A 1,117,756-nucleotide genomic window follows, 5' to 3' on the forward strand; every position below is an offset into this window, starting at 1 on the left:
AGCAAATACTGAGAACTGGTCTCTATACTAAAGTGTTACCTAATACACTTATAACATGGATAGGCCTTCTGACCAAATAAACAATTATGTTGACATGAAATATTGATGTGAAAATTATTTTATAGCCATTTAATACACATCTACATCTTTATAGACTTAATAAAAATCTATTCACAATATAAATAAACAAGTGGACATGAAATATTAATTTGAGAATGATTTTATGATCATTTTATTATTCATCATGATATAGGTTCATCCCAATTGGCGTACTTGTGCACTATTCTATGCCATTTTGTAGTATAAATAGTGCGAGTAGTGTGTTCACACTGGAAACTCCAAACAGAACAAGCGCACTTTAAATTCCCGGATGATGCACTTAAGTGAAAAAAACTAAGTCTGAAATCGTTACACACTAAATAAACACTTCATGCACTCGAGTGTTGCAGCTTTAATCACGTGGAAGAGGGGGAGGTGCTATCTGATGAATGACAAAATAACCTTACATAATTCATACACTACACAGTTGAGAACATAGTGCACAAGTACATAGTGTATAAGTGCATAGTGTGCGTTATTTGGGATGCAGCTATTGACAGCCGTTATAACAAAAAAATAAAAAACATAGAATGAAATACTGATTGAGAATGATTTTATAATCGTACCTGTATATAATTTTAAACCTTTCACTAAAAAGATAGTCAATAAAAATGTAAAAAACAAACAGCCTAGCAACAAGACGAACACTGCAACAATATAACAGTAATATAAATAGTGTATTATTAATTTAATATAAAAAAAATTAAGTCCTCTAAGGTAATTTTCACTTTAGTTGATAATTTATAATTACAAACTGTGAGGCGAGCATGTGTGTGTATCTTTCTATCTATCTATCCATATACGGCGAATATTAGAAATTATCAGACCGCTGGGGGGCGCGATTGGCCAATCAGAATCAAGTATCAAAAAGCTGTGTAATATTTAATTACAGTGCAGTATGTAAGCATCAGTATTTTAGCAGCAACAGGCTCTTGCTGCTGGGGGGAAAAACAATCAAAAACAGTGCATCAGTATCAAAAACAATAAAAACTGCAAACAATAAAACAATTTATTCATAAAGACTGCACTTATTTCAGTCACTCACAACTCTGTGTGTTAATTTTGCATTATATTTGAATAAGCTGTGATTTTCATCACATTCATGCATTCGAGATAAGCAGACATAAACAGATAAACAGATAAGAGTGAAGACCGGATAGACCAACAGGTAGGTTCATGGATGCAGGACAGACAGAGACAGACAAACTCAGATACAATCAGGAAGAGACTGACCTTGGTGACCTTTGCAGAGGCAGGAGCCCATGTTCGACAGCTTAGCAGTTATCTGTTCACCATGCTGACTGAGAGTGGGGCGACGGGGAAAAATTAGCAACAGGGAGAGAGAGATGAGTGCGTGTTTGGTAGAAGGGGATCTAGAACAAGCAGAGAGAGCCAACTGGATGACAGAGGTGGAGAAAAAAGAGAAGGAAAAAGATTGGTCCAGGATGAGGGAAAAAGGAACCTGGTGTCCATCTGGTACAGTGAAGCACTGGAAGTGGGGATGGAAGTGAGGAGAGGGAAAGAGAGAGAAGTGGGGAAAACAGCGCACAGACTGCGTGCACTCAGTCCCTCCCCTCCTCTTCTTTCTTCTCCTCCCCCTTCTGCTCTCATTTTCTCTCTCAGACCCAACTTTCACACCATTTACATACTGAAATTTCTACCTTTTATTGATGTTACATTAGGGATGCACTGATATCAAAATTCTGGGTGATAGCATTAAGCTGACAATTATTTTTGTGCTATGACTAATAACCGGTAACTGGCTGATATTGAAATAAAACGATCTTGATAATAAAACTATATTTATAAAATTATATTGAAACTAAAACCTAAACCTTGAAAAAAACGTTAAAAAACTCAAATCAATCACTTTAAATACTACAAGCAAATTTAGGCATCAAAATATTACAATATAAAAAAAATTAATAATCATTTTGTGATTAGCTAAAGATTACATTTGCCACTGTTAATAAATTATTAGTGTTTTTAAAAATCTATTTTAAGTGAGTATAAAAATAGGGGAAATTAAATAATTAAATGTCTAAAATCAGCCAGTACCCAAAATGGTACTGATATACAATTCAGACAGCAAAACATTGACAAACAACCTTGAACATGCTGCTAAATTTGTGTAAACACACACAAAAAAAAAACATTTTGTTTTTTTATGGCATGGGAATCATTGGTGCTTAATGACAAACTTGCTTGCATTGATGAAAGTATAAATAAATGATCTATATGTAGCAGGCTGTATTTTAGACTGTATGTAACTGTATTTTAGATCCTTATCCTTTATATCAAAATGTTTACAGATATCAAAGTTAATTTAGTATTAAAAGGCTTTAATAATATTTTCTAAAAATAACATTTAACTGTGTTTTATTAAAATTATTAGTGGTTTAAAAATGAATTTTAAGTGGAGGAATTAGCATAGTTAAATAAATAATGTCAGCAGGCAATGATATGTTAAAAATCTTTAATATCAGCCGGCAACCGATATGGACCTGATATATTGTGGGTTACCTAGCTGAAAATTACAAGTAGAAAAGATGGAAAATGAAGATGGAAATGAAAATGGGAAAACAGATTGATATACAAATAAAATGGAATATAAAGGTGTGTTTATGATTAGATCTGTTCAGGTGAGGTTTTGCAAGGTAGCTGAAATTTCCAGAAAAGCAGAAAATAAGGGGTTTCCATACTCAATAATTTAAGATTTCTACTGCCCTCCAGTGTCACAAAGTAAAGTTGCATGCAGAAGCACAAACAATGTGAATGGTAGAAAATATAACTCTTTATTTATTTACTTATTTATTTTTTATTTCTTGCTTCCTCTATATGCAGTTTACAGCCATGTATTAAACATATTTATGTGGTGATTTATGGGGGGTCAGTGATTCACATTTTAGATCTTGAGTAGATGGAGATATGGTTTTCCTCAAGGGCACACAAACGAAGAGTTCAGAGGAAGAACTGAGAATAATCTCAGCATGGAATTTCAAATAATTATGGTGCTGCTCTCATGACTAATTTATTAATAATATTGTTATCTAAAAAGGCGGATGTAGGCCTATGTATCACTAATGTATAGTAGATAACTATTGTTTATCTTGAGGAAAGTCTGACACCTTGTGGTAATCAAAGGCACGTGCACTGTGCACACATAAGTTTCATGAGGTTTTTCCAAAATAGTCCAAAATAGGACTTGATTTTAAGTGAATTTTGGTTCACACATTTCTATGTGAAAATACTAAAGATTTACACTAATTGCACCATGTCAAAAGGGGTTTCTCTGTCGCTCTCTGAGGTTGCACATGTGTCTCTGACATCTGCGGGCACATAAATTTCCATTGTGCATTTAACTATCCATTTACTATTTCCACAGATTTCCATGCTCTTTCACACCAGCTCTATATATTTCTCAAAATCATCACAGCATGGAAAAACTATGAAACATATTATATTACCATATAACTGAGAAATTTAGAGGTGGATTTCACTCTCAATAAATCTATCTATCTATCTATCTATCTATCTATCTATCTATCTATCTATCTATCTATCTATCTATCTATCTATCTATCTATCTATCTATCTATCTATCTATCTATCTATCTGTCTGTCTATCTGTCTATCTGTCTATCTATCTATAATATATATTCATTTTTATATATATATATATTCACAAAAAACTTAAATAAAACAAAACATAGATGAATTCCCTGAAAAAAACCCTGAAACAAAACAACAAAAAATCAAAGCCTCAAATAGTCACTAAACAGGTTAATAGGGGGAACGTTGTTTGTGAGCATTGCGTGTATTTGTGTGTTCTGGGTTTTGTTTGGCGCTTGCAGATTTGATAATATAATCTTGCACACTAAAATCAGTCAAAGGCACAGTTTTAATGACGTATGAGTGAAAAGTCAATCCAACTCTTGTTGTTGTTCATTTGAGAGTTAATTAGAAAATTAAGGGCCTTTTTCTGAAGATGATTTCAAGTTCAGCAATTGCATTGTGGTATTTCAGTGAACAGTAATTAGTAAAAATAATTAATCATTTTAAAATCAATTTGCTGTCGACCAGTCATACTTGTACTTCTTGTCAATTTAATATTTATATAGGCTATTGTTATTGTTTAAATTAATATTGCTTGAATGTTTTTAGGCAACTTGTTCTAAACAGCTCTCGAGTCTTAAATTATAGCTTCATTACTGAAGCATAAATTTGCTTTGCGGTGTTAAAAAAATTATAAGGAGATTCTGTTATGAAAAGCAATGTTTACTTCACATTGGTTCATGAAAAAAAAAATCCCTTTCCCGTGGGTCAGTTTGATCCCGTCACTCACAACAACAACACAACACCACGTATTTTATATTTGGCTGCTGACTTTAGAGTGTTTTTCTCTTCTCTGTCTCCATACAGTTTACATACTTCTGTCACCATAAATAACATAACTAAAGCAATAATCCATTTTATGAGTTGTCGGTGGTTATATTCCCCTGGAGAGGCTGGACTGAACGCTTTACTCAGTGGCCTGGGACGTAAGGTAAAATCCTTTAAGAAGAGAAGCAATCAGAGGATGTTTTCAAAATGTCTAAATATTTGCTGCAGTCTAGCTTTAATAAAAAAAAGAGTATATTTTAAAAAGACCACATTAAACAAAATAATAAGAATTTGACTTTAATAAAAAAAATATATATATATATATATATTTTTGTGATTAAAATGATAGTTCACAGAAAATGAGAATTTTACTGTCACTCACCCTAATGTTGTTCCAAACCCGTATGACTTTCTGACCAAATGGTGACCAAACCATTTTGGTAACCATTGATTTATATAGTAAGCACAAAAAAAATCTCAAATTACTTCTTTTATGTTCCACAGAAGAAATTCAAAAAAATGTATATCCTTTTAATCTATTTACAACAAAATAAGTTCAAAACAAAACTTGCACCCCTGAAAACCAGAAAACAGGGGACGAGCAAAATGTTGAGTCATGCAAGATGATATTTATTTCATGATTGAGCAACCAAAAATCTTCTTGAATTTTGAGTCATCTGAGGACAATGAAACAAGCATCTACCAAAGAAAATTGGCTTATAATTACTACCAAAGAAGCAGTTAGACAAGACCTATTTTTCTTTTTATGAGCATGTTAAAACATGTACAATTTATGTCACAAAAATTCATATGACAGCAGGGGATTTCCAATGCTGTGAAACAACACATTCTTACTGTAATAAATCTCCACAAACTCATAAATTCAATGTCATTTGTTCAAAGTATTGTATTTTCCATACGCCAGAAGTCATTATTGATCAAGATCTCATGCATTTACAGCTTCAGTCCATCGGCACTCAAAAGAAACCTGATGTGCTCTTCCTATCCAGTGTTTTCCCACTGTAAAGACCCATCCCTGCTCCACAGCACCAGCTCAGCAGGTTCCCACTACTGTTGACTCCCTCCCACTGTCTGCTGTTCTCACACTTCAGACAAAGATAATCTCACCCGCCTCCCCTGCTGCTGCCAGCAAATCCTCCGAGACCCCCCACTTGTTGCTGTTGAAGAGAAAACCCTCTACATTCTTTAACTGCTCCAAAGAAAATGCTGAAAGCTGGATTCACAGATATGATCTGCATGTGGCATTTCTTGTCATTTCTACTGAGGCTGAACGCCTCAGAGGTTTGGTCGAGAGCTTGCAAATGCCTGTCAGGAAGAGAAGAAGCAGAGGAAGGATCTAGTTTCCAGTTCATTCCTATTTCTTGGCTAATACCGCTAACCTAAACTGTTTTTACTGCAGTAAATCTTGTACTGAAACATAAGAAATCTTGAACTTTTTTGAGGATTTGAATGCTTCAGGACAAATGTGTTGCAGCACCACAAAAATTTAGCTCACGAGGCCCATACATGCAAGAATCGAGATCATAATATCACCACAAGAAAACCAGTGTATTTTTGTTAAACAAAAGTGTAATTGTGTTGACTAGTGCCATTTCACAATAAAAACAAAAATATGATGTGAAGATAGTGACATCACATGTGTCTCATGACAAGAAGCTGAGGTCTTGAATAATCCTGAAGGGATTTGTTTTACAACAATGTACAACAGTCTAACGGCACAATTATACAATTTAAAATATTCCTTTTAGTTTTAATTATATTGATGTTTGAGAACTAAAGAGACCTAAAGTGATATGAGAGAAGTCAAACTAGTTGAGTTTTATATTGTATGTCAGTGGCAATGTTTAAATATGCAGTTAGCAGTCATATTTTTAAGCAGCATTAGCTACATGTGCAAAAGTGCTGTGCTGATACTCGAACAGTTTAACAAATATTAATTTGATTGTGATGTTATGCACAGTGTTGCCAGTTATTTTGTTCCACCAGGGTAAAAACGTTTAACATATGAAGCCAAAAGAGAATCAGTTGTTGCCTGTTCACGCAAAACACACGGTGGTGGTGTTTGGTTCTTCAATGAATCAATGTTTTGAAAGAATCGGTTGAGTAGGTGATTCAATGATTTACTAATTTCTCATTGAGCCTGCGTCCCAATGTGCATACTATCCATCCTAAATTCTATGTGATATTAGTAATTTTCAATACTATTTAGGGTAAATAGGGTGGATAGTATGCACATTGGGATGCAGGGTGAATAAATTAGTGTTTTGAACGAAATGGTTAAAAATGATTCAATGATTCACTCATTTGTTTCATCCCTGAATGAATCCGTGTTTTTGAATGAATCAGTTTACTGCCACCTACTGACGTAGCGATGATGTAACCAGCTAAAAAAAGACAAAAGCTATGACATTTTGAAATGCTGCTCGACCAATCAAATTCTAGGACCGAAAATTAATTGGTCTGTTTGACCAATCAGAATCAAGTATTACAGAGAGCCATGTAATAATGCCTCTTTACAAAAATAATATGACCACTTTGAGTAATATAAAACAGTTTACAAGACTGAGGAAACATTCTGTTTCACAACAGAATTATGTTGCTATTTTATACAACTCGAATTCCGGAAATGTTGGAGAATTTTTTTTAATTTGAATGAAATGAAAACTAAAAGACTTTCAAATCACATGAGCCAATATTTTATTCACAATAGAACATAGAGAACATAACAAATGTTTAAACAGAGAAATTTACACTTTTATCCACCAAATGACCTCATTTCAAATTTGATGCCTGCTACAGGTCTCAATAAAGTTGGCACGGGGGCAACAAAGGGCTGAAAAAGCAAGACATTTTGAAAAGGTTCAGCTGAGAGAACATCTAGCAACTAATTAAGTTAATTGACATGAGGTCTGTAACATGATTAGCTATTAAAGGGATGTCTTAGAGAGGCAGAGTCTCTCAGAAGTAAAGCTGGGCAGAGGCTCTCCAATCTGTGAAAGAGTGCATAAAAAGATTGCAGAATACTTTAAAAACAACATTCCTCAATGTCAAATTGCAAGGGCTTTGCAAATCTCTTCATCTACAGTGCATAACATCATCAAAAGATTCAGAGAAACAGATAAATCTCTGTGTGTAAGGGACAAGGCCAAAGACCTTTGTTGAATGCCCGTGGTCTTCGGGCTCTCAGACGACACTGCATCACTCATCGGCAATATTCTGTCACTGACATTACTAAATGGGCCCAGGAATACTTCCAGAAACCACTGTCTGTAAACACAATCTGCCGTGCCATCTGCAGATGCCAACTAAAGCTCTATCATGCAAAAAGGAAGCCATATGTGAACATGGTCCAGAAGTGCTGTCATGTCCTGTGGGCCAAGGCTCATTTAAATGGACTGTTTCAAAGTGGAAAAGTGTTCTATGGTCAAGTGAGTCCAAATTTGACATTCTTGTTGGAAATCACGGACACCGTGTCCTCCGGGCTAAAGAGGAGGGAGACCTTCCAGCGTGTTATCAGCGTTCAGTTCAAAAGCCAGCATCTCTGATGGTATGAGGGTGCATAAGTGCATATGGTATGGGCAGCTTGCCTGTTTTGGAAGGCACTATGAATGCTGAAAGGTATATAAAGATTTTAGAGCAACATATGCTCCCATCCAGACAAAGTGTATTTCAGCAGGACAATGCAAAACCACATACTGCAGCTATTACAACAGCATGGCTTCGTAGTAGAAGAGACCGGGTGCTGAATTGGCCTGCCTGCAGTCCAGATCTTTCACCTATAGAGAACATTTGGCACATCATTAAACGAGAAATGCGTCAAAAATGACCACAAACTCTTCAGCAGCTGGAAACCTATGTCAGGCAAGAATGGGACCAAATTCCAACACCAAAACTCCAGAAACTCATAACTTCGATGCCCAGACGTCTTCAAACTGTTTTGAAAAATTTCCGGAATTCGGGTTGTATCTCTTGCTAAAAATCACTTTATATGACTAATGGGTGACAAATAAAACACTTCAGTTCACTACGCAGCATTAAGGCACTGTTTCATATTATCTTCTTCTCAGTTGTCTTTAAGTTGTCCTTCTTTGTTTGAAGTCCCCTTTTGCAGAAGGCCAGCAGCATACATCTGCATCACCATATTCAAGGCTCAGCTAAAAGGAAATTGCTTTAATCCAAAATTGGGCTGAAGCAATTTCCCCGGCCTCTTCCTTAAGCAGTGCCAGATACAGGGACCACCTCAGCAGAGGCTCATGCAGGGGATGAATAGCAGACCTCAGTGTCCTCGGGGCATGTTAACTCTCGTTCCATATGCTGCCTAATTGGTTTAATTACTGCAATTATCTGCTGGGGTTCACATTGTGCAGGCAGGAACGATTAATGGCTTCAAGAACACATGCAGACAGGAGCTGAAGAGAAGGGAACTGCTGAAGAACGCCAGCAGAAAGAGGGTCGATAAAGTTTGAAAGGACTGTCATGGCCACTCAGGGACAAGGCAAAACAGATCTAATTGAAAGAATACTACAGAGAACCGAGAAATAGAGCTTGTGTTGTCGAGCGAGTAATTATGTGACCTATAAACGTACAACAACACAGTGAAACTTCACAGGAAGCAATCATGCTAGTTTTGTGCCGTTTGAAGCTGTCTTCTTTAAAGCGTAACAGGAAACAAAGGGAAAAAGTTCATATTTCATTGTCAAGCTGTCAAGGTCTGAAAGAACCGTATTTAAGGCATACTGATAGATGAGTTACAGTCTAGTAAGCATAATTAACCAAACTACACTTCCCTGCACATTGTAAAAATGCAGATAAGATAAGCTGTGTTAAAGATAAACATATCAAGGAGACTTTCATCACAAAGCAGCATTTGTTTAGGCACTGTAACAAATTTATAAATGTCACAACTGCTAAAGAGTTAAATCTATTTCCATAGAGTTGTCATCAAAAACTCTAACATTTTTAGGGTAGAAAGAAAAGTTTTGCCAAATACATGCACTGGGTGTTGTCCTATGATATAATACACATTCAAAGGTGTTTTTAATTGAGCTGAGAACAAACATTGTGGCCTTTGTATAAAACTAGGTTTGAAAAAACTTGTCAAATCCACATATGTTTTTACACACGTTACACATGTGTTTACACAGTGAGATGAAAAAAGCCTACATAAAAGCAAGTTGTTGTCACAAAGTAATGAAGACGTACATAACTTAAACCAGTGGTTCTCAACCCAAAAGTGGTTCGCTTGTCTTTTCTATAGGGTCACATTTTGTAGGGAAAAAAGTTACTCAACTAATAAATATACATACACAATACACAAGGTAATATATATATATACTACACAAGGTAATATATATATATATATATATATATATATATATATATATATATATATATATATGAAGAGTTAATTTGCAAAAACAGATAACAATTTTCAAAAATTATGTTTTTTCATCATGCATTCCAATTAATCTCAATAGAGATTAATCAAGGTTAAAAAATAACAAAAAAATACAGTCACAACTATCAAAACTATCACAATAAAACAAAATAAAAACATGATAACATAATAAAAAACATAATTAAAAAAAAAACTGAGTTATTTGTTTTTGCAAATAAACTCTTCATATATATATATATATCCCAGATTACATTAGGTTCACATGCAGCAAGTATAAATGTGGTTTTGTGCTGACTACAATGTGTTTTGTGTGGTAAATTATTGGCCGCGCACTGCAGAAAACATGAAACCATTGAAATTAAAAAGACATCTAAAAACCAAGAACTGTCATTTATCCAGTTCAGCTTATGCAATGGTAATAATTTTGCACATTGTTGGGTTTATGCAGTCCAATGTTAATACATTGTAATATTTGATTTGAGAGCACTTTGTTCACTTTTGTGTTTTAGTTCACCACTTAATGCAAAAAATCTTCACCCTTAAACAACTTCAAGGACCATTTGTTTGAGCGTAAGTTACCAAAAACACCAAATATGAAGAGAAAAAGAGTTGGTGAGTGTGTGGTAGTAAAGCCTAAAAACGTTGAAAAGTCATGAAGACAAACAGAATGACTTGAAAAGGAAAAAGAGAGCGAGGATAAGTGAGGAGAGAGTGAGAAACACAGCGAGAAAAACTGAGGGACGAAGTTCAATATAGCCCCAAATTGGTGGATGTGTTTTTTGGTTAGAAACCCATCCCTTAAATTAGCCAGGGATGTAAATTCCACACCGCTTCTGGCTTTGTGTGTTCAGATGAAAAAGACAAGAAATAAATATAAAAGGGAAAACTCATACTTGAACTGTATAATGATGATTTTTACAATGGGAGTTCTTTAAAGAGCGGAGACATTTTCAAAGCCACTGTAAAGAAAGAGGAAACCTAAAAATGAAAGCCACAGGCCTCACACAGGACATTTCACCATTAAGGTTAAACCATGTGTACAGCGCATAAAACGCAACCTTCAACACAGTCCTCACCTACGCTATTGTAGACTGTAATTTTAGTTTAACACACAGGAAAAATGTACCTCCCTTAATCCACATTCTGAGACATTTCTGCTCATAGATAGGAATGGTCCTGTTTGCATGCTTATGCAAATGTATACTTTAATGCTGATTAGTGCTTTCAAAATGTCTTCCCCCTCACTTTCACAGCAACCTGACACTGATTTTCTCTTTCTTTTCACTGGTTTTCTCTTTTTAATTTCTTTACAGTGAACATTAATTACTATTCACAACCCATTTACTTTCACAATATGACGTAGACCTATTTCCAAGTGAAATAGGATATTCGTTGAGTTAAAAAAAAAAAGTTGGGAGTGACTTGTTTTGTCCGTTAGCATCGCAGCTAAAAGGTCAGCGTCACTGCGTTGTAAATGTGAGCTCGCTAAACTTTGCACTGCAGTCTGTACTGAATTCAATAGACAAAAACGCGTACAGCAAAATAATGACAAGCAGTCTTTATCATTGAGTTTTGTGTATGAATTGGGACATTCAGTGGACAATCAGTGGAACATTAATGTGTTTTCAGAGGTAAAAGCAAGTTAAAACATTTTTTCCTGATTCACGGGAGACAAACACACACTGTTAAAAAAATGCATTGGGAATTTTCTGCCAGGATATTATTTATTAATTTACCAATATTTCTGTTAACCTTCATACGTGTAATGAAGTGCAAAATTCGAAACACAGGTGAAACACCTGTAAAAAATCAAGGAAAATTCCTACATATTAATATAGTACAATGTGCCTTATTTTTTAAAAATTATTATTTTATTTTATTTTTTTTACAGCATACACACTGAAGCACACGAGGCACATGTTATGTGAAACTAAAATATATAATTCCAGGAAAACGTGTGCAAGGGCATTTGAACAAAAGATGCCAAAGCTGCCTAGACAATGACAGACATGCAGACATAATGCAGGTCAAAAAACGGATACGGGACATTTTGTTTCAATAAATTCAATACTCTGGGCGCCAGACAAAAGCCTCTCTTAATTTGGGTTCAGTGAGACTGCGGTTATGGACAGGAGGGGCTAAATTGAGAACAAGTAAATTGTCAAGCACAGGTTATAAGGTTCAATGGTTTCTGTCATAGTTTACAGATGGACTGCAAACCGGCAACTAATTAAATAGGGGCTGCTTTGACCAATTAGATAATGCAGTCATGCAAAACTTCTGGCATCCTTGAGTACATCAGAGCTGTATTGACTTGCTCTCTACGGCAGCGCTTAAAGCATTACAATGAAGCGGTGATTAGAAGCAGCAACTTCATTTCTATTCTATTATGCCTTTTTATTGTTTAAGAAACAAGTAAAGAAATCAATGTGACATTGAATTGAAAGGCTACAAAGATTTTATTGTGACTGAAAGACAAACTTCCATTACAAATAAATCCCAATTCAGTGTCATTAAAACAATAAATAAAGTAAAAAATAAATAGACTATTAAATAAAATACAAAACAATTGGCCCAATCAAACTGTTTTTTGGAATATGCATGTTTGTACTGAGCATTTCAATTTCAATGTTTAGAAAAAGGTCGGAACCAAGATAGGTGACCAGAAATGACAAATTTCCCTTTCCAAAAAAGTCCTACAGTTTGCCAGTATCAACGTCCCACTTAAAAAAGATATGAAACACAATATCAACTGCAAACAAACACTAAATATGTCATTTCTAAGTATGGAAAACCCCATCTGCATTCAACATCTAGAAATAATCAGAATAAAGTGAAATTAACAAGGAACTGCAATATCCATTAAGATTTAAGGACATTATGTAGCTGTTTCTCTCCTCTGTAAATACAAAAAAAAAAGGAGTTTGACATGGAGAAAGACTTTTTCCATTCAAGGGGCTTATCTACCCCACATGTGAAATCATATTGAGGTCCTATAAGTCAGAGGAAATAATCAAGAAAGGTCGTAGCATTTCATCCCAGCATATCTTGGATCAGTTAATCATAAACCAGATCTGCCAAAGATAGTCTCCGCAATTCACAGCTCTAAGCGACTTTAATCTGCTTATACAGAATGAATAACAGACCTTGGTATATCATCCACATATCCTGGTCCGCATAACTGTCTGTTTGATCATTTTCTTAGTTTGCTAGGACTGTCACTTGGTGCAAATATCTGAAAATCAGAACCGTGCATTTGTTTGCAGAACACCGCCGGATCGCATTTTCCCATTTGATTTAGTCCCACAATCTGTTCCAGAACAGTTTTTTTCTTCTTAACCCATTTTCATTTTTGTCATTTTGCTCGCTCTTTGTTCCCTTCGATCCTTAATGTCATCACTGCCATAACTTTTCATAAAGATAAGGGATGAGACAGCTGTTGAGATTTCGGATTTAAGTGCTATTTCATGGCGGTGCCTCCTCTCGTCTTGTTTGTAGAGAAAACACAGGAATTAAGGAACGCCTCGCTGCTCCATTTCATCTAAACCAGAGACTTGAAACTTGATGGTCCAAAGCATATAGCACTGAGAGTGCAATTGTAAAGAAATGTCATCGTACGAGACATCAAATCATGGCCAACTCAAGCATGATAGAAACCAGGGAGCATTACAATCACCTTGATCTCAGCGGAACATCATTAAGTCTTACGTTAAACCCATAACCGCCAGCTTTGAGTCCACGTTTCTGGTACAGAAAGACCTGTGGGTCTGGTTTTCTCTCGTATTGCTGAAACGTTCAGTCAAGTACAGAGCAATACAGTGCCAACAGCATTGGAGGAGCAACATATAAGATCTGAGCGTAAAGTGAGTGCTAACTAGCATTGATCGCTCTCCGGCGAAAATTAAGCATGCATATGAAACAAAAAATTAAAAAACTAAACTAAAGAAATGACTATATCTTCTCTAAAAAATAAACATATGAGTATGGTAAAAAATATATCTAATATACATGGTTTGATGCATACATCAATAGCTTTTTGGTTGTTTTACACTTCCTCCATTTTTGATAAGTACACCAAATGCTACTCCAATGTCTCCACAGCGGTGAGAGTCCATCTCGCTAGACTGGAGGGTTATGGCTAGGTCAAGGGCTGTCCCTGCAGTCCAATCCCGAGGCAGCTGAGAGTTTATTCAGTCCACAGCCAAAGGGTTCAGTCCCTTCGGTGCATTTTAAAGACAGTTCACACTGCAAACACACTCAGGGTGCTCGTCTGGTCCTTAAGCCCCAAGATGCTGTAGGCAATCCTCTTCAGATGGCCCGGCAGACGGACGCCAATATTACGAATATCCCTGGGAAACAGAAAAGAAAGATTGTGTGAGAACTGGAGGGCAGGGTTATTAAGGTTTTGAAAGTTTTATTTTGTTTATATTTTTAGTTATCAGTCTGTCTTCTCAGTTTATTTTTTATTAGTTCTTACAGTTTTTGTTTCATTTTAGTTAATACACTAAATTTTATTATACAGCATGTCTCCAAAACTAAAATGAATTTATGTCTATTTTATTTTTATTTTAGCTTGGGATCCATCCATTAGGCAGTCGTGGCCTAATGGATAGAGAGTTTGATTGTAACCTGAAGGTCGTGGGTTCGAGTCTCAGGTCCGGTAGGGATTGTAGGTGGGGGGAGTGAATAACCAACACTCTCTCCACCCTCAATACCACGACTGAGGTGAGACCCTTGAGCAAGGAAGCAAACCCCCAACTGCTTCCCAGGTGCCGCAGCATTGGCTGCCCACTGCTCTGGGTGTGTGTTCACTACTGTGTGTATACTTGGCCACACACCACTTCCCCTGCTACATATTGAAATGTATTTTAGTTTATTTTCAGTTTTGCCAAGTTTTTACTTATTTTTTTATTTCAAAAATTACAAAAGGTTTATTCTTTAGTTTCTCTTTTAATTCAGTCTTAGTTTTGATTTAGTTTTAGCAACATTTAATAATATCCCATGCAAATACTTTTTGCAGTTTTATAATAAGAGCTAAAGTTTTATCATACACCATTTAAAAACTAAAACAACAATGAAGTTATGTCCATTTTCATTTTATTTGAGTATTTGTTCAGTTTCAGTTTTGCCGAGTTATGTTAGTTGAATTAGTTTTTTTTTTTTTGCTTTATTTTCAAACTAAAAAATTATTTATGTCCATTTTCACTTCATTTTAATAAGGTGTCTTTGGAGTCAAAAATATATATTTTTAAAAATGTATTTTAGGTTAGTTTCCCCAGTTTTTATTTTTATTTTAAAAAATATTACATTTTATATCAAAGATATTTATTTCTTTGCTTTAGTTTTCATCAAAGATAATAACACTGTGATTATACAATCTTGTAAAATTATACATAATCTTGTCTTTCAAAAAGTAATTTTGAGGAGGCGTTTGAAAGATAGCATGTTATCAGAGTCCTAATTACATTTTTAATTAGCGCCTTGATGATTTAACAAGGATTCCCTTCACCCGCCATGAATCAGAGCTGGCCGGCACAGGCAGCGGAGGACTTAAATAGTTTCTGGTTTTAAAGAGTGCTACCAGATGACACCAGATGGAACAGTCGGCCATAAAATAAAAGACAAACACATCAAAGACATTTCTGGTCCTCCACACAAAGTTCAGCGAGCTTCTATAGCTAAAAACACCCACGGGAGAAGAGCCAGAGGTCTTGGAGCTACGCTTTTTCTACACTCCCAAGCCCTTCATCAGTCAAACTGCCTCCTCCGTGAGGTCCAGTACTGTCGTCTTTACCTCCACATGTACATCAACTCTCTCCTTCACCATCCCTACACTCTTTCATCTCATGACCTGATTTTTAAGTCCAATCGTGTTGATGTGAGGGGGAGCAGCCGCATAGCCTCATGGCCCCAGCAGGCAGAAACGGTGGTTCCTGGCTACAGTGAAAGCACAGGCCTTGACTAGCGCTGTTGGGAATGGGAGGGAAGAGAGAATCTGCCGAAACAGTGGGAGGAAGGGAGGGATGGCAGAAGAGGGGAGGGGGAACAGCATGCCATAATTCACCACATCCAGGCCACTAAAAACCATGTCTATTCTTTCTCTGCTGCCACAGTGTTTTCCGTTCAAACTTGAATCGAGTAGCATTTTAAGGTGTTTTCTGAGATGCTGCTGAAAGATTTTTAACGTTTTTAAGTAAAATGTTACTGCTTGACTCGATTAAAATCTTAAGAAGGTTAAATCGTTATTACAATTTATGTGGTTTCCGCGCTCGCCAGAAACAGTAAATCAAAAATGGTCTGCGGTTGTGCGAGATTATCCTTGCAACCAAAGCATAAATTTAAGCCACATTCAATTACCGGATCCCTAAAACAAAAACATAGAAAATATTTATATGTTCTAGGAATTATTAAAAGTTAAAAGATACCATCTTATTTAAATACGATCTTGTCCTGACCAATCAGCCTCAGTGTAGGCTGTAGGCCACAGGAAAGGAAGCTCTCCAAACACCCTGAATTCCTTCACAAATTCCCAGAACTCTCAAATTGTGATCATCTGGAGCCGTTTTATTCAAAGGACTATTTTACATAATGTCAGAATACTAATTTTGTATTATGTAAGAGTGAAAACTGTTTACAAAATAGGATACTATATGTCTAAACAGTTCCATTTTTAAAGTGAAATAACAATTCTATATAAGAGAAATTACTTTTTTTTTCAAAAAAGTAAGAATAGTGTAATGTACGTAAATAAACTCAATTATTTTTTGAACAGTGATAATAATAATAATAATAATATTAATAATAATACTACATGCAAATATAAACAAAATTACATATTTGAATAGTGAGATAATAATAATAATAATAATGGTGCTGTCAAACGATTAATTGCATACAAAATAAAAGTTTTTGTTTACATAATATATGTGTGTGTACTGTGTATATTTATTATGTATATATAAATGCACACACATACAGTATATATTTTGAAAATATTTACATGTATTTACATGTATATATTTATATTCATATAATTTTTATTATATATAAACATATTCAATATGAAAACATATTTTTCTTAAATATATACATGCATGTGTGTGTATTTATATATACATAAATATACACAATACACACACAGTTACATCACTTTTGTTTTAGATGCGATTAATCGTGGTTAATAATTTGACAGCACTAAATAATAATAATAATATATTATTATTAATAATAATAATAATAATAAAAACATGTAAAAAAATGTAAATGTTAAAATTTTGTTTTAATCATTTTCATTATTATTATTGTTTTGTTGATATAATATCTTGTTGTTGTTATTAAATAATAACAACAACAATAATAATAATAAAAGACAATTAAAAAAATATATATATATTTTTTTTTACTATAATAACTATTCTTTGAACTTTCATTTATCTGTACATGGCGGAGACATGTCTTCAAAACAGCTAATTTATTTATAAATTAAATTAATAAGATGTTTAACAATAAATAAGGACATTTGCGGTCTTTGTATGGCAGAAACACCATTTATGGGCAAACATTACATTACATTTAGTCATTTTGCAGACGCTTTTATCCAAAGCAACTTAGAATTGGGGAAATGGTCCCCAAACAGTCATGATAACAGAACAAGTAAAAAAACTTTTGTGACTCCAGTCTCTATATATCTAGAGACTAAATTTGAGCGAATTAACTATATAAAAAATATATATATATAATTTTAATCTACTGAAAACCCCAGTCATATCCTGGTGTCCTGTTTATCTGGGCACCAGGATATGACACACCAAGTAAATCAGTTCTGCAGAAATGGACTTTGTACAGTTGGCGTGATCTCATCTGATTGCTCACAGCCACGCTTCCCTTCTATAGTGTGCTAAAGGTACAGAATGAGGGGAAATTTGTGTTACTCACTCGCTCTTCATCTGCAGCACCTGCTCCATGCTGACGACTCCAGCTATGCTGAAGTTTTCACTGTACTGGCTCATCTTGATGGACTCCAGCCACTCAGCCACAGACCTGAAGGGAGAGCCATCTGAGCCACTGGTGCTGGGAAGCCGAATGGAAACTCTGACAAAGACAGAACACAAATACATTCAACAAACCACACAGTGAAACCTTTTTTTGCCTATCCCTTATTGTAATTATTGGGTGGGAAAGAGACACACTGCGAGAGGAAAACCTGTCTGTTCGGTTCAAGAATCTGATAAAGATACGAAACTGTCAGATTTCTCCCTCTTGCATACCTACAATGTGATAAACATCTGAAGATGCCAAACCATTCAGTGGCACCACTGGTACGCACTGGCTGCATGTCTTAACTTTACCAAGGAATGGCTTTGTTTGAACTACCACTTGACTTTCTTGCTCAAAATTGTGAAATAGACGGTACATGCCTCAACTTCTCTCTGCCGTTCACGCCTTGTGAAGCTTTGTACGAGTCTTTTAAGAAGTCAAAGTATGTGTTGAGCGCTTACCGAGGGTCAAAATCTGCAATGGCCTTCAGAGAATCTGGGCTCTTGAGGAGTTTGTCTAGTAAGCTGACAATGTCGCCAAAGCGGGGCCGTTTGGAGCGATCTTGCAGCCAGCACTGTAACATCATCTGATAGACAGCAGAGGGGCAGTCCATTGGAGCAGGAAGGCGGAAAGCCTCATTAATGGCCTTCATTACCTAGAGAGACAAAAGTAGTCAGATAAGACAGAAGATCCTTTGGGACAAACAGCAGAGTTATTGTTCATAGCTGACGTGGTGTGGCCAGTCCGTACCTCATGGTTACTCATGTCCCAATAGGGCCTCTCTCCAAAGGCCATGACCTCCCACATCACAATGCCAAAACTCCACACATCACTTGCTGACGTGAATTTCCTGTAAGCTATGGCCTCTGGAGCAGTCCAGCGAATAGGAATTTTACCTCCCTGTTGGGAAAAAAAAAAAAACACATAAACAAGTGTCGGCAATCCCTTGTAATTTCTGAAAATCCTGAAATAATAACCAGGTTGTAGTGATGGTAAAATAAAGACATCTGGAGTTAAGAGCAGCTTGTAACCACACAATTATTTGCTATCTGAACTTACGCTGGTGGTGTAGGTTCCTTCAGGGTCGTCCTCCAAAACACGTGACAAGCCAAAGTCAGACACCTTGCACTCCAGGTTGCTGTTGACCAAGATGTTTCTGGCAGCCAGATCCCTGTGTACATAGCTCATGTCTGAGAGATATTTCATTCCGGCCGCAATGCCACGCAGCATACCAACCAACTGGAAGGATGACATCTCGCCATCATGGTCCTGTAAAGAAGTAAGAGTTTTAGTTCTAGTTGTTCTTGTGAAAGGAAAACCACACAAGGGAATTCTTGAGTAAATTATTTGCTATGTTAAATCACTCTGAAGCTATGTCAGTATCATCTGTCATAATTTTTCTGCCTCGATGATGAATTTGACAAACGTACCTTCAGGTATTTGTCAAGAGCTCCATTTTCCATGTACTCAGTCACAATCATGGCATGCTTGACTGAAAAGAAACAGACAAAGACAAAGCGGCTTTACAAAATGAAAAGTAAAAACAAAAACGTTTATAAATATTTATTTAATACAAAACTTTTACAGTACAATACAATTACTTTTTTAGTTTTTTTAACGCTGTACACACACACACACACACACACACACATATATATCAATGTTTTTATTTAAAGAAACATATTTACTACTACAAATAATTTATTACTATAAATTGTATACAAATGTTTATATTTGTACTATAAAATTAAAAACTTGAATTAAATAAAATGTGTATAAAAATAAAGAGTATAATAAAAAAGGTTTATAAAAAATATAATAAAAAGTGTATATACAGTATATGCACTTTTTATATACACTATAAAGTTAAACAAAATTAATATTTTATTCCTTAGTTTCTTGAATTAAAAAATACATAGCATGTTTTTATTTAAAGAAATATATATTTATTACTATAAATAATTTATTACTTTAAATTTAATACAAACAGTTTTATATTTATACTATCAAATAAAAAATATATATTATTTTTACTTTCTTGAATTAAATAAAACGTTTATAAAAAATAATAAAAAGTATAATAAAAAAGTGTATATAAGCACTTTTTATGCATACTATAAAATTTAAAAAAATTATATTTCATTCCTTAGTTTTTTTAATTAAATAAAAAAAGTGCATATGTGTGTGTGTATGTACTGTATGTATGTATATGTACATACAGACACACACACACATATATATATATATATATATATATATATATATATGCGCAAGTTTTATTTAATATATATTTTAAAGGGGTTATTTAATTATAATTATATAATTATCTACCTGACAATTTATTCATAAATTACAATATTTATTATCTAATAAATAATTTTTATAATTTTTTTTTATATATTAATTTATTTTTTAAATGCAAATTTATTCTAAAACTAGACATAGACTACACTTAATAGGGCACTCACATTTGGTGACCACCCCCTCCAGTCGGATGATGTTCTGATGTGAGAACTGTCCCATGATGCTGGCTTCACTGAGGAAGTCCTGCCTCTGTTTCTCTGTGTATCCTGGCTTCAGCGTCTTTATTGCTACCGCTGTTTCCTTCCGACCGGGAGCTTTCAGAATTCCTCGATACACCTCTCCAAACTCACCTACAGCACAGCAGCACAATCCACCACAGTGAGAGGCATACAGGCATCAGATAAGCAACACACCAAATGACAAGGCTTTAATCGTGCCTCATGATATGTAGGGGTTATTTAAAAACACGAAGCATGCATCTGGCCACAGAGAAGCCTATGAACATTAGTGAGTGGATTCATGGGAGGGGGTCAGAAGGGGCATGAGAATCTGTGTACAACAAGCAAACAGAAAGTGGACAAGGGCCACGTCCTGTGGACGGCTTGAGAGGGGAAACACGACTACGGCGCACTGATCTTCTCATTTAAATTTGACGTTTGATATATAGCCTATAAACACTTTAGGACTTAGGTCTAATTTAGCGGTCGTTTGTTTTATTTTTAAGTCATGATTAATTAACTCAGATTTTTTTATAGCAGTACTCCTCCATGTGGGATATGAAAAAACCTCCAGAGCCGGTTAAGAAAACAACACTAATTCAATTTGAATGACATTGGGAGGGAAAAAAACGTCTCTGGAGGGAAAGAATTACTACACTAAAAATATTCCAGCTCTAACATGTAAAGCTCGAATCAGACAATTTCTAATGTGCGCCTTGTTTAAGCTGTCACTCCAATGAACTGTAAAAAAGCTGTCACTCTCAATGAACTGTAACAGAACTTCAAATCAATGAGTGTTGAAGCTCCCTTCCCCCAGAATGCATTCAAAACAGCCCCACAGCGGCTTGTCAAACTGCCACAGATGTACTAACCTGCTCCGATGACTTTTTGCTTTGTGATATGACTAGGATGGATCTCGCTGGCAAACTTGAGCACCGCCGTGTTGGGGTCTTCATACGTGTGAGGATCAACGTAGGTCTTCAACGGCTTCAACTGGTCTGCATTGAAGAGAATTCAGCAAGAATTTAAGAGGAAGGGTTGTAAAAGAAGAAAGCCACCAAATTAAATTCAATGCCACTAACCTGGGCTGGAGAAATAGGTGTCCTCTGGCCCTTGTCTGGTGTGAGAGTTTCTTCGCCTGTAGAAGAAAAACAACTCAATGAGTGCTCTATTTTTCAGCAAACCGACACATTTCTTTTCAGACTTGAGTTTTAAGACTGGCTAGCGCTGGACCGGCTCCATTCAGTCGAGGAGTGCTTAGAAAAAAAGTGGTCTGAGTTTGCCAAGTGGTGACAGAGGTCTGGGTTATCACAGGGAACTACGAAAGCACTCAGGTCGCCTTCACAGAACCGCTACAATCCCGTCGCCTCTTATCTTACACAATACGCCTCTTCTTTCAAACATGCCTCTTGTTAAGATGCACTTAGTGAGCAGTCAGCGGACAGTCAGCGAATTGATTCTTCCTCAAAAGTGGTAAGGAGCCGTTTCAGTAAGAGTGTGAGAGCGGTGAAAAGGAAACATTGAATGGATTTTTAAGTTGAAAGAAAAGGAGCAGCTTGAAGGAGTGACTGGGGGAGAGGTACAAAGCTGGGTGTGTGCGTGAAATGCTTGTTCCTAACCGTTTTCTCAGAAGCAGGACCACTACCACGATGAAAAGCATGACGCCTCCTCCGATCGCGGCCCCGAGGATCACTGCTGTGTTTCCTGTTTTTTGAGAAGCTGGGAAAACAACAACAAAGCACCCAACCAAATTAGTCATTCATGAATAAATCACACTCCATAACATAAAAGAGCAAAGAAGCATTATCTGTCACTTAATGACAAGTACATTACAAAAAAACAACAACACCACATTCTGACACTCACTTAAAAAATAATCCATTAATAATAAGAAGAAAAGCAATAGAACATTTTATTGTACAAATATTGATTTTAATGCAGTAAAATTTTTATTTTTTAATTATAAAAGAACCAATGAATTAGCTTGCCCAGCGCAGTTCTTTTGTCTGTGTTGATGTATAGCCTTTATCATGTTTATCCCTTTTTTAAATAGCCAATAGAATGTAGTTACGTCATAGCCATGATGAACTTGATTTGCTGGTGGTATTGGGGGTGGGACTTTCTCATTCTAGAGAACATTTGACTGGACTGTGTACAAATATCTGTATAACCAATGCCTTTTTGGTTAATTTTGCACTAAGTAAAAGGCTGTGCATTTTAAACAGTGAATTTTGTCAATGTTTAGGTACGTGAACACATCTTACATTTAGCTGACGCTTTTATCCAAAGCGACTTACAATTGCTATATATGTCAGAGGTCGCACGCCTCTGGAGCAACTAGGGGTTAAGTGTCTTGCTCAGGGACACATTGGTGTCTCACAGTGGATTCGAACCCAGGTCTCTCACACCAAAGGCATGTGTCTTATCCACTGCGCCATCACCACCACATAAATGGCCTAAAAATCCAGAGAACTGAAAGCCATAAAAAATACAATTTTGATTTCATAAAAGCAAACATTTTCACTTTGTTCACCTTGAGGGAGTGTTGAAAACTCCTTTTCCAAGCTGTAGCTGCCTGGGTTTCCTTCTGGGCTGAGAGCTTGAACTTTAAACAAGTAGACGGTGGAAGGAGACAGATCACTGATCTGAACCGAGTTCTTTTCCAGCACCAGCACAGTGTAGGTAGTGACCTTTCCATTGGCTATCTCCTCATCATTTTCCTGTAGACATGACAATGAAAGGAAGATGATGAAATGGAGAATAACATCATGGATCAAGATTTGCAGTTACGTATTAAGACTGAAATGGATATTGTAACTGACCTTTTTGCGATACATCAGTTCATAACGTGTGGCAACTGGCTTGGAACGGTGAGAAACAGACCACTGAAGCGACAGGCTGGTGGAGCTGCTGTCCACAAGATGCATCGCAGTCACTTTTGGGGGATCTGGGGGTAAAACAACAGTTAAGTTTGAGTCTGTGATGTATATGAGCTTGTTTATATTATACACCCAAATCTGATCTTTAGGACTGTCTGCAAATAGTGAATGTCACATGGTTCGCTATAGTGAGTGGAAAATTGAGTGTAATTGGAAACAGTCCCAGTAAACACTGTGCACTTTCAATGGGGTTAGGAAAAAAAACCTGAAATTTGATCTGACTGGAGTCACCGTACAGACTATAATTCACAAAATATCTGATTTTAATCGGATTTCAAACCACAAATGGATGTGGTTTGAATCAGGTTTGTAAACATCCGACTTTGTATGTGTTTTTTTGCTGTTTATACTACAAAACAGATTTCTGCTGCTTGTTTAAACCTAAATTAAAGCCTGCTACTATAATTTTTTTAATATATTCTTATAGTTTTCATTTCCCAAAGAAAGAATAGTGAAAATTAAATGAAAAAAATCGAGAATCTGAGCAGTAATAAAATGAGAATGAAAAAAATCGGTACAAAGTCTCTTATTCTCATCAAGGCTGCATTTATTTAATCAAAATTTATATGAAAAATCATTAATATTGTGGAATATTGTTACAGTTTAAATAACCATTTTCTATTTTAATATATTTTAAAATGCAATTTATTCCTGTCATGGCAAAACTGAATTTTGTCTTTAGTGTCACATGATCCTTCAGAAATAAATGTTTTTATAAATTATAAATGTTTTTACTGTTACTTCTGATTAATTTAATGCTTAAAAATAAAAGTAAAATATTAATTTATAAATAAATACACATCTTATTGACCCCATACTTTTTTGAACGGTAGAAAAAGTTGAAAAAAAAAAATTGTTTTCAACCCGTTAGTAAATCTGTTGAACTGGCCATTTTGCATTCTACTACCGTGATCAGTTAAGTTAGAGCACCGACCTGTATAATGTAAAGCAGTGTTGATGCTGCTGGTGGCTTTCTTATTGCTGAACTGGGACACTCCACTCCGTGCCTCCAAGGTGAAGGTGTAGTTCAAATGGGGCTCCAGTTCACTCACAGTGACTCTGGTCTCCTTCAGGTCAGTGTTGCTTGGATCGAAACGCACTTTCTCGCCACAAGGCTGACATGTCCTCCCCTCACACCGCTCGCAAGCCACAACGTATGTGATATCACTGCGCCCGCCGGTGTCTGCAGGGGGCCTCCATGACAATTGAAGCCTGCCTATTGACATCTGAGCTGTGGTGGCCACCAGATTCTGAGGAGCGGAGGGTAAACCTGAGCAGACAAAGAGCAGACAAGCCTTTTATTTACCCATTCACTTGTACTGGTTTAGTTAATCCCTACAGAAAAGAGTGACAGAGAAAAGGATATTGTATGTAAATACAAAATGACAGCAACTAGCTCATGACAGGTGAGATGTAGACTCAGCTTCTCACCAGAGCAAGTGGCTGTTGCAGGGTCCTCAGGTGCTCGATAAAAGCCGTCCTTGCAGGTGCAGCTGGTGGCGCCAGGACCTGAGGGCTGGGTGTTTTTTGGACAGGGTTTGCAGGCCTCACTGGACACTGAAGATTTGAAGAAGCCAGACTGACATTCTGCAAAAAAAAAGCAAATGCATGATGACTTGGATGAGGATGAGAGCAAATTGTGTAATTAAACTGCTCACAGCGTATATATATATGTCAAGTGATCATCTATGTATGAACAATAAATTAACCTCCTTTGAAGATGATTATTTTTTTCTCTACAGCTTTTTTTTTTAAGCTCTGTGCAAGAGTGCACAAAGTTGACAGAGCAAGACTAAGCACACTCCCACTCATCCTGTGTGAACCCCCCCCCCCCCCCATTCTCTACAAACAGGTCCAGTCATCCCACATTCCAGCACGGTACCTCTGCTCTCAAAACTCCACCACGAGAGAACACAGAACAAAACACATAAACCAACAGACAGGATGAATGCTGCATCTAACGAAGAATTCAATAAAGAAGAAGAATGTTGCTGTCAACCAAGTCTAGAAGATATTATACTTACAGACATATACACGTATTATATAATTATATTATATATATAGACATACGGTGGTCCCAAAAATCTTTGGACCACTAAGCCACACTTAAAAATACATGAATGTCTTTGCATTATATAACAAAATATTAAATAATGTAGCATTTACTTGCAGCACAATGACTTTACAAGATTTACGTTTTACATGATAAATGTACTGTACAAAATTAAGTATTTGGACAGGCTGTGGTTGTCAAACATGATGAACTACACCTGTGGTTACTCCTCTAAATTGGACACCTGTGTAAACTTGAGGGGAAATGAGATCAGTTGTTTAAATGTCATTGAAAAGGGTTTAAAACGTGAAGTCAGAATTGTGCATTCAATAGTGTCCAAAATCAGTTTGGGGCCACAAAAAAATTATGAAAAAAAGGATAATGACAAGAATGCTGATTATTTACAACCGTATTCTATAATTAAAAAAAAAAAAAAATTGGGTCACAAAATTTTTTGCTGATTAATTAAATTAAGAAAAAAAAAAAAGATTTCCAAGCATAATTTTCGTCAATCAGACTTTGTAAATGTACAAACAGGAGGAAAAAGAAAGGTGTCCTCGGAATCTGTCTGGAAACATTCCAACATGCCCAGCTCATGTCCTTCCGCTGTCCAGACTCTCATTCACAATCCACCACCACCCTATGCACACTGCTTCCGTTCTGAATCTGGCTCTTTCGTTTCTTGGAGCAGCCACATACAGGACCATTTATTTACTTTTACAATGAAGCGTTGATATCTGGTTTTCAGTTTCAAGTGCAAGATCATCAGTCAGGCAACAAGCTCAGACACACGCAAGGCTTAGATTATTGGTTGCAATATTACACAATCATGTACACCATGTGTCTGATCAGGTGAGATATCTGTATTTGTGTGTTGAAATACTGCCAGAGGTATAGAAAGTGTAATACTAGTAGAGAGATGATTATAGACATTTGCTCAAAAATTTCAGTATTAGGACACTTTGAAGAAGTGTGAAACATATACCTGTGATGAGCAAGTCTATCAGTATAAAACGGCATGCAGCAGTTTTTGCAGTTTCTCCACTTTTTTGTCTTAATTTTATTTATTATTTCATTAAAAGATTTTTAATGGTACTATTTTAATAACTTAGTGTAAAATAAGCAAAGATAGATGGTATAATAAATATAATATTATTTGTTTTTTTAATATTATAAAATATTATCTCTATAATTATTTTATTTTAAATATATTTTTGCTTATAATCATTATTTATAATCACATTAGGAAATAATGTAGCTTATAATAATCTAAGAAAATAAATATACTATTATTATAAATAGAGATAAAATGTGTATATTAATACAGTTTTTAAGTGTGGCTAAAAATGAGTAAATACTTTTTGCAGTCGTTGTATTTCTGTAGCACAGTGGTCACATACCAAATCATTGTTTCCATTTTCTAATGGTTTGTTATCTGAAGATTTGTCAAACAGTTATAATTACAGAGTAGGGTGCTTCCTCCTTCCTGAATGCTTTGTATCAATTGAGGCCTTGTTTTGGGTTGAGCCACTTGCTCTCCCTCGCAGGAAGGGGGTTAACGGTGGTATACATTACCTCTAATATTTGAGAGCACGCATTCTCTTATTTCAAAAGAAAACTCGCAGCATGAAAAGAATTCAGCGTGGCAGCGAAGATCGAGCCAATGTGTTATTTATTCCTTCTTTCAAGTTGACTCCTCATCTTGTTTCTGTGCCAGCTGTTGCTGAGACTTTACTGCAACTCATTAACGCGCCCCTCTGTGGAGGTGGGGATAGTGTGGGAGACAGGGGGACTGAGGGAGAGACAGAGAGAGGGATAACGAGTCCTGGTGGGATTTGAAAGGAAAGGGGGGAGTAGGGGAAGAAAAAGAATGGTCCTATTCACAGCGAAGGGGGCCAAACAGCTGCTGCTGCGAACCCTGTTTCATATCGCCCCCCTCTCGGCTCTCTACTCATAATCTCCAAATTCTTAAGTCCCCTCGCTTGCCACATTGCCACATGTGAGTGTCTAGCACAACATTCGACGGCACATTCAGTCCAGACAACAGGCGCAGAATGCCACTCGGGAGAGAGAAAACACTTGTTTTGAATAGTGTAGATGCTGCATGACGCGTTAATACGCTGGCTGGCTTCTTAACAGCCACGGACAAAAACATGACTCTCATGGAGGGATGCTTTAATCCTTTTATGTAAAAAGTTAAAAAAAGACTAGAAACTTATTCAAAACACTTTGTGCGTAAAAAATCAGATCTACGAACTTTTCAAGTCACAATGAAAAAAACGTGATGTAGGATTTGCTTTGAAAAAGTTTTGCTCAAAAATTGCTAGGATAACAAAATAATACATATATTAATGTAACCATTTATTTTGTGTTTTCTAAATTCACTTAGGCATAACTACATTGATTTGACGTAAAAAGAAACTAAAAACTAAAATAAATAGTTTTTGTCAGACAAAATAGTATAGATTTTTTTATTTTTCTGCAATTCATTTTTTAAAAACATTCAAATAATTACAAAGACAAAGCAAGTAAAACACTGAAATAAATATGAAATTTTGACTTATAAATACTGATAGAGTATATAATTTTTTTGTAAAATGTACTCCAATAATCTGTTTTATTTACAATTTAGAACAATTATTTTACACGGCGATACTCAATTGAATTCTAAAGCTACTTTGGTGTTTTTAGCCAACGTTTCACTTTCCAAAATACTGCAGGAATGTGGTTCAGCGCGAGGGGCTTTGTCTTCACATTTTGGACACAACAGGAAGCAGGAAGCTCAAAGGCTGACGCGTAGCTTCCTTCCTAAGGCAGCCAATCAAAGCATGCATGGATAGAGAAGGCGAATGTTAGACACACTCTGGAAAGGAGAAACTGGCTCATTCGCCAAAATCGTAGCAAGAGGTCAGAGGTGAACAACGACTTATGGCTTTTGAGGAATGTTGATTACATTTATGTAATACAAACTTCCCAGCAGAGATGCAGAGATGTGATGGCCATCTTTCATGGGCCCCGTCTCGCTATCTGGCACCGAGAGCCCAGGCCATAAGAGCCTCTGAGTGACTGTTTGTTTATTGTGAGAGTAGCTGGATCCTGCTCGTCGATGACCTACTGGGGTCTGTGAGCCGTGTGGGTTGAGTGGAGCAGTCAGAGCGAAGACTGATGAGAGGGTGACGTTAATGGACGGATGTATGGATGGATGGGTCGACAGAGAAGGGGAAGGAGGGCTGAATGAATGAATGTTTACATGGCGGCGGGACAGCGCAAACCCCTCCAGGACAAGAGTTTGACAGGGGGGGATTTCGAATGAGAAAAAGGAAAGAAAAACAAAAGGCCTAGTCATTTAAACCTGGGCATGGAGGGGCTTACATGTAGCCCTAGGCAGAGTTGAGTTAAAGTGTGCTGCTCCACCAGGTGTTGATGGCCAAGTAAAACAAACACCAGAGCAGAGTGAGTGCGGACAGTGGCCAGGGGCTCGTTTCACAAGGGAAGAGGTTAAATTCAGACAGAGAGTCACTGAGAAAATAAAACATGCACACATAAGGAAAAGAAGATTAAGATAGCATGGTGCAATCATAAACATTGGTTTTCTGCGGCCTACAAGGAGGTGAAGACAACTTTACAACTCAGCTATATGTGCTGATAGCTCTAACTAATCTTTATACAAACATGTATAAAATTAAGTTTATATATTTAATTGTATTTATTTTTTGTAAGTTTTATATATTATATTCACGGTATGGGCATCTCAATTCGGTGCATGAGGCCTTACAACGAATACAGGCAATTCACCCTCAATCCAGAAGGGGCGCCCGCAGTAATGCAACGCTGTTTGATAACCGCCAGCAGAAGAACAGCGAATGCCATGAGTTGCGCACTTGAAAACAAAGCCCACTAGACAGTGACCATGTGCTGATTCTGAACGCGTCTCTCAGATAGACTCAAGTCTACTTCAAGTCTACTTTATTTATAAAGCCCTTTCCACTACAAAGTAGACCAAAGGACTGTACAGCAACACAACAAAACTACAATAGTAATCAACAATAACAGAAAAACAATTAAAACAAGTTACATCATCAAAAAATCAGCAATTAAAAGCCATAGACTGACAAAGGAGTCTACTTTATAGGCTTGAGCACTCAACTGTTTGCGAAATGGAGCTTTGTGCTCGTGTATCCTACCTCTCTCATTTGGCACAAATCCAAATATTCCATAATATTTCCACATTTGCGATGTAGCGCATCTGAATGCTAAACTATTATTTATTATGTAAATTGTAGACTTTGTACTTCAGTCGCATTCCAACGGTGACACAGAGGCACGCGTGCTGATGTTTGTATTTAATTTTGATAAAGTACCAACTTTAGCAATGCTGGAACTGATGTGTTTTGTGTGTGTGTGTGTGTGTGTGTGTGTGTGTGTGACGCGATCACTTCAACTGTTTCCTTATACCAGCAGAGTCCACTTTAAACACTTATCGTCTTAATAATGCATCACTGTATAAAGGTCTGCTTTTATTTGTGTACTCTCACAATGAAAACAAAACATTGTGGTTTTTATAAAATAAAGAAAAAAAATAAGATGTTGCTTTCTGCCATTTGAGTTTCCTTTCTGTGAACAAATTAAGCCTGTCACAAAAATTAACTGAAACTCAGCATATATAGGCTATGTTACGTGTCGCACTGTTTTTTTCCCTTGTTTATCTGTTAACTAATCAAATATATTTCAAGAATTTATTCCTTGTATGTATATATGTACTGAAGATTATATATTTAAAGTAATATAATATTTAGTATTACTACTGTACTACTCTCTGTTCAAAATAAAGGAAAAGAAACCGAGCATAGTAGATTGTTGTTTTTTTTCCTGTTGTACCGAAATCGTATCGAACCGTGACCCCCAAACCAAGGTACGTACCAAACCGTGACATCTGTGTACCATGCCACCCCTAATATATATATATATATATATATATATATATATATATATACATATATATATAAAGTATCAATAATATTTATTATAATATTATAAATATAAAAATATGTATTATATTATTTATAATAATATTTCTAATATCTAAACTTTTTTTTATTCTGCTGTGGTGTTGATATACTCGCCCATCAACGCCTAGTGGAGCAGCACGTTTTAACTAATATATATTAGTTTAATTGTTTAATGTTTAATAAATAAATCAATAAATCATCATTTATTAAGGGATGCACACTAAAAAAAGTGTGCATCTAAATGAACACTTCAGCTAAATGAATAAATGTAAATGTAAAATGTAAAAAAAAAGATGAAATCAGGTTTCGGCCTATAGTGATTTTTAATTCATCATATCAGTCAAGAGTTAATATTTTGGATATTTTCTTATTGATCTGTCTATTATTAGAGTTTCTGTCTATTTTTAGAAGTACTTATTTTTTAAATACATGCATAAATGTAACTAATAATTTTGGGATTCCTTAATTCACTTAACCTAACAACATTAATTTATTGTAAAATGACACTAGCTAAAAACTAAAATCAATAGTTTTGTCAGACAAAATAGGATTGATTTTTACACCATCGGGCATGAAAATAAAATATTAAATAATGAAATAATTTTCAGGTTATCATTATTTGCAAGTGTGTCAGTTCATCCCTAAATATTTTTGAAAGGTTTATGCATATTCTAAATAATTTTCTAACAAAAATGCATTTTCCACAGAAAAGATCTCTGAAAGGTCATTGGAGTGGTTCTTATGGTCAGATGGGACAAAGCCAGAGCTGTGAGTGTGTGTTTGTTTGTATGTATTTGGGGGGGTGCAGTGGTAACATGAAGCCAGCAGGGAGGGAATGGTCTCTAGGTGTGGTGAGAGCATTAGTGCAAAGGATTATCAGCCCAATGGAACAGTTGTAAGAGAATTACATCTACGCTTTACAATTCCACTCACTCTTTCATCTAGTCGTTAACAGACACAATAAATGCTCTAATCCCTCTCTTTTCACACTTTCCACTCATTCTAAAGGAAAGAGTGCAAGAGGAAGAGATGACAGCGCACAAAAGGACACTGAGAAACACTGAGACTCATCCAGAAAATTTGTTAATTAAGAAAAGACTTAACTAAGAAACCTAAAAATTCTCCAAAAAACAAATCTCTCAACTGAATGGGCACAACCAGTGCTCTGGCCCATACAAAACATCAGCCCTTTGTCCAAACTTTGAGATGGCAACACAGATGGGAAAAGTCTGGTTAAGGCCAAAAATATTAAGCAAAGGCATAAACAAAATTCCTTAATAAGTGGGAAATGAATAAGTGAATGAAGCCAATGACTGAGAGCGACAATAGAAAACCCTGAGCGAACGAGTTGAAGGGTCACTGAGGATTAGCAGGCCTCCGGTTTCCGCTATAGCTTGTCCTGTTTCGGGGGACGCAGAGCTGAAATGGACGCAGGAAACTGCTGATCTCACATACTAGCAGCACAATACACTCAGCATATGCACACTATCCTAGTAGTTAACTCCTCTCATGTAAAAGCCACAGTGTATATAGAGCGTCAAACCTAAATATTCCACCCCACTGGTAGACCAACTATGTCACTGAACTCAAAAAAGTACCAAATTATAGATGCAAAAATTGTACGTGACCAATTACTAAGGTGGAAAAATCCACACAATTCCCTCCTTAAGGTGACTCACTTTATGATTCGCTCACCTCCTCCTACATGGTCAACGCAAACATTTTGAGTTCCAGTGAGTATAGTTTCATTTAATTTGTATGTTTCAGCAGTCATTATCCTGAAATGATCAGAACAATCATGTCATCCACTCTTGTTTCGTTTGATGTTGGCACATAAAGTTGACAGAGGATCAAAGACGTCAACCAAACCCATTTGGAAGTGCTCCTCATTATCTAAACTTGCCCAGGCAAATGGTACTGTAATGGAAAGAACCAGCAATGAGTTGTTGTGGTTGACTGCTAGTTGAGTAAGATTAAGAATCCCATAGGTGGAGAAAAATGGTTTCTGGGGCTTAATAAGTATACAAGAATGAAATAAGGCAAAAGAAGAGGGCATTAGCATCACAAAAAGCAGAGAATAATTACACCTCAGGGTACAGATTATTAATGCTTTCATCAACTCTGTTCTGGTGGAATACTGCTGAACTATATTTAGCACAAATTTTAAGCTTGAGCAATTGGTCATATTTTAGCTGAGCATCTAATTTTTTACTTTTGTTTATTCGTAGCCCAGCAAACTCCAATATCTCACTTTCAGAGGATGTCTGTATTCCACTTCTGCGCTGTCACCCAATGGCTCGAGGTATTCGAGTGCTTCTCAAGCAAGGAATTCCAAAATTTCACAACCTTTTGACCGTACACGTACATGTATGTGAGTCAGAGCTAACGTTTATTTAAAATGCTTTTGCATGTAAACTAGGGATGGCCTAAAAGCATCTATTTGTCTCTGGGAGACAGATGTGATAAGCAAAGCTGTTTATTTACAAGACACCATTTGAAATCTCCCAGAAGAGCTTCAACAGTGTTTGCAGGGCCGTGTGAAAGTGGATGTTTAAACATTTAATACATGTCACTTCCAAGACCTGCAGTCAAGGCCAAAAATAACATATTGTCATTGGAACAGCCAATGACAATAAATATAAACCATGCCTAGTTGGTTTAGTTTGGGAAAACTCTAAGGATCACGATCAGTTTGAGAGAATGTATAAAGGTGGGAAACTAAGAACAAGAAAACAAGAAAGAAAAGAAAAGACCAGAGTAACAGGATAGAAAGAAGATCCATCCAAAACCAGTACTTATGGCTCTTGAGGACACACACCCAAGTCAATTACTACCCAGCCAGTTACTCACCACACATTATACACACAAAACTCTAACTTGGTCACCCATAACTCTGGGCTTAACATGTTCCAGTGCAGGAAAAGCCTTATTTACAGTAAAGCACAAGGATTTTTCTACTTAAATATAATGCAACTATGAAAGATTCAAGAGCATCCGGCTTCATCAGTGTCTTGTTTTTCCTATAGATCAACAATATGGAGGCCAACTCCACTTTGAAACGTTCCAGAAACTATAGCTGTCCAACTTTGGCAACCTCGGTTTACTGCGAGTGACAGGGTGTGGGCATGAATTCCAAGTGCAGTCTAGCATAGGTCAGGCAGCACGTCTTTGTGTGGTCAACAAAGGTATGCGCTCTTTTATTCATTATGACTGAGAAAGGGTGTGTTTTATTAGTGGAAAACTGTGTAAGGGTCAATACTGATTAAACCACAGTGCCGCGTGCATGTCTGATATTTATATTGTTAAGAACTCTCACCACCACAGGACAGTTTGCCATCCGTTTCAGAGAACGAACGGTTGTCTGACCCCACCCACGCATTTACCCATAGTCCCCTGATCTGGCTATTCGACAATGATTGCCTTTAATCAACAGTACATCCATCAACGTGAGTCAGCTCTGGCCTGGAGCTCTCCACAGGGAATTCCTCAGGCCGGCAGTAGTTGGGAAGGCTCCTTAATAAACCTAGCAGGAATGCATCAGCCGAGTGAAAAAGGTGCTGGTGGGGGGGTCTGCGGAGGGGGGTTTGTCTCTGAACACAGCACTACATTGTTCTGCTACCTTTACATTCCATTCTCCACCTCTCCACTACAATCTCCTCCCTCTCCAAAGTCTGACATTTTATCTTTTCCCATTCTAAACCATGCACACACACCTGTTCCCACAATTCCTTGACTATAAAACAAGGAATGTGAGCAAACCAAAAAAATGCATGTGCATGAGCTTGGCAACTGTAATACATAACCACTACACTTAAGAAATTGTAACCCAGATGCCCTGTTTAAAACTTTGCTATCATTTGAATTTTACTCGCTTGCATTTTACCAGTTGCTGCATGTGGCTGAATTGTGGAAATATGTTAAAGTGTTGAGGTTAGAGGACGTTTAAAACGGAATTATTCTAATCAAGTCCCAACACGCCAGTGCTCTCATTTCCACAGTCACAAAGCACTTTAGGACTGTCACATGGCTGATCTTGCTCTGGTGTGGCAGGGATAAGAACACAAGAGGAGAAAAAAAACAGGTGACTGTGACATACGCCTAATAAAAAGAGAAATTGTCACATCCTCAATGCGAGATTTAAAGCTGTCATTGAAATGTTCTGCCTAAAGCACAATAGGTTTGCAAAAGTCGTTGATGTCTGAACTTCTGTTTTAAAGAATGCTGGGGGTTATGGGAGTCAAACGCACAGTGCAGAAGAGCAAACAGGTTTCAAAGCTCTTGAAATTTTAAGAGTGACAACAAGAACAAAATGGCTGATGATCAATATAAAACTTAAAAGCAACTCTCTCTCTCTCTCTCTCTCTCTCTCTCTCTATATATATATATATATATATATATACACAAACAACAAGCAACTTAAAAAGTGAAAAATATAGTGTGTGAAAAGTATGCTACATTGTATAAAATGAGAACCATTAAAGAAAAAGAAATATATACTTTTTATAATATTTCTTATAGTATTTCTTATATACAGTGCTGAAAAATAATCACAAGCCACAAACATATATGGATAGGATAGACAAAATTCACAATAATACAAAATTTTTAAAATAATACAGTAATTTATATAATGATATACTACAACTGAAATACTAATCACAATCTATGTGGAAGTCAAGTCAATATTCAAATTCCTGACCCAAACCAAAAATCTTAAGTGACAACAGCTGGTGCTGGACTCAGCTTGAGGAAACCAAACAAAGAAACTTATGTCTTACCTTGGCATGCATCGTTGATGGCTTCGAACCCGGGTCTGCACTGGCATTGGCTCACAGGTACCACCCATTCCCCATCCGTGGTGCAATAAATGCGAGGTTGGTCCTCGCTTACAGCGTTTGAGACGCAACTTCCAGCCACCTCACGTAGGGCTTGATTCTCTCCCCCTGCCACAGTCTCAGGGAACACTGCCAAGCTCTTCACTGTTGCTGGACATGTTTTATAGTAAACCCTGACAGAGTAGATGGCAACGCAGGCCCCAATGTCCTGGAAGGCCAAGTAGAAGCCCTTGCGAGAAAGATTATCCACTACTTTTGTCTCAATGTTCATCTTCATCTCCCCAAGGCTGGATATTTCATCTGGAGCAATGGTGGCCACTTTGCGGAACAGGCCTTTGCGGAAAGCAGTGCCAATGTCCGCGTCTGCCTCAGAGGCATACAAGTTAAAGGTCTCCTTGCAGGTAAGCGAGTCTGCATTGAAAGAGTTGCAATCACGGACTACAAATCGCAGCTCCACGAAGACCCGAGAGGCGGTGGGGTGGCGCTGGATGAATGTAGTACGAAGCCAGTTGTCTTGTTCTCGTTCCTCCACATTACATATATAATAGTTATACAACAGAGAGCCGTTCACAGCCCGCTGGCCTATCTCCCACTGCAACGTGAAATAAAAAAAATGGATGTTAGCAAGAAAGTCAAAACCAAGATTGTGGAAAAAAAAAATCAAAGAAAAGATGCCAGCGAATGGTGAGGACAAAAATAACACGAAATGTCCTGACCGTGGAATTTTAAGTAGTAGTGAGGATGCTGGTCAATTACCCACCAACTTCTGGCAAGGAACAATGCAGCAGTCTTTCTATTGCATGACTGATGTAATGTGCTGTAACATATCTGTTCACATGCAGTGTGCATGCGTGTTCTTAGCTCTTATTTCATGTGCACCGTGATATTAATTACAGGAGAGATGCATTGTTTTCATAGTGTGTGGCATGGCAGTAAAACGGTCTCTGCAACGAATGCTTCCATATAAAAGGAACTTTGTGGTTTAAAGCATTGCATACATTTGAAAGACATTGAACTCTTTAAGTAAACAGCAGCTCATTAAGAGTGCAGTTAACTTTCTATAAAGTTGAACATGCTGACACCTTGTTCACATTCTTAATTTATCAGCTTTTTCCATGAGAGTCTGAAGGAAAATGCTTTAGGTTTAATTACTTTGCATGCATTTGCTTTTTCCACATTTTAAGGAAACGTAACAAGTCTGTACTTGCCATCCCAGATCATTCCCTATACTGGAAAACTCAGTAGCTCTTTTGGAACATGGTTTTAAAATACACTATAGCTGATCTAACCTTGTCAACCAGCTATCATTCCTTAATACCCAGCTTGAAACTATGACCAGTACGGTTCGTTGCTGGTCCAAATTGGTCTATACCAGTTATAAACCAGCTATCATGTTATAAAGCACATCCTTTTGATTTCAAAACCAATTACGCTTCTAAATTCTAGTTAACATTATAGCTTCAGCTCACGTCACAAAAAAGCACCATATGCGCCAACCTTTAAAAGTTAATTACATCCTCAGTTTTACAGTCGCTAACACGGGGCTTTAAAATCGCACGAGACTACAAGTGTTCAGCAGGCAAAGTATGTGCAATCCTCTAAACTTTTCCAGGAACGTTTTGAGGGTAAAGTCTGAATTATACGTGTCCAATAAGGAAAAACCTCTTCATTCAAAAATTACAAACAAAAGAAAAGAAATACAGCCCATATAACTGAAGGTTCATACGGTAGAAGTACAGTAAACTCACCCCGTGCTCAACAGGCGATGGCAACCAACCCAACTCTGCTCCCGAAGCCACCATATCCAGCAGCACCTCTGTGACAATAACGCAAAAATATTATGTATTACATATTTTTGTCAGGATACGCAGCAGCAGTAAAAAATAAAGCAATAATAAAGCAAACACATACAAGAATACCTGGCTCCTAGAAACAAACGTGGAAATTAGGTCTGCTGCTACTATTACTAATTAAAATAAGAATAACTGAATAATTAAAAAATAAAAATCCATAATAAAAAGATTCGTTGCAAAGTCCGGTTAGTAGCCAACTTCGTTGCTACTTTCACTCTTCGCTAATAATTTTACTTCACTACTAGAATATTTTTCGTTCGCGTGAGATAGGCTAAATTAAATGCGACATAATATTTAGATATAAAACGGGCTATTAAAGGCATATACTACATTTTAAACCATTTCAAAAACTCGAGGTAGCCTATTCAAACTTACAATTAAATTTTACGCACAATGACGAAACAATATCCCTTATTTCTCACACAGGTTGGTTTAACACTATGCAAAACATTGCAACAATGCCAATGATTTCCATAGAGACATTTAAGTAGATACACACGACACAGTACAAAGCTTTAAAATAGTTTAAACCATGTGTATGAGAACCTGAGTGAGAAGTTTAGAAAGTTTGAAAGAATAAATTCCACGTACCTTCCTTTTTCTGAAGAGAAATAAATACAAAGTTCATAAATACACTGACAAATAAAATACGCTTAATCCGTCTGTAATCCATGTTGTGTTCGGAGTGGACAGTGATGTTGGCTGCTCCACACTCAGTCCAGTTGCGCTCTCGACAGACTCATTGAGAAACGCGGAGCTTCTTGAACCCCGCCCCGCTGGAATGTGATCGACGTCTTTATAGGAAGGAGGTGGTCATGGGCATTGACATGTATGAGTTCCGTGCTGGGACCCCGCCTCTGACCTTTCTTTCAGCGTGTAGCTTAGCCTACCTGTAAAATTTACAGTATACCAACTTTTTAACTTTTAAGACAATTGCATGCATCTTCCCTTTAAATGAGGGTTTTGTTAAAGATCCTGATTTTCTCAGCAGTAGCCTAACAATTAAAACCATACAACAAATGAAATCATTTTTACATTATATTTTGAACTGATATCCAATGCATTGTATAAACTATTAAAGTAAATTTTGTCTTTAATTTATAACATTTATTTTTCATTTATGTCATGTTTATTGTTTTTTTTGTTTTGTTTTTAAAAGCAAAATCAGTGTTTTGTGTTCTCACTTAACATAAAATATAGACGTTTAAAAAAAGAAAAACAAATACAAAAATTATGAAAACATAAAATTATCAATACATTAACTAAAATTAAAATGATAATGAAAAATGTAAAAAAAAAAAAAAATTAAAATATGAATGAAAATTATATTATAATATAAATCACACTAAAATACAAAAAAAAAATATATATTTTGTTTATTGATAAAAAATGAGTATAATCAAAGTTGCTGTTTGGCTGGAAAATGTATCAACTGTAAGCAGAACTGGTAAGAACTTGAGTACACTACTTAAATCATGACAAAAGTGTCCCATAGCAACTCTTAGAAATTTAGGAGTCAAGTTCCCTGTGTTTGAGACCCCTACTTAGCTGCTCCACTGACAGCCACACAGTGGAGTCACCAACAAACAGTGCACAAGTGAAAGGATTTATTTGACAGAGAGCATTTTACGACAGTCACCCCACTTTCAGTTCATTTAGATTAAAAACAGCAATAAATGGCTATAATAGGGAATTTTTTTGTACATAACTGATTTATTATTTTCAAAATTACTCAAACTCTTAAATAGATATTTATTTTTCAAACCATCTTTCTTACTGAAATGTACTACCAAAATGCTGAACATGATGTGCAACCCCTGTTTGTTGAGTTCATTGCTGCATTGCACTGCTCTTGTCAAAAAAATCCACTGTCCACACCTCTGACGACATCATACCCACAAAATCTTCCACACCAGGGGCTGCTCCAAACATTTCAGAGATTTTTTTCTCCTTAACTTTCCACACCACTATTTTCACCTCACACCCCTGTTTCATACATGCATGTGAACTTAAGAGATGGATTTGAAAAAGAAATGTGTCATTAAAAAGTAGTTACTCTTGCACAAACATCATTCTTGATCGATTTTACAACACATTTTGGAATATAATTATTTGTATTCAATTTGAAGGCCTTTATGTGAATGATGACTGCAGTATTCTTATTTTGTATTCTTCGTGATTACAGTTTATGTTCTTACATCAGAGCAATTTGAGAGTATAAAATGTAAAGCACTTGAAGTACATTAGTTACCAAAATGGCAATAACATCGTAAATCTTGAAACTTAAGTCATGAAGAGTGGTTTGAAAGAGTGGGGGACGTTGTGAAGGCAGTGCTGTTGAAGGACAGGTGGTAGTCCACTCAAACAGCAGGTCTTTTGTTACTTAGCCCATCAACATACAGCAGCAAGTGTTGCTCAAAGACGCATGTGTGAGCTAATGTACACTGTTAAATGTCGCTGTAGATTTAGCAGCACAGTACTGTAATAACCTACAGTACAATACTGCATTTGTATATTACAGTAAAGTACCGTAATTTGGATTGTATTGTGGGTAATTTTGTTTGAGCGGGAACATTTTACAGTGAATTTTAGTGTTGCTGTAACCTAGCTGTAACCTGGCTGTAAAATGCCTGGCAATAATACAGGGCTGCTGTAAACAGAGAGCGCGCGCGCCGCCCGACTGACGTCAGAGCACAACTGCAGGCAGATGCAGATCACTCGCTGGGTGGATGGATCTCACTCTCTGCGGATATTTGGAAATTTGGTAAGTTAATTTACAATTTTATAATAAGGTTTTAGGATTTTACACTATAGTGTACAAATGACAGTGGAAGTTTAGCCAGCGACGGTTGCAAAAACACCGTTAGTTAGATCTGCTCTTTCACCCCGTTGCTTGTCCGACATTTTCAAATCTAACTCGAGTTTTGAACATTGAATTAACATTACCTCACGGTTTATTTCGATCAAAACAGACTTGGTGATTGTTGGAACGGTGGAAGGACAAATCGAGGTGGTTAATTAACGTTAAATGTGGGTGATACGATGGCATTTGACATGTTACGTTTGAAGGATCTTATGATAACAAAAATGGCTAACTTAGGGATCCTTTCCATTACATCCGATCCTGTCAGTGGTAAAAACAATCACGTTATTTTGCTCAAACTGCTATATTTGCAGTCCGTTTCTCGGATGGCGAACTTGATGATTTTATGATTTTACGAACTTTTATGATAAATGTAACAGACGTAGGCAAGTAAGTGCTGGTGCGTGTAAACCTCACTCCCCTGATCTCAAAAAGAGGCGCTCTGGCGACTGACGCTAGAGCGCCCGCCTCCCGCGCCGGAGACCGCGGTTCGAATCCCGCTCGGAGCGAGGTGAAGTAGAACCGGTGACATAAATACTGGACTAAATTTAATAAGTCATTTAAACACGTAAAAACAAGGGTTAAAAATACTGCACTTTCCTTTTCAACGCAAAATGGGTGATTTGGGCTTAGAGAGATTGGCTATTGGTACCAGTTTAGCATTTTACTTAATTTCTATTTAGGCGGGAGACTGTAGCATTGTGATTTGTAATGACAAATAATGATTATTATAATAATTAAAAATATGAATAAAGGTGTAAATTGTTAAAAAAACTAGTTAATAATGATCTATTAGGCAACAAAGACAAGTAAAATGCATGCCAAAAAAGCAAGTTAGAATATTTAGAGAGGTCAAGTGAAGCTTAATGTGAAGCTTATTTTTATTAACCTAGATGTATAAGCAGATGTATGAAGTCCTCAACAAGAAACATAACAGATAACTGAATAATATGTATTTTGATTTCTTACAGCTCTACAGTGCTGCCTGGGAAGGAGTTTTCTGTAAGTATTTGTCATGTTAATACAATGTTTTAAACTTAAAGTTTTAAAATCTAAAGGTTACATTTTTATTTTTATTTTTTAATTGGCTGTTTTTTTTATTTCTAAAGAATTTTCTTTTACAATTTCTCTCTTACACAGTCTGCTCATCTTTATTGGTGCTGTGGATAACAGGTTTTGTCATACGTGTTTTTGTTTGTCATGTCTTTTTCAGTTTTGGTCACCGCCAGGTTCCAGTACCACCTCAGCAAAGTTCCAGCCAAATTTTAAAGTATGTCCAGCTACAGCTGCAAGTCATGCAGTTTCTCAACCTCCCTTTTAAATGCGCTCACCATACATGCAAAAGTTCACCGAAATGTGGCTAAGTACCTCTTTGCATGTGGGGTACCTGAGTGCCCTTGCACTTTTAAGAATTTTCAATCTTTTAAGTCACATATGTATCGACACCATTGCAAGGCAAGACTGGTGCCGACTAAAAGCAGATTACAATATTTGACGAGTTATACTCATGTTTTATGTAGTTGCTTCATATTCTGTACTTTGCTTCGTGTTGTTTTAATATGTTTAGGTCACTGCAACCCAGGCAGACATTGAGGCACAGCAGGTGATACCAGACACACCCAGGCTCATTATGCTTGGTAAGTATGTGGTTTTCCCCTTCAATTTATTATTTATGTAGACACACACACACTCTATACCCATACATATTAAAGGGTTAGTTCACCCAAAAATGAAAATTCTGTCAGTAATTACTCTCCTTCATGTTGTTCCAACCCCGTAAGACTTTCGTTCATCTTCGTTACACAAATTAAGATATTTTTGATTAAATCTGAGAGCTGTCTCACTCCTCCATAGCTTCTATGGAATTGAAACTTGCCAGCCCAGAAAGTTAGAAAAGACAATGTTTAAAATAGTCCAAGTGACTACAGTGGCTCAACCTTAAGTTTATCAAGCAACGAGAATACTTTTTGTGCTCAAAAAAAATAACGACGAACAGTGAGTCTACCTGTTCGTTCTGACGTACAACCCAGAAGTGATGCGCTGTTACACTACGTGAACTTATTCAGGCCCACACAGAAGAAAATTATTAGTTGAAGAAAGTCGTTATTTTTGTTTTGCTTTTTGCGCACAAAGTATTCTCGTCACTTGATAAACTTAAGGTTGAGCCACTGTAATCACTTGGACTATTTTAACGATGTCTTTACTATCTTTCTGGGCCGGCAAGTTTCAGAATAAAACATTGTAGGTAATTAACGTTGTGTTCTTTAATTTTCAGGAGATTCAGACATGACAGCATCCAGGGAAAGGTTCTATTGACGCTGGACAACAGTGACAATTTTATACTCGCCTTTGCAGTGCTCTTTGCAAGCTACTACATTTTTAACATCGAGTACCAGGAGTCTGCTGCATGTACACTAGAGCTTGTTCAGAGGCAAGTAAATTTCTTTCTGCATTTCGCTTTTGAATTTTTATTAAATCGGGTGTGCAACAGAAGAACTAAAAGTTGCAGGATGGGAGGAATTTTAAGACAAAGTTGAGTGCATTATTCCTTTTTTAAGCATATTTATTGACTGGTATGATATTGCTAACAGGTTCCTGGTCAGAATCAACCCTGAAGACAGCAATGCCAGTCAGAGAGTTACTGCCAGACAGGGAGTCAGCAAGAAGACCAAGAGGGTGGTGCAGAGGAAGGTGACGACCATCAACCCTCATGTAAATAGCTTTATTCGGTCCTTGATGGAGTTTGAGTGGAAAACCTCAAACTAAACTGTTGGTGGGACACTTGTTCTTGTTTTTGTTTTAGTTGTTAACTTGTAATTCTTTTGTATAACCCAATCCTGAAGTTCACCCAAAAATGAAATTTGTGATCACTTACTCACCCTCATGTTGTTCCAAATCTGTACGAGTTTCTTTCTTATGCTGAACACAAAAAGAAGATATTTTAAAGAATCTTGGTAATCAAACAGTTGATGGTAGCCATTGACTTCCGTAGTATTTATTTTGTTCCTACTGTGGAAGTCAATAGCTACCATCAACTGTTTGATTACCAAGATTCTTTAAAATATCTTCTTTAAAGGAACACGCTGAATTTTTGGGACTTTAGCTTATTCACCGTATCCCACAGAGTTAGATAAGTCCATACATACCCTTTTCATCTCCGTGCGTGCCGTAACTCTGTCTGATGCACCCACCGCTAGGCCTAACTTAGCACAAAGACTGGAGGTAAACGGCTCCAGCTAGCATACGGCTCACAATAAGTGACAAAATAACACCAACATTTTCCTATTTACATGTTGTGATTTGTATAGTCACAGCGTGTACAAATAACAAGGTCACATGAGACACAGCCATCTTCTAACCGTATACAATTGTGATTAGTGCAACCGTAGTGATTAGTGCAACACTCTGAGCGAACTCTGCTTCTCAGGTGCTGCGAGCAAATCACTCCGCAGAAGTAGCAGTGCTTCGCCTTCTGAGAATATAGTTCCCAGTTTGTATACGGTTAGAAGATGGCTGTGTCTCATGTGACCTTGTTATTTGTACACGCTGTGACTATACAAATCACAACATGTAAATAGGAAAATGTTGGTGTTATTTTGTCACTTATTGGGAGCAGTAGGCTAGCTGGAGCCATTTACCTCCAGTCTTTGTGCTAAGCTAGGCTAGCGGTGGGTGCGTCAGACAGAGTTACGGCACGCACGGAGATGAGAAGGGTGTGTGTGGACTTATCTAACTCTGGGGGATACGGTGAATAAGCTAAAGTCCCAAAAAGTCAGCGTGTTCCTTTAACTATCCCTTTAAAAACTGTTTACCTGTAAAGTGCTGGTGTACTGGACATGCAATGTTCCTAAATGAAATGTTTTTTCATGAATACACAATAGTGTAATTGATTAATAAAAAATTTTTTGGACAATAACATTGTTTGGATTGATTGATTGCAGTTATTTTGAAGTTGCATTATAATATTACCTGTAAATGTATATACTGTAATAACTACATATTATATAATATTATCATTATTAGTAATTTGAAAATTATAATATTTAGTAATAATGTATCAATATAGATATTACAGTACAATACTGTATAATTAATTACAGCAGAAGCAGAAACATTACAAAAAATACAGTAAAAATACAGTAAAGTACTGTTTTGTAGTTTACAGTACTGATCCTGTGTACTGTAAAGTAAATTACAGTACAGTTACTGTAAATCAAAATACAGTAACTTGCTGGCAACCTTGCTGCCAGTACTGTACTGTAAAAATACAAGAAAATCGTTAACAGTGTATATCTCAGTCAGTCACCTCTGTGGAAAAACTGGCTCTTAAAGGGACAGTTCACCCAATAATGAAAAATCTGCAATCATTTACTTACCCTCATGTCATTTCAAACCTATAGGACTTCCTTTCCTCTGGAGAAGACAAAAAAAGTTAATTTTTATGAACAAAAACACTCTTTTTGAAGAATGAGAGTGCGAATATTGACAGAATCTTTATTTTGGGGTTCAATATCCCTGTAAGGTTGTATAAATCATGGACAGAGTTGTTATTGTGAACTGAAAATACAACTAAAATAACTGAAACATGAAATAAAACGAAAAAACAATTTGTGCAAATTTATAATTTAATAACAATAATAAGTAGTCGTATAAAAATGTCAAAAACAACTAAATTACTAAACATTAATAAAAATCTAAATAATAGAAAATCTTAATATAAAAAATTAAAAATAATGACAAAACTGATATGCTGTAATAGTATATCAATCAGCTTAAATAACATGCGATATCTTGATAAAGGGAAATGCTTAATGAATATTCCACTGAAACTGTCAGTGAATAGGGTGTGAATTTTATATGGCTTTCAGTTTGTTATGGTAACGATTGAATTGGTATTGACACACTGTGTGTAATCACATGATAAGAGTCATTAGCAGGTAAATTCGCAAACCAGGTCAGAAGTTCAAGAAGATTTTTTTTTTATTGCGACACAAAGTGCTTGGTAAAATATTTACTTCGATCACAGTCGGAGTTCATTTTACTGTAAGATCACATGGGCCACAATTCTGAAAGATGCTCAGAGCAGAAGACCACACACAGCTGAGCCACATGAAGGGGCTTAAACAGGAGGTTCGCTTGGGAACCATCACCACAGAAAGTTTATGAAGCGACTTCAGCGATAACATGCATAATCATAAAACAGGAAATTTGAATGAGGACAACTTCGTAGGGCACTAAACATTAGGTGTGGTCAGTTTTGTGCTTAATGACAGACAGAATTAGGTAGAGAGAGAGATCAACGATTAATCTACGTTTGTTTGGCTGAATTGGAGTGAGAGTCGTCACTGTTATCTATAGCTGACATACATTCAACACTTTAAATGTCGCTTCAGCATCTCGGTTGAGCTGCACTGTAGACTCTGTATGTGGTTGCAGATGGAGATAATGATGGGAATAGAGGAGATGCCACTGCGGCCCTAACCCTAAAATTACTGCAAGACTGTGTGGTCGGTAGAAAGAGACATAAAGAGAAATTCCACTCCACTGACCAATTTTCCGACGCTTCAGCATCTCTGAAACGCAGCCTATTCTGTTGATTCGGATGAAAGGGGCTGGAGATGGGGTCTTCACTCTTTCCTTTGCATCACAACTTCTTCATGGATCATATGTTTATTTTAATTTGTATAGAGAGAGAGTCACAACTGTGTAATCAAGAAAATGAAATGATTATCACTAGCACATTGAGGAAATCAGGTTAAATTAAAGCAATAAACCATGAGAGATTGTGCATTACAGTGATTTTATGATTTTAATGGTGGTAACAGCACTACATAACAAACACCAGTTCAATAAAGAGCCGCATACAGTAAACAGTCCCTAGTGAAAAAATAAATATACTAAAATGTATTTGAAATATATCAATTTCATGCTAAGTATACTACAAATTCATTTACATATTCATGTGCTTAATAAAAAATACCCTGCAATTGTACTTCTGGTATACTTAAAAGTCTGCTAATTTGTAACAACTAATTTTGTACTTAATGCACTTTAATTGTGCAGAAGTAGGGCTGAAGTCCAACTAAAGATATGCTGAATTATATTTGATTGTGCTAAAGTGGAACTATTGCAAGTACACTTTAAATATCTTGCATTTAATGACAATCCTCATCAATAGTGACATTAAAAACACATTTAGGCTTAATATTAAGAATTGTGCACATAGTAGTACTTCAAATAAAGTGTAATTACAATTTTATATAATTTTTATGTCTCGAGCGATATGTCAGTAAATATGTTAATAGAGTTGAACTATACTTAGTATGAAATAAATGTATTTTAAATAGTGCTGTCAAACGAATAATTGCATCCAAAATAAAAGTTTTTGTTTACATTATGTGTGTGTACTGTGTATATTTATTATGTATATATACAGTTGGGCAAAAAAGCATTTAGTCAGCCACCAATTGTGCAAATTCTCCCACTTAAAAAGATGAGAGAGGCCTGTAATTTTCATCATAGGTACACTTCAGCTATAAGAGACAGAATGGGGGGAAAGAATCCAGGAAATCACATTGTAGGATTTTAAAAATAATTTATTTGCAAATTATGGTGGAAAATAAAGTATTTGGTCAATAACAAAAGTTCATCTCAATACTTTGTTATATACCCTTTGTTGGCAATGACAGAGGTCAAACGTTTTCTGTAAGTCTTCACAAGGTTCACACACTGTTGCTGGTATTTTGGCCCATTCCTCCATGCAGATCTCCTCTAGAGCAGTGATGTTTTGGGGCTGTCGCTGGGCAACACAGACTTTCAACTCCCTCCAAAGATTTTCTATGGGGTTGAGATCTGGAGACTGGCTAGGCCACTCCAGGACCTTGAAATGCTTCTTACGAAGCCACTCCTTCGCTGCCCGGGCGGTGTGTTTGGGATCATTGTCATGCTGAAAGACCCAGCCACGTTTCATCTTCAATGCCCTTGCTGATGGAAGGAGGTTTCCACTCAAAATCTCACGATACATGGCCCCATTCATTCTTTCCTTTACACAGATCAGTCGTCCTGGTCCCTTTGCAGAAAAACAGCCACAAAGCATGATGTTTCCACCCCCATGCTTCACAGTAGGTATGATGTTCTTTGGATGCAACTCAGCATTCTTTCTCTTCCAAACACGACGAGTTGAGTTTTTACCAAAAAGTTCTATTTTGGTTTCATCTGACCATATGACATTCTCCCAATCCTCTTCTGGATCATCCAAATGCTCTCTAGCAAACTTCAGACGGGCCCGGACATGTACTGGCTTAAGCAGGGGGACACGTCTGGCACTGCAGGATTTGAGTCCCTGGCGGCGTAGTGTGTTACTGATGGTAGCCTTTGTTACTTTGGTCCCAGCTCTCTGCAGGTCATTCACTAGGTCCCCCCGTGTGGTTCTGGGAATTTTGCTCACCGTTCTTTTGATCATTTTGACCCCACGGGGTGAGATCTTGCGTGGAGCCCCAGATCGAGGGAGATTATCAGTGGTCTTGTATGTCTTCCATTTGCTAATAATTGCTCCCACAGTTGATTTCTTCACACAAAGCTGCTCACCTATTGCAGATTCAGTCTTCCCAGGTCTACAATTTTGTTTCTGGTGTCCTTCGACAGCTCTTTGGTCTTAGCCATAGTGGAGTTTGGAGTGTGACTGTTTGAGGTTGTGGACAGGTGTCTTTTATACTGATAACGAGTTCAAACAGGTGCCATTAATACAGGTAACGAGTGGAGGACAGAGGAGCCTCTTAAAGAAGAAGTTACAGGTCTGTGAGAGCCAGAAATCTTGCTTGTTTGTAGGTGACCAAATACTGTTTTTACCGAGGAATTTACCAATTAATTCATTAAAAATCCTACAATGTGATTCCCTGCATTCTTTTCCCCCATTCTGCCTCTCATAGTTGAAGTGTACCTATGATGAAAATTACAGGCCTCTCTCATCTTTTTAAGTGGGAGAACTTGCACAATTGGTGGCTAACTAAATACTTTTTTGCCCAACTGTAAATACACACACATACAGTACTTATTTTACTTATTTATATAATCATGTTCTTATATTTTATTATATATTTAATATATAAACATAACATATTTTTCTTACATATATACATGCATGTGTTTGTATTTATATATACACATAATAAATATACACAGAATGCACACATACATTATATAAACAAAAACTTTTATTTTGGATGCAATTAATCGCAATTAATCGTTTGACAGGACTAATTTTAAATATATTACTTTTTACTAGAGGTGTTTACAAGTAAAATAACTTTAAAAAAATATATAAAAAGCAAAGTAGCAATTTGGTGAATTAAAGAGATACACTGTAAAAAAATGTACGAAGCTGTAAATAAAACAAATATTGGGCTATGTTTAATTCAATGTGTTACTTGCCATTCCTTTTCTTTCCTGTTTCTATACACCAATTTTTTGTGTGTGTGTAATTTACCCAAAAATTAAAATTCTGTCATCATTTACTAGCTCTTATGTCATTCCAGTCCTCTAGTATATATTTTTCTTCTGTGGAACACAAAATAAGATTTTTTGTTGTTGTTGTTTTTACATACACAGATATCAATGTTAACCAAAATGGTTTGGTTTTAAAATATGGTTTAGTTTTTAAAATATCTTCTTTTATGTTTCACAGAAGAAAGTATGTCATGCTGGTTTGGAACGACATGAAAGTGAGTGAATGACCAAAGAATTTTCATTTTGGGGTGAACTATCCCTTTAATATAAAATGTGCTGTCACATACAGTGCCCTCCAAAAGTATTGGAACAGTAAGGCCAATTCCTTTATTTTTGCTGTAGACTGTAAACATTTGGATTTGACATCAAAAGATGAATATGAGATGAGAGATTAACATTTCAGCTTTTATTTACAGGTATTTTCATCTGGATCTGATACACAACTTAGAAGATAGCACCTTTTGTTTGAACCCACCCATTTTTCATGTTACCAAAAGTATTGGAACATGTGACTGACAGGTGTGTTTTGTTGCCCTGGTGTGTCCTATTAATTGATTATTCAAACAATAAATAGCAGTTCAGTTTCAGATCTTTGCAGACTGCATTTATAGTTAGTTAGACGTGTAACCAACATGAAAACCAGAGAGGTGTCTATGGGTGAAAAACAAGCAATTGTGAAGCTGAGAGAAGATGAAAAATCAATCAAACCATTGCACAAACACTGGCGATAGCAAGTACAACCATTTGGAATCTCCTGAGGAAGAAAGAAACCACTGGTGTACTAAGTAACACACCTCAAACGGGTAGATCAAGGAAAACATCTGCAGTCGATGACAGAAACATTGTGACAGCTGTAAAGAAAGACCCTAAAACAACTTTTAGTGACATCAGCAACAACCTCCAGAGGGCAGGAGTGAAGGTATCACAATCTACTGTTCGCAGAAGACTTCATGAACAAAAGTACAGAGGCTACACCAGAAGATGCAAACCACTCATTAGCAAGAAGAATAGGAGACGAGCCTCAAAAATTCTGGGACAAGGTTTTATGGACTGATTTTATGGACCAAATGATGGAAAGGCTAAATTTTGGACCTGCTCATGATCCCAAACATACAAGCTCATCTGAAACACAGTGTACACAGGTGTACATTATAGTACACATTACACAAGTTTAAGCCAAACAATGTAATGGCTTGGGCTTTCATTGCTTCTTCTGGGACAGGCTTATTAATCTTCATTAATGATGTAACACATGATGGCAGCAGCAAAATTCACTCAGAAGTCTACAGAAATATTTTGTCTGACAATTTACAGAAAGATGCAACCAAACTGATTGGGAGATCCTTCATCATGCAGCAAGATAATGACCCAAAACATAGAGCCAAAACAACAAAAGAGTTCATCAGGGGCAAGAAGTGGAAGGTTTTAGACTGGCCAAGTCAATCTCCACACTTAAACCCTGTAGAATATGCATTTTACCTGCTAAAGAAGAGACTGAAGGGAGTAACCCCCCAAAACTGAAAGAGGCTGCGGTGAAAGCCTGGAAAAGCATCACAAAAGAAGAATGCAGAAGTTTGGTGATGTCAATGGGTCACAGGCTTGATGCAGTTAGTGAAAGCAAAGGATTTGCAACTAAATATTAAGTCTTCTTCACTTTAATCTGTTAATTCTATCTGTTCCAATACTTTTGGTAACATGAAAAATGGGTGGGTTCAAACAAAAGGTGCTATCTTCTAAGTTGTGTATCAGATCCAGATGAAAATACCTGTAAATAAAAGCTGAAATGTTAATCTCTCATCTCATTCATATTTTGATGTCAAACCCAAATGTTTTCAGTCTACAGCAAAAATAAAGGAATTGGCCTTACTGTTCCAATACTTTTGGAGGGCACTGTATATAGTCATTTCCCAACTTTTATTTTTCACAATACAGTTCAGTTACAGCAGATAGATAACCTGATGCAACATTCCTGTGGATTACAGCAATTTGAATTTTTGCACTTGGTATCATAAATCTCATTTATCATTTCACTGACACACCCCAACACAAACAGACCAAAGAATCGAGACTGGCAGTGAAACGAGCAGCCACAGATAGCCGGGCAATCATGTGATCATCAGACTACATAAAGCAGCACACATATTCACTTGAATGAATAAATGCTCTCTGGGCACCAAGGACCTTTAGAGCAACATTCCAATGCTCTGACTTGGAACACAACAATATACCTCCTGTTAATTAGATATGCTCAAGGCTCAGTTAACACAAGACCAGCAGAAGGGATGTTCTAGATGTTCATTGGAGGTGAATGACCTTGTCACTGGGGAATTCATCCTCCAACAAAGTTATCTCTTCGAGGATAACTTTGTTGGAGGATAACTGTTGATAACTGTGTGTGCGTGAGAGATGGAGAGATTGAGAATACAAATAGCGTTTACTTCACTCTGACAGAGTTGGCATAAATCACATCATGGCTTTCTTACTGTATTAATGCCAATCTTGTTGAATGGCCACCTGTTGATTCAGTGCTCATGACCCACCCAACATTGAGTGTGTTCAGTCATGCATCATATCAGATGAGCCTGGCAGCAGGAAGAGATAGAGCAGCAAATAATATGCACGGGTTTGTGTGTCCTTACTGCGTGATTGAATTCTGAGCAAGACTGTTTGTGTGCACTTGTGGTCGACTAATGGGTTACGGCTTCACTGCTCTATATTAAGTGAGCAGACGGCAATAAGGCACCTGTTCCAGCAGTCTGAGCCCCAGGAGGTTAACATTGGTTTATTGAGGTAGGTATTAGGAACGTCAGGCATGTCACCCCCCCCCCCCCCCCCCCCCCCCCCCCCAACCAGCTGACTGGCCTTCCTTCCTCCCTCGCCCTACAAAGGGGCCACAGCCAAGAGAAAGTGGAAGGCAGCTGTGTAAATTACTGACGGAGGGGGAAACTCATAATGTAGTGGTATCACATAAGGAAAAGGAGGAAAGAGGAGGATCAAAGTGGAGATTAGTCAAAAATGAGATAAAAAGAATTACAACAGATGGAAATGTGATATTCGCTTGATAAGAATGAGAGACTCTAAATTTTGGAAGTAGCAGCTCAAGGATGATTTGTTGCACGGTTATGTAGGTCATGGAAGTTTCATTATCAGTGGAAAGATAACAATCGAAACCAATGAGAGACAGTTTGGGTGTAGCAAAAAACAGTGTAGTGTGCCGTGCAAGAAGCTGAAACAAAAACTGCAATCCAGTAATACTTTCTGACATTTTTTACAAAACCAATCCAAATACGAAAGTTATCACAAAATTCTCAATGTGAATATTTTTTTCTGGGATGCTTTTAAATGTCAGTTATATATAAATAAAAGATAAACAGAAAGATACAGAAAAGGTCAAATCTTTTTAAAATCATGTTTGAAACAGTACACAAGTTTTTAGTTGCTTTTATATGGCTTTGAAAATTTTTAATACCATTTTTCAAGAAAGATTTAATTTAATTATTCTAAAACTTCCATGTGTAGTAACCATCAAACAAAAAAATATTTTCTTATATATACTACTGAGTCCATTAGTCAATCTTCTTCATTATTTAAAAATAATAATAATAATAATAATAATAATCCATCTAAAGTAAAAACTTGTTTTACAAATATCATGAATTTTTTATTCAAATTTTCATTCATATAAAAAACCTTTAGGGAGTCACCCCATGACATTCCCAGGATTTTTTTTTTCAATATAAAATATGCACAACATCATAGAAAAGGTGTATTAATTGTTTGAATGAACTGCATTGTAAATAAAGTTGAAAGTTGAATAAATAAATGAGTTCCAAAAATAAATAAACTGACCCTAAAACTAGTCCTAAATAAATAAATAAATAAATTCACTGACCCAAAAATTCAGATGATGTTGACAGCTGGGCAGGCTTGTGAAAGAAAGCTCCTCTATTTTGACAGGCAAATAGTGGTTTGGAATTGAAGGCTGCAAATCATTTCCTCATTTGCTGACAGATGTCACATCTTACACGCTGCTGTGACTCTGTGACCCATCATCTTCACATGGGGGGCTTTAAGTGAGGTACGAGAACATGTCTGTCCTTGCTGGCCCGACTTAAACACCACCCTCAGAATGGTTCACCAGATGACAGCAGCCCACTTCAATTTAAGCACATTGGCACATGGTGACCATTTAAAGATGCAGACGCTCTCTTTCGCAACCCCCTCCGAACAAGTAGTGTTAAGCGTTTGCGGGGCCCTGGGCTAACTCAGCTTTGAAAAGTTTAAAAAGCCAAGGTAAGAAAATAAGATTTCAATTTAGTTTTAAACTCGTAGACAGAATTTGAAGCTTTCACAGATAAAGGAAGGTTATTCCATAGCCTCGGTCCAACTATTGCAAATAATATTTTTTCTAGCTGAATGTTATGCTTACAATCAATAATCACGTCTGTGCATTCGACAAAACGGATTTGCAGAATACACAAGTTTCACTCGTTGTGAAGCGGGGCAACTGGCGGCTGAGGATTCCGCTTGGTCTTAAAGCCAATTCAAACAATACTTTGGAAAAATAATAATTTATTTGTTAATAATTTATCGTCCTGTATTTGCCTGCAAATACAGGACGATTCCATTTCATACGGAACAGCTGGCAACCCTATATAAAATGCAAAAGAGAATTGACACCGGGGCCCCCTAGTGTTAGGGGCCCTGGGCTGCAGCCCATGTTGCCCATTAAGATAACGCGGCCCTGCCAACAAGTACACTAAAAAATCCACAGGTGAACAACAACAAAAAAAACCACTGTTTACTACAACCATTAAACACTAATAAAGCACACTTCAATATTATTTGAATCAATACTCTATTAAACTCTCTTGAATTAGTTTGAACTGTCCCACAGTGTCTACATTCAGACAGCTATATTGTGAATATCAGTTATTATGATGATTCAGAACTCTGAATGAATTGAAAACGTTTCAAATGTGTTTTACCAAATTGTATCTCAATGAACATGATTAGTATGCAGACTGTCAAATGTATGGAGCTGAAGAGAGCATGTCATATTACAGAAGCTACCCCTTTCTCTTATGAGTGCTTTAGGCAATGGTACGGTACACGTGACGGTTAAATTGGTGCCAGTCCTGTAGCACTCCTATACTGCATCTCTCTTCCTCTTTTCCATGCCCTATTTCTCTCTCTCAGATCCGTCTGCTTGCTCTTACATGTCCCTAAAGTTCCACCTTAACCATAAATAAATCAGGTGTGTTGGTAGGGTGTGTGTGAGAGACTTCCAACAGGCAGGAACAACTTATGCAATACGAAATGTTGCATTGTAGTCCTGCATATATGATTCTTTCAAGACCACACATGCCCACTGCACCCGAACAGCAAGTTCCATTTTAACGAGGATCTCTATTTCTCATGGTATTTATTGCTTTTCATTTCTATTTAAAAATTTGCCAATTTTAAACAGTTACTAATTTTAATCAATGAACTGCTCTGTCTCCATACATATCAGGCATAGGCGGAGGGTGAACCAACTCCAGGGTAAGGCTAAAAGCAGCCAAATTTATTAACTACAAACATCATAAACCCGTCTTTTTAAGCAAGTACCATGATATGGGTGTCATGTAGCCTAATAAAATATGTTTAAAGGGACTGAATTTGTATTTAACGTGATTACAATTTTAAAACATTTGAAATGGATAATTATAACGTTTCATTTCCACAGTTATTCAAACAGCAAATAAATTATATACAGAAAGCGAGCGAATAACATTATCACTAAGTTTGATCAATCGCGAGTGCTCTCTAAAAAAACAGAACTATGGTTATTATAATCTCTGAGGCTGTCTACACTGTGAAATAATTCTCTTACTTACAATATTTTCTTACTTACACTATTTACATCCAGAGTGAGCAAAAGGGCTGGTAAAATCACTCTGGACCCCTCACATCCAGCACACTCCCTCTTTGAACCGTTACTGTCTGGTCGACGCTACAGAGCTCTGAGAACCAGAACGACCAGACACAGGAACAGTTTCTTCCCTCAGGCAATCCATCTCATGAACACTTGACAATAAACACAGAACACAGAACACACAACTATTATACATTATTGATCCACCACACTTATTTTAATTTTTTCTCATTTCAAATTTGCACATATCAGACCTGTACATACATAGTTGTCTATATTATATATTGTGTTTTTGCTGTTTTGTACATTGCCTATTTGGATATTTATATATTATTCTTTATTTTCTGTGTCCTGTCCTATTGCTGTCTTTCTGTTGCACTGTGGAGCTTCTGTCACTACAACAAATTCCTCGTATGTGTAAACATACTTGGCCAATAAAGCTCATTCTGATTCTGATTATACGTACATCTGCGCTTTTTTTTGTTTATGATGAGAGAATTCATGAGGATCCGAAATTCAATCAGCGAGCTTGCACACTTAGTTTCAGCGATGACTCATCTGAACGCCTCTGATTGGCCATTGCATTCCTAAGCAAATGGAACCGTGTGTGATTGGTTATAATGCGCAACATTGTAACAACGCTTTAGAAAAATAAAAATGGGCAACATGAGCAGCTCTTAATTTCATGCCACAATCTGCATTTTTCATTCATTTTAACTTTGTTATCAACAGACATAATAGATTTAATTTATTTGTGCAGATGCATTTTTGTCCCAAGTCCCCATGGCCAGGGGAAGGCTAAGCCTTACACACGCTCCGCCTATGATATCAGGGTCGGTTCCTCCAATGAGGCAAGGGAGGCAGTGCCTCCTTAAAAAAATTGGAAGAGAAAAAAAATAGAACAAAAACAATGCAAATATTACAAAATATTACATTTAAAAAAGGGTATAAATCACAAATTTTTTAAAGAAACATTGTCCAACAGCAAAACCAGCAGGTAAAGTTAAAGCAGGAGTCTGCGACTCTCTCGCCTCCCCTGAGCCCATTAAGTTTTAACAGACCCTCTAAAGTGAGCAGTGGGCTTGGTGGGGGGTAATTGAGAATTAATGGGGAAAAGTCCAACGCCTCCATAACGCTATGATTGGATTATGATTGGTTATGATCAGCTGTGATTGGTTCATGCACTAAATACCGCCTTTTGTGTTTGTTCACGAATTCGTCTAGATGAACAATATAATGGCGTTAACGGGAAGACTAATTAAAAAAGTAAACAACTCACATACTTAAATACAACAACTCTGTTAAGTCAAAATAAGACGGCCTGATTACATGATCTGTGAGTGTTTTTAGTTAGTAATCAGCTATTATGTGTGTGTGTGTGTGTGTGTGTGTGTGTGTGTTTATTTTGTTCTCTAGTTGGGAAATGAGCAGTTTTAAATAAGTTTTGTATTATTTTTAACTGTTTTGGTCTATTTGCTGTTGTCAAGACACCTGTTAATAATATAAAAATTAAACAATACCCAGTTATTACTTGCAAAAAGGTTGACAAAAATAATAATAATGCTTGACAGTGTATGTCATGAAATTCACTCCCTTTCAGCTAAACATCCAGTCAGCTAAATACGCCTACACCAGTCTTACTGTCAAACTCTCTGAATAATACATCCTTGCTGGGATTGCATCTATCTTATGTTTTTTCAACAATTTCAACAAGTCAGTAAAAGCTTTTTCAAACTTGGTGTAATCCATTGACTATAATGGATTAATTTCACAGGGCAAAATATATGCCCAAACGCTGCCTCACCCAAAACCAAGGCATTGTGGGAGTTCTGGGTTTGTTGAATCCCTGAATGTTTTAAACTAAACACAAACACCACACACACAGAACATTGTGTGATTCAGTTAAAATAATATTACAGGTTATGTTATATTAATTATACAGCATAATTTGGATTTTGAAACTGGCACCTCACCGCAACCTCAGTTTTTGCATTTTTCAAAGAAAACAAGGAACGAATCAAAATTAATTTATGTGGTAATCAAGATTATGCCACAAACTAATCTTTACTTGTATTGAAACCAGAATCGCAAGAAGGAAAACAAATCTCAGAATGTGCAACCAGATTCCAGCCAGCACTGTACACTCTTGATCTGATCCTCGCTCTGCCCAAACTGACCCAAAGAGAAACATTTTTTGCAGTGAGATATAATTATGTGCAAGGCCCGTCTTTACTTGTGTCTGAGATTATATTTCAGCCTCAGAGCAGAGGAGATGATGTCACGGAGGAGGTAACGCGTTCGTATGGTTTAAGTCACCAGGTGAATCCTATCACAGCAGCAATGACCTTTTCCAGTCTTTTGCTATACGCAAAGAGCAAGCTGACCCCAGTGCTATCTGATCCAGCACTGAACACATCCTGGCCATTGTGTTGGGTATGAAAAGAAGAGCTACATCAAATCCTAATGCTTTCTTCAGACTATTCTGCCAGCAAGTGAGACACAACAGCGTGGCTTCTGGACATACGTCATCTTTTAGAGCATTTTCGCGTGATCTTCAGGGAGGTCTCCTTTTTCCTATGACTAATTCGGAGATAAAAAACGGAACACTACCCATTCAAAAAGATTCATTTGAGTCTGCCCTAACTAAAAGGTCAAAAGGCTCTCATATTCACACCTTTTTGTTGCTTTGTTTTGATTCAGCTATTCACAATAAAGTGTGTTGAAGCTTGACACGAAGGTTTAGTGGGCCCAAAAAAAAAGCCAGAAAACTCAAGCCGTCTGGTCTGAATTTGCCATCACGCAAGAGGCTCATATCAGATAAACCCAGTATGTCATTGAAGTGAAGCGATTATCTAAAAGCAGCCTATATTTATGTTATCAAATGTCTAAGCATGATGTAAGAAGAGCGACATTAAGAGAGGAATACTGTAAAGAGAGTTTTAATCATCCAAAAGTGTCTTCAGCAGCTTTTCATGTCTGTAAGAGATATTTTAAATGATAGCCTTTTGGAGGTCATGACCGTTGTAACTAACAAAACGAATATGAAAGGAGCTGTACTATGGGCTTACATGCCTTTCGGCCTATTTATATGTGCGCTGTATTTGTTTATCTGTAAAAAACTGACTAAAAATATTACACTCCATAACTTTACAACCCTACACCACAATACAAAAGAAAAAAAACTCTCTGATAATTCACCAAAAAAAAGAAAAGAAAAAAATGCTGAAATTAATATGCAGTCATTGACTAAACCTTGACTACCTGCACATTATCCAGTTACTACAGTGCTACTTATAAAATAAATTAAAACACACATGAACTATTGAGATAATATTGAAACATTAGAGTTTAAATTATTTTAAGTAATATAGTCCACAACAAACAACGACCTCACAACAAGATCTGTAACAATATTACAATATTAAAGTTTATATTAAATATTATAAAAACTCATTGAGATTCAACCGATTCATTCAAACAGCTGATTCATTCAGGAACAAAGCATTTGACTGTGTTAATGAGTGAATCATTTTTAGCTGATTCGTTCAATAAGTAAACACGTCCATTTGCTCAGAGACGCAAAACAGTGCTGTGATCTTTGTTTGGAACTATTTTCGTTGGCAAAATTGAGCAAAAACAAGCAATATTACATCTAAAATGTAAGTCACTTATTGCTTTACTGAACTTGTATAAAATGATTATTAAATGAGTTATCATGCTGATATCTGCAGAAAAACGGTACGCTTTGTGTGATATAGATTAAGTTAACTATATTAAATTATATAAAAAATAAAAAGCATACATAAGCATTTTTGCCGTCTACAATTTAGAATGCCTGGAATTCTGAGTTTTAATAACTAATAACTTTTCACCACACAACAAGAATAGAATATCTCCATGTTTTTGAGCAAATTTACATTCCTCCGTCTATAATCTGTGCATCAACTCCCACCCTGCATATTGTCTCATTTGAAATATAATAGATAAATGATTGCTAGGTTTAGGTTTTTGTCTAAGAAACAAAAGGAGTCTATTAATACATCTATTTTATAAATCTATTTCCAGAGTTGGGCAGTAACTAGTTACTAGTAATTTAGTTACTGTAATATTACTTTTTGCTGTAACTAGTAGTGTAACTAATTGCTTATAAGATTTCAGTGATAATATTACAGTTACCATCCATAAAACAGCTTAGTTACTTTTGATGCCTCAACCCCACTGATTTAAAATCCAACAATCAAATAATTCCTAGATTTATTTTCATAATTTTTACGACTCGCACATACATGTGATGTCCCCAGTGCAGCAGGCAAGCTTGAAATGTAGAAAAGCTTACTGCATTATATTGCATATATTGATTTTATCAGGAAACAAAAGATGATCTGAACACTGTTATGTAAACTGTGGCTTTACTGTACTCTGGCATTGCATCCCACCCACATCCCTCTGATCAGCATATGGTACATTATATTACTAGAATTAAAAATCTTTTGGGAAAATTAAACAGTTTCTTACAAACTTATGTGATTTGATAAAATACATTATGAAATATAATCGTATATGGGTAACAAAGAAATTACAATTAGCTTCAAGCTACACATGACAATTAATGAGATGAATACAACACTTTTACTTGAATGTCACTATCAATCACTATTGAGTGTTTGTAATAAGTTCAGACTGCGATCCAATGTGGATTTTGGTCAAATGATGAGGCAGAAATATGTTGTTAGTAACAGTCTAGAAGAATTTAATGTGGAAGATACACAGTTACAACTTCTGTGGGGCGTGAAGAAAAAGTAATGTAACTAGTAGTGTAACTAATTACTGTTGCCAGAAAGTAATAAGTAACAATATTACTTTTGAAAAGAGTAACTAGTAGTGAGTAATATATTACATTCTTTGAGTAACTAGCCCAACACTGTCTATTTCTGATAAGGAATGTATCAGCTCAGCAGCTTGTGAGATAATTTAAATTGCAAGGATGTTTAGCGTGCCCAAATGACTGGTGGAAAGTGGACACTTATCAGAAAAAGAAAAGCCAACCCCAGTATTTTCAGCATTCTTAACATTTTCCTCTTCTTTCTAATTTGGTCTTTTGGAGCCCAGTCAGTGTGGTTCATGCCCATAGAATTACAGAGAGCTAGAAAGATAAAGGACAGTACAAACACGTGTCTGGACATTTTTGCAATTCATTCCTGCACCTGCATACACACATATATCCCTACATGCACCATAAGTACAAAATAATAAAATACTTCTCATATTTTTGTACTCTAATTTTCATAAGTAAAGGCTTAGAGAGAAATGCAAAACAGATCTTTCTAAAGCGGTCTGATGTGTTTATAAAAATACCATCTAAGTATCTAAGTATCATATCTCATGTACTCGGCTGCCGACATATGGCCTCAATAAAGCAGTCAAAAACCCTCCCAGCAATTTGAATGAATTAGATATTTGCATGCCTGTTCTTGTTGCAATGTCCTCCAAATGTGGTTTTTACTACATACCAAACTTCCTACTGTTACCTTTGCCGTCGGCCTGGTTTATAACTGGAAAGGAACAATATAGATGCTTCTCCTACTTTCCTTTCATTATTTTGGGCCCTCCAGATTCATACTTCCTGCAAATGCATCACTGCTTTGCCGGGAGTGGGTGTCAATTAACATTCCTGGTTTTGGTCTGTCATGCCATTGTAAATCTTATATACTTCACCCTTTTTTTCCATGAGCACACCCCTCTTCCTACCGGGATGAAAAGAAAGATGAGGAGAGCGATATGTCTTTGAAGGCTTTGGCATAACCTGTTTGCAACTTGCCCTTCGTTTTGTCTTTCAGATTTATAGGTAGTACAAAGTTTACTAGATTTACTCGCAGCTAAATCTCAATCTCAAAGAATGTGGGATCTTTCATTTAAGTACAGTTCAAAATATGTATATATTCTGTGATTAAACCTGACATAAAAGCCACAGCTTTGGAGCAAGATAGTATTCCTGAATAACGTGCTCTGTGGTCGGGATGGAATACATTTGGATCATTAGATAAATGAAGACTGTTTTTCCATGATGTGTCTTCCAGCTCACAGCGTTCACAAATTTCCTGATCTTCAAGGGTCATGCCAGCATGACCACAAACACTGCCCCTGGGAATTCCATGAATTCCCTGTGGAACATCATGCGGGTTTGTGAATTTGATTTTATACAGGATCAGGCAAATCAAACCAAGGGTTGGTCAGAACACAAAATACCTCGTGCCCCTGCCCACTCTCTATCACACACACACACCTACATACATTGTGTACAAATACACAAACATTTATTCTTAAACGTTTATATTCATCTTGCATACATACAAGCATACTTGGCTAAAACTTTTCAAACTTTTTGGAAAGTAGCAAAACATCTATAAAAGTCATGTCCATAAAGCAGAGATTCCTGGAGGCTCCCCAACACTGCACATTTTGCATGTCTCCTTTATCAATTACACCTGATTCAACTCATCAGCTCATCAGTAGCAACTCCAAGACCTGAAATGGGTGTCAGACAAAGGAGACATGCAAAATGTGCTCCAGGAAAGTATTTGGGAACCCCTGCCATAAAGGGACAGTTCACTCAAAAATCTTCTTTTACACACCGTCATGTCTCCATGTTCCAAACCTGTAAGCATTTTTTTTCTTATTCAGAACACACACAAAAAAAAAAAAATCCACAGACCATTTAGGCTCCCAATGACTTCTATTGTATGTACCAAAAAAAAGTGAGATTTTTTTTTTTTGTTCTTCTGGTATGGTATGGCTTTTTGGTATTCCTAAGTGTCTATTTACAGCATTACAGTTCTCCTTAAGATTGAAAAGAATTAGCATTCATTTAGGGTTAGCATCATCAGATGTGCTTTACCTCAAGAAAAGACTAGTTAACTGTAAGCCAAAACCCATAATAAACCATTAGATCAGGGGTAGGCAACGTTGGTCCTGGAGTGCCGATGTCCCGCAGAGTTTAGCTCCAACCCTGAAAAAAAAAAACTCACCTGCCTGTTGCCCTAGAAATTCTGAAGACCTTGATTAGCTTGTTCAGGTGTGTTTGATTAGGGTTGGAACTAAACTCTACAGGACAGCGGCACTCCAGGACCGACGTTGCCTACCCCCGCATCAGATGAAAATACAGAACGTTTTCAGTATCCCAATACTGCCATCAAGTGGCTCTTACGGACACTACCACTGTAGGTCACTGATCTTCAACTAAATGTTACACTTGATTTCATGCGTTTCTAATTTCCAAGGGATTATTAAAATGATAAAATATGTTAACCAACACCAGTGAGCAATATGATATAAACTGTATACACCTGCTGAAAAAAACTATAGAACCCTGCCCAAAACACAATAGAAAATGTAATGAATTTAATGGTTATAATGGGAATTGTATTGGTTTTAACGGAAACTATAATGGTGTCTACTGGTATGTGATGGATTCTATTGGTGGGATGTTAAATCCTATTGGAAAAATGACCAAAACACACTACTAAAAGGAATTTTGTAATGGTTTTACTGGAAAAAAGCTAATGATTTATAATGGTATTTTAATGGAAACCATTGGAATTTCTGAGATAGTGAATGGAATCAGAGCAAAGCTAACAAACAACAGCAACACGCAGCGAGTGATGACCATTTAATGATCTGCAAAGGTGTTAACAAACAAAATTTATTTTACATCTTTAAATGTCCTCATAGAGGAACTGCAAAATACACTCAAAATGATGAAATAAGATAAATCAGACAAAATTTTAAGATCAGCTGTATCTGTTTACTCTTTCTTTTGGTATTTTGATATTTTAAATTTGTATATCAAAAATGTAAGTGCCTTCAAAATGACCATGAGAGAATTTGTAGTAACCCAATGAAACTGCAAAACTAAGACTCATGGTTTACTTTCTGCATCGGTTTTCTTTACATACTTTTGTTTTGTCTTACAAAACAAAATAATGACCCTGACATAAAAAACAAGGACAGGGGGAGGGGGAAAGCAACACAAAATGAGAATGATTATTTACAGCTTGGCTCAAGGAGACACCAATCAAGAAAGGAGACCAAAAAAGCCAGTCTCTATCATGTCTCCTGACAGATTTTTACATATTTTCATTGTTTTGTATTTTCTCTTTACAAAGTATATTTGCCACTTGCATTGCACTGTTCTTGTTGGACATTCAGAGGTATGTTCAAAAAACTAAGAAAGAAACAGTGGAGAACAGAATTTAACACTTAAGATCGCCCCAATAGTTACATGAAAATAAAAAAAAGGTAGAAATAGAGGTAGGGGACAAAAAGCATAAAACAAGGCAATGTAAAAGCAGGCCTTAAAGAAGTGACAAATGCAAAGTCAAGTATCAAAATAAAACTTGATGAATCTCAATTCATTTAGTTTTCTCCACTTAAAATTATGGCACAGGATTGATTTCGAAAACATCAACAAAACAAAAATCTGAAATGATACTCAAGTGGTAACTGACAGTTCACTTTCACTGTTGATGGCAAGAGGCTGTCGATCTTGTTATGCTTGTCAACTGCTTTGAAAGTCTTTAAATATACATCATATTTACAACCAGGCCTTCGCCCGATTCACTTTGCAAGTATTAAGAGGAAAGCAAAAAAAGTATACATACAATCCCCAATTGAGGCATCAAGTGTAAACTGTACAACTCACAATGCTCCCACATTTTGTCCCTTTCGGAGATAACAAGGACTACATTGAGAGCAATTTCTACAAATAACATGGAAGTAACTTGTTTACTAATGATTGAACAGTAGCTGCTTTATATTACATTATTATTCTTTTTTTTTTTTTTTTTTATAAAATGTGTCAAAGGAATTCAGTTGAACTACTTTGACTAGATAACATTTTTAGTCTCTACCACAAAAATGGCTGGTGAATGAAGCATGTCCAAGTAATAAAGTAAAATTACAATTTCAATAACCAAATTTGTACAAACTTGTTAATAATGTTTTTGATTTTCATAACAGTGCAATGATTGGTCCGATTATTCTTCAGAAAATAAATCTTAATCAATAAAAAGTTTCTTAACCCCATGTCCTAATAATCCCAAAGATCTTCAGTGTTTTAAAAACCATAGATACAAATCTCCAAAAGAAGAAAAAGAAAAGAAAAAAAATGATCAGAGAATTGATCGTTGTAAATAGCTCCATTTGTCTCTGTGTACTATAAGGTGATACACAGTTAAACGGATGTGGCAATGAGTCAATGGATTAAAAGGCTGGTGAAAGAACAAAAAAATAAAAATTTAATACATGGCCAAAAAGGAGTAAACTTGACTAACATTGAGGTGCTTTCCAGAGTACAAAAACAAAACAAAATTGTTAAAGTCCCAAAGGCTGGTGTTGGCATGTTGCTGTAGGAAGCTGGGATCTCCCTCTTATACAGAAGCTATAACAATCATAAGATGGGGAGAGATACTGGAGATGCTATTGAGAAGGTCCGGAGCAAGATGAGACAAGTGGCTTTCAGAAAACTCGCAAGGAGGGAAAATCTGGACAACATAGGCTGGCTATAAGGAAGACAGAAGAAAATTCTTTGTTAGTGGAATGTACAATTTTAAGTCAGCAGATGGCTAAATTATTTATTTTCACATATGGAAGCATCTAATCTTTAACGAGTGGTTAGACATCAGCATCTTGCCAAGCTATTTTCTTCCAGGAAAACTGTACTGCACATGAATATAACCGTCACTGTAATTTTCATTCTTAAGAGGACTAACCTGATTTGAGCCTGGGTTTGGGACATTGATAATTCCAGCAGCTTGTTTTGCTTGCAGGTAAGTGATGAAACCAGTTTTAAGAGCATGGGTCTGGTTGTGAACATCCTCTTGGTCCAGTCCACAAGGCAATGCCAACAGAAGGCAGTATTCATTTTCAGCCTAGGAAAATTTTTTAAAATTTAAATTCCCAATACTGTCCTGACATTTCATTAGATTTTGTTTTGCTTAAATTTAATAGATATGGATGAATTAGATTTAACGTGGTTTGAGAAAGGGCTATAAAAGTAGACAGGATGCTTACAGTCATACGTCTTGCAACTCCCTCAAGTTGTGAGGCCTCCAAGCGCATTCTCTGGGCAATGCGAAGAAAGGCACCTCCTTCTGGCGGTGGCAGTGAACGGTGAGCCAGAACATTGTTACCAGATACAAAGTGCAGCTGTACTGCTGCATTGTCATTCTTAAGTGCCAGGTGACCTTGCCAAATAATTGGGTATTTCTGCTTAAAGGAAGACAAAAACTCGTTACAACCTAAAAAATGTTTTCTATTGAATTTCTGATGGAATTTATAAACAAATAGAAATAAGAATTTTCAAAAAAAGTTTACAAACCGTTAACAACTGCACCATATCAACAGACCGAAGTCCTGTATGGTCAAGTTTAAAGTCTGATCGCATCTGAGAACTGGCTGAGGGTGGTGGTGGCATCTGATTAGGTCCTTGAGGTCCCTTCTGCATGGTGATAGGCAACTCCAATTTGGGTGTTATAGTCACTGGAGAAGTGTAAGAGGGGGAGCCAGTCTCACCCTGAACCCGTGATATGCGAGACAAATCCATGGAGCTTGGGTGTCGAATGTGAGACCCGTCAAGTTTTGATTCGCCAAAACTTCCCACAGACTCAATGGAGGAGACAGAGGGAACCTTGTGTCTCTGACCATGATCGATTTGTGAGACCTGATGAAGAATGTACTTCTTAAATCAAGACAAGATAATAATAATAATAATAATAAAAAACTTTCATGGCTAATGATTGTTAACTGTAATACACAAATTAGGATAGTAGAGCACAAAACAAACTCTCACCTGTGACGCAGCTATTCCACGATTAGCCAAGTTTATTCCAATTACTGAATGACTTGGATACTGAGAATGGAAGCCACGCATTTCTCTGTAGTATTCAGACATGGAGTTTGCATTTCCAGGATGAATCAACTGAACTCCTTGAGGAGATACCATCACAGAGCCAGGTGGGTGTCCTATTATCCTATTGTCAGAGTGAGGGGAGGGTGACATCTTAAGCTCCATTGCTTTTGGTGCATCCCTCACAGTCTGTGGAGCGTTCTTTACCACAGTGGAGACTTTAGAAGAAGCAGATGATATGTGTGAAGGCGACTGCATTGCCTCTGGTGTTCGAGTTTGGCGACTTTCAACAACACCTGGATGTTCAGTCAAATGCTGGTGCACAAGTAGACGCACATCTCTGGCATACTGATCTAGACGCAATGCTCTGTGATGTAGACCTTTGAATTCGGGCTGCATTACTATGCTTTCCGGTAGTAACTGTGGTGCAGAAGCTCTACGAAGTCCTTGAGGGAGACTCTGCAGATCATCATTGCTTGTCCCAACAACTTGACAATCACCAGATGAACTTGCATGTGACTTCAGTACAACATCTCTGATCACTGCAGGCTGAGGAGTCATGGAGCGCTGTGGAGGTGCAGATCGAGGTGATAATAGATTTTCTGAACGGATTCCATAACCTATTCCAGATAATGGAGTACTGGCTCTGACATCTCCTTGGGACAAATGACCCATAGGCACAGATTGGGTGACACTATGAGGAGGCATGATCACCGACTGCTCAGCATGGTGTATATTTGACACATACTGAGACATAGGACCAGCTGGTCCCAAAACAACTGAGCTGGTAGGACAAACTTTTGGAAAGGGTGACGTGGAATGACCTGATGCCCTTGGAGAATGTGAATCTTGTTTGGGTTGTGAGACCACCCTGTCATGTGCAGCACTTGGACTTAAGATGGGATTGCCTGCCAAAGATGGGTGGTGTGGGCTTAAAACTGGTTTAACATTGAAGGTCTGTGATGGTTTAATCTCAGCTTTCATTGAAAGAGTTTCAGTTGCTCCATTTTTCTTAATATGCTGCTGCTGTGTAATTGACTGACCATACCTCAGAAGGTGAGGATGGCTTGTGGATTGTTGGAAGGTTTTCACAGAACCTCCTTGTTGAGCAGTGTGGTAGGATGTTTCAGATTTTTCAGAGCTAGGACTTTCCTGATTAATTGAGGAAATAACAGGCTGAGCACTGAATGTTTGGCCAGCTAATACTACCCCTGCGTGTCCATAACCTGTAGGTGTCTGTGATCCTTTTGGGGTAGAGGGGTGAGATGCTGGTTCTTGTTTTATCTGTGATTTTGTTACAGACTGCTGAAATTCTATATCCACGGCACTGGCTGGTGGGATTTGACTTATTTTAGCAATGATCCGCTGTGGTCCCTCTGTCTTTTGTCCAGAATAACTCAAAACTACCACACCTTCGGATGTATTAACCCTCAAACCAGGACTTGACCCTGTGTTACAATGTGTGCTTTCGACAACAGGGCGCCCAACACTTCTGCCATCATCAGAGGGGTTAAGACCACGATACCTGCTATTTTCATTCAAGCCTGTACGATACTTCTGCTTGGGTAAGGACATACTAGAGCTACGGTTACTTAACGAGATGCGAGGAGTGTCCTCAAAATCAAAGGGCATAGGGATCCGACTAATGACTGAAGTAGCGGTGGAAGTTATAGCCAGTTTCTCCTTTAGGATCTGTGGTGACTCACATTGTTGCAGAGTAGGTGGCTGGGTTGGTGCTGTACGGGGTACAAGTTGAGTTACAGGGCTAGGTCTGTCTTCGGGTAGATAAGTCTTTAAAGGCAGCACAGCCTCAACTGAATTTTCATTATCAGACATCCGTGGATCTGCTAATGTGGTTGTGAACTGCATACTTGGGACAGCATTGCTATTTGAAGGAGACACATACTTCGGTTCCATTAGAATCTTTCGCAGTGTGCTGGAGCTTGGGTCAATATCAGAGGCCTTTGTGTCAGGGGGCATGGGAGGATTTGCTGGGGGTCCCCCAACTCCTGGTGTAGACAGTGCCACACTAACTTGTGGTTTAGGTGGAATTCCTTTCTCCTCTGTTCTAGTGTTCCACTCAGGGGGTGTGAGAGGAGTCTTGGATGATGCAGGTGAATTCAGGCATGTTGTAGGTGAAGTAAGGGCAGGTGCTACCGGTTCAGGAGATGGCTGTTTTGTCCTTAAATAAGACGGACTGTTATTCCCAGAGTGGAAGGCAGATTCTTGAGGTTCAGGCTGGTCAACAGCAGGCTGTTCTGCCTCTTTTGGTGTGTCACAAATCACTGTAGCTTCATGTTTACATGCAGCAGCAACAGTAACTACAGCTGCTGCAGCTGCTGATGTTGCTGCCTTAGGGTTGGCAGTTTGAATCTCTTCTGGGATAGATTCTGGAAGTTTTACAATAGTGGATTCAGGTTCCAGCACTGCATCATCAGTGAGATCTAATTTTCTGTTCAAAGAAACCTTCCGTCCTCTGGATTTCTTTGGTGTTTTTGGTCGTGCTCTTCCTCCTTTTTTGGCTGCCTCTGATAATGGAGACTCTGTGAGCGAAGTATCTGTGTTACTTGTTTGAGATGATTTAGAATCAGGAAACATAACACTACGTTGTTCAGATTCTACAACAGTCTTTACAGTCAAGTCTGTCTCAGGTTCAATAACCTCACTTGATACTGGCAAAACAAGTGTCTCTGGTGTGGGAAGGAGGGCTGTGTATGTTGTTGGAGCAGAGAATCCATCTGCATCACCTGATATATCCTCAGCAGTAATGGAATCAATTGCAGCAGCCAGTTCAGTTTCACTTGCTGGATTGGCAGGCTTTTCTACTTCTGCATCATCTGCAGGTTGTACTATAACTGGTGATGTTAGGGTAGCTGGTTCAGCACGAGGCTCTTTGTAAGGTGCTGGATGCTGTTCATCTGTAAGTCTTGAAATATTCTCCACCGCCCTTTCCAGTTCCATTTGACGGGCAAGCAAGGCAGCCACAGGATCAGTAGGAGGCTCAATTTCTGAAAGAGTCTCCTCCTTTTCCTCAGGACTGTGAACGTCTTCCTCTTTGTGGTAAATTGGGATGTTTGAGTCTTCTTTTACTATCGGTGTGGTTTTGGTTTTCAATGACCCTTCCAAACTTACAGCTTTGTTCTCACCTGAATGAAGGGCATCCTTAACCATATCCACAGTGAGATTAACAACATTGACAGACTTATCATCAGGCATCAATTTGGTGTTTCGTGTTGACCTTGATACCTTGACTTTCTTCTGATCTAATGCCTGTGTTTTTTCTACAGAAGTGATTTCTATATTGCTATCTGTTGATTTTTCTTCAGCAGGATGTGCAAGTCCCTTTTCTCTTTTTGATATGTTATGTTGTTTGGTATCTTGAGACAATTGTCCAACTTGCACTGTTTCATCTTTGGATTCATTCTGGTGATCTAGGGCAAGTGACACATCAACTGCTGCTGTGTCTGACTGAATGGGTTCTGGGCTACCTGAAACTTTGTCCAATTTCAATGTTTTTCTAATTTGCCCTGCTCTTATTGGTGAAGACTGCCCCTTTTGGGATCGCGGAGAGCGCCAAGTCTCTGCTGTTTTAGATATTTCTCCACTACTTATTGACTGCTTATTTTCAATATCTTCACTCTCAGAAGTTTTTGTATGATCTCCCTTAACTGGAGACATATCACCTCTTTTGCGAGTTTTGGGTGGACGACCTCTCTTGCCAGGTGTGGATACCATATGTTGTGTTGCAGCCTCCTTATCGCTACAGCGCTTACGGGTTGAACGAGGAGGCTCTGCAATTTCTTTTCCTGGTTGTTGAGAAGCCTCATCCTCAAGGGGTGTTGCATAGACAGATCGCACATTCCGTCGCTGCCGTGTTTTGCCATGGCTTGTGTTTGATTCAAGGCCCTGCTCTGACTCTGTTGCATGAACTGGAGATTTTGCCGAGTTTTTGGGGTCAGCAATGAGTTTTGTAGAGTCTCCTCTGGGAGATGAGGATCTTTTCAGCTTTTCTTTATCAATGCGTTCACTCTTTCGTGTAGCTGGTTTCTCATTAGCAACTTGAGAGATTGGTGTTGGTGAGACCGTTTTTACCTTTTTACTCTTGGGTTGTTTACGTGGTGGCTGTACCTGTTCAACCTCAGGTTCTGGCAGCTCCACATCCAGTGGGGATGCAACCTTGTGAAGAGAAGCATTAACAGGTTCTGGTTTTGTTTCTGAAAGCTCTGCGATCTCTTGAGGTTGACTGGGCTTTGAAAATGTTGCAGAAGACGCCTGAAAAGGATCACATTCTGGCTCAATATTACTTAGAGATGCACCAGGAGTAGGAGGTTTGACATCAATATCCTGTTCAACAGTTGGGTTTACAGCTCTTACGGACTCGCTTAGGTTTTCATTAGGTTCTTTGACAGTTACGTCTTCCTTTATCATGGGTTCAGTGGGCATAGCACTCACTGTAACAGCTGTGTTTTCCTCCTTTAAGCTAATTGATAGCAGAGAATCTACTGGAGCATCTTCTGACTGCTCATTCACTATTTCTGGACCATCTTTGTTTGTTAATGTAGAGGGCAAAACTGGCTTGTCATGCTGCACAGAAGTTTCTGAAACTTTAGACAGAGACATTGGTGATGTTGTAGCTTGAATATGAATAACTGTTAACTCTTGGGAAATTTCTGATACATTGGGGGAAAGCCCAAATTCTTCATCCAATGTCTTCTCCTCCTCCTCCTCATCCTCCTCCTCAGTTAGACTAAATCTTTCTGAAACTGGCAGCTGTTGGTTCTTATCTCTTTGCTGAAGTTCTAAGAAACGGCTATGAAAAAGTACTCTTGGTTCTTGAGAGAGGTCTGATCCTCCTGCTCCAACTTGTTCCCCTTGGGAATCACTTGTAATACTATCTCTACCAACTCTAACTTCAGGGTCATTATTTTTCCGCTCAAGGTGCTGAAGTCGCCTTGAGTCCTGTTCAAAGATAGAGCTATGAAGGAAGCGTGAAGCAAAGAGCTCTTGTCGTTCTTGTTCATCAGGCTTGGCATCCTTCTTTTTATCATCAAGCTTTCCATCAGAATCAGAGCGAATTTTCTTTTTTTTCATGTACCAAGAAGGAATAGGCCTTGGAGTGGGTTCAGACTTCTCTTTATCTGTGCTATTCCGAAAGCTTTTGAATTTTGAGTCATGACCAAGGAAAGACCAATTTTCTTCCCTAGATGAGGACAGTGATTTAGCACGCTCAAGCAAAGCTTTGGTGTCTGGTGTTATGGTCTTATCCAATGCAAATTCATAGAACTTATTCTTTTCTAGTGACTCAGAAGACTTCACATCTGAAAGCCTCTCCTCATGCTCTCTTTTGAAAGAGTTTGGCTTTAATGAAAGGTGTCTGCTTTCACTATCTTCATCAGAGTCTGACTGAACCTCCCCGGGTTCTAATTCACGTTCAGGACGTTTTCGGATACTTTCCCGTTTAACAATGCTGGTGGGGAAGCTCATTTCTTCTCTCAATGTGCCCTGCCTAATATTGCTCTCCCAACAGAACTCCTCTTCTGTGACTGATGTTTTCACTTTCAGAATCTCTGCATGCGATGAAAGCCCTTGGCACACTGGATTCACAATATTGTATTTTGATACATCAAAATGCAAGCAATTTTTATTCATTGCCACAGGTGAATCTGGCTCTTTTTCCAGCAATTGTGATGCATCCTCAGCAAAGGGTGTCCCTGGAAGTGAAGCAAGTCTCCTTTCAGGTTCATCATTTATCTGTTTGAACCTCTGATAATCTCTCTGTCTTTTAGTGTCAAAATCAAATTGAAATAGTCCTGATTTCTTTCGCTTGCTGGGTGGTGAATCGCCAGTTACATCTTGATGTTTTCCGATCTCATGCACAAGACTCCGATGGTCAAAGTCCTCTGCATCAGTGCTGGGTGTGCTTTCAGTTTTATCAGATTTATCATACTCTAGCAATTGGTGCTGTAGGCGACGGTTCAGCTCCATTTGTTTTCTGCAACTCTGTGAGTGATCAATGTCTGAGAGCAAACTTTCTTTACTTTCAGAATCTCTTTCTAGCCTTGAGGAGAGTACGTGGTAGCTAATTAAGTGCTGCTGTTCTTGGTCTCTTGAAAATTCCATATCTGCACTTCCATCATCAGAGACTGCAAGACTGAAACTTGGTTGACTTTGAGCTCCAGCAGTCTTTTGATCAAGGCTATCTAAGGGATCTGTTGCCTCCTCAGTTGGTTCCCCAAGTCGAGCCTGAAGGTCTAGACTGAGGCCTACTGACATGACAGTGTCTAGCTCTTCTTTTATAGTACTAACAGTAACCATCCTCTCTAGCTTCATTTTTTCTCTCTTATACGCTTCTTTTCGTTGCATTTTTTTATCATAATCAATGTCTTTCAGCAATGATTCATCAATAATTCTCCTCAACCTCACTTCCTCCTCCTCCTGACTTATCTTCCTTAAATGGTCAGCCTTTCCAGAAGTTTCTTCAAAGCGCCTCTTCCGTGCAGCCAAGCGGTCGGCATCCACAGAAGAGCTGGTGTCAAATGCAAAATCAGTTTTGAAGTATTTTTTGTTTTTCACTTTGCCCTCTTTATCCACAACCTCAACTTGACTAGCCAAGCTTTTCTCCTTGAGATGTTTTCCATGCTTAAAGAAATCTCTAGCCTGAGTCTCAATGCGGAAAGGCATACTCTTGTGATCAGCAGAGGGTGGGGTGGTTGGAGACCGAACAGGGTCACTCCCAACCTTTGTTTTTTGTTTCTCACTGAGGATACTGTCTATTAACTTCCCTTCCTTCTCCTTTACTCTTGTCAGCTGGACAACACAAGGTGGCAGATCAAGTTTTCCTTTTCCAGAGTAGTCTTTGTCTTTGACCAATGATTTGCTGGATTTACCTCGCAGACTTAAGATAGCCTCTGGGCTGGTGTCCCTGTCAAGCTCAACTTCTGGCTCTGATGATGGAACAGTAGGGGATGCAAGTTTCAATTTCCTCAGCTTTTGCTTCTCAGTCCTGTCCTTGTCTCCTTTTTCCTTACGTCCAGCACGTCTATCTTTTTCTCCTCCATTTCCACGCTCTGCCTCAAAAATTGATTTGTCTTTCTCCGATTTATCACTCCTATTGTGCCTCTCCAGATGAATTTTATCTGGCTTTTCAAATCGTGGTGGAGAAAGTGAGCTGCAGCTGCCACTTCGCTCAGATGAGCGGCTGTAAACATGATGTTCAGAGTCACTGGGAGGACGCTCAGAAAGGGATGGGGAAGCAGCAGGACTAGCAGGATGACGTGGATGCGATGGGCTTTGATTGTGTTCAATTGTTCGTCGACCGTGGTCTCGTTCACGATCCGTTTCAAATCGCTCTCTTTCCCTTTCACGCTCTCTTTGTAAGTAGCTGTACTTCCGAATATCCTGCTCATATGGGTCTCTATATTCCCTGTATTCACGGGGGTCATCATAGTATCGTGGGTCATAATAATCTCCCTGATAAGGATCCCATTCTGAATAAAACTCTCGACTTCTGGCAGGATATTTTCTACGTGGATCCTCTGTGTAGGAACCTGGGGTACGCACATTCTCATAGTATGCCCGTTCAGCTGTGAACTCATATGGCGGCCGGCGCTCATCTCTGCAAAAAAACAAAAACAAAGTTAATGAAAATGAAAGGATGATTCTACAAAATAAAAGAGGTTTTACCATACATCTCACCTTCGTTCATTTATGATTTCATAGAAATCTCTTATATCTTGTCCAGATGCCTGCATTGAACGGTAAAAAGCCATCTGGCTTTCCTGGTTGGCAAAGTCAACCTACAAACAAATTTATTTAACAGTGTTAGAGAAACAAACAGTTGGTTTGTCAGTGGGACAATTCATATATTACAGACCTTTATTTTATTTCCTCCAATTTTCCAACCCTTTGTTTCCTTGACAGCGGCCTGCGCATACTCTATATTATTATACAAGATGAGGGCCATTCCTTTTAGTCGGTCGAACACAACCTAAATAAATAAATAAAAAATTGAATGTATAGAAAAAGTAAACTTCAAAATGCAATGCATTTATTCTAATGAAGAAAGAGAACAGAACAATAATAAATAAATTTTAATAATGAAATTTGAAATCAAAGAAATTAAAGAAATTTTTAAATCACCTTTACAACATGTCCATAACGACAAAAGTGCCTTGTGAGATACTGTTCAGTAATACTGGAGGACAAGCCGTCCAACCATACACATGTTGTAGGCATACTTTTGCCAAAACCAAGCTGAAGGAAAGAAAAATTCACATAAAGTCAACCAATGTCCTGTGTAATCTATAGCTTTTAATTCCAATGAGTACAACTTTTTCTAAATGTTTGTATTAAATGAGGATTGGCTGTAACAAAAAAAACTCCAATAATAATCTGATCTCATCCTCACCTTTAACCTGTTGTTGCCAAGGTATTCACCATCCATTTTCTTAATTGCTTTGCAGACACTTGCTATGTCACAATACTGGAGAAAGGCATATTGTGGGGAACCATTTACCTTTTTTATATCGATATCCTGGTAAAAACAGAATATGTACATAAATATGCAGCATTAATACAGTGACTTTGCTTTATAAACTTGCACAATTTTTAAAGCACACTTTCAAATGTCTACTTACAACAATCTCTCCAAAACGCTGAAATATGTTAAGCAGGTCATGATAAGTTGTGGTTTTCTCCAAATTTCCTATGAATAATGTCCTTGTAGCTTTGGGGTGAAACTCATCTATACGTTCATCCAAAGGTCGGAACTCATTCTCACTCTCTGTTTCTATTGAGCAATAGATTAGAGAACAATGTTGGGTCAAATGCTGCTTCTAAACTTAATAACAACAAAGGATTCTGTACAAAATGCGAGGAACCTACCTGGGCCATGCCAAGCAGTGACATCAATTTGCATGCCAAAAAACAGCTTCCCTTTAGATGCACTTAGAGCTTTTTCTTGGTCTTCTTGCTGGCGAAAGAATACTAATCCATATCGTTCCTCAGAGGCACCATGGATTTGAACTGATGTGACTTTGCCATGTTTCTTAAATTCATGGAAAAGACCATCCTTCAGGCTTGTATCTAAAATTGATAGGGAGAGCATAATCGCATTAATTCATATGCTCTCTCGCCAAAGTGCATTCCAAAATAATGCTTAAATTAGTTGAGCAATGTTTATTGTTTTGCTGTTTGAAAAGTGCATGTGTTCATTTTGACTTCATAAAAGCCTCACCCGTTGAGCGCACGGGGAGGTTCTGCACTTTGATACCAAAACTTTTGCGAGGTTCATCTTTGTCCAATGAAGGTAGGGGCTGAGCAGGAGGGGCAGGTACAGCTGCTGACTGAACAGATCTAGCTGGAGACCGATCACTGGAGCTGCTGCTGGAATCACTACTGTGAGAGAATAAAAACACAAACCTGCTCAGAATGTAGACTGTAACATAAGGTGAACAATAACAAATACACAGTGCTATAAAAATGCTGTGGTTCAGAACTTTGCAGAACAGAACGATTATCAATCAATAACAACATAGGCAAACATATATCCTCATAAGATTTTTTGGTTCTTTTGTTGGTGAATCCTTCAAGGGAATTTACAAAACCTAACTACTAAACATATAGTACATATAATAAAGGTAATATATGTAACAGCTAATACAGTTAGTTCATGCAGTTTATTTTCCCACCTCAGAGAGGCACTATTGCAAAAAAGAAATTCTGGCAGTGTTGCAAAAAAGAAACAGTGACAGTGAATGTATCAACCACACTCTAGGTAATCTTATTTGGCAGCTGCAACGGAGTATTACAGAGGGAAAAAAAGGTGGATATCTAAAATTAATTCCTCTACTCACACAGAAAGGACTGGCAAGCACACCTGACATTCATTTGTATGAGGCTGTCTACTAAATCTACATAAATACTACACTGGTGTTAGGCTAGTCATTTTCAAGTTTCAATTAGTGAATTACTGCTTTATTTCTCTACATATCCAAATAGCCACTGATGTGCAAGCTACCAGATGACTGCATGAAAAGTTAAATCAGTGTATTTGAATAGAAAGAACCAAGTGCTTGGTTCTTTCTATTCAAATAAAGTCATTTGGTAGCTTGCACAATTGTAACATTAGAATAATAATTAAATCAACACATATACACAAATCCATCTCTCTTACATTAAGCTTATAAATTAAAACTGCTACATATAAATATATTAACTGCCTAAAACTGACAGTGAAATTACAGTGGATACTTCTTTCCTCAATGATTCAGCCATATGCATGGCTTTCCTTTTGTCTGTTTACATCTTTGCACTGGCCTCTTTTCTCACTCGCTCTCACTCTTAAAAGTGCGGCTGATAGGGGCTGGCCTGTGGGAGTGGGCAGGGAGCCAGCAGTGGCTAGAAATTTCCAGTTCCAACTGGATCTCACGGGGGTGGGGGGAGTTCAATTGGGCAGTATGAAAATACACCAGCCGTTGTTTCTTAAAATTCCCCTACAGCATTTTCTCCTCAAGAAGCGTACAATACAACTAAGATATAGTAACAATATGCTTCATGTTTTGGCCCTTATTTATAAAAGAACCAACTCTGCTTTATAAAAAATAAAAAAAAAAGCACCCTCAAGATTTCCTTGCATGTCAACAAAAAAAATATATAGAACAGCACTGGATCCCTATGGACGCAAACCCTGTAGTTTACAGCTAAATACTACAAAAACGGTTGTTTGGTGCAGGCTCTAACAAAGAAAACTATATTTATACATATTAATTACTATGGTGCACCAAAAATGAAATCATCACGAGCAGAATATTTTCACCCTCTGGGTGATTATCTCTCAGCTAAATTTAGCCTTAGATATCAATAGAAAAACCATTCCATTTCTGACTTATTAATTTAGAGGTTACAACATTACGAATTGCTAACAGACATTTTTGGATTCAATCCCAGGGAAGTTTTGTTCATTTTTGGTGTTTCCTACTACTTAATGGGTAGCAAAGAAAGCTAGCTATTGCTTTTCATTGGTCTGCAGCGAGCTTTGTCTCTGCCTGCCTTACACTGTTTGCTGTGTGGCTGATGCACATGGAACAGCTGTCTAGGATGAAGGCATTTTCTAAAAGTAACCGTTTTAAAAGACATTAGAGAGAAACAGTGTGGCCTTGCAATAAAAATAACAATAACATTTAAAGGAGAATAGAAACAAGCAGGAAAGGTTGTTTAACATGACCTATCTCCAGTCTCCAGAGAATTTATGGCTTGCAAATGTACCACATCTCACTACAAGTGAAGGTCTTTGTTGATGTCCTAAAGCCACAGGGCCTTTGTCAATCACGCCCCAAAATGCATCTTGCACACAAATGATTCTGAAGCATCAGTCATTGATGGCTGACCCAATGCCTAAAAGCCAGTGTCTAGCCTGTTCAGCATCACAGAGTGAGAAAACGCAACGTCAACTGGGTCAGTCAACATCTCATGTTTTAAGGCCTGTTGTCACCAAGACACACGGTTTGCATGTGATTTGTCTGTTCAGACAACCACAAAAGAAACAGCAAACGTGCTGAATAATGAAAACGCAAGAATTCAGCATCACATAGGACAACGGTACACAATTTTAAATTTTTGCATATCTGCCATTTATTAAACAACATTAAATACAAGAACAGAGAGACAAGAGAGCTGCTTTGGCATGCGAATGTTCGCGCTGTTTTGGAATTAATTTAAATTGTTTATCACTCCAAACATCTGTCTTGGTGTGAAAAAGCCTTTAGAGTTTCATGACTCTGTAACATTGGGGTTGTCATTAATGAATAGTTCAGCTGAAAATACTGAAAATTATATAGAAACCTCTCTCAACATTTGGACCATTTAAGTATGATGTCATTGTTGTTAAAACTGGTTTCCAATTACTTCCTCTAACTGGTAATGATTTACTGAGAAAGCACCTCGACTAGTACATTTCCATATTTCCTGGTCGTAAAGAGTCAACAGCAAAAAGGTGCAGGCCAAGAAGTCTATGAATTTCAGTTTCACCCAGCTGTTTAACAATAACATGCAGGTGATTACCCAGGCTGTATTCATGTTGTCCATAAACACAAGTTTAAAAAAAAGTGTCCAAGTAAAAAAAATGAACAAAATATTAAAGAACTGAAGAAATCGCATAGTTTAATAGATTTATACATCGACAAAAACAATAAGGCTTCTGTCTTTTGATATGCTTAAAGAGGTCATCGGATGCCCATTTTATGCAAGTTGATATGATTATTTAGGGTCTTAATGAAAAGTCTAACATACTTTGGTTAAAAGTTCTCTACGGTAGTGTAAAAAACACCTTTACCCTGTCAAAATCAGCTCTGTTTTCAGCATGCTGTTCTAGTCAATGCTCTGCTGACTCCGCCCCTCTCTTCCGTGGAGTGACGAGCAGACCATAGATAAGTGTAGATTCCCTATTCGACCGCTCCAGATACGTTGACGTGTCAGCCATCTCTCATTCACCATAATAATCAATGAATAGTCAAAGATATACTAGCGTATAACTTGCTGTTGTAGAAGCACACAGTCAATGCGCTCAAAGATTCACAGACCGTTCCAAAAATGGCGAATGGCTTATGTATCGTGGCCCATAGAAACAGTCGATAACAAGGAATCTAGGTATATATATCGATGGAGCTTACTAAACTTCAGCTGCGAAACTGGCTAACTAGCACATTATTAGGAAAGGCGATTTGCAAAGATTCATAAAAACCCTTATACTCACTTCTTCTGTAGATAAAGCTGGATCACGAATGATTCGGGGCGAACATATACGCATTTAGGCAGATCGGGGATCATAGCATTCACTTAAAGCGAAAGTAACATTAATCTTCTTGAGTCTGCATCTTCAGCGGCTCAGATGTCGGGAGTAACTGACGACAATGACAACAATTAAGCACTTAAAATCGCTTAATCTGAGACATTCTTGTCTCCCCCTGCACCGGAGTCGACACAGCTCTCAGCTCACTCAGGGCGGGTCTAAAGTAAGACGGTCTTGTCTATCAACTCTCGTGGGAGCTGTCTGTACAGAACTACGTCATCCTGACAGGAATCTCAGAACAGCCTGATTTTAAAATAGGGATTTAAAAAAAAAAACACTGGGTGGATTTTTATCATTATAGGATGGATGTGTACACAGACTTCCAACACACATTTATGTTCAAACAACTTGTGAAGTGAATTTTGCATCCGATGGCCCCTTTAAAAGCTAAATGTTTAGTGGGGGAAAACTAACTAAATGCATTCCCTTTGATATAGTCATCAATAACAGTTTAAATATTTGTCCTGAAACATTTCCTACACTTTAAAATTCAAGGATAAAAAGAAATTCCCACAAACATAAAGTTATAGTCCAAAGCCTGCTGTGGGCAATGCTTGACTAGAGTAGTTATGGCTTACACACACATCCGCTCCAGGGCATCCCAATATGCCGACTCAAAGTGCTCAGCATATTGCAACTGGGTCAGGAATGAGAGAAAAAAAAAGTTTGCATAAGAAGTATTAGCTTCATTGGACTTTTTCAAGTATCAAGTATAAGAATCAGCAGAAATGGCACAGAAAAAAACTGATTTTTTAGTGTCTTAAGTTAAAACAATATAATGTAAAAAATATATATATATCACTAGTGCAGTTAATTTGATTTACAAGTCATAAATAGTTAAATGGACATAATCGGTGTGGTTGAGAGGTTTGATTGATTGAAGTACAACAAAATCAATGTACTCAATGTACTATAACACAAGTAAGGGGTTAAAGGGGTGGTTGACTTTTTTCTAGGCTTGATTGTGTTTATGGGGTGCAATCTTACATGTGTTAATGCTTCGTTTGTTAAAAAACACAGTATTTTTCACATAATTTACCTGTATTTCACACCTCTATGTCCCTTCTCTGATAAACGCGCTGATCATTTCCTGCTTTTATGAAGCCCCTCCCTCAGAAAAACATGATGGGCTCTGATTGGTTAGCTGGCCCAGTGTGTTGTGACTGGCTTAACCGCCTCTAGTGTGCATCCCTCCCCATGTGCTCCGGTTGTATTGTAAACAATGGCGTCGTCTATTTTGCTTATCAATTTGAGCCCGATTAAGACGCAGAGGATATTGGTTAAAGTGGATCGCGCAGTACCTGTGCAAGCACGGCTTTTAATGGTAGGCCTATGTTTTTTGTTTGTTGTTGTCTCATACTTTTAGATATGCTGTTATTATGCTACTGCTTATGTTAGCTTTTAATATACGGTTTTATTCTAAATAAAGCTTTAAAGGGATAGTTCACCCAAAAATGAAAATTCTGTCATCATTTACTCATCCTCAAGTAGTTCCAAACCTGTATGAATGTCTTTGTTCTGCTGAACACACTGCATGGTACGACTCGGCTCGGCACGGCTCAGAACGGCACAACACGGCTCAGTTCGGCTCGGTTTGTGTTTCCACTGCAGTTTAGTACCGCTTTAGAGTGGGCGGGATTATTCACGTGTCGTTATAGTTGCGCCGCCTCTACTGCTGAAAAAACGTTTTAATTCCACATTGCTCCATTAAGCTCTCGCTGGATCCGCTACTCAGCTATCAACGAGAGGATCGTCTGTACTTCCTCAACAGACAACAAAACAGCCATTTTTTGGTTGTTTAAAAAAGGTGTGCTCATTCAAAATAGTTTTGTTCGGTCCTTAGCTGGCTGTGCCGATTTAAATCTAGCGGGTCTGTTGTGTCTCGTGCTGGAAAGTTCAATGACGCAGGCAGTGATGATTTTCTCCGGCGAATCAGTGATCAGCAGAGTTTACACGTCATGTTTTGGTAACGGTACAGCTCGCTTGGAACCTCGGCCGAGGTGGTACTAAAAAAAGTACCAGGTACTGTACCCAGTGGAAAACCCCCCAAAAGTGAGCTGTACTGAACCGTACTGTGCTGTACCATGCAGTGGAAAAGCGCCAAAGGAAGATATTCTGAAGAATGTGGGAAACAGAGCAGTTCTGGAGCACCATTGACTTCCATAGTATTATTTTTTCTACTATGGAAGTCAATGGTGTCCCAAAACAGCCTGGTAACAAACTTTCTTCAAAATATCTTCCTTTGTGTTCGGCGGAACAAAGAAATTCATACAGGTTTGGAACTACTTGAGGGTGAGTAAATGATGACAGAATTTCCATTTTTGGGTCAACTATCCCTTTAAAGTGGAAGTGAAGCAGTCAGTCAAGTTTACATTATTTGGTAAATTGATTTCAACTTTAACAAAAAAAAAAAACACGATTAATGTAAGCATTTTAAAGAAAAAGGGATGTTTTGTTATAGCTTTTAGAGCACGAGCGCAGCCATCTTGCAGTACCACCGTGTGTGACGTCACAGGGTTGGTTCGCTCCGTTGGCCAGTTAAGTAATATATAAGCATTTCTTTACTTTTTGAACACAAGCTTGTTTAAATTGAGGAAGACGAACTTGAAAGGACTGTTGAGCCCATAAAAAGTGCAAATGCTCATGCATTTGAGCCGATACCACGAGGGGACCAAGCATTCCTGATGTTAGAAGTCATGAACCTGCTCAGGTTTGGGGTGAAGAGCGGGTCGGAAACAAATCGCGTTTAAGTGGATACTCTCAAAACAGCCATTAACATAATATTCTGTGCATTTGCTCAAGCAGACTAGAAAGAGGACTCAGTTTGGTACTCGTGCAGTCAGAGCCTAGCTCTTTTTGCACTGTGTGTGTGTGTGTGTGCAAAGAAACAATCTGTCACAGCGTGCGAGTACCGCATTTAAATCTCTTTTGTGCAGACTCACTTATGAATGGCTTAAAATGCTTGTTTAATGTTTAAATGAACAAAGCTTAAAAACGTGAGAATGATTAAGCAGCACTAGCCCGATCTTTCAGATAGGTGTCTGATGTGGTACCATCACAGAGAGGCTCAAAATCACTCTCCAGAACATTCTCGTTCACCATTCCTGGCTGGTGGAATAATCTTCCCAAACCTATCCGGAATGCTGGATCCCTGTTAATCTTCAAGCAACAACTGAAAACTCATCTCTTTCGGCAGTACTTGACTTCATCCTAAACTCTTTAAAAAAAAAAAACCTTGATCTTTCCCTCTATCTTTCTCTCCTTCCCTTACTAGCTTGTACTTATTTGAACAATGACTGAGACTTGGTGTTACGAGCACTTCCTCTGTCTGATTTCCTCTTCAAGATGAATCGCTTTTTGTATTCCCCAATTGTAAGTCGCTTTGGATAAAAGCGTCTGCCAAATGACTAAATGTAAATGTGTCGAGCATTCTCTTAACAGCAGGTAGCCTACATTCGCAGGTGAACATAAAATGTTACTTACCACTACTGGTGAACGAGCCAGTGTAATGCAAATATGCCTGAAAGGTCTGACATAAGATGCCGTCTGAACCATACTGTAAGAAGCATTGTTTGTTTACATCACGTTGCAACCTCGCATTATGAAAGCAATGTTTGGAATATAAAACTTTGTGATATAGATGAGGTGATACTGATATAGATATTGTATATGTTGAATGTTCATCCAAATTATGGTGAAAACCAACACATTTGTGTGTTAAAATAACATTTGTGTTTTACACTACTCCAGCATTTTTCACCCTCGAAAACGGAGACTTTTGAAAATAAACTATATTTTAATTTTGAACTCAATTCTAGTTGCCCTGTCTCTTTATGCTCTCCTTCTGTTTGCTTTGGTGTTGCTGGTTACGTGAATGACGCAGTCCGTGATGGACAGATCGCGGCTGGTCTATGTGGTAATATAGTACATCGGGCAGAACATCCAAACGCCCACCTATCATTCATCGACCTCAAATATGGCTTTTCATCTGAAAAATGTATAGCAACTTTACATGGCTGCTTAATAGGGGTGTAACGGTACGCGTATCGTGTATCGAATGGTTCAGGGGCAGCTCCAAATGGAAGTGATCATCCCTATCCCCTCGGAGTGGGGACTTTAGAGTTAACAGGGCACATGCGTGTCATTATGTAGTCGTTTGGGATGCACTTGGTGAAGGGAGCGTAATTTCCTCATTATCTTCAGCTGGGATGCTCCCGTGACAACGCAGCACGGTGACGCAGGGACGGGACCAGATTTTTTTCTGTGTGAGTGGGACGGAAGAGGTTTGAAAATCCAGAGATCGTTTCAGAAATAATAATGGTTAGAGAGTCGGACTTGTAACCCGAAGGTTGCGGGTTCGAGTCTCAGGTCCATAATGTTTATTAACAAAAACGAATAAGACAAGGCATGACATAGGCCACATCACATGCTGTCTTATATACCGACTAATAAATAACAGAATGTTTAGTAAACACTGAGGAATCAAATAATAATAATAATATAAAAAAATAAGGAAAGCCTCCGTAGCGTAGCGTGAGGTAAACAGCAAAGATAACAAGCTTTTCAAAACTAAACTGTCTGTCGCTGATTGGCACGTTTTTTTCGACAAGAATACCAACATGTTCACCTTCTCTGGTTTAAGAAGCGGTCTTTTACTTTAGTTTGAAAACCAAATCCTCCGTTGCCCTCAGTCGGCTGTGCGCACCTTCGCGCTCGTGCTGATGCGGCGAGTATAATTTTTACCAGGCTCTACCCACGAAGCACTCGCGCTGAAAGCGCCTCTCTTCCCGTGATCAGTGAAATCTGACTCCTGTTACAATGTGCTGCGGCTGGCAGCGCACGCTGTATGAAGCAGACGCTTTGGAGCAGTGCAGACTATGCACTCACACAAGTGTGACCACATCAAATTTTTACTCGCACAGTCTCAAAAAACGGTCGCAGTCTAGAGCCCTCAGCCCTGCGGGGGTTATCTGGGTTTATGATGTCACTAACCCGGAATTATTTTGTTGTAGTCCCTTACCAGCCGTTCGCTGTAGGCAATGCTATGCTAATTCTGTAAGACAATTTCTCCCTTTGCATTGAACTTTGCAGATATTGTTTAAGCTCACACAGCTACATTACACACTAACAAAAGTTAAAAAGGTGAAATCATATTATATGACCCCTTTAAATAAACAAAAGCTTGGTCACCGTACACTAACAATCTTTATGTAATCTGCCGAGCATGATCAGTTTTACAGGAGAAAAATAAAATAAAAGAGGAAAGCTCTACTACTTACTGACTTGAAATGGGTGAATACCAATAAGAACTGTAATCAATTTAGTAGAAAGCTGATTAACATAATATTCTTCATTGTAAGTGGGAAAAAAAAAACATTTAAAAACATCTCTGGTTTCTTTTTATTGGTACTGTAGCCTTTAGTGATGATTTAATACAAAAAGAAAAGGCAACAAGAATCTTTAAATACAGTAAAGGTTGACTGGGTGATAAGCAATGATGAACGACAACAAAAGTATGTTTACCGTTACCAACTAACTAGCCTACTTAATTTGAAATCAGTATCCGTTGTTATCAACCACTTAAAAACCTTGGGGATCACCAAGACCGCCAAAAACAAAGCTATCACATGCCATTACATGAGCATGTGGCTTGAGTCCAAAGATCCAGAACTGAGAATTATCCTACTATGACAGCCTTTGTCATTCTATGATGAATTTACCAGGTTAATGTACAATGTTACAGTTTGTACAAGTTCTAAAATATCTTTTAGAAGCATCAACATGCTAAGAGATGTTTAAATGTAATTTATGTGCCAAACAGATAGTCCTGACTTAAACTCACGCTACTGAGCCAAAGTTGCTGTGTCAGGCTGGTCGAGATGCTTAAACAAATAAAGCAATGACGGATAGTGTCACAGAGCCACAACCTACAAATGATTTACTCGCCTATATATTAATTTAGCCTATGCATATTTCATAAAGTATGGTAACACTGAAAAACGCACATTTTAAACCGCACATAAGAATTTTGTACATATTCTTTAAAAGAAACAAAAATGCAATACTGCAGTTTAAGTACTAAAAGCTGCACAAACATGGCCCAACAATAATGATGATCTGTATGAGGCCGTTGTGAGCTAGTTGATGGGACAGTCACTTGGCCTTTTCCTGTCAGTGCTGCTTTGCCACTAAAAAAAAAAAAGTTACAATGGTGTATCTTTTGCATCCATTTTTATGTCTTGTAAACATAAATGTTTGATTTTCTGTGATGAAATCAACATTGCTGTTGCAAATTCTGCTGCTTTTTTCAGAAAGATAATGCTATCTAGCTGGCTAACAGATGAGGTTTTGATGAAATTGCAAAAGTGACTTGTGGTATTCTTGAAAGCTCTGTTTTAATGTGCATCATATGCCATCATGTTCTAGCAAAAGTGTGTTTATAATTTTAAAGACTATGTAACAACATAATATCCAGTTTGTTTCAATTATTTTTTAAAACTCAAAAGAAGTTTTGACTTTCAACGTTTGGTAAAAACAAAATACGCCAAAGAGGACAAGAAACTTTTTAGTTACCAATATTCTCTACAATATCTTTTGTGCTCAGTAGAAAAAAAAAGTCTGGAACAACTTGAATTTATTTTTTGGGGATGAACCATGCCTTTAACATATAAAGATTTTATTTTAAATGTACTGCCATCGATATGCTAAAGAGATGCACCAAGATTCCTTATTGCACTTACCTGCCACTGCCGCTGCTGCTGGTGCTGCTGATAGAGTCAGAGCTAGAGGAACGACTGCGGGATCCTGAGCCACTACGGGAGCGTGCCAGCTGCGCTGCTTGACTCGGCAGCCTCTGTGGTGATGGATTGTGTGATTGCGAAGAGTGTGGTGAACGACTGCGACTGTGGTGGTATGTCCTTTCTCCTCGTCTTCCTCTTTCTTCTCTATATAAATCCCGATGGACCACACTGGCGAGTGTGAAAGCTTCACGGGCACGGGGCTCATAGCGAGTCTCTGTAGTCTCAAAACGAGTAGGGCTCCGGCTTCGTGAACCATAGTAGACAATGCCTCCCGGTGTTGAGCCGCCACTTCCTACTCCAGCAGCGCTGCTACTGCTTCCACCAGCACCGCTGCTTCCTGCAACACTCCCTGCAACACCTACACTGGCCCCTGATGAGCCGCCTCCAATGCTGCCACTGGCAGAACTAGCACTCCCGCTAGCTCCACTGAGGGCCCGGTCCCTAGAGTCTCTGTAATAATCAGTCTCATAGTGACGTTGGCGATCGAAACTACTGCTGTTGCTGCTGCTACGCTCATGGTGTCCATAGGCACTGTGATCGTAAGACCGCTCCCGACCCTCCGCAGCCCTACATGACAAGGAAAGGGATGGAGGATGGCAAAGAAAAATGGAAAGAATGAAATGAATGTTATTTTCATCCCTGACAGGCATACAAGTCAAGTGACATGCGTTGAAGAGTGATTTAAACAAAACATAGACTGCAAGTGCATGTTGGAAAGATGCTGTCTTGGACTGTCTTTTATTGTAAAATTCAATACAAATACAGATACCAGGTCAGGACAACTTGGACTTTTTTTGTTTGTTTGTTTATTCATTTGGGATTTTTCTTTTGCAATTTACTATTTTTTTGCATTTCTGAAATCAAACTGAATCCATACTGAAAACAAAGGGGAAGAAAATAATGCATGACTAAAAGTCATGCATGCCATGGTCAGTCACATTCCAAGTTACACAGGGTACAGGAAGGAAAAAAAAAAAAAAAAAAAAAAAAATCAGGAGATTAATTTACTTTACAATTTACAATTTTCTAGATAAATAAATTGAACTATTTTGTATGCATAAAACTACAGTTTTTGTTGTTGTCTTTTATAGTGAGAAATTGCAATTACATTACCCTTAGAGATGACCAATTAGATTATTAGTTATTTTCTTCTGTATTACCATGAATATAATAAAGCAAATATGTCTTTTAATTAAAAATTCTAGACAACCTACTTCCCTTCTATGATAGAATGACATAACCGTGTATTACTGCTTCATTTTGTGATTTAATTAACTAAAGGGAATGAGGTTTCATGAATACAACGAAGTCATTCTCAAACAATAAAATCAAAGCCACAGGTTATAAAAACTCATTAATTTGGAATAAAGGTCTTTTACAATAATACGCTCCAACATCATTTGTTCTGGTCAAGCTGTAGAATAATAATTCATGTGGAGAGTGACTCTAAATCACGTTTTTTTTTGTTTTTTAAAGAGGAACAAGATAAACCCCAACAAAAAGGAATGAGTAAAAGGGACGCCATGACACGCTAAGCTCTATGCTAGCTTCACTTTAATAGCAATTTTGAAACACTTGAAGACTTTCAGTTTCAGTAGCCCTTTTCAAACTATTAAAACATAACTGCAATCATTCCACAACCCTTTTATGAGTCAAAAACCTAAATATATTTTTAAATCACTGAGGGAAAAAGCAGTAATATTTTCATTAGTGCTTTCAAATGATTAAACGCATCCAAAATAAAAGTTTGTTTACATAATATGTCTATACTGTGTATATTTATTATGTACATATAAAGACACACACATACAGCATGTATTTTGAAAATATTTACATTATTAAATCATATATAAATATTTAATATACAAACATAACATTTTTCTTAAATATATGAATGCATGTGTGTGTATTTATATATGCATAATAAATATGCACAGTACACACACACATATATTATGTAAACAAAAACTTTTATTTTGGATGCGAGTAATCGTTTGACAGCAATAATTTTTATATTTTAAAAATTATATACTGATGAGTTCTCCTAATTTTATAGAACACATAACGGTTTTAAAATCAGTCAATCTACCAGCCGGTTTTTCAATATCTTACAATGATAAATCTTTGGGTATTTAAACTTATACAAATTATCAAATTGCAAATAAAAATTGTTTCATTTACTTTTTCAAACTTGAATAGTCAAGTGTGTAACAGAAAATATTAATACCCAATAGCCTAACATATGAGAGGTAGTCCATAATATTACAACCACGGTTAAGAATTGTTCTTAGGCACGACAAGGAGTGTACCTAAAGTCTGGTTAATCTAGCAACAGAGCTACCAACAGTTCCATTATTAATAATGATAATAATCAAAATAAACTAATATTTTGCAAAGTTATACTGACCACTGACCATTAGTAACTGCATGGTTGCCAAGCAACATAGCAGATTTACACATTAATATATTAGCTATTTATAATACAAGTAAATTCTGTCATTTTTAATCACTAAAAGGTTGAAACGCCTGACAAATTCCATTAAAAGCTTAAGATGCAGTTTCTCCAGAATAAGTATTTGTTAGCCCTGACAGTCAGTGATAGTGAGCATGTTGCAACAAATCTGACCTAGTTAATTTAAATAAGTTTGGTTTCCATTAGAAAAAGATGCTTTCGTTTAGTGAAGCCAGCTGTGTAACTTGACTGTGATCAACCTTTACAGTACATATAGTCCACTCCTGTAATTTCCACAAGAACTGACAAACAGTGGTGACACATTGCATCACAACACTCCACAGCTCATTTGCCATCTCCTTCATTTTCATAGAGCTGTTATGTGTTTGGCTAGCTTTGCTGTATTATTTAAAGTCATTTGAACCTTTTTTTTTCTTGATAAGCCTCAAACAATATTCAAATTATTCACGTAGGTAAGCAGAGAGGCAAAAAGCCAGGGAGTGTGAAAAAGAGTGAGAATCAGGAAAGGGACAGCAAAGTGAGGTAAAAATCTGCAAATGCCAACAAGCTACTAAAAACAGCCTGTTTAACAGCTACATCTGTTAGTGGGAGATGGAAAAAAAGACAAGGGATCAAACTAGGGGTTAGAGAACAGCTAAAATACACAGGGCAGAACATACCAACCTTTTCAGACAGCGGTAACCCGACCTACAATTCCAAATACAATTTAGGGAGACAGAACTTTGTGAGCAAAAAAGGGGGATAAAAATGTAGAATGGAAAAATGGGAAGAAAAAAACAACGAAGTAATCCTTATCTTTCAGGATCCAACTTAATAGTTCGGCCAAAAAAGAATCCATGCATCTTAAAAAAATAAGTCAATATCAATATGGGAAAAGCGTATGGAGGTAAAAGTCAGGAGGTAGAATGTCCAACTCAGCTCAGTGCAAAAAATCAGACCAAAAACAGGCTGGAGAAAGAAGTCCAAAAAGATAAATCCATAATGTTGTTCTTCATACAGCATTACTTGTGTTCTTTATTTTAATTAGTCCTTTGAAACGAAATGTCTCTGTAGATGTTTAAAAAATATGAAAATATTAAATTTTTCTGCATGATGCCTCTGTCCTTTTAAATCCCTTTTCAGTGCATTAAAAAACAAATAGATTCAGTTATTTGGAATCTTATCCCACCACCTCCTTACAGCTGAAAACAGTTCATTTCTCTGATATCCCAACAGAACAAGGTAGGTACCAATGTTCTAATCGCTGTGAATGGTAATAATCCAAGTCAACTCTGGAAAAAAATGGGCATTCGATCAATGTTTTACAAATCCCAGTGGAATCTTCATTGATGTTTGGAAAAAGAGATCGATAATCCATTGTCTTCGGAAAGGTCCATTAAGAGAAACCGACTTTCTTCTTAATTGTAATGTATCCATAGTCTGCTGTAGTCCCAGATCCATTATGGGGCTTTGTAATCCAGTGGCATATTTCACATCCAAACCGAGATGTCTTTAGCCCAACAATAGCAATACCTCCATGCTTTACTGTGTGGATCCAAAAATCTGTTCTTTCTTCAGTATATTAGACCAACTGCTACTTTAAATCCAATTTTTTTTCTTTGGGATTTAGAAAAAAAAAAGCAAAAATGAATTTAAATGGTCTAGAAATAAGTCATGAATAAATAAAGATATTTGCTCACTGCGTTTCTGTCACATTCTACCATGTTGATCAATGGCAGAAGTCTCCCATGTAATTAAAAGGCAAACCCTAACACCACAAATAATCCCGAAAAAAAAAGAGAAAAGAAACCGTAGTGATAGAATATCCTTGTCATTGGGTAGTATTAATCCAGTGTGATTAAGAATCCAGAGAATACCATCCAGAGCGCTCCAGATCATGGAAAGAACTGATCCTAAACCACCCATTTCAATAATCCAATTACCAATCAATGGGTCTTAATTGATCAACACCGTAATCGTGTTACAATAACAGAGCAAAAACACATGATGTAACCCATTAATCCACCTTGGGCGGGACAGTACTCCAGAATAGGGCAATTCCAGGTAAGGCTGCGGTCACGGTTTTGCACTCACTTCCAGAAATCCCAGAATATTTTGATATCCGAAACATGCCCTGGATTCTCTTCGCAGCGATATCCAACTCTGAGAGAATCCGCATGCAGAGGCACGCTAATCTCTACATAATGATAATGAATTTTGGTGCATGTTCACCATGCTTTGACAAACTTCAAAACTGGTTCGCTTTACACGGTGAGTGATGACAGACCTCAACCATCAAAGCGTGATGCCCAAATTAATACCCTCCAGTGTGTTCTCTTAATTTCCCTCATGTCACCCGCCCCCAAAACAATAAATTAGCCCAATTAATGACGGAAATAACTGGGAGGGAGAGATGAGTTACAAGAAACGAATGGTTCCCCTGCCTTCAGAAAAATGTCCACTTACCCGTCTAGTCTGCGTTCAAAGCGTCCCTCTCTGCTGTGGAGTGACACAGGGGGCCCATACACAGGGCCCCCCGCCCCCCTTGTGAACCCTGAAACATCCCGCCCACGAGTGGCTACGGACAGGCTATCATCCAGGCCTCGAGCTGCACTGGGAATAGTTCCTGGCTCATTGTAATCGGTCCGTAGGTCCCTGTCTCCCATCTTGTTGATAGAATTATGAGCTTTCTGAGCACTCTTAATGTCCACAAAATCCACAAAAGCTGCCACTCCACCCTCCGATCCACGTTTCGGGAGCACCTTGACACTCTCCACACGTCCATACCTAAAAAAGCAAAAAAATAGCAGAAAAGGTATTTAATTGCAGCCAACACAAATGCATTGCATGATACTTGCAATCAATTATGCTGATATGAATAACCATCATACATATTGCCAATCCACAAAGGGCAGATTAGATGGTGAAAAAGCCTAAGTGAAAACAAACCTGCATGCCAGTCATTTGTGCAATATGTAAATAAGGCTATTCAAATAAAAACAGCCTGCCTTCTGCATCATCACACGAAAATGTACCACTGTATGAGTAGCATCAACCATATGCCAGTAATATCTCCTTTCATTTGAATACATCCAATAATTATGAAAGGAAAACAAATATCAGATTTTGATGGCCTGTTTCTGGTGCACCACAGAATTGCATAATAAACTAAATAGCATCTTGCTGCACAATATGTATATGTGAATGCCAGAATTCAGTCAAATCATTCAGGCTTGAAACGTCATTACCATGTTTTGATCTGCTCTATTTACCTCTTCTGGACATGTTGTTTAATAAATGTAAGTTACATTCATTTTTACAGTACAATTCTTAAAATATGGTGCTTGTATAAGCCTCATGTAAATATACTATACATTAATTTGCTGTCAATCATCAAACAAATAAACAAAACAGGTGTGCATGGGGTTAAAACAACACTTGGTAGGCAAAATATGAAAATGTGTAATAAACAATAGGCATTCAAATGGTTGCTCTAGGTGAGCAGCTGTCTGACACACCAGTTCTCACACTCACTACACAATCTCAGTCGCCATTTTACAAAGCTATTCACACTGCTTATTCATTCTCGCGTCCCCCATCTTCAATAAGTACCTCTGCCGCACTGACCTGAGCTTTGACAGACACCGTACACAAATCACTTCGGGGTACATAAATGTGTTCCATTTATTTATATAAATCTATATATCTGTATTTATTTCCTGTATACAACAGAAAACTATTTCTCCTTTAATATTCCATCACAATTGATAATGAGCGTGTTTTAATTTGGTTCCTATTCAAGGGGCGACCGTTATTACCACAATTCAGACCTAAATAGACAAGCATGTGAACAAAAGCCTGCAGTTGAGACAACAAAGCGGTTGGTCAAACATGAATAAATTATTTACACAAATTGTATCTGTAGGTTCTCTCATACTAGTGCCTGCCTCCCTGTGTGCTCGACTCGCAAAGTAATGCTATGTATTGTTATGATGTTCAGCCTAAAGATTTCCAGCACAATACAGGCTATACAACCAAACAAAAACAACATTATGATGAGTTCGATCACACCTGCATTTTTCAAAGACTACGTCTGTGTTGTTTTGATTGTATTTGTGCAAATATGTGCCTGACAGACTATATGCATACGTGTAGGTAATGAATGTGGTCAATAAAGTCGTTATACAGCCTTTAGTCGATGTCAATTCTAGATGTATAGCGCTTTTTACACTAACTTACATTGTTTTAAGGGGAAAAACATGTCGTTAATGTTTGTAATACCTTTGTCTCATAGAGCTGGGCGATAATATAAGTTAGTTAACATTGTGCGACGATATAAACAATCATGTAGTTTAGACTAACGTTAGTTTCGCTTTACATGACTATATTGTATGTTTGCAGATAAAGCTGGCTATATTTAGATATCAAGCCTTTTATAGAGATGTATGCGATAGTAATTTATGTTTTGGGACGATATAAACAATCAAGCAACCGACTTTAAAGTCATGTGAATTGGTGTAATAGACGATATTGCGATGCCACTGAGGGAGTTTTCAGATGTTATTCAGATTTAGTTACGCTTCCACCCAAAGCCAGGTTGTAACTTGTAAAAACGATAGGCTACCTCGCATTACCTGAATCCATACAGGTGAGAAATTGACATTAAAGCCCTCGGGTATGTGGGTGGCTTTGAACGCAAGATGCCTTTTAACACTGAATATCATGCCTTGCTGCCATACTAAACAAACATGTGAGTATATTCACCTCACCACCATACACAAACTTCTGGCTGACAACTTAACGTAAACGTCATATTGGTGCAGGAATAGGACCTGCCGCCACATGTTCACAAACTGACATGAATGGTAATTTGCAGGTTGATCCTGAACATTTTCGGACAGAAACTCGTCTTGAAAGTATCCCCTGCTATTGTTTGACTTCTCCTAGAAGCAGCCACTGACGGTCACCGCTCGCCTGACATTCATCACATCTGAGCCGAGCTCAAAACAACACCCACTGTAATGCTTATAGTAGTACAGACAGCATTTAGCCCATTCAGCTCGATCGCAGTATTTTTTTCTACGACCAAGCAACAAACGTTACTACCTTTCAATAGTGCTACTGACATCTGTGTTGCAAATGAACGCAAATTGAAGCTAGCAGTAATGCAGCTACAACGCGCTTGTATGCGACCCTCCGTGCTAATTAGCAACCTAGCGACGACTGCGACTCTCGAAAGCTAACTCACTAGCCAGCGTACGTTAAGTGACCAAAACAACCCAACTCAATAGCAGCGTTGCTGCGAAAGTTGTGGCACACGTTTAAGGTGTTTAACTCTGCACCGGTGCGCTGCTATTGTTTTCCCCCAAACACTTGAACGAAGCACATTGCTGGATGTTGTCTCGCTCTCAGCAAATCGTCACTTACCGTTTGAAGTGCTCGATAATTTTTTCCTCTCGTACATTTTCTGGTAAATTCCCCACCCATAAATGTCTGGTTTCCCGGACCATACTGCGCTTTGGTGTCCCCCGATCATACAGAAGATTTTACTGAGTTAAATCCGGCTGAATGTGTGTTACGGTGGGCGAGTAGTTCCTCTGACTCGACACTACGCTTGAAAGCCGTGTTGACTACGAGAGCCTCAACCTTGCTGTCGAGGAGCGCGCTCCGGTTCATCACGAGATCGCGCATATGCAATGAGCACTCGGAATACCACATGGATCAAATCATCGGACATGGCATATTATTGTAAATCACTTTGAAGTGTTAAAATGTGCATATACGTTTGGATTAATGCCCTGGTTTAGGTTGCAAGGTAAAAGTCAGACTTTGTTGCCTTTGCTTTAGCATGACATTTGGCAGCCTGTTTGTAGAACAACACTTTAAAAACGCAAGTTAATCATAATCTTGGGGTGTAAAATGTACGAGACGTGGTTTACCGCAAACTCTTTATTCATGAGTCAGTGGCAGGACGGTGTTGATAGTATCAGGCTACTAGCTTCAGTACTGCTAATTTGTATACGTTTGCACATCCATTTGTTTTCCCAAAATCCAGGTGGGAACAGTCTGTTTTATATACAACTCACAAGTCAAAACATAATGAGATCCTCTGTACTCGGGTGAACTAATGCATTTAGTGCAAAAATAATTTAGTCAACTGGATGATTCTCCTTAATGATAGTTCCGTCTGTATTTGTGGGAAGTCAGTAGTCGGACATCTCCCAGTTTCAACTGCAACGACAATGTCTTTAACATGATTAGTTAATTGAAAGGACGATGTAATCTTAATAATTAAGGACAGTACAGCCTGTTAACGATTAGGATCAAGTGTCCTATATGTAAATAAAAGCTTATTGTGGCAATTAAATACTGTCTTGAAGAAACACCCAAGATAATGCCCAATCATGTAACATTTCCTTATTAAAACGAATATTTGTCTTTTCCAACTATGCACGAGGCGGATGATTTGGTTCACGCATGCGCCAGAATGCGGCAAAACAGGGACCGCAATGGATGAATCGCGCGTGCGCTTTTCACGCCCACAGAGTTTTGACAAAGAGCGATCATCACAAACCCTCTGAGTAGCAGAAAATTCTGGAACTTGTGCTGAAGTGGAGCAGTTTCTCACGCAAGCCACATCTTCAGATTCAGTCTTGAGCTTCTACTGGAATTGCACGGACTTTCTGGATCTGCCTAAATCTTTAATATTTATGGAATAGAACTAATAAAATGTAATTCTTTGACAGTTCTTTTGGGATTGGATGCACGTTGGATGTACAAAAAACGCACTTTAGGCCTAAACAATGTTTTATGTTATACAATAAATGAATCCCTGGATACTTGGACAACAAATGTGCTTTTTTTCTTGCTCCTTAACACAAGACGGTGTGGCAAACTTCTAAGGACGTGAAGACTTTTATTGCTTTACTAAATTGATAAGAATAATTGTAATGTATTCTACAGAGGAAACGACGGGATTGTAAACAAAAAAGTGGCAGAATGTGGAATGCGTTTGAGAGAAATGTTTTGTCTTTGTATGTTTGAGCGCTTTAAATCGTCCTGGAACAGCCTCGCCGTGGAGAATTAAACACGTACAGATTGCATTCCAGAGCGATTTACGCGTCACAAACAGATCCCACACACCATGTTCTCGAATGTTCAGTTGTTCATTTTGGCGCCAGTTATCGAAAGAATTTTCTTTGAAATATGACGCCATTTTGAGCATAACCTAGTGCAGACAAAACCCAGCACAACAAAAGAAATGACAGCGCCGCGGCCATTTTGTTTCCAGTGGAGCTATTTTGGGGTTCACTTTAACTTCTTTAGCGCTTGGCTGCTTCCAAGGAATTGACGGAACTAAATTGTTACGGGCTCAGAAATGTTAAAAGACAAGACGCAATTATTTAGCGAGTGTAATTGCTACTTTGAACTGTTTTTGTTGTTTTAATTGTCTTTATTATAATGCCTGGGTGATCCTGGCCAAATTTGTTACTGTTCCTATCCAAGATAATCAAAATGAATATTGCTTGCTATATAAATAGGCCTATAGGTGTAGAGGAGATGTAATTCACCATATACATACAGATACTGAATAGCTATATTTATTATTATGGTAGGCATTCATGTTTTTTTCATGCAGTACTAAAATGCTAAGGGACTAAATCAGCTTGAAATGTTTAGAAATTGAAAGGAACATATCTCTTAAATACTTAAATGTAGCTACTCTTTTTTTTCATACAAACCACAGACAAGGCCGTAACCAGGGTTTGAAAATTAGTGAGGTCCGAAGTAAGGTGTTAAGAATTGTGCTATAATAACACCCACAAATGTACTACATATAGCCTAAACTTCAAAATAGACAGACATGTAGATGATTGTGAAATATTTTTTATTCAATATAATGTTTTACATGTTACAAACTATTTACAGGCTATTTGCTATAGTGTTTCTCTGTGTGTGTGTGTGTGTGTGCGCGTGTTTGTGTGAGTGTGTGTCTTTCAATTTAGGCTTTTTTTTAAGAAATACATCTAATGTATTTTGCCGGAACCTTTTTGCCATTCTACACTCTCTCTGTTCTGTCTGTTTTGGAGGATAAACATTGTTAAATTAGACCTTCTTTATTGCATCACAATGGGCTATGTAACAATACTGATTACTGTAATAGATTTCCATAATAAACATTGCTATATGGATAAGTAATAATAACTTTGGCTGTGCTCTAATGCAGTGGTTGTCAACTGGTTAGGCCATTGAACCCACATTTTACCATGGACATTAAGCTGCGACCCTTTTTTTTTTTGGAAATTGACACATATATATATATATATATATATATGCCGTCTGAAAATTTCTTCTAGAATGATAATTTTTATCAAGCTCGTATATTTAAGTTCAGTAATTTCACTTAAATGACAATTAAAATGACCTATTAATTGACATTTAAGTGAAATTACTGAACTTAAATATACGAGCTTGATAAAAATGACCATTCTAGAAGAAATTTTCAGATGGCACTTAGAGGCTTTTGCACATATATATATATATATATATACATATATATATATATATATATATATATATATATATACACACACACACACACACATACACACTGTATATAAGAAAATGCACATACTGATGAGAATGAGGTATAAGGTAACAGGTAAAGGTAAGGTAGCAATTCCAAAACAGTTTTTGTTAATAAGTTGGTATGTGATGAGACCACAGTCATTTAGAAATACATTACAAAAAAACACAGTGAAAATAAAGTGGCATTTTGAGGGTTAAGGTCTGTTACCATGGTAAATTTGCAGTGTAATTGAAGAGTGCGCGCAACCAGCACAGTATGACTGACAGGACTGGAAAGTTCTTTTTTTTTTTTAGGTGAGGGAATTTTTATTTTATAACAAGTTATAAAAATAACGTTAGAATAATGACACCGACATAAAACTTGACAACATCTCATTTGACCGTAGATACTGAATGAGGAAAAAGCGTTTTTCTCAGGTAGGCCTACTGATAGAAGAGTCAACCGCTTTCACGCACGTCTTTCAAAATAATAGTCTAGCGTCAGAAAAAACAGAATTACGTTTGTTGTTTCTTTGACTGCACACTCCGCGACCCACTCAAAACGTTTTTGCGACCCACCAGTTGAGAAACACTGCTTTAATTAATGTTTTTTGATGACTTAAGGTTAACTAAAGAGCATGAGACGTCTGCTGGCCAGTAACGTTAACGTTATTTGGCATAGTAAGTTAGCCTATTTCATTCTGTAACAAACAGATTTGTATTATGCTATTGTTTTTGATAGTGTTATACATTTCTTTTAGATATTAACGATGATCACTGCGTTTGTCTTACCGATTGTGGTATCTTCCTGTCAGCAATTAAGTTACAGATTGTCTATAAGCTTTTTTTATGAATGTACAATGTTGCCAGATATTGCTACGAAAAACAAGCAATTACAAAAAGAAAGAAAAAGATATCCGAAATAAGTTCAAAGCTTGTGTTTTGTAAATAAGAATATATCACTAACACTAACGTTCAACTTTCCACTTTATAAACGTCCCAAAGTGTCACAATAAATTGGAAAAACGAGTCAAAAACACGTATAATAGGTGGATCTGGCAACAAACGGAGACTGCACCCGCGCTCTCACTCAACGCGCTCTCAAGCCCCGTTCACTGCGCTAGCTTCTCGCAGCAACATGAATTGCAAACACTCATGTGATATGAGGTGGTTTAAACGGCTAAATAATCATTCAGAGAGCTTGAGATTTTATTTTTGAATATAAAAAAATGACCGAGGTCCGGACCTCGGTGACCTCATAGCTGGCTACGGCCGTGACCACAGACCCTCATGGGATTGTGTTTACAACCTAGATTGTACTTTGCAGAGATGTGTGTGTGTGTATACATATAAATATATAGGTCAAGTTTGTTTTCATCCAAGCCTAGTCCAGTTTCCTTTCGAAATTCCTTAGTTCTCCCCGATTTCCAGGTCTTTTTAATGGGCCTTTAGGCACGTAGGTGACATGCTGTGAAAATACAGTATGTTATTACATTTTATACACAAAATCTTATCTACTGAATGCCTTGGGGATCAGATGAAGAGATAAGCATATGCAATCAATTATTAGTTCAAACCTGATATATGGCTTCCAAAAGGTCTTGAGATGTAAACAGGCATGCAGCTTCACCAGTGAAGCAGATTAAAACATGGAGTACATCTGACCAGCTGCCCACTGTAATCAGTAACACAAAAAGCCCACCCAGTCGCACAACAACTGTATTGAGAATCTGCTGGCCAGGCGGATGATGTCGATCCTCTGAAAGATTGATTATATACTCATTATTAGACTCAAATGATGGCCAGTTTTGCCATGAAATGTACAATACTGTTAAAATGTTGGGGTCAGTAAGTATTTTGAATAAATTAATACTTTTATTCAGCAAGGGTGGATTAATCAACATATCAAACATACAATAATCAACAGATTAATTATATAATTTCAAATAAATGCTGCGCTTTCAAATTCCAGTGAATAGAACTGTGTTAAAACCATTACATTTTGCCATTTGATTGTCTGCCATTTGATTGTCTTACCATTCATGTACACAACCAGCAGAGTGTAGCAGATTGTGAGTGGGGTCCAAAATCTCAGAGCCTCAGCGGTTGATAGAAAGTGTTGGTTTATGTTTGATATAGCAGCAATTCCAGATACACTAAAAGTTATAATTAGGGCACCGCAGAGCCAGGATAATATAGAACTGCCAGTGGTTAAAAGTCCAATGCAAAGTCCACAATAGCGCTGTGTACTATGTATTGGATACATTGTATTTACATGTCGCCATACTCTGCTGCACCGGCTTGCCAAGAACCAGCTCAGTCCAACTGCAAGGAGCAGGCTTAGCCAGCCTTGCGGTGCCCCCTCATGGAGGAAATTAAGGCTGCAGGTTAATGCACAGCCCAAGGAGAACTGGCACTGGACAAGCTGCAGTAATAATGGGTCAATTATTGAGTCCTAAACAAAAAGAAACAGAAAATTTTATCTAGAATGATATCGAGTTGTCATGCACAAATATATGAAATGTCACAAATAAATTATGCTCGTACTGATCCTCCTGTGATCCTTGCTGAAATGGCTCTAAGAGAGAACTCTAAAACTACTAGTGATGCAACGCGAGACCCCACAACTGAAAGAACCACTGTTAGGATCCAGAACTGAATTTTCTCTGTTAGTCCACCATTTAGTCTGTTCCGTCGTTTAATGTCTGTTTCAGGATCTGCGATACTTAAAAGAACAGACAAGTGAAATGTACAAAACATCAACACAAAAAACTGTCATATCATATAAATATTATATAGATTATATCAAACATTTATCATCTTCAGCCATACAGCATAGGTTAAACAACATAGCACATATACATTTTTACCTCTGTGCCTCAACAAACAAGTACGTTTTTAAAAGGTTACGAAGAATCCAGATTCCACAAGCACCCACAAGCCCTGTGATTAACATAAGCAAGATTATACCAAAAGATCAAACTATATTTATAATAAATAATCCATTGTTATCAAAATTATATCAGTAAATTAACTCCTTTATTATTGAATATTTGTGACAGAATGTTCTTTTCATGACTCACCTTGTAAAACACTATGTAAAGGAATAGCACTTGGTGTTAGCCAAGTAGGAACACTTGGCAGAAACCGAGAAATGAAGGACAACATGCCTATGTGAGAAATTGTTTAATGCACCAATGATTTGTTAACATAAATACTACTCAAATTGTCCACACACACACACAAAACTAAATCTTAACAAATCAAAATCATCAACATTACCGACCTTATTTTGTTATTTTCAGTTGCGTTGTTTGCTAACCTCACTCACGTATAACCTTTATCAAGTGCAGATATGAGAGTTGGAGGTTTGGTAGCAAAGTCTCAAAGGTCGCTTAGGCCTTAATCAGTTTTTACAACTGTATGGTTTATTTCTCTACAGCCACAAATTTGTAATATTAATGTATTACCATAATTATTTCTGAGGCCTATTTCTGATTCAAAATTGTACAAATATTAAATTATAAAAAAAACAACAACAACAATTTCTGCCCTCTGCTGGGGATTATTTTCATTTCCGTTAACTGATATCGTGTACTTTCCAGAGATTTTATGAGGGGACTTGAACTTTACACTGCATTCAAGAGCTTTGAACAGTCAGACTAGTACATTAATATTACAGTTTGTTGCCCAACAATGTACAATGTACTTTATGAGGGGAAATAGAAACATATATGGGATTACATAGTTAATAATAATTATTTATTTAGGAAATTGTAATTCTGTTTTCTGGACTAGAAAACAAATACACTTCATTTCGATCTGTCAGTTCTTCCTTTCACCACCAGAGGTCACCATCTCCCGTCCTCCCGGACTCCATCTCCCTAAACTCCACACACCTGTCACAAACCACACACACCTGTCAACTATTACACTCATTATTACACCCCCAGCTGTTCCCCATTGCCACAGACCATATAGGCTGTGTCCAAATTCAGGGTCTGCATCCTCGTTAGGATCCTTCCTACCCGGTTGAAGGAGGAGGGATCCTCCGACGTCCGCAAAACCCGGAAGTCGGTGTTTGTGAATTTGGACAGCCTACCCTTCTTTCAGTTCCCTCCCTTAGCGTTGCTCATATCCTGTCGCCTAGCAACCGTGACAGCGCCAAGCAAGAAGCGGGAAAATGGACAAACAAAGAGTTATTCTCCTCATTTTAATTATTTTGGAAGAAATAAAGCAATTAAATACTTTCTTTGCTCGTTGTCGGAGAGTTTTTTATATCAGACTACAAGACAGTCACATCCAGGTAAGCCATTATAGCCTATTTTTATTTGTTTTTAAGTATTCTACTAATTTCTCCTACAAATTCATTGAGCCGAAGCATAAACTTTAGCTTGTTTTGTCAGAGAAACTCCTCTCCCACTCCGCAACCGCTCGCTTCGTCCGCCATTACGCTCTGCCGAAAAGAATTATGGGATAGGTAGGACGGGAAAGGATCCACCACATCCATCCTTCCAATTCGGGGAAAAGGAGGACGTATTTGTGGGCCGCATTTGAAGGATCCTACGAATTTGGACAGCCTTCGTCGCGGCGCTGTGACGTAACATCCTTCAAATGAGTACTCCGAAGGATGCAGACCCTGAATTTGGACACAGCCATATTCTCCTCTCTCTCACCACTCTGCCTGGTTGTATTAATTGCTGTAATATCGGTACTGGTTTGGACACATTCTGATTTATAATGAAATGCGCATTGGCAGACTGCACACTTTTCGTTGTGACTTGCTTTATGTGAAACACTTTCCTATCATAAGTTATCATTTTCAGGCTATGCAAGATGTTAAAATTAAACCCTATAAAAGTAGCATTTATTTGGAATAACTAAAAAAAAATGCATATCCTTCTGCGGTGTGTAATAAAGTGTAATGACAACTGGATTTATAAGCTTATGACAAAAAAAAGACGCAATATGTACTTATTTAAAACATTCATTATATTAATTTTATTTTTACAGTAAGAGACTGAATAAGTCTATGCTGGTGGTGAGAATGAATTTCAGGTTAATTTTTTCTTGTAACTTATTTCAAAAAGTGAAACTTTCGTATATTTTAGATTCATTACATGCAAAGTAAAACATTTCAAAAGTTTTTTTTTTTGTTTTAATTTAGATGATTAGAGCTTACAGCTCATGAAAGTCAAAAATCAGTATCTCAAAATATTATAATATTTACATTTGAGTTTCAATAAATGACCATTTCTACAGTATAAATTCCAGGTATCTCTTGTTCTTTGAAACCACAATAATGGGGAAGACTGCTGACTTGGCAATGATCCAGATGACGAACATTGACGCCCTCCACAAAGAGGGTAAGTCACAGAGCGTCATTACTGAAAGCTGTGGCTGTTCACAGAGTGCTGTATCAAAGCATATTAAATGCAAAGTTGACTGGACGGAAGAAATTGGGTAGGAAAAGGTGCACAAGCAACAGAGATGACCGCAAGCTTTAGAATACTGTCAAGCAAAGCTGATTCAAACACTTGGGAGAGTTTCACAAGGAGTGGACTGAAGCTGGAGTCAGTGCATCAAGAGTCACCACGCTCAGACGTCTTCAGGAAAAGGGCTACCAAGCCACTTCTGAACCAGAGACAATGTCAGAAACATCTTACCTGGACTAAAGAGAAAAAGAACTGGACTGTTGCTCAGTGGTCCAAAGTCCTCTTTTCAGATGAAAGTAAATTTTGCATTTCATTTGGAAATCAAGGTACCAGAGTCTGGAGGAAGAGTGGAGAGGCACAGAACCCTTGTTGCTTGAAGTCCAGTGTGAAGTTTCCACAGTCAGAGATGATTTGAGCTGCCATGTCATCTGCTGGTGTTGGTCCACTGTGTTTTCTGAAGTCCACAGTCAACACAGCCATCTACCAGGAAATTTTAGAGCACTTCATGCTTCCTTCTGCTGACAAGCTTTATGGAGATGCTGATTTAATTTTCCAGCAGGACCTGGCACCTGCCCACACTGCCAAAGGTACCAAAAGCTGGTTCAATGACCATGGTGTTACTGTGCTTGATTGGCCAGCAAACTCGCCTGACCTGAACCCCATAGAGGTATTGGTGCATTGTCAAGAGGAAGATGAGAGACACCAGACCCAACAATGCAGATGACCTGAAGGCCGCTATCAAAGCAACCTGGGCTTCCATTACACCGGAGCAGTGTCACAGACTGATTGCCTCCATGCCACGACGCATTGATGCAGTAATTCATGCAAAAGGAGGCCCAACCAAGTATTGAGTACATAGAAATTAACATACTTTTCAGAAGCCTGACATTTCTGTTTAAAATATCCTTTTTTTTATTGCTCTTATGTAATATTCTAATTTTCTGAGACACTGAATTTTGGGTGTTCATTATCTGTATGCCATAATCATCAAAATTTCAAGAAATAAAGGCTTGAAATATTTCATATATCTCTGTGTAATGAATCTATATAATATATGGGTTTCACTTTCTGAAATGAGTGATATAATTTTTTTTTATAACCTTTTTCATGATATTCTAATTTTTTTAGATGTACCTGTATATAATGCTTGTTTTCTGACATCCACACGTTCCAGCACAGTGGCTCTATCCTCCCTGCAGCAGATGGCGCTACTGTGTAACACTTTGGCTCACTAAACGGCTCTCTGACGCGGTAGAAGGAAAATGTGCGTTAGCTTGTGGACTGAGGGAAGCCCCTAGTTAGCCAAGAGTGGAAACATGGATGATGAGGAGGTCGCCGACAGCTGGGAAGAGGCCGCCGATAGTGGGGTAAATATGCAATAGCTGCGCTTTCCTTCTTGCTTCCACAAACTGTCTTTTCAATGTAGACAGCCTCAAGTGGAGCATTAGGGTGATTCATACCACCGGCCTCATGCTAGCGCGCTAGTCACGCCTGTATATTTAGAGTTGGGCGGTAGGCCGCAGTTAAAGGGAAACTGGTCCCAAATCAGATGTTGTGTGATATCTCTTATTTTAAACAGTGGGTAATATAGAGGCGATTTTGAAAATGGCAATTGGTGAAGCGACACGTTCGTAAAACAATTAGTTTTCTCAGCAAATGATTGCCTGCTAACTAATGCTAGTTAGCCGGGGCAACTTCTGGTGAATAAAAAGGGGAAAATATTTCTTTGCCACCGCGTAAGAAACCAAAGATGGCTGCTGAATGGGCTGAGACCTGTTGGATGTCGTAGAGAAGGGAACTATGTTTGTTTTATATGTGCAGAATTTGATGAGTAGATTTTATGCGGAAATACGATTTCAAAGCAGGGCATATCGAGGTGGGATAGTCTCCATTCAGACAGTCAACAGGCGGTTTTCACAAGTTTTCAATTTGTCTTGGGTTCTGTTGTAAATGATACTGTGGGACAACGTATTTGCAAATCCACGTCTTTATTTATTGAAGTATTTGTAGTGATTTAGGTGGAAAATGGAAGGTTTATCTCAAAAAGCTCGGTTCTTATAACTTTCGGTTAGTTATACAACGGTGTGGATCATGTGAGCGATACTATTGTTTTGTAGATGCATTTAAAAGAATTGTTCACTCAATTAAAATAAAAAGGGAAAAACTGTCGTTTACTGGCATTACTGACCTTTTTTCGTCTGTAGAGCAGACGAAATAGATGATGCGAGGCAAAATCCGCTCTCAGTGTCTCCATTCACTTTCATTGCATTTTTTTTTTACAGTAGAACGAGAGTGAATCCTCACTGTGATCGTCATTCTGCCTAACATCTCTGGTTGTTTTCCGTAGAAGAACGCAATTCATAGTTTCACAACAAAATAAGAATGAGTAAATTACATTTTTCTTAGTTTGGGTGTGATGTTTCTTTAAATATACCCTTGACAGAAAAAAAAGTTCATTAGTATTTCATGTGGTATTTCTTTACTCATTTATATAGGCCTAGAGAGAGAGAAAGAGCGTGCAATATGTTGACATGCATCATGGCTGCTCTTTTAAAATGTGAGACTTTTTAAAGATTAATGTCATCATTTGTCTGGCAGCAAGGTCAACGCCCCAGCCATTAGGTTCTGTAAACACATCTTTCCCTCAAGTCTCTGTTTAGAAAAGCCTCATATTGTCTACCTACTCAAGCAGCACTCTGCAATTCGGCCCTGTCATTAATTTAGCCACTGGACTAAGGATATATAAATAACTTTGTGAAATTGAAAACTTGCTGCTGCTTCAGAGGCCACTCCTTGAAGCGGCCTGTCTGTACTGTTTTATAACATTACTTGATGCTACATTCTTCCAGTAGAAGTGTTCATTTTTTTTTGTATTTGACTTAGGAAATGGAAAGAAGACTAGAGGAAAAGCTTCGAATCAGTCAGAAAGAAAGGTATGTCTGGTCATCCTTGAGCCCATATTTTGCTCAGTGTAGCTTGTTTTACTCTTAATAATTTTTTGTTTTGATGCTCTTCCAGACTTTCAAGTGGCAGTTCGAGCCGTTCTCCGATGAGGACAGCGATCGTAATCCAGGACGACTCCCTCCCCGCAGCACCCCCACCTCAGATTCGTATTTTAAAGCGACCCTCCAGTAATGGATCTTTAGGATCATCTGTGACGCAGACTCGGCCCTCCCCACAAGTAAAATCGTTGGCTCAGCGAGAGGCAGAATATGCAGAAGCCAGGAAGAGAATCCTTGGCAGTGCTACTCCTGATGACACACCACAGGAGAGACCCAATTCAGACCGGTAAAATACTGACACACTAAATTTTTATTTTTTATAATAATGCATAAACTTTTCCACACATTCCCACCCTGAGCTCTGAGACTGAGGTATATAAGCTTCTGTAGAAGGCCATAAGTGAGCATCATAATAGCTGAGTCAACAACCTCGATTAATATTGTGGATTATGGGAAGATCCTTAATATGTGTGTATTACTACTATAGCATACTACTGTAAAATTGATCAAAAGTGACAGTGAAGATTTTTATAATGTATCAAAAGATTTCTATTTCAAATAAATGTTATTCTTTTGAACTTTTCATCAAAGATGGAAAAAAAAGTATGACTGTTTACAGAAAAATATTAAGCAGCACAACTGTTTTCAACAAGAAGAATAATAATAATAAGAAATGTTTCTTAAGCACCTAATCAGCATATTGCAGTGATTTCTGAAGGATATGACGACACTGAAGACTGGAGCAATGGTTGCTTAAAATGTAGCTCTGCCAGCACAGTAATGAATTACCATTCAAAATATAGCTACTAAAAGTTAATATTATAATATTACTGTCTTTACTGCATTTTTGATCATATAAATGCAGCCTTGGTGAGCACGAGAAAAGGGGTCATCGGATGCAAAATTCACTTTACATGTTGTTTGAACATAAATGCGTGTTGGAAGTGTGTGTACACATCCACCCGATTATGATAAAAATCCACCCAGTGGTTTTTTTAAATCTCCTTCCGCAAATCAGGCTGTTCTGAGATTCATGTCAGAATGTAGTTCTACACAGGCCTGTCTTACCTTAGACCCGCCCTGAGTGAGCTGAGAGCTGTTCGACATTGTGTTGAAGACAAGAATATCTCCAATTAACGATTGAGGTGTTTTGTTTTCTTGAATGTAAGGTCAAGAGAACCTCATCTCTTGACCTTACTTTTTTTTTTTTTTTTTTTTTGCCCACGTCGCGTGGTTTTTAAAGCAAAAACGTGTGAATGGCCCCTCAGAGTTATTTAATTTTAAAGGGGGCATCGGATGCCCATTTTCCACAAGGTCTTCATGAAACGTCTGCAACTTATGTTGGTTAAAAGTCCTCTCCCTTTTTACCTTGTCAAAAACAGCTATGATCATAGTGACCTGTTTCGCTGCTGATGATCAAGTGATGAGTTACTGCTCACCCCGCTCCTCTCTTCTGTTTTTTTTGTGTATTTGGTGGTGCATTATCATTAAAAGCAAAACTAATCCACTGCATCCTCAGTGGCTCTCATGAAAAATTAAGACTCTTAAGTTCACTTTTACATCCAACTACGAAACAACTGCATTGCTTATGAGACATTGTTTTCACTACAAATAGAGAAAATAGAGGACAGCGCATAACTGACTGAGGGCTGAAATATGCTAATACTGGACAGTCAATTTTTGATAATTCAATAGTTAAACAACACTGCGTCGTCAGCGTTGGTATTGTATCAGACTTTTACTGATCAGTGTGCACTTAACATTATATGAAATTCAAGTTCAAATGGAGTTAACAAGGTTTTTGACCAGCGAATGACGGCGATGGAGTGTTTTACCTGTCAATAGAACGGTAACTTATCTGAGACAGCAAGTGCATCGCATTAAATGCTTTCATCAACTTTTACAGGTTATATAACATTTATGGTAGCTATGTGGGCGCTTGGCCAAAATCTCAAATTAAGCGCTTATGCACAGGATATTTAAAACGTACAAAAGGCTTTCCTGTAGCTCAAATTGTAGAGCATGGCGCTAGCAACGCCAAGGTCATGGGTTCGATTCCCAGGGAAAGCAAGAGCTGATAAAATGTAAAAACTGTAACTTGAATGCAATGTAAGTCGCTTTGGATAAAAGCGTCTGCTAAATGCATAAATGTAAAAGTATATTGGCTAGACAGCAAATAACCTACTTTTCCGCTCTTCAAGCACACAAAAACATTAGTCTTTACAGACAGTGTTTGAGTAAAGAAAACGCTGTACTATTCAAACCTCTATTTATTTACGCTTTCATTGCGAAAAATCTGAGATCTGTCTCCTCCAGGCTGTGTGCGGCACATCAGTCTGAATGGAGGCGGGGTGAAGTTACGAGGTTTCGCTGAGAGATGATCCGAATGGCGTTACAAAGTTTTACTGACAAGCTCTTTTTAATGCTTATTGGTTAAACATTTTGGATTTTGACCAAATATATTCAATCTTGATTTTTGTAAAATGTTGCAACAGGATGTTTAAAAATATTTTGTGTGTGAGAGAGAAATTACAGTTGTGGACATAAGGTAAAAAAAAAATACCTTAAAGTAACTATAAATGAGCATGTAATGCAAATATCTTAAAAAGAAAAAAAAGTGAATAGATTTTATCATTGTAGGGTGGTTGGGTCCACACACTAAGACACGTTTATATGCAAACACCATGTAAAAGTGAATTTTGCATCCAATGTCCCCTTTTAGAAAACTTAGAAATCTCTGTGGAGACTTCCAGAACCAAGGCTGAAGCCATTTTATTTATGAATAGCTGCTTTAAAATATTATGCCAAAATGCTTACTATATTTTTGATTGTACATTTTACATATTGTCTATCCTCAATAAGATCCCCACGTGGAAGCAGCCATACACTTTCAGAGGAAAACAGATCAGGAAACCATGTGGTTCGACAGCCAGCAGGTCCAGATGGTACACAAGGCTTTCACCACCAGCGCAGATAGGAATAGCAGCCTTTCCTGGGAGAACGGGAGCGGTGATAGTGGGTCTCCCAGAACACTGTTGAAATTCAAATCATTTTTATAAATATCTAGGATGTGGGATGTTTTTCAAATAAGTATAAAACCCTCTCGAATCCAGCACGGTATGTGTGGAATGTAACGGGGGAAAGAAACATGATGTCGAGGAGCGGATGGGGAATGTTCCCCGCTTTTACACTGTGATGAGGACCTCGCTTCCGGACACTGCTCACTGTGATGTCCAGCCCCCAGCCCTCAAAATCAAAACGAAAACGGAGAGAAATGAAACCGAACTGCAGAACTATTGTTCCTTCCTCGCGTAACTCCAGCTGTCACTGGCAGCCAGCCTGTCATGTCAAGCCCTCTGAAGAGACATTTGAAACAGAAGATAACAAGTGCTGGATGTGCTAGAACCGATGAAAGGATGGTATGAGGCACCAGCTTCCTTCAGCAATAATTCTAGAAATATCACTAATTATTCAGACCTCCCTTCCACACTTTTCTCTCAAGCTTTTGTATTGCTTGTGTTTGTCTTTTGTTTTAATTTTGGTTATTACTGGCTCAGTCTGCTAATTGCCATGTTTTTAAATGGGTAAGAGACAGTGAGGGTATGTTGTGGAAACTCAAGATGACGAAGTTCTTTACTGTTTACGGTTATCTATTTTTTTTTTTTTTTTTTTTTTCCTTATGTTGTTTTACTCATGGGTCTTCCTCTGACTGTCCTGATTTCTACATAAAGTAAAGAATAAAAACAAGAACTAGTAGAGAATTAAATGAGTGCAGCAAATCACATTTTTAAACAGTTTCTATGCCTTTTATATGATTTAAAAAGGTTATTTTCAGATCTGTGCATTTCAAGTGAAATCCAACAGAAAGATGACTTGTGTAAATATTTGTTGTGCGGGGAAGAACCGAAGGGAGTGGAGGGGTGGGGGATTTAACTGGTTCCCCTCGCCTCATTTCTTCAAATCTGCTGTTGGCCATTTTCTTTTTTTACTTATGTAGGAACTCAGGTTGTTGTGAGGAAATCTGAGCGAATGAATGAAGTGTGTCAGTGGATAGGTTTTTAACTGAATGATGGTGCAATGTAAAGCTAACATGAAGTATGGCTTCAAGATCATTTGAAAAACACCTCTATGACTGGATTACAGAATATCCTATAAGAGATTATTTAACGTTTATTAAAACCTAAGAGAAAAGTGTGTTGCACCGGTGGCTTAACAACACAATTTTAATGGAGTGTTAAGTTGACCTAGTTGCTTTGGCTCTTGCAATACAATGTATACATGAAGAGCCATACTACCTTCCTTGACTGTAACTCCCTGCTTTTTAGTTTTATTTCCTTCCTAAACCTTCCTCACCTGTACTATCCACAAGTGATATCTCTGCCTCCTGCAGTCTATGGAAATACCCTTTAATCTGATATGTCATTGTTCACCTATTGTGCTGTAACAAATCAGACCAGACGGGTTTGTCATGGCCTGCCTGAGAATACAGAAATCTGCCTGTAAATACTTTTCAAAATGCCCATTTAATAAAGACTTTTTAAATAATGTCTCTTGGGATCATTTTTCAAAATATTTAAACGGGGGAATTTTTACTTTTGCCTCTAATGGCATCCAACGGTTTGCAGGTGCATTACACATACTAGTCCTCTTCTGGTAGCAACTGTCAAAATTGGGCTGGGTGATATGGCAAAACATTATCATGATAAAGGTTTTCATATCAGTCTATAATTATAAATGTCACCGTAAATTTTAAATCTTTATCTCATTTTTATGTGGTGAAATGTAATTATTCTGACACTTATTAAAACAAACCACTGGTCTTCCATAGTAGCACACAGATCATGATAACCAGTTAAAACCACACATAGCGCCTCAATACCATGCTAAAATATATCTATATGGTTTCTAGGTATTTGTATGAGAAACAGTAGTCTAAATACATTTAGTATAAATGCACAAATGCTATATCTTAATAAAAAATACTTAATTTATATTCCCTAACTCCTTTAATACATTTAATTCATGTCTACATTAAAGGAGTCATGACTTTTGATATATTTATTTTTTGTTCCTTGAGGTTTACTTATGTTAATAAAGTTTTTTTGCACAAAAATATAAATAAATGTGGAAACATTTTTATTTTCAACCCTCATTCTGACCCTCTCTGTAAAACGAGGCTGGTCAGGAATCAGCCACTGTTATGATTGGCTAATGTCAATACATAGGAAACAGTATCAACGCCCTCTTGCTATTGCATGTAAATGTTTTGACAACATGATCAAAATTAAAATGGTAATTTTCAGACAAAGCATTATGAAATCATTTACTTACGGTTTGTGATGCAGCTGCAGTCAGATCTAGTACTGCTTCATCTTTCAACAAATGTTTCTTTGTGAACTCTCCATGATACTGTGCCTCATTTGCAAAACAACATGCCTGACACCATCCGGGATGCCATTAAAAGTAAACTATCCACTTGTTCATTACGCTGGGTCTGGGATCCTTCTGATATCTTTACAAAGACGCGAACGAGCGTTCTTTCATAACATTTGACGACAGACTCAAGCGCGTGGACTGAACGCGCCAAAAGTGAACGCGCATCTGTATACTGTATCCAGTGTTGACAAGACAGCGGCTGTGATTAGAATTTCTATTTGCTTTTGACGCGACCCGACACTCGCATTCAGCGCAATGTTGCCAACTAAGTTTCAGGGGAAGTTGCTAAAGGAGGGTTGATTTGTTACTAAAAGTTGCTAAAAAAAAAAAAAAATTTATATATATATATATATATATATATATATATATATATATATATATATATATATATATATATATATATATATATATATATATATATAAAAAAAAAAAAAAAAATATATATATATATATATATATATTTTTTTTTTTTTTTTTTTATTTATTATTAAAGCTCAAAAATCAAGAATATAAAACAGAATAATACAACCATTAACATAAAAATGATAACAATAATAAAGTAGAAACAGATAAGGAACAGGAAAAAAAAGAAAGGGTGGTGTTTAATAAATCACAAACTGAAAAAATAAAATTGAAATTTCTAAAAGTTGCTAAATGACATTGCGGTCATTGTGGGATGATATCATTACGTATTCATGACGCAACACAGTAATATATGTTAATTTAGATTTGTTCATAAAATAATGTAAATGCATAATATAATATTACAATTTAAATAACTATTTTTACACACAACTGATTTATTGAACACACATTTTTTATAATTTTAAGGTTTTTTATTAGCTACTAAATCTGAATTCTTAATTATTTTAAGTGGTGTATTAGTAGTTAGCTACACTCTAAGAAGAGTCTGTAAATGAAAGAATATGAAAGTATTTTCTGTATTGATTTTTCACAGGGTTTTTTTCCTGCATTTTAAATTGCACGTTGTTTTTTGTGTTTTTGGGTTACAACGGATAATGGATGTCCCGGAAAATTACTAGTACCTTTTCCATTTTTCTAGATATTTTTTCTTACAGTGTACGAACTGATCAGCAATTGCAGGCACAAGCTACTAACAAGGTGTATCATAAACGAACAATGATACAATGATTACTATTATTAAATTGAGCAATTGCAAAGAGCAGCTAACTTAATTCGTTTGTTGTGTGCACTGCTAAACATCTTGATAAATTCCCTTATCAAAAGTTGCTAAAAGTTGCCAAATCAATTTTTAAAATAGCTCAGTTTGTTGCTAGGTGCTTTTGGAAGGAAAAGTCGCTAGGGTAGTCTGAAAAGCTGCTAAATTTAGCAAAAAAAAAAAAAAGCTAAATTGGCAACACTGATTCAGCGTGAATTCCAGTGGGCGTGGCTTATGATGAAAAAATGACTAGTTGTTGATGTCTTGCTCTGGAGGCGGTGTTTATGCAAATCATTGTGCCTGCATGATATCATCTTGCCACATATATATGCAAAAGAAACATTTTTGCAAAAGAAAAATAAAGTATTGAGCAACAAAAATGTTTTGCAAACAAAGATATCGCAAAATAAAAATGAAGTATTGAGAGAAAAAAATTTAGTTTTGCAAACAGAAATAAAGAATTGCAGATATAATTCATTGCAGAAATCAATGACAGTTGTAAAAGAAGCTTATGAACTTTGATTCTATTTTATCTCTGCAACACATTTTCCATGCTCACACCTACTAATTCATTTGCAACGCTCCATTTATTTTGTGTTTCAGTCAAGCCTGAGCTCACGATACCGTTTTCCCTTTTGCACTTCACTTTTCTGTGCGTTTCACTTCATGGCGCTGTTTTCACATGGGGGGGTGGAGTCAAACTGGGGCGTGTTCAGCGGGCCTGGGCACGCCCCCCACGAAGCCACGTCATCGCAACAGGTTCGAAAGTCAGCATGAGGCCTGCAGGTGGATTCCAGGTATGTATAGTGGATTGTTTCCTTTTATTTCACGAACATTAAAATGTGTGTTGTTTTGTTAACTAAATGTGACTACTATTAACATCGTTTGCCAAAGTTTAAGAAGTTAGAGATCAGTTTAAGCGGTGGTTCTATTAAGCATAGGCCTACTCATGCATTCAACATAATGTAGACAAATTCAGCCTGTCCTTCACTAGATAATCATTGATGGGGTACATTAGCTTGTTACTAAGGTGACCAGACGAAGAGCCGATCCTCCCTATACGCAGAATACTCAAGCTGCGTAGGGCCCCCTAAACACCAGGGGGCCCCTTGCTCTCAAAGATGTTTTAATTTTTAGTTTCGTTTTTGATTTTGGCCAGCGGTTATGAAAACATGAATGATCATTTCTTTTAATGCGGTGCGCTGTTTTGCTCTCTACGTAAAAATCAGCCAAATCATGCAACATGAATATCGTACAGTCTCTTGCTCTTACTTAAAAAAACGAGCTGAAAACTTACAAGCCGCGGAAGAGATACTGTTTCTCGTGTGCTTTCCGTGAGCGCGATTCGAGACGGACTGAATCACAGACAATTGCATTTCATCCATTCTTCCATCCCAGACCCCCCCCCCCCCTCAATTAATTCAATCATTTCCCGGGTTTTAGCTTTTTTGCCATTTGAAGAGACACAATATAACATTTTGCGTACTTTGTAGTGTAAGAATATTATAATCAATAAAAGTAAACAACATAATCCATCAACAGTATAAACGCGTGCATATTGAGATAAATGACTAGCAGATGCTAACTTTTTCCAACACGTTCACTTGCACGAGTAAATGACCTCTAACTTCTTAAACTTTAGCAAACAACGTTAATAGTAATCGCATTTAGTTAACAATACACATTTTGAAATAAAAGGAAACAATCAACAATACATACCTGGAATCCACCCGCAGACCTCATGCTGACTTTCAAACCTGTTGCGATCTGCTTCTCCAGCTAATGACGTGGCATCACGGTCTCTTGACTCCAAGTGAAATGCACAAAAAAGTGAAGCGCAAAGCTTGACTGAAACGCAAAATAAATGGAGCGTTGCAAATTAATTAGTAGGTGTGAGCATGGAAAAAATGAATTGCAGAGATAAAATAGATTCAAAGTTCATAAGCTTCTTTTACAACGGTCATTGATTTCTGCAATGAATTAGATCTTAATTTTTGCCATTCTCTATCTGTTTGCAAATATATTTTTTTCTTTTGCTCAATACTTTATTTTTCTTTTGCACAACTTTTTTCTTTTGCATTTATATGTGGCATTAAATTGACTCCATATCAGATCTAAAACGAGCAGTTTTTGGAGCTTGATTAAATAAATGTTGTTTATAAAGAGGAGCTATGAAACTTGTAGGATATTTTAATGGCACTAGCCCTGCGTTCCATTCAGAAGGGCTAATCCCTTCAAAGGGTTTACCCTCCGGAGTGAGAGCTTTGAAGGGTGTAGGGGACCAAACAACTGTTTCTTGAAGTGCCCTTCTGTGTCATCATCCCGTGCCCACATGGAGGCGCTGTCATCATGCAAAGAATCGCAAAGGATCATGGCCCTTTGAAGTGGCTAGTTTTGCGCACATCGGTTTGGATTGCCATGATTGTTTTCAATCCTAAATGCCCTTTGGAGGGCCATATATCCCGTTTGGAACGCACCGAAAGACCTCATATATGCCAATATATCAAGGCAATTTTGATTTCTCATGTCATGACCCCTTTAATAATATCATAAAATTTCTCATGATTATCCATGGTGTAGACAGTTAATGTTACTACAGTGAATCCATGGTAAAATGAAAAGCCTTCTGACTGTATGTTGCGCACAGTGTTTCTCCTGTTTGTCAGTGCTGTTTTAAATCAAGTCATTTGTGTTCTTCGCTGAATTCAAGATCTCACAAAGCTGTTTAGTGCTCGTGTGACCGAGACTCATCAGGGAGTAAACGCTCTAGACTAGTGCGCATGCGCTGCAGTTTGAACTGAGCCGAGCGGATAAATGATTCGTATGGCGCAGTTCAAACGAGCAGTGGCGGCTCTTGGGTTAAAATAGAGGAGAGACACAGATTGGTCTGGGGATCCTTGCCGATTAATATTATTAACGTATTTGCTTAACCGTTTTAAAATGGCTTTTTGGTTGCTTTTAGTCAGAAAACGTAAAGAAAAGGACTCATACAGCAAGATAATATAATTTCACTTACCTGGCCTATCACTAGAAGCAAACATCCATCCCTTCTTAAAAGTCTGTGTTAAAAGAGAGCTGCCTGTTGTGCCATTTAATTAAGCCGACTGCTGTAGCCTATATCCAGTGTTCTCCCTTTATTTTTAATTTGTATATATACTGTTTGAATGACAGCTTGGTAAATCTGTTGGCGATCAAATATTAAATATCGCTACTGGACGACGAGCCGCCACTGCAAACATTATATCGAACTCGTGTTATCGCAGAAAATTATATCGTGATAATGATCGTTATCACTTAATCGCCAAGCCCTGTCAAAATGGTTAAAAGTCAGCATTAAATGAAAATTCTACCCCATTTAATAAATGCATATTTTTGTTAATGATTTATCCATGTTTTATTAAAAAATGGTCAATGTTCTCCAAATATTTAGTCTGCATAAAACCAGCCACATTTCTTTATATCGACTGCAAGCTCACATTAAGATCTGTCGATATTCAATTAACAACCAATAGATTAAACCAAGTCTCCGCTCTAATTTTTTTCTTTTTCAATAATCTGACTTGGATGTGTGTTACAATATGGAAAAAAACATCTGTTGCTACTTCCAATTCATTGTGACTTTAATTAAGGGTTGTAGACGCCACAGAATAAAGTCGGTAGCATGTATGCATTATCTTGTCAATACAACAACTTGAAACAATCTTTTATGGTCCGCAAAATGAGAATTTGTTTTTACTAAAATAAGCACTGAAATAAGCACTTTTCAAGGCAATAGGTCCTTTTTATTTATTTATATACTGTAAATATAATATTTCTTGGTAAATGCATTATATATTCTGGGGAAATATGTTTCCACCCCTTTTCGAATTTTATATTAGAAACACCATCACTAACAGTCCATTCTTGTTGCTGCATGATGAGTTTTGTGCCATATATGATAGACAAGGACAACACCTGGTACGCATACCTCACTAGTGCACTGAGAGGTGGTATCAGATCTTTGGCAACCCTGGATATGTGCATTGGGAGAGTTGAAATTCTAAAGCAGGAGGTAGGTGTTAGCTAACACCGACGACGGTGCAATGTGTTGGGAACAAGGGTTGGTTCAGGGGCGGCCATGAGGGTGTTTCTGCAAGCTGGACGTCCAGACGTTTGTACTGCTTTTTGGACTCGCGTTTTCTTCTGAGGTTGCGAAGGCAGTTTAGGGCACCTCGGTCAATAAGAATCTGGGAAGAGAAATATCTTTGCAGTTACTGATATTTGCAGCATGTTTCAAATGCCATGTGGTAATATGTGTATTTGTCTTTACCTCAAGAATGTAGCATATGAAGAAGTTGAGTGCAGCTACAGCCACCAGCAATAGTTTATAGTTCATATCGTTGATGTCATAGAGCTGCAGCAGTTGATGGATGATGGTATGACGGAAAAGAACCAGCCAGCTCATAAGTGCAAAGAAGACCAACAGTGCACCCACAAACAAAACTAAGAGAAACAAAAAACATTAATAAACTTCAACATAAATATTAGACTACGGCCACAGTGAATTATTTCCTTTAATAATCACTTTAAAGGTCCTTGCACACATTTGAGTCGTTTTTTTTCCGTATTCGTCATCCTAAAAATTTGTCACGCACAGAAACCTTGCACACTGAGTCCAATGCGTATTAATTAATCCGTTAAAAAACAGCAAACAGATAGCCTATAGAGAGGAAGGAGAGTTCCCCCTCCTCATTAAGGAGCAGCGGGATTATCACGGGCGATTCAAAGTTTACTTCAGGAAGTCAATGGCTCAGTTTGATGCTTTGCAAGCGATACTAGAGCCACATATTAAAAAGAAGACCCCCAATTTCTGTGAACTTTGTGCTGTGAGACGAAGTGGATGAACTTGACAATTGCTGTTCTGGATTTTGGCTTTCGCTTGTACAGTGGCTCTGAATTGTCAAAACACCTCTCAAAATTCTTGCTACGGATGTGAAAAACGCAGAAAATCAAACCCGATCCGAATTTTTCTTTTTTATGACGGAAGAAAGTTTCGGAGGCAGAGTGTAAACGTGATTGACATAACGTGAGGTCATATTTATTTTTCCACGTGCGAACATTTCGGACTCAGTGTGCAATGGCCTTGATTATAAAATGGTTATGACTGAGAGATGAAAAAATAAGGGGAATCACATTTACATCTAAATGGTAAATAGTCAACAAATGGAACTCAAACCCCAAATTGACACTATGCTCAAATCATCTGGATTCAGTCAGATTTACTGAATAGAAACTTTTTCAAGAACATCTTTTTTCAAACAAATTGTATTATTTGTTTACTCCATTATTTTGTTACTTCATAAAAGCCTATATTTATAATAAAAGATTATCGATAAATAGGTTTATGGTGCAGTTTCAGTGCATTTTCTGTAAAACAAGTTCATGTTTTAAATCTCACAATTGTAATACAGTGGTTTTTTGTAAGGATATCCTTTAGTTATGACAATAGACATGATGATATACTGGAATCCCGTTAAGGCAAATATGCTTGTGTCCTCCATGTTGGGCAAGTTTGCAGCCCCTGTCACAGTTGAATTTAGAGGCACATACCTGAAAACAGTCACAGAGTTATAAAACAACAGTTGTATGAAGCTGCAAAGATTTTTTTTAATGTTACCCAAAATCTAGGTGTTAGTTGCTTACCAGTCTTGTGACATAGTGATAAGCAGGGCAGACACCTGGGCTAGGATCAGCAGCACAGTGTGCAACATTAAACTAGACAGGACTGGCAGAGACAGAAGACTGGCAGCTGGTCGCTGGGGATGGAGCTCATCGCTGGGACCTCCCCGTCCCATCACTATAGCCAAAACGGTCACCAAAACTAAGTCAAAAAAGAGGAACTGCAAGTCTCCCAAGTTTGTTTTCTCCTACAATAGACAAAATAAGCCACATAATTAACATTATTGTTAAAATGCCCTAATTACATTATTGTATATTTGGTTATTGATTTCAGCTGATTAAAAGAAAAAAAAGAAATGTAAAATGGACAGACAAGCACTCACAGTGTAGAGAATAAGTACAGAGCCAAACTGGATCAGACTGTACAAAGCCATGTACTTGAAAAGACTGAATGATGTTACCAGTGAACACCTGCCTTCCCTGTTTAAATTTAAATTTCAAACAAATTAGACATTAGATTTTGTTATATAATAATAATAATAATAATAATAGTAATAATCATCCCCATCATAAGTTAATTATTATTATTATAAATATAAATACTAATAAAAACATTATTATACCTATTATACATATTAATATTATTATAAAAACGTGAGCCAATAATACAATATCCAATTAAAGACTACTATTAATTGTTAAAATTCATAATCATTATTAACAAAAACAAGAATTATTATTATTGTTATTATTATCATCAATGCATATAAATGGCCATTATATACTGTTATTATATTATAATAATAACTTCAGTCAATAATACAATATCCAATTAAATAAATTTGCATTATTATTATTATTGTTGATTAAAGCTAATAATAATCCTTATTAATAATAAAAACAACAACAATACAAATGATTGTAATTATTATTATAAATGGTATATAATATAATAATTTATAAATATATAATATTACAAAACAGCAATATAAATAGCTTCATTATATATTGATTTTCTTATAATAACTTAGGTCAAGGATACAATATTCAATAAATAATTTATTATTATTACTATTATTCACAATAATAATAATAATAATAATAATACAAAAATCACAACAACAGTTTATTAAATGTAATTAACAACCACAAATTATAATAAATAAAAATAAAATACATATATATTGATTAAATTATGTATTGATAAAATACAGATATTGATCTTATTATAATACCTTAAGCCAAAAACAATATTTATTATTTAATATATGCATAAAATCCATGCATAAGAATGGTAAAAGTGTGTTTTTTACTTGATAAGTAGAGGCACGCAGCTAATGTTGTTAGACTTGGATGTGAAAGGAGACGCCACAGAGGCCTCAGCCTCAGACAACGACACACCGACATCAGCAGCCCTCAATGCTCCACAGTCATTGGCTCCATCACCACACATGCCCACCCTGTAACTGCACACGAGTCGGGAGATATGGGCGTTATATTAAGTGTTAAAAAGCCCTGCTAACAAATTCACTGGTTATGTATTAATGATAATTTCGCAATCTACATTTCTGTCTGTCATTTCTACATATGACATTCAAGCAATGTACAATACCACAAATACTGGACTCACTTGAGTTTCTGCAGTGCTTTTACCAGCTGGGTTTTCTGTTCTGGGGTCATGCGAGCGTATACTGTTCCCCTCATCAGAATCTGGAACACAAAAACAATGAGCACTGTCAATCTCCAGAAAATGCATTTGTGCCCACCAGTCTAAAATTGGAATGGATCAATACTCCTAAAACTTAATCTAAGTCACCTTGGGCAGATGTTCAGGGAAATGATCACAAAGTGCCGCAAAGGACATTCCATTTATAGCCAAATGATAGCCGGCACCATTCTGGTAGAGACCCTTATGGTACAGGAAGAGGACATATTAATCTCTTTGCTGTTCTGAATTAATACAAATTATTTAAAAGACATTACTATGTGATATGTCAGTGGTAACATCTGTAAAGCACTTAAAAGGTCAAATAAGAAAACCTGTGCTGGAATATCAATAGTCTCCTGAGTATTAATGGTGGCTCCTGCACCATCTCCTTGATGAAACTGCAGTGAGGCCATTGAACTAGCAGTAGGGGGCGAAGCATGAACAAAAATAACCTTCTCATGTGACAGCACCATTCCACACGCATGTGCTACATTCACAGCAGTGAGAATATTGTCACCTGATAGAGCAGAAAAACAGCATGACCAATCATTTTCACTTTTGTGTCTATAAAGACAGAAAGACCAACAAAAACAATTAAGTGAATGTTTAGTGGCAATGTAACTAGGCCAAAGCACATCATGGTCATAAATGTACACTATAAGCATTTTTAGATTACACTTGTTATTTTTGGACATACCTGTAACCATAACAGGCCGTAATTGTGCCAGTTTAAGTGTGCGAATGACTTCTGCGCTCTCTGGCTTCACCTGGTTCTTCATTACTAACAGACCCAGGAAGTTCATGTCTTTCTCCACCTCCACCCTACAAGCAAACATTTACTGTGAACATGAGGCAGCAGGCATGCATCCGTCTATTTTTAAATATCTATTTATTATTTATATAAGTTAAATACGCTAAAGATAAAAAATTTGGGGTCAGTAGGATTTTTTTAAAACAATTAATACATTTATTAAACAAGGATGCATTAAATAAAAAAATATTATTAATAAGTATAATGAATTAATTAATAACTAAATACACTACTTTTCAAAAGTTTGGGGTCAGTACAATTTTTTTAAATAAATTTAATTTAAAATTTGTATTAAAATTAAATAAATGACAGCAATAGCATTTATAATGTTAAAAAAAAAAAAAAAAAAAAAACTTTTCAAATAAATATTTTTTACAATTTATCTATACTAAAAAAAGTATAATGATTTCCACATAAATATTAAGCAGCACAACTGTTTTCTACGTTAATGACACTGATAATAAGAAATGTTTCTTGAGAACCAAATCAGCATTTCTGAAGTATCATGTGACACTTAAGACTGAAGTAAAGGCTGCTCAAAATACAGATTTGCCATTACAGAAATAACTAATATTTTAAAATATATTCAAAAATAAAAAAACATTGAAATAGTATTTTAAATACTACTATTTAAATACTAATTAAAGTACTATTTAAATAATAATAATATTATTTCACAATGTTTTCACTGTATTTACGTTCATATAAATACAGACTTGGTGTGCATAACAGACGTTTTTCAAAAACATTAACAAATCTTGCCAACCCTAAATCTTTGAATGCTATTGTTTATAAAACAAAACAGCTGACCTTTCAACAGTGCTTAGGTCAGTCTCCTTAGTAAGGTGCTTGTAGGCAAATCCAAGGACCCTGAAGCCCTGGCCTGCATACTCCCGGAGAATGGGTGAAAAATGAGAAGGCACTGTCACAAGGAGAGCACAAAGACAGAACAAAACTGAGTGCAAAAATAAATAGGCAGTGTTCCATATACTCCTGCTCGTTCCTCTCAAGGTGATATAAGAACCAGGACACGTTTTAAGAGTCAAGTCCTCACCACTTTCTCTAAGACAGAAACTGGCAACCATTTCAGGTGCTCCTTTAAGGAATACGACAGGAGAAGCTCCACCTGGACCAACGGTCACCACGCTCATCCTTTGCAAAGAAGAGGAAAACGGGAATCGCCGTATGATTGCCACTGGCTGACTGACAGACTGAAAAACACATAAAAGGACAGGAAAATCAGGATTAAAAAATTATCCTTATCCAGTCTCTGGGATGAAGATTAAAATTAATATCATCCATGCCATTCCAAACCTGTAGACTTTATTTCTTCTGTAAAACACAAAAGATAATTTGAAACTTTTCTTTTTTCCCCAAAATATCTTCTTTTGTGTTCCACAGAAGAGATGAAGCCATTCAGGTTTGGAACAACATGAAGGTGAGTAATTTGTTTTGGGGGGGGGAACTTTGTCAATTTCAAGTCCTTTCCTTCTGATGTCACACCCAGTGACCATTTTCTTGTTCTGTATATGAATCAACTTACATTTCCTTGTGACAGGAGCTCAGATGCAGGAGGTCTCATCGCTGCTAGTACTCTGTGTTTGCCAAATTCAGAATCAAGTCCCATCTCATTCTCTGGCTCTGTCAGTTCCTGTCATTTGCATGCAAGATGACAAAGTTGCCATAAAACCAATTAAACAAAACACAGTTTCATAAATCTGTCATATGTAAAAGACTTAAAGAAATTAGTTGCAAATCGCTGAAATCATTTACTATCGATAATGTTGTTCCAAACCTGTATAACTTTATTTGTTCAGTGGAACCCAAAAGGAGAAGTTAGTTACCTTTATGCTGTTTTTTTGTCAATTTTGAAGTTTGACAGCCCTTGGTCACTGTTAACTTTCAATGTATCGAAAAGAGCTACTCGTTCTGAACAGTTATTTACCATTGATGTCCATAGTACAGTCAAAATCTCTCAGATTATCGTCTTTTATGTTGCACAGAAAATCATACAGGTTTGGACATGAAGGTGAATAGATAGGAAAGAATTTATTTTTGGCTGAACTATCTCTTTAGGAACATGAAACTGTGAGAAACCAGCCATTACCCATCCAGTGGATTCTATCATTTTGAGCTCTAGTGGGTCTCCGAGTGCTTGACCCCCCAGCAAAGCCAAAGTATGGCACGAGGCAAGTGCAGAAAGCATCAGTCCAGGAGGGAGAATGAGAGGGTCAGGGACCAGCTCACTAAATACTGCTCCACTCACTTCCATCACGCCCCATACGTCCAGACCCTCCTCTGTAAGAGTGCCAGTCTGAAACGATCACAGCATTCAGTCAGTTTTTAATAGCAATACATAGAACTTTGCCATCTTTTGTCACAACTCTCTCATTGAACCAAATGAAAATTAAGACACAATTTTGCTCTTTTACCGTCTAACTTAACTTTAAAATGCGTTAAAAACACTGTAAGATCAACAGGAATTATAAACAAATGCCTTGAGCAGTTGCCGTTGACACAATAATATATATATATATATATATATATATATATATATATATATATATATATATATATATATATATAAAATGTGATGAGGATGTTCGACACCAGCGCATATAGGGAGTTCTCATTCACGTGACAGGATTTTGATGTTTAGCAAGACAGCAGCAGAGATGATAAGCAAATGAAAAGCAGAGATCTTATCAGTCATGGCTAAACCTCTCTTGTACAATGTAGCCTCTAAAAACTCATTTTCTTCACATGATGCTTGCAAGATGGCAATAGTATGGTTAATAATGAAGGGATGAATTTAGAATAAATCAGTAAAAAGCTTTTGGTCTAACTACATCCCAAGTGTCATTAAAAATCTCTCTTTTTTGTTGGAAAAAGGTATAAACATTTTTGCTTTGGGGAAAAAAAAAAAAAAAAAGTATTTGTTTTTTTAATTAATTTAATTAAAATTTTACCTACCATAAAATACTAACTTTTTGAGTTTGTAAAACGGAGAAAAAAAACGGAGTTATTTAAAGCAATCCAAGGTTAATCATCTAGTTGTCGATAAACCTATCCATGTTAACTAGATAATGTGTAAAAGAAAATGACATTGGGAGTTGTCACAAACTGGCAGTAAAGGAAATAAGTGGTCTGTTGGTCTAGCCCAGGGCACTGATGATGTAATCATTACACAAACAGAAAGTCTGCATGGAGTAATAAAACCAAGTTTATTTTAACAGGCTGACGCTTAGGCTTTCAATAGACAAATATAAGATTAAGAAAAGGCTTAATTTTAATATGCCTGAGTTTAACCATCCCTGAATCATCAGCACAGCATTTTTAATGTAGCAATATAGATCGTTCCAACAAAGGATCCGCTGAAACCTTGTTCTCTCACCTTATCAAAACAGAAAAGTGATGTCTTGCCACAGATATTAATGCGAGGTGGGCTGATGCAGAACACCCCATGGCGCTTCAGCCGATTCTGGGCGTAGATAGTGGCTGTAGTTATAGCAGCAGGAAGAGCAGGTGGAACTATTATTGTCACAATATCCAGAGACCGGATGACTAGCACTTGCCAGGTTGTCTGATGACAGAAGAAGTGGATACACAACGAAATTAAAAAGAATCTTGAGGTGTAATTATTTGTTAGTAATTCAACAGTTTTTATTTTGGATGAAAGTATCTGAATCCAAACTGCTACAGTGAAAGAAACTAACATTAGAGGGAAGAAAACTTAAAAGGACTAAAAAAAAAAAAACCCCATTAAGATATGAACTTAAAACTACTTACATTGCTCTTTGAAAGTATTACAATGCAATAAATAGTGCCGACCACAGCTGAAATACAGACATTCATATCAATGAAGGCCCATATTCTGCATTATGAGACTAACAGAAACAAATGTCATTATATCACAGACATATATGAAGCTTGCAAATAATCCAACTTACCCACAAGTCCTAGAAATAGTAGGAACTTCATACCATCCTTGTAGAAGCGAAAGTCTAATGGCTGAGGGTAAAGGATAGAACTAATGAGGTCTCCTTTGGCAGTAAAAAACCCTGTGGAACATAAACAAAAGTTGTTTTCATGAGAAAACAACAAAAGAAAGCAAAAATTAAAGTCATTTTATGGCTTCTCTGTCTTCTACATACTTTACTGTTCAAAAGTTTGGGGTCAGTAGGATTTTTAAATGTTTTTAAAAGAAGTCTCTAATGCTTACCAAGTGAAAAAGTGCCCCCCCCATGTTGTGTTTACTGGTGTTATCTTTGTGTGATAAACATGCAAAAAAATTAAAAATCAAGAAGGGGGCCAACACTTTTTCACACCACTGTATACATTTTAAAATGTAATTTATTTCTGTGACGCAAAGCTGAATTTTTAGGCTCATTAGTCATATGATCCTTCAGAGTTCATTCTAATATACTGATTTGGTCAAGAAACATATGTTATTTTTATCAATACTGAAATCAGTAGTGCTGCTTAATATTTTTGTGGAAACAGTAATACATTTTTTCATGATTTCTTTGATAATTAGAAAGTTCAAAAGAACAGAATATACTTGAAATGGTAATCTTTTATAACATTGCGTCACTTTTGAGCAATTAAACGCATCCTTGCACAATATAAATCATTTCTTTTTTTTAAAAAGACCAAACTTTTGAATGGTAGTGTATAATCGACAACAAAAAAAAAATGTATTTCTTTGTAAGTGACCTGTGCGTGTTACAACAGCAATGGCCCCATTCCCAGAAGACCCGCCTCCTTTAGCCTGGATGAGCTGTGTGCCACAAAACAAAGTGTGTCTGTGTTGGGACTCTGGACCGTATGTGGCTTCAGACACAGACAATGGCGTCTTCATCACTGGTATGCTCTCACCTGTCAGTGAGTACAGAACAAAAAGTGAGAACAGAAGAACGGAAAAGCATCTAAATGCATGTAGATTTACTGCAATGCACAATTTCAGAGGCGGTCTGTTTTCTCTCACCAGTCAGCATGCTTTCGTTCGCCATGCACTCCCCTGCCAGCAGGGCGGCATCACAGGGCAGAAGCAAACCCTCGGCTGGAATCACAATACAGTCCCCTGGAACCAGCTCCTCAGAGCTCACACACTCCTCCTCTGGAAAAACAAACAAACATAGTTGCACAAAAAACTAAGCAACATTGGAAAAATTGTGCCCATTTCTGGTGATTGATTAGCAGCTTCACCTCCCGTGTCTCTGCGCAAGGTCACATTCACTATCAACTGGGCCATGCGGCGGAGAGTGGTGCTTTGCTGCAGAAACAAAAAAACATTTCAATTCACAAGACAACAAATGAGCTCTAAAGACTTGACCATGCAAATAATATCTGCATACCTTACGGATCTCATAAAGGGACACGCCGATTGAAATTAAGGATATGATTAGGATACAAGCAGCATAATAATAGTATTTGTCTGACATCCACAGGATGATGCTGAACACCTGAAATATGTAGAATGGATTGAGAACCTTAAAAAAAAAAAAAAATACAGAGCAGATCAATATGTGAACCTTTCACAAAGCATTTCATTTACAAATCCAGTGAATGATGCCGTTTAATCAACACAGTGTTAATAATTGCAATATATTGATTTCACAGTGTTTTTAAATAATTATAGAGTTAAAAAAAATAATGAAGAACAGGTCTACCTCCTCAAAGAGAAGTTGTAAATAAGACTTCACAGGTACATCAATGACATTGGCCCCAAAAATCTGCTTTCTGTAAGAAAGAATGTGTAAGGTAAAAAAGCAGTTATATTCATTGCTCATATAGGCATTAAAAGGGTACAGACCTTGTGCTTTGGTCTGCTTTACTCAGTCCTTGCTGTCGGCCATGCAGGTCAGCGCAGGTCCAGCCTTCATTGAGAATGCTGGAGACAGAGGATCATTTACTCCCTCACAATTTCAGACAGCTTTATAACCATAAAGAGAGGAAACCAACACATACATTAAAAATACAAAATAGTACCTTGCTTTGCAAAAGGCTCCTTTTCTGGCAATCCATATGTAGCGTATGCCCTCAAACACATAGTATCTGAGCAATGTTTTCTAGATGAAAGAAAAACAAGATACGATCAAGCAGATGGACTCAAAATGTACATTAAACCATCTATTTTGACTGCCTTTATGTTACCTTTTCACTGTGTAGCTGCACGGTGTCTCTCCATTCATTCTCATCTGCTTCTCCTACTGCAAACTCCAAACTGGAAAAGTTCAAGAGTTAAATTAATAGCTCTATAAACGTTACAGAATATTAGCTAAATTTATAATTAATGTAAATACAGTAATGATTTTTTATTAAATTTAATGCAATTTTTATTAAAATCAGAATAAATTTGAGTATAACAAATACTATCAGGACAGAAATACTTTTTAAATGACAGTTATATATTACCATTTAAATACTATAGGCTTTTTCTGGCATTACAGCAACGGCAATTTAAGTGAGAAAATGCCTAATCATCTTGAAAATAATGTCACAATGAAAACATTTTGTAATGGGATTAAAATGTGACTAAAATACCGTAAAATCACATTGTTACATTAAATTAATCACGCTAAAACAATGACATTAAAACATTTTAATACATTTTCTTTCAATTTTGGGGGTACAATTCTATATTTATATAAATCTAAATATAGCGCTTTGTTATAGGTTTGCACCTTCACAACTTTTAGTAAAACAGTTACAATTTAGAAGTTATTATGCAATTAGAAATTATTTTAAAATGCAAAGAATGGGGTTAACACAAGTAGCTGGTTCCTTTCCGAAAGAAACTTTTAAAGCACATGAATACAAAAAGGAGAAGCATGAGTAATAATTGTACTGCGGGTCTCACCTGCCTTCCTCAATCTCCTCTGTAAGCACATCTACAACAAATTGCTGTCCATATCGGTCCTGTCATAAACAAATAAAAAATATCCTTCCTTATTATGAAAAAGCTGTGTTTTACTGTATATTCTTCTCCCACTTGAAAATATTTTAACAACCACTATTTAAAGTCTCAGTAAAACAAACTTTAACACCTTTAATAGTAAAACATCTGCCATTGAAATGGGACAGGATTTGCAGCGTGCCAGGATGCCGAGGCGAGGGTGCCAGTTGAAGAGCACTAACAGCAGGCCTAAAGAACATACCGCCCCAATATGGCACAACCACACCTTCCAGCACACCCATTTGTACCCCTGAACTTCCTGAGAAACAAATCACATGATAAAATGATCAGTTCTAGAATAACAAGAAATGTATTTGTAGTTTTCCAACATAGTACCATATGTGAGATGGCACTGAGCTCCTTGGGTGTTGGATCCTTTATGAGGGTTTTTGTGTCTGGGGAGGTCGCCCCATCCAGCCCTGGACCACAGCTCCCTAAAAGACAAGATCCGTAATTAGTCCTGTTGAGCATTAGTTACAGTGGATAATGCAAACACACTTTATAACCTGTGTAGAGCGCACTCCCCTTTTGTAAATACAAGAATAGACTCTACCATCAATATATGGCGTCAGTAGGGTACAACATTGGTTGTAATGTTGAGATCAATCACATCCACGTTGTAGTTAACATGCTGGCAAATCGTCACTGTCTAGCTGTGAAAAATTAATGAAATGTCTACTTGCTTTTTTAAGTTTTGAAAAAAGGTTTGTAAAGAGGTTTTAAAAGGTTAAGGCAGAGAAACTTGTGAGTCTGGAGTTTTTCCTCTTTTTTTCAGATCATGTGCTTGCATTGTGATGTTTCTACACAACCAAAAATTGCTGACTTTCACATATAAATACTTCCTTCAAACAAAAGTGAGAAACCACAAAACAACTAACTTTTAGCACAAACAACTTGATTTTTTTGCATTCCAAGATTTAATGGCGTTTAGGTCACTACAATTTTAAGACACACTGCTGACAACATTACAATATACATATAAAATATTTATACAGGTGGGCTGAAGGACATTCATAAGAAATTAACTATTTTAGCAGCAGAAACTGGGCAATACAATGAAAATAAAATAGAATACAGTGCTATTTAAAGAATCTTTTATAGCAGGCTTATGATGCAGAGGGGAAATAAACAGCAGTAAATGTGCTAGAAACATAATACCCGTTTTCATCACATTATTTGTGAAGTCCACTGACTTTGACTCAACATAATGTCAAATATGCCCTATTATAGTTTCAGACAGTTCTAACAATTAAAACGATTACAGTTTAAAATTATATGTGCTAAACAAATCCAGGTGTATTTTTCAAGGAAGGCAAAAAAATCTTACCACCCTTTGGTCTTTTTCCTGATGCAACTTCCTAGCAAAACTTCTAAAAAATATATTAACCACAAGACTTGTCTACGACATTATAGTTCCTTTTGGCGGAAATATCCACAGTAATCCTGAATGTGAGATAGGGAATACAAACGTTTAGGTTAACTAACGCAGTAACGCGAAAACTCCGCCTACATTCCTCTATTAGTCGGTGGTAAAATACTGACTCATTTCCGCGAATCGGTTCTTTTGAAGAGTTCGAAATAAAGAACCGATTCAAATCGATTCCTTTTATTTTTTATGTCATTACGTAAATACGTCACACCAGCGAGGCTTTAAACCGTTTTAATTTAGAGATATGTATACACGAATATATTTTTAAATAAGGTTTGATAAGTTTAATAGTGTTTATAGAGTTAAATTTTAAAAAATAATAATTTTGCAGCAACGACTCACTTCATGAAAACAAAGATGTCTTAGAACCTAAAAATGCATTTATATTCATATACTAACATATTTACATCAGTCGAAAAAAATTGTTTGGACGTTTTAATAAAATGTTTGAAGCTCATTGTGTTCAAAAAATCAAGCATTTTTCTTATGGGCGTTGAATTAAAAAATAAAACCTGTTTTGTCCCATTACTGCTATTCGCCTATTAAAAGTAACTTTTTTGCTCCATCATGTTCAATCGATTAATTGAAAACACCCAACTCCCATGAACAATTCGCTCACGAACATAACTAACAGACTGGTATCCATACAGCTTGCGCATCACATGACCTCAGATTTACAGATTGTTTTATTTTATTAAAATCCTAATTAATCGAATTTTCTGACGACATGCATTAAGCAAAAGACTAAAACAAAAGCAAAGTTGTCTCGACAGTCTATAGATACAATGATAACTTCAGAGATTTCAACAGCAAAGCACGTTCTCTTATGACATTAAACAGTCAGATCAATGCATGACATCCAGTTTTATTCATATCTCGAGCGATAGAAATTCATATCTTGTAAGTACATAATATTATGGATTAAACTGCTGTCAAGACCTAATGGGATGCGGTTGTTTCATGTGTTCAGCTCTATAAACATGCACAGACGAACTGCACTTACCCAGACCTGGTGAATCCATCTATGAACTATAACGTGAGTGCTAAAGCCCATTCTTTTACTCTAGGACCATATTTTTTATTACACTTTACCGCAGAAACTAACAGTTTGTGAGTCAAGTGTCAGTTCTCTGAATGTGACGTCATATATATAGTCTTTCTTCCTTTACGATCTTTTGTCATCTCACCCATTCAACACCGCCACCTACCTTCTCTAAATCTAATTTATTCTGCAGAAGCATGCACTTTATAAAACATGTCTTTCTAACCTATGCAGAGCACACATTTTGTAAACAAAATGACTGTGATCTTAAACATGCAGATATTTTTATATGTTTTATAGCAAGTATAGTACATTACGTGTAAGAATCTACCACACAAGGACAAACTAGGACAAACATTTTTACAGGTTCCTGCATTTAGATATTCATGTACAGTAGAACTACAATCAAGTTCAAATGGAAATGAAATGCAGGTCCCGTTGTAGATTTACTGTTCATTAGAAGTAAATATAGGTATCCACTATCAAATAAAATAAAACTAAATATCCCATATTAGCGACCACTCCATGCTGAATTCACACATTTACACAATAATTTAAACCAAGTACATGATATTTCCTGCATGAACAAGTCAGATGGCAGACGATCTCTTTTCCTTGTAAGTGGCCATCATTTTCTTAATTTCTGCTATGGCTTTTCCAGGATTGAGTCCCTAAACAGAACATATTAAATTAAATACAGAAAAAAATGGGAGACACTAAGCATAAGCTATTGCAAACAAACATTTATTTAAAGGGACAGTCCACCCAAAAATGAAAACGAAACAGTTTTGGCTCCCATTGTAGGTTTTGTCCATACGTCAACGGGAACTGAAACTGTTTGGTTACCAACATCATTTAAATATCTTCTTTAAATGTTCCACAGAAGAAAGCAAGTCACACTATTTTGAAATGTTGAGGGTGAGTAAATTACAGATTTTTGGGGGTGATCTGCCCCTTTAATTTTCAATAACAGAGTGTTTAATTACTCTAAGTAAAGTGTGGCTATGCAGTTTGATGGGAAAATGGCATACCTTGGGACATGTCTTTGTACAATTCATTATTGTGTGACAGCGGTAGAGGGAGAAAGGGTCCTGTAATTTGGACAGACGCTCTTCTGTAAAGTCATCACGAGAGTCAATCATCCACCTATACGCCTGAGAATTAGGTACAAAACAGCAAACGTGAGGCCAAAGATGCAAAACTCAATGCTGATCCAGACTAACCATGACTTAACTGGTAGATGTATTTTTGTAAAACCAATAAACAATGATAAATGGCTGTTTATTGACCATATCAGCAGTGTTATAAAGAGAAAAATAAATACCTGCATGAGCACAGCAGGACCAAGGTACTTGTCTCCATTCCACCAGTAACTAGGACAACTAGTGCTGCAGCATGCACACAGAATGCATTCATACAGGCCATCCTATGAGCATGTGTTTAAAAAAAAAAATCATTAGCAAAAATCACAAATCACCCTTCACACTGAGAAAATCAGAAGAATATTCAACAGTGTCTCGAACCAGCTTTTCACGGTCCTCGACTGACTGGAGGTACTGCTCTTTTCCCTGCTTTGATTCGTCCTTCTTTTTCAAATAGGGCTCGATGGACTTGTACTGTGCATAAAAGTTGCTCATATCCTAAAAAAACAAACAAAACAGGAAATATGAGTGTAGGATAAGTTTGAAATTTTAGGTGTATTCTATTTGACAAATAAATACTCATATTATCATATGTTGTTGCTGGGATTTTCAGTTTACTCACAGGGACAAGATCTTTCACAACATACATGTGAGGCAGGGGGTAAATCTTCGACACTTTGCTGGTATTTGTATCTATTTTGTTTAGGCAGGCTAAAGTGTTGCCTCCGTTGATGTTCATAGCACATGAGCCACAGATACCTGTAAAATTATAGAAATGTCATAACACTGTCATAATGATATAACATATTAAAAGAATAGTCCCCCCCGAAAATTTTAATTTGCTAAAAATGTAGATGAAGTAGATGAGTTTGTTTATTCATCAGAGTATATTTCATTTCACTCTGCAGTGAATGGAGGCTGTCAGAGTGAAAGTTCAAACATACAGCTTTTCACTTTAAAGGAGTTAATTGATGGACTGGAGTTGTGTTAATTACTTGTGGACTATTGTGTTGTTTTTAATCGGCTGTTTGGACTCTCATTCTGACGGCACCCATTCACTGCAGAGGAGTTTTGGGTTGACTTCTCTTTAAAAGGACACAGAAGTTATTTTATTTTGTGCTTAAAGGAGTAAAATATATTTATTCTTAATTTCATTTTATTTTTTTTACCCTCTCTACATGAGCGTCTGAAGGTGAGTGTCGGGTCCATTTCATTTTTAATTTTGATGAGAGCATCAAGAACCATTGGACCACATCTAGGATGAGAAAATGTCATTAAAATTGTGATATTTAATTATTAATAAACAATAGCATTTGGATATAGAAAACATGATGACAAATACATTATGACAAATTTTATTTATTTATTTACTCACTGTTCCTTTAAGTAAAGCAACGGTTATGACTATAACTTCTGTGTAAATATGGGTGCTTACGTGTTTAAATCAATCTCATAGGTTTGCATGCGGGGCTTGTCACCAGGTGTGTCAGGGTCCCATCTGTAAATCTGAAATTTCTTTATTTTTGGCTCAGGGGCAGGGGCAGCTGCTGTCTGGGCATATCGAACCAGCTGGGGTAGTGAGAGGAAAGTTCAACATAAGACATGTGATGCTAAATTCTGAGTGTACAGACACTACATGAAACAAATGCATTCCTCCAACCTTAAAATATATTTGGTAAAATTAAAACAGATCTATATTATTTGCATGGCTTTGTCAAGTAAGTAAATACATAAATATGCCAATGTCTTTTTATCCACGTTGTCTATGTTCTGAAAAAAATGAAGCCACAGGAATTAGTGATGGGCTTTTCACAGCGCCACCTCTAGGTGTAATAGAGAAGTGTGCGGGAGTTACATCACCTTGTTACTCAACTCACATTGTTAAGCTATGTAACGTACAATTGAGTTCAAATATCACTCTTCCATACTAGAAGGTCAGTTTGATTAGAAAAAAGGTACATTTATGTAATCTGATGAAGCTGACGTCTTTATATAGCCCTAGTAACATGACTAAACAGGTTAACCTTGGATCTGTCAGCTAACCAGCTCAGCCTAATGGACAAGTCACACTTGGTAAGTTCCCAAGCGAGAACTTCCTTATAAATCACGAAGGTCTCGCACATCTTCACATAATCACCTTACGCACGCATTAATATGCTGACAGGTCAGAATTCGTATAAATAACTTACCACCAGCGTCCTGCTCTTGCGAAAAGCAACAGCGCTGCGAGTAAAAGAAATGCACGCAAACATCTTCCACTTCTGTGTTGTTATGTAGGATTTCCTGTTTACGTGAGCGGCTTCAACTGTTTCAAATATGTATGTGAGCTGCAGTCTGCTCCTCCTCCTGATGCCAGCAGGGCGTGAATTTGTCCTCCGTCAGTAAAGAGCGACACGATGCTATATAACTGTGCTTGAACGTGTCTTTCAAGAATTCCACGGTTTTGGAAAGCCTGGAAACAATGTGGAAACATTGTACTTCTCAGGCCTGAGAAAGGCATGGAAATGGAAAAATTGAAAAAAAAAAAAAAAAGTCATGGGGAATTATTTTTTTTAAATAAATAAGCAGCTCCTTTTTGCTTATATAAATAATAAAACATATTAATACAAATATTATAAAAAACTATATAATTTAAAAATATATATTTTTTAATGTTATACAATTTATGTGAGGTCCCCCATGACTTTAAGTAATAAAAAAGAAACTGCTCTGGAAACATCGGCTGATAATTCAAATCCACATGAAAAGCCATAAGCAGATAAGGCACTAATGATAACTTTATATAAGATAATGATATAAAGATAACACTTCCAAAGGTCAGGTTTCATAGTTCATACAGGAAAAACCTTCCTTCTCAGCACTAAAAATTAATAGGCATTATGAAACTAAACGGAGAACTATCTATAGCACAAATTTGCCATTATGTATAATTTTGCATAATGCTGCATATTTTACAGACTTTATCATAATAGTTGTATGAAATGTCTGACATCATTATTCTTCATTATTCAGAAATGGGTTACATTTAGAGAAATGTGCTATGCAGGTCAAAACCTCAAATCTTTCTTGGGTCAACTATTCCTTTAAGAATACTCATAAGCTTATATACATGTACTCATACACAAATATTGTGTTAAACCCTGTGATGTGGTTCATTTTATCTTAGTATTTTTTTACTTAACCTGTGTGAAAACATTAGTGAGAATAATTATTCAGGATTTTGCTGTACAAAATTTTGCTGATCCACAGCAAAATACTAAATGCCACATACAAAGGTATTTATTCAGCAAAACTCATCACTTTAGAAGGGAAAACAGGGTGGAAAGCATTTTAAAACACCTTTGACAACATTTTAAGATAAACCGAAGAGAGCACAATGACATAGCAGTCCATTGTCTTAGAAGCTCAGCCGCTTCGCTGTGACTATAACAGCAGAAACTGGTCATCATGTATTTAATCTAATGGAGTTCCCGAGATGCGAATCGATCTTGAGTGAGGTTTTCCTCTCTAGTTTTAGAGACGGTTGAAGAAGCATTAAAACATCCCTTCAAGGTAAAACAGGAATGGTGTTCATTGGTCTTGTCTCATTTCCACCCAGAGATCTGCAGTGACTCCTGGATCAAAAGCAATCTTATTCAGGCCTCAAGTGGAGTAGTCCACGTTTATCTGTCAAGTGAGTCCCACTTCTGCCAGAAGAGCTTCTAACAAATCCCTTTGACCTTATGAGTCAGTGTAGGGTATATTGAGGCAAATTGGAAAGGATTTTATTTAAATGTGTCATTTAAATCTGTCATTGTCCTCAATCAAGTCAAACAGTTCAGATATTTTGTTTCCCACCCTAAACAGAACACATTTACAGCCTTAAAGGGATAGTTCACCCAAAAATGAAAGTTCTTGTCATCATTTACATGTAAATATCTGAACTGTTTGACTTGATTGAGGACAATAACAGATTTAAATAACAGATTTAAATAAAACCCTCAAGTAGTTCCAAACCTGTATGAATGTCTTTGTTCTGCTGAACACAAAAGAAGATTCCTTTAAGTGGTTTAATGTCATTCATTGTAACTCAATGTCAAATATATGTCATGTGTTTGAAAATAATTATCTTATATGCTCGCTAAGACTGCATTCATTTGAAAAATACTACAAAAACAGTAATGTTATTACAAGAAGTTTTCAATTTTAATGTATTTTAAAATGTACTTTCTCCAATTGTTACTCCAGTCTTCAGTGGCACATGATCCTTCAGAATTCATTCTAATAATATGCTGATTTGGTTATATTATTATTGGTGGTTAAATTCTAAAGCTCATATTATCTAATATTATTGCTTGAGAACCAAATCAGCATGTTAAAATGATTTCTGAAGGATCATGCATCACTGAAGACAGGTGTAATGAATGCTGAAAATTCAGCTTTGCCATCAAAGAAATAAATTGCTATTTAAAATATATTAAAATAGAAAACAGTTATTTTAATTTGTAATGATATTTAACAATATTACTGTTTTACTGCACTTTTAATCATATAAATTCAGTTTTGGTGAGCATAATGGTAATATTTCTTTGAAAATCAATAAAAAAATCATTATATCAATATCGTATATCAACTGTTCTTAACTGAACGTATTAAAGTGTCTATCACTTCCTCATACTAATTTTTTCCACCTAATACAGCATTAGAACTGTTTTAAACACAGCAGTTAACACAGATTCTGGTTGCTGTACAGTATTTAGTTTGAGTCCTTATTAATCATAAAATTTTGCCTCAGAAACGTTTCCCCTCAGCACGAATGTTATGTGATTGTCCCATGCACACCACCTTCAGTCGTTGAGAAATGACACATCCCAAAACTAGGGGTCACTGTTGTGCTTCGATGGCACTTTTAATAAAACAGACATTTTATCTTCACAACAGCAATGTCTGGACATAAAGAGGAAGAGAAAATTGGGTCAGGGCTCTGTGTGCTGGCAGGCTGGTTGTTCTTGTTTGAGTTTGGAGTAGTTTAAAAGCAGACCAGGAAGGGCTATTGGACACAGTGTAGGGAAGACAAGGCAAGTGCTAGCAGTTCTCTCACATATGACGGATGACGTTCAAAACAGCAAAAAGAGCCCTGACCGCTCATTTCAACCTTCCTGCACTCTCCTTTATTTACAGATAAAATGAATACATTCATTTATTTCACGTAGTAACAAAGCTAATCGCTCATTTTTTAGAGTGATCTCTTTTTCATCCATCCAAAAAGTTCACATATCACATATCAGCATTCAAAATTCTTTCCTCTTTATGTTTTTCTCTCTTTTTATACAGTTCATGACTCGTCTCTAAGAACCTCCTAATCCCGTGTTTGCTTAAATCCCATAAAACAATATATTTACAAGAGCATTAATCTCTAACTATACCATCACAAAACCATAACCGCATACCCTCCCACCCCACCCGCTTATCACCCCCTCCCAAAAAGTTGTATTCTGATGAAAAAGCTAAAAAAGGTGGGGGTGGGGAGCAAGGAAAAAACATGAATTGACTCCCAATGTCTCACAAAACCTTTTCTTGCATCCTCCCCCATTCTAAAAGTGCATGCCTAGATTCAGCAATTGAAAATAAAATGCCTGTACAGAAAAAAACCTTTCTAAACCATTCGAACGTGGACACAGATCAGCATATTGGCAACGATAATCTTCTTTCTTCTTTTGGCAAATACTCCAGTGGTTTTTGAACGTCTAAAAGATGTAGTGGAACAATTAAAGTGGGTCTCTGAGGCAGCAGCTGGTAATGGAGCAGTTTTAGGGAAACTGTCGTTAAAGTCAGAGGTGGCGGGGGCTAGGATGACCATTGTGATAGAGCTTCTGCTTGATGTGCACCATGTTTCCGCTGGAGTCCTCCAGCTGTCGGAGCTGTGTGCGTCTACGGAGGTCTCGAAGGTTGCAGAACTGTGGCAACCAGGACCAGGAAGGGGTATCTGTGAGTGGCACAGAGAAAAACGCATTAGCCTCGGTCAAACGGCGGAGTTCCATACATTCCTAATGACTAAGCTAATGAGTTGAGTTAAGAAAAGGAAAAAAAATGTACAGCATACAATGAACCAGCATGTCTACACAATGTGTTAATGGAAACAGCGTGAGAGTCCAGACGTGGAGCTGGGGTAGAGGTGTAGCGAAACAACAGAGAGTTCCTCAGACAGCCCCGCCCCTCACAACTAGCCCTTTTGGAAGTGTGTCAGTGTGTGTGCGAGGCAGGCGATGGGGGAGCGGGGGGTTATTTATAGCATTCCATGGGTATGCCATCCACTAGGACTGTAGTGAAGGGTATACAGAGGAAGACTGGTGAATAAGCCTTATAGCTGGATCAAAATAATGGAGGAAGAGTTCAGTGAAGAGCTGAATGTTAAAGGGATTCAGTAATAGAGAGTTCCTTTGTTTAAACAAAAGAAAGGTAGGGGATGTCGGTCGAAAGCAATCATTTTTAGCACCATTAGCACTTTTATAGCAATATTAAAAAAAGTAAATGTATAAAATATTTCATTAAAATACAAATATATATTTCCTGGACCACAAAACCAGTCTTCAGTAGCACGGGTATATTTGTAGCAATAGCCAAAAATACATTGCATGGGTCAAAATGCTAGATTTTTATTTTATGCCAAAAATCATTAGGATCCATCAAAATATTTTGTAAATTTCCTACCATAAATATATCAAAAGTTAATTTTTGATTAGAAATATGCATTGCTAAGAACTTCATTTGGACAACTTTAAAGGCGATTTTCTCAATATTTAGATTTTTTTGCACCCTCAGATTCCAGATATTCAAATAGTTGTATCTTGTCCAAATATTGTCCTATCCTAACAAACCATACATCAATGGAAGGCGTATTTATTCAGCTTTCAGATCTCAAATTTCAGAAAATTTACCCTTTTGACTTATAACTGGTTTTGTGGTCCAGGGTTATATATATGTATATATATATATATATATATATATATATATATATATATATATATGTGTGTGTATTTATAATTTAAAAAAAAATACTATTGTTCTTTTCATTGTAGGTGCTTATTTTTATTTATTTATTTTCAATGACTGTAACTGTTTAATGTCTTTGAAGGCTGTTTTGGGTTGGTTAGGGAGAAACTGAAACTGTAAAAAAGGATTGTCTGTAACAAATAATTACATTCATTCTTAAACATATGCATAATATAAAATATATTAATATATATAACATTTTATTATTACAATGTAAATCAGTTAATGGATATATTATTCCTGAACTGAGCAGAAATTTATTATTAAAATGTAGTAAAAAAAAAAAAAAAAATTATATATATATATATAATATTGTATTATTAAAATTACATTATAGGATTATTAAAATGACAACAATATATAAAATATATAACAGCTAAATGTATAAAATATTTTATTATTTAAATTATTACAGTACATAAATCAGCTATATCACTCCAGAGCTGAACAAAAGAGTAACAGCAAACAGTCAAAGCAATGAAATTTAATTCTTAAATAGGAAATCAGAGCTAAAATTTAAGGTATGTTCCTCATGTGCAGTGTATATGTATTGTGTGTGTGTGCGTATGTGTGTGTGGGTATGACTGCACACTTATACATCTCGCCAACTTGCCTTCTCTATCCAGCTGCTCTTTGTCTATTTTTAGCACTCGCACAGTGCATGGGTGCAAGTCGCTGTGTGTGTGTGTGTGTGTGTGTGTGTGTGTGTGCTGGTGGGGGTGGGGGCATGACAGCATCATCCTCCCGCCTTCCTTTCCATCAACCTCACCTTCACTCCCTATCCTGGTGAGGCTAAATGAGGCTGACCTGCCATCAACGTCACAATTTCGCAGCTGTGGTGTGCTTTACGGGGCATCCCCAGTATTTTTTCACTGGGTCATATCATATGGAAATACCATTTTGTATTGGATATGAAAAAATACATAAGGCTGTAATTTCCCTTATAGTGCTACTCTGAATCTAGATGTGAACTGAATATATTTTGAATTCTGTGGTTGAATTAAAGGGACAGTTCACCCAAAAATAAAAATTCTGTCATCATTTACTCACCTTCATGTCATTCCAAACCAATAAGATTTTGGCTAATCTTCGAAACACAAATTAAGATATTTTTTTAATAAAACCTGAAATGTTTCTGTCCCTCCATAAAGACAGGTAACCAAAACTTAGAAGATCCAAAAAGGCCGTAAAATGAACAAAATGAACTGAGTGGTTTAAAAGAGATATGATTGCTATTTGAACATTTAATTTAGGCTTTTATTCCCATATTAACACACATACATAGAGCTTTGTTGTTTACCATATGTGATCTACGCGTATATGTTGATCGTTGTTTAGATGTAAGTAAAAGCCTAAATTAAATCTGTTAATCATATAAAGTGATCATTTCACAAGATGTGCATTAAACTGCTCGATTCATATAGATTTATTTTTATTATGCCTTTGTGACGTTTTTGGATTTTCTACGTTTTGGTTAACTGTACTTTCAAGACATAAACTTCTCAGGTTTCATTAAAATATTTTATTATGTGTTTTTTGAAGATTAACCAAAGTCTTATGAATTTGGAAGGACATGGGGGTGAGTTCAGTAGATGATGACAGAATTAAAATTTTTTGTTTGTTTAACTATCCCTTCAGTATATTACACAATGATCTGGAATACTTGATTCTGACTGGTCAGTAACTGCACTTTGATATTTCCCAATTTTCTCCATTTTCCAACTCTGTATATCAGTCCACTCCTCCAGAACTAAAAGAGAATTTCATTTCTCTCATATCACACCACAGACTCGCTCCTTCTAATTTCACTCAAACTCCTTTGCATTTCAGTTATCGATTGTAACAAAATTAACCTTTTTTTAAACGTTTTTAGTCTTATTGCTTTTGTACATTGTAACAGAACACATTTCAAATTTCATGCACACATATTTATTTATTTTTTATTTAGTATTGTGGGGTATTGCTCATTACAGCCACTCATTGTCACTAAACTACCTCTGACCAACTAGCCATCCCCTGGCATGGAGTGTTTACTTACTAAATAGTTATTGGCCACATAATAACCTACTTTTTCAATATATTCTGTTCTTCCAAGCAATTATTTTATCTGTCACTCTCCTTGACCTATAATAACCATCAAAAGTTCATGCTATGAACACAATAATCATATTCAAACTAAAAGCGTTCACTTTTAAGGCACTATTTACATATTCTGCCACATCTTATGTACCTCTTTGCCCTCAAAGGACCATAGACAACTGTTATAAACAACTGCTGTGTTGCCTACGATTCAGTTACACTGAGTGAAAGCCTGCTGTTAATTTCTGCAGCCACAGTCTTCATCTTAATACATTCATTACTGGGGGTGATAATAACAGGGCAGAAGGGGGAACGCTGACAGCTGATGAAAATGAAAAAATATAGGTGTGTAAATGTTTGGGGAAAGAAAATTGAATTTTGGGAGTGTTTGGAAAAACATATGTTTATTAACATAAAACCAATACAGTAGGACACATTTCAAAGATGGTTTTATAAATGTATGAGGAATTAATCCTATACAATCGAACACACCAACTGCTAATCATTTTGTGAGATTAGCTGATCTGTTACTGTATAATATAAACACCATTGATATAATAAGTAAATGTACAATTTGAATTTTCATTTAATTTAATTTCTTTAGGATACAGCTAACATCACTGTAAAAAAAAAATGTTTTTTGAAGTTGCAAATAAAACAAAGTGTAAGTTTTACAAGAATATACTTTCTCAGCCTTTTACTTTACAATTTAATTTTTAATTAAATGTGTTTCTTTGTAATTAATTGAGAAATTTACTGGCAATTACTAAGTCAAAATTGTTTTGACAAATATTTTTCAGTGTACTTTAAATTAACTACACAAGTTTTCATATTGTCATTAACATTTAAGGCACTTATTCTTCACAGTAAAGTGTTTGACATCAATTCTTGAGTTTTTTTTTTTTTTTTTTAAATACAGTAATTAGTGTTAGTACCTGAATACATCCATTGAATTCCTGCACACAAAACATGACATTTATTTAGCAAGGAAACAACACTCAACGATGTTTAACCTCAAACTGATCACGCAAAACAAAATATAATGCAAACAAACATACAAATAGCATTACCTCTGATCATAACATTAAATAAATTGTCACGTGAGGGAAGAAAACTTGATATTGATGCATAAAAAAATGGATGAACACTCACTTACTCTATATAAGCTAAAATTAAATTTTCTGTAATCAAATCTTGGTCTGGATATTGTTCCTATAAGCATATCCTTTGTCTTTCACATCTATCAACATAGATGCTTTCCATATACTCTTGGTTACAATGTTCTTCCCACTCACCATAATAGCGACTGGCTCTCCAGGCCCTCACAGCACAGTGCAAAGCTCCATCCAGCCACAACAACAGCCAGCTGATACAGAAGCCCAGCAACAGCCCCAGCATGAGGTCCATCTCCTGTTTGGTCACACTGTCACTCACAAAGTAATTCTCAGACGAGTCCACGAGCGAATGGTCTCCGTCATATGGAATTACGTAGTGAACATGATGCCTAGGGCAGAGAGGGGAGAACTGTGTTTAGGAACTGTGTTTAGAGGTTTACATTCAGCAACAAAAATCGATAGACTGGAACATTAATATAAAATGATAAAGAAAACAATAAATAAAGAGATAGACAATGATGACATACATTATGTCAATTACACCAACGCTTGCTTTAATGCTCTCAGAAGGGTGAGAAAGACAGCATTTCTATACAGTACTGATACTATTTGGATCCAACTGAGCTCAGTCAAGCTGGGTTTGTTGTCTTGGAACATATAAATGCATTGAACATATGGCTTGGCACACAGCTGTGACAAATAATGCCATATTCAATTTTTTGTTGCACTGTGTTGTTTATGGTGGTCTATGGGGAAACGCTCTTCTTACATTTCAACAGAACTATGCAAACGTGTCTTTGATAAGGGTTAAAAGACATTTTGCATTTGCAACTCTACATCTGGTTTTATGTAAAAATGACTGTACATGATACCTAATTTCTTTGTGTGTAGTACTATTTCATGTAAAGAAAATTGACAGATTTAATCTGTATGAACAGATTAACACTTTGACCAATGAAAAATTATAAATGCTATCTCTTAGTGACAATGATCAGCACAAATCATGACAATATGCTTCCTTTGTTTATCTATAAATTGGCTTTATGTTTCATTTATGAACAAATAATTCACATGAGAGTTTTATGTCTTGCTTCTGCAAATATCAGGACACTGAGCAAGTTTTAACTGACCATGACCCATTTATAATGCTCTTGGTCCTGAAATGTGACAGAATATACTCTATGTTTGGAAAGAAATGTGGCATACATGGAATCATTAAGTTATTAACAGATCTTCACCAATAATAAAGTGTTAAAACATGCATTTCTAATTGAGAACATTTATGATATGACCTAATTTACTACCCTCAGATGTTCCTACATCAAAAACTTGCAATCAACAGATGTAGCTTGAACAGAAACTGTTGTGAAAATGAAAACTAACAAGTCAAGCTTCAGTGCGTAAAATACAAATAGTAACGATAGTCCTGTATGTGTAGCTATATAAAATACAAATAAGAGTATGTGTAGATTTTTGTCCAAACCTTTTTGTACACTGCATTTATGCATTAACTCAAGGCAGTCCTTCATTAAAATCACATTTTATTTCAGTAATATCAACGTGATTTTGTGGCCAACTAACGCACCTAAAAGAACAACATCTCTATAGCTGTGCTTGGAGAAAAAAAATCACACCTTGATACGCAGAAAGAAAAAAAAAACACAAGCAGAGAAATCAAGGAGAATTCTCCTACTGAAACACCGACGCAAAGCAACAGTAGCTGCTCAGTATTGATAAACCATTCGAATTACGCCCAAATTAAGACATAAACCCCGCGAATACACAAATGAGGCCTTTAATGTGACAATCTCCGATTGGATAAAATGAGATGAAATGGAAAAGACTGTTTCGGGGGCTGGAGAATAGCTCAGGCCTAAGAGCTGTTAGTAATAGATGGGGAAACCTGTCAATTTCTGGCTCTAGTGCTAGAATTCAATTCATTATTAACGCTTGGGTTTTTTACCTTCCACAGTTGCAATGACAGACGCGGTCTTCCCCTCGTAAATGCGGTAAGATGTAGTTGTGAAAGCGGTCCAGGAGTGCGTTCATGTCCATTAAACACGCTATCGCCTGCAAAGAACCATTCGAGTCAACCGGGACATGACAAGCAGTATTGGAACACAGCAACCGCTACATGACCTGGTACTGTGACCACTGCAGGGGAAAATACACATTACATTTCCACATCAGCCAATAATAGACACAAGTACGGTTGTGCTGTCTTAATGAGATTTCTAAATGGACTTCCAGAACCCCCAATTTCACTTTGAAAATGATAGAAATGCACAATTATGAAGTGCTTAGGCAGGCGAAGGGACTTACCATGACAACTGAAGCACCGAGGATCATAAAAATCATGGTGGTTGTGATCATATGCATCAAAACTTCCGAACTCGCCTTTCCTCTTCCCCAGTCTGTTCAACAAATCCGGTTAAACTAAAAACATGCCGTCCCGGGAGAAGACGCTCATGGATGCGCCCTCGCCGCTACACCTGCCTCAGTCCTGAGCGCGCCAGATTGGGAAGCGTTCTTAAGGCGCATAGGGTTAGGATGAGCAGATCTCGCTATCCCAGCGTATGAGCCTACACGCGCATTCACACGGTCTTCACCCACATCCAGCGATACGTTCCCCAGTGCTGCAGTTGAATCCGCCTCAGCTGTGCGGTTGGGAGGGAGCTGAGGAGAGCGTCCTAGTCTGATTACTGATGCTGCTGCCTCTCTCCTCCTTCGCCGCTGGAAACGTCTTGCGAAAACGAGCGATGCCAGGATCAGCTAGTTCGCTGATATATCTGTCTAGGAGTTGACATCTAGTAGACCTTAGATTCGTCGTCGAGGCTTTATTTGTAGAAATGTGTAGTCGGCTTTACATATCTGCTGTGATCACCACACTGTATGTGGCAAGCCGTTTTAACATTCATTCCTAAATATGGAACAAGTGTTTACATATATAGGTATTATGTAGGGTACAACGAGTCTAAAGGCACACACAAAAAAATTAGCTTTTCACTGCACCTACATTTTGTAGGTTAGGGTTAGTTATTTTGCTTATTTTGAAAAATTAAAGAATTAAGTTTTGTTCAATAAATATACTCATTAAAATATGTTAATATAAAAAATATATTTTAAAATACAGAAACAAAATAATTTTAAAAAGTAAAGATTCTGAAAGCATTGCAGATCCCATAATAATTCAATATAGATTTACAGAAGCAACAACACATGAAATTTTATTATATGATGTGATTAATATCATGTTTTTGGTTTCATTCTAAACATAGTGATTATCTCTAATATGGACACCCAACACAGGGCCAGCCCTGGTCAATTTACTGCCCCAGGCAAGATTTTACCTGGTGCCCCTTACCTCACATCTTCACATTCCACCAATAATCATTGTGTTCAAACATTCACACAGAAACTGCATAGTTAGATATTTCATAAGTGCACCTGAAGAGAGAAATGGAGGTGTATATGTGACTATTGGGTGTTACATTTTTTTATTAAAAAAAGCTGATGATAGTGAAATGGTAACTTACAATAAGGTAACATTTGTTAAGATTAGTGAATGTATTAACGAACTTGAGCTAACAATGAATAATACGTTTATAACAGTATTTATTACTTTTGTTCATGTTAGTTAAAATGAACCTTTTTTAAATTGTTTCCAGTAATCGTCAAAATAAATTTGAAGTGTTCAGTTTCCAGTAGATGGCAGCAATGTTATATGGGCAATAAAATAGTTATGTTTTTGTGGGACGATCGCTTTTTTGTAATATTTTAAATTCATTGTATTGAAGTAGTATTGGTAATTTAAAAAAATTTAAAATATATATATAATAATCATTTTTTTAAAACTTCACGCATTTTGGTGCCCATAGGGATCGGTGGCACCCCTAGCATTTTCCTATTCCGCTTATGCCACGGGGCGGCCCTGACCCAACATAATATGTGATATTTACCATCTGAATCTAACCATGTCATGTCAACAAATGGATAAGTCAGCCATCTATTCATTATTATTTTAATTACTGTGCCTTTAGCCCCAACAGCAGGGAAAATCATTAAGAAGACTTTTGTCTCAAAATACATGCATTAATTTTAGCGATTCTCATTTGCTACTTAAATCTACAACATTTTAAAAAACATCAAATATTATATCAAGTAAGCACAGCATCAACTTTGCATTGCTGCCCGCGATCACGTCAAGAATCAGCCAAATATGCACATGCAGCTTGAAAAGCGGATGTTTTGGAAAGTGCTACGCCATGTTTTTGTGCCATCTAGTGGTTTAGAGAAAACAATATCAAAGGCGCCTTTTACCCCGGGGCGCCTTTAACCCCGTTGTACCCTATTATTCACACACACACACACACACACACACACACACACACACACACAAAGGGTCAGTAAGAACTTGCAATGATTTTGAAAGAAGTTTCCTATTTATTATTGATTTAGTTGTTTTGATTTTTTTTATTTGATCAAAAACAGTAAAAACAGTATAATATTGTGAAATATTATTAAACTTTAAAATAACTGCCGAAAATTTTGCAAAATTATTTACCTTTAAAATATATTAAAACAATATATTTTAAAGGTAATTAATTTAGCTAAATTTTCAGCAGCTATTAATCCAGTCTTCAGAGTCACATGATCCTTCAGAAATCATTCTAATATGCTCATTTTCTGCTCAAAAATATTTCTTGTTATTATCAATGCTGAAAACAGTTGTGCTGTTTTATATTTATGGAAATTATTATCTAATGTATAGACTATTTATTTATAACAATATATTTATGGCTATTATATGAAAAATATTTCTTTTAAGTTCAACTGAAAAAAAAATGTTTCCAATAAAATTTTAATAAATATATACTAGTGTCTCACTAGTGTCTGGTCAGCTATTCAACTGTTTAGTTGCACGCAGCTATAAATAATAATAGAAAAAAATACTTAAACTGAAATAAGTACCAGCAACAACTGGAGTCTAGATAAGAAACACGAATAGCTGATTTCAGAATCACATGCTGTGTCTGAATATGCCTACTTCCATATATGTGAAAACAGTATGTGAAGAATAGTATGTTTGAATTCATAGTATCTGTAAAACAGTATGTGAAAAGGAGATGACCTTCTGCAGAAATCTCATAAAGCCACAGGAGAAGATTTGTGAATGGTAATGAAGAGATTCAACTGAAGCTAATAGGTCACGTGACAGTAACAGCATGGTGGATGTAGTACGGCCAAATTGAGTAATGAAGTAAGTTTTGAACCAAAACATAGTAGATACTGGGCAGTATGCAATTTTTGGTGCAAATCAGAGAACAGAAAGATACTAGTTAGTTTTAAGGAATAATGTTAAAATGGCTTGCCACACACTGTAGGTTTTTGTTGGTAAAGTAGGCTTCTTGAAGCTAGCATACGATCAGATTCTTCTGTCTTAATATCCATTTGGGTTTATATGCAGAATCTGCAATCACAGTGTTATACCCTGCTATTTGATCCACGGCAGCCAGGAGTGTTTCATGCCCATCTCCTGGCGGTGCGTGAGCGTATGTGCGCGTGAGAGGGGTTGGGGAGAGGCAGAAAGGGGGTTTGATTGGGAGTGGTAGAAGAGACTTGACTAATTCACTTTTCCCGTAAAAACACGGCTGATCTTTTTCAATTAATGAAATGCACTACATTATATAGGACAGCCATCCCCCAAGGAGCGTGTAGTTTTTCCCAACCCATCCTCACGCCCCCTCACGCGCTCTGCAGTTCATATTGCGCCATTTCGTTTAGCCCATACGATTGTTCAGCTTCAGTATTCAACCTAATGTTCCCGTTGATTGGCACGTTAACTAACACATGTGAAAAAGGACCTTGACCGAAAATACAAAGCACTGACTGACTTGGCAGGAATTCAAGCTTTAAGTCTTAACTCAATTTCCTACTTGATGCACTTCAGTTTCTTTCCAGAGCGCGCAGTAATGCAGAATGATAACCAAAATGCAAGCAACTCCATTCTGTTGTACTACAACATGCTGTGACAAGTGAAAATGTATTATTAGTGGCTTTTCAACAAGCTTTTCATGCATTACATGGCACTATTTATGTTTTAACTATTATACACTAATTCATTAAAGCTTACTGATGACACATCTTTATCTGTGAAGGTCACCAATAACATGCCACGATGTCCCCCACATCCAGTAGCAACACACTTCAGCACCCTGGAGAGCAGTGAAGATTTACTGCTGACCACCATCAAACTCTCTCTCTCTCTCTCTCTCTCTCTCTCTCTCTCTCTCTCTCTCTCTCGGATTCTCCATCTCATTCAAGCTGACACAATGTAGGCTGAAATGGAGAAATTAGTTTTTTGAAAATCTGAAAATAATCCAATTTATTATATACAATAATGTTTAGATTACTTTTAATATTTTTATATTAAATCTAATATAAAATATAAAAATAAATGTGTATTTCTTATAAGTAAAAAAAAAAAAAAAAAAAATTTAAATTGCAAATATGTTTATAAATATAGAATATGTGATTATGAATTTATATTAAATATAAATATTATGAATTTTGTTTATTAAATAATAATAATCATAATCATTAACAACAACAACAATAATAATAATAATTATTGTTATTATAAATAACCAATGTATACATTTTATTTATCAATTCGATTATTACATTTATTATATATTATATTATATTATATTATATTATTAACTATTATAAGTATTTTTAATTAATTTTATTTGTTTTCCCAGTTAAATTTCAAAAATAAATAACATAATACACAAAAATAATAGATGCTACAGCTTTTCTTAGTGGAAAAAACTTCTATTCTGTCATTTGCTCATTTTCCATGAGTTAAATTGCATGATATAATATAAATATTGTTAGAATTATTACAAATTGTTTTTAAAAAAGGCAGTAAACCAACTAATTTACTCAATATGAGCGTATATCTTAATATGGAGTATTTTTATTTTAATGTTTTGTTTTATTTTCACTGATGAAATGTAATCAAAGTTGACCTATGTATCATTATTAACATTAAGCTTATTTAGGTTCTGCAAAAACAAATAGAAATGACTTTGGTACTTTCTATTAAAAATATATAATAATTATTGTATAATTCCCAAAATATTAATGTGACTTGATTATTTATTTGGATTATGGAGTAATTTTATTCATGACGTTTTATGTTGCACTAGTATGTTGCTGCTTGTTCTACGGTCGCTTGCTTCACGCTGCGGCGTTTCCTTCAACGTCATTTCCGCTGCAGTTCACAGCGTTGCTGTTTGTAAAAGTAGGTTGTACCACTTAAATGAATTACTGAATGAATTGTCATACAAACGTTATTTATAGGTTACAGGAACGTCCTATTACAGTGAGCGGTAAAGGAAAAGGACCGAAATACATCTTAACGACAATCACAACTAACTTTAGCAAACTTCCCGGTGTTGTTACATGGCAACTGTCAAAGCTGACAGACGGCTGTTTACTCCACGTTCAGTTACAAATTCAAACTCACAACTCACCAAAGAGGTATAAACACATATTAATTTAATTATTCATTCAAATGAAAAGAGTAATTGTAATTCTCTCACGTGCGTCGTTATTTACATTTTTGATTAATGTTTAATTTGATTTTTTTCGCCTTCTTGCATTAAAGGGTTTTAATATGTATGTCTTTCAGAATGATCAAGAGTTTGCCCAAAGATGTTCAAGCACAGCTGCGCTCTGCCGTTACTATTTTCTCATTGCAGCAATGTGTGGAGGAGCTCATATTGAACAGCATCGATGCTGGAGCAACATGTGTGGCTGTCAAAATAGACATAGAGGCCTGCAAGCTTCAGGTGATCGACAATGGCGCGGGAATATGCCGGGAGGACATGGAAAGAGTGGGTCTGCGATACAACACAAGCAAATGCAGCTCACTGGAGGATCTGGAAAATCTCCGCTTTTATGGGTTCAGAGGGGAAGCAATTTCCAGTATAGTCTCTCTGGCAGAAATGGTCGAAATATCATCTAGGACTAAGCTGTCGGTGAAAACATATGTTAAAACTTTTAATGAAACAAATGCACTGGATGTTGTTGAAGCTCAAACCGTTCGTCCCTCCGCAGGGACGACCGTGTCTGTCTACAATCTCTTCCACAACATGCCAGTTCGAAGAAAGAGAATGGATGCTGTTTTAGAAACCGAACGCATCCGTCAGAGAGTGGAGGCCATATCTCTGATGCACCCTTCTGTGTCGTTTACAGTGAAAAAAGAAAATTCTGCCCACATGATGGTGCAGCTCTCCAAAACAAGCTGTACCTATTACAGGTTTGTGCAGATTCATGGCTTGAGTCGAGCTCAAAAGCTCAGAGAGGTCAATTACGTCCATGAGCAGTTCGAAATGACCGGTCACATCGGCCGTGAGGGTCACTACAATAACAGCTTGCAGTTCCTGTTTGTAAATAGGAGGCTTCTTCTGAAGACACGCATTCATAAAACACTCAACTGCCTTTTGAAAAGAGTAAGCAGTGCTGTCAGACAAAACAACAGCCCGACTGCATATCCGTTAACATCAAGCCCCAAACAAAGGGGCGGATGTGATCTCCATGGCGTCTATGTGTTGAATATCAAATGCCATTACTCAGAGTATGACATATGCCTCGAACCAGCCAAGTCTTTGATAGAGTTCAAAGATTGGGATAATGTGCTCATCTGCATTGAAGAAGGTGTCAAAGCATTCCTTACTAAAGAAAACCTGGTGACAGAGTTTTCCATGAGTGGCAGTGATGGTCCATCAAGTAGTCCAGTGAGGAATGCAAAGACTCCTGTGGCAGTACAAAATCTCAGTGCTGAGGAAACACGTGAAGAGTGTGATGCATTGTCTGAGAAGAAGGATAATGCAAGTACTGCGGACATCTCTGGTGGTGTTCAAATGTTGGAGAAGGTGTCAACAAACACTGAAACCTTCTCCAGTGAAGAATCAGAAGCAGAAAAAGTGCTCCAGGCAGAATTGTCTTTGCGGACCACGTTTGCAGATGCTACAGAAATTAATAACAATTGCAAAGAAGATGAAAGTGCAGTTTGTCCAAGTATAAACCATAATGATTTGCCAGTTAACAACAATGTGACGGGAAGCAAAAACCAAAAGATTTCAATTATAGATGGAAAAGAGGCAGAAGATAGTTTGAAAAAATTCTGCTTCCCAAATAAAATGTCTCCAAAAAAGAGGAAGTTGTCGTTAAATGACACTCAAGAAGACAAACATGATTTTTATGGTACCAACTCAAAGACTTCTAGAGCTGCGCCATGTCGTAAATTAGCTCTGTCTTTTGAAACGGGATCTCTTGACAAGTTCAAAAGGTTGTTTGGGAAGGGCGCTGAGAAAAAACAACCAAGTACGGAAAAAACAAGCCTTTTAAATCCAGTGTCTTCTAGAAAATCCAATGACTGCTTTGTAGGAACTACTTGGTGTTTAGAAGATTTAGACAAGCCCTTATTGAGGAACATATCAGGTGCTCATTCTCCAAATAGTTCTGAATGTTCTGCTGAATCTTCATCATTGAACAAGGCAGACAAACTGTCACTGGCTGCCAAATGTTCCTATTTAAAACAAGACAAAAAGCCATTCAGCGAGGTCAGCAGAGATGCAGACGTTCTTACTGTGGAAAGTTCATCTTTCCCAGTTGTGCAAGACTCACACTTTCAAGAAGAGTCCTGTGAATTAGAAAAAAGCCTCTTAGAAGATGTTTTATTTGGATGCACTGGAACTGTTGATTCAGTTGTCCATGAAACTCCAATCTTCACTCTAAATGAGCAGGGCACCACAATACCGGACACTTCCTCCGTTTTAGAAGACTCACAGTCACACCTCTGCAACAAGAATGTGACTTGCTTTGTAGGAAGTGTGAACTCTGTTGATGAAGCCAGCGTAACCTCTCAGCATAATCCTCAGTGCAGCAACATAGGAAATGAAGGTCAGGCTACAAATGAATGTGTTGAAACAATCCCAATGTCCAGCAGCTGGCTGGCTCATTATGACAGTTGGTTAGGAAAGCTGGTTTACATCAACCAAGTTACAGGGCTCAGCAAATACAACTCTCCTCCTGTGCAGGAGACTCAAGTGCCATGTACCACAGATGTCACTAACATGGCGGTCAGTGTTATTTCAAGAACAGGTGGGAGAAATTCAGTGAGCCATTTTTGGATCACTAATGTAGAGATATTTATATTATAATCAGCTTCTCTTTGCTCATAGGATTTGAGTACAGGTGTTATCCATTTCACACAGACGTTGTACTTCCCTTTCTGCCCAAACCCAGAGCAGAAAGAGCCCTTAACTCAGGGATAGACAGCAGAGGTACAGCTCTAGTCTGACATCAGGACTGAAATTAGCTTTTTAGTGCACATTAAGTAATTGTTTTTCTTCTTACTCTTTTAAGAGGATGCCCAAGGTCCTGATTCGCTATCGACTTTATTCTCAGAATGGAGTAACCCAGTGTTCATACGGCCTCCAGAGGTAAAAAGACTACTAATTTAATAATTTAAAGAGTTTTAATTAACCTTATTTAATACAGATTTTAATTAATGTAAATAAATATTTTTGTTGAAAAGATTCCAATTAATTTGACTCACATATTCTATTAATTAAAAGGTTGCTGTGGATGTAACCAGTGGTCAAGCTGAAGGTCTTGCTGTGAAAATCCACAATATTCTTTACCCATACCGGTTTACCAAAAATATGATCCATACAATGAGAGTAAGTATTTTTACCCTTCCTTTTTGTGCTTTGAGGAACTGGCAAGGCTAGACACTTAAAATAGCAATGTCACAAAGCATAGCCTTTTTCTTATGTGGTGAAAATTAACCTAAGATTGTGTTGTTGTATTTTTACTTCAGGTCATCAATCAAGTGGACAAGAAGTTCCTTGCTTGTTTGATAAACACAACAGAGCAGGAAGCCTCTGAAAGCAGTACAAATGAAGGTGCCGCAGGCTGAAAATCATTACGTTGAATGGTGTGATGATGTCCTAAACATTTGTCATTGCTTCCACCTGCAGGAAATCTTCTAGTGTTGGTTGATCAACATGCTGCCCATGAAAGAGTTCGACTGGAAGGGTTGGTAACAGGTAAATGCTAATGATATATGGGTTAAACAGTACCATTCAAAAGTTTGGGATGATTATGATTTTCTAAGTAAGAAATGAAGACTTTATACTCCAAAGTTTCATAAATTAAATAAAAATAACAGTAAAGACATTTATACAAACAATTTCTATTTAAAATAAATGCAGTCCTTTAAAAAATGTATCAAAGTTTTCAAAAAAATATGAATCAGCACAAATGTTTTCAACGTTGATAAATATTGTTTTTGAGCACCAAATATGGATATTAGAGTGATTTCTGAAGGAACATGTGACATTGAAGACTGGAGTAATGATGCTGAAAATTCAGCTTTCCCATCATGCATTTTAACATGTATAAAAAAACAGAAAACATTGTAATAATATTTCATTATTACAATATATCATTATTACGTTATAATATTATTATTATTATTATTATTTTTTAAAAATGCATAAGAGACTCCTTTCAAAAATGTTCAAATCTTACTGACCCCGAACTTATAGGAAGAGAAGAACAAAATAAATTCCATGTAAAAGCGTTAAAAAGGCTAATACACTTCAAGTGAAGTAAGCATTCAGTGTATTTTTCCCACACCCTGCTTGTTGTTTTATGTAGACTCCTATGAGGATGACCCAGACACACCTGGAAAAACGAGACTGTGTTCTTCAAGTGTAACCCCACCCTTAGAGATTAATGTAACTGAAGAGGAATTGAGACTTCTGAGGTCAGTGCAGCTGTTTGAGTCAACATTCCTGTTTCTACCGTCATCTTCTCTCTGAAACGTACACGTGTGTTCAATTAATTCTGCACCTTCGCGGAACAGTGCCATAAATCTTTCTTTTGTTCTTGAAGGTCTTGTCAGGCCTTCCTGAGGGGTCTTGCTTTAGATGTTAGTTTCCCAAAGAGTGAGTCACTGAGTGTGTTTTTGGAGAGACTTCCCACATGTTTCATAGAGAAAGAAAGTACAGAGCTCCGCCGTGGAAGACGGTCGGTAATTAAAACCATTGCAGAGGTCAGACTTAGTTCTAATGTTTGTTTTAAAAAAAAAAATTATTTCAACTCAGTTTAGACTTTAATTGTATGTTTTATTTTGTAGGACTATCTGCGAGAACACATTGAGGTGAACCAGCATGACCACACATGATTTGTATCTAATCTGTGAACAGAATACTACAAATGGTCTGATTTTGGATACAGCTTGAAGGATACATTTATGACCAATTTTGTCCTTTGACTCATGTTTGCAGCTTCTCCGCTCAACAGGAAGAGTGAGAGGAACGCTGCCTCTGACAGTTCATAATGTGCTCGCCTCGCAAGCTTGTCATGGTTGGTATTATACATTCACCACTGGGTTCAGTTGAAACACATTCTATTTAGAAACTGTTACAGGGAACACAGGAAATGTCTCATTTTTAAACATATGCCGGGATATTTATTTCCTATAGTTAGCATTTTCAATATATTTTATAATATTATTTATTTTAACAGGAGCAATTAAGTTCAATGACATCTTGAGTAGAGAGGAGTGCTGTAGTCTGGTGAGCTCGCTCTCCTCTTGTCAGCTTCCCTTCCAGTGTGCTCACGGAAGACCGTCAATCGTCCCTTTGGCTGATATTCACCACTTGGAAGAGCCACAGGTATGTTTCAACTAATCTGCAACAAATCTGATTTTGTAAGTACAGTGCACTTTTTTGTCAATTATAAACATGTTTGAATATCATAAGTACTGATAAAGCATATAATGATCAGCTATAGCACACACACACACACATACATATATATATTGAGTTTTTTCCTATGTTTTGTTATGTTTTTCTTTGATATTTTCATTTTTATATCCCCACAGGATCTTCCCAGACCAAATCTGAGGAAATTGAGAAGAATGTACAAGTCATGGCTGCTCTACGGAAAAGATCAATCTATTGCACAAAACAAAACATGAATTTACAAGCACTTTACGCGTTTGTATTAAATTATTTAATTTAAAAGAAATAGTCTGCTTCTGTTATTTGCTGGCTTTTATTATGTGTCACCCTTTGCCAGCAACACTGCTCTGAGATAGAGTAGCCAATAATAAATGACTATACTCGATCTCGGAGTCCTTTCCTCCAATCGAATTGTTTCTTGAAAGGTCGTGGTCCAATCAACGTAAACGTAGGAGGGCGCTAAAATGAATGACGTTCCTCCACAGCTCATTGTTGAGCATTGCGTCGATCGCTGGAAGGTCTCGCGTGAACGATTACAAAGTATTACTTTATAGGTGAGTTTTGCACGTAAAAATTACTAATTATAACGCACTAAAACAGTCTAGGACTAAACGGATGATATATATCGATTAATTATTTCAGTTTAAACCAAGAGTATTTTACCCTCCCAATTCAAAGATGGCCGAGCAGCACTGACGGATGAATTTGGCGCTTTCTGCATGAGATTAAAACGTTAATCTTCGTTATCTCTAATAATGTTTGAGGACTTGCAGCTTCTTTTATGTTTACGTTACCGTTTTTTGCTAATACAGTTAAAGAATTGAATATTTATACACATGCTTTAACGGAATCTGATCACGTGCTGTGTACAGTAACGCTATCATGTTATGTTAAAATGTTAAATTGTTTTAAGTCAGTGTTTATCTTTAGTAGGTTTGCATAATTATTTTATATGCTGCGTTTTGGACATTTTTGGTCAATTTATATTTAAATACAGTCATTACAATGAAGTGCAACATCCATGACATGTGGTCTGTTAAGGGAGTGTAAGTATTAGGTCATGAAATATCAGGGAGTTTTAAAATTTTGATGTGGATATAATAAAATGGTAAAAGTTATTTTAAATCTATAATTTCATAGTTATTCTCTATGCATTCTCTGTTAAGCTTGGTTAATTTCTGCCAAAATATTTATGCAGTAATGTTGTACTGTAATATTATGGTGTCTGTATTAGATTGCTTCTATTGGCTTTCTCACTGCATCAGTGATGAACAGGATTCGGATCCACGTGTTGCCGTCCAGCAGAGGTCGAGTGACTCAAGCTGCTCGTGCTCAAGAACCTCAGACCTGCTCTTACACCCAGAGACCCTGTTCACAGCCTCGTCTGGAGGGCATAGAGTTCTGCATTAAACACGTACTTGAAGATAAAAATGCTCCCTACAGGCAATGCAGCTATGTGTCTAACAAGAATGGAAAGCGCTGCCCCAATGCAGCCCCAAAACCAGAGAAAAAAGAGGGGTGAGGTGTTTGTTTACTCCCTTAACATGCTTACTACCTACTATAAATAATTGACCAATAATGTTGTTGTTTTTTTTTCTTAGGGTATCGTTCTGTGCTGAGCATGCACGCAGAAATGCTTTGGTTCAGCAAGCTCAAATGCGGAAGGCATCCGCTTCAGGACCTTCCCCAGAAGTCTTGCTGTCTCAGCTCAGTGGCTACAGTCGGCCAGAAACTGGAGCTCACAGTCAAGAGGGCCGTAGTGAAGCAAGTCGCATACTAGGTGAGATGTAACTTGCTTCTAATCATGTGCCATTACTTATTAACAGGCATGCTTTTGGCCTTGTGAACATTGAGAAATCACTTTAAAGTCTGGATGTGATGCAAACAAACCTGTGCATGTGTGAATTGACCTCTGCTCTAACATTTAATGTGTGAAGTGTATTATAAGTAGCAAAAGAACCAATTATGAATATTAATAAGTTCAAATTATTTGTACCTTAGAAATGATTCAAAATGGAAATGCTTCTCTGAAACAGAATACAGCTTATTAAATTGTATAAAACAAATGCAGTTTCCTGCTGTCTTAACTTGCATCAAAGGCTGATAACTAATATTTGTCTTATTTATATATATATATATATATATATATATATATATATATATATATATAGAGAGAGAGAGATTTACTAAAGTCATATTTTGTTTTATTTAGTATTTGATGGAACATTTAATAGATCTGAATATAACAGAATAAAATAAAATTCTATAAGAGACGCAATGTTGCGTGTGATTGTTATGGTGATATATTCTATAATTATTTCCTTGTATAGATGAGGAGAGTTGGAGTGAAGAGGAGCAGGATCCTGTTGTTTTGGATCAGACATGGAGAGGAGACCCCGGCAGTGAAGATGAAAGTCTTGACAGCGACCACGAAGACCCTTTAAAGTGAGACATTCCTCAGTTTTATTTTACTTATCTGCTTTGTCAAATTTAGTTTTATAAATGGCACTGGAGATGTCAATTAATGAAGCGTGACATTCTACAGGCATGCGGGTGTGTACACAGCAGAGGAAGTGGCACTCATCACACGTGAAAAGCTAATTAGACTTCAGTCCCTTTACATTGACCAATTTAAACGTCTGCAACATTTACTAAAAGAAAAGAAACGACGCTACCTGCACAGCCGCAAAATTGAACATGAGACAGTTGGTAAGGGAGCGTCATTCTTTGATTTCATGATATCACATATCCAGTCAACATATATACTCACTTGTGTGCCATGATACAAGGGAGCAGCCTCTTAACGGGTCCAGAGGGGCTGTCTACGAAGGAACGAGAGAATCTGAAAAAATTAAAGGCTCTACGACGTTATCGCCGTCGTTATGGTGTGGAGGCTTTGCTGCATCGCCAGCTCAGACAGAGAAGACAAGCGATTACTGAGGGAGGAACGCCACAGGTATGAATGTACTTTCTAATAATTTCTTAGGTGTTTTTTTCTCTTAAGAAAGACAATAGATGATTTAGACACTGCACACTGCCATATGAGACAGACCTAAATGAAATTTTATTGGCTTTCCCATACTGTCAGTCTGAGCTTACTGTCATGCTCTGTAAATTTTATTAATGTTATTCGTGCATATTTTAATTCTCTTGTGTGTTTTATTTCTGCGCAGGCAATGCGTTTAGGCCAGAGATGTATTTCCTTTGTGGAAGGGACACGCTGTTCAAATCAGTGTCTGCCAATGACACGACACTGTGTTTCTCGTATCCTTTTGTGCCCAATATATCTTTAACTGTTCAGGTCTCTTTTTATTTTTCACTCAATATTTTAATACTATTACCACGCCTATTACATACACACAAAACACACTACTGTTGAAAAATTTGGGGTTTCAAGATTTTTTAAAAGTCTCATGTTCACCAAGGCTGCATTTATTTGATTTAAAAACAGTAAAGCAGTAATACTATGACATACACAATTAAATTTTTTTTCTTTTTTTAACATTTTAAAATGTAATTTATTCCTGTGATGGTAATTTTCAACAGCCATTACTTTAGTCTTTAGTGGCACATGATCCTTCAGAAATCATTCTTATATGCTGATTTGCTGCTCAAGAAACATTTCTTCTTATCAATGTTGAAAACAGTTCTGCTGGCTCCTTACATGATACATACATATTTGCAGGATTCTATAGTGAATATGAACTTAATTGAATGGGATTTAATTGAAATATGAATGTTTTTTAACATTGTAAATGTTCTTACAGACATTTATTAACTTGAACGTATTTATACCTTACAGATAACATTGATATAAAACAAATAAGGCAATTACATGTGTTTTAAAGTTGACCTAACAATTTAACGAACTCTAACTGCTTTTCGTCTTAACGAGTCTCCCCGCGCGCTGCGGGAGGAAAATACTAGTTAGCGCAGCTTTACCGGGAAAGCGAGCAAGTAACATAAAAAAATTCATACAAGACGATGAAAAAAATTGTATACATGTGTTTTAACGTACCCCTAGGACTCTCATCTTCACGCCGACTCTCCCCGCCTCTCTGCCAGCGGCGCTGCGGCCGGAGGAAAAGCCCCCTTAATACAGCTCGACTCGGAAACTGAGATATTCTTACGGAAACTTAAACCTGGCTTTATATCTTGCAAATAACATTAGAATACAACGCATAAAGTAATAATAAAAAAAAAGGCAAAAATGAAATTTAACCTGCCATACTCTAGTAATTACTCTAGTATTTACAAAAAGGCAAATACTTTTCAGAATGCACTGAAAATATACAATAACGCACTGTACACAGCATATACGGTAAGAAACCTGAGAAACATTAATAATACTGTGAAAACAAATTATTTACAGATGCTGTTTGCTAGCTTTGACTAGTGCGCTCTCTGAGCATTCAATCAAAAGACGAGAAAATGCTGACGCTATCGTAAGCCTGCTAGGTGGCCCTGGTGCTGCCAACTCGAAATCTGATTGGTTAAAACAACGGTTTCATTGCCATTGATTTTAAGCTACAGACGTCTGCACTGTTGATTCTGAAGGCCTTAAGACCTTTCCACACTGAGCACGATGCGAAAAAAAGTGAATGTTGCTTTCACACCGAGCACAAAACGAATGTTTGCCTTCTGCTAATTCACGCCTGCACGCGCCGACCAACAGTGCATTTTTTCTTCATGTAGCGTATATATCTCGTGTGGTTTACATCGTCCGCTGCTCAATATACTGCATTAAATTAAGAAATAACTTGTTTCTTCATTAGAAACACAAAATACCCATAATGCTTACAATACATCTGAAATAATTAGAGGTACAATTAGCATCAAGCTACATTGAAAATGTAATTAACGTTTTTGCTCAAAACCCACTTTAAATCATCGAGTGCTTGTAATAACTTCCGAATGTGATCTAAAATGGATTTTGATTCTATAATAGGGAGACGTGCACTCTTTGTATGTTTTATAATGGACTGATCGCTTGTCATGTGTCATAAACATCCTTTATTGTTCAAATAAATACCACGAGCTGCATAAAAACATACAGAAAATCTATCTTCACAATTATAGGTCTATTTGCTTTCATATTTCATGTGTAGAAAAATGTTTATTTTTTTATTTATATATATATATTAGGGCCGGGACTTTAACGCGTTAATTTAGATGAATTAATTACACAAAAATAACGCGTTAAATTTTTTTAACGCATTTTAATCGCACTTATTTTTGCACCGCGGAACGTTTCTCACTGGATGAGTTTCGGCGGACCGATTATACTGGAGCACCAACTAGCGCAAAGAACGGACTTGCGTTCTCGTGGAGACCGGTCTTGCCAAGCTTCCTTGGAAGAACGAACTCGGAAGGACGCGAGAACACAGAACGCACACTTATGAGAATTGAGATGTACTGCATTCCTGCTTAACTGACCGCATAGTTTCAGCATAAGAAACGGCCAATGAACAATAAATATTACAAAATGTCATAACTTTTTAAAACATTTCATACTATTATAGATATTACTTTCATATAACGTTAATTGTATTGTTTTATTTTACAGCATTATATGTTTTACTGTTAAGATTCATTTTAATATGCCAATAAAAATGCAGACTTTCTCCGGGTCTTATAACTTTATTAAAATTAACCAAAACAAAACGATAAATGTTTACTTTCAACTTGAAGAGCCGTTAAGTATTTGCGAGAGCGACTTTAAAGCTTACAGGCTTCCGTACACCGGCCACCCACAGCGTTTTCTGGGATTTCTAACGGCTCGATTCTCTCAAGTCTGCACTCGATGCATCCTCAGTTTCAAGAACATATCCGGGCACTTTCATGCATCCTCTGTACTTGCGTTCTTGAGAATTGGAACTGAACTTCGGCGGTTAATGATGACATAGAACGAGAACACAAGGACGCAAGATCGCTGAAGAACGCATATTGAGAAACAGCCAAAAACAAACCACAGTGAACATGGACAAAGAAGCTGATGAGACCGCTTTGGTTGGCCTTGTGGATGGGAAATTTAAAAATCCATATAAAAAAAACTTACTTCTCACAGTTCTCAGGTCAAATATTTATATGCGATTTAAAATGCGATTAATTTTGATTAATTAATTACAAAGCCTCTAATTAATTAGATTAATTTTTTTAATCGAGTCCCGGCCCTAAAATATATATATATATATATATATATATATATATATATATATATATATATATATATATACGGAAGAGCAAGAGATATGATTACATGATTGACAGGTCTAGTGAACGAGCTGACTCATAAACACTCCTGCTCCTGGAAGATAGTGGACTCTGCTCTTCAGATCACATAATCCAGAGGAGAATTAATAGAAATGTTATTCTGTATAAAGAACATAAATAACAATAACTCAGCATTCACTCTTCTCTCTTGCGGAAAAAGTACTCACGTCGACCTTTTGGGTAACAGCAGTTGCTCTGGTCATGTGATGTAATACTCAAATCTTATTGGACGGCCTGTGTTTTTGCTTTGCGAAACTCAAAAGATTCATCGGACTGGACGGAAAAATATATTTGCATTTTCATTGCGCAAATGTTCGTGGTCTATGTGGAAGCATCCATTAGGCAGATTTCTTTGACCCTGGCAACGCGATTGCAGAAATATGATTGGATAAAAGCTCTAATATAAACATACACTACTGGAAGCAGCGCAACCAAGAGAAAAGCTATGAAATGAAGAAAATAGACTATTGGAAATAATTTAATACACATTCATGAAAAAAAAAAAAATTCAAACTAATTCTGATAGTGTTTAGGCCAGCAGAGAAGGCTTTGCTGGCCCTGACGGCCCACCACTGGTTTTTTCATTGTGCATTCCAATTAATCTCAATCAAACTGCAGTTGGGTCATTTTGATTAGGTAAAAAAATTACTAAAAATACAGCAAACTATCACAATAAAACAAAATAAAAACATATAATAAACTATTTTTTTTATATAAAAAAAGGAGTTCTGTTTTTGCAAATAAACTCTTCAAATGCATCTTTGCTGAATAAGTGTTAATTTATTTTCTTTTTTTTAAACCTTAAAAACCCCAAACGTTTGAATGGAAATATGCATATTTATTTAGTTATATGTTAAATGTTTGTGTATTTTTCTTTGTTTATATGGGCATACATCTATATTGATGTATATATGCTCTTGTAGCCCTGAATGAAGGCCCACAGCTTGCTGTAGCTGTTGGTTTCAAACAGAGGCTGATATAAAAGTCTTCTTATGCTTTGTTGACTTTCCCAGTGTTATCTAATGGGTGAAGTCGATTCAGTTCGAAGGAACAGTTCAAGTTTTCCACCTCCTCCAGCCTTCCATATCTTTGACATTTGAAAGTTATTTCGCAGTTATGCCAGTGCTAGTTCTCTTAATCTCCTTAAGCCTTCACAACAGACATTTATCAAGACAGTGGCCAAGTTTTATTCAAAATGTGCCCTGGTCTGAAGGACGTTCCATGTGATCGGCCTGTGCACATGGGACAGTCAGAAGAGCCCCGCTGTCCTCTGCACCTGTCCCTGCCTCCACCCATGTACCAGCCTGAGCAGGAGTCTATTGCCCCGGAGCAGCTGGCATCTGCGCCCACAGACATGTACCTCAGTGCTGCAGAGCTCCAGCCAACAGAAAATCTACCTCTGGAATTCAGTGATGTATGAATTGTGTTGGTTTTTCTCATTAAAACTAAAGTCGCTGTGTGCAGTTGCTTTCCTCATGTGTTTTGGCACATCCCTTCACACTAAGCTTCTTATTATCAGAGCAATTAACTCAGCAATCTGCATTAAATTTGTTTACCAAAACACCTTGCTCCCTCTTCAGATTGCTAAGGTATCCATCAAGTATCTACATGCCTGCAAACAGTGCTGCTCAAACATGTCCCCTGCTGTGTAAATCATATCTCATAGCCTCACATGAATGAAAAACAAATTAATCTGGATGTTCAGCAGTCATCTTCCTTGAATTTTGCTTCTGACATTTTCTGTGTGCCCACAGTAAAACCTCTCATTTAAACTCGTTTTTGGAAACATCTCATTTTCCTGTTATGCTACAAACTATTTATGTGCTTTTTCCATTACTTGTTCCCATTGCTTGCATTCAAAAACACACAGTATTGCCAGTTTACCCATATTTTGTTTGCTGGTTATTTGGCTGTTGACAACCGAATGCAATGTTGACATGTTTAGTAATATTTAGATGTACTGTAAATGAATGGACTTTAGTTCGAAGAACTTTGCCATTTAATTAAGATTCATAAAAGAAGAGGTTATATGAAAAAACATTATTGAATCTCAAAATAATCCAATGGCCATTCGTATTATATTTTGTATATTTTGTTTTGGATATAAATTAGAATTTTTTTTTGGTTTGTTTTTTAAGCACATCATCAGTGCACAATGTTTTGATTCATTTCAGTTATCAGCCAATATTAGAGAACAGTTGATATTAGACATTTTGTCCTATTTAATTTACATTTACTGTAATTTTTAATCTTTAAAAACATTAATATTTTAATAACAGTTAATTGTAACCTTTAGCAAATCTCAAAATATAAATTTTTCATATTGCAGATTGTAATGGAGTGATGTCCAAATTCACTTGTAGATTTTTATTTTAAATTTGTGACAAAATAGCATTTTGAACTTTAATAGAACTTTAGTATCAGCAATTTCTTAATTATTGGCCATAAAAAAAATTATCCAGATTTTTAATATTCTTGCTTCCCTTAACACTGTTGTAATTGAAATCTGTTGATGTGCAGGATCTTGACGTTGAAGATGAGGGTTTGCAGTGTCCCCCGTCCCCCTTGCTATTCGACACAGCGCTTGCATTAGAAGACCAGACCATCAGAGAGATCGCCGAGGCCCCCATGGACATTCTGACAGGGACGGAGCAGGGGGATCTGGACAGCTCTGCCCAAGATGCTGAGCTCTCAGAGAGAGACGAGGTGTCTGTGGAAGATCAGGTAATTATCACTGTCGCTTGTTGGAATAATTAAACCATGCAACCAAAGCAGTATGGCTGTTCCTTCCAATGGCATTTAAGCACCAGAACTACTGTCTTCTTTTTCAGGTTGAATCTGAAATATTTGAAGCAGTTGGACAAGCAGTTCCCATGCAGAATTCATCAAAAGACTGACACGAAAACAACAGATGCCTTATCCTGAGCACCTTGTGACTTGATTTTCTCAGCTGTCGTTCTGTTGATATTTCAAACAGTCCAGATATCTATTTAAAAGCCATATTTCCGGAAGTTTGCTTCGATTGCTGAAACATTTTTAACCTAACATTCTCATTACTTAAAATAGCACAATAGCACATGTTCTGATATAGACTGCAAGTGTCTTGTGAAATTAAAAGGACAGTTATATGCACAGTTGGAAGTTTGTGTTTTGTAAGGTAAAGCACCCCCCCTTCTATACAGTACATTTCTGGTTCCATAGGATATTCATGACTCATATATCCTCTTGTAGCCCTGAATCAAGGCCCACAGCTTGCTGTAGCTGTTGGTTTCAAACAGCGGCTGATATAAAAGTCTTCTTATGGTCTGTTGACTTTCCCAGTGTTATCTAATGGGAGAAGTCGATTCAGTTCAAAGGAACAGTTCAAGTTTTCCAGCTTTCCATATCTTTGACAATTGAAAGTTATTTCACAGTTGCTAGTTCTTTTAATCTCCTTAACCCTTCACAATAGACATTTATCAAGACAGTAGCCAAGTTTTATTCATAATGTTCCCTGGTCTGAAGGATGTTCCTTTTGATCGGCCTGTGCACATGGGACAGTCAGAAGAGCCCTGCTGTCCTCTGCACCTTTACACTTATATGCACAGTTCAAAGTTTGTGTTTTATAAGGTAAAGATGAGGTATGTATTTCACAACAAAAAGTCTAAGCACCATCCCCACTTCTTCTATCCAGTAAATTTCTGGCTTCATATGATACTCATGACTCGTACTGGGATTTGTTCACTAAAATAAACCTTAACAACTCATCTTGTTCTTGTTAATTATACATTTGCACTCATGAAAGGGGCTCCTCTGGGATAGTTAGGGTTCCCACGGTCTTGGAAAACCTAGAAACATCAGGGAGTTTTTATCTTCAGAGTAATGGAAATATTTATAGTGGATATACATGGTTCTAGTAATGAGCTGTTCTGTGTGTGGGGTTGAACTTGATTGCAAACACTGTTTGGTTTGTGAGCGAACTGTTCTTTCGAGTTAGTTTTTTTTCAAATCAGGCAAAGGGTTTACAAAAAGAGTAATACATTAGTGAACTGGTCTCAAACTGATTTGTTTTTAAAGAATCTGTATCCAGTAATCAAATGACTGGAAAGGTAATTTCAAAGCGAGAACCCTGGACAAGGAAATAGTGTCTTGTTGAACATTTACTAGTTGCTTCCCAAGCTGCAAAATGAAACGGGTAGTTGTGTTTTGGAGCAAGGTAACTGTTAAATACAAAACATAGGTCTAGTTGAAAATAGCATTGGTCTTAATGTAATAAACAAATAGTAGTTTTATACACTTAAAGGGGTATGCTAAAGATATCAAAACATATGCTAAAGATTGGCCACAGAACATCAAACTGCATGTCAATCTTGACGGACAAAAACAAATGAAGCTGAATCGCTGCTTAATCACAAATCATGATTAATGAAATCACTGCAGATGCGTTACGTTAACGAAAAAAAACGCGATGAGCTTAATAAAATTAACTGCGTTAGCAAATAAAAATACTACTAAGTAAGATAAATTTATAAGTCAAGGCTATAAATAAAAACTTTCCGTAGAAAACGCTACGTGGAGCACAAGATAGGCCCTTTTACTGAAAGTGGGGCGGGCAACACAATTTCAAGCCATGACATCACTTTTCCTGCGAGTGCTTTAACCTAAACACGGGAAGAGAGAGAGACGATAAAACCTCTAATCAGCGGCTGGGGAGATAGATAAACATGTCCACAAGCTGTGAGTTTAAAAGTATAGTTCAAGGTATTTCTTAGCGATATTCATCGGGGATATTTTCACACCTTCTGAAGCGACACAAGGATCGCGAGGTAAAAGATCCCTTTTTTTCTCCAGCGATATCGCTCGCACAGTTTGACCTTTACTTGTCGAAAGTGTGCTGATTTTGCCAAATGCAGTGTATTATGGACGTAGAGGGGTTTGTTGTGGAATTAAATGTCGATGTGCGCGGTGTAAGATTGGAAAGGGAAATGTGGGGCATTAGCCATCCGGTTATCTGGGACACCGGTGGGGTTGTAGACTGAGGATGCTTGTCGTGATATCCTGCTTTGCTCAGAAATGCATCGCTCATGGCTCTTTAAATCACAAATTCTGACACAATTGACTTCTTTTGAGTTTGCTTCGTATATAAACATGTATTTCATTCATATATTTTTCATGGCAGCGCACAAAAATCACAATAATCCCATTTTATCCTAAGCCTTTGCATCAGTTTTCCCGGATCACTGTGTTTTATGTAAAGCTATAGCCCTCCCTCTTTCTAAAGCATAGCAAACGTGCAGCCTGTTTATAGTTACACACTTTGGCAACCCACAACTTTTGTGTTTACTTGTGTGTGATGAGAATGCAGACTGCATTGTAAAATTGCTAATTTTGGCAGTTCATTTAGTTTGAGACCCTAAAACGGCAACTAATTCAAGAGTAATTGAGGGTAAAAGCATGCCCCTAGCCCCTCCCCTTTAATATTTTACAGATGTTTTTCACATTTGCTAGTCCCATGTTCAAAACCATGTTAAGACTGGCCTACATTTCTCCTACCTTTAAATTAATATTCAAGTTCCAAAGGCAGTGCAGTAGAGATATTTGGGTGATTTTTCATTTGTGACCCTGGACCTCAAAACCAGTCTTAAGTGTCAGTTTTTCAAGATTAAGATTTATACATCATCTGAAAGCTGAATAAATAAGCAATTGGACAATATTTGGTCGAGATAACAACTATTTGAAAATCTGGAATCTGAGGGTGCAAAAAATCACCTTTAAAGTTGTCCAAATGAAGTTCTTAGCAATGCATATTACTAATCAAAAATGAAGTTTTGATATATTTACGGTAAGAAATTTACTAAATATCTTCATGGAACATGATCTTTCCTTAATGTCCAAGTGATTTTTGGCATAAAAGAAAAATCGATAATTTTGACCCATGCAGTGTATTTTTGGCTATTGCTACAAATATACCCCAGCGACTTAAGACTGGTTTTGTGGTCCAGGGTCACATTTAGGGCAACTTTTTGTTTCTTAGATGTTTAAAATTACCAGCTTTTCACACATATTTAGTACATGTGTGTGCAGTTTGTGTTTTTTAAACAAAGAATCACTGTTATTGCTGTCATTAAAGCAAGTATTTTAGAGACACAAATTGGCATGTAAATATCAGAAATTAATTTGAATTAAATTTCCATTGATCTGAGACTTGCTTTACTTGGTGTCATTTCCAGACCGTTCCCCTTACGAACATTAACCCTGGTTTTGTTATAGTAAAAGTGTAGTAATGCGTTTAACTTTTTTTGGCTTATTAATTACCGTTGGTATAACCACAGTTATACAATGTTTAAACTATGGTTAATTTGTGGTTACTATGGTTTAACTATAGTAACCATGTTTTTTTTTTTTTTTTTTGTAGTAAAACAATGGTTAATTTTTTTTGTTTTTTTGTGAGGGTCAGTTTTTGAGAATTTTATGTCAGAAGCAGTCAATTTGTTTTTTGACTGCTAGTTAAATGATCAAGTTCAAGGTTTAAGACCAAGGACGATAAATATAAAGATAATGATAAAGATATAGTTCTAAAAATCATTCTTAATATTAAAGAATAGCAGAGTCCACACCATAGCTATAACGATAAAGGCACAGAGAAACGATATCATTGGAATCACTTAAAGAACAATTTTTTTTCCAGCAGATGAACGATACAAACATTGACAGCCAATCAGAATCCATCCTGCTATAACGAGCTGGAGAATTTAAAGCGGCAGACGAGTGTCATAAACTGATGATATTGTTCGCTGGTGTGGACGCAAATATAGTTATCGTTGTATTTACAGTTATCATTATCGCTCTTGGTGTGAATGGGCCTTTATACATGACTTTTTTTCTACATAAAGTGAAAAAGCGCATCGTTACAATCACACGTTGTAGCAAAATCTATTTAAAAGTTGATTGACCATGATCAGATGTTCATTATGTGCCGAAAGCGTAACATAGTTTAAAGATTTCATGTAATGCAAAGTGCCTCTTACTGAAGAATCCACCCATTTATTCTTACATAGTACTTTTGGAATTTTGATGCCCAGACAGACCTTTGCACAGCCGATGAAGTAAATAATGTCCCCAAAATAGCTGACAGCAATCGGAGGCGAGATAAACTCCAAATTGCTCAGTAAACCAAATGGCCACAGAGGACATTAGAGGCAGCAGGGGGGCTTGCTCCCTTGTTTGCTGATAGTCATGGTTGTGTGGTAATTTTGTGAACTACTCCCATGATCACAACACTATCTTCATGTGGCTTTTGATGTTTTTGCATGCCTGGCGGATATGCATTGTCCTTAATGGGAGTCAGATGACATAGGCAAGATCACATTATTAGAGATTCCAAGACACTTGGTGAGGAATTCAGAAGTTTTCCTTTGTGAATTCACTCAAGTGATGTGCCAAAATATGAAACCGTTACCATACCTCCAGTTTATCTAACTATATCTAAACGGTTTGTTTTTTGCATGTTTGTAAGACTTAAAATGTATTCTTGCCTATAGAACACACATATGCTTGTTTTGCCCTAGGCGGTTCGTGTGAAACAGATTTTCTTGTTGGACGTCTTCACTCTGCAATGCAATTACAGTCTCATGTCTGTCACCAAAACTATTTTGGATGCAAATTATTATATACTATAGAATAGATGGAGTGACCCAAATGAATTGCAAACACTTTTCACTTGAAACATTTCATTAATTTTTTGCTTCCACAGAAATGACTTGACTCCCTACTAATAAATATATCAAATTCTGCAGAAAGCCACTGACTCCTGTTAAAGCAATGTAGTTTGCATTCCTCTATGTAATCACTGTGCCAAAGCGGTCACGCAACTATTGTTCTCATATATACATATTTAAATAAGAGGCTATCAGTCAAAGTGCTGCATTACATTTCAACACGTTACGACTTCCACATGGCCCAAAGTTGTTACTCTGTTATGTTGTAGCCTGCGAACAGTGCTGCTCGTAATTATTCCAGGTTGTGGCTCATGATGTTATTCCATGGATTGGAGCCCAGAATGGTTGGGGGAGATTGTGCTTGGCCACCTGATCCTGGTGAGCGGCAGAGACGCCGATCAGCTGCTATTACAAAGCAGAGCCGCATACAAACAAAACTCCTGTGAAACATCTGATAAAGGAATGAAATCACACAGGGTGCTGTGGGAAAATTTGAAGTTATATCTTGCAGATTTTGCCCCGGCTTTAATGTTTGTTGTTGAAAGGTTTATGTCACTTTATTTGTTATTCGGTGCAGCTTTAAGACAAGACATCCCAAGTGAATACGGTAAAGATGTTAATTAATAGTCACCATACTACCCTAGTTGATTGATTACACTATTATTATTTGTATTACATTTAAATATGCCAATGAGGCATTATATTTCTAATTAAATATAGAGTCATTTTGCATACATTTACAGAACATTGGATAAAGCCAGGTTCAACATTTTGTTGACATATTGAAGTCAGAACCTTTTACAGAGGGGATTTTGTTTTTTATTACTTCATAAATTTAAAAATCCCGTCAACAGCCAGGAAAAAAAAAGTTATAAAACCAGACAAATGCTTTTTAGCAACCCCCTAAAACAGAATATAGATAAGAGTAAAATTGTAAAGTTTGGTGTGTTTAAGTGCTAATGAATTGGAGATTTTTGGCTCAGTGCAAGAGAACCTTGCTAAAAGGAAAAGAAAATCAGCTGAGACCGGGTTTTAAGCTGGTCAGGCTGGTGTTCAGCTGGTTTTAGTTGGTTAGTCTGCTGGTCTCCCACCTAACCAGCTCTAGAAGTACTCAAAACCCTTCTAAAACCAGCTAAACCAGCTATGACCAGGCTGGAAGACCAGCTAAAACCAGCCAACCAGCTTAGGCCGGTTTCAGTTGTTTTATTCAGCAGGGAAAACTTCCTTTAACAATATGTAATGTAATTGAAATCTGCATATGCAAATAGAGGGGGTGCAATAAAATAAACACTTAAAAGTGTATTTTGGATGTTTTCTTTCCACTAGTCTGTTATAAAAAGCCAAATAGCCCCAAATCTCAAAATAGTTTTTGCCTTTAGTGTCTTGCCTTAAGGAAGCACCTCAGAAAGTAGGGAAGTGAGCAGCTCCTTAAATTCAAATGTGAAACTCTTGAGGTTTTTAGCTTGCACAGTTTTATTCGTGCTGCGCTTGGTCATCTAAACATGGCTCTTTGGACAATTAGGGCTGAGGCATGAAATTGGACCTTTGGCAGTGGCTGTTTGGCTCTGAGAGCCTCCATATAACCGGGCAGCCTGATTGGGGCCCAGTAGTCGTGCATTAGTGTGAGAAAATGGAAGCCGTCATTACAGCAAGCATCTTTCTTGTCAACATAAAAGGCTAAAAAGTGTACTGATGGGCCAGCATTGGCACAAAGCATGTTTAAACTCCCTCCAGACACACAGGCTCTCGTTTTACCCATGGTGGGTTAGGATGGCAATGTCTGTTATCAGTTTTCCCTGCTGGCGCATTTCCCCTCACCCTGCTCCCCGGCAAACAGTTACCATGGTTATGGATTGGGGGATCATATAAATGTAGAAAACTCATCAATTACTCTGGGATGCTGGAAAGATATGCTGTATACACAGCAGGGGAGTGGGCTGCCATCTCCCCAAGACATTACTACTGTTTTTACAAACACTGCAGAAATTTGGATGAGTGCAATTACTCTTGCAGCATTCTCTCCTTCAGCCTTTGTTGCGTTTTTGAGGTGCATAGTGAGGTTTTCTCGCAAATTCGTACCTGTGTTCAACACATTCATGTATATGCGTGTCTGACATGATGATCATTTTCTCATTTAGTAAAATGTCTTAAAATATCTGATAATTTGACTTTGACAATGCAAGGTAATTTAGGTTGTTAAATGTCATGTGGTGCGACTCACTTTTAATAGTTTTGTTACCAACATTGGTCATTAACTCAGAAAATGGTATAAAGTTTTTTTTTTAGTACAGATATTAAATTTAAACATGGCAAATATATATTTGAATGGTTTTTCCTTTCTTTATTCTGGACATTCCTATATGCCATTGACCCATATGTGTTAATGTATATATTATTACAGTGGGTTTGTTAAAATTACATTCCTGTTACCTTCCTGTATACTTAGCCTGTAACATTATCCTTTGCGTTGAACAGTGGCGCTTAGAGAACCAATCAGCGGTGACCTAGTGAAAGCAATGCACCATTGCAAAAATATATGGATTTATTTTGCTTCACATTCACACTGCAGAGAAAAAAAAAGCGAAGCAAACATTTGCTTTGGTTTCTCACAGTGCGCCAGTCTTCAGCTGCAACAAACATTCAATTCATAGTTTTACTCAGCGGAAATATGCTTTGGAATTTGGCCTTAATCAATTCAAGCAAGCCAGGTCAATGGCACATCCTGTTTGGGGAGAGAGGGGATAAATGTCCAGGATTTGGTTGGGCAGCAATGAGAGTCAAACAAACCTCATCGTCATTGGTGTAGAGGGGGGCAGTTGTACAGCACCATACATTTGATATGGCAGGGGTCCCTTTTTTCTGGCACAAAGTGGCTACAGTCACGGACCCCCTTTGAAAAGCCACACCACCACCTTGTTTGAAAGCCAGGAAAAATGGCCTCACATGCTTTCATTTCCCTTCTTTTTTCTCTCCAAATGAAAGCGTTGGCGGTTTAGGATCCAGTGACCTTTAGCCCGTTAGAGGCTTACCAAAGCTGATGTATGTTATGTTTATGTTAAATATGCATCCTGCCCTTCGACAGGGTCACTTCTTTTAAAACACCCACATTATCAATCTGGCTCATAAGAGCAGTCGGTTATCTTTGCAACCTTTTTTGGTCGATGGAATTCGCATATTTATGTAGCTCAGAGGATTAATGGCAGGATGGAAGTACATGCAGAACACATTAATGCATCTTAAAAGTGGATAGCATTTCTAAGTGGGCAGTGCAGCAGAACAAAAGAGGTTATCCATATTTTGTTATATAAATGCAATGGAAAAACAACACTTAAAAAAAATAAATCAGTAAAATCATTAAAGGTTTTTGTCAGTGTTAATACAATGAGATGCTTTAATTTAGGCATCACAACTTTTTTTGGCCGGCAAAATGTGCGTATTTATGTAGCACAGAGGGGTAATGGATGGAAATACAACCAGAACATATTAATATGGTTTAAATATGGATTTTAATTATTGTCATTATTATTTTTTTACATTTTTAAGTAGACTGCATGTGGCCAAAAGATGTTATACATATTTCGTAACATAAATGAAACAAAACTATGCCATTTATTCCGAAGTCAACCAATAAATCAACCAAAAAAAATTTAAAATAAAAAGTTTTTGTCAATGTTAAATCAATGCAATGCTAGTTTAAGGCATCACAACTGTTTTGGTTAACAGAATTTACTTTTGTACTGTAGAGGCCTAAAAAAAACTACACTTGAAATTGATCAATAAAATCATAAATGTTTTTTTCAATGTCAAATCAATATAATGCTGTAAATTAGGTATTACAAACTTTTTGACTGACATAATTGAATTACGTACTACAGAGGACTGAAAAACTACAATATAAAAAAAAAAAAATCGATCAATAAAATCATTAGTAAAAGTTTTTGTTTAGGCACCACAACCTTTTCTGTCAGACAGAATTTACTAATGTATGTAGGGCAGAGGATTAATAGCAGGACGAAAGTACGCGCAGAACACATTAATACACTTACATATAGATTCTGGCGTTTTTAAGTGGACTGCGGCCATATGTGGCAGAACAAAAGCGGGAAGGTAGGGAGCTGAAATGGCTGCGCGTCCCAGCTGGAACTTGCCGGAGGGCATTCCCTTTGAGCCACAACGCCTGGTGTCCAGATGTTTAATGGCTGTGTCCATGTTCACTGGCTCTGCAGTCTGCTGAAAGCTAGGCTTCACTGCACTTTACTGCAGTGCCGGCACAGGGACACCGGCTCGGCCAGCGCAGCTCACATGCCAGTCTGTAAACCAAGCGTATAGCCCACTGTTTTATTATGCCGAGCTGTTTATTTTACAATGGAAGAACATTTTTCCAGGTTTGTTAAACGTGTGGCTTTTTCCCCCCCTTTGTTTATCAATGGAACCCGATCCTGATGCCTCCCTCTTTTTTCCCAATACAGTAGCCAGGGTGACATTTAGTCAAGGTGGTAACCATGACTACAAGATTATTCCGCTTTGGCTTTACCAGATGTCCTTGTCCCATAGATACAGCGTTTACTTATGTGTTTGTGACCTCCAAGTCAAATTTGCTTTGTCAGGCGGGTTATTTTGTCTCCGCGTGTTTGTACAGTTCATGCTTGTGTGGTGTATTTGAAACGCAGTGTTCATGGAATTGATGCCATTTCCATCTAGAAGGATAAATGCTGTTAGAAGTCATTTTTTTATTGCAAAAAGTCATGGTACTCAATTTTCTGTGTTTACCTCTACATAATTGTTGCTGTAATACAGAAGACGTGTGCCCTGCAGGGCAGAAGGACCGGTCAGTTTAGCACAGTGACGTCCTGCCCCTCCTTCTCCCCCCTCGGACTAGTGTCACATTTCTAAAAGGTGGATCAGCCCCTCCACCTCACATGGAGTTCAGCACATTACCGCCCATTAAGATGTCTCACTCTCAATGGGGGCTTTTTTGCCATGAGCCTGATTTATTCCTTTAATCCTGAGCCACCCAAATGCTTTGTCATTGACCAACTGCTGGCAAATGGAAGTGGACCAAACACTAGCAAATGTCTGTTGCAAGGATTTTTTTTTATTAGGGATGTGCCGGTATTAAAATTCACGCCGATACCAATAAGCTGATTTATTTTTCATCATATTTTTCATGTGGTAGTCATTAAATATTATTATTAATATTATTATTATTATTATTATTGATTAAAATCAATAGTAAATAAAAATAAAAAGTTGTCTAAATTAAAGCATTACATTGATTTCACATTAACAAAATGAATTATTCATTATTTAAAACAATAAGTAGTTTTTTTTATTTACATTATGAAATAAGATTTATTTACTTTATTTATTTATGGAAATATTTATTCTAAAGTCTGCTAAAGAAAAAAATTAAGCTTGAATAAAATTATAAATTGGTATTTATTATTATTATTATTATTATTATTATATGGTAGTACTATCTAAAAGATAAACACTAAAATCAGTTATTAAAATTAATAGTAAATTTCAAAACAATGTTGTGCCTAAATTAAAGCATCACATTGATTTGACAATGAATTATTGATTTTATTAATTGATTTAAAAAAGTGAAGTTTATTTACATTATTTTTTTACATTTTCAATATTCATGGAAATATATTTATTCTGATATCTGCTCATTTTGATTTTAGCAGATATTTAGCAGATTTTAATTTTTTGCTGTAAGATATTACAGTAAAATATCTTAGATTAGTATTTATTATTATTATTTTTTCATGTAGTGACATTTTAGTATCTGTTGTAGGATTTTAAAACTATTGTATATCTATCTATCTATAGAGATATAGAAACACTACAATAATATTGTACAACAGATACTCGTAATAATAACGCAATAATACCCTTTAATAATAATATATTGGCTGAGAATTGATAGATACAAATTAAAAAAATTAATAACTGATGTAGTCTAATATATTATAAATCTTTTAAAATATTTTCTTATTAGTTCTTTCTGTTCTGTATCTGTGGAATATAATTCTGTTACCAGGAAATCTCAGTAACATCCTTCTCTCAAGCATTTCATGGTCTCCCACAGAGAATCCAAGATTCCCTAATCAGCGCTATCAAATCACGATGTTGTTGTAGTTATGTAACATTTGCGAGCTCCAGATATTGCTCAGTCAGGCTCAATCAACAGTCTTGAAATGTAATTGCCTGCATTACTTCCTTTGAGATTTTTTAATTAGGCCAAATGTCCAGCTGTGTTTAAGGAGATGTAGTTCAACAGAACTGTTACAAGCATGTTAATGTCACTTGGCACCTGGGGCTTACAGACGCTTTCAAGTTTGCTCCACTTTGCATGTCATTGCTGAGTAGTGAATCGGTAACACATTGGAAAGCCAAAATGACCTCCCAATAAGACTCTGCTCTGAATTCCTGACATTTAAGACCATCATGTCACAATACGCATCATTATGGATCCAGATCATTGTATGAGACGTGAAAGTGGAGTTTAAAGGATCACAATGGCCCTTTGTCCAGAAAGCTCTCACCCCTTGACTGTTGACTCCAAGACAACATGTGACCCCCCCTTGCATTTGGGTCATTTCATCCAATTTAGTCGTCTCATGTGAAGACGCTTGCTGAGGTGGAATTCCTCCTACAGGCATGCACATATGAATTAGTGTCTGGTAGGGTTATGATCTGAGGTTCATTCGCAGTCAGGGACGAGCTTTTTCAGCCCTTTGGCCTTGTAGACCGGCCCTGTAGCCATAACTCTGAGGCACTTGGATCAGCTTTTAGTGCCTCGAAGAATTTTGTTGTCCTTTGAGCAACGGGATTGTTTTTTATTAAGAGAGGGTTACGAAAGTGTCAATCTCCTCTCACGTTACCGGTAAGTATGTATACATGCACAGTTATAATTGAGCTAGAGCGAAGTTGAGTCTGTCTTTTGGAAGTATACATGACAGAGTGTGTACACGAGCTACATCCATATTATCTAGGACGCTTAGTCACAAAACCCAGACTGGTACAATTTCAGTCATACTAGTTCGACTTAAAGCTTTTTAGAGTTAGACTTAGTTTTACTATGTACATAAACGAGATATTTTCAAAATTGACTAGTCAGTGTGTTACAGTAAGTATTCTTCCCTAGCTCTGGCTCGTGGACTGTCTGCATGAAGTAATTTTCGTCAACATTACAGTTCGCTGATGTCCACGCACACCACCCGCATCCAGCTCAGGACTATTGTGCGTGTGTGAGATTCATCTGTCCGTGCTCACAGCCAAAGTAGTGTGTGAGACAAAGCAGAACATAGAAAATTAAGTAGCTGTACCTGAGCTTTTATAATATGTCTTAAAGTGATAATTCTCCCAAAAATGAAAATTCTGTCATTAATTACTCGCCCTCATGTCATTCCAAACCCGTAAGACCTTCGTTCTCTTGAACGGCGGCAAAGACTTGCTGTAAGAGAAGAAATTGTTGGATGCAGAATGTGTTCGTTCCCTTGCTGTCTATCCAGGGTCAAAAAGCTCTCTGATTTCATCAAAAATATCTTAATGTGTGTTCCGAAGATAAACGAAGGTCTTACGGGTTTGGAACGACATTAGGGTGAGTAATTAATGACAGAATTTTCATTTTTGTGCGAGAAACAAAACACCGTTTAAGGATGCTCTGTATATTTAAGTTGGTGTTGGCTTTGTGTTAACATTAAAATGCTTTCAAAAACAGCTAGACAGAGCACAACTGAATTGAAGTGAACATAATTTTTTTATTTATTTTTTTTATTTAAGACTAGTTTAATGCGCTTATGGCAGAGAGCTCCATAAAAAAGCGCAAGATGTGATATATTGTCTGAATATGTATAGCTAATGTAGTTTTATTTAATAACTTTTTTTAGTTTTCAGATTGTCTTTTTTGAACTTGTTTTCCAGAAAAATTCTTATTTATATCTAAAAATTTCTATAAAACAATTTTAGCAACACTGCATTGGATATTATTTTCATAGATGGTATATTGAATATTAGTGTATTTGTCTTCACTTATTTAACACTAATTACTTTAGTGTTATTCATATACTAATATAGCATTTATTCATATTTTGAATCAGATTTTTATTTGTATAATTTCAGTTTAATTTTAGTTGTAGTAATTTTGTTAAATATTTTGTCATTTTATTTTAAATATTTCTATATAGCTTTAATAATTTTTTATTTCAAGTATGTATCTGGGACTTCTCTTTTTTCCCCCCCTTAGACATTTACATCTTTGGCAGCAGTGTTATTTATTCAGGTCAGTTTTTGGTCATGCAGCTCCACACTGACTTCCACAGTATCTGCAGTTGCAATCCAATCAGTGCAAGTCTGATAAAGCAGTCTCAATCCTCTTAGAAAAGAAGCTCCTGCTCCTTGACAAGGGGCTGAGTTGCCTGGGTAACTCCATTTTCTACCCTGCACTCGTTCGGATATCCGTCCTTGTCCTCATCTTTGTTTGGGGTGCCTTTTTGAAATATAAGCCCCTCTCTTTTTATGGCCTTTCCAGCAGTTGTAGGGTTAATGTTTAGCTGCAGCCGTTGGAGGAGGGAGAGACACTCAGAGGAGAGGTGGGGGGCTGGCCCACAGCTGTTGTAGTAGGCTGGGTCTATTGGGGTAGGATGCCTGCCTCACACTCCCTTGAACAATGGGAGGACATGGAGGCCACTGCAGACAGCAAAGACAGTTTCCTCACACTTGCCTAAGGACAGACACTGTACTTTCAGAATAATGCGAGGAGGATTTCCAAAGAGAAACGTTAAAAAATTGGTGTTTGTGGATCCTGCTCCCGTGTCTCACGTTTGCCTTGCATGGGCTGCACTGAAACGCCTAGGATGCTCTGACTGGAATTAAAGGTAATTTTATGCATAGCTGTTTGCAGCGCTGGTTTTTAGCCACGACTGAATCCCGTCTGTATGTTTCTCGCTGTATTTCAGTGACTTGTGTTTGCAGACACTTTGTCAGGAGTGTGTTTCATGATCAGATTTGGCTTAGTATGGAATAACTACACATTTATCCCTTGGCAAACAGTTTCACAGCAGTCTATACAATATATTTTAGTACATTACCTTGCTGCATTAATGTTTTTGAAAGCTGTATGATGTTGCAGGTAGGTCATTTATGATTCTTAATGCTAATCAATCAAAACGGTTTGCTTAAGCCGGCGTAGCGTGATGAAACGGCCCATGCAAGTTTTCCTTGTCCTGGATAACAGCTGATGCCATTTTTAAATGGACTATTAAAAAGTCTATTGTGTCGCCATCTAGGTTAGAGAAGCAGTTGCATGCTAAAATGTTAATAAACACAAGTCTGTTTGTATTGGATCAGGGACAACATGGCTTACATCCTTCATTGTTTGGGTGTGAGTGATCACCTTATTTAACTCAAAGCCGCCTCTAAGTAATTGAGTATTAGATTGGGGAGTTCATTCACAGTTAGTCGGCAAATCCAAATAGTCCTTGAAGGAGCTGGAGCTTTTGCTAAGTCCTCTTTTAAGTGTGTTTAGGGTAGCTTATGCTGCAGTCAAGGCCGTGCAAATGGAGACAACGTACTTCATCCAGATAGGTGCACTGCCGCAAAGGACAACAACAGTGCATGAGTCTGCAGATGCCTGCACTTTTTACTGTCACTGATGCGACAGTCCAAGCGAGTGGATGAATAATCTTTAAAGCACACGGAAAATTGCAATGGAAATCTTTACCCCAGCTGCATAAACCTGCATTATTAAAGATTTTATATATTTAATGACACATTCAGGAATAGAAGCTGCCTCGCCGTACTTCAGAGGTTTTTTTTATCCCCAGAATAATTTACATCAAAGAAAAATAAGGCCCTTAGGGACTTGATGGAGGGTCTATATGTTTGTTTGCTTTGCCACGGAGTGCTTTTATTCATTGTGACTCTATTCACTGCATTTGCAGACTGTGTGTTTCCTCTATATTCATGATTGATCATTTTATCAGCTCGTAAATCATGCGAAAAGATCAATAATTGGGTTATGAAGGTGTCTGAGGGCTCTGTGCCCATTGTGCAGGGTGTGAATAATCAGAGACCGTCTCTGCTGATGCCGATTGGCTGCTGCTTAATAACTCCTCAAGTGTGGGGGATGGAGGCGGAGCTCCCAGCACATTTTGGGGTCCCTACTTCTGTTTGATTGCCTTCACACTGGCTTTATTCCACCCCTCCAAGCCATCTAGGGCCTCCCCCAACATCCACATTCCCTTTTTTATCGACACTCTTTTAAGTCCTAATTTGCATTTTTCGAGATATCATTCGCAACTGTACGAAGTCACCCCTCCTAAAAATACAAAATGACAAACGAATCCATGGCAGCCGATTATCCTTTCATGGTTTAATGGTGAGGCTAGTGAACGAAACGTGGATTTTTTTTTTTTTTTTTTTTTTTTTTGCACACCGACACAAAGGACTAAATTCAACTGGCTTGTACTAAATTTCTTTCAAGAATAGGACCTGAATATAGTATTAATTACCAGAATCAAATTGTTTAATATTGCAGCCATCATTTTGTTTTTCGTAATTGCTGAAAGTATATATATTACATTTATTAAAAGGCATCTGGTTGGGATTTTCTGCTAGTCTTGACGCCCTTCTCTTGTACAGATAGGCCTGTAAATGAATGCCTGTGATTCACTGCATGATGGTTAAAAATAAATTTGACATTGTATGCAATCTAAAACTCCTTCATCCTTCTTCCTGATTAAATAGACGTTCTCCTCTACATCATTTGATCAACCTCTCAAGAAGCTGTGTCCTCTACATTGTCAGATAAGAGCGGCTCTCTTGTGTTTGATATATCCAGCAAAACAAGAGACAGTGGCCTCTGGTGTCTGACTCCACCATGTTTTGTCGGCGTCTCGTCTCAGAGCATAGCTTTGATTTCTAGTCTTAGTCACATTCTGTAGACTTCTCTCCTCTGGGCATCATACCAAGCCAGTGACTCAGAAGTATGTGAGAATATAAGTCCTACCAACATTAACAGTAGTCTCTCAGAAGCTTAGCCTCAATAAATGTACTGCTTTACAGACAAATGAGTTTGGGGCCCTGTTTTGGGTACGCCACAGTGCTTTATTGCTATGTTTACTATACAGCATATCAGTGGATTAAGGGGTTTGCATTGTGCTCGAGCGCTGCCAAGAATCCTGTTGGCATGGGTGCATGTTTGCCTCTGTTTTTGCTTGTCGCTAAAACTGACTCCACTGTGCTGTGGTATATACTAGAGCAGGGCTATAACCATCCTAGGATATTATGGTGGATATATCCACCCCCAGTGTTCAGAATAGTGGTTGATCAATGTGGATTTGTCTATGCATGATTCTTAAAGGGACAAGTCACCCCAAAATGTAATTTACTCATCCTCATGTTGTTCCAAATCTGGATGGCTTTTGTAGAACACAAAAGGTGAATTTATGAAGCATATCCTGTCCAAAGCAGCTTTACAGAAGATAAAATCATCATTATTCAGCTTAATTTAGTTCAGTGTTGTTTCTATTCAGTTCAGTAAATGTTGCTAAAGGCACTATAAAATCATAGTGGTCCATGTGATTCATGCATTATAATTCATCATCATAACAAATCATTAATTTGTGTTGCATCTTTTAAATGCATCAGTATATCAAATTTACAATCTCGATTTCTTTACTGTAGTTGAGACCATTAGCCCTCGGGACGTCTGTTCTCGACATCATGGCTATAGTTCAATGATACAAGAGCATCACTGCAAAATGTTAGTCATGAAATGAGTTCTTATCTGTTGTCTCAAACACAGGGAATGTTTCTAACATCACTAATGTTTCCATCATTCCTGGTCTTGGAGACACCAATGTTTGGGTCAGACCTTGATAATTGAGTGCCGACTCAGTAGTGTGGTTAAACCATGTGTGGTAAGTTTTTGACTGAATCTAAAAATAGTCTGTTTCAGTCTTGTCTAGATAGAAGGAAGCAGTCTAAACAGAGTTAGACCTGAAGCTGAAGATGAATGCAGATTTATTTGTTTATTAATTTACTTAAGTTTAAACCACTGGTTTAGTCGACCATCTTGATTCCGTGTTAGTTTGTCCAAACATCTTTTAAGGAATGTTGGATTGGATGTTGTCTCCTTTGGAGACTTCTGAGGAAGGGCGAAAAGTACAGTAGCGATAGAGGGGAATTTCTTGACTGACAGTCATCTCTCCACTGACAGTATTATCATAAAGACTCCAAAATAGGCTTTTGAGGCTCTGTTTCACCAGAATCCGCTTACTTACCCATATATTTTTTTTATTGCTTGCAAGTGATTCATAGATGAAAAGGAAAGATGATCGAGGCTGGTGGTGGTCCTCTTGAGATTCTGCCCAGCCCTGGCCTCCAGCATTTGGAAAACGGTCAAGCATTAACAACATGTGGTAAAAATGTAGAGACATGACACAGCTCTAGCTAATCCAGTATTGCAAATGTTGTGAAACCAATATGTCATCACTTACGCGTAATATGCAGATTTAACTTCCTTGTAGCTCGAGATCTTTATCACACAACTCTTTTAGACAGACGCACATGAGGACTCGAGCGTGACACAGTGAAATCCAGAGGGATGTTTTATTTAGGTTTTTCTTTTCAGACAAGAAACCAGAGTGCTAACCTGGAATACCGGTTAGTTCTACTCCTCTAGCTATATTCACTCTACAAAGGAATATCGTATAAACTTGCTTTTTAAGGTATAACATTTCAAGCTTTTTGCCCAAAGCATTGGATTTTCACTATTAATTTCTTGGTGAGTGGTTTTTTTAAATATATATTTTATTAATTATTTTAAATAGACAACTTGTATATTTATTCTTTAAACATTTGGTACAATAAAAGTTTTTTTGTTTTTATAGGATTTGTAAATTCTGGATATTAATTTTGATCTATCACTTCTATTTTTATTATTGTGGATAAAAGTGTCTTCTATATGAAAATTGTAAATGCTTCCGTTCTGCACGGCTTAATGTGTGACAGTTTTGCTACTAATACATCTTCCTCTATCGGAAGGCTATGCCTTGTGTCTTTGTGAAAAGAGTCTGGCATGTGAAAGGAGCCTCCTGGCTCCGCAGGAACTACCAACTCTATAGTGTGGCCTGGAGCCTGTCAAATAGTGCTATCTTTACTGTTAAAACAGCAGTATTCTCTGACCCGCTGCACCCTGCCAACCCTCTGACCCCAATAGCCTTTGTATTCATTTACTTCCAGAAATGGAGTTTCCATTTAAGCTATTCACTCGCAAAGAGTTAGACATCTATAGATAAGCTTGCTACATAAATGAGCACACAGAATGCTTAGAGGATCAATAATGAATAAGTCCCATGAACATATTGTTTTTCAGATTCAGTTTTGCAGTGGTAGTCCATCCGCTGATTACATCCGGTGTTCGTTTTGAAGGTCAAATTTATGGTATAGTGCAGTGGTGGGAATAGGTGGATGAAGATGACTGGAGGTTACTGTTGTGGTATAGTTCAATAACAAGGACGTTTACATCAACAAACCAGCCATTAAAATCAGAAGACACGGGAGAAGCGTGTTTAAATTATATTTTGGTATCACTGAGATTGAGAGTTGAAACAAAATGTGATCCAATATATTTTTGGTCACGTTGGTTTTTGGCTGATAAATTTTACTTTGTTAAAAATGTTACTAAAATTGGGTAATTTTATTAATAATCTAAAAAAAGTTTTAATATTGGCCAGTATATTGGTTAATGGCTTTAAAATATAAATACTTAAAGGGGTCATATGATGCGATTTTTCAAGTTTTCCTTTCTCTTTAGAGTGTTACAAGCTGTTTGTGTATAGATAAGATCCCTGAAGTTGCAAAGACTAAAGTCTCAAAACCAAAGAGACATTCTTTATAGAAGTTAGGACTCTGCCACGCCCCCCTAAAATGGCTCATTCAAACACGCACCCACATGTCTTCGTCACGGTGTGTGGGGAGATTTGCAAAAAAACGCCCAAATGTATACACAAAGAAAGAAGGCGTAACTTTTCTCGCTGTAGTATTGTTGCTGCCGCCGACGCCATGTCCTGGAGACGCTGTGTTTCATTGTGAAAGTACTTTGTTTGGACTTCCAAAAGACTAGAAATCACCGGTTAAGTTCTTTTTACAACACTGTTTCAGAACAGTTCAACCCAAATATGTGTGTGCAGCACATTTTATGGAGGACTATTTCCTGAACCTGGAAGAGTAACCTACAATGCTGGCTTGTACAAAGGCTGTTTCTATAAAGTGGGGCAATTCCAACTTTGCAAGGACAGTCTGGCGCTTCTGACTCACAGCCTGTAAGTATGTTTTCTTATTTAAAGAATTTGCCACTGACTATTCAGACGTGAGTTTTGAGCAGTGTAGGGTAGTGCTTGTTGTTTGTTTCTCCAATCACAAATGCAGACATGGTAATGTTTACGCGGTGCAATGCGACGCATAAAAACACAGTATAAGTCATTTTAATCAGTAATTATGTCCCCACTGGATGCAACAAATGCCTCATTTATTGTGGGTTTTAATGTTTTTGTGTGGTCGTGCCTGAACACGGCATCACAATACGGTAAGGGGGCGTAACATTTCCGTCTCACGCTTGAGATATTCGGCCAATCACAACGCACTGGATAGCTGGCCAATCAGAGCACGCCTCGCTTCTCAGAACGATGAGCTTTGTAAACATTGGCGCATTTCAGAAAGGTGGGGCATAGAGTAGCAACAATGTACAGTATGTGGAAAATAATGTGTTTTTTTTAACCTTAAACCGCATAAATGCATTGCATTACATCAAATACACACAATAATGTTCTTTTTAGCAATATGACCCCTTTAATGGAATGGGCCTTACAGTGCATCCCTACATTTAATGAAGTAGTGTCGAAGTGATGGGCGAAGTGAAATTGGGGCGAAGTAATGGGCGAAGTGAAATTGGGGTAATGGTAAAATTCTTGGTTTGCCAGGCAGGTTTGACGACCATAATTTTTTAGCACACACTAGAACGTGTTTTTGCGTCTAAGTTTAAATGCAGGTCAAGAGGGTCTGATTCTGTGCCCCAGTCAGTAAGTCAGTAGGTCATGAATCTGCATGATGGCTGGAATCCTCCAGTGTTTTCAGACCTCTTCTGTCTAATCCCCTCTGATGACACTCTTAAAGTGATGATGTGTCCTGCCAGGAACTCAAGTCCTGCTTACTCGCTCCCAGCTGTCTCAAAGACTCGATAATCATGCTAACTCTTTTACATCGAGATTAAACGCTGGTTCTGTAACAACTCCAAGTACATAAGAATGTTTGGAAAGTTGCTTTACAGGTTGTTTACAATATGCAAACACGGGGGTTAAAACAAGCAAGAATCTGAAACACTTTAAAGGTGGAGTGTGTGATTTCTGCTTCATTAGCACACCAAAGGGAATTGCATTAATAATGTGTCTTTAAACAAGTTTTGCCAAACACTCCTCTCATCTTCAATCTCTTTCTTTGTGTTAGGTAGAGACTATGTCGGAAGAGGCCCAAAATAGAGTAGATGAGGACTTTGAGTCTGAGGAGGGTGATCTGGAGTCCTATCTAGAGGAAGAGAGTAGCAGTGAGCTTCTGGAGCGAGTGAGAGAACTTCAAGTAAGTGGCATATACTTTCACTAAGAATACAGTTTTGTTTACTTTTCTTCCTTGACTTGCTGTTTAACCTGTTTTATTTTTTGTATAGGCCGAGAACTCTGCCCTTTCATTAGCAAACGAGAGTCAAAGAGAAGCATATGAACGATGCTTGGACGAGGTGAGTTCCTTTCCAACCCTTCCTATGGAGATTTGCAATGTTTTTGCCTAATGCAGAAGCCAATTAGATAGTCAGATGAAAAATAAAACAGTCCTGAAAGTATTTTATGTTTAATTTATGTGTTTATTTTTAGGTCGCCAACCATGTTGTGCAGGCTTTACTCAATCAAAAGGTAAAAACTTTGTGGTTTTGCATCAGGAACATAGTTATAAAAACTTCATTTGAACTACAAAGTCTAAAGAGTTATTTTATATTTAATTCATATTTATGAAGTATTATATAACTTATTGAATTATTAAATTCTGGATTAATTGTAATATATTAATTTTAATACGTTTAATAGATAATGTCGGTTGTATATTTTATAAGTGGTGTACATATTCTAGTCATATATTTTTAAAAGCTGTGGATTCTTCTTTTAGGATCTCAGAGAGGAATGCATTAAGCTGAAAATGCGTGTGTTTGATCTGGAAAGGCAGAACAGAACACTGTGTGAGCTCCTGCAGGAGAAACTGCACAGTCAATCATGTGTACATCAGCAGGTAAATTATTATATCCTTCAATGTACGATGACAAAATGTACAGTGCAGGTCCAATTTTAGTTTAAAGCTTGTTTTTTACAAAACATTCTTTAAAGTCCACTGGGATGACCTATTAGGTTTGTTTGCAAAATTAAGAAAATGGCTCAATTAACGTCTTCCTGTTTAACTTGCCTAGGCTGCTTGGGCAAGAATTTTTTCCATTTAGCTACAAGGAATTTGTATGTAAACAAGCAAAAAAAAAAAACCTTGTTGTGGATGCATAGTTGTGATACATGAGGTGTTTTGCATAATCCAAAAATTGATTCATATATTAAGAATCTTAAAGCTTACCTGATGTGTCTTATCAAAGCAGCCAGGACCCTGTCTGGAGCACATCGGCGAACTGCAGCACAGTGAATCTAGCAAACTGATTGAGGCTCAGAGGAATGCACAGGCCAAGGTAAGAGTCTTTGTTGCACAAAGTCTTTGTTGAATCAGTCTTGTATGACAACTTTACCTCATCCCTATGATTTGGTTCCACAGGGAAACAGCGAATGTGCACAAAATTGCATACCAGAGACCCAAGGCTCATCCACGTCCATGGAGGCCATGTCCCCATTCTTGAAGAAGAAAGCACACATTTTAGAGGTCCTCCGCAAGCTTGAAGAAACGGATCCACTTCGGTACCATCGTTCCTCTGGCATTCCCTCGATCTGTGACTATAGCCAGGCTCTTGCCTCTAAGGAGGCTGTATTAGCCTGTAGAGACAATTCATCCAGGTGCAATGCACCCAAAGCACATTGTTCCCATTCCTGTCCAGATGTTTGCACACATCAGCATTTGAATGGAGGAGAGCACAGCAATGTAAAATGTGGTAGTTGTAGCACATGCCTGATGCTGTCCAATAAAGATTCAGTCAGCTTAGCCAAGAGTAGCCACAATTGTTGCACTTCAGCTCCAATTACCATTGATAACCTCAATCTGGCTCGGCCCGATTTCCAAGAGAACATGGAAATGCAGAGCCTCGTGAAGCCTGCCACAGGTACAAGTGAACTGTTTATAAATAGGACATCTGGAGATATGTCCATTGTTTCAGCAGAGCAAGGTCTTAACCCACCGAATGATCCCCACTCATTAGAAGTCCCTGAATTATACTCAAGACTGACCATTTCAGAAAGAGATCAGCCCAGAGGATCCGATCACGTGTTGGTGGAAACAAGAGACAAGAATAGGTTATCTGACCTTCTGCTTGAATCTCAATCCAACAGGTCAAGCGGCAGCACCTGCAATGAGACGATTTGTGATGATAGCACAATTGATGTGGCGCTACTGGACTCGGACTTGAAGCACTTAAACTCTGTAGCGCCACAAATACTTGAGAAGGAAGAGTTTGCCAACATAGCCACCTCAAAGCTGCCTACTCTCGGACTCAAAGACAGTTTACAAAATGCACACTGTGAGATGGACAGCAATGAACCAGTCCACAAAGGTCTGTTATTTTCTCCTAATGAGAATCATACTGCCTCAAAAGTACTGGATGATATCTCCGTCCCTGTGAAAGACACCCCTTCCGATCCTCAGTCCATTAGATCGAAAGTTGCGGTCAGCCCGAATCAAGTTTCCTGCCTTAGAGAGGTCAAGGCCTCACCTTCCAAACTGCTCAAGTTCCTTAAGATACCCACTCTTGGAGAACGTACTGCAGTACCTGCTCCACCTCGTCTCAGTCCTCAGTTGACTCGTAGTTCGAAGATTCCTTGCCGGAGCAACAACTATGAGGTGCACAATTCCCCTGTAGCCATGCGAAAAGCCACCACGACAGAGAGGCAAAGACAGCTGCCCTCTTCTAAATCGGAGTCACACTCTGCTCCAACTTCTCCACCCCAGCCTGATGATGTCCCTGCACCGTTGCCAAAGGACCTTGGCTGTGGTATCCCTAAATCAACTCGTGTAGCCAAGCCTACACAAAGTTCTCACATTCAAAAGACCCCTCCGAAAATTCCACACTACGAAAATGTCTCCAAAACGTGCGACACCGATGTATCCCAGCTGCTTGGAGCAGTGAGCTCATCTCTTCAAAATTCCAGCCCGGTTAATGAAGGTGCGAAAGGAAAGCAGACAAAGTTTGGTATAGAGCGACCAACGAGTCTCAAGCAGAAGGAAATCTCACCAGAGTCTGATTCTTCAGGCCAAGAGGACAGCTCAGATAGCCCAGTGTGGCATAAACAAGTCAATCATCGCAGTCTGCCTAGTCAGTCGTCATCCCAGAAGGCTCAGAGTGGGATAAGCACGAGGTCCAGGAGCCAAGAGAAAAACGAAATGGTAGATAATGATTCACAAAGCTCAGAATCACCTTTTAAAAGAAACGATCCACCGCCTGTTCCTAAGAAATCAGGGATTGGTAGACATTCAGGTGAATCAAGTCATTCTTTTAAAGAACGACTAGCTGCACTTGGCAAGTTGAGGAACCCAGACGAGTCCACAACTTGTCCTCCACTTGCAGAGAAGAAAGAAATTCAGTCCGCTGCAAGCATACCAACACGAACCACCGAGAAAAGCAAAATTGCTGACAGAAACTCTGATTGTAAATCAGGAGAATATAGACTTCCTAAAAATACAGATTCCATTGAGGATAAATCATACCATTCAGGTCATATTGATGGTGCTGTTTCAAAACAACAAGCAGCCTTTCAGCATGTTGAGCAAGCTGTCAGGTCTCTTCCTTCTAGCACGTTAGTCTCCAAACTTGAACATGAATCCTCCAGAACATTCTTAGCCAAGCAGGAGAGCCCAAAGTCTAAGATGCATCCACCATCTACCAACCTAGAGGCTGCACAAGCTTTGCGGAGCTATGCTAAGAGTACGGCACCTCATAGCCTTTCATATAATGGAAAAAATGTCGCTGGTTCCCATAGTGGCAGCCCTAATAAAATCCCCCTCAAATCCCCAACTAAAACTGTGCCACCCTCTATGAACCGAGATGGGAAACCTACTCAAGAGTTTCAGAGGTACATGTCCAAATCTGAGGACAGGAGCCATCTCAGGGCAAATAAGAAGAATTCTTCCTACGGAGAGAGTCTTCCTCCACCGCCACCAAGGCCAGTAGAGAATGTTGAAGAAAAAAGGCACTCTGCCCCCAGTCCACAATCTTCTATAGAGCAGAAGGTCATGAAGGGCATTGAGGAAAATATGCTAAAACTGCAAGAGCAAGATAATAAAGGGCAAATGGCTGAGGTCAAGCAAAAGGCTTCCAATGGAATTGCCAGTTGGTTTGGTCTGAGAAAAAGCAAGCTTCCCGCTCTTAGCCGTAAACCAGAAACGTCAAAAGCGAAAGATGACAAGAGAGAATGGAAACTCAATATATCATCAGTGGGCAAGGATTCCAAGGGGGCTGCAAAGAAAACCGAGAGTGAGAGCCTAAACATTTCCATGCTGATTGAGAAGGCAGAGGGCTTGCATAAAGCTCTTGAAGAAGAGCGGGCTTATGTGAATGGAGTGGCCTTGGACCGACAAGGAAAGGGACATTCCTGTGAGGTGGTGATGGACCAAGCCCAAGGCCAGCTGTCTGTGATGTACAGAGGAGTGCCATCTGACAACTTCATGCAGCAACTGCTAAACCGGTGAGTACAAAGCAACTTATACAATGTTTTATTTTGATGTGTGTTTTATAGAAAGATGGCACAAGTACACATTTCAAACACAATAAAAAAGGAAAAAAAGTAGTTTGTGACATTTGGTTTGGCTTAACGCAATTAAATCTAATTTTTTATAATATTTTCAGTCATATTCTCAGCTATTTTGTTCCAAGACATATTCTTTTAGTGTATAAATCAACCCACAATAAAGCTACAAGTCAAAGGCCAAATTAATTACTAAAATCCTTAATTCCTTAATCTTCAAGTGCATAGTTGTAGTGCAGGTTTACAGGTGTTGAAATAACTGATGAATGAGTAAGGTGAGAAAATGTTCCTTGAGACTTGATTGGAATTTGACTTGTGAATCAGCTGGGAATTCGCATTATCATAGTGGCTGGGCTTCTGCACATGGTTGAATAAATTAGAGGGAACGTTTAACCAAAATGTAAGGATGTACTTGCATTCAACCAAAAGTATTTTTATTTTTTTTTGATGGTAGAACAATTGAATAAAGCTCCAGAAAGGATGATATAGTTATAAAAGTAGTCCAAAGCCATACGCTTGTTCTCTGAGGAACATGCTGAAATATACTGTAGAATGAACAGTGAACAGTATTTTCAAGTCAATTTTATTCAAATTCTTCCATAAGGGTTGATGGGAAGGACACCGGTAGCATCAACATGGCACATCGACGGCTCTCATTTGACTGTAAATCCAGACCTGTATTCAGTCACCAGAGCGCTGGCATTGCTGGTCAGACAAGAAGCAGTGATGACATGGAAAAGGTAAAAAGTGAAATTCATGGCTATAATACACATTGTTGTTTTTAAAGTTCTTAATAGAACCTTTGATGTTTTTTTCACAGGTTTCTGCGTTACTGAGTAAAGACGTCACATCAGATGAGAACCTGGCTGAGACGATTCATCATGAACACTTTGCAGGTAAGGCATGATCACAATGAATGACGTAATGGTTTTCAATGTTTCCAGAGGCAGGAATTTATATTGGCTAGCATGTAGCGACAAAAACGGGTTTTAACCTGTCAATGATGATGAATAATCTAGGTGCGTCTGAATTTCTGCGGCTCCCATATGTGAGTCATCCAGCAGCAGCTGTATGGCAAACATTATCTTGATGTTTAGGGTGTGATCCTGTGTTATATATGTGAAAATATGTGTCCATGGGTAATTTAAATAAGAATAAAAGAATATATAAAAATATAAGAATTTAGAATTTAAAAAAGTAATTTAATTATTATTATATAATTATAATTTTATTAGGCACAATCAATCATATATTTTAAAATAATAAAATATTAATAATATGTTCTATTCAAATTCCTCTCTTTTAGGATCTGGAATCTCCACACACACGCTTGACAGTGGCATTGGCACCTTCCCTCTTCCTGACTACAGTGCAAATGCTGGTTGCAAAAGCATTCCCAAAGGGAAGGCCCATGGGGAGAGTGATCCTTCTCATCTCCAGGGAAAACATGGCTCAGGGATGAAAATGTCCCACAAGGCCTGGACATTGGAGAGAGAGTTGTCGTCTTTAGAAGAGGATTATATGGGGGGTCAGGATATGGATCATCACACTGGCACGTTGGAAAACAAGATTCCATCTAGCCAGATTGCAAACATCGTTCATGATGGTATATAATACTTTTTAGCTGTCACTTAAGGTTAATCAGTTATGTGAGTTTTCAATGTAGAATAATTGTACATTAAGAGAAAGTAGTTCCAGATGTTTTTTTCTCAGCTTTGATTTATTTATTTCAGGCACTGAGATCTGTGGAGCACCTATGAAATTAGGCCCCACAAAGAACTGGACTTTCCCAAACCTCAAAGCATCGGCAGAGCCGTCTGAGGTTTATCTTGGCGATGGAGTGGAGCCAGTGAGTCATAAGACTTCATTTAAGAGGGTGAGCATCACTTTAGATCCTAGTGTCACCCAACAAGACAATTACAATAGTTTTATTTTATTTTATTAAAACTATTTATATACACTAACATTCAAAACTTGGAGTTGGTAATGCTTTTTTCTGTCTTTTTTGGGGGGGCATTTTTTTTTGCCTTTTATTTGATCAAAAATACACTAAAACAGTAATATAGTGAAATATTATTGCAATTGACTGTTTTCTATTTGACTGTATTTTAAAATGTAATTTATTCATGTTATGGTAAAGTAGAATTTACAGCAGCCATTGCTCCATTGTTCAGTGTCATACGATCCATTAGAAATCATTCTAATATTCAGATTTTCTGCTCAAGAAACATTTATTCGATTTTTGTGGAAGCCGTGATACATTTTTTTCATTCTTTGAAAGTTCAAAAGAACAGTATTTATTCAAAAATGTCACTTTAGATCAATTTAGTGCCTCCTTATAATAGTATAAAAGTATTATTTTATTAAAAAAACAATCTTAATGGCCCTAAACTTTTGAACAATGTTATTTCTGTTAGTGCACACATGGTAAAGTTCAGCAGCATGTTTACTTTCTTGCATTTAGATTACCTTTGCCATCATCTAAAGTTCACTGCAAGTTAATCTTTAAAATGACTAACAATAACAGTTAATGTAATTTAGCAAATTTCAAAATGATTATCAGTTTTTAACACACTATAATAATGTTGTTGGGCTTAAATTCACTTCTAGCACTTGTAATTTATTTATAGAAAATACAACTAAAATTTTAAATTGATTCATTGGTTGTCAGCCATAACGGGTAGCACAGAAGTTCTTATTGACTTAAATAGACCTTTTAATAGCCACATGCAGACTGTAATAAAGTATTATTATGATTAATTAAATGATTAAAGTATTATTATTGTGTTGTCATGTATTATATTATCATGTACTGTTCAGTCTCACTCACTGCATTTTTTGTGCTTGTTTTCCCTGCAGCGCAACAAGACTAGTGATTCAGTAGCCAGCTGTGAGGGAGACCCGAGAAGTCTTCCTCAACCCGGTCAGGCACGTAGAGGCAAAAGTCACATTCCCGCTAACCCAGATATGGTGAGGGACACTGCTTTGGAGTTGGTGAGAGAGAGACCTGACGACGGCCTGTCTCTAAGCCATCCCCAGGTCCTGGAGACCCCCGAGTCCCTGAGCGATTCCCTCTATGACAGCCTGTCCTCGTGTGGTAGTCAAGGCTGAAGTGTTTTCAAAAGGAACTGAATGATAACCAGGTACAAGCTTTTTGTAACCCCCGATTCTCGTGACACTTCAGATATTTTGCGAAGGTGGATACTTACGGGATAACCCTTTTTTTTTTTTTTTTTGACTGAACAAATCCCATGCCACACGTTACCCACGAAATACCCACGTTTCTATCCTGATGGTTGGAAGAAGGACTTTTACAGTGTGTTTGTGGTGGTGTCATTTTAGGCCATTATATCATCTCATTCGTGTTCTCTGTTTCAAGTGGTAGCAAAAGTAGTGACGTTCGACTTATATTATCCATAAAATACGTTTCAAGGATGAATCTGAGCTCATCGCGACAGTCTTCCAGTTTTTAATCTCACAGAATGTTCTGGTTCTCATGCAACATCAGTGCACACACTCTTTGGTAACATTTGTGTAAAGTTATTGGAAAGTGAATGTTAATGTGATTTTCAATTAATTTAATATGCATATTTCATGAAAAGAAAAACGCATCTGTGTAAAACTGCATCAGCCGTAGACTTTTGATTCATTGTGTTTAAAGAGAAAAAAAACCTTGTAGCAGCAACATACAGTAAGTGCGATCCATATAAGACAGAGCTACAGTGTTCCATGGTGAATTATTATTTACATTTATTTATTTATTTTCTTTGAATCGTGTGGTAAGACAAGACCACCTTTTATTGGTTACTCCTTGTTTTGTTCAAACATGTTCTGTGCCTGACTTTGTGTGTACGTGTCTCGCTGTGCGTCTCTAGGTTAGTTTGTTCTCCGGATCTGGCCATGACTTGTTTGTGTGTATGTTACCTTTGTTTTGCAACGATTTAAAGAAACTTGTGACTCGTGACCTAATTTTGAACTGTGTATTGTTGGATCACCCTGTTTACAATCAGTGAACAAAGCTTAAACTTAAACCCAGGATTTTTTTTTTTTTTATCCCAGTTTGGCTCTGACTAGACATGAGAGAAAAATCATCAAATCGTTCCATGCGAATATTAAAAAGGTGGCTGACGATTTCTTAATGTTGACGTAATAATTCAGACTCTGCCTTACGCATCTGGCCACAGCTGTTAGAAATTAAGTCTGTGGGCCAGGTTTCATGTTGATTACTCAGCAAAAGATTTTTTATTTATTTTTTGGGGGGGGGGGCATTTGATGATGCTAATCCTGCAAGGATTACAGGATTACAGGCAAAAAAACTTTTCATTTTCAAGTGGTTGCTCAAAAAGCCATAGGTTAGTAGATTAATAGTTCAACCCGAATCCTTTGCTGTCCTCAATAGCTGGGCTTTTTTTACAAAACGACCACAACAAAAGACTAATTAGAAACATTCCCAAGCATATATGCGTTGTCATCCAACAGTCTTTCCAGGCCTGTGTAAAAGTTTTGTAGAGATTTAAATAACTTTGTAGTTATCCTCAATCTTATACGCATGTCATTCTTAATTTGTCACAAAATCTTTTTTTTATTTTTATAAGTAGTTTGTGTTACTAGCGTAGTTCCCTAATTTGCCTGCCGTTATAACCTTTATTTACTTTGTTGTAATTGTCAGGAATATATTAGTTATGTTTACAAAAGAATTTATGAAGTTGTTAATATATCTGTAAAATGTTTATATAAGGTGCTATCTGATTTTTGTTTTCACTCTGTCCTGCAAAAGCCATAAATGTGTTTTCATAATCTCCTTTCTAAGCAATCGCCATCACTCATGCAACTCAATAAAACCTTTTTAAGTATGTTTGTGTGGTGTATTTATTACAGAAAATGCGACATATGTCTTCATATGAATTTAGATGGATTCTGCTGCCCCTATTGGTCAGAACAAGTTTAATATGATGCACACTATTTGGTATCAAACCAATCATTCAAAATGAATATTATTTTAGGCCAAAGAATCCAAATGCTTGTTTTGTGGCGTTTCATCATTCAGAAGTGGATGTATCTTGAATCTGAATGCTATTACATACTGTTTGAATTCTGTGCAGCTTTGTATAAGGTTATTACTATTATTAATAGCTTACAATGGCTCAATAAGACACTACACAGACAACATTTACATAATGTTCCACAAAAATTTATTGTTGCAAATACAAGAGTCAAAAACATGGCAATACAGATCTTATCAGGGCTTTTTTTTTTTTTTTTAAACAAGTCAATCTGCCCCTTTTTTATATATAAAACATGGCCATTTTGAATATTTGTGCTACAGTAAAATCATGATCAAGTTTAAATAATATAAGATGAAGTACAGAGGTGGAGCGTGTGGTCTGCGTCGACAGACAGTATCATACAAAGATGGACAATTCAAGTTCAACCAAATATACATATAGATGACAGTACAAGTAATTGTCTGCATCAATACAGCAGAGAGAGACAATTACCGAACATGATAAATCTCTTTGGTTCATTCTGTGGTTAATTCTGCTCCTCGCGTATCATAAAACCCCATCATGTACACTTGAAGCAGATATAAGGCCACTTTAAGATTGAATACAGGAAGTGTCAAGATATGCATGTAGTTATAATTCACATAAAACTGTGTTAAAAACAGTTTTTTTATATAATGCCGTGTTAACACCTTAGCGACAGTAAAAAACTGCCGTTTAAACAAGGCCTTATGTAAAGTAATGAGACTAATCAGAAACGAGGATGAATGGAGGCTTGGTGTCACATTTGCATTTATGGAAAAAGTATGCATAGCATGCTGGATAAGACTGTGTATTCCTGTGGCATTTTCGCCTGAATCTGGAATACATTAGAAACACTAGTTTTTCTTTAAAGTATGAATATGAATGTTGAAGATTAAAAAGTGTGAGGTTGAGTTCAGGTAGGACTTTGCATAGAAAGACTGGCCTGAAAGTGTATTGTGCTTTGTTATTTGCTGAGCTGTAAAACATAATTGCAGATTATAGATGACCTGCCCTCTGAACTGTTTTAATCTCCCAAATAATGTCATTTTAAATGTAAAAAAATGCTAATAACAAAAAATAGAAAAGTAAAAAAGGAATATAAAATCTGTAAATTATTGCAAAATTCAAGCTCTGACTGAGACAAAGCTGGCTTCTGTTCAAACTGTTTAAGGTCCTCAAACCTTGTAGCAGAACCGCATATACTTTGTGCTGAGCAGAATTATGAGCTTTCGTGTCTGTTTTCAGGTCAGAAGGCGGAGTCTCCTGTCATATGAGCCGCTCGTGTGTGATTGGCAGGCATTGCTACACAACATGGAGGTTTGCCCTGGTCTGGTGGGGAAGGGATTATGGACCCCTGAGTTGTTCGAGTCTGCTGTAGACATCATCAGCCTGACTTAACTCTTCAAATACTGGGATGAGGTGAAGCAGCTCAGTGTCCTCTGAATCATCAAACCAGGACAGTACAGGAACCTGTTAAAGGCACAGAGGTTATTTATTATAAGCTACTACTTTACTGGCTTAAAGTAATATATAGTCATTTTGGGATAATATTAATCTGCTGGGTTTATGTATTTTAAAAGCATGAAGATAATTTTAGATGGTGGTACATCAATCATTTGTTACATATACTGTAGGGTCCAATAGTCTGCAATGAAAATATTCAAAATATAATTTTAATCAAAGACATTGTAAAATTTGTCAATATAATTTCAAATGTTCATCTTTTAAACATGTGTTAATATACGCATTACATTTGATAGACTATATATATATATAGAATATGCTTCTATAACACATAATAATACATACATTAGCATTCAAAAATTTGTAATCATTTAATTATCTTTTTTTTTTTTTTTAGTTTTTTATGCTTAGTGCTGCTATTTATGTTCAATAATGTCAAATATTATTACATTTACAAATAACTTTATTTAAATTTATTTTTAAATTTTTGCCATCACATCCTGTAATTACAGTACAGTAGCCATTACAAAACAAGAACAGCATTTATTTGAAACAGAAATATTTTGTAACATTGTCTTTTCTGTCATTTTTGATTAGTTTAATGCATCCTTGCTGACTAAAAAGTATTCACTTCTTTAAAAAAAAATTCAGTTCCCAAACTTTTGAATGGCAGTATATATGCATTTACTGTATATGTAGTCTCGCGTAGCCAGACTTTCAGACTGACGGTTTAGCCAACGTTCCGTGGGCGTGACGTCTGAGGCTACTGTATATTAGACTTTTGGACCACACTGTAGATATGTCAAATACAGCAAAAATAAACAGTTGTTAAAGGTTTAGTTCACCCAAAAATAAAAATTGTTTAATTAATTACTCACCCTCATGTCGTTCCAAACCCGCAAGACCTTCGTTCATCTTCGAAACACAAATCAAGATGCTTTTTATGAAAGCTTTCTGACCCTGCATACACAGCAACACAACTGATACGTTTAAGGCCCAGAAAGGTAATAAGGACATCATTACAATAGTCCATGTGACATCAGTGGTTCAACCTTAATTTTATGAAGCTAAGAGAATACTTTGTGCGCAAAGAAAACAAAAATAACAAATTTATTCAACAAATTCTTCTCTTCCATTTCAGTCTTCGATGCACATTCATGACAGTACCACAGCGCAGGGTTCTACGTCAGAACGCCAGCTCCTGCGTCAGCAGCATCACACACATGCGTTGTGGTACTGTCATGAACGCACAGCAGAGACTGACACGGAGGAGAAGAATTGTTGAATGAAGTCTGTTTTTTGTTTTTTTTTGCGTACAAAAAGTAGTCTCGTAGCCTTATAAAATTAAGGTTGAAACGCTGATGTTACTTGGACTATTTTAACGATGTCCTTACTACCTTTCTGGGCCTATGCAGTGTCTATGCAGGGTCAGAAAGCACTCGGATTTCATTAAAAGTATCTTAAATTGTGTTCCAAAGATGAACAAAAGTCTTACAAGTTTGGAACAACATGGCACTAACTAATAACAGAATTTTCATTTTTGGATGAACTAACCCTTTAAATAGCAAGAGAGAAAATTGAAAAGGCAGGCTTTAACAAAAAAGCTAAATAGCGGCAGGACAGTGAAACCCACAGCATTCTCGGGGTGGAAGATGTAGGAGGTAGGGGAGTTGTCCAGGATCAGGGTTTTGTGGAGCTCACGGCCGAGGCGACTCAGGTCTTTAACATAGCAGCCTTGATAGAAGACGCAAGATTCACGGAAGAGGCGTGTGCGGAACACGCCACACTGATCCAGCAGGTCAGTCACAGGGTCTGCATACTAACACAGCCATGAATGAGGACAAGGAGGGATGGGTTAAGGAAACTTTGTTACTGGAGAAGAAAATAAATCTAACACTACAGGAGCATAGCTCTATAACACTAACTGACCAGCACTAATGAGGAATTTCTATTTCCCGAAGCTCCCAATGAAATGTGATAAATGTCTTATTACCTTAGCAAGGCTGGCAGTGAACAGAACACATTCGAATAGTTCTCCCATCCTCTGGAGAAACTCATCCACGTATGGCCTCTTCAACACATACACCTAAAACACAGATGGGTTCGTTGTTGTTTATGTGACTAATGACTTTAATTCACCATTCAAATGCAGAGTCTTTAGAGTTGCAACATTCTGTAAATAAAGTGAATCACAAAATGCTCTGTAGGTCCATCTAGTGTTGTCGCTCGTAGCCTCCTCCTGAAACAAGTAATCAAGAACAGGCCGTACTAGTGGGAACTAACCTATCCTGGATTACTTGAACCAGGCAGAGGCCAAACACAGATTTTCTGTGAAAAGTTGACAAGAACCGGCTGTACTGCTTGTTGTTGTGTTCATCTCAAATTTTTTTTTTGAGTAAAATAAATGAATTAATGGGCAATCTTGTGATTGTGCGCTGTGATGTCACAATCTGAAGTGTTATTCTCTCATCAGTCCAGCAGATGGCGCTCACCATTCAATTTTAAATATACAACAACATCTCCACTCTCACCTCAGGCCCAAATCCTGCACAATTCGTGTCAGTGAGCACTGGCAGGGGATTACTGCTGTTTCTCACATACACAAACATTTATTAGATCTCACCTGGTGTGTGGTCCCCTCAATCTCCACAGGCACAATGAAATCTGCATTGCTTATTGGCTACAAAAACACAATGTGGATTCGGTTAAAAACACCAGTGGAGTGATAAACTGTTATTAACGCAGCTGTGCAATAATGCATGCAAATAATTATTGTTTACATACAATAATTACTGTACAGCTAATATTTCTTAGTTACACAGTATGACAAATTTACAATATCAATTAGTGTTAATAACCTGGGTGTACCTTAAAGGAGCTATGCACCAGTGTTTCATCCAGATCTATGACCACACAGATCTTTCCCTGGTCCTGAGAGGTCACTGCTGGCAGTAGACACTCTCCTGGTATCTACAGATAAGATGTAACGGATCAATATTTTTTATTTCCTAATCATGTGGGCTTTTAACTCAGTCAAACGGCCCAAAAAAAAACAGAAAAAAAATACATTGCATTGCCCCTTCATTGTCTGCAGGGCTCGCAAAATTTCTAAATCCCTGGTAGCCCTTCGGGCAGGTACTTTTCAGATTTTGGTAGCCCGAAAATTCATTTAACTAGCCCAAATAAAATAAAGACCATAAATGTCAATCAAAAACATTTTCAATACACAAATATCAACAAATATCAAGGAAAGAGTTTTATTTTACCATTTACAAGGTATCTGCAGAATTCTTAATTTAAGGTAAATTTAACATATTTAAAACTGTCTAAGGCCTTAAAAACTCTTCAGTTTAGTTGTATCAAATTTAAGGACCCGTGGGAGCAATGTTCCCTCTCATTTTTTTTTCTTGCTGAGCAAAACTTTTCTCTTTTGGGCGGACATTTCGGGCACCTGAGCAAAAGCATTCTTTATACCAGACCTGTACAGCATGCACACAAAAAAGTGTGTAACTTTTAACTTTAATGTGCTATTTATATTTGATTTGACCCTTGATGTAACTAAATGATGTACATTTTAGGTTACCTGAGAAAACATTTTTACTGTACAATACACTGCAGTTCAAAAGTTTCTTATGCTCATCAAGGCTGTATCTATTTGATAAAAAATACTGAATATTATTTCACAAAATAATATTGTGAAATATTATTGCAATTTAAAATAAATGTTTTCTATTTTTAATATACTTTAAAATTGTATTAATTCCTGTGAAGCAAAGCAGTATTTTCAGAGTCACATGATCCTTTAGAAGTCATTCTAATACGCCGATTTTTAATCAATGTTGGAAACAGTCGTACTGATTTTTTATTTTATTTTTTATACTGTATTTTTTTGGGACCTGTGATATTTTTAAAATACAAAAAGTTCAAAAGAACAGTGTTTAGTCAAAATAGAGATTTTGTGTTACAATATAAACTATTCAAAACTATTCAAAAAAGGGGTCAGAATTTTTTTTCTTTCTTTTTTAAAGATACTTTAAAAAAGTTTAAAGAAAGTTAAATAAACTTTATTCAGCAAGGATGTGTTAAATGGATAAAATTGATAGTAAAGACTTCTATTGTTAGAAAATATTTCTATTTTGAATAAATGCTGTTCTTTTAAACTTTTTATTAATCAAAGAATCAAAGAAAAAAGAAACACAGGTTCCATATAAATATGAAGCAGCACAACAGTTTCAGCGCTGATAATAAATCAGAATATTAGAATGATTTCTGAAGGATCATGGGACACTGAAGACTGGATTAATGATGCTGAAAATTCAGCTTTGATCACAGCAATCAATGCTATTTTAAAGTATAGGTATTAAAATAGGAAACCAATATTAGAAATTGCAATAATATTTCACTATATCAAAGTTTTTTCTGTATTTTTTAAATGAATACAGCCCATCTTTGCCCATCCTCCGTTATTTCCAGCACTTAATCAAGCCACTCTTCTTTAATACATGAGGACGTTTTATTTCACATGTCATTGCGTTTGCGTTGTCTCTCGTGTTGAGTGCACCACAACCATTGAAGTATTCAGTTTCTACAGCGACTCATTTGGTGCATATCGTTCTCTTTCTATGAAACCTGTAAACCGTCACCGGTTCTAACTCAGCTCGGTTTGCCGGAGTATTGCTATTATTTCCCTTTTACTGGCGGCATTCAATCAAATGGCTTCCCAACTAATTTTTTTGTGTGCGAGGCACATTATTTCTTCTGCGCGCGCTCAGCTTAGAGGGAACACTGCGTGGGAGCCCTGTATTTAAGGTAGCCCGTCGGGCAGGGCAGTGATACATTTTGGTAGCCCAACTCGAAAACACAATAGCCCCGGGACGTCGGGCTAGCGATTTTGCGAGCCCTGGTCTGAACAGTACATTTAATTTTAGATTATAATACATAATTATAATAATTTTATAGGGAAAATTTGAATTTTTAGTAGCCACACACACTTCAAATAATAATATTAAAATAGTTATTTTATATATATAATATGTAATTTTGTTTATTAATAAAAGAGTTTGACAATGTACAGTTTTTTGGGCGAAATGACAATTTAATGATGGGCAGTTACTTCTAGTGAATCCTTAAAATGTTTCTTTATTTGTTTCCTGTTTCAATGATACAAAATAAACTAGAACAAAAAAGTGACACAGTGTTGATTAATGGTTACTATAATACTCTGGCAATGGTCCCATTGTCCTCAGGCGCTAGCAAAGCATCATGGGTAGGTGATGTTGGCAGTTGGGCATCTTGAGCGCGAAGGCAACAGATGAGCTTTTTGAAGATATTCCTACTCCCAGGTTTCTGAGGCGAGCTTTTATTCACCTGATCTGTTTGAACACAATAAAGCAATTTTTTCAAATGCACAATTTGCATATATTAGTCCCGCTGATAATTGTATTGCATAAACATAGCACAAAAAGGCTCATGTTGCGTGGTTTATAAACAATCCCACTTGAATCCCACTAAGTGCTACTGTCAAACCCCACCCAGAGCGCATTAGTAAATGTTAATAAATATTTTCAAATGAACCACTTTAGTCTCCAATAGATGACGAACAGAAACTTAAATTCACGTTTGTTAGTCAGCTCGATAAATCTGCATCAAATGCACCACTGAGGCTTGACAGAGCTCTTAAATAATTCAGAGCACTGGAATGAAATGTATGTTTTCGGCAGTAAATACGGCGCCTATCAACATCAAAATGACCAAATGCTCAGCCGCCCCTCTCCAGAGATGGCACACGTTGCAAAGAAACAGAAAATCTGTTTTAAATGAGACTGCTGGCCATGGCTGGTATATGTTATATAATCTCAGAGGGCGGGAAAGCCCACACATTTCAGCTGTACCTTCGGAGCAAAACATACACACACTCTAACGCACTCACACACGGCTCCAGCCATTTCATCACAGGAGAGTCTGGTAGAAACAAGACCAAGAAGTCTTGTAGCCACAGAAATAAGAGCTATGTTTTGTAACACGACATCCGTAGCAGGCTTTGTTGTGCATTGCCGAGGGGCTCCTTGCATATTTAGGGGGCTTCTGCATATTTTTGCTTGCAAATATCTGCATGTAAGTGAAACATGATTTTGTTCAGACATGCCTGTTCAGATTCCCAAGAAGAAAAAAAATGGACACAAAAGCTCTCGCAGCATGAAAGTGCGCCATGCAATGATTAGAATCTGTTTTTTATTGCTATGGTGATGTAACTTCAGTACAACTCATTTTTCTCAGCTAAAGGAATTGACCGTGATGATGAGCAGGGGCTGATCCCAGGCATCTTTTCCCCCTCCCGTTTCCTATGGGAGCTTATGCAGCCATAGGAATCATCTTATGTAACATACGAGCAGCATGTACAGCAGAGGGAGGATGAGAGAAAATGGCCTCCTTCGTCATCATTTACTCTGTGCTGTATTTGCCCATCTGTACACTCACTGATAACGCCCTGCTTAACAAAAAGACTCAGGAAATGGAGTACAAGGAACATGTATCCATGAATTCAAATGCACTTTCTTGAAAACATTTTCACACGAGGATGGAGCGATACTGCCGAGCATTTAGAGTGGATTGGAAAGGGTGTTTTGTTAAGGACCGTCAAAGGTTCTGCTAGAAGCTTTTAAGTGGTCAGGGTTTCTAGCTATTACTCTTCTGCTCAGACCTAATCTAATGAGATTGTGTGTGCTTTTTAATCAATTTACCAAAAAACAGTTTAACTGCTGAATAAAAGAAACCGTATAATTTCATCCTCAGTGAATTGTCATCTATTTTCCTAGATTATAAAGATCTCCAAGGTGAATTAAATGGCAAGCACGGATTTGAGTTTCAAGGGATTGTGTGTAACTGGAGTCTAAGGAATCTGTTAAGAAAACAACAAGGTCTCATTATTTTTTCAAGGTATTATTTTTTTTCTCAGTTGTATTCAATGTATCTAATAGGTGAATATCAGAAAACACTGGTATAACAGCAGCAATATTTTCCTAGACAAAATGTCTTCGATTTGCTCAAACCAGTTTTACACGTATCGTATTCTCAATACATATGGAAGCTATTTTTCAGGCATTCAGATTGCTGTCTGAGCGCTAATCTAAACACAATTCTAATGCTTTCAAGTATATCAAAATTGTGTATGTAATTAAAAAGAAAATACTTAAATAGCAGATGAAATTTAGCTCTGTAGCTAATTCTGGGGCAGTTTTTGTCTGTTGTCCCTGTCAAATAAAGAATCAAATAATGAAAATGCACTAACCTCTTGAAGCACATATATAGTGACTTAATAGTGATCAACACACCTGATATTTTTTTTATCTGCTGATTTTCAGATTATCTGCTACCCGAGTGCATATTTTGTGTTTTCAAATATTTAATATATAACTGCAATTTCATTTGCTATCATTCATTTGCGTTATGTACTGTGTATATATATTAGCTTTATATCAGCCTCAGTTGCTGAAAAACATCCATACTGGATAACCTTTATATTTAAACGAAGCATTGCTTTTATTGCCTTTCTTTATGAATTGCATTGTGATGTTATGATGTTCAAAACTTCACATAAACATTGCAAACATTCTTAGCATTTGGTATCTGGTTTAGAGGTCAATGACATGACTTGTACAGATCTATTAAATTACTTAAAAACACTTTAAGAAAATGACTTGAATATGGCTTCTATAATATTTTCAGATGCTGAATTAACATTATTTTGATATTTTATTGTGAAGGTTAAGATACAAAAAAAGTCTACATAGTGTAGCTGTCTAGAGAAAGTAAAAAAAGAATATAATTTCATTAAAAGGATTAAATTCTTGAAAAATGAATTGGTAGTAAAAGTAATTGTAAATAAATATTTGTTATTGTTTCTTAAAAATAATATTAATAATATTTGAAAAACTGCTGACGAACAAATCAAAGTCAGTGTGGCATAACAACAAGCAGGAAGCCATTTTGTTGTCATGTCACGATACAGAGGGCCCTTTTAGACCCTGACAAGTGTGAATTATAGCCATTTAGTTTGTTAAAAAAATACATTATATATGTATATTTATGACTCAAAAATTCCTTATATTTTTTACCTTAAAAAACAAGTTTTTGAATTGAGTACACTATAAAGAAACTATTTCAGTTTACTGGGTTACACCGCTTGATAGTTTCAGAGTTACTGAGTCTGAATATTTGCATAAAATTATTTTCAAACCATCATTAATACAAAGTTTATGTCTTAGAAGCTAATCAGCACATATGATTTAAACTATACTGGTAAATTGATTTAACCTATTAATATTATTGTCTTACACAGCCTACATATATGCACATCCCAAACACCATCATTTCTGAGAGTCTTTGCTGTTATAGCCACAAACTAAAAAGTCCCACTGCACACTTTATGCCAGAGAAGCACAATCTGAGTTCAAGGGGTCTTCAAGGAAATTGGTTTGGCTATTTTCCCAACACTATGGCTGCTCGTAATTCACTAATCCAGAGATCGTAAACATCTGAAATAATACCCTAATTGACATCAGTGAAGCACGGTCCTGGTAGAACCACCGGTGTTTATATAGTCTTTGCGTCAGATCTATAATAAGCGCGTATATTTACAAGAGTCACGATAAACACTGCTACGAACCGCGCGTCAAAACAGTGAGCAGATAGACTCGCCCGCCAGGTAGTAAGTAAGGGGTTACAAAATGGTTACTATGTAATTTTCCGCATAACACCGTGGCCTTTCCTCGTTAAACGTCTAGATAAGGCCTTCATTAACCGTTAAGCGTCGCGCGGCAGATGGAGGGCGTGTGCTGAGGGGCGTGTTGTTCATTCCTGCGCGGCACCTTGCGCTCTCCATTAGCCCGATGTTTTTCTACATTTCAACTCGATGTTTTGTGTACTTTTACTTCGGTAGGGGTGTGAGATGTGCTAGTGTAGGTAAGCCGGTAAGTAGGTAAGGTTAAAACAACATGTCATTCAAATTATCCATTAACCAAACGATGAAACGACGTCGACAAAAGAGGAAACAACATGCAACACGAATTAACTTGGTCGGTTTGGTTATATATTTAAATAATGTCCAAACATCAGAATCACATTTATTGTGTGAAGGAACAATACATAATAAAATACATATTTTATTAATATACACTAAGGAGCCCAAATAAAAAGAAGAAAAAACATTATGAAATTCTTTAAAAAAAACATATTACGTAAACATTCAGCAATGCCTTACTGCAACAGCAAAGCATGTACATGGTAAAATAAGTTATTATTCGTTATTAAACCATATACAAAACATGTCGCCGTGCGGAGCGGAATTCGTTAAGTTCAAACGGTTTAACGAATTCCGCTCACGACCGTGACATGTCAGTCAGCTCGATTTGACAAATAACTGTCACAGCGCGAGCGTCGAACACGTTCGAATCGCGCATCGAACAGCGCGACGCGATAACGCCAGACAGAGAATATGTGACCAGAAAGAGTTGACATCGCCGTTAGCATGTGAGTGCGTTGCCTACCTGTTTTCGAAGACAACCGAGAATCCTCTCTCTGCACTTGAGTGATGATAGAACTTTCCATCTAACAAACGCACAGCCCTCAACGTCCAACCGACCTTTTCCAGCGACAAACAGTCGGTCCGCATTTAGTGGCATTAAAAGCTAGCGAGGCTTGAAATGAATAATTTCCGTTCGCGCAAAAATATCTCAAACCTACGGCGACAAAATATTTTGATATTTTTTTATTCCCGCCTTCTATTATCTTCCACATGGGAGGGGCATGACACTTTGTTTTGTTTTCTCTTATCTGCTATTTTCTAGGCTTCTCGTCTCGGTTTACTTCATCGCTTGAATATTTATCCATAGCCCCCTCGAGTCTAGGTAAAGCCCTCACTTTTTCTCCAACAACATGGAGAATCCAGGCAAAAGAAGAAAACAACCGAGGACATGGGGCAAGGACGGTTTCAAGTCCCCCTTACTACAGATAAACAACCCCGTAGCTGGGCTATATCCAAAATAGTATTTTAAAAAAAGACACGACCAATTGGCTCAGAAGTCAAATTTAAGAAGATAAGACGCGAAAGTAGACGATAATTTACGATTTTTATGTTTTTCCGCGTATTGTTTTGCTTTGGACGGACTCGTAAGGGCGCCTTGAAACAGCTGGTCGTGTCGGATTGGATCTGCAGGAAGTGGGAGTAGCTGAAGCATTCTTCTGTTCTGCACACTCCACACCGAAAACATTCCAGTGCTGGTTTTGTCGCAAATCAGTAGTCAGAAGCGGTCGTATTAAATCTAAATTGCAGTGGCGGAATGCTAATTTAATAATGAGTAAATTGCAAAGGAAATGAGTAATGCGATTGAACGGGTAATATCTGAAAAAATCTCAGGTTTTAAAAATGCATCACGCCTAATCCACCTAATCATTTTTCTACTGATCCTCCTCAACGTCATTGTAGTTGTGATGATAAAGTGGATTAATTAAGGCTATGTATTTATCCATTCAAAATATCTGTTTGTGTTATTGCAGAATTCAAGTAACCTGCGGATTCTGTGCCAAAAAAGGTAATTTAATCAAACATAAAAAATAGTCCAAAATTATATAAAAAATAATAATAATAAATAAATAAACTAGAGCACAATCAAGTTATTAAATTATTATTCAAAGTCGTTTATGTATATTTATTGAGTGCTAAATGTTGTATTTTATTTGCTCAAATTAATGCAAGTTTAATGTAAAATACTTGGAGTATGACATCACTAAAATCGATTAATTAATTAGGTCATTAAACTTTAACCTAATTAAAAATGAACAAAAATAATCAAACTTCATGAACCATGTTATAAGAACTTGTTTGCTTTGATAATATTTCATGTCATGATATGAAACGGTCAGAAAAAGCATCATTGTAAAACTGCAGTGGACAGCTGTGTGAAAAAATATATATGCATAATTTCTGAATGATGAAAACTTAATTGCCCTGTACATGCCTTCCACAACCCAGGTAGGTGTTAATTTAATGATTGAATTAATTATTGTTTAGCATCCAATTTGTTTGCAAACAATGAGAATGACAGCTGTGCTCCTTCAGTCTATTTTTCTACATTCTGTGTTTCTATCCCATTTTTTATTTATTTTAATCATAGGAACAAAGGTAGAGGATGGTAAATGTAAGTGATAAAAGGATAACAGGCATAGTTTTTTCGAGTCTGAGGTCTGAGTAGCTGTTGGCCAGAACTCCTATGTTGGAGTTCTATTCCTGACTATTCCCAAATGGGACCAATTCTATACCACAAAACCAAGACATAAACAAGAATGGTACCTCTGTTTACATTCCTAGTTTTAGAAATGTGGAAGTTGTGCAGATGTCAGATATGTGACAAAAAATAAGTGTAAGTGGGAGAGCTCCAAAACATGTTCTGCTTTTTTTTTCTTTTCTGTTTTTTGCAACTCTGCAGCGGAAGGCAAGAAATCACAAAAAAAAAACATTCTGTTTACAATGCATTATAATATCAAACCATACTATTTCAAACATTTTTTGTTGTTGTTGTTGTTTAAAAGAAGATAATAAAACATTAAAATATGCTTTTATGGTAAAATAATAAATTCTGCTTCATAAATAGCAACATAATTAGCTTTTTTTATAACTATAATTTTCAGCCAGTCTAAATGAAAGCTTTGGTCACACTTTAGTTTGGGAACTCATTGTCACATAACTATTAACTACGAATCCTAATTTGCTGCTTATTTTTATTAATAGTTAGTAAGGTATTGCTGAGTTAAGTTTAGGTATGGGGTAGGATTAAGGGCTTTAAATATGGTCATGCAGAATAAGGCATCAATATGTGCTTTATAAGTACTAATTAAACAGCCAGTATGCTAATATGCCAATAAGCATGCTAATAAGTTAAGAGCAAGAACTATAAACTAGTGTTACCAAAGCTTTTGTTACAGAAGCTTTAACACCTCTTCCTTGCTGTACTGTGCCCCTTGTTTATCCAGTTGACTAAACATTCCATAGAGGTCAAAACTGAGAGATGAAAAGACATTGTTAATGAAGCTTTATCTTGATTTACACAAGTCGAGTTGAGAGCGCTCTGTATCCACCATCTGATCTGGATACGGACCGGATCGGGTGGCTACGGTGACTGGGGATATTTTTCCCTGGGCTCATCCAGGTGTCCGGCCTCTGCTGACGATCAGGGCCACATAAATCATCTCCCGGCGCCGATCCACCACCAGACACGGACTGAGAAACAGAATAGAAACAGACAAATATTAGCGTAGATGCCATTCTCCTGATGATGTAACAAGTACATCATGTGTTATGGGGAGTGTTCCCGGTTCTGGTTGATCTAATTAATGCAGCCTAACAATCCTTTAACGGATTTGAATAATAGAAGTGTATTAGTGTGTTATGTGTAAGCCAGGTTAAAGAAATGTGTCTTTAATCTAGATTTAAACTGACAGAGTGTGTCTGCTTCCCGAACAGTATTAGGTAGATTGTTCCAGAGTTTGGGTGCTAAATAGGAAAAGGATCTGCCGCCCGCAGTCAATTTTGATATTCTAGGTATTATCAAATGGCCAGAGTTTTGAGAACGCAGCAGACGTGGAGGACTATAATGTGATAAGAGCTTGCTCAAGTACTGAGGAGCTAAGCCATTCAGGGCTTTATAAGTAATTAACAAGATTTTAAAATCTATACGATGTTTGATGGGGAGCCAATGCAGTGTTGACAGAACCGGGCTAATATGGTCGTACTTCCTGGTTCTTGTAAGGACTCTCGCTGCTGCATTTTGGACCAGCTGTAATTTGTTGATCCAGCGTGCAGAACAACCACCCAATAAAGCATTACAATAGTCTAACCTTGAGGTCATAAACGCATGAATTAGTATTTCTGCATTTGACGTTGAGAGCATAGGTCGCAATTTAGATATGTTTTTGAGATGGAAAAACGCAGTTTTACAGATGCTAGAAACATGGCTTTCAAATGAAAGATTGCTATCAAACAGCACACCTAGGTTCCTAACTGATGAAGAAGAATTGACAGAGCACTCGTCAAGTGTTAGATAGTGTTCTAGGTTATTACATGTGGGGTTTTTAGGTCTGATAATTAACACCTCTGTTTTTTCAGAATTTAGCAGTAAGAATTTACTCGTCATCCAGTTTTTTATATCGACTATGCATTCCGTTAGTTTCTCAATTTGGTGTGTTTCACTGGGCCGCGAAGAAATATAGAGCTGAGTATCATCAGCATAACAGTGAAAACTAACACCATGTCTCCTGATAATATCTCCCAAGGGTAACATGTAAAGCGTCAAAAGTAACGGCCCTAGTACTGAGCCTTGAGGTACTCCGTACTGCACTCGTGATCGATATGATATCTCTTCATTCACTGCTACGAACTGATGGCGTTCAGATAAGTACGATTTGAACCATGCTAATGCACTTCCATTAATGCCAACAAAGTGTTCTAGTCTATTTAAAAGAATGTTGTGGTCGATAGTGTCGAACGCAGCGCTAAGATCCAGTAGAACTAATAAAGAGATACAACCACGATCAGATGATAGAAGCAGGTCATTTGTAACTCTAATGAGAGCAGTCTCAGTACTATGATACGGTCTAAATCCTGACTGGAATTCCTCACAAATACTATTTTTCTCTAAGAAGGAATATAATTGCGAGGATTTTACCTTTTCTAGTATCTTTGACAGAAAAGGGAGATTTGAGATCGCTCTGTAATTAACAAAATCTTTGGGGTCAAGTTGTGGTTTTTTAATGAGAGGCTTAATAACAGCCAATTTGAAGGTTTTGGGGACATATCCTAATGACAGTGATGAATTAATAATAGCCAAAAGAGGATCTATGACTTCTGGAAGCAGCTCTTTTAGTAGTTTAGATGGAATAGGGTCTAACATACATGTTGTTGGTTTAAATTATTTCACAAATTTATACAATTCTTCCTCTCCTATAGTAGAGAATGAGTGAAATGGTTCCTCAGGGGATCTATAGTGCACTATCTGATGCGATATTGTAGCTGACGGCTGCATGGTTACAATTTTATCTCTGATAGAATCGATCTTGGAAGTAAAGTAGTTCATAAAGTCATTACTGCTGTGCTTTTGGGAAATGCCAACACCTGTTGATGCTTTATTTTTCGTTAATTTAGTGACTGTATTGAATAAATACTGGGGGTTATGTTTGTTTTCTTCTAGAAGAGACGAAAAGTAATCAGATCTAGCAGTTTTTAATGCTTTTCTGTAGGATAGGGTATTTTCCCGCCAGGCTATATGAAATACCTCTAGTTTTGTTTTCCTCCATCTGCGCTCCATTTTCCGGGCTGCACTCTTTAAGGTGCGAGTTTGCTCATTATACCATGGAGTCGGACTGTTTTCTTTGATCTTCCTTAAGCGTAAAGGAGCAACTGTATCTAAAGTGCTAGAAAAGAGAGAGTCCATATTTCTGTTACATCATCAAGTTTTTTTTGCGCTGTTGGATATGCTGAGGAATTGAGATAAATCAGGAAGATTACTTACAAAGCAGTCTTTTGTGGTAGAGGTGATGGTTCTACCATACTTGTAACAAGGTGTAGAATTTACAGTTTTAGCTATATGGAGTTTACACAAGACTAGATAATGATCTGAGATATCATCGCTTTGCTGCAGAATTTCAACGCCACTAACATCAATTCCATGTGACAGTATTAAATCTAGAGTATGATTTCGACAATGAGTAGGTCCGGAAACGTGTTGTCTAACCCCAATAGAGTTCAGAATGTCTATGAATGCTGATCCTAATGCATCTTTTTCATTATCGACATGGATATTAAAATCGCCAACAATTAAGACTTTATCTGCAGCCAGAACTAAACTACTATAAATTGTAGCAACACCTCCCCCTTTACCTTTCGGATGTGGCTCATTTTTATAGCAGTAATCTTGGGGGGTGGACTCATTTAAAGTAATGTATTCATCTGGTTTTAGCCATGTTTCTGTCAAACAGAGCAAATCTAGATTATTATCATTGATCAATTTAAATGTATCATTGTCATTTAAATTTACAATACATAAAGAGCAAAAGATTGTGCAAAGACTCTAACAGAACCAGTATTTGGCTCTTAAAGGAATAGTTCACCCAAAAATATAAAAGTTTGTTGAAAATGTACTCACCCTCAGCTCATCCAAGATGTAGATGATTTTGTTTCTTCTTCTGAACAGATTTGGAGAAATTTAATATTACATCACTTGCTCACCAATGGATCCTCTGCAGTGAATGGTGCTGTCAGAATAAGAGACCAAACAGCTGATAATCAGGAGAGAAATATGCACAGGTCAAGCATTGTTTAAAAGGGGAAAAAAAAAATTTAACCTCAAAGATCCACGACAGTGCATCAGGCTTACCATTCTTAGAGCTCGGGCGATAAGAAATGGTAAACCTGAAACGCCCCAAAAAATAATGCCCAGCGAGCCTGTCTGGAATTTATTCTTTTAGCAGTGTGGATATACTCCAGATTTTTATGGTCAGTCCAAACGATAAACGGAAACCCCGCGCCCTCTAACCAGTGACCCCACTCCTCCAGCGCCAGCTTGACAGCTAGTAACTCCCTATTCCCGATGTCGTAGTTCCATTCCGTGGGGGTTAAACGATGAGAGAAAGAGGGATGTATTCTCTCGTCTGAAGGTGATCTCTCTGAGACAAAATTGCCCCAACCCCCACCTCGGACGCATCCACCTCCACAATGAACTGCCGAGATGGGTCAAGGGTCGTTAAAATGGGAGCCGAAATAAACTGACTCTTCAAACTCTCAAATGCCGCTTGGGCCTGCGACGAGCAACAGAATTGTTTCTTAGTGGAGGTGAGATCCGTCAGAGGAAGGGCGACCTGACTAAAGTTCCGAATGAACCGCCTGTAAAAATTGGCAAACCCCAGAAAACGCTGGACCACTCTACGACTATCTGGGGTGGGCCAATCAGCAACAGCCTTTACCTTGGCAAGATCCATTCGGATACCTTCAGATGAGAGAATAAACCCCAGAAACGGAACCGACCATGCGTGAAACTCACACTTCTCCACCTTGGCGAATAAACGATACTCCAGCAGCCGCTGAAGCACTCGCCTGACATGCTGGACATGATCGCGCTCGTTCTAGGAGAAGATCAGGATGTCGTCGATGTAAACAAAAGCAAACCGATCGATCCTGTCTCTGAGCACATCGTTGACGAGTGCCTGGAAGACCGCCGGGGAGTTTGAAAGGTCAAACGGCATGACCAAGTATTCAAAATGCCCAGTATGGGTGTTAAAGGCGGTCTTCCATTCGTCTCCCTCCCTAATCCGAACCAAGTGATAAGCACTGCGGAAGTCCAACTTCGTAAAGATGGTTGCCACCTGCAAGAGCTCAAAGGCCGATGACATCAACGGCAAAGGATAACGATTCATTACCGTGATGTCATTCAACCCCCGATAGTCTATACAGGGACGCAGCGAACCATCCTTCTTCTCCACGAAGAAGAACCCCGCCCCATCTGGAGAGGAAGAGGGACAGATAATGCCTGCTACCAGAGAATCGTGAATATACCTCTCCATGGCCTCCCTCTCCGGTCCGGACAGAGAGTAAAGGTGCCCCTTCAGTGGGGAAGTGCCAGGCAACAGGTCAATCGCACAGTCGTATGGGCGGTGCGGAGGCAGAGATGAAGCTCGGGACTTATTGAACACCGCTCTCAAGTCATGGTAAGCCTCCGGTACATCCGCCAGGCTCACCGGCTCCTCCTGCAACATAGACCAAGACATGACCGGGGAAAATGCAGCACCCAAACATTGGGCTAAACAGAAAGGGCTCCAAGCCAACAAGGAATTGCGAGCCCAATCAATGTGGGGGTTATGTTTAACAAACCAGGAGTGACCCAACACCATTGGAGCGGTGGGCGAGTGAATAAGGAGAAATTGGATCTCCTCAGCTTGGTTACCAGACAAAGTTAATGTAACAAACTAAGTGACATGAGTAATATTAGTAAGTAGGGTGCCACAAAGAGTCATAGACAAAATAGGTTCGGCCAGGGCAATGGACGAAACTTAACAGAATCCATAAAACCGCCCTCCGCTCCAGAGTCGATTAACACTGAGACCTGGAAAGCGGCTCCACCGAACCGTAATGAAGCTAGAAACTCTGCACAACCACCAGATGGCAGTCGAGTCATAGTAACGCTCACCATATGCTCCCCCTTGCGTGATGAGCGTCGCTTCGCTACAGGGCACGCAGCTGCCACATGACCCGCCTCACCACAGTAGAGACACAGCTGATTGGCCAGGCGACGGTGTCGCTCCCCCACAGTCAGTCATGCTCTTCCGACTTGCATGGGCTCCTCCTCCGGGAGGACGAGGAGTTGAGACAGAATGTCACAAGTAGTCACCGACTCGGCGCCTGTGACGCGCTCGCAGGGAAATCCCCCTCTTCGGTGCCTGGAATGGAGAGCAATCCAGTCGTCGACCCAAATAGCGAGGCCGATCAATCCATCTAAGCCAGCTGGCAGCTCCAGGGAATAGATCTTGTCCTTCACGTGCTCAGCTAGGCCGTGGAGGAAGTGATCCCAGAGTGCCCTCTCATTCCAGAGTACACGGACTGCTCGCCCTTCTGAAGCACCGACAAGGCTCATGCCACCTCAATTCCCCGAGCCGAGTGATCGAACACCTTGCGCAGCTCCTCCGAGAATGCCTCAAAAGATTCACAGCAAGCCTGCTCGCCATTCCACATGGCCGTGCCCCACTCCCTCGCTTGACCCACCAAGAGCGTGATGACGTACGCTACCCTGGATAGCTCTGTGGGGAAACAGGAAGGCTGGAGAGCGAAGATCATGAGCATTGGGACAGAAATGACCGACATGAGTTGGGCACACCCGAGTAAGGAGCGGGCGGATTAAGCCACGGTTCTGCGTGGCGATGAACTGCTCCTTCCGGGCCATGGGGGGGTGCTGCAGCCCGAGCCGCAGAAGAGCTGACCTGTAGCTGGTCCAGCCGTTCCACCAGCTGGTTAAGTTGGAAGCGAAACCTCCGCATAGGCACGACGAGAAGCCTCAAGTTGTTCCTGCTGCCGACCCAGTAGGATGCCCTGCTGCGAAAGGGCTCGGCGCAACTCTGTTTCCTCTGCTGAATCCATTATTTGGTGAGTAGATTTTGTCGGTGTATGAGTAATAGAGGACTCAGATACAGATTAGAGAACGGAGAAACTTTATTTCTCGCCACAAAAAACAAAATAACATAAACAATATTTAACAGCGGCTTAAGGAAGCAGAGATTCCAGAGCTGGCCGGCAGCGTCTGCGGATCATACAAGCTGCTGGATCTCCGTGCTACGAGTCCTGCAGCACAAGGGAACAGAGGGTCAGATGAAGAACTGTAAATATCACACAGAACACTGGCAAGGACAAAACAATCTACTCACAACGAGGAACAGTAAAGTAGGGACATATAAGGGAGTGGGGGAATGAGCGACGGGTGGGGGAGAGCACCATTCCGCCGCACCATCAGCACCGATTGCCCAGACCATGAGCTGCCGAACCTGACAGGACAACACAGACAGCAAGAGGAGCAGGGAAGGCACCCTGAACCTTGACATAAATTACATTTTAAAATATATTAAAATGGGAAACAGTTATTTAAAATTGTAATAATAGTTAACAGTATTACTGTTTTTACTGTATTTTTGACCAAATAAATGCAGCCTTGGAGTGCATACAAGACCTTTTTCAAAAACATAAAAAAATTGTAATTATTTAAAACATTTGAAGGGTAGTGCATCAAAATGCAGTAAGTAACTACTACTACTACTAATTATAATAATTAAAAAAAAAATAGAATATACTATAGAATATATTTTGTATTAAATTTGTTTTAGTATAATAATATAAAGAATTAATAATACAGGTCGATATAATTGGATTGGATTGGATTGGATTCAATTTATTGTCATTGCACATGTAGGTACATGTGCAATCACACTTGTCTTGCATTAAATGTAATAATTGTAAATAAAATATTTTTTAAAAAGGCGTAAAACAGTCTATCGAATCACAACATATGAACATGGGCTTTTTCAGTGCTGAAATTCTGAGATATCTAAAGGATTCATTCAGTCTTCAGGCTCTTTGTACATATCAATAATCAGTAAACAGGATATAAGATACTTAATCCTGCCTAGAGTCCCCCACCCTCAGTGACTTACGGTCCATGTACTCAATGACCTGAACACATATGCTCAATGAGAGCTGTGCCCAGATTGACCAAATCTGAGGTTTCTGTAAGGCTCAGACTCAAGTCTGGAGCCATGTGATTTGCAGGAAGGGGAAGGAGACCCCCTCCCACAATCACTCTCTCTCTCCCCCCCAAACCTGCCCCTGAGTGGCCCCTGCCAGGCTCTGTTTCCAGGAAAGGGGCCTAGTGGACAGGCGCAGGGGCCTGCGTCAGGGAGAGCCTGGCTCATTGAGAAAAACAAAAACAGAGAGGGGAGGTGGGAAGACTCTCCCTCCTTACATAACAGTCTCTAGCAGTAAAAAAAACTCTCTCTCTCTCTCTCTACCACCACCGTACTTGAAACCCGTCTGTCTGCTCTTTACACAATGCCACACCCTATAGTAGGGCTCTGCTAGAACTTCAGCATTTGGGACGGTTGTATGTATTGGACAGAAAAGAGACTCTTACTTCTTTTAATAATTTAAATATTGCCAGCTGGATGCTCATTAGATGCATTGTGCGTGGAAGTGACAAATGTGTCAAAAATTCTTGTTGCTGTGCATGAATTTTAAGGTGAACACAAATAATAGCTGGAGGTAAACTGGATTTTGCAAGGCATATGTGTAAAGAACATGTAGTAATATTTATTAGGGTCTTAGAGTTCAGAGGCACATATGCTCATACCAGCAGTCTGTGATTTTTGACGCTTTACTGCCTCCTTGTGGTTACTCTAGGCCTAAATGAAAAAGCGAAAAAAGTGGACCATTTATTGTGAAATGATTTACAAAATAGTTCTATGAGCAGTTTTACGTGTTTTCAATATGTATATTTAGTCAATTAAAAGGCGCTTTAATTCAAAACATCTTGCAAATGAGGATCATAGCAAGCAATTTGTCATAATAGCCAATGATATTCACAGTCCAAGTGCAAATTAAAAAAAGTGCAGAAGTATAATGCAAAAATTATAATAATTTCTAAGCGTACATTTAATGTACTAATCAACAATTAAATCAACTCTAAACATTTTTTTGACCATCTCTGTTTAAACAGGATGTGATCTGCTTTGCATGTTCCCAAACAGGAACTGAACCAGACAAAATGTCAACAGCAAGAACTATACAACAAACCAAGAAAATAGCTATTGTCAAATTAATATCCATATAATGAGTGATGTAGAGGATTCTGATATTCACGTTCATAAATCATTCTAATGTGCTGATTTGGTGCTCAGATATTAAGCACCAAATCAATTACTGTTAATGGCTCTTATTATTATCAGTTTTGGAAACCATTTTTGCTGCTTGATATTTTTGAGGAAACATTTTTTTCAGGATTCTTTGATGAATAGGAAGTTCAAAAGAACAGACTATTTGAAATCTTTTGTAACATTATAAATGTCTTTACTGTCACTTATGATTAATGTAGGCTAATGCATCCTTGCTGAATGAAAGTATTCATTTCTTACTACAAATATTTTCAGCATTGATAAGAAATTTGTCTTGAGCAGTAAATCAGCATGTTAGAATGATTTCTGAAAGATCATGTGACACTGAAGACTGCTGAAAATTCAGCGTTGCACTCACAGAAATAAATGATATTTTACAATATATTAAAAAATAGAAGATAGTTTTTATTGTAATAATATTTCATAATATTATTCTTTAAAATTACTGAAAGATAATTCCTTCAAAAACATTTTAAAGATCTTAATTAGTTCAGCCTTTGGACCAGTTGTGCAAAAAAACATGGACTGTGAAAATTTGTAGCTCAAAAAACAAAAACAAAAAAAACTTATTTGTGTGAAAGTAAAACATTTGACTTTAAAGTACTTACAAACTTACAAACAAGTACATTTTATATTTAAAAAATATATAATTTTTAAAAAAATTTACTGATGAAATCATATCTCTTTACAAGGAGTGTAAAGAGTGAAAGACCATAGTTTAATTTCATTGACTGAGTGTAATTCCTAGGAGTGTGTTGTTTGTTTAGCAAGATATAATATATAGATAGCTTTACGTTGTAATACACCCGATAATGATCAATATGTAACAGGAATGTCTAAGCAAAATGTTGAGGTGTAAAAAGTATATTTGTATCCCAGAAACTGAATAAAAATACAAGTCAGTCAATGAAGTTTAATGTATATTGAACTACAATTACTTACAGTACATACTGTACATCACACCCCTTCATCCAAAACGCAAACAGGACTAAAAAACGTGTTTGTTTTTTTTAAACACACGTTCAGGAACATCACAGGAGTTAAATGTTAATAGTCTTCACAACATAAGTAATTTGAGTAATTTTAAAGGTAATGTAGATTTCATGCATTGATTATGAATTGCATAAATGCAGAATAACAGTATCATATATTATAATGTGTAATATATTATTTCAATATAATGTAACAGCATTTAACAGCACTCAGTTTTTTTATTTAAGCAGTTACTTTAATTTCCACAGGATGAATGTAATATATGATCAGTCAATGAACAAGGATAATTCTGAACACATTAGCAGCTCATATTTTAACATCGAATAAACACACAATAGAATTCAATAACAAAACAAATTAATCCAAAAAGCCAGATATTAATAATTCATATAGCAAAATAAAATTAAATAATTTATATCTTAAACTATTACCAAAGCATGCTCAAAAATGATCACCGCCAAAACTAGAGCTCAATTATATACACAGTCAATAGGACACATTAGCCTAATTTCATGAGGCAAATGTGTATTTTTAATAAAACTTTATTCTCAAATACAGAAAATACATGTATCGGACCTTCCATTCTTCATAGCAATATCAAAAGGGTAAATTATAGTTCCTAATAATATAATTCCTCTCAAAGCATTTATCTTATGTTTAAATTAACTCATTTTGAATGACTTTTTACAAAACAGATGTCAATGGAGAAACTTCAGTGTCATCAAGGAATAAGATGCTCTATTACACTAACATTTGACTAAAGGAGGCTGCTGAGGTAACGGTGAACTGAATTCTTAAAAGTAATAAAATAATAATATGCAAGCTATATACAATTATGACATAATGGGGTTCTTAAAAACGCTTCAATGTGCAAATAGGTCACATCTGGACGGATTAATTATCCTATGAACTCTCAGTTAATATGATTCCTTAACTAGATTTTTGCATTTATTGATGAGATCTCAAATATAAGTGCTATATATAGTTCTGTATGTTACAGTTTTCGCAAAATTACCACCCTAAATCATTTTGCTGGGTCATCATCTTTGGAAATAACACTTCTCGTGAAGCTCAAACCCTGTCAAAAGCAACCCACCCAAAATGTGAATACATTTATATATTATGGCACTCCAAACAACTACATTATTTACATTACTCTAATTTTTTTATATAGAAATTCCACCTTCATGTGGAAAACAATCTTTCCCCTCACCAATTCCTCATATACAGACATTTCTCTTAATTATCAAAAGTGTCTAAAATTATTTATATGGAACTTTATGGGGCTCAAATGGAAATCTATGACATTATGAAGGCAGACTCTTAATGTCATAGCTGCGCATTGCAACATTACAGAAGGTTTTGTGGCTTGAGGTTTTGTACATTTACAAACATGTCCGGATGCACTTGTTCATCCCAGTCTGGAAAGCAAGCAAAGATCATCCTTGCGACACTTTAGGGATATATACATGCTATTCTTATTCATAAAGACTTGAGGAGACGTCTTAGAACTCCTCATGTACGTTACGGGCATAGTCCATGAGTTTGCTGCCAGTGAAGTACTCGCTGTATTTAAGGATCTCCTCTAGTTCCAGGTTGTGGTTTTGGTTCTCATCTGCCACAGCAATCATCTGCTTGGCTTCATTCAGGGCGTTGTACTCATTCATAGGGTCCATGTATTCCTGTGGGACAGAAGGAATATTAGCAAGAGACCGATATACATTCAAACTGGATGCTATAAAAGTGTTATTATCCTTTAACAGCACTGACAAAAGAGGACCAACCTCCAGCTCTTCCATGGTTACAATCATATCATGGTTAGCATCAATGACTTCTTCAAACTCCTTCTTCCTTTCACGAACCCAGTCGTCATCGATGTCTTGGGCCTGCTGATTCTCCACAGTTCCCATGGGGAGGGAGATAAATTCAGCAAGAGTCAACTTTCCATCTCCATCTTGATCTGTTTAGGAAACATATAGGGTTCGCTTATAATAAAGAATCACAATGAATTTGTGTTGGCATTTCTTAGGCATAAATTTAAGATTACCAAGATCTCGGACGATCTCCTTGACCATGTATCTCAGCATGCCTCTGCTGTGCTCTGGGTGCAGGAACGAGAGGAACTCCTCCTCATTTAGCAGCTGGTCAGCTGGAGGGTTATCTGCCTGGAACCAGCGGTCCTTCAAGCTCTCCAGAACCTCCTGAGCTGTAGTGAAGCCATATTTTATTCATATCATTAGAAATGGCTTTGATGTGAGTACTACACCATATTTTACAAATGCTTCTTCTACATTACAACTTACTTTCTTCATCCACTTTCAGTTCTTCATTATTTTTTATCTTCTCAGCCACTTCTTTTTCATTGAAACCTTTACTGGCCAAAAACTTCACACGGTATTCATCCCAAGTTACATGTCCTGAGAGAACGCAATTTGAGAAATTGGCAGTCAAGACCATTGTTAAGTGTTATGAAATCATCATGGCAGATGTCATAAACAATATACATATGATTTTGCTCTAGTAAAACACAGGAAACATTTATAACTACAAATCATGTTGAAACTTGCCAGAAATCTGATTCAACATATCTCTACTTGACATATAATTTAATTGAGGCATGGGACTAAAAAACAACATCCACTTACCATCCCCATCAGGGTCTACGGCACGAAAACTGAGCTTGTTTTCTTTAACAGCCTCCTGAAAATGTTCTTCTGTCTTCTCCATGATCCAGCGCTGCATTTCTTTTGCACTGACGCTCCTGTCTTTATTAATATCCACCCTAGAAACAGAAAGTAAAGGTTTGATTAGGCAATTAAAAACTGTGCAGTTTTTTCAAAGATATTTTTGGCATCAACAGTTTAAAGTAATCGAACATTTGCTTAATGCATATGCTTGATTGTTTTTAAAGTTAGCATGAAATGGAAATTAGTTTTCTAAATGCATCTTAATTTTTTGTATTATTTTGTTTTAGCTTGTAATTTAATCAATATCATAAGTTAATCTTCCGACAAAGATACCAGACCGTATGCAGGACTTCAATCATTTTCTCTTCTTAAACCCTGTTCCTTTTTACTGTAAGCTTGCTCAGATGTATGTCACAATACAGAAAAAAAAGATATGTCTCTACTTCCGTTTCATCACAGCTGACTATAATTGCTCACTGCTCATTGGGTTAAACTAGAAATGCCTTTAGAATGACACGCAAGCACATCATGGGAAAATCGCACTGTTTCCACAGCTGTACACATACTTGGTAAAGATTTCAATAAGTTTCTTCCTGTTCCTCCTGGGCTCTGAGTCCTCCTCAAACTCCTCCATCTCCTTCCCCAGAAACACCTCCTGATGAAAGTCTTTATTGAGGTGACCGTCCATTTCCATCTTCACACCGTTCAGATGGTCAGGTGGAAGGATCTCATTGTCCTCTTTGCTGTTGGGGTGTTTGTCTTTTAACGCTGATATATTTGCTGGCCTGGCCTGAACATTCAAAGCCAGCATCACAAATACTGCCAAAGTTGAGGCGCACAAGCGGCCAGGCTGAGGTCTTCTCTGGTTAGACATGGTTTTACTGCTTGAGCGTCACAAACAGATGTACAACCACTGCAAAGAGAAAAAAAAATCACATTAAAGCACAAATAATAAGCAGACTTCAACATATTCAAATAAGACTGTGTAGTATGCTACTGAAAAATTATTTACAGTAAACCTCAAATCAAATTAGATCAAATACAAAGACTTCTTTAGGTCGTGATGGACTGACAGAATTATATCAATTAATTTATTAGTTTTTGCTCAATATTACTCGGTACTGAATATGAATCAGCACATAATCTTTGACAACTCCTGTCTGAACGAAGAAAGATGCAGCTTGTGAACGGAAATAAATAACAAGCTACCTACCTGTACGTTTGAACGCTCCTTTCCAAAAAATAAAATATCAGATGAATGAAGAGAAGCCAGTACTGAAAGCACCTTGAGCGACTGCAGTTCCTGTACACGTCGCCACTCGAGACCAAACGCTGGTCACTGGAGCGGTTTATGGCCCTGAACGGGACGTCCTCCCTCTCTGGACTCAGATAACACACAAACACATACAGGACAGATCGATAACCGCAAGAGTTCACACAGACTGACACCAGAAAGCCGTTCAGGAAAGAAACATTGCTACGTTGTCAAGCTCGCGTGTCTTCTTCTTGTGTAACATGTGAGGGATAACGCACATATCGCCATCTACTGTACCAGCAGACCAGTGCATAAGAAATATGCACTGATTCAAATGTCTGTTTATCTTTCATATCAGTTTTTTATTCGATGGCCATCTGTGCTGAAACCCTTGCTTGTTTAGTTTTTGTAGAATGTTGTCTCAAACTCGCATTAGCTTCTTGGGGGCATCTTGAACAGTTATAGAAAATACATACAAGTTTTATTATGAACATGATGTGCTTGAGGGTTCATGATGTGTCACATACTAACAGTTCTGAATCTGATACAAAGATTAAATGATGGTGGCTTATAGAACCTGAGGTTAATCAGTCCCGTGTTTCGATAGTTTTCTGTGTGATGGAGAAGTACCTGTGCACTTGGACTAGTGTGCGACCTTTGCCCAAAGCAGATCCTCAAAAGGTGTGTAGCCTAATGGTTAGTAGACAACGGTAGGTATATTTCTGTCATTTAAATCCCACTGCATATCAGTTTATGCAGTTTTGGACACGGTTACATTTTTATATTCTGTAAACTGGACCAGAACGAATAGCTAAAATTAACTAATAGATAAAATAGTTACAATGCTCACCAAGACTGCGTTCATTTGATTAAAACAGTAAAACAAAACAATAATATTGTGAAATATTAGTATAATTTTAAATAATCTCAGACAAGTGCTTTTAAGTGATGTGATGTAAATGTTATGTTTGACCAGTTGACTGATCTGGTTCTTTTGGAGAAGATCTGAGCATTTATATGAATTTATTATGAGTCTAAATACGTCCATCTGGATGTATACATACTGAGAGTGTTAGAAACATATTCCATAGACAAGCAATTTTTTTTTTCCTATTGTACTTACCCCAAACTTGTGAAGTTTAAGTAGTGTAGTGTATATAAAATATAATAAAATAAAAATGAAGTGCAATTTGAATATTGATTTAATATACATCACATTTGCATATTAAATTAATATTTACTAGACTGACAAATGTTTGTGCAGAAATGCAAGATTACTGCAGATTTATTTCCAGCCACCAGAGGGGGGAAGAGCGTCAAGGCATTAGGATATCTCTCAGTATTGTTGCTCTACTGTGAGACAGTGCTGTACAAAGTTACACAAATCTACATAATGTAATTTGTCACTTAGATTAATAGGATCATGCATTTTACATGAATGTGTAACAGTAAGAACAATAATCGATTAATGACAAGGTTATATATATAAAAAATATTATTAGGATCACTAAAATGACCCTTACCCTTAATGCAATGTTTTGCAAGTTGTATATAGTAGAAAACTATTGTTTGTAGGCTACTATGAAATATATTTCTGACGCATGCAAATGGATGATTGACTCCACATCAATTCATATAAACATTCAGCTCTTCTCTAAAAGACCCAGATATCTAGTCAGCTGGTCAAACATGACTTTCTAGTGACTTAAAGTAGTTATTTCTGAGTTGTTTGAATTATCTGAGACTAAATGTCACATGTACAGGGCTACTGCAAAGTAGGACACTACACACACACACACACACACACACACACACACACACACACACACACACACAGATTTACACCTACACACATGAACACGCATTCCCTAGAGTCTGCCTGCCAAAGAGCTCTCCCTCTGGACTTAAGTATTTCATTAGTGAGATAAAACAGGGCTGAGCCCACTGAGGTTGCCAGTTTCCCTGATGAGGAAAGGAGAAGCAGGGGAATCAGAAAGAGAGAGAGAGAGAGAGAGAGAGAGAGAAAGAGTGAGAGACAGAGAGGGGGCTGTGATAAACTCTGCTGCGAGCCCTCCTGTGTGCAGAGTGAGAGAGTGCAAGAGCAACAGCATAAGATCTGGAGAGGGTGAAAACATAACTGTGAGCAAGACCTACCACAAAGTCCACACAGATCGCGCACTTTGAGGTGAGCGTGTGTTTTTGTCACCCTGCAGAACTGGGCAGATGCATTTGGGTGCGATCGTCATATCAAATGCTTCTCTGCTTTGAAGTTGGCTGTGGGGGATTGATTTTTTCCTGCAAGGAAAGAAAAAGCAGCAGAAGGCCAAAGGCTACGAAAACCGGAGTGTTTCCAACTTCCAATTCCCTCAGGACATTTTTTCTCCTGCCTCGGCTTCAAGAAGGAACCACATGTGAAGACTGATGGGGCAAGAGCTCAGCATTGCTTACCAGAGAATCGGTTCATATGCATCACCACAAAGACTCCACATCCCAGTAGGAGCGAGACGGAGGTAAAGAACCAGAGAGAAAGTGAGAGGGAATCTGAGTAATTTCCATCCACTCCCCCCTTCCCACATTGGGACCTTCTTCAGTTGCCCTCTGCTACCCCCCGTGGGGCAGGAAGCGTGAAACATCTCACTAATGGGTTTATTTGCTGTCAGCTCAGCGACGACCTGTCATTTCCCAGGACCACTCCACACTTGACACATTTCATAGTCGAGTAAGCTTTGCTTTGTTTCTGCCTAAAGAGCCCTTGCTTCACACTGTTGTCTGTTGAGAAGATCAAGACCAGGCTGAGGTATCAGGTGGAGCGGACAAGTCCCTTAATCACTTTGCCTGCCTATTACAGTATTTTTCTTCCAGTGTGGTCAAGTGTGTGGGACGGCTCGCTGTTCTTTTGTGTTTCTCCAAGTCGAGAACATCTGCTTTCTGAACCTACTACGGTCTCCTGGCTGGTGGGCTGAAGATGCGTTTCTGGCTGCTAGCTGTGGTGACGGCAGTGCTCTGGAGCCAGTGCATCCTTCTAGGGTGGGCTGAGGCCAGGAAGATGCGTAAGAGCCCGAAGGAGCTTGCTCCGCAGCACACCGAAGCATTCAACACCACTCTTTCCAACAGTGAGGAGTTGGATGGCAGTACGAAGGTATACATCATATATTTCATATGATAGTTTCTTATTGCTTTTCTTGTATGTTTAAGCTTTGTTCATTTCCCAGGTCTGCACATGAATATGCTTATGAGTCCACATCAGAAGTCAAATGATTGTTTTATATAAGATCACTGATAGAAAAACTGTTTGGAAATTGTCCCTTTAGGGCTACAACAGCTTGATACTGAGACAGCATCCTCAAAAGTGCACATTGGTACCTTATATATCCATAAAAAGTGTTTATTATTACCTTAAAGGTACAAGTTACTATCTTAAAGTGCTAATATGCCAACAGAGTATTTTTCAAAGTATGGCCCATGAGACAAGCTAGAAGTACAATTATTGCACCTTTTCAGGGTATGTCAATATGTCTGTGATGTTTTTGATAACGGTTGATTTTTTAAAAAATATTAAAGTCTTATAATGTGTCTTCTTCAGTTTACTAAGAAACTTCTGATATTGTAGAAATCAGTCAGACTCAAGGCTGTGAAAACACACAGACAGCTGTTACTATGTTTTACATGTCTTGGGGTTTTATTGAGAACCTCACCCTAACTGGGTGCTAAAATTGCATGAAAAATGATAGAAGACATGATACAACATATTGGTTATATACACTACCAAAAGTTTGTGGCCAGTAAGATTTTTTAAAATTTTATTAAATTAATCAAATGTGACAGTAAAGATATTTATAATTTTACAGAATATTTCTATTTCAAATCAATGCGGTTTTAAACTTTCTATTAATTCAAGAATCCTGAAAAACCTAAATTCAAAATATAAAGCAGAACAGCTGTTTTAAACAAAATAATAAGAAATGTTTCTTGAGCACTAAATCAGCATATTAGAATGATTTCTGAAGGATCATGTGACACTGAAGACTGGAGTATGCTAAAAAATTGATCTTTGCCGTTGCAGGAATAAATGACATTTTAAAATAGTTATGTAAATGGTATATGTTATGTTAGTTAATATTTCACAATATTACTGCTTTATTGTATTTTTAATCAAAGAAATGCAGCCTTGGTGAACATAAGAGAATTCTATTAAAAATGTACTGACCCCAACTTTTGAATGGTAATGTGTGTATATATAATTATATTATTTATTTATAGTTGGTACGCTAATGCACACTAAGTATTCCTGTAGCTCAACAGGATTCACAGGCAATGCACAGAATAATAAATTATATCCCTTAAATGCACTTTATGCTATTTAGATACAAACATTTGCCAAATGTGTAAATTTAATGCATTTTAGCAACCAATCATTCCTCACAGTGTGTCAAAATCACCCTGTAACAGCCAGGCAGAGAAAATACCTCAGAATGATATGTTTTAAATGCTCTGTTAAATATGTCATCACACTCATCAGAAAGCAAAGCCAACTGCATTTGGCACCCATAGTTGTCTCTCATCATACTTTGTAAATGCGCCTGAGCAGAAGTCGCCGGCTGTTTTGCAAACTTTGGATATTTAAACAAGCTTAGATCGAGCTCATCCAAAGCCCATGATGGAGATGCTACAACCATTTTTGATTAGTTTGGAACAGACTCAAACATGTTTCTTGGGAATTAGACAGGTCTAATTCTCCAGAACAGAATGAGATTCTGAATGATAAATAGAGCGGTTTGCAGGCTCCAATGTGTGAAATGGATGATTGAAGCGTGAAATATGTGAAGAATGCACATTCAGAAGGTCTGATCAGAGCATCGATTAGTCTTCTCAGTAGGTGTTCTCCACCAGAACATGAAAGAGGGCTTGTTTGTTATTTAAGACTTGTGTTGTCAGTAGGTTATGGATGATGAGAACGGTAAACAGGGACTCTTTTGCATTTGCGTATAAAATAAATAAATACACAATTACCATTAATTTCTATGTACATAAACCTTGGAAAATATCATATCGTGTTGTCTGTAGCTGCATTATCGTGCATAAGTGCGTTGACATTTTCTGGCTCCAACAAGGCCAACATATTACTATTCCAACTCTGTATTTGTTTATTGCGCCTGTATTGTTTAGATATCAGGGTTTCCATTGGAAAATTAGCTCCTGTCTCAGCCCACCCATAGAGCTGGCATTCTCAAGTAACTCCCAGCTACCCCTGTGCCAACAACTCTTACTATAACTGCTTCAGTGAACTTGCTGACAAGGGCTGTAGTCTTATCACTGTAGTCACATCACTGATATTGTGACAGTCTGATTGTGTCATATCTCCATGTGTTTATTTTGACATTCATATGAAGGAATTTTAAAAAAGGGACTGTCAAAATGCATGTATGTGTATATATATACACATATATATACTTTCTTTTTTTTTTAAGTTTTAAATCAAAGAACAATTACAATAACTTATTATTTCAGGCTTATAACATCTAATTTTGTGTTTATCTCAGTGTTGCTTGCAAAGTTCTTTGTAATTATCTATGAAATTTGCTATCGATTTCTGAGTGAAAATTGTTTAAAAGGAAACCCTACCTTATTTGGGGTCAGTGAGACTTTTTTCCATTAAATTGATCAAAAATGTGACAGTAAAATAAACCAATAAAATTGACCTTGGGTCAAACTCATGCTGTACCTTCATTGCATCCCAGGTGTGTCCTTCGCTACCTCCTCTTCCTCATCTTCTTCTTCCTCCCTTCATGGCCCAGCACAGGCAGGTTGCCATGATGTAATTCCAGGGAAGGTTAGGTGGGGAGATATTTAAAGACCCTTGGCAGAGCTCTTTCCCAGCCCATTGATTCTGTCATTCACAGGCCAGGCTGACTCCGCTGTGTCTGGGACATCCGATAGGGGCGGTGCGGCCCCCTGAAAAAACTGGGGCAGCAGGCCGCATAAGCCCCTCACAAAGCCTCACAGAAAGGGTCCTGAAAGAGGACACCTCGAGAAGGATTAGTCACCCCCCTCCCTTGCTTACATTCTTTTCATCTTGTCCCATACAATCAGAGAGTAATGACATAATCACTCTAAAACCTAGTGTTTTGCCAGATTTGTCACTGCCAAAAAGCATCACTCGGGATGGGAACCCTGTGTGACATTCATAGGGATGGAGATCATCTTTACTGGTATAGGTGGGTTTTGTAGGATCCATATGCTACTTAAAGTCCAGCTACCAATATAAGCCTTTTCGATTCTTAAAATCCCAATATCAGTCTTTTACTCTGTGCTTATTGTTCTGTAGATGTCACTGCATTCTGCATTTTTCATTTACATTTATTCATTTAGCAGGGTGTGATGAAGGCTTCATTCAAAGTCAACACGGCCAGTATAGTCTGATTCATGAACAAACAACACTTCTTCGCTTCTTTCTATAAATAAAAAACAAGCAGTGCAACCAGTGTAATTCGATTCACAAACAAATGGATCTTATAAGCAGGTTCATTTATTGAAGCAAAAAATACACACAACTAGTGTTATTCGCCTCACGAGCGAACAACTTTTATGAGCTGGTTCATTTTAGCGACTTAAAACATACAGTGCAATGCAACCAGTGTAGTTCAATTCATTTAAAAAAAGACTCTTATGAGCTGGTTCTTTTTAGTGAATCAAAACATTCTGCGTTACCAGTGTAGTTTAATCTCTTGAGCCAACTTATTTAATGGTTCGCACAGACCTGTTTACATCAGACTAAAGTGGTGTCTAATTTACAAAATTAACTAAGATGTGTTTTTTTTCATATGACAGAAATATAGGCTAATGAATCAGAATCAAATTATATAAATCAGCTGTGGAATCTAATCACAAACTTGTGAATCTGAATCAAATTCAGTTCAATCAGGAATCAATACACAGCCCTACAAAAGAATGACCAGTGAATGGTGAGTTGACTCTGTTTTGGCTTCAGTAGCTCTACCTGAAGAAGCCATGAATGCATTGTGTTCTCAAAAACAGCCTTTGTAAATCTGAAGTTTAACATTAAAAATGACTTATCTGCAAATGTGATTAATTAAAAAAAAGAACATTTTTAATCCAGCCCTGCTATTTACTTGAACAGTGGCCACTAGGACATTCACATTGGACACAGAGGACAGGGAACAGAGGAACAGCATGTACAGACTTTAAATGGGGTACAAATAACTCAAATAATAATAATAAAAAAGCCCTAAACCGAAATAATTTTTTTCACTCTCTAAGACAGCCAACTTTTCCAATAACACTTCATATGAACGTCTCACACATAACGTCGGTGTAGATGTTTATCTGAAGTATTTCTCAGCTGTCCATTTGACCTACCACAGATAATAAGGGAAATGAGCACCAGTGCAAACTAGCTCAACGTTATAATTTGTACACAAAGCAGGTGTGATGCTGCAATCAGACTCTCTTCAACTCTTTGACTTTTTTATGGCGAGAGGAGGGCAGGATAATTCCTCAGTAGATCTCATAATAAGTCTTGTGGCTCTCTCTACCCTCACATGTCTTCACTAGCCAGGAATGCACACTTGTTATACAGTGCCCTCCAAAAGTATTGGAACAGTAAAGACAAAATTGCTCTGTTGGCTGTGGAGTCGAGACATTTACAAATATGATTAAAAGATGAATATGAGACAAAACTACAGAATGTCACATTTTATTATTGGGTGATTCAACACATAGATGTTCAGCACTTTTAGAGTTTCATCCCTCTATCTGATGTGAGCATAAGTATTGGAACAGTTGCCTCACAGGTCTTTCTAAGTGATCAGCTGTGTCCTGTTGCATTAATTCTTCAGATATTAAAAGCAGGGAATGTGTCGTATCAGTTATATCCATTACTTCTATATTCTGAATCTTGCATTCGATGATGACACACACAAACCAGGATGAAGACGAGGGAGCTGACTTTGAAAGAAAAGCAAGCAATTTGGATGCTAAAAGAAAAGAGGAAGTCAGTTAGAGCTCTAGCAAAAACAAAGGGCATGGAGAAATCAAGAGTTTGGAAACCACCAGCAACCAACAACGACCTGATTGGCTGAGAAAACAACAGTAGTAAGCCAGAAGGTGAGCCAGAAGAGTTTTGGAACCGTGTTTATGGGACGATGAGACAAAGATTAACCTTTATCTAAGTGATGGGAAAGCAAAAATGTCGAGAAAAAAAGGGAACTGCAATGATCTCAAGCATACAGCCTCATCTGTAAAGCATGGTGGAGGTAGTGTTGTGACATGGGCATGCATGGCTGTCTCTGGAACAGGCCCTTTCAACTTTACTGATGACTTAATGTATGATGACAGTAGCAGAATGAATTTGGAAGGGCACAAAACCATCTTGCCTACCAATATTCAAGAAAATGCCACCGGATTCATTGGGAAGTGCTTCATATTGCATCAGGACAATGACCCAAAACACCCTGCCAGTTCAGTCAAGGAATTTAAAAGGGCAAAGAGTCTTAGATTGCCCAAGTCAATCTCCAGATTTGTATCCGATTGAACATGAATTTCACCAGCTGGAGAGGAGAGTAAAGGCAGAAACTCCCCAAAACAAGAAACAATTGGAATTGGCTGCATTAAAGCCTGGGAAAAGCATTTCAAAGGATGAGACCAAGAGTCTGGTGATGTCTATGGGTCACAGACTCACTGCTGTGATTGTGCGCAAGGCATCTGCAACTAAACAATAGCTTTTAATCTTTTATATCTGCCTTATGTTCAACTGTCCCAATACTTATGCTCACATCAGTTAGTGGGATGAACTCTAAAAGTGCTGTTCTTTTTATTTGATAAAATACATATGTGTTGAAAAAGAAAATGTGACATTCTGTAGTTTTGTCTCATATTCATCTTTTAATCATATTTGCAAATGTCTTGACTCCACAGCCAACAGAGCAATTGTGTCTTTACTGTTCCAATACTTATGGAGGGCACTGTACATATAAATATCTAAACAATGTTTGTATACAAACAATGTAATCTAAACTATTTAATGTGTACCCTGCTACGAATGGCATGAAACGGCGAGAGTTATTAAATGGCATGAAACGGCGAGAGTTATTAAAACAACACAGAGCCTCATTACCTTGGCTACATGTTAGTTTTGTAAAGTTACGAGTGTATTCTGACACATACATGTTGTTGTGCTTGGTACGAGTGAAGATAGAGAGTAAATTGGATTCAGGCGTCTTTGATGTCACTGTTTAATGACCTGTGGGCCTATAATGGGCACATTTCCAGCGTTCCCCCCCCTGAGTAATAACAAAGCGGTTAACAGCCTGTTTCACTGTTCACGTATGAATGTGATGAAAGGAGCTTTATGGTAACTGCCAAACAAATATTCAATGTACATGTGAAAGAAAAACTCTATCTGTTGACCATTTGGAGTGTATTAGTTATCAGACTTTGTCCACAGGGAAGGAGTTACAGAATAATGAGGCCTCGGTAATGAAATATACAGTGGTGCCGAGTCTGTTACCTGTTAAATGATGGCCTTTGAAGCTTTCTGCTGCTTGATATCCAGCCAAATAATAATTTCTCTTTTCATATATCCATGTTCTGACTTCCAAAGCAGTAATGACTTGGTAACAAAAGAAACCATAATTGCAGGTAAGAATCTGAGGTGTGGTGTGAATGCGTCCATATAATCAAACCCATAAATCTGTGTACTGACCCAGAAAGCTGTGTTTTGGAACATACCATCATCGCATTTTGTTCTCTCGCACTCATACCGTTTACATGAGACTAAGAAAAGTGAAAATTCGTGTACAGCCATATTTTGGTGTCTTTTATGAGTCAGGGTATAGATGAAAAATGTTGGGTGAATTGGGAAATAATTGGTGTGTGACATGGAGGATGCACGCAAATCTGTCTATTTGTTGATATGGTAAAGGGGGATCCATCCCCAAAGGCATGGGATGGGTAAAATCATCAAGCCATGCATGGATGAATGCACAGACAGTCACGATACACCCTTCTAGAAACAACAATAACTTTGGGAAAGCCCTCAGTCACTGTTTCTCACTGTAAAGCACCTGCATAGTGTTTTTTGCCAACTATTTCTCATGTGTTTGTATTGCGTGCTTTATTTATTTTTCAATGTCAACGAGTGTTATTTTTACGGCAACGGCTATTGCATCATTGTAGTGTTGACAACAGTCCTGAGGAACGTGTTTTAAAAATGTTATTGTAAGTATTTTTAATTGTCAAATAGTATTTCCAATATTGACATTTGAATTTGGGGCTGAATACTTTTACAAAGTTTTACATTTAGACAGAAATAGACCTAATGGTTGGGTATTTTTAGCTACATACTTGTCAGTGTTACTGTAATGTCTGGTAAATTTTGGACCTGAGGTACAAAGATCAACAAACAGAAGAAATTTCTTCATAAAATGTCACTAAACCTCATGGCTGTGTTAGAACAGACCCAGTTTGTAAAGTCTGGGCTATATACTTGTCACTGAGTTAATGTCATGTAAAAACATTTTGTTTCATTTCGTACCTTCAGACTGTAATGAAATGGATATACATCCTAGATGAGGTTACAAGGTTTTTCACAATCAAACACTGCTGCATAATTGTTGATTGTGGCCTCAAGGCAGATTTTTATGGCCGTGTTTATGTTTGCTGTGGCGCGCTGCCACAAAAATAGTCTGATGTTTTTCTCTGAAAATAAATAGATTTTTTTGTTTCTTTTCTCTGAATACACAGTGAGGACTAAGAATTGTGGAGAAATGCAGCATTGTTAATCAAGCTAATTATTTGAACACAGTTCAAAACTAAAAATAAATGTTGGAATTTTGATATTCCATTATTACCTAAATAATGTTTTAAGACTATTAAATTAATCATTGAAACTTATTACTGCAATGCTTTTTCAGCAATCATCAGAAAAAAACTGTAATTATACACTAATAGGTGCACTACATTTAATTGAATTGCTCAGGCACTTTGTTCTGGTAAACCCCAAAAAAAATAAAATTGTAGTTGGAATACAACCATTAACAATTAAACAGAAGTTTGACACACGCTACATAAGTAAATTACTTTGTAATTACAGATTCCTGCTCGCACTTGTAGAAGAGTTAGATACTTTTTTAGACATTTAGAAGTTAGTGGCTGTTCATGATGTGGACAAAACAGACAGAAACATTCTTCAAAATGTCTCTTTTTGTTTTCCACAGCTGAAAGGAAGGCATGGAGCAACATGAGGTTAAGTAAATAAGACAATTTTCATTTTTGGGCAAACCTTTTGACCAATTAACAAAAATAAATTAGCTGCAGGTTCTATATTGTGTTCATCTATTTATGTGAAAATAGCTTTGTGTTTGCTTAGTGGGGCTATTATGAAGTCTCATAAGTCTCTTTTTCTCAGCTTTCTTTCTGACTCTCATCAAAACTCTTTGCTCAACTTTTTTTTACTCCGTCTCTAATGGAGCATTTGGCAGCTTTGCTCCACAAAGCTCTGCTGTTTTAACAGCCCCAAAACAAACTCATCAGAGAAAAATCCACCCCAGTGGTATGCTGAGATAATAACAGCTTGCCATGATCTGTCATGATCTGAAATACTTCAGCGTATAGGGCTTTTCATACAAGCCATGCTACCACTGTCAACCGAATTGACTGTGTACACAGCGCCCTGAAATATTCGAAAGTTTATCGCACTGAGCAAACCGCTGCACATTCCGTATCAGCCTGAAGTCTCTGTGAAAATGTTCCGTTGTATCCAAAAAACATTTCAGAGAACTTTAACTGTCTGTCCATACTTATAGAATCCTTGCTTTCTGACAGTCAAAGAATGGTTTATCATTTTTGGAGTAAAGAACATGAGGAAACATGATGAAATGAGATTGCGTGGATATAGATGTGTCTCCACAAACTTCGATGACATTTCCAAGCAGCAACTTCAGGCAAGTTAATCCTTGTCTTGACAGAGTTATGGATCCTCCCCATACACCAACTGATCCGACTCTGATCATTTGAAGTGTTAATGGAAGTTCCTCGTATATTTTGAAGTGAAGGTGAAGGTGTTGACCTGTCCATCTTGTGGAAACTGGTTGTAACTCTCTTGCCGAGGCCAAAAGAGAGTACATTCCCCTTAAGCTTTAAGTTAGCTTCTGTGCTAGCATCTGTGGCTTATACTTCTATTTGGCACAGGAAATTAAACAACTCAATGGAGCCGCCAAAGTCGATATTGATCCTTAATAGAACCATATTGAATCAACAGTATTCAGAATACTTCATGACCTGAGCGTTTGTTCTTTTTGGTAATATTAGAATCCTGTGGATCATTTTTTGGCACAACTATAGCCTGCTCTGTGCTGCTTTGACATACTGATGATACAGTCTGTATTTATAAAGCATTCCATAAAAGACAATGGAAAAGAAACAAATCACGTCTTCTCCCAGTGTTTGGGGAAGATCTGAGGGATTGCCTTCTGCTGTAACAGTATCTGTACAAATCTGTCTGTCTTTTGGCTGTCTCCGGGCTCCTAATTCACAACAATAACACTCAGACATCCAACATGCGAGAGGCTTGTGTGCTAGTTAAGTTGTTTATTTTGTCTCCTGTCACAAGAATAGGGAAAAAAATTACACCCAAGCAAAAATATGAGCTTGTCCCATTCCAGTATGTATAAGAAAAACAAGGGCTTACTTTGTTGCATCTTAACATGAGGCAGGTCTTTCTGTGAAGAGATGCAGCATGTTAGTTTAACAGATAAGTGATCCAGGTCTCGGTGCCAAACCTAAACAAATTCCATTTCAGACAGCTCACCTCTACAACTTGTCTCTATCTTTGTTTCTATCTCGACCGCAGTCACTTGAAGTTTAGGGAAGGGCTCAAGCAGATTCAATTCATATTTGTGGTTACTGGGATTTATAAAGCCTCGCATTTCATCGAAGCGAAAACATAGTCAGCTCTTCAGCACTGTTGGTGGTTAGTTGACCAAGTAATAATTATGTTTAAATAAATATTTATATAATTTCATATTTAGTTCAATTTGTGAGTACTGTCAAAATGCTTTTCAGTTGAATGTCAAAATATGTAGAGCGGGTTTTCACATTTTAAAATAAAAAAAAGGAAACTTTTTTTCTTAGCTTTTGAAATTGATAGATGAACTTTAATGCACATATTGTCAGGTGTGGGTGAAGGGATGAGAGCGAGGACTCACTTGCAGGAGGAAATGGGGCTTTATTAATTATAAAATCAAACAAAAACTACCCCGTAGGGGAAAACAGACTGACAAGGCAAGACTTCACACAGGGTAACATCAACGACGACGAACCGGCACAAGACTGCAAACACAAGGAGATTATAAAGGGAACAAATGAGGAGGGTACCGAGTAAACACAGGTGGGGCAAATTAACCAATAATCAGGAAACAAGGTGGGTGGGGTCAAGACAATTGACATGAGAGTACATGGCACATAGAACCAAACAAGACAAGTCATGTGCTCACACAAAACAAAAACACAAGCACATGGCCAGCAAAACAAAATCACTAGCCATGTGCAAAACAGGACACGAACACGCAGCTAATGAGGAGACTCATAAGATGCGTGTTCACAAAACATGACAAACATGAAAGCACGCATCCAGTGAAAAAACACAAGCTGCGTGCCACACAGAACAAGACAAAACAAGAGAAAAGAAAGCATGCGGCCGAAACCGAACCGCGTGCTGAACAAAACACACAAACAGAGGACAGAGGAGCGCATGGCCCGAGCGAACTGGAAATCGCACGCTCCCAGAGCGAGAACAAACCTGGAGCGTGAGTGTCCGAACCCCGACACAAAACCAGAACCGAGCCTGAACAAGACAGGAGTGCCGGGACCAGAAAACAAGACAAGAAGGGAGTGTCAGGGCTCCGTCACAAAACCATGAATAAACTAGACCGAAGTGACAGAACCCTGACACATATTGGGATTTAAATCTCAATGACGGGTGAGATATGAACTCATTTTGATAGTCTAAATGAAACTTTAAGGATCATTGTATGATTGTTACTTTATAAATGTATCTGAGTAACAAATTACTTCATTGGTACTTTGTAGGGGTGTGATGTACAGGAGTCATTTTTCATCACATCCCTGCAAACAGTGTGTTCTTTCAACTAGACAGCCATCTTAAACCATTTTTATATAAAATTCTGAAAGCTACTATTGAGAAAATAGCTCAAATTGTAGAACCACCAAAAAAAGGGGAGATGTCATTGGTTTGGCCTATAATTGCTGAAGTCATTCCAGCGTGGGATTTAGAGGGTTCAAACTGTTGCCAAATAGAATGAGTTACATCACAGATTGCATATTTGATAACCTCTCTCTGAGTTAGAAATCTACCTCTCAGAAATGAACTTCAGGCTCTGAGAGCTTATTGAATAGAAGAAGCAAGCAATGTTTCCACTGAAAGCCGCTGTATGTGTTTAAAGATTTGCAAAAAGGAACCCACATACAGTATAATGCAATGTCTCAGGCCTCTCATTTTTAGGTGAACTGTAACGTTGTGCTCATGGAAACTTGTTGAGAGAGATCAATTTAGAAAGGCTGTTTATTTTTCACAGACCCTACTGGGCAAAATTGACGTAGCACCTGAGAGAATTACTGAGAAGTAATTAAGCTAAGAGTAAAGTCCTCATGAGAAAATTTGACTGACTGTGTTTGGCATGAGGTAGTGCTGCATGCCACACAAAAGACCCATTCCTTTACTGCTGTGGTGCAACCTGCCTTGATGTCTGGCACCATTTAATAGCATCTTTAGACATAATTTTCCTGAGAGGGTTTGTAAGCAGAAATTATGACTCATTGGATTTCGTTACGTAGCTACAATGTACTGCACTCAATGCCAACGGGAAAATGATCTCTGGACTAAATATCTGATAAATCACAGTTAGAACTTCTCCCAGTGACTCATCAAATATAAAAATGGGAGTAGCTTACCTTTTTTGTGCATCCGCTCTGACGTGTACACTAACCAAACCTAATATTATGCCAATTTTTTCATGTGTGCATCATATCCGGAATACTTCAAATTATATAGAAATGTGAAAAAACAACAAACAAAAAACAACAACAACAACAACATGCATGTCATAATTTCTGTGTTTTTATTCAGCAGGTGAGTGAGAACCAGAGAGTGGACCCTCTTGGATCATGGATGGATTTTGTGAAGAGACCTGTGGGCAATTTTCCCGGAAAATGCCGAAAGCGAAAACGACCACTGGTGCGGAAAATCTTTACAATCACATATTATCAAATGTCAAACACATAATCAACAGTAGCACATGAGACAGAGCTGAAATTGTGGCAAGGAGAGGAATTTTCATTCACCTGGAATGTACAGAACAATTCTTATAAATCAAGAAAAAATGTGGAATTTAAGAATGTTTCAAGTTAAAGGAATAGTTCACATAAAAATAAAAAAATTCATATAAAAATTCTGGCCACATAAGATATAGTTGAATTAGTTTTTTCATCAAAATAGATTTGGAGAAAATAAACATTTAACATTATAGTATATCACATGCTCACCAATGGATCCTCTGCAGTGAATGGGTGCCGTCAGATTGAGAGTCTAAACAGCTGATAAAAACATCACAACAATCCACAAGTAATCAACATGACTGTAGTCCATCAATTAATGTCTTGTGAAGCGAAAATTGTGTTTGTAAGAAACAAATCCATCAAGGCATTTTTTTTTACATAAAACCATCACTTCTGACCCAAATAGAGTTCATAGTCCATAATAATGCTTCCTCCAGTGATAAAAGTTAATCTCCTTTTAACCTTACATGTCAGAATCCATAGACATATTTGTTTATAACTGTTTTGGACTGTTTTTTGTGATGTTTTTATCAGCTGTTTGAACTCTCATTCTGACGACACCCATTTACTGCAGAGGAGCATCATTTGGTGAGCTAGTGATATAATGTTTCTTTTCTCCAAATTTGTTTTTGATGAAGAAAAAGCTCACCTTCATCTTGGATGGCCTGAGGGTGAGACAATTTTCAGCAAATGATCATTTTTGTTAATTATTTCTTTAAGGTTTTTTTTCCCAGTTATGATGTGCCAACTCTTTTCTTAAACATATAATTATTCTGGCCAAGCACCTACTACAGTGATGTTTTTCGGCAATGTGCATGAATTTTTGTATTTTAGTACATTTAGCCTACACTTGCTTACCACCATTACTTACTGTATTTTGTGATGGCTAATTAATAAAATAGGTAGCTAGAGACACATGTAAAACTTCAGGTGCAGTATATGAACTAAAAAGCACCATTGCATATGTATTGCACTTCAAAAAAGTTGAATGTCTAAGAATGAACATTTAATGTATAATTGATCTCTACCAGAGAATTTGTAATATATTGCATAACACATTCCTTAACACATTTCAAGTTGTAACACATCATTGCATAAAGTGAGATGCTCTTTTGAGCATTCAAAGAAATTTGAGTCTTGATTAAATTGAGTTGAAATTCTATAACAGTTATATTTCTTTGACTATCAGCCTGGTCCCCCGGGCCCTCCTGGACCTCCAGGGCCTCAGGGACCCCCAGGATCCCCTGGGGCAGAGGTCACTCAAGAGGTCCTGCTGCGAGAGTTCAAAGAAATGATCAAAGGTGAGGACCCACAATCCCAGCGATGGACATTTTCTATCATCATCAAGGTGCTATCATGAAGATGGGCTGGACATTTTGAGAGATACAGTGATGAGGTGTTTTTAAGTGCATACAGTGATGTGTCTACTCGTGATCTGCTTGAACAGAGGCCACAGAGAGACGAGCAGCAGTGGACAGGCCCAACGAACCCAGTCAGCTGCCCACGGCTCTGATTACCCTAGAGAGTATGACCTCCTACAGGAGAATCGAGGAAGCCTTCCATTGCAAACTCAAAGGCCCTGTCGTTGTGGACAAAAAGACTCTGGCTGAACTGCAGAACTTTCAGACAGTAAGTGCAGACAGTAAATATATCTGTCTTATATCATAATGGACTATCAATCCATCATAATGGATCTAATTGATGCTAACTTTATATTACACAAAACCAAACCAAAACAAAAAACATATCTTTGGTGTCATATTTCATTTATTTATTTTTGCATAACAACGCCTTGTTGGCAGACTCTATTTACACTAGCTCCACCCACCAATGTCTGATTGGGATAGTCAACACGAAAAAAAGATGCTTATCTACTTTCAGTTTCAGTGACGTAGTTGGTTAGGCGTGTGGTTTTTGACGCGATTGACCCGAGTTCGAGCCTGCCTTTTGCCGAACTTTTTTTCTCCCTTTTCAAATTTCATATAGCATCGGAAAGGCATTTATTCTCAATAAAAATTAAGGAAATAATCAAAAAGTTTAAAAAAAAAGTATCAGGTAGGGTTAGGTGTAGGGAGGGCTTTATTGTCCCAATAAGCATTTCCATTTACTAATTTGAATTAAAATGAGAATTTACATTCAATACGTTATTATTGCGTACTGTTTTATAATGTACTACAATACTGAGGTGCAGATAATTGCTACTATTTGCAATAAGTAGTATAAATAGCAGAAAATCTTGATATTTTAACAGTGTAAATAGAATCTATAGCTATTTGCACTTTGTGTAAATAGCATATCGTTAAAAATACTGCTATTTTCACTTAGTGTAAATAGAATCCATTGCTATTTGCACATACAGTTTGGACATGGAAACATGCGTTAATGTTGCTAGCGCTACTCTGACGACTTTATCAGTAAAATAGTTCAGCAACTCAAAGCTACATGACATTTCTCACAAGCGAGGTAACAACAGCGCTGTTCTTTAAGAAAATGAACTTCAAGTTGCCAAGTCGTGGCTGCATCACCACCTCGGGTGTGCACTATTTTCTAATAATTTAATGGCCCGTCATCAATTATTTCTTACTTGACCAGTGACCCTCTTAATTTTCAGCAGTCTTTAATCATCCATTTTACATTGATGTCTTTTGTTATTGTTAAGCTATTGTTTTTAAAAGTTATTGTGTTTATAGCTTATGGTCAAATAATACATTATACAATGTCACAATTTGTCCTATATCTAGACTTTTATACTTGTGCTGCATGTTAAGCACATTATTGTTAACAGCCCAGCAAAAAACAAAGGAAACACTGCATATAAAACTTTCACATTAATGCTAATTCAAATGAGCATTCCAGCTATTTAGAAACAGTCATTTACAGTAAATGACTCAGCTTCCAAAGCGAACATGTGATCGTCTCGTTGCGGCAGGGGGACCGGCTTTTGCCAGAATGTAAGATATTCCAGTCTGTTGCAAATAATTTCATATTGGCTTGTTTTGTCTTAGTTCCATTTGGCTTCTTCATGGTGACAGTTTTACACAATATTAAACACCATTTCAAAACTCTTCCAACCTGTGTGTGTGTTCAAAATGAAATGTGTAATTTCTCCATTATCAAACAGAATTACAAAATCAATTAGCCAGTCAGACAGACAGATACTGTAACTCCACTCCAATCAGCTTTAGAGACACAGCTTAAGGCCACCTGTGATTGTAACCTCCTGATTGACTCTTGACTTGAACATTAGTGACAAAGACATTGGATTGGCCGACTGTTTACTCAGCCAATCAAGAAGGGCCTAATCCACCCTCCTCCTAAAAAATATATCCTTTTTCAAATGTGCTACATTGCTGTCTTGGTGGTGTACAAAAGGTACTCTGTCTGAGGTTTTGGACGAGTGAGTGGTGTGTATAAAAATAGACACCATTTGAAACAGTGCGCTGTTTCAAGGAAGAGCTTTACCCTGTGGCATTCTGATCAGCCAAGGACACACACCGAAAGTCCATGTTTTAGCCACGTATTTTAGTCACGGAAAAAACTGCAACCGATTAATGTGGACAAGATTTAATCTAAGCTCCTATGAGCAATTTAATTCTGCTGATCACTGAGGATATGATTCTTACTTTCCGTATTAAAGAAATTATGATCATATAGTCTTTCAAATCTGTCAAATGGATGAAATAACGGTTGTAAATGTCAATACAAAGCTTTATTCATCTAACGTAGAAATAGATGTCAAATAAAAGTACGCTCTTCTCACATATCTGTTGGGATCTGACATGTATATGAAAGGCATTCATTGTATGTGTTCAAAGCTGACAGCACAAAAATGGCAGAACCGAACAGTGTTTAGCACACTAATCGGAGGACTCATTATAAAAGCGTCTGAGTCTGGAGCTCTTGGTGGGTTCTGGAGGCGTAATGCAGAATAATGTGGTCTGGCATGGCTGCAGCGTGCAGTTATGATCAAAAACAGAATCGGAGGATTCTTGGCAGATGTCTACATATTTGTAACCATTTAATGGTTATGTGCTCCCAAACGGAGCCCTAAAACTGGTATGTTTTCGAACGCTGTATGCAGAATGCTTGATTTGCATGTGCGTTTATTAGAGTGTGGAGAGCAAGAATTCTGCTGAAAAACCTATTCTTGAGATGCTTGGAATGCTCAGCAATTTACAAAGTATGATTTTCAGATAGAGATCAATGTTGATCAGTGGTTATTAGGTGTGTTCATTGTATTCCCTCAATAATTCTCACCTGTTTCATACCTTCAGCCTCCTGCCAAAGGTGCCTTCCTCAGAGGGACGGGGATGGATCAGTCCACTGGCCGATTTACAGCTCCTGTAACTGGAATTTATCAGTTCTCTGCCAACGTTCATATTGGTAAAGAAAGGCTGAAGGGTTCACCTCACCAATAACTTTCTGCCTTTTTTAATTCTAACACTTTTTCAGTCTTAGACATGAGGTTTGGAGGTATGATAATGATTAGCGGAATCAAACCCATGTTCAAACAATAGAATGCATGAATGAACTGCAAAAATGTACACAATTTACAGTGATTTTTAAAGTAAAATTGGATATGGATGGTACACATTTTACGGTCAAAAGAGTAATAGAATATATTATTAATAATAATAATAATATTAATATATATATGTAATTATATATGTTATTTTATTATTTAATTAGAAATTATTTTATTTTAAAAGTAGTATTACAATCTAAAATTTCTATTTCAGTATAGAATAGAACCCCTTTTGAAGGGGTCCTATTATGCTTTTTCACTTTTTGAATTTTAGTCAGTGTGTAGTGTGTATGTTTGGGCATAAAAAGATCTACAAAGTTACGAATCTCAAAGTCCACTACAAAGGGAGATATTTCGATTGAAAAAATCCCTTTTCAAGAACTACAAGGAACAGCTCGTTTGGACTACAAAGTCGTTTTATCACAAAGCGGCCCATTAGAATATAATTAAAATAAATCCTGTCAACGGAATGGTTAGCGGGTGGGGAGAACGCTTGGTTGAGCACTGCACGTTTCAACGTCGAAACCCGGTGTGGGTGTTTTTATATCACTGTATTTCTGAAGTAAACTGACTGTCTTCAGAAAATTTTGGCTGTCATTTTCATTTCATCTTGCATGTAATGCCTGATAAAGCAGCGTTTGTGAGCAGAGCTCTGTTTTGTGTACAGCGTTACCGGGGAAACATCTCTCCTGTTCCAACAGCGCCTCCAGCTGGCAGAAAATTAATTTGCATAAATATGCCGCCAAAAATTGTGTAAGTCTGTGGGACTATGGTATAAATAAATTCAACTGTATAACAGTTTCACTGCAATTCATGTTATAGTGTTAGAATTAAAGAACAATCGAAGAACAATAAACGTAATACATATTACCGTTGCACTCATCAGTACATAGTAAATGCAGCCATTGTTGACATCCTATCTAAAACATGATTTAGCCAAAACAACACCACCAACAACAACAATAACGTTACCACTTTAATATGTCTTGCAATATCCGTGCGTGCAAAGTTTCTGCGCGATCCTCAATATTCTCGGACTCGGGGTCTGAATTTATATGTCAATATTGACCCATTGACGAACTTGTGGCTTTGGCAAGGGGAGGGGCAGTACTGAAACACCGTTCGCCAATCACAACGCACTGGGACAGCTAACCAATCACAACACGTTTCTTTTTTCGGAAGGTGGGCCTTCATCAAATCCGGAACTAGTAATCGAGCCGTTTGTGGCAGGCTGGGGAGAGAGCTATTGTAATATGTGAATTATGTAAATTATGTGAAAAAATAATGTTTTTTTTCGAACACCAAGCATGAGAGCATGTTCAAGTACACCCCCAAAACAAAATCAAGACTTTGTAAAAGAGCATAATAGGACCCCTTTAAAATGAAATTTATTCCTGTCACAGCAAAGCTGAATTTTCAACATCATTACTCCAGACTTCTGTCTCACATGATCTTTCAGAAATCATTCTAATATGCTGATTTGGTCTTTATTTTTTTTATTATTATTATCAGTGCTGAAAACTGTTGTGCTGCTTAATAATTTTGTGGAAACCATTACATTTTATTTCAGTATTCTTTGATAATTAGAAAGTTCAAAAGAGCAGTTTACTTGGAAAACATACAAAATGTTTGTAACATTATAAATGTCTTTACTGTCACTTCAGATCAATTTAATGCATCCTTACTAAAAAAAAAAAAATTATTAAAAAATGCTTACTGACTCCAAACCTTTGAATGTGATGGATATGTAGATTTTTTTTATTAAAAAATGCTTTGGATAAAATTGTCTGCCAAATACAGAGATTAATTGAAAATTCAGTTTCTCTGCTATAAATACAAATGCATGGAGTACAAATAATTTTCAATGTCAACTCTATCAGGAGATGCCATCATGTAATGGATGTGTTTCAGACTTGGCACTTTCTCAACAGATGGATTGCATTCCCCTGTAACTTACATTCCAACCGTGCTGTACTTGTTTGCTGAGATTGAGGGTGTCTTGCACAATCTTGCATGCTTAAAAAGTTTTTAAAAATTTGTGCCGTGCTTGAAAGCGCACAACCATACTTTTTTTTTGTTGTTGGTTGATGCTCTAAAGAGGGGGTGCAGTGATCCTCCATCCGTCCTTTCAGAGGCAATGCTTATGTGGAGTTACACTGAAATAAGCCCCAGGGACTCTGAATGCAAAACTCTTCTAAGCTGTGGCGCCGCCATACAGCTCTGGGAAAAGGAATTGGCTCTTTGCAGTAGACTGTGGCAGAAAATCAACATCCCCAAACAAATTCACAAATCCACTGCAGACTTATAGAACAGACCAATATTTAGACGTGACTGGAGGTCAAACATTACTGGCTATGGCATCGTGTGCTCCACATACAAAACTCTGTCAAACAACATTTCAACAGCCTTTACTCTTCATACAACAGTTTGTAGTGCATGTCTGAAAAGTATTCTCAGGAAATATAATTTTTTGTATTTTGTATACTCTCTTGCAGACCACACTGAGGTGAAGAAAAGTAAGAACCAGTTGAGAGCCAGAGACAATGTCCGAGTTTTGATCTGCATTGAATCACTCTGCCACAGATATACGTAAGTTTGCTTTATCTCACATTAAAGGGATAGTTCACCCAAAAATATATATATTTTTTTTCATAATTTATTAAGCCTCATGTTATTCCAAAACTGTATGAAGTTCTTTCTTCTGTGAAACATAAAAGGAACATTTTATCTTTTTTATATACTAGCTTTTATGCCATTGCAAACAAGCTTAAAGAGATAGTTCACCCAAAAGGAAATTCTGTCATCGTTTACTCACCCTCATGTTGTTCAAAACCTACTGTATATAAGTTTCTGTCTTCTTTAGAACACAGAAGAAGATATTTTGAAGAATTTTGGTAATCAAACAGTTTCTGGTCTCATACAACTATATTATACTATTTTACAAGTCTAGGAGCCCATAAGGGGAAACTGTGATGGAAAATAAAATTAGATGCTTTTACGTTCCCCAGAAACTGTGTTCACACGCAAAAATAATATGAGGCGGGAGGAAAAACGATATTTCAGTGCTTTTGTGAGCAAACGCAAAGTTTCTCTGGGTAATGCAATACTTTTGAAGAGAATGTTTCTCAGGGATCGCAAACATTTTGCGAGCAAACGCAAAAGCTTTCAAATACATTTTTCCTTCCATCTCATATTTTTTTCTCCAATAATGTCGCTTTAGGGGCTCCGGACAAGTCCTAAAAGGGCATACAATAGAGTTGTGGGATAAGCAGACTAAAATTTAAGTGATTATTTACTGAAAACCTCTTGAGAGAAGTAGTGATGTTTGATTCATGAATGAATCATTCAAACTATATAATTAAAGTGCTAAAATTTTAGTGTGTTTCCAACTGGCCACACAGAGTTTCTTGTGATTTTCGTTGATTTCAGGTCTTTCTGTCAGACTTAGTGTCAGTTCTGTTAGCAGAACCATCCAGGAGAAAATCTGACACCAGCAATTTTGCTAGAAAAGTTATTATGATTACATTATGTATAATTTACCCTCAAGTAGTCTATTTATTAACATTCGATTTTGGACCCGTTGTCCACAGACCACATCCACATCAATGCAAATTCATGACTCCGGCTCTAAGGAATACATTGCTTATGATGAAAATGAGTATTTTTCTTGAGCTCCTTTTTACATTTAGAGCATGTGGTTTTTATTTCAGTGGCTTAAGCGTGTGAGTGCATGTCATAAAAATCCTCTTTCACAAATCAAACAAAAATGAATTTACTTAAAAGAAAAGAGAAAAACAAACTACTAGGGGTACATGAGGTGGGGAAGGGGAAATGGGGGTGGCAGATCAGCCTGGAAGTCTCTTCCAGTGTTTGCTGGTTGTTAGTGCTCTTTTGCTCTTAGTCGGTAACGCATGGGCTGTAAAGCATGTTGTCTGTTCTAGCTTGTGTGGAACCAGCAAGGCATTTCCTGTGTTAAAGTGGAGCAGGCCTTTAAAAAATGTCCTCTCACCTTCAGTCTGGTCCTTGTCACCTTAGTAACCTTTACCGCCAACTTTGACTCGTGGGCTCCCTGTTGGTCTTAGCAACAGTACTGAAGGGTAATTCCTAAAATGTATTGCTGCAAAGTGCAAATAGAGACCTTTAACGGAAAATTATTAATTTTTAGGAATGCACTTTTATGTATAACAAAAAAAGTTATCTTTCTTTGAATAACCTTAACACTGTGCCATGATTTCACTAAGTAAAAATGAATTATAATGGAATTATTTTACAGTTATACTACTTCATCTTTTGCTGAAATAAATAAATAAATGAATAAATAAACAAAAATTGAATTGAATTGAACTGAATTGAATTGAATTGAGTAGAGGGGTCTAATCAATACTTTGCTTGCATATCTTGGATAGGGGAATTTGTGAACTGTCACATAACTTCTATGCAATGTAACATATCATTAAGAATCTAATCTCTACTGACTGTACTGATTTTGTATTGACTTGTGAATTCTACAAATAAATAATTTGTTCCCTCAAAATGTTTTCTGTACCGTAATAGATCCTTGGAAATGATTGTTGGCCTTGAGAGCAACAGCAAGATATTTACAGTATCTGTCCATGGACTGCTGGAACTTCAGGTAAGAATTAGTTAAACACACTCCTCTCAGTTTAATGCAGTTTTACTTTTATGTAGTTGTATCCTTATCATTCAAATATGGTGTTTCTGTTGCTGTTAAGATAAAAACAAAAACAAAAGGCTAGTTAAAATCTTAACCTAAAACGATAAGTTTGTTAATGAATGTTTCTGTATTTATTTTAAGTAATTCATCAGTGCATGTTTTTATTATTTAAAAAAAGAGTTAACTTAGTTTGTAGTGGATAATGTTAACCAACATCTAAATAGCTATTTTTGTAAACGTGACATTTAGTCTGGATCAATTCTGGTATGAAGCACACAGTTTTCATTATCCTGTTTCTTAAAGGGGTCATGAACTGAGAAATCTAAATTTCCCTCATATTTTGACATATTAGTGGTCATTGTACAAAAACATCCTTTAAGTTTCAGAATTTAAAACTCTCATTAGTCTAAAAACAGCTTATATTGAAGCCTGCCAAAACTACAAGTTGTGGAATGTACCAGTCTATGATGTAATAGTGTGGATAAACACTGCCTCTGCAGAAGTAGATCAACGCCTGCTTCCACATCACTGCCTGTTTAGCCCCGCCCACCGATTCACGCACGTTGTAGGTAAATGACGAGAGCTGCAAACGCAGGTCTACACAGAAACCAAATGATAAACTTTAAAAAAGTGCCAGACCACGTCAGTAAGATCTTGGTCCTTTGTTCCCTTCATTTTATTGCGTATTTGTTTTGAAAACAAGGCATAATTTGATTTTCAGAATGACTGAAACTAAAAGACGGTGCTGTGCTGATTAAGTGTTATTATTATGTGATAACTATTGCTTTGTCTTCTTACAGATCATTTGATATGCACTGAGTATTTATGCGTTTTTACGCTAAATAACAGCAGCATCCATCTGTGAAGAATTTAGGCTGTCAAAAATTCACAACTATTAGCCAATCATAGCAGTGGGTGTTTACTTCCGAGTCTAAAGTCCGCCACGCCTATTCAAACAGAGCGTTCTGATGAGGGGGTCAACACAGGACAGAAAATAGCCTATTACTTCTAAATTGTGATGTTTTTTGATGTAAAAATCTTAATAACATTATAAGTGGACCTCAGAGAACAGTACAAAAAAGAAAAAAAAAAAAAGAAAAAGTCAGTTCAAGACCCCTTTAAACACATAAAATTAAGTAAAATGTGTTGCAGATTGACAATGACTTTAAATAATGTGATGTTTTCTTTCTCACAGGCCGGGCAGTACACTTCCATATTCGTGGACAATGCAGCTGGAGCATCGATCACAATACAGAATGGTTCAGATTTCATGGGCATGTTGTTGGGGGTATAGCCTTGTTTTACAGCCGGACTATATCTGGCAGGCCATATAAGACTGCATAGCTCCTCTTTGGACTATCATCTAGCACCATATATCCTCATGAGACAATATGTGACTGCTACAAAGCCCTCGGCTTGCTCATGGATGAGACATGGACATATTCCACAAAGCAGAGACAGTTGGATGCAAAACTGAAAGACTTTACTGAGGACAATCGATCCACATCTGCCTCTCTCATGTGCCGTCTACAATGAGGTTTTTACCTCTTCAGAAAGATCAGTTCTCACTGTTTCCACTCACTATGTCCTATTTTGTGATTTATAGATGTATACAAAGAGATTTTTGTATTTTGACATTGTTGTTTTGTCCTTCCTCCTAATTAATAGTGTTTATACAGAATGTTTATATACACAGTTTGTTTTCTATGGTGAGAGGTTTTCTACAAGAGTTAAACTATTTTGGATTTATCTTGAAGGAATATTTCACCCCAAAATGAAATTTTAAAACTAATTTCTCACCCTCAGGCCATCCAAGATGGGTTTCATTTTCATTGAAACAGATTTGTAGAAATATAGCATTACGTCACTTGCAATGGATCCTCTGCAGTGAATGGGTGCCATCAGAATGAGAGTCCAAACTGCTGATAAAAACTAATCCATCATTAAGATTGCTAATGGTAAGTTTCTCAAAATCTAATTCAGTGAAGACAAAACTCATCTTGGATGGCCTGAAAATAACATTTTCTTATTTTTGTGTGAACTATTCCTTTAAGGATTTTGAGATCTTTTGGAGGTGTTACACACAATGCTCACCTCCTCTTGTGCATACATGCCTGTATTTTTAAATATAACAAGCTAGTTTTATTTACTATGCAGCTCAGAAAAGCATGTTGTAGTGACTTGATTATTGATAAAAGAACAGATTTTCCATTATAATCGGCCAAAAGAAGGAAACAGCCAAATACAAGAAAAGAAACAAGATGAATGACAGTCTATTTTTACGTCCAACAGCTAACAGTCCCAAACAATAGCGTTTATCAAGGAGTGTGTGTGAATGTGTGTTTGGAAAGCTACTGCCATGATCGATTAGACATGTTAGAGTCCTGCTGAGTTCTCATTTTGTTTACTGCAATGCCAAATACGTCATCTGAATGCTCTGTTTTTCACGTCTCCATGGAAGTTTATTCTTGCTTTTTTTCAGATGTGTTGCTTTTCTTCCTTTTCCCCAAACGTCGTCTTTGTTATTAACTTCAGTAAATACAGAAATTAAAATGCACATATATATTAGCATATGTACAATTTTCCATACAAATTATTTATGTTTAAATGTATCTGCCAATTAAAACAGATTTTTTTTTTTATATTGGCTTCTAGCCTTCCAGTAGATCTCAATACAAGTGAAAATGATGTAAGCAAACCTCTTTAAATATACAGTATTTGCTTGTATTGTGGTGTAATGGAATTTAAACTATGTTCAATAAATGTAAAATTTATCTATTCACCTGGGCATGCTTGCGGTTGACTCGAAATGACTTTATGAGCTTTGAAATCTTGCGAACGTTCGTAATTCTCTGCTCAATAAAGCAGGCAGGACATACTCCCGGTGTCGCACGATGAAGCTCATGGAAAATATTTTTTGGTGCGGTAGTGTGGAAAAAGCTTCTTTGCATCATTTGCATTTTAAATAATCCAGGATACCTCAAATACCTTGGCAAACAAGAGCGAGTCTGACAGACTGATGGTGGTACAGTATGCCACCTAGGCACACCAGAGACCCATCTATGAAATCCAATCATTTGAGTGTCATTTAGACTGTCACATGAAAAAACAGATACATAATGGTTTTTTTTCCCTACAAGACCTGTGGTTTTGCAGAAGCCGCCATGCCTTCAAGCCTCATCTTTAGTCAATAGGCCTTTTCGTTTTTCTTTTCTACTTACACTCTCAGAAAAGATTGTACAAAAAGTAGTTATCTGATGTGTACATACCTCCCAAGTAGCTTTTGTACCTTTTATCTTAGAGTTTTTGAGAACCAAAACTGTTCAAAACAAAACAGTGATCTGGAAGTTCTGAATGTTCTGAAGGATGCTGTTAATTCTCTGGTGAAGTTCTTTCATTTTAAGCCAATATCACAGCTTTGTAATACTAAGCAATGTGGTTACATTTTCGTCTGTAAAACCGTCTTTAAGTATTATTTATACTGTCATAGTTTTCATTAATATTTTGAATGGGCTATTATTGTTATATTTTCAGTTCTAATTTTAGTGAAGTGAAGTGACATTCAGCCAAGTATGGTGACCCATACTCGGAATTCGTGCTCTGCATTTAACCCATCCAACGTGCACACACACAGCAGTGAACACACACACACCGTGAACACACACCCGGAGCAGTGGGCAGCCATTTATGCTGCGGCGCCCGGGGAGCAGTTGGGGGTTCAGTGCCTTGCTCAAGGGCACCTCAGTCGTGGTATTGAAGGTGGAGAGAGCGCTGGACATTCACTCCCCCCACCTACAATTCCTGCCGGCCGGAGACTCGAACCCGCAACCTTTGGATTACAAGGCCGACTCTCTAACCATTAGGCCACGACTTATACTGTTACATGTTTTTGTCATTTGTTTTGGGTTTTTTATATTTCTAAATAGTTTTAATTTATTTTTATTTCAGTTGTAGTTTCTGTTTTATTTCATTTAGTAATTTTAGTACTTAAACTTATTTTAATTAGGTGCAAAGGCAAGATCTAAAAATTTCGGCTAAAACTTACAATAAGGTTTTATTTGTTAAAGTTTTGCCTCTGTGTTTGAAAACCTGGAATTGCAGCTTTGTGTGGAATTATCTTGCTTGCGTGGGCTGTTCTCCGGACACGGCTCCAGCGCGGATGAATCTAATGTTTTGAGGTGAATGTGTAACTGTTAGACACCGCACCGGTGTGGATGTTTACTGTACTTCGCAATCACAGATTCTAGCCTATGCCTTGGAATATATGACCCAAATAAGAATTTTCACCGTAAATTGCCATCTGAAGAAGTAACAAGTCTGCCACGTTTGTTCTGCTCAACTGAGGAAAAAAGCATTACAATAAATCGCACATTTAAAACTGGAATATAATTTAATTTTATTCACATGTGTTTCATAAACACATAATCCTTTCTGGCTTACAACCCGCCATCAAAATTATAAGTTTAATTATTCAAGCTGCTGTGAGAAAAAGCTATATACAATCCGCCACCTGCAGACGTGATGTAATGCTGCAGAATTTCTCAAGGTGAATGCATACCTTGACTCTACTGTAAAAAAAAAAAAAAGTTAACTTAAAATTTTAAGGCAACCATCTTCAGCAGATTTTTGAGTTCTCTCAACTTATTTTTGTAAGAGATTCTTAAAAAGTAATAATATAAATATAAATAAATAAACTTAAAACAAGTTGAGAAAACTCAAAAATCTGCTGAAGCTGGTTGCCTTAAAATTTAAAGTTGGCTCAACTTTTTTTCTTTTACAGTGATAACAACTAAAACTCAAGTCAAAAATCTTGGGGTGATACTGGAGACAGACCTTAGTTTCAGTAGTCATGCCAAAGCAGTAACTAAATCAGCATACTATCATCTCAAAAACATTGCAAGAATTAGATGTTTTGTTTCCAGTCAAGACTTGGAGAAACTTGTTCATGCCTTTATCACCAGCAGGGTGGATTATTGTATTGGTCTCCTCACCGGCCTTCCCAAGAAGACCATTAAACAGCTGCAGCTCATCCAGAATGCTGCTGCCAGGATTCTGACTAGAAGCAGAAAATCTGAGCATATCACACCAGTCCTCAGGTCCTTACACTGGCTTCCAGTTACATTTAGGATTGATTTTAAAGTACTTTTACTTGTTTATAAATCACTTAATGGCCCAGGACCCAAATACATTGCAGATATGCTCACTGAATATAAACCTAACAGACCACTCAGATCATTAATTGAGTCAGTTAGAAATACCAAGGGTTCACACAAAACAAAGGGAGTCTGCTTTTAGCTATTATGCGGCCCGCAGTTGGAACCAGCTTCCAGAAGAGATCAGATGTGCTAAAACATTAGCCGCATTTAAATCAAGACTCAAAACTCATCTGTTTAACTGTGCATTTGTTGAATGAGCACTAAGTCCAAACTGACTGCACTGTATTTTATGTATAATCATTTTTATTTCTAACTGTTCTAAATTCATTTTAAATCAATTTTAAATAATTTTAAACGTTTTTAAATTTCTGTTTTTTTTTGTTGTGATTATTTTTTTTTTATGATTATTTTACTTTCTTTTATGTAAAGCACTTTGAATTACCATTGTGTATGAAATGTGCTATATAAATAAACTTGCCTTGCAGTGCCATGCTCGAATTTCCCACGAAAACCTACCCCACTCATATTAGAAAACATTATTACAAGCTAACCGTTGTGAATCGGGCTAAAGTAAGGCGATAGTTTTGAACACTGGCTGGTTATGTACTTGCTCAAATATTAATTTAGGATCATTTTTAACTACATTAGTTAACATGAACTAACAATGAACTTCTGCAGCATTTATTAATCTTAGCTATTGTTAATCTCAACATTTACTAATACATTTAAGATCAAAATTTCTGTTTACATCAGTTAATGCACTATGAACTAACATGACCATGGACATTTTAAAGGAGATGCCCCTATACACTACGTAATATAAGTCTCAGGTGCCCCCAGAATGTGAAGTTTCTGCTCAAAAAACCACACAGATCATTTATTATATTATTTTGAAAATGCCTATTTTAATGGAAGCACATTCATATCTCTTTAAATGCAAATGAGTTGCTGCTCTCCCCCTTTTCCAGAATAGGGTTATGCCTTTACAGCTTGTTCCTCAGATACTCTGCTAAAAAAATATATGTTTGGTTTTATCTATCGTGTTGAAATTGTGCGTTTTAAAGTCATGTCAGTTTAAACTTCTGATATAAGGTTTCTTGATCGCACACATCCGAAGCACATGCATAAAAAGCCGCTGTCACACGGCAGGTGAGTACTAAACTAAGTTCTCTTTCATGTCTTATTATGCTTAAACGGTCAAATACACACAAGTTTATGTTAAAAACACACAAGTTACAAAAACAGTCGGTTCCCTTCCAGGAACTTCGAGCTGCGTCCGAAAACGATATGGGAACGCCTTGAGCTTGACCAGGCTCTGAATATCACCTGTAATCAGTCAAAAATAGAAGGGCGAGGCGTCACGGGCGGGGTGACGTCACGACCAGGAAGTAGATAAGCACGTGCGGCTGAGCCGGCGTCAGCTTTGTCATTCAGCAAGCGCTCTGTGTGTTGTCAGTCCGATTTTTGTCTTGTGAGTCTTATTTAGTGTTGTCTGTCCTAAAAGATGCCTAAATCTAAGGCCAAGACGATGGGAGCGATCCCAGATCGCGTTTCAGGTTGTGTGTTAGTCCCTGCCCTCGCTACATCACGAGTGGACACACACACACACACAACCTGTGCGCGCCCACTCTCTGTGTTCGGAAGCCGCGTTTCTTCCCCCAGAGAGCGGGCTCGTCGCCCCGCTTGTCTTCCTCCGAGGAGGTGGATGTGAAACACGTCATGAGCTTTGTAAGCTGCAGTGTTTGCACAAGCATAAAGAGAAAAATAAAGCCGGTCCCGCTTCTGCCGTAAAAAAAGCGGTGGCTGATTGGCGGCTGCGCTCGCGGGGCTCGCAGAAAAGAAAAAAAAGGCTGATCTGGCTGGCGAGAGTCAGACGGGCATGTCCCTATCTCTTCCCGTATCCGCCAGATCTGACGCCCCGTCTCTCGGTTTGGAAGCGGTAGCTACTCTTCCCCCCGAGACGAGGGCTCAACGCTTCGTCTCTCTTCCTCCGAGGAGGTTGATGTGACGAGCGTTGACGAGGTTTCGCCGCCTCTTTCGCCCCAGTTTGAGGAGCCACTTCTACACAGGAGCACTTCCGTTTTTCCCCGATCTCTTCACCGAGGTGTCGAGATCGCGGGTGAAACCTTTTCGTCCCGGCCATTCGTTCCCGCGGGAACTGAATGAGCGCGGGTACAGGGCGGTGCCGCGGGTTGTGCAGACGCTTGCGAGCTATCCGTTTCCCTCTACGGCAGCGTCTTTGAAGGCTCCTGCTCTGCTTATAACATCTTTGATGGGCAGAGGTTATGCGCGCTCTCTAAACTCATGTGGGTGCTGGGCGGGCGCAGCCTCCTCCGCATACCAGCTCCTCGCGCAAAAAGGTCCCGACGGGCGAGCCCCAGGACCGTGGAGGGCGACCCCTACTGGGGTGGAGCGGCTTACACCGCGGTACACGGTGACCGTCTCACCTCAGTGCCCTCCGGGGACCTGTCTACCAACCCTGCCGTTGTTCCAGGGCACAGCGGGTCCCAGCGAGTATTTCTCTCAGGGTTTTCCGCCTGTGAATACAGCGGGCTTCACTTTTATGTTTTAAGTGGACGAGAACAGTTGGGAGAAAATCCGATGCGTGCAGTATATTGTCTTAAAGTGTCAGACTGGAGCTTGAGCCATCAATGTTAATCAAAGAACAAAATGCAAAGAGAAAATCACCCACAGCTCTTAATCTGAACAACGTTATAGCTTTAATAAACATAAATCTATCAGTACATACAGTGAAAACTATGCAGTGCTCATTTACACTTGATTACTTTTGTAACTATTACTTACCTGAACATTAATATTAGTAGACCTTCATGGAAAAATGAAAGCACTGTTTATTTCATTTCGTTTGTGTGTTTGTTTTATTGTATTTGTCAGTTTGTTTTACTTTGTTTCTTTGTTCATGTTGTTACTGTATTTTATCTTATGTATATAAAACACTAAAAATACCTGCACACTGGTGCATTTACAAATTGATGAAGTGCAGGCATTTTTAGTGTTTTATATACATAAGATAAGATACTGTAAGAATATGAACAAAGAAACAAAGTAAAACAAAAAGTACCGATAAGAATACCATTAAAGTACCGGATCGATAAGCAGTATCGGTAAGAGTAGTAATACCGTTAAAACCTTAACGATACCCAGACCTAGTCATGAGAGGGCCAGTCACTCACTGTGACCACTGTTAAGGTCTACGTGGCAGCTATTTCGTCATACCACACCCTTATCGGTGGCCAGTCAGTGGGTAGACACCCCCTAGTTACACGTTTCCTCCGCGGTGCGCTGAGGCCGCCTGTACGATCACGTGTCCCCACGTGGGACCTGGCTGTGGTACTGGAGGCTCTGTGCGTGGCACCATTTGAGCCTATTGAGGAGATAACGGACAGACTCCTCACCATCAAGACCGTCTTCTTGTTGGCCATCACTTCTCTGAGGAGGGTGGGTGACCTTCAGGCCCTATCTACGGCCCCTTCGTATATTGACTTTGGGCCCGGCTAGGTGAAAGTACTTCTCTACCCCCGTGCGGGGTACGTACCGAAGGTTCCAGCGGTCGTACCACAGCCAGTCGTACTCCAGGCCTTCTGTCCTCCTCCCTTCAGGGAGCCAGACCAGGAGAGGCACAACTGTATGTGTCCAGTGCAAGCACTGGGCACGTACGTCCACAGAGCTGCCCTGTGGAGAAAGTCGGACCAACTGCTCGAGTGCTTTGGTCCGCCTAAGAGGGGTCTTCCTGCTACGAAGCCCACTCTTAGTAGGTGGATAGTGGATGCCATCCATCTGGCATACGAGGCCTCTGAGCATCCCCCGCTGTCGGGAGTTAGAGCGCACTCAACACGAGGTATGGCGGCCTCCAAGGCCTTCTTGGCAGGTGTCTTTATGCAGGACATCTGCAACGCTGCTGGGTGGTCCACGCCCCTGACATTCGCCAGGTTCTATAACCTTGACATCCGAGCCACTCCAGGCTCCTCCGTCCTTTCGTCCTGACACCAGGCAGGGACTTGTCAGTCTGGCGGCGTTGGTATCTCGTTCCCATAGCAGCTCGAAGTTCCTGGAAGGGAACGTACCAGGTTACGTATTTAACCCAGGTTCCCTGAAGGGAATGAGAGCTGCGTCTCGTAGCCACACTTCCGGCATCCCTGCCAGCGCTTGCTTCATGACTTGAAGCTGACACCGGCTCCGCCGCACGGGCTTATATACTTCCTGGTCGTGACGTCACCCCGCCTGTCACGTCGCGTCACGCCTCGCCCTTCTATTTTTGACTGATTACAGGTGATATTCAGAGCGTGGTCACGCTGAAGGCGTTCCCGTAGCGTTTTCGGACGCAGCTCTCGTTCCCTTCAGGGAACCTGGGTTACATACGTAACCTGGTACGTTTTCTTTTAACATTTTCTGGGTTGGTAGACGCATCGGTGACCTGATTATAGCACCGTACAGGAAAAAGTCAGATGTCACTCAAAGTAACTAACAAAAGCTAATACAACACTGTTCTGTTGTAACAGTTTAATGAGATTTCTGAGTATGTACATGTGCATACATGACTGGAATTTGTACGAATTTATTATGCACCGTCACAAAACATGTATATTGGTAATTGACTTAACAACATATTTTCTATAATGCTTGGCCAACAGAAAAGAAAATCCAGCAAATAAGTGATGATGATTCAGTCTATTTTTGTGACCAGGTCTGCAACAGTTTTGCAGCAGCTTGACTAAATTAAGTCCTTATTATGTGACAAATGTACACATAAAAGACTCAACACTTGTGACAATTTTGCACCACTTTTCTTTGCACTTAGGGATAATAATTGAAACCTGAATGCTAGTTTCACAGTGTCTGCAGGTAATCTCTTTCAGCTGTTATCATAATCAGCATGGACCCGCACAGTAGCCGCAGCGCATCTTAACCATCCCATATTCACTTCGATACAATTACCACACAGAAACGGACTGTATTTTGCAAGCTTACGTTCATTAATCTGTATTTGGAGGATAAATTTCAAGGACTTCCCCTGTCATTATGATATATACTGGAGATAAACATCATATCACAATGGGCTCGAAACAAAAGAATAAGCTCTAAAAGTGAATAAGATAAGTTGATATTTGGAAAGTGTCTAATAATTAATGTTGTTGTTTGGGTGATCCCAATTTAAATGAGGCTTTCCTATTATGTGTTAATATTGTAGAACGCATCAATAAAAACCTGTGTAAGGCCTTCACATTTTATACTGCAGCGTTTTGAACAAGGCTGTTTAATATGTGTGAGTTATGTTCTAGACAAGATTTCTAGACATGACTTTTTCAGTCAAATGTTTGAAAACATAGACAGCTAAACTCCTTCACAATTTAGTTGTAGATTTATACTGTGGTTATTGGAACATGTGGTTTTAAAAACTAACTATGCTTTGCCTGGCATAAAAACTCTTGGCTGAAGGGCTGCATGGCCATTTTCTTAAAATAACATTAATTGGAGCACAGAAACATGTGGTTAAGGACACTAATGTTGCCGTGCATTTTTAAAGAGAACTAATCAAGTCTTTTAACTCTTTTATAAGCTGTTAGAATCGAATGAGAAGAAACAGTGGAAATGCGAGTGTACCACAAAACTGAATATGAACAATAGACAAGATGTCCCAGTGATTTATATAACAGATCATAACAGATATCAGCTTCTTTCTTTTTGTTAAATAAGGCTCACAAAAGTTCCTTGAAAACCTTTTTAATTTACATTTTTATTACTTTTGAAATGCCTTTTTATGTGTATGTTTTATTACATATTTTTCTTTTACATAATATTATACATTTAAGACTTTAATACATTTAAGACTGCAACAAAAAAAATTAACATGAACCAGTTAAATAATTATATGAAAATTATTTATTTACATTATCTGCCCTATAGTCATTTCTACCACACTGAATGATCAAGAATTACATTCTTTCAAAAGCCAGTGAAGAGTGTGAGATAAAATGTATCTAGTAATTTTATTCCAAAAATGTTATATAATTTCCACCACTGTCAAACAATACATCAATACTGTGTATATATATATATATATACTATCAAACACAATTTATCAATTGAGATATGATAGAAATTTTCAGGTGAAAAAAAAAGTTATTTGGCGAGACATGTATGTTCACTGATAGACATTGTTAGAAGACTAATATGACTTAATTTAAAAAAATATTTTGGGAATTTTATAGCCATGAAATAACTGCAGCATTGGCCAACATCATTCATTAACTGTTCTGTGTAAATCTTTGTCTTTGTATTCAGTGGTTTTTTATTAATGTGTAATTTGGCAGCGGCCCTAAGCTTCTTTTTATAAAATGTTAAAAATTTAGGTCTTATTCACAGAGAATTTAGTTCTTGCATATTGCTATTAATAATTCTCAAGTAGTAGGAGGACTACCACTGCAAAGGCTTTGTCTTTTTGTTGTTATGTTGTTGTTTTAAATATGCTTAATGACAGCTATGTGAGCATGCTTCAACTCATTCACCATCCCAATGTGGAGCGTTCGGAGCCTGCCAAGGCAGTTGCGAAACCACCTTGCACCACAAACTCTCTGACAGGAATTTCCCATTGCCCCATTATCAGCATCAGACAAGCTGAGTGATCCCAATTACCTCTTGCCCAAATGCTAAGAGCAACTTTTTCTTTTCTTTTTTCTCAGAGAGGAGAGTGAACGTTTATGAATGGTTCCATTGTGAATGTAAAGTTTCCTTGTTCACTGAGCACTGTATAAACAATCACAGCGTATGGCTGTAGCCTATATGTTTTAATTACCGGTAATAGATTCCTCATCCTTAACAAGAGGACAGGTAGGAAGATAACAGCACAGATGAGCAGGGATTGACTCCAGAGATAAAATGAGGCACCGTTAGATGCTTAACAGTCTTCCTATTCACAAATCTATGCCTTCATTGTTGCACGGTAAAAAAAAATCCTTCATAAGATAATAACAGCAGCTTTTTCAAATCTATTGAGAATATCAGCCACCTTTCACAACATATTTAATATGTAGGCTATTTAAATAGATTTTTTCATAAAACTACTATAAAACAGCAAAAAATAGAAAAAAGTAAGGAATATGAAAAGCCATTGTTTAAGGAAAGCATTAAGGAAATCATAACATTATAACGGACCTGATAACATAAAAATTTTAACAATTGTATACAGTCATTGCATATAAAACACGTGACAACTTATGAACTTGCTCTAAGAACATAATTTTTGGTAAAAACTACTTTTGTAATATAGCTGAACCACCAAGTCCCAGTGTGGTTTTATTGTTCACTTCGCTCCCCAACAGCTATTACACATAATGTTTTTTTTTGTTTTTTGATGGATTGAATTCACAAAAAATATTTAAGATAGTTGTGAAACCAACTCCCCAGAGAAAACAAGCATTTGTGCTTGTACTGACTCCAAACCATATTGTTAAGATATATTATAGCCCATGTGACAACTAGCCCTGGTATTTCCTACACTACTACAGCATGACCAAACCCAGAAGTGAGACACAAAAAGTGTTTCTGGACATTATACAAAACCATCGCAGTGGACGTTTGGAATGAGCCATAGTTCTCTACTATTGCTCCAAATTTCATATTTGTCAGCATTTCCAAACATGGCCACCTGTAGAGAGCAGCGCAGACAGAGAGACTCTCTCCCTGGGCGACGCTGAGTCCCTGTATATTATGTTTTGAGCATGCTTCAGATTTTTTCATGGCAACCCGAGTTACTCTAAACAGTTCTGCGCAGCCCCAGCCCCACTGATACCAGTCGCCACCAAACACACTGGTCACCATGGCAGCGGCTCGATCCTGTCTCGTTTCGGTCTATTGGGTGAAAGATTGGATGAGGTCAAAGAAAACTGCCTAAAACTCTCTAAGACATTTCCCCGGGATATTTCAAATTGCACATTGTGCAATTTGTCAGAAAAGTGCTCTTTTTGTTTATTATCGCTATTAGCATTATTATTTGTGCGCCTGTCTCTAAGTCTCCAACTGGCAACATCGTTTCTTTCTTTTCTTTTATCCCACTCTCTTTTTAACCCCACTTGTATTTGTGGTGTTCTGGATTATAAATGAGCCTGACAAGTCTCTCCAAGCTTACGTTACAATGTGCAGCACTGTAAAGCTTTGGAATGAGCAAAGTACACAGACAGTGAGCAACGACTGATTTTCCTATAAATTGTGAGCAGGAGCTATTGCTCAGACAAGGAGGCTCCGGTAAGACACTGAAGGCCTTGCCAGGAATGAGAACGATGCTCCTGTCTCTGTCTATTCCTCTGTCTCATTCTGCATGCAGAGAGAGTGAAAGAGAGAGAGAAAGAGAGAGAGAGTGGGGATAGAAAGGTGTGCCTACCATTATGGGCTGTGAAAACTGCTTACCTGATTTCCAGCATCATTAAAACCAAATGGTAAGTATTTATTAACATTTTGACATTACTGCTAATCACAAAAGACAACTTAACACAAGTAACAATAACACCAGTAACATTTTTAATTTATATGAAAATGAATTATGAATTTCCCACATTGCCATGAATAGCATCTAAAAAACACACTAAAACCTGATAAGTTAAGAATACTTAAAACATTTGAGGAAACTTATTGCCTCAAAATATCTGAGTAAAATTTTTTTTATAAAAATTAAGTTAGTAGAGCTTAAAAGTTTTTATGACAAATGGGGCGGGGCTGAGAGCCATGGGAGCCAAGCCAAGCCTCACTTCCATAATCCCACCTCACTCTTTACAATGATATTTTCAATCAACTTGCTTCTATAAACAGCTCATTCATTCTGATCTTTATAATCAAGTGCTAGTTAGCAAAATCACACTACCACATGCTAATGTAGTCATTAAAAATACTCTCACTATACACTTGCATGTAACTAGTCATAAATCATGCAATATATATAGTCGTTAAGATTTGCTGTTCATCCTCAACCTAACCACAGGCTCTACTCACCATAATGGTAACACTGCAAATCCAACATAACCGAAACCTATGTAAATCTTAACATAACACAGCATTTAAGTACTAATTTATGTCTCCCTATGTTAATCTTGTGCAAGACACACAAAATAACACTTAATTTAAACATTTACTGTCCTTCTTGTCTGATGCAAAGCATTCTGGGAACTAGAAAACTTAATCATTTTAAGTTCAGTTTACTACAGAAACATATACCCCCGGTTTCATAGACAAGGCTTACATCGTTTTATGAGCTGTTTCAACTGAAATAAACTTGCACTGACTGATCTTAAAATATATCAGTGCCTTTGTATTGTCTCAAGATGGACACCAGTAATGTGTTTTTCTAAGGCACGTTTATAAAATTTACTTCAATGTCCTAATTGAACTATGGACTAATCCTGGCTTAGTCTAAACCCTGTCTGTGAAACCAGGCATTTGAGTTTACAGAACTTATTTTAATTAAGTACAATGAACTTTCATTATTATTTGAGTGAAATTAACTAATTTCATTTAATTGATTTCACTGTTCGGTTTTACAGTGTAAAGGTCATTGCATACTGAGTCCGAAATTTTCGTAAGACATTTTCACACGTTAAAAAATAAATATGACCTCACGTTGAGTCAATTACATTTGCACACTGCCTCCAAAACGTTCGTCCGTCAAAACAAAGTCGGATCAGGTTCGATTTTCTGTGTTTTCGCATCCGTAGCATGCATTTTGATAGGAAAGGATGGGGAATATGAAAAAACAGAAAAACGCAAGTGAAAATTTCTGACTCAGTGTGTCACGAATCCGGTTCATGAACTTCTGTTCACTGACCACCAGAGGTCACCCGCTCACCACATGGACTCTTGCACTACACTACTGTTGCACTCCCCCCCCCCCCGGACTACAGTTTCCATCATCCATAGCACTGATGGCACACACACACAGCTGAAAGCACTGATTACACAGCTGATTCCTATCACACGCTTTACTTAAGCCATGGACTTCCTCATTCAGATCGCTGCGTATTGTAAGTACATATTGCTACCCTAGCTGATAGCTACCTTACAGAGCCAATGGTAGTTTTCATAGGCTTGCCTTGCCTGTTTTCATTCTAGCCTGTGTATCTTGGTTTAACCCTTTGTCTTGCTGTTTCGGATTGTGTTTGCCCCTGCCCGGATTATTGCTTGCATACCAGGATTATCTCTCTTTGCCTTGCCTGTTGGATACTGTTTGCCGATCGTAGACCCACGCTTGTCCTAGGAATACTCTTTGTCTTGCCTCATTTATGTCTGTTTGCTGTGTATCGACCAATGCTTGTTTCATGACCACGCCTTTTAATAGAGCTCTGCAGATGGATCCGCACGCCTCACGCTTCTGTCACTCCGTTACACAGTGTGCAATGACCTTAAATCTAAAATCTAAACATTATATAATTAAATCTTAAAAAAACAAATCTGTAGGTAAATTCAAGGGAAACTGACCATGTGCACATTTCAATAAGCAAGTACCATAACTTTTATGATGATGATGATAATAATAATAATAAAAACATAGCATGAAATAAATGGTAAATGTTCTTTTAAAATTATTTTTATTAAATATTTATTTTTACACGTTACACCTTGTTTGGACTAATCCTAACTAATGCTAAAATAAATAAAATTAGTTAAAAAATATATAGTATATTATGGTTTACATAATGGTATATATGCACACACACACACACATTATAATGGTAAAAATATAAAAAACTATTTTACAAAACAAACCAAAAATTAGGTGTTTTTAAACCTTTTAATACTCACTCCTTAAAGTGTGACAATGTTTTAATTTTGATAGTTTACCCAATGCTGCTCTATTACCAAAGATATTCACTTTAATGACATTTAATTATTCCTCTTAAAAATATAGAAATTAGGGATGTTTCAAAACATTTTTTTAATTAAGCATTATTCATCATGTCATTATGCTGTTAAATTTTAGAATTGTGAAAACATGTTACATTCTTTGTTTTAGAGTGCAGTGTGATTTTACATAAGCAAATACAAATCATCTTATATTTACATAGTTATCCAACCACAATTCCAGCTGGAATTCATCTCCATTTTCATAATCTCTCCGACTCCAAAACTGCAAAGTAACACCCTGAGGAAAGACTCGTGAAGATACATTATGAATCACATAGCGGCATCATTAGGTTAATACCCCACAAACGCACAGCGGCTGGGCATGTTCACTTCAGAACGGCGACTGCGAGACGTGATGACACAGGCTGTCTTTGAGAGCGTACTCATAATTGCTTCGTCTCTGACACGCATCTGTCAATGACACACTGCTCACGTTAATGCCCTTCTGTCCGCAAAAACTGAGGGGGAAGGGGGATTTTGGTACTTCGGGGTTGGACAGGTTGCCCCTCAGAGACCGTGGGAGGCCCGAACTGGAGCCATTGGTTTAGATTGGTATCGTGTTAATGGTTCCCCAGACTCCGATACCCACACTGGAAAACCGTAAGAGGCTGAAGAATGCAGATCTCCCCGAATCAATGTCACAATTAGAGACAATTGCACATACAGATTTGAGTCAGGCATCCACACACAATATGCCTGTTGGAACGTGGCCCTTCTCATACTGTCCCATCTAGCTTTAGTTATCGACAGTGTTTCATATATGCTGTTTAACAATTCCATTTATACACACTGTGAGAGATGTTCCACTTAAATAACATTCAGTGATGCATTCATTATGTGGAATGGTCAGGCTGTAACTTCCTCCAGTGTCCAGGAGCAGCCGTCAGTCATGCTCTCTGCTCAGCGCCACTATGCTGGGCCGTTATGAGAAACATGTCAAGCATCTGTGATGAGGAGACAGGGATAGAACTAATAGCACTAATCAGAGTAAATCTGCCCCTATTATCTCAGCTCTGAGTGATAAGACAAGTGGAGGGGCTGTGGTTCTCTGCGACAGACTGATGGGAAAATGCAATGCTGAACTTGCCTAGATAATGGAGTAAACAAATGTCTGCTCAAAAATAATCACATTGTCAACATAAGACCGGTACTTCAATGACTAACGAAGGCAAAATAAGGTTGGTTACCTGTGATTGTTAATTGAAAGGGCTAGATCACCCAAAGATGAAAACTCCATTACTTGAGTGAAAGTACAGATCCTGCTGGTCAAATATTACTCCATTACAAGTGAAAGTTGTAAAGACAGATTTTTACTTAAGTAAAAGTACAAAAGTACTTAAGGACAAAGAGTAAATTTCCTTTTTTATGTCAATGCACTGTTTTATTATTGTTGTATGTAATACTTGCAATACCTCTGAATCAACTTACAATACATTACACCTACTGAATAAACTGACAAACTTGTTGTATCTTTGGAATAAATAGTTTTTAGAATGTTAAAAACCTATGGGAAAAAAATATATATTTAACACCCCTACCCATCCCCACACAAGCAGGATGGTAGTGATCTCGCACAGCTCCAACAGTGTGTGCACACATCTGTATAGGCATTCATCTGCATTTGAACAGAGTGGACAGTGAAACTGCTGTAAATACAGAGTGATAAGGAAGAAAAAAAAAATCAAACCTGCTTTAAAACCCAGCAACACAACTGTAGCTGTACAACTTTACAACAGCAACACTGCTTTAACAAAAAAGCAAGACTTATTTGACATCAAAACAAAAATTTCAAAAATGCTCTCTAATCGCTCTCGCTGTACTTTGATGTCATACACAGAACGATCTGTGCAGTGCTACCTCAATGCCAACACCTGTGTTTTATTAGAAAACGCACGACAGTTCTTCTGTGGCTTTATAGGTAATATTTTCACTAACACAATTTAGAAAAATCAGACAATATTGTGTCTAATATATACCACATTATTAACTTCTTATTACATAATTGTTGTAAATAAATATCACATTTGCAACTGGTCAGTGTTCAAAAAATGCTGGGAATTCAGTTCATGTAGCCCTACAAGAGTGATTACTGATAAACTGTAAAAAAGAAAATTCACGTTTTAGAGAAGAAAAAAAAAATCACCCACTGACACCCACTGAAGCTGCTACATAACGACTTTCTATTTCGAAGACATTGATAGAAATGTAGTGGAGTGAAAAGTACAATATTTGTCTTTCAAATGTAGTGAAGTTAAGGTCATAACTTTCCAGAAAAATAATACTCAAGTAAATTACAGATACTCAAAAAGTGTACTTAAGTACAATACTCAAGTAAATGTGCTTAGTTACTGTCCGCCTATGATCCAGACTTTCTTCTTTAAGATGAATCCAATCAGAGTTATATAAAAGAAATGTTCTAAGAAAAATGTCCATACTTAAAACGTTATAAACTGTTTTCTCTAACTTCCGCTAACTGTCACATGCAAGCCGTTCCAGACGAGCATTTGTGGTAAAAAGTATATACATTTTTATTTATTTTTTATTATTAAGAAAATAACAGATTGTTTGGCTATAGATAAGACTTGTGTAGAGCCCTTTGAAGCTGCATTGAAACTGCAATTTGGACCTTCAACAAACTGGCTCTCAATGAGGTCCACTATATGGAGAAAAATCCTGGAATGTTTTCCTCAAAAACTTTAATTTCTTTTCAGCTGAAGAAAGAAAGACACGAACATCTTGCGTGACATGGGGTGAGTAAATTATCAGGAAATTTTTATTCTGGAAGTGAACTAATCCTTCAATTAAGAATTTATTTTTATATTGTTTTTACAAAAGGTGGTTTAGTCAAATTTCCTTCACTTTTGGGTACAAATTTGCTTTTGAAAGAGGTCTCTTATGCTTAACGAGACTACATTTATTTGATCAAAAATACAGGAAAAACAGCAATATTGTGAAATATTTGTAAAATTTAAAATCACTGTTTTCACCTTGGATATATTTTAAAATGTAATTTATTCCTGTGATGGCAAAGCTGAATTTTCAGCAGCCATTTCTCCAGTCTTCAGCATCACGATCTTTCAGAAATCAGGGGCCTGTACCATGAAGCCGGTTTAGCTGGCTAGCTAGGTTAGCCAAGTTTAGTTTGCACCAATCCTGGGTTTTAGGTACCATGAAAGTGGCTTGGCTTTTAGCTGAGTTCATTGCCAAAGTAACTTACACTCCACGGCTAACCTGCTCCGAGTCAGGTTATGTTCTGAGTTAGAGATCTCAAACTGAAATTGGACCAATCAGATGTAAGCAAAGTGACACATGTCTGACACAAAAAAAAAGTCACTCCCCCAGTTTCTCTTCCTACAAATTTAAGTACCTTAAAAAAATACAACAAAATTGTCTGGCTTCAATGATAATTACAATTCACATATGATTTATATAATTATAATATGATTTATATTATTATTAATCCAATTACACACAAGCACCTTTAGTTTAACAATTATTATAAAGCATTTATTTTAAATGAATATGAATATATACAGATCATATGTAATATAAATAAGTGGTAGAATCAATAGATACCACTTTTAAAATGGCTACATGATGTGACCTTGCATGTTTGAGTCTCTATCACTATATATTATTAACTATATAAACTAACTTCACAAGTTTCACTTGTGACTGCACTGATAGAGCAAGATAATTTCCTTTATTTGTCCTCTTTCATGGACAAGTACTTCAGAGGAAATGCGTTTAAATTCCTCAGTCTTTAATCTCTTAACCTATAACAAAAGAGTTTTGAATCTCGCTAGCACTCTCGCTAGAAGTGAATCACACTTGCTCTGTATTGTGATTGGCTGTTCACCACTGATGTCACACATCCATGTGCACACGCTCCACAAACTCAGGATCAATGCCTGAGTTGACAAAGAAAGCTGATGATCAGCATCATGGTTTGGTTTTATCAGCTCAAAACTAAGCCTATAACTCTGAATTTGTTCATCAACCATCATGGTACAGGCCCCTGATTTGCTGCTCAAGAAACATTTCTTATTATTACACTGAAGCATACACATTTAGTTTTTTCAATTACCTTTAAAAACACTGATCAATTGCTCAAGTGTTCCCAAAGGCATTTTAAATGTTATTTGTGTGTGTGTGCAAAATAGAAGCATAATAAGTTTTATATATATATATATATATATATATATATAATTTTTTTTTTTTTTTTTTTTTTTTTTACATCATATTTCAGTTTTTTATCATCATGATAACATCATTAGTTTTTGAAGCAATATTTTTTCAAGATACTTTCAATCGACACTGGCATTTACAACCAGCGATCACCTACAAGGCATTAATTCAGCTTTTCCTTTGAAAAGCTGATTATGAGTTCTAGGTTACTTCAGAGAGAAGTAGGAGTAACACAGGAGTGAGATGGAGACAGCCAGAAGCGAAAAATCTGAAATATTGCCTTGTCTGGTTCATAAAGTTCAATGTCAACAATCCAAATGGATTTCTCATTCTCCCGTTGGTGATGGTATGTGGTGTGGTTTGACACGGCTTTGTGCAGCCCCCGTACACACAAACTCCCCCTTCGGCCTCTCAGCCAGCCACCGCGCCATCACTCAATCCGCGCCTTGTTATAGAGCTCATAAATGTCAAAAATATCAGAGCCATTACAGCAATACCTCCATTTATGCTCGTTTTAGGAAAGCGATCTTCTGCTGGGTGATGATGGGGTGTCTGCCGAGTCACTCGGCTTCCCTCTGTTGATGCCTCTCAGCCCCTGCCGTGATGAGGCCTGTGTCTTGCATGAAAGATAAAGGGATGAAAATGAAATATATTCGACCACATAACTGTCAAACTCATAATTTGCATACCTTTTAACTTTAGCATACCATTGCCGGCTGGCCGCATTTCCTCAACATACTGGAGTAGATTTTTCAGTCGCAGAGTTGAATGTGAGATCACAGTCAGGTGAGAATATATTGAAGCTGTGGCTTAGTTCTCCATTTGTACCAGCTTTGCAGCTCATAATGTGGCCGTCCTCTCCATATGGTTGAAATAATCAGAGGCTTTCCTCAAAATCCATTGCAAAGCGTTAACTGAAATGCCTGTGATAATTCTATTAAAATAGCTTCAATTCTGATATTAATAGTAGGGACATGGGGAAAAGGGCCATCATATTTTTACATGTATGTTTATTTTTTCTGGTGTAAGGTGTTGTATGAAGTGCCTATCATAATTCTGTAAAGATAGCTTTAATTTTGATGTATTAATTTTAGGAATACAGAGTAATTATTTAGTATGAAAAGTAAGAATAAACAAAAATAAAATAAAAAATTTGCTTGTAAAGTTCACAAACAGTTACAAAGAAACAGTGAGTAACACATTGAATTAAACATTACATTTTGAATTAGAAAAACATAAAAACACTTGTAAACAATGTACAGTTTACAATGTACATCTCCTTTTTTATTTTATATATATATATATATATATATATATATATATATATATATATATATATATTTTTTTTTTTTTTATCTTTATTTTTACATGTACGTTTATTTTTCTGACTGCATTTATGCTTTTAAGGAAAGAAAGGGGGGAAAAAAACCTGCAGATACTCTAGATGCTAAGTAATACCACTTGGAGAAAAAAAAGAACATTTGTGGACATTATTTTCCCAATGTGTGACAGGTTTACAATCTCATGCTGGCAGAATATATTCCTGAAATAAACTTTCCAGGCTCTGGGAGTGAAAACAGCTCCTTTTCTTTAGTGAGTGCTACTGGCCTCAGCCTGATATTCATCAGCTGGGATAACCTCTGACCTCTGGAATCATGTGATGCTGAGTGCTGGGGATCCTGCTGTAGCCAGACAGTCTGACTGTGTAGCAGCATCTCTTTCTCACTTACATGCCCTCATCTTTCTCTTTTCCCCTCTATCTCCCCTCAACGCCCGCTTCCTTCCCCATCCTGTGGTTAGGCTCAACAATGTGACTGTGTTTGCTTTGTAAATATTCTTTTACTCCACCCTCTCTTAAAAGACTTCAGCACAAAAAGAAAACTCTCATACTGAGAGTTGGGTGGACTCTCATATAGTACCATTTTTCATCATGTAAACCTGCTAAAAAGCATCTATTCTAGGCCTGTTCCTTTACTCTCATGGGCCAGTCTTCCGAATTTAAAATATCCATATTTAAAACTTTATAAGTGAAGTGAAAGTGACATGTGGCCAAGTATGGTAACCATACTCAGAATTTGTGCTCTGCATTTAACCCATCCAAAGTGCACACACACGGAGCAGTGGGCAGCCATTTATGCTGCGGCACCCGGGGAGCAGTTGGGGGTTCGGTGCCTGGCACCTCAGTCATGGTATTGAAGGTGGAGAGAGCACTAGACATTCACTCCCCCCACCTACAATCCCTGCCAGACCTGAGACTCGAACCCACGACCTTTGGGTTACAAGCCCGACTCTCTATCCATTAGGCCACGACTGCCTAACGTAATTGCGACTGCCTTATAAAACGTAATCCCTAGATTCCGTTAACTGTCATGCACACATTCAGAGAGTGTTGTTCCAGCAGATGACGTAGGTCGTAGGCATAGCGTAAACTGTGGTGAGAATATGCTAGTCTCACCAGTGTTAATTTTGGCAGGCATTTTTTATTTAGTCTTAGTCTTTATCTTGAGACGAAAATGCTTAATAGTCTTAGTCACATTTTAGTCATTTGAGTCTATCATAGTTTTAGTCTAGTTTTAGTCGACGAAAAGTCATTGCATTTTTGTCAACTTTTAGTCATTACTTTTAGTCAAACTGCAGTTACCAACATTTATTTTGGTAGCTATTTTATATGTAGTATTCAAACAAAAATAGTCATCAATACTTCTCTCTTTAGACCAAAACAATTAAGCTTAGTTATGAGAAATCTGAATCAAGGATTGAATTTGGAAAAACTGGAATACATTTTCATCTTTTGGTAGAAATATAAATTAAACTCATTTTTCAGATACAGTAGGTTTACTTAACAAGTATACATTTAACATCTTTTGTTGGTTAACATTTATGACAGATAATTAGGAATGCTGTCCATTTAAGACGGAAGGTGTGCATGTAATAGCCTACTGACATACATTCAGTTTTCACCCACCTGTTTAAGCTCGCTTAAACCATAAAGGACTGTATTTCCATTAGATACTCTACATGAGAGACATTTGGACTGCTATGTGTGTATTTGAGCACTGAGAACTGATCGCGCGCTGTATGAGAACTGAAGAAGTGGAGCATGCGCGAGAGAGAGCACTTCTATCAGCGCGTTTCCGCCTATCGCACCTTCACTAACTTTAAGTTAATCGACAATGAATTGTGACTCCCGGGAAAAACGGGACGTCTGGTCACCCACTCCCTAACCCTTCGGTTGCTGAAGCCATTGTTTCAGATCGCTAGTTTGCGTTGTGGTAGGTTATCCGTCCACTGCGGCTGCCATACTGAGACTAGATATGCAATCGCCCCTTATCCAATGACAAGAGATGCACATTTTGAAAGACAAGACAGTTAACTTAGCCTATAGGATGTATTTTGAATGTCCGGTAGTCCTCAAATAACATTTTAGTCCCGTCTCGTCTTGTTAACAAAGACGCGCATAAATGTCGTCATAGTTTTATCATCAGATATTAGTTTTAGCTCGTCAACGTCTCGTCTTAGTCACAGAAAAAAGGTTCGTCTACGAATATTTGTCGAGTCTCACGAGAACCAAATTTTGTTTACAGCAAAGGAAAACCAGTCCCCTCTTAGTTTAAGCCCTCCAACATTTTTCTTTACAAATTCTCAGGAGGGATTTTGTCCCACTCCTCTTTGCAGATCCTCTCCAAGTCATTAAGGTTTCGAGGCTGACGTTTGGCAACTCGAACCTTCACAGATTTTCTATGGGATTAAGGTCTGGAGACTGGCTAGGCCACTCCAGGACCTTAATGTGCTTCTTCTTGAGCCACTCCTTTGTTGCCTTGGCCGTGTGTTTTGGGTCATTTTCATGCTGGAATACCCATCCACGACACATTTTCAATGCCCTGGTTGGCTTCAATGCCCTGGCCCTGATGGTACATGGCCCCGTCCATTGTCCCTTTGATGCGGTGCAATTGTCCTGTCCTCTTAGCAGAAAAATACCCCCAAAGCATAATGTTTCCACCTCCATGTTTGACGGTGGGGAAGGTGTTCTTGGGGTCATAAGCAGCATTCCTCCTCCTCCAAATTCCTCATTCCTCTTATACCAACCTACAGGCAAAAACTTAAATCTGCCAAATCTGTAGTAAAGGCTGTAGAGAGAAGGACCAACGACACAGACTGGGTTTTACAAGCCTTTCTTGACCTTACTGATTGGAGTGTTTTTGAAGCTGCTGCCACCAATCTGGACGAGCTCACAGAGACTGTAACTTCATATTATATTAGTCACTGTGAGGATATATGCATTCCCACCAGGACTTATGTAACATTCAACAATGGTAAGCCATGGTTTACAGCAAAACTCAGACACCTTCGTCAGGCCAAAGAGGACACCTACAGAAATGGAGACAGAGTTTTGTACAATCAGGTCAGGAACACACTGAATAAGGAGATTAGAGTGGCTAAAAGGACCTACGCTAAAAAGCTGGAAGATCAGTTCACTTCCAATGACTCCGCTTCAGTGTGAAAAGGGCTGAAAGTCATCACCAAGTACAGGACACCATCCCCCAGCACTGAGGTGAATCAACAACTTGCTGAAGACATAAATGAGTTTTATTTTAGATTTGAAACCCCCCACACCCGCCCTGACCATCTCTCTATACATCCGTTAACACCTCCAGCAAACCCCCTCTCCCCCACTCCTGTACTTCAGACCAGTGAAGAAGATGTTCGCCAGGTTTTCAGGAAGAACAAGAGAAGGAAGGCACCAGGCCCAGACGGTGTGACACCAGCCTGTTTGAAAACCTGTGCTGACCAGCTGGCCCCCATCTTCACACAGATCTTCAATAGATCTCTGGAGTTGTGTGAAGTCCCTTCCAGCTTCAAACACTCCACCATCATCCCTGTTCCAAAGAAACCCAAGATAACAGGACATAATGACTACAGACCTGTGGCTCTAACGTCTGTTGTCATGAAGTCATTTGAAAAACTGGATCTGGCTTATCTGAAGGACATCACTGGACCCTTACTGGACCCCCTGCAGTTTCCTTACCAAGCAAACAGGTCCGTGGATGATGCAGTCAACATGTGACTGCATTACATCCTGCAATATCTGGACAAATCAGGGACTTATGTAAGGATCCTGTTTGTGAACTTTAGTTCATCATCCCTAAACTCCTCCAGACCAAATTAACTCAGCTTTCTGTCCCTAGCTCTATCTGTCAGTGGATCACCAGCTTTCTGACAGATAGGCAACAGCTAGTGAGACTGGGGAAATTCATGTCAGACAGCCGCATCATCAGCATTGGTGCCCCTCAGGGATGTGTTCTCTCCCCACTGCTCTTCTCCCTGTACACCAACGACTGCACCTCTAAAAGACCCCTCTGTCAAGCTCCTGAAGTTTGCAGACAACACCACACTCATCGGCCTCATTCAGGACGGTGACGAGTCTGCCTACAGACAGGAGGTTAAAGAGCTGGCTGTCTGGTGCAGTCTAAACAACCTGGAGCTCAACACACTCAACAGTGGAGATGATCGTGGAATTCAGGAGAACCCCTGCTGCACTCTCCCCACTCACCATCATGAACAGCACTGTGACTGCAGTGGAGATATTCAAGCTCCTGGGATCCATCATCTCTCAGGACCTGAAATGGGACACTCACATCGACTCCATTGTAAAAAACCCAACAAAGGTTGTAATTCCTTCGTCAGCTGAGGAAGTTTAACCTGGCACAGAAGCTGCTGAAACAGAACTTTTGCCATCTGGCCGGCGCTACAGAGCCCCAGTTACCAGGACAGCCTGGCACAAGAACAGTTTCTTCCCCCAGGCAATTCACCTTATGAACAGTTAAATGCCCCCCCCCCCCCCCATTATGCAATAACAATGTGTAATAACCTTATATTTATTTGCTACAACCTCCATCCTAGTACATCCCTGCATCTCCTTCTATTCTATTCCATTCTATCATCTATAGCACAACTGTACATACAATCATTTATGTTTCAAATTATTTTCCTTTTTCAATTTTTTGTTTATTTATATTTACATATGTGTATTTTTTATTCTCATCTTATTTTTATTGTCTGTGTGTGGTTGTTGTCTCTGTGAACTGGAAGCTTATGACACTAAAACAAATTCCTTGTATGCACAAGCATACTTGGCAATAAAAGCTCTTTCTGATTCTAATTCTGATTCAAACACGGCGAGTTGAGTTGATGCCAAAGAGCTTGATTTTGGTCTAATCTGACCACAACACTTTCACCCAGTTCTCCTCTGAATCATTCAGATGTTTATTGACAAACTTCAGACGGGCCTTTACATGTGCTTTCTTTCCTCCCGTGTAGTTCTGGGCTGATTCCTCACCGTTCTCATGATCATTGAAACTCCATGAGGTGAAATCTTGCATGGAGTCCGAGGAAGATGAACAGTTATTTTGCGTTTCTTCCATTTGCAAATAATCGCACCAACTATTGTCACCTTCTCACTAAGCTGCTTGGCGATGGTCTTGTAGCCCATTCCAGCCTTGTGTAGGTCTAGAATTTTTTCCCTGACATCCTTGGACAGCTCTTTGGTCTTGGCCATGGTGGAGAGTTTGGAATCTGATTGATTGATTGCTTCTGTGGACTCACTTTAAGAGAATGCTCCTGATCTAAGCTCCTTATGTAGTACTCCTGAAAAGAAGTTTATAAAGATGAATAAAGAAAATTGAAAAAGAGAGCGCTGCAGTGATGGCTTCCTTGATGGCGTATTTACTCTGAATGAAGCACATCACGGGCGCGCCACCTACTGAAGCGTGCAATGACATCATGACGCAGGTATGCCAAGTGAAAATAATTAATTCAATAAATGCACATGACGCTCTCAGTTACTCACGTAACCTCAGTTCCCTGTGATGAGGGAACGAGACATTGCTATGGGAAATACCCTTTCCCCAAATACTACTGAAGCCTTATTGAATCACACCAGTGAAACTGGCCAATGGCGTTCAAGCGGGCAAAACATGAGCGGGAATCCCACTCTATATAAGGCAGTGCTTGTACGTCATCCATTCAGAATCTTTGACTGAAGCAACTTGGCATTCTAAGATCCTGAGCTATGACATTGGTGCTCTTGGTAAACACAGCTCAGGTCTACAGGACCTAGTCGAAACCATGTAAAAGTGGGCCCGAACCCTTGTAGGACATTCCACGCCCTTAGAGCTGTAAGCCAAAGCAATTGCGTCAACGATCCAGTGTGACAGCCTTTGCTTGGACACAGGCAAGCCTTTTGTGCATCCACCAAAACATACAAATAGCTGCTCTGAGAGTCTGAACTGTCTAGAGCGCTCGATATAAGTGCGCACCGCACGTACAGGGCACAGCAGGAGTGTATTAAGCTGCTCTGTTCCGGTCGGTGTTTCGGGACGGAAAGTGTTATGCCCTGTGCTTTAAATGGAGTCGAAAGCACTTTAGGCATATAACCTTTTCCAGGCTTCAAGGTGAGTCTGCAATCACCTGGTCCGAATTCAATACACGAGCGCCTTTAGGTCTCCAAATCCCTTAACAGAGGCCAGTGCGAGCAGGAGCGCTGCCTTGAGAGAGAGCGCTCGCAAGCTCGCTGATTGTATGGGCTCGAACGGGGTTCCCGTGAGAGCATCAAGCACCAAGTCCCAAGTGGGTAGAGTAGAAGGGCGAGGAGGGTTCAGCCTTCTTGCTCCTTTTAAAAATCATATGATCAGGTCATTTCTGCCGATTTCAGGCGATTTTCGACGTGCGCGTGAAAGGCTGTTATAGCGGCCACATACAATTTCAATCTGGATGGCATACGACCACTATCAAATCGCTCTTGAAGGAAGGCAAGAATTATAGGTATTGGGCAGTTGATTGGGTCTTCGGCCGTGATCAGACTGGAGGTACCACTCAGCGGTCATGAAACGCACTGGAAGGGGACCTGCAGCAGGGGGTGAGGAGCGCGTGAGCACTGAGCTGGCGTGGGCTCGTCACCTGAACTTGACAGATCCGCATCAGAAACTCGTGGCACTTTCCTCCTTGGCTCGAAAGAGGCTGCAGAGGAAGAGCGCGGCAGAGCTAGTTGGGCGAGTTCATCGCCTTGGACGATGGCCACACGGAGCCTGAGAGTCCGGAGACTCATATGAGTACGTGAGTCTGACCCCACAAGCGCCGCCTCAGCGTGGGCGCGACCCAGGCAGAAGACTCACGATTCGTGGCCATCAGAAGATTCGATCGGAGAGGCAATTGCGAGTTATCCTTGATTCCGAAGCTCACCTGAACACAGCAGGGGAAGAGAAGGCGTGTCTGCTGCAGCGTGTAGATCACGGTGAGTAGTTCTTTCTTGATAGGCTTCTTGCTTCTCGTAGAAGGTTGGCTGAAGGAAAAGATTCTGAATGGATGATGTACAAGCACTGCCTTATATAGAGTGGAATTCCCGCTCATATAATAATAATAATAATAATTCATTGCATTTATATAGCGCTTTTCTGCTTTTTTCTAAGCACTCAAAGCGCTCTACATTGTGAGGGGTGGTGTCTCCCTCGTCATATCTCACACGCTTGAACGCAATTGGCCAGTTTCACTGCCATAAGGCTTCAGTAGTATTTGAGGAAAGGGTATTTCCCATAGCAATGTAGAGTGACTGAAACGAAGGGGAACACCTTTTAAGCACAAATAGGAAATTAAACACTATTTAGCAATATTAGAAAAATAACAATTTTATAAAATGGATTCAAAGAAAATGTACCACATAAACATAACTGGTATTCAATATTCAATATATCACACTTACCTGTATAAAAGACACCTGGGAGCCAGAAATCTTACTGATTGATAGGGGATCAGATACTTATTTCACTCATTAAAATACAAATCAATTTCAACTTTTTGAAATGTGTTTTTTTGGATTTTTTCGTCACACGTCACTGTTCAAACAGACCTACCGTTCAAATAACACTACTATTGCTAGGTACTTTGTCTATTTTTGCTCCACCAACAAAAACAGATCCAAACAAAACTGCAGCAGAGCGTGTCTCCGAGCAAGTATCAGTGCTACGAATCGGTTGAATCAATAACTCACTCATAAAGTCACTCGCCACCACCTATTGGCATAAGAGGGAAGTTCGTATAATTTTATTGACTAGCTTGTAACGTTATAAAATGCCAGCCAAATTTCTTGTACACATCGACCTCTTTGATCATATTCCGAATTAGGAAAAAATTACAGTGCAGTCAAAGATATGAGAAACAAAAATAATTAGTTTACCTCCTGAGTCTTTTGTTCGTTTGTCAAGAGAAAGACTCGTCTTTACTGCGCAGTAACAAACGTTAATCATACCTCCTTTTGCAAATACTAGTAATCTCTAAATCCTGATGAGACTTAATTTTTTGAGCCACTTTTGTTGCACCAGATCCATCATTATCTCCATTCCGAATAACAACTGCGGTTGCGATACTGTTAATTGTATTATGCAGCACGCACTGAACAAACTCTGAAGCATTCCACATATATTAGTCATATTACAGTACTAGCGCTGAGAGCTGAGCTGTTTGGAGTAGAGCGTGAGACAACATGTTTGGCTGTCGAGCCCTGTTGTGGATAGCAGTGCTGGTGTAATTAGTGCTCGGTCATATAATAGTATACACTCACACCCCCCAGCTCCTCACAAAGCCTTTCAGAGCGAGAACAAGCGGAGCATTGGCAATATGACATTGAGGTCTCAGCCTGGCCAAAGAGCCTGGACGCCCCATGACGGTTGGCCATTGACCAGCGGCCCATATGAACCCACAAGTGGCTCCCAGCTGTAGCAGGGCCTAAAAAGACGCGCTGTGCTTAACTTGCTTCAGCCTACTTGCTTGTCAGAGAACATGTGTGAGGTACGAGGGAACAGGTTTGTCTTTGATGAGAGAGTTTGTTTTTGGTTCTCAGTGAGGAGAGAGAGGTGGCATAGTCTGGCCGCTGACGTAGCCTGTGGGACAGCCGAGACCGTGTGGGGGGTACAGCTCGCCAGGCAGCTGGGAGCTCCTGTGCTGGGACGACTGCCTGTGGATTTAGCTCTCTGTGGACATGTCTAGATACTGTGTCTTTATTTCCAATGGCCAACCCGCTGGACAAGAGGCCTGTACTGTGTGTGCTCTCTGAAATGAATGCTGCTCTGTTAGAACTTTTCCAAAGCCGTGCCAACTGTCCTCTGCCTGTCTGATGTCTGTAAAGCTGACCTAACACAAGTAGTTTAATGTACCAATTAGGGGCATGATGACATTTCGAAAATTAATTTGGTAAAAGAGATGCAACATTTTTTACGCAGTGTTACAATGTTGCATAAACATCACATAATTCAGTTTGGTTTATATAAATGTTCCTTCATTATTATCTATATAAGGGCATTATTCAGAGACATGATTCTTCAAGAAACTACAACTTCTAATAAGGGCATTTTTCAAGACTGTGTTTCTTTGACAAACAATAATTTGTTTTCCACCTACACAAAGGTCTGCAGGGCTGGGGATCGTTACATATTACACAATTCACTTTGCTTTCCGTTCATAAACTCCCAAATTGATTTCATATGTTTCTATTTGAATTATTTTGGGTAAATTTAATAGCTTAGATAGTCTATTATAAAAGTTATAAAGTGCAGTGTTAGAAAAGGCTCATTTGGAGTAGCCTACCACTGTGTGTTTTTGATTCACCAAAAAGAACCGGCTCATTTGATTCAAATCAGAATACTCTGGTCGGATTTCATGTTTTTGTTTCACTAAAAAGAGCCAGCTCATAAGAATCTTTCGTTCGGCAAATCAGGCTACATGGTTGCTGTATGTTTTTGATTAATTAAAAAGAACCGATTTCATAAGAGTAATTTGATTCGGGATTTGGACAATAAGTTGCTATGTCCTGCAGTCAGAAATGTTGGGAGAGATAAGTAGTTTGAAAAACGGATGGATGGTTGCAATTTATGCTGTTTCAGTACAAATAACCGGCTCATGAGAGTCATTTGTTTAAAAAAAAAATCGTCTACACTGGTCACATGGTTCATTCACCAACAAGAAGCATTTGTTTCGGGAATCGCCCGAGATGACTTTCTAGCCATTATTTCGTGTTACATCAGCGAAATCACAATCACAACTCAGGTAAGATATTATTTCCTTTGCAATTGGCCTGAAATATATACAAGCGACAGGAAATACACACTTTAAGGGCATAGAGCATAAGAATTTTGAAAAATCATTCAAATGAACATTGCAATCAATCGGGAAATTTCTCCAGACCTTACTGAAAGCACATAAATAACCCCAGGTGGATGCACCTTTTTTGCATTTTTGCATTTTTTCTTGATAGGACAGAGATATTACACAAAATGTTGGTGCAGCCCAAGGCTATCGCCTGCATCGACTAATTTTGTACTTAATATACTAAAAATTATTCATTAGTACTTTTTAAAATAATCTTAAAATTTGAAGATTATATTCTTTAGATAATCTTAAGAAGTATAGGGATGGGATGAATCACACCAATACAACCATTTATAATAAAATAACACCCGTCTTAGTGCCTTTGAAGATCCATCCCCAGTGACCACACAATGAATCACATAAGAGTGGAGAGGAAAGTCCAGATTTTCAAGGCCCACAACCTGTCCACAAAGTGTGCCCGAGGTTGGAGTCAGACAAAATAAGTATCAAGTGAGCATGCTGCTAATTATGCCTTGACTATTACCTGGACTGACAGCAAGAGAATGGGAGGAGAGGGGGTGGGTCTGGAACATTCAGTCAAGCAGAAAGTTCCCAAACGCTGAGGCTAAGACAGGTCAAGTGATTTGGCGCCTCGGGTGTATTAAAGCTATTTAGAGGCAGAGGGATTTATGGTGCTTTTGCACAGTCTGTTCTTTTATATGACCTGGCACTAGGTGGTCATGCTTTCTGACCTACTCAATCATTATTTCGACCCAATAAAAATCTTTCTTTTCATATAGGCTGTGTTTTAGGAGCTAGAAGTGTTCTACGAGAGAATTGCTACTCTGCAGGCACCATAATCTCAGTCAGACTGTCTTTTTTCATAATGACCCTATAAATAACACGAGCACAAATATGTTTTTGTATATATATTTACTGTTGTAATTCAGCAGGGTCAACTTGTTATTGAAAATCAAACAGAAGTGTTATGATAAAGAAATCTTGTGCACTTTGTTCTGCACTAATCAAATAAGAAATTTTGTAACTGATCATGTGATTCTTTGTACAGACAGTCAGATGTTCTTGCTTCTACTGAAGCTAGATGTTCAAATCTTGCTGGAGAACATGATCAGTTTTTACACAAACTTGTGGCGTTAATGCAGCTCAAATGCTGCTGTAATTAAAGGAAAAGAGAGACAAACCAAATAATAATGTATGTATTTTTTAGTTCAGCTTTTAACTCTTGTTTTGGTTATAGGGAGAAAATAAAACACAATGCAGGATGAAGGACAAAAACATCAATCTAGTGCAACAACAATTAAATGTAGCACAGTGGAATACAACAAATACAGCCTTTACACCCTGTCATCCCTCACCACTTTTTTTCGTCAGATGAATACAAAGTTGTTTTTTATTTAACCCCCTGTTTCTGCATATAATGCAAGTGTATGGCATGTCCAAAGATAAAGCTTCAAAAACTACACAAAGTGAATATGACAACCCTGTTAACAATAAGTGTGTAAGAAAAATACAAACGCTAATTAATAATCATAATAATGATAATAAGAAGAATAAGAATAGGTTTATTTTATAAAGCGCCTTTCTAAAAAAAACTCAAGGTCGCTTTACAATAATATAGCAAATAAATGTGTCCGTAAGGATACAGATGTACACACACGGTCAGAATTGTTGGTACCCTTGGTAAATATGATCAAAGAAGGCTGTGAAAAAAATGTGCTTTGTTAATCCTTTAAATCTTTTATTTAAAAAATCACAAAAATCTAACCTTTCATTTGAGAATAAGAATTTAAAATGGGAGGAAATATCATTATGAAATAAATGTTTTTTCTCAAATACATGTCGGACACAATTACTGGTACCCTATGAAAATTCTTATGAGTAAAATATATCTGAAATATATTCCCATTCATATTCACAATTTTGAGCACACCAGCGTGATTATGAACATGAAATTATCCAGCCATGGCTTCCTGTTTCACAGAAATATAAATAGGAGGGAAAACAAAGGCCAAATTCCCTTAATCATTCATCACAATGAGAAAAACCAAAGAATATATTTCTGATGTTTGTAAAAAGATTATACATTTTTACAATTTATTAAATTGACAAGTGCACGCTTTTTAAATTTTATGATTTTTTTTAATAATGTTAAATTTTAATGTTAATTTTTATAATGTTAATAATGTAATAATGTCTTCCTTTTGTGATCCGAAAAAAAATGATAAGGTAGACTAATTTGGCTGTAGAACAGCAGCAGGTTGACTAATTACTGGTTGTGAAGGGATAAATAAACTATAAACTAGAGCGAGCGAGCAAAATAAGGGTTAAGCATAAAAGGACACATAGTTATTGTGTGGGGGCCCCATACCTGGAATTTGCTTAGGGTCCCCAAATTACTAAGTTCACACCCTATATTTCTGCTGGAAGTCCTGGACATCTTGTTTAGACACATGGCATCATGGATTCTATCAAATACCAACAGATAAAAAATCAAAAAGTGACTAAATCTTATATTGGGGCATGTTTGGATCTTCCAACTGGACAATAATCAATAAACAAACCTTAAAAACAACACAAAAATGGGTCACTGAGCACAACACCAAGCTTCTGCTATGGCCATTCCAGTCCTCTGACCTGAACCCTGTAGAAAATGAGTGAGGTGAACTGAAGAGAAGAAGCACCAACATGGAGCTGGGAATCTAAAGGGTCTGGAGTGATTCTGGATGAAGGAATGGTCTCTGATCTCTTGTCAGGTGTTCTCTAACCTCATCAGGCATTATAGGAGAAAACTCCTACTATTTTGGCAATGAAGGTTTCAACAAGTATTGAATAAACGGTTTTGTTAATTGTGTCCAGTGTGTATTAGAGAAAAACATTTATTTCATAATGATATTTCCCCCCATTTTAAATTCTTATTCTCCAATGAAAGGTTAGATTTTTGTGAATTTTTTAAATAATAGATCAAAATGATTAAAAATGCAGATTTATTTCCACAGCCTTCTTTGATCATATTTACCAAGGGTACCAACAATTATTACCACGTGTGTATAAAAATAAACATGTAATGCATAACGAGAATCAGATCAAACAGTCCGGAAAAAGAGAAACAAGAAGCAAAAAGTTATGTTTTAAGGTGGGTTTTGAAATCGTGTAGTGATAAGAGGTCACGCATGAATTTAAACTCTCATCAGGCAACTTTGCTACTGTATCTGAGTATTTAATGTGCATTAGTTAGAATAATACGGCAAAAATGTAATGAGTACTTTTCAAGATAAAGTAAAAGGTACTGTTTTTTTCTTCAAATATGTAATCAAGTATAATTAGTCAGTTTAAATTGTACTTGAATAAATTACAAATAACACTTAAGTACATTAATCAAGTAAAATTACTCAAGTATTTTACACTCCTGAAAATTAAAACTAATGTAAAAAACAGCAACAAATGGAATGGAATGGAAAGAACCATAGATTGGAAAGTCGGGTAATCTATGAACTCATTTTCGCAGCTTGCTTATGCTTCCATCTAGTGGACATGACACAAATTTGCTACTGAGAATGAGTTTTGTGAGTTCTTTTAGCTAATCATCATAGTATATTTTACTGTAGATTATTTCCATAAACAATTGGCTGTCAATATCCACAGCAGCTATGTAAAAAAATACATTCTTTTAAAATAGACTGACTTTTAAAATAGCCCCACACACACTGCATGACACTACATAATTGTAGATTAGGTCAGTGGTTTAAAATCAGTCAGAAAGCTCAACAGGGTTCATGGCCCCCAGTCTGCAAGCTGAGAATGTTGCCATGACGACACCAGCTGCAAGCGAGCCAGAAAAATAGTAATACAAATCAGAGAGACAGGAAAAGGTTAAATCACAGCATTTCAGTAAATCCTTGTAGCCCTGTTGCATGTATGGTCACATATTTAACTTATCCAGTTACACTGATCTGGCTATATAAATGCAAAAACAAACTTTTACACAATATTAGAGCAGTAGGATCTGATCACTGCAAACTTGTCTCTGTGTAGGCCTACACATGGATCCTCTTCATTCAGATTCTTGCTCTTTATGTTAGTTTTTTCCAGTAACACACAATATAGATTGCAATGACAAGAGTATTTAATTCTGACATTTTGTTCTTGGATATTTGGTATTGAGCTCAGGCTGCGTGAATTCTTGATAGAGCTCATCTGTCTGTCAAAACAAAAGGTCAGTTTCTTCTGGAAAGCACATCGACGGGCACTGAGACAAAAGGTTAAACCTCTGAGAATGAAGAAATTAAAATGGCAACATACAGTACAAAGCATTTAAAAATGTTGTTGACTCAGTCAAACCACACATTCTCTCTTAACAACAGTCTTCAGTTCTCAGAGCTTTTCCTTTGAGAATTGAGGAAAATTTACTTTGTTGATCCTGAAGAGAGATTTAATCATAATAATCAAAAACTGCAATACGTGAATGATTTTCTCTCTGCATAATTTAGTTCGGCATTCAAGGGATCTTCAGTTGCATTTCATTTTAAATGAATCGAGTGCCCTTTCAGTGGTATTTGCATAACCAGGATGATGTGATTTTCTCATCCATATATGATATATTTCTGATCAAGCAAACATGATAGAGATTTTTCTATTAAAACTTAGAATTGCGGTTGTTGGTTAACTCAAAACAAATGTTTTGTCATATTTAACCACTATTGTACCAATAAAGTTGCCAGTATGAGATAATTTGTGCATATGTAGCCAACAGTCTGTAGAATCTTAAAAATAAAGGTTCTTTATTTCCTATCTATGGTTCATTGAATTTAACATCCATGTCTTTATTCAAATAGTCTTCATAGGAAAACATTGTTCTTTTAAGAACTGCTCAGAGTTCTTTGAGGAACCCAAAATGGTTCTTCAATTGCATTGCTATAAAACCTTAATTTTTAAGAGTGTACTTTTAACATAAAGCTGCAGCAATTGGAAATAATACATTATATATTTAGTATTTTTACTGTATTTCACTGACTTCATCTTTCAAGCACACTAGATGGTTCTCTTAGAGGACAGAGAGAGGCCAGAGACACATGGCTCCTCCCTCAGTGTTAGTAAAAAAACATTCCAGCCAAGTGAGAGAGCCAGCGAATTTGAAACCCTGGAAGTCCATGTTTCTGGTCCCTTGTCTTCTCACATGCTCACTAGAGGACCCATAAGCAGCTGCAGCACATCAGCCTCACAGAGTTTGGAGTGTTCTTTTGTTTTGTGGAGAACCTGAGAGTGTCCCTTCTCCAAAATCACCATGAAAGGCACCATATTCTTCATTCTGTTGACCGTTTTGGCTCGTTCAAGAGGCCAGTACCACTATCAGGGCCTGATGAACTACTTGGAAAACAGGATGCTCGCTATGGAGGTAAGATAAATTTGGCTTGTCTGGCTGCATTTTGTATACTTTCTGCAGTCCTGCTAGTTTTCAGCCATTTTACAGAGACGTCCACTTTTCTAGACATACATCAAAACTAAGAGATAAACAGTGTTAATAGGAAAATTAAGAGAGTTCATTATATTTATTACATTCAAAAACACTTGAAAATGTAATATCTGTAACAGCCTCACATTCCTCAAACACATCGTCCCAACACAGCAGTGAACCATCAAAAAGTGGAGATACAAAGTGTTTATTTAAACCAGTGCTATCTCCCATTTACTTAAGATTTAACATAGACTTTCTTTTCTTGAGTGAAGTTGTACCCCAGAGCAGAGAAACATCCCCATGACTGACAGAATAGTTTAGCTCAGCAGTTTTGTTCTCAGTGAAGCGGAGTTTAAAAATATAATACTGATTCCATAACCAAAATAATTACTCATGATTAAGTAGACACTTCATTAGAATAATGAATTTATTCAGTCATTTTACATATATCATATGCAGACAGGTCTGTCTTGATTATCTGTATCAGCAGGAGTCCATTCAACTACTAAACAGTGTTTTTCATAAAATGAGAGTGAGACTGGGTACAACAGGACTGAAAGCTCCTCAAAAGAAATAGTGTTTTTTTTCCTGGTCCCAAAGTACAGTACTGTATATGATGGCTGAAAAAATGCACTTTTAATTAATATTTAATGGAGCAACAAAATTTATGCGAAACAAAGTTTGTTTAGATTCAAAATCATGTAATACTAAATTCAGCTAGAGCAGCTAGCCTGGAGCAAAAGACCCCTGGGGTGGCCACAGTGATATGCTGTACATATTTAATGGCAATATTGACAATTTGGCACCATATTCACATACTTTTAATACAGTAATATATTTTTGTGAAACATTTGAGCATATATTTGCTCTGTAGCCCCTGCAGCAAGGGAGCTTTGCATCTCAAATCACTGAACCTATTTCACAGCTGCTTAAATAACTGATTTAAGCACTTTGAAGAAAAATAAATGTTACACCAGTGTTTAAACGTTTAGGGTCAGTAAGTTTTTTTTCTTTCTTTTTTCTTATTTATTTATTTAGTTTTATTCAGCAAGAATGCATTAAAGACATTTATAATGTTCATATCTGATATGTGGAACTGAAGGGTCTCCAAAATTTTGACTCCTTCAACTCGGCAAGAACAGGTGAATGTCTAAATTGTAGAGGCAATGGTTTTTCCAATTTATTGTACTTTAATGAGTTCCCTCAAGTCCTTTCGCAAATACTCTCAGACATTACTCAGGTTCTCCATCTCCTGACTCCAGATAACGATTGAGATAAGCCTTTCGAATAACGAATGAGCTTTTTATTCTATGGTTTCCTTGACTGGGAAAAAGAGACTAACAGTAACATGCTGTTCAGAAGACTTCTGCATCATTATTACCACAAGCTCTTTAATAATGCACAGAAAACTTGCCATTGGAATAAGTTTATCATTGGAAAGAATTTGCTGCACTCTGTGATCATCTTAAACAATTGAGTGACTCATTAGTGTGTTTGCCATTCTTCCAGGAACGCATTGCCTTGTGGCATGAACAGAACAATCGCTACAACTCTGACCTGAAGGAATTCAGGCAGCAGGCCGCAGACCTGTTGGAGAAGATGGGCAAGGAGCACAACAAACTGCGTTCAGACATGGAGGGCGCAGGAGCACGGGTAGACCGTGTGGAACGTGAGATGGACTACACTGAAACCAAAAATCCCCCTAAGCCTTGTGTGAAAGCAGCAGACAAAATGGTGGAACAGGACGTGGTTGTCAGAGAGAGGAAGAAGGAAGAGTTCTTCGAGTTGTCTGGTAAGTCGGGAGAATTGAGTTTCGACAGCTGCAGCTCAACTTTGATCATGTACTTTCAGTTTTAGCCTTGATGTAGTCTTGGTCGAGGGAGACTAGCTAAATTTAGCATGCTATTACACAGTAGACCAGTTTGGGGGAAAGGTTTGGAGTTTTCTCTGGAGAATTGTAACACTGGAAAATCAAACTAGGAGCTGCAATTCAAGACAGAGAGTATGACATTTACATTTACATTTATTCATTTAGCTGACGCTTTTATCCAAAGCGATTTACAATTGCTATATATGTCAGAGGTCGCACACCTCTGGAGCAAGTAGGGGTTAAGTGTCTTGCTCAGGGACACATTGGTGTCTCACAGTGGATTCGAACCCGGGTGTGTCTTATCCACTGCGCCATCACCACCCACATGTACTTTGATTTAAGACATTTGTTTGTTTTGAGAACTAGCATCCCAATTACACTCCCCCATATTGGGATCGTGCTGTAGGCCGTGTGGCCGTCTTATCCAAACAGTCTTTGCTTTGATGGTACAAACCCTGGTTTCTGCTAATGCTTGGCTTATACTGGGGATTTATTGATTTAGAGGAAACGTGTGGTGTGTTCTGTTGTTTAAGAAACAAGGAATAAAGAATCAAGCCAATCAGTTCACTGGATTAGCCAGTTGGCTTTTGGTTTAGATGCTACACAACTGTTGGGTTGTTGCCTATTGTGTTATCCAGTATGATGGAATCAAAGAAGATGAATGTAAATGTGTTTCATTTGGCTGTTCTTCTGTCTCCACTAAAGTGCGGTGTTGTTAACACTGTGTATAGTCCAGTAAATACCAAGGCATGGGCAAAACAAGACATAAATTATTTTTCCCAAGGCTGAATCCAAAATTCCAATCTATATAATTAATTTATTTCTTTGGCAACAAAAGATACATACATATGTTGTACATTAATGTTTTTGAAAAAAAAAAGTATATTTTGCTCACTAAGGCTGCCTTTATTTGATCATAAAATACATTAAAACATTAATATGTGTGAAATATTATTACAATTTATATTAATTTAATTTATTTTAATATTAACAATAGTGCTGTCAAGTGATTAATCGCATCCAAAATAAAAGTTTTTGTTTACAGAATATGTGTGTACTGTGTATATTTATTAATTATATATAAATACATGTATATATTTAAGAAAAATGTTATGTTTATATATTAAATATATTTTTAATATAATTTAAATTATATGAATATAAAAATGTATACATGTAAATATTTTCAAAATATATACATGCATGTGTGTGTATTTATATATACACATAATAAATATACACAGTACACACACATATATTCTGTAAACAAAAACTTTTAATCGCGGTTAATCGTTTGACAGCACTAAGTAACAATAATAAATTTTTACAAATTATAATAATAATATAATGTAGAATAATTTATTTAAAGCTAAATAATCAGCAGCCATTACTTCAGTGTTACATGATCTTTCAGAAATGATACTTTTTCCTCCAGGATTGTTTGATGAAAAGTATAAAAACTGAATTTCTTTCTTTTTTTGTAACAATGTAAAAGTCAACAAAAGAAAGAATGCATGAATGAATGAATAAATGAAAAATTGTATTACTGTCCCCAAACGTTTTAACATTACTGTATATATTATCAAAACAATTTTAGAACAAAGAGAAGCACTGACAAGGGAATACTCAAATAAAAAGTGGGAATAAATTATAAAATAAATATATATTAGCATATACTTGAATGAATGATTGCTATAAGCTTTATTATATATTTTTTTAGAACAATCAGACTCTCTTTCATGTATTGAATAAATTGAATAGAACTTTAGCAGCAAAATGTGACAAATTATGTCAGAAGAATCTATTAGAGCAAAAAAAAAACGTTTCGATAAATTGTGTCTTCGAAATCATGTATCTTAGAAATAGTTCCCAACGGCCTGTGTATTATAATGAAGATTATTAACAATTATCCTCGTTAAGCCCCACACAATCCTCCCTTGCCTGCACATTTATAACAGCAGACATGACATTTAAGGGTGGAATCTATCTATCTATCACTGCTGGAGGCTTACAATTTCAGTTTTATTGGTTTATTAAAGTAAAACAAGGCTTTAAACTCACAATCTTGGCTTCATTTTTCATAAAGCTGTCTTCCAGTGCTTGTGCAAACTAACCAGTCTGTATAAATTGCTCTCAGAGTTTGCCATATTAATCATAGGACGCTCACTGTTGACATTAATCATGTTTGTTTTCATCGTTAGTGTGCGTGAACATCGTATCCAGTCTAAAAGCAATGAAGATCCTTAAGAGATTGGGAAGCCCAAAAGGTGTCTGGACCAAAGATGCCAGATCAGCAAAAGTCTATGTTTTCAACGGGACGTCCGACAACACGCTGTACGAGTTCAACTCCATGCGAGAGCTCTCGGCATCATCAGGCGTATCTAAAGGCAGGCAGATCACCGTGCCCATCGCTTGGAACGGGACCGGTCATGCAGTCTACGATGGCTTTCTCTATTACATCAGTGAAAGTTCAGAGCTCCAAGTTATCAAGTATGACCTCAAGAACGGTTCAGTTGCAGACAGCGCAGTTTTTCCGATGGACGACCACAGCCCGGTGTACCAGCTCAATCCAGAGACGCTGGTGGACCTGGTGGCAGATGAGGATGGGCTATGGGCACTGTATCCGGTTGGAGACACTATTAATCTTGCTAAGATGGATATAGATTCTCTGGATATAGAGCAGATGTGGGACACGGCGTGTCCAAGGAATAATGCTGAAGCTGCTTTTATTGTCTGCGGCACGGTTTATGTGGTTTATAACACCAAACCACCGAGCCGCTCGCGTGTGCAGTGTGTGTTTGATGTGAATGACATGGTAAGCAGTGGAGAGGCCCCTTTGATTTATTTCCCCAGGCGCTACGGGGCCCATTCCAGCCTCAAATACAATCCTGAGGAGCGGCAGCTCTATGCTTGGGATGATGGGTACCAGATTCTGTATAAACTAGCACTGAAGAAGAAGTTATGGGCGATTATGCCACCACCTGAGGAATAGTGACCCTTTTTTTTAAGCTCTTTAAGGGCTGTATATTCCTGGGTACAAAAAGTTTGTGATTTTCCTAAAAGGATAGTTACGGAAAACAAAAATCATGCCATTATTTACTCACCTTCATATTGTCAAGTATGGATTAATTTCTTCTAAAGAAAACATTTTAAAGAATATTTTCCTTTCAGTTACAGTGGATGAGGAATAAGACATTTGAGCTTCAAAAAGGACACAAAATCACAATTAGAACTTTTAAAGATTTATTTAGGGTGTTTTACCTTTATTAGCATAGGACAGTAGGCTATTTAGACAGCAAAGTGGGGGAGAGAGCAAGAGGGCGGCTGGGGAAAGGTCTGTGAGCCACACACACACACACACACACAGAACTTTTAAATTAATTAGTTAATCCAGTTCACAAAACTGGTCTGAATGATTTGTTCATAATTGAACATGGTCTCAAGTTCAAATCATTGATTGAATAATGTAGTTGCTGAAGTTGACTGAAGATTATCTATTCTATAATTTGGCTCTTTTTCTCACACAAAGCTATAATATGCCTTTTAATAAAACATGAATCTGAAGAGGAAACAAATTAATAAAATATTGTATGCTGTAATTTGAACCCTGCTCTTTTTCTGCAGTACAGAATTAATTTTAAATAACTTAAATGTAGGTTTGTTTCTCACATAAAACTATTTTGTGTTTTCAGAAGACAGCAGACTTTAAATACCTGTAGCAAATTGATGCGTTTTTGTAAAAAATATCCATATTTAAAATGTTAAAAACAGTTTTCTCTCACTTCCGCTAACTGTCGTACGTGCAAACACGCGCCAATGATTAGCGATGAACGTGGAAGCACAGAGGAGAGAGAGCAAAACAAAATGCCAGTCACGAATTAGAAGTACAAAATGAGGATTTATAAAGAAAAATGTCAGAGTATTTCGATATAAGCCAAGAGGAGACTGGTTTTCCTTTGCTAAAGTAAGGAAACTTTGCTTCCTCTGCTCCTGCACTGTAAAAAAAAAAAGTTGAGCCAACTTAAAATTTTAAGGCAACAAGCTTTTTTTTTTTTTTCAGTGCAGGAGCAAAGGAAGCAAAGTTTCCTTACTTTTTTTTACAGTGTGTAAACAGTGCGAGACTAGCATATCTAACAGGTGCATGCGCTATGTATACGTCCTACGTCATCCGTCCGGAACGGATTACGCATACGACAGTCAGCGGAAGTGAGATTAAAATGTTTATAACGTTTCACATATGGATATTTTTCTTACAAAAACACATCGATTTGCTACAGGAGGCCTGTATTCACCCCCTGAAGCCATGTGAGGCATGTTTTATTATGGATGGATGCACTTTTGGACTTCTATTTCTATTTGTACTTCTATTTATTTGACTTCTTTTGGACTGTTGAAAAAAAACACCCACCCACTGCCATTATAAAGCTTGGAAGAGCAAGGACAATTTTGAATATAACTCTGATTGGATTTGTCTGAAAGAAGAAAGTCATATTCACCTAGGATGCCTTGAGGGTGCTAATTTTCATTTTTGGGCGAACTAACCCTTTAAATGTTCAACAGCATTCAATAAAATGATTAAATAAATGAAAAAAAATTTGGTTTTGGAACAACTTGAGGGTGAGTAAATGATGACAAAATTGACATTTTTGGGTGAACTAATCCGTTGCCTTTAGGAATACAGAGGTATATTGCTTTTGTTGCACATATTATTAAAAATATGAGAAAATAAAGAGTCTCAATTTAAGTGACTGATCAATACTAACCGACCATTTGTGATTTGATGTTCACAAGACTGAGGAGAAGCAACTCTATCCTTGAAATGACTGAACCAACATTTTTATTTTGGCATTTTTGAAATACAAGAACTTTTTCAAACATTACAAGTTATATTGCAAGTACAAATGATCAATACAAAATTAGAAAGTTGTTCAGATTCACAAGGGGGCAAAAACAGGTTGTTAAAACACCAGCACACAAGAGTTAGTGATGAGGTAAAGAACCAGATCTGAACCTTATTAACTTTACATTCACCTACAGAAACGCACTCTATGTTATCTGAGTATTACAACATTGGTGATATTGTAAAAACAGGACCAAAAAGTTGGACTTTGTCACAACCATTTCTTTAACAAGTTGATTTGGAATTTTTAAAGATTCTGTTAAAATATTAAATCTATTTTACTATATAGAAATATTTAAAGCTTAACAGATACCCTAGGAGATGATGGAGGACATTATGTAAAACTAGGCCCAAGTGCCATGTATATTTTGAGATATTTCAGCAACACCAACTGGAGATTAGTGTAAAGTCTTTGCGCTGGTCTCTTGAGCTGTGCACACCATCTGTGGCAATGAACTTCCTGCATAGTAGGTTGTTTCTATCAAGGGTTAGCTCTTGTGCATTTGTACGTGCATTGAATTTTCTGTCTTTTCTTATTTGAAACATACAGTCAAAATGTCCAGGACCTTGAATGGAAGTTCTGAACTAATTTCATTTCTGTGCATTTATGTTGTTTGTTTCCAGCATATGCAGTGTTGTCATTTCTTTTCTTAAAAAAAAAGAATGACAAAAAAATCTTTAACTACAGTAATCATAATGTAGCATTTAGCAGGGGTTTGCCTGAGCATGTCTGTTAAATAAAAATTCCAAGTTAAACTGTGTTATGAATGAATTAACCATGTAAAACAAAACGATTGAAACCACAGGGATAAACAAATAAAAATATTGCGGACAATAAAAGTACTGAATTTTGTTAAATCATTTATGACATTAAAAATCCAAAATGTAATACTAATTATTATTTTGATTGCTCAGTTTAGCTTTGTTAAGCATTACATATTATAAAAATAATTCCTGGGCAACATGGCGTTAGTTTTTTTCTTCTTTTTTTCTTTTCAATTTACAGAAACTGATCAGTTGACAGTTATATATTAAATTATTTGGTTATACAGATAATTGATTGACTATTTAATTCACATAGTTTCAAATATCCCTTTTGTCTACATGAAAATCAAACAAGCAAATAAAAATATTAATCTGGAGATGAACGTTAATTAATTGCCTATAATTTTACATTTTATTATGTTGACCCTGCTCTTTTATACAGTACAGAATATGAATATATTTTATAAATTTGAGCATACATTGTTTTCTCAAGACATTTTCCCAGACAATATGTCAAAATACGTAAAACTCTGACAGTCCAATTTAACTCACAATGAAATGACATGTCAAAAGATGAACGAGATGTCAACATTAGATTGAAACAGCAGGAGGATTCAAAGAGGAATTGAATTGCTATTAAAAGCAGAGCTACTAAGATACAGAACCGCTTCTGTAGCTTTTTAAATGCTATTATAACAAAGTGAATAAAAGCCGCATAAGTAAAATCAGCACTTTTACCTTAAATAGCCACTTTTGTACTCCAGGTCTCGCCGATGAATATTAATGTAATCACACATTTATTCAGCTACATGTGAAGTTCTTTACACGTAAACGTCTTTGTTTTGGCAAGAAATCAATGGATAGGAAAAATTAGTTGTGCTCTGATAAATTTAGTCTCTTTTTACACGCAACATTTATACAACATCTATAAACTGATAAATATTTAAATATTCTTCATAAAACGTGTACCTTCACACAGTTTTCAAACAAGGATTTGACAGAGAAAATGGTTTGTTCTTAGTATACAGCACATGACACAAGTCCATTCCCTTCTTTTTTCTCACTCACACAAAACAATGTCCTTTTCCCTCAATATTTTATACACCATCCTTTCTGACCTCATTCTCAGTACTTCCAATAGTTGATCCTACTTTCAAAGTCTTTAGATCTGAGCAGAGCCATCTACAAAGAGCCTTGCAGTGTTGTGCGGAAACTTCTGTTTGCATGTAGACCGGTTGCAGAACTCCGCATCGGATTTCAAATGCTTCAGGAAAATTCATATTGGAAAGAAACATCTCCGCTGACAATACCAAGCTATTCTAGGAACACAACATTGGCTTCGAATAGTATTCTAGGTACAGAGGTTTGTACAACACTCCCAAGAATTGACTGAGGATCGCACGGACTGGAACAGCTTGAACATGAGGAACATCAGGGCAAAGACAGCAGGATCTTAGATCAGTGTTAGGGAACCATCTAAACCAACCCATAGGAGAAAACGGAAATAGCAGGGCTCTCGTTTTCATCTGAGTGACAAACGGAGGATGCCGAGCCTGTAGTTTTACATATGGCTCTGATCAAGGGCTGGCGGGAGGTTTGGGGGAGGGACAAGACCCCTGACTGTCAAAACTGGCCGTTCTAGCTTTCCACTGTAAGAGAAGACATATGAAAAACCCATCAATGAGAGCATTATAGAGCAGTTTATTGTTATAGCAGAAGAACTGCACCCTATAGATGGCAAATATTGCTTAGAAGAGTGGATTTCAATTTGTGGTTGCATGAAACTGATGTATCTAAAGTTGAACATATTCGTTATAAGCTAATTATTTTCTATAATAAAAAATGGTAACACTTTAGAATAAGGTTCCATTTATTAACATTAGTTAACAACATTAGTAAACATGAACTAAGAATGAACAATACTTCTACAGCATTTATTAATCTCAGTTAATGTTAATTTCAGCATTTACTGATGTATTATTAAATTCACAAGTTGTGTTTGTTAACATTAGTTAATGTAGTGTGAACTAACATGGGTAAACAATGAACAATGTATTTTCATTAACAAAGTTGAATAAATAGTGTAATAAATGCATTGTTCATTGTTTGTTCATGTTAGTTAATACATTAACTAAATGTTAATAAATGGAACCTTATTCTAAAGTGTTACCTAAAAAATATATGTAATCAATATATGAAAAAAAATTTTTTTTAAATAATAAAAAAATAAATATTGTTTCAATTATACTGAGCAAAGCAAACAAATCCAATCACATCTAATCCTGTTCAATTTGAGCAAACTGCACACATGCAGGTACAAATGAACAAACTTAACTAATTAATCTCCAACCTGGTTTTATTCATGTTTTATGCAATTATTTGTATCTTGCAATATTAATACTGTTGCAAAAAGAGAATTAGCCTTTGTCGAATAGACTTCTTTTTTCTTTACTAGCAGAAAAATTGTCTGGTACACTATTAAGGGTTGCCAGGTCTATGTAACAAAACTAACCCAATGGCCAATTAAAAATAGACCAATCTAGCCCAGTGAACCGATATAAAAAATCTAAATATGCCAGTCCCATCCCTAAATTGCATATTGTACAGTCACTGTTGTGCATTATACAAAATTGTAACTTGAAAATCACTATATAGTAAAAATCTTAAATGGTCTGTTTTCATGAAGAAGCTCAAACTTCCCCTCATTACCAGTTCCGGTCTTAGACAAAACTAGCACTAGATTTATCACTGGAGTAATATGAAAATGATAAAACATTTCAGAACAAGCATTTCAGTCAGTTACTGATATGTCAAACCTCTAACCCATGACAACAGTTTAAAAGTACCCCAATTCTGCTGGAAAACTGCAGACTTGGCAAGCCTGAACTAATTTGTTCAGTATAAAAATTGACAATGTGAGCATTGTTCGGCTTAATTATAATGAACACTAATTTCAATCAAGGGGACTCCTAGTAAAATATGATCATTTAATTTTCACTCAAAATGTATTGAAAACGCAACTATAACCCATTTAATGACCAAAAAACAATGATTTGCATTCTGTGAAAGCCTTTGTTTATAGCTCAGACTTACTTAATTAACTACTCAAATTAAAAAGCAAGAGTTACACCTCTAAACACAATGCATAGATGACCAAACAGAACAAAAACACGATTAAAATAAGCAAACAGACCAAAATGTGATAACCTGACATTTGCATACAAATAAAACAATTTCCTCTCACGATTAACTCTTGACCACAGGTCTGAAAGGGGACAGACTTTCAGTGTGTGAATTAAAATCAGCACTGACATATTCTTCTCATGCATTATTTATAAAGCACAGTACAAGTGTGAGGATGTGACTAGAGGGATCTGAATGTTTACAAAGAAAGATTGGTGACTGGTCAGAAGTAAATTCTGGAAATGCAATTTGTATATGAAAAACTTAGTTCTTAGTTCTATATAAACAGTAATTCAGAGAGGTATTATATCTACCCCTCATATGTGTGTTTACATTTGCTGGAGGGAGGTTACTTACCTCTTTTTCTGATTTCTTAGGTTCCAGCAAGGGGTGCCAGTGTGCAATTGGCTTACGGGGGTATGCAAGCATCTCATTCCAGTGGTCTTTACCTAAACCTTCAGCACCACTGCCCAAACGGCACACACCAATTATCTCATTGTGCCCCACCCTGAAAAAAAAGAATCACTTATAATTAATAATTTGTTACATTTATATAGCACTTTTTTATGTAGCATTTTACATTGTGAGGGGGGATCTCCTCAACCACAACCAATGCGCAGCATCCACCTGGATGATGCGAGGACAGCCATAGTGCGCTAGAATGCCCATCACACACCAGCTTATTGGTGGTGATTGGTGGAGATTGGTGGTTACTAAAATAATCCATAATATTGCTTTCTCCAGTGCACATGTTGTCCTGAATCAGAAGAGAAATATGCACAGATCAAGTAGTATTTAGAAGCAAAAACAGTTCTAAACAAATATATTGCTGCATTTTGATGTGAAAAGACAATGTCCACAGGAGGAAGCCTTGTTATGGATTATGAACTCATATTTTGGCCAGAAGCAATGGTTTAATGATAGATTTGTTCACTTCGCATGATCTTAATTGATGGTCTGGACTGGACTGGATGGATAGATGGATTACTTATGAATTATTATGATGTTTTTTCAGCTATTTGGACTCTCATTCTGACGGCACCCATTCATTTCAGTGCAGACGATCTTTTGGTGAACAAGTGATGTAAAGCTAAACTTCTCCAAATCTGTTTAGATGAAGAAACACACTCCTCTACATCTTGGATGGCCTAAGGGTGAGTACATTTTCAGCAAATTTTCCTTTTTATGTGAACTATTCCTTTAAGTGATCCAAAATAAACACATCTACACTGGCAATGAATTATATGCCAAAGTTTGCATGACCTAAAAGTCTTTTGTTAAAAGACAACGATATGAGTTTGTATGCCAGCGCAACTAACCTCTTTTGCAAAATGGTATCTGTGTAAAAATATGTGCATATTAAGAGAGAGTAGATGATGTGCCACAGGATAAAGAAATCAGCATACATTTACCTCAGCGGTGCTGAACTTTACGCTGTCCTTTTTACGAGTCCTTTTGTGAACCCATGGAAGAGAATTGTAAAATAGCAGTTTCTGACATTTATTAGAGTGTGTGTTCCTTTCTCAGAAACTCCCAGTACCATAAACAGACTGTTTGAGACTTGAGAATGTTGAGTAAAAATATATGTACCTGGTTCTTTGGCCAGTTACCCCCCTGTAGAGAGGTGAGTGCTAAATGTTCAGACACCTGACCTTTCCCTCTTCCTTCTAAAGCACATGAACCATGAGATCATTCTGATGTCTGGTGTTCCTGCTATTCTAATGTTTCTTGTGCAGGTTGTTATTTGTAATGTAGTTCAGCTTAATAAGCATGACAATTGATGAATAGTATTGGTAAAGCATTTTTAGGTTAAGTATGTATACAGAAGATGAAAACAAAAGAGAAATACATCCATCTTGAATAAATCAGCTCCCTTCTAGAAGTTTGAATAGCAAAAGTCAATTTTGTCATCATTTTCTCAAGTTATTTCAAACTGGTCAATTCTTTAAAGAATAAATTAAGAATTATTTATTTGATAAAAATAATAATAAAATATGTTAAATAAATAAAAATGTTTTTTCCCATGCAATTACAAAGAATAAGGATGCAAAATCTTCATAAAAGTATCTTAAAAGTCAAATAAGTCCACATGCCTTTTGAAGCTATAAAATATATAATTATATTTGCAACAGTGGAGTAAGTAAATGATGACTTTTTATTAAACTGTCCCTTTAAATTTCAATATAAAAATGAGAAATAGCTGTTTGTGTTACGTACAGGTCATAGTCCATGACGGAGATGTGCAAGCTGACTTGGTCCATGCTCTCGGGAGGGATGTCAAAGATAATGGCCTCATTATAAGTGGGATTCAGGGTGTTTTTCTTTGTTGTGGTCTTCTTCTTTTTCAGGCGTCTTCCATCACAAATGAGGGATACTTTCACATAGGGATCTGCTCAGAGAAAAAGCCATTATCAGTTCAGCTCATATAACTGTTATTAATTTCACATTTGCAGCTTGAGCTTTTATAAATGATCTTTAAACATATTGTAGTATGCACTAGTTTCAATTAATTAATCCTCTAACAATAGCTTGAAGTTGATGAGAGTATTAGATGAGAAGATTAGAAATGAATGCCGGATATCTTCATTGAGCCATCTTAATATTCTGTGTGAATGGAAGGCCATTGAGATTCAGGGCTTTAATGGAATGACTTGAGAGCTGATTCTGACATCAGAGCTTCCTACTGATTTCCATCTCTCTCCATCATCACACAATTTGTCTATTGTGCTTGTACATTAGCAATCCATAAACTACTTCCAGCTTGGGCAGAACAAATCAGATGAGAAGTACTTGTTCTGACATCAAATTTGCTTGGGGCACTTCTTAATAGATATTATCCAGTTCATGTGAATTCAATTTTACTGCAAATGAAAAACGTTTACTCTTCAGCAGATAAAAGTAAAAATGTCTGGTGTGAGACACACTGTGCCATTATAAGGGAAAACCAAGATAGTGTGAGTAATTCATGTTACTGGAGCTTAAAATTGTTCCCTGCATCATATTTGGAGTGGTTCTTTAGACTTTCGGGTTTAATTCGCTCAGTGATGCTGCTGATTTACCTTTGGGAAATTTAGTTTATGTCAGACAGAACAAAAGCCAATTTGAAACAATGATTAGAACATTCGGGAAATGTGCATTAACAATATATGGGAAAACAAAAGAGGTTTCCAGAAACCATAAAACCAAATGGAGCAATTATCAGGAGAGTGGTGCCACTTTTTACTTCTGTTGTCCTCTTGGAGAGGAGAAATGAGACAGAGGTAAAACTAATACACATAATTATATTTCAGGATGTGTCAAGAGGTTTGAATCATTGAGGAATGCATGAATGATTTATATTTTAAAGACGACCTATAATGGCCCTTTTTATAATATGTAATATAAGTCTCAGGTGTCCCCAGAATATGTCTTTCAGCTCAATATACCCCACAGAAATATTTTGACTCAGCTCAAAATACCCCACAGAAAATGTATTATATCTTTTTGACAATGCCTATTCTGAGTGGAAGCAGAAACACGCCATTTTCTTGCATGTTTCTTTAAATGCAAATGAGCTGTTGCTCCCCACCCCCTTTTCCAGAATAGGGCTGTGCCTTTACAGCTCTTACCTCAGATACTCTGTGAAAAAAAACAAAAACGTTTGGATTTGATTATCATGTCTATCGTGCTGAAGTCATGCATTTTAAACCATATTAGTTTAAACTTCTGAAATACGGTTTCCTGAACGCACACATCCGAAGCACGTGCACAGAAAGCGGCTGTCACATGGCATGTGGGAACTAAATTAAGTTGTCTTTCATGTCTTATTGTGCTTAAACTGTCAAATGCACACAAGTTTAAAACACACACAAGGAAAGGAATTGCATGTTTATATTAGGTCTGTGTGGCAGCAGCGTAATATACAGTAAATAAATCAATAAATCCACTGCTCTCTTGTCTCCTCTGAGGCTGGGACACTAAACAGTGTTCTGTGCTCATCAGTGCAACCAAAGACAGAACAGATAGAATGCTTTGCTCGAACTTTCGCCGTTGTCATTTGTGAAAACTTTCAGATTAAGGGGCTATAATATTATAATAATATCTCCTTTCTGCATCATCGGGAGAGCGAAATCTGAGCAGCTCGTTTTTTCACAAGCTTGCAGAGGCTTACCAAAATATTTACTGGTTGTTTTTTTGTTTTTTTTCTTCACGTTTTCTGGGTTGGTGATGCGCTGATGCACTCATTATAGCGATTAAACACAGAAAAGGTCAGATTTTCATTATATGTCATCAAAATATGGACATAAATTTAAAAAAATATATTATCCTTTCTCTAAACCTGACAAGAAAAGGTTTAATATTTAGAATATATGTTTTGAATATATTTTATTTTACAGAACTTTATCATTTTTGGAAAAGAATGCTTTGTTAAATGTAGACAAATAATTTACCTGGTTTTATATAGTTGAAGATCACCAACATGTATGATATAATGTATATTTTTAAAAATGAAGAAATTGGCTTTTACATAAATTTGCTATGTACAGAATTAACAATAAATAAAAAAATTAATGAACAAATAAATAAATAAATTAATAATAAAAATGCTTTTCTCGTGTGTATATGATGGGCCTTTTCTAAATGTATGTTCACATGACAAAAATGATATTTGCTATATTAAAAGAGTGCTTAAGACACATTTTCCCCCACTCTCCCCGGCTTCTAATCTCATGTCTGTATTTTGATGCTCAAAGGCAGTAAAGCTGATGAAACACTACCTGAATATCCTGTAATGTCCATTGCCTTTAGGTTCCTGCACTTGATGACAGTGAGTGTTAATCTGCCTGCCGTAGGTAGATAGCAGAGCGAGAACATGATCTCCCCAAGGTCCACGCTCTCCTGTCACACAGATACACACAAATCAATTTAGCATGATATATTGGCACATTTTGTTATAAAAGGTCACCTTTTTAATTCCATAGCACCAGATAATAGTGATAAAAAACAGTAATTGTGCAATAATGTTACAGAGAAAGACACCGTTCCCCCCAGCATCACTCATGGTCAAGATCAGAGTACGGAAACCCATTTCCACCACATAAAGAGTCATGATTATGAGATAAAAGTGGTAATTATGATATAAAAAGTAGAATACATGAAAAAAATAACAACGAAAAGACAAAATTATGACAAAAAGTAAAAATTAACAAATTGAAATTAAGATTAAAACATCATTATGACAAAAAGTGAATTCTTTTACATTTTGTTATAATTATGACTTTATGCCAGAATTTTGACTTTATCTCATAATTTAGACTATCTCATAATTCTGATTTAGTATCTCATAATTTAGACTTTTACCTCAAAATTGCCATGTTTCATGTCCTAATTACCTAATTTCCCAAACCATGATTTTTTTATGTCATGGAAATGGGCTTCTATAATAACGTGGCAGTGCTATGGCTACCCATCATTAGCGGTGTTTCGTTCGTGAACAAATCTACGATTGTGAATGGAGGAATCATTGCATCAGTATTGATAGTGTACAATTTATTTTTTGCTTTTGTGTCTGCACAATGCCTGAATAGAGAAAGATACTATATGAATAGAATGTCAGTCACTTTGCCATAGATTTTTTTGCTAAAAGCTAGTTAACGCTGCGAGAAGTTATTTATTGGTATTTGAGGATGTGATTTGGCATTTTGACTATGAAGGTTGCGTTTAATAAGCCCGTGACTCAATATCGAGGTCTAAAGGAGTCCTGTTTGGTCCGATACAGCCAAGGCGACCAATTAGTTGTTGCGATTCTCCAAGCCACGCTGGTCTCCTGGACACAACTCAAGCAAACCGTTAATTAAACGTCAACACTCCTAAACACACCAGCCTTTCCACCAGGGCACAAGGTCCATCATTTACCTCACAGCTGATCCAAGTGGGATTCTTTTAGATCTATCTAGATAAAATAAACAAATCCAGCAAAACATTTTAAGAGGTGAAACGCAATACATTGGAACAGTGGTATTTTTAGACTTCAAGACCACCCACTTTTCTGAAAGTTAAGCTTGTGAAATTCAAAGGCGAAGTATGCTATCTGACGGTACTGGAGTTAGTGTGTTAGCGTCATCCTCTCAGCGGTATAAAGTCTGGTGTAAATATTAATCACTTTAAATGAGCTCAGTAAGCCACTGTCTGAAGGACAAATCCCATGACTCCCCTACTTGTGGTTTAATGTCTCTCTAGCCCTCTAAGGTGATTATTTGTAGGTTGTGCTTCAGAATCATATAGGGACTTTTTAAAGTAGATTGATGGATGGGTAAATGCATGCTTTAGAGTACAAAAAGGTGCAAAAATGTCTCGGAAAAATATTTCTAAAGCAAGTAAACTTTAAGTAAATTATTCATTGGATACTGAACATTGCTGTCTCATTATGGCGCAGGATAAAAAGTGATTTAATAAGTAAATAAATATAACATCAAATAATGAAGCTTGTAAAATTATGTCTGATTTCCAAAAGAGTAACGATGTGAGACCACAGTGAATATTACTAATTTTACTCTGACCAGAACCAAATTCCTTCAAGCTTCTCTCTACTTCAGTCCTTGAGCTCATTAAGTGACTAAATGAGTTAGTAAATTTCCTTCTGTCCCAAGTCCACCCGGCAATGTCTTTTAGGAATGCTGTTCACTGTCTGTTGGCATCAACTTAAAGGGACAGTTCACCCCAAAATAAATTAAAAAAACAATCTGTCACCATTTACTCATTGTAATTTCAAACCTGTGATATTATTTCTTTTGTGAAATACAAAAGTATAATTTTTTTTTTCTTATCCTTCTAATGAAAATGAAGAGTCACCTATTATCAAGTTTCTAAAATGTATAAAGTCTTCTGAAGCTAAAAAAGAACAGAATTTAGATGTAAGTGATTTTTCACATATAATCGTCTCATCTGCTATAGGTCTGAATTTGATATATATTTATTTAAATATGGCACATCAATGACATCACTATTTCAAATTCCATTGATTCTTGTGTGTCTTGAAATATCGATCCCTTTTATGATCATTTTATGGTTCTTCGTGTAATTTTTTGAACTTGAGAGCCCCTTGTTTCTAACTTGTGTTGTATGAAAAAGAGCAGCATTAACATACTTAACATCTCCTTTTGTGTTCAAAGAAAAAAAATAATATAATGCAGGTATGAAATGACTTCAGAGTGAGTATACGATGAACATATTGTCATTTTTTTCCGCTTTGAAATAAGGTGCTTTGAGTTCTAGATTCAAATGTCCTGCCAAGTGCAATAGAGTGTGTGCTTTTGTTCAAGGGGCAGCCGGCCTCCTGCCATGAACGCAATTATTTTGTGCACACATACACAATCAGAATGTGTCAGTCATCTTCATTTGTCAGTTACTACCTTATCTGTGTGTTAATGAGGGTAGGGTAGAACTCACATTAATTTGGCAGTCTTAGCCTCAGCAGCTGTACAGCAGACAATGTGTTGAATATTGTGACTGCATTTTACTAGACCCTGTCAATAATACAACAAGCTAATTCACATACCTTAGCTGGCATCTAATGGCCTTGTTATTTAGAGTCAATGGATTTTTTAATCTCCACAAACTGTCTGAGCAGTGCAATATCAAGAGTACTTGCTGAGGTTTCAGGATCAATCCTTCTCTTGCCAAGCAAAATGAAACTATTTGTGCAGAATGCTGCAGATGAACCATATTTATCAGGCTTGACTAAGTAGGTTTATATTATCTTGTGATACAGTGGGGTCCAAATGTTTAAGACCAAATAGAAAATCTTACCATTCACAGGTTTGGGATCAGTATGATTTTTAAAGTTTTTGAAAAAAGTTTCCTATGCTCACCAAGCAGAACAATTGTAAAAAAAAATTAAAAAAAAGTATTTTGTGTAAACAGTGACTTTTCAGGATTAATGGATTATTATTTTGTAACAATATACTGTCAATTTTATTTACATTTAATGCTGGAGTTAAAAGTATAAAAAAAATTAACAATCAGACAGTCCCAAACCTTTTGAACGGTAGTTCATTTAATATAAATTTAATTTAAAGTTGTAATATATTAATTAAAATAAAAATTATAAATAAAATGTATATATTAAATGGAAAATGGAATAAATCTCATTTGAACCTGGATCTGAACATTTGAAAATGTAATCAATCAATTAAAAATTAATTAAATAAATAAATTGAAATAGTTAAATTGTTAATGTGAACTTCTTTTTCAGATGTTTTCAAACCAAATACGAAAACATTATGAAATTTTATTCTATATTTTACAATTCAACTTTAAATTGTTATGCTCTCAATTTAATTAATTAATAATGAAACATTTGTATTAAAATAGAAGACTAGTGGTCTTGTACTTTTGCACCCCATTGTATATTGATTTGCATATCTAATCAGTGTGTGATCAATATATATCTGTGCATGCTTACTGTGCATCTCTCCCCATAAAATATCGACTTAAAAAACAGCAGAATTTGTACTATCATGACTTGGCAAACACATCAAGAGAAAAGAGAGCAGCAGGGTTCTCTTACAGAGGTAGCATACTGAATATCTTTCCAGATGGAGGTCTCCCTTGAGAGATCAGACTCTTCAAACAGATTGTCCAGTATGACCTCCCCGATCATATCGTGCCGTGAGAACCTGTCAAAGTCGAAAACACTGAGATGGAGCTTCCTGACGGGAAGCTCATCGTAGGGTACCGGAAACTGGAAGGACTCGTCAAACGTGGGGTTGAGTGTTTTACGATGGACTCGTGTCTGGAACTTCTGCTTCCGATCCGGCAGCAGGTAGATCTTGACATACGGGTCGGAGCTGCCGCAAAGGTCCTTGGCTGGGAGATCAAATGCCTTGAGTATCTTGACAAGTAACATCTCGTTCTCATAGTCATAGCGGAGGGAAAAGTTGATCTTGCCACAGTTTTTGCCGCTTTTGCTATTGCCGGATTCGTCGTTCTCTGTGGTCATTTGCTTGTAGAGTTCAGGCTTGATACGGCCAATGCTGGTTGGCTGCTCATCCACATCATAGTCATCTCCCAGGTCCAGACTCCCTACCTGCATTTGACGGGGAAGGTGGCGTTTGAAGGAACTATGCCTGGAAAAAGGAGATAAAAAAGAGAAAGAGTAGCATGAGGGATTTGATGAGTTTTCAGAAAAAGTTGGATTAAAAACTGAACGATTGCCCAAGGCAAGTTTTTTTTTTAACACAGGGGCCACAAAATGTGCATAAAATTTTTTTTTAAATGAAAATGTTTCTCTTTAATGCTATGTACAGGACAAAAAAAAAAAAAAAAGGGATTTCTTTCATTCTTTATGTAACAGTTGTTCTCAAAAGGAGTGTTAAAATGATTCTGGTGTAGTTAATTCAACTGCATATAATTTAGTATGAATAAAACCACTGCAGTGCCAATGCTCTGTAACCGAAAGCAGTGGAAAAATACTGAGCAGCCAAATACTGAAGTTCAATTAAATATTACTCCTTAATGGGCCAATCGTACATTACAAATAATTAATATCAAGTGGACAAGTACAGTGCTGTAATTAAGTGTGTCCTGGAACTACCCCAAATTAATCAAGTATGCATGAGCAGAGCTTGTCTTGGTTCCAGGGATTATGGAGTAGCTAAACATTAAAAACTTGCCCTGAAGTGACACTAAAATACATTATTGAAGGCATAAAATAACAAAGCAGTCTCAGATGAAAGACTCCACTCTCCTCTAAATATTTATGCATCATCAGCAATATTCTTTTTCAAATATAAATATTTTTACACTTCTCTTGTCAGTGTCAGTGTTCATCTGCTCTGTAATGTTTTTGGGAGATTCTTTTATAGGGTATATGTGATTGATGATGTCTTTTGAGTCCTGCTGTGAATGGTCTGACAGTGTGATTCATAGTATGCATTTCCTTCAGGTTTATACAATGCTGCATATTTTAATGAAATGTGTAAGTGTGTATGCAGCACTGGGTGTGTAAATGACTTCAGGCACAGACTGAAAAAGTATAAAAGATGTGGAAAAAGCGAAGGATGGCATGCAGTTGAATTAAATTGTAACCTATTTAGAGATGAATGTAAAAATATGGGAAATAAATTAAAACATTCAGTAATTTTGTTATTGTGCAACACTGAAAGTCATGAAAGGGGCAAAATGGCCCCTATCTTGGGCAAGAAGCTTCCTTTTTAAATGTATTTCATTCCTATCTGATTTTCACAGAATATCATAATACTTAATATTCAGTAATAACACTTAGTATTCATTATTACTCAGATTATTTGACTATACTGACTAAATATATGAGTAATGACAATATTGCCTCCTGTAGAGCTGCTTATAGCTGAATTGTACTTGTTTCATAATTGATGAACTTTACACAGTTATCGAACTGAACTGAATCAACTCTGAACTGATTTAGAACTAAACAATAACACCAATGTCTTTATAGAGCTGCTTTCCAGCAGAATTTCATTTTGTCTCATATTTGTTATCTTCCAGCTTTGTATTGTTTAAACTGCTACATAAATTATGTGTCTTGAATTATAATAAATATAACCTGCATTTGTAACCTGCGGTTACAAATGCATAAATACTGTTTTGATATTTTAAACATAAAACATTGGCAACTGATGTTTGAAATTAATAAAAAAAAATGAAAAGATACTTTTTATACTTCAAATTAAAACCGCCAGCAGGTGGCAGAAAGTCACTGTTAACAAGTGAGTCATTGCGATTGAACCGAATCATTTAATGGGTGATTCATTCAGGAACGAAACGCTGTCATGTTGATCAGAGACGCAAAACAAGGATTGGGATTTATTTTTGTTGGCGAAATTGAGCAAAAGGCAATATGCTTTCTAAAACGTAAGTCTATTAATTAACTTCTTGATTTTTGAACTGTTGTAAATATAATTTATAATCATGCATTCATTGAAATTAAATCATGCTGATTTTTGTAGAGAAACGGCACTCTTCTGTGATATTTATTAGCAGCCAGCTATTAGCAGACATTCGTGGTTTGTATTAATTCACTTTGTTTAAACCAACAATAATTTTATAAGATGAATTTCATTATGCAATATTCCCTAATAGAATAATTGTTTTCTTTGCACTATCATTGAGATTAACAATATGAAATCATGAAAATATATACATTTTCTGCCCACATTTTGTGAATTTTGTGATCATTCTAAATGCATTTTAATAGACTGAATCATGCAGTGAAAGAACGCACTCTATGCGCACACACACTAGTCTAACCCAGTGGTTCTCAATTCCTGTCCTGCGGGCTAACCTAATGGGATAATATGCTGTAATAGGATTAGTCCAACGAATCGCTCGGTTTGTAATCCGTACCGAACCGAAAGCCTCGTACCGAACGGTTCAATACGAATACGTGTATCGTTACACTCCTAGTAAGCATTATGTCATAAAAACAGAATCAGAATGACTTCTGAAGGATCATGTGACACTGAAGACTTATAATGCTGAAAATTCTGCTTTGCCATCACAGGAATAAATTCCATTTAAAAATATATTAAAACTGAATATATATAAAATTGTAATAACGCTTCATAATATTACTATTTTTAAATATTACATTCAAGAACATTAAAAATTCTTACTGACCCCAAACTTTTGAACAGTAGTGCATGTATGTAATTTGGCACTGTTACCTGGTGGATGACGCTGGCTCTGTGGTCTGTCTTTGCATGCGCTGCGTACGGCGCAAGAAATGCTCCCTCATGGAGCGCTGCACCTCGGCAGGGATGTCGGGAGAGGTGTGACTTATTTTAACAGCTGCCTCCAGGAAGCCCATCGACGCCATAGGATACTTTTCCTTCTCAGTCGCCATAGTGACCTCAGACAGCTGAGGACTGGGCAGAAGAGACGGTAAATGAAACGAGGGGCAGTCGTCAGGTGCGAGGGCCGCAGAACTCGACGATAGGGCTTTGTTCCTCCAAGGGACCCAGCACAGCTTCCAGGAGACGAATGCAGCGAGCAACAGCAGCGCCAAGCCACACGCTATTATCACACCGATGGGGAGGCCAACAGTGAAGTCTACAGCCGGGCGGAAGCAATGGGCCGCACAATATGGACAAACAGATGGTCAAAACAGTGAGACAGACAAGAAAAGTGCATTAGAAGGGTCAAATGAGCAATGACTCTTATCTATGGAGTTGTTTACTGTAATCATCAACAAATCAAATACTGAATTTGATAGCAAGCACACACTCACAATCACACAGTGCAGAAATTATGAAATGTAATTAAAGTTATCACAGATACAGGCCAATAATCTATTTCCAAGGGAACAATGCTAGCGGAAGATGCCGCAGCGATATCAAGCACTCTCACCACGAAGCTTTCCACCCATCAATGGCTCTTATGCATGTAGGTGGAAAGCAAGCTCAAACTCATTTCTTCACGATTACAGAGAATTTGCTTGCAATAGAACAAATGGACTGGAGAAGCTCCAAGACTGCTGACAAGCACCATGTAAACATTAATTTAAAAGAAAAGCGAGATCTGTCATTTTGTGTGGGAGCTCTATAGGAATACAGGTTCTATAGGCTATATAGCAATAATATTGAGGTGGCTAAATTCATTTTTATTTTCCATCTGAGGTGTGTTTGCACAGTAAGAAATACTGATTGCATTTTTTTTTATTTTTTTTATCCCAATACTCTCCGCCCACTGCTTTGACCGGTTTGATTTATTTGAAATAATGCATGCTAGGATCTCCCTGAGTTTCCTGAGGAGTGTACAGTGTGTCCTTGCTCAAATGGAATATAAATTATGGGGCAGTCGTGGCCTAATGGATAGAGAGTTAGATGTAACCTGAAGGTTGTGGGTTCGAGTCTCAGGTCCGGCTGGGATTGTAGGTGGGGGTGTGAATAACCAACACTCTCTCCACCCTCAATACCACGACTGAGGTGAGACCCTTGAGCAAGGCACCGAACCCCCAACTGCTCCCCGGGCGCCGCAGCAATGGCTGCCCACTGCTCCGGGTGTATGTTCACTACTGTGTGTATACTTGGATGGGTTAAATGCAGAGCACAAATTCCGAGTATGGGTCACACACCACTTCCCTTTCCCTTTCCTTTCCTAAATCTCTACTGACAGTTCAAAGGGCTCAGGGCTACATCTAATTTAGAGTCTTTTAGAATGTTTGTTCTTCATTCAGTTCCTTATTCCTTGCCAAGTCGTTTGTCATTACGTGACTACTGTAAGCACACAATACAAAGTAAAGAAGACTCAAGGTAAGAATGCAGAATTGGAGAACTTAATCAAAACTTTGGGAGCCATTCAAATATAAAAAATATATTTTATAATATACACAGAAAAAAATATTTTAAAGGCATATAACAGTAATATATTGAAATATTATTACAATATAACATATTAAAAGAGTAACATTGTGAAATAATATTAAATTATTATTAAATTTAAAATAACTGTTTTCTATTTTATACATTTTATATTGTAATTTATTCCTGTGATGACAAAGCGGAATTTTCAGCAGCCATTACTCCAGTCTTCAATGTCACATGATCCTTCAGAAATCATTGTAATGTTGATTTGGAGATTAAGAAATCAAGCAACATTCACTACTATCCGTGTTGATTCTCATTGTCTCTTCTTGCTGCTTGTAGGTATTTGCTAGAAAACAAGACGAATAAACTGGTTTAATGATTTATTTATTATTTTTTATTTTTTTTTTATTTTGCAGTGCATCATACTGTAAGTGCTGATGTAGCTCCTCTAAAGTTTCTAATAGTTTTGATGTTACAAGCCGTATTTTTGCTGAAGTTCCCCATTTCATGCGAATAAGCTGTCAAGAGTTTTCTGTAAATTCTGTAAACTGCTTTCTCTAAAGTGTCCATTTGAAGGGCTCAGGGTTTATCCCGAGTGGATATGAAATTTCCAGGTCCAGGGATTTATGTGTTCAGGGGATTTCCACATTCAAACGCTGCCATATAGCTTCTGTTTTGTCATTTGAAATGATCCAGACTCTGAAATGTGGCTCCCACTGGTTTGCCTCTGTTGTCTTTTGATTTCTAATAAGTTTGGCTAGCCTGCACAGCTGGACAGCGGTGATAATGTCAAGCTGATGTGGCAGTTTCATGGTGTGGTTAAATAATAATTTTAATCATGTATAAAATGTATAAGAATGTCAATTTAATCCTTTTCCCATCCAAAATAAATTAAATATCAAGGCTATTACCCAGTGTGAGCATTTATGGGATGCAATTTATGGTATGCTGGACATTAAGGATAAATTGGCTGTTAATCAGCATGAAGACAGCAGTACAGAAGAAATGCGGCAGTAAAGCAATGTGAGCACTGGGGGTTTCTTCCATCTATTGAGATATGGATAATGATCCAAACAGTGTGACACTGTGACTCCCCATGGACCTGGTTGCCAACCAGCATGATATTCCACACAACGCTGGTTATAATACTCAGCTAATGAGCTGTGCATATAATGGTTCATAAATGTAATCAGTCAGTCAAAGTGTATTTTTCCCAGGGCTGACCAGGTCATAAGTTTGAGGTGGTTAGAGCGATCATTTGGAAAAAAGCCTCACTTGTTTCATAGACTAACATCAAAAGCCAAACCTAAGATCAATGGCATCTAATATATATATATATATATATATATATATATATATATATATATATATATATATATATATATATATATATACTGTATATATATACACATATAAAATGTATTTATTTATTTATTTTTGTATGTCCACAATATGAAATATAATGAAATTTTATTTTCCAAAAAGCTATTAAATATATTTTTCTGAGAAAAGAAAATCCCCTCTCCCCCCAAATATCACAAATGAATAATTGATAAATAATATTTTAGGGAGACATACCACATGGACTTTTACTACCTTTTTTTTTTTTTTTTTAAACTTATAATCAAATAATATAATATAATATAATATATTGTTTTTTACAATACAATATAAACATAGTTTTTTTTACAATACAATATAAACATATTGATTTGGGGAGTCATACCATAAGGAATTTAAGGAATACATAAGGAACAACCTATGTAAAATGAAAGTTTTTTAAACACAAATATGTACATATTCCCAAATAACATTAAATACTAATTCAAAAATATAACTCAAATTATCTGAAAATTATTATCATTTCATGTTCCATTTTTATTAAACATATACATTGTGTGTGTGTATGTAGCTGTATATACATATACTGTATATACTGTATGTATATATATATTAGGGGTGGCACGATACATGTATTCGTACCGAACCGTCCCAGTTCTTGTATGTCCAGCATACTCACCGGACATGTCACCCATTGATCATGTTTAGGATGCTCTTGATCGGCGTGTACGACAGCGTGTTCCAGTTCCTGCCAATATCCAGCAACTTCGCACAGCCATTGAAGACGAGTGGACAACCTGATCAGCTCTATGCGAAGGAGATGTGTTGCACTGTGTGAGGAAAATGGTGGTCGCACCAGATACTGACTGGTTTTCAGACCCCCTCGGACCCCCCCAATACAGTAAAACTGCACATTTTAGAGTGACCTTTTATTGTGGCCAGCCTAAGGCACACCTGTGCAATAATCATGCTGTGTAATCAGCATCTTGATATGCCACACCTGTGAGGTGGATGGATTATCTCGGCAAAGGAGAAGGGCTCACTAACACAGATTTAGACAGATTTGTGAACAATATTTGAGCGAAATAGGCCTTTTGTGTACATAGAAAAAGTCTTAGATCTTTGAGTTCAGCTCATGAAAAATGGGGGCAAAAACAAGTGTTGCATTTATAATTTTGTTCACTGTATATATGTGCTGCAGATTATATAAATAATGTAATATAATATTTAGTATTACTACTGTACTACTCTCAAAATAAATGAAAAGAACCCGAGCATAGTAGATTTGTTGTTTTTTCTTGTTATTAAAATTATATATATATATATATATATATATATATATATATATATATATATATATATATATATATATATATATTTTATTTTTATTTTTTTACACAAGAAAGCACTGGATTGCAGCTACACCTTCCAATCAGATACACAACCATGCTTTTATTTATTCTCCATATAGCTATCATCCTGAAAAAACAACCTCGACCTCTGATGCATAATAAATCCAGCATTTATGTTTGTGGAACCTGTATCCTGTAAACCTCTCTTGGCGCTCAGAAATTTTTTCCAGCCCAGTGCTGCAGGAGCAGAGAGGAAAACATGCTGCCCTATGAGATAGCACATGAAAGGAGGAGGTTGTTAATTTCACCCCTCCTCCTCAGGCACAGGGTTCACCGGGGTTGAGCTATGTCTGGAGCACATGAGTAATATAAGGAGGCCCACAAATTCAATTAAGATTTGTTTTGAAACTGAGTCAGAGCACAAACCGGGGCCCGAGGGTTTTCCTTTCAAATGTCTTCCAATGTAACCTGGTTTCCATAGAAACCCAGCTATAAGACGCGATGCATGCCCTGTCAGCTCTCATCATCGAATCCCGAGCAAAAACAAAAAGCTTTGTTGTGCGCTCAAAGGACAGCATGAAATGAAGAATTAACGTGTGAGGACATAAAACGCCAGGCAACAAACAACAACATTAAGGGGTCATCTGAACCTTGAAATACAGCCAATTACATCATGGTCCTTCTGTTAATTACAGGGTAAAATTGCAGCAGAATACTGTACTAAGACTTCCTAATTTACCCACACACAAAGGGCAATCAGGAAGACAGGGGGATACTGTGTGTTAACCCAAGTCAGCGGCCCTCAATTACACAGTCTCTCTTCCTCCCACACATCTCTGACAGCTGATATTTTCAGGACAATGGGAGCACACTGATAGGAACTGGCATCACAATCAGTGGCCACCATTAGCGAGAGCTCAGAGAGGTTGTCAAATCATGCCTTTGAACTAGATCTGCATTCCCATGTGAACACATTTACATTTAATATCGATGCTGAAATTGGTGGAAGAATGCATTGCAAAGTGTAAATCTGTCTCCTATAGGGTCTATTGCCAGAGGATGTGTGCAAATATAACCACAGGAGGTCTAAAGCCTCCGAGTCCACCGAAGACTTGCTACATTTTTCAAGATCAATTACATCGGCTTGAATAAATCAATGTGACAGCTCAGTAAAGAGCGCTCTGTGATTTTTAGTAACAGTACCATCTATATACACATACACTATTGTTCAAAGAGAGTACTTTTTTATTACCACTTTTAATTAGCACATTAATCAGCAAGGATGCATTTATAATGTAGGCTATATAAAAAATAATAATGTATATAATAATAATAAGACAATTTTAATGTTACCATTATATATATTTAAAATAAATGCTGTTTGTTTGAACATTCTATTAATCAAAGAATCCTGAAAAACATGTCTCAGCAGTTCCTAAAAATATGAAGTTTTCAACATTGATAACAACGTTACAAATCAGCATATTAGAATGATTTCTGAAGGATCATGTGACACTGAAGACTGGAATAATTGTGGCAAAAAATCTGATAATATTCTAATATTTTACAAAATTACTGTTTTTACTGTATTTTTTAAATGTATCCTTATTGAGAGTAAGAGACCTACTGATTCCAGACTCTTGAATGTTAATGTATCTTTTTTTTATTAATACAGAAAATGTAATAGAGCCAATTACGAACCACTAATTTATAAATATTTACAATATATTATTTATTTAAATATTTAAATATTTAAATTTTATAATAATATATAAAACAAATGGAAATCTGATCAAGCATTTAAAATGTTGAGAAGGGAGAGAATACAGGACAAGTGTTTCCTAGGACTTGAGGACATTCTTCAGTTGGTTGCTTGTATAAATCAAAGCACGTGATGCTCCATGACATTCCAGGCTTTTTAGGGGGAGCTGTTCTCCTTGCTTCTTCACAGAGCAAAATATCGGCTCTGCAAGTAAATCTCCATGCCACATCCGGGCCATTTTTAGATTGCTCTATTTCATAGCTCCTTCTCCACTGCAATCTCAAATCCCCTAATTCCCTGGATCTCCAAATGGCGGAGCGCCACAGCAAACAAAGCCGGGATTCTCAAACTGAAGGACTGCTGGGAGTAATGCAGTATTCATACGCTAAGACTTTGGGAGGTAAACAGCCTCTCGTAGAGCTTCAGGCACATATTCATAAATTCATTGTAACACCGTCTGATGCATCTGGACCATGCTCTTAGCAATGACACACAGTCCCAGAGCTTGACAGACTCCAAGAAGACTTGGAGAAGAGATTTTTTCCCATGTAAGTGAAAGTGATCTGAGGAATATCCTGCTCATATGAGACTTTAAGCTAAACCCAAGGGTCTACGAAGAGAACCGCAAACCTATCATCAAAACATTCGAAAGCTCAGAACTCCACAGATACAGTTTCGTAAGGATAATGATAACCAAGAGACAAAGAAAATGCTATATTCACAAAATCATATTCAAATACACCAGACAGACAGGCGGTGATTTTGGAATTTATCTGGTGAAACATCAAGGAGATTTTTTTTCCCCCTTCAAGCACTTTAAATTATGGAAAAATGGAGAAAGGAAAAAATAGAAGGGGGGAAATGTAGGTATATAGCCTCTATATGCTTAAAAAATGTTTTTGTTTAAAGTACAGTCAATAAGTGTTGGTGTGCACTGTAAAATAACAATCATATTTAATCACCTTGTATTTATGCCGACACCTTGTGCTGTGAACGCAATATCACATAAAAACAAGTTGTCAGTAACCAGTGTCATTGAAATGCTGCTGCTGTGAGCATAAGAACTATTGCTGCTGCACATAACATATATATGAATAACCCCCATATGTAACATACATGAATCATCCAGTAGCAGATCTATACAGGTGGAGCTGGGGAAGGTGGAGGGCTTCTGAAGCGCACTGCAACTGCTACAGCAAGCACTAGCCAAGTATTTGAATGTTGAGCATCAAGCTCATTGGCTGCTGATACAAAAAGAACCAATCAGCTACGCCATTGATAATGTAATTATGTCAGATTTAGTCAGACCTATCGGACCGCGCCATCTGGAGTTTCATGACAAGACTTTGGATATATACAAAGAATGTGCACACACATTACTTATAAATGGGAAAAGCAGAATAAGTTCACCTTTTAAATAAAGAGCTAGTCACCAATTAAATATGTTATTTAAATGTGAGTGTGGCAAGCAGTTTCAGGATTTTATTCATCCTCATTCAAGCAGATAGGATTTGGTCTTGGATGCCTTAAAAAAAAGCTGCCCAAAGGCATTGCAAATATGGTCACCAAGTGAACAGACGTCCTTGACAGGGACTTTCTGACTATTTGACTTTGTATGTTTTCTCTGGTAAACCTCCAGACCGCAAGGGAAGCACACAATTATTTTCTTTGAGTTCCTATTGTTAGCAGAGCTTGTGAATCTATCCATAAAAATTAAGATTATGAGAAAGCAAGTTTTCACTTATTCACTGAAAACTTTTAAGTGACAATATTTGGAAGAGGGAAAAAATTTAGAGAAAAAAAAATTGAAAGGAATACTCGTGGGTACAGTGGAAAGATGTATGAAGTGATATTAAGCGCTGCCATAGCCAGTCCCATGACAACGCTAAGTAATCTGCTCACCTCCTACCTGAATGTCTCACAGGACGGTTCCCCATGGCTTAGCAACAGACTGCATGCACACACACGCTATTAAATTCCTGAACTCACATCCATTATTCGACACAGCTTGATTGTCTGAAGTGTTTATCGATCTGAATCTACCACACAGACCAAAGGTGCTACAAATCACATACAGCTGCTGTGCTTCCTCACATCCACATTGCCCTATTAGCAATAACATGCCAGTGCAGATCATTTCAACAGTTGCCAAGTGTTTATATGACGACAAATGATAAACCAGTGGTTATTCTGTATTTTAATAAAAGACGCTCCCATGTTTTGCTATTGCGTAGAGTATTTAATATGGCATGTGATTAGAAATCCTTTAATATCCTATGATCTAGCAAAATATGTATAATTATATATGGTCAAATTAAACGTTGTAGGATTATTTATTAATTTATTTATTTACATTGAGATTAAGACAAAAAATAAATGATCTTCTTTTGAACTTTCTATTTATCAAGAAAAAAAAGTATCACAGTTTTAACAAAAATATTAAACAGCTCGACTGACACTGAAGACTGGAATAATGGCTAATGAAAATTCAGCCTTGCCTTCACAGCAATAAATATATTAAAATAGACAATAGTCACATGAAATTGTAATAATATTTCGAAATATTACTAAAATATTAAATATTTTACTATATTTCTGAACAAACTACGGAAGTTCTAAGTGGCCATGCATTATTATAATTTTTCTGTCTTGTTTTCTCATGATCACGACTTAATTTTCTCGTGATCTCGACATAACGAAAGTTGTTATGTCGTTATCATGACTTAATTTTCTCTGTGTATTCGGCATGAGAAAATGCTATAGAAGCAGCATCATCGCAGCATCATGGATGATCGTATTCGCTTTTACTTTGATCAGGGACTCACTCAAACTGAAATAGCTCTGTGTCTGTCAGTGATTGACGACTTACACATAAGTGTTCGACACTTGAGAAGGAGGCTGTCGGGTCTGCAACTTTATCGTCGAAGACAATATAGCGACCCTGATTTTCTCATGATAGCTACAATTACGTCGTGAGAAAACGGTTTTTACGTTGAGATCAACAACTTTCGTTATGTCGCGATAACGAGAAAATTAAGTCGTGATAACCACAAAACAACTTTCGTTATGTCGAGATCACAAGAAAATTAAGTCGTGATCACGAGAAAACAAGACAGAAAAATTATAATAATGCACGGCCGCTTAGAACTTCCGTAACAAACAAATGTTGATGAAGAGGATTTTTATTTTTTTTTATCTTACTGACACCAAACTTTTGAACAGTGTACTTTAAAAGACATTTTATTACAGGCCAGAACCAAAATAGGAACCACCGAGTTTCAGTGACACTATGTGTCTCCTTTGTGTGTTTCTGTCTCACTATCAAAGACAATAAAGCTATAATAAACTGGCATATGCTATACTATATCGCACTGAGCGAACTATAACACCAACACTTGCACATCATTACTTCAGTTTGGAAAAATATTATGACAGGCTCAGCCTTTTTACTCCAGTAGCTAATGGGGTGAGGCTGCAGTATTTATTCAGGTCTTTGTATACATCTACATTTAAAACAACCATTTCGGAAGAGAAAAATTAATTCTGATGACTAATTTAAACCCTGGTTGATATGTAAAATAATAATCATCTTTATTTTTAGAGCTTCTATTATATTACACCCACTTGTGCTTTTATATCAACAGAAAACACACTAATTGGAATAACAGACGAGCGGGGGGAAGAAGGAAAAAAACATCAATAAACATTTTTAATGTTCTGCATTGATATACCAGCTATATCCAGGACAGACTCATAAGAGAACTGTCGCTGTAATGACTTTAATCCAGCAACCACCAACGGTGTGAAGTCTTATCCTCAGAGTGAAGGATTCCTCTGCAGAATTTGGATATTAGATGCAAAACATGGAAGTAAATTCAAGCACAATATATTTTTTGTATTATATTTAATTTAAAATTATGCTATTAAACTGATTTTTAAAATTATGAATAAACCTTTGTGGTATTTTATTTGTGGGTTCGGTGCCTTGCTCAAGTTTCTCACCTCAGTCATGGTATTGAGGGTGAAGAGAGTGATTGGTTATTCACTCCCCCACCTACAATCCCTGCCGGACCTGAGACTCGAACTCTCGGGTTACAAGTCCAACTCTCTATCCATTAGGCCACAACATGGTTAACTGGTTCTAGCAGGAGTGATACATACCTAATTTATAGATCTTTCATAGAGAGCAAAAACACATCCCAGAAATTATGGAGGCAGATGCCATCGGATGGACACCAGGAGCGTTATACGAGCACGGGGAGATTTATGTGACATGGAAAACGTGATAAAGTTTTGTAGGATTTGGCCCACGCATCTCCTGCCAGTTTATGGCTGCTTTCATCTGAACACGTATCACAATAATTTCAGTAGGGTTTCATTTCTTAGCTGTAAAATTAGATTAGGCCCATTTAATGTTTCACACTTCTTTTTACTACAGCTGGCATTAAAATGGTAAGCCCTGTCTGTCCGCCGGGGGGGCTATTATGTCTGATTTTCTTTTGACACGTTATTGCTAAAATGAGTCATGATTCTATCAGCTTGATCTTGTGAAAGTTGCTGTTTTATAAAAATATGGAACATGGGTAGATGCTTTCGTTTAGCATTTGATTGAATCCCAGAGAAAAAGTGCGTGAACCAAATTGAAAAGCCAAGCTATTGTGTTTAGCCATTAATATCATGTGTCACACGGGCCACTTGCCAGAAATATATATTTTATGTAAGCAAAAAAAAAATCACAAAAGAGAAACTTTTAGCTTGTTGGAAGGAGAAAATAATTTTGAAAATATATTGAGTATGAAATGCATGATGATTAGTGATGCTTGGAAGTAAAATTTGCTGCTTTTAATCAACATAAATAGTCAATGAAAAAAAGAATGTAATATAAAATATGATTATATAAAATAAAATAATTGTAAGATTTTAGGATTTTAAATTATACGCACACACACACACACTCACACACACACACACATTTTATATGGTTATAAAGGTTGAAGAAACTAGTGTCAGTAGAAGGTAATATCAGAGCTTTTCACATCCTTTCTTGTCAAAAGTGTCTATGTTCATTACTCACAACCAACCAACCTCAGGCCAGCACTGGATCAGGGCTTATTTGAAGGTCAGACAGTTGTTGCAGATATAAACCTTTGTAAATAACAATAATGCTTTTTGTAAATTGCTGACTAATCAGTTGCCTTGATGGCTCGGGGCCTTGGTTGCTTCTGGCCTTTGGCCTGTGACATGAAATAAACATCATGTCAGCACTAGAGAGAGCAATGCATCACTTAACTGATCCGTGACTTGACAGTGGCATGACAGCGGGAGTCATGGGGCTGTTGGGCGAAACATCACACCACATTAGGACTGATGAGAAGTGATTGGGGAGCCTATTTTGCACATATTCAATGTAGAAAAATCATTTCAGCTAATGCATCAAAACTGGTTCCAGGTTTAAAGGCGTATGTAGTTCCCCCTTATTATCCCCCTTAATATCGCCATTATTTGCTCACATGGATGCTGTTCTTGTTTCTGTGAAACACAAGAGTGTTGAAGAATCCTTCACACTGTAGATCGTTTCAATATAACTACAGTTTGGATTGATGTGGCATTGGATTAAAAGACACTCGAGAATCAATGACATTGATATTATTGATGTGTAACTGTATGAGTTGAGATTTAAATAATTGCAAAAAATTTCAATATTTTCCAATAGTTTTCCAGTAACAATCTACTTTAGCCAATGAGTAGCGGTGTAACGCAACCAAATGCTGTCACTGTTTGTAATGTCTGAGCTGAGGGAATAATCAAAGGCACTCACCTAAATATGTAGACAATTCTGCTTCATTCTAGTGAATCGGTTCATTCAGACAATTCATTTAATTGAACAATTTAACAACAAAGATTCACCAGTGTATGTTATTGACCAGTGTTGTTATTGTTAACTAAACAAAAACTATTAATACTTCACAATAAGGTTAATTAATTAATGTTAATTAATACATTAACTTCTTTTGGTTCGAGATGGCACTGCAGATGGCAGCTACTGTGCATTGCTCTTCAGTGTTTGTACTGTTTGTTTTTCCTGTTTTTTGTTACTCAAATACGATCCGTTTTACCAGGGATGACCTGCTGAACATTCGGCAGAACACACTACAAAATCTTTGACCGGATTTTGACTACTTGGACGTTTTGCTGGACATTGTAGTTGGCGGAGCCGTAGCTCTGGTCAAACGCTTCAGGAGGACGCGCAGACGGGGGTAGCGAGCTCGTGAAGCTCAGACAGCGCAGATTTCGAATGCCGTTGCCTAGCATCCATCTGGTGAATCTCCGCTCTCTACACAACAAAATGGATTAACTCCTTCTGCTCTCCCGGACAAACAAGGATTTTTCTAACTCTGCTGCTCTGTTTCACGGAAACCTGGCTGAATGGCGACATACCGGACAACGTACTACATCTGCCTAATTTCCGGCTGATCAGAGCAGATCGGGACGTGGAATCAACGGGGAAGTCGCGCGGCGGCGGGACGTGCTTTTACATCAACGAGAGGTGGTGTACAGATGTAACTTATTATGCTTATTTTGTTTACTAGGATGAGAGTTGCTGAAATCGCGTTTGGTCTCGTACTGTATCGTGTATCTTGTCAGTGTGTGCACTTGCTTGGCCATTTGTAGTTGATAAACAGGAAAGTGGGTTCAAGCGCCAGCAGAAGGCAGTGTAATGAAGTGGTCTTTAAGAGAAGCAGTCTATCAGCGGAAGTTTAAAATCAGCTCGTAAGTGTATTTACTTGTCTCAGTGTTTAGCACATTTGCCGTTGCTAGGAAACGCTTATTTTGTTTACTAGGATGAGAGTTGCTGAAATCGCGTTTGGTCTCGTACTGTATCGTGTATCTTGTCAGTGTGTGCACTTGCTTGGCCATTTGTAGTTGATAAACAGGAAAGTGGGTCCAGCTGAATTGAAATGATCATTTGTTGGTTTGGTATAATAAAGGTTATTATACCGCGGCAGTGGTCGCGGCAGTCGTCGTGTGAAGCCCTCTTAGTGTGAAGACCAAAGAGTGTAAAGACCATCGACTCTACCGTGCGACTCCACCGGGCAGGGACACCGGCAAGGGATAGTAGTAGCTTTTTATTTAATTTTTTCATTGATATGTTTATTATTGAAATGTTGTTGTTATATGCATGTGTTAATTTTATTTAATTTCTTTATTTTCTTAAATATGTGGGTAGATAGTATTTATAGAGTTGTAACTTTTTAGTTTTAGTTACTTTTTCTTATTTGTAAGTCGCTTTGGACAAAAGCGTCTGCTAAATGACAAAAGTAAAGTAAAGTAAAGTAAACTGTGTTAAAGAAGATGTGCTGTTCAGCTCTAGAAACGCTCTTCATTAACTGCAAGCCATTCTACTTGCTGCGGGAGTTCTGCTTGTTCATTCTCGTGAGTGTCTACATTCCGCCGCAAGCGCACGTGAGCATGATCACACAGAGTGAGCAACAACACCCGGACTCTCTTTTAATCATTCACAGGGACTTTAATAAAGCAAATCTCTCCCGCAAACTGCCAAAATACAGACAGAACATCACATGTCCCACCAGAGGCAGTAATATACTATCACTCTGTTCCACGAGCAGCTTTAGGACTCTCTGATCACTGTTTGGTTCATCTTATTCCGTCCTACAGGCAGAAACTTAAATCTACAAAACCTGTATTAAGACCTGTTAAAAGATGGAGTAATGAAACAGAGTGGGATTTACAAGCCTGTTTCTCTCTCACAGATTGGACTGTTTTTGAAAATGCTGCCATCGATCTGGACGAGCTCTGTGACATCTTATATCAGTTTCTGTGAGGATATGTGCATTCCTACCAGGACTCCTTTAACCTACAACAATGACAAATCATGGTTCACTGCAAAACTCAGACAGCTCCGTCAGGCCAAAGAAGATGCTTACAGAAAAGGGGATAAAGTCTTGTATAAACAGGCCAAATACACACTGGAAAAGGAGATCAGAGTGGCAAAGAGGAATTATTCTGACAACTAAGGAACAAATTCTCTTCCAGTGATCCTGCTTCAGTGTGGAAAGGTATAAGGATATCAACAGTTACAAGTCACTATCCCCCAGCGCTCTGGATAATCAACAACTGGCAGACGATTTGAATGACTTTTACTGTAGGTTTGAAAAAACAACCCACACCCGCCCTGAACACCTCTCCACACAACCATTCACACCTCCAGCAACCCACCTCTCCCCCACACCTACAATTCAAATCAGTGAAGATGACGTGTGCCAGGTCTTCAGAAAGAACAAAAGAAGGAAAGCACCAGGCCCAGACGTTGTGTCACCAACCTGCCTAAAAACCTGTGCTGATCAGCTGACCCCCATCTTCACACAGATCTTCAACAGATCACTGGAGCTGTGCGAAGTCACCTCATGCTTCAAACGCTCCACCATCATCCCCATCCCAAAGAAACCCAAAATTACTGGACTTAATGACTACAGACCTGTGGCTCTAACGTCTGTGGCCATGAAATCATTTGAAAGACTGGTTTTGGCTTATCTGAAGGACATCACTGGACCCTTACTGGGCCCCCTGCAGTTTGCCTACAGAGCAAACAGGTCTCTGGATGATGCTGTCAATATGGGACTGCACTTCATCCTGCAGCATCTGGACAGACCAGGGACTTATATGAGGATCCTGTTTGCGGACTTCAGCTCTGCTTTTAACACCATCATCACGGACACCCTTCAGAATAATCTGTCTTAGCTCTCCGTGCCCACCTCCGTCTGTCAGTGGATCACCAGCTTCCTGACAGACAGGCAGCAGTTAGTAAAGTTTGGAAAATTCACATCCAGCACTCCAGCACCATCAGCACTGGAGCTCCTCAGGGCTGCATTCTCTCCCCACTGCTCTTCTCCCTCTACACGAACGACTGCACCTCTAAAGACCCCTCTGTCAAGCTCCTGAAGTTTGCAGACGACACCACACTGATCGGCCTCATTCAGGATGGTGACGAGTCTGCTTACAGACAGGAGGTTAAGGAGCTGGCTGTATGGTGCAGTCTTAACAACCTGGAGCTTAACACGCTCAAAACTGTGGAGATGATCGTGGACTTCAGGAGAAACCCCCCTGCTCTCCCCCCACTCACCATCATGAACAGCACTGTGACTGCAGTGGAGTCATTCAGATTCCTGGGCACCACCTTCTCTCAGGACCTGAAGTGGGACAATCACATTGACTCTATAGTGAAAAAGGCCCAGCAGAGGTTGTACTTTCTTCGCCAGCTGAGGAAGTTCAACCTGCCACAGGAGCTGCTGAAACAGTTCTACTCTGCCATCATTGAATCCATCCTCTGCACTTCAATAACTGTCTGGTTCAGCTCAGCTTCCAAATCTGACCTCAGAAGACTACGGAGAGTAGTCCGGACTGCTGAGCGAATCATTGGTACAACCCTCCCCACTCCGTCTGGTCGACGCTACAGAGCTCTGAGAACCAGAAAAACCAGACACAGGAACAGTTTCTTCCCTCAGACAATCCATCTCATAAACACTTGACAATAAAGCGTGGAACACACAACTCTATTATTTATTCACCACACTTGCTTACTTTTTTATTTATCAAATTTTTTCATTTCAAAATTGCACATATCAGACCTGTACACACATAATTGTCTATATTATATATTGTGTTTTTGCTGTTTTGTACATTGCCTATTTGGATATTTGTATATTATTCTTTTATTATCTGTGTCCTGTCCTGTTGCTGTCTTTCTGTTGCACTGTGGAGCTTCTGTCACTACAACAAATTCTTGTATGTGTAAACATACTTGGCCAATAAAGCTCATTCTGATTCTGATTCTGATACAACTATTGTTAGTTCATGTTAGCTCAGGTCTATTAATTAATATAAACAGATAACTTTAGATTTTAAAAATGAATTAGTAAATGTTCATGTTAACTACTGTTAAAAAAATGTAACCTTATTGTAAAAGTGTTACCAAATCTTCTCAGGCTATTGAGTAAAAGGCTGAAATAAATATAAATATTACATGAAAAACGGAAATATATTATGTTTAACTTTAAGCACTAAAATGATTAAAACTAAAACTAAATAAAATAAATAGAAATAGAAATATATTAAAAAATCTATTAAAATGACAAAAGCACATAAGGAAATGATTAAAACAAACTAAATGAAAGCTAAAAATATAAATAGAAACTCATTCAGAACATTAGTAAATACTGTTATTGTAACTGTTTTTGGCCTGGTTATTAAATTAATATGTTTTAAATGTACCTGCTTTATTAGAAAAATGTCACCCTAATTGATATTTTAAAAAAAGATCTATATGAAGAAAAAAAAATTCTTAAGCATATTATGGTTTTGCAGCAATTTTGGGGGGTGAACTATCCTTTTAAAAACAAGCACTGTTCTCACGATGTTCTGTGCAACATTCTTCATTTACCTCCTCGACACATTAAAGACTGATTTGCTGATCCTGATCAACTGTGAAGAAACTTGTTTACTGCCCACAGGATGTGCTCCACATGGGAGATAGTTTTACAGAACCTGCTCAAGCTGAAGTGTTTAGGTTTGACAAGTGTCCTTATTGTTGCTTGAGGGAGAATTTCCCATTAAAATAACATGAGGAATTAATACTGCATGGGTAAATTATTGACAGAACACGCTACAAATTACTGTAGCACACAAAGGGACACATAGAGCTTTCTGTCTCTGTGAGTGTGCGTGACTATCATAAAAATGAGATCCATTCAAGTTAAATCTCACAGAAGCACAATATCTGCATCTCTTTTTACGTTTTACTAGCCTGAATGATGTTATTTTCAATAATTTTCCACTCAAAAGTGTAGACTTGGTCTGATCCACAGTAACACCCCTGGGGAAGAGTGCTACTGTGTTTTACAGTCATAAGACAGACTGCTCCTTTACTGGTTCTCTGGGGGTTACACACACACACACACACATTCTAAGCACATCTCACACCTCGCCACTCACATTTGCCACCTGCCAGTACAGACTTTACAAGTTACAAAATCCATAGTGTCTCACTTGGTTCACACATCCAGCTGTTACATGGGAATTCTTTACAGTTTTGTCTGCCAATGACATTTGTGAAGCCCTAAAGCGTTCTGCAGGGCCAGAACTGTTGGGTAACCTCTCTCTTGACACCGTCAGCTCATGTGTAATGTTGTTAAGGCCTGTTTACAACAAGTCAGATACAATCACACTCAGAAACAACAAACAAAACTATGTACATCAAGTACAATAAAGAATTTGTGACATGGTAAGTGAATTTGTGACATTTGTGACATGGCATTTAAACAATTAAAACAATTAAAAATATTAACATAGCATCTACATGAAAAAATACAGATCATTGCAATAAGCTAATTTGATCTGTAACACCTGTAGTAGGATATACATTAGCATTCCAATTCCTCTGAATGGTATGTACATTTATTTCTGGACACAATTGTTTTTGTGCCATAAATGTCAGGTGACTAATCACTCTCTAGAGCTGCAGGAAAAATTATGTCATTACACCACTAATGGTACAACAACAATCACAAACCCTTTTCTGGTAACTACCCTGAGCTGTAATGTGAAAGACGGCAGACAGGGAAAAATACAGTCCATTTCACTCTTTAAGGGAGGAGTTTATCCTCACATCATTCCAAACTACTTCCTTTCTTCAGTAGAACATCAAAGATGATAGTTTGAACAATGATTCAACTGTTTTGTTGCCCATTCAATGACAAAAGCAACACTGGACCCCATTGACTTTCATTTCACACACACACACACACACACACACACACACACACACACACACACACACACACACACACACACACACAATAAATTAAATGCATTAAACTTATTATTAGTGCTGGGCGATTTGACCAAAAATCTGTATCACATTTATTTAAAATATGAATCAGAATGCTTTAAACAGTTGCAGAACCACTGCATTGTAATCACAATCCAAACAAACATGCTACAGTACATAGCCTACAGCATGAGCAGTTTTTGATGTAAATTAGATTAGTATCATTTCAAAATTTAAAGCAAAAATAGAATGGTGTGACTTTAGCTTTGTGAAATTATGCTACATAAAATATATCTGCACCAAACAAAAACAACAGATGGGCTGAATTAGAATGCAAATTCACAAAGCTGTCTGTTTTTTTAAAAGTTCATACCGTGTACGTAATTCAAACCGGTTTACTGTTTGAACCGGTATATCACCCGCACTATTTGTCATAATTTTTTTAATGAAATGATAAAAAAAAATACAAGTTCAGAAAGACACAAAGGTTTGTAAATAATTACAAAATGTTTCTTTTTTGGCAAACTATCCTTTTAAAAGCACTACAAAATATATAGCCTCTGACAAAACATCTACTATATTATACAGAAATATTAGCAAAATATATGTTAGTTACAAAAAAAGAGTGTGTACTTACAGCATATACCAGTAGGGGCTAATTTGCGGACATGCTAACTAGCATCCTTTCTTCTATGTAAAAAGACTGTTTATTTTTTTTGGGCCGCATATGTTCTGTCTGAAAAATCTTTCAGACATATTTTGAATACGCCTTAGGAGAAAAACTGTAATTGAAGACAGGGATAGAAAGTGAAAAAGACAGTAAAAGAAATGCAGAAACAGAAAACCCCCTGTAGTCAGGCTAATCAACCCCCATCATGTCAGTGAAGTGTGTTAATCTGCACATGATCTGCCCTGTGATCACTAAGCATCTGCACACACTGCAGCAATAACATGGTCTTGAAATTGACGGCATCAAACAAAACATTACAAAACACAGAATACAGCCGAGATGCGCAGATCCACGCTGCTCCACCATCAGCACCTAAAACACTTTCTTCTCCATGCATAATGCAACACTATTGATTTATGATAGTGCTGTATATTTGGGGGGTGATAGAGCCAAAGTTTGCTCACTCTGACTGCACTGCTGCACCGGCAGAGCAGGACTCTCTCTCTGGAATGAGGGTGTGCCAGTGCCGGCGCTGTGCTTCACAGATGGACTGACATATTTACGAGGGGTTCCCAGCAGGGTGAGACACCGAGACTTGCCCCCAGTTGATCAGGCTGAGTTATACCGAACCTGACATCTACCCCATGCACTGTTCCTGAACTCAATGCGCCGCTAGGATCCCTGCAGCAGGTAAGATAGTATCGCTGATCGCTGATCGCTTAACACACTCGTATGCAAACAAACAAACACACAAAGTGATACAGGATCACAGTTGCTGTTATGCGCCGCTGAGCACAATTCACCTGCCAGACTACAAGATCAGTGTGTACTCTGCCGGCAGATGGAAAGAACTCATAAAAGACAGAAAACAACAACAAAAATGCACACAGAGGTCGTGGTGTGGCCAGAAACCCCTTTGATTAAATATTTACAATGGCTTTTGAAAGGGCAAGGGATAAAAAACATGAACCTACAGTGCCACTCAGTCATCGTCTGCTTTCAAAGTGTTCACGTTCAACCAGAGAGATAAAATAAAAGCGATAAAGAGCGCACAAGCAACTGCATCCCCCTTTGATGTGATGGACGCCGCTACGCATGCACACACACATAGTAAATGTGCACATTGATACACCTGTTGGAAAATCCATTTAAGTGTTTAAGCTAGTCTTTAGATAGTCTAAACAGGCTGACCAGTCAACATGCTTCAGCTCGACCACCTTGAGCAATTTTTTTTGGTTGTTTAAGATCTTAAGAACCATCTTAGACCAGGTAAAATCCACCTTAAAAGCATTTAAAGGTAGATTTAGCCAGCATAATCTGAATTTTCCAGCAGGAACTACCTCAGACAGTTGTAAAATCAAAGCAGCACGTGTATAGGAAGCCTCTTTGTTTCAGCATGCTCATGCAACCTGTTTCTCCCTTGATGCACAAACCCATTCACAAGCTGTTCAAATGAATGCAAACTACTCTAAAAAGGTCCAACATTTTTATACTCACCAATACTTGTGTCTTTTTTCTCACACTTTCCCTCTCTCTCTCCTCCTGTGATGCTTACTCTCGGCAGCACCCAGGCAGAATGAGCCTCCACCGTGCTTAAGAACCCCGTTTCTATGGCAGTCAGAGCAAGCCAGTCAGCAAGATACGGCGAAAGGCTGGGGGCAGATCCCTCACTGAGCTCTACGCACACTTACAAACACTCCACACTCCCATAATCCCAGTGGTGTTGCACCGCACGGCACAATACACAACACGCAGGGCACAGACCTCTCTGTCATGGGAGCAGAGATGTAAAACACCAGAGAAACAGCTGTGATCCAAGTAGAATAACAAAGCAGCGGTGCTGCATAAGTTTGGTGCATGCATATTAATGAGGCAACCTCATGAATATCAAACATATTTAGTGAATGCAGGAGATCGATTGAGTTTAGGACGTGTCAATGGATGAAAAGGAATGATTATGCAGTTTGGACTGATTAAAGAGAGCCGTGACAGCTGCAAAGATGGATGGACAGAGAACATGTGTGAGACACGCCACCTTTTAACTTTCCAATGGCTGTATTTCACCCCAGCTTCAGGCTGCCGCGTCCACGGTGGGTTTTGAACCACACTGCAGCACTATCTTCACCCGAGCTGGAGAGATAGCGGTTCCCCCCTGCCTCACTCCGTCTAGATTACCATCACCCTACATTCAGCTGAGCACAGTCAATGAGGACAGCAGTCAAACCCTGGGACCACTTTCCTCCTGCTGCTATCTTCTGCACCAGGGTGCGCCTCGTGTTTCTCAAACTGGAACAGCAGCCCTAAAGAACGAGAGCTATTTTGATTCACATAATGTATGCAACGCTACACAAGAGCCCCTGAGTGATTTCAGCAGCTCTGTGGTGTAAAATTGCCTTTTCTTTTAGTTTTTTTGCAATTACCAAATTGATTTTCCTTAATTTGTAGCTCAATTTAGAGAGGAAAAGGGTGTCTGCTTAACCTAAAAGAATTGTAAAAGTGAAATAAGGGCATGTCCTCAGTTTTATCTAAAAGGGAAGTTCAGTCAAACATGGAAATGACTCTCATTATTTTCTCACCCTTGTGTCATTCAAAACCCACTTATTTTCCTTTCTTCAGTGGATCATAGAAAACGACATTTTGAATGTCTAACAGACCACTTTTATGGAGTATTTGTAATTTTTGGAACTTAAAGGGGTCATATGATGTGATTTCAAGTTTTCCTTGGAGTGTTACAAGCTGTTTGTGCATAGATAAGATCCCTGAAGTTGCAAAGACTAAAGTCTCAAAACCAAAGAGATATTCTTTACAAAAGTTAAGACTTGTCCACGCCCCCCTAAAACGGCTTATTCAAACGCCCTCACACGTCTACGTCAAGATGTGGTGAGATTTTCATAACACTGCCCAAATGTATATGCAAAGAAAGAGGGTGTGATTTTTATTCTCGCTGTAGTATTGTTGTTGCCGCCGGCGCCATGTCCTGGAGACGCTGTGTTTCGTTGTGAAAGTGAAAGTACTTTGTTTGGACTTCCAAAAGAGGACACAACTAGAAATCAGTGGTTAAGTTGTATTTACAACACTGTTCCAGAACAGCACAACCCAAATATTAGAGTGTGTGCAGCACATTTTACGGAAGACTATTTCCTGAACCTGACAGGAGAGTAGCCTACAATGCAGGCTTGCTCAAAGGCTGTTTCTATAAAGTGGGGCAATTCCAACTTTCCAAGGACAGTCTGACGCTTCTGACTCACAGCCTGTAAGTAGGTTTCTCCTACTGACGATTCAAACGCGAGTTTTGAGCTGTGTAGAGTAGCTCTTGTTGTTTGTTGTTTCTTCGATCACAAATGCAGACATGGTAATGTTTAAAAAGACAGTATAAGTCATTATAATCAGTAATTATGTCCCCAATGGATGCAACAAATGCCTCGTTTATTGTGGGTTTTATTGTTTTAGTCTTGTCTGCGTTAAGAAACTCCAGCATAATGGTATATAATGGTAAATGGTAATAATACCTATAATGCCTATAATGGTAAAAATCCACCCACTTATTTCTTTTATAATCTAAAAAATGTATTAAACAGTCTCTCAGAATGAGCAGTTTCAGATTCTCCCTCTGTTCACGTCACCGAGGGGAAAAAGTCCCACCCATTTGTGACGCTGCCCTATAACCATAGACACAGCCCTGAATGAGAAGCTATGGTCCGCTTCCGTCATTACTGATTACTTGCTGTAGCTGCTGGAGATATACAGTGCCAAAGAGGCATTTCAAGTGTTGTGTTTTGGGATGCACTAATAAACATTGGAGTCTCCATAGACTCCCTCCATCTGAGCCGCTGAGGACGCTGTGGTTAAATTTCATTGTCTAAGGAAATGTCCCGGGAAAAAATCGGTAAAGTTTAGGGATCAATACCAATGCTTCTTGCACAAACGTCAGCTCCAGTATCATGCATCATCGTTTGTTTTGTAAATTGCCCTTCTGAAAGAGATTCTTGGCACTTTGTAAGGCTAATTGCTAAAGCTACCATTGTCTCTGTCTGTTTTCACTGGTGCTGCCCATAAATAATCGTGAATAGGAATGTCGTTGTTAAAAGTTGCATATGAAAGCGATTTGCAATGTGAGTCGATCGCTTCAGTTTGTTGAGCTCATAATCACGAGTGGGACATGCCATGCACCATGAGACCAGCTATGTTGTTATTTTTATTGTGCTGTGCTCCCTGTCTGTGTAATTCATAAACACGAATTTATTATGCACAGTATAATCAGATGACTGACTTTTAGAAGGCAGTCGTGGCCTAATGGATAGAGAGTTCGATTGTAACCTGAAGGTCATGGGTTCGAGTCTCAGGTCCGGCAGGGATTGTAGGTGGGGGAGTAAATAACCAACACTCTCTCCACCCTCAATACTACGACTGAGGTGAGACCCTTGAGCAAAGCACCGAACCCCCAACTGCTCCCCAGGTGCCGCAGCATTGGCTGCCCACTGCTCCGGGTGTATGTTCACTACTGTGTGTACACTTGGATGGGTTAAATGCAGAGCACAAATTCCGAGTATGGGTCACCATACTTGGCCACACACTACTTCCCTTCCCTTAAACAGAGTATGTTTTCTGTAAAGATAACAGGCTTTTACTAATAGTGGAATGTTTATTTGCAAAAGCTAGCACTGCTAATGCGGAGCTTGAGCTCTTGAAGCTCCGCCCTCTTCTCCGGGAGCAACAGCTCATTTGCATTAAAGCAACATACTCAAATACAGCGCGTTTTGGCTCATACCCTAAAAGTGGCAATTTTAACAAGCTCTAAAAATTTATCTGTCGGGTATTTTGAGCTATAACACACTCTGGGGATATCATAGACTTATTTTATATCTTGTAAAAAGGAGCGTAATAGGTCCCCTTTAAAGGGGAGTTCAGCCAAACATAAAAATAATTGTCATTCCTTTCTTCCCTCTGTGTCATTCAAAACCCACTTGATTTACTTCCGTAGAACATAGAAAATAATGTGTAATGGCCATGGACACTTTTACGGTGCCTTTTTGAGACCTGAAAGGTTTGCGAGGAAAACATTTTGTAGCACCACTACATTTCACCTTTTGTGCTGCACTGAAGAAAGAAAATGATGACAGAATTTTAATTTTTGGGAGGTGAAAAATTAAATGGATGCTGCATTACTCATTCTTCTTCCCGTTACCACTTTTAAAATGCAGTATAAGGAAGGAAATCACTATGAAAGACCATATGGAAAATTCTACAAAGGGTCACAACAGTGCTTATCTAGACAGCGATTTGTCGCAACGATTAATTTTCTTTTGTGAAATTATACATATATGCAAAGGCTGACACTGTGGGCAATTTCACTGACAAGTCAAGCTTTTTGCACAAGAAAGCCTCATTTATTTATACATGCCAGGAAGTTTGTATTTTCAAGACAAATGAGATGGTTTCTGAGTGTCAATAAAGAACACATCAGAATTTTTCATTTTTGACACAATAAAGTTCCCGCATGAGAGTTTATGCTTTTAAAGCACCTCCAGGGGAAATACGGCGCCTGCATCTGAAATGTGAGGAAGTTGCTTTCTGAAAGCTCACAAGCCGTGGCTTCAGGGTCAGGCATCACCGGACATGCCATTCATCTTTCTAATGAGCCATATATCTATACCTCAGGTCATCTTTGGCAGCAAGCATGACACAGATCTGACAGCACCTGGAAGCCTGCTGGGAGATTCTGGGCGAGAGGTTCAAAGCAAAAGAGGCTCGGGATTGAAGCTTCATGCTTTAGGGACTCAGCATGTGGAAAAGTAAAATCAAAAACAAAATCGTCTTGGTTATTTTCAAGTTTTGGGAGTGCTTTAAGACCCGTAAAAATCTGCCAATCCTTTAACAAAGCACATCTGGACTGGCACTCACACTTAAAAGGAGGAGAAAAGGTTAAGGACGGACTTGTGAAAATGATCTGAAAAGGGCACTGTGGGAAAAAAAAAAGTGGGGGAAAGGTGATTTATATATGACAACCTACAGTACATGAGCTGATCAAAGCTATTATGTCCCTGGGAATTTGCGTCATTTGGTTTCAGATATGTTTGTCTGCAAGCACATTCATGAGCCAATGACTTTCTTTGGCAGTTCAATTAATTTCACAGCAAATAAACAACCAAATTAAAGCTCTAATGTGAAAGCGCCATCATTTCAAGGAGCTCAATTTCTCTGATTTCCCTGATCAAACAAAACCAGGCAGTTTGGTTGTTACAAAGAAAGCGAGAATGAGCGAGGAACAGAGAGGCATTGAAACGCAGCTGACTGAAAAAATGACACAGTGGACAATGCCTAATCCACTGAATCTTAGCTATTGAATAAAATCCCCAAATCCTGCTGATTCCAAATGGCATGAAGACTAAAGTGATGCTAGTCTTTGACAGTAATCTTACTTTTCTTTTCACAGTTTCTCTATATTTGGCAACTTAAGACATCACAGTCATGATATTGACTCCGCCAGTTTCCGCCAGTGCAGCAGGTTCCCAGCTAGAAGTGTTTTGCAGTGTTTGTGTTCTCTTGAATTCTTCAGAGAGTACAATAGTCAGCAGAAATCTTCCATATGGTTCAACTAATCTACACTAGTTTCTCTGGATTGATCTTCTATCATTCAATGTATTTGGGGTTGCTGGCCTCAGGCAGTCACAATCCCATTTTCCTATCACTAATTAAAACAGTTTCTCAGGACAGAAAAATGGGACATGCCAATCAAAATGTCTGCTTCACAGTCTCCAAATATTTCACTATGGAGTAATAATATTTACCTGCCATCACTGGTATAATATCAGCACAACCTGAAGAAAATTTGGCTTAATACACTAGGGCCTGGTTTCACAGATGGGGCTAAGCTTAAGCCAGGACTAGGCCTTAGGTAAATTAAGATATTTAAGCAGCTTTTATAAAAATGTCTTAGAAGAAAACTTTACAGGTGTGCATCTTGAGGCAGAACAATGGTTCTGACATATTTTAAGATATGTCAGAGCAAGATATTTTCATTTGAGACAGCTCATACATGCATTTTAGTCTGGGACTAGCCTTAAACCTTGTCTGTGAAACCGGGGGAATATAATACATAACAGAAGTACAATATTCAGTATATTTTCATTTAGAAGAAATAAGGTCACAACTGTGAGATATGAAGTTGCAGTTGTAGATATGAAGTTGCAATTTTGACAAATAGGGTTGCAAATTTTAAGATATAAAGTTACAATTACTAAACAAATTTGAGTTACAATTGTGAGATATAAAGACGCAATTACTAAAAATGAAAGTCACAACTGTGAGCCAAAATTGCAATTATAAGATATGAAGTCAGAACTATGACAAATAAAGCAAGTGTGAAATAGCAAGACACAATTACGACAAAAAGTCACAATTGTGAGATTTAAGGACGCAATTACTAAACAAATATGGTTGCAATTGTGAGACAAACTTACAGTTGTCAGATATGAAGCCTCAATTACAAAATGAAAGTCATAATTAAGATATAAAGTCTCAATTCTAACTTAATATTACGTCCCAAATGTGAGATACAAAATTGCAATTGTGAGATATGAAGTCTCAAGTATGTAAAAATACATAGAAGTCCCATTTGTTTTTCATTTATTTATTTGGTTATTTTACTTTGAGGCAGAAATGGGTTTCCATAAAAAAAACTGATATTGCTGTTGGCCATTGATGGCAAAAAAACAAGTTTTCCTCAGGTGACAGGCAAAGCAGAGATCTCATCTTGTTTTAAAGACGCCATTCATTTTAGACATTCATATCAGCCTGTTGGAGCAAAATGTTCCTTCTCTCAAGCCACCTATGACTCCTCGTGGCTGTTTAACATGCAGCGTGGGTCTCATATCCCGACCCTTTACTCGTCCCCTCCAGCACCTGTTTTAATGGTTACTGCATTCATTCCACATTTTTCCATGTACATCACACATTTTCTAATTACATTACATCTAACTCGACCTGCAACTCACGAATACATTTTTTACGAGGCGGGCCTGTGGTTTGGTGATGAGTGCACTCCAAACTCAATTCTATCCACAATGTCATTACGAGAGTGCTTGTGTGGAGAGATAACGGTTTTCTTTTGGACCGCTGTCTATTGTTCGGCTGCACAATATAGCTGTTTTGAAGTTTAATGAACTGAAATGGCTCAGTGCGTAAACAGATGAGTGGAGTATGCTTCAGACATTGTGCTGCCGCTGAACGAGAGGCTTGTTTTCACACGCGGTTTAGAACATTAAAGCAGCAGAAGGCCAATGAAGAACATGTCACTGACATCACAGAAAAACATGCACTCTTATGTTGTTCGTAATTACACGCCTTGCTTGATTACGTCGCAGTGAAAGACAGTCATCTGAGAGAAAATGAATTATTATGTGGATTCTAGATTTGCATGTTGGAATTTAAAGAAGTGACCTAAAGGTCACCAACTTTCATGCATGATTAAAAACAGTCATGATTGTCTTAAAAAGGCCAGAGAGCATGAAATCATGATATACGGTACAAAAAGATTATGCTGCTATGAGAGTTTATCATGAAAATAAAGTCATAAGCATAACAAATCAACACCTTCAGATGTATCATCTACAGAAGTTTATGTCAACAAGCTCTCTTGTAAATGCAGCTGTAATACACAATTGACTTTGCATTAATCAAATCAAATAGGCCTTTTGATCCTTTCATAAATGTTCAATTACTGTCTGATTGCCTCAGTTAGTAAAATATTGTTTATGTAGCCACAAGCAATTTTTTCGGATTTGAAATTTAAAGATTGATGAGTGCAGTTTTCTTTCCTATTGAAACATTAAGTCTAGGTGAGACGTACTGAAGGGCTTGTCTTTAAAAAAAAAAAAAAAAAAAAAAAAAGATAAATGAATAGCCAGTATGTTTTAGTATGATTTGCTACTTGCTGGTTGGTTGCAGGTGGAATTGGAGGCGGGACATTCTTATTAAAGTATTTGATTGAAAAAAAATCTGTGTAGTTCAGGATAAGTCATCAATACAGTTGTTTTCATTTTCCTAGGAATAAGACTGTGAATTTTAAATATGTATATCTACTACAATGTTATTTATTACTTAAATACTGTAATATACTAGTACATTAGTGTTTATTCATACTTTAATATTTAACATTTTCATTTTAACTTTAAGTATACTTATAAATATTTATATTTCCTATATTATTAATTATTTATTTTTATTTTTATTATAATTATTACTTATTTCGATTAGTTGCCAATTATAATTTTCATTTAGGTAATTAATTTAGGTAAATTAAGTTTAATGTAAAAATGTGGCAGATTTAGTCAGGGTGGCTCATTTTTCTCTGTAGTCCCAGGGCAAAAAAAAACCCTAATACATATTGGGGGAAAATAAATAAATAAATATCTATAACTTTTAACGTTAAACCCCCGATATGTTCACAATTTTGATTTGATAGCAACCATAATTTTAATTTTTTAGTGTTTAAATCTGCAGTCCGTAACCTTTTTTGGTTAAAAATGATCCAAAATCAATATTTGAGAAAGTACATAACCAGCCAGTGTTCAAAACTGTTGCCTTATTTTAGCACGATTCACAACGATTAGCTTATAATAATGTTTTCTAATTTGAGTGGTACAGGTAGGTTTTCATGGGAAATTCGAGCATGGCACTGCATCATTACGTCACGTCTGTAAACATAAAGAAGTTTTCCCGGCTACTAGGCTATCGCATGTGAGGATCCTGCAGGTGACGGCTGGTTTATAGCCTTTTCTCACAGCAGCTAGAATAATTAAATGTATAATTTTGATGGCGCATTGAAATCCAGAAAGGATTATGTGTTTATGAAATACATGTGAATCAATTCCAGTTTTAAATGTGCTTCTGATTACACATAGCCTTATTACACAAGATTTGTATTTTAAAGAAAACCAGTGTGAAGGGAGCATAGTTTGCTTTTTGTGTTAAAATAATTTCTTAATATGAAATTCGAATGGCTTGACAGTTAGATATTAGACTGTACAGAAATTGAAATCTACACAGTAATACACACTATACTCATAGTCACGCAATGTTGATGTTGTTAACATTAATAATTTGAGAAAAAAGTATAACAATAATAATAATTTGCATGGTTTGATGTGATATGAGCTAACCAATCGTTAGATTAAATCACCATTGGTAGCGCAACAAACGTGGCAGACTTGTTACTTACTTGTTCAGATGGCAATATACAGTGAAAATTCGTATTTGGGTCATATATTCCAAGACGTAGGCTAGAATCTGTGATTGCGAAGAACGTAAACATCAACACTGGTGACTGACTGCCACACATTCAGCTCAAAACATTAGATTCATCCACGCTGGAGCAGTCCCGGAGTACAGCCCACCCAAGGAAAATAATTCCGCACAAAGCTACAATTCCAGGTTTTCAAACAGAGATGGCGACAAAGAGGCAAACCTTACGGACTGCAGCTTTAAGTTTTTCATAAAATATTTATATTTTATTTTATTTTGGTTCATCTTTATTTCAATTGCCAAAACCAGTTTTTAGTAGTTTTAGTTTAGCTGTAGTTACCAGTAACACTGATCTGCTGAAAGTGAATTTTAAAAGTAAAAACACACGCATCTAGAAGATTAAAAGCCATCTCATGAGGTTAGACAAAAACAAACCATACATGCAAAGTAAAATAAAAACAACAACAACAAAAAATCCATTCTTGTGCAAGAAAATTCACATATGATCTTTTTCTTTTTGTCCCTGATGTACCGTTACAGTACGGTTCTACTTGTTCACATTATGCCCATAATGTCGGCCCCTACTGTGATGGGCATAATTGCAGGGGCTTCAAGATAACACTTTACAAGAAAACACAGCTTCTTCAACTGAGCGGTTTGCAGGAAACAGGGAAGATAATATCTGGAAAGCTTTGTCATTGTTGGAGCAGATGCTCTTGCTGCACTGTAACACCCAGACTGTCTGTTAACACAGCATGACACAGAACGAGAGGAAGAGTTTGCTGCCAAACATGCTTCTTCATTTGCATTACACTGACAAGGAAGATATTACATGCCATATAATGTATTTGCAATGATTAATTGGCTCTATACAACACAGTGAATAATAAGTACACAAAATTGAAATAATTTCTAATGAATTAGTGTCAAAACTACTAAAAACTTTCACTTTATATGGTTTAAAGCTCCCATGAAATTCAACTTTCTGGCTTTTAGTTAAAGCATTTGCTGGTGTACTCCAAAGCATGGACAAAATTTGCTTTAAGGAGATATTCCAATATACTGATGATGACTCATGTCGCACAACACAAATTTTGAGCAGTAATCGGCTCACCTGAGATACCATGTGCAAACAGGGTCATAGAGTGAAACTGCTAATGACTAATTTTTTTTCTTCAAAAATGTATACTCTTTGTTAGGCCATAAAAGCAGTGGAATTTGCTAGCAATTTGGTCTGTGAAACATGAAGTGTTCTCATCCGGTTAGCAATGAGGGTGCTGCAACCTCTCCCCTCCCTTCATTAATCTGTCTAGCAATTACCCTGCAGCTTTGGTCATGCAGTTGGTGTAAGTTGACTCTATTATGCTGCTGTTTTGGTGAGATCAAGAATAGGCTTGTCTGTAGGGGCACACAAATGGCACAGTGTGTTTTCTATTGGGGTTCTCTTCACTCATCACTCTTGAGATGAGAAAGGAAACCTTTGGTAACATTCTAAAAGAGAATGGGGAAGGGACTGTAAAAGATCTTATTACAAGTTATTGTTATACCAATCAGCATTATATTATTATATTTCATTATATTATATTATAATTTTTAAGGTTAATTAATTATGCACTCGAAAAAAATCTCGTTTTATGAATATTATGAATTCAGACATAGTATTTTCTGGCATACTGTTTTTCCATACTATAAAGTATGAAAGTAGGCGTATTCGGACACAGCAAATGTCTTTATGAGTGAGTTCATGGAACATTTACTGAACCAATTTGTTCAAAATCACTGAGGCCCTGTTTACACTAGTGCGTTTTTTTTTTGTTTTGTTTTAAACGCATAACTTTTGCTAAGGTTACGTCTATCTTTTACACTACTCCGGCATTTTCAAGGTCGAAAACGGAGACTTTTGAAAATGCTGCAGACCCCATTTTAGTTTGAAAACTCCAGGGTTGCGTTTCAGTGTAAACGGACCAAAATGGAGATGATGTTTTATTAACAAAGTTCGGGAGGAGCACGTTCAGATAATAAACCTAATTAACACGAGAGGAGCACAATCAGTAATCAACCCAGTTAAAGTTCCATTAAATCCCATTAAAAGTTTTTTGGGTGTTTGTATCAATATGTTAGTGCCAGTGTGCTCCAAAACAGTGACAAAATTCGCATTTAGAAGAAATAAGGATTCATAGCTTTTAACGTCACATCGTACTTCATCTTCTCATCAAACTTTCTGTCCAATCAAATGCTCTCTAGAATTCGAAGCGCCCGCCCCCTACACTATAAATAGACGCTGAAGCCCCGGCTGAAATAGGTCACGTGTTCACAGAATTAGTATTTTCTGTACGGTGACTGGCACGTAGTGCACTATATAGGGGACAAAGAATGATTCAGACAGTGTAAATATGCTTTCCATTGAGGAAATAAGAAGTCTGGTTTCGCGCCGTGTCTGCTCCGGTCCAGAGACATGATAGCACGGAGCGGACCACATGCACGAGTCGGCGCAGACAAGATGCTATATTTTATAGCCATATGGACGCGATTGTGGCTGTCATACCCTGTTAAACGCGGCTTTACAGAGCTCAACGGCTCTCTGAACGACTTTAGCCCAAGCTGTGAAATAATCGAACGCTATTGGCTATTTAAAAAATGGGCGGGCTGTTTGATATGTCCCACCCTGTCTTCCTGTTTCAGTTAAAATGACGTCAACACATAGAATAACGTTGCATGTTTCAAAGCATTTCAGGGGACTTTTAACAAGATAAGAAGTCCGCCACCCCTTCTCCGCACTTACAACTATTCCTGTCCTAACCTGTAGGGGGAGGAGGTACTCTAGGTTCGGCCCAAAATTCTGAGCTCGGAGCCCTCCCCTCGGACAGCACGCCAATTACGTATAAACTTTATTTATTATATATAAGTGTGAACTCGTGAAACTTTTGAAAACGATGGCGTGGCTGCCCCTTTCGCTGTGCGTATCCTTGACGACCGTGTAAACAATAACATCATGCTCACTGTTTTACCCATATTATGGGTAGATTGCCCATTTGACCGCTCCAAGCACGCAGACGCATCCACCATCTAAATAATAAGGGATCTACCTATACATTTATAGTTGTACCTATGGTTGTACCTGCATGAATGGTCACGTGACATGCGTTTTCGGTTGTGTATTGTAGACGGAGATTGTTTCTGAAACGCCAGTGTAGACGAGGATAGTTTTGAAACGAAAACGCACTAGTGTAAACGGGGCCTGATTCATTCAGGAAACACCATTATTTAAGTTCCTTGTAGATGATTTCTGTTGTCAATTTTTTTCAGAATATCACAAATAAACAAATTAACTGGCAACAGTGTATCTATAATGTAAGGTAGTCAGTATAGGCCTTTATCACAGTCCGTGTGTCGTCACATACGGCTCCGATTAGTAGCGTAAAGGAATTTCTGCCTGCTTTAATGTCAATGGACAGCCGGCAGTTTTGTGAAGAAAATTAAACTAATTTAGTTTAGTTGAACATTGACGCAATAAACTTCAATGTTAAACCTGACATGTATCATGTCATCCTTCATTTTAATGTGTAACATGAGCCTATCTGAGCGACGCGACTCTCAGCGCTGCCAGTCAGATTAATGAAGAGCACGCAGTTACTGCCAGAGGAATAGGCCTACTCGGACTAATTTAATTTAATTTTTTTGTATTATTTTGTTTATTTTTGAATTATATTTACTGTGATTAACCCCCTGCTCTTGTTCACAGTATAATGATATTCAATCGTTGCAATCACGGTAAATAACTCGATTAAGATTATCGTCTATGGGCTGAATATATTTCTTTATTTGAACAACTTCAATTTGATGCAATTATAGAGGATTGCATCATGAAGTCAGCGCGTGAAAAAAATTAGAGCATTATGTTTAATACAACAAGTTTGCCCTAAACCTTTAATTTAATCCTCCTATACAGCCTATAATCATAATTAATGTTTTAAGCTTTGGCTAATTCTAATGCTTATTAATGTGATATATTGTTTGTATAGTTTTCTCGCTGTTCTGTAATGAAATAAGGTGATCAGACTATACACATACAGTATGGCTCGCGAGCTTCTGTTTAAGTCACGAAATATGCATCAGGATATCGTGACAACATATTCCTTCGTTTCATAATACTCAATTGTTGTAAACTGAGATTGGTGTCTTTAGAAGACGTATATATATGTGCTGAATTCTACATAAATAATCCACAACAATGCCGTGCTATGGGCCCAGCCATTGATAGAGGCTGCAGCAGAAGTTCTTTTACGCTACTATTTGAATCTTCTGCTTTTCGAATGCGGAAGTGTGATTTAAAGGCATATTAACTTCTTGTTTTTTAACCGTTTAATAAAAGCAATATTATATCCATACTGAATGCCAGCACAGCTGTGAACCACATAACTCTTGCTCATGTAATATTTCCTTATTAGATTAAATTATACAGAAGCACCAGTTTGGTTTATATATAGCATTTCCTATTCCACTGGCATTATCTGATAATGTGACCGAAGCGAAGCTTGACATTATTGAAGATGCTTAACTAAGGATTATATACTGAAAAGGGCGAGCTGTTTTAATGATTTGTATAGACATGGTTTATTTGTATCCATCAGTTGCAGCTTGTACTTATATCAGACAGACTGGTTTCACACCTCTCTCTTTTCAGACCCCAGTCCCCTCAAGCTTGGGCTCCAACAACACACACACTCATCTACCACAGCAACAATTACCCCAGTGTCAGAAAGACACATAATAATCATGTAAATTAGTGCTGTTGGAATTGTCGTAGAATCTATTTGCCTCCGTTAACACCAGTGCAGCAAAAGTCTATTATCTTCTCAAGCCAAAATGGCTGCCAGCCAATTTGCGGGGTAAAGACTGTGTTTTCTATAAAAGACTTGATGAGACACATATGAATTATTGAAAACGTATTTGCATGCAGAGTAAAACTCTAAAGCACAACAAAGCAACTGGCTTATTTTGCACTACTGCTTTTTTCCACACCTGCAATGCAAAACTTTCTCCATCCTTTCAAAGAATGCAGCAGAGTCTAATGAATAATCATCTGCTGCCAATGTCCTCTGCAGGGAGTCTGGCTTAATAAAGCCATGATGGGATTGTGAAAATGAGATACAATCTAATTAGAGCTGATGTGGAAATCTGACACATCACCTGTGATCCGGCATCCATCATTTCAATAGGTTTGCATACAGACAAGGACAACTGTGAGGGCGTCAGTCTGTTTTCAGTTCAACAGCACTCCAAACTCATAGAGGTAAGTGTTGTTTTTTCCTCTACTGTGTGTCTCATCTTTAGACATCTGTTGACTGTTAATAGGATTGTGCAGGGCTTTCCATCCATCATCCACAGCCACACTGTGTCCTGCCATCCCTGAACAGCATCTGTCCTTCAGTACCCAATCCCATGAAGGTTTTCACGCTGGAATACTTTCAAACTAACCTGGAGCCATGTATTTACCTCAGTGCGCTTGGAACAGACACGCATGGATTTGAAACACAGAAACGTGTTATTGTTTTGTTTTTTTTCTGTCAGAATGTTTCAAATTTTGCATCTGCCAGAGTTTGCCAGAGATTAGAAATCACAGACGCACATGTTGAATGCCTCAGTCTTAGACAAGGCATCTGACATTTGAAGACACCGAAAATTGGCTTGTTTACAGAATCGCAGTTATTTGGCAGCCAGCAAGAAGGCAGGAGGAAATGCTGCAAAATGATAAACAAACATGGTACAAAAACAACATTTTGTCATTGAGACATGCAAGATTATCACCTTCTCGCACAATTATATCACAATGTGAGATTTTCTATGCGAATTACTCCTGAGGAACATTTCCTCCCACTTTTCAAACACAGCAAGCTGCTTGACATTTCCCTCTGAGGGAAACCAGACACTTGGTTTTACATCTGCTCAACAATATAAGAAAAGAGCCTCTATTCAGCTTTTATCTGGCACTAGTGATTCACAGTGATGGTCCGATAACATGCCATGGCATTTAGTGCCCCCACGGCTCAGCCATGGATGCCAATGATGGGCTGGAGGGCCTTCGATTTGCCTAGTGAGGTTAATACAAAGTGACAAGATATTTGTCTACATTCACTTGACACATTTCTTCCAAGCAGGGGTCTGTCAACACATCGACATGGCAGAATTACAACAACAAAACCAGCCAAAAATACCTCCAGTCTGGTTGCAAGCAAATTGATTGAACAGAGCAAAACAATATAAGAGACCTTCAAAAAGCCCTTATACGTCAAATCTCTCCTCAAGCTTAAGAATTTAAATAAATACATTTTTACTTTTCAAAAATACAGTATAGAATACATTTAAATATACAATATGCATAACGTTAAAACATTTTAGATTAGAATTAAAAATATTAATACAATTTTGATATACAATATAGTGATGTTTTTATATTTTCATTTTTATGCAGTTATTATTATTGACTTCTTGATTTTAATGCAAAAGGTTACTTTTACAGCTTGTGTGTGTGTTTAATGTTTATAAATATAATAAACATTAAAAGCAGACATTTTAAATTAGCTTTAAAAGTATATAAATATTTTTTTAATCTAATTTAAAGATTGTTTTGATTCAATATAAAATCATTGGTTTTAATGCAATGCTTATAAAATATTAACAAAAATCATGCAATTAATAATAATACAAGATTAATAATATGATTTTTTAAAATAATTGTTCTCTATTAAATTTAACATGGTTGCTTTTAAAGTAATGAATTGTAAAAAAAAAAGGTTGCCCTTTCATCTTCAATGATTTCACAGATGTGCACATTACAACTTTCCAAGCCCCGTTGTGTCACTGAAAATCAAATTGAATTTAATTTAATTTAATTTAATTTATCCAACAAAAAGGCAGTTTGTTCACGTTCTAACAGATCTATGGGACCCTAACTCAAGAAAAAATATTGAATCTATGCCTGCTACCAAACAAAAACAAAAAGGTTTCAGATAAGGCTACCACTTGTTCAAACGTTTTAGTCCACATCTACTAATAATATAACATAGTTCTGATAAAAGCATGAGCACACAGTAATTTTTCTGTCACGGTTCATAAGCACTGTGGCAAATCCAAACAATTTTTTATCGCTCGGGGACACTGAAACCGTTATTGCCAAAGTAATTTTCTGAAGAGTATCATCTTATAGGAATCTTTGTCTGGCAGTGCTGGCAGTTCTGGACTTAAATAATTATTCCCTCTACAACCCACACAGGAACGCAGACAAACCGTGAGTGATGCTATCCTGAGAGTTGGTAATTTTTAACTTGATACCAGCTTGACTCTGTTTCACAGTTGTTCCTGAGCCAAAATAAAACCATTTCTGATTTAAATGAGATTCTCATTCAGAAAAACACCATCAGTAACAACATAATCCACTCTACAAGCAGCAGAACCATAAATCTAAAGGAAAAGTCTGGTCATTACCTGAATCCTTGTGGTTGTACTCTTGATTGGAGATGAGAAAGAGGAATTCCTCACAGGTGTTGTGGTCTAGCCGTGGGCTGTCCTGCGTACAGAGGTCAACTATGAGAGACACTGCCTTCTGACAGACCATGTCATGCCCCTTTCCGGCAGCAGTCATGCTCCCTGACGCATCCTCTGTGTTACTGGCTCCTCCAGCGGGATCCGAACACACCCCCTCTCACCCACAGTGCCGCTGAATCAGCCACATGAACGCAAGTTTCTTCTGCTGCTGATTCTTATTGTTCCTCAAGTGCGTGTGCAAGAATGTGTGTGTGACAGTTTTGTTTGTGCATTTATGTGGGTGTATCAAACAAACGTGTGTGTGCAGTGCTTAATGATTCACTAACGCCCCCAGGTATTCCAGAGATGGCATTATTGCATCACATTTAATCTTAAAATCCACAAATGAAATGCAACAACTGAGTCCAGCGGCGCTGGAGGGAGGCTGTGATTATACAGCGCTGAGCATCTGCCTCCTTCAGCCCCTCTTTGCTCTCTGCACCCCCGCCCCATACCAATCCCTGCGCCCTGTAATGAAAAGCCTCTCATTATGACCATTGTTTTTCTCAGGTCACTGTGTTCCTCAGTGCCACCTCCTCCTCGGAGCCTGTCCTCAGAAATCAGAGACCTATGTGCATACGTGTGAGCAGAGGGAATAGTGTATGCTTGTGTAAGTAACATTTGTGTCTTTAAGAACACTATGTGGATGATTCATTACTCTAATTTCTGTTTTAGGATGACTGTAACTATATGTGGCTGTTAGTTAACTGTGTTTACATATTCACTGCCAATGTGATAAATGGAGATTTTAATATGTTCAGAGCACTCAGTCAATAGCCATATTAACTTCATGGAACTGAACTGCCAAGCGGAATCAGCATTATGGGGTATTTTTGTATCTGTAAAGAAAAACAGATAAAAAGACATAAGTATACGCATGTACATATAAAACATATGCATATATATGCATATATACAGTACACACACACACACATACATATAGTGGAGATCAAAATTAGAGAACAACCTACAATTTCCTAAATTTCAAGTTCACTGCTTAGTCCTATTAGAAGTTATCCTAACAGGAGTAAAAACACAGTTTTTTAAAACATATTTCATGAGTTAAAGATATACTGAAGCACAGTATAAAAACTTAAATGAGATATTGAGATATTTGAAAAAGAACACGGATCAAAATTATAGAAAACTTTGTTACCTTCCACTTCTTCTTTCTTTTTTCTTTTTCCTTCCGCTTATACACTGTAAAAAAGAAAAGTTGAGCCAACTTAAAATTTTAAAGCAACCAGCTTTTTGCAGATTTTTGAGTTCTCTCAGCTTATTTTTGTAGGAGATTCTCAACTTTTTGTTGTATAAACTTAAAACAACAAGTTGAGAAAACTCAAAAATCTGCTGAAGTTTGTTGCCTTAAAATTATTATTTTTTTTATCAGAACCTCCAGCAGCAGCATGCAGTTCCTTCCCTGCAAGCATCGCTCAATCAGCCTGCAATTTTCATGCAAGGAAATACTCCTGTCACACTGCAAAATGGGTAAAGCAGTTAAGCTAAGAACACTGAAATAATGAAATGGCCGGACTAGACTCTTGATTTAAACCCAGTTGAAAATGTTTGGAAAATTCTTGGTGACAAAGTTATGGCTAAGAAACCCACTACAGTCACCAAACTATGGAGGAGACTGGAGAAGAGCAGTGTGAGAAACCAGTGATGTCCTGCGGCCACAGATGTGCTGAAGTCATTCAAAGCATGGGCCTGAACACTTCCTACTAATTTCTGCCTGCTGTAACCTTCAGAAATTTTAGTTCTTCGTGCTACAATCATTGCTGTTCTCTAATTGTGATCACTGTTTTCGACAAAATAAAGGGTTTTTGTTGAAGTGCCTTGGTTATTTTGTAAGACACTGTTCTACTAGCATTATATAACCACAAATAAAATTTCTTTAAATTTTGAACAATGAAGATTGAATAATTTTCATTAAAAGTGTTCAAAAATTGTTCTCTAATTTTGATCTCCACTGTATATACTATTATTTTATATAATACAAAACAATCAATGAAAAATCTAATGCACTAATGAAACAACAAATTCAATATATTCAGTCCAACAAAGCCTCCAAGTTAAGTCAAGTCAATATTATTTGTATAGCGCTTTTAACAATGCAAATTGTGTCAAAGCAGCTTTACATCGGCTTGATATAAAGCTGGGTGGCTTTATATCAGCTTTACAGTATTTAGACGGGGAAATAGTTTATTGAAATAGTGTCATTCTCCTCTGGCCAGACAAAATCAGAAGTTTAAATCTAGGCTAAAGCAGAGTCAGATTGTGCAAAGGACTCATCTGGTTCCTGTGGTCTTGTCCCGATGGTCGTCTTGGAGACAGGGTCTTCACTGGGGCTCAGGTTCTGGGGCTCATCTAGGGGTCCTGGCTGTAGAGGTCATCTCTAGGTGCTGATCCACCATCTGATCTGGATACGGACTGGATCCAAGTGGCTGCCGTGACCATTTGATCTGGATAAAGTCTGGATCTGGGTGGCTACGGTGACCTCGGAAATAAGAAAGAACAGACTAATATTAGCGTAGCTGCCATTTTTCCAACGTAACAAGTACATCAGGTGTTTTGGGAAGTGTTCCCGTTTCCGGTTGACCTAATTAATGCAGCCTAACAATCCTTTAACGGATTTCAATTATAGAAATGCGATAGTGTATTATGTGTAAGCCAGGTTAAAGAGATGGGTCTTTAATCTAGATTTAAACTGACAGAGTGTGTCTGCTTCCCGAACAGTGTTAGGTAGATTGTTCCAGAGTTTGGGCGCTAAATAGGAAAACGATCTCCTGCCTGCAGTTGATTTTGATATTCTAGGTATTATCAAATGGCCAGAGTTTTGAGATCGCAGCGGACGAGAAGGACTATAATGCGATAAGAGCTCACTCAAATACTGAGGTGCCAAACCATTCAGGGCCTTATAGGTAATTAGCAAGATCTTAAAATGTATACGATGTTTAATAGGGAGCCAGTGCAGTGTTGACAGAACCGGGCTAATGTGGTCATACTTCCTGGTTCTAGTAAGAACTCTAGCTGTTGCATTTTGAACCAGCTGGAGTTTGTTTATTAAACATGCAGAGCAACCACCCAATAAAGCATTACAATAATCTAGCCTCGAGGTCATGAACGCATTAATTAATGTTTCTGCATTTGACATTGAGAGCATAGGTAGTAATTTAGATATATTTTTAAGATGGAAAAATGCAGTTTTACAAATGCTAGAAAAAATGTTTTCGAAGGAAAGATTGCTATCAAAAAGTACGCCTAGGTTCCAAACTGATTACGAAGAATTTACAGAGCAATTCAAGTATTAGACAGTGATCTAGGTTATTACATGCAAAAGTTTTGGTCCAATAATTAACAAGAAATTGCTAGTCATTCCGTTTTTGATATCAACTATACAGTCCGTTAGTTTTGCAAATTGGTAAGTTTCATCAGGTCGCGAAGAAATATAGAGCTGGGTAATCATCAGCATAACAGTGAAAGCTAACACCATGTTTCCTAATGATATCTCCCAAGGGTAAGATGTAAAGCATGAAAAGTAAAGGGATAAGTACTGATCCTTGAGGCACTCCATACTGCACTTGTGATTGGTATGATACCTCTTCATTTACTGCCACAAATTGATGGCGGTCAGATAAGTACGATTTGAACCATGCCAGTGCACTTCCTCTAATGCCAACATAATTTTCTAGTCTATTTAAATGAATGTTGTGGTCGATAGTGTCAAACGCAGCGCTAAGATCCAGTAGCACTAATAGAGAGATACAACCACGATCAGATGATAAAAGCAGGTCGTTTGTAACTCTAATGAGAGCAGTCTCAGTACTATGATATGGTCTAAAACCTGACTGGAAATCTTCACATACAGTTGTGGTCAGAATTATTGGAACCCTTGGTAAATATGATCAAAGAAGACTGTGAAAATTAACCTGCTTTGTTAATCCTTTTGATCTTTTATTTTAAAAAATCACAAAAAGCTAACCTTTCATTGGATAATAAGAATTTAAAATGGGGGGAAATATCATTATGAAATAAATGTTTTTCTCAAACACACGTTGGACACAATTATTGGCACCTTTTTATTCAATACTTTTTGAAACCTCCATTTGTCAGTTTAACAGCTCTAAATCTTCTCCTATAATGCCTGATGAGGTTAGAGAACACCTGACAAGAGATCAGAGACCATTCCTTCATCCAGAATCACTCCAGATCCTTTAGATTCACAGCTCCATGACGGTGCTTCTTCTCTTCAGTTCACCTCACTCATTTTCTACAGGGTTCAGGTCAGAGGACTGGAATGGCCAGCAGAAGCTTGGTTTTGTGCTCAGTGACCCATTTTTGTGTTGTTTTTGAGGTTTGTGTTTGGATTATTGTACGGTTGGAAGATCCAAACATGGCCCATTATAAGATTTCTAATAGAATCAGTCACTTATTGATTTTTTATCTGTTGGTATTTGATAGAATCCATGATGCCATGTGTCTGAACAAGATGTCCAGGACCTCCAGCAGAAATATAGGCCCACAACATCACAAATACAGCAGTATATTTCATTGTACACATGGGGTACTTTTTATCCCTGTGTTCACCAAACCCATCTTGAGTGTTTACTGCTAAAAAGCTAATTTTTTAGTTTCATCTGACCATAGAAGCCAGTCCCATTTGAAGTGCCAGTCCTGTCTGATAACTGAATATGCTGGAGTTTGTTTTTGGATGAGCTAGGAGAATTTTTCTTGAAATCCTCCCAAACAACATGTGGTGATGTAGGGGCTGTTTGACAATTTTTTTTAAGGTTTTCTGACCCCGAGACTCAACTATTTTCTGCAATTCTCCAGCTGTGATCCTTGAAGAGTCTTTAGCCACTCAAACTCTCCTTCTCACCGTGCAATAGGACGATATAGACACACGTCCTCTTCCAGGCAGTTTCATTACATTTTCTGTTGATTGGAAATTCTTAATTATTGCCCTGATGGTGGAAATGGGGATTTTCACTGCTCTAGCTCTTTTCTTAAAGCCACTTCACTAATTTGTGAAGCTCAATTATCTTTTGCTGCACATCAGAAATATATTCTTTGTTTTTTCTCATTGTGATGGATGATTAAGGGAATTTGGGCTTTGTTTTCCCTCCTATTTATATTTCTGTGAAACAGGAAGCCATGGCTGGATAATTTCATGTTCATAATCACCCTAGAGTGCTCAAAATTGTGAATATGAATGGGAGTATACTTCAGAGATATTTTACTCTTAAGAATTTCTAGGGGTGCCAATAATTGTGTCCAACGTGTGTTTGAGAAAAACATTTATTTCATAATGATATTTCCCCCCATTTTAAATTCTTATTATCCAATGAAAGGTTAGCTTTTTGTGAATTTTTTAAATAAAAGATCAAAAGGATTAACAAAGCAGGTTAATTTTCACAGTCTTCTTTGATCATATTTACCAAGGGTTCCAATAATTCTGACCACAACTGTATATCATTTTTCTCTAAGAAGGAACATAGTTGTGATGATCCTACCTTTTCTAAGATCTTTGACAGAAAAGGGATATTCGAGATCGGTCTGTAATTAATTGATTACTGCAATAGTAACTTAAATAACTCCACTGCACTATTACACTGTAAAGAAATAAAATGTCAACCCACTAAAACTGACTTATGTTTAATTGCAGCCTTACAAAAACATGATGACCAGCAGTGATATGAGTTCAAAATGCTTTTTTGAACACTTTTTTTTAAATTAATTGCTGATGACAATCAAGTTAAAACCCCTAAATTCAAGTAGAAATTAAACGATTTTGACAGCCTGTGGTTAAATGGACTAAAATAAATATGAGATTAACAAAATCTTACATAAGTACTGTGTACATGCACACACACACACACACACACACACACACAGTATAAATGTATAATATAAATATACAATAACCATTTATAGTCTCCACATGTGTTTTAATATACCACTTTAAATAAAATAAATTCTGAGACAAAGGGCCAGGTAAATTACAGTCAGGTCAGGTAAACTACAAGAAAATTTTATTAATCTGATATATTTCACCCCATTTTGTGACACACTCCAACGAGTATGCAGTGAAATCATTCGCTGATATTACTTTGATATACACACACTACACAGCTGAATGCCTGAATCTAAATTCAAGCAAATAAACTTTAATTATTAAATAAACACCCATGCAGGGCTTCTAAAATGAATCAGATTCCTAAAAGGCTTTGTACAGTTCACTAAATACTGTGCAGCTCAAAGCAATGAGTTTCATTGAATTAAAGATGTGACACAGAAGTAGTAAATGCTTGCTAACTGACATATTAATTTACTGCTTATCCTCATCCAGACTCCCCTGATAGTCCGGTGTTCCCTGTTTAATAAGAACAGAGTCAGTAGTCTAAGGCTTAACAAAGCCGTTCATTTAGACTCGTGCATTCTTCTTTCTTTATCTGCACTGTGGAACCTGAAGGGTCAGATGATACCTGTTTGTTTATAATAAAGGGTTATTCCATCACAGAGAGAAATTATTAGATAAATGCCTCCTTCAGGCAATGGTTACAGAGTGCTATAGGGCAAAACATCATTTTATTACTGTGCTGTGCTTTCCAGTGATATCACAGTGTCATGATTAGACCAGCAGACCTATAATTCTAATTTTTATGTGGCTCAGTACTTGATGTTCTTATAGCAGGGCATCAGTAAGAAATAATACTTGGTCAGAAAGAAGGATGCTTTTCGGAATTCTGAAATGGGTAGCAAAGGCATTTTTGGTCCTGTAGACTTAAAAAGTAAAGTCTCTTAAAACACACTATCATCACTAGCTTGCTTAATTTGTCTACAAAAAGTATCCAATAGTGTACTTAAAAATAAAGACAATTTGTTGTTTTCCTTAAAGTTCCACATATGATGTATTGCTTATTGGCAAAAAGATTTAAAAAAAAAGCAATGAAAGCAGTTTATAGCAAAATAAAAAAATGTTAGATTTAATGATACTGAACACATAAAAGTAGGACATAAAAGTTGAAAAAAACACCCAAATATACTATAATATTCCGTGACTGGATCAGAATCACCACTCCAGTACCATCTTCAGCATCATAAACCTGCTTTTGGCAATGTCGTGTTTTCCACTGAACACACAGGTGCTCACATAAACTGTTTTTTTTTTCTTTCTGCATCATTAGATTGTTATTTCTTCTGGCTGCACTGATCTGATTGTGAAAAGCAAGGGATGACAGGCATTAGAGACTCTGCCACAGAGGAATGGCTGTGGTGACACTTCGGTTATTCATGCTCCTTCATGTTCACTAATTTCCTCCAGCAACTCAAATAATAATAATACTTTTTATTTATATGTGCCTTTCAAGACACTCAAGGACATTGTACAATAAAATACAAAACATAAAACACAAGCATTACAACATTTAACACATTAAACAAGCAAATCATTAAAAGCTATTCTAAACAAATACGTTTTTATCTGAACTTTAAAATGGGAAACTGAGTCCATCTGGCAAATGTGCAAAGGTAAAGAGTTCCATAAATTCGGCGCTGCACAACTAAAAGCCCTACCACCAAAGGAACTCATCTTGAACTTTGGAACAGACAATAAGTCTGCAGAAGATGATCTCAAAGAGCGCAAAGGAGTATACAAATTGAGAAGATCTGAAAGATAATGAGGTGCCAAATTATGAAGAGCTTTGTATGTAAGAAATAAAATGTTATAATGAACACGATAACGAACAGGAAGCAAATGCAGCTGAAAAAGAATTGGATATATATATATATATATATATATATATATATATATATATGGTCAAAAGTACGTGAGTTAGTAACTATCCTAGCTGCTGAATTCTGGATTAACTGTAATTGATGAAATTGCTTTTCAGGAATGCCAACTAAAAGAGAATTGCAATAATCAATCCGAGATGTAACCAATGCATGAATAAGCACTTCAGTACTATCTTGAGAAAGTGAAGAACGAAGTCTAGCAATGTTGCGTAAATTAAAAAATGCAGAACGTGAAATATTACTTATATGAGAACCAAAACGAAAGCAAACCATCAAAGATAATCCCAAGGCTTTTCACCTGGGTAGAAAAATTGACTGGGCAATTATCATTAAATAAGGTAAAGGATTGAGTCTTAGATAAAAACAGATCTAGAACCCACAAGAAGGGCTTCTGTTTTGTTAGTATTTAACTTAAAAAAAATTATTGGTCATCCAAATATTAACATCCTGCAAACATTTAGTGAGGTCAGGAGGAGGATAAGAAACATTAGGTCTTGTAGAAATATACACTTGTGTGTCATCAGCATAAAAATTTAAATTAATACCATAAGAGCGAAAAATACGACCAAGAGGTAGAATATAAATGATAAATAAAAGCGGACCCAAGACCGACCCCTGTGGAATGCCATGAGTAACTGAAACAGAATCTGATTGTATATTCTTAATCTGCACAAACTTTTCTGTCACTTAAATATGATGAGAACCAGAGAAGCGCATTATCAGCTATTCCTATGCAAGCCAGCCATTCCAATAATACTAAATGACTAATAGTATCAAAGGCAGCACTAATATCTAAAAGAATAAGAATAGACAGAAACCAGAATCAGCAGCTAGGAGAAGATCATTTATAACCTTAACAAGAGCTGTTTCTGTACTATGTTTGGGTCGAAAACCTGACTGAAAATGCTCATGAATATCATTACTTTGCAGATGTGATTCAAGTTGAGCTGCTATTGTTCGTTCAAGTATTTTTGAAATAAAAGGTAGATTAGAAATAGGCCTGTATTTATTTAAATCATTAGGATCAACACCAGTCTTTTTGAGAATTGGCGTGATAGAAGCCGTTTTTAAAGATGAAGGAACAGTAGCAGTTGATAATGAAGAACACACTATAGCTGTAATAATAGAGGAAACTGAATGGATACAAGACTTAACTAAAACAGTAGGTAAGGGATCAAGTGAACAGGTAGAAGTCTTAGACTTCATGATCTGCTAAGTAATGTAGTCAACTGAAGGCAGCTCAAAATTTAGCAAAGTACTTCCTGACCAACAAATATGATTATGTCCATTTTCATAATCACTAGACATTTGTCTATCACGCCATTGACACAATCTCAGCCTCTTGCCTACGGCCTAAACAGAAGTGAACTGCACCTTTTCATTAGGGCCATTTTAGCCTAATAACCAGAGGCTAATCAAAAAAACTGAGTGGGTCTGATTACAATCAACATTGGATTGTTGATAAAATCTTTATGTTGTGATATTTCAGCTTACAGAATAGTAGGAATTTGCCATGACTTGATTACATTTAGGGGCATTTATATATATATATATATATATATATATATATATGTAAATAAATTTCCCATTTAGGATGTTGTTTGTAGCCCTGATGCAAATGAACCTACTTGATGCCTGCTTTAAAACTTAGATGCAAACCATAATCTCAATATTGATTCAACATCTCAGGACTTTATTGATTCAGCATTTTATCTGGAAGGATACATCGTTGTGATTATTTTTAGTTGTACTCACTTTTTTGCAGAAAACTGAGACACAGTCAATCAACTCCAGTCAAGCAGAAAAATATTTCAACAGTGGGGAATGTTATACATTTTGGTTAATTATTCATGAAGTGAATTTTACATGTGAAGTATTTAAAAAATGAACAGACCAATATGTTGTAGTGTAAAAATCCTACTCTTTCTCTTGTTATTATCACAGCATCATATTTTCCCCTCACCTTTTTATATTCTTGAAGATTTAATTCACACAAAAATTAAAATTCGCCATTATTTACCCTCATTTCATTTCAAACATGGAAATGGAACATCAATAGCATTAAACTTATTTTTTCTAAAATGACTCGTAAAGAAATGTCATGACATTCATTCAAGTGATCTATACAGGAAAAAAAAAACCAGTGTAGAAACAATTTTCACTCAGAAATTGCTAGTAAATTTGACAAACAATGGCAAGCAATGGCAAGTAACACAATGAATTACATGTGACATTTTAAAGTAGAAAAACTGAAATAGTTATTTTTTTTCTTTTAAATCATACCCCAATAATCTTTGTTATTTACAAATTCGAAAAAATATTTTTTTTTTCAGTAAATACTAGTGATGATTTCGCATGGACCATGGAAATAATTATAGTACTTGGAAAAATGACTATTACATCAAAAATTGTCCACAAATTTTGTCATATTATTGTCCACTTTTTTGACCCAGAAACTACCCCAAATAGATTTTTAGTTCACATAACTAAAGTTAATTCCAAGAGTTTGGAGTTTGTCCAAAAGCAGTGATGAGTCTCTGAAGTGACAAGGCCGTACCTGCAGGTGCAAAACTTCTCTGTCTGCCTGTCGCATGGCGTAAGAGCCTGCTTATTCAGATCATAATCAAGGACTGTCTAATGCTACAGATAGAAGTGCTGTATGTATTTATAAACAAACAGAATGCATTTTGTTCAAATGGAAGAATATGATGTTTAGTCAATTTGTGGGCCTATGAATCCAAGGGACAAATAGGAAATATGACATACATAAAACATAACCATGACCATCAGCATATTTAACCCAACCCAAGAGGAAGTGCATCCAATCTTAAACAAACCTTACAGGGAACCATGCAGTAACCTATTGGAATTATATTTTCTCCATCAGCTTCATAAACCTCAGAGGAAGCAAAATATTCGAGGGCAGCGTTTCACTCATCTTCTGCGATCATAGCATCCTCTACATTTATCAAAGCATCACATTTCCAATACTATACCTTCATTACTGATGTACAAGGACATTTCTTAGAGGTTACATTTGATAGCATAAAACATGAGCCTTCATCTTGACAAACATCTCTGCCTGCATGCTAATTAATCTCCCTTAATAGGCACCTCTTGGAGGATAGAACATATTTCTGATATAGTCTGTCATTTCCAGCTGTGTCTAATAGAAATTGGTTAAATTAAGATTTATTTTAATTAAACATTACACTTAAGTGAATGGTTTAATGTTTTAATGTTGTGATTTAAAATATAAATATTATTGATTACAATATTAAGTACACAAGGTCAAATCAAGACCATGTTAGCACAAAAATAGTTTCACACAACTGTTGCTATGAACTACTTGGCCTTGATCAGTGGTTCTGAACTGGTTTTGCTTCAGAGGACCCAGATTTTACATAAAATAATGATCCAACACACTAACAGACTTATTTGCTATCAAACTTATTTGCCACAACAGCAACTGTTGGATTATCGACAGTCTTCAAAACATCATCTTTTGTGCTCAAAAGAAGAAAGAAACTCATACAGATTTAGAATAAGTGGAGGGTGATTGAATTACGAATTGATTTATGACAGAAAACTTTTACCCAGAAATCCTCTCTGGGTAAAAGGACTGAAACACAACATGATGGTTGAATAGACTGAACATGAACCTGGCAATAAAGGCATAAACAAGCCATATTATCCTTATAAGTGATGCTAAAATACACAATAGAATTACCACATTAAAGATATTTAATTGGCTACACAGCTCTACCAGCAAAAAAAAAAATGTATGAAGATACATGATGATTCAGGTAACTAGTATGCAAAATTAAAATTTGGGTGCAATAATATTAACAAGTAGCGTAAAATATTCAAAATCATAGCTGCATGGTGAGTAACGGATACAGCTGGTTATTTCCCTTCTCCTGCACAGTGCTTTAATTTCAGTCCGAAATGAAACAGGTTGTACACAATCAACCTTTTTGATAAGAGCAAAATGAAAGAGAAGAGCATAAATCCATGGCCAACTTTGATTTAATCCAAAAGGAGATCACAGAGACGGGTGGAATGCAAATGATGTGATGCTCTTTAAGGGAGGCCAGGCACTGAATATTACCCTCAAAGACAGAAGCTGATATTGAGGATACACACTGGTCACCTGTTCCTTCCATTTTTCAATCAGCCGATTGCTTTGAAGTTTACATTCATTTAATTTTACAGATTAAAGCTGCAGTCCGTAACTTTTTTGGTTAAAAATTATCCGAAATCAGTATTTCAGCAAGTACATAACCAGCCAGTGTTCAAAACTATCACCTTACTATCACCTTAATTCACAACGGTTAGCTTATAATAATGTTTTCTAATTTGAGTGGTACGGGTAGGTTTTCGTGGGAAATTCGAGCATGGCACTGCGTCATTATATCACGTCTGTAAACATAAAGAAGTTGTCCTGGCTACTAGGCTATCACATGTGAGGATCCTGCAGGTGACGGATCGTTTAGCCTTTTCCCGCAGCAGCTAGAATAATTAAATGTATCATTTTGATGATGGATTGTGATCCAGAAAGGATTATGTGTTTATGAAACACATGTGAATGAAATTAAATTATATTCCAGTTTTAAATATGCTTCTGATTACAGATAGCCTGGGATTACACAAGAATTGTATTTTAAAGAAAACCAGTTCGAAGGGAGCATAGTTTGCTTTTTGGGCCATTGGGTTAAATCGAATGGCATGACAACTAGATTAGACTGTACAGAAATTTAAATCTACACGCTAATACACACTATACTCAGTCACGCAATGCTGATGTTGTTAACATTAATAATTTGAGAATAAAGTATAGCAATAATAATAATTTGCACGGTTTAATGTGATGTAAGATAACTGATCTTTAGATTAAATCACCATAGCGCAATTTATGGTAATACTTCCTCAGTTGGTCAGAACAAACGTGGCAGACTTGTTGCTTACTTGTTCAGATGGCAATATATGGTGAAAATTCTTATTTGGGTCATATATTCCAAGACGTAGGCTAGAAACATCCACACCGGTGTGTGACTGACTGCCACACATTCACCTCAAAACATTAGATTCATCCGTGCTGGAACCATTACGACTCACAACCCCACGCACGGAAGATAATTCCGCAAAAAGCTGCAATTCAGGTTTTCAAACATAGATGGCAACAAAGAGGCAAAACTTACAGACTGCAGCTTTAAGTTGAGTTTGTAAAAATATTTCTTTCAATCAATTAAAATCAATCCTTTACCAATACAATCACAATCTGACTAAAACTAAATCATATTAACAGCTAAAAAATCTAATTAACATTTTTTGTTTGTTTTTTTAAGTTGTCCATTGAGTCATGAGAATATAGTGTGGTTATTATGTTGATTTCCAATTTTTTTCGTATTGTTGTCTGTAGGCTAATATCAAAGTTTCAGCTGCTTTCACTCTTTTTTTCAGAGTAATTGGCCTCATTTGTTCATATTACAATGTGAGAGAGGCTCCTAGATCTACTAGGAGCCTCTCTCTCCCTTCATATTTACTTTGTTATTAATGTTCCTGTCGCATCGTTGCTCCACCTGAGGTGATGTGAGAGATACATTGTAAGATCATGTCAAAACTCCTTCACCTATCTGACTCAAACATGGCATGGCATCTCCTGCAAGCCGAGCCAAGGATGTGGAATTAATTCAAGGCTGTGTGTCATTGTCATCTCAGATGTGGTAGTTTATCAGAATCAGAATCAGAATGAGCTTTATTGGCCAAGTATGTTTACACATACAAGGAATTTGTTGTAGTGACAGAAGCTCCACAGTGCAACAGAAAGACAGCAACAGGACAGGACACAGATAATAAAGAATAATACAAATATCCAAATAGGCAATGTACAAAGCAGCAAAAACACAATATATAATGTAGACAACTATGTATGTACAGGTCAAGTATGTGCAAATTAGAAATGAGAAATAAAAATAAAATAAGTGAGTGTGGTGAATGGATAATGTATTATAGTTGTGTGTTCCACGTTTATTGTTGAGTGTTCATGAGATGGATTGCCTGAGGGAAGAAACTGTTCCTGTGTCTGGTCTTTCTGGTTCTTAGAGCTCTGTAGCGTCGACCAGACGGTAACAGTTCAAAGAGGAAGTGTGCTGGATGTGAGGGTTCCAGAGTGATTTTACCAGCCCTTTTGCTCACTCTGGATAAGTACAGTTCTTGGAGAGTGGGGAGGGTTGTACCAATGATTCGCTCAGCAGTCCGGACTACTCTCTGTAGTCTTCTGAGGTCAGATTTGGTAACTGAGCTGAACCAGACAGTTACTGAAGTGCAGAGGATGGATTCAATGATGGCGGAGTAGAATTGTTTCAGCAGCTCCTGTGGCAGGTTGAACTTCCTCAGCTGGCGAAGAAAGTACAACCTCTGCTGGGCCTTACTGACAATGGAGTCTATGTGAATATCCCACTTCAGGTCCTGGGAGATGGTGGTGCCCAGGAATCTGAATGACTCCACTGCAGTCACAGTGCTGTTCATGATGGTGAGTGGGGGGAGAGCAGGGGGGTTTCTCTCCACGATCATCTCCACAGTTTTGAGCGTGTTAAGCTCCAGGTTGTTAAGACTGCACCAGTCAGCCAGCTCCTTAACCTCCTGTCTGTAAGCAGACTCGTCACCATCCTGGATGAGGCCGATCAGTGTGATGTCGTCTGCAAACTTCGGGAGCTTGACAGAGGGGTCTTTAGAGGTGCAGTCGTTGGTGTAGAGGGAGAGGAGCAGTGGGGAGAGTACGCAGCCCTGAGGAGCTCCAGTGCTGATGGTACGAGTGCTAGATGTGAATTTACCAAGCTTTACTAACTGCTGTCTGTCTGTCGGGAAGCTGGTGATCCACTGACAGACAGAGGTGGGCACGGAGAGCTGGGTTAGTTTATTCTGAAGGGTTTCCGTGATGATGGGGTTAAAAGTGGAGCTGAAGTCCACAAACAGGATCTTCACATAAGTCCCTGGTCTGTCCAGATGCTGCAGGGTGAAGTGCAGTCCCATGTTGACTGCATCATCCACAGACCTGTTTGCTCTGTAGGCAAACTGCAGGGGGTCCAGTAAGGGTCCAGTGATGTCCTTCAGATAAGCCAAAACCAGTCTTTCAAATGGTTTCATGGCTACAGACGTTAGGGCCACAGGTCTGTAGTCATTAAGTCCAGTAATTTTGGGTTTCTTTGGGATGGGGATGATGGTGGAGCGTTTGAAGCATGAGGGGACTTCACACAGCTCCAGTGATCTGTTGAAGATCTGTGTGAAGATGGGGGCCAGCTGGACAGCACATATTTTTAGGCAGGCTGGTGACCGTCTGGGCCTGGTGTTTTCCTTCTTTTGTTCTTCCTGAAGACCTGGCACACATCTTCTTCGCTGATTTGAATTGTAGTTGTGGGGGAGAGGAGGGTTGCTGGAGGTGTTAATGGTTGTGTGTAGAGGTGTTCAGGGCGGGTGTGGGGTGATTTTTCAAAACGACAATAAAACTCGTTCAAGTCGTCTGCCAGATGTTGATTCTCCAGAGTGCTGGGGAATGGTGTCTTGTAACTGGTGATATCCTTCATTCCTTTCCACACTGAAGCAGGATCACTGGAAGATAATTTTTTCCTTAGCTTGTCAGAATAATTCCTCTTTGCCACTCTGATCTCCTTTTCCAGTGTGTATTTGGCCTGTTTGTACAAGACTTTATCCCCCTTTCTGTGAGCATCTTCTTTGGCCTGACGGAGCTGTCTGAGTTTTGCAGTGAACCATGGTTTGTCATTGTTGTAGATTAGATGAGTCCTGTTAGGAATGCACATATCCTCACAGAAACTTATATAAGATGTTACAGTCTCTGTGAGCTCGTCCAGATCGATGGCAGCGGCTTCAAAACCAGACCAATCAGTGAGAGAGAAACAGGCTTGTAAGTCCCGCTCTGTTTCATTAGTCCATCTTTTAACAGTTCTTAATACAGGCTTTGCAGATTTAAGTTTCTGCCTGTAGGACGGAATAAGATGAACCAAACAGTGATCAGAGAGTCCTAAAGCTTCTTGTGGAACCAAGTGATATGCATCCTTTATTGTTGTGTAACAGTGATCCAATATATTACTGTCTCTGGTGGGACATGTGATGTGCTGTCTGTGTTTTGGCAGTTCGCGGGAGAGATTTGCTTTATTTAAGTCCCCAAGAATGATTAAAACAGAGTCCGGGTGTTGTTGCTCACTCTCTGTGATCATATCAGCGAGTTTTTTTTAAACTGTGCTCACGTGCGCTTGCGGTGGAATGTAGACACCCACGAGAATGAACGAGCAGAACTCCCGTGGCGAATAGAACGGCTTGCAGTTAATGAAGAGTGTTTATACTTTACACTGCCACTGTTTGTTCAGGTGACTCATCCAACTAATATCTTTCTTTTTTATTTTATTTATCAGAGACAGAGAAATAGCCACACCAATATTTTCCAATTCTTTTAGAGAAGTGCCATATAGTTTGTAAAATCTTTAATACAGCTGAACTCCTAATTTAGTGTAAATATTTTGATTAATGATTTAACCTGATTTTACATTTAATGTTGAACTAATTAGAATAATAATTTATTTAAATAATTTATTGATTCATTGAAAATCAATCAATCCTAACCTAAAAGTACAGCTTTGTTGTTCATGCATTTACCCTCTTCCCAGAATGTACTGTGTTATGAATAATTAATATGCTTGCATTGTTTGATCATTTATAACACATAAAACTTCTTTTCTCATTAAAAACATGATATGAAACACATAATATTAAAAATAAATAAAGGAAACAATTTGCATATAAATCTTCTAATAGCAACTTAATCTACAGGTAATTGCTGCAATGATTTGAAATCATATCAACTTGACATTTAAATTACATTTCTTACTTATTGTATTCAAAATGTCTTTACTGAACTTAAAATGTCAAGCCCTTTTTTTAAATTCTTGACTCATTTTCACAGAGTAAGAGGATATTTGAAAATTATTAATCAGGTTTTTGTTGTTGACAGATGTTTTCATGTCCATATCACGAGGCAAATACAAGTTCTAAAACTTGTATTGCATGAAAACTTTTGTTCCAAGTCTCCTGCCTAATTTGGGCCATGACTGTAATTGCTCCAATTCACTCTGGTAACTAAAAGCCTAAGATGGACAAGGAAATTACAGGTGCTGTGCGGTCTGCACCGAAACAGACAAGAGAGTGCAAAGTTCTTAGTGAGAGTGACAGAGACAGTTACAGTGACCTAGGAGCAGCTGCCCCTTTCTCAAAAACCACACGTAGTAATTGAAAGAAAGTGCAGCTGGTCTCAGATCAGTGTACTAATAAATATTTTTCTGAGCTCTAGTTTGCTGCTTTCTCTCCAGCTGTGCTGTGTCTAATAGCAGTCGCTCAATGTTTGAAATCAACAAGGTGGAATGATGTGAGGTTTGGCTGTGATGCAGGGGTGGGAGATTTATTTTTATGTGGATAAATACAGCTTTCACCACCATCTCCTGGCCCTTGATTTAATTTTAAAATGGTCATGGTGAGAAAATCACTATCACCAAGCTGCTGCCAACTTTTCTTGAAATAACTTTCAACATATGATTATGTTATATAAAATTAGTTGAATGTACAATTCTTCCACTTTTAATAAATGCTGTCTATACTTAGACAAGAGTGACATATTTAATTTACTTTGGACCAATAAAACCGGCTGATGAACAAAAACAACTTGGAAGGCAATCTTGGAGATTAACGCACGGAAGGCAGAGAAAGTTCTGGATGCTGCCATTTACCGCAACTGCACAAACACGGTCCACAACATGGTGCATTTAGTCATTTAGCAGACGCTTTTATCCAAAGCAACTTACAAATGAGGACAATGGAAGCAATCAAAATCAACAAAAGAGTAATGATATGCAAGTGCTATAACAAGTCTCATAGTACATAGCTTAACATAGTACATGTAGCAAGATTTTTTTTTAATTATATAATAAATAAAAAGAAAACAGAGAGAACAGAAAAAGAATAGAGCAAGCTAGTGTTAGAGGCCTTTTCTGCTATATATATATATTTTTTGTTGCTTTTTTGGATACATTCAATACAAGTTTTGGAATTAGTCTTAGCACACCTTGGTAGAGTCAGCCGCTTTATTGAAAAGTGGTCGAACCTGAACAGTCTGAACATGAATAAAAATACATTCCCAAGCTGTGTGTCTGAAGAGCCCAGACTGAATCTTTTATCTGCAATTGTTCCAAAGTCAGAAGCCTCTTCAAAGTGGTTTAGTCAATGTGAAGCCCCACTTTATTCCTGTTAATGATCAGTTGACTTCATTCTCTGCCCACTGAGGCTCCATTTTAATGACACAGCTGTTTAGCCACCCTGTGATGGGCCAGCTAATTGAAGGGTCCTCCAGAGGGTGAGGCAAAGCTGTACTTCAGACTGTGAGGGACATGTGGTTCTCAAAGTCTCCTGGGGTGTAATGTCTTGTTATTTTGCCATGACAGAACCAGATTAAGCACAGTCAAGCATTGTTGGCCGTCTCAAGGAGTTGTTCAGCCATGTTCTGATACGGCTCACCTTGTTGTCTCAGCCACTTTTGTGCTTCATACATTTTTATGATTTGATTTGAGAGGGTTTGGATTGAGTTGGACTGAATTTCAAAACCTGACAGGAGAGTTTCATCCTTGGGTGCACAGACACATGCTGAGACACATCAAAAAGTGATGGGAAATAACCAGCCTGGTCTCTAAAAAATAAAGACAGCTGATGTACTTTTACTTTTTTAATAAAATATATTCTACAGAAAGTATCCATATTTGCATACACTACCATTCAAATTTTTGGGGTCAGTAAGATTTTTTTTTTTTTTTAAGAATTGAATACTTTTATTTAGCAAGAATGCATTAAATTAATCAAAAGTGCATGAAGATGTTTACATTGTTACGAACAAATTCAATCCAAATAAATGCCATTTGAACTTTCTATTCATCAAAGAATTCTTAAAAATGTATAAAAGTTTCTACAAGCAGCACTTTTCAACATTGATAACTTAAGAAATGTTACTTGAGCAGCAAATCTGCAAATTAGAATGATTTCTGAAGCATCATGTGACACTGAAAACTGGTGGCTGCTGAAAATTCAGCTTTGCCATCACAGGAATAAACTGAAATTGTAAAGTATATTAAAATAGAAAACAGTTAGTTTACATTGTAATGATATTTCACAATATAACTGTTTTTCTGTCATTTTTGATGAATTGATTTTGATCAAATAAATGCAACTTTGGTGAGCATAAATATATACAATATATACACAGTAGCATATAAGTAGCATATGGTAGCGGTTCAACCACAGTAGTTGTATTATACAGCATTTTCTGTTTGACCCATATTTCCACACTCTGTTCTTGTAGCTTTACAGGTCACAGTTCATGGTAAATTGAAGGTCTGAGAATAGCTGGAATTTGAGTCAATGAGAAAGTTCTGAAAGAGCAATTATATCATGCTGTTGAGATCTATGCCCATAATGAGAGTCTAAAATTGTTATACGTTGTTGGAAAGGTGACTGAAATTTATATTTTATATTCAGTAACACTCCATATATTACATCAAAGCAGTAAAACAGTTATATATATATATATATATTTAATTTTTTTCAATTTATATTATTGATGTTTTGCTGCTTAATATTTGTGATTCAGGTTTCTTTGATGAATAGAAAGTGCAAAATAACAGCATTTATTTGAAATATATTTATTTGTAACAGTGTAAAAGTCTTTACTGTCCTTTTTGGTCAACTTAATGAATTCTCGCTGTGTAAAAAAAAAAAAAAATTATTGCTGACATTCATTGCAAATTGCACATTTTGCAAATATTCTTTTAGAATTTAATTTAATTTATATTAACTACTGTCCTCGTCTAGTTGCATCTGCATCTATTGCATAAAAATTTAGCATAAAATAAGGATTTTAAAAAAACAAAAACAGTTTAAAGTACACTTCCTTAAGTCAATTCACGTTACTTTTGAACCTTGTGCCGAAGTAGCGCTTTGAGACATACTACAGTAATGAGTAATGCTGTGCTGGCCTTTCTTTCAATTGCCGACAGAATGATTGATTGCATCGGATAAAGGGTAAATGGATGGATGAATGTTGGTCGAGTCTGGACACTCTGTGGAGGCCATTATTCCCTTTCCCAAATGTGTAAATAAAACAACAGATTCTGATAAATGTGTCCGAAGAACAAGAGTAAACACTAACGCATCCTAATGCGTTTTTGAAGAAAATGAAGATGTGTGCAATAAATAAATTTCTTGTGCAAGTGAAGGGAAGTGCTAGTTTTCCTAATGTGACTGAAACACTGAAACACAAGATAAATTATTTCCATTCCATTTCACAAATGATGGGACACACCAGGGGAATTCAGTCGAAAAAGCAAAGACCGAACGAGTCAGTAGAGCCTTGCAAATTATGTTTATTTTTTATTCTGCTATGACTACAGAGGAGCTGACAGAGAGAGCCAAAGGAAGCCCATCAGCTGACGGAGATTTATCGAATCAAGTACATGTGTCCCACAAGGGTTTCAGGCATCTATGAATGTAAATATGGACTCGATTCAGTCACTGAACAGAACGAAGAACACCCGCAAGATATATACTACAATGAGTTCACAAACCACAAGTTACCATGTCAAATGTCTAGAAAGGGTTTCAGTTATCTCTCTACTGGCACTTAAAGGGATATTTCACTCAATAATGAAAATTCACTTCACTTTTTTTTTCCTGCATGTGGAACACCATAGAAGATATTCTGAAGTACTGTTTTTGTTCATATAAAAAAGTCAGTGGGTCCAAAACAACACTGGACACCTTTCATTGCACGATCAGAAGAAAACAGAGATATTTTGAAAAATATCTCTGTTTTCTTCTGTTCGTGCAATGAAAATTTCTGTTTGACCCATATTTCCACACTCTGTTCTTGTAGCTTTACAGGTCACAGTTCATGGTAAATTGAAGGTCTGAGAATAGCTGGAATTTGAGTCAATGAGAAAGTTCTGAATGAGCAATTATATCATGCTGTTGAGATCTATGCCCATAATGAGAGTCTAAAATTGTTATACGTTGTTGGAAAGGTGACTGAAATTTATATTTTATATTCACTAACACTCCATATATTACATCAAAGCAGTAAAACAGTCATATATATATATTTTTTTTTTTATGTTTTGCTGCTTAATATTTGTGATTCAGGTTTCTTTGATGAATAGAAAGTGCAAAATAACAGCATTTATTTGAAATATATTTATTTGTAACAGTGTAAAAGTCTTTACTGTCCTTTTTGGTCAACTTAATGAATTCCGACAGAAGAAAGTCAAAGTCACATTTTTGGAATGACATGAGGGTGAGTAAATGATGAGAGTTTTCATTTTTGAGTAAACTATTCCTTTAATCCCTTTATCTGTCTCAGAAATTCATATAATCACCATGAGGTTTGACACAACATCAGGTTTTTAAATGTGCAGAAAATAGAAGGTTAACTGAATTCGGGTGATGAATAGTGCTGCGTTCGACACTATAGACCATGACATACTCATAGATCGATTACAAAACTATACTGGTATTCAAGGGCAGGCTTTAAGATGGTTTAGGTCCTACCTGTCCGATCACTACCACTTTGTTCATTTAAATGGGGAGTCATCTCAGTTATCACCAGTAAAATATGGAGTACCACAAGGATCTGTCCTAGGTCCTCTGCTATTTTCAATATACATGTTGCCCCTTGGTAATATTATTAGAAAATACGGGATTAGTTTTCATTGTTATGCTGATGATACTCAACTATATATCTCAACAAGACCAGATGAAACTTCTAAACTATCTAAGCTAATAGATTGTGTAAACAATGTAAAAGATTGGATGACCAATAATTTCCTCCTATTAAATTCAGATAAGACAGAGATATTACGTATTGGACCAAAAAACAGTACACAAAATCTCTTGGATTTCAATTTGCAACTAGACGAATGTACTGTTACGTCCTCTAAAGTCAAAAATCTGGGTGCTATATTAGACAGCAATATTTCCCATGTTACAAAAACAGCATTCTTCCATCTTAGAAACATTGCCAAGCTTCGAAACATGCTACCTCTTTCTGATGCAGAAAAGCTAGTTCATGCATTCATGACCTCTAGACTGGACTATTGTAATGCACTGCTAGGTGGTTGTCCTGCATCTTCAATAAACAAGCTACAGATAGTCCAAAATGCAGCGGCTAGAGTTCTTAACATGTCAAGAAAATATGATCATATTACCCCAATTTTACAGTCTCTGCACTGGCTACCTATTAAGTTCCGTATCATTTACAAAATATTATTACTTGCCTATAAGGCCCTAAATGGTTTAGCTCCTGCGTACCTAACTTGTCTTCTACCACGCTACAATCCAACCTGCTCCCTAAGGTCGCAAAACTCTGGACTTTTGGTAGTACCTAGGATGGCTAAGTCCACTAAAGGAGGTAGAGCTTTTTCACATTTGGCTCCCAAACTCTGGAATAGCCTTCCTGATAACATTCGGTGTTCAGATACACTTTCTCTGTTTAAATCTAGATTAAAGATACATCTCTTTAGCCAAGCATTCACATAATGCATTTTATAATCTTGTACTGCAGTTATATCTGATCAAATGTACATTATTATTATTCTTTAGCTTGGGTTGAACAAATAATTTTTGCTTAGATGGAACAGCAGCTACGCTAATTATGTCTCTATTTGTTTCTCTGTTTCTGCCACGGGATTAACATCCCATGGTAACTAGGAATGACAGAAGCTTCAGTCTGGATCCAACCTTTAAATAATCTGAGTTGACCGAACACCTGAGAAAAGATGATGCCAACCCCTCAGAGGACCTCAGAGGATGCCAAAGCTCAGACAACATACAGAATTACCAAATTTTGCCATAAATTAAATATATTAAGGTTCTGCAATATATAAATATATTGTGGAAACTTAATTTCCTGTAGAGCTGCTTTGCAACGATCTGTATCGTAAAAAGCGCTATACAAATAAACAAATAAAAACAATGAGAATCCATTGTGGTATTTAAAGACTCGCAGGGGTTGATGACAATAATAACCAAATGAGCTGAAGAGGCAATGCCAATTGGCCTAATGATAAAAGACTAATTACAGGTTGGTATTGCTGGAGGTTTGTATTCATCTCAGATACAAGAACCCATTTTTATGCATAATTCTGTAAAATGACTCAAACAAACCTTATGCCTCATTACTTTCCTCTGGCTGCACTGATGGAAGCTCATTCTCTGTCTAATTGACCTGAAATAGCTCTCTGAACCCACAAAGTCGCTTACAGATCTTTAAAATCAGTTGCATAAATGTGATATACAGTAGTTTGTCGAACATATTTCTGTCAGGTGCCATTGTTACATAAAGAATAACACCCAGTCAACAAAACTTCTTTTAAAACTATAACTGTAAGAGACTGCAATTGAAAATATCATCAAAATTATATGTAATTAAAGTAGTCCTACAATCTAAATCCCTCCATTATATTTATTTATATTTGTATTATGATGTGTGAAATTTCTGTTATTGTTAAAGGAAAGAAAATTGATACCTGTCAAGTACAGTATTTCAACCTCTAATTTAAGAGAAAAACAGAACTTAAACTGGAACAACAGCACAAAAACAGTCAAGAACAAGAAGCAAAGAACTGATTTAAAAAGAAGAACCTACATTTTCACCTAAATTATAGCTTGACACCGATATTTTTTGAATATTCAGTTCATCAAAGAATCCAGGAAAAAAAAAGGGGGGGGGGCTGTTTTTAACATTATAACATAATAAGAAATATTTCTGCACCAAATCAATATTTTAGAATGATTTCTGAACAATAATGTGACACAGCTTTGCCATCACAGAAATAAATATAATAGAAATCAGTTAATTTAAAATGTACTAATATTTTCACAATATTACTGTTTTTACTGTTTAAGATCACATAAATGCAGCCTTGGTGAGCATAAGAGACTTCTTCCAAAAAAAAAATCTTACCTACCTCAAACATTTGAACTAAAATGTGCATTATCTTGTGCTGTTCAGTAATGCTGTTTGAGTTATATTCAGCTTTGAACTGGGTTCTTGAGACAAACGCCTGCTGAATAAATGAGCAAAAGTCAGAAACTGCTAAAACTATTTCTGTTTTCCTCTACCTGTGATGTGACAGCAAAGATAATGGCATGTCAGAGACTAGACGAGACAAATTTATGATCCTTAGACAGAAAGATTTCTGACCTGATATTGTGGGTGCAGACTGTTTCAAATCAGAGTTAAAACAATCCCGAAACAGCAGTCTAAACAAGCACATTGACATTCAGCTTCAAGTTGAAGGGCAGCTGTGAATTGAATTTTTGCTGTCAACTGAAGATGAAAGCAGCTGGACCTTCTTTTAACTGACACACAGCCTTTAAGTTGAAGGATAACAGCTAACTCCATGTCCTCAAGCCAACACATCCACATGGAAATGATCAGTCCAGCCACCATCGAGTCACCAGTCTCTAAATTAAAAAAGCCAACGATACTTTAGCTATTTGAAGGACATATAAACCTCAGGCCTGCATAGCTAATCATGTGCAAATAAAAGAATAAAAACACTGATAAATGGAGGTATAATAGCAAATGTGGAAAACTTTAGACATTCTCTGGGAACAAATTAGCCAGTTGTCTGAATAATGAGAAGTTTAGCGACTAATGGTTTGTAACAGGAAAATAAATCAGCTTCAGCAGCCAACAACTATACTGTTGTTTGATTTTCCATGATCTCAGCATGGTAATTACTCAGGTATTTATTGCTGAATTTTGAGCTGTACCTTTCTTTCATGATTAACACTCTGAACATAAACATTTGGACTATATATGAGGTATTATAAATGCAGGGACAGGACAAAAAAAGGATGAGAAAAACCACACTGCTTTTCTTAGAAGTCAACTTGAATTCTAAGCAACACCCTTGAGCATCATCTGATGATAAACGTTTCCCTGGAAATTTATGAGTTCAAGTTAGAATGCATTAACCCCTTCACCCAGGATCTTCAGAGTGTTTCACCATCAGACATGGACTGGCACATGCACACAGTCTAAGATTAGTGCACATCCATACATTAGCAAGTGAACATTAAAGTCTTTAAGTCAGAGGCCTTTAGCATAAATGTAATGGACATTGTACAGCTTTTATTTCATTATCACAAAATACACCAAAACGCAGTAATCAGAACTGAAGTAAATGGAAAATAAAAAAATCCATTAAAAAACAAACTCAGCAACAAGACCAACACTGCAGCAATTATCTTCCAATATAAATATCTGGACAGTAAATATTGACGTAAAGTGATTTAATAATATTATCTGTATACTATTTTAAAACGTCTGCCAAGAAAATTAGTCCATTATAATGTACAAAACAATTAACAGCAAGACAAACATTAAAACCTAAGTCCTCTGAGGTCATTTTCACCGCAGTTGAAAAACAGAGACACAAACTGTGCAAACTGCATTTGTATTAAACAATTGAGAGTGAGTCTGTGTGACTTAAAAGTAGCGCTGGTTTGCCATGTACGACAGTAAATATTAGGAAATATCAAACTACTGAATTCCACAATTATCCAACAACCCGTGTAAGAATAGATGTTAGTTTCTACTTACTGAACCTGATTGTTATATTTGTATTTACACGCAGCACTTTGAATGTAGTGTTATGATTGTTTCTGTGTGTGGAAAACTGTGCAAAATCATACTCTAAGTCATTTCCTTTCTCTCTTCTTTCCAGCTGAAGTGTTTATTGGCATTTCTATCCACACTCTGATTTAACAGTTGTATCAATAATGTATGCTCTGACTGTCTGACAGTGGTGTTTTTCCCATGCACCGCTCTGCTCAGCAGAATGATAATAGAACAAAACAGTCCACTGATGTAGTGTTGATCAGTAACATTATGCTTCAGTGCCTAAATCTAGCTTTACATTTACATCATCCAGCAATACAAATGACTTACAGCAAACCTTATGTTGTGGACATTTTTATCAATTCTTATGATTAATGCACAAACCTGGCAGTGTGTCTAAAGCAAAGCTGTAAATCTATGCTTAACATTGCCAAGAGGTGTGGAAAATCAGAATATAATGCACACTGGATTTATGCAAGCAGTTATGCTTGGCAGGCAGTGATAGTCAATGGATTTTTGCTGCATACATGTAGCCTAGAAAATTGATCATTGCTTGTTTTTACATAATAAGAATTATATAAATAAATGATAAATAATACCATATACAGTAATTTAACTATTCACATTGCTTGCAATGTTTTCAATAATGAATTTACCAATAGAGCAAATTAAATACAGTTTAGCTGAAAAACAAATACATCCAATATGTGACACAGCTCCATCTAGTGAGTAAAATGTTCCTGTACAGTCATTTCAGATGGATAAAAAATGCAATCTAACCCAATCTAATCTCTCAGAAATAATCATGGGTTCTTAAACTAGACTGAGCAGGGTGCATTTCAGCCCATTCCTCCCTAGCCATAGCATTACTGCATTGAAAGATGTGCTTAAAGGCTAAATATCTTCTCAAGGATGAATACATCACAGTTATGTGGCAGTTTCTTCACCACATCAATTGTGAGCGTATTAAAATGCACTCAATGTCATGGCTAATCAATGAGGAGCAGCAGCATGAGGCTGGCGTCAAGGCCTTTTCTATCTATAGGGGAGTGTCAGCATTTTCTGGGCCAATAAAAGCTGATGATTACCCACATACTTCACAGGAATGTGAGACTACTTGTTTTAAAATAATAATTGTGAAGATATAAATAACGTGAAGGTGCATTCTAATGAATACATTGACAAAAAAACATATATAACTTTAGAATGTTCATATTTAACAGCAACTACATTTATTCATTTAGCTGACGCTTTTATCCAAAGCGACTTACAATTGCTATATATGTCAGAGGTCGCACGCCTCTGGAGCAACTAGGGTTTAAGTGTCTTGCTCAGGGACACGTTGGTGTCTCACAGTGGATTCGAACCCGGGTCTGTCACACCAAAGGCATGTGTCTTATCCACTGCGCCATCACCACCACCAACTAACTTGATTAAATGTATAGTCATTTGCATTTCTGGCACAAAGTGCTTTAGGATTAGCTAGATTTATTTATTGGATCCCATGATTGTCAGAGAGTCCCCACAATTACCACCAACGACACTCATCAGATCCCAATCTCCTGATTTCTGATCACCGCCACCTATCAGCACTAATCAGCAGTTCCTGTTCTCCTGTTCTCCACTGCTCCAGTTCTCCACCGTCTCCACGATCCACTGTTATCTCCGGATCCCCTGGAAAAGGAAAAAGGATATTCACACTCCAATAAGTCCCTAGAGACATTCCCATTCCCCGCCTGCTTACCTGGAGATTCTGCTCATCTCATTCCCTTCTGCTACTACTCAATAAACCTGTTGATTGTATTGCACTTATCTCTGTGTCTATCTGCTGACAATGGTATTTAATTTCTCACAAATCTTCTTATTTCATATTTAAAAACCACTAAGCAAACATACTAAATCCAGATTTAGAATTGAACAAGATTAAAAAATCAGTTTGTAATCAGGTTTAAAATCTTATCTGAAATGTTCTTTTCAAACTAGAGTTCTGTTTTTAATCTAACATTCATTCACGCAACTAATTATTTCTGATTATGCATGCAAAGTCTTAGTCTTGGCAGAAAGATTATATAACAGCAACCGGGGGCCGAGCATCTTAAATCTAAATCTAGCAAAGCACTAAATAATCCCTTTGCTCTGAAGCCAAAAGAATTATGAGCTAACATTTAAAATGTGAAAGTTCAAATTGATTCAAGATTTGAAGTAGGCTGGTTTTGTGTGCGTGTGTGTATAGCTATGGAAGGCTAGGCTATTCCAGAAGTCTACAGAATAGTTCTACCATTATTTCAAAATAAATAAAATATAGGCCTATGGCTTATTGAATTAGTAGAGGGACATGTTGTCACTGACATAAGAAAAAATTGTATTTCATAAGTGAAGTGAAGTGACATTCAGCCAAGTATGGTGACCCATACTCGGAATTTGTGCTCTGCATTTAACCCATCCAACGTGCACACACACAGCAGTGAACACACACACACCGTGAACACACACCCGGAGCAGTGGGCAGCCATTTTATGCTGCAGCGCCCGGGGAGCAGTTGGGGGTTCGGTGCCTTGCTCAAGGGCACCTTAGTCGTGGTATTGAGGGTGGAGAGAGCGCTGGACATTCACTCCCCCCACCTACAATTCCTGCCGGCCGGAGACTCGAACCCGCAACCTTCGGATTACAAGTCCGACTCTCTAACCATTAGGCCACGACTTCCCCCAACGCTCATAAATGAGCGTTGTAATAAACAAGTAGTCATGTCTTAATACTAAGAAAATACATTTGGTTTAAATAGCCTGGTATGGCGAGATGCCTTAAAATATATATATATTTTTTTTACATTTAAACTTAGACCACATTATTAGATTACCTTTTGACTTCATGAATACACATAAATGACAGCTTAATTATTCTTATATTTTTTATAAAATATTTTCTCTTTTAATATACATTATAATTTAATATATATTTTTCTATCATATTTATTTGGCATTTTGTTTTTGTCATTTATTTGATAGTTATACATTAATTTTAAATGGTAGAAAACCTGTTTTTGACCTCAAAGCACTTTCCCTCTGTACATGGCTGTGGGAATGAGCAGTTTTGTGGTGCTTGGAATTCTTTATAATTAATTAAAAACAAATATTGCCTCATTGATGACTCAAGAAGGTGTAATTGTTCAAATAACACTGTTTCACATTGTAACTTAGTGTTTTTCAAGTGTAATATTTATGTAAAGTGGACATTTCCATAGAATGACCCCTAAATATATTTTAGGCTGTAAATATGTGGCTATGTTACAGCTCCCCTTTGAAGCTCTCCTTTTCCATCTCTCCAATCCTATTCTGCTCACAGGTTATTGGAGATTAGTTTTGTTCCCACTTGTTGCAGTTTGCTGATTTTTGTAAAATAGCTTCTGTTTTTGTTTTTCAGATACAAGAGTGGTTTCAGTTTAATATGTTGCAGGCTCATTTATTGATAATAAATAGTATTGATGATAATAAATCATCAACAAAATATTGGGCTTGTTTTGGGCTTGTTTTTGAAGCTGCGGTTGCTTGTCTCGCGAGAGTTAGCAACAGTGTTTATCGCAAAACTTGATTCTCTATTATCTTTTTTAAGAGACTCGACAGTTTTAGTGAGTCTGTACAAACATACCGGTTTCACGCAGAAAGCGAACAGAGAATCTCAATGTAATGAGCGTCCATGAGTTCAACAGTTTGGACAGTCAAACTTGAGAGAGATCACGTTATCGTGTCCAATGAGGGTCTCTTATGATGCGGAGTCAAGGCGCTGACATGAGCGAAGAGAAAACAGACGCACACACTAGCAAAGCTAAGCGCTAATAGGACAATTTATACCATTCTGTCAAATTATCCGAGGCGGAGAGCAACCGAAATCGTTCATAGCTGGCTTCGGTAAGTAGAAAAGCGTCAGGAACAGCCTGTGTATGTATGAAGGTGAAAATGTGACGCTTCTCGTGTTGTTTTTCTCAACCGAAGGAGACAAACAGCAGACGGTTATTGTGTCGGAAACCGATTTCACGTGTGTTTCGTTTCTGTAGCGATCATAACGCTGAAGTCTTTGTGATTAATTCAGTGGATTAAACATATATTAGAAACCGTTGTTCCGTGAAGCCTCGTTGGTATGTAGATGGCAGGAGGTGAAGATGAGCAATGCGTGACATTTACCATCAGGTCAAATCTTAAAATAGACTGGATTTTGAAGGTCTCTTGGCTATAGACTATAGCAAAAAGGTCTGATGAAAGGGTAAAACTTGCTTGAATCCCATCCCACGTCTAAATGCTGATGGTTAGATTGTTACCTACCTAACGTTAACTTACCTATTTTTGTTCACTTTCAATTGAAAGTGAGAGAAGAGGACAAGTATATAATTTGAAGAAATTATATATAAAATGTATATATACAATATAACACTGTGTGTGTGTGTGTGTGTGTGTGTGTGTGTGTGTGTGTGTGTGTGTGTGTGTGTATACACACGCCGATTCCCATGAAAGAAAAAATCCTATCTCAGCATAAATGTGATGAATTGAGGACTGGTTTAACTGGCTATATAGAGTGAAGCTTATTGTGGTTGTCCCAAGGCCCAAACATGCTCAGCTCCTTTGGGTTTGTGCTGATGGTATGCAGAGCCATGGCAGCTGTGTTATGATGGGCATCTCTCAGTCAGGTACAACATTAGACTGCAGGCCACTGGTGGGTTAGAGAAACACACAGGGTGTACAATGGCTCTGCAGATGGAAGAGAGGCCCTGAGGGGTTCATAAAGGGGTTTGTTATTTTATAGTTGTACAGAGAAAGTCCACTGGTTGCAAGGATCTAGTAAACAGACACATTTGAAGTTCAGTCTAACTCAATAATGGTGTTATGCTTATTTTAAAAATATTTTGTTTTACAGATAAGGATTTTGAGTAAACTAATGTTTTAGAAAGCCCTAAAGTTGAAATGGCAGTCCATACTACATCACAGAGGTGCGTTTCCTGTGTAAGGTCATGAATCATGTCTCATAACTATAGATCATGACACCTTATTGACAAGTCATGAGAAGTCTTGTGTTGGTCACTGCTAGCCATGCTATTCTCGGACCAACTGGTAAACAGACTACTAGTAAGTAACTTGGTATGCAAATTGCCTAATATGCAACACTGAGATGCTGCATTATGGAGAATATGTATTGGCATCTAATGCATTCCAAAAATACCCAGCCTCTCAGGAGCCCAGTACATGCACAAATTAATGCATTATTCCTCAAGCCCGCTAATGCTATGCATAATGTAGGTCTCACTGAAAATTGTAGAGCTTTGCTGTTCAGAGCAGGTCTATTTCTCTGCAGTTTGTTGACCCTTTGGGGCCCTTCGCTCTCTCTCCCTCTCTCATCCCAACCTTCATAAATTTCACTGAGCTGCTTGTCACATGGCTCTTCAGTATAAGCTATGCTTTTGTTATGCCTTCAAGGACTCGTGTGTTTGCCAGCCTGTTTTGATACCTGACCCTGTAGATGGAAATGTCATTTTATTTTAAACTCACACTGCCATTGAAAAATCCCTTACTTTATCTACCTGCCATGTGACTCATGTTGAGAATAGAAATATAATATAGAGGAGAAACAGTGTAGTGCATATTTATGAAGACTGCTAAATGCTTTCATTTTATGAAATAACTTGTGAGCAGAATATTGTATAATTTAGAATTTGTTCATCTTACTTTAAAAGGACAGTTTACCCAAAATGTACATTTTGTCAATTATTTTTTCACCCTCATATCATATGTATTACTTTCTTCTTCTGTGAAACACACCAGAAGAATGTCTGAGCTGCTCTTTTCCACGCAATGTAAGTGAATGGTAATTTATACTGCCAAGTTTAATAAAACATAACTATTTTATTTTGTGTCTTCTGAAGTCATACAATAGCTTTTTATGATAAACAGACCAAAATTTGAGTAGTTAAGAAGCATTCACACTAAGGACCATAACTATAATGCTAACTATAACTATGAAGTTTTAATAATCATTCTAATTCTACGTCAATAGGGAAGTCCACACCACAGTTATAACAACAACAACAACACAGTTCTGAAAGTGATTCCAATTATATTTTTCCTCTTTTTTTCAACTGATGAACGATGAAAATTGACAGCCAAATGGTTTAGCATTTAAAGTGACATACAACATAACTGCATGGTATGCTTATAATAAACAGAACATTATCATAAGCTGACGCAAATGCTAATGTAGTTACCGTTCTTGGTGTAAACGGGCCTTTTTGTTGGCAAATGAGTTTGAGAGCAACAACAGAGAGAGAAATCTTTTTCTCAATCAACACTCACATACTGCCTCAAAAACTTATATATAGCACACAACTTGTATAATATCGATTACTTCTGTGATACTTTTTTTTGTTCCTTTTTGTTCTTTTCACAAGTCATGTTTTTTTATTTGGAAAAGATAATTCTTTCCTTTGTGCTTCAATGAAAAAAGAAACGATACTAATGGAATGACATGAGATTAAAGTAAATGATCTCACAGTTTTATTTCTGGCTGAACTACCCCTTTAAACCTTCTTTAGATTTGTTGCTGTATGAGAAGTTACTCAGTGGAGAAGTTTCTGTAATCACCAGTAAGTGAAGCTAAAGGGTGTGCGGAACCCCCCCCCCAGCCTGTGAAAATGGACACTGCTGGAGTATTTATAGACCAGACACAACGAGCACACTTAAGAGACCAACGGTTGCACACATTCATCATAACCGCATGATATTTGGTTCTAGAAGCTACTGTGTTTCACAAATTTAAACGCTTTGAGAAGATACACAGGTAGGCTGAAACTTCAATTTGGGGTTTTCTGTTTTTTAGAACTTGTTTTAGTTCAAATGAGAAACTACTTCAAACTAGTAATAAAACTTCTGTTCTCTCTTTAAAGATATTCCAGAATTCTGACCAGACATACGCCAAGAGAAATACCGTAAGCAATGGAGAAACCAGTTTTACAAACGCAGCCCTCTATGTTGCCCTTCTTCGATACGGCCCACGCTGTCAACTTGCTTCGTGGCATCCACGAGCTCCGCGCCGAGCGCAAGTTCTTCGATGTCACTTTGTGCGCTGAAGGCAAAGAGTTCCACTGCCATCGAACTGTGCTAGCAGCTGCCAGCACCTACTTCCGTGCCATGTTTGCCGGTACACTGCGAGAGAGCGCCATGGACCGTGTGGTGCTACACGAAGTATCGGCTGAACTGTTGGGCCTCCTGGTGGACTTTTGCTACACGGGTCGCGTGACCGTCACGCACGACAACGTGGACCTCCTGCTCAAGACGGCGGACCTCTTCCAGTTCCCATCCGTCAAAGAAGCATGCTGCGCATTCCTGGAGCAAAGACTTGATGTTTCCAACTGCTTGGAAATCCAGGACTTCGCAGAGGCTTATGCCTGTCGTGAACTAGTAACTAGTTCTCGACGTTTTGTGCTGAAGAACATCGTGGAGCTGGCGAAGAGCATGGACTTTGAACGATTGTCATGGAAGCGGCTGCTGGAGTTTGTGTCTGATGACGGACTGTGTGTGGATAAGGAAGAAACGGCATACCAGATTGCAGTGCGCTGGGTTAAAGCCGACTTGCAGCACCGGTTGCATTACTGGCCTGAGTTGTTGCAGCAAGTACGCCTGCCATTTGTTCGCCGTTTTTATCTTCTGGCCCATGTGGAGAGTGATCCACTGGTCTACTTGTCGCCAGCCTGTTTGCGGTTAGTCAGTGAGGCACGCAGCTTTCAGTCTTACGAATATGACCGCCATGACCGACCCAGCCATCGAATGCGCCCACGTCCGTCCACCGGCCTGGCCGAAATTCTGGTGGTGGTAGGAGGATGTGATCAAGACTGTGATGAGCTTGTTACTGTGGATTGTTACAACCCACAGACTGGACAGTGGAGATACTTAGCAGAATTCCCAGACCACCTTGGAGGTGGCTACAGCATAGCCGCCCTGGGCAGTGACATTTACGTGACAGGTTAGTACACTGATGACGTTTCCTTGTGGGACAAACTCATACTCAACTAGCAGGTTCAGCTTGTGCCGTAATTATTTCATGCTAAGGTAACAGAAGAAAGCACAAATCCCGCAGGCTCAGTGTCCTGCTTTCCAAACTGTTTACAACATGGCAGCCAATGTATAAATAAACCCTTGCATATTCAGCTATGTAAGCGTGTGGTGACAGGACATAATGTTCTGTTAGATCAGCAGTGGGTAACGTGATTTCAGGTTACGTAACCGTTACCTTCAGGAATGGACAATGTTTCAATTGCGGTTAAATGCTGCTTCTATTTTAAGTGTCCTTTGCTGTTATGTAAGTGGTGTTTAAAAAGGTGACTGAGCACTGACAAAGGAATTCAACAGTTCCGATCCCACTCAATGATTCTGGTTCTTTAACCATTATTTTACTACTTTCAAGTAATATTTGGTGTAAAGTAAATACAATTGGTTATGTTGATAAAAATGATAAATTATAAATTTGAAAAGATTCTTCCAAAAGGTGAATTTACACTTGCATTTTAACGACTTTAATGATTCCAATAAAAAAACTTATCTTAACTGTTTATTAAATAACATAACATGCTCGAAACAAAAATGGTAATATTTCAATCATTTTTTTTATATAATATTGCTAACTAAACGCATAATGTGTATTTATACTACATATAAAATGAACAACTAGTCAATAACTACATTAAGTCAGTTAAAGGAATAGTTCACCCAAAAAAGAAAATTGTCATCATCTACTCGCCTCCATGTCATTCCAAACCTGTATAAGTTTCTTTCTTATGTTGAATAAAAAAAAGAGATTTTGAAGAATGTTTTGAAGGCCCAAACAGTTGTTGGTCCCCATTGACTTCCATGGTAGGGAAAGAGGGATAATGGGCCATCAACTGTTTGGTTGCCAGTATTCTTCAAAATATCTTCTTTTGTGTTCAGCATAAGAAAGGAACTCATACAGGTTCGGAACGACATAAGGGGGAGTAAATGATGACAAATTTTTCATTTTCAGGAGTACTATCTCTCTAGGGTGCAATTACATTTAACCATTGTAATTTTCACAGGCGAACTCCAGTAATTTCAGTAGGAATCCACATAATCTCAAATTTTGCGCGTGGGCGAAACCCCTAGTCTACTCAGATTTCGAAATATAGGTTCAAGAAAGCTGCTTGGTTTGAATGCGACTTTCCGAGAGCTGTGCTTCATTGTTCGCCACACTAGTGCTGACAATAAAAATGAATATTTTTTGCTGAAATTTCACTAATATGCCCACACCTTTAGTTGTAAGCTGTTTGTTTGTTTCACTAAAAAGATGAAGTAATTCATTCTGTAATCAGGCTACACAAGAACCGTTAACAGAATCAAACAACATTTTGTCCTGGTACTTTTTTCAACTATCATTAATAATCCCAAATTATCCCAATTTATAGCAGTAACCCTGAAGAGTGACACAATGCGAGTCTATTAGTGTAGGCAAGTTTGAAAAATAGGGTTGATAAATGATAGGAAAGAACGTCTGTTCTATTTCTGGCTGTTTGGTATTGTGTTTAAGCTTTCCAACCTGCTTCATTTACGACAGGTGGCTCAGATGGATCACGTCTGTATGATTGCGTTTGGCGATACAACTCCAGTGTGAATGAGTGGACGGAGGTCTCCCCCATGCTGAAAGCCAGAGAGTACCACAGCTCCTGCGTCCTGAAGGGTCAACTCTATGTGGTAGCCTCTGACAGCACAGAGCGCTACGATCATACTCTAGACTGCTGGGAGGCCCTTCCACCCATGCCACATCCCATAGATAACTGTTCTACTACAGTGTGTAGGGGGCGACTCTATGCCATTGGCTCCTTAACCGGAGAGGACACAATGACAATTCAGTGCTACGATGCTGAAAGCAACCGCTGGTCACTAGTGAACAGTGGAGAACTGCCTCCGTGGTCCTTTGCCCCCAAAACAGTGACCCTAAATGGGTTGATCTACTTTGTAAGGTAAGGTGCTCAATTTTTTCCCACAATTTTAAATATCCAGTTTTAAATATCCAAAAAGAAACAAAGGAAGTGAGGTTTCCATGTTTCTCATGACAACTGTTGTTTCAGGGATGATTCGGCAGAAGTAGATGTCTACAACCCACAGAAAAACGAATGGGATAAGATTAGTCCCATGACACAAGTATGTCTGTTTTACCTTGTTTCACTCTTTTAAGGTGCAATCACATTTACCACTGTTTAGCAAATTTTCACAAGTCAAATTGAGTCATTTTAATAGTAATCCACGTGATCTGGAATTTTGCTTGAGGGCGAGACATTTTTCCATACAGATTTTGCATCAGGTTTAAGTTGGTCATCGCATCACTATTGACAGTGGACCCTTTTGCTTGTGAAATTTTGCTGACGTGACCACACCTTTCATGACATTTTACAACCTGAACTGACCTTGTCATAAAAAGGTCAAATGATCTGATATTTCATCCCAATCTCACAAGAAAACATGACTATTTTACAAAGTGTTGATTTATTTTTTTTAAGAAAAAGGTAAGTACCTCTAAACATAACAGTCACTAGGGCACAAGCAGATTGAATAAAACCCAATTTATATAAATTAGCTACCAACTTAAGAAACAAATTGGCATGAAATGTTGTTGGATATTTTAGGAGACTCGTTGACCTCAACCAGTCATGAGGGTCTGCGGAGTCCTCTCTATGATAAAATTTCCAGTTTTAGGTTGTTTTGTTTTGCACATTTCTGCATGATGGTTGGACGATGTTTTTTCTGGTCAACACCACATATCCTGGATTTACTAGACAAAGGTTTTCACAAATTAAAAAGTGGTTAAATTTATTATTTAATTAATTAATAGTTGTGTATTTATTTTTTCTAACAAATAATTATATAATAATAATAATAATAAAAGATTCAAAATTATCCAAGATTGTTTTTTCTTTTAATTTTATATTATTTGCTATGATTTAATATGATTTGTTTCGTATTTTTATACCAGGACAGTTGTGTTGCACTCCAAAAATATCAAAATGTTAATTCAAACATTAAAAACGTATATTTAAATCACTATATGGTGTACAGCAATAAAGCGCTATATAAATGCATCATTCATATGTATGCATTGCGTTTTTATTGTTTTTTTCAACAATTTAATGGGACAATAAATGAGCATTACATTATTGACCCACATTAGGCATTCACGCAGATAACTAAAATGTCTCACTTTCCACAGGTTCATGTTGGAGGCAGTGTAGCAGCTCTGGGTGGTCGACTCTATGTGTCCGGTGGCTATGACAACACTTTTGAGCTATCTGATGTGGTAGAGGTCTACGACCCCTCTACTCGATCTTGGACCCCAGCTGGCCGGCTCCCCCAGCCCACCTTCTGGCATGGAAGTGTCAGCATATTCCGACAGTTCATGCCTCTTGTTCCAAGCACCTTTGAACCCATCGACATACCTGAGGCCAATGCCATCCACTTCCACAGACACCACCGCAACCAGGCACTTCACAACCACAACAACAATGTCAATCAGAACCACAACCAAGATGTCAATGAAGTGCATTGAGAACTTCTGGAAACATGAGACTGAAGGTCATTCATGTGACGTTGCTACTCTGTGTTTTGCACTTTATGACATGTTCACCTCAACTGGGCAGCAAAGGGAGCTGGTGAATGGACAATCAATGTTTGCATTATTTCTCCCAGTAACCCAGTGTTACTACAGCTTTAATTGTTGCATGCATTTCTAATGCTGACTGTGTTTACCTTGAACAGACACTTGAGTGAAGTGACTCATGAAATGGTGTCTATCATGTTTAGCGAATTTCAAGCAATCCATACCATGGAAACTGCATGAAGGTTATGCTAATTTTTCTTTATTTATTCTATAATTCAGCATGGACCTCCTAACATTGCAACTTCGTCAACATCCACAAAAAAATGTAATCTAATATAAATGCCATAACCTAATGTGAAGTAAAATTGCTTTTAAAAAAAATGATAATTTTGGGACCCAATCTTTCCAAAAGGTGAAAGTAACGTGATTCAACAGTATTCTGCAATGTGGATAACAAATGTTTTTATATACACTGTAAAAAGTCTGAAATTAAATATTTAGGAGAATCCAAGATTTTCCAAAAACAACATTTTGTTTGACAGATTAACATAACTGTGTCCCAGCATAACCCATTGTTTAATATTCATCTTGCTAGAATTACATATTTCACACAATCTAGCGTGCATGCAGTGATCACACTTTTTTTTTGTGAATTTTTATCCGACTTGATTTTCAACTCCTATTTTAATATTAAATTAAGTTTGTTATTATCTACTCAGTTTATTTTAGAGGAAGGTGTTATAATTTTTGAGAAATAACTTGTTTTTTATTAAGCTGTCTGCGATCATTAAGAAAACATGAGGAATGGATTTTTGTCAAATTGTATTCAGATGCTGTACTAAAAACTGGAAGTAGTAATTCAGTATCTTGTTTTTCTTGAGTAAATGTATGTTTGACAATACAAGTACTTATGAAACTATTTACGACACACTTAAGTGGTACTTGATGTTTATTTTATTTTCCTTACAGAATGTTTAGTTTGTTTAGTGGGCAAAATCATTCATACAATACAGAGAAGGCGATGATTTGTGTAATGTTTGTGTGGTCAATCAATAAATGACTGCCAGCACTGTTACTTTTTGCGCTTTTTTTGTGTATATGTAGTAAGATCACAATCGCAAGAGAGTTGTCCGACACGGTTTTAGATTCAAATGTTCTGCGCAGCCCTTCACAGATTTGTGTTAGATATATCTAATTTTCCATACAGTTAGAATAATGACTAGAATTATTTATTCCATTAAAACAAGAGAATACATGAAACTCATGACTGTTTTCTTGTATTACTATAGTCTTTCATTTATATTATGCCTTCCAGATGCTGAATAAATCCTAGACATTCTCTTACAAGAACTTTGGTCACATGTTATTGTATCCAATTTTGCCAAACATCCTGTAACTTCAAGTACAAATAAGAGAGGCATAATGCATTAGTTTTTCTTTATAGAATAAAAATCTTAAGAAAAAAAAGCTTTTAAGTCCATTCATCCAAACAGCGAAAGAACATTTTCAATTAATAATTGTAGACACAGTCTTACTGAAAAACATAATTAACCACTAAACATTTTCGCAGAAGCTAGGTTCAAATGACTTTTACTGACTCCAGTAGCGAACTCCTATTGATCACAAAAATGTAGTAATGTAAATCTCAAGATGATCTTGCATCATCATGCTTGATACAACCAGGTCCACTGTAATTTACAACTTCTTTGAAGATAATAAATTAATATAAATTAATATAATGTTTCATCATGCAAAAAAGCTATTTATTTACAATGTCTCTTAAAGGGATAATTCACCTAAAACTGACCATTCTGTCATTAATTACTCACCCGATCCAAACCTGTAAGACCTTTGTCATCTTTTTGTGCACAAAGAAAACAAAAACAACTTTATTCAATGATTTTTTCTCTTCTGGGACAAGCCTCCACCATTATTGATGCATGTGCGTTGCTTTGATAATGGCAGAGGACTGTCCCGGAAGAGAAGAGATCATTGAATGAAGTCGTTATTGTTTTCTTTGCACACAAAAAGTATTTTCATTGCTTCGTAAAATTACGGTTGAACCACTGTGTCGCATGGACTATTTTAACGATGTTCTTACTACCTTTCTGTGCCTGGATCATGGTAGGACCCTTGCTGTCTATGGAGGGTTAGAGAGCTCTCGGATTTTATTAAAAATATCTTAATTGGTGTTACAAAAATGAATAAAGGTCTAACGGGTTTGGATTAACATGAGGGCGAGTAATTAATGACAGAATTGTCATTTTTAGGTGAACTAACCCTTTAAACTGCATACTTTGTCAAGTAGCTTTGTTGCGCTGGAGTCAATAAGTCCCATCATTTAGACTTTCCCATCAGCTGCAGAGCTGGGCAGTTCCACCACCACACTGGACTGATGGATGGGGTATGCTTCGGTCACCAGCAGGGTCTGCTCCATCACATCTGTTACAGTGAACGGAGTCTGCTCCACTCCACCATCTGGCCTTCCAGTCAGAGCAATCCCAGTCTGTTCACCACTCACTGCTCCATCAGTCATTGAATATGTGGCCTGCTCTCCTCCTGTTCCTCCAGCAGAGGCTGAGATGACCTGTTCCACCACAATCGCCTCTGGCTGGATAACCAGGTTAACCATGCCTGCTGGTCCAGCCTGAGCCTCTGCCTGGCTGGGAGGACTAGATGAGGCAGCTGCGCTCTCGTCCTCCACAACCAGGTTACGTAAGCGTCTCTGTCTGGGGTTGTAGTTCTCCACACGGTTGTGGATCTGTGAGTGTCGTCGCAAATGTGCCTGCCAAAAGCAGGATAGAGATGCTGAGATCTTTGACATCAAGTAGGAAATGTAGAAGTTATTTTTCTGATATATGTTAATCCATAAATATATCTAATTCCTACCTGTCTGGTGAACTTGTAACCACATTCAGTACACTCAAATTTTCTCATGCCTTTGTGACGTCGTACATGAACACGGAGCTGCTCAATGGCTGATGGGGTATTATGGGATATTTAATTATTATTATTTTAATTTAATAAGTACATGTTTTTTATGTAGTATAAATTATAGAAAGTGTGTGTATATCAATTTAGATATATGAAAAAATGTTAAAATATATAAGCAATACAAATCTAAACTATATATATATATATATATATATATATATATATATATATATAAGCAATCATTATAAATTATACAGCATATAAATGTTTTATTTATATATATATATATATATATATATATATATATATATATATATATATATATATATATATATATATATATAAGCAATCATTATAAATTATACAGCATATAAATGTTTTATTTATATATATATATATATATATATATATATATATATATATATATATATATATATATATATATATACACACACATACATACACACAATGCAAATTATTAATTTATTTTGAATAAAAAAAATCTAATTTTTAATAATATGTAACAATATTTTTTTCTTTATGCCATCTATATAATCTTTCTCAAAACTGCCTCAAGCGTGTAATTGTCCAAATATCTTACCTTTAAAGGTTTTGCTGCAGATGTGGCAAAAGTGAGGTCGACCTTCTTGGTGTTTGCTGGCTATGTGGCGTAAGAGAGGGCCTTTCTCAGTAAAGCGCTGCTCACAAAACTCACAACTATATGGCCGTTCTCCTGTATGTGTGCGGTGGTGTTTGTCCAAACTCGCTGTTCAAACATTCAGCAAACATTTGGTTAACAATAAAACTAATACAGAAACTGCATGGATTTGATTTTTAAAAAGAACTAGAAATCAAAATAGCCAGAGCTAAATCACTGTCTGTGAAATTACCTTGTGTGCGAAATGTCTTGCCGCAGAGGTGGCACTGGAAAGGTTTCTCTCCAGTATGTGTTCGAAGGTGCATGTTGAGATTGGCTTTCTGGGTAAAGGCATGATTGCAGAACTCACACACAAAAGGACGCTCATTTCTGGAAAGAAGTGCAACAGATCCAGCTCAGCGAGAATTCAACCAGTAAACACAAACATGCAATATGGATTACACATATAAACATCACAAAAAGGTTTCTTTCTTGTCCAGCTTTCTTTCATTCATGTTATTTACTGTCTTTTCACCAATTGCATGCATAATTCTAGCATTTGCTAACAACCTCGACTTTGAATAGCAGGCAAAAATAATTAGCAATCAGTCTAAACAATAAGTAAAGCATGTTTCAGTTATTTGTTGTTCATGTCATGTGTTTACCTGTGAATGGCTTTGATGTGCATTTGCAGGCCATTGCGGCTGGAGGCCCGATGGCCGCACTCCTCACACACAAACAGTTTCTCACCACGATGTTTGGCTGCCTCGTGTAGACTTAGCTCAGTGCGGGACAGGAAACACTTGGGACACAGCGGGCACTAGACGAGACGTGACAGATAATACATCAGTGATCAGAACTCATATTTTGTTCAGTTTTCAATAGCAGGGCATTATGATATTGCCGACCAAGTTATTAGCACTAGAGTCACTTACAGCATGTGGTTTGGGAGCTCCGTGAACTTTAATCATGTGGATCCTGAGGTCTTTCTTCTGCATGAACTGCTCAGGGCATGACGTGCACTAATATGACAAGTAAAATTACATGAGCACACTGTCCCTTGATAAAAGGTCATCACTGACCTCTACAATGGATGACATACCTTATTGGGCATCTCTCCTGTGTGTGTGACCGTGTGAAGACGCAGCTCATGTCGCTTTTTAAAGGTCATGGTACATTTTGAACACGAAAACACCTGGCACAAACCAAAAGTTGCATTTGCAAGTATTAGTGATATAAAAGCTGCATTTGTGCATCAGTAACTACCAAATATTATGCATTACAGTTATTGTATTTATGCATTTTGTTAATTGTCCTCCACTTTCAAACTCACCACTTCTGCTCTGATAAGACAATTCCTGGCTTCATGCTCCAGCAGGTTTTCCTTCCTATAGTAGCACTTCCCACATTTAGCACATTCAAAGGGTTTCTCTCCTGTATGTCTCCTTGCAGACAGAAAGAAGGAAGGAAAGACAGAACTTCACATTAAGGCACAATCAGTCAAATTAATTACTTATAAAAAAAATATTAATATTAATTCTATATAAACATTCAAACATTTGGGGTCAGTAACCTTTTTTAAAGAAATGGATACTTTTATTCAGCAAGGACACATTAAAATTGATCAAATGTGTCTTTTTATAATTAGAAATTTATAATGTCACAAAGCATTCTATTCAAATAAATGCTGTTCTTCTGAACATTCAACTCACAAATGAATCACCGTTTCCAAGTTATTAAACAGCACAACTGTTTTCATCACTTATGATAATAATAATAATAATAATAATAATAAATGTTTCTTGGGCAGCAAATCAGCATACTGGAGTGATGGCTGCTGAAAAATTCAGCATTGCATCACAGGAATAAATCTTAAAAAAAAGAGTTATTTTAAATTTCAATATTATTTCACAATTTTATTGTATTTATCTTCAAACAAGAACAGCCTTACTGAGCATAAGAAACTTTTTTTTTAAATCTAACCTCATAAGTTCTGAATGGTGGTGTGTGCATATGTATTGTTATTAGATATTAAAACACATATGTTATTATAAAATTATTGGAAAAAAAAATAACAATAACAACAGAACTTGGCAAACAAAGACATAAACACAATCTATTTTCCTCAGTACTGAAAATATGTGTCCATCCGTAATTTTAATGAGAAAATCTGAAACATACATATGTATATTAAGAGGAACATACCTGTTGTGTACTTTCAGGTAGTATTTGCTGAGGAATGTTTTATGACATGTTGGACATTGGACAGAGCCTTTCTTTCTGTCTTTAGATGTTCCTTCCCCATTCTCTTTATTGGTCCTTTTTTCATGTCGTTTGCGCTTTCCCCGTGGAGTCTTTGAGGTCGAGCAGGGTGAATCATGAGGCACATACTCTTCATCAGTTCCTTCAATAAGAAGATCCATACCATCACCTCTGTCACTGTCATCATCGTCGTCATTGTCGAAATCATTGTCATTTTGGTTATCAACAGGTCCATCCACCTGCAACAGATTACAAGTAAAATCAAGAAATTTGATTTGGTATTAAATTGTACATGATACATTATTACAGCAACTATTATAATCAATGCATTCAATTGTCAGATCAATGCACAGATGATCAAGTTTAAATTATTTGAATTGAATAAATGTCTTTTGGTTGAATGTGGATGTACTGAGTACCTCAGTCTCACTCATGTCTTGATGTTTGAGGTGATCTCCGTACTCGGTGGCAGAAATCTCCTGCTCTTTGTCTTCAAGAGATGGTTGTTTTCTTCTTCCTGCTCCCTGCCTCATCACAGTAGCCATGGGACTTTCCCCGACTAGTCGATTGGGCCCTTTTACACGCCTTCCAGAACGTGTGGTGGTAGTAGACGTCAAGGCAGAAGGGTCATCATCGCTAACTGTGACCTCTGAACCTACCCTGCATGCATCAGGCTTATTTTTCATCCTCTGCCAAGATCTAGATCTAGTCTTTCCTTTCGGGGTGTGATCGGGCTGAGCGTCTGCAGATGTGAGAGGGAACAGTGGTTTGTCTTTATCATCTTCACTCGAAACAGGTGACTGTAAGTTCTCTACAACTGGCAAACTCTGGCAAGGTATGAGAGAATCCGGCACTGATAGTCTGCTAGCTGCATTGTGAATCTTCTCTAAATTGCTGTTGTCTAACTGGAGTTCACCAGTGTAAAAAAAGTTAAGCAGTAGCTCTAGTCCATCATCAGGGCACTCTATTGCCAGATCGATCTTCATGCATGGCGTGTTTGAACCGGGGTCTTGGAACAAGTGGCTAAAGCAGGCAAGAACATTGCGATGGGCCAGATACACCTGTCCACTCGCTGTGCTCAACATGGCATCACAGAAGTGGCCAAGACCTCTCTGTTGGTTGAGCAAGGACAACACCCGCTGAGCGTGAGAGGTCCCTTCAGCAAGCATCTCCATCTAGACAAGCAGAAGACATCAGTTTAATTTTAATAGTCATTTTATCTGAAGGAAATTATAGATAAAGACAACATAACATTCTAATTTAAAGTAATATAAGTATAAATGTTTAACTAAAATTTTTTATTTTTACTAATTCATGGATAATAATAAAAAAAGCTCAAGCTAATGATTAATAAATGTAACATCTTTTGAAAATCATGAAAAACTGCTATTATTGTACTACAAGCACAAGTGTTTGTTACAATAGCTCTTTTATTTTGGTTTAGTTTGTTTTGTGAACAGTTCACAAAAAAATCTTGCAATTAAATTTTAAAATTATAACTCATTTACATTTTAAATATTTTTACACATTTTGTTAATTGGCATTTATATAATTAAAAAAAAGTTCATTCTTAGAATTATAATAAATGTAAAATGTAAAATAAAAACGTGGTGAGCGGTCTGGTTTTATTATTATACTGTAAATAATTTGAAATAATTTTTGCAACTTTAAATAATTTTTGAAAATCATGAAATATTGCACATGCATAGGTGGTTATAGCAATAGTTTGCTTATTTTGGCGTAGTTCAGTTTATTCAAAAAATAACACTGAATAATTATGCACGTTTTGATTTCAATTAACTATTAAAATTATAAACAAAAATACTTAAATTTTAACCTCCTTTTACAAATTGTAATCATGGATATTTATGATAATATTATACAGAATTATAATAAATTTGTGTAAAATACAATAAAAAGTGTGTCTGTTCTGGTTTTATTATTATACTGTCATTATTTATAAATGTTTTATTAAGATACAATGTTTGTAGAGGTCGCACAACTTTGAGCAATTCTTGAAAATCATAAAATACTGCATAAATTATTGTACTGCACGCATAGTTGGTTATCGCAAGCTTTTGCTTATCCTGGCACAGTTCATTTTATAAAACAGTAACGTTACACAGTATAATTCTGCACGTTTTCATCCATCCATGCTCATGAATGTTTTCCTATACTATGCGGAAAACTTTGACTACTTAACGACTATCTGACTAATTAATATTACCTTAACGTTACCCACGATGTCCGCATTTTAATGACGCTCCCTAAACTCATCCCAGCACAATCATCCGTTTATGACTCACCTTTAGCGTAAATTAGATCACTGCTCTCATCTTTTTTTCATATACTGAAAGCCCACATATATGCATCATGTAACTTACAAAGTAAATTATATAATGTATAGCATCAAATGCTTAATTTGAGCTAAACATCAAGAAGCCATGTTGAAACAGAAACAGGAAGTGACGTTTAAATATTGTTGGAAGTCTCCGATAGCTGGCCATTCAACCTATTACGCTGGGAGTTAATTTCTTCAAATATGAACTGATTTAATAGTTTAGCTCATACAACTAAACTGCACACACATTCTTCAAATTTATAACATTTTTGAAATATATAATTTAGTATTTTATAGCTAAGTATTTATTCAGGAAGGTAGTGTAGGATCAAAACTCTTTCGAACTCCGTGACGTTTGTTATTGTCCATCACATGGCACAAACGCTAGCTGTGAGCGTTCAGCGCTGCACAAAATTGCTACTGTTAACCAGAGAGTGCTATATTTAATATGTTTTACGCTTCGTCTTTGTCTCTACTATATTTATCCTTTCAAATGCATTCATCAAACAGTGACATACAGCAGATGAAAAGAGGGAAATGAGCAGCTTCGTCTTGATTAGTGGAGTGGAGCCACAGCAGCATCGTGCAGCGTGATTTGATGCTCACATGAAGCCGCTGCCAGTTACATAGAAACAACAGCATATTCACAGAAACTCGATTTAGACGTGTTCCGCGTTTCTGATTTGGCTACAGCGGCTTCTCACTTTAAACAGGTAACTTTACGTGAACTAACGGCATCGCTGCAGTTATGTGAAAGTATCATATCACAACAAATTATACTCTTACTAGAGATTAATAATAATAATAATGTGTGGGACGATAATATTGCATATTATTTTACCAACTGAATCAAGTAAGCCAACAGGTAGGTATTAAGTTATTAAAATCCTTTTAGTGACTCCAGCTGTGCGTATGTTGTCATTCACAGGTGTCTCCCTGCTCTGGATTTATGACGTTTTTAGTCTTGTTGGAGTTCATTGGATGACAATGAAAGTCCACAAGGTTTCTTCTCGGGCGCAAAACTCCACTAAACGCCATGGCAAGAATAAATGGCGCAAAAAGATACACACATTGGACTCATCGCTCCTAAATACAAGTCCTGGGACTGCAAAGTTGGAGCAACAGATAACCAGAAGGGAGAAACCCGCATTAAAACGGTTGAAGAAGTTGTACACGAAGCCTATCCCTGAAAACAGTTGTGCTGAGGAGAGAAAGGAAAAGGCCACTTCTGTGACTTTAGCTCATGTCCACACAAATGGAGGCACGGAACTGGATGACAGCAGCGGTTCAGTGGACTCTCAAGAATGGAGTGAATATGCCAATAGTGTTCTTAAGAATGGCATGGAGAGTTCAACCTCACCTAAAACAGACCAGATGGAGGAGGACGGTCTTCAATTCCATGCCCACTTTGACCATACCCACAACCGTGCTGTTTTAGTCATGAAACAAGGCCAGGTAGACGGAAAATCTCAGCTATATGCTTTTAAACACTATGATGTGTATATATACGCTAGTCAACATTTGAAGTGGATCAAAACTTAAACCAAAATGCGTTCTTGTCTTAGGACAACTTTGATTAAGTTTTTTGATCCAATTCATAATTCCATTCATAATATTGTGAATATTAGCATTACAAACTTTAAAACAGTCAAATGTTGGTCAGTTAATCATATTGGTCCCATCACTAGTTTCTGCAAGAAGACTGACTTTTGTGTCTGATGTCTGTGCAGGTCTTGTGTTTCCGTGGGAAGTGCCTGCTCACTTGCCTCTATGGTCACGTAGAGGTGCTGGGCTTCACCATCGAGGAGGGCCAACAGCCGTACCCCCTGTTCTCACCACCGTCTCACTGCCCTCTCACCATCACGGCCTTAGGAAACAATCTCTCCTCCGGCAAGAACAAGAAAGAGGGGCTGCTGGAAGCAAAAGCCATTGTTCGCAAATATTTCTCTTCAGGTAGCATCAGGAGTGTCCTGCATCCTTATTACATTTATATTTTTTTATGTCGTTTTCTCACCCTCATATCTTCTATTAAGGAAAGACATTGCAGGTGAATAGGGTAAAAGTAGTAGTAGCTATAACCATACCGAGTTTATTAATTACATTAATAATTCCAAACATTTTTTGTATTACAAGTTTGCTGAAATGTCATGTTTATATATACATTTATACATTATTATTATGTATTTATGCACTTTGAATATATTTCCAGAACAGAAATCTGGACATTGAATAAAGCCAGGTTAAAAATATAATCTTTTTCTTTTTTTTTATCAGGCCTTGTATCAGGAAATACTGTCAATAGTCAGAAAAAAACTGATTTTAGGAATAAAATCAGGCAAATTATATATAAATAAACCTCTCTGTATAATCATCAAAATATAGATGGCAATAAAACGGTGTATGTAATTGCTACTGAAGTGTCTGGCTCAATACATGAGAGAAAACTCATTTTGGGAAAATGGCTTTTAAAGAAAGTTCACACAAAATGAAAATTTGCTGAAAATGTACTCCCTTTCAGGCAGTCCAAAATGTAGAGAAGTTTGTTTCTTCATCAGGACAGACTTGAAGAAATTTAGCAAAACATCTCTTGGTCACCAATGGTTCCAGTGGGTTCCATCAGAATGAGAGTTTAAACAGCTGATGAAAACAACACTATAATCCACTAGTAATCTATATAACCAGTCCATCAGTTAACATCTTGTGTAGTGAAAAGCTGCATGTTTGCAATAAACCCATCAATAAGATGTTTTTAACGTCAAACCTTTGACTCATAATATTGCTTCCTCCAGTAAGAATTTTTTTATTGATTTTATTTTACTTGTGAATTATTGTAATGTTTTTATTTGCTGTTTGAACTCTCATTCTGATGGCACCCATTCACTGCAAAGGATCTATTGGTGAGCAAGTAATGCTAAATTCCTCCAGATCTGTTCTGATGAAGAAACAAACTGGCCTGAGGGTAAAGTGCTATAAAACAAACTCTTAAACGTATTTTAGATGCACGAAAACCCAAATAGCTCAATCTCAAAATTGACCACTGCATGAGAGTTTTTGTCTTTATTGTCTTGCCTTAAATTAGATTCTACCTGCACCAAAGTTCTTTTTGCACTTGCTTTTTAATGTTCTGTTGCAATTTGTGTTTTTATGTCTAGAGCCAAGTAAGAAGTTCATGAGTGAGGTGGACTCTGACTCATGCGTGATGCTTCTGGAGCCTCTGGACACGCCGCTCACCCGCTTCCTCACCAGCTTCTCGGAGCTCTCAGAGATCTTTGGCCTCAACTCTGTAAGTTGGTGACTTTTCAGATTTTGTACATTCTTGTTTGAAATACCTGATATGTATATTGTTTGTGATGTTAAAATACATTCCCAGTTTAATACGCAGATGCAAACTAAAAGTAAACCATTTGTAGGAAGAATGTAAACACACTGTGACTCTATTGTGCTTGTTTGTTTGAGCATCCTGGCATAGCAACAGATATATTTGTGTCTGTGTTTACACATCTTGCAGAAGGAGCTGAGGTCTCAGGCTGCCATCTATAACCCTGTTCTGTCAGCTGTGGGTTTAACAGCTCTGCGTGGACCTTGTGCACGGGGTCTGGTGATGTCACGTAGCTACAGAGAAGCTATAAGCAGTTTGGTCAGTGCCTGGGCAGGTAACTAGTTGGACTAATTCTATAATTAAAAAGTTTATATAAAATATATAAATGATTGTATATTATATATAATTGTGTAATTTAAAAAAAATAATAATAATTTGCCCGCAGGGGAGTTTGACCGCTGTCCCATAATTCTTGCGTGTGGGGGGAAGTCCTCTGGGAAATCCACCTTCAATCGACACCTTATTAACAGTCTGCTCAATCAGTGAGTTCAAGCGGTTCATTTTATCAGTGTAGTAATAAGAGGATAAATTGAGTAATCTCTACCTTGTTGTGTGTGTGTGTAGCACTACAAACGTAGAGTATTTGGAGTGTGATCTAGGACAGACTGAGTTCAGCCCTCCCGGATGTCTTTCCTTGAACACAGTTACTGAACCACTGCTGGGTATGTATCATACTCTCCAGATCCATATAGCCATAGGAAGTACATTTTTCTACACCAGTATTATTTAAAAAAGATTCTGTCAATTCAAAAGCTTTGTATTTCAAAAATTTTAGCATATGTTCTTTACGTACCCCCAAAAATGGAAGTTTGTGATTGTGTTGTTCTTTCTTAGGGCCTCCTTTCACACACCTGCGTGACCCAGAGCACATGGTGTATTATGGTCAGCCAGATTGTCATGCTGACATCGATCGGTATCTGGAGTCTCTCAAATCCCTCAGGCGCCATGTCAGTGGAGAAAGTCCTGTCATCATCAATACAATGGGCTGGATCAGAGGTCAGCTGTAAAAATATTGCACATGAAGTAGGAATATTGATTTGAGTGGTATATTGACTCATTAATGGATTTTGTATATTTATCCAAATATTAGGACTGTCAGTCAATTGAATAGCTTGATTTACTGATTAAGCTGGGTGAGAAGGTTTTTTTTTTTTTTAATCTAAAATTGGTAGCCCTATTAAGAATATTTAATATTTATTATTTAGTTTTTAATAGATATAATAATAGTTTTCGTTAAAGAGTTTCTGGTACTGACTTATCTCGTCTTTCTCTCTTTCACAGGCCATGGCTTTCAGATACTGATCGACCTCATTCGCCTGTTTTCTGTTACGCATGTGGTACAGCTAAGTTTTGGAAATGCACCACAGTGTCAACTTCTTACCCCAGACTTCCTCAGAACTGCCCGCGGCTGGCAGACACACCCTCTAACACCGCCCACCTTGACAGAGGAGCCAGCCAGCCACCCCTCCATTCGATCTCATGTATTTCTTAGTGTCCAATCAGAATTTGAAGGTGCTGGGACATCTGGAGAAATGTAAGCTGGCCATCTGTGCCCTTTTGGATTTTAAATGTACCTTTGATCAGTTGGCAGTTGTATTGGTGAACATATAACTAGCTCAGAATTGTCATACATATTTGGATATCACTACTTTACAAATTCCCATCCTGCATTCCTCATAGGCAACATCAGCGCAGTAATGAGCTGCGAGACCTGGCTCTGCTCAGCTACTTCAGTAAGCTGCAGTCCACAGAACCTGGCCCCATCCGCCCGCTCCACTGCTTTATACCCTACCAGGTTTTTATTTAATTTTTAATTTTAAAAATAATTTTATATCTTAAGTCTTATATTTCAGCCAGGTTTTTTTTTAATATAATTTTATATTTAAATTTTTTTTTTTTCATATTTAGTTTTAATTTTATATTTTATTACATTTTTATTTTTAATCTACGGCTTTTTATTATTATTTTTTTCATTATTTATTATTTGGAATTATTTTTCATTCTATCTTGTTTTATTTACATTTTAGATTTTATTTTACTTTTCTGATCATCTGACTAATTTTTTTTTTCTATTTTATATTGTTTTTTATTTTTTGAATTTCTCTTGTTTTATTTTATATTTTAATTTGTTTAATTTGTATTTTAGCAGTGTATTATTCTTTTAAGTGAATGTCTTTTTTATGCTATATTATTGCAGGTCCCACACTCAGCAGTGGCTATAGGTGTAACACACTGTGAGGTTGCACCCAACAGCATCTTCTATGCAGCCAATGCCAGTATAGTGGGATTGTGCTGTCTCAGTGAAAAGGTTATGGGCAGAGGAGGTCCTGTTGTACTCTCCCAAACTCCAATTTGTCAATGCGTAGGCCTAGGTGTGTAGATTGTACAATCTGTGATGAGATTGAATTGATCTGTCAAATTGCATAGCACATGTTTTTCCATTACAAATATTCGTTATACATCAATGCAAGATTATACAATCTTCCTTTAAATGTAATTTATCTGCTGTTGTGTTTTTAAGGTGTTCTGAGAGGGGTAGACATGGCACGTGGTTTGTACTTTCTGGTTACTCCAGTGTCCCCCTCTGTCCTGAGGCATGTGAACTGTCTCCTGCTGGGAGAGATCACTCTGCCTAAAATATTGCTCACCAAGCAGGTACGTGAATCAGCATTATATACTACTGTTCAAAGGTGTGGGGTTTGTCATTTTTTTTAATGTTTTTGAAAGAAGTCCAAACTTTTCATTGGTAGTGTAGATCATGAAATTGGTTCCTGTTGTACAAAACAAGGGATGCATTTTACAATTAAGTCACTCAATATAAAGGTCCAAATGATATAACCATTTGTGTGATGACTAAATGGTTAAGTGCTGAAGGGTTATCAAAACTTGATGGGTCTTTGTTGTTTTCTCTTGTTCCAGCATGGAGTTGAAGGAGATTTACCTTACATTACCACAGACTACAGTTTTGAAGTCCAAGGGGCAGGAAAGCTTCACATCTTCAAGGGATTGGCAAGGCCTGGTTTTATAAAGTCAAATAACTAAGCTCTTCTGTATGGACTGCTTTCTGTGAACGACATTTGTATTTGTTTTATACCCTAAATATTGAGGTAAAATTTCCCATTGAATGTACAAATCCACACAAGTATTTTGGCTTTTGATCTGTGTACTGTGAAGAGATGGAGTGTATGAGTGCAGATGCTGTTTCTTTATCTCTTGTTGAATGGCTCCATTTTTAAGATCCATATGGGAAACTCTTCCTCGTGTTTTGATTTGCTGTACTGTTACAGTTTGTCAAAATGTCATTTAAGAGTCTTTGTTTTCTTTTATCAAGTCACATTCCCTAACCAAGATAATGCAGACTGTGAAATATTAAAGTGGGTTTAATTTTTGTCAAGAAATTAGTCTCTTTCATTGACCACCTGTTTATTTATATTTTTATTTAAATTTTGAGAAGTGAATAGATTAGTACAGTGTTGTAGAATACAATATAGTACTTTAATTATAACAAAACTGCTTGTTTTTTAGCATTTAAATTATATTAGTTTATTTTAATTCAACATATTTTAAATGCCATTTTGTTGCCTCTTTGAATGTCTGCTGAGATCCCCTAGTTTACAACCAATGCAAAAGATGCCTCATTTAGGTGTCTTTATGTGCATTTATTTACTGCACTGGATCTATGCATTAGATATAAACATACCAATTACACAAACGACACTGGCCTTTGACTTCACAGTATCTGCCTTCTCTTGCAGCTTTACAACATTCACTGTATTTAGCAGCAGGTGGCGCTACAGTTTTCCAATTTTCACTTTCAAAGTACTTATACTGGCATGATAATCAGTGTTGGGAAGGTTACTTTAGAAATGTGATGGGTTACAGATTACAAATGATCTTATTTAAAATGTAATAAGTACTGTAACTATTTCAATTATTTTATTAAAGTAATGTAATTGATTACATTAGATTTCTTTTGATCACTTTTCTAAATTTCTAATGAATGTTTTCAACTGTATAATCATTTTCAAACATTTAAAGCAGGCAGGGCTAACCTTACTGTAGTGCTCAACATTACTGTCAGACTTTCAAAATTCATTATTGTTTGAATTAAGATTATAATTTAATTTTAAAGCACAGCCGCCACAAAATCAGACTTTAGCACCTCTTTCTACTTTGAGATCGTTGAGATTAAATACACATTTAAAATCATAAGAAGATATAGTTTAATAGCTATGATACTGTTTTTGAGATCAAATCTTTGCATAGCTATGACTGTGTGTGTGAGAGAGAGTGTGCGTGCGTGTGTGTGTGTGTGTGTGTGTGTGTGTGTACAGCTTTATACAGGTGCATCTCAGAAAATTAGAATATGGTGAAAAGTTTTTCTTGTAACTTATTTCAAAAAGTGAACCTTTCATATATTTTAGATTCATTACATGTAAAGTAAAACACTTCAAAAGTTTTTTGTTTTAATTTTGATGATTAGAGCTTACAGCTCATGAAAGTCAAAAATCAGTATCTCAAAATATTATAATATTTACATTTGAGTTTCAATAAATGACCATTTCTACAGTATAAATTCCAGGTATCTCTTGTTCTTTGAAACCACAATAATGGAGAAGACTGCTGACTTGGCAATGATCCAGAAGACGAACATTGACGCCCTCCACAAAGAGGGTAAGTCACAGAGATTCATTACTGAAAGGTGTGGCTGTTTACAGAGTGCTGTATCAAAGCATATTAATGCAAAGTTGACTGGAAGGAAGAATTTGGGTAGGAAAAGATGCACAAGCAACAGGGATGACCGCAAGCTTTAGAATTTAATTTCTTTATTTTTAAAATGTGTATAGGTAGTATTTATAAAGTTTTAGCTTTTAGTTTTGGATCTGTTTTTAGTTGTTTTAATACTACAATTGATTGCTTCTGTTGTCCTCATTTGTAAGTCGCTTTGGATAAAATGACTAAATAATAATAATATATCCTGAGGCCTGTACCATGATGGTAGATGAACAAATTCAGAGTTATAGGATAAGTTTTGAGTTGACAAAACCAAACCACTCCAATCTGGCTTTGTTGGTACCATGAAGCTAGCTGATCATCAACTTTCTCTGTCAACTCAGGCTTGATCCTGAGTTAATGGAGCGCGTGCACATGAATGTGTGACATCAGCGGTGAACAGCCAATCACAACACAGAGCAAGTGTGATTCACTTCTAGCGAGAGTGCTAGCGAGATTCAAAACACTTGTTAAAGGTTAAGAGATTAAAGAATATGAGGAATTTAAACGCATTTTCACTGAAGTACTTGTCCATGAAAGAGGACAAATAAAGGAAATTATCTTGCTCTATCAGTGCAGTCACAAGTGAAACTTGTGAAGTTAGTTTATATAGTTAATAATATATAGTGATATATACTCAAACATGCAAGGTCACATCATGCTCCATTTTAAAGCGTTATCTATTGATTCTACCACTTCTTTATATTACATATGATCTGCATATATTAATATTCACATCTCACATCTGATTGGTCCAATTTCAGTGTGAGATCTCTTAACTCAGAACATAACCTGACCCGGAGCAGGTTAGCCGTGGAGTGTAAGTTACTTTGGCAATGAACTCAGCTAAAAGCCAAGCCAATTTCATGGTACCTAAAACCCAGGATTGGTGCAAACTAAACTGAAATTTACCTGGCTAGCCAGCTAAACCGGCTTCATGGTACAGGCCCCTGGTGGGGATTTAAACCTGCCCAGAAAGCAAGCAGTGTCGGCCCAGATCCGGCCCACATCTGGCCCGCATGGATTTCACACGGGCCAGATGTGGGCCAACATTATGTTGCTGTCTGGGTGAATACACACAGACTCAGGGGACTTAGGTCCTCATGGGTACAAAAGCTGATAAATCATACAGAGTGAGTTTTGTTTTTGAAAAATTTTAAATGCACATAGTTTCCTGTAAGGGGCAGGTTTACATGTAGGGTTGGTGTAGGGCGATAGAAAATACGGTTTGTACAGTATAACAACCATTACGCCTATGGAAAGCCCCTACCAGACGTTTGTGTGTGTGTGTGTGAAATTAAGATGTAACTCCCTTTGTAATCATTTTTACAAGTATCTGTAATTTAATTACACAATTTTTTTTTCTCAGTAACTGTAACAAATTACAGTTACATTTATTTTAAATTAACAATTCTGTTACATGTAACGATCGAGTTTCTCCCCAACACATTATTTTATGTACAATATTGTCAAAGCAGTGCACGCACACACACGGTAATAGAAAGCAGAAATCATAAATACACACCTTTATTTTTAAAATTGTAATATTACTTTATATAGGGCTACATTTGGTTTCATTTTTTAATCATCTGATGATAAATCATGTAATTATGCGAACAATATAAGAAAATGTGATACGAGAATAATAAAGAAGGTTACTATTTTATATTAGTGTAATATTATTATTGTTTAATAATAACATTTATTTCGTTTATGGGACTTTATCACTAATATTATCTGCTTTTTTATATTTCACTTCCGTACAGTTAAAAACTACGTTTATTTATCTTCGAATGAAATTTAGTTTTTCATTTGGACAGAAATCACATGAGTAACATGTTCAATTTAAAATGTTTCAGTTTCACTGTGTACTTTGGTAAACACCTGCCAAGCCCAGAGAGCGTGACGTCATCGCCAGCAGATGTAAACAAGGAAGAGAATAAAGGCGCCGAGCAGCAGAGCTCCGGTTTGTGTTGATTAAAAGTCAATTCAGCTCAGTTCAAGCTTTATTGTTTTTTACGCGTTTACTGTATATTACTTCCACAAATCAATTAACAAATATTTCGTCATATTGAAAACGTCTCATAGTCACAAACACGTTTAATACCGAATTATTGCTAGGATGGACCCCAAACATAGACAGATACTTCAGCGGAACAGGCGTAATCTAGTCACGGCATTAAATCCTGCTGACATCTGCGATGGACTTTTGTCAAAGGGAGTCTTCACCCAGGACATGATCGAAAAAATACAGGTAATACTCGTGTCTTTGTTTACATAAATGGGAAACTGGGAACGGGATTATGAAAGTTCACATGTGGTCATTGTGAAAGTTCACAAAGGAACAGTACAATTTGTTATTTATTCACTCACCCTTATCAAACCAGTATGACTTTATTACATTTTGTGAAACACAAATGAAAAATTCTAAGCATAATTAATGTCAAAGTCTCTATTCGCTATAATTGTATGGTAACATGATGCACTGAAAGTGAAAGAAAACTCAGACTGTCAGTTTCAAACAATCAGCTTAACTGTCATGCTCCATACAGGATGTTCACAGTTCACTTGTTAATAATGTGCATTGTTTAGTTAACAATTCTGAAGGTAAGACGATATGACCATTCATGTGTGAGTGGTTCCCTTATTGCAAACCTGCAAATGTGAAACATTGTTGTTCTCCTAACAGAGCGAGACAACAAGACGTGACCAAGCCAGGCAACTGGTGAGAGACTTGGAGGCAAGAGGGAGTCAGGCTTTCCCAGCCTTCCTGGAGTGTCTGCGAGAAACGGGCCAACATGACCTCGCAGAGCGCCTTCGGTGTGGTGATGGTGCTCGTCTGCCTCCTTCTGTCCCCTTACAGCCTTCGCTGATCCCTCTGCCAGTCCGTAAGTGTTACTTCCATTAAAAACACAAGATTTACTTGGATATATTTACTTGGGATGTTCCCATAATACAGTAGAACATAAAACATAATCGCCTACCCATGATCCTCTTGAGCCTTACTTGCCTGTAACTGGCATTCTGCTATATGATTTTTCCCTAAAGTATATTAAAAGATGCATAGAGGTATCTTATTTGATCTTATGATTCAATGCAGAAAATCCAAAATATACAGAAAAACCTGACAGACCTGATTTTACTCCATCACTGTTAGAACCTGTGCCCAATCCTCTTAACCCACGTGAGTCAGTCCTGTTTTAATTCTCACTAATGTATGTTAGTTCTCATCTGTTAAATACTATCAATTAAAAAGTAAAGGGCAATTTGGTTTGAAAGCACGACTAACCTTTGGATTTATGCATTTACACAGCTTCTCGAACTCAAGTGGTGAGACCAACCAGACCGAGAAGAGACAGTATACAGGTAAACGTGATCATTCTCAGCAAGCAATCCTGAATGTTTTAAGTCATTCATTCTTAATTATTCACTGATAATTGTGTACAAGTGTTCTTACTTTTGTGTGCAGAAAAGATTCTCAAAATTTAGAAGTGTATGGTTTCCAAAAATTAAAATAAAATATTAAGCAGCACAACTGTTTTCCACATTGATAATTAGAAATGTTTCTTTAGCACCAATACTATTATATTGTAATACTATTTTTAATAGGTATTCATCATATATGAAAATAAAATAATGCAAATATGTGCAAATGTGCATTTTTAAGCATATAACACTACTGTTCAAATGTTTGGGGTCAGTGAGATTTCATATGTATGCTAAAAATTCAGCTTTGCCATCCCAGGAAGTAATTACATTTCAAAATATAGTAAAGTAGATAACAGTTCTGTCATGACAACTCTCTGGACGACTCTCATAGTAATAATTATAGCAATGTTAATGTATTTGAACTTGGTGGAATCGATCTGCTATGCTACTGCTGATGAGGCAGAGCAAGTACTGATACTTGCTACTGTCAGTACATCCACAGACGTGCTGCTGTGAGCATGTAAGACTTCCTGTTGCTGAACATATAATATGCATGAAATGACCCGTAGCAGAAGGTGGAGGGTTACAGCAAACTGCTACAGCAAACACTGGCCGAGTATTTGAATGTTGAGCAGCGAGCTCATTGGCTGCTGATGCAACAAAAACCAATCTGCTGCGCCATGTGAATAATGATGTGATCATATCAAATTGAGATAGGACTTATCAGCCTATGCCATCTAAAGTTTCATGACAAAACTGTATTTATTTTGAATTGTAATAAAAGGAGTTTTTACTGTATTTTTATGTATGTTTTATCAAATAAATACCACTGTGGAGAGCAGAGCATAAGAGACTTATTTTTAAAACAACAGCAAAAAAAAAAAATCTTAATTGTACCTAACCACCCACTTAATATTTTTTGTGTAGTGCTATAAGATGGATGCCAGTCCATGTGGGATCTGCCTGATTATAAACAATGTGGATTTTGACCCAGACTGTGATCTAAAAGATAGAAAGGGGTCCAACCTTGACTGCGACAAGATGGAGAAAAGATTTAAAGCTCTCAACTTTGAGGTTATTGCAAAAAGGAACTTGAAGTATAAAGTAAGCACAGTGCTTCCTCTTCTTCACACTGTAAACAAAGCAGTAAGATAAAAGTCTGTCTGTCTTTAATGCATTTTAAAACGGAATAAAAAACAATTTCTCCCCCTCTCTAGCGCATAAAACATGAGATGGCATCTTTAGCAAAGAGGGATCATTATGCGTATGACTGCTGTGTGGTGATCATCCTTTCACATGGTACTGAGGTAAAACCAGTCACATTTCTTCTTCAAAAAAAAAAAAAGAGGATATGTTATATTTGTTTTCACATTTATGAAGACTATTAGTTTTCAGCAAAGAAGTACAACCTGCAAATAAATTGTATTTGCTTCCTCCTTTTTTGTAACAAAAACATTAGTGTAATTTTCTCATTCTGCTTTGGTGCTCAACATTTCTCTGTTTAGGCAAACCACAATCGTTTTCCCGGAGCAGTTCATGGTGTTGACGGACCAGCTGTCCCAGTTCAGTTAATCACAAACTACCTCAATGGCCAGAACTGTCCTTCTCTGCAGGGAAAGCCCAAACTGTTCTTCATCCAGGCCTGTGGAGGAGGTGGGCATCTCAGAAATCTTTCACAAGTCTTGTAGCCGAAAGATGTGGTTACATTTACTGTAGCTGTGGTTGAATTTTCATGTTCAAAATCCAGTCATTTCAATCTGATTGTTAAGAAATATTGTTTCACATCTATGCGTTTCATTTGAGAATACTATCCCAACAGCCGTTTATGAGCACTATATATTCATATCACACATTTAAGGCATATACTTACAGAGAAGTTTTTTTGTTCTTCATTTAGAGGGAAAAACAAGTTTGAATGCTGAAAATGAGGTTTTGATGAATATATAAATGCATGCTTTCCTCTCAGTAACAAAAAAACACAACTAAATGACAGTGGTGAGAAAACAGCAGTTTGATCAGAGGTGCGGATATTTGCATGAGCGAACTTCATTTTGGCCTTATTTAGTTGTTAGGTATTTAGAAAGGATATCTCACCAGTTCATTCTTCATTTTTGCTTCAATTTTACTGGGGCCTTTAAGCTAAGCTTTTAAAAACACACAGTGTACACTACAGTCTTCATGCTCACAGCATCCTGGATAACAATATTTTACTGATTCATAAAAGTTGAATCACTGTCTGGCTTAAGCTAAGGATCATGATTTTTCATTAGAATTACAGCTCACCATGAAGAATTTTCGCCATGCAGATTTCGCAACTGGTTCAAGTTGAATTTGCAGCGTTGACTAACAGAAAGCTGCTTGGTTTGTAGGAGATTTCTGTGTAAGCTGTGCTTCATAAATCGCTGCATTATTTATGATTGATAATGGACCTTTTCCAAAATTTTGCTAATGTGACCACACCTAAAAATAATCAGAGGTTTTTAAATATAACATTTGCTAGTGTGCTGTAGTTTTTCTGATTATGCTAACTTTTTTTCATCTCACCTGTAGGTGAGAAGGACACAGGTTTTGAGGTTTCTCCAGATGAGATGGAGCCCTCTATGGGTGGGATAGATGACCAGATGGACGCTATTCCCATCTCCTCCAGCAGTGACTCTCTCAGCACGTCTGATGAACTTGATGCTCGGGCCACTTTGCCCACACCCAGCGATATCCTGGTGTCCTACTCAACCTTTCCAGGTCTGTGTTTTGGTCATTACAGAATTACATGCTGTGCCTTAAGTAGTTTTTTGGTTGATTAATTTATTTGACTAGCAAACACAAGAAAATGACACGTGCTAATGCATTTGCAGGCTATGTCTCCTGGAGGGACACGCAGGCCGGATCCTGGTATGTGGAGAATCTTGATCGTGTGCTTGAGGAGAATGCTGCCACGGATGATCTGGTGACCATGCTAATGATGGTACATCTTTTTCCTCTAAAGCTTCTTAAAACAACTGATAGATACAATAAATATGTCTTCAAAAATGGAAAAACCACACCAAACCAAATTCTGCAATAATAATGCTACCAGTTGGGGTACAGCAGTATTATGGTATGTACCATATCAAGCAGTAGATATTCTGCTATTTTATATATTTTGCAAGCTTATAGATCATTTGTTAAAAAGATTTGACGCCGAGCAAAAACGATAGTCTGCTCCTCAAACTGCATCACATACAAACTCTTCCTGTTGAAGTGCTATATTTTCACTGGTGCTAGACATAAAATGCAGATTAGATATTGTCGGATCTGTGCATAAATCCCTGCAGTGTAAACACAGCCTTAGGTTTGTGTCCTGTGTCAAGAAAATACATAAAGCTAAACCTATTTTAAGTTAGATTAATTACATAGATTAGTTAGATATTTAAGCAAAAATAGACAGTTAAAATCATTTGTGCCTATGTAATATATCAAAATGTTTTGGTTTGATTTTCAAGCACAAATAAATATATTTATACATACATATATATATATTTTTTGCATTAAAATAAATTATATATATGAAATATTTATTTTCTTTAGGTAAATGATGCAGTCTCCCAGATATCTGCCAAAGGCCTGTATAAACAAATGCCTGGATCTTTCAACTTCCTCCGAAAACTTCTCTACTTTCAGTCTTCACAGTCATGATTACTTGAAGACTTCTTTTTTTTTTTGCTGCAGTGGGAACACTACCATGTACTTGATATAATGTGATAAAAAAACATATCTGTAATTTTTTATATCATAAACTTAACCACGCGAACAGAACATTTGACTGGAATTTTTATTTTTGACATGATTCTGTTTTTAGAATTCTACATTTGCAAGCAGAAGGTAAACTTCACAAATATAAACCACTAAAAACATGTAACTTGTTAATTGTAAAAGTGCAGATGGATTTTTTTTAATGTTCTATAGTGCACAGCAGTAGGAGGACAATAGACTTTTAATGCAGTTGTGGTTCAGTTGTGGTATTTGACGGTGGTTAAGTGTCACACAATGTTCTTAAGAAATATCCAGTTGCATACTGTGTATCTTTTCTACTGAATAAAAAATACATTTCAGATAAATAAAAATCTAGAACGAACCTTATAGTTCCATTAATGAGACTAATACAGTTACAAACAGACTTAGATTTAGATTTATCATGGGAAACAGATTAGACTCAGGAGAGGAAGGAAATGAATAGGTCCTCACACACTAACACCAATAAAACGCATATAAGAGCAAAAGAACTGTGTGAGAATATGAAAGCAAAGCTAGGTCTCACTTAACATGTTTAATAATAAAGTGAATTTCAACTGTTAGTAACTTGTGTGTTCACGGTGTGTGTGCGCACGTTGGATAGGTTAAATACAGAGCACGAATTCCGAGTATGGGTCACCATACTTGGCCGTATGTCACTTCACTTCACTTCACTTCACTTCACTTTACTTCACTTATTTGGTACTAAGTAGGTGCCATCTGTTGCAAAAACAGAACATATCTGTTTTTATTTCCTTCTTTTGTGCTTCATAACTTTGGATGGATTTAATAAATAGGAACAGTGCAGCTGCACAAGTGAACAAAAATGACCTGTGATGCAAGCCGCTTCTCCTTCCATTAAAGGAAAACTGAAAGGTCATAATGCTTATCTTGGGGTCAAAGCAGTTATCAATTTAGATGCATCAGAATCAAAACGTTTTTCAATACCTGTTTGTTCCGGCCTTATTGTTGACCGTGTGGGAAGATCTTCAATGGAAACTGCCACTTACTTTGAGAATGACATCAGTCCTTTTAGATGTCTAAACAGGCAGACATAAATAGCCGTTACTGAGGGATATAACCCCAAATAAAGCATGTCAGATAAATGGCTGCTTGAATTCAAATTGAAAAGATAGTGTTTGTGAAAGTGAGAAAGCACGGTGAGGGAGGAGGGGCCAGTAATGTGAGGTTTTACTCAGCATTCAGTACACTTACTGTCAGCACACAGTGACCGAGTGAGGAAGGAGGAGAACGGTCTTGTCTTTCTCTGTATCTCACAGTGCTTGTGTGCGAGAGAAAGACGGTTTCTCAGGGCTTTGGTTTGGACAGGCGATACTAAGGGAGTGTGGAAGCTGTTTAAGAGGATATACTGAGAATGTCAATGTGAACATCTGCAGGAATTACTAAAGTAAGTGTTGTGGGTTTACTTACAAATACAAAAATAGCATGATTTTGTTGTTTTGTTGTGTAATTTATTTTGTAGTTTGCATGTTATTTGGTAAGATTTCATACATTACTATTGACTAATACAAAAATATTAATTCATAATCCAAAATAAAAAGAATTCACACATTTGGCTAAAGTAACTTCACCAGTTTTATCCTAAGCCAGCAGGAGTAGATAGAGATAAATCTTATGGCAAGAAAACTGAGTAAAATGTGCTTTGTGGGAAACATGCATGTTTAATTCCTGAATATGTCTGTTAACATTTGGAGAGCTGAAATCAGTTATTTCGGTGAACGTTTAGTTACTTTCATGAGATGTAAATGGGGAAGTTTCTGTGAAGAATGATAGAAGGAGAGAGTCTGAGGGGGTGTCATGACTCATGGTGAGAGTGTGCTGCTGCATCTGATTTGCTCTTAACACAGGAAGTCTGCTACCTTCCCCTTTTTTTTTTTTGAGTCCCTAGATGTGCAATTTGTTCACTACAATTGAATAGTGCACTTTACATCCACTGTACTGTAGGTCACTGTAGAACGACTGCTGTGACATGAATCACATGAATAAGTGCAGTGTCTTGATTATAGAAATTGTCTTGGATTATGTGTGTGTGTGGGTGTGTGTGTGTGTGTGTGTGTGTGTGTGTGGTTATTCTCAATTTGTCTTTCTTTTGAATCTGAATATATTATACAAGACATTTTATATGATGTTAAATGATGAGTGTTTAAAGTCTTCTAGACAGCAAATGAATTATTGAACACAATGATTGATTGCCTCAGAACTTGTGGTACTGTAGGTGTACAAATCAGGTTGAGTTATTGTTATAGTCCAAATAAACTTAAAGCCAAAGAAATCTGAGTATGAGTTTGACCTTAATTGATCTTGCCGCTAAAATGGATGAAATGATAATATGAATCTGAAGTCTGCATTAAAAGTCAATGTATGTTCCTCATTTCTGTGGTCTAAATTGGTCCAAAAACTTTCTGTGGTCAAGATTGGTCAAAATGGGTCAAAATATAACATTAAAAGCATGAAGTGCTAATGAAAATCTTTTTCAAGTTTATTCTTTAAACTTCTACATGGCTTCTGTTCATTCACCTAGCAGGAGCTACAATGTCGTCCCATGTCAAACTGAGGAGGGACAGAGTGGGTACAGCGGACTATGATACACAGATTAAAGGTAATGGACGTCCCAACATACCCTTTAAGATTTCTGAGCAATGGAAACCCAAACTATTTCCTTTCCAACAAGATTAAATTTGCTGATCAGTTTCTGTTGCAAGTTTTGTATGTGCTTCCAAAATCACTGATAACCAATTTATACAATTTCGTTAGTTAATAAAAATAGAACTGTTCATAATTAGCTCATGTTAGCTCAGGTACATTAAATAATGTTAACAGATACATTTTGTAAATGTTGAAATTATCTATCTATCTATCTATCCATCCTGTTAAACTTTGTGAAGTCAACATGTTCCAGTTAACTGTTATTTGACACCTGTCAAATGAAACCGATTAACAGAAAGGAACTGTAGAAATTGAATTGCTCTCTCTCTCTTTCTCTCCACTAGAGGTGCGTTTGCAGCTGGCAGAGCAGTTGAGAATTTTTGACGGTCAGGTGGAGCAGAAGACTCAGGTGTTCCAAGATCTGATCGATTATTTGCGCAGACGAGGAGAGATTGAGGGGGAGTACACCCGCTCACTGGACAAACTGTGTGACAGGTTCTCCTCCAGAACCAGGAAGTGAGGATATGAAAAGAAAAGAAAATCACCATTAATGCATGAAAAACTGTTCTTAGCCTGTGATGAATCTGTATATACAGTAAAAAAGTAGTCACTTATGCCACCCTTAAAGAGCAATTTATTTGAAAGAAAGATACCCCAAACATAGCAAAAACGGCACAATAACATATTATATATTTATAATTCTATATATACTACCTATCAAAATTTTTGGTTAGAAAGTTTGGTAACACTTTACAATAATGTTCAATTTGTTAACTTAGCTTACATTAGTTAACATTAATAATGAAAAATACTTTTAAAGCATTTGTTAATTTAGTTGTGTGTTAATGTTAATTTCAACATCTAGTAATACATTCTCAAATCAAAAATAGTATCTGTTAATATTATTTAATGTACTTGAACTAAGAATAAATGGTTACATTTTTATTAACTAACATTAACAAAAATTTAAAAATACTGTAACAATTGTATTGCTTATTGTTAGTTAATGCATTAGCCAATATTAACAAATTATTGTAAAGCGTTACTAAATGTTTTTGGCAGAAGTCTTATATGTTCACCAAGGCTGCTTTTGTTAGTTTAATAATAAAGTAAAATGAGTGATATTGTGCATTATTATTACAATTTAAAGTAACTTTTTTTCTGCTTAAATTTATTTTAAAATGCACTTTATTCCAGTGATTACTTCCAGCCATTACCAGCCATTACTCAAGCATTTATTTGAATTACAAACCTTTTGTAACGTTATAAATGATTTTGGTAACACTTTAGAATAGGGAACACTTATTTACTATTAACTACGACTTTTCCCTCAATAAATTCCTAATTTTCTGCTTATTAATAGTTAGTAAGGTAGTTGTTAAGTTTAGGTATTGGGTAGGATTAGGGCTGTAGAATAAGGTCATGTAGAATAAGGCATTAATATGTGCTTAATTACTACTAATAAATGGCTAATATTCTAGTATTATGCATGCTATTAAGCAACTAGTTAAGAGACCCCGAAATAAAGTGTTACCATGATTTTTTTCCGTCACTTTGATCAGTTTAATGCATCCTTTCTCAATAAAACAATTAATTTCTTTAAAAAAAAAAAAAATCTTCCTGACCTCAAATTTTAAACAGTAGTGTATATATTTAGTTTTAGGCAAAGCCAGCTGTGTATATATAGCGGCGTATCTGTTGCTTACCAGGAACTATCTAACTCAGTTCTCTGTTTCTATGCCCCTCAGGAAGGAGCCCAGCCATCAGTCAGTAGTTAACTGCTGGCAGGTGTTGTTGATGCAAACACGTCAGGAGAGCAGAGATCACAGTTTCTTGAGTGACAGCTACAGCAACACTCTGCCTCAACAGCTTTCACACTGTGTTGAACATGCCCAACGCCTGGCCAAACGGGTACACACCCACCATCACACATACACACTATCTCGCTCACAAACACATTTTCATATCCTTCCACATTTGCAAGAGCAAACATGCCCACGTATAAACATGTGGCTTCCTTTGCACTGAGACTTTGCAAACAGTGCACAGAAACACCTTTGACATAGTCACCTGCCACTCGCCTGACATTGTAATACAAGTACATTGTAATATAATTTATCTTTCTGTTTTTTTTCATTGTTTATATTTTTCAGAGCAGAGACATTTGCACCCAGTTACAGGATGGACTTCTGAAGGTCACCGCAGAACTTCATACGGTGAGCTTAACCCCTCATTCCTCTCATTGAGCCACATTTTTTCCTTCAGAAACAATGTTTACTTGCATTTAATGGATGGTAAAATGTCACTGCAAACCTCATTCCTATTTTTGTTGAAAACCAGACCTTGAAGACATATTACCAATACTACACTGAGTTCCTGTCTGCAGAAAGCAAACTAAAGGAGGCAGTCAGACTGGAGGAAAAGCAGAAGCAAAGTGCTTCTAAAAAGATGGAAAGACAAATAGAGAAAGTATATCTACCTTTTTAATACCTAAATATGAAATAGGTGTGAATGAAACGGTTATAATTAAGATATATTTAAGTTTTAGTACAAAAAAAAAGAGAGTTGAAAAGTTGTTCTTCTCAATATTTTTGTGGAAACCGTGAAATAGAATAAAGCAAGAAACTAGAAATTGTGGCCACAAATTATGAATTCGGTCCCTCGTTATAGTTATGCCTATGTTATTATTTTATTATTTTGTTGATGTTGTTTTTAAAGAACTTTAGGAATGTGTCAAAATTGTGTTAATCAACATTATGCCACAAAAAAAATTGACTGATGGCAAAATCAAAGGAATCAAGAGACACTATTACAGTGTTTTGCCTGCATGAACATGAGCTGCATCCTCCACTGTGCAGAGTGATGTGGGGCAAGTGTTCACTGCATATGATTGGCAGACTATAGATCATAGCAGTTGGTTATTGTGGTCACCATGTGTGATTTGACATGTAACTCACTGAACGTGTCTGGATAAGTGATTGTTCCAGTAACATCTGAGGTTACATGTCACCACTTTATGTGTGCACAGAGGCAAAGTAAAGTTCAGGAGATTCAGCTAAAGTGCACAAAAGCACGCAATGACTACCTCCTTAACTTGGCTGCGGCAAATGCATGCATGAACAAATACTACCTTCAAGATCTCTCCACTCTCATAGATGTGAGTTCATTACATTCAGTGTATATAATCAGGTTTCAGTACTGAGCAGGTTTAACTCAACCTCTCATTGCATGTTCTCTCAGTGCTATGATCTGGGTTACCACCAGTCCATATCCAAGGTGTTTCATTTTTACCTGGCCAGCCGCCAATGGGCCCAGCAGAACTTGAGTACTGGGATGCAGCAGCTGGACACAACTGTGTCAGAACTAAACCAGAACCAGGACAGAGACACTCTCATGCAGACCAACATCTCTGCCTTTTGCCAGCCCCTCCGCTTTCAGTACCAACCCTACGAAGGCGACCAGGTGCTTCTTGATAAAATGTGTCTGTATAAGTGGAGAAATGTGTGGTTGCTTATGTATGTATCCTTTTCCAGGTGGTTGAGGTGTCGGCAAAGAGTGAGATGATGGGTGAGCTGGTGACTCGCTTCCAGCAGCTGCAGTCCAGGCTGTGTTCAGTCACCACGGATGTTGAGGAGGTACACAAACCCCAAAGCACCACATGCGGCACTACTACTAAAAAATAGGATAGATGTAGGGATATTTGGATGAATGAATGCTGTATCTTTGTGTACTCATTATAAATCGAATGAGTCTGTTTATCTAAACATGAATATGCATACAATTTATTGCAGTCTGGCAAATTACTTCAGTCAGCTCAGTCTTCCATGTTGGATGGTATTGTAGAGGACACCTTTGGATCTACCCCAGACTTTCCTAGTTGCTCATCATCACCAGAGGGGAACAGTGATATATCAGTCAGTAAGACCTATCAGCTGAAACGTAGAGCCAGCCTTCCGGACACTGAGACTTTGTACTTCTCGGTAATCATACATATATACATATATTTTTTAATAAATTATTATTATTATTAAATATTTAAGATATTAAATGTAATTTTACATACTGTTGTTTAAAACTTTCTATTCATCAGAGAATCTGGAAAAAATGCATCATGGTTTCCAACCAAAATATTTTACAAAATGCTTTTCAACATTGATAATATATATAGATATAGAAATAGATATATACAGTGGAGATCAAAACTAAAGAATCTACAATTTCCTAAATTTCAAGGTCACTGCTTAGTCTTGTTTGAAGTTTTCCTAACACAGGTAGAAGGGTAGTTTTTAAAGCATATTTCATAAATTAATTGTATTCTGAAGCACAGTACGAAAAACTTAAATGAGATATTTGAAAAAGAACTCTGATCAAAATTAGAGAACACTTACAGATACCTACCTACAAGTTATTGGTGTTAATCTGGCACCTCTCGTTTTCCTTAACTATATGACAAACCCTATTTAACTGACAGCATTCCTCCAATTGTAAAATGGCGGGCAGCTTTAAGGTGACTGAAAACCTATGACAGGAGGTTGTCCAGACGAAGGCTAAAGGGATGACCTTATCAGCCATTGCAAGAGAAGTTGGTCATTCCAAATCTGTGATTTCTTCAATATTGCAGGCTTAAGGTCATTGCACATGGAGTCCGAAATTTTCGCACGTTAAAAAAATTAGAATCAGGTTAGATTTTCTGCGCTTTCGCATCCGTAGCATGCATTTGGATAGAAAAGGATGAGGAATGCGAAAAAAATAGAAAAATGCATGCAAAAATTTCGGACTCCGTGTTCAATGAACTTTACAATGACACTAATTCATTAAAGTCCCCTAAAAAGGTTGGTTGTCTACGTAAGACAAATGAATGAAAAGACAGCACAATACTGAGAATCTCAATGGGGAATTGGTTCAGCACTGCAGCTGGAATTGCTTACCAGTACAGTGCTGTTATGGATTTGTCTCGGCATGTTTAAGAGAAGTCGGAAAGTGCATTCTGCAGTGATCAAGCCTCTCATCAGCAGAAAGAATCAAAAGGCTAATCTCACCTTTGCTGAGGAGCATGTTGTGTAGAGAGAGGGGAACTGGTCCAAGGTTCACTTTAGTGATGAGAGCAAGTTTAATTTATTTAGGTCTGATGGGAAACATTTTGTTCAGCGTCAAACTGGGGAAAGACTGAACCCCAAGTGCATAAAGAAGTGAAAGGTGGAGGAGGAAGTGTCATGGTTTGGGGGATATTTTCTGCAGCAGGCGTTGGACCTCTTACAGCGACATTGCAGAGTGAATACAAATTTTTATCAGAGTCTCCTGCAGCAGCATGCAGTTCCTTTACTGCAAGCATTGCCCAATCAGCCTGCAATTTTCATGAAAGACAATACTCCTGTCACACTGCAAAACGTGTAACACAGTTCCTTGATGCTAAGAACACTGAAATAATGAAATGGCCGACCCAGAGTCCTAATCTAAACCTGACTCAAAATCTCTGGAAAATCCTTGGTGACAAAATTATGGTTAAGAAACCCACTACAGTCAAGGCTAGTTCACACTACAGGATTTTAAGCCTGGTTTAAGCCCGAATTGCAAGTTAACGAGCTCGCCGACAGGTCGGGCTGTAATCGGGGGAAAATCTGCAGGTGATCGGTGCTCCGCGATCTTTAAGCCAAGTTCACACTAACGTTACACGACTTTACTCGTCGGCAGATCGCTGTGCCGTTCAGACTACATGACTCTTATGTAAATTATCTGCAACCAGGGGTTACACACTACACCAGCTGACAACAACTCTGTCACCCAACAACTCGATTCAGTCCCTAAACCACGTTTTGTCATGAAAACACGCGAGAATTGACCGTTCGCAAAGAGCTTGATTGAGAGGTGATCTGACCAATCAGAACCGCTGCTATCCGTCATCTTGCCCGACAGCTGGCCGTCTTCATAGAAATACATGTTAAAACGGGGTGAAAAAGATCGACTGAATTGAAACTTTTTCAATATAACTAAATATAAATATGTGAGGAGGGTTAAGTTGTGCTGTTGTTGGCTGCCATGGTAACGGCAATAAACTGAGGTATTGCTTGTTTTGCTTACCAGAAAATCTGGTCATGCACTGTATGCATAGCTTGCAGCACTAAATTTAAATGCTGAGTGTTAAATAATAAAATAATATGTTAAAAAGTGTGCTCCTATCATTCTGTGGACAAAATCCCGTGAACTTCGCCCGATCGGGAGCTGTATGCACATGCACCCTCATATCTGTTTTCAATGCAGGTTAACCGCGAGCTTCACGTCATCTTCCACTCATTAAACTATGACAGGTCCTTTACTGCAAAAACACGGTCACTGCGACACTCGCAAAGTGATGAAATTATGGCGCTATGTGCTTTTTAAAACCATTTTCATAGGTTTCACGTTATATTGTGTTCTCGGAAAATATGTAAATGCGCATGCCCAGTAGCCGCAGCTGTATCCCTTCTAGCCTTAACCACAAATCAGACAGAAGAGCAGATTAACTTCGGTGGATTTAAAATGATGTGTTCCGCGGTTGAAATTAAACACTTTCTGATGTTTATTCATGTTAATTTCGTGCATTAAGTAAATATGAAAAGACGATCGGTTCACTTGTTTGACGAGGCAATGTGATCTGTCACGACACATTGAAGAGCCACAAAAAGGTATTTATTGTTTGAATTTCTTTAAAAATGACTCAATTTAAAAGCTGAGGGTCCTGAGAATTTGATTCATATCAGCAGTAACCTGCTCTGTCTTCTCTGTCGGTGTGTGGTCAGTTTCCTCTCTGCTCTGCCATGTGTTTTTCACCGCGTGAGAACAGGAGTGCAGTTTGAGTGTTTGTCGGTCATGGCAACAGTAACTATTGGCGGTTAATAAAAAATATAGCAGACAAAAGCCTGTGAAAGAGAGTGAAAGATGCTTATGTGCAAAAATATAAGTTGCTGCTCTTTTTCTTCAGGTGACCTCAACCCATGCCTTGCTCTTTCATTGGCTGTAGCTCGTCACCACACCTGACACCACGTGATGTCGAGTCGGCCGACTGGTCCAGATATTTGGCATGCTAGATATTTGTTTGGCGTCAGCGAGCGTCTTTGATGCATCGTTGTGTAGTTCACACATAAAGATCGCGGAGCGCCGATCACCCGCAGATTTTCCCCCGATTACAGCCCGACCTGTCGGCGAGCTTGTTAATTTGCAAATCTGGCTTAAAATCCTGTAGTGTGAACTAGCCTTAAGTCATTCAAAGCAAAGGCTTCAACACTTCCTCCTAATTTTGAAAGTGAGAGTTGTAACTTTTAGTTGTTATCTTCTTTACAGTGGTTAATGTTCTCTAATTTTTATCACTGTGTTTTTCACATGTTAGTGGAACAGTGGTATACCTGCAGCTAATATTCCTTCAAATTTTGAGCTATGAAGATTAACAATATTTCAGAAAAAAAATCAAGTATTTATAAATGATTCTCTAATTTCGATCTCCACTGAGAATATATATATATATATGTGACCCTGGACCACAATACAAGTCTTAAGTCGCTGGGGTATATTTTTAGCAATAGCCAAAAGTACATTGTATGGGTAAAAATTATCAGTTTTTCTTTTATGTTAAAAATCATTAAGATATTAAGTAAAGATCATGTTCCATGAAGATATTTTGTAAATGTATTACCATAAATATATCAAAAATTAATTTTTGATTAGTAATATGCATTGCTAAGAACTTAATTTGGACAACTTTAAAGGCGATTTTCTCAATATTTTTTATTTTTTTGCACCCTCAGATTCCAGATTTTCCAATAGCTGTATCTCGGCCAAATATTGTCCTATCCTAACAAAATGTAAATCAACGGAAAGCATATTTATTCAGCTTGCAGATGATATATAAATCTCAATTTTGAAAAATTGACACTTAAGACTGGTTTTGTAGGTCACATATATTATTAAAATTAAACAATAATATGTTAACTATTATATTTTTTAAATGTTTATATATTTATATAGTTGTTAGTAGTAGTAGTATCTCTATTGCTGTTTTTGTCCGACATTTTCTATTTCATGTGACTTTATATTGCAGAAAGTCAGGGACCATCTATGTAACAGCTCTTTAATATCAAAACTGGAGGCCAAACATGACCTGCTAAAGGTTGCTATTCAGAAAGGTGGAATAATTTCTCCTATTTTTACAGAAATTGTTGTAATGAAAAAAATGTCTTCAATTTTGTTCTTCTGGTTCTTTTTGTTATCAGCTGAAAGTGTTGCCAGTAACCATTCCAGGTAAGGAAACTAAGGCTTAAAATAGATATATATTTTCTATGTCAAAACATTTGACAATATTCCTACATTTTATTGGGGTAACAAGAGCAGTGTTGACTATAATTAAACACTTCTGTTTATTTAGAACACGCTCCAAAAGATCTGTGCGTCACAAAAAGAGTTATCCTGGGCAGATCAGCCAGAAGCTTTTCAATGGGGATCTACTATTATACATCCAAGTAAATGTCTCTGATTCAGGAAGTGTTCTGGATTCACTCAAAACAGTTCAATGCAACTGACTCACTCTGTGTTTCCTCCCTATTAGGCATCGGGACAGCTCATTCCAGCAGTGGTGGAGAACTGTATTCGGTTCATCAACCTCAATGGTAAATCTAAGTCAGTAGATAATGCCTCTTTCTATCATTCTTTCCACCTTAATCATTGTTTTTTAATCTACTCACTGTTTTTTCTCTGGTAAGGTTTACATCATGAGGGACTGTTTAGAGTGCCGGGATCTCAGATGGTGGTGAATCAGCTGAAGGATGTGTTTGAGAAAGGTATTTGCATTGGGTGATGATATTCTCCTCCCTTTCTCTGAGCATTAGTAATAGGCTGTGATTTGTGTATTAATTCGTAGGCGATGACCCACTTGCTGAGGGGGGTTATGACATGGACTCTGTGGCTGGAGTGCTGAAACTTTATTTTAGAGGACTAGAGAAACCCCTGTTTCCTGAGGACAGTTATGAGCAGCTGATGGAATGTGGGCGTAAGAGCATTTTACCACACTATTATGTGCTTGTATGTTGACTGTATGTATGTTAGCTTTCCTGTGATAAGATTCTCTTTTTAAACAGGAAGTTTGGGCAGGACACGTTGCAAGGCTGGTTTTTAGTTAGCCAGTAGGCTTTAGTTTACATTTATGCAGTGCTTGATTAAAAATCCAGCAAAATTGCGTTATGGCATACATTACTTATTTTTAACAAATGAATGTTTATATGGCAAGGATGCATTAAATTGATCAAACGTGACAGTAAAGACATTTATAATGTTACAAAAGATTTCTATTTCGAATAATAACTGTATTTTTGAACTTTGTTCATCAATGAACAAAAAATCCATATAAATATTAAGCAGAACATCTGTTTTCAACATTGATAATAAGAAAGGTTTCTTGAGCAGCAAATCAGCATATTAGAATGATTTCTGAATGATCAGCTTTTGAAAGAAAATATTTTAAATTATATAAAAAATTTTAATTTAAATATTTCACATATTTCAGTTTTTACTGTATATTTATAATTAGTGCTGTCAAATGATTAATCGCGATTATCCAATAAAAGTTTTTAATAAAATAAAAGTTTTTGTTTGCATAATATATGTGTGTGTTCTGTGTATATTTATTATGTATATATAAATACAAAAACATACAGTATATATTTGGAAAATATTTACGTGTCTGTTTATATTCATATAATTTATATTATAAATAAATATATTTAATATATGAACATAACATTTTCTGAAATATATACATGCATGTGTGTGTATTTATATATACATAATACATATACACAGAACACACACACATATTATGTAAACAAAAACTTTTATTTTGGATGCGATTAATCGTGATTAATCGTTTTACAGCACTATTTATAATGCATGCAGCCTTGGTGAGCATAAGAAAAAAAAATCTTACCGACATAAAGCTTTTGATTGGTAGTTACATAAAGGAACTTTTCAATAATTATAAATCATTCTTTGTTTTCCATACTGGAAAAAACAGAAAAGTATTTTCAGATATTGTTTTTTTTTTTTTTTAAATGGCCAAAATATATTGTGTGTATGTATGTATATGTGTATATATTGCTAGTTATATTTTATACTTATTTTTATTTTAAGTACTACTACTTTTGTTTTTCTAAATATGACAGATTTTGCCATTGCCTGTTGATATTTGACTCTAATATTAGAGAGCATTTTATTGGGGAAAAGTCAATATTTTGGTCAAAGAAAAAGGCTGACCATTTTAAATGCATATCTGCTAAAAGTTTATTTTTGTCATCTTCCAGTCGTAACAGCAATTAACTAATTTTATGGAGTATTTAACTTCCCTTACAGAAACAGACGATGAGACAAAAAAGGTATCACAGCTGAAGTGCGTCATCTCCTCATATCCTACCTCGCTCATCATTGTAATGAGATATCTTTTTGCATTCCTTCACCAGTAAGTATTATAAGGTGTCATTGGGTTTTTTCCTTTATCAATCACAAAAACCCACATCTGAATGTCTGCGTGTGTGTCTGAAGTGTCTCCCAGTACAGTGACGAGAATATGATGCAGCCCTATAACCTGGCAGTGTGCTTTGGTCCCAGTCTGGTGAGGGGGCCAAACAACGGCGATGCAGCAGAGCTTCAGCGCATCAACTCACTGGTCAAGAGCATCATTATTCAACACGAGAGCATCTTCCCTAGCCAGAATGAATTGCCTGGGCCAGTGTATGAAAAGTGCATGACGTTAGAAGAAGACGACTGGTAAGAATTAAGCTCCGTCTTTGTAGTGTACTGTACATACATACACTAAGAATATGTGCTAACATAAACAAGATTATTGGTAAAGCTGGTTTGAAATGAAAATTAACATGACTTGATATTTCTCATGTCTGCAGTGAGGCTGTAGCAGAGGAAGGAGATGGAGAATCAGAGCAATCGCAAATGAAAGAAGCAAAAGACGGTACAGTTGACATGGTTTACTTATCAATATTTGGACTAGCAGAACTTAACTAATTCCTTTTGGTCTGTTTTGATGTACAGAGCTGCAGGGAGTAGCCTTGTTCGACTACACAGGTCGTTCTTCAACTGAGCTGTCCTTTAAACAAGGAGACCGTCTCATCCTACACAGCAAAGCCTCCTCTGATTGGTGGAGAGGGGAAGTGAATGGCACAAAGGGTCTCATCCCAAATAAATATATCAGTGTGTCGTGGTAGGTTTTCATCTCTTGGATTGCCACATTCGTCAAAGAAAAATGGCAGATAAAATGCTTTGCAGTGCACTTCTTATAAGGATAATATACAATAAATATATGAGAACATTTTACTAAAATTCATATGGGACATTCTGTAAAGCTTGTCTGAATGAACAACAGTAACCAAGGGGACGTTGCAAATGGTCAGTTGACGAAACTGCTTATTGATTTCACTTCTTTTTTGGCTTGATTGTCCATAATCAATGCATTTATACACCCATTTATGTCGTTGTCTTTTGGAGTTTTCATAATTGTATTGGGTATTATACAAATTAAAGGCATTTAGAGGACTTCTTGATTTAAAATAATAATAAAATGTGACTCAGGAATAGCACATTTATCACTATTGAGTCAATGCCACAATCAGTTACTACCAACCGCAGTCTGGAGTGTGCTACCACTTCTCAATCCTCTCCCTCTATGTTGGTTAGCATGGATGGAGGCCAAGATCAGAAGGGGAAGGAAACTTTGAAATCCAGCAGTGGCAGACAGCAGACAGAAGAAGAGCAGAAAGCAGAGCAAAGTACACGGTAAAGCATTCAGATTGTTTCGTGTGAACTGCTGAATGTAAAGACATGAATTATAGAACCATGTGGAGAACTACAATCCCATGAAGCATTGTGAATGACAATCCAATTAAAATATATTGATTATGTATATATGAACAATAAATATTATGTTTATTGCAAAATATGCAAATACAGTAGATAAACATTTAAGTAGTTTGAGAGTGTAGGGAGTTTGATTTACTGATTTGGCACAATTTGATTGTTTCGATTTTCTGATTGGTGGAGATTTTTTGCAGAATCAGGGATAATGTAGTTTTTCACCAGGGAATCAGCTGTTGAATACAATTGTTTAAAAAAGAAGTTGAAATAATGTAGACTGACTTAAACAAAAGTATATACCATAGATTAACAACCTTGTAGCTCATAGTAGGTCTGTCTTTAAAGGTTTTTAATTTATTGTTAAAAATCATAGAGAAATGTGGAGAAAATTAATGTGATTTTTACTTCTTGAACCTAATTGTTGTATTTTGTTCTGTTTAGCGTGTGATTTGTACACTGTCCATATAAAACAGGAAAGAAAAAAGCATCTAAGTGAATTTTATGTGAACTTCAGTCTTACTGCATAATGATGACCAATGACTCGGTAACAAGCTAAACTTAATTCTGTCTGCATTCTTTTTCCAGGCTCAAGGTCACAAGTGACAAAGCGGGAGTCGGGACAAGTAATGTCACTTCTGGAAAGGTTTTGTTACAAATACCCAAACGACAATATGCACAGCCAGGAAATTCTCCAGGAGCTCTGCGGAAAACATTAGAGTGTGTAATTAGACTGTTTACTTGCTTTTTACAGAGATTTTAATATCACAGATTCAAAATCAGTAAATTTATAACTTTCACAGCCCTCAAATGAGACGATCCGCTGCCGACGGAGGAAGCGGAGAGGAATACTCAACAGAAGTGGATAAGGTCAGGACATTTAAATCTCATTTATAATCCTAATGAGTTCTCCGCCCTACCGCTATTATATTGTGTTTTTGTCAATACTATCTTGCAGGATGTGCATCACATGATGCACTCGGTGTTTAAAGAGCTCCTCGTTCGCCAAACTTCCCCAGATCAAAACACATCTACATCCTCAGAAATCACCTCCTCTGTGCAAACGCCTCCAAACAAAGGACCAGGGTGGAAAGGAAAGGGTTTATTTAGATCAGCTGACCATACAGACTGAAAAGAGAACAAGGCTAAAACTGTGTAAACAAAGTCAGAAACACAAAAATGTAGGTGAAACATCAGTTTGAGTGAGAGCTCAGTATCTGTATATCGTATATTTTGTACAGTTTAAATAGGTGGATTTAAGAGGCACTTTTAATTTAATATATGATTTTTATTAGATTTAAATGTGTTGTGACAGTAATAGTACATTAAGTTGCCATTTTCATTTTCTTTTTAACACACTTTGTTGTAACAAGCAACTGTTTTTTTAATAAGCACCACACCTCCAACTTAAAAGATATAACTAACAGTCCTGAGATATCGTGACAATCTCTTTAAACCATAAAACAAAAAAGTGTCCAGAAGTGTATAAAACACGTGAACAATCCATGATCAAGTTTTCTCATTCCTTGTAGCAACAAACTTTAAGCTGCTACCCACAACCAGAGCTACTTTTCTTTGTGTACGGAGATAACTTGATACAAACATGCGAATGTGTTATGTACGCATTTCCCGCAAAATCCGTCCCGACAACTCTAAAATATAAATCATTATTATAGATTTCTGAAAGTGTATTTGGGTGATGAAAATTCATGGTTTAAAATTTTTATTTAATTTTTTGCACTCTCCCATTGATAACATTTTGTTATTTATATATAATAAAAATGTACATTGTATTACAGCCTGTTAAGTCTTTATTGATGCGCTTCCTGTATGTGAATCATTTTGCGCCACCACAGTGCAGTGTTAATATTAAAACATGATAGATAAATTTGAAGCAATTTGTAAGCATTTTGCTAAAGGCTCAACAAAAGTTTACTTACACAGCCACGTGGATTGGAAAAACTGAAAAACCCAAAACTGACAGGAACAAAAAAGAACTTCAGGACCACCAGTCGTTCAAAACATCGTCTACAGAACCTCTGTGGTAGATCACATACAACAGACCATTGGGGCCATAGGCTAGAGATGCTGTGGCCCCATAATTTCCTGTACGGTTGTGTAACGGTCAGTTTGATAAGTCAGAAAAGAGCTGTGGTCATGTCATCAATATCATACAGTCCATTCACATTTCTAATGTTAAAGAAGAAGTGGCATGTGAATGTGAGCAACATTGTAGATTTTATGACCAAAAAACTGGATTTTCAGGAAAGAAACCAATATTTTTCAATAAGAGTATTTTTTGCCTAGCAATCATTGTGTTGTAGATACAATCTTTTGACTTACTTAACCTAAAGTAGCTGTTTCTCTAGTTTAATTTGATACTTTGCATTCATGCTAACTTAAAACCCACATGCTAAAACAGTTAGCTATGTTATGGCGGCTTGGGGTGGGGATAGTTTTAACAGTTCATTAAAAATGTTACAATCAACTCTTAATGATTATAATGAGTCCAGTTATCCAATCACATCCTCTATTGAGGCAAAGTCATGTGAGGTTTTTATTGCACATCAAGGGATTTATGTAAAATGTGCTTCCGTCATAGTTTATGCACATAACTTTGTATTCTACAGAAACACTAGCCGTCTCAAATGAGCACATATGTTTTTTGTGCACATTTTTTAGAATTTCTGCGCATCTTGACATTTCCATCCAGCATTCCAAAATTCACATAAAAATAGGTAGATGGCAACACAGCTAGTGACTGAATCCTTATGTGACAGGAACACAGTGCACACACACACACTCACATAAACACACACAGCAATTGTTTTTGTGCTAAATTTAAAAGGAATACAATATAATGTTTTTGTCACTTTAAATGATTCAATTTATTCAAAACTGATTATTTTTTGTTCTTCAATACAGTTTTTGCATAAATTGGAAGTGTGGGTCTTATTTCAGCAAATTACTTCACACTGTTACATCTATCCCCAGCCTGTGTTACAATTCACCTCACTAGTGGGGTAGGTTGTAACAACGGAACTCTTTGTATTTAACATTAACTCACGTAATCTGTGATTAAGAAGTACAGGTCCAAGCGAGTTTTATTTGTAGTAGACCAATGTGGCTATGCTATATCAAAGTTTGAGAGATCTAGCACAAACAACCACTGAGTTACTGATGCTCAAACAAAAAGTGTTACTACCATCGCCGGTCTCCCCTATATTTGATAGCAAGCTATAGATTTGCTATTTTTGTTAATTTCCTTTTGATATTTATATTGATTTTCACTGGTGTCAATGATCTGAGCTCTTGACTGTGTCCTGACAAAGGGTCCTCCTACTTGTTCAAATGTTTCCATAAACAGCCAGAAATGATCTTGTCCCTGTAATGACCATGAAAATGTGGAAAGGCGTTTTTTTCTTGAGGCAACAAATTATTGAATCACTAAATGTAGGCCTAATCATTGCAATATTGTATAGTGCCATTGCACTGTATGTTCATTCGGTTTTTGAACTGGTGTAAATAATTGACATTTTAGTGTAGTGCAAGTTCGAAATTATCAGATGATTTTTACAACGTTCATTTGTTACTTTTCATGTTAAAGCTAAAGCCACTTGTAGTGCAGACTAATGAACACCTGAGGGCAGTAAGACTCTTCAAATATGAGCAAAGTCTATAGTCATAGTTTGCCGTTTCTTCAAGATTGAATAACTTTAGTATAATGATATTTTTTTCCAAAGTATAATTACTCAAACCCGAAACCATTTTTCTTTCCATAAAACCGACAGTATAATTGCCTGCAAAAGGTACAAGCTACAAAACACTGGACCAGTTCATTCCACAGTACTTTCCAAACTCTAGTCTTCATTTGACAGTTTTACATTTCTATACACTTTATAGGCCATTCATAACTTTTCTATAATACTACAACACTTACAGTTATTTGCAATTAACTGTAAGTGCAAACAAGACAGGCTATTAAACAGAATGCAATGTCTGGCATTCAAAAATGTGTTTCTTGTCTGTTCAGTATCCAGCAGCGTGCCAGTAACATGGCCAGCTGCCAGGGCGGCCTAAGGTGAACTGAACCTCAAGGTGTAAGTAATTTCATCCTTATTAGAGAGTAATGCTCGAAGCTTATGCAATACTGTAAAATAAACAAGCGGTCCTTGCAGAAATTCTGGAAAACAGTTGGAGATGAAATGGGGTACAAACGAATCTTATTTTGAGCAGCTTTTTATTATGTATAGGCTGATTCTATATTGTATCCTCATGCATGATCTGATTTGATTTTAGCAGCAGGAGATTGAAACATCCTTACTTTGTTTATTATCCTTTCAGCCGTCTCTCTACAATTAAATACAAGTGCTAATGTAGACCAGCTGTTTGTAGTCATGTTCTATACATCCATGCATCGGTGAATGTGACAATAGTCTTCATTCAGGTTTTATATTACATGAAGTTCACACTGTTATTTCCTGTTCATTATACTGGTTTTCTCAGCTGTGTTTTGGGATATATTTTAAACAGTTGCACAGAACAGAACTAGAATAATATACTTCATAATGAAAACTGTAAACTTTAATCGCTAAAATCCAAACTCAGTTTTGAAGGACTCTGCTGTAAGAAATATATTTATTTATATATGAGATTCCACAGATGCTTTTGCTCCGAAACGGAGAAAAGAAAGAAAACCATGTTGCAGACAACACTTACCATGTGGATTGAAAATTTCAGAATCCATCACTCCGACATGAAAATTACAGAGTGGAATTCCAAACTTTCCTGGACTATTTTGAAACCTTAATTTATTTGTTGTCACTTCATGCTGTTTACTGAGTGATGTATTTTACTATGAAAAGAAATCTGATTTTCTTTGTAAGTTTCATTTTATATTTGACCCTAATTCTTCACTGAAGGGTCGGCCACTGCATGTCAACCTCTCAACAGACATACTTATTTATATCTCTAAAACTGCCAGAAACGGCTATGAATTAGTGAATGACCTCGGACACAGAACGCCATCCAACACTGGCAGGATTTCTGTGGTCCTCCTGAACCACAGCCATTAATAAGCCCTGTGTAGCTGTCTTACAAACCCTACGGGATGAGAAGAAATTATGGTTTCATTCATAGGAATGTTTCAGAGATCCAAATTTGTCCCACATGACCCTGGCTTTCAGGTTTGCACTTCAAAACGGATGTACTTTTTTTTTTTTAATGCCACGTAAACAGTGTTTAATAAAGCTCACTTGCCCGGCGGTTCACATTAGTTTAATACTGGTCTTCGTTATATTTCCTGTTCTCAGAGGAAACTGATTTAAAAGGATTCTATCTATAATCTGGGATCCAAAGAGACGTGTGTATGGTGATGTCAGAGGGATGGATACCCTTTTAAGGGCATAGTTTTGCAAGTGAGCACAGAATGTTCCAATTACTATCCCTCCATGAAGTAAACACTTTGTTTTAGTACGAATTGTCTGTTGGTGTTATAAACAGTTGTATGTTTTTGTAAAGAATTTTCACAGCACTTTTTTGTCATTATGCAACAACTGTTAATGCAAAAAGAAAAAAGAAATCCAATTATTGATACGTGAGGGGCTGTATTACAATAATTACAGCATGTAAGATGCAGATGAGTGAATCTCCAAACAGATTTGAAGAAATTTAGCAATTAAATCACCAGTGGATCCTCGCCAGTGAATGGGTGCCGTCAGAATGAGGGTCAAAAGAGCTGATAAAAACATCACAATAATCCAGAAGTGATCAACATGACTCCAGTCCATTATTTAAAGTCTTATGAAGCAGCTTTTCATTTCACAAGACACTAATGGACTGGAATCGTGTGCATTATTTGTGGATTATTTGTGCTGTTTTTATCAGCTGCTTGGACTCTCATTCTGACGGTACCCATTCACTGCAGAGGACCCACTGGTGAGCAAGCGATGAATGCAAAATTTCTCCAAATTTGTTCTGATAAAGAAACAAATCGTCTACATCTTGGATGGCCCGAGGGTGAGTAGATTTTCAGCAAATTTGTATTTTTGGGTAAACGTTTCCTTCAATATTGAAGTCTTCTGAGCAATCTTTCTACAGATCAGTTTGTGAAGAACTTTAGCTCATTTGTTTATTCGGTCCAGATCCCAGATGATAACCTCATCACCATATGTTACTCATTTCAACTCCCGCGAAGACTAACAACAGTAAGTTGCACCTCAACAAAAATGTATATATGTGAAGTAATTATGCAAACCTTTAAATGATATTAAGGTGATGTTAAAAAGTTTGACAAAGAGGTCAGTTTGGGTCTGTCGTCTAATCTGTTTTCTGATTTCATGAATCATATCTTCTTTCAAAATCTCATATACTTTTAAATGAAGATCAGCTCACATTTAGAGTCAAATGAGACCGGTCTACAGAAAATTATTTCAGAGTGTATATATGCTCAATTACTCTTAAAGAGACCCCACTTTCAACCTTGAATTTGTTTATGTGATTCTTTATTTATTTTGTGTTTCTGGACTATATCACAAGGATTCAACAAAGGCATTTTCTCTTTAAAATGCAAAATAAATATATTTAGATAAACATCTGAATCACTAGATTTTTAAAAAACTTATTTACAGTATATCTTGTGTGTTTTCATTTAATCTAAGCCTTTATGTACAGTGTGTCAAATCAGCTACAAAAATATTTTCTTAATCAGTTCTTGTTTTTAGCAAAGATATTTAGCCATTCTTAAAAGAAGATCAATTTAATTGATTTGCAGGATATGCCTTTTTAGTGGTTTATGTTTCCGGCCAACCGGAAAATGATTTGTTCTTATTTTAAATAAAAATACTGATTAAGAAAACATTTTTTACAGAGTATCAGATGACAGGATCGGTGAATACTTACATCAGTTAAATTCAAGGCACTGTATAACCTGATATAATTTTAATTTATCTTCCTTTACCATCTTCTCATATTCATTATTACTTCTTTTTATTCTCACAAGACTTTAAATAAGCTTTTAAGTGCTTTATATATAATTTGACTGTTATTGAGGAACTGAAAGTGTTGCTGCTTTGCACACTGCTGGTGTTTCACTAAATAAAAACATTATTATTTCCTCAGCCTTATTCAATATACCTCATTAAATATACAAATCTGTCAAAATATGTTCAGTTTTATACCTGTACCTTTTGTACTGGATGTGTACAAAAGGCATTTTTGAGATGGAATGAATATCACTTTTAGTCCTTAATTTTTCGGTTTGGCATGGATTTGAACTGTCCTCTGGATGCATTTTTCATGCATGAATCACATAATTCATGTTCTTCCTCAGTCCTTGCCATGAAAGCTCTGATTCTGGAGAAGACTTACGGCCGAAAGACTGATAAATGGGATGAAATAGCTGGCTGTGGGGTTAAGGCTTTGATCTTCTTTGCAGTTAAGACGTTTATCTCCATCTCACACATAAATTATTTATATTTTCCTTAGAGTTTAATTAAGGTTATTATGACAGTCAGTAAGCTGTTCTTTATCCTGTTTGATGAGACGGCAAAGATCAGTCTCAAACTCGAGAGGTCTATTTTTGCATAAAATCCTCAAATTTATGACAGAAATTGGTCCTGTTTGGTCATTAATAAGCCACTCTTCACAGTTCACTTGGTTAAAGTGGCATCATCAGATACTCTGAATAGAAGATGTGGCAATATCTTATGACAACATGTCTTCCACGTGCATAGGACAGATACATATGCATAAATCCTTGTCTCTGCTGCACTCAATTTTCATTTATTCTGTAGGGGTCAGTACTGGTTGTCCTTGATAGTGGAGGTGTTTATGTCACTGGAGTGGTCGTGCATCGAGCTCCTGCGGGGCAGCTTTGGCCGACAGCGCAGCAGAGCGAGAAGTTCACGGGACACGCTGCTGGAAAAGGCTGTGTAGATCCATGGGTTCGTACAGGAGTTCAGACTGGCTAACAGCATCAGGATAGTGAAAGCCACTCCTGAGAATGAGGGAGGGAGGAAGAGAATGTCAAATCCATTTCAAATCAGTTATTGTAGAGGTCAAGTTATTGTCCTTATTTAAGGGTTACTACTAATATAAACCACATTAGAGACAGTGACTCCTTGAAATGTGCTGATCTAAGAAAATTTTCAAAACTTGACTGAAAACTTATATACTATATACTTTCGTAAATGCTCGCCTATAAGCTAGTAGGGAACGTTTTTAAGATATTTTGGCTAATGTTCTGGCAGGGTTCCAGTAATGTTAATAGAATGTTCTTTCAGAGTTATCGGGTCTTTAATAATGTTATGAGAGCATTCAGAAATAACATTTTCCAACATCAATGGAAACGTTAGCAAAACATTCTTAGAACATATTTATTATGGGGCCAGTGACTAAACATTTATACTTGCACTATTCTCTGAATTATTGACTAAACCAGCAATACGAAATGCTGTATAATAATCTTAAGGACATCTATAATGTCCCTTTTAGCATTATATATAGTAGTGATATACTGCCTCAAACAAAATAAATAAAATAAAATAACAGCTTTGCTGTCACTAGAATAAATTACATTTTAAAATATATTCAAATAGAAAACAGTTATTTCAGTTTGTAATAATATTTTACAATATCAATATTTTTTTACTGCATTTTACTATACTTCATAAGAGACTTCTTTCAACCCCTTTTATAACCTATTTAAAAAATCTTACCAACCCCTTGCTCTTTAAACTGGAATAAAATAAAGAAAGGAAGGCATCCAAGCAGGGATTTATAATGACAAAAAATACATTATAATTTAAGTTTCCATTGTTGGAAATGCAGTAAGAAAATCTCTTACCCTAAACAGTTTATATGACATTCAACTGTTCAATCAATGGCAATATGTTGGCCATTAGCTGCAAGAAAACAGCTGAAACGAATCAAAAGCAGCTGGAGTAGTACAGATGTGTGTTTTAGCAACTCTCAGTGCCCTGTGGTGAGAGATGTCAACATCTGGTTAGTGATGGAAGAGCAGCAGAGGATGGAAATAGGTTATTTATTTGGTGTGAAGAAATGGCCTTTAATATGCATGTGTCTAAGAGGAAAAAGAGAGAGAGAGAGGAAAGAGATCAAGCAAAGAGAGAGATGGAGGGCATTTGCAGGACGTTTCTTGTAGTAAACACCAACCTGACTCATTGCATTGATGGACTACACATTTTCCAGATAAATTGCAACCATTCCAAAGCACTTCCACAATCCAATGAGTCAGTCCTCTTGTAAAGGAATTAATAATACCCTTATTGAACAGCCAAATGTCGTCATTGAATTGTACCTCATGCTTTTACCTCCAAAAATGGCTATGCTATATCGTTCTTGTGAGCACTGCTTTAGTTTCTCACCTTGGTCAGGGGGATTGGGGTCCCAGGCAGCCCAAAGCTGTACAATAAAGAATGGTGACCAGCACAATGTGTAGACAAGCACAATGACCAGAGTCATCCTTACTGTTTTAGACATAGCTTTTGACACACCTATAAAAGGTGGATGGAGGGGGTAAGGTGGGAAAGAGGGGTTTGAAGAAGCATTGGAGTACTCAGTAGTGGTGTTGTAAGAGTTCCTGTGAGGAACAGAGTTCCCATGTGGTGTCTGGACAGAAGCAGAGTTGCTCCAGATGGTGTGAAGGTGAGTCTGCATGCGAGGCAGCACATCAGGGGATGAAGTATGAGTCTGTGAGGCCAGGTCATTGGGACTGTAGCCATCCTGACTAGATTGGTCACAACAATCCGGCTCTGGTGCGACCTCAGAGTTGCAGGTGTGAGAAAGGGACAAGTCACTGTTGGTGTTCTTTTTATCAAGTTCCCTCGCTTCTCTCGTATTTCGTGAGTGTTTTGCTCTCTCTCGGACTGTGCTGGCCCGTTTTTTGAAGATGGGAAAGTGAAAAATGACCAGGTTCTTCTTCATGTCAGCAGAAACCACACGTTCAGATTTCAGGTAGATGTTGTCATGGATTTCTTTGAATATTCGTACCTAAAGACAAAAATATATAAATAAATAATAGGGCTGTCATAGAGTGATATTAAGATGAATTAAATGTGTTAAATTGGCCTATGTTAACCCCTTCCATTCCATTTGAAACTGTAAAAGCATAATTCTGTTCTGGGTTAACTCATTATTGACAAATTCGTGGTGGGAATCTCGTCGGTGACTCGAATCTTTTCAATTTGTTCACTGAAAAGATTCACTTAGTAGTAGTTAGATTGGTTTACTCATTCGTTTCTGCAGGTTGTTTGTATTGAGAGATTCACTGAATCATTCATGCAAGGTATTTGTTTAAAACCCTTGATTATCTTTATGTCAACCTCTGGACATGCAGCCTTAACAAACAACTCGTAGAGTCGGTCAGAAGATCCTTATTCGTTCATTCGTTCGCAAACTAGATGACTTGTTCAATGTCGAGTCTTGTTCAGATTTTAAACACCGACTCGTTCGCGTTCGTTTAGCAGGTCCAACCAATTAAATTCTTCTTCACAACCCGTGCTCGACAGATATTGGCTCGTAAGCAAAAGATTTTTTGACGAACAGCTAGCGCATGGAAACGAACTATTCATTCGCTTTCATTGTTTGAAAAACTGATTCATTCTCGAACGATACAGCGCTACTTTATGCGCGCACAACGGCGGTTATCTGGTTCTCCAAATTTAGAACATTGAGCATCTATCAAAGAGCTGATGGATTGAATCAGGTATGTATAAGGAAGACATCCAGCATGTTCAGTGTTGAGAATCACTGCTTTCTAATCTCTAGCACTCATTTATTAAGAGAAAGCCTCTTTTAATTGAAAACTTGTTTATAAACCAAACCCATATGGGACGTTTAACAGAAGGTTAATGCTTTGTATGAACTGAATCACCAGTGATACTCAAGTATGAAGTATGAAGTGCAAGTGGAACACCATAATTTGTACAAACATTCACAAGATGTCAAAAGCCATCTGCAGGTCAGCGGCAAGAACAACTTTACACGTGTAAGATCATAATGTGAGAGATTTGTTCATCATTGCAGTTTTTGTGGAGCTTTGTGGGAATTGTTTGATGTATGAATGCAGAACCTTTTTCATGTCAGTTAGACGTTAGCTTGGAAAGATTACTATCCAGGTGCTTAATGGTCAGACCAGCCTTGAGAAGATTCTTGCAAAATGTTTTTAAAGGATTTTTTGTTGCCAAAGACATTGTCCAAACTCAGTGTGAAGCAGTTTTAGGTTTGGTTTACGCAGTGTACTCTTTCTTAAATAAGATTGACTTCTTGGGAACTGCTGGTGGAAGGAAAGATCTGCACATTAGAGAATTCCTCTCCTGAAATAGAGCTTTCACTGACCAAATCCCCTTGGCCAGGTCAAAGAGCGTAATCTCACCAAACAAGCATTATGATACATGTCAGGGGATCCGTCCTCCTCTCAAATGATTGTCACCCTAGAATTTCATGTTTTATCTCAAAATAACAAAAGTCCCTTTTCCAGATCACAGCTGAGAAATTTCAATAGTGCTGCAGGAATGAGTCCTCAAACCTGGAAACGATTTAGCATTTTTGCACTTCCGTTTCCATCGTCCTGAAGTCAGTGGGTTTTTTAAGTGGGTTAGATTCCTGAAATAAGTTTGGTGGTTAACACAAGCAGTTTTATTCTGACACAAAATACATCAGCAGTTTCCCACTTGTGATTTTTAAAAGCTTTTGTGTCTTCAAAAAGGCATTTGCTAACAATTGGCTAAATAAGACAACAAAGGTTGTCAGGGAATTTAAACATCACACCAAACTGTTCTCTCTAGTCCACTTTCACAGCCTCATTGTTACAACTTGTAGATTTTTAATAAAGATTGAAAGAGTCAGAAGCTTAATGTTGATGACGCTGAATTTACGCAACCATAGTAGTACACAGCCTAAGCTTTTACTTCTGGTGATTGTATTTAGGCTTTAAAATTCATAAAGGTTCTGTTCATTTGTGAAGATTATCTTGATGAAAGAGTATATGTTGATCTAATATATATATATATATAAAACTATAGTAAGTCACATAAATTATTTCCTTTTAAATTGCAACCACTAGTGGTATTTCTTAACTAATGTGGCCGTATGTATTTTTTTTTATATGGTGAAAGGGAAAACTGAGATAACAGACACAAATGGAATGCACAGACACCAGGAGTACCTGACAAACGGTGATAATAAAGGTAGGAAGCAGAAACACAGTTATAGTCATCCAGGTGACATACGCTTTCAGCCCCCAAGGCTCAGCAAAATTCCCCCAGCACTCAAAAACCCCTGGAGAGACCTCTGACCTGGAGAAAATAAACACCTGTAGAACAGCATTGGGAAAATATGTCAATAAAAAATATTCTAAAATTTTTTTTTATTCATTTCAGAATATTTCCTTTTGTGTTTCATGGAATAAATAGCAGCATATAGGTTTGGAATGACTTTGATGAGGAACTATTAATGGCAAATTGCTTTTTCACAGTCAGATTTAGATACATTTGTTTATTCATTGGAAAAGGTTTTAGAAATGTTGCATTACATTACTTCCAGTAGATCCTCTGTTGTGAATGGGTAGCATCAGAATGAGATTCCAAACAGCTGATTAAAAAAACAGTAATCCACAAGTAATCGACTCCAGTCTATCAATTATCGTCTTGTGAAGAGAAAGCAATATTATGGATTATTCACTAGTTTAAAGTTGAAATGTGTTACTGATGGATTTATTTATTACAAACATGCAGCTTTTCACTCTTAGATGTCAATTAATGGAGTGGAGTCTTATTGATTACTTGTGTTTTTATCAGCTGGACTCTCATTCTGACAGCACCCATTCACTTTCAGCAAATTTTCATTTTTGGGTTATCTGTTCCTTTAAAAATGTATATTCACTGACTCATACTTCTTAACATTCTAGTAAACCTTACATTGTATTTACAACTAGTAGGCCTACCTGTGGCACACTGAGAACAAGGGCTAGACCCCAGGCTACCATAATTGGTGTATTCCAGCGTGAAACTGCCCCTCCTTTGTAAGCCTGCAGGGGGCAGCAGATAGCATTATGGCGGTCCACTGTCATAGCAACAATCATGTAAGAGGATGCAAACATTCCCACAATCTGCAGATATTTGACTAAGCGGCACAGCACATCTGGACCTTGAAATCTCTCTGTGATATCCCAAACTAGCTGCGGGAGCACCTGAAAAACATTAGTATACTGCTATTGACAAGTCACTTAAAAGACAAAATGCTACAATAAGCATTAGACAAAGTTCAGCTTACCTGAAAAAACGCCACCACAAGATCTGCAACACACAGATTGACCATAAATAGGTGCATGGGTGCGTTGTATTTGCGTCGCCTCAACAGAACCCACAGTACAAAACCGTTCCCTAGTATTGTGAGAGCGAGAACCAGACCCAGAATTCCAATCTCAGCTTTAGCCAGAGATATGTCCCGCACCCTGACCGGACCGGACATCTGAGTGGGGTTTATTGAGTTGTTTTGAGACACCAACCAGAAGTATGAGCCTCCTTTGAAAGTACTATTGAGTCCAGTATGCTCAGAGAATGAGGAGAAGTTAGACCATGCAACGGTTGCATGGACGGATCCTTCCCAACCTGCCTCCTCTGAGAAGGTCTCCATGCCTGCAAGAAAAAAATGCACAATTGTCACAAAAAGGTGAGAAAATATGAGAATCAGCATATTAGAATAATTTCCGAAGGTAATGTAACATGGCCATCGCACATTGCATTGAAACTCTCATCATTAATCTTATTTTATGACTTAGCAATTTCACAGACACAAAAAGCAAGCAAACAAATCTGCTTCCTCTTCCACTCTTTAATTCCCCATGGCTGCAGTTTTTCCCCCAAAATGCATCTGTCAAGTCATCTCTTTTTTGTTTTCTTTCTAAATTTTCCCTGACTTGATATGACTCCTACTATCCTACCCAGCTTAGTCCATCACATTTGCTTCCCTTTAGTATCTCTCTCATCCACAATTGACTCAGTCCTCCTCGTCCCTCTGTTTTTCCGTTGCCCATTCCTTTACCCCATTTTCTACCGCTTCCTTTCTGTGTCTGTTATCAACTGATCCTTGATCCCAATAAAATGTGGTTTATTTTCATAACTATTTGCAAATAAATAGTATAAATGAAAATATAAGTTGCAAAAATGAGACAGACAGTTTGAGAAAGAATAGTAGCATGGGACGTTGGGTTAAATAAACAGAGAGGAGGTGGGGTATAGGGCATGAGACGAGAACACACAAAAGAAAAGAAATAACTAGAAAAGGTCTTACATACCAATGCAAAGACTGTCCATATATGAGAATAAGAAAGGCTGTGTTAAATGGAAGTTGGCTTATTATAGGCAATATGTTATTTTGTGAAACTGATGTCATCTTCCTTATCCAATAATGCTAGACCCAACACATTAAAAATGGTATCTAAATGATATCTTATAAATTTTACTGACAAATTTATCCAAAGCAATTTTTCCAGTGCTTCTTTTCCAATGCAGCAGCAGCCCCCATTCTAAAAATACTTGTAATTTTAATGAGAAAATAATGTCAAATGTTATAGTGAAGACCTGTTAACTGTTTAACTAAGTTATCTGACCAAATATAAACAACTTTTATTTATTATTAAATTCGATTTTTATTACATTGTACAATTAATTAGATGATACAATTTTAATATTAAATTGGATATGAATTGTTAAGAAACTTGGTAACACTTTCTATGAAGCCCTTATTTATAATACAGGTATTCTTAAGGCATTATAATGAATGCATAATGCATTATAAATAACTTTATAATATGTTGTATCATCTCATGAATATTCATAAGAACAGTTTTAATGTTTTATAATAGTTACTTATTTGTGGTTATAGCTTTTAAGAGTATGATGATTTATAACACACAATAAACACGATCCATCCGCTTAAGTTACACTGGATTATATTTCTCATAGTTATAATGTATTATAAGTCTCATATCTTGCCATGTTACTTATGTTACTTTACTTAAAGCAGACAAAGACCACTTATAAGTAATAATAATAACAAAAAAAATAAAAAATACATTTCTCAAACAGCCATAAGATCAGATATCAGATCAGATGAATGTGTAATATGACACATTTGCTTTAAATTTTTTTTTTTTTAAATATAATATCTTAAATATAATAATTTGATTATTTTGATGGCACCCTTTAGACAGCTGTTGATAAGTAACACTGCAACGATATGTCAACTATCAGTCATGAGAGTATTAGCCTCAGATGTCACGCCCACGGAACATTGGATAAACGTCTGATGCATACAGCACACAAATGTGGAAACACTTCAGGAGTTTCGAAGTCGTCGTCGGATTGGTTGAATTGACCTTATGCACGGTTACTTCCTGGTTGTAGATAAGCCAGCTCAGTCATTTCCGGTCAAGTGTACTGTGCCGTAAGAAGAGCACCCTTTGCTCGGTTTCTCTACATAATCCATTCACAATTAGGAGAAAAGTTTTGTTTGTCTAAGATGACCAAATGTCCACGTATTCCGTTTCAGGAATGACAAAATGCGAATGTTAAATTTACGCGAGGGAATCCGTTAAATCATGGCGCGAGTCATTGCTATGATTGACAGTGGCAACGGAATGAAGCCGATGTCAAAATAAAGCTGTGCATTAAGTGATTCAGACTAAATTCAGACTAACAAAACTACAGGTCTGTGTTGGATTAAACTTAAACAATGTAGCCTAGTTATTAAATTAAATCTAAACATTTCAAAATATTGAATGTATTATTTATTTGTTATACCAACTTATTTAATTTGTATTTGACTATATAGGTATTGAAATGATTCAACATTATAGGCTGTGACTGTGACTTCCTGCATTTGCTATACTTTATACTTCATTGCAACAAAGTTGTAAATTTGTTAAAATATTTATTTTATAATAAATCAAAAGACGTGAAAAAGTTGAAATGGCAGCTGCAGCCAATGATTGATCCTATACTTGCCATCTCCTGGTTATAACGGTAATTTCATTTTCATCTTAAAAAGTCTATTTTTCGCCGAGACGTTTTTAGCATATTTCTTCATGTCGTCTTCATGAATGAAAAGTGAACCTTTAATAATGGGAATTTTACCACACATAGTTAAGAAATAATAAATGCTTTAAAATTTTATAAGATTTTAAAAATGTGTTCATGGCTATGAAGGTAAGAAACTGATTATCGAGAATACCATTACATTGTCCTTTAAGAGATTAGCCTAACTGCCTAAACAGTTATGATAGTATTTATTTGTCAGCATTTAAATGTACAGTTATACTCACATAGGTACTTTCCTGGGATTACCAGACTCTGCATATAAATTTATATGTTCTTTAATAACATGAAACTGTATGTTAATTCCGCAATCATTATTTACGGTGTTACGATTATTTTGTTTCTCAGTTTATGATAAGAATGAGGCAGGAGATGTTTCTGTGAGAGTCTCTACCTATATATAGCACATATAAAATGAGCTTCACCGGAAGATTACGAGCTGGGCTGCGTTCAGCCCCGAAAAACGGTGCAAAACGGGTGTGAGCTTGAACGTGAAACCCCCTCACGAAAGAAGAAAGCCGTCGTGTTTACAAATGTGACGACAAACGCTTATCAGGATCAAATAAACGCTGGATTTTCAAAAGTATGTGAAATATTTTAAGTTCGCGGCATAGAATCTTTAAAGTGCGTCCCGAGAGTTTCACACACCGGTTTGTTATTGTGGCGTCATTTCCACGCCCCAAAACGTGACGCTGAACGAAACAAACTATGATTGGTTGTTTCACATGTCGGTCAAACGGCCTCATGGGCAGGCCTTGGCCAATGAAAGCTACCATAGATTCCAGATCTTTAGCCGTCAGTCTGAAGGTCTGGCCACGCGAGGCTGTGAGAGTATTAGTAGTGTGTCTGCTGAATATACTGTTTTTATGGAAAGTAATGCGTCACGTTACTTTTAAACATGAGCAGGGCTTGATTGTTTGTTTTTAATATAAGAAGTTCTATTTATAGCAAATGTATAAGCCCTTTCACACCAAGAAGTGTAATGAATAAACCTCAGGCTGAAGGAAGAGTAAATTCACGTCTGTACAGTAGAACGCAGGAGAAGAATGTTTAACACTCATCAGCAATTAAAAAAACAGTGAAGCACAATTGTTAGTTTATCTAAAGTCATTTTTGCTTATTAGCAGGGTTGAACTGGATCATCAAAGGTCAGCAGCAAAGACATTGGTTAATAAAATGGGATTAGATATATTTGTGTTATTTAACATATTTAATCATTGCAGGTTTGTGTCATATTCTGAGTTTGCATTTCACTGTTTTAATTCACTCTGATGTATACTGAATCTGTTTTTGTTTTTTTGCAAGTGAGATGAATTTAATGCATGTTCACATTTAGTCTAGAACCACAGTAACATCATGTTCACACAGCGCACACAACGCCTCTGTACTTCCGATTTCTCCCAACATGAGGACAGGAGACTTGTCAGTCAATAATAATAGTATCTGTCGTTACTTTTTTGAAAAAGTAAATGAGATATTTTCTTGTAAATTAATAAGTAACGCGTTACTTTACTAGTTACTTGAAAAAAAGTAATCTGATTACGTAACTTGCGTTACTTGTAATGGGTTACCCCCAACACTGGTAAGTACTATAATGTATTATAATTGTTGTTATGATTATTCATATTTTATAACACATTATAAGTTTTTTTTATAATGCCTTAAGAATACCCTTACAATGTATTATAAATACGGGCTGCATAGAAAGTGTTACCAGAAACATTTTTTTTTTTTTGTAAGTGAAAGAGCCCCCTGTTCATTTAAAATTAAAACAGTAAAACGTAGTAGTAGACATACACACACACACACACATATATACACATATCTGATAGGTTTTTACAGTACGGAAAAAGACACAATGGTGATACCTGCTATCTAGTTCCTTTTAATTAATTTTGCTATACTCTGATGAAATGAATCATATATCATAGTCCTATCTCAAAACAGAGCATATTATACAGTTTCTATTATACTTTCAGCCAGTCCATCTCTTTTTCATGTCTTTGACTCTACATTTCCATTTGTTTCTGCGTATTCTCTCCCTTCCTTTGTTTCTCATTCAGTTTCTCACTTTCTGAAAGACCATTGTTTCCAGCAATCACCTCATCTTGAATCAACGAGGTTTCTTTACACTGTGTAAAGAGTGTGAGCAGTATGTCTCTCTGTGTAATTATCTGGGCTTTGGTGTTAATATATACAATACTTCTTAACCTGTCTTCCACCTTCCCACACGTTTAAAACTTTCTGACAGAAAATCAATTACAGGATAGATAGATAGATAGATAGATAGATAGATAGATAGATAGATAGATAGATAGATAGATAGATAGATAGATAGATAGATAGATAGATAGATAGAAAGAAACTCTTGCTTTTTACAGAATTAGTTTTTGTAAAATGCCTTTCGCTATGGCTTTCCAGGTCCGGTCATAAATAAAAGCGAGTGTCCTTGTCACAGCAGTGTTGGAGGTCATTCTCTGAAGCAGCTGATGCATGAGCTGTTCAGTTTACCCTTGCTTTGTCATTTTCTACCTTTCCTTGAATCCCTTTCCCTCTGAGGAATCCACTAATATGGTGCAGCAGAAATGTTGGCCTAGACTAAATATAGCTGATAATACAGAAAAAACACTTTGCTCTAGCAAACTGCTTTTTATGCATATTATTTGAAAGTATTTTAAACGTGGATAGACAACAAAGGACAAATCACCTCAGGTTGCTTCAGTATGATTGGCCATGAAATATTTGTGCAGCAAGTTGTGTATTATTAAATGTATTAAAGTCTGGTTTATGCAATTGGAAAGGTTTTTTGAAAATGGTAATTGAAAGGAAGTGTGGAGGTCAAACTATTTGATCATGGAATTAATATGAGGTTTGCAATGTTTGTAAAAAAAAAAAAAAAAATATATATATATAATTTTGTACTTTGATCAGGGTTATGATCATTGTAATAGTATATAATAATTTATAACAATGGAATTTGCATCCTTTAAATGGGACATAAAATGTGACCATATTTATTTAAAAAAATGAGGAAAATAAAAACAATTCGGGAGGCAATCAATATACTTTTGCACTTCAAAGAGTCTGGAATTAAAAATATCTCCCATTATATATTAATGTATTTTAAGACACTTTTTTTTTTTTTTCCATTTACACACATGTAAGTGTGTCTAAGCTTTGCATGATTAATGAAATCAGCTAACCTTTCATTTCCCTTTTGTTTTCAGCTATTGTTTTTCCCTTCTATACTGACAAAGAAAATAAAGACATTTGACAATAAACATACTTAAATGAAAAGTAATTGAAAGAGGAATTGAATTGGACTTCTGGTTGAATGCCCAGAATGTAGATCGTAATAATTGCTCGAGATGGTGAGCGTCTAGAAAACTGGTCAGGTTGCATAACAGTTGAGTGCGTCATTAAAAATTAAATTTCTTTCCAAAATACTTTTCATTATTTTTGTCCTCCAATGGCTTTTGCAATTACAAATTAATTTTCCAGGTCATGGATGCCTGCCCTGTTTCATAGTATAATAGTATTCAGCACCTTATTAATTTAATCAATTGCACACTAAAATATTGCATCAGCATGTGTCCAAAACCTCCCTTTTGGATTTCAACAGCTTCTCACACCTGATAAGAACATTAACTTCCAAATTCAAAGACCTGAAACCATCTTGAGGAACCTCCAGCAGGATGAAAGTTGACAGAAACCATAAGAACTAGATTAATATGCCATGATAAAATAAAAATAGAACATGACCTTTGTCTTTTTTATTGCACTTTTTCATCTTTCATTCTTTAATACTAAATATTAATAGCCATGCAGTGTTTATGCAATTTAACGTTCTCCATATTATGAAAAATTAAACAGCTAGTGAAGAGGCATTATTCTCATACAGTGACTACATAAGCCTGCATGAGCAAAATTCATCAATTTTGCATGAAATGTAAATAAAGTATTTGCTTTGTTTCCACATTCGGTTGTTGACATGTCTAGATTTTCAAGATCAAGATTTTCGATTTATATGATTGTGTAAGGGAAAGTCTTTTCAACTCTTTTAAAAACTGTTTTGAATTACTTAAACGTGCTGTGTTTTATGAGGACTCTATATAGTCATTTGACTTTTATACTATACAAATTTTTTATTCTGTACCCTATTCCTAACTCTACATTTAAAAAAAATATATTTAGTAGGATTTATAAATGGTCTTCCAATTTTGTCCACACAATATCAAAAATTTCCGGTTTTACTATCATCGTGGGCACAATGTAGGTATAAACAAACATACATTCCACGTAGCATCTCAAATAATGTGATTTAATGTGTCATGAAAATGGCAAATATTTATAAAATATGTAAAATAAGTACTGAAATATGTATATTATATTTTTAGTCTAACGTTATATTGCAGTTCATCAAATTCCCACGGGTATTTCATGGCAACAACCCGTATTTTTGACAAAACGGACAACAATTATTCAGTTCATCTTTCATTCTCAACTCAGCTCCGTCAGTACATGCTTATCACTATAATAGTAGCTTGTCATTTATTCTGTTACACTAAAACACATGAATCAAATAGAAGAAATAAACTACATAAGTTATTAACAATTCAACAGAGTTCAATGCAACTTTTCTTGTTCCCTTTGAGTTCTGGAGAAAAAAAAATCAAATAACAGCCCATCACAGGAAAACTACAGACCTGTCAGTGTGGCATGCATACTCTCATTCTAATGGATTTGCATTACTAACGCTGAATTTCTTTCTTATTTTAACATTAAATAACTTTGAAAATGGTCTCTCTACACTTTTAAAATTACGCTTTAATATAAGATACATTTTTCATATCTCAAACATACACCCTTACAACAAGATTTGTTTTTTAAGTTTATATTAATTATTAATTTTTTTAACTGTAAAACTCGATTTTGTTAGATGTATGCTTAATGTGGGGGAAAATGCCAGTGGGGTAAAGATATATATAAAATAATATAAAATAATATAAAATACATAAATAATATAAAATACAGCTATATGATCTGAAAACAAGTCAAAATTTTGCTTGTCAAATAATTGTTTGCATAAATATCTTAAGGATGTATTTTAATTGGCAAAACAAACTTAAAAAGAAAATGAATTTTTGCAATGAATTCTTTGCATTTTAAAAAAGAAAAGAAAAGAAAAACTTACTCAGTTTTCTTGAATCAGCAGCGATAATCCATGTGTTTTGTGAGGAGCCGCATTCAATTCTTCAAAGCTGCAGTTGTGCTCTGTGATGGTTGACATAAGAGCTGCTGTGCTGATGAAGAGCGTTGAGGTATTTCACCTCCTCATGTGAACTGTATGTGCTGTAGTTTTGCTGCTTTCACCTAAGTTCGTGTACACAGAATTCAGAGCTTCTTTTCTTCATGCATCCACTGGATAGAGGCATGCAATTTATTCCAAGAAATGTCCCGCCGTTCCTGAGACTCTGCGTGTCTGTGCTTTCATTTCCCACATTATGTGAGCACCGGTGCACTGATGGCGTTGAATTTGAGCCAGGCTCAGTATAACAACATATCTCTTACATTCACTCACCCTCTCTCTTCCCTCGCTCCCTCCCTTCTCTCTTTTTTCTCAGGTCTGTTGTTAGATGAGGGGAGGAGCCAGTAAAGCGAGGTGTTTTTATACATCCATCTCCTCTGTAACACAGAGGACAGATAGATAGAAGCCGAAAGCTCTTTGTAACAGTTTGTGCTGTAGTGACACTGTTCAGACCGAGTGATCTGTGTCAATATTTGCTTCCATATTTACATTAACCTGCCCTGGGTGTGACTGCACTTCTTGCCAGTTGTTTTAGTTTGTTGGACTAATAAGATGCCAGCTTGACATTCAGACAATGCACATTGTGTTTCCTTGTGTGTAAATTGTGAAATGCCTTTGCCTTCTGCTATCTGCAAATGATTTTCTGATTTGTAGTCCACTGATTCCTGAGTTGGACAAAACAAGCCACATTTCCATTTTTGTAGAAATAAGATATTTCCAAATCCTTAAGATCTTTGTTTATGTTCGGAACACAAATGAAGATAATTTTTGATGAAATCCGACAGTTTTCTGAACCTGCATAGACAGCAATGCACTCAAACGTTCAAGGCCCAGAAAGGTAGTAAGGACATCGATAAAATATTTATCTTGTGTCAAAGCAACTGCACAATATCAAAATAGGAAAATAGTGTGTCGATAATGTAAAATGACAAGATTAAACACTCAATTTTCAGTTAAAGGCATTTCATTATTGAATTCAGTGATGTCATCATCCAGCTCAGTTCAGTTTAAATAGTGTCTTTGCAATCAGGTCGACGATATCACTGGAAATGAAGTGTCCCCAACTAAGCAAGCCAGAGGCGACAGCGGCAAGGAACCAAAACTCCATCGGTGACAGAATGGAGAAAAAAACCTTGGGAGAAACCAGGCTCAGTCGGGGGTCCAGTTCTCCTCGGCCAAACGAACCAGCAGTTCAATTCCAACTGCAGCAAAGTCAGATTGTAAGGGCTCAACTGGTTCCAGTGGTCTTTCCCGATGGATGTCTAGGTGATGGGGTCCTCACTGGGGATCTGTCTCTGGGGCTCATCTAGCTGTAGAGGTCATCTCTGGGTGCTGATCCATCATCTGATCTGGATACAGACTGGATCTGGTGACTGCAGTGAAATATTCCCAAAGTGGTCAGTAACTCAAACTATTGCACAGTACTTCTTCTGAACACACCGCACTCAAATACATTCGGTCTCTTGAGTCTCTCCTATTGTAGTGGATTTGGACAAATATCTCGGAGGCAGAATGTATTTGCAGCACAAATCAAGCAGACATGGAGCAGGCTGCAGTCATTTCCCATCATCAGCGGATTTATTGAAGGGAACATTTCCAGGGCCCCGTTGGACAGGAATGAGGGCCAGATCAGAGCATTTCCACATCTCAATGACCTCATATGGCTTTCTATAGATTCAGACCTTCTTCTGTGGCCAGCAATTAAAAAGACAGCTGTTTTTCCTCTAACAGAGCATTCGTCTGCAATGAACGCATATGTGTATCATCGGCAGGCTTCTTCATAATAAAAGTGCTGAAAGACCCAAAACTTAACAGACAGTCCCTCGCAAGATCAGGTTTTAACATGTTTCTGCCAGAAATAACAGATACCCCAGCTTACAAAAATGTTTAAGAATGTTTTTCTAACATTCTCAAGAAGTTATTTATATGTATGTTCTCTGAACGTTCAAAACGTCCAGTTTTTTAAATATATTTTAAAACTGAGAATGTTAGAGACAACATTAATGGAGCGTTACTTTTGAATGTTCTCTGAAACCAGTAAGCAGTATCATTAAAAAAAAGTTAGATGAACATCTAACTAAAATGTTTCAGAAAAACGTTCCATGAAAGATGTATAAATAATGTTTCTGTGCTACGGTTTTGAGATTTTTATTACAGAATTGATAACTCTGAACAAACATTCTATTAACATAACTAGAAGTAATGTTTGTATATCATTTTGAGAGAACAGAATGGTTTCTTAATATTTAATGCATTTATACCTTCATGATATTCGGGTTGACAACAGATGTGCAGGATTTTTGTGGTTATTTGCTCGTGACTGTTGACCGTGATGACTCGGGTCAACACCTGGTCTCAGATCTCTTTGGAAGCTCCTGCTCCATAATCCAATGATTTTCAGACCTCTCTCAAAGAAGCGGGAGAGGTAAAGTATGTGAGGCTTTTGTGTGGAGGCTCTGGAGGCTTTAAAGGAGGAATGCAAAGACAACGCTGAACTGACAAGCAGTAAAATCAATGTGAGGTCTCATGTGAAAAGACATGAAATACTAGTTCATTTAAGTCATTTCTGCTGGGCTTTCTGGTGAGACGAAAGGGGCACCGAATCACAAATTCACAAAAGCTCTGTTGTCTTTATAAAGAAAAATTTAATATTTTCATTTTTCTTTTTTGTCAAATACATAAACAGTAAAAATAAACATTAAAGATTTCAGGAATCTGTCTTGTGAATGGTAAAGTTAAACAGATGGAAAACAAAACCAGAGCAAGTAATCCAGTCCAAGGTTAATTAGGAAAGTCAAAAAGTTCAATTTGTTAACGTTCAATAACATTTAGAATAAGGCATGACATCAAAATATAGAAAATATGTGAAACATGCTTTTACACCATAAGTCGGTGGGCTGTTGTTAATCAGGAAATGTATGCTCATGCAATATTTGCAGCATAAATAAATCATACTTTTAGCACTCAAAAATGTGATGATTTCATTTAACAAATCACTGTGCAAGTACATGTAAAAAAAAAATTGAATATCATGAAAAAGGTCAATATTTTTTGTCACTCATTTCAGAAAGTGAAACCCATATATTATATAGATTCATTACACATAGAGTGAAATATTTCAAGCCTTTATTTCTTGAAATTTTGAAGATGGCTTACAGATAATGAAAACCCAAAATTCAGTGTCTCAGAAAATTAGAATATTATATAAGATCAATAAAAAAAGGATATTTTAAACAGAAATGTCAGGCTTCTGAAAAATATGTTCATTTCTATGCACTCAATATTTGGTTGGGCCTCCTTTTGCATGAATTACTGCATCAATGCGTCGTGGCATGGAGGCAATCAGTCTGTGACACTGCTCCGGTGTAATGGAAGCCCAGGTTGCTTTGATAGCGGCCTTCAGGTCATCTGCATTGTTGGGTCTGGTGTCTCTCATCTTCCTCTTGACAATACCCCATAGATTCTCTATGGGGTTCAGGTCAGGCGAGTTTGCTGGCCAATCAAGCACAGTAACACCATGGTCATTGAACCAGCTTTTGGTACCTTTGGCACTGTGGGCAGGTGCCAAGTCCTGCTGGAAAATTAAATCAGCATCTCCATAAAGCTTGTCAGCAGAAGGAAACATGAAGTGCTCTAAAATTTCCTGGTAGATGGCTGCGTTGACTGTGGACTTCAGAAAACACAGTGGACCAACACCAGCAGATGCTACTATTGATATTGATACGCAAAAAAATGGACTTTGGGTAGGGTTAGGATTGGACTTCAAGCAACATGGATTCTGTGCCTCTCCAGTCTTCCTCCAGACTCCAGACCCTGATTTCCAAATGAAATGCAAAATTTACTTTCATCTGAAAAGAGCACTTTGGACCACTGAGCAACAGTCCAGTTCTTTTTCTCCACAGCCCAGTCAAGCCCCATTATTGTGGTTTCAAAGAACAAGAGATACACGGAATTTATACTGTAGTGATGGTCATTAATTGAAGCAATATTCTAATATTTTGAGATACTGATTTTTGACTTTCATCAGCTGTAAGCTCTAATCATCAAAATTAAAACAAAACAACTTTTGAAATGTTTTACTTTACATGTAATGAATCTAAAATATATGAAAGTTTCACTTTTTGAAATAAGTTACAAGAAAAAATGAACTTTTTCACGATATTCTAATTTTTTTAAATGTACCTGTATGTGTTTGCAACCACTTGTGAGAGTGTTTGGATGGGTTGCTTCTGTTTGTTCATGTTCATTTAGTAATTATTATTTAGCTTTATGTGATTATGCTTTCAGCTAAATAGTGTAGTAGGCCTATTTTAGTCAGGTCGGCTGAACAAACCCAATTGCTATTCAAAACTAGCCCAATCGTGTTTTTTTCCCCACAGTTTTCCTTAACATCTTGAGTCCACTTTAACCCGCGGACCAAAAAAAAACAACAACCCGTGGTAACAATAGGTGCGTTTACATGGAGCATTGTAATCGGTTTAAAAGTCCAATCCGAATGAAAATGCTCCATATAAACAAACTGAATGAAATTGTAATCGGTTTGAGAAGGGTTGGATAAACCTTTCTATAAACCAAACAAAATTAAAATTCTACCATGAGGATAGTGAAAGTATAGATCAATGAAAATAAACAACTTGACCAAAATTTGCCTTTGTCATTTGTATTACAGATTCATAATTGCGATCTGCTTGAATTTATACGTGCTCATGCCATAAATATTATACGAAAACACATTTGTTATGTGTGATATTCATTGCGATCACATGTGTTCATAAAGCAACGCTCCTTTGATTCATTGTTCAGCAACTCTTGGTAAGAAATTGTGTATTTGTTCCATTTAAGTACAGTAGCACTTTGTAGTATCAAAGTACAATTAATTTCAGAGCTGCATTACAGAGGTATGATTTCTATGATCGCGTTCTGGCCATATATATATATATATATATATGACTGAACGCTCGAATGAACGCAAGGGATTCAAAAATATTAACGTAAATATGGGCGTTTTTTCCTCTGGTGACTTGTTTTTGTTGTCACTGTAGGCTATTAGCATATCCTAAAATCGAAAGCACTGGCTCATGTAAAAACCATATCGGATTAGTAACAGTCCACTGAATCTTTCAATCAGAATGATTTTAATCGGAATGACAAAAAAGTGTACATGTGAACGTGGCTAATGTAAAAGTAGCCCAATTAGGCAGTAAAACCGCAGACTTGGCAGCAACCCTTATTTTAGTTCTATTTTAAACGTTTTGCCATATTTAAATCCTTTATGCAAAATATAGAAAACACATTATACAAATAATTTCAATTGTCAACCGTTTTAATCCATTCAGTGAAGGACAGTGGGGTCTAAAACAACATTACAGCCCTTTGACAATGAAAGTCAAAGGGGTCCAATATTATTTTATATCCCATTTGCTTTTCATAGAATGGACAACTATTTTTGTCCATTCTATGAAAAGCAAATGGGATCTAAAATAACATTGGACCCCTTTGACTTTCATTGTGTGGAAAAAAACCCAGACATTTTTTAAAAAAAAGAAAAAAGTCATACAGATTTGAAATGACAGAGTGAGTAAATGGTGACAGAATTTAAATTTTGGGTGAAATATCCCTTTAAGTGATGAATATCAGAAGAGATTGTGAATTATATTATATTGTAGCTTGTCTGAGCCCTCTACTGCAGGAAACCATATTATATCACACAATAACATATTTATATTTGCTTGTCATAAGTCATAGCCTAATAACCTTTTTGTCCCAAGTTTAACCATGCATAGATATGGATATAGGCCTATGTGTCTGAATGCACGCGTGCAGGCATATATGTGTAAAAGCGGTCTCCTGCTCAGCGAAGGGTCGTCCTGATTGCACTCATTAACTCGGTGGGGGGCAGAAGGCAAAAAGAACACAGATCAAGGACGGCAATGCAGCTTTATCCGCTTTAAAACCTCGCTTTGAACTAAGCTTTCTCGTTTCTGCCCAGCCTCCCTTGATAGACAGACAGAGAAAAGCAACAAAAGCATGGGAGGAGTAGAAAGGGATGACGGATGAATATGTAGGAAAACTTAAATTGACAGATAACTGCAGATCCTGTACCGCACCACTCATGCAAGCCCAAAGAAACAGAAAAGTACAAACAAAAGCTCTCGAATCAAAGGATGCATCTCAAACAGAGTGTAATGTTACGTTACTAACCAGCCGAGGCAAACAGCCCAGCAGCTGAGGAAATGAAATCGCTGCAGTGCTGAGTAACTGTCTTATTCATTTTATATGGACTACTGGGCTTTTCACCGACTCAGGCTAATGATTTTAACAAGCCCATTTCATTTGTGTATTTTTATTTACACTTATTTGGATGTCCGAGAGTGTGTTGACGTCATTCAGTCATTTATGGCAGCGATCATGATAATGATGATGATGATTGTATTTATTTGTGAGAGAAGGTGGAAAAAGGACTGAAAGGGAGCTCTGTTTCAGAGGAAGGTAGATGCTGAAAGGAGGTGCAGAGAAAAAAAATGAATGGCGCATCTGTTTTACTGTTAATCATGAATGAATGAGAATGTCAGTTTAATTTCTTGACTAAATAAGCATTTCAACAGATCTAAATAGATATATTCCAACTACCACAACAATACTGAACAATAATAAAAAAAAAAAAACAATAATAATTGTATGAGGAAAAGTGTCACATGGCCTATTTTATTTGCTTACATTTTAAATGGTTCTAAACATATTTATAAAATTGAATATGGGACGCCAAACAGTAATTATAAATATCATATTAAATTAACATCAATATTTTAAGTTAATATTTGCACTATTTTATGGTAATCTGTCAATTATGAAGCTCCTAAATGCATAATATTTAGAAAACTTAAAATAGTTTCATAAGAAGTATGACATGTCATATAGTCACATGCCAAAAGTATTTCATGTGAGCTATTCTATTATAAGCATTCAGATTACAGATCAAAGTCTGGCTCTGTAGTTGTTCCTGGTTGTATAATGAGGGCTGTGGCTGAATGTACTACTGATGGACAAATGCAGGAAATAGGACTATTTCCGATTCATCTTGATAATAATTTTGTTTAATTTTGACTAAAGTAAACACAGATTGATTGTCAAGTGTGACACAAAGACAATGGATGGTGTGAGAGAAGATGAAAGAGAGAGAAGCACGTGCAGATGTGAGTACTATATGAAAACAATAGTGGTTTCTTTTCTTTAAATTATAGTTGACAGAGAACAAAGCTGTACAGAAAAAAATAGACATTATATATAAATAGAAAATGCTTTTCGACACGTCACAGAATGAGAAACACTCACTGAGTAAAAAAACCCTATAAAAAAATTCCAAGTTCACATCTCACAATTCTGAGGTTAAATCTCACCATTATGACTTTTTCTCTGAATTCTGACTTTACATCAGAGTTTACAATAATTACGATATTTTGTCTCAAAATTCTGACTTTTCTATTCAGAATTGCTCGCAATTGTCTTTTTTCCTTACGACTATGAGGAAAAAGTCAGAATTGCAAGAATAAAAGTTAGAATTGTGAGATAAAAAGTCATAATATTGGGACAATGGCTCGGGACTATGCACGACCAAAGTGAGATGAGGGAGTGATGGGGCAAAACTGTTTTTGCATGCTGCAAAAATGAATAGTGGTGCAAAATCTATTCAACATGCAAACATATCAAGCAATAATCAGATGAAATAATTATTTATTAGTTCTAATTTCCTATTCTAAAATTCAGAAATTTTCTAAAAAAAAAGAGACAAATGAGCAAGAGATTTATTTGTTTTGTAAATACCCATGTAATAAGTGAATAATGTATGGTTTTATCTGGTCATTATCACAAAATAAACCCCTTCAGGGTTTATACAAGACCCTGTTGGGCTTTATTCAGCGATAATGACGTCTGAATGTACATTATAACACCGCTTTTCAAAAAACAAATAAATAAATGGACATGAAATGATTAAAAGTATTTGATTAAGGCATGGAGTTCTGTGACCTAAAATTTGCAGTTTTGCCAGGGACAAAAGTCAGTAAACAGTTTAGTGGTCATTATTCAAAAATATTTGACAAAAAAATGTAGCGACTGACCAAACAGACTTGTGTATTCCAACCCAATGATGGAAAAACTTTCTGTGCGCAGCTCCTGGAATCACTCTCACAGCCTAGAGTTCAGGCTGTGAGATAAAAGGGTAAACATTGGAAAATGGTAAACATTAGCTGAACAATATAATGAAAACAAATACTGAAAGTGCTCAATAAAGAAATGCTTTGCATTATATAAAAAATGAATGTTTGTCATTCAGCTTGTATGCACACTGGAGGTGTTGGGTTGAAAGGTCTGTGTGATGTAAGTGTGTGTGTTTAAAGCTTCACAGATCTTGTTGTCAGTCTGGGTGAGGTCAGAAAAAACTAAGGATCTGCAGACACTGACTAATTAGGTCTATTGTTGTTATCTATTTACATTGCAAAGACGAAATACATTTGGTGAAACGGAAATATTCTCTGAGCTTCAGTGAGAAAATGTTTGTTCATCTTATTCTCTCAAAGCAAATTGTGTTTAATGTTTACATGCAACAATATCTGAATGATGTATTGCAAACCTAATGAGTTCAGCTTTCATAAGAAAACACTAGTCTTACTTCACACTCGTAAAATGAAGAATTAAGCATTTTATGAAACGTTCTTGTGTTTTATGGATGGCTCACGTAATTTAAAGAGAAAACTGACATCTGCACTACATCTTTACTTTTCACTCCTAAATTGCTAGTAAATTCCACAAAGGATTACAAAGAAATAGCAAGTAACACATTAAATTAACCCTTAAATGCATACCTCGGGTCTTTAGCGACCAGGGACGTCATTCACTACCCTGGCCCTTCTTCATTTTTTTAAGTTTTAAAAAAAAAACATTTTTTATCCTGTATAGGATCGCTAGCGACCCAAGATGTGTAATGTAAGTATATTTTTCCTGCGCAACAATAATTAAATATCTGATGACTCAATGCATGCAATTCACCTTTATTCCTCGAGGTGGCACTGTTTTATTCACAATGATGACCTGATGCTTCACTCATAATTACTGCAGGCATAAAACAAAAGAATATAATCAGCAAAAATTGAACTGGTTTGAATGGCTTTACTGCAGAGCAATTACTGTATGCAATGAAATATAGCCTAAGCATCACTGGATGTGGTGAATGAGATGCCAGCGATCAAAATACAGATTTTGAAGTCATTGAAAACGATAGTTTTGAGAAAATGTTTGAGATTGGAATATGAGCCAGATGTTGAATATACTGTTGAAGCGCGCTCTGACAGCAGTGACAGCAATGATAACGTCCTCTGCTCAAATTGAACCCTGCTAAGTTTCAAAAGGTAATGAAATATGCTTTATTTTATTCTTTTTTAATTGTTCTTAAAATAACAGGAGAGATTTTGCTATTGTAACAGTTACACATCCATCTGTGTTGGATTTATAGGCCCGGGTCACTAAAGACCCAAATATTCAATAATGATTGGCAAAACATTCATGAATTTAAGGGTTAAATGTGAAATTTTGAAGTAGTAAGACTGAATGGTATTTTCTTGTAAAATGTATTCCAATAAGATTTTGTTTTATTTACTGTTTTTCTCCAGGGCCATTTTGCAAACATTTCACAAAACAATTTAGATGAAAATAATAACAGTATGAAAAGGAAATCAAACAAATATGAAAAATAAGACATCAAATAGTGTGTAAATCCCTTATTTTCCAAAAGTGACAGCACTAAATGTGACAGGGAAACTAAATGAACTTGGCATGACTTGAAACATGAAATGATCTGTGAGTGACCGTGTTTTAGCAAGCACTCAGCTTGGGTAGATTAAAGCTGCACCTGTGGCCTTAATTACACCTGCGGTGTTTACAGAGGATGTGATGACTAATGGTCCGAAAAGAAGGTGACTATTAATAATAATAATAGCTGAACAACAGCTGGTGGTCACAAATATTCTTTTTATTGTATTGAAGCATGTAAAAAAAAAAAAAGCCTAAAAACTAAATAAGTAGCATGTAGCTAACACACAAGTAGCATAAACATACAAAAATATATAATGAAACACATTTTGACGTGCTACTGCTGTTTCTTTACATTCAAGTCACAATACACAAGATCAGAGAACACGGTCACGCAGAGGATCATTTTACATAATTGCTTTTAGCAAATTACGAGGCCATGAGGCCATTGACCTATACATAGTTTATTGTATTTTTTCAAGAACGCAATATCAAATGTTGCGTATTTTGGTCATGTGCTATTTTTGGATTAAAAACCACTAAGGAGATGGATGACAGGTCATTAGTGTTTAATGATGCTGACTCCAGAGTGTATTAAATGCACTTCAGTAATGGAGAGAAAGGCGAGAGAGGCCTCACAAATTTGATGAAAATGTACTTACCCTCAGGTCATCCAAGACGTAGATGAGTTTGTTTCATCATCGGAAGATATTTGAAGAAATTTAGTGTATCACTTGCTCACCGGTGGATCCTCAGTAGTGAATGGGTGCTGACAGAATGAGAATTCATACAGCCAATGAAAATGCCACAAGTAATCAACATGACTCCAGTCTATCAATTAATGTCTTGCGAATTGAACATCTGCTTGTTTGTAAGAAATAAATCTATAAATAAGATCATGTTTCTGGCCAAAATATGAATCCATAATAACACTTTCACCAGTGAAAATGTCCATCCTCTGTTGTCTTCTCGCATCAAAATATACCAACATATTTGTTTAGAACCACTTTGGACTGTTTTTGCTTGTAAATGGTGTTTGATTTTGTGCATAAATTCTCTCCTGATTCAGGCGAGATGACTTTTTCACTGGAGAAAGCAATATTATGAATAGGGGACTTAAATGATCTTAATGATGAATTTGTTTCTTACAAACACACAGATTTTCACTTCACAAGACACTAATTGATGTGGATTACTTGTGGATTATTGTGACGTTTTATTAGTTGTTTGAACGCTCATTCTGACGGCACCCATTCACTGCACTGGATCCATTGATGAGCAAGTGATGTAATGCAAAATTTCTCCAAATCTGTTCTGATAAAGAATCAAATCATCTACTCTCTTATAGGCTCTTTCATATTTATGCAAAAGGAATCCAACAGATGTAATACTTAAGGATATAAGTAATGTTCAAGATCACAAACTGTGCATTATAGCCCATCAAAGTCTATTTAATTTTGGAGTACATGCAATCCTTACCTAACAGCTTACTCTTGTCCCCCCCTGGCATGTGCCATTCCACCCCTGAGGACATGAAGGCATATCCAATAAACATTGGACAAAAACTAAACATTTGGCTCAAACAGTAATGCAAATTGTCAATCTGTGTTGGAAAAGGCCTGCTGAAGATGTGCGTGTATGAACTAATGTTTTAAGCTGACAGGAGAAAATGAGCTGACCAAAAACAGCACCACTTTGAGTAGCATCAGGAACATGGAAAAGCAATACTCATGTATTGGTCTAGTGCCATTATTCATTTGAGAAAGCAAGCCTTAATGGTAATGGCTTGGTGTGTATAAAGAACCCAGTCACACTGGAGTCAAAGTAAAGATACCTTTATGGAAAATAAAAGTGCCTGGCATAAACAGCTGATTATAGCCATAGCAACTAGTTGAGTGGCAGCGATGGTGATGAGCTGCTCGAATCTATGTTAGGATATGTGATCGACTACAGTAGTCCAAATGCGCAACATTCCAAAATAACACAATGAAGCTGAGCCAACGGAATAATGATAAATATATGTACTGACACTACCAATCAAAAGTTTGGAATAATACTTTAAAAACATTTTTTTTTAAAGAAGTCTTTTATGCACACCAAGGCTGCATTTTTATTGGCAAAAATACAGTAAAACAGCAGTATTGTGAGATATTATTACAATTTAATAGAACTGTAAAAAAATGTAAACTGTAATTTATTCCTGTGATGGCAAAGCTGAAATTTCAGCATCCATGACGCCAGTCTTCAGTGTCACATGATCCTTCAGAAATCATTCTAATATGCTGATTTGTTGCTCAGTAATCATATGTTAGATGTATAGATATATGGTGTCAAATAAATGTAATATGATTACAATTGACAGGATCTTTAGTGAATATTTCTATAAAACAAATTATTACAATACAAACAATTTTGGCCACTTTTAACTTCTGAAGCCTATCTGTGAAATCTGAAGCATCTATCTGCTAAATATGGCAAATATCAACAGTTCTCCATCATAACAGGAGACGGCTATCATATACAGTACAAATCTAACGGGGAACGACTTCAACATCTGCATTTCACAGGGCTCAATGTTTAAGTAAAAAAACATATCAAATTAATTTTATATCCAAATGCTTACACAGACTGTCTGGTCTGTTTAGATTTCTCTTGCTGATTTTGAGGAATGTTAAATAGAGCCCATATTCAAATGGAGCTTAGAACAATTGCTCTTTTATCCTGAAAACTTACACGCACACTGAATGCGTTGCTTTCAAGCTGACACGTTAAATGTGTCATATCACCGAAAACCGGATTTTCCTTGTTTTTTTGAACAGTCTGTTCAATAAAGCACTATATAAATAAAGTTGGCTTTTGAAGTAAAATAATTTAATGCAGGCTACTGTGTTAACATACTCTAACTTTCTGAACTTAAAATTCCATTTCCAGTCAAACCATTTATTGAACCACGTTTGTGAAGTGTGTGTTTGAAAATTAACTTAACTTCATTTGTGTGACTATATGTGTTCAGATCTCAACAGTATAAGATAGACATGGGAAACTGCAGCCAAAGAAGCCTTTCAGTCTATGTGGAAATTATTTATCAACCAGATAAAGAGGAAAACCCATGGTGATGGCGCTAAACTCCCACACATTCCTTCACATGGCCTGAACGATACCATTATGAGACTAAAAACTACTTCAGACTTTAAATAGTGTGGGGGGGGGGACATCCTATGTAAAATCTTTTTCTAGCTTTTTTCTACTACTTTTACAAATTTAAATATAATTAAATAAGTTTCACATCACCAGATCAGTAATGATAATAGAATTTTGGTTATCTGGTCTTAATATTATTAATGTTCTCAAAATGTTGGCACATAAACATTATTTATGTCATTCATGGCAAGTTTTTTCCTGAAACATTGTAGTTGGACGTTCATCTAATGTTTTTGAAATGTTACTGCTTGTTTCAGAATGTTCAGAGAGTATTTGAAAGCAACATTACCATACTGTTTGCATAATAATAAAATTGAATGTTCTTTTTTAACATTCACATAACTAACAAAAAATGACTTTAAAACATTTAAACAAAGGATGTTTTAAACATTCAGAGAAAATTCAGAAATAATGTTTTTATAACTTGATGGGAACTTCAGAAAAAAAATTCTTTGAACATTTTTTGTTATAGCTGGAGAAGGGCTCATTGGTCTGTTTTAAAAATTGCATTATATTACATTCCCTGCTGATTGTTACGTGGTTAGATATTACCTTCAAACCCCAAATAAAGCCATCCCAGTCATGCCTATATAAAATACTTTTGATATGAAGAATGAAAGCAAAAGTAATCAGACTTGTGTTTTATGGTGGATTTGCAGAAATATCGGTATTATCAAAAGCTCTTTAGAAACAGTCCAAATTGGGAAGACTAACATCAGAGAGACGGAGAGTGGAGTTTATGTGTGTTCTCACTCTTTCTCATTCTCTTTGTCTGCATGCACTTGTCCCATGCCTTAAATCCATTCATAAGAATTTCTATAAATGTCCTTAGTCACAGTCTTGACAAGTCTCTGTCAGTCATGACAGAGAGACAGAAACCGGAGGCTGTATAGCTAAAAGTACGGCAGAGAATACAGCTACTCTTTGACAGCTCATGTGATGGATTCCCCTGTTTAATGTGTTGTGCTCCCTAAAACCCTGCTGTATATAAACTAAAGGGAGCGGAGGAGGTCACACATTCGTATAATTGATGGTATGATTCCAGAGCTCAGGGAAAGATAGGAGAGTTGTAATATGACTGTAAAAGTAAACTATGTATGATGCGGCAAGAGCTGAGGCTGATGTTAAAATACACTCATTTATTACTCAGTAATAAATTACATTATTCTCGGACTATATGGTTCAAGCAAGAGCAGAGGCTTCTGTTATAAATTTAAAAAAAGATTTGAAAAAATGAACAAATTATCTTGACAACTGATTATTATATTGTAGAGTAAAATGAGCTAAAGTTAAAGCTATAGTTCACCCAAACATGAAAATGTACTTACCCTTAGGCAATCCAACAGTTTGTTTCTTAATTCATCAGAACATATTTAGAGAAATTTAGCATTACATCACTTGCTCACCAATGAATCCTATGCAGTAAATGGGTGCCATCAGAATGAGTTCCATAATATTGCTTTCTCCAATATCTCAAAATGCTCTAAATGAATATTTGTTTGATTTTGATGTGAGAGGATAGCAGGGCATGGACTTTATCACTGGAGGAAGCGTTAATGTGGATTATGGACTGATATTTTGGCCAGAGGTGAACGTTTAAAACATCTTAATGATGGATTGAGTCACTCCTTATTGGCTCATTTCAAATTGGCTAAACACCAATGAAAGGCAGTGCAAATACATCATCCATCAATCATGATAATGTGTGAGAAGCTCAAATGAGGGCAGTGAAAACCATAATCCTGAACTCAAGGACCTAAAATCCACTGAGGAAATGACTGAAGAAAAACTGCGTGAAATGTGTTGGGAAGCAAGAATGTGGTGAAGTGATGGTGCCATAGAAATAAGTGATTGTTTTCATTTTGTGCTGTTATATTAAATGGAAAAGCATGGGGAATTAATAGAGTTGAGCGGATGCTCAAAGGTAGCAGAAAATAAAGGTACTGTAATTCAGGATGTCATAATAGAATAAGCGTCTAATAAGTAACTCCTATTTCCTAATCACATAGGGGATGCATTTTGGAAACTAGTGGTGCCCTGAACAGAAGTTGTTTAAAAGTAATGAACCTCAAACCTCTAACATATTTCCATGTAGCTCCCTTGACTTTCACTGACTGCCAATATTTTGAGTTATACTAGCTTGACCGGAATATAACCTTTGAGTAAAAAAAACAAAAAAAAAAACATAAGTGAAAAAGTTCATGAACCCTATAAAATGATCTGGACTGGAACTAATATGCAACATATTTTCATCAGATTTCCAATAACAATGCACATTTAGACAGTGACGGATTAGGTGGTTGATTGATCAGCCCTGCCATATGTAAAATTCTGTACTTCATATCATAATTCTGAAGGATCACAGAAGAAGATTTGCTGAAACATCCTCTCTTCAGATGCAGTTGGCATCCTGCAATTATCTATGGAAGAACAGATCAAAGATTTTATGAAACTAAACCCTAGAGGGGAAGATATAGATCAGCAGATATTTCTTGCTCATAACATCTTTGTTCATGAATCTCCATAGATCTACTGTGTACTTTTGAATCTGACAAGAACACAGCAATATCCAATATGATTTACTGCCTCAAGACCCGGATGGCTTACAGTCATGAAGAGATCAATGAATTCCAAGTTGTATCAGGAAATTCTGAAGCAAAATACGTGGCCGTCAGTGTTCAATATTACAATAGAAATTCAATATTGACCTCAGCCTCATAGGAATATTGTGGCACGAATTCAAACACACTATTCAAGTAAGACAATGCAGGAATGGGTCAAATGTAATTTATTTTGCTATATATATCGACCAACTAACTGTACCTCATCCTGCTTATAACAAGACTCCCCAGTAAATAAATAAATATATAGACATGAAATAACACAACATTGACTGCAAATTGAATTCAGAACATGCAGTTCAGTACATCCAAGACTTTTCTGGATCACTTTTATCAGTCTCTATGTCCTGATACTGACAGCTTTTTACAAGACTTCTAATTCCCATTGACTCTCATTGGAAACACTTGATGCACAAAGCTACAGGATATTTAATCACAACATTATAGAGTCCTTGACATGTCTATTAGTTCATAGACTTGCATAATCTACTACAAATAACATTCACATATTTTCCCCAGCTGGTGTATTTTGTTAGCGATTGCAAAGGCTGTTGAACGGCAGTGGGAAATTGATATTTCTTCTGACTCATGTTTTTAGAAATTATGTTTCCATTTAGGAGTCCTAATATATATATATATATATATATATATATTTTTTTTTTTAATAAGATTTGGGTCTGTCCCTTGGGGTTTCCACTCAGAACAGCGTGCTATTTTTTCCACACACAAAGGTCCAGCTGTAAACAACCAAAAAAGAAATTGATGTCAGTGAGACTGTCAACTTATCATATTATTTAAAAAACTGCGCATGTGGTTTTATGGCTGAGAATCAATTTGAACAGACTTCATTGGTTAGGCACAAAGATACATTTATCTGTGATTTGTTGCCCTCTGCTGCCCAGCATCACACTTGATAAATCAATCCTGTAGGCAGTATGTTGGCCTGTAAGTAACATTGTCTGCAGGAAAACGGTGTTCTCCAAATATTTTTTTCTTGGTTCAGAATTATACAGAACACTTGGCAATGGCCCCCCAAAAAGGATAATCCTTCAACTTTAGTGTTGATGTTTTCTTGTCACCAGAGTTCACTTGGACCCTGTTTGCTTGGACTGTATTTAGTGTACTGCCAAATCTCCTGCTCCCGAAAGTCCCAAAACTATACATTTTGAATACATCCCTTATCAAACACACAGACTTAACTCTTTAGCTCAGTGATAGAGGACTCCAAGATTTCAATTAGGCATCTGATATGTGAGAAACCAAACAAATGTGCATTGTGGGGGATAGATAAAGGGTTAGTTCACCCATTAAAGAAAAATGTCATTAATTACTCACCCTCATATTGTTCCAAACATGTAAGACCTTCGTTCATCTTCAGAACACAAATTAAGATATTTTTGATGAAACCCTAGAGCTTTCTGACCCTGCATAGACAGCAATGCAACTGACACATTCAAGGCCAAGAAAGGTAGTAAGGACATTAGTCCACGTGACATCAGTGGTTCAACCTTAATTTTATTAAGCTATGAGAGTACCTTCACCATCTGTATATTTTGGTTTGAACAAGTAAGGTTGGGCAAATTTTTTTTTAAGTCATCCTCTCTGTCAAAATCTTCAGACATTTTTACAAAGACTGTTTTATGTACAGCGTGCCTCTTCCTCTGCTTGTAAACAAAGCACAGCGCATCCGGGTTCTATGTCAGAATGCCATGCATTGTGGTACAGTCGTGAACGCACATCAAAGACTTACACGGAAGAGAAGAAATTGTTGAATAAAGTCATTGTTTTACTTTTCTATGTGCACAAAAAGTTTTTTTGTACCTTCATGACATTACTTTTGAACCACTGATGTTACATGGACCATTTTATCGATGTCCTTACTACCTTTCTTGACCTTGAATGTGGTAGTTGCATTGCTGTCTATGCAGGGTCAGAAAGCTCCCGGATTTCATCAAAAATATCTTAATTTCTGTTCCAAAGATGAACAAAGGTTTTACGGGTTTAGGACGACATGAGTGAGGGTAATTAATGAAGTTCCTAAACGTAAGTTAGGGAGGAGCGAGCCCATCTAATCTTTCAATCAGCAGCTGCTTACCTCTCTCCAGTCTCAGCTGTTCTAGCATGCCTCTACCTCCCCAATCTCCACCTTCATCTTAGGAAACTTGCCCTTTGTAATCATCCTATATCAAGTCCCTGGGGGGTAGATATCAGAGCTCGAGTTGAAGCTGCTTCATCGAGCCCCTCATCAGTGGACAGCAAGCCATATAAATTTACTTGATTTCCTAATGATTATATGGGCAAACAAACTCATTAAATGATAGAAATTTCCATTTTGAGTGAACTATCCCTTTAATGTTGTTATTTTGATCAAATCAAAGAACATTTTAGTGCCAATCTCTTTTTTTCTACCAAAATGGAAATGTATCTGCTGTGACTTGTTTTGTGAATTTTCATTTTTGAGTGAACTAACCGTTTAAGGCACATCCAACGTGATGGACGTCCAATTTTTCAGTTGTTCAATTTTAATTTGCCATACCAGCTTAAGATGACAAAACAATAAAGACGGCATTTTAAAGAGGACTTCCACTTTATTATGTCTCTGGATTACCAGTGAGCCATTAAGGATTTGTGTAGCAGTCCAAATTTGAACCCTTTACAGCAGTGATTCTCAACAAGTGAACGATTTAAAATGGTTTAAAATTATTTCAGTTTAAACTTTATTTTAAGAGTGTGATTTCTAGACCTGGAAAAGTCAGATAAATTGTTCAAATCAAATAACTATATTCATATATTCTATGTACATTTTTCTATTTGTGCCAAGCATTGATTATTTTATCAGAAAATTAAAAATGTAATAAAACTGAATATTGTTGTGGACAATGGGAGCCTTGGAGCCAAAAGGTTGAGAACCACTGCTTTACAGTATTCCAATTATACGAATCTGAAAACTGCTTGACATGATAGAAAATGTACGTTTAATTCAAAAGATGACAGTGTGCCAGATGCAGACCTATCAAATACTGTTAAGCACTGCATAACAAAAAGACAGAACAGGGACATAAAGTTCCAAACTAACTGATGCAACATTAGACCAACATTAAGTATTAATCATAAATAATACCCCAGTATAAAGTCTAAAGAAAAATACCATCTCATGGACATCCAGAATATGAAGTCCATTTGAACACCCAACGGTTTAAGGCAGTTAAAAAAAGTATAATATAATTATGTAAATGGACAGTTGGAGGTTTGTTCAGGGTGGGTCATTAAAGTAAACAAAAAAGGTATGAAACCAAAATGAATATGTTGTGTTTGAGGATAACATGGTAAGAAAGGATAAAATGTGGAATGCAACTGAGCAGCAGAAACAAATCCAACGCATCAACCGACCCTCATCATAAATATTGTATTCGCATAGCATTAAAACAATATAACTTTTCAGATACAATATGATAAATCTAAAAACTCTGCAGTTCCCATGGAAAGACCACTATGCCCAAGAAACACCACAATCACAGCACTGAAGTATGTTGTATTTCATGTAACACCATTTTCACCCCTGATCCCCATAGATGCTGCTGGATTCAAGAATAAATCTCTTGTCTCAAGTGAAAGCAACATTATTGAGACACGAAATGAAGTGCAGATGTCCTTAAGAAGCTGATGTCTGAAAGTAAAATGGAGAGAGGAAAAGATAATGGTGAATGTCAGAACTACATAAAAAAAAAACAAATCACAGAGAGAACAAAGAACACTTAGGTGGATGTGACACATTACAAGAAAAACTCTGAGAAAGTTAAAAAATTAACAGCTCTACCAAACAGGAAATGGAATTATCACTAACTCAGGCTTGTGGCGCCTGGCAATGGCAAAAAAGATAATGTGCAAGAAGTGCTCAGTACCAAACAGTAGTGGAGTGGTGCTGACTTGGTTTAGATCTCAGTGGTGAGGGGACCGCCGCTCTGGATGTTCTTCATGATAGACTGAACCACTTCTGAGGTAGTACCCTGACCCCCAATGTCAACTGTGTGCAACTGCAACAGAAAACATTACAACATGCTTAGACATATGACAAAACATCAACTGAGCAACAAGCATGTGGACTCTTCTGAATTATCTGATTCTGATTATTAAAACTGTAATAATTACTACTCTAGAACTAAGAACCTAACACAGAATATGAGTAATATTCTTAAAGGTACAAAAATTTTTTTTTTGTAAGAATGTTTGTTCAGTTAAAAAAAAGAGGAAAACTTTAGTTAACTCTACAAACTTTGATAATCCTTTGATAATAAAAAAATAATTTTACCCAAGTAGACATTACTACTCAACCCTCTACAATGCGAGTAAATCACTCGCATATGCGACTCATCTTCACTAAATTATGTCTACAGGTGCATCTCAAAAAATTAGAATATCGTGAAAGTTTTTCTTGTAACTTATTTCAAAAAGTAAACTTTCATATATTTTAGAATCGTTACATGTAAAGTAAAATTTCAAAAGTTTTGTTTTAATTTTGATGATTAGAGCTTACAGCTCATGAAAGTCAAGAATCCAGTATCTCAAAATATTAGAATATTTCCTAAGATCAATCAAAAAAAGGATTTGCAAAACAGAAAAGTTAGTTCTTTAAAGAACACAACCTGATTAATATTCATGAATCCAGCAAGGTCATTAATCCTTAGTGCGTTTTATACTGTTCTTATTAGCAGAATTCGTATTATTATTATCATCGTCTTATCAGTATTATTGTTTGTTTTTTCCTTTTTTTTTTTTTTTTTTTTACAGAAACACTGAATGACCAAAACAGCACCACCACCAGTTAAAAATTCAGTTAAAATGTCTATGCATTCATTCATGGTTATAAGTTTTAATTCTAATGACTAAAGTTCTATCATTAAATAATACTTGATTGTCATAATGTCATATCATAATGCTTGATTGACTGATGTTCAGAGTGTACTTTCAGATTTTACAAACATATACAATAGGCTATACACTCACCTAAAGGATTATTAGGAACACCATACTAATACTGTGTTTGACCCCCTTTCGCCTTCAGAACTGCCTTAATTCTACGTGGCATTGATTCAACAAGGTGCTGAAAGCATTCTTTAGAAATGTTGGCCCATATTGATAGGATAGCATCTTGCAGTTGATGGAGATTTGTGGGATGCACATCCAATTTGTAATGATTCGAGCTTTGTGACATGGTGCATTATCCTGCTGGAAGTAGCCATCAGAGGATGGGTACATGGTGGTCATAAAGGGATGGACATGGTCAGAAACAATGCTCAGGTAGGCCGTGGCATTTAAACGATGCCCAATTGGCACTAAGGGGCCTAAAGTGTGCCAAGAAAACATCCCCCACACCATTACACCACCACCACCAGCCTGCACAGTGGTAACAAGGCATGATGGATCCATGTTCTCATTCTGTTTATGACAAATTCTGACTCTACCATCTGAATGTCTCAACAGAAATCGAGACTCATCAGACCAGGCAACATTTTTCCAGTCTTCAACCGTCCAATTTTGGTGAGCTCGTGCAAATTGTAGCCTCTTTTTCCTATTTGTAGTGGAGATGAGTGGTACCCGGTGGGGTCTTCTGCTGTTGTAGCCCATCCGCCTCAAGGTTGTGCGTGTTGTGGCTTCACAAATGCTTTGCTGCATACCTCGGTTGTAACGAGTGGTTATTTCAGTCAAAGTTGCTCTTCTATCAGCTTGAATCAGTCGGCCCATTCTCCTCTGACCTCTAGCATCAACAAGGCATTTTCGCCCACAGGACTGCCGCATACTGGATGTTTTTCCCTTTTCACACCATTCTTTGTAAACCCTAGAAATGGTTGTGCTTGAAAATCCCAGTAACTGAGCAGATTGTGAAATACTCAGACCGACCCGTCTGGCACCAACAACCATGCCACGCTCAAAATTGCTTAAATCACCTTTCTTTCCCATTCTGACATTCAGTTTGGAGTTCAGGAGATTGTCTTGACCAGGACCACACCCCTAAATGCATTGAAGCAACTGCCATGTGATTGGTTGATTAGATAATTGCATTAATGAGAAATTTAACAGGTGTTCCTAATAATCCTTTAGATGAGTGTGTATATATATATATATATATATATATATATATATATATATATATATATATATATATAGGCCTAGTATTATCAGTCTAGCGAGTAAACTAAAAAGATTTACTAGCGAATGGCGATTCAATTGCTAAGGTGTCCGTAGAGGGTTGCTACTACAAGAAACTGTGATGCCATGTAATATTTTGGAGTTCAATTTCAAGCAAATATACAGTAATATACGTGCGCTTTTTCTGAGCACATACACCTGAAGCACGCGCACTAAAAAGCCTGTCTAACAGCGCCTGATTACTCAACTAACTTATCTTTTGCGCTAATACTGTCAAAACACACAAGGTTTACATACAGACTGAGTTGGTTATCTCTAAAATGAAAGTAAATAGTTGAGAGAGAAACAGATGCGTCTTAAAGGGACAGGACACTAAACATGCTGTCGACTGTCATTAAAGGGATAGTTCACCCTAAAATTTAATTTCTGTCATTATTTACTCACATGTTGTCCCAAACCTCTAGTAATTTCTTGTGCTGATCCCAAATTAAGATATTTTGAAGAATGAGGGTAACCAAACAGTTGCTGGTCCACATTGAATTTGATAGTAGGAAAGAAAAATCCTGTGGAAGTCACTGAGGACCAGCAACTGTTTGGTTTTCCACCTTCTTCAAAATAGCATTTATGTTCAGCAGAAGAAAGAAACTCACTCAGGTTTAAAACAACTTTTGAGTAAATGATGGTATAAAAATAAAACATTATGACAGAATTGACAGACAGATGACAGAATATTTATTTTTTGGGGAACTGTTCATTTAACATTAACAAAACAACAAAACGCAAAGAGAAAAATCACTCACTATTCTTGACTGAACAGTTGCTTTAGGAATCAGTCTATCTAGTGTTTTATTGTTATATTTGTTCATTCAATTTCATTGAATGCTCTGCTAAATACACCTATTGTACCTGAAAATAAAGCACTGTTTGTTTTATTTGTATATTATGTGTATTTGTAATGTGTATCTTTGTTCTTATTTTTTAATAAGAAAGATAAAATAATGACAAAGATTTTTATCTTTGTCCACTTTGGCCTAAATATCTGCCATGCCTTTTTTTTTGTTTGCTTTTTTGTTACCTTGAAAGGCTTTGTCTTTCTAGTTTGGCTGTAATGCTCAGACAACTTGTAAAACCAAAATAGTAAAACCAACATGACAAAGAATCGTGATTGAATCGTGAATTTAAAAAAAAAAAAAAAAAAAAACGTGATGTGATTTTTTCCATATCGCCCACCCCTAATTGTAGTCAATGTTTTTTTTAATACTTAAATTCATCGAGGATGTATTATATTGATAAAAAAATAAGTAAAGATATTTGATGTTGCAAAAGATTCCTCTTATAAATGCTTATAAACTTTCTGTTATCAAAGAATCCTTAGCTGAAAAGTCAGCTTTTGCCATTACACTTTTCAAATATATTAAAATAGAAAACAGTTATTCAGGGATGCAAACACATCATGGGTGAAAAAAGGTGACAAAGACACGCAACCCCCCTCCACACACACGCACAAAAAAACTAATTTTTTTAAAACACTTATACAATATTTAAAAGCCTTATTTTTAACTTTACAATTTTTGCAGTAAAATTCACTTTTCATTCATTGAGATGACGAAAAAATGTGCCACAAAACCTTGTGGAAAACAAATACTTTTGAGATGAAAATTACATGAAATTACCATTATATCCAGTAGATGGCAGCAGAGGATCACTCAATAGCTCAGCCATTTCAACTCCCTAGTTTTCAGGTCTTGATTTTGAATTTATCATAAAATGGTGATAACTCATTTTAGTATTGTACTGTACTGAAGTAGTATAGCAAGTATAATGAAATAATACAAAATATTTTGATGTATTTTTACATTTTAAAAACTAATTTTTTTTAAACATTGCCTTAAAAAGGACACATCAAAAACGAGAGTTTTAACTGTAGAAGCTGCTAAATATATTCAGCCAACACAGATTTGTTGCTGTTGTAGTTTTGTTACTCTGAATTTACTCTGCATCACTTAATGCACAGGTCTATTTTGACATCAGTTTGTCAGATAGATCGTTCTGCCCAGGGCAGTTATCACTGTCAATCATAGCAATGACTGACGGAACAATTTAGCGGATTCACTCGCATAATTTTTTTTAAACTCGCGTTTGTCACTCTTGAAACAGTATACGTGGACGTTCGGTCCTCTTAGACAAACAAAACATTTCTTCAAATTGTCAACGGATTATGATTCTAGAGAAACAGAGCAAAGCTCCTATAGCGCAACTCACGTGAAAATTCCTGATAAATCAATTACTAGCTACACAATCAAACTCTTATTTACACCGTGTGTATACGTTTTGTCTCTCTCTCTGATTATATTAGGTAAATCTGCAAGCGTCTAGAACTCTGTAAACTTACGAAAACAAAAAATTAGTTCAGAAAGGATTCTTCTGATTAACCTCCAGGAAACCTCTGACTGGCCATTGCTTTCAACACAGATGCCTGTGATTGGCTACAATACTCAACGCTACAAAAACATTGCAATTTTGTAATTTGAAACCAGAGCGTGCACGTAAAAACACACAGGAGCAACTACAAGCAGGTACAGATATGAATTGGTACTAATGGTACTGGAATCCTATGCACCAATCCTAAGAATGTCTGAGTCTAACTGGTACCTTGATGAACAGGTATTCACAACCGACAAAATTCTTATTTGTTAAAGCTAGCTGTGATCTAAAACCTGCTTTACAAGAAGTGCTAGACCAACCCTAAAATGTGGACAGGTAGGTTAATAAGTTAGAGAGTGTGGATGTGACTGACCCTGGTCTTGTTCATGGTGGTGAGAATCGAACCGCGGATCATGTTGGCATAGTCATGAAGCCTGAAGAGGAAGAGAAGAAGCCACTACTAAAAAAATCATATCCTAAGCAATGTACTACAGTAATACTATAGAAAAAGCTGTCAGTGCATACTTAGCTTATTTTATACAACAGGGAGATTCTGGTTGTTCATTTAGTTAGAGATGTAAGAGCTGACAAAACACATAATAGGCAAAAATAGGCAAAACACACAAGCTTCTCCTTCACCACTTACTTGAGATGATCTAACATGAGGCAGCTGGCAAGCAGTATGGCAGTGGGGTTGGCAATGTTCCTGTTGGCAATACTCTTTCCAGTATTCCTGGTGGCCTGTTATAACAAATTTAATTTAATTCAAATGTCATTTGAAATTTACATTTCAATTTCAGTGACAAAAATGTATCTTATAACACAAGCACATCATAAACTCTGGATTGTGAATATTAATCAGTCCACATGAAGTAACATTCACTCAGTAGTTAAACTACTGAATCGTGCACTGCTGTTTAAAGGTTTGCGGATGATACTTTTTTTATGTTTTTGAAAGAAGTCTCTTTTGTTCACCAAGGTTGCATTTATTTGATCAAAACATAATAAGAGCAGATATATTGTGAAATATTATAACTTAAAATAAAATAATTTTAATAAAAACCCATTTAGAATGCAATTAATTCCTGTGATGGCAAAGCTGAATTTCTTCAGTGTTGCATTTATTTGATCAAAACATAATAAGAGCAGATATATTGTGAAATATTATAACTTAAAATAAAATAATTTTAATAAAAACCCATTTAGAATGCAATTAATTCTTGTGATGGCAAAGCTGAATTTCTTCAGTGTCACATGATCCTTCAGAAATCATTCTAATGTTGGATTTGGTGCTTTAAGATATATTTCATATTATCAAAGTTGAAAACAGTTGTGCTGCTTAATATTTTTTTATGGGAGCAATGATCTATTTTTTTTAATGAATAGAAAGACCATCACAAATGGCTTAACTGTCACTATTGATCAATTTAATGCTAAAAACAATTAATGAATTTTTTTTTTACTGACCCCACATTTTTGAACAGTTGTGTAGTACACTAGCTAATAAGACTCAAAAAATATAAGAATTATTATGAGGGGACGTTTTCTAAATTCAGCAAGTGAGGATTGTGCTAATCGCCTCTGTCTTTTCCTTCAGACCAACCGTTTCAAACACAGCGTAGTCTTGCCCGTAGTTGGCACCAGGCACCAGACCGGGTCCACCCACCAGCCCCGCACACACATTGCTGACCACATTCCCATAGAGGTTAGGCATCACCATGACATCAAACTGGTGGGGCTTGGAAACAAGCTGAAAGAACGAACATAACCACAGTAAATACAGTAATGAGCTTTTTTTGTTTCTCATAACACATCAAAACTGTCGGCGTGATTTGTTTGATTATTTGTGCATGAGTAATTCACCTGCATGGTGGTGTTGTCTACAATCATACTATCAAACTCAATGTCTGGGTATCCAGAGGCCACCTCCTTACAGCACTGCAAGAACAGCCCATCCCCCAGTTTCCTGTTAGGAGAATAGTGTGAAAACACATTAGACCAGTGACATTCTCTGCTGTGATACAACTGTCATTTAATAGCACAGATGACAAGCAGTAGACTAACTAACATGATGTTAGCCTTGTGGACGGCCGTAACCCTGTGGCGACCTTTATCTCGGGCCAGTTTGAAGGCATAGTCAGCGATGCGGAGGGAGTTGTTCCGTGTGATGATTTTTAGAGACTCCACAACTCCTGATACACTCTGAAACACACAGGAAATGATTATTTATTCTAGGGTATAGACCAGGGTTCCTCAAATCTTTCCCTGGAGGGCCAATCTGCTGCAGAGTTTAGCTCCAACCCTGATCAAACTCACCTACCTGTGATTTTCTAATGATCTTGAAGACTCTGATTAGCATGCTCGGGTGTGTTTGATTAGGGTTAGAGCTAAACTCTGCAGGAGTGGACCAGATTTGAGGATGCCTGGTATAGACCAAAAAAAAGGATATAAACTGAATTGGATTTTACACATGAATGGAGGACATAGAAAGTGTCATGCAAAGAAATATATGAACAAATAATGAAATTGATGTAATTTAGAACAATCTACAGTATATATTATAGAATAATTATATAAAATATTTGTTTCTATAGTATATAGATTGCACTTAATGACATAAAAATATTTTATATATTTTATTATTTTTCCATGATGAACAAATTTTCAAAAAGATGTACATGTTTTTTTATACACAACGATTTAACAGCTTGGGGTCAGTAAAAACTCATTTATATTGCAAAATATTTCAAAAAGTTTATTGCAAAAAATTTTAAATTTAAAGAATATTCTATTCAAAGAATTCCAAAAATGTATCACGTTTCCATAAACATTTAGGCAGCTCAGCTATTTTTTGTTTCAGCATATCGATAATAATAAGAAAAGTTTCTTGAGCAGCAAATTGGCATATAAAAATATTTTCTGAAGGATCATTTAACACTAGAACTGGAGTAATGGCTGCTGAAAATTAAGTTTCGCCATCAAAAGAACCTGACCCCAAACCTTTGAACGATAGTGTATTTTTTGTATGTCTAATAGAATAAATGAATTCACACATACATGTCAACACCTTGTATATTAGAGAAAATGTGTGAGAAACAGGCAAAGCTGTGTGAAAGTGGGTGCAAAAAAATGCTGACCTCATGCTCCAGACTGCTGTACTCGCCCTCTGTATTTTCTCTAATGATGATGATGTCAATGTTTTTGTGGCGCGTCTGAACTCCAGGAAGTGACTGGCAGTGCATCACATTGGCGTACAGATCCAGACTCGTGCTGAGAGAGAGACAGAGAGACAGAGAGACAGAGAGAGAGAGAGACAGAGAGACAGAGAGAGAGAGAGAGAGAGAGAGAGAGAGAGAGAGAGAGAGAGAGAGAGAGAGAGAGAGAGAGAGAGAGAGAGAGATAGAGAGAGAGATAGATAGATAGATAGATAGATAGATAGATAGATAGATAGATAGATAGATAGATAGATAGATAGAGAGAGAGAGAGAGAGAGAGAGAGAGAGAGAGAGAGAGAGATATGTGCTGAGAGCAAACAGAGGTGAATTGGTCCAGACACAGTCATGGGCAGGAGGCCAAATCTGGAGCACTCTGCCATCATTCATCAAGCTCAAACTGAGGGGCACAGCAACTTACAACTTGCATGTACAACAGCATAAACATCTGATGGGGCTTGTATGAACAGATTAATTGTGTAATCATTTGTCTTTCAGGCTTACCGTAGAAGATTATTCCGTGACTTGTGGTTAGGGGGCATTGTGTGGTTAGTCTCAATGTTACCTGAATAAAAAGATGAAAATGAAATCCAGTTTTGTTATCTATCTAACAAAAATAGCTTGTCAATTACTAGATGCAAGTACAGACCCTTAAGAGCAACTCCATTGCGGCGAATGGCCATAATGGCATTACTGATGTCGTCCTCACTGGTTGATGCAGAATTTACATGCACCACCTCGAAGTCCACAGGAACACAGCTGAACCTATGATTCAACAGGAAAATCTTAATATGGCAATACATTATTATCAGCCACGATTTTTATTTGTGTAAAGTATTGATTTGACAAACCTGAAGAGCTCTCGCACATGGTTAAGCAGTTCTGGTCCAATCCCATCTCCAGGAATCAATGTTACAGTATGCCGACCTCCATACTTGGCAGGAGGAGGCTGCAAATAAACAATGAATAAACATTCAGTGGACATATTACATGTGCATGATAATCGTGGAGAAAAATGATTTTATGGTACTCCATACTTACTATGATTCGTCCCTGCAAGACAGAGGGCCAGATGTGAAGAAACAAAAAAATTACAGTTAGTGATAGAGAATTAGGAACCACAATTCATTCCTTAAGCTCACGTTTTCTTCTAATCAATAGTACAATAAGACAGATAGATAGATATACAATATTAGCTGCCAGGTAAAGACAGCAAACCCACTGCGTATGTAGGTTTCCCTCTTTGACTGTTGACTGCTGCGCCAAAGACCTACAAAACCAGATGTTACATGTTAGAGCACGGCTGTGTTTCAAAACCTAGTGCGTTGCCTACTTAGACAGCAACATCAATGCCAAAAATGTTGTCTGCATTAGCAGCACTACGTTTTGAAAAACTGCCAATCGCTGAAAGCATCCTGAAACATCAGGCCAGTTGCATTGAGTAAACGTCGTACTATAATTTGAAATATAAGCGAACAAATACGTGAATCGTTTGAGCTAAAATACAAATATATTGCGGACGAACACTAAACTGCTGTTTAGCGAGCTCTGACCTTGTCTTACTGAAATGTCACGCTGATAAACAACCTCGTAATATTATTTGTATTTACAAATTTTCTCTGGTCATATTGTGTAAATAAAATGCCTTGCCTTTGCTGTATTTCCCAACTGGCTTCCCAAGATTGGTTTTAAAGCTTTAGTAAGAGTGGCCATCATGAGAGCAGTAACGTTAAGGGTTATATTCCGGACTAAACACCGAAATTTGGAGAAAGGTTCCGGACTAGGTTCTTTCAAACAAGTCTTTTAAATTACTTTAAAGATTATATTAACTACTTTGCCACTGACAAATTTACACTCATACAGATTTGCAATTGTACATTTAAATACGTCGTTCTGCTATAATGTCTCAAAGCTACATTATTAAAGAATGTCTAGTACTACAAACCTATTTTACTTACTCTCTGTTTATATAAATAACACTATTTTGTATGGATCATGCGTAATTTGCATTCAAGCTAAATAAACATTTGGAGCGTCAGATTTGCATATTGGGTGCACAAGAACCACGTGCTCATAATTTGCAACCCAAACCGGAAGCGGATCATCGGGATTGGTGTATTGGCAGCAGACGTACGCTTCTGGAGGACACCTAACAAGGATATTTCGTTATTACGGTGTGTGCTCGTTAAATGTGCGTTATATTTGTTGCCGACTAATTCAGTCGACACTGTTTAAGATGAACGTGTTGCGTTGAACAGAGTCCTAAATCACAAGGGAGAATCTGTTTCACAAACCTGCTAAGTTACACAGGGTCACTGCAGATTTCAGGTTCGGCGGTATTTTTATTTTTATTTTTAAATACATGTGTGTAACGTGTGTTTGGATTCCATGATTGTCATCCGATTTTTAAATAGCAAGTTGTTTAGTAGACTGTAGTATGAATCTGGTGTCTAGGTATCAATTCCAGGGAGGTTTGCTTCCCAACTGACTAACAGGTCTAGTGTAGGGATTGTCTAAAACTATATATGTTTAAAATGTTAACCATTAAACGTCCAGCAAGCCTTTAAAATCCAAAATATTTGGCAGAAATGGGTTGAACAAACTTGCTCAAAAGTATGTATGTACTTGGTTTAGGCTGCATTTCGTGAATTACAGGCTGCTCAATCAATAGGGTCTGGCTGCACTTTAGTATTTGCGTTCACCTGCCTGTACATTAGTTATGTGTATATTTTAATAATGATGAGGAGCATATTGAGTTCGCTCTGTTCGTTATTGTACTAAATTAGTTTTAATCGTTTAACCCCCACAGCGTCTTGTCTCCACCACCTAGCTACTGTTGTAAAATGTTGAGTGATTCAAACAAAAAATAATCAATAAATAGAACAAAATAAAAAAGACTGCAAGTGACGTCAGTGTCTGAGAGTTCAAGTCTGCAGCCAGACCCTCCTCCTTCAATCTCGTTGTTAACAGTTTCCCTCCCGGGTTTAACTTGGAAACTTATGCTCTGTTCATGATTAACTTTTTCATTAATGTTGCTGCTTTTTAAACTTTAATGTTCTCACTTACTCCAAACAGAATCTTATCACATTGGCCATTTGCTGACCAGATTTTGACATCTGTTTACTATGAGGTTTGCAGGTCTGTGCATTTCCGTGCTTCTCATGTACTAGTGAAGTTTCCTCTCACAATGGCATTCAAATGCTATGTCCTTCCTTTGTATTCCCTAGTGGCACTCCGTGCTGTTGCTTTGGTTCTTTTGTTGGGCTTTACCTGGCTTCTAGCAAATTCTATGCTAGGAGGGGATGGGAACTCCTTTATACGGATGCTGTTTAGTGGTAAGGATGTTACATGTTTTAATTAGTGGATGTTGTGGTGGTTGACTGTGGTGGATATATAGAAGACACCCCAGAAGATGGGTCAAGTATAGCTCCATTGTTCAAAGTAAAAAATTAGTTTTAATAAATAAACAATTTGTAAAAAATCAAGGAAATTTCTCTGGCATTTCTTTCTGCTGTATTGAAAAAGTACCAAACCGTGTCACCACTGTATCGAACCGAACTGTGAATTTTGTGAACCGTTACACCCCTTTATGTATTTATGTAGAAATGTTGCTAGCTGAAATAGTTATTGTATTTGTTAACTTTTAAAATATTAAAATTGAAAACAGTTATTTTAAATTGCAATGATATTTTACAAAATTACTGATGTACTTTGTTTTTGATCAGATAAATGATTGCACTTTTTTCAGAAATATTACAAAATCATGATGATTCCAAACTTTTTATTGATAGAGTGTGTATATAAAATGTAAAGATTGAAAGAGACAGAATCATCATAATTGCTGCAATAAAATATATATATTACATTTATATATAAAAAAAAAAAAAAAAAGAGGCAAATATCAACCATGGTGATGATACCATGGTCGACCACAAGATTATGTAATATAATATCAGTCTCAGTGTCTTAATGGTTATTCACAAAGTTTTATCGTTCATAGGTGGACAAGAAGAGCCCACTTCAGGTAAAATGACTTTTTTTTTTTTTTTACATTTAAAAATGTGCATTTATACATTTTCACAAGAAACATTTAAGCAGTCTAATCATGCAATGCAATAACCTACTCTCCTGCAGAACCACGACCACGCAAGTACAAATGTGGCCTGTCTGCACCGTGTCCCCCCAAACATCTCGCATTCCGGCTGACCTCTGGTGCTGCTAATGTCATCGGCCCCAAAATCTGTCTGGAGGATAAAATGCAAGTGGCCTGCCCTTTTCGCTCCTGCTTAGTCGCTGTTGGTCTCTTTACTTAGCTTGCATGAGCTTCCTCCCTATTTCTTGTTCTGTCTCCACTGGTATTAATCATATCATCTTTGTTTTTCTCATGGCCATCACTATCAGACTCATAATCTTTTTGGGGAATGTGATGCAAGTAGGCGATTGTTTCTCTTTCCATGCCCATTTTTGTTCATATTCATAATCCATTTTCTGACCCTTCCTTAACTTCTACCATAGAATTAAATGTCTAAATGTTGTTTTGAGATGCTATTTGACTTCTGTTTGTGTGGTCTTGCAGTCTTGTCAGCAGTGCTAAGAACAATGTTGGCAGAGGGCTCAATATTGCCTTAGTAAATGGTAAATCTCTCATTCTTTAATGCTGCTATATTTTTGCATGTGTTGTATATGGATTGTTGATGACTATTCACTTTCCGTTTCTCAGGGGTTAATGGAGATGTTTTGGAAATAAAAGCATTTGATATGTGGGCAGGAGGTAAGTTGACCAGAGGTGTAAAATACTCGAGTAATTTTACTTGATTACTTAAGTATTATTTTGGGGGATTTGTATTTTATTCAAGTATATTTAAACTGACTACTTGTACTTTTACTTGATTACATTTCTGAAGAAAAAATCAGTACTTTTACTTACAATTTTATTTCATCTTGAAAAGTACATTACATTTTTATTTTATCTTATGCACATTAAATATGTGTAATATATTAGCTGAATACACAAGATTGAGTGCAAATAAAATCAGTGATGAGAATTTAAATACAATTCATATTTTTGTGGAAATATTTTAATTAATTAAAAATATCCAAAAGTGTTTAAATAAACATTGTGTGTTAAATTAATAGTAATTCATGTTTAGTGATGTTCTCACCAGGTAGTGGATGCGTTGTATTTATAATATGTCACATTGAGTAGGAATTAGGACTGTCAATTATTTATTTTTTTTAATCTTAATAATTACATGATTTGCTCATTAAGTAATCTAATTAGTCTCAAATAATTATTTATCAATATTTGCTGAGAAAAAAACTCTAAAAGCCCCAAATAAATAATTAAAAGATGAATTATCCTGTCAGACAATGACGTTGAATAGACAACACGCAAAAAAAGTGGCCTTTCAAAACGTTAATGTTGTATGTTTTAATTCTATGATTCTCCTCATTAATTCAACATATTCTTGTGCGGAATATGTTTCTAGCCTCTGCATCACATCTTGCTCTTCAAAAGGATAGTTCACCCAAAAATGAAAATTCTCTCATCATTTACTGACCCTCATGTCATCCCAGATGTTTATGACTTTCTTCCTTCAGATGAACACAAGCAAAGATTTTTAGTCCAGATAATGTAAGAGGACAGAACCACTTCAGAACCCACACAAAGTGAACACGACGGTCAAGTTTAAAATATTAGTATTTGTATCCTTCTTACATATGCTCATATCATTTCACTTAAGACGACACTGATTCATAAAACGGGTTGCATGCGTTACTGTCATATTCACTTTGTGTAGTTTTTGAAGTGTCAGTCATATGGGATGGCTTTTTTACTTTTACTCAAGTATGTTTTTGGCCAGATACTTGTACTTTTAATTGAGTGAAATTTTAGAGTACTTTTTACACTTCTGAAGTTGACCTTTAGGGTGATGTATTACTTTGGTTAGGTTGTTTTCTCAGGTCATAAAATGAATGTTCTCTCTCTCTCTGCCACAGAGATTTCAGAGCTGCTGAAGTTTCTTCGTCCTCTCCATGAAGGAACGCTAGTATTTGTTGCTTCTTTTGACGACCCGGCCACCAAGTAAGAGTCTATTTATTTCTGCAACCTACTTTCAAACCTAGATTACCATTGTTCTGTGATTTTAATTACTCCTAAATCGAGAGGATATCAGGGGCTCTTTTCCTCCATTTGTTTCTTGGATTTACTTATTGTTAAACCCATTCACAGGTTCAATGATGAGGCTCGACGGCTGTTTGAGGAGCTGGGGAGCACAGCAGCGAAAGAACTGAGCTTCAGGGATAGCTGGGTGTTTGTTGGAGGCAAAGGAATAGAAAATAAGAGCCCATTTGAACAGGTAGGATTTACGGGAAGAAATATAAAAAAATTTGTATGCAAGCTCAGGTCAGTTTTAAAAATCAGTTTTATGGGATAAACTTAACTACTCTCACTGAGCTTTATAACATCAGAACCTTTCTGTCTGAATATGGTTTTACCTTCCAACCTCCACCTGAGACCACCATGACTGTCATGAAATAGACCAACCTGCCCCTTTCTCTGTAATTGAACCTAAACCCCAATCGAAGCCATTTGCTAAAAATACATTGGAAGAAGAAAAAACACCTCTTGTCTCTTCCCTGTAATTTTTGGAATGTTTTACTTTCCTTTAAGCTTGGTCTTGACACTTGCCACTGATTACTGGCGTGTTTTGTTCTTGTACAAGAAATGGCTTCTTATATTCCTCATTTGCAAGTCGCTTTGGATTAAAAAGTCTTGCTAAATGTTTTAATCAATTAATTGCTGTTTCTTTAAAGCAAAAAATGGCAGATAAAAAAGCCTTGCAGTGTCTCACTTCATTCTAGCTCATTTACAATTAATATTCAGCCAATTTGAGTGCAAATAGAGCTGTTCATTGATGTTTTGAATGAGCAACAGTAAAAAGTGAGGGCAGAGTTTAGCTATCGGTGGATTTTGAAGGGTTAATAATTTACAATTTTGGATTCTCAAAGCAGCTCAAGACTTTTTTTCTCCCTTTCAGCGAATGAAGAACAGTAAAGGCAATAATAAATATGAAGGCTGGCCTGAGTCTCTGGAGATGGATGGCTGCATTCCTCTGCGCGCTCCTTTAGAAACTTAAGGCCTCATGGGTGCTGTGAACTGTACGAACACTTCAAACACGAGGCTCAAGGAGCACTATGCACAAGTACAACTCAGCTGCCTAAAGATTCTGCTCATTGGATAGTTTGAAGTGGATTTTCCTTGTTGTGCTGTCTGCTTTTTTTTTTTTTCAAGGTGAAGAAACAAATTGAATTGAAAATATTAGTGGAAGTTGTCTGGTCCGGTGGAATTAGAATTGTTATGATTAACAGAAGAAGAATTGTTTTTATGAAGAAAAAATACAATACATAAAATATTTTTTAACTATATTTAAATACTATGTTTAGAAAAAAATTGTGAAATCAATACTGTATAAAATCTGTGCCTAGCGGTTGTTCTGAAGGATGCCATTAATATGCATTTACGTTCAAAGACAGATTATTATATGCACATTAAAGAGTGTCCAGAGAGTCCATTAAAAAGTCACCTATTTCTATTCCATGCTTGTAATAAGATCAGTTTCATAAGACTCATCTAAATTAAGTTACACCAATGTTCTTCCAGGTGTAGTTTTTGTTCTTTGTAAAATGTTGAAATGAAATGCACTGCATAGACAACCTTTGCTGCGAATCAACCCAAACATAAAGGCTATTCATGTAGTTTTATTTAGGACAGACTTTTTTGGGAGGATTACGTTTATCTTACCTCATAATAAACTCTCACAGATGTGTATCCCCTCGTGTCGTGTTTGAGCAGCGTATCGGTTGGCTATTTGAAACGCCCAATTTTTGCAGTCACTGAAACGAAATGGGGTTTCGGCGAATGATAGTTTGTTGCAAAAGGAAGTGATTTGTGGTTACTGCTTTTGCATACTTCTCATTTTTCAGTTCACATGCACACAGTAAACGCATTTACAGAATTTCATGATCACATGTGTTGTCAGCGAATTAAAAATCACCCGAACAAGCACCATGGACAGCGGCATTACTGTTGTCATACACTAGAGAGCAGCAGAGAAGGAAGAATACCAAACGCACCCTAAAATGGCAGTTTCTGTACGATTAGAAAAGTATTTTTAGACTTAATTTAAATAATTTTATTTTTCTGTACTTTTAAAAAGTTTAATGTATTTTAATATGTATTCCTTAAAACTAACTAGTACCAATTTTATGTATGTGGTATATTTGTTTATAATTACTAAGTAATCCAACAGCGATTATAAGGCTGTGTTCTTCAATTTCAATATCTATATACTATAGTATACCACATACACTTAAGCTTTGGGTTCAGTATTAGCAGGCATAACAGTGATAAATCGTATGTATTCAAATTAGTCACTAGTATTGTTCCATTCCCAGTATTGCTTATTTACTATAGACACTTTCTTACTGTTGGTAGATTGCTAATTATGCCATATAATTTTCAGGGGATCTGTGGTTCGCATATTAACTGTACACTTCAGACTTACAAGTACTCTTATTAGTTTTATTTAGTACTAATAGTCTATTTATATTTTTTTAAAAAAAGGTTGTTAGTAATGCTCCATAATCAATGCATTAATATAAGTACATTTCAGTCATTAAAGTGTAGCCATATAGTACTACTATATTATCATATTGAAAGATTAGGCTGTGTATTAGCTTAGCTGGCTAATTAGTTAGCATACGTACAAGAATTGACTTGGTCGACATTACTGGGAATGCCCACAAAAACGTCATATCCGGTCATGCCGTGGGGGAAACAAACCATTCAAATGAACGCGCGGACACCTTGTTAGGTGCTTAATCTTTAGTCTTTGTGATGATTATAATTAATTTTTGCATTGTGCAATGCCGAAAAGTTGTATATGGGCGATGATATGTTGGCTGTGAGACTTCCAACTCCAAGAGCATAGCGGTAAGTTACGTGTTGATGGCATCTTGCTCATGGTGTCTTCCCCACTGGATCCATGGCTTCATAATAGGCCTGTGTCTTTGTTGGCATATGTCATTGATTAACGACCGGCTTGGATTAGCAGAAGTCAAGACACGGTGTGCTATGGAGCCTGTAATGCGACCCACATGCTCCTGATGCCACTGGACACAAGATGCCTGACTGATGGTTGCTCTTTCCACCTTGTCCACCTCCTCTTCAGTGACTTCATGGAGGCTGACACACCATGACTTATTGCATATTGTAGCAAAAGCTTTGAAACTGTTCAGAACCACTGCATGTGGTGATCTGTCAGCTAGCATGTCCAGAAATTGCATCTGCTGTGAAGTAGAGGCTTTTGGGATTGGGGTTTTTCTTTTCCGTTTTACTCCTGGCGGTGTTTGCTCAGAGTAAAAAGATGTTTCTGCCACAAGTGCAGGCTCAAATTTTTTTACACAAATCTGATTCCATGCACAGGCTGCGTTTGTGCATGGGACTTTATTAAACCCCATCCTAACACAAGCCTCCAATTTAAAAAGAACAGCAGCCACATGGGAACACGTCTCACCCATATTTTGTGATGTAAAACCACTCCCACAAAGCCACTGGTGAAAAAATTGTAAGCCTCCAGAGACCTGTAATTCTTAATGTTGCTCTGCAAGTAGATTCCTGTGCAATATAGCACATCGCCGAATATAAGCTAATGACTCTGAGTAACATCACAGCTACAATAAAAAATGTGCATGGAAATATTCCTTTAACATGCTACATATTAGTTTTTATACCACAGCTTTAACTGAACATGGGATAACAATAGACTGTTGGATGACGCAGGGATACTGATATTAACGTTAACGTCAGACTGAATCATCTATTAGCTGTTTCATACCTGGAGACTCAATCAGGTAACAAAAAATGTCGAGAAACGATACCTCTGGCCGTTCCGTTGGGTCGTTTGTCCAGTCACATATAGTGTATGGGCAATCCGTCCCAATACGGCTCAGTTTTTCTATATATCTGGCTCTGTCGAGCGGAAAGTGATTTAATGTAGGCCATACCGGGTAAACACCATTCTTTTCCAGTCAGGGGGAAAGGATTGTTTTCCCCCACGCCACGCCCCCAGCTATGCCACGACACCGAGCAAGTCAATAAGAAAGCATTTTCTGCTTTAGTTATATAATGTCTTTTGATTTATACATCACGCATCTTACATTAAATGATGCATTTTCATAAATAAGGCCACATGAATTGCAGAGTGATATTGTTGAATCGGAATATTAATAGAAAAACCAAAACAAAAAAGTAAAGTTAGACATGCCCTTTATCCTAATAAGTAACAACCCTATTAAAATGTTAATTGATTATATCAGTAAGCCCAAATCTCATTGCCTAATCAGACATTTATTGAGGTAATGCGCGACCTCTCGTGGTCAGACAGAGGCGGCGGCGCGCATAGTTGGAGCACGCGGTGCGAGCGAGCCGCGCGCGTGCGCGCGTCTGTGGTTTAACCGAAAAAAGGAAACAATTGTGCTCGATTGAACGACGACGAACGCCGCAGCGACGGACGCTGCTCTGTAAATGATGTAAAAAATAAACCTATATGAATACGTAGCCGTTACATTCACCGGCAGATAGGTGTGCTGATAATCTCGCGGAAAGGCAGAGCAATATGTTTTTTAACAGATGATGTGTCCAGACGGATTTGCAGGGTTTAAAGACGCCTCTCAAACAAGAGAACCAAACGCTCTTCCAAGAAAAGGAGTAACACCGGCAACCTTACACGACAAATTATGCTCATATCCAACGAGATGCTGACGAACTGTTGAGTCTTATGGCATAAATTGGAGAAAGCGAGATCTTTCGACAAGCTGCTTCGGTTTAAATAACGACAGAGAATGCAGCACACCGGTGAGTAACGTTACCATTGACTGTTGTGCTAAATAATCATCATTAGCTCTTGATATTCAGAGGACTTGTCTTTATAGAAATAAATTGTTAAATAAAAACGTATCTTTAGGTTGCTGTAACGTTATATGTCTCTTAGACATACAGGAATCCCAGGCAAACATAGCTTAGATGCTAACACAACACGGTGGTGCTGAAATAGACACTGGCAGTGGACGAGACGAGCAATATTATTACCGCTTGAACCCGTAAAATGAAGGCGTTTCCATCTTTTTTTCTTTTCTTTTTTTTTTGTCTGCTTTTTTCTTCTGATTCCGAGGAGGTTTCTGCTCTTGATTTTGTCTTTTATATTCTTCATCCGTCTTGCTAACCGAGTCGATGTAAATGAATACTGAATGTGCAGCTCAGGCAGGCGTTTGCTTTCATATCTGTCTGTATTATGTCATACCGTTGACAGATTTTCTCATGCTAATTGTCCATTTATCGACTGATGGTGCTTCAGTTTGTAAATTACAACCTAATAGCACACGTCTCTGTGTTTTTTGTAGCTGCCATGTCTTCTGTTGCTATGTGTTTTTAACTCAAGCCACTGGCCACTGTTGGTCAGTGTAGTGGCTAATAGATGGTGCCAGTGTAGTAGTTGACTTTATCTTATCTTTCTTTGGGGTTTTGTATAATCATGATGATGTAGAATATTTTATATGGGCCACTGACAAATAAGGATGTCTGAGATGATGAAAAAGAGAAATCTAGTTTAAATTGGAAAGTTCTCTGAAAGTGGTTGGTGCCAGTTTCTACAAATCAGTTTTGATGTATGGACTCTAAAAATGTCAAGTGGTTTAATCAATTAAATTGGTCAAAACATGGTCCTTGCACCTAGAATAAACACGCCAATTTTTATTTTTGTAATGGTTTTCAAAAATATTTTTCAAAGTGATTTTAATTTTTTTTTTTTTTATACAAGTCATGAATTTGGTCAAATATCAAATTGGTTTAACTAGTGTTATGCCATTTGAACTGACCTGAGTTGACCTGCCTTTTCAAAAGGCAAAATATGTGATTTAAAAAAATACACATCTTAATGACTTGGGAAGACAGTCATCAGGGTATAAAACAATGCACTGTTTTACGGTTTTGTTGTGACATGACATCACAGTTATGCCATCTAGGCATTTTTGAATGGCAATGTAAAAGAGGTGTTTTAATGTATTTTAAATGTAATTTATTCCTGTGATGGCAAAGCTGACTTTTTAGCAGTCATTATTACTCCAGTCTTCAGTGTCACGTGATCCTTCAGAAATCATTCTAATATGCTGATTTGCTGCTCAATAAATATTCCTTTTTCAGGATTCTTTTATAAATAGAAATGTCAAAAGAGCATGAACAGCATTTGTTTGAAATAGAAAACGTTTCTAACATTTTACTGTCGTCTTTGATACATTTAAATAAATAAAAAATGATCCCAAACTTTTGAACAGTAGTTTATGCAACTTTTTGTATCTGTGCAGTCTATGCTGATGAGGAATAAGAAGTGATGAGTGTAAAAGTGATATAAAAAATCCCACCAAAACTTCAGTGGTTAACTGCCCCATATTCTATGATGGGATAAATCAAGAGAAGCTTACTTTAGGCATAAACCTCAAAAGCACAATAGTAAGCCACTTATGTATAATCCATAATTCATCATGGCAAGCTTTGATTAAACCACTCTCACCTAGATTATATCATAGGCTGAACGAAGAGAAGGCAGCATAGTCTTTTTTTTTTTTTTTCTGGTTCACTGTGTATCCTACCCTCTGTGACCATAGTGACACTCACTTTCACATGCTTGACCTAGATTGGACAAAAGTGTTTGTTGTGTGGTGTTCTTGGTGTTACTTAATGGGATGAGGAGAACAAACTTTATACCTTCAACTCCAGCTGTCACTCTGCTGTAATCTACACCTTGAAATATTACAGGCACCAGATTTATTTAGTTGTTTTATTTAGTTTATTTAGGATCCACTTCCTCAAAGCTTATTTTACTTTAAAAAGAGTGCTCTGTATGTTGAATTAGGTTTAGAGAGAGTTTGAATTTACAGCTGTTATTATTGTGAGTCATAACACAACCTTCCTTTCCTAGAAATATCTGTTTAATGGACTGTGATCCAGGAATGAGTATGTGATTGGTTAAAAAGAAATCAATTGTGACAGCAAATTATCCAGCCTACTTACATCAGTGCCTAAAGCAAGTGCACAGATCCTCAGTGTCAAATTATACATTTGATGAATTTTGCCTTGAGGATCAGAATTAAATGACAATGAACAGTATGCAAGCGAGACCTTTCTTATACTGCAAACGGACTTTTTCATCTGAGGATGAACTGGCACTTAACTCTGTTTCAAACTAAGCTGTAAATTATGTAGATACCTCAGTAATCCAAGACAGACACCACGTGTCTGAGGGTCCAGTTTAAAATGACTTTTTGTTGTTTACATTTCCTGAAGCTTGAAACAGTTTGCCCATGAAATGAGAAAAAAATTTCATTTTTTTTTTTTTTTAAGAATGTTTCAACTGTTTTTGTCCATACAATGCAAGTCAGTGGGATTTAAAATAACAGTGGAGCCATTTGACTTTCTCTCAGATGGAAAAAAAAAAAAAACAGTTGGCAGTTTGTGATGGCAGCTCAAGGTTGTGTGTGTGTGTGTGTGTGTATATATATATATATATATATATATATATATATATATACAGGTGCATCTCAATAAATTAGAATGTCGTGGAAAAGTTAATTTATTTCAGTAATTCAACTCAAATTGTGAAACTCGTGTATTAAATAAATTCAGTGCACACAGACTGAAGTAGTTTAAGTCTTTGGTTCTTTTAATTGTGATGATTTAGGCTCACATTTAACAAAAATCTGTATTTTGAGATACTGATTTTTGACTTTCATGAGCTGTAAGCTGTAATCATCAAAATTAAAAAAAAAAAGTTTTGAAATGTTTTGCTCTACATGCAATGAATCTAAAATATATGAAAGTTTCACTTTTTGAAATAAGTTACAAAAAAATTATCTTTCACGACATTCTAATTTGAGATGCACCTGTATACATATATTTTTTAGCATTTAGTTAAAATTGTTAATGTAACTAAATATAGCTAATTGAAAGACTAAACGGTGTGACACACCAAGCCACCTCGGAACATTGAGCCATCATTGGGCATCTGTCAGCTTAGTTGTTTACAGTTTTTCCCACATCATTGTCACTAGTCAGAACCTCATCATGTATTTTTGGCCAATTCAGCATGTTCAATCAGCATCGGGCTGTTGGTAAAACAGATCACTCTGATTTTCTATTCATTGTTTGTCATGAGGACACACACATTCTCTTCTAATTTTCATTGTCTTACCGGAGCATTCCAATACAAATATATTTTCATAACACAGCAGTTTGGAATGAAGAAAGTGAACAACATGATTCATATTCAAAATGGTAAGCTAGCACTTGTTTATGGCTTTTATATTTGCGGCGAATATAGACTACTGCCATCTTGCTGATATAGATAGACAGTTAATTTATCTCACAAAACTGCCGATCATACATGCTAGTTGGCTAGTGTTAGCTGTGTTCAGATGCAACTTTTTTTTTTATCCCAGGCAACAACACAGTCAGATTTCGACACACCTAGTTGTTTGTTGGAGGTTTGGTATTTCACCGCCCCCTAGTGGACCCCGGCTCCCTGGTTGAGAACCACTGCTTTAAGATCGAACTGCATTGAAGTTGCAATGTCTGTGCATTGTCAACAAAAAGCACTCTATTTACTTTGCACAATTTATTTACAATTGAAACAATGTCTGACACATCAGTTTATCTTTTCTTGTTTTATTTATTGCTTTGGCTGATCTCATCATACTCATATTCTGCTCCATGCCTCTTCCACTCCCACATGCTCAAACTTCAGTTGGTTTTGTTGTGGTGGAATTTTGTCTATTGTCACTGCTGTCACTTACACTCACACCAGCACATATTTTATCACAGGAAGATCTCCCCAACTCTTTTTCTGTGTGCGTGTGTGCACGACCCCCTCCTCCTCTATCTTCCTCTCTTGTTCTCATTCACACACATTTTTCCCACCCATTTCAACACAAACCCCCTCCTTATGTCTCCTCTCTCACTACCCACAGTCCTTTCCTGTCCCCCCTCCTCCATTTTTATCCACACTTTTTCATCTAGATTCATCATTGCTCAACCCCCAAACCCTTCTGTCTGCCCCCTCCCTAAACACACATACACATAGATACACACACGCTACGTTCCCTGGCTCCGTCTTTGTCTGCCTCAGTAAATCAGCAGAGCCTGCTCCGTTCCAGGGGATTAATGTGTGTATGCCAGTGAAGAGAACAGTGAAAAAACTGGGAGAGGCAGAGAGGACTCGATTTGTGTAGCGCCTGTTGTATTTGGAGTTTCAGAGTTCTGTGGGAGCAGACAACATGGTGTGTGTGTGTGTGTTTGTGTGAGAGCGAGTGCTTTAACAACACAGTGCACTGATTAGCTGTACCATTTGTTGAAGAGCTCGGGTATGGCATGATAAAGTGATATCAGGTACTTTTTAGAAGATCCTGTTCAATGTTAGTTGCAGTTGATGCACTGATGCACTTTAAAAGGCTGTCAGACCTTTTAAAACCTCCTAGTGAAAGCATTTGCACATTTCAAAGAGGATTAAATCACAGGCACGGATATTAAAATTAGCGATACATCTGGGTGAGGTTGAATGCCGTAAGTCATGATCAGTCCCACATGCGCCACTGACAGATGAGAATGTAGAATAACAGAGCTGATGTACAAAACTAAACATCCTCAGAGGTGACTGGGTTTGTCATATTCAGGTTTTCCCAAAGCACTGTATGCTATATTACACAGGCAAGTTAAGGCTACTCTGATTTGTCTCTGCCTCCAACTTTGTGCATGTGAAATACTTCATAAAAGTCATGCTAAAATATGCAGCTGTGATCCGCCTCAGCTCTTAGTGACAGAAGCAGCTCTGGTTGTGCTTTGGGTTTGTGTGAATAAAGTGCAGAATCAAAACCTTCAAAATTTGGTGTTAGTAAGATTAAAAAAAATATATAATTTTTTTTATTCAGCAGTGACCGAAAAGACATTTTGTAATGTTACAAATTATTTCTGTTTTAAAGAAATACTGTAGTACTAAAGTTTCTTTTTATCAGAGAGAACTGCAGAATGTATCCTGGTTTCCACAAAAATATTAAGCAGACAAAGCAATTTAGAATATTAAAATGATTTCTGGAGGATCATGTGACACTGAAGACTGGAGTAATGACTGTTGAAAATTCAGCTTTACCATCACTGGAATAAACTACTTTTTAAAATATAGAAAAAGTATAATTAATACTTAAAGTATAAAACCGTATATTGTGAATTATTATTATTATTATTATTATTATTATTAATAATAATAATACACTTTAATTTATTTCCAAATCAAGTAAATGCAGCCTTGGTGAGTATAAGAGACTTGCATTAAACAATGTTGTTATTCCTTCATGTGACATACCATATTGTTTAGGCTCAACTTTTAAAATATCGGATAGCATTGGATATTATATCTCATTACTTTATAAGCACATTTTACCTTATAAAATGCTTGACAGTCCATGCCAGTGTGCGTGTTCCCATTTTTGTTAAAAAATTTCAGTGATTTAAATCCACTCAGTTGGCCTATTTTTATTTTTTAAATAAGAACTTATTGACTTGTGTTAGTTGACTCTTTAGGTGTAGTCATTATTAAATTTCGCTCCTGTCTGTCACACAGCACAATTTGAAAGTCAAACCGCTTAAAGGGGTCATATGATGCTTTTTTTAAAGATCATTATTTTGTGTATTTGGAGTAACCGAATATGTTAACATGCTTTAATGTTCAAACACGTTATTTTTAAAATACTGTAAATTATTGTAGGTCCTCAATGCCCCGCCTCTCTCAAACGCTTCGTTTTCTACAAAGTCCCTCCTTCCGACAAGCGCAGTCTGCTCTGATTGGCCAGCTGGCACAATTCATTGTGATTGGCCGAACACCACAAGCCGCGTCGGAAATGTAACGCCCCTTTCCATAATTGGGAGCTTTAGCTTTCAAAATAAATGTAAAGACCATTAATAATGTCCTTAGTTTTACCGTCAGTTCAAGCCCGAGAGGGAACAGAGTCGCGTGACAGACACCGTGATGATGCTCTTATGTGTTTGCACACAAGCCGCGATTAAGACTATTTCTGACGGGCTGTACACTCCGCTGTGATGTGACCTTGTGTGTGTGTGTCTCTCTCTCGCTTTCTCTCTCTCTCTCACACACACACACACACACACACACAAGCAGTTGTGTAACCGTGTCTCCCCCTCTCACACACGCAAACACGTACACACACAACGCACAAAAGTCCGCATTTGTACAGTCAATAGCAAATAACTAATAACAAAACATACATACAGTCACTTATTCAGAAGCGCCAGATTGTCATAGCAAAGTCAGAACTTTGATAAAGAATATCTCTTTGGTTTTGAGACTTTAGTCTTTGCAATTTCAGGGATCTTATCTATGCACAATCAGCTTGTAACACTCCAAAGAGAAAGGAAAACTTCAAATCACATCATATGACCCCTTTAATAAATACAAATGTCTACTGACTGTACGAATGTGCTTAACCATATTAAACTCTCTTAAACAAGGCCAACGACCATATTCCTCTGATGTGGGAATGAAGCCATAGATCCAATGAAGGAATATCTAATCGTGACAGGATCTGAATGCTGTGTGTCAGAAATGAGTTTGGGAAAGCGAGAGAGCGTATGAGTGATGTGCCCTGATGTACATGTGTGAAGTTCTGGACTCTGTCCGGTATGTAGTTTTCACGGGAACTCCTAGCCCTGAGGACACAGGCAAATAAGCTCGTTTTTAAAGCAGGACTTCCTCCTCTCATGGGTTGTTGATGTCATTGCTTCATGCCCTTTTATATCTCAACAGTCAGCTCTCTATTAATTACATTTTATTGCAATAGCCCAATTATAGACTACTGTAACTCCCTTTTTTGTCAATCAACTGAATCATCAGAATCGTCGCACGTGAGAAATGAAATTTAAACTCCTTTCAGTTGTCATTCAACGTGCCATTCATGTCATTTTCGTTGTATGAATGGAGAGATTGTGAAGTTTAAGAGGAGTGGTTCAGGTCAACTAGTATAGCTAGTCTAATGAGAATGTAGCCTGCTTGCTTTTGCACCTCAAATGCCTTCCTTTTGTATATTTAAAGTTTGCGTTTGTGTGTGGGGGGGGAGGGGAGAGGCAGACAGGATCTATTCTTTCAGTTTGCATTTTAAAGAATTGAACTATTGCACCACTGAAGTTTCCTGCCATTTCTCTGTTACTTCCATAACAGGAATAAATGGGTAACCTATCTTTTTCCACCTCCTGAATGAGTCATGTTATTATTAGCTTGTTTGTAGCAAACTAACCTGATGGATGTGGCTTGCCAGAAGACAGATGGGCATGACAAGAGGACAGCTGAAGATAATGATGTTACAAGAGAGAAAGAGAGGGAGATTGAGTTTGTGATAGGAGGCAGAAGTAGGTTTTATGGGTCAAAGGGAGCATTGAATCTTGTGAGAAGCCGTGTCAGGTGATGAAGTGTCTGAATAAATACGGAGAACACAACTAGTAGACCAATGAAGATCCACTCACTGTAAACATAAGAAGCTGTAATGCTCCCCATCTGGGGGCAATACTGCTGGCTACAATTAATAGTTTGTTTTTACTGCATCTGATCCCTTAGCGATGGTCTGTGGTGGTCACTCATGTTCATTCTGTATCCGCTCTGCCTCTGAATTATTTAACCCTAAAGGGCCTTTATGCCATCATTCATTATTAATCAATCACAAGCTGCTGTGTTCCTTTAGTTTTTCAATGGCTAATATTTATTGGCACTTTGTAGTTTTGTTATGCACCGGTACCCGTCATGCTTCTGGATAGCTTAATTACTGGATTAGTCAGTTACTTTCCCCTGTGTTTGGGGGCTCTTGTTTAGAATATAGGTGGGCTGCTGCTAATCACATTAATTGACTTATTAATTTTCATAAGTTATTCTAAGTGCCCTTGGCAAAATTCACATTTGAATAGTTTTTAGTGACAGTTGTGAACAGGCGTAGTGTTTTTCCCCTATGAAATGCAGGCCCAATGATATAGACTTAAACAGTAGCTGAAAGTCTACCCTCTTTTAATGATGTGTTCTAAAATGTACCAGAAATTAAATAAAACTCTTTTTATATATTTTAGTCAGTGTTTTAGTAAGTTTATGTACAAGTTAAGAAATAATAAGCTTGTTAAGTTGAGGATTTCCACTGCAGTTTTTAATCAAGGTCAAAGAACTATGCTTAAGAAGTGGTTTAAGTTAATAAACCTATTGAAAAATATAGGCTACTGTTCAAAAGTTTGGGAGCAGTACATATTTAACTAAATTAGCCTAATACTTCCATTCAACAAGGAGGCATTAAATTGTTAGATTGTTTTATGAATAGAATCAATCTGTTGTTTTCTGTTTTCAGCATTGATCATATGAAATATTTCTTGAACACCAAATCAGAATGATTTATGAAAGATCATATGACATCAAAACTAGAGTAATGGCTGCTGAAAATTTAGCGTTGCCATTTTAAAATATACTTAACAGAAAGCAGAAAAATATTTCACAATATTACTGTATTTTTTTTAATTGAATATACAGATTTGTTTCAGAAACAATGAAATTTATTTATAATATATTAAACGGTTTAATGAAAAATGTGACCCTTACTGCAACTTTGTTTGATGTTTATTAGATGAAGACTGTAAAAATGCCCTTACTCGATGATACCCTGTGTTTTTCTTCTGTAGGATACACCTGAAAATCCCCTCTCACTGAAGGCCATTCACCTAGGAATCAGTCATATCTGAGCCAGCCACAAGAAACTCTGTGCAGGAAATGGAGATAAGGAAAGTATGCAGCAAAAACTGAATTAACCTGCAGATATACTAAAAAAAAACAAGCACTCTCTTATACTCCTGTGAACTCGAGCGAACGGGGAAGATTAGAGCCGCAGAAAAGAGTGAGTAATTCTTGTCGCTGACAGCTGGCAACACTGGAAGGAACGGCTGAGGAACTTCATAAGAGGGTGAGAGGGTGATCACAGAGTGAGAGAGACGGGGACTGACAGAGAGCCAGAGTGCAGGAGGGGGTGGCGGAGGAGGAGTGGGAAAGGTCAATCGCCATGGCGACGGACCCAGGAGAGCCCACTGCCACGGAGGAGTCCTCTGGAGAGAAACCTGATGGAGCGAGGGAGGAGGAGAGTGACCAGGGGAACAGGGCCGCCCGGGAGAGGATGCACAGCACTCCATCTGACTTCCTCTCCTCCCAGACCCAGGAAAGGAGAGCTGGGGGTGCAGGAAGAGGAGGTGGTGGAGTGGAGGACGGTAAAGAAACAGAGGTGCCGGCCAGATCTCTGACCTTCTTCATGCCCACCTCCCCAGCAGCCCGAGAACCGTGTCGGAAACGGGAGAACAAGCGCTTTTTCCGGAAGAGCGTGGAGATATGCGAAGAGGATGATGAGGAAGAAACCCCCGGCGCCCCTCACAGCGCCCCTCACCTCGAGTTTTGTGCCTCCGACTCTGTTTTCACTAGCGGAACCCAGCAGTTACCCACCAGTGCCTCAGCTGCCTTGGGTGAGGATGGCACTCACGGCACGCAGGATCCTGATAAGACCGGCCTTACGGCGCCAGCTTTGAAGGGGAAGGAAAGAGATAAAGAACAGGAAGAAGAAGCTGAGATGAAGGCCGTCGCCACTTCACCCGGTGGACGCTTTTTAAAATTTGACATTGAGCTTGGGAGAGGAGCGTTCAAAACAGTTTACAAAGGCCTGGACACGGAAACCTGGGTGGAAGTTGCCTGGTGTGAACTGCAGGTGAGACTTGTTTACCCACAAATGAGTTACGGTTAGCGTATTAATACAGTTTGAGTGGCAAAGGTTTTGACATTTCTTTGCTATAATTTGGGCCGATAGCGGAGATTAGTATTGGTCGCCTTTCTTGGACAGGAATTTGAGTTGTATCATGTTTTTCAGTCTTAAGTGCTTTAGCTCTGCTGGTTTGAATTAGGATGCTGTTACTCAGGAGTTTTCCGAGCTTGTTGGTGAAATCTTAGCCTCTTGTGTTTCTCTTTAGGCTGTTACAGTTGAGTGCAGTGAGAACAGTAGAAAAAAAAGAGTTTCAAATTCAGAGCTCAATAGCTTTATAGATTACACAGTGACTATCCGTGGGAGAGAAGGGTCAAGCCTACTCACGGCGCAATGAACTGGACAAACAACAAGGCTCAGGCTCTCTCTTGTTGTGAAATGGAATCTTTATGGCTTTGCTACTATGCTGAACCTGTTTTTGCCCACTGCAGATTGTATTTCCTAGGAAAAGTCGTCACTGAATAATTGGTTTTGCGACAGGGACCCAACTGTTTCATAATGTGGTTGTAAACAGAAGGCCACGCATATGTAGATGGGACTGCATTGACCACGTATCACAACAGACCGTATAACATGCAATAGCTTAGCCAGCATGCCATCAGAAATATTTCTGTCACGTGTCCTTTTAAATCCTCTCATGAAGCAAAGTCTTTCAGCTCATGCAAAACAGCCAGCTGAGAGTAAAGCCTGTTGCTTTCCAGCACTAAAATGGTGTTAGGTACAATAATTAACCAATAAGGTCCATTTTAAGGAGGTTAATACCAGCTATGTAAGAGGCTTAGCGATTCAGATTGATTCAAAGGTTGAAATGGCATGTAAATCATGGGTCTGATCAAGGGAGATTCAAATTTTTCAGTGGATGTTGGCTCTTATTACTAATTCATTTAAACCTCTCAGTGTCCCAAAGGAAGTACATTTCTACATATTTTCATTACAAAAAAGATTTTATCTTGAATGTATAATTATTTATTGATTCAGGGGCTTTCAAATATATATTTTTTCTTTCCACTATTAATGTTAAATATGAAAGCTCAATAGAAATAAATTATTTTGATTATTTAAATTCATGAATCCATAGTATGCTATAAAATAAATATAGATATTTTTATATTTTATGTAATCATTTTAGAACATTTTTAGAACAAAACAAAAATATAGATATAGATGCATACAGTCGTGGTCAGACTTATTGGCACCCTTTGTAAATATGATCAAAGGCTGTGAAAATTAATCTGCATTGTTGATCTTTTATTTTAAAAATTCACAATCGAACCTTTCATTGGAGAATTAAGAATTTAAAATGGAAGAAATATCATTATGAAATAAATGTTTTTCTCTAATACACATTGGCCACAATTAACGCCACCCTTTTATTCAATACTTTTTAAAACCTCCATTTGCCAGTTTAACGGCTCTAAATTTTCTCCTATAATGCTTGATGAGGTTAGAGAACACCTGACGAGATCAGAGACCGTTCCTTCATACAGAATCTCTCCAGATCTTTCAGATTCACAGCTCCATGACGGTGCTTCTCCGGTTCAGTTCACATCACTCATTTTCTACAGGGTTCGGGTCAGAGGACTGGAATGGCCATAGCAGAAGCTTGGTGTTGTGCCCAGTGACCCATTTTTGTATTGTTTTTTTAGATTCTTGTTTGGATTATTGTCCGGTTGGAAGATTCAAACATGGCCCATTTATAAGATTTCTTACAGAGTCAGTCACTTGTTGATTTTTATTTTTTATTATCTGTTGGTATTTGATAGAATCCATGATGCCATGTGTCTAAACAAGATGTCCAGGACCTCCAGCAGAAATATAGGCCCACAACATAAAAAATACAGCAGTATATTTCATTGTACACATGGGGTACTTTTTATCCCTGTGTTCACCAAACCTATCTTGAGTGTTTGATTTAGCTAATTTTTTAGTTTCATCGGACCATAGAAGCCAGTCCCATTTGAAGTTCCAGTCGTGTCTGACAACTGAATATGCTGGAGATTGTTTTTGGATGAGTGAGGAGAATGTTTCTTGAAACCCTCCAGGGCTCGACAGTGCGAGCATTTCACTCGCATTTGCGACTAAAAATAGATGTGTGCGAACTGGAAAATGTATTTAGGAGCACAAGTGCGAATACAAAACAGCCTAACTTATACAGTAGCCTATAACAAACGTATTAATTTATTCTGTTTATTTATGGAAAAATTGCGATGCAGCCTCATATGATTACTTTAGAACTTTAAAAAGGTTTAATTTAAATGAGCACAGATGAGAAGAAAAGCGGAGCGAGTTAAAGTGAAGACGCGCTGAATGACGCACATTCGCCACTAGAGGGCGCTGCCGTTACCCCGGTAACCCAGTAAACAAATCAGCTGCGCTACTTTCCTAAAACTGTGTAAATAATGTTTCACACTCACAGTCATTTAGATATTTATATTCGCTTTAGTCTTCACAATAGCATCAAATAATTCTTACTTAAAGACTTAATGAGCTATTTATTTTCAAACATTTTTTCTAACCTAAAACATGGCCCATCCACTGATCTATAATAGAGAACAGTGGGCCTATCTATACATCAACGACTGATTCGTTATTATTGTTCAGTAACACAAGTTACATTAGTTAACATGAAAAAAACAATGACTGCATTTATTAATAATGCTATCTTAATTTCAACTTTTAATAATACGTTATAAAATCAAAAGTTGTCTTAATATAATTCAATGGAGCTAACATTAACTAACATAGTTGAATTTTTTATTAATCAACATTAACAAAGAATATGAACTACTGCAACAATTAGCTATTGCACATTTTTAGTTAATGTTAACCTGCTTTAACTAATGTTAACAAATGGGACCTTACTTACCTATTGTTCTTTCGTTCATTTGAACAATCTTTTGCACTCTAATCTTGAAACACTTGTTTACTTTATATTTTTATGTATTTTTTATAAAAGTCTTTTAGTAAATTATCTTTAATAAAGTTATTTAACCTGTTAGGAGGACAACACTTTTTTTTTTTTCACTTAGAAATTATATATTGTGATTTAAAAACAAAAACATATACCGTGACAAAAGCTTCAATGATTATTGTGAAAATTGTATACGGACACAGTTTAATAGGATTATAACTAATTACATAATTAGCCTATTAAATAGTGTCTGAAGTAAAATGATTTAAAAACCTTGTGTACTTTCTGTATTCTGATAAATTAAATAATTGTGCTTGTAAATGTCTCTTTGTATCCCCTTATTAAGCTAAAACACCTACTTTGAAAAATTTGCATTGCGCCCCTAAATTTTTTAATGCGCTCCTAAATTTTTTGACTTAAGCCGGGCTCACACTGTGCGATTTTTAAAAGTCTTTTGCGATTGTTGCTTGTCACACTGTACGAACATGATCTCCATGTCAGACTGTAGGATCTCAGTTGTCTTAATGTCAGACTGTACGACAGTCAAGACGCGATAAAAACGGACGTACTCAAGAAGACTTGTCCGGAGTTTTACGTCATCAATACGTGACCCGCGTTCTCTCACTATAATGGTAGCTAGTAAACAACAGCAACGTGTAGCGTTAGTTTTATTAATTACATGCCTTGATGTTAAAAAAAAAAAAAAAAACGAAAAAGACGACGTGTGTGGAGCAAGTCATGGCTGGGCAAAAGAGGACTTTATGGACTTCCAGTTCTACAGAGCGAACTTGAGGTAATTTTGTTATTCGAGTTTAAACATCCTGCCCCTTAATAAATAAACTTTTAAGTAAACTTTACCTTGTACATGTATTGTTTTTACAAATAATGAATGGTTTGAAGTTGTCGCGCTAATTGCGTCATCAAGTTCAGTGCTCCTATTGGTTCTTGGTTTGACGGTCGTCGTAGGAGATGTCACACTGCAGGAAACTTGAGGAAAGTGTCTGAAATCTTCTGACACTGCCAGAATTTAATCGGAGGAAAAAAATGATCGCAACGGCCATTAATCGGCTGTCGGTGAACATGTCAAACCAGCGATCTAGACAACCGAAGGTTTTCTGACCCCAAAACTCAACCTTTCTCTACAATTCTCCAGCTGTGGCCCTTGGAGAGTCTTTAGCCACTCAAACTCTCCTTCTCACCGTGTATATAGACACACGTCTTCCATGCAGTTTCGTAACATTTTTTGTTGATTGGAAATTCTTAATTATTGCCCTGATGGTGGAAATGGGAACTTTCACTGTTCTAGCGCTTTTCTTAAAGGCACTTCACTAATTTGTAAAGCTAAATTTTCTTTTGCTGCACATCAGAAATATATTCTTTGTTTTTTCTCATTGTGATGGATGATTAAGGGAATTTGGACTTTGTTTTCCCTCCTATTTATATTTCTGTGAAACAGGAAGCCATGGCTGGATAATGTCATGTTCATAATCACCCTAGAGTGCTCAAAATTGTAATTTTGAATGGGAATATACTTCAGAGATATTTTAATCATAAGATTTTCTAGGGCTACCAATAATTCTCAAATGTGTATTTGAGAAAAACATTTCATAATGAGATTTTCCCCCATTTTCAATTGTTTTAGCTGAATGAAAAGTTAGATTTTTATTTATTTATTTATTTTTTTAATAAAAGATCAATGATTAATAATGCAGGTTTATTTTCAGAGCCTTCTTTGATTATATTTACCAAGGATGCCAATAATTCTGACCACGACTGTATATGTATGTGTGTGTGTATGTGTGTATATGTATATGTGTGTATATGTATGTGTGTGTGTGTGTGTGTGTGTGTATATTTACTTTATTTTAATATAATTTGGGATAGATTTTTAGGCAGTTTGGGTCATTTTGAGTGGTTTATGTGTAATCTTTCTACAATATGAAAAAAAAAATTTCAAAAAATAGGAATTTAGAGCATCTAATTTCAGTTTGGTAATTATGCATTTATTTAACTATATTAATCTATTTTACCAGATTCCACTGCCAAGCAAAGTAAAATAAACGCTCACCATAGGCAGCATGTTAAGTCTGACCCTGCAGTCTAGCACAAACTCCAGATGTAATTTTCTTCTGAAAGAAAGATATTTATGATTTCATCTCAGAACCTGAGCCAGCAAATCTAAATTGACCCTTAGCAAAGACCCGCCCTTGGTTACTGTTGCTAAGTCAGACAAACCATCCAACAAACCAGATTCAAAGAGATTCAAACAACAAATATTGTTTTGTGGCTCTTTAATGTGTCGTTACAGATCGCTGTAGCACCTCAGTTCAAGCGGCATGTGACCGATCATCTCTTACTAGTTATAGCAAATGAACATGAATGAACATCAGAAGGTATCTTGTTTCAACTGTGAAAAGATGTCAACACAATGTTTCAAGTTAAATTCCACCGACGTTACTACTCTCCTTTCTGGTTTGTTTGTAGGACAAAAATGGCAGATTTAGCATTATGATTGCTCAAATTGCCTGTTAATCAAACTCCCGGCGAAGGGTCAATTGAGCAGCCAAGGTTGGGCAAAGTTTAGAAATAACTGGGTCTAAAAAAAAATGACTGCAGATAATGCCATATGCTGAACTTTTCACACGTTTCTTTAAATAGATTTTTAATGATGTAAGGTCTTTTTGTCATTTGGAGGGACCACTCATCATGTGGTGCAACTAATAATAGCAATAAAAGTCAGTGTAAAGTGATATTAAAATATGTGTTCTGAGTTTGTCACACAACAGAAAAATGTGTTATTAACCACCCAGCCAAATTTGAATGATGATAAAAACCGCCAAGTAACTTTAAGTTATCAAAATCTTTGAAAAATGAGCAGGACTCTCTGCTCTCAAACGCTGGGGGCGTGTCTGCTGTCAGCGCTGAAACCACGCCCATTCGCGGGAAAACGGCCGTCTCTCTCTACTGTCAAATACCGCTACAACCTGAATGGATGCTACTGATACTACCTCTAGTAGCTTAATTGGATTTATACAGCCATACATGTTTGAGCGTGCAAGTTCTATACTTAATTGTACACGCGCGTGAGCGCTGCAGTGAGTTGAAACCTTCTCGTCATCAAGGCAAGCTCATGGTTGCTTAGCGACGGTAAACACCACGAGAGCACAAGCTCCGGTGCGCTTTGAAAGAAGAGAAAGCGGTACAGCTCGCGTTTCTAGATGCGAATTGTGAACGCTCCATGTTTTTAAATTGTATGTATTCTGCCACATATTGAATGAATGAGTGAATGAATGATGCATTTATATAGCACTTTGTGTATTGCTGTACACCCAAAGCGCTTTACAATCATGTGGGGGGGGTCTCTCCTCAACTACCACCAGTATGCAGCATCCACTTGGATGATGCAACGGCAGCCACACTACAACGGCGCCAGTGAGCTCACCACACACCAGCTACAGGTGGAAAGGAGAGACAGTCTTTGAGCCAATCAAGTGTATGGGGATTATTAGGAGGCCATGATAGACAAGGGCCAGTAGAGGGAATTTGGCCAGAACACCGGGGTTACACCCCTACTCTTTACAAGAAGTGCCATGGGATTGATTGATTAATGACCACAGAGAGTCAGGACCTCGGTTTAACATCTCATCCGAAAGACGGTGTTTTTTTTTTTTTGACAGTATAGTGTCCCCGTCACTATACCGGGGCGTTAGGACCCACACAGACCACAGGGTGAGCACCCCCTGCTGGCCTCACTAACACCTCTTCCAACAGCAACCTAGTTTTTCACCGGAGGTCTCCCATATTGATGTCTCTGGGCTAAGACCCATTCAACCTTGAACCGTCCCTGCCTAGAATCTGTATATCTAACATCAAACGTTCAAAAAGACAAACTAAGAACTTGACCTCTCAACGTAGTTATTATAGTGTTAGGGGCTCCATTGCGTCATCGAGCCACCGTTTTAGCCCCGCCCAAAAAAAATCCTGAACACAGAATTGGTGAATAACTGTTTAACTCCACAATTCAGTACTACATAGTTCAGAGTCTTTGTAATGTGTTTCAGCAATACATTTCTAACATTTGTAATGTTTAGAAACAATTCTCAGAATTCTCTTTACACGGACTTTAAATTAAAAATAAATTATCTAATTTCTGTGGCTGAAATATGAATCACTGCTATAGTATGCTTAAGTGAATGGCATTTTAAAAATATTTTTCTCAGTTTTATGCAATTTACAGAAAAAATAAGTCTGCTAACTACAATTAAGAAGCCAACTCTGAAATTATAGAACAAAAATATGGGATCATTATGTACAAAAACTCAAAAGAAATGCAAATACTTTGTTTCTAAACACTTCAGTTACAGAGAACATTTAAAAAAAAAAAATGTAAGCTTGTTAAGGAAATTAATTTTAATATGAATCATGGTCGCACATGACATTTAAGGCTACGGATGATTCGTCACTAAATTCACTTAATTTAAAATTTTTATATGAATTTGTGTACACAACCCTCTTATTGTTTGAACAACTACAAAATATATATATATTTTTTTAAATTTGCCTGTTGAAAAATACAAAAAAATATATATTTTGTAGTTGTTTAAACAATAAGAGGCTTGTGTACACACACACACACACACATATATATATATATATATATATATATATATATATATGAATAAATTCAGATTTTGTGTATTTTTAATAAGTTTAAATTCTTTTTTTCCTGAAATTTTCTCTCTGGTGGCCTTTTGGGGGTTACGAGACCCCATTTTGAAAACCCCTGCATTGATAATTTTACACAGCTAAATTTGCCATAGTTCAGACCTTCCATACAATTTACAATCTACAAAAACATTGTTAAATCCAGCTATCCAACAATACGCTGTTGTTGTTGTTTTCAGGCCAGTCTTGTTATTGGCCTACATTGTCTTTTTGTTCATCATGGATAGACTATGTTCCTCCTTCATAATGACAAATTTGTTGCCAGTAGCAGGATGGAGGCAGAACAAAAACAAAGAATAACAACATGCCAGTGTACTTTTATGCTAATTCTGCTAATGTGTGCAAACAGTAGGCTAATAGGGGTGAATTAGATTTAATTCTGCTGTAGGTTTGAAAATGGAAGAAATAGGTTGAAAAAGGTTATTAACACTCAGTTCTAAACAAACAACAGAAAAACAAGCAAAAGGTACCGCAGTGGAATACAGATGTGATACTCAGTATCACAGTAAAAGAGGAACAATGACATATGGCAAAACAGTGACTGAATGAGCAATCTGATATTTGTTCTCAGTTCTCTCTGGTTGCTTTGTTGAAAGGTTGGGAGTCATGTGTTTGGCTTGGAGCTAATCCCACACACACTCAGGGGCCAGTTCACTAAACCGTTGCACCGCTTTAGTTTGCAATATTTCAGCATGTGTTTGCTTCAGCATGTGTCTGATATAATACTAAAACAATGCAGGCAGCATGCACAAATAAATGCAGTTCATTATTTTGAACCACCTAGCCTTCCTCAACTTTTTCCTCCTTATGCTGGCAGGTGGGCCAGCCTAGTACTTCTATGACTGTTGTCTGCCCACAGATACAATGATTGTAAAATTCACTTTAATCCTTACAGTATGAACTGTGGTTTAATCTCTTTACTGAGTTTGAGCAGATGAATCCATAGTTTAGGAGACATTCTCTCAAGCCTCCTTGACCCCAACAGTTTATGCTGCTGCTTAGAGAGTAATGTGATACAGAACTAAACTAATCCATCTCCTAAAGCAGAGTCCTGATGTGAGCTGTTTGACACAATGTGGTTATTGGCGTTTCCTAAAAACCTTGGACAACAGACAGTCCGGAACAGAATGAAACGCTGTGGTTTGTTAGGAAACTGTATGTGAGATGCTGTTTTATGTTCTCCAGTTGTAACGAGTACAATTATTTTGTGGTTAACTTCCAGTCACTCATTACCATCCAAATAATGGAATTTGAAGTTTAATGTCATGTTTTTCCAGTAGTACGTTATACGAGAGATTTCACATTTACGGTGTGCTACTGTACTGTATCTCTCAGTAAGCGTGTTTCTCTTTGAGTCCATTGTGCAGTTCTTATGTGCATTGTTAAAATGCAAAGTGCTTGGTGTTCACTTTAGTTCCTCATTAACGTAATTCATTCATTTGTAATTCACACAGTTTTGGTTAGCGCAGGTTACAGTAAGGAACTGATTTGTCCATGATGTGTTTTATGCTGATTTAAATTTGTCCAAGGTAGAATCATCTAGCTACCAGAGAAGTGTATTTTTATTTTATTTTTATTTATTTTTTGTTTATAGCTATAATTTTTTTATTTATTTTTTATTTTTTTAAACCTAGGTTTTGTTTATTTGGAAAACTTTAGTTTTTTATTTAATAAAAAAATATATATTTTGCTTTCATTTTAATAAAAAAAAATGCCAAAATAAGTTTACTATAAAATTGTGGGGAGATTAAGTCAAAATCTTAACCACTGACCTGACCAAAACAGTCTGAAAAAATGTCTTAAGGCCTTTCCACACTGAGTGCGAAAAAGCGAAACGAACGCAATGACGCGCTGGAATAAAACAACAGCTTCCTATGGATGCTTCCATATAGACCGCGAACATTCGCGCACCGAAAATGCTAATTCTTTTTCCGTCCAGTCCGACGAATCTTTTCAGTTTCGCAAAGCGAAAACACAGGCTGTCCAATAAGATTTGAGCATTACATCACGTGGCCAGAGCAACTGCTGTTACCCCAAAGGTTGACACGGTGGTGCTAAAAGCTCAGAAGACTGTATTGAGCACGAACCGTAGAAGAGTCCTTTTTTCCGCAAGAGAGGAGTGTGAATGCTGAGTTCTTGTTATTGTTGATATTTAAGAACAGACTATTGTCACGTTCTTTATGTAGAATAACATTTCTATTAATTCTCTTCTGGATTATGTGATCTGAAGAGCACAGTCCATGAGTCAGCTCGTTCACTCTAGACCTGTCAATCATGTAATCATATCTCTTGCCCTTCTATATATATATATATATATATAAAAAACATTTTTGTACACATTAAATACTTCTCAAGATGGTGCCGCGCATGGCAGCCATTGTGCTTGGCTCTCCAGTTGTTTTGGTGTTTTTGTTAGTTTTTCCTGTTTTTTTCGTTTGTCCAACATGATCAGTTTCGCCAGAGAAGAACTGCTGAACATTCGGCAAAATGCACCACAAAATTTCCAACCGGTTTTTGATTATTCTGATGTTTTGCTGAACATAGTGGTCGTCGGAGCTGCAGCGCTCTTTAGACGCTTCAGGACGCGTAGACTGGGGAAGTGAGCCGCCGCACTCAGACAGCGTGGATTTCGAATGCCGTTGCCTAGCATCCATATGGCAAATCTCCGCTCTCTACCCAACAAAACGGACAAACTCTTCTGCTTTCCCGGTTAAACAAGGACTTTTCAAACTCTGCTGCTCCTTGTTTCACGGAAACCTGGCTGAATAACGCCATCCCGGACAGCGCGGTTCATCTTCCTAACTTCACGCTGATCAGAGCAGATCGCGACGCGGAATCAACGGGGAAATCGCACTGTGTCAGGACATGCTTCTACATCAATGAAAGGTGTACAGATGTAACAGTGTTAAAGATGTTCAGATCTAGAAACGCTTTTCATCAACTGTAAACACTGTGGAGCTACTTTCACTAAAACAAATTCCTCGTATGTGCAAACATACCTGGCAATAAAGCTAATTCTGATTCTGATATGAAAGCAAATAGACCTAGAATTATCTAGATAGGTTTTCTGTATATTTTTATGTAGCTCATGGAATTTGTAAAGGATGTTTATGACAGGACAAGCAGGTATCGATCAGTCCATTATAAAACATACAAAGAGTGCATGTCTCCCTATTATAGAATCAAAATTAGGGATGCACGATATTATCGGACTGATATCGAAATCGGCCGATAATGACTTTAAATGTAAATATCGGCATCGGCCTGATATGCAAAATTATGCCGATATGTCTTGCCGATAAGGGGAAGGGGTTAACTCTCATGTGCTCAGGGTGTGCTAGCGATTAGATCACGTCAGCAATGTGGCTCATTCTTGAAGCAACGTTTTGTCTGAATGATGAATAGATTGACTGTTTTGGATCGCTGCATTTAATGTGTGAACGCATGTACAGAAAGACGCGTTCGGTGTGGGATAGAGTAAACCGTTATAGCACAAGCAGGGGCAGCAGTGACAGCCTCCCCCAGGTCCTAATGCCCGTTCGGTAAGGAGTTTTAATCTGTAGGGGGCGCTGTTGGCCTACTTCTAATTAAATTAAAAGTAAAATAGCCTACACAAATAACATTTAGACTGTGTTTCTGATTAAATAAAGCAGTAATTGATGTAATAACATAAGTATGTTTTGATTTAATGGTCAGAAGCTATAGCTTACATGAAAAAAAAATCACAAACATGACACTTGTAAATTAAATAATTTTATATATACTGATTTATTCATTAATGTGTAACGTTTTATTTTTTAAACAAATCATGAGCTCTAAAAGATTTTCAGAATTTTTACAACTCTTTTGTTTTAGACCATCTACAAATGTTAAATCTTAAAATAAAATATTAGGGTTAACACTGCATCTTTCTGGGGGAAAAAATGCAGCGATTGATATAGTTTATTTATATTTATTTTCTTTATTATTTTTTATTTAATTCTAATAAATAAGTTAACCAAAATGAATAATATTTTTCTTATAATTTCTGCACAGGAGAGACTTGGTGTTGTTTCCAAACAAAAGGAAATATTTACGGTATCGGCATCGATATCGGCCAAAATGAGTTGAAAAATATCGGCATATCGAATATCGGCAGAATTCCAATATCGTGCATCCCTAATCAAAATCCATTTTAGATCACAATCGGAAGTTATTTCAATCACTCGATGATGATGATGATTTAAAGTGGGTTTTGAGCAAAAACGTTAATAATTACATACATTTTCAATGTAGCTTAATGCTAATTGTACCTCCTAATTATTTCAGATGTATTCTTTTAAGCATTATGGGTATTTTGTGTTTCTGATGAAGAAACACAAAGTTATTTATCTTAATTTAATGCTGTATGTTGAGCAGCGGAAGATGTAAACCACACGAGATGCATACGCTTAGGGATGTAACGATTACCGGTTTGAGGATAAATCATGAGAAAATTTCCCACGGTTAGTATTACCGTTTCACATTTTAATTATCATTAAAACTGTATTCGATTACAACGATTTGAACAACTCACGATAAATAAATACTGTCCAGCATAAAGCAGTTTTAAGTAACAGTCTCACGTGCGCACAGCAACAGAGTAGTTTCGTTTTGAGTGAAAATAGGGTGGAAAAGCTGGGAGGTTTTAAGACTGCTGAGGGAACTATGCAAATTAAATTATGAATGTACCTCTGAAGGTTCTGAATGTCTTCAGAAACGATTCGATGGCATTTTGTTTTCATCTTCGCTCCATGTAATACCTAAAGAAGTGTTCTTGATCACAATACTGCTTTGTTCACTGAGTTTACAGGAAACGGCTGTTATTCAGCTTTTCCATATAAAGCGCCACCTGCTGTCAGTGAGTGGATTTACAGAGACTTAGATTTACATTCAGCCTGTGTGCAGTTTCTGTCTGGCCAAAAACTGACCGAATCTGCATGCCCTGATGAAAAACAAGCTTATGGGGATTCTACACATTTAAACAATTCAGATAAGTTATCTAGAATTACTTTTGGAGCAGATAAAATGCATATAATCCTTTTATTAATCAATTATCATTTTGACTTAATCCTTTTCTTTATTTAAAGGTTGAAATGTGAGGTTTACATTTTTATTAAACTTTTTCAAAGCTTTATTTGAACATTTACATTAGATATTTGAACATGCTATTAAACTGGTGTCATTTAAAATCCGAACATCATTGGTCATGTTATTGTTTTAGTGATTATGCAAACAAAAAGTAATTTTATTTGTTGGTTTTTAAATATAAAACTTTGAGATTTGTGTGTCGGTACTTTTTGAATATCTCCAGCACATTTTAACAATACCGTGATTATTGATAACCATGATAATTTTGGTCACTATAATCGTGATAAGAAATTTTCATACCGTTACATCCCTACATGCGCTACATGAAGAAAAAATGCATTGGTGGTCTAGCAGAAGGTCTAGCGTGAATTAGCAGAAGGCGAACATTCGTTTCGCGCTCGGTGTGAAAGCAACGTTCGCGGACTATTCGCCTCGCTTTTTCGCATCGCGCTCAGTGCGGAAAGGCCTTTACTGTTGAGCCATGCTATTCATGTCATTCTACCCTGTGCAATATTTGTTTACAAGTGACATGATCAAAATGTATTTGTATGACAATTAATCATTAGCCAAAACTGCATAATAGTGACAGTTGTATTGTCAAGAAAATTCAGGTAAGAACTCTAAACTGTGCATACAATACAATCGAAAGTGCTGAAGGAGTGTGTAAGAGGGACTGGGTGATAGATGAGCCAAATAGAGGATTAACATGGCATCAGTCCCAGAGAAGCTGAGTGGTTAATGATAACCGCACACAGCCTTATATATGCAGAGATGCCCAAACAACCTGATCTAATGCACTTACAAGGAATCATAAAATGGCTCTGTTATGCCTTTGGACTTTCATGTGATTAGAGTTTCACTCATTTTTCTAAACTTCAATTAAAATTAAAGATGACGCTAAAGAGCATTATCGCATGAGCAAGAGTGCTGTTCTGAATATCAGCGGCCTCATGTTTCAGGTAGCCTTGCAGATATTTAGTACAACAGCAGGATTTCCTCTCACTGCTCAAAGCTTTTCTGTTAGCGCTCTGGGTTTTTCATTTCTCACTCCCCAGTGAGAGAAACCCCGTTCTAAGCAATCCTAGAGCAAAAAAAAACATGCATCTCTGTCTTTCATAAAACCAGTTTCCCGCCACAGGCAAAATCACACACATCTGCTTTAATTACAGTTAACGTGAGCACAAAACTGATGATTTGCAATTATCTCTCTTTTAATGAGCAAAATTACTTCCTGGGTATTCTTTCATGTATGAATTCTCATGAAACAATCCTTAATAGCCTGATAAATGATCAGAATTGTATATTGGTCTGTCCTTCGTAACTCCATGCCTAATTGAATCACAAAAAATGACTGTTGGAATTGGTTTCAACAATTTTTATAAGCTTTTTCAACTTTAGAATGCCATCAAAACATAAGATCGAAGAACTATAAAAACAATGCTGTGGAGCTCTGACTGAGACACTCCTAAGTGATTATAAGAACATGAGACAAGTGAGGTGTGAAGAGTCCCTCTCACTGTAGGCTTGCATATCCGGTAACAACAGCCTGCACGTCTTGCTTTGACATGCTCTTCTCCCAAGGCATTCATGAAAACAATGTTTGAGTTCTTTATGTAAATGAAAGGTAGAAATACATTGTTTTTATTAATGAAGCGCTTGTCATTTTCTTCAATGGATGTCCATACATGTAAATAAGCATGTTTGAACATGGGTTTGGCCTTATTTTGAATAACCTGTTCATGTTAGTTGAGGTGAGGTCTGGATTGCTTTCACTTTTATTTCTAATTTGGAGATTCTTCCCTGTTTCTAGTATTCATTTTACTATGATAGAAGAACACCTCTCGATGTACGTTACGTAATAATAAAGGACAGCGTAGGTTATTTCAGAACAGTGCTACTCTGCCCGTCCTCGCTGAGTCCAGACAGATTTGTACTGGGTGCCAGTAAGAGCAGTAGTGAGGTTTAGAAGGCATGTTGTTCTGTCATTTCAATGACTATTTTGTTGTCTGTATGGCCTGGATCCAGATAAAAGTGGACAAGTGCATAACCCTGTAATGTGAATTTGGCTAATTATGCAACTAAATAAGCCGAGCAGTGCTGGGTAGACAGATATTCTTTCACAGCCTCCAGATTGTTTGTTGAAGATGTTTCTGTCTGGCCTGAATGTCCTTTAATGACACCTTACCTTAAAAAGCTTTAGTATGGGATTAACTTTGTAATTTTAAGAATGTATGAAAATATAAACTGAAACAGAATAAAATGTCTTTGAAACTGAAAAAATAAATAATTGCATGCAAAATTCTTGACAGCATGAGGGTGAGTAAAAGATGAGAGAAGTTTTATTTTTGAGTGAACTATCCCCTTAACAATCATATGTTGTTGGTATGCTAATTCAAGATCAGCATAGACTAATAAGAATAAAGTGCAACCTCTTGTGTGCGTGTGAACTTCTTTTGTTTAAATCTAGAGGTCCAAAGAAATGAAAATATTTGCATAATATCAGGTGGCATTCAAAGGTGATGTGTCTGAACAAAATAAGATTCTGAGGGGGGGCAATGGATCTCTGGTACTACACTGCATCCTCTGGGTCAGCATCAGAAGTTTGGTTATGGAAAAGTTGCTCCGCTCCCTGGAAATTGAGAAAGATGTATTCTAGTCTAACAATACCAGCTGCTTTGAACTCCCATGACACATTTCAAACTTAAAATATTTCAAACAAATAAATATAAAATTAAATAATTATATTGTGTATGTATTAGTAATTTTAATTTGGTAATAAATACATCAAAATGATGCACCATTTATCATCTGTAATCCCGTTGTGTAACCATTAGATGGCTGTATAGCCCTATATATCCATGACTGAGTATATCCTAGTTGCTGGAAACTGATTTCAGTCATAATTATCTGTATGTATTAGGTTTTGCATTTGGATACATATTTAGGCATTATTAAAGACTACTTTTTGTCAAAGTTTGTCCCCCCCGTTTTCATCTGAAGTGATCATTTTTGCATTGTTATTAGTCAAATCTGGACACAGAAAAAGCATGGTTAAAAAGGCTTTACATTGCCAAAGTTGACAGTGCAGTGATTGATAGTGCACTTGTAAAATAGCATCGGTCATTGTCAGATACAGTACATTTAGTACTGTACATTAGGCTATGTGCTGGGGGGAAATATGAACTAATCGAAGCAAATATGATCTAAGTGAAGGCTATAACTGTATGTAGATAACCAGGTTCAGAAATGATTGGGCTAAATCAAGACAACTTACCGTGAGTATCCTGATTACAACGATGATTGATGATAATGATGATGATATCATTCGCTGTGCTATTCCTTATAAATCATCTCAACAATGTAGTGTAGCAGAAGAACAATACTGATAAAAATAATTATAGTACAAATATTTATATATTATTTTATATCATTAAAATGAAATAGGAAGCCGCTAAGAGACGCTCAGATCCACACTGACGCTTCACTTCCAGGTCAAGCTGTTGTCAATCAAAAACTCAGTAGCCAATGAGAACACACCACTGCTAGCCCCGCCCCCACAAGAGATTTGTGCCAGAATGGCGAACGAAAACTTGACAATCGTAAATGAAAACTTTAGAAGCGTAAATTAAAGCTCTGGAAGCGTATTTGTAAGTACAGATCTGCGAATGCATGTTTTGCGACTGTTTTCTCCTCTTTCAGTGTATTAAAAACGAAGTCAAAAACTTTGCATGCAGTTATTTATTTTTTCAGTTTCAAAGACACTTTATTCATTTCCAATTTATGTTTCTTGAAAATTTACATTCATTTTAATTGGCACAAAATTAATCCCATACTTTAGAAGCTTAAAGCTAAAAGTTGTTTGTTATATCATTGCAGGAGCAAATGTGGATTTATGTTGTTTACTCTATTGTCACTTATGTGTTGCTTATCTGATATCTATTTATTACAGTAGCTCATCAAAGTCTCATTTGTTGCATTGAAAAGCCGATAACACTTTAGAATAGGGAACAGTTATTCACTATTAACTACGACCTTTCCCTCAATAAGTTCCTAATTTGCTGCTTATTAATAGTTAGTAAGGAAGTTAAGTTTAAGTATTGGGAGGGATGTAGAATAAGGCATTCATTTGTGCTTAATTACTGCTAATAGATGGCCAATATTCTAGTAATATGCAATAAAGTGTTACCGAAAAGCCTTATCAAAACCTCATCCCACACACTCACATACACATTTGTTTGAGTATCATGTTGGCAATGCGCGATATATTGAGTATCAGCAATAAATAAATCAATACAACTATTGTATAGGAGCAGGGGTTTATTTTGAGTTTTTTAAATTAAATTATAAATGTAAAAAATAAACCCTGCATTGAGTCGTTCACAATCAGAACATCTATTTAGGAAAAAATGGGGTGAATTTCCATTCCATGCCAACTTTAAAAAAAATACTAATTTAATAACACTTAAAAGTAATCTAGCAACGTTTTATGCCTAAATTCACTTGTAGCATTTAAACTGGCTGTTTTCAATTTGTCAAAACTACAAAATATGTATAAAATTGTAATATTGACAGTTTAATGATTGTTAGGAATAACATGGAAAAAAAGATCAGCTTGTTAGTATTGGTTTGATATTTAATAACGTTGCTTCTCTAGGAACTTTCCCTTGACATCTGGGAGTAATTATATTTTCTAAATCCATTATTTATGTTTATTAAGCCATGGTCCTTATGGGGACCAATCGCTGGTCCCAACAGTGTGTTTTCAGTTTATACTATCCTAGTGGGCACATTTGCAGAGGTGTAAAAAGTACTCAAATTTTACTCAAGTGAAAGTAAAGATACTCTGTGAAAATTTTACTCCATTAAAAGTACAAATATCTGGCCAAAAACATACTTGAGTAAAAGTAAAAAAGTAAAGTAAAAAAACTTTAAATTGTACTCAAGTATTAAAAAAGTTGTACTTTTTTTCTGACAGACATACAAAAGTTTTGTTAAAGGGAGAAAAATACAGGATTTTCAATTCAAATTTATTTGTATAGTGCTTTTCACGATACAAATTGTTGCAAAGCAGCTTTACAGAAAATTTAAGTTTCTACATTATATTTAGGAGTAGGTTATTGGTGGTACAGTAAAAGTCATGCAGTTAGTTAAATTTTATATATTTATGTGTGTATATATATATATATGTGTATGTGTATGACTTTCATTTATCAGATGAACACAAACGAAGATCTAAATGATCTAAACTAAACCATCTTTTTTCGTATATCAAGTTTGGGATGTCCAAAAATGACACTTCAAAAACTACACAAAGTGAATATGACAGTAGCCCATACAACCACTGTTAATGAATCAGTGAAACAATGAAAATTACAAATACTAATATTTTAAACTTGACCACTTGTTCACTTTGTATGGTTTCTGAAGTGGTTCTGTCCCCTTGCATTATCTGGACTTTAAAGTCTTTGCTTGTGTTCATCTGAAGAAAGAAAGTCATAAACATTTGGGACGACATGAGTCTTAATTTTTGGGTGAAATATCACTTTTAATAACAATGTGATGCAGAGGTTAGAAACATTCCAGACAGAATGCAAGAATGGGATGAATTAATGAGGAGAGTCATAGAATTAAAACATACAACGTTAACGTTTTGAAAGGCCACTTTTTTGTGTTTTCTATGTCACTGGTCTAAAAGGATCATTAATCTTTTAATTGTTTATTTGGGGCATTTTTTGTGGTCCAAATTCCTACTCAATGCGTCATATAATGACATATTATTAATACAACTTATCCACTACCTGGTAAGAACGTCACTAAACATGAATAACAATTAAGGAAATATACAATGTTCATTTAAACACTTTTTTGGAGATTTGTAACATTTTAATAAAAAATAATAATTCCCACAAAAATATTATATTTCAATTTCATCACTGATTTTATTTGCACTAAATCTTGTGCATTCAGCCAATATTACACAGCTAATGGCTGTATCAAAACAAATAATAATTAATAAAGTTTTTTGGGGGGGAACGCAGCTTTGCTACCTCAACATACTTCCTCAGATTTGATGGTGAACTTTTGAACCCAGACATTTACCTGATGAAAGTCATAACTGAAGTAGAACTGTGTGCTTGATGCGTGAAAACAATGATCATTGGTTCATTGGTCAAGCACGCACGTTTGAGCTTCCATTTCCCATATTTAATGTGTATAAGATAAAATTCTAATTTAATGTACTTTTTAAGTTAAAATAAAATTGTAAGGAGTAAAAAGTACTGTTTTTTTTTTTTTCTTCAGAAATGTAATCAAGTAAAAGTACAAGTAGTCAGTTTAAATTGTACTTGAATAAAGTAAAAATCCCCCAAAATAATACTTAAGTAATCAAGTATAATTAATTATTAATAAGTATTTTACACCTCTGCACATTTGTTCCCCACAATGTGGGCATAACCTGACCCATACATGCACACAAACGTCCACACACACTGGAAGAGAAGGGACTGTTGAGATGGGGATTAACTGCGTTAAAACAATTGAAAGAGTGGAAAATTTGTTCACATTTCAGTTTATCCCTCTGTTCTGTCTCGTATAAAGTTTTAGTGAATATATCTTAAACACATTTTTGAGTTTGTCAGTTGAAGTTTCTTTCTTAATGTATTACATTGTGTGAGTGCTGATGCAACTCCGATTTATTACGTGCTCTTGAACTACAGTGTTGTGTGCCTTTTTGTTTTGCATGTGTGTGAGGCGTACAGTGTTGGAGGGGTGTTCTCTCTGTCCGTGTGATTGAGTATACAGGGTGATCCAGGGAGTTAATTACAGTGGGTGCCTGTCAGGCCTGAACAAAAAGCCTGCACAGACAGCACAACTCGCGAAGAAACACAACTGGCTGAATGCAAGCAGCCCAAACCAGACCAGTCTGCACCATCTCAGCTCCTGCAACAACAAAACACACTCCAGACCATAGAATTTTTATTTTTATTTTTGACATTTTACAAGGAGTAAAAATAAAACTGCAGTTACTGGATGCTTGTCTTTTTATAAATAGACTAGCTGAAACACCGTTTATACAGTGAGTGAAGCACTAGATATATGAATATTCATGTTGGATTGGGGTCTTCTGTAGCTTTACTAGTCCGAACGTGGGTGTTATGAAGGATCATATGCTCTGGAAGCAGTGGTCACAAAATCCATTGAACAGACTTGTGATTTTAAATGTATAATTTATGGCATCATGCGATTCATTTTAGTCAGAAAGTTGGCAGAAAAGGTCCATAATGAAGTCAGAAATAGGAGCTTTTTAGCAATACTAAGTTGTACTGTCTCTCTCCCAGACTAAACTCATTTAATTCAGAGTAATGTACCGTGAGCGCAGCAGAACTTTTCACCCCATCAGTTGTGGTCAAATTTGATGTCAGACATTCAGTGACATCACGTGGCTCTGAGTAAAAGAGAAACCGAGGCAATGGCTCTGTGTGAATGTCTTCATTCTGATGGCAGAGCTCTGAGCCATATGTTAAACACAGAGGCCAATCCCATCTGTGCAAAGGTCAGTGTCCTCAACATTTCAGTAGGATCACGTTCAGACATACAGAGTGTGTTCCGGCTAGGCGTTTTAAGTTTTAAAGGTACACTCGGTAATGAATGGTACTTTTGAAAATGTTTAAATCATTTACAGTCACATGATGAGATGAAGACTCCAATCATATCAGTAATGTAAAAAAATCTATTTTGCAGAGCAGGTATTGGGGCTGACACGTTAAGATCACATGACTATCCAACTATCTTTCACTTTATCTCTTTCAGACATTTTTGCTCACAGATTTCATGAAACCATCTAAAACTATTAGTTCATCATAAAAAAATATGTATTGTTATTTTAAAAATAGAAATATATTTTTCTAGAGCTCTGTTTTTAATACAAGTGCTTAATGACTCCCTGTCTACAGTTTTTAGTCATTATCGTCAAACATCAGTCTGTTCAGTTATTTATAAAATGTGCTTCTTTGAGTAATACATATTCATTTGTTCTAGCTATTAGTCTAAGGCCCAATCCCAATTCTATTTTATACCCCTTCCTCTTGTCCCTTAAATGTTAGTTTGTCAAGGGGGGTAGGGGTGAAAATATTCCCCTTAGAAATGGGACACCACTACTATACTGTTACATGTCGTCATACGTCACCTAGCTCCTACAATAGCACCCAATGTCTATGGTGGTTATCGTCCTGTTCAGATATGAAAATATGTTGTGGCACTATCATGCAGTCAGTAATGATTTAGGGCTGCACGATAAATTGCATGCAATTGTCATGCGCATCTCATCAGTAAAGCCGGTTCTGTGATTTAGTATTAAATCTCCATCATGCGCTTTCAGATGGAGCTGTATTTAATACACAGAGCCGTAGTTCACTGACAAGCTACGCAATATCACATCCATAATCGAAGGCGATTCATCTGTGATTATGAACGTGATATTGCGTTGCTCGTCAGTGAGCTACGGCTCTGTGTATTAAATACCGCTCCATCTGAAAGTATGTGATGGAGATTTACAAATGATTACTTTTCATTAAAATCGTTTATTAATGCCAAAAATGCTTACAAAATGTGCGCTTGGGCAGCCATGTTGCCGCTGTAGCCAGTTTATGCTGAGGTAATTCTAATACCCCTTCGTTTGAAGGGTGGTCCCGAAAAATCTTAATGTAAAGGGCTATCTTGCCCTTTCCCCTACCCCTATCCTCCAACCAAAAGAGAATCAAGACACCCCTACCCCTTCACGTAAATGCGTGAAACGGAGGGGTAAGTGTAGGAGTAATGGGTAGAATTGGGATTGGGCCTGAGTCTCGATATTATACGTTTGAATAATTTTGTCATGCAATCAGTTGTTTGTAATAGTGCTTTTATTAGCTATTAAAGGATTACTCAAACTATCTAAATGTTTCTTGTTATGTTTGTTTTCACTAGCGCACACACATATACATGAAGACAGGCATGTGTCTTCATTGCTATGCATTGAGTTAGTGGGTATTATGTTGCTTTTGCCATGAAGCTGTATTATAGTGAATGTGTTAGTAATATGAGCTGATCATCCACCCTCCCTTTCCTCTTCATTGCAGTTAAACCCAAAAGGCGTATCAACTAGCACAATAATAAAAAGATGATAGTCATGATTGCTTTACACATCACCCGGGATCAGAGAATTTGTTTAGATTAGTAAACGTGGATGGCACAGCTAAACTCAATTTAAAAGCCATGATGTATGCATTGTGTACTACTGCTTATGTTTCATCAGCGCACGGGGAGTTCAGCATGCATTCATGTGCAGTGTTTTTGTGGGCTTTTTCGGGCTGAACAGGTGACAGGTCCTGAAGTGTTTCTTTTTGTGGAAAGGGTCTGGTTGGCTTAGGCTTTACGCGGTTTACGGTAGCCTGAGTTACTGGAGTCTCACCTGACAACTGAACAAACACACGGACAAACTCAGCATGGAATTCTTTAACATGGAAATTCAACTTGCATAATGTTTGAAGTGTGGTTGACAGGTTGCCTTACCAGTTTTTCTCATTTCAATGTGTGGCGTCGTTTGTGACTAATAAGCCTTAGATATTGAATGACCCAAACTCTTTACCAAGCGCCATGGTCAGTGATTTTGCAACCTGGAAGGTTCAGGTTCAAATCCTGTATCTGTTATTCCATAAAAGGGAAATTTCAGCCGGATAGCCAGACAATAGTGTGTGAACGCAAACAATGTCCATTTGGTTTTACATGACATGACTAATCACTCACTTTCTTAATTCTTCTCACCACTGCTGACCCAGGTTGCTGAACATAATGCTTTAAAAGCCAGGACAAGACACTGTCATGAAGAGGCCAAAGGAACGGTGAAACTCAGAGAGACATAGGCGCCCTTACAAGACACTAACTCAGCATTCAGAGTTCACATGCACACACACTCATGTTAGCTTTTAGCCTGCAAAACACAGAGCTCAGCATGAATTTTCAATGCACCACAAAACAGGAAGCATCTGTCAACACAAAGAAACCTTGTTGTGGTGCTGGAAATGTATAGTCAAAGTTCAAGAATCGGGGTGATGCGTGGGTTTGTTTGTAACTGTTATAAGCTTTATGTTAATAGATTTATGATTCTGAATAGTTGTTGATCAATATGGGTTTTTCGATGAGACCTTATTAAACTTGAATGTTTGGTCCCACCAATCAAATATATTTGATTTCAACCTTGACTAGGTCTAAACAAATTCTGTGTACATGCAAGAGGTGGGGGTAAAATCCATTCCCTGAATCATCATGCTTTCCTAAACGATTCCGGATCGATCCTCAAATTCATTAGAATTTAAATTAATTATTAATAATTCTGGTTATTGAAAATGCTTACATAGGGCAAAACATTATAGATAAGTGCCTCACTGTGTACAGCACTACAAAAATGGCATAGAAGGCATATCTGCAGTGGCATTTATACCATGAACATTATGCTTGCACTGTACAAACAAGCACACACGGGAGCATTCAACACCACACAGAATCTGCACAGAAAAATCTGCACCTCTCCAGATTTCCTCTTATTCTGTTTTTATTGGCTGATCAAAGCAGACATACTTTAGCATGGTGTTTATGTGGAACCTTCACAGAATTAGCAAGAGACACCTTGATAAATATTTGTGCCTTTACGCTGTTGCTGAACTGATTTATGATAGTTTTGGAAACAAATTATGACTCATTGAATTGAAATTAAATTGACTGCATATGCTTTAAAAAGTCTGAAGTGAAGTGAATAAATGCAGGGGCTTTTGCTTGGTAAGATTTTTAAAAATGTTTTTGAAAGTAGTCTCTTTTGCTCACCAGACCGGCATTAATTTGATCAATAACAACAGTTACAATGTGAAATATTATAATTTAAAATAACTGCATTTTGCTTTAATATGATTTGAGATGTAATTTTAAAACAAAGCAAAATTTTCAACACCCATTATTGCAGTCTTCAGTGCCACATAATCTTTCAGCCCCAAATCATTTTAATATGATGATTTGATGTTTAAGAAACATTTCTTATTATCAATGTGAAAGCACTTGAGCTGCTTAATATTTTAGTGTGAACCATGATACATTTGTTTTTCAGAATGTATAATTTATTTTAGAAATATTTTGTAACATAAATCTTTTGACTGTCACTTTTGATGTTTTTGCTCAATAAACATTTATATTTCTTTCAAACAAGAAATCTTACTAACGCCAAACTTTTGAATGGTAATGCATGCAAAGAATTTTGTGAATGACTGGTGTTTAGATTACGTGGTGCATTCGTCAGCTCTGTGGGCAGATTGATCATGGGTCTACACATAACTTACTGGCATAGAAAGGAGGAAAAGAAAACGAGAGGCCTCAGCTTCCACAGAATACTTCCTCTAACACCTAGTTAGTTGATGCCTTAAAAGAGAAGGGGGAGCAGAGAGGATGACATGATTTACAGATGGAAGTTTAACAACAGAGAAACCTCATTACATGGCAAATCAGATTTACGCCACAAAACAGCCTCCAGAAATTAGCAATGGGGTCTGGCTGCAGACTTGCACTCTAAGACACTTGCGCTTTCGCGAGTGACGTCACTTGCAGTCTTTTTTATTTTGTTCTATTTATTGATATTTTTTTTTGTTTGAATCTCTCAACATTTTACAACAGTAGCTAGGTGGTGAAGACAAGAAAAAAGAAACTAAATTACAATGTCACTTGCAATCGCCGTTTGCACTCTCTGCTACCTGCGACGTCACTTGCATTCGACACAAATCGTGTGCGTTGCCAATGGAGACAAGACATCATCTGTAGAAGAAAAAAAACTTGTCCTCCCATACAGCAAAACGCTTAATGTGGCATAATGGACTATTAATAATATTATGATAATAATAATAACAACAAGGGACTTAAGCCGAGAACACACTACACGATTGTGCGGCCGATTATGAATGGAATTTATTACTGGCAGCTGATCGTGCCCAGTCGGACCGGGTCTGTTCCAGTTGGGCTCAGTCGCTGTTTGCAGTTGGCATAAAAATCACATAGTGTGTGGCGTCTAAAGATTATAATCTTAGAATTCAAGAACCAGTCGTTTTCACAAAGATTTTTTAAAACGTTTAATATTTACGACTGACACCCGCGATTGTATGTGGTTATGCAGTGGAGATGTGTTCACTGTCAAACATCATTTTTTTTTTTTTGGTTCGGCAGAATTTGTCCAATCGTGACCTGCTGTCGTTAAGTGTGTTGTGTAGTGGAGTCACTCAGTCATTAGGTTTGTGCTCCTTTCCAATCGTCAAAGACTAAAATCTGCTCCAGTCGATGGAAACAGTCGTTAAGTGTGTTGAGGTCAGTCTTGGAATGTTTCAGCTGGTCGTGTAGTGTGTCCCCAGCTTTAAGGGTATTATGTAGTCTTTGACTAAGATGATAAAGACAATTCATTAGCCTACAAGTCAGTTTATTCTATTTGGAAAAACGTTTAACGTGAAACTTTGCATGTTGCGTTTATTCTGGGCTCACCTGCCTGTACATTTTAATAACGATGATGAGCATATTGAGTTTGCTCTTTATCATTTTAGTCAATTATGCCACATTATCCCACGTTTTGCGGTATGGGAGGAAAATACTATATACATATTCATTATATTAATATACTGTATATTGAATTTGATATTTTAATAGCACTGTCTTAACACATTAAGCCATATTAAGTGTTTATGGTTTTCTGCGGGAGGAAAACGCTTAACGAGGAACTTTGCGCATTGTGTTCATGTTCTGCCACGGATTTGCAGGTCTCGTCTTTTTCTCCTACAGATGACTTGGAGGACCCTGTTCGTTATTGTACTAAATTAGTTTTAATCGTTTAACCCCCACAGCGTCTTGTCTCCATTGGCAACGAACACGATTCGTGTCGAATGCAAGTGACGTCGCAGGTAGCGGAGAGTGACATTGGAATCACCACCAGTCTTCACCTCCTAGCTACTGTTGTAAAATGTTGAGAGATTCAAACAAAAACATAAGCAATAAATAGAACAAAATAAAAAAATATATAAAAGACTGCAAGTGACGTCACTGCAAGTGTCTGAGAGTGCAAGTGTGCAGCCAGACCCTTCTCTAAAATTAGCCCTACTTGTTGATGCATAGACAACAGGCCGTTGCAAAGTTGTTTACAGAAATTAAAGTAAAATTGTCTATAAATCTCATGCAGTAAGATTGCAAAGCTGTCGTTTCTTACTGTTATTTGGCTGTTTATTTTACACACTGCTTACATAACTCATGTTGTGGCCTTTGACCCAGGCATCTTTGGTTATTTTGTAGGTCACACAGACTAACTCTCAAAGCCTAAGGGTCAAGGAATCTCAGTACTTAATTTGTATTCAGCTACATGTACCGAATGAACCCAATGCAGAGTATCACAGTTTAACTAAAAATTTATTTTTTTTGGTCTGTTTAAATCAGAATTCAGAGAGATGTTCTGTCATCACACAGATTAAAGATTACAAGCCTTTTTTTGGGACATCTGTTCAGATTCAGTAAAGAAAAGAAACAAACAGTGGCTTGTCTTAAAGGGATAGTTCATCCAAATATGAAAATTGTCACGATTTATTCACCCTCATGTCATTTAAAACCTGTATAAAAGATGATATTTTAAAAAAATGTCTTGGTGTTTTTTGTCCATATGATGGAAGTCAAAGGGCTCTAGTGTCCTCTACAGAAAAAAACAAGTGGAACATGTTTAAAATAAGAGAGTGAGTAAATAACATAATATTCATTTTTAGGTGAACTGTTCCTTTAAAAATAAATGTTAATATTAATGCATCAAGGCTTCATCTAGCATGTTTTATTAGTATCGTGGGGTTGTTCAGGATGAGCATAGTTAATCATCAGAGTGTCGCATGGCAGCACAAGTGTGTGTGGTGTTCGCCAGTGGAGTGAGTGAGAGTGTGTGTGTTTGGTGTTGGCATTTTCTCCACTGTGTGCCAGCAAAGGGATTTAATCAACATCCGCCACACTGGGGCAATCTGGTCATGGTGGCTGAAATGTGATTTTTAGGCTAATGCTGGGTGTTGCCTCCTTGTCACACATCTCCTTTTTGCCAGCGCCACCTGGTGTCCGTTGAACACTAGTGTACTGTCTGAGCGCATGTGTCCATGCTGAAGCAAGCATTTTGCTGTGATCAGCCATCGATATACAGTACACCTCCAAATAGCTCTCCCTCCATCCCACCTGCCACAGTGCTGTATTGAAACCACCAAAGATGGCAGATTCGCTGATGAATGAGATAACGTAGCGTGTTTGGGAGGGTTACATTCTTGCAGTAAAACTGAATGGATACAAAGCTTTGAACATTCCTCTCTCGCAGCACATTTTTTAAAGGGGAACTCATTTTCTCTCAGCAGCAAGTGTCTGGAAGTGTGCAGTGCTAGCCTATCATGGTATGCTGACATTCATAATTAATGAGGCAATACACTATAATTTATGAGTACTTTGCTGTGAGAATTTAAATCACATTTATATAAAATCACAGACTAGTTAGTTATATTTATGACTTGGTCATTAACATGATTAATAGGACAGTCCATAGCACTTTTGGCTGTGAAAATAATTCTATCTTTCATAGAGAGGATGTTGAAGCAAGAGCTGTTCCATTTCTTATGTCGTTTTTGCTTAAAAGTACAATCATAATTGGGTTAGACATGTCTATATCCCTTTTTCTCTCTCCATTCCAGTCAGTTGGTGGTTTTTTGTTTTTCAGATTGTGAAGTAAAAATGTAGATCTGAGTTTTAAGGAAATTTTAAATCATTACAGGCTACGTATTACTGACATGTACTACAGTATTTCATATGTTTTGTTTGTTTATTTGTCAGGATCGAAAGCTGACCAAAGCGGAGCAGCAGCGGTTTAAAGAGGAGGCTGAAATGCTGAAGGGTCTTCAGCATCCCAACATTGTGCGTTTCTATGACTCGTGGGAGTCTGTTCTTAGAGGCAAGAAGTGCATTGTCCTTGTGACTGAGCTCATGACCTCAGGAACGCTCAAAACGTGTGTATTTAGATTTTTCATTATTTAATATTGAAATAATACACTTATATAAATGTGAAAAGTAAATATTTGTTTGAAAAATAGTAATAGATTTGTACAATAGCTGTAAAAAAAAAAAAAAGATTCATGTGTTGCACCATCAGTTTTTGATCAAATCTGTCTTACGTAGCAGACTTAGCAGAATTTTTGCTGGTATGTGGTGCAAAATGTTACACTTTTATTTTTCATTCAGGCTGTTGCTGCTAATATTAATTCAATATATCATCATCAAGTAAGAATGAAAACATCTTCATGAGAAACTTTTAACTGCTTTTCTCTGCTTCAGGTACCTTAAGCGCTTTAAAGTGATGAAGCCCAAGGTTCTTCGAAGCTGGTGCAGGCAAATCCTAAAGGGTCTACAGTTCCTACACACCCGTACGCCACCCATTGTGCACCGTGACCTCAAGTGTGACAATATCTTCATCACAGGCCCGACCGGATCAGTAAAGATTGGTGACCTGGGCCTTGCCACCCTCATGCGAACATCGTTTGCCAAGAGTGTCATAGGTCTGTGCCTTTCATTCAGTTTCCTGTGGGTAGTAAAAGATGTTCTTGAATATGTAACTGACCTCTTTATAGCCTTTTGGTTAAATGCTTGTCCTGAATGGGGTGCAGGTCTCCCACATTGGTGGCTGTAATTATGGTGCCAGACAAGGATCCAAGAAAAGGTCTCTTCTTGCTTCCTCAGTCTCTTTAGCTCACTTAAATCGTATTGCCACACTGGAGCACACTAAAGGGCACTGCTTGCTGCTCCACATTATTGACGGCAATGTGTGCACACACAAAAACATCAATACCTATTGTTTTGTTTTTTTTAGCACGGAAGGTTAGTATGGCAGATATTCAAATTAGTTCAAGCATAAAAAAGGAAGCAGCACTTCCATTTATAACGCTGTTCTTTTTTAAGAAGGTAAACCTGAAAGCTTGCAGCAGCAGCATACTTGGAAAAATTTCCACAATTATTGCAAGGTCGCTGCAAAGGTATCATGATTAGCAAGATCTGTGAAAGCATCAGGGTGCTGCATAGATGATGATTTCTGCTTACAGTGGCTGAAATCCATCATTAGAATTTCAGAAATTTCGAAATCAAGCCAGAAAAGGGGACACAATTGGTTCAAGGGCTTCTTGATTGCTTCAAATATGATATACTTGTGGTTTGCAGTTGAATCTGAGGTTTGAATTTGTTTTGCCTTTGTGATACATTAAAAAGGTCTCACATGTGGATGGTGCACATTTATATGTTTCAGACTTCAAGGTCATTGTGATAATTAAGTTGTCATAACTACTTGCACATTGATTGGCTGTTGTCAAGGAGAAAAGAAGAAATTAGTTGTACAGATTTGTGATTTTACCATAGCAACAGAAGATAAAGATAGCAGAAATGGCAGACAGATGCAAACAAGAGGCAGGATGTCAAATTAATGTTGTATTGATTTCTCAGGTACTCCAGAGTTCATGGCCCCAGAGATGTACGAGGAGCACTATGACGAGTCAGTGGATGTCTATGCCTTTGGCATGTGCATGCTAGAAATGGCTACCTCAGAGTACCCATATTCAGAATGCCAAAATGCTGCACAGATCTACCGCAAAGTCACTAGTGTAAGTCTTTATATGACTCTCGATTTGTAGGTTATTATTGGGTGAACTTATGCTGAGCCTTTATTCTGACACTCGGTGTAGTCCAGTGTACTTTCAGCCAAGTATGTACAAAGTATGGTTTATTATGGTAGTCTGCTGCATACTTCATAATCTGACACTCAAAACCTTTTTGCAGGGTATCAAGCCTGCCAGTTTTGAGAAAGTAAATGACCCTGAGGTAAAAGAAATCATTGAGGGCTGTATTCGCCAAAACCGACTTGAGCGGTAAGCACATAAACAGTGGAAGTTCTTCTGTAAGTGAAGCGAGAATGCACAGTCATCTAAATTCTCTCTTTTTCACCCTCAGGCTCTCAGTGAAGGACCTTCTAAATCATGCCTTCTTTGCGGAGGACACCGGTGTGCGTGTGGAGCTCGCTGAGGAAGATACAGGCTGCAAAGACTGCCTGGCCCTTCGCATCTGGGTTGAAGAGCCAAAGAAACTCAAAGGCAAGCACAAGGACAACGAGGCCATCGAGTTCAGCTACGATTTGGAGAATGATAGTGCTGAAGAAGTTGCACTAGAGATGGTGAGAAACATAAGAAGACAAGTATTTTAAATCTATAAAAACAGAAATATTATAGACTATAATTTGTGCTGTTTATTTTGATTAATTTTTATAAAGGAACAGTTCACCCAAAAATGTCATTACTATAGCACTAACCTGTTTATAAATTTATAAACCTGTGGGGGATAAAAAAGAAAGTCCTCCTACATTTGTTGATCACTTGTTCATACATATCACGTTCGAGTCCACGAGTTCGCCTACCAATAATATGAGAGGAACACAGCTTTCACTCTCAACCGAACTAACATTACTAGCCAATCAACTGCATTGTTTTTGTGATTTAAAAGACAATTTCCAAAAGTATTAAAACAAGTATCTGTATTTTGTCTCATCTCGAGAGCTAAGTGTATTGTCCCACCTCTAGTGTCAATAAACGGTGATATAGCTCATAATTTTCCAAATGTATGGTATAGCTTTCATTCTTCAGGTCAATGAAGGTTCATGAAGAATAAAAAAGAACAGAAAAAAAGCTGTTCGAATTAGGGATGCATCGATCCGATGCTCAGGATCGGTATCGGCTCCGATACGGTCATTTTCTGCAGATCGGGTATCGGTCAGACGAGACCGATCCAAATCCGATATTGTGCGTATACTATTGTGTTAAGCCCCACAAAAGACACAAAAACATTATAAAGCACCATAAAGTTTTCGTGCACTATATTTCAAGTGTTCTGAAGCTGTTCCATAGTTTAATCTGAGGTACAGATGAATATTTAAGTCTTTAAATTCAAGTTCAGGTAAACTCTTCTCTCCGCCGCGGCTGTCTGTCATCCTCCGTTCAGCATTCAAACTGCGTGTCGCGTTCGGTTACTACAGTCAAACTCTCTTCAAGAGCGCACAGTTACTGAGGTTTAAAACTGTTAAAAGAAAAGGCTTAATAAACTTACGCACAGATTTAATACACTACGCATGAATATCTCTTCCCTTTGTACTTTGAACGTTTCTATGCGGATTCAGAGAGCTGGGCGCTGTGACTCCGTGTCGCTTCAAGCGCATCGTTCTGCGCACGGGATGCGCATAAGCGCTTTCTGCTCCTTTATATTGGAGCCTTACTTATTACAATACTTTTGCGCAATGAAAGATTATTAACAGTATTTCTTGTTCCGTCCTATCTATCATATGTTGCTGCCTTCATTACTGTGCTATAGATTTAAAAGAAATGTCTTTTAATGTTATAGTAGCCTATATATTTATATTTAAATGTATTTGCTTGTTTTTCCATGAATGTATTTTGCACCATATTTTAGAGAGTAACCTTTCTTGATATTGCTGTTTCAAATAGCCCACAAATAATTCAAATAATCTGTAGTCTGAGCCTGTCAAGGGCTATTGGCAATGGCAGATACAATACGTTACTAGTTAGTTTCTTTTTTTTTGTTCGCCAAATAACTCCCCGCAACCCCCAAACCCCCGGAAAAAAAGTTCAGGCTCAGGATTTTTTTTTTTACTTTAACCCCTGTATTAATTTTTTGGTGAATTATCCCTTTAAGACACAATTTACATTCTCCCTCCCTTTGATCTTTTTTACTCATGCTCCAATTCTATTGCTTCTTTATAGGTGAAGTCCGGCTTTTTCCATGAAAGTGATGCTAAGGTGGTGGGGAAGTCCATCAGAGACAGGGTGACTCTGATTAAGAAGTCCCGTGAACGGCGGCAACAACAGCTCCTCCAACAGCAGCAGCAGCAACAACAACAAAGTCGAGATGAGCGCCGTGACTCCGCAGTCCTAATCTCCTCCTTTTCTTATGTCCAGCCTTCCGGCACCACCTCCTCACAGGGCACAGGAGCTGCTGCAGCTGCGGGGGGTCAGGGAGAAGCAGAGGAACTGTCGGAAGTGGACCAACATGTCCAACAGCAAGGCACTGCATTGGGCCTCACAGGTGCACAATTCATTTTGAATCACAATTTATGAATAGGATCTAACAGGTACTTTCAGAAAAATATTTGTTCCAAATTGGTGTAAAAATGTTGATCCACTTTTCCATATTCAGAGGGTGAGAGTCTTCCTGCTGTCAGTGGACAAAGCCAAGTTTTTTCTGTACTTGAGACAGCGAACCAATGTGCTCATGCTCAAACCAGCTACCCCACTGGCACATCTGTAAGTACTGCTACTTCAGGAAACAGTTTCATACTTTGCATACATTTGATCTAGTGCCATACATCCCCAGCTGCCGAGACACCACCATTCTTGCTCATTTGAAACCTTTGATGTCCAGTAAAAAAGTAATTGTTGTTTGAATGTACACTTTGGTTGGATAAGAATTGTTTCCTTTATTTAGGGAATGAAAGGAACAGGGGTTATGTCTCACCCCCAGCTGCTCCCTATTGGTCAGAGCGGAGGGGTTCCAAATGTGCCTGTTGGCCAGAATGGTGGGATATCTGGCATTTCCATTGGCCAAAGTGGTGGTGGGGCTCCTAACATTCCTGTGGCACAGACTTTCATTCAACCAGTTACTATGGCATCACAGGTCCCATTAAGTGCGCCTCAACAATATTCCCAGGTGACTGTCTCCCTCGTGTCCAGCTTTACTGTGTTTTCTTCCTCTCTTGGTCCGCTCTTGCACTGGACACAACAATTCTTATCTTAAACAGATCAATCCAGGGAGACTTGGTACACTTGGTGTCAAATCTTATTTTAGTGGAATATGTTGAGGGAATGCTGGAGTATTTCATTCCTCATATTCTATGCTTTTTTCAGTTGCAGTAACTTTGTGCCGTGTCTATATGTTGTCAGTAACAATATGTAGTCATGGCACTCTATTACTGAAGTATTGCATTGGATTTCCTCTCAGGAATCTCTCTGTGCAGTCTGTGACTTTGATTTAGGTCATGTGCTGAGTTACATGATGTTCACTGACCTACATTTTTAATGTTAGGTCCAGAGAACATATTTGTTGTTGAATTTCACTGTAAAATTGAGTTGATTTATAAGCTGAACCATATGAGTTGGTAATGGCTGTAAGAGCATTACCAGTAAAAGCAAGCAAAATTATATTTATTTGCAGTATTCAATCCTTGAATTGTAATATATTATATATTAAAGTACAGTTTGTTGTCTTATAAAAATGTATGGTTATAGATAGTAATGCATCTATATAATAAAGCAACAGTATTTGAGGGGAAAGCTACAATGTTTACAGAATGGAAATAAATTTCCTGAGGCAGTGAGTTGAAAACATATCTGAATTAAGGCCTATTCACACTAGGAGCAAAACAACAAATCAAAAATTGACCATGTCAAGTGTAATTTGGGGTTTTCAAACTCTGTGAAAGGTTGGCATACCTGACCGAAACTGCTGCCGTTGATGCTATATTATTTAATACAGCATATCGCAATGCTATATTATTATTATTATTTAATATATTGCATTTCTATATAATGCAGTTCCTATTGGCCAATATTCACCAATAGGAATGCATTGTTGTTTTCAGCTGGCCCTTTTTTTTTTTTTTTTTTTTTTGAGGAGCAAAATTGCATTCAGTATGAATAGGCCTTTAGGGTACAGCTTTAGTGGTGGACTAGGTTAACCCAAACTCCATATTTAATGGCTTTCATTCTTGTAATATGGCTACAGTACCTCTGATCTGATGAGACATATAATCAAAAAACAGTAGCATTGATCGTAGGATGAACACAGTCTAAAAATAACCTAATGATGACTCCACATGTGGAATCTTGTTTCATATCATTCGCTTTCCATAATGTCTTGTTTCCTTTGGATGATTAATGAACTGCACTAATGCTTATTCTTGCTCTCTCTTTTTCTCCCTCCCACCACTACCTCCTTCCCCACACCATGCTCTGGCCTGTCCAATCTTCCCAAATAATATCCCAATATGTTTTCCCCACCAGCCCCTTCCACAATACTCAACAGATGTTACATCCTCACAAATGTTACACTCCCGACCCACTGACGCCTCCACTCCCCACAGTTCTCTTGCACAGTCACAGTCATACATCCCCCCAATATCACCCCAGGCACCCATGACTGTCCTCACTTCCTCCATCCCGGCTGGAGAACCTATAGCATCAGCAGGACACATCATGCCACCTATGCAGACCCAAACTTCTATTAGTTCTGTACAACCCACTGATGTTTTGCCCCAGCAAACTATTGTTCAGACGCAACAGCAGGTGATGTCAGAATTGCCCGGAACATTGCAACTGAACATTCAGCAACCAACACCACAAAAGCAGGCAAATGTAATACAGCAGCACCAGACAGTGTTGTTGCCACAGCAAACGGACCATGTTCAACAAATGGCAGTTTTGTTGCAACAGCCACAGCATGTAGAAAAACCCCAGGTGGTTCTGCAGGAACAGCCGCCACATTCCAGTGCTTCTCAGCAGCCATATATCCCATTGCCACAGCAGAAACAGCAAACAATGACCAACCCTCAGCAAAGTGATCTACAGCAGCAAGTGTACATACAACAACCTGCAAGCAAACCCCAACAGCATCAGGTGTCAGTACAACAACCCCCAATGGAACAATATCAGCATCAGACTCAGCAACAGAAGGCACAGCAAGTTTATTTGCAACAAATGTCTGAATCACAAGAGCAGAACATGGCAAAGACATTGGTACAACAGCCGCCAGTACTTCAAACAATCCAGCAGCCATTGCAATTGACGGAGCAACAACAACAGCAACTTCTGATTAGGCAACAAATGGAACGGCAACAGAAAGCTGTTTTGCAAAGTCAAATGGAGAAACAACAACAACAGCAAGTTTATATTCAGCCACCACAACAGCAGCAAGTTGAGCAGCAACAAATTGTTCTGCAGCAACAACAAAACTTGGCGGTACAGCAACAGATTGAGCAGCAGCAACAAGCGTTACAACAACAAAAGCAAATAGAACAGCAGCAAAAGGCCATTTTACAGCAACAGGTAGAACAACAAAGACAACAACAACAGGCTTTGTTTCAGCAACAGCAGTTGGAGCAGCAACAAGCATTATTGCAACAGCAGCAGCGTGAACAACAACAGGCTCTTCTGCAGCAACAACAATTGGAACAGCAAGCTTTGCTACAACAACAGCAGCAACTCCAATTAAAGCAGCAACAAGCTCTTTTACATCAGCAACAGTTAGAACAGCAGCAGCAGGCTTTGTTTAAACAGCAGCAGCAACAACACCAGTTGGGGCAACAGCAAGCTCTTTTACAGCAGCAGCAGCAACAAGCACTCATTCAGCAGCAGCAACAATTAGAGCAAAAAGTACTGCAGCTGCAACAGCAACAACAAATCGAACAGCAAGAAACTTTAAGCCAGCAGCAGCCGTCTCAGCAGATAGAGCAACATGTTCTTCAACAACAGCTGCAACTACAGAAGCCGACAGATCAACAATTGCAACAGCAGATATTTCAACAACAGACCGGACAGCAACAACAGACATTGCTACAACAAAGAGAGTCACAGATGCAGCAACATCTCCTGATGCAACAACACCAGATTAAATTACAGCGACAACTATCCGAAAAACAACTGCAACAAGTTTTATTACAGCAACAACATTTGGAGCAATGTGCTCCTCTGGCAGATCACAGTGGACAACAGCAAGCAACCCTAGTGAAAGCACAGCCTCCGGAGACGATCCAGCAGATTAGTCAAATACAGCACTCTCAACAAATGATTCCCCCACAACCTCAGCCTCTTCTTGCTCAACAAGAAACCGAGCATGTCTTGATTCAGCAGCAACAAGCTGTCCTCCCCCAGGCATCGCACAGACCATCTCTGGTAGAGTTACAAGTTCCAACCCTGGTTCAAGCAGTACCAAAATTGATTAGCGCTCAAATACCTAGCCAAGTACCAGCCCCAGTACTAATCCAGCAACAGGTACCACCACAGATGTCAGCTCAACCTTCAGCGCAAGTTCAGATCCAAAGTCAAGGGGAGCCTGCGATTTATTGTCAGATTCCCTTGCAGACTCAAAGTCATCCTGCACCACAGTCAATGGGAGGCCATATTCAAGCAGGCCAGCTGCAAGTTCCACAACCAACCCAACAAATTACATCTCCAACACAAGTTCCTACACCACAGCCCATTCATTCCTTTACCCCGCCTCCAACACAAATGGTCTCACAAGGGCAAACCCTTCCTTCCCAATCTCAGTTGGTACCACCTCAAGCTGCAGCTTCTCTCCAGTGTCAAGTTGCAGTAGGGTTAGCTACTCCTGCGCCTCTTGTGCATGCTACAGGCCCAGCTGCTTCTACCCTTCTACCCACACAATATGCTCAAGCACCTGTCGCTTCGCAAACCATCCAGTCTGTTCAGCTAGACCTCACACAATCTGTGAAACAACAACAACAGCCGCCTCTGCAGCAATATCAGCAAGCATTACTGTCTCCTGTGTCACTTGCACCTACCATCAACCCAATGGCCACTTCATCCACACAGTGCTTTTTACAACAGACAAACCAATCTCAAATGCAGGCCCAGGCTCCGCAAGTTATCCAAGCTCAGCAGCAACCAGTCAGTGTGGCCTCAATGCAGACAGTCTTGAAGCCCATGCCTCTGATACAACCTCAGGCTGCCCAACCGTATGAGCAGCAGCTGCCTCAAGCCCACCATGTGCAGCAACAGCAACCCCTCCACCATCAGCATCAAGCCCAACCTGTGCAGCAGCTTCTGCAACCAAATGCTATCCTACCACAAGATCTCCACCAACAACCTAGTCAGCCTCAACCAGTACTCCAACATATGCTCCCGATTCACATTGCACCCAGTCGGGTACCTCAGACCCAAGCTAGAACGGTACCACTGTACAGTCAGGTGGTCTCAGGTCCACCACCCTCCCCACAGAACCAGCAGAAACCATCCCTTCCCGCTCAAGCGCACACGCAGACTAGCATGCAGTCACAAGCACACTCAAACTCACAAGCAAAGACCCACATAGAGGCTACTGAGAGTTTTGAGCAGCTTTCTTACTCCCAAACTGCCTTTATTCCATCACAGATCCCCCCAAGTCCATATCATACTTCCCTACAGCCGTCTGCCACACTCCCAGCCCTACAACCATCTGTCCCAATTTCAGAAATTCTTGTTACAGTAGAGGCACAGCTAACCCAGACAAGGCCTGCTGATATGATCCCTGCTTCCCCACCTGTCAGAGCTTCACAGTCCCATGACTCTAATGGATCTGTGTTGCCCACCACCTCGCTGGCAGAAAGTGACGCTACATTGCTGGGCATTGCTCAGGTACAAAAGCACATTAAATTAGTTTCAGATATACAGTGTTGCACGATAGCAGTGAACATTTTTGACCAGCGAATATGGCAATATGTAAAAGTGACCCATTTATGTGCATGTGAGGATTCTGCAGAACATGTTAATAAGGGTAGAAGGCATACAAACATCTATCTCTTCTAACTCTGTTAACTTGAGATGCAAGACCAACTACTTTTTTTTAACACTTTTAACACCTGCAAAACCAAAGTTAAACTTAAACCAAACTTACAATTTAATTTTTTCAAATTAAGGACAGTTTTGTTTTTGGTTTGCACTTACTTTGCTATTTTACTTATGGATTTTTTTAAATGTTATTTTATTATTATTTGTACAAGTCATTACGTAACTGATATTTTTGTCTTTTGTTTTTCTTTTTGTTTTTCTGTTGGTATGTGGCTGTTCTTGTGTATTTGTTTGTTTGTCTTTCCTCTGTCTTAACAGGAGAGCCTAAATTGGTCTGCCAATAGGGCCTCCTTATCAGGGTAAGCACTTATGTGTATTCTTCTTTTATTTTTTGTAATACATTTAACAATGTGATCTGTGATTTAATTTAAAATATTTTATAAATCTAGCTCTGCTCCTGCCAATGGAGATGAGGCCCAATTGCAGTGGGTCAGTGGAAAACAAGATAAGGTAAAATCTCAGAGGAGATCATCCTGTCAAAAAGCTGAAAAAACTCATTTTCAACTCAGCATGTTGCAGGTATGTAAATCCCAACATTTGTAATATTTTCTGCACTTCACTTTTTATGTAAATATAAATTGAATAATCTTATAAACACTTTCTCTGTGTTGTAGGTCACAGGCACAGGGGACAACATGGTAGAGTGTCAGTTGGAGACTCACAGCAACAAGATGGTCACTTTCAAGTTTGACATTGAAGGAGATGCACCAGAGGACATTGCAGATTGTATGGTGAATTATGTTCAGCTGCTAGAATGATTCGTTTGCTTCTTGAGAAACATATTAAGAGAATTTGTGATAGCTGATCCTGACCTTTGGCTTTTGCTATAGAAGTATGTCTACACCAGTAAATTTCTTAACATGTTTTGTGTAGGTGAAGGAGGATTTTGTCCTTGAGCCTGAAAAAGAGAAATTTGTTGAGGAGCTGAGAGCTATAGTGAAGAAAGCTCAAGGAATACGAAGCACTCACTCACAGGTCTATCATTCAAAACTGTATTGTTGTTGGAAATTGTCATTTTTGGATAAACTATTTCTTTATGTAGTTCTGGTTATTATTATTGTTATTAGATATGCACCGATACTGAATTTTTCTGCCGATTATTCCGAATGATTTCGGCCGATACCGATAGTTATGTGCGCATTAAAATTTGACGTGTTTGCATTTGTGCATGGTCTGCGCTGCTCAAAAAAGTCTGCTCTGCTCCATGCATAAAGCGTGCGCTGCAGAGCCGCCGCACAGTGCAGCAGGAGTAAGATTTCTGATCACGTGAAGAGAGTGAGAGAGGCGCTTTCAATGCGAGCTCTCTGGGAGCAGAGGCTGGTGTATACTCGCTGCTTCAGCACAAGCGGCAAAAATTACGCGAATACTGAGGAACGGGACGGGACGAAGGATTTGGTTTTCAAGCGAAAGTAAAAAATAAAAGACTGCTTCTTAAACCAGAGAAGGTGAACATGTTGGTTTTGTCTTTGCTGTTTATCTCACGTTACGCTATGGAGGCTTTCTTTTAAATGTTCTTTATTTATTTGATTCCTCAGTGTTTGCTAAATGTTCTGGTGTAGCCTATGCCATGCCTCGTCTTTTTAGTTTAATTAAATTATATAAGTTAGTTTGTAGCCTACTGTTTTATTGTTGTTGTGCTTTTCAATTAAGAATAACAATGAATACATATTTCAATCATTTGTTTTAGTTTTAAACAGTGAAGATGTAAGCAAAACAGACAATTATCTTTTCTTGTAAAAAGTGACGGTCGTGAATTCGAATTCGAAAGTGAAAGCGTCCGAAGCCCGGCTTATAACACAGCAAAAGTGGAACTCCCGTTCACAAAATTCAAATCACATATGATACTGATGAAAAAGAACAGGTTGAATGTTAACCACTTTTGTTACCATAAACTTAAACATAAACTTTCCTTTTTTCTTCATAAATACCTTAATGCCAGATTTATTCAAACATACATATATAATTATAAGTAAAAAGCTCCTCTTCAGTGTTGTTTTATAGCTAACTAATGAACTGTGAACAGCGGAATAACTTTGCTGAGGTAAATGTCACGTTAAGTGACAAAACGGACTGTTCACAATCTGTTTTATTGGTATCTTTCCGTGGTTGAAACACTGATTGAGCGATTACATTAGACAGACATGATACATTTTGGTAAGCCATACTGTATCTTTCAACATCTTATGATGTACATTCATGTGTATTTTGCGCTATAACTTATTAAACTGGAAGAGACTTGAACTTGAACTGAGGTGCAATAGCGATCTGTCACGTTACATTTAAAAGCGTCAAAACAGCATTCATTGTTTGTATTTCGTGATAGAATGAACAGGATTTGAAAGCTGAGAGTTTGTTTCTTTTTACAAGTAAGAAAGCACGGAGCTCTTTGTGATTATTGGATGCGAGGCGTGCTACAAATATTTGGTGTAGAGAAAAACGCCGGATCTGGCAATGCAGGCTTGAACTACGGGTGATTCATCTGGTCAAATATAGCCTGCTTTAATGCCGCTTTTTTAAACTGTTAATGCCTTATTGTCACGTTAATTTTGACAGCCCTAAATTCAACAGATTTTCTTCACTCACAGTATCAGTCTGACACGTTTTTCCGCCCCCTTTTGATTGACAGGATATAATCGGCCCTGATGGCCGATAGTGAAAGAAAAATTGCTTTTATCGGCTGCTACCGATTGTTGGCCGATACATCGGTGCATCTCTAATTGTTATTTTTTGTTTTAACTTTATGAAAGAAACAAAGTATTATTATTTTTTATGTACTTTGAATAGAAAGTTCAAAAGAATAACATTTATTTATAAATAGAAGTCTTTAGTGTCACAGTTGATCAATTTGTCCTTGCTGAATAAAAGTATTAATTTCTTAAAAAAAGAAACTGACCCCAACATTTGAATGGTAGTTTATGTTCGTTTTATTTACAGTATAATTTAAAGTTTTATTTGTCTCAGACTGGGTCCTTGGAGCAACTCCATGTGAGCACCCCATCCAGTGCAACAAGTGAGTTAATCAGTCTGATCTTCTCCCAAATAAAACAGAAGAATAAAGTTGGGAAGGGGTAAAGTTGCACTAACTTTAGAACTTTGGTATATCTTTATCTTGATTAAAATAAATAATTCATTTTATTTTACACTGTTGTTACCATTAATAGTAAAATAAATAATTCTGTGCTATTCTCCCGTTTTCCAAAGTGGATTCAGCCCCTCAGTCTTCCCCAGTGGGTCGCTGGCGATTCTTCATTAACCAAACCATTCGCCATCGTGACTCACACTCCAACCAGGGAGCTTCCACTCCCCCTCCAGTGGGGGAGACCCGAGTTCCCAAGTCCACAGAAACAGCGAAAGGTAGAAAATTCACTGTGACACACATTACTTTTGGCCTTGAGTGAAATTTGATATTGAAATTACCTACATAATCCAAACTACAATGAATTGAGAACATTTCTACTGTTAGCTTTCTATTAAAATAGATATATTTATGATAATTAATAAGAATATTGTTAATTGTCTTGACAACTGTTGAATATTTTACTCTGTCTAATGTATTATCAGATCATGAGAGCCCTCAGCGCTCAGAGTCTTTTGCTGGGATAGCATTTTCCCCAAGTTCTTCACTGTCTGCGTCCTCTCCTCCAGTCTCTACTGTATCAGCTCCTGCATCCATGTCAGCCTCGGCCATTGCTGCCCAAAAAGATGTAACACCCGCTTCCTTGCCAACAGCAGAGCAAGTCTCTTCTGCTACCCTGCCTGCAGACCCAATCCCTGTCATGGCTTCCGGCACCTCTGCTGCTCCTTTCCCTGCAGTCGCAGCCCTCATTGTCTCCAGCATGGACCAAGGAAAAGTGGCAGTTAAAGGTGAGGCTGAACAGCCCCTCTCTACCTTATCTACTTATGGGACCCCTCCAGCGTCGCTGGTGACCCACACTGATCCTTCACAGCAACTTCTAGCACAAACCCAAATGGTACCCTTGCAGACAACAGATGTACTTCAACAAACCCAGACACTACAGTCAGCAATGGCCACCACCGAACAAGCTCAGAAACAGCAGATTATGCCTCAGCCAATGCACCAGGTCGCTCCGCAGCCACCTACATTCCAGTCTAGCGAGTCAAAAACACTGTCACAGCCATTGCCAATGGAGACCGTACTTTCGCAGGGAGCTCTTCCAGCTGCCCAAGTTCAGCAGGTTCCTCACCAACAAGTACCAGTTGAATCTCAACAGCTGGCAATGCAACAGACCTTGCAGCAACACGGCCTTAAAACAGCCACTGCTGAGCAAATCCAACAGCACAAGGTAGAACAGTATGTGTCTCAAGAAACCACAGCGATACTGACCATGCATCCACAGCATGGCCTCCAGACCCAGGATCCCCAACAGCTTCGTTCTGCATTTCAACCGGTGATCCCGCAGCAGCTTCCTAGTGAGCAAACTCAGATGCTACTTCAGCAGGTACCACATGATATGGCGCCTATGACACAAACCGCAGTGCCTCCGGCTGTGCAGAAGCAGGCGTCTATCCAGCAGTCGGAGTCTGAGCTGTCCACAGGTGAAGACACCGTCAGCCACTCCGCCGCACCCCATCCCTCTTCGGACACTTCTCTCCCACCTCTGCTACTCTCTGAAACGGCTCTTCCTGCCCTCGCCCACACTTTCACGCCCTCTCCAGCCCAGCCCTCCTCAGTAGTGGAGTCAGACAGCGAAGGCCCACCTAAAATCGAGTTTGTGGACAACCGGATCAAGACATTGGATGAGAAGCTGAGGAATCTTCTGTATCAGGAACATAGTGGGGCAGCACTGGGAAGTGGCTCCACCAGCGGCTCTGCTCCTGCCCCCAGCTCTACCTCGGGATCTGCTGCGGCCTCCACCGGAGTTGATGAGATTTCAGAGCACCCCAACACTTTCTCCGTTCCTCCTGCAACTTCCTCAGACACCTCCCCTCACTCCAGCTCTTCCACCACCCCTCGCTCTTCCTCTACCTCTCCGGATGGAGAGTGGGAGAGAGCAGGTGAGGAGGAGACGATCCCGTCTGCTGTGCAACGCCAGCCTGCTTCATCCTTCCCCTCTACATCCCCTCCATGCTCTCTCGTTTCCCCTCCACAGGAGCCTGGATCCCCGAAAGTGCTCAATGAATCATCTGTAAGTGTAAGTAGGGTGTGTTTATCTCACAAAAACAGATCAGTGACATGACGCTTTTTTTTTTTTTTGTCCCAGTCTATTTTATTAAAAAATTCATTAAAATGCAGTTCATACATACACCTCTTCTATGGTGAACATGTTTTTTAAATTTTTGTATTAAAATTCATTTGGTTTTAGCAGGGGGATAAAGTAGAAAATGTCAGGGTAACACACACACAAAAAAAACTAATTAAAATGTTTGTTTGCAAAAAAAAAAAAAATTACCTACAAAAAAAAGAAACAATTAGAATTTTTCTTAAAGGGTATAGACGTCAAACAGCACAATACATTGCTAAAAGTATGATGTCATTTATTTTTATTAGTTTTAGCCATTTCACACACATCTTAAATTTGTTTCCCTCCTCTTGTTCATGTGTGGTGTCCAGGCTCCCCCTTCCCTCACTGAAAGCTCCACCCCTGGAGATGTTCTGTTGCCTTCCTCTTCTCAGCCGCCTGTCCCCCTGTGGCCTGGACAACAACAGCAGCAGCTTAATGAAGGAGGTGGATATTTTGGCCTAAACCTGACATGTCCTAGTATCAGAAATCCTGTTAGCAAGAAATCCTGGACTCGCAAATTCAAAAGCTGGGCGTGCAAACTGCGCCACTCCACCAGCTTGTTCAAGAAGCCCAGAGTCCAGCAAGGTAGTGTCTGCAGGAAGCGCGCAAGAGAGAGCGAGTGAGGGGTGTGGGTGGGCACTAACCTAAAACAAATGTTTATGTAGCCAAATGAATGTAGCTGACTCTTACCTTGCTAGATAGGGATTTCTTAATTTGTAATAACACTGTTAGAATTAATAATTAATTATTAATCCTAATAGTTCTTCTGTGGTGACGTGGTTCATTGCTGTGTTTAGTCTGTACTGAAATCATTACATCACCTAGCCATACATTTTTCTTGCTTTAGTTTTTGTTTGAACTGAATTGCTCTTTTGTACATTAACGTTTATGTTGTAGCCTCCTTTTTGTTTTGTCTGCATGGATTACCCAGGGGTAAGAACAGAGGAGTGTAGAAAGAGGAGAGAAACTAAGATGGATGACCCTTGTGCCTTGCACCTGTATCTGAGTCTCCAGTCCCACCGTATGCAGTGCAGTATTGTGGTGCCCGCGCCCCTCACCTTCCTGCATCCTGCCTCACTCTCACCCAGAGCACCTGCAATCACAAAATAGCACACTTGTTTACAAGCAACATGGGCCAGAGTTTGAAGTTTGCACCTGTTTATTTGTTTAGTAATTGAAGAGGTGTGAAACTAGATGCCACAGTGCATTTTGTTAATCATGCTCATTCTAATTAAGTGAATGCAAATATAACAGCTGCAAACTTTTCTTAAAAAAAATTATCTGGCCACTTGACATTTTAGAATTTATATTTGTATGCACCATTAATACTGAAGCTTTAGCAAGGAAGTCATTCCAATGCATATCAAACAGCTATTTTTCAGATGTTAGCCGTCCATTTTTCATATGAACATAATTTTAATTTTCTCCCGGAGCTTTAGATTATATCCTGTTCTTTCCTACCTGGGTAGATTTTTGGAAGGTTTTATTTTCTATATTTTTTGCATGTCCATGGGTATGTTTGGAATGGAGTACTAGCATACTGCTGTTTTTGCAGTTTTTGTTTAAAAGTAGTGTGACAGTACACAGCATACACTGATAAGTTTTAAAACTTTTCACAATTGTTACATGTTGCTCTACCATTCTAAAGTGTGGGGTCCGTAAGCCTTTTTTTTTTTTTAATAAAGAAATTAATACTTTTTTATGCAAAGCATTGAATTGATCAAAAGTGACAGTAAAGACATTGTTACCAAATATTTCTATTTCAAAGAAATGCTGTTCATCAAGAAACCCTGATAAGAATATATTGAATATAATAAAAAGATGAATGTTATACAATATGTAATTATTATTTTAGATATAATTTTAATATTTTCTTAATTAAAAATAAATATTTCTTGAACATTAAATCAGTGTAGTTGAATACGGAATGATTTCTGAAGGATAATGTGACACTGTAGACTGGAGTAATGACTGCTGAAATTTCAGCTTTATCAAAATAGATATATTGTAATAATATTTCATGATTGTACTGTTTTGTTTTGTTTTTTGGTAAAATAAATTCCGCCTTAATGAGCATATATGAAATATTTACAAATCTTACAGACCCTAAACTTTTGAATGCTATACATTCAGTGGCATCTTTGAAATAAAATTAAATTCTCTAATTTTGTACTAGAAATGACAGATTGAGAAAAACATTAATGTTTTAAAAGGTAATAAAATAGTTAATGCTTGTATTTTTATTCTTTTGAACTGAAAATTTGCATTTTTATAGTTTAATATAGTTTTTATAGAATAATACGTTAGTATGCCATTTCTAACATACTAACCTAAATGTAATATATTGTAGCATCAGTCCAAAACAATAGAGCAATAGTTTTCTGCAGTTTAAGCCTAACAGACTGTACGTGTTCAACATGCATATGTGTATATATGGTCGTGCATCATGAAAGGCACCTTAGGACCATCATCACCTAGAAATAGTCCCTGGAATGATGCAGTGTTTCTGTATACACACTCTGAACACACTGTAGATGTAGCTAATACACACATGCTGACTGGTATCACTGTTGCTCTCTAGGCAGTGATATTAGAATCTGACAGATGAATGCAATCGTGTGAGTGTGGATGGATGGGGGCATATTACTTGTGTTAATTATTCTCTAATGTTTTAGAAGTTGTACTACAGAGATTGTTCTTTCCTGAACTGGTTTTACTGTTTGTTAAAGCTGCTCCCTGCCACCCTTCCCCACACCCATTCCCCATCACACTCTGCATCCACTCAGCATGGCGTTTGAGACGACAATCATATTCGTATTCATGTCCACCGACTGCCAGTGATGGTGTCATTTGCCATGCTGACTATGATAATACCACGTGAACATGCATGGATGCTTGTTAGTCAAAGATCTCTTGTGTGCTTTAGTTATTAATGCCAACTTTCTGTGTCTGTGGTGTCTCTTGTGTGTTTGTGTGCTTGTTTTTTTTTTTTTTCTACCAAATATACTGTGTGTTCTGTATGTTCTCATTTCATTTTACTATTGTCGTTGTGTTCCCTCGTCTTTGCGTCTCTCTCTTTATTCTTCATAAGATGGCAACTTGAGCCAGGGGATGAAGGAGGATAGGGAGGAATCTACAAATGACCAACCATGTTCACGCAGAGGCCGTTTCCAGGTACCGTCATCATTCACTCACTGTATACTGTACAGAGTAGCCTCATTTTGCACAAGAACTGTAAACGTTGAGACAAAACCACATACACTATTTGATCTGTCAAAGGTAGATTTTTTGTTATACTGTGACCAATTAAAAAGATGTGCATTGAGTGTAAAATTGATTTATATTGTGACAAAGAAATTAATTGTGGAATAGTATGGTCACACAAATTTGTCACTTTAAAAAACTAGCCAAGTAGTGTTTTCTGGAAAGTTTCATCCGTATTCTGCATCAGCAGTACACAAAATATGAATAAATGAAATTGTAGCATCAACATTCATAATTGAAAATGTACACTACCGTTCAAAGATTTGGGATCGGTAAGATTTTTTTTTAAATGTTTTTGAAATAAGTCTCTTATGTTCACCAAGGCTGCATTTATTAGTTAAAAAATACAGTAATTTTTTTTAATTTTTAATGTTTATCCTATTTTAATATATTTTATATATGTAACTTATTTCTGTGATGGCAAAGTGAATTTTCTGTAGCCATTACTCCAGTCTTCAGTGTCACATGATACTTCAGAACTTCTTTTTAATATGCTGATTTGGTGTTCAAAAAACATTTCTTCTTATTATCAATGTTATCAACAGTTGTGCTGCTTAATATTTTTGTGCAAACCATGATACATTTTTGGGGGGATTCTTTGATGAACAAAAAGTTCTTAAGGGCATGATTTGAAATCTTTGAAAACTTAAAATATATACACTACATTACATTAAAACTTTTTAATGGTAGTGTATGTAAATGTTAAATGTGGACAATAAAAATCTGTTTCTGCCATGATTGTTCAAATGAATCTTCAAACTTTGAAATTAAAAACTTGATAAATTCTGACTTTGCGCTTGGTGTTTGGTGTTCATGTGCTTACATCATAAACACCATCCTTCCAACTTGACTTGAATGCACCAAAAGATCAGTCTTTCTTTTTTTCCCTGATATGACACTTCAGATAGTGTTTTCATAACTATTGGATTTTACACTTGTTTTGTCTTTTGTTATATGTACTGTATTCTGTTAATAATTTACACTAAGTGAAGGATCAACTGTTTCGATTCTCTTTTCTCATAGGTGATTCCAGTGTCCCGGTCTGCAGAGCTCCTTCCAACACAGGAAGCAGCACCAAGCCAAGGGATCACGCAAAGAAAAGTTGGGCGTTTCTCAGTCACCCAGGCCGAACAGAGAGAGGAACAGTTGACCGACAGCTCCCCCGTGTCACCTGACCTTGAGAGAGAGAGGAGAAAATCTAAAGCAAAAGATGGCGAGAAAGACGAGAAGAGAACTACAGCTCCCAGTCACCCGCCCAGGAGTCACGCACACTCGCCCCTGGGCAGCAGCGATGATGAAAGCGAAGTGGAGGATGAAGATTTGAGGAAAGAACTCCACAAGCTAAGAGAGAAGTGAGAGAATTTGAATTCTGCAATTCTGTTTTTCTTTTCCTCTCTTTCCGTACTGATGCTTCCTCTCTTTTATCTTTGTAGACACATCAAAGAGGTGGTGTCCCTGCAGGCACAGCAGAACAGAGAGCTGCAGGATTTGTACAGGCAGCTCCGCTCTCTTAAAGACCACAGGCAACCTCTGTCCATGATGCTGCCCCGGACCTCTCCTCTGCCCGCCGCTCCACTCGCCATCTCCCCACGCAGACCCCGGCCCGCCAAGGCCAAGCTTCGGCCCCGACCCCACTCTCACATGGATAACAACGGAGTCACACACCAAGGTACTAGTACCACCATATTAAAGGGAGAGTTAGAGTAAGGCTGGTTTTTTATACTATAACTCACTTGTACCAATTTTCTCGTAATTTTTAAAACACTCAGGGAGTCTTCAGCAGTCTAGCAGTTACTCTGGTGGTGAGCAAAACAGGCTTCACTCATACTGCAAGCCAGAGAAATCCCCATCACTGACCACTAATAGAGGTAATAAATCTACAGAACATGCTTACTACTGTTTGAAAGTTTGGGATCAGTAAATGCATCCTTGCTGAATAAAAGTATTAATTTCTTTTTCAAAACAAATGAAAAACTTTTATTTAGCAATGCAGTAAATTTACCAAATATGTCAGTAAAGACATTTGTAATGTTACAACATGTATATATTTTTTATTTAAAATATATAGAAATTAAATATATTCAGTTTCAAACTTTCTACTTTCTAGTAAAGAATCCTGGGAAAAAAATATCAGTTTCCACAAATATATTAAGCAACACAACTGTTTCTTGAGCACTAAATCAGCATAACAGAATGATTTCTGAAGGATCATGTGACATTACAGTCTTTAATAACTGCTGAAAATTCAGCTTTGTCATCACAGGAATAAATTCCATTTTAAAACATTTTAAATTGTAATAATATTTCACAATATTACTGTCTTGATGTATTTTGATCAAATAAATGCAGCCTTGGTAAGCATTAGCGACTTCTTTCAAAAACAAGCATAAGAGACTTCTTTCACAAACTTTTGAACAATAATGTGATTGCTGAGAACTGATCTGAGGAATGGCTTTTTTATTTAACAATTCTCTCGTTTTGTTTTCAGACCAGAGTCCTTCAGCCCAGGGTTCGTCCAATAGAAAGAGCACATTCACTGATGAGCTGCATAAGCTTGTTGATGAGTGGTCAAAAGAAACAGTTTGTCCTGTTCAGCCCAAGCCTTCACTGAATCAAATCAAACAGATCCAACAAGTGCAGGAGTTGAGCAGTTGGGGCCAGACTACTGAGGTAAAGCATTCATGAAATAAATGTCTCAAACATGCATATGTAGACTAGCCTGTATGGGTTAAAATATTTTCTGTTATATACAGTGGTGTTCAAAAGTTGCTGTGTGAAATTTTGCAGTCTACAAAAAGTCCATTGTTTTGTTAGTGATTAGTTTAGTGATTCATGCTGCTCATGCAGAAGTCACTTTCAAACCAACAATCAGTGAATTTGTTACCAAATTGAACCCATTGTGAAATCAGGTTGCATGGATTTCTATTGAAATGACTGGATTTTGCCCATGAACATTTGTTGAACTGTAGTAATCATTACTGCACCTTAAGACCACTAGTGAAAAGTGCTTGTATTTAGCTTTTTTTCTAATAGAATGCTTTTTTTTTTTTTTTTTTTTTTCATTAGAAATTATGCAGCATGATGTAAACTTTACAGGGGTCACCACGCTCGTTCCAGGGCCAGTGTCCTGCAGAGTTTAGCTCCAAATTGGCTCAACACATCTGTCTTGAAGTTTCAAGTATACCAAGCAAGACCTTGATTAGCTGGTTCAAGTGTGTTTGATTAGGGTGGAGCTAAACTCTGCAGGACACCGGCCCTCCAGGAACAAGTTTGGTGACCCCTGATGTAAACTGTGCGCTTAGGCTCACAGGGCGATCCTCACTCTACATTAAAAAGTTTATAACAGTATGAAAGTACATAACTGTGAAAAATATTATCCTCAACATCGTACTTGTTTAGCCTTTTTTTTTTTTTTTGTTTTTTTTTTTAAGACACCCAGGAGTGAGTAGCACACCATTAAGAATCAGCTACAGGCTGATCTTTAATTTCACAACAACATGACAATTAAACCTGTGGATTCTGCATAATAACGAGAACATTTCTTCTTCTGTTCCAACAGTGATCATCTTAAGTGATGGCTTTAAAGCTAGTGCTGTAAATGTGATGAATGCTGTGCTGACCATTTAATACTCAAAAGCACACTTTAATGCTCTCAGTGATTTGAGAATCCTTTTGTTTTTTTTTGTTTTTTTTCAAGCAAACATTACCAACACACAAAATAATGACACGCATACAGATGCAAGGGCTGGGCAATAAGGTTGTCCAACAGCCTGATGAGCTTTAGTTCTCTCCTGCAACCTGTCACACTCATGAAATGATTGTAACAAGCGTCAACATGTTCTACGATCCAGTCAATTCCTGATGGACAGAATAAAGTCCCGCCCTACATTAGATTTTGACTGTTTGACTGCATTAATTAAGTTTAAAGATTTTTTTAATGTCATTTCAGTTAGCGAATTTGGTTACCATTATTTTATTTGAAGTAACAAACCATTTTTGTTTGTTTTTGTTTTAATATTATTGTCTGTACAAAGAGTCACATGATCAATTTCATGAATTTATTTTAATTTGTGAATTAATTTTGTTGAAATGTTATATTTTTCAAAATCCCTAAAACTTTTATTTTTCAGAATTCCAAATTTAAATGGAATTTTTAATCCTTGTTTTTCAATATAATGTCAGACTTTTGGATTCTTGTGTACATTCTCAGGTACAAAAGTTGTCACTAGAGTGGTACCTTTTCAAAAGATACACCTTTGTACCCAAATAGTCCATATTGGTATCTTAATGGAACATATTAGTACCTCAAGTGTACATAAACCGTACAAAAGTGTACCTTTTTGAAAAGGTCACGCCCTAGTGACAGCTTTTGTGTCCTTTTGCCTGAGAATGTATTAACTGGTACTTGTAATAAAACAAATAGAACAATAAGTAAATAACGTTTGTATCTTGCAGACAATAGCTTCATCGGGTTGGTTTTCCGGAGCCCCTTTGACCGCTCCAGTATCAGTCAGCATGTCTACAGTGGCGCCCACCTCATATAGTACCATCGGTGGACAAACTCAGCCGCCTTCGACGCAATTTCCCATCGCTCCTCTCTCCCAGCAGAACGCACATCTGCACCACCAACCCCTGCAGTACAGCCCGTCTCCCCTGCACCCGCAGCAGGTCCAGCTCCTGTCAGGACCCCAGTCCTCGGTGTCCGGTGCGCCTTCCCTCATAACCCCGGCGGGGCCTGCGCTGCCACCCGCCACCAGCATCACAGCTGCCCCCGCCGCCAATCAAGACGCCGTCTTCTGCTCGTGCTCCTCCTCGTCGTGCTCCTCTTCCTCCTGCTCCACCTCTGGTCTGCCTCCCAGTGCCAAACTTCACCCCAAACCCTCCACATCCACCCTTCCTTTAGGACAGCAGTGAGATGATGGATACCGGTGTACATCCTATACAGGGAGGACACTAGTAACAAGCGGTTGCGTGTTGGTGTGTGTGGGTATGGGGGTGTATAAATACTGTAGTGTGTGTATTTGTGTGAGCGTGCGTTTGTTGCATTTTTCAATACATATCCTCTGTGTGTTTCCGCACCGTCAAGTTTTCTTGACTTAACTCGCCCTATATAGAGACATTTTTGACATGAGACATGATCCTCTTTGTTTTTATTTATCAGTGCTTCAAACGAAAGGACTATTTGAATTTTAAAAAGTGCAATTAGTAACTGATATTTAAATTCATCTTTTCTGTGTTGTGACGTGGATCTGTATAGCTTAAAATAAATATTTTTTTATATATATACGCACAGAAACGACAACAACCAGACGTCAAGCAGCGAAGCGCCATCTTTGTAGAGCACAACAGATTCAGCCGGATCGATCGCATGTTCCAGCGCAGAGCATGGTAACCTTGCAACCATCATCGTAGCTACGAAAACAATCGTTGTGCACGGATAAGGCATGCTCCTCATGTATTATATTTTACGATGATAAATAGTTGTAACGTTTTAGATTTAGCCAAGATTTTTTTCTAGAATAACATAAATAGCCATTGACTAATTCCTTTTAAGATCCTGCAATTGATTCTGAGAGAAAAAAAAAACCCACAAGTTCATGTGGTTTCAAATGAAACTAGCTAATGTGATTGCAGTATTTTCCTCTCTGTTTTAGCAGATGTTCATACTTTTAAGGTTTACACTATTAACATTAATCCCACGGTGAAGTGTGCAAGACTAGACGGCTGTTTGGAAAGCTCAAGTGAAGTGAATGCAGCTTGTTCTTTTTCTTGTGTATTTTTGCACAGTCCTGTATGAACGTGCTTCCGTGCACACCGAACTGTGAGTTTGCTTTTAGTGAATGCAACGCATCAGCAAAACACTGGCAAAAAGATGTATTCCTCATTGAATCTAACTTTTCATCAGGTACTACTCTGGTGGAAAATTACATATATATATATATATATATATATATATATATATATATATATATATATATATATATATATATATATACACACACACACACACACACACATACACACACACACATATATATATATATATATATATGTATGTGTGTGTGTGTGTATAACTGCCAAGCAAGTTTGGGAGAAAATCCAGAAATGGGTTGCCTTTCTACAGTGTATTTTTCCTGATCATAAAGCTTTTATGTGATTCAGCAGAGATAGCAGATAGATAGCAGAGCCCAGCCTTTAAATCAGCAGCTACACAACTCTGTTGTATAGCCGCACTACATAGATTTATAAAGCGGTTGTCAGAATGCATTCTCCATAAGTCTGCAATACCCATATACAGAAAACTGACTGTGTTCTTTAATGTTTTGTTGGAAAAAGTAACAGAAGGTTGTTACGAATGAGGCAACCTGCATTTTTCAAGAAGTAGGTGAGAGATAGACAGGGTGGAATGTATTGTGTAAGGTGCACAGGGAATGAGGAACCGGTTTGTGTTGGGAAGCTTTTTAAATTGTGCTAATGCTTGAACTTGTGGATGTTACAAAAAGAGGTCAACATGACCGCTGCCTACAGAGGGTTGCGATCATTCAGTTTCCAGTATTTTATGTCACTTTTCTAAAGACAAGACCCACCTCTTCACAGTAAACCAACAGTACGAGTGGTGAGTAAAAAGGCTGTTGTGTCTAAGAAAACTCCAAACATTATCAAGATAACCCTCTGCTAAAGTGTTACCAAAATGTAATCTAAAAAGAAAGCATTATTTTTGTATTTTGAAAGGGGCTGTAAAATTGTGTACTGATCAGTGTTGAGAAAGCTGTGGTTATCTGTTAAGACACAGGTCCTTAAACGGTTTCTCGAGTTCCCCTGGCTTCCAACTTTACCCCAAACGTTTGTTCAAAGATTACAACAATATAATATTTAGATTTTTAGAGGGGTTTTAATTCAGTGCAAGTGATTGGGAATATTAGAAGCCAAATCATTTCTACAGTGGAAGTATAAGTGAGGGTGAAGTTGTACAGTAAAACCAGGGGGACCCCAGAATTACTTGACTGACCACCAGTAATTAAAGGTTATTTAAGTGAAAATAATCTGTAGAGGACTAAACTTATTGCTGGTGATTTAGCTACTGTAAATTGTAACTAATTCAACTTGATTCTATTTATGTTTTGTAACTAATCAAAAATAAACATCAAATGTTAAACCTCAAATTGTTATGGGTTATTTTGTCACCTTCAAAAGCACAAAAAGTTGTCGCTGTTTAAATTAAACCTGCAGTAAAAACAGTAATTTTGAAAACAAGCATTAATTTTCAGCATTGTTTCAAACTGTGATAACTGTAATGCCTGTAATATTCCGTGATACCAGTAGAGGTCTCAAAAGTGTCCTCCTGACATTCAAGCGCTCTTTACTGTTAAAAAAAACGTCAAGAACAGTTGAAGAAAGATTATTAAGGCAATCAATGCAAAGATAAAAAGTACATGTCCAGCTGTTTTTTAAATAAGAAACATGTTAGCCAGAATTCTAGAAAGCTGAAAATGCTGAGCACCATAAAACCAGATTTCCCTGTCAGCTAAGAAAGCTACGAATCATCCAGTAGCTGTCATCATAACTGTAAATTCATATATAATAAAGCGTGATCTTAAGTGTTGCTGTTCTCTCAGATGTGAGTGTTTAGTACTGTACAGTGCACGGTCTGAGATCAGGCATGTTCTGCTGCGGGTTCAGAAGTCACCAAACCCCTTTACAATGTGCCTATTGTGATAGCTCGGTCTATATGCATCAATAGGAGGATTAAGCAGTCGACATGGCACGAGTACAATAATGCTCTTCACTGTGAACAAGAAACCCATGCAAGACCCTCTGCGGATGACGACCCGCTCATAAAACTCTGCGGGACTCTGACCAGAGTCTGACTGGACTTTCTGTGTGATACCTGTAGAATTATTACCACTCAACCCTCTATGATTAGCATAACTATATGTCCTGAAGGAAGCTATTTAGTGGGCATGCAAATGAGCGATTCCTCGAGTTGGGAAGGGAACGTTTCTGTAAATATATAGCCTGGGCTACGCTATCATATTTGCTGTATTTAAGAAAATAGACTGAAAAAAAAAGACTGGCATAAAGTCTCCGAAATTATTAGGCTACTAAACTGACCAATCAGAGTGGACATGTAAATAATACATAAAAATATATATATTTTTTAAGGGATAGGCTAAATGAAATATAACCGATCATGGACAGAGGTAGGCCTAACCATTCAAGCCAATCAGATTTCAGTATAACTTTAGTTCGTCATCAAACCTAGAACAGGTGAGGAGAAAGAAACTAAAGATTTAAACAAATTTAGCTACAATTATTCATTATATGCTTTGAGCACTTTTCAGTAAATGGAAAAAAAGAGATTTGATTAAATTTTTTATTAGTCGGTTTTTACATAATATGTATTAGTCATTATCAAAACTGTTCAGTATTTAAGCATTTCTATTCACAAACAATCAGCTGAACTGCCTGCAAGTCTGTGGTTTATTACCATCTCACATAGCCTACTAAATCCTATTTTAAACCAAGATGTAACAAGAAATTTTGTTCATTCTAGGACTCGATTTCAACATAGTCTAAAGATTTTTTTCTTTCCCTAAAGATGGCAAGTATTCAAAGGTGCACTTGTAATTGCAGCTCATCACTTGATGAAGAGTCGCCCATCAGTTTGTGAGTCACAGGCTGTTGCTCTAGTTTCTGAAGGGTGGAGAAGCGCAGCGTTCATGCAGTGATTGGTAAAGATCGAGCCAATCCACATGTGAACATCTGAAGTGTGCACTGAGGGAGTGGTGAGCCTGCGTCATACCTTCAACTTTCCTTCTCACTCTCCTAATCTCGTTTTAGCCTAGTAAATAGTTTATTGTCCGTTGACTAAGTGGGGAAAATCCAATGGGAAATGTGCTACCGCAAAACGGAGCTTTTTGATCATACACACACCGCGGATTATTTGACAAGGAACAGGGATTATTCAACAGGGACAGCAGCCGAGGAACATTTATAGAAGAATTTAATGGATATTTTATTTTAGCAAAAACCTTTTCTTTTTTTCCCCTCACCGGATTATCATCCACAGGCTGTCCATCTTCCTAGAGAAGGGAGCGCTTGGTGTGTGTGTTTCCGCGGTATGTCTGAAGGCTCCTGGAGGCGATCCTTCACTCACGAGACGAGATGAGACAGCAGGTGCTCGCGCTCAGCGCGCTCGTGTTTCTCTGTGCATCTCAGCCTGTAACTTCACAAACACAAGAAGGTATAAAAGTGTTTTGTTTAGATGATATGTATTATTGTTAATATGCGTTATAAGAAACACGTATGTGAATTAGCCTACTTTTGTCTCGCCTAGCAATTCATCATGTAAGTTAGGCTAAATTTACAAATTTACTGGTTATTTTATTTCCTTCATGGTTTATGCCCCTGAATACACCCTGGGTATAGCTCCTTTCCACCCAATTAAATTTAATGAGTTGTTCCACCTATAAACTAGTTAATAGGATGGAATCTGTGCCTGGGTATAGTTGACCGGGCTGATTGACCAATAACATTAACTTTTTTATGTTTACGTATAGACTAGTAGTTATTTATCTGTATGATCGGTCACACGTTTTTGCAGCTCATTTAAATAGTCCTGTGGTGTGGCAGATGCATTTTAAAAGCACTGTGTAGTCCTTAAAACTCATGTAGAAATGATAGGCCTTTAATGGTTTGCATGAAGTTTAGCATGTCACACTGCTGCCACTTCTTGATATGTGACTCTGGAGCACAAAACCAGTCATAAGTAGCAATAGCCAACAATACAGTGTATGAATCAAAATTATCGATCCTATCAGTATTGTACGAACAAACCATACATCAATGAAAAGCTTAGTTTATTCAGCATTGATGTATAAATCTCAATTAAAAAAAAAATTGACCCTTATGACTGGTTTTGTGGTCCAGGGTCACATATGTCAAAAACTCACTTGAACTTTCTAGACATCATCTGACCACAACTGACCCTACACTTTTTAAATGATCCAAAAAGTGTTTAGAAGAACCATTTTGGGTTCCCCAAAGCACCTTTCAGTTAACTTTTGTTAAATAACCATTTTTTCTGCATGTTTAATAATAAAGAAACTTTTTTCCATTTAAAAAGAACCATTTGTGCAAAGTAAACTATCCATGGACCCCCCCCCCCCCCCCCCCCCCCCCCAAAAACCATCACTGGCAATAAAGAACTTTTATTTTAGAAGTGTTCAGAACTTAATTGAGAATTAGGAAGGGTGTATGATTGATTTGAGACACGTGTGAGTGGGATGAGTTTAAACATTAATTAAGGGAACAGCTTCTGTGCCTTTTCAGCAAACGCTTGTGAACTAAGTAGTAATAATAATAATAATAATAATAGGAACATGCATGCTTGTACATTTATTAAGGGAATGGCTTCTGTGCCTTTATAGCAAGCTTTTGTGAGTCATGTTGACATGATATATTGACACTCTTTAAATAATTAAACCAGCTTCTACTTAAACAGCTTCAGGGCAAAGAGCTCTTTTTCCCTCAGTAGCTCTTTTTCCACAGATCATTAGCTTTAAGAACTATGAATCCAGTGATGCCAATCCCATTCTCTTACTTTTGCCGCCAATCACATTACGTCACTGAACTCAACAGAATAAGGTGCGGGACTATATTGCCTTATCATAAACTGCTCTTTAATAACTCCTTTACAACCATGGCTTCAAAGTTCAGCCTCTTTTAAGCATACAAGAGGTTTGATAGGAAGGCCTGGACTAAGTTAATAATGTAATCACTCTTTCCTTCCGGTGAGAAGAAGACTGGGAAGATTTAGAATGGTTGGCATCTGCACCGACCCCTTAAAAGCTCTACTGATGGTGATGATTGTTTTAAAAGTCCAATGCATCACTTAATTTAAGACAGAAACTATGCATACGTCCCACTAACCGCCAAAGCCAAAGCTAATGGCCTCTGATTCGAAGCAGTCTGTACTTGCAGAAGTTGACGTGAATAGGTGTGGATGTGTGTTTTGGAGATTGTCTTTTTTGTCTCATGCCAGCTCTTATTTCACACTTAGTTCTATTTTCATGTTTTTCTCCATGTGTCTGCTAATCTATCTTTGCTTTCCCTCATGGATTCTTCCATTCACCCAGTTTTGTCTCTTGTTCTGCCTGTCATACATGCTCAATCCCCGCCCTGACTCTAAGCTGTTAATGCTCATTGAGCTATAATCATTGTGCACTGCTGGATTCTATTGTATGTTCCACTGAGGCCTCTGCTCTCTATCTGTGGTGCTGTTGACTTAAGATTACTTGTGTGAATGACCATACATGATTAGCATCCAGACATCGTATGTGTGTGTGTGTGTGTGTGTGTGCATATGCTATCTAGACAATACCTGATGTAATAGCAAATATGCATGTAAGTCATGTGGGTGTGTACACCTTTACATGTGCATGTCTGCATATAGCCTTTTGTATAAGGGTGTTTACCAGATTTAATTTCATCATATTGGATAGATAATAGGGATGCACTGATTAAAATTCTGGCCAGTACAAAATATTATTTAATGCTGTGGCAGGTAAATTTTTAAAACATCTACTAATTTGTCTAAAAAAATAATTTAATCCATGTTGTGATGCTTAAGAGAATTTAGGCACCACAATATTATATTTTACGGTATGAAATACGAATAACTATTGATTTTGAGATCTGCTCAAGAATGTAATGACAAAAAAGTGAAAAGTCTTTTTTTTTTCTTCTTTTTTTTTAAACCTCTTTATGAAAAAGTGCTCTCAAAGAGTTAAATTTCTGCTGTAATGTTGCTGTAATGCAGTCAGGTCTTTTTTGACCTGGAAGAGATTTTAAAAATGCATGGCTTTTAGAAAAGGAACCAAACTTTGCAAATGGTTCATAACCATAACTATCAAAATGCACATTTCTTTTTTTTTTTGATTAAAAAAAAGAAAAAGAGAGAGAAAGAAAAGAAAAGAGTTTTGTTTTTTACATCTTAATTTTTTTTCTCTCACATCTATGAGACTATGAGTACCTATGAGTATCTATTTAGGTTTTTTCCAATATCTTGCACACATTTTTGTGACTGAAATTTGTTGGTAAACATAAATATACATGATTATTGATGAACCATTGCAGCATGAAAAATGAATAATTTTTTTATCTGAAGGTGAACATACTTTTCCAGAGTAATATACATTTTTTTATGATGTTATGCACCTGACCCAGAAATGCAAAACTTGTACAGTATCCAGATTTTTGGAATGCATTATGTGAGTTAAGATAGCACTTAAAAATAGCAGAAGTCATCTAAAATTGAAGAACATGCAGAAAAGAGAATCTACAATTAAGTGTCTAATATTGGTCAATAAATATCCAGTATCAACTGCTACCAATCAAAAGTTACCTTTATTGTTCTATAACCAATATGGTCCCAATAAATTGTACAAGATTAAAACTCGACTGATAAAAACCCTTGAGCTTAAAAGTCCACATTTAAAGATATGACACCATGTAAGATGTTTACAAAGTGAATTTGCTCTTTTATCTAAGACAAACATGCAGAATTTGCATACAGAATAGTGCAGATGTGTAACAGAAACCCATGTGACAGCACTTCCTTTTATGCATTCCCAGAACACATGCTATTATAACTCGTCCCCTCCAGCCTCATTCCTGAGACTTTAAGAAGGGCAGGCGAGTGCATTTGACTGCTGCAGTTGTAAAGTCACTCAGTGGTGTGGTTGTACACATTTGGGGATGCAGTAACATATAGAATAGAGCGTTATAGAGGACAGTGGCCACTCTTAGATTATGTCCTTATGTCCCCCTCTCCGGACTCCCCCTCCTCTTGATAGAGTACTACGCTCACACTCATCCTATTGTCTGGTTGCTATTGTATATTTTTGTTTACTCACTATAACATTATCTTATTCAAAATGATAAAACATGCTTAAAAATGTAATTCATGCACTGTTCTATGCAAACATGTACTAGTCTATGCAAAAGTGTGATATCCTACTGTACTGGATGTCTGAATACTGATAAATGGTCTTAGAGTGCCATCTATTGGTCATACTGAGTATAGATGTTTTATAGGCCGTATACACCGGTCAAGGAGTACAGTAAACTTAGGATAACCTGGGGAACTTTGGGTGATTTCCAGAATATGAGGAATATGACAGATACATGTAACCAACTGTGATGTATGTCGTCTGGGATCACTGCCAACCAATGGGAGGAGAAGAAGAACTTTTACTTTTTAAAAATGACGAATACAGACGAATGCCACCATTAAAAAAATAGACAAGGTGAACAAGTAATTAAATGTGGTAAATCAAACAGACATAGACAATGAGAATAACAGGAACTACCAAATATGGGCAATAAGAAACATATATATACTCTGTACCAACACTCACAGAATCAGAATCAGTCAATGGGACAGCTGCTTCTCGACTTTATTGTCTTGTTATAATAAAGTCTTTTCTTTCACATTTGAAACTCTGCTGTTTTTGAGCCTTTCTAATTGCATGACTGAGATCCAGACCATCGACGAGAGCACGATTTTCCACAACATAAAAGTGGCACCCCAGATGGGACTGGATTGAGGCTCCGGCGTCTTGAAGGGCCGTTGCAGGCGAGGGACCTGGGTTAACACGCAAACAATCCGAAATTACGAGGCCTCAAGGTAAGCAAGTTTTGCTTATATATTTGGATATAAGGAGATTGTTTGCTGGTTGACTAAGGGTTGAGCCTGTGGCGGTGTTTTGGGACAGGGCCTCACCAGCTAACGGACGTAAAATTATTTAAATGTAAAAAGGTGCATATGGATTGATGAGTTTCAAGTGTTAAAGGATATGCCCATTAGTTAAAAGAGCACAGATGGTGCCAAAATAAAGTAGTAGTGAAAAAGCCTAGTGAAGAAGGGCTAGAAGTGTGAGCGTCTAGTTAAGAGGGACGCTGAATGCCGGCAAACGCCTAAGTGAGAGGCGTGGATCTGCGGTTACCGGCCCTGGGACAGAGGGTGACTGCTCGGGCAGATCGTTTCGAAACAAAACCGTTAGTCTTTGTTCGTTATATGTTATATGTTATATGTAAGTGTTGGTACACTTGAGCAATATATGTTTGTCTAAAAGTAAAAGTGCACGGTTATTTGATAAAACTGCAGAGAAAAATCACGTTAAGATTTGAAAAAGATCATATTGTATTGAATGGAATATTTCAACGGATTATTGAAAATTGAAAGAACTAGAAACACCCCAAAAAATTGGTTGTGTCGTTTGTTTGGGCATTCTCCACAGTGTCGACGCTGTGATCCAAATTGTGAAACTAAATTGTTGATAAAAAGAAAAAGAATTGAAAAGGCAATCTGAGCGCCTGTCTTCCCATTGTTGCGCCAGGGAGAGAAGAGGGGACCCGCGAGGGTGGGGGCTGAGGCTTTCTGTGTGTGTGTGTGAAGCGCTCGAGCAGTGTGTGTGTGTGTGTGTGCGAAAAGGAAGGAGAGGGAGAGAGAGATTCTGTTATTCTGAGTTTGCCCATACGGAGACATGAAGCGGACAGAAAAAATAAAACACATCGATTTGAATGACCCTGACACTGAACAAGAAAATCAGTTTCAGGCAGTATTGGTACAGACACAAGGTATTCGCAATCATTTTTGGTTGGAATCCAGCTTTATTGATCTCTATGGGCATGAACAGAAATTGACAGAATACAAGAAAAATATCTTTTTCAGAAAATTGATTAAGATTACAAATTTGGGAGAAAAATCAGCTGAATGGCCAGGAATAAATTGGCAAGATGTGGTAATGAAACATATAACGATTCGGCGATTGAAATACAATTTGTTTAGACTTTGGGATGCAGCTCTTCCTTGGATGGGAGCTGAGTCAAATGCAATTGACATCCCAGTTGAACCAGTTGTAGCACCGTATATTAAAAATAATTGGGCACCCTGGCCAGTGCTCGAAAAAGGAGCTACAATTCTAGATAACATCCATCTCAGAGTGGAAGCTGAGACGAGAGAAGTGATTTGGACGTCCAGAGTGTTGTTTGAGTCACCAGAGATAGGAAGTGCGCAGCCTCTCTTTGTGACTGGCAGAACTCTGAGGCGCCTACTAGTGACGATTGAGCAGAAGTTACAGCCTCAGTTCATACGTCACGTGAGGGTGGAGATTCACGGAGATCAGGAAAGATCGGATTCATCTCAGTGCAAATTGCTAAAAACAATACTCAATTAAATTAGAAAAAGATAAGAAAAAGGAAGGATGGCAGAGGGGGAAATAAAGGGAAAAAAGAAAAGGGGAAAAAGAGGTAGAAAAATTTTAACAATGCCGGAAAGAAGCTTATTGATTGACTATATGGAACCTCTGTATCCGATGTGGTGCACAAGAAATGAATTGAATATCAATATAATTAGGATAAAAGAATTTTGTATAGAATTAATGCCATCTCTCAATTACTCAATTTGGACAGGAGGATTGACAGCAACAGGTCGCAAATTTCATGAGAGGAGACTGTGGAGTTTTGAAGCTTTCAGCTTGGGGGAACACATCATTTGGACAAAAGCTAATCTTCGGATAAAAGAAACAAAGGGCTTTGGGTTACCTTTTAAGTTATTAACCAGAAAACACATTGTGATTATTCTAAAATATTTGAGATACACTAACCAGATTTCTTAAAAAAGGTGATAAAGTCCTCAGCCCAGTACAAGTCCAGGTGTAATCAGGGGTCGGATACTTTTAGTGATCCTCGTCTGATGAGCTTGGTGAAGAATTAGCTATTAAGTTTTAAACCACTGGGATTATAGAGGTAAAATCGCCTAATAAACAGAGAAATAATTAGATAAAAACTATTTTGCTAAATAAATTGATAGGGAAAAATTTTATAATGTCTAGTCCAGTAGAATTATTGGCCTCTGAAAATCCAGCATGTAAAGAAAATATAGGGGGACTCTCGAAAAAATGGGCAAAGAGAACAAAGAAATTGGCCACCAAGTGGCCGGTAGAGGGAACATTTAATGTGGCTATGTGTAGAGAGATGGAAGTGCTGATTAAAAATCACAAGACCAATGACAAATCTAGAAAACGAAATGACAAGAGGGAACAAGAATTAGGGGTGTTGAATTTATTCAAGCAATATGGGATTAAATTATGGAAATTGGAAAGGGGAAACAAAACGGGTGAAGTAAAAGAAGAAAGACCACCTCCATATGCTCCTTGCTGTGACCAGGTCGTCAATCAGATGCCAATCATACAGGGAAAAATAGATATAAAAGGACCCATAGAATTTGAGGGGTATGTACATGAAACAAGCTCAGACGAAGAGATAGAAGCGCAGAGCTGCCCAGAATCATTGTCATTAGAAAGTAGGGAGAAAGAATATGCTTGCAGGGTCGTGAAGGAGGGGCTGGAGCCACAGGAGGAAAGGCTGGAGCTACAGGAGGAGGGGCAGTGGACATCTACACCAGCACCACAGCCGAGAGAGAGAGAGAAAGCAGCAATCTACAAAGAAGAGCCAAGAATTGAAGGAAGGGGGGCTGGAGCCCACAAGAAGAAAAATAAATCAGGAGCACCTCCCACACGTCATGAGCTTGAATCAATGTTAAAGGAGATGGAAGAGCGTTATAAGCGCGAAACAGCAGCAGGTGGCGGCAGTGAGAGAAGTGAGGGGAGTGAGTCAGAAAGATCATCTGAGGAAGGAGCGCCCTCTGCTGACTCAATACAGGAAGAACTGGCTGAGATGGAGGAAAGATGCAACAGGACAAGAGAGAAAATCAAGCAAGCTATTAACATGACAAGAGAAGAATATGAGCAGGTAGAGAGATCATTACAACAAGAAGCAAATGAATTATTGCATCTTCAGTCAAAGCAGCCTCATTCAAGTCTGCGTTACCCAGTTCAGCGAAAACAGTACAAACAAGTTGAAGGGATACTGACCTTACAGGACATAGAGCCACTGAAAGATCAGCATCAAGTGCAAAGGCAAAGAAATGAAGACAGATCAGCACGGACGATGAGATCTCCAACAAGAACAACAGAAGAAGCCAAGGATGGTGAATCAAGACATCAGTGCCCAATTCTCATCAAGCAAGGGCATGCTCAATATATACCTTGGGCAAGTCAAGATTTGGACTCTCTAGTGTCCCGTCTCCCAGATATTCATGAAGGAGCTGGAAAATGGATCAAAACAGTGGAAGAAGAAACAACTGGAAAACTTTTGGCACTAGGTGACATCAAAGCATTGCTTGTAAAGTGCCTAGGAGCCTCCAAGATGAATGACATCCTAAAGCAGTCTGACCTTCTGCATGCAGTGGACAGACCTGAAGCAGATGGAACCTCCTTTGACAAACATCGACGTGATATTTGGAGGGTGCTGAGAGCTGAGTACCCAATGCAAACTGACCCAAGCTGCCTGAAGGGAGAGCCAATGGGAGAAATAGAAAATCCTACCACCTACATACAGAAACAACTGAGACGATGGAAAGAAGAACTGGAAAGAGATCCTGAACAAGACAGAGTACTGACAGCACTCTTCAGGACTGCAATTGTGGAAGCCATGCCTGCATCAGTAAAGCTGAAGCTGGAAGATGTGGTAGGTCTGAATTCAAAGTCACACAAAGAATTCAGAGATCATGTGGTTCATGCTGTGGAACAATACAGAAAGCAAGAACTGAAGATGAGAAATCAAGAAAAAGAACTACAAAGAAAGCTGACCCAAATGCAACTTGAAGAGCTCCTGAACAAAAAGAAAAGGATCCTTGCAGTACAAAAGGAAGACTCCTCAGCTGTTATGGCACCTGTCAACACTTCAGTGCCAGTTAATCCACCAGCACCAATGAATGTGGCTTCACCAGCAAATCAGATTGTGACAACACAGGCGCCACCTGCTGGAACAGGGAATGCACCACAAGGACAACAACCAGTGGTAATATATCTCAAGCCAGAGCAAGCAAACAACAGGAATTGGAACAGACCACAACAAGGAGGGCGTGGTAGAGGCAGATTTAACAACAATCAACAGAGACCAGGAATATGCTGGGGATGCAATCAGCCTGGACATCTTAAAAGAGACTGTCCCTCCAATCCTTGGATGCAAGACCAATTGATGACAACAGGGGTTGGTTATGAACAACAACCAATACAGACCCGAGCTCAAGGACCTGTCAACCCGTGGCGTGGTCCTAATCAAGGTTACTAGGGCTGCCCAGAGAATCCTGAGGGGAGGAACCAACTTCCAATGATATCTTCGGATGCCGATCAAGAACCAATGTTGCGAGTTAATATTGAAGGAAAACCAATAACTCTTATGCTTGATACAGGGGCATCGTACTCATGCTTAAATCCAAGATATGCCTCGCACCTCCCCATGTCTGGAAAATATATAAAGACAGTAGGATTCTCGGGAGTGACTCAGCTACTTCCTATGACGACCCCTGTAAGCATAAGCTTAGAAGACACAGAAATAAGATTACCAATTTTAGTTTCAGAACATACACCTGTCAACCTGTTAGGGAGGGATGCTATATGTAAATTGAAAATGCAAATATGGTGTACTCCAGATGGAATTTATATAAATGATAGAGCAGTGAGACAAATGAATTTGACAGACGTACAACAAACACAAGAGCCATGTGCTAATATGTATTGGTTAGGGGATTTGTATGAAGACGTAGAAAAAACACTTAGCAAATGGGGAAGATACATAAGAGAACAACTTTGTGAACCAAGTCTACCAAAAACTGAATTTCATTGTACTATGAAGTATGATGAAAGCAAAGAGCCAGAATTTGAAAAAAGGTGGCTAAAAGACACAAAAGAACTAACCATCCCCATGATGTCACAATATATAGTGATAGGACCAAAAGGTGCAGCTCTGCAGGTAGATAGAGAAGAATTCATTGATGAGTGGTTTGATGTGCCTAACTCAGTTCCCCATGTTACTCTGTATGTGAATAAAGACTGTGTGTCCAAAGACTTAGGCCCCATGATGAAAAAAGCAGAAAAAAGTAAGTGGGAAGTTACAGAAAATCCTCTAATATTTCAATCAACAGATGACCAGTATCTTAAGATTTTATGTGCAACTCCAATGATGGGAGTTCCTAGAATGATTGTAAATACAAAAAGCAAACCAAAAGTTGAGGAACATCAAACAAAACAGACTGAATTAATAAGAGAAATGGAGAGGCAAGTGCCATCAGAATTATGGTCACAACATGAAACTGATGTAGGGCTAGTAAAGTCAGCTAACCCAATTAGAATAATACTTAGACCTGGAGCTACAGTACCTAGGAAAAAACAATACCCCTTGAAACCAGAAGCTGTAGAAGGAATAAAAAAGACAATCGAGGGGTTAATGACAGCAGGAGTGCTAATTGAAATCAATAGTCCTAGCAACACTCCAATATTGCCAGTAGCTAAAGCAGATAAATCCAAATGGCGTCTGGTGCATGACCTGAGAGCAGTAAATGAGATTGTGGAGGACTGGCCTGCGGAGGTTCCAAATCCGCATACGCTGCTAACCAATGTTCCATCTACTGCTAACTATTACACTGTGATTGATCTGTGTTCTGCCTTTTTCAGTGTTCCCCTGTCAGAGGAAAGCAGACCATTGTTTGCGTTCACCTATCAAGGTAAAAAATTAAGTTATACTCGAATGCCCCAGGGCTTCAAGCACTCGCCCCACATTTTTAATCAGGTATTAAAAACAGATCTAGAGGACCTCAGGTTAGATAGTACCCTAATACAGTATGTAGATGATTTGCTTCTTGCTTCTGCAACTCTGGAACAGTGTCATCAGGACTCAATTAAAGTGCTTACTAAATTAGCAGAGGGGGGACATAAGGTTTCCAAAGACAAGCTCCAATATTGCCTGCCACAGGTTGAGTACTTAGGACGAACAATATCACATGGGATGAAAGCAATATCACCCAGTCAATTAGAGGGCATTAGCAAAGTACCCCAACCTCAAACAGTAGGGCAGATGATGACTTTTCTAGGAATGACAGGTTTTAGTTCAGATTGGATTGAAGACTATGCCATTAAAACAGCCCCGTTAAGAGCCTTAATGAAACAAGTGGGTCATCAAAATCTTAGGGCACCACTGACATGGACAACAGATGCATTAGTAGCATTTGAATCATTAAAAAGAGAATTGCAGTCTGCACCTGCATTAGCAACACCAGCATATGACCAAGTATTTCATTTGTATGTTGCAAATAGAAAAGATGGCTATGCATCTGCAGTACTTATGCAAGAGACTTGTAGTGGAAGGAAAAAACAACCAATTGCCTACTACAGCACAAAATTAGACAGTGTGGCTGAAGGATACCCGCCATGCTATCAACAAGGACTAGCAGCAGTGTACTTTGCATATGAAAAAGCCTCTACAATAACTATGGGTTATCCAGTCATAATATATGCACATCATAAGATAGTGGAATTGTGGGAACAGGGTAAATTCGTTCTTACCCCTTCTAGGTGTCTGGCATATTCAACATTATTGACCTTTCCAGATATAACGATAAGGAGATGCACAATAGTCAATCCAGCCAATCACATACCTTTGCAAGATGAGGGAATACCTCACGAATGTGTAGCTGACTCCTTAGCATTCACCAGATTAAGACCAGATTTAGAATCAACACCCATCTCTGAGGCACAGGTTGATTACTTTGTAGATGGATCATGCTTCAGAGACCATTTGGGTAATCACGCAGGATTTGCAATTGTTAGATGTGACAGTGATGACTTTATTCCAGTGGTGGTGCAGCATTGTGAACAACCATGCTCAGCACAACTGGCAGAGTTGAAAGCTCTTACTGAAGCCTGTAAATTAGCTAAAGGCATATCAGCAAATATTTATACTGATTCTGCGTATGCTCATGGTGTATGTCATCTTTTTGGAGCAGTTTGGAAGCAAAGGGGATTTAAGAAAAGTGATGGTACACCAGTACAACATGGTGATCAGATAATTGATTTAATAACAGCTATGATGCATCCAAAGAGATTGGCCATCGTTAAATGCCAAGCACACAAGAAGGGTAATGACTTTGTGATTAGGGGCAATAATGAAGCAGATAAATATGCTAGACAAGCATCTGGCTGCACTACAGCAATAATGGCTCCGTCCATTCTAATTCAACCTCAGCCTCAATTAGCAGATGTAGCACGGATGCAGCAACAAGCTACCCCATATGAACTCAGTGTATGGCAACAGAGAGGAGCGACAAGAGACGCAAATGGGCTTTGGCGGTCACATGAAGGACAAATGATAGCTCCCACACCATTGCTTACAATCCTGATCTCTGACGCGCATGGTTTCGACCATTGCGCGAGGGGGGAAGTGATTAGAAAGGTAAAACGCCAAGGATTTTGGTCACCTTATTTACAAGCAATGGTGGATGAGTATCTGTCTGAGTGTGACGTCTGTGCCCAAAATAATGTAAGAAAGGGAACAACCGCACCCGTAGGTCATATTCCTGTCCCAGAAGGGCCATTCAAACATTTGGTAATGGACTATGCAGATATGATAAGAACTGTCAGAGGTAAAAGATATTTACTGGTTATAATTGACAGATTTAGTAGATGGGTGGAAGCTGTTCCATCAGCAGACCAAGGGGCTCAAACAGTGATTAAATTTCTGACCAGAGAAGTAATTCCCAGATTTGGAATACCATCCCAAATTAGTTCAGACAATGGATCAGCATTCATTCAAAGAACAGTAAAGGCAGTAATACAACAGTTAAGGGTAAAGCAACGTCTAGGTTGCGTCTATAGACCTCAATCTCAAGGGATAGTGGAACGAATTAATGGGACTCTCAAGGCGAAATTGAACAAAATTTGCGCCGATACAAAATTAAATTGGGTAGATGCACTGCCCCTGGCGTTGATGAGTTATCGTATGCAAACAAATAGGATAACAAACTTGACCCCACATGAAATGCTGACAGGTAGACCAATGCCAGTCCCATATTTGAGAGGTCCATATGAAGGACCGCCCCTTGAACAGTTGCAAATGGAGTTAAAAGCATATATGAAACAGCTGACGAAAATTCATGAAGCCATCCATACACAAGAACAGAATAGAGGTCCAAGAGAGGAAGAGGAAACACCTAGTGTTATACAACCTGGAGATCAGGTATATTTGAGGGTCTTTAGAAGGAAATGGAATGAGCCAAGAAGGGAAGGGCCATACACTGTAGAAAGAGCCACCCCAACAGCAGTACAGGTGCAAGGTAGCACAACTTGGTACCATTTAAATCATTGTACCAGAGTACCCAGATTGAGACCCAGAAGACGAGAAGAACAGATAGTAGAGCTCCCTTCAAGGGAGCACAGTCCAGAGAGAGGTGGGGAAGAAAATGAGCAAGTAGGGCCCCCTCCAAGAGAGCAGAGTCCTGAAAGTAACGGGGAGGGGGAAGAAAGTAATGCTGATGAACCTCATTTCAGGGAAACAGAGCGCGCAGAAGCCGCAGCACTGACTGAAGATGGGGTGCAGCCTCCGGAAGTGGAACATGAAAGTCAGGGTGAAACTGATCGTGATCTTGGTGATGATATATCTGCTGCAGAGATTGCCCAAGACGCGGGGCAATCCACAAGACCATTCGAACCACAGCCATCAACTAGTGTTCAACCCAGATATCAACCTGATGAATTCCTCACGCTTGATCCAAACACCATTGCTGAATTATTCTCTTAAAATGACTGATCAGAAACCAGGTATTTATGCAAACGAACATGTTAGAAAGGGGTCAGTAAGTAGGGCTAACGATAATGAAAACAATGCTAAAACATCAGTTTTAAAGAAAGAAGGACTGCTAGGTGCAGCCCATGACAATGAGTGGTTCAAATGGGCAGAATACACTGCAAAAGTAGCAGGAATGGATAGTTGTGTGTTTTGTTCTCCATCCCCTCTCGAAAAATTAACAGTAGTGCCCAGTCCCTATGATTTCATCCAATGTGGTAAACATTATGCTCAATATTGTAAAGACACTAAAGCTAAAGGGATACGTTTTCTAAATGCCACATATTGTCCAGCAGAATGCTTACTTATGCTAGGAAACAAGGGCTACTATAGAGATTTTGGCAAAATAAGAATAGGAAAAGAGTGTAATCAGATGAATATTAGAGTTGCTCGAAATAAAAGAGAGATCCCATCAGCCTATGATATTGACTACACATTAGATTATGAATGCTTCAACAGAACCAACGGAAAACAAGATGTGGGTGAATTTGGGGGCAACTGTGCGGTAATTTGGCATATGGATGTATTCATGTTTCGAAATCCACATGTAGCTAAGTTTCATAGTCTAATGTATGCTACCGCAACTATAAAAACAAATATGACAATTGTGAGATTAATAGACAAATGTGCAGAAGCTACAATTCACTTTCCTTTTATTTATTATCTAATGGATCAAACAGAAGCAGTGGCAGATTATTATTGGATGTGTGGAGGAAAAAGATTGCGAACCACACTCCCAAAAGATTGGAAAGGTATTTGTACCAGAGTAAGATTGATGCAAGGAATAACAATAATAGAGGGAAACATAGATAGTGTAAAGAACCCCAAATCACAAGTAAGCAGAGCAAAGAGAGCGTATGCTCCAGACCCAAAAGTGTACTTAGATGCAATTGGCCAACCTAGAGGAATACCAGATAAATTTAAAGCAAGAAATGAGGTAAAGTCTGGCTTTGAGTCTCTACTTGTATGGATAGCCACCAACAAAAACACTGAATGGATTAATTACATTTACTATAATCAGCAGAGGTTCATTAATTACACCAATGATGCCTTAAGTGCTCTTGGAGAACAATTAGATGCAACAAGCAAAATGACATGGCAAAATAGACAAGCTTTGAATTGGCTGTTGGCAGAGAAAGGAGGAGTTTGTGTAATGTTTGGTTCTGACTGTTGTACCTATATCCCAAATAATACAGCGCCAGATGGATCGTTCACCCAAGCGATGGATAAACTGAAAAATCTGAGAGAAGAAGTGACCTTGAATGCTGGAACAGATCTGCAGATTGGAGACTGGTTAAATTCAATTTTTGGGTCTTGGAAAGGGTGGTTGATTAAGGTGGGCATCGTAATAGCAATTGCTATTGTTGTGTTTTTTGCACTGTTTTGTTGTGTTATACCTTTCATCAGATCCATGCTAGCCAGTGCTGCAGCCAAACAGATGCTAAGCATATCAGTAAGACCAACCGGAGTTGACATTGGATATGCTCATGGATACACTGTGGGCCCTGGACTGGACGAACTAGACGACTTTGACCTGGAAGAGACTATTCTGTGAAACCTTTCCTGAAAGAACAACGGAGTGGTAGGGAAGGGGTGCCTTTTAATTTTTTATACTTCTTTATTTTCACTTTTGTAGATATATTAGAGGTGTGGGATAGTGTAGGGAGAGAGATAGGGGTACTATGTATTTTCCTTTGGCATATGCCCCTTCCTGAAGTCATTTACTCCTTATATCATTTATATTTACTCCTTATATCATTTATATCGAAATTATTTACTAATCATGTATAATGTGAATGCTGAAAGAAAAAGGGAACGATAAGGGTCTGAAGCAGGTCATTGTCCATGTTATGAGGCATTGCAACCAGAAAAAGGGAATGACAAAGAAGGATTAATTGATATCTGAAAGGTGATTGAGGGTCTGACCCAAGTCAGGAGTGCAATAACAGTGTTTATTCATTTAGCCCAGCCTTCAGAGATCAATATGTATTTTTTCTATACTTATTTTTTATGCTATTACACTAACATTCCATTAGTTATTATAACAATGATTGCTGTATACACTGGAACATGTCGTCAGAAAGGAAGAAGGAAGGATCGACGAGCACCTCAGTGCTTAGCAACACGAGTAGATTCAACTGGGGTTTAAAAACCCACCATCTACTCCAACACCAGATAGGGCTAGAGGAAGCTCCTCTGGCAACGAAGGATAACAAAACCAGATAGCGCTCTAGGCTACCGGAAATGCCTAGAGTTCCTCTGGCTGCGTGGGACAAACCAGTGTTTTAAATCTATTTTCTAGATGTGTTTATTAATCACTCATATATTCTACATAACCATGACAACCATGGGCAAGGCTTGAACATTTTGTGCACATGCTTACACACACATTAATGATTGAATTATTAATCCCGAAAAGTATGGTTGGATAGGAAGACAGATTCTTTTACTCTCCTCTAGTCAAAGGTGAGGAGAGATGTTTGGGTCTGGCTTCCTCTGGAGTGCGGTATCATGAAGAAACAATCTGACAAGAGGTTATGAGAGGCCGCACGCTGGCTGAAAGAGGGTATAAACTGAGGGGTGGACTCATGGAACTGCACTCTAGGTAATGAACATGATTGTGAGACTTAGTAAAGTCTCAAAGAGAGGAATATATTGTATATTTTTGTTTACTCACTATAACATTATCTTATTCAAAATGATAAAACATGCTTAAAAATGTAATTCATGCACTGTTCTATGCAAACATGTACTAGTCTATGCAAAAGTGTGATATCCTACTGTACTGGATGTCTGAATACTGATAAATGGTCTTAGAGTGCCATCTATTGGTCATACTGAGTATAGATGTTTTATAGGCCGTATACACCGGTCAAGGAGTACAGTAAACTTAGGATAACCTGGGGAACTTTGGGTGATTTCCAGAATATGAGGAATATGACAGATACATGTAACCAACTGTGATGTATGTCGTCTGGGATCACTGCCAACCAATGGGAGGAGAAGAAGAACTTTTACTTTTTAAAAATGACGAATACAGACGAATGCCACCATTAAAAAAATAGACAAGGTGAACAAGTAATTAAATGTGGTAAATCAAACAGACATAGACAATGAGAATAACAGGAACTACCAAATATGGGCAATAAGAAACATATATATACTCTGTACCAACACTCACAGAATCAGAATCAGTCAATGGGACAGCTGCTTCTCGACTTTATTGTCTTGTTATAATAAAGTCTTTTCTTTCACATTTGAAACTCTGCTGTTTTTGAGCCTTTCTAATTGCATGACTGAGATCCAGACCATCGACGAGAGCACGATTTTCCACAACATTGCATGATCTCAGCCCTGCACGCACACACACACAGAACCACTGTCAATCACAGCTACACATTAACAGAGCCACACATTTATAGCTAAGTGACAATACTGTGCTTTGTTCATTAATAATGCCTCTCTAGATCTCATAGCCAGATACAGCCTTAGGCCCCAGACATGCAGCTGAGCTTTACACTCTGCCAGTCTCGGGAATATACCGTTTAACCCCTCGCAAAATACGCCTGAAAAAAATTTGACTCCAGCAGTTTTCAGCTCCCAACATTTAAAGATTTATTTTTGTTTTGTTCTTCCTGAGTGTTCTTTGCACACAATTAATATTTTATAGCGACGCTTTGATGGATGGGTTTATTGAATGCGTACGCACGCAGGTTCACCAGCCAGAACTTGCTGTGTTTGTTTTACAATGTAATTTTCAAGTCCTTCTATGTTCTTTAAGGAATATTCCAAGTTAATCTCACGCCCTATTGACATATTTGTGGCTGGCTCATCCCACCTCTTACAAAATTCTGCTCTACAAAGGCAAAATGCAATTCAGTCTTGTGATCTGTGTTGTGATGGACAGGTTTGATTCAGATTCCGAGAAAACACTAGAATTTGATATCAAATCAATGTAAATTCAATCAAAAAACTTTGATGCTATTTTCTCAGGTTGGTCTGTTTTGCCTTTTTAGAGCAAAACTCAACAGTAAATGCAGCTCACATCAAATTTTCACAGGATAATTTGTGAATTCAGGTGCTTTAATAACACTACAAACTTTGTATTTCAGAATATTTGTATTTTATAACCAAAAAAGTAAAAAAACTGAATGTTTTAAACCAGGGCTGTCCAAACTCGGTCCTGGAGGGCCGGTGTCTTGCAGAGTTTAGCTCCAACCCTAATCAAACACACCTGAAGCAGCTAATCAAGCTCTTACTAGGCATTCTAGAAACTTCCATGCAGGTGTGTTGAGGCAAGTTGGAGCTAAACTCTGCAGGACACCGACCCTCCTGAAGTTGAGTTTTACTAAAACACAGTACTGAATTTAACCTGGAATATTCTTGCTGTGACTAGAACATAGCCAAGATTAGTTTATCGTCATGTCTTATGAGACCAGAATTTCAAATCTGTTCACATCTGTTGCAGTGCATGCTGGGTAGTCTCGAATGCCACAGTATAAAAATATGATACACATACTGTCAGATGCACTGCAGTAGGACTGCACTGTGATTGTGATGCACATCTCGTCAGTAAAGCCGGTTTTGTGATTAGTAGTAAATCTCCATCACGTGCTTTCAGATGGAGCAGCATTTACTACACGGAGCCGTAGTTCACTGACAAGCTACGAAATATCGCGTTTATAATCGCTGATGAATCGCATTCGATTATGAACGCGATATTGCGTAGCTTGTCAGTGAAAGCACATGGAGATTTACTACTAATCACAAAACCAGCTTTACTGACGAGATGCGCATGACAATCACATGTGATTTATCGTGCAGTCCTACTGCAGTACACTCAAGAGTTGTGGCCTAAGAGTCATGGAGACTCTTGTGTATTTTATGGGTGGGGAGAAGGGAGAGAAAGCAAGAGAGAGAGACTTTCTATCAGTTGTCATGTCTTTCTGTCACCTCGGGCTAATAACCCTGGATTCCATCTCTGTCTGAAGCCATTTCCCACTATTATTTTCTTCTCTTTTTAAGTCTGTTTGGGGACTTTCAGTTGTCTTGTTCTACATGCTGACCTGCAGCTTCTTGGTGACCTCTGACCTTGCCCTCATTATGTTAATGACCTTGTGTTGTGGCCACTGCATGAAGTCTTTGTGTGCGTTGTGAGTGGATGCCTTGTGTGGAAGTGGCCACTTCAAAAGAGCTATATTTGTGTACAGAGGTTTCTATATTTGTGTACAGAGGTTTCAGAACAGTCTCGTACATTTGTGCAATTTACAAGAGGTTTTCAGCCTATATATTTAAATGGGTTATCAAAGACGTATTCTTTATTTACTACTTAATATGTCTATGGATAGCATATGTTGATTCGCCTGTTAGCTTATTTTATTCGCCTGTTGGTTTGTTAAATGGAAAATGCATGTACAGTAATACACTTGAACTTGAAAGGCTGAAATTATTCTCCGTAATACACTGTAAATACACTGATCAAAATTTTGTGGTTGGTAAGATTTTTTTATGTTTTTGAAGGAAGTCTCTTATACTGACCAAGGCTGCATTTATTTTATCAAAAATACAGTGAAATATCAATATATAAATATTGTGAAATATTATTACAGTTTAAAATAACTGTTTTCTCTTTTAATATTTGTAAAATTTATTTTATTCCTGTGATGTCAAAGCTGAATTTTCAACAGCAATTATTCCAGTCTTCAGTGTTACATGATCCTTCAGAAATCATTCGAATATGCTGATTTCTAACATTTTTGTTATTGTTATCAATGTTGAAATCTGTTGTGCTGCTTAATATTCTGTGGAAACTGTGATATGTTTATTTCAGTATTTTTTTTTTTAATGAATTTTTTAAGTTCAATTGAACAGCATTTATTTAAAGTAGAAATCTTTTATAACATTATAAATATCTTTACTGTCACTTTTAATCAACTTAAAGGGATGGTTCTCCTAAAAAATAATATGACCCCATGATTTGCTCACCCTCAAGCAATCCTAGGTGTAAATGACTTTCTTCTTTCAGACAAATACAGTCGGAGTTATGTTAAAAATGTCCTGGCTTATCCAAGCATTTTAATGGTGGTGAATGGGGTTTAAGATTTTTAAGGCCAAATCATCGGGTCATTTTAATTTTTTGGTGAATTATCCCAATGCATCCTAGCTGAATCAAAGTATTATTTCTTTTAAAAAATGACAATATGAGTTGTGACAGTAAATTGCTATTCAAATGATCCACAAACTCATATACAGCATAGATAGATCTAATTATTTTCTTTCACCGCCAGTTTGCACGGGCACCAAGAATGCTCTGAGCTCCACAGGCACGCCTGCACAACACTACAATAACCTCAAGGAGCGCTACACCGGATGTGAGATCGTCATGGGCAACCTTGAGATCACACAGATGGAGAGTGACCTCGACTTCTCCTTTCTTGGAGTAAGAGAGTATTTTTTTACACATATATAATGGTTGATTTGGCCATAAGATAAAATTCTTATCTAATGCTTCTCTTTCAGAGTATCCGAGAGGTCACAGGCTACATCCTCATTGCTATGAACCAGTTCAGCAGGTTGCCGCTGGACCAACTAAGAGTGATTCGTGGTAGCAGCCTGTATGAGAAGGAATTGGCCCTTTCTGTCTTCCATAATTTTGAGAGTCACGGTGGCCTGGAAGATCTGGGCCTCACCAACCTCACAGGTGAGATGAGATAATAATATACTGTTAGCGAGGGAAATATGCTAAAAGAGACAAAGAGATGTCCAGAAATTAGTAATTTGTTCAAATTGAACATGAAACCACCATAAAACGTGCCACTGCAAAAACAGAAACAAAATGTACCTGCTATATTAGTTATAAGACAAAAACTCAAATTTAAACACAATGAAAAAAAATTGGTGAAACAATTGCTAGTAAATTTAGCAAATAATAACAAAGAAACAAGTAAGGCATTGAATCAAACATGATTTTTTTTTTTTTTTTTAAAGGGGCTTAACACAGTTTAACCCAATCTCATGTTAATCTTGAGTACCTATAGAGTAGTACTGCATCCTTCATATCTCCAAAAAGTTTTTAGTTTGATCATATTTATAAAAGAAAGATACAGCTTTACGATTCTCTCCGGAAAAAGCCGAGCTCCTGGAGGTGTGCCGTGGGTGGAGCTAAAGTGTGACGAGCACTGGAGCGCTGATTGAGACATTTGATGCCGTTTCACTTACCGTCTGCAGTTCTGAATTATAACCGGGATCTTTTATAGCTGGGACCTCCCAATCTTTCAGTATCAAACGATGTGCAAATCCAGCGTCGAACTGGGCCTTGTTTATAAAACGTTCGTCAACAAACACACTTGCGAAACTTCATTGCTGCCCCGGAAAAACAAACTGCATCCACTGTTCACATAACGCTGGGTTCTTTTGAGAAGCTGAACAAGGTTATCTTTCCCTCACAACCAAAAGACATTCTTCCCGAGCGAGTCCTGTGCAGCAGTGCAGCCGAATGAAGCGCGTTGATTGGCGCGTTCTTGCTCTCGCTCTCACTCTGGTTGATGTGTGCACGGGCGTGCTCTTCTTCTTCTTCTTCTTCCGTTTTTTGTATGTTGCATTCTTTGTGCATATCGCCACCTACCTTTGCTGTTATGCAGTCATGATTTATTTATAATCAGTTTTCGGGTGCTCTCTTCCAGGAGAAATGCCCATATAAGGAGTTCCACCGTCGTTTACGTCAGCAAGAGCCACGATTGAAAAAAACTTTCTGAGACTTGTACAAACCTGGAAGTACGATTTTTGGCACAGAAATACTCTGTCATACTTCCAAATTGCTTTTTGAAACTTTGGCCATGCTCAGCATGAGAATCAAACTCTTTAACAGTATAAACAACTCTGAATGCATGAAACAGCATTGTACCCCCCCCTCCCCCTTTAAGTTCAGAGACTGGAGTGTATTTTCTTTAAACGTAGTCCAATAATCGTTTTTACAATGTGGAATAGAGAGAGTTTTTATCACTTGGATCATAAATGCTTCCTCAGAGCATTCCTTTCTGTGGAGCATTTATGACCCATGTCTTGTAAAGCTACCTTCTCAAGACAAAATAATGTGACAGCTTCATTTGACATCAGTGAGTTGCAGAAATGTGTAGAAGTGTTTAGGAATCTGGCATATTTGCATAGTGTAGCACTGGCACACCCATGTCACTCAATAGCCTCCTGAGACCCAGCTCTGGAGTTTTTGTCTCTGTAGTGGACATTCTATTTCAGTGAATTTCTCTGAGACCTCACATGTCACAGTTGTAAGTCTGGATGTCCTGTACAGAGCACATTCAGGGCTTTATAGAGATACTAAATGATTGGAAGTTTCACCATGACCACACCCTCTCCTAGGTCTTTAAAGATGGCTAAATTTAATTTAGTGAAACATTTTACATCCTTATGGAAATATGATTATATTTTGTAATTGTCATTTAAATCTGAATAATTTTCTAATTGTTTGTCAGAAAGCAACATCTCAGGAAAATGTTATGGGTTTTCAAATTCAAATATGACTTCCTGTTATGAAACAGGACATCATTTCATACATGTCCACTGTAGAGGACTCCAGGACTAAAATTATGTTTATGATGCATTTTGAGAGACATGACAATTGAATAGGAAAATAAATTATATATGTATTTTGTTATGAAATATTAAATATTATTATGACAATCTGGCCAATTATTACTCCCATTATGACAATAATTTTTTCAACATGCTGTCCCAACAGCAACCCATTAATATGCAAATTAGATACAGTATAGATACACTGTGTTTAATGAGAAAACCAGTTTATGGAAATTTGTACAGACATATTGCATAAAACAAAATGGTATATCAAATAAATTTGTTATATATTTTATAACATAGTTGAGAATCATCCTGAAACAAAGTTTAGAAGAAAAAAATCCTGAAACCTAAAAATGCATTATTGATTTAAAAAAAAATCCCATTGTTTTAGCCCTTTTGATGTCTATTCATTCTATTTTATTTTTAGAAAAACTTAGTCCTAGTGTCCTCTACAGAGGACATAGAAAAAATATTAATAAAATATAAGTTTTCTAAATTCACAAAGCTTTTTTTTTTGGGGGGGGGGGGGGGGGGGGGGTCTCAGGAATAGAGCAGAATACTAAACAGACAGGCCCTCAAAATCTGTGTGTGTGTGTTTTGTAGGTCACATCAGTTGACTTGTTCAGACTCATCTGAGATGTTAGTAAGGGACACATATTCTATGTCTTCTGTGTTAGCTGAGCAAGCAGTATCATACTTTTTCTGCAGATCTTTACAAAAATTAGAACAACCCCTCTTTAATTCTGTTTTGACAGTAAAATGAAACTTAAAATAACTCTTCACACTTGATATAGTACAGTTAATAGACAATACTGCAAACAGGTGTTTGTTCCACTCCTATACATCACATGTTCTGACTTAAATGAATCAGACTTCCTTCATTCGGTCGGCAGAGATCTTGGAAGGAGGAGTACAGATTGTCCATAACAGGAATCTCAGTTATGCTCCATGGATCAACTGGCGGGACATTGTCAGAGACAGTGATGCTCGCATCCAGATCCAGAACAACGGAAGAAGAGGTGTGTGCATTCACACCTTGATTGGGTGGTTATTGATTTAGAGTGTGAGATAGCTGTGTGTCACTCAATTATGTTTTGATATTCATGTCCAGAAAATGTTTTTGTCATTTACTCACCCCCATTTCATCCATCCTCATATTGTTGTCTTTCTTCTGTATAACACATCTAAGCTGTTACTTACCATGTATGGAAAATAGATGATGATTTGATAGATAAAAGAGTGCCATACAAGTAGCTTAAAAGGGTTTCTGATGCCTTGTCAAATTGTTGTTTTCTTTTTAAGATTTTGCCTTTATTTGTATAAGACACTATTTCTGAAAGGAAGCGAGGAGGGAGAGAGAGGGTGGGATGGGATTGGGAAAAGTCCGTGAGCCAGGACTCGAACTCGGGATGCCCAAAGCGCAATGGCGCTATATGTCCCCGTGCTGCCTACGAGGCAATTGCTGCTGACCAAATCTTTTTTCTTTTTCTTTTTTTTGTGAGGAACAGTGGTGTTAAATGCCAATGATGTCAATGTTTAAAAAATGTTTTGAAACAAAAGCACAAAATGAGATAAAATGGAACAGTATGGGGTCAGAACCAAATGAGGGTATGGTACTGATGACAAAATGTTCATTTTGAGAGAATTATCCCTGTGATTTCATTTATTTAGATCATTGTGTGTTTCATAGGATCCTGTGATTCTGCATGCGGAGAGTTCTGCTGGGGTCCACGTAAAGATCAGTGCCAGAAATGTGAGTAACTGAGATTCAATTTTCAGTTTCTTTCAAAATTCTCCAATAAAAAAAAAAAAAAGGAAAAATCTTAACTGACCACAAACTTTTGAATTATAGTGTATCTTGTGTGATACTTTGCACAGTTTTTATTATTTAATAACTGTCCCATAGGCGCCGATTTATGTTTGTGTTGGTGGGTGTAACAATCACCCCCCCCCTCCCTTTTTTTTCTTTTTTAAAAAATAAATAAATGTGTATAAATGTGTAACAGATGCTTGCAGATGCAAATAAGGTGAATAATACCTTGTTTTTTTATTAAAATAAAGTTAACATTGGCCAGCCATATATCAGGTTGTTTATTACTTATCAGAGCTGTTGAACCCAGAGTTTTGCACTAAATAAAACCAAATAATTCACACAAAAGATAAAATCAACAGGTGCAAGGAGTATTCGATGAAGCCCGTGTGAATTTATGTTTACTGTATAGAGAAATTAACAAATACACTGCTCATTTTGCCGACTTTGAAGCATAGCTTACTGCCACATAAAACTCCATGCGATCGCCCAAATATGAACTACTGATAATGAAAACTGCTCAAACACAGTTTTATCCAGAATTAAATCCTGAGTGTGCTTCAGATATTAGTGTGTGCTCTAGCCTCAATGCACATACATTTTCATGTATATTTTTGTCCCATCCAATGCTGTCCCATCTGGTTAGTTTGTCAAATTTGTTTTGCCAATATAATAGTAAATAGAGTAAATCTTGAGTGTTTTCCTGTGGGTGCTCAGCCATTCTGCGCCTATGAACTGTCCTACTTTTATACAAAACGACACTAAGGTGTTTTTTCTGTGTGTATTTCAGTGACAAAAACAGTGTGTGCGCCTCAGTGTCATGGCCACTGTTTTGGGACCAACCCTAATGAGTGCTGCCACACAGAGTGTGCTGGAGGCTGCATTGGACCAAGAGACACAGACTGCTTTGTGAGTACTAGCACCATTGCCATTATACTCTAATTGCTCAAGATCTGCCACATCTATTGTAAGAGGCAAATACAATGAAAACAAAACCAAAAGCATTATAACAAACTTTTCTCAGGCTTTCGACTCTGATACTCTCCCAACAGGCCTGTCGACATGTCAATCACTCAGGCTCCTGCGTCCCTCACTGCCCTTGGCCCCTGGTGTACAACCGACAGACCTTTCAGCTGGAGCCCAACTCTGAAGCCATGTATCAGTACGGCTCCATCTGCGTACCCAAATGTCCCGGTGAGTTACAAGCCAATATACTCAGTTTACCACAGAAGAGAGTTTTACTAAAGCATGGGCCGGAAAATAAATAACCCGTTTCTGAGGAAATGGTGGCTTGGTCGATAAAGATCTAGGATTGTAATTTAAAGATAGCTGGTTTGAAACCTGCTGGAAATGATGTATAGGTTAGTAAATGAACTGTGAATGAACTCAGGGAGCATTCAGTGAGAGATTTGGATGATATGCCTCATTGACAGTGCATCAGAACTGCACTGATGTATCTATGGAAGACCATGAACAACTTGGTGAACATGACACAAGTTTAAACAAACGCCGGATTTGAATGGTGCTACACCACTCCCATCAGTGTGTTGTTCTTTTTGATTAAATTTGTGGCTGGAGAGTCCACAATTAACACTCACCATACACCACCTGTGATGGCGTAGCAGAGTAAATAAAACACAGGAGAGATTGCTGGTGCCATTTTTAGGAATTGCAACATAATACATGGTTTTAAACCACAATGTATGATTGCTAGTCTTGAGCAACATCAGATCAGAGATACCAAAAGTATGCTAAAGAAAATGGACTTTAACTTCCCATTAAAAGCATATTCAGAAAGTCACAGAAAAATCCACTAAATAAATAATTAACAAAACTAAAAAAAATCTTAAAATAATTTAATTAAAAAATATTTTTCTTTAAAAATAAATATTCTTAAATAATTCTTAAAAAGTATTTTAAAATACATATAGTTTATCATTTTAATTATTTTTATTTATAGAAATTTTTATCTGACTTAAGCAACATGAACAAATCAAATCATTGTCACTTACCATCAAAAAAGTATATACAGAAAGCCACAGTACCAAAAAACAAATAACCACAAAATTATTCCTTCAAAAAATTAAATTATTTATTTTGAAAATGTCTAAAAAAATACATATAGGCCCGGTTTCACAGACGTGGCTTAGACTAAACCAGGATTACACCATAGTTCAATTTTTATAAACGTGCTTAGAAACATTACTGATGTGCATCTTGAGACAAAACAAAGGCACTGATATAATTTTAGTCAGTGCAAGTTTCTTTCAGTTGAAACAGCTCAGACTTACATTTTAGTCTAGGACTAGGTTTAAGCCTTGTCTGTGAAACCGGGGAATATTTTTTATAATTGACATGCTTTTTATTTATAGAAATTTTATGTATATGTACTAATTTTTTAAAGGTTATTAATAGAAGGCAGGGGGCTCTTGTTTGAGGACTGTGTTTGTTTATGATGCTATTATAATGGTAGTTTACAAAGCACATTAAAGAAAAAAGAGAATTTTATAAGACTCTTAAGACACATATTAAAGAGTGTAGTTTGTAGAATGGATGCATTTATACTCTTTTTTTCAGATCACTTTATTGTGGATGGCAGTGCATGTGTGAGCAGTTGCCCTCCTGGTAAAAGAGAAAAAAAGAAAAATGGCATTAAGCAGTGTGAACCTTGCATTGGCCTGTGCCCCAAAGGTAATGTGTTCATCTAACCATTATTTAATTTACTAGACCACAGCAACTGAATGCAGTGTATGCTTATGAGTCTTGAATAAGATACAATTCATTTGGTGTTATGTGGCCCCTCAGATTTTTTTCTCATTCTCTGTATAGTATGTGAGGGAACGGGAGCCAGTCATAGACAGACTGTGGACTCCAGTAACATAGACAGCTTTATCAACTGTACCAAGATCCAAGGAAGTCTACATTTTCTGATCTTAGGTATCAAAGGGTAAGGCACACACACACAAACACACTCCTTTAATAAGCTCTTACAGACCTGAACAACAATGTGTCATAAACAGTCTGTGCTATATTCCAGACCTTTGCCCTGTAATGTCATCGAAAGCTTTAATTAGGCCTTTACATGTGATTCACTGGCTATTTCTCAGCTTAGATTCATATTAGATATTATTAACTGATGAATAAACAGAGCTGATTGATGAGCGGCCACAGGGAGTCCATGACTGAAATTGTTTATGCTAATATCCACACTGTTCTTATTCTGCAGAGACGTTTATCATAACATACCACCTCTGGAGCCTGAAAAACTCAAAGTGTTTAACACTGTCAGAGAAATTACTGGTATGCTACTTTATTTTAGGCTTAAACTGATTGTTCTCTGTTTGTGTTCTTGTTGCTGTAGTTTTTGTCACGTCATTCTGCGTCATGTTGTGACTCAACGGTGTGTGTGTGTGATTTGTAGGAATTTTGAACATTCAGTCTTGGCCTGATGAACTCAGCGATCTGTCTGTTTTCTCCAGTCTCACTACCATTCAGGGAAGATCTCTACTCAAGTAAGACTGAGAGTGTGTAGGTGTATGTGAGAGTATGATGTTTTATGTGTGTTCGCAGGGTCCAATATTAACTTTTTGCCACATACAAATTTACATGGGTGAATTATACTGGCCATGAAAATTAATATACGGGTTGGATTATTTGATCCCCTGCTGATTTTGTACGTTTGCTCACTGACAAAGAAATGGTCAGTCTATAATTTTAATGGTAGATTTATTTGAACAGTGAGAGACAGAATAACAACAAATAAATCCAGAAAAATGCATTTTAAAAAAGTTATAAATTGATTTGCGTTTTAATGAGTGAAATAAGTATTTGATCCCCTATCAATCAGCAAGATTTCTGGCTCCCAATTGTCTGAGATTAGGAGCACTCCTAATCTCAGTTTGTTACCTGTATAAAAGACAACCTGTCCACAGAGGCAATCAATCAATCAGATTCCAAACTTTCCACCATGGCCAAGACCAAAGAGCTGTCCAAAGATGTCAGGGACAAGATTGTAGACCTACACAAGGCTGGAATGGGCTACAAGACCATCGCCAAGCAGCTTGGTGAGAAGGTGACAACAGTTGGTGCGATTATTTGCAAATGAAAGAAACTAAATAACTGTCAATCTCCCGCGGTCTGGGGCTCCATGCAAGATCTCACCTCATGGAGTTTCAATGATCATGAGAACGGTGAGGAATCAGCCCAGAACTACACCGGAGGATCTTGTCAATGATCTCAAGGCAGCTGGGACCATAGTCACCAAGAAAACAATTGGTAACAAACTACAACTGTACTGCATTATTGTTATTCCAAACTTTTTATATGTTGTTCTATATTTGTTCCATTGTTCTATATTATATATTGTTATATTCTTTTTTTTTTTTTTTTTTTACTTGTATTGTTCAATATTGATGCACATAACGTTTTGGGTCAGATTTTTTAAATGTATTTGAAAGAAGTGTCTTATGCGCACCAAGACTGCATATTTGATAAAAATACAGTTAAAACAATAATATTGTGAAATATCTTATATTTATATTTATATATGTTTATATTTTAATTTATTTTAAAATGAAATTTATTCCTGTGATGCAAAACTGATTTTCAGCACCATCCAGTCTTCAGTGTCACATGATACTTCAGAAATCATTCTACTATGCTGATTTGCTGCTCAAGAAACATTTCTATGCAATTGTTGAAAACAGATCTGCATAATATTTTTGTGGAAAGTATTTTTTTTCAAGATTTTTCATTTGAAAGTTCAGAATAGCCTTTATTGAAATAGGAATCTTGTGAATCTTGAAACATAAGTGTCTTTACTGTCACTTGATACATTTTTTGATCAGTTTAATACATCTTACTCATCCTAAACTTTTAAACGGCACTGTATATATCAGACAAGATTGAACATCTAATGGTTTACACTCATTTGCTAATTGTAAACACTCCTTTTACCACTATCTAATGCTCACTTAAAGTAAATATTTTAATTTTAAGTTAATCAGTCTCAAAATTCATATTATGTAAATTATCATTTTGATGCCTAAAATTACTTGAAGCATGTAAAAAGATTGATTTTAGTTTTTAGTATTTGGTTTCGATTTTAATATCATTCATTGATTGTAACTGTAATGTTGGACCCTGTGTGTGTGTGTGCGTGTGTGCATGCAGTTGCACATCAGTCATTATTTTGTGTGTCTTATCCCAGTCACATCCCATGTTTATTTAATCTTTAATATGTTTGTCTCTCCATAATGCTTTTTAATCCTGCAGTGTTTAACATTGTGTGCGTCTCACCATTGTTTTTTTGTGTGTGTGTGTGTGTGTGTGTTCCCTGTGTTTTGTATGTTACTCTCTTCATTCTCAACATGTGCTTATATCTGTCCCACAGCCGCAAGAGGTATGTACTCCCTGCAAACCGCAAAACTAACTGTCTGAAAACCGGTATTTCTGTACTGCTCTCTCGATGCACAAACATTGTCTTTTTTCTGCTGTGGGTTCCAAGTAATGACGACAATATTCCTGATGGGTTGTGAAATGTTTCCGTTAGGATTAGAGGGGCATGTAGGAGCACATATTCAGGGTCATGAATGGTTCATCTACTTTCGTTTTATAATCTGGCGTGGGTGCTTATATATAAGTTCTCAAGGGAAATCACTGTGGATCTGTCCCTTCCTTCTTTCGTTCTCCCTTGTTTGCTCCAATTTCTCAGTCATTTCATCTTCTCCATTAGGCCCTTCTCTTTGTTGGTGATGAAGATTCCCTCCCTCACGTCTCTAGGACTCCGGTCCTTGCGTGAGATCAGCGATGGCAGTGTGTACATCACTCAAAATAAAAACCTGTGTTATCATCACACCGTTAACTGGACCCAGATTGTCACCAGTAACCGTAATAATGACATCAAGGACAACAAACTCCAGGTCAAATGTGGTAAGTTAAGTTAAGAATGCATACTACTTTTTTCACATATGTATGTTATTATTTTGTTGTCCATCGTTAACTTGTACACAAACAGTTATTTTGTTTTGCATGTCTGTGTTCATGTAAACAGAGGAAGAGGGCCATGTGTGTGACCCACTGTGCTCAGACGCAGGATGTTGGGGCCCGGGGCCTGAGCAGTGTTTGTTGTGCAGGAACCACAGTCGGCACGGCACCTGTGTATCTCACTGCAACCTGTACTCTGGGTCAGTGTGCTTATTAGATTTATTATACGTTTTTATTTAGCTTAATTTATTGAAATTTGGGACAGTGTCTGAAGGACTGTGTGTGTCCACAGAGAGCCACGGGAGTTTGCAGGACTGAATGGAGAGTGCCTTGATTGTCACCCTGAGTGTTTACCCCAAAATGGAAAACAAACATGCAAAGGAAAAGTATGCAACACCAAGCCTTTTCTTTCATTCATTTAGCTTTAGCTGTCCACAGAGGGAATGTTGTTCATTTGATTCAATTTAATAAAACTGAAATACAATATAAATATTAGACAAAAAATGTCAGATAGTTGCCAATATTTGTAATTTTTGTTAAAGTAAAACTGCAATAAAAATAAAGCTAAATAAACTGAATAACAAAAAAATAAAATTAAAAGGAAAAATATTAAAATAAAAACTAATTCAAAATATTAACATATTAAACACATTAATAGTATATAAATAATACTAAAATAACACTGGTCCAAATGTGGCACTAAACATTTACTTAAATTAAGAACAATTGACTCATTTGTTGATTTGTTTTATCAATTTTGATAATTGATTCTCATTTCATCCACATTTGGGGCCCCATAACTTTCTCCCTCTCTCATATTTATAGATTTCATCTATCAGTCTGTAAATCCATTTTAGGCATGAAGCAACTCTATTAAAAGCTTAAACGTTCAGATACAAGTTTCTGTTCCTGTGCACAAGTCATATCGTAGCTTTTGCAGTCTTTAAAATAACACAGTCTGCGTATCCTCCTTTAGTTAGATTTTACCCCGCTTAGAGAACATAGGAAAATAGCTCAGATTTTTCCCAGCTTAGATCTGCTGTTCATGTGGTTTGTTTACTTAAACTTTATGATGTCCAAGTCTTTGTTTTTACCAGTGCCTATTTGACACATTTTTAATCAACCTCTCGCATCTTTCTTACTGCATATGATAGTGCTAGAGGGTGTTATGATAATGATGTGAACAAAACTATTTTACGGTAAAAAATTCCAACCCACACACACTGTGTAATGTCTGCATGTTCGGTTGATTACAGTAACCTGCCAGACAGGCTTCGCAGGCTCTTTGATTCAGAACTGTTCATTGTGCAATACATCACTTTTAACAGTGACTTAATAAAAGAAATTCATGCGAACTGTTTGTCTTAGCACAGGTGCTTAGTAACAGGAATATTTGTTCTACTAATAAATAACTTATATAAGTTGGCCTTTCTTTTTTTGTGCTTCAGGGTGCTGATCAGTGTGTAGCATGTTCGAACCTGATGGATGGCCCTCACTGTGTTTCTGCTTGTCCTAATGGAGTGAATGGGGAAAAGGGTCAGACCATTTTTAAATATCCAAATGCAGAAGGTCATTGTCAACCCTGTCACCTCAACTGCACAAGAGGGTAAGTCACGCTAAAACTAATGTGCTCTACAGATGTCACAGTTCCAATTGTTCATTCTGAGGACACTGTGGATGAAATGAAAAATTAATTTGTGGTTATGTTGTGCCCCCACCAGATGCTCAGGCCCTGCACTCACAAACTGTATAGAGGTCGACAGACTTGTGAACAGGTTAGTAGCGGCCTCTTCTGGTTACAATCAGAAAGTACAAACGTTGTCAGATGTAAACATCAATTATGTTTTCCTTAACCAAACACCTTCCTCTTAGTTCTCAGATCGCAGGTATAGCAGTTGCCGTGTTTGCTGGTATCATCGTGCTCCTGGCACTGTTTGTGCTTGGTTTGCTGTATCACAGAGGCCTGGCCATCCGCCGCAAAAGAGCACTGAGAAGGTACCTGGAGAGCGGAGAGGTGAGCCATTTTGTCTGCTTAAATACAAAGCAGTTTACTTAACCTACATGAAAGTAATCAAAAGTAATAAAATATATCTTTACAATATGTATAGTAGCTCAGAAATATATATATTTTTTAAATACACATCTTTATAACAAGTATAACTTTACAATAAGTTTTCATTTGTTAACCTTAGTTAACCTCATTAGTAAACAGGATCTACAAATGATTAATACTTCTACAGCATTTATTAATCTTAGTTAATGTTAAGTTCAACATTTACTAATACATTAATAGATATCAAAAGTTGTCTCTGTTAGATTGGTTAATGTCCTGTGAACTAACATGAACATGAGCATTATTATAAATGATCAGTAACAAAGGTTAATAAATGCTGTAAAATTCATAGTTCATTGTTAGAGCTTGTTAGTTAATGCATTAACCATTGTTAACAAATGAAAGCTTATTGTTAATTTTACCAATACATTGAACAAATTGATCAAAAGTGACTGTAAAGTAATAGTAAATAAGTAAAAAACTATGTATTACGTAAATCAAGGTTTTCCTAAAAATATTAAGCAGCATAACTGATTTCAACATTGATCATAAAATGTTTCTTGTACAACAAATCATCACATTACAATGATTTCTGAAGGATAATGTTACACTGAAGACTGAAGTAATGGCTGTTGAAAATGTGGCTTTGCCATCACAGGAATAAATTTTATTTTAAAATCTATTCAAATACAAAACATTTCGTTGTAATAATATTTTACAATATTACTGTTTGTATTGTATTAATAGTCAAACAAATGTAGCTTTGGTGAGCTTGAGAGACTTTCAAAAGCATGAAAAAAATCTTAAAGACCCCAAACTTTTGTACACAGCTTAATATTGCTTAATATTGAATTGTATTAATATTGAGTAACTGAAGAAACATTGCCTTCAGAAAGTGTTTGTGATATTCTGCACCATAGTGTCTAAGAACCGTTGAAGGCCACTGCACTTCCTATGTCATCAAAATGATATGATGCATATTTCCTCCTGTCCTCACACAGAGCATGGAGCCGCTGGATCCAGGAGAGAAGGGGACAAAAGTGCATGCTCGCACCCTAAAACCACAAGAGCTGCGAAAGGGCAAACTTCTGGGCTACGGAGTCTTTGGCACTGTGAATAAGGTTGGAATGACTCACACATTACGTTTGCCTTTGCTCAGTTGAACCTTGAACTGAGTTACCTGTTCTCTGTGACCTGTACCTGTGACCTGTGATCTGTTACCTGTAACTGTGATTAAGCTTAAGTGACTTTATCCTCAGGGCATTTGGATTCCTGAAGGAGACTCTGTAAAAATCCCTGTGGCTATAAAAACCATCCAAGACCGCAGTGGCCGGCAGACCTTCACTGAAATTACTGATGTGAGACAATAGCTTGCAATAATGTACATTCATACATATGTTGCTTCATTCTTTCATACTTATTTTTCACCTGTCCACAGCACATGCTTACGATGGGAAGCCTGGATCACCCGTATATAGTGCGTCTCCTTGGGATCTGTCCGGGAACAAGTCTGCAGCTGGTCACCCAGCTCAGTCCTCACGGATCCTTACTGCAACACCTTCGCCAACACAAAGACAGCCTGGATCCCCAGCGTCTGCTCAACTGGTGTGTGCAGATTGCAAAGGTGAGATGACTGAAGATGAGAAATAGTTTGTAACACAAAACTTATCGGTGCATAATGTTTATACACAACATCTGTATGTATCTTTAGGGAATGTATTATCTTGAGGAGCACTGCATAGCCCATAGGAACCTCGCTGCACGCAACGTGCTGCTCAAGAGTGACTACATAGTACAGATCTCAGACTTTGGGGTGGTAGACTTGCTGTATCCAGATGATAAGAAATATGTGTACAGTGAACACAAGGTAATTTACAGATTAAACTTCTCCTGAAATATGAGATATACACTACCGTTGAGTTTAGGGTTGGTATGATTGTATTTTTTTTTTTTTTTAAAGAAGTCCCTTATGCTCACCAAGGCTGCATTTATGCATTTAAAAACAGTTAATAAGTAATATTATTACTTAAGTAACATTATAACAATTTATAATTTTTTTTTTAACATTTTAATATATATTTTAAAATGCAATTTGTGATGGCAAAGCTGAATTTTCAGCAGCCATTTCTCCAGTTTTCAGTGTCACATGATGATCCTTCAGAAATCATTCTATTATGCTGAATTGCTGCTGAAGAAATCTTATTATTATTATTATCAATGTTGAAAACAGTTCTGCTCCCAAACATTTTTGTGGAAACCATGATACTTTTTTTTCAGGATTCTTTTATTTTATTTTAGAAAATGCAAAGAAACAGAATTTATTTGGAAATAGAATATTTTTTGTAACATGATAAAAGTCTTTACTATCACTTTTAATCAGTTTAATGCATTCTTGCTGAAAGCATAAGTTTCTTTAAAAAATATTTTTAAAACAAATATATTAAATTAATATAAAATGATAATACAATATATATACTCACATATATAATATATATAATCACACCATCTAGTAAAGGGGGTGATAATTTGTTATTTTTATGAAAATAAGGTTGTTTTTTTTCAGATGCCAATAAAATGGATGGCATTAGAGAGCATCCTCTTCAGAAGATACACTCATCAGAGTGATGTGTGGAGCTACGGTGAGCCTCAGTGCTGTTGAATATCAGGAGTTTGATTTTGTTTAGTTGTTTGAAGTTCTTCTGGCTTATTCCAGGGGTCACTATATGGGAGATGATGTCATATGGAGCCGAGCCATATGCATCCATGCATCCTCATGATGTGCCAGGTCTACTGGAGAAAGGAGAGCGACTGGCTCAACCACAGATCTGCACCATAGATGTCTACATGGTCATGGTCAAGTGTAAGGCAGATGCTAGACATATTTGGGAAACATTTAATAATTTTAAGCACTGTTAGGGCACTGAACATCTTTATAAACAATAAAAATGTATAAATAATAAAAATTAAATAATAAATTAGATAATTATTAAATAATAAATAAAAAATATAAATAATACAAATTATAACCCCTCTATCCTCAGGCTGGATGATTGATGAGAATGTAAGGCCTACATTTAAAGAGCTCGCCAGTGAATTTACGAGAATGGCAAGGGATCCACCACGATACCTTGTGGTGAAAGTAAGAAATCAAGATTTTATATGGAAATGTTCTCCAGGAAGCAGGTTTGTGATTGCTTTTAACATTGATTTCTGTATCAATATGTAGCCGCCTCAAAATTGCGCTGGTGCAGATGAAAGCCACCAGCGATATGTTAAAAGCTCTCATTTAGAGGGAAACTTGGAGGAGGATGATGATGATGATGAGGTATTGCAGAATGGGTTTGCTACTCCTCCCCTCCAGCTGTCACCAACTAGAAGTCATTCTCGCATCCGTATGGCCTCCTACAGGGTGAGATGTCTGCAATACAAATACAAAAAAAAAAATTTCAGTCAGAATTCTTTTATGTTTTTGAAAGTCTCTCATACTTACCAAGGCTGAATTGAGTTGATGCAGTAAAAACAGTAGTATAATGAAATTTGATTACAATTTAAAATACAGCTTTATTTTATTCTATTTTAAAATGTAATTTATTCCTGTGATTACTAAGCTTAATTTTCATCAGTCATTACTCCAGTCTTCAGAGTCACATGATCCTTTAGAAATCATTCTAATATGCAGATTTTTTCAGTGTTCTTTGATGACTACAAAGTTCAAAAGAACAGGATTTAATTTAAATCATTTTTTTCTCTCTCTTCAGGGCACCACAGAACACACAACACCGATAGGCTATCTCCCCATGACCCCAGGGGAAGACCATAGACAGGTCAGCTTTCATATTATTGGATTGGATTGGATTGGATTCAATTTATTGTCATTGCACATGTAGGTACAAGGCAACGAAATGCAATAGAGAAGAAGAACTACAGCATAACATGAGGAAAGAGAGGAGAAAAAAAAGTGTCCTCGCACTGCGTTCTTGGAAGAGAACGCAGCGCGAGAACAGACAAAAAACCTCAGCATAAAGCACAGTCAACACAGGAACATAACTTGCATAGTAATCCTAGTTCAGACGAAACAGCCATCCGGCCAGCCGCCATTCAGCGCAAACCCACGGACCCGTTAACGCCTGACAGGATGAAGCGACGAAGGCGTGGGATGGGGTTAGGGAGGTGTATGAGTGTGTGTATGTGTAAGTTCGTGTGAGTTCGTATGCCTTGAAATCCGTTTCGCCAGCACTCCAAACCAGTCGACTCAGTTCGCAGGTTGTGATGCGACATAGCAATTGCCATGGAAACGTCCTTGGACAGAGCACAAGCGCCCGACAATAACAAGGTGTTTTTGGGAGGAGGGAATGGAAGAAAGAGCGTCTCCCTGCAGTATTCACCGGAGAGTTGATACCAGAGCGGCCTTGCCAAGCCGTTCTGTTGTGGGAAGCCGGAAAGAGATAAGATTGTTTTGTCTTAGTGCGAACAGCTGTCTTCCAGTTTCACAGCTAATTCTCATTGTCCATTCTGATCTCCATGTCCGTCGATTTTTCTATCCAAAGCCGAGAGCTTAGCCGTGATTGAATCCATATTGCGGTTAATCGCCTCAGTCTCCGAGGCGACCGCTCTGCCTACAGCCTCAATCATGACGGGCAGCCGTGAGAGGTTTTGGACAGCCAGTCCCGTCTCCTTAATTTTCTGATAATTTAGGGCAACGCCTAATCCAAATAGCAGAAACCCAGTTATCATTGTTCCGAATAAGAAGATGTCTTCAATGTCCTCCACGGAGAGAGCCGCCAGACACACGACCCGCCATCTCTCCCATGCGTCCATCGTGTAGCCAGCAGCAAACGTCCCAGCGGGACATTCCGGTTCTCCAGATCCCGCTTTCCTAGTCGAGAAGATGGTGTCAATTGCATTTAGAGACCAGTTGATCAGATCCATAATTTCGGTTTTGCAAATAGTGCAGCGAGAGTCTCTTAAGAGGACAGGACAATACAAGAGAGCAAGCAGGGAAGTTCAGGAGGGAGGGAGGGAAGAAAAATGCGACCGCCTTCGAACAGAGCCAAACGAGAATGTTGTCTTGACAACAGTTATACAAATAACTTCAAGCTTTCAGCTCAAATTAACTTTTTTTTATTATATCATAGTATGAACATGCATTAGATCAGGGGGTTTCAAACTTTTTGGTGCCGAGGACCCCCATATGTAATCCTCTTGCAAGAAACCCCTTTCATAAAATCTAAAGTCAGCTGTATATTTTTATGTTTAAAGACTCATTTATACTGAGTAAGTGAAAGCAACATAAAATAATAGTCTTTGTATTACTTATATTATCAAGTATTTCTTTCTTTATTATTTATTATATTAACATGCCTGAGCAAAATAATTTATCTAGGAAACACTGACTTTGCATTAAGCAGTGGTTTCAACCTTTTTGATTCAAAGGACCCACACAATATTCAAATATTCAGTATTTCTGGGAATTCCTTTGTAATAATAACAAAGCTGCTTGTTTTTATTGATATGTAACATTATTTAACTAATAATTAATTTTGCGACTCCAGAAGTGTAATATACACTGCAAAAAATGACTTATATTACTTAGTATTTTGTCTTGATTCTAGTCAAAATATCTAAAAATTCTTAAATCAAGATACTTTTACTAGATAAGCAAAATAACTTAAGATATTTAGTCTTGTTTCCAGGGGAGGGGGAACTAAATTAAGTGCATTTTGCTTAAAACAAGTAGAATTATCTGCCAGTGGGGTAAGTAAAATATTCTTAAAACAAGAGTATTTCACTTACCCAAAAGGCCTATTTCTCTCAAATATTGTTCACAAATCTGTCTAAATCTGTGTTAGTGAGCACTTCTCCTTTGCCGAGATAATCCATCCACCTCACAGGTGTGGCATATCAAGAGGTTGATTAAACAGCATGATTATTGCCTTAGGCTGGCCACAATAAAAGGCCACTCTAAAATGTGCAGTTTTATCACACAGCACAAAGCCACAGATGACGCAAGTTTTGAGGGAGCGTGCAATTGGCATGCTGACTGCAGGAATGTCCAGCAGAGCTGTTGCCCGTGAATTGAATGTTCATTTCTCTACCATAAGCCATCTCCAAAGGCGTTTCAGAGAATTTGGCAGTACATCCAACCGGCCTCACAACCGCAGACCACATGTAACCACACCAGCCCAGGACCTCCACATCCAGCATCTTCACCTCCAAGATCGTCTGAGACCAGCCACACGGACAGCTGCTGCAACAATCGGTTTGCATAACCAAAGAATTTCTGCACAAACTATCAGAAACCGTCTCAGGGAAGCTCATCTGCATGCTCGTCGTCCTCATCGGTGTCTTGACCTGACTGCAGTTCGTCGTCGTAATCGACTTGAGTGGGCAAATGCTCACATTCGATGGCATCTGGCACTTTGGAGAGGTGTTCTCTTCACGGATGAATCCCGGTTTTCACTGTACAGGGCAGATGGCAGACAGCATGTATGGTGTCATGTGGGTGAGCAGTTTGCTGATGTCAACGTTGTGGATCAAGTGGCCCATGGTGGCGGTGGGGTTATGGTATGGGCAGGCGTATGTTATGGACAACGAACACAGGTGCATTTTATTGATGGCATTTTGAATGCACAGAGATACTGTGACGAGATCCTGAGGACCATTGATGTGCCATTCATCCACGACCATCACCTCATGTGGCAGCATGATAATGCACGGCCCCATGTTACAAGAATCTGTACACAATTCCTGGAAGCTGAAAACACCCCAGTTCTTGTATGGCCAGCATACTCACCGGACATGTCACCCATTAAGCATGTTTGGGATGCTCTGGATCGGCGTATACGACAGCGTGTTCCAGTTCCTGCCAATATCCAGCAACTTCGCACAGCCATTGAAGAGGAGTGGGCCAAAATTCCACAGGCCACAATCAACAACCTGATCAGATGTGTTGCACTGCGTGAGGCAAATGGTGGTCACACCAGATACTGACTGGTTTTCGGAACCCCCCCGGACTCCCCCGATACAGTAAAACTGCACATTTTAGAGTGGCCTTTTATTGTGGCCAGCCTAAGGCACACATGTGCAATAATCATGCTGTCTAATCAGCATCTTGATATGCCACACCTGCGAGGTGGATGGATTATCTCGGCAAAGGAGAAGTGCTCACTAACACAGATTTAGACAGATTTGTGAACAATATTTGAGAGAAATATGCCTTTTGTGTACATAGAAAAAGTCTTAGCTCTTTTAGTTCTGCTCATGAAAAATGGGGGCAAAAACAAAAGTGTTGCGTTTATAATTTTGTTCAGTGTATATATATACGAATATGAAGCAATCTATTTGTATTGTTCCCACACAGATGAGAGCCCAGAGGAGGAAAAAGTCAGGCTCAGTGAGGACAGAGTCAGAGTGCTCAGAGGGCAGAGGGACCATGGTGGACATTGAAATGGCTTTTCAAACAGGTAGTCTGCGCAGAGGCAGCAGCCGTTTGGACAGCGCCTACATGTCCACCGGCGTGTCTGTGGCCTCAGATCCATTTTCTTCAGGTCTGGAAGGTGTAGACGAGGACCATTATGGATACGTGTTGCCCACAGAAAGAGGTAAACTAATACTGCACTCACAGTTTATGTTTAGTCATTATTGGGACTCAACTGTGTGCCATTTTATAAGACATATCTTCTCATTTAGGTTCCAGAAGCACCGTTCCTCATGGTAGGACATCTAGAAACTCAAAGAGTGCTCTTCCTCCACCCAAAACAGATGTACAAGAGTATGAGTTAATGAACAAACAGCCCCCTCGGCTTTCTACTTCACCCACAGACAGCACTGATGGTTCTTCAGCACTGTGTAACCCATCCTTCCCTGCTTCTCCTTACACATGCAGCATTTTACCACAGAAGAGAGACACTGACACTGACACAACACAAACCGAACAGTCAGATAATGGTACTTGTCCACCTGAAGGGGACAGTGTGGAGTCTGCTGCTGCTGCTGCTGCTTGTGGATACAGTCTGGTTGGAACAGAAACATGTACTACTGATGAGAACAAGTCTGAGAGCAGCCCTGTAGAGGAAGAGCCACCCACAGAGCCACAGCCACAAGAAGCGGTGGTTGAGTATGAATACATGGACATATGTACAGACTTAAACCAGCAAAACAGTTCCGCAAGCAGTCCAGATGAAGTGGAGAGTGACAGCAGAGAAGCGATTTACCAAAATGTAAGTGCAAGACATAAGGAGAACAAGGATTCTGATCTCACTACGCGGCACAGTGAATATGTGGACATGGAGGCTTCTGGGAGAATTGGCTCTGAGGACAGAGATCAGGGTGATTATCAGAACTTTCCAGTAAAGGGAAGACCTGTTGTAGGAGAGGAGCCACAAAAGACTGGTCTCAGATCCTACATAAAAGTGTGTGCTGGAGTGGAGGCGCAAAACACTTCATTTGACAACCCGGACTACTGGCACAGCAGACTGTTCCACAAGCAGGATGCCGTTTGCACATAATTACTGACTTCAGCTGATTAACGTATATGATGTGATGGATCAGTGGTGGAAACAGAATGGACTGGCAGTTTCTAAGGATGTATATCTACCATGTGTTCAGCATTTGAACATATACATTTATGCTAAGGCGCCAACAAAATATTATACTTTACTATAGTATAAAATCACTTGTCTTGTTGAAGATTGGCCTACCTCCACTTGTGTGTCTCTGATGTGCAACTCCTGTGGTTTTGTATAGATTTATGTTTGTTTTTTAAGACAATGATTTTTGTGTACTCAATGAGGAACAAGTTTTTTTTTTTAAACAGAACAAAACAATTATTGTATATTGATTTTTCTCTGTCACTAAAAGTAATCTTTCAAGTTTATTGTCTCCCATATTTAATTATTATTATCTGAAAATATTTAGCTGTCACCAATGTTTTGTCAAGCTAGAGCAGGTTATTATATTAAAAATATTTTATTTAAAAATATAAAAATCATTTTATATATTTATATATAAAAAAAGAAATATAAAGATTGAACTAAGTCTGTGAGTCAGATTGTTGCATATTTTATTACTGTTATTTACAGGTAAACCGCAGAGTTAGAAGATAATGGTTTAAAAACTGAATTTAGATTATGATTTGTCTGAAATAAAAATACTGTTTTGTTGTTAATGCTTTACATCTTATGTGTTTACCAGGTTTCATTTAAATGATATAAAATAGCCTACCAGTTATCAACACAATTTATAATCGTTACATGTCAGCTTTCACAAGCTGCTACATTTGGTTAATTTCAAGTCAAATATGACCATTTAGGATTTATTATAACCACCAGTGTTTTGATTCACTAAAATGAACTGACTTTTAACATTTGTTCGGTAATCTGAAACCAGTCGAGCTCAATTACATGTATACGTTGTTAGATTTAGATTTCTTCACATCAATAATAAAATGAACGTACTCACAAGTCTTGATAAACGGCAGATGTAGAGTCATGAACCACGATAAACTCACTGCAGGGGCTGGCGCTCTCCCTGGCAGCTATCTAAACTCAACAAGGTGCTTGAAAATTACAACAAATGGCACATTTAAAGTGCTAAATATTGTAGGCCTAATTATAATTTCATAAAAATCCCATGCATGTTATTTTGAGGATAGAGACAACACAAAATCTGATGAAGGCAATACAATTATTCTTTTAAGAGTTCATTTGTATTCCAGTTTTTTGAAAAAAAAATACAGATTGGTTGGAAAGGAAAGTGCATAAATTGAATAAAAATATTTGCCATGATGATATTTGCTATGATTTTTTCTTTATTCTCTTCACACATAAACTGAATTTAAAACAACATAACTGTGTGTGTGCGCATGTGTGATACACAATAAATATTGAAATTATTCAGATTATTCATAGAATAAAAGTTTAACTTTAACAAAAAAAAGAAATGTAAGATGTTAAAGATTTACATAAAACACTGACATCTCTGCCAAACTGGAATTTTTTTGACGAGATACAATTTCCTCGAGCTCCCGCAGAGGTCGCTCTGTCAGTCTATCCGCAGCTCTGCGGCTTTTATTTTGAAGTGCGGTGCAGTAATCGGCCATCTTGCGCGTTTCCACGGCTGCTGCTGGCGCAGGCTGTGAGATCTGAAGCGTGCTGTGCTCCATCATCCCACAAGCGAAGCGAGGGAAAAAGTTACGAGCTCCTCTTGAATCCCACCACTGACAAGCATGTCAGGAGACGACGACCAGCAAGAGCATACCATCGCTGATGACTTGGTGGTCACCAAGTACAAGATGGGGGCCGACATAGCAAACCGTAAGATTGATTCTGGAGCTTTATGCGTGATAAAGGGTTGATTTTGACCGAGCGGGGATACAGCTCAGCTCTCGGCCATGTGTCTGCGAGCTGTAGTGAGATAGACATCGATGCCAGTCATTTCTAGTTTTTTTGACTTGACTTAACTTGAAATCGTACGGACAAGCATCAGCAGCCGGCGTTTTGTAATCTTAAGAGCGTTATTTATGTTTATACATATTCGGCTAGCAGGTTAGCCAGTTAGCTGTAGTTGGAAGGTAACGTACCGACTTAAAGTGATTATTCTCCCAAAAAGTTACATTTCTGTCATTATTTACACACCCTAATTTTACTCTAAACCTGCATGACTATGAACCACAAAAGGAAATGTTTGACACAATGTAAGTGACTGACAGCCTCTGAGTCACCATTCACTTTCATTGCATCTTGTTCCTTGCAGTGAGAGTGAGTGGCGACTGACCCTGTCATTCTGCCTAACGTCTCCTGTTGTGTTTGTCTAATACACATATATATATATATATATATATGTAGATTATAATGCTAATGTAATGTGTTTAAAAAAAAGTGTCCAGTAGATTTATTGGCAGGTGCTGAGAAAGTTTTAGCTACTGAAATCTTCAATTTCTTTCTTTTTACCAGAAGTGCTTACTGATTTAATGTGTATTGATCTTCTTCAGACCGGGTCCTGTCATATAGTTCTTTAGGGAGAGCTTCAAAATCCTGAAATGAGTTTTTTTAATGTGAAATTTCTCTCTTTCAGAGGCTTTGAAGGTGGTCATCGAGGCAGCCAAGCCTGGTGTGTCTGTCCTCAGTCTGTGCGAGAAAGGAGATGCTTTCATCACTGCCGAAACAGGCAAGGTCTTCAAGAAGGAGAAAGATATAAAGAAAGGTAAGAATGCTTCTGAAAAGAGCTACATAATATTCATTGCAATCTTCAATCAGTGATTTAAAAAGTGAACTTAATCAGTGATTTTAAATGTTTTTTTTCTTTTTTTATTGTCTTGATTTTATGTATTTATTTTGGAAATTATATATTTAAAATATAAATATATAATATTCATTAAAATGAATCTAAATTTATTTTGATTCTATTTTTACATTTTACTTTATATTTAAAAAATAAATTATTTATTAGATATAAAGAATTTTTCAAAGGTTAGGAAACATTACATTTCTAAATGTTTTAATCAAATTTCTTATGCTCACCAAGGCTGCACCTGTGTGCTCAAAAATACAGTAAAAACAGTAATATTGTGACATAGTATTACAATTTAAAAGAGCTGTTTTTTTTGTTTTTTAATATATTTAAATATGTCATTTATTCCTGTAATGGCAAAGCTGAATTTTCAGCATCCATTTCTTATGAATAGTTATTTCAAATTGTAATATTTCACAGTATTACGGTTTTTACTGTATTTTTGATCAAATAAATGCAGCCTTGCTGAGCATAAGAGACTTCATTAAACATTTAACAATCATATTGTTTACAAACTTATGACAAAGTACTCTATATGAAAAAGTAGATTAATATTTCATATTTGTGTGACAGGGATTGCCTTTCCCACCTGTGTGTCTGTGAACAACTGTGTGTGCCACTTCTCACCGATAAAGAGCGATCCAGACTACACGCTCAAAGACGGTGACTTGGTTAAAATGTGAGTGTTATTTCTGTTCGATATAGAAATGTATGTATTTTTTTCTTCATTACATTTTTTTTTTTTAATACAGGGACCTTGGAGTGCATGTGGATGGCTTCATCTCCAACATTGCTCATAGCTTTGTGGTTGGCGCAACCAAGGTATGTCTCATGTTGTGAATGCCACAAAACTCATTTTTCATTCTGTTAGAAGTGCACTTAATTTTGCTGTTCTTCTAGGTTGCTCCTGTGACAGGACGGAAAGCGGATGTGATCAAAGCTGCCCACTTGTGTGCAGAAGCTGCTCTCCGGCTGGTTAAACCTGGGAATCAGGTTAGATAGAATCAATCCGGTCCTGTAATTAACTGCTAATGCCATCCTCGTGAATAAAACTATATAATGATTTAATCAATTTAAAAAAAAAGTCAAAATCAATTCTCTATTATAAAATGCATAATTCTCTCTTGCGGAGGCCAACTTAAAATCTTGGACAACATGTAAGGGACAATATCTTCAGAAGGATACTACTTAATAAATTGGATAATATTTAAAAATAATGTTATTTTAGTGTTATTATTTATATACTATAATAGCATTTAAAAATATTTATATTTACATTAAAAATATTAAAATAAAATAAAAATTAGTTTTTGTCATTTTTGTTCGCTTTTTATTTCTATTTAACTTGAATAAAATGATTTTTAGTAGTTCACAATGATTTAAATGTTATTCTCGAGGTGTTTAAAATGCATTTAGGAGGTTACAATGGATCAACCACCTGTTTTTCTGTTTTTCTCAGAACACTCAGGTCACAGAGGCCTGGAACAAGATTGCCCAATCATTCAAATGCATGGCCATCGAGGGTGAGCTGACCGAAACCTGAACTCATCTCTGTTGAAACATCATAACATGGTTTTAAAGCTCCTTCTGGCTCTTTACACAGGCATGCTGTCTCATCAGTTAAAGCAGCATGTCATTGATGGAGAGAAGACCATCATTCAGAACCCCACCGACCAGCAAAGGTCAGGATAGTGAAGAGCTAGATCGTATTTGAAAATGTTTGAGTGTTCCTCTATGCTAAATGCTCTCTTTCCTTGTCTGCTGTAAGGAAGGACCATGAGAAGGCAGAATTTGAAGTGCATGAGGTGTACGCTGTGGACGTGCTCATTAGCACCGGAGAGGGGAAGGTGAAGACTCATCTCAGCATCAACTGTTCCCTTGATGTCTGCTGTTAACGGGTGACAGATAGCTGATCACGGTGCTCTCTTTCTCTCTGCAGGCTAGAGACTCCGGACAGAGGACCACTGTTTACAAGCGAGACCCCAGCAAGCAGTATGGACTGAAGATGAAGACCTCCAGGGTGTTCTTTAGTGAGGTTGAGCGGCGATTTGATACCATGCCATTTACTCTGAGGTAATTCGTTTTAGGTTCAATGAGGTTTAATATTTTTATCACCACTAGTTGAAAGTTGGTTAAACTTACATTTAAAGAAGGGCAGCCACTTAAAAATAAAATGAAGAAATCTATTATTAAAGGGGAGGTAAGCTTTTAAATAAAACTTGGCTGTCTGTGCAGTAGAATTGTTTTTGAAATCCATGCTACTTAACTAGAGAAATAAGGCAATTTTCAAATTGTACAATTTTTGCAGCCGCCCTCAAGCTGTTTTGTTACCCCTTAATTCAATAATTCAAAAGTAAAAATATGAAAAGATAAATCACTTACAAATTCATATTAATTCAAAAAGTAATTTAAAATATTGCTTAAATTGAATTAAAATATTTTTTGAATCAATTTAGTACCAAAGAACTGGTACTTTTGATGTTTAAATAACTGTTAATATTGATACATTTTAGTGCAATTTATTCCTGTGATGAAAAAGCAGAATTTTCTGCATCATTACTCCAGTTTTCAGTGTCATAGGATCCTTCAGAAATCATTTTAATATGCTGTTTTACTTCTCAGGAAACTCTTTTTTTGTTGTTGTTGTTAAAGTTGAAAACAGCTGTGCTCCTTAATATTTTGTGCAAACTTTGGCAAATTATTCAGGGATCTTTAAATATTGAAAGATCAAAAGAACTTTATAAATGTCTTAGTTTACTGTCACTTTTAAAGATTTATTTTTTTTGGCATTTATTGCCTTCTATTAGGACAGGACAGTAATTTTGACAGGAAGTGAAGTGGGAGAGAGAGGGAATTGGATCGGGAATTGGATCGGGAAAGGTCCGTGAGCTGGGAGTCGAACTCGGGACAGGCCATTGGCGCCGACTTCACTGTCATTTTTGATCAGTTTAATGCATCCTTGCTGAATAAAAATATGAATTTCCTTCAACAACAAAATCTTACTGGCCCTTTTTTAATGCTAATGTATAAATTATATAAATATATAAACATTAAGTTGTCAGACCAGGTCGCATTCACGTTAATGCATTTGACAGTGTATTCAAGCTATATGTTTACGTGCTTTCCCTCCCAATCAAACGTATGACTGAAGTTTTTCGTACCTCAAATGAAAGTGCATGGCACAAAACAAACTCTTCACCTCTGTTGCTCATCACATTTCTTTGTGTCTCTCTCCTTGTCTTTCTGTCTTTGTGTGGTCTGGTGTCTGTGCTATCAGGGCATTTGAGGATGAGAGTAAAGCTCGACTAGGAGTGGTTGAGTGTGCCAAACACGAGCTGCTTCAGCCCTTCGGTGTGCTGCATGAGAAGGAAGGTAATGCATTAGTACCAGTCATAAAATTTCACTTTTATATGTAAAACCTTCAAGCAAACATGAAGATAAGGGTAAACCTTTGCAACGCATCACTAAATGAAAATAAAATATAATTTCCTGTCACGCTCAGAGAAGTGCATCCAGCACATTTGCCGCATGACCAGGTCAAAGACTATTCTTATTTTAGAAGTTTGGCGCCATCAGCAAAGTCTCGAGAGTCACATTGTCAAACCTTCTGTCTCCTCCCCATCTTCTTTTCTTTCAAGCTGAATATGTAGCGCAGTTTAAATTCACGGTGCTGCTCATGGCAAACGGCCCTCTACGTATCACCAGTGGGCCTTTTGATCCAGACCTTTACAAGTCTGAGCATGAAGTACAAGACCCAGAGCTCAAGGTAAGAAAATTAGGGGTTCTGGTGTCACATACAGGGAACTGGTATGGAAGTTACATTAGAGGTTTATTAAGTTAATATTTACAGAATTTGCTCAATTATTATTTATAGAATTATTGCATTTTTTAGTGTTTTTTAAGGACTAGTTGGAAATTGTATTTTATAAATGTAAATATTCTAATAAGAGCTAGAAGGAACCCAAGTGTGAATAGTTGTCAAAGTATGAAAATTATTTTCAAAAATATTTATATGATAGTAATATTAAAATAATGTTAATAAAACATTATTGCCAAAATTATATTGAAATTAACATGTAGTCTTGGGCTTGGAAAAAATAACTTTAATCGATTCTCATTTTTACGAAACAAAAATGAAACGATATCGTGTTTTAACTGCACATTTACCTCAGAAAAAAGCATATTTGCTGACCATAAACTCATTTGTCAGCTAGAAAAATTCACCCTAGAGAGGAGTACACCATAAAACTTATTCGTTAATTTTTTACTGCTCTTCAATATTTAATTATTATAACTTCATTTAGTGTAAATGAAGTGTTTATATACAAATCAGTTCATTTTAACCTTCAATATTATAGTAATGTAGTACCAACCGACTCCCATTTATATTTTACAGAGTTAGTTGTTTTTTTCCCTTGAAAATTTGCCATGTTGTACATTTATATCCAAAATGATCAGAATCGAATCGAAAGCTTGTGAATCAAAATGGAATTGAATCGTGAGATTTGAGTCAATACCCAGCCCTAATGTTGTCTATAATATGAAATCATTAATTATTAATGTTATTCTTTTTTTAAATATTTTAGTAAATGAACAAGCGGCAAACATTTAGGGGCCATTGGCAAAAAAACTCCTACTCTACGTAATGGAATTCTCCAGTTGATGTTTGCATTCAAGATTTACTGGTAATGTGTTTTGTTATTTGCAGGCATTGTTGCAAAGCTCAGTCAGCCGCAAGGCACAGAAGAAGAAGAAAAAGAAGGTTTGTTGTGTCAGCTTCCGCTATCCCAATTTCTAATGGCACTTTGTGAATATGAAACCATATTTGCATCATTTTTCTTTTCCCAGGCATCCAAAAATGTGGAGAGTGCCACAGGACAACCAGTGGAGGCTGAGAGCGAAGCTGCTGCATAGACTCTCACTGCCAACCAAGCTGACTGACAGAGCCTCTGCACAGCCCAAAGAACAGAACCGTTAAAGCTAATTATGACCTGCCCCACTGAGAGGCCTCTGGCCAAGCCTTCTGTCTTTTGAATACCTCCTCATTAGTTACATAAGACTGCTACAGTGTTTGTGCAGTTTACTTATGTTTGGGAGTGTACGGATGAGCAGGTAGATACTGTCCAACCGTGTTTACAGGTGGCGAGTGCTGGGTTTCTGTTGACCCTCTCTGTCATTGTACAAGCCATCATGAACAATAAAAGTGTAACGGTTGCACTCTTTAGGCAGTTTTGCTACAAAATGCCATTCATGTCCATGCAGATGAGATCCCTGTTTGATGTCTGTTAAAGGTTGAGTTTTTGTCAGTTGGGAAATGATCATAATTTGTATTGATGACCTGTAATGAGTCTTTGGAGCGGTAACTGCCTCACTACACCAACTACAATGGAAGCACTGTTAATCAATTTGGTAAGCTTTGATTTCTGTTAGATGACATTCAGCATTTATTTTCTAGTATTTCCAGAATTATGAAAATGTTTCGATGTAGATCTTTCCCTCTGCTTATTGGTCTGACTTCTGAAACCATTGTTTGACTAAACTGACTGACCAAATTATCCTGCCATTTTATAAACGTACATCTAATAAATTTAATTAGCTAATTGATGGATCAGAGCCTGTTTTTTTGTTTGTTTTTTTTAACACTCAAATATCACAAAATTGAATCAGAATGCAGCAGTCATATGGCATACAGAAATGACATCATAAAACTGTCAAACCTATTCTCATTGGCGCAGGTGTGCTAGTAGAGTATCCACAGGATTAGTTCTAAGTTTGACAACTAGAAAGTGTCAAAATATATAGATATAATTCTAACTACTTTTATGAAATGTTTTGCTCAAATAAAGTGCTTGTGCAACATTCATACCTTTATCAATATTTTGCATACATGTTCAATAAACAATTATTGCGCATGCAATGTCTACTAAAGGTGGCAGGCGATTAAGGTCACGGTTATAATAACTTAGTACATTAAAGAGACCTTTCTGCTGAAAGATGCCCAAGGCTTGAGCACGAGGACTGCACATGTGACCAGAGCAATAGACATAAGATTGTGCTACAGGGTAACGTCTCCCACCAGATGTGCACAAAAAAATGTCAAGTTCGTTGGTGGGAGATTGGAGGAACCTTTCACAGAAAGAATAGGCTAATATAGTGCAGTCCATGAGGATGAGAAGCAGCTGATGCCACACAAGACGAGCCTTGTTCAGGGATTCCTTATTCCATTTATAATTATACCACAGTTGTTGAACTTTTTATGTTAAAACGACTTGCACGTTAAGAAATGTGCTGAAATAAAAACAGTTAAATGTGAGAGTATTTACACAGACACAGTTTCCTACTAATACCATAATTACGTATTAGGAATAAACTGTTTATAGAGGTGCCATATTTATCCGTTGAATTGGACATAACGTAATGACAAAATTGTTTGTTTTGAATATGTTTTGCCTTTTTTCTGTTATAAAATGCACAGTTTGTCGTCTATGTCAGATTCAATAAAATAAATAAGATGGTAAATCAAACCAAAAAGTTATGAAACATTAAATGAAACCATTTGGTTAATTATATTATTAATTATAAATTTATACTAAAGAAAGTATTTAATTAATAATAGGTCTATATTACAAAATAATTTTAAAACACATTTTAATATAATTGCATATTTTATTTCAGACCTCGTCCAATAAACACTGCTTGTGCGTCACATAAATAACTGCAAAAAATGAAAGCACATTGTGAACACTTGACCTCTGAATAAATTAAAATGATCGACAGGTGTAGCACGCGTTTCTTTTTGTAGTCGCTGAAAAATGACGCAAGCGAGGCGTATAAAAGAGCCCGTCCCCCGCCGGATGTTCTCTTGGAGTCGTTGCTCTCTTAACGAGGTGAGGAACTAGCGTCCGCTGATACGGCGTTGCCATCTCATACAATCCATAGCAATCTAAGACATTTACGCACCATCCATCGGTAAATCTAACATTATTTGTTTATTTACAGAACCATCTTCTCATCATGAGAGCGAAGGTAAGTACTTTTTTTCATATTAGTCTCTCGTTATCTAGCTAGTGTTGCTAGCATCTTGATGCTAATGTATTGTTAATTACGCTACAACTATTTGTTGGTTTCTAACCATATTTTACTATACGCATATTTTTAACCACGTAGAGTAAAGCCACTAACTGAGATTAGTGTTGTAATTTGTAACGTTAGTGTTATTTTCCGGCCTACTGTGCCAGCCTGCACAGGGAGTATTGTGACCACGTTGAGTTTGCAGTCGCTACGTATTGTTTTGACTTATTTACGCTGATATTCTAAACGTTAAGTCTTTCTCGCTTCTTTTTGGTTTATAACAATTCCGCCAGAACGGCCATGTTGCAGTGAAAATGCAGCCAATGGCGCCAGTTGCGAATGCGCATGTGTTTTTAACTGCTTTATCAATTCCAGTTTATTAATGGTTTTACTCTTCTTGCAGTGGCGAAAGAAGCGCATGCGCAGGTAAGTTTGTAACACTGAGCAGCATGTCAAATTCTTTTGCATTGGAATGGTCATGAAGTGATTTCTTGTATTTAGGCTGAAGCGTAAAAGGAGAAAGATGAGGCAGAGGTCTAAGTAAACTGGACCCTGTTTGCTGAAGCTGAGAGTGCTCCTCCGCTTCAAGAGTCTGCTGGAAGCCCAACTGAAGCTCCACTCATCCACCATCTGAGGCCTGCTTTCTTAATGAGGATTTGGTTTTCCATCACCTGGTTCTGCAGAAGCATCCTGGTCTTGATGACCATGTGAACTGTTTTGGACATTCCTCAGACCTGTCAGCTCAGCGACTTTTTGTTAATGTCTTCAATAAATCTTTTGGTTTAAAGAAGTCTTGCATAATGTTTTCTTTATGACGTTATTGGGTTTTATTCATACTGTATTAATGCCAAGGTCAAACTAGGGTATTGCAGGCGCCAGTGGTGTTGAAAGGTACATTAAATCTGGAAGGCTTTAATTCCTGCCTTGTATTTTGTGCATGTTGCTTTTCCCTTGTGCTAGAGCGTAGTTTTGTTTACCTAACCCAGGGCTTGCAAAATTTCATAATCCCTGGTAGCCCTTTGGGCAGGTACTCATCAGATTTTGGTAGGCTGAATAGAACTAGCCCAAATAAAAATGATAAAATTAGGAGTAATAGTCAATCAAATATTTCCAATACACAAATATGAAGGAAGGTATTTGATTTCACTATTTACAAGGTATCTGCAGATTTATGACCCATCTTAAGAGCTGCACAAGTAAAATGAACACCGTATGGGTTTGGACAATGTCTATGGTAACGCAGTATTAAGCCATAAAATTACATGATTTACAGTTCAGATACAGGTTTTAACAACCTTATACAACAGCATTTCAGCCTTAAACCCTTTTTATGAAAAGGGATAAGTTAAATTAATGAATAGTCTACTTGTTTAGATTTTTGGAAGGCACATTAACTTTCTCATTTACAACTGTGTTTGCTGCTTAAAACTTATGGTCGATATTTTCATTGATCTGACCATACAAGAAAGGCTTATTGGAAATGCAAATTCATCTCTGCCACGAGGTGGCGCTTTAGGAGCGGCTTAATATAGCGGTTTCCAGTACTCAATGCAGCACCGTCCGCGCTCATAAACGCTGCTTTATCAAGCATTATAGGTAAGATTAAATGAAAATGCCACCTACACGTTTCTGAGGACAGTCGGTTCCCTTCAGATACATTCACATAAAGACATCCGTGTCCTGTTTTGATTTGATACGTGCAGCGCTCATATTTATTCATTGACATCATTGCCTTTTGAAGTTTAATCCAGCCCTTTCCGTCCCCAGCTGTAAAACCTCCTGAAATTATAATTAAGACATTTCTTATACCATTTAACGTATTTAAAACTTTTTATGGCCTTAAGTTTGATACAACTAAATTGAAGAGTTTTTAAGGACCTGTGGGAGCCCTGTATTTAAGGTAGCCCGTCGGGCAGGGCAGTGATACATTTTGGTAGCCCGACTGGAAAACACGATAGCCCCAGTACTTCTATTTAGACCAGGGGTGTCCAAACTAAGGCCATCTGCGGCCCGCGAGGGCTTTTTAAAAAAATTATAAGAATCTGCAGAGGTGGGCAAACTACGGGCGTTTTCATCCAGCCCGTGATGCAGTTGTTCCAATATGCAATATCAGTCAAATCCAATAGATGACGCTGTAGCCTGTAGTGCAGTATATAACCCCTGATTTACACTGTCCCGCCGCTCCGACGCGAACACCGGAGCTAATCGCGCCCGCTACAGTATGGAATTATTTTTGTGTCTTTATTATTCAAACAAAAATTCTGTATTTGAGAGCAAAACTAATTATTTTGTAATTAAAAAATAAAAGTTTGCAAAAAAAGTCTTCTTAAGGTTTAAAATTAAAGTAATTGAAAACAAAATAATTTGCAGTGCGTGTAAATCTTTAAAAAATATATATTTTTCTTTGTGCACTTCAAAAACTTTTCATCACTAATCCACAAATGTTGCTCTCTTTCCTGCCTTCTTTTTTTGCGGGTCTAAAACGTTTGTTTGCGAGTTGAAAAGTTTGCTTGCGAGTGAAGCTGTGTGTCAGTGGGCGGTCTCTACGCACCAGGATGAAAGGCCCTTTTCTATTGGCCACTCTCGATTGAAGTGACAGGTTGACCACGCCCACTACGCTTTCCCGCCACTGACGCCAGTCTGACAGAAGAGCGAGCTTCTAGCAGCAATGGCCAGCAACCGCTCCTTTACTGGGTAAGTTAACTAATTTAACATCTTAAATTCAGTGACTAGTGAACTGAATTATTCTCTCTTCTCATGCTCCCTCACCTAAATACATAACGTTAGCTAAGCCTGTCTGTAGTTGGTGATGGCCAATAGAAAAGGGCCTTTCATCCTGGTGGGTAGAGACCGCCCACTGACACACAGCTTCACTCGCAAGCAAAACTTTTCAAATCGCAAACAAAAGTTTTAGACCCGCAAAAAAAAGAAGGCAGGAAAGAGAGCAACATTTGTGGATTAGTGATGAAAAGTTTTTGAAGTTCACAAAGAAAAATATATATTTTTTAAAGATTTACACGCACTGCAAATTATTTTGTTTTCAATTACTTTAATTTTGAACCTTAAGAAGACTTTTTTTGCAAACTTTTATTTTTTAATTACAAAATAATTAGTTTTGCTCTCAAATACAGAATGTTTGTTTGATTAATAAAGACAAAAATTATTCCATACTCCAGTCGATCCGCGGCACGTTTCAGAAGCGCCTCTTCGCGCGGCTTCACTAAAGACAGGCGCCGCGTCTATTTTTGACGGACGCCGCGTTCAAGCCGCACAGCGACTACAAAATAAAAAGTCAAAATAGCTATATACACTACAAAACTGGCACAATAGTAAATAAGTTATATGTTTTAAAAATGTGAAAGTGTTCATTTGTTTTGAAAAATGCCTTGTATTGGAACTGTTTTAAAAATGCTTAAAAGACTTTCCAGTATCAGAACAAATGGCAGTGTTATCCTCCTGCTCACGGGTGCTGTCATTTGGGGAAAACATGGAAATAATTTGACATTTTATCTTGCAAAGATATGATTTCTTCTGTTTCCCACACATTTTTATGAAAATGGATATAGAACTGTTTTTTTCTGGATTACAAATCGCGTTTTTTCATCTGAAACGTGCTGTAATTTCCAAGGTGATTTATATAACGCAATCAAGCGCAAAGCGCGTACATCAGGATTGGTGATGAATGAGAAAAGGCAAGTGAGTTTAAATTGTGCATTTTCCAGCAAACACGCCGCTAGTTTCAGTTTCGCTTTAAATATTTAAGGCTGGGCGTTTATAATATATGTTTATGGTGAATGCCACTATAATTTGTGTTTGTTTTTTACTTATGTTTTCGTTCTTTTATCTATTCTGAACACTGCTAAATTTACAGGACTTTTTGTGGAGTGTAGGGAATATAAAAACATGTTTCTAATGTTTGTAAACGTTTCGTTTATTTTACATTATTTCTGAATGAAATTATAAAATGTGTCTTATACATAGACTTGTACACCAATGCAACTTATCTGTGTGTCATAAAGTGCTCATAAAAATAGGTAGAGATGGTACAAGAAAAGAACTGCCATGTATGTACAAGTATACATAGTACAGTAGTAAGCTTCATTTGTCATAAACATATTATGCGGCCCCTCACTTAATGTGGAAAATTTGATGTGGCCCTCGAGTCAAAAAGTTTGCCCACCCCTGCTCTAGACTATGGACTTTTATAGCATGCTATAACAAACTTAGTCAGAATTGTAGTTCCTTGCCATATTTTGTTATGTCAGCTACTTGATCTGTGACAAAACGTGTGCAAAGTTTTAGCCGTTTAGTTCAATTGTGACCCTGGACCACAAAACCAGTCTTAAGTCGCTGGGGTATATTTGTAGCACTAGCCAACAATACGAGTCAAAATGATTGATTTTTCTTTTATGCCAGAAATCATTAGGACATTAAGTAAAGATCATGTTCCATGAAGATATTTTGTAAATTGGACCACTTTAAAGGCGATTTTCTCAATATTTAGATTTTTTTTTGCACCCTCATATTCCCTCATTTTTCAAATATTGTCCTATCCTAGCAAACCCATACATCAATGGAAAGCTTATTTATTTAGCTTTCAGATGATGTATACAGGTACATCTAAAAAAATTAGAATATCGTGAAAAAGTTCATATATTTTAGATTCATGCATGTAAAGTAAAACATTTCAAAAGTTTTTTTTGTTTTAATTTTGATGATTAGAGCTTACAGCTCATGAAAGTCAAAAATCAGTATCTCAAAATATTAGAATATTTACATTTGAGTTTCAATAAATGACCATCCCTACAGTATAAATTCCAGGTATCTCTTGTTCTTTGAAACCACAATAATGGAGAAGACTGCTGACTTGGCAATGATCCAGATGACCAACATTGACCCCCTCCACAAAGAGGGTAAGTCACAGAGATTCATTACTGAAAGGTGAGTGCTGTATCAAAGCATATTAAATTCAGTTGACTGGAAGGAAAAATTTGGGTAGGAAAAGGTGCACAAGCAACAGAGATGACCGCAAGCTTGAGAATACTGTCAAGCAAAGCTGATTCAAACACTTGGGAGAGTTTCACAAGGAGTGGACTGAAGCTGGAGTGCATCAAGAGTCACCAGCTGAGACGTCTTCAGGAAAAGGGCTACCAAGCCACTTCTGAACCAGAAACAACGCCAGAAGCGTCTTACCTGGGCTTTGGAGAAAAGAACTGGACTGTTGCTCAGTGGTCCAAAGTCCTCTTTTCAGATGAAAGTAGATTTTGCATTTCATTTGGAAATCAAGGTACCAGAGTCAGGAGGAAGTGTGGAGAGGCACAGAACCCTTGTTGCTTGAAGTCCAGTGTGAAGTTTCCACAGTCAGAGATGATTTGAGCTGCCATGTCATCTGCTGGTGTTGGTCCACTGTGTTTTCTGAAGTCCACAGTCAACACAGCCATCTACCAGGAAATTTTAGAGCACTTCATGCTTCCTTCTGCTGACAAGCTTTATGGAGACGCTGATTTCATTTTCCAGCAGGACCTGGCACCTGCCCACACTGCCAAAGGTACCAAAAGCTGGTTCAATGACCATGGTGTTATTGTGCTTGATTGGCCAGCAAACTCACCTGACCTGAACCCCATAGAGAATCTATGGGGTATTGTCAAGAGGAAGATGAGAGACACCAGACCCAACAATGCAGATGACCTGAAGGCCGCTATCAAAGCAACCTGGGCTTCCATTACACCGGAGCAGTGTCACAGGCTGATTGCCTCCATGCCACGATGCATTGATGCAGTAATTCATGCAAAAGGAGGCCCAACCAAGTAGCTATTGAGTGCATAGAAATGAACATACTTTTCAGAAGCCTGACATTTGTGTTTAAAATATCCTTTTTTTATTGATCTTATGTAATATTCAAATTTTCTGAGACACTGAATTTTGGGTTTTCATTATCTGTAAGCCATCTTCAAAATTTCAAGAAATAAAGGCTTGAAATATTTCACTCTATGTGTAATGAATCTATATAATATATGGGTTTCACTTTCTGAAATGTGACAAAAAATATTGACCTTTTTCGTGATATTCTAATTTTTTTTTTTTAGATGTACCTGAAAATCTCAATTTAAAAAAATTGACCCTTATGACTGGTTTTGTGGTCCAGGATCTCAATTAACTGCTGAGGGAGTAGATTTGCTGAAACTATGGCAGCAATTAACATGAAAATTGCGGTTTAGTGTATGTTTTATCTGCATATAGTAATGTGCTTTTAGTCAAGTAACCGCAGGGTGGTAGAGCTTTGTATTAAGGGCTGGTAATTTGTCTGAATGTTGCAAGACCTTGAACAAATGAATTTAGTTGTGAGTGTGATGGTAAATGCTGCACTCATTGTACGATGTATCAAACACAGGTGCATAAACAATACAGATTTAATCTGCACAGCAACATAACCTGGCTTGAGCCAGTTGCTAGGTGATGACTAGTTTGCCTTCAGTGTTTTGACTGCAGTGCAGGTCTGTGAGTCCTCCATAATTTAGTCGTAGTTAATGGACAAATGTTCGTTTGCGTTAGCTTGCCCCAGTCATGAAACAAAATGCATTTTCTGCATCATTAGTGTTTTGTTTAGCGTGTAGGAAAGTGCACCGCATTGGTTGTCACATGACAGTATGTAAACACCCGACAGAAATGTGTGCTGGAGGCTAAAATTATATTGATGTACTGCATCTTTATAACTTTAAATGACCCGTTTTCGCGTTCAGCCTTTTCTGTCGCTCAAAGCATAACATATAACGGGGTTTCAGTGACTAAATAATGAGTGAGTTCTTAAGAAAGACCCTGAAAATGTGCATGATCCCACTCTCAGACGTTTTAAGGTTCTCGGCATGGTTTTAACAAGAATCTAGTAGAGAGCTGAAGCCTTCAAAACACGCCCATCTCATAAGCAAACTAGAAATGGGCAACTTTCCGCTGCAAAGGAACATACGTCTGTGCTGTTTTCGTAAAGTGAACGAATTATGAGTAATTTTTTGTTCGTTTAATCGTATGTGTACAGCACCTCTTTGTTCCGAGCGGTATTGAGTTGGTTTGTAGTGTCTAGCGCGGAACTGCTCACAGAAGACAGGATTTGATGCAGAAAGAGCCGATGTCTTCTGAGGATGCAGGGCCGAGCGCGGGTTCCACTCCGGAGGCTGCGGACTCGGCCCTACCTCGCGATTCCGCTGGAAAACACGCCGTGTCCGTTCTCTGGTCCTTTGGAAAGTGCGTTGGTGCCTTATTGCCGGTCTACCTGGCTGGATATTTCGGATTCAGTATCAGTTTAGTTTTGCTCGGTCTCCTGGTTTATATGGGATGGAAACACAGTCGCGATGGTAAACAAGCGCGACTGCAAAGCGCGATGTATTTTTTAGAAAATGAGCAGGATGTCACCACTACACGGGTGTTTAGAAGTAAACAGGAATTACCGGCATGGGTAAGCGATTTTATACCTTAAATGGCATCATTCTAGTATCATTTCAGCTCCGTGGCCATCATTTCTGGGGATCTGTAGTTCAGCTAACAACCTTTTCACTAGTACGCATTCAAGTAAGATTTAAGTTAACTGATATATAATCATTACAAACTATCTATACTTGCTACTAGCCACTATACCAAAAAAACCCCCCCAAAAAAAAACATGTGACTGGTAACCAATTGCTTTTTCCATTGAATTTTATGGGGACTGTAGCTCAGAAATCAACTCTTTGATTCTAGTATTTCAGTTTTACTAGTAACTGAGTGACTACCCGTCCTTAGTTTTTATTTAGTAATATTCAAATAGTTGATGGTACCATATCAGTTTTTCTAGCATTAGATGAATATATATATATATATTTATTTGGCACTATTAATGTGTATTCCGGTTCATAGCAGTAATGTTTTTAATCTTACTAGTAAGATTTTTATTTGAACTATAAAGTAGTTATTCAAACCGTTAAAATTTTTTACATACATTTTACATTTTTTACATAAGATTGTACATACAGAAGGTTTCTTTAATTTTGTTAAAAGGGAACTCGTAGTTTTGGTGCTATATTTATAACTATATTACAACATTATCTTTAGTCAGAATGCATGATCATATCTCTGTATTGCAACATCATCATAGCGAGAGCTTCTTTCAGCCAACTCTGCCAATCAAAGTTTACAGTTTTCTCCCTTTCATAAGCATCCAGCACACTCCCTGACACAGGTCATATTTATATTCTCCTCTCCTTCCTCCTTTCATCCCCCGTCCCTCATTAACTTCATTACAATCCAAAGTCAGGCCAGTCCTTGCTATATTTGGACATTGAAGTATCCAACCTCATGGGACTGAGTCACCAGCAGCTAAATGGCAAAATGAATTTGCAGCAAGAATTTGGTGAGGGGGTGATGGGAAAACACGAAGAAGTTGAAAATTGTTTGAAAAAGTATGACCTGTGGTCAGAGAAACGGTTGTGCCACTTTCCTCACATACTTCACATGTACATAGTGGCTTTTTTAACTGATGTGTTTTGTATAAACCTACCCACATCCTGTTACAAATTATGTGTTTAAACTTTAAAGAGCACTGCTGCAGAAATATACCTTTGTCTGGTGTCTTAGATTAAAATATATAGTTGTGAATCGTGTATGTAGAGCAGGGGTGTCAAACTTATTTCCTGGAGGGCCGGAGCCCTGCAGAGTTTAGATGCAACCCTAATTAAACACACCTGATCACACACATGACCAGCTAATCAAGTCATTCAGGCTGAAAACTAGATGGTTTGTGTGTTGGAGCAGGGTTGAAACAAAACTCTGCAGGGCTGCGGCCCTCCAGGAACTGAGTTTGACACCCTTGATGTAGAGGGTCACGTTATATTTAATTTAATTACCTTGTTGTTTTTTAACTTTATTATTTGTAATTTAATTTCATTGTAATTTATTATTTATTTATAGTTAAACATCTACACTGAAATCAGAACTGACCTTTAATTAAGGTTACTTTGCCCCTGAATATTTGTTTTCAGTCATTTTAATATTATGATCTACTATTGCCATGCTATTTAATGGAGTACATTTTGTTAAACAATTACAAGTATTCTTGTGCAAGAATGACAGTATTTTCAAGAACTGGCTAAACTGTATATTCCTGTGTCTGCACAGCTGTGTTCCCTGGAAAAAGCTGGTGTTTTGTTAACAACAGCTCTGACCTTCACAGTTTGTTTAGTGTATAGAATAAGAGGTCTCCTTGCATACTGCATGTAAAACCGTTCTGTTATATGTGTTGACATTGGAAGTCAAAGTGTACTCTTTGTTTTCAATAGGTGAACTTTCCTGACGTGGAAAAGGTTGAGTGGATGAACAAGGTATTAAACTTTATTCAAATACACAAATGCACACATGACTGCAGCTGCTGTTCTCATTGTTTCTGCTTCGTGCTCCTGAGGGCACAGCGTGTATGTTTTCAAATTCAGTCCCTGAAGATAAATAGTTGAATGGTTTAGCAGCACTCCAGTCTTTGCATAATGTTTAAGTTTTCATTGGCGTAATAGACCTTATTTTGGAATAAAGGACCCACAGACTACATTGCAAAGCCTTGTAAAATATGTGAAAATTACAAAACATTTGCTTACTTCACAGGCTTTTGAATAGCCCCACAAACCACATAGACTTTGAGAGCTTATCAGGAAGAAAAGTGCCTTGTGAAAGTCTTCAGACTGACTGCCGCATGATCTTTCAGATTCTTTCATTATTTCTCTTTTTAAAGCACAAAAATGTAATACTGGCTTTGAGATTTCATTAGTCTATTCACATATTAGAGCTTCTCAGAGTAACAGGCCAGACATTTCACAGATTGTTCTTGAGTTTTCTTGCACACCATGCTTGTTGTTAGCATTCAGGCTTCAAAGGTTTGTCTCAAACAACCTTTTGTTTAGACAGTGAGAATAGGGAGGGTGGATTGTGGGATATGCGTCAAAGCTCACTACAAACGCACACTGCTCTTAGCCGTTATTTGAACTGATGATATTTGCAAACACCCAGTAAATGATTATGTTATGATGCAGGTTTTGTAACTGTATTTAATCATGATTTTGGTGTTAAACTAAAAAGATTTAAGTTGTTGCACCAGTGTATAGAAAATCAATCAGTATTTTTATTAATGCTCAATCTAAAATCTAAAAAAAGGTTATTTTTATGAGGTTATTGAGTACAGCAGTCCGGTAAAGAAAAAAGTGCTCTGTAGTGTTTTCCTCCTTAGTGCTTGTGATTTCCGTCTGAGGTTTGACTGACAAATGTGATTCATTTCAAAACATAATGCTCTAATGTTTTTGTATCTGAAAGAGTACATTTTATCCAATTAAATATTTATATTATATACTCTGAAGCAAAAACCTCTTAATTGACTTGATATTGTCATCTTCATAAGTTTCTACCATTTCTTATTGTTCATAACTATCCCGGCTCTCAGATATTGCAGCAGGCCTGGCCGTTTGTTGGACAGTATCTGGAGAGGCTGCTGGTGGAGACTATTGCCCCTTCGATCCGAGCCTCCAGCGCTCATCTGCAAACTCTCAGCTTCACCAAAGTTGACCTGGGTGACAGGGTATACAAATCTATTTCTGATAAAAGATTCTCAGTTTCTGCTTATCTGAGCTATTTCTTGAAAATGTATGCCACTGACTAAGAAGTTTAAAGAAACCTTTATACTTTATTTTATTTCTTAATAGGCTATGAAGGTAGTTGGGGTGAAGGCCTACACTGAGTATGATAAACATCAAGTGATACTGGATCTTTATATCAGGTGGTGTTATTGGTCTCGTTCTTGGCAAACAGGTTCTCAACCTTGGAGTTGTGGATGTTTTTTATTCATAGTATGTTTTTATATAGTATTTTTGATTCTTTTAAAAAACAAACTCTTTTAGATTATATTAGATATATCTATATATTTTTATAATTTGTTGTCTGTGTGATCATCTTAAACTGTATGTCTTAATTCTGTTACTTGGGGGGATTGAACGACATTTAAGACAAAAAAAAAATAGGTTGTTGACCAAAAAAGGTTGAGAACCATTGGCTTGTACTGTATTTAAATCCTTTTGGCTGTGTTGCAGTTATGCTGGAGATGTGGAGATTGACGTTGAGGTGAAGAGGTACTTCTGTAAAGCTGGAGTGAAAGGCATTCAGGTAAGGAGGAGGTCAACGTGACACATTAAAAATCATAGATAAAAGACTCATTGACTGAAACCAGTATATCTTCCTCTATAGCTCCATGGAAAATTGAGGGTGATCTTGGAACCTCTAATTGGAGATGTTCCTCTCGTTGGAGCCATCACCATGTTCTTCATTCGCAGACCTGTTAGTACACCATTTTCCATCTTAATTACTATATCACTTCGTAATAACCCCCTCTTTTATTACACAGTCTTTGTTTCTGCTTCTCTACATCTTAGAAACTCGACATCAACTGGACTGGGTTGACCAATTTGTTAGACATACCTGGTTTGAAGTGAGTGCATTTGTTTTGTATCTGTTGATACAATGGTTTTATGGTTTATATTACCGATATTAAATGTTAATACTGTAACTCTCTCTTCTCATATGCTTCATTCATTAATAATCAGTAGAGCATTGGTCTGATTATTCAAAGTCTGCTGAGCTTCCCTCTATTCAAATAAAGCAGGGAAACATGCAGTCATTCATATTTATCATAGCTTAACTCATTATAATCACTCAGAAACCATGCTTTAAAATAGTTTAAATGTATTTTGTTTGTGCTTCTGTGTCCCATTTTCTCTGTACGAACCCCTTGCATTCATTTTCAGTGCCATGTCGGACACTATGATAATGGATGCAATCGCCTCTTTCCTGGTTCTCCCCAATCGTCTCACTGTGCCTTTGGTGGCCAATCTGCACGTAGCACAGCTGCGTTCCCCTCTCCCACGGGTAACACTTCACTGGGCTTTAATGGAGTATTTAACTATGTTAACCTTCTTATTTTAGATCCATCAAGTGTACTTTAATACTCCATAGTTTCATCATGCATGCTTGTCCAGTGTAGCTGCTTCATAATGTTGAACTGCAAGGGTGTGCTCTCATTTACATAATTACATATGTTAATTAAAGGAATAGTTCACCCAGAAATTACAATTGCTGAAACTCATCCTCAGGTCATCCAAAAATGTAGATGAGTTTGTTTCTTCATCAGAACAGATTTGGAGAAATTTAGCATTACATCACTTGCTCACCAATGGATCCTCTGCACTGAATGGGTGCCGTCAGAATGAGAGTTTAAACAGCTGATAAAAACATCACAATAATCCACAAGTAATCAACATGACTTTAGTCCATCAATTAACATCTTGTGAAGCAAAAATCTTCATCCTTAAGATGTTTTTAAATTCAATCTGTGGCTTTCAGCTAAAATACCTGATAATATTATTTTCTCGCAACAGTTTGAAAGTTAAAATGTCTTTATGGATTTGTTTCTTACAAACACACAGCTTTTCACTTCACAAGATATTCGTTGATGGACTGGAGTCATGTAGATGGTACACATTCTCATTCTGATGGTACCCATTGACCGTAGAGAATCCATTTATGAGCATGTGAAGTAATTAGTAAATATTCAGCAAATTTTATTTTTGTGTGAACGATTCCTTTAAGGTACGCCTCTTGCACTCTTGCTCACACTTGTTTTGTGTTTTCCCACAGGGTATAGTACGCATCCACTTGCTGGAGGCAGAAAACCTTGCTGCCAAGGATAACTACATGAAAGGTGTGATATCTGGGAAGTCTGACCCGTATGCAGTGCTACGGGTGGGCACGCAGACCTTCACCTCCCACCATGTGGACAACAACCTTAATCCTCAATGGAGGGAGATGTACGAGGTCAGAGAGGGATGTGTATGGATAGCATGTGATCAGTGTGTTTGCTGAAAAAAGTGTCAAAGTTCTGAGGAAGGGGAAGCTGTGGTTTTTTGAGCTTCTAACACTACATAGGTGTTTAGTGTGATCTTACTATGTGGCAACAGCAAGAAAAAAACAGAGTGTGATGCAGTATGTGACTATCATGTGCTGAGATCAGATGATCTTAGAGCAAAAGCACAAGCTCAAAGAAACATCCGATTATTGCAAGATTATGTATTACAAATCTTCAAGATGTTTTGAAGCTTTACTGTTCTAAGTCAGCAATGTGCTTAATGCCATTTGTCACATATTTTATAGCTATGCACATGTGCATTTCTGTGTGACTGTGTGTTTGTGTGATTGTTAGGTCATTGTTCATGAAGTACCTGGTCAGGAGCTGGAGCTGGAGGTGTTTGATAAAGACCCTGACCAGGATGACTTTCTTGGGAGGTATTAATTAATTAATAATATCATAGTATAATAATGAATAATTATACAAATATAATGAATAAATGTATATATAGTTAAGTTGAGTTAAAGAAATATATTAGAAATATAATAAATCTTTATTAATATAAAAAATGCTTTTCTATTTTTGTCTTTCTCTATTTTCTGTGAATCATAATTTTTTAGAATGAAGCTGGATTTAGGTATTGTAAAGAAAGCAGTTCTTTTGGATGAGGTACATCTTGTGGACTAATTCTTATTTATACATACACGCACACATACACACACTCACGTATACACACACACTTATACAGTCTATATATATATATATATAAGTATATATAATTTTTTTTGTTGATTTTCTATTTTCTTTTGTTGATTTTTTTTACACCAAAAATCTTTTCCATTATTGTTCTGTATTATGTCTTTTAAATCAGTGGCACACATATTTATTTCACTACCCTACCTGTTTCTCAGTTATGCAGTCTGTATTGTTTATAATAGTAATGAATTGCTTTTCGCTGTGTTTTTAGTGGTACACTTTAAAGGATGCACCATCAGGTCAGGTTCATCTCAAGCTAGAATGGCTCTCTCTGCTGCCCTCTGCAGAGCGCCTAAACGAAGTAAGCTCTTGAATGACAAACTATAAAAATGTGTATTTCTTGATATTCTCCTTTAATTCCAGACTAAACCCTTTTATCAAATATAGGTGCTGGAGAGGAATAAAAAGATTACGATATATGGTAAGACAGCAGATCCTCCTTCTGCTGCTATTTTGACTGTTTATCTGGACCGGGCACAAGATCTACCTGTAAGTTTGTATTCTGCACCTTCTTTCAGCATTTATTGTTTTGTTCAAAGAGAGCTTAAAATGTTGATGTTATTCAGAAGGATGTGTTTCTATTCAGTTTAAGAAAGGTAATAAGGACCCCAGCCCCATGGTGCAGATTTCTGTCCAGGATGCCACCAAAGAGAGCAGGGTATGAGGTCATTGTTATACATTATGGGTAAAGTTTAGGGCATGTTTATACCTTTTGGAGTCACTCTTTCATATATTTTCTCATTAATTAAAAATCCAGACGGTGTATGGGACTAACAATCCAGTATGGGAGGATGCCTTTACATTTTTTATTCAGGACCCACGCAAACAAGATATCGACATCCAGGTACAGCATAATCACTGTGATTGCAAAATATTAAATCTAGAGTGTTATTAATTTACCCCTTTTCATGATGTAACTGCAATAATATCCTCTCATTTGCTCATTTAATTGTGTATAAATACATGTAAACAACATTTTTTCACTGTAATTTCTTCCATCTGTCCCAGGTGAAGGATGATGACAGGGCTTTGACTCTGGGAAGTTTGTCTATTCCCTTGTCCCGTCTGCTCTCCAGTGCTGAGCTCAGCATGGATCAATGGTTTCAGCTAGAAAAGTCCGGACCGGCCAGCCGTATCTACATCACAGCTATGCTGAGGGTAAGATAAGATAGATTGATTTTGGTTATTAAAAACTTGAGGACACGTAATGTAGGAGTTGTATGTTTCAGGTGTTGTGGATGAATGAAGAAGCCATCCTTACCACACCTGTAACTCCATTACCCGGAGATGGAGATATTGAATCAGAAGTGTCTTCAGGGCTATCAAAAGTGACTTCCACTTCAAAACGTCCAGAGCACACTAGTCCGGACAGAAATTTTGCATCTGAGGTGAGCCTGTGTAGATCTTGATGTCTTTTGAAAATAAAATTAGTGCTGTCAAACGATTAATCGCATCCAAGATAAACGTTTTTGTTTACATAATATGTGTGCGTACTGTGTATATTTATTATGTATATATAAATATATATGTATATAAATACATATAAATATATTTTGAAAATATTCACATGTATTTACAATTATATTCACTGAACAAAATTATAAACGCAACACTTTTGTTTTTGCCCCCATTTTTCATGAGCTGAACTCAAAGATCTAAGACTTTTTCTATATACACAAGGCCTATTTCTCTCAAATATTGTTCACAAATCTGTCTAAATCTGTGTTAGCGAGCACTTCTCCTTTGCCGAGATAATCCATCCACCTCACAGGTGTGGCATATCAAGATGCTGATTAGACAGCATGATTATTGCACAGGTGTGCCTTAGGCTGGCCACAATAAAAGGCCACTCTAAAATGTGCAGTTTTACTGTATCGGGGGAGTCCGGGGGGGTTCCGAAAACCAGTCAGTATCTGGTGTGACCACCATTTGCCTCACGCAGTGCAACACATCTGATCAGGTTGTTGATTGTGGCCTGTGGAATGTTGTCCACTCGTCTTCAATGGCTGTGCAAAGTTGCTGGATATTGGCAGGAACTGGAACACGCTGTCGTATACGCCGATCCAGAGCATCCCAAACATGCTCAATGGGTGACATGTCCGGTGAGTATGCTGGCCATACAAGAACTGGGGTGTTTTCAGCTTCCAGGAATTGTGTACAAATCCTTGCAACATGGGGCCGTGCATTATCATGCTGCCACATGAGGTGATGGTCGTGGATGAATGGCACATCAATGGGCCTCAGGATATAGTCACAGTATCTCTGTGCATTCAAAATGCCATCAATAAAATGCACCTGTGTTCGTTGTCCATAACATACGCCTGCCCATACCATAACCCCACCGCCAGCATGGGCCACTCGATCCACAACGTTGACATCAGCAAACTGCTCACCCACACGACGCCATACACCAGGGGTGGGCAAACTTTTTGACTCAAGGGCCACATCAAATTTTCCACATTAAGTGAGGGGCCGCATAATATGTTTATGACAAATGAAGCTTACTACTGTACTATGTATACTTGTACATACATGGCAGTTCTTTTCTTGCACCATCTCTACCTATTTTTATGAGCACTTTATGACACACAGATAAGTTGCATTGGTGTACAAGTCTATGTATAAGACACATTTTATAATTTCATTCAGAAATAATGTAAAATAAACGAAACGTTTACAAACATTAGAAACATGTTTTTATATTCCCTACACTCCACAAAAAGTCCTGTAAATTTAGCAGTGTTCAGAATAGATAAAAGAACGAAAACATAAGTAAAAAACAAACACAAATTATAGTGGCATTCACCATAAACATATATTATAAACGCCCAGCCTTAAATATTTAAAGCGAAACTGAAACTAGCGGCGTGGTTGCTGGAAAATGCACAATTTAAACTTTATATAAGTCACCGTGGAAATTACAGCACCTTTCAGATAAAAAAAAACGCGATTTGTAATCCAGAAAAAACTGTACTGTATCCATTTTCATAAAAATGTGTGTGGGAAACACATTTTGTGTTTCCCACAAAAATGGGAAAAATGTGTTTATCTTTGCAAGAAAAAATGTCAAATTATTTCCATGTTTTCCCCAAATGACAGCACCCGTGAGCAGGAGGATAACACTGCCATTTGTTCTGATACTGGAAAGTCTTTTAAGCATTTTTAAAACAGTTCCAATACAAGGCATTTTTCAAAACAAATGAACACTTTCACATTTTTAAAACATGTAACTTATTTACTATTGTGCCAGTTTTGTAGTGAATATAGCTATTTTGACTTTTTATTTTGTAGTCGCTGTGCGGCTTGAACGCGGCGTCCGTCAAAAATAGACGCGGCGCCTGTCTTTAGTGAAGCCGCGCGAAGAGGCGCTTCTGAAACGCGCCGCGGATCGACTGTAGCGGGCGCGATCAGCTCCGGTGTTCGCGTCGGAGCGGCGGGACAGTGTAAATCAGGGGTTATATACTGCACTACAGGCTACAGCGTCATCTATTGGATTTGACTGATATTGCATATTGGAACAACTGCCTCACGGGCTGGATGAAAACGCCCGTAGTTTGCCCACCTCTGCAGATTCTTATCATTTTTTTTTTAAATCCCTCGCGGGCCGCCACAGGAGTGATAGCGGGCCGTAGTTTGGACACCCCTGCCATACACCCTGTCTGCCATCTGCCCTGTACAGTGAAAACCGGGATTCATCCGTGAAGAGAAGACCTCTCCAAAGTGCCAGGTGCCATCGAATATGAGCATTTGCCCACTCAAGTCGGTTGAGACCCCGATGAGGACAACGAGCATGCAGATGAGCTTCCCTGAGACGGTTTCTGACAGTTTGTGCAGAAATTATTTGGTTATGCAAACCGATTGTTGCAGCAGCTGTCCGTGTGGCTGGTCTCAGACCATCTTGGAGGTGAAGATGCTGGATGTGGAGGTCCTGGGCTGGTGTGGTTACACGTGAGGTCTGCGGTTGTGAGGCCGGTTGGATGTACTGCCAAATTCTCTGAAACACCTTTGGAGACGGCTTATGGTACAGAAATTAACATTCAATTCACGGGCAACAGCTCTGCTGGACATTCCTGCAGTCAGCATGCCAATTGCACGCTCCCTCAAAACTTACAATATCTGTGGCTTTGTGCTGTGTGATAAAACTGCACATTTTAGAGTGGCCTTTTATTGTGGCCAGCCTAGGGCACACATGTGCAGTAATCATGCTGTTTAATCAGCATCTTGATATGCCACACCTGTGAGGTGGGAGGATTATCTAGGCAAAGGAGAAGTGCTCGCTAACACAGATTTAGACAGATTTGTGAACAATATTTGAGAGAAATAGGCCTTTTTTGTACAGAAAAAGTGTTGCGTTTATAATTTTGTTCAGTATAATTATATTCAAATAATTTATATTATATATAAATATACTTAATATACAAACATAGCATATTTTTCTGAAATATATACATGCATGTGTGTGTATTTATATATAAATAATAAATATACGCAGTACACACACATATATTATGTAAACAAAAACCTTTATTTTGGATGCGATTAATCACGATTAATTGAAGTTATCATTCTTTGTAATTATCCCATGTTCAATATAGGGTGTTTTGCGAATCCACCTGTTAGAAGCCCAGAGTCTTATCGCTAAGGACAATTTAATGGGCGGGATGGTGAAGGGAAAGAGTGACCCGTATGTGAAGATCCGAGTGGGAGGACTGGCGTTCAAGAGTCAGGTCATCAAAGAGAACCTCAACCCCATCTGGAATGAACTTTATGAGGTATGCATGCTAATTTATTTCATGTGTAACATGGAGGGATATGGCTTATTTCTTAAAACACAAGGATTCCATCTTGTCTAGCTGATTTCTGCTTTAAGAGTTGTCGTGGCAATTTAATAATTCACTTATTGATAACTAATTAAAAATTAAATTCATTTCTAAATCTACAACTCTATTAGGATTATATGTAATACACTCAAAATAACAATAAAGCAAATTTAAGCTATTACATCACATTTATACTGTTCATCTCTGATTTTCGTATAAATAATCACTCTTGAATTTGTAAAAGAAGTCAGAAAAACCTGCTAAGGCTTTTTGTGTGGGGACAGACCCTAATTTCAGCAAGCTAAATAGTATAGACATAGATGGGCTAAACACTGGTCAAACGTCTCATGTTTCAATTTCACCTTTCATTTAACACATTTCACTGTAGCTTCCACTACTAGTCGTGTCTTCACCCGATTTCTCTCTCTCCAATTCAAAAACATGTCATCAGAATAAGCCATAATTTTAATCATCTGATGTGACACGCTAGTCTTCACCAGTCTCTGTACTGAGCTGGATATGAACTGAAAAATGCATGGTAAACATAGCAACAGCAACAATCCTGTCGCCATATTTGGTAATACAGTATTAAACAACCAGTATCCCCATCCTCCCCACAGATTTGCCAACCATTCAAACCGTACATTGTTTGTTCATTCAGGCTCTTTTACGGCCATTTTCATGTGAGTAATGATACTGGTAACGTTAACGTGCCTCAGATCTTTTATTACCTCCGTTCCTTCTCCTGAGGTGCAGATGGGACTTTTTTGCAGTGGCTGGTATGAATCCACGTTGCCCTCTCAGCTACCCTCACAGCCATGTGGGTAGTCGGAAGCACCTAGAACGGTCCCAACCAACTTTTCTAGCTCTTTCTCCTCAGATCTCGTACCACCACGAAATCACCAGGTTTGATGTTGTGCAAGGGAGTTTCAGCAACATTCCCCTGGGCAGCTTTCACCTGCACCCAGACATTAGACAACAGAGAAGACATTTCTTTGCAGTAACTCAACATGTCATGCTCATAAAACCTCTGTCGATGGCAACTGTTGTTTTCCCCCGCCCATCCCCATAAATGGTGGTATACCAAAGAGAATTTCAAATGGCTCAGGTTTACCCTTGCCATTGTGGGCATTACAGATGAGACATCTCTTACAAAAATGTTCAGCAAAAGTTGTGAACGCCTTTGTAAACCACAGTTCTTTTCATCATTTGCACCAAGACCATGCATCGACTTAGCATAATGGGCAAAGAAGTGTTAGGGTAAACAAGGCTTGCCATCACAGCTCATCCAGACACCATCATCCAATTTACAGCCACACTGTTTCCGATTTCTCTCTGCCCCTGAGGCAAAGGGCTGCATGCTCTGTAAAGAAGAGGAAATGTCTGGGTTATTTTCAATTAGCATAGTACACTCTGTTTCTTTTGTCTTAGCCACTGCGGCCTTCGCTGCTGCGTCTGCTCTGGCGTTTCCTGTGGATACAAAGTCTTTATTTGTGTGTGTGGCACATTTACAAATGGCTATTTTGTCTGGCAGCAGAATGGCCTCCAGTAAAGCTGCCACCAGAGAAGCATTCAATATTGGGCGCCCATCTAACTTTAAAAATTTTCTGTGTTTCCACAGTGCTCCAAAGTCATGTGTAACCCCAAATGAGTGATGCGAATCGGTCTAAATTGTGACGGATTTCCACCAGTGTGGTTTTACATGCTTCTGTTAACGCCGCAAGTTCTGCTGCTTGTGCTGAATAATTTGCTGGCAATGAGCCAGATGCCACGACTTCAAATTCAGTTGTTACTGCATAGCCAACTTTATTCTGGCCTGTTTGTGGATCTTTGTAAGCTGAGCCATCCACAAAGAAGACATTTTCGCAGTTTTCAAGTGGTACGTCAGAATGATCAAGGAAGATAGTATGGTATCGTAACCAACGAGCCGTCGATAAATGCAATGTTTTCTGTTCCTGCAGAATCATGGACACAGCATGTGGCACATTCAATATCAGGCCAGAGTAACATACAAATTCTCTAGACGCCATGACGGCCTGTTCAGCAGCAGCCACTGCTCTCAGACAGTGTGGCAGGCCTGCTGCAACCGGATCTAGTTTGCTTGAAAAATAAGCCACAGGTCGCAATTTATCTCCATGATGCTGCAACAGCACAGACGTCATAAACACATTTTTCTCATCCACCATCTGAACAAAAGGCTTTGTTGGCACTGGCAGGCCCAAAGTTGAGGCTAGTAGAGACAGTTGAATTTTCATATTCAAAAATGCCTCCTCTTCCTCCTCATTCCAATCAATTTTGGCATTAGGAAAAAAGGAAGCCGTTTTTCTATCAGGCTAACTGAAACAGCACACATATTTTCTGTCCAAAATATCTTCCCAAAACTCAAAGTTTCTCCTTTTTCTCCCCCAACCCAGTCTTTTTCATATTGGTTTTCCCGTTCCATTACGACATGTGGCGTGCAATATAAATTGTCAGGCAACATAATCTCTATGTTAAATGGCTTGGTCTGACTTTTAGCCAGTTCGCACATCATTTCAACCTAATCCTGATTTTGATGTGTGATTCATATGCCCACTGAGGCTCTGTTTGCAGATGGCACAATTGCTCCTCCTCTGTCACTCTGACCCCTGAGGAGTCTGCAACAAGCATCAGATTCAATTTACACATCAAATCTTGACCCATAAGGGGTACAGGGCAGTTTGGTGAATAAATAAATGCATGTTTCAGCACTCGGCCCCCCCTCTGTTTTACAATTTAAGGGTACCCTATATCTTTCAAAAATTGTGTGCCCTGATGCAGAAATAGACTCATTTGTTTTGTCTGATAATGACGGTTGACATGGCAAGTCACATGGTCGTAAAAATTTTCAATGCCCCAGAATCAGCTAAAATCATTACCCCCTCCACCAGCATGGGGTATTTGGGTATATTTAAAAATTCCTTACTTTCACACATCATCAAACATTTATCAAAAATTTCATCGCTTAAATCACAAACACAAAGACAAGCAAGCTTTTTCTTCATTGCACAGAGCAGTATGTACATCAGTGTATGTGTATATGTATGTGGTTAAAAAATGTTCACTTCCCTTTTTCCGGTCACCGCTGGCTGCCCACCCTGAACCCCTTCTCCCTGCTCTCAGTCTTCCTCATCTCAGTCTGCTTCTTGATCTCGCTGGTTCTCTTGACAGTCCTTGGCCCAATGACCATCCTTCTTGCACAGTCTGCATTTGGTGCATTTTCTCACCTCGTAATCATCAGTTTTGCAGATACAACAACCCCGCTCTTAAAAATTTCTTCTGCTTTGTCTTTTTCCTCTGACGGCACTGCACACAGAATCCCCCGGCCTCGAAACAGCTTGCACTAGGGCCAGCTGTAGATCTTTGTCAGTCTTTGCTTTAGCTCTTTCTTTCTTTGCTGTCTACAGCTCTTCTGCATGCAAATATTGTGCCAACACGGCAGACAGCCATCCATTTTTCCATTCGATGTAGCTGGTTTTCATTGCTTGCACAATCTCAGGTCTCAGTCCATTCAAAACCAGCTCCGCAGATGACATTTCCATGTCTCAGGCTGATTTCCTCGATCGTCGGCCTCCTCTAAGCCACTGTGTTTGTTGAATATTGCATAGAGGCAAGATAATAATCTTGTACAGACTCTTCTCCGTTCTGGCAGCATTTGCCAGTCTTTGATGTGTCCACACGTGCTGGAAATGATGATTTCATAGCTTCAGCCAGCTCCTCAACAGCTGTGCGGTATTCCAGATTGTGTCTGTGTTCCCATTCACTGTGTTCTCTTCGGCAGTCTTCCCTTTGCAACCTTCCACTCACTTTGTGCCAGCTGGAAACACCCAGTTTCACTGCCAGCGGCCTCCTCAGCTCGTGCACGGTGGGGCTGAATTCTTTCCAGAACGTGACCAGTTCCATAGAAAATTTGTCATCTGGCTCCTCTGGGCTTGGCAAGTGAGCCATTGCTTCTTTCATATCATTCACAGTCCATGGTCTGAGAACCATCATTGGCTCATCAGGCCCCAAAACTTCGATCATCGCAGCCGTTATGCTCACATTTTCTTCTTTTACCTTTTGTCTGGTTTTTCTTTTCTTTGTCGGGGGAGCAGCTAGTACTCTTTCCTCTTCAGCTTCTTTGTGGGGGGTTTCAGGAATCATTTCGGGGTCTTCCTCTTTTTCTTCTTCTTCTGCTCGCGGTGCTGTTGTTTTTTTTGGTGTAGAGCAGTTGAGGTCAGGGTCCATTTTCAGGGCTCGCAGCTCAGCCACGGGGTAGTGAGGATATGTGGTGGTGAATGTGGAGAGACACAGACAGAGCGGTTAGTAGGTCTATGTGATGCAGTTACTTTTTCTTCACATTTCTCATTTTTCTTATCTTTCCCATTTCTACATGCTAGTCCTTTCTGCATTGCCCTTCTTTCCCTCTTATCTGCTTCCCCCATCCAACAAATCACGGTTTGTTCACATTTCCCACACATATGCTTCACACAACACCCTTTCTGCTTTTTGCTTCCCTCTTCAACTGATTCCTTTACCACATTCAATCTTGTGACACTCAGCGTTCCCTCTTTTGGAAAATCATAATACTTATTAATTAGTTTCCCCATATCTTGCATGCATTTCTGGCCATATCATTTTTTCATTTGACAAAATACCGGTGTATCATATTTAGCAAGCTTGCTCTGGGCCTTCCCCATACTGGCTGTTTTTTCTCTGTGGATTTTCATTTTGGCGCTCCTTCGGACGTCTCCAACAGATCCAATCTCTATCCCAAAACCGGACGGGCGGAGCGCACCCAATTTCCCCTCTTAGAAATATGTTAACTGCGTTGCGCGTTAATTTCTTGACGATCACGCCTCGTTGCCCAGTTTCAATTTCTTTCTAGAAAACTTCTTAACTGTGCTATCCATGTAATCTCAATCTTTCTTAGAGACTTCTTGATTACACGCTACCACAGAGTCAGACCCACCAGTGTGGTTTTCCCCTTATCTTAATTCCAATTCTAATTTCAAAACCTAAATTCTTTAGAACATTTTGATTTGTCTCTTACCAGAGAGTCCTGTTGCCACCTGGGTTCGTTTATTGATTCCAGTGGTGTCCCTCTCTGGGCCCTGGCGGTCGGTCCCTCGTCCCTTAATCTGGAAGGCACGTCCAAAGAATCCCACTTCTGACGCCAAATTGTCATGGCAATTTAAAATCACTTTCACCATGTAAGAGACAAACTCACTCTTAGTCTTTAAAAAGGTTTTATTCTTTGCAAAGAAGGTCAGACAGTCATATAGAAACACAGGTTGCTGCAGAGTGCGAGGGTGCTCCTCCACCTTATATCCACACTCTAGGCACTCAAGGTTACAAGCTCACAAGCTGTACTTTTCAACTCAGGGTAAGAAACTAGAAAGAAACACTCCACTATATTTCATGAGCATATAGAAAATCATGTAAAATCAACCAAGATGAATTTTTCTTCGACAGTCACTTCATTCGATCATTCCTTTTCGACTCTGGAAAATAAATGTCCCCATTGCAAAGGGATATTTATTAGTAATGCATACCTGTCTGCTTGTATTGTAGGTGATCTTGACCCAGCTCCCAGGTCAGGAGGTGGAGTTTAACCTTTATGATAAAGACATTGATCAGGACGACTTCCTTGGCAGGTGAGGCAACCTTCCTTGTCTACTTTCACAATTTTATGCTGAAGTTTTATTATAGTAGCTTACTGATTCTTAATAAGGAAAAAACAAGCTAAAAGTCGCCTACAAATCTGTTTAAAAGTTTGGGGTTGGTAAGTTTTTTTTTTGTGTGTGTTTTTGATAGAGGTCTCTTATGCTGTTGCCACTAGCTAATAGCATTTTCTTTATAATTTGTGTGACAGAGCCATGGTTATGAGACTTTATTATGTAAATGTTTAAAAAAACACGTATCAATTGTAATAGAGCCTGTGTGATGTTATAGCACATAAAATATATCCCTTCATGAGATAGGCTGACTTTATTGATTGTCAAAATGTTTCTTTAAAAGATACATATCTGTATTTCTGTTTTGCTCAGGCCTAATATATATGTTAATGTATATGAAGTAGTAAGTTACAGTCTGAGGACGGATAGCTTTAAGGGTATTGAATATTGAATGTACAATTTAAATGTACTGCGCATTTGTGTTAAGAGCATACTAGTGATCTCTGATTCGTTTCAAAGTGGCAGTTAAGATTGTCTGTTACATTGTTTTGGCTAGTGAATCAAGAATCAGTTCTTCGGATTTGTTGATGAATGTCAGTATTGTTCCTGCATTGATTTATTTTCTGGTTGCAGGGTTAAAGTGAGTCTCAGGGACCTCATCAGTGCTCAGTTTACTGATCAGGTGAGGCTCTGTTTTTACATAAAACATTCATCTTTTTTTTTCTTTTTATACTTTCTATATCTGGTTGTATGCTTGTTTACACCTATTTATGCATGTGTCCTGCTACAGTGGTATACTCTGAATGATGTGAAGTCTGGACGAATTCATCTTGTGTTGGAATGGGTGCCTAAAGTTTCCGAACCCACCAGACTTGAACAGGTAATGTGCTTTTATTATATATGCTTTAATTGTTCATCCGAATTCAATAATATCAACTGATTTTGCTATTTTTATTTTTTTTGCATTCAGATCCTACATTACAACTATCGTCAGTCTTACCTGAATAAAACGGTTCCTTCTGCTGCGCTGCTTTTTGTGTATGTTGAGAGAGCACATGGTCTGCCTGTGAGTTTCATTTTATTTTCATTCAAATATTTGAATTATTTCTTCACAGCTTAATTTGCATTAGCTTGTATTTAGCATCAACTTTGCTTCAATTAATTGAATATGTTAGCACAGAAAATGTACTGTTGTTTCCAGTTAAAAAATAGTGGGAAAGAGCCAAAAGCAGGAGCAGAATTGTCCCTCAAAAATATATCATACCGGACCAAAGTAAGATCCTCAAATCCTGACACATTTATACTGATGTTATTAAACTATCAAAGACTCATAAAGGAATCGTGTCTCCCCCACAAGGTTGTCAATCGCTCGACTTCTCCACAGTGGGATGAAGCTTTTCATTTCCTGATTCATAATCCAACAGAAGACACACTTATAGTCAAAGTGAGAAACTATATTACAGTAAATTGATTTTAAGGAGTGACAATATGTCAGAAAGATGATATTTACATAACGTTTTCTGCTCTGGATTGTATTTATATGAATTGGGTGTGTGTTTGTAGCTCTCTCACAGCTGGGGTCAGGCTCTGGGCTCTCTTGTGCTTCCTGTGAGGGAGCTGCTGAATGAGAAGGATCTGGTGCTGGACCGCTGGTTCAGTCTGGATGGAGCCATGCCTGAAAGTCAGATTCTCCTGAGAGCTGAACTCAAGGTTAGAAATCACACATGTGCTGAACGGCAGAACATGTTTACATTCAGCCAGAGTGAAGTCTATTAATACAGACAGCCGTGTTCCAACATGCACACACATGTAGTGTATTGTACTCAACATGGAATTAAACACAATTGCTACAATACTGTTCATTTTCTTCAGCAAGGATGCATTAAATTGATCAAATGTGACAGTAAAGACATTTATAATGTGACAAAAAAAGAGTTCACATAATGCTGCTCTTTTAAACTTTGTACTCATCAAAGAATTGTGAAAATTTGGTCATGGTTTCCACAAAAGTGGAACAACTGTTTTCAACATTGCTAACAATGAGAAATGTTTATTGAACATGAGATCAGCATATTTTAACGATTTCTAAAGAATCTAAATTCTAAAGAAGACTGCAATCTGAGCTGCTGATAATTCTGCTTTGTCGTCACAGGAATAATTTGCACTTTGCTCTATATTCAAATAGAAAACAGTCATTTTAAATTGTAATAATATTTTACAATATTACTGTTTTTACCGCGTTTTTGATCAAATAAATGCAGCCTTGGTTAGCATAAAATGCTTCTTTCAAAGCCATCAATTTTTATTGGTAGTATAAATAAAAAGTCTGTTAAAAAGCTCCTAGACAGCAAGTTGGCTCAATGTAGCGATGCAGAGGATTCAAGTCATGTCATCCCCACTGGAGACGCAGCTGCTGCAGCCAATAGTGAGCTCCGACACAGAAGTGTGCCTGTCCAAGGGTGAGCTCAAGAGGAGCTGTATTTAATTTGCAACAGTATGTTAGCTTTCATAAACAGAACCAAACAGTAACTGACATTGACTTGTGTGTTGGTTATTTGTATGGATGGATGTAAATACAGAGGTGAGGATGCCAGTTCAACCGGGAAGGCCCAGGTGAAGCTCTCTGTTGCCTATTCATCTGAGGAGAACCGACTGGTCATTACTGTCCATGCCTGCAGGTAGGTGTCATACCAGTAAAATGAAGACCGATCAATGAATAATGCAAAGTGACCATTTAAAACGACTCACTTTATTTTGGTAATCAACCAATTATTGGACACTTTCAGTTGCTATATAATATAATATCATATAATATAACTATATCTTGGATATATATATATATATATATATGTATAAATAATAAAACAAATTATGAACAAAAATCTAAATATTATATAATATAATATAGTTCATATTCTTAGTATATAATTAAATTATACATTTTGTTGAGTACAATTACTATTAAGTTATATTTAGCTTGGGACAAAAAAATTACTAATGCATCTTTAATATAACAGTATGTTAAATATATATACATATATATGTGTGTGTGTGTGTGTGTGTGTGTGTGTGTGTACCTACTTAACCATATTTTGGGGACAAATTTGTACCCAAAAGTGAGGTAAACCTGACAAAATCTCCAAAACGTCCTCATTTGTAAAACGGGTTTAAAAATAAACTAAACAAAGTTTTTTTTAAATTGTAAAATTGCAGAAAGTCTCCTGTGAGGGCTACGTTTAGATGTAGGGTTGGTGTAGGGCAATAGCACATACAGTTTGTACAGTATAAAAACCATTACGCCTATGGGATGTCCCCATTTAGATAGCTTAGTCTCAACGTGTGTGTGTGTGTGTGTGTGTATGTATATATTATGAAACTAAAATATTCATATACAGTGGTGTGAAAAAGTGTTGGCCCCCTTCCTGATTTTTTATTTTATTGCATGCTTGTCACACTTTAATGTTTCAGATCATCAAACAAATTTAAATATTAATCAAAGATAACACAAGTAAACACAACATGACGAAAAGATCCTCAAAAGCTACACATCATGTTGAGATCCAAAGAAATTCAGGAACAAATGAGAAAGAAAGTAATTGAGATCTATCAGTCTGGAAAAGGTTATAAAGCCATTTCTAAAGCTTTGGGACTCCAGCGAAACACAGTGAGAGCCATTATCCACAAATGGCAACAACATGGAACAGTGGTGAACCTTCCCAGGAGTGGCCGGCCGACCTGGAAGACTTGCTGTGATAAATGGAACCATGAATTCAGCTGTCTACCAAAAAATCCTGAAGGACAATGTCTGTTTGTGACCTCAAGCTGAAGCGAACTTGGGTTCTGCAGCAGGACAATGATCCAAAACACACCAGCAAATCCACCTCTGAATGGCTGAAGAAAAACAAAATGAAGACTTTGGAGTGGCCTAGTCAAAGTCCTGACCTGAATCCTATTGAGATGCTGTGGCATGACCTTAAAAAGGCGGTTCATGCTCAAACCCTCCAATGTGGCTGAATTACAACAATTCTGCCAAGATGAGTGGGCCAAAATTCCTCCACAGCGCTGTAACAGACTCATTGCAAGTTATCGAAACGCTTGATTGCAGTTGTTGCTGCTAAGGGTGGCCCAACCAGTTATTAGGTTTACGGGGGAAGCACTTTTTCACACAGGGCCTTGTGGGTTTGGATTTTGTTTTCCCTTCATAATAAAAAAACTTAATTCAAAAACTGCATGTTGTGTTTACTTGTGTTATCTTTGATTAACATTTAAATTAGTTTGATGATCTGAAACATTAAAGTGTGACAAACATGCAAAAAAATAAAAAATCAGGAAGGGGGCCAACACTTTTTCACACCACTGTATATGAATATTTTAATATTCTAAATATATATATATATTAATATATACCTGCAAAATAAATAATAATACAATATAATGGTCATTTTAATATATATATATATATAATAAATTATCAAATAATTTAACAAGCATAAAAAGGACAAAAATATATCTTTAAGGCTGAAAAAGAGCCTTATTACGAGCTATGGTCCTCAGATTATTTTTCTTTCGTAATTCTGTATTCTTGCACAGGAATTTGCCATCCTACTCTAAGGATCCTCCAGACACGTACATCTCCTTTATTCTACTTCCGGACAAGAACCGGATCACCAAAAGGAAGACCAGCGTTAAGAAGAAAAGCCTCAAACCTGAGTTCAATGAGAGGTTAGTAGGAACATTCATCAAATCACAATCTGATGACATCGAGAGCCGAATGTTCACCATCTTTCACTCGCTCCTACAGATTTGATTTTGACATGTCACATGAAGAAGCTAAGCAGAAACATCTTGAAGTGTCTGTGAAGAACAGCGTTTCCTTCATGAGTCGTGAAAAAGAGCTTCTTGGCAAGGTATTCATCATATGACGAGTCAGATAACAACACCCACAGACATTACAGACCATCTTTACGTTACTAAATTTCAATCTGCATTCTGTTTCAGCTTCAGCTAGACTTGAGTCAGCTGGATCTCAAGACAGGAGTATCACAGTGGTATGTGCTGTACAGTTGTAGATTACTCTGAGATTACACAGTGTTTGCTTACATCTATTCCTATTTGTATAATTTCAGGTATGACTTGTCACATGAGACCAACTGAGAGACTGGCCTTCCCAGGTTGACTTTATTTGCAATCGTTTAAAGTGGAGGCCGATTTCACAGATGTTATCCTGACACTAGCAGAGGGTCCTAGAGCAGGTTGTCAGGACTAAGATTGCATCATGGAATTGCTGTGCAACTAGCTTTCACCCAAAATATAGCCTGCTTGATTTCCATCTTAAACAAATGATGTTAGCACAAGAAGACTATGAGGGCGCCACCTTGAGTCAACACAGCAACAGTTGGAGAAATGTTACATTTTACATTTTAAGTATATAATTTGTAGCTTTTTGAGTTCCTGCACTTTATGGGACATTGAGATGGCGGCAATGAGAATTTGGAGCGTCTATTCAGATGTAATTTTTCAGTGTTTATTGCATTTCATTCCAGCATTTCAACAAAAAAAATACTTCTGGAGTTGATTAGTTTCAGATGAAATTGCTAAATATTAGTATTCTGATTTTTTTTAAGTCTATGATGAAGCATTGCTTTTTTTATTGTTTCCTCATTGAAATCTAATAAGTGTTTAGTTATTATCTGAACATTTCTTTATATCTTTGGTTCACATATTTTAGCCTCATGTTTGTGACTAGACTATTCATTTTACGCATATCAAAAACGTGTCAATCACTGTGCAAAGTGTGTACTTTCCCAAAGATTTCAAATATATATATTCTGTGTATGTATGTTTGAACCAAAAGGCAGCATGAATATTTAAAATGTAAGTGCCAGAGAGACAGACTCTCAAAAATGTTACAAAAATGCTTGAGTTGTGTCTTGAAGTACAGAATTAGTTCCTCCTGAGAAAGACACTTGAATAAAGAGGTGTAGGGAGGACAAGAGAGATGTTTTTGACATTGAAATGTAGTGCTTCTGCACCCTATTAACCAAAGCCTGTATTGCAGTTTTAATAAATATACCATTTGCACTTTAAACACAGATTTGTTTTATTTTTTGATGTTGAGATTCAACATGCCTTCGGTATGTTTATATTTAAATAATTCAGTTTCTTTATTCATAATAAATTAGCCAATTATGTTTAGAATAATAAACAGCTGTGATATTCTCTGTTTCGACAGAAAATAGTAGTAGGCTCAGCTAAAGCCAAACAGTCATGAATAAAGTCATTAAAATGCCACAGTGGATGCCTAATTAGTGATGCTGTAATGCCAGTTTCCTGCCAGCAGATGGCGACAGAGAGAGAATACCCCAGTCATTCAACTTTACCCTAGCGATGTGATGATGTTCAGTTTGTAGAGGGTGGGTTCAGTCGCATGTCGATGGCTTTCATTGTGGACGCAGCGAGTTAACAGATCGGGATCACCCACAATACATCAAAAACAAAAATCCACAGCATAAACAAGAGAAGAGAAACAGCAGAAAAAGAAGAAACGAGAGGACTGGCTGCTTGACATGGATTGTCCAGACATCTGCAATACAATACTTTTTAAGAGAACATCAGAGTGATACTTTTTTGTTCACTTAGATTATTTAAATCTAAGGCATTAGATATCTCATCATTAGGAATCGGTTCTGAAAAGAATCACTTTATATTTTTGAACTTTGTTTTGTTTTTAAACCAAACCAAACCAAGCAAAAGTGGAATGTGATCGCACGTATTATGTATATTGGATTTATAAAGAGCGCCGGGAGGCAAAGAGTGATTTAGACACAGAGCATCTGAATCCTGGATCTGGACGACATTATAAAAGTCAAATATGGGGAATATTGAGAGTGTGGACGGGCAATCTGAGATGAAGCATCATATCATGCCTTTGAAAGTTCCCATGCCTGACCCAACAGAGCTAGAGGAAAGATTTGCCATTGTTTTGGTGAGTATGCGGTCAAAATATATAGTAGTAGGAGGCTATATAGTGTATTTATGGTGTATAGTAACTCTTACTTACGTGTTTAAAATATTTACTTAATATCACGTTTGTTTTCACTTAGTAGCAGTAGTCTGTATTTACATGAAATGATAATTTTCATAGTTTCCTTCATTTAAAATAACTATTATTGTATTTGCTCCCGTGTTGCTAACGCTAGTGTTTAGCATCTCAAACTTCTCAGTGATCAACAGATAATCACATCGCGAAGGAACGTGTTGACATTTCTTTGATATGTTCCGTAAGTCAGAAGCTTTATGACTTTCTCTAATGTTTCGCGTGGTGGTGAAACGGGCACATAGGCACAACATTCACTTTACATCCCAAAAGTTTTGTTTGGTAAATTGACATACAGGCAAAGAGCGTAATTTAGTGAGGGGTGTAATGTAATTCATCTCCTCATAGTGCGCAGGATTTTCTGAATTCCCCCAAAACTCCTTCGAGCGAGAGAGGGTGAAATATCCGCCTCCTCCTCTCTCTCCATCCAGCGACTGGTGTGGGGTTTTCGCAGATATTTGTGTTGAACACAGGCTTTCACACTCATCTGTCACGCTTTCATTGTGAATCTGACATTATGAGGCAATCAGGCGTGTTTATGTAATACAGTAACTGAATCATTTGGAAACTCTGTCAAACAGTATTTTGTTTAGTCTGTTGATTTGCGTTTGCAAATCAATTTAATAACAGATTAATAGATAGCCAACTAGATTGATTTTATTCTTTATTAATGTACAAATAGACTCTGCTGTGAGGTTTATAATGTAGGCCCATATATTAAAACTGTAATGAGGGGATTGCTAGTCAGTGATAAGGTGTTCTGGGTGGTTACTAGGACATTCTCATATAGAATTTATTTAGAATTTTTTATTTATTTAGATTTATTGATCAAAGAGTTGTAGTTTAACAACAAAGTAACTTAATTTTCTCCATACTGGACCAATGATGGAAAGACTGACCATCCCAGGGTGGGTTCGAGGTCAGTTTTAGAGCCTTGCCGGCAGTCTTCTTTAACTTCAGCCAGATTTCCTCTCACTGCTTTTACTTTGTGGGAAAGCATAATATTTTGAGTCACATTTGTGTTTCAGTGTGGTTATCGGACGACAGCATGTGGTGGGCTCTGTCTGTCCCGCTCGACAGATAAAGGAACATCAAAGTGAGTGTCTGGTAGAGAGCTCTCCACTCAGGAAAAGAGGCCTACGACTTCACGCTATGGTACTGATTAGAGTCACGCAGGTTGAAAGTGTTTCCTCAGTCAGAGGTATCAATGCAGCCTGAACAAAAACAATTTTCCCCAGCAGTCATTTATTGAAAAAAAAAAAAGGATGTTCTGACAGTCACAGCCTCTCTTTTACATGCATTTATAACTTTCCTGACAGCATACATCATGCAATCAGTGACGCAAGTCTCCTTCCCTCATTTCCGCCTTTGATTTCCTGTGTGCTACTGCTTGTGGTGCACATTTAGCTCAGTGTGAGGTTGTGTCTGCTCGTACCATCTCTTCTCCCTCAGACACACGCTCTCAGACGGGTAGCGCATAATGATGTCATAGGTGTAGGCTGTGCCAGCGCTGTAATAACCGTGCAATGATGGCTTTAACAGAAGCTTAGCACACAGGAGGGTGGGCTGTGCGTGGAGATGGATCAGGGGACGAGACCCCTGGGTTACATCAGATAACTTCATGCAGCCTGCTAATAAAACGCTCGGTTCGGGCCTAACCGAGCGCATGTGCCTCATGCATCGTTTTGCTCTTTTTCCTTTGTCTGGCTGATTCTGACTCCGCTTCTTCTCAGCGCTCTGTGGCTGGAAACAGCTGCCTGACATTTTTCCCTCGTTTGCAAAAGGAAATTGCATTCTGGAGCTGGCTGCGGCCAGTTTCTCCAATGGTGCCTGGAGAGTTTGGCTACTGGCTTTCTTGATGTTCTCAATCTAGACTATTGCTTTGGTCACGCAGCCTTCAGATTGAAGATTATGATTTTCTTTATTCAAAGTAGCTACAAAGTAGCATCATGACTGAATATGTTTTATATATCAGATTTCAGGAAGATTTAAAGGATAGTTTACCAGAAAAATGAAAATTCTGTCATCAATTACACACTTCAGGGAAAGCAAATGATGACAGAATTTTCTTTTTTTTGGATGAAAAAAAGGATGGATGATCTCTTTAAAACGATTTTGGATGATCTCTTTAAAATGTTTTTTTTTTTTTTTTTTGGAACCTTACAAAGTGGGTGTGTTAAAGTCAACACGAACGCTGTTTCCTTTCTTAATCCGTTCCTGGTCTTTTTGTGCATGATTCATCGACACATGTTTTAACACATAAAAATGTTTTTGTGCATAATTTTCATTGAAATGTTGGCTCCACCTCTTTTTGGCTGACATCAGCACTTCTCCTCCAACCACCTGTCTCCATTCTGGCTTTTAACGATCCAATCAATTTGCAAATCTTGGCCAATATAATTTTTTTTCGTTAAATGTTTTAACTTTAACCTAAAATACATCAGTCAATCATGAAATACATCTTATTTATATTTTCAGTTTTAATTTTCATTTTAGTTTAAGTTTTAGTAATTTTGTTATTTGCTTTAGTCGTCAGTTTCAGTTTTAATAATTTTAGTACTTTTCAGTTACTTGCAAAGTCAACATTTCAAAATATATTTTTAACTATTTAAGTAAAAATTCTTCATTAAGAAATGTTTTATTTTTTATATTTATTTTTATAATTATATTACTTATTTCACAAGTTAGTTGTGAAGCTTTTTTTTCTTTTACCGACTTAAGTGATGTAAACATGCAAGAGGAACAGCGTAAACCTGAAATTTCCCACTAAATCTGACCTGACATCTCAAAAAATGAATTATTATTTGTAGGCGTACTCCTCTATAATGGATTTTTGCCCATTTTAACCTCGGTAGTGCAGCTTTAAACAATGTAGGTGGAACCCTAAATCCATATGGAATATTCTATGGTAATGGAACACTTACGCCTCACTCTGTGTCAGAAACTGAAGTTGGGGTCTGGCTTCCTGGCTAAACTTCTCCATATGGGCCTTTGTTTTGTTAAAGAGACAGGAGGTGTAATTTTTAATTTTTTTTTCCAGAGGTGCAGCGATGGAGCGGGAGTAGATGTGTGTTTGATATCCTCTTTCAAAGTGCTCCCGCTCGACTGCACCGCAGCGGATTCCTGCGGTCTGCTCTCGGTTAAAGCCACGGGAGAACTTTAGAGAGGGAAAATTCCCTTTGAACTGGCTGTCTGCCACTATGCTCCGTTGTAATGACTTTACCAACACTTTTAGCAGAATGTCGTACTGTAGGACTGTTTCAAAGGTCACTGGGCTTATTTCCTTGTTTATCTACTTTGAAGTATAGACACCAAAAGAGATTTGCAGTCTTGGATATCGTAGTAAGCTGCTTTTTGCGATTCTAAGAGCTTTATGGTGTGCATGAGTGTTTAAGTGCGAGCTTTGCCACACAGGCAGAGGCAACACTGTGGCCTTCCAGCCCCGTTTCTTGTCAGTGTGACCCCTGACACTGCGCTGTCTGTCATGTCACAGTATTTGATAGATGTCACTCAAGTGGAACTAATGGAGTCAAGCTGTGGCCCCTGTTTATGGGACATTAAACCTAAATCATTTTCATTAGTTTGGCCCGTGCTTCGTTTATCTGCTCTGTGTGTCTGGTCAGCCTGCTTTCGGGCCCGAGCACTTTTAAAAAGCCTGCAGGTGGGGAGGAATCGGCCATTGTTTGTTTGTTGAGCCTCAGATTCATGCTGTGAGAGTGTACATCTGTCTCTCCAATGGCCCCATCACAATGTTCGAGATGGGATGTCTGAGGCTCCTCTCTGTAGGCATCCTTGTCCTACACAAAAACACACAGACTCTTATGCATGCGTGCAGACTCGCATGCATTCAAGTCTGACAGGTTTTTGTGATGTGAGGTGAATTTATCAGGTGTAAACTTATACTTTATAGTTGCTCATTGGGTATTTGTTGATATTTAAATTTCTTACACAGAATTGCAGAGGTTAGATATCACAAACAGGTAAATATCAGCACAGAAAATGCAGGAAAAGTCTGGGTCTGGTCAGTAAAATCGTACAAATATGAAAAGCTTTTGCCAGTGTTTTTGTTTTATTAATTTATACTTTTTATACTTTTTGTCATATTTTTCAGTTAAACTATCTAAATATCTTGGAATCAAGATAAAAATACTTAGATGTTTTCATCTTTAAAGTGTTAACAATTAAAAAACAGTTTGCCAGTGCAGTAAGACAAAAAAAAATGGTTTAAGGATTTTTAGGATTTTTTACTTGACAAATGTCACAAACGTCAATTTAAATGTAATTTTTGTAATAGCTGCCATATGTTATTTGCAATATGTTGAACAATATATGCAAATTACATTTGCAAGGTTTATATTTGGCCATAGGTGTGTGTCTGTGTGTGTGGGTCAGGCTGCTCTCTTGCAGCTGTGTTGAGGGTCCATTCTGAGCAGTGCACAATGGAGGCTCTGTGAGTGTGTGTTGTTTTAGAGCGAGGGCCTCTCCCCCCTGAGCCCTTTGTGCCCATTTCTTTTACTATAGAGCTCGCAGGAACTGCTGCAAAGGTTCATACTTGCAGATAAATGCCATTTTAGCACACCTCTGAAAATAAATGTTTCGTTTTCATCAATATCACGCCACTCGTGATAATGAAACGTATGTAAACCAGAACATCCTCTTTCTGGGCTCCTTTTCTTAGGCTCACATTCAGAAAACGTGTACTCCCATTGTTCCATGTATTTTAAGTTTGGCAGGACTGAGTGGGTGAACTCACCATTATCATTATCTCAGGGTGAATTTACTCACCACACCATCATGACACGGGCGGTGGCCCTGGTGGCCTCCTTAGCTAGACATTGTGTTTAACTTCAGGATTCTGCAAAGCAAGTTTCACTATTCCATACTGGCAACATATGGAGCCCCTATGGCTTTTTCATGGATAGACCCCCTACTGCTGCATGTTAAGTAATGTGACACAACATATAGGTGCTTTTTCTTTGAGATTATTAATGCACTGCAAATATGAATATGAATTTTGTAAAAATACTTAAAATGAGATCAATTTACTTGAGAAGCAAAATTGCACAAGGATGCATTGATTTAATTCAGTGCTGCCAAACGATTAATCGCATCCAAAATAAAAGTTTTTGTTTAATATGTGTGTGTACTGTGTATATTTATTATGTATAAAGACACACGGATGAAATGGTTGGAGTTCTGTTAACACTAGAATATCGCACACCTCTCAGCCAATCATATTGAAGGACCAGAAATAACTGTTTTATAATATATACACACACACACACATATAGAGCCGATGTCGTAAGTTTAATTTGCTAACATATGTTGTACAAGAGTGTGTGCAGTTGTAAATGTTTGGATGTCAAAATGAAGCTGTCTCCTGTGCTCTCATTCCTGTTGTCCTCTGTATATCCGCTATGACCCTGTTCCTTTCCATCTCCTGTGTGGCCGACCGAAGACACAAACAGGACATCCTCTTTTTAAGTGTCAGCCAAAACATCTGAATCACTATAAATTATATTTGTATCATGTTTATATTTATACCACCATACATGCTCAGTTCTGGCTTCATGACTCTACTGATTCACATGGTTAGAATTAATCCTGCTCATATTTAATAACTGAAATGTGTTTGATGATGACACAATTTGAGAGCATTTAAGTACTTAATGTGCCACAGATCCTGTGACAGAAAGTAGAAAGGGAATCTGCGATGTCCCATCTGGAAGCCTCATCATGGTCTTCAGTAGTTCCTGAAATCACGCCTCATGACAGTTAACACTTCTAAGTAACCACATCATTGAAGACAGTAATTCATAAATGAGAATTCACTTTCATACAGAATGCTTAACTAAAACTGGAAGTGGACATTTTTCACAACAGTTTTGTGGTTATAAGATAAGAACTTTTCTATTTTATAGTTTTTAGTTGCTATGTTTTTGTGTCTTTGACCTGACTATGATTTGTGATGGACATCATGATGAGTTGCTCAGAGCCCCAGTGAATCTCTTGGTGGAGAAGAGCATAGTGCACTAGTATGTGGGAGGCACACCACAGCTGTAGACCATCGAGGTGTTAATGGCCTCATCAATGTGATGTTATGGGACTTTAAAGTGTCTGTGTTTACCAGGTAACCCTCTGTGTTGTTGAGAAATTTGAGTGGGAAGTTTCATATACAAAGCGTTTTCAGTTTTCTCAATTCTGAAGAGCTGAAGATGCATTGTTAGTTTTACTTTCAGTGAGCAAGTTCATTCTCTTCACAGCTGATTACAATGGCGTGTCCATGGGCATTTAAACAGGCAACAGAATCTGCAGTGAAATTTGATGACATGGTCATTAGATATCATCATTTTAAAATGATTTTAATTTAAGTTTTACATTTAAAAAAAATATATTTGATTATATGTATTTTTATTTCATATTATCATTAGCCTATTCTTATTGTATTATATATTTCATCATACATTATTTATTTATTTTAGTTTTATTTATTATTATGATTTTATGTATTATATTTTGCCTAGATCCTGAATGGTTTGGAATGGGGATATTTGTGTTTCTTATGTAAACATCTGGTGGGGGATCGTGTGGCAGTTCACTAGTACCTCGACCTCAGTCTCTTTCTGTGTTGTGGTGGATGGGACATTTGTGTTTTGTGGATTTGCTTTGTTGTGATTGCCTGGTTCAGGTTACTGGTTAGGTTTGGGAGATTAGGTGTCAGCGCAATGAATGGAGGACAGCATTTTCTCACAGTCCATTTTGTCTTGCTCATTGCCAGGAGAGTTGCCTGAGAACAGCCCTGACCTCCTGTAGATCTCCACTTTCGTTCCCAGCGATCTTTTGGTTAGAGTAAACTGTTACTTTTAAACTAAATTTAAAGTTGGAAATCCCCCTGGACTTGTGACACCTTTTGCGGCTGAGGTTCCTGTGCTTCTTTCTTGTATTGTACACCGTTTCAAGGAATAAGAGGAACAGTAGCTTCGAGAGTTTGTGTTGATGTGTTTTTGTAAGACACAGAAATTCACCCATAAACCCAATGCTTTGTCATTTACATGTGATTGTGATGTCATTTTCTTCTGATTCTGTTAGTCATTCTTCTAGGTTTGTCATAGGGCCTTGGTTTTTTAACCAGGTGGTCCATGAGGGGGTCCATAGATAAATATATACAAAACATAAGATTTTTTTTTTTTATCTGTATTATATTATATTATAAAATTAATATCTAAATATGGTTCAGTTATGATCTGTTCAATATTATAGAAGGTTATTATATTATAGAAAGATTAAAGGTGCCATAGAATGCATTGATACAGTATTTTAAATTGTTCTCTGATATTTACATAGAAGGTATGTGGCTTAGGTAAGGGCAAACATTCTCCAGAAATGGTTTTTCATGTCCATTTGCAACTGTAGGATTTCTCACTAGAATGAAATGGTCTGTTATTACCTTTTTTGGAAGGGTCATGAATAATAATGTTGAGCTCTGCTCTGATTGGCTTTTTCACAGTGCGGCTCATTTCAGTTGCTCACAGGAAGAAAACACAGGGAAAATATATATTTCCATACTTTGTTGCACAGTTATATAGTTGGGTAATTATACTGTAAATAAAATGCGTTCATCAGGGAGCCTCTATTAATATGCTGGGCATTGAAACTGCTTTCAAATGCCCGAGCGCTTTTTAGTTTCACTTTCACTTTCGAGATTCACGATCGCACGTACTCTGTTTATACTATGGAGCGGCAGTACTTACCACACATTTTACAAGATCAGATGCTAGTCAGTGGTGCTCAGGATCTGTAAATCATTCGCCATCATCCTCAGTCATCTCTAATGTAACAGGCCACTGCTAGCAAGGAGCTAACCATGTCCCTTTAGTGGCTCGCATTATTTATTAGAACGCGTTATTTGCTTTCTGTGCCTTTCTGAATACAGACACCAACCCATCCCTGCACTTCACATCCACCTGGACTGCCTGGAACATAACATTTATTTCCATGATCTGCCATTTTCGCTGTTGTCCTCGGACTCCTCGCTTGTTTCTTCACAATATCTGCAGAACTTCTGATGATTCGGCTGTGCAGGTTCGGCTGGCCTAGAATATGGGCGGGCATATGCAAATGTTGGGGGGCGTAACTATTAGTGATGGTGACTGTAACATCACAGTCGGTGTTAAGTTCTGATTCGCCTATTTTTCAGTGGTCTTTTGCATTCACGGGATTTACATAACAAGGAGGAAACAATGGTGTTTGAGGCAAAGAGTATAGTTTGAGTCACGGTATGTCATTTCCATGTACAGAACTGTTATTATTCAACTATGCCAAGGTAAACACAGTTTTCCATTTTATGGCACCTTTAATGCTAATCAAATTAATAAATTTTCTTCAAATGTCCTGCAAGGGGGTCTATAGGCAGATAAATAAAATATATGATTTTATTTAAAAAATATATAAAAAAAAACATTTTTGTTTTATATTGTATTATATTTAGTGCTGTCAAACAATTAATCATGATTAATCGCATCCAAAATAAAAGTTTTTGTTTACATAATATATAAAATGTCTATATTTTAAATATATTTATTTATAATATAAATTATATGAATATAAATATAGACATGTAAATACATGTAAATATTTTCAAAATATATACTGTATGTGTGTGTATTTAAATTATTTTAAAATGTATATCTAAATGGGTTACAGTAATGATCTGTTAAGTATCATAGAATTATGTTTGTTATTGTCATTATTAAGTGAGAAAATCTTATTTTTTATTGGGGGTCCCTGGGTGGGTAAAGACTATACAGGTTTTGGTCACATCCTTGGGGGTGGAAAGAGTGTCATGACTTATTTAATTGGTTCTTCAGAGGTTTACATTGAGCCCTATCCAGATGACTTTGGCCTGTGCAGCAGAAACGGGTCTCACTCAGTAGGGTTCGGTTTTCAGATTTCTTGTACAGAAGATATTGTTGAGAAAAAGTGTGAGTAATTTATTGTCTTGACCAGTCTTCATGTTATATTCAAATTCCTTGCGTTTAATGCTGGGAAGCAGGGCTATTTTTAGCAAGGAATAAATGGTTGGAAAGTTTTAACATTTTATTGTTTTAATATTGACTGTACAGGGTTCAACACACTTTTCCCCAAAAATATTTGGAAGACTGAGAGGAAAAAAGCTTCAGCAGGCCAGTGTGACGTTCAGTAAGAGCTATTGTTTCCCATTCACATTCAAACTCACAGTCCACTATATCTGGCTGGGTTCGTGTGCATTCCTCAGGTCCTACGTTGACGCTCGGCACCTGGGGACCTATTAGGTAGAGCTCAGTAGCTGAAAGGGGGAGACGGTCAGATGGGGAGACGGTGTGTGTGTCTGGCGCTCCACTCCGGTCTAGTCGACTATGCTGACATATGCTAGATCCATTGAAAGGGTACGAGATCCCAGACTTCCCCCTTATTCTTCCTGTACTACAGTAGGCTGCCGTTTAAACTCATAAAATGGAGTCAGGGTGTAAACTCTACCTGTTGACTTTGTAGTCAAAGAGTCGTTTAGATCAGTTTGTAAACCACTCTAATTGGCTTTAGGGTTTAAATTACATTAAGCTTGTAGGTTTAAGTGGGCTTTAGAGGAGTTTATGTTGGATGTCTCCCAGAGTCTAGTCGCAGGCATGGGAGCAGACGCTCAGAGCTGTGCATGGGCGAAAAGCATATTTGCATTGTTTGTGTTTATAAATGCAGCTAAGAATTTTTGCTCACATGAACTCCCACTGCCCTCAGAGCGGATGGAGAACCAGCCAAATAAGGCTGTAAAAGTGTGTGGCCCTCTTTAAACATGCCATAGCTGTCCCCTGGTGAAGACTAATATTTGACCATCAGTATGGGGAAGAAGAGGCTTTTTGATGCTGCGTTGTGATATTTGCCCATCAGCAGTGTCTTTTGTCTGTTTCGTAAAGTCGACATGAAATAAAAATTACTGTTTACTGTATTAAAGGGTTACTCCACCCCAAAATGAAAATTGTGTCATTAATCACTTGTACCCCCATGTTGTTCCAAAACCGTAAAAGCTTCGTCCGTCTTCGGAACACAATTTAAAATATTTTGGATGAAAACCGGGAGGCTTGTGACTGTCCCATTAACTGCCAAGTAATACCACTGTCAAGGTCCAGAAAAGTATCAAAGACATTGTCAAAATAGTCCATGTGCCATCAGTGGTTCAATCTGACTGTTATGAAGTGACGAGACTGCTTTTTATGCTTAAATATATAAATGATTAAATATATAATATTGTTTTCACTCTGAAAAAGTACATATTTCCATCATATTATAGATATAAAAATGGCACAAATTTCATGTTGACTGAAGAGTTTATATTGGTATTTCTGGCTGTGTAACAAGTCATAAACTGGAGACCACATTTCCACATGAGAAAGCACAAATTGGGTTGCTTTTCTTTTGCTTTTCTCTGTATGTTGTCTTCCTGTCTGACCTGTGCTCTCCGTCACGTGTGATGTTTTGTGAGGAGGGCTGTGCGTGACTGGGGTCTGTTCTCTCTCTGTCTCTTGAGCTCTTCACTTGTCTTCATTCTCTGCAATCTGATACCCGACAACAAATCAAGCTACTGTTCTCTTAAGACACATATTTCTCTCCACTTTTGCCTGTCCCGCTCCCTCTTCAGCCAAACATCCCAATTTCTATAGGTAATTTTCCCAACTCTCCCTGTAATTTGTAGCACAGTTTTTGCTCACTTTCATTGTAATTCACGTGGTTCATCTCGTTATGTGTATTACAATTTCCCACGCTTCTGTTCCTCTTTTTATTAATTCATTTAGTCTTAGAAAATAGTTTTTCCAGACTTGTCATACATGCAAAAATACATGTTCCCAGAAACTACAATACACTACATTTGAGTCATTTTTTACTCTTGTATTAAATAGTAAATGTTCCTCAGTTCTTCAGTTTTTGGGTGGCTGTAGTCAACAATAGCCACAGTCTATTGTTCAACATAATCATTTACAAAACAGCTCAACATGCCAGAAAAAGGGAATGGTTCTTTGTTGTGACTGCACAGTCACCCTTTCACAAACTATAGTGGGATCACACAGAAGCTCTTTTTGTTTCTGTGGTGGGTAGCGTCACTCTTAATTTGGAAGTAAAGAGCTTTCGGGAGTTGATTTTTTATGTTTTATTTTCAGACATTGAAAAATGAAAGTATTTTCATCTCAGATGTAAGATGTGGGCCTCTTTTTAAAGTTGTCATGCCAGCAAAACAAGACTGGGCTTTTGTGGTAAAGGCCTAATGAGATTTGCAAAATTAGATTAGGAATCGGCAGTTAGCTAGTAGCCAGCAAGGTTTTTTGGAGAAGGTAGAACATCTGCTTTATTTTGTGTTGTTTTTGTTGTATTGCATTCATATTTTTGGACATGACCACCTTTTTATATTGTATAATGTTTGCAGACCTTTCATACTGAATGTGTGGGACTTTTTATGCCAAAATGAGATGTTCCTCCTTTCCAGGAATAGACAAAGTGCTTTGATCCCATTGGACTGTGTGCCATCTTAGTGGTTAGGAATGAATTCAGTGTTTTGTTATTTCAGACTGCTGTTTTTAGTGTGGCCTGGAGTGGACAGGCTAGTTTTGGACACCATAAATATCAAAATCTTCATAGTGTTTTCTTTGATTGTACTTCAGAGGGTTTTCGCATTGATGGTTTCCCCTTTGATTCAAAGACGTTTTTTTGTACTTTTTGTAATCAAGTTTCAGTTGATTGTGGTGGTGTTGGTTTAGCTAATAATATCTGAGCAGGAAACTCTTGGGCCCTAAGAAAAAACCCCAGGGTAAATACTGCACATCTGATTTAGAAAAGGAAATCTTAAACTTATTTGCTTAGACACTCATTTCTGAAACAGAAAACAAAGAAGCCTAAATCTCAGAGAGCTACTGTAGAGCAGATAAAGACTAATCTGAGCTCTTTGCAGCCACTGTTATCAGTGATGTGGCACCAGATCCTGGACCATCATGTGAAAGGAGGACTGGAACCTCACTGTGCTCTAAGTGCCCTAATTACATATCAGACCAACAAATGGTCACTAGGCAGTCCCGGCAACAGACATATGGCTAGATGCAACCTCTGACTCCTTTTGAAGCTTCCCAGATGACAGTTTTATTGCTCACAGTTAGCTCAGGAAACTAAAGCTCTTTAAGTATTAACTTAATGCCAGATGTTTCTCCTAAAATTGCTTATGAGATATAAAAATATACAAATTAGGCCAGTGTTGACATACAGTATAGGGGTTGACTGATATGTGTTTTTCAGGGCCAATGCCAATACCGATTATTACAGATCAAAATAACCGATATTTTGAACCAATATATTTGTCTGGGTTAAAAATTTAAATTAATGTCAAAATTAAGAATAACAAGGGCTCTGACAAAAAAATTCTGTAAATGATTTTAAATGATTTTATTGCCAAATCGGTTTTAAAACCGACCGATACTGATAACCATAAAAATGTTAATATCGGCACCAATAATCGGCCAAGCCGATAATCGGTTGACCCTTAATACAGTAGAATAGTGCTCTGAAATTAATGTGGACAGCAAAGTCCATATTTGAAAATTGATAAGAAATGTTTGGATTCATATTGAAATCGGACTTTAAATTCCAAACGTTGGTTTACTAGCAAATATGGGAGTTTGTTGAGATGTCTTCTTTAATATTATGCATATTTCTCAGAAGACAATCTGACAATCTAATTGCTATCTAGAAGAAAAAAATAATAATGAGATTATATTTCTTTTAGATGGGATTTGCTGTTGACATAAAAATACAGTATAGCTGATATTTCCTCAGAGACTGAGGCTTCGATAGTGGCTCAGAATGGATGATGGCATTTTTGTAGACATTACGCTCCTTTCTTCCTCAAAAACAATGGATGAGGTTTGTTGAGTGAAATGTTCAGAAGCAGTGAGCTCATCACAAAGAGCTGCCGTTTACGTCATTTATTAAATGCTGCATGCTAACAAGTGTAGGAGGCACCCATTCCATCCTTGACATTTGAGTTGTAGAGAGTATAGAGAGAGAAAGAGAGAACTTCAGCTGTTGACCAACACAAAATCTATAAACTCAGTCACAGAGCAGGGAATGGAGGGAAAATAGGGTGATAGAAAAGATGAACTAGGATAATTTATTGCCAAATGCATTACTGTTATAAACATGACACATTCCTTCTGAAACTGTGGACATCTGGAATGTACAATGTCGGTCACAACTAGGGGGAAAAAAAAACATGGGAAGGGGGATTGTGGGAGGGAATGGTAATGCTTGAGATCTTCACAGACAGAGCCAAATAACATTCTCCAGGGCCTCTTTTTACACATCGTCATTTCTGCTTAAAAGTTGTTAGCTTTTCAGACATTACAAACCCTAGTCATCATAATTGGGATGTCTTCCAGTCGAATGTGGTTTCAAACAAAACAAATTTACTACATGGTCAGTTGAGTCTGTCTGCTGTTGTATTAAATGCTGAACTGTCTGGATTATAAACTCAAAATTTTGTTATACATCAGTACTTCCTGCTATTTGCTAAAGGTAAATCTAAAGCTCCATCGCAAACTAGCAAGCTGTGGACGTTTATTCTGAATGAACTCTTCTAAGCTTTAATTAGTCTAGTTTAGACTTTTGTCTATGACGAGATAAAAAAGACTTTTACTAATGACGTTTTTGTTCAAAACTTTGCCTCATTGCCATCTGGACTTTTGAGTGAAACAATTGTTTTGCGAAGGAATTGGTTTATTTGATTCAAAGTTTAGAAAACATAATTCACTTATGACCTGATTCTTTTATTTCAGTTTGAATTAGTCTGATGAATCCTTCACTGAATGCTGCAAAACTAAGAAAAATTGCAGTGATACATACTGCATTCACCAGCCTTTCCCAGACATGTCACTGAATATGATTCATTTTTGACTTGTGGAAAGACTTAATCACTTTGCAGTGGAAATAAAACGCATTCTTTCAACACATACAGTATTCACTTTCCACATATCATGGAGTTAATATCACTGGAAAAATGTTTTGTTTATAATGACGTGGTCATGTAATTTCACTGAATTGATATGATGCCTTGGCAGTAGGCTGTGAAGCTGTTGACTTTTGGGGTGGATGGTCACTCTAGCGTGGAGTGCAAAGACATGGGTGATAGACAGATGCTCGGGTGGGTGTTGATATGGGTGTGAATGGTATCTTTAGAACAAACACCTCTTCCATCTTCAAAGGGAAACCCACTGAGAGGTCTGTGCCATATTGGGGGAATCTGCTGCTCTCTATCTGGAATCATAGAGTCTCAAGTTAATAAAGAGAGATACAGTGTTTGATACAGCTCACACCCCACACCTGACTCAGTGTGTGTTCCACTATTAAAGAGATTTAGAAGATAAATCACACACCTACCTGTTTGTAGTGCAAACATGACCTGGTATCAGAGAGTAGTCTTGTTACAATGCAGTGCCCTGTCTATTAGAAGAAGTGGCAGGAAGAACAATGGTTTATATATCATTTGAACAATAGCATTGTTATCATCATCTCACTAGTTTATATGGGAATCATGAGAATAAATGTCTCAGTTTTACACTACAGTTTAAAAGTTTGGGTTCAGTAAGATTTTTTTTATTTGATTTGAAGAAATTAATGTTTATTCATTAAAGTGATAATAAAGACAATTATAATTCGCCAAAATATTTTAATTTCTATTAAAAACTGTTCTGTTGAACTTTCTATTCATTAAACAATCCTGAAATTTTTTTTTCACTGTTTCCACAAAAATATTAAGCAGGACATCTGATCATGTGACTCTGACGTCTGGAGTAATGGCTCCTGAAAATTCAGCTTTTCCATCACAGGAATAAATAGCATTTTAAAATATATATTAAAACTAAACATGTATTTTAAATTGTAATAATATTTAAAATTTTACTGTATTAAAAGAATTTCTGAACAAACTATTGAACAACAGTATTTATGAGGATAAAAGTCTGTTTTTGTGGTGCTTGTCCAGGATATTTAATAGCTCAAGTTAACAAACTTCAGGTGACAGAGTTACATTTAGATGTCTGTGCCATTTAATCAATTGTGTTATTATTTACGAAAGTTGCTAGAAACATGCTGACTGTGCAAGTAAGATTCTCTCGCACATTGTGTGCTGTGGAGTTTAGGTGGAAGTGTCTGTGTTTCGTAATTGTGTATTTCCATCAACTTTAACACATAAGTCATACTTCAACTAATGCAGTTTGCTTTCTAGCAACACCCCAGTAAACAAATACAGACTGCAAACCACTCAGAACACCTTAGCAACTGCCTAGCACAGCAACACACCAGCAATCACCCACAATTGTGGCTGTGAGTTTTGCAAAGGCAGTTTCCTTCAGAAAATATAAAAATATAGTTTGAAATGTAGAATTTAATAAAAAGATTTGCTTGATGACTGAAGAGAAATATGATTTCAAACAGGAAATAAGAAGTCAGTACAGGACGTGAGGTCATAGGCAACAGGGTTTCTCGTGTCAGACAAGAAACCGCTGTGACCCAAAGAAAACGAGCACAAACGTCTCTGCAAGGTCGTTGCCATGGATACATGGAGGAATACATGACTTCCTGTTTGTTCTTATGCGAAAGCACTCTCTTGTTTTTCAGAACTCTATGAACCTGCCCCCAGATAAAGCACGTCTCCTCCGGCAGTATGATAATGAGAAGAAGTGGGACCTCATCTGTGACCAGGTGCAGCCTCCACAATCACCCACTATGTCACACTCTTGCCTCTGTTAGGCAGTCCAGAAGAATGGTGTTGTTGATATTTAAAAAAATATATTATTACAGTCATTATTATTAACAAGTTAAAGTGATAGTTTACCCAAAAATGAAAATTCTGTCATTAATTACTCTTCCTTATGTTGTTCCAATCCCGTAACACCTTTGTTCATCTACAGAACACAAATTAAGATATTTTTGATGAAATCCGAGAGCTTTCTGACCCTGCATAGACAACAGAAATGTAGTAAGGACATCATTAAAATGGTCCATATGACATCAGTGGTTCAACCTTAATTCTATGAAGTTACAAGAATACTTTTTTGTGCAAAGAAAACAAAAATAATGACTTTATTCAACTATTATTTCTCTTCCATGTCAGTTTTTTACGCACTTATAAGAGAGTAGCACAATGCATTAAGTAATGACAAAATTTTGGGGTTAACTGTCGCTTTAAGAGGACGTTTTTGCTTGCCAGTTATTAAAACACAGTTTTGTCAGATTTTAATGATTTAACACACATACTTTACACAGACTTATCACACTTCTGTGGAGCTTTCTAGTAGTTGTATGGACCACTTTTTTGATAATTTTATAGTGATTTTATCCTCCGTCCCCATTCATTTTATTGCATTAAAATAGTGAGCTGTGCAGTCTTCAGAATTTCTCCTTCTGACTTCATACTTTCATACAGGTTTAGAATAATATGAGAGTGAGTAAATGATGACAGAATTTAATTTTTAGAGGAACTGTCCCTTTAAGTAAACTGACACATTAAATACAGGGTCTTGCTGAAAACATACATCAGTGCAGTAAATGATGTTAAGTGCTACATTTCGTGCATGTTTTGTAAAACTATTTATAAATGTCTAGTTGTGCATCTTGTCAAATCTGTGCTGCTGAAAAAGGGAAATTCATAGTTACAACAAAAAAATAGTTGAAGAATAATGTCCGTTTTTTTTTTTTAAACAAACAGTATGAAATGATTAAGAATATGTGTATGTGTTAGTTAAAACAGAACATTCATCTTTTGATGGAGATGTTTGATGGTTTTTGTCTGTGTATAACTGTCTCCCCCTCTTTTCTGTGTTAGGAGCGTTTCCAAGTGAAGAATCCTCCACATACATACATCCAGAAACTACGTGGATATTTAGACCCAAGAGTCACACGCAAGGTCAGCATCATTCGCAAGATTGTGTAACCAATGTCAGTTTCTCACCTGGTTGCATGTGAACATGACTTGCAGCAGTTAAAGAGGTTGTATTATTAGAAACAAAAAAATATTCACCAACTTCTCTAATTATGTTTATTTATGAATCCTTATTGTTTTGTATACAAAAATCTGAGTAGAACAATAATTATACCCCTGGAAAAAAATGTAAAAAATAAAAGTTCAAAAGTTTGCGGGCAGTAAGATTTTTTTATTCAGCAAGGATGCATTAAATTGATCAAAAGTGAAAGTAAAGACATTTATAATGTTACAAATTATTTCTATTTAATAAATAATTAGAAATATATGCTGTTATTTTGAACTTTCTATTTATCAAAGAATCCTAAAAAATAATCTCGCTTTCCTCAAAAATATTAAGCATTAAGCAAGTGTTCAACATTAGTAATAATATTTAGAAATGTTTCTGGAGCACCAAATCAGCAAAAAATAATTATTTCTGAAGGATCATGTGAGTAATGATGCTGAAAATTCAGCTTTGCATCACAGAAATAAATTACATTTTAAATTCTATTAAAAGTTATTTAAAATTTTAAAAGTTTTCTTTTGATCGGTGGTGTATATGCATAAAATAAAAAATGTTCAGGGTCAATTAATTTCCTATATGATCAATTGGTTTTCCTCTGTATGTCATTAGTATATTGGCCTCTTTTGTGCACTAAAAGTTTAACCAGAAGTGTTGTTTTACCCAGCACTAGTAAACTGTTCTGGTGAGGTTGCAGAGTTTTCTCCAAACATGCCGATAATCATCAGTTTGTTTCTGTGTGCAGAAATTCCGCAGGAGGGTCCAGGAATCCACCAAAGTCCTGCGGGAGCTGGAGATATCGCTGCGAACCAATCACATAGGGTGACTAATTTGTGTCTTCTTTTATTTAATCCTTCTTTTACATCTCTTCGTCTTCTGCTGATCTCTCCAAATACCTCTCCCAGTAACCACTGCAGTGAGGTTATGAGGCTCCTGTATACAGTGATGGGAACAATAGCACTGCTAGTGGTATGGACGGGAAGCTGTGGTATTGTTTGGCTTTCCCCTCTAAAGAATCACTCTTTCTTTGTTCTTCCTGTTGAAGAAAGCTAGATGTAGTGTTTGCTCGTGCACAAATCCCTGCTGTTGGGCTGTTCTGCCAGCTTCCCTCTGCTTATAATGCTGTCTGTAGACCTCGGCAGCGTCCAGATGGTTTTTATTCATCTCGTCCCTCACACACCACCCCCTTAGCAGCTTCAAGCAACTCAGGAAGCTGAGTTGTGTATGCTGGAGAGCCAGGAAGCCTGTAGCATCCAACAATGTAGTGTGTGAAAGGACACGTATACACACACACAAACAAAGGTTTATAACTCACATTGATGAACACAGACAAAAACACTGACACACAATTGTGTAACACAATGAAGCACTGACAACTGGGAACATTTTTTCACTCTTTATATTCCGTTTTCAAGGGCACACACACTTACTGAATACAAAAAACAATTTGTTGTGGAACTGTGAAACCATTTACACACATCCGTATTAGAGAATAGCATGCTTGTTACATGTATGGTACATTCTTACCAATCGGATGAACACACAAGCAATGAGGAGTAACTAATCATACTTTATGTGGTAAAGCTGCTGGCCACATGTTCAGGTCTTTTGAAAATTACGTAATGTGTTGTATTTTAATGTCACTTTGTATTGTGCATACAAATTTACAGTCGAGGGAAATTAAGTATTCAAATATGCTCATATATATAATTGAAAAAATGAAATTTTTTGGACCGTGTAAATGAACATCATTTCAAAATAATGCTTTGTATTTTGTTAGTTGTGAACTTATCTGTTTAGTTTTATTATATTATTTTATGCATTTTATTATTAATATTTAACATTTCATATTTCATATTTTAACATTTTATAACAACAATTTTATATTTTTAATTAATAATTTAAATGCTAAATTATATAATTTTATATTTAAGAAGATTATTTTTTTTTTCTCAAGTTGCTAGTTACTTTTTTTGTTAGTTGTGTGTAGGTTAGCTAACTACTACTTCAAACGATTAAAAGGCTGTATTCAGTTTAAATTACTATAAATTATGAGTAGCTTGGCAAACTGCAGGTTCAAAGTAGCTTCCTGAACACTGATACATACACACAGTTAGTATACGAGCAAAATCTCAGAAAACACTGACAAACTATGATTCTGAATGACTTCCTTTGTCTGTGTGAGCCATAAATAACCAATACTCTCCTGCATTATTAAGAGCCAGGGGTAGTGTGTTTCTCATTAAGAACAAAAGAAAAAGAATAGGCAGGCTATTTTCACTTTTTTGGGGGGCTGAATAAAACGGAACAGAGGACTGTTTATTGCATGTGTCCGATCCCTGGCCTCTTTCCGATGTGCTACTCCTTGCATTGCCAAGACAATCTGAAATAGCATCTGGCCGGACAGGAAAAGAGTCTAAAGGGGAGCAGGGAGGGGGAGGTGGCAGACAGGAAGCTGATGATGGAGTGAGCCCCCTCCACCTTTTCAGTCTGAAAAGTCTGTTTCTTGCTCAGTTCCACATTTTGTCTGTTTTTCTTTTGCTCGTTTGGGAGTCTGGTAGTTTTTTTTTTTTCTTATGCATCTAAAGCCGTTTAACAATAGAGACAGATTTCAACTAATCATTACGGCTTGTGTTTGAGAGGTAAAAAAAGATAGAAAATGAGAGCCGTGCAGAAAAATGAAGAATGCATGTATATATATGTGAATGTTTGCACAGGGGAGGCAGTCTAAACACTCCCACTGTCAGAGATTTAACCTCCTCTCTCAAGCTATGATCTCCACGTTCCTTTGCTCTGCATGGTGGGAATTCCTTTTGCTTTGAGTTTCCCCTTCAGAAATCTGGAGCTAAATGAAGTAAATCTAAAACGAACCTCTATTCTGGACTTTCCATCTCAGTCTTGCCAAGCCAGTCAACTCAGAGCAGCCTTGAGGCTGAAAATGTCTTGGGATTTTAATGTCAACATGAAACAACAATCGCTACTTTGCTGTTCGTTATGAAGGATTTCTTCCCTTCTAAAAACTATTGGCACTTATTGGTACCCATTTTAACGATTACAAAAACAAAAACCAGTTTTCTGTTGCAGTAGTGTCCAATGATAAATCATTCGCAATCAGAAAGTAAATGGGATTAATTTCATTAACTTCATGCTTACATAGTCTGTTGTCATATTGACAGTCAAGAAAGAACATTTTCATTTCTTCACCTTTTTTATCTCTATCGGTCTTTCATATTTACCACATAGTTTTAATCTTTGTTAATCTGATCCCTTTTGCACATTCTAGATGAATGACCATTCAAAAATTTGGGGTCTGTAAATAGGGCGCATTTATTTGATCAAAAACAGTAAAAGCAGTGATATTGTGAAATTTGATTTCAGTTTAAAATAGCTTTTTTCTATTATCTTTCATTTTAGAATGTCATGTATTCCTGTGATAGAAAAAATTAATTTTTGAGCAGCCATTACTCCAGTTTTTATGTCACATGATCCATCAGAAATCATTCTAATATGCTGATCTGCTGCTTGAGTTTTTTTTTTTTTGATACCTTGATTAATAGAAAGTTTAAAAGAACAATATTTATTTAAAATAGAAATCTTTTGTAATATTATAAATATAATTACTACCACATTTGATCAATTTAATGCATCCATGCTTAAAAAAAAAAAATAAAAAATCTTATTGGTCCCACATTTTTAAATGGTAGCATATATAGAGTGTGTTTGATATCAGAAGGATGTTAATAGGATGCTTTGATCTCCCTCTTTAATGTGGCAGGTGGGTTCGTGAGTTCCTCAACGATGAGAACAGAGGCCTGGACATCCTGGTGGAGTACCTCTCCTTCGCCCAGTGTGCCGTCATGTGAGTGACACACCCTAAAAACAACCAACCACAGTCATCTTCACAACACACCAATCCATGCACCAACTTTAGGACAATTAAAAGATCAAGTAGCCAGGCTTCTGCTGGAGACAAAGGCTGCTATGAATTCAGTGTTGTTTAATGATTTTGACCGTGCTAAATGCCTCATTGCAGGCGCGCTGCATTTTGTTTTGTGCTTTATGCCATGCTATAGTTTGCTTTGATGGTCCTGTGCTGCTCTCTGCATAATCCTGGACCCCCTGTTACTGAGCTCTGTTGCTAACCTGCCCCATCCTTACCCCCTGCCCTCTTTATGTGTGGTTCCCTGTCTGGGCGGCTCAGGTTGAATTTTGAAGGGCTGGAGAATGGTGATGACTTTTCGCTGGACAAGGCTAAGTCCTGGAGCAGGTCCATTGAGGATCTGCACCAGAACGGCTGCAATACGCTGGTGCGCTCTGCGCGGCAATCCGTCCTCCGGTATGTACTGGCCTGCTTGTGCTTGCTACGCTCTGCCTCGCTTTAAAATTATGTTTGCTTATGTGATAACTTGCATTGGTTTGGTTCAGGCTGCTGGCCAGTGACAATTTAATAATTTGAAATATTTAATGCACTGTTTTGAGGCTGATATATGTCTAATATATATATATATATATACACATATACACACACACACACTGTGTGTATATATATATATATATATATATATATATTTATTTTATTTTATTTTTTCCTCAAAAAATTTGAAGAAATGGCACTTTCCAAGCATAGGGTATGAAAGAGCCTCAAAAATACACAAATTTCAAAGGCCTCTAAATTATTAATATGATCAAACCTTTTCTGAAAAAAATGTTGTACACCGTCTACTACATGTCTTCTGTCGTCTGATTGATAGTTTTTTTAGTAAACATAATTCTGCAGGTCTTAGATTTACTTGACTCTTCATACATTATTTTTTAGAAGAATGTTAAAATGTAAGTATCAAATTTGATATATCAGGCTTTGTTGCATTAAATGATGTGTTTTTGAAATATATGTTTTGCACACATGCAAACCTTTTTTTATTATTTAAAAAAATATATATTCTAAAGGTTAAATAAACTGCCCCCCCCAAATCTTTTTTTTTCGTATGTCAGGCTTTACAGGGTTAAGTACTTTTTTATTTTTAAATTTACTCTTAGTAATAAACATTAAATTCATAAAAAAATTTACATGGTTAAACAAAAACAAAATAATATATATATAAATATATAAATACAGAAATGTATAAATATTAGATATAGAAATATATTCTTAATATATAAAATAAATATTTGTTTGATCAGTATTTTCTTTTAAGTATTAAGTAGTTTAATGACATAATAAATATGTCATTTTTGCTAATCAATTCATCAGATTATGTCAAAATTAATATTAGATTAGATGAAACTTTATTACAGGCCAATATCAGCATTTTAATACAAACATTTAATGTGTTTTAAACTATCTACTCATGCTAGCTTAATTTTATTTTAGATAAGTTATCTAATAAATATAATGGTTTTCACATCAAAAACATGTTGTATCCCTTTGGTTTATTCAAGTAATTAGACCCTATTTTTGGAAAGTGTCAATTATTGTTTTAGAATTTCACAGTTATCTTCCCGTCTCACTTCTCAGATTATAATATGTGTGTTCATGCAATGACAGGAACATTGCTTTGCACCGAAACTAGGAGGCGTGCATTATTTTGCCCACTGAGCCATAGCCACACTTCCTGAGGGTAGATAACACGCACGAATAAAAATCTTTTTATATGGTGCATATGAGTGATTGTTTGTGCGCATTTATGTCATGTCAAATCAAGCGCAGCTTTTGTGAACTACTAACTTTGTCCTTCTATTTCAGTTATGGCTCAGCTGCCAACAGCAAAACCATCAAGAACTCCAGATTAGTGAGTCAAAAGGATGACGTGCATGTGTGCATCATGTGCCTCAGAGCAATCATGAACTATCAGGTACAGGATGCACAGACCTGATTGGTCACAAAAACCTCAGGGACATCTGACCTGATTGCACATAGAAAGGAAGCAGCAAATAAAAACAATTCTCCCAGTAGTATTATTAAGTGTCAACGAACAGGACTTTTTCCTTTCTCACCCTAGTATGGCTTCAACCTCGTCATGTCTCATGCGCATGCTGTCAACGAGATCGCCCTAAGTTTGAACAATAAGAACCCAAGGTAAGAATTAGGGCTCTGTATATCAGTTTTAAAGGTCCACCCAAAAATTCAAATTAAAAATTCTGTCATTCACTCATCCTCATGTCTTTCCAAACCTGTGAGGATTTCTTTCTTCTACTGAACACAAAAGAAGGCATTTTGAAGAATGTTGATTCAACAAAAGGTGTCGGGTTCCATTGACTTCCATAGTATAGTATTTTTGGTCCATACTATGGAAGTCAATGGGACTCAAACTGTTTGGTTACCAACATTCTTCAAAATATCTTTTGTGTTTTACATAACAAAGAACTAAACAGTATTTTTGGTCCATACTATGGAAGTCAATGGGACCCAAAACTGTTTGATTACCAACATTCTTCAAAATATCTTTTGTGTTCCACAGAAGAAATAAATGACATGAAGGGGAGTAAATTATGACAGAATTCAAATTTTTAGGTGTACTATATCCCTCTAAGGTCTATTCATAGAGAATGTGTTTTTGCATTTAAAAATGAGAGACAAAGTGCAGAGGAAAAAAAACGCTAGGCATAGAGACACATTTTTTACTATTTTTTAACTTGAATGCCTTATTTATAGAATGTGTGAGCTGCTGCAAAACACATTTGAGTGCAGCAGTCACACTGTCTGTCTAGTGCATGTTTACATAGAAAAACGACTGAAAAGCAGCACCTGTAAGCAGTACCTAAATAGGTAGCTACCTGATGAGCCCAATTAATGCAGTACTTTCAATGACCTTTAGTTTTGGTGGCACTGTGAAGTTGGGGATTAGAGTTGTGCTTTTGTTTGGTAAGAACGAATTCTTTCAAGCGGATTAATGTCAGTCTGACTAAGTGTATTTGTAGTCGAAGCTTAGATCAGTTCAGACTGAAGCACGGAAAAACCCCCAACCTTTTGAAAGCATCATTCCTAGAGCTCAGTGAATCATACACCAATGAATCACTCAATCACGACTTTTAACTGTGCTGTTAAGGCTTTTCTTGGATTGTGTCATTCTAAAACATCACCATAAAATTACCCCTGATACTCAGCATCAGATGTGACCCCAATGAGAGGCTCAAGATGAAAGTGCGCTATCATGTTTCTGATTTTGAAAATTGTATAAAAATGGACACAAAGCTGCTGTTCTCCCTGAAGGATAGATCTAAGCAGGTGTGGGTGGGTAATGATCTGTCAAGTTGGTAATGTTACCCGTCTTATTGTGTGAGTCCTGCTCTGCCACTCTGGTCCTGTTGAATGCTCACAGAAGGTTTTGTTCTGCCTGTAGAACAAAGGCACTGGTCCTGGAGCTGCTGGCTGCTGTGTGTTTGGTGCGAGGAGGCCATGAAATCATCCTCTCGGCGTTTGATAACTTCAAAGAGGTAGATCGTGGGATTTTTACATCTGCATGTGTCTTACAAAAACCATGGATGCTGTATTTGCTGTATTATGTTAAAAAAGTTGTTTTTGTTTCAGTTCATGCACATATACAGCCAATTAGCTGGCCATTTTCTCCCTTCCCACATGCATTTGTGGGAAAACACCACATCTTAAGTCAGTCGTTTCATCAAACCCATCTCTGATAAGGATCAGTGTTTTGGGGGGAGAGAATTGCCCGCAGACGTTCACTCAGCCTCTTAGTTTTGTTTGCCTAGTCATTTAAATACCGGAAACAGGCCAATTATCCCGTAACTGTCCAACTCTATCCTGAGAAACTAAGAGAGATAATCAACACAGCAGTCACAACAATTCTGTAAGAAAGACTGAAATAAAATACTGCCTGGCAGAACTAGTCTTCAAACAGTCTGTGACTAACTTTGAATTTAGACTAATAAATGAAATGTTCCACATTTAAATCAGCAAAGCATTATGAACAAGAAGCTGATTTGAAATAAGTTTCTCATTCTGCCATAGTGAAATGTGAGGGCATAACATAGTTCCTTTGTTATTTCAATCCCCTTCTTTTCCATAAAGTCTACAATAAAGTCTGACTTTCTCCTGTATGGACTGTGATCTGAATTCTCCATCAGTCTCAGCTTCACTGAACCCCATAACCTCATACTCTGCTGTTTCTAGAACTAGAAACCTCAGTAATTTCTTTTATGTTGTGTGTTTTTTTTTTTTAAGTTTTGGGATGGTGATTGGTGAGGATATAAGAGCTATAACTATCACACTTTATATTTTAACACTTGACAAATCTGTTTATACTGGACTGGGGGTTTACGGTGTTTTTGTGACTGACTAAATAAAAATATGTTCAGGTGTGTAAGGAGAAGCACCGCTTTGAGAAGCTGATGGAGTATTTCCGTAGTGAAGATGGGAACATCGACTTCATGGTAGGTGCATGAAAGCACGTCAGTTTTGAGTGTGAGACATGAATTTGTTTGACTGTGAGGTTTGTGTCTCAGGTGGCTTGCATGCAGTTCATCAACATTGTGGTCCATTCTGTGGAGGACATGAACTTCCGTGTACATCTGCAGTTTGAGTTCACTAAGCTGGGGCTTGATGACTTCCTGGAGGTATCCAGTCAATGTTCAAACTGATCTAAATTCATTCAGTGTTTAAATAGCCAAGTAAAAAGGCAAGTTTGTCACGTAGACGTCTTTTTGTATTTGAAATACTGTTGAATGATTCAGTCATACAGACGTTTGGAGATATTGTTAAACTCACATGTAACCACATGAAAAATCATTAAGAAATCCCCTGTGTTTCCTTCCAGAAATCCAAGCATACAGAGAGTGATAAGTTGTCGGTGCAGATCCAGGCTTACCTGGATAATGTGTTTGATGTTGGAGGTCTGTTGGAGGACGCTGAAACAAAGAATGTGGCCCTGGAGAAAGTGGAGGAGCTGGAAGAACATTTGTCTCATGTAAGAACTAGGGCCGGGACTTTAACGCGTTAATTTAGATTAATTAATTACACAAAAATAACGCGTAAAATTTTTTTAACGCATTTTAATCGCACTTATTTTTGCACCGCGGAACGTTTCTCACTGGATGAGTTTCGGCGCACCGATTATACTGGAGCACCAACTAGCGTTCAGAATTCCAAGAACGGAAAGAACGGACTTGCGTTCTCGTGGAGACCGGTCTTGCCAGGCTTCCTTGGAAGAACGAACTCGGAAGGACACGAGAACACAGAACGCACACTTATGAGAATTGAGATGTACTGCATTCTTGCTTAACTGAAGCATAGTCTCAGCATAAGAAACGACCAATGAACAATAAATATTACAAAATGTCATAACTTATTAAAACATTTCATACTATTATAGATATTACTTTCATTTAATTGTATTGTTTTATTTTAGAGCGTTATATGTTTTACTGTTAAGATTCATTTTAATATGCCAATAAAAATGCAGACTTTCTCCGGGTCTTACAACTTTATTAAAATTAACCAAAACAAAACGATAAATATTTACTTTCAACTTGAAGAGCCGTTAAGTATTTGCGAGAGCGAGTTTAAAGCTTACAGGCTTCCGTACACCGGCCACCCACAGCGTTTTCTGGGATTTCTAAAGGCTGATTCTCTCAAGTCTGCACTCGATGCATCCTCAGTTTCAAGAACATATCCGGGCACTTTCATGCATCCTCTGTACTTGCGTTCTTGAGAATTGGAACTGAACTTTGACGGTTAATGATGACGTAGAACGAGAACACAAGCACGCAAGATCGCTGAAGAACGCATATTGAGAAACAGCCAAAAACAAACCACAGTGAACATGGACAAAGAAGCTGATGAGACCGCTTTGGTTGGCCCTGTGGATGGGAAATTTAAAAATCCATATAAAAAAAAACTTACTTCTCACTGTTCTCAGGTCAAATATTTATATGCGATTAAAATGCGATTAATTTCGATTAATTAATTACAAAGCCTCTAATTAATTAGATTAATTTTTTTAATCGAGTCCCGGCCCTAGTAAGAACCATTATATACTCCCTTTCATTATTGTGTTATTACAATATCTCATACGCTCAGCATACAAGTCTCAATGCTTACATTACAAAAAATGATGCAGAGCAGATTGTTATAATAAATAAAAAAGTATTTTAATAAATAATTTAAAAAAATTATAATTTTATTTTATTTATGGATAATCTTGCAATTTATTAAATTTATTTGGAAATTCATAAGCACCACTATTTTTTTACATTTTTTAAAACTTCCATTAAATATGTCCATTTACATTCAAAATTTAGGATCAGAACAGTTTCTTTATTCGTTTGCTTACTAAGGCTATAATATATTTTAAAATGTGATTTATTTATGTGGTGGTAAACTGAATTTTCAACAGTCATTTCTATTTTTGTGGAAGTTCAAAAGAACAGCATTTATTTAAAATGGAAATCTTTGTAACAATATAAATGTTTTGACTGTTTACTTTTTTCATAAATTAATGTGTCCTTGCTGAATAAAAGACTTTTCTTTTCTGACACCAAACTTTCAAATGGTAGTGTATATGGGTCATTCCACGAAATCGGTGCCTTTTGCGTCCCTAAGAAAAAAAAATCAAACATAGATTTAATATAACAACAAATAAATGTGCAATTTAAAAACATAATACTGTGTTATGCTTTCATCAATATTACATAAAAAGTCAATTAAATATTATTTTAAATAGCATTTATGCTGGTAAGGGTAAGGTTTTTGGTCTCACTATAATTTTTCTTTTTCAGCAGGACTTTTAATTTGCAAAATTAAAATTACATTTGCATATTGTTCTAAATATAGTCTTATTGTTAACCAGTGTTTTTGACATGCATTTTTTCTATAAATATAAGTCATTTTATTGGTGTCCCCTGATTTCATGTCAGCCCTGTTACCCTCGTCAAAAAACCCTAATAAATAATGTACATTCAAGTGACATCATTTCTAGGAGTTTACATAATCACTCAACCAGGATTCCAACACTTAAAACATAAGCATGATTGTCTCACTCCTCTATAATGTTCTATTTTTGATTATTTATGAGGCTTGACTGAGGGGGGGCCATCATGCAGTGTCAATCCTGTTACCATTTTTAAAATGTAAATTTAAACAATTATTTTTTACATTTGATATAAAAGTAAAATCCTTACAAAAGGTAAGTGCTTTTGTGAACTTGACTATTAGCATCCAATTAGCAAATTTGTTTGAAATCGTCAAACCTGTTACTTTTTAGAGTAGCAGGTTTTGACGTGTGGGTAACAGGGATGACATTGATTAGGTTTGACCCTGTTTTTAAAGATTGTCTGTGTAAAATTCAAACATTTTAAAGGTCACCCTCAGTATATTATTGAGCTAATGCCTATATCATTCAATGCTATATGAGTTCTAATTAAACTATAGTATCTAGTAACCAAAACATGAGGTAGCAAAATAGTCATAAAATAATAAATTACATAGCCTGAGATGGCACAATACAATTTCTTGTCATCTTAAGGTGTCTTCATTTCATGGATATTTAAAAAATATTAAGCTTATTTTATTTTTCCAAGTGGAAAAGACACACCGATTTCGTGGAATGACCCATATATTATAATGTAATTATCGACCAATTTTGTTATTGGACCATTTATGTTATTAATGTTTCTAATCTATTCATAGTCCTAATTATATTCATATCCTAATTATGTCAGATTTGTAAATATTAATGATAGTTTATCATAGCACAAGTCAGTCATGTTGACACTTTGAATATCTTAATGATTTCACCCTGATCAGAGTTCACAGAGTTCAGAGAAATCAGGGTTATTTCCTAGTATTCACTCACAACATATAGCCTCATGCATAGCTTAATCTTTCACTTTTGGTGCATGGAGATCTTAAAATATAACTTATAATCTGATTTGCAGACTGATTGGGTTTATAAGTGTTTAGTTCAACGGATAAGGCTTGTAAATAGAGTATAGTGTAAAAACAAACCTTGGATTGATCTTGACTCAGTAGTGGGCCTTCATGCTGGGCTGAGTTATGCTCATGGCAAAGGTCTTGAAATGAACAGAATCACACAAGTCTTTTTCTCTTGCTGGGGGAGGAGGACAGAATACCCCAAATATTCCACTATGTGTGTAATCTTCACTGCTTCAAAAGTGAAAGTGATGCTCATCTGCTGTGTCATACTGCTGGGAATGTTATTATTGATCCATAAGAGAGTGAGAGAGACAGAATGAAGCTTAAAAGGGTATGGGAGAGATGCTTATTGGATTAACCGCTTCTCTATCTTCACTCATTTTTGTTTCGCAGCCTCTCACGCTATCATGTTATCTCTCGTGCTCCTCCTTTTTTTTGTTCTAGGTGACAGAGAAGCTTCTAGATGTTGAAAATGAGACCATGATGAAGGTAGCAGATCTGGAGAAACAGCTGTTACACAAAGACAAGGAACTGGTAACCATAAAGGTAGGCCTCAGTCACTCTCTTTCATTTATATCGTCTTCACTCATGAGCTTGACATGCAAATACCTCCTATAATGATTTGTTTGTGTAATATGAATAAGTAATAGGAATGATGATAACACGTATAATGAAAATATGTCATTAAGAATGATTATTAATCATTTGTGGCTTTTGCATAGTCTGGTTACTAGATGTCTAAATGTCTAATAACAGAGTAAGATACCATATTTTGTGGACATCTACTATGGTATTCTTTGAAGTACCATCATAGAAATTACCATTAAATAATTATGGTAATTATTCATTACAATGGACTTTTTTCACAGACTGTGATGTTATTAATATTGTGAATCTAGCAAGTTTTTAAATAAAAAAATTAAATTAAATTAAATGTACAATTTTAAAACTATACTTTGTTTTATTGCCTTGGTATCAGTTTACAAAAATACTGGTTAATGCTGCTCCGTGAGTGTTTCAAACAGCTGAAGGAGTGAACAAATTTGATATTTTTCAATCTCTCAATATTTTTTTACCTCTATTGGAAAGTCATAGAAACACTATTGTGGATTGTTTCTTTTGCTATTGTGGCAAAAATGATAAATATCAAAATTATATTTGTTATAGTTCTCATTCACCACTATAGAAGTTTACCCAACTATGATGACTAATGCTTCTGAGACCCACAGAAATGTGAAAAGAGTCCATGGTATATATCAAAATTGAGAATTTACATGTGTTGTTTAGACTTATTATTGCTAGGCTGAGAGAAGAGTACAATAAATGTGTTGAACTACCTTTGTACCATAACAACCTTGACTGGTCGTTCTCATGGTTATGCAGGAGACATATGAGTCCGCCAGCTCACAAGTGCACACATTGCGGCGGATGATCAAGGAGAAGGATGCCGCCTTCCAGAGGCACAATAACATTGAGAAGCAATTGCTGGAGCTGGAGCAGCAGGGCACCATTCGTTTACGAAAGCAGCCTGATGGGGATATTGCCATTGAGGCTTTAGGTAGAAGAGGACTGGTTGGTGGAGCAGCAGCTGGAGCACCTCTGGGAGACCTGGGCTTACTTACTGCAAGCATGAGTGGGAGTGGAGGTCTGGGTGTCACTACACCTGCTCCTATTGAAGCTGTTGCTCCACCTCCACCACCACCACCTCCACCTGCCCCACCACTCCCTTCAGAAGGTACGCAGTCTGAGAACAGCCAGGAAAATCAATTGTGTATTTGAATCGTGTGTGGTGTGCTATCAGTTACTGTTGCTTGACCAGGAGATCTGAGATTCTCAGAACTCATTTGATTTCAAGGGCGGACAAGGAAAAGTTTAGATTTGGCACCAGTGCAAGTCCACTGTCAATGGAAAACAGATATGTAAGGGTTCCCTTGAAGCTCAAGATTATGGAGAGTTATTTGTAGTGTATAATAATCAGAAAAACAAGGCTCAGCTGTGCACACTTAGTTCCCTCTGAGTTACAGAGATTTAAATGTACAAGTATTTGCAAGCCTAGCAGGAAAAGGAAAAGCTAAGGGTGTTTCCTTTAGCTAAGGAGCGGTTTCTGTTGAGGAAGCAGCTGGACTGGGACTAAATAAATATCTATTAAGCCCTTGTGACTGTTTGGGAACAGATTTAAGAGTAAAGCTGAAAATGTATGTATACTAATATATTACATCCCTCTTATTTTATATAGTCGAGTGTATTCCTATTCCTCCTCCACCTCCTCCACCTCTGCCTGGAACATCACCATCAGTCATCCTTAGTGTTGGCTTATCAGGTAATTCAAAATTACAAATAATAATAGGAAACAGTATTTTAGCTCTGATTTGTTGCAAACAAAGGATTAAAGTGAGTCACAGTCACAAATCACTCTCAGGATCATATGTAATTATGTTTGTAATAAAAAAATACCATAATGTTAATTATGACCATAATGTTTATTCTTATCTTATAGCCATACGCATCAAAAAACCCATAAAAACCAAATTCCGCCTACCCATCTTCAACTGGGCGGCACTGAAACCCAACCAGATCAATGGAACGGTCTTCAACGAAATCGATGATGAGCGTGTGCTTGAGGTGATATTGAGTTTGACTCAGATTTGCTAATTATTTTGAGCGCGTGCTCCATGAAACTCTCCACCCATGCCATGTGCTCTTGATTGGTCGTGTAGGAGTTGGATCTGGAGAAGTTTGAGGAGCTGTTCAAAACGAAAGCCCAGGGTCCTGTGGTGGATCTGTTATGCTCAAAGAGCAAGATTTCTCACAAGGTCGTCAACAAAGTGCAGCTGCTTGATGCCAATCGCTCAAAGAACCTGGCCATCACTCTGCGCAAGGCCAACAAGACCACAGAAGAGATTTGCAAAGCCATTCAAACGTACGCACATATGCAAGTGTCTTAATCTTCTCAAAAATCTCCTCTGAGATTAATACGATGCAATATCCATGTTGCAGGTTTGATCTGAAAGCCCTGCCTGTGGACTTTGTGGAATGCCTGATGCGGTTTCTGCCCACGGAGGCTGAGAGTAAACTACTGCGTCAGTATGAGCGCGAGAGGAGACCTCTGGACCAACTAGCTGAGGAAGACCGTTTCATGCTCCTGTTCAGCAAGATTGAGCGGCTCACTCAGAGAATGAGTATCATCACGTTTGTGGGCAACTTCAATGACAATGTCAACATGTTAACCCCGGTGAGCAACTATGATGGTCAACAAATAGGAAGTTGGGAAATTTTGTGGGGTTTTTAAATAGATTTTTGGTAAAGAATGACCATCCACAGTGATTTGTGAAAATCGTTTGACCAACATCCTTGTTGTTCCTGGAACAACATTCCTATTCATATTTTGGGGGTAAATTGAGGCATAGACTTATCAACTTATCATTTCCCTCTGATTTTAGGGGTTGTTAGGCTTGGGGTTAAGTATAGGGTTAGTTTGTTTGATGAGAATTTTATTTCTGGAACAACAAATGTTGATTTAGGAATGCATTCTTGGCAATATCACGGTCATCCTGATCAAATCAAGATTTGACATCTGTTCATTTAAATCCACAGCAACTCAACGCCATCATCGCTGCATCAGCGTCAGTGAAGTCTTCTCCCAAGTTAAAGAAGATTCTTGAAGTAAATGTCTTGTTTTGCTTATTATAAGGGTTCAAAATCATCTCAAATTGGTCTCCAGTTATGCTAAACTATCCATTTTTGTCTCTACAGATCATTCTGGCCCTGGGCAACTACATGAACAGTAGTAAAAGAGGCTCGGTGTATGGTTTCAAACTTCAGAGTCTGGATCTGGTGAGCTGGAGTGTAGAAATGGCTTCAGCGATGTCGTAGTTGAATAACAGTGCTGTTCTCACCCATGCTGATGTTGTTCTCTCTCAGCTGCTAGATACTAAGTCTACTGACCGGAAGATGACACTGCTGCACTACATTGCTCTGGTCGTCAAAGAGAAATATCCTGCCCTGGCTACCTTCTACAATGAACTGCACTTTGTGGATAAGGCTGCAGCAGGTCTGTGTCTTTCAGGGTTGGAATTTGAACCGAACATGTCCCACTTTCAGAAATGATATGAATTTCTTTGGATTTATTTCCATTTGAACTCTAATTGCATTAATTTGAAATCTTCCATTAAAGTCTCCCTGGAGAACGTGTTGTTGGATGTTAAGGAGCTGGGTAAGGGCAAGGATCTGGTCAGGAAAGAATGCAGTCTGCATGACCACACTGTACTCAAGGCCTTCCTCCAGACCAGCGATACACAGCTGGACAAACTACAAAAAGACGCCAAGACTGCTGAGGTGTCCTTTCTCTCATTTACAACACTTTCTGAATACAAAACCAGATTATCTAATCTGAAATTGTATCCATTTATAGGAGGCTTTCAACAATGTGGTGCTTTACTTTGGGGAGAGTCCTAAGACCACGCCGCCCTCTGTGTTCTTCCCAGTGTTTGTACGGTTCATCAAAGCCTACAAGGTACTGCAATCCATTAAAAAATTCACTCAATGGTTCTAGGCACTGCACTAAAGAATCATGAATCTTCATAATATGACAAGGAGAAAACACATTTGTGGCTCTGTATACTCACCAGGAAGAGACTTTTATTTTTAAGCCTCGGGGGGGAAAGGTGAACCCGACCTGGTTTCAGGTCACTGAGGACAGGAAGGAGCCGTCCATGTGGCATGTTTAGTAATCATGATGCGATGAAAGAATGCACAAACAGTCTCTATGTGTGTTTATATCCTTTGGCCATCCTTGTTTTAATGTCTTCCCTGTTGGAGCATCAGCGTCAGAGCACTGGGGTGGAGTAGCAGACGTTAGCAGAGGGTGAATAACAGGAAGGGGCAGCTGGGCTGAGATTTAAGGGCAGCTGCTGTGTTTAGACTGGGCTTTGCCTTCACCGCCTTTAACCCGGACACACACACATACACACACCTCTTCCTCACATTGTTCTGTCGGTGGATTTATGAGTCTACACGAGGAACTGAAAAAGCTCCAAGATCTCTATGCGTTCGTGTGTGTCCATATTTATATCCCTTCTCAGAGGTGGCTGTGATTGTTTAGATGTGAGGTCCTTGGCCTGTGTTTTGTGCAGTGTCAGGACCCGGATCACACTCACCTCTCTTGACGGAACTGTGTTGTTGTTTTCTGCAGGAGGCTGTGGAGGAAAACGAACAGAGGAAAAAGCAAGAGGAAGCCATGAGAGTAAAACTACTAGCACAGGAGGCCAAACAGCATGACCCCAAGGTGAAATCTAAGAGTTTGAAAATTAAAAAAAAAAACCTTTACATGCCAAACTAGAAGACTTTTCAGAATCAGTGTTTTAAGTCAAAAACAGCAATTATACTCACAAGAGCTCCAGTAACTATCACAGTGGTGTCCTCAGATTCTGAACGCAACACGTTTTGTTCACAATTCATGTAATGCACATGCAAACGAATATGTGAATCACATTTAAACATTCAGGGTTATATAAACAGAACTTTCAGAATTTGAATCAGATTGGATTCAATCCAATAGATGAAAATTAGTGCATGTAAACATACCACTTGCAGGTTTGTTTGCTATAATACTATTCTATTCTAGTAAATTTGCCCTTGTATCCCTGAAATATTTCAAGCACTTCCAGATGATATTAGTGGTAAACGTGTATTTATTGTGTTTTTTTTTCACTGCAGGTCCAGTCTCAAAAGAAGCGACAGCAGCAGCAGGAACTGATTGCAGAGCTCCGGCGCAGACAGGCCAAGGACCACCATCCTGTATATGAGGGCAAAGATGGTACCATTGAAGACATTATCACAGGTGGGCCAGGCAGAACTACAGTACCCATCAGCCAGGGGTCCACAATCACTGTGGTGGTCCACAGCTCTCCACATCAGCAGTGTACTCTCTGTTATGTTAAACATCGGCCCTTACAGCTCAATCACCACACTTTACAAGTGCATATCAGTTAAAACCAATGGTTCAGAATTTGAATCAACCCTCAGGGATATTCAGAGTTAATTAGATGGCATACTAACTAAATGATTCTCTTTCTAAAGTATGTAAATAAATTGTACAGGATGCTCTTAAGAGAGGTTGTAGAAACTGTGCAGGAAATGCCATCATTTTTTAATAACAAAAGACCATAATCTATCATTCAAATGCACTAGATTAAGGGTATTTATATTTATTATAAATTAATAACCACTATCTTTTTTTCTTTGGCAAACACTCATTCCTTTGATATTTTCTGATTTTTCAATACCAACAAAATAGCCAAAAATGTCTCGTTAAATGTAGTCCAGAGGTTGTGCACATATAGGGAAATTTTCATTATTTAACATTTCAGTAAACCACGTCCCAGCCTTATGAAGCCATAGATATTACTGACAGAATGAAGAATAGTCACTTCTCCTCTTCTGTTACCCCAGTCACAAAGTAACAGGATTTAATTGCTATTAATGCTTAAGTTTTTACTTGAACATGATTGTTTAACATGTACTTTAATGGTTTATTCTTAAAGTTTAACCATGTATCCTGTGCTCAGGTTAATCATTAATTAATTAACAGTAGTTTTTCCTTAAAAAAATAATTTCTCCATCTGCGATACACACTACTGTTTAAAAGTTTGGGATCTGTAAGATTTTGTTGATGTTTTTGAAAGAAGTCTCATAAAGGTTGCATTGATTTTCTTCAAAAATACAGTAAAACAGTAATATTGTGAAATATTATTGCAATTTAAAACATGTTTTGTTTTAATATATTTTCAAATTAAATTTGCTTTTAGAAATGAGAAATATTTTTACTCTCACTTTTGATTAATTATACGCATCCCAATTTATTCCTTTACATAAAAAAACAGGTTACTGACCCCTAATATTTGAACGATAGTGTACCCATGTGAAGAAGATTATATGGCTGTCGCTGTTAAATAGGATGGAAAACATCTTGCACAAAAATGCCAGGAAGTTGCAAGGGTCAAGACAAGTGGTTTCGCTTTTAGGAACACATGCTCCTTCTTAACCTCAGATATAACGTTCTGTCTCTGACCTCCCTCCCTCCCTCAGTGCTGAAGAGTGTGCCCTTCACAGCCCGCACGGCAAAACGGGGCTCTCGCTTCTTCTGCGATACCAACCTCTTCGACGAGTCCATCTGCTAGCACCCCAAACCCCCCCAAAAAACTACCCCTTATGCCGCAGGTTGTCCCATTCTCTTATCAGTTGCAAAGTGCATGCATACAACCACTCGCATGACTCATTCAGTCACATGGTTACCCAGCATCCTTTACTAACCTACACACAACGGAATAATCGGAAGCACAAGCTGTGGCTGTTCACAGATCTGAAACGGGGACCGGCCAAATCTTTCTCAAGGGAATTATGACAAATGAAAAGTATTAAAATATCCATATATAATCATATTTTTGTACTGTAAAACTGTTGCTTGACTAATGTTTACATATATGCTTTTTTTGATTTAATAATAATAATTTTTGTAATGGGTCTTTCTGTTTGTCATATTGTCCAGAGGGATTTGGCCTGTGTAACAGTCCTTATTATGTTTCACTTGGTTTGTCACCTGCTAACTCTTATCTTCTCTCCCATAACTCTTTGTTCTACCTTTCTAGCAGAACAGGGGATTAATCTGAGTAAATTTGAGCACAAACTAATTGGAGGGTAAGAAAGGCATCATGGAGCTTCATGACGCTTTGCTCCTGTCTGCCTTTTTACCGTCAGCTCAATTGCTTTAGCGGTGCTATATTTTGCACATTGCTACAATGCTGAAGCTTATGTGGTCTTGTACTGAATATTGCTTTTTTGCATTATTAAATATATATTTTATGAAATTTGTCATTGTGTCAAAAATATAAGATAATTAGCTATATATATTTTTTTTTATAGTTTTACCACGGAATGAAAAAGTGACTTTTTATCTCGCAATTCTGAGATTTTATTTCACAATTTGGAATTTGTTTCTCACAATTTTGAGAAAAAAAAAGTTAGAATTGTGAAATATAAACTTTCATTTTTGACGAAAAAAACAGGTGAATTTTGACTTTTCTTCTAGCAATTCTGAGTTTACATCTTTTACTCTTTTTCCCTTAGTTTACATCTCACAATTCTGTTTTGTTTTACTATATTATATACTATTTATACCTTAAGATATATTATATAAACTACAGCATTTTTTATAGTTTTATATAACCATATATATATATATATATATATATATATATATATATATATATATATATATATATATATATATATATATATATATATATATATATATATATATATATATATATATATATATATATATATATATATATATATATAAAAAATATTATTACAAACTAAACATTAGTACAACGCCTTATATTATTTTACTAATATAATTTTTGTTAGCTTTTCTTCAGTAGCATATAATGGAAAGGATCCAGGAATGAAATCTCTATTTTCTTGTCATCACTGTTGCATGTAAAGCTGTGTTTGTCCGCTGTATCTTTGCACTATGCTGTTTGTCTAACATGTTTATGTCCTATTCTGTATCGTCACCTGCATGCAACTCTGTGTTCTGTTCAGCAAGATCTACATGTAATGGTTACTGTATATAGTGGTGTAGTGTTTCATTATATATGGAAATGTTATAGTATCTTTTAAAGACCTTGCTGAACACTGAATCTATCAGTTCAGATGTATTTGTGTTGAATGGTCTTACTGCAGTGATTGCATTTTGTTTTGTCTCTGTTAGTGTTTTACTGTGTGCGCTTTATAAGTGCAGGGCCATGTCTGTGTTTATGCTAGAGGCAGTTATTAAGATTTATATTAACTGCATTTTTTAAACTTTAAAAGGAATAGTTCACACAAAATTGAAACGTCATTTACGTATTTTGGAAAACACACAAAAAAAGGGAGAAATTTAGTAAAATGTCCAAGGTGCTGTTTTTGCTGTTTTACATATACTACCATTCTTTTTTTTTTATTATTCCTGTGATGGCAAAGGTTCATTTTCAGCAGCCATTATTTCAGTCTTCAGTGTCACGTGATCATTCACAAATCATTCTAATATACTGATTTGATGCTCAAGAGACATTTCTTATTACAGTCAGTGTTGTGCTGCTTAAAGGGATAGTTCACCCAAAAACATGAAAATTCTGTCATTTACTCACCCTCACTTATTTTTTCTTGTGTTGAACACAAAAGGAGATACTCTGTAAAAAAAAAAAAAAAATAATAATAATAAAAAAATAATGTGTGTAACAAAACAGTTTCTGGTCCCTATTGTCTTCCATAGTATTTTTTCCATACCATGGAAGTCAATGGCTACCATCAACTGTTTGTTTACCATCATTCCTCAAAATATCAAATTTTGTGTTTAACAGAAAAAAATAAACTCATACAGGTTTGTAACAAGATGAGGGTGAATAAATGATGATAAAAATGTTCATTTTGGGTGAACTTTCCCCTTAATGTTTTTGTGGAAACATTATTCCTTTTTGGAGCTTTTGCTTTCATTCTAAATACAAGAATAGTATCAACATTATGCTAATTATCTCCTTTCCCAGATAAAAGCATGAATGACATGAGGCTGGGTAAATTACAAAATTTGCCTTTTTGGGTGAACTGTTCCTTTAAGATCTAGAAAAGTAAGATCTACAGAATTCTGTATTCCTTCAACCTTTTCAAAGATAGCACAAATATTAGCAGCCAGCTCAAATGCTGAGAATGTCCCCTGCTTCCCTAAATGTTCCCTGATCTAACTCTAACTCTCTCCCTTCCCCACTCACAGATCTCCGAAGCCAGCCCTTCCTGCGAGCTGACGCGGTGATCCGGAATGGGTGGAAGCGACCCTAAAGACCCCTCACTCACACACCCACCACCCACTGCTACTCTCCCCCCGCTTTCTTCTGAAATGGCATCTTCCTGCAATTCACAGTGACTGAGGGAAGTGCAGGACCAAACCAGTGTCTTTGGTTTTTGAGGGGTGGGGAAGTTATTTATTTATGGAAATCCTTTTTGGATTCTGCACTGGAGGCTCTTTCAATAAAGCCATAAAAGCACAGACATTAAGGGCGGCCTCATGAGCGCTCGCGCACGCAAATCCTGAGAAGCGTCTGTAACAGCTTGAGTTGGCACAGGAAAAATGCTTGTTGTGGTTGACACACAGACAGCGGTAACACTAGCCTGGTGACCCTGAAGAGCCTTCCAACGGGATCTCACGCCCGTTAACGTGGATTTTCTTTTATTGTGCAATGTAAGCATGACTTTCTGTCTGAGGTCACTGACTTTCAGGCCAGAGCCCGTTTGTACAGTTCTTTTATTAATTATGAACTAGTTGGTCTCCAATATTTTAACCCTATGGTTACAAAGAAGTGCCTTTCAGTTGAGTCAGTATTATTTCTTATATTGATGTATCTAAGTTTATACTTGTGTTAATCATTATGTTGTAACATTTCGGCTGCTTAATGTAAATATTATATGCAGTATCCATTGCAGCTTTAACAAAAGAGCCTGAAGTGCTCTATTTGACTGACCATGTGCCTTGTATTGATGGTGCCTTCTTCACCCAGCTTTTTAAGTGTTTAATGCGCATGTACCAGAACATGGTGAAATAACGTTATGGCATGCCTTGAAAATAACATTCGGATCCGTTCTTTACGACACAGAATTCTTATATATATAAATGCATTGTATACCCAATAAGAATCACTCCAGGGTTGTAAAGATGATATAACAGAATTATTTGGGTGTGCAGTTTGTACCAGTTGCCCGAGTTAGTAAAATGAAGGACATTCGTCACGGTTTGTATTAATTTACTTGGTTTAAACCAACAATAACATTTTATAAGACGAATTTCATTATGCAATATCTCCCTAATAGAATAATTGTTTTCTTTGCACTATCATTGACTCGATATGAAATTTTATTTTAGCAATAACTTAAGTGAGGCAGCGCTTTCCGTGGGTAGTTGCTTTGTTTCGGATGCGCTGCCGGTTATATTCACAATTCAGAAGTGCTTACTGCTTTTACTTCACGAAATGTTTTCGATATTAAGGACAATATAAGTAAAAATACATTTAGTGGCGTCTTACCGCTAGAAGACTGCAGTGAGTGCACAGGAGGCAAACGTCGGCGTTCTCAACAGGTGTTCAGTTGACGCTGTGACCAAACAGAAACCAGGGACGTAGTACCATATCACTCTAGCTAAAGAGAAGTGAAAACATGTCAATTAAACACTAACAACTTTTATATCTTCTTGGAGTTATTTCTAAGACTGAACTTATTTTTTATATTGTTGGGCGTATATCAAGCCATTTGGGAGGAAACGCAAAGCACAAGATGAATGTACCAAAGTTTGAATGTTATTTGGTTGAATTAGACCAATGAATGCAGCAGTTAACTGGATATTCTGTTGAAGTGGCAAATAAAAATATTTGAGACTCGACCGTGCCTTTATATGAATTTGATTAATACATTTTTGAATAGTGAATACAGGTGAAGTGGGACAACTTTTGGATTTATTTCTCACCTTTTACACTGTATATTGTAGTAGATCAGGGATGGGGAACGTTGATCCTGGAGGGCCACTCTCTTGCAGAGTTTAGTTCCAACACTGAAAAAAAAAAAAAACTAACTACATCCTGAAGACCTTGATTAGCTGGTTCAGGTGTGTTTGATTAGGGTTGAAGCTAAACTCTGCAGGGACACCCGCCCTCCAGGATCAACGTTCCCCACCCCTGTTGTAGATGATTGTTATGGTAATTTTTGTAAGGAGTTAAAACATCTGGGAATAATATTTTAGATTAATACCAATGACAAATAACCAGAAAGAGTCCCATTTTACCTGTATTCACCCTGATCATATCTAGTAGGACAACAGTAATTGTTTTAGATTCATAATTTGATGTTACACATAGGAGCATTTAAATAATGCATTCTGTATTTGCAACTTATATTATTACATCTGAGACATGAACCTTACAAAATCTAAAAAATTTAAATTTCTTGTCCATCATTCCTGGAGAATCTGACCTTTGACTTAATGACTCTTGTGAAAACGGTTTCTAAACTGACCACTTGTACCCATTACCAAGCTACAGCAGAGCACCAATCCAGAAATCACTTCTGTTTTTATTATGTGCACATTTTTATTTTTAATATAAGTATTATCTGTGATTCATGAAGATCTCCAGCTGTAAACAAAAGAAACGAACATCACGCTGTCTCTCCAAAAGAAGGGCTGAGGCACCATGCATTTCTACTATAAAAAGCAGTTTAATCATTTTGTATATAAAAAAAACTAAACGAAACAAAAAAAAAACCCAAATGAACCAGTAAAACTACAGAAACGGTTGCAGGGTTGTGACACTAGTCATCTGTGACAGTAAAAGGCCACGAGGGCCGTGCTAAATTACATTTGATCGTAAACAGTGCAGATACTTTACGTTAAGTCCAGATGCTTGGATGAATACTGTTAACATGTATCTGTTGAGCCGACACTAGTCTTTTTGCGCTGTTGGATCCATGCATTAGCCTATGGCACACAGGTTACCTCCATTAGAAGCAGTGGACGCTCGGCTGCAAGCAGGGTTGGCCGAGTCTCTCTACAGGTCAGGCAGATGAGAATGATGGGAAGAGTAGCAGCAAGGCAGTGAGTTATTACTGGATCCACACGAACCTCACAGGAATGCACTTACACTGAGCATGAAGTCCATAAGACACAAAACTAGTGAACTAAAAGTGACATTCAGCTCCCACTGAAGTGGTATGGAACAGTTCTGCCGAAGCCGCACCGACAATCATCTGTTTCTGGTGTACTGGAAGACATGGCGTCAGATGAGGCCCGCATCCTTTGGACATACCGCTTGCGTACACACCAAGGCCACTGATACCCTGGAAACAGTTCTGCAATGCCATTACGTTTACCATCCGTTTGAATTCACTCACTCGTTCATTCAATCCACATCTTTTCATCCGTTAAAAAAACCAAAGCTAAAACAAAGACCGTTATACTGCTATTCGTACGGGTGTCTGCTTGTATTCCTGGGTATATTTATCAAGACACTTTGTTAATTATATATGTAAATATATATAAAATCAATCTGTGCAAGGAGTATGACAATCATCGTAAGCGTTGTTCTCTGAGATAACAGTATAGAAAAAAAAGCGATGCTGACTCGTCCACATCTCGCAACACTCACGCACGCATATTCGTTCTCAGCCGTCTGAAATCACACACGGGCAGAGTCAGCATCAGTATCATTCAGTCGGCCGTGACCCCCTCCCTTAAATTTCATTAGTAACACTTGGCAATTTTGCTTTTCCTAAAAGAAACATTGATCTCTATACAATTCATACAAAAATAAACGTAAAACCCCCAAAACAAACAAAACATTTCCCATATTGTTGTTGGCATCTTGTTGAGCACAGAGGTAGTGGCTAAATGAAGGGGAAGGGTGAGAAACTAAGTATGCAAATGTCTGAAAAAGAAAAAAAAAGGGAAAGAAAAAAAATATATGTATAGAAAATGCTTTCTTTTGTTGACCAGAAGGATTTCTCGAAGAATAAAATATAATACTGCGATCACATACAAAAGTGTCCTTCATTTTGATCTTTTTTGTGTTTTTTTTTTACATTTTGTACAGTGTTCCTGCTCTTGTTGCTTTTCCTCTGACATGTAAAGACATAACGGTCTGCGTGAGGGTGGGCGTCCGGCCGTGACTCTACGCCAGCGGGTCTCCCATGTCGTCGTCTCCTGCAGACAGCAGCTCTTTCTTCTCATCTGTGCTGGCCAGAGAGTTACGGCTGTTATGGGCGCCCATGTAGAGAGTGGCGTATACAGGGTTGGTGAAGTTTGTGGGCTGCAAGAGAGACACAGATGCAGATAAGCTGATGATTATTTTTATGGCCCATAAAAGATCAAATGGCCGATATAAAAATTCTAAACTATTTTAATGACATATTTAAAATAATAAACTAAAAACTAAGTGAATTTATGCAATACCAACATCATAATAAACAGTATGAAAAACATTTTGGACTGCAAAAGTGAAATAAGTGAAATAATTTCTCCAACCAAACTAGTATTTAAATAAAATATAATATATAATTATATATTATATAAAATTATGTAAACTTTTATTTAAAAATAAAAATAATTAAAAAGTTTAATATATGATCATATATTTATTTTATAAAACAGAAAAATATTTTTAAAACTATTTAAATTATTAATAAATAAAAAAACTTGATTAATATTTTATTATATTATTAAATTATTATTTGATTTCAATCATCATGATTGTATTTAAAGTTTTTTTTTTTTTTTTTGGGGGGGGGGTTACACACTGATATACATAAATCAAGAATAATAACTAAATACAATAACAATAAAAAATATATAATTGAATATAAAATAAAATTAGCATATAATATATATATGGTATAAAATATAATTGTGTAATGTCATTTTGATTTTAATGATATTTGACAATAATTATAAACTATAAATATATTGCATTTCATATATAAATTTATTTATTAATATTTTACCACCATATCAGCAACAATGACTATTTTCATGGCAACATTAACAGTATAATTTTAATACATCATTTACAGTAACATAACATTTTCTTAAGAAACAAATCACTATACAAAAACATACAAATAACAAAAATAGTGCTGATAAAAATCACATAAGAATCTTTCAATTTGATCAATAATAAAGTGCTATTTTTTCCTACAGGAGAGACCTTTTTAAAAGCGTCTTTTAATATATTTTCTGAATAAAAACAGTCTAATATAATTTAAAATTGGACATTCTATTAAAATGCGTTTTACACAAAAGATTCTTACATAAGTCACAAACTGGTTTCTCCTCCACTTTCAATAAATATAAATGAGTGAGTCTTGAATGTCCAATTCAGCATCTTGTATATACAACCTGGTCATATCTATTTTCAAAACCGTAATTACTTTTAATTTACTACTGGATTCACTTCATTTAGTTTGCTGTATAATCATTCATTTCATTCCATTTACCATTCATATATTTTACAAAACATTACATTATTTTATAATTTAATATTAAACATTTTAGCACAAAGAACATTTCAAATTATACAATTTAAAATATACAATATTTCTATTAATAAATAATATTATTTATTATAGTAAATAATATTCTAAAAAATTAAATGACAAAAATCATTTACCAGGGGGTTGGAGAATAACAAAAAGGTGTCACCTTATCTGGATCTAGAGTGAACTCAGAGTCCAGGAGCTCCCCTGCGTCATCGTCAGGCTCTCCTTCGTAAATCTTGTACGCTGGGTTCCCGATCTCAACGTTCATGGCTCCATTTGTCATCCTCTGGTGCTGGAATCCTTTAGCGCTGTGGACACAAACACCAGTAAGCAGTTACATCTTTGTCCAAGCTTCTTTGCAACACACCTCTGCACCTCTGCAAGGCACAGGAAGTTACACTCACACACACAAGGTAGCCTATCTCCAAGCAACTCACAATCACAGACACACAGCTACAACAGCCAGGGTCTCTCCTGCCGTATAAACACAAGTGCAAGGAGCCATGACACTTTGAGGAACCATCCATGTGCTTTCAGGTGGAGAGTGCCAGCCAGAGTAAGCAACTCTGCAGGGTCTTAGAGAAAGCTGGATATCCACAAGACATGGTCCACTACGGTCAATGAGGAGCCAAACACTTAAAGCACAGCAACACTGCTCTCACGGACATATAAAATGGACACACGTCTACAGGATGTCACGAGGAAGAGTGAGAGGGACAGGACGCAGCCCAGCACTGCGTCTTACACCAACCAGTTGATCTATTTTAGCTGTCATCAATAGATCCCTGTGTTGAAACTGGTAAAAACCATAGGAATACCACAGTAACAGCACAGGATCAGGCAGGAGAAGCAGGGAGAAAGAGAGGTAGAGTATGATGATGGGGGGGGAATAGAGGAGAGGATGGACTAAGATGTGACCCTGCTGTTATAGAGTCAGAGTTACCGCGAACATCTGGAGCTGGGCTTGCCCCGCCTCACAGACCTGAGAGACAGAAAGATGCAGTTTAACCACAGAGAGAGAAGTGAGAGAGCTGGAAACTGAGTTTAGTGTTAAATTAAAGAGGAATGTGGAGGAATTAATGCTCTAAAGCAGGGGTCTTCAACAGGGTACAGAAGTGGGTCTGCTAATTATTGTATGAGCTTAAGGCCAGGACATACCAAGCCAACTTCAAAGAACTAGCAACGACGAAAGCCGACGGTGTTGTCGCCTTGTGTCGGCAGCGTCTGGACCAAAAAGCTGCGCTTGAACACACTGCACAGACTACAGCCGACTACAAACTAACACATGTGTTCTCTGCACCTGGGTGAGAAGAGTTAACTGTCTATTTCAGAAGCTATCAATTGTATATATTTCCTTATTCAAAAGGAGAAACCGAAACAAGGATATACACAGATATACTAAACGTAAACAAAGCAGCGCTTTCTTACCATTCTGAATACCAGTTATGTTGATAACTATCTTCATTTTAAGCGGCTCATGTTGTGAAACTATTCGCATATTGGGATGCTTTGGTAAGATCACGTAACATTAGAATAGCCTTCTGTCTCTGCCGCTTTTATTTATTTGCTCGCCTTCATCACTTTCACTTTAATTCATGGGCACTGACTCGTTCGCTAAACTGAACATCCAATCAGAGTTCTCACTCTCGCTGACGGCCCCGATGTTGATTCAACATGTTGAATCAGGCTCGACAACTTTAGACTAAATTCTGTAGAAAAAATATGCATTCAACAAATATACATTTTATAACATAATTAAAATCAATGTAGAATTACAATTATAAAATAAATAAAACAATTATAATTACATGTAAAATATTTCCTTTAACCAAACAAATATTTAAAAATGTATAATATAGTCATACCCTTATCATACAAAATAATTATGTACAATTATTTCCTTCAGCCAAACAAATTTAGTATAATATATAATCACATAATTATTATATAAGGTCTATCACCAAAACTAAGGCCCTTGAACTGAAAAAGTCAAAGACCCCTGCTCTACAGCAAAATGAGGAAGATGACAAGAAAAAAAGTCTGATCAATACAAAAGATAATGTTGGCTATAGCCCTAGAGTGTCTCTGAGTTCCTTTGTACATACTGAAATTGTTATACTGTATGTACTTACCCACGCATTCTCTTCTTGTACCACAAGATGGCACCAACCACTAACAGTGCAAGTAAGAGCAGTAACATCACTGGGATGACCACTGAGGGAGTATCTATGCAAAGAAACAATATGCATTATTATTATACTATTGCCCAGATTTCTTCATAGCAAAAGGCATACAAAAAAGCTTTGCTAACGCAAAGCTTCTTTTTGTTTACCTTGTCAAACCAAATTGAATAGGAATCTGAGAGAGATGTAAAGAAATGCTGGCACTTACTTCCAGAGTCTGAGTTTTGAACAGGGGCGACATTGAGCTCACAGCGGAAACCTGACCAGCCCGTGTGACACCTACATAACACACACTTTAAATTACTGGCAATCCTTATACAGAATCTTGTTGATATAGGTTTTTAAGATCATGCAATAGACATGTTTGTAAGTTATCTCAAGTACAGAACTCAGGACATTTAGGTGGATTATCTTTTATCTGGGGTACCACAAGGTTCAGTACTAGGCCTATTTTTATTTTCTATATCCTATTTGCAGTCTAATTGTCTATTTTATGTGGATTTTATCTATTGTTGATTTTTCTTTTTGCCAACAAAACATTTGCAAGAACATAAAAGCAATTTCTTTTGTACAGCTCTGTCCACTTTACCTGCACTGTGGCAGCATAGTATGAGGGTCTACAGAGCACTGGCCCTCAATGCAGAAGTCATCACAGGTGTAGCACGTATGCCGCTGTATGTTATTAGCACATCTACACAGAAGAACAAAAATTATCATAGCACCCACATAAACAACACACAGCTGATCCATATTTATATGACTCCTTATTTCAAACAAGCTAAGCCTTAATGTTGGAAGACTATGAAAGCCCAGTGAGTTGAATGAGCTGGTACATACTTGCATGTTATCCCGCTGCCTTGCACTTCACACTTGCCCGTACCACAGTAGTCACACTTGTTCAGCTCACATAGTGGACCAAAGTACGACTCAGAACACTGGCAATGTTTAGTGCTGTTCATCATCTCCATACAAGTACCTCCATTCTTACAGAAGTCCTCACAATGACCTGGACAGATTGATTTCCGGTACTTATTTGACTTTGTTTCATTTATTAGTAAGACTTCTGTTTGGATGAAAACAGCTAATAAAAAAACATTAAGACAATGGAGATTTTAGAAAAGACTGAACCCTCTATTTAAGGTGATAATAGTTAAACTCACTGTACTGGCACTGGTCACCCAAGAAGCCCTTTGGGCAACGGCAGGTTGGCTGGTTGCCCTGGTTGACAGTGCAGTTGCCCCCATTCTGGCAGTAGTTGTTGCAAACATGCAGGTTACATTTGGGGCCAGTGAAGCCAGTCTGACAGCGGCAGGTAGGAGCACCTGAAGAGAGGAAACAAAGTGTTGCTGATGTAGCTCTAAAGATAATTGTGCAGAACCCTGGCCACAAAAGCACAATGTGTCTGTTAGTGTGTGTACCTGTGCGTGACGGGGAGCAGGTTCCTCCATTCTGACAGTAGTCTCTGCACTGGTTGATTTCACAGCGTTCTCCACTGTAACTGGTGGGGCAGCGACATTTGGGCTGGTTCCATTCGTTGAGGAAACAGCTGCCACCATTCTGGCACTGAACATTACATGTAGGAGCTAAAAGAAAAACATGTTAAAGATGACTGTCTGAATGAACATCTTAAGTTTTATACTTTAATCATGTTGAGAAATGCCTAACAAATTAATTTATGCTCATGAAGTATAAGAAAAAAATATTTTAATATCATCAATGCATTCAATCAAGCTCAAAGATTTGCATATACACAATATTTACCATGTAAAATGTTTTTTTTTTTCTATATTTCAGTGTAATAGCAAGTAGCTTCAGCATTGTTCTGGCTGTGGTATAAAATGAATTAGGATATAGTGTGAAAGCAAGGTCTTACTGAAGGGGGACTGGGTCGCTGGTGGCACCTCCGTACAGGTACCGTTGTCAGGGATGTGATCATTAGGGCAGGTGCACACTGGCCCACTGGGACTGAGTAAACACAACCATTCACACTTCTTCCTATCACATGGGTTAGTCACTGTAAAAAAACAATACACCTATTAGATCGCAGAAAAAAACCCCACTCATATTCGCAGTCAGACCCTAAATAATGTGTCCAAATCACACAGACACTCACTCTCAGGCTGTTTGTAGCGGTGATATAGGACTATGTCAGTTGCGTGGTTGATGCCAGTGGTCAGATTCTCCGCCTGACCTTTGCCGAACTTATTAACCCGGAAGACAAAGTTATTGGTGTAGGTAACACCATAAATGTGATCCTCAAAGATATCAATGCTGAAGGGGTGGAGGAGATCTGTAAGAAATTAAGAGAAGCTTATTAATGTTTACAATATTGCTGTTTTGTACAGTTTTTTTAACCATATAAATGGTAGCCTTTGTGAGTATTAAAAACAAACAAACGTTTGAACAGTAGTGTTTATTATTTTATAGCTAAATACACATTTTATCAGATGCAGTCAAGGATAAGCTTTAATCCCAGAGCATAATAGCATTACTGAACTGTTTTTGATGTTGGATACAGCCACAACAGGGTCAGAGCCATCCAGACGCACACTGCCAATCATAGAGAGCTTGACATCTGCCCAGTACAGACGCTCATTAAAGTAGTCAACTGCAAGACCTGTTTTACAGAATATGTATGCATTAATACACAGATTTAATTTGAAAAGAGTGAACTAATTTCATGGATACAGATGGTTTAAAGAAGCATTGCGCTGGCAAGACCTGTAGGCCATTGGATGTTCTCATGGACTAGGGTTTGTCTGAGTGTCCCATCCATGGCTGCCGTCTCAATCTTTGGATGATTCCCCCAATCAGTCCAATACATGGTTCTGATATATGAAACAAAAATGATCTATTTGAAGCGATTCTACTGCAGGATTAATAAAACATACAGTACAGTATGTGCTTCTTACCCTCTCTGAGGATCCACTACAATGGCATAAGGCTCATCAATCATGCCAGAAATCAGTGTCTTCCTGTGCTGGCCTGAAATCTGAGCAACCTCGATCACGTCACGTCCCGAATCGGTCCAGTAGAGGTTACCAGCCACCCAATCTACCGCGATTCCACGTGGCATCTTCAAACCTGGAATCTAAAGAGGAGACAGGGAAAATTCAGAAAAGGTATCGCAAAGCAAGAAGCTCAATATTGAACACTGAATGTCTTGATTTACATTGAGGTTGGAGACACTGCTCTCGCTCTGCCTTGTGTTGCGGTGAGAGTTAGACGTAGGACCTGATGGTGAGGATGGAGAGGGCAGCTGGAAGCAGGAAATGCCAGACGTGTGCCAATTGGTCCAGAAAAGGCGGTTGGTCTTGACGTGCAAGTCCATGGCATCAATGCGCACGTTGGCGTCGCCCTGGAATGTCTGCTCATAAACCCACTTGCGCATATCAAGATTTAGACTGCGGATCTCGTTATCATCCGCAATGTAGAGGACCTGTTTACTAATGTTCTGACCTGCAGATGGACACAAAAAGAGTTTTTGATAGGTGAATCCATTGGAGAGGATGCACAACTCTTAAGACAACGTGATTTAAAGAATAAAATCAGCACATACTGTCAGCCTTGCATGTGTTGTTAATCCTGGTGAAGTATTTGTGGCAGCTGCACTTGTAGGAACCCTTGGTGTTATTACATATGTGAGAACACATACCGAACTGCTTGCACTCATTCTTATCTAAAAAAAAAGAAAAAAAAAAGAAAAAGAACAACAATTTACCAAATGTTGATTTGCACATTGCAGGTGGTGATAACCTTCACTGACATTAAAAGAAAGTTGTGAATCTTTTTAAGATGGCAGACCATGTACCTTCACAGGTGTTGTGTCCGATGCTCTGGAAACCCTGTTTGCAGGAGCAGAATGTGTCTGTGCCGTTGGAAATGCAGTGAGCCTCATCGCCATCTCCACATAGAGATTTGTTACTCTTACAGTCATTCAGCATGGTGTCTAAAAACACACAGACAAAAAGGTCAAAGTCAAATCAATCAGGATTTAAGAGCCCTTTCTAAATATCAAACTATAAAATCAAAGAGGATTTTATCCACAAAGACTGACACTGGCATTATGACAAACTATTAAAAGTAGATGGTGAAATGTGTTTATTAAAATACTAAAAAATAGAGATTTTTACACACACTGTTTGAGATTAATACATTTTATATGACAGCAATGAATTTTTACGACTTGGCAGGTGTAAGTTTTTTTTTTCCTATTAAATTTTAGGATTTTGCAAAAAAAATTCACCTAGAAATATTTTTTAATTACAATTCCTTTATGTGGTTCTCAATGATCGTGGGATTCCTGCACATTGCTGTACTATACAGATGGCAGCATCTTACCTGTCTTGCAGTCAATCTCATCTGACCCGTAATCTTCACAGTCATTAAAGAAGTTGCACCGCAGGTTGGCACTGATGCATTTGCCATTGCTGCACTTGAACTGGTCTTTATCGCATGTGGATGTGTGGTCTCCTATATATACATGAACAATGTCACACAGGTCATGAAAACACTCACTGAGTCTGACATAAAATCACTGAGGCATGTCAGAACAGAAGACTCACCACAGTTGGTCTCATCTGAATGGTCTCCACAGTTGTCTACACCATCACAACGCTTGCCACTCCAGAGACATACGCGATTATTCCGACAACGGAAATTTCTAGTGGGTGGGCACTGGAAGTTTCCTGAATTATAGAAAGGAAGTACTTTACATTTTGAGCTTGCCATGTATTAATGTTATTTTTCTATTCATCACAAACAAAACACTGCAAATATATATTGTAAATATTTGACAGGGATACAGATAATTTTTATTACAATTCAACTGTGTGTGTGTGTGTGTGTTCTTACTGCATTCCTCAGGGTTCTCATCAGAGTTATCTCCACAGTCATCCTCCCCATCACACTTCCAGGACAGCGGCTTACACAGAGTGTTATTACACTGGAACTCATCATGGGGGCAGTGCCGTGCCACTGAGACAGAGCGAAAAAAAAAAAAGTGAGATACATGAGATTGAATTTTAAAAAGGACATTTGACACATAAATAAGCCCATTTCAGAAAGATACAGACATGCATACTCACCAGAAATATCACAAATCTCTTCATCACTGCCATCAATGCAGTCAGCGTCAGCATCACAGCGCCAGCGAAGCGGAATACAGTGACCATTCTTACACTGGAACTGATCCTCCTCACATTTCAGATCACAGCCATGCTGAGAGACAATTGTATATATGTACTGAGTTTAATATTATTGATTATTGCAGTTTATAGACTGGCTATACTCAATTTATATGAGATGGTGAAGGATGCCAGTGAACTGCAGTACCTCATCAGATCCATCTGAACAGTCATGATCTCCATCACACTTCCACCTCCCAGCAATACAACGGCCGTTAGTGCAGGCAAACTCACTTTCAGAGCACTGACGTGGCACTAGTAGGGAGAGAGAGAGACATAAATGTTAATACTGAAGAAAAACCAGACAGCACAATAACTACAACTACTACAAGGAAAACAGGAGGAAAGAAAGGGACAAATTTCAAGACAAGGTCTATAGGTCAGCTTAGAAAGTAAGAAATATTACCAACACATTCAGAGTTCCCACATAATGATGATCATATATATATATATATATATATATATATATATATATATATATATATATATATATACACACAGATATTTTTTTGATGACCACGGGATGTTGGGAACCCTACTAATTAGTTCAGAATCATTGCAAACACTTTCATTTTAAAGACAACAAAACCACAGTAAACAAAACAAACCCAAATCAAACTTTATTCAAGTTTCAAGATTTGAGCGTATAAACACAAATGTTCACTGCTAGAAGCTTCACTATTTCATTTCGAGGAGGAAAATTAACTATATAATTTCTCCACTAGGGGGCAGAAGCTGCAATTGGCAACTTCTTGTCACAAACACGAATGGAATCATGGGGAGATGACAAGAGAGAAGGAAAGGGAGCCAGGAATAGGTAGGTGGTTCGGAGGGAGGAGAGACCTACCTCTGAGTCAAGCCAATGGGTCAGTGTGAAATGAAGAACAGAGACAACATGAAGTGAGATGCATCAGTGAGCAACGTGAGTGAGTCATGACATAGGACAAATACCCACAATGCCTCCCACAGACATATGTGATGGTCACAAATAATAATAAACCACTAGATTCACTCATATAACTGGCTGGGAGTATACATGCAGTCTCAGGCGTGCAAACAGGAACGCTAACGTCATTGACGGTTGAGATACATACCACACTTCTCTTCATCCGAGTTATCGCCACAGTCATTGTCATAGTCACACTGCCAGCGGCCTGGCACGCAGCGGTTGTTCTTACAGCGGAATTGGTACGGCTCACATGTTCTCTCATCTACCTCAAGAAACAAATTTAATTATTCACTTTTATCAAATTAAATAATGAGAATTTAATGATTCATTTGTACACACTTCCATGAAGAATCAACATTTTGAAATCAATAAAAGGTATAAATAAAGAAAAAGAAGGCTGTCGCACCGCACTCCTCTTTGGGTTCATCTGAGCCGTCTCCGCAATCATCCTCTCCGTCACATGTCCAGCGGGATGGGATACAGCGGCCCGAGTCCTTACAGCGGAACTCATCCACACCACACTTCATCTGAGCTGCAGAAAACACAAACAGCTTTTATTAGGACTGTCAGTTTAATTTACTTGGTTATTTTATGCCATATTATCATCTAAGGCTATTTTTGTAGCATGACGAGACAAAATCAGTTTAAAAAATAGGTAAATAAACTATTAACAGACATATTATTAGTGATGTTAAATCGATTAATTGCATCAAAAATAAAGGTTTGTGTTTACATAATGTGTGTGTGTGCACTGTGTATATGTATATATAAAGATGCACACATACATGTGTAGATTTAAGAAATATGTGCAATATATATTTATATATTAGTATATAAATATTTATATATAAATATTTATTTATTAGGGGTGTAATGATACGCGGATTCGTATTGAACCGTTCGGTACGCATTACAAACCGAACGATTCGTTGGACTAATCCTATTACTTTAACAGGCAACGTGCTGTCTGCCCCGAGATAACCTCCCCTTGCTGGGGTGCGTCAAGAATGATCTTGAATCGACGATAGCCAGAGATATTGTCAAAAACATCAATTATTGGCAATATTACAGTATTAGAGTATTTGGCATTTCCAATTAATGTAGGCCTGTTACATTCTTATTTTTATTAGGCCAATTATTATAATGAATTTACTTTTATCATTAAATTAAAATGACAATTAATTTGCCCTGCAATAATTACCACATAACTGACACGCTAAGAAAGATAAGATTAGGCTATTTACCCCTCAATTAAAATGTTTTTTAAAAAAGGTATTTTAAAACAGGTCTATTAGGCTATACAATGAATTATAGTCATATAATTAAAATATTAACACTGCAGTCGTCAATAAAAATCAATGAAATAAAAACGTTTCTTCTCATTTTTTTTTTCACTATGTATGGGCCACAAGAGAAATATTAAGGGAATAAATGAAGACAGTAATAGCCTATATATCGTTATCAGCATATGTTGAAGTAGATTCGTCTCTCTTTGTCTCTGACAGAATAAGCGGCGTCAGATGCCGAATGCTCCATCATAACTCCGTCATTCCATTTTTACTTTCACTTTCCGCATAGTGAATTGACCCCGCCCCGCGTATTGAATACATACCGAACCAAACTGTGAATTTTGTGAACCGTTACACACCTTATATATATATATATAAATAAATGCATGTGTCTGTGTGTATTTATTTATACATCTAGATATACACAGCATATCTAGAACACATGTGTAGACAAACTTATTTTGGATGTGATTAATCCAATTAATCGATTTGACAGCCTTAATTATAAGTCGATATATGGAACTGAGACAAACAGGATAAATAAATTATATACATAAAGAAATTAAACTTGAGATAAAAACACTATATTAAATATATCGTTTAAAGAAACTTCTGAATAAAATCATCTGATGACATTAAAAGCAGTACAGCAGTTTCTTTGCCGATTTAAAAAAAGCAGTCTAAACAAAGCAGTCAAAATAATACATTGGCAATTTCAATATTTACCACGAAATTAAGATAAAAAGTGGCTTTAGAAGTTTTATTTCCTTACTGCAGTTGGCCGGTTCGTCGGATTCATCCACGCAGTCGTAGTCTCTATCGCACACCCAGACTCGTGGTATACAGCGTTTGGTGATGGCACACTGGAACTGGTTAGGAGCACAGGTCACCTCAGCTACAAGACAACATAAGACACTCAGCCAATCAGCTCATCAGAAAACAGCCTTATGCAAAGTGTAAATATCAAATGTCAATTTTTCAATTAATGAGAGATATAGGACTAGATATAGGACTAGACTTACGACAGTCCTTCTCATCTTCTCCCTGGCCGCAGTTGTTCTGACCGTTACAACGCAAGATTCCAGGGATACAGCGACTAGGATGCGAGCACTTAAACTGACTGGGTAGGCAGACGTGGATGTCTGAACGTGGACAAAATTGAGAGTTCATTAAGCAAATGTCCTAAAGATGATTATTTCAGTTCTACACAATTGCTTGGACATCATACCACAGTTGGCTTCATCAGAGTTGTCCTGGCAGTCGTTGTCTCCATCACAGATGTAAGCTGGGTTGGTGCAGAGACCTGTGCCACACTGGAACTGGCCTGGTCTGCATTTAAACTCAGCTAAAACCCAAGAACAGAGAGTCTGAGAATGTTATGCATGTTTGAGTGTCCATGGTATCTCACAGTTATCACAGTTAAAGCCCTTGTACTTACGGCAATCTGCAGGTTCATCTGAGCGATCTCCACAGTCATCCTCAGTATCACACTTCCACCAGAAGGGAATGCACTTATCATTCTCGCAGACAAACTACAGTCAGAGAGAAAGGAGAGAGAGCAGAGACAATTAGCTGAGCATCATTTCTGACAAGGACATGTCCAGGTCATATTGCACTCCAAAATCATAAGAAAGAAAATGCTTTTTTTAGGACAATTAGATTTTTTGCATGGTAACATTTTCATTTCAGTTTGACTACACAGTTTTTAACTTTACTTTTCATTACCAAAATGCAAAAAATAAATAAATAAAAATATTAATTACTGTATCGCAGTGTTATTTTAATATTATTGATATTATAGTGTTTATAATTTTTTTTGTTTTTTTTCTATTTTCAGTTTTCATTTTAAGTTTAGTCATTTTGTTGTGTTTTTGTCATTTTTTAAAAGATTTATATTATAATATTATACATATTTATAAAGCAAATAAATATTTATTCATTTTTATTACCAGTTTTAGTAATATTAGTACTTCAAATTAACTTTGTTTTCAAACATAACTTTTCAAATTTTTGTTTAGCTAATGTTTTTCCATTTAATATCTATTTTTCAGTTTTATTTTTTTTATTAATGATAACAATGTTGAACCACTTGTGATAAAGCTCATAATACTTTTGTAGTTAATGTGTTAGCACTTTCAGGACCTTTATAATGCAAATCAAATAAGAACCACCATTAAGAATAATAAATATTACAAGTAAAATGTTTGCATATTTGTGCCACACTAACACACACACACACCTGGCTGGCTGTACAGTTGGACAGGCACTGTTTTCCATCAGCAGCCAGATAAAAGTTGGTGGGACAGGCACACTTGTAGCCTCCTCCGGGTGAAAGCAAGCACAGGTTACTGCAGCCACCATTATCCACCTGACACGGGTGACCTGACACTGCGATCACAACAGCATTAGAGAGGAGAAAGCTCATAAACCACTTTAAACACTGCAGGAACATTTCTATTTACAGCACGTGTGTATCTTCTCACCCTCAGGTTGTCTAGAGGGATGATAGATGTGTAAGTCCATGGGTCTGTGCAGGGTGCTGATCAACATGGTCTTGTTGGTGCCCAGGGTTTTGTGAGCTCTGTTAATGGACTTGGTCTCCCAGTCGGTCCAGTAGATGTACTCCTCAAATAGAGTCATGGCAAAGATATGAGGGATGTCTTGACTCAGCACTGTGCAGAAGAGAACACAAGACCCATATTTAATAAAGCAACAAACAGAATATTGAAATAAGGGTGAAACTGTATATTATCCTTTAGATTTGAATGGATCATGAAAAGCAGTTTATAGTATCACTGGTTAATATCAAACTTCCCATCTTCATGGCCTTGATTACATTAGCAAAAAAAGAACTTCATAGAAATTAAGCATTAGCATTAGACCATTAGCATCTCGCTCAAAATGACCAAAGAGTTTCGATAATTTTCCTATTTAAAATGGACTCTTCTGTAGTTACATCATGTACTAAGACTGACGGAAAATGAAAAGTGGGCCAATATGGCTAGGAACTATACTCTCATTCCGGCGTAATAATCAAGGAACTTTGCTACCGTACCATGGGTGCAGCAGGCGCAATGATATTACGCAGCGTCTGAAAGTAGTCCCCAGCTATATCATAACCAATTAACCTAGCTGGGGACTACTTTCAGGCGCTGTGTCATATCATATCATTGCGCCTGCTGCACCCATGGTGACACAGCGCTGAATTTTCAGCATCATTAATCCAGTCTTCAGTGTCACATGGTCCTTCAGAAATCATTCTAATATGCTGATTTATTATGAGTGTTGAAACTGTTGTGCTGCTTCATATTGTTTTTGGAACATGTGATTTTGCACATACTGCAACTTATGAGCACATATACATATATATATATATATATATATATAGATATATAGATATAGATATATATGATTGATTAATTGTGGTGGAAGTTTGCATGAATCTTATAACATTATGTTTATAAAATAATATTGATTTCCTGGCATCACCTGACTTTAGCAGCACAAAGAAACAGTGAGGTTTCAAAGTCGCACCCTTTCAATCTAGGACAGATTCTTGCGTAAGCTTTCTGAATATGAGGAATTCATATGGAAATAAACCTCCTCCCTGCCTGTCTTTTGCACATACCAGTCTCAAAAACAATAGATCGACTGTAATATTACATAATACAGACCGTCTATGATGTCATTTATTGGCGACACGAAAGCTGGGTCGCTCCTTTGTCTAAACTAATTGCCTGAAGACAAATGACCTCATAAGCATAGTGTGTGTGTGTTTGTGTATATGTTTGTATTCACCAATGTGTCTGTTGGATCCATCCAGGCTGGAAAAAGCAATGTAGTCTTCACGAGCGTCTGCCCAGTAGATGCGGTCGTTAATAAAATCTAGTGTCAAGCCGTTCGGCCATGTGATCTTATCTTGAATGATGATGTGGCGATCTGTGCCATCCATGCCAATGCGGCCAATATGTGGCACATCACCCCAGTCTGACCAATACAGATACCTGGAAATAATAAACCACCAAAGTCAAACAAGCTCATAACATGTCAAGTATACATTTATTATTTAAAACAACAATAACATATTCACATAGATCCATTAAGAGAAAATACTAGGGTATTTTATATAATTATCATATAAATATTTTATTTACATTTAGAACATTCATTATATATTTTATATTAAATTATATGGTTTGGTATATATATATATATATATATATATATATATATATATCTATATATATATATCTCTCTCTCAATTATAAATTTTTAATGCACTCATCTGACTCAAATTATCGTTGAAGGATTTTCTAGGAAAATACTGATATGCAATTTCAAATAATTTTATTAGTTCCTCAGAATATCATGTAATTCACAGCCATAGAAAATAAACTAGCAATTACTGGGATAGTCAGACTGGCTTACATAATATATGATGTAAGATCAGGAACTGTTAGGGAAATGATTTTAGACTCTCACCCATTCCTCACGTCCACAGCCACGGCTCTGGGCTCTCGCAGGCCGCTGTTAACCAGCACACTTCTGTAAGCTCCATTCAGCTTAGAAACCTCAATTGTGTCTCTGCCCTTATCACACCAGTACAGGTTCCCCCCAACCCAGTCCACAGCCAGACCATCAGGGTTACTCAGAGAGGTTCTGTGCAACACCTATCCAACAGCCAATCAAACCAAGATGACATAGGAAATTAATTTTATCAGAGGTAGAATTATATTTTTAAACATGAGGGAATCATCAAAGCAGAGGCTCTAGAACTACACAGACCTGCAAGTTACTGCCGTTGATGTTCATGCGACGGATCATGCTGCCTTGTGTTGTCACATCAGTCCAGTAGATCATCTGCTCTGCGTAATGATAGTCCAGAGCCACTGCGTTATTGAGCCCCTGATAACACATACAAAATCAGCACACAAAATAGCAAGACAATTAGTAACATTAGAAAATTACAATAGTCTACAAATAACATCTTTAGGCTGACAGCCACCTCACCTGTTTAATCAATGTGTAGTTAGATCCATCCAAGTTGAGTTTTCGCAGATAGTAGCGGTTTGCAAAGATAAGGAAAGGCTCCTCATCTGAAATGTAGGCAACACACTTATAGTAAAGTAGACTTTGAAACAGAATTTACTCAACTTTAAACATTTTAACTAGCAATTCCATTTTTACATGACATTCTATATTGTCTACTTTTTGCTCTGAGAAAGAGTAACCTAGAACATAACAGAACAAGGGGAGAGGGCTCACCAGATGTTGATTTGCAGCTGGTGGGGTCGTCGGGACGTGGCACAAAGCCATCGACACAGAGACAGTGGAAGCTACCATGCGTGTTGATGCAACGCTGAGCACAGGGGTACGTGGTGGTGCACTCGTCCACATCCACACACATCTTCCCATCTTGCTTCAGATGGAAACCTGGGTGACACCGGCACTGCAAGGGCCGGGCATGAGGCATGTCATGTATTCACTGTTATATGTCCAAGTAATTAATTTGCATAAGTATGACATGCAAATAAGGAAAAGTATATACGTACCTTGAAACCGATTTTGAGATCTTCACAGAGCTGTGAGCAGCCGCTCAGCTTACTGTTGAGACATTCATTGATGAAGCAGTTGTTCTCGTCAGAGCCGTCGCCACAGTCATTCTTACCGTCACACAGCAATGTCTCGTTCACACACTTGCCATTGGTGCACAGGAAGGCAGAGTCATTACAGCGCCTCTCTATGGATAAAAACAAAACAACCTATCACATTTCTGTTCTGGGTCCAATGAATTTCAGTGTACTATGCGTTATTTGGTCATATTTTAGCACTATACAATGGTAGAGCACAATATCATAATTATGTACCATAATGTTTGCATTTACATGGAACTCCAAAGAACTTAAAAGAACACTGTGGTTCTTTTGGAACTTTTGTACTTGGTGTAATAGATTTTAAAAAGTCCAATTAATTATTTGCTGTAAGAGGTCATCCATAACCAGATATTCATAAAGTCCCTCCAACCCAGTCAGCGATCTAGAATTAATACAGCCACAGGAAGTTCTGGCTCTAATGAAGCAGTGAATTGAAGAGCATTAAGCTTCTTTAACACACTACATTACACACCTGGCACACTTCCAAGAACCCACAAGAGCCTATTTATTACCACAAGTTTTTATTGTTTGACACACAACTGTAATATATCCCTGCACTTTCCAATTTCACACATATTTGCATTCAAAGACGAGATCATTATGATTAAAGGCGTAAAAAGAGAAATAGTGAGAGAAAAGGTATTGGTATATGGACAATTTATCAGTGAGATGGCAAAAAATATTTAAAATAGCTTAAAATGATGTTGTTGTTTTTTTATATACATTTCAATCGTACTTGTTTTATTAAAAATATGTTTTATGTAATCTTTGTTACAGCCAGTAGAAAAGTACATAATGTGGCAACAGCTTTCAGAATAGTGTTTTTATTTTGCTTTCCATTTTGTCCATTAAGGTTACCATACTCACCTGAGTCTGTGCAAACTGGGTTTTTGGGACCTTCATCTGATTGGTCTCTACAGTCAAACTCTCCATCACACTCCCAGTTCTTCTGCTTCAGGCACTGGCCATTAGCACAGCGGAAATCATTCGGTCCACATGTGGGATATTCTACATCATGAAAGGAAAGACAACATCTGACTTAATATATGATACCCTGTGTGGGTCTATGTGACTAATAATAAAAAATAACACTAAAAACTGCACTAAAATGGACACCACATGCTTACCACACTCGGGCGATTCATCAGAACCATCGCGGCAGTCAATGTCATGATCACACATGAAGTTTTTGGGAATACACTGATAATCCTGACACTGGAACTCCGAGTCATCACAGGTCTTATTGAAAACTTGAGAGAGAGAGAATAAAGAGATACATAGAAATAAACAGTAAGAAATAAAGAGAGTGATTAAATGAAGAAAAAAACATTACACTTGCAATAGTTTATTCCAAGGATTTTGTGACTTAATATAGGTAGAGTTCCATGACACAAAATAAGCAGTTCCTCTTGCAACTCACCACAACCAGCCTTAATGCCCTCATCTGCACCATCAGGACAATCCTTGTCCCCGTCACACTTCCAGCGCTGAGCGATACACATGTGAGAGCCAGGACACTGGAATGCCTCTGGACTGCAAGTCTTTGTCTCTGAAAGAGATACATAAACCCAGTGTTACTTACACATTCCATCACCCAGCCTTAACTAGATTGACAGTAGCCGCGTTTCCACTGTTGGGCCAAAAGCGGGCTTTTCCACTGTCACTTCCGGGGCTTGATCATACCTCATCGGTGCTTCCTTGGGGCCAATGGCCCGGGTTTTTTGGCCTTGGGCCAAAGCGGGCCAACTGGGGCTAGAGGAGTGGTTATGAACAAAGGCGGAGTTTCTCCACGTCTGGAGAGCGTCAGCGCCGCGGATCATTTCATACAGTTAGCAGATATAACACCAAGACTTTTAAAATAATTTTAGATCAAAACTCACTTTCAGACAGCAGCCAGTGTTTGAAATAACTTCTGTTTGAGATCCGATATGGATTATGATCACCATACAAGGCAGAAATATTTATAAGCGATGCAAAAGACTATACACGGCTAGCCATTAATGTAACCACAGTAAACATGGTAACGTAAATACGACCGCTTGAAGAAATCAGACGTCAGCTTCTCATTCTCTATCACAATCGTGTATTCTTTTAGTAGCATTTTATCGGTCATAAGTCTCGTCTTGAGACTTTAGCTCCGCGTAGCCTATTTCATAAAAATATAATACTCAGGCCGTATTTTTGATGGAAAAATATATAGAAATTATCATTATTTCTAAATGTGAGATATACTGTGACTACAAATAAACAGAAACAGACGACCGAGTAAGTAGGGTATGTGTCCTCTTTCTTTTGTGAAATAATGTTTCATACCGCTTTATTTCTGTGTGACTAATTTTCAATCCTGATAAATGAATTCATTATGATCAATGTATCGCTTATTATTATAAAACATTGATGCTTTTGGATTTAAATCTTTAACAAAGCACGCAAACAAACGGCCGCTTTTATCATGTTCGTTTTGTGATCGCAATAGTTCCAGTGAATTATTTCTTATTAGTTTTCTGATAACTTCTCTTTGTTGGAGAAATGATGGGGTTGCATGACGTTGTTCCAGAGAGGCGTGTAAAGGGCGGGTTTTAGTGAAGCGCTGAGGAGCTTCTGGCCCGACGGTGGAAACGCATCGTGATTTTGGCCTCGGTGCTATTAGCCCCGCCCCGCCCGTTTAAAGCACTGGCTTGCACTGGCCCGACAGTGGAAAAGCGGCTACTGAGATTCACCAAGGCTAATATACAGGCAAAAATGTTATGTTGGTAAGCAAACAGTTGATGGTAGCCACTGACTTCCATAGTATTTTTTTCCATATATTTCCAATGGCTACTATCAACTGTTTGGTTACCAAAAATTCAACAAAATATCTTCATTTGTGCTCAACAGAAGAAAAAAAAACTCATACAGGTTTGGAAAAAATTACGACAATTTTAATTTTTGGGTGAACTATCCCTTTAAATAGCATAGAGGTTCTCAGTTGTTTTGAAATTACACTGTCACAGACATGAGGATGAAAACAATGCTTAATGCAAATAATAAAATGCAACCAACCATATAATAATGCATAGTGAGATCAGCTAAATAGCTTTTAAAAGGGGCAAAACACTACCATTGTTCTGTTGACGTCAAATGCGGTGCGTCCAAACAAACTCAACGGTGGGGCAAATTCTTCCGATAAACAGATGCTAACATGGCCAGATTGCGTGACATCCTCAAAAACCATGAACAAAGGTAAAAGTACGACCCAGAGCGCATGAAATATGGGTTTATTTAGGGTCAGAGCTTTGTTTGTTGATGTAAGTTATAAAGTGACTCACTGCATTTGCTGTCCTCATCAGTGCCGTCTCCACAGTCATCAGCACCGTCACACACCCAGGATTTGGAGATACAGCGATGGTTCCCACACTCAAACTGATTCGATGCACAGAGCTTATCTGAGAAAACAAGAGTAAAGAAACTTAATGTCGAAGAATCTAAATATGATAACTTAAGTATCAGGTGTACCCTGTGGTCAGGATCAGAAACTAATTAGAACAAGTCTGTAATATAACTTTGGACAGATCAGCAAATATTAGTTCTGGTTTGGATTCACCCTCCGGGATAAACCCATTTATTTCTGAACTGAATATTATTGATCTACGAAATCCCCTAGTGAAAAACTATACCTTCTCTTGTAGGCATAAGACATTTTCCAGAATCGACTACATTTTTGTTTCGCCACAATTAAATCAATTAATCACATCTGTAGACATTCTTCCTATCATTATTTCAGATCACGCACCTGTGCTATATACTTTTGAGCTTACACGGAATCCTGCTAAACGTGCACACAGGTGGCGTTTGAATACAACGTGACTTCAGAACTATTGAAAGTCAATCTCAAAACGTTTCTAGAAATTAATCGGGAATCAGTATCATCACCCCAAATACTCTGGGGAAACAACCAAATGCTTTATTAGAGGCGAATTATACATTCGCCTCATATGAAGGTGTCCAGAAACTACAGAATTACACAACTAGAAGAGGAAATTCAAGTATTGGAATCAGATCAAAAGCGTCAGTTTTCTGAGCAAAAACAGGAATCCCTTCTAGCTTTGAAATTTGAATTAAATAACCAACTGAAATCTAAAGCAGAATTTTCAATCCACCGTACAAGAGTGACCCTACTATAGTCAAAGTGAAAGCTCAAGTAGACTTTTAGCTGCGAAAATAAAACAGAATGAGTCATTTTCTATTATTAATGCAAGAGACTTGAATTATCCGTAAGTAAACTAATTCATTTCGATCAATCTGGGTTTTTAAAAGGGATACTTGCATCTGATAATGTCAGACGTCATTTGCATATTATTCATGCATCTGAAAGGGATGCGTTACCTGCAGCTGTCTTTACTGTAGATGTGCAAAAGGCCTTTGATAGGGTAAGCTGGGAGTATCTTTGGATAGTTTTGGAGAATTTTGTCTTCGGTAAACCTTTCATATCTATGGTCAAAACACTTTATACTAATCCTCTTGCAGTTGTATTAACAGGTAATATCTTGTCAAAACCATTTCCTCTGCATCGTGGTACCCGTCAGGGCTGCCCACTTTCCCCCTTACTTTTTGCTCTATCAGTAGAACCGTTAGCGCAGTCGATTAGACTAGATTCTTTTATATCACCCATAGCTATACAAGGAACACAGAATAAAATCTCTTTACGGATACGATATACTACTATATTTTACTAATATACATGTTTCCTTACCTCAAATAATAAAAGTATTCACCCAGTTTAATAATTTCTCTGGCTATAAAATAAATTGGGACAAATCCCTTCTAGTGCCTTAATTTCTTACATTACCACCTATTCCGCATATTCATATGATGCAGAATTTACATATATTAGGAAAAAAAAATATTTTTAGACCCAAATATCACGTACAAATTATGACAAGCTTAAACTTGAAATTTTTGCTGATATGCAGAGATGGTCTAACCTTAAAATGTCATTACAGGGCAGAATTTCAATAATAAAGATGAATGTTCTTGGCAGGTTGAATTTTCTTTTATCTATGATTCCATTACCCCCATCTGTAAATTATTTTGAGGAGTTGCAATCTCGGATAACTAATTTTATTTGGGATGGTAAAAAAACCACGTATCCGTCTGAATACTCTTCAACGGATGAAATTATCTGGTGGTCTGGCACTACCTGACTTTAAATTGTATTATTGGTCCTTCCAGGTAAAGGCATTCACAAATTGGTGTGATAAAGACTCTGTTCTTCCCTGGCGCCAGATAGAACAAGAAATTGTAAAACCTCACAGAATTGAAGATTTGTTATTTGCTGGACTTAAACCTAAAACTGCATATAAGAGGTTTGGGCCAATTATAGGTAACTCCTTGCAGGTTTGGTCAACTGTTCAAAATCAAATGGGTTGCAATACTAAACTTTGTGATCGTTCCCCCATATGGCATAATTACAATCTTTTGCAGAACTCTGGCCCATATTTCAATGAAAGCGGGGCCTCTAGGGGAGTTTACATTCTGCAGGATTTGTATGGAGAAAATGGCTTAAAATCATTTCAGGCCCTTAGAGAAAGCTACTCTCTTCCTGGATTCTCTTTGTTTCTATATACACAACTGAGATCAGCAATCAAAGCTCACGGAGTTCCCTGGGAATCTCATCTTTGTGCTCACTCGTTGAGCTTGTAGATTTATTCAGGATCTTCATGCACTGGACTGGCATCTAGAATATATACACAGTTAATTTCAAAACGTGATAAAGCTCTGGGAGTGATCGAGTCATGGAATCACGACCTTAAGGACAGGGACATGGAACTGGACTGGGGGAAGGTATGGAACAATGTGTTCTTTTCATCAAAGAATCCTGCACACCAGCTGATTCATTTCAAGTTTATTCAGAAGTTTTATCTTTCCCCATACAGACATTTTAAAATTAAGCTTGCAGATTCCCCGAACTGTACAAAATGTAACTTGAATGTACTTGCATATTTTCTGGGATCGTCCAGATGTCTCTAATCTTTGGTCTCAAGTAGCAGTATTTCTTGAGGGCATTTTGGAGTTTCCAATCCCTAAATTGCTTACTTTATTTTTGTTTAACGATGACTCATCAGTTAACATTTGTGCTAATTTGGCTTCTAAGAAAATTATTTTTGCTGGTTTAACAGCTGCAAAAAAAACTATAATTCATTCTTGGTTTTCCCCTGGACCCCCGTCAATATAAGAATGGTACAATTACTTTAGAGAGATTGTTCTTATAGAAATATCATTCATAAAGCACAAAGTTCAACTTTGGATGTTTGGGATAAAGTCATTGTTGTACTTTTGAAACCACCTGTCTTCCCTTAGGAGTAGTACACGATGGAATTGGGTCTCAACAACGTTATAATGATATTGTATTTTCTTTTGTTATATGTATCAGTTTTATTTTCTAGTTTCAAGGCTTTGGCAGTTGTATATAGTTTGAATATGTTGCTTTTGTATTTTTGAGTACACATGGATTTCTATATATTTGCTATGTAACAGAAATGTGTAAAATTTTTTGTCAAGTTTAATAAAATGATGTTTGAGATGTTTCTTGCATAGTAATACATTTTTAGAACTACTTTTGCATTTCAGTTTTTCATCTATTTAATTTTTTATAATAAACATGCATAGTTTGCATGAATAATTACTAAGGTATCAGATAATAAAAATAAACAAATATTAGTAGATATATTATTGCTGGTGTTTTTGTTGTTAATATTATTATTATTACAGAAAAGATCTCACAAAGACAGAAATGCCCCTGAAAATCAATTCTAGGGATGATAATAAATTAAGCATTATTATTATTATTTTTTAATAATAATAAAAATAATAATAAAAAAGGGAAAAATTGTTCTCATGAAGGTAAGAGTTAATTATTAAGTACATCAAAGACGAAGTATTAAGACCAATTTGAAAATATTTGAGATAACATCTAAATATTAAAAAAACATCTAATCTAAAAAAAAGTAAGAACAGAAAAATGTAAATGAATCTTGTGAAAAGCCAGAGAGATGTTCACTAACCACAGTGAGACTCGTCTGCTCCATTCTCACAGTCGTTCTCTTTGTCACAGGTCCAGCTCATGGGAATACAGCGGCCACTCGGACACGCAAAGAAGTTCACCGGACAATTATGCTTCCTTTTCTCTGTGGGAAAGAAAGTGAAAGGTCAATTTCATTATGCAATATCACACATATTATATTTGCTGTGAGAATGAGGGGATGTGTCAGTGCTTGCTGATGTGTGAAGAGTCTGACCGGGACAATTTCTTTCATCTGAGAAGTCTCCGCAGTCATTGGAGCCATCACAGCGCCAGGAGGGGGCGTAGCAGAGTGTAGTGAACTCACACCTATCAAAAGTCATGCCCTTCACTCCAAGCAGATAGTAACTGGAGCAGTCGGTGGGGCCTGAAAGAGAAATAACTGAAAGATTGTATCCGTTCGAGAGAATCTGTAAATATGTAAAAACCTGCAACCTTTTGGTTTGGTTACGACCAGATATTTTTTGATTAATACTTACTGCAGTTCATCTCATCACTGGCGTCCTCGCAGTCCACCACCTGATTACAGCGACTAGAGTTAGTGATGCAAGAACCGTCTTTGCACTGGAACTCAGAAGCGTTGCACAGAGTCACTGAAGTAAACAGAGATGGTGACAGTGAGGAACTATTACAGCTGCACTTTTTCTAGTCAACCACTCCAAAAAAAATATTTCAGGTTGGTATTTCTCTTTTTCCTTAATCTCTCCATGTATTTCAGACAATCACACTCCACGCTTACTGTTGCACGGCAGCTCATCTGAACCGTCTCCACAGTCATCAGTGCCGTCACACCAGGAGCTGTGTTTGATACAGCGTCCGTTAATGCAGCGCCTGTAGCCCTTCTTACACATGCGGTTTGCTGCAAATAAAAAAAGACAGAGAGATTTTGAATCAAATATCAAGCTTTCTAAATTTGGAAATGCTTCTGAAAACTACAAACCAATGAACAGAGATGCAGTGTCATGCTTACCGCAGTAGGACTGCTTCTCATCAGACTTGTCCTTGCAGTGGCCGAGACTGTCACAAGTCAGGCTGTAGTCGATACAGTCGCCGTTTCCACATTCAAACTCATCCACGCTGTTGCAGGTTGTGTTCGCCGCTGGGAGACAGAGAGATACACTTTCATATTATGCTACACTTTTTAGAGGAAACTAATGGAGCATGTTCGGAACAGGACAGGCTTATATTTTAGACACTAGCATTTGTCTCTCTCACCAACACAGGTGTTGTCTCCCAGTAGTTTGCGCTCTCCACGGCAGCTGCAGTTGACTCGTCCTTCTGACGTGAGCAGACACAGGTCCTGACAGCCTCCATTATTGGTGAGACATGGAGAAAATTCACCTACAGATGCAAATGACCAATTTCAAATTAATTTTGGGGCTGGGTAACACATAAAATCATCATCAGTTCCATTCATTCTCATAATTAGTTAAAAATCAATTCTATCAATAATGTGTGGTGGTATAAATGAAAAAGTATATAAATAAATAAATAAATACACCATCTCAGAGCAGTGTTACTTTAATATCGCTGAGATACTATAGTTTTTGAATTAGAATTTAAATGTAATAGAAATTTCATTTTCTGTTTTCATTTTCATTTTAAAGTTTTAGTATTTTGCCATTTTTACTAGTTTTTGTTGTTAAATATGTATTTTTTTATTAATTTATTTGTTATTTTAATACATCATGATAAACTAAATTAAAATGAAAAATGTTGCCTTGTCAACTAGCTGAAATAAAACGTGACCCTGGACCACAAAACCAGTCATTCAATTTTATGAAATTGAGATTTATACACCAGCTGAAAGCTGAATACATAAGCTTTCCATTGATGTATGGTTTATTAGTATAGGACAATATTAGGCTGAGATACAACTATTTGCAAATCTGGAATCTGAGGGTGCAAAAAAATCAAAATATTGAGAAAATCGCTTAATGGAACATGATCTTTACTTAATATCCTAATGATTTTTGGCATTAAGAAAAAAATCTATAATTTTGACCCCTACAATGTATTGTTGGCTATTGCTACAAATATACCTGTGCTACTTCTGACTGCTTTTGTGCTCCAGGGTCACATACCTTATTTTATTTCAGATAACATTTAGGTTTTAGCTTTTATAGGCTATAATAACCTTGTGCAAATAACAATATTTCTAATATTGGCATGCTGAAAAAAATATTTAAAAAGTAACTTTTCTTAACACATGAATGAGTCAGATTTCAGTTCAAAACTTACAGCTATTGGTGTCTTTGGCCACAGCAATGATGCCCATTGGCTGTTGAGGAATGTCAGCACGTAGGACTTTCATATCTGAGCCGTATTTATTAGCTCTGAGCACAGCTCTGCGCACCCAGTCTGTCCAGAAGATATAGTCACCGTACACCGCCAAACCGAAAGGATGCACTGGCTCGTTTTTTAGGACCACCTAATCACAGGTACAATTTACATTCATTAATTTTGCTAAGAAATTCAAGGTGTACAAGATATCAGTAGTGTGTGTTCTCTAAGAATCAAGCACATGAACTCTTCCTTTCCCTTGAACAACCATAAAAAAATTAAACAAATGGAGAGGAACTCACAAAGCGTCGACTGCCATCATACTCGCACCGCTCAATCTTGTCAAATGTGGCGTCTGAGAAATAGATTTTCTCAGCACGGTGGTCGATGGCCAGGCCGTTCGGGGTGCGGATGTTACTGCCGATGATCACAAGGACATTCGCTCCAGAAAGAGACGCTCGTACGATACTTGGAGCCTGTTCATTCCAATTAGTCCAGAACATCAAGCTGAAAGAAATAGCGCACAAAATGGAATTTAAAAATAGAAACTGACATATGAGGTCTACTTACACCAAGTAGGCAACAGAGCAAAGTAATATTATTAAATAAATATATTATTTAAGTATTCAATAATTATACATTTTTAAATAAAACATAAAATTGTTGAAAAAACAAATGATTAAATAAAAGTACAAATCAATCATAATTATGTGAACATCACAAAACATTTTTTTATAATAAAATGATCATAATCATTAATTATAAGAACATCACTTTGGCAGTCAAAGCTAAAATTAAGATTTGTGATATATATATTTAAATGATTTTTGTTTGTTTAAATTCTATATAAATTTGGTGGTAAAAACAAAACTGTTTTCGGTATTTGGTAGGTTAGTAGTTCATACTGAATATGATTCAAACTCTTGGAATTGTAGGCCCAGCAGAATTATTAAAACATAGCATTGCATCATGGCAAATTTGATATACAATGCTCATACTCTTGGCATTCATCCAGAACAAAGGCTCTGGGGTGGTCATCCCCAGACATAGTGACCACAGTGTCTTTGTCAAAAGCTCCAGTACGACTCTGGTCCACAGTGTGCCGTGTGATGGTGGAAGTGGTGTAGCTGGTCCAGTAAAGTGCGTCCCAACCCCGGTGATAAGCCAAACCTTCAATTGATCCTACATCTGTTCAAATGAAAAGAAGAAAAATGGTCTTAAACTGAGGAAGTATATAGAGAATCCTGTTCTGACTGCTTGTTTCTGATCCAAGAACAACTCTACTGTATCCAATCTGTTTTCTTAATTATAATTCTGTGCACAGACAGACTGTTTTTATTTTGAACAAACTAACTCTACAGCTTCCGCAAGCACACTATAGCTAAAAATTAAACAAAACACCAAGGCATTTGAACTTCTTGGAAAGGATGGCAACAACTTCAAACTGGATTAATGTCATTAAGTTTCATAGAGTAAACCAATTCTATGATTAACACAGGGCAAGTCCAAAACATCTCTTTTTAAACTCCTTATCCTGTCCCAGTGAACAGTTTAATCCCATGATACGTGTGCATGTTGGTTTCAGTGTGCTGTGAGATAGCCGTTGTTGCTGGTGCATGTGTGCGTTTAGTGGCTTAGTGTCATCCGGTCATTTCATGGATGGGTGCCTGTGCACACAAGACCCCTCCCTCGCTGAATCTCTTTAACCACGGTGACTAGTTCTTCCACAAAGAGAGGACTGCTGGAAGAGTCTCAGACCTCAGACACAACACTGGGGTGAGAAGCAATGTGGAGTAATGCGCTTCAGTCAGCACTGTCGAAAGAGTCTCAATGAGTCAAAGTCACACTGAATAATAGTCGCCCTCCACAAAATGTATGAGCCCATGAGGGGCTTCGCTGCATCTATCTGAATCACACCAATGGGTGCTTTACGACAGCGATTACTCCACCATAAAACAGGAAGGACACTCAACCAAGCTGTTTACTTTTGCTAAAAAACCAATAACGATCCTGTAAAACACACCAGTCTTTAGGCCAAAGGAAGTAACAATAACAAGACATGTGCGTAATAGCCACCGCCTACAGGTGAGACGTCATCACAGAAATGATGATTGTTCTAGGAAAAGGCCATTAAACCTGACGATCGATGTATTAGACCATGATACCTGAACAACCATCCATTGTACTTTGAACTTGATTGTTATGGTGTTAGTCGTTCCTCCTACTACTTTTCCACCTCTACGAGAGAAATCTCACTCTAGGACAGACCGAGGAGAGTGGTCTTGCTTTCTTTGCAGCAGAAGGACAAAGTCCTGGAATAGCCAAGCTAGAGGAATTGGAATGAATCTGAAGAGTCATTTAATTGATCATAAGAGGAAAGTTGCATTGGGCACTTAGATTCAAGTAGAATCGACGGTTCGTAATGTAGCGGTAATGTTGACAGATGCAGGGAATCACATTTTGCAGGGTTGCCTGGTTTCACTCAATCAATAAAAGCAAACAGCAACCATGGATGGCAGTAAGGTAAGCACCTTCCATAATGAGAGATGAAGCTTAATAGGAACTGATTTCACATTACAAATTATGAAATACAAATGTTTATTGTAATACTGGAAGTCTTTGACTGCATTCGAAACCTTGTTGTAATTAACTAAAATTGTTTCTGTAAATTTAAATAATGTCTGAGAATTCAAATAAACCTGAAATAAATTACTAATTTTTGCTAAATGTTGCCTTGACAACTAACTGAAATAAAATAAATTTGAGTTGAAGTACAAAATGACTAAATCTGAAAAAAAGGTAAAATTAAAAAGTAAATTTACTAAAAATTAATATAAAATAAAAAGCGAAAATATAAAAACAAAAAAATAATTTAAAATAGGAATTACAGCTAAAGAGTACATAAATAATATTAAAATAACACAATAACACAAATCCAATAGGTTCATAATAATATAATATAATGTAATATAATATACCAACTTATACTCAATTCTACTTTAATCTATTATATTATATACTATTTATTCACATTAAATAGTTTTCACTTAGGGGTGTACTCACTTTTGTGGCCAGCGGTTTAGACATTAATGGCTGTGTGTTGAGTTATTTTGAGGGGACAGCAAATTTACACTGTTATACAAGCTGTACATTACTTTACATTGTAGCAAAGTGTCATTTCTTCAGTGTTGTCACATGAAAAGATATAATAAAATATTTACAAACGAGAGGGGTGTACTTCTTTGAGATACTGTATATATATATATATATATATATATATATATATATATATATATATATATATATATATATTTATTAATTATTTGTTTGTTTATTTTTTTAAATGTCCTCAATATACCAGAAAAAAAGTGTTAACATGAATTCTCAACTTCCTAGGAGGATATATTGCGAATTGCTAATGCTAAACACTAGCATCCACCCCAGCAGAGACTGCCTTTATCTCTTGGAGTAAACACCCCAATGATGCTTTGCCATGTGAGGAAGTTATTAACTCTCAAAAGGGCTAATTATTAGCCTGAAGGAGACGGCGATCTTCATCTGGAGTTTAATCGTATGCCATCCCACACTTCAGTAAATTGCTCTTCAGTGTGTTCAGTATGAATATTAGCCATGATTGTGGGAGTCTGAGCTGGGAACTAACACGGGTTTTAGCTCCCACTCTGGACGCAATAGTCATGCTGATCGGGTTGGTGGGACACTCGCTGGTCATCTACGTGCTGACCAGAAGGAGGAGGAAAAATGGACTCCAGTCTCTTCAAGGGACAGATATGTTACTTTTAGCCTTGAGTGCTTCGGATCTACTGCTGCTCATTTGCCTGCCCTTCCACACCGCCGCTATAGCACTGGGCTACTGGCCCTTCAGCAGCATCCTATGCAAAGTCATCAGTTTCCTGGGAGTGGCCTGTAACTCGGCGAGCGTATTCACTCTAGCAGCATTAGCGGTAACGCGCTACCTGATTGTGGTGTACCCCACTTGGACGTATCGTTTCCGATTGCGCCGCTGGCTGCGAGTTACTGTGATTCTCATGTGGGTGCCAGCCATGGCTCTTGCAGCACCTCAGTTCGCTTTCCGCCAATTAAGAACTGCGCCCATCCTCTGCTTTGCGTTTCTTTCAGACCTCAGCCAGTTGGTCTACAGTACCATTCTGTTCCTGTTCAGCTTTGCTTTCCCTCTGATCATCATCGTCGTCATGTACACCAAACTCTACAGCTTCCTGCGAAGGACGCGACTGCAAGGTACCGCGTCGCAACTGGAGCGCTACCAGAACCAGGTGACCAAGACGTCGATTCTGTTGGTGTTAGTCTTCACCATCTGCTGGTTGCCATCCTACGTCCTCATGTTCTTGCTCATCGCTACCAATAATAGCAATATACACGCACATTATCTCAAGTTCGCCATCGTCGCCCGGCTGTTAGCAAGCTCCTCGGCTGTAGCCAATCCGCTGCTCTATGCTTTCATGTCAAACAAATTTCGTCGAGAGCTGCTGACATTGGGACGGGTGTGCTGCAAAGGTTGTGGGTGTGTTATGTGTCCAGGAAGTGCCATAGTGGAGCCCTTTAACCCTGTGGAGCTGGACACCCCTCCCCAACCATGAGGATAAAGTCCCGGACCATGCAAAAGCATTTAATGTGCTTCTGCTGTAAAAGGCAAAACCAGTAATGGGACTAATTATGTGATGAGATAAAGAAGACAATAAATATTAGTCATATGTTTGAACTGCATTGATTTGTTCTGCCAGATATAGAGCCTGACTTACCGGTGAACACTTGGATGATATTATGTAATAACAGATCGTTATGTGAAACTATATCATATATTGTTAATAAATGTACTTTAGTGACCAGAAATGCCCATGCCAGACTTTTAAAGATGAAAACATGCATGTTTGCTTTCTTTATTGATTCATTATTTGGCATATCAGGAAGAAACGGTCCACAACAAAAGCAACAAAAACTTTGAATGAAGGGTTTTGCTTTTGGTGTACTGTTTTTTTCAATGCTTGCATTGTTACTAAATTTTACTTGTGTTCTTACTACTTCATGCTACTGTAGGAGCTGATAAACGTTTTCAGCCCCCACTGGCATCTGTCTAACAGTCTAAAATGAATGACATTTAAAAAAAGAAAAAAAAAGATGTTCACTAATAGTTTTAATATGTAAATATGTACATATTTATTACACATCTCTCTGAAATACTTGATTCTGATTATCCAATTGCAAATATTTCTAAATAATGACCATGTGCATATTTAATTGCTAGAAATATACATATATATACTATATATTCCCTGTCCAAAGTTTTGGGTTGGTAAGATTTGGAAGAATTTTTCTGAAAATAAGTTTTTGAAAGAAGTCTCTTATACACACTAAGGCTGAATTTATTTAATCAAAAATACAGAACAAATGAACAAATGCCTGCAGTTCTTTAGATGTTGTTGTGGGGTCTTTTGTGATCTCTTGGATGAGTCGTCGTTGCGCTCTTGGGGTAATTTTGGTCGGCCGGCCGGCCACTCCTGGGAAGGTTCACCACTGTTCCATGTTATTGCCATTTGTGGATAATGGCTCTCACTGTGGTTCGCTGGAGTCCCAAAGCTTTAGAAATGGCTTTATAACCTTTTCCAGACTGATAGATCTCAATTACTTTCTTTCTCATTTGTTCCTGAATTTCTTTGGATCTCAACCTTATGTGTAGCTTTTGAGGATCTTTTGGTCTAATTCACTTGGTCAGGCAGGTCCTATCTAAGTGATTTCTTGATTGCGAACAGGTGTGGCTAGAGAAACTGAACTCAGAAACTGAATATATATATACACACACATATACATACATATATATATATATATATATATATATATTAGGGCTGTATACCTTGGAGAACCTGGCGATACGATACGTACCTCGATACAGAGCTGTCTCGATACGATTTGATACAATGTGACACGATTCGATACGATTCAATAAAAATACATGGGCCAGAGCCAATTAGTTAATGCTGAACACATTTACTCAACAAACAGAACTCTGCATTTTTCTTCAATTTATTGAAGACAAAAGTGCATTATAACAAAGTGCATTTTGCTTAAATATTTGCAACTTTAAGTGCTCTGATTAATTGTACACAAATTGTATTAATCTGGAAATTACCACAAGTCAACATTTAACTTTCCAAGGGTACAGTCTGAGCTCACACAAGCACAAAATCTTCTTCTTATTATTCTTAACTTCTTATTAAATCTTCTTATAATTCTTTTTTGTGACACCATGTACTGCCATAACATATTTCACTATGAAATCGCTTAAATGCTACATCTTGCTTTAACATTTTCCATGAGTTTTTTTTAAACTCGCGGGCGCCGCTGCGCCCTCTAATGGCTGGGCGGAGTATCGATACTAAGGGCTAGAATATCGATACTGTATCTTTTTTTATTATATCGGTATGTATCTAAGAATCGATATTTTGAGCACACCCCTAATATATATATATATATATATATATATATATATATATATATATATATGTGTGTGTGTGTGTGTGTGTGTGTGTGCGCGCGTGTTTATGTGGTTTATGAGGACACAAATTTGTATAATGACATGGGTATGACAGAGGTATTACAATATGAAGGTGGTTTATGAGGACTCTGCCTATGTCCCCGTAATTCAAAAGGCTTAAAAAAAAAAAAACATACTAAATGGTGTTTTTTTGAAAATCTAAAAATGCAAAGTCTCCTGTGAGGGCTAAGTTTAGGTATAAAAGTATAAAGCTTTCAGGATAAAAACCATTACGCCTATGGAGAGTCCCCATATATATATATATATAATTACGAATAAATAGGCCTATACGAGAAATATATTTTCACTTAAATAATAATTTAACAAAAGAAAAACTGTGCAACAAGTAGCCTATGCAGAGTTTCGGTTCATTTTTGCGCTGCACGAAAGGAAACCAGATGGCAGAAAGTGGCATCCTACAATTTATCCAATTTATCCAAAGCGACTTACAATTGCTATATATGTCAGAGGTCGCACGCCTCTGGAGCAACTAGGGGTTAAGTGTCTTGCTCAGGGACACATTGGTGTGTCTCAGTGGATTCGAACCCGGGTCTCTCACACCAAAGGCATGTGTCTTATCCACTGCGCCATCACCACCGCTTAATTTTTTTATGGAAACCATGAAACTATTTTCATGGACTTTTGATGAAAAGAAAGATCAAAAGAACAGCATTTATTTCAAATATAAATTTTTTATAACAGTGTAAAAGTCTTTACTGTCACTTTTGATCAATTAAATGCATCGTTGCTATAAGTCTGTATTTTCCAAATTAAAATAGTATTTTTTTTTTTACTTGGTTTTATTATCATTTCTCACTGTTAGTATTACTGTTAGCCTCATCCAGACGGTGTGCGCAATATAGAGCAATAAAAAAATTAATGAAAAGATTGGACACTTACTCTCCACTATGGTCTTGCGGTCAGAGCTGTCATCGCTGATCTGCTGAATGTTACCAAAGTGAATGTCGCTGTAGAAGATCCGGTTGGCTCCCTTTCCACCGCCACCCCTGAAGTCAAAGGTAAGGGCGATGACGTTCTTCATGTGCTCTGGGTCTTCAAAGGGTTTAATGGGAGCATTGAGGTTTGTTTCATCCGATAGGTGAATGCTCTTTAGTATCGTGCGCTCTGAGTAGAGGAGGTAGCCATCGTAATCCCTGCAGCTGTGGCCGTCCTCTGCCAGCATGCCGTGTGCGCAAGCGCAGGTACGATTGCCATTACCCCGGTACAGACACAGCTGTTCACAACCACCATTGTTCACTTTACAGATGTTGGTACCTGCAAACAATATTAAGATATTAAAATGAACAGTTGCTATTATTAAAATCCAACTTTTTATATTCTAGGGTCTCTTGGTTGGCTAAAACCCTGGTTAGAAGGGTCCTTTTGATTGGAAACCCCTGCTCTATAGTAAAAAAAAGTTATTTGGAGTGCTTTTCAGGAGGAAACACACCTTGCTGTCTGGCACGATTGAAGACTTTAATGTCTTTGAGCTGTACACCAATGCCTGTTCTCAGATACACCAAGTCTGTGGCGTTGTCCTTGTTTCCTCTCTTGATGGAGCCATTGGCATGTGTCCTATTGGAAACAGAAGAAGATAAAAAGCTCATCACCTGTAAAATCCACTGCAATAGCAAGTTATAAATCCTTTGAGAACATAGATTTATATTAGGGATGCACGATATTATCGGACAGATATCGGAATCGGCCGATAATGGCTTTAAAGGTAAATATCAACATCGGCCTGATATGAAAAATTATGCCGATATGTCTTGCCGATAAGAGGAATGGGTTAAATGTGCTCAGGGTGTGCTAGTGATTAGGTCACATCAGCAGTGTGGCTCATTCTTGAAGCAAAGTTTTGTCTGAATGAAGATTAGATTCACTGTTTTGGATCGCTGCATTTAATCTGTGAAAGCATGTACAGAATGACGCGTTCGGTGTGTGATATATAGTGATCGCACGTGCAGCAGCAGCAGCAGCGGCAGCCTCGCCCGGGTCCTAACGCACGTTTGGTAAGGAGTTTTAAGCTGTAGGGGGCGTTGTTGGTCTACTTCTAATTAAATTATAAGTAAAATAGTCTACATAAAAAACATTTAGACTGTTTCTGATTAAATAAAGCAGTAATTGATGTCATAAAATAATGAGTATGTTTTGATTTAATGGTCAGAAGCTATAGCTTACATGAAAAAAAAAAAATCACTAACAAGACACTTATATATACTGCTTTATGCATTAATGTGTAATGCGTTTCATTTTTTAAACAAATCATGAACTCTTTTTACAGCTCTTTTGTTTTAGACCATCTACAAATGTTAAATCTTAAAATAAAACGTTAGGGTTAACACTGCATCTTTCTGGGGAAAAACATGCAGCTATTGATATAGTTTATTTATAGTTATTTTCAAAGCTTCAATGTAATGTTAAAAAAACTTCATTATTTTTTATTTAATTCTAATAAATAAATTCTTGTTAAAAACTAACCAAAATTTTAAATATTTTGCTAATAATTTCTGCACAGGAGAGACTTGGTGTTGTTTCCAAACAAAAGGAAATATATCGGTATCGGACAAAATGAGCTGGAAAATATCGGCATATCGGATATCGGCAAAATCCAATATCGTGCATCCCTAATTTATATGAATGAAAGGGACCAGTTAAAAAAGGGTAATAAGCAATAGTAAAGGAATAATGTGTTGGCACCTGTCACTCCAGTAGATGTAGTCCTCAAATACAGAAACAGCAAACATGTCCATATTGTTATTAGACAGCACCAGCTCACGGTTTTCTCCAGTCTCCAGATTTATGCGCTCAATTTTGTCTGTACGTGCATCACACCAATACAGCAGGCCCTCCTACACATTGTACAACATTAGTTATATAACACTTACCATACTGTTGTGATTTCACTGATAGAATACATTTTTATTTGATTAGTTTTTGTAATTAAAATAAAAATTAAATAAAATAAACACCATTTTATTTTTTTTAATTGTTCAAAAAATAAATTTAAAAAAATAACATTGTGAAATATTATTAAAGTTTAAAATAACTGTTTAAGTTTATATATTTTCAAATGTAATTTATTCCCATGATGGCAAAGCTGAATTTTCAGCAGCCATTAATTCAGTCTTCTGTGTCACATGATCAGTCAGAAATTGTTCTAATATGTTGATTTGATGCTCAAGAATCTGATCTTACTATCAATGTTGAAACAGCTGCTTAATATTTTTGTGCAAAACATGATGATATTTTTTTATAGATTCTTTGATGAACAGAAAGTAACAAAAACAGCATTAAAAAAAATCTTAATAACTAATCATCTTCTAAAAGTTGATTAGCAATTAAATCTAGTACCAGAACCAAAAATAAACTTGTTCTGCAAAAGTACAAGTGGCACAGTGTGTTTATGTACAAACCTGGTAATCAATGGAGATGCCATTGGGCCAGCTGATGCTGACATTGACAAGAACTAATCTCTCAGAACCATCCAGACGAGATCTTTCAATACGCGGATACTGACCCCACTCCGTCCAGAACAGATACCTGTACACACAAATACTTGAGTCTAAGATCATAAGATCATACACAGTTTTCTCATGTTCATATGCACACATTCCCATCTTCACTTAAAATACAGACACATTCCCTCACCCTTTCTCTGGATGTACAGCAATGGCACGAGGTTTGTCCAGACCCTGAGAGATGACCACATAGCGGAAGGAGCCATTGAGTCTGGCCACCTCAATCACATCAAAGCCTTGATCAGTCCAATAGATGTTGCCTATTTATACAAAACAACACAATGTGTTAGATGCGCCTAATATATAATGCGCTTTTAATTGTGCGTTTGCACATTTGCACACCTGCAATCCAGTCCACGGTGATGCCTTCCACACGTCCAATGCCATTGGTCACTATGTCCTCCCTCCAGGTCTGGTCTCTCTTGGCTCGGCTAATAGTGCTAAGGCCCATGTCAACCCAGTAGATGGTATCATTCTCTACAGGGCAAAAGAAGCACAAAACATCTCAATTAGTTGCATTCAGAGCAATTTTCAGACTGAATATTTGTACACAAAGATATTTGCATACTCACCAGCATGGAAGTCAATGCCCACAGCAAGAGAGGTGCCTGACACAGGTACCAGGGCATCAGATTTATCTGACGGGTCCAGAGGAATGCCACGGATGCCCTCGTGCACAGAGTAGAGCAAAAACGAGCCCATGCCTTTATACAGAAGTGCCATACACACAATGTTACAATGTGGTCACATGAAAGCAAATGTTGTACATTAGTGATGCTTGTATGAGATCTTGCCTTCACAGGACTGTTGGCCACTCTTCAGACTATATCCAGCCGTACACATGCAGACTCTTGTAGTTGGTGAAGTTGGCAAGCAAAGCTGAGAGCAATCGCCATTGTTCTTACTGCAGAGGTTGGTACCTATAGTAGATATCAAACACATCCAACTTGTATCATCTTTGATTAATAGTTTGCATTATTTTTTAATTATTAATAGTTGTGTTCATTTTAAGCATTAATCGAAATAAGACCCATTATAATATTAATATGTAATCTGTCTTGTCATCTGACAACCCTTTGATTATGTGAACTATTTTCAGATTTAATTGAAATTAAATAATAATAATAATAATAATAATAATAATTGTTGTTTTTCATTATATTTGTAAATTAGAATTAATCATTTGCTTAATTAAATATAAAAAAAAAAAATTTTTCCTTTTAAACTTGTAATTTATAAAGAAGAATGTCTCATTTTTACCTCCAAATGAATTTAAAGGGACAAAATCAAAGTTAATAATAAATATTATGATAATAATCATTTAAAACATTTTAATACATTTAATTTAAAAATTATATTAATGAAATTAATAGTTTTATTTAAAAAGAATAACAAATTTTCCTTTTAAAAATTAGTAAGTTTATAAATATAATTATATAATTTCTCCTTTTCACTTGCATATTCATTTATGGGGACAAAGTCACATGCATTTTAGGGTTACAATAAATAAGAAAACACACCTAGTTGATGCACAGTCTCATTGTAGATCTTCATATGCATCATAAGTGAGGTGTTATTTCGGAGAACCTTCCAGTTGCCTCCATCACTCTTGTCACATGTACCGATCTGATCTGTGCCCTGATCAGCCCACCACAACTTATCTCCTACACATACAACTTAAGAGGTCAGTCACTTGTCCCAAATAGGTTAACAATGCAGAGAACTCTATGAATATTGTTCACAAAAATCACAATTATGTTTTTTCGGAAAGCACTGTGATCTAGTTATGTGGATGAATTTTTAAGAGCTGTAGACGCCATTCATACTTAAACACTTCACAAGTCAAATTAAGTTATAAAAACTTCAGTTCAGTGAGTTACATCACAAAGTGTTAGTTTTTGTTGCATTGGAAACAGGTTGATGGTGCTGTCTCACCCATGATGGCGAGGGCTGTAGCTTTGGTGAGTTTTCCTTTAACACCCTCAATGGTCTCCAGTCCGGAACCATCCAGCTTACAGCGGTTAATGGTGCTGTTCCCTGAGCTGATCCAGTACAATTGCTCCATGTAAAAGTCTATGGACAGACCTGCCATGGGAAGAAGTCAACATGTAAAACATCATCTCCAGAAGGTCTTCTTTTAGCTTTAGGCAAACAAAAGTTACACAAGACAGGTCTCTCACCCACTGGGCCTTTCTGATTGGTGAACAGTAATGTGTGGTTGGTGCCGTCCATGTTGGCCATACTGATGTTGTCACCATCAAGCCAGTAGAGCTTTCTGTAAACAATGCGCAAAAATGAAAACAACAGTAGCTAAGTGCTGACATAAAGTAGATATCTGTGGCAATGTTTTAGCATTATTTATGCTAAAATTAATATTTTGAATTAGCTTTTGCTTTTATAATTTCAGTTCTCAGTAAACTTATCACTTCAACTAAAACATCTATTTCAGTTAGTTGCCAAGGCAATGTTTTTCATTTATAAGTTTTATATCTAATATTTATATTTTATTCCTGCTTTATTTCAATTAACAAAAATTATTTTATTAGTTTCAGTTACCAATATTTGTTTATTTGCAAAGAGCACCACGTTTGTTGAGGTTTAAGATTCTGGACATAAAAAGGCATTGTAATGCTTTATTTTGGTTTGGTTTAAAAATAAAAGCCAGGAAAGTGTCTTCATATCTCAGTCAAACGAATGCCTCAAAACACAGTGAGAGAACAAATAAACACCAATTTATCAAAAACACTGTAGAGGGGAAAACACACCGAACAAATGAAAAACCAGCTGAATGACTTATATTGTCTACATGCACAAGCTTGCTGTTTTTATTAGAAACTGGCGTGTCTAGAAACTAGCACACTGGCACTAAAAACATCTGGTTCACATTGGCCACAGAGCAACACACTGAGAAGTTCAAAATGAGGGCAGCCATATTGTCCAATCTGTAGCTCACACTAATGAGCAACGTCTACATTTCTCATCTACACCCTTTAAAATCTCTGCCAGAAACATACTGGCACGGCATCTGCTCTTCTCCAAATGTGGCCTACTAAACAAGCTGAGAGCGAAAGAGGCTAAAGAGACTAAAATGACAGAGAGGCACTAATGCTAAGCCTGAACTAGCAATTATGCATGTGTGAGTACTTGTACTAACCCCAGGATAGGATGTAGCACCAAGCAGTGAGGCTTGTCCAGTCCATGTATTACAGCATTCTTGAAGGACCCGTCCAGGCGCGCAACATTGATCTGCTTCTTATTCGTATCATAGCTGGTCCAGAACAGGTTTCTGGAGATCCAGTCTACAGCTAGACCCTGAGCATTAGGGAGGTCTAGCAAAGGAAAAAAAAGAAAGACATTTTTATCATGATTAGAATTGTAAACTGATCACACAGGCTGAAACACAGAACAACATAGCAAAAATAAATCTGTATTTGTCTTGCATTCTTTCCTACAAAAAGAATTACTGTCTGAAAAGTCCATTTATTTGATAAGAAAATGTGCCATTTATTTTAAAGAAAGATATTTCACAAGTCTGAGGTCGGCAAAATGTTTTTAAAAGATGTTTCTTTCACCCACCCAGACGTGTGCATTTATTTGATCAAAAACACAGTAGAAAAGTAATATTTTATTATGATTTAAAACAACTGTTTTCTATTTGAACATATTTTAAAGTGTCATTTATTTCTGGGATTATGAATTTATAGCAGCCATTTACTCCACTTCCCATTTTTCAGGATTCTTTGATAAATAGAAAGTTAAAAAGAACAGCATGTACTTGAAACTGAAATTTTGGGTAAAGTTATACATTTAATTTATATATATATATACATATATATTACAAACCCCAAACTTTTGTATAGTAGTATAGTAAATACAGTAGTTTATAATAATTCTATTATATTTTTTATTGGGTTTTAAAAGATAAAATAGATACGCTGTCTAAAATGAAGCCAAAAAGTATTTTTAACATTTCTGATTATCAAACATAATGGACCATGACCATAGTTAACTGGGAACTGACTTAATACATCCACTACAAATGACCAGAAGATCAAATAGCTAAAAGCAATTGGGAAAATAGTGAGAAAAAAAGAAGAAAAGTTACTTCACTTTTATAGCATCATTCATTTGAAGATGTTTTTCAGTTTAATATGTTGCTATATAAAGCAATGAAGGTAATTTTTTAAGTGTTCATATGCATTTTGGGCCAGTATAGACTTAGAATAATAGATGTTTAAGCTCAAACTATCATCTCACCAGCTGATACCACCGTCTCCACACCAGTCCCATTGATGAAGGCTCTTTTGATGGTCTGAGTGCGAACATCAGACCAGTAGATGCGGTGCTCCAGAGCATCATAATCCACCACTGTGACATTGTCGATGTCGGGCACAGTGAAAGAGATGATATAGTTGTAATAGGGATTATCAATGTCCACCCCTCTGATTTCAATCTGACGAGCGTACAGCAGGAACTGACGGTACTCTGGACAAAAGAGAAACAGACAATTCAATAGATATACAGTATTATAAAAGTGCATGTAAAACAAAGCATATATATATTTGTATGCACAAAATCATCTTGTACAAAATATAATATAAGCTACTGTTAAATTGTAGTCATGTATTTTTCTATGTAAATACATGTATTAGTGTTAGAGCAAAGAAGGAACAGTAGTAGCGAAGTCTACAGTCTCCAAATCGATTAGCCTGAACGGAAGAGTGGCTCCTACTCCTGCGTTTGCCACTATCTGATGTCAGTGTGAATTCATCACCGAACCTACTACCTCTACTCCAATCACTCTGCTCTCCATACAGCCATAATGGAGGCTGTGCTGCTGAATACTAAACACTGATCCGGCATCTTGGCAGCAGGGTGCACTGTTGTTTCTTGACAGTTAAACGAGATTTACAGCCCACACAAGACTACTAACATTCAGCCTGGCCTGAAAAATCTAACATTGAGCATCTATAGCGCCAACGCAAAAGGAATCTAAAGCCTCATGCTGTGGCGCAATTCATATACTATCTGTCCTGAAGTGTGCAAGATAAGAATTGCTGCATTTAAAATAATAGTAAACTGAAAAATTGTCAGCCACAGTATGATTTTTTTTCTGTGGATTTCCTAATTGTGCATGTATGCATTAGAAGCCAATTCTTGCTAATACTCTTCAAATGAAGAAAAATGCTTGAATTTATTCCATAAAACTGAAGCTGCCACAATTGGAACAAATTGGAACTCCAGCTTTAGAATGTACTACTGCTGCAGTATATTTGTATACAGAATACTAGGATTATCAAATACATTCACTAAAATATGCAATATAAAAGAGATTACTGCATGGATTACTGTATCCCAAAATGCAATGCACTTTTTCAGTATGATGGATTAAAATGGAAATACTATCAGCAGCAATAGCAGCAAACTGCCATCGTTAATAAATTTGATAAAAAAAAAAAAAAAAACATACTGAGGTCATGTGACAATATATTGTGGAATAATGCATATTGTTTCTTAGTACAATTTATATTGTTCCTGTTGCTCAAACAGTAGAATATGTCGTTTGCAATGCCAAGGTCATGGGAAATGTAATATATTGTGCAGTATTCAGTAATTAGTAAAACAGCATTCCATTCAGAACTTGCAAACAATTAAAGCATTTGATTGGATCTTAGGGCTGATGAAGGAGGAGCCTACCGTAGCAGGTGTGCTTGTCTGCTTTGAGTTTCATGAGGTGTGGACAGGCACAAGAAAAGGTTTGGTTGTAGTTGATGAGGCACAGGTGAGAGCATGGCCCTTTCCCATCATTCGCTGCACACGGGTTGGGAGCTGCAAAGAGGAAGAAAATGTTCAGTGTTATTTTCATATTTTTTATATAAAGCTTTTATTTTTATATATATTTATATTTTGTTTTCTTTTTTTAAATCCAGTTTTAGTACTTTTGACACTTAAACTTGCCAAGGCAAAATTTCTGATATGTGACCCTGGACCACAAAACCAGTCATAAGTAGCACGGGTATATTTTTAGCATTAGCCAACAATACACTGTATGGGTCCAAATTATCGATTTTTCTATCGATATTTTGTAAATTTCCTACCGCAAATAAATATCGAAACTTAATTTCTGATTAGTAATATGCATTGCTAAGAACTTTGTTTGGACAACTTTAAAGGCAATAGATTTTTTGCACCCTCAGATTCCAGATTTTCAAATAGTTGTCTCTCGGCAAAATATTGTCCGATCCTAACAAATCCCATCAATGGAAAGCTTGTTCATTCAGCATTCAGATGATGTATAAATCTCAATTTCAAAACATTCACCCTTATCACTGGTTTTGTGGACCAGGGTCACATACTGTATTAGCTTAAATTAAAGTTTTTCATCAAGTATTTATATTTTAGTTCAGCTTTATTTTAGTTAAAGAAAATAGTTTTTAATTGGTTTGGTTTACAAAAACAACACGGGTATTCACAGCTTACAAATGCAACACGAAACAAACAAGTTTCCTGGAAGTTTTTTGACATATTAGTTCAGGTCATGCTGGTTCTCACCCTGAGGTTGTCTAGAAGGATGAAACACTTGAAGATCAAACGGCTGAGTGTTTGTTCTCTGGACCACCGTCACATTGTGTCCTGTCCATTTATTGGCTTTGGCCAAAGTGTTGGTCCGCCAGTCCGTCCAGTAGACCTCTCCTCCATACATGGTGACGGCAAAGGGATGTGATAAGTGTTCATGACCCCGGAGCACCTCGATTAGGCCAGAACCGTCGTATGCAGCAGAGTAGATGGCATCCGATCTAAAGAAATATTTTTATTTTTAGAAGATCAAGGTGATTAACTGTGGATATTTTTGCATTTTACTTCACTTTTAGTGCCAATAGTGCGTGCATACCTGGCATCAATCCACAGGATACGGCGCTCTAGGTAGTCCACAGTGAGACCATTGGGCCAGCCACCATTCCCAGTCTCTTTGTGGATGGTGCGACGGCCCTCCCCACTCATAGACGCAGCCTCTATCCTAGGGGAGCTGGCGTCCCAGTCTGTCCAGAACAGAATACTGGGGGAAAAAAGAAACATTTCTTGTAACAACCTAATTCTGTCAAGATAACTGAAAAATAACAGAGCTGTCAAAGTATATCAAGTTTTACCCATCTCTTGGGTCAAGTGCAATGGCACGCGGATGTTCCACTTCTCCGGCTAGTAGTGTTGTACGCATGGTACCATCCAGCTTGGCCACTTCGATCTGATCCAGGTTACTTTCCACCCAGTAGATGTTTCCTGCGATCCAGTCCACAGCCAGACCCTCTGGAGTGGCCAAACCATACTGAATCACCACCTCAAAACTGGTGAGCGCTGAAACACCAAGACGAGGAGAATTAATAGGAATCTAAATTAAACCTAGAAATAAAAGGTTTAGGATGTTGAAAAATGCACCAAGAAAATTGAACCAAATAAATAATGGATATAATTATAATAATTCTGGCCAAAGATAAGTCATATATACACACCGGTATATCAAATTTTGTATTACTATTATTTATTTTTGCCGTTTTATGACTTTATTTCCATAGAATAGTAGTTAGACAGTCGGTAAATATTTTAACAACATTTGATAACAGCTATACTATTTTGCCTAATTATATTACAATGTAAAACACACACCCAAACAAACAAACAAACAAACATATATATATATATATATATAAAATTTTAAACCCTACAAATAAATTTAGTCATCACAACATTAAAATTTTAGTATCAAACACTGGCATTCATTTTGAGATTTGCAAAAGATTATATTTAACAGTGTCACTAAATTGTGCATTTTGTAATTAATTATTAAATTGTTAGTGTTTTTAAAGATTAACATTAAGTGTCTCTTTGATGAGTCAAAGGTAATTTCAAAATCAAAAGGTATTAAAAATAAACAAAAATAAGAACGTACAATTACATCATGAATATCAACCAAAACAAATAATAATTAATGCAGTGGCATTTTTACCAGTGGTCTCAGACTGTATATATTGGCTAAGAAATCGTTTGATTGCTTCCAGCCTGAAAGCCATTGAAGTCAATGCTGCAATAAATATTCCCCCACTCTGAGCCACAGCCATGTGGAAGAGAAAAAAACGATTTCCAATCAAGGCAAGCTGCTCTCTGATCTGTGAGACAGACTCTCATACAGAGCAGTAATTAAAGGTCCAGAATGGCTCTCTGTTGGGCTGGAGACAGTGCAGCCTCTCCGATGGGGGTTGAGAAACAACACTTTGTTACTTTGTTTCAGTGTTGGCAGCAATATCAGTCATATTTTTACTCTGTCAAAGACGACAGCAGGGTTTCAAAACTTGGACAGCGTATCATATTCTCTGGAAAGAGCTGTTCAGAGAGGGAGGGAGGTGTATGCATATGTTTCAAAGCAACAAAGGCTTCCAACACTTTACTTTTACTCTGGCTGTAGTCACGCAAACTAGGAATGAGTCAAACGGGTAAAAGACAGAGGCATCCAAATTTGTGTGCTACAATCACACACAGACTCACTTAGATGCACGCTGTGGTTTTGTGAACCGAAAATAGTTGTAATAATTACGGACAAACTTGGTATGCTGAAAAGAACAGAACAACGTGGGAAAACATAGTTAGACAACAAAGTCAACTCAAAACTTTACACAAGTCTTTAAAGTCTTTATTATAAATTTAAATACATTTTTCAGGATACTTTGATGAATAGAAAGATCCAAAGCTCAGCATTTATCTGAAATAAAAAGCTTTTGTAACATTATACACTACACCATTCAAAAGCTTGGAGTCACTATAATTACACAAATTAATACTTTTATTTAGCAAGGATGCTTTAAATTGATCAAAAGTGATGATGAAGGCATGTATGATGTTACAAAAGATTTATATTTCAGATAAATGCTGTTCTTATAAACTTACTATTCATCAAGGAAACCTGAAAAAATTATACTCAGCTGTTTTCAACATAATAATCATAATAAATATTTTTTGAGCAGCAAATCAGAATATTAGAATGATTTCTGAAGGATCATGTGACTGAAGTAATGATGCTAAAAATTCAGCTTTGAAAATCACAGGAATAAATTACATTATCATTCAGAGTCATTCAGTTATTTTAAATAGTAAAAATATTTTGAAAAAACAAATTGTACCGTTTTTGCTGTACTTTGGATCAAATAAATGCAGGTTTGGTGAGCAGAAGATAATTCTTTAAAAAAAAAACATTAAAAATCTTACTGTTCAAAAACTTTTGACTGGTAGTGTATATAAAATCAACTAGATGCAAATGTAAGATTCATTTAACCAGGACTAAATAGTGAATTTTTAACAACTAATTATTTGACTTAGGAACAACCACTCTCATAGGACTAAGACATTCATTTACCTCCATTTTCGGACAGCTTTCCCCGGTAGATCTTGTCTTCAACCACATCGGTCCAGTAGAGGGCACTCTGGTTGAGGTGGAAATCCAGGGCAATGGTGTTACGCAAGCCAGGCACCAGCACGCTGAACTCGCCCTTGTACAAGTCAATCCGACGGATCTCATGCCGGTTGGAGAAAATGATGAAGGGCTTGAATGGATCTAAAGAACATGGACAAGGCACATAAGGCCAGCACACTGGTAATCCTTGATTTTGGTTTTACTCCATAAAGTCCAGGAAGTCACCAGACAATCTAATATAATATAATATACCATAACATAAAATAATATAATTTAAAATTCCAGCAAAAACAACAATATTGTGACATTGTTACCTAGATATAAAAGTAAAAATATTTTATATACAGTGTACTGTACATCTCATCAAGAAGTCTAGTAAAACTGAAATATTCTAGGTATCTTTATTCGTCCTGTCCTCCACCCCGTCTTTCCCTCACCAGTGCTCTTGCAGCTCTCGCCGTCTGGCCCGAGCGCCCAGCCTTCATAGCAGGCGCACTTAACAGTGGCCTTCTCCTGCATGCAGCGCTGGCTGCACTTGAGATGCTTGGCGCAGAAGCTCTGAATCTGGCAGGTCTTGTTGTCGGTACCCAGCTCCATGCCAACTGGGCAGGAGCACAGGACGCCCTCACCAGGAGCGATGGTACAGTTGTGGCTGCATCCTCCATTATCCATCGTGCAAAGATCTAGAATGAAAACAGGAAAAAAAAAAGGGATTGAAAGGGTGATTATGAGTAAGTTGCTGCAAGTCTGTCAAAAAAAATAAAAAAATAAATAAGAGTTGGAGAGAATGTGCTTATTTCATTTGAATTCAATCCTGAAATTTCTTTGTGTCATGCTAATGGGAAACACAAGTTGAGTTGGCATGCTCTGTGCAAACTGAAAGATTTAAAGGAATAGTTCATGCAATAATTACATTTTTGTCATTATTCATTCACTCTCAAGGCATTCATCCATGAAGCACACAAGATCTACTGGCTGTCGAGCTCCACAAAAAGACCAAAATAAATAAAATCATACAGAAAAAGTAGCCCACATGACTTGTGGGTTATATTCTGAAGCATTCTGGAGCTATATGATATAGAATATAGCAAACAAGTCACATGGACTACTTTTATTGTGCTTTTTTTTTTTTAGTTTGACAGATCATGGTCATGGGCTTATTTACTATAGATCATTACATGAAAACAATTCACACTATCATTAAAGGTGCCATAGAATGCATTGATCCAATATTTTAAATTGTTCTCTGATATCTACACAGAAGATATGTGGCTTAGGTAAGGGCAAACATTCTCCAGAAACGGTTTTACATGTGTATTTACAACCCTAGAATATAATTTATTACTTCAGTCTTCAATTTCACTTAATTCTTTCAATAGTCATTCTAATATGCCGGTTTGCTGGTAAATAAACTTTTCTTATAATTACGAATGCTGACTGCTTTTGTGTAAAATGAGACTTTTTTCAGAATTCTTTGATGAATATAAATTTCTAATTATAATTATATATAATTATAACGTAATTAATGTCTTTACAGTCACTTTTAATTAATTTAATGCATCCTTGCTGAATTAAAAAAAACAAAAACAAATACTGACCCAAAACTTTTGAAAGGTAGCCTATGTGATTCTTTAAATATTCCTTTTGTGTGATGCACAGAAAAAAATTAAACATGTCTAAAATGACATGAGGTTAGGGCTGGGCGATAATTCAATAACTATAATTATAGCAATATAATTTTGATAAAAAACACAAATGGCTCTGTGATAGTTTAAAGTCAAACAGGAGAAACACTGTGTGCAACGAGACAGTCAGAAGGCTTTTCAATCTACACATCGTCATTATTTACCATGGATTTACTGTAACATTAGTAAAACTCACTGCACCATGGTATTGTGGCAGAAATGTGGGATATTCACACAGAATTTTATTACAGGAGTAAAGGTATATAATTATAGTAAGTATGTGTGGTTGCTATAGCATGTGTGCATTTATACTGAATGTTTTTAGACTACTGTTTTTCATACAAATAGGCAACCTAAAAGCCATATAGTTATATTTTTACCATTGTATTGAGGTGCTATATGTGTGGTTTTAACTGTGCTTATCATGATTTAAATGTATGCTACTATGGGAGACCAATGCTTAATAAAAAAAAAAAAATAAAAAAAAATAAATTTAACCATATAAAACTGAGGTTGCTACAATTTTTACATATGTTACTGATTTTGATAATGAACAAATTTACCTCTGCATCCTAACTCAAGCTACTATTAAATGTGCATTTCTAAGAGACACAAACATGATATTATTATTATATCATCAGGCAACCCAAGCCTGTTTCTTGGAATTAGAAAATTTTTCCATTTAGATATTTATTTTAAGGAAAATCAATGGTCTGGTTTCTACAACTTGCACTTTGGAGCAAAAATCTGGCTTTAAACTTGAAATAAATAAAGATTTGAGATTTATCGTGATCATTATCGTTATCGACTGATATGAAAAAAATTGTGATAATTTTTTGGGCCATATCGCCCAGCCCTACATGAGGTTGAATAAAACATGACAATATTAATTATCCGTTTAACTTAAGTGTATTTGTGTTTAAGTGCGTGAGCATTACTGCAAAGCTTCTCGTCCGAGCCATCGGGGCAGTCGTCCTTGCCGTCGCACAGTTTCTCAGGAGGTAGGCAGATGGAGTCATTGCTGGCACAAACATGGTGGGAGAGCTTGCACTCAAGAGCCTCGCAGTTTTCTTCATCCGAATTGTCCTCGCAATCGATGTCCCTGTCACACACCCAGGCCTTACTGATACAGCGAGCTAAAATATACACAAAGAAACAAAAAAATTAGACCCAAAATTCAAAATTCACTTGCAAAAATGCGTCAATTTATAATTTTTAGTTGAATAAAAAAGGTGTTTATACCAGAAGAGGAAAAACAATCTCATTTAATTGGACAAAAATGGTATATGCAAGATGTGTCATCAATATTTTGATCCGTGTTCAAGCAGACTATACATTTTAAATGCATAAGCTGCTATTTTTTAGGATTACACAACACGCTGTTAAAGCTAATACACACAGACTAAAATGGACAAATTTTTGATTTTGCATCTTTACGAGTTGATATTTTGATTTATCTTGACATTTACTTATGATTGTTGCCGAAACATGAGTGAGAACATTTAAGACTGCCAAACGTGAACTAACCCGAGTCCTTGCAGGCGAACTTGACGGCAGGGTCGCACATGTGTGTGACGCCCTCACAGTTCTTCTCGTCGCTGAGGTCCATGCAGTCCGTGTCTCCATCACAGCGCCATCGCATAGGAATACACAAACCATCCATTCGGCACTGGAACTCATCCGTGTGGCAACCGCCAGGAGGCCGCGTGGCTGCAGACAAAGGCAAAAATGGGACACGCAATTACAATGCAGCCGTGTGAACACTCGTACAAAGGTACAGACACATATATTATTGTTTGATGGTAATGAGAGCTTGGCTTCCTGACGTCAAAAATCAGTTCCCAGGGATGGAGATTGTAACAAGTTTGAGGCACAACCACAATGAACTGATCCAAAGAAAACTTTCTCAGGAACAGCGGTCCAGGGCTGGCACTGTGACGGCCATCATTAGGCATCAGACATAAAGGCTTTCCTTCATGGCAAAGGTTAGTGTCTGGCAAAGTCTGGAGAGGGGGAAGCGGAAAACCAGAGCTCATCCGTAAACAGAGTGAAGTATGTCCTAGAACAGGGATCTGCTGGGGTGAACTGACCCAAATGACATCATACTGCTCGAGCTGCATGCATTTAGTCTCTCTCTCTCTCTCTCTCTCGCTCACATGTTGAAAGTAGTTGATATCAATACTGAAATCTGACTGGAATATTACAATTCTCTGTCAATTTTCCATATTTTAGCAAAAATGTATATTGTAAACACTCATCTATTTAAAAATAAATTGACAAATTAAAATAAAAAAATCTAATGTAGCCTTCAAATATTTTTAAACATTAAATTTCTGACATTAATTAATTTTCCTTTAATTTGACAAAAAAAAGTACAGAAAACAGTTACATACTACTAATAATCATTTTATGTAGTAAAGGCAGAAAATAATAAATAAATCCCGATATTTATGGAAATAATTTAGCAAAAATTAATATGCTACTTTTATACACTCCTCTATTTAAAAAAATGTTGATATAAATACTGACAAATGTAAAAAAAGCAATGGCATGTAGCCTTTAAAATTTTCAAAGTTATATATACACACACACACACACACACTACATAAAATATACTTAAACAGTTAGATAGTGCCAGTACTAAACAATTAACATAGTAGAGGCAGAAAATTAATAAATATTATTTTTGTAAATGCTGTAGCAAAATTAATAAACTTCTCAAAACACATTTTTTAAATGTTACTATAAATATTGACAAATTTAGATCAATTGGCATGTTGCCTTTCAATATTTCTAAATTAAACCTCTGAAATTAAATGATTTTTCAAATTTAAAAATGAGGCAGACAAAAGTACTCAAATATACTCAAACAGTTAAAGTGCAATTATGTAATGAATGCAGAAAATAAATAAATTCTAATAGCAAATTAATATGATATTCGACAGTCCTCTATTTTTTTAAATGTTAATATAAATATTAACTTTTATTACGTTTTTTATTAACAGCTTTTCAATTTTGCAGAAGAACTGTATCATTATATTCTTTACTTTTAAATTGACTTGGTACCAAAGTACCATTACCTTTTAACATTACTACTCCATACTCAATGACTTTATGAAACATCTCTCCTTAACAACTCATGCTAGCATGACCTCATTCAGATCTTTACACAGGCACAAACACACTGCCAGGCTCCCATAACGCCCAGCACTCTCATTAGGCCTCTGGCTTGGTTCTGCTGCATTGATTCTGCGAGTCTATTAAGCACCAGCATGCTGTAGGGATTAGAGAAGGACAGAGCCCAGACCCTGAGAACAGAACCTAACCCTCCATTCCTGTTCCAAGCAGGGCCCGGCCAACCATTGACCAATTAATAGATATGAAGCCACATGAATGGGACTTGTGGAGAGGGACAGAGGAGGAAAGAGATATGAACAAAAATGCTCATGTGGATCCACCAGCAGCTCATGCGTCAAGCATCCCGGCACATCTGTGCTTGCATAATCCCTCTAGACAGCAGCTCTCAGAGCAGTCATTAACACTGCTCTCCACAGGGACTCTCACTCCCTGCACTCCTCGCAGACATTCGTCAAGATTTTGTGGTTTACGTGTTTCACCACAGACCACAAAAAAAAAAAAAAAAAAGTGTGATTTGCTCCAATTAATGAAGAGCTCGGTTGCATTAATCATTGTGGTTTAGCTCAAAATCTAGAGACACTTCAGAAGGCCCACACAACTAAAATAGCTTCAGAGAATACACTGACAGTTTACTCTATACAAATAGGGTGAAAAAGAAGCCGACACTATTAAAAATATCATTTTTTCTTTAAGGATAAATATCTTGATAAAATATTAATCATCAACCTCAGGACGTCAAACTAAATTTATAAAGTTGTTTTCTATAGGGTTCACCAGTTATCACAATTTGGGACATCAAACTATTTTAATACCACAATTTTGTTATTTTCTAACAATTAAAATGTTAAAAAGTACATCTATTTAAACAATTTATAAAATTTTTAATAAATAAATAAAATAAATATCAAAATAAACAAACAAACAAACTAAACAAATTAATGACAAAAAAAATAAAACAGACAATAGTTATTTTCTAACAAACGTTATATTCATTTTTAGTAAACAAATCAGTTTTTTTTTATTTGTTTTCATATTTATTAATTTTGTTACTGTTAATTTAACTATTAATTTACACAATTTATATCATTTAAAAAACTTTAAAATAAAAATAACAAAATTAATAAATACAAAATAAATAACAAAATAAAACAAATAGCTGACTGAAGTCATTTTTCCCAAAAACTGAATTAAACTATATATTTGGAGTAAGACCTCTTTTTGTTAATCAAGTAATGATATTTTTCAAACTCACCTTGATTGGTACAGTTGGCATGAGTTTCATCGCTGTAATCTCCACAGTCGTTGTCTCCATCACAGGTCCAGTACTCTGGAATACAGCGGCCGCTGTTGCATTTAAACTGCACACTGGAGCACGAGTGACTGCAGCCGGCTTCATCACTATTATCCCCGCAGTCGTTATCTGAGGACACACACACATGATGGCAGTTACTGGACATTATAAGTCAGCGTATAACAAACACACGTTTGTAGACAGCATTAGAAACTCACCATTATCACAACGCCAGTTGACATTTATACAGCGTCCATTGGCACAAGTGAACTGAGTGAGTGGGAAACAGGTGGGATATGCTGGAGAGAGAGTTAAGAGAGAGGAGGAGATAAAGCAAAAGATTCACAGCACGGCATGATGACAAAAGGAAAAGAGGCTCAAATTTAGATACCACATGATGGTGGTTCATCTGAGCGATCGCCACAATCATCATCCAGGTCACAAGTCCAGGAGACAGGAATACAACGGCCACTGGCACATGGATACTGATTAGAAGGACACGTGCGTGCTGGGAGAGAAAAGAAAACCTGGTCAGTCAATTCACAAAGCACATAAAAGTATTTGGACATACATTGGAAAAAAATGCTTAAAAATCCTATTAAGTTCACAATACCCAAGCAGGTGCTGTTAGATTCGTCTTCATCATTCCCACAGTCATTGTCTCCATCACAAAGCCAGCGCAGTGGGATACAACGGTTATTCTGGCACTTAAAGCGGTCCGCGGGACAGGTGTGCTGGTCTGAAACACGACAAATAGGAGCATTTAAATGTGCACTCAGTGATGTTTTGTTTCTTTTGATGGCTGATATAACAGTGTGACTTATACTGACACCTAGTGGTATGGATATAGTAATCACACAGTTGCTAAATCATAATATATATATAGTTCAAAAGTTCAAAAACTCGTTTTTAAAGGCATTCATACTTTTTAGTCAGCAATAACAAATTAAACTGACCAGAAATGAGAGTAAAGACATTTATATTACATTAGATTTCTATTTTGAATAATTGCAATTCTTTTGAACTTGTCAAAAAATATATATTATGGTTCCCAAAAAAATATTAAGCATCACAACTGTTTTCAAAATTGATAATAATAAGAAATGTTTTGAGCACCAAATCAGCATATTAGAACATTTCAAAATATATTAAAATAGAAAAAAGTTCTTTAAAATTGTAATAATATTTCACAATAATAAGTTTTTTTTTTTTACTGTATATTTAATCAAATAAATGCAGCCTTGGTGAACATAAGAAACTTTTGAATGTTGGTGGTGTTATTTGCATATCTGAAAGTATGAGACAAAAGGGCACTAACGGCACAACTCGGGGGCCTCATCGCTGTTGTCCAGACAGTCATTGTCCCCGTCACACTTCCAGCGGTCTTGAATACAGCGATTATTCTTACAGGCAAATTCTCCAGGCTGGCACTGAGGAGGAGGCAAGTAGGAAGGGTTTGCTGGCAAGAAAAAAAAAAAAGCAATATTTTCAAACTTAAAATCCAAAACAGGCCATTTTACAGTCCTCTGAGGTTATTGACAAAACCATTTACACTTCAGGCCATTTAAAGCACAGATTACCCACCTTTACAGGTCTTGTTGTCAGTATCTAGTATCTGGTCATCGGCACAGGCGCAGGAGCGTCCAGTGGGCGTCAGCAGACACAGACTGCTGCAGCCACCATTATTGGCACGGCACACGTTGGAGCCTGTGACTGAACACAACAAAAACATCCTTAGCAGATCCCAATAAAACACACAATAAAACCACTGAAACTCTGATCTCATTAGTTTGTTACCGCTAACACTGTATAAATAATGCGGCTGTTGAGACATGTTAACATACAAAACAACACAATTAAGTCTTTGTTTGATCTGTCAGCTCATGCTTTACATATGACTCATAAATGACTAATTTCCAAAAAGAAATGCTCAGGGTGTTCGGTACTTTGCTGTTGTTGTGCATCATAGGTGCGAATCTCATAGATTGGTGGTCGTTCGCTGCGTAGCAACGTGGCCTTCTTGGTGTTCTGGTCCAGTTTGTAGATTCCTCCACTGCGGTACTCATTCCAGAACAGTAAGTTCTTATAATGGCAGAGGCCAAAGGGATGGTTCAGCTCCTGTCCCTCATATACCGTCTGGATGAACAGAAAAGTGTTTTTTAATACAAATTCAAGTTGGAATGTCGTTATTATGATGTCAGTTGCATCCAATCACTTTTGTCAGAGCAATATCGTAATCTACCTTTTATATATAAAAATAAAACTTTTAAAAGGGGTCATAGAATGCGATTAAGTTTTCCTTTCTGTTCGGAGTGTTACAAGCTGATTGTGCATAGATAAGATCCCTGAAGTTGCAAAGACTAAAGTCTCAAAACCAAAGAGATATTCTTTATAAAGTTAAGACTTGTCCACGCCCCCTAAAACGGCTCAAACACCCTCACACGTCTACGTCACAATGTGGGGAGATTTGCAAAACACCGCCCAAATGACTTTTATTCTCGCTGTAGTATTGTTGTTGCCGCCGGCGACATGTCCTGGAGACGCTGTGTTTCGTTGTGAAAGTGAAACTACTTTGTTTGGGCTTCCAAAAGAGGACACAACTAGAAATCAGTGGTTAAGTTGTATTTACAACACAGCTCCAGAAAAGTTCAACCCAAATATTTGAGTGTGTGCAGCGTAAAATATACGGAGGACTATTTCCTGAACCTGGCAGGAGAGTAGCTTTTCTAATTTCTAATTTCCATTTTCTAATTTCTTTTATTTTAATTATCTGCAAAAATAATTGTCATAGGATGTTTTGCTTTATGTTATTTTCATAAATTATTTAATTTATGAAGGTGTCGAGAACTGAATCATTATATTCTACTGTAATTTTACAATACTCTCATATTTTGTACATGCATATATACAGTATTTATTTAAATTATAATTCCCACATTCATGTGTGCTCAACAATCTTTCCAACATGAAAGCACCAATATTTTCATGTTATAGTAGAACTATTAAATAGCTGATATTAAAATTATACATGTAGATAAGCTAAACAAAAACTAATGAGAGAAAATTAATAATGCATGAATTACATTTTCATGTTTAGTTAGTTAGCTAACTGTCAGCCACTCTCTGAAGTGAAGTATTTTAACTCGAGAATCCACATTTTTACTTGATGTGGCACAACACAGTAAAACATGTTACATGTTCATCTAAACTAAAAAGCATGATTTCAAACAATGTGAAAATTAGCAAATGCCACAGAGATAAAATGGCAGTTTTAACTACCAATGAATGAGCGCAAACATAAAATAACGTCAAAATTTATAAAGAAAAGGTTATAATTACTGTATGCAATGCCTGCACAGTTGGTGAAAATAAAAACATTAAATACAATTAGAAAACAGTTTCATTATATGTTGTCTATAATAATTGTATATTGAATCAACAACATTTTTAATTAATAGATAATAACAAGTGAGATTTTAATGAGATTTTGACCAGTAAACTAGGAAATGTCCCTGGTTTACATTTACGAAATTTGGTCATCATATTATATTGACATATTAAGTATCTCTAGCTAAGAGGCAAACTTGAACTTCCTTGTTTGCCTTAAACGCTTGTGTTTCCTCACCCTGCGTTCTGTGGTGTTGAGAAGCACCATCTCAATGCGGTCGTAGTACGCATCCACCCAGTATAAGATGCCCTGCTGGATGTCCAGGCTGAGGCCATTGGGCCAGAGCACAGTTTTAGAAGTAAGCAGGATACCAGCATTTGAACCGTCCATCCAGGCCTTCTTTATACTGCCGCGATTGGTCTCTTTAGGCTCCTCCTCCCAGTCACTCCAGTACATCATTCTACAAACAGCAAGTTATGGATTTATACATTCATTCAAAACTGTAGATTCAAGTAAACAACTCTAGTGCAACTCTAACCGATTTATCTGTATATGCATGGTCACTAAAAGCTATTCTGAATTATCAGTGTATTGAGACTTAATATACGTGACCCTGGACCACAAAACCAGTCATAAGTGTCAATTTTTCAAAATTGAGATTTATACATAATCTGAAAGCTAAATAAATAAGCTTTCCATTGATGTGTGGTTTATTAGTATAGGACAATATTTGGCTAAGATACAACTATTTGAAAATCTGGAATGCGAGGGTGCCAAAAAAAAAAAATCTAAATACTGAGAAAATCTCCTTTAAATTTGTCTAAATGATGTTCTTATCCAAGCATATTACTGGTCAAAATTAAGTTTTGATATATTTACAGTAGGAAATTCACTAAATATCTTCATGGAACATGATCTTTACTTAATATCCTAATGATGTTTGGCATAAAAGAAAAATTTATAATTTTGACCCATACAATGTATTTTTGACTATTGCTACAAATATACCCCAGCGATTTAAGACTGCTTTTGTGGTCCAGGGTCTCACATAAAATCACTAACGTTTCATAACATTATAGTCGATAGTTTGCCAGTGTATGTTTTTTTTTTTTTTGACAGCTTCTTAAAATTTTTAAATCAAGACAAAATAATTGATTTACCCATGAGAAGGGTCTACTACTATGGCTCTAGGATGGGACATCTTGCCCTCAATAAGGGTTTTGCGGGTCTGAGAGGCTTTCTCCAGTTTGGCCACACTGATGGTCTTTTTGGGTCCATCATCAGTCCAATACAGGTTTTGCCCCATCCAGTCCACAGCGATACCTTCTACAGTGTGAATACCTGTGGAATATATAGACAAAATGAATGGGATGGAGAAGAGAGATTTATCCACCTTCAATGTCACGCCAACAAAAAACATCCCAGCATCATTCTGCACTCACCATCCTTCACTATGATGTCTCGCTCAGTGCCATCAATTTTCTGGCGGCCGATGATGTAGCTGGTGGCATCAGCGAAATAGATGAATTCGCTCTCAGTGTGGAAGTCCAGGGCTCTTGGGTTATTCAGGTTCTCGATGGGGATGATGTGCTCGTCATACACCTTTGCATGCATGTCCATACCACGGATGACACCAGGCCGGCCTTTCCCGTACACCAGGAAGAGTTCATGCTCTGGTTCTGAGGAGAAAAAAACGTGATATATTATATGCAAGAAAGCCCTATAATGGGGAATGCTGTTGTGTAACACTGTTTGAAACTGGTTTGAGCAGGCTGGATAGAGATTTTACTCACTCTTGCAGGACTTTCCGTCACTGCCCAGGCTAAAACCAGAACGGCAGCGGCAGGTTCGGCTCTTGTGGCTGTTACCCAGCAGGCAGATATCGGAGCAGCCGCCTGGCTTCCCAAACTGATCCGGAGCACATGCGTGACTGCGGACTGTAAGGACAAACACAAAAGCCTAATTTTAACATAAGGGACCAGTGGGGAAACCACAATGAATAGTACTGAGTCATGCTGCCTTACAATTAAAATGCTTGAGCACTTGCTGAACTTTACATTTAGAACCATTTTGAAACTTAAAACCAAATCTCACAGTCGCACCTGCAGGTTGACGTCTCTGGTGGTAAACGTGAAGGGCGCCGCCCTTATCCACGCGTGTCACCACCTGGAAGTCAGAGCTGTTGAATCTGTTGACTCTGATCACACTGGTTTTGGGCTGCATGTTGGCGTTGTCAGAGTTGGTGGCATACAGATAGTTTTCAAACACTGTTAGACCATAGAGATGTTCAATCTGCCAAAACAAAGAATAAGCATAAAAACAGAGCCACTGTGAATAAAGTGTGTAACAGAGTTTACACCGCCATCTGATACATGGTGTTAAATGATAGATCAATATATTGGCCAGAAAGATCACCTATACAAGTGGTGTTTTGACTCAAAGGCCTCACCTTGTCCACAACAAGGATCCATGTTTTATTCAAATTTCAATTACTTATTTCCTCAATTTACATGACTTTTACAGTTGTAAAAATCACACTAATGAGGCTTCCTCTTTTATCCCAGTTTACAAAGACTGTGAGTTTCCTGTGTCTACAAAAATATAAAAAAACAGCTGTTGAGGTGGTGAATTAAAATAAGAAAAAGGTATAAAAGAATGATATAAATCCCAGTTTTTAATGATTGCTTCAGATAAAAACTTTAAAATGTATTCAGAGTTGAAAAAAAAAGAAAAAAAAAGGGTCTTTGTGGAGTAATAATTTCCTAAGAGAACTTTTTCACTTCATTTTTGGGTGAACTATCCCTTTAATTTGTGCTGGTTTAATTACTCACCCTCATCACGTTCCATACCCATAAGACCTCCGTCCATCTTTAGAACATAAGCTCTCTGACCCTCCCATAGACAGCAATGTAATTAACACGATCAAGGTCCAGAAACATAGCAAGGACTTCGGTATTATAATCCATGTCGCACCTTGATGGTGGTAATTACATTGTTGTCTATGGGAGGGTCAGAGAGCTCTCAGAATTCATCTAAAATATCTTAATTTGTGTTCCGAAGATGAACGGTCTTACGGGTTTGGAATGACATGAGTGAGAGTAATTAATGACCGAATTTAGATTTTTGGGTGAACTAACCCTTTAATAAAATATGTTTAAGAGAGACTGGACTCTGGCATGATCCCAGGAATAATTGAAAATATAGATGTGACTTTTAAGGTCCCCTTGGAAGTTTGCTGGTTGAGAACCAATGAAAAATAAAATTCTGTAAATAGATAAATAACAAACAGGAAAAAAAAATATTAAAAATCAATTATTTAAAATGCTACAAGTGAATTTAGGCATCACAAAAATTGAGGTAGTCTGAGATCATTTTGATTTGTTATTACATAAAAATAATTTCTTAATTATACAGATGTTTCCAGTAGGACTATGTTAACATCTACAGTGCAAGTTTGAACAATCCAGTATTTATTTTTGCAATACGCTGAATGCAAACTAAAGGACTGAATGTTTTAAGAAAACCTCCCCCAAAAAAAAAGTAAAAAGTAAAAAGAGCATCACTGTGGACTTGCACAATGCTCAGTTTGCACTGCTGCAGCAGGTTTTGGATGAGCTCATGCTGATCTTTCAGTCCTGCTGATCATGTGATATTCTCAGTTCCAGAAATTCACGAGTGATGACGTCAATGCAAGTGACATCCTGAGATCGAGTTCATGACTCCAAACAAACAAATCTCTGACAGCATGTACATGTTTGGCATCCACAAATGCACATGTGACACTTCACACGTACCAGCAATCCCTGAATGATGGTGTGCCGGTTCTTGCCTTCGTAGTCCACCACCTCAATGTAATCCAGGTAAGCGTCAGCCCAGTACACCAGCTTGCTGACCAGGTCCAGAGTAATGCCATGTGGGAAGACGATTTTACTGTCTACCAGTTTGGTGCGGTTCTGGCCGTCCATATCACAGCGCTCTACCTTCGGGATTTGGCCGTAGTCTGTGAAGAACACTTTCCTTGAAAAGAAGAAAGAAGAACTTTACGATATACAACACTTAACTGCAAAAGTAATTATGCATAAATTGTATTTTCGTTTTTAGGACAATTTATTTTAGTATTTTGTTCTGTGTGAAAATTTTCATTTCTCAATTTTTACTATTATAATGCATCTGGATTTATTTGATTGTTTTTGCAGTTTTATAACAGTATTATAGATTCATTTAGATTTATCCTGTCCAGACTCAGTTATTTATTTAATAATATTTAACCCTTAAAATCATAAATAACAACAAATAATTATAATTATAAATAAATATACCAAATACTGCCCAGACTTATAATTACTTTACAGTTAAATAATATTTAATTTTTAATGCTTTCTTTGCAGTAATATGATTGAGATTTTTCTCCACATCATATTATTAAAGGTTTAGGGCATAAATGTGCTTAATTAGTTATGATAATAATGTTACCAATTTTTATATATATACAGATTTTAGTATGAGATGAACAAGCTATGGGAGATGAATCCAAATTAATTTTATTATCTCAATTACAGTAAGTTGAAGTGAATATGCTATCATTACGGAAAAAAAAGGAATCATGAACACTTGTAGGAAGTGATACTGTGGTACGATGCAAAAACATGACATGACTTTGAAATCAGTTACAAAAAGGCATGGTTGAGATACATCTGCAGAGAACTAAAAGTGGCATGAGGGACATTGTTGGATATTGTTTGTCCAGACAAGAATTAAGGAATAATGGTCTTGGGGTCTCACCCCATGGCTGGGTCCAGTGCGATTCCTTTAGGGTTATAGAGCTCCAGGTCCAGCAGGATGACACAGGTTAAGCCATCTTTACTGCACACAAAAATGCGGTCGTCCACATCATCCACAAAGTAGAAGTTTCCTGTCAGCCAGTCAATAGCCATCTGCTCCACATCTGAGTTTGTGAGAGAGAAGCGAGACAGGAAGAGAGTGAGGAGGAATACATGGGGGAAAAGAGATGTTTTCAGTGTTTATTTTATTTTTAGTCAGTCATAACTGCAGCTTCTGTCTGCTGCAACGCAAAACTTGGGAGGACTGGAAAAGAGGAAGCTATGCAAGTTTATAAGAGCTACAATGTGATTGTATCTCTCAATCAGTGTGCTAAAACATAGCCCCATTATCAGGCTACTATCAAAGAAGAACCAAGAAATCAAGACAATAGTTAGTTTTTACTGTGCTTTGTAATCTCACTGGTACAAGATTCTGCTATTCATAGCTTAGTTTGTGCACCTGAATAAAGTATCTTATGTAGCACCCTATGATTTCCGTGTGGCGGAAAATGCAGATGGAATTGCAGAATCCAGTCATAAAAATCTAATTTACTGTATAACGTAAAATGTCACGGAATTTGCCAAATTACGGAAGAGTAAATCATAGTAAATCAAGTAGGTCAGTAGATTTAAATCAAAACACGATACAGACTAGTGTCTGAGATTATTAAGCCACAAAAATACTGTTTAAATATGAATCATGTATGTTCTGCGCATCTCTGTGTGAGTGAATTACTACACATACTAAAGCGTGCCTAACGCTCGCGGTGTTTTCGGCCTCTGCCGCCTCAATATAGGAGTACATGAACACAAAGCAATCACTAGAACTGCTCTGAGAGTCACTTCATGAGCATTTTACTATTTTCAATTAATTAGAGATGCTTTTGATTATTACAATTTAATTAAAATGGAACCCAGAAAATTGATAGAGAAAACAGAATTAGATACAAAAATTATTTGATGAAAATATATATATATAATTTCTGTTAAATTGTGTAAGCAGCACAATGATTTATTAATAATAAGACATGCTTTTGATTCATATTAACCATTAAAACAGAGTCTAGAAACATTTTAAATGGAAAAAAAAAAAGAAAAGAAAAAAAAAAATCCAGAAAAAATGAAAACCGAAAGAACAGAATTTGGAAAAAAATAAAACAAAGTTTGGGGATTTCATAGGGCCCTACTTATGCTTCCCAAGGTTGCACTTATTTGATTAAAAACACAGTAAAACATTATTATTGTGAATTTTTTTTTATGTAAAATACCTCTTTTCCATTTTAATATATTTTAAATAGTTATTCATGTGATATCAGTACCACTGTTGTTTTACTGGAAAATTTAATTTAATTCTTTTTTTAAAATACAGCACTCTTTTAAAAATAAAAAATAAAAAAAATTCAGCATGATCTTTCAAAAATTCTAATTCTAATATTTAAATTTGCCGATTTGATGTATTTATTGTCACTTTTGATCAATTTCATGCATCCTTGCTGAATAAAGGTATTTCTTGCAAAAAAAGAATGGTATTGAATAAATGGATCAACCAAATAAAAGCCCTACATTTTACAAAGTTTAACTGTATGAATGATCTGACAGTACAAGCAAAATTCATAAAGTGTCCCACACAAGAAACTCAAGCAAAAGAAATTTATCTAAATCAATCAATCGCTAATCCATACTGACATAAAATGTCAGATTGAATTAAACACAACAGTTACATAAGAACTGCTGTATGAATGATTTACGGATAATCTCGTTCTGCTTGTGTTTTATGAATACGGCCCAATGGGTTTTATGCATGTCTCAGCATATGTATGCATTTGTGTGTGTGTGTGTGTGTGTGTGTGTGCGTATCAGCCCAACTATGACTCACTGTCATGAGATGATTATTCACTCAGAGAGTGTTTTTTCATCAACACAATTAAAAAGACAGCAAGCAAAAAAAAAAAAAAAAAAAGACAGCAGAAACTCTACAAACACTATGGGAAAAAAAACAACTTCATGCTCAAGTGTTTCAACCTTCTCCACACATTCTCCATTACCACACCTTTTCCCTGCACATGGAGGCTGGACTTGGCCATACAGATATCCTCACTTCTGGGAAAAGAGTTTGAAATGGTAATTCTGTGAATACTAATTTTCTCTTTCTCTTCTATAACAATAAGACTCTTTCTGAGCGGCCCATGCAGAGCTCCAGCTGTGCAGGCCGGTCTGCGATGCCTCCCATGATGCTTGGTGTTGCAACAGCTGCCACCGTACTTCCTGTTACTGATTTGGATGAGTTTTTTTCTTTGCAGGCATCCACTAATGATCCTCAGACATAGGAATATATCCTTGTTGTGCAACCCAGTGCAGCGAGCTTGTGCAAACCAGACACAAACTGTTCTCACACATTTCTACAAAGTCCGGTAAACAGAAGCCCTGCTGGGAAAAGTAAAACTACCTCCAGGCCACACTAACCTGTTCCCCCCCACATGTCTCAGCCTGCAAAACAAATATCCACAGTACCTGTTGCGCAAAATTGTAAAAGACATGTTATTCCAGAGGGCATTTCATCCTAACATTCTCATTCTGTACAAATCTGCTAAAACGAACAGAGTTACTCATCTTTCTTCACCCCCTCCTTTCTTCAGAGGGAAAGTATGAAACAATACGTGGTAAGAACATCTGTAACTAATCATCTGTAACTACATCCCAGTACAGGCAAAAGGTACCACATATGGTTATGAACCGGGGATTTGTTGTGAAAATATGGCAGGAATTGCGGATGATTTTGAAAGGAGTAACACAAGGGAAAAAGAGAAGCGAAAGTAAAGATTGCTTAGATTTCAAATTACTGACAAGATCTAAATTACTGCAAGTGGAAACTGATATAGGTATGCGATTACGAATATATCAAGTGTAACTATGGTAGATAAGACAAGGTTACAGCTACCAGTAAAGTGAAGCTTAACTATATCAGTGACAGAAACACAAGAGATTTAAGGGTGAGGAGAACAAAGCGCTGAGTGTCTTTGAGGCCTGGGACACACTGGTGGGATTCTTATGAATGGACAACTCTTTCAACAAGGCCAGAGTTAGGGTAGTTCTCAGATGTATGGAATATGAAACACTGATGCATCAAGTAACAAGAAAATAATGATCCTGTTACAATCTTTGCTAAAATAATGCATATAATAATGCCAATAATAAACATAGATTATGCAAATAATCCTGCAAAATGAATTGAACTGTCAAGCCACTTAAAGGTATAATTCACCCAAAAATATCATTTCTGCCATTAACTACTCAACTCATGTCATTCCAAACCCAAAGACATTCGTTCATCTTCAAAACACAAATTAAGATATTTTGATGAAATCCGAGAGCTTTCTGACCCTGCATAGACAGCAACGCAACTGACAAGTTCAAGGCCAAGAAAGGTAGTAAGGACATCGTTAAAATAGTCCATGTGACATCAGAGGGTCAAACTTAATTTTATGAAGCTATGAGAACACTTATTGAGCAAAGAAACGAAAAAATAATGACTTCATTCAAAAGATTTTTCCCTTCCGTGTCAGTCTTTGACGCGCATTCAGACAATTCACCACACTTCAGAAATTTAAGGTTGAACCACTGATGTCACAAAGACTATTTTAACGATGTCCTTACTACCTTTCTGGGCCTTGAATGTGTCAGTTGCGTTGCTGTCTATGGAGGGTCTTTTATTTGTGTTCCGAAGATGAACAAAGGTTTTACGGGTTTGGAACGACATGACGGTAAGTATCTAATGACATAATTAAAATTTTTGGGTGAACTATCCCTTTAATATGATGTCATAAAAACTGTATAAATAAAAAAAATGGATGTGGAAGTCTTATAAATCAGCAAGACCATTCAATCAGCCAATATTTCATTTTTTGGCGGTAAATCCAATTGGTCGCTATGACATATTTACAGTGTTCTCTACATAAAAATTGTATAAGCAGGTCTTCATATGAGGAAATATAGCTCCCAGTACACAAAGACTTATTGGATTAGCCTGTTGGTTACAGTGTTTACTCCTTTTTAGTCATTTTTAATTATTATTACAGAAACGAGATGTTCTCATCTAAAGCATAAATCTTATTTTATATACATATATGTATTTTTAATATATTAATATATTTTTGCATCAAACTATTCTTTATATTAATTGATTTTAATTTTTTTTCTGATTTAGTAAACATTATGTAAAATAAATATTTTTAACTGCAGCATGCATTATTTACATATAATTTTTAATGTGTGTACCAACGGCTTTAATCCGCCATCAGCCACACTGGTATTGACATTGGCCAAAAAAAACATATTGGTCGACCAATAATAACATACCAAATGAATTTCGATAATGTATAGAGCAAACAAATGAATGGATATGCAGAAGGAAAACACACACTTACAAATGTACAAAGAAAAGTACTGACGGACAAACAAGCAAACAAATGCACAAACATACAAATTAAACTAACATATGTTACACAAACAATAAATGTCCAAATCAAACAAATAACTAAAGCATAAACTAAAAAAAAAAATTGAATTTAGAAAACTTACAAGCTACAAATAAATTTAGAAATGTACAAGCTAAACAAACGTATAGCAATGATTGACAAACAAACAAGTGGATGGAAATAAAATGATGTGCAAACAAACACACACACAAGCAATGACCGAACAAACAAATGGATGAACAAAAGAATGTTTTGTTCATCCATAACACACAAAATAAACAAACAGCAGTTTTGCACCTGACACCAGATTAGCACTTGATTAAACTTTCACCGTAACTGATATTGGACTCATTTTGCAACACTATTAGCATGCTTTTGTGCTTCCATCAATCCTTAAGTTTTTCTAGAAAGCATTTTAGAGAAAAAAAATGTATGCAATTCCTAAAGTGCAGCAAATCTGTGAAAGCAAGTGAACACCAGAAATATATACAGGAAGACACCTCAGTCACACCTCATGACTGACTGAAGTCACCAGCAGACTCTAGAGCGCAGACACATCTGGACTAGATGTGGGCCATTCTTAAAACTGCAGGACAGCTACTACACAACCAGCAGCAAGGAAGTCCTGAGACAATGAAGTATTGTGACACCCTCAAGCATGACTAAGAGAGAACTGAAATGCACTAGCCAGGTTCATCAGCCACAATGGGGACGTCCACCGCCTCTCCTCACACACTGATGATGAGTTTGTGTCTGCGTCCTGCTGTTTTCAGGCTTTTTACGGGGGAGAGCGGTCACGGGGCACATCTGGAGTTCTCATCTGCCCGGCATGCAACAGTTATAAATCACTCCCCCCTGTGAGAAACTGGACCATACAAGTCAATGCAGCACCATTACCGCACGGCACCCCCAGCATCACATAAACCAAATATATCCAGCGTATAGACTAATTAAAAAGACTCATCCATCTACAGTCCTTCCATTCCTCCCGCCTTTCCTGCAAAACGGCCACACAGTCATTAGGGATGTGGCTGTAATAACAGTTGTCCCATTCACACTGAAGAGCAGAGGCTGTTGATTTATAGGTCCAGTTAGAGGGAGATCAGAACTTTGATAACATATTATCTCAGCCCTGGTGGCGTAGGGCCTCTGGACACCGTGTAATTGAACGATGATGCTCTGATTTATGACCACTTTGAGGAAGTTTTGCGGCTGGTTTTGTAAAAGGCCTGGGAAGCTATACATAATTGGTGGCGTAGGTGCTTGCAGCATTAAACCTACAGTGAAGCAGAACAGAAGAGATCTGCTGTCTTTGAGAACATCAAAGATCAATGTCAAAAGACAGTGACAAAGCATTCTGAGACTTAATGTCTCTTTAATGGAACTGTTTTGAACCTTGCTACCGTACCTTTTTAGACTCCTGTATGCAAATGACCATGTTTAGCATCCTTTTTTTGAATCTATATGATTGCTTTGTGTAAGAAAAATACAGTGTAATTTAGGGGTGGGCGATATGGGAAAAATATCATATCACGATTTTTTATAGAAATAACACGATTCACGATTTTTATCCCGATTCTTTGTTAGTTTTACTATTTTGGTTTTACAAGTTGTCTGAGCATTACAGCCAAACTAGAAAGACAAAGATGCATGGCAGATGTTTAGGCCAAAGTGGGTGAAGATAAAAAATCTTTGTCATTATTTTATTTTTCTTATTAAAAAATAAGAACAAAGATACACATTACAAATACACATAATATACAAATAAAACAAACAGTGCTTTATTTCCAGGTACAATAGGTGTATTTAGCAGAGCATTCAATGAAATTGAATGAACAAATATAAAAATAAAACACTAGATAGACTGATTCCTAAAGCAACTGTATTAAAGTTTTTCAGTCAAGAATAGTGAGTGATTTTTCTCTTTGCGTATTTGTTGTTTTGTTAACGTTAAATGAATAGTTCCCCCATAAATTAATATTCTGTCATCTGTCTGTCAATTCTGTCATAATGTTGTATTTTTATATCATCATTTACTCAAAAGTTGTTTTAAACCGGAATGAGTTTCTTTCTTCTGCTGAACATTTATAAATGCTATTTTGAAGAAGGTGGAAAACCAAACAGTTGCTGGTCCTCAGTGACTTCCATAGGATTTTTCTTTCCTGCTATCAAAGTCAATGTGGACCAGCAACTGTTTGGTTTTCCACTGAGTAAATAATGACAGAAATTCAATTTTAGGGTGAACTATCCCTTTAATGACAGTCGACAGCATGTTTAGTGTCCTGTCCCTTTAAGAGCTGCACGCATCTAATATACAGTACAGGCACGCATCCGTTTCTCTCTTAACTATTTACTTTCATTTTAGAGATAACCAACTCAGTCTGTATGTAAACCTTGTGTGTTTTGACAGTATTAGCGCAAAATATAACTTAGTTGAGTAATCAGGCGCTGTTAGACAGGCGTTTTAGTGCGCGTGCTTCAGGTGTATGCGCTCAGAACAAGCGCACATCAGACCAGCGCGCGAATTAAACATTTAACCAGCAAGGCTTGTATGCAAATAATGTACTTTTGCGATCGCGAATAAGTGCAGTGTCCTGTCTGAGTAACTCTACTGCTGTATGTCGTGTTGTACAGTACATAGAGACGGCGGCGCCAGAACTGTATTTGACAATGTGCGCGGTAGCGCGATACTACGATATTTCTTCAAAAGCAGATCGTGGAGACATTTTTATCGTCCACGATCAAAAATCGTCATATCGCACACCCCTAGTGTAATTGTTTTCTGCTAATGTTCCCTTATAGTGAGCTTCCGCAACTGGATTACTGAATCCCTGAGTCATTGAACAAATTCAGACTAGTTTTGCGAAACAGATCAACCAATTCAAAGACTCAAAAGACTGTTAAATATTAGAGATGCACCAATCGGCCAGCTAGCGACCACAATTAGCCAGTTTTCCACATGATCGTCCCAGATCAGTGACCAGAGAGTCTGCCGATTCTGAGTCGGTCCATTTTGATGTCACCCTTACGGCGACTGATAATGTATTTATGTCGTGCCAGATGAGGTTTGCGCAGCCTGAGTGAGTGTGTATGTGAAACTCGTACAGTAATCAAAACAAATAAGTGCAACAACACACATAGAAAGTTATATATGCATAGTGCGGTAGAAAAATCCATTGCACAGCCAAGATGTTTAACCAAAATATCAACCCGACTACAATGTGACACTGATTTTATACAATCGTAGTTCAATAAGCAAGATGTTAAAATTAAGTGACTTACATTTTAGACACAATATTGACTGCTTTTGCTCAATTTCGCTGCCGAAAACAGTTCCAATCAAAGCCCAACATTTCTTATTAGTATGTTTAAAAAATATTTGAAACATGAATTTTATAAAATTATTTATGTATTTGAAATTTAATAAATGCATGTAAACGCATTTATAGAGAATATCTGTAACTTAGTCTAGATTGGGGGAATTGTAATGCTTAATAATTGTAATGCTTTTTTATTATGTAAATCTTTTTTGTATTAAAACATTATAGATTTTTGTTTGTATATACTGTCAATTATAGTTTTTAGAAAGAAAATCGGAATCGGCAATAATCTGTATTGGCAGGTCACACTAGGGCTGTGCAATTAATCGAATTCGATTATCATGCGCATCTAATCAGTAAAGCCGGTTGACGAATCGCCTTCGATTATGAATGCGATTTTGCCTAGTTTGTCAGTGAACTACGGCTCTGTGTAGTGAATGTAGGGCTCTAGACTCATTCTTCCACTGGCCGCTCTTTTGCGACTAACTTTCTCAGTCGGTCACACGAGCACATGATTTTGGTCGCAATATTTTTTTTTTCTTTTGCTACATCATGGGATTAATCAATGCATGCTGATGAACTTTTATCATAGTTTATAGTTATATGGTAACAAAATGGTTAACATTCAACCCATTCTTTTTCATCAGTAGTCTAGTATTTGTGATTTGAATTTTGTGAACGTGAGTTACTTTTGTGCCATGATATAAGCCGGTGTTCTGATGATTTGTGCTACCCGCTCAGATTCTGCTACCTCCCATTAAAAAGATAGGTAGCACAAATCGATAGCGAAAAATGCTACCTATCAGATTGTGCTACCAGCATCTTATTCATGTGGTTTGAGGCTTTTTTTTAATGTCCATACCTACCCTTACCCTAAACCTACCCGTCCACACCTACCCTTACCCTAAACTTACCCTTAAAACAATGCAAATATTTTATTGGTAGCACAATCTGATAGGTAGCATGTTTCATCGGTACACCGGCTTTGGATGCTTTCGTTTTCGAATTCACGATCTTCTTGTCACGTTTTACAAGAAAAGATAATTGTCTGTTTTGCTTACATCTATACACCTTTCACTTTTTAAGGTAAAACAATAAAACAGTAAGCTACAATGACAAACAAGCTTGCATAAGGTTTATTAACAAAAACGAATAAGATGAGGCATGGATTTATATACAGACTAATAAATTACAGAATGTTTAGCAAACACTGAGGAATCAGATAAATTAAAAAAAAGCCTCCATAGCGTAACATAAGGTAAACAGCAAACATATCAAGCTTTTCAAAATGAAAACAAAAAGAAATGTAAAACAAACTGGCTGTGGTGACGGTGCTTGCATGTTTTTTTCCCCCACAAGAATACCAACATGTTTACTAGGGCTGTGTATCACCAGCAAAGTCACGATACGCATCACGATACAGAGGCCACGATACGATACGTATCACTATACAGGACTGCACTGAATTTCACCTTAGAAGAATTTAGTAAAACAGCTGTTTATTAAACACTGCATACTATAGGGCCATTTCTAACTATAGGCAGAGCAGGCAGTTGACCTCTGCATTACGAAGGGCCTCCATAACTGTGGAGTAATAAGTAAATCAAATAAATCAACACTTGATAAATTACACTTTTCTGATAATAGAGTATTGAAGTGGAGATCGCTAAACTGCAAGCTAACCGGTGTTTTCAGAAAGCAAGTGCGTTTTTCCACAATGGAGACAGGGCGCGTGCACCTGGTTGCCAGGTTGACAAAGATAAATATCACACTTAGCAGATATTTCGGTATTGCGCAAGTGGGAGGCTCTGTTTCGGGCATTACATCTCTTTATATCAGGCAACCCAGTTGTGTTCCTCTGCGGCCAGATAAAAACTTGTTGTAGCCTATATATTATCCTGTATTCATTATTTTTTTTAGAAACCTCACTTTTCTACTCAATTTTAAACGTAATTCAATTTAAACGTGTATCGATATCGTATCGGACACAGCAGTGGCGTGCACAGACCTCCGGAGGGGCAGGGGCGAAATGGCGTTACAAGGGCACAATCGCGGAGGGGGGTTTATTGGGTGAGTGAATGGATTGGGCTGGGTGATGGGTTTGGTCCCCCTTGGCGAGGGGTGGGCAATATGGCAAAAATATACCACGAAAAAAAAAAAAAAAAAAATCACGATTCATGATTTTAATCACGATTCTTTGTCATGTTGGTTTTTCTATTTTGCAAGTTGTTTGAGCATTACAGCCAAACTAATTTCCCTATTATAAAGCCTTATAAGGTAACACAATATAAAAAAGGATGGTGGATATTTAGGCCAAAGTGGGTGAAGATAAATCTTTGTCATTATTTTATCTTTGTTATTAAATAATGAGAACAAAGATACACATTACAAATAAACACAATATATAAATAAAATAAACAGTTTTATTTTCAGGTAGGCTACAATAGGTGTATTTAGCAGGAGCATTCAATAAATTGAATGAACAAATATAAAAATAAAACACTATATAGATTGACTCCTATTAAAGCAACTGTATTAAAGTTTTTCAAGTTAGCAATGCTGGAACGGATGTGTGGGGTTTTTTTGTGCGCATGCGCTCCGTCGTGATCACTTCAACTATTTCCTTATACCAGCAGAATCAACTTTAAACACTTATTGTCTTATTAATAATCACTGTATAAAGGTCTGCTTTCATTTGTGTACACTCACAATGAAAACAAAACAGATTTTATATACACTCACTGGCCACTTTATTAGGTACACCTTACTAGTACCGGATTGGACCCCCTTTTGCCTTCAGAACTGCCTTAATTTTTGTGGCATAGATTTAACAAGGTGTTGGAAACATTCCTCAGAGATTTCGCTCCATATTGACATGATAGCATCACGCAGTTGTTGCAGATTTGTTGGCTGCACATCCATGATGCGAATCTCCCGTTCCACCACATCCCAAAGGTGCTCTATTGGATTGAGAACTGGTGGCTGTGTAGGCCATTTGAGTAAAGTGAACTCATTGTCATGTTCAAGAAACCAGTCTGAGATGATTTGAGCTTTGTGACATGGTACATTATCCTGCTGGAAGTAGCCATCAGAAGATGGGTACACTGTAGTCATAAAGGTATGGACATGGTCAGCAACAATACTCAGGTAGGCTGTGGCGTTTAAACGATGCTCAATTGGTACTAAGGGGCCCAAAGTGTGCCAAGAAAATATCCCCCACACCATTACACCACCACCACCCTGAACCGTTGAGACAAGGCAGGATGGATCCATGCTTTCATGTTCTTTATGCCAAATTCTGACCCTACCATCTGAATGTCGCAGAAGAAATCGAGACCCATCAGACCAGGCAACGTTTTAGCTGACAGGAGCGGCACCCGGTGTGGTCTTCTGCTGCTGTAGCCCATCTGCTTCAGGGTTCGACGTGCTGTGCGTAACAGAGATGGTATTGGTTGTAACGAGTGGTTATTTGAGTTACTGTTGCCTTTCTATCATCTCTAACCAGTCTGCCCATTCTCCTCTGACCTCTGACATCAACAAGGCATTTTCGTCCACACAACTGCCGCTCACTGGATATTTTCTCTATTTCGGACCATTCTCTGTAAACCCTAGAGATGGTTGTGCGTGAAAATCCCAGTAGATCAGCAGTTTTTGAAATACTCAGACCAGCCCGTCTGGCACCAACAACAAAACAACAACAAAAGTAGTCTTCACCACATCTAGATGCCTAAATGTATGGAGTTGCTGCCATGTGATTGGCTGATTAGCAATTTGTGTTACCAAGCAATTAACAGGGATGCAAACACATCATGGGCGAAAAAGGTGACAAAAACACACAGCAGAGGATCACTCCTCACGCCATTTCCACTCCCTAGGTTTCAGGTCTTTATTTAGAATTTATTATAAAATGGTGATTATAACAAATTTTAGTATTATACTGTACTGAAGTAGTATAGCAAGTATAATTAAATAGTAATGCATTAAATATTTAAGTATTTTTCGATTTATTCTAAAAACTAAATTTTTTAAACATTGCCTTAAAAGAAGCTGCTAAATATATTCAGCCAACACAGACTTGCTGCTGTTGTAGTTTTGTTACTCTGAATTTACTCTGTATGCGAAAACTCCTGATAAATCAATGACTAACTACACAATCAATCTCTTATTTATACCGTGTGTATGCGGTTTTTATATTAGGTAAATCTACAAGCATCTAGAACTCTGTAAACTTACGAAAACAAAAAATGAGTTCAGAGGGGATTCTTCTGATTAACCTACAGAAAACACCTCTGACTGGCCATTGCTTTCAACAGAGATGCCTGTGATTGGCTACAATACTCAACACTGCAAAAACACGTAAATAAACTTGTGGTTTTGTAATTCGAAACCAGAGCGTGCACGCAAAAACACACAGGAGAGTTTAAAAGTGGTGACTACAAGCGGGGCATGTAAAAAGACCCCCCCCCCCCAAAGGTTTAATAAAAACACTGTAAATTAGGCCTATTAATTATAATGATTTCATTTGCATGGTTTTTCAAACAACGAATAAATTATATAGAGAAAGCGAAAGAAAGTATTAACGGAGCTTTTTGAAACTACAAATCAGTTAAACCATTGCGTAGCAAAATGATTTACAAAAATGTTTCGAAGCACTCCAATCCAGATACATTTGATTCAGATCGGGACTACAAAGCGTGATACATTTGATTCAGATCAGGACTTCAAAGCGTGACACATTTGATTCAGATCGGGACTACAAAGCATGACACATTTGATTCAGATCGGGACTTCAAAGCGTGACACATTTGATTCAGATCGGGACTTCAAAGCATGACACATTTGATTCAGATCGGGACTTCAAAGCACATATCGCGAATCATTTGATTTAGATCTGAACATCGGAGCAGGTGGGCGGGATGTTTTTATCCCCACCGCAGTGGGGATTTCTTTAAGACTGCAAGGGAAGCTCGGCTTCCCCTATAATGTCAAAAAATTAGTGCTCAAACATGTACTATTGTGTTAACATTTTATTGATTAAAAATGCGTTAGAACACGTTCATCTCAGAGACGAGTTCGTTCAGAATCAGCTACATATAGCAGGTGACTCGATTTCCTTCTCATATATTCCCGTAGCATCAGTGTATTTGCCTGTTGAAGCCCAGCGTCCATTGACTTCTATGGAGCTGCTTTGAACAGTTTTTTTCAGTGCTTCAAAACTAGACGGTCATTGGATAAATGCTGAGATTATGTCCCGCCCCCGGACGCTCAGCGTCTCTGGCGGTGAATGGAGGAGTGGGCGGGGCTGGACTCCGGGCTTCTGCGTGATGATTGGAGGGTTTGTCGAAAGACTGCATCTCCTTTTGATTGACAGCGATTGTGTCCTATAAGAAGTCGCTGATGCTGAAGCTATTTGGGCCAGTGTTGCCAATTTAGCGACTTTTCAGACCACCCTAGTGACTTTTCAGACCACCCGACCTTTTTCCCCAAAAGTGACTAGCGACAAATCTAGCGACTTCTTTGACAAACCTTAGCGAGTCTCTGTGATCGCTGGTACTGCCGCTACGGCGCGAGGTGAGCGCGCACGCACCTCTTTCTCTGTTCAGTGAGCGGCTGAGAGGAGCAGCGCGTTCAGTTCAAATAGATATTATGTTGCTTCTCTAATTTTACATGCAAATATAGCCGAAATCACAGCACAGGAATTGTCTTGTCTTATCTTGTGTGTATTATTTGATTTAATCAGACGACGCTCGATTATAAATTAGGATTTTTGTGCAGACTAACTTCTTGGGAGGGAGAGCTGGTTATGTATTCTTAAAGGGCTGCGTTTCAGTCACTATTTCATATTTATCCCGTTGACTGACAACATAAACAGTAAAATATATGAAGGAAAACAGTTTTATTGAGAATTTGGCTGCATTAAAATACAGTATGAGCACAGAGAGACAAACAAATGTAAAAGGCAATATGACGCAATGACGTAATGAATATGCTAATTAGCGCATGACGTCATCTGGCGACATTTCGCGACTTTTCAAACTGGCTTTAGCTACTTTCCATCGAAAGAAGTTGGCAACACTGATTCGAGCTCAGTCCCATAGTGGACTTTGCTAGTGTAGTCAAAAGACAAACTGCTGCAAGTTATTTCTTGATAATTATTTCTTGATAATTGCTTGGCGAAATTGCTGGCCAATTTTCATTATACGTTTCACACAATTATACACCACATTCCTTGTTTCAGTTTAACCTAATTCCCACATTTCCTCCATCGAGTTTAATGTTTTTTTAGATCGTTTGTTCATTCATTCATTCATACAGTACAGCACACGATGGCAGAATTTACGTATAAATAAATGGACAATTTTTATGATGTAGGCCGAAAATGAGCTTCCCCTCTTTGAAAGAGCAGCAGCCGCCACTGCCCCACCGGGGATAAAAAAAATTATTCAATCAAGAGCAGTGAGTGATTTCTTTGTTGTTGCTGTTTGATTAATATTAAGAAAGTGCTGTCACTTTAAGAGAATGCACTAATACTGTACGTTCAGCCGGCTATGTCTGCTATAGAATACTTACCAAGACGGGCATTTTGACATAATTTTTGTGTGAATTTGTCCATTCAAACACAATACTTCAGAGAGCTTAATATTTGTGCGCGCTTCTGATGGGCGCACGCACAAATCTTCTCACTGCGCACACAAGCTCGCATTCTCTGGCTCTTAAATGTTTAAACTGGCTAAGATTACAAGAGTTTAGTTTAAACATAGATATCAACGTGTGCTGTTCAGGTCTCACTTGTGAGCGTGCGCTATCAGCACTCGGGTGATGACAGAATAAATGTTCATATTCCAGCATATGGCACTCGCATTGAACAAGAGGACATCCACTTTTTTTTTTTTTTCCCCCCCATCGCTGTTGTTGTAATGCACTGGGAAGCCAGAATGCGCATCCATCAACTGAAGCATACATTAGCCGTTTTTTTTTTTTACGTGTTATTTATAACAAGCCATATTGCAGATGCGTTGTTGAACAGTTGAAAAGTTGAACAGCGGTCCTAGGGCGTGCCGAACCGTGTGTGGAGAGAACCGTACGGTTCAAATTTTTTCCGCGAACCGTTCCACCCCAAATATATATATATATATATATATATATATACACATATACATACATATACATCTATACCCACATACATACCCACACACTTTTAACAAAAATCTTGATGTTGATTGTAATATCTCTTGGAACATGCAACACAACTCCTTGTTCAGGCTCTTGTTCTGTCCAGACTTGACTATTGCAATGCTCTATTGGCAGGTCTTCCAGCCAATTCTATTAAACCTCTACAATTAATCCAAAATGCCGCTGCAAGATTAATCTTTAATGAGCCGAAAAGAACGCACGTCACACCTCTGTTCATCAATTTGCACTGGCTACCAATAGCTACTCGCATTAAATTCAAGGCATTAATGTTTGCCTACAGAACCACCACTGGCTCTGCACCCTTTACCTAAATTCATTAATTCAGACTTATGTGCCCTCTAGAAGCTTGCGTTCTTCAAGTGAACGACACATTATTGTGCCATCCCAAAGACGCACAAAAACACTTTCACTGACTTTTTCATTAACTGTTCCTATCTGGTGGAATGACCTGCCCAACTCAATCCGAGCAGCCGAATCCTTGCCCATCTTCAAGAAATGGCTAAAAACTCATCTGTTCCATCTTTACTTGACCCTCTAACTCTAGCACTCTCTTTTCTAATTTTATTTTATCTATGTCTTTTTATTTAAAAAATAAATTAAAAATAAAGAATAATAATAATTACCTGTACTGCGTTAGGCTAACCAAGACTTGTAATGGCACTTACACGTTGTTGCTCTTTTGTTGGTTTTGATTGCTTCTTATGTCCTCATTTGTAAGTCGCTTTGGATAAAAGCGTCTGCTAAATGACTAAATAAATAAATAATATATAAAATATGATGTAATGCATAACTACCCATGTATATCTACATGCATGCATGTATCTATTGTACACTATTGTATCTGGGTGTTGATGACATGCCATGTTGTAAAATGCAGGCCAGCATTATTTAGTGCCATGTGAGCATAACATTCTGTTGTAAGGAAGTTATATGGAGAAGTACAGTTCAATGCTGACCTCTTTTTCCCAACACTTGTGATCATGACGCACTTTGTGGTTGGACTCATTGGACTGGGGTGTCAGAACTTTGGAAAAGCCTTTTTAGCAGTCAACATGCAAGGGAAATATTTTCCCACACTACTCTAGAAAACCAGCAGGACGTTTAATCTTGCCTGAACACAGCTACAGTAGGAACAAAACCAGACCAGGTGGCAAATAAGACAGACCTAATAATACAGAAACTCCCTACAGGGCAGGAATGTCTAGGTGATGTAACAGTTGATGTAACGGTTGATGTTATACGTTATGAAAGGTGTCGTAGCAATTGGTGCAATAGTTTTGGCAGTAAACCGTGTATCTTTGACATCCTAAATCACAGTTATTGTGTTATACAATCTAGAAAAAACACGTCACTGTCGGCATGTCACTGCAAAGAGCATGTCATCAGACACTAATTATGTGTTTTCCAGAGAAACATTAAGACTAATCATAGACTGAGCCCAATCAAAAGTAATAAATACTGACATACATACGTAAAGACCTTTCTCTGTCATTGCAGATGACAACCTGGGGCCAAAGACACGTCATGTGAAAGAGCACAACTTAACTTTTTTCCAAAATCATGTGAATTTCTTTCGGAAATGGAATGGAAAATTGGAATGAACCATGAAACCATGCACCGTGAAAGTAAATATGTAAGTAATGCAAGGATGCATTAAATTGATCAAAACTGACAGTAAACACTTTTACATTGTTACAAAAGATGTATATTTCAAATGAATTCTGTTCCTTTGAAATATCTATTCATCACAGAATCCACAAAGATATTAAGCAGCACAACTGTTTTCAGCATTCAGCTTTAACATTTTAAGATACATTTAAATAGAAGAGAGTTATTTAAATTGTAATAATATTTAGTGATTTTAATTTTGTAATTATTTTAATACTAATGTTTTATAGTATTTTTAAACAAATACAAGCAACCTTGGTGAGCAAGAGACTTCTTTTCAAAAAATATTTTAGAAAAACTTATGCACCCCAAACGTCTGAATGGTAGTGTAAGTCATAAGGGCCTCAAATGAGGGTTTGTAAATAATGACAACTTCTGCATAAACTATTATTTTGGCAGCACAAATCTGTAATCACAGGCTCAACCTAAACCAGGAAGCTCATCTAATTATGTCTTGTAAACCATGAAGGCCTTAACAAATAAATTCATAAGTTCATGTTTTTTTTTTACCCAAACCGACAACTGACATTCATGTAAAACACACAAGTAAGAACATGGTACTGACGGTGCAGGCTGAGGGAGATGTTGATGGTATTCTCCTCCGTGAAGCTCTTGGCATTGGGGAATTTGGCACACTTGAGTTGGGTGGCAGTGGGGGAGTCTCCCATGTGGATCCAGCACACGGTCTCCTGGGCGTAGATAAAGTCCATAGCGGTGGTCTGCTTGGTGTTGATGGAGATGGGATTGGCTCCGCTCAGAGAGGTGGCTTGGATATTCTGTGAGTTGGCTATGAGGAGGTATGGATGCCGATCCACAGGGTCTTAAACATAGATGGGAAAACACGGTGAGGCCTTGTCCTTACAAAACAAAAAGGATTTGACCACACAGCGAGCAAGACAAAAAAAGAACAAAGGATCAGCAGAAACTATGTTCCGTTCATACCGTTCTTGGCCTTGCAGGAACGGTTGTCTGGTTGAGGCAAGTAGCCCTCCACACAGCTGCAGGTGTAGGAGCCATCTGTGTTTGTGCATGTCTGACTGCAAGTCCCGTACACTGCACACTCGTTAAAGTCTGACACAGAGAAAGCCACATGTTTCCCATTCAATACTTCTACAGTCATCACTTAATTACAAAATCAAAATCATTCAAAAGCTCACCTTTGCATCTCTTTCCATCTTCTCCCACCTCATAGCCGTTCCAGCAGTAGCACTTTGGACCTGACAGCGTCACTGAACAGTTGTACTGGCAGCCCATGATGGTGCAGTTGTGAGCATACTCTATAGCACAGGAAACAGAGAGAACAGATAGTTAGCAGAGAAACATCCACATCCAAATTAAATATTGGACAGAAGAGATTAAAAACTGGAAAGTAGGACTGGACAAATTCACGCCATTTGTCAGATTTTGTAATATAATATAATGTAATGTAATACCTAGAGACCTTACAGATGATGAGCAGTTTGGAGAAAGTATGGATGGATAATATAATACATTAATTTGAATTATTTTTTATTTCAAAACAGAAGTAGTTTTACTTATATTTTGAAAAAATAAATAAATTCAAATTCCAGCAAAAATCCAGCAATTGATACAATTGTGTTTTGTATTATATTATATTATAAATGATTGATTTAATTAATTTTTTATTTAAAAATATGAGTAAAACTTTTTTTTTAAATAATAAAATTAAATAATAAAGTAAATAATATAGGCCTAAATGAATACTAAATGAACACAGGAACAATAAGCATGGAGATTTAAACTTTATGTGCAACAATATGGTAAAAATAACAAAAACAACAACATTTATTTATAAATGTACAATAAAATATTTGTTAAAAAAGAAAGAAAAATGCCACATTCTGAGTGTGGATAAATCACGGAATCATTTTGTAAACTGAATCATTGAATCAAATCATTGGAATCTTAATAGTCGAATAAAAATAGCATTAAAATTATTGTGATATTCACAATGATAATTTTATATCAGCAACAAAATAATATTTAAATATATTGTAAACATTCAAAATAGTGCCCAGCTTTATTTTCAACAAAACCAGGTCAAATTATCTCAAAATTGGTTAAGCAGGTCATCTAGCTTTTTTCAAGTTGTTTTTCTAGTTAACCAGATAAACCAGACCACCCTGACACCACCCCCAAACAAAATCAACCTACAGCTGGTTGACCAGCTACTTAAAAGTGCCATAGAATGCATTGATACAGTATTGTAAATCTACATAGAAGGGCAAAAAATCTCCAGAAACGTTTCTACATGTCCATTTTAAACCCTAGGATTTGCCCTTAGAATGAAATGGTCTGTTATTACCTTATTTGGAAGGGTCATGAATAATAATGTTGAGCTCTGCTCTGATTGGCTGTTTCACAGTGCGGCTCATTACAGTAGCCCTCACAGCAGGAAGGAAACACAGGGAAAACATATATTTCAAAACTTTCTCTCGCAGTTATATCGTTGAGTAATTGTATATAAAATGCGGGCATCAGGAAGCCTGTATATGTATATGTAAGCCTGTATATATAATATGCGGGGCATTGAAATGCACAATTGTTTTTCACTTTCAAGATTCACAATCGCATATGCTCTGTGTAAACTACAGCGGCACTACTTCCCACACATTTTACAAGATCAGACGCTTGTCTGTGGTGCTCAGGATCTGTAAATCATTCGCCATCATCCTCAGTCATCTCTCCTTACTCTGTTAATCTTATGTACTGTAATGTAACAGGCTACCGCTAGCAAGGAGCTAACCATGTCCCTTTAGTGGCACGCGTTATTTTATTAGAATGCATTGTTTGCTTTCCGTGCCTTTCTGAATACAGACACCAACTCATCCCTGCACTTCACATCCCCTGCACAGCCTGGAACATAACATTTATTTCCATGATCTGCCATTTTCGCTGTTGTCCTCACTTTACTTTACAATATCTGCAGAACTTCTGATGATTCGGCTGTGCAGGTTCGGCTGGCCTAGAATATGGGCGGGTATATGCAAATGTTGGGGGCGTAACTATTAGTGATCCCGACTGTAACGTCACAGTCGGTGTTATGTTCTGATTCGCCTATTTTTCAGTGGTCTTTTGCATTCACGAGATTTACATAAGGAGGAGGAAACAATTGTGTTTGAGGCTCATGGTATGTCATTTCCATGTACAAAACATTTATTATTCAACTATGCCAAGGTAAATACAGTTTTCCACTCAATGGCACCTTTAAAACCACCAAAGGATCAGCCTTAGTCTGTTATGAGTGTCTCTTACATACCTGCAAAATGTGACACTTGGTAATTGATACTTGATATTTCTGAAAACGGCTTGTCGTACGTGATTTCCATGCGTGCGGTGTACAGTGAAAAGCCTTTAATGCTCTTAAAGACACCTTTAGGACATCTTGGCAAAATATGAAAGCGCAACAGGGGCTTCACTGCTCAACCAACCAAAAACACATACACACAGAGCGTATGATTAAAAGGTTTGACTGGACACAGATGAGTGCACTTGGTTTTATACTGTGGGTATTGCTGTGCTGCCAAACACTGTATCACTGTCCACCAACCTTTGTGTGAACTCAGACTGCGGCTTTACTCAGACAAAAAACAAGTTTCCACGTGCCCACCGGATACACACAGGTCTGGGAAAGCCACATCCATCAAAACAGTGATTTTGTCTGATATGTTAATGTGAGAACGGTTCAGGGAAGTACAAAATCACAATGGTAATATTTACTTAAGGAACTCCTTTATAATCCTAAAAGATTGTTATACTGGGAACATCCCTCTCATTTGATCTGATCACAAGCTGACAGAGCTAAATACACGTTTAAACATGATCCGATGAGTCTTGTTAGGTGCATCATGATCCAACCAACCTCAAATTAAATAATAATTTACAAGATCTTTCACAAGAAAATCTAATCATAAACTGTCACTGGAGATGCATTTGAGGCAGAAAATCTGTTCTAAAGTAAAAAAAACAAAATAAAATGTAATTTATTCCTGTGACGACAAAGCTGAATTTTCAGCAGCCATTACTCCAGTCTTCAGTGTCACATGATCATAAATGACAGAAAACTAGATGAAGCAGTGCCACCATAAGGCATTCGGTCAGTTATGATTTGGAGAACCCACAATGTTCCAAGTCCAATTGGCCCACAATACATTGCAACTCCCCTCCTCTCTGTCCTGTCTTTCTCCTACAGAGACTCAACCACACAAATGTACGCACAGGGACAACGAGAGTCCTCATCACACAAAAGCCTGTGGCACAGAGGGGTACAATGGGGCTTTTGTGGAATGTGTAGAGAGGAAGATGTGCAGGCAAAACACTACGGCCTGTATCGAATCAATTCCCCCATACAATCCAACCACAGCTCATACACTGACCTCACACCCACAAACTACTACAGAGCTGAGGGCGTTCGGGGAGTAGCGTTGGCTACCCAAAAAACTGTCAGGTCTTTTTTCTGTATTTTCTGCGCTAGACTTTTTCTGTATTTTCTGCGCTGATTTTGAGGGTAAATTTTGCAGAATAAATTTAAAGAGATAGTTTACCCCAAAATGTACATTCCAAAGTTGTTCTAAACCTGTATGACTTTCTTTCTTCAGCTAAATACAAAAGAAGATATTTTGGAGAATGTTAGTAACCAAACAGTTTCAGGTACCTATTAAATTCCATAGTAATTTTTCCATACTATGGAAGTCAATGGGGATCAGCAACTGTTTGGTTATCCACATTCTTCAAAATATATTTTTATGTTTAACAGAAGAAGAAAAAAAAAAAAAAAAAAAAAAAAAAAAAACACTTAGTTTTGGAATAGTCTCAGCCTCAGACGTGACGTCACGCCCACGGAACGTTGTCAAAACGTCTGATGCATATGGCACACTTAGCTGGAAGCACTTCAGGAGTTTCGAAGTCATCATCGGATTGGTTAAACTAGGTTTGGAAAAAGGAGACAAAATGTTATTACAGACTGCTGTACACGCCTCTACTACGCGAGCTTTCATGAGTGCGGTTGCCAGATAATAAGTGTTCAAATCACCAAATCAGAGCTATGCTGTTACATGGATACATTTTCTGCCTGGAGGTTTGCTTATTTTAAAGAGGACCTATTATAATAAGGTGTATGAACACAGTTGTGTGGCTGCAGTGTGTGAAAACAACCAGCCTATAATGTTAAAAATCCACCAACTTATTTTTTTATAAAAAAAACAATAAATCATGAACAGTCTCTCCAAACGAGGCGTTTCAAATTCTCCCTCAGTTCACGTCACTGAGGGGAAAAAGTCCTGCCCATTTGTGACGCTCTCTGCCCTATTAGCATAAACACAGCCCTGAGTGAGAAGCTGCGGTCCGCCATTACTGGAGATATACAATGTCAGCACCAAAGAGGCATTACAAGTGTTGTGTTTTGGGATGCACTAATGAACATAGGAGTCACCATAATCTCCCCCCCTCTGAGCCGAGGAAACTGTGGTTAAATTTAATTTTTTAAGGAAATATCCCGGAAAAAATCAGCAACGTCCCATAAATGTTTAGGAATCAATACCAACGCTTCGTGCTCGAACGTCAGCTCCAGACAAAGTAAGTATCACGCGTTTGTTTTCTAAATGGCCTTTCCGAAAGAGCATCTTGGCACTCTGTAAGGCTAATTGCTAAAGCTATCATTGAAAACAGCTCTGCCTATTTTCACTGATGCTGCCTTCAAGTGCTACCAGAATGATCTTAAATAGGAATGTGGTAGTCAAAAGTTGCATATGAAAGCAATGTGAGTCGATCGCTTGAAGTTGTCGAGCTAATAATCAGAAGTGGGTCTTAAAAAGCATGAGATCAGCCATGTTGTTATTTTTATCCTGCCGTGCTTCCCATCTGTGTAATTCATAAACGCGAATTTATTTTGCACAGTATAATCAAATGACTGACTTTGAAACAGAGTATGTTTTCTGTAAAGATAACAGGCTTGTACTAATAGTGGAATGTTTATTTGCAAGAGCTTGAGCTCTTGAAGCGCCGCCCTCTTTTCCGGGAGAAACAGCTCATTTGCATTTAAAGCAACATACTCAGATTTTTGGCTCATACCCTAAAAAGTGGCAATTTTAACAAGCTATTAAAATTTTACTGTGGGGTATTTTGAGCTAAAATTTAACACATACGCTCTGGGGACATCAAAGACCTATTTTACTTTATTTCTTGTCAAAAGGGGAATAATAGGTCCCCTTTAAGCAATCTGGCAACCATGTGAAGCGCGGCCGATGATGACATGAAAACACCGACAAACGAGCTGGAGTTACGCGATCAAAAATAAAGTGTCACTCAGCCAGTCTGTGTTCTGTCATGAGATCTCGACTATTGTGATCGCTGAATAAATGCACTTAGTCAGCCGCTGTTGTTTTAATAGAGAAATAAGCTATTGCAATTTGGAATTAGTGGAATTACTAGGAATTTCACTGTTATAATATTATTCATTTGTTTTAGCTGTTTTCATAATGTAGACAGAGAGATTGCATAAGTCTTTGGTATTAATTTATATAATAAAAAGCCTATAATAAATCAGTACACAAGATGAGGTAAAATACACTATGAGTCCACATTCTATTGATTTGTGCTTACTGGTGAAAGTGCAAAAGTAAACTTCTCAATGACAACAATTACGATTATAATTTTGAGCAAAAATCATTTTTATCAGTTTAACCATTATACAGAATGACGAAAATGTGACTAAGATTTAATTGACTAAAACCTGACTAAAATGTTCATACATTTCATTGACTTGACTAAACAAAAACAGGACAAAGTTGTCTAAATATGATAGAACTAAAATGTACATTTGAGTAAGACTAAATTAAAAATGACTGCCAAAATTAATACTGTACGGTTAATTAATAATAATCTTATTGCTAAAATGTCTACTAAATAGGATAAGGTTGACTAAATATGATAAAAACTAACAAGGACATTTTAACACAGGACTAAGACTAAAATTGAAATAGCTGACAAAATTAACACTATTTGGAACAACTTGAACTGGTGAGTAAAATAATTTTCCTGTAGGTAAAATGTGTGTACTACACTTTTCTGAGTAGCTGAAAATATTATGGAATTCAAAAATTGAATAATTATGAATATTCAAAGTGTGACATAAATAACATCTGCAGGACTTTCTGCAGGCACAGATTTGACATGGACCTAGTAGTGGAATGTTTGCTGGTTAAATTCAAGTTCAGCAGCAGAGTTTGTAAAAACAAAGTGAAAATGCGCTGACAGTTAAGGATTAAAATGGAAATGTATGGACTAATGTACAACGCTTCACCCTTTGATGTCTATGTAAGTCAATTTTATCAACACTGGGTTTGTTTTGTATATTTTACGAATTGAGGTACAAGTCTAAACAGTTTCTGAAGTATGTCACAAATGTAGTCAAAAGACATTAATCTGAACACACCTTTAGAGTTTCTGAACCAGGGGACCGGGGTCCACTAGGGGACCTCAGCAAAGGGGCCACAAGGTGACAAAAATATTTAAAATAGGACAACCATTACAATATTCCAAAACTACAAAAAAAAAGAAGAACTAGAATAATGTAAAAAAAGTGTTAGGGCCTTTGAATATTCTTGAACACAATGTGGGGCTTTGAAGTTATAAAGCTTCTCTTGGATTCCATGAAATCAAAAGTAATCCCATCATTTGTGATCACTGGATAATCATCTTTTTTAAGAGGTTCCACAAAATAGGAATGGACAATTTTTTGTTTATTTTTCCAAAGCGCACTTTTAAAATCACTGACATTTCCAGGTTTTCCACACGCATTGAGATCCTGGGAATATTTCTTTGAGCAGGAATTTACCTCCAATTGGCAAGTGCAGTCTCCAATTCCCACAGCCATGCCTTGCGGGTATTTAGATTGGAATGCATCCCACGTGTTTGTGGTTTATTGGGGCAACGGAAATGATTTTTTCGAAGATCATTTCAAGTAACCGTAAGAGTGCAGCCAACATTCCGCTATAATTAACACTGAAGTGCTAAAAAAAAAAAACGATACAGAAAGCAAGAAAATAAAGAGCGAGACAGAGAAGATATAATACCAAACCACAGGATCTCTCGAAGACGACAGCTACAAAAACACTGGCAGCCAGACCTAAAATCAGTGTTCAACCGCACCATATGCGAACCACTCAACCTGTTACAACACTACTATTAACAGCAGGTCCAAGATCAGATCTGTTCCTTATGTCTGGAGCAGGAAAACTTCTTCAGAAACATCTTGTGTTACTGAACATCCAGCTCTCTCGTTCTCAAGCACAAGCAGAGGATCAGGACCCACATCCTGCATGCTTCATAAGGAGAACAGGAAATGGCTGAAAATTTCATGCTTCCCATTTTGGCACTTGTGATTTCCATTAATATTTCAGTTGACGAGTGGGAGACCAGGCCAGTTTAGGGAATAACTAACTAGAAGCAGAGATGCTACTAACTTAACTGCATTATTCAGTTGCGTGACAGCATTGAGCACAGCTGTTCCAGTAAAATCTAGTTTATACAACAAGTAGCGGTAAAGCATTACAAAACGCTACATCACTGTATCTGTCACATTTACTCATAGCCAAGCAAACTGAGGCACTAAACAAGCACATTCCTAAACTCTCAAACAGCTTTGGGAAGTCAATTCATTCATTTCAGTGAGTCAGTCCAGACTGCTCCATTTAAATGTACTGGTTAAAAGGGATTCATTTTTGATAACTCACTTGTTTTCAACTCATTGTGCACTACTTTATATAGACTTCTGTGTGGTGAAATAAATTGTTAGCTAAATACACAATATAATACTAAATACATATATATTAATAACCTAATTTATAATCAGATCAATTCTTCTCTTTTTAAGTAAATTATTTAAACTTATAATTATATTCAATTTGATTATTTTTTCAGGATTAATTTGATGAATCGAATGTTAAAAAGAAAACCGCTTTTATTAGAATTAGAAATGTTTTGTAACATTGTAAAATTGTCTTTACTGTCACTTTTAATCACTTTAATGTGTGCTTGCTGAATAAAATAATTCATTAAAAATAATCCTACGGACTCCAAACTTTTGAATGATAGTGTATAGCAGTTGCATTTAAAGGGCACCTATTATGCCCCTTTTTACAATATGTAATATAAGTCTCAGGTGTACCCAGAATGTGTCTGTGAAGTTTCAGCTCAAAATACCCCAAAGTTAATTTATTATATCTTTTTTGAAAATGCCTGTTCTGAGTGGAAGCAGAAACACTGTTTTCGTGCATGTCTCTTTAAATGCAAATGCACCCCCTTTTCCAGAATAGGGCTGTGCCTTTACTGCTCATACCTCATACTCTGCCAAAAAACATCTGTTGGTTTTGATTATGTCCATCGTGCTGAAATAATGCATTTAAAACATCACATTTTACGGATTCTGCAAACGGCTTGTTCTGAGACACTTATGATTTATGGGGATTAAAAGATAAAAAAAGGAACGGGTGAATTTTTTTGTTAAAGGGTGGTTGTGTACACACACTGCCATCACACATTTATGTTCAAACACCACGTAAAAGTGAATTTTGCCTAATAGGTTCCCTTTAAATTAATAGCAACACTGCAGTCTGTCCAAAAATGCAATTTGGATTTAGTTCTACTGGTGAAGAAAATGAACTATTATGCCACTCTGCTGCAAAAAAATAAAATAAAACTTTATAAAACACTTTATAGCATGTTTGTGTGTAATATTTCTCACCTCTGAGATCTCGCTGTCTGTCTGTTGGCAGGTCTGTGCATGCTTGTGTGTGTGTGTGTGTGTGTGTGAGTGCAAATGCGTGTTTGGTTCTTGTCAGGTCAGGGGGTTGATGAACTTCAGCTTTGGTCTATGTGTGGTGTGTTTGTTCAAGAATGATTGGGAAAGACATGAACAAACCTTTCAGCAAAAAGCAGTTTTGGGACATGCACACACAAACAAACCAATGGTGAAGTTCACTGACTCCTAACTAGACAAAAACTCTTGTTATGTTTGATATGAGAGTGTCCTCAAGATGAACTCAAATGGCTGAAACCAAAACAAAAAAATGACATTAATTATCTATTTATCTGAGTGGTACACCGCCCAATCAATACTCCTGATCGCCCTCCCTGTTCTGTCACAATAATACGCAGAGATCTGAGCCAAGCTCATCCATCAGAGCAGTGAAAACATTGTGAAGCCCTACAGCGGAATAGAAACAAATGGATAAGCCATTGCCCAGAATGATATACTGTTGCCAAAGCTGAGCTCAGATAAAGTTGAAAGGCACAGTGGAGTTTGCCAATAGCAGTGCAAAGTTCTATTTTAAAGGGCTAATCGTTCTTGCAAGTGCTGCGTATTTGCCTGCGTGTGTGCAGAGCCTCCTGCGTGAATAGGTCAGCTAAACATGAGCAAACAGAGAAACGGCCAGCTAATACGAGGCATAACACATGATAAACACAGGCACCGTGGCCACATTAGCAGATAAAGTCAACGCAACTGCATTCGCAAAACATTTAACCTATAATGTGACATTTCTAAAAGAAACAGGATATTCAATGATGAAAAAGTAGGACAGCAGAATAGTGAAAAGTAGTCTCTCTAACTGCTGCAATAGCACAAAAACTCTCTTGATATTTTAAGAACCATTACAGAAGAATAAAATAAAGCATATTTCATTAATGTTTGAAACTTAAAAGGGTTCAATTTGAGCAGATGATGTTACCTTGGCTGTCATCGTCAGAGCACACTTCCCCAATTCGTTCAGCATCTGGCTCATATTTGTGATCTCAATCATATTCTCAAAACTATCATTTTCAATGACTTCAAAATCAATATTTTGATCACTTGCATATTCACCACATCCGGCATCAAATGACAGTGACATTTATATTTCATTGTGAATAGTAATTGCTCTGCAGTAAAGCCATTCAAACCAATAAAATTTTTGCTGATGATATTCGTTTGTTTTATGCCTGCTGTAATTATGAGTGAAACCTCGCGTCAGCATTGTGTCAAACAGTGCCACCTCGAGGAATAAAGATGCATTGCAGGTATTGAGTCATCAGATATGTAAATATAATTGCGCAGAAAAAAAATACTTACATTTACATACCTCGAGTCTATTTACATACCTAGCGACCCTATACACTTTTTACAAAAAAATTGAATCAGAAAACAGGCATTTTGTTTATATTTTACTATTTTTTTCTTGTCATATTGTTTGTAATGAATAGATTGAGGAATACTAAGAAAGTTGATGTCTAATTTTAAAAAATGAAGGAGGGAGTGGGTAGAGAATGATGTCCCGGGTCACTAAAGACCCGAGGTATGCATTAAAGGGTTAAAAACAGTTGTGCTGCTCATTATTTTAATGGAAACTGATAAAAAAAAATATTCAGGATTCTTTGATAAATAGATAGTTCAAAAGAACAGAATGTTTTGCAATTATATAAATGTTACGTTTGATGAATGCAATTCCTTACTGAATAAAAGTATTATTTTTTTCCAATCTGACCCCAAACATTTGAACATTAGTGTACATTAAAATTACTTAAAAAGACAAAACAAATGTAAATTGAGAGTGCTAACAATGAATAATGAAACTTATAAAGCTAAAAACAACTGCAACAAAATAAGGGGGCAATAATATTAAAGAATTTTGGTAATGAAACTAAATAATGCTGATAACTAATGAACGACTAAACACACTTGCCAAAAAAAGGCTGATGATGCGAATTAATAATGCTAATAATGTAAATTAAACTAAAAAACCTCTCGCAAAACACTTAAATGATGATATGAACTGCTAAAATGAATCAAACTTTGTGATTCTAAATAAGAAGACTTTCACTGCAAATTAAAACTGCTAACTGCTTAAAAAAAGCTACACTACAGTGAAACATTAGTAGTGTAGTTAGCTACTTCCACTATAAACAGCTCACTTAATTAATTGTGTTGCTAGCACGATGAATTCTACATTTGTAAGCATCCACATACATAAGCTCCTACAAAAAAGTAATTAAACACTATACGTAATGCTCTGCCTTCCTTCAAAAGCTACAAACGTCACCAGGTTTCATAATAAAAAGAGTTAACGCCCTGGAATAAAAATGTTCCTTCACTCTGTTGTGATATAATCCATTTTGAAGAGTCCAAAAAATTGAGCAAATCTGCAATTAGAGCTGACCAGAGACATTTTCGTACAAATTTTCAGTGCGGCTTACAGCTTGAAAACTATAAATCTCCAGTTCCTCCTCAGAAAGTTGTTTTGGAGAGGGCTGACAGTTTTTGGCCCGCATCTTCATAGCGGGAGGAAATGGACAGACCTTGAAACATCTCCGAGAGACTTTAGTACAAAATGATTAAATCAAGACTGCAGGGAGCCAATTAAATCTGCCAGGAGGGAAAACACAATCAAACCGGTTCCCAGCTCAGTGAGGGGTTGAATTTACAAAGCCCAGGATAAGATGATCCAGACTAGCACGGGCACGGCTGATATCAGAGGTCGGCAGTTCCCATCACTGATTTCTTGATGCTGACCCCACTACATTGTTAACATAGCAGCCAGATGTATCACACACAGTAATACATTCAAGCATGCCTCCCTCTTGCCCAACTTGTCAACAAATCTTTGATAATTACTTAGAAATACAAATTGACACAGTGTGTTTTGAAAACACTTGAGCTGTGTTTCTTGCACAATCTCCACGTCTGTTCGGGAGAAACAATGCAATGCTTGTGAAACTGTAAACTTTTCTGTGAAAGCAGAAGCAAGCAAACATCCAACAGGAAAGGCATGTGCGCATGTGTTTGTGTGCATCTGAACGCGAGAGGTTCGTGTGGAAGAGTAGGTGAGTGCTTACCTCTGGGTTCAAAGGGTCGGCATTTGAGCCGGAGGACAAGTGAAGTGTGTGTGTGTGTGTGTGTCTAGGCTCAAAGCGCTGGATAGATGCCAGGTCAGGAAGGTATATTATTTATTATTCGGCCTTTAAACCCTCAGGCCCAGACTGTCTTTCTAACATTCCAGCAGTATAGAATGATAGCAGCAGATAGACCAGGACTAACATTACAGGGATTTATTTGACCCCAAAGTCTAAGCCTTCCTTTTAAAATGAGATTATCTGTCAGTCTGATTTCTTTCAATTACTTGCTATAGTACTTTAATGATACAGGTCAGCCGGATGAGACTGCGTATCTTAGAACTTTGGACACAAACAAGATGAATGCCTGATATCTCATGTGAGGATGATACTAACCATGCTCCGGAGCCAAACCTTTGTGGACACAGGAGTTTCAAACACAGACCTTGGCATGACTGCCAATAAGTATGATATCTCTGTCTAAAAGACAGTTGGAGAACACAATACAAATATCTTCTGCTGGAAGAGATTTTACTAGCAATGAAAAAAGTCAAATAAAAAAAGGCTATAAGGGTGTTTTCACACTTGGTCTTTTCCAGGGGTCTGAGCATGGTTTGTATGATTTTTGGCCCATATGTGAACACTCCAAATGATCTCAGACCACTCAGAAGCCAACCGAACCGAGACCATCTGGGGAGGTGGTCTGAGTACGGTTCGCTTTCGGCTAACGGTACGGTTCGCTAAAAACGTGCATTGTGAACACAAATCAGCCCGATGTAATTCCGATGTAATTTGGCCATCAGATGTCTCCGTATAAATCAGCTGTTCATAGTGGCGGCTGCTTCTGGCAGATCTCTTCAAATTATTTGTTCACAAAGTACACTCGTTTATTTTAATTTCAACCGATTGTCCGCTTCCAAACTGTGTAAGAGAGACGTGGCTATTTGCCTCGTCAGTTTAAAAGTTTTTTTTTTGTGATATACGAGCGCGCACATCCCAGCGGGGGCTAAACTACACTCTCTTTAGCGTTTATTGTTAACTGTCAAAAACACCCATGGTTCACAAACAGTTGGTTTTGTCTCAAACGAATGTAAACATCTGGGAAAGAAATTGCATGTATATCAACTGCTCTGTGCATTATTGTAGTTCTAGTACAGCAGCCTAATGAGAATCAGTAGAATCTATATTATTCATACGATTAATAATATGCTTTTTTTTTTTTATTTCATTAATACATTTCTTACTTAAATGCTGCATTTAACGGATACCTGAACTGTACCTGGAAAAATTTAAAGCAGTTTATTATATTTTGTTTTATTTTATTTGTCCAATTTATTTATTTATTTTTTTCTTTCTTTCTATCTCAATGTCAGCATGCCTTTTCCGCAGGTCCATAAAAAGTCTTAAATTTAACTATCAAATTTAAGGCCATAAAAAGTACAATGGGGACAGAAAGACAATTGTCATATAGGTTAATGTAATGATTAAAATGAAAAAAGCTATGATTTTATTGGATAAATATGAGCACCGCACGTTTCAAAGTCTATCTTTATGCGGTCCTGAAAGCGCCACCTGCTGGCAGAGAATGATTTTGCATTTTTAACAGTCCTTCTGCTGGTTTAAAATAATAATTGATTTTAAATCAGCCATTAAACCATCAATATCATTTAACACATTTGATTTTTGGCTTTTCTTAAAAATGGTTTAAAATTTGACATTTTATTTCATTATATATATATATATATATATATATATATATATATATATATATATATATCACACAATCTTAAATTTGAGTCTTAAATTTGAGCTTAAAAATCCTGTCGAAACCCTGTGTGCTATAAAATAGACACGATTACATAAACAAGGAAAACAATTACAAATAAATATTACAAAAGGTATACGAAACTTATATTTTTGTGCAAAAGATAAAAATATTCCAGTTTTGGAGGCCATAATTCAGCCATCAAACAATGAACTGGACTAGATCCAAAAAGCAACAGTCTGAACACAAAGAGGTCTGAGGCACCATTACAGCTTAAGTGGACCAAAAATGCGAGTCCTCTTTCAGGAACTGCGATAGTAGGGCCTTTCGCACCGCGAGAACCTTTTCATAGCACCCGAACTAGAAACTAGAATTAGATCCTACTCCAGAGTAGGGTCAAAAACAGTTCTAGGAACTATCAGTGACGTAAGTGTACGCTGATTGGCCAAAGCCTCCGTCCTCCATTCACCGGTTGTTGACGTTTGTTAATACCACGCAAAAAGACATCGCTGTCGGCCGCTTCAGAATTCCTGCTGCGAGGGAGAAATTGGTCCTCTAGGAACTACCCTGCAGGCTAGTTCCAGAACTTAGTTCCTAGAACTTCGCGGTGCGAAAGCACCTAGTGTGAACACAAAGAATATGATCACATCCAGTAGAAGGATTAATGTATGAAGCAAAGTTTTTCCTCTGTAAGCATATACAAAGTCATCAATACCTAGTGTTTTAAAATCTTTTAAGATTTTTATAGTCCTCTAGTGTATTTCAGCCTAAAGCCACTCAAGCCACAACCATTTTGACAAAAGTTCATCTGTGCCATATTTATCATATATCTGTGTCAGACTATGACACCTATATTTGTGCATTTGACAGAACAGCACTGAAAAGTAAATCATAAAAAGACTTTCACAGTCGACAAATGTAAGATTGTTTGAGTGAAGAACATACACACAGGTCCGATTGGGATGGGGATGGTGATGATTTCTCATACTGGTTAACAGTATTAACTAGAACTAGCACGGATTAAGTAGAAACTGACTTGTAGAGAACCCATCAATCCCATTCCCAACTTCAAACAACTTCAACTTGACAAAGAAAAATAAAAAGACTTGATGAAAAATAAGCAAGTAAGTTCAGCTTCCGGTTCATGATCAGAATGTGTTCTGCACGCATATGTTACCTCGACAGTGCGGCCCCTCGTCACGTCCATCCGTGCAGTCCGGGACACCGTCACAAAGCTTGCTCAGGTGAATGCACACATCTGTTCCTCGACACTCAAACTCGTTGGGAGGGCACTGTGACACCTGGGTGTGATGGCCTGCAAAGGTACACAGCAAACAAACACAAGTTAACACACTGCAACGATACAAAGAGATGCAGCTTCATTTAACTGCTAGTTTAACAAGTCATGTCTATTTCTTTTAGAACGTTAAAGTTAACACCTGAGTGATCCAACGCATGATAATTTGCACACTACAGTGACAACAGACTCATAATGTGGTAGAGTGTGAAAGCATGTGGATTTGAGTTCCAGACCATTCGGTTTAAACGTCTATTGCATCCTTATTACAGTTTTCCCCAGCTGTAAAATGTTTTCGATTGGTGCATTTGGTTTCAAATTAGTTTTATGTTAGTATTATTTATATACTATTATATTTTGAATTTTATTTTTATATTTTCAGTTTCGTTTTTAGTTTTAGTAATTTTGTTATATGCTTTTGTGACTTCAACTTCTTAGATTTTAGATGGTAGCCAAGTTCGAGTTTAAATCGTTTCATTAAATATTTCAGCTTTATTTCATTTTTTTTTTTTTTATAGTTTTACTTCATTATAACAACAGTGTTCCAAATGTCCATTATACATTATATTTACAGTCTCAATAACATATTCCAGAAGTTAGAAGACACTACAAGAGTCTCCAGAAGAGTTAAATAAAACACACACTCACAAGTTAAAATTGAGGACTAGAACAAAAGAACTATTGTCTTTTGTTTAAAAATCTTATTGGTAAGACTATAACTTGCTCTCTCAGCTCAGAAAAAAAACAAAGTGAATGTAAACCATTTAGAGCATCGCTATTGGCCGGAGCCGTTCTCCCTCCATGCGGCCCACACGGCAAAGCAAATTGTTTGTCTTGGATATTTTTCTTCCATCTCCTCTTTCTTTCTTTCCCTCCACCTCTACTCATAACATCTGCTGACCCATTTTAGAAAAACACAAAAAAGGAGGGGGAATTCACCTCCCATATAGAAGTGAAGCAGTCTTTTAGCCGGGTTAACGCCGCTCGCATTGCACCACGCGACTGCTTCTGAAGGTCCATTAGGTTTTTCTGCTCTCTTAATAGCACATATGTGAGTATCTTCTGGGACGGAAATGAAGGGGCCAACGTGCTTATTTGGTTCATTAAAGCTTGGCAAAAACAGACTGGAAAAAATGTTTCTGTGGGAGGCCCCAACAGAGCTTTAATTTTAAAAGGCTAGCACATTTTGAAGAAACATTATAACGAACATTGTTAAATCTTGAGACTAGGAATAGGTCTATCTATCCATAACAGTACAATGATTTTGTACTTATGTGACTCCAAAGATCACAATGAATACTTCCATTACTGTGGAAAAGCAACACCAACAAATTCCGGATCCACAAAGCCCCCATCTTTCCAAACCAGGCAATTTAATTTCAGCTGTTCCACTAAAATCAGGAAAGAACATTGTGTACTTCCTCTTTTCCAGCTTCATATTTATAATGTTTCTGATTTATATCACATGACAACATCCATCTATCATCTGTTATGAGGGGAGTTAAACCAGTATCAGATATTTACAAAGCTTTACATAGACCAGAGGTCAGCAACCTGGGAAACTAAAAGAAATTAATCTTACATTGTTTTTATTAAATGTACATTTGCTGCAGAAAATTCAGAGTTGATATGCAGAGTCCTTGCATCTGCATGACTTCAGACTTCCTCTAATCCTTCCTCATGGTAACATATTCTGTTTAGTTATGTGAAGTGAATGGAAGCCAAACACCCACTGGACAAGTAAACTGATACACAAGTATCAGTGAAAAACATGTAACACGGTTTCCACAAAAATATTAAAGGTGCCATAGAATAGAAAACTGTATTTACCATGGCATAGTTGAATAATAAGAGTTCTGTACATGGAAATGACATATCGTGAGCCTCAAACACCCTTGTTTCCTCCTTATTATGTAAATCTCGTAAATAAAAAAAACCCACTGAAAAATAGGCGAATCAGAACATAACACTGACTGTGACGTAACAGTCGGGATCACTAATAGTTACGCCCCCAACATTTGCATATACCCGCCCATATTCTAGGCCAGCCGAACCTGCACAGCCGAATCATCAGAAGTTCTGCAGGTATTGTGAAGAAACGAGCGAGGACAACAGCGAAAATGGCAGATCATGGAAATAAATGTTATGTTCCAGGCTGTGCAGGGGATGTGAAGTGCAGGGGTGGGTTGGTGTCTGTTTTCAGAAAGGCACGGAAAGCAAATAATGCATTCTAATAAAATAACGCGAGCCACTAAAGTGACATGGTTAGCTCCTTGCTAGCGGTAGCCTGTTACATTACAGTACATAAGATTTCACTTACCACATAAACAGAGTAAGGAGAGATGACTGAGGATGATGGCGAATGATTTACAGATCCTGAGCACCACTGACAAGCATCTGATCTTGTAAAATGTGTGGTAAGTACTGCCGCTCCATAGTATAAACAGAGTTCGTGCGATCGCGAATCTCGAAAGTGAAAGTAAAATGCGATTGTGCATTTGAAAGCAGTTTCAGTGCCCAGCATATTTATAGCAGCTCCCTGATGCCCGCATTTTATATACAGTAGAATTACCCGACAATATAACTGCGAGAGAAAGTATTGAAATATATATTTTCTCTGTGTTTCCTTCCTGCTGTGAGCTACTGAAAGGAGCAGCACTGTGAAACAGCCAATCAGAGCAGAGCTCAACATTATTATTCATGACCCTTCCAAATAAACCAATAACAGACCATTTAATTCTAGTGAGAAATCCTAGGGTTGTAAATGCACATGTAAAACCGTTTCTGGAGTATTTTTGCCCTTACCTAAGCCACATATCTTCTATGTAGATTTCAGAGAACAATTTAAAATATATTGTATCAATGCATTCTATGGCACCTTTAAGCATTGATAATAATAAAAAAGATTTCTTAAGCACCATATCAAAATATTAGATTGATTTCTGAAGGATTCTGTGGCACTGAAGAAAATTCAGCTTTGAATTTAATAAAAATTTTATTTTAACATTTAAATATAAGACAGCCATTTTAAATTGTAATAATATTTTGAAATATTACTGTATTTGTGTTTACATAAATGTAGCCTTGGTGAGCATAAGAGACTCCTTTCAAAAACTTAAAAATCCACAGGCTCTTTTTCTGACCCTTTCTCCACCTCTGTTTTATACTGAAGCTTTGAGATTCCCTCTGGGGTTTGCTGGCAGGGTAACAATTCAAGCAAAGCCTAAATCCAGCTCTTCAAGTTCAAAAGTCTCTTCAGCCAGTGCTACCCTTCTGAAAAACCAACCTAAAAGATTCTGTGACTAGCGTGAGAGGAGGCCAGTCTGAACAAAACTCACCAACTAATCCTAATTCTGCTTAAATACTACTAACTCCAAATGTGCCCAGAAAGTTATAGAAATAAAATGGAAAAGAAAGCAAAAAAGGGTGATTCTGGCATGCAAAAAGCAGTTTTGCGAATGAGGAAAACACACAGGGGGAGCAGACAGACGGATGTTTCACAATGAGTGTGTGTGAGTGAATTGGGGGCAGATCTCTGTGATCTTGGAGTGAACTGGGAAGTCGTTGGCCATTTGCTAAAAGGAGCTCTCTCTTTCAGGCGACGACTGCTTCCTTCCTGCACTGTTACTGAAACCCTGAAGCACACGCACTAAACACAACAGAGAGCCGGGGGGGGTTAACACAATTAAAACACAATTTAATTGTGTTCAAATTTCAAAGAACACAATTAAATAAATGGACGTAACTCATGAACCCTAATGAACATGTCCAAGACATATTTCAAACCAAAACAAATATCTTGCTTAAAAGAAAAGGAACAGGATATTTAGGATATTTTTTTTTTACATGCGACATTATCTGACTGAAAATAGGGGAGCCTCCAATTTCCTATTATACAAAAAAAAAAATAATAATATTTCACAATATTTAAGCATCATTTATTTTGTGTTGTTACTATTACATATTGTATGTATTATGTGTTGTTGTGTTCCTTTGTTAGCTTGTATCTTTTTAAATGTATGCTTGTATTAACAGTTGGCTACAATTAGTTACATTATAGCGCTTTATCACAATAATGTTCATTTAAAAAAATAAAAAATAAGTACAACTTCCAGATTAATTATGGCAAAGAGAAAGTCCTTAAAATGTTTTCTTAATTAAATGAAAATAAAGTAAAATTTAAAAATGTAAAAAATATAAATTAATGCAAAATATTTTAAAGGCACTATATTTTAAATAAAAATATTAATCTAAAATAATTTCAAAATATTTTAAAATGGTACTATATTTTAACGCTACATACATAAAATGGAAAAGAAAGCAAAAAAGGGTGATTCTGGCATGCAAAAAGCAGTTTTGCGAATGAGGAAAACACACAGGGGGAGCCAGACAGACGGATGTTTCACAATGAGTGTGTGTGAGTGAATTGGGGGCAGATCTCTGTGATCTTGGAGTGAACTGGGAAGTCGTTGGCCATTTGCTAACAGGAGCTCTCTCATACAGGCGACGACTGCTTCCTTCCTGCACTGTTACTGAAACCCTGAAGCACACGCACTAAACACAACAGAGAGCCGGGGAGAGGGGGGGGGATAGAGAGTGCACAGAGTGGACATCCACAGATATAGGGCTATTATTAGAGAAAACAAACACTTTAAATAGCTAATCTAACCATCTAAAATTTCAAGGAACACAATTAAATAAATGGACATGTTCATTAGGGCTCATGAGTTACGTCCAAGACATATTTCAAACCAAAACAAATATCTTGCTTAAAAGAAAAGGAACAGGATATTTAGGATATTTTTTTTTTTACATGCGACATTATCTGACTGAAAATAGGGGAGCCTCCAATTTCCTATTATACAAAAAAAAAATCGAAAATCGTTGTGTTCCTTTGTTAGCTTGTATCTTTTTAAATTTATGCTTGTATTAACAGTTGGCTACAATTAGTTACATTATAGTGCTTTATCACAATAATGTTCATTTAAAAAAAAAAAAGAAGAAGTAAAACTTCCACATTAATTATGGCAAAGAGAAAGTACTTAAAATGTTTTCTTAATTAAATGAAAATAAAGTAAAATAAAAAAATATTTTAAAAAGGTACTATATTTTAAATAAAAAAATTAATCTAAAATAATTTCAAAATATTTTAAAATGGTACTATATTTTACGAAAAAAGCAAGCAAGTCAATCAATAAATCATAATGGTGCTATGTTTAAAAAAAATAAAAAAAAGTAAATAAACTAAACAAATAAATAACAGTCATGGCCAAAAATATCGGCACCCTTGGTAAATATGACCAAAAGCGGTTGTGAAAATTAATATGCATTGTTAATCCTTTTGATCTTTTATTTAAAAAAATTCACAAAAATCTAACCTTTCATTGGATAATAAGAATTTAAAATGGGAGGAAATATCATTATGAAATAAATGTTTTTCTCAAATACACATTGGACACAATTATTGGCACCCCTAGAAATTCTTATGAGTAAAATCTCTCTAAAGTATATTCCCATTCATATTAAAAATTGAGCACTCCAGGGTGATTATGAACATGACATTATCCAGCCATGGCTTCCTGTTTCACAGAAATATAAATAGGAGGGAAAACAAAGTCCAAATTCCCTTAATCATCCATCACAATGAGAAAAACCAAAGAATATATTTCTGATGTGCAGCAAAAGATAATTGAGCTTCACAAATTAGTGAAGTGGCTTTAAGAAAAGAGCTAGAGCAGTGAAAATTCAAATTTCCACCATCAGGGCAATAATTAAGAATTTCCAATCAACATAAAATGTTACGAAACTGCCTGGAAGAGGACATGTGTCTATATCGTCCTTATGCACGGTGAGAAGGAGAGTTTGAGTGGCTAAAGACTCTCCAAGGACCGCAGCTGGAGAATTGCAGAAAACAGTTGACTCTCAGGGTCAGAAAACCTTTAAAAAAAAAAAAAATTGTCAAACAGCACCTACATCACCACATGTTGTTTGGGAGGGTTTCAAGAAAAATTCTCCTTGCTCTTCACAGTGTTAATTATATCTACGTATCTATGATAGATATAATTAACACGTATTATATATAGATTCTATACATGTATATAAATATATAATTTCCTCTCTCAAGACCTACGTAAATTGCTGTGTTTATGAGGATACTTGCAAAGACGGGGATTCTGACGCATATAAGTGTGTTTATGTAATCGTTCAAAGCCAATAAAGCAGTAAGAAAAAAACAAAATTAAATGCACGGTCCTCTCACACAGAAACGGAGACGCCGCACGCATATAGCTCTGTTGTTTGCGTTTCAACAGCTTAAAATTGGTTGTTTTAAAACTGCAGTGCTTAAAAACGCGTGCCCATGCTACAGATGTAGTCCCTCGTTTCGGAACGATATCCTCGTTTTGTTCTGGTCGTTCTCCACCTGGTTCTTATCTTCTAAGATAAGATACTATCTTATAATGGGCCATGTTTGGATCTTCCAACCAGACAATAATCCAAACACAAACCTCAAAAACAACACAAAAATGGGTCACTGAGCACAAAACCAAGCTTCTGCTATGGCCATTCCAGTCCTCTGACCTGAACCCTGTAGAAAATGAGTGAGGTGAACTGAAGAGAAGAAGCACCAACATGGAGCTGGGAATCTAAAGGGTCTGGAGTGATTCTGGATGAAGGAATGGTCTCTGATCTCTTGTCAAGTGTTCTCTAACCTCATCAGGCATTATAGGAGAAAATTTAGAGCGCTTAAACTGGCAAATGGAGGCTTCAAAAAGTATTGAATAAAAGGGTGCCATTTATTGTGACCAATGTGTATTAGAGAAAAACATTTATTTCATAATGATATTTCCCCCCATTTTAAATTCTTATTATACAATGAAAGGTTAGATTTTTGTGAATTTTTTTAAATAAAACATCAAAAAGGATTAACGATGCAGATTTATTTTCACAGCCGCCTTTGAATATATTTACCAAGGGTGCCGATATTTTTGGCCATGACTGTACATAAATACAAAAATATGGTAACAGTCTTATATTTTAAGAACAAAGGTAAGTAAATTAATTAAATACAAATAAATAAATACATAAAATAAAAAAAATAATAATAATAAAAAAAAAATAACCAAAAGTATTTCCCCCTTTTTTGCCTACAATTTTTGCTCTTCACGAAGTCCACATTGTCATGGCTGGGGAAGATGACTTTGAGTGAACCTGGGTTCATGCTGTCAAGACGAGCTGTACTTAAGCACCTGAGCGGAGCCACAGGGAGTCTAAATACTATGCAACCAGACTGTATGTGTGTGTCTAAACTCATCTTACCCTATCCTTACCCCTAGTTACATAATGACCTCCCATTTAGCTTTCCTGTTGTGCTTTTGTTAATTGTGTGTGAATAAGATGCACCGTTTCCTCCCCCACTTAAAGGGTTTGTTTCTGTCCCTCAGTCTCATTCATGCTACTTTCAGCTCTAATAAATACACCCAACATCCTGAAAGGCCCGTAATAATGTCTGCCTGCACTGGCTCCAGCGGTAACATCCAACGCTTCTTTGCCCTGTGCATATTACAAACATTTTTCATGTCATGTAAATTAAATGCTACAAGATTCAAGAATGTGTATTATTTTAAAATACATAAATCATGGTCTAAGGCTTAATTACATTATAAAACAACCTCACTAAGCATTAAAATAATCTGAATTATTTATTAAATAATCTGAATCTATTTATTCCTCCTTCCTTCTGTCGCTTCTTGTTCTGCGTGCTCGCCAAAAAGCTTGATAGCAGAGCAAATTGGTCTTTAAAAAAAATTGTCCTTGACCTTCCGTTATCTTCACAGCCACACTGGAGTCTCTTTTTGACACTTAATTTTATGCTGTCTTTGACCAGCTGATCCAGGGTCAGCGATGACACGCCATTAACCCAGCATCCTTGCAAACCTTCTGTTCTCTGTTCCCAATAACAGATGAATCAGGTCAGGCGATGAAATGAACCTCTGATCTCGGTTTCTGCTGTTCAGAATACTCATTATACCCATTACCAAGGTCATTCCTCAACCGACCTCACATAGTTTATTCGTACACTTCCATTCATTCACATATTCTGCTGTTACACTATTGCTTCTTCATTCATGAATTTCAGCTCCCTTCTTTCACTAAATTACCAGAGATTGCATAAAAAAAATATTCCGATTACAAATTCTTAAAAACATTGACAGGTATTTCCAAGTAGCATCATTTTGAAAAAATAAAATAAAAAAATAAAAAAGGACGGTTGCTCTGTGAAATTTCAATACAAAATCCAGTCAATCTAGTAGATCGTAAATATTCAAGTTGGTCATATGAATTTGCCACTTTGAGCAACAAAAACCTGCTTGGTTTGAATGTGTCTTCTGTGTGAGCAGAGCTTTTTACATCTCGACTCTTTTGAGAAGAGACAAGGTACCTTTCATTTCAGAAATTTTACTGTAACTCCACCTTAAGGAGAATAAATGAATAAATAAATACTAATAAATTAACTGTATTTATTAGAATAAACATTTATGTGAATACACATTGATTGGTTAAGACAAGACTTGTGGGCATATTAAGATAATCTTAACGATAATATAAATGATAAAACATAAACCTTAATAATTGTATTACTAGTAGGCAAGATAAATGTTGAAGTTTAACAATAAAAGATATTATTATAATGTTTTTATTGTGCTTTACAATACCTTCTTTGTTTTCCAGAATTCCAAGAGAATGCAAACCTAAAATATTCATTAACAAAGTGTCCACATACACTTGCATTTTTCCCCCTGCCTATAATCAGTCTACATCTCCCAATCAGTCAAAAAACTAGGTATCCATCTTTCACGTTTTCCTGCAGGTCACATGTCTTGATGACCTTTTCTCAATCCAACCAATCGGTGTAAATGACACGGACAGATATCAGTCTCCTCAGGGGCGGCTGTGGGTGGCAACAGTCTTACACAAGTGCAAATTACACCGAATAATCACTCCTCCTCACCCATTCAATCAAATAGTCTAAAACAGCATCTTAATGTAAAAAGAAAGCATTTACATACACACTCAAATACATGTGGCCCCATGCGGAGCGCTCTCATTTCCCCAGAGCTTTCTGGAACAAGACTGATGATTTACCAATACATTTGGTTCAGTTGGTGTCTTCTTTATAATAATTAAAAACACACATACTTCCACGCACTAAACCTGCCCCACACAGATAAAAGTTTTTCCTCCACTAAAGCATATTTGTGTACATCTGGTCCTGTTTGCCGCCCTGACCACAGTCATGCTGGCCATGAAAGCATTCTGTGATATTCAACACACTGAAAAAACACAACATTCTTAGCGTAAATGGAATTGAAAAAAAATAAAAAAAACAGACATTCCTAATGAAAACCATATCCTCCTGCAGAATGAAAAACGATTAGCTGTAAGAACTTGTAATGGGTTCCCTATTTGGCGCCTGAGTAACAATCCTACAACATTTCGTGAGGCATGTTGTGCAACTATTACCGTAATTTTGACAGTAATACACTGTGAAAATGCTTTGGTAAAAATCGCTTATTTGGTTTACAGTAAGTTCCCTTAATCTATAAGGTCAAAAACTGCAATAATTCTAATAATGGGACATTTCACTATTTAAATGTGCAGTTTTTGGAAATGAAACAAAAACGATACATCTTATAATTTACAGTAAAATTGACATTTCCAGAATTCTGTTTGTGACCGTTCACATTTGATGTTTTTTCACTGAAATACGATGTCTCTTCTTAATTGTGTCTAATCGGTCATGTAAATCAGGGTTTTGTGTTACATCTTATTTGGCTAAATTAATGTTTATTGTGTTATTTTAATTTAGTGCGTTACCATGATGGTGTTTTGTACTTGTGTGTATTTCACCATGCACCTTCTATATATCGGTATTTACCTAGAAAAGCTACTTGATGAACTTCAAACTTCATGTTTCTCTTTACCACCTGTTTTTAAGGTGGTTGGCAGTATATTATAAAGGTTGAAAAAACACAGATTTTAGTATTTTAGTATAATAGGGTAAAGTTCTGGCAACAACAGCTGCCATTTTTACTGAAAACTTCCCAGATTTTTTACAATGTATGTCAATATGACAGATACTATACTTTAAAAGTCATTAAAATGCACTGTTCAGTGACAGGATGGCCTTTGCCTCAGGGAAACGCCTATGATGCCTAAACATGCTGTCGAGGTTGGTGGCTCTCAAAGGGTTTGGAAGTGTAAAATTAAAGGCAAAGAAACAGAAACAAATTCACAGAGAAGCCGCAAATCAGAGAGGAGAGAAGAACAAAACTGGAAAAATGTCACAAAGAGAATTTGATATCTCAGTTTGCGTATTTGGGTCTGTCTGGGAAAGATGAGTCAGGTGAGCTCCACGGGTGTGCAGCATGATGCCCTTACACAGCCAGACTCTGAGAGTCTGTCTTTACCTCTGGAGGGTAATTGCAGCTTAGGTAAGACACCTGGGAACAGTCGTGCAATTAAGACACAAGACTAAATGAAAAAGCGGCATGACTCACTATGATATACTTCTAAGGCTGGCTCAGTATAATGTGCTTACATATACTAAGGATGGGAACCAGTACTTGCCAATTATCAAACAAGAAAATGCAATAATTGAGCTGACCTGTTTATTAAAAATATGATACACATTAAATAATTCAGTTCAAGCAAGATTTAAAAAAGTTAAGTAAATTCTATATTAGTACTCAATTTAAGCTTGCAGAAATTAAAGTTTGAACTTATAAGTATATTTTACTTGAAATTGTTTATGTTTACAAGGATTCTTTAAGTAAATATCAAAGTTATGATCCCATTTTTCCCATCATGCATTGGGGCATGAATAATTAAAAAGGTTCAATTTGTCACTGGTTTTGAGTTGTATTTACACTGTTTTGCTTTTGTTGTTAGGTTTAGTACCTTGCTGTTTTGTGACATCTGGAGTTGATTTTCTACTCAAAATGACCCATTCTTACTCAAACACTATCCACTGATTGTCATCGTCATTGTGCATGGTGTAGGGGTGTGCGATATATATATCGTCTGCGATAATATCGTAATTGTTGTTTTAACGATGTGCAATTTGACAATATTGAGTATTTTGCAAAAACCAAACAAAACACCTACCAGTGCACGCTTACATTAGATGAAGCCGGTTAAACAGTGCACGTGCGCATTTAGAGTGAGTTATTTCACTGCATGATTCAGTCTATTAAAATGCATTAAGAATGATCACACAATTCAAGATATGGGGGAAGAAAATTTATATATTTACGTTTCATGCCACTTTTTCTTCAAAAATAAGCATGATTACAAATGTGATATTGTTTTTATACAACAGTTCAATAAACATTAAGTTAATATTAAGAGACTCTGTTTTAGACACCATATTGCCTGTTTTTACTCCATTTCGCCGACAAAAAATAAATCCAAACTGCGACAGCACTGTTTTGCATCTCTGAGCAACATGACATTGCTTCGTTCCTGAATGAATCAACCATTAAATGATTCGGTTCAATCGCAATAACTCACTTATTAACAGTGACTTTCTGCCACCTACAGGCGGTTTTAATATCACATTTAAAGTCTTTTCATTTTTAAAATAATTTTACATATCAGTATTCAGTGTTTTGTTTAAAATGTCAAAAAATTATGCATTTCTAACTGGTTAAAGCACTCCATGTCCCTCTGAGCTGCATTAAACCGTGTAAATACATCTAAATGCCGCTTCAGATGCAACTTCTGCGAAAATTTATTTTTATTATCTTAATTGACTGTTTAAATGTAACAATTTGACTCTTTAAAAAAGCTTTATTAAAAGGTAAAAATCAATTTAAACTTAAATTAAAAGATTAATTAATCACTAATGTGAACTGACCACACAGAATATGAAGAATATCAAAAACTGCAGCTGTCCACGGTAGACAGATATCAGCACAATAACACACTCGGCAAAATATCGTCTAATTATCGTTATCAATTTTTTTTTTTAAATAAATAAATAATATAAATAAATAAATAATAAATAAATAACTAATATATAATATATTATTATTTTTTATATATTATTATATATTAATAATATATTATTATTTAACAATATTAACTTTTTGCTGTACTTTTAATCAAAAATTTAAATAATTCCAAACGTTTGACCGGTAGTGTATTTAATAAATTAAAATTAAATATTTAGAATTTTTAAATGATACTATCAATAACAATAATTCATTTTAAATAAAATTAAAAAATAATAATAATTATTATTATTACTACTACTATACATATTATTATTAAAATAAAAAATATTTTAAGTTCCCATTTAACAGTAATTGAGCAGACAAAATGACCATCCTCAATACACACTAATAAATCAATTCTACACACAAGCATTACCTTCACATTTAGAGATGGTGCAAGTTGACTTTTACTACAGGTGCATTAGTAATTGTGATAGATAACGTTGCCATACCCTTCTCAATCTTCTTTCTTTATTGAAGGAGAGAGAGAACAGGAGAAAGAGAGTTCCTCAGTGCTCTTGTCTCTTATCTCAGTGCTTTTCTAATGATATACTGACCTACTTAAAGATATAAACAAGCCCTACACTGGGCGCCAGGTTTGCGGAAATCTCTGATTTACAACCAGAGAGAAACCGAGTAGGAAACAAAAGAGAGAGAAAGAAAAGGAGGGCAAGATTTATTTGTTCTGGCAGCATGGCACTGATGGGAACTCAGTTTGTTAGTTAGAAACTAACCTGAACTAGAGAGATGAAGTAGGACACAAGAACGACCTTCAAACACACAGCACACCTTCGTAGCATAATAAGACAAGTCTCAACTAAACCATGAGCAAGAGCCACCAGACTTGGGTCTGAATTAGTGTGTTTGCAGGGCTCCAAACTGCGACTAAAATATTAATTTGCGAGTGAAGTTTTTGCTGAGGTCGCCACTGGCGACTATATATAATTTGCATGAAAGGACTTTTTTCCCGATTGTTTTGCGCTCACATCTTTTGTTATGTTCACGTATTAAACTTACATAAGACGATGCGCATCAAAGTTTTACTGGAAAAGAGTTTCAAACAGTCCTCGTCTCTGCCGCACACAGTCTGCTGAACGCAGTGAGAGAGACCTGAAAGGTGATAATATAAACACCAGTACCCCGCGTCCACACGGTCTGTGTATGCGTCCGGATCGCGCGAGCGGAGAGTTTCGCACTTAATGCTCAGGCGCGATCTCTTTAGCTCCTCAGTTAAAGCAGCAAGTGAACCCATTATATATTTCGATTTACTACTATAGTATGAAATGAACATGATCAAAAGGTAGGCATAAGAAAGCCTATAGTACAACTTACTGAAATGTTTTATGTAAAAGCTCATTCAGTGTTTCAAACTGAGGAAATGTATAAAGCTTGTAAACATTGCATTGTAATACATTTACCTCAGAATAACCACTCAGTGTCCATAAACTCATCAGTCAGCTAGAAAAATAACTATAAAGAGGAGCGTTTTGCTATATTTATGCGCTGTTGCATATTAATATTTTTACTTATTGTGTTGTACATGATTCAACTCCTCCTATAAAATTGCATTTTACTAATGAAGAAAAACAGACTGAATGTGTGAAAGACGTGACAACATTTATAGGATGCACTGCACTCAGTTGCCAAGTGATGCTTATGGTCCATGATATTGGTACAGATTCTGTGTAACGAACAATTCTTTGTGACTGTACATTTCAAGTTGTAAAAGACATTTAATTCACACTTTAAGTGAACCTTAGTCCCCCGGTCGACCTGATCATCTACAAGATGGATTAAAATGCTGATAAAGCCTAGAAAAGATAAGACATAAACACATGACAAAATGATTTAAATGTTAAAATAGGGGGGAAAAATAAAATGATAATAATAAAATAAACCACTTTTATTCTGTGGCACCTAAAAAAATAATTTGGCGCCTAAGTTTTTCTTTTATAGGAGCCAATGGCTCCTGTTACGAACTGTACACTGTTTTTCCTTGTGTATGTTCTCTTGTTCTATTTTCTGTTTAGCGCTTCTAGGTACCGCCTATTTTCAGAACACTATTGGTGGATGTGCCTGTCAATCATCGTTGGTCATCTGTGACGTCGTGGGATCTCCGCCAATTGCGATCTGTTCTGATGCCTTTAAAAAGGAAGCGGCGACTGGAAGAAAGCTAGGCTTCTGACTTGGCGTGTCACTGGTTGTGTTGTTTTTTCTGTTTTCTGCTACTACTTTAAATGCCTACGAGACTTCCGTGAGAGTTGTTAAGATCTGTGTAAAGTTTGTCATTGGTGACATTTGTGTTCTTGTTGAACGAGTGTCTTTGACACTTTTAGCCCGCTGGAGCTCCACCTAAATTAACTACTGTCTTTCAGACAACGGAGATGTGGAACAGCATAGTAAGTCACGTGACATACACACCTTGCACGTAGGATTTTTTTATGTATTAGATACACTAGCATAGTGAAGTGCGCTACCAATGTATTTTTGTGTTACTTTAGTTAGAGTAGGTTTAGGGCGCATTGTGCGCTGAAGATTTTTCCTTTCATATTTTTGTTTTCTTATTTAGAGGACGGGGAGGAGACAGTGGGGTTCATTTTGTTATATTTATTGTTTTGATTTTTCTAGCGCCACTTTCAGTTCCCTCTCCTGTTTGTTTTGGTTACATAATTTACTATTGGTTATTATTCTTGGTTTTCTTCAATGTTTGTAAATGTTCATGGTTGTGGGAGCAATAAATCTTTTTTGGTGCTAATTTTATTGTCCCGTGTATCTCTTGCCACATACTTAAGCCTCTTCTTTTGGTCATCTCAATGTTACTCTTTTTATTTAATTCCTAGACAAAAATTTCCATCAAAGGTCGTAACATTTAATGGGGGCTCGTCCGGGATTGTTTAAAATATTTCAGGTTAGATATTACCGGATGGAATTTTTAACCCTTGGGAGGTAGATAAAATGACCAAAGAAATAGCTATGGTGGTGGCAATAGAATTGGTTGGTTGTGTAGTAGGCTAGTGTGATTGTAGGTAAGTTTGTCATAGTAAGTAGCAGTTTTGTAGCACTTTTGAGCACGTGACACTTTAACTTAAAATGTTCAGTTTAGAGGAATTTGTTAAGAGTCCGTCGTTGGAGCTGCTTAATGTTTGTCGGAAACAGGACTTGTTTTTGGTGGCTGATCATTTTAAATTGATAATTAATAAGCAGGATCGCAAAGCCGAAATTAAGCAAAAGGTAATAGACCAGTTACTTGAGCTTAAAGTACTTCTCACGCCAAATATTGAAATGGAGGAGACGGCTGATCATCTAAGCCCTGGTGATGAGGTGTTTGCTTCTTTTGGAATGGGAGATAAGAACGTGTGTAGTGGCAAAACTGATGCAGATGCAGGGGTGGAGGCCGTTGCAGATGCTGGTGTTGGACTGCCACCTTTTGAACCGTTCTCTCCGCTTTCTGTGGGTTCACGAGACGATGCGCGACTGAAAGTTCGTATGGCACGTCTATATTATGATTCCCAAGAGCACACCCGTCAGGCTGAACTTGACCTACGTTTGCAAATACGCAAACTTGAAATCGAGGCTGATACGCAAGTGAGGCTGCGCCAGCTCGAATTGGTGGTTTCAAAGAAGGCTGTGGAGGCTAATCAGCCAGATCCAGTTTCTCCTTCAAATGTTTCTTCGATGTCGATCTCACCTAGTCCCAATTTTGACGTGAGTAAGCACATTGCTCTTGTTCCACAATTTAGAGAATCAGAAGTTGATTCGTATTTTAATGCGTTTGAACGGATTGCGACTTCTTTGCATTGGCCACTCGAATTCTGGTCTCTGTTACTGCAGTGTAAACTTGTGGGAAAGGCTTTAGAGGTGTACTCAACTTTGTCACTTGAAGAAAGTTTGAAGTATGATTCAGTCAAATCGGCGATACTTCGTGCCTATGAACTAGTTCCTGAGGCGTACAGACAGAAGTTTAGGTCGCTTAGAAAAACTTCTAATCAAACTTTTGTGGAATTTGCTAGAGAGAAGGGCACGCTTTTTGATAAGTGGTGTGTATCTAACAATGTGGCAGATTTTAATTCGTTGCGTGAGCTTGTTCTCTTGGAAGAATTTAAGAATTGCTTACCGGAGAAAGTGGTTGTTTACCTAAATGAACAAAAGGTAACTTCTCTATCACAGGCCGCTGTTTTAGCTGACGAATTTATTTTAACTCACAAAAATGTCTTTGTTCATTCACGTGTGGAAAATGCACCCGCTGTTCCATCTTTATCTAATACACAATTCATGCGCTTGAAAAGTAATGCACCAGGAGTTAGTGAGGATCGTGACTGTTTTTACTGTCACAAGAAAGGACACGTTGTTGTGGATTGTCCCCGACTTAAACGAAAACAAAACTCGCAAGCTAAACCGGTAGGTTTTGCAAAGACTTGTAAACAGACTGTAGCTGTATACTCCAAAGAGGATGTGGATGAAACGTTCCGTCCTTTTATTCTTAAGGGGTTAATTTCTTTGACTGGTCGTGATGAAGATCAAAAAGAAATCACAATGCTTCGTGATACAGGTTCTATGCAAAGTTTTATTGTTGAAAGTGCAATGAAATTTTCTGATGAGACTTCATGTCAGTCCAGCGTATTAGTGCAAGGAATCGAAATGGGATGTGTAAAAAGGCCCTTGCATAATCTGCATTTGAAAAGTGATTTGTGTTCTGGATTTGTCCGTGTTGCAGTTTGTATTTCACTGCCTATGAAAGGGGTAGATTTAATTCTAGGCAATGATTTAGCCGGAGGGAAAGTGATGCCATTATTGGAAGTGCTGGACAAACCGACAGAATGTGCATCTGATGAGGTTGGTGAGGCTTATCCTCATGTTTTTCCTGCCTGCGCTGTTACTCGCGCACAGTCGCGTAAAGAGATTGCTTTGAATGATTCTTTCTTTTCTTCTGTCGTAGACGGAGAGGAAAATTTGGAATGTGAGAAAAAGAAATCAGAAAGGGTGAAAAGTTCTTATTTAAATGACACAAATTCGTTGATTTTAAAAATCACACGAGAGGAATTAATCACTGCACAGAAAAAAGATGAAACTTTGACTACACTTTTTAATTCTGTAATTCCGCATGATGTGGCTAAGACGAAACAAAGCGCCTACATTTTGGAAAATGATTTGTTGATGCGTAAGTGGTGTTCATCACCTGACCAGGCCGAGTGGGATGTTTTTTATCAGGTTGTGGTTCCTGTCCCATATCGCCCACATGTGTTGTGCTTGGCACATGATCATCCACTGTCGGGTCATTTGGGTATAAGGAAAACTTACAACCGGATTTTAAAGCACTTTTTCTGGCCTGGATTGAAAACGGATGTAACACTTTATTGTCGATCTTGTAACGTATGTCAAATTGCAGGAAAGCCAAATCAGGTTGTTCCTCCAGCACCGTTAAACCCAATACCTGTTCTTGGCGAACCATTTGAACATGTCCTCATTGACTGTGTAGGACCTTTGAAAAAGTCAAAAAGTGGTAATCAGTTTCTACTAACTGTGATGTGTCTAGCCACCCGATTTCCTGAAGCCATTCCTTTAAGAAAAATTACTGCACCTGTTGTTGTCAAGGCACTAATTAAGTTTTTCTCGACATTTGGTTTGCCTAAAGTGGTGCAAAGTGACCAAGGCACAAATTTTACGTCTAAGCTTTTTAATCAAGTCATGCAGACTTTGGGAATTACACATCGTACTTCCACTGCGTTCCATCCAGAAAGCCAAGGCGCTCTGGAACGTTTTCACCAAACGTTAAAGTCGATGTTGCGCAAATATTGCATGCAGACTGGTAATGAGTGGGATGATGGCATTCCCATGCTGATGTTCGCTATCAGAGAAAGCGTTCAGGAGTCGCTGGGTTTTAGTCCAGCTGAACTAGTTTTCGGACACCAGGTACGTGGTCCATTGAAAGTTTTAAAAGACCAAATTTTGGAAAAAGACAGTTTGAAAACTAATGTACTGGAGTACGTAACGAAGTTTCGGAAGCGTTTGCATATAGCTTGCTCAGTCGCAAGAGAGTCTCTTGCCAATGCGCAAAAAGGCATGAAACGAACATTTGACAAAAAGGCCGTTACGCGATCTTTTAAGTCTGGTGACTCAGTTCTGGTTTTCTTGCCTATTCCTGGTTCTTCACTGTCGACTCGATTTTTTGGCCCTTATGTCGTGAAAGAGAAATTGAATGAAACAAATTATGTTATCTGTACTCCTGATCGAAAGCGAAAAACTCGTGTTTGTCATGTGAACATGCTGAAACTTTATCATTCGAGATCACAAGTTGGTGTGAATGACAGAGCTCCAGACACTGCTGTTATTTCTGTTGCGGTTGTGACAGAAAACCCCATTACTGATGCTGAAGAAGACGGAGTAATGTTTCAGAATATTTCTCAGACGACTGTGAGGTTGTGCAATTCTGAAATATTGAAAGATCTTGATTCACATTTAATGAGTTTGTCTATTGATCAGAAATGTGATCTAGTGAGGCTCATTTTTGAATTTGAGTGTCTGTTCAAAGACGTACCTGCATTAACTAATGTCATTCAGCATGATATTGACGTTAAAGATGCTAGACCGATTCGACAGCATGCTTATAGAGTGAATTCGGTTAAGCGTTCAGTTATGCGACAAGAAGTTGATTACTTGTTGAAAAACGATCTTGCTAAGCCTAGCTCTAGTCCATGGAGTTCTCCATGTATTTTGGTACCGAAACCAGATGGTTCTTTTAGGTTTTGCACAGATTTTAGGAAAGTAAATTCACTTACGGTTCCTGATAATTATCCACTTCCTAGGATGGAGGATTGTGTGGATAATGTGGGATATGCAAAGTTTGTGAGTAAATTAGATATGCTCAAAGGCTACTGGCAAGTACCACTTACACCCAGAGCTTCTGACATTGCTGCTTTTATCACTCCAGATTCGTTTGCACAATATACGGCCATGGCGTTCGGACTCCGAAATGCACCTGCTACCTTTCAGAGGTTGGTAAACACAGTTTTAGCTGGCATTCCTAATTGTAGTGCTTATTTGGATGATGTTGTTGTCTATTCCAGAGATTGGGATGAACACATGAAGTCATTACGTGCTGTATTTGAGCGTTTTGCGTGTGCTTCCTTAACCCTTAATTTGGCCAAGTGTGAGTTTGGTCAGGCTAAGGTGATGTATTTGGGAAAGGAGGTAGGGCATGGTCAAGTTCGACCAGTTGAAGCGAAAGTTGAGGCTATATCGAAGTTCCCAGTTCCTACGACTCGACGTGAACTCCGAAGATTTCTCGGAATGGCTGGATATTATCGCAGCTTCTGTAGAAATTTTTCGTCTGTGGTTAGTCCTTTAACTTCACTTTTAAGTCCTTCTACTGCTTTTGTGTGGAATGCAGAATGCCAATACGCATTTGAGAGCGTGAAATTACTATTAAGTAGTTCACCTGTGCTTGCAGCTCCTGATTTAGATCGGCTATTCACGCTTGAGGTGGATGCAAGTAATGTCGGGGCTGGTGCTGTCTTATTACAGGATGATGAACAGGGCATAGCTCATCCAGTAAGTTATTTCTCTAGGAAGTTTAACAAGAATCAGTTAAACTATTCAGTCATTGAAAAGGAGACGCTTGCTTTAATTTTTGCATTACAGCATTTTGAGGTTTATGTTGGATCTAGTGTGCAACCTTTGGTAGTTTTTACGGATCACAGTCCTTTGACATTTCTTTCAAAATTGTACAATCATAATCAGAGATTGACGCGGTGGTCACTCTTTCTGCAGAGTTACAATTTAGATATAAGACACAAGAGGGGCGTTGATAACGTCTTAGCGGATGCTCTTTCCAGAGTATAAACTTTGGGTTTTACCAAAAGAGTTTATTCTTAAGTGGGGGAGTGTTACGAACTGTACACTGTTTTTCCTTGTGTATGTTCTCTTGTTCTATTTTCTGTTTAGCGCTTCTAGGTACCGCCTATTTTCAGAACACTATTGGTGGATGTGCCTGTCAATCATCGTTGGTCATCTGTGACGTCGTGGGATCTCCGCCAATTGCGATCTGTTCTGATGCCTTTAAAAAGGAAGCGGCGACTGGAAGAAAGCTAGGCTTCTGACTTGGCGTGTCACTGGTTGTGTTGTTTTTTCTGTTTTCTGCTACTACTTTAAATGCCTACGAGACTTCCGTGAGAGTTGTTAAGATCTGTGTAAAGTTTGTCATTGGTGACATTTGTGTTCTTGTTGAACGAGTGTCTTTGACACTTTTAGCCCGCTGGAGCTCCACCTAAATTAACTACTGTCTTTCAGACAACGGAGATGTGGAACAGCATAGTAAGTCACGTGACATACACACCTTGCACGTAGGATTTTTTTATGTATTAGATACACTAGCATAGTGAAGTGCGCTACCAATGTATTTTTGTGTTACTTTAGTTAGAGTAGGTTTAGGGCGCATTGTGCGCTGAAGATTTTTCCTTTCATATTTTTGTTTTCTTATTTAGAGGACGGGGAGGAGACAGTGGGGTTCATTTTGTTATATTTATTGTTTTGATTTTTCTAGCGCCACTTTCAGTTCCCTCTCCTGTTTGTTTTGGTTACATAATTTACTATTGGTTATTATTCTTGGTTTTCTTCAATGTTTGTAAATGTTCATGGTTGTGGGAGCAATAAATCTTTTTTGGTGCTAATTTTATTGTCCCGTGTATCTCTTGCCACATACTTAAGCCTCTTCTTTTGGTCATCTCAATGTTACTCTTTTTATTTAATTCCTAGACAAAAATTTCCATCAAAGGTCGTAACACTCCTTACTCGATTTTTTTGTCTGGAGCCCTGGTTTGTGTTTCAAAACCAGACGAATTGATAAACAGGTTTCTGCAACCCATCTCATTTTATCTCTTCAATCACTTCAATGCAGTTACATCCGGCAGACACCGCCTAGTGACTTCACAAAGACACTAATAACAAAATGACAGTTAAGACCAGGATTAAATGTGACACTACCTCTAAAATTTACATACATTCTCATTTTAAATGTTGACAGCCGGTACAGGCCTTTCTCTTGAATTTAAAGTGTTGGAAACAGCTTTAACAAAGAGGATTAAGTGTGTGATGTGTGTAATTGGCAGAAACAGATCATGATAAATCAGAAGGTCAGAGCTTCCGTCTAATGAAAAGCCCCTTTGTGTGTTCAGCCGAACTGCATTAATGGCATTGAAATTATATTAGTGGCGCTTTTTGAGAGACAGATGGTGGGATCGCAGCAGAAAATTTATTTGCAGGTGGAAAATTATTTGATGTTTACGTGCTTTGAGCACCTTGTTCTGAAACGCCTGGGAGCTACTCTGTGTAAGACGTCCAAACGATGGGCCGTTTATTTGGACCAGTGTGTGAATTTCTCATCATAGTCCATAAACTACAGCTGGACATTTCACGTCATTCATTAGGCAGAGGCTTGAAGCAGCTTACAAAAAAGAACCATGGTATAGGAATATGTTTACTCATTCAGTACAACACTACACTGTGTCTACAACTACCACGGTATTACCACAGTATTTTTTTTTCACAAGGGGAGCTGGTATTCTGTAATACATTTGGCAGAGACGGAATGTAGCTTACAAAATAAGTACCATGGTATTATCATTTTTGGACATGGTATCATATAACTGCCTGTACAAAAAGTAGTGTCCATACCATGGTACAGTAGTATCAGATGCAAAAAAAAAAAGAACTGAAATTAATTTACCATGATATTTACATGGTACTCCATGGTATATCAGAAGTGCATTGTTCTATGTCTAAGGTTGATATATGACATGATACCTTTTAAGTACTGTACTATAAATGTGGTTTCTTGGTATGGACACTGGTAACACCATGGTCACTCAGGAATACCATGGTTTTTAAGCATGGAAATTATTTAGTACCATAGTATATAGAAATGTACCATAGTATTACCAATAGATAGATGCCATGACTGAGCCATGGTAAAATTACAGAGAAGCTGTGCATTTCTGTAATTCATTTAGCAGAGGCTGGATTAAATTAACATAAAAGTACCATGGTAATACCATGTTTTTGGACATGGTATCATTTTTAGTTTCATGGTTTCTGAAATAACTTGTGTCTAAACTATGGCATATGGATTACAGTGACACCATCTCCAGTACCACCTCAGTCCCACAGTAATTATCACGGTATTACCAAGCAATGCACCAAAATTTCACCAAATGAAAATATTCAGTCAAAATAAAAAAAATAAAAAGGACATTTGGATTTTGGCCAAAATAGTTTCAGAGGGCCAAAATCATTAGTCAAAGTATCAAGGGCGGCTTGTTACCAAAGAACCTTACTATGGTTTAATTTACCACTTGAGAAAAAAACTGAAAGCACCATAACCAACAATGACTCAAATTTAATTACTGAAACTTTACTTTTATTTTTTACCTTAATGAAAACTTTATTTTTTGGTTTTGTAAAAAGTTCAGTATTAGTACTAGTATTACCATAACATACCATGATGTGTCTGCCAAAGTACTTTTTGTAAGAAACGTGAGGGGGGGAAAAACAAAACATGAAAAGTCAAACGAAAGCTTAAAAAAATAATCATCAAGAAAGAGAAGCCCACAATTTCCGCCAATAAATTAGTGTAATACAGAAAGGGTAAATGAAGAAAACCATTAGATGTAAACACAGACTAGTGTACATAGCAAAGAACGCATGTTTGCAGTTTGTTTGTCAGTCTGAGAGGATGAAAAGGCGGCTGCAATTACAGCACAGAAGGTCATATGTAAACACTTTACTAGCTCTGTCTGTTCTCCTGCTGGACAGTAAAGCACTACCCAAATGCTGATGGTGGAACCATCATGGCCGCCTGCTGTGAGGGTGTCTGGCTTGTGTGACAGATGTGAAGTGAGGTGCGGTACGATCGGCTTCATTAGGAAACATTTAGGAGCAGGTCAGTGTTACATAAAAAGAGCCAGGCTTCTGTTTTTTACGTTTGAGATGAGCTCACACACACAGATCACTTGGCTCGACAGGACTGTGTGCAGTCAGCCAGACTAAACAGAGCAGTTTAATTAGTGCCATCACTCAGAAGAGACACACAGAGCGTCCACAGCTCGATCAATGGTTAGATTAGTTAGGTACATGTAATGAGGAAAGGTCAAGGGTACTCAGAAGTGACGGCAATTATCAATCATGGAAATTTCAACTTCAAAACATTTCATAATGACCAAAATTAGGAATGTGTATCTGTTCCATATCAATGATGAGATCTTGGATATTTAATATAAGCAGTCATCTAATGTTTCCTTAAATTTAGTCTTTAAAAACACAAATAAGTATTAAATTATTCACTGTTAAATTAAATCTTGAAATGAATATCCATTTTTCATACCACATATAATATTTTGATTGCCTAAATTCACATCTAGTATTTAAAACTACTATTTTAGTTTTGTGTATTTTATTTTTTTTATAAATTTAAACCAAACAGTACAGAATTTTAATATTGGCCTTTAATTGGTTAATGGCCATAGCAAGAACAAAATGATCAGTTTATCGACCTGAATGTAAATATGCGTGCATTCACAATTAAAATGCAGTGAGAAATGTCCCATTTTTTATTTAGTGATTGTTTGTTGCATTCATTTCAGCACTACCTTGCAATTTGTGCAAACAATGTACATGGTGACTTTTAGTTCAGGGCAGCAACAGCTGGACGTCTCCTTTCTTTCAGAAACAACTAGACTGGCGCACAACAGATCTTACAGGTCTCGAGATACATTTTAAAGCTATTTTTAACTTGTATACACACAAAACTACCTGAGACTTTATCTGGCTTCAGTTTATTACATCAAAACATTTTAGCTCTGCTTATCATATCATATCTTTATGTCATGATAACACATCTGATGAGATACCAGTTTACTCACAGATATCTCCGGCTTCATCAGAGCCGTCGGGACAGTCTTTCTCTCCATCACAGCGCCAGCCTTTGGAGATGCAGGTCACCTGGTCTTTACACACAAACTGCTTCGGACTGCATGTCTTCGGGGCTGGAACAGAGAAATAAATTAACAATATTTGGTCATTCTGAGGTTCTGACTTACAACTTGATTCAAGTGTTTGCGTAAATGAAGTAAACACTATATAAAACATGAGGAATTATTTAATTTTAGCAGTTTCTCGCACCTAAAATCTTTTTAAACCTGGACAATAAATCATAAAAATATAAAACAGTTTATTACTATTATTTTCAAAATCCTAAAAAAAAGAAATGCTATGACATAAAATGAATAAGCAATACACAAAATATTATTTCAAACATAATGAACTTAAAAAAATATGTGAAAATAGCAAAATAGAAGCATTTTCACAAGTGGGCTCAGACTTTTGTATTTGGTCAACCACTAAATGCTTCAGCAATAAGTAGTCAAATGTTTGTTGAGGGGAACATCTAGATGTACCACTTATGAAATAAGCAAATACTGGCAACTTTGATAGGACAAAACGTTTAGAAGAAAAACTTTGTGGATGTGGTCACAGTCACAGATACTGCTGAAACTACCATTCCTCAAGCCAAAGCTGGTTTTTACACAGAAACACATCTGGGTCATACCAAGTTCACAACTGTGCTTTATATTCCAAGGCAACTCATTCTGCTGTAATATTATTAACCCACTTATTTCAATATAGGTTGCTGTTATGTTTGTTTATTTCCCAAGTTCTGCCCACAAACAGTGGTTTTCTTTTGCCCTTTATAACCTGAGAGATGTTTTCTCTCAACGCATGGACAGATGTCTTTTCATTACTGGCGGTAGGGTGAAGTATGCGTCAGTTCAGTCTAATTCTGGGGAGAGAGGAGGATTCCGGGCAATCAGAGGAGTATTTTTGCTCAGTCAGTCTGATGAGATTGTTGAGGTAAACCGCAGAACCGCCTATGGGTAATCTGGCCCTGCCCCACTGCTGACACTGGTCCACTCAGCCAGAAGTCAGAGATCCTCAGCAAAACCGCTGCTGTAATTAAACCATTCTCAGTCTGTCCGTCCCCTAGTAAAACACTGCAGCTACAATACCGTCTGTGGGTGCGGCCCACTCGCATATACAACTGACCACAGGCCTTTTCAAAATACAATACGCAGACAAAAACGGCTAACTGGAAAGATTTTAGAACAATCATCCTTACAATTCTTACATGTGTTTTAAGCTAGGGCACAAACACACTTGCAGCAAAACGTGACCATGAAGAGGGATATCACGGCTTATGGCCATACTTTTTGATTTTAATCAGTCATTTTTTTTGCCAAAACAGTACAATGAGTACAGTGGATGTACACTTTATCTCAAGCTACTGTTAAGTACAGAAGAGGACAGCGGACTGATTGTGATTCTCTGCAGGACTTTCCCTCTCTAACACTTACCTCTCTGCACACTTGGCAGGAGGAGAAGTGTTTTGGGAAAAGGGAACCAGGGGAAAATCTGCAAGGGGGAGAGGATGTGACTGCAATCACAAGAGACGGGGATGTGCATGTGTCACGTTTCTGTACATGTTTGAAAGTGTTGAGAAACCTCAGACCATCACTTCTCAAACTGTCTCCAAATCCTGTTGTTTGATGTAAGATGATATCCCCATGGACATGATGGAGGATAATAGAGACAAAGTGGGAGAGATTATGAAGAATATAGTGAAATGGGGATATCGGAATACTCTTGTTTTTAGCTTTGTTCCAAAACATACTGAGCTAAAGCAGTTTCTTAATTCGGAACTTAGGCCATAGTTCAATTAAGACATTCAAGTACATTTTATAAACATGCTTAGAAAAAAAAACATTACTGGTGTGCATCTTGAGACAAAACAAAGACACCGACATAATTTTATGATCAGTCAGTGCAAGTTTTTACAGTTGAAACAGTTTAGAATTACATTTTAGTCTCGGACTAGGCTTAAGCCTTGTCTGTGAAACCAGGGGTAAATGTTTAGCCACTTGAGCAGCTTAATATATAAATCTAGAAGTAAATGCAAAAGTAAAATTCACTGAATAATGTGTTGCTTTGCTTATATTTATTGTGTTTAAACACGTCTATGAAAGATTGTATTACTGTACTGTGTAAAAAAAAAAAAAAAAATCATAATGCTGAAAAAGCATTTTCAGTGACAACGTTTGGATTTGAAATCAAAATAATGGATAAATGTTGTGTGGTAAACAGCCACAGATCAGTTTTAGACTCCAGTGTGAAGTCAGTGCTGCTTCTGCACCGCTTATGTACCACACATGGACTGCATACACACTGCAAACAGGGTAGGCCTGTGTGTGAACCTGGCATAAAAGGCCACCTCATATACAGCTCACAAAATCAGGCTTGTGCTGTGTGTAAGTTACTGCACGATTGTAAAAATAAAAATGCACTGCATGATCAAACATTTAGGTGAGATAAATATATATTTTTGAAAAATGTCAAAAAAATGCCCCCTCCACCCCTCAAATTAAAAAATCCCCTCTCACAAGAGTCACCTAAGGGGGGAAATTCATTCTCAAAAATGAAATTCAGGCCCTGAATAAACGTCTAAAAATCCTGATTGGAGTCTCACATAAAAATTCTACATAATAAAAAGAAGGCTTTAAAAATATCGGTATCGGTGATCGGATCGGCAGATACTGCATTCTGTGATCGGCAATCGGTGATCAGCCTCAAAAATCCTGATCGGAGCACCCCTAGTAAATATTAAGCCACAAAAAGACTATTTAAATATGAATCCTGCATGTTCTGCATGTCTCTGTATATGTGAATGGCATAGACACGCGGTTTTGTTAACTACACACATACTGAAGTGCGCGATGCTTGCTGTGATTTCAGCATCTGCCGTCTCACTAAATGAGGACATAAATACATGAACATCCCCAGAATATCGTAATATCCTATACATAAAGCTATGGAAACCCGTCAAAATAAAAGTTTAGCTACTACTACAACAATTATTACAACTTTTGTTTAAAAGAATAAATCACACACTTCCATGTTTTAATTTTAATAGTAAACCCCTTTGTTTGCCAGAAAATATAGTTTAACTCTCATTTGATAATTTGATCATTTGTAAATTACAACTAATGGAAATTACTGTCACATAGGCCAAGATTAGGATGACAAACATTGAGACATTTCAATAGGCTTTTCAACAAAGTGTTGTGCTATCGTTTCATTAAAATAGTTGCGGCCTTCTAAACTTCTACAATTGAGCTATGAAGACAATTCAATTGTTTACACTTATTATATACATTGTGCTTTTTTAAATTAATCAATTGATGTGCATTAGATGATGAACTGAATAGTCATCTCTTGTAGGTTATGATTTAGTCATCAGAAAAGACTTAATGAAGAATTATGAGAGTTTATGCTATTACAAATACATTTATAGCATGTAAATTATTGAAGCCAAATACTTACATTTCTCCAAGCTGTTCAGCTGTAGTACAGTATTCATAGGCTCAATCATGAAGCATACAGTGGCCCCACTTTTAACTCTCTCTTTAAATTACCCTTATTGCAGATGGATGCACAGATGAAGACAAAAGTAAGAAGTGCAACCAACACCAGGGAAGGATACATGTATGTATACATATATATGTATATATATAGGTTCTCGGTCTACTTGGTCTGTAATAATTGGTATCGGCCCTGAAAAACACATATAGGTCGACCCCTATTCCAAATGCAAATGGCACACTTAGAATCAACTCCAGACCTTTTACCTGCTTAACTGGTGTAGAAATAATGAAGGAATAGCCCACATCTGTCCATGAAATGGCTTTAGAGCATTGGTCTCAAACTCAGGTCCTGGAGGGCCACAGCTCTGCACAGTTTTGCTCCAACCCTAATCAAACACACCTGATTCAGCTAATCAAGGTCTTCAGGATCACTAGAAACTTCCAAGCAGGTGTGAGTTGGAGCTGGTTGGAGCTAAACTCTGCAGAGCTGCAGCCCTCCAGGAATTGAGTTTGAGACCACTGCTTTAGAGTCAACGGTCAAATTACTTATGGTCCCTTGAAAAAAGGGGGAGGTACATTTTAAAGAGCTGTAATAACTTAACCTTTCCTCCAATTCTAATGAGAATACCCTCAAATTAAAGCTCAGAGTGTGCACTTTAAAAAAGTATAACTGTAGTTACATAACTGTGACTTGAATATGTTTTGGTCAACAGCTAAAATAATAAAAATTGTGCCTGTGTCCAAATATATATGGACCTAACTAGGGCTGTGCAATTAATCGAATTTCGATTTCGGGTCTCAACGATCACAAAAATGGTGTAATCGAAAAAAAAACGATTATTCACTTTTTTTTAAAAGTTATTTTGACCTGCGTTCTGACGCGCGCGCGCCCATCCGCACTTTCGCCCTTCCAGAAGACCGAACTCTCTCACTCTATACTGTCAGCGAAGAATTAGCGTATGTGGTATCTGATCGCATTTAAAAATCAGCGCGAGTGAAGATGGCAGAAAAAGAGCAGACAGAGACACTGGATGCTGAGGAAGACCCACTGAAGTGGTGGAAGGAATCTCAGAGAATCTTCCCACGTCTTTCCAACCTGGCAAGGAAATATCTTTGTATTCCAGCCACAAGTTCTTCATCAGAGCGAGTCTTTAGCACTAGGGGAAATATTGTCTCCTGCTTGCGTTCATCACTGAAACCAGATCATGTGAATAGGCTGGTGTTTCTGGCTAAAAACCTTTAAGGTTTAGATCTGTAACCCTATCAGTATTTTGGCCATGTTGAAACATGTTTACATAGGCTAAAGTTGAAGTTAAACATATTTGCTGTTAGTTCTGAGCGATAGTGTGCCAGCCTTAAAATATTCTTGGACTGAGTTACTGACCGGAATTTTATTGTTAATTATGTTTAAAATGTAGAATGTTGTAAAATGTTGTTTTGCATTTTTCAGTTTGTTAAGGCACATACGTGAGCAAATTTATTTTGGACTAATTTATTTATTATTTTATTTACTATTTATATTTTATTTATTACTTGTTTTCAAAAGATTGTGGAAGTGCACTACATTGTTGATCTTGTTCGCCTTTATCTGTTTTATCTGTCTTAATCTGTTTTAAGGAGAATTCACTGTTCTGTTCAATAAATGCAACATATTTCCAAAGTCAATGAGTAATCGTGTAAAATAATCGTGATTTCAATCATGACCAAAATAATCGTGATTATGATTTTTTCCATAATCGAGCAGCCCTAGACCTAACTGTATATCACTTATATTTCTTTTGACTTCGTCGACTATCTTTGATGGGCATTTACACAGGACAAGTTCTAGCATTCAAGTACAGCTAGATGGAGTACAAAGTATGGCTTTAGGAAACATGTAACTCCAGTCTAGCTAATACTTACATACAATAACTAGAAAAACAGCACAAATGGATGCAAGAAAGAGTTGTGTGAACAATTGCTTCTAATCTGGCCAAAAAAGTTCTTCAATGAAACTAGCTATACCACACACAAAACAAGTACTTAAAACCTTGCTTTGAGTTCTCCTTCAGGACCACTCCTAAGATCCAATAAACACAAAGCACGTCAACATCCAAGACTTTTGATCTCTTCCCAAACAAGCTCGCAAAACTAGGATTTGTTCCAGTGCACCAGTTAAGCTCTCAGGAGATCCGGTCAGCAGTATTAGGAGAATGATAGACACAAAGTGGAAAGTGCATATAAAATTTTACAAGCCCCAAATAGGTGCTCAATAGAGGAGGAGGACTACACAAGAGAGCACTTCTAAAATATGGAGAACAGTTGGCAATGTGACATGTAGATCCAAGTAGGTTATACGTACATTCACCCATCACAGACAATTATCTCGAAACAGTTCAATATTGTTAAAGGGATAGTTCACTCAAAAATGAAAATTCTTTCCTTATTTACTCACCATTATGTGGTTCCAAACCTGTAAGACATTTTTTCATCTTCGGAATACATTAAGATATTTTTTATGAAATCTGAGAGCTTCCTGACCTGCATAGACATCAATGCAACTGACACTTTCAAGACCCAGAAACGTAAGGACATTGTTAAAATAGTCCAAGTGACATCAGTGTTTTGGCTGTACAAAGCTACAGGAATACTTTTTGTGCGCAAAGAAAACAAAAATAATTTGAAGAAGATGAAGATGAACTAATGGCTCACGGTATTGGAACGACATGAGGGTGAGTAATGAGAGAGTTTTCATTTTTGGGAAAATTAAACAAAAAAAAAGAAATTTTTAAAACTAACTTATAATGCCACCTAAATTAATTTGTGGATTTTTTTTTTTAAAACCTTTGCAACTCAGTATTAAACACAGAAATGCAAATAGATAACAATAATACTAGACTGTGCTGAGAAATGTACAGCATTGAACATATTTAAATGATACCAGCTTTAACTTTGGCAGGCCATACTAAATCGATTCAAAAGTAAAAACAAAAAATATCGGGAGATATATTCATCAATCAGTACTTTTTCTCACGACACCAAAATCCTACCATTAAAGTGTCCAATCACTCTTAGTTGATGGTTGATAACCATCAACAACAGCATTAAGTGAAAAGTGTTAGAGGACACGTTGAACACTGTTATTGACTCGGCGTTCCTAAATCTTTCAACCAGACGAGGGCATTCTCAGCACTCAGGCCACCAACTGTGCATAAAAAGCGACAATAAAAACATTCAGCATCTAAATTTAACACACGATCACACAGCAGCAGCGAGCGACCAAATGGAGGAGAGCCTGTGACTCTAATTGGAGGTTTTGGGGTCGTTGGGGGGAACCGAGTACACAGGCAACTTTTCCCACAGAGCTTGCCTTCATTCAAAGCATACAAATATTTCAGACAGAGATGTGGATTGTTAATTCAGAGCCGTTTTTTTCCAAACGCACAGCCAAACTACTGACAAGTTTTTGAAGGTGCAAATCAAGGGGGACTGTTAATCATTTCAGAGCATCTGAGTCTATGGTGGGGAATCAAGAAGGCCTTTATTTGTCCCTCTGGGCCTGCACCCAACTGCAAACATCAGGAGCATCTCAAAAAGGTGCACCAGCCAGGACTCCTCACACTAAGCAACCCAACATCACACTGCAGTCATTCGAAATACTACAATCCCACTATAACAAATGCTGTTTCCAAACAGGGCTGGGAGACGTCAAGAAGGCCGGCCAATGCGGAAGAAACTTCCGTCTCATTCATTTGTGCTTTGTCTCGGAGAACAAAAAAGCGACAGGAGTGTTTTACATCCAGGCACCTTCACAGGTTAAAAACATTGATCTTTTCTCTGAATTCTGGCTGAGGCAGTTTAACCAATTTACAAGTTTGTCCTCTGATGTTAATTTTCTAGGACAAATCTGAGTTGAGCTTGGCGCTGCAAAATGGGGCCAGTTTCTAATGAGGTGAAATTCCAAAGAAATTAGGCTAAAAACCAATCATTCATACATCACCATCGTTCAAAGTTTTCCCGTACCCTCCAGGCTGACAGTGGGGTGGAATGTTCACCGTAATTTTCCACAACAACTAAGAACAGATCTGCTTTACAGACAGTATAGTGGGGAAAAACACTGAATGGAAGTGGAAAAGGAACCGCCATGTTATCAAATAGCAACATGTATCCATGTGCACAATGTAACATTTTGCTGCTTTGTGGCTGTAATTACAATATCAAACTTACGATTGTGAACATCCTCCTGGTTCATCCCATAACATTACTCACAATAAACTTCGGCACACTATACTTCAAAAACTTTAAGCCAAGACACATCTCTTTGTTTATCTCTGTTGTTTTCATTGGACTTTTGTTGCCTTTGTAAATTTTGGTAAATGGGCATTTTTGGAGTATTTACACCAAAAGGCACCAAAATGTGCAAATGCATTTAATAGTTACATTTAACATTTGACCACTGAATACCTGGAATATAAGACTACCTTCGCATGTGTTTTGGAAAGCATTATCAGATTGGAAAATATTTGTGGCCTACAACCTCAGGAACATCAGGGCCTGCACTCAGGGAATGAAAAAATAGACAGAATGACTAAACCTTCAACTTTATTTGCTTATTGTGGTTTGTCTGTAAACCTCAAAGCTGACTTTGTTTTTTTTGTGCCACTGGACAAAATCCAAGACAGTGGACACCAGAAGCTAAGTCTAAAAGTATAATCATCCACAACTGCTGTTTAATTTAAAAATAATACATTAATACCCTAAATTAGTCTCAAAGTTTAGTAATTATCACAAGAAGATCATCTGGAGATTATAAAAGTACAATATATTGGACAATATATTTTCTGTAAAAAAAAAAAACCCCGGGGAAATTGAAAAGTATGAGTAAAAATGAGCCAACAACAAACTAGTTGACTAATTTATCTAGATTTTTTGTGTTCAGGATTTTTTTTTTCTTAAATTATGTAATTTATTTTCATTCCCCGCCACTGGCCCATCATGAGTATAAGATGTCGTGTTAAGTTAAAAACACCCCCCAAAAAATAAATAAATAATAAATTAATTAAACTAAATTGTTCTTTGTCCACCTATTTTTTAAAGAAAGAATGCGTCTCATTTAAACACCACAAATAAATGCACCCATTATGGTCACACAAACCCACAACCAGCTGAAATATTCAGACTTTCTTTAAAGGGTTATTTCACCAAAACATGACAATCCTCAATTACTTTCTTCTGTGGAACAACAGAAAATATTTTAAAAGAACTCTGGGAATCAAACAAAAGAAATGAAAGTGAGCAAATGATGATATTTTTTGGGTAAACTATCCCTTTAAGACAATTAGTCAAACCCATTGACTACCTAGTTTACACACTCATCAAAATATTTTTTTACTATTTTTTTTTAGTTTACTTATCAAAAGATCACTTCAAAGTCGATCCAAGCTGAAATGAGAGGAAGACAATTTTAAGTTGTGGGTGGCGAGTGATAAAAAGGGAGAGAAACCACGGTGGACACAGACAAGAAAAGGGAGAAAGACCTCCTGGGTTCGTCTCATCTGGTGTTCCCTATCCGAGCCAGCTGCTGTTACCTTTCTATGTCATGGCGGCAGTGAGGCCAGCTGTGAGAAGTGTGACCCACTTTCAGCCCCTCAGTCTCAACTTCCCCCTCACAGTGCACCGCCCCTCCAAATCAGCTCCAGGCCTCGGCCACACATTCCAGCACCTTTTAATTGATTTCATCTGCAGACTCGTCCTCTGTGAGGATATAGGCTCGTAAAAAACTTGAGTTTTCGGGTTTAACTCGGGTCTTTGGAGCCCACAATGGAATTTTGGAACAGAGAGTTGAGATTTCTGCTCAAATGACAAGCATATCAGGGTGGTTTTTATTACAGCGCAGAAAATTTCTGGAAGTTTCACCAAACACTGCAACATAACTCTCTGTTATTCATTCTCAGGGAAATTCTTGAAGGTCCTGTTTGTAATTACAAGTTGTAGGCTAAAATACAGAGAAAACAAGCAAAATGAGAGAGCAAAAAAATAACAAAGACAGAAAGAAAACGAGAGATCAGAGGCAAGGCTGGTTCTCATCAACTTGCACTGCTCTCCTCCCTTTAGGAATGTCCATCTGCCTCACAGACCTGCAGGTGACAGTGAAAGCTAGACACAGCGTGTAAATTACGCCATCGAAGTCCAATTTCTAAATAAAATCAGGCTCAGCAACTCCTCGAAGGAGTAAATAGTTATCTGAAAGTAAAAATTAAAGCAGCCCATCAAGGGCCGTTTGCACTGACAGCGAACTGTAGAATAAAGCAAGTTAAAGTCAGTCATATTTTCATAAGAACAGACGATTCGAGGAAACATGAGTGACTGTTGGTGATTGGATGTTAGTATGACTAATGATGCAAATGACAATGTAGTGTACATCTGTCTCGGCACAAACAAAAGTATTAAATTCAGTTTGCATAATACCTAAAGTATTAAAATAATATAAAAAATAATCAAATTTGCATAAAAGTCTAAAGTCAGTTAGATTTTTTAGGAAATTAATATTTTTTTTAGCAATGACACATTAAATTGAAAGTGGTGGGAGTGAAGACATTTGTGGTACTACAAAATATTGTTTCTTTTTTTACTTTCTATCCATCAAAGAATCCACAATATTTATTTCCACAATAATATGAATAACTTATAGTAATATGTAAATATTTACAACTCTTTTCAACATTGCTAATAATAAGAATAATATTGATTTCTGAAAGATCATGTGACACTGCAGACTAGGCAATGACTTCTGAAAATTCAGCTTTGCCATCACATTAATAAACTACATTTCAAAATAAATTAAAATATAAACCAATGATTTTAAATTGTAACAATATTTCACAATATTGTTGTTTTTTGCTGGCAAGGCTTTTTTTTTTTTTTTTTTAACATGGATTTGACTCCTGCATCAATAACTAGGCCTATCATTATTTATCTTTGGAGAAAACAGATTAATTTAACAGATTTTCGAAAGGCCAGTTACACATTCCATCAATAGGACTTTCAACATTGATATCACATACTACAACCCACAACACATCAACTAAGCAACATCTTCAATTAAATCACTGTCAGTGGAAAAGAAGTTTCAAACAGAGAAAGTTGGCGAAACTTCTGAAACAAAGCAGTTCTTATCAGTGCGGTATAGGAAAGGATATGGGTTAACATGAGGGTAAAGTGAAGACCAATTAGGCTACATTCTCTTCTCACAGAGCTCCATTTCTGTGCTGAAACCCAGTGTCAAATTCAGTCCAGTGACCCATCTGAGGAACATCACACTGAGCAGGTCGGGGGGCCACCTCATTTGAAACTTAGAAAAGTGCCTTTGAAAACACATTGAGTGTACTTACACACTGAAGCGTGCAGTTACACACAAACAACAGGACAATACGGTCCAATAGCAGCATCCTGTGAATACCAGGGCACCATGTACTGGCCTGCTGCTCACACATAAATGTGACCAGACCCTCTGAACAGTCATTCTGACTGTTTAGTGACCATATGTTCACAAGAACACATTTCTGCTCATATTCTGTCTGCTTTTTATAAACATTTTGAAGCATACTAAAACACAGTGTTCAAAAGCAACTTTGGGAGAGATAAAGCCAATAAACTAAAGGTGAATAAACTGTTTTACTTATGTATGTTTTATGATGATACCTTGCAAAAACTGGACTCCTATTTATAACCCCTTAATTTGAACAAACACAAAGCAAATTTTATACCCATGTTTGCAAAGGTAAGCTAGGATTTGCTGCACTTGAATTCCATTCCTGTCTCTTAAAGAGGACATATATTCATGGCCAAACCTTCAATTACATAGGCCGCTGTGTATCCAATCCCAACAAATTATATTCTCCAATGAGGAAATAAAAGGCCTGAATGGCCAGCTCTTTTATATGGCTTGAGTACATACCAAAAGCTTAAAGATGGCTGCCAGATACCAGGTTGTATAAGAGGTCTAGACCAGACAAACATACAGTTGAAGTCAAAACTTTACATACACCTTGCAGAATCTGCAAAATGTTAATTATTTTACCAAAATATGAGGAATCATACAAAATGCATGCTATTGTTTATTTAGTGCTGACATGAATAAGATATTTCACATAAAAGATGTTTACATATAGTCCACAAGAGAAAATAATAGTTGAATTTATAAAAATCACCCTGTTCAAAAGTTTACATACGCTTTATTCTTAAAACTGTGTTGTTACTTGAATGATCCACAGCTGTGTTTTACCGGGAGGTGAAAACTTTCTGAATATGAAGATCAGGGTAAATTTAAAGCTGCAGTCCGTAAGTTTAGCCTCTTTGTCGCCATCTTTGTTTGAAAACCTGGAATTGCAGTTACTTGTGGAATTATCTTGCTTGCGTGGGCTGTACTCCAGCACACGGCTGCAGCGCGGATGAATCTAATGTTTTGAAGAGTATATGCATTGTTTTTATATTTTGAAATAGATTTTATTTTTATATTTTTTATATTTAATTTCGCAATTTTGATTTTTTTTTTCTGTTTAGCTTTGGTTTTATTTCACTTAAAAACAACACTGGCTACAACACATAGGAACAAATATTACAAGTAAAGAATAGGACAGTAAATTAAGTGTAAACGTGTTTGAAATTGATAAAAAAAAAAAAACTTAAACATTAAATAATTGTTACATTCATCATTAAATTAATTTTTTAATAGACTTATTTTAGTCCTATTTTACGGTTTTGTAACTTACATTATTATATTGTTTTTATTTACTCCTATTTTACTGCGATTTTTTTAAAACCATCATTTGAAATGGAAAATGCAATAAAATACAAAACTGCTTCATTGTAGCTTCCTCTGCACTAAAGCCCAATATATACTTCTGCGTCGAACCTACACCGTAGCCTACGCAGAGACGCACAGGTATTTGATATTTATATGCCGCCGTCACGGCTTCTCCGACGAGCCGCTTCTTCTTCGGCTTTTGCCGTGGTACTGCGGGTTACACCAGCAACATGCCTGTGGACACTGCAGACTGGCGGTCCGCATATGTACTGCACGTCGACGCAGAAGTATAAATGAAAACCGACGCACAGCTTACGGCGTAGAGGCTACGGTGTAGGTTCGACGCAGAAGTATAAATTGGGCGTAACAAATAACCTTTTCATGAAAGGTCTCACCCTGCTCCTCATTGTGTATTGAGCAACTGATTCTCTTTAACATAACATGTAGCTATTATTTGCTTAGCCTTCCTTTCAGTTAGACTTTTATGCCCAGTTTATGCCCATTGCATTCACTAAGCTATCAAAGAATTTCGAGACTTAATACAACATGTTATATGTGACAAAGAGCAACAGGCAGGATTTACCAAGATTGCAGGAGCTGCGTAGACATGTTCCCAGGTGTAAACTACCCATGAAACTATTAAAGGGTGGGTATGATGTCCACACAACACCTGTTTCTTTCCTAATACCGGTCATTTTATATAAACAACATGATGACTGATTACAAGTCTTTTTCATGACCGTCAAATCTGTACATTTCTAGTAAACTGCTATTGTACCTGTAACTTTAAGGCAGAGTAATTTTAATGGCTCTGGGTGTGATGTAGATGTCTTTAGTCACAGCACAAAAGATGATTTGGATCTGAATTGCTTTCACACAAGGGCAGTTCTCTGACGGCCAGATGTAAGAGACACTGAAGAGTGTTAATCACAATAGAAAAGCTTCAATGGACTGAGGTCATCTGGAATATAACAGAACAACAAAAGGAGAATAGATTCTTAAACAAACGGGTCACACAAAAATAAAAGTTCTGTCATTATTATTACAGGTACATCTCCAAAAATTTGAATATCATGAAAAACTGCATTTTTTTGTAACTTATTTCAAAAAGTGAAACTTTCATATATTTTAGATTCATTACGTGTAAAGTAAGACATTTCAAAAGTTTTTTTTGTTTTAATTTTGATGATTAGAGCTTACAGCTCATGAAAGTCAAAATCCAGTATCTCAAAATATTAGAATATTTCCTAAAGATCAATAAAAAAAAAAAAGGATTTGCAAAGCAGAAAAGTTCAAGTTCTTTAAAGTATGTTCATTTATGCACTCAATACTTTGTCAGGGCTCCTTTAGCACAAAATCCAGCATCAGTGAGGAATGGCATGGAAGCGATCAGTCTGTGGCTCTGCTGAGGCACTACTGAGACTTCAGCTCGTCTGTATTGTGGGATCGACTGGTTCTCATCTTTCTCTTGAAAACATACCATAGATTCCATATGGAGTTCAGGTCAGGCATGTTGGCTGGCCAATCAAGCGCAGTAATATCATGGTCAGCAAACCACTTGGAAGTGGTTTTGGCACTGTGGGCAGGTGCTAAAGTCCTGCAGGAAAAGCAAATCAGCATCTCCATAAAGCTTGTCAGCATATGAAAGCATAAAGTGCTCCAAAATCTCCTGGTAAAGGGAAGGGGTGTGTGGCCAAGTATGGTGACCCATACTCAGAATTTGTGCTCTGTATTTAACCCATCCAAGTGTACACACAGTAGTGAACATACACCCGGAGCAGTGGGCAGCCATTGCTGCGGCGCCCTGGGAGCAGTCCTGTGCCTTGCTCAAGGGCCTCACCTCAGTCGTGGTATTGAGGGTGGAGAGAGTGTTGGTTATTCACTCCACCACATACAATCCCTGCCGGACCGGAGACTCGAACCCACGACTTTCGGGTTACAAGTCCAACTCTCTATCCATTAGGCCACACAAAACACAATGGACCAACACCAGCAGACGTCATGGCATCCCAAATCATCTCTGACTTCGGAAACTTCACACTGGACTTCAAGCAGCTTAGGTTCTGTGCCTCTGTCCAACAGAGCAACAGTCCAGTTCTTTTTCTCCTTAGCCCAGGTAAGACGCTTCTGACGATGTCTCTGTTTAAGAAGTGGCTTGGTAGCCCTTTTCCTGAAGATATCTGAGCGTGGTGACTCTTGATGCACTGACTCTAGCTTCAGTCCACTCCTTGTGAAACTCTCCCATGTGTTTGAATCAGCTTTGCTTGACAGTATTCTCAAGTTTGCTGTCATCCCTGTTGCTTGTGCACCTTTTCCTACCCAATTTCTTCCTTCCAGTCAACTTTGCATTTAATATGCTTTGATACAGCACTCTGTGAACAGCCACCCCTTTCAGTAATGACCGTCTTCTGGATCATTACCAAGTCAGCAGTCTTCCCCATTATTGTGGTTTTAAAGAACAAGAGATACCCTGAATTTATATTGTAAAGGTGGTCATTTAATGAAACTCAAATTTAAATATTCTAATATTTTGAGATACTGGATTTTGACTTTCATGAGCTGTAAGCTCTAATCATCAAAATTAAAACAAAAAAAACTTTTGAAATGTCTTACTTTACATGTTATGAATGTAAAATATATATGAAAGTTTCACTTTTTGAAATAAGTTACAAAAAAATTTAGTTTTTCACGATATTCAAATTTTTTGAGATGGACCTGTATATAGCCTTGTGGGCAGCACACCGGCATATAGCGCTGTTGTGCTCCAGGCATTCCGAGTTTGAATCCTGGCTCGTGGACCTTTCCAAATCCCTCTCCCCTTCCCACTTCACTTCCTCTCAATGCTATACTGTCCTATCAAAATAAAGGTGAGAAAATACCAAAAATACGTTTTTTTTGTTGTTTTTTTTTCTCCCAAGTAACCGTAAAAAAGTGTAATGTAACAAAAATTTTATATTTCAAATATATCCTGTAGTGCTGTCAAACGATTAATCGCATCCAAAATATTTTTTTGTTGAGCATAAGAGACTCATAAGAAATCTTAAATGATCCCAAACTTTAGTAACAGAGTAACAGTAGTATTTATAAGTGAAAGAGTGAGAGAATAAAAAAAGTAAAAGTAAGAGAGAAATATATGAAAGAGTTCTAGCACATGAATGTGGGATGTTGAGAAAACATGACAACTGTCCTCAACATTTGAGCAGCCATGTTTGCGCCTCATGTGAGGAAGGAAGAAGGCACCTTCAAAACATCAAATCTTCAGGCTCAGAACGACCAAGTATTACACACATGTCTGCGATAGTCATGACCTAATAGTTGACAGAAGCACTTGATAACCACTAGCTTATGTTCCCTGTCACTGGCACATCAACAGCCCCCATCTTCCCCTGTTTTTGCTACATGAAGCCATGTCCTCCTGGGTGTAGCAGTTAAATAGGGTAAACACTCATGTCGCAAACCAAAAACACCAATTACAGCACACTCAACTCACTACCATCAACAATATCCTTTCATCCACAGCTCCCAACCTCTTACACAAGGGGGAACCATGCCATATCTAGTCGGTTATGCAAATCTGGGTTTAGCCCTCCGTCCCAGAGGAGTCTACCGTGTTTCCCAGGGAGAGGGGAGGTTAAAAGAGGGAGATTAGAGCCTCCTCAGGCCCTGGGTTGTAAGTCTCCAGCTGAGCAATCTAATGCTATTACATTGTGCTTTTCTTATTTGAAGAGACAATTCTTGTACGGTGACAAAAATAAACTGATTTTCTGTTGAATAATCTTAAAAACGAACGTTCCAGGTTCATTACAAGCCAAGCTTAACGGATAACATCAGAAACAAACAAAAATCATGTTTACAGCACATGTTGGCTGTTACTATGCTTTTAAAGGTCTGAAAGCAGAAATATTAAGCTCATTTTTGTTATAAGCACTGTAATTTATTCTTTCCAAAATGGTGTTATTTGAGCTGTAAAATGGTTTGAAAAGTAGCAGCAGTATTCCAGGTGGAGTTTTGCTCCATCATGTAAATGTCGGATAGTTATTATGTCCCTTTATGGTATTCTTGGTAGTTTTCTGTGAAAGTTACCACATTTAGTGGCTTTACCTGGTTTTAATACACTAAATACAACTTAAAACACTTACAGATTTGAGCAATTCATTCACAAGTCCCGACTAAACTTTCAAAATCTGCCCTGCAAAATAGACTTCCGTTTAAAGCAGTGTATTTTTAGTATCATTGAGCTACTATAATAGCTTTTAGTTTTACAGTTTTAATTTAGCTGTGTGTTTTGACATTTTTATTAGTTTTTATTTTTTTAAATATGTCTATATAGTTTTTATAAATTTTTGACTTCAGTTTTAGCTATTTTAGTACATCAAGTTAAACTAAATGAAAATGAGAAGTGCTATAAGTTTTATGATATTAGTAAGTTTTATGTTATTTTTATTTTTGTGTTTATTTTATTTCAAGCATGAAAATGTTTAAGGTTTTACGATACGATAATTTTTATTGTCAGACAAAGCCTTAAATTTGTCCACATTTACTATTTATAGAAACATTCAAAGATAATGTTAAAAACTTGTGCATAACCCAATTAATATTCATGAGCTAAGTCTTGACCATTCTGAGTCTGAGACATCACAATCAGCACCTGAAACAGCACTGACAGTATGTCAAAGATGCACTGAACCTGTATATTCCTTTAAGTCAGTAAGCGGCCACATTTGAATATCCGCTGTGCAGCGTTTTACATCAAATAAAGGTTACATAACAGACTTTGCCATTGCATTGCTCTTCAACTAACAACAACAACAAAAGAAATCCCAGCCTGAATGAGAATGTTACGAAGAGGTTTATAATGTAGCTCTATTCATTCATCAGATGGGGCAGATGGTGTGGGAGAAACGAATGGTTGAATGAACACTGAAAGTATGAGTGGATGTATTAATGTATGAATGTAGGAGGATTCGTGGACTTATTTCAGACTATAAGAGGATTTTAGAAACCTCCGGAGTATCTGAGCCACAAAGACAGATGTGTACATAAGATAAAGCACTGATCAACAAAGGGCAAAAAGACTGGTTGGTTATTATCAGCGCTAATATTGTTAGAGAAAACTAAATGACAAAAATTGAAATAAAAGTTAAATTAAAATTAAAACTGAAACTAAATTAACGTACATTTAATGACTCCAAAACTAACAAAGAACAAAAAATAAAAAATTACTTTAAATAAAGAACAAAAAATGGTAGCCTAGTCTTTGTTAAATACAAAAATACCACTATATAGCAATAACAGTAGACATTTTTAACAGGCATTTTTAAATTATACCAGTTTTTGTTACCCTGAACCACAAAACCTTAAAGGTGCCATGAAATCAAAATTGAAGTTTTTTGGGTGTTTGTATCAATATGTTAGTGCCAGTGTGCTCCAAAACAGTGACAAAATTTGCATGTAGAAGAAATAAGCATTCAAAGCTTGCAATTCGTCACTTCCACCAAAACGGCTCAACGATTTTTTTTGACGTCACATCGTACTTCATCTTCTCATCAAACTTTCTGTCCAATCAAATGCTCTCTAGAATTCGAAGCGCCCGCCCCCTACACTATAAATAGACGCTGAAGCCCCGGCTGAAATAGGTCACTTGTTCACAGAATTACTATTTTCTGTACGGTGACTGGCTGTTCCCCAACCAGCTGCTGACTCAAATGTCTCTCTTTGCACATGTACAGTATTTGTGAAGCATTCGTATAGTTTGTATTTTTTATCTTCTATTTTTTTAGTTTGTATAGGGTAAATACTTATATATAGTATACTTATAGTTAAATCTGTCAGTAGGTTAGTAGTGTATAGGTTTATAGTGTTTTTTTTTTACTTCATTGTTGTATGTCTGTATTTATGTAGCACCGTGGTCCTGCGAGACACAACATTTCGTTCCACTGTATGTCCCCACATGTAGCGGAATGACAATAAAGCTCAACTTGAACTTGAACTTAAACCTAAATGCAATGAAATCTGAAAATATCAGCCCATTTAAAATAATAGCGAATAATATAACAGTATGCAATTATCACTTCCTAAAAATTTAATTAAAACTATAAAAAAAATACTAAAACCTAGAATAAACTACAATAAAACCTAGAATTAAAAAAAATTGAGAACACTAACAAAAATTCAACTGAAAAGACAAGCTGAAAATAAAACAAATCAAAATAAATTAAAAAATTCATATTCAGAATACAGTATTTACAGACATGGTCTAAATAGAAAAAAAAATGTTCTACTAATAAAAAAGCATCAGTTCTCCTGCTCAAACAGTGATTCACGCAGAGCCACGAGTTCCTGCTGTAGTCATTGACAGCAGTCCGATTCCAGCTCGGGCCCACTCACCACCTACGCCTGAACCACTGCAAGGGTCACTCTGCATTCCATGCAGCCAAATGCTAACATGTACATTAAATCAGTGCTTAGCATCACATGCCAGAATGTGATCCAACAGTGAAGCAATGCCTCTGCAGACACATACTCCCAATCGTGAAAGCCAAGGCCGGTCACTAATGGTCTGCTTTCCCATTCGTCCCCATATAACGTCTAAGATAATGGGTCCAGATGTGGGTCCTATATCCAGATGTACCAGAGAAGGTGGAGCAAGAAAATACAGCACAAGAACTTCAACCTTGCCTCCGTCCGCTAGACCACTTCCTCCTAGTCTTCCACAGAGCAGACAAACTCCCAGGTCATTTAATATATCATAAAACCTATCTTACTCTCAAACCACGCCAAGGAAATCTTGTCTCATTATTTTAAAAGTGTACTGAGTGAGCTGAGATTTGTTTGAATATAGAATATTTGTTTATGACCGTTATCTTTACTTTCCAGTATAATAAAAATACCCACATCCCGCAGGCTCCGAATCCTGTCTAGACAAGATAAAGGTTCAGAGGTTTGCTGAGGTTCTTTTTTTGTAGTCTCAACTAAACCAATTATCATAGCTCAGCAGAAAAGACTCCTATGCGACAGTCAAAATCATCTGACAGGCTGTCTGAGGTGGCGTCACATGATCAATGACTCAATCACATGACTTGGGAAACAACTACTCATATTTAGTTATTGCCTCAACAGTCATATAAATTACTTGCGTTTCCTAAAAGAACTGATGATTACTGAAAGTTTTAAGAATTTAAAGGAACGGTCAACCCTAAACATGACTTGGACATTTTGTTAAAGACAATGGGGTCCAAAAACAATACTGTACTCCACTGCCTTTCATTGTACGGATATTACATGGATAAACCACAAAAGAAAGGTTCGGAATGACAAGAGGGTGAATAAATTATAACAAAAATTTAATTTTTGGCTAAACTATACCTTTTAGACAACACAGCAGCGTATTCTTTACAGTTAACGTGTAATGCACTGCCTAGTGAATGACTAAATAACTAAGTTAATCACAGTCTTTTAACTTCTCTTGATCAGGCCTACATTATGCACTTATTTCTTGGGCATGAGCATTAGATTTGGCTCTGCATAATTCAAAATGTGGGCCATTTGTAGGCCAGTTTTCTGAGCCATACTAAAAAGGACTGTTGCATAATTTATACAGATGTCACAGAAAACTATCTGGAGCATTTTTCAAAAGGCATCCGGTGTGCTTTTTAGGCACCATTTTCCTCTCATTTTTTTGGATAGTTATCATTAACATCACACATTTGAAAACAAATGCTATAAAAGGAATAACTAGGTCGAGCTCTTTGTGTTACGCAATAATGCATCCTAAATACCTAAGAACTGGCTTGGAACAATCAGATGTGTCAGACAAGGACAACCATACTGTGGTCACAGGCCTGTTCTGAACATGGAGGGAAAAGATCATGCTAAATGCAAATTTTAAACTACAACTAACCATATAAATGTGCACAATAAACAGGCTTGTCAACTTTTAAAAGGGAGAAAAAAGGCACCCCATATCTTTTGTAGCCGACATTAAAGTCTGTGTCCAATCATGTTTTATAGTGCAAAACATTTTAAGTTTCCATATGCCAACAAAGACTTGTTTTGTGGTACGCTCTAATCGTCAAAAAACATGAAAATTCTATAAAACAAATACAATAAAAACAAATATTAGGCTGTATTATAAAAAGCAGAATTCATTATATTGCAGCATAAACAGTTTTACCCTTCATAATTTTCTAATTAAAAAAATAACATGTCAATATATGACATTAAGAATATTTTCGTTTAATTTTGTGCCACTTAATTTACAATGCCAAAATCTGACGCTTGAAGTAAAACTAGTGTGCACACTGATTCAAATCGCTTCTTCCCAAACTAAGTACTGATCAACTGACTTTAGACTCCTGGTTTTGGAGTAAATATGAGCAATTGCACACTATATCTGCCTTAGATAATAAAGTTTACGTCACGCAAAATAAACGCTAAAGAATCGACGGGACTCTTTTGTGTGCGACCAAGAAGCAACACTAGCAGAGGATGTGTCTCTAACCATGCACTTGAATAGACCGCTAAGAATGCGGGAATATGGAGCATATCCACTGCATGCAAATAGACCTGTGGAGAGCTCGGCTTGCACTCATACTGTAACAATTCATGCAAGCAGAAGAATACCATTTGACAGGCATTTGAGTTTATAAACGACTCCGGCGAATGCACGGGCCTATGAAGCTATTACGAAATAACTCAACTCCCACATCTCCAACCTGTCCCCATAAGGCACGTTAAAACCGGCCGATTTGCGGCTTCTGTGCACAAATGCTGATAATGCGAATGTTTCATTATGAATTAGCGCGAGTCTAGATGAGGAGGACAGATTGCAATCACGGCACAGGTGATGGCAAAACCGCGCAAATGCCCTCCTCGGCATTTTTATTTATTCAAAATCAATCCTGCAAGCCTGAGATAATCACACTGCTGCCCACATAGTGGGTGTCGAAAGCAGCAGCCCACACGTTGCCTGGTCACTATCACCAGGCCATGTCTGAAAACTTTACAGACTGTCTCCTAAATGCATGCATGGACAAAATAACACGTTTAATCGTGGTTACTCACCTTCGATGGCTCTGGCGGGATCTACAATCTCTATGGCAAGAACTAATCCCAGGTAAAGCAATCCAACAGCCAGCATGTTTGCATTGCAAGATGGCATTGCCTATGGAAAGATCACAATTGTTCACGTAAGGCTGGATTCAAACACCTCATCCAAACCTCACGATTGTCCGCCGTGGTCTGTTGTTTCTTGCGCCCTCTGACACGCTAGCAAACGTAGCTGAGCAGACAATATGCACAGCAGAGAATGTCATTAAAATCTATGCATAAAAAGGCTTTTCCAGCCTAAAAAGGCGAGGTGTTGTACAATGGCACGGTCATGTAACGTTATGTTGCTTACAGAATAACAGAATGCAAACAGAGGTATGTGGTGTCCTTCTTAAAAAAAATCTTTAAAATCAAAGCGGTCTTCTCTGTAATCAAATTATTCCTTTTGCAAAATCAGGATAATAAAAATGCAAGATCGTCCGTTAGCGGTCCTCGCTGCAAAAATAAAAATAAAAAAGGCTCCTCTCTTCTGTGCCCCACCGCTTCTGATGCTGGTGGTTACAATTTGAGTGAGTGAGGGGGGAAAAAAGTGTAGCCTCTACTGGACTGCTGCATGACGTCATCCCCCTCGACAGGAGTCCAAAAGACTCAAAGCCCTACGCGGCACTGGGCTCCTGCGCATGCGCGGCTCAGCTTACCTCTGACCATTTGTTTTCCCCCTTATTCGGTGGAAACTGATCCCGCCACGCAGCCATCTTGGCTCTTTAATTATGACTCAAAGTAATTCATTTGTATTAGTTGACTAGCTATATGAAGAATCGTTTTTTTTTTTGAGGTTTTAAAATTCAAGTCTTGTAATACATAAATTCTTATTACTTTAGATTGTATTTTTTTTCTTTAGCGTTTATATGATAAAATTAAGGAGGAAGAACAACAAATACAACTGCTGAAATAATAACAATGCAAAATATGTAATGTTTATATGTTATTATTATTATTATTATTATTATTGGTCATGGACAGTTCTGAAGTAAGTTTAGGTGGCTAGGATTCCCCTATTGCTATTTTGCTTTATTTACATTTCAGTGCACATTTTTGATCAATTATTAAAGCACACTAAACTGAAATGTAATTAATTGAAATGTATTAATTAATACAAAGAGTAGCTGTGTAATAATTAGGGTTAGCTGTTGGTTTCCCCCTCTGTTTCTTCCTTTGTTCATTTTCAGGTATGAGTTCTTTTGTCTCTTATCTTAAAGTGACATGGGTCCATCTAGTGGTCAATAAAGGTTATTATTGCATGAGCGGAGTAGGTTCTCATTTGCTTTTAGGTTAGTAGATGGACAAGTAAAAACTTAATGGGTGAAAAAAAAAATCTAATTTTAAGAAAATTGGCATTTGTGAAATCAGTAGCACTAATAAGTGGGGATTTTCTTTTTGTGAGACTTTCTGTGCCTTCTTGCTGTCTTAAATCCACGTCTTTTATCCTGGACCTGGAGGAAGTTTATTGGAGGTCACAGTCCAAGGAACAGATAAACACATTTCTAGACAGTGTGGAATTATCTGAAGCTTGGAAAATCCACCTCACTAACAGCAGGAAAGAGTCATGAACTTTTGTTCCAAACAATCCAGAGAGACAGCTCAGATGATACATCTCTGAGCGTACCATTTTCTTTTATTGAGTAGGCCTATATATTGTACTCTTTTATGCATTTACACTTGGAGCACCAACCATGAAGAGAGTGATTAAAAAGAGATAATTTCTTCATGGTAGACCCCTGTGGCAGAACGTCTAACCAGCGGAAAATACAACATCTGCTAAGCCTATGGTTTTGAAAATGTCCTACTGATATGGACAGAGAGGAAACATGGAGACCAACTGCAAGCTCATGGATCAGTCCATGCAGGGTTTTAGCCTAACTGGGACATTTTATAATGCCAGAACACAATCACATTTAGTCTTATTGTAGGCTCATTTCATTATTTTTTAATGTTATTATCGAAATATAATTCCTTTACAGTTTCAGAAATGGTCTGGGCTTAACTAAATTTCAACATTACTGATAAATAAATTAATGAATTAAAAGGAATTATTTTACTTAAAATAAATAAATCTTTTTTCAAAACAATGCAATCATTTAAGACAATATATATATATATATATATATATATATATATATTAAATCATTTAAATTTAATAATAAAAACACAATTTAAACATATATATATTTTTTAATTTTTAAAGTAATTTTTTATCCTTTTAAAATGAACTTTTCCCATGCTCCTCACAACAAATGTCAATATTGTCAATTAAAACTGAAACTATTACAAATAGCTATATTTTTAATATATATATATATATATATATATATATATATATATATATATAACTCTTTACAAACTCATTAATGAAAATTAAAAGTATTGTATTGGTAACTAACTGAAAGAGAAGAAGTTTAAGTTAAAGTCTTCATAACTAAAATGTAAATACATATAAATCAATCAAGATATGACCAATACACACAACAAAATGTTAAAAATTCTAAATAATAATAAATACTATAATATAACTTTACAAATACTGCTACAATAAGACTGCTCCCAAACATCCAAAACAAGTTAATACATAGAATGCCTAATTTATTCCATCAAATTGTGCTGTCCTCTGGGTGGCACTAGACACCAGTCTTTTTGCACTTTTTTCTCCAGCCAGTTCTCATTTTCTCATTTCAGGGTTTTTGTCCTCCACCCTCTCTAATAAATCCCACTGTTATATAGTGAACAAGATACCACACAGTTCTTGGAGATTTTACAGCTCCCACCCAAGCGTAATATAAGTGCAGTGATTCATGGAATACTTCTCTTTAAAGAAGGTCCATTGAAATGATCTAATAGATCAAATGATGTCACAGAACACATATGAGTCAGTGTTTAATGAATGTATGTAATCACTGCTTATTACAATGTTTATTTTTTTGAAAGTTTTCTTTTTTTGTGTGGTGCATGGTGTACTTTAATTTCTTTCTTTTAAATGACCGTTTTTAATCTTGGAAAATAACTTTGTTGTCTTTTAACATTGGTGAAGCCAAAACCTATTCAAAATCCTACTGAAGAAAAATAAATTCTTCATCTGAATGACATCTGCAATCCATAGAGAGGTCAAGACAAGAGACTGTGATGTGGGGACATCCATTCCTGTAGAGTCTTTTGGGAAGATGTGCAGCCGGCAGATGTTGTGGAAGGAGAACAGAATTCTGGCTATGTGGAGCATCTGGGAGTAGCGTAGCAGGGATCTCTGGCCATCCACGTGCCTCAACATGCATCTACCCTCATTCCCCATGCCTCACTGGGAGAAAGGCTTGGGGGTGGTGATAAAGCTCATTGTACATTGGGGTATAAATCCAACAAGCTCTTCGTCTGACACAGCATGACAACCAAGCATGCTTAATGACCTCCTCCCGCTAGGCATCTGTGACAATCTGTGCATTCAAACTTGCAGCTTTTTACTTCACAAGATTGAAGGACTGGAGTCGTGTGAGTTACTTGTGGATAATTGAGATATCAGCTGTTTAAACTCTCATTCTGACAGCACCCATTCACTGCAGATGGATCCATTGCTGAGCAAGTGATGTAATGCAATATTTCTCCAAATCTATTCTGATGAAGAAACAAACTCATCTACGTATTGAATGGCCTGAGGATGAGTACATTTTCAGCTAATTCAAATTTGGGGTGAATGATTCCTTTAAGCAGGATGTTCATGCTGCTTTCATGTAATGTAAGTGAATTGTAACCAGGAGCTGCCAAGCTACAAAAGTGACACAAATCCAAAACAAAATCCCCAAAATACCATGATACAGACTTGTGCAAGGAACAGAAAGAAATTAAAGTCATTATTCACAGAAAACCTTGCTCTCCATTGTCTGAAATCTTATTTGTGCAATTTCAATATGTGCATATTAAAATGTGGCATATTGTGGTCGCAGTAAAAGTACAAAAACGTAATGTCCGCACACTGAATTGACTGCTCCATAAAAAAATTTCTTTATTGCAACGTTTTGACCATCAGGTCTTCGTCAGGCACAGTACAACCAATAAAATATGGCAACACTGATGCCAAATCTGGTATGACACATTTTGCTGTGACGTATTTAGATATGTGCATATGTGAATGAGATTTAAGAGTAAAATTGCAGCAATAATGTTAGTCTGTTTTGCATAAAAAATGTCAAACTTAAATGAAAAGAAAAACTTAAAATGCAGCACATGACAATTTTTATTGTGCCTTTTTTTTCCATTTTGGTACTTCACAAACCATGGTCAACGTCCAATTTCATAGAATGGAAAAGAGCAGCTTGAATATTCTGCTAAACTTCTCCTTTTGTGTTCCACAAAATAAATCAAAGTGTTTTTTTGAGTAAATGATGCCAGAATATGCATTTTTGCTATAAAGTCGCACTGAAACAGAAGTAGCAACAGATCTTTCCATATTGTGGCTCACATCTGAGAGTAACAGATTATTGAAAAAGGAAAAAATGGTTCAGTCCATCAGCTGTTGATTGGATTAGGCTATAAAATGTGGGGCGGGGTTCAAGTGGACTAAATGATTTGATTGGAGAAGTCCTGCATATGTCACCAGAGAGAAGATACAGTATGATATATTGAATAAAACTTACAACCTCAAGAAAACATATGGTTCAATTGTTCACAATAAGACGTATAATATACATTTAGAAAATAAGGCTTATTTTCATTTCATGTCAACTTCAATAAAATTAAGTCATTACTTAAAATATGTTTGCTTTATTTTGGTGAATGGATGTACCTCACGTTTAAAAATTGACACGAAGATTGATGTCGCTCAGTTAGAAGAACAGCTCCTGAGCAGCAGCAGAGGAAAGAGATCTGTGTGTGTTTGTGTGTGTGTGTGTGTGTGTGTGTGTGTGTGTGGTGTCCTGTGAGGCCTAGCATGTTGTGTGGGGGTTGATTTGAGACAGTGCCAGCGTAAACAGTCCCAGACCACATGTTCTCTCAGGGCAAAGCGCCTGGCCACTCTCCAAGCACATCTGCACACAATCCCCCGCCTTCACCATCCACAACACTGGAGACTGAGCTGGTTACAATGGGGGGGAGGGAGAGGAATGGACTGTGTTCCCAGACTCCACCAACCTGCTGCAGACAGGCGGGACTACGAGAGACGAAATTACAAAAGGTCCATGCAATGATTTATTGAATTGAATCACTCCCTGATGATTTGGTTCGCATGCTATTTTGCGTACATGCATCTAGTTTACGTTATACAAAATTATTTTCTAGCTAGGAAATGGAGCTGAAAATGTGACGGCTCAGTAATAGCTCATATTGCATCGGTGCATTGAGCTTTGCTTCTGTTACCTTTGAGCATCACCATAATGTGTGAGAGCGCTATGAATAATTGGCAGCAATTGAGACCTTTTCTCTAGTGTGCGTTTGTGTTTGTGTATGCGTGTGAACATTGGGTAAATTACATCACACATCTTGGACTGTGGGATGTCTGCTAGGCCAACATTACTCCTCTGGCCCTCAGCCTTGAGCAAAGATGGATAGTTGCATAAATCAGGCCTGTGAATCTCCCGGCCCTGCACTTCAGATGTCACCGAGCTCAGAATGTGATCGCATTTGCCAATGGTGACACTGGAAAGATATCGTTGCGGTGTCCTGTTTGTGTCAAACAAAATCTTTGCAACAACATCTGGAAATTCTTACAACAAAAGCTGAACGTGTGCAACCTAGAGGTAACAATGCATGAACGTTCTGTCCAAAAAAAGGTATTTCCTTCAAAGGAAGACGTCCTAAATAGCAGGTAGGGAAGTGAGCCAGGCTTCCACAGGGCGATAATTACCGAAAGGGCCATGCTGACAACACCTGAAAAATTCAAGGTATGCGCAAACACCAAAGATATTCCCAACCCCCATCAAGACTTCATTCTCTAGGTCCCTCTGAAAGACAGCCGGTGTCTCGGCGCAAGATTAATTTGCTTTAGGCATGTGAAAAAAGCTTGTGAAATGTATTAGGCCTCCATCATTTATGATGCAGTTGTCAATTTTATTTTAAATACGTGAAATGTTTATATATGTACAGACATTGTGTATGTGTTCTTCACTACTTTTGCTTATATAGTCAAAAAAAAAGCATAATGGAAAGAGACAGATGAGAGAAATTAGATCAAAATTTTGTTGAATACAATGTATTATAATTATTTGTATAAATATTAGTAAGAAGTCTATTATTCAAATTATTTAAAAAATATTATTATTTACATTGTTTAAAATTAGGTGGTTTAGTTTTTTTTTAATGGACACTTTTGTTCAGCATGGATGCAAAAAAATTATCAAAACTGACAGTAACACATTTATAATGTTACAAAAGGTTTCTATTTAACATAATGCTGCTCTTTTGAACTTTCTATTCAACAAGGAATTCTAAAAAATGTATCACCATATCCATAAAAGTATTGAACAGTGCAACTGTTTTCAACATTGATAAAAATGATTTCTGAAGGATCATGTGACACTGAAGACTGGAAGGGCTGCTGAAAATTCAGCTTTGCCAGGAATATATTACAATTTACATATTTTTATTAAATATAAACATTTATTTATAATCAATATTAATATATTTTTTCCATAGGGTGTTTGTAAGTATCTATCTGATGTTTGAGTTGCTCTGTTGAAGGCCAAACTGTTTATCTTCTTGTGTACATATGCAAATCAATAGCTCAGTGACCTTCAATTGTCCAGGACAGCTTACAGGCTTGGAAGCGCTTATATTTCTGTTTAAACCCCAATTTTCTGATATTACCCGATCTGAAATGTTATAAATAAAATGATCTGCAAGACTAAACTGAACTGAACTCTTGGCAAATCATAAAACATTTGTGAATATGGATATCTACATTTCCAATCCTGTTTTTTAAGTCTCTGAGAACACCCAACAAGGCTTTAATCATTAAAATATACAGAAAGTGTAAATATGTCTCTACATATTAAACACTGTACCAACACCGTATGTAGCATGCAGCTCTTACCTAAACATAAACAAGCAAAATGCAGAGACCTGTAGACAGAGCACTGGAAGCAAAGAGATTTCATCTGCAGTGGCTAAAAAAAAAAACAAATCAGAGTTTTAAACAATTATCCTCCCACATTAGCCACTCATCTGACTTCAGATAAACACTGTTGGCTCCTCGGCTGTGGCTGCGATTCTGGAGAAGATGACTTAGTGGTGTATGACTGGGTTCTGCTGTGGGCTGACTCATGATCCCAAGTGTCTTTTGGGCTTTTCTGGCAACATGGTGTTCCTTTGCCTACACTGTAATAAGAAAAATAGTTAAAGAGCAGGTGTGGTTGTTCGAATTACCCCATAAAAATATGTTGACAGGTGTTTCAGGGATTATGAGAGGCATTTCTGTGGCTGCATATTTTATAGAATTCATAACTTGCACATATAACTTTCAAACGTTTGGCATAATCAGAACCAAATGAGCACTAAATCAGCATAGAGTGATTTCTGAAGGATCATAATGACTGCAGAAAAATCAGCTTTGCCATCAAAGGGATAAATGACATTTTAAAATATATTCTGATAGAAAACAATTATTTTACATCACAATATTATTCATATAATTTTGTATATATGACCCTGGTCTTCTTCAGTCACGGGTATCATCACACGGGTATATTTGTAGCACTAGCCAACAATACATTGTTTGGGTTAAAATTATAGATTTTTCTTTTATGCCAAAATTCATTAAGTAAAGATCATGTTTAAATATATATTAAATCTTAATTTCTGATTAGTAATATGCATTGCTAAGGACTTCATTTGGACACCTTTAAAGGCGATTTTCTCAATATTTAGATTTCTTTTCCCACCCTCAGATTCCAAACATCGTCCTATATTGGGGAAGTCGTGGCCTAATGGTCAGAGAGTTGGACTCGTAACCCAAAGGTTGCGAGTTTGAGTTTCGGGCCGGCAGGGATTGTAGGTGGGGGGAGTGAATGTCCAGCGCTCTCTCCACCCTCAATACCACGACTGAGGTGCCCTTGAGCAAGGCACTGAACCCCCAACTGCTCCCCGGGCGCCGCAGCATAAAATGGCTGCCCACTGCTCCGGGTGTGTGTTCACGGTGTGTGTGTGTGTGTGTGTGTGTGTTCACTGCTGTGTGTGTGCACGTTGGATGGGTTAAATGCAGAGCACGAATTCCGAGTATGGGTCACCATACTTGGCAGTATGTCACTTCACTTCACTATTGTCCTAACAAACCATACATCATTGGAAAGCTTATTTATTCAGCTTTCAGATGATGTAAAATGAAAAATTTACCCTTATGACTGTGGTCCAGGGTCACATAGCTAATGCTCAATAGGCTATTTTCTGTATTAACTAAATTAAAAGAACTCATAGCTTTCGTTTACATACAAAAATCTATTTAACAATATTTACTTTGAAAGTACATGTATTACCTTGCTAAATACACATTTTCACTGGGAATTTTTTTCCACAAAACATCATCTTTATTTTATAGGAAAATTGCATATATTACCCCATTAAGTTACATTTTTTTGTGGTATACTGCACTCTAGTTTTGGTGGACCAATCATTTACATTTGCTAGTGCTTTTACTGCTATCACAATAAGAATATATGTGAATTTGGGAATGTCCAGCATGGTGCATAGCCTATATAACCAGTGAATATCATATTTAATAGTGTTTGTGCAGCTGGGAAAATTCAGCATCGATTTCCAGAAAGTTCAAGAATGGGTCTTTCAGTTGATTTCCTCCATTACGAGCCTTGTTCAAAAAGAAAAAGTTAAACTCTTTTATTAGTCATAAGAGAGTATAGCTTTCAATATAATTTAGAACAGAATAGTGTGTACTATTGCTGTTTTCTTCCTGTGTGCTAATGAACAGCAGTGTGTGTGTGTGTGTGTGTGATCTCTTCCACAGACTCCAGGCTGAATGTCCCCGGTGACGTCAGCTGACTGTTTTGGCTGTACTAGGCGCTCCGGACACAGAGCGCGCTGCTGCTGCTGTAAAAATGCTGCTCTCTGTGCCGCCAAGGACAGGAATCAACCCATATAACGGCTATCCCAGCAGAACCAGTAAAAAGGTAAAGCCCTGTTCATATGCGGTGGCGTCAGCTGGTTTAGCCGGCGGAAAACGCTGATTTCTGTCGCTTATCTCTGTTGTGAGTGTAACTGCATGAGTGTGAGCTGCAGTGTCCTTGAAAGTGGACCCGTGAAAATACTGAAGTGTATCATCGCGCGATCGTGCCGGGTCCTCCGCTGTGGAGTGCGATACTGAAATCAGCGTGGATTAAAAAGTGGGCATCTTAATGTAGATGGCTGAGAAGTCACCTCCGGAATTTGCGGTCCGAAATGTCCACGGATAGATATTATGGGGACTCAATGCTTGTGGATTCGTTGCAGTAAATCAGTATATAGGAATATTATTTGGGATTCATGAGGAAAATTGCTTGATGGGGGAAAAAAGAAAATTAGTTAAACCAAGTTTCATGTTGAGTCATTCGCCCCACCCCTATAAATCCCACTACTATTACGGGAAACATGTAGGTTTCGGATTGACTTTGCAGAGACAGAAAGTCAATGAATCCGACATAGGATGCTTTTGATTTACGGGCTGTTTATTTTGGGTCAAAATGAGAGAAAAAACGCTAAATTTTCTTTTATAACATGTTAACTGCGCAGTTAATTTGTAATAACGAACGCATGTCCGACATACATGTTGGATACATGTGAACTACTCAGTATAGAATAGATGAACTAATGACAGATATGGCACTAGTGATTTTAATGATTAAGTTTGCAATAATTTATATTCAGAAACGATTTTCAGTTAGCTAGAGTTTCTGTTTTTCTACACAAATAAGTCTTCTAATAAAAATGTAGCATGCATAACGATTATTTTAATAGGCCTACTAATATACATTTTTAAAACAGATAATATATACAGTGGTGTGAAAAAGCGTTGGCCCCCTTCCTGGTTTTGAATTTTTTTGCATGTTTGTCACACTTTAATGTTTCAGATCAAATACATTTAAATATTAATAAAAGATAACACAAGTAAACACAACATGCAGTTTTTAAATGAAGTTTTTTATTATGAAGGGAAAACAAAATCCAAACCCACAAGGCCCTGTGTGAAAAAGTGCTTGCCCCCTAAACCTAATAACTGGTTGGGCCACCCTTAGCAGCAACAACTGCAATCAAGCATTTGCAATAACTTGCAATGAGTCTGTTACAGCGCTGTGGAGGAATTTTGGCCCACTCATCTTGGCAGAATTGTTGTAATTCAGCCACATTGGAGGGCTTTCGAGCATGAACCGCCTTTTTAAGGTCATGCCATAGCATCTCAATAGGATTCAGTATTTCAGTTTTGCAACACTTTTTGTCCTGCAAACACTTTTTCACACAGGGCCATGTGGGTTTGGATTTTGTTTTCCCTTCATAATAAAACTCTGTCATTTAAAAACTGCATGTTGTGTTTACTTGTGTTATCGTTGATTAATATTTAAATGTGTTTGATGATCTGAAACATTAAAGTGGGACAAACATGCAATTAAATAAAAAATCAGGAAGGGGGCCAACACTTTTTCACACCACTGTACGTTTTGGTTTTAGAAAAAAATGTATTTTCCTTTCTGTTTTGAGTTTAAGCTCAAAATGCTGCGTATTTATCACTTAGAATGAATTGCTGTCGAGTTTGGGTATGCAAATGTATGCAAATATTAGCTACATAAAGTAAGTTACTTTACCTGTGAACATTGATTTCCTGTTGTGCCCACAGTGATACAATGGTCGGTGTTATTGTGTACTACTATTCTTTTGTCAATCTCTACCTGACATGACATTAATACTGTACAATGCACTTAAACTTGTCAGCCATATTTTTAACATCATGAGTGAATCAGGTGTGCGTTCTTGCAAGTTTATTCAAAGCACTCCGTATTTATTATCTGCAATCTTCAATGCCCTTACAAGGTCATCATCATAAATAAACTGAAATAAAATGACAGTGCAAAGCGAAGACTATTAACGCGTTGACCATTTTAGGAATTAATGAATGCCTGATAAGTTATTAAATAGATAAAGGGAAGCCGTTTCACTGACATTGAGTATGATGGTCTATCTACTCATTAACAGTTTCATAAGCATACACCCTGTGATCTGATCCAGCTTGGCTCTCTAAATGTTATTTCAGCTTCACGCCCATGCTCACGAAATAATCCAGAAACAACGCAAAGATGCAAGCAGACTGGGTTGCTGATTTCATTTTACCTTTCAGTTTATTAAGAAATAAGAGAAGACCTTATTGACCTTGTATTGAGATTCACAGTTACATGTTTAACCACATTCATTGACCTCATTGTCATTATGTTATTAGAGCTAACCATGGACTTGATTTTTACAAAACCAACACTTTACTTATAAGTGTTGCTCTAGAAAACATTAAGTTGCCTGATAGCAGAGCTTCCACCAACCCAGCCACTGAGCAGGCAGGTGTCCGAGCCCATGGTGCATCTTTTCTCAATAACTCGCGCAGCGGGGAGAGTGCTGGGGGAGGAAGTGTAGGTAGTAGTGTGAAAGGAAGTAAGCTGTGTTGGGCAGGTGGGCATCATGTCCCTCGGTCATAAAGAGGACATGTTTGTCATTACTGAAAGGTTGTATATTGCAATGGAATGTAGATATTATGCCATGTATCATCCCAGGGATGGCAGTGAAAACGGTAGACAGTGTTTTTGGAAGCAGTTTTGGGCAGAATTGAATTCAGGGCATCTGTTTATAATGAAAAATAACCTGGCGATGTCAGGTTGCACTTCACCAGCTGGAACGGACTGGATGAAAAAGCGTTCAGTGGATTTGAGAAGGGGCTATTGGCCAAAAGCCTAGAGGCAGCCCTATCTGTTGAGTAAGGATGGCTGTTGCTGCTGCCAATGGAAGACCAAAAGAGGAATGACAGGTCCAGTTTGGACAACAACTTCCGGTTTCACTTGAAATATGTTGGACGAATCTTGGCTGTAGTGTTTTGTGAAGCTGAGGGAGCACTCTATATCGATTTTTACTTTACTTTACTTTTACTTTTACTTTTGTCATTTAGCAGACGCTTTTGTCCAAAGCGACTTACAAATAAGAAAAAGTAACTAAAACTAAAAAGTTACAACTCTATAAATACTATCTACCCACATATTTAAGAAAATAAAGAAATTAAATAAAATTAACACATGCATATAACAACAACATTTCAATAATAAACATATCAATGAAAAAATTAAATAAAAAGCTACTACTATCCCTTGCCGGTGTCCCTGCCCGGTGGAGTCGCACGGTAGAGTCGATGGTCTTTACACTCTTTGGTCTTCACACTAAGAGGGCTTCACACGACGACTGCCGCGACCGCTGCCGCGGTATAATAACCTTTATTATACCAATCCAACAAATGATCATTTCAATTCAGCTGGACCCACTTTCCTGTTTATCAACTACAAATGGCCAAGCAAGTGCACACACTGACAAGATACACGATACAGTACGAGACCAAACGCGATTTCAGCAACTCTCATCCTAGTAAACAAAATAAGCGTTTCCTAGCAACGGCAAATGCGCTAAACACTGAGACAAGTAAATACACTTACGAGCTGATTTTAAACTTCCGCTGATAGACTGCTTCTCTTAAAGACCACTTCATTACACTGCCTTCTGCTGGCGCTTGAACCCACTTTCCTGTTTATCAACTACAAATGGCCAAGCAAGTGCACACACTGACAAGATACACGATACAGTACGAGACCAAACGCGATTTCAGCAACTCTCATCCTAGTAAACAAAATAAGCGTTTCCTAGCAACGGCAAATGCGCTAAACACTGAGACAAGTAAATACACTTACGAGCTGATTTTAAACTTCCGCTGATAGACTGCTTCTCTTAAAGACCACTTCATTACACTGCCTTCTGCTGGCGCTTGAACCCACTTTCCTGTTTATCAACTACAAATGGCCAAGCAAGTGCACACACTGACAAGATACACGATACAGTACGAGACCAAACGCGATTTCAGCAACTCTCATCCTAGTAAACAAAATAAGCGTTTCCTAGCAACGGCAAATGCGCTAAACACTGAGACAAGTAAATACACTTACAACTTTTTAGTTGTTGTAGCTATTTAAAAATGCAGAGGGAGAATGGCAGGTGTGGGAAAAACTACCAAACAGTGTTTCTGCAGTGACTCTCAATGAGTGTGGGCCAGGATGAAGATGAACCAACTAGTTGTGAGGCTAAAGGTCTGTTAATACCTAGAAAGGAATGAGAAGGCTACCCAAAAGCACTCTCATTTGCATGCTTACATTGCAGGTCATTTTGACCCATTATGATTTTTGAGTTGTTTGGAAATACTGCTAAAACTATGATTTTATTCTTGAAATTTAGAATTGTTTCCTAATTTTGGGTCATGAACGTGATTGCAAAGTGTTGGCACTCCACTGTTTTGTGAAGTGTTTGCATGCTGAATTTCTATTATGATTATTATATTAATATTATTTTGGGAGTTGCGCAGACCTGAAATAAAAGCATTCTTTCATGTATTTTGTTATGCCAGTTTCTCTGTCTCTGAGGGTATTTACCTTTACATTTATTCATTTGGCAGACACTTTCATTCAAAGTGTACATTTCCATCAACTTGTGCATGCTCAGCTTGCTGGAAAGTGCCATGCTGTACTGTTTGAGCTTTAGGAAAAAGCTTCAGGACTTCCTGTGTTTAAAATGACAATGTTTTTTTTTTTTTTTTTTTTAATAGTTGTAATGTGTGAGAAACATTAATGTTTTTAATGTTTGTTGCTTTTACTATTTTTTTTTAAATATAAAATGTGATTTTAATTTGAATGAATCTAAAGTCAGGATCAATCTGACCCCGACAATAATGATTTTTAACCCTTAATGCAAGATAATAATTCTAGCAATACAACTTCACATGCTGTAATGCAAGATACATATCTGATAATACAAATTTTTGTTCTCGGCGTGAATAAGCTCCGTAGAAAATGTAATTTGAAACACTATTTCCACAGCCTGTGTGCCTACGAATTATCAGGGGACATTAATTTTTCCAGAATTTCTTGATTGTGAGTGTGCAGCCACTGGTCTCTAATTTCCTTCTTAAGTGCCCCAAACTTAGATAGGTTTCCTAAGCCCTGCAGGTCTGCTAAGCACTGCTGCACTGACTCACCCAACTGCTGTCAGCTCTGGCGGAATAAAACCCACTGGAGAATGACACTCTGTGGGGCGGCAAAATGTTGCAAATCACTTTACACAGTATGAATATTTGAAGCTCATTAGAGTCTTCCAAATATTCTGTGACCTTTCAGGTAATGAAACACCCTTTTGTATATGAATCACTCAGTTTCGAATGTAAAGTTGAGAGCTTTGAGATGTGTCTTCAACAGCCTAATATAGAGAGGAACAACGTGAGCTGGCTGTGGATGCTAAAAGAGCTTCTTATGTTTCAAACACTTCAAACTCAATATATGCCAGTTGCAAAATATATATGTAACAATATATATATATATATATATATATAATAAATATTTTAAGTAAAATATTAATAATTAATTAAAAATACATTCTTGAAATATTAATATAATTAATATTAATATATATATTAAGTTTCATCACTAGAAAATGATGATGCAAAACTATATCCAAGAATAGTTTAATGTTCTAATAAAAAACACTAAACTGCAAACTTTGACTTGCAACCAATGTTACCGTTGTGAACGGTAACATTGTAAAGTTTTCTTCAGATTATGTGATTCTACAAAAATATTTGAATGACTCAGTAACGCATGCTAAAGATTCCTTGGGACAGAGTCTGTTTCTGTTGGTACCGCTACAGAAATGTGTGTTCACTCACACACACTTACTTCGAAATTCTCACTCATGGGATGGATCACTGCTGAAAGACACAGTTTTGAAAACCAAGCAGCCTAGAAGAAGACTCGTTCCCCTCCTTCCTGCACTCTTGGCAGGGATGCAGATTGCTCAGAGATAAATGACTTGGAATTCCTGGAATTCCCGTCACAAACATTTTGCGTGGATCCTGGGTTACTGGTTGTGGCTAAGGTTTATTTCTACTAAAAGTTATAGTTGGACATTTTTGATTAGCCTAAAGATATACAGACAGAGAAGCTTAGAAAATGCCTGTCAAGATTAAATCCTGATTTGTGAGTATAACTTGAAAATGTGGAGAACTGAACAACTGAGGGATTTTTTCTGCAAATATATTATTTTTAGTTACACTATTTTTGCATTATGTATTATATTATTAGGCAAACACAGTTTTTAATATTTTTATTCAATCAAAATCTGACTCTAACATAAATCTAATCTATTTCTCACACCACAGAGAATTTTGACTAACTACACCTTAAAAATAATCACTATATTACTGCATTGTATATCTATATATGATTTGGTATATTATGTATATTACGTATTTTTAGAAATCAAATACATCAGAATTATTAAATAAAGTTACAATTATTTGACTGCCATCACAAAATATAAATAATGCTTTTTTATTAAAAAAAAAATACAAATATGTTGTAAAAATAGTAATATGTTGTTTTAGAAATCATATTCATATTATCTTAAAATAATCATATTAAAAAATTAAAACAATCTAAATCTAGATTCTAATATAATTTCTCAAACCACAGTGTAATTTGACTAACTACACACTAAAAATAATCACGAAATTATTGCATTGACCCAGACATCTATATATGATATTGTATTTTATTATATATATTATGTGTTTTCAGAAATTGAAAACTAAAAAATAATCATAAATGCACCTTTTACTTTGTTTTATTCATTTTATAAAAATAAAAGGATTGCCATTGTGCATATAGCTTCTTTCCAACATAACCGTATGTAAAATACATGTGAGTTATTTTCACTTGCTATGGAAGACTGTGTATTGGTAGGTCATTAAACGCCCATATTCCTGGCAAAACCTAAAGCGAGCACCCACAATACTGTAACCTATACAGGTTGGAGCGATAGACAGACCATTAATTTCCATCCACAGTCACACCTGGTACAGCTCTTTAGAACCAGATCCCCTGCTAACCCTTCAGAGCTGCTTACTGCCTCCTGTGACCTCTATTTCTGCAAGCCTTCCCAAGAGTCTGCCCTAGTGGCATTGCAATGGAGTAATCAAGAGAGGGGCAAACCCCACCATGCTCTCATTACCACACTGCGCATATCTATGGAAATGAAGAGGCAGCCTATAGCCGGTTCCACTGCAGTGCTGTCTTCAAGTGCAAATAAGGGAGGACTCTCGGGTTTCATTATAGTGCAACTGAGATGTTCAAGGGCTGCTTTGCTGGTATTGATTAGATGTTGACAAGGATTTGTTCTGCATTCAGATACATTGAGTGCAATCTGAAGTAAACAGAGCTGTGAGGATGGTTGCGATGCGTGAATTACTGTCAGCGCGGTTGTGGACTCTGTGGAATGTCTTCACCTAATATATCACATGCTTTGCATGAACAAGAATTAAAGCTGCAGGTTTAACAGATGTATATGAATGGGAGTTGTTTGTGTAGAGTCCATATAGGTCATGAGAAGTCATGAGGAGAAAACAAGGCATTCAAACTTAGTTAAAGCTGCAGTCCGTAAGGTTTGCCTCTTTGTCGCCATCTCTGTTTGAAAACCTGGAATAGCAGTTACTTGCGGAATTATCGTCCTTTCGTGGGGTTGTGAGTCGGCACTGCTCCAACACGGATTAATCTAATGTTTTGAGGTGAATGTGTGGCTGTCAATCACCGCACCGGTGTGGATTTTCACTGTACTTCAGAATCACAGATTCTAGCCTACATCTTGGAATATATGACCCAAATAAGAATTTTCACTGGATATTGTCATCTGAACAAGAAAATAGCAAGTCTGCCACGTTTGTTCTGACCAACTGAGGAAAAAAGCATTACCATAAAACTGGTTTTCTTTAGAATACAAATCTTGTGTAATCCCAGGCTATATGTAATCAGAAGCACATTTAAAACTGGAATATAATTTAATTTCATTCACATGTGTTTCATAAACACATAAACTTTTCTGGATTACAATCCGCCATTAAAATGATACATTTAATTATTCTAGCTGCTGTAAGAAAAGGCTAAACGATCCGTCACCTGCATGATCCTCACATGTGATAGCCTAGTAGCCGGGACAACTTCTTTATGTTTACAGACGTGATGTAATGACGTAGCAGCATGCTTGAATCTCCTGCGAAAACCTACCCGTACCACTCAAATTAGAAAACATTATTATAAGCTAACAGTTATAAATCGGGCTAAAGTAAGGCGATAGTTTTGAACCATGGCTGGTTATGTAGGCCTATTTGCTCAAAGGATTTGGGATAATTTTTAACCAAAAGAAGTTACGGACTGCAGCTTTAAGCAGAATTAAAATGCATAGCTAAATTTTTCTTTCCAGAATGCAAGCATAAAGTGACCAATTTCACAATTGCACATATGTTTGTAACATTGCTTGTCATGTCAATTAAAGTACATTTAATGTGCACACTGAAAAAAAACAAAAATTGGAATTGAAACAATTTTCACTCACAAATTGCTAGTAAATTTTATTTTTTTTACCAGTAATTACAAATAAATGGCAAGTAGCTGAGACTTTAAAATAAATAAATAAATGAAATGTTTAAGTAGAAAGAAATAGTATTTTCTTGTAAACATATTCTAAAAATATTTTATTTACAAATTTGAAAACACTTTTTTACAGCATACAGGGCTTAACCACTTCAGCTCTGGCCCGCCCGCGGACCCACCGGCACAGTTCTCCGGCACCGTGCCGGATCTCCGGCGTGCAGCATTTGGCTGCGGAAAAAAATAATCATACATTGATACATACACGTTGATATCACTTTCTAGTCCATGAGTTTGCCTACCAATGGTATGAGAGGAGTACAGCTTTCACTCTCAACCAAACTAACATTATTAGGCAATCAGAATCTTTGCTCTTATAAACACGAGATGCGCATAATAGCAAAGACTATAGAAATAATAGTATCCAATTCCAGACTCGTAGCTCTGATGAATGGAGAAGTGCGACACGTTGAAAAAGCTGCGAGGCGCAATGGTCAAAGATGTCCATCTAGCGCATATTTACATGGAAAAATGAATTAAAAAGCAGCAGAGCTTTGTAAACAGCTCAGAGTAATCATGTCATCTCCATAAGAAGGATATGATTGCCAGAACAAATTTACCAGGAATTTTGAAAAGGTCCTGTTCACACATGATCTCTTAATAACTCACCGGTAATTTACCAGTAAAGACTATGTGTGAAAGGCGCTAAACTCTTCCTTTGTATATGCTGTGAATTTGAATTGCTCAACCTTCATCTGGGAAAACAGTGTGCATTATCTCGCTAGATTTGTAACGAAAATCATTTATAACCCTTTGCCAACACAGGAGAATACATCAACCTATTTCTGAATATGCCATTTATTGTATATCACGATTTCAAAATAAAAGTCTGAGTTTGCATGTGGCCAAATATAAAAATTGAATGGATTTAAACATCGTGTGTGAAACGTCACCAGGCCATTGGCGCCCTCTGCAGGTTTATGTTATAATAGATTATGTACTTCCGGGTGAACCGGAAGTTGCTGCCGACTTTACTTCAGTGTAGTGACGTATTTCCAGTAGAAACTGAATATTGAATAGAGGGCAGGGTTTTATTCTAGCGCTCCTTCTCGCTGTCTCTCACTCATAGCAACCTAACTGTCGGAGGGGTGTGTTTACGGATATTCTGCCCAAGCCGTCAAACTGACGTCATCAAAAAAGGAACGCCATTCCAGAGTGGAAGTAAATGTTCAGATTTTGATTAAAGATTACCAAGACAAACAAATTTTTTTTAGCGGATTAACTTGCACGAATTAATTGTTAACATCAAGACTAGCAATGTGCAATAGTAAAGTAAATAAAGTCCATTTTGATTTCATGCCGACTTTAAGTTGGTTATGTTCATATTACGTATAGGCATATTACATGATGTATTATAACAGTGTTGTTCTATAAAACCATGCAGTTACTTGGTTTTGATATTTTATTTGAGCCAATTATTATTGCCTCATCGTTAGTTTATATAAAAATAATCATACTAAAGCCTGGTTTTCACTTAGGCCTGTTTGTGTTACTAAAAAAATATCAGATTACTCAGCTGTCAAAATAATCAGTAGATTACTTGATTACCAAAATAATAATTAGTTACAGCCCTAGATTAGTTCAAATATTTCAAAATACAACTTCATTGTTTTAGTTTTTGTAATTAAAAGACAAATATTTTGTCATTGAAAATTTCTTAAAAATAGTATTAAAATATTGTCTTGTTCTAGTGAACCAAGTATCTGTATTTTGTCTCATCTCGCGAGCTAAGTGTGTTTTCACACCCCTAGTGTCCATAAGCGGTGATATAGCTAATAATTTTCCAAGTGTATGATATAGCTTTCATTCTTCCGGTCAAACATTCATGAAAAACAAAATCAGTTCGAATAAGGAAAGCAATAACTTTGCTAAACCTGACAAAACCTCCCTAATATTTCCATAATATTATATATACACTACCATTCAAAAGTTTGGGGTTGGTAAGGTTTTATTAATGACTTTGAAAGAAGTCTCTTATGCTCACTAAGGCTGCACTTATTTGATCAAAAATACTGTAAAAAATATTGTGAAATATTATTAACATTTCAAATAATTATTCTATTTGATTATATTTTAAAATGTAATTTATTCCTGTGATGACAAAGCTGAGATTTTAGCAGTATTACTCAAGTCTTCAGTGTCACATGATTCTTATTATCAATGTTAAAACTGTTGTGCTGATTAATATTTTTTTTTATATAAATGGTGATACATTTTATTCTCAGCATTCTTCGATAAACAGAAAATGCAAAAGCAACATCTGAAATATTTTGTAACGTTATGAATGTCTCTCTCTATCTCTCTCTCTATATATAGCCTATGTATTACATTTAAAACATCTAAAATAATGCTAAAAAGCTCAATTACATAAAGATTTAAAATTGAATGCACATATGCATTTTAGAGTAACCTGATTTTTAGACAAGGAAATAATGTGGAAACTGGGAAATAATATGGCATGATTTGAACAACACATCTATCTGGATTGATGTCGTTAGGAGGTTTTGTTATTTTTAGCATGTAGTGTTTGTGTGGGGAAGACTGGTGTTGTTAGGTGTGCGGCACTGCTCAACCTTGAACTGCATTACAGGGCAGATGGGCTTAGTGGGGGCAGTGGTTCAGTCATCTGTTTTCCCATGCAAAGGCAGAGTTAGCCGAGTAGAGCAGTCCTAATGAGACAGTGCTTTCTGACTGCACCCAGCACATGAGAGGGATTAGCGCTCAACGCTAACAAGCTCAGATCTCAATTAGACAGGCTTCTATAACTAAGTTCAACCGGCTCAAGAGGAGAGCAAAAGACAAGAGCCCTATATATGACATAACATTTGTACGAGCACTTCTGGATGTGCCCCTCTCCCCTTTTTCCAACAACCTCAGTCAAACCAGTGAACTTGTGGCATGTATTAAACTGCCCCATTGTTCTCTGTCTGAGATTTGATTTCACAGGCTAATGAAATACTTCATCCTTGCCTGCCCCTCTGACTGATGAGGAGTTAATTAGAAAACTAACAGAACCTCTCAGGAGAGGGAAAGCCCCAGGCTTTGGACACAACAACAATCAGAGGCATTTTCTGTTTCAGAATCTGCTTGTTTTTGGAAACCAAATCACATTTTTAAAGGGACAGTTCAACCACAAATTAAAACTCTGTCATTATTTAGTCACCCACATGTCGTTCCAAACCTATACCCTGTTAGTTTTATCATATTTCAAGTCTATTTAAGCCTTACAATAGCTTTAACCCAAAAGTCAAATCATTGAACCGGTAAGAAACTGATCAGTCCAATTTGTGAAGTGATCATTCTTTTGAGACTGTGGCTGCACCTGAAATCAAATACTTATCTATATAGTAGGCGACAAACAGTATGTTAAAAGAGTATGTCAGAATTTACAGTATTCATAAATTAGTAGGTGAAAAGTACCCGGATGACCTTCTACTACTTCAGACAAAGTGTGCATCAGATGGACACTTTACAGGACAGGAGATGTTAATGGCAGTGAGGTGACACAACTGATGCTAATAGGTCACATGTTAATGACAATGTATATATCCAAGTTTCATTCAAAAGACGTACCTAAGTATCTGAAGAGTATGTGATTTAGTTTCAATGATCCAGTCAAAATGACTTCTGAGTTCACTTGAAGGGAATTTACAGAAAATAATGTATACACATTTTGTGCAGTTTTTCCACACAAAGCTTTTGGATGGCTTCAGGAAGACTTGGAATAAAAACTACGTTTATGGGTCGTTTTTGTCACTTTTTTGTTTTGTTGTTGCATGGAAATCTCCCTTTGTGTTCCATGGAAAAAAAAACAGCATATGGGTTTGAATTGACAGGAAATTATTACAGAATTTTAATTTCGGAGTGAACTAATTTTTTAAAGGTTATATTCATGTTGCGACAGCATTATTTTGATATTTCAGTGTTTTGCTCTGCGTGTGGCAAGACTGAGTCACTAATGGTCAGCACAACAACTCCTTCCACAGAAGTCAGAGGACATTTCAAAGGAAAATGAAAGGAAAGCCCTTTGGAATTTTAATCTAATAGCACTGTATTGTATCTTGTCTTATCTCTGTTTTTACAGCAGGCGTATGCATCCTCCACCCAGCAGATGGTGCCGCCCAGTCCCAACACCACCAGCAGTAATGGAAGCTGCAGCGGTGGAGACCAGCTGAGCAAAACCAACCTGTACATCCGTGGCCTCCATTCAGGAACCACAGACCAGGACCTGGTCAAGCTCTGTCAGCCGTGAGTGTCCTTGTTTCATATGGAAATGAATTTGAGATTAGAAATGGTGGAGACAAGTTAGGTCTCAGTATAATCAGCAGTTGTAGAGTGTGTATTATAAGAGCAGCAAATGCATTAAAGACAGAAGGTGTGTGTGGGAGAGAAAATCTCAGACTTTGAGCGTCCTGATTTGACCCTTTATGATGAGGTTAGAAATGCACTGCTGGCAGATAATTCGCATTCATTTCAACATGAAGTGTTTTTGGATAAGCCTATACAGCATCTTGATTTAGTGGACGTTGCGTAAATCACACATTTCTATTCATGAGAATTTTTTGATATTTTATAACATTTTGGTGCGACGCCTGAGGGGTGCTCGTTCTTCATCTTGGTATTGGTTCTCATTCTGTATGTTTTTGTTGGTACAACGGGAATTCATCTTTTGAAATAAATCTCATATCACTTTGTCACCATCAGATCCGTGCTTTCATGTTAGAAGATGTTTTGGTGGAATGTAATGACAAACTCAACAGAGGTTTGGGTTTCAAACAAAGCTCTTTTTTGTTAACCAACTGCAGTGTTTCCAGCTAGGTACGACGGTTCCCCCTCCTCGCTCTTTCCCTGCCTGCACCTCACTTCCTTTTAGGGTTGATAAAAGTAAGGAAGAGAGAGATTTTGGCTTCGGCTTCTCCCACCTAGATCTCCCAATGCATATACAAAAAATATTTTATGTTTAAAAATAGTTGTTTTCATCTATTTAACCTTTTAACAACACTTTCGTTCATTTCTATTTGACTTTGTGTTTTAGAGGTTTGATTTGATTTCCTTCATCAGTAAGTACATTTAAAATGGTTTGATTTTAGTTAAAAGGTTAACTTTTTAAGTTTTTTTTCCCACTGTTTATAAATCTATAAATGCAATGCAGTTGTTACTGTGAAATCTATTAAAAATTATTTTCAGTAATTGAAAAAAGCTAAAATGAAAAATAAAATAAAATAGATGAAAAACTGCAGAGAAAAATGTAGAGCTGTTACCTTGGCAATTAATTGAAATAAGTGAAAACTGAAGTACTAAAATTACTAAAACTAAAACTGACATAAAAAAACATAAAAAAACTGACATAAAAAAAAATTAAAGCTAAATAGAATAAACAAACTAAATAATAAAAATGGCAAAAGCACCTAATTTCTAAACTTAAACTAATATGAAAATGAAAAATGAAAATTAAATTTGAAAATATAAAAATAAAAGCTAGATAGAAAGATAATTTTACATAAATAATAATAATAAATAAATAACACTAATTGCAAATCTGAATGTATTAGCTTATGTTTTTTAATATTTATATTAAATTGCCAAAACAAAAGTGAACAACTCAATGTCTTTGATGCCCAGTTTGATGTGATGTTTTTTCTTAAGCTTTATTGAAATATATATTCCATTTTAGGACAAACTGCTCATATATTTAAGATGGGGTAGAAAGAAAGTGCACATAGAAGTATAATACTGGAGATCGAGGCCCTCTCTGGAAGAAACGGCTGAGATGAGGCTGCCCAGCCCTACAGGAAACTCTGAGCCCAGGGGGAAAGGGAAAGACAAACAAGGGCAACAGCTGGGAGGGAGAGGAAACGAAAAGTTGTTGGTGATGGGGGTGGGGAGAAGCTGTGAGAGAGAAAGAGAGATTTGGTGGAGTGTGAGAAAGAGAGACTGAGAGAGTGAGAGATAAGAGCTAGTCAAATAATATATCAGGTGTTTCTTAGCAAAAAAAGCTGTTGGCGGAGGAGATCAAGTAATTCCTGTTATCTTTATAGAAAGCGAGAGAGCAGATCACAAACCAAATGGTTTCAGAACTCTACAGCTAGTTTTCCAAAGTGAATGCTGTGGATATCTCAAGCAAGACCAGTGAAAAAACAACAGCCACATTTATATTTCTGATATATTTCAGCATTATCACGAGCAAGAGTGCACTTCAGACCAACAGCCCGATTGGGAGAATGACATTTCTTCAATATACAAGAAATTAAAACTGAGTAACTTACATTTTAGGCAATATTGCTAGTTACTTTGTCTGTTTTTAATCTGTCAATGACAATAGTCCCAAATGGAACCAAAAAGTTTGACTAAATCAGTTGAGTGAATGATTTGTTGACTCACTGTTTGGTTCCTGAAGGAACGAGTGTTTTGAATGAATCAATAGGCTGAATGAATCAAAGTCACTGAAGCGTTACAGAAGTAAAGCCCTCTCTTGTCACTAAGTTTAGAGCTAACTGCCCTACCAATGCTGCAACAGGGTCAGTATGAGTGCTAGTTTTTTTTGCTACTAATATCTGCAGCCTATCTCATAGTGCTTACTTGACCATGACTCTTGGTTGGATCGCACACATGACTAATTGTCTGTTCACCCCTGGGCTGCACTGATAGTGACATCAGGGAAAAACAAACCTAAATGCAAATAATAAAATGCAATTAACCATGCAGTCATGCATATTTAGGATGGAAAAATAAATAGGCTTACAGTATGTTGTGGCTTGTGTGCACGAAACAGGCGCCAACACAGTCAAAACAGACATCAGAGAAGTGCTAAAACTATTTTAGTCATTTCAGTCAAATACTATTTTAGCCAAAACGTATTTATTTATTTTTTACAGCTGAATATTTTTGCTGTAATTTCAATGCATCACTGATTATCATATTTCCTATTCCATCTGTGTTATGTTGATAAGATTACATATTGTTGAGCTAGGGGTGGGCGATATGGCAAAAATATCATATCATGTTTTTGTTTTTTTATATCACGATTTCACGATTTTATCATGATTCTTTGTCATGTTGGTTTTACTATTTTGTCTGAGCAGTACAGCCAAACTAATTTCCCTATTATAAAGACAAAGCCTTTCAAGATAACAAAATATAAAAAGAATGGTGGATATTTAGGCCAAAGTGGGCAAAGATAAAAATCTTTGTCATTATTTTATATTTGTTATTAAAAAATAAGAACAAAGATACACATTACAAATACACATAATATACAAATAAAACAAACTTATTTTCAGTTACAATAGGCATATTTAATAGGAGTATTCAAGAAATTGAATGAACAAATATAACAATAAAACACTATAAAGATTGATTCCTATTAAAGCAACTGTATTATTTTTTTCAGTCAAGAGTAGTGAGTTATTTTGTTGTTTTAACATTAAAGAATACAAATTCTGTCACCTGTCTGTCGATTCTGTCACATTGTTTTATATTTATACCATCATTTACTCACTCAAAATTAGTTTTAAACCTGAGTGAGTTTCTTTCTTCTGCTGAACATAAATGCTATTTTGAAGAACGCGGAAAACCAAACAGTTGCTTGTCCTCAGTGACTTCCCTAGGATTTTTTTCTTCTTACTATCAAAGTCAATGTGGACCAGCAACTGTTTGGTTACCCACATTCATCAAAATATCTTCTTTTGTGTTCAGCACATGAAAGAAATTAATAGAGGTTTGGGACAACATGTGAGTGAGTAAATAATGACAGAAATTAAATTTTAGGGTGAACTATCCCTTTAATGACAGTTGGCTGCATGTTCAGTACTGTCCCGACCTGCACGCATCTAATATACAGACACGCATCCGTTTCTTTCTCTCTCAACTGTTTACTTTTATTTTATACATAACCAACTGAGTCTATATGTAAACCTTGTGTGTTTTGACAGTATTAGCTCAAAAGATAACTTAGTTCAGTAATCAGGCGCTTTTAGACAGGCGTTTTAGTTCACGCTCTTCAGGTCTACGGGCTCAAAAAAAACGCACGTCAGACCAGTGCGCGAATGAAACGCTTAACCGGCAAGGCTTTAAAATACACGCTAATTATGTACTTTTGTGATTGTGAATAAGTGCAGTGTCCCGTGAGTGTAACTCTACCGCTGAGTTAACACTGAAGTGAATGCATGTCGCGCTGTACAGTATATTGAGCCGGAGGCGCCAGAACTGCAGCTGATTGAATGTGTGCTGTTGCACGATACTATGACATTTGTTCAAAAGCAGACGATTCAAAAATCGTCATATCGCACACCCCTATGTTGAGCCTAAGTATATTACGTAATATGTATCCAAAACTATTTCAGCTGAAAACAAAAATTATTTTTTGCATCACAAATCAAATTGCCTATTCCATCTATGTCATTGTTCATATTTGTATTACATATTGTTGGCCCTAAGCAAATCATGGTAATATGTATAAAGTTCAGGTGCAAGTTTTTTTTGTTACATTTGTACAATAAACTATTTTGGCAGTACACTGGGTTGCCATCTGTGCTGTTTTTTTTAATTTTTTTTTATAAAAACATACGCTAGGCAGATATATTTGACCTAGTGATTGAATTTGTCTTGTGAAATTCAAAACTTTTAAAAGCATGTTTTGTTCCATTCCTTCTCCAGCATGAACAACCCTTAAAGTTCAAATAATTAAAAAACTGAAACTACTGTAATTATCCAATATTACTTTAATCTATAACTACATTATATAGGTTTAGTTCATTCGTGAACATCAGTGTGAGGTTCTGTGCGCAGGCAGTAGGACCCAGATGAGGAGTGCGGTGGAGGGCATTGTAGGTTGATTGTTGTGGATCTCAGCCAGAGCTGTGCAGGGCAGACAAGGAGAACTCTCAGGTTACACTCCAAGCACATGCCTGGATCGAGAACACCTACCCCCCTCCCCCTCGCCGTCCCTCAAACACCCGCAAGCCTCCAGTAATCCAAACAACCTACAGCTATATACCCGTATCATGCTGTGCAAATGCCTTTTCCCATAGAAGGCAGCATGAACATGGTATGGAATCCGTTATTCAAAGAGCATTACCATTTGATCAGGGCTTCTCCTCCGGCACCCTCATGAAGATTTAATGCAAATGATTTCTGGATACGGGGGCCCATTGAGTGGCACATTGTGAATGACTGAATGCCTCCGCTGCTCACCTGTTTCTGGCTTAGATTACTTTGGCTCTTCCAAACTGTTTTTGACCTTATAAAATATAAAATAAACATCAGCAAGTCTTATGAGTTTGGATGGATTTATCAGTATGAAGCTGTTTAAAAGCTGTTTAAGGTGTTTATCCGTTCAATTAACCCAAATGTTTTGTGTTTGTTCTGTATTGCACAGCTATGGAAAAATAGTGTCTACTAAGGCCATTCTTGACAAGACCACCAACAAGTGTAAAGGTAAGATGTGCTGTATAATTTCATCTTTAAAGGAATAGTTCACCAAAAATATAAGAAAAAGAGAAACTTTAAATAATGTGCATGAGATGAGCCGTCAAACTCCAAAAACGACAAGAAAAAACTGTAACATGCTGTTTGTTATATCATGAAAATATTCCATACAACGTCTGCCCAATATTCCAAGTCCTCTGAAAAATGATATTTTTGTTTGACAAGAACACTTACAGAAAATCTTGCTTGAAAGCTGTGGTCAGAATGGAATGGAAAAGAGCAGCTTGGACATTTCTTCTAAACATCTCCTTTTTAAAAATTATTTTTATTATAACTTTTTGGGGGATTATAATATTATTTAATGACAATTAATTATTCATAAATAATTATTTTAAGTTTGATCTTTTCAATAAAACATCTATCCAGTAATTTATTTTTTATATAAAAATTATGTAAGTTTTAATTCAATCAAATTATTAATTTTATTTAAATGTTTACATTAATCATATTAATGTAAAACTAGTAATAAAATATTAATATTAATAATATGAATAATTATATTTTTTACATTATGTAATATTAATGTTATTTTATATTAATATTAAATATGAATATTTATTTGATTAATATTTTTGACAAAATAATAAAAATCCTTACAAAATGAAAAATCCAAATAAAATGATTTTCCTATTAAATTCACATTACTGGATGGCCATTCTGGTGTACAAAAGAGCATCTTGGACGTTCTTCTAAACATCTGCTTTTGCGTTCCACGGAAGAAAGAAAGTGATACATGTTTTGAAAGACATTTTGAGTGAACTGTTCCTTTTAACCCGCGAGCGCTCTTTAAATATACTTCATCTATTGTATCTCTAGCAAATGAGTGCAGATGTAACAGGAATGAGATTGGTATTGCATAACCCTACATCTGTCAAGTGGACCAATGCTATTACATTTGTGTTTGTGTGTGTGTGTGTAAGAGAGAGTGTATAGTTAACTTGGTCTGATAGCTCTTTTCTCATGTGGGACAGCGAGATTACCAGTGTGAGCTAAGGTGCAGAGGAGTGATAGGGAACACTATTGGCTTAACAACTAAACTCTAAACAGTGATCACAGATCCTCTCTCTCTGCGTGTGTGTGTGTGTGTGTTCAGGGTATGGCTTTGTGGATTTCGACAGCCCGGCCTCTGCTCAGAAAGCAGTGACGGCACTAAAGGCCAGTGGAGTTCAGGCTCAGATGGCAAAGGTAAGAAACAGAGGAACTAAACACCCTGTCCCTTAACGGCTATTACTTGCTGTAAACGTTGTATGGCACTTTGAAGCAGCTTCAAACAAATTCCAAACACAAGCATCACTATTATTATTATGGCTCATACTTAAATTTGGGATTTGAACAACTTTTCAAACGTTGGCGCAAATTTCATCCAGCATGGTTTCTGCACTGGACACGAATGATGCTTCAGCCAGGACTTTAGCAACATCAGTTTAATTGTAATTTATTCCTATAATGCAAAGCTGAATTTTCAGCATTATTACTCCGGTCTTTAGTGTCACATGATCCTTTAGAAATCATTCTAATATGCTGATCTGTTACTCAAGAAACATTTCTTTTTATTATCAGTGTTGAAAACAGTTGCTTAATGTTGTAAAAAAAAACGTAATACATTTTCAGTATTTTTGATTAATATAAAGTTCAAAAGAACAGCGTTTATTTGAAATATGAATCTTTCGTAACATTGTTTTTTTTTCTTGCACTAACAAAATATTGTATAACTGATTCAAGGAGAAACTAATTGGTGTTGAAAGTAAATGCCACCAATCACTTTAGAGTAGGACAGCATGATTATTTTACCACACTTGGCCTGTCTATGGGTGTTGACCTGTGAAAATGGAGCTGGTGTCCCCATTAGGCTCATGCAGGTCTGCCATTGAGTTCAAAGTAAGTGCCTGAGGAGTATTTGTCCTGTTTCTGCTCCTGCGTGGTGCTCTAGCTCTACAAAGAGGTTGTGTGTTTCTCTCTCACCCATGCCTGAGTCACTGTCTGAGCAGCTTGGCTCCAGCAGCTCTGCTCCTACCCTGGCCAACCACTCACACAGCCCTGCTCAGTCACTCAGACTCTCTCACTGATTTCACATCCTTTTAATGGATCTTAATATTGTGATTTTTATGCTGAAAGTTTATGCTGAATATTTCGGTTAATCTCACGAAAAAAATGTCCAGATCATATTTTACAGCAAAAAATAAATATATATATATATATATGTATATAATGACATTATGTTTTCAATAAATAATATGTATTTATGTAATGCGATATTTTATTATTATTATTTATTTAAGAGTTTTCATTTTTTGGGTGGGGTGGGGGGGCTTATATCAATAATAATATTATAATATTATATCAATGATAATGAATTATTCATGAACAAATAATTATTCACTTTAGTTCACTTTATATTGATTTTTAATTATTAAACTGAATTTATTTTTATATTTTATTTTATTTTAATATTATTACAATGACACTTATCATTCCTGAATAGCAATTACTGTAACAAAAAAAGATTAAAATATGATTTTCCTCTAAAAATTCACATTCACTATTGCCATTACACTTATATACATATTATATTATACATTTTATATATATGCACATACACACAGTACATGAATAATGAATGTCTATTATTCTTGTATATAAAGTATACATACTGTATACAGTAATAACAAGCTAAAGAGAATTTCTATATTAACAGTCATGGCCAAAAATATCGGCACCCTTGGTAAATATGATCAAAGAAGGCTGTGAAAATTAATCTGCATTGTTAATCCTCTTGATCTTTTATTTAAAATATTTACTAAAATCTAACCTTTTATTCTATAATAAGAATTTAAAATGGGGGGAAATATCATTATGAAATAAATGTTTTTCTCTAATACACATTGGCCACAATTAATGGCACCCTTTTATTCAATACTTTTTAAAACCTCCATTTGCCAGTTTAACAGCTCTAAATTTTCTCCTATAATGCCTGATGAGGTTAGAGAACACCTGACGAGATCAGAGACCATTCCTTCATCCAGAATCACTTCAGACCCTTTAGATTCCCAGCTCCATGTTGGTGCTTCTCCTCTTCAGTTCACCTCACTCATTTTCTACAGGGTTCAGGTCAGAGGACTGGAATGGCCATAGCAGAAGCTTGGTTTTGTGCCCAGTGACCCATTTTTGTGTTGTTTTTGAGGTTTGTTTTTGGATTATTGTCCGGTTGGAAGATCCAAACATGGCCCATTATAAGATTTCTAACAGAGTCAGTCACTTATTGATTATTCATCTGTGGGTATTTGATAGAATCCATGATGCCATGTGTCTAAACAAGATGTCCAGGACCTCCAGCAGAAATATAGGCCCACAACATCAAAAATACAGCAGTATATTTCATTGTACACATGGGGTACTTTTTATCCCTGTGTTCACCAAACCCATCTTAAATGTTTGCTGCTAAAAAGATAATTTTTTAGTTTCATCTGACCATAGAAGTCAGTCCCATTTGAAGTTCCAGTCGTGTCTGACAACTGAATATGCTGGAGATTGTTTTTGGAAGAGCTAGGAGAATTTTTCTTGAAACCCTCCCAAACAACATGCGGTGATGTAGGTGCTGTTTGACAAGGTTTTCTGACCCCGAGACTGTACTATTTTCTGCAATTCTCCAGCTGTGGTCCTTGGAGAGTCTTTAGCCACTCAAACTCTCCTTCTCACCGTGTATTAGGACGATATAGACACACGTCCTCTTCCAGGCAGTTTCGTAACATTTTCTGTTGATTGGAAATTCTTAATTATTGCCCTGATGGTGGAAATGGGAATTTTCACTGCTCTAGCTCTTTTCTTAAAGGGATCCCCGGGTATTAAGACATGTATAGCTTAATATAACGTAAATGATGTCTCTTATTTAAATATGTAGTAGAAAACCCCTGAAAATGTATGTTATTTAAAAAAATCTACATTGTTTTTGGTCAATGGGGGGCGCCATTCTTTTATGTGCATAGTACATTTTGCATCGATGACGTCAAATGGTTGCACTCGGTGAGCTACTGGCGCTTATTTCTATAGTCTTTGGCTTTTTACCGCAACACAACTCAGAATACGTATCCACTGATACGATACCACATTGTGTGGCTTTTGGATGTAGTTTTCAGTCAAAGGGCAACAAGAGAAACAATGTAAGACTTCACTGCTTTCCTAGCGATAATAGGAGGAGAAAAGAATGGGAAGATGCCTGTGGACAAATAAAACTTCCTAAAGACACACTTCTTTTTTCTCTCCACTTTAGCCCTGATGGCTTTGAGTCTTTTAGTAGACCACAGCTACTGAAAGAGCTTACAAACGGCTGAGACAAGAAATGCTCGATGCCATCTGTTAGGATGTAAACATGCCGACGCTAATCATGAAGCGTGGCCGCTAGAGGAGTTTCTCGGCGCGGGTTTAGACTCCTCTTAGGGAAAAATCGATGGTGCCGCATTTGGTTTAAGCCTATACTTATATCCATCGCCACCTGTAAGCTCTTTCAGTAGCTGTGGTCATCATATCAGTATTTTATTTTCTGAGTTGTCTGTTCCGAGTTGTGTTGTGGTAAAAATAGCAACAGGTAGTGGTAGTAGCTCACCGAGTGCCACCATTTTACGTCATCAGAATAATGGCACCCCCCATAGTCCAAAATATGTATAAAACGATGTGATTTTTTTAAATAACATAAATCTTTGATGGGTTATCTACAACATATTTCAGTAAGAGACATCATTTATGTTATATTAAGCCATACAAGTCTTAATACCCAGGGCTCCCTTTAAAACCACTTCACTAATTTGTGAAGCTCAATTATCTTTTGCTGCACATCAGAAATATATTCTTAGCTTTTTCTCATTGTGATGGATGATTAATTTTGCCATAAGTTAAATATATTAAGGTTCTGCAATATATAAATATATTGGGAAACTTAAATTCCTGTAGAGCTGCTTTGCAACGATTTGTATCGTAAAAAGCGCTATACAAATAAACTTGAATTGAATTGAATGATTAAGGGAATTTGGACTTAGTTTTCCCTCCTATTTATATTTCTGTGAAACAGGAAGCCATGGCTGGATAACTTCATGTTCATAATCACCCTGGAGTGCTAAAAATTGTGAATATGAATGGGAAGGGGTGCCAATAATTGTGTCCAACGTGTATTTGAGAAAAACATTTATTTCATAATGATGTTTATTATTTCATGTGATAGTTTTTTTTTATTTAAATCATAAAGGTAAAAAAATAAAGCTAAAGATGGCAGAAAATAAGCATGCTACTTTTTATATTTAATTTCTTTGCATTACAGTAATAGCATTGATATTATTTGCATTGCGGTAATGAGAAATGAGTAATGGGTGTGCTTAATTGTGCTAAAAAATAATGTCACAATACAAAAGTGCAACAAAAAATCAGGATTCAATTTCTTTTCCATTTTTTCTCTTTAATTTTGCAGTAAATGTGACCTGAACATATTCTTGAAAGATTTTGTGAGATTCACATATTTAATCTGTAGATCAGCATGAAAGGGCAACCTCTTCATACAAGAACATCATGAAGCACCCGTCTTAATTACAGCCGTTTTAGAGTCTTTTAGCGTTCTGACCTATTCTGTTGAGGCAATTTCCGTGGATTTTCCTCCTCCCATTCACTCTGGAAAAATGCAGTGTCTCACGGCACAATTCGATCAGTACAAAAATCACCTTCATCGCAGGTCACTGCAATTAGACATTCATTATTCATGGTGCTGAGATGAACTGGTAATGCATTTGTAGCTCACATTTTAATCTCATCTGCACACTAAAGCAATGAATATGCAAATAAAGCAGTGGGTGAATTGAAGGTTTGCTGTCTTGCAGCATCTTTACTGTCTTTCTGATTTGTTTAGACAAGTTAACACACAACTCTTGCTTCAATGAATGAACTAAACTAATTTGAGCTGTATAATATGATTAAGGGGTTTTGAGATCCTAAGATAAAACCTCATGCTCACGCCTTATGCAGGAAGCGGGTAATCTGTAGAAGACATGCATGCACAGGTTTGTGTATCTGTTAATTTGAGGTGAGAAAGGTGTCACTTTGTGCTGTATGCATATTTGCTGTCATGCCTGCAGCTTCAAATGAAGCTAATTAGGTGTTTATATGGTAATGAGCTGACTCAGTACTCGCCTTGAAAACGGTCATTTTGACACTTTTTTCCTAAAAAAACATTTATGTCTAAAACTCAAGCATAATTATGCAGAGGTAAGAGATAAATATGGCGAAACATTGTGGCCAACAGTTGGGAATAATTTAAGAGTTCTTAATGTTTTGAGAGAAGTCTCTTATGCTCACCAAGGCTGCATTTATTTCATCAAACATTATATATAAAAACAATAATATTATTAAATATTATTACAATTTAAAGTAACTGTTTTCTATTTTAATATACTTTGAAATGTCATTTATTTTTGTGATGGCAAAGCTGAATTACTCCAGTCTTCAGTGTCACATGATGAAATCATTCTAATATGCAGATTTGGCGCTCAAGAAACATTTCTTAATATTATCTATGTTGAAAATAGTTATGCTGCTTAATATCTTACAGAAACCATTAAATATTTTAGTGGATACGCTACCATTGAAAAGTCTGGGGTAGGTAAAAAAAAAGAAAAGAAAAAGGATGCAAGGATGCATGAAATCATTCATATTCATTAAAGAATCTGGAAAAATGTTTCACAGTTTCCACAAAAATATTAATTAGCAGTTATTTTTTTATAAGATTTTTTTTGTGTCTCTGAAGACAGGAGTAATGACTGCTGGATATTTAGCTTTGCCATCACAAGAATAAATTAGATTTTAAATATACTGAAATAGAAATCATAATAATATTTCACAATATTACTGTTTTACTATATTTTTGGACAAATAATTGCAGCCTTATTGAGCATAAGAGACTTATTTCAAAAACATTAACAAAAACGTAATTATTCCAAACTTTTGGCTGCTAGTGTGTATTTTCTTTTTCTTTTTTTTTTTGGAAAAGAGAAAACTTCCAACAAGCTCCATTTTTCATAGTTGAGCTCATGGCAGCAGCTGAACCAGTCTTATCTCTCCAATCTCACACAAGTGCATCAGTGCATAAGGCTGCTGGCTCAGCAGTTTATCCTACCTGTAAACTTCTGAACTTCACAGTCATTTCGGTTTCCTTTTGATTTCCAATATATTTTAAAGCTGGAATGTATCATTACTGGGATATCAAGGACATTCCCAACTTAATATCTGTATGCAGTATTTGTGGCATGTGGCATTATGTCGATTACACAAAACCGAGAAGGGACATGGAAAGGATGTGACATAACTCTCTGTAAAGCGCTCAGTTTTTGATGGTGCTTTAAGTTGGGCCTGACAAGGCTGATGAGGCCCTAACCTCAACTACCCATAATCCTAACCTTATTGAGCCTGTAAGGCTGATCAGTCCTTCAGGAACAAAGCAGGGCACCTTGCAGATATCCACGTACAGGAATTATGTCAGTAATACAAACCAGACGTTTCTCCACCTAGAAGCAGTGGAAGTGAATGACGACTGATGCAGTCAAGCTCCAAAATGACAAAAACACACCATAAGGGGCGGTTCACACAAAGTGCATTTTTGTATTCAACTGCACTGCTTTACTATTGTTTTCTGTGTTAACTTGAGCTCGACGGACATGCTTGGGCATTCCACTTATTCGTGTCTTTTGCAGCAATGACACTGCATTGTATAAATGCAGCACATCTATTTTACACACTAGACCTGGCTTTTTTTCCATTACACTTTTCTGTATGTTTTCCTTGTGAACGTCCCCTAAAACCATCATAAAAGTAGTCTATGAAGAATGTGCTATATTTATTATTACATTTATCATAAGCCATATGATGGCTTTGTGTAGAAAAACAGGTTGAAATTGAAATCTCTATTCGCAGAAACGATGACAGAATTGTTATTTTTGGACAGATTAATTCTTAAAATGGAAAATAACCCAAAATATTAATTTAACCTAGTTATTTCCATCTATTTTAGCATTATTAATATTATATTAATATTTTGAATCAGTTTTTAATCTATGTATATTCAGTTTTCATTTCAATGTGTTTTTGTTAGTTTTATTAGTTTCTGTTATGGTTTTGTTTTGATTTTTTTTTTTTTTTTTACATACACGCACATATTTATATATACAGTCATGGCCAAAAATATCGGCACCCTTGGTAAATATGATCAAAGAAGGCTGTGTAAATTAATCTGCATTGTTAATCCTTTTGATCTTTTATTTTAAAAATTCGCAAAAATCGAACCTTTCATTGGATAATAAGAATTTAAAATGGGGGGGAAATATCATTATGAAATAAATGTTTTTCTCAAATACATGTTGGACACAATTATTAGCACCCCTAGAAATACTTTTGAATAAAATATCTGTGAAGTATATTCCCATTCATATTCACAATTTTGAGCACTCCAGATTATGATTATGAACATGACATTATCCAGCCATGGCTTCCTGTTTCACAGAAATATAAATAGGAGGGAAAACAAAGCCCAAATTCCCTTAATCATCCATCACAATGAGAAAAACCAAAGAATATATTTCTGATGTGCAGCAAAAGATAATTGAGCTTCACAAATTAGTGAAGTGGCTTTAAGAAAAGAGCTAGAGCAGTGAAAATCCCCATTTCCACCATCAGGGCAATAATTAATAATTTCCAATCAACAGAAAATGTTACGAAACTGCATGGAAGAGGACGTGTGTCTATATCGTCCTAATGCACGGTGAGAAGGAGGGTTTCAAGAAAAATTCTCCTTGCTCATCCAAAAAAAATCTCCAGCATATTCAGTTGTCAGACACGACTGGAACTTCAAATGGGACTGGCTTCTATGGTCAGATGAAACAAAAAAATGAGCTTTTTAGCAGCAAACATTTAAGATGGGTTTGGTGATCACAGGGATAAAAAGTACCCCATGTGTACAATTAAATATACTGCTGTATTTTTGATGTTGTGGGCCTATATTTCTGCTGGAGGTCCTGGACATCTTGTTTAGACACATGGCATCATGGATTCTATCAAATACCAACAGATGAATAATAAATAAGTGACTGACTCTGTTAGAAATCTTAGAATGGGCCATGTTTGGATCTTCCAACCGGACAATAATCCAAAAACAAACCTCAAAAACAACACAAAAATGAGTCACTGGGCACCACACCAAACTTCTGCTGGCCATTCCAGTCCTCTGACCTGAACCCTGTAGAAAATGAGTGAGGTGAACTGAGGAGAAGAAGCACCAACATGGAGCTGGGAATCTAAAGGGTCTGGAGTGATTCTGGATGAAGGAATGGTCTCTGATCTCTCGTCAGGTGTTCTCTAACCTCATCAGGCATTATAGGAGAAAATTTAGAGCGGTTAAACTGACAAATGGAGGTTTCAAAAAGTATTGAATAAAAGGGTGCCATTAATTGTGGCCAATGTGTATTAGAGAAAAACATTTATTTCATAATGATACTCCCCCCCCCATTTTAAATTCTTATCATCCAATGAAAGTTTAGATTTTTGTGAATTTTTTAAATAAAAGATCAAAAGGATTAACAATGCAGATTAATTTTCACAGCCTGCTTTGATCATATTTACCAAGGTTGCCGATATTTTTGGCCATGACTGTATACACTATATATATAGTTCCAATTACTGAAAATAATTTAATAGTTGTAGTTTACTATAAATCCTAGTGATGATTTTCTATTCAATGTTTACATGTTTGTTTCTCTCTTCTTGATGCAGCAACAAGAACAGGACCCCACCAATCTGTACATCTCTAATCTGCCTCTGTCTATGGAAGAGCAGGAGTTAGAGAGCATGCTCAAGCCCTTCAGCCAGGTCATCTCCACACGCATCTTACGTGATGCAAACGGCACCAGCCGCGGAGTTGGTTTCGCCAGGTACGCCTGACCAGCTCTCATACGTAGAACCTGTCATTATCATCATTAATATTCCATTAATAATGCATTTGCAATTACTCTGTCAGGATGGAATCGACTGAAAAATGTGAGGCCATCATTCAACATTTTAACGGCAAATACATCAAAACTCCTCCTGGAGTAGCAGGTACTACATTTGGGTCGTTTTTCATATTGAGTTTTGTATTGACCAGATGGTTATGACAAATAAATAATGAGGGATATGTTGTCATTAAGTGCCTACAGAACCCTTGCTGTGTAAATTTGCGGATGGGGGACAGAAGAAACGTCAGAATCAGGGGAAATATCACCAGAATGGGCGGCAGTGGCTGAGAGAGGGCGAGACTGTGAGAGAGCTGCTTTTTTCTTCTTTTTACATGCTGATTTCAATCACAAGTCTTAATTCAACTGTCACTCTCTCGTTCTTACACACGTACAGGGCGGGATGACACTAACATATGACCCTACTCCTGCTTTACAAAATGGGTGGGTTCAGAAATTATTACTCAAGAAATGTTGTACTTTGTGCTTTTAATTATGACACTGCATTGTAACAGCTCTTTCTTTAAAAAATGTGTTTGTCACCCCCTGCAGGTTTTACTCTCCTTCCTACAGCATTGCTCCTAACAGAATTATTGCTCAGACTTCTATCTCTCCCTACATGCACTCACCCGTATCCACCTACCAGGTACGGAGAAGCCATTTGTTTAGCAAGAGCCATATTTCTGCTCAATATTTCAAGTCTTTTGAAGATGTACAGTCTTTATATATGAGGAATTTATGTTCTTGTTTATGGAAAAATCTTTACATTCTTTCTAGCTTATTAGGTCTAAATAGATCTGAATCATATAGAATAACAACACAAATCGAAGTTTAAAATGTGTGTCGTTTTAATGTCAGGTACACAATCCCTCCTGGATACATCACCAGTCTTACCTCATGCAGCCCACAGTAAGTTACAGTTAAGCCGCTGCTCTTTTTCCTAAAGCACTTTTGCTTGTATAACTTTCTTTCTCTTCTGTGTGCAGGGTACCGTCCTCACGCCCACAGTGGACCACACCATGACCATCCAGCCCACTGCCATAATAGGGCCTCTCACACAGCAGCTCAGCCATCTAACCCTGGGCAGCACAGGCACGGTACGTCCCCCACAGATCCCACAGAGAATTCATTACAAATGTCTTGAAACAAACAAAAAAAGTGGCAGTAAATTAGTTTTTATTTTTTTTCTATTTGTCTTTTCTTTTTAGTTTTGGTTTTCATTGTTAATTTGAATTTAGTTAAATAAAAAAAATATATTTATTCTAGTTTCAAATTATTGCATTTTAGTTTAGTTTCAGTATTTTGGGGCTACCAGAATTTATATGCTAACTGGTATCAATTTAAATATTTAACGGCGTTAAATTTCTGGTGACAGGTTTTATAATATTCCCATGTATCAAAAATGTGTAATTGTATTTTAATTGTATTGCAATTATATTTTATTTCAGGTAGTTTTGGTGTAATGACAATTTCAGTTTGGTTTCAGTTATTAATATTTGTGTTAGTTTTAGGGCTGCATGATATAACAATATAAATTCAATATTGCAAAATTTACAGTGTACTATAAAAATATTTGTATTACTTTTATTAAATCTTCAGTTTATTTTATAGTACAATAGTTTTATTGCAATATATTTTTTAATATTTTCAATAATAATCACAATAAAATCCTATTTTATAGATTTAAAAAAATAGATTTTATGGTCATATTGAATGTCTAAAAATTATTTTTCAGCTTTTAAATTATTAGCGCCAGCAAAATCACCCCAGTCATAGAATGATTGATTCCAAAATCCAAATATAGCCATTTAAATCATGTACTGAAAATTCTTATATTTTGTCATAGTGCAATATATATCTCAGAAAAACTAAATATCCCTCTGTCAATTTTTAACAATATCGTGCAGCCCTAGTTTTTATAGAAATTGCGATGTATGGAATTACAAGAATTAGGCATAACCATATGAGCAAGAAGTTCATCCACCTAATATATTCCTCTAATGCAGGGGTAGGCAACGTCGGCCCTGGTGTAGCAAAATTAGCTCAAAAGGGGAATATTTAGCATTAATTATAACTGGTTATAATTAATAATAAATATTTAGATTAGATCTTAGAATTAACCGTAGCAGAATCAATATTACAATTATTTGATCTGTCCGTCCACCGAGCAGACAATATAATTATTTATCAATTGTAGGAAAGATTATTTTCCTGGCCAAGGAACAATAGCCTTCCTACTTATACAGCACTAGCAGTAGTTCAGCATGTAGCAAGTATTGTGAATATAAGGGATTTAATAAATGAAACTATAGCTAACATACAACTAAACTAAGCAAAACATATATATACAGAATGAAGGAAAGTAAGAAGAGAGAGAATAGCAAAAGAATGGCAGTATTTCACATCAATTAACCACAACCTAAATGAGAATCATCAGAGAATCACAATTCACCTTAAAGGGGATTCAAACTTAAACACGCATCTAAATAGTTGTAAACGGTTACTTGCATTGTTTTGTTGCTGAATAAGAGTCTCGATGCGGTAGACGAGGTTCTTGATGATTTCTTTAGGAGTGAGCTGAAGGTTTTCCTCTGGTTCTTCTGAAGATAGGAAAGTCCACAACAAGTCCACAAAGTTACTTGAAGGTAAAACTGCCAGAAGGTTAAACTCTGGCAGTTTAAGAGGAGAGTTTGGAGCGTGTCCGTCTGAAGAAGAAGAGTTTTGAGCCCCGATTAGTCTGAGTTCAGAACTTTTGATAGTTCATAGCCACACCCACTTTTTGGATGGAGTGGCCAATCAGAGGCATGAATTTTTAGCGGGAGAAACTTTTATTTTATTGCTGGTCTGGAGAGTTGGTGCAGTTTTACTTCAAAACACAGTAAAAATTGTATGATGCATTTCATGATCACAGTGTACATCATTGTTCGAGGAATAAAAAGAATCATTTTGATACCAAAAAATTTAACTCCTAGACGATATTAAAGCAGAGATGCACTCATACACTTGAATATAGGCGTTTAAAGTCTAACTATTACAAGTAAAGGGTTGTAACTAGGTTAATATAATAGGGGAATATACATACAACACATGTACATACCAGATACATTGATAACTGCTTAATTATGGCCTAAATAAAGAAAATGTCTTTATGTGTGTGTGTGATGTGTATTTGGAATTGTGAAGACAGATCACTGGTCTAGTCAGGCCATTGGTGCCTGGCACGGGGGTCATTCACTTCTCTTCGGAATGTGTTTGAAGTTTGATAGGGAGACGAGAGAGGTGACCTACTTAGCATCTTTTTGATAGTGGGGAAAAAACATTGGCAAACCCATATAAATGTAAATGGTGAGGCCAGGTCAGTAATTTATATGCAAATGTCAAAAGGCTAAAAGGGTCTCTTAAAACCAAGTGTAATCAACCATCAATGAGCCTACGCAGATGCTACACTGGAGTGCCGATGTCCTGCAGAGTTTAGCTCCAACCCTAATAAAACACCTGAACGAGCAAATCAAGGTCTTCAGTATCATTAAGACTACAGGCAGTTGAGGGTTTTGTCAGGGTTAGAACTAAACTCTGCAGGACATTGGCACTCCAGGACCGACGTTGCCTACTCCTGCTCCAATGTGTACTAGCTGTGAATATCACACGTCAACATGTGTCCATCTGTCCTCAGTATATGCCTGCAAACACAGCTATGCAAGGGACCTACATACCACAATACACCCAAGTGCCTCCTTCAAGTGCTACAGCCGAGGTACGAAACCCTTGCATGCTGAAACCCTTGCATTATTCCTAGTGTTTCAAAGCCTGATTCACTCTAATGTAGTCAGTAATGTTGTCCTCATGCCACTGCAGGAAAATAGCGTCCAACAGCAGCAGGTTGCCATAGAGACACCAACAGACCACACAACATACTCCTACCAGCATGGCAAGTGAAGAGGAGGTGGGCTACTTCCGGTTGCTTTGGAAATGTTGTGGTCTGTAATGGAAAGAGAGAGTAAAAACAACGTTTACCCATAAGAACATTTTTTTCATGTTGTTGTATTGGCATATCTATTGTATCCAAGAAATTATAAGATCAGTTCTTCTGAACTAGATGGATGAGTACCTCATGTTGTTTATCTTTTATAAGCTTCTTCTTTTCTGACTTATCTTATCTTTCTTTCTCTTATTTTAGTACATTCATAGGAGTGATGGAGGATACTGAACCACCTCTTTTGACAAAAATAAATGGACATTGTGAAAAGAAACATGAGCAGCGTGTCTGTTTCCAACGAAAGAAAGCAGACATTTTTTCTTGAAGACCAACCGATAATGAAGCTAAACCTATTTTAGTAAGTGAAAGACTTTGATGGAGAAAGCTATGACTACAAGATGTCATAAAAGTTCACAAAAAGCAAAGTAAGCTTTTTTTTTTAACACAAAAACACTCGCATACATACACGCGCGCGCACACACACACACACACACACACACACTTTGAGAAATATTATCCTGCAACATTATTTTCTAAAATGTTCTGCAAAGCCAGAATGAAACAACTATGATGTTACAGCACCATGTGTCATTTTAATTTGATTTAATCTTTTTGTAAAATTCTTCAAAGATTTTGTTGACTGTTTTTGAACTGTCTGCTGCAAAAGGAGAAATTTTGTACATAAAAAAAACTGTTTTTGCAAAGATCTTGCTGTATTTTTCTTGAATATCGATTTAAGGAAATCCTGAGGAACCTGCTGATTCCAGCAGCTAAGTCGTTTTGATAGATCTACAGAAAAATGTGCTGTATCGAAGAGCGTTGTAAATGCACTTGAGCAAGTTTGTGCCAGCAAGACGAGACTGAATTCTGAAACCAAGACCTCGTATCCCCTCACAAAAAATGTAATTTTTTTCCCTTCCAAAATGCTGCTTTATCTTGTAAGTTAGGTTATGCTGTTTAAATGTTGAGATTTATTTTTGTATTTGAAGATAATTTTTTTAAAGAAAATTTCAAAGAGAAGCTGTTTGGATGATAAACTTTTTTATGGTTTTGTTTTCATGTCAATAGTTCTGCCTTGCCGCTTCATACATATGGGTTATGTCTTTTCTTTTACGCATTGTAAGGAGTGCTCCTCCAATGTTGTAATGTAGGCCTGTAAATTAATTTTTCTTGCCATGGTGAACTTTAATAGTGAGGAGGGTGTTCTTTGGGCTGTGTCCCCTGAGATATAAAAATGGCAATATAATGAAAACCAAGAGAGTTCTTCCCTTATTAATGGAACACTCCCTCAGTTTCCTTCCTTCTGAGGTAAAAGATTGTGAGACTGCAATAGTGATTATTTGTGTTGTGCTCTGTTCATAAATATAAATCCAACATGCTGAAATGTAGCCTACATTTAAATTTGATGAACAGGACAATAGTTCAGTGATGTATGAAATCAAATATAATACTATAATCTAAATATATTAAGATAAAGGAGGATTATACTGTCTCATTAGCGCTCATATTTTACCTAAATTGTGAATGACTTCGCAGGCTGTAATGTGATAATCTGAAACATCGATGAGAAAGACGAGGTCGTTCTCTCTGGAGTTGCATCGGTATCACGCACGAACAGTGTAATCGGATTCAAAAACACAATTTAATGCGGTTCATCAAAAAACGTACCACGCAAACAGCGTAGCCTATGATCGGGTTCTTTTAAATCAAGTTTAAATAAAATTATCGGTTTGAATAAGTCTGCATTGTATTATTTACAGCTTTATGAAAAACAGAAATTCATATGTACCCAATACACACACCCAAATGAAGATGTAGTCTTATTTAGAGAATCATGGCACGAGTCAGTTAAAAATTTTGAACAAAATAGTTATCGGTTAGAATCAGTTTACACAGTATTGATTGCAATTTTATCAAAGTATTTCATATGTAAAGAAAACATAACTGAAATTTACACAAATAACTTTCATTTCTAAAGCACATTAAAGACGCTAGGTTGAGAGACATGAATCAAAGAAAGATTCATTTGAAATTTCATTTATCCTCAGATACACATAACCTCAGGAATTTACTTCCAATAAGATCTGTTCCACATACAAAAACCGATAAAAGGTACAAAATGAGTATTAAATATGTCTTCAATTTTACCGTATAGTCACTGTATATACAATAATTGTCAATATCCTGCAGGAAAAAAACCTAGAAATAGTTGCCAAAAATAGTTTTCTCTTACACAAAAAGAACAGAGTAGCCTCAAGAACAGAAAAACAAGTTGTATGACACTGCTGGGTTGTGAAAAAGCAAATAAATGTTAAGTGCAGCCTGTCTGAGATAACCAAAATGATCATAAGACTCCAAGTTAAGTCACCAAATACTGATAAAAAAATAAACACATGCCTGTAAAGGCAGAACTCCATCCCAAAACATACTGAAGTCAAAAGTGTTGCAGCACATTTGTGTTCTTGTGTTATCACCTCTAGGAATTTTTTATTTTTTTTAAATTGTCTTTCCAAAAAGACGACTCTAAAAATTATTTTAAGTAAGAGACTCAATTATAGTTATTATCTTGACAGCATCTGTATAAAACATACAGGTATCAAATATCACAAATATTAAGTAAACTGCCGTTTTTCATTAGAAAACCACTGAGTAAGTCTGTGATTGTCAGTTCCAGCTATTTTACTAGTCCTAGAGAGTGAAAAGACAATGTAAGTCTCACTCATATTACTGTAACATTTATGACTTCTGATGATTTGAGATCAAGAACACTCCCTGTCAATTAACATAAATGATCATTTGAAATCATCATAAGACAGGCCTTATATTGACAGCTACTGCAGAAGAATGGCAGCACAAGAACAGATTGAAAATATAAAAATAACATCCTTCCAGTCAGTCAAACATTTGCTGACAAAGCAAAAGCATGTCAAGTTATAGGGAGCCATAAAGGGGCATAAAAACCATTGCCCCGACTCTTAAAGGCTGAGACTGTCACACTAAGTTGCATGAGGACTTCCCAAGTTTCATTTAGACAGCATAGAAACGACCGGCGATTGAGGGCATCCCACATTTGTCTCAGGGTTCCTGAAGTGCACAGAAGCCCTCATATCCATACAACATGTCAAAATATGTTCTATACAAAAGAATCATCCAATCACAACAATTTCTGGTTCAGAATCTCCCATACCATTCGTCTTCTGAAATAGGGCATGTGTTTCTGTTTGAGAAACGAAAGAAAAGTTCAAATTTAAAATCCTTACGCAAGTGTGACCAACCAATACTTTATTTCAAAATCTACACAACTGATGCTCACCTGTGTGAATGTGATTGGCCGGTCTTTGGTGATGTACTCAGCATATTTGCATGTGAACATTCCACAATCACTTCCATTCATTTGCTGAGGAATCTCCTAAGGATTTGGAAGGCAAATAAAAACCTTGAAATTATCCTGGAGCTTTTTTGGTCAATTTAAGCCCTACGTAATGCTTATGTTGGAAAACTCACATTGGGTCTTTTACTTTTTAGAGCCCATTCTGATGTATCAAAGTTCTGCCCTTTCTTGTCTCCACTTTCTTGTTTCAGATATTTTCTGTTATACAGAGACACAATTAAGAGACTTTCGACAAGTCTAATCATGCATAATTTATTCCGTTCATTTCTTAATGGGTTATCATGGGACTCATTTTGAAAAGGCACTTATTGCAGACCCGTTTCATCATGTAATCCCTCAAGCAGCACTTACAATAATACCCTGCAGGCCTCGTCGTTGTTTCCTCCCATTGAATCAAAGTAAGTGATGCTCTTCTTACGAAAATCCACCACCTATCAAAAGGAAAAAGAAATGAGAACAATTTTAAACAATGCTACTCCTGACTTGAGAGCAAATCTATTTGAATTATTCATTCCTTTATTAAACTGACTGGAATGTATTATGATACTATTCTGAATTACTAGTAAATGTCAGGAAAGAAAGTAATGCATCTTCCATGTATTTGTCCTCAATGTGACCTTGGTGCTGGTTAGCTACTTACAGACAGGCACCAGTGCACCCCCAGGTGGACAGGCACCAATATGATGTCTACAGAAAAGATGTCCACTTTCTTGGTCCAGCGGCGGACAGCATTGTAACCGGAACTCCGCAGCTTGGGAAAGAAGAAGGTGTTGAAGGTGTAAGCAGAGGGCAGGTTGGGCTGTTTACTGCGCTCCACCAGCAGGTTCATGTAGAAATTAATAACCTGAAATGGAGGAAATATATCAGTCAGGCACTCAAATCATTAACAAACTGATAATTATGGCAATGCCTGACACAAAATTATTAAGAAGAGACTGTTCAGAATCCATTCACTGGCAGGTTTATACAGAGCCCTGAATGATGTAATCAAGCTCAGACCTCATCATTGAGCCAGTTGAGGTGGTTGAGCGTCTGCAGGTCCTTTCTGGTGATGGTGAGGCGGAAGCCCTCACTGAGAACCTCATCCTGACTGCCGCATCTCAGAGCTCTGCTCACCTCCTTCTCCATGCCCTGTGAACACCATGAGCAGTAAACACACCACTAAGTACTTTTATATTCCGCAGAAGGCAGGCAGTCATTCCAGTTTGGACTGACATAAGGGTAGGGCTGAGCGATAAATCGATAAAGATTATCATCATGATATAATATAAATCTCGGTCAGGTGACCACTAAACAGCACTGTGAGATCCAGTGTGAAGCGCTTGAATTCAGCGAAGAACACAAATGACTCTGTGATTTAAACTAGTTTAAATCCAGATGGAACAGCGCTGAAAAACAGGAGAAAAGGGGTGTGCAACAATACTTGTCATTATTTACCAAATATTTAATGTAATAACACTATCGAATTTTATTATATTATCAATGTAGACATGTATTAAATGAATTAAAGTAGAAACAATACAATTACAATATTTTTTTGTTATTAAGCTATAATGTTTGTGCATTTATACCAAATGTATTTAGACTACTGTTTTTCAAACCAGCATATAGAATAATTACATTTTAGGGATGCGCCAATATGGATACTGAGCTCCTGTACTCGTACTCGTTAAAATGTCCAAATACCAAACGCCAATACCTCACAGCATCTGATAAGTGCCATATTCAGACAAAAAAACACAGACAACAGCAGACAGTAGAATGGAGTTATTATTAGAGAGTAAGGATGTATATGTATGCAATTAATATAATGTTAAACATTCAGTATTATTAACGCCTGTGTAGCTGATGTATGTGAGCTGATAAGCTAAGCACGCGGAGTGAATTGAGCGCACGGCGGCGCACATGCGTGAGCTTGTCGAGTTAATATCCCCTTCTCACAGACATCACTGAAAAGTTTGTAGGTCAGATGTGTCAAAAACAAGTAAAACAATGCACAAGTTACCTTACTTAATGGTAGGGAGAGAGAGAGAGAGAGAGAGAGAGAGAGAGAGAGAGAGAGAGAGAGAGAGAGAGAGAGAGAGAGAGAGAGAGAGAGAGAGAGAGAGAGAGAGAGAGAGAGAGAGAGAGAGAGAGAGACTAGAAAGCTGGGCATAGAAAGATGACATAAAAAGACGTGGTTACCTAAAGAAGAGCAAAACTGTAATAAATGTACATCTGGATCAGTTGAGACGAAGGAACACTTTCTCCTCCACTGTGACAAATACACATCCTTAAGAGACGCACTGTACAGTTAAATACAGCAGATTATTCCTGAGTTCCAGTCACTCCATGAAAATTACAAATTAGGAATATTATTTGAAGGACCTGCTTCCGCTTTGGTAGCACAACATATTTATAAATGCCACAAACTAAGTAAAGAGTGAACACATGCATTAGTAGTACCATTAATGTTTATATAAATATATGTATGGATGTATTTTACATGTATTTTGTTTTGTTTATTTATGGATGTATATGTATTTTTTTTTCTGCAATGTACAATGCTTTGGCAATATGTATCTAAGTATGTCATGCCAATAAAGCAATATGAATTGAATTTTGAGAGAGAGAGAGAGAGAGAGAGCACTTCCGTTGCGTGATCATTGATGTTCGCTCACTTAGCACACACATCATTTGGATTAAAACTAAATCATGAATATAAAACAACATTATAGGGGCATTCACTACAAACAACATTTATTTTCAACCTTAAGCATCTATCAGCCAGTGTAAATGCACTAGGCTGTACTGTACTTGTCCCTCTCATTCTGCACCAATAAAAATGTGTGCGCATGTTTTGCTTGCTTCATGAGTGTTTCTGTATTATGTGAGTCGCTTTGGAGTATAAATCGCAGCACGTTTCAGAAAAAAAAACCCCCGCTAATTATATTTCTGAAAGATTTAAAACGAGTGGTTCCCTGCATTATTACAGCAAAACGCATGATTACAGTACTGAGCTGCTGCAATGGAACAGCTCTAATGTTATTAAATTGATTACCATAGACCAAACAATTAACAGTGAAAATAACTAAAAATTTTAAAATATTTTAATGGGCATCAGTACTCTGTATCGGCAAGTACCAAAAATAAAAGTATCGGTAGAGTACTGAAAAAAAGTGGTATTTGTGCATCCCTACATTTTACCATATAAAAATGAGTATGCTACAATTTTTTTAGATGTTAAAGATTGATAATGAATATAAATATACATCTGCATGCTAACTCAAGCTGCTACAACTACTATCAAATGTGCATTTCTAAGAGACAAAAAAGTTATATTATTATATTATTAGGCAACACAAACCTGTTTCTTGATTTAAAACGATATCACTCATTAGAACATGCAGAAACTAAGAAATTAATTTTTGTTTTAAGATATTTATTTTAAGGAAAATTAACGGTCTGGTCTAAATTATCGCCCAGCCGTACATAAGGGTCAGTAAAAGATGACAATTTTCAACTATACCTTTAGGAGAACTTACCTCTGTTAACTCTGGGAATTCTGGCTCCTCTTCAATAGGCTGAGGCTTTTGGATAACAGCTGCAACAGGAACCTCCTTCTCCAGAGGGACTCGAACCTTTAGCTCAACACTCGCTGGGATGGCTCGACCTTCTCCAGAGAGGCGCTGATGACACAAATGAGAGCATGAGTGATTGAACGAGACATTTGTGTCTTGGCTTTCTTCAGACTCCCGGGTACCCGAGGCTTTCTCCTCTGTACAACCCAACCTGATTTTAGATCTCGGTTTTATTGGTTTTATTCTAACAGTTAGTCACATAAAATGCAGGTGTAGCATAAAAAGAGGGAAAACTTACTCACCTGGCGCAGGAGCTGAGAGGCCAGAGCCTCCTGTTCTTCAATCAACCTCCTTCGCTCCCGAGCTCGAGAGTCATAGAGGCTAGTCCTGAAAATATACAACAAAGACGGCCGATATCAGAAGCTATTCACTTCCACAAACTAAAAGCACTGATACTTGTACATATTAGACAAGAGATAACAAGTACTCACAGTTCTTTGATCCACAGTTCAGCCTGGAAGCACAGCACACTAGAAATGGTAACATAGGGTTATGTAAAAAATGAAAAAGAATGGATGAAATGATGAAAGATAAACTCAATGTTCTCCTACCTTGAGCTTTCACGCTTCTTGCCCTGCTTCTCCTTTACAAAAATGACTGAATCTCCGTCATGAGCTAAAAAAAAGTGAAACAACAATTAAGACAACCTTGAAACTAGAATTACATTACAAACATAAAAAAGAAAGAAAGAAAGAAAGAAAGAAAGGGGACTCACCTGATGACTGTGTGTCCTGAGAGGAGGTATCCTGAAGGGCAGCTGGTGATGGAGCTGAGAGAACAGCTTGTCCTTTTGTGCTGGGCTCAAGGTCATGGGCCCATAGCTGAGGCTCTGGAATGCTAGAGGACGCACCAGGACTGGGCAGGGCACTGGACGCCTGGCTGGACCCAGGTTGGGGGCTGGGAGGCAGACTGGATAACCCGTAGGACGACACTCCAGCGCCAGAGCCTGCTGGAGAGGCACAATGAAGACGACTTTGACTGGACAACAGGAAGCTGGAGCTGAAATGAGACCAAAAGTTTTGCTGCGAATAAGAGAAACCATCAAAAATGATCTTAAAGGTATAGTTCACCCAAAACTGAAAATCCATTACCCTCATGTTGATCCAAACCCATAACTTTCAATCATCTTCAAAAATATGTCCCGCATGTAAAGCCAATTTCACCAAAACTTTAGAAAGTTCATGAAGACATTTGTAAACAATCCATACAAATCGAGTAGTTTACTTTATATGGTAAACGGAAGATCAAAAGTGCTTACTTGACGAGCTTTGCTTCCACAAGAACCAACAAGATTTGTTCTTGCATGTCAAGTAAGCACAGTTGTGCTTCTGTCTTTACCATTTTTAATGCACTCTATGCATATGTGCTAATTAATATTTAGTTTTTTTGTTTAGTGATCGTTGTTCACGAGTCCCTTGTTTGTCCTAAACAGTTAAACTGCCTGCTGTTCTTCAGAAATATCCTTCAGGTCCCACAAATTCTTTGGTTTTCCAGCATTTTTGTGTATTTGAACCCTTTCTAACAATGACTGTATGATTTTGAGATCCATCCTTTCACACTGAGGACAATTAAGGGGACTCATTTACAACTGTTACAGAAGGTTCAAACGCTAACTGATGCTCCAGAAGGAAAAGACATGGATTAAGAGAAAACCTTTGAACAGAATGAAGATGAGTAAAATGAGAAGAAAAATTTCTTGTTTTGCCTAAATATCATATTTTTTCATTTAGTACTGCCCTTCAGAAGCTACAGAAGATACTTACATGTTTTCCAGAAGACAAATTAAGTTAAATTTACCTCGATCTTCAAATTAAAAAAGTTTTCACTCCCTGGCTCTTAATGCATGGTTTTTCCTTCTGGAGCGTCAGAACCTTCTGTAATAGTTGCATATGAGTCCCTCAGTTGTCCTCAGTGTGGAAAGATGAATCTCAAAATCATACAGTCATTGTTGGAAAGGGTTCAAATACACAAAAATGCTGGAAAACCAAAGAATTTGTGGGACCTGAAGGATTTTTCTGAAAAACAGCAGGCAGTTGAACTGTTCAGGACAAACAAGGGACTCATGAACAACTATCACTAAACAAAAAACAGCTGTGGATCGTTCAGGTAACAACACAGTATTAAGAATAAAGTGTATGTAAACTTTTGAACAGGGTAATTTTTATAAATTGAACTATTATTTTCTCTTGTGGACTATATGTAAACATCTTTTATGTGAAATATCTTATTCAGGTCAGTGCTAAATAAACAATAACATGCATTTTGTATGCTCCCTCTTATTTTGGTAAAATAATTAACATTTTGCAGATTCTGAAAGGTGTATGTAAAGTTTTGACCAACTGTATGTGTGAATAAAAGTCTAAATTAAATCATATAAAGAGACTGTCTCCAGAAGACTTGGATTATAAATTATCTTAAATGGACTATAGACTTTCACAAGATCGCGGAGTGCATTCATGAAAACGGAATTACTCTAAAGCGCAGAATGCCATGGTATTCGTACGTTTTTGGATGAATAAATCAAAAGAAGGTCTATCACTTAATTAGATTCGCAACAAAGACTAGTGTCTGTGAATATTACATTGCAAAAAGACAGTTTAAATATGAATCCTGCATGTTCTGCTTGCGGAGAAGCGGTTTTGTTTACGTCACAGAACAGCAGCAGGAGTCCGATTTAATTTATCACATGAGGAGAGTGAGTCGAACTGATTGACAAGAAGAGCGAGGTGAGAAAGACCAGACGAGTGCAGAAGAAAAGGAATCCGAAAGCGCCTGTTTGGCAATATTTTGGATTTTGAAAAGCCTGTTGACCTTTGCCGTTTATCTAAGGTGATTTGGAAGTTTTTTCTAAACATTTGGTTCTTATTTATTTGGTTCCACAGTGATTGCTGTTTTTCAGTTTTGTATAATTACCTTTTTAAACTGTGTAGCCCAAGTAATTTGTTATTTTATATTAGGCATATAGCATGGTGTATTTGTTTGTTTTATTAATAAAAGTTGTATGAGTTTGATGTTGTATTTTGTTGCTTGAATTGAATCAACGGCGAAGTGCTGCTAATTTGAAAGTGAAAGTAAAATGCGCACTGCGCTTTTACAAACCATTTAAAAGTGATGGAAAGCGAGGAAAAACGATAAAACTCAAACGAACAATTGGTTGATGCCGAATTGCCGCTAATTTGAAAGTGAAAGTAAAATGCGCACGGCGCATTTACAAGCTATTTAAAAGTGAAGGAAAGCGAAGAAAAACTGGAAAACTCAAACTAATCTGTTTTGGGCTTATTTTTTCACTGAAATAAATGTTTTTGTTATTACACAGAATAAAGTACCGAAAAAAGGTACAGTTGGGTACCGGCACCGAATTTCAGATACCGTACCGGTTAAAATGTGAACAGCACCCAACCCTAGTTCTGACAATGAAAGGAAGTCTTATGGGTTTGGAATGATATGAAGGTGAGCAACAGAATGACACAATGATCATTTTTGGATAGACTATCCCTTTATATAGCTCAGGTTTAGTCACAGACATAAAAAACACACGTTTTTAAAGTAGCATGACACAGATACTCACAAATCTCGATGCGAGTGAATGCTGGAGTGAGAACTTCCATCGTGAAGGAAAGTCGACTGGCCACCAGACACCATAACTAGGAGCTGCCTGTAAACCTCCTTTTCTTCCTTACACACTGACTGTAAAAACAGTAAAGGGAAAGTCAAATTGGGACTGCACAATTTGGGGAGAAAAATCTAAATCACAATTTCTTTGATAAATAAAAAATAAAATAAAAAAAATATTCAGTTTGTAGGGCTACATAATTTGGCCCAAATTATGATTATATATCAATATGACTATACAACAACATATTATTATTATTACTACTACTATTAAATGAAAATATCATGAGCTGAACATTTGTAAATGAAAACAGTTCTGCTCTTCACTTTGAAACATACTGCGGCACATCATTTATTTAAACCGTATCCCTTGTTATTTGATTATTAGAACTCAGTCCTTTGTACAGTCCTATATACAATGAAGTAATTCTACTATTTTTTTATGCCATGAAATATTTGGTTTATTAAGCAAATCAGTATAATGAGTGTCTAACCTCCTGTGCTGTACAGAAGGCCCTGGCCCGGAGGAGGTGGTTTGAGCTGCCATGTGAAGGACTCTGGACCACTCGGATGGGAAAGTTCTTCTCATACAGGCTAGTATAATTGGCTTTTCCTGAACTGGTCTCAGATGATGACAAAAAGCTACAACAGAAACAAATTTTCTTTCAGTTTCATTACCTTGCATTTATTATACAGCAGAACAATAGCACCTATCAATATATATATTTTTTTTTACAAAAACCTAAAATCATATTACTTAATTATTATTATGATTCTTTCTAACATAAATGTCATGAATAGTTTAGATTTAATTGAACCTGTGTGGTCGGTGGTACAGAGATCTGCTCAAGCGGGGAGAGGGGGAAGGTTGCGGCATGGAGGCAGAGGGTAAGTTAACAGAGTGTCCGTTAGCTTTGTGTGTCTCATGGGGTGGATGGTCCATACAAACTTGTCTTCTGCTCGCTTTTGATATGGTCACTGACACTTCAGTCCGTAAGGAATCTGTCAAAACAAAAAAGACTATGTAAGCATATGTTATTTGCAGAAAGAAATACAAAAATGTACAAAAATGTAAAACTTACCAGATTTTGTGACCATCCTCCAGTCAACTGAACTAGATGGAGCTACAAATGAGTCCTCAAGTACATCATGTGACCGATCCCCAAACTTTATGAAAAAGCAGAAAATGTATAGCAAAGACAGAATGAATTAGACTGCGTGACAGCTTTTGCTCTTCTGTTATACCTGATCTCAAGAAAATTAAGTAAACCCACTGAGATTTGTTGAGCAAAAAAGTACCTTGTTTTCCACCCACAGAGATGCTGATGTGGCAGAATTGGCTCCAGGTTCTGATGGTATTCCTGTTTGAGATGGTCCCGGTGATGCTGGCAGCACGTTCCCCGGGTTAGGTATGACACTGTTCTTTATCCAGTACACAACACTCAAACCATGGGTCTTCACTCCTTCGGCTGCATTTTTCATTGCATCCATAACATATCCTAGAGAACAAGAAACAAAATGTTATTGTAATTGGCATGAATCAGTTTTATCATGTATTCAGAATAGTGTTACTTACCCATTCTGAATTTCTTCACCACTTTCTCCTCCTCCTGATCAACTGAATCTCCATCATCCAAACTATAAGAAAATACAAAATTGAGACAGATAAGTATCAGAAGGTATTTTATTATAAATGAACACGTAAGAAATATTTTTAAAACATAGGTGTCATTATTAATACTTATATAAAAATAAAATATATTAATAATAAACAAAAATAAGTGAATAGAATAGCATAATATTAACTTGTTATAGGTTTCTCAGCTGTTTTATTGCGGTAGCAAACGTGCAAATGTATTAGAGAAAACAATATAGATTAATATATTACAATAAACGACAAAAGAGAAGAAAAGTAAACGCTAAAAAATAAAGAAAATTAATTGTTTATCAGGAGCTTCAGACGCGCACGCGTTTCTAACGTCATCCTATCAAAACAGTCCGCGCTTTAATGAACGAACCAAAACAGTACGACTCAAAAACCAGTTTAAAGACATAAACTTGTAAGCACAAACAATAGCAGTTCTTGGACTTCCCTTACAATTATGTGCACATATAAACAATCTTTTTTTTACCAGTCTAGTGGTCTCTTTCTCCGTAATGTCCCGTCCTGATCCGCTCTCACGGAACCGGCATGAACCCCACCAGCTGGGGCTCCGTTTCGCAGACTGGGGATTCCGAGCAAGTCGTAGAACTTATTAAACATGATGAAAGTCTGAAAGCCTCGATTATAGCGGGATAAGTCCTTAGGGCTGTCAGCGCAGTCCCAAACTCCCTCTGCCCTTCATCCGCATGCCACTGCTAACCAGCTTTGTTAGATAAAAGTAACTGAATCCTTGACTTAAACACGACTAAACCAGTTCAGATAGTGCTAAACCCACACCGCTGATCTTTAGCTCAACCAGCTAACCAGCTGCTAACACGCGAGATACCACCCCAGCAATAATTACATCTGGGGTGAAGCGGGCTCCAAATACCTGCGCGTGTGTGTTAGTATCTATTGTGGATATGTTTTCCTAACTGACTCGATTTTCTCAGAAGCCGTAAACAATACGGTGAATGAGATATTGAGTACACAAAGTTGCATCAACGCCTCCCGCTTCTTCCTTATTTAAAAGCAGAACATGGCCGAAGCCCACATGTTAAAACCACGCTTTCCCATTGGATGAGCGAAGCGGAAGCGCGTCATCAGTGCGCAGTGTTTTGAAAGAGGAATGGTGGGATCAAAAAAAAAAAAAGGAATGGTGGGATCAAGTGAAAAGTGTTTTAGTGCTTTTACGTAAGCTTTAACTTTAAATACACTGTTATAGAGGGGATTAATTATTCTCATTGACTCCAATATTTTGAATCATTTAGTGATTCCTTCAGTAGCTCTTTCTGCAGGTTACAATGTTATGCCAGTAGGTGGCGATAAATGAATGTTTTATGAGCGAGTCACTGAATTGTTCATTCACCCGAGCCTTTCTAGCTTTTCTTAAAATTGAGTGTCTACAAATTTATTAATAGATCTCAGAAGGAGTTTTAAACAACATACACATTTTCCCCTTAAATAACGACAAACCAGGTCAATAATCCTGGTTTTCTCTTTGACATAAATAACATTTTAAGGTCCCCATATATGAGATGTAGGCCTAAGCTTGTTGTTTAATTTAAAAGAAAGACAACTGTATTGTATATAATATTATGATAACACCTGCACACAAATGGCTCGTTTCCACTGAGCGGTACAGTTTGGTACAGTACGGTACAGTATGTAATTATGTCCGTCTCCATTGTCAGAAGTTGTGAATGGTACCAAAATAGCGAACCATACCGTACCACTTTTTTGGTACCCTTTCGTTGGGGTACTTAGCACAGCAAAGGATACCAAAAGGGTGGAGATAAACTCACTGCAGAAGTTGATAGGTTTACTAGAATCGTCACTGTTACGGGATACCAGGGTGATCAGAGTGCGCAAACACACACACACAAAAAATACAACTGTGTATTTTATACTCTTATATTATCACACAGATAATAGCCATTTCTCAATGTGTTTTTGTCTGTTCTTGTGGACTTGTGAAACGTCATTGCCCAAAATCCCACGTAATTTTCAAAATATTACTGTTATTGTGTTAAATGTAGTTTTAAGAGTTTTTCAGGCGAGAATGTAGTTGTTTAAAACTCAAATCTGGTTTATTTATAAAGAAATAGCGCCTATTTGAAAATTTGCTGATTTCGAAGCTCCAGGTGATCACCGGGTGCTCCGTGCTCATGTATCCGTCTCGAGCAGCCTTACGCTCGGCTAGTCCTTCCGACATTTGCCGCTGGCTCTGATGTCTCTGTGGTGATTAAACGAGAATCAATTTGTTTTGTGTATATTTAACAGGCATTCGTGGTCTCATGAATCTATTATTTGTTCCTGGTCATATCGTTTTGACTGAGCACAAAGTTTAACTTTTTATTTATTTTGAACTTTACCGTAGTAACTTGCAGCGCTGACTGTAGCAAACGTTTGACTGTGAATTGTTTGCTTTTGTCTTTATTTCCTCTTATATAAGCCTCTTATACTTTGTTATATACTTTTATAATGGCTATTATTGTTCATTGACATAAAAGAGGCAGAGGTGTGCTTATTGTCGCACTTTATTGTCGATCGCTACTTTCCGGCATACACCACGCCTATCAAGTAAAGGGTACTGTTGTCAGTGGAAATGCAAGCCTGATCAGGGTTACCCATACCGAATCGTACTGTACCATACCGCTCAGTGGAAACGAGGCATAATTAACCTCCTAGTTCTCTTTCATAGGTTCACTCAACGCTGCGTAAGCTAAGATGCTTTGGGAATGTCCCTGGGCATGCCGATTGTCTGAAGCCCTTATAGAATCATGCCAATTCATTGGCTGATGGCGCGGATGCCGTCTTCGACGTTCTTACGTCGCCTCCTTATACTGGCGAATGCACCATCTGCTCCTCAGATTTCTCTGCCTTCACGAAGCAGCCATATTAGCCCTTCTGTTGCGATTTTTCTGGCCAGATTTCGATCGTTTTCTCTTGGGATTTCTTCGTTTGCACTTCGGCGACTGCAGTAGTGGAACTCTGTTCTCTTTGCGTTGAAGTGCCATGGAGTATCGTCGCTGTCAGCCGCAGTGTTCTCACTTCATCGCGAGCGACGACCCGCACAGTAAGTGTGTTAAATGTATGGGTTTCTCGCACGCGCGCAAATTCTTCGAAAACTTCCGTCTCAAAACCCTCTGCACTAGGCTCGCGGTTTTTGAGAGGGAGTCATCCGTTTTTCCCCGTCGCTCTCCGGAGGCCACTGAGGAGCTCGAGGTGATGGAGAGCAAGCAGACAAGCCTTGCCTTTTCTCTCCCTCTCTCACCTGAGCATGTGCGCGTGATTTCTCTGGTTGAATTCGCGCATGAGTATTTATGTCCGTTTCCTTCGGGCTAGATGACGTGTTATTCACAGCAGTGTCCGACACTGAGGATTTCGGGCCTGCTTTAGCCGATGCTTTCCCGCCTATGCGTTCGCTCACCCTTGGCTGGACATGAGGCTATACGCATTTCCACCCGTCAAGCTGATTCCGGCAGTTCTGTGCAGGGTGAAGGAGAGCGGTGTCCGTCTCCTACTCATAGCCCCGTTCTGGCCATCCCAGACGTGGTTTTTGGAGCTGATTCCTCTTCTGTATCGGCCCCCTTGGGAGATTCCGATCAGGCAGGCCCTGCTCTCTCAGCTTCAGGGCAAGATCTGGCACCCTCAACCCGAGATCTGGAAGCTGTGGGTATGGCCTATTCAGGGCCACAGGTTTTGATTTCTGGTCTTCCTGCTGAGGTTCAGGAGACTAAAGCTAGTGCCAGAGCCCCCTCCACTAGGAAGCTGTACTCTTCCAAATGGAAGGTCTTTGAGTCTTGGTGTTTGAGCCAACGCAGTGGACCCAGTTAGCTGCCCTGTTCAGTGCTGGAGTTCCTGCAAGAGAAACTTGCGGCAGGGGCAGCTGCTACCACCTTAAGGGTTTATGTTGCGGCCATCGCCGCTCAGAGAGAGCTGGATGAGGTTCCCCTGGGGAGACCTCAGATGGTCTCTGCGTTTATGCGTGGTGTCCGGCGTCTGAGACCAGTATGCCCCATTGGAGTTCCTTCTTGGGACTTATCGGTCATCCTTGAGGGTCTAACGGTAGCCCCATTTGAGCCCTTAGAGTCAGCTCCAGAACGGATTCTGACTCTCCAGGTTACTCTTTTGTTGGTGCTAACGTCTTTAAAAAGAGTTGGGGACTTGCAAGCTCTCTCTGTCAAAGAGATGTGTATGGACTTCGCCCCGGGTCTGGTCAAGGTGACCTTATGGCCTAGGCCTGGCTATGTTCCTAAGGTTGTATCCGCATTGTTTCGCTCTCAGGTGGTCACACGTCACTCTTTCCATCCTCCTCTCTTTGCTTCAGGCGAGGATGAAAGGCTTCACATGCTCTGTCCTGTCTGAGTTTTGAAGATCTATGTGGACCGCTCCAGCCATTTCTCACGCACAGAATTTCTCACTGGGTGAGGGACGCTATTTCACTGGCTTATGAGGTGCGTGGTCTTTCTTCACCTCTCAGCGTTCGGGCCATAGACTGTAAAAAACGATGGACGACGCATCTCCGCTTCCTTCCACTATAGAAAAGTGAAGCGAATACATCTCAGTATGGCCGCTACCATCTTGAGTAAATGACGTCATTTGGAGCCCGAGTTTGCGCAGTAGAGATTCGTTTTGAGCCAGAGTCTGCGCAGTAGAGTCGTGAGGTGGAGCCGCGGAATCAAACTTCCGCCCAAACTCCCGCAGACCCATTCAACCATAACGACATGCCCTGTTTTTATAGCATCAAATTACTAGCTAAAATCGAACTTATCACAAAAACGAACAATTGAACATATATCAGCGTGATAACAACTACCTTAAATGACCAAAACCATATTTCGGAAAATTGTATTGGAAGTGTAATTTATTTTTAAGTCCCATTCATTTACATGGAGAGGGTGGGGTTTATGACCTGTACTGCAGCCAGCCACCAGGGTGCGATCAAAGAGCCCGCAGCTTCACTTTTACAGATGTGTGAGACACACCCGGTTCGGGCATAGATTCTATATATATCTATGGGCTCGGGCGCATTCTACTAGGAGCGTTGCTTCCTCTCAAGCTCTTTTTAGAGGGGTCCCCCTAGAGGATATTTGTGTAGCAGCAGGATGGTCCTCTACGCACACTTTTGCGCATACCTTTACTTATATAGCGCTTTTTACAATGCAAATTGTGTCAAAGCACTGCACAAAACCTTGGGAGAAACCAGGCTCAGTCGGGGGGCAGTTCTCCTCTGGCCAAACAAACCAGCAGTTCTTTTATCAGGTTCTATAACGTGGATCTTGACACGGCTCCGGGTTCCCAGATTGAACCAGCCGTGTATGCTGTCTGGTTCGTAAACGGGCCAGATAGGGCAGCGTTTTTAGCTTGGCGTGTTTGGTATATTGTTCCCAAAGCGTCTTAGCTTACACAACGTTGAATGAACCTATGAAAGAGAACGTCTCAGGTTACTCGCGTAACCCTTGTTCTCTGAATAGGGAATGAGATGCTGTCGACAGGGGCCTTTTCGGCAGAGAAATCTGAGGAGCAGATGGCGCGTTCGCCAGTATAAGGAGGCGACGTAAGAACGTCGAAGACGGCATCCACGCCATGAGCCAATGAACTGGCATGATTCTATAAGGGCTTCAGAAAATTGGCACGCCCAGGGACTTTCCCAAAGCGTCTCAGCTTACGCAGCATCTCGTTCCCTATTTAGAGAACAAGGGTTACGCGAGTAACCAGAGACGATTTCTTTCTTGTTTTTGTTTGTTTGTTGTTGTTGTTTTTATGCCAATTTGCAACTGAAACATACTTGTCATTTAATAATTTCATATTCAATACATTTGAATAAATTCCATTTATTGGTCACACACTGTTTCTACTGTTTGTACTGTTCTACAGGAAAAATGTATAATATGTAGCACTACATTCTGTTTAAATCCAGCTACAGTGATTATGCACTCTTTTAGTGAACACTTTAAATCTATGTATACATCCAAAATCATTTACAACTCATTTTCTTCAAAAATAGATCTGTGCTATGATAATACATTAATAATCCTCTTTGGAATGAAAAAATAAATCAGATTTATTAACACATATAGGCCTAAACAAAATAAATAATGCTCAAAAAGCATATCTCAATCAAGCTGACTTTACAATGGCAGCGAAAATCAAAATAGAAAATTCCTATGAAATACTAAGGTAAATTCAAATAGAAGCACTGATTATTTAAATAAAATTTGTACAAATTAACTCAGAAATGTAAATGTTACTTTGATTCATATGTGCACTCCTAAACCCCGCCAGCTATTTTAAAATAAAAACTTAACTCTGTTATGAAAATATGCATCACAATATCTAGTTTCTCAGAATGATTTGTTAAAATGTCCTCATGCTGTGATATCACATATGAAACTTTTGCAGGGTAAGACAGAAAGAGGAATGCGGTGGACATCGATGGATAAATCCTAAAACACAGTTTCACCTCAATGTGATGCTCTAATATTTCATGCATTTTCACTGCTAATGACATCATACAGGTTTCACAGTTGACAGCAGTGTATTTAATATATTCTGTTTTGTTTTCTATGACACCAGTTGTAAAACTAGCTGAATGTTGTTAAAGTTTTACCAGTGTACATAAAGCAATGTATATGCAAGACCTCATGACACCACATGATAAATGCATGGCACATCGTAAAAGCTGAGGTGAGCTTAAACACAACACAGTGCACTGAAGATCCATATCATGCTGGAAGGACATGATCTCTCAGATCAGATAGACAAAAGAAGAGTCATTGGAGCATCAGTTTAACAGCACAATCACTGCCGTTCAGGAGTTCCAAACAACTGGAGAAAGAAAGAGAAGATGTAAACAATGTCCAGGTATATACTGAGGGTGGCGAAGATGTATTCCTCAGGACTTATGGTGTATTGCTTTTTCCCCATCAGCATCTGTGTGTCAAATGCCAGGAACTAAAAGACAAAAGAGAGATTAAAATAATACAATGACAATAATTACTAACAAACACAAGGGATAATGCTATGTCCTAAACACCTTATCAGGATTTATTTAGCAATAATGATATATTGACTGTACATTATCCTTTTACTCTGTTACTCAAACAAATAAATAAAATGCATGGGCCTTTAAACCCTATGAAGCCTACTGTTATCATATTTGATACACAAAGGCCTCTAAATTAAAAACTTTCCTAAAAAAAGTTTCCTACTACATTCCTTCTTTTGTCTGATTGACAGTTTATACATTTTAGCAAGTAAAACGCATTTCAGTAAATGTCTTTTTTTTCTGTGAAATCTTTACAGATTTTAATAAATATGAGAATAACTTTTATATTGTTATTTCGAGATGAATACTCAACAACAACAAAAAAATACTAAACTATTTTTTTGCCCTAAAAGATTTCTGATTATACCTAATGTCAGACTTTACAGGAGTTAATACTGATCTGAGTTTAAATGATTTTAGAATTATGTACCATGCAAAACAGTATTGCTCCCAAGGCAGCGTACACGGTGTGCAACCATGGAACCTGTAAAGAGAAAAGAGAAAAACGAGAAAGTACATTCTTATTTCTGTGAATATTAAAGTCCAGCACCCTGCTGAGAAATAAAAATATCTACCAGTCTACTGCTAGCATAGGTACTTACATATCCAAAGGGCAGGATGACTGCCAAGAAAAGTCCACAAATAAACAATACTGTGCAGAAAACTAACAGCACGCCTTGGTATGAAGTGATATCAATCTGTAAAATCACAAATATTTGATCAGAATAAATATACTCCAGATTACAGTTAAAAAATTATTGCATTCAAGAAAAATGAAAATATGTGTTGCTTTTAAAAATACTAACCTTGGTTTGGAAGCTAAAGATAGTAATAACAAGACACACCGAGGCAGTAATACCCAGGCAGATGATGACAGATTTAGTATTGTAGTAGCTAGAGAGAGGGGAAATATTGACATCCTGTTATATGTAAAACTATTTCACTTGAATTCATTTTTTGACATAACACAATATACTGTGCAAGTATGACAAAGTGGAAATATGAATATGAAACCACAAAATATGCAGAACATGTTTAACATTTGTTGTTAGCGTGCATGAAAAAAAAACATAATACACATATAATGTGAGACTTTACCTGGACAGCATTCCTGTCATGTACGAAAGAGACAGAGTCTAAAACAAGAGGAGAGATTAATGTTTAAATAGAAGAAGACTTTCTATTATATGTGAAAACAGGCTTGTTCTTGATCAATAGTATTTGTCATATAATAACTAGTTTGATAACCAAAGACTTAAGGTCGTTCTGGTTGTTTTAATACTCACAAAAATAATGAGCAGAATCAGATTCCATGGGAACTGCCTCCTGTAATTAGAAAAGATAGAAATTATATAATATATCATATTATATATTATATATATAATGTGCCAATTTAGCTCAAATAGAAGTTAATTGCCAAAAAGTATATATATTAAAAATGATTTTAGATTATAAATGATATGATATGATAAATAAAAAAATATATTATATTATATTACTATTATATTGATATGCATTTGTATCTCTACAAATACACTCACCGGGGTCCACGGCAGCAGGATAGGGTCAGATATGTGACAAAAAACACTGCACTGTTGAGAGAAAAAGACAATACAGCCATTATACATTCACAGTGGATAACAGTGCATAGCACCACATAAAGTAAAAACTTGCACTGTTACTGAATTACTGTATTGTATGCTGTCTATATTCAAACTGAATTTTAAGATTTGCATTTGGTAAATGTCAACCCAAAATAATAGATTGTACTTACTATGATGCCCAGTACCAGCCAGGGTTGGTCTGTATGTAATATTTCACAGGTTCACTACAAGTTAAGCAAGACATACTTGTTAAACAAGCTTGAAAAAAGCAATAATGCATTATGAACGTTTATTCAGCTCACACACTCACCAGAAAGTGAAAACAGCCACAAAGGCTAATGTGACAGATAGCTGGAGCATCAGGATGGTGTACACCTACAGGAAATAATATTACATTAATTCACTCCATATTGTCCACAGCAGCTCAGAACCGCTAAACAGAATGCAACAATACCTTGCGGATGAATATCCTCCTGATGTTTTGGTCATCCCAGCTGAATTCTGTTAGCCTCTCGCTATCTTTAGGATAATCTCCACTATAACAAGGGCTTTCACCTTTCAATACCAAAAGAAAATATTAAGCATTTTGTTTCTCAAGTTAAAACCTCCACAGTGACTGTCAAGGGTGATGAATGCCATTAGTGTTCTATAGTATATAGTGTCCAAAATACATTTGCAGTCACTGAATTAACAGGATAGTCAACAATGCCAATTCTGTCATTATTTACTCCCCCTTGTGTCCTTCAAAACCATGCAACAATCCATTTATTTGTTCTGTCACTGTGAAACATAAAAGAAGATTTTTTTTTTGAAGAATGTTGCTAAACAAACAGTTTTGGGTGTCATTAAAAGAATTCAAATTTTAGGTGGACTACCCCTTTAATAATCATTTTAATGTGCAGATCAGTTTAAAAAGGAAATTCACTAAGAAAAAAGTATTATTACCAGTAGTTGCCTCCTCGTAACTTGGAGGAGCTGAGGCCATCGGCTGAGCATCCGAGCCATTGTTTGACTTGTTTGTCACTGAAACCTGTGAACATATTAAATTTGTTATATGTGCACTCAATGGCAATAGCATTTCATTAACTATTATAGATAGATATTATAGAATGATTCTTAAAAGAAGCCTGTGTTGTTAGAGAACCTGTTATTCACTGTAATTCAGTCGGTGCAATATTATTTATTATAACAATATTTTTATTTATAGAATGATTATATTTTCATATGGCTACAATGTACATGGACTGGTGAATCTGTGTAATGCCATTCAAAAGTGTGTGTTTTACATAACTGAGAATGGAGAGAGTGTGTAATTGATCTGGCCATTATTTATCAATGACTAATTCACTGTAATAGGAGAGTTTGCTGCAGGTAAACGATATTACAAGGCACCTTAAAAGATGCTTTGCTCCTGTATATCCTGATCCATTTAATTCTAGAAGCTGAGAACAAACCTTGCTAACAAAAAATAAAAAGCATATGTAATTGAAAGCATAAAAATTGAACAGAACCATAATCAAAAATATCTGTATATTTACAACACAAAAAATGTCTTGTAGACCTTTTCTAACTCTTTGCTCATGCAGTTGTAAAACGTTATAATAGATGATACCAGCAGGCTTCAAGAAATCAAAAATATCTCAATTTAGCACTACAGAAATCAGTCCAAAAACATTAGGAACAAATCCAAGACACGACAAAGCTTCTTTCAGAGTCTCTGGATCTTTATTAATCAGAGAGGGCCCCGCGGCCGCGAGGTTATCAATTAAATTTGAAGGTGTGTTCGACTTGAAGCGGCGCTGCGCAGACAGATCGGTGTTTGACATTGAAGTAACGCAAGAGATATAAACAGCTCTGCATGCTTTCCTATTCTATGGACTACTTGCACAACTACTTTCGCGTTCTACTTATTACGGCTCAGGAGTTTCCGGTTAGCGTTCAGCACCTACTTACAGACAGTTTCTCATGAGAATGCAGATTATTACATTTTAGCGTTGGCATTTCTTAAAAAAAAATAAAAATCTTATTCTCTGCGTTAACATGAATTATCTTCAACCTGCTGAAATGTTCTTATAAATATATTTCTCTTCCAAATGTGCATTCTGAATAATAAATAAATATAATTCCCCACTAACTTGCCGCATCAGCGCTTGTCTTCTCATGAACAGTATTTTTCTTTTACTGATCATATTTCATACCTGTTGAATGTACAGTTTTAAATTAATTTGACTGATAAACACCCTTACGAAAATTAACCATGGTTTTACTATAGTAAAAGTACCATTACCATTTGTACAAGTACCATTTGTTTAACAACACTTTTACTACAAATAGCTTACCATAGTTAAACTATGGTCAGTGTAATAAAACCTGAGTTAATTTGTAGTTATATGGTTTAACTTCAATTGCAATTTTTGGTTTGATTTGTAGCCAAACCATGGCTAATTTTTATTGTTTGTGTGCGTTGGTGCTTTTATTCGAGCCCCTACTGCTTATCCCAGTGTTTAAAAGGCTAGTTAGGCTTAGAGCACTGACACCCTGTGATGAAACATGATTACCAGCCACTGCTTTCTCAGATCGGTTTATGTTGGATTAAAACTTCAGGTTCCATAGAGTTTGGAAAATTCTGTACACAGTAATCATCAGAATATGTCTTCTCCTGTCTCTGAAAATAACCGGATTTTGAAATCATCCCGCAAACACTCATTTTATTAGGCGTTTAAGTCAACTAGATGATTACAGCACACTGAAAATATACATAACCGGAAATAGCTTAGCCATAATATTTCAAAACGGAAATGCGTCACGAGGCTCAGCGCAAGTAGTCCATTGCAGTACCTTGATGTCAAACACCGATCGATCTGCCGAGTGCACATACAGATGACGCACCAGGGCTGTACAGTGCCTTTAAAAACATTTAATGACGTTTTTGCTCCAAACTCATTTCATAACATCAGTCGAGTGTTTGAAATAAATTCCTTTTGTGATATGACGTGATTTCATATCACAGAATGAGGCAAAATCATTTTATAATATTCTATACAGTGACAGAAAGGCTATATCGATTAGCATTGCATTATAAATATACACTATGCATATAAAAATATTTTATTGTTCTGTTCTTCAAGCCTGAGATGGCTTGAAGAACAGAGATACACCATTTAGTCACAATCTATATTTATTGTCTTCATTCTCATCAGTTCAGTCATCAGTTAAAACGTCCATATTAGGGATTTCCAACAACGTGATTTTTGTGAGTATTTAATTCTTATGATTTTATTTTTTTTACTAATGGTTTTATTGCACGAGGTGCACCCTCCGAATACCAGTATGACTGAAACAGCTACAGACTACACCTTATTTTGGGTAAAAAAAATAGGGAAAATAATACTTCTAAGTTTTTCTCCAGTGTAGAGGAGTTTTTTTTTCTTCTCTCTCTCTCTCTCTCTCTCTCTCTCAGTGGATGCATAAAATTTAGAATTAAGAAATTACTGTTAATGATTTTTAATCATAATCCTTAGACCTTTCTAAACAATTATAGTTATAGACCTCCTGCTTGTTAACAGGTCATGCTGCAGTTTTCTGTAAAATAATTGAATAATAATCATAATCAATAATTATCACTTTGTTTAATGTTTTTAGCTAGCACTGCTAGCATGTACAAGGCATTACAGCTATTCAGACCACTGAATTCACAGACAAGAAAAACTCCTTGCTTTTGGTTAATAGCCAGCATTTAAAGTCAAACGATACAATCATAAAGCATTGTAAAGGAAACAAATGCTTACCTTTCCCTGGGTCATGGTCTCAGATTTTAATCTAATTTGGTTTACTTAAAAAAGTCTTTGCGTCTGTCTTCAGAGCTTTAGTGTGTAGTCTCCGTACCTGCCTGAGATGCTGCAGACAGACTGTGATGATGCTGTACTGCTGTAATGACCGCAGCTCTGTGAGCACAAACCCCCTCCCTCACTCTAAAAGGCACATTCTAGCAACATCGAGGTTTTAAAACACCATTGACTGAGGATCGGACTGTACCAATCAAGCTGGCAAAAGAGGGGGGCAGCCTTTTCCCCATGACAAGCATTAAACATTTGTCCAGAGAGATCCAGAATTTTTCCACAGCACCAAAACAGGAAGAAGTGTAAGAGGATGAAAGACAGTAGAACATATTTTATTAGATATTTAAAGGAATAGTTCCACCAAAAAAGAAAATTAGCTGAAAATTTACTATATATAAAAGGTAGATCAGTTTGTTTCTGCATCTGAACAGATTTGGAGAACTTTAGCATTCCATCACTTGCTTATCGATGGATCCTCTGCTGTGAATGGGTGCCGTCAGAATGAGAGTCCAAACAGTTAATAAAAACATCAAAATAATCCAAATAAATGCAGTCCATCATTAAACACTATGAAAAGAGAAACTTTGCGCTTGTAAGAAACGAATCCATCATTAAGGCATAGATTCTGGCCAAAATACAAGACAATACTTCATAATAACGCTTCCTCCATCACCTGTTGTCCACTCGCTTCAAAATCCATATTTGTTTAGAGCTGAATTGGACTGTTTCACTTGTAAACGGTGATTGATCTGTGATCCTTATTCAGACGAGACATTTTCACAGAGAAGGCAATAGTTTGTATAGAGAACTCTATTTAGAAGCAATGGTTTGAAGTTTTATTACAAGCAGTGGACTATAACAATTATGCATCTGGAGTGGTGTGGATGACTTGTGGATTATTGTGATGCTTTTATTGTGATGTTTGGACGTTCATTCTGACGGCACCCATTGACTACAGAGGATCCGTTGATTGGCAACTGATGTAATGCTAAATTTCTACAGATTGAATATGAAGAAACAAACTCATCTACATCTTGGATGACCTGTAAATTTTCATTTTTGGGTGAATGGTTCCTTTTCATTTGGTTTACAGTGTCTTACCTTGAGATAACAAAATCAAAACATCTACTAGAGGACCTCAATTCAAAGCTATTTATTCATTCAAACACCATAATGAATTAAATAAAAATACACCTCAGTGATACTAACAAGAACTCTGTGTTATCACATCAGGTGAAACAGATACAGTACAATATCTCAACATAACATGTTGCGGGTTGCTTTCTTTGGAATACTGATGTGTTAAGCATAATTGCAATGATAATTGTCTAAAATCATGTTTAATTGACACACATGAAAGGACTAATGGATGTGCCCTCCATGACCAGCATGTCCCATCGTTTGTATTTTAGAATTAATTTACATCTAATTTGCATTGTTCCTCAAACCTGTTTAACCTGTTAAATAAACCAAAAATGTTTATTTGAATGTTTACTCAAACATAAATCCAGTCATAATATAATATTATAACCAGTATATTTTAGATCCTTTTGGGTTTCTAAGAACAGGTGGTGTCAGGTTTCCTGTGACAAACTGATCAGACACTTAACATTCATCAGTGACATGAGGAATAACAACAACTGCAAATGACTAGGACAATGGCACGTATGAATGAACAACAGAACACATTAAATGGTCCTATTAAAACACAATGCAAATATATACTTTACACAAATGCATTACACTATAATTCTCTGACCTCAAATTGATCAGATTTCGTGTTTTTGTTTAAAACCAACTACAAATATTTAAAATATTAGTGTCATGAGGAACTGTTTCTGTTAAAAGGCAGCTTAGCTGAGGGTTGAAGGTTGATTACAGAAAGCAGCAGCAGACTACCGTATAAGCTAAATTTATTGTCAGGTTTAGTATTCCAGCCCTGTATGAAGCCACAGAGTGTTTGAAGGCAACAATAAGATTCAGATGTGACCTCTCAGATTACAGAATGTCATTTTAGGAACACCAGCTGCCTGGAGCCTCACTTGCACGGCTAACCTGTCATTGATCTCACAAAAGATATGTGAAGCTTGTTGTAGTGCACTTGTAGCATTTAGGTCTCACACTAAGCATGCTGTTTCTGCTGTGGAGGGAGACCTGGAGAAAAAGCCATTGGGTACCAAACAACGTAAGTCACGTACCACGCTAGTATCCCACACGACGTCCCTATAATCTTGTCAATAATATCATGGAAATACACAGAAGTGCATCCGAACATCCATATCCAGATGGCCACAATCACATTGAGTGCTATATAAAGACAATCAAGACAAATGTTTCGGTCACTCTGCGGTATGTGTAACATGGGCACCATTTCCTCCACAATCACAAGAGAAGAGTAAGCCAAGATGAAGGAGTGTCCTGATATGTCAAATCCATCCCAGATGAATCCGGCCTTCTTGCACGCCGACTTTGTGGTAATGTCACCATGGATAACTTGCATGGTGTCTGACTCATAGCATGAACCGGTAATATCTTCAATGTAGAAAAACGTCTCAGTGCAGGTGTACCAAATCAATGTTGCCACCAGTAGTGACGTCAGCCGCCTCAACACAAATGTGTGGCTTCTGTTGTAAAGGTTGGAGTAAAAGATGAAAGGCAGAAGTAAAACAATGGTCCATCCCCAAGAAACTTTCACAAAATATCTGAAAGTAAAAAAATGAAGTGAAAACGATTAAATGACTTTGGAACCAATGTATTATGATAAGTTGTCAATGACAAACACTGCTTTTTAATATCGTTTAAAGCCTATTGCTTTAATATAACATATTATGGTTATTTTCTTAAAAATCTAACACATTTCTATTAAAATGATTTAGTTTTACAGTTTTTAATGAAGTTCTAGGTAAGGCTGCCACCATATACAGTAGACTTGTACTCACAGATTTAAAACATTTCTGCTGCTACTGAAGTAACTCTCCGGCACGAGCTCCGTCGCTTTCAAAATCGATCCGGTAAACGAAATACAAAAAAACAAATGCGGTAAACAAGTGCGGGCACATTGCTGTCTCCACAGACAAGCCAAACTGTTCACTAAGCTGCCTACTGCAGACATATTGTTCTGTGTGCTGTAGGTGTGTTTGAATGCGGAAACAGAAACCATCACGCTACTACGAATCCTACTATGGTGACGGGTTGTCGATTAATATTCATGAGCAAGCCTTCGCCATTGAAGAACTACTAAGCAACGTCACCATTATCTTATTAAATATCCAAGCATGAGACGTCCGCCACTGGAAGGTTACTAAACACGTCGGCGCTGTCTGATTAATATTCATGAGCAAAACCTTCGCTCTACTAGCTGTAATCTCGCAACCTGGATCCCTGTGAGTAGCTTTAGACAAAAATGGCTGCTGTTGGTTAAATGTGTATTTAAAAGTTTGAACCAATATAGTTATTTTAAAACATATAAAAATATATTAACATAAAAAAAACTCTTTGTAGAATATAGAATGGGTGAGCAATTTTGTCTCTAGGCTTTCACTGTCCAATAGGTGGCACTATATAACACCGTCACGAAAAACCTCTACTTTTTTAAAGAAGAAAAGCATGTAAGATACTTTAATATTCTCACCTAATAAGTAACATATCTTCCCATTTAATGAAGTTTTCAAACTGTTGCACTTTAGAGAACAGACAATGTTCAGTTTGAAATTCTTAATTAAAATTAATTTGAAAAATCTTGTTGATGTTTTAAAATAATATGTTTGGTATGATTAAAAAAATTAACTTGGAAAGTTCCACAGGCTTTCCTTTATGTTGCACTCTAAACTGGCAAGAGTGTATTTATTCAGTGTTTCCAAGAATGTGTGCCATTTGGTTAGGTTGTCTCTCCATTCTGCTTCCACATATTGTGCCAGACAGAGCAGTCTGACAGGATGTTAAATACTGGTGTTTTCAAAGTGATTGCCATGGATTTAAAAATCATTTGGAAATCTCTGAAGCAGTTACAACTGGAAACAGTACAGGTGCATGTAGACCCTTATTTCAATCATTAAATCCAGTTTGGACACTCTTGGATGCAATTAAGAATCGTCAAGAGAATAAATGGAATATGATTTTAATGAACTAGAGATCTGTTAGCTGAATGAACCTAAAATGTCTGACAAAATATTTTATGGGAGAACCTAAACCAAATTTATTTTTCTATTAATTTTATATTTAATAATTTAACATGACATATAAACTGAAGGGTTTTAAGAGCTGAAGTGGTCCGATTTAAGCATAAAATAAAAAGCTATAAATATACAGTTGTTTAAAATATTTATACCCTAGATAGTCATTTAAATATTTGCATGAGATTTCATTTATTGACATCTGTGTGTTTTCTGAATAGAGCAACTAAGGTATATGTAACATTAGAACAGTAATAATACATTGATTCTTACACGTTTACTGTTCATACAGCTTTTTTTATTTTTTTGTATTACCACTCCCTTCAGATAAACACTTTTGTACGTGTCTAGACAAGATGATGTCATATTAGAGGAAGTCAGATTGTTTGTGGCCTGATTGTCTAGAGGTGTTCCACCCAAGCTTGATCCATTTCACATTGTCTCACAGAAGGGGGGCCTCAGTGAGTTATGGCTTCGTCTGCTCTTCCTCGGAGCATTCCTGACCGTACATCTGAAATGTTACAGCTTGACATCGTAAGTGCTTTATAAAATGGAACTTTTCAGAACCTCACATATGAGAGAAATATAATTGGTCGATATGGGGTAAAGTCTCACAAACTCTTAAAGGGGATAGTCTACCCCAAAATGAAAACTTTATTCAATATCATGTTGTTTTAAACCTGCATAAATTTATTTTCATCTGTGGAATACACAGACAAACACATACTGGTTTTCATGTTTTATGGGGACATTTGGTCCCCATAACATAGGGGATACCAGGTAGGCCTACACAAACACACACACACACACATACGTTTGTTTTTGTGAAAAGTGGGGACATTCCATAGGCGTAATGGTTTTTATACTGTACAAACTGTATGTGCTATTGCCCTACACCTGAACTTAGCCCTCACAGGAGACTGTGCATTTCTACTTTCCCCCCAAAAAACTCACTCTGTATGATTTGTAAGCGTTTTGAAAAGTGGGGACATGGGGCAATGTCCTCATAAGTCACCTTCACCTTGTAATACCTATGTCATACCTGTGTCATTATACAAATTTATTTAGTAATATATTACTCATTTGTCACAAAAACGCACGCACACACACACGCACGCACGCACACACACACACACACACACACACACAATGAAGAAATACAATGAAAGAAAATGGGGTACAGTGTTTTTTTGGACCCCTTTGATTTTCATTGTATGGACAAACCATTCTTTAGAATATATTATTTTGTGTACAGCAAAGGTGAAAAATTTAAAAATGAAGTAAATGATGACAGAATTTTCATTTTTGCGACTATTCCTGTAATGATAGGAGTACATAGCAATTTGATCTATAACTACAGTTTTGGCAATATTCAAAGTAATTATTTTCTCTTTCATGTTAGGAATTATATTTCATGTAAGAAATTCTTATATTTTTCTTATATTATCTGTTATTTGCTCACAGGTTTTAAATAGATAATATGTTTCTGCTATGATTGCTAATTCATTTTGAAATAAACACAGTTTCCTGTAGCTAAACTGGTAGCAAATGCAAAAATATGGTCCAAACAAGAAAAAGTAAATAATGACAGCATTTTCATATTTGAAGATAAATATAATGAGTTGTGCACAAAATAATTTGATTGATCAATTACTTTTGTTCATAATATTTAGTTAGTTTAATTATTTGCTTATTCATGTTAATCTAGCGATTATGTTTTCTTTTCATCAGTGTTATTTATTCATAGGTTTCACATTAACATATTTGTGTGATTGTTAATTCTTTTGAATGAAATGCAAAAGCAACACTAGGGTCATTGGTTTGATTCAATGGAATACTGTGAAAACGCATTGCTTTAATCCAGTGTCTGCCAGTATAAATTTGTATCTGCATATGAATAGTTAGTTCCTCTGCTGTAAATATGTTAGTGGTAAATCAATGTGTAATGAGAAAACGTGTGGTGTGATTTGATTTCTTTAATTCCAGTAACCAATGGTCAGAACACACCCATTGCCTCTATTCCCTTCAAAACCATCCATCACCATGAACAGCTACATCACTTAGCAAATTTGTTTTCGAGGCTGCCAAAACACAGTTTGGACTGCTGACATGAGAAATGGAGCGGCAGCAGGGAATGGGAAAGCCTGGATTTATGCTAAATGACGTGATTCATACACAGAAAGACCTGAATGCCCTTTCCATTTCTGTGGAGGAGATAATGGCACAGCTGTGCACCTTTTTAAGTGACTTTTTCCCTCTCGTTCAATCCCACAATGCACAAGGACCCTTCAGCCTTGTGCAGATGGGAAGCATGAACGAGATGTAGTCAAGGTAACCATTATGTGAATGAATTAAGCTTAACGTAAGCTATAGCTGGTTATACCCTTAATGTTTTCCAGGGCTGCTTCCATGAATTGAATGATTCATTTGATATTTCTGCTCAACATTCATCACCTCCTTTGATGTGTGATGACAGCACTATTAAGTATGTGATAGAATTGACAGAGACATGCCTGAGGCTAATTTTAGACACTCCACTCCACAAGGCCTCACTGTAGCTTAGAGTTCTGTATTCATCATATTAGCACATAAAACGGTCAAACATTTGACCCGGGGAAGAATGTTTACATATGCATCTCATCAGTGACGTGACCAAACTTGTGTATTTTGTGTACAAGGACAAAACCGTAAAGGTTGCAACATTACGTATCTTAGGAAGTGACATCATATGTTTGTCTAGAGAACAAGTCGCGGCTTTCTTGCCTATATAGTAAGTCAACAGAAAGTCTTCCAAACAGGCCTTTCATTGAACCTTGACCCTGCTGACCGTGGCAGTTTTAGGATGACTGCTAACTTTTGAAGTTTCCTTTGAGGATGCTGAACATTAACTATACAGGTACATGCTGAATGAAAAATTAAAAAACTAAATTAAAGGCTTTATTACTTTATTTTAAATAATGTTGATGTTATTTTCACTATATTTTGCTTATAATACTGTATTCAGTAATTACATTAGCTAGATCAGCCAAAAACAAACTGGAATTCTAAAGTATTGTCATTTAGAAGTGTCAACATCTTTCTGTCCTTTTACTTTGACTATTAGCAAAGACTAGACTTTGCTATTAGTTAGAAGAATAACATTCGCACAATGGATTGTGGGACTGACAGTGGCGTGGAGCAAGTGCAAACGGAGCATAAAAAGCCATTAATTCTATGCAAATGATAGGCGCAAAACCCTGGATGGAAGCCAATGGTTCTGAGTTGCAGGCTTATATTAAATTATTGTTATATACAGGATTTAAATGAGATTTTCAGATGTTGTTTGACTGCTTTTATTGTGGCTGTTTTAATATTAGTATATTCAATTATTCATTGAAATAAAGTTTGTCTTTCCAATATCTTTCCACCTAAAAACTTGTCATTAAAAAAAAAAAAAAACATTTTGGAGAAACATCAGAAACGCCCCAAAGCGCCAGACATGAGTGTAGCATTTTGAGCGGGATTGTTCCACACTTTTGGACACCCACCACATCAACGCTTGATCTTTAGCTGAAAAAAAATTATGTCCTTTTATAATTTTACCATTAATCTTGCTTTGACATTTAGTTTATGCTGATGTTACTGTTTTCCAAAGGATTGCCCCATATCATTAATACTTCGGAATCTGTAACTCGATGCTCTCGATGACCCTGTTCAGTGGTTGCTGCAGTCAAAGTTGTGCAGTGTATATTGGCACTGCCCAGAGACTGGAGATATTACACATGGCATGTCCTTCCTGGAAGCCTAGACAGCTGGGACAATGTGCTTACTGGGCAATGACTTTCAAATTTGGCCTTTGATTCATAGAAGAACTCCCTCACTTTAATAAAATACTTGCCTGTGTTTATTCAACTTATTTTATTGAAACATTTTGCCAGGACGGCTAAGTGCAGTTCCAACCAAAGCTCACAAAAAGATTACAAATGTCCAATATAAGCATAGTACAGAAACAGATGATTTAAATGAAAAAGAGCCCAATGTAGCCACTATAAACAAGCATGGACAATTTGTTTTTGAATATTACTTTGCATGCACTGTATTTTAGTTACTATGTCCTATGATTTTCAATGAAAGATAAATGGTGAATTCAGAGGTGAGAGTTGCCCAAAAAGTGGTAAAACAACATTTGAAAATCACAAAGGTAATGGAAAGGAAGAGCAATAACTGTTGAAAAGTCATCAATCTTAAAATCCCTTTGGAGAGCATGACTGTTTGGAGCTTCCATACTGAGTGTGTGCTGAAAAAGCAAAACCTTCCATTAAATTGTTTCCTGAACCTCAGGAACATCCCTGTGGGGGAAGAAAAAGAGACAAGGGCTTTTCTTTTACGTCAAATGGCCTTAGAGAGTTGGCCCAGTTAAAGTTCGCTGCCACACATGTCAAAGACATCAAAGACGTTGTTTGCAAAGGCCAGAGTTTAAGTGGAGATCTTTTCAGCTGCTCTTCTCCAGGCTGTGCTAAAGTGCTGGAATCACTGCTGAAGGTATGTGCTGTGAGGACCACTCCAGCTGAAGACCCCCGCTCTCTTCAGACTGCAGGACTACATTCATAAGTATATGCCAAAATGTACTTTTCAACAGCCGTTATGTGTTTTTTAAAATTATTAAATTAGAAAAAAAAGTCAATTTTCATAAAGGGATTTATTGAAAGATCTTTGTTGTTGATGCACTGCTGCATTTTCCAAGGTTTAGATGTTTACATGTATAATATCTTTAAAGAATAGCGAGAGCATTTGGGTGCAATGAGTTTTTTTGCAGTGTAACCCTATTGTAACCCATATTGTAAAAATTGTAGTTTAAAATATAAATGGTAACTATAACTTACAATTATTTAAAAATGTATTTAAATTTAGTACTGTATATATAGCAATTTCTTTAATCATTTTTGCCTTTTAAAAAAAATATTTAAAAAATTTATATTTTACATTTTATCACTATTTTCACCATTTTACCTCACGTTATTTCACAAAAGGATACTTCAGGCAATTTTTGGGCAACTATAAAAGTTTAGGTAACACTACAAGTCATCTACTTATTATATCTATATTTTGACATGTTTATTCGGTTACTATGGTCTAAAATGGTCTACAGAAATTGCAGGATTAAACTGTACTTACACTTGAATAGGGACTCTACCGTTCCTGACCTTATTTTATTGGCTAATACAGTGAGAGATTGTTGACGCTGGATTCTCTTTCCACAAATAAAGCACCTGTAGCCAACCAGACAGAAGGCAGATGATGAGTTTGGCCTGCGTTCAGCTGTTGTTTGCTGCCACGTTGTGGACACTGCCCTGCACCACAACATCTGTGGCGACAGAGCTGCTTCATCTGAAAGATGTTTCTCTGGAGGCCATGCTGAGGAACAGCAGCGACACCAGCGCGACTCGAACGCGTCGGAAACGCTTCATCTCCAGTAAAGATATGACAGCCATTCTGGACTATCACAACCGCGTGCGCTCACAGGTCTTCCCACCCGCGGCAAATATGGAAAATATGGTAGGACATTTTTATTAGCAATTTTTAAACATTAGGCTACTAATGTTTTAAGGTTATCATCAGTGTTGGGTAAGTTACAAAAGAAAAGTAGAGGGGGACCGGGGGCAATAGTAAAATTGTTTTTACATGTTCCTTAATAACTCACAGACTACTTGAAATACACTAATCAATTGCCCCACTATCCTTGGTGGGGGCAATTGTAACAGTGTTTGGGGGCAGTTGTAACACTGAAAAATAAGTCATGTTAAACCACCGTACCACAAATAAAAATGCTTTTTTGTGTCTAACATTATAAATGTTATATCTAATTATATATGTATTATATATTATATAGCCTATGGTTCAAATTCGCTTAAATGTCAGGCATCATTCAAAAAGCAAAAGTCTATTTATATTTTTTGCAGAAGACTGCAACTATTTTGAGGTAACTAGATTTTAATTATTTAAATATATTTTACTCAAATACATTATTTAGCTGATGAGTCAAGAACAGTCTTTAATGAAATGGTACGAGATAAACATATGGAGATAATAGTCAATTATATTTTTTTAAAGATTTAAAAGCAACACTAATCATTTTAAATGTAGTTTTGCATTTAAAATATGTTTATTTTCTAACAGAAAAGTAGCTATGTCAACACAGAAAAACAAGGTGTTTACACTGGGCCCTGTGGCTAGGGGGGTTACAATTGCCCCCGATGTTGCAGCCATGATAAAATCTCATATGCTAGCTAGCCACACCTATATTAGCATAGGTTGTGCATGTTAATTTTCTATCAATGACCTAGAAATAAAATGTATGTAGTTTAAATTTGCGATCATCTAAACTTTAGACAGCAGCAGAAAAATACTGTACAAAATCAGTATTTTGTAAAAAAAAAAAAATTCTGCTGAGGTGAAATTGTGCTCCTTTTCCACAGGCAGAGCTGAGCATTTGCAGATTAAGTTTAAGTCCTCTACCACCCCGCAGCGCAGAGCTACCCGAGCCCACCGCAGACGGAGAGCCATCGCCTGCCGTGGTCATTGAGCCATCGCCATCAGGAGCGACAGAGCTGCCGATCGTCCTGGAGCCCGAGCCCCGGTGTCTGACCAGGTGCGAGAGCTGGCAGTTCAAACGGCGGTGGATACAGCTGTGGAGATCGTGGGGGCTATGGAACACCCTGCCCACGGTGCCACCGCTGGGGGTGAGCATGAACTGGACCTGGGAGATCTCATTGACTTTCACCCTGACACACTCATTCTTAAGCCATCTCCTGAGTTATATTCCTGGGAATATATCCCACCCAACCTCCCTCTCCCACCTCCTCTCATTGATCTGGTTCCTATTCCAACACCTCCATCGCCGGAGTTCGTCAGCCCCTCTGCTCACCCTCATCTCACCATCTGTGGCATGGGCTCGCCGCTGGTCTGCCGATCTCCAGCTCCATTGGCGTTGAGTCTGAAAGATCCCTCGTCTCCGCCATCAGCCACCGAGACCCAGACTCCGCCTCGGTCCTGCAACCCAGCGGCTCCACCTTGGTTTCCAGCTCCCTTGTCTCCACCGGAGCCCGTCAGGCCACCAGCTCCGCCGGGCTCCCTCGTCCCTCCGGCTCCGCCTTGGTCAGTCGTCCCCCTAACTCCACCTCGGGACTACAGTCCTCCGGCTATGCCTCGTTCCTTCGTCCCTCTGGCTCCGTTGGGCTCCTCCTTCCCTCCAGCTCAATCTCAGTCCTCTGTCGCTCCGGCTCCGCCGCGGCCTTCCGGAACTCTGCCTTCACCTCGGTCGCCGAAGCCTCTGGTTCCGCCTTGGCCCTCCGGATCCTCGGCCTCACCCTGGCTCTTCGGCTCTCTGTCGCCATCTCGGGCTCCACCACCACCTGCCCCGCCGCCATTGGTCGGCCCCATGGAGTCGACGGTCACTCCACCACCATGGCTCCTCCCTCCGTCGGCTCCTCCGTGGGCTGCCATCATGACTGTGGCCTGGGTCTTCTTCTGGCTCCTCCTGCTCCTGGCTTCCAAGTGGCTCCTCCCTTCCTCCACTCCCCCATGGACTTTTGTTATGTTCTGTGTGTGGCTTGTCTGCTCTCCTGCTCCACTTCCTCCTCCAGAGCCCCCACCCTCCATCCTCAGTTGGATTACGGCGCGAGGACGCGCCTTTCCAGGAGGGGGCGAAATGTAACATGTCTGTGTCTTCCCTTGTGACCTAGTTTTCCCCGTGTTGTCTAATTAGTCATTGTGTTCACCTGTCGGTCCTCATTATCTGCCTCTCTATAAGTTCCTGCATGTGAATGTTAGTTTGTCGGTTATTATTTGACGTTCTCGTGGTTGTGCTGTTGGATCCTTGTATCTGTTCCTGGATTGTGTATTAAAAGACTGTTTAATCGTTTCTGCTCCTCGTCGTGTGCTCCTTGTCCAGCACTACACGTAACAAATACTGAGAAAATCGCCTTTAAAGTTGTCCAAATGAAGTTCTTAACAATTCATATTACTAATCAAAAATTAAGTTGAAATATATTTACTGTAGGAGATTTACAAAATATCTTTTTACTTAGATAATATCCTTTTGGGCACAAAAGAAAAATCGATAATTTTGACAGTTTCAGTGTATTGTTGGCTATTGCTACAAATTCCGTGCTACTTATGACTGGTTTTGTGGTCCAGGGTCACAAATATCTGATTTTCTAGTCACTGTCATTACATGGGCCTTTTGGGTGAGCTATTTTTTTAATTATTTGTTTATCTTTCTTCTCTCTCCTTTGTGAGGTGTGGGATGAGAGACTGGCTAAATCTGCAGAGTCCTGGGCCGCTCAGTGCATTTGGGATCATGGACCGCCTCATGTTTTGCGACACATTGGACAGAACCTGTCCATCATCTCTGGAAGGTACAGACTCTTACAACAACGTACTATATGGGTACAGTCATATATCAGCATGAATTAAAATCCAAAAAATATGTCAGTTCTGGATCATATCTACACTTTCTATTTTGGCTGTGATTGTTAATATTTCTTTCATTTTGCAGGTACAGATCGATCATTGACCTGGTAAGATCCTGGTATAATGAAAGACATTATTTCTCCTACCCCAACAGATGCAGTGGCTCTGTCTGCACACATTACACTCAGGTGGGTCTCCAAAATACATAATAATATAGAATATTTTATATATAATTACATATAAAAATAATTTATAATAAAAAGTAATAATTCAAATATAATAAAAATATAATATTTTTTTATTGTGCATTCTTTTTATTTTATTTTATTAATAATATATTTAAATGTATCTATTTATATGTGAAGTATTATATTTAAATTAATACAAACTCTTCTCAGACCATCTACCTTTTATTTTTTTCAAGATATTACTAGGATATTAATTTTAGTAACGTCTTTTTGATTCAGATGGTGTGGGCGACCAGCAATAAGATCGGGTGTGCTATCAGAAGATGTTCAAATATGTATGTGTTTGGGAGTATGTGGAAACAGGCCACCTTTCTGGTTTGCAACTATTCTATCAAGTAAGAATTTTTACTGTGTCCATCAATACAATATTTTAATCTTAAAAATGCAGGAAATAATGATTGTTTTTTATGAAGCAGATTTTGTGAAAACTAAAGAAAAGGGTAAATAACCAAACACATACATGTTCTTCTTCTGTTCCAGGGGGAACTGGGTTGGAGAGGCTCCATATAAGACAGGGAAACCATGCTCTGCGTGCCCCTCAAGTTATGGAGGATCATGCAATAAAAACCAGTGTGACTCCAGATCAAAATCCAGAAGAAATGCAAGCAGTGTCAGAGGTTAATGGATAAGAAATCCCTTAAAATAAAAATCTCTCTTAAAAAAAATCATTAATAAATAAATAAGTTACACAATAGAAACCACTAAAATGTAAATTTCACAATGCAAATTATTCGTGGTCATTTTAAACTGAACGACATTTAAGTGCTGTAAAATGTCCAAGTCATAAAATGTGTAAATGTCAAATTGCATCAACTGTTACTTTGTTTGTTACCACCCCATAGGTGTCAAATTTTGTATTTTTTTTTAAATTACTTTATTAAGATGTTTAATGTTTATCCTTTGTTGTTTTCAAGGCTCTGGACTGTTTGCACTGTTTTGCTTATAATTTGTTTGTACTAAGTTGCATCGCAGTGACAATTCACACTGGGAGTAAAGCACTTTCGTTCTTTCATTATTATTATTTTGTCCTTTTTGTACAAGTACTACATTTTCTTTAGATTAGGAAAAGTCATATGTTCAGTGGTTCCTAAGTTACTATCTTTTAGAATTGTCTATTGCACTCATGTCATACAGAGTACATGACTGCACTGTAAACACATTTGTCCTCATAAAAACTGTCCTTTTATTTACATTTTCTCTTATAACACAGACAGACAGTTGCCAACACCTTCCCAGCAGGCACAATGCCAATAAGTAAAAAATAAATAAATAAAACAAATTCAGCAAAGAATCATTTATACATTTCAAAAATATATTAGTGGCAGTTCATATTATTAAGGTGCATGTGAGCAGCTGGACAAGGATCAGTATTGAGAGGCAGAATAAAACCATCCTTTATCACCTCATTAATGTGTTCAATCCATCTAAAAGAGACAGATCTGCTGTAAACCACATCTAAAAGGCTTTTAAAGCCATAAACGAAGTGCTGGGCCACTTTCTCTAGACCAATGTATAGGGAATACTTTACCAGTGATTGAAATCATTCATCTGAATTAGAATTAGTTTTTTTTGGTTCAATAGGGCATCAATCAAAGTGTTGGCTTTGAATATGTACATTCAAGTTTGGATTCAGTAGGATTATTTTATTAAAAAGTTTTATTCATCAAAGACCTAGTAATTTGATCAAAAGTGACAATAAATGCTGTTCTTTTGGACGTTCTATTCATCAGAGAATCCCAGGTTCCACAAAAAATATATAGTTAAATATAACAGTTTTCAACATGGATAATAATAACATTTTTATGGTTTTATTTATTTATTTATTTGCCCCCACCAAATCAGCATATTAGAACGATTTTAAGGACAAATGAAAGATCATGTGACACTAAAGACTGGAGTAATAACTGATCAGATCACAAATTACATTTTAAAATATATTTAAAAAGAAAACAGCTATTTAATAATATTTCACAATATTATTGATCATATTCACTGTATTTTTGTACGTATTTAAGTATTATAAGTCAACACACAAATATTCAGCTTTGCCATCACAAATTATATTTTAACATATATTAAAAAGAAAACGTTTTCTGAACTTTTAATAACATTTCACAATATTACTAATAATATTCAATATAATTTGACTGTATTTTTTAAATTAATGGTGCTGTATATAAGTATCATAAAGCAAATGGACACAAAGGTAATGAAGAATTGAGAACGTAGGTGTTTCTTTACCAGTGTGACAAAGGTGGGGAAAATCTAAAGTTTCAAAACACTGACTTTCCCACGAAGCTGCTTAAAAGTGAAAGCAACATTAGACTTGTGTAAAGATACACATCTGTCAGAAAGCATCATATTATATTCATGGGAAAAGCTGTTAAAACTAACACAGCATCTGTTAAGAAAAAAGGGCAGCATATTCAGTGAAGCATATGGCCTCATATAAATGTCTCAAACTGTATAACAGTATAGCATTGGTCTAATGGTGACAAAGCTTCCAACACAAAGGTAAAGACAAAGTCGTCAGTCTGTTTAAAGACCATTAATTACAGTATAACGGAAATGAAAGCTGATATAAGGCATGTTGTCAAACAGTACATTTGGATTATTTCTTATCAAAGTAATGGGAATCGGACAAATCAGAAAAGCTAAATGAGTCTGTGTAAACCCTCTACTCCTTTAATTTCTCACACTTGACTAAACAAAACTCTTCCTACCCGAATGATTCATTCCCCAATATGGCATGAGTTTAAAAAGATGCAGAAAAATTATAACAAACTGTCTGTTTGAGTTTCTATCATCCTGTTGCCATAGCTACAGCTGTCATATGGATTGGTCTCTATACAAGCCTGGTTACTGTTTAACCTCTCCACCCACATTTGCCCAGATTAGGAAAATCAATAAGATAACAGGAGTACCGGCCTTACCTTGCGCCAACAACACCTTCACCAGAAACACAGAGGGCTGTGCAAAACTTGTGTGTTAATTCTTCATCATCTTTCATTCTTATTAGAGCAAAATCTGTGAAATACAGTGGTGGGGAGCAGAAGAAACAACATGGTCAATGTGAATGCTCAGGCCAGCACCCATATGGATCCACCATACGGTAAGCGCTCAGTCTCTTCCGACTGCTCTCAGGAAAAACATGGTGGGTGCTTTGGTGATCTTGGTGGAACGTGTTGTTGAATGGGCATGTTGTTTCTTGACATTTCATCCAGTATGGTAGCTATCATCGCCATTCGTGAGAGCTTGTGGTGCACGGCTGTAATTTGGGAGGTGTGGCATATCCATAATGACTGGTAAATAGGGCCTATTTGCAGGAGAAGATGAATAATGTGGGCAGAATGGCTGAAGTTCCTCTTTTCTTGCTGGGATGGAATGACTCAAAGTAAAGTGCTGGAACAAAGTGGGCATTATAAAAGACTTCAAAAATATAAAAGGTTTTAATTTTCAGTAAAACAGTAAAAAAACAACAACAAAAAAACAGTAATATACAGTAAAAATAGTAATAGGGAAATTTTTGATATTTGACATTGACATTTTTATTTGAATATATATATATATATATATATATATTAAATGTAATTTATTCTGTATTTTTAAGCTGTACTTTTAGCAGCCTTTATTCTTCAGTCTCACATGATCCTTCAGAAATCATTTTGATTTGGTGTTCAAGAAACATTGAAAACAGTTGTGCTGCTACTTAATATTTGTTTGAAAACTGAGATACTTTCCCCCTCCAGGAGAGTTTGATAAACAGAAATGAAAAACACCATTTATTTGAAATAAAAATCTTTTGTAGCATTATAAATGTCTTGGTAACAATTTAGTTCAATTTAGTTCAAGATTTTGATGTATGATGCATTATAAGAGTAGTTTTAAATCATTAAATATGCCTTGTAATCTCATGAATACATTATACACTTAATACATTATAACACTTAGCAATTCATTGTTACACTATGCATTTTAAATTCAGTTATAATTATTTATGAAAAGATATAATGTATTACAATGCACATTATAATTATAATGCATTATAGCCTAATAACCCTTTATAATGCATTATACATAAAGACTTTAAGTAAAATGTTACCAATGTCTTTACTCTCACATTTGATCAATATAATGTTTTCTCGCTGAATAAAACTATTATTTTTAGATTTTTTTCAAAAATCTTACTGACAAACTTTTGAACAGTCCTATATGTTAAACTTGATTTATTTATTCATTCATTCATTTTAATTATTAGAATTATAACATTTATCTAATACTATAAAATTTAGTTATAAGAATTTGATATGCCCTTTAATTTTAATGGTAGATGCACACCGCTTTGCAAACAATGGAGTAAGCCAACTTTAGCACCCCTCTGTTTCATATAAATTGACACTGGTTCTTAGATGCTTCAGTCAATTTCTTGTGTAGGCCAGACATTCATATGAAATATAATATCTAACAGTCATTAAGTCATCATGTCTTAGTATCTTCTAATACACTTTGCCAAACAATTACAATCATACTGTATATGTCAACACTTGCATGAGTTTAGTGGTCTTTTTAATGGACACACACGTGTGTTAGTAGAGCTCTAGTCTGTACTGATACATTTACATTATTGTTGCATTTTTGTGGCAACTGTGATTAAGCCTCTTTGTGGTCCAGATCATTTCAGAGCTGCTGTAATGTGTTTTTTTGTGAACACAAAGAATGCACAAAGCAGTGCTGTAGTAAATCCTACAGCAAAATGCTGCTGACACAACATCATGGAGAAAGAAGCTCAAACGTATTAGCATACATTAACATTATCTAACACAACAATAAAAAATAATTTTACAGCATTTACTAAAGTAGTTTAATGTTCATCTCTACATACATACAAATAAATTTAACAGTAAAATGGCTATATATTTGCAAGATTTAAAACACTATGAACTAGTGTGAACAATGAACAATGGCATATTTCTAAATTAAATAAACAGTTCAACCAAAAATTAATATTTGCTTGAAATCCGAGATGTTAAAGAGTTCTTTACTGGAACAGATTTGGAGAAATTTTGCATTTTAACACTTGTTTACCAATGGATCAACTGCAGTGAATGGGTGCCGTCAGAATCAAACAGCTGATCAAAACATTACAGTAATCCACAAGTAATTGCCATATCTCAACATATACAAAAATTTAAATTAAAAGTGAAACGCTTTTTAAAATATTAATAAATACTTAAAATAAGACAACTTTTTTACTGGAGAAAGCAGGAAAGAGGACTAATTTTAAAATGAATCGTGTTGTGTGGATTACCTACGGATTATTGTGATGCTTTTATCAATTGTTTGAACTCTCATTCTGACGGCACCCATTCACTGCAGAGGATCCATTGATGAGCAAGTGATTTAATACAAAATGTCTGTTCTGATGAAGAAACAAACTCATCCACATTTGGGATAAACTAAGGGTTAGTACATTTTCAGCAAATTTTCATTTTTGGGTGAACTATTCCTTTAACATTAAGCAAGATATACAGTACACAGTAAAAAAATAAATAATTTTCCATGCAACTTTAACTAGTTCTTCAACCTTCATGGCCTATTCATATAAATATGAAAAAAATGTGTTAATATATGTTACATTATAGTGTTATGGGGCGAACGAGACGTGAGACGTGTGGATCCATTTGCAAGCTTTATTCCAAGACGTGGTCAAAACACAAGCAGGGTCAAAACATCAGCAAACAGGTATAACACAGGCATGACAAAGAGTAATCCTAGGGCAAGCGTGGCTCTTTGAGCGGCGAACAATATCCAGAGGGCTTGAGAAGCGGGGTAGTCCAATACCATGAGCAATAATCCAAACGAGATACAAACAGAGTCCGAACGGCAAGGCAAAGGGTTAATCCAGGAAATACAGGCAAGAATCAAAGCACGAAAAAACAGGCAAGGCATGACTATGACAACTAAGTGGGCTCCATAGAGTAGCTATCGTTAGGAGAGTGATATACGCTATACAATACTCGGCGATTTGACTGAGGAAGTCCATGGCTTAAGTAAGGCGTGTGATGGGAATCAGCTGTGTGATCAGTGCAATCAGCTGTGTGTGTGTCGTCAGTGCAATGGATAATGGGAATTGTAGTCCGGCAATGACGTGCAACAGTTAGTGTAGTGCAAGAGTCAACTTGGTAGGCGAGTGACTTCTGGTGGTGAGTGAACGGAAGTTCATAGGCCAGATTCGTGACATATAGCAGCATATGAGGAGTAACATGAAAGACTTGCTTGCCTGTTAGAACTTGCACAAATAGTTGACTTACAGATCAGCGTCTAAAATTAAACACAAGAAGTGCTGTTGAACACCTTTTGAGCAAGGAACTCTGTTTGCCCTGAAATGCTGAGTGACTTTATGGTGGAGGTCCAGCGGCTCCAGCTGTCAGCTCAGAGGCCAAGCAGCCACCAAAGTCAACAAGCCACCACAGCACAAAATGTTTGGAATGCTGCTAAAAGTAGAAATTCTACAAAAACTCTTCCATGTCTGGAAATATTTGTTCCTGATCAATAGTCACAGAAGTGTTTCTTTCTCCTGATCACAGAACTCATCTCTGTTCAGTATGCAGCAGAGTTTCTAGAGGCTTTCAAACCTGGAATTAAGCAACTGAATCTACATTTAACATGCTATACTTTAAAAGTGCTGCTTAACTCTTGACTTTTTGTATTACATGTATTTTTTATATTAGGGTAGTTGATAAATATGTTTGGGAAGTTTACATGTTCTATGCTATGCCATGCTATTCACCACAATTATTAACAGCATTTTGCTAATTAATGTATAATAATTATGCATGTGCCTTTTAGCATTTTGCATATCAATAGCGAGACTACATTGAATATTTATTTTGTTTGAATATTTGAAGGCTAAATTGAAATTTAAATAATTTGTCACACTGCAGAATTAATTAAAATTAAGCCTTTTAAAAGATGAAAACTAACTCGATATTTCCTTTTACATACATGTGCGTCAGCAACAAACAATATACGTACATTGTTTACAATCAGTGCACATGATACATTCTCTGTGCTATTTTATGCATCATGCAATGCAAAAAAACTTAAATCTTTCCTAGTTAACAAGATATACATGACTAAAAGTTAAAAAATGTAAAAATTGGAAATAGACTGGATGGTGGAAAGTGAGCGTTACATATAATCCTGTTCAAAAGTTTGACATTAGTAAAAATGTTTTTAAAAATGAATTATTATTTTTTTAAGCAAGGACACATTAAATAGATGAAAAGTGATAGTAGAGACATTTATAATGTTACAAAAATTCTACATGAAATAAATACTGAAACATTAATCATTAAGCATCACAACATGTTCCTTGAGCAGCAAATCAGCATATTAGAATGATGTCTGAAGGATCATGTGACACTGAGGACTGGAATAAATTCTATTTAAAAAATATTTTTAAAACAGAGATCCGTTATTTTAAATTGTAACAATATTTTACTCTCTTTACTGTATTCCAGAATACAAATAAAAACTGCCGTGTTGAGCATAAAAGACTTCTTTCAAAAACATATTTAAAATCTTCCTAACCCCATACTTTTGAATGGTACCTACCAGATTGGCATCAGAACAATTCTGCTAAAACTCGGCTAAATTGGCTACTAGTTAGCACTCTCCAATAGTTCAGACAGCTTACTGTAAGTGATGTCTCAATACAATTCTCTCCTCAGAACCAGAAAACTATTCAGTTCAGAAGTATCTTCACTGACTAAACTCTGGTGTCACACTCATCAAAATGACAAGTTAATGTTTCCCATCCAATTAAGGGAGAATCCAGGGGCCTCGGGAACAAGAAGTGCCAGATATGAATTATACGCTCTGTACACTTGACACTATTAGGCCGTGCGCTCAAGCCCCCAATCAAATCTCATTGTGACAGGCATTAAGAGATTAGGTCGAGCTGCCGGTCAGCATGTGTGAGAACGCCGGCTCCCTCACACACTCTCACACTCACTCACAGAGACACACTGAGGACTGAATGGATAGGTCATTGTGTGGAGGAGGCTGAGGAGTGGGGGGTCCCTGCCAGCTCTCAGGATGTATGAAGGACATGGCACGGGCCACTTCAACACAACACCAGGTACAGCGAGCGCAGATTCACTGCCTCTTTTAGTACAGTCGAGGCTGAAGGTCCGGGAGGTAGATTATGAGAGTTTGTTGACATCCTAAATAGAGTGGCGTTAACCAAAAATCTGTGTGATTTCTATTTCGTTTGTTGACATGATAAAACATAGATAAAAAAAAAAAAAAACATGAAAAAGAGTTTACAAATAATATAGGAACAATTTGGGCAGTAATGACACTTATTAGAACAATGATGATGAGACATACTGGAGCACAATGAAACATTTTAAAGCTAAAAGTTGTTGAATGTCTTCAAAACAGTCATGTGCAGAATATTTGACTCGTTTAGATCTAGAAACTTAAGGTCAGAGTGTACACTAAATCTGGATTGGGTTTTCTTCTTTATGTCAGAATGGCTGATATGGATGGAAAACTGACTGTGCTTATTAAAATCACTGCAGACTTGAGATTTTTGAGGGTCTTTGTGGTTCTACTCAGGAAGGCCCAACACTGAGAACTTTACAGATGTAATTGCAAGCTTTGTCCACATGAAGGAGCTGCTTAATAGCACTTCACTGTGCACACTAAAAATGTTGGGACACGTTCTCAGACGTGTTTCTTAAAATATCTTTAAAATCTTAAAATGTTAATTGAAATATAATAAATTCAGCTAGTTGCCAACATTTCCCATTTTAATTTAATTTAACAATGTACTAAAATAACTAAAACTGAATATATATATATATATATATATATATATATACATATAAAAAATACAAATATAATGTAATATATTATATATATACTAACTACTAAAACTAATAAAATACATTTACGTTACACTTTAAATCAAATGTTCTCAGTTACTTGGAACCTACTCTATATGCCCATAATATCGGACTCTGGATGTAATCTAAAAAATTAAATATGAAACGTTTTATAGAATTAAGATATGATATGACAGGCTGATATCTGAGAATCTAAATGTGATGTATCATCACAGAAATGCCAACATCATCCAAGATTAATGAAAAACATTGGGGGAAAAGGCTTTGAGAGTCTTCTTGTGCTGAGTTTCCATTTGAGTCGTTAAAGCGGTTAAAAAATGATCACGCTTGTAAAACTCATTATACAATTATGTACTGTTTTGTGCTATTGTGATACTCAGACTGCAAGAAAATGATTTCAAAACAGCAGAAATTAGTAAAAGTACACCAAGCCCCAGTACGTTAACTTATAACCAATTTAATAACCACTTAAGACTCTTTAGCCTCGATAAACTGGGGTAAAGTTAAACTTGTTTGGGTAAAATGTTCTCGTGAGCTGTACACTGTGATGAGAAGGTGATTGATTGATGATAACAAGTGAGTGATAACTGTCCACACAGCATCACTCAGCCTGCAAATATGATTGGGTCAACAGCCAAACCGATTTTCAGCAGAAAAACAGTTAATCATTGAAAGAGCTTTATCAGAAGATGTGATTGATTTACAAAGAGCATTGCTCTAAATGTATATTGATGCAATTGTTTACTTGCGTAATGTGCACAGAGCTACTTGAGCTTTTGTTAATGTGATGAAAGTAACAAAGAAGCTTGATCATTTCAGTAGCGTAAATTGTCAAATAGTATGTAATCCCATAAAGCTGTGATCACTCGATAAACAAGCAGGCAAGCCATCAGGACAAAATCCTATCAGTGGCTTTATCATGTTTCTGATGTAAAGCATGACATAGAAAGAGATAAGCAGAAAGTAACAGCAAAGGTTGGCCAAATGTGACCCATTTTTTGTCAAACATATTATAACCCAATGATTTTGAGTTTTAAACTTGAATACTTTATGGAGGCTGTGCAATATCAGACCCTAGGGGTTTATGATTACCTAGACTACAAATACCGTGATGGGTGAGGACTATGGGAACTTCATAGATAACTGTCTCTGTTAATCGTTACGGAGGAGGACGGCTTTGCCTCTTAAGAAAATGGCTTTGCTTTGAGTTATAAAGTATCTCTTTTAAAATCAAACACACTGCTAAAAAGACATATACTTGACACAGTATGCAGGGTCATTAAAGTTAACTAAAACTTAAACCATTAAAACATTTTAATAATATATACTGTGTATAAACTACTAAAAATGACAAAAACACACTGCAAAATTAAATAAAAATTTTAAATATTATTTAAAAACCATAAGTGTATCTTGATCCAAAAATAACATTAGCAGTATCTATTTTGTTTAAATGCACTGGAACTAAAATCAGAAAATTGACATTTAAAAATGCAAACACATTTGAACGAAGGAGAAAAAGGCTGTCCTAAAAAAGAAAATGAATTCAAGTTATTTTGAATATCTGTCCATTGCTTATAAGGCTTTAGGTCTTAATAGGCCATCATAAAGCCACTAACAACCTCGTGAATTGCATCTTGGCAGGAATCACAGATTTTGCTTGTAAATTCTCTTCATTTGCACCTGAGTTATGTATTAAAAACTTAACAAGGCTTGAACATTTGTCAAAGCAACAGATCACATGAGATGATTCTGTGCTCCTTGCTGCTGACAAGAGTCTGATTAGCAAATACTTGAAATTCTTAGTTTGATTATCATCAGCTAATTAAATTTACAATTAAAAGTAAATAGCAAGGAAAAAAAACAAAACAATGAAAATGTCCTAAATGCTAGGAATATTTAGCATCTGACCATCGATTTATACTCGAAGGGCCTTTAAAAAGCACCACAGCCTTATGAGACTAAAAAAAAGTTTAGACAGAGGGGAGGGGCATTATCCACACTTATCAGCCCCACCACGCTGAGCATAAAGATACATTTCAGCAGTCTTACTTTAAGTGATATTAACACTGCAACAATTTAAAACTACAAATAAAAGCCAAATATGCAAAAAAAGATCATTTCGAGTAAGCAAAAGTAAACATTTTGCCCCCAAAGGGACATGAGCCGTGTGAGCTTGCAGGTTACCAACCAATCTGTTGACAATCTGTTGTGTGTTCACTATGTCGCCATACTCACATATCTGTGCCATCTACCCCATTCAATCCACAGAGGCTTTTCTACTGACCTCGAATGAGCTTTAGGAAGCATGTTCCTGCCGTCTTCTCCCATTCTTATCAAATATTCAAAATGAAAAGAAAGCAAAACACTCATATTCCCACGTAAACACATTCCCGAGTACTCCAAGAGCATGTTATTCCTTGTAGGCCACCGGTTCCAACAACATGTGCATTTCACATCCACCTTTGTAGTGCTACTTGTTATTCCCATTTGGTCAGACAGGTGAAATGAAAAAGAGTCATTGGAGAGAAAGTACAAATAGGCAGTGGTTACAAATGGAGTTTGGTCAGTGGTCGGAGATCCTTATTGTGGAGATAGACAGGACTTTGTTCACAAACTGGAGTTTGAAGTTTCAAAGGGGAAAATAGGCAGAGGAGTTACATCAACCTTCTGACTTTTAGCCCCAGGCAGGCGGTATGGGTGACTGATTATAGGACATGACATTGCTGCCTCATATCACACAGAGAAGACGATCAGGGCAGGACATGTGCTATGTCATATTGTCTTCTGTGATGAGACTCAAAGTACGATTGCACCACGCTGCAGTGCGCATGTAAACGTCCGTCTTGCAACACTGATCAGATAATGGTGGAATATTTTGACCGTTTGATGCAGGTTATTTTCAGACAGTGAGAGAGTTGCTTTGAATTTGTTGTACTGGTTCAGTCTCTGTGTCATCACTGATTAATTTAAGGAACAGGTGCGGAAATGAGAGGAGGGGAAATGAGTGGTGGGATTGTGCAAAAACATTACAAATATGAAACATTACAAATTACAAATAGCTGTGTTGAGGACAACAAGGACAGAGTTGATAATTCATTGCATATCGGTTGGCTCATAACATTTTTTTTTTTTAAATCAACATGAGGATTAATACTATACAAATTTGAATTGATAATTAAAAATAAATTAAATTGAACTGCACAACAGTGAAAGTGTAAGCAACTGTTTTATAAGAAAACATCTTCAATTCAGTATGTCAATTAATATGTGGTCAAAATAAAATAAAATAAACCATTTGAAAGCATTATGGGTGTGACTGAACGTTATTAATTAAAAACAATGACAGTGTTTGATCATTTATTGCCTTGGTACAAAAAAGATTTTTCAAATCAATATGATGATTAATTAAAAAAATTATTACAAGAACTTTTTTAACAAGAACAAATCTTTCCATTAGACTGTCAATATGCGGTTATAAAAACAAAAATAAAATAAAATAATACATTCAAACGCATTATGGGTGTGATGTTATTAATTAAATAACAATAATGACAGTGTTTGATAATTCATTGCCTTAGATGTTAGTCGGTGGAAAACAGATGTTTCAATATGATGATACATTATAATTAATTAAACATAAATTAAATGTAATTGTATAAGAGGAAAGTGTATACCTTTAATAAAGTGTTTTACAAGAACAAAACTTCCCTTCAGAATGTCAATTAATGTGGTCATAAAAGTAAAAAATAAATAAATAAAATAAAAACATGTCAACAAAGTGTTTTACATTATACTATAAAGCTCAAAATCAATTAAATAGATTTATCCATAAATATTTGACTCAAAATTCAAAATGTCCTGTTTTCAAATCAAAGAATTAATTTACACCTATGGCCTGCCATGTTAATAAAAATACACGAGTGACACACAAATACCAGTTAATGAAAACATAGCTAAACCAACTGTTTTCTTACTCCACATCAGCACATCCTGCAGATGTGTATCTGTTAAATAGGTTTGTACACCAAGAGGCTTTTGCCCATGTGAGGTAATGATCTAATGTAGTTATCTACGCCTGCCTGCTCTGATCGCTGAGGTGCATGTGAGAAAGGGCCATAACTTTACAGATTATACTTTATAGAGGAGATGTGTGCTGCAATAAGGAATTTAATGGTGACTCAGATAAGATTTGTTCATTGAGTCATTCCTGTACACTGATTATCATTACTCTGGTTAATCACTGGAGAAGTGAAGTCATCTTGTACAGAAATAAGGAAGACTAATAAGTGTTCCTGATCTATAGGCTAAAAAGTCTGCAACTTCTTGTAGATTTATTTTGAGATGTACGAGTCAAACATCATCTGGTCAAAGCTTTAGGCAAGACCCAACCACACAGACACTACTTCTTGTGAATTTAATTCACTTTTTATATGTCTTTTGTTATCTCTATGAATATGCAAGTGTCTAATGTACTCAAAACCAGCTATCTTGTAAATGTAGGTGTTTTCCAGCCAGTTTAAAACCAGCTCAGCACTTTTAGTCCACAGAGATGGTCAGGTGGGATCTGCCATTTCCAGATAGTAAACAATGTCTGGGGTGTTTTAGCAAGCTCAACATAAAATACATAATCCCACATTCTCATTAAATTTCATGCGGTGGAGTAATTTAATTTAAACACGAAACACTATTGTGACACGCCAGTTACAGCAATGAAGTATCTCAAACAAACTTGATTTAAACAGCAAGAATCTAGGCTGTTCATTTGACAATATAGCTACAGTGGCTCTATATTCTCTATATAGGCAGGTGGATTTTACAGGCTCCAGGGCAGGTCTGAACTGAGGAACGATGACCCATGGTTTGTTCTGTTGCTTTCTACTCTTCAAATATACATACTTGCCTCTGTTTGCACTGACCCTGATACTTATGTACTAGAAGTTGGTACTTGCGTAATTGTTACATCAAATTTTCATGTTTGAGTAACAAATAGTATTATCCTCTCCAAAAAGAGTTGGGAAAACATAAGAACTGTTCTACAAATTCAGCATTACAGTATGTACAGCGATGATCTCAGTTTTTTTCTTATCTCAAGGTAATTTAGAAACTGTTGTGTTAGAATCTTAAAAATAAAATAAAAAAACTCCTAAAATTAAAAGGATCCAAAAGGGAGTTTCACAGTAATGCCATTCAAAGAACCATTTTGGATTCCCTACATTTTTTTTTCTTAGTGTGAAGAACATTTTAATAATCTTCAAAAATGTTTTTGCAATGGAAAGATTCCATGAATGTCAATAGTTCTTCATGGAACTATAGATGCCAATAAAGAACCTTTATTTTTAAGAGTGTAGTCTGAATGCCAAGTTTGGAATGTAATAATAGGTCACCAAACCTTAAAAATGTTAGAAATTTGAATGGAAAAGGAATAAAATAATATGTAATATAACAGAGTAATGTAAAAGAATAAAAACCTTACTGTATACATTGATTTAACAGGACAATACATGCAATTTTATTATTAAATTGTTATTCAATTTACAGTAAGAGTTACAGTAAAATAAATAAATGAATTAAATGTATTTATTGACTACTAATTTAACTACTTACTACCCTTTTTACTAGGCGTACAGTGGCGTTCAAAAGTTTGAGATCAGTAAGATTTTTTTAGTTTTTTGAAGACGTTTCTTATGCTTATCAAGGCTGCATTTATTTGATCAAAAATACAGAAAAAAACTGTGATTTTGTGAAATATTATTGCAATTTAAAATAACAGTTTTCTATTTTTATATAACAGTTTTCTATACCTTAAAATATAATTTATTCCTGTGAAACAAAGCTGAATTTTCAGCATCATCACTTCTTGAGAGACATGATCCTTCAGAAATCATTCTAATATGCTGATTTATAATCAGTGTTGGAAACAGTTGTGCTGCTTATTTTTGGACCAGTGATACTTTTTTTCAGGATTCTTTGGTAAATAAAAAGTTAAAAAGAACAGTGTTTATTTAAAATAGAAATTGTGTGTTACAATATACACAACTATTCAAAAGGTCAGTAAATGTTTTCTTTCTTTTTTTTTTTTTTTTTTTTTTTTTTAAAAGAAATGAATACTTACGGGCAGTCGTGGTCTAGTGGATAGAGAGTTGGTCTTGTAACCTGAAGGTTGTGGGTTTGAGTCTCAGGTCCGGCAGGGATTGTAGGTGGGGGAGTGAATAACCAACACACTCTCCACCCTCAATACCACGACTGATGTGAGACCCTTGAGCAAGGCACCGATCCCCCAACTGCTCCCCGGGCTGCCCACTGCTCCGGGTGTATGTTCACTACTGTGTGTACACTTGGACGGGTTAAATGCAGAGCACAAATTCTGAGTATGGGTCACCATACTTGGCCACACATCACTTCCCTTTCCCCTTACTTTTATTCCACAAGGATGTGTTAAATGGATAAAAAGTGATAGTAAAGACTTTTATTGTCAGAAAAGATTTTAAATTATATTTAAAGTATATTATTATAGGAAACCAATATTACAAATTACAATAATATTTCACAACATTACAGTTTTTTCTGTATTTTTGGTCAAATAAATACAGTCTTGATGAGAATAAAAGACGTCTTTAAAAAACGTAAAAATCTTACTGATCCCAAACAGCAGTGTATATTAACATTAAATTAACATATGACATTAAAATGTCCAGAAATATTACTTTTAACAGTGAATTTCTGGCAACACAGCTGTCAGTGCTTTTATCACAAATTCCCCTATAGATATTTTACTGCCTACCAAATGCTAGTTTAGCATAGGTTTGATGAGAAGTAAACAATCTCTTCTGTACAACAGGAATGGAGTTGTGCATCACATGCACATACAGAATGTTCAACAGAACAATGAGCTCTTTTACATAAAGGCCACAAATTTTACTCTGTGTGAGTTTTTTCTGTTGTTTATAGTGCTAGAATTAACAGAGATTTAGCAAGCACGTAATTTGCATGTTGAAATGTGGACCACTTGCTTTCAATCTTATACATCAGAGTCAAATACGAATGACTTTTTCATAGTGTCTAATATGTGTCAAGACCCAGGAAGTCATCTTTCTTGACCACTAAAGCCCTTGTTAGGGAAGTGAGATAGAAAGCATAGTGTTGAGTCTGGCTATATCTTTCTAGTAGTGAATTTAGGGCATTGAGACAAAAAAATAAGACAGTAAAACCCCCTGTTTGTCTCAGTCTTTAAAAAAACAACTCTGATTTAACACTTTAATCATTAACATAAGAGCCATCCCACTTCAGAATGGGGCCGTGCCCTGGGAGGAGGCCCGGACTGTCAATCACAGCAAACCTCATCTTTGCCCATGAGGACATGGCCCTTGTCACTCAGAGGTGTCTACCCCTCCGAGAGGAGGGGCTTGGCCTATGAGGGGGTGTCCAAATGCTGTGGAGAGGACAAGTCTTTCCCCCCAGCATCAGGTAGCTGAGAATGCGTTTGTCCAAACCACTAGTAGACATGGAGATGGCAGACTATAGCGAGGCCTTGGACCCAGCCTACACCACCCTGGAGTTTGAGAACATGCAAGTGCTTGCGATGAGCACAGGTGAGTCATCCGCTCAGACCCACGGTGAACTTTGAGACCTTTAGTGTCTTATATAGGCTAGTATATAGCATATGGTGGGAGGAAGATGTTTAACAGGGTTGATAGGCTTATAGTTAAGTGACAATTGGCAAGTTTGTAACCTTTTGCACAGAAAACCCAATATTGATTGTAAAAGCCAATACAAAATGAATTTTTCTGGAGAAGATAAGAAGCAGCGCATGCTCTGTCCTGCACACAGTGTACTCTACAAGGAGAAGAGGTTCATTTGTCTCCTCTTGCTTGTTCTCATACAGTCGGCTTGGGATAAAATTACTTGTTTGGATAGTATTTCAAGAGAAGTTTGACACCAGGATGAATGATTACTGAGCAAAGAGGGTGTCATGTAAATGTTTCGCCGCTAAGTCTCCCATGTCTAGGTTTTGTGCAACAAATTGATATCCAACCAGTATCGACCTGAAAAAGTAATCTAATATGTATGGTAAAGTTATATTTAGGTAAGGCAGTCAGAGTCCAATTTATAAAATGTTTACATTTGAGTTAGATTGACATTTGAAAATAAAATGTCATTTTATTTAATTTTTGACTGACCTAAATAATGAAGTTACATTGTCATTCATTGTAGAGGGAGTTTATTCAACAGTATTTATATTTTTTTAAATATTTTACATTTTAACATTTTTAAATCACATATATTTAAGCATAACAGTTTAGGGGAAATCACAAATTATTCTACATTTAAATGATCACCAAATAATCACTTACACTGATGAGCCATCAACGTTTTACCTTTGATCATTGCTTGGGTTTTAATGTAATTACCTTTGATTACCTCTAACATAATAAAAAAAAAAAACATTTAACAGCTCACACATCTTTTGAAATTATTAATGTTTAAATGATTTCTGTCATCAACATAAAATCAAATCACTATTGTCATAATCTTTTTAAAATCAAACTGACCCATAAGAATGATATATGTTACTGTTAAATTTTTTGTTACATTTGTTAAGTAGGTCATCAAGAACACTAATTAGAGTTCACATAATCTAAAATGATCTTGTTGTAGCTTTTATACAGATTTAGCACTAATCACTTCTGGATTACTTAGCAAACAGCCCTTTCCAGCTCATGTTCATGATGATGATTCACTGCCAATTGATTTAGCTATAAAAATGTCTTTTTGAGAGTATTTTTCACCCCATGACCTTTCCCCTATTTACTTTAACTCTGATTGGTCTGGAATCAGGAGTCTGACTGGTTCAATCTGCAACCCAGATATTTAAGTCTCATTCAGAAAAAGAAGTATTTCACAGCATTACATAAACTTAATTTATTGACTCAGGGATTTTAAGCAGCTCTTCTTCTCGCACAATTTTTTATTTAATTTTTTGGCTTGAAAAGAATAGTTAAAAACAGAAAATGTAATCATTTGTGACACTAAATTAAAGATCCTCCATGATTTCAGACTCCTCACCAGCTGAGAGTGCCAACATGAATGTTGCCAACCACTTAGGGGTCGGCACCCTATGTGCCATCTGTGGGGACCGGGCCACAGGAAAGCACTACGGAGCCTCCAGCTGTGACGGATGCAAGGGGTTCTTCAGACGCAGCGTACGCAAAAACCACATGTATTCCTGCAGGTCAGAAACCTGAATTTTGGCTACATTTTGCAAACATAGTGCCAAAGACCATATTTCCATCCAATTTAACCAATGTCAAAGGAAACCTCTGACTTCTCAATGCTTCCATACAGATTTAACAGACAGTGCATTGTGGACAAAGACAAGAGGAATCAGTGTCGGTACTGCAGACTAAAGAAATGTTTTCGAGCTGGGATGAAGAAGGAAGGTACTTGCTCATGCTGTTATATTTAATTCTTATAATGCTGTGAAAGAAGTAAAAATCAGAGATTAAATCCCCCTGCCCTGTTTGGGAGGTTAGGGGATGAGGTGGCGCAAATGGGAGATGTTGCAACAGCAGGGAAAGAGCTGGCGAGAGACATTTTGTTAATGTTCACTCAACAATGCACTGAGGTCTATGTCTGGTTTATGCTGAACAAACAGTTTAGAGCCATCATAACTGCACACTGATAAAAAAAGCGCAACCTTGAGGACTCCCCCCTCTCACAAAGTCAGCTAATATCCCTCATCTCTGCTATCTCAACTGGTTGTAAGAACTGGTTCACCACTACTGATAATGAAATAGTATATTTCAGTGGTTTAGAGCTGTTTTTGGTGAAAATAAACCTTCTATGTGAATTTGTATTAAATTGAATGTTAATTTGCTGATTAAAAGTGTTCCTCTCATTCTCAGCTGTGCAGAATGAAAGAGACAGGATTAGCACCAGAAGATCCAGCTATGAAGACAGCAGCTTACCCTCCATAAACGCACTCATTCAGGCTGATGTCCTTTCTAGACAGGTACACAGTGTAATTCAAATCTAGGTTCAAATCACAAGGAGAATTGTCTAAAATATGTTTGCTTAACCCAGTTTAAAGTGAAGAGACTACAAGTACATCTGTAGGTTGATTCCTCTGAAAAAGTATAAACACTGTGGCACAGCTATCAAAACATTCCCCTGTTTGTTTGAGCATCCCAATCAGAACCACATAGCAACACATGCTCAACCAATGGCGTGGGTTTGGGGCAAGACTATCTGACCAATGGTAGACCAATGGAGATTGTTTAGGAAACCTGTTTGAAAACTGTCAATATTTCTGCAATTTCACTGGTGTAGTTGGAGGCACAGAAATGACAAAATTCACCTTTAAAATTATATGATTTACATTTATAAATGTAAAATTCTCCCATATGCTACTACGCAGATCTCATCACCTGGTCCTATCTTGAATGGCGACATCAGAACGAAGAAGGTAGCCACTATAACCGATGTGTGCGAGTCTATGAAACAGCAGCTGCTGGTGCTGGTTGAATGGGCTAAATACATCCCAGCATTCTGTGACCTTCCCCTGGATGACCAGGTAAGATCCTTCTTATTAAGAGGTAAGCACCTCTTATTTAGCTCAAAATGTACTCCCACAATATATATATATATATTTTTAGATATTAATGCCAGTTGGCTCATATTTTTGGATCTGTCGGAAAAAAAGTTAAGAGATCTTTAATTTGGGTGGTTAATGTATTTAGATGGCTCAGGTTAGAATATGATGAGCTGGTTTGAAAGTCACATCTCTTCTTGAGACATTCAGAATCATTAACATGCTGAGCACTGAGGCATGATAACTGATCAGTGTTTTAGGTGTGGGTGAGAGCGCCTCAAACCGCATCTTCTCACACAAACATGCACGTGAAAACACATGTGCATACAGGCATGAAGACCAACCTAATTTTGCCTCTGTAAAAACTTCAAATATATCTACATTTAATCTTAAATTAAAAAATGAGCTGCTATGGTTATAAAAAGGACTCTAACCAAACAAACGCTTGTTCATTTGTCTCAGGTGGCTTTACTGCGAGCTCACGCTGGGGAACATCTCCTGCTAGGAGCTGCCAAACGCTCCATCCTGTATAAGGACATTTTACTATTAGGCAAGTTAAAAAGCAAGACACATTGGAAATGTGGATATAGTCTTCTGGACTCAAGCTATTTTACTCGTGTTTTACCTCACAATTTTCCATGATTCTCACAGGTAATGATCATATAATTACACGAAATTGCCCCGAATTGGAGGTGAGCCGTGTGACTGTAAGGATCCTTGACGAGTTAGTCCTTCCCTTCCAGGATCTCCAGATCGATGACAATGAATATGCCTGTTTGAAGGCCATTGTATTTTTTGATCCAGGTGGTTACATTTTCCTAAAAAAAGAGACAAAACAGAGCAGAGTATCAAGTGAGTTTTCACACTGATCTAATGTGATGATCTTTCTCTACTCATGTAGATGCCAAAGGTTTAAGCGACCCAAGCAAGATAAAACGCATGCGATACCAAGTTCAAGTTAGTTTGGAGGACTACATAAATGACCGGCAGTTTGATTCGCGAGGACGGTTTGGCGAGCTACTACTTCTGTTGCCAACGCTACAGAGTATCACCTGGCAAATGATCGAGCAAATCCAATTTGTTAAATTGTTTGGAATGGCGAAGATAGACAACCTGCTACAAGAGATGCTTCTAGGAGGTAACTGATTTCTGTTAATGTAACAAAATTTTTGTAGAAAAGTGCAAAGTCACGGTTATCAGAAAACTGTGGCACAGCACTGTACATATATATATATGACCCTTAACTTTGGATAGCTGTCAAAAGCTGCAATATCTGAGATGCATGATAAACATCTGGGAACAACAGGAACAACTTGTTATAAAAGATAAAAAAAATGCAGCCTATAACTACCGGTTTCTTAATAATCTGCTCTACATAGATCATATAGACTGAAAAAACAAGTGCCTACTTCACTGTTAAAAATAAAAAGCTGAGAAAACTTAAAAGTTTAAGGCAACTCAGCAGATTTTTGAGTTTCTCAACTTTTTGTTGCATAAAAAGTTGTAAACATGTTGAGAAAACTAAAAAATCTGCTGAAGCTGGTCAACTTTTTATTTTTTACAGTGTTGATTCAGAATAGTAAATGATCTTCCCAATCAGAGATTTAATGACTCTTTTTCTGCCAGGTTCTGCTAACGAAGCTCCTCATGCCCATCATTCTCTACACCCACATCTGGTCCAGGAGCACCTCAGTAACAATGTCATAGTCACCACAAACATGGCCACTCCAATTCACAATGGCCAGATGTGTAAGTAACTCTGTCTTTTTGAACCGAGTGAAAGAAAATTTGTTATGAAGGAAGACCTAACAGAAAATATAGGTCCTTAAAATGTGAAAACCAGGTAGTCAGGGACAAACAGGCTTGTTGGAGTAATCCCTGCCAAAATCGTAGAAACTAATCAGGCTTATTTTGTTAAAGAAGGCTACTGTAATGCTTTTCTACACTAATGCCTTCAGAAATTTCATAAGCGTGCTTATTTCGTGTCAACCAATGGTTTCTTTCTTTCGCATGTTACCATGCAATGCAATTTATGTTAATTTAAGGTTCCCATAATACCCCTATGTGGACCCTTGATCTAATGTATCCTCTTGCTTTTTTTTTTCCAAACAGCCACTCCGGAAACTCCAATCCCATCTCCCCCGACGGCCTCAGGCTCTGATCATTACAAAATGGCACCAGGGGTTATAGCCACAGTGCCCAAGCAACCAAGCTCCATCTCTCAACCAACCATCACCAAACAAGAGGCCATCTGAGTGCAAAGAGAAATACAGATCAAGCTTTTAAACTTGGTGCTGTGAATAGGCTGTGCTAAGTGTGACAATTCATTCTCATAGGCATCTGGACACAGTAACACTGACATTATATTCACTAGCTGTTAAATTTAAGGTTTTTAGAAAAGACACTTGTTCAGAATTTCCTATTTTAAGAACTTAAAATATTTGAGAACCAAAATAGTTGAGTTTAAAGGTGTGCAACAATCACACTTTAAATATATATATTTTCATCCCATCTAATTTGTTTGCTGTATGTATGTTTTAGAACGAACTAGTGGAGCATATTTATACTACCCACGGAGTCACAACATAATTCAAAAAGTCAGAAAGGACCATATTATACAAAGGCTATGCAAGTTTTATTCTCCTTTCAAGGAGAGTTTGAGTTCCATAAATGTTACAGCAGGCCTGAATGTGATTAGATGTTTGTTTTATTGTACAGTATTTTAACAGCTTGCTTCTGGCTCTTATAGTACTTTTACGGTAGCCTGATAGAATACATAACATTTTGTGCCTTGGAAATATTGTTATTTACCAAAATGCTGGTAATTATTTTATGTATGCTAAGAGTGTGTGCATTTCATATTTTTCTGTTTGTGCCATACTTCAGTTGTAAATATAATGATTTCCTTTTTTTCATAAATGGATTTAGTCTATTTTAATTAATGATTTTAGGATTTAAAAAAAAACAAAAAACATTTTTGTCTCCTGTTCAACCCCTTAACTGTGACTAGTGATGTGTATGTATGCATACAGAAAGAGAATGTCAAACTAATTTATAGATTTACAAATTGGTCATTTACTGCCAATTTACAATGACTGCCTTCAGGGAGAAAGGTAATTTCAAATTTGCAATGTGAACTGTTATTAAATGTCATATTTTTACATAAAAGCGTGCTGTTGTTTCTTTCCATTCACATCACTATAATTATCTTTTTGAATCTTTTTAAACAGCATCCACCATACTTTCATTGGGTGGTCTGAACAACTAACATCTCAATAATCCTTTTTGTTTTTATATACCCTCCTAGATATAATCCCACTTAAACCAGCCTAAAATGGTTTGTTGGTCTGGATTTGGACAGGTTTCAGAGAAACATCAGGTCAGGTTAGAAGACCAGATAAAATCCAGAAAAGTAAGACTGGTTTAAGATTGTTTCTTTATTTTTCAGCAGGCACTTAAACTGTGATCATGCATACGCCATTTCCTTCCAAATTTAATGCCTTACTCAGTGGCAAAAGTTTTTCAGAGGAACTTTTCAGGCTCATAATCATCTCCAGCCGTAAAACCTGCTTCAAAACAAGATGATAAAAGTAAGTATACGTGGCAGAGAATGGTCAAGGATTTTTAGTGCTGGGGGTGTTTGCTTCTCAACACTGATAACAGACAATAAAACAATTCATAAACCAGGCGCCTTTACTGATAGTTTCTCTTAAGAAATCTTTGTCAGGAATGATATAACCAGATGTGCCAGTTATTGAATGAACCTCACGTTAATCACATCTATAATTCAATAAACCTAGTGTCAAGTAAGATACAGCCTAAGTTAACTGAACATTTTTTATTTCATAACTGTTTCGAACGGGTACTTCGATGGGACAGAATGTAACAAAGTGTGGCCTATTAACAGCATATGAAAAGTAAAAGTCGATTTTTATAATTTTATCTTTTAAAAAAAATCCCCCTAAATATCTGTACCGTGTCTGTAAACAGGTTACTCCAACACTCATTGTGTCTGCTGCAATTGGCCAAAAAACATATAGTCCCGCCTCCAAACCCTTGCCATTGGTTGATGCTCAAACAATCCGAGCAATGTTTTGATACCTTCACAGAGTCAAAGTGTTTACATTTGACTGTAAATTAGACCAAAGAATAGAATACCCTCTTAAAGAGACTTTGATTAGACTACAAGCTACTAGTTTATGTTTTATTTCGAAAAAAAAAAAATTACACACTTCAGCTTTAAGGGAAACAGGCAGAATAAACGTGTCTTTCGTCATACATCACATGACACAGAATGACCAATGGTAGAAGGGCTTTTCCTTGTACACGGAACTGATTGCGGATTTCTTAGGTAGGTTGGTTTGATTTGTGTTCGGTTTTACGTGAAGGGCATCAACTTTTAAACGTTGAAAAAACTGAAGCTATCACGATAAATATAATCATTCAGTATTTTAAAGTACCAAGCACTTTCATATATGTAATTATTACTGTGATTCATGAGCACCACAGTAGCGCCAAGATTATTTCATATTGATTTAGCTTTGGTTCTGACATATTAAATATATATTTTTCTTATTGATAGTGCAGTTAATTTTTAAGCATATGAGTCCAGCTACAATTGTTTCTCATAAAAGATCTTGCTGTATTTAGAAAATACTGTAGAAAATAATACCAAGATTAATTTAATGGTCACCAGAAAGAGGTACACTGTCATTGTATAAATATGAACTAGTAAAAATGTAGCATTTAAAAACAAAAAATATTCATTTTCACACTAGTATTTTGAAGGGATTAGAAAATAGTTCTGAAATACCTTAACAGCTTACACAGTTTCCAAAAGGTAGTAATGTAAAATGACTTAGTAATAAAATTAATTATTTTTATGCTGAATCAACATAAATGAAAAATGCTTATTTATTCCTTATTTATTGTACATTTTCTATTGTATTTCTGTATTGTCCAATTTTGAGACATTGTTTAAAATTTGCTAAAATTGTGAAAATGCATAAAAGTAGTGTACCCATTGCTTTCGAATGACCTATATATTGTGCTTGATGGCATTTTTTTATTATTAACAATTGTCCATAAACTGCTCTATGTTTGTCATTTACATTTTTTTTTTATATTTAATGAGACTTGAATATTTCTATACACCAATAGCCCATGGCAGACCAAAATGGTCACATTGATCTTGGCCCACCAAGGGAAGCGGTGGCAGGTGTAGGCTTCCCAGCTCCTCCCCCACCCATCTACGCCTGCACCCTGACTCCTGAACTAGTGGCCAAGGCACGGGAAGAGCTCCAGGAGAAGCCCGAATGGAGGCTCCGGGATGTCCAGGCATTACGAGATATGATACTAAAAGACCACCCCAATCTGAGGACACGGTTAGACGATGCATTCCTGCTGCGTTTCCTCAGGGCCAGAAAGTTTGATTATGACCGGGCCCTTCAGCTACTCTTGAATTATCATGCCAGCCGGAAAGCCTGGCCTGAGGTGTTTCAGGACCTGAAGCCCTCCACAGTGAAGCACGTCCTAGATCTGGGTTTTCTCACTGTCCTGCCCAGACCAGACCCTCATGGACGTTACATACTGTGTTTACGACCAGGTAATGCTTCTTCTTATTGTCTTAACTAGACCTAATCAAATCTTTGGGTTAGATTAATGAATAATAAAGAAAATAACTATGCGAAACCTAACATAAGACATAATAGTTAGAAAAAATTGAATCTTTTGAAATGGAACAGTTTATTGTCTCATTTAGTATTATATAATGAAAAAAAATGGAGCTCACACTCAAGAAGGAAAAACACCTAAATGTTATTCAGAGGCCCAAAATGGGCAAAAACATGCAATTTGGTACTGCTGATATTTATATGGCCAAAAAGTAAGATGAAATTCTGATTGCTGCTAATGAATGAGATATTATAATAGTATAGCAAACTTACATAAAGTGCATATACATGTCTGTTGTCATTCTATAGCTCCCAATAATGTGTATTTTAAAGATTATATGGAGTAGTTTCATGATCAAAGCTCTGTAGTTTTCATTGCATGGGACAAAACATATAATGCAGAATTACTTATCTAAAAAATAATGCATGGGTAATCCAGTGAACGTAGGTTGCTTAAGTCCAGTAAATGTTCTTCTTAAAATATTACTACAGTATCTCACAGAAGTGAGTACACCCCTCACATTTGTGTAAATATTTTATTATATCTTTCCATGTGACAACACTGAAGAAATGACACTTTGCTACAATGTAAAGTAATGTACAGCTTGTATAACAGTGTAAATTTGCTGTCCCCTCAAAATAACTCAACACACAGCCATTAATGTCTAAACCGCTGGTCACAAAAGTGAGTACACCCCTAAGTGAAAATGTCCAAATTGGGCCCAATTAGCCATTTTCTCTCCCCGGTGTCATGTGACTCGTTAGTGTTACAAGGTCTCAGGTGTGAATGGGGAGCAGGTGTGCTAAATTTGGTGTTATAGCTCTCACTCTCTCATACTGGTCACTGGAAGTTCAACATGGCACCTCATGGCAAAGAACTGAAAGGATCTGAAAAAAAGAGTTGTTGCTCTACATAAAGATGACGTAGGCTATAAGAAGATTGTCAAGACCCTGAAACTGAGCTGCAGCACGGTGGCCAAGACCATACAGCGGTTTAACAGGACAGGTTCTACTCAGAACAGGCCTTGCCATGGTTGACCAAAGAAGTTGAATGCACGTGCTCAGCGTCATATCCAGAGGTTGTGTTTGGGAAATAGAAGTATGAGTGCTGCCAGCATTGCTGCAGAGGTTGAAGGGGTGGGGGGTCAGCCTGTCAGTGCTCAGACCATACGCCGCACACTGCATCAAATTGGTCTGCATGGCTGTCGTCCCAGAAGGAAGCCTCTTCTTAAGATGATACACAAGAAAGCCCGCAAACAGTTTGCTGAAGACAAGCAGACTAAGGACATGGATTACTGGAACCATGTCCTGTGGTCTGATGAGACCAAGATAAACTTATTTGGTTCAGATGGTTTCAAGCGTGTGTGGCGCCAACCAGGTGAGGAGTACAAAGACAAGTGCCGGCATTGGGGAGCTACAGTTCATCGAGGGAACCATGAATGCCAACGTGTACTGTGACATACTGAAGCAGAGACTGGGTCGCAGGGCAGTATTCCAACATGATAACGACCCCAAACACACCTCCAAGACAACCACTGCCTTGCTAAAGAAGCTGAGGGTAAAGGTGATGGACTGGCCAAGCATGTCTCCAGACCATCTGTGGAGCATCCTCAAACGGAAGGTGGAGGAGATCAAGGTCTCTAACATCCACCAGCTCCGTGATGTCGTCATGGAGGAGTGGAAGAGGACTGCAGTGGCAACCTGTGAAGCTCTGGTGAACTCCATGCCCAAGAGGGTTAAGGCAGTGCTGGAAAATATGGTGGCCACACTAAATATTGACACTTTGGGCCCAATTTGGACATTTTCACTTAGGGGTGTACCATCGGTTTAGACCAGGGCTGTCCAAACTCGGTCCTGGAGAGCCAGTGTCCTGCAGAGTTTAGCTCCAACTTGCCTCAACACACCTGCATGGAAGTTTCTAGAATGCCTAGTAAGAGCTTGATTAGCTGCTTCAGGTGTGTTTAATTAGGGTTGGAGCTAAACTCTGCAGGACACCGGGACCTCCGGGACTGAGTTTGGACAGCCCTGGTTTAGACATTAATGGCTGTGTGTTGAGTTATTTTGAGGGGACAGCAAATTAACACTGTTATACAAGCTGTACACTCACTACTTTACATTGTAGCAAAGGGTCATTTCTTCAGAGTTGTCACATGAAAAGATTTAATAAAATATTTACAAAAATGTGAGGGGTTTACTCACTTCTGTGACATACTGTATATAAAAGTCATCCATATGTCATAAAAATCTGTAAAGTTTTCGCATTAAAAATACCAAGACTTGAAGGTGGAAGATTTTGAACAATAGGTTTTTCAGCAAGGCCTTAGAAATTAATGTATCGAATTATGATACTTTATTATAGAATTAAAGCCTTTTGGAACTGTGCCTCAACTTTAACTAGAATGCTGCTGCTCTTTTTTTCTTTTTCTTTTTTTTTTTTTCCCAAATATTGCATTGTTAGTTATGAATGATTTATTTGTGCACACAAATGTTATAATCGAGACGAAAATATGATTACAACAAACATTTGTTTTCTTGTCTTTTGCTTTCCTAGGTAAATGGAAGCCTAATGATTATGCATTTGTGGACAACATTCGGGCTATTTATTTGACATTAGAGAAGCTGATTCAGCCTGAGGAAACCCAAGTGAATGGAATTGTTATCCTGGTGGATTATACAGGAGTTGGCCTCTCTCAAGCCTCAAATCCAGGACCACTGTTGGCAAAGAAAGTTGTCGGTATCCTTCAGGTAAGACATTGAAAAAGTATCCCAGAGATTATTTACGATAAAGTCATTGATTTTTAGCAGTGACTGCTGCTTTTGTTTTTCAGGATGGCTTCCCAATAAGAATAAAGGCTGTAAACATTATAAATGAGCCACGTATCTTCAAGGGTATTTTTGCAATAATTAAGCCATTTCTGAAAGAGAAAATGGCAGAGAGGGTAAGTAACTGGCTTCTTATCCTGGTATTTACACACAGACATTTCTAGCTCAATAATACTGGAAACAAGGGCCTGTCTTCTCCCAACAGTATGTCCTTCACGGTTCAGACTTGGCCTCTCTCCATCGAGTCATTCCTCAGTCTGTGCTGCCTCAAGAGTATGGAGGAGTGGCTGGAAGACTTGACATGTCTGCCTGGTCCAGAATGCTGCTGGAGGCAGAGGAAGAGTTTGTGGTGGAGTTCTGTCAGCCTGATCCTCTGGAGGGCGTCATTCTGCCAGACTCCATGCTGTTTGAGGGAGAGCAAGCTGGCGCACATGGAGAGGACTCCTTCAGACATCTACGTTCCCAGCTTTATTATTGTTACTGACCTCCTGGAAATGTGCAATGGCTTCTTTTGAAACATTTGTTTAGCTATGATCAACTTTGTATTCAGAGGTCACCAGATGAGTCTGACCGTTTAAAATATCTAGTGCAGACAGCCATTTAGATGCTGGATATATTCTTATTGCTTTGGCTTAATCTGGTTACCACGTGTTTTAAAAACTTGATTCAAAATCATTTTTAGAATACTCATAGCCTTGGGTTTTAATCTGTGTCTGTATTTGTTACAAGGAGTATTTAAATGTCAATGTTCAGCACTACATCATTCGTATTTTATGTCACAAATCAAATATTGCTTGCCTTAATTTACGGTGAAGGGAAAATTAGATATTTAGAAAGGTTAATTAAATTGAAGATTTAGATAGCACATTGGAGATAGTGGCTCATGTCAGTTATATCCAAAGCAATAACAGTGTGCATTTTTAAATTTAAAAGCCCCAGTACAAATTATTATTTTATCCTACAGAGAATGAAATAACCATGTTCATTTCCAATTTGTGGACCGCTCTAAAATATTGTTTTCCTCGTTTATGTCTTTTACTGTTCGTGAGTGCACTACATTTTTACACACAATACCGTTGTCATTATAAGTTACGTGATAAGCTTTAAAATTGGTTCAGATAGTGGTACATGTAAAAGCATATTAAGCTGAGGTCAGTTAGCTTATTACACTTATTTACATCTCAACACCACAATATTTTTTAAAATTAAGTGGCCAGTTCACAATGTGTGTTTGTATATTGTCATTTGCCAAAATTATTCATGTGAATATTAACCTTTAATGTTGTATACATCTTGTAAAGATAACTGGTTTGTTTTATTTTAAGTATTAAGGGACGCAATTTAATTTTTGTCTTACTGAGTTCATTTTATGCCTTATTTATAAGCCTTATGTTTGATGTCAGTATTGTAGACATTTCTTAAGTATTTTGTGAAACGGTCGATAAAGATGATCATTTTCAAAGTTAAGAGATTGTAGTATGGAGTTTACCAGAAGATGGAGACATTCACCATCAGACAGAAACTTCATCCACTAGCACACTTCCTTTCTTCCTATAGCTGGAAAATGTCTTCACTGGCGCACAATACCATAAAATCCTTAAAAAAGTATTACAGTGAAACACCGTACGTTAATATCTTCTTCAAAGTATAAAGTTTTCAGAAATTATCGTGCTTAATTTGTTAATTTTTTGCTGACAGTGGTGGCTAAGCTTCCACATTTCCATAATAAAACAATCATGCTATTTTGGCGGAAGCTGGTTACCATGGTAATTTTGTATAGGTATTCACTCGCAGTCACGTGCTGCAGCTTGGAAACTCGATTCCTTTTCATAAATCTCCCTAAAAACAAACATTTCAAGATGAAGATTATTCAAAGTTACTGTTCAGCGCACTTGTTTTTTTTTTTTCACGTAAGCAGCTCCGCGTGAACAAAGCGAAAGTGCTGTTACTGGTAAGAGAGCAGACGGGGTGTGATTGGCTGTGGGATCACTCCATTTTGGAAACAGATGTTTAAAGCCCTATCCCTCTTTCTCATTGTGTTCAATAGACTGTCAGTGGAGCGTTGGATGTGACTAGGAATCTCCGAAAAGATCCATTAAAATCCATTGGATCGGAGTGTGGAATGCGGGAAGAGCTTTAGGAAATGAAGGGGAATCCCGTCAAATAGTGAATGGTAACAAGTGGAAGAAAGTGAAGCGGATCAAGGTTAGTGCTGATGATGGTTTATAACAGCCGATATAGTTTCGGTAGTAAAACAACAAGCGTTACAAATGTAACAAAACACACCGAAGCGTTAGTTTTTTTTGGGGGATCATGCTGAATATATGCTGGGATATTGTGGCTAAACTGCAATTTTGCGATTATTCGTGACGATGCTTTGTACCAGACTTTCAAGTATGAAGGAGTTGGGGCTTATTTGGTTTTAATTCTAGCATTTGTACGTCTACAAAATATTAAAAACTAATTAAAATGCTCCCTAATCTAAAGCTGTAGTTGGTGTTGGTTTAATAAAATGGTCTGGGTTGTTTTTCTTTACTTGGCCGCTGTTTAATAGTAGAATTCCCCAAGTGTTTTTGCTTTTATTATACCAATGTGTATTCAGGAACCTTAAAGCGACAGTTCACCCTAAAATGAGAAATTATCTATCCTTATTTTGTTCCAGCCTTTATTCTGTGGATCACAAAAGGAGAAGTTTGGCGAAATGTAAGGAATTGACAACCCCCTTTCAATGACTCCTTTTCCATATAGATGCAAGTGAATGGTGACTGGGGCTGTCATTCTACCTGACAACATGAAGATTAGTGAAGGATGACAGAAATTATATTTTCTTTTGGCAAAAGCCTTTATATACTCTCTTATTTGGAAGAGGAGGGGTGTCTTGACAAGTTTAGACATGCAGATTAGTTAGACATTCAAGGGTTATTTCATCCAAAAATAAAAATACAATTCTGTCATTTGCTTTCACCCTAATGCCCTTCCAAATCCATAAAAGTTTAATTCATCTTAGTAACACAAATGAAGATATATTTTCTCTCATCAATAATATATGTCCATTTAAATTTCAACCAACCAAAATTTTCTCCAAACAAGCATTCTATTGACTATGTTTGATGTGTATATGTATGTGTTTATATCTGAATAAAAGGCTACATTAAATTTATTCATCATATAAAGTGATCATATCTCTTCAGAAAACTTGGGTTAAACTGCTAGATTCATGTGGATTTCTTTTAAGATTATTTGTACTTTTTGAAGTTTGAAAATTATAGAACACCTCCTAAAAGATGGGCATAAATGATTAGAAAATATAAATATCTTCATTAGTTCAAAATGGTTTTGGAACAACATTTTTGGGTGAACTGTCTCTTTAAGAGCATTTTCCATGAGTTCAATAGTAATATAGTAACAGTGAAGGCATCAGCTATGCCACTTTCAGTGGTTCAATCATGTATGGACATTTTTATTATGATAGAGTGCTCTGGCGGCACAGTCCTGAAGATGTGCCAAAGACATTACAGAAATCAAATGTAATAAATTTTTGTGTGTGTGTGTGGGTGACCTGTTTGCGCTGATCTGTGCATTTAACATGCAAGATGGTGGTCTGTTTTTAGTTCTTTCACTTGTGAGCAGTCGGTTGTTTAGGTTACTACATTCATGGGACCCTTGAGCTCAAAGACATCATGGACTTGATTCACTGAGGCGTTTTGATGAGCTGCACATCAACAATGAACAATCCGAAGCAAAACGATCTCAAACAATCACTTCATTGTCATCGGCTTTTTAATTTTTCATAGTCATGTGAGCTGTGTAAATGTATCCAGACGATTCGTCTGAAGCTAATTCTGTAGAGTGGATGTTAATATTTGATGGTACAATGGACGTTAGGCTGCATTAAACAGGTTGGTGTTTTAATGAACTTTATGATATGTGACTTAAACTGTCAGTTTGTTCTGTGCAGCTGGTGTCTTTTGCTGCTCTCATGAGCTTGGTTGTCCTACTTTCTATCTCTGGCCCAACAACTTCACTAGCAATTGCTGTTTTGGACCTCGGAGTCAAAAGATATTATTCCAGCAAGTCATCATCCACTTGGCTTCTTCTGCTAGAGTAGGTTGATGAAATGGCAGGTAGTGGTACTCAAAGATGTGTTGTGACGATTATCATTTATCATTGTGATGTAGCAGAAGCATTATCCTCTGTTGGCAGCACTCATTTTGGTTAGTGCTCTCGTGGCTCTTTGCTTTAAGTGAAAAGTTCATTAGCATGACACGTCCAGGTCAGTCTACACTCTACAGCAAGAGTTTTGCATTAGTACTTGAGCCATTATCATGCCACCGTATCTGTCGAGGGCTTTTGTTTCGATTTGTTTTCCTCTATTTTTATAATGGTTTTGCTAGTCAGTGTAGTGAATAGGCTACTTACCAGTCTCGCATTTTGTTGATGCATGAATTTAAATGTATAAATCAATTGGCTCAAAGCAGAGGCTATTTGTGGGGTCTTTCACTGGTAGCTTTTGACCTGTAAGCTTCACAAAATCGTATTTGTTGTGTCAAAATAATTTGGTGTGCACAAGTGCTATGATTGAGTTTCAGTGCTACAGTGTCTTGAGGGCCTCATCAACAAGGCTGTTGATATTATAACATTATTGCTGGGAAGCAATTCTCCGCTCAGTAATAGCCTGCTGGGAGAGCTGTTCAGATTATTATTATTGCACATGAAATGTACAGCTTTATAGTATCAATACAATTAAATACAAACAGCTTAATATATATCTCGCAGTAATTTACACAGCTGTTGCTGAGTGAATCAGGGTTTGACATTCTCATAAGAATCTATATCCACAGTTCTCTTGGTATAATTTTATTTATTGTTTTCAGTTGAGGTCCTAATCAGTCTTATAGTAGTATAGTATTATTTATATACTGTTAAAGTTTTTATTTTATATTTTCAGTTTTCATTTTTATTTTAGTCACTTTTTTGTCATTTTGTTATGTGCTTATTGCTTTTTATTATTATTATTTTTATTTTTTTTATATATATATATATATATATATATATATATATATATATATATATATTACTATTTAGGTTTAATTGATTTTGTTTTAGTTTTATTTATTATTTCTATTTTAGTGCTTTTAGTTATTTGCCATACTTTGTTACTCATACTTGGTTTGCCATACTCCAAACACTCTCACATGCCTCACACAGCTGTTCCGTGTATAAATGTAAGCAGCATATTCTGTATAAATTAAATTACATGCATGCTCTTATCTCAATATTGCTTGTTCTGGCCTTTTACTCTGCCAAATTGGTAAAAATAAATTGAAAATTTAATCAACTCATTAATTCTCATTCATGCCCTTGACAACAGCATACAGGAGCACATTGAATTGCAAAATGTCAGTGAAGAGACTCTTACAGTGTTTTTGCCTGTTTATTTATTTATTAATTTCTTTTAATGTTTGAATAAAAGAATCAGTCTCCTCCTCGCTCAAAATCTTCTTCAGTGTGTTTATAGCACTCATAATTGCTTTTATTTGGACATGCATATGCTTGCAATAATAACAATTAATTAATACCTTTTATTATTTGTATTATTGTCATAAACCTATTCATTTATTTATTGTGAGGTTGCATTCCACTACTTGCATGACAATTCTGACTGGAATATTGGCTGATTAACGTGTTTACATGGCGCTTACCTCATTGACATATGACCATTTTGATATTATTCAGAATTTTCATGTCCATATAAACATGGTCAGTGTGGCTTTCATGCACTTATGCGGGCTCTGGCTAAAGCCGTTGGTCAGATTCATTCAGGCTGTCATTCAAGATTTGAAAGCTTCTCTCTGGATATGTTTGGCTTGTTTTCCTCTCTTCACAACTCAGAGCAAATCAAATCACTTTACGCCCACATCCTCCCTGATCTGTGGGAGAGAGGCGTGCTGCAGCTGTGTGGGATCCGTTCGCTGTGGAGAGAGAGAGAGAGAGAGAGACGGGAAGGAGAAAAAGAGAGGCAGACAGAAAGAGAGAGAATGAGAGGAGGCTCTCTCATAAACACTAGGATCAGAGGATACCGCTTTCTGTTTCTCGTGTGGACTAAAATAAAACTGTCTTTATTCAGGTCCTCCGAGAGCTTTGTAGCACCATGTCATTAACGCTCGGAGAGCATTTGGTAAGTAATTGAAGCTGTGTACTGTGACTATAAGTTTGGATAATGGTTTTTAGCTTGAAGTATTGATAATTGGAAGTGAAAAAAGGGTTAAGGATGGGGCAGCAAAAAGCGGAAATGTACAGTGACCGGTGGTCTTTAAGTCTTAACAGCTGTTTAGCTTTGTTTGCTTGTCCAGGACGTTTCTTTTTAATTGCTGTCTGGGTTTGGTGGCTGTGGGCACTGGGTGGAAGATCTCGCCTACATGTGACTAAATGATAAAAATGATATCATAGAATTATATGATAATTATGATAATTAATGTAACTGTAAATACTGTTACATTTCTATCCTTAAATTTATCTTGTCTATTATTATACTAAGTGCCTTTTTATTTTATACAGTAATTTTATACTTTTACTACATTTACTATGTTCTGTGTGCTGCTTTCTTGTTTTACTGCTGCTGGCCTCTGTGAGCTACCAAACAAATTTCGTTGTATAACTACAATGACAATAAAGTCTCTTTACTTTTCTTTATATGGATTATTGCTAGAGGTGTTTTACCACAAGGATGTTCAGTTTATCTCCTAGTATTTTGTTGGGCCTGCAAATACAGTTTTGTAATACAGCTGTACTTGGTTTGAAGGGTGTTTTCTGGGTCCATTTACCTTGTTTGGGCTGTCAAGCGAGGACAAAACTTCCCACAAACCCTGAGGTTGATCGTTCAAAGGACACCATGCCAGTGACATTGAAGAGCTGTTAAGTTATGTCAAGTTCTGTATATTAATATTATAGACCCAAAATTAAAATTGTCATGTACTCACCCTCATGTGATTCTAAAACCGTATGACCTTCTATAGAAGATATTTTGAAGAAGCATTTTTGTCCAGGCACTGGAAGTCAATGGGGTCCAATACAACATTTTTTGGGTTAACTTTCACATTAAGCATAATAAATATGTCTGTATTCCGTTCTTGTCTGTCTGCACACCAGATGCTCACTGGTACAGTGTTTCTGGTTCTGTGTATCCTCCTCTCTCTCTCTCGCAGTCAGACCTCAGGTGCAGGAGAAGGACATAAACGACAAGGACAGACATCCCACCTGCTTCCTGTTAAGGCCATGTGTTGTTTAATGCAAGAGCAGAACTGGATGTTTGTAACAAGGTCCTGTCAAAGAGACACATATCCTGTCCTTTAGAGGAATGGTTGAGCCATTGAACTTGTCCGTGAACTACGGCTCTGTGTATTAACTGCCACTCCATCTGAAAACCGGTGATGGAGATTTACCGCCAATCACGGAGCCGGCTTTACTGATGAGATGCGTATGAGAATCGCATGCGATTAATTGCACAGCCCTAAAAGCTAGTTAACATTAAACATCAGTGAAACCCTAAGAATTCACAACATTTTTTTACAATATTGCTCTCATTATAACGTTAGGTATATGACCGAAATTATTAATATTCTGCATTTGTTTTGAGCTGTGCGTGCTGAAGATGAATGATAGCAGGTTTTTAATCAGTGGGATTTAACTCATCGTTTATCTCATATAGAATATACTTCGTTATTTATACAACATAACGTTAATATTACAACGTATAGGTTATCTGCACAAAATACCCCAAATGCATGAACGTGTCTGCGCGGCTCTTTTTTGGACGCATTCTTCATCCAACAACATGCAAAACCACGGAAACTAAACTCTAAAAATTCTCAGCGTTTGAATTGAAGTATTCTCATTATAATGTAATGTATATGACAGTCCCAGTCATAGTTCTTAATATTCTGCATTGTTGTTTGTCCTGCTCGCGTTGTGCACTGAAGAGATAATCACCGTAGTACTCAGAGGTCAGAGGAGAATGGGCAGACTGGTTAGAGATGATAGAAAGGCAACAGCAACTCAAATAACCACTCGTTACAACCAAGATATGCAGAATACCATCTCTGTTATGCACAGCACGTCGAACCCTGAAGCAGATGGGCTACAGCAGCAGAAGACCACACTGGGTGCCGCTCCTGTCAGCTAAAACGTTGCCTGGTCTGATGGGTCTCGATTTCTTCTGCGACATTCAGATGGTAGGGTCAGAATTTGGCGTAAAGAACATGAAAGCATGGATCCATCCTGCCTTGTCTCAACGGTTCAGGGTGGTGGTGGTGTAATGGTGTGGGGGATATTTTCTTGGCACACTTTGGGCCCCTTAGTACCAATCGAGCATCGTTTAAACGCCACAGCCTACCTGAGTATTGTTGCTGACCATGTCCATACCTTTATGACTACAGTGTACCCATCTTCTGATGGCTACATCCAGCAGGATAATGCACCATGTCACAAAGCTCAAATCATCTCAGACTGGTTTCTTGAACATGACAATGAGTTCACTTTACTCAAATGGCCTACACAGCCACCAGTTCTCAATCCAATAGAGCACCTTTGGGATGTGGTGGAACGGGAGATTCACATCATGGATGCCAACAAATCTGCAGCAACTGTGTGATGCTATCATGTCAATATGGACCAAAATCTCTGAGGAATGTTTCCAACACCTTGTTGAATCTATGCCACAAAGAATTAAGGCAGTTCTGAAGGCAAAAGGGGGTCCAACCCGGTACTAGCAAGGTGTACCTAATAAAGTGGCCAGTGAGTGTATATAAACCGGCTGAAATGTTTTGAAATCATTTGTACCCTACCTGATCAAAAAAATCCTTTCACTCTGCCTGCGTCAATTTGTGTCTTGTTAAAGATTTAAATCGCTGCCGCTAAGATGCTCCTCTGTCGGTCATGGATTATGGAAAGTGAAACTTAAATATATAGGGTTGGTTGGATTTATTCACGCAAGTTAAAATATTTATTTAAAGCTTCTTTCTTTTCAGATTCTTATTCACAGCATTATCTTAATAGGCTTTATATTAACTTATTGGGGGGGAAACTGGTAGGCTAGCTCTATGTGAAATCAGACATTTTGGCAACCCCATATGTCACACCCTGCGAATATTCGACTGTGAGATTGGGAGTCGAATCAGGCTTCTCCTATCGAAGCATTGAATCTTCCCCTACAATCCAGTATGTGTTTTTCCTCCATATATGTGTACATATCAGTGTTTTAAAAGCTTTTCACATGGATCTTTTCATTAAAGTAACAGTTGCTTATAATACCAAGAATCCCTGCTGCAGCTGTCAAATCAAAAGTAATTAACCTCAAGACGTCAAACTCGTGCCATAAGACATTCCAGACATGTCAGACATTGACGTCAAAATATTTTTAATTTAAGATTTTCAATGAATTATATTTTAGTCTGTTTCTCAAACAAAGCTATCATTTTACTTTAGAAGACTTGGAATTTAATGCTGTCGCTTTTGTATTGTTTTTTTGTACTTTTTTTTCATCTGCTAAATGACTGTCAAATGTATATATTTTTAAAGAATTTACACAGGTTTTTGCCATATACAATTTGACTTTATTAAATAGTGACAGAACATAGATTTTTGTGTGCACTCTTCACTCTCCCACAACTTTGGTCTTGCTAGAAACATTTATGTTTCTACATTTGAGGATCTTGTTTATCACTGACATTGTCTCTATGCTACTGTTTGTGCAGTATGTAATAGCAGGGTGCAGATGATGGTGAGCATATTTCAGTGGCATTTGGTTTGGATAGGTACTGTAATTTGTGTGCAAACCATTCATTTTCCAAGCAGCGTGATTATTTTCGGGAGGCGTGTGACCTTTTTGACAGTTTGTAGGCAAAGAGTTAGCATGTGCATAAAAATGCTGTAAACCTCCAATCATTAAATTTTAGGAACAATTTAAAAGACATTACTCTTATACAATGTTTTGGCTGACGTTTTTTAACTGTAGCCCACTACTAATGCACTATATTTTAAGCCGGTTGAAGACATTCAATGGGATTGTTTGAGACCAAACAGACTAAAATTAAGGCACTGAAAATCTCCCCCTCGTGTGATTTGAATATGCATGAATTAATGCGAAGCGGAGTGCTTACAACCAAAGTCTCTTCAAGACAAGTCATGTCACTCGGCGGCCATCTTTGAAATGCCTCTCGGGCATCCAAGTGCAGCTCCTATCTCTTTGAATGGGGAAACATCAAATTCTCTAAAACTGTTCACTAAGCTTACGATTAAATTTCATATTTGAAATCACCAAAGAAATCTGACAACAACTGTCATAAAGGTTGTTTCTTTTGCTCAAATAGCGGTCTAAAAAGCTTATTTTTCAGAGCGTTGCATTTTTCCCCATTCAAAACTATACCGGTGACATGTCTTGGGTATTCTATAGTCTTTGTTACAACCCCCTTAGCTGTTATAAATTCACTGGGGGCTTATTGCTTTTTTTTAAACGGTTATTCCATATACATAGTAAGGTTTCACAAAATAAAACAGAGCAAATAGTGAGTAATGATATTAATTTAAACATGTAGTTCCTCAGAAACGCTTGTGGTTGCCGAGAAACACAAATGTAAACAAAGGTGTATGTTTGTTGAGTAATTTACAACAGCTTCAAACTTGGCTCAACCAATCAGAATCAAGGAACGGAACTATCCGTTTTATAAATTCCAATTTCTTACATCACGTTTGGTCAGAAGATTCATGAAAACCAAAGAAATGTAGGCTACTCCTTAAGCTTAAATCTAGTGAAAGAGGTTAATTATTAGTAAATTGCGTAAACATCATTAATTCACACAACTAATGAATTGTTTTTATGAATCACTTTTATCATATTTTTTTTATACATTTTTGAAGCTTGAACTATGCTAAAGTTGTGCTCCATTTGTTTTTCACAGAAGAAAGAGATTTAATTGCCATGAGCTTGAGTAAATAAAGAAGTTTTGGGAGAACTTTTCATTTTTAATCCATTTCCAAGATTCCCAGTCTAATAAACTCCCGCTGTTTTCTTCTGAACGACACCACCTGTTCATGACTCCGCAAAGATTCCTCCCTTCAGTCACTGTTGTTCTAGTCTGATGTGTGATTCATGGGGAAATCCTAAACTCTTTTAGCACACTCCCTCTCTCTCTCGCCTCCATGCTGCGAATTTAATTGGGGAAAGAGCCACATAAAAACAATAAGTGGTAATTATGCCTCCAAATAAACAGTGGAATGATTCAGACATCTGATACTCTTGGCTCAGACAGAGATTTGAACTCTCTCACTCTCTCAGCAAACGCTCATTTTCTGGCCAGATGATTGGCTGTGATGGTTGACCGCAAACTGCATCATGTGGGCTTGCATGTCATCATAACTGTAGAAAAGCTATATGCCATCTTTCAGTGACACATAGGAGTTTTGGTTCCTCTAAAGTGGTCTAAAAGGAAGCCCTTTAGCAGACAGGAAAATGATTGCTTAATTGAGACCTTTTCCTTTCTGCCCTCAGAACATTTCAAAGTAAAACTCTTCTGTGCTTTCATTAGGGAAAATAGAAGTCTTCTGCATTTTCAGAAGAGTTCGAGTTGGTACGTTTCATTCCTGCTTATTATAGATATTAATTGTATTTGAAGTAGGAAGGAAGACAAACCACAGGCTCTTTGTTCTTTATCTTTGTGAAGTCTGAAGGTTGGTGTTTCTTTCAAATAATGAGGCAAATATGTAGAGGCGTCCACCTGTGCCAGGCAAATAATGTTGAGACCGTTTTGGATGTTGGACGTTTTGCAATTATTAAAGATGGATTTGTGTCTTTGGGTGTCGGCTCTAAAGTTCAGCGGGCTCGAACTGCCGTAACATTTGACGTAGTCTCCCTGCAGTGTCCTCATTATTATTTAATATTTGCTCTGATATCAAAAGGGCTGATAGGCCACACAGGGAAATGAAGCCCATCAACTCTTGCATTAGTAAAGAGGCGGCGGTCACACACCTTCATCTCCCCAAGCCTTTTTAAATGCTAATACTTTGTTTCATGAAATAACACCAAATACACTCTCGGTTAAAGGGCCCTGTGAACTAAAAGCCTCCCGACATCAGTGCAAGAAAATGGCTTTAATCTCAATTCGGCTATCGCTTCCAAATCTTCAGTTAATTGCTTCTTAGTGGCTTTGAAAATGTTTCGATTGTAAAGTAGCAGCTCTTTGCTCAGCACCCAGGGAACTGAAAAGAGTCTTGATGACATGAGGAAAAAGTTCCTCTTTCGCCTGACCGCAAACGTTCTTCATTACCTTTGCAATTCTCGTCTTAATCCTCTGTAAAATCCTCATGGATAGTGGCGCTGGTCCCATTGGGCATTAGAGGAGGACGAATGAGAGTGAGTCACGTGTGGGAGACACCACAATTTCATCCACAAGTAGCATGATTGCAGGCCTGGCAGATTCTCTTCTTGCTTTCCACAGTGTATATGCCACCTCCATGACCAATATGCCCATCACACATTTCAGAGCCATTTTGTTTTACATGCAATCTGTCTTTGGCATTAAAAAGCTGCTTAAAGGATTTTGGACATTTGCTCTATGCTGACAGAATTAAAAAAATGGAGCCATATATCTCTCATAATATTTGCATTATATGGGTAGTTGCCATGATGTACAGTAGAAAAACAAGTCTTTTTTTTCTTTTATATTTGGATTTTGCTAGACAGCAAAGAACAGTATTTTATTTTTATTATTATTATTATTATTATAATTTTTTTTTTTTTTTAATAAACACCCTGTGGTGTGACAGCTCTAATCATGAATTGGGAAATTCAGAAATGTCAATCAACAATATAGATATACATGAAATTTAAATGTTCATTTTTCTCATCGGGTCTATTTAAAAATGGACAAAAAATCCTTAATATATATTTTGTCATCAGTTATTGAGTCTTGGGGAGCGAGAACATCTATTTCCAAATAAATTATCTCTTGTGGATCCTTGAAAATGTTGCTAATCAAGACCCCAACGGGAAGTAAATTAGACATTTTGAATGTTTTTGAGTTGGGAAAAGTGAGATTACCTCCTCCTATTGTTCAGATTTGTAATGTTAATGTGGAACTATTCATGTTTACTTTCTTCATGCATATGGGATTCAAATTGTTATGACTGAGAATAACTTGTCCTGTGGTGCGACATGCTAAACCCATTTTAAACTATATGCAGTGTATTACAATTTTAGTGTATGCAATTTTCAGAAGCTCTTATTAATTAGAGAATCAGTTTAAGTAATTGTTCTTTTAAAAATGTATTTGTCACATCATTGAAATGAAATGGCAACTGCAAAAAGCTGATTAAAATAATTTAAATAAATGCTTAGGTTTTTTTTGTATATTTATATATAATTTAAGCTCTTAATTTAAAATCTTTTTTGGTTTGTTTTCTTTTTTGTTAATGACTTGTTCATGATTACCTCTATTTTGCTTTGGTGTTGTTTGGCAATTTGAAAGTAATTGCTCTGGAGAATGTGATTTAAAGATCCTTCCTCTCATAGTTTAGGTGCAGTGGATGTGTAATGTACCAGCAAAGTTCCCTTGCGGTGGGCTCATAACCTTTTCCAGGGGAAGCTGAACATGGGCCGTGAAATGTTACAGTATGCTGATAAGAGGCTGTGAAAGTGCAGCTGAAGTGCTTGGGGACTGTAAAATTGGCATTTAAAAAGTCATGATAGCATGAAATGCTTGGCCGGTGAAAGAAGGTGACCGTTCTGGGTCCTGAGTAATATCTCCTGTGTGGAAATTCAAGCAGTGGCTCTTTTGATGTTGCTTGGGAAAAATAGATGTGGACACACAAAGCAACACCCTTTAAAAGGAGGAAGGATATGTAGGACAACAGCAAATGAACTTTGAATTGTGAGATTTACCAATGCCAAAAAAAAAAAAAAAAAACTGTGCCGTCTCGGTGTTTGTTTGGGTGTTTTTCCCTCTTCTTGAATGGGCAGTCACTTACGTCATGTGAACACAGTGTATGTTGGTTCAGTTGAGCTGTGGCTCATCTGAGTAAACAGGGGAGTGCTGGAGCTGGTGCACTTATCTAAAGAGCAGCTAAATGTGCTTGCTTCTTTAGACAGGCTGGAGTCTATTCAACTTGATTAGATGCAGCTCCGCAGCGTCCAGAAATTCTTCCCTGATAAACACAGAATGTGGAGCATTTTTCAAGCTTACTTCATTACTTGGGAGCTATTATAATCTATTGTAATCTTTGTTCTCTTGCCAAAAACAGGAGCTTTAAATGTAGTATCAGCAGTACTCCTTCATCTTAAAATCCCTGTTAAAAGGCCTGAAATTCCTGCAGTCAGCAGTGTGTGCATGTCTGTATAATGGAAAAGGAGGTTGTCATTTCTATACATAAACTTGGGTTTCTTGGGTATTTCTTTTGCCATAATTAGCAAATAAATGCTAGCAGAAATTATTTTAGTCTGGTTGCCATGTTTCTATCACAGGTTGAGATGTACATCTTGTGGTGGTAGGCTTGTATGATTCAACAGATTCAATCTGTAATGCATTACAGTTTGAAAGTAACTTGCACAACACTGGTAGCTAAAGGAATTTCCGCCTGCTTTATTTTCAATGGACAGACGCCAGTTTTGTGAAGAAAATTAAACTAATTTAGTTGAACATTGACGCAATAAACGTCAATGTTAAAACTACCTATTTATACAGATTCCATACCATGTACAGGGCTCGCAAAATCGCTAGCCCGACGTCCCGCGGCTATCATGTTTTCCAGTCGGGCTACCAAAATATATCACTGCCCTGCCCGACGGGCTACCTTAAAATACAGGGCTCCTGCAGGTCCTTAAAAACTCTTCAACTTAGTTGTATCAAACTTAAAGCCATAAAAAGTTTTAAATGCGTTAAATGGTATAAGAAATGTCTTAATTATAATTTCAGGATGTTTTACAGCTGGGGACGGAAAGGGCTGGATTAAACTTCAAAAGGCAATGATGTCAATGAATAAATATTGTCTTTATGTGAATGTATCTGAAGGGAACCGACTGTCCTCAGAAACGTGTAGGTGGCATTTTCATTTAATCTTACCTATAATGCTTGATAAAGCAGCGTTTATGAGCGCGGACGGTGCTGCATTGAGTACTGGAAACCGCTATATTAAGCCGCTCCTAAAGCGCCACCTCGTGGCAGAGAATGAATTTGCATTTCCAATAAGCCTTTCTTGTATGGTTAGATCAATGAAAATATCGACCATATAAGCAGCAAACACAGTAAATGAGAAAGAAGTTAATGTGCCTTCCAAAAATCTAAACAAGTAGACAGTAATATTTATTCGTTTTAATTTAATATGCTTGATTTATCCCTTTTTATAAAAAGGGTCTAAGGCTGAAATGCTGTTGTATAAGGTTGTTAAAACCTGTATCTGAACTGTAAATCATGTAATTTTATGGCTTAATACTGTATGTTACCATAGACATTGTCCACACCCACTCATACGGTCTTCATTTTACTTGTGCAGCTCTTAAAATGGGTCATAAATCTGCAGATACCTTGTAAATAGTGAAATCAAATACCTTCCTCCATATTTGTTGATATTTGTGTATTGAAAATATTTTTTGATTGACGATTAGACTCCTATCTGATTTTATATATATATATATATATATATATATATATATATATATATATATATATATATATATATATATATAAATTTTTTTTTGGGGGGGGGGGGGGGGGGCTAGTTAAATTAATTTCTACCAGAATCTGAAGAGTACCTGCCCGAAGGGCTACCAGAGATTTTGAAATTTTGCGAGCCCTGATGTATCATGTCATCCTTCATAGCCTATCTGAGCGACGCAACGTTGCCAGTCAGATTAATGAAGAGCACGCAGCTCAAGTTACTGCCAGAGGAATAGGCCTACTCAGACTGATTGAATTGTATTTTTTAATTATTAATTATTAATTATATTGATGATATTTATATTTGTGATTAACCCCCTGCTCTTCTTCAGTATAATGATATGCAATCGTTGCACGCAATCACGGAGAATAACTTGATTTAGATGATTAAACTGATTTTTAATTGTCGTCTATGTGCTGGAAATATTTATTTATTTGAACAACTTCAATTTGATGCAATTATAGAGGATTGCATCATAAAGTTAGCGCGTGAAAAAATGAGAGCATTGTTTAATACAAGTTTGCCCTAAACCTTTAATTTAATCCTCCTATACAGCCTTTAATGTTTATGTCATAATTAATGTTTTAAGCTTTGGCTAATTCTAATGCTTATTAATGTGATATGTTGTTTGTATAGTTTTCTCGCTGTTCTGTAATGAAATAAGGTGTTCAGACTGTGAAGAATTGCCTATACACTTACAGTATGGCTTGCGCGCTTCTGTTTAAGTCACGAAATACGCATCAGGATATCGTGACAACATATTCCTTCGTTTCATAATACTCAATTGTTGTAAACTGAGATTGGTGTCTTTAGAAGACGTATATATGTGCTGAATTCTACATAAATAATCCACAACAATGCCGTGCTATGGGCCCAGCCATTGATAGAGGCTGCAGCAGAAGTTCTTTTACGCTACTATTTGAATCTTCCACTTTTCGAATGCGGAAGTGTGATTTAAAGGCATATAAAAAAGTAAAGGAATACAATGCCAGTAATAAAAAAGCAAAAGAATACAATAGAATAAAAAAGATACAAATGAAACGAACTGTGCTAAGTATTTTTTTAAATGCAAGTCTATATCTATTCGGTTAACAGCCTACTAGAGAAATTAAATAACCTAATGTAAAATAAAACAGCATAGTCTTTTTTTCTTTCTTATTAAAGCTACAAAAGTCCTTCAGTCAAGAGCAGAGTGTGATTTTTGAATGTGCCTTTTGTTGTTTGATTAATATATAAAGCACACAGTTAGCAGCAGGAAAATAGCGCACTGTCACTTTAAGCGCTGCACGGATTTACTATCACACACGTATTTTCATTCTCAACTCTCTCCGTTCACTTATTACATAACCGACGAGGGTTTACGTGAATAATCGCTAAGTGCTGCATTTTTGCATGTATTTGACTGTTTAGGTGCTAAAAGATGAATTTACACGTCTGTTCCGTCTCTGAGCGGATATACAATAATCTTCCCGAGGAACAGCGCAAATTCTCTTTCGTGCTTTTAAAAACATGAATAAATCTTATCAACTTAAATCAAGCACGTCCCATTTTGCAAAAGTCTCCTTACATGATTTTACTGATTTGCAATTGGGTTTTTATGGAGGAGCGAAAGGGGGCGGAATGGGGCGCAATAATCATTTTATCTCGATTACTGTATTTTAAATAATCGTTGGAGGCCGACATCGAAATTGTTTTTGTTCATTCAATTGTTTGGCCATTGTGTCATTCATTCGTTTGTTTTTGTTTGTTCATTTATTTGGTCTTTCATGTTCTTTTGTCTTTTTATTTGTTTTTTTTCTTTCATTTGTTAACTTTATATTTTTTTGTTCATTAATTTGCTTCTTTGTTAATTCATTTATTTGTTTGTTTGACCAAATTCAATGTGAATTTCAACACTGGAGATTACATTGACGTTTTTAAATTTGAAAAAAAATTGTATTCATTAATTTGTTCGTCCAAAATCTAAATGTGTGTTTTTGTTTGTTTGTACACTGAAAATCTGAGATTCACAATTTAACTTAAAGCAATAAACAAAAAATTTAATTTGTGCTTATTCTGAAGGGCTTGTTGGCAGATTCCGCTGCATTTTTTTTTTAATGCAGGTTTATTCCTTTGGCAAATGTTAAATTACTTCATTTAAGGCTGTTTGTTTGGGCATATTGCAACCACCACTAGATAATATGTTTTCATTACGCTCAGAGGCACCGAGGGTCCCAGTAGAATTGTAGCAGTAGACTTGTATACTCCGCTGGGCTCCCGGGCCTTTGTTTGTAATATCAGTTAGAGCTCCCGTTACACTCTGTTCAGATGATCTCCCATTCATCGGTTGACAACCGCAAGGATGGAGGGCTATAAAAGAAACCTATTTGCTTTTCAGGTGTACTGATTCACACTACATTTATGGCTGCAATAAAAGGCTCCCACAACTGCACTGTGCCATTATATGATTAGAGCATCACGGTGACACGGAGAACAAAGAAACATTTTCATCCACTCTGAGACCGTTATTGACTCTGCTCATGTTACAGCAGGTTTAATGAGATTAGTTTGATGCAATAGCTGAAAACGGGATCCATTGGCAGCCTTTCAGTCCACAGGTGATCTGGGTGAAGATCAAATGTCTAGAGTGAACTTTGAGTCTCTTGCTTTTACGGTTCATCTCCTGCTGCTGAGGAGTAAGGGCTTTTGTCCCAAGGGCCCCATCTTCACCATCCAGTTCCGGCCTATACGGAAGAGGCTCTTTATTGACTGAACAGTTTGCTTAGAGTGGCCACATGCACTTTCAAGCCAGGGACTGATGGAGGAAGTCAAGCAGTTATGAGCAAAAAGTATTTAAACCATGCATGTAATTGCTTAGGCATATATTGACACACCCTGTGACCGATTTGATGGACTGGAGACTGTGGAGAGTGCCAGAGACTCACTCAATATGCATCCATGTTTCTACACTTGAAAGCCACAGGCATATTGGAGATGAGCATATTTGTCCATAAAACATTTAGCTTGTGGTGTGGTTTAATGATATTAACCTTAGAGCCATTTTATTTCCTTTTGAGTGTGCATTCCTGAGCTGCACTGCTCTGTCTCTGTCTAAGCACTTTGCTTTTCATGGAAGTGTCTTTCCCTCTTGAGGTTGGTGAATTGTGCTATTTGTGGTCTAGAATGTCTTTCCATCACAGCCGTAACGTAGATAATTAAGACGGATAATTTTACCGAAGGGCCATATATGGTGTTTTCTAGGAACAAGGTGGGATGCAGGCTTCATAAACTGAAGAAAGTATCTGAAGGACCTTTACGAAGTTGCTGGTAAAAGGACCATATTTTACTTTTTCTAGTATTATTTAATTTTTTATTATTATTATTATTATTTATTTTATGATTGGCCTGGGCTAACCTTTACTGTACACATATTAGGCCACGTACACACTACAAGTTCCAGGAGTGTCAACCGCATTTAAATGCGGGAGTGAGTCCCGTAAATTATCGTTCCATGTGTGTACGGAACAGCACTCACTCCCGCATTTGTAACCATAGCAACATTCTGTCGTCTTGCGGGAGTGAGTAAAAGTTTAGCCGTTTGTTATGTGCCATTTTTTGACTAAAGACTCTTTTTGTCCATCGATTTTAACTAAACTACCGCTGATAGACGTGCAGCGTTGTGTTTATGCTCAGGAGGCTGCTTTAGGGAGCGCTGTCTTGCAGTATTGCCATGTCCTCATATTTACAAGCGCTTTTAGGCATGTTGTTTGGTTTTATCTCATAAAGATAGGCACTTTATGAAGTTAATAAAGTGGTCTGTTGTGGATATGAGATTTTTTTTGGGGTGTTATAAAACAAAGCATTTGGGTGTTTTAGTGTTTTTTGGTGCTTGTCTTTGTTTGTTTTGTTTTTTTCTATGAAGATCTGGCAACACTGACACTTTACCGCAGGGCTCATGAGCGCAGTTAGCCCCGTGCTAAGTTAAGACTTCTTTCACTGTTATTTTCTTGCATCTCACATACAGACGAAGACACCGATGCACGTTCAAATACGTCATTAACAACTAGTTGTCCAGTTCAGTTCCGTACACACTGCGTAGAATTTCTGTATATGCGGTTGTCACTACCTGTATATTTCGGGAGTTAATGCGCTTGTCGAATGCGGTTGTCACTCCCGTATTTTAGTGAATTATGTGTGTACAGAATGCGATTTAAAGAGTAAAAGGTGAACTGACAACCGAATTTAGCTGCAGTGTGTACGTGGCCTTAGAGTAGTTGTGCATGGACCAAGATCCAGAACACGATGGGATAGTTTACCCAAAAAATGAAAATTCTGTCATTATTTACTCATATCGTTCCAAACCCATAAAACCTTTGTTCATCTTCGGAACACAAATTAAGATATTTTGGATGAAATCCTAGAGCTTTCTGACCCTCCATAGGCAGCAACAGAACTACCATGTTCAAGGCCCAGAAACATAGTAAGGACATTGTTAAAATAGTTCATGTGACATGACATCAGTGGTTCAACCTTTATGCATCGTGGTGCTCTCATGAACGTGCATCCAAGACTGATACGGAAGAGAAGAAAGTCTTTTATTTTTGTTTTCTTTGCACACACAATTATTCTCGTAGCCTTATAAAATTAAGGCTGGACTACTGATGTCACACGACCATTTTAACGATGTCCTTATACCTTTCTGGGTCTTCAACATGAACTATCCCTTTATTGTCAATAGATCAGTGGGTGACTCTCATTTTGAGTAAAGGTCTAGTCGGCTGGATTTCATTCTCATGATGGGGCCTACTATCTCATGATTTGTCCAAATATGGAAATGAGCAATGAGTTTATGTACCCAGTGGGCTGTGCAGACTGTTTAGACACTGGACATAACCAGAAACATCCAGCCAGAGTGGAAGCAAGACTCCTTCCACTGGTTTGCTGTTTTTTTTTTTTTTTATTTAAATAAAGGCTAAGCCTGGGTTTGTCATTTGTTTAGGCCTGCTGTCGACGCAGAACTCATGCAAATGATGAATACGTTAGCACTCAAGTTGGTGTTTTTGTAAGTCTCTCACTCTTGATCCTATGAGGATTGCAGGCTAAGGGCGAGCTATGCTGTTTTCCCTCTGGCATGTGAGATGTTTATATTGTGCGCACACCTGCGTCGTTTGTCCTCTGACGCTGCCTACAGCTGCTGTTGGCTCCCATTTCCTACTACTTGTTACGCCATCAGCAAATAAAAGATTTGTTTTAGTCAGATGGGCCACATGGAAAATGTATCAAATTACCTGTAGTGAGCCTTAGTGTAACTTTATTGTAATGAAATTTGGGAGAGTAAATGGAAAGTAACCGAACACTGTACATTTGAGCCAAGCAAAGCAACAGCCCCCTGTTGCCTCAGATAAACTCACTAAATATAGAAACTTTTACTTCAGGATTCCCAGGCTGGAGCACTTTATATTGGCCACTTAAGAGCAGAGAAATGAAAAGAGATGGTAAAACATCTAATATGCTAACTATATTATAAAAACGAAATTACAAAAGTTGTGGGTTGTTTCTCGCACTCACCGAGTTTCAGCATCATTACTCCAGTCTTCAGTGTCACATAATCCTTCAGAAATCATTCTAATATGCTGATTTGCTGCTCAAGAAACATTTCTTATTATTATACCTGTTGAAAACATTGGGGTGATTCATATTTTTGTGGAACCAAGATGTTTTTTTTCAGAATTATTTCATGAATAGAAAGTTTAAAAGAACAATTCATTTGAAGTAGAAATCGTTACAAATGTTTTTACTGTCATGTTTAATTTGTTCTTGCTGAATTAAAATATAGGCATCAATTTGGGATGTTAAGCACTTTTTGAGTTTTTGTGAAAGAAAGACATTATGATGTATATTTTACAGTGGAGCACAGCTTGTGTTTTTTGGGGTAAGAGTCTCTTTCACTGCTGGTTATACTCTGTATAATTGTGTATGTGACAAATAAAAACTCTTGAATCTTGAATCTTAAAAGCCTCATGCACTTTGTATGACTCTCTCTTCAGTTTGCCTCTTCTCTGGGAAGTTGAGCTCTCTGCAGGCCACTGTTCCAAATCTTTTTCAGCTCCTGTGACCTGAGCCTGACCTTTGCTGACTTGGGTCACAGCAATACAAAAAAACCCTCTCTTCCTGCATTACCTAGGACATGGGAGTACTAGAACCTTAATTAGATTCTGCGGAAACGGGTTGATATTTAGAGAACACGTTAGCAAAGTTTGCATGAAAGTGAAATTGGCTCACAGTTCTCAAGGTCCTGGCTGACAATGAGGTTGGGCATATCGGGTAACTGACATGCTGGTGCTGGCAGACATTACGTGTAATGACTCAGCCTGATAAAACAGTGGCCAGTGTTGAATGTGTGCGCAGGCTGTGATATGATAGCAAACAGCTGAGGAAAACATTGCAGATCCTCTTTAGTATGATGCTAAATAATGTAAACCAATGCCATGTGGACCTTGAAAGTTGCTTAGTGCCTTAGGGTTTTTTGCTAAATTTCAGAATGCATCAGAATTACGGCTGCATAGCTATTGGAAAAAACTGGCATTGCAGTATTTGATAAGATGTTCATGTCTTTCTTTCTTCAGTCGAAAATAAATTAAGGGTTTGGAGGAAAACAATCCAGGATTTTTCTAAATATAGTGGATTTCAACAGAGACCAATAGGTCGAAGGTCCAAATTGCAGCTTCAAAGGGCTCTACACAATCCCAGCAAGATCATCTTGCACTACATTTTACATTTATTAATTTAGCAGACACGTTTATCCAAAGCAACTTACAAACAAAATAAAAAATTATATACTTTTTAACCACAAATGCTCATCTTACTCTAGCTCTGCAATGTGCGATTAGCATTTGTGGTTAAAAAGTATATAAATTATAATTTTCGAAAAAAAAATTAAATAAAAATTATATACTTTTTAACCACAAATGCTGATCACGCATTGCAGAGCTAGAGTAAGATGAGCATTTGTGGTTAAAAAGTGTATATCATTTTTTTTTATTTATCATTTTATTTTATTTTTAGAAAATGACAGATACATTATTCCTTGGCTGGGATCGTGTATAGCCTTTTAAAGCTGCATTGAAACTGCAGTTTGGACCTTCAACCCATTGGCCACCATTGAAGTCCACTATATGGAGAAAAATCCTGGAATGTTTTCCTCAAAAATTGACTAAAAAAAGAAATGCATGAACATCTTGGATGACATGGGGGTGAGTAAATCTAAATCTAAATATTCTGGAAGTTAGAGCTGCACGATTAATCGTTAAAAGTTCACGATCTCGATTCAAACACACACACAATCTAATTTCCATCCCACATTCTTGTAAATCTGTAAAACTGATTCTGTCTTTTTATTTAATATTTGTTTATTATTATTATTAGGCCTATATTAACTGCTTAGGGCTATATTTTTACCACTTTACCTTAACGCTTTGTATAATCATGCTAGTATTTGCTACCACATATTTTGCAAAAACTGTAAACGCAATAATACAATTATGCCAATAAAGTTTTTGACTGTATTTATGCCCGTGTGGGAGAATAAATGAGCGTGTTATTTTCATTTACAAAACTACGTGAATGATTCATTCCTCAATTAAACACTATAGTATTTATAATTATTTCATTTTATTTCGGGTAAGTAATAGACTATATGTTAAATTAAACTTTTTTTAAACTGCAGTCCAGTAAAAATTCCAATCAACATAATCAAAGCTTTATTGACATATCGAGTATTTACAGTAGGCTATATTTACAAAACTATTCAGAATGTTTAAGTAAAGAGATCGAAATTAAGGGGAAAAATTCATATAAACGAATATAAAAATATAACCAATATAATAAGGCTTATTAGATCAGTTAATGGACTTACAAGACTGTGGGATGGATAAAAATGTGTTCTTGTTGGCCTATTTTATTTTGTTTACGTAACATTTATTCATGATAAACTGCACGCAATACATTTCACAAGTGAACCAAACATATCTCCTCCCGGTCATCGTAGTGGCGACAGGTGACTGTTAAAAAAATTATTTGTCATCGAATGATTCATTCATTCAAGTGATTCGTTCAAAAATGCTGATTCAACCAGTAATGAAGCAAGTGAGGTATTTATGAGTGAGTCATTAAATCATTCATTCAAACCACTTTTTCATAATTGGTGTATTTCAAAATTGGTGTATTAAATATATTTTTAATACATATATTTAATTAAACACTTTTAAATAGGACTGCAGCAATTAATATTTTGTCACACATTATTTTGTTTAGTTCAGAATCGTGATCTCTTTTTGAGACAAAAAAAATCATGATTCTCAATTTATCCAGAATCTAATCCTTTATGGGGGTTTTAATTACAAAAATGTAGTAAATTTCTGTTTATGCGATTAAACTGCACAAAGAAAAACGCATTAGCATTGCAAAGCGTTTTTTTTCATCAATTTATTTGTTGAAAACGTATCTCTTCTCGTTAGCATTTTTATCTCACTTTGTTGTTTTTTGTCTGTCTTGTTTGGTTCTTTTCTGTTTTCTTCTCTTTTAAATTTATTTTACATTGTTCAGCACTTTGGATAGCTTTGCTATGTTTAAATGTGCTATATAAATAAAATGTACTTACTTGTAATCTACTAGCAGGGGCTTATTGAACCGGCCAAACTTTGACCCCTTGATTCACAAAAGTGATGTTTAAAAGTGAACTTCTGTCGCAACACATTCCTACAAAGGCATCCATTGCTCTTGGAGATTGCTTACAGAAATCTCTACCCACATTTTGGTAGATAATCAGTACTTTTCAAGTGAAATGTCCCTCCCACTTTCCAGATTGTTCTTACACCCCTGATTTGCTCAGCACTACTGGAGCGTTTGAAAATAATAGAAAGGGAGAGAGAACTATAAAAAGAACGAGAAAAAAGAGGAGGGTTAGAAAGAGAAAAGGGAAATACAGGGATGGAGAGAGGTGATTCGAGGGGAAGGAGTGATGCAGAAAGGAGGGATGAGCAGTGAAGACCAGCACTATGATTTATACCCTGTAATTTTCTCCCTCACTACCTCCCCCTCAGCTTCCAACACATAGCATCACATTTATTTGTGTTTGCCGTCTGTCTCTTGCCCTCTCGTGAATATCCCTTCTTCTCTTCAGACGGGCCAGCTGAACAGATTTAGAGTGGCATTTAAGAGTAACAACTCGCATAAAGTCAACATTTGTATTTACAGCCCAATGTGATGCAGTCTCAGGTCCGGCAGGGATTGTAGGTGGGGGAGTGAATAACCAACACTCTCTCCACCCTCAATACCACGACTGAGGTGAGACCCTTGAGCAAGACACCGAATCCCCAACTGCTCCCCGGGCATATATATATATATATATATATATCTCACTACTGTTCAAACGTTTGGGGTCAGTACAATTTTTATTATTATTTTTTTAATAATAATTGTATTCTACAAAAACACCATGCAGCACAACTCAGACAAACCAAAAATTTTTTAAAAATTAAGCATCATGTGACACTGAAGACTGGAGTAATGTCTGCTAAAGTTCAGCTTTGCATCACAGGAATAAACTACATTTAAAACCTATTCAAATAGAAATGAGTTATCTTAAATTACAGTTATACTTTTATTTAAAAAGTAATTAGGATATTATGGTGTAAGAAGTAATATGAGCGTGTTACTTTTGAGACATTATCGCCAGCACTGGTTAAAGTAAATGGGGTTTTCATGTTGACTTAGGGGACACTTAGTGAGCGAGCAGCTAATGTGTTTTGGATACTTTCTCTGATCGGTTTCCTCTCTTAGCATAATGCCCACCCATGACTCTCCTTCCTGAAAGCAGTTTGATGAGCTCCAAAAAGTGTCTAATCGATCGCTTTGGGTTTTTATCTTTTGTTTGCATGCCAATAAGGCTCCATTTGCAAGCATGCACTGATACTCATAAGAAACCCTGAGTGTAAACAAGCATGAAAAGAATGACGAATGCATCCAGGGTTGGATGAATGCTTTTGGCTCTCTTATATAATTAGGCCATGAAATGAGTTCAGTGGCTGAATCTATTAACTTTAGCATTGAAATAGAGCCCCTGAAGAAATAATTACTCCAATTCATCAGACGGTGTGTTCTGTCATGGGCATTACTCAACTGAGAGATTCTCAGGTTTTCTGTGTGTTAGGATTTTCCTTTTCAGAGCTCATTATATAGAGTTACTCAAAAGAGATTTTACTCAAACTGTTGGCTTGCTTGCTTTCTTAGCAGAGTAAATGTTCTTTCTTTTTGTCATCTTTTGTTTCTTTCAGGTGTAATGAGAGGGCAGTTTGTGAGCAGATGATGGACGTTGAGACGTCATATTCAGAGTTCATAAACTGTGATCGCACAGGTCGCAGGAACGCAGTGCCAGACATTAAAGGAGAGGCAGTAGCAGTGGGGACCGGTGAACTAACCAAAGACATGGCTCAGATGGACCTGAAAGCTGCAGGTACGTCAAATGGCTTCACTTCTTCTTGCAAGGCAGCAGCTGTATTGATATTCCTCCAACATTCTCTTCTCCTCATTCAGAGTTCTGCTCCTCCTCCTCTTCCCCTCCTCCTTATTCTTGTTGTCGTTGTCCTTTTCCTCTGTTCCTTTCTTTATCTTCTTCTTCTTCTACTTCTTATCTGTCGTCTCCTCATTTTTCTCCTTCTCATTTTGTCTCCTTGTCTCTTCTTCTCCTCCTACTTTATTTCTTCTTCTCCTTCTCTTACTACTTATACTTCTTCTCCTTCTCTTACTACTTCTCCTTCTCTCCCTAAAACTCCTTCCCTTACTACTACTCCTTTTTCCTCCTCCTCCTCTCTCTAAACCTTCTTCTTCTCCTTCTCCTTCCTTCTCCTCTCCCTAAACCTCCTTCCCTTACTACTACTACGTTTTCTTCTCCTCCTATCCATAAACCTCCTTCCCTTTCTTCTTCTCCTCCTTTTTTCTAAACCTCCTCCTCTTACTACTACTTCACCTCCTTCTCTCCTCCTCCTCCTCTTACTAAACCTCATTCTCTTCTCCTCCTCCTCTTACTAAACCTCCTTCTCTTCTCCTCCACCTCTTACTAAACCTCCTTGTCTTCTCCTCCTCCTCTTACTAAACCTCCTTCTCTTCTCTTCTCCTCCTCCTCCTCTTACTAAACCTCCTTCTCTTCTCTTCTCCTCCTCCTCCTCTTACTAAACCTCCTTCTCTTACTCCTCCTCCTCCTCCTCTTACTAAACCTCCTTCTCTTACTCCTCCTCCTCCTCCTCTTACTAAACCTCCTTCTCTTCTCCTCCTCCTCTTACTAAACCTCCTTTTCTTCTCCTCCTCCTCTTACTAAACCTTCTCCTCCTCCTCCTCCTCCTCTTACTAAACCTCCTTCTCCTCCTCCTCCTCTTACTAAACCTCCTTCTCTTACTCCTCCTCTTACTAAACCTCCTTCTCTTACTCCTCCTCCTCTTACTAAACCTCCTTCTCTTACTCCTCCTCCTCTTACTAAACCTCCTTCTCTTTTTCTCCTCCTCCTCCTCTTACTAAACCTCCTTCTCTTCTTCTTCTCCTCCTCCTCCTCTTACTAAATCTCCTACTCTTACTTGTTTGCCTCCTCCTCTTACTAAACCTCCTTCTCTTCTCCTCCTCTTACTAAACCTCCTTCTCTTACTTCTCCTCCTCCTCCTCCTCCTCCTCTTACTAAACCTCCTTCTCTTCTCCTCCTCCTCCTCCTCTTACTAAACCTCCTTCTCTTCTCCTCCTCCTCTTACTAAACCTCCTTCTCTTTCCCTATTCCTCCTCTTACTAAACCTCCTTCTCTTCTCCTCCTCCTCTTACTAAACCTCCTTGTCTTCTCCTCCTCTTACTAAACCTCCTTCTCTTCTTCTCCACCTCCTTCTCTTACTTCTTTGCCTCCTCCTCTTACTAAACCTCCTTCTCCTCCTCCTCCTCTTACTAAACCTCCTTCTCTTACTTCTCCTCCTCCTCTTACTAAACCTCCTTCTCTTTCCCTCTTCCTCCTCTTACTAAACCTCCTTCTCTTACTCCTCCTCTTACTAAACCTCCTTCTCTTACTCCTCCTCCTCTTACTAAACCTCCTTCTCTTTTTCTCCTCCTCCTTCTCTTACTAAACCTCCTTCTCTTCTTCTTCTCCTCCTCCTCCTCTTACTAAATCTCCTACTCTTACTTCTTTGCCTCCTCCTCTTACTAAACCTCCTTCTCTTCTCCTCCTCTTACTAAACCTCCTTCTCTTACTTCTCCTCCTCCTCTTACTAAACCTCCTTCTCTTCTCCTCCTCCTCCTCCTCCTCTTACTAAACCTCCTTCTCTTACTTCTCCTCCTCCTCCTCTTACTAAACCTCCTTCTCTTTCCCTATTCCTCCTCTTACTAAACCTCCTTCTCTTCTCCTCCTCCTCTTACTAAACCTCCTTCTCTTCTTCTCCACCTCCTTCTCTTACTTCTTTGCCTCCTCCTCTTACTAAACCTCCTTCTCTTACTTCTCCTCCTCCTCTTACTAAACCTCCTTCTCTTTCCCTCTTCCTCCTCTTACTAAACCTCCTTCTCTTACTCCTCCTCCTCCTCCTCTTACTAAACCTCCTTCTCTTCTTCTCCTCCTCTTACTAAACCTTCTCCTCCTCCTCCTCCTCCTCTTACTAAACCTCCTTCTCTTACTTCTCCTCCTCCTCCTCTTACTAAACCTCCTTCTCTTTCCCTCTTCCTCCTCTTACTAAACCTCCTTCTCTTACTTCTCCTCCTCCTCTTACTAAACCTTCTTCTCTTTCCCTCTTCCTCCTCTTACTAAACCTCCTTCTCTTCTTCTCCTCCTCTTACTAAACCTTCTCCTCCTCCTCCTCCTCCTCCTCTTACTAAACCTCCTTCTCTTCTCCTCCTCCTCCTCTTACTAAACCTCCTTCTCTTTCCCTCTTCCTCCTCTTACTAAACCTCCTTCTCTTACTTCTCCTCCTACTCTTACTAAACCTTCTTCTCTTTCCCTCTTCCTCCTCTTACTAAACCTCCTTCTCTTCTTCTCCTCCTATTACTAAACCTCCTTCTCTTACTTCTCCTCCTCCTCTTACTAAACCTCCTTCTCTTTCTTCCTCTTCCTTTTTTCTTTTTTTCACCTTCAACACCCCTAAACCACCACCTTCTCTCCTCTGCCTCCCCCTACATTTCCTTCTCCTCCTCTTCCTCCCTTCCTTCTCCCTTCTTCTCCTCCACCTTCAACTACTGCTTATCCTCCTCCTTTTTGTTCCCCATGACTATTAATCTGGTTTTGTGTGTGTGGTTTTGCACCAATGTTATACATCAAAGAATGTAAGAATAAAACCTTGCTTTGTTAGAATGTTCATATAACAGAAATTATATAATCTGTTTTATATTTATTTGCACAAAGAGTTGCGTCCTTTATATTTTATCTGTTAGATCATTTATATATGTTTTTACACTGAAATATGTCATGTAAACAAGATAAATGTAACACTATAAAGTGGCTATATAATGCTATGAAAGCTAACCTTTACAACTTTGCAAAAACACTCTGCACTGGTATTTCCTTCAGTACATTTTTCGGTATTCTGTAATTTACTTTAGTAATTCTGCACAACTATCTGCTCTACATGAACAGCACTAATGTCTCCTGACTGCAAGTGGTCTATCAGGTCATATTTATTATGCAACACTGCATCAGTTTGGCCCCTGTAATGACTTTCTTTGTGAATGCGGTAAGACTGCGATACATGAACACTTTACAAGTGTCGTTCACAAAAGAGGACGAGAACCATAGACTTTCACTGGCATTTCTTTCACAACGTCCCTTACTTTATCTAGGATACGGCACTGAAAGGTCACTGTGTCCAGATTGAACATGAATAGGTTTGGTGCGGTTGAATGGAGTCTGTCACTAATGACAAAGATTTATTATCTACCCTCTCAACAATAACTGCTTCCTTGACCGTTTCCTATTCGTATGGGAAATTTCAACTCTTCCTACTGAAATAAAAGCAGCATCTGTCTCTATTTGACCCAGTTTCCTTAGTTCACATTCTTGGCACCATTTTATCTCCAAAATAACCTGACACTTTCCCATGACCACGAGGTCCCTGTTAAGAATGTTTAGCTGGAGAATATACTGGGCATGCAATGTTGTAGCAAAAAGGTTTGTCATATCTGTGTCTTGTAGAGGGAGATGCTTCTGGATCTCCAGCCCCTGAAGCAGAGGCATCTGGGAGCCAAGATAAACCGGGGACAGAGGGACCGTCATAAAGATGAAGAATGTCCTGGAGGAGAGAGGAAAGCTGGGGAGTTCTCTCCTTTTCTCATCAAAAATCTCCTCATCTTTGCTCATCAGGCAGCAGTGAAGAGCTCCTCTCATAGACTGCCATTAAGGTGGACGTCCACCCATTGCATGCTGTTGAGTGCCTAAGAGACAGATGGAGAAGACACTGCCTTTGCAAACACCACTAAATGGGACGAATCTGTCGAGGACTGTATTCATTCACAGCGCTGAGTAAGGGAAGTTTGTTTTTTCTAACAGAGGTCGAACAGAAGCACAGGCGTTTTTATATTTTTCCATCCTAAAATTAAACTAAACAGTTAAATCTCGTCTTGAGTTACTGTTAAAACAAATACTCAGAGCTACTGTAAACTATAAAGTACCAAATATAGCCTTTTTGTTACAGCCTATGACATGGATGGCTCAGTTTTTTTGTTTTTTTTTCAACAATGACCACTACAGTTGAAGGTGGTCTGATTATAGAACAGAGTTCCCAAATATTGCCTGAGGTCAGAGGAGGTTTGTTTCTATACTTCATTATATACTGTAACATAATTAACAATATTTATGTAGTATTTGAGTTACTGCTTTCTGCTCCTGGCACTGTTTTGTGGTGTTTGTCAGACTCTCAGAAACACTTGTTGAAACGCATTGCATTTATATTGTGACCTGTTAAGTACCTCAAAATAAACAGGAATGACATTATTGCTTTCAGTGTCTTTATTTATATATTTTTTTTAAAGTTGGGTTTGGATGTATTTGAAGGAAAAGTATATTTGCATTGGCTTTCCATTTCTCAAATTTATGAAAATTCTTATACAAGTAAGGGATAATGTACAATATTTAGCTACGTCATAATACTCACCAAATATGTGGACAAGTAAGAGTGCCATGATTTACCAACTGAGACGCTATTAGCCTAATTAAAACATTAAAAACGTTTTGTTGTTGTCATAAACAGGCCAAGAATCACACAACCATTCAGATGCAAAAGTATTTGTATTGATAGTTTACACAGTGGCAAGCTCTCAGTCCCTTCCTTCCCACAGTATTTATAGTCCCTATGTTTTCCTATGCAGTTCAAACTATACAACGCAAAATGTAAAACCTGACACACTTATTTTTCACTAGGCTGATTAACTCCAAGCCTGAGTTATATCAAAGACTACTTTGGTTATATGAACCGTCTTTTGGTAAATGCCCTCTGGTGTTGGAACAAAAGAACGACAAAATTTAAAGGGGTTTTGCATAGCATTTCATCATCAAACATCTAATAATAACTTTAATATGAATAATCAATGCTTACCTAAAGGTTTGTATACAATATACATTAGATGAGCACCAGATATAAGATCAAATTCTGGTTTAATGTTTTGGATTGATAAATTATTGCCATTGTAAATTTCAGGACCTAAAAATGCAAGCCCTGGAAATACAAGGCATGAAAATGCAATCACTGTTAATTGCAATGCATCTTTTTTCGAATTTGTAGAATTCAGCATGCTTTGTGTTTCAAAACCTATTGTCATTATTCTGCTTCCATAAAAGGCAACAGCATTTGGTCAAAACCAGTATGCTGTAACAGTGGTCAATGAAATACAAATTACATATGTAACATTTATTTTTTTATGTATGGTTTTTATGTATGGTCTTTATTGCTTTTGTGTAAAACATTCGCTGAGAAATGTTTGTATGAGTTCTCCAGTTTCAAGGAATCAGGATCCACAATCATGTGTGAGAAGGCAAATGTCCTGAAAGGCTCTGCTCGCTGCATACTTGTTTATAACCGTACTGAGCTCAAAAGCCTGTTTTTTTCAGCATGCCATAGGCTTCATAGAGTTGTTCAAGAAGCTCCTCTTTCTCCTTCGCAGGAATAAAGCAGGACTTGGCAGCATTTATATTCTGTGAAAACAGAAACAGACAGGATAAATCAAGTCACTTTTATCATGACCAGAGTTCATTAGAGAGCCTGTTTTGGCAAATTGTGTCTCACCAGTCTCTTGAAATCCTCTTCTGTGAAATCCATGTATTTCTGCACCACCTGGTAGTCTGAGTTCAAGCTGGAGTTGAAGATGGTAGGGTCATCTGTATTTAAGGAGTAGTTAGCTTTGTCCTTCTTGAATCTGAAACACACAACAAGACTTTTCAAACTTGAACTAGTCAACTCTGGATCATTTTAAACCCCTGGGTTAAACTGATTCACATTCCCTTTGATTTTGGCCAGCTTTGCCACCTATACTGCCAAAATGGCAAGAAACATTGCACAAGTTTGGCAACGTAAAAGAGGCAGTAAGCTGGCACTAAGCCCGCTTCTAAATTACAAATGTGGGGAACGCCACTCTCTTGTGTACACAACAATTAGCAGAAGCAAAAGATTATGCTTTATAAAGTTTTAAATATGGATATTTTTTCTTACAAAAACGCATTGATTCGCTTCAGGAGGCATTTATTAACCCCTCGGAGCTGTGCAGAGCACTTTTTATGATGGATGGATGCACTTTATTGGACTTCTATTGGCCATTCACTGCCATTATGAAGTTTGGAGGAGCCAGGATATTTTTTAATATAACTCAGGTTGTGTTCATATACACCTAGGATGGCTTAAGGGTGAGCGAATCAAGGGGTAATTTTCATTTTTGGGTGAACTAACCCTTTAAGTGCAGTATGAAAAGCCCAATGTAAATTGTCCATTTTAATTCTATAATGTGCCATATTTCTAAGTGAAACATTGAAGAAAAAGGCACAGTAGTACTTTATTTTATCCTTCACGAACTAATTAGATGGTGAAAAGCAACAGAAGTCAGACTGAATGGAAGTTTGCTAAAGCAGTGCTAAAATAGCTATTTGGCTGTTTGTTAACATTATTATCTAATAGTCTGATGTTTATGGAAATGTGGAATTACTTGCACCATTAAATTGTTCACAGTAAGATTGGGAGCATGCATTGAAAAGTAAACAGTAAAGTAAATAAACCTATTCTCACGTGATGAGAGGATGTTTAGTGAAGTCTGGGTCACAGGCTCCTGTCAGTCTACTAGAGACAGGACACATCTAGAGAAAGACAACACACAGTGACACTAAACATTGTGTAGATTAATAACCTCCTTTAAACATCTCAAATATTCTGCTAGGGAAAATATAAATATTAGTGAACTGAGAGACTGTCCAGTGACACATTTATAAACACAGATGTTGAATACTGTCCACCAGAGGGCAGCACGAGATTATCTTCCACTGTGTTTATCAGTCCTGTTTCTGTCTTATCAATACAAATGGTATGTTCTCATTAATCTGACACACCCAGTTCAGGCCATAGAGCACACAGCTAATGAAACCATGAGCTGTTACATAAGACAGATATCGGTGACGAAAGTGCTCATAATGTATGCATTAAGATCTGGTTATCTGTGACAATTTTTTTCAAAGAATGTATGTAAAAACATAAATTAATAACAAAACTTAGTTAAAAGTAATTAAAAATGGCTCAGATAAGTGAAATTAGTTCTGACAAAAATTTTATCGGCGTTGTTTTCAGAATCTATTTTGTTAATGACCCTAATATTGTGTTGTTACTGCATGTGAGCACTTTGACCAAGAATAAGGTCTGGTGCAACATGCAGATATACATGACGCATTGTAAAGAAATCCACGATAATGGCATGTTTATCTGACTAATGATGTAAATGTATGTGGGTGTGTAGCCCGAAGTGATTTCTGTAACTGTCAGGAAGCTGCCGTCCCGTATTACCTCAAAATGCATGTTTTGTTGGAGCAGTCGTTTATACAGAGTTTGATCTTCAAGCGTGTTGTATCCATGTCCAATGCGTTCTGCTTTCAGAACTTCCACAGCCTGCAAAGGGAGGGAACATTATGAAAAGAGTTGGCACATAGTTTCAGATTCGAGGGTGTTTTCTTGTGGAGTAACATTTTTTCAAATGTTGCGGTTGTGGTGTTTTCTAAAATATCTGTCTTTTATGATTTAGTACTTGGGAAGGAAATGTACTTCACAGACAGAACTTCCTCACAGAATGTCTAGTTAAAAACAGACTCAGCAGTGTTACACAATTTTCCATCTGAATGACAAATAGCAGATGGTGAAGCATTATGTTTTTGTGAGAAGCACATTTTGAGTGGTTATTGTGTTCTTGCTGAATACATGATAATAAATGCTGAGCAAAAGAGGAAACTCGTACCTCCTTCACCACACTGGCAGGGCCTACTTCTCCTGCATGCACTGTTCTGTGCACCTCACTTCTGACGGCTTCCTGTCAAAAACAAAACCGTGAACCCATAACTAGAACACTGCCAGCAACATCGGCTTTTCTGCAGATGGGGAAAAAGCACCAAGCAGTATCCAAACACAGCAGCTGTAGCATGCACTGTATTATGCTTGCCTCGTTAAACAAAAGATATTGCTTTCAAACACTGTGTTTGTAAGATTCAGTTTAGATCACGGGATGATAAGGAACTTGTTTTGTTTCTGGATCTGTGCTGTGGCTCTTGGCACGCGAATGGTATAAACGGATGTCTTTGTGTCTGTGTTGTATAAATTATGGATTATACAAGAGTTTCCAAGTCAACAAAGTACAGTTGAATCTCTTAAAGTTTTAAATACATCAACTAATCAAACGGTTTTACTGTGATGTTAGACTCGTACGTAGAAAGCACTTCAAATAGACAAAGTGATTGATTTTTGCTAGGTAATTCACTATCAGGGAATTCAGGGGGAAAAGACCTTGACAAAACGTTATGTTGAGATGTATGTATGGTCAGTAAGGTTTTTGCTTTGAAAGAAATTATATTTTTATAAAGCAATGATGCATTAAGACATACAATTATCATGTATGTTTCGTAACGAGGCTAATAAAGATGAGTTTCATCTAGATGGTCCATAAAGAAGAATGCAGCCAGAGATGTTTTTCTGGTTTCCCATGCTGAAAACATTTTGCAAACACAGCTCATATGGACTGTGTGTGTGTGTTTTCTTACCTCAAATGCTCTCTTGTGTCCTTGGTGCGACTCACAGTTCATGGATTCATCACCTGCTAGGTCTATTGCCACAACTCCATCTTTACGATACTTTTTACACAGCTCAACTACGTCCATAGACCAATCTACAGCAAAAATAAGCATTAAACTGTTACAGTCAATGATGTGAGTGTATTAGCATTTCCTCATATGATATATGTGGCATATATAACCCCAATAATTACATGATATGGCCAATTCCATAATTCTGTAATATGATTTAGAATATTATATATTTATAGTATAATGAATCTAATAATAATAATAATAATTCGTTACATTTATATAGCGCTTTTCTAGGCACTCAAAGCGCTTTACATAGTAAGGGGGGTATCTCCTCGTCCACCACCATCTATAGTTTTATAGTATTCTGAAATATGATTTAATATGATAGTGTTTATATTTGAATTAGTTTATATATATATTCTTATGCATAAAAAAGATGCAATTTGGATTGGAATAAATATTGGCCTAACTGACAGCATATTAATATAATACCTGTATACATATAATATTGGCCGCCTATATAATGTGCACCACTCATAGAAAATGTATCAAGTGTATCTATACACTGTACAAAAATCATTGTTATGTTCAAAAATATTATATATGTTATGTGGCATTGTTTTGCTTTTTTCAAAATGAAAGAATTGAAACTTTCCGAATAGATGACTGATACCTCCTCACCACTCAAATGTTTGGGGTCAGTAAGATGTTTTTTTTTTTATAAATAGGTAATTTTCTTCAGCAAGGATACATTAAATTGATCAAAATGACAGTAAATAATTTGGTTACTAAATTTCAAATAAATACTCTTTCTATTCATAAAAGAATCCTGAAAAACATGTATCATGGTTTCCACAGTAATATTAAGTAATACAATTAATTGTTTTCAACAAAAATAACAATATTAATAATAACAGTTTCTTGAGCACCAAATCACTCATGTGACACTGAAGACTGGAGTAATGACTGCTAAAAATCATCTTTGCCGTGACAGATCGCTTCAGTTTCAAAGGTTGCATGAATCTCTATTAACAAAACAATTACACATGAATCACCAAGCCTTCCAAATTCACTACAGAATTTCAGTCCATCTTGACTGAATTTAAGATGGGAACAAAAAATTCTGAGCCAATCTGCAGGAGGTTCGGCCAGTGCCGTGATGATTAACGGTAATTAATGGTAATTAAAAACACCATTTTAAGCATACAGCGGCTGCGGATGAATGGATTTTTAATGAAGGATGACAGTGAGGCATTGCCTCTCAAACACACAGCACACTGGTTGGGGGTGGAGGGGTGGAGCAGAGGTGAGAGTGTATTACTTGGCATGTGACGCAAGCAGCACAGAATGGACCTGACTTTGGTTTTGAAGACTTTCTCTCCCTCTTTGAACCCCTGGTTCACCAAGTCCACCACGTCATCGGGAGTGATGTCTCCACTGGGAGGAAGAGGGGAGGACAGGCAAGAACAAAGACAAGAACAGAACAGGGTTATTGTACAAGAGAAAATGTAAACCAGCATGATTTTTGTAACATAAGAACAATAAACAATACATGCCATAAAACAGCTTTTGATTAGAGCAAATATGGTACACATACGGTTTTTGGTTCCAAGGAAGAGGATCCACTCCCTTGTTGGCCAGCAGATGGGGGCTGTATCTGGCTTCAACATAGATCACTCCCTCTTTGGCCTTTGTCTCTACAAACTCATATGCTATTCTCTTGATGGCCTCTCTGTCCCCTCTGCAGATGAAACATGAAACAGATAAGATACCATGACAGCCCCACCCCCTACACAAATAGCCCCTCAACCACCTTCAAGACCTACAGAGTCTTTAAGAAACATACACACACACACACACACACACACACACACTCACACACACACATATATACATACATATGTATATGAGTATATATATATATATATATATATATATATATATATATACACACACACACACACACACTCATATACAATATATACATCTATACTAACCACGTACAAACATTTTATAAACATATATATATATTATATATATATATATATGTGTGTGTGTGTGTGTGTGTGTGCGTGTGTATGTAGTTAAAGTGGCCCAAAACATCAAACATCATCATAAAACATCTGCATATTCAAACAGTTTGAAGTAGATAAATGCTCGAGTGGTTTTATGATGTCATAAAATTATAGCATTCATGACCTTCATTTATGGACAAAGATAGCACATGGTTCATAGAGATGTTATGTGAATGATTTAATTAACTGAATGAACTAGACATTACTTTCACTTACACACTCATAAAATCCTTCTTTATTGCATAACCATGCACTTGTTCCAAGAACACCCACAGCTGCAGCAAGATACCAAAGGCCATAATCATTTTTACAAATCAGTAACGCTTATGCTATGATCCTTATTTTAAACAGCTCACTTCCACATTTTTTTTAATTCCCTCTCTGAGTCACATTATGCTTTAAAGTGCTAAATAAAAGGGCTATTTGATTGCAACAGCAAAGCATGTTTTTAGGTTACACCACATGACATGCATTAAGCCTGTCTACAGCACTTATCTATAAAGAGCCCAGTGGGTGCCAAAAACAGCTAGCGAGTTCCCTATGTTGTTGTGGGGGAGGCCCTTTTAAAGCTTCTGAGGACTAGAGGTTCATTTGCAATGAAGCATGTCAGCTGCTGGTACACAAAACTACCGGCTGCATTGCTTTTCAGGTCTTCATGTCAAAGCATCTATCTCTCACGTTTGTGAATCTGAGTGGAAACAAGTAGAAACTGCCTCATTATCTGACTCTTGTTTAGAGGACTGTGTGCAAGGGCCACAGAAAAGCCTGTGCAGAGGTTATATGTCCCTTGCTATAGCGAAACGTTGTGAAGGTGTGACATGAGCTGCATGTAAAGATGTCTGCAGGACTTGAGCAATGCTTCAGATTTGTGCTAGTGATTGAGTTAACATCAATGGAATTCAATATTTACTTCCATGTGGTGAAGGGTGCAACAGCATAGAGTGGCCTAGAATCATCTGATTCATGAGGAATCAAATTTTCTCAAATTGAAAGAGATCTAAAAATATACTATGAAACCATAAACTCTTAAAAAATTTACAAAAGCTGTCACTGGGCAGTATCTTTTCAAAAGATATACTTTGTAGTACCTTACTTATCCCTAATTAGTACCTTAAAGGTACATACAGTATTGGTTCCTAAATTGTACATATTATATTTTAGTATGAAATATTTGACCAGTGACAACTTTTGTACCTTTTTACTCCAAATTTCAAAATGTCTAAAAAAAGAGTAATTATTGAACCTGAACTCGATATCATAAGAATTTTATGAAGTGGCGATTTAATATGAATTCCTACAATGTTATTTGAAAAACAAATGATTATTATAAAAACTATAGGCATGAAGGTCCGCACATAAACTTAATCGTCAGTGTCAGATTATACAAAAAGTTTAAGATTATTAAAAAATGATCCTACAAATTCACTTAAATGTTAAATTGCAGTTCAGAAACCTTTTTTCTGTGAGGAGAGAATATTCCTGAGAAACTAAAATGTAACTGTTGTTGGTGCAAAAACGTAGGCTTCCATGCAATCTTCAAGTAAATCAGAAATACTTATTTAGAGCCATCAGATCTTTTCTCGGCACAACTACTTACGCAATGGCATGCATGTAGTGATTGAACTTGCCAAGGAATTCTGTGAGTGTGGCCGGCTCATGCGTTATGACCAGGTCTCTCATTTCATCCTCGCTGTTCACAGGTAGACTGATTCCCCGCCGCCTGAGACACAGTTACACCAGAGGTCAATGGTTAGAGTTTGAAAGTTTTAATGGAAAGACCACAAAATTGCCTAAAATTAGATCACAATGTCTGTTTACCCAAGAACACGTGGTGCTGTAGATTCATTATAAAAAATTTATTGGAATTATATGATAACTTTTAATAGACTAAACATTACACAATCTTTAATTCTCAGCCAAAACAGATCACAACTTCATTACTGACCACAGGCTGTCAAAATTAATCACTGTATAAATCTATAAAGTCATTGTAGATCATATTTGATGTTAGAGCTGCAGTGAAGGTGAAATTAGCAGTTAATATTGACTTTAAATTTGGGATTGTTTCTTTGGCCTCAGAAGGCTCAAAATTTAACATACAAAGGCAATAAAAATGTAATAATTAATATACTTAATATTATAAATACTTACTATAAATATTAATATATACATAATTACTAATTATATAAATAATTATTCAAATAACATTTTCTGAGTAACTAATATTTTTCATTTTTGATGAACTCTTCCTTTAAGGAGCTTCTGAGTCTCTAGGCAAGACATTTAACTGAATGGTTTTCAGGGTATTTATCACAGTATGTAACTGGAATATGTCACTTACTTTGCTACTTCTACAATGGTCTTTATTCGAATAGCACCATCAAGATGCACGTGTAGCTCAATCTGCAAACATAAAAGAACAGGAATAAAATACAACGCCCACTTTTTCACACCACATGACAAATGCTGACAGAGACACATGTGCACAGAGCAGAAGCTCATCCATCAAAACTCTGAGCTCAGCTTTCAGCCTGTTGTATTCAGATAGTTAGAGGAGTCTCCTTCCCATGCAGCTGTGAAATGCTCCTCGTGGAGTGCATCTAGAATGTGGAATGTACGACTGGGTGAAATAAGTTCAGTGGAAAGGCCAGAGATGTCAGGGAGAGCTGTGAGAGAAGTGAATGTAATGGCTCCAATCTACTGAGACATATTGAGAGTTGTCCTGACAGATGACCAAATTAAATTGTGACCCCACTTCAGCAGCAGCTGTGAAACAAACAGTGAGGATAGAGACAAACCATAAAGAGAAACCCATTAAGTCTTGGCCTCCATGTGGCGTAAACTGCTCTCATAGTATGTTTAATCACTTACTAAAGCATTTGGTTTGCGCCTTCTTTTTTACATGGTATTATTTGGATACAAGACTTGTACGTTTGCTTGTCATTATACCACCGTGAGTAGTGTATTCTTCAAACTAAAGTTTACCACTGAGTTTAGAAGAATGTACAGAAAAGATGCCAGCTTGTGTGATTCATAAGTATTTTATTGCATTTATGTGGTGACTGAAAGTCGTGATTCGTTTCGGTTTCATTGGATTCAATTTTATGTCGTTGCGTACTTAAGACATGAAAGTTGAGTTCATGAAAGTTTGAGTTAGAATAGTAAGCAAGAGCATGATTATACATGCAAGGAGGCTGTAAAAGCAGACTATATGAGTAGATACATTTTCTTGTTTGGCGTGAAGATATTTAACGTCTCCAACAACCTAGTCCCATTTAGCTACTTATTAGGAACTGCATTTTTCAAGCCAAGTTAAATGTTTAAAAAAAATCACAAGTAGGTATTACTGATGTATTATACAGCACGTCATAGAATAAAATATGAAAATATATTGAGCTTGTGTTAACCACTGACCTTAACTAAACCAAAAATCCATTTAAAACCCATTGATTTCAGGACTGCGAAATGGTAAATGCTAAAATTACTTGTTTTCAGGTTTTAGTCCATAAAAAATCATCTCAGCAGCACTCTATTTCAGACTGCAAACTCTTCTCCATCATACAATAACGAAGTGTGAGCATGCAGTAGCTGTTCACTTCAATCCTGCTGAAAATATTTGTTAACGGAAGAGTATCATCAACTATAATGAAGACTGGCGATAGCTTAATATGCTTCTAATTAAAATAAAGTTGGTAAAAATATGATGGGAAACAGTACAATGTTTCACAATGTGAGGAAAATTAGAAAAACAAATAATCCATTCATAGTCTATATAATACGATTGCACAACGCAAGCTAAATTACATGCTAGTGAGAAAGGGAATTCTTTGTAAATCACTCGTGTTGTTTCGATAACAAGTCAAAACATGCACATAAAGCATCAAGAGTTCACAGCATTTTATTACAATGGTATACTAATTACAATGCTATTTCAGGAGATTAAAATTTTTTGTAAGTAACCAGAGACCAATTTTGTGGAAACAGAGAGTTCACAGGAAATTCTCAAGAGAAAAAGGGGACATGGGATCATTGTGCACGTGTGCAAACAGCTGTACCACATCTTTGACCAAACTGCTCTGCACAACAACCTAAGTAATGGCTGTTCAGTGCATCATATTTCCTTTATGCTGTCATATACAGTTAACACAGAAGATAAAGACACTTCCAAAAGGAACAGACCCTCAAGAGTATGATAGGAACCAGATACTGAAAGAAGTCAACACTGATTAAGCAGTGTGATCTCCAGGGGCCAGTCAGACACTGCAGAGTATTAAGTCCCTTCCCCCACCCCCAGAGGAAAATGTGGTGTGCAAGCAGCCTTTTATATCAAATGATATCAATACCTTCAGCCCAGTTCAGTGACAGAAATGCTCAGGCTTTGTAAAGGCTTTACTTGAGGCGCCTGGTAAATCTACGTAATTGCAAAGCACTCAAAGCAAACTGGGGTTGATGCAATCTTTTGCAGAACAAAAACCAAATGTTAAGTACTCACTCATAATAAAAAGCAGACTCAAGTGAGGCTTTGGAGTCTAATAACATTTAAAACAGACATCTGCTTGTAAAACATTTTATATCAAACATGCCTGGATAATTGGTACCATTTTTGGTATGACACTGTGACTTTGGCAGAACTAAACAAGGATGATGTCACCTCTAGTGCTTTCAATTCATTGGTCTCTAGCTCTCAGTTTCTCGGATCAGGTTAACAAAGCATGAGGCCCAGTGAGACTACTTTCTTCAAGCACTCTCTGCATGGGTCTTCTTGTAGTCCGTTTAATTACTAAAATAAACAATTCACTGAATATAAAAGTTCCCAAAATAATGCATTTATGCTGCAAAAGCATTCACTACGTACGATATTATGACCGATACTTTCGCATGCTCTACCATGGTTGTTTTCCCTGCCATCATGTAAGCCATGTGTGCTCAAATATCGAAAGGAAGACGTTCAAGTGGAAAAACTGTCTTGTCTATACAAGCCTAAGCTGTCACCCTCTTCATACTTGAGTAGGTTCAAATGTGCATTGCAAATGACTACTGTAGTTGGTCTAATATTAATGTCACTGGGTAATGGGGTGGGGTTGAATATGCATGGACTGCATGTTGCTTAAATATTTATAAGGCTGACTTGCTTGCAACTACTCACATTATGGAATCAGATGACTCTTAAAGGTCCCATGACATGCTGTTTTTTGGATGCTTTTATATAGGCCTAAGTGGTCCCTAGTACTGTATCTGAAGTCTCGTTCCCGAAATTCAGCCTTGGAATTTCAGCCACTACGATTTTTTTTCAGCCACTACGTTTTTTACACGCCATTTCTGTGTCTGTAGCTTTAAATGCTAATGATGAGGAGAGAGGCGGGGCAAGGTGGAGGGTGGGTGAGTGTGTGTCCTGCAGCTTGCGGCCACGGTACCATGCGCTCACCCAGAATCTGATCAGGATGGCGAAGCACCAGAATCAGAATCAGAATCAGAATGAGCTTTATTGGCCAAGTATGTTTACACATACAAGGAATTTGTTGTAGTGACAGAAGCTCCACAGTGCAACAGAAAGACAGTAACAGGACAGGACACAGGTAATGAAACAAAATAACAGGAAATAGCCAATAACCAATGTACAAAGCAGCAAAAAAAATAAAAAATACACAATATATAATATATAATATAGGCGACTATGTATGTACAGGTGAAGTATGTGCAAATTAGAAATGAGAAAATAAAATAAGTGAGTGTGGTGAATGGATAATGTATTAGTTGTGTGTTCTACGTTTATTTATTGAGTGTTCATGAGATGTATTGACTGAGGGAAGAAACTGTTCCTGTGTCTGGTCGTTCTGGTGCTCAGAGCTCTGTAGCGTCGACCAGATGGTAACAGTTCAAAGAGGTTGTGTGCTGGATGTGAGGGGTCCAGAGTGATTTTACCAGCCCTTTTGCTCACTCTGGATGAGTACAGTTCTTGGAGAGTGGGGAGGGTTGTACCAATGATTCGCTCAGCAGTCCGGACTACCCTCCGTAGTCTTCTGAGGTCAGATTTGGTAGCTGAGCTGAACCAGACAGTTATTGAGGTGCAGAGGATGGATTCAATGATGGCAGAGTAGAACTGTTTCAGTAAGTCCTGTGGCAGGTTGAACTTCCTCAGCTGGCGAAGAAAGTACAGCCTCTGCTGGGCCTTCCTGACAATGGAGTCAATGTGAATATCCCACTTTAGGTCCTGAGAGATGGTGGTGCCCAAGAATCTGAATGACTCCACTGCAGTCACGGTGCTGTTCATGATGGTAAGTGGGGGGAGAGCAGGGGGGTTTCTCCTGAAGTCCACGATCATCTCCACAGTTTTGAGCGTGTTAAGCTCCATGTTGTTGAGACTGCACCAGACAGCCAGCTCCTTAACCTCCTGTCTGTAAGCAGACTCGTCACCGTCCTGGATGAGGCCGATCAGTGTGGTGTCGTCTGCAAACTTCAGGAGCTTGACAGAGGGGTCTTTAGATGTGCAGTCGTTGGTGTAGAGGGAGAAGAGCAGTGGGGAGAGTACGCAGCCCTGAGGAGCTCCAGTGCTGATGGTTCGAGTGCTGGATGAGAATTTGCCAAGCTTTACTAACTGCTGTCTGTCTGTCAGGAAGCTGTTGATCCACTGGCAGACGGAGGTGGGGACGGAGAGCTGAGTTAGTTTATTTTGAAGGGTTTCCGGGATAATGGTGTTAAAAGCAGAGCTGAAGTCCACAAACAGGATCCTCACATAAGTCCCTGGTCTGTCCAGATGCTGCAGGATGAAGTGCAGTCCCATGTTGACTGCATCATCCACAGACCTGTTTGCTCTGTAGGCAAACTGCAGGGGGTCCAGTAAGGGTCCAGTGATGTCCTTCAGATGAGCCAGAACCAGTCTTTCGAATGATTTCATGGCTACAGACGTTAGTGCCACAGGTCTGTAGTCATTTAGTCCAGTAATTTTGTGTTTCTTTGGGACGGGGATGATGGTGGAGCGTTTGAAGCATGAGGGGACTTCACACAGCTCCAGTGATCTATTGAAGATCTGTGTGAAGATGGGGGCCAGCTGCTCAGCACAGATTTTTAGGCAGGCTGGTGACACACCATCTGGACCAGGTGCTTTCCTTCTTTTGTTTTTCCTGAAGACCTGGCACACATCGTCTTCGCTGATTTGAATTGTAGGTGTGGGGGAGAGAGGGGTTGCTGGAGGTGTGAATGGTTGTGTGGAGGGGTGTTCTGGGCGGGTGTGGGGTGATCGTTCAAAACGACAAAAGAACTCGTTTAAGTCGTCTGCCAGGTGTTGATTCTCCAGAGTGCTGGGGGGTGGTGTTTTGTAGCTGGTGATGTCCTTTAATCCAAGCCACACTGAAGCCGGATCGCTGGAAGAGAATTTGTTCCTGAGCTTGTCAGAATAATTCCTCTTTGCCACTCTGATCTCCTTTTCCAGTGTGTATTTGGCCTGTTTGTACAAGACTTTATCCCCCTTTCTGTGAGCATCTTCTTTGGCCTGACGGAGCTGTCTGAGTTTGGCAGTGAACCATGGTTTGTCATTGTTGTAGAATAGATGAGTCCTGGTAGGAATGCACATGTCCTCACAGAAACTGATATATGATGTTACAGTCTCTGTGAGCTCGTCCAGGTCATTTGCTGCAGCTTCAAAAACAGACCAATCAGTCAGGTCGAAACAGGCTTGTAAATCCCGCTCTGTTTCGTTAGTCCATCTTTTAACAGATCTTAATACAGGCTTCGCAGACTTAAGTTTCTGCCTGTAGGATGGAATAAGATGAACCAAACAGTGATCAGAGAGTCCTAAAGCTGCTCGTGGAACCGAGTGATATGCGTCCTTTATTGTTGTGTAACAGTGATCCAATATATTACTGTCTCTGGTGGGACATGTAACATGCTGTCTGTATTTTGGCAGTTCACGGGAGAGATTTGCTTTATTAAAGTCCCCGAGAATGATTAAAACAGAGTCCGGGTGTTGTTGTTCACTCTCTGTGATCAGATCAGCGAGTTTCTGTAGAGCTGTGCTCACGTGCGCTTGCGGTGGAATGTAAACACTCACGAGAATGAACGAGCAGAACTCCCGCGGCGAATAGAACGGCTTGCAGTTAATGAAGAGCGTTTCTAGATCTGAGCAGCACATCTTCTTTAAAACAGTTACATCTGTACACCACCTCTCATTGATGTAAAAGCATGTCCCGCCGCCGCGCGATTTCCCCGTTGATTCTGTGTCCCGATCTGCTCTTATCAGCTGGTAATTAGGCAGATGGATCGCGCTGTCCGGTATGTCGCCATTCAACCAGGTTTCCGTGAAACATAGAGCAGCAGAGTTAGAAAAGTCCTTGTTTGTCCGGGAGAGCAGAAGGAGTTCGTCCGTTTTGTTGGGTAGAGAGCGGAGATTCGCCAGATGGATGCTAGGCAACGCCGTTCTAAATCCGCGCTGACGAAGTTTCACGAGCGCGCCGGCTCTCTTTCCCCGTCTGCGCCTCCTGAAGCGTTTGACCAGAGCTACAGCTCCGCCAACTACAATGTCCAGCAAAACGTCCGAAAAATCAAAAACCGGTAGAAGATTTTGTGGTGTGTTCTGCCGAATGTTCAGTAGATCATCCCTGGTAAAGCTGATCTTATTTGAAAAACAAAAAACAGGAAAAACAAACAAAAACAATACAAACACCGAGGAGCAACGCACAATAGCTGCCATCAGCGGCGCCATTTTGTTTGGATATCAAACCAGATGAAGAAGTTGTGAATCTCAGCGGCTACAGCAGGACGTCTCCGAATGGTTAGTTTAAAATATTGTGTCTGGATACGGTCAGTGTTTCCCACACATAGACTTTACCTGGGCGGGCCGCAACAATATCCACCGCCCGCTGCCATCAGCTGCCGCAATATCCACTGCTCGCGTTGACCTTTTCAACGTAATAGCGTATTACGTGACGTCACGAACGCGCATCACAGAACAGAGCAAGCGAGCATTTGTGCTTATAAAACTTAAACTTTTTTATTTATTTTTGAAATGACCGATCGTTTCACTAGATAAGACCCTTATTCATCGTCTGGTATCGTTTAAAGCCCTTTGAAGCTGCACTGAAACTGTCATTTGGACCTTGAACCGTTTGGGTCCCAATGAAGTCCATTTTATAGAGAAATGTTTTCATCAAAAACCTTAATTTCTTTTCGACTGAAGAAAGAAAGACATGGACATCTTGGATGACATCGGGGTGAGTAAATTATCAGCAAAAGTTTTTTTTAAAGTGAACTAATCCTTTAAAAAAAAAAAAAAAAAAAAAAAAACTTATCATTCAGTTGGAAGATGTCTCCAGTACTGCCCCGCAAGGGCGAGGTCTGACTCTCCCGGCGCAGTGTCGCCTCTCTCGGCGTCTGTTCTGAGCAACGAGCAGCAGAGAAGCAACGCTTTCAGTTTGCCTTAAAGCAGCAGACTCATCAATAAATAATTTACAAAACAGCGTTTACAAGCACTTGTTGCTTACTGACTGTTTGGACTTTTAAATATGAACATAATTTGTCTGTTAATATGCGCAGTTTATTACTATAAACAGTACTTCGCTCGTTTGCAAGCCATGATGTCTCTCTCTCGAAAAAAAATTGCGCTTTCCCCGTATGACGACATAAAGGGAAGATTCCAGATTGGGCCATCTGAGCTTTCATTTTCTCAAAGGCGAAGCAGGATACCCAGGGCTCGGTTTACACCTATCGCCATTTCTAGCCACTGGGGGACCCATAGTCAGGCTAAGGGAACTCATATTAATGTTAAAAAAAACTCATAAAGTGAAATTTTCATACCATGGAACCTTTAAATGCTGCAAAGTTTGTTATGAAAATACTGCCTGGTTTTTGTGTACAGGTGAGTGATTCATTGTTGTGCTTGCATTAAAATTGAAGGAGTATCCTATAAAATGTCACTGGATGTACTGCATAAAGCACTTATTGTCAACTGGCAATTAAAAAAAAAACAAGCAATGTGACTTCGCTGTATTGTTTACTGTGAATAATCATGTGAATAATCATTAGATGTGGAACAAAGTCCTGGGTGGCAGATAAAATATGGAAGTTGCTGCCTGTTAACTGTCACTTAATCTGTTGAATTTCTGATATAGCAAGTTTTATGAGGGGTGTGATTTAGTCAAAGAAGGGTAAATTGTTTACCGCCTACAATGATTGTAGCTCTTTGTTAGGACTGTTACAACTCACCATAAAATTGGCCTCTTAAACACAAATTAAACAACAGAGTAGGGCCTTTTGAATGTGTTTACAATGAGGAATCCAAAGAGAATGCTGTACTTTATGGCAGCCTCTTACACTATACTGCCAACATTGGTGTAGATTCACAACGTAATTATTATGTAATTATCAAAGGAGCTTTAAGAAGGGTATCACATAAGGCAAGGCAAGTCAAGTTTATTTATATAGCACATTTCATACACAGTGGTAATTCAAAGTGCTTTACATAAAAGAAAGTGAAATAGACATTAAAATCAATAAAAACATGGGAATAAAAATAATAAAAACAAGGATATAGAAAATGATTTAAAATGAATTTAAAGAAAATGATTATACATAAAATTCATTGCAGTCAGTTCGGACATATAGCACAGTGCTCATTCAACAAATGCACAGCTAAACAGATGAGTTTTGAGTCTTGATTTAAATGCGGCTAATGTTTTAGCACATCTGATCTCTTCTGGAAGCTGGATCCAACTGCGGGCCGCATAATAGCTAAAAGCAGACTCCCCTTGTTTTGTGTGAACCCTTGGTATTTCTAACTGACTCGATCCTAATGATCTGAGTGGTCTGTTTGGTTTATATTCAGTGAGCATATCTGTAATATATTTAGGAAGAATAAGGCTTGAATGCTACTTTAAGTGATGCTGGTGTCAGCCCTCCAGCTGCACATTGGCAGCGTAATACAAGAGCAGTACAGGGCAGACATTGTGTCGGCTCTCTCATATGGGTTATTAACACCTCCACAAATTATGTGCTTATCGGCATGCTTCTTGTATCAGTTCTTCAGGCTGACTTATGCTTGCTCAGTCAGTACAATAACTCCAAAGGGCAGATACAATGTATCTCCCTGCAAGGCCAAGAAGTGTGAACATTATCCTGGAGTGTTCTCTCCTTTGCCATAAATCAACATGTTCCTTTTGATGCATCAGCTGCAATGGCAAGATGTTTTTGATTGTCTTTTTATGAATATGTTTCAATAATTTTATGATTGTGTTTTCTTTCTCCTTATTTAACTTAAAACATATTTTACACTGAAATGACCTTTAACATGAAGTCTCCTCCTCCTTCTTATTAAGCATCAGATGGCTTTAGGTCTTAATCTTATAGATATCTACATTCATCATGACAATGGTTGCATTTTAATGTGTGCTGATTATGCTGTATTATGAATTTATTAAAACTGCATTCAACCCCGAATGTATAGCCATTATTTGAAGAATAACAACGATAACAGTAATGACAATACTAACCTTAGGTTTATCAAATGCTGGTTTTCCATTCTTTTCTGTCATTGTCTTCACTCGAAGTGTAAATCTGTCGTGATATAACTTGAACGCGCTCTCCGGAACCTGTCAGCTCAAGCGGCGAACTTCAGCTTCCCCATGCGCGTTACTATTATACACTCCAACCCAGATGCGGACAAAGAACACGCCTTATGAACAGATATGAGCTATGAACCCCGCCTCTACAACATCAGCGTGCAATAAGCCAACTAAACAGGGCTGAACACAACAGAGTGAAAACAATAACCGAGCAAACTAAACTGACAAGCGCACCTGATCTACGAAGAGATTAAACCGGAATCCTATTAGAAGCTTTTTAGAAGCACAGTAATGGCACATGTACACTACTACCGACGCGACGCGACGCGAAATACTCGAACGCTGCAAGCGAGTGTCGGAAGCGTTCTATTTGCGTCGCCTCGCGCTTGTAGCTAGGTTTGGCAATGTTTACTGAGCTAATAAAACATTTTACGTTTATTAAATAAAAAAGGTTCGGCTTATGGCTTGTTTATGTCAGTTTGTGACATTCAAGGAAGAGTCTGGTCAGTATCACGACTTTGAGTTTCTGTTATGTAACGGGAGATACTTTTTAGGAGGGTTGAATAACTCATAGCTACTAAATGTTTAAAAGCAAAGTTATCGTCACATTGCCTACTTAAAGAAGACCTAGGTAGGCGTAAAACCATGAGAAATGCTGATACATTATGCTGTGTGATCTTTCCATTGAGTCAATTGAACCTGTTCATAAAATCGGTACGAATTGAATCAAGCTGTCACCGAGCAGTTCAGAAATTCAGCTGAAAACATACTGGAAAGCATTTGAGTGAACCTTGACAGGTGGAGCGAAATGTAAATAGAAGAAAATCAGAAATGTTACAAACTGAGTGTATGGCGGTTTTGTCAACAATATATGAAAGAAACTGAATATTTAATTAATCATGACACAATCTGAACTAGAAAACAATATTAGCCTACAATATTAGTCATTTGTTGTTTAGGATGATTCATCTCCGATTTAGAGCTGGAAGTTATGGCAAGCCGTTTTGACTTTTATTCCTTCACATGATATGAATTATTGATATCAACAATAAAATTTTCACTAGTTAAAATGCTAACTCTTGATATCAACAATTTAATTGTCACTAGTGACAATGTTCATTTCTGATATGTGAAAATGTATTTCTGATATGTGAAATTGGAATTTCAACTAGTAAGAAATTAATCCTTGATATCAACAATGGATTTTGAATGGCAGGCTATGGTGACATTTAACCAGTGAAAATACAATTACAGATATCAAGAATTAAATTGTTGATATCAAGAATTAACATTGTGAGACCAGGGACAGTTGTAACACGGGACGGTTGTAACACTTTGAATTCCACTAATCAGAAACAACCTACAGTGATGTCACTCACTGTGCTCATAGCTGATTTATTTTATGGGTTGAGCCCTCTCTCTGTTGTTGAGAATGTTTGAGTTCATGTTTAAACTTTTTTGAGGTGTTCTACCCATTAAATAAATTTCTTGTATTATAATTTGACTGTTTCACCTCTTTTTTGTCATGTAGTATGAAAAAAAGGTAATCATTCCTTAAAAACATTAAATGAATAGTCACAATAACATGACTGATAAATAATATTTTCCATTTTGAGTATATGATTGATTAATTATGTATATTTTAGACATGTTACAACCCTGGGACGGTTGTAACAGTGGAGAGACTGTATTAAAATCAATTTTGCAACCTGCACATAGTTCATAAAACCACTTAAATACATTGTTTCAGAAGTTGACAGATTGAAGTTTATAATATAACAAATTGGTTATTCCAGTATAAATGGTTTTTGATGTATTGCTAAAATGGCAAAAAGTGTTACAACTGTCCCTGGTCTCCCCTACTAGTGGAAATGTAATTGTTGATATCAAAAATAGCCATTGCTACTAGTAGAAATCTAATTCCTGATATCAAGAATTAACATTTTAACTAGTAAAAACTGAATTGTTGATATCAAGAATTCATATCCTGAGAAGGAATAAAAGTCAAAACGGCTTGCTAGGAAGTAGCCTACTAGACGTGTGAACTGCATGGCTTACAGTAGTTGACCACTAGATGTCAGCATAACGTCATAAGTGTATGTGTGTAGTGAAGATGGACCATACTCAGGTAGTGTCACCTGCATGCCTGAATATGCATAACTTGATTAGGAAATGATTGGTTGAAAATAATGTTATTACAAAAAGCTGACACGTCTAGTACATCATGTTCATAAAATGGCAACGGCATACATTATGCACATCTGTCATTAAACTAAGAATATTTTCATGACATATTTATCTTTGTTGAATATTTGAATGCACCACAATATGCAATATTTTTTGCCACATGTTTGTACTTGAACAGAGCACATCATAAACCATGTACAAAATGACTTGCTAAATAAGAGACATTTCCAGTAGCAGGCAACATAATAGTTACTGCATGCCTAAAGCATTACATTTTAACAGTTCTTTCTAAACCCCTGCTGTTAAAGCAGTTCCTAAACAACGACCCTTATTTAACTTGGCCTAATCCAGCAACTCTAACCCTGTGTGAAGCCACATGGGCCGTTTTCTGTTTCCCAACCAACAAAAACATCCCATTAAATGTGTCATACATCAGTCTGCTGGAACAGTGCTTAAGAATGTGGTAGCACCACTCTTTCTATAAATCCCTCAGTGTGCTCTATACTATTAAGACATGAATAGAGATGTAAAGATTTTGAGCAGATGTAAAAACATTCTTTTTTTCCATTTGCCATTTATTTATGGCTCCTTGCATGACACCCCTGTATAACGGAATAAAGCACCACTGTTTGTTTTTCATGCATCTGTGACGTCTTCTTAACTCAACCCTGTGCTATCACTCTAAACCAGTGGTCGGCAACAGGCAGCCCGCGGGCAAAAAGTGGCCCGCCAGCAATAATATCTGCAGCTGGTTCTGAAATAGATCTGTCATGACAGTGTTGGGGAAAGTTACATTTAAAAGTAATGCATTACAATATTGCGTTACTGCCTAAAAAAATAACTAATTACGTTACTTAGAAGTAATGTGTTACGTTACTTTTGCGTTACTTTTTTAAATATGAGCAGGGCTTGTTTGTTTTTAATATAAAAAGTTATATTTATAGCAAATGTAAAAGCCCTTTCACACCAAAAACTGCAATGAATAAGCCTCAGCCTGAGGGAAAATTAAATTCACGAGATGTTTCAACACTCTGAAGCACAAAGTTTTAGTCAGTGTTTTATTAAATGCTGTACTCATCTACTCCTGGACACTCCGTTAGCAGACCTGGATGCGGATGAACATCTGAGTTTGCTAAATAGCATCTGGCTTGATGTATTGAATGAGACTGTTAATGTATTGAATAAAGCCTCTTAAGCACAAATTAAATCTGAACTGTGGCATACCGCTGAAACTCTGCTGTTAAGGCAAACTTGTAGAAAGGCTGAGCGTAAATGGAAGAAGGACAATCTATACATCTCACTACAGTTGTTCAAAGACAGTTTATTGGCTTATCAGAGAGCCGCCAAATCGGCTAAGGCAACCTATTTTTCAAATTTAATATTACATAATCAGTCTAGACCTAAAATCTTGTTTTCCATTATCAATTCTGTTGTAAATCCCCCAGTCAATACTATGTCTGTTGCCTCTGTTGCTCTCTCTGAAAGCTTCTCGAGGTTTTTTAAGGACAAAGTAGTTAAACTAGGATTGGTAACTCATACTCCCCCTATTGAACTGCCTCTCCCCCCACAGTTGTCTGTATCCTGGGATGTCTTTGAACCTGTCTCCCTTCAATCACTCAGTGACACTATTGCCAAGTTGAAACCTTCCTTTTCTTCATATGATGTTATCCACCCTAGGTATTTAAAGCAAATTGTTGACTCAGTTGGACCAGGTGTAATGTCCTTTTTAAACAAGTGTCTTTTAACTGGGGTGGTTCCTGCTTATCTGAAAGTGGCAACCGTCACACCTCTCCTCAAGAAGCCTTCACTTGATTCGTCAGTTTTAAAAAATTATCGCCCCATCTCTGTTTTACCATTTATTTCCAAGGTTTTGGAAAAGATTGTGTTTCTTCAACTCCAATCTTTCCTTGCTGTAAATTCTCTGTTTGAGCACTTTCAATCTGGTTTTAAGGCTGCCCACAGTACTGAATCTGCCCTTCTGAGAGTGTTAAACGACATTTATTTAGCAACTGATACGGGTGACTCTGTGGTCCTCGTTCTCTTAGATCTATCAGCTGCTTTCGACACCATTAACCATTCTGTATTAATTAATAGACTGAAATCTTGGGTGGGTCTCTCTGGCACAGTTCTAAAGTGGTTCCAGTCATTTTTATCTGACAGGAAATTTGTGGTTAGGTTAGGAGAATTTTTATCTTCCACTGCTTCTCTCCCCTGTGGCCTTCCGCAAGGCTCGATTTTGGCCCCCTCTCTATTTTCATTATACATGTTACCTCTGGGATCTATCTTTAGAAAACATGGGGTATCGTTTCACTTTTATGCCGATGATACTCAAATCTATTTACCTTTTAGAAAAAATGATCCACTGGCCATGACTGCTCTTTCATCCTGTTTAGGTGAGGTTAAATCCTGGTTATCTCAAATTTTTTTATCCTTAAATAAGGAGAAAACAGAAGTAATTGTTTTTGGCTCTTCAGAACATATGAAAGCATTTAATTTTGACTTGGGATCCCTATCGGCTTTTAGGTCTCCACAGGTACGAAATCTGGGTGTTATCTTGGATGACTCATTAAAATTCGACAAACAAATTTCTTCAGTAATTGGGTCCAGTTTTCGTCAGCTCCGTATACTTGCAAAAATTAAACATTTCCTCACTGATAAGACTTTGGAGATGGCGGTGCATGCTTTTATCACGTCACGTCTTGATTATTGCAATTCGTTATACTGTGGCATTTCTAAAGCCCAAATTGCCCGACTTCAGTTGATCCAAAATGCTGCCTCAAGATTTCTTTTGAAAAAGAAAAAAAGGGATCACGCTACTCCACTTTTAAAGGCCCTTCATTGGATGCCAGTACAATTTAGAATACATTTTAAAATTGTACTATTTGTTTTTAAATCTTTGCACAATCAAGCACCCGGCTACCTATCTGAACTGTTGCATCAGTATATCCCCTCAAGAAGCTTAAGATCTGGTGACCAGAATCTTCTTTTAATTCCACACTCCAGACTTAAACGTAGAGGTGACCGTGCCTTCTCTGTAATTGGTCCTCGTCTCTGGAATGACCTGCCAGTGGAAATTCGAATGGCCCCGAGCTTGACCATTTTTAAGTCTCTGTTAAAAACCCATCTGTTTTCATTGGCTTATTAGGTTTATATTCCTGCCTAGTATAGTTTTTCTGGTACTGTTTTATTTGGGTTCTTTGTTTTAATCTGTTTGCTTGTTTTAATTACTTTTATGATGTTGTATCTTTTGTGAAGCACTTTGGTCAGTCTCGTGGCTGTTTTAAATGTGCTATATAAATAAAGTGAACTTGAACAATTGTTAGTTTATCTAAAATAATTTTTGCTTATTAGTATGGTTGAACTGGATCATCAAAGGTTAGCAGCAAAGACATTGGTTAATAAAATGGGATTAGATACATTTGTGTTATTTAACATATTTAATCATTGCAGGTTTGCGTCATATTCTGAGTTTGCATTTCACTGTTTTAATTCACTCTGATGTATACTGAATCTGTTTTTTTTTTGCGAGTAAGATTAATTTAATGCATGTTCAGATTTAGTCTAGAACCACAGTAACATCATGTTCACACAGCGCACACAACGCCTCTGTACTTCCGATTTCTCCCAACATGAGGACAGGAGACTTGTCAGTCAATAAATGGGAAAACAAAGTAACTGGCGTTACTTTTCTGAAACAGTAGCTCAGATATTTTCTTGTAAATGAAAAAGTAAAGGCCTTTCCACACTGAGCGCGATGCGAAAAAGCGAGGCGAATCGCTCGCGAATGTTGCTTTCACACCGAGCACGAAACGAATGTTCGCCTTCTGCTAATTCATGCCTGCACGCTAGGTGGCGCTGACCAACAATGCGTTTTTTTCTTCATGTAGCGTATGCATCTCGTGTGGTTTACATCGTCCACTGCTCAATATACTGCATTAAATTAAGAAATAACTTGTTTCTTCACTAGAAACACAAAATACCCATAATGCTTACAATACATCTGAAATAATGCTTTTAATTAACTCCTTTATCTGACACACCCAATTCAGGTCTTGGAGTCTCTACTAATGAGCTGATGATCTGAATCAGGTGTGTTTGATTAAGGTTACATGGAAAACATGCAGTGTTGGGGGGCCTCCAGGAATGTGGTTGGGAACCACCGCTCTAAACCATGCTCTCTAAACTGTCATCAGATATGGCTCATACCCAAACCAAATGCGATTTACATATGATGTAAGATGATCAAGATTCTGATAGAACATTGGAGGTCGTCGAGATCTTCTCCTAGCTAAAGAGCAGAATATCCGTTAAAAATATTGACTCTGCTGGCCACATGTTAGGAAGTAGCTACTGCAGTGAATCCATCCCTTGTCCTGTATTTATTTGTTCATGCTTATTTTAAGGCAAGAACTTCAGTAATGGAAAAGAGTTGTCGTTATTTGAGTATTTTTATGACCGAGGGGAGATTTTCAGAATTTAAATTCAGCTTCCAGTAACCTGGTCACATGAGTGATACTGGAGTTGTTTCAGAATATTATATCATTAAAATTTTGATAAATCAACACCCATATGACATATTCATTTTTACAAGCTGTGATGGTAACATGATAATCATTAGCACAGATGCATCAATCAACCAGTTCACATTTTCCAAACTGATTTTGGGGGGAAATTGGTGTAATGTAATTTGATATGATAAAATGTGTTATTTGGAGCTAAGAGAACTACATTTTTACTGACAGCTGAATGCTGTGACATTTTTCAACTTACATTCAAGCAACACGATGTGTTGAAATTGAATGATGGTTCCAATTTTTTTTTGTTTGTTTGTTTTTTTGCAGTGATGCCATATAAGAACATTTCTGTGATCAGTTCTTAAAAGAGCAATTCAAAATACGAAAGCAACCTTTTCAGTAGAAATCTGCAGAATGCTTCATCTCTCATACTGTACATTTCAATATGACTTCTGAAGTTTACATTGAAAGATTTCACAGATTCAGTTGAAATATTTTAATATTCCCTTCCAGACGGTTGCTGGGCTCTTCCCATAAAGCTGTTACTGAATGTGGTTGTGTGTGTTGTCTGACATCTTTCCTGTGACTGTCAGATTTGCTTCCTCTCAAACGTCATTACTTGACCCTTGCTTAGAATAGCGTTCTTATCAGAAACCAAAAGGCTTTCCTGTTACGACTCGTGCAGTTTCACACATCTAGTTAGAATGCTTGGAACGTAGGTATCATTTCCTCCCCTCAAAAACAGTAAGTCAGATTCAGGTTCTTCTTTTTAGAGGGTGATTTACCTACATCGCTGCACATCTGGGCTGCAGCTGCGATTAATTTGTAAGAGGTCTGTTCAAATGAGAAGAAAACAGCTACCTGGAAACTTTAATGTTTTACTTTGCATGCAGCAATTTTGATGGTGAAAAAAGCAAACACCAATGACATCAGCCAAAAGAATATAAAAATGATAAGTTAATAATCTGTAGAATAGTCTGTACTGATTAATCAATCTTGACTGTCAGTGATTTTAGTGGTAGTGTCAATATATTATACAAGTAAAATTATAAATTAATTTCAGCTAATATAAATATTTAATCTTCATATATTTATTTTATTTTGTGACTAGCCCTGTAAAAATCTGCTTTGCCTTGTTTTTAGCAACATTGGCTGGCTAGCTATAGATTATCCCTATTATTCAGAAGTTTTCGTTTGCAAACATTTTTAGGTCTCAGTGTCAGGTTAGATTTAAGATTCATATGAAAGGAAATGTAATATTGTTAAGGGATACAAAGAAAAAACATTTACAATTTTCAAATTATTAGCTACGACTGATTAACTGTGACACATATTGCAGTTGTGGCCAAATTCTTCAAACCTCAAAGGCACACCAAAGACTTTTAAACATTAAGACATTAAGGAATTGTCTGGCGAAGCCTAAGAAATGTTAGAATTATGTTCGGTTTGTCTGGTTAAGCATGTCAGTTCATCAAGTAATTCTTCTTTATTACAGGGTGAGCAGTAACTGAGGGAGAAAGGAAATTGGAAAGGTCCTAAGCCAAAGCCCTGAAGAGCACATGTGCAGCACACAGGAATTGATGTGAATGAAGCAGTAAACATAAAGACAACCTATTTCCAATACATAAATGAGGTTTACAGGCCGCAGAATATTTCTTTAATGAAACCAATTACACCACACTGAGAGAGGTTTCCTGCTAGGGCATTCGTTTTCGAATTGCCATATGACTGAACTGCACTGTCATTTAGCATTCAGGGTTTTACTCTGCTGTACCAAAGCATGTGTTAAATGAAAGCACTCCTGCACATGGCGGGTGTAGTGTATGAATCAGAGCCTGCCTTTCCAGTATTCTGTATTCCTGTTAACTTAAGTCAGTTCCTTGGCACTCAGCAAGTGAAGTTCAATGCGTGTACTTCACTTTAAGCAAAAACTTTTCCATGAGACATTATTGGACTAGTTTTTAACCACAACTGGCTGAATTTTAGACATGAAAGAGGGAGCTTTTGTCCCACATCCGCTTTTCTTGCTCTGTTAATCTCTAAATATTTATACAATATTTTTGTGGATCATCCTTCCAGAACAAATGTACACATTCCTGACACCCTATAACATGTTTCCACTGGACTTGATGAATGTTTATTTAATACCATTTATAGGATAATAACATTTTGATTACTCTGTCCTCCACTCTTAAACTGAATTAAAAATCATTCAAGAATAAGACAATATTTTTCATTCTGAATACTATTACTGTTTTGCTTAAAGATATGCGCTGTTCCCTTTATGGGGATATTGTACATTTCAAACATTTGTGATTTTTGGAAAGGATGTCAAAATAAATGTAAGAGTGGCTGGACAGAAGTTTTAGACAGAACTAATATCCAGTCCACTTTTGCTCTATCTGGCAGGCCACATGTGTTCCAGCTGAATTATCAAGAGCTGTGGTATTTGTAAAAGTGAATTTCCCGTCTAGGTCTATTTTTAAACCGTCATTCCCAGTGGGTCATCCTGCATTTCAAAAGGATTGTTTTGTCTGAGCACTTGATGTGAAAAATGTACAATGTCTTTTTGAGAAGCTATTTTTTTTTCAGTGCCACCCAGAGTTTAAATGTAAGCAAGTTCTCTATTTTAAATGCTATAATGATTTAAAGAAGAGGGTTCCAAAAATGTTGATCACTGAAACTTTTTATTGTCTGTATTACTTTTCAGACAAACCGTGTCATTGAAAGAGTCATTGAAAATCCTCACTACTAATACACACTGTATTAGTAGTGAGGATTTTCAATGACTCTTTCTACTAATTACATTGTTCTTCTGCTAGGTGGCGAAGTGACAATCCTTAGAAGTTAGTCATTGAATAATTTACTCCACCAATTCATTTAAATCCTTCAGGAATGAAACAGGCTGAAAATCATATGCTTCCCTACATAGGCAAAAGTGTATGCGAAAAGAATAGTATGTCTGAATTTACAGTATTCATAAGACAGTAGCAGAAAAGTAACCAAATGATTATAGCTGAGCTGTCTTTATTAGTGAGTCATTGAATTGTTTACTCAATAATTCATTTAGAACTAATGATACATTCAGGAGCACCATGATATGGAGCCATTTATGGGACATGGTGGTGGGAAAAACTTTGGGTTGAGTGGAAAAAATTTGGGGTGGGAGGAAAAAATATTTTAAAAATATTTTGCGTTCTCTCGCAAAACTTTTGCGTTCTCTTGCAAAGATATTTGCGTTCCCTTGCAAAACTTTTGCATTCTCTCGTAAAGATATTTGAGTTCTCTCGCAAAACAAGTTAAGTTCGGACAAACTCTTCCTGTCTACTTTACAGCTTGCAGTGGTTACATCTTATGTTCACAATGGTGCGGTTCATAGAGTTTTATTTTGAACTTGGACTCAATAAAGTAATACAGTCAGTGATTAGTTCAAGGCACGGTTTTGGGACATTCTAAAACGCTTAATGTGGCTTAGTGTTTTAAAACAGTGACATTGGAAGACTAAATTCAATAATAATAAATCCTGATAAAAATGATTAGGCTAACATTAATAACCTTATTAATAATATTACTATTAATAAAGCAGAATAGCCCAGAATATGAATGCAACGGATTTGGTATTTTTTAAATATTCTATTATATATATATATATATATATATATTCTATGGGCTATTCTGCTTAGTAATATTACTAATAAGGTTATAAATATTAGCCTAATAATTTTATCAGCTTTTATTATTATGAAATTTGGTCCTCCAATGGCACTGTTTTAAAACATTAAGCGTAGAATGTCCCAAAACCGTGCCTTGAATTAAGCACTGACGTATTTCTTTATTTGAGTCCAAGCTCAAAATAAAACTCTGTGAACCGCTCCATTGTGAACATTAGGAGCTGTATGAGCTACTGCAAGCTGTAAAGTAAACAGGAAGAGTTTGTCCGAACTCAACTGGTTTTGCGAGAGAACGCAAAGATATTTGCGAGGGAACACAAAAGTTTTGCGAGGGAATGCAAAGTTTCTGAGGGAACACAAAAGTTTTGCGAGAGAGCACAAGACATTTGAAAAATATTTTTTCCTCCCACCCCAAATTCTTTCCACTCACCCCAAATTTTTCCCACCACCATGTCCCATAAAGGGCTCCGTATCATGACTGTATGTCTTGGAGATTCTATTCTATTCAGTTCTGTTTTTACTTCATTTGGAATTATTGCTGGTTTAAAAAATACACAAATTGGTGTCTATTATGTAAGTTATACAATATAAACTTTTTTCTTTACTGAACTATTATGAAATATCATACTCCCAACCATGCTTATCAGTCTGTTTTATTATTCAAATATATTTTATGTAGCAATGCAATAAACAACAGCTATTAGACTTTAGATGTAAACTTGGATGTGGTCAAGAGCAAGCCTTAATATGCGTCTTCTCTTCCAAAAGTCCATGTTTCACCTCTTCACACCAGAGCAGACAAGCAGAGGGAGAAAATAATTCCTGGTTGTGGAAATGGGCAACGGAGATGTGGAATTTGAAACATTTCTGATCCAGGTCCAGCCACTGTTTACCCTGCAGTCAGGCTATGACATCAGAGCGAGGACTTTATAAAAGTGCATGTGCACAGAGCCAGGCAGTGAGAAAACAGTAACACAAGTAGAAAATCTCATTGTGGTGGAACACATAACAGAACATGATGGACAAGCTACAGAGAGATAGGAAAAACCTGATGGCATGGGCACTGCTGTTTTACCTGGGCTCACAGGTGAGAATCATGCACTTTATTTGCATGCATGCATTTTGCCAGTGGAAATGTTTCTGATGTCTGTGTTCAGTTATTTGTCCAACAGCTGTGAGATTTGATCTGGTTACTTTGTAAATTGTCTTGCTCAGAGTTGAGAGGAGGGAGAGGTTAGTTTTTTTATCAGGGACTTTTTGTGGGAAGTTTTGTTGTCTGTGAGAACTCTTTATTAAACGGGTTTTTCAGTATAAACTAAATGAAATGGAGAATTAATGCTTAATTAAAGAGTCAAGGTTCTGTACAAATGTAAGATTGTCATCTTAAGCTTGTTGGCTGTAACACTAGCTTATAATTGAAAGCACGTTTTATGTTCTCAGAGTCTGGGAATACTTACCGTAAGTGATTCGCATGAGGGAAAATATTTTTCCTTTTGCTTCTCCATATGCATATTATCCATTTTAACCAAAGCTGCATGTTTTAAAAACCAGCAGTACTTTTATTAGAGCCACACATAATATAGCATTTATGGGAAATGTATAGCCAATATAGCATTTATGGGAAACTTGAAAGAAATACATTATATTACAGTAATGTTTGATTTTTTTAAACTTTATGGTTTTCACATGGTACAGATTTCGTAACAGATGCTCAGTTGCATGCATTACATAACACTTCTTCCTGTATGCTGTCTTAGGTGTGCTGTCAGCAGTGTGGCGGCCCTTGTCAGTGCCAAAGCTCTGTACCAGCCTGCCCAGAAGGCGTTCCTCTCATTCTCGATGGGTGCCAGTGCTGTCAGGTGTGTGCAAGGCAGCAGGGTGAGGCCTGCAGTGAGCTGTATCCATGTGATAGTCGGCGCAGCCTGCAATGTGACTATAGTGCCAGCTTCCCTGGAGAGCCAGGAGAGTGTGTCAGTAAGTTTCAACCAACAAATACACAGCATTACCACTAAAACAAGCTCTGCCCATAGGTCTTGATTGACATGGCTCACATGGCTGGCATTTTTAACTTAATATCATAATTTAAGATGCCATATTGCACATTTAATTAGTCATTTTTGATGTTGGTTTGAGCATTTGTTTCATCCTTTAAGATCAATTATGCCATGTTTTACTGGATTGATAATGAAATACAACACAAATTTGCATACAAGAATATAATATATAAAATATCATAGGAATATGTTTATATATATATATATATATATATATATATATATATATATATAGTTTATGCTACAGTACCTCAAATGAGGAAATATAATTTTGACAGGGTTGTACTGGACTGATTAGATTTAAAAATAGCTGATCAAATGATAAATCAAAATCTCAAATGCAATTTCAGTTCCTCAAAAATTATTTATAATATAATATAATACATAAATTGTAATTTTTTTATTTGAAGAAATTAAATAGAATTTGAGCTTTTCAGTTATAATTTTAGCAGCTATTGTAAAATGAAAATGTAACTTATTTTATTATTTGAGAATTTTCATTTATCTTAATTTTGACAGGGCTGTACTGGATTGATAATTAAAAATGAAATATTAAACACAAATACTATATATAATAATATAATATACAAAATATCACATTAATTATATTTGTTTTATTTTTGATCATTTATGCTACTTCGAATGAAGAAATTAAATTGAATTTTAGTTTTTGATTTATCAGTTGATTGACAGTTTGATTTATGATGTTACCTTAATAATGTTTTTTTTTATTTAAATAAATAATTGCTAAAACAAATTATGTCCAGTCTTAATTCATGACAACCAAAAATTTTAAGATTATATTAAAATAATAAAAACTCGTTTAAACAATAATTAATTTCAAGTTTTACAAAGACAACATTTTTTTTACAGTGCGGGCACATAAAATACAAAGCCAACCTCCACAGCAAGCCTTTATAAAAACACCACAACATTTAGACCTTCTGCATTGCATATAGTGTCATCAGTGTAATCTTCTGAACCTTTGTTTTTAGGTCAGAAAGAGCTGGGCTGTGAGCATAATGGAGTCTCTTATCAGGAAGGCCAGGTATTTCAGCCCTCTTGTGCTCTTCAGTGTCACTGTTCGGGTGGAGGGGTGACCTGTGTGCCCCGGTGCAGTGAGGATGTTCTCCTGCCCACCCCAGACTGCCCTCATCCTCGAAGGGTTCAACAACCAGGAAAATGCTGTAAAGAGTGGGTGTGTGAAAATATGGACAACACAGTGCTTCAGGATGCTCACATAGGTACTTAATTACCCGTCTTAGTGTCCAGAAAACAAATCAAGCCATAAAACTGACTCAAAGGCTGTTTTTGTTGTTCATGTAATAGTATTTCACGAGCTGGAATGAAAACTGTCTCTCTTCTTTTGGGATTTTTCATAAATCTTTTTACATGTTTCTTATTCGAATCCCTATCTGAGAAGTCTCTATTACATTCCTCTCTGAGCTTTTCATTGTGGGATTTTGACCATTTTAATTAAAAATGTCTTGCCAAGATGGAACCCAAAAGCACAAATTCTAGCTTCTTCCCGAAGCCAACTTTCCATGATTCATAACAGGACTCAAGTCTGTGTAACACAACAATTAAACTCCAAAAAGCCAGAGAGCGTGGAACACCAGACAGGAGGGTGTTCAAAAGCAATGTCACCCAAGTTAAATCAGCTGGAATGGTACATTTTGTTCCGAGTGTGTTTACAGTGGAGATGTTAACAGGTCCATAATGCATAAAACACTGCCAATGAATTATCATCTCATAAGGATGGAGGTATTTGGTATTGCCTCCTTGGGATTCTCAAATTATAACAATGATTGTCAGATGGTACGAGCTGATTACGAATTTATGCAGCTTTATGAGTTTTAGTGAGACAGAATTAAAAGGATATTTCACCCCAAAATTAAAATTATGTCATTAATTACTCACCCTCATGTCGTTCCAAACTTTTAGGACCTTCGTTCATCTTCGGAACACAAATGAAGATATTTTTAATATTAAGATTATTAAGATATTTCATTTTAATATTAATATCTCTTTAATATTTAAACTTAAACAACATGAAATCAACACTGATACTATATACTGTAATTTCTAAATGCACATTGCATGACTTGTGAACAATACAGTGTTATTTTAATCCTTTAAGTTCTTTTCCTAATGTGGCGTTCCCAGTCAAAAATGGCTGCCCTTAAAGGGGTCATATGATGCGATTTCAAGTTTTTCTTTCTCTTTGGAGGGTTACAAGCTGTTCGTGCATAGATAAGATCCCTAAAGTTGCAAAGACTACAGAAAGTCTAAAACTCAAAGAGATATTCTTTATAAAAGTTAAGACTTGTCCACGCCCTCCTAAAACGGCTCATTCAAACACACCCTCACATGTCTTCGTTACGGTGTGGGAAGATTTTCATAACACCGCCCAAATGTATACGCAAAGAAAGAAGGCGTAACTTTTATTCTCTCTGTAGTATTGTTGTTGCCGCCACCATGTCGCGGAGACGCTATGCTTCGTTGTGGAAGCGAAAGTACTTTGTTTGGCCTTCCAAATAAAGTAAACAACTACACAAGTACACAAATCAGTGGTTAAGTTATATTTACAACACTGTTCCAGAACAGTACAACACAAATATTCGAGTGTGTGCAGCGCATTTTACGGAGGACTATTTCCTGAACCTGGGATAGAGTAGCCTACAATGTGAACAATATGAATGGCTGTGGACAGCAATTCCAACGTCGCAAGGATAGTCTGGTGCTTCTGACTAACAGTCTGTAAGTACGTTTCGATATTTAAAGAATTTGCCACTGACTATTCAAACGCGGGTTTTGAACAGTGTAGAGTTGAACTTGTTTGGCGTTTCTACGATCATAAATGCAGACATGGTGTGTTTACGTGGCGCAATGTGTAAAAAGACCGTATGAGTCATTATAATCAGTAATTATTATGTCCTCACTGAATGCAACAAACGCCTCGTTAATAGCGGGTTTTATTGTTTTAGTCTCGTTGCGCCAGGACCATACACTGTAAAAAGGCTGGGACACGGCATCACAACATGGGAAGCGGCATAACATTTTCATATAACATATTCGGCCAATCACAACGCACCGGATAGCTGGCCAATCAGAGCATGCCTCGCTTCTCAGAACGATGAGCTTTGTAAAAATTGGCGTGTTTCAAAAAGACGGAGCATAGAGGAGCAACAATAATGTACAGTATATGGAAAATAATGTGTTTTTTGAACCTCGAACCGCGTAAACATATTGCATTACACCAAACACACAAAATAATGTTCTTTTTAGCAACATCATATGACCCCTTTAAAAAAGTATTATGGTCACTCAAAAACAGTGCATAAACTGAAATCAATAAATCAGTTCCAAAAAATAATTACAAAACCAGTGCTAAGTGAAAGAAAACATGTTGATAAAAAGATTGAATCCAATATTTGGTAATAATATAGCACAAAAAGATATTTTGTATGCTGGTATGAGTGGACAAATTCCCAAAAAGAACACAAATTCTGAACATTTTTAAGTTGTTATAATCTGTTGAGAAAAGTCAGTTTTTAGTCCAATGTGATAGCATTACATAGAATTTTGGGACAAATTTTGGGACTCTTTATCCAAATGCTAACTAAAAAAAAAAAAAAAAAAATGTGAGCATTTTTTGGCTTTAGTAATATAATGTGGCATATTTTAAAAGGCATTAACATATTTTTATGATAAAAACATTATTTTGAAATGTAATGAAATACACTTGGCTAAATATGAAACATAAGTTCATTGGGTCTGTGATAGTCAATATGTGGCAATTACAAAGTTCCCTGTTTCATTTTGAAACAAGTGTAAGTGTTGTGTAAGTTTAATTGAACTGTGTAAGTCTAAATAAATTGTTTTTGGGATGGCAGCTTCAGGAAGTGATCAGACAATGCCTGCAGACTCTGCATACCAAACCAGACCCGGTTCAAACTGCATAGACCAAAGCTCAGAGTGGAGCGCTTGCACACACATCTGCGGGCCTGGAATATCCACACGGGTGTCCAATCAAAACCCGGCCTGTCGCCTGGAGATGCAGATGCGCTTGTGTATGATCCGAACCTGTCAGCCTGTTCTCCAGAGAAACCCACAGGTGAGTCTCCGATCTACGCTTTGGTTTTGACCAGTCAAACCGTTCTCTAACCAACCCTGCTTCTATATTTCAGTGGTCAAGGAGGAAATGTCAACCCAGCTACAGGTCAGCAACCCCAGTGCGGCTTTTCCACCAGGGCTGTTATAGTACGCAGTTCTACAGGCCCCGTTATTGCGGCTCATGTAAAGACAACCGTTGTTGCACTCCTTACCACACTGACACGGCACTGGTCACTTTCCGCTGCCCTGGAGGAAGACTGCTCAAACATGCTGTCATGACCATCAACTCCTGCATCTGCCATTACAACTGCCCCTATTCATCTGGAAGGGCACATAGAGGGACACCATTCTTGGGCTAGAAACTGACTCTCTTATTGGCTGACTTTCGATCTAGTAGCTTCATATTGGATGCTCTGAGTTTAAAATGTCTTGCTGCGTGTTAGTTACATGGACCCAACTCAAGATTTGACATTTAATTTCACAGACAAAAAAAACAACAACAACAACAAAAAAACACTATAGAGCACTAAAGAACATATAAGCCATTTGAGATTTGACAGCAATGTTTTTTTCAGGGAAATTTCTTAAGCCGACAGGTGTCTGTACTGGTATCTTTGGTGTAATTAAAATAGTTCATGAGTTTAAGATCTGCCAGAAATTTTTCTCTCTCTCTTTTTTTCTATTGGGTTTACACAGTGGCAGATGCTTTACTCTGAAAAACCTTTACAATTGAAAAATCTTGAACAATTTTATAGGAGTTCTTTCTGTATCTTTGTCAGTTTTGTGCTTATTATTAGACAATTGTAGCTTTCAATGAATTCCAAAGCTATTAGCTCACAAAAGATGAAAATTATGTAAATGAGGTCTAATGTTTTCTCCTCTTCAAGAAATAGGATCTAAGAAAAGAAACGTCCTGTCTCAGACAGATTTGAAATTTACCTGCAATAACATTGTGAATGCAAAAGAATTGGTTAGATGCTATGTGAAATTATTTTTTGAGTTAAATGTGGCATGTTCACCTATATTTACTGCAGGCTTTTATTTGAAGACTGACACTAGCTGTACTTTAGTGTTTACCAATTTCATGCAAATGGATTGACTGTGTATATATATGTAAATACGTGTTTATGTTTGTTTCTGTCATTAATACTAGAACCTTTAACATTTGTGTTCATTTGGAATATTTCAAGTTTCATTGCGCTGTAATTTGCCACCTCACATCTTTGCAGTTATTTGTCAGACCTTATACAAACGTTTTTTTTTTAATCTCATCATAAAAATCTCATAAATACTCAATAACACTTTTTTTTTTTGCTGTGTGCCTGTCTCCTTCTCTTGGGGTCTAGTAGCTTTATAAACTTTGGACATTCACTTATTATAAGTAAATTATGTTATCTGCTACTTCAATTAGCTGAATTTAGCAGACATAAATGTAAAGGGGAAATATGCATTTTATTTGTATTTTTAAAGGGAAAATTCAACAATATGCCTACCTAAAACTATACTAAGTTTCTGAAATAAAATCTAGTAGCTTGAGTCTCTCACTCTACAGCGATTCAGAAGTGGTAAGGCTGCCCTCTGTTGTTTTTACAAGGAAAGGCAAGCAAGAATTAGATTCTCTATTTTGCATTTGATAGAATTTGTCTACCACCTCTCAACGTGAAGGTAGTCAGGTTTGGTATTTTTCTTGAAAACAAAGATTTTGAATTTGTTATTAATTTCCTGATATGTTTTGGGAGGTTTTTTATTCACAAGTGCAGATGGTTTAAATCTAAACCCAACTTTATCCAATGGTGTAATGAGGTAAAACTCTTATATAAATCGTTACAATTAGTTAAGAATGAGAAATCCCTTAAGTTGTTGTCTCTATTGGATTTGTATAATTTAATTTAAAAGCCGCCTTTGTTACATTTTATTTTTGGAAAGATTTATGTTTTTATTAATTTTTTTTTTATTTTTTTTTTTTTATTATTTTTCTTCCTGGTTTAATTCGGATGCTTATTTTTTGTTGTTGTTGTTCTATTTTTGGTTATGCTCAACCAAGGCTGACAAAGTTTTGATTTATTCTGGAATGTGATTATGTAAAACATTTTTTTTTTTATAGAATTGGTTCCATGTTGCAAGGGATTACTGTAGGGCTATGTATATGACATACAGTCCTGTAAAAAAATCTAAAGTTGAGAGAACTTAAACGTTTAAGGCAACCAGTTTCAGCAGATATACAACAAAAAGTTGAGAAAACTACTAAATCTGCTGAAGCTGGTTGCTTAAATGTTTAAGTTTGCTCAACCTTTTTTTTACAGTGTACATCTGGATTTTATAACCATTAATAACTATTATTGTTCTTATTAAAAGAACTCCAGATCAAACCTAACAATATCTAATATTAGCAAACCTAACCATAAAATTGACATTGGCTATCGGTTTATACTGCATGTAAACTTAAAGACTGAGTGTGTGGTTAGTGGAAAGGTTAAAAGCCAGAAGCATAGCCTTTACTGCTGTTGTGAGCAGCCTGCTTGCCGAGCTTGTGAACTATTGGTCTGGCAGACATTAAAGGACAAGGCCAGGCGGCACAGATCATATATCTACTTGTCATCAGGGTGGGGGATGACGAGGGAGAGAATGCACAAGCTTCTCCCATTTAGTTCCATTTAAATGAGCATCTGAAGTAGGCTACATCATACTGCTCATGTGCAGAAGTCGGGGATCGATATTTAAGGTTATCTCCTAGTTTTCCCTAAACATGGATGCACTTCCGAAGGAGTTCCGCAGACGAACACGCTGTGACAGTGCCGGTGAGTTCAAAGTGTGACAACTGGACTGATTGAATGTGAACAGGCAACAGATGGATAGTGCTGAGATAGTTTACAGACAGCATAAGTTGTCAGAATAAGGCAAAGCTTTTTTTTTCTTCTTTTTTTTTTTAAATGATGATTTGAATTTTTCCAGGTCTATTAGTGACATGTGGATCTACAGTTTGCTAAATGGAGCTAAAATTAGCTATAGAAGATAAAACGATTAAATTATTTGTTTTACATGAAGCACAAGCAGCACATGTGGTCATGGGTGCGTGTACAGGAAGTTGACTCTGGGCGAAAGTGTCAGATATCAAGAGTAGAGCAGTATTGCACACTTGTACAAAAGCTTCCTGAGACATTACTGAGGTTGTTTTTGAACAATTCTTATCAACAAACACACAATAAGAACATGATTTCCCTTAATCTCTATACAAATAGAAATAAACACATGAAAACTCACAAGGACACTTCTCAATACAAAATACATTTTTACGACAAAACAGATATATTGTTCAACATTAAGACATTTGCAGTTTCATCTGTTTGCCTCTCCCATTTGCTTCTTATTTAATAAAAACAAAAAATCCCCAAAATATAACTTTTTACATGTTATTCATGTAAATGGTTAGCCTATAGTTAATGTAATGAACTACACAGTGGTTACTTTGCTACATATCTGTGTGAACTTGAGGGGTGTTGTGCCCATTTTCGACCCCTGCCAAATGATTACTACCCCTCTCTCGTTGAAATCGCTACCTGATTGCCAAATCCTAACCCCTCCCCCACACCTAACCTACCAATACTAGAGGTGTAGTAATCTGGCGGGGGGGTCAGAATTTGGTACAACACCGGGGGCCTGTTCCATAAAACAAGTTTACCAAATAAGCCAGGCTTATTTCAGTAATTCTGACTTATTTTCACTTGATTTGGTTTCTGAAAGCAAAATTACCATAGCTCAAGCTCAGTCACTGTGGCAACTTATGCTGGCAAACTAACCTGGTCCGGAGCAGGCTAACTGTCCGGCTAAGCTGAGCTCCTCTAACTCTGACCAATAGGAACGCATCCATATTACCACTGACTCTCTCACATACAGTCAGTTTAATTTATTATCGGTCCAAAAATAAAAGTATACAGAAAATACACCTTAAATAATCAAATAAATAAAAAATAGGCTACAACCAACTGTATTTAATGTATTGTGCCCAAAATGTAGGCGAATGACATTTTAACATAGTTACTTGTGCATGCAGTTGATCAGAAGTTTCTAGCCATGCAGCCTTTCTCTCTGAATTTATGACAGCTGTGGTTATTAGAACATTAAAACATTACAATCTAAAATGTCTCTTTAAAGCATTAAAGCATAAAAACACAATCAAAAGTTAAAATCACTGAATTAAAAATGTAAATTTATAATAAAAATCAGAGTACAACTGATAAGAGGAACACACATTTAACTCATTTGAGCTAGTGATTAACAGTTGCTGCTATCATAAAAATACACTTATATGTAGGAAATTTAAATTCTGGAACAGGAAATTAAAATTTATGGAACAGGCCCCTGGTTAAAAAAATAGAACTGCTTGCGTCTCCTAAAATGGGGTAAAATGCTCCCCAGTCTAACAAAGCAATTTGATTTAAACATTTACAGCAAAATCAGAGAACAGGCAGTTTTAGCTTAAAAAAAAATGAAAAAAATATATAATATTATATTCTTATATTATATTATAAGAATATAATATAATCTTTTATATATAATAATATAAAAGAATAGTCATTTTTGTCAACCTACTATTTAGAAAACATTTGATGGAAAAACAAAGCATATGATGTTCAGAACAGAATAACTACAGTAATTGCCCATTGCCCATATGCTTGGAGCTAAACGCTAACACTATGTCAGCAAACTCACAATTATGGCTTCATTATAAATAAACATTTACTTAGATATTATATGTGAAGCATGGTTTATTAAAATGATTTTACATGTTAGATTATCCATTGTTTACTCACCAGGGTAGCAAGTTCTTCTGGTCTTCTGGTAATTAGCAGCACAAAAAGACCATCATGTCTTGTCATTAGATGTCAAAGCTAGTGCGCATGTCTTGAAACTCATATAGCAAAAATAATGTTAAAGTTCCCTTAACCACTGCTTGTTTCATTATATGAATTAAATCATTAATTTCCAAATGTAGTTAAAGAAAAAAGAGAATGTTGGATAAAAGGAAAAAATATTAAGAGGAATTAAAATAAAAAAATACACTAAAAGTAACATAACATGGGCAGGTAAAAGATATTATGTTTAAGTTTAAGTGTCACTGCTACATACTATTTGCCACATTGTAAACAGAGAACCACCCTCAGCACTCAACTTAAACCGGGTATGCATGCCCATATCTCACCAATCCTTATGGTACGTAATCAGGCCGAATGTGGCCAAATGTGCCGTGTCTCAGTGCAAATCGGGCCAGATCCGCACATGCAAGCCGCAATTGGCCCAATTGCGCTGGCTACCTGGGCTTTTATTATTATTATCGAATTTGGTCCTCCAGTGTCACTGTTTTAAAGCATTAAGCCACATTAAGTGTTTTAGAATGTCACAAAATCGTGCCTTGAACTAAGCACCGACTGTGTTTCTTTATACTTGACTCCGAGTTCAAAATAAAACTCTATGAATCTCTCCATTGTGAACATACGGAGCTGTATGAACCACTGAAAGCTGTAAATTAAACAGTCCGAACTCAACTGGCTTTGCGAGAGAACGCAAAAGTGTTGCGAGGGAATGCAAAACATTTGAAAAATATTTTTTTCCTCCCACCCCAAATTTTTTCCACTCACACTGAATTTTTCCCACCATTATTTCATAGCAAGTTGCAAAAATCACAATAGAATAATGATACTGACATTAAACCTGTCAACAACTGATTTGACCGCAGATACTGAAACGGGATAGCACGTTTTTCTCAGGCTCTCTTTAAACTGCATCTGACAGAAGTGTCAACAGCTTTCATGCACGTCTTTTAAAATAAAAGTCTCGCATCAGAAAAACATTTAGAATTACGTTTTTTCTTGTTGATGTCGTTTCTTTGGATGTCGTTTCTTTGGCTGTACCCTCTGCGACCTACTTTTGGGTCGCAACCCACCAGTTGAGAAACACCTCTATCAACTATACAGCACAGGCCTTCTGCAGAGGAGATGTTACATTATTAAGGCCATGATATCAAATGACACCTGGAGATCAGGGACATGCAGAATCAGACATTAGCCTACATAAGTCTGTCTGCAGTCTTGCTAATCTTGTTATTTACCATATCCTGATCAAGCTGCTTTTGAACTTGACCTCATCCTGCTCTACTACACCACTACTGTGTGATGCTAAATCGGTCATAAACAGCAATACTGGTTCTTTCACTTTTCATCTGAATATTACTGTATAGGGTCTCCAATCCTGTCAATCACACAATCATTTGTGTCAATCATTTTTAATCAGCTCTGATGATCTTGATTTGCTGGTTTAGATGTGTTTGATTAGAGTTGGAGCTGAACTCTGCTGGACAGTAGTTGGGTTGGAGGCACCTGTTGTAGCGTTTTTTAGTTGGAATGTGTGTTGGTCATTCATTTATATGACAGTTGTGTTAAGTGGGCCTGAATACACAAACCTTTGAAAATGGGCTTCAAAATGCACTTTTTTGAAACCAATACCATTATTTTTTTCCATGTAAACTACAACAACTGACATCATGTACTTGCATATTATGTGTTAAGACTAGGTGCATAGTGTTTCTTTACAAAGTGATATCACCAACTACTGGCCTGGCATGCATAATACAATCTTTTTAGTCATTTTCACAAAGATTTTGACAACATTGTTGTCTTGCAAAACTTTTCAAAAATGCAAAGGAAAAAATGCTTTATTTTTTAGTACATTGCCGTTGTGTAAATGTGCCCTTAAAGGATATTATTCAAACTTTAGAATAAAAAAAGTTGTAAACTAAACAAAAAGATTATTGAAGAATGTTTTACAAGAAAATACTATTTCTGTTTTTGTACTTCAAAATTTCATGTTTAATTCAATGTTTTACTTGCTGTTTTTTTCAGAATTATTTTCGAAGTTTACTAACAGTTTCTGAGTTTAAATTATTTCTACACCTATTGTTTTTGTGTGTGCATAAAATAAATAGCATCCACATCAATGCATGATAACGTTCTGTTAATTATGAGCGCATCTTCAGTCACGTGGTCTGACGCTTCAAATGTTTTAGCTCTTTACAGTGTGGTGGATTCTGATTGGCTGTTAGTGTTTTTATCGTTTAGCTTGATAAATTGTTCTGGAAGTGATTCATATGATATCATTTCTCTGTGTCGTTATTGCTGTGGACTGGACTTAAATATTTTCATAGAATTAGAATGATTATTAAACTTTATAGATATAGTTATAAACTTTGCTGTGAACAGAACAGAATAAATACTGTAGATCAAAACCAGTATAAAGTGAGACTGTTGGATAAAAAAATTCTACAAAATATATAGGCCAATTAAAAAAACAAAACAATTTTTTTTTTGTATTTTACAAATTTGCAAATAAACACAATGCATTCTAAATAGGATGGTATTTGTGATTGTTTAAACATATACATTGAGTAACATATTTGAACATAATGTTTTCTTTTTATTTAAGAAATGGTGTAGTTTTTGTCATGAAGTCAAAATGACAAGCTCAAAGCCTCTAAAGGGTTAACTAAGTCAATTACTCATTGGCAGCCAGGATTCTGTCTCTCCTCCCAACCCTTCCCGCCTCAGTCAGGTCACCTGAGCAGGAACAGTGTTGATGGGATCCCAGCCATGTGTTCTCAGTTCCTAAACACACAATCAGCCTTGCACGGTCTAACGACATGTCCACGGAGCAGAAGGAGCTCACACAGACACCACTGCTCAAGATATGGGTGCCAGGAATGAGCAGTTCCCTAGGCCAGAGGAGAGGCTGTAAGTGTGGGGATCATTTAATTCACCTGCCTTTCCTTTTACTATACTTGCTTATTCCCTCTCCTCAAATTCTTGGTGCATTAAGAGTGTTAATCTCTTGTAGATGATCAACCTGGGTGTTGTGAACTTCAGCCCTGCCTGCTTCTGTCTACATTTGATTGTCTCTTGAAGTTGCACCAAATTGTGCTTTTGAGAACTTTGTTTCTTCAGTTGTATCAACAGAATCAACAGGAATATTAAGTGCTGGAGTTGGCTTCAAGCCCCATGTGATTCCTTGGTTACTGTGGGATGTTCTTTCAGTAGTTTTCATACTCTTTGCCATCCAAGTAATTTGAATAACCCTGCTGTCTCAATCAGTACAAATTAGTATAGAATGAACAACAAACTAATGATGAAGATGTATGGTTTTCATTGCAGAAGTGCATCTCCTACTCCAACATCTCCAAGTGATTAAACCTTATTCAGACTTTAATGTCAATGTTTTCTACTGGTCCACAGCCTCACGACCCCAGTTTACAAACTGTCCCACAATGATTGTGATGGTTGGTCTGCCAGCCAGGGGAAAGACCTACATCTCGAAAAAGTTAACCCGATACCTAAATTGGATTGGAGTCCCAACTCAAGGTACGTGTATAGTTAATGAAGTTAATGATCAGCTCTTAATGGCAAGTATTTGGTTGTGTTTATGTTTGTGGTATATGTACGTGTATGTATTTCATATAAAATTATTTCCTAATATATCAGCATAATTTACATGTTATACAAACAAACACGCATATGCTGTATATATAATGCATAGGTATACACACACATATATGTGTATTTATAAAATGAACGTATTAAAATGCTTGCTATATGTAATATGTATCGGCATTATTTAATTTGAAATAAAAAAAAATATATCTATAAATGTAATGTATAAATATATGTAAAAATATCTGCTAACTAACACTTTTTTTTTTTCAAATTTATTTTATTCCAAGTCTTTAATTTGGGTCAGTATCGAAGAGAAGTTGTGCAGACATACAAGAACTATGAATTTTTTCGTCCAGACAATGAAGAGGCCGTGAAAATCCACAGGTGCAGTACATTTAGGATGATAGTATATAACTTCTAAACACTGTAAAAAAAAAAAAAAAAGTTGAGCAAACTTAAAATTTTAAGGCAACCAGCTTCAGCAGATTTGAGTTTTCTCAACTTGTTGTTTTAAGCTTGTACAACAAAAAGTTGAGAATCTCCTTCAAAAATAAGTTGAGAGAACTCAAAAATCTGATGAAGCTGGTTGCCTTAAAATTTTAAGTTGGCTCAACTTTTTTTTTTTTTACAGTGAATAAGCAGTGTTATTTGATTTTAAACTCTGTCTTGTGTGCATGTATTTGATTATGAACTATGTGTAATTTGTTCAATAATATCTGTGTATTATGTGTTCAGAGCCTGTGCATCAAATGCTCTTAAGGACATCGCCAATTACTTCACTAAGGAGCAGGGACAAGTTGCAGTGAGTCAAGAATATAATGGATAACGGTTCTTCTTGTCTGTCCAAGCTTTGAATTCAACTTTTCAAGCCACTATATGAATCTGTCTGACTTTACACCCAATACGCTTGAGAATTTACCAGCTTGGTCTGTGATTCTCAGCATTCTTATTGAGGAGTCAACCAATTATTAAGGCAAATCAATCTCTGACAAATACACTTCACAGGTGTTTGATGCCACCAATACTACAAGAGAGAGAAGAGGAGTCATCATCAGTTTTGCCAAGGAGAAGGGCTATAAGGCAAGCGCAGGGTTTTGCTTCTTCAACATACTGCATTATATTAAGTCTGCCTCACATCTTCTTTGCTTTGTATTTAATTTGATGATTGATGGGATGTTACTAAACAACTGTAGTTTTCCTAGTTATTTCATTAAAAATATGATACGGACTAGAAGCGATTGCTGTGCTCCGAGCTTAAAAATCAAATTGCCTCAGGTGCATAGAGCCAAAAAAAGAGCAAAACAAACAAGAAGATTGCTAGCTGCACAGAGAATTAGATCCAGACTGGAGAACGTCTAGCAAAAATATATTTTATTATATAAACTAAAGGGTGCAAATATTAAACCTGTGATTATAAATGAACGTATTAATGTAAAATATGTAAACCAGAGCCATTCCTTACAGGGGAATCCAGCTAGATAAACATTTGACTGTATACTTAATGAATTGTTATAATGCAGTCACTTAACAAAAGCGACTGCCTGCCCTCTAATCTTAATCTTAATGTTCTATATTCAATATTCATTTTGGAGTGAGATATATTTGGATTACCCCATAAATCCAGTGTTGCAAAGGTATGATTCGTTTTCACCACCTATTCATTTCCATTGTATCCGTGAATGATGATTGATAGTGGTAAAACTTTTTTTGTCTTTAAAGTGGCTTATTCACAGCCTATTGATTTGTTAAAAAGAATTGGACTCCCAGCACTGAATATAATCTGAATATAATTCATTTTTGAATTGAGAAAACAGTTTTAGATCAGAGTTTGAATGAGATATCGAGTTGATTATGTCAGCATGCTTTTCTGCAGGGTAACAACAACAGCGATGTAGTATTTTGTGATGCGTTTGAAAGAAGTAGTTTGTTAATAGAATGACTACATTTTGAAAACAGCTAAACTGCTGTCATTTTAATATTTTATAAAATGATGTAATATTTAGTAAATGATGGTTTAGCAACCAACCTTTCACAAAAAATCTTTACGTGCAGGTGTTTTTCGTTGAGTCTGTTTGTGACGATCCAGAAATCATTGAGGCAAATATAATGGTAAGATTGTATTTTATGAAACTATTAATAATGTTAGACTATTAAAAATATTTTTAGGATGAGAGAGCCTTTATTATTATTTCCTTGTTTTTTGACAGCAAGTAAAACTGAGCAGCCCAGATTATGAAAACTATGACAAAGAGGAAGCACTGGTGGACTTTCTGAAACGTATTGATTGTTATAAAAGGTCCTATGTCCCCCTGGATGAGGAAAAGGACAGGTACACTGTTTCAAATGTAATAAGATGTTATGTGCATCAGTTCCAACTATTATGGACTCAACTTCTTGACTTCCTCTGCTCTGCCTCTCCATTTGTTTCATAGACACCTCTCCTTCATTAAGATCTTTAATGTTGGATCCAGGTACCTCGTCAACCGCGTCCAGGATCACATTCAGAGTCGTATAGTATATTACCTCATGAACATCCACGTCACACCACGATCCATCTATCTGAGCCGCCATGGAGAAAGTGAGCTCAACCTGCTTGGAAGAATCGGTGGAGACACAGGCCTCTCTTCACAGGGCCAAAAGGTGATTTAGATCAGAAACTAAACATAAAATCTTGGTCAAAGTAGATCAGTTTACATGTGAAAGGGTCAAGGTGTATCCTTGCTGAGGGTGAACATTGTAAATGTATCACTGTTTTTATATACCTCTGTTTTCACAGTCCACGTAAAAACAGCAGCTTTACATTAATCACTTTGAAAATGCTGTCTCAGATAAAATTCCAAAATGTCAAAAAATAAGATGCTTTCTGATTTATCTGGATTAATGTGGATGTAGCCTTAATTCTAGCATAACAAGCCATGCATTTCTGTGATTTCAATCTTCCTTAAACACAGATATCGACTAGACTTGTCTGTTTTGTTGTATAGTATGCTAAGGCCCTTGCAGAGTTCATCAGGGGTCAGTCCATCAAGGACCTGAAGGTGTGGACCAGCCACATGAAGAGGACCATACAGACGGCAGAGGCACTGGGCGTCCCATATGAACAGTGGAAGGCGTTGAATGAAATCAATGCAGTAAGCTAGTCATGCTCTATATTAAAGGTGTATGCACGTGAAATGCAAATGTCAAGAAAAATGGCTGAACTCTGGTACATTTTAAGGGTGTATGTGAGGAGATGACGTATGAGGAGATTCAGGCAGCCCATCCAGAAGAGTTTGCTTTAAGAGACCAGGACAAGTACCGCTACCGATATCCAAAGGGTGAAGTGAGTCCTTTACACAACACAACTGTGTTAAAATGAGTTTGTGTTAAAAATGTGCGCTAAATTTGGGATAATTAAGGGTTTTTTTTTTTAATAATGTTTTTGAATTCATTCTCTTATACTCACAAAGGCTGCACTTATTTGATCAAAAATACAGTAAAGTGAAATGTTCTCACAATCTAAAATGACTCTTTTCTATTTTAATACATTTCAAATTTAATTTATTCCTGTGATGCCAGTTGACTTTTCAGCATCATTAATCCAGTCTTCAGTGTCACATGATCCTTCAGAAATCATTTTAAAATGCTAATTTGTTCAAAAAACATTTATTTTATTATAATAATTTTTTGTGGAAACCAAGATACACTGCCACTCAAACGATAAGAAAGATTGAAATAAAATAAATTAATTAATATATTTATTCAGCAAGGATGCACTAAATTGACATTTACAATATTAAAGATAATTTTTTGTTTCAAATAAATGCTTTTTATTCATCAAAGAATCCTAAAAAAATTGCATCACACTTTCTACAAAAATATTAAGCAGCAAAAACTTGATAATAATAAGAACTATTACTTATAATTATGCACCAACAGTAATCGATAGGAGAGTACTAAATCAACATATTAGGATCATGTGACACTGAAGACTGGAGTAATAGCTGCTGAAAATTCAGCATTGCCATCACACAAATAAATTACATTTTTAAACATTACAATTGAAAATGGTTATGTAAATTGTAATACTATTTCACAAACTTTTGACCTTTTTTGTGTTCTGCAGTCATATGAGGACCTGGTGCACCGTCTAGAGCCAGTCATAATGGAGCTTGAGAGACAAGAGAATGTGCTGGTCATCTGCCACCAGGCAGTTATGCGTTGTCTACTGGCCTACTTTCTGGACAAAAGTGCAGGTCTAAAACAAAAACAACCAGCAATTGCTGTCACTGACTATAAAAAAAAAAAAAAAAAAAAAGGTCACTGTCATAGCATCTTTCATGCAAATTATACATTTCTGATTTCTCCACAGATGATCTACCATATCTAAAGTGTCCCTTGCATACTGTTCTCAAACTAACTCCATTAGCTTACGGTGAGTATGCATAGCTACGCTTTTATTTCAAACATGGATCTGTTCATGATTAGGGTCTAATTTGGGGTCCTGTTATCTTTTTTTTTTTTTTTTTGTCTTCAGTCTGAGAGAACTACTCAGTAGATATGTTAGAGAAATAATTATGATAAAATGAACCCAGCATGAAAAGTAGTTTTTAGCCAGTACAACCTTCTTTAATACATTAATGAAAAACCACAAAACAACATTAGAATTCTGACATAATCTGTTGCAATGATATTTAGTTGATTGGACGCAAACCTGCAACAACATAATTTTCCCTCATTACATTATTAATGAAAAGTGCTACACATAATATGTTCTTGAGTATAGCATGTTCTTTTATGCCCTCCTTGCAGGATGCAAAGTGGAGTCCTTCTATTTAAACATCCAAGCAGTGAACACACACCGGGACAGACCCACAGTAAGTCATGAAACCCTCTGGAAAGATTAATTTTAATCGCTGATCAGTGTCTTAAAGCGATTTCTTATTTGCATTCCAGAATGTGAATGTCGCAAGAAAGCCAGAAGAAGCACTACAGACTGTACCTGAACATCTATAATCATAAAAAAATGTTTTTTGCACAATATAATCTACACAGAGATTGTGTAAATGGATAACAAGATGGGAGGAAGGAATTTAAAAGGACATGAGCGTGTGTTTCCATGAAGACTATCAAGGCCTGCAAACACAAAAGTGGGATCCAAAAGTCTGAGACCACATGTTTTTTTTTTCTCAAAAAATGTAAAACAAAAATTCTGAAGTGATTTTTTTATTTTTATTTCCAATTCAAATCTTCATTCAACTTTTGTGGTTATGAATATTCCTTACAAATTATATTAATTTTGTATTAAATTAGAAAACTCAGAACAGATTTTTTGTTTTTTTAAATTTCACTAGGGCTGTCAGACTTTTGAATTGTACTTGTTTTTCAAACTAAACTTGTGAAAATCAAGTATGTTTGTACTTTGTTGATAAGATGGTTGCATTGGCCTATTGTTTTTAGCTGAAATGGATATTGCGATTTTTACCTTTTACTATTTTAAAATGATTAGTTAGAACAGGTAAAATCCCCATTGTGTGAAAGTGAACGTCTTTATTTTGTAAATTTTAATATTATTTAAATTTTAAATTGTAATGTGTTGTGGGCAATAATACCCTTTTATGCATTCATAAAGTACAGAAATCAGAAGACGATTCAGTTAGTTAACAGCACCATGGACAGCAACCAAACAAATAAACCTATATTAGTCGTCAAGATATCACACAAGCGCATTTTCAAGCCACTTTACTCCTCACAATTCAGTATTAATTAGTATGTTCACGAGCGCCTGTCCAAAAACCCTCTCCAACCTAGAGACTTCTAGAGTAACAGTATCCAAATACTTCAAATATGGTGACAGTAATGCGGTTTTAGAACAATTTTGTAACGACTGAAAGGCTTCTGGCAACAATCTTCGGAAATGTAGACATTCATGGGTTAATGTTTTCTTTTTTCGTGCCCCCCAAAACCGTGGCGAGACGAAATTTCCAGTATGCACACGTGAAAAAAGCTCCCCTTGGAACCCACAAATACCTGCGCATGATTGAAACCCATTTGTCAGTATAACCAAGTTATTTTTCCAGTCTAAATGAGCATCCATCTCTGGCATTATCGTGGCTTCAGTATCATTTTTAGGATCAGTTTGGAAGGGAGGGGGCAATACTGCCCCTTTTATAAACAACTTTGTGCCGTAAAATGTGAAGTTAGTGGAAGACCTTACGCAGTCGCTTTACGGGCAAAACAGTGGTTTTGGCTTTCCCACACAATCTGAAAGCATGGATATTAAACTGGATTTGACTATCCACGCTGTCGTTTTCATCCTACTTACTGTTGTTCCTTTTGGATGTGCGCATTTCGACGCGCAATCGGTCCCTCTCCAGGTATGTGTAATTGGTAATAGCATTATTATTCATAATTTTACACCTAAACGTTGTTTGCCCGTTTGTTCTGTGATATTTTCCTTTGATATGTAAAATGTGAAGTTTGTCTCGAGTGACCGATGGTATTTTGCGCGACACAAACACTAAATCTCCTCGACACATTACGCGCGAAAACGCACAGTCTGAAGAATCACACAACATTTAAGAATTTCTGTACCAGTGGAATGTTATTTCATTCATAGTATTTTATATTGTTTAACTACTTATAGAACCTTTTTATATTGTATTTGGATGCTTTAGGAAACGGAAGGGAGGTAAATAACATCATCTGTTTACAATCCTTTTGCTAATCGTAATAGTCTTATTGTTTGTAACATTGTGTGTTCTTAAAGATGTAGTTTTTATTGTGCGTTACACTGGAATCTTAAAAAGTTGTAATAAAGATTCCCACTAGGTTCCAAATTATGTGAGAAATTCCAATTTTGTACGAATTTCTTATTGCATTGCTTCTGGGCCTTTGAGTCAAATAAGGAAAACATAAAGAAAAGGAAGGATAACATTCAGGTGTTGTCCTTTAAGATTACTGTTTTCACATATCATGCCCATTAACAGACCTGCATGTCATAATTATTTAGCAGCTGTTTTATTATCTCACAAAATTTGTTTTAATAAACCTGTCACAGCAGGTTCGTTTAAACAGTGTACTGGAAAGTTATAGTAGACACATTTTTCCATAGTTAGCTTTTCGTTTGTGTTTACAGCAATCTCCTGGAGATGTGGTAATATATTGGCACAGCAGTGAATTATGTGTAAATCCTCCAGTGGCCTTGTGTGTACAGTACTGACATTTAGTTCCATTTCCACCCCTTTCATGAATAACTTTGATTGGTCTATTTCAATGTAAGATCAAGACCAAACCACTGGCATCTGAGAATACTGGGAGAAGTACAAACTATTTTTACTTCAAAGGTAACTTGTGGTCGGTAATATATTAAGTTTATATGAATAATACAAAGTTTGTATGCATATTTAAAGGTGAATGGCACTAAGGAATGAGGTTTGTAATTTAAAAGTTCCTTATACACACTGGATGGGAGATATCAAGAAAATAACTGTAGGCCTCACATATTTTTTATACTTTTTAGAGACTGAGACGTCAGACCTCAACAGCAAAACCAGCAGTAAGTATGACAGAAAAAGCTATGTTTTTGCTTTCTGCTAAACTGTAACTATAAAGATAAATGCCTTGGTTTTTTGTTTTCCTTTGGTTTATTGTGAAATACCATAAAGCACCAAATAATGTTCTAGCCTTTTGACCCATGGGTTCCTTTTCATTTAAAAAATATGCACAAACATGAATTTGATGCCTTTAGAAACCAGATGTTTATTCATATAAAACGCATGAGAATGTTTACATGAGTTAGAAGCAATATGAGCAAAACAATCTTGATCAGTAACTGGAGACAGAGAGCAAAGTAGCAGCAGACTTCAATTATAATGTTGACATTATTCTATATATACACAATTATATATTATATTTTTGTTTTTTAACAAGACATTCTATAATCTTAAGTATTTACTGTTAGACACTCAGACCCAGGATAATATCTCTTAGTCTTCAAGTTTTTTTTTAATTTGTAGATCTGGCTAATTGTGTTAATATTTGTTTCCATCACTTAATCTAGTCTTTAAATTATATAAACAGCTTCTTTTAGCATATGCTGTTGCATGCAGTGCATGAAAGAGTGCTCAGATGGCTTTTCTGTAGCCAGACCAATGCGGTCTGAATCAGATTCAAGTAAACAGATGTGACATCAGTTCAGAAGTCCTAAGAAATCAAAATTAACATTCTAATCATACAAATTGTTCAATAAAGTTATGTCATGTTTTAAATGGATGTTTTTTTCAGATGTATTCCCTAGCAATTATTCATGTTCATGTGCACAGCTTTTTTTATAGCTAATATAAGAAAATTGAAAAATTTCAAAAAGAAATAATGTGGCTTGGCATATTAATGTTATTCTGGTGTTTGTTGCGCCCTTAGCTCAAGGTGACGGATTACCATGTGCGATGTTCTGTAGTGTCTCGCTATGCTGTAACCACAGTAGAAAGCACCGTATGGAACCAACTCCACATTACTAAAGAGGCGGCCTTTGAGGTGGATTTATCTTCATCTGCATTTATTTCCAACTTTACCATGTGAGTCAAAAATTACACCACGTTCTTTGTTATTCAGGCTGTCAAATCAGTTTAAAAACAGTGAAATTGCAAATAAATTGAGTATCTCTTGGCTTAAGTTTGAAGTTTTCCCTGAATAGGCACAGTAGGTTTATAATTGCACTAATGATTTGTTCATGTGGAAAGAAGTGCTTTGTGATCAAAAGGGATTTCATAGTTCATAAACATTAAATGATTAATTCATAAATTGGACTGATCTGTTCATCTCACTGATCCAGATTCAGCGGTTAGAGTTGAGATCTCAAAGAAGGGGAAGATAAGAAGTGAATGGCTACGTAAATGTGGTCTGATTGTCACACAGAGCTTTTTTATGGCTTGTGAAGTCATATAGACTACTTTTTAAAATCATATTTTAAGGTGCTTCTGCATTCTTTTTGAAGCTTGAAAGCTTCAGTCCCCACTGATTGAAACTGCATGGAATACAGCGACCAACACATTATTTAGAATTTCTACTTTTGTGTTATACAGGAGAAAGAAAGTCAGAAAGTACCGGTTTGGGACCCACATAAGAGTGAATAAATAATGTAGAATTGTAATTTTTGGGTGAATTGTCCTTGTAACTTTCACATAATTATATTCTATCAGTTGTACATTTTTTGTACAAATTAAGAAACAGAAAAGGACACTGGAATGGAGCAACAAATACAAAACAATGAACAAAAAGAACCTAGTGAAGCAATCATATTTGTTCACCAGAGTAAAAGTTCTGTAAACCTCTTTTCCAGAAATGCTAAATATAAAATAATTTCTCACAAATAAGGCTCCATAACAGCTTGATAAAGCACACAGGGGCTGGATTTGGAAGCGTACTTGGGTCAAAAGTAATGAACGTTCAGGCCAGATGAATAGCCGGCTTTGTCAAGAAAGCTCAGAAAGCTAATAGAGAAAATGACGAGAACTGGCTCTGTTCACTCTCCCTTTTACCTAGCAGAGTTTACCAAGGCACACGGCCAAGGTACACACGCTCACACATTTACGTGCATATAAATACACACACATGCGTGAAGAATGCACACATGTATCCATCAACAAAGCTGGGCTTCAAGTTTCAATGTACATTACAGATGTATACACACCCTCAAAGAATCACACAAATACAGACAGACACTTCCATCAGGCTCTGTATTTTTTCAAATAGTTGCGGCAAATGTGTTTCTTTCATGCAGTAGCATTTGTTAAACTGTTATTGAGAGCTCTGTGTTCACAGTGTCACATGCACAGCCATCCCAGACTTCTCAGTGCCACACATACATGCAGGCGCCTCATTTTCCACTGTGCTTTAAACTGTCCATTCACCCTGCTCTTATTCAAACAAGCTCTTTTTCAAGGCTGTTGGTTTATTTTGGTTGGTTCTTGTTGACTTTTATTTAAATATATTTGCTTATAAGGGCTGACCTTACTTTAGCATTTTCTCTGCTTGACCCTCATGTAAAGACATAAAGAGAGTATGGATAGCTTGGTGTGGGTGAACTCCTGAGCGTTTATGCAGAGGAAATGCTCCTGAACTGAGCATTAAGAGGATTTTGGAATTGCTATGATTGCGAGAGTTTCTCAGTAATTATGGTTTGTGAGGAAAATTATATTTTCTTTTCGCCGTGATCCATTTCCACTTGTTTTTGTGAGTTTAAAGTAAGACATACAAAACACAAAGGCAGAAAATCTGCACACCAAACGAAATGCACAGTTCATGGTCCTTTTGAACAAAAATGTATTCCTGAAGATTTACATAAAGGTGACAACAAAAAAGTGACACACACACAAAAAAAGCAAACGTTTCAGTCCTGGCTGGACTATCTTCAGTGCTAAAGAATTTGATTGCATTTGAGTTTGAAAATGATTGAATTTCTTAATTTTTAGGTAAGAAAGGCAATCATAATTTTTAAAAATTTGAATAAAATGAAAGCTAACAGAATTTCAAATCACATGAGCCAATATTTTATTCACAATAGAACATAGATAACATAACAAATGTTTAAACTGAGAAATTTTAAAATTTTATGCACAAAATGAGCTAATTTCAAATTTGATGCCTGCTACAGGTCTCAAAATAGTTGGGATGGGGGCATGTAGCGTCTGGGCATCAAGGTTATGAGTTTCTGGAGTTTTGGTGTTGAAATTTGGTCCCATTCTTGCCTGATATATTTTTCCAACTGCTGAAGAGTTAGTGGTCATCTTTGACATATTTTTTGTTTAATGATGCACCAAATGTTCTCTATAGGTGAAAGATCTGGACTGCCAATTCAGCACCCAGACTCTTCTACTACGAAACCATGCTGTTGTAATAGCTGCAGTATGTGGTTTTGCACTGTCCTGCTGAAATACACAAGGCCTTCTCTGAAATAGACATCATCTGGAGGGGAGCATATGTTGCTCTAAAACCTTTATATACATTTCAGCATTCATGTGCCTTCTAAAACATACAAGCTGCCCATACCGTATGCACTTATGCACCCCCATTCCATCAGAGATGCTGGCTTTTGAACTGAACGCTGATACATGCTGAAAGGTCTCCCTCCTCTTTAGCCCAGAGGACACGGCATCTGTGATTTCCAACAAGAATGTCAAATTTGGACTTGTTTGACCATAGAACACTTTTCCACTTTGAAACAGTCCATTTTAAATGGGCCTTGGCCCACAGGACACGACGGCGCTTGTGAACCATGTTCACATATGGCTTCCTTTTTGCATGATAGAGCTTTAGTTGGCATCTGCAGATGGCACGGTGGATTGTGTTTACCGACAGTGGCTTCTGGAAGTATTCCTGGGCCCATTTAGAATAATGCCGATGAGTGATGCAGTGTCGTCTGAGGGCCTGAAGACCACGGGCATCCAACACAGGTCTTCGGCCTTGTCCCTTACGCACAGAGATTTATCCAGTTTCTCTGAATCTTTTGATGGTGTTATGCACTGTATATGATGAGATTTGCAAAGCCTTTGCAATTTGTCATTGAGGAACGTTGTTTTTAAAGTATTCCACAATCTTTTTACGCACTCTTTCACAGATTGGAGAGCCTCTGCCCATCTTTACTTCTGAGAGACTCTGACTCTCTAAGACATCCCTTTTATAGCTAATCATGTTACAGACCTGATGTCAATTAACTTAATCAGTTGCTAGATGTTCTCCCAGCTGAATCTTTTCAAAATTTCTTGCCCTTTGTTGCCCCCGTGCCAACTTTTTTGAGACCTGTAGCAGGCATCAAATTTGAAATGAGCTCATTTAGTAGATAAAAGTGTAAAATTTCTCCATTTAAACATTTATGTTCTCTGTTGTATTGTGAATAAAATATTGGCTCATGTGATTTGAAAGACTTTGTTTCATTTTATTCAAATTTAAAAAAACATCCCAACATTTCCATAATTCAGGTTGTACAATTGTGAGAATAAAGTCTCAATTGAGTTATAAAATTGCAATTATGAGAAATAATCACAATTAATGATAGTTACAGTTGAGATATAAAGTCACATTTTGAGATCTAGTCACAGTTGCTTGCTAACTATAAAGTCACTAACTATGAAAAAAAGTCACCGCTGTAAGATATTAAATCACGTTATGAGACAACTATGAAAAAGTCATTGCCAGAATGAAATTGCAATTTTTAGTTAAAAAATTACTGTAGAAATCACAGTTGTGAGATATAAAGTCACATTTTTAGATATAAAGTTGCAATGTGAAAAGTCACAACTGTGAGGTGTAAAGTCACATTATGAGACAAATGTGAGAAGTTGCAATTACGAGAAATTTCTTTTTGGTCACACTTTATTTTAAGGTTCAATTCTCTCTGTTAATAAACCATTAACTATGACTTTGACCTCAAACTCCTAATTTGCTGCTTATTAATAGTAAGGTAGTTGTTAAGTTTAGCTATTGGGTAGGATTAGGGATGTAGAATATGGTCATGCAGAATATGTGCTTTAATTACTAATAAAGAGCCAATATGTTAATAATAGGCATGCTAATAAGCAACTAGTTAATAGTGAGAACTGGTCCCTATATTAAGGTGTTACCCTTGTTTTATTACCTTTTATGATGGATAGGATGTGTTTATAAAGCAGTGAGAAGTGGTTTTAGCATATCACACGTGTGAACTAGACTGTCAGTATCAGTATCAAAATATTAATGTTTTCTACTTTTTGTCTTTATTTATATCCAGCACCTCAAATGGTAAGGTGTATGTGGCTCAGGTGAAGAGGAGAACTGATGCCAGGAAGATCTATGACACCGCTAAGAAGCAGGGGAAAACGGCAGGACTTGTTGCTACCAAGTCAGTCCAAATTTTGTTTAATACCTTCTCTACCGGGACTTGCGTTTGGCAGAATCCCAGTGTGCAGCCATCCACTAAAAAATGCAAAAGGCTGTTTCATTTACTCTTCAGTTCTGACCCAACAAACATGTTGTTTTGAAAATGAATGTGTTTACAAAAATCCCTAAATTTTTTTTCTCATACATTTGCAGATGTTTCAAACAATACATCTTTTTTGTTGAATCATCCTGAAAGTAAATCAAACACTTTATTCAATTTACTATGAAGAACTTGAACCCGATTAATTTCTGTTGTATTCCAAAGGGAACGTGAGATGGAGAAGTTCCGTGTAGCAGTCAACGTGCCACCTGGGACTCGCGTCTCCTTCTCGTTGACTTATGAAGAGCTGTTATCACGACGTCTCGGCCGTTATGAGCTGTCTCTGGGTTTGCGGCCTGGTCAACCTGTGCAGAACCTCTCCCTGGATGTCAGCATATCAGAACGGACAGGCATCAGCTTTATCAGAGCTCTGCCACTGCGAACCAGCCGACTGCTAACCAACAATGTTCAAGGTACCCTATAAAATAACCACTTCTGTGATGTCAATGTTTCAGAACAAACAATCACAAAATACATGGTTTATCTCATTCTCTCTAATATTTCAGTGGATGCAGATCCTCCTCCATCAACTAAGGTCGAGCAGAATCCTTACTGCGCACATGTGCACTATACTCCCACCATACAGCAACAGAAGAACATCTCCCCCAGAGGTCTCAATGCAGACTTCATCATTCAGTATGACGTGGAGCTCAAAGACCCCATGGGGGACATTCAGGTCTTCACACTAATATATCTGATTGATTGTACAAATAGCAGTGCCCTCCATGTAGCATTATAATATTGTCACTTCTTTCTCCAAGGTGGATGATGGTTACTTTGTTCATTACTTTGCACCTCGAGGACTTCCTGTAGTTCCTAAAGATGTCATCTTTGTCATTGACATCAGCGGCTCTATGATTGGCACAAAAATCAAGCAGGTAGCATCTCAGCCAACTCAAAACTGCAACTTGAGAATGAGATAAAAATACTGAATTGTGTATTTCTCCATTGTGTTTTACATCAGACAAAGGCAGCAATGACCACCATACTGAGTGACCTACGTGAGGGAGATTACTTCAATCTTATCACTTTCTCAGATAAAGTCCACACCTGGAAGAAAGGCCGCACTGTGCGGGCCACTCGGCAAAATGTGAGGGATGCCAAGGAATTTGTCAGGAAGATAATCGCAGATGGCTGTAGGTGTTTCTTCTGTATCTTAAAAAAAAAGTATTTTTGTCATTCAAAATAATAACATTGTTTCCTGCAGAATTCTGTTTTTACATTTACATTGAACATTTACATATCTAATTCTAATTTATCCATAATCAAAATTATACTATATATCTTTCATGTTTTTGCCCTTATTTTGTGGTACACTGTATTTTATCTCATCACAATCAATTCGGACTGGAAACTCTGGGATAAATGTTTTTATGCAATTTATGTTGCTGTGAAAGTAGAGATTAAACAGCCACAGTGAAGATTCAGTTATGCACTATAATAACTAAATACTGTAATAACTTTTTTTCTCCTTGCACCAGGGACAAACATCAATGCAGCTCTACTGTCTGCAGCCCACTTGCTAAATCTTTCCTCTCACTCGTCTTCATCCACTGGTCTTGCGCCTTCGTCTCACCATGTTCCCATGATCGTTTTCCTGACTGATGGAGAAGCCACTATTGGGGAGACAGAACCAGATGTGATTCTGCGCAATGCACAGAATGCTTTAGGTTCAGCTTCGTTATTTGGCCTGGCCTTTGGAGATGATGCTGATTTTCCAATGTTGAGAAGGCTGGCATTGGAGAATCGGGGTGTGGCTCGGATGGTAAGTGGCCTTCTACGAGTATGCCTATACAAGAAAAGTTAAAAGAGTCCCCAGTATTTCTGAAACGCACAAACTCAATTAAAGGGATAGTTCACCCAAAAATGAAAACTACCCCATTATTTACATATGTTTATATAACTTCTTTCAGATGAATACAGTTGGAGTTATATTACAAAAATGTCCTGGCTCTTCCAAGCTTTATAATGGCAGTGAATGGTGGTTGAGATTCTGGAGCCCAAAAAAGTGTATCACTCCATCATAAAAAGTACTCCACACGGTTTCAGGGGGTTAATGAAAGATAAAGCCAGGACATTTTTTAATATAACACCAATTGTATTTGTCTGAAAGAAGAAAGTCATATACACCTAGGATGACTTGAGTGTAATTTTCATTTTTGGGTGAACTATCTCTTTAAGCAATTACAAACAGTCAAAAGTCCCAATGCTGTTGAACTGTATATCAGTACTCCTGGAATGACATTCAGCCAATCAGATTTGAGGGCTGGAACTGTAAAATAAGAATTAGATTATTTTATTTTAATTATTTACATTAAATTATGTGTAACTGAAATAATAATAAATATTTTCATTTGTTTGTTGTCTTTCAGGTATATGAGGACGATGATGCAGCTGTCCAGTTGAAAGGTTTCTATGATGAAGTTGCCAGCCCTCTGCTTTCAGATATCCAGCTGTCCTATCTAGACGATCAGGTGTACGATATCACTCGCTCTCTGTTCCCCAACTACTTCCAGGGCTCTGAATTGGTAGTCACGGGTCGACTTAAGCCAGGTGTACAGGATCTAAAGGTTACGCTAACAGCAAACGATTCAAAGCAGAAAGTCAAAGTGGAGAATGAACTACCATTGGCCAAAGCAGTTGTAAATGGCACAGAACCGTCTCTGGGCTGTGCACAGGCACTGGATAGCATTCCTAGCTTTGTTTTTCGGCTCTGGGGTTATTTCACAATCAAAGAGTTGCTCTTGGCTAAAATTAACACCTCGGATGTGTTCATACAGCGTCTTCTTGTAGATAAAGCCACCAATCTTTCGCTGAAGTACAATTTTGTAACACCGGTCACATCATTGGTTGTGATCAAACCAGATATCGATGAACCCGAACCTTCTATTAGCTCTTCCGTTGTGGCTACTGCTAGCAAGACGTCAACTAGTACCGTAGCTAGTTCTACAAATGTGACGAATCAGACCTCTCATGCTGCACCTAAAGTATCTTCCACGTCTGCAACAGGAAAAAAATCCAGCTCGTTCTCACCTCCAAAAACAAGCAAACCTCCTGTCACCAAATCTGTACGAGCACATTCACCACCCTCAGGGATTCACACCACAGGTCGACCTCCCAACACTTCTGTTTCCCTTAACAAAACAATTCCTCCATCTCCTAAAAAGACCACTACAGGACCACTTAAGGCCACCTCTACCCCACTTTCCAGCAAGCCATCCTCCTCACCTCCAAGCACCATCAAAACCACACCAGCCTTGGCTAAGATTTCAAACACACCTGTCAGTACAGTGAAAACCACTTCTTCCTCTCCACCAGTCAAAAGCACAACATTAGCCTCCTTACTCAAAACTGCACCATCTGTGGTGAAAGACTCTTCCACAGATGTTGAGAACTCTACTACCTCAGGACTCACAACTTATGAGCAGGACAAACAAACATTAACCTCCACAACATCTACCACAGATGGTAATTCAGACATTCAGGTTGAACTGGAAGTGGCCACACTGATGGCTCCTTCGTTTCTGCCTATGCCAGGAATGACTGATGCACCGAAGTTGTGGGAAGCCTCTCGTTTTCTGGGTGAGTTCCTTCTAGGGAGCAGAAGCTGACATTTTTAGCCACAATTTTACAGATATTTGGTAGTTTTTTGTTCTTTGAATGTTACATAAATTTCAGATGAATAACCAAAGTGCCATTGAATGTAATGGTTGTTTTTGTGTCCTCTATTTTCCATTCTTTTCTGTCCATCAGATGTGTCCTCATCCATCCAGTTTCAGAGAAAAGGTAATGCAGTCCATTTTATTTTCATTCTACTACTTTGGTTTAGACACCGTATGTGTCCACCAGGGCAGATTAAGTAGCGCTGAACATGCATCTACAATTAATTTTCTTTAGCTACATGCCAATTGACAGGGTCCCTACACAGTGTTCTCTTCTGTTTCGATGGTATCTGTGTAAGCCCACTTTACTTGATAAAATGTGCGTTTGGTCTGTCATGTCTTGCACACAGCTGTGTACAAACCATACCTGGAACTAATAAAATTGAATAATAATGCTGGAAACTCACATTATTTTACTTCATGCAACAGTTCTTTCTGGTCCTCGAATCTGATTGGCTGAGAGGAGTGCAATATTCTAGTGATAACAGAGCTCCAACCGTTTGTGTCACACCACTAGCAGTATTTTCAGTATTTTAAAAATAATGTTATTTTTGTGTCACAGAATGTGGTTTTAAGAGTTTTTTTTCCAGCAAGAACACTTATATAGACTTCAAATATGCAGTTTGTTAATAAAGATAAAGTCTATTTGAAAATTTGCTTCCACATTTTTAGAGATGTGAGCTCCAGTATGTCAGCGTTCATGAACCCGCCGAGAGCAGCCTCGGCCAACTCTTCTGGAATTCGTTTTGGGTAAATCTAACGGGCAGGCTTTGGTCTCGTTAATCTATTATTTGTTCCAGAGCAAATAGTTTTGGCTGAGGGCAATATCTCATTACGTTATATTTTATGTAATTTTAATGCTGTATGTTGTCTTATGTATTTACGCACAAGTGCCGCTGAACTGTTGTATAAATGCAATATCACATTCGTAGCCGTGAGATATGGCTGTATATCAGCATGCTGCGATTACCTACAGCAGAATCACAGCAGTGCGAATATACAGCCATATCGCACTGCTACTTGTTTGATATTGCTGATTTAAAGGGGTCATTGGATGCAAAATTCACTTTTCAAGTTGTTTGAAGATAAATGTGTGTTGGAAGTGTGTGTACACATCCAACCTATAATGATAAAAATTCACCCAGTGGTTGTTTTGTAAATCCCTATTTTAAAAGCCTCTTTCTCAAATCAGGCTGTTCTGAGGTTCCTGTCAGAATGAAGTAGTTCTGTACAGGCCCCTCCCACGATAGTTGATTGACACTAGCATCTTACCCTGAGTGAGCTGAGAGCTGTCCGCCATTGTGTCAGCTCCGGTTCAGGGGAAGAAAAGATGTCTCAGATTAAACGATTGAAGTGTTTAGTTGTTCGATGTAATAATGAATATAGCAGTCATCATTTATTCTCGACATCTGAGCAGCTGAAGACGCAGAAGATTAACGTTACTTTCGCTTTGAAGTGAATGCGCCGATCCTGATCTGCCTAAATGCGTCTGTTCGCGCAAATCATTCGTGATCCAGCTTTATCTACAGAAGAAGCGAGTATAAGGGTTTTTATGAATCTTTGCAAATCGCCTTTCCTAATAATGTGCTAGTTAGCCAGTTTCACGGCTGAAGTTTAGTATGCTCCATAGATATACAGTGCCCTCCATAAGTATTGGAACAGTAAAGTCAAAATTTCTCTGTTGGCTGTGGAGTCAAGACATTTGCAAATATGATTAAAAGATGAATATGAGACAAAACTACAGAATGTCACATTTTATTGTTAACCGTTTCAACACAAATGTTTTACCAAATAAAAAGAACAGCACTTTTAGAGTTCATCCCACTCATTGATGTGAGCATAAGTATTGGGACAGTTGAACATAAGGTAGATATAAAAGATTAAAAGCTATTATTTAGTTGCAGATCCCTTGTGGGGAAGGGGAAGGGGAAGTCGTGGCCTAATGGTTAGAGAGTTGGACTCGTGATCCAAAGGTTGCGAGTTCGAGTCTCCGGCCGGCAGGAATTGTAGGTGGGGGGAGTGAATGTCCAGCGCTCTCTCCACCCTCAATACCACGACTGAGGTGCCCTTGAGCAAGGCACCGAACCCCCAACTGCTCCCCGGGCGCCGCAGCATAAAATGGCTGCCCACTGCTCCGGGTGTATGTTCACGGTGTGTGTGTGTTCACTGCTGTGTGTGTGCACTTTGGATGGGTTAAATGCAGAGCACGAATTCCGAGTATGGGTCACCATTCTTGGCTGAATGTCACTTCACTTCACTTCACTTCACTTGTGCACAATCACAGCAGTGAGTCTGTGACCCATAGACATCACCAGACTCTTGGTGTCATACTTTTCCCAGCCTTTAATGCAGCCAATTCCAATTGTTGCTTGTTTTGGGGAGTTTCTGCCTTTACTCTCCTCTCCAGCTGGTGAAATTCACGTGCAATCGGATTTAAATCTGGAGATTGACTTGGGCAATCTAAGACTTTCCATTTCTTTGCCTTTATAAATTCCTTGACTGAACTGGCAGGGTGTTTTGGGTCATTGTCCTGATGCAATATGAAGCACTTCCCAATCAATCTGGTGGCGTTTTCTTGAATATTGGTAGGCAAGATTGTTTTGTACCCTTCCAAATTCATTCTGCTACTGTCATCATACATTAAGTCATCAGAAAAGTTGAGAGGGCCTGTTCCAGAGGCAGCCATGCATGCCATGACACCACCTCCACCATGCTTTACAGATGAGGCTGTATGCTTGGGATCATTTGCAGTTCCCTTTTTTTATCCACATTTTTGCTTTCCCATCACTTAGATAAAGGTTCATCTTTGTCTCATCGGTCCATAAACACAGTTCCAAAACTCTTCTGGCTCACCTTTTTAGCAAACTCTAATCTTGCCTTTCTATTTGTGGTGCTGGTCAGAGGTTTGCATCTTGCTGTGTAGTATCTGTAATTCTGTGTCAAAGTCTCCTGAGGACAGTAGATTGTCAGAGCATCACCCCAGCTTTCTGGAAGTTGTTGGTGATTTTACAGACACGTCTTTTAGGGTTCATTTTCACAGCTTTTATGATTTGTCTGTCAGCAACTACTGTTGTTTTCTCAGCCGATCAGGTCGTTGTTGGTTGCTGGTGTCGCTGGTGGATTCCAAACTCTTGATTTCTCCATGCCCTTTGTCTTTGCTATAGCTCTAATTGACTTCCTCTTTTCTTTTAGCATCCAAATTGCTTGCTTTTCTCTCAAAGTCAGCTCCCTCATCTTCATCCTGGTTTGTGTGCGTTATCATCGAATGCAAGATTCAGAATGCAGAAGTAATGGATATAACTGATACAACACATTCCTTGCTTTTAATATCTGAAGAATTAATGCATTAGGACACAGCTGATCACTTAGAAAGACCTGTGAGGGAACTGTTTCAATACTTATGCTCACATCAGATAGAGATGAAACTCTAAAAGTTCTGAACTTCTTAGCTGGTAAAACATCTATGTGTTGTTTCACCCAATAATAAAATGTGACATTCTGTAGTTTTGTCTCATAATCGTATTTGTAAATGACTCCACAGCCAACAGAGCAATTTTGTCTTTACACTACCATTGAGAAATTTTAACCAAAGTATGTTATAGACTTTTCATTAAGACCATAAAGAATCATATCAACTTGTGTAAAATGGGCATCTGATGACCCCTTTCAGTATTGGAGTGATGCGCAGTGATTGTTGGGTAAATGTCCCTCTAGTACACTTACATTTGAAGTGAGATGTTGATGTCCCTTTACTTCCTATTTTGTTTGCTGTGCCCTTCGAACTGAAGATGTCCTAGTATTGGAATCTCACTTAAGATGGCAATATACACTATAAAGTCCACTTCGCAGGGCACTTACGGTTAAAGGAAATGCATCTTATTTTGGGAATGAAAGCAGAGCGAATACTGAGACGTTCGGCTTTATGCTATTAACAGGAGGAAACATTAGGGTAAAGTTGTAATCACTGATTGTGTGTTTCTTAATCTTTTATACAGATTTGGAACTTCGTAAAGGTAAGTTATACATTTCCAAATGCTAAATCAGTTTGACACTGATTCCAAATATAAACAATAACTGCCTAAACATGAATCAAATTAAGCCAAAGCTGCATCATTATGACACTATTTTGCAGATTATGATACAGCACATGACTACGGCTATGACTACAACATCCATTATGAGTCATGTAAGTTAAAAACATTACAAATTTTAGCTTGGTCTACTTTTTCAGCTACCAGGAATTATTGTTATGTAGTTTTTGGATTTGTTCGTTTTTCTTTCAGATTCCGATGCTGAGGTGTCTGGTAAGAGCTTACTTCATTTATCAATTCATAATCTGTGTTTGTGCAATAAGAAAACCTTCAGAAATGCAGTGAAACTACATTTATTAACTTGTAGTAAGCAGCACATTTTACTGTAGTATGTCTTCAATTTCAGCAGACCCAGATAACCAACCCAGTTTAAGTTCAATTAGTATGTTCTCCTCCTCAGGTATGACTCAAGGACAGAATATCTTATGAAATATTCCATTTTCATTTAGCTATTTTTGCACATTTAAAGTTAAATGTAAGATTATAATCTCATTAACATAAGAGTATTTTGTGTCTTTGAAAGTGGATGGAGACCCACATTTTGTTGTTCAGCTCCCAAAGCTCCATCAGAACTTGTGTTTTACCATCGATGGCAGGGCTGATGATATACTACGGCTTCTTGTGGACACAGACAAAGGTGGTTTTATGTTTTTACATTGAATATTTAGAGCTTATTGTGTAGATACTCTTTTAACGTGATTGATGTCTCTTGTTCCTGTTTTATACCATTAGGCATTATTGTGGATGGGCATTTAATGCTGGCTCCTTCTAAAGAGGGGCTGGAGAATCGTACTCGTACCTTCTTTGACAGGATTTCCATCACTGCAGCCAAAGGTGCCATTATGATCACAATAACACTGGACTCCGTACAAGTGGAAGTGGATGGGAAGGAAATTGAGATACTGCCCACCAATCAGAGAGGATCTGTGAAGCGGGATGGCATGAGAATTACAGTTGAAGAACACCACAGCTGTTGGATTGAGCTCGGGGTTGGTGTGCAGTTCCTTATTCTCTTCCATCGCTACAACCATCCCAAATACTTTCAAATGGAGCACCTGGGCTTCTATATTGCAGATGGAAAGGGGCTTTCTCATCTCACTCAAGGGATGTTGGGTAGGTTAACACCATTTCTTTTTTTTTATATCTTATTCGGTGAGATGTCAAATGTTTTTTCAGCCATATTTTGCCATTTTTGAGGACTTGTATGGGCATTTATTTCCAGGCCAGTTTCAACATACTCTTATGGAGGTCATAAGGGTTTCAAGGGATCAAGCTGGTTTCCATCATGCACAAACAAATAAGAACACTTCACTGGCCATGGGTTTGCTAAAGAAAGGAGACAAGCATTTTCCTGTCACTCTACAAGACAAGATTCTGAAGGACTCATCCAGGAAGCGACACCCAGCTCAGTGTTGGGTAGTGCCAAAGGTGGATGTAGAGAGACTTCTGGGCCAGTCCTATGAGAGCTATGTCGTGGCTCACCAATAGATAACCTTCATACCTTGTCTCCCACATCTACAGAGTTATAAAAGGTACAGAAAAGACACTGGAATTTGAATGTTTTTCTATTTGACAGTGAAAAAACAACTGATGGGGGAGAGAATAGGAATATACACAAGCTGTGATGAACTGAAGGATGTTTCTAAAGCATTGACTGGTCCAAATATTTGCATTTGAATATAATGGTACAACACCATTCAAGGGTGGATAAATAAATACAGTTTTTTTTTGTTTTAGAAATAAAAATGTTATGTTCACCAAGGAAGCATTTATTTTATCAAAAATGCAACACACACACACACACACACACACACACACACATATATATATATATGCCTTAATTTAAAATAATATAATATGGGAATTGTGTAAAGTGATTATATCCCAGGTGAAATACAAGTGCACTTCCATAATGTACTTAAAGTGCCCTGTTTTCGCACACTAATTTTGCATTTAATATATTAAAAATGGTTGTTTAGTACTTATTAATCATCTAAGTGTAGTTAACTGTAGTCAAATTTCTTTAAATAAGATAAACTTAAGATCAACTAAGTGTACTCAACTGTGCTATTTTGAGACACCATGAATATGAACTAAAATGCACTTTTAACATACTATCTCTGTATTAAAAAAAAAATTAGTTACCACTTGTAATACACTTGAGTCTTGAACCATCTGTCATACACTAGAACACTCAAGTGTACTACAAGTGGTAACTAAATACATTTTTTTAATACAGAGATAGTATGTTAAAAGTGCATTTTAGTTCATACTCATGGTGTCTCAAAATCGCAGTTGAGAAACTTAATATCATCTAAGTGTAATCTTAAGTACTAAATAACCATTTTTAGTATATTAAGAACAAAGTTAGTGCGCAAAAACAGAGCACGTTAAGTACATTGTGGAAGTGCACTTGTTTTTCACCCGTTATAATATTGTATATTAGTAATGAGTATTGAATGCTTTACTTTGTCCTGTCAGGAAAGGAAATCTTTCTTCATGTGGCAATAACCAATCGTAATCAAAGAAAGATTGAGTTTAATTTTATTCATATTTATTTTTGTTGCACGACTTCTCAAACACGAGATGAAATTCACAACTTAAAATTGTCGCGTTTGTGTCAGTTTTTTTTAAAAAGATGTTTAGTTGTTTCAACATTGAAAATGAAAGACGAAATGAAAATAAATACAGTACAAAACAGTTAATCCAAACATATGCGACAATATGCTGGAGAGGTGCAAAAGATAACAAATAGCAATGCAGCGTAATTCTATTTGATTCCAGTTATCATTCATTCACAATCTAAATTGTGCACTATAAGGAAGAGAGTTCAAGACCTGTATGTTTCTATGTGAATCTATAAGGCCATTAGTGACTTTGGCCCAATAAAATTCAAGGATGTAATGAAACTGTCACACTCCTTGTTTTACATTTAAAAAAAAAATAAAGAGGGGGGAAAAACTACAGTCAAAGGCTTTTTCCTCAGCAAAGGCGAGTATGGAAAACATGAGGATGCTTGTATATTCTACACTGAAAGCTGTACAGTGAGAGTTCAAACAGCACACCATTACCATCTGCTCCAGACTAGTGTCTACTATATAACTATTGATGGCAATTCAATTCATTTGAAAACAAAAACAAGCATGATTAGAGATATAAGTAATGGTGAAAACGACCAGTCATTGTTCAATACTAAGTTTGTCTTGTGGTTTCTAACAGCCAAGTGTAAATGCAGAGACTACATCAATAACTGAAAAAACAGAAATCAAAGATGCAGACTGATTGCATGATGCAGTGAGAATCTTTACAGAACACAGGGAGAGGCATAGTGCTCATCACAATTCAAAGTTAGAGCATGTATGTATTTAGTAGACGAGTCAGCCCGGTTTACAAAAGCCAGAATACCAACGGATATGGCTACTATCAAATACCAAAGGATCTGATACTCATTAAATTCACATTATCGTTTTCTTCTGCAGCTGTGGGAGTGAAAATTGCTTCCACATTCTTAAGACTAATTTCCCGTAACAGACTAAGCGGTCGTCTCATGTTTGCACACATTTGCATTCGATAACATCTGTCCTTATCAGTTTTCACTACAAATAAAATGAATTATAGCAGGAATGTAGAATAAGGTCATTACAAATTGTGAGGCCATACAACGTTTTTAAGAGTTAGCACAAAGACTGTAATGTTAGTTACAAGTTAATGGCTTACAGTTCGCTTCTATACTGCATATTATACATCTCATTCCATTTAGTTGTCCAAAAAAAAAAAATCCACCAATAATAATAATAAAAAAGAATGAAATAACTTTAAAGACCAGTGAGTTAAAAGAGCGGAATGATCGTGAATAGGAAATGCAATGATACGAGACTGTCAGTTCAGGTTTTGATTGCTGGATCTAGTCAGATTTTAAATATTGTTTTAAATATTATCAATATCATATTACATCCTTTTTTCAGGTGTCAAACTGTAGTGTTTAATGGTGAGTGTTTAATGATCTTACTATCTGTTTGTCAGTGACACTTGCCTAAAGTACAGGAAGGCTGCTGTTCACATGATGCTGTTAAATGTCAAAGTGACGACAGTACGCTAAACTAACAGTCTGAGGACAGTTGGGGATACTTCACGAAAGTTGGAGGAATCATTTCAAATCTCCTTCAATATTCGAGGAATCGTTCACATGTATGGGCTTCAGTCAAAGACGATATTCAGAGAACAGAAAGACACGTGTTTCACTTCAACAGGATATTTTGAGCAAACGATGCATACTGCTTGTGTAAGAATCTAAAATGCGATAGAGCATTTGTGTGTCTGTGTGCTGAACTGCAAGTATCTGAACAGAGACTCCGGAGGGGTGTGGAGACCATGAGCAAAGAGCACTCTGGGAAAGATGAGGTTGGTTGAAAGAGATTTACAGCATTTTTGATTCTGTTCTGCGTGACCTCTGAACCCAGCCAGGTTAATCCCGTTCAGCCAGCCTCATCTCTCCCTCCGTCTGATCATTGCCTCTCCACTCCTTCGTCACTTCTCCACCCCTCACTGCTCGTCCTCGCCGAAGACATCGTTCTGTTTACGCTTCATGTTCTCAAAGTCGAAGTCACTGCCTGTCATGCGCTTGTAGATGTCCTTGATGTCGTTACAAGTTGTTTCAAAATGAGTGGTGGCATCGTAGGACCGTGATGCAAAAATCTGAAAAAATTACGACAAAAGTGGTTATAATTTTGATTGATACCCAGCAGTGCCTTATTTCAAGAAATTAGTGTGAAGCCAGTTGCTGTTAACTTAAAATAGTTTAATTGAAATAAAATTAAATATAAATAATTAAATGGAAAAATTAAAAAAAAAATTAATAAAGATTAGAAATGTCTCCTTGGACTAAAAAAATAAAACAAGTTGAAGTACTAAAATTAAATCTAAAACTGAAAAAAAAAAGCTAAATAGAAATATAAAAAAAATTAAACTAAATAATTTTTGTTGACTGAAATAAAGTATACTGACGTAAAGTTTATGTTTAAAATTATTTCAGCTTAAATGAAAATTTGAAATATTTCCTTGGAAACTAAATGAAATAAAAGCGGAATTAAATATTATTATTATTTTTTTATTTTATATATATATATATATATATATATATATATACTGTTATTACTAAAAGAGAAATAAAATATAATAAAAAATAAAAAGCACAAAATAAAACTGATAAAACTAAAAAAAAACTGAACAAATATAAAAACTAATAATGAATAATCATACATACTACAATGGCAGATAAATAATATTAAAATAACTGGGAAGCTTTACCTGGCTCTCTGTACCATCATCTCTGGGTTCATACATGTCACTGATGGCCACAAACCTGCAAAAATGACAAAATAAAAAAATTGCATTCATGTAGTATGATATATGTGTGTTTAATACAACATTTAGTTGTAGTCCATGAATTTAGCTGGCCAAATGGCATTGCAGACAAAAGTATGTGAGTGGTGTGGGTGTTTGTCTGGAGGGAAGTGTATTTTTTTTAATCATACTAATAGTAAATGGTTACATCTTTCTGAACTATGTTACTTGGTATTTACGTTATTAAAGTTCTTCACTAAAACAGAGACAAGAGAGTAAACTGACTTTTGGTCAATGGGTTCGAGGAGTTCCAGAGCAGGTTCGATTTCAGCTTCAGGATCAGAGGTTTCCACAATGGTGCTTGCAATGGCGATGTACTTCCAATGAGCTGCCACATAATGGGCGTAGGAGATCATGCAAACATAGATATCTACAGGCAAACAAGAACAAATTGTGCATGAACTTTTCATTACATCACTCTTTTGCAGCTCAGCTCATTTTTGAAATGACAGCAAGCAGCGCCCTCTAGTGGTGCCTGTACACAAGCTGACATGCTTTATTACATATACACACACTAATAGACTAGTGTAGGCTTATCCTGCAAATTTTGATATACTGTCACTCACCTGATTTGCGGTTAACCTGGTTCTGAGGGATGATGATCTGGCAGGAATTGGCATCATTAGTGTTTTTAATGGGATGGCTGAGGACGCAGATGACCCGTATCACCTGGCCGACTTTGTGCATGCGGTCCGGGATGTAGCTAGGGTCACAGATGAGCTGCTTGCAACGGGCAACCTGGAAAAATCAGGATTATTGAGGCAAATCAGAAGACAACACCAGATCTTATGCATATAGTAAACCTATGCATGAAAACCACCCATTTAATCTCATGATGCATGCTTGATGAAATTAACCAAATATAATTGTCTCAACATTTTTTAAAGGTGCCATAGAATGGAAAACTGTATTTGCCTTGGCATAGTTGAATAATAAGAGTTCTGTACATGGAAATGGCATACCGTGAGCATCAAACACCATTGTTTCCTCCTCCTTATGTAAATCTTGTGAATGCAAAAGACCACTGAAAAATAGGCGAATCAGAACATAACACTGACTGTGACGTTACAGTCGGGATCACTAATAGTTACGCCCCCCAACATTTGCATATACCCACCCATATACCCGCCAGCCGAACCTTCACAGCCGAATCATCAGAAGTTCTGCAGGTATTGTGAAGAAACGAGCGAGGAGTCCGAGGACAACAGCGAAAATGGCAGATCATGGAAATAAATGTTATGTTCCAGGCTGTGCAGGGGATGTGAAGTGCAGGGATGAGTTGGTGTCTGTATTCAGAAAGGCACGGAAAGCAAACAATGCATTCTAATAAAATAACGCGTGCCACTAAAGGGACATGGTTAACTCCTTGCTAGCGGTAGCCTGTTACAGTAATGTTACTGTAGACTGTAAGTTACTGTAATAGCAATGTTACAGTACATAAGATTAACAGAGTAAGGAGAGATGACTGAGGATGATGGCGAATGATTTACAGATCCTGAGCACCACTGACAAGCATCTGATCTTGTAAAATGTGTGGGAAGTAGTGCCGCTGTAGTTTACACAGAGCACATGCGATTGTGAATCTTGAAAGTGAAAGTAAAATGCGATTGTGCATTTGAAAGCAGTTTCAATGCCCCGCATATTAATAGCGGCTCCTTGATGGCCGCATTTTATATACAGTATAATTACCTCACAATATAACTACGAGAGAAAGCACAGAAATATATATTTTCCCTGTGTTTCCTTCCTGCTGTGAGGGCTACTGTAATGAGCCGCACTGTGAAACAGCCAATCAGAGCAGAGCTTAACATTGTTATTCATGACCCTTCCAAATAAGGTAATAACAGATCATTTCATTCTAAGGACAAATCCCTGGGTTGTAAATGCACATGAAAAACCATTTCTGGATATTTTTTTGCCATTACCTAAGCCACATACCTTCTATGTAGATCTCAGAGAACAATTTAAAATATTGTATCAATGCATTCTATGGCACCTTTAAGGAAAATTAATGCATTGTCATTTTGTAATAAATCAGTTTAATTTTTAATAATATAAATTATTACTATTTAAGTATTCATTTTTAGTTATATCACACTGCAAACAACACTTGTCTAAAGATTTACCTCTCCCTCCGATTTCACGCCCACCACATGTCCTCCCTCCATCACTATCTCGTCCACTGGTTTGTTCAGCATGTAGGTTCCTCCATAAATTGCACTTAACCTGTAAGTTCACAAGGGAAAAGGACCATATTTATAACACAAGGACTTTGCAATGACGCTCAACATATGATTACTAGGATGATTGAGGGGCTGACCTAGCAAACCCTTGAGGCAGCTCCCCCAGTCCGTACAGAGGGTACAGGTATGGGCTCTTCCCGTAGCGTGCCAGAGACTCACTGTAGAGTTTGATCCTATTAATGGTCTCCAGACACGGCTGCTCAAGGTAACTAGGAGGAATTCAATTCAGTACATTTACCACCAATGCAAAAGAATATGCTGTCATTAACTGGCAAGCCAAAAGCAAGACACCACATGTGAATAGATATCAGAGTATTTCCTCAGCTGATTAATCACAGTGTATTAGGACGATTGTTTTGTTTTACAAGTTTAAAGTGTAATGTTTGAATATGCAAATGAGGCATTATCTGATTAAATATGCACTGATTTGCATACATTTCCACAAAAGAATTCTGAACATTGGATAAAGCCAGGTTCTGTTTCATTTTGTTGTCATGAAGACATCTCTTTTTATCACTCTATAAATAAAGAACACTGTCAACAGCCAGAAAAAAATCTATATATTGACATAGAAACAAACCCTCCTGTAAAAATAATTAGAATACGTGCTACTGAAGAGGAAAAAATTAAAACTCATTTTGAGAAAAAAAACCTTTAAAGATTTGTGTTCTAATTGAAATCTACAGATGCAGATAAATATATGTAATAAAATAAACAAATGTCTAAAACAATGTTTTTTGCCCTGTAGTGTCTTGCCTTAAATTATAAGTTTTATGATGAGAGCAATGATAAGACCCTTGGGGTTTTGTAACACTAGAGACACTTACTCATCTGTCCTGTAGAGGGCCAGGGCATGTCCCGTGAAGTCGACGACGTCCTGACCTAAGTCAAACTTCTTGTACACATCTCCCATTGTTGTGAGTTTGGGATCGACACCTTCAAATGTCTTGGGGTCGTTCTCATCAAAGTTTGCCACAAAAACAAGGAACTTGCGGAAACGTCTCTTCTCAAACATTCCCATTAGGTCTAAGCAACACATGTCACGGGTCAACTAAAGGAATCTGCATTTTTATCAAAAACAATCATTCTTGATTTAGTCCTAGAGACAATAAAAACACTAGCTGGACTTACTTGAAGCCAGTGCCTCTGTCTCAGTAGAGGGCACTTTGTAGATTTTTCCTCCTTTATACACAAAGCTTCCCTCGACCACTTTGAAGTCAAGATATCTGGTCACTTCAGTGTATAGAAGCATCTTAACTAACTGACCTTAAGGAAGAAAACAATGACAAAATGCAGTGGTAAATTATTATTCGGAATATTATAAAAAATAAAATTACAGATTTACATGAATTAAAGGACAAGCTAATTCAAAAACAGGCTTTGAGCAATATTATCACACCAACTATCATGTTACTTAAGTTTTTACCATTGGCCATTAAAAACTTAGGAATAAGATCCACATTCCAGTCTCTTCCCCGGCCCATTGACTCTGGGGGGCTGTCTGAAATCCCAAATCTCTTATAGAGCTGAGAGAAAAGCATGTAAAATGTGAGTGCATGCGTAAATGTTTTAAAAATGTATTTTATATCAATATAAACATTAATATTAAAATAAAATATTAATTTGTTAAAATACATAGCTACAAATAGCAACATTTATTCAAGCAATTAGGCTACATACTTATAGTAAACGTGCAATATCAAGCAGACATGAGATTGGAGTAGTGACAGCGGTAAATGTAAAGCATCCTCACCTCCTCCAGGGGTGTGATGGAGGAACTTTCACCACCGTAGTATGGATTTCTGTCCATATGCAAAACTTTCTTCCCATTCACAGACATGATCCCAGAGAGAATACATTCCTACACAAATAAACATCATTTAGTTGAAATAATCATGGATATAAATTTCTAAAAAAAAAATCTATTCATCTGTTGACATGGCAGCAAGTATCTATCCATTGCCTCTTGACTTCCGTGTTAAACACTGGGATGGATGCGAGTCACCCCACCCAACTAGTGATGGAAAGTCCGAATCATTTCCGCGAATCGGTTCTTTTGAACAGTTAATGGAGCGCTTCGAAAACGAATTCTTCTGATTCGTCTCTACGTCATTCTGATATCCTAGCGTGGCCTATTAAATGTTTTGAAGTTTGATTAACAGCTGTGTTTATTGTAATTTTATGTGTGCCAATTCCTTTTGTTGCAGCCATGACATAAATCAGTAATAATTTAGAACCTAAATATAATTTACAGCTACGTTAAACAATGCTATGTATTTACATCTTGGCTGAAGTATTACATCCAATTGTGTGTTTTAAAACTTCCATATAATCAAGTCTTAAAAACACTTCCAGGAGGTATTAATAAGATTTCTACTATTCGGCTATAATGAATGAATAATGAATCAACGACCGAAGAACATCTCAGATCGATTCACTGAAAAGATCCGATTCACAAGAACAATTCGTTCATCGCTACACCCAGCCCACATTATGAGCCGCAGCCCAGATCAGCCACTATCCTCCATGAGGAAAATAGAGCAAACGTTTGATAAAAACACTTTTTGTTTGCTTGTTTTATGTTTTTATTATTATTATTAACAATACTTTTTTTGCACGCATGCAACCAATGTCAAGCTCCCACATTTGTAAAATTGGGCTCTTCAGATTATAACAATTAAAAAAATAAATACTAAACCCATAATTACAGGCAAACAGTGAACTAACATCACTTAAGTACAACACAGCTGTTACGTTGGCAAACCATAAAAGGCAAAATATCTGCAATAAATACATATATTTCCCCTATTTCGACGCCCGAGCAAACGAGATACCTGATGCCACTCCTTAGAACCAGACACTGAGAGAAGAATCATTCATTACTTTTTAACAATCGCTTTAACGATGCAGCCTCAGTGGCTTTGAAAATTTTGGGGGAGGTGGATTTGGGATGGATTGCACTCGTATTCATGCAGAAATTGAGAGAAATGCTGGCTCACTACACAGACACAGTACAGTACTGGTCCAAAGGATGCGTCAGCAATAGGCCGTTGGGTTCAATCTAACGCAAAGTATCTATTCGCCTCATCTATAAGCATCCATCGGCAATATCTTAATCTGTTTCCAAAGCGAGCGACTCATCATTGACCCCAATGCGTTACTCACTGTGAGTCCGGTGCCCAATACGATAACATCATATTCCTCATCCATGTTGTATTACAGTGGATCTCCCTTCTTTAGCCAAATTTCCTCTGCAAAACGGTGTTGATGCAACAAAATATTTATGCAGAACCTGTGTGTTGTCCTATTAGTGGCAAAAACGATATCTTTGGAAACAATTATCCCTCAAATAATTTGATACGCATCACAATTGATCACTGACTGTGGTGGGACCGGCGAGAACAACCAAAGATGGCCCTGACCGCAGCACGAGCTCCAGGAGACATTCGCGAAATAATATAGTACACCCCCTTAAACAGAGATGAGCAATATTGCTGTGAATGACAACCCAGAGTTACAATTCAGCCGTAAATATAGATGCTTTAAAAATATCAACTATAAGTCACCTCCTGGGTATGTAATCTTATTGAATGCATTTGACTACGCTCGGTGGCACTTTCATTGAATGGCACAGGGCGCAGTCACAGTACCAGATATCCCTCCGCCGGCAACACTGTGGATGATGAAGCCTCTCTCAATAAAGCGTCAATTAACGTGGTGATGATTAAGATAAGAGCTGTTTTAGTGTTCAAACGAATTTTTCTACAACACGCTTATAATAATAAATGATCTGAAGCTTGATTAAAATGCGATCATATGACAGAGACTGCTTGTCAATATTTAAACCCAATAAAGTGCTCCTGAAATTACAGCGCCATCCCAATGCGTTCAGCGTTTAGAGACAAATGCTTTACAAACTTTACATTGAGTATTAAAAACGGAGGATCTCTCTAAAGCAAAGGTTCTGATGAACAGTTCAATATTTTAGAGACTGATACATTTGGATTCTGCAGGTAGCATTAAGGAGACAAACGAGAGTTAAATGGTTAAACTGGACATATTTTATCAAATGTTTCTGTTTCTACAGGATAATGGGTGGAACTTTATTATATTTTATAATGTGGCCACTAATGAATTTCACAATACAGCGTTTCTATCTGAAGACAGACAGACAGATAGATAGATAGATAGATAGATAGATAGATAGATAGATAGATAGATAGATAGATAGATAGATAGATAGATAGAATTTAAATATAAAAGTTATTTTTTAAACGATTGTAATCATTATGAGTTTAAAACTAAGGATGTTTTAGAGCGGCTGGATGTTCAAATAATGCAAATGTAGTTTATTCATATGATGTTCAGCGCTGCATCTCACGCACGCGCACTGCTCAGAGGACGTGAACGAATCGAGTCAGAAGAGAATCACGTGATTGAAGAAAAGAACAGTCACATGATCATCAGCGCTCTGCCATTCACGTGACTGTCCTGCAGAATGACGGAAGTAGGAATGCGGCGTAGTAGTCTCTCAACAATGGCCTTCACCTCGGTTTTATTATTTATCTGCTCTATTTATAGCTGTTATGCTCAAGTGCCTCTGCTCATGTGGACGAGTGATGGGTACGTCGCACGTTTGTTTCTTGAATATTGTTTTCAGATTGATTTCTATTGTAACTCCAGAACACGGCTGTGCTTTTCTGATATGTTCAGCTAACGTAAATCATTCAGAAACGATTGGTCGAGGTTCATTACAGTGGACAAGGTTTCAAGTCAGCATGGTTCTGTTGAGGAGGCCCGCGAACTGAATGATGTCTTTGTCAATACAGGTCCAACATGCCACATCTGGCTCAACCAGCAGCTGGTCAGACAGTGTCTGGTGGGCAGCTGGCGTCTTATCTGAAATCTGCCTTGTCCACTGCTCCACACAATGTGCTGCTCTTCCTACAGGATAAGGTAAAATGCCCCATATGTGTAAAATGCGGGGTAAAATAATGCCCCCTCAGTGGATTATTTTGTTTTCTCTATCATTTTAGACATTTGATTAGTCTTATAATACAATATTATCTGGTTATGTGACCGTTTAAATTGTTCGTTGTTTCATATATTTCAAACAATGTGGTGTATGTTGGTGTATGTGGTGTATGTCCTCCTTATTGTCCCTAAGTTCATTTCTGACATTATTGAAAAGCTTTACCATGCGATCAGTGTAGTAGGAATGTATAATCATTACAATTAATTTACAATGTGGAACTATTAGTGAAGTAGTTTCCTCCTCTCACACTGATATTTTTACTCTCGTAGTTACTGGACTTGTCAGTATAGTGTGACTTTGAGCAACAGTCTTACTTCCCCATTCATCTTCCATTGGACATGCCAGGATTTCATTACCCTTGTACAATTTTGATCAAGATTTATTTTGCTTTATTGCAATATTAAACATCAGAGATATGGAACATTTTATACAAGTATGATAGATATCAACAATGTATATGTGATCTGAATTAGTGTTGCTATTGAAAACTGAAACCGCATAAACTGTTTTCAGCAACTGAAATAAAACTAAACTAAAATAAATGAGATGAAAGTATAAAAATTCAATTGAAAATGAAAATATCTAAATAAAATCTAATTCAAAATATTAATAAGTAGTATAATAGTATAAAATAATACTAACATAACATAGCTCTATGTTATGCAACACCTAGGGATGTTATAATTAACTGAAAGTAAAAATAAAATAATACAAAACATTTTTTGTTGCTTGAAAAAATAAACATAAATGAAACTAAAATAAAATGTTCTAAAAGAACTAAAAACGAAATAAAGAACTTTTAAGTAAATATTAAAACTTAATTAATAAAAAAGTGAAAACAGAAATTATAAAAATGAATTCAAAATATTATAAAAAAATAAATAGTATCTCAGTGATACTAATATAACCAACTGTTTTCCTGCTCTCCCCACTTTATAGCTAAGTATGGAAGACTTCACTATGTACGGTGGAGTGTTTGGCAACAAGCAAGACAGTGCCTTTTTGAATGTAGAGGTGGGTGTGCTCTGATTGTTTATTTTGGAGGGATAGCACAACTAGATTTCTCTCAACATTCGCATCAACATTTCTCTCTCAGTCAGCACTTCAGACGTCCTCCAGTCCCCTGGTGTTGCCAGCCCTGGACTGCTCTGCATCACGTTCCATCCTGGAACTCCTCCAGGGAGAGCTGGGTATCCCAGCAGTCCAGATCGACCCCAGCACCCTGAAGGAAATCAAGCTGAACACCGCACAGCCTTCACTGCTGGCTGTCCATCTCCCTTACACTGCTGGGTAAGATGTTCTGTAATGTTATTTATACAGTGTCTTAAAAAATGGTTTCAGATTCTTTTCATCTGAGTAACTTTCTGCAACACAAAAACTAAAATATAGCATTTTCAGCTGTTTCAAAGAATTCATTCTAATACAAAACAAAGTCATGCCAAAGGGATACATTTTGTTTGAGCTTTGAAGTAAAACAAACCCAGCACAATATTTCAGTAAAATGAAGGAATTGATTAATGTCTGAATGCTTTTGCAATGCACTCTGAATGTCAATAATAATAATGTTAAAAAGTTAACTTTCCTTTTTGTACTGTTGATATTGTTAAAACCTAAAAATCATTTAGTTATTGAAATAAAGCTGAAATTAAGTATGAATATTAGAGGAAATGGAAGCATAAAAAACCTAAATGAAAATTAGATATATTTTCTTGACCACAACAAAAATAAAAATAACTGAAAGTTAAATCTAAATGTAAAAAAAAACAACTAATGAAAATGACAAAAGAGTACAACAAAATTACTAAACGAATAACACAGAAAATGTCAAAATAAAAGGTCATTTAAATGTTAATGAATGCTATAATAGTATATAAATAATACAACAATAACACTGTTTTTGCTTTGTTTGAATGTCAGGGATCAGACAAAGGAATTGCTTTTGAAAAATGGTGAGTAGTTTTTTTTTTTTTTTAATCAGGTTTGATACTGATTTTAGTATAATGATTGTGTATTGCTTTTTATGGTTTAATTCATTCTAACTTGTTGCCATGTGTTTGTCAGTATTGTTGTGCTTTACTATATTATGCAAGATTTATTTTCTGATTAGATGCGGTCATTGGAGAGGTCCTCGACATGTTCAAATCTCAGGATGTGCCTTACACTGCTGTATACACCGGCCTGAAGCCTTCTAGAGTAAGTCCTCACTTTTACCTTACATTTACATGAATGCATCTCGCAGATGCTTTTATCCAATTAAGAAAAATCACAAGAACAAAGTTAGCATGTACTGCACTTTGTTCTCTCACAAAATGTTCCTTTTCAACAGCTTTGATGAAACCCCGTACAAAAATGTATTTAGTCATTTATCCTTCTTTTGTAGGTGATTGAGGAGACCCCAGTAATGGCAGGACATTCTGTGGGTCGATCACTACTTCAGGCACTGCCAGAGTCACCTGTGAAACCTCCACTTGTCGTCAACAACACAGCGGGGAAGCCCTGCATCCTGCTGTGGGCCGACACTCTCCTCGCTAGTTACTCTGGGAGCCAGTTTGATCTGGCAAAAGACATTTTTAATGGTTCTGCTGACACGGCTGGTTCTGTTTGCAATGAAACACTGTCAAGGTCAGAATCCTAATCAAGCAGAAACCAGTGTACGTTTCCATATTTGTCAATGCTTTTCTCTTCAAAGTATACTTCTTTTTTTTTTTTCAGACTCGTCCTTAATTACCAGAATGTTCTGAATTTGCGATCACTCCAGCTTATGTGAGTATTCAACGCACAATCCTTCACTGATATGTATTATTTGTGCAGCGGTCAAACGATTAATCGCATCCAAAATAAACAGTTTTTGTTTGCATAATAAATGTGTGTGCGCTGTGTATATTTATTATGTAAATATAAATACACACATGCATGTATATATTTTAGAAAAACATTGTTTATATATTAAATATGTTTATTTATAATATAAATTGTATGAATATAAATATAGAATTGTTTTCAGAATATATTCTGTGTGTGTGTGTATTTATATACACATAATAAATGTACACAGAACACACATTATGCAAACAAAAACTTATTTTGGGTGCGGTTAATCGTTTGACTGCACTAATAATTTGTGATTTTTGAAGAACAAGTTTACATGCATTTTAACATGCATTTATAAAAGGTGTGTGACATTACACTCATGTCACGATTCAGATCAATACACAATATTGATTGCACGATACAATATTCTCACAATACTTTGAACAGATGGTACTATTTTTTTAATTAATAAACATTGGTCCCCTGTGTACAGGCCAATAGCGACCCCAAAATAGAAATATTCTTGATTCTGCTTATCCTGAAAACAAAACAAAACAAAAAATCCCACAAAATTAGTTAAACACATATACTTGCACGCTGTCCCTGACTATATAGTTGTAAGTATTGTATTTTATTATATAATGTATTTTATCTTTATTTTAATTGATTAGAATGATTTCTTAAGGATCATGTGACACTGAAGACTGGAGTAATGGCTGCTGAAAATTCAGCATCGCAGGAATAAATTACGTTTTGAAATATAAAATAACAAAACAGTTTTTTTCAACTGTAATATTTCATAATTTTACTTTTTTTATTGTATTTTTATAGAAAAAAATGCAGCTTTGTTGAAGATAAGAGACTTAAAAAAACATAAATGTTTTTATTTAAAAGCTTTAACCAATAGTGTATACATGATGTATATTGCTGTATTTTTGTATTATAGCAATATATTGTCACACCCTTAATTTGCGATACTTCCCCAAAGCTTCTCTATTCGCAAGATCTTCTTTCCTGTATCTGCTCGCAACTGGTCGGTGTTGGAGCAGGTGGTGCTGGAGTATGACGGGCAGAGGGCCATCTTTAACGCCAGCAGGGGGATCTACTCTCCTGCAGAGTATTCTTTCCATTGCCAGAGTGTGAGCAGTGCTCAGAGCCCCCTGCTGGTGCCCCGCAGTGCTACAGACAATGCTACCCAATGGACGCTGTCCTTCACTGATTTTCAGGTACTACATCAGTGTGCTGTTTTGGAATGGTAGTGTTAAACGAGACTTATATACAGTATACCACAAACACGCCACATTGTTTCCCACAGATCCAAGGCTTCAACGTTACTGGTGAAGACTTCTCGTATGCCAGCGACTGTGCAGGATTCTTCACTCCGGGGATTTGGATGGGCCTGCTGACTTCTCTGCTCATGGTGTTCATTCTTACCTACGGCCTGCACATGATCATGCAACTTCACACCATGGACCGCTTTGATGATCCAAAAGGCCCAGCGATTTCAGTGCCTCAGAGTGAGTGATTTGAGCCAAAAACTGTCATGTCAAAATTGTAAAAATATACTTGATTTTTATGTATGTCAAAACTAATGTGGTTGGTAATTTACGGATCTAGCATGAGTATTTGAGTGTTTTTAAGAGTATGTATATTCAAAGGCAAAGCATATTTTTCAAATTTTTGATGTCATCTCTCCCTTATTACATTTGTAATTATTTAATTAACACTTTACAATTGGGTTCTATGCATTAAATGCACTAGCTAACATGAAACAGTGAACACTTCTTTTACAGCATTTTTAATATATGTGTGTGTGTATGTATATAAACATACATATGCACATTTATATGAAGGAACACTGGTTAACACTGAAGATTATATTTGTAAATTAACATTGGTCTAGATTAATAAATGCTTCAAAAAGCTGTTCATTGACATTTATTCATGATACCTAATGCACTGAATTGAACCTACATTTCAGTACACATACAGTGCACATGCATGTTTCTCTGTTTACTGGTAAACTATGCACTTATGAATGCAATAACTTTTTTTTGATACATTTTGCATTAGAACATCTTGTGCTGTTTTTTGTTTGGACTACTGTTATTTATCTAGTCTTATCAATCTGATGGCTTGTTTCTCATATTATACTGGATTTGTATATGTTTTTGTAGTTGTACATTTAAATTTGCCAATATTTAATTGTCAAATGTACAATATAAGTGCCTAAGATGGACCAGTCACTGCATGGAAAATGAAAAGTGCTAAATTTAATCTCAAGTAATTAAGCTAAATTATGATTTATTGGTTGACTGACTAATAAAAGTGCCAAAAGTACCTAGTATTCATGTGTTTTCATTGGATAAAATGTTTGAATTAATTTGAGTTTTAGAAAATTTTGAATAAATGTAGAAAAATTACAAAGATTGAATGGGGAGACATAAATCTGTTTTTAAATGCAGTATAGTTTATAATTTTGCTTTTGACTGTAAAGTGAATTTAAGTGCCTATTTTTGTTAAAGCTCATTGGAGCAATATGGTCCATTCAAAAAATGCCATGTCCAGGAGGACTCATGTTGTGTGAAACATACATTGTATATTGTATAGATCGAAATGAACAGATTTGCAATCATCTTATAAACATCCTTTTTTCTAGTTTATTAAACTACAACTAAATCTCAACTGATTGCTCCTTGTAACAATGCTTTTAAGGGAAATGTAATACGATGACTGAACATGGTTTTTGTGATACAGAAAGCAGCTATAATGGTTGAAATTTGCAATAGGAGATGCATCTACTGATGGAGCTACTGGTTTTACAAAATCAAATTTTACAACACTCAAACATTGTCAAACAGAATCAATGCTTATGTCTGCAATATCCAAGAACTAAAATAAAATCAATAAATGGAAACATTTGTCAGTTAAGAACCCAAGTGTGTTGTTTTGATTGTGGAGCTTTTATTTTGAGACTTTCTAGATACCCAAATATCTCAGTGAAAAACAATCGCAAGAGGTGGATTTACATTGGATCAACTTCGTTTTCTAGAATTAGCACTGTCATGCCAGTGCACTCCTAGTTTAAAATGGCACAAAGTAGTGGTTCAAAATCATTCCAAAAAACAGCTAATTGCTGCAATAAAACAATGATACTTTAAAATTGCAAGCTGAAAAACAAGTTAAACAGCCAACTGCAATACACGCACAGAAAAATTAAATAAAAAATAGTTTGGGAAGAGAAGAAATAAAACAAATCACTGTTAAAAATTAAATTACTAAACCGATTTAACAGAAATGGTTGAAAATATTAGCTGAACTAAACCACAGATAATTTTACATTGCTGCAATTTGGCAAGAGCACATTAGATGGTATAAATTACAGAATTTTAGAGAAAACTTTTCCAAAAGAAAAAAGCAAGCAAGTAGGTCGCTGTAGGTATATAGGCTTAAGTACTTCAGGTAATTCTGTAAATATTAATAAAACAGACAGGCAAAAGTAAATTATGCTTAAGCATCACAGAAAATAAAAAAAAGTTTACTGAATTCTCTATTAGATATTAGTCTGTAATCGAGACCAACAGAAAAGCATTTCTAATGTAATTGGAACCTATATAAATTCTGCTCAACGCATACAGCTAGATAACACTAAACAAAACCCCTAAAATGAAAAGGCACTTTAAGTACTTCAGCAGGATCAAACAAAACTTTTAATTCAAAATCTGCACTGCAAATCACATTCTGCAGAATATTTACTGGAAGGTTAATATACACACGTTTGGGTTTGTTTGTTCAATGTGGATTCACAAATACAATGCAGTATTTACAAACTCCAGACATTCATCTCTCTCAAGTCACAAATTTGATACATAAATATTTCTACATAAATATTCATGCTAAATGTAGCCTTCAACTAAATCAGAAGGTAAGGGACAGTCAGTGAAGCTTCAGATGTTCTCCAGAAGAAGAACAGCAACATCATTAAGAGAAGAGTGATTACTTTAGCACAGTATTAAAAATTAAATTAGAAATGACAAGCAAACACTTTATAAAAGTGAAATCAACCTGACTTATTTGAAGACAGATCCGTTTCAGAGTACAGAAGGTGGTAAAGTTAGTGACTGCCAGAAAGGAGATAAATCAAATTAAGCTGGGCTTCTCAAAGCAACAGTGGGTCTGATTATGGAGGAATTTGCTGCAGGAAATCAATCCACATCTTGTCGGATTCTGGGAAGTGTTTACATAAACTATATATATTTGGAGGAAGCTTCACTTGGATTTTCTCCAGGACAACTTCATGAAGACCTGTAATTACAGGTGCAAAAATTATACGAGTCATTCACAAAAAGTAACAGAATAATGCATGCTATTAATTAAAGGGGTCATTTGATGCGATTTGAAGTTTTCCTTTCTCTTTGGAGTGTTACAAGCTGCATCCTGTGTGTGTGTGTGTGTGTGTGTGTGTGTGTGTGTGTGTGTGTGTGTGTGTGTGTGTGTGAGAGAGAGAGACATGGTCACACAACTGCAGCTTGTGTGCAAACACATACGAGCATCATCACTGTGTCTGTCACGTGACTGTTCCCCTCTCGAGCTTGAACTGATAGTAAAACTAAGGACATTATTAACTGTCTTTAATTTTGAAAGCTAAAGCTTGCGATCATGGTAAGGGGCATTACATTTCCGACTCGTGCTTGTGGTGTTCGGCCAATCACAATGCTCTGGGTCAGTTGGCCAATCAGAGCAGACTGTGCTTGTCGGAAGGAGGGGCTTTATAGAAAACAGAGTTTGAGAGAGAGGTGGGGCATAGAGGACCTACAATAATGTACAGTTTTTGAAAAATAATGTTTTTTGAACAATAAAACATCAACATATTCTGTTACACCAAATACACAAAATAATGATCTTTAAAAAAGCATCATATGACCCCTTTAAGAACAAAGAATGAATTATATAAATCATATTGTTCTATATTTTTAAAGGTATGAAAACAGGTAAGTCGCAGTTATATATAAAAAGTTAGAAGAAAGAATAAGTCAAGTCTCTAGAAAATTGATGAATAAATGACAGTATATATGCAAACATGGATATGCTAAATACATGGTCATAAACTCTCAACTGACTTGTTCTTTAATTTTTTTTTATTTTATTTCTTATATTTTGGAATTGATAGGTTTCTGACATCAGACACTTAACCAGCCACATTTAAACATCAATGAAGCTTGAACAATGTTCAGAAACTGCCTGTCTGCTCATGGTGAGCTACAGTAACAAGGAAGAAGCAGCAGCCTGTGTCTTAGAAAAGTTGCATAGATTCATAATTCCTATTGTCCTTACCACATATGTGAGGGTGTTATAATGGATCTTCTTGATTATTAGCTTCCACCTTGTGAGAATACGTGTGTTTTGAGCTGCAATCCAAAAGTCCAAGTGATGGTCAACATGCGCATGATTAAATAACTGGGTATATTAAATCTCAATCCACCACACACTTACAAAGACCTCACCACCTAGCTAAACAAAATAACCTTCCACCCAAAAAAAAAAAACCCACAGCTTCCCATATAGACTATCACCATTAATGTTGCGGAAGAATTTTCCACAATAACTTTTCATGGGAACTTCATGGGAACTGCATTTTATGGTTTGATTCAACTACCTGCTCAAAAAAAAAAGTGACTGTCCACTTTTTCAGCATTCTTAGCTGAAACAACCAAGCTGAATCTCAAGATTACAGGCTTTCCTGTAGCTCAAATAGTAGAGCATGGCGCCAGCAACACCAAGGTCATGGGTTCGATTCCCAGGGAAAGCAAGAGCTGATAGAAAAATGTAAAAACTGTAACTTGAATGCAATGTAAGTCACTTTGGATAAAAGCGTCTGCTAAATGCATAAATGTAAGATTATATATTTTGATTTGAAGCAAAAGGTAGAATTAAAATGGGCACTTAAATGCTAATGAGAGAATGATCTGCTTGTGAACCATTGTGAATGGCATATCTAAAACAAAAATGATACAACTAATTATAAAATACATTTGACTTCAAATGTATGCAGATATATCTGCAAATATTAGTACTTTCAAGGTATGATCCAATCACCTGATGATGAAAAGAACAGATTCTGAAAAATAAGGTGACCAGATGTGCCCCTTCCTATGGACACATTCGACACAGGATTTCTAAATTGCCAACTATAACCAGGTGTTGGAGTTCTCTTCATGATTATGGGTAGTCTAGATCTACACCAGAGAATAGTCACCACCTTTGCAGCTTTGAGCTGCAATTAAAAAGTCAGCATGTGCATGACTAAACAGATGGTATATTAAACCTAAACCTCAAAGGCATCTCCAATTCCCATGGAAAATGTGTGGAAATCTCACTCAAAACAATGAATGCAAAGTATTAATTTATTACCCAATATGAGAGTGTAAGAACAAGTGCCTAAAATCACATAAGGAGCAACTGAGACAGTGCAGATAACTTACCGTTTCTTTGAATACTTGAACACAAGGAACAGCAATCCAAAACCACCCACTAAACAGAAAGGAATTGCATTACAAATGATTAACCTTGATTAAAATAAAAAAGGATCAAATTCTTATTCTAGTAACATCAGAATCCTACATGAAAGCACAACAAAACTACTGTTCTTGTTTTACAAATACAGTGCATCCGGAAAGTATTCACAGTGTTTAAATGTTTCCACATTTTTGAATGTTTCAGCCTTATTCCAAAATGGATTTAATTCATCATTTCCCTCAAAATTCTACAAACAATACCCCATAATGACAACGTGAAAGAAGTTTGTTTGAAATCTTTATACTGTGCTCGTAGTGCATGCTGTGCAATTGAATGCACAAATGCGGTGGAGCACGCTGTGAGAAAATATGATGCATGTCAGTTCTGAGTCACGTTCAGCAGCGGCAGCACTTAAAGGCCTCATATGATGCGATTTCAAGTTTTCCTTTCTCCTTGCACTGTTACAAGCTGATAGATAATATCATAGTGCATAAATAATATACCTGTCCTGAAGTTGCAAAGACTAAAGTCTCAAAACCAGAGATATTCTTTATCAAAGTTAAGACTCTGCCACGCCCCCCTAAAACGGCTCATTCAAACATGCCCCCACATGTCTACGTCACGATGTGGGGAGATTTGCGTAATGCTGCCCAAATGTGCACACAAAGAAAGAAGGCGTGGTTTCAGTAACCGCAGTAGTGTTGATGCTGCCGTGACAGGGAGACGCTGTGTGTTTCTAGGAGAAAGCAAAAGCACTATATTTGGCGTTCCGAAAGTAGATGTATTGAGGAATCATTAAGATTACTTACAACAGAACAGCAACGCATTTTATGGACGACCGTTTCGTGAACCTAGGAGAGGAGGTAATTCTGACTATGCTATGACTATGAATCTGGCGCTTCTGAATCAGTGACTGTAAGTATGTTTTGGATATTTGCTATTGACTGTTCAAATGCGGAATTTTGCGCATCGTGTGTGTGCGCGTGTGTGTGTGTGAGAGAGAGAGGGTCGCAGCACAGCGTCGTGTGTGTGAGAGAGAGAGAGAGAGAGAGAGAGAGAGAGAGGGTCGCAGCGCAGCGTCGTGTGTGTGAGAGAGAGAGAGAGAGAGAGGGTCACGGTGTGTGTGTAGGTGTGTGTTGTGTGTTGGTTTGTGTGCACGTGTGTGAGAGAGAGAGAGGGTCATAGTGTGTGTGTGTGTGCGTGTGTGTGAGAGAGACACGGTCACACAACCGCAGCTTGTATGCAAACACATTTGAGCTTCATCACGATGTCCGTCATGTGACTCTGTTCCCCTCTCGGGCTTGAACTGATGGTAAAACTAAGGACATAATTAACTGTCTTTACATTTATTTTGAAAGCTGAAGCTCGCGATTATGGAAAGGAGCGTTACATTTCCGACTCGTGCTTGTGGTGTTCGGCCAATCAAAATGCTCTGGGTCAGTTGGCCAATCAGAGCAGACTGCTTGTTGGAAGGAGGGGCTCTGTAGAAAACGAAGCGTTTGGGGCATAGAGGACCTACAATAATGTACAATATTTGAAAAATAATGTGTTTTTTTTTTTACATTAAAGCATGTCAACATATTCAGTTATCATTTAAACATTTGTTTAGGCTTGCCATTTATAATAAATATTTTTAATAATGAATGACACTATAATATACATTGTGTTTACTTTAAATTCAACAGTACTCAGAACAGGAAAGAAAAAATAATAAGTTTAAAGGATTTGTTGTGGAATGAGGGAACCTGAAAAACATGTTGATTATACATTAACTTTTTTTTGTCTCAATGCAATTTTGGCCAAGTGTGATTTTTAGGAGAGACTTTTTTTTATTATTATAAAAGAGGAGATGATTGATTAGAATAATAATAATAATAAAAAAAAAAGTTCAACTGTTTTTTAAAGCCTAACACTGCAACAACTTGACAACAGATTTTGCGCTTGTATTGAATAAAAAGAAGGTATAGGACGTAGATTATCAGGTGAATTATGCAGACTGTAACTTACCCACACCACCTATACCAAGCAATGCTTTTCCCCATGTAGCTACAAATAAAATAAAATAAATACATTAGCTGAAGGGATTAAAACAACATGAACAGCACAAGACATATCCTTGCAACCTATCATAAAATACACATCACTTTTATAACCCTTAACAAATTTAAACATATCCCAAAAGTAAACTGTCATTTAAAAGCAAGCTACAAAGCCCAACCAGAAATATGAAACGACCTGCAGAATGCTCAGAAACCAGCATATTATCGGATACTTTGAATCTCATTTAAAGGAATACTACAGTTATCAAATATCATAATCCACCATTTCAGATAAAAAAAAAAAAAGAACAAGGAGCCAAGGGTGACCGATACTGACAAGAGGAATCAGATCTTTACTGAATAGTACAGTAAAAAAGTAAAAAAAAAAAAATTATACTTACGCATACTTGTATTTGTTGTGTCTCCTGTAGAAGAAAACGAATACAGTTAGGACACCGTGAAAGAGGAGTAGTAGGAGTAGACTTTGCTTCTTTATTTTTGTAAAATGGTCTTTTGTGCTATCATCCATATATGCAAAGTTGGTTGATAACATAACATTACTGCAATAAAGTAATAGCCTAGGCTACTTGTTTGCATGGGATATTTTATGCATTTTATATTTTTAGGCCCTTATAGCCTATAGTTTGACAGAATGTTCTAATTCAAGTCAATCTAACTTAACATTTTCTTACATTGATATAGTTTATTTCTTACTTATTAATTCACCAGGCTCTTAAATTTAATCAAGGCCCTCTCTTGGAAAATCTGAAGGCCAGATTTTTCCATCACTCATCATTAGAACCCATTTCACACATGGCTCTCGATTCTGACTTGTATTTGCTCTTATGAAAACGTACCATAATTCTTAAATGTAGAACAACAAGCTAGACAACATTTACCACAATAAAATGTGATAAAAGGTGGTGGTGAGTAGTTTAAAAAGATTTTACTGTATGTTAGTGCTGGTCTTTTTTAGTTTGTGTGCCTTTTTTTCTCCATAGCATTGTAAAGTGGTAGTTTATTCATTCACAGTGGTGGAACTATGACGTCACTTTGGCAAAAACCCGAAAGTGAGTTAGCATTTTAGCACTTCTGGTTCCATCGTCCAAAAGTCAATGGGATTTTTGAATGGGAGTTTGATTAAATCCCTTAAAATAAGGTTCATGGTTCACAGAAGCTCAAGATAGTCACATTTTATTCTACGACACATACAAAAAAAAAAAAAGAAAAAAAAAAGGGACTACAGGCATTGGAGAAATTGAACATCACGCCAAACAGTTTAACAATTTATAGTATTTTCCAATTGTAGTATAATTTGTAGTACAATTAATTGTAGAATAACCAATTAATAGTTTCTTGCATTTTATATTGCTGTTCGACTGTTTTTTTGGGGGGGTGGAAGTCTTCAGGTGGAAGATGCTCGATTTATTGCTTTCCTACTGAGGACTTTTTGTTTGTTTTTTACTAATAGTTGCCTAGTACTCTGCTGTGGTATGGAGAATTGTGAAATATATTTTAAATTAAATATCCATGCATAGAATTAACATAAACCCACCCAGATTGTGATTTGAGTATGTGTGGTTTTAGCTGTTCCTTTTTTTGTAAACTAAGAATAAAATTTAGTATGCTATTGGAATGTTACTGGTGAATCATGATTTGTTCGTGGAAACATTTGAAAACAGATTTCATGCATAAATCTGCCCTATACATGGTTAGTGAATGTGCTGTGAAAACTGCAATACAAATGAATTGAATTATACCAACTACTTTTGAGACTAGAGTATAATATCAGATTATTTCTACAGGTAGATAAGAGCAGACATATAGTAGTACTTCTATGAATTTAGAGCATACATATAGCCACTTTAGTTCCCAATTGATTTGAATATTTTTTTGGACGTGTTACAATATTTGTAATCACATCCCTGAATGTGGTGGATAATTTTCCAGACCTAAACTGTTGGCCATAATTTTCTCATAATCGTTAAATGTTGAATTCTCATAATCAAATGTAAATCAAATGCATGTTCTCAATCCTTTAATCGTTAAATGTTTGAACATCACTACAGAAAGTTTCTGAGCTCTCTCCTTCTGGATCTTAATGTCGTTAACTCTTTAAAGCCGGGCCACTAGGAGAACATTAATGTGAATCTAATATTTTTTATAATAAAGTATAGATTTATAAGACAATACCCTTCTCTTTAGGAGCCTTGGATGTCGTGCGAACTGTGGAAGTCACATCAGTTGTGGCAGTAGTGGGAGCTGTAGGTAGGCGTGAGAGTTAACGTGTTAAATGTGAGTACAAGAAGTCTAGAGTCACAACCACACTTGAAGAGAGAGAGATAAGAAACTTTCTAAAGGTTTCTTCAGAGATACATTAAATAAATGGACATGTAAACTGGTTTTTGATCAAGACTTGGACTATAGTGCAAAATTTGTATGGCCAGTTTCTATGATGTAGTGTTGTCATGCAGAGCTTCACATGGCCCGGCCTCATTCACTTTCTCCTAAGCATCTCAATTTATGTTTCATGAAAAAGAAAAAAATAAATCTGAAACAGCACATTTAATAATCGTAATTACCTTTACAGGTCAAGAGTGATTTTGTCCACTATCTTTTGAACCACTCGAATGTGATGATTAGTTAGACTAACTATAACTCACTACGACTTCTTCAAACAACAACACAAGTATGTATATGACAACTTTCATTTTGGGTAAACTGTTCCTTTACAGATTGTAGTCATGCATTAATAAAAGAAGACATTTCAGACATACCAATGCATTGTGGTGGTTCAGGGCTCCATCCATTTGCTGTACACACAATATAACCTTCTCCTTTCATTGTATAGCCATCTTCACATTTGTATTCTACAAAGTTACTCAGTTTGTAGGGGGGTGATTTTCCACCAATTCTTTTTCCATTAGGAATCATAGGCACCGGACACCCATCTGGGAAAAAGGAAAAGAAAAAAAATGTTTATGTAAAAGAAGAGTATTGATCATTAAAAATGTTATTCATTAACAGGGAAAAACTCACAACTGGACTGGCATTTGAACCATAACTTACCAAAACATGTTGGCGGATCTGGTTTAAAGGTTCCATCCTCAGAACAATGAAGTGTTGATTGTCCAATAAGATTAAGTCCTTTATTACAACTATAGGAGACTGCTTGTAAATAATTATAATTCTCCAAAGGCTCATCTTCAAGTTGCCCATTTTCTATGGCTGGAGGTGCTGAACATTTCACCGCTAAAGAGAAAAACATATCAGGTGAATAGGTATTTATTTAAAAAACACACACAAAATAAAATCTTTTAATACAAACTGGGAATGGTTTTGTGCTCTTCAATATCATATTTGATTCAAGTGTATGAACTGACATACGTTCACAGAGAGGATCTCGGCCATCCCATCCCTGATCTCTGCATGTTCTTGTTGTTTCCTGACCTGCTAACATGTATCTGAAAGCAATGATTTTCCTGAAAAGTCACAAACTAAATTCCATATGGTTTAAAACACACTTAATCCACAACAAAGAAAGTGATTTTCACAAACCCCTGGTCACAAACTGGTTTAGCGGAGTCACCAAACAAATTTCCAGTCATTTCATATCTCCCATGAAGAAAATCCGCAAGGCTTCCACAGGATTTTCCTGTAATGTATTCAAGATATTGACTCATTTAGAATTGGTGCTCTTTAAATACTGTTGAAAATAATGAAAAATAGTCTTTAGTGATGCTTCCTGCTGTCAGTGGCAAAACCACTATGAGCTATTTAATGATTGTTAAGCTATTTAATGACTTGTAGACCTATAACATACATCCTTTCACATATCTAAATTAGACAACAGGCATTTTAGAAAAATTTACAAATGTAGGGCACTTAGAGGGTCACTCCACCACAAAATGAAAATTGTCATTAATCGCTTACCCCCCTGTCATTCCAAACCCATAAATGTCACGTTGCACACACGAGGGAGGAACAGGAACACGCAGACGAGGGTGTAACTCAAACAATAAACTTTACTTAAGACATCAGGACAGGACATGGCAGGACAAGACAAGGCAGACAAGGACATCACACACCGGGGTTAACGAGTAGACCAGACGAAGTCAAATTGAACAGACAGGACTTTAAATAAACAGGTAAATCATAGATAATGAGACGAACACGGCTGGACAAGAATTAACTAATGATAACATTTAACAAGGACAGGAAACAAACCAAATAAGGAAACATGAGGCGGGAACACATGACAGACACGACAGAGGACTGACATAACTCCCCCCTCCCGAAAGGCTCATCCCGAGCCTTAACCGTTCCATCGGGGAGGGGGGGTGGGCGCTCTGGAGGCCAGGATAGACACGGACCAGAACACAGGACGGGGACCTCCAGAGCGGAACAGACAGACAGGAAGATGTGCTATTTTCGTTCAAATCAAAGAGTAAATACACGTAGAAAACGTATCCTTGTGTTGCAGCTGATACAGAAGAGAATACACAGTTTGCGTTCAGTAGATAATCTCCAAAATGGCGCTGCGGTGACGTGGAGAGAAACAGAGGAAACTGTTTTTTTGGGAAAAAAGTCGTTATTTTTATTAAAAAAATAAAAAATAAAAAAATCATTTTTATTTTCTTTGCGTACAAAAAGTATTCTCATCGCTTCATAAAATTCAGATTGAACCACTGATGGCAGATTGAGTATCCTGACGATGCTTTTCATACTTTTCTGGTTCTTGACAGAAGTATTTTCTTCACAGTCAATGGGAGTCACAAACCTCCCAGTTTTATATTTATTTTAATATTTTATATTAAAATATCTTAAATTGTGTTCCGAAGACAAACAAAGCTTTTACAGGTTTGGAACGACATGGGGGTAAGTGATTGACAATTTTCTTTTTGGGGTGAAGTAAACCTTTATATTTTAACGACGGTACATACTTGTGCAACTGAGTTCCAGATTTGTCCACTGGTTTCTCTGACAGGTAACTGATTTAGATGCTTTTAAGTCAGCTGGCCTGTGTCCAATCACACACTGAAATGTTACACTGGATCCATCTGGGAAACTAGGAGTCGAGAGATGCTCTACTGTTAAAATGACATTTCTTGATGCAAAAGAAGGCGGTGTGCATTCGGCTGTGGAAATAAACAAAACATATGCTTTACAGTAATCTGATGCAGTACTATTTTGATCATCATTCTTAATGTTAGTACAACGTCTGCTCCATTCTATTCTTATATTTGGTTAAAAAAAAATATTACTAAGAGGTGAATATAAATTAGCATGATTTACTCACTGAAAGATGTGCAGTTGAAATTTACATTTAGTCATTTAGCAGACGCTTTTATCCAAAGTGACTTACAAATGAGGACATTAGAAGCAATCAAAACTAACAAAAGAGCAACAACATGCAAGTGCCATGACAAGTCTTGTTTAGCCTAATGCAGTACACGTAGAAAGTTTTTTTTTTTTTTAAAGAAAACGAGTAGATAGAATATAGAAACCTAGTGTTTTCATTTTATTTTATTTATAAGAAACAAATAGATAGAATAGAAAAAAGAAAGCTAGAGTTAGTTTTACAAGAAAAGCTAACAGTTAGAGAATAAATATGTAATTGATAGAGGGTCAAATGTGTGTGGGTTTTATAAAAAGAAAACAGATAAAAAGATTAGAATAGAGAGTGCTAGAGTTAGAGGGTCAAATAAAGATGGAAGAGGTGTGTTTTTAGCCGTTTCTTGAAGATGGGTAAGGATTCGGCTGCTCGGATTGAGTTGGGCAGGTCATTCCATCAGATGGCAACAGTTAATGAAAAAATCTGTGAAAGTGTTTTTGTGCGTCTTTGGGATGGCACAATAATGTGTCATTCACTTGTAGAACGCAAGCTTCTAGAGGGCACATAAGTCTGAAGTAATGAATTTAGGTAAAGGGGTGCAGAGCCAGTGGTGGTTCTGTAGGCAAAATTAAACATCAATGCTCAAATGGGATCAGCTAATTAAAAAGTTTAATAACGCATTTTACTTTTTTTCATGTGTTGCTCATACTTTATCACTCCCCCTTTTATAGCCCAAATATTGTCCGCTTTGGCTCTTTCAAACACTAAAACTAAAGTAACGTTAGGGTAAAAACACAACGGTGTCTAATGCTACACACATTGGTGCTAACTACAACTGAGCAAATCATGTACTGAAGTTGCTTTCATACAGTTTTACCACTGTTATCATTGCAAAATGTATCAAGGTTACATAAATATTTATGCACTGGGGACAAAAACACATCTGCTGGCTAAAGTCATGATTAAATCAGTCCTGAAACATTACAAGGGCACCAATGAACAGCCTGAGGATACTGTTGTAGGCTCATATAAATGCTCAAATTAATTTTGGGTTCATGATTTCATGATTGCAGCAATGGAATTCATGTGCGTATACCATATTTACCAGTGAAGATTTCGGTTATTTCTGTGTACAGTAGCAGCATGCTTTGGCCCCTGATTAGGATTATCAAGCTAAAACCTTTCTGTTTTCAAAGCACTGTTAGTTGCTAGTATCAACATTACGCCAATATGCTATACACTTGTCTACACTTTGTTAGGTGAATGAACTCAGCAAGTGTACTTTAATATTATTTTGCAGCACTACACAATCCTTAGAATGGAAATGTTATCCACCCCTGTCTAAAGGAACGTACTGCATTTTAAAATATGGGCGGCACTTCTGGTTTCACCAAGTGTCACTCAAATAGACTAAAAACAAATGATTAGATATTTCAAGGGTGCACTACAAATAATCCTTATCTGTCAGATGACTGAATGACCTGTACATTTTTCGTCATTCTATATTTTTTATCTAACAGGACATTGATATCACAAGAATATCAGTTTCAAGACCTCTGTATTCTGTCCTTCTGATTATTTTCTTTTATTTTTCCACTGTAACAATATGAGAAATACAAAAAATGCACTGTGCTCTTGAGGTCAGCTGTCGTGAATTAATGAACAATATCTCATGAATAATTCACTGGAATGCACTAAGAATCTCCCATTTTGAATATATTTAACCTTATCCATCTTCTCACACTGTACCAGTTTTTGCTTATATGTAGCAGTATTCGAGCGAACCATTAAACAAGCTTATTGGCAGTATCTGATTGTTTACACTTCTATGGAAGTTACTCCCACAATTCACTGAAAGCGTCATGGGGTGTAGGGAAAAATGGATATATCCTTAATGCCAGTTTCCAGGAAAAACAAAACCTTAAGTGGTTTAATATGGGCTTGTTTCTCTAGTGAGATCTGACAACCCTGTTTATGTGTCATGATTATTTTCGTATGGTAATGCTGGAAGACAAAGATAGTAAATGTAAATTTTACAGTTCCTTTTTCTGCACATCATTTTTACACTAGCCTTTGGATGATCTTGAAACTAACACACGGAACAAAAGCCACAAAACTTTAGGTGTAATTTTTAATCGTAGTTAAAATTCTTTATAGAAAGACAGATACTTACCTCGGACATGTTGACAGAGGATAAGATAAGCAAGAAGAGCAACACTGGGACACAGCACCTTACATCCCATCTTGTTTATGTCGGTGAATATTAGCTCCAAACAAGGCCAATGCTGTTTTTTTCGCTAATGATAAATATAAAGACACCTTAGCGTAAGGAAATGCACTTTTAAAACACGTACTTTGAATAACTAGACGTCAACACATTCACTACAAAAACAAATGAAGCTACAAGAAAAATTCACATTAGCAAAACCTGTTAGCGGCTAGCATAACAATCAAGATGAGGTTTCAATTGTTGACATGTCACATTACTAGACAACATAACGAATGCATAAAAATAGATTGAGCAAATCAACGATGTTTCATTTAACAGGCTAACTTATTCGTTAGCGCGCAGGAAGGCAAGTTAGGAGGCGTAACGTCGTAATAGTCACTGCACTTCCTCATGTGTTAATTTAATAGTCAATAACAGAAATCCTAATCTAACCCGACACACGTACAATATAATTGTGAAATAATTTCACCTAAAATAACATTGCGTAGTCATATCTTTTGTTTCTTTCTTTTATTTTTTTTTTGATAATGGCGAGGGCCTTGTGGTAGTTACTATAATTATACACAGAGAAGCGAAAATGATATCCTTGTTTTAAAAAAACCTTACCTTCGTGTGTTTTAGAGGGTTTCTCAGTGTTCAGTGCTCGATTCAGACTGACGCAAATAAAGGCTAGTCGAAATTCCAGGAAGGGATGAGGGTGGAGATCTACATTTTCTTCTCATGAAGCACATTTCCGTCTGATAAGGGCGTTATGAATGATGTCATAGATGTTGTAAGAGGGTGGGACGCTTCCGTTACCTCTCTTTACCTTTTTCTGAACGCGGTCTCGCCTGACTAGAACAGTGCTTTACATTTCCGGTTTCTATTTATATTTACATATTTTCTGAGCCGATAATATAACGTGAAAACTATGAAAGTGATGTTAAAAATCATGTGGCGCCATTGTTTCATCACTTTACAGTGTCTCAATGACCGTCTTTTTCCAGTAAAGCACCCGTCATAGTTTAATGAGTGGGAAGATGACATGAAGCGATGCGAGGTCAACTGCATTGAAAACAGATAAGCGCACGTACAGCTCCCGATCGAGGCGAAGTTCACGGGATTTTGTCCACAGAATGATAAGAGCAAACATTATTTTATTATTTCACACTCAGTATTTTAACTTAAGCGCTGCAAGCCATTTATACAGCGCCGGACATTACAGATTTTCTGGTAACTTACGCAAAACAAAAGTGAAAGTGACATATGGCCAAGTATGGTAACGTTAAGTTACCCATACTCAGAATTCGTGCTCTGCATTTACCCATCCAAAGTGCACACACACACCCGGAGCAGTGGGCAGCCATATTGCTGTGGCACATTTTTATATCAAGTTATACTGACAAAGTTTAAATCCAAATTTTTTTTTTTTACGGTCTTAACGGGTTTCTATGGAGACCGGAACACGAGAGCACCCAAACGGAAGTGCTGCTCATTGGTTACTCAGGAAAAAGATATATAGTCCCAGACTAAAGGTCTTTCCACACTGAGCGCGATGCGAAAAAGCGAGGCGAATCGCTCGCGAATGTTGCTTTCACACCGAGCACGAAACGAATGTTCGCCTTCTGCTAATTCACGCCTGCACGCTAGGTAGCGCTGACCAACAATGCGTTTTTTTCTTCATGTAGCGTATGCATCTCGTGTGGTTTACATCGTCCACTGCTCAATATACTGCATTAAATTAAGATGAATAACTTGATTTTTTCATCAGAAACACAAAATATCCATAATGCTTACAAGAATGCATCTGAAATAATTAGAGGTAACGTACAATTAACATCAAGCTACATTGAAAATATATGTAATTATTAACGTTTTTGCTCAAAACCCACTTTAAATCATCATCGAGTGATTGTAATAACTTCCGATTGTGATCTAAAATGAATTTTGATTCTGTAATAAGCAGACATGCGATACCTGCTTATGTGTCATAAACATCATTTATTGTAAAAAAAAAAAAAAATACCATGAGCTGCATAAAAACATACAGAAAACCTATCTTCATAATTATAGGTCTATTTGCTTTCATATTTCATGTGTAGAAAAACGTTCTCTTGGTTTTTATATACAGAAGGGCAAGAGATATGATTACATGATTTACATCTATAGTGAACGAGCTGACTCATTAACACTCGCTCTTCTGGAAGATAGTGGACGGTGCTCTTCAGATCACATAGTCCAGAGAATTAATAGACATGTTATTCTGTATAAAGAACATGTGAGAACAGTCTGTTCTTAAATATCAACAATAACAAGAACTCAGAATTCACTCTCTTCTCTCTTATGGAAAAAGTCCTTTACTTCGGTGTTCCCTCTCGAGAGCGGTCTCTCAACATGGAGTAAACGTCTTGGGGACTCCCTTCCTTCCTAACCTACCTGAAATCTTATTGCACAACACCAGAGAAGTTGCAACGCTCACTGGCCAATGCTAGCCAAGATGGCTAATAGGGGCGGGGCCCCACCGCTATAATGCGCTGTTTTGGCTGCATAAACTAAAAAACCCATCGAGGCCCCGGACACTCACGAGTTCTGCATCCTGTGCCTGGGACTCGCCCATGTGGAGGCAGCACTCAACGGGTCGGGCTGCCCATGCTGCGAAGAGTTCTCAGTGCGGGTGCTTAGGGCCCGGAGGAGAGTCGCCCTCGGTGATTTCCCTCGGCAATGTCCCACCGCCGCCAGTGAGCCACTGGTGGGACGACAGCCTCACGTGGGCGACCGCGCAGAAAGGCGTGATTCCCCCCCCTCTCCGGTGTGCTTCGCGGAAGAGAGTCTTCGACCCGCCCCTGGCGCTTCGCAGATTATCTCGTTTGGTGCGGAGGGGGACGACGACGATCTTGACGACGATGATCTTGACGAGGCGCTGTCCCTAACGACGTCCGAGAAGGACTTGATCCACACTCCAGAGGAGCGTTCCAGGACGAGCTTGTTAGGATTCTCACCAAGGCCGTGAGCGATCTCAGTCTAGAGTGGGAGTCCACTGACGAACCGACTAAGAGCAAGCTCGATTCGTGGTTCCTTCACTCGGGCCGCCGAGCTGCCACGCCGAGAAAGCGAGCCCCTTTCCTCCCCGATCTGCACGACGAGGTCGCCAAGGCGTGGGCTGCACCCCAATCGGCTCACACTCATGCTGGCGGGTCGGAGATTTTCACCAGAGTCGACGGAGCGGAAGCACGAGGATATACGCGCATTCTGCCCGTCGAGGAATCCATCGCCGCCCACCTCTGCCCCTCCTCCGCATCCTTGAAGGTGGGTCCTACGCTGCCATCAAGACCCTGCCATTTGACCGCTCATGTCGCGGACAAAGTGTATGCCGCCTCAGGGGAAGCGTCTCGGCGCTCCACACGATGGCAGTACACCAAGTTTTTCAGGCACAGCTCCGAGGCATTTAAGGATCGTCGTCTCCAAAGAGGCCGGATGGAGATACAGGAGCATTGAGCAGCGCCCTCCTGTCCGCGTCCTTAAGCTCAGTGATTGTCAGCCACAGATGTCGGTGGAGCACCACCATGTATCCCGTGCGCTGGCCGATCCCCTGGGCCGTCTTCTTTGTAACTTTAAGTGCAAAATCCGTCGCCGCGCGAAGATCCTTAAACGCCTTGGGATCCGCCTCACCCTCATCCAGGGATTTCAGGAGCTGTGCCTTTCTGCGTGGTCGCCCATGTGAGGCTGTCGTCCCACCAGCAGCTCATTGGCGGCGGTAGGACATTGCCGAGGGAAATCACAGAGGGTGACGCTTCTCCGGGCCCTAAGTCCGACCCGTTGAGTGCTGCCTCTGCATGGCTGAGACCCAGGCACAGGATGCAGAACTCGTGAGTGTCCGGGGCCTCGATGGGTCCCGAACACACCGTGCAAACATTGGACATGCTGGAACGCCGAGAGGAAAATCCATCTTCTTGCGTCTTCTCCATTCGTTTCGCTTTTTCACGCTCATTGTGGAAAGGCCTTAAGCCCTATAGAAAGCAGGTTTCCGCCACAGTGGTGAATAAAATATGATTCTGTAAATCATAATAACGAGAAACTTAATTATCAATTTTAATAACGTTATAATGACTTAACATCTTGTAATGAGAAACTTTCTTGTAATAATGAAATATCTTTTTTGTTAAATCTAATAAGAAGAAAGTTAATGTTACTTTTACTGTTATAAAAACATGGCTTTTTGAGTAGCCTATTATCTGAAACTCAAGGTGTCAGAATGAATAAAATATACATTGAGTGACTTAACTATTATTTTATTAAGAAAATCCAGGATGTATAATTCTTGTGATTCATAGCTGTGAAAATATTGTGGATTTAAGCATTGTATAGACATACAGAAGCCAAGAAACTATCAATTTGATAAAAATCTGTAAATGAACAACAAATGCATATGTAGCCTATTCATTGAAAGCCAGGATAAAAGAATATACATATTCATGGCATGGGGCAGGTCTCCTTTCAGGTGAACAGTTTTGCTTGTAATGATATTAAATGGCTAAAATATTAGAGTAATAAATGCACATGATCATTGTTACAAAGGTAGGCTATTTCAAGTCTGCTAATGTCACACCATGTTCTGTGAGGTGCATAGGTTATATAAACAGGATATATCTGAAAGAAGCACAAAATGTTTTGTCTCCGATTTTCTCCATGAAGACTTCATACAGGGTTGTTATCATGCCTGAAAATTAATAAAATAAGTAAAGTAAACAATTAAAAACGAATTATTGTAATATTAACTTGGAAATATGTGTTAATGACTTGAATCTAGTATGACTTTTGCCTTTAATAATTTTTTTTTTTTCAATACAATAAAAGACAAATAGCTGTTAAAGTTTACAAAAAAAAAATCACAATAGTCTTTCAATGTATTCAAAGCCTTCTAAAGCCATAAAATTGTTAGGTACAGGTCACTCATAGAAAATCTTGCCTTCATCCTGTTCAAATTTGGTGCAGTAATGATAACACCAAAGCAGGAGATCTGTGACATTGGTGGAGTATGACTCAAGTTATCCAATGCACCTTGTACTGTTTCAAAACAATCAGTTAACACTGACAGATATCTAGAAGTGGCGTTAATTATTCCTACCATTACAACATTTCCTACTGACTACATTGAATAGCTCACATAAATGTGTCATAGACAAACAGCAGGATTAGCTTCAAGATAAACAGACCCACACAAAGCAGTTTATTCAGAGTTGAATGTGTGGAAGTTTGAACAGGATTTGAAATAAGAATGAAAGGCAAGATAGTCATTACATAAGCCTTTGGTTTGTTTCTCATAGAAAAAAAGGTTTACATGAGAAGTGTATGGCCCCATAATAACTTTGATTTGTCTGCAGACATTTAGTCAAACATATCTATAGGGCACAGGTGTTTTTCCTACTTTACATATGGATGCAAAATTTGCGCTTGAATGACATAAAACTGTATATATTTACTCAGTATATGTCTAGGAGCTAACAATTAAGGTAAAGGTAACCCTCTTAAATTAACTAATGCTACTTAGTAAAAATGCTTATATGCATTTAATGAACTAATTTGTTATCAACTTACAGTCTTAATTTGTTGACACATTCTGGGTTAATGTTCATTTATATGAGTACTTTTTTAACTTCAGGAGTTGTTTTAAATATTTTATAATAATATTGTTATTGATTTCAATTCATTTTCTGATCGGTCCTTTGGATTGTAGAGCATGAATAGCATTGGATTCAAGAATGCTTTGAACTTACCTTCGTTTTCCAAGGCATATCCCATCACACACAGACCCTTCTGAAGAGGGAGATATTTCATGTCAGATATCACATTAGTTTGACACAAGAAAAAAATAAACATTCTACAAGCCAGTTACACTTTGAAGTGCTTAAGATAACATGAAAAACAGTATAAATTTAATTTTCATAAAATGATAACTAGAGTAATGCTCTACAAAGCTGTCTTCACTGCAAAGAAATTATTCTTTGATGAACAGAAAAGCTGGTTTTGTTGCATAAATCACTACATTGTTTATTCACAACTTCACAAAAGCAAACCTCGCAAGCAAAGACAAATAGATTCTTTCTGTCCAATGGCATTTTAACCATAACTTACCCAAACATTTTGGCAGATCTTGTTTAAAAGTCCCATCCTCAGAACAATAAAGTGATGAACGTCCACTAAGAAAAAAACCACTGTTACATTTATAGAAAACCGCTTCTATTTGCCCATTTTCTATGATTGGAGGTGCCTGACATTTCGCTGCGAAAGAAAAAAAAAATATCCAGGTGAAAAGGTATTTATATCCAGATTCCAATCAGAGTGAAGAGCACATAGCAATATATGCCTGCAGTTTTATCACACACACACACACACACACCACACACACACAGTTAGTTATTAAAATGATCTTAAATAGAACACTTCAACCAAAAAGATTATTCTGATTGTTGGATTTTATGGATACACCAGTATCACTGTTTAAGAGAGTAAGAGTCACAATGCTTTCATTATTGTACTCGCAGACATCTGTATTTAAGTACAGTGTGACTAATTGTGCTATATATTTATTATTCAACATGACCTGTTAAATCTGCTATTAATAACAGCAAACAAAAGGCACTAAAGCTGATCACAAAGGCATCTCGCAAACAAAACAGAGTACTTACAGTCCATTTTTTTGCAAGTGAGGAGCAGTTCTGTCCACTTGGTTTCCTCACAGGTAATTGTTTTAGAGACTGTCGCATCAACTGGCTCATATCCATGAACACACTCGACTGTTACTTTAGATCCATATTGAAACGTTTTATGTGCGTGGAATTCCTCTGTTAAAGTGACATGTTCACTTAACTCAGGCAAACGACAAGGCGCTGTGGAGATAAACACAAGCAACATGCATTATAGCCATCTGATGCAACTCCATGAACACATCCAGTACTATTTTAGTCATTATAACATTATTACTAATTTCTATCTTGAATGTGATGGTGATGGTAGACTCAATAAGTCTTCCTCAACAAACAATACAAGTATGACATCTCTCATTTTGGGCGATCTCTTCCTTTATTGTTGTCAATCCTTTCAAACAGAATGAAGTCATGCATTAATACAAGAAATCATCTCAGTTTTACCAACACATTGTGGTGGTTCAGGGCTCCATCCATTTGCTGTACACACAATATAACCTTCTCCTTTCATTGTATAGCCATCTTCACATTTGTATTCTACAAAGTTACTCAGTTTGTAGGGGGGTGATTTTCCACCAATTCTTTTTCCATTAGGAATCATAGGCACCGGACACCCATCTGGGAAAAAGGAAAATAAAAAAATGCTTATGTAAAAGAAGAGTATTGATCATTAAAAATGTTATTCATTAACAGGGAAAAACTCACAACTGGACTGGCATTTGAACCATAACTTACCAAAACATGTTGGCGGATCTGGTTTAAAGGTTCCATCCTCAGAACAATGAAGTATTGATTGTCCAGTAAGATTAAGTCCTTTATTACAACTATAGGAGACTGCTTGTAAATAATTATAATTCTCCAAAGGCTCATCTTCAAGTTGCCCATTTTCTATGGCTGGAGGTGCTGAACATTTCACCGCTAAAGAGAAAAACATATCAGGTGAATAGGTATTTATTTAAAAAACACACACAAAATAAAATCTTTTAATACAAACTGGGAATGGTTTTGTGCTCTTCAATATCATATTTGATTCAAGTGTATGAACTGACATACGTTCACAGAGAGGATCTCGGCCATCCCATCCCTGATCTCTGCATGTTCTTGTTGTTTCCTGACCTGCTAACATGTATCTGAAAGCAATGATTTTCCTGACAAGTCACAAACTAAATTCCATATGGTTTAAAACACACTTAATCCACAACAAAGAAAGTGATTTTCACAAACCCCTGGTCACAAACTGGTTTAGCTGAGTCACCAAACAAATTTCCAGTCATTTCATATCTCCCATGAAGAAAATCCACAAGGCTTCCACAGGATTTTCCTGTAATGTATTCAAGATATTGACTCATTTAGAATTGGTGCTCTTTAAATACTGTTGAAAATAATGAAAAATAGTCTTGATGCTTCCTGCTGTCAGTGGCAAAACCACTATGAGCTATTTAATGATTGTTAAGCTATTTAATGACTTGTAGACCTATAACATACATCCTTTCACATATCTAAATTAGACAACAGGCATTTTAGAAAAATTTACAAATGTAGGGCACTTAGAGGGTCACTCCACCACAAAATGAAAATTGTCATTAATCGCTTACCCCCCTGTCATTCCAAACCCATAAATGTCACGTTGCACACACGAGGGAGGAACAGGAACACGCAGACGAGGGTGTAACTCAAACAATAAACTTTACTTAAGACATCAGGACAGGACATGGCAGGACAAGGCAAGGCAGACAAGGACATCACACACCGGGGTTAACGAGTAGACCAGACGAAGTCAAATTGAACAGACAGGACTATAAATAAACAGGTAAATCATAGATAATGAGACGAACACGGCTGGACAAGAATTAACTAATGATAACATTTAACAAGGACAGGAAACAAACCAAATAAGGAAACATGAGGCGGGAACACATGACAGACACGACACAGGACTGACAGTAAAAGCTTTGTTCGTCTTTGGATCACAATTTAAGATATTTTAGATGAAAACCGGGAGGATTGTGACCGTCCCATTGACTGCCAAGTAATTACCACTGTAAAGGCACAGAAAAGTATGAAAAGCATCGTCAGAATAGTCCATCTGTCATCAGTGGTTCAATCTGAATTTTCTGATGCAACGAGAATACTTTTTGTACGCAAAGAAAATAAAAAGAACAACTTTTTTTCCAAAAATCCGTCTCCTCTGTTTCTCTCCGCATCACCGTAGCGCCATTTTGGAGATTATCCACTGAACGCAAACTGCGTACGCTCTTCTGTATCAGCCGCATACTTCTTTGCGTACAAAAAGTATTCTCGTCGCTTCATAAAATTCAGATTGAACCACTGATGGCAGATTGAGTATCCTGACGATGCTTTTCATACTTTTCTGGTTCTTGACAGTAGTATTTTCTTCACAGTCAATGGGAGTCACAAACCTCCCAGTTTTATATTTATTTTAATATTTTATATTAAAATATCTTAAATTGTGTTCCGAAGACAAACAAAGCTTTTACAGGTTTGGAACGACATGGGGGTAAGTGATTGACAAAATTTTCTTTTTGGGGTGAAGTAAACCTTTATATTTTAACGACAGTACATACTTGTGCAACTGAGTTCCAGATTTGTCCACTGGTTTCCCTGACAGGTAACTGATTTAGATGCTTTTAAGTCAGCTGGCCTGTGTCCAATCACACACTGAAATGTTACACTGGATCCATCTGGGAAACTAGGAGTCGAGAGATGCTCTGCTGTTAAAATGACATTTCTTGATGCAAAAGAAGGCGGTGTGCATTCGGCTGTGGAAATAAACAAAACATATGCTTTACAGTAATCTGATGCAGTACTATTTTGATCATCATTCTTAATGTTAGTACAACGTCTGCTCCATTCTATTCTTAAATTTGGTTAAAAAAAAAATATTACTAAGAGGTGAATATAAATTAGCATGATTTACTCACTCAAAGATGTGCAGTTGAAATTTACATTTAGTCATTTAGCAGACGCTTTTATCCAAAGTGACTTACAAATGAGGACATTAGAAGCAATCAAAACCAACAAAAGAGCAACAACATTCAAGTGCCATGACAAGTCTTGTTTAGCCTAATGCAGTACACGTAGAAAGTTTTTTTTTTTTTTAAGAAAACGAGTAGATAGAATATAGAAACCTAGTGTTTTCATTTTATTTTATTTATAAGAAACAAGTAGATAGAATAGAAAAAAAAGCTAGAGTTAGTTTTACAAGAAAAGCTAACAGTTTGAGAATAAATATGTAATTGATAGAGGGTCAAATGTGTGTGGGGTTTTTTTTTATAAAAAGAAAACAGATAAAAGATTAGAATAGAGAGTGCTAGAGTTAGAGGGTCAAATAAAGATTACTTTTTTTCATGTGTTGCTCATACTTTATCACTCCCCCTTTTATAGCCCAAATATTGTCCGCTTTGGCTCTTTCAAACACTAAAACTAAAGTAACGTTAGGGTAAAAACACAACGGTGTCTAATGCTACACACATTGGTGCTAACTACAACTGAGCAAATCATGTACTGAAGTTGCTTTCATACAGTTTTACCACTGTTATCATTGCAAAATGTATCAAGGTTACATAAATATTTATGCACTGGGGACAAAAACACATCTGCTGGCTAAAGTCATGATTAAATCTGTCCTGAAACATTACAAGGGCACCAATGAACAGCCTGAGGATACTGTTGTAGGCTCATATAAATGCTCAAATTAATTTTGGGTTAATGATTTCATGATTGCAGCAATGGAATTCATGTGCGTATACCATATTTACCAGTGAAGATTTCGGTTATTTCTGTGTACAGTAGCAGCATGCTTTGGCCCCTGATTAGGCTTATCAAGCTAAAACCTTTCTGTTTTCAAAGCACTGTTAGTTGCTAGTATCAACATTACGCCAATATGCTATACACTTGTCTACACTTTGTTAGGTGAATGAACTCAGCAAGTGTACTTTAATATTATTTTCCACCCCTGTCTAAAGGAACGTACTGCATTTTAAAATATGGGCGGCACTTCTGGTTTCACCAAGTGTCACTCAAATAGACTAAAAACAAATGATTAGATATTTCAAGGGTGCACTACAAATAATCCTTATCTGTCAGACTGACTGAATGAGCTGTACATTTTTCGTCATTCTATATTTTTTCCACCCAGGGGCCAACAACACCCTCTCGCTGCTGAAAGATCGCTTCTGGTGACCCAGTATGGCTTGGGATGTAAGAAGGTTCGTCCAGGGCTGTGCAGAGTGTGCAATGTCCAAAAGCCCACGCCAGCCCACTTCCTCTGCCCGTTCCAAATCGGCCCTGGTCACACCTAGGAGTAGACTTCGTTACCGATCTGCCTGCCTCCGACGGTAATACGTGTATCCTGGTGATCATTGATCGATTTTCTAAATCATGTCGTCTTCTTCCTCTCAAGGGCCTACCCACAGCCATGGAAACCATGACAGCCGACCTTCGACGTTCCGAAGCTCCCAAGTACCAACCTGGACAGAAGGTCTGGCTGTCCACCAGAGACATCAGGATGCGCCTACCCTGCAGAAAGCTAAGCCCCAGATTTGTTTTCTCCCTTCACCATCACCAGACAAATCAACCCAGTCACCTACCAGCTCCAGCTTCCACCCCAGTACAGGATTCACCCCACGTTTCACGTTTCACTCCTTAAACCTTACCACTCGCCTGTTTCTCCTTCCACAGAGCCTGGCCCGATGGAGGAACCCCCTCTCCCATTAATTCTGGAAGACGGTGCCATCTATCGGGTCAAGGAGATCCTGGACTCCCGACGCTGTGGTGGTCGACTGGAGTACCTCGTAGACTGGGAAGGATACGGCCCTGAGGAGAGATCTTGGGTCCCCAGAGACGATGTACTAGATCCGGCCTTACTCGAGGAATTCCATGCCAGTCATCCTGATCGTCCGGCACCCAGAGGTAGAGGTAGACCACCACGACGTCGGGGTTTTCAGCCCTCAGGAGCGGCCGTGGAGAGGGTGGTAATGTCACAGACCGGCCAGGCTCAATCACCAGTCAATCACAGTGCACGCCATCACCTGAATTCTAATCATCTGCACCTGCACGTCATCATGGCAATCATCCAGCACTCCTCATATACGCACACCTCACAACACTCCAGTGTCCGGTCTCGTTGGAACGAAGAGGACTACTACAGCTATCACACATCTGTGCTTGATACTTACAGTCTTGATTACTTACCTGTTGTGTTCCTTCCCAAGTGTGTCTTCCAGTTGTTCCAAGTCTGTCCAGTTCCCGAGTCTCATCCACATTCCCAAGATTGGAGCTCCGTGAAAGTCACCATCCCTCCTGAACTCCGAAGTCTCCTAACCTCATCACTTAACTGCATCTTCCATTCTGCCATTATCTGTCAAATAAACCCGTTGTCAGTACAACTCTCTGTCCGAGTCCTACTTCTGTAACAATCACACATTGAAATGTTACAGTGGATCCATCTGGGAAACGTTGAATTGAGAGATTCTCTGCTGTTAAAATGACATTTCTTGATGCAAAAGAAGGCTGTGTGCATTGGGCTGTGGAGAAGAACAAATCACAAGCTTTTAATCTGATGTATATTCCAATATACCAGTATCCCAGTAACTAGTCACTGGCAACATTTGCCATTCGGATCAATGACAAAAAGTACACTATTTGTTATGTACTGTAAACATGCTATGTTTGTCTTAGTCTGTTGTTAAATGTGTACCTGACATTTTGTGGAGTCTTTTGCTGCTTGACAGTGTATATATTTAACTTGAAACTTTTCAGGTTTTAAAAATTTTCTCTCAAAATTTGTCATACAATTATTTACCCTTTTTTTGTTTCTTAAAATTACAGAGACACAGTATCAGATGTGTATTTCACAATATAATAGATTGTTATGATATTCATTCATCGAAGCTGAATGATCAATGAGGATCAAACTCACCTCTGATACTCCCAGTTTTTAGAGGACACAAGAAGAGGGCAGCCAGACAGAGATTCAGCAACTTAAATCCCATAGTCTCCAGAATTTGGTGAACTAGCCCAATATAATTTCAGAGTAATTTGTTTTCTGGAACTTAAAAAAAAAACATCAGTGAAACAGCAAATTATAAGGGATATTCTTGGGTTCAGGATGAATAGCATCTTGTTAACGCCAACAAGTTCATGTAGAATAAAATGTATTATAGAAAAACACTGAAGAAACCATTAAAAGAAACTACAAATTTTAAGAGGGTGCATAAAAGACGTATCTCTTCAGTGTTATTTTTGAATTAAAGATAAATGTTTTTAATTAAACACCCAACAGGAAATTAATAGCACATTTATATTTTGTTTTTATGCAGTAAATATTTTATGTTTAAATTTTATGTTTATGTTATAAGTTTTTTAGCAGAAATACACAAAAACATCTAAAACGTAATGCTAAGATAAACAGTGTTTAAAAAAGCAGATTAAAAGCTCACACAGAAGCGGAGATCTTCAGAATATGTATGTCCTGAACAACATGCATGAAAAGATGAAGACCGGGGAAAACAGGATGGGTGTGCACAAGAAATCCTTTCTTATGTAACCTGATCCAACAACTCGCAACTTTCTTAAATATAAACATGCTTGAAAAGGTTTTTTTAGTAGTTGTTTAATTAGCATGTATTGCATCTTGGAAAATAAAATATTTGGCAAGTATTATTGAAAAATAATCAATGTGTTTTTGTTTTACCTATTGTCATCACTGTTATTATGGTTCAGAATTCATATTTCAATCATGTTGATCATCACTGTGAAATTTGAGATTTGTTTCTTGACGTATATGTGCATCTCACTGCAACTCTAGTGTTAAGAAGTAAATAGTGAATAGCTCATAACATTTCAAGGTCATATGTTGAAACAAAGATGAAAGAACAAGATATGGATGATTAAAAGAATTAAGTGTATTTGTTTGCCTTATTTATATTTCACATTGTATATATAAAACTTTCAAAGTAAAGAGAAAAATCAATCTTTACAGGTCCTTTATCCCTGTCCAAGCATCAAAGTCACAAAACAACTTTAACAATAACTCATGTGTGATATTTTCCTTTCAGGAAAGGCAGACAAGAAAACAAGGGTCACTTTCAGTTTCACTCTTGCATGGTTTTATTCCCAATGAATCGAGTTGATGGATAAAACAGGATACAAGTTGAGTCCAGCAATGCTTGAGTTAATTGCATTAATGTGGATATCTACTTGTAATGTGAGCAAAGTGAGGATTGTCTGTCCATGTTTTACATTTACAAATAGACACATAAAGCTAAAATATCTACAATATTAAGTTTGAATGAATTAAGCAGTTCGGGGCTGAATTAATTGTACACCTTCAATGTGAATTAAACAGAATGCAAAGTGTGTACATGCCCACCACAAATAAACACTTGTAATGAAGAGGCATCCATGTTTCTCAGTCAGATGTCTTTGGGGTGTTTGCCTTGAGCCTTAAGTCTTCTTGATGTATATTCTGAGCATGTGTGCACTACACATAAGATGGTAATCATAACTGAGGAGAGAATCCAACGAAGACAGTCATACCAAAGTGGTAAACCAGACAATGACCTACAAAACAAAACGTACATTTTTTAGTCTGCTGACAATTGTGTTGAACTACTGTGAAAAGATTATTATTCTTTTTATCTATTCTACAAAAAGTCAGTGAAATGATTTTGGGTGAACTAATGTTTAGAATTCTGTAAATAAATATTTTTTTTTACTAAGCATGTTCTCAAGAAGGGGTTTGTTGCTGTCTTGTTTTTAATTGATTAATTTTACCATGTTGAAAAATAGCTTTGTGTTCATGTCTGATCAACTTACACTGTTTTATTCTGACTCCATGTGAGATGAGATACTGTTGCAGAGCTCAGGAATTTCTCTGTCGTTTGGATGGATGTTGAGAGTGATGTGCTTTTTATACAGTCATAGCTAGAGAAAGCTGGTCAAGAAAGAGAGGTTTATCTTCAGATATGTAAACATCAACCAATATATATTATTACTATATAAATTATACATCCTGTCCACACATTCACACAGTTCATTCTCACTGTAATCTGCAACTTAAACACAAGATGGCAATGGTTGCATTAGCTTGAAATGAGAGCGAGTCTGGTGTGATCAAATGACATGAAGGCCCTGTCCCAAATGGCATTCTAAACCCTCGTGGGTCTTCTCCTTTGTGACAAAATGCTGTTTGACTGTTGGGTAGAAGTCTGCTGAGGAGCTCAGCAAAAGTGTGTATGAGCCGAAAAGAACGCACGCCACACCTCTGTTTATCAATTTGCACTGGCTACCAATAGCTGCTGGCATTAAATTCAAGGCATTAATGTTTCAGGGTTCCTCAAATCTTGCCCTGGAGGTCCAACCCTGATCAAACTCACCTATCTGTGATTTTCAAATGATCCTGAAGTCATTGATTGGCATGCTCAGGTGTGTTTGATTAGGGTTAGAGCTAAACTCTGCAGGAAAGTGGATCTCGTGGGCCAGATTTGAGTATCCCTGCTCTAGAAGATTGCGTTCTGCAAGTGAACGACGCATTATTGTGCCATCCCAAAGAGGCACAAAATCACTTTCACAGACTTTCATTAAATGTTATTGTTGTTGCTCTTTTGTTAGGGCTTACCTGTTTACCTGCTTCACCTCCGTGGCGACCTCTGATTAACATGGAAAATATACCTTTTGTCGCATGTCGCAGCGTTGCGTCGCGTGTAGTTAGGACACGGTGTTACCGTCTGCAGTTCTGAATCATGACCGGGATCTTTTATAGCTGGGACCGCTCCATCTCTCAGTATTACACGATGTGCAAATCCAGCATCGAACTAGGCCTTCTTTATAAAACGTTCATCAACAAAACACTTTAGAAACTCCATTGCTGCCCCGAAAAAACAAACTGTATCCACTGTTCACGTAACGGTGGTTTCTTTTGGGAAGCTGAACAAGGTTATCTTTGCCTCACAACCAAAAACACACTTATTTAGAGACATTCTTCCCAAGCGAGTCCCATGCAGCAGTGCAGTCGAATGAAGCGCATTGATGGGCTTGCTCTTGCTCTGGTGGTCGATGTGTGCACGGGCGCGTTCTTCTGGAAGAAATCCCCATATAAGGAGTTCCACCGTCGTTTACGTCAGCAAGAACCACAATCGAAAAAAACTCTCTGAAACTTGTACAAACCCAGAAGTGAGATTTTTGGCACAGAAATACTCTGTTATAAGTCCAAATTGTTTTTTGAAACTTTGTCCATGCTTAGCATGAGAATCATGAAGCAGCATTGTACCCCTCCTTTAAGAATTCGTGAGTCCGGTTTATAAACTGAGGGGACAGATTACTTTATTTTCTCCTACAGGTGACGTCACATGCCGGGGCTACATAAAACCCGCCCACCCTTAGTTACTGTTGCCATGACCGACAAACAATGCCACTCTCTTAATGAGAGGGAAGATTACATAAAGCGACTCAAGGAGAACTGCACTGAAAACAGATGAGCGCACGTGCAGATAAAACTCCCAATCGGGGCGAGGTTCACGGGATTGTGTCCACAGAATAATAAGAGCACACGTTTTAACATATTATTTTATTATTTAACACTCAGTATTTAACTTTGTGCTGCAAGCCATGCATACAGTGCCGGACATGACAGATTTTCTGGTACCAAAACAAGTAGCCTACTTTAAAGGAATACCTACCGTTACCATGACAACCAACAACAGCACAGCTTAACCCTCCGCACATTTTTGTATTTATTTATATTAAAAAAGTTTCAATTCAGTCTATCTTTTTTACCCGTTTTAACATGTATTTATATGGAGACAGGCCGTAGATGTCGGGCAAGATGGCGCAGCGGCGCATAATCTCTATGTTCTGATTGGTCAGATCGCCTGTCAATCAAGCTCTTTGCGAATGGTTGGCGAAATGGATCAAAAAAGGCAATATGGTGTCTAAAACGCAAGTCTCTTAATATTAACTTATTGTTTATTGAACTGTTGTATAAAATCAATATCACATTTGTAATCATGCTTATTTTTGAAGAAGAAACGGCACTCTTCGTGTGATTTTAACTATATGAAACGTAAATATATACATTTTCTGCCCTCATATCTTGAATTTTGTGATCATTCTTAATGCATTTTAATAGATTGAATCATGCAGTGAAAGAACGCACTCTAAATGCACACGTGCACTGTTTAACCCCCTTCATCACCACCAGGGGCAGACTTAGTGATTTGGGGGCCCTAAGCAAATTTCAGGTACGGGGCCCCAACACAATAAAGCCCTATTCGCACGGGATTAGTATTATCTGGGGATCATGTGTGATTTTGAAATTACCCCCCACATCTGAATTTTGTGTGGTGCATTCGCACGGGATAAGCGAAGCCTGTGATTTTACTCGAAATTTACTGACTTATCTCCCAGATACCCAGATGTCAAGGCTTTGAGAGTCCTGTTCTATGGTCCAATTAGATGGATTTAAAAAAAAGAAAAGACACTAATATAGTTTTGTGCCCCGTGTCATTTACATTTCACCAGGTTAAAATAACATCTCAAGCTTTATGCTTGATTTATTTGTAACACATTAAACCTTTTCAGCTTTCTCTTTCTGCAAATTGTATGGTGTAGTGATTTGACATCACCCAAAATACTATCAAGGTCACCAGGTAATACTAATCCCGTGCGAATAGGGCTTAAGTGATAACAGCTATACGTCGTTTAACCATACAAAGCCACACGTCCTATTCATCATGTTCATGTTTTTGTCTGCTTGACAGGACTATACAAATTTGTTTATCTTATATTAGAGCAGTTAAAATTTGGTGCTTTGAGTACAATTCTCTCAGACTGACCACTGGATGTTCAACATGGCACCTCATGGCAAAGAACTCTCTGAGGTTTTGAGAATTAGAATTATTGCTCTCCAACATAGATGGCCGAGGCTATAAGATTATCAGTAACAACCTGAAACTGAGTTACAGTACAGTGGCGCAGTGTCAAACAGAGGTTTTCCAGGACTGGTTTCACTTAGAACAGGCTTCGCAAGGGTCGATCAAAGAAGTTAAGTCCTTGTGCTGTGCGTCAGGTGCAGAAGCTGGCTTCAAAAAACCGATGCATGAGTGCTGCCAGCATGAGTGCTGCCACGGCTTCTAGCGTCAGTCGCTAGATCTCCACTTGAGATCGGGAAGTGAGGTTTAACCTGCACAGCACTTACCCGCTGGCCTCTGCTACACATGGATTCCAACATGTACTGTGACATTCTGAAGCAGAACATGATGCCCTCCCTACAGAATCTGGCACGAACGGCAGTTTTCCAACTTAATAACGACCCCCAAACACACCACCAAAATGACAACTGCCTTGCTGATGTGTGAGGTGATGGAGTGGCCAAGTATGTCTCCAGACCTGAACCCTATTGAGCACATGTGGGGCATCCTCAAGCAGAAGGTGGAGAAGCACCTTGTGTCAAAAATCCAGCAGCTCTGTGATATCATTATGGAGGAGTGGAAGAGGATGCCATTGCCAGCAACAACCTGTGCAGGTCTGGTGAATTCCATGCCCAGGAGGATTAAGGCAGTGCTAGATAACAATGATGCCCCTACAAAACATTGAGACTTTGGACACAGTTTTGGCATGTTCACTTGTAGCCTACTCATTTTTGTTGCCAGTTGTTTAGACAATAATGGCTATATGCTGAGTTATTTTTAGAGGACAGTAAATTTGTACTGCTATACAAGCTGCACATTGACTACTCTAAAATATATCCAAGTTTCATTTGTATAGTATTTTCCCTTGAGAAGACATACTAAAATTGTTGCTGAAATGTGAGGGGTGTACTCACTTTTGACGTATGTATATATAACATACATATACACACACACACACACACACACACACGCACACACACACACACACAGTATCTAGAACAACAGTATCTGGTAAAATAGAACAAAGAGTGTTGAAATACACACACACACACATATGTGTGTGTATTTCAACTTTCAAATGCATTTTTATCAAAGTAGTGCATTTTCAAGCAAAATACATTAAAATGTCATATTCTTTCACCTGTAAATAATTATATGAATAACTGAACTTGCATTCAATAAACAGAACAGACAGACACACACACACACACACACACACACACACACAGGTTTATACACACAAACACACACATATAGGCTACATACATACATATATACTGTACATATATATACATATATATATATATATATATATATTGCTTGAAGTGGAAAAAAGAAGTGCAAAAAAGAAGTAAGTACTTTTTATTATTTGTATGTATCAATCAATCAATCAATAATTAAATAAAAGTTTTCAATACAAATTAGCACAAGTCAAGCTGCAATACCAAACATGACCACAGGGAGATGCAGAAGACCACTAAATCGCCTGCCTTTAATATACGGATCCATTTAGAATCGCTAAATCGACCGCCGCATAATCAGCGTTCATTATAAAACACTCTTGCTTTTAAGCCAAATACACACTGAAAATAATAATTTTACTGACATCTGGACGTAAGTCACTATTCTTCCCGTAATTGCTGATGAAATCGGCCGTGTTTTCTCTGCATTAGCGCTGTTTTGATCTTACTGTTTGAATTCTGGATACTTGGACTTTCCAGGAGTTTACGGTTTAAAATTATGTGATTGCTAAAGCCTGCTTCTTTTCATTTTAAGATATGATTTTCGTTATAAAGTACTGATTCAAATTAGTAATCAATAATTAATTATTATTCTGCTACTCCGCTCACCACACAATGAACCGACTCTGCTTGCGTTCATTCACGTGATTGGTCGAGATGAGAAGTGATCCCACCTGGGTAGTCTGATTTACATAGTTTCTATATAATTTCTAATCATATATGGGATCATATAGCCTAATCACCCAGACCCTTACGAGCATTTATTTTATTTGATGTTGTTTATTTTTAAACCCGATATTTCACATGTAGCGGAATGACAATAAAACTTGAACTTGAACAATGGCGGGGAAAGAGTTAAGTGCATCGCCCACATCTCAAAATCCAATCGATATCCGATGTTAGAACCAAGTCCCCGCCCTACACTTTTTCTTTTTTGATAATCTGTTTCACTCAGATATGTCACAATACAGCAGAAATGATCTGACATTACTTACGTTTCACTGTGACTTTAAAACAATTTCCATTTGACGAGGTTCATAACAGTTATCATAACTACAGAGGTTGGCTGTAACACTATTTGCAACTCAGTTTTTCTGCACTATTAATATCGTACTTGGAAATTATTTTCCCACATTGATCTGTTAAACTGTGTAAATGAATGTAAAACTCTTCAAACTAAATTTATTTTAGCATTTTAATTAAAAAAAAGCCATAACAGACTGTTTGTGCCAGTTTTTCAGGTCATTCTGTGTCCACAAGAACAAAATGTGTAAAGTTGAGTTACAACCACTGAGAACAGTGGTTTCAACTCTCACCGTCTGCTCAGATATGACATTTAAAGATTTTTTTAAATTTTTTGTAATATTTTGAGCAATTGCTACATATCAAATTAAACAAAAAATCAGATTCACAAGAGAAGAAAAGGAGGTGACTCAGGTGATGCCAGTTCAGGTTATTAAAATGCATTAACATGATAGCAAATAAAATAATAATAAAAAATTCTTCCTTACAAATAAAACTATACTATAGGTTTAATTTAAAAAGAAATGAATATAGAAAGAAATACAAGGCAGATAAACACAAAAAACACACGTAAATAGCTCAGTAGAAAGAGACTTACTCTGTGCTAAAAGCAGTATATACAGGCCCTTCATAATGTTGATGAGAGTGTGAAAGCTTGGTTACGTGTTGAAGCACCTTATTGCACGCTATTTAAAGTGAAACAGGATGTAAGGCAGTCATGGACGGACTGTGGTTTTCAAATGGCACTGTAGGGTCTCTTCATGCAAAAGCCTAAAAGAATAAAAATTACAATACAGAGACTATAACCTTTTTTGGTGAGATTAGAAAGTTATGTATATAAAGGAAATTGTATGCCTGTAATAAGAGTATCTTGCCACACAGGAAAAGGTCAAAGACTGTAATAAACAGCCACAAGATAAAAGATGCACCTTTTGTAAAAGCTTTTGATTAATAAATTATTAGTAATATATATTTATGTGTGTGTCAAATGTAAGTAGAAAGACTAAAATGGTATTTTCTTGTCATTTTAAGGTCAAAGACTGCCATTTAACTAAACAGCCACTAGATGGAAGAGTTAAATTCCAAGTACCTTTTCCAGTGTAAAAGCTTTTGATTGATAAATGATTCGTGATGTATGAATATTATATGTATGTGTGTATGTGAAATGTAAGTAGAAAGTAAAATAGTAATTATCTACTCATTTTAGCTATATCTCTTTCAGTTCACTTAAAGTCATGTGGTATGACACATTTTATATACAGAGCTGGGTAGTACCTGTTTAAATGTAATCTGGATTATGTAATCAGATTCCAAAAATTAAGTACTTGTAATTAGATTAAATCAAATACTCTGAATCAGACTACAGCTGGGCTAATTTGTTATTGATTACATGATTACATATTATTCACACAATAACAATACATTATTCATAATTTATTGATTCTCCCTATTTTTTTCCCTAAGTTTTCTAAAATAGCTAATACACATCTTTCAGTTTGTTGGGCATTCACACATGTAGCTAGTCATGTAGCTATCATTACACAGAAAATTGAGATGCCACAAAGCATTTGACCACTGGATTTACAGAAAATCATTTCAGTTTTAACGTGTTTTCTCAGCATTTCAACATTGCATCAACTACTGATGATTCATTTTTTTTTATAATCACTAAGTAACATTAAACCATGGACGTCTTTGGAAGGCTTTTGTCTTTCAAACAGATTAAAATGTACAAATCCATGTTATTTCTTATTTACATGTAATGCAGAGATTCCCAAACTTTTTTGTCAGCTGAACCTCTTTCACTTAATATATTTATTTGAAATACCCCTGAGATTTTAAGGTAATAAATCAATAATTAAGTATGACATTTGCATGTTCACGGTTCTCTGGCATTGGTTATTGGTCACATGACATGCAGGTAAACATGATGTTATTTTAAAATTATTTATTTAAATTTTAAATTTTTATGATTTAATTATTTATTTGCTTTTCATTAAACTCACAAACCCCCTGCAAACAAAACCTTTACAAACCCCAGTTTGTAAAAATCGTGATGTAATGTAATGTTTAATGCACTTCATGTTGTCAGTAACAACGAATGGAATATTTTCTTTTTCTTCGCATTTTTATATCAACTTGGTAAGATTATCCTATTATTTTAGATTACTTTTAACCTAACTTGTTTACGCACACACACACACACACACACACACACACACACACACACACACGTTGGTTTTTGTGGTTTATGGGGACTCTCCATAGGCGTAATGGTTTTTATACTGAACAAACTGTGGTGTGTGCTATTGCCCTACACCAACCCTACACCTAAACTTAGCCCTCACAGGAGACTTTGTGCATTTTTAGATAAAAAAAAAAAAAACACCATTTAGTATGTTTTTAAGCCTTTTGAATTACGGGGACATAGGCAGTGTCCTCATAAACCACCTTCATATTGTAATACCTCTGTCATACCCATGTCATTATACAAATTTGTGTCCTCATAAACCACCTTCATATTGTAATACCTCTGTCATACCCATGTCATTATACATTATAGACACATTTGTGTCCTCATAAACCACATAAACATGCACGCACACACACACACACACACACACACACACACAAACACACACGCCTAAAATAATACAATTTAAATAGACACATCTCTTGGCGTGACAAATTCCTGTTTAAAAGTAGTTAAGAATTATAAAAAAATGACAAAATATTACATAAAAAAAAAAAAAAAGTTTTAATTGTCATTTAAGCATGTCACATTGCAATTGGGACACTTCTGTCACTGCCTGATATGTCAGGTCAAACACCTGCATACATTTATTCCAAGAGCCACACTAGTATATCTCTCTCCGGTCTGACAACATTTACACATTCTCTAAATTCTAGTTCATCCACAACTGTTTTAAATGTCATCAAACTGTCTTGGCCGCTTTCAGCAATAAAGCAAATGACTTATGTCTCACTTTTTTTTTCCATACACACACATACCCACCCACAAAAGCTTCCTGTGTGTGTGGGGGGGGGGTATGGGCTCTAAGACCTTGTGCTACAAAGTGTTGGACAGAAAGAAACAAGCAGGTAGAGAGAAAAAGAGAAGGCCAAAGACAGACAACAAACGCATATGCAACAATGAAAAAAAGCAAGAGAAACTGAAGTGAGAGATGGAGGGCGGAGAGGGTCACAGTGATACTTTGAGTTGACCACAGAACCTGTGAGCTGTTGCTGCCACTGCTTCCGTGACGCCACATTGCACAGTTCCTCAACTCAGCTACAGACTTACAAGAGACACACAGAAAGAAAGTGAAAGATCGACTCCTTTCAGAAGCCCACCGATATCCCCTATCTTTGACATGACGGAGGAAGCTGCTGTGTCACACATCATGCCATGGACACCCAAGCCCACATTCTGAGGGACCTATTGGCCAAAATCGCCAGCAAGGAAGCAGAAGAGGAAGGGGCAGAGAACGGCTTTGCCGGAGAGTTTTTGGTAAGTTATTAACAAAATAGTGAAAAATGGCAGGGTTTCATTTGTGAAAAAGAACACGCGTTCTCAGATTCATGTCATGTGACAGCGCATAGGTTGCAAAAGATGCCAACATAAACCTGTATGAGGTAGCTGTATGCTAGGCTAAAAACAAACCTGCTTTTTTATCTCACATTATATGCAATGTTTGTGTGGCTATGTGAAATTTTGTAAATTAATGGACTGTGATAATAAAAAATATTAGCATCGCACATGCCAGAAGTAAGTTAAAAATAAAACATGTCTGGGCAGTGAGTTGAGGCAATGGCTTAAATGGTTAAGCGTGGACTTCCTCTTCTTAACACAGTGACTCTTACTTTAACCTTTTGTACAAGAAGTTTTACCCTGGTGTGGTTATTTATTACCAAACTAATTTATTATTTAATCTATGGATGATTGTCCACAACAAGGGACTTTTGGACCCCAAAATAGTCATGTCTCGCTTCTGCTTATATTAGTTTCCAAAATAACCTTCATATGCTATTCCCCTCAATTGTCAACTGTTAAATGTTCCATGTGAACAGTCAGGATGACTGAGAGGAAGTTACCCATGACCCATCCTGAGCTGTCACTCACTGACTGCAAAAATACAAAATGCAAAAATACTAATTCGCATAAGATGTTTATTATTATTATTATTTACATGTATTTGCTTGCCAGACACTTTCATCCAAATCAGCTTACAGTGTAAATCAGCTTAGAGTGAAACAGGATGTCAGGCAGTGATGGATGGACTGGGGTTTTCAAATAACACTGTCGTGTCTCTCTGTATGCTGATATAAGGACATTATATTTGAATAGAAGTACATATGCTATTTCTTCACCTAAATTAATCCAATGCAAACATTTAAAAAAGTATATGTCTTATCAGTGTTCGCTAGGAACTAAACTCATGGCATTGGTGTCACTAGTACCATGCTGTTCCTCTACGCGCTTCTTAGAGTCTACAAAGTAGCATATGGGGGGGGGGGTATTTTTATATACAGTAAACAGTACATTCAATAACAACAAATTCAAAAATTATATTTCGTGGTTATTTGGGGTCATTACGTGTTGAAGCACCAAAATGTGTTTTAAAACCCTTGCTGTAAAAGAAGGTTACAACACTGGACATTCATACAACCACCATCACTCCATTTTTAAGGCTTAAAAATGTATCACCAAGTTACATGTTACTCTTGTATCTATAGCTAAAATGCCATCCTTAATGGCTTAACACATCTGTACACTTGCTAAGCCCTGAATTACCAAACCGATTTAGGCCTGTCTTTGCCACTACAGCTTTATGTCCTACAGAACAAAACACGCTCTTTAGTCCAGCCTGAATGCTACTGAGTGTCTTTTATAGTCGTCAGCAGCTGCAAAGTGTTTAGTTTATTTCTTTATTTTCCCAATGTGAAACCAGGCCATGAGGAAGACCTCGTAGGCCCTGTCTGCTTTCTCAATCGCACAAAAACACTTTCAGACATGCTGCTCTATTATCTCTGTCAAACCACTTCCAAACAAGACCTCTGCCAGAATAGTGATTCAAGTAGCTTGCGAATGGAGTGTTTACAGGAAGAGAAACTGTCTATTACGCATGAAAACCTAAGTTCCCATTACACTGAGAACAGAACTAATGGTCCTCAATGCTGCACTGCAATTTATGCCCACACAAGGGACATATATGTAGAGAAATGTCTAGTCTCACTGTACAAAACATGACGGTTTCCCACAGTGGGATGGGCTTGTTCCTCATACGCAGTCCTGACTGTTTGACTCGGAGATCCCATGCAAATTACTCAGCTTGTTATATGTGCTCATTGTCTGTTGGGCTCACAAGGTTCTCGTAAGCTCAGCTGTGGTCGGAAAGTCTCTTGGTCTGATCAAGGTGCTTGTGCGCAGAGACACACACACAGGAGAGCAATGGTACATCCCACATGCATATTGTGGCAGCCACACTCACTCACTCTCGCATACACAGCCAGACTTATCTAGTTTTCACAGATCTTAACCACAGGGCTTCAAACTTCAGTCTGTTATTCTCAGATCACAGTTGATATGTCAAATACATGGCAAATAAGAGTTTTTGAAACACAGTTTTTCTCATTCTGCTTTGTCTTTAAAATAATATCAGTATTAACATCTCTGCCCTGAACTTCTGGCTTGGACCATTTGCAATATAAGAAGAAAATAAAATGAGAATACAAGAATACCAAAGTTTTATTGCACAAAATGATACAAAATCATAACTGAATCTTATTGGTCAAAACAGAAACTAAAGAGACAGTCTACTAAATATCGTGCAGAGAAGACATACCCCACCACAGCCGCGGACAAACAAGACAATGTGAAGAAGAACAGATACAAAGACATTGTTCCCTGTGAGTATTACATCTGACTATACACAGTACGGTATACCATAATATACTGTACCGTATTATTTTCGATGAAATATTATACACCATAAAGAACTACTGTACTGTACATATGGAAAGCTGGTAGGCCTATTTGTATAGTAATATCTGATAAACATGTTTAAAAAGTAGATTTACATTCACTGCAAAAATATCCTGTTAAATTTAAAGGAAAAGACAACACAGATAGGGTTGTCAAAAATTCTGCATAAAAAATACATATGGGATGTCATATTGGTGCATGAGTATATTTTACAACATAACCGTACATTTCATTAAACTATATAATGTTAAAATACCAGTCTGCTTGAAATACCAAAATCTGCTTATACTGTAAAATATTCCGATAACCGTAATACAGGTGGCAAAATAGAAAACCATGATGAATCGTAAGTGGCTTGTCCATAATATGCTTGCACATAAATGGTGCACAGAGTCATACACACAGAGACAAAACACCACCAGTGTAACACATAGGGTAAACAAATCTATTAAGCTCACCAAAATCTACACTGAGACATTTTTAGTGCACAAGATATTGGTTTCAGTACAAAAAGTTATGTTAAAAATAAAATATTAATCTCTCACACAAAAATATTTAATTTTATTTTAAATGACAAAAGCATTTCAATTAAGATATACTTCATTAAATTCAAAAAGTCTGGCTGTGCTTAATGGGTGCATTTTTGTACCCTTTAAGCACACCCCTGTTCCCATTAAGCTCACATCATGTTTTATTAAAAAGTCTTGTTTATTTTAAGGAAGATTTTTGAAGAATAATTGTAAAAATAAATATTTTTTGAAGGTACAAAGTCAAGAACACTAGAATCAAACAACAAGTCATTCAGTCAATCAGTTATATATTCATAATGAAGTGTCATCTAAGCACATTGCAACATCTAGACTAGTCCACGTTCAGCTAAGTAACACGTTCAAAAATCAAATAAAACAAACCAAACCAATAACACTTTGAATTCATGGGAATGAACACAGAAACTAGCCTCATTATGAAACCTCTTTTTAAAAGGATGTCAACTTATCTGGTCTCTTAAGGCTGGAATACACTACATGATTTTGCCACGATTTTCCACAGATTTACAGTCTGGAAAAGTTGATGCTAGTTGGCAAAGATCAGGGCCAGTCTGCAGATTTGAGTTGACTGAATCCATAGAAAATCGATATAGAAGTCTGTATATGAAGTACATAGACGTTCAATGTGGAAGAGCTTAAAGAAAGCACACTGAGCTTAATTGGAGCAGCAACAATTTTTGATAAATTTCATGTAATATTTATTAAAATGACAGGATTTTGCTAAATAAATAGTCTAGGTCATGTATTAAGTTCATACATATTTTTAAAATGAACAACTATTATTAACAATATCTATGAAATTATACTTTTTCTTATTGATGTCACACTGAAGCGTGATTTTCATATTAGTGTACCCTTTAAGCTCACCTTAAAATAATATTAAATCTTTAAAAATTACAGCACTGTAAAACGACAGAACAGCAATAAACTGTCAATTTATAATATTATGGATGTAAAGGTACAAGCGTGTGCAGTAATATATTAGCGTAGCACACAATCTTATACAGTCAGCTAACCGTGTTCTGTAGCGTCTGCGCTGTGTTGCTAAAACTATATTTTGGATCTAATGTAATTATTTCCCACATCCAAGTTCCAGGTTATAATATGCAAAAGTCTGAACATTAATCTCTTAATTTTACAATAAGTAGTGAAACTTACCCAAAACGCACATTTAAGGGGCTCCTCTTTTGGTGAAAGTTTTTAGACAGCTTTCAAAATGGCCGCCAGACAGAGTGAGCATATGGAGACCCATATCTCAGTGTGCAATGATCTGATTGACTTGAAATTACAGGAAGTATATAGTAACAAACATATCAACTGGTTAAGACATTAAGTAGGATAATACATCATTTTCTCTTTTTATAATCTAATCTCAAAAATGGAAGTGAAAAAATCTGTTTTCTTAATCTCTTCCTGTTCTAGCTTGTCCTATTCTGAATGGTGGTTAAAACTTTGTATTGTTAGCACTTCTCACGATATTACCTACGCTAGCTGTTTTCCTTATTTGTAAGTTTCTTATAAAAGTGAGAAAATTGTCTGCTAAATGTATAAATGTAAAAGTTTTTATGTTAGCATTTTAACAGTATTCTGTAAAAATTACAAGCATTTCATACAGTGCTCTAAATCATAAAGATATTCTCTAAATGTCTTGTCAACATCTGACAGGAAACATTGTAGAAATGTAACGCAGTAGAGCAAACGCTCTAAAAACATCTAAATGAAAATGTGTACATGTGCGATGTACAGTATGTGTGCTGTCCGAGTATATTATACCATAAAATACTGCACTGTATCACTCTAGACGATGCCAAAGACAAACATGGGTAGCAATGTAGGAAATTAACACAAGATTTGTGAAAATAGCAGTTATATGAAAACCATGAAAAGGGTTGATTGTGAAGATAACAAGATGTGCTAGAGATGTTGATGGCTGTATTTTCTCACAGTTGATCACAGCAGAGTAAAGCTCTCCCTCGTCACATCCAAACATGGCACAGATTACATCAATGCTAGTTTCATTAAGGTGAGGAAGCGTATATGTGTATACACATTTATACACAAAGAGAACTATACACTTTTCAGATTAAACAAAACATGCTTAAATGATAACTGACAAAATCAGGAGGATTGCCATTTGTTCTGTATTTATTTCAGGGAGTGTTGGGCTCTAGGGCGTATATTGCCACACAAGGCCCGCTGCCAAACACTGTGCTTGACTTCTGGAGGATGCTGTGGGAATACAACGTACAGGTGAGAGCTTGATTATGTTGCATACGACTATTTCACACACATTCCACTTCCTGTAGAAAACAGGTTCAACCTACTAGATGAGCTTTGGTCAGATCCAAGGAAACAAATATTCACACAATGAAATGCCTCTAATTCTCTCTCTCTCTGCAGGTTATCGTGATGGCTTGCCGGGAGTTTGAAATGGGAAGGGTAAGTTGTAACTGACAGTGTGTTATACGGGAAATGTTGACGGTCACTGTGTTTAAAATAAAACATTTTTATTAACCACATCCTTCTTGTTTCAGAATGGTGAGGCAATGCATCATGCATGACATTTTCTTCAACTAATTTTTTATATCTTGAGCTCCTACCCTTTCAAAACGTTTGATACGATTATAGTGCTGCCATGCACTCAGCGTATAAATGTTCACAGCGTAGACAGAAGGGAGCAGTTGAGATTGAATGCTGTTTTTCCTCTTTCTTTCAGAAAAAATGTGAGCGTTACTGGCCAGAGTCAAAGAATGATGTGTTTGTGTGTGAGCCCTTTACCATATACTATGTAAGAAACACCTCTTCCCTCACTCACACCACACTTCCTGTCCTTGTGTTTTATTTGCGCTCACACACACATATGTTCAAGCCTGATTCTTAGTATTCACGCAGTATCTAAAACACATCTTGAACAACTAAGTAGTATAATACAGAAAAAGACATTGCGGTCTTCCACAATGTCACTATGTTTATCTTATTGATATTTATAACAAATAAAAATTTTACTATTTAGAAAAAAGACATTATCAGTACTATCAGGGTGCACAAATTATCAGTAGGCTACTATATTGGTTACTAGTATCAGTCTATATTGAATATTTAATTGTGCCAGCTTATTTGCCTTAATTTTACATTTAGATGACCTTCGTCATTTTATAGGACTCATCTGCATTAAAAAACATTGGTTATAATATGAAGTAATTTTTTGTGTAGATTTACATTTACGCATTTAGCAGACGCTTTTATCCAAAGCGACTTACAATGCATTCAAGTTACAGTTTTTACATTTTATCAGCTCTTGCTTTCCCTGGGAATCGAACCCATGACCTTGGCGTTGCTAGCACCATGCTCTACTATTTGACCTACAGGAGGATTTATAACGCGTTTCACCCGTATTATGAATTCGGGTTAAAGAAATGTCTATAAACTTATCAGATAATGTCCTGGCAGAAAATTACCAGTGACTTTTCTTTTTTTTTCTACAGATTTGTTCTTGTTTTTTTTAGTGTAAAGTTTATCTTTACAACACTAATGTTAAAAAAAAAAATCTAAATGTAATCTTTAGCAAATCTCAAAAATGAATATCAGTGTTGTTTCATATGGTACTTTATAATTTTGTGCTGCATGCTTAAATTCACTTGAAGCACTTAATTTTATTTTTAGATTATTATTTCTTTATTCATTTATTTTAGACAAAATAGTTGAAAATAGTTATCAGCTTATTGTGTCTACCAGAATTTTATATTGATGCATCCCTTAAACAATAATGTCATATTTAAGTGTTGTTCATTCTGCACCTTTTAGCACTAGCTTAGATCTTTATTCAGTTTTCACTATTGAATAATATTAGCTAAAATATTATCTGAACATTTCTGATCCAATAAGCATTCCAGTCATGCACATGTTTGAATTTGTCTAGGAGTCTGATGAGAATAAGGGAGAATATTTGACACGGACTCTGAAGGTGACATTTAAACAAGTAAGTAACATTTCTTTGATCTTAACTTCACCGCACTGAATAATATTCAAAAATTACCCTTTACCATCTTTATAGTTTATACAAAAAGATTGTATATTTATTTAAATCTTTTTATTGCTTTTTTCTCCTTGCTTTTAAAATAAAACCATTTAAAAATCTCATTTTTTCCCAATATCCTGATTAGTTGTTTGCCATTAAATATCTGCTTTATAAACTGATCGCTGGATGCGTTCACACTTCAGTCAAGTTCAATGAGCTTGAAAAATACTGCTTTAGTCTAAACATTATGTTGTGGTGACCTATGACTCATCCATATATGTTTATTTCCTACTTGAAAACGACATTGCGTAAGAGTATTCAGTATTCCGCTTTAATAGTCAAAAAGTTTAGACTGCGCAGACATTGTAGTGGAACAAACAAAGACAGACAGGCGCTGACATTTCTGCAGATGTTTTTTAGTGATGAAAGAAAACCACCAAAATGTGGTGGTTTAATGACTAGAAACCAGGTTACCAGAAAAAACAAACAGTCTATATTACACCGGTTATTTCCAGGTGTCTCGGACACTGAAGCAGCTGCACTATGTGAACTGGCCAGATCACGGAGTACCTGACTCCATTCCTGCCATCCTGGAGCTGCTGCAGGACATGCGGATTTACCAGGCTCATGATGACATTCCCATCTGTATTCACTGCAGGTAAACACCTGTATCTGCTGGGATCGACTGTTAGGATTGATTTTGCAATGATTGAATTTGAGGGCAAATCAAATAAGTCGGAGGTCATATTGTGGCCATGGTGTAAATGTTGGTAGAAATGTACGCAATATACTGATTCAAGCAATTTTTTTGTAATGGTAACCATGGAAGATGGCCACCTTCAACTTTACACAGGAAATGTGTAGGTGGTGGACCAACAACAAGCAAATACCCCAACAAGCATCTGCACCGAGTTACAATGACTTTACATAACGGATATTCGTTTTTAGATTAGCTAAAGATTACATTAAATAGTGTTATTGCATTAGTGTTGTAAAGATTAACTTTTAAAAGTTTTTCCACACAGAATATTCTGAGCACCTTATAGGCAGCTCATTGACTTCAAATTAATTTTCATAACTCCACAGCAGTGTTATGTAGCAAACTGCAACACATATACTCTCAAGTGTATTAAAACTATCAATTTAAGTTGCTGAAAAGTGAGAAGAGATAAATGTGTTTTCACTATGGCTCATTCTCTTGGAACTCTTGAATTTGCAGTGCAGGCTGTGGAAGAACAGGTGTACTGTGTGCTATTGACTACACCTGGAATCTACTGAAGAGACAGGTAAGAGCTCAAAACATTTTACTGAAGCTTTCATTATACTGACAAAATCTCATTATATTCTGACAAGGTGCTGATCTTATTTTCTCTTGTTTAGATGATACTAGAGGATTTCAGTATCTTTGAACTGGTAAAGGACATGCGCACACAGAGGCCCTCTGTGGTTCAGACTAAGGTAACCAACTTAGTTTCTCCTTAAATTTCCATATCCAATAAAAACAAAGTCTCCATTTTACCTAGTGATCATTTCTTCTCCTCCTAGGAACAATATGAACTAGTATACAGGACCATCAAATTGCTGTTTGAGAGATATCTGGCAGCAATGGATGAATCAAACAGAGAGGTTAGATATACCATCATTATTACTCACCATTTACATATATATACACGCAATTTTATATTTATAATTTTTTGGTTCACAGTTATGACATTATACAACATAGTCAGAGCATTTATATGGCATGCAGCCTTTTTTTGTTGCATTGTTCAATGAACAGTTTAATTTGATCATCAATCAGGTCCCAGCTTCCCCTTCTCCTGTCACCTTAAGTACTGGGAGTGAGCTCTCGGATTTCAGCGACTCTGAATCAGAGACAGGGACAGACTTCAGAGCATTGCGTCGAACGGAGCACAGGTATTAGGGAATATCTCGCTTTAATACAATTTTTACAGATTTTAAAAGGAATAGTTCACCCAAAAAATGAACACTCTTCCATCACCCAGCTGCAGGTGAATAAATAAAAATTTTTGGTTGAACTATCGCTTTAAAGCTGATGTGTGTCATTTCTGCTCCAATAACATCACTAAAGATAATAATAGGACTGTCCCAACACCCACATTTGCGGTCTTTGAAATTGAACACTTGTTTGAACAAATTTCCTGTATTTGACCCAAGTGGTCAAGTGGGTGTGTACAAGTATGTGTTGAACTTTTCATTGCCTGATGGAACACACCACATCATAGTGCTGTAAAGATGCAAGTGACTTTTTTTTGTTTTTTACAAAGCTTTATTTACACATTTTGTTTTTCAGTTCTTTGCGGTTTTGTTTTTTGGCGACACTAATCAAAGGGATAGTTCACCCAAAAATTTAAATGACACCATGATTTACTCACCCTCAAGCCATAGGTGTATATGACTTTCTTCTTTCAGACGAAAACAATTTTATAATCACAAAATGTCTTGGATCTTCCAAGCTTTATAATGGCAGAGAATGGTGGTAAGATTTTTAAGTCCAAAAAAAGCGCAATCATCCATCATAAAAAGTGCTCCACAAGGCTCCAGGAGCACTTCATTTGTTTCCTCCGACATTTTTCTTTACAAATCCTTGTTTTGTACTTCTAATTCATGACCAGAGTTTTGTTTCGCTCTCTCCTCTATGCTTCCGTGTTTGTCACTTCCTGCATCATCCACTGGAAGGCCACTCTCTCATGAACCCCCGTACAACATTTAACAGAAGCTAGAGATTACGGTTTATAAAGTTTTAAATATGGATATTTTTCTTATACAAGCACATTACTTCTCTTCAGAATGCCTTTATTAACCCCCAGAGCTGTGTGGAGTACTTTTTATGATGGACAGACACACTTTATTTTGCTTCAAAATCTCAACCACCATTCACTGTTATTATAAAGCTTGGAAGAGCCAGGACATTTTTTTTTATACAAGTCTGATTGTATTCATCTGAAAGAAGACAGTCATATACTGTCAAGGTCAGCAGGAAGGGACCCAAATGCAATGTGAGTGAATCAAATAAAAGTTCAGGGGTGCACAGGGGTGAACAATCTTGAGACAAATCCAACCAACCTCCAGAGGTAGACGGTCTGGAGAACAGTCACAGTCGGTGGCCAAACCAGGCAGAAGAATGGGGAGAAGGCCAGAGCAGAGAACAGTAGAGCGTGTGTGAAGGAACACACGCTCTACTGTTCTAATCAGAGTGAAGGGACTTAAAGCAGGCCAGTATCAGAGATAGATTCACAGCACCAGGCTTGGTTTGCAGACTGCCTTGGGGAACCGACAGGCAGGTAGAGTAGGACTGGAGGAAACACACAGCACAAACACACAACAACACTACTCAGCAACACGAGGAGAAACAAAAAAATGTAAAAGGAAATATCAAAATTTAGACTAATGAAAACTAAAGTATAAAATCTAAGTAGTTCAAGACTAGAAACAAGACTGATTAACAACTAAAGATGATATTACAAGTAAATATTAGCAAGATTACGGAGGACCAAAACTCAGAAGACAGAAAAATCAAGAGCAAAACCTGCAATAAGGATACACAATCACAGGGAAAGACTGGAATATAGAGCAGCAAGTCAATAACGGTCTCTATGGCATAAGACAAACACAAGAGGAAAAGCAGCACGATATAAAGGGAAGAAAGTACACGAGAGCCAGGTGAGTAAGGTTAAGGAAACGAGGACAAGACAAGGGCTAAACAAGAAAGTGTGACCAAGGGAAACAAGGAGGTGGGATCGCAGGAACACATGGTAGACACAAACACAAGACAAATAATCATTAAACAAAGACAACACAGACAAAGCTGCCAGGGCAGAGCCCTGACATATACACCCAGGATGGCTTGAGGCTTTGAGTAAATTATGGGGTTATTTTCATTTTTGGGTGAACTATGCCTTTAAATGATGAAAAGCAGTTGCAAATATTTTACAGAATATGCATCTCTGCAACAATTCAATGTGCAACACCTTTTTACTACCAAATTATGTAATATCAAAGTAATTTAACTTGCACTGGAAAGTTTTACTATGCTCGTCACTGAACATGATGTGTTACACTTAGCTTCAAATACCACACCAAAGTGTTATTAGAGATTTAGTGTGCAAAGTTTTTATGACGGACAAAAGTTTCGGAGGCAGTGTGTAAACATGATTGACACAACGTGAGGTTGTGTCAATCATGCCTCCGGAACTTTCGTCCGTCATAAATTTTTTTGGATCAGGTTCGATTTTCTGCGTTTTCGCATCCATAGTATGCATTTTGAAAGGAAATGATGAGGAATACGAAAAAACGCACGTGAAAATTTCGGACTCAGTGTGCAATGACCTTAAGTGTGCAATGACCTTAACCCTTTAATTGTTTCATGTCAAAGGAAAATTGCACACTTGGCTGGTTTGGTTTGATTAAAACGTTTGATTGCTCTGTTAGTGTGGTTTATTTGAAAAATTATGAATGCTTCCATACGATCCTTGATACACACCAAACAAGAGTATTGAGACCTCCTGAAAAGGTGTGCCTTGGTGCACTTCCAAACAAACTCTGGTGCAGTTTCACTGAAGAATGATCGGAACACGGACCAAATACATCTAAACAACAGGATGTGTATCCTTATGCCTTTTATGTTGTATCTTTGGGTTCAGTTTTTTTTTTTTTTTAATTACAGCATGAATGCTAAGCAAACTAGGACTAAATGTATAATGTGTTTTTGGTCCAGACCAGAACCAAGAGAACCAAACAACAAGTGTAAAAACATCCTAAGACACATTGTGACAGTGTTTGTGGCATTCCTGATCATAAGAAAATCTTTCACTGTTTTGATAGGAATAACGAGATGGAAATCCCTATAAATGAACTCAATCACATCACATACAATGCTACTTCTTGGCCACACCCTCATTCAGAACCATTCAGTCAAGAGGTCATCTCCACAAAACTCAATCCTGCAGACATGCTCAATACAATGAGTGAATGGACCCAGATTACAGATCAGAGGTCATTCATAGCAGCAACTCCTCAAACAGACATTACAACCAATGTATCTCAAAGAACTGAGCCATACACCAGCTTTAACACTGATGTCACCTATGCTGCATGCTCAAACTATCCCATCAGCCTAATACAGGAACTGAGGCCAAATAAGAAGCATCTGGAGTGTGCAGAAAACCAAGATGTCAGTCCTGCTGCCACAGACCACAACCCTATCATCACCAGCACAGTCTGCTACACTGTGGAAGATCCTTATTTTGGCCCTGAGTCTCCACCGGTTAGCGACAATCACTGCGTTATGGCCTCTGTAATTCATGAAGCATGGATGGAGAACCCCTGTTTCACAATACCTAGTTTAACGCTTAATAATCAGGTGTTAGAATTGCCAAAACATGACTGCAATGACAAAGGTATGAAAACCTATGGCTATTTTAGCAATTGATTTCTGAAAACTATTAATGATACATCACTTATGATAATTTCATGTGTTATAATTTGTATAAAGGTGCAAATAAACCTTCATCTGATGAAGACACTCCTCCTTTGCCAGAGCGAACCCCAGAGTCATTTATACTGGCAGATGAAATTAACGGTTAGTCCAACTTAAGGTCTAAATGTCTATCCTCCCCATGCTATTTTAGTTGTATTTTATATACTATTACATTATTTGTATTAATATTTCAAATTGTCTTTTATTTTTATATTAGTTCAATTTTATGTGCTCTTGTCATTTTATTAGATCTTATTTTTAATATTTCTGTTTAGCTTTAATTTATTTGATTTCAGCTTTAGCTTTTACTTAAAGCCTTTATGAATAATGCATCAAGATATTCGTAATCAATTGAAATGCATTTTATCTTTACATATATAATTGTAAACAAAATTATAATATTTGCAGGTTCCACTGTTTATCATGCGTTTTATGTTTTTTTTTTTTTATTTACTCATTTAGCAGACGCTTTTATCCAACGCGACTTACAAATGAGGACATAATTTCATTATAGTTTTAATGCATCATACTTTCTAAAGGTCTTAAAATGAAGTATTATTATGTTTTATAACTGTGGTTACAATTATTTATGAAATCATGCATCATGCAATGCATTATATAGGTTTCATGAAAAGTATTATCAAAATTATTTATTTCTATCTAATGTTTAAATCTGTTATTTTTATTTTATTTCAGTCACTGAAAATGGTTTAAATAATAGATTTGTGTTTATTTATTAGTTATAGTAACAATAACAACACTGATTCTCACTTACATAAACTCATTCCATACAGCATACTGGTCCAGTACATTTTCTATTTTTTAAATCTATATCTCAATATATGGTCTTGTTTCCAGATATCAGTGAAAACACTGAGATGTTGACATTGGTGATCCCAACCAGCTCAGAATCTGAGAGCATCAATAAAGGTGAGAATTATGCACACTTGAAAATGTGTGTATAGATTTGATGGACATCACCAGTAAATGTTCCTGTTTTCTCTAAAAAGACAGCCCGCCATCACCTGTGCCCCCACTGCCTGAAAGAACTCCAGAGTCTTTTGAAATGGCCACAGATGAGGGTATGACAATGATGGGCAGGGATGAATCTATAACAAATTTTCGTGTCCTTTGTACCTTTTCAAACTGTCATCTAATTTTCAACAGATTTGGTAATAAACATAACACAGGAAAAGCCACAGGATGTTGTAATGAGAGTTGGGAAAGCTCTAGAATGGTCTGGGCAAACAAATGAAGCTCAGACAGACATAAAACGATCTTGGTCCAGAAGCAAGGTGAGAGGACGCAGGGTGTATAGCCTAATGAATCATATCGGCATATTAATAGAACACATCAACCTAAACAAGGTAATTGTAAACAAAATTATTTTCTTTATTTCAGAGCTTAAAACTTAGAATGTCACTTCCTGGTAAGTCAGTCATATATATTTAGGATTTCAAAGTCATAGATAAGACCGCAACAAACCAGCAAGATATTAGTTCTGGCTACAATGTTGCCTTCCTCTTTTTTGCAGCAGCAGCATCATCTGCTCCACTCAGTCCTATTCCGATCACAAGTCACAGTCCTCCTCCCCTACTGTACAAACAACCTCAGGGTAAGACTTTACACATTTAACTTTGATTATACTATTCTGCATTATATGCAGAAATTCACAGTTATATACTGGTGTTAAAGCAAGGTGATATTAAGCAAGTGAAAACATGCTATATTTACACATGCATATTTAAGGAAATTTGAAAATGCGCCTACTTTCAACAATAGCTACAAAAACTGACAGCATAACAATGCAAACAAAATACCATACAAATCTACCATTTTGGGAGTCGATTCACTTGTGAGAGGAAGCTAGGTGACGAAACCTTATGTAGGCTACAACATTAATAAACAAATCAAAACATTGTTTTGAGCTGAATGCTAGCTGAGGTGGTCGCTCAAAATGAACACACTTTATCGTCACATATTTCATGATTAATGACTGTTCTTGTTTTCACTTACCTCTTGTTTCAAAGATAGGCGTCGAGCTGTTCAATTATTGTTTGTATAGAAGCATTTGTGTTGTGAGCGCCTCTTTTGATGGACACTCGATGACTTACTTAATAGACACTCACTGTTGCCAACTACTGGTAATAATATAACTTACAGAAAAAGTCACCAAATTAATCGGTAAACGAATCTAAACGAGTCTTTTTATTGAATAACATTCACAAGAATTCAAATACAATTCAACTCTCAATTCCTAATGCCTCGTCCTGGATCCCAGATCTCTGCAGAATTATTTTTAGTTGCAAATTGTATATTTTAATTTTAGTCTCAGGTCTAAATTTTTGGTTATCAAGTTATCAATCAAAAACGGATGAACAAAAACATTTAATGCATCAAATATATCCATAATAATTGATTCTTAGAACATTTTAAATTGAAAGTAGAATTTCAAGTGGCTTAAAAATTTGTGGCAACACTGAGGATACATGTTTGTAACTTCCTTTCCATACTATATACTTGTTTTAAAACAACTAGGAGTTTAAGGAAGTTCTGTTAGTGTCATTCTGGTTGATTGTTTAATATAGGCTATTTTTGACTTCCTATTTTTGATAGAATCTCTAAACACCCCAACACCACGTGAGCAGGCATTCAATTCAGTTCCTGGAACAGGTACTGTGTATATCACATACTCCAGTCCAGTGTAACCGTTCAGTTTACAGTCTCCAACATAAAACATATTTGCGCTGATTCAAAAATAGTCTACGTTTGTTGCTTTGTTTCATAAAGAAAGTGTAACTCCACCACTTCCTGAAAGAACTCCAGAGTCTTTCTTTTTTCACACGGAGAAAGGTGCAGTACACCGAACTTACAGTATATAGAGAAAATTGATCTACAACTATTAATTAACAAAGCTGAAAAATATCCGTTTTATTATTATTTTTTAGTTAAAGTGGCCGACAGCAGCGCCCCCTGTCAGCCAGCTGAGGCAGAGCAGCAGAGACTGAGACTGGGCACCTCTTCTGAATGGTCAGGCAGCTCCCAGCCCAGATCATTCCTGGATCATTCTTGGAGCCGAAGCAAGGTTTCGTTGCATTTACCTTTATACTATTACTACATACTTTATACTCACTATAAACTAAAATCAAATTTTGTCAACGTTTAGGAGTAAAGCATATAGACATGGACTAGAAGAAACAAACCTCTAATTTAATTTAAACAGAAATGCTGTGTTATGATTTTCCATTTGTATGATCAATGCTTGACTCATTCTTGCCAAAATGTGTCATTTTTTAACAGAGCGTCAGGGCAAAAAGTTCAAAACAAGGTAGGCTGACGTTTCCATTGTGTCCTCCCACACCTCAGTCACTAGTGTCATTACAACATAACATGTACTAGCAAATTTGCCCTCTCGAGTGCACTGCAGTGTAGTGTTTGTCTCTGCGCGACACAGAGATAAAGAGGCCACACTATTATTGGATCTATGTGTGCACAGCTGTGTTTAATTTTACAGAGTCTCTATCTGTGGCTCCGCTGACTCTGCCTGTCCCTGTAACCACAGCAACTGGAGGCCGAGGTGAGTGACAGCATGAATCCCTTAACAATGATTGATGTCAGTTCATGAAACTGCATAAGCATTACTACATGACCTCAGTTTAGCTTGCCCTGTGGCTAATTCAGTAGAGCACCAGACGGCACCCAGCAGCCGGCCGGCAGCAACGGGACCAACAGAGAACCAGTCGAACAAGGGGGGAGAAAAAACTTCACTGGTCAGCAAGGCCAGGAGCAAGGTTCACCTTCTAAAGTCTCTGTATTTGTTACATGTAAAGTGCATGGCATTATAAGTATGTAAAATATAGGTTACTGATGGAAAATTTATTTTGTATTATATGTTTCCAACTGAACCCATATACTGAAAATAACCTGCCTTGAATGCACTTTAAAGGGTCCGTTCACAGAGAGCGTGTTTTTGTTTTCCATTGCACAGCTTTCCATTGTTTTTATAGTTTTTTTTTTCAAACGCCATGTCAAGTTAAGGAAGTTTGACTTTTAAAAACTTGCACCCTATCTTGCATTTTTAAACACCAAAACTGATTATAGGCAGTTCACATAGAACACATTTTTGCATTCAACCACGCTTACTAAGCAGACATGGTTGTGCGTTAAATGTTGCGCTCATATGTTTTGCCTTTTGCAGTGTCTCGTGCATGGCATTCTAAAAACATGGAGCTGAAGTTAAAAGAAGTTCCTGCATTCTTTTCTATTCTGCATTTCACATTTTTAAATGGCAGAATGAGTTAAGGGCCGTTCACACAGAACACATATTTGAATTCCTCTGCGCTGCTTTTCCATCGTCTTTATATGTAAACATGTGCTAGGTGGACACGTTTGATGCGTAACTGAAGTAAAAAGAAGTTTAACTTTTAAATAGCATGTCTTAAGACAGTTTTCTCACTGTAAAAAACACAGTCTATGTAAATGGCCCCAAATTGCTTTTCACACAGAATATGTTTTTACATCCCACTGCATAGTTTTTCTATGCTAGACAGATGTTTTTGACCGTTGTTCCATGTCCCATGCAACTCGTGCATGAGCATTTAAGATGCCATGTCAAATAAAAGAAATACTTCGGCACCAATGGCCTCGTGGGCAGCACGCCAACATGATGCTGTTGCGCTTCGGCCGTCCCGAGTTCGAGTCCCAGCTTGTGGACCTTTCCTGATCCCATCCCCCCTCTCCCACTTCACTTCCTGGCCACCTACTGTCCTAAATCTAAATAAAGGCATACAATGCCAAAAATAAATCTTAAAAAATGATAAGAAATACAACTTTATAAAACACTCCTGAGACCCTGTGTACTTTTCTCTATCACTGTGCTACAAATCACTAAATAGACTTGTTTGATTGTTGTGCTTGCATCTTTTGCAGCATGTCCCGCTAAACGTTGTGCTCAAGTTAAAAGTAGTTAAACCTTTTTTTTTTTTTTTTAAACGCGTCTCTATACCTTATTAATTTTTTCATTCCACTAGCCTGCCTTTGATTTTTTTTCAGTGTAAAATCACATCTATGTGAATGGTCTCTCTCATGTGAACAGTCCCCTGTTGCTTTAGATAAAAGCAAATATTATAAATGTCAATACATATTTTCTTTTCTTACAGAGTATTAAGATTTTGAAAGGAAAACGGAAGAGTATGTATAATAACCACTTAATCTATTCAAATAAACATGTAAGTCAAAGGACAAATAAGTAGCTGTGTGTGGCTTGAATATCATGTAACTGTCATTTGCAGCAAAAATAGCCCCGCCTCCGATCCCACCCCCAGCCCCACCTTCAGGCCAGTCTCCAGCCACGCCTCAGTCTGCTCCACCACCCTACGGTTCAGCTGTTGGATTCTTATTTTGTAAGATATCGCCCCCTTTATTATTTAATATTAATATTTTTAAATGACCAAATACAGTACGATTCCAAACTGATGTTCTGAGAGTTTAAAAGCTGCCACAAGATGGAGCTACTCTGTTTCATACTTCTTCAGTTCTTGTTGATTCCTGGCCTGTACATGACATATTGTGACCCTTTTCTTACTCCACAGCTTTTGGATCTCGCTTTGGAAAGCCAAAAGGCCCACGAAATAAGCCAGGAACATGGGTCTAGTTCATGCTGAAGGTGAAAGAAAAGGAAAACAGCCTCACAGGACATTTCAAAAGAGGATTTACTGAGCAAAGTTTTATTTCGCTGTGGTTTTTGAAGGATAGAAGCACAACAACGGACCTCACTCAATAGATGGACAAAGATTGTGCTTAAAGTTAATGACTGTAAAGGTATTATGCAAGCGAATTGCCTTTTTAGACTTTAAATATTGAAGCGTGTTGCAACTTTATGCAACTAAAATGTATATAAAATGATTACAGATGTGTAACTAAAGACAAGATAATAAAGGGGATGAATGTACTGAAAAGTAGACACTTCTGTAATCTCATAGGTAACATTTTAATGTATTTTATAATATATAGCGCTGCAGGTAACCATATTCAATCAAGCTTTTCTTTGTCACATAACGCTGGACTTGGTTACAGCTCATTTGGTGCCATGTCTATCTAAAAGGGATGAAAATGACAGAAGATTGTGAATATCCATTGTCAAGTTTGTTTTGTGACAGTATTTAACTCTGCCTTTTCTTATTTGCATATTTTCAATTTCTTATGCAGTGAAACGCTTGGTACACTCATAAAATGGTTTATTTAAAAAAATACAGAAAAAAATCTATGCATTCCATTGCATTTTTACACAATTGAAAAGATCCACATGACAGTTCTATTAAACGTAACTTAGCATTTACAAAACATTACTTTGACTATGTTCATAATTGACCATCTAATTAGTCCTTAAAAATCAATGAAATCGAAAATCTTTATACAAATATCAAACAGAGCAAATAATGAATCGAACACACAGAGCATGCCTTGATTCCTAAGTGGATTTTTCCTATATTACAAAACGACCATCGAAACCTGATCAACACACAAAAAAGAAAACTAGCTGCCAAAATTCAGGAGAAACATAGAACACTAAACATGTTTATTTCAATATAACATGGAACTGTAAGGTATAAAAGCATAATTGTGTGATGCTGAGCGGAAAACCTGTCTGAAACTGTATATATGGGAAGATTCATCATAATTGGTGTTAAGGACACCGATAAAGACACCTTAAAATTCTGGGTGAAAGAATGAAATGATCTTTTCTTTCATTAGGCAAAACTGTTAATCTGCAGAACCTGTAAATGAGGAAATGCTATTGAATAGTATAGGGAACATATTTTTGTTTAGGCTTTCACACCTGCCTATATAATCCTAACCCTAATTTAAAAACACTGGGAAATATAGGAAGCAGATTTGATTCATATTGCACGATTTTGAATTCTCTGTAGGTCGTTTACCACCAATTTTTCTTTATTTTGTTGGCTTTGGTGGCCAATAAAACTGCCACCTTTAGTTGCTTTTGGATAAGTAGAATTTGTATCACAGAGTAAGCATGACTTTATGTTAATACATACCCAATCTTTACTTATTGCCAGACTTTATGAAATTCCATCACAATTAATGCTTTGTACAACTTGAATAACAGCAATTAGCTTAATAGCAGACAATTAAAGGCACTCATTTCTAGAGGATGCATTTGATTAGGGAAAGCCATTAGATAATTTTGTTGAAACCATAATCAATGTAGACTGATTGGCTTGCTGGTGTGAATTTACATTCAAATCAGTCATTAACAATACTTGGCAATCAACAGAGAAGCACAGCTACTGCCCAGAACCCTTTCAAAAACACTAAATGCCTGCTTTAAGACTTAATCCCACGTCAACATGTGCAAAAACATTACTGACACACAACTACACTCGTGAAAGTGAAAGCTAAATTGCAGTCATCCTACTATCTTGAAAAGTCACCCTAGAATGCTTATCATAAATTACTATGGACAACTTCAGTTCAAACACATAGGACATGTGCCTTCTGCTACTATACTCATACATATCAAATGCTTTTTTGAAGGAGAAAAATTTGGGTAGCAGATTATGGGAAGAGCAACATATAAAAACAGTTTTCTTGTACATGAAAAACAGGAGTTTATTCATGCCTTGTTAATGTATATTACTGAGTTAATTCATATTTGCACTGACTGATTTTCAGAAAAAAATCTAAATCAACAAATGCTTAAAACGGCCAAAGCAACAAGATTAGTCATTTGGGACATTTTTAAAAAGTGGTGACAATGACAGACAAAAACAAAGAAAATCAAAGTATGATTTAAAAAGATCTTTCCGTTGTGACTCTAAAACTACTCTGATAGTATGAGCAGAATTGTCTCAAATCTGAATGGAAGCTTGTTTAGATGATCCATCTGAATCAAGAGACTGTTTCCTTTACATGAAGCTCATATGAACACATGCCCGAATTATAGATTCAATCAAAACCCAAAAATCTGAATGTATGGATTAGATTGCTATAAAACTTTTAAGTAAAGTAGAAGGAGACTTGACCATCAGAATGTTGCCCCTGAGTGTAGGTTTGGTTATTTACATTTCCCTCCAGTTTTCTGCTAACATCCGGATTTGATTGACTATGTCTTCCTAGTCAAAAACAAAACTATAAAAAAGCACAACGGCTTCTGCACACAATACAGACAGAAAACGAACATGACAAAAGAATTCATGACCATGATCTTAAAAGACAAAAATAAATAATTACAAAGAACAAACAAATGAACAACCCTCTTTGTGGAGGCCGAATCCTATTTCCTGCATAAATGAGAGGTAATGCACAAGTTCCTCTGATAATTACTGCTATTAGTCATTCAAAAAAATAATTAATTTTCCTTCAAGCGAACCAGAGAAAGATTAAGGAAAAAGCAAATATCTCTCACTAGTCTAGCTTAAATAAGTCAAATATTTCAGTGGCATTACACCATGTGAAAAAAAATATAAGACTATTGTTCTCTTTTAAGATATGATTGCTGCTCTCCACTTGTGACAGGCACTTTTTTCCTTGTTTTTGTCTGTAGAAACCAATTAGCAGATCAACATGATGCAAATGACGGCCTGTGAAACAACATGAAAAGTCCCTCTTGAGAGATAGTTTGTCTCATTTATAATAATAATAATATATAAACAAATATAAAACAACACTGAGTAATCAGCAAAAATATATTTAAAATTAAATACTTTGGCTGAGAAAAACATAAAAAGTACTCACGGGGTCATTTCCTTAACCAAAAGCTAAAAAAGAAAAATATAGTCTTCATTTTTAGGCAAAGTCCAGATATTCCTTTTTTTACACTGTGGAATATCAGTCAAGTCTGTTAGGCGAAATAAAACCCCATCCTTCTGCAAAAGAAAGGATTTGGAAGTTATTTGGGGAAATCCGTGGACCTGCTGCCGTCGACTGAGGAGTCTGATGTAGGCTCGGCGGGAGCCTGTGGAAGCATTTGCTCTGGTGTGGGCGAGGACAGAGGGCAGGGTGCTGGGACAGGACCGGCAGAAACAGTGTGGGCGGATTTAGCCGGCTGCGGAGGCGCAGGCTGCGGCTCTCTGGGTGGCGTTGCAGGCCTCTGGAAAACCAGTTCGTCCGTTTTGGCCACTCCGCCTTGTGCCGTGTCCGCTTGTAGCCGGGCGCAAGAGGTGACTTTGGTATCCGGGTGAACAGGGGATGAAGAGTGGGGAGGACATGATGTGGAGCACAGGTCCTTGGTCTTAACGTCCTTCGATTCCTCCTCCTTCTCTTCCTCGGAGTAGTACTGCTTTAGACGGATGTGCCAGGCGAGGCTGCACACGGCCGAGACAGTTTTGAACTGGTGGATCACGTTGCGAGGGATGAAGTAGATGTCGTCGTCACAGAGCTGCATGCGAATGTAGCGGATGCCTTCTCGCCGTAACTGATTGAGTTTGGCTTCGTCCACCCACTGGACACACTGAAGAGAGAGAGGCATTATGGGAATGCTGACCTAGTTAATACCCGTCTACCTGTATATCATCTCCACACCCATTCAGGATCATGAATAAGTTACTGCTTACCCAAAACCACATGGCATTATCAGATCAGATTGTGATCTTAAACTAAATATAAATTATGCATTCGAAAAAATTAAATTCATTATTAAAAAAAGTAGCCCCACATATTTATGCTGGTTTTTCAGACAGTTTTTAACACTTGTTTTGAATTCCTTTGAAACAATCTTTGGAGGGAAAAAGCCACAATGTCTTGTTTGAAAAGTGTATAAAAGCTTAACCAAATATTACCTTCAGTCTACAGCTGAATCACAGCAATAGTGGTGTTCAACACATGTAATATTACATAAATGTTACTTATTATTTTTACCAGTTCTTATACTTAAATTTAGCTGACAAAAGTATTTTTGAAAGAACTGAAATAAATTAAAAAGTAAAGCTGCTGACTACATAAGTGTTGTCACAACACCCTAAAAATGTTGATCAATGATCAATATTATTTTTGATATCATGGGAAGAAATTGCCACAACATTAACAGCATAAAATTTGAGCGGTATCAAAGTTAACTTAATTTTGACCAGTCAAAAGTTTTTTTTATCAGCTAAAAAAGCTGATCAGATGCTTTTATCAGATGTGCACATCACAGAGGACCTCTCCTGGACTAACAACACTGTAGCACTGGCCAAGAAAGCACAGCAGCGTCTCTACTTCCTCCGCAAACTCAGAAGAGCCAGAGCCCCGGCCCCCATCATGTGCACCTTCTACAGAGGCACCATCGAGAGCATCCTAACCAGCTGCATCACTGTGTGGTATGGCGCTTGCAACGCATCCTGCCGCAAGTCACTTCAGCGCATAGTGAGAGCAGCTGAGAAGATCGTTGGTGTCTCTCTCCCCTCCCTCCAGGACATCTACAGCACCCGTCTCACCCGCAAAGCCTTCCGCATTGCAGGCGATCCCACCCACCCGACACACAGCTTCTTCAAGGACAGATTCATACATCAGGCTGTCAGGAAGCTGAACTCCCTCCCGTCCTTGCCCCCCCCCCCCTCTTTCACCCCCATTTAACACAGCAACACACTAGGAACTCTGACTCTGTGACAAAAAATGTGGGATATTATGCAAACGTAAACAAAGTGTAACTGGCTCAGGTTTCAATCCCAAATGCATGGTAAACTCCATAGCACATGTAGAGATGAAGTTTGCGGCATTTACTGTGAGCTGAGCCACTTAAAACACTGGATCATGAGTTGTGCGTGTAAATGATCACAGTGACTCACTTTGCTCTGAAACATGCAGACTATATTAGTGACAGCGTAATGAAACCAAAAAAATTAATACTGAATGTAATACCCAAGAAACTATATTCTAATCCCATAAAAAAGTCCTGCTCAGTAAAAAAAAAAAAAAAAAGCAAGTTCACTCATAAGTTGTGCTTACACAACCTAACTTGCCAAAGCCCACAGTCTGTCCCGAAACAATCCGTTTAGCAGTAACACAGCTCCTACCTGGGACACAGGTGGCTCATACAAGTCTAACTGAAGCCTTTGAACGACGTCATTGAAGTCCTCAGCGTGAAAACAGATCACATCTTTGGTTATCCGTGGCCGGTCACTCCTATCGGCAATGAGAACATCAAAGGTCACTTAATTTATGGTTAATTACACGCAGATTTTTGCATGTACTAGCATGTGCATATGTTTCTGCGTGGCAGATGGCTGCACTCACCATTCCCCAAACTGCACTGCTTTCAGGACACCCACAGCTGCTGTACTCTGCCAGTCGAAACTCTGGCCAACGTGATCAGCATGGGCTCGTGTCCGATCCTCGAAGAGCACCTCACGTGGTTCACTGGTTCTCGGGAGGTAATGCAAGTTCTTGATCTCATTCATTGATCTACAATCAAAATGAAAGTGTTTTGTGAGGCGCTACAAACAGCTTCAATCTGTTCAATATGTTTTCATCTTAAAAAAAAAAAAAAAAAAAGTTCAATTTGCGGTTGAATACCTTCGTCTCTTGAATGGAGATTTGGGCATATCGGCTGTGGGGACCATCTGCTCTCCTGGTCTCACCCACATGATGGGACCATCGTCACTCTGAGACCTGCAGTCAAGTTTTAGAGTAGACAGGCTGCCCCATGGCAAAGTCATCTGCATAAACAAATTAAACATATGCTGGGAAGTTAAAACAATGACGTTTATACCTTGACCATTTTCTGAAAGTGCGAACACAATAAACGACCGACTGGATGAAGGGTTTTCTTATCTGTGCTGACAGATTTCCTATTGAAACAGGACATTGGGATGGAACATATCACAGCCATTATTCATGACTTGCATATCAGTTACTGGCTGACATTTGAGACTTTTTATTGATATTGGATAGTTAATTGCTCACCTTCCCTATTTTTACGTTTAGATTACCTTTGTCATTATCCAATACTCCAAATCTCAGATTTTGATGTTATGGGATTTTTAAAAGTAAAGAGATGCAAACAAAATCCTTTACATAAGTGTGCAAGACAACACCATGGTCCAAATCATAAGAAACTCTGCTGGCAAACAGTGAATTGAAACACACTAGGGTTGGGCCGATAGCCGATGGCTGATAGACATCACGATGATAATTTCAATACTTTCTCTCGCAGTTATATCATTGGGTAATTATACTGTATATAATTGCAGGCATCAGCCGCTATTATGCCTGGCATTGAACTGCTTTTGAATGCACGATCGCTTTAGTTTCACTTTCGAGATTCGCAATCACACGCACTCTGTTTATACTATGGAGCGGCTGTACTTACCACACATTTTACAAGATTAGATGTTTGTCAGTGGTGCTCAGGATCTGCAAATCATTCGCCATCATCCTCAGTCATCTCTCCTTACTCTGCTTATGTGGTACGTGAAATTTATGTACTGTAATGTAACAGGCAACCGTTAGCAATCGTTATTTGTTTTCTGTGCCTTTCTGAATACGGATTCACGCTTCGATGGCCGCCCGCCGATGTCATCGTCCATCGCGATGTTTCACTATAGACATCGTCCGATGCTAATTTTGTAGACATCGCCCAACCCTAATTTGCACTACAAAATACCGTCAGCACAAAGCCTTTCAAACTCACTCATCTGTGAGAGATTATGTCCTAACCTTTAGAAACGGAGACTCCTCAAGCATGTCCAAGAACTCCGGGAAGTAATTGCCCACCTCCTCATCTACTGCACCGACCAGACTGATTTGCCTCATGGGACCAGCTCTATATGTCCCAGAGCAATACGTTCGGCTCACCTGCAACAAAAAAGCACTTCAGATTCAGGAAACATCCTAACACACCCCTTATCTCAGTGTGCTTTTTTTTTTTTTTTAAACCCTAAAATTAAAATGGTCTTTTTTAAGAACTTTGGTATATACTACTTTTTAAAGTTTCTTGATACAAACAAAAAGTTTAAAGGCCCATTTATGCAGAGTAAGATAACTATATTATTGTTCACACTAACAATAATGATGTGTTTATTAAAAGCACAAGCTGCGGTCATGTCGTTTGCTGCTTTAAATGCTCAAGCTCTTTCAAGTCAGGCGGATTCTGACTGGCTGTCAATGTTTTTATCATCTGGAAGAAATCAATCTGAAAGTGACTTCATCTGTGTAATTACTGTTATAGTTCTCATAGAATTAGAATAATTATTAAAACATTACTTATTATAGTGATTGTCTATTGTACTTGCCTTAAGGCAAGATTCACAGTTATAGGGTTTTTAGACTGCCATAAAATTAAAATAACTTCCATGAAATGTGATTCTCCTGCTTGTTAAAAGAATGAACGTAATAATTTAAGTCTGTTTAATCTCTGAGACAGCAGAAAAAAAGCCTGACCGTTTGACTGCAGGTAAATTTGGTCTACATCACTCAGACTGTTATTGGACTTTGAATGGCCACCTTCTAGCCACCTGACTTGTGTAAATAATAAATGCACCTGCTTTAAAAGTCCTCTAAAAGTGGGAAAGGCTACATGAATTGTATAGACTTCATTTAGTGAGCTACACATCATGGTGTATCCTGCCATGAATTGTTACCTGGGAGTGGAAGTTGGCAATCGTGGTGGTCTCAATGTCCTTTTTACCAAGGATTTCCATCTTGACAGGCGTATTTGGGAAATTGAAGGCAAAGTAGTCCAAGAAATCGGGCAGGTAGGCTGCCGCTCCGTGCACCACAGCGAGAGCATAACGTGCGGCTCCTTTAGGGTGCTCAGCAAAGGCGAGATCCAGAAACTCCTGGGCGAATCTTTCAGTGTCCTCCGGTCGCAGTAAAGACAGTTCATCTGCGTAAGCATGTAGTACAGACGCCCCTCCATTGGGCTGCTTTTCCTCATGGATCAGTCTGCTGAAGGAGGTGTTGGTCTGAAGCCACGAGCTGCGGATGTAGTGGTCTCGGTGCGAGAGGAACGGCTTCTTCTCAGCTTTGGGAGTGTAGTACTCACCTAAGCTCGGACACGGCTTTTCATCTTTGATGTATGCATGCAACACAGGGTCTTCAGAAGATGGCAGAGCATCTGCTGTCAATCCTGTACACAGCGTCTGGACCTCTTTGTTGTGCACGCGTAACTTCTTGCCACGCTCATCGTCACGATGCCGCTTCTTCTTTTTCTTTTTCTTTAGCAGGTATTCCTCCAAGGACTGGGTTTTGCCATTCTCATTATGGGGCTCTGAAAAGATCAACAGAGATGGTAGAACTTAGAAAAACTATTGACTGTTCATAACATCTTTTACCTATGTAAAATCGTAAACATGAAAAACTTCAAAAAAATTATTTTGTGGCTACTTGAAAAGTTGTTAGATACTACTTGGTAATCAAGTCCAGCAATTCTGGACATTTGGTGGTCCTGAAAGAAGTTATCGCTGTAACACGCCCCTACATCATATCTAATACTACATTTACACCAATTTACCATGGTAACTACTGACCACAGTTTTGGGAACAATACCATAATTACTACAGTTGTTGTTATTACCCAACTCACATTAATTCTTTCAAAAAAGAGTTTGGCGGTTTCATGTTACAATGATAGTGACAGATGGTAATACTATTGTACTGTGTTTTAAATCTTTACACCAGTTAAGGTCTGCTCTGTGCCTGCTCTATTTAAAGTTATAATGGCGCATAAAAGCCAGGCTTAATTAAGCCTGCTCTGACCCACATTAGCCCCCAGTATCTAAGCATACAGTAGTATTCGCTGTGTGAATGCTCACATTCTGTGCAGTAATAAACATTCAGTGTAAAGACGGCTAAAAGCCACTTCAGAAGCACTCCTGTGTCAACTTTGAAGTGTAAAGTTGGCATAATACTACAGTATAGTTATTACCATATACAGTATATATGGTACCGCAAAACACTTCAAAAAACATCAAAGTATTGTGTCTAAAACCATGGCATTGTTGTGATATCGTGTTAATAAACAAACCAAAGTAGTATCGCGTTACTTATGTTTGTGAAATTACAGATTAGCTAGTTACAGCGAGTTCAGTAAACATGACAGCTGTAAAGAGAAGGTCTCTAATACTAAGCAGAGGAAATGTATTTAGTTGTATTTCATTTAAAAGCACTTTGGCAGCGGTGAAAAGTTTCTTTCTCAATAAAATGTAACAATTCTGCTCATCTGCACGTACAATGAGCTCTTGTGAATGGGTTAGCAGCGGAGGCTAACGGCACTTTCTCCGCTCACTTCTCAAGTTGGAAGCCAGCCAGAAATATAATATCGTTTGGCTTACGTCTAAACACTATTAAATTTAACTTTACCTTTCTTCTTCTTACATTCCCCCACTTTAACATTCGCCTCGGTGTTTTCCTTCTTGGGCTTGAGTTTGGCGTCCTTCTCGATGTGTTTGGGCTTGTTATTGGGGGGCTCGGCCTTCGCTACTTTGAGCGGCGTGAAAGTGAAGAGCGGGGAAGGCGGCAGGACGGTAGTCTTGTGCGGGACGTGAGCCGCTGCTGGTGTCACTTTGCGCGGCGGCCATCCGGGAGGTAATTCTTTCTTGACGCTGTGATGTTGATGATTGTTGTGATGGCGGTGTTGCACAGGTGCCTGCTCTTTACTGAAGTTGCGCGCTTGGCTGTTCTGTTGTTGGTGCGGTGGATGCGCTCGTTGTTGGGCATGTTGTTGAAGGTGATGTAGCTTTATTTTCTTCGCTTCCTTCTCCGCTCTCTCGCGCTTGTCATCGGACGGCGAACATTCACGTTTTTTCTTCTTTTTCTTCTCTTTGGTGGCTTTGTCAAAGCTGTCCCTGCTCTTCTCCTCTACTTTGACGCGCTGTAGATCGACCTGTGCAGCCATTTTGCACGTAAATTTAAAAGGCTTTAAGAGGGACTTTTTGCGCATGTCTATTGGGAGATGTAGTTCTTTTGTCCGTAGCCAATCGGAGCTCACGCGATTGTAGTTTTCCCGCTCGGAGTGCGCATGCGCACAATCGGTAGCTTTGTGGGTAGCGATGTTTGTGAGCTGCCATGATTCATGCGTGCGCTGCTGCACGCACCGCGGCCAGTGACCGGCGTAATGCTGTAGCAGCTTCAGGGATTGGGCGGTTCCGTTTCGTTGAAAGGACATAAATGCGCTCTGCGCTGAGCTCACAACAACCAGCAAAAGAGCTGCACACAACATCCTGGAGATAATAGTTGCACGTTGTTGGATTTCTTTAGTGGGCGTTCACACGGAGGTCTTCGGATATTGCATCGCAGCTGCCTGTTATTGGCGGCACGAGCCTTGCGTTTTTTAATTCGGCGTGTCAAATAAAAAATAACCATGTCTGATTCGTAAGCGATTTGTTCATGTGAGTCGGATCTTTTCAAGAATCTATTGAACCTGTTTACAGAACTGGGCTGCGTTTCCCAAAAGGATCGCAAGCTAAAGTACATTGAAAGCAATGGAGCTACGATCGGTTTGGGCTTACGATGCTTTTGGGAAACGCAGCCCTGGCTTACATTTGTTCACGAATCGGACGGAATCATTTTGTGATTCTTTCGATTCAACAGCTCACCGACTCTTGAAACAAGAACCGATGGTAAGAGCATTTTGTGCAATGGAGAAATGTTAAATAAAAATACTGAAAATGTGTTGCTTGTTTGTATGACTTGTTTTAAATAAGTTTCAATTTAATTGTAGTATTTTAATGTAAATGGAAATTATATTTAGGCAATACATTTAATCAATCGCAACAGACTGTGACAATAGGTTAGAAAATAAACCTGTTTTTATTACAGAATATGTTGGGATGGGACGACGGTCTTTGATATGAACTGTTCGAAAGAACCTGTTCACGGGTGTTGAATAGAACTTCCATCACTTTTATGTGAACACCCCCTTAAATGCAATCAAACGTGCACATTCACTCATGTTAAATAATGTAGGAAATCAGAAACTTAAAACAAATTAAGAGGCATCTTTGCAGTAAATCTTTATTCATCAGTGCATGAACAGAAGGTCATGACCAGATTCATGTCTTTAACCACTCTCTCTCTATATATGTGTATACTCTCAATTACTTAAAAAAATAATGGAGCGATTTATAGATTTTTTTCTTGTTTTTCCCTTCACGAAGGCAAGTTTTATACAGGTGCTGTACATTGTATTTTTTATAAACATTTACAACTACCACAATGTAGAGACCACAAGGTTTTTTTGTGTAAGATAAAGCAATGCAAGGCCACAGTATCATACATACAACCTCATGAGATGCACTAGAGAAACAAGCTACAAAAGGGTTGAGATTAATGATCACCAAGCAATCATAAACCGTATTAGAAAGTATTCACATTTTTCATCGTGACAAATCATAGAAGCGCTGTAGCATATGCAATGTTTTACTGATGTCTGCTCTGTCCTTATGGAAACTCAATATTTATGGTATTTCAAAAATACTGTTACGAAAAAAGGTATTAGACATTGTTATATCTTGCGTCTGAATCTGTGCCAATTATTTGAGGCTTTAAGAACCTGATGAATAACATCCAACATGTTCGGTACATAATTCAGAGCTACATTTTCCTTGGACAAAAGACAGCATCTTGACATGTAATCTGAAAGATACAGATGCACAAAGACACTTTAAATGAATATGAATTCCCAATAATGGGAAAAGTATGAATCATTTGATGTGCTAAAAAGAATAAGAAAAAATATATGTTAGATTGGATAGTATGCAAAAATATATCTGAATTTCTCCCAGTTCTGCTTCACCTGCTAATGATACGAGCGAACATTTGATTCCAAATGTACACACCTTGCAAATGCTCCATCGAGATTAACTGTAAAAGCTATAGCACTGTGAAAAAATATGTTTGTTAGCTGGAACACTAATAAGTGACCTGGCTCAGAATGGATACCTCTATACATGTATATGTTTATCTCATCATATTCATTTCAATAAATTACATATGCGTCTTCATCAACACACAAGTAGTAAACAGTATACTTAACCACAAGTTTCTGGTCTTTTAAAGATGGATATGTGGAAAATTCACCGCAAAAAGCTGAATAATGCACAGCCTACACAGAGTCACTTCTCAGGACTGGATCTGGAGGACTGTTGCATCACTGGAAAAGTCTTTGAATCAAAGATGGAGAATTAGGGATAGCTTACCCCCCAAAAATCTATTTTGTCATCATTCACTCATCCTAATGTTGTTTCAGCCCTGTATTTCTGTCTGTCTTCAGTGGAAGATGAAAGATTTTATGGTTCATACACATTAGAAGTCAATGGTCACTAAACTGATTTGGTTACCAACATTCTTCAAAATATCTTCTTGTGTTCTGCAGAGTCAGTGCTGACAGAATTTTAATTTTTGGGTCAACTCTCCCCTTTTTTTTTAAATATTAACAGACATTTTAAACCTTCACTGAAAAGTATCCTTCATGTTATGGTCACAGGAGCAAAGAGACGTGGATGAGTCTTGTAGCTGCAGTCTGATTGGCACAAAACAAAACTGAGGCTCTTATTGTTGGTGGACACAAGAAATGCATGTTATCAGTGCAGATGGTGATAGTCATACAAAAAAAAAGACAAAATCCACAGTGATTCACATCAATAACTGCTCCCAAACGCATTAGACTCCATGCACCGGAGGCTGAACCCTTGTGGAACTGGGCACCTTCCAGGGGCCTGGGGTTATAGGGGCTCTCTTGGTGGTAGGGTTCCCATTGTGGGCAGTCTCTTGAGGGACGCCCTCAATGTCCTCTGGCCTGTCTCGTCCTCTATGGTCCTTCCGGTTGAGGGTACCGGTTTCAGACCTCTGAGGTTCTGCTGTCTTGTCCCTCTGGTATCTGTCACTGCCACCTCTTGAGACCTCAGGTCTGGTTTCTCCCGTTTCCCTGTCCTGCTTGTGCATAGTGTCCTGGTCTTTGTATCTCCTTCCAGAGTTAGGCTTCAATCCGTCAGTGGCCTTTTGTGGCATTTCCTGTCTGATCCCAATGTTCTCCTTCTTGGTCTTCCTGGGGCTTGCGGATCGAGCTTCTCGTTCACTAGGGTCGTTCCTGTTGTCCATGTTTAGAGTCTTTTTTGGACTCCGTGAGCGTTCTTTCCCATCCTGTCTTCGAGGGAGTGTAAAATTGTCATTGTTGTCGCGAGGCATGCTTGGGTCGCTCTTTCTGGTTTGCTGTTTGGGATCTCTGTAATGTTGGTGAAGTTGTCCGTGTGAAGGGTCGAAGAAGAGCTCCTCGGGTGGAGAGGGTTTGACCTCAGGGGAGTGAGAGATGAAGGATGGAGATGTAGGTGTCGACGGCTCATTGGATGCAGAATACCTTGGAGAGTTTGCAGATGGACCTGTCATCATATCCTTAACATCTGAAATGCAAAACATCATAATAATTAGTGTCGGAAGACCGAGAAGAACATTAAAACCATTTATTTTAAAGGTGCACTCAGTCTGTTTTGTAACATGTAAAAGAGCAAATCAGACTTTTTGGCAAGTAAGATGTTTTTTGAATAAAATGTATTATTTGATTTAGCAAGGAAGCATTATGTTGATAAAATAGTCAGTAAAGGCATTTATAATGTCATTTGATTATTTGAAATAAATGCTCTTCTAATTCAACTTTTTATTCCTAATAATCCCGAAAAAATGTTCATGTTTCATGGTTTCCACAAAAAACATTAGCCTAAGCATCACAACTGTTTTCAACATTGATATAATAAGAAATGTTTCTTAAGCACCAAATCAGCATATAAGAATGATTTCTGTAGGATCATGTGACAATGAAGACTGGAGTTATGATGCTGAAAATTCAGCTTTGCCATCACAAAAAAGTACATTTTAAAATATATTAAAATAGGGAAAATGTTATTTTAAATTGTATAATGCTATTTCACAATATTACTGTTTTTTCCATTGTATTTTTGACTGAATACATGCAGTCTTGGTGAGCAATACACATTTTTTTCAAAAACATAAAAAAGGTTTCACTGACTGTGTTTATTTATTTAGTCTTATTCTTTTCTCTGTAATAACATGTCAAACCTTTTTTAGTCAACCTCATATTCTGTAAAAAAGGTGTACTTAATATTCAGTTGTGTTGGTCAGTTACACTGAAACCTAGTGGTGTGAATGCAGCATCACATCATGATTAATTCACTTTTAAATATATTTTTCAAATGTACTGTTCATTTCTCTGTGTAAAACTTTTTTAATGAAGAAAAAAATGACAGAGAACACGTTTAAACATTGTGAATTGGATTTGGCAAATCTGCAGAATACAACTGATAGACTGCACATAATTATCCTGTCTTCTGAAATACATTTCAGCAGAGACATTCTCAATTTAACTGTCACAGTTTTCAGTGGCTTTTGGCCTCCAGATACAGTGACACATATCAAGCAGCTGAAACCGGCTATGATGAGAAAGAGTCAGACCCAGAATGGCAAAGTTGCAATTTTCTCTCGAGATAAAATGTCACGCCACAAGACGTGAAGCAACAAGAACCAAAAATTAAACCAAGCCGGTGGCTCCTGACATGGGTTTCAATTTCTTTCTCATTTAACTGTCTGGTAAGAAATATATTTGGTCACATCTTTAGTCTCTAAGATTTACCCAGGATGCATCATTCCCAACTAAAGGCATGTGAACTCCAGGAGGTTCTTGAAAAGATTTCAGTTTTGATTAAATTATGACATGTCAGATTACAGTTTACAAATAAAAGGGCTGTCACTGATTAAGATAAACTTAAGATCAACTAAGTGTACTCAACTGTGCTATTTTGGGACACAATAAATATGAACTATAATGCTCTTTTAACATGCTATCTCTGAACCCATCTTTCATCTTTCAGGTTAAATACAGAAATAGTATGTTAAAAGCACATTTTAGTACATATTCATGGTGTCCCAAAATAGCACAGTTGAGTACACTTACGTGTAGTTGATCTTAAGTTTATCTTAAGAAAAAAATTAATTAAAATAAAGCTGAAATAAAGCAAAACAAATACTGGATGAAAAACTAAAAAATGATTAATCTTGCACTGGCAACTAAGTTTCAGATGAAGTACTTCATCTTATTATGTACTTACTTGAAAGCAACAATTTGTGTGATAATTGTTTTATAAAATTGTGAACAAAAATGAACACAAAACAGGGCACTGCTCTAGAGAATGGCCAATAATCACTGCATGTTTATATAGAAATCATGAAATTGGATCTGCAGAATTCTCATCACTGACATTTCCACCTTTTCTTTAGAGACCTTCAGAAGCAGAAGGCTCATTTTAAGGCAAATGAAGGGGAAAGAAAGGTAGAACTGCACATACACAAAATAAGCATAGAGGAGGAAAGCAAAGTTTACCAAAGTTATTAGGGACAGACCAAGAAAAGCAGAGAAGCCTTTAGTGATGCTCTGGTTTCATGTGGAAGCACAGTGTGGAGGAGGAAGAGTTCAGACCTAAACCAGGAAGAGAGAGAGAAAGAGGTGCATAGAACAGTGCCCGGACAGAGAGAAAGAAACCAGCAAAAATTGAGACAGGAAGCAAGAGTGACAGCAATGCATGAAGATAGGAAGATCTGACATAACATGCATATGACCCACATACCCAAATCACCTAATAGGCCTCATTCACTAATAACGGAGTACTTGTGTGCGTACTTATCTATTTTTGCGATTGGTGTTGATCCATATGCATGCAATGTTTAGGCAATATAAAGTGAAGTGTGATGATGATTGTAATATTTCAATAAATCCACTGTGTTTATACTCTAAATGAGTCTATTTTGTAATAATGTTCAGAATATCCATGTTGCATTAAGTACCTTTAGAAAACACTCTGTTGAGAAAAGATAACCGTCACAATACATTTTCAATGGCTTTTGAAACAGCAGTAGAAAACAAACCCATATTCAGAAATTGATTTGTTTCTCAGAGGGGAACATGCCGGCTTCAGGGAACTGATTTTTCTCGGTTCATGAAGCAGACGGAATTCAAATGAGCGCTTCTGCACTTCTGAACAAACCTAAAGAGGAGGTTTGCTATGGAGAACGCTTCTCTCAGCTATGTCGGTTCATTGGTCTGTATTGTTTGAGAGGTCAGGTATCAAATAGACTCACTATGATCAGGCACCAGGCCCAGTCCGGGCCTCAAAAGCAGCAGCACTTTATTGCCCCCGGCCTGAATGAGCTCAATGGCCCGTGTGTGTGTAATGCCCTGCGTGGGTTCACCGTTGATCTCCACGATCTGATCTCCCACCTGCCAGGTCACAAACACAGATTCCTCTGTCATTTTAACAAGAACCACTGACAATATCAATAAACTATATCATAAAATGTTTCATGTTAGAAAACATAAAGTGTATTATTTAGTATTTTATTAGTTGCATAATTTAATTTTAATTAATAACTTTGTATTATGTATAATAATGATAATACTAGTAATGGTTATATATTTATTTAATTTTATTATTCATTTTTTTTTCTTTAATCTAAAATATCCACTATTGTTTAAAAGCATATGGTCAATAAGATTTAAAAAAAGATATGTATACTTTTATTCCGCATTAAATTGACCAAAAGTGACAGTAAAGACATTCATAATGATCCATTTCAAATAAATGCTGTTATTATCTATTGCTATATATTATTTACTCAAAGAATCATAATAAGAGCATCACAGTTTTTAAATATTTATACAATTTCTGAAGAATCGTGTGACACTGAAGTAATGGCTGCTAAAAACTGAGCTTTGCCATCACAGAAATACATTACATTTGAACATTTATTAAAATAGAATACAGTTATTTTAAATTGTAATAATGTTTCATAATATTACTGTTTTCACTGTATTTTAAATAAACAAATATTGATAATGGAAATAATTAATAATAAATACAAAATAATTAATAATATGCGCATAAAAATCTTACCAACCCCAAACTTTTGATTTGTAATGTATTATTCCATTTTATATTATTAAGTAAATCATTATGCATTTTTCACTGTTCCATTTCTTAATATGACGTGTTTCATTGTTTCATTTATTATTGTAAGAATGTCTTACGGTTCTTTGTGTATTATGTGTTAATGTCATGAGAGCTCACATGTATTCTGCCATCTTTCAGTGCAGGACCGTCCTCAGCTAGTCTAAGGATAAAGAGGCCCATATTATACTCCTTCCCTCCTCGCAGACTGAAGCCAAAACCTCTCTGTCCTCTCTCCAACTCCACAGGATAACAGCCCTGAAAAAGAGAGATATCAGTTACAGTTTTTGCATATTAAAATAAACAGCTCAACACTGCCCGAATTCAACTTTAGACCGATCACATTACATTTAATTGCACAGTAATTCGCTAAACTATGCAAATATATTAATCACACATTTCTTTCTTTCATCTAAAACACTAAATATATCACAACATTCCGTTCTGACTGCAAAAACAAACTGCTCTACCACACCTGTCAGCACTAATGAGAAACGACACTTGATTTGCATATCTACACTCTGTCATTAGCATTATATATGACTTATATTTTGCAAACATTTCCTCCATTTCATAGCTCAAAGTCACTGTAGCCTATAGTATTAATCCTTAAGGTGACAAATGCTTCCATCTCAAAGTTTTAAATTTAATTTAAACCATAAAACGTGGGCTGCATGAAAATTAAGTACTTAAGTCAGTTGCATAATAATCCGTGAACTCTATTACTATACCAATTATTACTCGAAGAAGTGCCGTCGTCTCATTTACATCTCACCTGCTTTGGTCCTGAGGTGATGACAGTCCCCATCTCACCCTGCGGCTGGGATTTGTACTCCGCTCTGGCCATAATGTCCTTCCTATCCTCCGTTTCTACACCATTCCTAAATGACACACAATTAAACACTACTTTAGGGTATTTAATGAACTGCTGCACAAAATGAAAGCATCTCCCTTCATCCAACGTCATGTTATCCAGCGCAGCTAAGAGCGTTTTTGTTCATGAGAACGTTCAGTTCAAAAATCATAATTCACACAAAGAGGCTGAGAGTCTCTCTTCCGGATCTCAATGGTCTGTGGAGCTCATTACATCCTTTTGTTGGTCTTAAGTGTGGGCAAAAGCTTTGAGAGTGGCTGCCCCTCTTATCTGAGCCTTGACTGTGGAGCGAGTTCACAACAAGTCTACTCAATTTTATGCTGAAAAGAATGACCTGGACCATGTGCTTGGGATTGAAATGAAAGGAGAGGTTGTGAGCGTTCTTGACAGAGGAGAAAATGGATAGAGGTAATTGAAATGGGAAAGATGGAGAGGGCAGGGTGTCATGATGCGTAACATATCATGTCTGCAGGGGTCTTGGGCCCTGTTTCTTGCAGGTTTAAAAAGCAAACTATTTTAGCTATAGTATTTATTATTTGCTAACAGTATATTTGGGTCTCTTAAACCACACATCCTCAATGGTTGAATGTGTGTGAACCATTCAAGCATTTGGGGTTACTAAGATTTTACTAAGTTGGGGTTTACTAAGTTGGGGTTACTAAGTCTCCTATATTAACCAAGACTACATACCATTTGTGCAAACATCCAGTAAAAACTGTAATATAGTTTTTTAAAAATATATTTAAAATGATATTTTCTTTCTGTGATAGCAAAGCTGAATTTTCATGATCCTTCAAATACCATTCTATTATTGATGATTTAGTGCTCAGGAAACATTTCTTAAAATGATCTAATAAGGCTTAAGGCCAGTGAGATATTTACAAATAAATTTATACTTTTATTCTGCATTAAATTGATGAAAAGTGACAGTAAAACATTTATAATGTTACAAAATATTTCCATTTCAAATAAATGCTATTTACATATTATCTATTCATGTAAGAATCCTGAAAAATGTAGAAATGTTTTTCCACAAATAACTGTTTTCAACATTGGTAATAAAAAGAAATGTTTCTTGAGCACCAAATCAGCATATTAAAACAGTTTCTGAAGGATCATGTGACACTGATGACTGAAGTAATGGCTGCTAAAAATTGAGCTTTGCTATCAAAGAAATAAATTACATTTTAAATGTATTAAAATAGAAAAAAGTTATTTTAAATTGCAATAATGTTTCACAGTATTACTGTTTTCACTACATTTATTCTGATTTGGTGTTCAGGAAACATTCCTTAATATTATCAATGTTAAGAAAAGTTGTACAATTTAATATGTTTGTGGAAAAAATTTAGTTTTTTTTCATGATTCTTGAGTAAAAAAACAGAAAAAACAGAACTTATTTGAAATATTAATCTTTTGTAACATAAATGTCTTTACTGTAACTTTTGATCAACTGAATGCATCTTCTCTGAATAAAAGTATTAATTTCTTTAAATAAATCCTTACTGACCCCAAACTGAACACTTGTGTACATGTATCACTGAAGAATTGTGTCATAATTTGACAAAATGTCATCATATTTTAAATCATTGAATGTTTGGTTTTTAATAGTCATCTTTGTCTCATTTCATAGCTAGAATTTTATGTATCCTATATACAATAAAAAAAATTACAGTTTGATGGCAAATGATGCAGAATAAAAACATTTTGTTCTTAAATCAAACTGATAGAAAAATTGCATTAAATATACTAAAATCATGTTGTTTAGATTATAATTTTTCTTAAAGTAATAGTCAACAGCAAAAAACTGAGACTTTTTTTTTTAAATGAGAGTAAAATATTTGTATGTTGACTGTAAAGATTTTTTGTGTGTGTGTGAATGTGTGTGTTGTGATTGAACTGGCCGTCAGGATGGAGCTTGTACCTGTCATCTCGGCTGGCAGGCTGCTGTCCCACGGCTCTGTGCTGGGTGGCTGGGCTCTGCTTGGCTGAACTAGTGCCTGACGGAGGTCCGCTATGTTCTGAAAAGTAAACAGGATTATCAGTGTGGCAGAAACACACATACACACACAACTCCATCCCAAGTTTCACTTTCAATCCTCAAAGTCAAATGCTTTAACAACCTGTTTGTTACAGAAGAAAAATCAATATGCATTCTCCTGCTTCCTTCTATCAGCTCATTGTTCACCAGAATAATGAAGAGAAATTATATAGTTTCCTCAAAAGCTTACCCTCCTCAGGCACCACCGTGAGGGTAACAGCATTTCCAGCTTCTTTGATGAGCTGCACAATGTCATTGTGGGACAGTTCAATAATTGACTGGCCATTAACAGCAGAGATGCGGTCACCCACTTTCAGCCGACCGCAGCGGTCTGTGGGACTGCCGTCTATGATGCGACCAATCTTATGCGGGATAACTGAGGACAGACAGAGATCAATGCTTATTTCATTTATACATCTTAGATATACTGACAGACTAGAAGCACTACAAGATCTGAGATAGTGATAACTGATATTTATAAATATATTTGATTATTCTCAAAAGGTTTACAGTTGTGTCACATGATCAGGAAAAACAACATGCATTACATGCTACATACACTACGAAATGAACACACACACACAAAAAAAAATCACAAAATATGTTTTCACAAAAATAACAGTTTTTAGCATTGATAATAATATGACATGCTTTCAAAACAGCATATTTTTGAAGGATCATGTGACACTGAAGACTGGAGTAATAGCGGCTGAAAATTCAGCTTTGCATCACAGGAATAAATTACATTTTAAAATAAACCGTAATATTTCACAATATTACTATCTTGACTGTATGTTTTGATCAAATACAGCCTAGATATCACAAGGAAAATACACCCTTCGGCTTCAAACTACATTTTCGAATTTACAGCATAATTTCACAAATAAATCCTACAAACGTTCACATTCTGAGCTAATGGTAACAGCCATTATATCTGAATAAGGCTTTTTGTTACAGCTCTGGGTTTATTACTGTAATACTTCACAGCTAAGCTAACTTTGATTGTATTATTGTAATTGCATTGTACAGTATGTCGCCTCCTTCAAGAGACTGGATGAAAGATGTAATGTAAATTTCATCCAGATTTTCAACAATGTTATGAGTCTGTAGTTGCACATATAATGCAGCAGAACAAGGTGTGCTTTTGGAAGCTGACAGAAAAGCAGCAAAAAGCTTGAAAATTAGGGTGGGGTGAGATTGAGAGACTAATGGGCAAAAGCTTTGAAAGTCATATCTAACCTCCAGGCGGAGGCTTGTTTTTAGAAGTGAGGATGACGAATCCGAAGCCCTCGTTGTCCTTGCGCTGAAGAGTGACGTCGTAGGCCTGAGGGTGGCTGTGGCTGGACACCTCGATGTGGGGTGGTTTGGGTGAGCCGTTGACCAGCACTGGAGCATGTGGGGCCTGAGGTTGACCCCCATCATCTTCCTCTCTTTCTCCTTAAACATATGCAATATTCAGTGTTTAAATGAACAAAGATTGCACAAAGATACTGTACAGTGTTCTTTTTGTACTATTTATATACATGACAAAAGCACAAAATGATTACAAGACTTAAAACAAAAACTGAAAATTCTAAACTTAGATTAGTTGAAATACTAAGATATATCTGATTATTATTTGATTTATTTATTACATTCTATTTATTTTAAATATATTTTATTTATATATGTTTATCACATATTTATCTATTTTATTTTATTTCAGCTTTATATTTTCTAAATTATATTTTATACATTTAAAAAATTGTTTTATAAATTCTACAATTATAAATGAATTCTTCATATCACAATGGGATTGTTTATGTATCAGTGAGGTGAGGTTCATTTTTGTTGTTCTGGCGGTTACTTTAAGTGTTTTATATGTAATAATCATCAAAGCCAAATTTTGCTTTAATATTGCTAATTTTAGACATCCACCTATTGTATTGCTTTTTAAATAGTTTGCCCGATTCCATGATGATTCATGAAAAAAAAACAATTGGCAAACATCTCTACCAGTGCTCAACATGAAGTAAAACAAAATGAACAAAATCCCAGTGCGCTTTAACATAACTGAAAGGAAACATTATGAAAGTGTTGAAAAAACTGCTACGAGGCATAAAGCCAAATTTCATAATGGCTTCATAATTTAAGTTTTTTCCAAATTACCCAGTGTGTGTTGTCTCGAGGCATCTATCTTTTATAGTTACGCAGCATATTGAGTCATTGTTTTATCAACACATAAACAGTCTTCTGTTTTGACTGAAAACAGTGGTCATTAAATTTTGATTTTTGTGGTTATTATTTTATAGCTCAACTCGGCCCTTTGCTCAGAACTAATGGAGCGAAACTCTCACAGGGAGTGGATCTTTTTTCAGACATCATTGTCAGATACGACTGAAACCTCTGGAGGATGTCTACAGCTGCCAGAACATAAATGCAAGCATGCAGTTATCACATATAGACACACAGCAGCAGGGTACGAACCTGGATAGGTGAGCTTTCTGCGCACTGTCAACATCACTTGCCCGTTGCGTGCAGCATTGGTCATGAGCTCCAGAACTTGTTTGTGAGATTTGCCTTTGACGGCAACGCCGTCAATACAGATGAGCTCATCTCCAGCCCGCAGACGCCCGTCCTTCTCTGCAGCACCCAGAGGAACAATTGCACCAATGTACACCTACAGAGAGATGACATGGTTACAGATCACATCATTTTCCATTGTGACAATATGGTGACGAATCAAAGCATGTCAACACTCACTGGCTGATCTGGTCCTTCTCCACCCAGCACTCTGAACCCAAATCCAGTCTCCTGGTTCCTCCTGATAAACACGTCCAGTTCTTTAGTGTTGGCGGCTGGAAAACCCCCCCCCAGTAAAATTAGCTGTCAGCTATAAATATTTTGGTGTAAATGATAAAACTGTTGCACATATCCACTACTAGCTCTCTAGAACTCACGTTTGCTGTCCAGCATGGCTTTAGACTTGAGGTAGAGCTCAGACGGGTCCAGTTTTGGGGAGTTGGAGCGGATGGCATGAGGAGGGAAGGGGAGGGACTGGGGCCCAGGTTCAGCAGGACTGGGAGTTTCAGTACTGATGGAACTGGTGGCAATGTCCTGCTTCTGGGCACTAGGAATAGCTGGAGTGATCTAAATGAACAGATGGACACACACAGCAACAAACATTACCAAATATTCATCAACATTACAGCACTTCAGTGAATAACACTATCGCAAAGTGCTATGCCAAACATGGGCGTCTCTCAATATGAAAGGGATAGTTCACCCAAAACTAATATTTCTGTCATCATTTACTCATCCTCATGCCATTCCAAACCTTTCTTTCTTCTGCTGAACACAAGCGAATGTTGATAACTTATGAGTTTTATTTGCCTTTGACTTCCATTGTATTTTTAGTCCATTCAGTGAAAGTCAAGGGGAATCAAAATTGTTCAGTTTAAAATATCTTCTTTTATGTTTTACAGAAGAAAGACAGTCATACAGGTTTGGAATGACATGAGGATGAATAAATTCTGAAAGAATTCAGTTTTGGGTGAATTATCCCTTTAAATAGGCCATCATGTCAAATGAGTCTTTTTTGACTATTTATTGAAAACATTACATATTGATTAGAAGATCTGCTTAATCATGTACTAATCAAGCAGAAATGTCATTATTTTTAATGCAGTCACTCAAAGCGTGTCCTTATGACTCACATTGTTTATATCCGTGTTGAATTCAATGCTATACACACTGCTCTGAGAGATAATCAACATTATAGCCTGTATGAGAAACACTTGTGAGAGAAGCCCAATATGAAGCGCTCCTGAGGGGCCTGTTGACTCAGCAGTGATGTTCGCTGCAGAAGCTCGTGTTTGCCTTGAAGTGATTCACCACATCCTGCTCTTAAAATAACATTATAGCGTTTGGCACTTGTTCCGTGAATAATGTACGACTGCAAGGAATGTGCTTCGCTGAAGAACCCAGAACGAGGCCGATAAATAATTCATCCTGTTTCATCTTCATTTCATCAAATTCCCTAGTGTGTCTAAATTAAATCCCAAAAATTGAGTAATTAATAGACATTTAGCTGAACTTACAGGTTTCAGAGACTTCACGGGAGATGTCTGACCTGCAGGCACAAACAGATATAAAGAGGGAAATGAGAATGAGCAAGTACAGTTGAAGAGGTACGTTCCAAGACTATTTAATTAGACAGAGCCATTTATTGCAGGAGAAAGGCAATTCATCAGTTCATTTAGAAAATTTTAAACCTTTAAAAGTGAAGTGTGCCAGTTTTGCGTCACTAACGACACCAAATTAAATTAGTATTTCAAACAGGTTTAAAGAACTTGCTGCCTCTGTCTGTCATTGGTCAGATAAACAGATAGCCCCGCCCCAAACTCATGGCATTGGCTAAGCCTATGTTAGGCCTAAACAAACAATGTTTAAAAGAGAAATCAGCCTATAAATGGCTTTCTGTAAATATTGTACAAGCTGGAAATAAAGTATTTTAGCATTCATTGTTTTTCTGCACACTTCACTTTTAATATCAAAATCAAGATCTTTGCAAAATATTTATCAAATCAACATCTGTCTCAGTGTGAAAAACATAGCACACACTACTGTTCCAAAGTCTGGGGTCAGTATGTTTTTGTTCTTGACAGAAATTAATAATTATTTTCTAGCAAGGATGCAAATTGATCAAAAGTGACCAATAAAAGACATTCATAATGTTACAAAAGTTTTTTTTATTTCAAATAAACTTTCTATTCATCAAAGAATCCTGAAAGAAGTATCAGTTTCCACACATAAATTAAGCAGCATAATTGTTTTCAGCACTGATAATAATAAGAATTATACCAGCAGATTAGAATGATTTCGGGAAAATATACGTTTTTAAATATTAAAACATTTTAAATTGAAAAATTAAAATTCTAAACTTTTTTTAAATTGTAATAATATTTCACAAAATTACTGTAATTTTGGTCAAATAAATGCAGCTTTGGTGAGCATAAGAGACTTTTCAAAAACAAAACAAAAAAAATCTTACATGCCCCAAACATTTGGACGGTAGTGCAGAGAAAAACACACACACAGACACAAAACATTATTAAAATCCAAAATGTTTAAATCCTGAAGCTGAATTTCAGTCTCTAGTATAATTTAATACAGTGAAAAACCTTTAAAAAAATCAACACTGGCCACTAAGGGGCAGTGTACTCCACAATGCATAACTGAATAACTTATGAGTTATACTGGAGAAATAGATGAGAAGACATAATATATACACAATGTGGAGCATGATGATCTGTGGCAGGCATGCTTATGTACAGAATGTGTGTGTGCATGATGAAGCCTGCATGTTAACTCTGAACAAGGCCTAGCTGTCTCTATTAAAAAACAAAACAAAACAATAACTGTAGAACATCCACATCTGTGGTATGCTGCTCTTTGTGCAGATTTTGAGCATATAATCGTGTTTGTATAAGTCAGAGAAGAAAAGCTTGCTTATGAATTCACTTGACCTTTTGTAGCCACAATCCGCTGTCTGCGCTGTGACAGCCGAAACTTGGAAGTCAGTAAGTGAACACAGAACCTGATATTTTCACTTGGGCTCCAGACAAACCACAGACTAGATGCAATATAGATCTGTGTGTATAGCCGCTATGCGCCCGCTGCTGTCCATACAAATACAGTATTCAGTTCAATTAATACATTGTCAGGTTTCTTCTCTACGAGCTCAGGAGATGGTAGAACTGGTGTAGCAACTAGTCTCATGCATATAAACAATTGATAAAGTGTCCACAAACCGCAGCAGCACAAACTGACTTCGTTCTCAAATGAAGTGTAATTAAGAATAACATCACTTTCTTTCGATTACTTCACAAATTAACTTTAATCACCCCAGTAACCTGCTGTACTGAGATTGTGCAATCCATTTTCGGTGTTACAGAGTGTAAGCGTAAACGTTTTTTTCTTCAGGCGTTAACAGTATTATAGTGATTTCCGATGATCCGTCTCACTAAATGTGAGGATCTTTCACTCGCAAACACAAGCGTCTATCTCTTTAAGCCCTCACTCTATTGTTCTTCACACATCTTCAGCTTACATAAATCATTTTAAACACAACTTTATCTCTCGGAGTTCTTCTATAAAGGGATAGTTCACCAAAAATGAAAAACCTGTCATCATAATTGACTTCCAAATCCGTATGACTGACTTACTTTCTTGTGTGGAATGCAAAATTTTCCAAACTAAATGGGGACCAAACAACATTTGACTTTCTTTGACCCCTTTGACTTTGACTCTATGGAAAAAAACTGTCATTTTCCAATGAAGAAAGTAAGTCATTCAAGTTTGAAATTACATGAGGGTGAGTACAATGAATTACGACTGAGGTGCCCTTGAGCAAGGCACTGAACCCCCAACTGCTCCCCGGGCGCCGCAGCATAAATGGCTGCCCACTGCTCCGGGTGTGTGTTCACGGTGTGTGTGTGTGTTCACTGCTGTGTGTGTGCACGATGGATGGGTTAAATGCAGAGCACGAATTCCGAGTATGGGTCACCATACTTGGCAGTATGTCACTTCACTTCACTTCACTTCACTTAAATGTTCTTATTATTGTTAACAAAAACTAAAACTATGAAAATCATTTGCATTAATTGCAATAAAAATAATTAAATTATATAAGAAATTATACAAAAATATTAGGTGAAAAGTAAGTTGAGGATAAACTTTAATAAGCTTCAACGAAAATTAGAAACGTTGCCTTTGCAACTAACTGAAATACAATTTAAGCACTAAAATGATTCAAATGTGACCCTAGACCACAAAACCAGTCATAAGTATATTTGTAGCAATATCCAACAATCCTTTGTATGGGTCAAAATGATACATTTTTCTTTTATGACAAAATCATCAAGATAAAGATCATGTTCCATGAAGATGTTTTGTAAATCTCCTACCGTAAATATATCAAAACTTCATTTTTGATTTGTAATATGCTTTGCTAAGAACTTCATTTGGACAACTTTAAATGTTTAACTTGATTTTATCAATATTTGGATTTTTTTGCACCCTCAGATTCCAAATTTTCAAATAGTTGTATCTCGGGCAAATAATGTCCTATCCTAACAACCCATACATCAATGGAAAGATGAATAAATCTTAATTTTAAAAAAATTTACCCTTATATTTGAGGTTCCGTGTGATAAATGGAAATAAAAATAAAGTAAACCTAAATATAAATATTTAAAAATCTGCAATAATGCATTATGTGGTATATTTGCCATTTTTATTAATAATAGTCTAAGTATTTCTATTCAGCTTTATTTTTATTTCAGTTTAGCTTTAGTAATTTCAACTTCTTATATTTCAGTTAAGTTTCCCAAGCAACATTTCTAATTTTCATTTAAGCTTATTAAAGTTTATGCATCATTTATATAACAAAACAACTAAAACTGAAATAAAAATTAAAACAGAAAATATATAAAATTAAAAGCCAATTCAATATATAAATAAATACTACAATAGCATATAAATAGCCTTGTGTGCAGTGTGCCAACATACAGCGTCCCGAGTTCAAATCCCGACTCGAGGACCTTTCGCAATCCCGCCCCCCTATCTCTCTCCAACTTCGCTTGTCAGTTCAGATCGGTCCTATCGTAATACAAGGCAAAATGCCAAAAATAAATCAATAAATAATACTAAAACAACACTGGAAAATAATGAAAGGATGTTAGTTTTTGGATTAACTATCCCTTTAACTGTCACTAGAGCCAGATGAGGCCTGCAATGGGATGTAGTCAAAATAAACAGGAGGTAATTGGACCTCAGGTTAGACTCTCCCCATCACTCACCTCCTCTGAGCACCAGCACGTTGACCTCGCTGCCCATGGGCAGGTCTTTGAGGATGTCCACCACCTGCGCATGGGTGAGGGTTTGCACATTCTGCCTGTTAATTTCCTTTATCACGTCCCCCTTCAGTAGACCTCGGCACCACTGCGCGTCCAGAATCATCTTCACCTTCTGGCCCAGCGGACAGTCTGCGATGGCAAAGCCGAATCCACCCGGCCCCTTTACCAAAGGCACGCTGACCAGCTCGGGCTGCAGCAGGGTGATCTCACCCACCTCTGGGTAGCGTCCGTTGGGCATTGCTGCAGCTGGATGTCTGCCATCGGTGGTCATGTAATGGAGGTCCTGCATGGAGGGGGTCCCGTCTGAATGAATGGGCTGCCCGTCCATTCCCGGCATAGCAGTTATTATGTCACCTGTGCCCTCTTCGCTGGAGTTGGTGTCCTCTGGCAGCGGGTATCCACGGCACAGGACCATATCCACATACTGATTCACAGGAATGGACTGGAACATCTGGACCACATCTGCATGGGTCTTACCCAGCACACATGAACCATTTATGTCCACTATAACATCACCTAAACGAGAGATAAAGAATAAGTATGAATGAAGCAGCTGTTCCAAACCCTACCTAGACAGGATGTTTAGGCAAAGTTATGATGCCTTGCAAAAGATCTTGTTTTGGCCTCCATCACATGATGTGCACAATTAAAAAATTACATTTATTTGGTACTGACAAATTGTTCAATCTGATTAAAGTCCATAACTTACCTCAATATTTGTATGTAATATGCATTTTGTGTTTTAAGCATTTTAACACTAGATTCAATGGTAATCCTTAGTCAAGTTTCTCATGCACTCCTTGACAGCCTGTCTCAAACAGTAGGATCCCTTGTTATGGCCAAAGGCATCATTGAATTTATCCTTCACACATAAGGCATTCCCAGAATGCAATGTGACAAGCTCAGTGAAAATGTATTCAGTACTGAAATGTGCTAAATAAAAAGCAAGTGCTTTGCATTTTTTATGTTATTTTACTATTATTCATATACTATTGGAGTATTTATTGATATAAAAAAAAAAAAGTTTCTTCTCATATTTTCAGTTTTCATTAGAATTACGTTAAATCATTTAATTGAATAGAAATTAAATTTGATTTTATTTAATTTCAGGTAATGAAAATGATTTTTAATAGTTTTGTGTCACAACAACAACACTGTTTTTGCACTTAATATATTAATTTTTAGTATTTGAAGCGTTTCCTATGCATTCCTGATGCAAAGGCTGTTTCAAACAGTAAAATGGCTATTTCTGGACAAAATATAAGGCAAAATTTTATGCATCTATAAAGCACTTCCATAATACATTTGCATTAACTTTTTTTTTCCAGTACTGAAAAGTATCAACAAAAAAAGTTCTAATTAAAACACAATTACATCCGATATCTGTGCGTTAGCAAATTTGTTTTAGTTTAGCAACACGCTAACATTTGAATCATGCACTTTTGAAGTCTGCTGTTTGTGTGGGATGTGAATGACCATTATAATTGTTGTCTATATAAAGCCTTTTTAAATCAGTCTCTAATAAGATTCAATTTGAGTAAGCATAGTGTCTTTGAAGCGACCTGACTGTGTATAAAGACAATAGACAGCAAGGCAAACTCACTCGGATCTTGAACATAGCCACTGTATCAATTTGAGCACAAATACAAATCCTGCCAGTGTGTTTAAACTGTTCATTTTGATTACGGCAAAGAGAGCTGTCTTGGCTCCTTCTGTTCACGGGGGAGTGTGTATGAGTATGCTAGCAGTGATAAAGAGGCAGTGCCCACATAACCATTACTCCAGCTAAAGTCAATGATCCGCTCAGTTGGTGTAGTCTATCTAATGGGAAGTGTGTCTATTGATCAATGCAGAGGACGTTGGGGGATTCCTGCATCCTTTTCTACTCCTGACCAATCAATGGCATCCTTCCAGGTTCACTTCACTTCTTGAAAGTCACTGTTCTGCCCAAGACATCCTGCTGCTTATACAGTAATATTGGCATGTTTCATTCAGATGATCATGTAACTGGGCCAGGTCTACTGCTAGCCATGAGGTTTTAGTGTGAGTTTAGATATTCTGTTAACAAAACTAGCAAAATACTTCTCACTGACCTCCAGATAAATATAGTGCACATAAAAACGACACGCACTGACTGAAATCACCAGTTCCAATCTGTTTGCCTGACTTTAAGTCTGGGGTCAGTAAGACTTTTTTTGTTTCGTAAATCCACAATTACGATTAATGTTTTGCCAGGTCAAAAAGAGGCTCATAAACATCCCTCTATGGCTTTTTTCATAGCTTGTTGACCAAACATAAGAATTTGCATAAAGTAATTGGATGCAGATGAATCTACCCTTCAGCATGCCTCTTTGAGCCAGCTGAAGCATGTTTATTGCGGCGCACTAGGATCCAGAATTAAATGTATATCTCGGTTAAACTGTTTTACAATTCTATGTACAGACCGATGTCTCCAAGGAGTTGAAGTATACAAGGAGTTGTTTCTTCACATTGTAATGGAGGGTAGTGAGTGTTAGTGTAAGCGCTGCAATTATTGCCAAACGCAACTCTGCAGGAAAGCCAGCTCTCCCCTGACGCTCACCCACTGATTCTGATTTATTTTATCGCTATCTACGTGATCCCGCTGTGGGCACTTTCACAGGATTATTTACTTGGAATCTAGTAACCCGGCAATGCTCCAAGAAATGGATGTGGCATCCAGCAATGCGCCACATATGGTACCATTCGAGACTGCAGCGATAAACACCAATGATCCAGGGTGTTAATGTGCATAACAATCCTTACATCAAATTAAATACCTGATGGCTTATCAACATCCCTAAAATAAGCAACAAGTTGCCTCATAACCTAATGAACAGAAGCTGAGTGGATTTACCCGAAGCGATTTTGTTATCGTGTGCGGCAGGTCCATCTCTCAGGACGTTCTTCACTTGAAGGAATTCATCTGATCGGTCTCCACCGATGATGGTGAAACCAAAGCCCTGAGGACTTTTCTTCAGAGATGTGCGCAAGATAGCACCCTGCAGCTGAGATGGGTCCCGTGTGAATCCTCTTAAACCAGTTTCATCTAAAAGAGGAAAGATAGAGAAAGTATGTGAGACTAACAATTTAAAGCTTGTTTAAAGGCAAGACAAAGAGTATGTACTTCTATATGAGCTGTTTGTATAGAAATCGCTCTAGTTTGTCAAAATGAGAAAAGTTCACTTTTAAAGTCAGCATGAAACAGAAGTCTTTTCTTTTCTACTGTGATGTATATGCAGTGAAAAGTAGGCCGGGACTTAATTCGGTCCATGGAGAATTGATTGGATTGTTGTCGTTTGCTATCGCTGGACAGGATGTCCTGTCCTCATTCAGGTAAACACGCATTAGAGAAGAGATTTCATTGCAAGGGAATAGGTGCAGTTACTTTGATTAAAGATTATGAGGGCATATGAATTAAAAAAATAATGATGTGCATGGATGAATTATTTATACTAAACACTGCAAAAAAAAACAAGAATTTTACTTTAATCTGAACTGTTCCTGCAGTGCTTCTTACTGTACTACTGAAACCATCACAAAACAGTCTGCGAAAGCAACAGCAGCACAGAGAAAACTAGAGGAAAGGAGGGAGGTCTGGACTCCATTAGTCATTCGTATTGAATAATGCAACAGAGAGGGCAATAGAGAGAGTAAAAGATACATTATTAAATGAGTGAATGATAGTGGGATTGTTCTGTATACATCCACATAGACTTCAATTAATTATCGCAGTCCATTCATTACACTCTTCCTCAATTACTCCTAAACCATTTACCCTCACAGCAGCACATTCATAAAAGTGTTCTGGTTAGGAACTACTAATTGATAACCACTAAGAAAATGCTCAAGCAACATTTGGTGATGTTTTCATCTGATAAAATGTCCTCGGATGGGCTGATAATAATCCCTTTTTTTCTTAAACCAATTTGTGGGGTCAGTGAGCACACGCAAATTTGTCAAGTGTATAAATTATGTTGCCATGGTGACCCCTCCAATATGAACTACTATAAATATACTTTAAATACTGACATAAACATGATTTTTCAAGAATGCTACAAAACAAGAAGGAATTTAAGCTACACTGATGAGCATTTTACAGTCATTTTTACAACTGATAGTGATATCATGCAGTATATTAAAATTATATTACTTTACTGCTCATTCTTGGAAGGTCATTTTATCATGTCAACAATCACAGACATTTTATAGGGAGATCTGAGTTTATACTTTTAAAGTAAATAATAAAATATGTATTTTTCCATGTATAAAGTGAGATATACATTACCATTCACAATAATTTTTTTAAATAAGTGTTTTATGCTCACTAAAACACTTATTTTGTTAAAAAAATACAGTAAAATAGTAATATTCTGAAATATTATTACAATTTAAAGCTGCTTGCCTCTTTGTCGCCATCTCTGTTGAAACCCTGGTATTGCAGCCAGGTGCGGAATTATCTTTATTACGTGGCCTGCACTCTGGCACGGCTTCAGTGCGGATGAATCTAATTTTTTGAGGTGAATGTGTAGCTGTCAGTCACCACACCGGTGTGAATAAAACACTTAGTAAATCACAGATTCCAGCCTACATCTTGGAATATATGACCCAAATCAGAATTTTCACCAGATATTGCCATCTGAACAAGTACAAGTTTGTTCTGCCCAACTGGGGAAAAAAAGCATTACCATAAATCGCACTACCAATGGTGATTAAATCTAACGATCGGTTAGCTCATATAACATCAAACCATGCAAATTATTATCATTGTTATACTTTATTGTCAAATTATTAATGTTAACAACATCAGCATTGCATGACTAGGAGTATAGTGTGTATTAGCGTGTAGATTTCAATTTCTGTCCAGTCTAATCTAATAATCATGGCATTCAAATTTCATATTAAGAAATTCTTTTAACCCCAAAAGCAAACTATGCTCCCTTCGAAATGGTTTTCTTTAGAATACAAATCTTGTGTAATCCCAGGCTATCTGTAATCAGAAGCACGTTTAAAACTGGAATATAATTTAATTTCATTCACATGTGTTTCATAAACACACAATCCTTTCTAGATCACAATCCTCCATCAAAATGATACGTTTAATTATTCTAGCTTCTGTGAGAAAAGGCCATAAACGATCCGTCAGGATCTGAAAAGGCCAAAAACCTACCCATACCACTCAAATTAGAAAACATTATTATAAGCTAACCGTTGTGAATTGTGCTAAAGTAAGGCGATCGTTTTGAACACTGGCTGGTTATGTACATGCTGAAATATTGATTTCAGATAATTTTTAACCAAAAAAAAGTTACGGACTGCAGCTTTAAAATTATTATTTCCTATTCGAATATATTTTAAAATATAATTTATTCCTGTGATGTCAAAGCTGAATTTTTAGCATCCATTACTCCAGTCTTCAGTGTCACATGATCCTTCAGAAATCATTCAAATATGCTGATCTGCTCAAGAAACATTTCTTATTGTTATTATCAATGCTGAAAACAATTGGAACAGTGGAACAGAAAGTAGCAAAACAAAGTTCAAAAGAACAGCATTTATTTGAAACGGTCACTTTTGATCAATTTAATGCATCATTGCTTTATAAAAATATAATTTCTTTCAAAGCAAAAACCTTACTGACCCCAAACTTTTGAATGGTAGTTTATAAAACAATAACTAACAAAAAACATTAAAATTATGCACAATAGTTTTGAAATAATGCACAATATTTTTAGATATCATTCTATACTTAACCAATGATGATGCTTTCCAATTCTTGAGAGGAATATTGCACATTTCCAAAATCCATTCTACAATTACAGGATATTACAAAAACCCCTGGAGGACTGTGGAAATGGTGTGTAGAAAGTATCCATTAAATAAAAGAGCCAGTTTCATGCTGCTCAACAAGTTATGTGAAGCATAACAGCACTGAGCACTTACATCAGATAATCACATAGTTATGAAACAATAGAGACCGCAAGTAGCACTTTACAGTTTCACCTGTTTGATGAATAATAATAAAGTGAAAAGGATGGCTGTATTTTCAGTCTTTCTAAACTCTGCATAAGCTTAGTGTATTTTATTTTTTACACATGGTTTGAGAGTTTGAATATATGCTTCTTCCAGTTTTCTTAATTCTGTCATCATTTATGTCATTCCAAATGATTTTTGGGTGAACTATCACTTTAAGAGGAAGGTGTTCAACACTGACTCTGAATCAGCTCTAAACGGCCGGGCAGATCACACACTAATTACAGTCACTTCTAACCCAGCCAGCGGTTTTATTTTTTTCTGGTCTCATGTGAGAGTGCCAGCAGCATCAGATGAGGCCACATCAATCTCATTAGGAGAGCAGGGATAGATATCTCACCATGTGTGGTGGGAATTGGATTTGCATAACAGCCACATTGATGAGTTAGACTGGCCCTAAACGGATTATGTTGATTGTAATAACCATGGCACACATTTGAACTGTGAGCCACAAGTGAGTGTGAATTGGTTGTTGGACACAGGTACAAACAAACCCATCCTTGCATATTATTAGATTCATACCTCCTGTACTGCTGTTTTCACATTCAGCTGGTGCGATAATTCTGGGAAAAGGGGGAAGGTTGATGTTTATGTTTATCTTATTATGCTTCTTATGCATAAAGAGCCACTGTGTCTCTCATAAGGCGAGCAGATTATGAAATTTAATTAAAGGTGTAGTATGAGTGCTGTATACATACATACAGTATATGTGTGTGTGTGTGTGTGTAGAAAATGACCTAAATGCACAAGCGGCAAAAGGTAAAATTGTTTTATAATTGCTTGAATATATGAATAAAACTAATAAAATGCATGAATTTTGTCATTACTATCATAATTGCTGGTAGAATTGTATAGTTATGGTTATAATTTCTGATTATTCTCTGAAAACACTGCATGACTGCATTATATTTTTGTGCACTCATCCCTGTCCTGTTCTCAGCTAGGCATCACCATCTATTCATTAAAGTGTCTTGGCCAGCTAACAGAGCATAGCGTGGGGGGGGCTGCGTGCGCTTTCACTAATGAGACAGAACAGACGTCCACTGACAGCCTTCCAGAGGGGATAGGAGGACAAAATCAACGCTCAGAGGACAGAGGAACACACAGGAGACAGTGACTCTCAGGGAGGTCAAACAACAGACAGCCTGGTTTAACCTTGAATTACATAAAACCAAACTCAGTCATGTGTTGGCCGGCCCAACTCTATCATTCAGTGCAATCATTCAACAGGATGGAATTGATGGATATTGGGCCAGGCAGTGGAAGATAAAGCAGCAATAATCACTAATGGCTACTAATAAAGACACTAAAAATATGAAATATTACATATTTGGATAACCAGAATCATTAGGAAGAAACCTCATCAATTAAATAATGATAATAAAATAATATATATATAATAAAATGATTTAATAAAATGATCTATCCATCCATCCATCTAGTCAGCATGCAGATGGGGACAAAACAAGAACATACACACCAGGTGTAAACTCGTGCTTTGAAACCTGAGACGTAAGCAAACACTTATTGAAAACAAGAAAAAAGCTCAGAGAAAAAGAGCAAATGAAAGAGACAGAGCTACTGCTTAGTGTCACATTAGAAGACAGAAAAAGGAGGTGTAATGTTAAATCAATAGTGAAACACCAGCAACAAAGTGGAAAGTGTACATAAATATACAAAAGCTGGCGCAGGTGAGCGTAACTGAACAAGTACACGGTCACACATAAATACACACACAGATGGTAAAACACACACGCTAGCCGACAGAATTGCTGCATATGACGGAAGGAGCTCGGAGCCTCTGGGATTATCAGAGATCATATTAACCACAGATGTTGATTATGTTCTTCTGATGGAAATGATCTGCCTCTGCTTAAACTAACACCTGAGCAGCTCATGCATCTCTTATTTTATAAGATCAGTTCTCACTTAAACCATGTCTGAACCAGGTGTGGTGTGATAAAGCATATCTGTTCCATGCTAATCTGAGTTTTTGTCCCAACAAATCAGGACCTGGTAAGATCTTCTGACATTTGTTTGGTTTCTATGACTGAAAATCACACTGGCGCAAAATCATGTTGTTCCTTCACTTATAGTGAGGACAGAAAAACTACTGGCAAAGCAGTTGAAAACATTGGCACTTGTTACTTCCTGATCTCTGTGGCAATTATCACTTCCTGATCTCATTCTCACTGAATTGTTTCCTATCACCATTGCTAAAAAAAAAACCTAAACAATCAACCTTAGGTGTTTAGGTTGGACTGTTTTGATTGTTTTAATGGGGTTGTATGTACATATTACCTGGTCAGACAACTAAAAACGTAAAGACCTTTTTGAAAATGCATTAACTTGATCAAAAGTGACAGTACATTTACATTGTTACAAAAAAAAAAAGAGCTGTTCCTATTCTTCCAAAATTCCCAATATATATACACACACACATACACACACAGTTTTCACAAAATATTAAGCAACACAAAGTTCTTTTTCTGACGGATCATGGAGTAATGGCTGCTCATCACAGGAATACAATTTTAAAATGCTTTAGAATAGATAAAAGTGGTAAAATAAAACAAAAACTGAGGTAGTAGGAAATGGGCAATAAAGCAGAAAATATGTAGAGATTTACTTAAGTGCATTGGTACTGCTCCTGCGGCCGCTGCTATTGGCTGACTGGTTGGAGACGCGTCCTGGCTGACTTTCTTCTTGGCTTCCTGCACTGGATTCTCAAACTGAGTCTTCTGGTTGATGTGGCTGAAGGAAAGAGTGAGACAGTCAGTGCAAAAGACTGGAGAGGGCAGATACAATGACACACACGTTTGCACAAACACTCAAAGAGTAGAGAACATTAGCGATGCTTATCTGTTTATGCAAACACAGTCTTTGTAAAGGACAAAACAGTATCAGAGCCACAAGGTAAGGAACTGTGCGCATGCGTCTCTTCCTGTTTGCCGTCTGCTAACCAGGCAGTCACTTTTTCCACAGACATTTGGTAAATGAACAGAAAAATAAACAACATACTCGCACAGAAACTTGGAAAAATGACATGAACTGGTTTGATTTGGGAAGAACGCAACCCTTTAAACTACACAGCTTTGAGAAGACTAAATCAAAGATTAATTAAATACTGGAAAAGTATTTAAAAAATATTTTATCAGTATTTTAAAGTAATAATTTTAGTATTTTAGTTTGATTTTAATATAAAACCTCCTTGGAATAAGATAAACTTACCTAAAAAGCGAAAAGGTTTAAGATATCAATAAGATTTCAAAGAGTATATTTTTTCTTACCTTATTTACAATGTTTTGTTAGTTTTAAAATACACCTCACTAAATTTCGCTAGAAATGAAAAAAAAAAAAAAAAAAAAAGAACCATAAATTTAACTTTGGATAAATTCTCTGAAAACATATTTTGAAGTTAATGCGAACTGTTCTTCCACAATATGACATATTCAAATAAAACAGGATATTCAACAAGATATTAAAAATACAACAGAACTTTTTTTATTCATTGAGAATTGATTGGATGGTGAAAAGAAAGCGTTACATACAAAAATAAACAAACTGATTTTGTAAAAACAATGCTTAAAATAGCTATTACATTAACATTATCCAGTAGGCTGTGTGCCTTAAATGACATCAGAGAAAATAAAAGCCGTTACAGAAGAAGCTACTACATTTTGATTAAAGACTACAAAGACGAATTACGAAGACAAACATTTTTTTCTTTGGTAAAAACCATGCAGAGATTAATAATTTGCAGTAAAACTAGAAGAGTACATTAAGAAAGTCAATAGGGTCAATTTCATGCTGACTTTAGAATTGCACGTTTTAAAGTCCGTAACTATTTTTGATTAAAAATTATCCATAATCAATATTTGAGCAAGCACATATCCAGCCAGTATTTAAAACTATTGCCTTACTTTAGTCTGATTCACAATGGTAAGCTTATAATAAAGTTTTCTAATTTTGAGAGGTAACCATATGGGTAGGTTTCTGCGGGAAATTCGAGCATGGCACTGCATCATTACGTCACGTCTGAAAACACAAAGAAGTTGTCCCGGCTAGTAGGCTATCAAATGTGAGGATCCTGCAGGTGACGGATCGTTTATGGCCTTTTCTCACAGCAGCTAGAATAATTAAATGTATCATTTTGATGGAGGATTGTGATCTAGAAAGGATTGTGTGTTTATGAAACACATGTGAATGAAATGAAATTATATTCCAGTTTTAAATGGGCTTCTGATTACAGATAGCCTGGGATTACACAAGATTTGTATTCTAAAGAAAACCATTTCGAAGGGAGCATAGTTTGCTTTTGAGGTTAAAAGAATTTCTTAATATGAAATTCGAATGGCATGACAATTAGATTAGACTGGACAGAAATTGAAATCTACACGTTAATACACACTATACTCATAGTCACGCAATGCTGATGCGGTAAAGAGGAATAATTTGAGAATAAAGTATAACAATAATAATAATGCACGGTTTGATGTGATATGAGCTAACCGATCGTTAGATTTAATCATCATTGGTAGTGCGATTCATGGTAATGCTTTTTTTCCTCAGCTGGGCAGAACAAACGTGGCAGACTTGCTACTTGTTCAGATGACAATATCCGGTGAAAATTCTGATTTGGGTCATATATTCCAAGACGCAGGCTGGAATCTGTGATTACTAAGTGTTTTATTCACACCAGTGTGGTGACTGAAACATTAGATTAATTCGTGCTGAAGCCGTGCCAGAGTACAGACCACGTAATAAAGATAATTCCGCACCTGGCTGCAATACCGGGTTTTCAACAGAGATGGCAACAAAGAGGCAAAACTTACAGACTGCAGCTTTAAAGGGGACCTATTATGCTCCTTTTTACAAGATGTAAAATAAGTCTCTGATATCCCCAGAGTGTGTGTGAAGTTTTAGCTCAAAATACCTGACAGATAATTTTTTATAGCTTGTTATAATTGCCACTTTTAGGGTATGAGCCAAAACGCGCTGTATTTGAGTATGTTGCTTTAATGCAAATGAGCTGTTGCTCCCAGAGAAGAGGGCGGAGCTTCAAGAGCTCACGCTCCGGCAATAGCAGTGCTAGCCTTTGCAAATAAACATTCCACTATTAGTACAAGCCTGTTATCTTTACAGAAAGCAAACTCTGTTTAAAAGTCCGTCATCTGATTATACGGTGCATAATAAATTTGCGTTTATGAATTACACAGACAGGGAGCACAGCGCGATAAAAATAACATCATAGCTGGTCACATGGTGCATGGCATGCTATCACAAACTTTAGTCCCACTCATGATTATGAGCTCATCAAACTCAAGCGATCGACTCACATTGCTTTCATATGCAACTTTTAACTACGACATTCCTATTCACGATCATTTATGGGCAGCACCACTGAAAACAGGCAGAGACGATGGTAGCTTTAGCATCTGTAATTGCTGCACGCATACACTCTCCTCTACAAACAGTACATTTGTTTTCTTGTTTGTTAGCTGCCGAAATGAATCAATATTACCTTGGCAAGTCTTTCCAGAGACACAAGCTTCACAGCACATGCGTTTCCTCTGTAGAGGTTCAGGCTCTGTGCTGGAGTGTGTTGTTTTTATCCCTCCCACCCTACAGGTTCACAAAGTGAAAAAAGCAGCTTGTCTGCATTGTTTTACTTGGCTTTAACTGTTGGACCTGCCGGTTGTGACTGCACCTCAGGAAGGCTTTGAACAGCCACGGATCCCTCACAAAACCAGTCGGCATGCTGCGAATTTGTAGAAGAAAGGTACTGTTTGTGCTTTTACTGTGGGTGACTCATGCTGAGACTTATCCACCCAATCCACAGAGAGCGAGAGACTGAGTGCTCTCATCTGACTGCTGAACCCGTTTTGATAATTCAGGCAGAGAATAATGAGGCACTGTGCCAAGCCATATTTAAATAAAAAATAAAACAATGTTTTGTTGACTTCTTTGCATAAATATCCTGGCACAGCAGGGATTGACCTTACACAAAATAAATGCCATTAAAATCAAATCCTGTATCCGAAAGCCCTCGAGTCAGCTGTCCTGTCATCAACTTCAATATCCCACAATGCTTTGAGAGCAGAAAAATAGCAAATCCAGCCAATATGATACAATTTAGACATTTAAATTTTAGTCAATATGATGATCGATAGGTCACACTGATCAGTCTTCTATTTCAGAAAAACATTAATAAACAATATATTTTTTAAATAATGAGGTGTTCAGAAATGAGACATTTTGTAAAAATTGCATATTGTTATTAAATCTAAAACAGCAATGTGAGTGGCTTTAAAAATAATAATTTCAAAACTTTGTGTCCAGATCATTCATTATATTGTCATTCATTTTAAATTGTTATAAATAAAATTTATATTTAAATTATATTATATGCATTATATAAATATATTATATGCATACTGTAGTATTAATATTATTACTGTTTAATTACAATATAATTTAATATATAGGCTTTTAAAGGGGTCATATGATGCGATTTCAAGTTTTCCTTTCTCTTTGGAGTGTTACAAGCTGTTCATGCATAGATAAGATCCCTGAAGTTGCAAAGACTAAAGTCTCAAAACCAAAGAGATATTGTTTATAAAAGTTAAGACTCTGCCACGCCCTCCTAAAACGGTTCATTCAAACACGCCCCCACGTGTCTACGTCATGGTGTGGGAAGATTTAAAAAACACAGCCCAAATGTATACGCAATGAAAGAAGGCACAACTATTATTCAAGCTGTAGTACTATTACTCTCGCCATGTCTCGGAGATGCTGTGTTTCGATGTGAAAGTGAAAGTACTTTGTTTGGGCTTCCAAAAGAGGACACAACTAGAAATCAGTGGTTAAATTGTATTTACAACACTGTTACAGAACAGTTCAACTCAAATATTAGAGTGTGTGCAGCGCATTTTACGGAGGACTATTTCCTGAACCTGGCAGGAGAGTAGCCTACAATGCTGGCTTGCACAAAGACTGTTTCTATAAAGTGGGGCAATTCCAACTTTGCAAGGACAGTCTGACGCTTCTGACTCACAGCTGTAAGTATGTTTTCTTATTTAAAGAATTTGCCAGTGACTATTCAAATGCGAGTTTTGAGCAGTGTAGAGTAGCGCTTGTTGTTTGTCGTTTCTCTGATCATAAATACAGACATGGTAACGTTTACGCGTTGCATCGCGCCGCGTAAAAAGACAGTATAAGTCATTATAATCAGTAATTATGTCCCCACTGGGTGCAACAAATGCCTCGTTTATAATGGGTTTTATTGTTTTTGTGTCATCGCGCTGGGACATGGCATCACAATACGGTAAGGGGCGTAACATTTCCATCTGATGCCTGAGGTATTCGGCCAATCACAACACACTGGATAGCTGGCCAATCAGAGCATGCCTCGCTTCTCAGAACGATGAGCTTTGTAAAAATAGTCACGTTTCAGAAAGGCTGGGCATAGAGGAGCAACAATAATGTACAGTATGTGGAAAACAATGTTTTTTTAACCTTAAACAGCATAAATACATTGCATTACACCAAATACACAAAACAATGTTCTTTTTAGCAACATCATATGACCCCTTTAATTCAACTACATTTTCAAATTAGGTGAACAATTATCTAATACTTTTTTCTTAATTTTTTTATTATTTTATTCTCTTATTAGCATAGTAGTGTGAGTGAAATTAGATGAATGTTGTCATATTTGGCAAAACTTTGAAATGCTTATGTCAAGGTTTTTTTTAAATCATAAATATTTTTTATTTGAATGATTTCACAATTTTTTTTAATTGTTAAAAAATGATGCTTTATACATTGATT

At 37.1% G+C, this 1,117,756-nt stretch overlaps 49 protein-coding genes, 1 long non-coding RNA gene and 1 pseudogene across 82 annotated transcripts in view; 28 read left to right on the top strand and 23 right to left on the bottom strand.

The window, feature by feature from the left end:
* Positions 1–1,363, bottom strand: part of LOC306860524 (protein FAM131C-like) — an 11,788-nt pseudogene extending 10,425 nt beyond the window's left edge. The window contains exon 1 of the transcript in view: positions 1,333–1,363. The product of the transcript in view is annotated as a protein FAM131C-like (transcript). The remainder of the gene's footprint in view (positions 1–1,332) is intronic.
* A 10,980-nt stretch (positions 1,364–12,343) lies between these two features.
* LOC306860714 (ephrin type-A receptor 2-like) lies at positions 12,344–37,919 on the bottom strand. Its single transcript, XM_079402552.1, has 17 exons — positions 37,741–37,919; positions 37,045–37,112; positions 35,240–35,888; positions 24,831–24,986; positions 24,334–24,669; positions 23,283–23,407; positions 22,994–23,180; positions 22,080–22,179; positions 21,543–21,598; positions 21,333–21,458; positions 20,407–20,592; positions 19,369–19,430; positions 18,998–19,207; positions 18,689–18,838; positions 18,400–18,593; positions 17,837–17,992; positions 12,344–14,250 (listed from the first exon to the last, which is right to left on the bottom strand). Exons 1-17 carry the CDS (start codon positions 37,820–37,822, stop codon positions 14,142–14,144), a joined length of 2,952 nt encoding a protein of 983 aa, XP_079258678.1. The 5' UTR covers positions 37,823–37,919; the 3' UTR covers positions 12,344–14,141.
* A 24,167-nt stretch (positions 37,920–62,086) lies between these two features.
* Positions 62,087–94,276, bottom strand: LOC306860616 (msx2-interacting protein-like). 2 transcript variants are annotated; one of them, XM_079402397.1, is made up of 15 exons: positions 92,864–94,276; positions 89,903–90,223; positions 84,925–85,551; positions 74,573–74,733; positions 74,221–74,421; positions 73,974–74,125; positions 73,745–73,870; positions 73,477–73,590; positions 73,211–73,324; positions 73,033–73,133; positions 65,281–72,952; positions 64,810–65,151; positions 64,503–64,697; positions 64,202–64,360; positions 62,087–63,991 (listed from the first exon to the last, which is right to left on the bottom strand). In XM_079402397.1, exons 1-15 carry the CDS (start codon positions 92,944–92,946, stop codon positions 63,860–63,862), a joined length of 10,500 nt encoding a protein of 3,499 aa, XP_079258523.1. In that variant the 5' UTR covers positions 92,947–94,276; the 3' UTR covers positions 62,087–63,859. The 2 variants fall into 2 exon arrangements, with proteins under 2 accessions (XP_079258523.1, XP_079258524.1); XM_079402398.1 differs by having other exon boundaries at positions 88,121–90,223; positions 92,864–93,059.
* A 3,011-nt stretch (positions 94,277–97,287) lies between these two features.
* Positions 97,288–99,359, bottom strand: LOC306860400 (transmembrane protein 82-like). Its single transcript, XM_079402074.1, has 7 exons — positions 99,291–99,359; positions 99,088–99,174; positions 98,875–98,947; positions 98,552–98,729; positions 98,042–98,459; positions 97,582–97,763; positions 97,288–97,472 (listed from the first exon to the last, which is right to left on the bottom strand). Exons 2-7 carry the CDS (start codon positions 99,170–99,172, stop codon positions 97,389–97,391), a joined length of 1,020 nt encoding a protein of 339 aa, XP_079258200.1. The 5' UTR covers positions 99,173–99,174; positions 99,291–99,359; the 3' UTR covers positions 97,288–97,388.
* Positions 99,360–102,676: 3,317 nt separating this feature from the next.
* On the top strand, positions 102,677–108,986 carry LOC306860618 (SUZ RNA-binding domain-containing). Its single transcript, XM_079402400.1, has 4 exons — positions 102,677–102,806; positions 104,323–104,372; positions 104,458–104,727; positions 107,304–108,986. Exons 1-4 carry the CDS (start codon positions 102,756–102,758, stop codon positions 107,416–107,418), a joined length of 486 nt encoding a protein of 161 aa, XP_079258526.1. The 5' UTR covers positions 102,677–102,755; the 3' UTR covers positions 107,419–108,986.
* A 5,448-nt stretch (positions 108,987–114,434) lies between these two features.
* On the bottom strand, positions 114,435–127,731 carry LOC306860842 (polyamine-transporting ATPase 13A2-like). 2 transcript variants are annotated; one of them, XM_079402797.1, is made up of 30 exons: positions 127,520–127,682; positions 126,746–126,845; positions 126,529–126,626; positions 126,284–126,451; positions 126,097–126,155; positions 125,391–125,460; positions 125,226–125,305; positions 125,050–125,127; positions 124,907–124,976; positions 124,592–124,726; positions 124,443–124,509; positions 124,222–124,353; positions 123,951–124,112; positions 123,185–123,295; positions 123,024–123,070; positions 122,629–122,817; positions 121,342–121,548; positions 120,778–120,885; positions 120,289–120,445; positions 120,045–120,156; positions 119,121–119,245; positions 118,756–118,940; positions 118,532–118,624; positions 118,346–118,425; positions 118,029–118,181; positions 117,099–117,195; positions 116,740–116,963; positions 116,495–116,646; positions 115,367–115,539; positions 114,435–115,283 (listed from the first exon to the last, which is right to left on the bottom strand). In XM_079402797.1, the coding sequence occupies exons 3-30, from the start codon at positions 126,529–126,531 to the stop codon at positions 115,116–115,118; spliced, it is 3,405 nt and encodes a 1,134-aa protein (XP_079258923.1). In that variant the 5' UTR covers positions 126,532–126,626; positions 126,746–126,845; positions 127,520–127,682; the 3' UTR covers positions 114,435–115,115. The 2 variants fall into 2 exon arrangements, with proteins under 2 accessions (XP_079258923.1, XP_079258922.1); XM_079402796.1 differs by lacking the exon at positions 126,746–126,845 and having other exon boundaries at positions 127,520–127,731.
* Positions 127,732–128,297: 566 nt separating this feature from the next.
* On the bottom strand, positions 128,298–132,176 carry LOC306860843 (succinate dehydrogenase [ubiquinone] iron-sulfur subunit, mitochondrial-like). Its single transcript, XM_079402798.1, has 8 exons — positions 131,995–132,176; positions 131,241–131,374; positions 130,975–131,060; positions 130,428–130,564; positions 130,187–130,303; positions 129,988–130,089; positions 129,695–129,817; positions 128,298–129,334 (listed from the first exon to the last, which is right to left on the bottom strand). The coding sequence occupies exons 1-8, from the start codon at positions 132,055–132,057 to the stop codon at positions 129,254–129,256; spliced, it is 843 nt and encodes a 280-aa protein (XP_079258924.1). The 5' UTR covers positions 132,058–132,176; the 3' UTR covers positions 128,298–129,253.
* Positions 132,177–134,663: 2,487 nt separating this feature from the next.
* On the bottom strand, positions 134,664–142,925 carry LOC306860283 (transmembrane protein 240-like). The gene is made up of 4 exons (XM_079401901.1): positions 142,354–142,925; positions 141,995–142,101; positions 140,212–140,420; positions 134,664–135,770 (listed from the first exon to the last, which is right to left on the bottom strand). The coding sequence occupies exons 1-4, from the start codon at positions 142,408–142,410 to the stop codon at positions 135,616–135,618; spliced, it is 528 nt and encodes a 175-aa protein (XP_079258027.1). The 5' UTR covers positions 142,411–142,925; the 3' UTR covers positions 134,664–135,615.
* A 4,378-nt stretch (positions 142,926–147,303) lies between these two features.
* On the top strand, positions 147,304–153,245 carry LOC306860717 (DNA mismatch repair protein Mlh3-like). The gene is made up of 13 exons (XM_079402555.1): positions 147,304–147,579; positions 147,731–150,207; positions 150,288–150,389; positions 150,472–150,548; positions 150,684–150,788; positions 150,929–151,013; positions 151,089–151,157; positions 151,771–151,879; positions 152,008–152,167; positions 152,252–152,275; positions 152,403–152,481; positions 152,644–152,792; positions 153,002–153,245. The coding sequence occupies exons 1-13, from the start codon at positions 147,371–147,373 to the stop codon at positions 153,095–153,097; spliced, it is 3,741 nt and encodes a 1,246-aa protein (XP_079258681.1). The 5' UTR covers positions 147,304–147,370; the 3' UTR covers positions 153,098–153,245.
* Positions 153,246–153,269: 24 nt separating this feature from the next.
* LOC306860718 (KAT8 regulatory NSL complex subunit 2-like) lies at positions 153,270–162,881 on the top strand. 3 transcript variants are annotated; one of them, XM_079402556.1, is made up of 10 exons: positions 153,270–153,415; positions 154,137–154,379; positions 154,463–154,641; positions 155,192–155,306; positions 155,407–155,570; positions 155,651–155,817; positions 156,035–156,125; positions 160,295–160,548; positions 161,655–161,858; positions 161,966–162,881. In XM_079402556.1, exons 1-10 carry the CDS (start codon positions 153,330–153,332, stop codon positions 162,029–162,031), a joined length of 1,569 nt encoding a protein of 522 aa, XP_079258682.1. In that variant the 5' UTR covers positions 153,270–153,329; the 3' UTR covers positions 162,032–162,881. The 3 variants fall into 3 exon arrangements, with proteins under 3 accessions (XP_079258682.1, XP_079258683.1, XP_079258684.1); XM_079402557.1 differs by having other exon boundaries at positions 153,304–153,415; positions 154,096–154,379; XM_079402558.1 differs by having other exon boundaries at positions 153,306–153,415; positions 154,127–154,379.
* Positions 162,882–163,748: 867 nt separating this feature from the next.
* LOC306861039 (nck-associated protein 5-like) lies at positions 163,749–191,689 on the top strand. Of its 2 annotated transcripts, none has more exons than XM_079403101.1 (12): positions 163,749–163,939; positions 182,351–182,479; positions 182,568–182,636; positions 182,770–182,808; positions 183,059–183,178; positions 183,531–183,617; positions 183,701–186,774; positions 187,439–187,574; positions 187,655–187,730; positions 188,141–188,440; positions 188,568–188,710; positions 189,694–191,689. In XM_079403101.1, exons 2-12 carry the CDS (start codon positions 182,360–182,362, stop codon positions 189,943–189,945), a joined length of 4,416 nt encoding a protein of 1,471 aa, XP_079259227.1. In that variant the 5' UTR covers positions 163,749–163,939; positions 182,351–182,359; the 3' UTR covers positions 189,946–191,689. The 2 variants fall into 2 exon arrangements, with proteins under 2 accessions (XP_079259227.1, XP_079259226.1); XM_079403100.1 differs by having other exon boundaries at positions 163,763–163,939; positions 183,528–183,617.
* Positions 191,690–192,009: 320 nt separating this feature from the next.
* Positions 192,010–203,937, bottom strand: LOC306861040 (carboxy-terminal domain RNA polymerase II polypeptide A small phosphatase 2-like). 4 transcript variants are annotated; one of them, XR_013783443.1, is made up of 8 exons: positions 202,871–203,937; positions 198,546–198,697; positions 196,194–196,295; positions 195,949–196,005; positions 195,319–195,411; positions 194,959–195,144; positions 194,014–194,116; positions 192,010–193,331 (listed from the first exon to the last, which is right to left on the bottom strand). XR_013783443.1 is itself a non-coding variant. In XM_079403102.1 (8 exons), the coding sequence occupies exons 1-7, from the start codon at positions 202,929–202,931 to the stop codon at positions 194,043–194,045; spliced, it is 804 nt and encodes a 267-aa protein (XP_079259228.1). In that variant the 5' UTR covers positions 202,932–203,937; the 3' UTR covers positions 192,010–193,331; positions 194,014–194,042. The 4 variants fall into 4 exon arrangements, 3 of the variants coding, with proteins under 3 accessions (XP_079259228.1, XP_079259229.1, XP_079259230.1); XM_079403102.1 differs by having other exon boundaries at positions 194,880–195,144; XM_079403103.1 differs by lacking the exon at positions 194,014–194,116.
* Positions 203,938–214,647: 10,710 nt separating this feature from the next.
* Positions 214,648–219,003, bottom strand: LOC306860737 (45 kDa calcium-binding protein). The gene is made up of 7 exons (XM_079402603.1): positions 218,691–219,003; positions 218,044–218,390; positions 217,436–217,572; positions 217,094–217,207; positions 216,838–216,996; positions 216,575–216,750; positions 214,648–216,472 (listed from the first exon to the last, which is right to left on the bottom strand). The coding sequence occupies exons 2-7, from the start codon at positions 218,349–218,351 to the stop codon at positions 216,296–216,298; spliced, it is 1,071 nt and encodes a 356-aa protein (XP_079258729.1). The 5' UTR covers positions 218,352–218,390; positions 218,691–219,003; the 3' UTR covers positions 214,648–216,295.
* A 1,681-nt stretch (positions 219,004–220,684) lies between these two features.
* Positions 220,685–246,092, top strand: LOC306860200 (adipolin). The gene is made up of 8 exons (XM_079401771.1): positions 220,685–221,871; positions 233,896–234,003; positions 235,294–235,405; positions 235,552–235,733; positions 238,379–238,487; positions 241,125–241,218; positions 243,184–243,262; positions 244,500–246,092. The coding sequence occupies exons 1-8, from the start codon at positions 221,698–221,700 to the stop codon at positions 244,596–244,598; spliced, it is 957 nt and encodes a 318-aa protein (XP_079257897.1). The 5' UTR covers positions 220,685–221,697; the 3' UTR covers positions 244,599–246,092.
* A 33,776-nt stretch (positions 246,093–279,868) lies between these two features.
* Positions 279,869–286,756, top strand: olfml3a (olfactomedin-like 3a). The gene is made up of 3 exons (XM_079402554.1): positions 279,869–280,105; positions 281,675–281,957; positions 284,237–286,756. The coding sequence occupies exons 1-3, from the start codon at positions 279,995–279,997 to the stop codon at positions 285,025–285,027; spliced, it is 1,185 nt and encodes a 394-aa protein (XP_079258680.1). The 5' UTR covers positions 279,869–279,994; the 3' UTR covers positions 285,028–286,756.
* Positions 286,757–286,851: 95 nt separating this feature from the next.
* On the bottom strand, positions 286,852–322,801 carry syt6a (synaptotagmin VIa). Its single transcript, XM_079402553.1, has 7 exons — positions 322,676–322,801; positions 302,568–302,952; positions 299,432–299,990; positions 295,641–295,761; positions 293,101–293,272; positions 291,241–291,391; positions 286,852–289,349 (listed from the first exon to the last, which is right to left on the bottom strand). Exons 2-7 carry the CDS (start codon positions 302,744–302,746, stop codon positions 289,278–289,280), a joined length of 1,254 nt encoding a protein of 417 aa, XP_079258679.1. The 5' UTR covers positions 302,747–302,952; positions 322,676–322,801; the 3' UTR covers positions 286,852–289,277.
* Positions 322,802–368,066: 45,265 nt separating this feature from the next.
* On the top strand, positions 368,067–377,520 carry klhl21 (kelch-like family member 21). 2 transcript variants are annotated; one of them, XM_079402353.1, is made up of 6 exons: positions 368,086–368,440; positions 371,110–371,354; positions 371,461–372,536; positions 374,139–374,544; positions 374,653–374,725; positions 375,789–377,520. In XM_079402353.1, the coding sequence occupies exons 3-6, from the start codon at positions 371,510–371,512 to the stop codon at positions 376,122–376,124; spliced, it is 1,842 nt and encodes a 613-aa protein (XP_079258479.1). In that variant the 5' UTR covers positions 368,086–368,440; positions 371,110–371,354; positions 371,461–371,509; the 3' UTR covers positions 376,125–377,520. The 2 variants fall into 2 exon arrangements, with proteins under 2 accessions (XP_079258478.1, XP_079258479.1); XM_079402352.1 differs by lacking the exon at positions 371,110–371,354 and having other exon boundaries at positions 368,067–368,440.
* On the bottom strand, positions 377,390–384,489 carry LOC306860586 (telomere zinc finger-associated protein-like). The gene is made up of 11 exons (XM_079402351.1): positions 384,315–384,489; positions 382,428–383,183; positions 381,952–382,247; positions 381,080–381,191; positions 380,849–380,941; positions 380,682–380,768; positions 380,412–380,566; positions 380,000–380,136; positions 379,711–379,875; positions 379,065–379,153; positions 377,390–378,960 (listed from the first exon to the last, which is right to left on the bottom strand). The coding sequence occupies exons 2-11, from the start codon at positions 383,181–383,183 to the stop codon at positions 378,517–378,519; spliced, it is 2,334 nt and encodes a 777-aa protein (XP_079258477.1). The 5' UTR covers positions 384,315–384,489; the 3' UTR covers positions 377,390–378,516.
* A 3-nt stretch (positions 384,490–384,492) lies between these two features.
* Positions 384,493–391,692, top strand: nol9 (nucleolar protein 9). The gene is made up of 13 exons (XM_079402354.1): positions 384,493–385,062; positions 385,278–385,804; positions 386,080–386,302; positions 387,502–387,632; positions 387,858–388,002; positions 388,114–388,210; positions 388,293–388,390; positions 388,563–388,724; positions 389,010–389,262; positions 389,409–389,523; positions 389,926–390,100; positions 390,250–390,383; positions 390,648–391,692. The coding sequence occupies exons 2-13, from the start codon at positions 385,331–385,333 to the stop codon at positions 390,768–390,770; spliced, it is 2,130 nt and encodes a 709-aa protein (XP_079258480.1). The 5' UTR covers positions 384,493–385,062; positions 385,278–385,330; the 3' UTR covers positions 390,771–391,692.
* Positions 391,693–394,417: 2,725 nt separating this feature from the next.
* On the top strand, positions 394,418–401,106 carry LOC306860597 (caspase-9-like). Of its 2 annotated transcripts, XM_079402370.1 has the most exons (10): positions 394,418–394,755; positions 395,191–395,389; positions 395,602–395,685; positions 395,815–395,867; positions 396,858–397,034; positions 397,148–397,237; positions 397,436–397,583; positions 398,481–398,669; positions 398,783–398,892; positions 399,495–401,106. In XM_079402370.1, exons 1-10 carry the CDS (start codon positions 394,624–394,626, stop codon positions 399,600–399,602), a joined length of 1,290 nt encoding a protein of 429 aa, XP_079258496.1. In that variant the 5' UTR covers positions 394,418–394,623; the 3' UTR covers positions 399,603–401,106. The 2 variants fall into 2 exon arrangements, with proteins under 2 accessions (XP_079258496.1, XP_079258497.1); XM_079402371.1 differs by lacking the exon at positions 395,602–395,685 and having other exon boundaries at positions 399,495–400,039.
* On the top strand, positions 400,921–416,042 carry arhgap4a (Rho GTPase activating protein 4a). Of its 2 annotated transcripts, none has more exons than XM_079402368.1 (24): positions 400,921–401,106; positions 402,241–402,318; positions 402,710–402,881; positions 404,114–404,276; positions 404,519–404,581; positions 404,706–404,834; positions 405,394–405,522; positions 405,606–405,827; positions 405,899–406,000; positions 406,157–406,345; positions 410,437–410,521; positions 410,609–410,636; positions 410,761–410,854; positions 410,941–411,001; positions 411,095–411,172; positions 411,253–411,381; positions 412,737–412,842; positions 412,926–413,150; positions 413,285–413,349; positions 413,430–413,598; positions 414,072–414,170; positions 414,834–414,965; positions 415,049–415,115; positions 415,204–416,042. In XM_079402368.1, exons 2-24 carry the CDS (start codon positions 402,252–402,254, stop codon positions 415,375–415,377), a joined length of 2,748 nt encoding a protein of 915 aa, XP_079258494.1. In that variant the 5' UTR covers positions 400,921–401,106; positions 402,241–402,251; the 3' UTR covers positions 415,378–416,042. The 2 variants fall into 2 exon arrangements, with proteins under 2 accessions (XP_079258494.1, XP_079258495.1); XM_079402369.1 differs by having other exon boundaries at positions 400,923–401,106; positions 402,244–402,318.
* Positions 416,043–420,765: 4,723 nt separating this feature from the next.
* Positions 420,766–435,974, bottom strand: avpr2aa (arginine vasopressin receptor 2a, duplicate a). Its single transcript, XM_079402216.1, has 6 exons — positions 435,558–435,974; positions 427,539–427,903; positions 427,210–427,455; positions 426,433–426,579; positions 423,632–424,256; positions 420,766–422,241 (listed from the first exon to the last, which is right to left on the bottom strand). The coding sequence occupies exons 2-6, from the start codon at positions 427,899–427,901 to the stop codon at positions 422,042–422,044; spliced, it is 1,581 nt and encodes a 526-aa protein (XP_079258342.1). The 5' UTR covers positions 427,902–427,903; positions 435,558–435,974; the 3' UTR covers positions 420,766–422,041.
* A 17,895-nt stretch (positions 435,975–453,869) lies between these two features.
* Positions 453,870–465,155, bottom strand: LOC306860786 (isocitrate dehydrogenase [NAD] subunit gamma, mitochondrial-like). Of its 2 annotated transcripts, none has more exons than XM_079402704.1 (13): positions 464,731–465,155; positions 464,303–464,350; positions 463,932–464,029; positions 463,730–463,845; positions 463,585–463,645; positions 463,006–463,138; positions 461,937–462,070; positions 461,732–461,834; positions 461,472–461,618; positions 460,515–460,609; positions 460,242–460,302; positions 455,200–455,331; positions 453,870–454,964 (listed from the first exon to the last, which is right to left on the bottom strand). In XM_079402704.1, exons 1-12 carry the CDS (start codon positions 464,794–464,796, stop codon positions 455,230–455,232), a joined length of 1,164 nt encoding a protein of 387 aa, XP_079258830.1. In that variant the 5' UTR covers positions 464,797–465,155; the 3' UTR covers positions 453,870–454,964; positions 455,200–455,229. The 2 variants fall into 2 exon arrangements, with proteins under 2 accessions (XP_079258830.1, XP_079258831.1); XM_079402705.1 differs by having other exon boundaries at positions 465,039–465,138.
* fam3a (FAM3 metabolism regulating signaling molecule A) lies at positions 465,146–471,152 on the top strand. 3 transcript variants are annotated; one of them, XM_079402706.1, is made up of 10 exons: positions 465,146–465,254; positions 466,156–466,218; positions 466,308–466,415; positions 467,081–467,104; positions 467,215–467,338; positions 467,657–467,715; positions 467,801–467,851; positions 469,081–469,165; positions 469,313–469,439; positions 470,121–471,152. In XM_079402706.1, the coding sequence occupies exons 2-10, from the start codon at positions 466,206–466,208 to the stop codon at positions 470,217–470,219; spliced, it is 690 nt and encodes a 229-aa protein (XP_079258832.1). In that variant the 5' UTR covers positions 465,146–465,254; positions 466,156–466,205; the 3' UTR covers positions 470,220–471,152. The 3 variants fall into 3 exon arrangements, with proteins under 3 accessions (XP_079258832.1, XP_079258833.1, XP_079258834.1); XM_079402707.1 differs by having other exon boundaries at positions 465,168–465,408; positions 470,121–470,910; XM_079402708.1 differs by having other exon boundaries at positions 465,221–465,254; positions 466,156–466,210; positions 470,121–470,910.
* A 2,419-nt stretch (positions 471,153–473,571) lies between these two features.
* Positions 473,572–537,157, top strand: LOC306860919 (uncharacterized protein). The gene is made up of 26 exons (XM_079402943.1): positions 473,572–473,998; positions 482,909–483,972; positions 511,664–511,836; positions 512,162–512,382; positions 513,317–513,474; positions 513,650–513,738; positions 513,821–514,040; positions 515,638–515,959; positions 516,071–516,177; positions 516,359–516,580; positions 517,933–521,280; positions 521,752–521,792; positions 521,883–522,012; positions 522,108–522,224; positions 522,367–522,468; positions 524,455–524,503; positions 524,695–524,847; positions 525,139–526,646; positions 527,066–527,180; positions 529,828–529,910; positions 531,024–531,352; positions 531,434–531,669; positions 531,770–531,868; positions 532,489–532,670; positions 534,456–535,940; positions 535,997–537,157. Exons 2-25 carry the CDS (start codon positions 483,283–483,285, stop codon positions 534,912–534,914), a joined length of 9,153 nt encoding a protein of 3,050 aa, XP_079259069.1. The 5' UTR covers positions 473,572–473,998; positions 482,909–483,282; the 3' UTR covers positions 534,915–535,940; positions 535,997–537,157.
* A 1,442-nt stretch (positions 537,158–538,599) lies between these two features.
* Positions 538,600–580,064, top strand: erbb3b (erb-b2 receptor tyrosine kinase 3b). The gene is made up of 29 exons (XM_079402503.1): positions 538,600–538,786; positions 539,071–539,244; positions 559,034–559,185; positions 559,266–559,446; positions 562,235–562,360; positions 563,032–563,094; positions 563,942–564,060; positions 564,204–564,345; positions 565,729–565,842; positions 565,981–566,098; positions 566,378–566,451; positions 566,573–566,663; positions 568,886–569,082; positions 569,204–569,336; positions 569,429–569,522; positions 570,585–570,742; positions 570,858–570,911; positions 571,009–571,150; positions 572,191–572,310; positions 572,449–572,547; positions 572,628–572,813; positions 572,901–573,056; positions 573,753–573,828; positions 573,903–574,049; positions 574,231–574,328; positions 574,416–574,598; positions 574,948–575,013; positions 578,550–578,790; positions 578,879–580,064. Exons 2-29 carry the CDS (start codon positions 539,166–539,168, stop codon positions 579,694–579,696), a joined length of 4,227 nt encoding a protein of 1,408 aa, XP_079258629.1. The 5' UTR covers positions 538,600–538,786; positions 539,071–539,165; the 3' UTR covers positions 579,697–580,064.
* A 1,201-nt stretch (positions 580,065–581,265) lies between these two features.
* Positions 581,266–588,340, top strand: pa2g4b (proliferation-associated 2G4, b). Its single transcript, XM_079401979.1, has 13 exons — positions 581,266–581,502; positions 582,263–582,391; positions 583,052–583,157; positions 583,231–583,300; positions 583,379–583,471; positions 583,938–584,001; positions 584,082–584,160; positions 584,247–584,325; positions 584,418–584,551; positions 585,756–585,850; positions 586,117–586,244; positions 587,187–587,240; positions 587,327–588,340. Exons 1-13 carry the CDS (start codon positions 581,415–581,417, stop codon positions 587,390–587,392), a joined length of 1,185 nt encoding a protein of 394 aa, XP_079258105.1. The 5' UTR covers positions 581,266–581,414; the 3' UTR covers positions 587,393–588,340.
* An 843-nt stretch (positions 588,341–589,183) lies between these two features.
* Positions 589,184–590,339, top strand: LOC306860675. The gene is made up of 4 exons (XR_013783398.1): positions 589,184–589,365; positions 589,478–589,504; positions 589,953–589,975; positions 590,051–590,339. It is a non-coding gene; the product is annotated as an uncharacterized lncRNA (long non-coding RNA).
* Positions 590,340–596,458: 6,119 nt separating this feature from the next.
* Positions 596,459–619,787, top strand: esyt1a (extended synaptotagmin-like protein 1a). Of its 2 annotated transcripts, XM_079402610.1 has the most exons (31): positions 596,459–596,999; positions 598,855–598,896; positions 600,000–600,134; positions 600,259–600,332; positions 600,643–600,715; positions 600,797–600,886; positions 600,982–601,037; positions 601,354–601,474; positions 602,243–602,419; positions 602,805–602,887; positions 603,071–603,119; positions 603,418–603,507; positions 603,594–603,695; positions 603,793–603,864; positions 603,964–604,050; positions 604,215–604,364; positions 604,436–604,594; positions 607,802–607,978; positions 613,598–613,680; positions 614,335–614,383; positions 614,492–614,581; positions 614,672–614,767; positions 614,903–614,974; positions 615,059–615,145; positions 615,265–615,411; positions 616,039–616,160; positions 616,281–616,379; positions 618,292–618,423; positions 618,503–618,608; positions 618,700–618,749; positions 618,828–619,787. In XM_079402610.1, exons 1-31 carry the CDS (start codon positions 596,658–596,660, stop codon positions 618,853–618,855), a joined length of 3,240 nt encoding a protein of 1,079 aa, XP_079258736.1. In that variant the 5' UTR covers positions 596,459–596,657; the 3' UTR covers positions 618,856–619,787. The 2 variants fall into 2 exon arrangements, with proteins under 2 accessions (XP_079258736.1, XP_079258735.1); XM_079402609.1 differs by having other exon boundaries at positions 618,700–618,905.
* A 308-nt stretch (positions 619,788–620,095) lies between these two features.
* Positions 620,096–661,201, top strand: LOC306860307 (formin-like protein 3). 8 transcript variants are annotated; one of them, XM_079401933.1, is made up of 27 exons: positions 620,123–620,686; positions 636,482–636,565; positions 637,689–637,769; positions 638,594–638,670; positions 641,624–641,707; positions 642,050–642,184; positions 643,592–643,700; positions 643,848–643,924; positions 645,189–645,282; positions 646,162–646,236; positions 646,309–646,419; positions 646,620–646,769; positions 650,180–650,281; positions 651,119–651,470; positions 651,972–652,055; positions 652,233–652,357; positions 652,453–652,655; positions 652,733–652,967; positions 653,330–653,398; positions 653,489–653,569; positions 653,657–653,786; positions 653,910–654,070; positions 654,147–654,248; positions 654,927–655,019; positions 655,451–655,574; positions 656,822–656,953; positions 659,547–661,201. In XM_079401933.1, the coding sequence occupies exons 1-26, from the start codon at positions 620,573–620,575 to the stop codon at positions 656,911–656,913; spliced, it is 3,144 nt and encodes a 1,047-aa protein (XP_079258059.1). In that variant the 5' UTR covers positions 620,123–620,572; the 3' UTR covers positions 656,914–656,953; positions 659,547–661,201. The 8 variants fall into 8 exon arrangements, with proteins under 8 accessions (XP_079258063.1, XP_079258064.1, XP_079258065.1 ...); XM_079401934.1 differs by lacking the exon at positions 656,822–656,953 and adding an exon at positions 657,382–657,430 and having other exon boundaries at positions 620,147–620,686; XM_079401935.1 differs by lacking the exon at positions 656,822–656,953 and adding an exon at positions 657,385–657,430 and having other exon boundaries at positions 620,147–620,686.
* A 674-nt stretch (positions 661,202–661,875) lies between these two features.
* On the bottom strand, positions 661,876–801,850 carry LOC306860308 (low-density lipoprotein receptor-related protein 1-like). The gene is made up of 89 exons (XM_079401941.1): positions 801,291–801,850; positions 779,891–780,013; positions 755,803–755,940; positions 741,133–741,252; positions 740,918–741,046; positions 740,541–740,795; positions 723,281–723,443; positions 722,293–722,515; positions 720,601–720,790; positions 720,292–720,435; positions 719,941–720,177; positions 719,659–719,839; positions 718,736–718,958; positions 717,057–717,246; positions 716,695–716,823; positions 716,429–716,569; positions 715,724–715,849; positions 715,502–715,618; positions 715,329–715,409; positions 715,072–715,239; positions 712,209–712,391; positions 711,620–711,817; positions 709,434–709,679; positions 708,940–709,137; positions 706,685–706,889; positions 706,429–706,593; positions 706,089–706,333; positions 705,234–705,365; positions 703,794–704,021; positions 702,691–702,865; positions 701,717–701,811; positions 701,472–701,621; positions 701,057–701,200; positions 700,331–700,456; positions 700,109–700,240; positions 699,879–700,013; positions 699,667–699,796; positions 699,432–699,558; positions 698,716–698,867; positions 697,466–697,590; positions 696,916–697,290; positions 690,446–690,635; positions 689,750–689,954; positions 689,406–689,595; positions 688,380–688,505; positions 688,135–688,263; positions 687,904–688,023; positions 687,644–687,757; positions 687,382–687,531; positions 687,148–687,270; positions 683,413–683,529; positions 681,525–681,653; positions 681,232–681,354; positions 680,972–681,112; positions 680,003–680,190; positions 679,716–679,899; positions 679,461–679,546; positions 679,236–679,355; positions 678,933–679,120; positions 678,249–678,454; positions 676,934–677,122; positions 676,690–676,838; positions 675,889–675,982; positions 675,679–675,795; positions 675,473–675,592; positions 675,223–675,345; positions 673,568–673,693; positions 673,307–673,423; positions 672,361–672,467; positions 672,114–672,246; positions 671,881–672,003; positions 671,592–671,714; positions 671,368–671,499; positions 670,838–670,975; positions 670,586–670,705; positions 670,199–670,485; positions 669,939–670,117; positions 669,748–669,854; positions 669,524–669,643; positions 669,140–669,316; positions 668,900–669,040; positions 668,445–668,609; positions 668,187–668,348; positions 667,864–668,032; positions 667,616–667,717; positions 667,235–667,305; positions 666,976–667,069; positions 665,007–665,151; positions 661,876–663,618 (listed from the first exon to the last, which is right to left on the bottom strand). The coding sequence occupies exons 1-89, from the start codon at positions 801,385–801,387 to the stop codon at positions 663,481–663,483; spliced, it is 13,638 nt and encodes a 4,545-aa protein (XP_079258067.1). The 5' UTR covers positions 801,388–801,850; the 3' UTR covers positions 661,876–663,480.
* On the top strand, positions 693,065–694,063 carry LOC306860145 (galanin receptor type 2; the record flags this gene model as incomplete). The annotated part of the gene is made up of 1 exon (XM_079401694.1): positions 693,065–694,063. One exon carries the CDS (start codon positions 693,065–693,067, stop codon positions 694,061–694,063), a length of 999 nt encoding a protein of 332 aa, XP_079257820.1.
* An 8,443-nt stretch (positions 801,851–810,293) lies between the features above and the next one.
* On the top strand, positions 810,294–844,263 carry LOC306860783 (RNA-binding motif, single-stranded-interacting protein 2-like). 2 transcript variants are annotated; one of them, XM_079402701.1, is made up of 14 exons: positions 810,294–810,427; positions 823,140–823,303; positions 828,432–828,490; positions 829,635–829,726; positions 838,337–838,494; positions 838,581–838,660; positions 838,750–838,859; positions 838,952–838,998; positions 839,107–839,200; positions 839,413–839,463; positions 839,541–839,651; positions 842,228–842,308; positions 842,410–842,497; positions 842,732–844,263. In XM_079402701.1, exons 1-13 carry the CDS (start codon positions 810,356–810,358, stop codon positions 842,488–842,490), a joined length of 1,200 nt encoding a protein of 399 aa, XP_079258827.1. In that variant the 5' UTR covers positions 810,294–810,355; the 3' UTR covers positions 842,491–842,497; positions 842,732–844,263. The 2 variants fall into 2 exon arrangements, with proteins under 2 accessions (XP_079258827.1, XP_079258826.1); XM_079402700.1 differs by having other exon boundaries at positions 810,304–810,427; positions 842,410–842,482.
* Positions 844,264–844,555: 292 nt separating this feature from the next.
* LOC306860782 (sentrin-specific protease 1-like) lies at positions 844,556–855,873 on the bottom strand. Its single transcript, XM_079402699.1, has 18 exons — positions 855,286–855,873; positions 854,730–854,791; positions 854,453–854,652; positions 854,236–854,320; positions 853,972–854,155; positions 853,648–853,795; positions 853,110–853,228; positions 850,257–850,540; positions 850,093–850,156; positions 849,973–850,011; positions 849,784–849,868; positions 849,446–849,589; positions 846,921–847,052; positions 846,562–846,765; positions 846,273–846,352; positions 846,035–846,119; positions 845,844–845,939; positions 844,556–845,747 (listed from the first exon to the last, which is right to left on the bottom strand). The coding sequence occupies exons 1-18, from the start codon at positions 855,414–855,416 to the stop codon at positions 845,685–845,687; spliced, it is 2,205 nt and encodes a 734-aa protein (XP_079258825.1). The 5' UTR covers positions 855,417–855,873; the 3' UTR covers positions 844,556–845,684.
* A 4,750-nt stretch (positions 855,874–860,623) lies between these two features.
* Positions 860,624–867,486, bottom strand: LOC306860449 (protein lifeguard 2-like). Its single transcript, XM_079402176.1, has 12 exons — positions 867,242–867,486; positions 864,399–864,483; positions 863,908–864,008; positions 863,764–863,828; positions 863,624–863,677; positions 863,391–863,441; positions 863,136–863,175; positions 862,948–862,985; positions 862,656–862,743; positions 862,452–862,547; positions 862,280–862,333; positions 860,624–861,755 (listed from the first exon to the last, which is right to left on the bottom strand). Exons 1-12 carry the CDS (start codon positions 867,254–867,256, stop codon positions 861,603–861,605), a joined length of 840 nt encoding a protein of 279 aa, XP_079258302.1. The 5' UTR covers positions 867,257–867,486; the 3' UTR covers positions 860,624–861,602.
* Positions 867,487–868,429: 943 nt separating this feature from the next.
* LOC306860311 (acyl-coenzyme A diphosphatase FITM2-like) lies at positions 868,430–870,469 on the bottom strand. The gene is made up of 2 exons (XM_079401946.1): positions 870,232–870,469; positions 868,430–869,994 (listed from the first exon to the last, which is right to left on the bottom strand). The coding sequence occupies exons 1-2, from the start codon at positions 870,450–870,452 to the stop codon at positions 869,415–869,417; spliced, it is 801 nt and encodes a 266-aa protein (XP_079258072.1). The 5' UTR covers positions 870,453–870,469; the 3' UTR covers positions 868,430–869,414.
* A 1,443-nt stretch (positions 870,470–871,912) lies between these two features.
* LOC306860389 (peptidase inhibitor R3HDML-like) lies at positions 871,913–881,174 on the top strand. 2 transcript variants are annotated; one of them, XM_079402061.1, is made up of 5 exons: positions 871,913–871,998; positions 879,742–879,860; positions 880,001–880,103; positions 880,383–880,498; positions 880,644–881,174. In XM_079402061.1, exons 1-5 carry the CDS (start codon positions 871,933–871,935, stop codon positions 880,783–880,785), a joined length of 546 nt encoding a protein of 181 aa, XP_079258187.1. In that variant the 5' UTR covers positions 871,913–871,932; the 3' UTR covers positions 880,786–881,174. The 2 variants fall into 2 exon arrangements, with proteins under 2 accessions (XP_079258187.1, XP_079258186.1); XM_079402060.1 differs by lacking the exon at positions 871,913–871,998 and adding an exon at positions 876,717–876,999.
* Positions 881,175–896,533: 15,359 nt separating this feature from the next.
* On the top strand, positions 896,534–902,833 carry LOC306860189 (hepatocyte nuclear factor 4-alpha-like). The gene is made up of 10 exons (XM_079401757.1): positions 896,534–896,670; positions 898,136–898,310; positions 898,424–898,518; positions 898,984–899,090; positions 899,496–899,651; positions 900,132–900,219; positions 900,321–900,473; positions 900,571–900,807; positions 901,296–901,418; positions 901,782–902,833. The coding sequence occupies exons 1-10, from the start codon at positions 896,556–896,558 to the stop codon at positions 901,922–901,924; spliced, it is 1,392 nt and encodes a 463-aa protein (XP_079257883.1). The 5' UTR covers positions 896,534–896,555; the 3' UTR covers positions 901,925–902,833.
* Positions 902,834–903,951: 1,118 nt separating this feature from the next.
* On the top strand, positions 903,952–909,915 carry LOC306860837 (alpha-tocopherol transfer protein-like). Its single transcript, XM_079402788.1, has 5 exons — positions 903,952–904,020; positions 904,830–905,274; positions 907,893–908,086; positions 908,170–908,280; positions 908,370–909,915. Exons 2-5 carry the CDS (start codon positions 904,833–904,835, stop codon positions 908,646–908,648), a joined length of 1,026 nt encoding a protein of 341 aa, XP_079258914.1. The 5' UTR covers positions 903,952–904,020; positions 904,830–904,832; the 3' UTR covers positions 908,649–909,915.
* Positions 908,380–938,851, top strand: LOC306860838 (cAMP-dependent protein kinase inhibitor gamma-like). 2 transcript variants are annotated; one of them, XM_079402789.1, is made up of 3 exons: positions 908,380–910,369; positions 934,183–934,361; positions 938,052–938,848. In XM_079402789.1, exons 2-3 carry the CDS (start codon positions 934,211–934,213, stop codon positions 938,132–938,134), a joined length of 234 nt encoding a protein of 77 aa, XP_079258915.1. In that variant the 5' UTR covers positions 908,380–910,369; positions 934,183–934,210; the 3' UTR covers positions 938,135–938,848. The 2 variants fall into 2 exon arrangements, with proteins under 2 accessions (XP_079258915.1, XP_079258916.1); XM_079402790.1 differs by lacking the exon at positions 908,380–910,369 and adding an exon at positions 914,142–914,342 and having other exon boundaries at positions 938,052–938,851.
* A 1-nt stretch (position 938,852) lies between these two features.
* Positions 938,853–957,063, bottom strand: LOC306860835 (adenosine deaminase). The gene is made up of 11 exons (XM_079402784.1): positions 956,734–957,063; positions 947,595–947,656; positions 946,851–946,973; positions 944,776–944,919; positions 944,500–944,615; positions 943,134–943,258; positions 942,338–942,409; positions 941,893–941,994; positions 941,128–941,195; positions 940,138–940,267; positions 938,853–940,046 (listed from the first exon to the last, which is right to left on the bottom strand). The coding sequence occupies exons 1-11, from the start codon at positions 956,773–956,775 to the stop codon at positions 939,942–939,944; spliced, it is 1,089 nt and encodes a 362-aa protein (XP_079258910.1). The 5' UTR covers positions 956,776–957,063; the 3' UTR covers positions 938,853–939,941.
* A 10,900-nt stretch (positions 957,064–967,963) lies between these two features.
* On the top strand, positions 967,964–974,895 carry LOC306860159 (CCN family member 2-like). Its single transcript, XM_079401715.1, has 5 exons — positions 967,964–968,264; positions 968,935–969,151; positions 970,227–970,475; positions 973,128–973,348; positions 973,422–974,895. The coding sequence occupies exons 1-5, from the start codon at positions 968,193–968,195 to the stop codon at positions 973,704–973,706; spliced, it is 1,044 nt and encodes a 347-aa protein (XP_079257841.1). The 5' UTR covers positions 967,964–968,192; the 3' UTR covers positions 973,707–974,895.
* A 6,142-nt stretch (positions 974,896–981,037) lies between these two features.
* On the top strand, positions 981,038–986,819 carry LOC306860839 (6-phosphofructo-2-kinase/fructose-2,6-bisphosphatase-like; the record flags this gene model as incomplete). The annotated part of the gene is made up of 14 exons (XM_079402791.1): positions 981,038–981,128; positions 981,627–981,752; positions 982,112–982,208; positions 982,560–982,626; positions 982,830–982,904; positions 983,877–983,933; positions 984,032–984,153; positions 984,257–984,464; positions 984,809–984,955; positions 985,042–985,146; positions 985,930–986,059; positions 986,176–986,238; positions 986,616–986,680; positions 986,760–986,819. The coding sequence occupies 14 exons, from the start codon at positions 981,038–981,040 to the stop codon at positions 986,817–986,819; spliced, it is 1,413 nt and encodes a 470-aa protein (XP_079258917.1).
* A 977-nt stretch (positions 986,820–987,796) lies between these two features.
* Positions 987,797–1,004,407, top strand: LOC306860274 (inter-alpha-trypsin inhibitor heavy chain H6-like). Its single transcript, XM_079401889.1, has 18 exons — positions 987,797–988,180; positions 989,326–989,361; positions 990,225–990,379; positions 994,570–994,680; positions 994,984–995,231; positions 995,325–995,494; positions 995,580–995,696; positions 995,783–995,954; positions 996,300–996,583; positions 997,191–998,400; positions 998,572–998,604; positions 1,002,476–1,002,493; positions 1,002,613–1,002,666; positions 1,002,764–1,002,784; positions 1,002,918–1,002,971; positions 1,003,095–1,003,208; positions 1,003,304–1,003,684; positions 1,003,794–1,004,407. The coding sequence occupies exons 1-18, from the start codon at positions 988,076–988,078 to the stop codon at positions 1,004,057–1,004,059; spliced, it is 3,549 nt and encodes a 1,182-aa protein (XP_079258015.1). The 5' UTR covers positions 987,797–988,075; the 3' UTR covers positions 1,004,060–1,004,407.
* Positions 1,004,408–1,005,103: 696 nt separating this feature from the next.
* Positions 1,005,104–1,013,654, bottom strand: LOC306861054 (rab GDP dissociation inhibitor alpha-like). Its single transcript, XM_079403123.1, has 11 exons — positions 1,013,383–1,013,654; positions 1,011,971–1,012,078; positions 1,011,644–1,011,743; positions 1,011,349–1,011,483; positions 1,011,045–1,011,243; positions 1,010,295–1,010,426; positions 1,010,101–1,010,200; positions 1,008,541–1,008,712; positions 1,008,200–1,008,344; positions 1,007,879–1,007,933; positions 1,005,104–1,007,266 (listed from the first exon to the last, which is right to left on the bottom strand). The coding sequence occupies exons 1-11, from the start codon at positions 1,013,425–1,013,427 to the stop codon at positions 1,007,114–1,007,116; spliced, it is 1,344 nt and encodes a 447-aa protein (XP_079259249.1). The 5' UTR covers positions 1,013,428–1,013,654; the 3' UTR covers positions 1,005,104–1,007,113.
* Positions 1,013,655–1,014,667: 1,013 nt separating this feature from the next.
* LOC306860218 (V-type proton ATPase subunit S1-like) lies at positions 1,014,668–1,020,992 on the top strand. Of its 2 annotated transcripts, XM_079401802.1 has the most exons (10): positions 1,014,668–1,014,840; positions 1,015,047–1,015,173; positions 1,016,192–1,016,266; positions 1,016,349–1,016,542; positions 1,017,170–1,017,201; positions 1,017,360–1,017,445; positions 1,017,633–1,017,874; positions 1,017,965–1,018,015; positions 1,019,052–1,019,289; positions 1,019,379–1,020,992. In XM_079401802.1, exons 1-10 carry the CDS (start codon positions 1,014,716–1,014,718, stop codon positions 1,019,586–1,019,588), a joined length of 1,380 nt encoding a protein of 459 aa, XP_079257928.1. In that variant the 5' UTR covers positions 1,014,668–1,014,715; the 3' UTR covers positions 1,019,589–1,020,992. The 2 variants fall into 2 exon arrangements, with proteins under 2 accessions (XP_079257928.1, XP_079257929.1); XM_079401803.1 differs by lacking the exon at positions 1,017,965–1,018,015 and having other exon boundaries at positions 1,017,633–1,017,833; positions 1,019,218–1,019,289.
* Positions 1,020,703–1,035,053, bottom strand: LOC306860219 (membrane cofactor protein-like). 4 transcript variants are annotated; one of them, XM_079401804.1, is made up of 13 exons: positions 1,034,790–1,035,053; positions 1,034,127–1,034,250; positions 1,031,562–1,031,756; positions 1,030,177–1,030,273; positions 1,030,006–1,030,082; positions 1,029,688–1,029,870; positions 1,029,396–1,029,569; positions 1,028,812–1,028,880; positions 1,027,020–1,027,043; positions 1,026,587–1,026,625; positions 1,024,546–1,024,594; positions 1,023,398–1,023,471; positions 1,020,703–1,022,368 (listed from the first exon to the last, which is right to left on the bottom strand). In XM_079401804.1, exons 2-12 carry the CDS (start codon positions 1,034,194–1,034,196, stop codon positions 1,023,414–1,023,416), a joined length of 1,035 nt encoding a protein of 344 aa, XP_079257930.1. In that variant the 5' UTR covers positions 1,034,197–1,034,250; positions 1,034,790–1,035,053; the 3' UTR covers positions 1,020,703–1,022,368; positions 1,023,398–1,023,413. The 4 variants fall into 4 exon arrangements, with proteins under 4 accessions (XP_079257930.1, XP_079257933.1, XP_079257932.1 ...); XM_079401806.1 differs by lacking the exon at positions 1,028,812–1,028,880 and having other exon boundaries at positions 1,020,984–1,022,368; positions 1,034,790–1,035,024; XM_079401805.1 differs by lacking the exon at positions 1,023,398–1,023,471 and having other exon boundaries at positions 1,021,015–1,022,368; positions 1,034,790–1,035,024.
* Positions 1,035,054–1,038,062: 3,009 nt separating this feature from the next.
* LOC306860221 (membrane cofactor protein-like) lies at positions 1,038,063–1,047,389 on the bottom strand. Its single transcript, XM_079401809.1, has 11 exons — positions 1,047,328–1,047,389; positions 1,046,808–1,046,939; positions 1,043,452–1,043,646; positions 1,042,091–1,042,187; positions 1,041,920–1,041,996; positions 1,041,602–1,041,784; positions 1,041,311–1,041,484; positions 1,040,849–1,041,049; positions 1,040,295–1,040,441; positions 1,039,937–1,039,976; positions 1,038,063–1,038,879 (listed from the first exon to the last, which is right to left on the bottom strand). Exons 2-11 carry the CDS (start codon positions 1,046,878–1,046,880, stop codon positions 1,038,858–1,038,860), a joined length of 1,209 nt encoding a protein of 402 aa, XP_079257935.1. The 5' UTR covers positions 1,046,881–1,046,939; positions 1,047,328–1,047,389; the 3' UTR covers positions 1,038,063–1,038,857.
* Positions 1,047,390–1,057,100: 9,711 nt separating this feature from the next.
* LOC306860224 (uncharacterized protein) lies at positions 1,057,101–1,076,459 on the top strand. Its single transcript, XM_079401813.1, has 28 exons — positions 1,057,101–1,057,572; positions 1,059,863–1,059,971; positions 1,062,542–1,062,618; positions 1,062,750–1,062,845; positions 1,062,996–1,063,034; positions 1,063,312–1,063,383; positions 1,064,515–1,064,574; positions 1,065,129–1,065,271; positions 1,065,833–1,065,899; positions 1,065,994–1,066,071; positions 1,066,159–1,066,239; positions 1,066,415–1,066,530; positions 1,069,459–1,070,033; positions 1,070,129–1,070,215; positions 1,070,972–1,071,043; positions 1,071,124–1,071,195; positions 1,071,281–1,071,408; positions 1,071,515–1,071,542; positions 1,071,648–1,071,728; positions 1,072,730–1,072,786; positions 1,072,904–1,072,966; positions 1,073,062–1,073,198; positions 1,073,414–1,073,441; positions 1,073,628–1,073,690; positions 1,073,795–1,073,904; positions 1,075,273–1,075,303; positions 1,075,405–1,075,515; positions 1,075,705–1,076,459. The coding sequence occupies exons 1-28, from the start codon at positions 1,057,471–1,057,473 to the stop codon at positions 1,075,764–1,075,766; spliced, it is 2,745 nt and encodes a 914-aa protein (XP_079257939.1). The 5' UTR covers positions 1,057,101–1,057,470; the 3' UTR covers positions 1,075,767–1,076,459.
* LOC306860225 (lysine-specific demethylase 9-like) lies at positions 1,076,335–1,086,029 on the bottom strand. Its single transcript, XM_079401814.1, has 7 exons — positions 1,085,411–1,086,029; positions 1,083,691–1,084,319; positions 1,082,768–1,082,905; positions 1,081,625–1,081,767; positions 1,081,346–1,081,513; positions 1,081,126–1,081,234; positions 1,076,335–1,079,582 (listed from the first exon to the last, which is right to left on the bottom strand). The coding sequence occupies exons 1-7, from the start codon at positions 1,085,988–1,085,990 to the stop codon at positions 1,079,022–1,079,024; spliced, it is 2,328 nt and encodes a 775-aa protein (XP_079257940.1). The 5' UTR covers positions 1,085,991–1,086,029; the 3' UTR covers positions 1,076,335–1,079,021.
* Positions 1,086,030–1,087,039: 1,010 nt separating this feature from the next.
* Positions 1,087,040–1,117,756, bottom strand: part of LOC306860309 (membrane-associated guanylate kinase, WW and PDZ domain-containing protein 3-like) — a 169,162-nt gene continuing 138,445 nt past the window's right edge. For 2 of the 3 annotated variants that reach the window (XM_079401943.1, XM_079401942.1), the window contains 14 exons: positions 1,112,553–1,112,677; positions 1,106,748–1,106,939; positions 1,103,816–1,104,388; positions 1,100,054–1,100,085; positions 1,098,914–1,099,103; positions 1,098,717–1,098,811; positions 1,098,441–1,098,633; positions 1,097,214–1,097,411; positions 1,096,165–1,096,350; positions 1,095,858–1,095,954; positions 1,093,835–1,093,940; positions 1,093,180–1,093,317; positions 1,092,194–1,092,332; positions 1,087,040–1,089,447 (listed from right to left, as the gene is read on the bottom strand). In XM_079401943.1, the coding sequence (XP_079258069.1) occupies positions 1,088,711–1,089,447; positions 1,092,194–1,092,332; positions 1,093,180–1,093,317; positions 1,093,835–1,093,940; positions 1,095,858–1,095,954; positions 1,096,165–1,096,350; positions 1,097,214–1,097,411; positions 1,098,441–1,098,633; positions 1,098,717–1,098,811; positions 1,098,914–1,099,103; positions 1,100,054–1,100,085; positions 1,103,816–1,104,388; positions 1,106,748–1,106,939; positions 1,112,553–1,112,677 (3,001 nt within the window). In that variant the 3' untranslated portion in view covers positions 1,087,040–1,088,710. Of the gene's footprint in view, positions 1,089,448–1,091,438; positions 1,091,535–1,092,193; positions 1,092,333–1,093,179; positions 1,093,318–1,093,834; positions 1,093,941–1,095,857; positions 1,095,955–1,096,164; positions 1,096,351–1,097,213; positions 1,097,412–1,098,440; positions 1,098,634–1,098,716; positions 1,098,812–1,098,913; positions 1,099,104–1,100,053; positions 1,100,086–1,103,815; positions 1,104,389–1,106,747; positions 1,106,940–1,112,552; positions 1,112,678–1,117,756 lie in introns of all 3 variants that reach the window. The other variant, XM_079401944.1, reaches the window with a different exon arrangement.

Source organism: Barbus barbus (genome assembly GCF_936440315.1).
Source record: "Barbus barbus genome assembly, chromosome: 41".
NCBI lineage: Eukaryota > Metazoa > Chordata > Actinopteri > Cypriniformes > Cyprinidae > Barbus > Barbus barbus.

Excerpts from the sequence above, each read along its gene's own strand:
- LOC306860714 (XM_079402552.1), bottom strand. The coding sequence starts at position 37,822 with ATGGATTACAGACGGATTAAGCGTATTTTATTTGTCAGTGTATTTATG. Across the intron at positions 37,113-37,740 it reads TTCTCTTCAGAAAAAGGAAG|AGGTGCTGCTGGATATGGTG; the intron begins GTACGTGGAATT and ends TTATTGTCACAG. Across the intron at positions 22,180-22,993 it reads GTTTTCAACACTCCCTCAAG|CTTCTCAAAAAACAGGAAAC; the intron begins GTGAACAAAGTG and ends TTGTTTTCCCAG.
- LOC306860616 (XM_079402397.1), bottom strand. The coding sequence starts at position 92,946 with ATGGTCCGGGAAACCAGACATTTATGGGTGGGGAATTTACCAGAAAAT. Across the intron at positions 65,152-65,280 it reads GTGGAATAGCTGCGTCACAG|GTCTCACAAATCGATCATGG; the intron begins GTGAGAGTTTGT and ends ATTCTTCATCAG. Across the intron at positions 64,698-64,809 it reads ATATGGTGCAGTTGTTAACG|AAATACCCAATTATTTGGCA; the intron begins GTTTGTAAACTT and ends TCCTTTAAGCAG.
- LOC306860400 (XM_079402074.1), bottom strand. The coding sequence starts at position 99,172 with ATGTTGTCCTTCATTTCTCGGTTTCTGCCAAGTGTTCCTACTTGGCTA. Across the intron at positions 98,460-98,551 it reads CAAGGATCACAGGAGGATCA|GACTCAATAATTGACCCATT; the intron begins GTACGAGCATAA and ends CTTTTTGTTTAG. Across the intron at positions 97,473-97,581 it reads TTTTGGAAGCCATATATCAG|CATGTCACCTACGTGCCTAA; the intron begins GTTTGAACTAAT and ends GTATTTTCACAG.
- LOC306860618 (XM_079402400.1), top strand. The coding sequence starts at position 102,756 with ATGGATGATGAGGAGGTCGCCGACAGCTGGGAAGAGGCCGCCGATAGT. Across the intron at positions 102,807-104,322 it reads AAGAGGCCGCCGATAGTGGG|GAAATGGAAAGAAGACTAGA; the intron begins GTAAATATGCAA and ends TATTTGACTTAG. Across the intron at positions 104,728-107,303 it reads GAGAGACCCAATTCAGACCG|ATCCCCACGTGGAAGCAGCC; the intron begins GTAAAATACTGA and ends ATCCTCAATAAG.
- LOC306860842 (XM_079402796.1), bottom strand. Across the intron at positions 125,306-125,390 it reads TGCAGCTACACAGTGAAAAG|AAAACATTGCTCAGATACTA; the intron begins GTAACATAAAGG and ends TCTTTCATCTAG. Across the intron at positions 116,647-116,739 it reads ATCACTATGTCACAAGACTG|GTATGTGCCTCTAAATTCAA; the intron begins GTAAGCAACTAA and ends GACTGTTTTCAG.
- LOC306860843 (XM_079402798.1), bottom strand. The coding sequence starts at position 132,057 with ATGTTTGCGTGCATTTCTTTTACTCGCAGCGCTGTTGCTTTTCGCAAG. Across the intron at positions 131,061-131,240 it reads TATGAGATTGATTTAAACAC|ATGTGGTCCAATGGTTCTTG; the intron begins GTAAGCACCCAT and ends TTCTCATCCTAG. Across the intron at positions 130,304-130,427 it reads TTGTGAAAGATCTTGTCCCT|GATATGAGCAACTTTTATGC; the intron begins GTGAGTAAACTG and ends TTGTTTTTTTAG.
- LOC306860283 (XM_079401901.1), bottom strand. The coding sequence starts at position 142,410 with ATGCATATGATCACAACCACCATGATTTTTATGATCCTCGGTGCTTCA. Across the intron at positions 142,102-142,353 it reads TCGGTGCTTCAGTTGTCATG|GCGATAGCGTGTTTAATGGA; the intron begins GTAAGTCCCTTC and ends GGTTCTTTGCAG. Across the intron at positions 140,421-141,994 it reads TGTCATTGCAACTGTGGAAG|GCATCATGTTCACTACGTAA; the intron begins GTAAAAAACCCA and ends TCTCTGCCCTAG.
- LOC306860717 (XM_079402555.1), top strand. The coding sequence starts at position 147,371 with ATGAATTGTCATACAAACGTTATTTATAGGTTACAGGAACGTCCTATT. Across the intron at positions 150,549-150,683 it reads TGTTCATACGGCCTCCAGAG|GTTGCTGTGGATGTAACCAG; the intron begins GTAAAAAGACTA and ends ATTAATTAAAAG. Across the intron at positions 151,880-152,007 it reads GAGGAATTGAGACTTCTGAG|GTCTTGTCAGGCCTTCCTGA; the intron begins GTCAGTGCAGCT and ends TTGTTCTTGAAG.
- LOC306860718 (XM_079402556.1), top strand. The coding sequence starts at position 153,330 with ATGACGTTCCTCCACAGCTCATTGTTGAGCATTGCGTCGATCGCTGGA. Across the intron at positions 155,307-155,406 it reads GACCACGAAGACCCTTTAAA|GCATGCGGGTGTGTACACAG; the intron begins GTGAGACATTCC and ends GACATTCTACAG. Across the intron at positions 155,571-155,650 it reads AATTGAACATGAGACAGTTG|GGAGCAGCCTCTTAACGGGT; the intron begins GTAAGGGAGCGT and ends CCATGATACAAG.
- LOC306861039 (XM_079403100.1), top strand. The coding sequence starts at position 182,360 with ATGTCGGAAGAGGCCCAAAATAGAGTAGATGAGGACTTTGAGTCTGAG. Across the intron at positions 182,637-182,769 it reads ATGAACGATGCTTGGACGAG|GTCGCCAACCATGTTGTGCA; the intron begins GTGAGTTCCTTT and ends GTTTATTTTTAG. Across the intron at positions 183,179-183,527 it reads AATCATGTGTACATCAGCAG|CAGCCAGGACCCTGTCTGGA; the intron begins GTAAATTATTAT and ends GTCTTATCAAAG.
- LOC306861040 (XM_079403102.1), bottom strand. The coding sequence starts at position 202,931 with ATGGAAAGTTCTATCATCACTCAAGTGCAGAGAGAGGATTCTCGGTTG. Across the intron at positions 196,296-198,545 it reads ACAATGGGACCATTGCCAGA|ATACCAGGAGAGTGTCTACT; the intron begins GTATTATAGTAA and ends TCTTATCTGTAG. Across the intron at positions 196,006-196,193 it reads TGGTGCATAGCTCCTTTAAG|CCAATAAGCAATGCAGATTT; the intron begins GTACACCCAGGT and ends GTGTTTTTGTAG.
- LOC306860737 (XM_079402603.1), bottom strand. The coding sequence starts at position 218,351 with ATGTCTAACCAGAGAAGACCTCAGCCTGGCCGCTTGTGCGCCTCAACT. Across the intron at positions 217,573-218,043 it reads CTTATTGAAATCTTTACCAA|GGTGGATATTAATAAAGACA; the intron begins GTATGTGTACAG and ends TTCTGTTTCTAG. Across the intron at positions 216,751-216,837 it reads GGAGATCGTCCGAGATCTTG|ATCAAGATGGAGATGGAAAG; the intron begins GTAATCTTAAAT and ends TTTCCTAAACAG.
- LOC306860200 (XM_079401771.1), top strand. The coding sequence starts at position 221,698 with ATGCGTTTCTGGCTGCTAGCTGTGGTGACGGCAGTGCTCTGGAGCCAG. Across the intron at positions 221,872-233,895 it reads AGTTGGATGGCAGTACGAAG|CAGGTGAGTGAGAACCAGAG; the intron begins GTATACATCATA and ends GTTTTTATTCAG. Across the intron at positions 235,734-238,378 it reads AACTGCAGAACTTTCAGACA|CCTCCTGCCAAAGGTGCCTT; the intron begins GTAAGTGCAGAC and ends TCATACCTTCAG.
- olfml3a (XM_079402554.1), top strand. The coding sequence starts at position 279,995 with ATGAAAGGCACCATATTCTTCATTCTGTTGACCGTTTTGGCTCGTTCA. Across the intron at positions 280,106-281,674 it reads ACAGGATGCTCGCTATGGAG|GAACGCATTGCCTTGTGGCA; the intron begins GTAAGATAAATT and ends CCATTCTTCCAG. Across the intron at positions 281,958-284,236 it reads AGAGTTCTTCGAGTTGTCTG|TGTGCGTGAACATCGTATCC; the intron begins GTAAGTCGGGAG and ends TTTCATCGTTAG.
- syt6a (XM_079402553.1), bottom strand. The coding sequence starts at position 302,746 with ATGGCGACTGAGAAGGAAAAGTATCCTATGGCGTCGATGGGCTTCCTG. Across the intron at positions 295,762-299,431 it reads ATATTCAGTATGCTACCTCT|GAGAGCGTGGACCTTGGGGA; the intron begins GTAAGAGAACCC and ends TCTGTGTGACAG. Across the intron at positions 291,392-293,100 it reads TCCGTCATGGACTATGACCT|GGTGGGGCACAATGAGATAA; the intron begins GTACGTAACACA and ends CTTTTTTTTCAG.
- klhl21 (XM_079402352.1), top strand. The coding sequence starts at position 371,510 with ATGGAGAAACCAGTTTTACAAACGCAGCCCTCTATGTTGCCCTTCTTC. Across the intron at positions 372,537-374,138 it reads CAGTGACATTTACGTGACAG|GTGGCTCAGATGGATCACGT; the intron begins GTTAGTACACTG and ends CATTTACGACAG. Across the intron at positions 374,545-374,652 it reads GGGTTGATCTACTTTGTAAG|GGATGATTCGGCAGAAGTAG; the intron begins GTAAGGTGCTCA and ends CTGTTGTTTCAG.
- LOC306860586 (XM_079402351.1), bottom strand. The coding sequence starts at position 383,183 with ATGGAGATGCTTGCTGAAGGGACCTCTCACGCTCAGCGGGTGTTGTCC. Across the intron at positions 380,942-381,079 it reads GTCTTATCAGAGCAGAAGTG|GTGTTTTCGTGTTCAAAATG; the intron begins GTGAGTTTGAAA and ends GGTTTGTGCCAG. Across the intron at positions 379,876-379,999 it reads CAAGACATTTCGCACACAAG|CGAGTTTGGACAAACACCAC; the intron begins GTAATTTCACAG and ends ATGTTTGAACAG.
- nol9 (XM_079402354.1), top strand. The coding sequence starts at position 385,331 with ATGACAATGAAAGTCCACAAGGTTTCTTCTCGGGCGCAAAACTCCACT. Across the intron at positions 385,805-386,079 it reads TAGTCATGAAACAAGGCCAG|GTCTTGTGTTTCCGTGGGAA; the intron begins GTAGACGGAAAA and ends ATGTCTGTGCAG. Across the intron at positions 390,384-390,647 it reads AAATATTGCTCACCAAGCAG|CATGGAGTTGAAGGAGATTT; the intron begins GTACGTGAATCA and ends CTCTTGTTCCAG.
- LOC306860597 (XM_079402370.1), top strand. The coding sequence starts at position 394,624 with ATGGACCCCAAACATAGACAGATACTTCAGCGGAACAGGCGTAATCTA. Across the intron at positions 394,756-395,190 it reads ACATGATCGAAAAAATACAG|AGCGAGACAACAAGACGTGA; the intron begins GTAATACTCGTG and ends TTCTCCTAACAG. Across the intron at positions 398,670-398,782 it reads GTCCTACTCAACCTTTCCAG|GCTATGTCTCCTGGAGGGAC; the intron begins GTCTGTGTTTTG and ends ATGCATTTGCAG.
- arhgap4a (XM_079402368.1), top strand. The coding sequence starts at position 402,252 with ATGTCGTCCCATGTCAAACTGAGGAGGGACAGAGTGGGTACAGCGGAC. Across the intron at positions 404,277-404,518 it reads CCCAACGCCTGGCCAAACGG|AGCAGAGACATTTGCACCCA; the intron begins GTACACACCCAC and ends TATATTTTTCAG. Across the intron at positions 411,002-411,094 it reads TCGGTTCATCAACCTCAATG|GTTTACATCATGAGGGACTG; the intron begins GTAAATCTAAGT and ends TTCTCTGGTAAG.
- avpr2aa (XM_079402216.1), bottom strand. The coding sequence starts at position 427,901 with ATGGAGACCTTCTCAGAGGAGGCAGGTTGGGAAGGATCCGTCCATGCA. Across the intron at positions 427,456-427,538 it reads TTGTGGTGGCGTTTTTTCAG|GTGCTCCCGCAGCTAGTTTG; the intron begins GTAAGCTGAACT and ends AATGTTTTTCAG. Across the intron at positions 426,580-427,209 it reads TTGTTCTCAGTGTGCCACAG|GTGTTTATTTTCTCCAGGTC; the intron begins GTAGGCCTACTA and ends GCTGTTCTACAG.
- LOC306860786 (XM_079402704.1), bottom strand. The coding sequence starts at position 464,796 with ATGATGGCCACTCTTACTAAAGCTTTAAAACCAATCTTGGGAAGCCAG. Across the intron at positions 463,646-463,729 it reads CAATGGAGTTGCTCTTAAGG|GTAACATTGAGACTAACCAC; the intron begins GTCTGTACTTGC and ends CTTTTTATTCAG. Across the intron at positions 463,139-463,584 it reads TCACGGAATAATCTTCTACG|CACGAGTCTGGATCTGTACG; the intron begins GTAAGCCTGAAA and ends TCTCTCTCTCAG.
- fam3a (XM_079402706.1), top strand. Across the intron at positions 467,716-467,800 it reads CAATATTGCCTTAGTAAATG|GGGTTAATGGAGATGTTTTG; the intron begins GTAAATCTCTCA and ends TCCGTTTCTCAG. Across the intron at positions 467,852-469,080 it reads ATTTGATATGTGGGCAGGAG|AGATTTCAGAGCTGCTGAAG; the intron begins GTAAGTTGACCA and ends TCTCTGCCACAG.
- LOC306860919 (XM_079402943.1), top strand. The coding sequence starts at position 483,283 with ATGGCGACGGACCCAGGAGAGCCCACTGCCACGGAGGAGTCCTCTGGA. Across the intron at positions 531,353-531,433 it reads CTCCACAAGCTAAGAGAGAA|ACACATCAAAGAGGTGGTGT; the intron begins GTGAGAGAATTT and ends TTATCTTTGTAG. Across the intron at positions 532,671-534,455 it reads GTTGGGGCCAGACTACTGAG|ACAATAGCTTCATCGGGTTG; the intron begins GTAAAGCATTCA and ends TGTATCTTGCAG.
- erbb3b (XM_079402503.1), top strand. The coding sequence starts at position 539,166 with ATGAGACAGCAGGTGCTCGCGCTCAGCGCGCTCGTGTTTCTCTGTGCA. Across the intron at positions 564,061-564,203 it reads CAAGAGACACAGACTGCTTT|GCCTGTCGACATGTCAATCA; the intron begins GTGAGTACTAGC and ends CTCTCCCAACAG. Across the intron at positions 572,548-572,627 it reads CCTTCACTGAAATTACTGAT|CACATGCTTACGATGGGAAG; the intron begins GTGAGACAATAG and ends ACCTGTCCACAG.
- pa2g4b (XM_079401979.1), top strand. The coding sequence starts at position 581,415 with ATGTCAGGAGACGACGACCAGCAAGAGCATACCATCGCTGATGACTTG. Across the intron at positions 581,503-582,262 it reads GGGGGCCGACATAGCAAACC|AGGCTTTGAAGGTGGTCATC; the intron begins GTAAGATTGATT and ends TCTCTCTTTCAG. Across the intron at positions 583,301-583,378 it reads TTGTGGTTGGCGCAACCAAG|GTTGCTCCTGTGACAGGACG; the intron begins GTATGTCTCATG and ends CTGTTCTTCTAG.
- esyt1a (XM_079402609.1), top strand. The coding sequence starts at position 596,658 with ATGCAGAAAGAGCCGATGTCTTCTGAGGATGCAGGGCCGAGCGCGGGT. Across the intron at positions 613,681-614,334 it reads CAGGACGACTTCCTTGGCAG|GGTTAAAGTGAGTCTCAGGG; the intron begins GTGAGGCAACCT and ends TTCTGGTTGCAG. Across the intron at positions 616,380-618,291 it reads ATTACTGTCCATGCCTGCAG|GAATTTGCCATCCTACTCTA; the intron begins GTAGGTGTCATA and ends ATTCTTGCACAG.
- LOC306860307 (XM_079401933.1), top strand. The coding sequence starts at position 620,573 with ATGGGGAATATTGAGAGTGTGGACGGGCAATCTGAGATGAAGCATCAT. Across the intron at positions 646,420-646,619 it reads GGCTTGATGACTTCCTGGAG|AAATCCAAGCATACAGAGAG; the intron begins GTATCCAGTCAA and ends GTTTCCTTCCAG. Across the intron at positions 651,471-651,971 it reads CCCACCACTCCCTTCAGAAG|TCGAGTGTATTCCTATTCCT; the intron begins GTACGCAGTCTG and ends TATTTTATATAG.
- LOC306860308 (XM_079401941.1), bottom strand. The coding sequence starts at position 801,387 with ATGCCATCTTGCAATGCAAACATGCTGGCTGTTGGATTGCTTTACCTG. Across the intron at positions 702,866-703,793 it reads GGAGACGGTGGTATCAGCTG|ACCTCCCTAATGCTCAGGGT; the intron begins GTGAGATGATAG and ends TTCCTTTGCTAG. Across the intron at positions 689,596-689,749 it reads ATGATGGCAGTCGACGCTTT|GTGGTCCTAAAAAACGAGCC; the intron begins GTGAGTTCCTCT and ends ACCTGTGATTAG.
- LOC306860783 (XM_079402700.1), top strand. The coding sequence starts at position 810,356 with ATGCTGCTCTCTGTGCCGCCAAGGACAGGAATCAACCCATATAACGGC. Across the intron at positions 838,661-838,749 it reads AACTCCTCCTGGAGTAGCAG|TGCCTACAGAACCCTTGCTG; the intron begins GTACTACATTTG and ends GTTGTCATTAAG. Across the intron at positions 842,309-842,409 it reads CTTCAAGTGCTACAGCCGAG|GAAAATAGCGTCCAACAGCA; the intron begins GTACGAAACCCT and ends ATGCCACTGCAG.
- LOC306860782 (XM_079402699.1), bottom strand. The coding sequence starts at position 855,416 with ATGTTTAATAAGTTCTACGACTTGCTCGGAATCCCCAGTCTGCGAAAC. Across the intron at positions 854,156-854,235 it reads GAGGATGGTCACAAAATCTG|ATTCCTTACGGACTGAAGTG; the intron begins GTAAGTTTTACA and ends TTGTTTTGACAG. Across the intron at positions 847,053-849,445 it reads AATTCCCAGAGTTAACAGAG|GGCATGGAGAAGGAGGTGAG; the intron begins GTAAGTTCTCCT and ends TGGTGTTCACAG.
- LOC306860449 (XM_079402176.1), bottom strand. Across the intron at positions 863,176-863,390 it reads TCCTGCTGCCGTGGACCCCG|GAGGCAGTTCCCATGGAATC; the intron begins GTGAGTGTATTT and ends TTCTAATTACAG. Across the intron at positions 862,334-862,451 it reads TCATCCTGCCCTTTGGATAT|GTTCCATGGTTGCACACCGT; the intron begins GTAAGTACCTAT and ends TTCTCTTTACAG.
- LOC306860311 (XM_079401946.1), bottom strand. The coding sequence starts at position 870,452 with ATGGTTTCTGTTTCCGCATTCAAACACACCTACAGCACACAGAACAAT. Across the intron at positions 869,995-870,231 it reads AGCAGAAATGTTTTAAATCT|ATATTTTGTGAAAGTTTCTT; the intron begins GTGAGTACAAGT and ends TTTTACTTTCAG.
- LOC306860389 (XM_079402060.1), top strand. The coding sequence starts at position 876,739 with ATGATGAGTTTGGCCTGCGTTCAGCTGTTGTTTGCTGCCACGTTGTGG. Across the intron at positions 877,000-879,741 it reads CGGCAAATATGGAAAATATG|GTGTGGGATGAGAGACTGGC; the intron begins GTAGGACATTTT and ends CTCCTTTGTGAG. Across the intron at positions 880,499-880,643 it reads GTTTGCAACTATTCTATCAA|GGGGAACTGGGTTGGAGAGG; the intron begins GTAAGAATTTTT and ends CTTCTGTTCCAG.
- LOC306860189 (XM_079401757.1), top strand. The coding sequence starts at position 896,556 with ATGCGTTTGTCCAAACCACTAGTAGACATGGAGATGGCAGACTATAGC. Across the intron at positions 900,808-901,295 it reads ACAAGAGATGCTTCTAGGAG|GTTCTGCTAACGAAGCTCCT; the intron begins GTAACTGATTTC and ends TTTTTCTGCCAG. Across the intron at positions 901,419-901,781 it reads AATTCACAATGGCCAGATGT|CCACTCCGGAAACTCCAATC; the intron begins GTAAGTAACTCT and ends TTTTCCAAACAG.
- LOC306860837 (XM_079402788.1), top strand. The coding sequence starts at position 904,833 with ATGGCAGACCAAAATGGTCACATTGATCTTGGCCCACCAAGGGAAGCG. Across the intron at positions 908,087-908,169 it reads AAGTTGTCGGTATCCTTCAG|GATGGCTTCCCAATAAGAAT; the intron begins GTAAGACATTGA and ends TTTGTTTTTCAG. Across the intron at positions 908,281-908,369 it reads AAGAGAAAATGGCAGAGAGG|TATGTCCTTCACGGTTCAGA; the intron begins GTAAGTAACTGG and ends TTCTCCCAACAG.
- LOC306860838 (XM_079402789.1), top strand. The coding sequence starts at position 934,211 with ATGATGGACGTTGAGACGTCATATTCAGAGTTCATAAACTGTGATCGC. Across the intron at positions 934,362-938,051 it reads GATGGACCTGAAAGCTGCAG|AGGGAGATGCTTCTGGATCT; the intron begins GTACGTCAAATG and ends TGTGTCTTGTAG.
- LOC306860835 (XM_079402784.1), bottom strand. The coding sequence starts at position 956,775 with ATGACAGAAAAGAATGGAAAACCAGCATTTGATAAACCTAAG. Across the intron at positions 947,657-956,733 it reads CAGCATTTGATAAACCTAAG|ATTGAGCTACACGTGCATCT; the intron begins GTTAGTATTGTC and ends TTATGTTTGCAG. Across the intron at positions 940,047-940,137 it reads AAGAGGATTTCAAGAGACTG|AATATAAATGCTGCCAAGTC; the intron begins GTGAGACACAAT and ends CTGTTTTCACAG.
- LOC306860159 (XM_079401715.1), top strand. The coding sequence starts at position 968,193 with ATGATGGACAAGCTACAGAGAGATAGGAAAAACCTGATGGCATGGGCA. Across the intron at positions 968,265-968,934 it reads TGTTTTACCTGGGCTCACAG|GTGTGCTGTCAGCAGTGTGG; the intron begins GTGAGAATCATG and ends ATGCTGTCTTAG. Across the intron at positions 969,152-970,226 it reads AGAGCCAGGAGAGTGTGTCA|GTCAGAAAGAGCTGGGCTGT; the intron begins GTAAGTTTCAAC and ends CTTTGTTTTTAG.
- LOC306860274 (XM_079401889.1), top strand. The coding sequence starts at position 988,076 with ATGGATATTAAACTGGATTTGACTATCCACGCTGTCGTTTTCATCCTA. Across the intron at positions 989,362-990,224 it reads CCTCAACAGCAAAACCAGCA|CTCAAGGTGACGGATTACCA; the intron begins GTAAGTATGACA and ends TTGCGCCCTTAG. Across the intron at positions 1,003,209-1,003,303 it reads TCTTGTGGACACAGACAAAG|GCATTATTGTGGATGGGCAT; the intron begins GTGGTTTTATGT and ends TTATACCATTAG.
- LOC306861054 (XM_079403123.1), bottom strand. The coding sequence starts at position 1,013,427 with ATGGATGAGGAATATGATGTTATCGTATTGGGCACCGGACTCACA. Across the intron at positions 1,011,484-1,011,643 it reads TAAGTTTTTAATGGCCAATG|GTCAGTTAGTTAAGATGCTT; the intron begins GTAAAAACTTAA and ends TTCTTCCTTAAG. Across the intron at positions 1,008,345-1,008,540 it reads CCAGGTTAACCGCAAATCAG|ATATCTATGTTTGCATGATC; the intron begins GTGAGTGACAGT and ends GTTTGCCTGTAG.
- LOC306860218 (XM_079401802.1), top strand. The coding sequence starts at position 1,014,716 with ATGACGGAAGTAGGAATGCGGCGTAGTAGTCTCTCAACAATGGCCTTC. Across the intron at positions 1,015,174-1,016,191 it reads TGCTCTTCCTACAGGATAAG|CTAAGTATGGAAGACTTCAC; the intron begins GTAAAATGCCCC and ends CCCACTTTATAG. Across the intron at positions 1,017,446-1,017,632 it reads CCGGCCTGAAGCCTTCTAGA|GTGATTGAGGAGACCCCAGT; the intron begins GTAAGTCCTCAC and ends CTTCTTTTGTAG.
- LOC306860219 (XM_079401804.1), bottom strand. The coding sequence starts at position 1,034,196 with ATGGGATGTAAGGTGCTGTGTCCCAGTGTTGCTCTTCTTGCTTATCTT. Across the intron at positions 1,028,881-1,029,395 it reads TGAACCACCACAATGCATTG|CTCCCACTACTGCCACAACT; the intron begins GTATGTCTGAAA and ends GCCTACCTACAG. Across the intron at positions 1,027,044-1,028,811 it reads CAAGGCTCCTAAAGAGAAGG|GAGACACAACAAATACAAGT; the intron begins GTATTGTCTTAT and ends TTTCTTCTACAG.
- LOC306860221 (XM_079401809.1), bottom strand. The coding sequence starts at position 1,046,880 with ATGGGATTTAAGTTGCTGAATCTCTGTCTGGCTGCCCTCTTCTTGTGT. Across the intron at positions 1,041,785-1,041,919 it reads CCGAGATCCTCTCTGTGAAC|CGGTGAAATGTTCAGCACCT; the intron begins GTATGTCAGTTC and ends TTTTCTCTTTAG. Across the intron at positions 1,041,485-1,041,601 it reads AGATCCGCCAACATGTTTTG|ATGGGTGTCCGGTGCCTATG; the intron begins GTAAGTTATGGT and ends CCTTTTTCCCAG.
- LOC306860224 (XM_079401813.1), top strand. The coding sequence starts at position 1,057,471 with ATGGACACCCAAGCCCACATTCTGAGGGACCTATTGGCCAAAATCGCC. Across the intron at positions 1,070,034-1,070,128 it reads ACATGACTGCAATGACAAAG|GTGCAAATAAACCTTCATCT; the intron begins GTATGAAAACCT and ends ATTTGTATAAAG. Across the intron at positions 1,070,216-1,070,971 it reads ACTGGCAGATGAAATTAACG|ATATCAGTGAAAACACTGAG; the intron begins GTTAGTCCAACT and ends TCTTGTTTCCAG.
- LOC306860225 (XM_079401814.1), bottom strand. The coding sequence starts at position 1,085,990 with ATGCGCAAAAAGTCCCTCTTAAAGCCTTTTAAATTTACGTGCAAAATG. Across the intron at positions 1,081,768-1,082,767 it reads AGGAGTCTCCGTTTCTAAAG|ATGACTTTGCCATGGGGCAG; the intron begins GTTAGGACATAA and ends TTGTTTATGCAG. Across the intron at positions 1,079,583-1,081,125 it reads ATGAGCCACCTGTGTCCCAG|TGTGTCCAGTGGGTGGACGA; the intron begins GTAGGAGCTGTG and ends CTCTCTCTTCAG.